Source organism: Nyctereutes procyonoides, unplaced genomic scaffold (genome assembly GCF_905146905.1).
Source record: "Nyctereutes procyonoides isolate TBG_1078 unplaced genomic scaffold, NYPRO_anot_genome, whole genome shotgun sequence".
Taxonomy (NCBI): Eukaryota; Metazoa; Chordata; class Mammalia; order Carnivora; family Canidae; genus Nyctereutes; species Nyctereutes procyonoides.
The window spans coordinates 18,357,902-19,511,334 of NW_026575141.1; the positions used below are offsets into that span (position 1 = coordinate 18,357,902).

Genomic DNA, 1,153,433 nt, shown 5'->3' on the forward strand with positions numbered 1-1,153,433 from the left:
CCAGAATAGACTCCCGATTGGGATGTACCTATAGCCAGTCTCTGAGATGGACCCTGTTCATTCCTCCTGACTGTGACCAATACTCTGAGGTCTCAGTCCTTCCTTTTCAGTAGAGGCCCTACATGCATTGTTGTGGCCTGAGAGCTGGCACCACTCTTGCTTGTTGCTTTACACAGAGAGAAACATGGAATGCTTGACCTACTTGGCTGCTCCCACTGTAGCAACCCTATTATCTTACCTTCAGTGCCCCAGGGCTCTCTCCTCCTTACTTCAAATATCTTTCATCCATGTGCATGAAGCAGCATCCTTTTCTTTAAATTATTTTGAGACCATTTCAGATACACAGGCTGTTGCAAAACAGTTCAAAGAATTCCTATATTTCCTGCACTCAGTACAATGTATGCAGTACCTTGTGGGAGCCAAGGAACTCATGTTTGCTATAATGCTATTAACTCGAATATGGACCTGATTCAGATTTCATCAGTTTTTTCATGCACTCCTTTAAGAAAAAAAGAGAGCTTTATTGAGATATGATTCATATACCAGATATATATACCGCCAATGTTGCCCATTTGAAGTTTTCGATTCAATGATTTTTACCATATTCACAGAGTTGTGCAACCATCAACAGAATCTAATTTTAGGACATTTTCATTACCTCCAAAAAAGGAAAACCACATCCATTAGCGTTTACTCTTGATTCACCACCCTCCGGTCCCAGGCAATCGCTAGTTTATCTTCTGTCTTTTTAGATTTGCCTAATGTTTTCATCCATGTTATAACATGTATCAGTACTTCATTCCTTTTTATGGCCAAATAATATTCCACTGTATTCATACACCACATTTTGTGTATCCATTCATCAGTTGATGGACATTTGGGTTGTTTCCACATCTTGGCTATTGTGAACGCTGCTGCTATAATGGTTTGGTTTTTTTTTTTAAGACTTTATTTATTTATTTATTTATTTATTTATTTATTTATTTATTTATAGAGACACAGAGAAAGAGAGAGAGAGAGAGAGAGAGAGAGAGAGAGAGAAGCAGAGACACAGGCAGAGAGAGAAGCAAGCACCATGCAAAGAGCCTGACATGGGACTTGATGCAGGGTCTCCAGGATCACGCCTAAACCGCTGCGCCACTGGGGCTGCCCACGCTACTGCTATATACTGCATATTTGGGGGGAAGGTAGTTCTAGGAGATTTCATCACATAGATTCAATAATTATCATCACAATCAGAATACAGAACTGTTTCATCATCACAAATAAAATCCCTCATGTTATCCCTCAGTGAACACACATTTTCTGCAACCCTAATCCCTGGCTCCCACTGATCTGTTCTCCATCTCTAGAATTTGTCACTTTGAGAATGTTATGCAAATGAAATCATACAGTATTTAACCCCTGGAGAGTGACTGGTTTTCTCCACTCAGAATAATGCTCTTGCATGTGTCAAGTTGTTGCATTTTGTTTCTATTTATTGCTGAGAATTATTCCGTAGTATGGATGTACCACGGTTTATTTGTTCATCCATTGAAGGACATATGGATTGTTTCCAGCTTTGGGCTATTACAAATAAGCCTTCAATGAATACTACTTTACAGATTTTGCATGAACATACATTTTCATTTCTCTGAGATAAATGCCTAAGAGTAGAGTTGCTGGATCATGTGATAATTGCATGTTTAGTTTTTTGAGAAACTTTTAAACTGTTTCCTAAAGTATCTGTACCATTTTACATTCCCATTAGCAATTCATGAGAGACCTGATTTCTCTGCATCTTCACCAGTGTTTGCTGTTGTCAGTAATTGTTACCTTAGCTATTCTGATAGGTGTGTAGATGGTCATGGATTTAATTTGCATTTCTGTGATGACTATTTGTATTCGCTTTTTATTGCTGCCGTAAGAAATCACCACACTTTAGCATCTTAGAGCAACAAAAAAAAAATTGTTTTATAGTTCTGTATGTCAGAGGTCTGAAACAGGTATCCCTGGGTTAAAATCATGGTGTGGGCAGGGCTTTCATTCCTTTCTGGAAGGTCTAGGGGAGAATCTGTTTCCTTCTAGAGGTCACCAGCATTCCTTGGCTTGTGGCTCTCCTTCTTCCTTCAAAACCAGCAATATGGTATTTCTCTGATTCTTATTCTGTTGTGGCCTTTCTGTGACTGTAGCCAGGAAAAGTTCTCACCTTTTTTATGACTTGTATGATCAGACTGAGCTAACCTGGGTAATCCAGAATGATCTCCCCATTTCAAGGTCCTTAATCTTAATTACATTGAAAAGGTCCCTTTTGCCAAGTAAGATAATATATTCATGGGTTCCAGGGATTAGGAGTTGGACATCTTTTGGAGGTTATTATTCTGCCTATGATACTAATGATATTGAACACTTAAAAAATTTTTTTAAAGATTTTATTTATTTATTCATGAGACACACACACACAGAGAGAGAGAGAGAGAGAGAGAGAGAGAGAGAGAGAGAGGCAGAGACACAGGCAGAGGGAGAAGCAGGCTCCATTCAGGGAGCCTGACGTGGGACTCGATCCTGGGTCTCCAGGATCACGCCCTGGGCTGAAGACGGCACTAAACCACTGAGCCACCCAGGCTGCCCTATTGAACACTTTTATATGAACATTCATATATTTTCTTTGCTGAATTTGTTCATTCAAATCTTTTATGCACTTCTAATTGGATTGTTCCACTTTTGAGTTTAGAATGTTTAAATATTCAGGATATGAGTGTTATATTGAATATATGATTTGCAAATATGTTTATATTGTTCTCAGTCTTCGGTTAGTCTTTTCATTTTCTTAGTAGGCTATTTTACAGAGCAAATGTCTTAAACTCTGGTGAGTTCCAGTTCACTAATTTATTTTTGAATCATGTCTTTCAATTCATATCTAGGTACTCCTCACCTAACTTTAGGTCACGGAGACTTTCTTCTGAAAGTTTTATAGTATTACATTTTACATTTAAATCTACCATACATGGGCAGCCCGGATGGCTTAGCAGTTTAGCACCGCCTTCAGCCCAAGGCCTGATCCCAGAGACCTGGGATCGAGTCCCACGGCGGGCTCCCTGCATGGGGCGTGCTTCTTCTCTGCCTGTGTCTCTGCCTCTCTCTCTCTCTCTCTGTGGCTCTCATGAATAAATAAATACAATCTTAAAAAAATAATAAAAAATAATAAAATAATAATAATAAAATAATAAAAAATAAATCTACCATACATATTTGTTTAGAAACAGCTATTATTTTCATGCTTCTGCACAAACAGGGCTTTGTGAGCAAAAATTACTGGCAACTGTGCTAAAGTTTAAGCATTTTATTCCCATACATTTTCTTCTAAGCACTGCTTTAGCCACATAGCACAGATATTTTTAAAAAATATTTTATTTATTCACTCATGAGAGACACAGAGAGAGAAGCAGAGACACAGTCAGAGGAAGAAGCAGGTTCCCCGCAGGGAGCCTGATGTGGGACTCGATGCTTGGACCCCCGGGATCATGCCCTGAGCCGAAGGCAGACGTTCAACCACTGAGCCACCCAGGGGCCTCAGCACAGATATTTTTGACTGAAATTTTTCTTGACATAATTGTAGGTTTACATGCAGTGGTGAGAAGCCATACAGAGAGATCCCTTGTGCGTGTTGCCTAGTTATCCTCAAAGACAATATTTCAAAAAATTACAGCATAATATCACAACTAGGATATTGACATTGAGAAAATCCATTGATTTTATTCAGATTTTCCCAGTTTTACTTGTACTCTTTTGGGTACATGTATAAGTACTACACAATTTGACATCTGTATGTGTTCGTGTATCCACCACCACAGTCAAGATAGTGAAGAATTCCAACACCACTGCCACTAGGGTCCCTCATGTGGCTCTTTTATATCAACCCCCCCCCCCCTTTTGCCAAGCTTCCTTTCCCTGACGCACTGGTTTGCCTTCCTTTTCTAAAATCGTCATTTCAAAATTGGTTTAAAAGTAGAATCATACCGATGTAATCTTAAAGGGCTTGACTTTTTTTGATCAGCAGAACTTCCTGGAGATTCATCCAGGATCAGGGTTCATTTTTAAATACTTGCTGAGTAGTTTTCCATGGTCAGTGAATACCAGTTTGTTAAGCCATTCACCCGTTGAAGGACTCTGGACTGATTCCAGTTTTCAGTTGTAACAAATGAAGCGTCTATGAACATTCATCTGTTGACTTTTGTGTGAGCACAAGTTTTCATTTTTCTAAGATAAATACCCAGGAGTGCAATCACTGGGTAGTGCAATAGTTGCATGTTTAGTTTTTAAAGAAACTGTCAAACTGTTTCCCAGAGTAGCTATACCATTTTACATTCCAATCAGAAATGTGTGAAAGATTTAGTTTCTTCAGATTTTCACCAGAATTTGATGTTGTCACTTTTTTTTTTCCTTCCCGGTAAGTATGCAGTGGTATTTCATTATAGTTTTCCACAGTTTTGTGTTTTCATTTGAACTCAGTTGATTTTTTCATAAGCTCTCTCTCAAGACTACTTATTTGACACATGGATTATTTAGAACTTCCTTATATGATTTCTAAGTGCTTAGAGATTTTTCTGTTCTCTTTCTTTTGTTGAATTCTAGTCTGATTCCATTATGGTCAGATAACATATTTTATATGATTCCAATTCTTTTAAATTAGTTAAGATTCATTTTATGATTTAAGAAAAATCTCTGATGAATGTTCTGTGAACACTTAAAAAGAATACAGGTTCTGTTGTTTTGGTGAAATGTTCTCTTGACTATGTTAGATTTCACTGGTTGGTAATATTGTTCAATTCTTTAAAATCCTTGTTGACATTTTTTTCTACTGTTTTTACAAATTCTAACAAAGGGGTGTTAAAGTCCCTGACTGTAATTGTGAATTTCTCTATTTCTCTGTTCATTCTTGTTTTTGCTCTGAGTACTTTGTAGTTCTATTTGCTGAATACACATATAAGATTGTTATGTCTCTTGGCTAACTGACCCTTGTAGCATTGTATAATGTCTTGTTTTGACCCTGATAAATTATTTTTTCTGAAGTCTTCTTCATCTGATATTAACATAACCACTTCAACTTTCTGTTGATGAGTGTTTAGTTCATGCTATCTTTTTTCTATCCTTTTACATTTAAGCTACATTGTATATATCATATATTATAGCATTACATTTGAGACATATTTCATATTTACCATGTAGTCAATTATGTCGTTTTTAAAAATCCTTCTGGCAAGCCAATCTTTGTCTTTTAATCGATGTGATTAGGCCTTTTAGATTTAAGGTAATTATCAACATTGCAGAATTTATGCCTGCTGTACTATTATTTGTTTTGTGTTATCCCTCTGTTTATTTATTCTTCAGGTCCCCTTTGCCTTTCTCTGGGCTACCTGAATACTTTTTTAATATTCCATTTTGATTATCTGTAGTGTTATTTATCGAGTCTGTCTCTTCATAGAATTTTTTAAGCAGTTGTTCTATGGACTATAATAAGTATAGTTTATTGTAGTCTTACTGTTAGGAGAATTTGCCCACTTCAAGTGGGATGTGGATACATCACCACCATTTAGGTTACTTTACCCTTCCTTTTATAATATAGTTGTCCTAAAATATTACTTCCATATACATTGAGAACTGTATCAGACATTGTTATAATTTTTTACTTTTATGTTAAACACAATTTTTTAAAGGTTTTATTTATTTATTTATGAGAGACACAGAGAGAGAGAGGCAAAGACACGGGCAGAGGGAGATTGTCCTCCGTGGGGAGCCCAATGTGGGACTCGATCCCAGGAGTCTGGGATCACACCCTGAGCCAAAGGCAGATGCTCAACCACTGAGCCACCCAGGCATCCCTTAAACACAATTTTTTAAAAAAATTGCAAGGAAAAACTCCGTTGGACTTACCAATATTTTTACCCTTTACATTGTTCTTTCTTCATTTCTGATGTTCTTAGTTTTCCTCTGTGTGAAGTGTTTCTTTCGGGTATGCTTTTATTTTGTTGATGACAAATTCTCTTAGCCTTTGTTTTTAATGTTGAATATACTGATTTTTTCCTATTTCTGAAGCATATTTTTACTGGCTATAGAACTTTGGGTTGACACTTCTTTCAGCACTTGCAAAATTTTGTACCAATTTCTCTGACCTCCATGATTTCTAATTAGTAACCAGCTAATATTTGAATCATTATTCTTCTGTAGGTAATATAATAGGGTTTTTTTTTTTTTCTTCCTGCTTTTAAAAGTTTTTCTCCTGTCTTCAGTTTTCAGAATTTAGGCTATGATATATTTAGGTATGGATTGCTTTTATTTGTGGTTCACTCAGCTTTTTGAGTCTGTAGATTTATACTTTCATCAAGTGTGGGCAGTTTTTAGCCATTTGCTTTAAATATTTTTTTTAGTCCTTTTTTTGTTTTGTTTTTTCTTGTTTTTGTTTTCCTCCTGGAACTTTGATGACATGAATGTTAAATTTCTTGTTAGTATCCCATTGGTCCCTAGGGCTCAATTTATTTTTAAAAATTCTTTCTTTCTCTCCTTCTCCTTCTCCTTCCTTCTCCTTTGTTTGAATAATTTGTTAACTTACCTTAGATTTCACTAATTCTTTCCTTGGGATTTCCATTCTGTTATTGAACCCATCCACTGAAGTTTTTTTATGTAGACTGTTGTATTTTTCAGGTGTAGACTTTTCATTTAGTTTTTCTTTACATCTAATTCTTTGATATTTTCTAATTTTTATTTGTTCCAAAGTGTTCATAATTGCTTGTTTAAGCATTTTTGTCAGCTTCTTGAAAATATTATTTAGACAATTCAAACATCTGTGTCATCTAGGTTTTGTCAACTGTTATTTGTCTTTTCTCATTTGAGTCTACATTTTCTTGGTTCTTCATAAGACAAAATTCTGTACTGTATCTTGGACATTTTGAGAGTTGTGTTATAAGACCTTAGTTCGTATAAAATCTTTTTTAGCAACCTGGTTAGGTTCATGATTCATATTTGGTGCTCCTTTCTGTGTGCACATGTTCAAATTTCAGTTTAGTTTGTCAAGCCTCTGCCATGCTATTCTGATCTGCTCTGCCTCTGTTACTCAGATGACAACACTGCATGCCACAGTCTCTCAGCACTATCTGTGTAGGTGAAGGGGCACTACCTCTCTCTTGCATGGCAGAGTTTGGAAGATAAGGTTTTACTTTCTGACTCATGTGGGGATGGTTCCCTCCCAGTAACTGAAGTGGGATTGTAAGTCATAGTTCTCTCTGGGCAAGGAGCACTTTCTTGTTAGTTGAAAGAGAGTCAAAGTCAGTTATGTTCCAAGACTCTGCAGGGAAGAGCATTACTTGTTGCTGAAAAGAGTGTGTGGAGGTCAGAGTTCTGCCCATAGTTTCTCTGGGGAGAGACAACTCCTCGTGACAGAGGGAAGTGCAAAAAACAGCACTGCTAATTGACCCTGGATTGTGGTGTCCATCGTGGTGGGAGAGGCATGTGGTGTTTCTCCTGCTGTTTACCTCAGGAACAGGGAGATGTGGTTAAAGTGTTTCTGTCTTGTTGGATCACCCTTTTCCTGATCCTCTGCCTAGAGAAAGCTGACTTTTCTCGGTGATATTTTCTGTCTGTGACTCTTGGTGTTTCTAGATTATAAGCATTCAGACTGTGGTATTTATGAGGCAAGAAAAAACTCAGGGAACTCACTGTCAGCTTGTTCCTTAAGTCCCAAGGTCCTTTACCATTCCACCTTATTTTCTTTTCCCTTCAGATGGTTCTGTGTCTTACATTAGTTTTCTAAGATTTTTTTAGATTTTTTATTTATTTATTCGGAGAGAGAGAGAGAGAGAGAGAGAGAGAGAGAGAGAGAGAGGCAGAGACACAGGCAGAGGGAGAAGCTGGCTCCATGCAGGAAGCCTGACGTGGGACTAGATCCCGGGTCTCCAGGATCACACCCTGGGTTGCAGGTGGCACTAAACCGCTGTGCCACCAGGGCTGCCCAGTTTTCTGAGATTTTTTTATTGTGATTACTGGAAAGAATAAAATGGATGTGTTTCCTCCATTTCATCTGGAACCAGCAGGCTCCAGAGAAGCACTCTTGTTAGTAGCTTGTGTATTAGCTTATTTATGTTTTAGCAGTTTTTATCCCATATTTAATTCTGTATGTTCTCTTAAAATCTTCCTAGTATTCCTCCAAGATTATTCATTCATGTTTTGCTCTATGGTAATAGATTTTTAAATCCCACCTTTTTTCTGTTATTTCTAGATATTCACTGTGGAAGATAGAGGTTTCCACATGGGATCAGCCTGTTGTCTAGAACCAGAATATATAAAACATTTATTTCTGTGAATTTATGTTGTCATTTAACAGATCATGCTTACTGAGAATAACAAAATTCTATGCAGGGCAGCCCAGTGGCTCGGTGGTTTAGCATGCCTTCAGTCTGGAGCTTGATCCTGGAGACCTGGGATCGAGTCCCACGTTAGGCTCCCTGCATGGAGCCTGCTTCTCTCTCTGCCTGTCTCTCTCTCTCTCTCTCTCTCTCATGAATAAATAAATAAAATCTTTTAAAAAAATTCTATGCAAAGAAACATAAACTTTAGCAAAAACATATGCATCAATTAATAAAGTATTTAAATATTAAAATTGGGATTACGCTGGGTTTACATATATAAATAAATACCACAGAGACACGCTGAGCTGTTGCATTGAGCTGCTTCTGAGAAATCAGACAACTATTGATTGGGGATATTGGGGATCATTGCTACAGTTGATTCCATGGCAACAGTTGAGATAAAAAGCAAATAAAAAGGGGAAAGAGACAGAATTTAGGTGGGAATCCCAAGGGAAATCCAGAGAAAAGTAAAAGGAGGGTCTCAGGGTGACTTCTAAAAAGATTTGTCTTTTTTTTGACTTCTAAAAAGATTTTGCTTAAGGGGGAAGATTAGAAGATTGGTGAGATTCATAAAACTACTTATAGAAAAAAATAGTACCATTTGAAAAGCAACCATAGATTGATAGAAGTTGTGTTTAATTTAATCACCCATTATAATAATTGCTGTTACTTACTATTTTATCACTGAAATTAACATGGACAGCTTGAGAAACAAAAGAAAATGATGACAGTTGTGGGCATGTAAGAATTTTAATTAAAGTAGAAAGATGTCCAATTGCATTAGGAAGCTTAAACAAATTATTTTATCTGATGAGTGAACATTTAAGACAGATAAAAATTTTGCAACTTAGTAAAAAGAAATAATTGACAGGCTTTTAACATATTTGTAAAAATGTTTTATTTACTTACTTTTTCATGGCAGTTCAATCCTTCACACAATTGAGAGTATGAATTTAGAGATTGTCTGTTAAATCTTTTTGAGTAAATTGAAAGCTAACACAAAGCCTATACCAGAAAATGAAGTTTAATTACCTTAAAAATTCTGGATTATATTATTTGAACATAAATGCATTTATATAATTTTTAAGTAATTACAATAACATTAGTAATGAATAATAAAGCATTACTAGAGATTCTGTTAGACTTAGATTAATAAATGAATTAAAATTATAATTAGCAGCTTGTGAGCAAATGGTGCTTGAAAACAACAAATGCAATAGTGCTTGAAAACAATGCCTTAAATATCTCCCATATTTTGTAATTATTAATTGGCAAACTACTCTTTTACAGATTGGATCAAGGAAAGCTTCAATGCAGCTAATGAAATTATCATAAATTTGAAATTAGTCTGGCCTGAATTATATTCTGTTGTAAAGCTAAAAGCTTGATTTACATTTTAAAATTTAAATGCTTTTCATTTTCTTTCTCTGAAACCTTTCCTCAAGTCTATTTTGTTAATAGTCAACCTTTCTCTCCATGAAACACATCAATGGTAAATTGAATGAAATCAGGATTCTTTTCAAGTCTTTGAGAATTCATTTAAATGACTGGTACAGGAGTTCTATGCACGAACTTTGAAGACATTTTATGTTAGCAATCTTGACTTATAATGATCTCAATTTATACAAACTGGGGAAAGGGCAAGAAGTTTTATATTTTGTCAATGATACGTTATTTTTCTCAATACTAAACTCTAAATCAAATCTTAAAAGGACATCTAACAAAATCTTTAGTCCACTTGATGGCTGAATGCATGTTGCCTTTAGGAATACTGATATTTTCCATGTTTTCTGTTATGCTAGGAGATTAAATGACACCTTTAGGAGAATCAGAAAAAACATTAATTCTTATATGTCAGTTGTATCTCAACAAAGCTGGGTGGAAAAGTTAATAGGAGGTGGGAAGATATTTGAAAATACAGAAGTTTATTCTTTTTTATTCATTTCAAATGTGATTTCATGCCTAATATTCCAACACAGAGAACCATTATTATTAGAGCCATATTTTATTCTGGGAATACCCAGGTCACAGCAAGGTACAACTGGTGGGGGAGGGCACTATTTACAATGAATACAGTATCAATGCCCCTGGAGGCTCTGGCCTAAGTGCTTGCTCCTGGCCTAGCTACTGAGATGTCAAATATCAACTTGATGTTATCAGTCTAGTTAGGGAAAACAGATATATGAAAATACAATTTTTTTATGGGATTTATTTATTTATTTAATGGGATTTAAAACGCAACAATGAGATATGTTCAAAATACTCTGGTAGTGCAAAAGAGGAATTTACAAACTTAAAAGAGTCACAGAAGACTCAGACCAGCAGCTTTGTCTGCTTACAAACAAATATCAACTGAGGGCAAGTCTTCACAGTTAGAATAGTGTGGCTTAATTATAATAATGAGCTTCTGTTTATTGAACTCTTACCACGTACTAGGCTCCAGGCCAAGTAGTTAATGTGCCCGGCTTTTTATATAATTTACACAGCAATCTCATATAATAGGTATTTTTATCATCCCCATTTTTCTGATAAGGAATCTCAAGTCTTGAGAGGCAAAAAGACAGTGAGTGGAGGCCACTCTTCTAAAAGGTGTGCTGGGTGCTGGGTCTATCAGGTGATGGCACAAAGCAGGGGCCTCTTTTCACAAGTCATAGTATGAATGGTCCCTGGTCTCTGAATGGGGCTTTGCATTGAATATATTTTGACCAGGTTCAGGGTTGTGGATTACTAAAGGATTTTCTTTTTCTTTTTCTTCTTCTTCTCCTTCTCCTTTTCTCCTTTTCTCTTCTTTCACCTTCTCCTTTTCTCCTTCTCCTTCTCCTTCTTCTTCTCTTTAGGAGACTAAGAAAGATACAGGAGAAATAAGATCTAGTCCTGAGGAGAGCATCTTAGTGGAATGGCTTAAGTATAACTTAATTGCTACACATGTTTGTGGATTCAAATCCTGCCTCTATCAATAAGCTTGTGTGACCTTCGGAAAATTATTAAACCTTTCAACCCTTATTTCTTTTCAGGAACAATAAATGAATTATTCTTTGTTAAGGCTCAATAGTAAGCGCTAAATAAATGTTAAAAGTCTTACTATTGACCTCAGAGAGTGGGGGTAGGATGGGTTGGGGGCGAGGGTCACGAATCCTTAGAAATATTATGTAAAATTGTGTCTGGAAACATCGAACTATACCGAAGATGAGAGCTTATATCTACACACAAGGGTGCAAAAATATCATATTATTTAATAAACTTTAAATCAAATTAAACTTGACCTCAAGCGCCTGTTCTGCCTTGGACAGCAGGAGATCCAAGTGTGGTCATTACGGACACTTTGCCAGCCCCATCTTTGGGCACTGTACAAATAATCCTGAACTTTTCAGGAGGCCTCCTGTGAATGGATTGGCAGGTTGTGCTCTCGACAACCTCCGGGCAGCATTCACATCTCAAGAGGCTTGACCACATTCTTGGAACAGGAGGGAGGGAAAAATAGAGCATGAAACAACCCACCAATTAACATTTCAATAAATTATCCAGCCACATGCATTTTTTTTTTTTGAGGGGGAGAGTCCATACCTTTCATTAGATTCTCAAAGCAGAGAGGGAGTCTGATTTGATCCAGCAAAAGAGATGGGTGTCAAACCTCTGTGCTCCACAAAGCAGGAAAACATCACATTTGCATTGATTATAGACCCTTTTCATAGTGCTGACACATCTATGAGCTTTGAGTGGCCTCATTATTTTTTTATTAAATTGGGTCAGGGTGGGGCCCCCCATTCAACCTAAATGCAGATGGGGTCATTGTGACTGAACAGCAAATACACAATAGGTAATAAATTCTGGGAAATGAAATCTGTCATCGGACCACTCTTTCACACAACAAAAAACGAGATGGGGTATAACAGTGGGACTTGAGGCAAAAAAAGTCTCAAAGATAAAGAGGCAGAATTGCATTCACTGAGTTATAAAGCATTTGAGGGGCCTCTTCTTTGGATAGAACAGGAAAGGGCCAGTATTGATTCAGAAAAAGTATATAAAACTACTGAAGAGAAAACTATGTATGTAATGGAGGCAGCCTGCATAATACACAATGGTTTTGAAAACAAATGTGGACACCTGAATGGTAGCATCATTATCAGCCTCATCTTCAAATAGAGGGAGAGGGAAAGTGCTTTCAGGAGAGCAATAGGAAAAACACTGAGGTTAATGAAGAAAGCCTGCAGTAAGTCATATCTGTCATGTTAAGTGCTCATTACAGTAATTATTTTTACCGGGATTTAATTTTTATAAAATTCAGTTGATTAGACCTAGATCTGTGATTAATCCTTTGAGTATGGCTAAACTCAAGTGGGTACTAACAAACAATAATCGAATTGTCCGAGTCACATTTTTAGAATTGTTCTTGCACGGCATTGCATTCGCTTTCTACATCCCACTGCCTTTGGATGAATCTGGACATCCTTGTTTCATGACAGTTCAATTTAGTCTTTTGTCACTTTGATTCCAGTGTTCTTTAATAATTAAAAAAAAAAAGCGATGCTCTCAGGGTTTTTGACATATAATACCATTATGCTTTCCATTTCTTTATCATCAGAAAAAAAATAACCCATCCAGAGAGGTAGCTGCAGATTTTTCACTAGTGTGTGGGCAGCATGGTGCAATGCAATGGACATGAAATTTGAGTTGGGCAGATTAAAGTCATGACCTGTCTCTTCATCTGTTAAGTGGGAATATGGTACCTACATTATAGTGCCATAGATAATCTAAGCAAAATGTCTGGCTCAGTGTCAGGAAATGATTGATACTGCATAAATAGTGGTTTTCTTCCTTCAAAGTAAAAGTTCTAAATGACTGATAATCTTGTGAGTTCTGGAACAATGAAATGTTTGACCTGGAAAGGCTGTCAGTACAAACTCATTTTACAGATGAGGAAACTGTAAAGTGAAAAAGGAAACAAGTGAAAAAATTTGCTCGAGGTGAAATAGCTAGTTTTCTTATCAAATAAGTATTTGTTGGATGAAGAAATAACATTACATCATCACCAGACACCGATTTCCTATAGGTTGAGTAGTTATCTATCTCTTAGAAGCATGGTTTATGACACGTGACAATGTGAAATGTAAAATGTGAAAAAGGAGAAAAGTTGTATGACTTCCTCCTCCTAACCTGATTTTTCATTGAAAAATATGTATTAATTGCACTTCATGCTTGACCAATTTAACTTTTTTATTGAGTTAAGAATGGCATTGATTTATTGTTCTAAGCAATTATCTGCTTATGCCTTTATAATTATTCTATATTACATATGAAAGAAAGAAAAGGACCAAGTCACACTTGGCAATTATGAGAAACAGTAAGGCATTTAATTGCCATTCCCATCTCCATTCAAAAGAAAATAGAATATTTGGAAATAAATTCAACAGGATACAATATGGTTCATTTGGCTCATTTCTGATGTTCAGAATTTAGTAAATTTTATTGTCCACTATATCAGTCTTACCAGATTTATATACAAAACATACAAAAATGGTGGATTTCCATATAAAAGAAGAAGGCATTATGATGTATGAATTTTAAAATAGTGGTTTCCTAGAAATTGCACTGTGGCAGTCCTGCCTTCCTGGGGTTATTCAGCAGCACTTCAGCTTATATAATTACCACACCAGCTTCCCTTATGGAGCCCATGAGGCACCCAGGTTTGTCACCATGACAACAGATTCTGAATCAAAGTAGCCCCATCCTAATACTGTGCACAGAGGCTCTTCTTAGAAAAAAGTTGTTTTTTTAAAAAAATTTTAATCTTGACCATATTTCCCCCAAATTACAGGTATACAATTTCTAACTATTTGTTCTAGTTCCCTTATAAGTGTAATCTGACTACTGAAAGCCTGGGCACACACAATTTCTTGAATAGCAAAAGAAATATAATGCAAACATTTAAATAGAGATTGCTTGTTCATTCTGGGCACCATTTTGAAAAGAAGAAGAAGAAAATCACATTTCAGAATAAAAAACACCTGAAGAAATAGCTATGGGAGGAAATCAACTCTCTTTGATCTTTATGCTGCAAGAAGAGAGCTCTTTTACGCTTTTTAAAAGACTCTTACAATGCACAGATCTAAGCAAATAAAATACAATTTCCCATTAAATTTTTTTTTAAATGAACAAACGTGTTGCCAGGGCCACATTTATAAACCTTGTGCAATAAAATTCTCTTTTTGTCTATAAAGCAGAGAGGACACCATTTGCTCAAGACTCCTTATCTTCCTATTGTGCCCCCTGGCACTGCTGGGAGGCCAGAAAGCCCTGGGGCCGCTGCGTGGTGGCCCCTTTCTCATTTCCTGTTTGCTGTTTGGACATGTCTTGCAGCTGTGGTGGCTGCATGTTGGAAGGAAGGCTGATAATGCTTGCTGTTACATAATAAGACTTATCAAAACATTGCCCATCCATGAACTCATCTGAAACTAAGGCTAGGCTTTTCTTTTTTCTTTCCATTAGGAAAGATATTTCCATGTTTTATTTGAAATTCTTTCTAATCTCTCACTGCCCAAGAGAAAGAAAAGTCATACAAGAACTCATGGCATAGTATCCTGTTTGCAAAGTAAGCTCAACTTCTTGTTTTCTTCTAGATCCTTAAAGTCAACTCCTATGTTATGTCCCATTTCCATTTCTAACTTTCTTAGGTACCAGAGTGATTTCATTCTTGATGCCCTCTTCAGAACATCTCCCTTTTTCTTTACCCTCTGGCTCGGCCCCATGTTCTTTTCCTATCTCTTTTCTGTGGACTCCCTCATCTGCCAAACAATGTGGATTCCAGTTCGTGCCTTTCTAACTAAGGAAATGAGAGGAAGGTCAGGAGTAGTTGGGTCAATGACCTTTGACACCACTGAGCAGCCCCCCTCCATTTTTTTCAGGCTCCAGTATATATAAAATGAAGAAATGTCAAAGTTGTGTTGTACTGTACTTACAATGTTTCTTGACATTTTAAGTGCATCTAACCACATCTGGAAATAGGAACAACTGTCTAAATGTTGTCTCTTGATGAATTTGGAGTCCTGGCCCCATGCCCTCTTGTTTAATAGGTAAAGAATCCAACGTGCACTTCCCGAGTCCAGAGGATGGAGGTGGTAGCCACAGAGGAGTTGCTGCAGTGGACGCAAAGGTGGCAGGTTAACGACAGCTGGAATCTCTGGAATTTACCGTATGCCAAGGACAAATCTAATTTTATGCATGCTAACATATTATGTTTTCTCAGGTAGGTACTATTGTTATCCACATCTTTATACATAAAGAAACTAAGGCACAGACAGATTAGGTGACTCCCCCAGGGATGCCCAACTAGCAGTGGTGTCCAGTCTGTGGTCTTAAGCACTGTGTGTCATTCGATCTCTTACTGGATGCTGAGCACAAAACACAAGGACCGGAACCGGAGGGGGAGTGCCCTCAGGCTCACAGCGAAGAGTGGTGTGTGTATGTGTGTGCATGTGTTTAGGGGAGACTTACACTACCAGTAGTAAAGGTGGGCAGAGCCACAGCAACCCGGGCCATTTTGATTCTCCTCCCACCCAGTGGTTGTGCCCAGGGCTGTGGGAATTGGGCACACGAGGCTGATATCTGTGCTCATATTGTCTCCGTGTAGGCCATACGATGCATCCAAATCACAATGGAAAGTGTCATTTTTCAGTGCTGCGTGGAATCAGATCCAGCTTCAGGGGCATGTGACTTGGGTAGTCGCTCAGGACCCTGTGGTCTGAATGACCCAGCACTTGGGTTAATGCTCTATTGTCACCATCTTGAAAGTCTTATTACTTTTTGAACAAAAGCTCCTGCGTTTGTTTTGCAGTCTGCCCTGCAAATTACGTAGCTGGTCTTTACGTGAAAATCCTGAGCAATCTGGGGAAGTTTGCAGCCCCAGTCTACAGGGGAGAGAAGATTCTATTTCCCTGTGATTCCTCTGGAACTGCAGTGCTATAAATCTGCAGTTGCCTGTTAGTGGATTTACATTTCACTGCAATGTAATATTTTTCCTCACAGGGGAAAGCAGTCAGCTCTCACTAATAGGGGCTCTAATGATGCTCTGCCAAGGTCCACGTGCATAGCCTGGAGCAAAGAGGCCCAGGACAGGTCCCCAATTCAACAGCAGGGGTTAACTACAACGGAGCCTCTTTGCAGAATGATAAAACACTGTTAATCTCAGCTAGATTCCTGGCTGGCCCCAAGGAGTGCCCCTGCAGAGCAACAGAGGTATAGAGATAAAATTCCAGCTCGGGTCCTCCTGGAAATTTGTATTTGCCATCCCACGATGTTTGCATAATTTCAGCAGGCTATAGTCAAGTCGAGACTCGCCAAAACTTGTAGAGAGAAATCAAACTGCCTCAGCACAAGGAAGCCAATCTGATAAGTCCTCTATCCGGTGTCTCAATGTTTGAGCAGTTTGGCACTAGAATAAACGATGGCTCACCAATGGTGAGTTTCCATGGAATCGGTTGCTCCGAGGCCTTTTCTGAAGCGAAGGGTAGTGAGCTGATTTTCTCCACCAGGACAGTAATGATACCAGTGAGCAGAAACTATAAGGGAGAAACAGCCCACTTCTCAAAGAAGACAAAAAGGGAATTTTGTGCATCTATGGTTCAGAGGAGCCCAAGCCCTCATATTCAAGATCTGTGGGGCCACGCTGAATTAATAATGACGGTCAACATCTTCCAGCGTTTACTATGCCCCAGACACCCTTGTAAGGGTTTTGCATATGTCAACCCAGTTAATCCTCACAACCAGCCAATGAGATAGGTATTATTATCATCTCTATTTTAGAGGTGAAGGACCCGAGGCACAGAGAGGAGAGCAGCTGCATGGCCGGCCACAGGAGCTACAGGTTCACCCCGGACAATGACAGGCAGTGAGGAGTTCCCGGTGGGGCCCGGCTGTGTGTGCAGCTGCTGAGTCTGCGTCCCGTTTGTCCTCACAATAAACCCCCATTAACGAGGGAGGCACAATTGGTCTCCCTTGCTCTTGCAACCTGAAAGAGCCTATAGAATACAGATCCCATTGTGAATGCTTTTGTAATTTGGAGATTCTTTTTTATATATATATATATAAACGGAATAATCAGCCCCTTAATGTATCCATAGGGAATTCAGGAAAGGGAAGAAGCGGCTCCTGTTTTTGAGGCATTTGCAATCATTGTTGGAGACAGAGCCAACAGATGGGGAACAATAGTGAGGGACTCTAGGGCTGGTGTAAGCAAATGCTGGGCTGTGGTCTTTGCCCATGAATGGTGTGGGACATCAGAGAGGGAAGGGTATTTACTCACTGGCTATGGAGTTACCAGGGTGGGAGGATGGAAAGAAGAAACTGGGAAGCTTTGGGCACATTGGTTAATCTTTAGACTTCGCCTTCCTCAACTCTGAAATAAAGCCATAAATTATCCCAAAGACTCCTTCCAGCTTTAACATTCAATGAATCCTGACCTTTTCTGTAAAGCTGGATTTTTATGTGTGGTATTTGCTAAGAGTCAAGACACACCCATGATTGCTATGGCCCAGACCGAATATTACATAGTCAGGTTGATATACCTTCCTGACCTCACGTTAGCTCCCAAGAGACTAAATGTCCTGAACTTTAGCCTTAGCTTTTCCTGACTGTTCACTTTAATGATTTCCCCAGCCATTTTTATATATTTTTTCTTGGCTGTTTGCACTTTTTTTTCTGCCAAAATGTAAAAGCAGGGTATATATAGATGGTAGTACTTGATCATAACTTGCATGTCTTAAATTTTAAAGAAATAACATTTACCAAATGGGATATGCTCAATTTCATTTAAATGTTTTTCTTGTGTCTTTATTGTTTTTGTATTTTTTAAAAAATTCTAAGTTATTCTAGGCCCAATTACTGGTTATGATTGTTTAACACACAGTTGCAAATTGATAAGGATTTTTATTTTTTTAAGATTTTATTTATTTATTCATGAGAGACACACAGAGAGAGGCAGAAACTTAGGCAGAGGGAGAAGCAGGATCCTTGAGGTGAGCCCAATGCGGAACTTGATCCCGGGACCCTGGGATCACAACTTGAGCCGAAGGCAGAGGCTCAACCACTGGGCCCCCCAGGCATCCTTCAATAAAAATTTTTAAACGAATTTTTAAAATTTGTTTCTAAATCATTATGCCTGCCATGTTTTCAATAGTAAAATGCTTTTTTTTTCAAAGAGAAATGTGGTTAAAAGAAAAAATGATCTGATGTTCCTGCTCATTGAACTATACAAACAACAATCAAGGAAAAGAGACTTAAGAAGTATTTATGCAGTATGACCCTAACCTGGCAAATATCTATAGAGCCCATAAACCAGCCATTTCTTAAGTGTGTTCCCCCAGCCAGCAGCACTGGCATTGAACAAACTCTCAGATCTCACCCAGCTTAACTTTGAGAGGGGGGCAGCTGTCTGTGACATAACAAGCCTTCCAGATGATTCCAAAATATCTTAAAGTTTGAGAACCATTATCATAATCCAGGTGCAAAGAAATAGATCGTAAATTATATTTAATGGCTATCTTTCCTTAATAGTCCCTCCCCATACCCAGCTGGAAACGGAATTTGGAAGTAAAATCACAACCTGGGGTATTGGCCTCAGTGATTCCCACTACAGGTTGACTTTCACATCGACTGTTCTATTTGCATTCAAGTCCTTCTATATTTATAGACCCAAGTCATGTTTCCAGTGTTACCTTCTCCTGTTCATATTTTACTTATTGCAGTAAAATTGGATTACCATTCTCACCCCCCATACCCTCACTCTTTGCATGAGGGACAACTGACCTAAGTTAAGACAGGAAGGGCCTTTGGTAAATGGAGATACAGGGGAGAGTATGTTCCCGGATGGTGCCATGGCGTAATCAAATGTATCAGAGTCATCCGAGCTTCTGGGTGTCTATTGAAATCTTATGCCAGATACCATTTCCTTTCTGAAATCTTTCTCAATCCTTCAACTGGAAGGTGCAATCTCTCCCTGTATAATATTCCAGCCCCTCCCCTCCTGTGTTGGGTATTTCTTTCACAGTACATCCTTTTCTGCCTTCTTGTGTAGCCAGTATTGTCTGATTTGTTTGACTGGACCAGAAGTTCTTGAGATGGGGCCTGCTCCCTACTCATCTTTCTGCCACGCCTAATACAGTGTCAGACACAATGAGAACTCCATCAATTGTTGTTGCACTGTGGAATGCAGTGACAGGGTTGCCAGGCAGGCCCAGAGAGTCATCGGATAGCTTTCTGCCAGGGCTATTAGCTGTTCTGAGTTAGGTGTGCATTGCACGCTTGTCCCAAAATATTCCCTTGCAGGTAACTGACATTCATCCTCTTTTAAGATTTATAGAAAGCTTACATCCTACGTTTAAAATACAAAATCCACCTAGGAGGGATCAAGAAATAGAAGGAAGATCTCGAGGACAAGCCTCGCTCTTTTACCCCCTGGAGCTATCAAGGGGCAGCGTGCAGACACTAGAAAGGACCGGGGCTGGGAAACAGGAACAAATCTTTGATTTCACAGTCTTGCCCGCGGCCTTGACTGACAGTAGCCGCTGCTTTAGCTTCCATCTGTGGCTTCACGCCTTTTTAGAAGAGACTCAGGAAATCTCACTCTGGTCTTACAGGGAATATTTTCAGCCTAAGAGGAAAATTGTGAGCATGAGAAGCAAGCTCGTGTTGCTTTCCCACACCCAAAGACAGAGACTCATAAAACAATAATGGTCTGGAAAGAATCCGAAGACACACGGTACAAAACGCATTTGGTTTATTATTTTAAGTGCTCTTAATACCACTTGCAGTGCAAACAAACAAGAAACGGGCAACCCCCGCACCCTCCTTCCCGCCTCCAAACTCTGTATTTCTGTATTTGTTAGCCACTCATGTCTTGAAATTCATCTACAACATCATAAACCCGTGGCAAATTCTGAACAGAGAAATTCATTGTTAGGAAAATATGATAAGGAAAGATACGGTTTCTGTGGATAAAACCCCCCAAATTTTAATCTATATTTGCAATTTCATCTAGATCACGTTTTATCTGCATTGGCTCAGATCCCCCCCCTTCCCCCCCCCCCCCAGCTGGTCTAGCGGACTCATTTGCCGAGGAACACTGCCATCATGCGGCCGGACGTGTTATAGCAGCTCACGAAGGCCGGCCAGCAGCATGGTTTTAATTTGGATGCTCTCCCCAGAGAAATGTTTGCGGCTTTAAAATGTGCTTTGTTGTTTGAAGCCAGATTTGTTGATTCATTTCTAAAGTAGCACCGTTAAGATGTTTGCCAAAGGGTGAACTCGGTGTCAGTTTTTGAATCCCCCAAGTGTATAGCGATCACATTAAAAATATCACATATAGGAAAGAATGAGGGCTTCCTGCTTATTTTATGAATTAGTAAAGTTTTCATAAATGTGTTTACTTGAAAGACAGCAGAATACCTTTATCAGGGAAACTAGCGTGGCTGCCTGGTTTTTCTTCACAATGGTAAGTCTGCTTAGGGAGAGGGAGCTGTAGGGAACTGTAGGGTGGCAGCATCCTGGGGTTCAGAAACTAGGCTGGAGCTTCCAGTTTGCCACTAATTAACTATGTAATCCCGAGCAAGTCCCATAAGCTGTCTGGCTTCACGACTTTCTTAAAAAAGGGGTAGGTCTGATACCCTTAAGTCCATATTGCTTTTCCCATTTATGATTCTGTGATTGTAACCTGACAATAAGCCCATCCTTTTAAAAGCAAGAATGTTGTTTTTCTTTCCCTGTGATTTTCCTGTAAATATGCTCTTCCTTCCTCACCACCACCCCCCTCCTCCAGCCCGAACTGAAGCTTTGTCTGCATGAGTCATCACGCAAAATTCTCTCTCTGCAAGAGCCCAGAGATTATGTGTTGTGCTCAGCAGCCCTCCAGCGCAAACGGCCTTCCTGCGCGCTGTGGGCATTCACAGGTTAGGTTATCTCCACAGATGGAAAATAAAGTTGATGAATCTTTAAAACCGGGAAACAGCTTACCGGCTTCTGAGTGCTGTAGGTCTTAAAAAACGTTCCAGAATGTTAGGAAAGACAATTCAGAACAGTCTGATGTCTTTAACACCTGCAAGGGAAGGGCAATTTTCCTCCCTGACTATACCTCCTGCTTTACAAATTTGTCAAAAGTAAAAAGAGGATGCAGGTACTGCTTGGAGCACAATCGTGAGGTTAATGTTCTGCTGAGACAAAATGATGGTAAATTATTCCCCGGAGTTGATTTTGTGACGTGTGTGTAACGGGGTGAGGGATAGAAATACAAGCGGGTGTTGATGTTTAAACTGTGCCGGAAGGACAAGTAAATGCAGGGCAGTTGCTAGGAGACCTGGAGCCCAGAGCGAATGCCCCTGCTGTGTGCACAGGATGTTTTATCTCAAGAAACCTTGTCTTTCACAGTCAACGATGACATTAAATGTATAGTCTGTCAAAATTCAGGTGGACCAGTGCCTGGTTATTACTCGTGTCCATCCAGCCATCCTACCATCTGCCACCCATTCAGGGAGCAAAGGAAAGAGAGCAATGTAACGTCGTGCCAGTGACCAAGAGGCTCCAGGAGAGCTCAGCGATTCGCTACAAATTCAGCTTAAATACTCTTACACGAAAGACAGCTGGTTTGACCGCTGATACTCGTGTTAAGAAGTGTGAAGTAGTGGCACAAGAATTGCTCCAGCATTCCAAGGTGAGGGGTGCCAGGTCACAAATAGAGTTCTCAGCGAAGATGTGCTGGAGCAGGACTTAGGACCCTGTTGTTTACAGAGCAATCCTTTCAGCCAGTTGTGGGATTTCTTAAAAATAAATCTTAGGCTAAACGCACACTTCGGGTTTGCAATTACCACCCGGAGCTCAGTGGTGCAGGACTTTAGAACTGGCCGGGCTTTGGGAGTTCTTCTGGCGCCCCCTACTGGTCGAAGGCGGAACCTGAGCCTGTCCGTGGCCCAGGTTCACGGCAAAAATTTTCTTCTTCTTCTTCTTCTTCTTCTTCTTCTTCTTCTTCTTCTTCTTCTTCTTCTTCTTCTTCTTCTTCTTCTTCTTCTTCTTCTTTCTTCTTCTTCTTTTCTTCTTCTTCTTCTTTTCTTCTTCTTCTTCTTTTCTTCTTCTTCTTCTTCTTCTTCTTCTTCCTCTTCTTCTTTTCTTCTTCTTCTTCTTCTTCTTCTTCTTCTTCTTCCTCTTCCTCTTCCTCTTCTATTCTTCTTCTTCTTCTTCTTCTTCTTCCTCTTCCTCTTCCTCTTCTTCTTCTTTTCTTCTTCTTTTCTTCTTCTTCTTCTTCTTTTTCTTCTTTTCTTCTTCCTCTTCTTCTTTCTCCTTCTCTTCTTCCTCTTCTTCTTTCTTCTTCTCTTTCTTCTTCTCCTTCTGCATATTTTTTAAATTAGAGTTCGACTTGCCAACATATGGCATAACACCCAGTGCGCATCCCGTCAAGTGCCCCTCACCCAATCACCCCATCCCCCCCGCCCACCTCCCCTTGGAAAACACTGTCAAACTTCGCCTATAGAAGAGACAGTCTATTCAATGCGAGAAAAAAACAAAAACAAAAACAAAAATGAAAGGCTGAGAAGTGGGTCTAGTAGGTCTTATTTTACTTAGAAGAAACTGAGTCACTATGAGATATCGTGAATTATTCAAACACACAGCTGATTATCACCAGAGTTGGGGACTATCCAGGTTTCCTGTTCCTATTCTATGCTCTTTTACAGTAACAACATAGTCTTTCTCAGCAGGATTGGAATGTTCTGTTATTCTAGTGATATGAAAGGCAGCAAAAGTAGTCCTGTAACTTTACAATGTGCAAAGCATGTACATTGTTTCACTTAATTCTTACAACCTTGGGAAATTATTCTCATGAAATAGTATGCTTAACACAGAGAATTGATCTGCATTGTTATAAAAGTATACTTCTAATTTGATCTCTGTTATGATCTTATTGCCACGCTATAGGATCAAGGGCGACAAAGTGGCCTTGGAAGATAGAGAATTGGAATCCTAATAAGGTTTGGAACTTTTTCCATTTGCTCCACTTCAGTATCGAATACCCACCCACAGATGAAATAAAATGTGCACTTTACGGGTTGTCTATGGAGAATATGAAATTATCAGTTATAAGCCATTTCTGAGAGCCTACTAGGTATCAGGCCAGACATAGAGCAAATATGAAGATGCTGTTCTAGGCTAAACTTGGAGAGAATTTGATTGCACTTGGGTCCCAGAAATAGAAGAAATGAAATCAATGAGTATCCATCACTTACCCTTGTTAGCTTTCTTGAGCTTTAAAAATACCTAAAATCAGTGCAAGCACCTAAATAAAGCTGGTCCCTTAGAGCTACCTTCTTTTCCTTATCCCAGGATCTTCACATCTCCTGTGGCCTAGAAAGCTCTTTCTCTAGATAGCAGCATGACTCGGACTCACATTCCCTTCAAGTTTTTGCTCAGGGAAAATGAGGATTTCTCCGATCATATATTTGAAACTGCAATGCTTTCTAGGGCCATAATGCCTTTCCAGGACCAGCCTGAGAGTAGAGGATGTTTTTCCTTATTTATTGGCCCAGAGGAACACACCTTCTTCTAATTTGTACAAGAGTGACTTGTGGGTAGGCTATGTCCCTAGACCTTCCTAAGTTTATGTTTCTCAGTGGCATGTATTACCACCTGCCACTATCTGTTTTTTAAATTGTCTGATTTCCTACAGCACCTCTACTAGTAAACAAGCTCCATAAAGTAGGGATTTTTCTCCATGTTTCTACAATGTGGAGGAAAAGCACTAGTTGTAGCTAAGATGGACCACAGTGATTCTCACTTCCTGGTATTCATGCATCTCTTTTATCCCCAACTCACACGGACTCGGGGCTGCTCAGTATGACCATTGGAACATGGTGGAAATGGTGGTGTTTCTCTTTCTAGATTAGGAATTAAAAGGCATTGCACCTCCCGACTTGCTCTCTTGGATTTTCATTCCACAGAATGCCAGCTGCTGTATCATGAGGACATTCAAGTAGCACCATGGAGTACATGGACAGGAACCAAACTGTTGGCACCAACATGTTAGCCAAATGACCAAGCCATTTTAAAAGGGGATCTTCCAACTCCTAGCCTTTGAGTCTTTAAGCTAAAGCCTCAAATATCATGTAGCAGAGACAAGCCTTTCCCACTGAGTCCTGTCTGCATTCCTGACCCACAGAAACCATGAGAGATACTATTATTAGTGCTTTACGGCAATACATTTTGGGGTTATTTGTTATGTAGCAAGAGATAGCTAAAAAGTGTCTGGCCCACAATAAGTTCCCAATAAATCCTCATTGAATTAAAGGATAAACGTAAGCAGATTGTTTTCCCAGGGTACTCAGTGATCATAATATCATGTCTGTTATTAACCTAAATGAAACTGTTGAAAAAGCCTTAGCTCTATATCCTCTTTGGTTTTGGAGTCTCAGGATGGGGGCTCGAGTCTTGGATCTGTGACTTATTTGCCATTTGACCTTGAATAATTCACTTCCAGTCTTTGGTTCTTGGTTTTCCTAATCTGTAACCTAGATATAACAATAACAGTTATAATTATGCTCTAACATAAACCACCAACTTGGAAGAGTCTTGTCGACCATGCAGACCCCTGGATCAGGGCTCTCCTAAAACCCATGCCACAGCTAGAATTGCCCATTATGTGAACAAATAAACCTTCTTTATTACCATTTAAGTCAGTTCCATTTGTTGGTGTCTCCTACACCCCAAAAAAAGCTCTTTATATAAAGCATTCACACTAACAGAAGTGAAACAATAGCCAACAAAACAAGATAACATGTAATGAGTAAGATGATGCATGGTAGTCTCAAGGATAACAATTAAGAATAAAGTGATATCACATCACCCTATCAACCATTTCTGTGAGTTGATGGCAAGGACATCCTAATTCACTTGCCTGGGAAAGTCAGGGATGCCCAATGGGGATCTGTTTTCATATAAATTTCAGTTTCTGTAAGTATATTTTAGAATTCCTGTCCTCAAATTTCTTCTCTGTGACTGCATTTGACAGGTAATGCTCAGTAGCATCAAATTCATGTTTAAATGCCATAAAGGAACAAGAAACCATTCGTGTTTCAGAAAGGATCTCCAAGTGGCCATATTGTGTTGTACACAGGCATCAAGAAAACAAGTAGCCAGGCTTCTGTGATCACTGCCTCCCCTGTAGGTCCCCAAAGAGTATGAGAGGGTCTTATGGGCCACTTGCCACAATATCATTGCCTTGTCACAGAGTTCTTCATTTTGTTCCAAGGGCAGAGGACACTGTCCTGGGCATGTCATGAAATACTAATAAAAAACTCATCTTCCAGGTTGAAGAGTGTTCATTTTTAAGAGCAGAGGAGACAGGGATTTCTGACAGGCCTGGATGGACAGCATGAAACATGACCACTGTGCAATTTGGCCTCCTGAGATTTAGAGAGATGGTGGCTTGAAGTGGTGCTGTGGATAATATAGGCAGGTCTCAAATCTGTTTTATTAGCACTGGTCTCCTTCTTCATATATGTTAGAATGACTTTGATGGGCAATTTAATTAAACTGCTATTTGTTTTGTAAGTGCAAGTGATTATCTCTTGGTTTTATTCTCTGCTGCTCAAGTAAATTGGCCAATGATTGACTTTTTTTTTTTTTTAACATCACAATACAGGTGATGTTAAAACTTTCTCAGTTTTATACATTTCTTCATGGAAATTTGCTCTGTCTTCTCAAATTATTCTACCAAGTTTAGATTTATTTATTTTTATGGCCAAGAGATGATACTGAAATAGCTCCTGTGGAAAAAAAATAAAGTTCATTCTTTAGGTTAACATTGTAAATTTGTTCCCAAATATTAAATCAATGCTTTTTATTTATTTTAAAATGTTCCTTGTAGCTTTTAAGGCCAAGTCTTGAAGTCTGTCAACCCAAGGAAAGAAAGTATGGAATAGCCTAGGACAAATTGGCCATCGATCAAATTTAAATCCCAGTGCTGACTTTTAGAAAGACAATAGTCGTAAAAACCAGGCATTAAGAAAAATAAGGATTTTTCTAGATCACTTTATCTCCTCCTTTTGTATATCGAGGACCATGACCAAAGAATCCAGGATCATGGAATTTCCTCCACAATGCAAAGGTAACAACTTTTCCACCTATGGAGGGAGGTCAAGCTTGCTAGGGGGAAAAAGGAAAAGTTAAAGAGGAAGCAAAATGTCCATGACTGGACCTTTCTAGCCAGCAACACTGGACATCTTAAGGGAGAGGAAGTAAAGGTTGATTGAGGGATTAGATGCCATATTCTTATCCCTCTTCACACACTTACTATGTGCTTCCAGGGTTGAACCACAGGCAGAGCAGTGGTGAGGACCTAGAAGCAACCAGATATCCCTAAGAGGGTCTAAGGACACAGAGATTAGTGGCCAGTGGCCAGAGGAATGTCAACCCCTTGGAGAATTCCAGCCTTCAGCTTAGGTCTCTGTCCATTCTGGCCCTAAAAGACGACAAGAAGGAGGCTAAGTGAAGCTGCGGATTCCTCATAAAGTGCGAGGGAGTGACAGTGTGCAGGGAGAAAGGACCTGGAGTTTCCTCTATATACACTGCATTAACATAGCCAAGAGGCTGCAGTGTTTGAAGACATTAAATTTGGAGACAAATGACCAGGATCATGTGCTCCAATGGTGGGAGCCAGAAATCTGAATATAGTCAGGAATAATTTAGAATAGCCACTCTGCCACTCTGTCATGGAGATCAAGGAGGGTTTCTGGGACAATGAATGAGTCCATCTGAGGTCTCTTCCTCCTCCCATGAGATCATATAAGCAGCCCTCCTACCTCTGACTGATATTCATCTGGTATACACTAGTCTGGTCATACTGATTATTTATGGCCAAAATCTCTTTTAATTGATACTGGTCATTAAATATAAGTATTTTGAATATTTTTCCTACACATGAATATGTTCCTACATATCCCATGTTTTCAGAAACCATCTTAGAAGGAAAGTCAGAACTCTCAAAGATAGAGAATTTTATCCATAGTAACTGAGCATTTACCTAAAGAGATTGCTAAAGATTTGAATTGGACTAAACATATTAAGTTGGACTAAAATGAAGTTGTCCTTCCCTTTGCCACTAAGGTGAAGAGCCTGTAAAGGGAGGATCAGATCAATTAGCCAAATATCAACAAACTACATTGTTTCTCTATGAAATTTAGTGAATTTGCAGCTTTGTGACAAATCCTGGTGTACAGGTTGGAAAGGTCTGGGGACTTCATTTCTACTTAAATCTATTAACAATGCTAAGTCCTATAGAGCAGGGATTTTTTTCAGTTTTGTTCACTGCTGTAGTGCCAGTGCTCAGGATAAGTATTTGGCACATGGTAGGTGCTCGATAAGTATCTGTTGAAGAAATTACAACTATAACATGAGGCAAGACTTGCAAAGTGCCTCGTAGGAATCAATTTCAACAAAAGCAGAATGTCCCCTAGTTTTCAGCTCCTACTAGGCTTAGTATGTTCCATTTTAAGCCTCCAAATTTAAGAGGAGCATTCACCAATAAACTAGAGAGGATCCAGAAGAGAACGGGCAGGGCAAGAGAATTCTGAAAACTACCCCAAATAAGGAACAGTTGATACTAGTCAAGGGAAACAATGACTGATGGGATATAAAAATGCAATTTTCAAATATTAGAAATTTATTAAGGATGAGAATGGGATAAATGTATGATTGCATGTTCATAATTAGACCCAATGGAAAAAAAATCTGGATAGGCAATTTTGGCTCAACAAAGAAAGCACTGACTCCAATTTTTTCCAATAATGGAATGGATTGTTTTGTGAACCAGGATGTGAGAATTAAGTATTATCTCGTATTTTCTTTTCCATATTCACTGGTATTTGCTGCCCTTTCCCTTTAACTCATTATATATTCTTGAAAGTAGAATAATATAAAATTTGGAATAGAGGGTTAGATTTAAAACTTTGTTACCATTAAGAATTATGGGGCCTATCCACTGATTGTCCATTATCTCAGTCCCTAAGGTCACAAGGTAGAAAACTCAAATCCTTGACTCTGGAATCTGTACCTCACTCTGACTGATTACCCGATGTCTGTGGCAAAGTGAAATTGTCAATTTTGTAAATGAAGTAAGATTTCATGAAGTTGATGAAGATGTAAGAGAACTACCCATGTCACATACAAAACCATTTTCTTTCTTTCTTTTTTTTTTTTTTTTACAAAACCATTTTCTAATGAGGATTTGACAGAGTTATTTCTGTTAATGATTGAGTAAGAACAGATTTAAAATATGGATTTGAAGTGTTTTGGAGGGAATTGCAGTCACTGAGTTTGAAGGTCATTGGAATATCAAATGATGAAGTGAAGCCCTGGGCAAAACTGATGAAGCTCTTGAAGACTTTTGTAAATATCATCTTTTTTATATTAGTTTGACAAAAGTCACTCCAAAGGCAAAGGATATTGCTTTACTTTATTATGAAATTGGATCAGAAAAATGATCTTACCCAGAAAATAGTAAACAATTTGTTTTGTGGTCCTATAAATTATACATAGCTTCTGTCAACTTAAATATTGTTAAATATTAGGTAAAAAAAATGTTCCCCGCAATTTTTGCTTCTATTTTTTTTTAATTTTTATTTATTTATGATAGTCACACAGAGAGAGAGAGAGGCAGAGACACAGGCAGAGGGAGAAGCAGGCTCCATGCACCGGGAGCCCGACGTGGGATTCGATCCCGGGTCTCCAGGATCACGCCCTGGGCCAAGCAGGCGCCAAACCACTGCGCCACCCAGGGATCCCTGCTTCTATTTTTTTAAGATGAATTTAAAATGAGCTTTCTTCCCATTTTGTGAAACTTGGACTTCATTTTACATAGATTCCTTTTTGGTGGACTTTTCTAGCAAAAATTATCCTCCAATAATGCAAAAATCTTGGATCTCTTTGTTTCCTCTACTGAGAATGTTTTTTTTTCCCCCTCTTAGTTGTGTCAGAAAGGAGCAAAACATATCAATAATTTCAATAAATGCCACATTTCTAGTTGAGTTACCCATGTGGAAGGAACAGTGGTGTCTTATTTGCCACCAAGCACCATGCTAAGGACCTTGTAAATAATCAATGAATAATTCTTTACTCATTTATTATTTATTTATTCATTCATGCTAGGCACCAAGGACATAAGAATAATTCAGTTCTTTACTTACTGGAACCTATAATTCCATAGTTATTCTGAGTTAACAACTTATTAATATGTATACATATACAGAAATACCTTTTTATCATAAATGTAACATATGCTTATTGTAGATGAATTCAGGAATTAAGAAAGAGATCGAGAAAAAATCAAATGTAATCTTACCACTAAGAAATAAAAGCTGATATTTGGAAATAGGTATTTGTAGACTTTTTCCCATGTGTGCATAGTACATGTATTTATACTTTTGTATATTATATAAATATATACAAGTTATTTAAGTATATATAATTATACAAATTATATAATATATGCAAGTACATATTTGTACATTATATAAATATAGATATTTTAAAATATATTTACACCACACATACTAATTTATAAATTATTGATCTAACAGACTTTTTTTTTGAAATTTATTCGTGAGAGACACAGAGAGAGAGGCAGAGACATAGGCAGAGGGAGAAGCAGGCTCCTTGCAGAGAACCTGATGTAGGACTGGATCCCGGGATCCTGGGATCACACCCCGAGCCGAAGGCAGATGCTCAACCACTGAGCCATCCAGGGGTCACTCTTATTATTATTTTTAAAGATTTTATTCATTTACTTGAGAGAGAGCGAGAGCAAGAGCACACAGAGGGAGAGAGAGAGAAGCAGACTCTCCACTGAACAGAGAGCTTGATGCAGAGTTCAGTTCCAGGGCCCTGAGATCATGACCTGAGCCAAAGGCAGACACTTAACTGACTGAGCCACTCATGCGCCCCTCATGGTCATTTTTATTAAGTGTGTAGCTACCTAACCATAATGAATGAAGAGTATTCTGTTACATGAATATGTCATAATTTATCAAATTTTCTACTGTTGGTCATTTAGATTGCTTCCAAGATCTTTTCTGTTATTAACAATGTAATTACCCACACAAACATTTTTACTCATTTATCCATCCTTCTTTTCAGGTCAAGTATTTTATACTATTTTAAGCTTGAAGATTTAACAATTAAGAACATTAACAAAAAATTTAAACATTAAAAAATGAGTAAGCTGAACCTATAGTATTAGAAGTCAAGACAATGGTTGTCATGAGGGTCAGGTTTAGTGTTTCGATTGGAAGGAGACATAAAAAATCTTGCAAGCCCACATGGACTAATCTGTGGTTTAATCTGAGGCCAGTTACATGGGGTGTTCACTTTGTAAAATTCAATGAGTTGTACACTATGATTTGTCACTTTCCACTTTCTTGTATTTAGGTTGCACATCAGTGAAATAAATTTAAAAATCGTGCTATAATATGTGTCCATGTTTGCATCCTTAAGTAAATTCTAAGAATCAAATACTATTTCATTTTATGTGTTTTTTAACTCATATTGCTAATTATTCTGCAAAAAAGTTTGCACCAGTTTTGACTCTTGTCAACACTATATGTGACTTCACTGCATTCAAATTAATACTGACTGTCATCATTTTTCTAATTTTTAATGATTTATAAATTTAAAGTTTTATTATTTCTCTTTTTATTTGGAAAATTTTCAAACTTATGGAAAAGCTGAAAGAATAATATAATGGACAGCCAAAGATCCTTCATTTGGATTTGCCAACTTTCAATTCTTTGCCACATTTGCTTCCTTTCTCTGCCTCTGTTTACCCATACACACATGTACATGCACCCTTACACATGCACATACATGTATGCATATACATACACATTTATTTTTCCATTTCTGAACTATTCAAAAAGAAGTTTTAAACATCATGACAATTCTCCTCTCAGTGTATCACTTAAAAATATGTTTCTACATAATCACAATCCCTGTACCATGTAATACATTAACGGTACTTCCATATTATGAAGTAATACCTAGTCGGTATCATATTTCCACAATTACCCTGATATATAGTCTTTTCTAACTGTTTTTAAATACATTGTTAAATAAAGTTCATTCTCTGATTGCACTTGGCTGTTTTGTCTCTTTTTTCCTAAAACAGTCCTGCCACCATACCCTACCTTGCTTTCTTTCACGACGTTGAAATTCTTCAAGTCTAGGTTACTTGAAAACCTTCTGTTTGTTTTTCAATGTGTACAACTCTGCTGGATTTTGCCGGCTTATGTTACAAAATTATTATAGGCTTTCGGAAGCACATGTATCAGCAACTGTAACAAATTTTCATTTTTGGCTATCTTTAATCAGAGCAGGACGCTGGATCTCCAGTTGGGCACCAGATGTTTTTACTGGGGAGGGGGAGGAAAGCATTAAGAGCTTTTAAATCTTACGCTATTGCTTTGATCACATAAGAAATAATACTGGCAATTGCATTCTCCAAAATGTGTCGCAAGGGTCTTCCTTGATACTGACACGATATATTATTCAATGAATCAGTTAGTATAGAACCAGTTTAAAAGACCTGAAAAAGCTGTGACAACCAAGAAGGATATTTTGAAGTTTGAAATGATCCCTATATAAATAGAACGGATCAGCATAACTTTGGGATAAAATTAGCCGACAGTTTGTGGGCTCTCCAGCATGTGCCTGTTTGCTTGGTGCCGCTCTCCTGATAAATCACAACAAAGCTTCCAGAGGGAGAGGAAGGATGGAAGAAGGCACCGCTACCCCTATTACTAAATCTGCAGCTGCCAAGTTAGTTAAGAAAAATTTCCTTGAGGCTCTAAAGTCAAATGACTTCGGAAAATTGAAGGCCATTTTAATCCAAAGGCAAATAGATGTGGACACAGTGTTTGAAGTTGAAGATGAGAATATGGTTTTGGCATCTTATAAACAAGGTAAAAATTATAGGTGTAATTATAAAATACATAGAAAATGGGTTACTTGTAATGCACAGTGTTGGTCACCCACTCTCAACCTGTAGCTCTTGTGGTTTAAGTATGTATTTTTGAAATATTTCTAATTTGATTTTTTCTCTCTTTTTAGCTAGACGGCATCATGGGTGGCATATATTTCTATTTCTTTCTGTCTTTTCTTTTCTCTTCCTTCTCTTTCCTTGTGCCTGGAATGTGAAATCCTGGACAATCATATTTAATTAGTGAATTTTGCTTTTATTTCTAACTTTTCTTCTGACTAAAATGACATAGAATAAAGAAAACATCTCTAGATTACTGCTTAGATCTCATCCAGAAAGTGTGATTGCCTTGGGGGCAGGCTGCTAACTCTCTGCTCACGCAGCCACTTAAAGGTATATCATCTCTGTACCTATCTGGATGAAAAAGAGGATTTTTGCCCCCATTTGGGGGGTTAATGAATGGGTAAAGCTCTGCCTTGAAGCACCGTGATGGTCCTCATCATGTTAATGAATTTTCGGTTCAGGCAAAAAGCCGAAACCAGAAAAACCAAAAAAAGTCAACTTTTTTGTCCTTGACTATAGTAATAGTTCAAAATTGTTGATATCCTAAATACAAAATGTCTGCCTTTTAAAGAAGTAAGGGCAACAAAAATGAGAACTGGATTTTTTTTTTATCAAGGGATTTTCTGGAACCCACTCTCAGGAAATCAGAAATAAATGACAAGTGCGCAGATTCTGATTTTCCCAAATCAGCTAGTTAACGGGGAACTTGAGTAGCGAGGCCATCTGGTGAGCAGACTACAAACAAACACCATGTTCAACATCATTTCTGTTTAAACAAAATAGATGATAAGGTCTCGTGTACAGCATTTGGAGAGAGAGAGCGCGTGCAATTCTTTTTTCATGTTGAAAGTACTTTCCATTCACATATAAATCATCAGAACCATCAGTTTTCAGAGACTAATGTTAATGGTATACATTTCCACATTCATTTTCTGTACTCTGGTTGTTAGTTCTGAAGGAAGGATAGAACAGTGGAGGCCAGTTACTGTGTTTATGATTTTTCCTGGAGGGTTTTATCATAAATTGGCATTGCTATTTTGACTGGAAGATAATGAAGAGGTTTGTTTTTTATAAAGTAGTTGATGGCGCTCAGTTAAAAAGAGAAAGCATATACTATATATAAGATTACTTTCACTTAGGGATTTGTTCAGTGAAAGACTCTCTGAATGCTAAATACATTTTTAAGGTGTTTTTTAAGCTTATGTTTATGTCAATGAAAATAACTTAGGTCCAAGTCAATGCAATTTATTTGACTCTGAATTGTAAAGACTGCCTTTTTCCATCTCCTAGACATGTCAAACTGTGGATCGCCCGAGGTTTTGAGGTTGTGAGAAAGGAATTTTTAGGGCAGGCTCCGGAGACTAAGGGTGCTGTTTCTCCTGCTTCCAATGGGGTCATCACACCTGAAGCAGAAGAATATGCATTTTTAATCCTTTCTGTCAATATGAGCCAATTCCTATGGTCTTCATAGAGCTAAATATTCATTCACACTAATGGGTGTTTTCATAGTGTTAGGACTGTGGGATGTGACTTTCAACTAGGGAAAGAGAAAATTACACCCTCTGGGAAAGGAAAAGTAGAACTCCATTCTTATACATGCCAGGTGAACGTATGCACAGAAACAATAGGATTTGTGGTCATATTTTCAGGGCTTATATGGGAATTGTGTGTTTGTGTGTGTGCACCTGCTTGTATGTATAGAAAGAAATGCACGTACTCTCTGTTTAATATGAATACAGGTATAAGATTCTATCTCTTCAATCTTCAGCCCAGATGAAAGCCTCATCTTTCTTCAAAGCTTCCTCAATTTTTTTTCACATTTTCACATGTCTTCCAGCCTAATTATCAAACCTTTTAATATTTCACTCAGAAATAGAAGTGATAAATAGAATCCTAGTTGCTAGCCAAGCAACGTTGACCTAAGTGGTTATATCAATTTCTTAAGTCACAAAGGAATTCCCAGGGAACAGTGTAGAGCTGAGCAAGCTACACTGGTTAATTAGTTAGGGTTAGTTCCTTTCTGAATAATTCTGAGGAATTTTCTGGGTGGCTTTAGAGGGTATGTGGCTGAATTAAACTTTGCGAGACTTTATTAAATCATAGGAGACTTTTTGGACATTGAATGCTATTGGATTTCTATGTACTAGTTTTTTATTTTTTTAAAGTGCCTTTGAAAGGCTCCACACAGTAAAGCATACAGATCATGTGTACAGCATGATTAATTTTCATAACATAGACAAACCTATATAACCAGAATCCAGATGTGGAGACAGAAGCATCACCTGTTTACTTTTAAAGTGTGAGGACTTCAGGTTTTAGTTATTTTGTGGCTTATTAAGCAAGACAATGTTTAATACGTATAAAAGATACCATGCTACCTTTAAATTTGCTTGTATGGTTACTAATATAATCTATATTCAACATTTCATTGTCCTGCAGAAGATCAACAGGGATATAATTAATCTCAAGCCATTTTTACTTCTTTTAGGACATATAGTATTTTTCATAGAATTTCAGAAAGTGACCACATTTTTTCCCCTGAATTTGGTATGTCTAAGTTAGTGTACAAGTCAGTTTATCAGTGTATAATTTTTGGAAGACAATTCAGAACTCTGTCGGCAAGGAAATCAGCCTGGGATCTAAACATTGCTTCCTCAAAGCCACAATCCAATTGGCACAATAATGTAAGCAAACGTTAAAATGTGGATTTTGTGAGGAAGGCAGAGCAAAGCATCTAGAAATTCACTTCTGCTTCTTCATCCCACTGAATAGCTTCTCTTACCCCTGTTGCAGAGGGCTGAATTCCAGAACTCAGGTTCAAGCTGTGTGTCCTAACCAGCCCCGGCACCTAATAATGATTCTTTTTTTTTAAAATTTCATTTATTTATTCATGGGAGACACAGAGAGAAAGAGAGAGAGAGAGGCAGAGACACAGGCAGAAGGAGAAGCAGGCTCCATGCAGAGAGCCCGATGCAGGACTCGATCCCAGGTCTCCTGGGCTGAAGGCGGCACTAAACTGCTGAGCCACCCAGGCTGCCCCCTAATAATGATTCTTAAAGCTAGACAGCTCTTACTTTATCTTTTGAAGTTATGTTAAACTTCACTACCAAATCTTCGGATAATATCATGTTTTATTAATTGGAAAAAAAAAAAAAAGCCTGTCTCACACTTTGTAAAGCAAGCATCAAAAACATGCTGGTTGGCATTTGGGATATCTCCTGGAGGACAGCAAGGACATGTGTCTCTAAAGCAAAACAAGCAAGCAAAATTCCATCTACCAGACGACTGCTTTAAAATGGGAAAGACGTGAAGAAAAGTTAAATACACAAACAGCTTTTTAACTGCCACATGCATTAAGTAGTTGCAAAGTCAAGGATTGTTGATAGGAAGTTCACTGTGAGCCAAGTGAACGGCATCTGGGGTGAACGTAGGATCTGTAAGAAACCCCAAAGCTTTCATGTCGGTTCTCACTAGTGATCTCTATACTGGAAATGTGAACATCCATAAAGTTGTTTCCAACGGTTTTTCCAGCTATAGATTTTGATTCTCTTTCGGATGCGGGAGCCTGGGCACATTAAAGATAGAGTCCAAACATCATACTTCTCTCTTGGGTATGAAATTCCCGAGTCAGCAAGGTTAATCAGAGTCCTTTTATTAATCAGTGCAAGGCACTATAAGTACTTCGGTTATGGCCTAGAGCCGCAGGTTCTTTGGTTGGTAGTCATATTTTTAATTAAAGTAACCAATGAATGATTTCACAGGAAAACTTTCTGGCAGGTACTCTACTAAGTAACAAGTGCCGTCCTTATATCTTGAAAGCTCTTATTTCCACTGTCTTAATGAATAATCTCCTTGTCACCTCATTTTCCTCTTTGCCGGAAATCTGCTCTCCTGCTGTTCTATTTCCATCCTGAAGTTCTTTGCCCTTCCTGGTTGCTCAAACTTTTTCCCTTTAAATTTTGCATTTCAGGCTGACATCCCCCCGCCTCTCCTGGGGGAGCTCTGAGATTTATCCTGAAAATATTAGCTATTAAAAGATAGCCAAGTATTGTGCTTTAGTCTATAATCCTTCAGGACTGTGTAAATACATGGACACAGGCAGAGCAAATGTCTGCTAATCCAGCCACGAGCAGTGTGTGTAACCTTTGGCTGTAATAACAGAGGCTTCTCATGTGTGGGGTTCTTTGGACTCAGACAACATTATAGCTGATAACTGTTGCAGAGCCCAGGCTTAGCTGAAAGTTTACCAGAGATGTGTACATCCCTCCAACCACGGAGCAGAATCAATCCCTCTTCCAAAAGATGACCCGAACACTTCTCTTTACCATATTTCCTGAACGGAGGACTTTCTACTCAGCTATCCAGGCAGATCACTTTGGTTTCAGAATTAATTAAACACACAAACACACACACACACACACACACACACACACACACACACACCACAAATACTCTGAGTATCTTTGTTGGGGTAAAACTTCTCAAAACCTTTTAGAACTTTTGCCTACAAGTGCTGCTGGTTTGGAAGTGAAATGCAGGCAGTCAGCAGATCTCCCATGGCTGTTTAAGGATTTGGGGAGACCAGAGTTTGAGTTAATGTGTCAGTACCAGTTACACAGGTGTGAGAGCTTTATGCTACTTAATCTTATTCTTATTGGCAAAGTGAAGACTTTGTCAAGACCCTCTCTAAATCTCCTGCATGCTGATAATCTATGATGTTATGAAGGGGAAATTATATAAACAGATTATGTGTCATGGCCTGGGGGAAGGTGAAAAGTAACTGTAGATACTATAAATGCACATGGGCATGGCCTGTATTGTAGAGTCTCTGGGGATTTTTGCCTAGAAGAGGATCCGTAGTCTCCTCTCTTCCTAGTTAAACTCCTTGCTGAAGCAGAGCTCTCTGAGCCATGCCCCCCTCGGACTGCAGACCTGGAGGTAGCAGGGCAGTGTGAGTGGCTGACAGCAGTGGGAGGCAGCGGCTTCCTCACTCTCCCCTCGGGGGCTGCGTTCCCACGGTCTACTCCACCCCTGGCCTTCGTGCCCATCTGAGCATGCAGTGGGCAGCCTGGCATCTGTAGAGGTGAGTGGAGGGGGGCTCTTTGAAAAACAAATGCTAAGAATTAATCACATTCGAGGTTCTGAAGCCCTGGGACAATCCTGCCCTGGAAAGAAGGAAGAGTGTACAGAATGAATATGCCTGATTAGTTCACTGCAGCTCTGTATGCTGTGCCTATTGGTAATTATATTTTAGAGGACAAACTCTGATGTCTTGGCATCTCGATATTAACACCAGAATGTTCATAGGTGCTGCCTCACTGTGGTTTCTGAAGATGGCTCTACCTCGGGTTTGGTCCCCAGAGTGGGTAGGTGTGGTGGAAAGGACACGCTTGTTCCTTTCTACACGTGGTACAAAGAGATCTATGGCTGTAACCTCATTTTAAGGTGTGAGTAGACGAGGTGGGTCTGGCCATAGCCTCCTTGCTCGGGGCTGCTCCGTTCTCTATAGAGGGCTTCCTTGTTATGCCTGGGGTTGAATTACCCAGAATCAATGTCCCTTCTCCTGCTCGAGCACTCACACACCACCACCACCACCACCACTGGCACCAAAAAGTTCTGCAACCCAGCCTCAAGATACACTTCAGTGGGCCCTGATCCGTATCTGACAGTCTGTCACCTTCCTATTTCTCTGTTCAGCTTCTTGGGGCAGCAGCGAAGGTGCCTTGTTGCCAACCACCTACGCACATTTCCATCTAGGAGGGGTGAGTTGTAGGCACCGGTTCATTCAGGGGGTCAGCTGAATCCTAGGACCAGGCTGTCCCCGAGGCTGGCTTACTGGTTAATGATTATGACCAAAGGAAGGCTGAGGCAGGGCCCTGAGAGACTGAGGACCACTGATTCGTGGAATGAAAGGGCAGGATAGATTCTCTCTCTAGGTGCTACTGGGAATTTAGGAAGAAGAGAAAACATCCACAAGCAAATGCATTTCCATATCAGAGATGTGGCATATTACAGATGAATTCAGTATCTGCTTTCCTTCCTGTTGATTTGTGAAGCAGGCTTGGCGCTAAAGCCTATTCTGCTTCCACAAAGACAAAGACAGATGGAAGCCCTGCACTGCAGATATCCTGAGTCCATTAGTTTGGACTGAGGCGGGCGACTTATGGCTCTAGCAGGCTGAAAAAGTGGCAGTTTTCTCATCTGGAAAATGAAAGGCTTGGACTGGATAATCTTCCCTCCAGCGCTAGCATTCTGCGTTTTCTTTGATTTTACATCAAAATGGTATTTTCTTAATCAGCTCTCTACTGCTTCCTTTCTTAGATCATTTTTCTTCCCATTGCAGAAGCAGGCATGAGTTTCCAATCAGTTGGTGCACAGAGCTGCCAAATCTTTGCTGCTAATCAGCAGGCAAAACATACTCCAGTTTCCAGATCTGGAACCAGCTTCTTTCCAAGACAGTTAGAAGAGACTGGCTTTGCAAATTGCTTGTTGAGGAAATTTGAGCATTAAAATGACTGATTAAGTATTGGTGTTAATGTGATTCATTCATTATCAAAAGCAAGTTGTGTACCACGTAGTTTGAAAACTCTGCTCAGAACATAGCTAAATAGAAATGTATAAATGGGTAGACATGCATGTAGTGTTAAGCCTAGCTGCTTAAATGCACAGGTGCATGCACACCTACACACACACACACACACACTATAGGCAAAGGGTTGAAATTCCATAGCCTAGAATGTCTGTGATACTATTTGTTTCTGCCAGAGAAAAGTCCATATCAACAGATACCTTCCGTCCTCAATGCCTAGAATCTCCAATTACTGTTTTAGCACTTAGTTCTATTAGTTGAATACAGATTCCTACATAAATTCGGATCGTCTTAAGAGGGTCACACTTCAAAAAAAAAACCTCAGTTCATTAGACTTTAGTGTGAATTAACTTTGGATTTCTTTTTGATGGAACTGGAGGGTATTATGCTGAGTGAAATAAGTCAATCGGAGAAGGACAAACATATGGTCTCATTCATTTGGGGAATATAAATAATAGTGAAAGGGAATAGAAGGGAAGGGAGAAGAAATGGGTAGGAAATATCAGAAAGGGAGACAGAACATGAAGACTCCTAACTCTGGGAAACGAACTAGGGGTGGTGGAAGGGGAGGAGGGTGGGGGTGGGGTGAAAGGGTGACGGGCACTGAGGGGGGGCACTTGACAGGATGAGCACTGGGTGTTATTCTGTATGTTGGCAAATTGAACACAAATAAAAAATAAATTTATAGTAAAAAAAACTTTGGATTTCTTTTTAAAGAGGCGATGTGGATAAGGGCAGACCTGAGAGTGATGGAAAAGTTGAACAGCCTTAGAATTCTGAATGGAAAGGAAAGGGGATTAGAGTATGTGAACATGCGTGTGTACATGTGTATCTGCGAGTGTGTGTGTGTGTGTGTGTGTGTAGCTGGGGAGTGAGCTACAGAAAACCAAACTTCAGGTTGGGTTCATTCATTTCCTCTGGATTTTTAAAAAAGATTTTATTTATTTATTCATGAGAGACACAGAGAGAGAGAGACAGAGACATAGGTAGAGAGAGAAGCAGACTCCACGCAGGGAACCTGATGTGGGACTCAATCCCGGGACTCCAGGATCATGCCCTAGGCTGAAGGCAGGCACTCAACTGCTGAGCCACCCAGGCGTCCTGATGACCTCAGGATTAATCAGCATTGTGTACAACCCTGTAATATGGCCTTTTAAGCTAAACCATCTTTCCCCCCTCTGAACAGGCGAATAATGTTTATTTTAATTTTACTTATTTTGACAAATAGTTACACATGCACAAGGTACTGAATTTCAAAGCTCAAAAGAGATACCAAGGACCTTGTCTCCCAGCTCCCAGTTCTTGGAGACTACCGCTGTAACCAGCTTCTTGTTTGAGGTGTTGATAAATATTTTCACATATGAGAGCATACTATGCACTCTGATCAGCCTGCCCCTGCTTTTCTTGCTTAGTAATATATCTCGCGGGGGATCCCTGGGTGGCTCAGTGGTTTAGCGCCTGCCTTCAGCCCGGGCGTGATCCTGGAGTCCTGGGATCGAGTCCCACATCGGGCTCCCTGCGTGGAGCCTGCTTTTCCCTCTGCCCCCCCCCCCCCTCTCTCTCTGTCTCTCATGAATAAATAAAAACTTAAAAAAAAAGTAATATATCTTGAGATTTTCCCCCTATCAGTGGACAAAGAACTGCCCTCTTCTTTATAATGGCTGTATAGTACTCGATTGAATGGATACAGCATTAATTTTTTAAAAGTCTCCTATTGATGAAGATTGAGATTGTTTCCAATCGTTACCCATTAAGAATGGTGCCGTAGTGTAGTGTATGCTCTTGTCCACAGGCCAGGTTATTATAACTCCTGAGAACTTTATACTTCTCACAAAGGATTCAGTGCAGATGGTATTCTTGCTAGTTGTGCAATACAGTGGCCCTTATAGAGCATTTCACACATGACTGATTACACTTGTAGGATAAATTCCCAGGAGTTGCATGTGTGTAATATTTCTCACTTACATGAGATGATTTTAATACCCGATTACCAGGCCCACTTTTAATGTGGTCATCATCTTTCGAGTGCCCTCCAGATGCTCGTCATGGGTGCCCAGAAGTATCACAATATTCTAGATTTATTCTGACCTCATCTAATCAGTAAAGAATACAACTTTTACCCCTCTTGTTTTGGGCAGTGCACTTTTATTAATGCAGCTGAAGATTGTATTAGTTTTTTGGCAGCTCCATCCCACTATTGGCTCCTTTTGAGAATTCTATCAACTCAAATCCCTGGGTCTTTTCTCAAATAAATTACCATGAAACCATATTCCACTTACCTTGTACTTGTATAGTGGAATTTTATAACTTAAAAGCAAACTTCTGACTTACCCACGTTAAAATATATTTTTACATATTTCAGATAATATTTAATATATATTGGAGTCTCTTCTAAGCTGTTGAGTTATCTCTACATCTCCATCTGGCCGTCAAAATTTTATCTTCCTGAACCTATTTTCCATTACCCACTCATAGTGAGCTTAATGCCATGGCTATAGGTATTGACACTGAAAGAATTTTTACAAAGTTATGATTGTTATAGCTTGTGAGACATGTGAGGGAGAGATGGGGAGAGAGAGAATATTTCAAACAACTAATGGGAAAAATTTATCTAAGATTTCAGTTCTAGGAACAGCTAAGCTTCTCCTGAGCAATTAATTTGTGTATAGCTTGTGGGCATAGTTAATTGTGCAATACATCATGTTTTCCTATTTATTTTGGCTGCTAGGAAGTTCAAAGGCAAATTTGCAATGCAGTTCTAGTGTACAATAAATGGTTTATATTTTGTGTACCTATCTTACCCTTGACCACTTTTTATTTTCCAACCATATTTTTTTTCCTTTGCCTTTGTTTTCTAGATCACTAAAAAAAAAAATCTTGTGTAAAATTTCTGAGTTTCCTTAAATTCTTCTTTGGTAAGAGGTATTGTAAAAACCAATACGCAGGCAAATGAAATCTTGGCATGACAAATTTTTTAAAGACATCAAATACCTTCATATTTCAGATTTACAACAACAGCAACTATAGGGAAAGAGAATTGTGATGGAATAAAAGGTATAATCTTGTAATTAACAGCTTCAGAATCATTCAAAACAATGGTTGGGTGTTAAAACAGTAAGAGTCTCATGGAACTCAGCATGTAAAATAAAATGTAATCACATAAATGAAGTTCTCAAATTCAAATACCTTCAAGGGCCAGGAAGATAAAGTAAATAAAAGGACAAGATAATAGAGAACACTAGAAACGAGGGACTCAAGAGTGCCTGTCCCACTCAAATATATCCAAGTATGCTATCACACTAAACATTTGCAGACTCATCAGTTTCTAGTTCATAATTTGTGAATCACTACCCCCTCCCCAAGTTTATAAATGTGACCAAAGTAAAAGTTTGTAAAAATTCTGACAAAACAGAAAAATCCTAGGCCGAGAAATTAAACTTTTTCCTTTTCTTGTTCAGGTTATTGGTTGCCTAGTTATAAATTAAAGTTTTCCTGGGCAACAGGCCTGCACCTGTCTGTCTTGTTTGGTCATGTGGAATGTCTTCTGGTGCTGCTGGACCACAATGCTACAATCAACTGTAGACCCAATGGGAAAACCCCTCTTCATGTGGCATGTGAAATGGCCAACTTGGATTGTGTTAAGATCCTCTGTGACCATGGAGCAAAGCTCAATTGCTACTCCCTAAGTGGACACACAGCCTTACACTTCTGTACAACTCCTAGCTCCATTCTCTGTGCCAAGCAATTGGTTTGGAGAGGTAAGACTTTCGGGGTGGCTGATGTTGTCATCTACTTGCATACTCATGGTTTTGAAACTTGGTGATCTTTACTTGCTTTACGTAATGTAGTCTACCAATGTAGTCCCATTGGTAGGTCTCATTAGGGGATCCTAAAAACATGTAAGTATATGTATATTTATATAATGATATAAATAAAAGTGTTGGTCCGGTAAATTCAGCGATGAACACATTGGAATCATTATTATTTTCATTGTAGGGGCTCATTAGTTTACACATTTATTTAACAAATACTTATTTAGTTCTTAGAATGTGTCAGTTAATGTGCTAAGTAACTGAAAAAAATAGTTTCTGTCCTCAAGAAGCTATATTCTAGTAGGGGAGATAAATACTAGCAAAATAAATTCATAAATATATCATAAATTGACAAAGGAGCAAAACAGTGTTATGAAAGAGAATATCAGGAGTGAACTATTGTAAAATATATAAAGACTTCTCTAAACATATGACGTGTAAAGCTGAAACTTTATGAATGAGAGGGAGCTAGCCATTAACAAAGGCACCAAGGGGAAGAGGAGTCTAGGTGTAGAGAATAGCTTGTGCAAACTCTCTAAGGGAGCAAAAAACTGGACTATTCAACACTTGGAAGAAGGCTAGTATGGTCAGAGTATCATGGGTGTGGGGTGGTTGGGAGGGATAAGAGGGTATAGGGGAGTGCCACAAGATGACATTGAATGTGTTAGGTCATGTACATCTTGCTGTGGGCCAAGGCATGGGGTTTAGAAATGGAGGCACAGAAAAGTTTTATGCAAAGCAATGACATGGTTTAATTTTCACTTAAAATCATTATTCTGAAGTTATGCAGAAATAGGGTTGGAGGAGGCCAGGAATGGAAGGAAGCAGGGAGACCAGCAGCAAAGCTATTGCAACAGTGTGGGTGAGAAGGGATGGTGATTTGCATGAAGGGCCAAACTTGAATAGGAAGATTAGAAGATGGGTTTACAGTATATTTTAGAAGCTGAGTTAATGACATTTGGAGATGGATTATAGCTGGATGAGTGGAGAAGGAAAAGAGATTTTCAAGTATCATTGCCAGGTTTCTGGCTTTAGAAAAGTGTGTGGAGAGTGATGCCATTTTTAAAAAAGATTTATTTATTTGAGAGAGAAAAAGAGAGAGAGCGCACAGAGGGGAGGGGCAGAGGGAGAAGGAGAGAGGTTTTAAGCAGACTCGGTGCTGAGCATTGAGCCAGATGTGGGGTCTACGTCACCACCCTGAGACCAGGGCCTGAGCGGAAACCAGGAGTTCCATGTTTAACTGACTGAGCCATCCAGGTGCCCCGTGATGCCATTTTTTAAGATGGAGGGAGTTGAGAAAGAAGCATGTATGTGGAAAAGATCATTAAATTAGCTTTTAGGGGCACCTGGCTGGCTCAGCCAGTTAAAGGTCTGACTCTTGATTTTGGCTCAGCTCATGATCTCAGTCCTGGGATAAGGAGCCCTGTGGCATCTCCCGTTCAACGGGAATCTACTTGTCTCATGCTCTCTCTGCACCTGTCCCTCACCCCCTGCCCTGTGCTCACTCTCTTTATGTCTCTCTCAAATAAATAAATCTTAAGAAATTAATTTTTTTCTGTCTGCCTGTCTGTCGCTGAAACACAACGTGTCAGCAAGAAATTAATTTTTTTAAAGTCAGTTTATAGAGGTATAATTCACCCACAGTAAAAATTCAGTATTTTTGAGAGAAACACCTAGTCATGAAATCAATCATTACCACAGTCATTTCAAAAGTTCCCTGACCTCCTTTATAATTAATCCCATCACTTTACCTCCCACCTCCAACAACCACTGATCTGTCTTCTGTCCCTATAATTTTGTCTTTTTCAGAATGTCATAAAAATTAAATTATACAATTTGTAGCCTCTTGAGTCTGTTTTTTCCTACTTAGCATAATGCATTTGAGATTTATCCATGTGGTAGTTGCACTTATCTGTATATCAGATCTTTGATTGCCAAGTAGTATTCCTTATATAGATGTAACACAATTAAGCTGCTCTCTAGTCGAGGGATATTTGGATTGTTTCTAGTTTCTGGGAATTTTGTAAAAAAGTTGATATAAACATTTGCATACAGATTCTTATGTGGAAATGTTCTCATTTCTCTTGGGTAGATACCCAAGAGTAGGATGATGGGTTGTATGGTAAATTTACAAAATTGCTAAACTGTTTTTCAAACTAGCTGTACATTTTGCATTCTAACCGGCAATATATGAGTTCAGTTGCTCTCCATCCTTGTCAGAAATTGGTAATGTTAGATTAAAAGAAAAATTTATTTTAATTATTTTAATAGGTATATAGTAGTATCTCATGATGATTTTAATTAAGATTCCCCTAGTGACCAAGGATGTTGAGTATGTTTTCATGTATTTATGTGCCAGCTGTGTAATTTACTTTGGTGAAATATCTGTTCATATCTTTTGCTACTTCTTTTAAAAAAGGAGTTTTTTGTTTTCTTATTATTGATTTGTAAGAGCTCTTTTCATATTCTGGATACCAGCCCTTTGTCAGAAATATGATTTGCAAATATTTTTATTCATCTTTTGACTTTTCATTCTTCCTACCTTTAGAAGAGTAGTATTTAATTATAAGTATTTAATTATAACAAATTTAATTTATCAATTTTTACCTCTTATGGTTTATGCTTTGTGTGTCCTACCTAAGAAATCTTTGACTAACCACAGGAACAAAGATTTTCTCCTATGTGTCCTTCTAGAGGTCTCATAATTTTAGGTCTTACTTTTTGGTCTTTGACTCATTTTAAGTTAATTTTTGGATATGGTACAAGGTACAGTTTGAGGTTCATATTTTTTATACATGGATAAATTATCTTACATATCCAATTGCCTCAACATCATTTATTAAAAAGACCATTTTTTCACTAGTGAGTTGCCTTCGTATCTTTGTCAAAAATCAAATGGCCAGATATGTATGGATCCACTGATATATATAAATATAAATATAAATATAAATATAAATATAAATATAAATATAAATATAAATATAAATATATATATATTTTTTGCTAAAGTTCCACTAACTTGATCCCTGGAACCTTATATTAAGTTTCAAAACCAGAGTGAGTTTCCCCAGATCAGTTTTAAACATAAGAAGTTTCAGATCTCTTTGAGACCTCAAAGTGAGTAAGTCAAAGCTGCCCTTGACATAAATGTATGGATTGCAGAAGAGAGCTCTGGACTAAAGCTGTGACTTTAGGAATTGTTGGCCTATAGATGGTATTTGAAGCCAAGGAAATCAATGAAATCACTTGGATAAAGAGTGTGGAGAGAGAAAAGAGAAGATAGGACCAAGCCCTGATAAATTCTTGCATTTAGATGTTAGCAGGATGGAGAGGGGCCAAGCAGAGTGAAATGGATTGGCAAGTGAAGTGAGAGAAAGCCCAAGAGCATTTTTGGCATCATAGGGACTGAGAAAGAGACAGGTTCAAGTAGGAGGAGGTGGTCGGCTGTATCAATAGCTACTGAGAGATTTAATTAGATATTCATTAGCTTAAGTGACAGAGTTATCACTGACAAAAGCAGTTTGGGGAAAATGGTGGGTGTAGAAGTCAGATTAGAATGGTATAAGGTGTGAATGGGAGGTTAAAAACTAGGGATGCTACATAACTGTTCAAAAAAGTCTGGCTACACATGTAAGCATATGAGTAGCATGATTTCTGAAGGGGGTTAGAGGCATAGGAGAGTACTCTGTACTTGGAAATAAAAGGAAATATTTGCATGCTAAAGGGAATGATTTATAATAATTATAATATTATAACAATTATAATTTATAATTTCAAACCATTGAAAATGCACAAGACGGGATAACTAAAAGGTTCAAATATGAGAGGCTGAGATGCAGTGAATTCTAGAGACTGTGAGATACATCCTCACTTTTTTTTAAAGGTTTTTAATTTATTTATTAATGAGAGACACACAGAGAGAGAGACAGGCAGAGACACAGGCAGAGGGAGAAGCAGGTTCCATGCAGGGAGCCTGACTTGGGACCCGATTCCTGGTCTCTGGGATCACACCCCGGGCTGAAGGCGGTGCTAAACCTCTGAGCCACCTGGACTGCCCATACATCCTCATTTTTAACAGATGGGCCAAAGTAAAGGATGGCCTTAAAATGCCAGAGTGTTTATAGATGTGGCAGTGGTAAGATGAGGGAGTTCACATCTGATAGCCTTTCTCCCTCAATAATGTATGAGGCAAAGTCATCAGCCAAAAACAAGAGGAGAAAGGTGGAAATTTTGATGAGAGTGGGAAGGTATGGAAAGGTCATGGGGGAAGATTGGGAGAACAAACTTAAAGATGCCATGGTCTCCTCAACCTGTGAGAAGTCAAGGGGAAAAAAATCAGGCCAGCTTTTTCTCCTTCTTGCCTGCCTTGGAGGGAAAGGTTTAGCCCAGAGACACATGGAGAAGGGTAGGTGTCAGTCCAGGCATAGCCACCTATGGGATGTGGCCATCACTACTGTTCACATTTACTTACACATTTATGGTTTTTAGGTTTAGTTGTTAGTTTAACTTTAACTCATTAATTTAAACTTTTAAGCTTCTTATTTTTAAAATTGTTAGAAAGTTGAGGCACCTGGGTGTCTCAGTCAGTTAAGCGTCTGCCTGCAGCTCCAGTAGTGATCCCAGGGTCTGGGGGATCGAACCCCACCTCAGGCTCCCTGCTCAGGAGGGAGGAGTTTGCTTCTCCCTCTCACCCTATCTCTCCCATTCCTTCTACCTCTTCCTCTGCTCACTCTCTCTCTCAAATAAATAAATAAAATGTTTAAAAAAATAAAATTGTTAGAAAGTTAAGAAACTATATTTGAAATATATAGTTTCAAAAGTCTAATTATTGACTTCTAGTATTTCTGCCCTTTCTTTCTTTCTTTCTTTCTTTCTTTCTTTCTTTCTTTCTTTCTTTTTTTTTTTTGTATTTCTGCCTTTTAATGTGACTTTATCAACCATAGACTGAGAGAGAGCTGCTAAGCTTTTCACTCCTCAGAAGCATAATCAGAGGGAAACTCACTTCCCAGAGGACTTGCTTATTGCCTGTCTCCTTTATCCCTATTGACATAGGGAGAATACCCAGAGATGAGAAGGAGTAAAGAGATAGGGAGAAACCAAGCAAGGCTCCCTTTAGGCTGCCACTAATGAATTAGGCTAATAACAATCAACGAGGAAGAATGGAAGTCCATTAAAGATAAACTTACTCTTAGATCCATAGCATCAAAGGCCAAAGCCATAAAGAAAAGAAAGATGAATTAGAGAAAGCAAAAATATTCAATGTGCAGGTGTGGCAAACAGATCATAAAATAAAAAGGCTGTCATAAAACTGGAAAAAATATTTGAGACTATATGGATAAAGGCCCTCTTTATATCCTTAACATGGAAAGAAATCTTAAAAATTAAGGTAAGGAGATTAACAAGAGAGAAAGAGAGAACAAAGACCAAGAATAGATGTTGGTATTTCAAAAAAAAAAAAAAAAGATGTTGGTATTTCAGATTTTAAAAAAAGTATATAAACAACAAATAAAGATAACATGATGATCACCTGCCCTGGTAATCAGTAAAATGTGAAGTAAAATGACGGGGGCTTTTGTTGTTATTTATTACATTAACAGAGATACAAACGATGACAATACATATGCTCGCAAACATAAGCATATACTCTCACACAGCCTTGATGGGATGTGACTGGGTACAGTCTGGAGGGCAGTGTCAAAAGCTGGAAAACAACTGTAACTTGGAAGTTCTGTATGTAGGATTTAGGACTAATTCTGCACCTTTTGACTCATATGCACTTTCATTTATGTAGGGTCTCCAATTCAAACTCTGGATATTACCTCCAAACAAGATTATACATTGAGTCAAAGAGATAACTGTTGAGAAAGAAAGATGGCATTTATTATGTAACAGAGTTGTGTGTGCAATCTGTAGTTGAACAGAAATTAAGAGATTTTCTCCTCATTCTATGAGACTTCAAAATGGTGTAGTCATACTGTGTTTTATTTTATGTTTTTGCATCAGAAGCTTTGACTGGTTAAGGAATACATTCAAAATATACAACTAAAAATATGTGCATTGGTATTTTTCATTTTAAATATACTTAGAGTCACAAAACATTGCCTGATTCATTTTTGCTCTGAGAGTGGTATTACCTCCATGCCATATAGACATTAAAAATTGTGTTGTGAAAATGCTCATTGAAATGGAACAATTTTTTTAGCTTTTTTTTTTAATTTTTATTTTTTTTAAACTTTTATTTTTATTTTTTTTAATTTTTATTTATTTATGATAGGCACACAGTGAGAGAGAGAGAGGCAGAGACACAGGCAGAGGGAGAAGCAGGCTCCATGCACCGGGAGCCTGACGTGGGATTCGATCCCGGGTCTCCAGGATCGCGCCCTGGGCCAAAGGCAGGCGCTAAACCGCTGCGCCACCCAGGGATCCCCGAAATGGAACAATTTTTAAAAGAAGTGTATAGGAGAGTATAAACTGCATCAACTTATTTTTCTAAAAATATATGATTACACATATCAGAAAAGAACATCCAAATTATCAGAGTCAAACCTGATATTGGAGCTAATGCTTAGCTCTAGCTAAGCAACTTCAAAAAAAGCAAATTTATTATTTTAGATTCTCATTTCTAGGATAACATGTGTTTTGGAGGGTTTTTTTTTTTTGGTTTTGTTTTAAAGTGTGGTGCCTTGCAAATTTATCAAAATCAAAACAAATTAAAAAAATCAAAACAAATGGTGGATCAGATAAACAGGGAAATTTTCACCCATTTTATGGATGGAGAAATAGAGAGAAGGAAAAAGTAGGAGCTTGAAGTAGGTCTCCAACTCTGGAAACTCTAGAAACGGCAAGCATCCTGCATTCTTTCCTTTGCATTTTTTATGTCTTAGGCCCCTTGGCAGTGCTTGGCACCTAGGAAGTACTCAGTCAACGGTCTGGTCTCAGACTGACTTGGAATGGCTCCCGGAGCCCTGAGTGCATGGATGGGATCTACTGCTATCTAATAAATGGACACTGCTACATTCATGGTTAATGAATGAAATGCAGTTGTTGGTCAGTTTCACCCTCTCCATCTCTCAGGGCATAGCTGACGGATGGATTTTCTCTCTTGGATTATGTTGTGGGCACTTTGAGGAGAAGTCACATACATCACTTTGTGGCTGGACAGAGGGAATTGAGACAGCACACAGACAAGGAAAGTGAGTCAAGCTAACATTAAACTAGGGACCGGAGAAGTCCATTAGAGGGAAAGCCAATGCCATGGCAACTGAAGACCAATGTAATTTCATTTGCTAGTTAATGGACTCTTTGTAGAAAAAAGCGCTCTTTGTGGAAAAGGCTAATTGAGGCCAAAAAATTGCATGCAATTTTCGCTTAAAGGATTTTCCCCTATTTTTTCAACGTTGCAGAGCCTGCTTTGTCCCTATGCTGGATTTTGTCTGCTATTTTTCTGTTTGCCTTTCTACTTAATGCCCCCCATCTTCTGGCCTTTGTTTCCTTTGGTATTAGTATAATAGTGCTCATCAGTTGAGAGGGCTTATTTACCTCAGTGAAAATGTCCTCTCTGTGAATCCTGCATTTCCCTACGAATAAAGGGAGTCAGGTCAGGTTCAGCTGGCTGAATAGCAGTATATTATTTCTACCTATTCCCTTTCGTAAGAGGAAAATGAAAGCTGCTTGCTTTCCTCGGCATGAAGCAAATCCTGACAGTTGGAGGAAAATTTGTTACTGCAGGAAAGCCATAAAAATTCAAATGTTTCCTACCAGAATGTGGCATGATGGCAACGTAAAGGAGACCCTGCCTTTGAAAAGACTGTTGCCTGCTACTTGGTGTGACAACGACACAAGTTACCCGTGTTAGGAAAGCTCTGTTCAGTGATGAGAACATAGCAAGGCAAGATGTCATTGGACTTCCCTTTAGTCCAGAAACAGAGATGCTGGCTTGATAGGCACCTCTCTCCCCCATCCGTCACCCTCTGGATCTTTCCAGATCTTCCATGATATGTTTGCAATAGCACAAATCTGACCATCCTTGCCATTTGCAAACAACTTTGTGGATTTTTGCCCCATCTGCTGTACTGTTAGTACCACCTGTACAATATGAATTTAATCTTTTCTTCAAATTGACATTACTTAATAAATTCAACTTTAAAAGAAACTTTGTATCACTATAAAATTGATTTGTCACTATAAAAAATAGGGCAAGATCCCTTGCTATACATAGAACATAATAGTAACAGTACATAATGGGCAATGAAATTCGTGACCTCCATCTGCCCAGAGATCCTCTTCTCTCAGATGGCAGAGAATGGCTCAAAAGCCTCATCTTCTGGTTGCTATTTTTTCTAGAAATACTGTGTCCAGTGATTCTGCTCTGAATGAATGAACTTGAAATTTATTTGCAGACCATGTCGCACACCCAGTCAGGTTACAGGTACTCCAGTCCATTAAAGAATGTCCCACATAAGACCATACATAGCACACTGTGGAAGACACTGCCTTAAGCAGTGTTTCCTAAAGTTGATGGTCTATTTAGTGGTGGATTTTGGAAGCATCCCCTTTCAAATCAGGAGTGAAACAAGTCTGCTGCTCTGGCCACAATCTCAGCTCTGTCCCAGAGGTCCTTGCCAGCAGAAAAAGAAAACAAAAATAAATAAGATGTATGAAGAGGGGAAAGCAAGAAACAAAACTGCCATTATTTCACACAATATATTTGTCTACATAAAAAAATAAACAATAAGAAAAATTTAAGGTCAAATAGTTGAATCTATAATTGAGTTCAGCAGACGCACTGCATTTGTGATCAATATACAAAAATCAATTGCATCTCTATATACCAGAAGCAGGCGGCAAGAAATTATTAGGTAAGAAAAGATATATTTTTATATATCATGAGAAATACAAGGGACTTAGAAAATATATTTCACAAAAGTGTGGAAAAATATGAAAATTGATTAAAATACATTAAAAAGGTACCACAATCAAGGTCTGTTATGAAAAATGTAGTTCTTGATGACTCCCATCTGAGTAGCAGCCACTCTCACTTCTTTTAGCTGATTATGTTGGTATTTTTATCTCCATATTGCTAAATAAGTTCCATATATTTATGCATAAAATTAAAAAGAATGAGTAGCAACATAAGCACTTTCTGATAATCCATTTATCATACTGGAAGATGAGGCTCTGTTGCTTTTTTTACACTCTTTCCCCCATACAAGTACCTTTCCTATCTTCCACCCTCACAAGATCATGATGTAACCACGAGGCTTGTAGTAAATGGAGACAACTTCTTTGTCCGTTTTATTTTCCCTGGAGTTGTTTCTTCCTTCTTTTTTTTCTTTTGCTTAGTTTCCTGTGGATCATCACTATTTTAACCCCAAACGTTTCACCAAAGGTTTTAATCTTTTTTGAAAATATTTCAATTCAACAGGTATATGGTCATTTCCATTTTCTTACCAAAAAAAAAAAATCCCTTCTGGAACCTTCAGACCTGCTCCAACTGCTGTCCTCCTGGGATCTCCATTCCCCACCATCCTGAAGATTCCCTTTGCCTCTCACTCATGTTGAATTTCCTGTGTCCTGGACCCTGAGTCTCCCCATACCTTGGTTTGTTGCCTATTTGAATTGAGTACCTCCTCTACTGGATTTCTGAGAAAGGGAACAAAACACCACCTTCCTCAGAATACCTTTATCCTACCCTGACATGGCATAGAATTCTAGATTGATAATCATTTTTCTTTATTCTTTATTCTTTCTTTATTCTTTAAAATAATGAAGATATTTCTCCATTTCCTTCTAGTTTCTAGTCCTGCTGCTGAAGGATCAGGAGCCATTTTATTTCTTCATCTTTTATTTTTTATTTTTAAAAAATATTTTATTTATTTATTCATGAGAACACAGAGAGAGAGAGAGAGAGAGAGAGAGAGAGAGAGAGAGAGAATGAGAGAGAGAGGCAGAGACACAGGCAGAGGGAGAAGCAGGCTCCATGCAGGGAGCCTGACATGGGATTCGATCCCGAATCTCCAGGATCACACCCTGGGCTGAAGGCAGCGCTAAACCACTGAACCACCTATGCTGCCCTATTTTTTTCATCTTTTATATATCATCTATCATCTTCCGTCTTTTTGGTGTTCTGAAATTCCATGATTATCTGCTTTGGTGGGTATTTTCATCCATTGTACTGGGTCCTTTCAACTCTAAAAGGTTCGTGTCTATGAATTCTGAGAAATGTTCCTGAGTCTTTTTCTTCTGTTTTCTGTATGCTCTCTTCCTTGAATTGCTATTATTTAGATATTATACTTCCTGCATTTTTTCTCTAATTGTCTTATCTTGTCTTTCCTGGTTTTAATTTTTTTTAAGTAGGCTCCACACCCAGCGTGGAGCCCAACCTGGGGCTTGAACTCACAACCCTGAAATCAAGGCCTGAGCTGAGATCAAGAGTCAGATGCTCAACTGCCTTAGCCACCCAGGGTCCTCTGTTTCTCCTGTTTTGTATTTCTTTATCTTTATGCTTTCCTTCCTGGGAAATTTACTCCAGATTATTTTTCTCTGTTTTTTTTTTTTTTTAAGATTTTATTTACTTATTCATGAGAGGCATAGAGAGAGAGTCAGAGACATCAGAGCTTCTCCCTTTGAGAAGTTTGATGTGGGACTCAATCCCAGCACCTCAGGATCATGACCTGAGCCAAAGGCAGACACTCAACCACTGAGCCACCCAGATGCCCCTTCTGTTTTTCTTTTTTTAATTGTCTCTATCTATCATATTAAAGGCTTTCCTTAAATTTTTATAATCTTTAGCTATCTGCTGATAAGACTGAGTGATTAAAAGCTGATTTGGAACCTCAGTGTATGGGTAAGGTTATTTAACTCTTAGCTTTGCCATGTGAGATCTGGCTGGGCCTTGTATTTGAGAAATCTCTGACATAGGATCTTTGGATTTTTTTTTTTTTTTTTTTTGGCTGGCCAGATTCTCTAAAAAAAGATAAAGGCCTACTTGCCAGTTTTCTAGGTGCCGAACTAGGGAAAGGGCTGGGAATGAATAAGGAATACACTAGCTGTCTAGAATGTTCTGCCCTCTCCTCTTGGCTGAGCTAACTTCTAGCACCTAAGGCCTTCATCTGACATCAATCCCAAACATCATTCTTCCTGAATTCCCTTACATGGAGTTAGGTTCCTATGTTGTTCTGTATGCTCATAGCACATGGGTTTCCTTTGTGCCACTTACATTTTGTTTAATTCTTTGATTAGTATCCATTTCCCTCACTAATCTATGTTTTGTGAGAGCAGAGTTTGGCTCAGCATAGCGCAGTGCGCACCATATTGATTGCTGATTGTGGAGTATTCATGAATGTTCTGTGGAACGCAGGTCCTAGAACTAGGGAGGAGAGTGGGTTTGACCCAGAACGATTCCATCATCATTCCTGGCAAGATGACTTTTAGTTTATGGTCCATGGCACTCCTTGCTTCTTTCCCTACATGTAGACAGTATGAAGAAGGAGAAGTCAGAAATGTCAAATACTGTTGAGGAATCTGGTAAGTTGAGAATTTAAAAGTTTGATTTAATGACACGGAAGGGGGGATCCCTGGGTGGCTCAGCAGTTTAGCTCCTGCCTTTGGCCCACAGAGTGATCCTGGGGGCCCGGGATCAAGTCCAATGTCGGGCTCCCTGCATGGAGCCTGCTTCTCCCTCTGCCTGTGTCTCTGCCTCTCTCTCTTTCTTTCTCTCTCTCTCTCTCATAAATAATTTTTTAAAAAATCTTAAAAAGAATGACACGGAAGGGCTTTGGAGATTATAGTTGAGTCATGGATGCAGCAATCAAAGCAGAGGGAATTGACAACTAAAAAAAGTTGTTTGTGAGTGCAAACAAACCCTCTGAAGAAGAGTGTTTGTGGAGAGGAAGCAACAAGGCAAAGCATAAGGGCAATGGGGTTGAGAATTGTCTTCTTTTAGGTGACGGAAACCTGAGCATTTAAAAAACTGATGGCAAAATCCAATGGGGGGCAGACATTGAAGACAGAGGAGAGAGAAGGGGTAATTTAGGGCATGAGGATTCTGAGAAGTTTGGGAAATGAGATCTAGATCCAGATAGAGGGATTGACTCTAGAGAGGTCGGGTCGCGGCATTCCAGTGTAGCTGGAGGCAAAAAGTGGAGAAGATGGGAGTTGAGAGGGGTGGAAGGCTTTATGAAGTTTCCATCTGTAAGACATTTTCTGTGTAAAACAGTAGGTGAGCATATCTGAGAGAGGGGTGAGAGAGAGGAAGGAGTTAAAGAATCCAGAAGGTGGCAAAGGTCTGAAATAATCATGATGGAGAGTGAGGGAATAAATTAAGCAAAGAGAATCATTGGATGGCTGACCAGTCTCAGGGATTCGGATGAGTGTTCTGTTGGATTTTATGGTGGCACCAGTCTGGTACAGTTGGCACATCGCCTGGCCTGGGATCTTTGCTAGACAGCTCTCTACCGCTTGGGTGCAGGCACTGAGACAGCACATAATTGGGCTCCTTCATAGCACCAGGTGGGTGCTTGGAAGAATTGGAGGGGGGCGAAGATTTTGGCAGGAGGGTAATTGAAATGATGCAATACAGAAGAAAGCTGGGTCAAGAGAGGAGTAAAGTAAGGAATATCTACTGGACAAAGAGAACGCAGAGAGGGGTTCTAACAAAACCAAGATACAAAGATAAGCAGCTATGGTCAGAACATCTAATGCAGGAATTTGTGATTTCTGGAGACTGACCAGTTGGAAATAATGACTCAGTCCAGGTATGAGTGTAGGTGGGAGTCACCGGGTCAGCGAAGAGGAGAAAGTTATTGGAGAGAATGAGATCCGGACGTTGAAAGATTGGGGCACTGGGCAGTCATCCATGCGGTTGTTCAAGTCACCCAGAATTTGTGTGGCAAGGGATAATGTGAGTCAGTCAGCCAAAATCTTCAGAAACTGATGGGGAGATAAACGTATTCAGGAAGGAAGGCAGGTGGTATAGATGAAAAAGCAGAGCCCAAAAGAAGCTAGGATGTTCTTTTCATTTTTATTTATTTTTTTCAAGAGAATTAGGGAGTAATTGGAAGCAGCAATGGGGAGCCAGACATAAGAAAAAGAACACCCAGCTATATACTGCAGGCCAGAGTTAAGCATCCTGCATCCTTTCTTTGAGCTCGAACAGGGCAAAGCTAGTTGGGTTGCCATGGTGACCAACGCCATGTCTCCAGGCTCATTAATCCTGTGTTCCAAACGAAGCACTTAGCGATAGCTTCTGAATAAATGCAACAAAGCTCTGCATACTGAAAAGGGCACGTTCATGGTAAGCGGGGGAAAAAGGTTTTCAATTTCATTCATTAAACTTGAGTAAATAATTTAATATCTTTGTGCGTCAGTCCTCCTAGCTAATGAATAAGGATAAATGCTTAATGGAAAATCTAGCCTAATAAAGTTAACAGCATCAGCTTTACATATAAAGGAAATTGATGTTGCTGGTATATATGCATATGAAGACGGAAATGGAAAGGAAAAGAACATATATTAAGCAGCTACGATGTGGGATGTCAGGTACTTTAAAATAAAATGTCTCATTTAATCCTTGCAACAACCATGTGAGGTGCATATTATTCCCTTCCTTTTGTAGATGAGGAATCGGAAACCCAGAGAGGTTAACCAAGGCCCCGGTTCACACAATTGGTAGGATTCGAGGAGGCCCTGTTTTGTCTGGTTTGGGTCCATGAGGCCCCCACTATCCCTTGCTGAAAACTGTATACAGCTTATCTTTCAGGGACATTCGACTAATTAAAAAATTAGGAGAAAACTTTGTCCTAAGGTGACTTTGCCTATATAAAAGAGAAGTTTACCTGCTGTATTAGAATTCCATCAGCTTAAAAAAAAATCACTACCATTAGCTGTTTTTAAAGGCTTTTCTTGAAAAAAAATATGAGAAGACAGCTGGTTATATTAGAAGTGTGTTTAATTAAAAGATGTGAAGAACTGTCAATGCTTCTGCTAAAATGAGCTGCACTCCCCGCCCCCCACCCCCCACCCGGCAATTGTTTATCTCTACTTTGCTTTTCCCTGGTACATGGAAGGTTGGGTTTACAAAGCAGACCCTCCACACAGAAGTTGCTTCTTTTTTCTTCTAGGTCTAATGACTTTATTTGGCTTTTCTGGATTTGCTCCAGCAAAGGTGTAGATAAGTGATTGAAAAAGATATATTAAAAATCCATTAATTCATTTTCCTTAAAATTAAACTCTTTAATTAAAAGCAACACTGATCAATTTCTAATTTCTGCCTCTGACAATGTGATACAGCAAGGTTTAAAATAAATAGAAACAACTTGGTGCAAGTTAAATATCCCTGTCACTAAACTCAGTTGTTAGCAATTTTTTTTCCTCCAAATGCTCATTGTTTTGTTTCACCTATATGACTATGCCAGAGCTGTTTTCTTAGATTCAGGGTGCTTACTGCTTCTCCAGATGACTCCCAAGTGCTTCTTCAGAAGGAAAGTGTTTATTCCAGCATCTTGCCCACTGTCAGTATTAGAGGTCTCTCTGCTTTAAATTATCTTACCAAAGGCCATATGTGACTTGTGTTGTGAGTTTTCAGTCTGGCTGTGTTATCTTTGCTCTATAACTAGAAAGACAAATTTTTCAGGGGCCTGCACTACTTTATTTTTTTTCCTATCAGCATGTCTCTAATTTGTTTCTTACTCAGAGGAGCCTGGATCATATTATCCCCTGAACATTTTAAACAGCATTTAGTAAAAGATACCAGGTTTATAAACAGAAATGCAAGTGTCTTCTTTGTAATCTCCAAAAGGAATAACTAATGGAAGATAATCTAAACAATTTTAGAATGAGACTCAAGGGCCCAGATTTGGAGGTAAAATCATTACATCGAACAGGAATCCAAGGCTCTTGGCTCAATTTTCTATTCGGCTAACCAAGAAAGCACACCAATACAAAAAATGGTAAAAACATTAGAACTGGAAGCTAAGAATCAAGCACAAGCTTGCTTCCCGAAGTTTCTACTAATTGGAAAGTTAATCAGAACAGAGTAGATCCCTTTCTTTTCTGAGATAAAACATCTCTCAGGTAGTTAGAAGAGGTATTAGCCAGCTCCCACTGAGAGCCACGGAGGACCCAATACTTCTGGGGAAGCCCCTGGAGGATGTTTTGCTTTCATTCACTTGTAGCCTTAGAAGTCCCAGCAGCCCTCGGAAACATTCTTCAATTAAGAGGGCCACACCATCCAAAGAACCGAGTGGTAACGGCAGGAAGTAAGTTCACTTCTTGCAAGCGAAGTTGAATTAACCTGGGTGGTGGCAAGAGGAAAAGGTTGAATAAGAACCCCAAGGAAAAGTCGGCCTGGAGTTAATTAATAATAATAATAATAATAATAATAATAATAATAAACAGCTATGGCATTTCTAGTGCCACAATCCTCACAGTTATTCTATGCAGTTACTACTACTATCCCATATACAGATTTGAAACGCTAAGCTTTAGAAAAATTGGTTAATGGTAACCCCAGGTTTTAAAGACAGAAACACCTCAGAGCAGAGTACTTGCTTTCTCCACTAGGTGGTGCTGCCCTCCCTTCCCTACTTAGAATCCTTGCCAGGACTGTAAGTCTGGGGACTGCACTGTTGCCTTATTCTGTGAATCTGTCTGCACTGTAGACTGGACAGGTACACCTGCCACTCGCTCAGCTTCTTCTAGAACTGTGCCTTGTGCACAGCCCCTGATGACAGGGTTTAGGTTGTTATGTTCTGCAACACTGGGTCCTTCCCCACCATAGCTGATAAGACCATATGTGACTGGCGGTGCTATTCTATCCAAGGGGCTCGAATACAGGTGGAGATGAAAAGATGCATTCAAGTATACTGCTTATGAACATAAGTACTGGAGTCAGATTTCTTGGGTTCAAATCCTGATAGCACCCCCCCCCCCCATTTGCTATATAGGTGATAATCTCTTGGAATCTCAGCCTTTGTTTACTAAATGGGGATGCTGATCATAATCCAAGCCAATTCTAGGGAACTCAAACAAGTTTTGTGGATTTTCATGCTTGATTCTTTCCCCATCTCTTACCTTTGTATTGTCAAGAAGTGCATTTCCCAAAGTCCATTATATTAAATGTTGATTCTGGGACTGTTAATGGGTATTACAAAAAAATTGTTCCTTGGTCAAACAGGTTTGGGAAAACACATGTTAAAATAGACAGAGAGACTCACCTGAGGACTTCCCAGAATCTTCATATGGTAAATGTGAATTGTATGTATATAAAGGTTCATAGATCTATAAATTTATAGTCTTTATTTTTTTTTTAATTTTATTTATTTATGATAGGCACACAGTGAGAGAGAGAGAGAGGCAGAGACATAGGCAGAGGGAGAAGCAGGCTCCATGCACCGGGAGCCCGACGTGGGATTTGATCCCTGGTCTCCAGGATCACGCCCTGGGCCAAAGGCAGGCGCTAAACCACTGCGCCACCCAGGGATCCCTATAGTCTTTATTTTTAATGTAGCTTACAGTATTAATATTCCACACAGTAGACTTTGGGAAATGCTGGAATAGAAGAGTGAAATTGGGGGTTTTGAGTAGAAGCAAGAACTGAACTCAACCCTGAGTACATCAGTCTTCCCTCCAGTGTCTGATCTGAGGGTAAACTCTATCTCATGGTAGTAGGAGAATAATGACCCTCCAGCAATGTCCACATCCTAATCCCTGGAATCTATGAATATGCTACGTTTTTGGCAGAAGAGATTTTGCAAATGTGGTTGGATTAAGGGCCTTGAGATGAGAAGATGATCTTGGATTATCCAATTTGGCCCATCTCCTTAAAATTGGATTGGAGAGCCTTTTTTTTTTTTTTTTGGCTGTGATCAGAGGAAATGTGACTATGGAAGGAAGGTTCTGATCTCTGAAAGGCACTGCATCCTCCATTGCTGATTTTGAAGATGAAGGAAGAAGGCCACAAGCCGAGGAATGTGGGTGGCCTCTAGAAGCTGAGAAATGCTAGGAAACAGATTCTTCTAGAGACTCCAGAAGGAACATGGTCTTGCTGATACCTGATCTTGGCCCACTGTGTTAGAATTTTCCAAAGAAACTGAATCAGCAGGGTGCAAGGGGAAGATACTGATCGATTTGTTTTAGCAAATTTGTTCATGAGATTGTGGAGATAAGAGTCCAAAAAACTGTGGGTGGACTGACAAGCTGGAGACCTGGGAAGAAGTACATTCTGCTGGCAAAGTTCCTTCTGGTTTAAGGGAAATCAGTCTTTGTTTTATTCAGGCCTTCAATTAATCGGTTGAGGTACACACATGATCCGCTTACTCAAAGTCCACTCATTCATATGCTAATCTCACCCAAAAAAAAAAAAAACGCCTTCACAGAAACATCCAGAATAATTTTTGACCAAATGTCTGGGCATGATGGCCCAACCAGGTTGCCAGACAAAATTGACCATCACACCCAGGGAGACCTATGTTGAACTTCTGAACTACAGAACCATAAATAATAGATCCGTGTTGTTTTAGGCCACTAAATCTGTGGTAATTTGTTACTGCAGCAGTAAGAAATGACTACACTCACCTTCTGTCTATTATAAGCATTGTCATCTACTGTAATACTAGTCATTTCCTACTGATCTCCTAATCATCTGTCTCCTGATTTTGGTTCACTTCCCTCATTCCATCACTGAGGATGGATTTCAATGTTAGATTCCCGACCCAAACTCACCCTTATAGCTCGGGGGTCACCTCAGATCCCACACCCTGCCTCTCACTCCAGGTCAGCCATCCACTCACGTTATCACATCCCGGCCTTTGCTATTGCTCCATTATTTTCACTTCCTAACTTTTCAGTCTTCATGACTGCTGTTCAATGCTACCCTGACTCCAGCTCCTTGCACCTCTTGTATCCAGATCTCTCAGCCCCTCCTTGAACCCTTACGTTCTGTCCTCAGCCTGCACTTCCTGACTGATACTTGAACTACGATCTCAGCAACATGATGACTTTGCCACAGCTGGGTTCTTCTGGGCTAACGCAGACCAGAGCTAATATACCTTTCCCTACTCATTGTTAAATACCTACAAAAATGCATTAAGATTTACCTCCAAAAATCCTTCAGCAACACGATGTGAACTAAATATATGAACAAAGTATAAGCCAAAGAATGCATGCAAGTTCTATTAATTATATCATCAAGGGGAATGGATTGGGATGTGCATTTTTGATGAGATGCCACATGCTATACCCTCTTAAATAAAACAAGACAGATGCCCCCCCCCCGCCCCCCAAGAGTTAAAGAAAGAGATTGACTCACACATTTGGTGTCTAGATTTAGGGCGCACAAATTCTCCCTCCCCTTAATTTATCAGTCTAAATCCATTGAGAATACAACTCACAGCATGCTTCATGTCAGGAATTAGAGAAGATCTTGTATTCTCAGCTGATTAGTCACTACCTGTCTTACAGAGCTCTCAAGTATGAAGATGGTAAAAAAGGAGTCCAACCGGGAGTCTAAGAAAAATATGCTGGCCCACAGGGAAGGAGTGTTACCCTGACAACTCAGGAGAGGATAATTCTGTAACTGCCTTTCTGTGAGAAACAGACACAAATTTTGGAGTTCTCTGCTTAATTCCATGCAAAATTTGAAGGAGGACATGGCCTGCATGAAACATTAACAGATAAGGGGCTGACATAAAGGAAGAAATGCAAAGGGAGCTGGGGGTGGAGGGGAGTAATGCCCCTCTTCCCTCAGATGCAGGGCCTGTCCTCAAGCTCTGTGTAGTCAAAAGTCTGGTTTCCCCAGCTTGGACACAGACCACATATGTCCCCCTGGGTAGAATAATTCTAATTGTCTACACATTGTATTAGCAAGTAGCCTTTCCCCCAAACCCCTTTTCCTGATATGAATCCTCAGCAGTGACTTACCTGTGTTCATGCTGGCCCCTGAGATGGGCTTCATCTCTACTGCTTCGCTGCACGGTCACCGCTTGAAAGGGAAGGCCCATTGTTGCGTGACAAATTTCTCCTCCTGCAGTTGGTTTTAGCTAACCTAATGAATGCGCCACTAGCTGCCTTCTGCCCCCTGCCCCCCAAATTCTACCTCAGGAGAGGAGTACCACTCTATGCATTCCTCATCATCTTCCTGTCTCATTCCACTCCTGCCTCCAAGCAGCCACCCCTGAGGCTGGCCTAGGCCTATATTGTTCTGAGTCCAGAACAAACAAGAGTTTTGTCCCCGGGTAGAGGAAGAAATCATTATTCCCTCTCTCCAAATTTCTGGCCTTTAAAAAACACAAGAGCCCAACAAACTTCCCGAGGATTAGCTCCTTTTTCAGTCAAATGACAATAGTAGCATTCATTTCCCTCGCAAAAACACCATTCCCAATCATAAGATACGGTCTGACTTCATGAGCCCAACAAGATTAGTGCCAAATAGTATGATAGTAGTACATTTCCTGAAGTCTGAGTTATTCAGTCTTATCTATGGTTACTTTGCTAAATTTTCATCAGTGTGGGGTTTTTTTTGAATTAAAAAGATAAAAAATAAAATAACTATAAGGTGACTAAGCTCAGTGCCTGCATCTGCATTGTCCACATCTAGAAAGATATCTTTTTTCCTTAAGGTTGAGTAAATTAAAAATAAACATAAGAATAAATAAACATGGGCTCTAAAAGGAAAAGTCTGCATCCCCAGAGATGAGAAGCAATATTCTGAGGAGTTGGCAGATAAGCTTTGATATGAAAAAGATTCACTTCAGTAGACAGAAGGAAATAGTTTGTGATATTTGCTTCCTGTTTTCAATATGTTTTTAAAAAATACAGGTAGCTGTTAAAGAAGAAACTTATGAGAAGAGACTATGTGAAAAACAGCTCGGTTTAATCAGCATTTATAGAGCCAAGCCGTTTATCTCTTTCCTCACTGCCTTTCTTCAGTCTCATTTCCTCAATTTGTGTCTTTTTTCCATTTTTTTAATATTAAATTTATTTTTTATTGGTGTTCAATTTGCCAACATACAGAATAACACCCAGTGCACATCCCGTCAAGTGCCCCCCTCAGTGCCCGTCACCCATTCACCCCCACCCCCCGCCCTCCACCCCTTCCACCACCCCTAGTTCGTTTCCCAGAGTTAGGAGTCTTTATGTTCTGTCTCCCTTTCTGATATTTCCCACACATTTCTTCTCCCTTCGCTTATATTCCCTTTCACTATTATTTATATTCCCTACATGAATGAGAACGTATAATGTTTGTCCTTCTCCGATTGACTTACTTCACTCAGCATAATACCCTCCAGGTCCATCCACGTCGAAGCAAATGGTGGGTATTTGTCGTTTCTAATGGCTGAGGAATATTCCATTGTATACATAAACCACATCTTCTTTATCCATTCATCTTTTGATGGGCACCGAGGCTCCTTCCACAGTTTGGCTATTGTGGACATTGCTGCTATAATCATCGGGGTGCAGGTGTCCCGGCGTTTCATTGCATCTGAATCTTTGGGGTAAATCCCCAACAGTGCAATTGCTGGGTTGTAAACTATAGAACACTTCTGAAAGAAATTGAGGAAGACACAAAGAGATGGAAAAATATTCCATGCTCATGGATTGGCAGAATTAATATTGTGAAAATGTCAATGTTACCCAGGGCAATTTACACGTATAATGCAATCCCTATCAAAATACCACGGACTTTCTTCAGAGAGTTGGAACAAATTATTTTAAGATTTGTGTGGAATCAGAAAAGACCCCGAATAGCCAGGGGAATTTAAAAAAAGAAAACCATAGCTGGGGGGCATCACAATGCCAGATTTCAGGTTGTACTACAAAGCTGCGGTCATCAAGACAGTGTGGTACTGGCACAAAAACAGACACATAGATCAATGGAACAGAATAGAGAACCCAGAAGTGGACCCTGAACTTTATGGTCAACTAATACTCAATAAAGGAGGAAAGACGATCCACTGGAAGAAAGACAGTCTCTTCAATAAATGGTGCTGGGAAAATTGGACATCCACATGCAGAAGAATGAAACTGGACCACTCTCTTGCACCATACACAAAGATAAACTCAAAATAGATGAAAGATCTAAATGTGAGACAAGATTCCATCAAAATCCTAGAGGAGAACACAGGCAACACTCTTTTTGAACTTGGCCACAGTAACTTCTTGCAAGATACATCCACGAAGGCAAAATAAACAAAAGCAAAAATGAACTATTGGGACTTCATCAAGATAAGACACTTTTGCACGGCAAAGGATACAGTCAACGAAACTAAAAGACAACCTGCAGAATGGGAGAAGATATTTGCAAATGACGTATCAGATAAAGGGCTAGTTTCCAAGATCTATAAAGAACAACTCAACAGCAAAGAAACAAACAATCCAATCATGAAATGGGCAAAAGACATGAAGAGAAATCTCACAGAGGAAGACATAGACATGGCCAACACGCACATGAGAAAATGCTCTGCATCACTTGGCATCAGGGAAATACAAATCAAAACCACAATGAGATACCACCTCACACCAGTGAGAATGGGGAAAATTAACAAGGCAGGAAACCACAAATGTTGGAGAGGATGCGGAGAAAGGGGAACCCTCTTACACTGTTGGTGGGAATGTGAACTGGTGCAGCCACTCTGGAAAACTGTGTGGAGGTTCTTTTCCATTTTTAAACATTGCTGGGCCCCAGGGCTCAGGCGAAGACATACAATTCCTCTCTAAACTCACTTTGGTGATCTGATCTTGTCCCTTGACTTCGGATACCATTGAATGGGGTTCACTCTGGGGTTTGTGTCTCCCGGCCTCACCCTCACTCTCCTCCAAGCTCCAGCTCATCTATCCACCGACTTATAACCCATCTCTGCTAGATTTTGAATATCTTGGACCTACCATGTCCAGACTGGAACTGTTTCCTGCCCCTGCCTCCATCTTAACAGATGACAGTTCTGTTCCTCCCATAGCTCAAGCCCAAAGCCTAGAAGGCACCTCTGTTTCTTCCTCCCTTTCCCTCATACCTCACACCTCACACCTTTTTTTATCTCCAGTCCAACCACTTTAAACCTTCTCTGCTGGGGCTACCCTACCCAGGCTGCCTTATTTCTTTCTTCTTGGTCTATGATAGCAGACTTTCAATAATGCCCCTGCTTTGGTGCTTTCCTTCTTTACTGCCCAACCTCCACCCAGCCAGCCCGAGCGATTTTCACAAAAAGTAAATCAGACCATTTCTCTTCCTCACATTCATTCCTCACATGTAGCCTATGGTCTAAAGTCTTTTCTGTGACCCGCTGAGCCTGACATCATCTGGTCCCTGCTCATCTGGCCCCCTGCTGACGTCACCAGCAGCATTTCCTACTGACTCCCTCTTTTGCTCACCTCTTTGGATACTCGCATTCTCTGCATTTTTGGAACACATCCAGCTTCTTCGTGCCTACCTCCAAACCTGTACCCTTGCTGTCTCCTTCGCCAGGAAAGCCTTCCCTCGTGCTCTACATATGGTTTCCTTCTGTGGTGCACCAATGTCACATATTTGGTGCCTTTACGGAAAATACTTCCTTTTCTCCCCTCATCATCCTCCAAGACTTCACTCGGCTCTATTTTTCTGCATAACACATCCCTACCTGTAACTTTATATATGAATTAACTTTCTTGTCTGTCTTCTTCTCTCACATATGAATTCCACGAAGCTAGGGACATTGCCTATCTTCTTTACTAGGTTATTCCCAGAGCCCTGAACAGTAGCAGGTATAGAACAGGAGCTCAACAAATATTTGTTGACTGAATGAATGAATGTACCACTCATGAGGGCACAAAGACAAATAGATATAGTATCTGTTTTTGAGGATCTTTTCTTTTTCTTTCTTCTTTTTTTTTTTAGATTTTATTTATTTATTCATGAGAGACACACAGAGAGAAAGAGGGAGGCAGAGACACAGGCAGAGGGAGAAGCAGGCTCCATGCAGGGAGTCTGACGTGGGACTCGATCCCGGGTCTCCAGGATCAGGCCCTGGGCTGAAGGCAGCGCTAAACCGCTGAGCCACCCAGGCAGCCTATTTTTTACGTCTTTTATTTATGACCTATCATATCCCGTCTTTTTGGTGTTCTGAAATTCCATGATGATCTTCTTTGGTTGGTGTATTTCTCCATATCCCTGCTAACACTTGTTATTATCTGTATTTTTATCATAGTCATCCTAGTGGATATAAGATAGTATCCAAGTGTGGTTTTGATTTGTACTTCCTTGATCGTTAATGACACAGAGCATCTTTTTATGTGATTATGGACCATTTACATATCTTCTTTGCAGTGACACTTTGCCCATTTTGAATTGGGTTATCCCTCTCCTTTTTGGGGGGTACATAGTTTATTCACCATAATGATAGTGAATTTATTTTATGATATGACACCATTAATTTATTTTAATATGATATCTTTAATTTATTTTAATGATATTTTATTTGATACAATTTCTTCTTTGACCCATGGGTTATTTATAAATGTGCCTTTAATTTGTAAATATATTTCAGATTAAACTCATTTTTTTTGTTACTAACTTCTAATTGTGTTATGGTCAACAAAGTAATCTGCAATGATGCCTGTTCTTTGGCATTTGTGCAGATGAGTTTTTGGCCTAGTTAGCATAGAATCAATTTTTGTAAATTTGCCAGATAGTGTTGAGAAGAATGTGTACCTACCTATATGATTGCTCATATAATTTTGAGAGTCATCTGTTCAGAGATCAAATGAAAAGAGTAGTTAGGACTGTTCAAGGAAGCCATGCACAGTAAGAAGTGTAGGGAGAAAATGATGATACCCAGTGTTTATTTAATAACTGGGGATTGAGAAGAGGAAGAATCATGTAAAAATCATGAAGGAATATCTAGAGAGGGAGAATAAAGCATTCCAGGACAGTTTAAAAAGTAGAATTTCCAGAAGTGAGTTGTCAACACTATTGGGTATAGCAGGGAAGTGTAGTAAGATGAAGACTGAAAGTGGTAGATGGGATTGACCAATTGAAAGCTGCTGGTGACTTTGTCAGAACAGCTCCATTGGAGTGGTGGGAATGGAAAGTGGGCTATGATGGGCTGAGGGGATCATGGATGGTGAGGAAATGGTACAGAAAGCAGAGACTTCACTTTCAATAAGTTTATCTAAAACAGATCAAAATAAATCAGAGGGTATTTACAAGGGAGAAAAGGACTGGGAGAAGCTTGAGTAGGTTTGTAAGATGATGACAAAGAGTTGATGGAAAGGGAGGTGTTGGATATATAGTAAAGAGATACAATTCGTGGAGCAACATTCCACTGCTGCACCTATGATCTCTTGCAAAGATGGAGGTATTTGTCTTGCACTGAGTTGAGACCCCTCTTCTCTAAAATGAACAAGAGAAAGTAAAGGTGAGTATTGAATTGGTCAGCATTTTTGTTTAGTTTACTGTAACCCAGAAACTTAATTCAGTGGTGGTAAGAACAACAAGGGCTCATCAGTATTCAGTTCTCTCCCCGTCCAGGTTCACGGAAGTCCACACTTCCTAGTCTAGTCTGTTTGCGGTTTAGCAGGATCATAGGCACCTTCTGCCTAATGACATATCAACAGAAGAAATGAGTTACTTCCAGGTGATCAAATGCCCATGTAGGACTTTTAAAGTCTACTTCTCCTCATGGTATTGTGATAGTGAGGAAACCTCAGGCAAAAATGGTGAAGCCACAAGACCAAGGGGGCTTCCAATAGAGGCCTAATAGAGGACATAGGTTCTGGAACTACAATGTAGTTTTAAGACTAGAAATACGCTTTTATCGCATCAAGCCACTGAGATGTGAGTAGCATAATTATAACAGCATAATTTGTCTATCCTAATGAAATCCTAGCCTAAGGAAAATTGAAAATAAATGGGCAGTCCAGGAAAAGTTGAATAATCTAGCTAGGGGAAGAATAGAGATGCAACTGAGCAACTAGAATCAGTAATCTGAACTGATTTCAACAGGGCAGAGTTGCATAAATCTTCAAGAGGGAAGCTGCTGCAAGAAGAACCAGTAAGATATTCAGTAATTATAATACAATGTGCTCCAGGATATTTAGGACTCGTGAGTGTGACCGTGTTGGATGGGGCATCTGCAAAGATAATGCAGGATGACATCAGGACAGAGAGAAAGAAAGACTGGGCCAGATACTTATGTCCTCATTGCAAATGGCAGAGTGACTGGGTGTTTGTGAAATCATCGATAAGAAGGGATAAAACATCACCTCACTGGGTGATATAAACCTTAATGGATGAGGGGTTGTACACAAAGGTGAGAGAGTAATGGTTCAGAAGACCATTGTTGATCTAGAAAAAGGTAGTTCTCTACTCCAGACCCTGGAGAATGTGAGTATCAGAAACAAGGGGCTATACAGGAAATGGTATTTCATTTAAGATTTCATTTAAGACAAGACTAGGAAAGATACAGGAAAATATATTTGCCATAGATTGTAGATTGAAAGGGCAAAATTGAAACTAGAACAAAGCAGCCAACTGAAAATACGCGTTGGTGACAGTTAATAACAAACTTGACACTGCACAAAATTGCATCCTTGACAAAGAAGCAGACTTGAGAAACAATCCCAAAACACGCAGAAAATGAAAAGCCTGAATATGAAAAAAGAAATCTAACCTTTGAATAATAGATGTTTCTAAAGAATGCTTGCTGTTAATAACAAGTGAGACAATATATGTAAAACTCTTAGTGAGTACTTGAAAAACAGCAGACATTATTAATATTTTCATAAAGGAACACGCAACAAATGTACTGTCTTTTACTTGCACAAAAGCCTAATCAAGCCCTAGCATGGTGAAATTGAGGCAGGTGAACTTCAAGCTGCAGAGGTTGACACATCTCAGGCAAAACCAGTAGATGAGTCTAAATCTATACCTGAGGTTAATAAGTTAAACCCAATTCTTTCACAAACCCTTGATATTATAACTGAGGATAATATTTTCTCCATGTCTCCCGATGTCCTCATATGTATTGCAGGCCACTCTAACCAGAGACTAACCGCGTTTCACCCTGTCTTAATACTTTTTCAAAGAAAAGTATATTTTTTAATGTGATGTTAAAAAGAAAGCTATGAATAATTTACCATGTTTTCACTTATGCATTTGAGGAGTGGGGTTTTAAAAATTGGTAGAGTGAGTTTCTTATCAAATTGATAATTAGGAGGTGATGAAAATTTAAAGCAAAAAGAAAATGTTTAGAGTTTTCAATAATAAAGAATTGTTTCCTCTTTTCCATATGGCCAATATTTAAAATCAGGGTAGAAGAACAAAATTCTTGTCTAAAAAACACTTATTCACACAGAGATGAAATGGGTGTTTGGTTCCTGGCAAAATTAATGAAAAAATTAAGCCTACGTATATCTTAAATAAAACATTCAATGTCAACAATAAGAAATAGCAAAAGTGTACAAAGGAGTCAATAAAAGAAAGTAGATTGCTTTTAAAGGAACAAAAACCTGGTGGTTTTTCATGTCTCCATAATGTTTAATATTAAAAAAGAGTAGAATGAACTTAGGGAATATTGTGGAGAAAATTACCCAAGAATTCTACACTCTTTCAATGTTATTTTTAATGTATGATCACAATGAAAAAATAGTCTCATGTATTTGAGTTCTTACAAAGCATACCAAAAGGTGCCCTGAACGAAAAATTTACTAGATATAGGACTATCAAGTGAATGGTGCAAAATACATGGGATGTTATTCATAAAAGAATTTCATTTTTGTTTTCCTGTGTCTCTTTAAGTTATTCAGAGAATCTAGTTTCTCCCCTACTGTGGGAAGAAAACTCAGGTGGGTCCATATCTCCCTGGTAACTCTTAGGTAAGAAAAGTTATACAGTCACTGTTAAGTGTCAAAAGTCATTCTCAGTTCAAAAATTGGACATCCAGGGCTGATCTTTCAGACTTGACTTAAATTCTTCTTTCCCCTTGTTCAAGTCCACTGCAGACTGGAAGCATCCAGTTAGGGAAGGGATGCATACTCTGTTTCCTCACCCAACACTTCTAATCCCTTCTTACCCAGTTTACTAATGATGAATTCCAAACCCATGCAGAGCTGGTGCATGGGAAAGGGAGAAGAGGTAAGAAGAGCCTGAAAGTTCTTTCTTTTAGGAATCAAGCTTGGCCACCTTCTGAATTTGGCAGATGTTTAAAGGACTCCATACAGATATGCACAGAGAAATAAAATAATTATAGTTCAGTGATTACAAAAACCAAATGCAGTGATCAAAATTGTTTTAGAAGGATCGTTTCTTCTTTCTTTTCTTTCTTTCTTTCTTTTTTTTTTTTTTTTTTGGTGGAAATAAACTCAAGATTAACAACCCCAGATTAGATTGTGAGGGGCAAATGGTAGGTAGGATAGGATAAACAAGGGGATGAGTACCTTATTTTCCCTGCCATCCTACAAGGATACACCCTGGCCACCTATTCCGTCAGGCTGATTTCCTTGAACATGTGAGTGAGTTCACCGCTCTGAGACCCCAGTGCACTCTGAGGTGGGTGCTCTCAGGTGGCTGGTGAAATTTTAAGTTTAGTTATTAACTTGCCCTTTTTCCTAACATAGCAGGTAGTCAATTAAAACTTTACCACTTGCGCAGGAGATTCATAACATACCATGCACTGGCTTCAAGGACTCAATTTTTCCGGCGTGGGCTGGAGAAAGGACAGACTGCATAGTTTGGTGGTCTAACCTAAAATGAAAATATAGGCCTTTTATTTTAAAAGTTACTAAGAATTTCAAGTTAGTGACAACAAAACATTAAACCAAATGTAGGGCCCTTCTAGGTGAGAGGTTCTGTGCAAAGCCAGCCATGATCAGAGATTACTGGCTGCGTTGCAATATGGCTCACATTTCTACATTTCTACTTAGAGGCCAAAAGGACCTCAACTTCTAAGTCATAATCATCTAAATACTGTTTATTAGTTGAAAAACTTTTATAGGTAACCATGGACAAAACATCAAAGACTAGATTGAGGTTATAGAACTGAATATAATAACCTTACAACTTTGACAGTATAAATTGTAGCTGTCAGAAATGAGGTGTGTAGGTGGAAGAGGGAAATACCTTGGAGATAACCTCATTTCATAAAGCAGGTGGTGGAGATAAGATAACAAATCCATGGATAGAAAATTAGGTGCAGTAAAGTTTCAATATTCCAACAGAAGAATTAAAACATGATGAAAAGACCAAATATTGAAAGGAGGAAGGATAAGTATAAATAAACAAAAACTTAGGTTTTTTATCAGAAAGTAAAGAATGCTATCTAAATTTAATAATAAATAGGTAAATCCATTAGCTGCAGTTATGGGAATAATTGCCAAAAGATCTGAAAACAAACACAGTTAAGAGAAGTGTCTTTGTAAATGTGTCTGTTCTAGGAAATTGTCAATCAAGTTTTTCTAAATTTCTGATTTTTTTAAACATGTGCCTTATTGTTTAACAAAAAAACTATTTAATAAAAATAAGTTAATCTCAGAGCATGCTATGGTATAAATTTATTCAAAAAGAGGAGGGCAGGGGTGGGGGTGACTGGGTGGTGGGCACTGAGGGGGGCACTTGACGGGATGAGCACTGGGTGTTATTCTGTATGTTGGCAAATTGAACACCAATAAAAAATAAATTTATTATTAAAAAAAAAACAAAAAGACAGGTCTATGGAAATCATTTTTTATTCCCTTATTTTGGTTCCCAGCACCTGCTACTCATATGGGCAGCACTGTTTAAAGATATATAGCTGTTTGGTGGCAAAAGTTAACTTAATTACTTATTGAAAGGCATACTCTATGATTTTTTTTAAATTCCAGTAATGTATACCCCACAAAGGTATGTCTAATGTAAAATGAGAAAGCTTAGAAAAACAGATGATACATCAGGGTATGCAAGCACCAAAGAAATGTAGGCAAGTCTTCAAGGAAAGATGATGGCATTGCAAAATAAAAAATAAAAATAAAAAATAAAAAGAAAAGAAGTTAAAATAATAAAAGGAGTATTTTCTTTTTTGCTTAGGTGTACGTTTTTTCTGTTACAATGATGCTGAATTAAAATATCTAAAAAGGGCACCAAATATGCCACTGAGGCTAAAACCGTGAAATATTTTAACTTTTTACTACAAATTTGATGAATTGCCACATCAAGCTAGGATGATTGAAGCCAACAAATAAAACCCAGACTTCTCATATGGCCTAAAAGGTCCAACATCTTGCTTGTAACTTCACTTTTATGTTGTATCTTTCTTCCTGTTCCTTGAATGTGTCAAGCTTGTTCACCCATCTGGGCCTTCATTCTCACTGTTACCTCTGCTCAGAAAGCTTTTCTGCCTAATATTTCACAGCTACTGTCAGGTTAGAGGTCAGTTCCTTGGTAGCCAGCCCTCACGGTTATAATCATTACACCCATTTTATTTTCTTCATAATATTTGCAACTCTCTGAAATGGTCTTGTAACATATTTACTTGTGTGTTTATTTTCTCTCATCTCCAGTGTAAATGACTTGATAGTAGCGACATTGACCATAGTGTACACTGGCGTCTCTGTGTACCCACGCAGAATAGAAACAGTGTAAATATTTACAGAATCACTGAATGAGTTTTGAGATGAACACTAGATCCCTGTTATTGAAGAGAGCATTTCAAAGAATGGATAAAATGTTCAATATTGAGCTAGTTGGGACCAAAGGTGTCAGTGGCTTAAGGGAAAGTCAAAATCCCTGAAGAACACAGAAAACAGAGATTCCTCATGTTCATTCTTCTAACCTAGGGGAAGTTGAAAGAAGCTGGACAGAAAATAAGTCTGTCTTAAAGGGTTGAGGGGCACTGGGCTGGCCTGGTCCTCTACCTCACCACCGATCTCCCCACTGACACATAGGCTTTTTGGGAAATCAAGTCCATTTGGACAGGAAGGAGGCAGGGGTTGGTTTAGGGATATGGTGGGGGATGTGGATTCCCTGATTCTGGGAAGATAGAGAAGTGACAGTTTCTGTAGTGAAAGAGACATGCTCTCTGCTCCCACTCTTATGTACTTCTTGACCCGAGAGAAGTTGGGAACCTGGATGCTCTGGAGCAGATGCTTTTGAGGGCCAACCCGGAGCCTGCAGGGAGGAGCAAAGCCCAGCAGATGGAGCCACAGTGATGACTGAGCACTGAAGATCAGCCAATGTAACAAATGGGCACTTGAGGCAATTAAATTTTATTTGGAAGGGGGGCACTTGATGGGATGAGCACTGGGTGTTATGCTATATGTTGGCAAATTGAACTCCAATAAAAAAATTTTAAAAAGAGAAAAAAAAGGAAATTTTATTTGGAAAATAAGAAAGTGAACTTTCATACTAAGACTGATGAAATTGATTCTATCTGTTGGGGAGTAAGGAAAGGATACTATCACAGAGTACGGGAGGACAGAATTTAATATTGACTGACACTGTGTCCTTCTGTAATCCTGGCTTGAACATTATCTTTTCCCTTGGGCCTGGCCTAGCCATTTCTTGTGGCCAGCTCTCACTCTTTCTGTTCAAATTCTTTATCATCAGTATAAATTAAAATTTCTATCTCTTTTGCTACCATTCCAGACTACTTCTGGAAACCATCTTGCATAAATTAAAGGGTTCGTGAAGGGTTCTCTCTCATTAAAATTTACTTTACCCCATAAAGAATTTACCCCTGAATGGAATAATTTATTCCCTAGAATGAAAATTGCTACAAATTTTCAGGAGGTATAGTGTAGAGTGTAAAGAAAAATATTGGAGAAATAGACCATATTTCTGCACAGAGAGATTCTTTATTGTAAGAATGTCAATTCTTCCTAAATTGATGTCTACACCAAAATAAGTTCCAGATGAATCAAATGTCAAACATTTTTTAAATGTGTAAAAAACTAAATTATAATTAATCTGTATATCTATGCAACCTCTAAGAGGAGTAGGACAGTCTAATACTTTTTTTAAAAATGGGGAAAATTTGACTATTGAAAGTTGATGTCATTGTATTTAAGAAAAATCAAAATAAAGTGGTTAAAAATTTGTAGCAATTATGATAATATAGGCCTACATCCTAATTTATATGAAGGGTTCATATAAATGTAAACAAAGCAGAAAGGCTGTAATGTATAATGAATTAAGGAAGAAATGCCACTAGTTAATAATTACAGAGAAAGAGTTCAAACTCTAATAATCAAATGAATTTAGATTTTTAAAAAAGAAGACCATTTTTTACCTTCCAAACTAGCAAAAAAATAAAAAATATATATATAACAACATACTGCTGAGTGAAATATCACTGCTACACATGAATATAACTTGTGACAATTATTCATCAAAATCTTTTTTTTTTTTTTTAAATTTTTTATTTATTTATGATAGGCACACAGTGAGAGAGAGAGGCAGAGACACAGGCAGAGGGAGAAGCAGGCTCCATGCACCGGGAGCCCGACGTGGGATTCGATCCCGGGTCTCCAGGATCGCGCCCCGGGCCAAAGGCAGGCGCCAAACCACTGCGCCACCCAGGGATCCCTATTCATCAAAATCTTTAAACAGTTCACACATTTCAGCCTAATGACTCTATGTGGGGGGTTTTATGCCCAGGAAATAATCCTAAAATTTTCTTACAGATTTATTAATTGTAGCATTAATTACAAGATCAACATGTTGGGGAAAAAATCCTTATATTCAATAGTCAGGTAAACTGACTTATGATGGAGTATCATGTAGTTACTTTTAAATGTCATTTAAAGTAATTCTGTAATGGCACGCTTGGGTGGCTCAGTCGGTTAAGCATCTGCCTTTGGCTCAGCTCAGGATCCCGGGGTCCTGGAATCCCCACATCAGGCTCCCTTATCAGCAGGGAATCTGCTTCTCTCTCTCCCCCTGTCTTTCCCCAGCCTTCATGCTGTCTCAATTCTCTCTCTCTCTCAAATAAATAAATAAGATCTTTTAAAAAATAAATAAATAAATTCTGTAACAACATGGAAATGTTGATGGTAGAAAACAAAAGTCAATGTTGGTCAATATAAATATTAAAATTTGTCTAAGCTAATTGGTAATTAGGGGCACAAACATTTGCACACAGTGACCTATCACTCTGCACCAACCAGATTGGCTAAAATTAAATAGGTCAAAAATACCAAACACAGATGAGAATGTGGCCCCACAAAAACCCTCATGCATGGCTTCCAGAAATGTAAACTGGACCTGTTCGATACCATCTGATGAAGTTGAAGGTATGCATACCCAAAGATCTAATAATTCCACTCACAGGTATAGAACCCAGAGGAACCCCTGCACATGAACACCAGGGTACAAAGGATGTACAAAAATACTCATAGCAGCAGGGTTTGGAAGAGCCTGAAACTAGAAATGTCCGTCACCAGTAGAATGGATAGATTGTAGATTACTTGTGCAGTGAGACAGAACACAATAAAATGAACAAATGACAGCTTAAACATCACAATGTCGATTATTTTCACAAACATAATGTTGAATGAAGGAAGCAAGTCATAGAAGAATAGGTTTATTATTTCATTTATATATAAAGTTCAAAAATAAATGAAACTAAATTATCTTGCATAGAGATATATACAAAGGTGGTAAAACTATAAGAAATGCATAGTAATCAGGAGAATTGTACCTTCAGAAGGATGCAGAAGTTGCGATGGGGAAAGAGAGTAGAAAAGTGGAGGGCCCCTCCGGGTCTGGGAGGTATGTGATTTCTTGACCTGGGATATGATTCTGTGAGTGATGGCTTTACAGTATTTTAAAAACTATCTCTCTCTTTACATATATATATATATATATGTATATGTGTATATATATATATATAACTATATGTATATGTGTATATATGTACATATACATATAGTATATATAGTTATGTATATGTAATTAGCTGAGTAGGAGAAGGATGCACCCCTACTACAGGATGACTGGTGTCCTTATAAGAAGACAGCCATGTGAAAACACAGACACAAAGAGAAGGCCATGTGAAGATGGAGGCAGAGCCTGCAGTGACACATCTATAAGCCAAGGAACACCAAGGTTTGCCAGCCATCACCAGAAGCTGGAGAGAGGCAGGAGACAGTCTCCCTTTAAGCCCTTGGAGGAAGCCAACCCTGCAGACACTCTAATTTCAGACTTCCAGTCTCCAGAACCGTGAATAAATTTCTGTTGTTTTAAGTAACCTAGATTGTGATACTTTGTTATGGCAGTGCTAGAAAACTAAACATTTTATATTTTCACATTAAGACTATTTATTAAGCGTTAGCCTTCAGCTCAGGTCATGATCTCAGGGTCCTAGGATTGGATTCTGGTAGGGCTCCCTGCTCAGTGGGGTCTCCACTCTTCCCTCTCCGTCTATTCCTCCCCAGGTTCATTCTCTCTCTCCCTCTCAAACAAAATCTTTTTTAAAAAAAGAATATTTGGTATGCCTGGGTGGTTCAGTCGGTTAAAGGTCTGCCTTTGGTTCAGGCCATGATCCCAGGCTTGGTGTGGAGCCTGTACTCCCTCTCCATCTGCCTGCCACTTCCCCTGCTTGTGCTCTCTCTGTAACAAATAAATAAAACCTTTTTAAAAATTAAAAAAGTGGCAGCCCGGGTGGCTCAGCGGTTTAGCGCCACCTTCAGCCCAGGGTGTGACCTCGGAGTCCCGAGATCGAGTCCCACGTCGGGCTCCCTGCGTGGAGCCTGCTTCTCCCTCTGCCTGTGTCTCTGCCTCTCTCTCTCTCTCTCTCTCTCTCTCTCTCTCTCTCTCTGCCTCTCGTGAATAAATAAGTAAAATAAATAAAATAAAATAAAAAATAAAAATAAAAAGTAAAAGAGCATATTTGTTAAAGATTTCCAAGAATTTACATTTGAGGTCACTAATTTCTTGAATAAATCACAAAATCTAAAATAAAATAACTCCTCGAATCATCCTACTTTATATGTTCTCTGGAAAAGTTACACTCAGAGATACAATTCAAATATAAAAAAATAAAGATCTATTCAGAAAAGAGAACTATGCAGCACATCTAGTTGTACCAACAGGTCAAGGATCAATTGTAAATGTCTAAGTACATTAAAAAATAAAGGATGTGGTTGTTCCAAGCTGGCCTGTAAAATTTTCATCCTGACCCTTTGATTCCTTTCCTTACTGGAAATTCTCCAGTGTCTGAAGTGACCCTGCATTTGGCTTCTGGGAAGGCATTCTTATTCATTCCATTTCCCTACAGAGCAAAGAAGGGCTGACCTTAAAAGACACCTGACCCAGAACTTCTCCGGGGTGGAATACTGATGAACACAGATGGCTCCTTGTGAGACCATCTTTGGTTAGAATTCTGCTTTCTGCAAGTTGAGAGAATAGACAGCCTCGGAGTTTATAGAGCAAAGTGCTCGCAGAAACCTCACTGGGGGGTTGATTTTGTACAGGAGCCTGAGCATGTTTGTGGGAGTATTGCCTTTCTCAAATAAGTTCCACCTGACCACAGGATGCCATTAAAAAGGGGGTAGGGGAACAATAAATGGAGAACAGATTTTTAAAAAAATTAACAAAATGCAATGTGATTTCTCTAGTCCTTTCAAGTTTTCAAATACCAAAAGAGAGCAAAGTACAGAAAAGATTTCTTCTAGAAAAGTCTAGTACTACTGTACTATGTCTAGTACTACTCTGGTACTACTGTACTATGAAGTAGAACGGTACAGTGGTAAGAGATTTGGAAGCCAGCCTGTCTGGTGTTAAACCTCCGTTCTATCGCTTCTTAGCTTGATGTAGTTATTACCCTCCTAAGTACAAATTTTTTCATCTGTAAAATTAGGGTAAAAATTGCACGTATTGCAAAGGGTTGCTAGGAAGATTCTATGAGGCAATACATGAGGAAAGCATTTAGCTCAGAATGTCGCAAATGGTAAGTGCTTAATAAATATTAGTTGCTGAAATAATAATCATCATAATAAAAAATCTTGCTAGAATTATACTTGAAGTAGCTATAGAAGTTTTCAGTAGAATTGATTATAGAGTAGGCCCCCTAGGGGTCGACGCATTCACCCCATTAAATTAGGCAGAGAAGGAAAATTTCAGCTTCTTAAGTTGACCACTCTAGTACTTAACATGCTCTATCAGAAAAATAAAATTCACTTCAACTTCCCAGTGCGTTAAACAAGTGGATCTGGTTACATAATTTCTGCGGAGCTTTCCAAACAGCACAAATTTGTATTTCTAACAATGATGATCAGCCATAAATAAAATATGTCTCTAAGTTACTCTCTTTCTTTCAATGAGTATTTCTGTTATACTGGCTTCTACCCCTTTCCAAGCCAAATATGACCTATAGGCTAGTTTGGTGGTCACAGCGTGTGTGTTTCTCTTTTTCCCCCAGTTGTACTCCAAGGGAGCCTTAGACTTGGGTGGCTCTAGTACCAGCTGCTTGCAGTCAGCGCTGGGCGATTTCCATGATACTAAGGTTTGCTTGGACCAAACTTTCAGGTTTCCCAGCTTTGAAAGAGAAAAAAAACAAAAACAAAAAACAAACATGATTTCGTGAAACATTCAAAGAAATTGATGACATTTAAAGCCACTTGTAGGAGCTCCCAAGATTACAATATCACCTTTATTTTCAATGATATTTGCTATTTATTCAATAAAAGCTATTTAGTGATAGGGATCACTTTGTGCTTCCCAGTTCGCCTGGGGGTAAGAACAAAATCTCAACAAGAGTGCTCCAGCTCTCCCTCCAAAATCTTCCTCTGTTGTCCCCCCACACCTACCCAACCCTGGTGCACTTGCTGCTTGTCCAGGAGATGGCACTGTTGTTTCAAACGCCTGACTTCCCTGGGGGCCAACAAAGAACCCTGAAAAGCAGGGCTTATGTAGGGCAGTCAGAGGGTTAGAAGGGAAGCAATGCAATGCAATGCAATGCAATGCAATGCAATGCAATGCAATAAAATAAAATAAAATAAAATAAAATAATAAAATAAAAATAAAAAATAAAAGGGAAGCAGCCAGGAAGGAAATGTCTTGAACCTGGGGAATAAGGGCAACATACGTTTGTTTACTCGGTAATTATCTTCCTCAATCTTTCTAGGGGCCAATGTGAACATGAAGACCAACAACCAGGATGAGGAGACGCCCTTGCACACAGCTGCCCACTTCGGCCTCTCAGAGCTGGTGGCCTTCTACGTGGAGCATGGGGCCATCGTGGACAGCGTGAACGCCCACATGGAGACTCCACTGGCTATCGCAACCTACTGGGCCCTCCGCTTTAAGGAGCAGGAGTACAGCAGAGAGCACCACCTCATCTGCCGCATGCTGCTGGACTACAAGGCCGAGGTTAACGCCAGGGATGATGACTTCAAATCTCCGCTGCACAAGGCAGCCTGGAACTGTGACCACGTGCTCATGCACATGATGCTGGAGGCCGGCGCCGAAGCCAACCTCATGGACATCAACGGCTGTGCTGCCATCCAGTATGTGCTGAAGGTCACCTCTGTGCGCCCGGCCGCGCAGCCTGAGATCTGCTATCAGCTGCTCTTGAACCACGGGGCTGCTCGCATATACCCTCCACAGTTCCACAAGGTGAGCTTATGTCCAAGGGTGCCAAGTACAGGGCCAGGTGCTCAGCTGGGTCCCCTGAGACTCCAAGGATGACTTGATCTCAACTCTCCCGGTAACTAAAGCTTATCTGAGCCTAACTCCCTTTGATTCTCCAACTGACCTTGCATTTACACGCACAACCCTGGCTGCTTTGTCTTGGTCCTGTTTGTTTGAAATCTGGGGCTGAGAGGTAAGAAGGAGAACAAGAGTGGCAGGTAATTCTCCATTCCTTGTGTGAGCACCAGTGACCTGGTAGCAGCTTCTGCCAGACTGAGGTGAGAAAGATGGGAAAGCCACGTTAAGTCTGCTGGAGAGGCCAGTGGTGTCAGACAGGCAAATACTTGCCATCTTTCAGCAGAGCGCATTTTAAATGGCATATGGAATTGTTCTTGCTTTAAATTTTTATCTCTGCACTGTCTCTTATAATTCATTCATTCCAGACTTAGCCAAGTTATTCATGCCAGGAATAAAGAATCATGGACTTTGGGGCCAAACAAATGTGGGTCTTGCCACTGACCTAAGAATTTGACTTTGAATACATAACATAAGCCTCTTGAGCCTCAGATTCTTCCCCTGTGAAATGGGTACACTCTGCCCTTATTACCTCGGTAATCATGTGCAGACATGGTCCTACATCAGAAGGATATTAATCTTACTAGTAACACACAGATATCCTCAGAGCCCAGAGGATGGTGCAAATCTTTCTTTACTCTTTCTCTTGAGTCGCTGTCAGCCCTTGCAGTGTGTCTGCCCCAGCTCCATCCCACATCTGCAAGTACCTCTTCCTTGGTCTATGTCCATCTTCTTTCCGCACCTATGTCGCATTAGTCTGGCCATCTTCATAGTACAACTTCTAGAAGACAATTGATCTCTTTCTAACACAGCTCACCCCACAAAGCATATTTTTGTGTGTATTTATGTTCTAAGGCCACCTTCTTTCCAGAGAAAAGGATGGAGAGGGATGAAGGGCATGGAGATTCCAGAGAAACATACCTGCCTCACTTTATCTGTGAATAATAATAGCCTTTTCATAAGTCTGCTTTGAGAATGAACCAAGATAATACTTGAAAAGTGGTGGCACTGTGCCTGGTCCGTGGCAACCATAGAGAAGTGGCAGCTGTCACTATTGCTATTATTACATATTTGTAGATGAGTTGAATTGGTGCCTGAGCCTGCTTTAGGCACAGGGGCTTCTCCAACCAGAAGAAACAATGTGTGAGACTGCCCAGAGACTAAATATGGTGTTTTAGTCTGAAACTCACTGCTGGCTGGCTGTGGATGAAACAGGTCTCAGTGAAAGTAATTAGAATACCCTTTCCTCATTCCCCTTTGAGAGGAAGATTTAGGAAAATGGGCCTTCCTGTGGGGTTTCTGCTCACCAGGGAGAAGTCTTGCAAATGTGAAAGTCCCCAGGTCCTCTTCACAGAAGCAGTCCTCTGAGAGGTGACAGCAAGGAGGATTAGGAGCAGAGACTTAGCGATGAATCCTGACTTGGCCATTTATGTGCTATATGATTTCTGAACAAGTCCCTTATTTCTCAGATCTCAATTTCCTCATCTAAAAAATGAAGGTAAAAAGATCAGCTTTTCCAAAATGTTTCAGAAATAGGTGGGTAAGATATGTCAATCATCCAGCCCAGTAGTGGCGCTCAACAAAATTGTCTCCTTTCATCGCCCTCCTCTCAAAATCAAAGCCTGGTCTATTGTAGGAATCCACCCTATTGGCCTTACTTCAGTGGCTCTGCTCGCCTGTAAACTAGGTGTACAATTGTGTGTTCCAAGGACATTATCCAGAGTTAGTGTGTTCTCATTCAGTCCTCTTTCACTTCTCTGAGTTCCACCAGTTTGGCCATATGCTAAAGAGATTTAGGATAGAATTGGCTACTGGTTGATGGCTGGTATTATAAACATTTTTGTTGCTATCCAGCAGCAGGCAGTGTGAGAGAACTGGCCCCTTTCCAAAGGAAAACTAAAGAAAAACTCTTCAATTTACTATGCAGATGCTTCAAAGTGATTTAGCACAACTCCTCCACAGCCCGACTTTCCAAAGAGAAAGTCATCTTTACGACAAGTAAATGACTGACTCATTTATCCAGAAGATAAAGTGATTTGTTCTCTTGTGGATGGGGAATTCAGTTTCCTTATTTACAAGGAACAAGGTCAGAGCTGAAGATGCTGTCTTCCAAATACAAAGCAAATTTGTAGAGGGTTTATTTCACTGAAAACCAATGTATAAATTACATAAGGGGGGGGGGAAGAATTATAGGGTCTGCAATTGCTTTCCAGGGTACAAAAGGACATTTGGTTTTTTTTCTTTCAGCATAATTCAGAAGGAAGTGACACCCTAGGGAGCCAAGATTGGGTTTTCTTGTAGGGCAAGAAAGACATTTTTCTAGGGGAGGGAAAGGTATGTAAGGGTTTGGGGGAAGTAAGGATGATTTCTGCTGTTGAACAATGCTGCAAATGAAGCCCAGAATACAAGTGGTCTCTCTGACCATTAAGTACCTTTCTGTACACAGATATATCAATATAAAGGGGCAGAGGTAGCCTAAGAATTTCTCTGTTGAAGTGGCTTGCAGAGGTGGCACTTGTCTTGGAAAAGTGGTGGGGAGGTTTATCCTGAATCTGTTTTTTAATTTATGCCTTCAAGGGTCAGATGATGAAGGGAAGTGTCTAAAGGTCTCTCCGGTGACCACCGCTGTAGAAATAAATTTTTATCCTACTGTTCTTCCATGAAGAGAGAATAGAGACAGCAGAGACTCGCAGAAAATGAAGTTCATTGGGTATCTTCTGTCTTCCAGGCTCCCAGAGAAGCCAGCAGAAGCTTCTCCCTCAGAGTCCACTGACATCTTTTCTCACTTGATGGTCAAGGTTCCTGGTAGTCAGGGTAGAGTGATGATTTGAAGTTTGATGCCTCTTGAGGATCTTTTTGTTGTTGTTGCCTATTATAATAATTTTTGAGGCCTAGAGACAATGGGTCCAACTGTCTTAGTTCTGGAAGATGCCTGACGTGCCAGTGAAGAGAGCTGGGAGGCTGTCGGGCTCCTAACGAAGCCTTTCCTGCCATGAGAACCATCTTCTGTCAGCAGAAAACACAGTGGTCAGTGTCAGCAAAACCTAATGACGGCAGTGAGAGCTTTGAACTTTGTGCATCTAAAGACTGCGGGTTAAGAACTACTTAAGTTTTCCTCCAGCCAAATAAAAGGTAACAAGTTATCTCCCTGTGATCTATGGGAGTGTGCCAGGTGCAAATGAAGGCACCAGATGCGTGAAGTAGGCTCCTGAACTATGAATGGATGGACTTCCATAACTTAGTTTGAACTATTTCTGAATGGGAATTGAGACTAATGTTGCCAAATAAAATACAAGTGCTCGGTTAAATCCGAATTTTAGATATATAAGAAGTAATTTTTTATAATAAGTAATTTTTAATATAAATATGTCCCACACAATATTTGGGACATGGTTACACTAAAGATTCTGTGTTGTGTATCTGAAATTCAAATTTAATCTGGCAGTTTATATTATTAATATTTGTTAAATCTGGAAACCTTAGTTGGGAATTAGGTAATGTGTTGCAAGAGGAGAGTAATTTTTAACTATATCTCTTCAGTGATCAAGGTGTTGGCAAGAAGGAGAAAGTAAGGAATACCTGGGGACCAATTATCTTTGTTGGGTATGTGAGCATGTTGTCCTTAAATATAACCAGTGTGGCTTCCATGAAGAGTGAGTGTGGCCAGGGAATTAATGTAGAGCTGAGGCCAGTTTTCTGAGTGCGCATTTAAACCTTGTGCAGAGCCTTGCTATAAGCTTTCCGATTTCTCCACACCTTTTTATGTATAATTCCATTATATACATGTTGTTGATACAAGCCTTGGATTAATTTAAGCTATCATCTCTGTACTAGCAACTCTTAAATTTAAATTTCTGTTTTGGATTATCAACTGATAATGTACTTTTCACCACAGATCATCCTTTCAGAAAGGATTAGCTAGAGGTTTTTAGAGGATGTAGATGGAGTTCCCAATGGTTGCTATTTTTATATTACCAGCAACATCTTTACGTTTGAAAGAGAATTCTTTTGAAATTTCAACGAAACTCAGCCTAAAGTAATTATGGTTAAGAGTGCTTCTTGTTTCAGAATATCTATGCAATGAGATTTGTGTCCTTAAACTACTAATTTCATTGGCCATTATCTAAGATTAAAAGAAGGTGATCAGAATATATTTGAAAGAGCACTAAACTCAGAGTAAGAAGACATGAGGTTAAGTCCTCATGCCTCCTCTTACCATGTGCCTCTCTGGTTTCAATTTTCCCATCTCCAAATTAGGGGAGGTGGGAAGGTTAGCAATTTTTAGGGTCTCTTGCAACTCTAACATTCTAGGATACTGTGGCAGTAGTTTGTAACTAGTGTACAAATTAATGAGTCAGCCTCAGATTTTGTCTGTCTCTTTTACTTGGAGCTAACCCATCTGTCATCTTCATCCTAGCTCTAGAGAACAGAGCAGCCCCATTTGCCTTAATTTTCTAAGACCTAAGTGCTGAAAAATTCCCACCCTGACAGCCACACAGCGAGTTGGAAGCCCTTCTGGCTATACTTTCTGTAGACACAAAAATGATGACTCTTCAGAGGTCCTTTAGCGATGGGTCTCTGGCTCCAACCTACTTCTTTACCTTCTTATGGGTTGATGATATAGGATTGCTCTTTATTTGGTTTCGGCGTGCCTGACAAAACCACGGTCAGCAGCTCAACTTTGTTCACTGCACCCAGAATGTGTAGTTGAATGGTTCCCCTGCATTAAGCAACTATTTATGTGTGCTCATTTGGACCCAATCACCTTCACTGATTTAGAGTTTCAGATACAGTTAGTCTGTGATGGCTTATGATGGTGCTTACATATGGGCCAACTGGAAGCAGCTGATTGCTGGGAATTGACTCACAATGGCTTATGAGAGCTGACAGATTTTCAGGAACTGTACAAGCTGATTATTAAGTGCAGCCATTACTGAAAATTAAGTCACATAAACTTACAACAAATAAAGTATACTAAAAACAAAGATAATAGGTATTTAAAACACTATTTTAAAATTATTTTCATTATATCTCTTAATTATTTTACTCTACACACCTATACTCTTGATGTTATATCTTTTATACCCCTGTGGTGGAAACATTTTGTAATGATTTGTTACTGCACATCCCTTCCCAACCATGCAGTGACCCCAGGTTAGTAGTTATGAATAGGCTGTGATGGTAGTATTTACGCCACAGAAATCAGCAAATGCTACCGATCAGACTTTAATTTATTTCTTTGATGAAGTCTAGACCTAAGAAATTAATGGAAAGGATGTTACTAATACAGATTAAACTTAAAAATAGGTGGTCAGTGTCTGGAGCTCTGACATTGTGAATAGCACCAAAAAATGCAGAAATATGATTCCAGGATTCAAAAGCTATTATATATTTCAAAAAAAAGTTACTCATGTCATTGATGAATGAGTGAAGTTCTAAAATAGGTCTTCATTGTTTCATATTTGTGAAACAATTATTCTTTCATGTAATAAAAATATCAACCAACATTCATATAACAACTACATGTGTTCTTCAATTGCAGACATTGATTTTGGCTATGAATGCAATTCAATATCCATGCAAAATTGATACAAAATCAGTGAAAGCATTCTGTGAGAACCAATTAACTATATAAAATAGGAAATGAGGAGTACTGAGTATTTTATTATTCATAAATTGTGGGCTGCACATTCTTTATATTAGCAAAAAATTTGTATTGCATTTATGAACATATACACGCAGTGTTTTCTTTTCCAGAAAGCCTCTTATGGAACATTTTTTTGCACGCCATTGACTCTAACCTCTATTTCAATAAAGCTCCCTTATCTTAAGGCCCTCTGGCTGGCCTGTCTCCTGGGGCTAACACAGTTCTCTACTGAGGCCATGCCTCCTGATTTGAAACTATGCTCCAATAAATTCTTATAAATCTTTCTTTCCTGATATCCCACTTTCATGACTGCTTCATCTCACCATATTTTGTGGTTTCTGATTCCCATTGGATCTGGGCCATTGGAGCCAGGTTTTGATGTGTTATATTAGAGAATTGCTGCCATCTCCTTAGTCTCATGCATTTCTAAGAGAATTTCTGCTAAAATTGTTCCACCAACCTTTGTCCCCAACCTTATCTTATTCCGCTTAACCTACTGAGTTGGGTGGAAGAATTGAACTGGTTGCTTAACTGTGGGCCTAGAGAAGAACTGAGTTCTTGGTTCTTTTATGTGGTAAGCGTCCAGGAACAAGCTCTTTACATCAGGCAGCGGTCCATAGTTTGGGGATGCAAATGTAATCTTGGGGTGGAGTGCTGGGAAGCTTGATGTAGTCCCATAATTCAACATATTATATGTAATCAGTTTTGTTAGTAATAAAAATGGCATTCTGATCTCAGATTGTCATCTTCATCTCGTTTTTCAATAGTTTCTAGACTGAGGAAAGCAAGTTATTTATTGGGTCTCTAAAACCCTGTATGCTATGACACCAAGGTCTTAAAGATGAGGGTAGGTCAGCCCTAGTTACAGCTGTGCATCCCGCCTGTCAACCTCAGTCTGATCTCTCCTTGTTGGAACCCATCCAACCCTTGGTAAACTAGACTTCTAGTCAGATCTGGTGGTATCTAGTCTTCCTCTCTCTAATCTTAATGGCTCTGGTGCTAGCCCAGCTTCCAATGCTCTTCTCACTTGATGTTTTTCACTCTGAAAGGCCTGGTTTACTTTTGACTTTTGGAGTCACACAGACCTGAGTTTTAATCCTAGCTCAGTGACTTACTAGCTAAATAACCTAGAGTTTAAATGTTCTTGGTCTTAAATTTTAAATCTGTGAAATGGGTATAAGGGCTGACCTTGTAGGATTGTTTGAAGATTGAGCAAGGCAAATATGCAATGATTTAACATAGTCCCTGACATGTAATAAGTACTAAAAAAAAAAAAATGGTGGCTGTAACTTTTTTTTTTCCTTTTTCTTCTCTCCTGCGTGTTTGGATTTCTCGGGCTTTAGACCATGGTCCTCTACCATTTCCATTTATTCTCATTTAGAGTATTATGGAGCCGTGTGGATTTAATTCTTTAATGGTGCACAAATCTCCACCTTCATCTTGGCCTGCCCAGTGGAGTGTTATCATGCACATTTTTAACGAACATTAAGACATTGTATATGACATATCCTCCTGCCCACACGATCTGACCATCCCCAAATTAGCATGTCCTTCCAATTTCCTCATTTCCTGTCAGTGGCACCCCCATATGTCCATGTTCTCAGGCTTAAAATTGTGTCCTTTACTCCTCATATTTGGTTAGTCATTAAGCCCTGCTTATTCTTTCTCAGAGTCTCGGTTACCATTCCTTCTCTGGACTGCCAGTTATGCCAGCTGAGAAGCCATTTGTCCTACTCCCATTTAGCCGCCTCACACTACTCTCTGCCCTTAATATCCTTGTTTTCTCCTTTGTGTTTTTGTTCATGATGCTCAGGAGATATTGATGATCTTTAAGCCAGCCTCTTATTATTTACTGACTTACATTGCTCTCTCTTTGAGATATGTACGTCTTTTCTCTTCAACTAGGTTGTAAACTCCTTGAACACAAAAACCAGGTCATAAACTTCTCAGAATTACTGTCATAGTGCTAAACACAGTGCTCAATAAAGACCTCCTAATGGAATGGATCGATTGAATACAACCCTTTCTTGTTAAGAAAATGTAATAGCCTCCTATTAAATGTTCAGTCTGAAGCTCTTTGGACTGGCATGGCAGGTGGACTGTCAGCTGGCTCCATCTTAACATGCTCTTAACATTAGCTCTTTCCTGATGTGGGTCCTTCATTTAGGTGACCACACACACACACACACACACACACACACACACGTGCACATGTGTGTGCAAGTGCTTAACTGTGCATTAAAATGATAATCTTTTTTAAGATTTTATTTATTTATTCATGAAAGACACACAGAAACATAAGGCAGAGGGAGAAGCAGGCTCCCCACAGGGAGCTTGATGCAGGACTCAATCCTGGGATTCTGAGATCACGACCTGAGCTCAACCACTGAGCCACCCAAGTACCCCAAAATGATAATCTTTCTGTCTCAGTTTTGCCTGGGGCCTCAAGACAATAGGTTCTTAGCAGCCCACACTGAAAAATGCAATGCTGGATGACTTATGATGGACTTGTAAAGGAGATGGGGAAAACCAATGTGTGACGTTTGCTCAGCTACAATAGACTGAGGCTGACAAGGACTGGGAAGTCAGGAAGAACTTCTCTTTGGAGAAAGTTGTTTCAGTGCAAAAGGATGTCTCCCTCCCAATGGCAGCAATGAGTGGCTTTTCTCCTCATCTCCCATCCAGCAAGGGATCTTGAAGAGGACTCCAGAGAGAGCTTGATACATGTTTTCTAGAGTCCCAAGGGAAGAATGGAACTGACATGTACCTCATGATGGGAAAATTCAAAATCAAGAGTACTTTTGCTGTGGGTTCCCTGTGGACTAGTTGTGGGGCACATTGCAGAACCAGCTGGATCCCTTTGAAATGAAAACAGGTCACTCAAAGGGCTTCTGGGGATAGGATCAGATTGGCAGAAAGAAGCTAGAGGTGTTCCTGTGGATACAGAGAAGCTGGTGGGGAGGGGGGAGGGTTGTAAGGACAGGATGTACCTTTCATTGGACTCCTACCTTCTTTGTTAGCACTTCTTTTCAACTAGCTTCTAAATGTTGAAGGAAGTGTGTGATTTTATTCATCCTCCCATCGATCTCAAGACTGGCAGGTGTTTGAAAACTCAAAGGCATGAGGCTTTGCAAAAGCATTTCAGGGCTCCAGGTAGCCTAACAGGACCGTAAGTTCCCAACGTCTCCGTGAGAATGAATGAATCATAGATGTACATTGAACAAATAAAGCTGTGTGCTTCCTCTACAGGTGATACAGGCTTGCCATTCTTGTCCCAAAGCAATCGAAGTTGTAGTCAATGCCTATGAACACATCAAGTGGAATGTAAAGTGGAAAAGAGCTATCCCTGATGACGACCTGGAGGTAAAGAATCCATTCACTTTCTGTGCTTTTCACTGTAAAATAGTTCGAGACTGCAATAGAAGTACAGAAAGTTCTATTTAAAAACTAGTCTTGAGAATGCTTTCAAGACCTACTCAAATGCAATGAGGCAAATGGTTATAAAATGCATTTTAACTGTGTCATCAGGCCAGGGCTCCTGGGTGGCTCAGTTGGTTAAGGGTCTGACTTCAGCTCAGGTCATGATCTCAGGGTCCTGTAATCAAGCCCCAAGTCAGGCTCCCTGCTCAGCAAGGAGTCTGCTTCTTCCTCTCCCTCCCTCTGTGTGCACTCTTTCTCTCTCTCTCAAACACATAAAATCTTAAAAAAAAAAAAAACAGGTGTAAAAATTAATAGATGCATCAAGTATGTAACATTTGGAAATGTCTTGAGGATTTCTCCATTTAAGGGCAAGTTGAACATTTGTATAAAGGTGACGGGTTTACTTTCTCCTCAATAATTTAGATAATTTAATAATAATAATAATATTTGAGTTGCTTCTATAATATTTTACCAGAAGATTAGTCTTTCATGTAGATTATTTCATTCACTGTTTTAAAATATTTGTTTATTTTAAAGAGACAGAGACAAGAGAATGAGCAGGAAGGACAGAGGGAGAGGGAGAGAGGTTCTCAAGCAGACACCACACTGAGCACAGAGCTCCATGTGGGGCTTGATCTCATGACCCTGAGATCATAACCTGAGCTGAAACCAAGAGTCAGACACTTACCTGACTGTACCATTCATGTGCCCATGTTTCATTGACTTGTAGTTATCTTGTAGCCTTTAAGTAGGCAGGAACCATATTAAAAATCTTTAATGAGTCATGCAGAAAGCCATTGACAAAGCTAAGTTCTCACTCTGCAAATGGACTTTGCTGCCTTTGTAAATCAGTCCTCCCACCAAGCCTGTTGTTCTTGGTTTTAGCAGTCACAGGCTGTTTCCAACGGGTGGAGAAGTACGAGGCCCAGAGTACAAAGCTCATCAGACTCAGAGGCTGATGGCTTAGATGCAATCTTACTCTGCTACTTTTGAACTATCTTACCCTGAAAAAGTTACTTAACCTGCTTGAGCATCATTAATAGAATAAATATCTGAATGTATGGGCCACATAAGGCACATAAAGGATATATAGTAGTATCTCGATTAATTTCATTTATTTTTATTTTTATTTATTTATGATAGTCACAGAGAGAGAGAGAAAGAGAGAGAGAGAGAGAGAGAGGCAGAGACACAGGCAGAGGGAGAAGCAGGCTCCATGCACCGGGATCCTGATGTGGGATTCGATCCCGGGTCTCCAGGATCGCGCCCTGGGCCAAAGGCAGGCGCCAAACCACTGCACCACCCAGGGATCCCTCAATTAATTTCAAATTGCTCTTTTGATATCCACTGCTGCAGATAGTTCATACGAGTATATTTTATCTCACTTCCTGGGTTCTGAATTGTAGAGTGTTACATCCCCTTGTCTCCCTTTTCTCCTTAGGTACCACTGCCTCAGCTCCCATCTCAATTTCATTTTTAATGTTGTCTCACTGTCAGAGACCCTAGAAAGCTACCACTGTGTATAAAGTAGGGACTAAATGCTAAAGTAGGGATTAAATGTCATTGTTGATTTCTATTGATGTAAACTCTGGGGCTTTTCTATCTTTAACCTCTCTTGCCTTCTTTTACAGAGATACTGGGATTTTTACCACTCTCTCTTCACTGTGTGCAGTAACTCTCCAAGGACTCTCATGCATTTATCGAGATGTGCCATTCGAAGAGCATTGCACAACAGATGTCACAGAGCAATTCCTTTGCTTTCCCTCCCATTGTCATTGAAAAAGTACTTGCTTTTAGAGCCAGAGGGAATCATTTATTAAACCTTATGAGACAGAGGTTCCCAATCCTAGATATTTAAGTGGACTCACCGGGTAGACACAGTTTGCATAAATAAAATGGTACTTGGGTTGATTATAACACTTCAGGGATTTCAAAACACTTGACAAACTCTGTCATTAATCCTAGGGTAGCATGGTGAGGGGAAATAAACAGGAAGTAAAGTTAAGGAATTCTCAAAAACAAGAATGTGCTCAGAAGGTACTGACAACAGTAATAACTGATGTGTATAGTGTTTTTACTTGGTGCCTGATATATTTTTGTAAAACTTTTCATATATCATCTCATCTGAAATGGGACCCAGTTTTTCTTACAATCTCATTCTCTCCCTTATCAGTAATAAGTTTATATTACTGTTCAGATGCCAAAATCATAGGCTTTGTGATTGGCCTCTTAATCTCAGGGGTTCCCTCCTCAACCCCCCTTCCGTACACCGTTACCACTTAGCAGAGATTATTGTCACTAGTTTTGCAAACTCCTATCCCCACTCGAAGCTCTTCTGCTTATTTTTGGTGAAGAGAGCAGATGAGCCTAGTCAAAACAAGGAGATCTTGGAGTTAAAGTAGACACGAAAAACCAAGACTGGTCCACTTAATAGTCAAAGAATGGACATTTCAACATACGCTTGTTGAGCCAGAGACTGGAGATGCAATGATGAATCTAAAGCGAGGACTCCTGCCCTCCAGAATCTCACGATTTAGCAGAGGATCCGGACATACAAGCAGGAAACTGCAGTGTCAAGCGTCAGGGGCAAGAGTACAGGTGCAGACTCATTTTTAGTGCGTGCGTTTCAGAGTCGTGTTTCTGACCTGAAGTGTGATTTTCCTTTTAAGCATGAATATAAAGAGTGAAGGGATTCTGTGACATAGAGGGAGCTCCTGGTGCTGTTAGTGTAAATGTATTCACTTTCAGTTTCTCCAAACATCACATCAAGAAACTCTTTTATTTTAGTATGATTTTCTGTTTATAGTACTCCCCTTGGGAAAATATTTGCACACTCAATGGCTCCCATAGATTTGATAAGAAAGTTTAATGAGATGTGTACAAGGAAGCGTGCAAAGGGAAGAACTCAAGTTGATTGCTTGGGCTCATGGAGTAATAGGCTGACATTTCAGAGCATTTTAGCTGGAAGATAAGGAGCACTTGACTAGCAATGGCTGGCTACCAAAAGAGCAAATAGAAAGACTTTTTGAAAATGGTAGAATTTTGAGAAACTTGGAAAGATAAGTGTGTCAATCAGGCTTGTTACTAGTTTGCTGAACGTGACATGTAGCTGATTAACCTCTGGACCTCAGGGTTTATGAGGCCAACTGGTCTTCGATTTTTTGTTCTTGCTAATCACTCTTAAGTGAGCTCATTGCCTCTTAGTGTCGCTCTTTCAGAGGCGAGAGTGAAAGTAATTAAGCACAAACAAATCCATTTGCCAGGTGTGAGCAGGTTTCTTTTACTTGTGTGATTCTTCATCTTATTTAACTTTAGAAGCTTGAGTTTTGAGTAGAGATGATGTCAAATATTCCACCCGCCCACCACCTAGGCCATGCTTCTAAACTGGGATTCTCATAGTCCCGGTGCCCTGTAGGAAAAGTAATGGGTAGATACAATAATCTTTCTGATTTTCTTCAGTCTTTCTCAAATATTTTGAGAGACCTAATTTGTACTAAAACAAATTTGTACTATATTGTAGAAGAGGATGCTGAATTTGTATAAACGATTCATATAAAAACATTGGTCCTTCAAAAAATTGTAGCAAGTGGTGTTTGGGACACATCCTAGAATACTGGGCAGAAGTGCATGCTCCCCTCTCCTTTGGGAATATTCTGGCTGAAAAACTTGTGATGCACTGTCTTTGTCAATAAAACCTACTCTAAGGACAAAGGGAGAGAATGTTCCTTGCGTTAGGAAATGTTTCTCCATCTGCTTGCTTGTGCTTAAACATTGTATGCTAATTAGCACATAATATATGCCTACTTGTTTTGAATTGTTTACTCATGAATTTAACTTATTTCTCCTTATCTTTGAACTTTTATTTAGGGGACTTAAATAAAGCTCTTGTCTCCTTTCATCTTTGGGAGTTGTTTACCTATCAATAAGACTTTTTTCCCAATTGACTACAAGCAGTAGATCTCTGAAGAGCTCTACATGTTTCATTGCTTTCTTCAACATTTAGGAGAGGGGGTGGAAAGAGAATGAGGAAATATACCTGTAAATGAATAATATTTTCAAAAGAAAGTAAAAGGTAAATACAAATAAAAGGCAAGTTGTTGCTGTAGGAACGAGAGTGGTTTTTTTTGTTTTGTTTTTAGGATGTATTTATTTGTTTTAGAGAGAGAAAGTGGATGCATTTGAGCAAGGGAAGAGCAGGGACAAAGAAACAGGGGGAGGATGAGGAGGAGGGAGAGGGAGAGAAGCGATTCCTTGCTGACCGCGGAGCCCAACTATGAGGCTTGCCCTCACAACCCTGAGATCATGACCAGAGCCAAAATCAAGAATTGGATGCTCAATCAACTGAGCCACCCAGGTGCCCCAGAAAAAGTGTTTTAATACTAATAAAGAAATGCTACCATAATCATCCTCTCCCACCTGTCTCCATCTCTGACCTGGTCCTTTCATTTCCCTTCACTCTCCTCATTCACAGAACCCCAGGCACCAGCAACAGAGGAAATGATGTCCTCATGCTGCTTTTGTAACTTTCTGTAAATAGTCATTTAGTGTCCTGAGAAAACAAACTTCTTCTCTTTTGTAAGTTACATGTGAGGAAAGATCTTTAATATGAGGGAAGACCACCTATCCAGCTTTCTTCCCTTCTCAGGATCCAGACACACTTGTGTTCTATTTCTTAATCACCTAGTGTTATATTGCCACTTTGTCCTTCCATCCTGAACCCAGTGGCTTCTAATAAAAAACACAGCAGTCGAAAGCTGATTGTACAAATAAGAAAAGTAACAAACCATTTGCAGTGGGTTATCGATGTTGGAAAGAACAGCTGAGCCTTATTTTTTTTACTCATCCGATTGTGAAGAACTGAAGAAGTTTTAAACTGGCGTACTTTCAAAACTTTAAGAAAATCCAAATGATTCCCTTATTTTCTTTGAAACACACAAAAAAATTCATTGTCACTCTCCTTTGGATACATTGAAGTTAGATGTTAAGAGTTTCGGCTTGTGCCCGTCTACCTGGATTCATTTTCTGACTTCCAACATTCTGATCCATTATCTAGGGAAAACGACGCACTTGCTCTGTGACTCAGTTTCTGCACTTATAAAATGGGAATAATGTGTCTATAGCATGAAAGTTTTATATGATTGCCTTGAGGAGTAGAGGAGAAAGTTTTCCCTGACTCTTTTAGGGTTTCAGTTGGGCCTCAAAGTTAAACTGACAAAGATTATAGGAGAAAAGCATACATTTTACATGACACAGAAACTTCATAAGAAATGAGGACCTGAAGAAACAGAACTGAGTGTTTTTATGTCAAGTTTGAGTAAGAGCAGGCAGTTGAGCAGAAAATATGATGGATCCTTAAGGAGTATGAGGGGAAACTTAGCAAGTCCTGTTTGTTAGGATTCTTTTCTGGTGTTCCTTTGTCTTAAGAGATAAAGATGCTTCTTTCCTCCAGGTACAGGGAGAGCACCTCCCATGGGAGGGTTTTATGACCCTTTCAGGGGAGAAGATGTGGGGTGGATCAGAGTGACTTTCTTGCTTCTGCTGTTTTCTCAAACTCCTTCAGCTTAAAGTATTCAATATGCCAAGGTACAATCCAATGGGGTAGCATGTTCTAAAACCCCATCAGAGGGTTAAATTGCTTACACATTAAATCACATAGAACAGTAAGCATTTTCTTTTTATCATTGCCCTTGTTACATTATTATTATTATTATTATTATTATTATTATTATTATTTAGAGAGAGTTTTCTACCAGTAAGATGATGTATTCTTAAAGTGAAGCTATAGCCAAAGGTGATATAGGGTAGATTTTTGCTCACGTTGGCAAATATTTATTGAGCTTCTACTATGCACTAGGCACCTTGCTTAGGCCTAGAATCAATGGGGGGAAAGACAAACAAGGTCTCTGACCTTCTTGGTCTTTTTTGAGGTGGGAGATGAAGGTTGAAATAACATGGACTTGGATGATTAGCAAACAAGCAGATTAATTACTTTAGGAAAATTTGCCCTTTTGCTAATGGGTTTATCAAGGATGCAATGACTCCTTTTACTATTTTATGAAGGCTGTGGAGTCACTGGAAATGTAGCATGTGGACAGTTTTCATCTTTCCCTCTTCAAAGAGGGGAAGAGTAGGAGATTAACTTTGTAGCAAAAGGAATTTAGATGAGCAATGAGATTCCTAGAGGTCTGGGTTATTGGCCATGAGAATGAATGAATAGGGAGGGTTAAAGAATTTCATTCAATTATTCTTTCACTTTCAAGAATTTATTTGGAACCACTAAATATGTGGCTCTGTGAAATAAGTGGAAGGAGGAGGGGGGTGTTGATGCCAAGTCACTGCAAGACTCACTATCAGTGGCACAATGTTTTTGTTTGTTTTTACCAAGAAGAATAAAAAGTATACAGTGTTTTGTTTTTAATTAGGTACTATCAAACTGAGCTAGTTTTCTGTCAGCCTACTGTAAAAGAGTTGATTAGAAATGATTTTCAAAACCTATATTTTAGTAATAAATTGCCTTCTTTATAATTTTAGTTATACCTCTCACCAAGGCAAAGCAATACATGAAATATGAAAAACTATCATTCAAGAAACAGTTGCTTTCTTTCCTTTTCTTTCTTTCTCTCTCTCTCCCTCTTTAGCAATACTAAGTGGATTAGGTATGCTTAAAATTCTTCTTTACTAATTGGCTTTCTCAGATATAGGTATGCCTCAATGATATTGGAGAACAATTATGCAAATATATGCTAATCCAACCTAGGAAATAAAATAACAGTATGACTTTGTACTTTCTAAATTAAAGACATTGGTGGATTAGTTCTTTTTTAATTATTTATTTATTCATGAGAGACATAGGGAGAGAGAGGCAGAGACACAGGCAGAGGGAGAAGCAGGCTCCATGCAGGGAGCCTGACCTGGGACTCCATCCCAGGACTCCAGGATCCCGCCCTGGGCTGAAGGTGGTGCTAAACCACAGAGCCACCGGGGCTGCCCTGGTGGATTAGTTCTCAATGTTTATCAAGTATGAAGACTTGACAAAACACAACTATAATGGGGAGTTTAAGGATGTGATAGAAATAGAAGTTAGGTACCAGGGGCCTTTTCAAGGTCCAGGAGTCCAGACACTGTCCCGAGTCACAAGGGAAGATGTTTCTCACCACCCTATTCCAGATTCGGGGGAAATCAAGTCGGTGTTTGATTGACAAAAGGTGAAAAACAGTAGGGTATCACCATCAATTGGATTCAGAAAGCAAGACATACAAACGGAGCTGCCCTTCTAAGCACAAACTCCCTCCCCCCTGGGTCCTGGCCAGAGGACTTCCTTGGGCATACCTCCTGTGGGGAGCACTTCTCCTAAGTTCCTGTTTCCCTTGGGCAATAGTAACTGCTTCCTCCACTTGTTCCTTCAGACCTAGGGGTAGTGGAAGCTTCCTCCCGCTGTTTGTATCCCAGGCGCTTCAGCATTCTTGGCTACCCACATTTCTACAAATTGGACCGGATGAAATTCTCTTCAATCACCCCCACTGAGCATGCAGGTCATTTCCTCTAGCGATCATGTCAGATGCGCCAGCACATGAAAGACCATGACAAGTCACTGAGAGCCTGCATGGTAGTCCAGATGGTAAGTGCTCTAGGCCTGGAGGGAAGACAGGGGTGTGACCAGCTGGCAGGCAGGTAGACTTGAGCTCCAACCCCGACCTACAGGAAGGAGGGTGGGGTTGGGGTAGTAATTTGAGTAAGAGTGGGACAGTGGAGGAGGTGGCAATTAAGGTAGGTCAGTAGCTTCGGTGAAGGGTTAGGGCTGGAATATATGTAGTGACCATTACCAATTAGAGAATGTTGATGGAAGCAGAAGGTGAACGTTTGTTGTAGAGAGTAGATGAGGTTGATGAGGCTAGGCGGGATCAAATTATGAAATATCCTAAACCGTGGAGAAACCCCATGGGGAATCAATGGAAGACTTTTTTCCTAATTACTCTTTGTCCAACCTTAGAACTTTTATGGTAGTGATAATTATGATACAGCTATCTAACATTTATATGGTATTTTATAATGTTCAGAGGACCTTCATGGTGCTTGAAACAGGTAATTACCTTTAGCATTCCCCTCAACTCCTCTTCCTTGCCCCCCATACAATTCTGAAGATAAAGACATGAAAAAAGTCTAAATATGACATCAATTAACCCCCTACTTCTCGTGTAAACCACTCCAATCATATAGAATGATTTACTCAACCAAAGAAACGACTATATAGACTTGCATTTTTTTAATACCAAAAAAGCTAAAGAATGGGTTTTTTAAACTGCACAGGGGGAAAAAAAGGCAAACTTTCTACCAACACATAAGACGATGGAGGAACAGAAGCAAAATTTGAAGTTCTAGGACTGCATATAGTTTTCGTCATGGCAGTGTTCAAGTGATAAATTCTTTACAGAAGCACTAACATGGTTACCATCCTTCAGGGGCCCCAGAACTCCCAACACTGCTGATGTCTGTGCAACGATAAGAGACCTCTTAGGATGATCCACCAGGGAAAGCTTAGGCAGCCACAAATGGTTTCTAAGTAATCTTTGGGTAGTTCTACAATAAAGATACTTACAAAGAAACTGCAGTGTTTGCTCCCATTTGTAAGCAAGGCAGTGCCACTCAGGGGAGAAAATATGGATTTTGGAATTCAGTAGTTCGGGATTTCAATCTGGATTGTGCTGTTTAACATCTGTGTGTGTTTGAGCCAGTTTCTTAACCCAAGTGTCAATTTCTTTATCTGGATGGAAGAGATTATCTAATTTACAAGACTCTTTTGGAAAGAAAATGAAATGATGCATGCAAAGCATCTGAAGCAGAGTCCTGTATGTAGTGGAACCCCACCCAGTGGATGCTCAGATGCTCCCTGGGGCCGCTGTGTATGTGTGTGGAGGGGAGGGCATTATGTAGAGGATGCTGGAGGGCATACAGTTTCTAAGACATTCATGTGCACAAACAGAAGAGACTTGTGGCTTTATTGTATTTTATTTAACTACGATGATTTTCCTGTGGACAAGCTGTCTTATGGCAAACTGTTCCAAGCCCATTTGATTTTGGTTTCCCGCTCTTGGTAGTTTGGCCTAAAGGGGGCAGTGTAGAACTTTCACTGCCATGAATCAGTGCTGTGGATGGAACTAACTTGCAACTCTCCCTTCTAAAATACAGCCCTGGAGAAAATTAAACAGGAATGTCCAAGGAAGGCAAAAGGGTATTTATTCCGTGGCAACTTTTATTAATCTTCTGGTTACGGTTTCAGACAAATCTGCTCTACTCTTCACTGGGAAGAGGTCTGGGAATCAGGAAGAGACCCTAGAACCACAGGTTTCTGTCCTCTGGTTACATAATCTGGAAGGACAAACACTGCACGTAATTTCTCTTTGTGTAGCACTGGGATAGACAGTTTCATTAATAATTCCATTCACTTCATGTCCCTTGTCTTCTTTCTTCGGTGTGTTTTTTGGCTTCTATTTGCTCGGCCAGGATCTTAGTGTGAGCAATACAGAGGCCATATTGGTGTGTTCCCAGGAACCGTCACACTGTGTATCCTCTGCAAAGGAGACATTTCAGCCATCCAGAAACTAGGGGAATTTTGTGCTTCTTTCTCCCTCTTAATTCTTCGATTTTATATTCTCGGTCTGAAAGCCACAATTATTGAAGAGTTAGTTTCCTTTTCAGCCATAGATTACAGGGGAGAGATCAGGACCAAGGTAGAAGGAACAACTTCCTAAGAAATCAGGAGAAAAGCTTCCCAGACGAGGCCTGTAGCTTTGGCCTGCCTACCCTGGCTCCTCCTGGTCATCCTACCTGGGCGCCTAGCATCCCAATGTGGGAAATCAAACCGTGCCAGCAGAAGGGTCCCAGAGGCACTCCCTTTAGGAAAAGCTGATAGAATTACTTCCGAGATAATCTAGCAGAATAGCTGGCCACACAGACTAACAAAGGAATCAGCCACGTGAGTCTTAGACTCCACACAGGCCAGCAAAGTTTACACACACACATATCTAGCAAATGGAAGTGAGTGGAATCTATGGAGAGCTCTAGTCAATGATATGCCATCAGTATGTGTTGCAGCCCACAGAAGGAAATCTGTACACCTGTAGACCCTGGACACAACCAAATAAATCAAACAGACTGACCATCTTGCAATGTGTTGATATTTGAGTTGGTTTTCAATATTCCTTAAATATTTTTTTGGCCTTGGGCTGACTGACTCATTTAACGTGTACTCCCTCAATGTGTATACCCTGTCTTCCTTCCTTCCTTCCTTCCTTCCTTCCTTCCTTCCTTCCTTCCTTCCTTCCTTCCTCCCCCCCCCCCCTCTCTCTCTCCCTCTTTTTGCCTACCTTTCTTATCTAGGTATTACATGGTGCTCAATCTGAGCTTCTTGGGATGGCAAAAGTGTGGCATGTCACTTTACATCACTTTACACCTTTGGCAGGAAATACTGACAAATCGAGGTATTCTCTCCTTTTGAGGCCTGGCTCAGCCTCAGAGTCCCCCTCAACACAGTATCAAGAGTGCCAGGGTCATCAGCTTGGAGTGGATAGGCAAGCTGAAATCTATTTGTCATCTCTGAGTTCTATTCTCAAAGTGCTCACAGCCTCATGGTCAGGTGTTATGTAAATAGAAAGGTGGCCGAATTAGAAGGCAGGTGACAATTACTGGCATGGGGTCCTTTTTTTTTTTCTTTTTCTTTCTTCCTTTCTTTTCTTTTCTTTTTTTTCTTTCCTTCTCCTCCTCCTCCTCCTCCTCCTCCTCCTCCTCCTCCTCCTCCTCCTCCTCCTTCTTCTTCTTCTTCTTCTTCTTCTTCTTCTTCTTCTTCTTCTTCTTCTTCTTCCTTCTTCTTCTTCCTTCTTCTTTTTGTAGGAAGAAACATAGAATTCATTCAACAAATACTTGTTGGGCTGGTGCTGAGTATTCGAAAGTGAATAATGACAGACAAAGGCCCAGCCTACATGGGTCACCAACTCTGGGCTATACATTAGAACATTTAGGGTGCTTTAAAAAAATATCAGCACCCACCATCAACTTACTCTTAAAAATCTTAATAAGCTCATTAGGTTGAGTGCCTTGCTTGTCATATCATGTTAAAAATACCTGTCTGCATATCTGTCCCCCCAACTAGACTGGAAGGAATAGTAATCTCTTCAGTTTTTTTTAATTAAGGTAAAATTTATACACAGCAAAATACATAACTTTTAAATATTTAATTGGATGAAGTTACACAAGCATATATGCCTGTATAATCATTACTTTAATGAAGATAAAGAACACATTTATTACCCCAGAATGTTTCTTTCTGTCTCTTTCCAGTAAACCTTCACCTCCAATAAGCGACGCTATACTATTTCTGTCACCAAACGTTAGATTTATTTCTTGGACTTCACAGAAATGGAATTATACAGTATATACCATTTTGTGTCTGACTTCTTTCTCTTAACATACTATTTTGAGACTAATCCATGTTTTTGTGTATGTCAGTAGTTTATACCTCTTTATTTCTTAGCAATGCTTCATTATGTGAATGTACACAAGCTGTTTATCCATTCTCCTGCTGATAGACATTTGGGTTATTTCCAGTTTGAGATAATGATCACTGTGATGATTACTTTTATGTTTCAACTTGAGTAGGCTATGGTACCCAGATATTTGGTCAAATACCAATCTTGATAGTGCCGTGATAGTGCCGTTTGGCAGTGGTTAACATTTAAATCAGTAGACTTTGAGTTTACTCAGACTCATAATACTCCATATTATAGAGGGAATTTTCCTTCATAATGTGGGTGGGCCTTATCCAATCAGTGAAAGGTCTTATCAGAAAATGGCTGGGGACCTCAGTCTTTTTCTGCCTCCAGACTACCTTCAGACTCACAAGGAAAACATAAACTCTTCTCTAGGTCTCCAGCTTGCTGACCCCTGCAATGACATGAGTCAATTCCTTAAAATAAATCTCTCTCTCTCTCTCCTTATACATTTAGAGCACCCTAAATGTTCTAATGTGTAGCCCAGAGTTGGTGACCCATGTAGGCTGGGCCTTTGTCTGTCATTATTCACTTTTGAATACTCAGCACCAACCCAACAAGTACTTGTTGAATGAATTCTGTGTTTCTTCCTACAAAAAAGAAGAAGGAAGAAGAAGAAGAAGAAGAAGAAGAAGAAGAAGAAGAAGAAGAAGAAGAAGAAGATCTCCTTATGCCCTATTGGTTCTGTGTCACTGGAGAGCCTTGGCTAATACAGTGAACAAATCTGCTATAAACATTCTTCTCGAGTCTTTTTGTGGACGCTCTTCCATTCCCTTGAGTAAATATCTAGGATTAAAATCGAAAGGTCAGTTGGTAGGCATATATTTAACTTCATAAAAAGTGCCAAACAATTTCCCACAGTGATGTACATTTTTTCACTCCCATCAGCAATAGATGAGAGTTCTGATTGCTATATATTTTTGCCAATATTTAGTGGTATCAGTCTTTTTAATTTTAGCTATTTTGATTCACAGGTCTTTGTAGTTTTAATTCACATTTCTCTGAGGGCTAAAGATGTTAAACAGCTTTCATGTGCTTGTTGGCTATTCATGTTTCTTCTTTGGTGGACAGCCTATTCAAATATTTCACAATTTGTTCCCTTTTGAATCTCAACTTCAAGCATTTAGTAGTCACTTGAAATTAAACTATATGATGAATAAATAAAAGAATATTATATCATCTGTCATCAGTGATTGTCCTGATATGATTATTTAATTTCTCTCTAGTTATTTATAATGCTTATAAAGTACTTAGTATAATGCTTAACACATAGTCACCGGCTAACAATTGGTAGCTATTAGCACTATCCCTATTTTATATGTAAGGAGATGAAGATTAGAAAAGTTAATCTTGACTTGACCAAAGTCACCTAATTAGTAACTGTCAAAATTGTTACTCAGCTCTGGCTTCTCAAATTCTGTATTTCACATTTTTACTTTTTTTTTTTGGTTATTATTATTATTATTTGTTATCTGACCAATTAAATAATGGACTCATCATTAAAAGTGTTCCTTCCTTCATTCTTTTGAATATTATTTAAGACAAATCTAACATTACAAATGTAATGGTATTAATCATTTTATATGTTTCAACTCATTTAATTCTCACTACAACCCTATGAGTAAAGTACTATTATTTGTATTTTCCAGACAATTAAACTATAGTACACAGGGGTTATGCAATTGCCCAAGACAACATAGTTATTTAAGAGGTATAGGCAGGACTCAAGCTCAATCTGTCCCACACTAATGGGTATATATATATTTTTAAAATCAGTATTCTGATTATGACAAGATTAATGGGACATGTTGAATTTGAGGGCTAGGAGACAACAGGAAGAAGACTGGAAAAGCTGAGACACATAGGAGCAAGTTTCCAGGTTATGGGGTGAGGGGCATCGGTCAAAGGATGGGTGGGGAGTGTAGAAAGACTGTGCATCAGCAAACTACAGTGCAGACCATACTAGGAGAGGTGTGCTAGAAGTGGTAGGAGAAAGTGCTAGATATATTCGAAGATGGAAAAATTTCAGTAGTTCAATTCAGAAAGATCTACAGCAAACTATATTTTTCTGGACCCCACCTTGTTTACAAGAATACGTCTATAATGATAAAATCTTATGATCTATAACAGTTTCCCCAAGATAGTTCACAGTATTCTGGCTGCTGTTTGCTCTTAGAGTCAAAGACAAGTAGACCTAGGTCGCCTGCCTCTGGGGCCCAGGAGCTCCCAGTCATCCTGATAATCCCTCTTCTGTTTACTGGAAACCCCAACAACCCCCCCCCCCCCCGCAAGGGTCCCGTAGGCCAGACTGACTTATCCCTTCTTCTGCTCAGACCTCACTCTCCTGAAAAGGTAGTATGAGGAGCAAGGAGTGAGTCAGTCTCTTTAAACTGGTAGTACCCAGAGCTGGCATTAATCTGTGTTATCTTAGCTCCCACACAATGAGTAATCATGCCCAGCCGGAAGCTCTCACTCTGGGAAACAGGTGCAAGTTTCTAAAGGAGGTCTTTGTAACCATAATAGGAGGTTAGCTGAAACTCAATCTACATTTACTCCTTGCAACAGAATATTTTTTGGACCATGGTCTGCAGGAACATTCAGGTTCCCTAAAAATTGATATTGGAACCACAGAAACACCAGCAATGTGCCCAGCCCGAACCCAAGGGCCAGCCCAGCTTGTGAAGAGCTGCACAGAGGGTCTGAGCCAAAGACTTCCTCTTGACACTCCAGAAGAGCAACCGCCTAGGTGACATGGAGTGACTAAGCCAGGCCCTGCCTACTAGGCTTCACACACAAACATGTTTTTGAAGCCCTTTCTACACTCAGCAGGGAACATGCTGTTCTCTCTGGGAGGTTGCCAGAAACTTATGAGAGAGTCAAACCAATGCCAAGAACAGACACCAAGGCCTCTCTGCTGCTGCAGAAGGGGACACTGTGTGGTGCTGGGTTGCCACCGCCCCTCCTTGCTCCTCTAGCCTTCCCAGCCAAGCCTACGGACTGTTTCCTTGCACTTCTCAACCCATAGGGTAGTTTTTAAGTGATTACTAGAGGCCACTGTACATGTTTGGACAACTGTTAATTATGCTATCCAAAGCCAAGTGTAACTATGTTTCTTCTAGTTTCATTTGTTTTATATATCAGTGGTTCAGGCTATGGACCTTGGAGTTAGCACCCAGGAGAATAACCACCAACTTTGCCCATTTTTAACAGGTACAGGCAGAGTCCAAGTGCTGTTCTCCCAAGTTAGCCCTCTGTTCTAGCTCTAGCAAGAAATACAAAGGTTACTTGAAATCTAGCCAGTGCAAGCAAAGTGAAGAGAAAAATTTATCTTCTTTCACAGGTACTAACCAGATGTCTCTCCAACTCTCTTCCAGAGTCTTCCAAATCCTCAGTGTCTCCATCAAGACCCAGTTCTAAAACCAAATATTTAGAATTTCTTCTTCCTTTATAATAACACCTATAAGAATCAAGTGCCAGTTTTTAGATAAATATATTTAAGCGAGTTTTTCATATATTCCCCATATTTGTATAGGGAATGGCTTCTTCTTTGAAAACTATTTGCTTAGTTCTGTTTTGTTTTTGTTTTTTGTGTTTTGTTTGTTTGTTTGCTTAGTTCTGTTAAGTTTTTCAGATTCACCTGCTTGTCTGGTTTGTGAAATTGACATTAACCAAGAAGCATCACACGGTGTCAAATACCTGACCTGTAGGCATCCCCCCAATTTCTCCACCCATCCATCCATCCACCCATCTAATACTTTTTGAGCTTAAAGTTCCCACAAGTAACTAATCACCCCTTACAGCCCTGAAGTTGAGAACCTACAGTAATTAAGAGATGATAAATGTCACATAGATCCAATTGCTTCTTAAGCAACTGAAAATAGAAAAGCCCAGGGGAGAATGATCTTCGTGACTGTGAAGGATTCTATCACAGAGAGATCTCACCAACCATATGCAACTACAAAATATAGAAAGCCAAGCCCAGGCAGGATAACTTCATTCCAGGCTTGGGACCTGCTAATTGATTTCACATGTAAGCGGATGGATCTCTCATGGGGCCAGATTCCAATATGGGGAGAGAAATGAGATCTTTCACTAAAATAAATGTCTGCATCAGACCGAAGGAGCCTTTAGGACACTGGGCTGAGTGCTGGTGTGAGGATGATACTTGATTTAGGGAGGTCTTGATGGGTAAAAAGAGCTGAATTTGAATGCCATTCAGCCATTTCCTAAGCATGACCTAGGGCTATTTATTCACACTATTTATTTATTCAATAAATATTTATTGAGCCCTATTATGTGCCAAGCATGATGTGAGGTGATGGAAATTTCCCTGCTTTCATAGTGTAACATTAATTATTCTTTGGGCTTCGCCTTCCTAAGACAGAACAACACCTGTGTGTGGAGTTCATATGCACTGTATGTGTGACAAGATATAGAGTGGGACTTTTCTTATTATCTCAGAACAGGTAGATGATCATTGAGGACAGATGATTGTGATTTATTAAGAAGCAAATTCGTTTTGCTGCCCTCTCCTCATTCTCTACCCACTAGTCCAATCTTGAGAGGACTGCCCAATTGCGATCTTCAGCCTCAGAAAGAGTTCCCTGTCTTCTCCTTCTACTCTTGGGGGGCATTCTTTTTAAAATAAGCCAATGGGGTATTCCAAAAGGATGATTTGTATGGATTGGAGAGGGGTGCCAGCAGGAGGTTGAGCCTGGAATCTCATTTCTCAGTTGGATATCTACTTATGTAATGGATTTTCTGAGCTGCCCTTCATGCCTGCTCAGGCTGTGGGAAAGAAATCTAGGGAGAGAATGTGGGGTAAAGAAAATAAGCAATAAGGGAATAGGACACACACTCCCATTATCTGGCAGGAAAAAGATGCAGAGTCTTCTACAGGTCAAGTGGACCTCATGAAAGGCTTGAATTATTGTGATGTGTGTGTGAAACCCACCCTAAACTGTGATTTACTGAGATAAGAGACCCCAGCAGCAAGTCTACACAGGGTGAGTTACACAGGAATGGGAACCAGGGAGAGGGGAAAAGATCCACTGGAGCTGATTTCCCGTGGGAAGTGGCCAGGCAGGAAAAGGCTTCCAAAGGGCCTTTCAAGGAATCATCACGTATCTCCCAGGAGGTGCTACATTTGGATGGTTGCCACGGAGAAGGGGAGAGATCACAAGGGCAGCTGGTAAGTAAAAGCATTTTTGCTCCCTTTGCAAATTCTGTCTTCCTATCTTCAACACTGAAAGGGACCCAGAAGAAGGCAGTTGTAGAGGGAAAGCATCAAGAGAAGCCCCCGCTCCCTGCTCATATCCTTGCCTCAAGCCAGTCCCTGGGAGTGGGAGGAGATGGCCATTTCAATTGGTTGAGAAACTGAAGTGGGTGGTGCTGGCGTTGCCATCAAGTCTTGAGAAGGGGAGAGTTGATGGAGCATGTTTTAAAGCCATAATTGGAGAAAAAGAACACTATGGAGTTTGAACCTCCTGAGGTCACAGTGTCCAACAAACTGCTGACAAACGGAAAGAGCTCAACAAACTGGAGGTGCTCTGTGAATGGAAGATAAGAAACAAAACACGAACATTCACTTGCACCTTTGGCCAAGCAGACCTGGTGGTCATTTATGTAGCAGTGTTAAGAAGAGCCACAGAAAATTATGATGACACCTTTGGAGCAGGATGATAGGCTGGTGTGGAGGCAAAGGCAGGCCACTCTCAAAATGTAGCATATTGATTATTTTGCATTAAAGTTACTTAAAAAACAACCAGTGTAAAAAGAATACTATTTTCATATTCATTTCATAATTCATTGATATCCTGGTATGAATACCCATAGCTTATTTCAAAAGTGTTTAGAACTAAAAAAAATTTTAAATTGTTGAAATTCGGTATATTTTGCATATAAAATGTATAACATATATTACATAACATTGAATAAACTTAAATCTCAAAAACATAAATACTAAACATATATTATTGGCAAGAAAAGAGCAATAAAAATAAGGATACAAAATAAACTATTACATAAAATGAAGAAAATCAATCTTGAATATTGAAAATGAATTTAATTATTTGTTTTTTTGACGAGTATAATCTTAAAAAGAAGGTGTATCAGTGGTGTGATCTTTAATGGTGAGCCTAGTGTTTGGACACATATTTCCAGCCTCTAGAAAAGCTCTTTCATGTGGTATACTGGTTGGGGGAATAGTGAAAAGATAAATATAAACTAAATCCAAGTATCTTTCTCTGAATTTTTTATTGACAAATAATCTCACATTTATCTGATAATATGAAAACATCTTTAGAAATTTTTATTTTTCATAAAGACTTCAACATTTCCAGTGACAGGGAGCTGTAGTTTTTGTTACTAAGGCCAGGCAGTCAATTTGTAAGATGCCTGGTTCTTAGCTTCTGCTGTGAAACAGCCTTTGTTCAAACAAACAAAACAAATTAATCAGAGAGGTAAGGAGTTTCCATCCTTAAATACTGATTGTTTTCGCCATCAACCTGACCCCACTCAAAGTGCTGATATCTTGAAGGTTAAGACTGAGTCTTTGTTCCTTATAATTCTCTTTCAGGAAGCTCTTTTTTACGTATTCCCAGAAGGCTAAAAAGAAAAAACCCAGTTTCTTTCAAGAAGGAGAACTAGAGTGAATTTGATCTGGGAAAATCTAGGTTAGTGTCACAGTCTTTCTCCTACTATCCAGACACCTTGAAAGATAAAGCCTCCCTTTTAATGCTGGACTTAACTCTCTAAGTACTTCTCAAAGCATTAATAATTCAGGCGACAAATTTCTTTAGATACTGAAATAATGACATCTCACCAATAAAATATCAGTACTTTGGTACTTAATGAGTAGCGTGGATTCTAGAATGTTGAAAACCTACACTGCAAACACGAATTAAAATAATCTCGTTCAGAAAGTTTTTCTCCATTAAGCCACTAGAGTGTCAAAATTACATTTTAAGGATAAGTCCATACTGGCTTAAGGCAACTCTTTATAGGATATCCTTACATACATGAACACACCCAAGGAGTCTTCCCATTAGTCAGTATTCACTTGGCATAATTGTTTATCAGCTGAACAATCAATAATGTAACTAAGTTACCAAGTTTGTTGTCTTTGGAGGCTGGGCAATGGAGCAAAAACAACATGCAAAGAAGAGGATAATTGCAATTGTAGGGTAGGACCAGGGAGGGAGGTGCAACAGATTGGCCCTGGAAAGTCTGGGGTTGCCTCAGGAAGGCAAAGTGGGCTTGCCAGAAATGCGATGGAGACAGGAAAGGGCAGGAGGGTAGATGGGCGCCTCATCTCTGCCATCACACCACATTGGACACCCTCCTGTGGTAGATTCCTTTTATTAAGTGCAACTGAGAAAATTTATCTTAAAAAAGAGACAGTCCATTCTTTTAACAGCTTGAGGAAGGAGGAAAATCATACATAGTACGTGCAAAATAAAGTGAAGAAAAGCACAAGTTAATATAGTTACAGAAAACATACAGGAAACAATAGAGGGGAGGAGATATGACAAGAAGTAATGAAATGGCTAGTAAAGGGGTATGTTTTGAGCCAGATTTTGAGGAGAAGTTGAATGTGGTTTAGTAAGGAGGAAACGTCTTTCCATACTGCAGAGAATACTATTTGCAAATGTATTATCTTAATCCAAGTACCTGAGAAGACAGTGTGAGGTTCATTATATGAGCACATGCTTTCTGGAGGAGTGTAATCCCAGAGAAGAAAGAGTGAGGAAGAAAGTAAAGATATAAGCAAGGAAAAAATCATGTTACTGACTTCTAGTTATAGGAAATTCAAAAGATTGCTCAGTCATACAGAACATCTCAGAAAGTCCTTTGGTAGAAAGAAGGACAAAGAATTTCTCTACTGACTTCTTAGGTCTCCTGTTTCTCATCTCTAATTTTCCCATGTGTTAACTGTCTGATCTTTCCTCCAGACAGCTGCTGGATTGGGATTCAATCGTCAGAACCACTGTGGTGTCTGCCATGATGAGAGTAATGGAGCCCATGTCAAAGGATAGCCTTTCCTCCCACAATTTGCAGGTGAGACTGAGATAACCAGAGTGTTACATGATGTCTTCAGAGTTTTATGACCATTGGAATGGGATGAACCCAGTCAACCATTGCTGGCCTGCTTTTATCAGGAATCAGGGCAAATAGGACTCTGGGATGGAGATGATTGAGTCATCAAGGATCTGAGTTGCCTGAGAGGTACAGAGATGAAAATGGTGCAGAGATGAAAATGGATGATGAAAACCTAAGCATGTCTAGAGAGAATGGGGTCTAGACAAGTGTGTGACTTAGTGTGTGATTTGGATGACATTCCATGAAGGGACTCATAGGTTGATTTGAGTGAGTTTGAAATGTGTGCCATTTTATTGTGCTTATTATGGCTGGTATTATGGTTTTACCTATTCAATAATCTTTTCAACCTCCTTTATAAATTGTAGATGCTGGAAAGCTAAAAATAACACTTTTCAGACTCTAGTGCAGCTAGTGTTCTGGTTATGATTTGGGTCCTGCCAAAGAGATACACTCATGAGGAACTTGTGAGAAGTGGAGAGAGGGCTACAAAATGCAACTGCAGTAGCAGCAGGTGCATAGTCCAGTAGCTGTGATCATATCTCCTGTCATGGCAGCATCTGTAGCTCCTGGAAGCCCCACTTTGTGGTGTGGCTTTGGAAAGTTCTCCTGGTTGCTCAACCCAACGGGCTTTTCTCTTCACTAATTTGTAAGCCTTTTAATGATCTTTAAAAAAAAATCTCTTTTGCTTAAACCAGTTAGAGTAGATCCTGCTCTGTGGAAATGACTAGTGAGGTCTTTAGGGAAAGAGAGAAAGATTGAATGAGACAGAGAGAGTGTGTGTTGTCTTGGTCTGTTCTGAGTGTAATAACAAAATACCATAGATTGGATGGCTCAAACAACAAAAAATTGTTTTCTCATAGTTCTGGAGGCAGGATAGTCCACGATTCTATGTCTAGTGGAGTTTGGTATGTGGTAGGAACTCTCTCCCTGGCTTGATGACAGCCATCTCTTCCCTTTGTCTTGTGGTCTTTCCTCTGTGAGGAGATCTTCCTTTTCTGATACAATCACTAATCCCATCACAAGCCCTCCCCCTCAGGACCTCCTGTAACCACTTCCCAACAGCCCCATCTCCAAACAGCATTGCAGTAATAGTTAGGGTTTCAACATATGAATTTGAAGGGGCACACAAACATTCAGTCCATACCAGACAGAAAGATGAAGTCTACCTCTTAGATGCTGTGCAATGCAGTGGCCACAGTTACTAAATCTGATTGTTGCTCTCAGCCCATGTTCATATAGATACTACCCATGAAGAAACACAGAACCATGAAGGTACCAAGTGCATTTGAGAAGTAATACCCAATATTAAAAGAAGAGATCCTCAACAAAACATGTACCATATCAAGGACCTTATCAGCCCCAAACAAGAAAAGACATGGTGTTTAATTTTAGCGCTCTGCTGCTGATGAGGGAAAGCCCTGGAGAGGGCTTTCAGTACACTCTGGAGAGGTGAATGCTAGGCAGCTGTATCAGCCTGTGTGCTCTGCATAATCGCTAATGTCCTTCTCATAGACCTTGATCCCTTATTGTGATCTCTTCTCCCCTACCCTGGCCCTACCTAGCAGGTCACTAAATTTTTTTTTTTTTAAGATTTTATTTATTTCCCCATGAGACACACACACACGCACACACACACACACACACACACACACACACAGAGGCAGAGACACAGGCAGTGGGAGAAGCAGGCTCCATGCAGGGAGCCCGACATGGAACTTGATCCCAGGACCCCAGGATCACGCCCCAGGCCAAAGGTGGCACTAAACTGCTGAGCCACCTGGGCTACCCTAAAAGATCATTTTAAAACTGCTGCATGCAGATGAATAAAGAACAACTTTCCCCTAATTTCCTACTTTATTTAGAAGGTGTGCTAATGCCAGTCAACCCAGAAGTATTAAGTAATTGGTCTTCATCTAAAAGTCTTCTGGCTAAAACCTTAAAGCCAGACCTATCAAGGTGCCCACAGAACAAGGGGTTTTGGCATCCATTGAAAGGATTCTCCATCCTTAGAAAGCATTTGGAATTCTAACGGACATGGATTTTTTCCAACAACAGGAAGAGGAAAGATCACTTGTATCTGGTACTTGATTGAAACTGAAGCTATGAAAAAAAAAAAAAAGAAAGAAAGAAACTGAAGCTATGTGAAAAACAGCAACAAATGATGTTTGTAGCAAGTTATTAGTCAAAAACCATCTTTATGAACATATGAACATTTCAGGGCCGTATCTTTTATACTTCTTACCAAAAGCAAGGACAATTATTTGCAAAACTCTCAACCAAAAGTAAACTTCATATTGATCCTGATGAAACAATTAAAAAGATATAATTTGTTCTCTAGATCTTTGCCATTCAAAGTATGGCCCATGAGGCAGAAGTAGTAGCATCACCTGGAACATTGTTAGAGATTCAGTTTCAGGTCCTGTTCCAGACCTACTAAATCAGAATCTACATTTTAATGATATTCTTAAATGATTTGTAAGGACATTAGAGTTTTCAAAGCTCCATTCCAGATACTATAAAATTGTTCATATGGCCAGTTGTTGAAATGATTCCATTCAGCATTTAAATGTGTGATGGCAGGGCACCTGGGTGACTCAGTGGTTGAGCATCTGCCTTTAGCTTGAGTCATGATCCTGGGGTCCTGGGATCGAGTCCCACATTGGTCTCCATGCAGGGAGCCTGCTTCTCCCTCTGCCTGTGTCTCTACCTCTCTCTCTGTCTCTCATGAATAAATAAATAAAATAAAATATTTAAAAAATAATAATAATAATAATAAATGTGTGTTGCCAAATGCCTAATGAGGATCAGCAAATACTTACTTTGTGTCCATATTAATGCTATTATTAATTTAGTCAATATTTGCTGTTATTGTGACTCTATTTTATCCAGTGATATTTCTTGTGTTTTCCAAAATGATAAAGAGTCCCTATTTTTTTTCTTATATGCTCCTTTAGCTAATTGTTTTGATCATATTTCTGTTGTGTTTTCAGCCTCCAATGATAGATTATCATTTAAGGATTTTTCAAGAGCCTTCTGACATACTCCTCCAGGTTATCCTGGCAGACACTTAACTCTAAGGCCATTTCCTCATTCTTCCTTGCTTACAGAACCATGATTTAGTTCAGTGTCAGGATGGTTTTAGCTCCAGTCTAAATAAATCACAATGATCTTATATCACCATATACTCAATTTCCTGTCCTCATGTAAAACTAAGGGTGGCCATGTGACTGAGATCTGACCAAAAGAAAGGATAAGCTGGAGGCTTCTGGGTAAGTCTTTGCTCCCTAATGAAAACAACAGAGAGGAAAAGGTAGCTCACTGGCACCGTGATTACTTCTTTCAACCTAAACCACACACAGGAAGCCGGGTGCTGTGAGAGCCATCTTGAAGTAATCAAAATAAGGACAAAAAGTCAACTTACTGAGAAGGGCAGAGTAGAAAAAAACCTGATTCCTAATGACATGATCGAATCACTATCCCTGTTCTGGATTCCATTTCCAGAATTTGGGTTATGGAAAAAGAAAACAAAGCAAAAGCCAAACCAAACCAAGACCATAACAAACCCCCCATCCTCCAAACCCTATCTAAGATACAGTGAGTCTACTTTGTGGTTATAATGCTGAAACCATTCCTAACTGGTACAAATAAGAATACTTGTAATAGTCAAGGAACTGCTCTGTAAGTCTGGAGAGTTTTGGAACACAGGACTGGTAGCACCAAGTAGGGGAGCAGGGGACCTGGATTCTGATAAGAGCCTCTCAACTTCTTAGTTGTATAACATTGTGAACCTGGTTTTTCAGGAACTTTGGCTCCTATATTTATAAGGTCAGAGTTCAAACACTCAGTGCCTTCTTTTCTGGCAGAAAAGAGAAGAATGGGCCAAGTTTTGGAGCTTTTCCTTCAAATGAGGTTTTCTAAAACTTTCTAGAGAGTTAAATGTCTTCATTGCTGTTGGTTGTTGCCCCTAAATAAGGTTTAATTACAGTATCTTCCCAGTGGCATATTTTTGATGAATAAAGTACTTTTCTTTCTCTTTGGGGGATTAAAAAAACCCCAACAACTCAAGTTTTAATAAGATTTTTTTAAGCAACTGTCTTCTTTTTCAAACTAAACAAAATTTTATGCTGAATTAAGCCAATTTCCTCATATTGTATTTTAAATAAGGATTAAAAACAAAGCCATAGCTAGGTCCTATGGGGAAAATAAAAACATTACAAGAGAAGTTTTGTTTTGTTTTGTTTTTGTTTTTTTAAAGAGAGAGAAAGCAGGGGAAGGGCAGAGAGGATCTTAAGCAGGCTCCATGCTCAGCAGCTCAGAGCCCCACATGCTGCTTGATCTCATGATCTTGAGATCATGATTTGATCAATCATGACTTGAGTGGAAACCAAGAGTTGGATGCCTAAATGACTGCACACACAGGAGCCCCTCTAAGAGAAGTATTGAATTAGCATTTGTAGTATTTTAAGTGGAGCAGATGTTAGGTAAAATTTGGTGCAGATTTTTCAAACTTGTGGGCTTAGTAGCTCATGTATATTCACCAAGTGATTTTAATCCACACAATCTTTTAAAAAATTAGAACTTGTTGCCAGCAATTCCTCTGTTCCTGGTCCACCTAACGCTTGCCCTGTTCTTGCATTTGCTCCATGTCAGAAGCACTGGCACTCTCTCAATGCCAAAGGTGTATTATGGTGGGTGATGAGATCGATAATGGCGGATGTTTCAGGTTGAGCTGTGTCCCCTCAAAACGATGTTGAAGTCCTAACCCCAATACCTGTGAATGTTATCTTACTTGGAAATAAGGTGTTTGTAGATGATCAAATTAAGATGAGGTCATTAGAGTGGGTCCTAACCCCAAATGACTGTGTCTGTATAAAAAGGGGGGAGTCGTGAGCACAGAGAGGTGGAAGATAATGTGAAGACACAGGGAGAACACCATCTACCAGCCAAACAATTTCCAAGGCTGCCAGAAGCTAGGTAAGAGGCATAGAACAGATCTTCTCTCACATCCTGCAGAAATAATCAATTTTTTCAACACCTTGATTTAGACTTATAGCCTTCAGAATTGTGAGACAATAAATTTCTATTGCTTAAGCCACCCAGGTTGTGGTACTTTCTATGACAGCCCCTGAAAACTCAAAACGGTAGGGGAGGACCTTCACGGTTACATTCTGAGAGAGGAGTTCCAGAGCAATGCAGCATGGAACCTAATGCCTGAAACTTGAAGTTAAAGCACTAGTAGGATTTTTTTTTAATATTAATCTTTAAAAAGTATATTTGAGGGAACCGAACTTGAGAACAAATGAGTGATAGAAACCTCCTACACTCAAAATTTCAAAATTGTATCTTCCCCTTCTTATGGGTCCTTACCCCTGAACTGATGTCATTACTTCTAGCTTCTCCTGCAGAACTTGTTTTTTCTGATGTGTGCCTCATCAGGCTGCCATTTGGTAGACTGGTAGACTGGTAGATTTGAGTCTCTCTTAAATGTAAAGGTCAAAAGGTACTTTATTCTCAATATTAAAACAGGTATCTAGGGGCACCTGGGTGGCGCAGCACCTCAGTCGCTTAAGTGTCTGCTTTTAGCTCAGGTCATGATCCCGGGGTCCTGTGATTGAGCTCCATGTTGGGCTCCCTATTCAGTGAGGAGTCTGCTTCTCCCTCTCCCTCTGCCTACCACTCCACTCCCCTGCTTGTGCCCTCTCACTCTCTCTGTCAAATAAATAAATAAAATCTTTAAAAATAAATAAATAAGAGAGGTATCTATATTGAATATTTCTTTAACCCTGATTTCTCTAGATTTCTGCCACCTTTGGATGAAACATGTTTGAATGTCACCTAAACCCCAATCGGACCCCCACAGCATTAGTAAAACCCTTCTAGGAAAAGTTGTAACATTCCTTAAGTTTCTGTTTCAGTGTTCCACTTACTATAAAATTCTTCTTGGATTCCTCTTGACATTGCAGTTCAAAAAACTGTTTATTCTTGAATTATCTATAGTAGAGATCACAACTGTGTGATAAGATAAATTTGTGTCCATTGGGGGAAAGAGTTTTGTTAGTCCACAAGCTTTGTTTAAAAACCCTAGTCCCTCTGATCTTAAAAGTTTTGGCTTTCCATTTTTAGCATTTGTATTCTTTTCTTTTTTTAAGATTTTATTTATTTATTCATGAGAGACACAGAATGAGAGAGAGAGAGAGAGAGAGAGAGGCAGAAACACAGGCAGAGGGAGAAACAGGCTCCATGCAGGGAGCCCGACGTGGGACTCGATCCCGGGTCTCCAGGATCAGGCCCTGGGCTGAAGGTGGCCCTAAACCGCTGAGCCACCCGGGCTGCCTTCACGTTTGTATCCTTAGTGTGGGATTCCACATCAATTTCTAGATGTAAAGATATAAAACACCAAGGTGGAAATGAATTTATTTTTTTGTTTTTTATTTTCTTTTTGGAAGTGTTTTTCTAATACACCAAGTAAAAATAACTAGTATGCATGTGTGGAGGAAAACGTCCCACCATAAAAGTCCTAGATAGAAGTTAAAAGCCCTATACACAGAGCTCCTCAGGTGAGAAGAGCACAGCAGTTTTTTAATGTTCCTTGTAAAAGGAAGGTACAAAGACATGCTGAAGTTATTTTGCTTGCCACGTCAGCATTCCTTTGAGAAGGAAGAAAGAAAATATATTGTTGAGAGTTCTTCAGTTTAGCTCTACAAAAACTTAAAAATGTTTTGACTTTCAAAGGCACTTTTGTACAGTTGCAAAACCACCTGTCTCCTCTCCAGACTATTCCGTATACAAATGTAATTCTAATTTTTTTACAAAATACTGCTTTGATCATTCAGCTCCTTGGTCAAAATCGATTATGGCTTCTTCCCATGTGTCAGCTCATGTCTGCACTTTTCAAGACCCTTGATACTCTGTACCCATCTTACCTATCACAAATGTTATTTCACATTTTCCCATAATTAAATGTATTACCTTTATTTTATTGCGTTTCTCCCCTGTCAGCTCCAGAACTTGCAGGTTTACACACACAATACTTACACACACACACACACACACACACACACACACACACACACATACCATATGTATTCTGGCCCTGGGACTTTTACTTACAGTTTTTCTCATTTATGCTCTCTGCTTATATCTTTTTTCCTACATACAGTCTTCTTTAAAGCTCATTTCCTTGTAGAAAGTTCTATTTCCTTCTAGGAAGTTCCCTTGATAATTGATATCTCCATATCCATCTACTTTATTATCCCTGCTACTTATTTAGTATGGAACTATATGGTACTTGGTTAAATACCATTTTATAGTTCTTTCTCACTTTTTATTATAATTTAATATAATTTGGGGGGGCACCTGGGTGGCTCAGTTGGTCAAGCATCTGCCTTTGGCTCAGATCATGATCCCAGGGTCCTGAGATTGAGCCCCAATGTCAGGCTCCCTACCCAGCAGGAAGTCTGCATCTCCTTCTGCCTCTCTCCCTTTGCTTGTGCTCTCTCAGTTTCTCTCTCTCTCAAATAAATAAATAAAATCTTAAAAAAATAATAATTTAATATAATTTTTAATCTTCCTATCTCTCACAGATGGAGTATAATGAACAAACCTTCCATTTCAGCAGCCCTCTTTCTATCTCTCTGTAGAACACTGCAACAAAGACTTACTGCAAAGCACCCATATTTGAGGAACCAGAGCTATCAAAATGCCCAATCCCCCTCTCCTGGTGGTAGAAAACAATCACTGGCAGTCACCATAGCCATCACCACTTATTTTATGTATAAGAACCGATGACCTGGGAGCTGTAGATATTTACAAAAATGGCAAAATCTTACTAAAGACAACATAGAATTACAATGGCCATGATAAGGAATGTTCCAATTAGATTATTTAAGAAGTGCACTTGAAGGTGAGGGTTCCAAAATTAAACAAACAGAATGAGATACTTATTTTAAATTCACAAGCAGAAGCCTCCAAAAGTTTTCAAAATTCTAAAATAGTTTCATTAAAAGATTCCTTGCAAAATGCTAGTGAGAGAGAGAGATAAAAGGTACCTAAAAGAAGACTATAAGAAGGCGGTTATCGGTTATCATACTGAGGAATGCCTGCTGCCCTCTATCCTCCTTCATCTGAGGGCTCATTCTAGGGATCCTCTCTGAACTGCCTTTCCACTCTGAAAAGACTGTTAAACAGTTACCTCTTAGGCCACCTGAGGGGCACCTGGGTGGCTCATCGGTTGAGCATCTGCCTTTGGTTCAGGTTGTGATCCCAGGGTCCTGGGATGGAGTCCCCCCAACCAAGAAATTCTTTAAAGCCCCTAGTTTGGCTTTTGACCAGGGGGTGAAAAATATCTGAAGAGGGTTGCCTATAGTCTCAAGTGGCTTTTCTTTTCTTTTTTTAAGATACTATTTATTTATTAATGAGAGACACAGAGAGAGGCAAAGACATAGGCAGAGGGAGAAACAGGCTCCCTACAGAGAGCCGGTTGCAGGACTTGATCCTGGGATCCTGGGGTCACAACCTGAGCCAAAGACAGATGCTCAACTGCTGAGCTATCCAGGCATCCCCCTTAAAAAATTTCTTAAACCCAGGTTTTGTAAATACATTGACTCCTGAGCCCAGGTGAAATTGGAAATACGATTTTATGTTGTTGTTGCTTTCCATATCCAGACCAGTTGGTTATTGATCCTATTTTTTCCCAGCTATTGCCTTCTTATTTGTCTCATTTTATATCCTAAGAACTTGGCTTAGCTTTCTGCCTGCTTGGGACATGCAGGTTGTAGATTCCTTTGGCAGTGACTCTAGACCTTCTGAAGGTATCTTTTGTACCCTCACTGTGGATGTCTCTTGGGTCCATGGGGTTAATACTGCTACATATATGTACTGTACCAGCGGCAAACTGACAAGATACCTGAAAGGATTGAATAACTTTATCATCAGAAATGTTTTCTAAATCTGAAGAGGATATTTAGAGACTGGGGGGACTTTTCAGGCTTTCTCTTCTAAGTGAAATGTATCCAGAGAGTGTATCTTTCTTTTCTTTACTATGGTATTAGCCGGGAAAGAGGGTGCCATATCTGTATTTCCCAGGACATTGGGGTAACTTTTCAGACTGGCATGATGCTGGAGAACCCCCAGTCTGTTTCCCCGTTTCTAGTTAACAACCTCAAACGTGGGGAACTTTGTGCCCCAGCTCTGTTTAAAAAGAGAGAAAGAGAACATAAGGCAAAGGTAATGAGAATAAAATTGCTTGCGTGGTCTATAGATACGTAAAATTTTAGTGACCTCATGACTGTCACTTTTCCTGTCCCAAGCCAGCCACAGTTTGAACCAGAAACTACCAGGAGGCATTCATGCTTCGAGTTACACTTCCTTTGGCAGAGCCCTACTGCTCCGATTAGGAGTAAATATAAATGTGGCTGTAATCAGGAAACTCTCCTTAACTCTTGAAAATATTGCAGAATCCGAGGCCAAAGCAATAGCTGCCCAACAAAAGTCCTTAGACTCTTTGTAACTAAACAACGTTCTTGATAATAAGATTGCTCCTGATTATCTTTTAGCAAGCGAGAAGGTGTCTGTGCCGTGGCCAATACCACCTGCTGTACCTAGATAAGCACTTCTGAGGAGGCTGAAACTGAGCTTGCTCACTAAGCGCACTGCTTGGTTTAAATGGGTGACTCTTTCAATGGGGTCTTTCTTTGATTGGTTTGGGTCTTGGGGATCATGGCTCTGAAGTGCATTGCAAACATTGGGAATAGTTATCATAATAATCTCCCTGGTGCATTGTATTCTCTTAAAAGCTTTAAATGCATGTTTGCAGCTGCCAGCCATTAAGCAAATGATCTCCCTAAGAGTGGCACATCTAAAAAGGGAGAGAATGGCTGACAAAAAATTGTGAGCCTGATGTCTCGGCCTGTGAATACCACAGGCCCCCTCTAATTTTTCTGTTTTCTATCAAATCCATTCTACACAATGTAGCTCCAAGCAATTTTAAAAAACAACAACCTCTTAAATATAGGGAACAAACCGAGGGTTCCTGAAGGGGGGGTTATGGGCGGCTGGAGTAATTGGGTGATGGGCATTGAGGAGGGCACTTGATGTAATGAGCCCTGGGTGTTATATGCAATTGATGAATCACTAAATTCTACCCCTGAAAACAAATACTACACTATATGTGAACTAATTTGAATTTAAATAAAATCTTGAAAGAAAAAAAAAATAAAATCAACAACCAGAAATCAGGCACTATCTCCTCCTAAATTCTTCTCAAGTCTTAACTGCCAGGAAAAAAAAAAAAAAGACTTAACTGCCAGATTTTTTTTTTTTCTTATGTAATCTCTACCCCCAGTGTGGAGCTCAACCTCCAAATCAAGAGTTGCATGCTCTACCGACTGAGCCAGCAGGCACCAGCCAGGTGCCCTGACTTACTGCCAGATTGTAAAAGAAATATGCGAGGCTGGCGAGGTCTTTTACGGTTTGTTCTCTACTTACCTCTCCCATTTCATTACCAATTTCAGTTCTCCTCCAGATGTCGGTCACCCAGACGGCTTGTCTTTCACTGAAACTGCCTTCCCTTTAACTGCTGATCCATTCCACTGGTGGCAACCCCTCACCCCACCACCAGCCCTGCTTTCCAAATTTTTCTGGGGCCTGGGTTAAAGGTCTGATCTTGAAACTTTTTTTTTTTCTTCCTAAGATTTTATTTATTCATGAGACACACAGAGGGAGGCAGAGACACAGGGAGAGGGAGAAGCAGGCTCCACGTAGGAGCCCAATGCGGGGACTTGATCCGGAATTCTGGGGGCAAAGGCAGATGCTAAACCGCTGAGCCACCCAGGCATCCCTGATCTTGAAACTTAAGATAGTAAGAGACTCGCTTCCCTGGAGGTGTCTGTTTATTTCAAGGGATGGTAAAATCCATCCTGAGGCATGAAGATGTTCAGAGAGTACTCTTGGAATAAGACCCTTGTGTAGAGTTCATTTCAGAGAAACTTGTCTTATATCTCCCCTGGAAGCATTCATATAGGGGCACCTGGGTGACTCTGGCTGAGCATCTGCCTTAGGCTCCGGTCATGATCCCGGGGTCCTGGGATTGAGTCCAGCATCAGGCCTTGCAGGGAGCCTGCTTCTCCCTCTGTCTGTGTCTCTGCCTCTGTGAGTCTCTCATGAATAAATAAAATCTTAAAAAAAAAAAAAGAAAGAAAGAAACATTCACTTACATTCCAAAAGGTAAAAACCCAGGATACTTCCTATTGTCTCCCAAAGGAGACTGTGTGCACTTCAGGGAGCAGCGTTCTCTCTCACACCTTACAAAGGGGGGCAAAGGGGAAGACAGCCATCCCTCTTCTCCATAAACTCTCCTATTCCTTTGAGGTTCTCCACCTATAGGACCGACTCCAGCAAGTATAATGCAACATCTGCCTCTCATCCTAACAACCTTAGAAGGCGGAAATACTGGGGGTAGGCTACCCAGGCAATTTTTTCTTTCTTTTTTTCTTTCTTTCTTTTTTTCCCCTGTAAGTAAATACAAATGGTTTGTCTCTGCCTCAGAAATCTTGTCTCTAACTCTCAGGATAATATAAATGAATATAGATATTAAAACATACCAATATTTACAAATTTAATTTCTATGTTCACAAATGGACTATAACGTCCTCGAGTGTAGAATTCCTTGAGATTCATTAGGGTATTACTAGTGCCTGGCAGTATGTGGTGCTTAAGAAATCTTTGTTGATTGCTTGTTGAGCAAGTAAGTGAATTGCCTCAATGCCCGAAGAATGATGATTAAGTGTCATTCAGTAGACAGTGAGAGCTGATCTTATAAACCAAAGCTCGTGATGGCTCTGCAAGGAGGCAAGGGCTTTCAGTAATATGGTCTGAAGAAATCCAGGAGCTTGCAGATGGTCAGTAGACTCAATGCTGATGACCCAGTGGCAGTGTCACCTTCCCTGATAGGGTAGCTATGAGTCACTCATTCATATGACCTTAGAACATCACTCTTATTCTTTTCACAGGTATCTTCCTCCAAGAACTGTTTATTTACAGCACAAGCTCTGCAGTGTGCACTGCCTTGAATCAAATCCCAGCTTTGTTCCTTGACAGGGGCAGCTTGCTGAACATCTTGGTGGCTCAGTTTCTTATCTGTAGAATGGGCAGTACATTAATATTATCAATGCTGTGAGAGTAAAAGGAGTTCATTTATGCATAGGAGTTAATAATACAATAGGTTGTTGTGAGGGGGAAAAATGAATTAATGTAAAATCCTTAGAAAAATAAATGCCACATAATTTTTACAGAAAAATTTTTTTTGGCTTATGTAATATTCAATTTAGAAAGGGTTCAGAGAGAGAAGAAAAAAAGTCCAGTTAACATGAAAAAAAATTTTTGGCCATTAAATATATGGTTCAAGAAAACAAGTCAAAGTTATAACCCCTAGATTCTTTGGTTAAGAAAACATTTCTTTGGGTTCAGTGGCAAGTTTTACCCCTAAAATAATTTCCCCAAAATTAGTGCACGGTAAGTGAAATCCTGCCTGGAACTATCCGGATTATGTAAAAATAAGAATCACATCTGACTCTATACAGAATGCAGGATATATTTTTTAGTTACAAAAGCACTATTGTCAAACATTCTAAGAAAAAAAAAAAAAAGGCAGGAAAACATTCTCTACTTTCCAGCAAGCCAGAGAACTGTTTTCAAAGTCTTTTTTAAAACTATGCTTAGTACTTGTGTTTATTATCATATGGACGTCTGCTTCCACAAGATGAAATATAATATTTAGAAGGGGAAAGAGGCTGCCTAGGGAACATCTGAAGCCTAATTGTTTCTTTAATGACTTAAGTCTCTTTTTATTTATTCAACAATTATTGAGTGTGCGCTTTGGGCAAAGTTCGCGTTAAGCCGTTAAGCTGTGTGTTTATTTATAATGTGTAGTGAGCTGGCTTCTCCTCAGTATTCAGGGAAGGACAGCCTGTGCAGTGCTCTCAAAGGGACCTCAAAGAGTTAATAGATCTCATTAGGTAACACATGGCACCACCATCCACCCAATTTTTGGTTGGCCAACATTACCAAAGAGGTCAAGGTCTTTGTTTGATCTTTGCCTGAAGAGGCTTCAGTCTTGCTCAGCAGTTTTGGGTCACAAATCATACTTTGACCTAACAATTTAACCCTGGGGTGATAATCAGGCAATGGGGTATATTAGAGCAAATGTGTTACTATCATTGATATTGTGTGTTCACACTATATGACTTCATATCAGAAGGATGGCACTTTATTTTTATTGCTATCAACTCATTTGTAAAGAAATAGGTAAAGAGGATTGCCTAAGAACATGGTATAAGACTTTTATTTTTGTTTTCAATTTTTTATTTTATTTCCAGATCACAAATTTATAATTTCAAACAAAAGTTGCTATCCTTAAAAATGAGTTTAAAAGAAAAAGGCTGAGTTCAGGGCAATTTTACCAGCTATATATATTACCAGCTAATATATTTTTGGGCTAGAAACGCATTAAAGGGCATAGTTTTAATGAAATTGATAATAATAATAAAAAAAACCTTGAGACTTTGCTATTCAATATGTTATTTGTCTTAGATATTAAAACATCCTTTTACATTTATGGAAAACAGTATGCTAATAAATAATTCCTAGCTATATTGCATTATTTGACAACCAGTTCCAAGTTATTTTCATTACATTAAATGATAGCAGTAAACACGAAAATGATGTCTCATAATGCATTGATAAACTTTATCATTTTCTTGCTGAATTTATCACTAAGACAGCTCACATCATTTTCACATCATTTGGTATATTCAACATGTTTTTCAAGGCTACTGACATTTCTGTTGGTTTTGAGTGGCTTTTAATGTTTATTTGCACTTGGGTAGGAACTGAAAGATCTCATTAAAAGACAGTTGCTCATTTCCATTAAGGGGCCATGAAATGGGCATGGGGATATTTTTTCATCTGAAGAAAGAATACTCACAGATCTGAAACACTGACCCATTTGCTCAAGAGATTTCCTTAGTATTAAAAACTTTACTTGTTAATTCATTTCTCTCGAAATATGTGATAATTTCCAATGGCCAAAGACCACCAACAGAGAGTGACATGAAACAAAGATCAGTTGCAATTTAACTTGCTTGGATAAGTATTCCAGAGTTTCTGCAACATTGTAAAACTTCTTTAATACCATTTAAAGCATAGAATTGTGTAAAGTTTGATGTGCACAGAGTCTAATCTCCCCTTAAATGCAGATGCTGTTCTATAGGCAGTTTGTTTATGTGTTTATTTCTGTATCTGTCCAGTGAATGTCTATGGACTGCCTAAGTAACTGTGATGGAAGATAAAAAGTGAAAAATCAAAAAGAGAGGTGTATGGATAACACATTAATGGAAATAAAAGCTCCACTGCTCTCAGTGTTCACAGCGGGGGGTGGGGGGTTGGGGACTTCTTACCTAAGCTCTTGTGAAATTATGAAAGTCCCTCAATTCTTTCACCAGGCCAAATCAAAGTGATCTACAGAGTTCATGTACATTTGCAGTGTTTGTACACAGTCAAGCCTAAGTGCACTACTTGAAAGTATAGCTGAGAATGAAGAAATTATCAAGGTCAATGCCTAAGCTACTAGCTTCAAAGATCTCTTTCTCTCTCCTCTCTCACTGTACATGTCACTGTAGTTATTAAGATCATAATAATGCTTTTGCCATTGCTAGCCAAATCTGAAATTTGGGAGAAATGGTATAATGATAGTTTGATGAAAATGCAGCCAACTTTGTTTAACTTGGAAATTAGTTTCCTTTGACTGGAGTCAAAAAGATGTGTGTGTGTGCATATGTGGGGAATTGTGGGACTTGAAGTCCTGCAGTTTTTAGGAAAATGTGGATGAAGAGTCTGAGCCTATATAGTGCACTCTCTACTTTCCAAGCAGCTTAGTCTAAGGACACTGTACAGCTAAGTTCCATGTACATGTGTAAGTGTTTGCATGTGTATGCATGTGTGCATGCACCTTCTTTAGACACATGATGCAGTATTTCCCTGATGAAAGAAAGTAAGGTAGTAAATAAAGGAGACGGTCATTGATAAAGGGCTTTCCTGTATGTTTTTTTGGGTCTAATGCCTTAGGTTGATGGCATTTCTGATTCCAATATGCTTATTCTGACAAGATTTTAGAATTTAGTTATGACAAATCTATTCTACTAATTTTTTCTTCCTTTCTCTCTTTCTTTCCTCTCCCCCCTCTTTTTTTCTTTTTTTGTTTACAAAACTTTGCCAATAAGGGCATTGTGAAGTTAGGAAAAGGATGTTATCTAAAGACAAAGGACTAAATTAGTTAAGAAAGACAATGTGAAGATTAATTTATAATTTCTTATTTCTACATTATTATTATTTAGATATTTAATCCAGAAGTTGTTTGGGAACCTAAATTATCTAGGCAATTATTTTGGTACTTTACTGTATTTGTTATGTAAGTACAATCACAAGGGAAACTTAAAGTTTACCCAAAAAAATGTACAGAATGTATACATTGCAAAAATGATTACTGAATATATTCAATATATTCATGTAGATTAAGACACTATGTGTCTTATGTACTATGTGATGTGCTATTGAAGCATACACAGGAAAGCAAAGGAGAACTGGAAATTTCTGCTATAAAGTACTTATCTTTTGTTTAAAAATCAAAATTTTAAGTTGCTTTTAATACTTTTAAAAGGCTATACCCAATATATAGATGAATGAGATTTGTATGTAAAGTGAGGAAAATGTTTACCTCAAATTTTTCTTAGTAATTTGCCATCTATTTGAGGAATGAATTTCAAAAGACTGTTTCCTGTTATAATAAAAATATTTATTATAAAAATGATTACATCTCTGTACATAGAGACAAAAACACAATTTACACATCAATACCTTAAGTGGGTCTGAACATTCAGTATCCATCAGCTAGAATCCTAAAGTTCTTTCATAGATTTCACACAAATACCAATGTAGACTATTTCTGTATTATAGAACTCTATTTATACAGTATAGTTGATGTTACTGTGATATTAACATTTCTTTTTCTCTAGTATTTCAAAGACAGTTCACAGTGTTTGGATTAATTAATCAACTGCTTTAAATCTTTGGTAAATACAAGTATTTACATGCAAAATGTTTAAAATTTCAGTAAAAACTGAAAAGTCAAATAATCTATTGCAAATAATTTTGTGTAATTTATAAATGCATGAGTCAGAGTCCCACCATCAAGAAAAGTCACTACCTAGGACTTCTCATGATAAAGTCTGACATTCACAACAAATCATTTCAGGCCTTTATGGCCACTACAGAAGCACCACAATTCTAGGCCACAGCAAAATTAAACACAAATGTTAAATTCTACATATACAAACATAAAATAAACAGTACTTATTATTTTACAATGCAGAAAATTCTAGGTTTTTTTTTCTATATTCCAATTTACCTACCAATTTGACACAGATGAGATTATCTCATAAAAGACTATTACCTTGCAAAAGTGAGGGAACTATTTAAAGAAGCCATTCTGTTTTTAAAGACATCAATTCATCCTCTTGCCAGTAATTTAGCTATGAAAATATAGATCATTTCTTAAACAATTTGTGGGGGGGGGGAAGCAAGATGCCTGTCTTCTGTTTCTTTCCTCCCTCTTCCTTCCTTCCTTCTTTCTGTTTTTCTCTTCCTTCTGTGAGAGTGATGTGCTAGACCGGCCTGTCAGCCTAAAGATTATATCAAAGTCTCCAAAAGTTCCATATGCATTACAACCTTCATTTATCATCCCTCAGTCTCAATGATTCAAATGAAAGCAACCTGGAATGAAAATCTCTTACTCCCAGGCTGTTTGTTAGAAATATCCCAAGAAGTATTTAAGTTCGAATGTTCTTGAATCACTTGATAATTAGGAATTATTTTTATGGACATGTTAATGCAGGAGTGTAGAGAATATAATTACATGTATCAAAAATATACCTTTTTAAGCCTAGAAAAGGAATGCCATCATTGGATTACCACCATTGCAGGGGAGTGAACAGCCCCTCCTACTGAGTTAGGTTCTGAATGTATAGTTTCTTTCCCTAACATTGGTTTTTCCAATGTACCATTTCATTTATAAACAAAGTAAGGCGAAGAGAGTTTTGCTATCACTTTGGCAATTCTCTCCCTCCAACTACCAACATCCTGAATTCAGTGCATATTTTAAAACTCACCCAAGACTAGGCAGGCACCTGGCAATAAGTGTTCACTTATTATATGAAGTGTAAACAGGAAAGCAGCATAATGAAGATACGGTATTTATCAGAAGAGGCTTTCTTCTGAATTTCCAAAACGTTTTGACTCATTCCTCCTCACTCAAATAACATACAAAGTAAATGTTATTTAGTCACCAGCTTTTCCTCCCTAGAGCACACAGAAATACAAGAAATGTACCTTTACATACATTTCTAATTACAGAGCATAAAGTAAGCCCCAACCCTTTGATGGCAGGGAAATATTGGCATATTGACACTCGATATGCAATAAATACCATTATCTCATGCCATCAATCACAGGACTAAAATATCAGTCTATTGAAACTGCTAGCTTATATCTTTACTTCGTTCCCATTTCTGTCGATAAAGACAGGGCAAACTGAAGCTTTTCCTGCTTCAGGATCTGACAGAAGCGTGTACGTTATGCTAAGTTTAAAGACTAGAGAGCTGGCCATCTGTTAACACCTACATTACACTCTCCTGGGTCCAAGGAATGGGCTTCGTTCCTTCTTGCACCACTGTTCCCACCAAGGAGTCTTTGTTGCTTTTGTTTGTTTTTGAGGAAACGAGTTCACACGCAAACATTCAGGAAGCAGCACTGGCTTAGACCCACTTTGATCCCAAAAGTGTCCTGAGTGTCCATTTTCACAGAGCCACTTTCCCCTTTGCCAGATTCTTTGGTTCCTTGCTTGGGATACACCAGTCATCGGCCTCAATGCTCATTTGATAATGTTTGAAGGCTGATTTGTTAAAGACTGGGAGTTTTTCTACTGACTCTGAAGATAATGCCTGAAAAGAAGAGGGGGAAGAAAAAATCAACCCAAAGAAATTCTTCATGGCATAATTTGTACTTGATGTGATCAAAAATAAATCCAGAAGAAAGTATTCAAACATTCAAATACATCCCTTTAATTGATTCAATAAGAAGAGCACACCATACATAGCTGATGGTATGCTAGACAGTGTATAAAAAAAAATTAAAACCAAATATTATTTCTACCCTCTAGAGGCTGAGATAGTATATATACAACTATAAATTGGGTAACAGAATTTGTCTTCAATGTTTACACAGGTCCCTTGTTTGGATATTGCTGATGTGATAGAACTGAAGAACAAAGCTATTCTTTATTTACAAAAACCTTTGTATCTGTGATATAGAGTTCTAATCTGATGCTATTAATTTATTAAAGGCTGATAATAGAAATCTGTGATGTCTTAATCTTTCCCAGTACTTCGAAGACTTTCTATAAGATGAATACGTTAACTATTTCAGATAGTCCAAGGCCTCTGAGCAAGTAATTCCTTTGCACACAATGAGAGCCTACGAGCTTCACATTTTAGATACTAATGCCTGTAAATACATTTCAGTCAAAACAGCTGCAAAATGATGAAAAATCAGGACAGTGACCTTAACAAATCACACTGAGGCTTTTATCAGAAATAGAAAATACATGTACCAAATTTTAAAGTTTAACTAGGAAATGTCAGATTGTCCCATTGCTAGCTGGTGAGCAGTTAGCTTTTCCTTCCCTGGATTTCTACTAAGGTCAGCTGAAGGTCTGAAGTATCTTGGTATCAGTTGTTTTCTAGGCTGGAACATAATTAGCATCTATTTCCCATGAGTTTAAATAAAATGATGGTACAGCTATTCTCACAGATGCCAAAAGGTGTTGGTTTAAAAAATTCACGTGAGCATCTCCTTATGTGGAAACTAATATGTTTTATGAGAAACAATTTGGCTTCGCTTGAAGCAGGTGTCCTGGCCCCACTTCCAATTGGTAAGTAACCATATTAAATATTATTAAATAGTATGTCTATGCATATCAAACAGAAAATGAAATGACTTTTGGTCATTATTTGCATTAGTTCAGTTTGAGGTATTCACTATGGACCATGGAACTGAGGGCCGGAAAAGAATTGCTTTCAGAATTACTGTTTCAGGGCATCCTGGGTGGCTTGGTTGGTTGGGTGCCTGACTCTTGATTTTGGCTCAGGTCATGATCTCAGGCTTATGAGATCAAGCCCTACATCAGGCTCCATGCTCAGCCAAGAAGAGTTCTCTTTCTCTCTCTCTCCCTGTGCCCCTTCCCCCACTTGCATGGACTCTCTCTCTCTTAAATAAATAAATAAATAAATAAATAAATAAATAAATAAATAAATAAAATCTTAAAAATATAAATATTATTATTTCTACTGGGTTGAAAGGATACCTTTAAGTAGATGACGGCATCTGTTCCATATCCTGACATAGAGTAGAGATTCAGATCTCCTTGAAAGTACTTGGCATAGAGACGAGAAATTGGTAAGCCATAACCAAAACCAGCCTAGAGGGAAAAGATCAATTACTGGCAAAGAAGTGGACATGATCATTGAAATACAAAATGTAAGAAGGAGTTATTATCCTCCCTGCTGCTGATGTTCTTGAACCCAGATAAGTATTTTCTACTTCCAATCAGAGACCTCTCATAGAATTGTTTCACTGTCTTCAGCTTGCTTTCTCATGCTTTCTCATACCCCCCACCCCCCGCCCAATTTAACTAAATTGAGTAACTTGCCTAAATACTTCCTTGTACTCCTTGCTTTACATTTAGAACTAGGTGGCTGGGGTGAACTTGGCCATCTAATTGGTCTTACCAAAGGAGCATTCCGGGAATTATCCATCACAGGCGTTGGTGCCGTGGAGTATGTGTAACTAAAGAGGCGATCAATGATCCTCAGGGGAACACCACCTCCTCTGTCTGAAATCTTAAACAGACAAACCAAAGCCAAGCATTAAAAACAAGGTACATTTGTCTATATTTCCTTTATTTATTTATTTATTTTTTAATATTTTTATTTATTTATGATAGTCACACACACACACACACACACACAGAGAGAGAGAGAGAGAGAGAGGCAGAGACATAGGCAGAGGGAGAAACAGGCTCCACACACTGGAGACCTGGATCCGGGTCTCCAGGATCGTGCCCTGGGCCAAAGGCAGGCGCTAAACCGCTGCGCCACCCAGGGATCCCTATATTTCCTTTATTTAAAAGTCACCTGATGTCCATGACTTTGATCTGTTTCTCAAAGCGGAGAGCTTTATTATTGACACTTTTTTAGTTTTCTCCAGAGAGGCTCAAAAGAAAAACAGAGAATGGTTACCTTAATTGTAAGATCTTCTTTTCCCAAGACAACAATCACTTCAATTGGTGTAAGGGAAGGCCAATTTTCCTGGTGTTCAACTGTTGCCCTCATTGCATTCTAAAGAAATCAAAACCATAAGGAATTCAATGGCAGAAGAATGAGAAACAATAAATAACTGTTTTTTATGTTTAAAATAAAAGCACAGAGGGTAATTCAAAGTTCCTATTTTTTTTTAAGTTAGTAGTAAAACAGCTCTGTAAATAGCCATTTATGAATGTGTCATGCAGGATGTATAATGAAAAATATTCATTTACCATGTAATATAGCTCCTGGGAGTAATGTCTAATGGAAAAACAATTCTGCTAGCTGTCAAGTTCTTATTTGTAAGCTTAATTTAAATGTAGAAATTGGTTTTTATAGTCCATTTCCTGGCTCTCTCTTTTCTGTCTTTCCATTACATTTTACATCCAAGCACCAAAGACTATTACATAACAAATGAACAGTGAATCATTGAACCAATTTATTGGCTTTTATAAAACTTGCCGGGAAAGGTTGTTACTATTTAAAAGGATAGTAAATAATTCTAAATTAAATTTCAATTTGCATTTGATTATCATCTTAACTTTTACCAATGATGGCAAAATAACTCTATGAATTGGACCATTCAATTTAAAAATAAATGAAATCAATGAAAAAGTATCTTTTGTCCTTTAACAGAGAAGAAACTCAAACAAGTTTTCAGACAACTGGGTGCATCTCACACAGATAAAGTTTTGGTTTATTTCACATGTTTTCCTCTCTAACCTCCTTGTGGTACATTATCTGCTTTCTGGTTTCTTTTTTTTTTTTGCTTTCTGGTTTCTATATAATACTAAGTTCTAATCATCAGCTGAAGTAAAAGAAAAAAGATCAGATGTCTATAGTATAATCAATACCTCATTGCATTAACATTAGAATAAGGTAGGAAATAGTAAATTCTGAGAAAAGCTACATCAGAATTGAGGTAAATTTCTCTTTTTTTAGGCTTCCTCCCCCAGGAGTCCAAGAGACTCTTGGAAAGCATCATGAAGTGTCAGAAGGTTTTCTTTTTTTGGTGTAAGTACAGTCTTAGTTTGGTCTTAGAACACAGGACAGATTTGCTTCTTGGTACCTGGCTATCCCAGACTAGTAACATTCACATCCTTTGTGAGCTTGTTAGAAATGCAAATTCTCAGATGTACAGAATCAAAATCTCTAGGCCAGAGCCTACGAGTAAGTGTTTTTAACAAGCCCTCCAGGTGATTCTAATGCATACTGAAGTTTGAGAAGCACTGTCCTACAGTCTTGCTATGGAAAGTGTGGAGTGTGGACCAGCAGCATCACCTATGGGCTTATTATTACAAATTCTAAGCCCCAGGACCCATCCCAGCCGCACTGAATCAGAGTTTGCATTTTAACAAAACCCCAGGTGATTCATATGCACATTCAAGTTGATCTTGGAAGGAACTGACTGACTTCTGAGTGTATTCTAAACTCAGGTTGGAGCCCTGCCACCTGCAGAAACTCTGGACCTGAGCACTGGGATTTGGAGCTGGACCATCCTATGGGGGTGGAGGTAACAAGGCCCCATTCACTGAAGCATTCACCCCCTGACCCTCCTTAACAAATGCATGAATGACTAGTGCTTTGTTGGACACCTGAAGAAATAAGAACAGGTAGCATTAAGACATCGTGAATCATATTGCACATTCTCAAATATGTGTTGATGCTCTAATGAACTGCGTGTGCCCTTTCAAACATTAACTATAGCTTCTTTCTATTAGGAGCACTGAAGTGTGTTTGGGAGAAGACAGTGAGGCTCCCATTCAGCGGGAAATGATAAAGGAAATAAAAATGTAACATGTGAATTAAAAAAAAAAACAAATTGCAATCACTGTGAAGTGTCATACCTTGAATAGTTCAAAGAGCATATGATGAAGGTGAGAAGGTACATATACAATGTGAATTGGCTGGCCTGGAAATTTTCCTAGAAAAAAATTTAGACTCACTTAGAACTGGTAAATATTTCATTAAAGTATTTGATATTTTATCAATATCTATTTGATTAATAGATACTCCTTATTCCTGAGATTAGAATATTCCCCATCTTCCTTTCCTCAGAAATTCTACCCTAGAACCTTTTCTTTTAAACAGTAAACACAACTGGCTTATTTTCAAAATGCTATTAGGGTTGTTGCCTTGTGCTCTATGATTAATTTTTGCATTTCTCTACAAATGTATAAGGTCAGATGAAGTGTGTGACAGGGTACTATAAGTTAGATTACGTGGATTATTTGTTTCTGCTTTCAAAACTTTTATACTGAGGTATTTCAGAGTTAAAATCATACATTTTAAGAAAGAAGAAAAAGTTAACGTGTCCATAGAATAATACTGAAATTAATGTTAGGTATAATTTTCATATTTTGTGGGAAAATAACACATTTAAAATTCTTGATTTTTATCACCCAAACATTAAATCTTAGGGGCTAAATATGCTTACATTTCACTGAGAGGCAAAAGAAAACAGAAACAAAAACCTCATAATATTGTTTGAGAAGAAAAATAAAAGTATTATTGTTTGGTGTCCCAGGCCTTGGCAAAGTTTGAATCAGAAAACAGAAGGCCTGGCCCAATTCCCTCCTTATTTTATCAAACAGTTCAAGCAGTTTATCTACAAGTATTATGCAACAATGCTGTTAATGCTTAGAGTTATTTTTCAACCTTTATTTGTATTCTTATTTTTAATTTAGCAATCAATTACATTTACATATTCCCAATCCACGAGTTAGAGTACTTTTAATCTGAGCAACTTAATTTTAACTGTCCTGCTTTGAGAAGCACTATGGGAGAAGATTTAAAAAGTGCCTTGCGTTCATCATATTATCACTTCAACGTGGGAAGACCCTATCTTTTCAGTTACCCTGGATCTGAAGCCACTGAAGTATGGTCTGCTTCCAAAACAGTGGTCCATACTTACAGAACAATTAAATTTTTTTTTTGTAATTCAAAAATATTTTTATTTTTTATTTTTTTTTTTTTAAAGATTTAATTTATTTATTTATGAGACACACACAGAGAGAGAGAGAGGCACAGACACAGGCAGAGGGAGAAGCAGGCTCCATGCAGGGACCCCCATGTGGGACTCGATTTCAGGTCTCCAGACCACACCCTGGGCTGAAGGCAGTGCTAAACCGCTGAACCACCCGGGCTGCCTAACTTAAAAATATTTTTAAAAGAACATTTAACATGAGATCTACCTTCTTACTAATCTTGCGTAACTGAAATTTTATATCCATTAAATAGCATTTTAAAATAAAATATCGGGGATCCCTGGGTGGCTCAGCAGTTTAGCGCCTATCTTTGGCCCAAGGGCATGATCCTGGAGTCCCGGGATCTAGTCCCACATGGGGCTCCCTACATGGAGCCTGCTTTTCCCTCTGCCTGTGTCTTTGCCTCTCTCTCTCTCTCTCTCTGTCTCTCATGAGTAAATAAATAAAATCTTAAAAAAAATAAAAAATAAAATAAAATAAAATAAATAAAATAACCCATTTACCCCAGCCCCCAGCCTCTGGCCACCACCATGCTACTCTCTACCTCTCTAAGTCTACTTTACATATCTCAGATAAGTAGAATCACACAGTATTTGTCCTGTGACTGCCTTATTGCTTACAGTACAATTTGAAGTGTTTTTGTTTCCAGGTCTCATGAGTAACTTCTCTAGGAGGCTATTTCTGCTACCAAGTGGCTCCTCCTACTTCTGGCCTCCCTGACTCTCATATTCTGCAATAAGCTATCTTTCTTTGATCTAGGACACTGGAACTCATGCTACTCTAAATCTTAAATTGTTTGTTCAAACCTTGCCTCTTTATGAATCATCATTAGCAACTGAATATGCTCAAACTGGAACTCTGCAATGGAGATCAAGAGAACCTTGGCTTCAAAAAAGAAGCATACAAATTCTAGACAAGTTCAGAAGGGAGAAAAGGAATACAGGAGTTGCTTTGTATTTACAAGAAGTAATTATACTGGGAGAACAGTGAATTTTCCATAGATTAAAATATGTTTTTTTATTGCTTACCATTCACTTGTGTGAGCTTTAATTCTGGAGACGTTAAATAATACTGGTCACAAAGCATCTTCGAACACTCAAAGGCATCTGAAATAGAAGGTTTTTTTTCATAATGATGAAATGAGTTTATGCCAAGTAAAGTTTTCATGTGATCATCAGTGTGCGTACTACCCTTAATTTAGAATGTTCATTAGAGTACAGATTCACCTGTATGAAAAAATATCTCTTTAATATTTTATTGAAGAAAAAATTAAGACAGTGTTGATGTTATAGGGGTGGCAATAGGAATATGCACACTTCAAAGATTAAATAGAACACAGAACAATAAGGCCATTACTGTATGGGTTTTTTAATTTTATTAATGAACGTTTAAACCCCTGACTCTCAAAAGCAAAGGATCTTCATGACAGTATTTATAAAAACATAAACTGGAACACTCCGGATATAAATTCATTCACAAAGTCACCTCAACTATAGATATGTCAATCATACAGTGTACATTTTCAATAAGGGAAATGCAGAAATCTAGAAATTACCTTGGACCACGGCTGCCACATCACAGCTTGGATCAATGCTTCCAATGTGAGTTGGGTTGCCTGTCTCTGAGTCACTGAATATAAGAACTGTTGAAGAATAAAAACAAAAGATGTCATAAAAACTAGGATAATAATGATTAAAACTACCATTGAAAAAGAATGTGAGCCCCTGAATAATGAAACATCTGGTTGGGGTATGGCTGATATTCTATACCCATCTCAGTATATCATGACCATGATGAGCTAACTTACTATGCTGGTTCATCAGCATCCGGGTAGAAATACGGTTCATGTAAAATCGATCCAAGAAATACTGAAGATTTTGGTTGGTGACTGGATCAACTGTACAGCCATCTTTATATTCTATGATTCCTTGTGCCATTGTAGGAACTACATTGTGGTGTCTATTTCGAACTTTGATGAGAGTATCTATAAAACTAAGCCAAAACACATTTATAGTTAGAGAAAGTTCAAGTAAGTTTCATTCACTTATATGCCTTAGATTACTTCAAAGAAGGCTGAAGCTTTTTTTAAGTACCCATCTAAAGAATCAAATGATAAAATGTTTGGATGAAGCTTTGTTAAGGTTCTCACTACATATTCTCCAACTACAATAGAGGAGATAGTATTACAAACAGATTTATTTTGCTTCTCACTTAACATAAAAATACCAGCTTTCTAACTGGTGAATTCATTCTAGGAATTCATTAAGCCTACTCTTTAAAAAATAATGATTAAAAAATAATTAATATTAAAGATAAGTCTAGAGTGCCATTGTGGAAAAAAAACATCAAGATTTCTTCTCAGATTTATAAAAAGATTCTTTTTTCCTATTCTTATAGGGAGAAACTATAAGTTACTCTGAAAGAAAATGTTCAATCTCCAATGACAAAATGACATATACTGATACTATGTCATAGTAAATCTACCTGTGAATCTAGTCATCAGACTAAATGTATACTAAAAATAGATTTCCTTAAAAATAAATCTACACTTGTTCATTCTTAGCATCATTTTCAATGTCATCATTCCTCATCACTTTTAAAAAACCAACAAGTCAAAACTTGTCATTTGTAAGGCAGAGGGTATTTGTTATTCAGAGTTGTGGATCCTTTAATTCATGTCTAAAAAAAAAAAATCTTAGAGGAGTATGTCTGGAAATAGTCAAAGTTTTAGACACTCTAATGCATAAAACTTACTCTGATAATGCTTTCTGGTCTTCTGGGCTTTTCTCATGGAATTCCACCAAATCCATCAGGCTCTGGATATACCTGTAAAGTGACATGTGTGCTTTAAATTTAAAATTGAATTGTCAGATACAAGTGACTAAATCATTTCAAATGATTGGAAAAGAGAAAGCATTATGTTTAAAATTACAACTTTCCTCCAGCACATTTTTTAGATCTAAAATCAAACCAAACCAACCAAACAAAAAAACCCAAAGCTATGACTTTGACCCTCAAATTTCTAACTTAAAATTTATTTCTTTAATCATTCCAGATTAAGTCATTCCAGTCAGTAGTTTTTGTTTTATCTAGCAAGTGTTTTCTTTTTTTTTTTATAGCATTTAGAAACAACTTTTTTTTAATATTTTATTTATTCATGACAGAGAAAGAGAGAGAGAGAGAGAGAGAGAGAGGGAGGGAGGGAGGGAGAAGCAGGCTCCATGCAGGGAGCCCGACATGGGACTCGATCCTGGGACTCCAGGATCAGGCCCTGGGCTGAAGGCGGCGCTAAACTGCTGAGCCACCTGGGCTGCCCCTAGAAACAACTTTTTAAGAAAAGCTTCCTAATTTTTCCTACTATATTCATTCATAGGTGAAGAGAATTCGTAAAAGCAGCAAATACTATGGATTATGTGTGTGTAACTGTTTAATAATATATACAGTAATATTTATAATTTGATTATAGACTATATATTTATAACATATATATTTCTTGAATCAATGAACAAAAAGCTGTCTGTCAGTGGATTAGGGTGAGGCTCTGGCGAATATCCGCCTCAGTGCATATCCTAGTCCTGTTCTCTGAAAATTTGTTCCTTTGGGTGATCTACCCTCTCCAAGCCTCAGGATCCTTATTTGTAAAATAAGATGACAATAACTGACAATTATTAAGTTCTGGCTTGTGCTAGGTACTGTTTTAAGTACTTTATAATGGATTAGATCATTTAATTTCACTCACATGAAACTCTTTGAAGCATATACTTTATTTTCCTCAATAGCAGATGCGGGAACTGAGGCATAGCAAATTTAAGATACTTGCTAAGAATTCCACAACTAGGAAGAGGCAGAGGTGGCATTTGAACCCAACGCCTGCTGTTAATTGATTTGTAAGTAACAAAGATTAGACCTTCTAAAGTAGTCCTTCTATTTCTAGAATAGGATTCCATGCGCAATATCAAACTCTGTCTCTTATTACTTAAAATACAATTGTATCATGAAAGTATGTCCTTTTTCAGGGCAAAATGTCTGTTTATAGCTTTATAACTGTCCCTATGATAACTTACCCTAACTTACTAAAAAAAAGTCTTTACATCGGGATCCCTGGGTGGCGCAGCGGTTTGGCGCCTGCCTTTGGCCCAGGGCACGATCCTGGAGACCCAGGATCGAATCCCATATCGGGCTCCCGGTGCATGGAGCCTGCTTCTCCCTCTGCCTGTGTCTCTGCCTCTCTCTCTCTCTGTGACTATCATAAATAAAAAAAAATTTAAAAAAAAAAATTAAAAAAAAAAAAAAGTCTTTACATCTTTCAAAAATATTTACTGTTCGACCACCCATTTCCAATGATGATGTTAATGTATTATAATAATTCATACTCAGATACTGGTCTTAAAAATAGAGACTTTCAGAATGGGTTCACCACTTACCAGCTTTTAACTAACTGCACCGAAGAGGTATTGACTAATCGATCAGGGAGGATATCAATTTCCTTCAGGATATTGGCTAGCCTCACAGGCAATTCTTGTCTCAAAAATGCAAAAGAAGTTCTTTCACATGCATTTTCTGTACCTGTAATAAATAATATTTATTTAGTTTTTGGAAAAAAGTAGATCTGAATCATACACTTGAATAGCATTAGATATCCAATATCGAACACATACACATATCATTAAATTATAGTTTCACCCTCAGTTGGGTTACTCTTTATAGTTAAGAAGTAAGTATCTCCTCCTTCATGGTCTTTTTCTTTACTTTCTTTTTTTTTTTTTTTTAAGGACCAATATGAGAATTATTGTTTCCTTTTTTGGGGGAAGAGGATTCACTTCCATTAAGTCAGAATGTCCCACAGCTGTCAACACCACAATGTCCACCAGACAACATCGTTCAGAGGGTTCCAGATATGAAATTGAAGTAGAAGGATAAGACGGTGGGTAAGAATCGTGATACTTCCACATTAGTGATAAATATCATCACATTTAAATTCTTGAAATTTTCCTTTTAAGACCGCTGCAGGAAGTTTGTAAACATTTCTGGCAGTAATGCAAATATTCGGAAAATCATAGTGGCAAAGAAACAAAACTGTTAACAATGCATATGAATGTACCCTGTCAACAAGTGGAAGGTGGCTAAGCGATAAAAATCTCACTTAATTTGAGGCTGCTTTATAACATTAAGGATCCTCTCCAAAAAAGTATATAATGTTGTGAAGGAGGGGATAAAGGTTTTAATTGATTGTGAAATGGTGACTCAAAGCAAGAAAAGTGTTTTGGCTGGAAGCCTGGACGGAAACAAGAGCTCAAACCATCCAGCATCAGTGGGTCAGCAAGTGGCCCTGCCCTGTAGGTGCAAACTGTGAGAAACAAGGCAGCTAGCTCTCGGCCAGGGTAAGGCGCCCTGGCGTCGAGGGTTCAGGGCTGAGGGTTCTCCTGCAGGTTTCAGACTGCAGGAGAGCAGCGTCCAGTTGTCTCCAGCGGTGAGCCCAGCCCTCCCGCACGCGGGCTCAGAGTTAGGGCGGCTCCCCAGCCCCAGCGGCCCCGCCCGACCCCACTCCCCAGCTCACCGAAGTCCAGGAGCTGCTTCATGGACAGCGGGGACGGGCTGTAGCGCGAGAAAAGCTCGACCTCGCGGGGGACCACGCTGGCCCCGCTCAGCGAGCCGGCGCTGCGCATCACGAAGCGGGCCGCCTTCATCTCGACGCCCCCCGCGACTGGCAGGCGCCGGGGCAGGCGGGACGCACCGAGGCCGAGGAAAGCTGCAGCGGGGCGGCGGGGCGGCGCGGGGGCGGCGCGCGTCTGGGCAGGGGGCGCGGGAGGGCCGGCTCGTGCGCCCGGCCTGGGCTGCGATCCTGGGGCGCTTCCGAGTGGAGGAGCCGGGCAGTGAATCCGAGGAGCTGCGAGGGGCCCGACGCTCAGGTTCGCGTCTGGCCGCGACCCGCCGCCTCCCGGGGTTTTATTGGTTTCCCCGCACGCTCCCCCCGCTCCAAAGGGGCGGAGTCACCGGGACTTGGAGCCGCGTCCAGGACGGCGGCCGCGCCAATCAGCTCAGATAAAGAACTTTGGGCCCCGCCCCCCGGCCGCGGGTCCCGTGGGTGGCGGGACCTGGCGCCGCTGCCCGGGGCTGTGAGGGGTCAGCCGGGGGCGCAGGAAGGTGAAGCGGGCAGGCATCTGGGGTACCGGAGCTCGAGATTAGCCACTTGGGAGCCGGGCCTGGGACGCGTGGGCTGGGGGCCCGCCCAGACTCGTCCTTGTTTACGAACGGGAGACTGGGTCAACGTCACGCATTCCCGACTAGAAACTATTTCCAAGAATCTGAACTCCGGGATGTCATTGGTCCTTGCTCAGAGCGGGCTTTTACAGTAGCCAATCAGCTGCATGCAAAGGTATGAGCTTCTCCGCCATTGGACAGCCAGAGAAACAGCCTAACCATCTAGTGTTTTCTCCCTGAGCGAACAGGACAAGTCAGGAACTGGAAGTTCCTTTAGGTAAGACTTAGGCTTGAGTAACTGCCCCAAATACATTTACTTTTTTTTTTTCCCCCTGTGGCCATAAAAGGCCATCAATTTGGTTTTCTCCAGTAATATATTCTCCTCTTTGGGTTTAACTCTGTTAATTAAAAGCAAAGTTATGAAGGGATCAGTTTGTCAGTTTAACTCCCTGCCCTCTACCATCAGAGAATTTATTCACTCTGACCTCAATCCAAAATATAGAATGTCCTCAATCCAAATCTTTGCCTAAGATGTTCTTTTCTACTATTAAATGTCTAGCACGAAGTATGTGTTGCAAGCGATCTTTCCTGATTGCCTCTCCTCCATCTCTCTTCCTAATGGCCTTTTTTCACCTACGACATGATATTGTAGCTATTTATGTTACTGTATTCTCCTCTATGAACTTCTTTCCCTGAAAAAGATCAAGGTTGGGACCAAGTCTGATGTATCCTTGTGATTCCTTCCTTGCTTTATCACTATTCAATCTTAAACAGTTGTGGGAACTTGGGGGCAGCCCTAAATTGCATCTACACTTGGAAATAGGTTTGATAACACTATGATTTGTGTGTGTGTGTGTGTGTGTGTGTTATTTTTTTAGCAAGTGGGGTCATGGGGCAGAGGGAGAGAGAGAGAATCTTAAACAGGCCCTGAACAGCATGAAGCCGGACATGGGCTTCAATCACATGATGCCCCACATCATGACTTGAGCTGAAATCAGGAGTTGGATGCTCAACCAACTGAACTACCCAGGTACTCCTATGATTTGTGTTCTTGTACTATGAATCCTTTATTACCTATTTGCATGGCTTAATGAAGCAAGAAAAAAGAAAAACAAAACAAAAAATGTGTACAAGAAGCCAAACAATGAAATAAAACTCTCTCTGATGCAGCAAGTAAATTTAAGGTAAAAATCCCACACACACATTTTTCCTCCCTGGATCACATCCTAAGAAAAGAAATAAAGCAATGCACTTGCTTTTCTTTCCATGTGTGTGGGATCTAGAATAGGCAATTGTGTATATTATAAAGAATTATACTCTTTAATTTGCAGAGAAAAGGCAATGGAAATGATGTATTACAAGTAGGTCTAAATTAGGAAAGCCCCACTGAGTGCTCTCTTGGCTTACCCCAAACTATTCCCCTTCGTGTTGCCGGGTGACTAAAGATCAGGGGAAGTCATATGATATTCACAGAGATGGCTCAGTGCTAAGTGTGTACGGAGGTCACCAAACTTTTGTCTCCGTGTCATCCCATCCAATAATATTTCCCGGGTTACTCTCACAGTGCATTACATTCTCCAGCGTCATTTCTCTATGATGGAAACTGTTATAATTGGCAACGTTTATGATAACTGGGCTGGAATAGCCAGGTAAAGTTGTTTACACAGTTGGCTAAGACGCTATGTATTACCATGATTAGAGAGTGACCTGGAAAGACTGTGACACTTGTATTCTCTGGCTGGCCAGAGATCTTGGAGGCTATTCAGTGGCTGTGGAAGTATAGCAAAGGGAATTATTGTCTGGGGGCAATGGGTATGGACAGATTTGTGCATTCATTCAAGTAAAGGCAAACCAGAGGACTATCAAATGAATTGGTGCTAATGAGCAGGGGGGAGTACCCAAGTTTCCCCCTTGTACACAGTGCTGAACACAGCACCCCGGCTTGAGGCACCTGATTCCTGAAATTTTCAAGAGTATGCTTACCTCGCATCAAGTTAACTATCTAGCTTGCCTAGCAAAATCTGATAACATAAGGTCACTGGTAGTGACACTTTTGCCAGAGGGTTGGACATGTCTAATTTTACAAATTGCTTCAAGACCCTTAAAAAGATGCCTTTTCAATTTTTTCACCTCTAGGAATATATGTATATCTCAAGAACTTCAAAAGCCATGATGGAAGTAAGAGAATAGTTGTGTGTATTGCCGAGTATATATGTGTGTGTGTGTGTGTGTGTGTGTGTGTTTGTGCGTGTGTGTATAATAGAATATATATAGAATATTTAAAGTTAAAAATTAACAACAGACTTGGAGAAATTACTTACAAAATATGTAAGAGAAAAATGACTAGTTTTTGTTTTGTTTTGAGAAAAATGACTAGTTAAGAAATGGCTGTTTCAGCAGGGAGCAAAATTAGTCATGATGTATTCTCTCCTGGAAGTTATAGATAATAGGCAGGAGCTACCTTAGATTTAGTAGGCAAGAAAGGTCTCTCTGAAGAAGTAATAATTATAGGAGATTGAGGAGCCTTCTTTTGGGGAGTGAGAAGGGAATATTGGTGAAAGCATAATAGCGAAGAGATTGGAGAAAACAAGGCTTAAATCACCATTTGGTCTGTGATATTTCTTTTTTTTTAATTTTTATTTATTTATGATAGTCATAGAGAGAGAGAGAGAGAGAGAGAGAGAGAGAGAGAGAGAGGCGCAGAGACATAGGCAGAGGGAGAAGCAGGCTCCATGCACCAGGAGCCCGATGTGGGATTCGATCCCGGTTCTCCAGGATCACGCCCTGGGCCAAAGGCAGGCGCCAAACCGCTGCGCCACCCAGGGATCCCTGTGATATTTCTTATAATTGGTATTTTTAGAGGCTACTAGATGCTAGGAGCTGGACTAGATGCTTTGGTTGGTGTGAAAATATCTTCTTTCATGTATTTCAGACTCAGTGGTGATGGAAAATAATGGCTAATTTAAAAAAAATATTCATGGGATTTTCATTTAATCCCCAGAGCAAAAAAATTACAACTAAACGCCTTTAAAGACAGTTTATAGAAGAGATTTTTTAAAAAGATTTTATTTATGTATTCATGAGAGACACAGAGAGAGGGGCAGGTTCCCTGTGGGGAGCCTGATGCGGGACTCGATCCTGGGACCCCAGGATCATGCCCTGAGCCAAAGGCAGACTCTCAACTTTTGAGCCACCCAGGCATCCCTATAGAAGAGATTTGATCAATGTGTCATGTTGATGGTGATAATAATGGTGCTCAGGAAGGATTTTAGAGGAAGGACTATGTTGGGGGATGAGGAAATGCCTCCTCTGAGAACTGGCTTTGGGAATGAATTGAGAAACATGAACAAGATTTTGGCAAATTACTGATAGACAGTGAGGAAGGATGTCTAAGGCCGAGCAAAAGCACAGATGTAGGAGCTAGAGATATGGAGAAATAATGACTAGATTGGTCTGGCTACCATCTGGAGTACCCATAGGAAGAAGGACATGAAGGAAGCCTGGGTGGCTCAGTGGTTGAGCATCTGCGTTTGGCTCAGCACATGATCCTGGGTCCAGGGATTGAATCCTGCATTGGGCTCCCGTGGGGAGCCCACTTCTCCCTCTGCCTGTCTCTGCCTCTCATGAATAAATAAATAAAGTCGTTAAAAAAAAAAGAAGTCGATGAGAGCTTAGGGTTATATCCTAAAAACCTTAAATGCTGGTATGAGGACTTTGAGATTCCTGAGGTAGGCAACATGGAACTCTTGGAGCTCAAACTTGTTAGCAGTTAAATAATTCAATGCAATAAAACTTCATTGAATACTATTATGTACCAGACACTATGATAGGTACTGGGGACATAAAGATGAAAAAAGCATAGGCTCTGTCTTCAAAGACAGGAAAAAAACACGTAAATAATCTAAAGAAAACATACTGTGATATCTATAAGTTGTGTGTGTGTGTGTGTGTGTGTGTGTGTGTGTGTGTGGCCAGGGGTCCAGAAAGACTTCCTTGGAGGAGGTAACTCATCTGAGTTACAAAGATTGAAAAGAAGTTCATAGGCACACGTAAAGGAAAGGTGTTGGGACAACGGGAGAGAGAATGAAAAGGACCATTTTATTTGTGGACTCCTCAGCTCTTGTCAAACCCGAGAAGGAAGAATGAAAAGAAAAAGTTCTGTGATGTTCTAAGCTTGTACTACGGGGAGGGAGTGACTTCATTAATAGAAGCAGAGAAGTCAAAGGGTCAGGAGGAAAGAGTAGGTTGACTGCAGAGCGGGAGCACCAATGATGGGTTTGTTTGGGAACACTGTGAGTTAATGTGAAACCACTGGGGAAGCAGTCATGGAAGTGGTTCTTGGGGAAAGGACGGTGAGAATTCAAGGCTGTTAGGCCATTGCTGAGAAGTGCAGATAGATGGGTGAGCCTCTCACCGATTTTTTTTTTTTAAATGAGGCTCCCCTCTTAAACTAGCCTACAAGCTCTAGCTTACTTTTTTTTTTTTTTTCTGTGCACAATACTTCTTCTGGAGAAGCCCTTGGTTTCATTCTATGCCTTCTTATACCTACAAAGACTAAAATTCTTCCCCTCACTAAAGCAACACCAAACAAAATAGTTCATTTTTCTGTTTTGGCACCTATAGTTTCAATGTTATCAGGAAAAACAGCAAGTGGATCCTGAAACTAACACATCTTGACTTTTTATAGAAAGACAAGAATTTTTGCTTCAGCCCCAAATATAGGCTGAGCATTCTTTCTCCCCATCCCCTACCCAAAATTTCTTAATTGTGTCTGAATTTTGTGTTGAAAAGCCAGTAAGGGAAGGTGAGCAGAGGAAATTAAAAATTAACTAAAAGAAGAACAAATGTGTGACGAACATATGGAAATATGCTCAAACTAATGAGTGGGTAGGAAAATAAAAAGTAATAAGATAATGCTACATCATAATTCTACTGTCAGATGGCAACTAATGGAAAAGCTAATAACATCTTCTCATGCTGGCAAGTCCTGTGGAAATAGCGTTCTCCTCTACTGTCATGGGAGTGTATAATTGGCAAATATTTTTGGAAGGCAATTGGCAGAATCTGTAAAAACTGTGAGGATAGGTACCACATGTTTCAGCCATTCCACTTCTAGAAACACATCCTAGAGTTTTACCAACAGACAGCGCAAAGATAGACATATGAGATTGTTCATTGCAGTATTGCCTGCAAGAACAAAAGAAGTTTGAAACACGTGTTTCACACATGAGGGCACGGATAAAAATGAATGACATACTCGCGTGCACTATAATGCCTGCTATTGGTGGTGAGCTGGCAGTTGGCTTCTAGTGGCCAGTTACGGCACCTCTGCCATCCATGCAGTGTTTCAACTGAGGCCATGCTCTTGCTATGCGGCTTCCAGTGATGGATAAGTACCTGGCCATCTCTCCTCCATGTGGGACTCTGTTAATGGGAGTTCTTTGCTCTGAGGACCTCTTCTTGGCTCTGGCTTTGTCACATTTGCATTGCGGTGTGAGTCTGTCCCAGCTCAATTCTGCTTCCTATGCCCCCTTTCCCTCCACAGATGTCATATATGCCACACAGTCTGCAAGCTTTCCCTACCCAATATTGCTTCCTCCTTCAGCCTTTCTCAGACCATCTCCCATCCAACCCAGCTGGGAACTCCAGAATGAACACTTCCTATTAGAGGAGTCCTGCACTGGGGAAAGATAGAGATCATTCTCCTGGTCCTTGAATATACATATAACTGGAATTTAAAAACTTGGCAATTGGCATTTGGAAAAATCCCACATTAGGTCTGTGGCCTATGTGGTTAAGAGTTGCCATAGTGGGATGGCCAAGTATAAACCTCTGAAAATGCCCGTAACTAAGGTAGCAAATACAAGCCAATATGGTATCCTGCTAGGAATGATGGAGTTCCATCCTTCTAAGTATTTTAAGAGTATTGGTTCCATCATATCTCCACTGAATTCATCTGTAGAAACTGAGCGATTCCTTGAGAATGACTGTAGGCTGTTACAAACCAATCGAGTGGTAGCTCTGCTGTGCCACACATAGTGTTTTTGCTAGAGCAGATTAATATGGCTTCAGGTACATATTATACAACCACTGGTTTGGTGAGCATATGCTTTTGTTTCTCCACAAATCCAAAACAAAACCCCGAAACAAAAAACAGACCCTCTTGCATTCCTCTTTCAGCATCTACTTACCAGAGGACCTAGACTGACATCACCTGTGTTAGAAAATTGTCCTCTGTATTTTGGGTTTTTTTTTTAAAGATTTTATTTATTTATTCATGAGAGACAGAGAGAGAGAGAGGCAGAGACATAGGCAGAGGGAGAAGCAGGCTCCATTGCAGGGAGCCCACTGTGGGACTCCATCCTGGGAATCCCGGGATCATGCCCTGAGCCAAAGGCTCAACCTCTGAGCCACTCAGGCGACCCTGTCCTCTCTATTTTGTTAATTGTAAAACATGTAACAGAGCAATGTGTATATAGTAAGGTCTAATTTCTATATTAAAAAAAATAAAAACTATGTATGTGAATGTGGGTTGATGTATGCATGTAAAGAGACTGGGAAGGAACCATACTCAACATTCAATCATGGTATTGAAGGTATGTGAAGAACTCTCACTTCTTACTTTATATCTCCATATGACATTTTCCAAAGTGCATGACTCTGTTCTTTACACGCTAAAATCAGTAATAGTTCTTGACCAATAAACAACATATAAAATGCACTGCTCTAGGAAAGGTTGTTCCTCATCACTTATTTGACCTTTTTTTGGCCATGATTTCATTACCCCACTTGATCCCCTGCTTCATTACTTCTTTCATTCTCGTGGTCCATCATCTTCTTGTTCTTCTGCTGCTTTTGTCTTACTATCTCTTAATCAAGGAACAGACATGTTATTTTTCCATGTGAGATTTTTTTCCCCCTGGCTATTTCCCCTGAGATAGTATGCAGTCAGGTCTTTCTAAGCCTGTTCCTGGTGGGATCCCTCTCTACCAGGCTGTCATAACACATCAAGGTATAGCAGTGAACAGTGGCTGTCTGGTTCCACATAGTTCAACTAAATGGCTCTCTGGGCTCTATGTTGTACTCTTGGACCTCAGAGTCTACCTAAACCAGTCCTCACATGTCTCAAGTCCTGATTTAACTCAAGTATGACCTGAAATTCCCTCCCCTCAACTCATCTATCTTTGATTAATTTCTTCTCCAGACCGATTTGTGTATTCCCCCAATCTGATTTAGCCTCTCATTCTCTTTGCCTTTCTTCCAAACACTTCCATCTTGCCTTCTGGAACTCAGTGTTTGTCCTCAAACTTCCTGCATCCCCAATTTCTTCTCTGAGTATTCCTTTTATATTCTCATCACAACTTGAGGACACCAAGTTTCATAAGACTTCTTAATTGTAGATGGCTTTTCTTCTCAACTCAAAGTATTTCATGGACTGAAGGCAAGATGGGTGTCATCCTCTTCCCACATCTTGTTTGTTACTTCTGTGCATTCAAAACATTACTATTCCTCCATTCTCCTTTAAAATCACGGACCTCTGAAGACAAGACATAAGACAATACCATCAACTACCTTTTACTGCTGTCCTATATGGAGTACGTGGCTACTTCCTTGGAAGTATGATTCCTGTCATCATTCTTGTTGATTTCAACATCACTGTGAATGATCCACCCATACTTTCATACCTCAGTTCATCAATCTCTTCAAATTATCAATATCTATTCACGGTTCACCAATATCTATCCATTCTCATGACTAAAAGCTAGAACTCGGCTTCACAAATAATACCACCACATCCAAAATATGGAAAACAAACATGTCATTCCCTGTGGGCCACCTCCTATGCTCCTACAGTGTTTGACTCAACTCTCAAATTCACTGAGACTCCATTCTACCTTTTTTCATGCCTTCTCTTCTCTTTTCCCCTTACCTAATGTTGATTCCATGGTTCAATACTGTTATTATATTCTTAGAAAACTCTTAACTTTCTTTTTCACTTACTGAGTGAACCAACCCTAGTTAAGTCATTCTATGTATATAGAGTGTATATAAATTTCAGCCCATAACTGCAAAATATGCAAGTGTTGACATTTTCTTTTCTTTTGTTTTCCTATAAATCAGATTAATGTCTATTCTGAGGTCTTTAGTTAATATGAGATTTTACCATTCTTTCCCCCAAGGCTGCATCTATGTTCCCAGTAGCTCATATAGGCCCAAAGTATCAAGACAGGTGGACACCTAGTGCTTAGTGTCATCCAATCATGCTAGCATCCATTGAGATGCTTCTCATTGAATCTGCTCCTAGATTGTTGGTTAATGCACATTGCAGCTCTATTATCCTTCATTCTCATCTAAAAGACCTATTCAAGCCTGGTCCTCTCTTTCTCTGAACCCATGTGTGCTCTTGGGTACATGGACAGAATTTCATTCTGCTATTCCTGAAACATACCAGGCTATAGTCACATATCCCATCCTCCTTAGTGCCCCTTTGTTATGACTATACAAATTGGGCTGAAGAAAACTCTAGAAGCTGATTTAGGCCTGTCTGCCTCATTTCTTATGCAGCCATTTCTACCCTTGAAATGTTCCTAGGGATTTGGTGAAGAAAATGAATTTCAAAGGCCTTAGGCCTAGAAGGGATTTGGAAAATAGTTAATAAATGCAATAAATCACATCAAGGTTCCCTCTATTACTTCTCAAACTAAAAGAGATTCTCTGGTTTACAGGTGCAGAAGGAATAAAAGTTGAATAAAACTTGACAACAGCTCAAACAAAATTTAGGGGATTAGTGGATGGGTCATAGAAACCACACATAGGTTTTTATGGATCTGAAAATAAAGAAAACATGTATCATAATATCTCAATAAAGCAGATGTCCCAAAATAGAAGTCATTTTGGCTTCCATTTGAATCTTGCATGGTTCAGCTTCCCAAATGAGGAAAGGGGTCATGGGATAATAAGAAATGTTAGTGGAAAACATTTTTAGTATTATGTACACAGACATATACATAAACATATATATAAAGAAAATACCCCAGAATGTCCATAGTGGTTATTGGGGGGTGGGGGTGGGCTAGATATATCAGTATTTACATTTGCTTTTTTTTTGTGCTTTTCCAAATATTAAACGACGAAACTTGTGTTACTTCTTAATTGTAAGAAAAAAAGATGTTATTTCGAAAGTTGAAATAGCAACAGATATAGCAAAAGAATAGGCAAACAAATTTGGCAAATACTCATTTGGAATAGGCTTTTGACCGAATTGGAAGGCAGAATCAGGACAGGAAATTGGATCAGTGCTCTCCTGCCTTCTATTCTAACCCTCTTGGGTAAACTGAGAGGCTAGGAGTCTCCAGGCCTCAAGAGCCCATAATCAACTCTTTCTCTCCCTTATCATCCCTGCCTATTGCCTTCTGTGGACTGATGTTGAACTACTGTCAGCTGAAACTTTACTTCTATGCCTGTGACTTGTTCCTTTTCCCTGATTGCTGATCATTGCCTAAACTTCCTGAGATTATCACCAAATAAGACATTTCTTTTCCTTTTAACCCTCATGCCCTCCTGGCCCCTCACCCCACATGGTGTCCAAACAGGAATCTCTTATTTGGAAAACCAAAACACTAAAAGTTAAAACTAAAGTCCAGCCTTGGTTTGTATAGAACTGACTCACTGCCTTAGACAAGCTTTCCTGGTATTCCAGATAAAAGGATCACAAATCAGGCACCAGGTCATCTGGAAGACAAATTTTAGAGGTCACTTCCTTTTGTGATTTCTTTGCTTAACCCAGTGCAGGGGTGATCAAAACTACGTCAACATCCCACTGAAAATCCACTTGAAAATGAGAAAATTTAGTCAGTTATACACACATTCCTTCTTGCCCAGATAGGTACTGGCCTATTAGTATATGCAATGCATTGTTGTCTATATGCTGCTAAAAAAAACCCCACAAAATTCAGCTGAGTAAATTTTGAAGATCTATTTAGCTTTATCAAGCAAGTCATGAGAGTGGCATCCCATCTAGCAAGTAGAGTTGTACAAAATGGAAGGTTTTTATGGAAAAAGAATGAGACAAGAAAGTTACTAGCAAACAAAAAGGATGGTTCCAGGGGATGTCACTTTCCTTTAGAGAGAAGAGCAAGGGGTCCTATCATGCAGATCACCTCCTCTTCTTTGACAAGGTGGGTGAGGATGAAGAGGGCCCAAGTGGCAGAGTCATTGGCACCGAGGGGGAAATTCCTGACTGGCTGGTTAAGAATGCATTTCTGGGAAGGTTGAAACTGCAATTAGGTCAGTATTAAGCCCCAGTTTGGGAACTCAGTCTAAGTGATGCCATTTTTGGGCCTGTGGTTTTCTTGTTAACAGTGCTCACCAGTAAAAGGATAGACAAACAGATGTCACCCTAAAATGTTGTTTATTTGAAAATACTAGTTTGATTAACTACGTCTTGTGCAACAACTTCTCTCTCCAGCTGTGGCCAACAGTACCAACAATAGATCATAAAATCCTTTCCTGTTTGGTCTGGTTTGGCCCAGGAGTCTTCTCAACATAGTGCTCTAGAGATCAGTGAATCAGGGCATCAGATTTGGAAGATGCAACCCCTTGTTATTCCAGGGCTTGAAGTCCAAGCAGCCTCCATGTTTTGGCCTGCAACCTCTGCCTACACCCTGCCCTTTCCACTGGGAAAATCTGCACCTGGGTGAACCTGTCAACTGCAAGCATGAAAGTCCTTCATTAATGCTACACTTTCCCCTGCAGATGAACAACTGAGGCAGGGGAGTCATTAAGTCACCCAGGACACATAGTTAGGAGGAAACCTGAGTTTTCTCAGTCTTAGTTTAAACAGGAATCTTTGCCATACTCTTCTGCGCTTGGGAAATCTCAGATGTTTTTACATTTTACATTTTTTCTGACTCTTTAGAACTAAGAATGCCTGTTCCTCCTGGTCCAAACCAGGCGACTGTGTAAAACTGAGTTCAAAATCAAACTGAAAAGACGCTAGAAACTAAACAGCTTGTCTCTTCCAGGACGTTGAATTTTTTTTTTATGTCCTTCATATGTAGAGCATCAGTTAGACTTTGCCAGAAAGAAAACTACACTAGCTTTAACAGTAATCACACAGACACACATTCCTTTTTCTTTTCAGTCTTTTTTTTTAAATTTTATTTATTTATTTATTTATTTATTTATTTATTTATTTATTTATTTATTTATTTATGACAGACACAGAGAAAGAGGCAGAGACACAGGCAGAGGGAGAAGCAGGCTCCATGCAGGGAGCCTGACATGGGACTCCATCCCGGGATTCCAGGATCACACCCTGGGCTGAAGGTGGCGCTAAACTGCTAGGCCACCGGGGCTGCCCAGTCTTTTGAAAAATAAATGTGAACATCTGACAATACTGAGTTTGGGTGACATGTTTATGCTTTGATTGAAGAAAGGGGCCTGGCTGTGTTTTGCTAGACCGCACTGAGTCCAAAGAACAAAGGTGCGGGACTCCCCTTCTGTGTTCTTTCTTTCAGCCTTTTTACAGTAGGGTACTCCCACCGTCTCTTGCAAGAAGAGGCACCTCAAAATGCACTGTACATTGGAACGAAAGGATTGTTTTCTTACTCTGCAGCCCTAATTCATCGTTAACACTTCCTGTTTAAAAATAAAAATTAAGCAATTCTTCAACACACAGTTTTCATCAACATTGTGCTGAAAGGAAGAAATACAGCCCATCCTGTAAAAGCTAGCAGATGCTGGGCCTCTCCCTGGCTAAGTGGGTAAAAGGTCAGCCCCACACCCACAGCCTGGGCTGTTCTGGCTGGACTGGTGGTGGAGTCAACAAGGGGAAGTTTAGTAGGTGAAAGGTCACTGCTGTGGAACAGCACTTTCCATGTGTCAACTCTCAGACATCTAGTTTCTGTTCATGGAAATAAAGCTAACTAGGGGAAAGGTCACAAAGACCAGAGGCAGCTCTGTAATAACTGGGGCCTGCCTCAACATTGTGTCCAAGGCAAGAGGCCAAGTGCTTAGGCCTCCAGGCCTTTAGAAATTCTGCTGCTCAAGTGGAAAAACAGAGATTGTAAGGTGCTTTAAAGATCATCCTGTACTGAATGCAGCAAACTGATAAACAACCTATGGAGTGATGAATTTGTATTATGTAAAATAACTTCACAAGGAAAGATTCTTTGGACAAGTGGACTGCAATAAAGGATCTTGTAGGTTTTCTTTTTAGTTGCCCTACACCAGAGCAGTGGTTCCTAATCCTGGCCACACGTTAGAATTACTTAGAGAGGTTTTACAAATGAGTGCTGCTTGCTACCAGTTGAATCAGACTCTCTAGCCAGGGGACCAAGCCACCTTTATTTTTCTAGTGTCTCAGGTGGCTCTAATGTACAGCACTGCTTTTGAATCCTTAAAAACATGGCCATTTGAAATGACCCCAGGTTAAGAGAGAAATTCTCCATATTCTGCATTAGTGCTTTTTAGATTATGGGTCGTAACCAATTAGTGGATCATGCAATCAGTTTAATGGGTCACAACTAGAATGAAAATGCAATAGAATAGAGGAAAAAAAGCATACTTGTGTTATGTGAGATTTGGTGGGCGGTAGGGAGTGGTGCCAAACTTGTTTCAAATCAGTCTGGATCATGATATAAGAATACCACTGTTCTAGATTCTAGGAATAAAAGCTTTGCTGCCCTAAGCCCCCATGGAATTGTTCTGATTCAAATTGGTTGTTGGATTTTTAAACAGTTTTGCTGATTCCACAGGATGTTGTGGCTGTGAATTAGGAAGCCTGCCATGATGTTATTTTGGAAAGGGTTATGAAATAGTTTTTCCCAGATGGTTCCCAGAGTTAGTTCAGTATGGGCATTTCCTCTGGAAACATCAAGGATGTAAAGGGAGATGGCATGGCCAACACTCCAAGGTGAATTAATGGTGAAATTCAAATGAGGAAGAAGTTGGTTGCTTAGAAGTCTGGATGGAAACTTGCCCAGTGTAAGCGTTGCTCTAAGAAAACTAAGCTAGCTATAAAACAGCCGTGATGGGTCCTCTGACCTGTGGTATTATGGGGTAGTAAACAGACTGTCACTGACAATGCCTGGAATCAGCCAAATGGTAGCATTCAGAGTCTGAGTAGAAGAGGTGTCTCCACTAGAGATGCTGAGCATCAAAAGAGAGAACTGTGGAGTTGCTATTAGAAAATGAACCCAGGGATCCCTGAGTGGCTCAGGGGGTTTACTGCCTGCCTTCGGCCCGGGGCATGATCCTGGAGTCCTAGGATCGAGTCCCAGGTCAGGCTCCCTGCATGGAGCCTGCTTCTCCCTCTGTCTATGTCTCTGCCTCTCTCATGAATAAATAAATAAAATATTAAAAAGAAAAGAATAGAAAATGAACCCAGGGATGCCTGAGTGACTCCATCGGTTAAGTGTCCAACTCTTGGTCTCGGCTCAGGTCATGATCTCAGTGTCGTGAGATCGAGCCCCATGTGGGGCTCCATGCTCAGCGAATAGTCTCCTTGTCCCTCTTCCTCATCCTCTGCCCCTCTCTGCTCGTGCTCACTCGAGCTTTTCTGTCTTTCTCTCTCTCTCTCTCAACTAAATAAATAAAATCTTAAAAAAAAAAAAGGAAAAAGGAAATGAACCCAGCAATCCTATAGAGAGAATTGTAATAGTGATGCGGTGCTTCAATTTTTGTGTAGCCTCTTTTTCCCTGCCCATTAATGTCCTTTCTTCTTTTTCTTTTGATTTTCTTTTAAAAATTGCTTCTGGGTTATGCTATATCCCTGACTGATAAAGGACACTATGTTTCAGGGTGGGAGCACTTAGAGAATATATACCCTACATCAGTTTGAAAGAAAGTGGGAGACCAGAGAATTATTAGATATATTCCAGAGAATTATTAGATTAGAATCATGAAAAATCTGAGTGACTGAAGTTTCCATGTTTTATCTTGATATTTTGACACAACATTTAAGGAAATCCTTATATTTTTTCTGCCTTTACAATAAGAAGAAAGAATTAATATAATGTACTCTGTCTTTCAGAGAATGCTGTCTAATGGTTTAATCCACTAGTTTCAATATTTTGATTTATGAAAGAATTGGGCAAAATAAGTGTCTAGTAGTGCTTGTTCTCTCTCAAGAAAGAAGGATTTGCTGTCTTCGGGCAACCAAAAGAATAATTAAAGCTAATTTCTCCCTGGACCTTGGAAAAAGTGGCAACAAATAATGGATTTGTCCTTCTAGAATGTTTCAAACAAACATCTTATCAGTCACTTATCAGCCACAAATCCATTCAAGGCAGTACCAGACTGGCCATAGGTGATTTTTCTCATTAAAGTAGTATTTAAACTGCTGTTTCCAGATGACATAGGAGACATATCAGATACACAACACCTGAAAGAAGAATTGGTGTAGTATTGATTTTTCATCAGTCAAAAAGTTTACTAAGCAGATGAAAAATAATTTGCCTTCACAGTGGCATTTTCCTAAGGTCTTACTAATAATCAAAGGCATTGTTTTTCCTTAAACACCCAAACTTTAATTACCAGAAAAGGTTTGCCTCGAAACCAAGGACATATTGGTGAATTAGAGGTCATATCAGGAGAAAAAAACCCAATAAACATTCAGTTAGATTTGAATGGATATTTTTATCTTGTCTCCACCTCCCACTTTAATTTCCTCCCCCATTCCTAATGATCATACTTCTGTGTTCACACTAATTCTTTTAACAACAATATATAGAAACAGGGATCTCAGGGTATTTATATCAGTTGAAAAAGGAAACAGTATTTTATAATAGATAAGGATGAGTTGAAGGCATGGAGATCCTGGATTCTGTGATTCCTTTGATACTGTCAGGGAGAAAAATTTACTCTGCTATTTGACGTTCTTCTAGCTGTAATAAGAATCAAGTTGACATGAGTCAGATTAACAGGAAAAAAATCAAATTTAATTTTGTACAAACAGGGAATCCACATGGACCTAAAAATTTCAAAGACAGGCAAAATGAGGTATGTATGTTACTCCAAACTAAGGATGGGAGGAGGGGGAAGGGGAAGTTTTGGGTAGGGATCTGGGACTTCAAAGGGAAGGAATGCAATTCACAAAAAGACAAAAAAGTACATGCTTAGTAAACAAAGGTTTGTTGGGCCACACAGAAACAGTGGGACCAAGATGACTTCCATCAAACAGGTCTTGCTAGGTTCTTCCCTAGCAAGGGATCCTTGCTAGGTTCTTCCCTGCCTTCCCTAACCTAGTTCATGTTATAATGTCGTTACCTATGGTGATAGCTCTCTTTTTGGAGCAGTTCCTCTACTGAAATTCCTTTAGGCAGTTGTGGAAAGAGCTTTTTCTGAGTCTGCTGGATTTTGCTTGCTTTTAACTTAAAATAATCTTCACACCAAAGTGGCCCATCTAGGGGCAGTCTGCTATTGACTCCCACAATACTCACTGAGAGTCTGTGAAAAAAACTCATTTGGTTACTCTAGGTCCCAGTTTCCATGTTGATAAAGATTAATTGTTGTTGTAGATAACCTCTAAGGTGCATTCCACACCTAAAATACTCTTGTTTGCCTAATATTAATTTAATTTAATTTTTAAACATTTGATTCCATTATTGATTTTCAAGTTCTCACTGGTGAGCCTGAGTAATTGTTGCCTTTCCTACATTGAGAAAAAAAATATTTGATAAGAGTTTATTTAGTACAAACTCCTTCTTCATGCAAAGACATCTTTACAGGGTCCCAGGTCAACAACCATCCTATTACTGCTAGTTCTGGTTTTGGAAGAACTCAGAATAAACCCAGCCAGGGCCAGCCACATGATTTTGGTCCAACTTTTTTTTGCTGCTTAATGGGTGTTGAGTCTTGAGCTAGTGCTCAAAAAGCATCTAGGGCAGATGCTCGTGGTCCATCATTAATGATAGAGACAGGGGTGTAGGGACCAGATTTCTCCTGTGTGGGATCCCTTACTGTGCTTCTAGGCACACTGTCCCAGAGTTCCCTCCATCCTTTCTGAACCTGGTCTTCCCATGTTCTATGGATTTTGTGAACAAATTTCCATTGTAATTAAAATAGTCCTAGTTAGGTACAATTAGAAACTTTAAGAGGTCTAGGGATGCCTGGGTGGCTCAGAGGTTGAGCGTCTGCCTTCAGCTCAGGACGTGATCCTGCAGTTCCGGGATCGAGTCCCACATCAGGCTCCTGCATGAAGCCTGCTTCTCCTCCCTCTGCCTGTGTCTCTGCCTCTCTCTGTGTCTCTCATGAACAAACACATTAAATATTTAAAAATGAATAAGAGTTCTAGAAGGTAGCAGTCAAGATGCCTGAGTTGATAGGCCATGGAATTTCCTCACATATTTGAAAGTGAATACCATTATGCCTGTGTGTTCTTTTCCCCAGACTTTGGACACTATTCCTTTGGCATTATTCTCAGACCTTTCTCCACCTTTTAGATTGACAATGGTACTTATCTATAGAAGTTCTCCTTATTTTTCTTGACACCATCCTTTTAATTGTGTACACTAGGGTTGAATTGATTATTTATTGCCGCAACATTATACTTTGGGTTGAGTTTATGGCCAACTAAAACTCCAAAGCCTGCTCTCCTCTGTCCCCCAGAAAACATAGAGGCTAAACTAATTGATTTTTCAAACCCAGTAGTTTTTAAAATCTCATCAGTCTTCCCTATCCAAGATCTTATTAGATCCAAATTCTGTAATAATGACTATCATTAAAAAACATAGTTTGTGTCATCTGAAAATTCAACAATCCAGTGTTTGCCATTTCCCCAAGTTGTTTATAAGGATAGAGTCCAGGACCAAGCTCTTTGGAAGAACCCTAAAAAACTATTTTTTGTAAGAGAATAGAATGGAACACCAATTTTACAACATGAGTATCATACTCAAATACATGTGAAAAATACCACATCCTAAGTCACCTTTTTGAGATTTAAAACAGATATTGATGATTAAAAACTTAAAGACTCTACCCTCCAGATTGATATCTATAAACTAATTTAGCATTTCCCAAACTATGTTCCACTAGATATTCCTTATAGGACTTTCAGAACCAAATTTATAGTAATGTACAATGTGAATCTATGGATAGAACATTCAGTTTCTCTACAATCTAGTGAACCAGAGTGACATTTTCTTTACAGAACTTCTTTCAAGACAGGTATGGCAAATTTAGTAAAACCAGGTCAGTGAATATTTGGGGCTATGGTTATATTGGCTCCATGTCTGCCTACTTTTCCAATCTCAAATTTTGTGAATTGATCCAGTGAATGACACATCTATACTAGTATTATGAGCAAGCATTAAAACCACTTTCTGAAAGAAGCTAGTTTTTAAAAATCAGCTTTATTGTGTTAAAATCAACATTATTATTATTTTACATACAATAAAATGTGATCCTTTTATGTGTTTATCTTGAGAGTTTTGACAAATGTATACTTATATCTCTGTAACCACCCTCTTAGTCACTATCATATTGTAGAACATTTCCATCACCTCCAAAATTTTACTCATGCCCTCTAAATGTCAATCCATTCTGAACCCCAGCTTTAGGCAGCCACTGATCTGCTTTTTATCACTATAGATTATATTTACTTTTTTCTAGAATCTCATATAAATATTTTCACACAGCATGTAATTTTATATCTGGCTTATTTTGTTCAACATATTTCTGAGATTCATTCATATTGTTGAATGTATTAGTGGTTCATTTTATTGCTGAATAGTATTCCACTTTATGAATATAAAACAACTTATTTATCCATTCACCTATGATGGGCAGTATATTTCTGATTATAACACTTATGAATAAAGCTTTTATGAACATTATATACAAATTTGTATATATACCAGCAGTGTAAAAGTGTTCCACTTGTTTCCCATTATCACCAACACTTGGTATGATTATGCTTTTATCTTAGCCATTCTAGTGGGTATGAAAGGGCGTCTCATTGTAGTTTTAATTTGTACTTCTCTGATGACTGATGGTGCTGACCATGTTTTTGTGTTTTATTGGCCATTTATGTACCCCCTTTGTGAAGTTCCTATTAAAACCTTTTGTTCACTTAAAAATTGGATTGTTTATTCTCTTATTGATATCAAAGAGTTATTTATATGTTCTATATGTGTCCTTTTTAGATATATATGAAATGTGATACACACGTGTCCTATATGTAAATATATACATACACCTATGTATATATACACATAATATTAGGTATGCACACAAATAATATTTTGGATATATATTAGATATTTTTTCCCAATCTATAGTCTGCCTTTTTCTTTCTTAAATGGTGTCTTTCTCAGAGCAACAGCTTTGAATTTTTTTTGAAATCCAATTTTTCAACTATTTCTTTAATATTCTTGCTTTTTTAGCCTTCCTAAGGAATTTGCCTGTGCCTTCATCATAAAGGAAGAAATGAGTTTTCTCCTGATATTCTTATGTTGGCTTATTTCAACCACTGTGTTAAGAATTTCCACATTCCCTTCCTTTCTCTTTCTTTCCACAGACTCATCCTGAGTTGACTGGAAGAGAGAGTAAGCATCATTAGTTAATGTGACAGGAGAACAGTTAGAGCCAATTTAAGAACACAGAGAACAGTTGCAACATGTATAAAATCTTAGGCTAGAAGAATACTCTGAAAGGTCTTTCTTAACCAACTTGTTAAATGAGTTTTCTCAAGTTCTTCTCTATCATATCACGTTGGAAGTCTTCCTCAAGGCACATTTATCTTTATGATCTTGTTTGTTTACCTGTTTCTCATCTGACCTCCATATTACACTGTAAGCTTTTCTGTCTTGTTCACATGTAATGAGTGAATGGATGAACCAAGAGAAGTCAGGTTGCAGTGTGGCTGACAGAACTGACATCAGTTTGGGGTTTGCAGCTTCCACCCTTTCAGCCTCCAGAAATTTATCTTATCACTTTCACCTACTACATTTGTAAATTACTATATTGAAGTAAGGCCTCTGCACAGAATGTTAAGCCCATTCCTTAAGGGAAGCAATCTCTTTCTCTATTTTAATGAGAATTGGGATTCTCTGAAACTTCTGTGTTCAACCTTTCATGGATAAGAGATGATTCAGGATTGGATAATGGGAATTATTAAGGAGATTGCTTATTTCTGTAATTTCCTCTCTAGCCTTTTAGATGGATAATTAACAACAGAATATTGGTTTTCTTAGGTTGTTGCCTAGTAGCATAAACTTGGCTAAAGCAGTCTTGCTGGCTTTCTAGAAAAGGGCTTCTTTTACTGGTGTTTATCATTCAGCTGCTGAAATTCACACTGGGTGAAACTTGGCATGACAGCTCTCAGCTCAGTTGCAACTTAGAAGAAAACAGATTCTGCTTTGCTTAAATTGTTTTCGATTGACTGGGTAAGAATAAATTAAAGGTTCTTGTAGGTAATAGCTTCTGAATTCAATTAAAAATATCATCAGGCAGCTGCTTCTTTTTTTTCTGAAACTACAGAAATGATTTTGAGCTACTTAATTGATTTTCTTATGAAGTTTTATGACTGGCAGATTTAGCCTAATTCTTTCTCAACATTTTTCACTCACACCAATATAGGAATAGAAAATGGGAATCCGAAAAAAAAAATTTCTAATTATCCTGCTATGGTAAGAATCTCAGAGTTATAAAATCTTAAAGGTCAGTCAATCCATCTCTTCATTTGTTCATTCATTCAAACATTGATTCATTGATCAAACATTTATCTTTTCATTTGGGCCAGGTTCACTGAACAAACGTATGATACTTATCACTCTCAGAAATTTTTGTTTACAAAAGACTCTAGTTTGCTAGTCTGTAAATTTCAAGCTGGCTGGGGTCACATGTGTTTTATTTACTGCTGTACAATAAGACCAAAAATAGTGGACTTTTGATATCGTTTGTGTAGATAGGAAGGAAGGAAGAGACAGAGGGAGTTGGGAAGGAAAGGCTCTTTTTACTAGGCCTAATGGAGTGTTTGCATCTTGCTCAAGTCACTGAGGTATGCCTGGACTTACTTCACTCTTGGTTATATAGGCTCACAAAGTTAATATTATATGCTAACAATATCTGAGAGTCAAATTCAAAAGACTCAAATTTGCAGTGCAAACTCATATCTGGAATGCCTCTCACCTTTGCATCTGCTGCTATCCTCTACCTGGAACTCTTTCTCCAATTACCTATGTAATTCTCTCCGTCTTCATTGAGATCTCAACTTACATGCCACCTAATTATATGCTTAGTAAATTTTTGTTAAATGAATGATGTCCCCAGATGTGTCCTCTTTCTTCATTATCTACCTCTAGACAATTTTTGGTGGGGTGTGTGGTGGGGAGGTGATCGAGTGCAGGAAGTATTATATGCTATTGTGGTATCATGATAAAGAATTTATCAATACTACACACTTTTGTTATGTTGATGTGATTTTAGAGACATTGTAGTCTATCAGTTACCAACTTGAGGCTCATGATGCCAAAAAGGTTCTTTGAGCTCTTTTTAATATTTCTATTTTAAAAAGGCTAATGAAACTCATAAGGATAACTATCCTTAATAAGGATGGGAGGAAAAACTAAAATAGATAATACAGAGGTTGCAAAACTTCTCCAGATCACAGTGATTTGGTAATTTTTCATAGTATTCCTAGGCCAAAGAAATTTCTAATAGTTCTGTTTATTAAATATAGCCACACAACTTGAGAGTTTTTGTAGTATCTGAGAGAAATTGCTGTTTCCCTAGAAAATTGAAAATGTCTCTCAGTGCTCTTGTGAATTTGTTGCAATATTCTGGGGTGCCTTGGCACATAGTTTGGGAACCATGGAACTGACCAAAGGTTCTAAATTATGTGTTTACCATATTACTAAGACCAAGTTAATATGATTCCAGCTTAGTTTGGCCATTGACAACATCAAAGAAATAACTAGGACAAGAGTACTGAACCAAATGCAACTCTCAGAGCACAAGTCCTATGGTTTTAGTGTTTGACTTAAATGTGTTGAATCCTGCCACAATGACGGCCAATATTAGGCAACCAAGAGTTCTGTGTTCTAAGGGACTGGATTCTTAGTTGTTCTTGTTTGTTAATAGTTTTTCAGTTCTTATGGCAATTTATGTGATTTCATAATACCCATAAAGTTTGCTGCTAGTAAATCATTTGCAATCTACATTGACAAAAGATAGTAATAATATGGGCAGAATAAACTGTTTATTGCTAAATAAATATGTACCATTTTTTTAAAGACTCCACTGACATGGGGATTGCAGGTAAAATACATTTTGAAAAGTTATATTAGTGCTGGTAAGTTTGTGAACAATTGCTCTAGTCCTTTGGTTATATGGGATTCACCTTTGGCTGATTAGTGAAGCATTTACAAACACACTTTAGGGAGAGTGAAAGGGTAGAAGCTACCTTTGAAGAAGACTACTTGATTTTATTATGTGGTGATTTTGATGAGGAGTGCTGTCAGGGGGTGACATTTTTGATTGGTTTGGTTTGGTTTGGGTTGGGTTTTTTTGGTGACTTTTTTTTAATCTTCATCCCAGACTTTGGATTCCAGATTCCTGTACAGATGGTTCCTGACTTACAATGGTTTGACTTACAATTTTTTAACTTTATGGTGGTATGAAAGCAATATACATTCAATAGAAACTGTATTTTGAATTTGATTAGATCTTTTTCTGGCCTAATGTTAGTGGTAAGATATTCTCATGATATTGGGTAACAGGAGTAAGCCACAGCTTCCAGTTAGCCATGCGATCAGGAAGGTAAAAAACTTATAAACTTATGTCCATTCTGTACCTATGCAACCATTCTGTTTTTCATTTTCAGTACAGTATTATATGATATTTAAATATTTTAAAATTATATGATATTTTATACTTTATTTTAATAAACTTTGTGTTAGATGATTTTGCCCAACTGTATACTAATTTAAGTGTTTTGAGCATATTTAACGTAGGCTAGGCTAAGTTACAATGTTTGGCGTCTAGGTTTATTAAATGCAGTTTCAGCTTATGATATTTTCAGTTTATGCTGGGTTTATCGAGATGTAGCCCCACAGAAAGGTACACATAAAACAACTTCTGCAGTGGGTAATTGAACTTGAGAGTCTAAGGATAGTTTATATTTTTTTAAAGATTTATTTATTTATTCATGAGAGATACAGAGAGAGAGGCAGAGAGAGACAGAGAGAGAGGCAGAGACAAGCAGAGAGAGAAGCAGGCTCTTCGCAGGAGCCCCATGTGGGACTCAATCCCAAACCCCAGAATCACGACCTGAGCCAAAGGCAGACACTCAACTGCTGAGCCACCCAGGTGTCCCTAAGGATAGTTTAAAGCAATAATTAACTTCCTATAGCATGAGTTTGGGATTTTGCTTATTTTAATTCATAAGACTGGATTTTGAAAAAGATAGCTTATGCTTTCCTTCTCATTTTGGTGCTGTAACAAAGATTATAGAAGAAGTTAATGAAATGGAGAATAGGAAAAAATAGAGAAAAATCAATGAAATCAAAACTGCTTTTTTGAAAAATCAACAATATTTGCCAAACTTAGGCTAGATTGCCAAGGAAGAAAAGAGGATTTAACTTATTAAAATCAGGAAGGAAAGTGGGGACATGACTACAACCTTACAGAAATAAAAAAAAGGATTAAAAAGAAATAATATGAACAATTATATGTCAATAAATTAGGTAACTTGGATTAAATGAAAAAGTTCTTATAAAAACACAAACTACCAAAACTCAATAAGAAATACAAAATCCAAATAGACCTATAATAAGAAAATAAATTTAATTAGTAATGAAAAAACTATGCACAAAGAAAAGTCCAGGCCTAGACAATTTTACTGGTGAATGCTACCAAACATTTAAAGAATGAATACCAATTCTTCATAAGCTCTTCCAAAAAATACTAGAGAAGAGAGCAATTTTTAATTCATTCTATAAGACCACTTTTATGCTGATACCAAGCCCAAAGGCATCAAAAGAAAGGAAAACTATGGGCCAGTATCTCTTAAAATGTGGATGCATGTCCTCAACAAAATACTAGCAAACCAAATTCAATAACATATGAAAAGAATTATACACATTGACCAAGTGGGATTAATGCAAATTTGGTCTTTACATCTGAAAGTCAATTAACGTAATATGTCATATTAATAAAATAAAGGACAAAATCCCAAATGATCATTTGAATAGATGCAACAAAACCTTTTGATAAAATCCAATACCCTTTCATGATAGATACTTAAAAAAATTAGGAATAGAAGTGCGCTTTCCCAACCTGATAAAGGACACCAAGAAAAAGTGCACAGCTAATATTTATAAAAGACTGAAGTCTTTCCATTTAAAATCAGACAAAGATATCTTCTCTCTCACTCTAGTCAACATTGTACTAATCAAGAAAGTGAAATGCTTCAGGATTGGAGTGGGGGTAGGGAGAGGAGAGTTCAGTTGACTGGCAAATCTTTCCTCTTCCAGTTAGGAAATTTGTGGCCAGCAGAAGACCAAATTACTGAAATGCAGGTGTCATGATCTCAGTACTGTTTATTCCCATGGTGCTTTGCCCCCTCCTTCCATTCTCTAGGTCTTACACTTCTCACTCCTGTTCTCTCTCCCTATTGGTAGTGACCCCCTCACTGGTTGACGAGGAGCAAAAGAGCTATTCAATATTATTGCTGTGGCACCATTTGGTGGTTAGTTGCATCTAATGTAGAGTCACTGACAATTATTAAACATAGATTTTTGCCTCTTTTTAAAATTGTATTCAATGCATAGCTTGAATATGAAATGAAATGACCAACTGTTGGCCCAACTTTGGAGAAACAGGTCTTCTATAAATTACACAATGTACCTAGCTCAAAGGCTCAGAGAGTGCATGAGTCATTGCTCCTTTTGATATGAATGTGATACTCTTAAGTGCCTTTTCATATCACCTATGAAGTTCCCATGTGATACCCTTTGAGGAAACCCCCCTCTACCAGAGTCCAAAGTGTGGTCTCACTGGATAATGACTGTTGGTATAGTGAAGTGATGCATTATTCTTGCCTTAATGACCTGATTCATTGCCTCCAGGTTCATTCTCTTCTTTAGGTCACACTGTTTACTTTTTTCTTCTACCTGGTGAAGGACTACTGCTTTCACAGCATACTTCATTTAGAGCATTGACGTCAATGACTTGCTGACTTCCAGGCAGTTGGTGGAGATCAGCTCACAGTTCTACCACTCGTCTGCATGAACAATCATAAACAGAAAGCCAAGCAGACCCCTTTCCATACTTGTGCTATATTTATTCTTAGCACTCTACTGAGACTTGGCAACAGCAAATGGAACCAGGAGTTATTTTGTTTGGATTAGGTCAACAGTCATCCTCTGAGATTTTCATCTATCTTGTTTGTTACGATGCATTGGTCTGTGTTCCAACATTCCATCCAAATCACAAATGTCTTGGATAAATCCATCTTGATAAATGACAAGGAGAGCTGAATCACTGATACTTATTTACTTTTCAAATTCGCATTTAAATCAATCATTATTAATAAAATGGCATTGATGTATGTCAACCAATGTTATTTCTTAGTTAAGAAAATAGGGTTGCAAACTCAAAGAATTCTAGTTTCCCTAATTTATCCAGAGATGTGTAAGTATGCAGCCACTTAAAAACACCATTCTTACTGCTCTTATAATTTCAATTATTCGGAGGAAGATGTTATTTCTTTTTTTGATATATTAAGCTTAGTACCTTTTTCTTTTTAAAGAAACAAAATATGGAAATGACACATACTCTGTGGAATCCTCTTATTAAACTTCCTGTGTAGGTCTCTGGTCATAATTTGCATGTTGACTTTCATGTGTTTCTTCTCTTTATAAATACAGGTCTCCTATATTAGATATTCAAACTCTTTTATGGGTTCTGGTGCCTTTCCAATACACCTCTCACTCCACAATCACATTGTCCACCTCACCTTACTGCACAACACTTCACTTTTCTATCTCTGGTATCTACTTTGGTCTTCACAACAATCTTGTGAGGGCTGCCAGACATTGTGTGCATTTCTGTTTTACCTCCTATGTGAAAATTTCTGCTTCTTATAAATAGTGTAGTTATAAGAAAATTAATTATGCTTCAATAATTTTATAGTGCCCAGTGAAATACCAGGAGAAATGGTAAGGTGTTATAAAAACAGATTGAAGAATTTCTAACTTAAGAGTAAGAACCATCTTAGGTATATAGTGAAATAAACCTGGAACCAAGCTAAGAAGAAAGAGAGTGGCATTGAGTAAGTGCCAAAAAATCCTGGAGCTATACATAAAATAATGCCATATGAGGTTTCTCAGCCTCTTCTATGTTTTTCATGCATGCCTCTCAGGCCACATATTGATCGTTAATTGCACATCATTTACACTCACACTTCCATTGACCCAAACTAGTTATGACATCCCAAACTAACCACACTGCTGAAATATGTAGAGGAACATATAGAGTGTTTGGTGAATACTATGTGCTATGAATATGCAGAATGATTTTAATTCTTAGAGAGTCAGAGCTGAAAAAATATTTTAGGAAACATCTCATCTAGTCTTTTTCCATATAGAAACAGAGGTTAAAACATTGCATGACTTGACCAAAGTTGCATATCCAAGGAGTGACTAAAGGAAGAGTTGCCTTCACAATTAACTAGTATTTATTGAGGTCTTGATATGTGCCAAGCAGTATGACAATACATTGTTGTGCCTTATCTCCCTAAGCCCCCACACTACCCCTATGAGGAAGACACTGTTATTATCTTCATTTTAAAGATGAAAAAATTAGGGGTCCTTGGGTAGCTCAGTTGGTTAAGTGACTGCCTTTAGCTCAGGCCGTGATCCCAGGGTCCTAGGATCAAGTCCCGTATCAGGCTCCCTGGGAGCCTGCTTCTCCCTGCCTCTGCCTCCTTCTCTCTCTCTCTCTTTCTCTCTCTCGAATAAATAAAATCTTTGAAAAAATAAAGATAAGATAATTAAAGCTTAGAAAATACAGGTAAAACATTTAAGATCACATAGTTCATAAATGGTAGAAGGGAGACTTAAACCCAGGATGCCTACGATCAAAATGCCAACATGCAATCTACCAGTAGATGGCTACTCTTTTTGTTCTGGTTACCAAATCCTCCATCTGAAAATAACAACAGACTACATGGCTTTGGGATTAAATATAAAAGTCCTCATCAAAAAATGATGTTACAGGGATGCCTGGGTGGCTTAGCAGTTGGGCGTCTGCCTTCAGCCCAGGGCATGATCCTGGGGTCCTGGGACTAAGTCCCACATCAGGATCCCTGCATGGAGCCTGCTTCTCTCTCTGCCTGTGTCTCTGACTCTCTCAATGTCTCTCATGAATAAATAAATAAAATTTTAAAAAATTGATGCTACAGGAATCTTAAGACCAAAACTATTCCAATATCCTTACTTATCTAGAAGACAGGTTGAAGTTGCTTGTGAAAGCAGAAAGAAAGCAGTGATGATAAATATAAACAAATCAGACTGGATCCTCATGGTGAAACTTGCTCCTGGCTATGAACAGGGTTTTTCTTTTAAGGCATATGAATATTTTCTGTCATATGAGAAGTAGCCAATACAGAGCACCAGATAATGAACATTAACTTATACACACAGAGTAGATAAATGGAGAAAACAAATAATGCTTAAGAAGCAAATACTAAATCAAATATTATGGCAATTTCTTGTGGTTCTTGACAGCAGTGCTTGGAGGTTGAGTTACAATTGTTCACATCTACTCATTAGGTCAGAGAGTAGGCATCAATGCCTAGAGTTTTTGTTTTGAGACGTTGGATATTTTGTCATCAACACACAATTCTTCATTTATAATGAAAAAGACAAGATTAGATTACAGAATTGTTTCTAATCAAGATTAAATTATATGATGTGTTTCGTGCAGTACCTGGAATATAGTAGGCACTCAATAAATAGAAATTGATGCTATTGTTCTTCTTCTAATTATTATTACACACCTTCACCAGAGAATCATACAGAGCCAGTTTTCCCCCACTTTCAACTTTGTTGTTATTGCAAGATTCTTTATCCCAGTACAGAGTGACAATTTCACTCAGGAGAAATTGGATATGATTTAAAAACTACTCATCCTATTTATTTAACTGAAGTGACTGCTTGCCTGTTTGAATTCACCAAACTGCCAGGTTTAGATCCAGCTTGCAGTTAGAGGCCACCAATAGGAAGGCACAGGCCCACACAGTTCCTAAAACATATGGATACAGGCCAGGATAAACATGAGATAATTAACTGAGTATCAGTCCAAATAACTGTTTTGGAGGAAAAATAAGTTCCTGTTATCTAGTCTTGATGAGGTCTCCTGGGAAGGAAACATGCTGTCCAGGAAAAACCAGTGTAGTTGTCATCAGAAGAACTGGTAGGAGTCCCAACTCTTGTTATTAATTTGTTAAGAACTTTACTTTTTTCAGAAGTGTCTGTTTTGTTATTGTTGTTGTTTCAATGTTAAACAGGGCATTATTTTGAGAGTGCTATAAGATGACGTATTAAAGGGCTTTGAAAATAATTCCATATTCATATAAAACTCTATCATAACATGATAAGCAAGGTCTAAACGTTTAATCATATAAGGTATGGAGTCATTTTATTGCATGATAAATGCAGGAAGCTCCAGGACCCAAATGTACCATCCATATCTGCCTCCGACCTGCTCAAGTTTGAAGTTTCCCAGTTAAAGGGCTGGTTTGGGCCATGTAAATATCCAGGAGGCAGGAATCCATTTTCCTATACCTGCTTTCTTCAAGTTGAGATTGTCTGGTATTATCTTTTCTTTCTTCCCACTCAGATAAACTTTAGCTTTCTGTGATTGAGAAGGGGCTGCTCAGAGGATGGAAATCATGGCTGATTATAGTATATCCAAATTCATCATCTAGGGTGCCTTTCACTGTATTCCTATAAGAGGTTAAGTGAGTTACACATGGCCAGTGTGGAATGGAACAGAGAAAGGTTTATTTTCCTGATTGTGTAAGGGAAAGCACCACATTTACTGGAGGAAATAATTTGATATGCTGCATTCCATGTTATGCATGAACTGAGAGAAGGAATTGGCATTGCTGCTTTGGAGATGGTGTGCCTTGAGGAAGGGTATAGGGTGGAAAGAATACAGAAAGGAGAAAGCATGAAAAGAGAGTAGGAGGAAAGAGGCTTAGTAACTAGCAGTATGGCCTTCTCTAGGTTCCCAGTAATCCCTGGCTTTTCATTGTATGCACAAAATCCAAAAATATACCTGAAGTCATTGGAATTCTTGTGAGAATATGGGAAGAGTATGAATTCTGAATCTGGATTTCTACTTGTCTGATATAAGAAGAGTGGAGATGAATAAACACAGACATATAGACCCTGTTTGAACATCTGACTTATTTGTGAAACTTCCCAATACTCCTTAATAAATAATTACTCATGGCCAAGTCATTTAAAATGTGCACTGGAATATCTACAGAAGCTCAGTTTAACATCAGCTTTGAGTGTGGGTCTATATAATCCAAAGAAAGCTGAATTTATGTCTTCTGTTTGATGTAAATCTAGAATATGGTGAACTTTTGAGACTTACAACTGAAAATACTACTTTCTTTAAATCTTTTTAGATTGGGAACTAAGCCTGAATCCATGACTCTTTCCTCCACTGCACATCAAATAAGCAGGGCTCTGTGGATTAGAATCTTGGAACTCTTAGAATTCTTTGCATGAAATTGAAACTGCAGAGAATGCCATTTTATGCAAATGAATCCATCCCATGGCTATTGCATATAAATTTTATTCTTTGTTCTTAAACCATAGAAGGAATATTATTTTCAGCTCTTCATATACGTGTAGTGGATATAGGGAGGGGGGGATAAAGCTTTCTCTAATAGCGTATAAATATTTATTACCTAGGTTATTAAAACATTATCCAAGAACAGTGGTTACTACTTTGCCCCAATACCACCTGGAAGATAGCACACGTTTTCTTCTTTCACAAGACAAGATACTTCCTTAGGAAATGGGGGAGGGAGGGGAAGAAAGATGGGCACATGTCCATTTGAAAGAAATGTGTGAGGAGCCAACCTAAAACCAAGCCAATCAGAATTGTTAGGGCTTTGTGTGTGGTAGAAATACCTCCTCTTACTCATCTTGAGAATCTGTTAGGGGTTGAATTGTGCCTCCCAAAATTCATGTGTTCAAACCCTAACCTGCTATTACCTCAGAATGTGACCTTATTTGGAGATATAATTATTATAGAAGTAATCAAGTTAAAATGAACTGAACCTTAGTGTTAACCTTAATCCAGTATGACTGATATCTTTATGAAAAGGGAAAATCAGAAGACAGAGGGAAGACAATATGAAGGTATAAGGAAAAGGACAGGTGAACATGAAGACCACCATCCACCAGTCGGTGAGAAATGTCTGGAACAGATCCTTCCCTCTAAGCCCTCAGAAGGAACCAACTCTACCAACATCTTAATTTTGAACTTCTAGTCTTCAGAACTAGGAGATAGTACACTTCTATTGGTTAAGCTACCTGTTCTGTGATCAGTGTTATGGCATCCATCCCATTTGTGGTATGTTTTATGGCAGCCCTAGCAAACTAATACTTTAACCTTTTATCATTGAAGAAAGCAAGAGGTACAAACCTAATCATATTTCAGCTATCATAACTCTGTGAGTAGGGAATTTCTAGAAGATAAATCATGAAATTTGTTCTAGATGGCTCATGTCTAATGGATAGGCTTCATTAGGGCTAGAGGTAAGAAAACCATTCATTCATTTATACTTTCAACCATGCCATTCATTTTTATTGCAAAAATAGTATAACTATAATGTTACTTCACATCTGATATTTTCCCTACAAATTTTTATTTATTAAGAACTTATAAAAAGAGGGATCCCTGGGTGGCTCAGCAGTTCAGCGCCTGCCTTTGGCCCAGAGCGTGATCCTGGAGTCCCGGGATCGAGTCCCACATCGGGCTCCTGGCATGGAGCCTGCTTCTCCCTCTGCCTGTGTCTCTGCCTCTCTCTTTCTCTCTCTATCATGAATAAATAAATAAAATCTTAAAAAAAAGAACTTATAAAAAGAAAATCATTCAGGATCCTACCACCTTAATAAGTCAATGTTCTGATTCTTTTTTGTTTAATCTTAGTTCTGAGCTAGATGCATACCTAATATCATTAGATTTAATTATAGTAGAAAAGAGATTTTTGTAGTTTGTTTTTCCCCCTTAACAATAGTTTTCAACTTGGGTTTTTTTCCCCATACTCCAGTCATATATGGACTGGGACTTTTGGCAATGTCTGGAGACATTTTTGGTTGCTACAGCTGGGGTGGTGGTGCCATAGGCATCTAGGGGGTAGAGACCAGTGGTGCTGCTGAACATTCTGCAGTGCACAGGAGAGTCCCCCCCCCACTCTGAAGGACAATGATCTGACCCCAAATGTCAATAGTATTGAAATTGAGAAACCTTGCTTTTTAATAAGCTTTCTTGAGTGTCCTCTATATTGTTGCTACAAAGTCTTCATAATCTTTACTTTTATAGCTGCAAAATAGTCTATTGATCGATGTATTATATAATGCATTTAACTAATAAACATGTAATGGGTTGTTTAGATGGTTTCTAACTTTTCACTGTTTTAAATAATAGTGCAAGTATATTTTTATTTATATAGCTTTTTAGATGATATTGAAGAAAAATTCCAACAGTGGAGTTTAGATTTAGGTATGAATAAACCAAATATCAAGAAAAATCGAGAACCATGAGAACCATATATGTATATATATGGGTTCCTTTCTAGGGAAACACTTTTGTTTTTCTGATTTCTGAGCTGTCCTAAAATTTTAACACCTGTGGTCCAGGATTGACCCCCCCCAACTCTTTTTCATATCTAAAAGATTAATCTAATAAAAATTTCTGTTTTCTAAGACCATTAATTGCTCATTACTTCATTTTATTTATTTTTTAATTTAAAAAATTATTTTTTAAAAAAGATTTTTTTTTATTTATTCGAGAGAGACAGAGAGACAGAGAGAGAGAGAGAGAGAGAGGCAGAGACACAGGCAGAGGGCAGAGGGAGAAGCAGGCTCCATGCAGGAAGCCCGACATGGGACTCAATCCCGGGTCTCCAGGATCATGCCCTGCGCTGAAGGCAGCTAAACCACTGAGCCACCTGGGCTGCCCTATTTATTACTTTTTTAAAAAGATTTTGTTTATTTGAGAGAGAGAGTATGAGCAGTAGGGAGGGGTAGAGGAAGAGGAAGAAGCAGACTCTTCCCTGAGCAGAGTTTCAAGGAATCTGGCATCCTGACCTGGACCAAAGGCAGACACTTAATGGACTGAGCTACCCAAGTGCCCCTCATTACTTCATTTTAAAGGTCACCTTGGCCTGTTTTCACTGATTCAATCATGACTCTTCCCTGGTTCTGAATAGCCTTTCTCAAATGCAGCCAGGTAAGATCTACTTGATCCCTGTGCATTTCTGACTCACTCACACAAAATCAAGAATTAACCTATCACCAGTTATCACAGACTAACTTCTTAAAGGAAATAATGTAAAAGTTATTTTACATTACAAAAGAATAAGACAACAAATTATAAAGCACTAGCCTTGAAAATCTTAAGACTGTACTAATATGTGAGTAGGTTGTTAAGCCAGAATAAGCAAACAAGGACCTTCAGCCTTTATTCATGCTACTGAAGATTCCTCTCCAATCATTTAGACATTTCTGCAAAGACAAAACAGATGGTTAGAGAGGATGAAAGGTGACTTTTCCTTGGCTCTGGGGAAACAAACCACCACCTCACACCCTGTCCCCACCCTCAGACACTCCTAAGTCAAAGACTGTGATTGCCAGCTTTATGGGAAAGTGGTATCCAGCACCACCTGCAGCTATAGAGCTGGAAGGGAGAAGGCTGCTGAATGATTACTATGAGAATGAACAAAGGTAGACTGATAAAAACAGGTACAGAGACTTGCCTTCACTGGCCAGATGGGAAGGGGTAAATCCAATATTAAGACTTGGAATGAGAGAGTTTTAAATATTGGTTACATTGGTTGCATATACTGGTTACATTGGTTACATTACAAATTGGTTATATGGCCTTCATCAAAATTGGCTGCTGAGATATATCATAACTACTTACCTTTGCCCCTCACCTCCCATTTCCATGGATTCCAAGAAACCTGGCAGCAACCACAGAGAACAAACTTCAAGCCTTGTCCATTCTGAGACATCTCAGTTCCCTCCTTTTTGTTTTAAAGCATGCATTTATGGGCCAGAATTTCCTAAAGAGAAGGGACAATTTGGATAAACTTGATGTTAGATTCTATCAAAACCATTTCATAATCCATAAAAACAAGTGCCAAGTATAAAAATAAGTCAACATACTAAATTGTAATAAATGCAAAGCCAGATCTAAAGTAAAATTAAAAAACTGGAAAGTTCTGTTTAAATTATCAACAACAAAGCCAAGTACAAATATTTTTAATATCTATAGATTATTTTTTTAAATGCAAACATGAAACATATTAATTAGAGATTAAATTCATCTACATGACAATGTTCTACATCAGACAGTGAAGAGGTGTAAAGGACAATTTGTCATGACCATATGCTTCAATCCTTTGTAGGTTTCTTGAGGGAGAGACTATAAAAGAAGCATAACAAAATAAAAATCAAATTATTTTATTTATGAAACTGTTATTTCATTTGTTAAGGTATAGTTTGCTTAGCCTTGTTTTTCCCTCAAGAAGCAAGGGCTTTCCCTCAAAAAGCAATAAACTATATAGGTAGTTTATTTTGGGAAGTGGTCCTAAGAAACAGTAGCAAAGGGTAGTGGATAATGGAAAGGAGGGAAAGCCAGCACAAGGGAGGTCTTGGGTTGGTCACTGATGTTGGCATCTGGAATTCTCTAACAAGCAGTATAGACTGTGCCTCAGAGTGTATTATCCAGATGGAAAAAGGGAGGATACGGCCTTTATCCACTAGCTTGCATCCCTCATTGGTCAAAAGTTGACCTTTGAGTATTAACTCCCTTGTGTTTGCAGGCTATGTATGTAAGAGAGTATGACAGATTCCCAAAGGGTCCTTCAAGGTGTGCTAACGGTGGTGACAGAAAAGCCATAGGTCAGAATGCAGGAGGTAAGTCGTGAAGCCAATGTGAGGTGCTATCAGCATGTACCTGTGAGCAGAGCTATGGCTGTAACAATGTCTACAGTAAAAGGTGAGCCAAGAGGAAGAGACAGGGCATAGGGAGAGTCCACTATATCTCACGTGACAGTTCTAACTGACTTATAGTGGCTGCTAGGAGTCTGGTTTGAGAAGAATCCATAAGCTGAATCTGGTCTTGTCAGAAAAGAACCCAATGTCTGTGAGGTGGGAGTTATAGCATTTCTTAAGTCTATCCCTGTTTCGTGTCCTCTGTATATACAGAGTCATAACTTTGTCTTCTTACTTCCATCTTTGAAAGGAATGAAGTCAAGGAGGACTTTGGCTAACGGAGCAGCCAGAAACCAACGCAACTTAGTTTTAAAATGCTCTTCCTCATAGGAATGTTTAGATTCCACTAGAAGATGTAATACAGAACAAAATTCTTTTGTCAATGTCTGACAAAACAAATCTTTTATGAGTTGGATTGGCAGATAATAACCAATTCCTTTAGATTCATTTGCTTTCAGTTAAAGAAAATAAAACATAAGAAGCATAACAATGAATGGTTTCACATAAATATCATCAGAAAGTGACATGATATTGACTTTTTAGAGAAGAAAAAAGAAATTTGTGGGTTATGCATAATTCATAGATTTCTTTAGTCTTATAGCATTCTGGGTACATATTCTATTTGAGCTAGACTCCCATGCCATATAGTGTTGGGAAGGTCAGCTCCTTCTGTAGTACTTGTGAGTCTCCTCAGATGGGAGAAGTGTACATTCTTCTGGATGCTGTTTGTCATCTGTCCCCCAGAATTCTTTCCCTGGCTTTGCCTCCACCGACCATGTGTGTCAGCACTTCTACTGACTTCTTTCTCCTTCTGTAAGGCATCACCTACCCTTTCCTTCATTTTCTGCAGTAGTTCTGTCAAAAAGCTGCTGTTGTCACAGAATTTTAATAAAGATTTGGGGATAATAGCCTACCTGGATGAAGACACTACCTGGATGGCTGATTTCACTATTCCTAAAGAACATGGCCAGGCTCTCCATAGGGGAATCCATCAGTGGCCATCTTTCTCTTCAGCCATAAATGCCTCAGGTTGCTAGGGAGTCTGCAAGTTCCTATCTTCCCATTCCCTACACTTCCTGGGGTCCCTAATACTTTTTTCCCTTCTAGCTGCCAGGAGGAAAGTCAAGAATCCCTGTCATTTTATCATATGGCATACAATCTAGCTCCTGCCTTTTCTCAGTATCTTTCTTCCAGACTAGCCCAGGCCGTTCTCTAACAATAAAACTCAGAAACAAATCTTCCCCCCAAAAAGTGATGAATCCTGCTACTTGTTCAGAATGCAGTTCCAGTATCTTCACTTAAAAAAAAATTAAGCCAATTTTATTTTCCTCATATATAAAGAGAAGCCCAGTTTTCCAAAATAGGCCTAGACTTAGTTTAAGTTTGAAGCCTAAGGTGTATCCAGAGAGACGTCAGAATTTTGGATGGCCACAGAGGCTGAAGCTGGTAGAAATAGATTTTTTAATGGAAGGATATTTAAGCTTATCCTCAAGCCAGCACAGAAGACGGACACCAGGACACATTCTCTGCCACCTGCCCCCTTCTGCCAGAGTGCTGGAGAGAACCAGGTACCAGAAATTATAATTATGATGACTTTACTGACAAATATTATCACTTAGAGATGTCACGTGCCATGAAATAAAGACATTTTAGAATAAATTGGATCTTTAACCAGGTGGAAGAAAAGGTAAATAGAGGAAACACAGAACAACATGATTAATTAAAAGTCTTGAGTCATGGGGCCACCTGAGTGGTTCAGTGGTTGAGCATCTGCCTTTGGCTCAGGGTGTGATCCCGGGGTCCTGGGATCAAGTCCCACTTTGCACTCCCCACAGGGAGCCTACTTCTCCCTCAACCTATGTCTCTGCCTCTCTATGTCTTTCATGAATAAATAGATAAAATCTTAAAAAAAAAAGTCTTGAGTCATGAACTAAGACCTTTTACACTAGGATTAGAAAGTCCAGTTATTTCCTCCAAGAGTTTGCTTCCCACTCTAACTTGAGATGAAATAACCCTCCCTGGTGTGGGAGGTAGAATTTGAGATGATTTATTTCTTTTCAAATTGGAGGATATTTGGAAAAAGCATACCTTTGTTATTAATGCTTAAAAGCACCCAAGTGTTTTATTTGTCATTGCTGATGATGAATAAAAGAGATTCTGAGTGACAGAGAAAGCTACCTGTCCTACCAACTCACAGCACTTTGTGGGGGCCCTGAATCATGCTTATGCCAGGTGACCAACTGCATCCCACACCATAATGTGTGTGTTGAAATTAATTAAAGCTATGGAGGAAACCTATGTGTCTGCAAGCAAATACTCTATTAGAACGTTTCTAATGTCCTTAGTGAGAGGTAAACTAGAAAGAAAAATGGTCTTGAAAGAGTGATTCTGAAATTGGATTAGTTTCCCATTCAAGAAATACAACTGTGTTCCCTTCAAAGTGATTTTCCAAGTCAAAAATACTTACAGAATTCTTCATAATACTTTGAAATGACACACTCTCTTACACATTGTTCTTTCAGGAAATTGATTTTTATTCTTCAGACACCAAACTTGCATTCAGCAGAGCCAGGAACTCAGGGGCAGCCATCTTTGTGAATAGCATTTTGCTCTGTCATTCCTAAGAACCAACAGAGAATTGGCTCAAGTGAAGGAGTGTGAGTTGGGGACTGGGCATGCTCTGGGCATCATCCTCACTGTGAGCCAGCTCTGCCATTCTAAAAATGAAATGCGCTTGGCTTCTTGTAGATAGAGTTCTTACACAGTGTTATCAAGTAAATTCTGTATCTTTGATTGTATCTTTGATTGTTCCCATCCATCCACATGTTATTTCCTGAGCCCCAGCCCCAACAACCTATCAGATGCCATCTGTAGAAACTTTTGCTGGCACAGATACCACCCCAGGTTTCAAACTTGCTTTCCATCCTAATGCCTAGGACTCAGCCTGGCCCTGTTCTGGATGGTGCAGCTGGCCAGAATCTAGCTTTTGCCCAGCATGCTGGGCTCAGGACTTTTTCCTCTGCTCTGTGTACTGTAGCCCCAGGTTAAGCAATGCTCTATGCTCTTGCCAGCATGAGTTACCTAGACATTGTACTCCAGGTCAGCCCAGAAGTCCTGAACATTCTTTTCTCAGAGGAGAATGATTACTTCCACCTTGTTTAGAACATTTAAGGAGCCATAGTCAGCTATGCATCTTGTCAACTTTGCTGTTATTTTGTGGCTTCTTGCTTTGAAAATGTGATTAATACTTATACTTAAGCCACAGTGTCAGCATCTAAGTCCCCATCTTATCTACCTCACAGCTACATCTGGAGTCCTTATCTTGATTACTAAACTGCTACCGAAGTTTCTGTGGGACTGACTGGTAGTGCTGCTTCTTCCTACCCTCCTTCCTAGTGAATAGAGGTCTGTCCTTGGGTACAACTGCCACATCTGAGTGGCTGATGCCCATGACCAGGCCAATCCAAGGTCGGTTTCCTTCCTGCTTGGCACTTTCTCCATACTTCACCATAGCCAGTTCTGTGTAGCTTGGCTGTTGCTTCTCTCTGCCCACTTGCTTCAGCTCATGCCAATGGACTATCACTACAACTTTGCCTTCTGGGGCACTGGGTGGCTCAGTGGTTGAGCATCTCCCTTTGGCTCCGGTAGTGATCCCGGTCCCTGGATTGAGTCCTGCATCAGGTTCCCCACAGGAAGCCTGCTTCTCCCTCTGCCTATGTCTCTGTCTCTCTGTGTCTCTCATGGATGGATAAATAAAATCTTAAAAACAAAAACAAAACTCTGTCCTCTCCTGTCCCCCGGGTCTTGTTGGCTCCTTGTCCTAGCCATCTCTTGCTTTTTAAATAATGTATCAACATCCAGTAACAATAATATTATGCAAACTTTATCGAACACTTCCTAAATGCCAGTATTTGGCTTATTATCATCTCTAAGCCTCTCGACATCTTAGGTGTGTCTCATTACCCCATTTTCTAGATGAGAAGAACCAGTTTGCAGACCATATAACCAGAAGGTGGCTGAGCTGGAGCCAGGCTGGATCTGGCATCAAAACTAAGCTCCTCCTTTTCCCCCAAACTACCCTCCCTTGCCCCTCCTTTGAAAAGAGTTGCAGTATTTTACCTTTAATCATGCCCAGTACTATTATTTTCATTTACAGGTGAATACACTGAGACTCAGGGACCTCATGAGTGAGGATGCCAGTAAGAGTCAAATCTGACTGAAAACTTTCCTCTTCCCACTACAGGATACTATCTTCCACGATGGCACTTACTTTTTTAATCAGTTGCATACTTGCTTTGTGAACACTCAGAATTCAGCCTGCAACCAGTTTTAAGTACCTCTATAATAAAGTCTTTTGTAAAAATAAGTAAATAAATAAAGTCTTTTGTTATTGCATCTGAAATGTGGCTTTGGACAACAACTTCTTCCCTTCTGCTTCTCTGTCTCCTTCTCAGCTTCCTCCTCCACTTGTCCTTGGAATGATTCATCTTTCCATCTTCTCTTCAGCAGGCATAGCTTGTCCCTGAGGATACTTACAGAACTTAAAATATCAGCCAGAATGCCAGCTTTAAATTACAGTGAGAAATGGAGCTATCAAGCTCTCCGGTGACTCATGTTTGTTGATCGGTACCCTCTCTCCCTGTGGGCAAATCTACGTGGGATGTTAAATTTATAATTGGGAGATGAATTGGAACAAGAGAAATTAGATGAGGTGACTGAGTGTGACAGGTTACAATGGTCCGATGCATTCATTTCTGCATTTGGGATTTTGCTGCCACAGGCTCTGGCTGGTTAAATCCTTGGACTGGGGACACAGACTCCCAGATGGTGCTACTGTAGAGTGTTGAAAAGTTGTTACTGTGCTCAATATACCTAAACAACTTAAAAAAATTTTAAACTGAGATATGCAGTCAGTATGAAAATATTGATGGAATGTGTGTACGGTGTAAAGAAATACAGTGAACATCCACTTACCCACACTGTCCAGGCAAGAAACAGAGTATTAGTAAGAATGTCGAAGTTTCTTGTGTGTGCCCTTTCTTTTCTCACTTAACTATGATCCAGCATTTTGCATTTGTGATTTTATTCCTTTTCATAATAACATTACCTTTTCCCTGACTCCCTAAACAACATCTTGGCTTTGTATGAGTGTAGTAATCATGCCATATATATTTTTTTATCAAATTTTTCTTTAATTCATGTTGTTTAATGTAGCTGAAATTTATTAAATGTCACTAGCACATAGTAATCCATTGTAGTAGCACACTCCTTATTTATCTCTCCTGTTGTTGATAGGCATTTGGATTGCTCAGAATTCGCTGAAATGATAAACAGTGCTTCTATGTACAATTTGGGATATTTGTCTTGGTGCATATGTGCATGGATTTCCAAGAGTGGAATTCTTGGGTCATAGGGTATACACATTTTTAGTATTATTAGAAAATGATAAATTGTGTCTGATTGTAGGAACTATAGATTCTACTATCAGCAGTATAAAACCCATGCTTTTCCTACATTCTCCCCAGCATGCAATGTTGCCAGACTTTAATTTCCATTCTGGGTATGATATCTTATCTCATTGTAATTTGAATTTGCACTTCATCTTTTCTAATAAAGTTGAGCATCTTTTCCTGTGTTTATTTCCATTTATTATTATTCATCTGTAGAATTCTTGTTCAAAATTGTGCCCTTTGTTATGGAGTTGTTTGTTTTTCATTGATTTTTAGGAGGTTTTGTGTTTGTTTTTTTATTTTTCAACATATTTAAGGATGTTAATCTTTTGTCAGCTTTGTGTCAAAAGATCTCTTTTCCCAGTTTGTGCATTTTTCCTTTAATTGCTCTTATATCTTTTGAATGAAATGATAGAGTTTAACTTTTCCTTTACAGTTTGTGTGTTTTAAGAAATCTTTCCCTATATGGATGCCATAAAGATATTCTCCTTTTTTGTTAGTTTTGCCTTTCCCATCTAAGACTTTAGTTTAATGAAACTGGTTTTTAAATATAGTGTATGATAGGGTTATAATTTTTTTTTATCATTTGTGGATACCTAAGTATACCAAGATAATTTACTGAAAAGTACATTCTTTCTCTAATGATCAGTCAGTATCATATAAGTAGATCTGTTTGGGACTTTCTCTCCTGTTTCATTTGATGATCTTGTGACAATACACTCTGTTGTAATTATTAGGGCTTTATAACAATTCTAAGTATGTGATTAAGTATCCTTTTTTCTTCTTCATCTTGGCCCTTTGCACTTCCATATAAACTTTTAAATCAGTTTGTCAAGTACCACGAAGTCTTTTTTGGGATTTTGATGGGAAGATCATTGAAGTTACTGATCTGTTTGGGAAGAATTGGTGTTTGTATGACATCAACTCTTCTTATTCAACATGTATATGATTTTCATATCTATATTTAGCTAGGTTTTCTTTTTCTTTCAATAAAGCTTTATAATTTTCATTATAAAGTTCTTTGCACAGTTTTGTTATATTTATTCCTAGACATTTTATAATTTTGATGTTACTGTATATATCTCTTTACAAAGTTTATATTTGTTGAAATTTTTCTTATATATTGAGTTTTATATCTTGCAACTGAATTAAATTATTTTATTAACTTTAATAATTTATCTGTAGCTTTTTTTCAGGTTTTTAATTCACAGAGTATACCCACAAATATTGACAGCCTTCTTTCTTTCTTTTCAGTTCTCATACCTTTTATTACTTTTTTTTGCCTGATTACTGGCTATACCCTCCAGTACAGTGTTATACATATGGTGCTAACAGATGCCCTTGTCTTGTTCTTCAGCCCAAAATGAATGCTTTAAATATTTTACCATTAAATATGTTGCTACCTGTAAATTTTTTGTAGTTGCCTTGCTAGTTTAAGGAAGTTGTCTTTTATTTCCAACTTATTTTAATTTAGGAAAAGATGTGGAATTTCATCAATTGTATTTTCTATTTCTGTTGAGATGATTATGTGATTTCTCCTTTTGCCAGTAAAATAGTTATATATATATATATATATATATTTCTTATGTAAAATTAAACTTGCACCGCGGGGATCATCCAAATGATGCATTATCTTAAAATATACACACACAGACACACACCCATACTTCTGGATTGTGTTTGCTAATAGTCTAATTTTTGTATCTATGTTCACGAGTGAGATTGATCTGCAATTTTATTTTCATGCTCCACTGGGTTTTGTATCAGAGTTTTAGTAGCTTCATAAAGTGAGCTAGAGACATTCCCACTTTTCTATACACTGAGATAGTTTGTATGAGGTTGAAATTATTTTTCCTTGAATGAAGACTTACTTGTTTTTTGAATATGTGTTGGAAATTGCTGACAACACTGACTGGGCCTGGTTTTTCCATAGGAAGGTTTTTACCTTTGATTCAATTTCTTTTATAATATGACTGTTTACATTTCCCATTTCTTCCTAAGTAAATTTTGGTAAGTCATATTTTTTTCCTAGGGGTTTATACATGACATCTGAGTTTCCAAGTGCATCACATCAAGTTGTTCATAGTGTCTACTTACTATCTTTTTAATCATGGAAGCATTGTTGAGTTTTTATTCCTAACATTGTTTATTAGTGTCTCTTTACTTTTTCAAAAATGCATCTTCAGAGATATTTGTCCTTTTTTTGTGTTCTGTCAAAGAACTTTGATATTTTTTTTTAACCTCGGCATTTTTCCAGTTAAGTTTTCTATCCTCTGATAAAATCATTTCCTCTGTCAAGCAATGGCATTCAGGATTGGATATTATACTGGACTTTGAAAAACCACTTTTTCTCTCACAGGTACTTTAAATGCTTCTTGAGTATAAATACTTCTTGAATATAAATATGGATAGAACTCTACTTGGAAAAATAATTATGAAACCAGTTTAACTGAGGAATTAGGATAATAAATGTTCCCTGTACAGTCTTAAGTAGGAGACAGACAGGGTGCTTATACAAACCTCTCACCACTTGACCTCCATGAGCTTTCGCAGACATGTCTGAACTGGTTGGTTTTCAAATCCTCTCAGCAATCTACCAGAACACAGCAACCATCAGAAAAGGACAAACAGAACTCTGGCTGCTTCAAGCAGGGGGTGAAGATGAAGAGTGGGATTAGGTATGAAGGTCATAGAATCTCCGTTTCCAATGTTATTTTGCATTGCACTCTCTCATCTTTCCCCTGTTAGCTAAACAGAGTCATATACTGGTATCTAGATAGGACCTACACTTGCTTGCTTTGCTTCAGTTTTTCCCTCAGCTTGGAATTCTTTTCTCATATCTCTCTTTTGCCTAAAACATCTATCCTGAAAACATACAATGGACACTTAGGGTCTCTACCTAACCTATATTCCACCTTCTTTGAGTTCCTTTCACTCTCTGCTCATAGTTGTGGTTTTCTACTGGTTTGTTTGTTATACACAACCCCTCTACCCTTATCCTTGCTAATATGACCAGATTTGATATCTTAGGTAGGATGAATAAGCAAAAACTTCACTATATTTTAAGAAGGTACCTCAAATTTTTTTCTTGGAGAGACAGACAGACAGACAAACCAGGAAACAGACTTTTAACTGTAGAGAACAAACAGATGGTTACCAGAGGGGAGGTGGGTGGGAGGATGGGTGAAATAGGTGATGGAGACTAAGGAGGGTACTTATGATGAGCACAGAGTGATGTATGGACATGCTGAATGACTATATTATACACCTGAAACTAATATAGCATTGTATGTTAACCAACTGGAATTTATAATTTTTTTTTGTGGGGGGTGGCTGGTCACTTTTTCCAGGGAGAAATCTAACTTTCAACTTGGGGGTAAATATGTGATTGCCAGTATTCTGGGAGTCCAGCAAGCTTTCCCTGAAAACATCTGTTTTCAGTTTCAGAGCCTTATTATTCACCTTCAATCATACCTGGAGTTCCATAACTTTCTGGCCCTTCTCACCAAAGTATAAGTGCCCACTCTTCTGCCAAGGTTGGGGGAAACTGAATTCAGGCTTTGGAAGTTCATCTGAGCGTCAGATTGTTTCTTATATAATCTTTTGACAGTTCTTCTGTTTTCAGTCCACCAAACCCAGGTCCATTTTTATTTGGGTTGCTTTTTGTTTTGTTTTGTTTTTTTAAATACACTCCATGCCCAGTAGGGAACCCAGCACAGCACTTGAACTTACAACCCTGAGATCAAAACCTGAGCTGAGATTGAGTCAGAGACTTAACCAGCTGAGCCTCTCAGGCACCCCTGGGTTGCTTTTATATATTGTTGAGTTTTAAAGGTTCTTCACAAATTTTAAATATGACTCCTTCATCAAATATGTATGATTTGCAAACATTTGCTCCCATTCTGTGAGTTGTCTGTTCCCTTTCTTGATGAGGTCATTTGAGGTACAGAGGTTTGTATGCATGTATGTATGTATGTATTTTAACTAGGCTTCACCCAGAGTGGAGCCCAACATGGGGTTTGAACCTACGATGTGAGATCAAGGCCTGATCTGAAATCAAGAATTGGATGTTTAACCGACTGAGCCACCCAGGTGCCTCCAGAAGTTTTTAATTTGATGAAGCCCTACTAGCTATTTTTCTTTGTTGTTTGTGCTTTTGATGTTATATTGAAGGATCCACTGCTGAACCCAAGGTCAGGAAGATTTACACCAAACAGGATTTCTTCTAAGAGTTTTGTAGTTTCAACTTGTATGCTTGTTTTTGATTCAGATGGAGAGAATTTTTTTTATGTGATATGAGGTAAGAGTTGAACTTCATTCTTTTGCATGTGGCTATTCAGGCATTTCTGCACCATCTGTTATAAAGACAATTCTTTCCCCATTGAATGGTCGTGGCATCCTTGTTTAGAATCAGTTGGCCATAGATAAATAGGTTTATTCTGAGACTCTTGATTTTATTCCATTGATCTTTATGTCTACACTTATACCAGTGCACACAGTCTTGATTATTGATGTTTTGGCATAAGTTTTGAAATCCGGATTTATAAGTCCTCCAACTTTGTTTTTCAAGGTTATTTTATTTTATTTATTTCATTCTGGGTCCCTTGAATTTCATATGAATTTTAATGTGAGCTTTTCAATTTCTGCAAAGAAGCCAGGTAGAATTCTAACAGATTGCCTTGACCTGTTGATCAATATAAGGGGTTCCACAGCAATTTCTTCCACTCTTGTCTAGAGTGATATATCTATCTCCTTTCATAAGATATTTTGGAATGAGGGTAGAAAAAAAATCAAGTTCTGTGACTTTAAAATTTAGAACCTTTAAACGGTAGAGAAAATTGTAAGAATAGGAAAGTGCATGTTTTTTAAAATACCATATTTTCAATTAAAGGGTTGTTATTACCTGCTATTTTCTAGAATCTTCTATTTTTCTTATGGACCAGAATACGGAGCACCGAATTTGAAAAAGGGAAATTATCATATTAAATATATACAAATCTTGTCCTTTCCAGGGTGGGGTGGATGGGTGGAATAAAAGCCCCATACAGGAAAGAAGGACATATATAGTTTATAATTCAGTTTGTATTCTGAATGAAGATTAAATAAATTTTTAAAACCCTCTTTCCACTGGAGTGAGATGCTAGAAATTCCATAAAGTTTGGCAAAGGGAATAAGAGGTATTGAGAGGTAGTAAATGTTGTTCTTTGCACTTCAACATTGTTACTAGCAATAACAATAATACCATTATTTACGTAATTTTTCATAGCTTATGAACTAAATTCACATACATTATATCTCTACATTGTATCTCCTTCTATTTTAAATTAATTTTATTTCACTACCGGGACACCTGGGTGGCTCTGCGGTTGAGCATCTGCCTTGGGCTCAGGACGTGATCCCAGGATCTGAGATCGAGTCCAGCATTGGGCTCCCTGAGGGGAGTCTGCTTCTCCCTCTGCCTGTATCTCTCTCTGACTCTCTCTCTCTCTGCATCTCTCATGAATAAATAAAATCTTTTAAATTTTTTTTATTTCACTACCAAAACAAATAGGCCTTTTTGTACCTACATTACTAAATTTCTATAAATGTGTGTTTGGGGGCTGTTGTCTTCTGTTTGACCTATGGTATCCCAGCACATAGAGCAAAAGTTATTAACCTATTTTGTGCCATGGACATTTTAGCAGTGTGAGATAGAGATATGAGATATTTTCCTAGTCAGAAAAATATATTTAAATACATAAAGTAAAATACATAGGATTATAAAGAACACCAGTTATATTAAAATATAGCTATTAAAACATTTAAAACCATATTTTATATAACAATATATGAGTGAAAGACTAAAAAATTATCTTCAAGTATGAAAATCACCTTTAAGTTATCTTTAATGCAACTTCTACACTAAATAAATATTGTTTATTATCTAGTACAATAGCTAGTGTTGCCTGAGGATTTTATAATCCAAATTCAAGTTTAATGTCAGGGTAGCCTCGACTGAGGAAAAGAAAAATGGAATGAAAGGGAGAGGCTAGTAGACAAAAAATAAACAAAAATTAGTTCAAATCTTTTCTGGTGGTTTTCATGCATCAAAAACTTAATTCAAACTTGGAATATACTTATCAAAAAGCAAACAAATTAACAGAAGAAATGTAATTTTGTTACATTAAGACCCTCTGAAAATGTGTTATAGAGAACATTACAAAGGACATCTCTGGATGTCATGATTCAAATCTGCATGTGACATGAAGAGACAAATAAAATTCTGTTTTGTTTTTGTCTCCCTTCCCTTCTACCTGAATGAATAGGTAAATTAATCAACGTGTATTTTTTTAGAATATGACTTAACAGAAGCATTGGATGGGCTTACCTGGCTGAACATGTCAACTCCAATTTATTCTTTGACCTTGTGATTTTATTCTTTTGGACACTGTTCTTTAAAAAAAATTAATAAAAATAAATTTACCTTTTTCCAGATTTTTCAGTGTCTCTGGGAAGTATCAAGTCTAAACGCCTATCATTAATGCTCATATAACTCCTAGCAGGTTAATCACTAGGTAGATGACAGCTAGGTTCTTAGCACCATGAAGTAGCAAAGAAGTGTCTGGTAGGAAAGATGCAGGATATATAACCAGATGACTTGGACCAAATTCTTGGCTGCACCACTTTCTCTGAGCATTGGTTTCCTAATCTTTGAAAGGGTATTGATTATAATATCTGTCCTGCATACATTATAAAAAATGTTGTGTAAAATCACATCATGCTTCCTACATGCTACCATGTTCTTTAGCTCTTTTGTGTGGGTCAGAGTCAGGAAGGTAACTAAAAGGTGAAGTTAAAAAGAATATTAATTTTTGATGATTTTGTGCAAACTCAACCTGCCGGCCCCATTTTGAGGCTCAGAAGTACTAGAGAAATTTAAGATGCAGTTTCTATTCGAAGTTTCTCCCTGGAATGTGCCACCTTTAATTTATGTATCCATCTAACCAGCCATCAGCGAACAATTACAGCGAACAATTAATGAAACAATTGTTTCATGCCGATGCCAAAAGAGCAGAGACTGGTCAGAAACCTCTCATACCCTCCCCACTCAAGTATAGTTTCAGAGTTGTGGAGTTATGCATGATACTATCTTTTTTTCATTAGGTTTTCTTCGATTCGACCCTTTCCAACCATTTCCCCAAACGTTCAGGCCCTAATTGAAGAGACCCTTCTCTGTAGAAAAATGCAAGATTTTGTCAAGCCATGGGAGAGAGAATTTTTGTGAAAGAAGCTAGAAAATTATCTGACCAACTCTTAACACGTGCACACACGTATTTGTTATTTATTGAGTGGGAGTGACGCAGAAAGTAGCATGAGTATGTGACATGTGGACAGAGGTATGGCAATGCGGTGGCATGAATCCAGATCACTGTTGAAATCATTAAAAACAAGCAACAGATATTTTTAATTTCAATGCACCTGAAGGTGCCTACACAAAGACTATAGTTAAAATGATCAAAATCAATTAATTTTAATTATGGAAAAAAAATCTGATGGATGCCACAAACTCATCTTAGATGGCCATTCCCAAACTAAATGTGGGGACATACTACATTACAAGTTTATGCATTTTGAAGAACACAATTTTTTTTTAAATTCAACACCATATCTTTTACTTTTTTTTTTTTTGTTTTTTATTTATTTATGATAGGCACACAGTGAGAGAGAGAGAGAGGCAGAGACATAGGCAGAGGGAGAAGCAGGCTCCATACACCGGGAGCCCGACGTGGGATTCGATCCCGGGTCTCCAGGATCGCGCCCTGGGCCAAAGGCAGGCGCCAAACCGCTGCGCCACCCAGGGATCCCGAACACAATTTTTTTAAACACAATTTTTTTAAAGCGATAAGAGTTTTATTAAGTGAGGATAGAGAAAAAGTTCTCAGGAGTGAGAGAGTCCTGAGAGGGTTGCCAAAGAACACAATTTTCATGTTTTCTTCCTGTCTCTCTTTTCACTTAACATTATATTCACCTAGTCACAAACTCCATTTGAGAAGGTAAGAGACAAAACTATAATTTAAAGCATATCAGTGGGGTGGTTTTTGTCTGCCTTTTAATTTTAGTAATCAGAAATGTTAGAAAGACAACTACAGTCAGAATCAGAAAATTTCTGTGGAGTGGGGTATCACTTAACCTCTCTACATATCTGTAAAAAATGGCAATAAGCATAACTTGCCTACCTACTCCATGAGGTTGTACCTCATGGTTGTGAAGTTCAAATAAAATTATCACATGAAGTCTCACTTCTTTAACCAAGAAAGTACTGTACAAGTAAAAGATATTATTATTTTATTGTTAGTTTGGTATGCTCTGTGCTTTTCAGTCTGCTGTTTCGTTAGATGTATTTCTTTCTCATTATGCCACTTTTAGAAGCTGCTCCATGGAATGGAAATAGATCTTCTTTTATTGATCGTTATATCTAACAGTCTAATGGAAATGTAGTAGCACATATGCAGGAGACACTCACCATCACGCCGAGGACAGAGTAGTGTAACCTTGTTATAAAGAGTGTCACCGTTTGCAGGTTATGTGAGGATTCAACACTGTCTTCTGTCTGCAGGATGATTTACAGCGCGTTCTGTAATGGAAGATTATAATGCTGCAATCAGAGAACAGAGTTCCCACTTGCATTACAGAATAGGCCATACATAATTCTGTTCACAGGATGCACCGTCTTCCTTTAATGGTCGGAATAATATAGTAGCAGAACAGCAAAAGAAAGTAATTTGGGAAATAAAACCGACCTGTTATTAAGTGATGCATAACACTGATAGTTCTCAAACTATTCTTTGTTCTCATTACATTTTTATCTTTCTCAGAGAGAAATTAACAACAGTAATACCTTATGTAAGAATGCTATATTGCACCTTATAAAGAGCTTTTATGAAATATACCTGAATCCCTACCGCATATTAATAAAGTGAAAGGGACAGAGGTTCATTTTCATTTTATACAGAGGAAGATCAGGTTAAAAAATCGATTGAAGAGCTTGCTGAAGATTACACCCCTCATTAGTAGTAATTGTCAATCAAACCTGTTCTGATTGAGTGTTTCTGTTTTTCTTTCTCCACATCAGATATCTTCTAAAAGTGTATACAACACTGCAAACACCCCAGGTGGGCATTAACTATACATCGGAGAGTTCTTCTGGTTTGTAGTAGAGGAGATGCTGGAGTTTGTCCTCCAGTGGCACAACAAGCACACACAATCCTGAGTGAATTAAAAGGAAAGTAACCACAACATCACACAACAAGAAAAATATCACCATAGTTATTGTTAAAAATTATTTTTTTTAAAAAAAGGTCAAGACTCCTAATTTTCTAGTTGGATATATATCAGTTCATTGAGTCAAATATCAAAGTTGTTGACATCTTTTTTTTAATATATTTTTAAAAATTTTTATTTATTTATGATAGTCACACAGAGAGAGAGAGAGAGGCAGAGGAAGAAGCAGGCTCCATGCACCGGGAGCCCGACGTGGGATTCGATCCCGGGTCTCCAGGATCGCGCCCTGGGCCAAAGGCAGGCGCTAAACCGCTGCGCCACCCAGGGATCCCAGTTGTTGACATCTTTTTCAGTGATTGTCAAATTATTCCTGTTCTGCAGGTGGTATGAAATGTACTCCCTTTATTTTAAGAGGAGGAGTTGTGGGACATTTGCACTGAGCTCATGGCACATTCTTTGTTTCCCTGGTGATAAAAAGCCTCAGCCATAAGGACAGCTCTGTCAAGTGAGGTAGCCATCTCACCCAGGGAGGAGGATTTTGGCCTTCCAGTTCAATCTTTATTGCAGATACTACTAAAACAATCTTAGAAGAGTCACATTCATATTTATATTTGAACTCTGTCCTTTGTTACATAAGACGGCAAAGCAGAGGCATTGCTTTTATGTGTGGTATCAGAGAAATACTTGCTAATGGCCCTGTTCCTAGCTTATGTAATATAAAGCAGTTCTCAGTAACAGTAGGGACATGGCAGAGAGGATTGCTTTAAAAATTGTAAGAAGTCTGTACAGAAAGGGTATGGTATGCATCAGGATGTGTTGTCCTTACTTTCACATTATGTTGCATTCACACCGCCTGAGTATGATGGAGATTTGGCAATTATCTAGGTAATGTGGTCAATGTTAATGGACAATCTGGTTAATCTGGCTTTTAAAATGAGATTTTTTTAAAAAAGATTTTATTTATTCATTCATGAGACACACAGAGAGAGAAGCTGAGACACAGGCAGAAGGAGAAGCAAGCTTCATGCAGGGAACCCGACATGGGACTTGATCCCAGGCCTCCAGGATCACGCCCTGGACTGAAGGCAGGCCTTAAACCGCTGAGCCACCCAGGGATCCCTAAAAAGAGATTTTTAGCAACAAGAAGTGAAATACCAAGAGAGCTCTTAAATGAATTTCCTTTAAGTTAAATTGCAATTCCTGACTTTATTTTCCAATTACCATATGATGTTTCAATAGTCTTTTTGCCATAATAACACTTTGTTCTTAAAGAGTCCCTAGCTTCAATTAGTTCAAAGTACATTTGGGTATATGTAGGTTACCAGTTTCTGTCCAGCTTTATGAAGTGAATTTGATCTGCAAACATTGGTTATTCTGTTTCACTGTCCTTATTCTTTTTTGAATTCTAGCCATAATGATTCTGATTTCCTTGAGCAATTTCATATGTATATATGAAAATTATGTGTGTGTGTGTATATATATATACATATATATCACATAATTCTTCATACATTTAGAAGAATAAATTTTTATGTTCCTTACTCCAAAATTAGTAAACTAGACTTATCTTCTTCCATTGTTAGACCATATTGCATTTATTTTTGTAAAAATAAATTTTATTTAAGTGACTATTAAGCATGTGTTGATTTTATACAAAGTGTTGAACTCAGTTTTAGGTTGATTCTATGAAATTGCCAACAAACAACCAGTTTTGACCTATAAAAACTTCAGTCTCATGCTATTTGGTCTGATAAATAAGAGATGCTGCTAGTATTAGTGGCAAAAGAAAGATAAGGTAAAGAGGAAAGTTGTTTTGGAAGCAGTGACATTTAGAATTTAACCCAACATGATTAGACTATGGGAGAAAGAGTAAAAAGACTATTCCAGAACACAATATACAAGAATATAGAAGTAGAAAAATATAAAGTGTGTTCCAGAGATTCACAAATTGTTGAGTTGCCCTGATATGCTGTGGAGTGGGTGATGAACGTGAAAAGAAAGCCTGGAGGAAGATCAGGAAGGGTTTACATGACAACGGATGTATTGCCTTTTGCCCTTCAAAGCTATATTTACCAGCTGGTCCTTGTGAAGATTTGCAGTCTGTATTCACATCATCCAAGTACTTCAAAAAATATCAAATCGTGAATTTAGCTTAGTATTAGTTTAAATTGGTTTTAGACCAAGGCCTCAAAGATTCTCCACAAATAATATTTCAAGGACAATATGCAGCCCACAATCTAAAATCACAAAGCATATACGCGAACAGGGTACTAAGAATGAGAAAAAGTAAGAGCAGAAACAGAACCATAAGACAAGGACGAGAATTATAAAGAAATATTATATAACAATTTTGTAAGTTTAAGTAAATAAAGGAAAAGCCTACAAATACCCTCAGGGAATAGGAAACTATAAAAATTAGTATAGCAGATTTTGAAAAGAGCCACATATAACTTTTAGAAATTATAATAGTAGCATTAAAACTAAATGGACCAACTCTTAAAACTCAACAATGGGAAAGGAACAGCAGAATTAAAAAGTAGGCAAATGATCTTCACAGAAACCTCACCAAAGAAGACATGCAGACAATAAATTAATGTATGAAAAGATGCTCAACATCCTCTATTATTAGGGAATTGAAAACGAAAAAAAAAAAAAAAAACGAGAGACCACCACACACCTATTAGAATTCTAGGCTGAAATCCAAAACATTAGTAATACTAAATACTGGCTGGCCAGTATGTGGAGCAACAGGAAATCTCATTTACTACTTGTGGGAATGTTAATTGAGACAGCCATTTTGGAAGACAGTTTTAACAGTTTCTTAGAAAGCTACACATCGTCTTACCATACAATCCAGCAACTGCACTCCCAAGTATTTACCTAAATGGATTGAAAACTTATGTCTGCACAAAACCTGCATGCAAATGTTCACAGCAGCTTATTTATACTTACCAAAACTTGGAAACAACCAAGGTTTCCCTTGGTAGGTCATGAGATAAACTATGATATTTCCACATGATGGAATATTAGTCAGTGTTAAAAAGAAATGAGCTATCAAGCCATGAAAAGACCTGTAAGAATGTTCCTTGCATATCTCAAAGTGAAGGAAGCCAGTCTGAAATATGATATTTTGGAAAAGGCAAAACTATAGAGATGTAAAAAGATCAGTGTTTGCCAGGGGCTCAGGTATGGAGGGAGGAGAAGGAGGGATGAATAGGTGGAGCATAGGGGATTTGGGGGGGCAGTAGAACGAGTCTGTACATTACTGTAATGATGATACATGACATAATGCAGTTGTCAAAACTCAGAAAACTGCAAGACACAAAGAGTGAATCCTGATATGAACTATGGACTTTAGTTAATAATAATGTTTTAACTATGGACTTCAGTTAATAATAATGTATTGGTTCCTCAATTGTAACAAATGTACCACACTAATGCGAAATGTTAATAATGGGGAAACTGTGTGAAGGGGAGGAAGAGGTATATGAGAACTCTGTACTCCACTCAATTTTTCTGTAAACCTAAAACTTCTCTAAAAAATAAAGTCTATTAACTTAAAAATTTTTTAACTCCAAAGACAGATTTAAATGTAGATTACGCACAGCTAAAAAGAAAATTAATAAATGGGAATATAGGTTAGAAGAAATTTCCAGAATTGAATACAGAGAAGAAAAAAGATATAAAATAAAAAAAGAAGTTAATTGTCACAAAAGTTAGAGTGAGAAAATTTAGCATACTTTTTAAAAAATGGACTTTATTTTTCGAGCAGTGTTAAGCTCAGAGCAAAATTGGTGGAAGGTATAGAGATTTCCCACATATTTCTGCCCATTTCCTATACACAGCCTCCTCCACTGTCAAAATCCCACACCATACTTGTTCAATTATTAGGACTGATAAACCTACACTGACACATCATTATTACCCAAAGCCCATAGTTTCACATGAGGGATCACTTTTGGTGTTGCACATTTGTCAAATGTATAATAGGCATGTATCTAACATTATTATAATATCATACAGAGTAGTTTCAGTGGCTTAAAAATCCCCTGTACTATACCTTTTTACTTTTTCCTCTCCCTTAACTCCTGGAAACCACTGACTCTTTTACTGTTTCCATAGTTTCGTCTTCTTCAGAATGTCATATAGTTGCCATCTCACAGTAGGTAGCTTTTTCATATTGGCTTCTTTGACTTAGTAATATGCATTTAAGATTCTTCCATGTTTTTTTATGGCATAATAGCTTATTTCTTTTTAATGTTCAATAATATTCCATTATTGACATGTACCAATTTATTCATTCACTTACCAAAGGACATCTTGATTGCTTTCAAGTTTTGACAATTATGAATAAAGCTACTATAAACATCTGTGTGCAGGTTTTTGTGTGGACATAAGCTTTCAACTATTGGTAAATACTAAGGAGGACAATTGCTGGATTGTATGGTAAGAGAATGTTTGCTTTTGTAAGAAACCACAAATCCTTCCAAAGCATCTGTACCATTTTGCATTCCCACCAACAATGTTGCTCCGCATCCAGCCAGCATTTTGTGTTTTTAGTGTTTTGGATTTTGGTCATTCTAATAAATGTGTAGTGGTATCATACTGTTGTTTTAATTTATAATTCTCTCAAGATATATGATGTGGAGCATCTTTCCATGTGCTTATTTGCCACCTTAGTATTTTCTTTGGTGAAATGTCTGTTCAAGTCTATTGCCCATTTTTAAAATGGATTGTTAATTTTCTTATTGCTGAGCTTTAAGAGTTCTTTATATACATTAAATAACAGTCCTTTATGATTTTTGCAAATATTTCCTCTAAGTCTGTAGCTTGTGTTTTCATTGTCTTAGCAGTGTCTTTCACAGAGCACAAGTTTTTAATTTAATGAAGTCCAACTTATTCTTTTTTCATGGGTTGTGTCTTTAGTATTGTATCTGAAAAGGTATGGCCATACCTAAGGTCACCTAGGTTTCCTCCTAGTTAATCAACTATGAGTTTCTTAAATACTTTTTATTGGAGTTCAATTGGGATCGGAAAGAAAGAACAGATTAGAGGCAATATCTGGGGATAAAATGACTGGGAATTTTTCCAAAAGAAAGGTAGGGAAGAAAGAGACCAGAGGAACAGAACCACTGACTATGCATTCACTGTAAATTACTTCTGTGCAGGAATTAGGTGTAGGAGAATGAAGAGTTAATGGCTTGAACTTTTTTTTGCTCTATTCTTACTGCTCATTGAGAACGAAAACGCTTAAAATCCTGTCTGAGATCCATTCACTTTCTTTTAAAGTGTTAGGACAAACTTGGCCAGAAAGAAATAAGTAGGCAGATGAATCCAATTTAACCTCCTTGTCAACTGGAACTCCAGGTAAATAGAATAATAATATTTACCCAAAGAAAGTGTTCTTACCTATAGAATGCTTTAGCAGGATTTCCTTGCTAAGGATTACTTAGTAGTAAACCCAGAATCTATAGATCTATAATGCATAGTTCCCTAAAGAATCTCACATAAATTATTTAAGTGTTTGGAGTATCAAATGGAGATATTTCATAACTTAAGCACTCCTCCTGCCTTGTGAGATGATCCAGCAAAACCTTAGCTGAAACCTAACCCATTATTCTGGGCCAGAGAATACATATCTGGTGTGGGAAGAAAGGACCCATCTGCCTTTGACATCCCAGACCTCTGCCTGCTTTGTCTTTGCCTCTTGATTGCCCATCTCTTGAAATTACTAATCTTGTTACTGTGTTAAATACTCTTCAGGTGAGTCTGATTTGACAACCTAATCTTATGTATTGGCCCACTCATGAAAATCAACAACGGGAGTTTTGAAATAAAATACCTGGTGCTATGGAGTGCTTCATTCTATTGAACCGTGTGGGTAGACTAAGGTAAAATGAGACAGGCAGTGAATATTTGCCCTCGGAAATTATGTTGCAACATTCTAGGATCTGTTAATATCCCTGTGTTAACTCTGCTATAAAATCAACATATAAAATATGATATAACAACTAAAGAAAATATTCTAAAAAAATGATTGCAAAGACATACGTCAAAATAGTATTAGTAGTTATCTGTGGGTAGTGTGACATATGGGGTAATATTCACTTTTTTCTGTATTTTATCTATTCTTTCAGAATATTTTATAATTGCATGCATATTTCCTTTTATAAATTATAAAAGATAAACTTTAAAAACTATAATCAATCTTGTATGATACAAATTTATTGCAACTATGTTAAAAAGATACCCAGCTAAAAGACTGAACAGAAATACACCATATGTTACCTAAGATTTTCTGGAAATTGTTGGGATTTGAATGATCTGTTTATATTTTTAAGTGTTTCCAAAACTTGTATAAAGAGTGTGAATTATCTTTGTAATGAAAAAAAAAAGCTAATTTCTCTTGGAAGAGTATTCAATATGAAATAGATTTTCAACAGTACATTTCTCCCTTCCTGTGTGCCCCCTTTCAGCCCACTTATTCCCATAAAAATAACAGTTAATGTGTAATGGGCATAGAGAAGGTACAAAATTTATAGACCTCGGTATTAAGAATTAATGGTCTCAAAGCCACCAGTGCCTTTTTGTTTCTATCAGATTTTCTAAAAATACTGTTGGTCCTATAATCCCATATATAATTATTTAATCCTACTTTTACATGCTTTGTTTAGGCTATTTGAATGACAAAGAAGAAATATGTCTAAAAATTTAAAAACATATATATATATTTATCACCACCATCTTAAGAACAGACTTTTTGTGTACTTTCCTTAACCATTGTGGTTAGTATTAAAGACATGTGACATTTCTGATTTATAGGTCCAAAAATATAAGGAAGAGTCTCCCTTCTTCCATCATGCTCTAAGATTATATAGTCAACTTCTAGAGAATAGTTAGTCCTACACTTATTTTTATTTTCTTGAATAGCAGTTTTAGGGATATGGCTCAGGAATAAACTAAAATGTTCAATCTACTGCCAGAGCCAGAAACATAGACTCAAAAGCCCTTATGATCATACAGCTTTGCTCAGTTTCATGGATACAGACTAACCTTAGCTGGCTTCTGCTTGAAAATACAATAGAACTGCATTAAATCTATCCCCATTCATTCATTCATTCAATCATTCAATAATTCCTAGTGATAAGTCTTGTGGAGGGGAGATTCAGGAGTGTCGAGTGGTGAGCAAGACTAATACAATTTCTGATATTGCTGAATCTGGCATTTTAGTAAGAGAAGATATTAAGTATATAGTTAAGTATATATTTATAACCTATGAAAATGGCTACAAAGCATCTTTTGGAAACACAGTACAGGGGCACTTGATTTAGATTAGAAAGTCTAGAAAGGCCTCTTAAATGACATTTAACCAAACCTGATGTATGAGTAGGAGAAAAGAGAATATCTGAGTTGGAGGGAAGAAGATGGGAGAATGCTACATGGAAAACTGGAGGAACTGTGGAAGGCTGAAGCGGTTAAACCAAAGAAATAGTAAAGGAGCTTAGAATGGAGGACAGTCCATGTGTCCAGAAATTCAGACATTTTGCAATACTTAATGAAGAGCAATGGCAATTTATTCAAGGATTTCTGACAGGGGAATAACTCATCCTGGACAAATTTTTTTTTTTAATGCCATCCTCATGTTCAAAGTAATGTCATGTCACAGTTGAAGTCCTACATTTTATCTCTTTGAGGACATAATTGTATGTGATCTGTGTGAACATGAGGCATAAAGTTTGAGTCTTTGGAATCAAGTACTTCATCTAGCATAGTGGTTAAGATTCAGGCTTTAAAATCAGATCATCTTGCATCTACCACTTCCTAGGTACATGACTTTAAGTAAGCTTCTAAATAGGTACAACCAGAATAATAATTTGTTGTTGTGAGAACTAAGTGAATAATGCATATGAAAGGTGTTTGTACATGGTAAGTGATCAAAAATAATAGCTATTATTTCCTGACTCACTGCCACAGGAAAAGAATAAACTCATCACACAGTGGACCTTTATGCTCCTTACATAAGCTAATGCAGAACGCATTTTTAGTGAGCTAAATTGTACTCAGTGTTTTCGGAGTAATGAGCCAAATACATTAACGTGTTCTGGAAACAGATGAAGCCTGACTATTTTGACTAAATATAGAGATAATTAGAGTCTAGACTCTATCTGTTGATAGGGCTTAGGGAAGCGTAATGAGAATCATCACACCATAATAGAATAATACGTGAGGCTAAAACAAATCAGAAATTTCACAACCCAGATGAAAAACAACTAATTTTATTGATGTCAGAAATACATTATTAGCTGAGTCTTCTTACGATCTTATGATGTTTGTTTCATGTTGTAACAGCTTCTTAATAGTGTAATCAATTATGCCTTTCTGTTTTGCTACTAAAGCCTTTTCTTTCCTCCTCATACAGTTTGGTAAAATTATCAAGTGTCAGATAAAATCTTTTTTCTGTAGTTATATAATATGCATTAGAAACGTTCATTCTATAATGTACAGAGATGAAAGGTCCTTCCTTACAGGTACTTTTTATTTAAAGCCAGTGAAATATTATCTACAGCAAAGGCTTTGACTAGCTTGCCTGGTATTGGGCCTACCTACCTTTTTGCAGATTGTTATTGAGCAATTCATGTTACCAGAAGACTCCAATATTATTGTATAACACACACGTAAATAAGTGCACAATGCCAATATGTTGCATAGAAAGGAGACAAGGATAGGCTACAAAATATTGGATGCAGGCCAGCCTCAGGACAGAGAACCAGACGTGAATGTTAGAATTGTAGAGCATCTGTTCATCTCTAGCAGTGTGGGAGGAAGTGACAGGACATTACCAGTACTAAGACTGTCTTCATTTTATCCTTTAAAGTCAGGGTACCGCCCATGGGTTGTAGTACCAAAATATGAGCAAATGAAACAGTTGAATCGGGGAGCTTCACTAGGGCTAAGCTCGGAAATTGATGAGTAATTGGAGTACAGTACAGGTTTGCAAATACCGCTGATCACTGCCAGTCCATGGTTAAATTCTCACCAGTCTGTGGTAGAATGAGAGACAGAGACAACAGGAGTCTTTCATCAGTTCTTTAGGAATTTCATTCTGAATTTGTGTCCTTCTGCCCTTTCTTTGTGGAATAACGGTGACAGAAGATGATTTTTTTTAAAAGTAATGTTCTTTACTTGGCCAGATAAAAAATTGACAGGGATTTTATCAGCCAGCAAAATATTTAAGAGTTTATGCATTCCATGTGTGAAATCTAAAACTCTAGGATCTACTAATATTTAGATATTGCAAAAATGATGATCAGGAAAAGAAAAAGTCAAAAAGAGGCCTTTCAAGCCAAAGTCTGCAACCCCCACAAAATCAGATTGTTATGCTACATGCATTGAAAGCTACAAGTTGGAATGTGGAGGCTCTGATTTGATTCAGAGCTGCGAACTTGGGCTGGAACAACATGCAAACCACTTCCTCAGCGGTATCACACTGTCTTATCAGAACAGGCTCTGCAGTGCTGTGCCAGGAGTTCATCTTGATTTTGAAGAGCTGTGTCTTGGAAGGTACAGGGAAACTCGAGAGAAGCTAAGTAGCCAGGGTGCTTTGGACACTCGGGAGCACTGCTTTTTACCAACCGGTATAGAAGTATTTCTATAGTTTAGCAACCAATATGGCCTTGTAGTTAGCTAAATGTCACCCCTCAGTATTTGCAGTGAAGACCCATCCCTCAAGTACCAGCGGGAAGCGTGACTGTGGGCTCTGATAAGCAGGCCTTCACATCCAGTATCGCCTCCTTTCCCACATTGTTTTGTAAATTCCTCATTAATGACAAGTCTTATCTATTTCTGAAGGGAGGTATGGCTTTGATCTAATTTTTGTTCTGGAGGACACCGTGGAAGCCAGTTTGATTTCATGATGTTTAGCCCTGCTCTTTGAAAGATTAATCTTACTATGGATCGAAGCCTCCAGACTCTGCCTTTTGTCAATTATGAAGAAGGTCCACTTAGTTTCCTCATTCACCTTCTTGGCTAGGTTTGACCTCATGGTTGATAGTAAATAATCTTTTCAATGATCTTGTTTTTTTTCCTCTCTTTTTAGAGGGAAAAAGAAAGGCACTGGGAGAATATGATCTGCCCGAGAGCCATTGGGATATAGCAAGATACTAAAGGGCCCCCGGGGCCCCCAATTCCCAATGTTTATACTGCCTCCAGCCAAGATTGTTTGTATATTTAATTCCTTCTCACTTTTCTCAGAACTACTTACCCTGTAGGGTGCATCTTTGAAATAAACTACTGTAATTATTCAACTCACATCCTGAGAAAAATGCCCTTCTCTGCACCAATAGTATAACATTCTAGAAATTGTACTTATAATCTTTAAAAAGGGAGTCAATAATACTTAATTTACAATCAAATCTCAAATGATCTTTTATTGTTCTACGGTTGCTGGGGTGGAAACATTCATAGTCTCTTCAAGGAATTATAATGTAGTTATAATACACTTTAATATCCTCAGATAAAATGTGTTCTATCAATGCATTATAATTAAAATGCATTATTAGAGAATCTCTATTTGCTTTTGCTATATTTAACATTTTTAATTTGCAACATATTGCTATCTCTAATTGCTCTTTCTCAGAATTACTGTGTGAGATGAATGAAAATTATACTTGCGTGCATCATCCTTTTTTAATAGGAAAGGAATGGAAATTCAGAAGACTTGTTTAGGTCACGCAAATGATAGATAAAGACCAGATGTGAGAGACTTCCAGTTCTGGCAATAAGGTAATACTAGGAGACTTGAAAAACCCTAAATATCCTAGATAGTTGATTCAAAGAAAGCAAATGAAGTCCCTAGGTTCCAGAAATAATGGTGGGAACAGGATAGTAGTGGAGTAAGTGTAGAAACTGTTGCAGCAACAGAGTATGGGTGAGGATCAGGGCTTGCTCTTGATAAACTAGAAGCCTAGTTTGAATGTCCAATTTGGATGGAAGACAAAGACTGTTAGGGACTAAATGTTGTTCTCCTCCCCTCATTCACATGCTAAAGCCCTACCCTCCATTATGGTGATATTTGAAGTAGGGGCCTTCAAAGATATTTATGATTAGGTGAGGTCATGAGGGTGGGGCCTTGGTCTGATGGGATTAATGCCCTTTCATAAAGAGACATCAGAGAGCTTTCTTTCTGTCTTGGCCATGGGAGGACACAGGGAGAATGTAGCCATCTGCAAGCCAGGGAAGTCATCACCAGAGCCCCACTCTGCCTGCACCCTGCTCTCAGACTTCCAGACTCCCTAACCATGAGACAATAAATTTATATTATGTGGGCCACCCAGTTGAGGGCTTTTGTTATGGCAGCCCAAGCTGACTAATACAGGGTACAAATGAGGAAGAAAGCTGGAACTCTTTCCCACACAAAGCGGATGCCCTAAAAGTGCTGTACCTCAGTTAAAGGGTGGACTATTAAAGAAATTTGTTTCTTAGAAAAGAGAGATAATAGATACATTTATGCATATATTTCTGCCTGGGTTCTGCATTGAGAAATCAAACCAAAAAACTTGATAATTTAAAAAGATCTGTTAATTTAATACTATAGACTTGTGCCTCAAATAGATAGAGTCCAAATTTAGCCTACCCTAGTAGATTAAACTATCAACCCCAGATTGAAGAATTTATATAAAAATTGACCCTAAGGCAAAAGTACTCTAACTTAATGCCAAGAATCTAGCACTTTAGAAGGGACACTCTCACAATGCAATCCATATGGGGTTCTCATAGAGAAAAAAGTCATGCTAAAAAAAAGAGAATTAATGATAAAAAAAAATTACACAGTACATAAGGAAGGCATTCATGATGAGTGGGAGTGAGCAAAAATAACCCCAAACTGGAGATAATAAATTACCACCCCCAAACGGGATCAAAAATCCTGCTAAAAAGAATTACAAATGATATGCTTCATAAAGAAGGAAATTGAATTCATGGAGAAAGAATGGACAAAAGAAACATTGGTGAGCAACCACATTCATAAATATGTGGATATATCAAAGCATTTGCAATGACAGTAAAAACAAATTTGAAGATAGAGAAACAAAAATACTAGAAAATAATAGAATGTCAAAAATTCAAGTTTGGAGTATTCCAAGAGTAAAATATTGGCTGAATTTAGATATTGTAATGTCAAGAATTCATGTTTAAAGTTTAAAAATACCACTAAAGGAAGCAAAATAGAATATATAACTTTTAAATAAGGGACTGTGATGGATAAAAGAAACTATCAATTAAATAGAACACTGAAAATGAGTAAAAGAAACAAAAAGAGTTAAATAGAATGTTAAAGGTAACAAAAATCATAATAAATGTAAATAAACTAAATTTGTCAGCTAAGAGACAGAATGAATTTTTAAAAAATGAATTCTATCCATTGCTTATAATAAATACACTTAAAATATGACATGGAAAAGCTGAAACCAAGAGAATGGAAAAATTATTCCAGGAAAACACTAATAAAAAGAAAGCTGTTATAACATATCTGACAAAATAGTCTTTAAATACATTTTAAATATATATATATGTATATATATATATATATATATATATATTAGGGAAAAAGCATACTGTATACTGAGAAGGAACAAAATCACCAAGAAGATACAAAGTTCTAAACTTAAAAATAATAAACCTTAAATAATAAAAACAATTGGCAAAATTACAATGAAAAATCAACAAGTCCATAATCACATTGTAAGACATTAATGTAGTTCTTTCTGTAATTAATAGATTAAGCAAATTAAAAATTGTAAAGATTTAGACTACGTTTCAGAAAAATTAACAAGTTTGATCTAATATGTAGACTCCTATACCTAACAGTTAAAGAACATACATTCTTTTTAACACATGTACATCATTTACAAAAACTGACCACATAATGGTTCCAAAACAAGTCTTAATAGTGAGTGGTTGGCTTAGATTCTATGTCATGTAGATAATATTCCCAAATCTCAGTGCAATAAAATGAAAAATGAATAGCCAAAACATAGTCATCCTTCTCTGTTTAGGAACTTAAAAGCATACTTTTAAATAATTTATGGGACAATGAAAAGATTGTTATATCAAGACTTGTGGGTTGAGCTGACAGTCTTTAGATGCATTAATTACACATATTAGGGTAGAAAGGGTGAAAATTAAGTCTTCATAATTTTAGAAGTTAGGGAAAAGAATACTTACAAGTTAGCAAGCAGTAAGGGAATTATGAACTTTCTCCATGTTCATAACATGTAAATTTGTGATGGTGACTTACCCCCAATCAACAACTGAAAACACCCCTACATTGCTTAGTTGATTAAACACCTCAGTGATTAAAAGCCTTCAAATACTAGTTCTATCACTTAATGGTTGTATGGCCCATTGGCATATTATTTGACTTCTGTGGGCCTCAGTTCTCTCATCTGTAAAATAGGAATCATAACATACAGGGAGCTCTCATCATCTCAATATTTATTATTCAAGCTTTTGTAGCAAAATAAAACGTCATAATATGAAACTATTGATTAAATAATTGACCTCTTTGGGGTGTCTGGGTGGCTGAGTTGAGCATCTGACTCTTGATTTTGGCTCAGGTCATGCATGATCTCGGGGATCATGGGATGGAGCCACAAATCAGGCTCCCAGCTATGCAGGGAGTTTGCTTGTCTCTTTCCTCTTTCTCTCTTCCTTTTTCTCTCTTTCTCTCATAAATAAATGAAATCTTAAAAAAAAAATTGATCTCTTTAATCGATCCCTTCCCCCTCAGGTGCCTTGGCTTTTGCCTGTCAATGACTTTGTTGGTCAGGCTCTCACTGAGTGTCCAGAACTGTCCTCATTTTCAGATAATGGTAATGACCTTTAGGAATATAGTACAAATGCTTGGAAAATGAGAAAGAGAACAGTGCAAATGATGCAGGATGTCATGAAGTCAACAAAAGTGGAAAACTATTTGACTTACACACAAAGCCATAGATAAATATTTGGCAGAATTAAACACATTAGTACTTCATGAAAAGAAAATTAGCCAGAACAATGACACGATAGGCATCTCAAAGGAGAATAATTTTTATATCAAAGCTCTGAGGAAATTCGTGAAGAATTCAAATAATTTTACAAAACCAACACTCTTATGATCCTGTTGAAAATATAAATGTGAAGTGAAGAATATTGCATTATATAATCATGTCATTTTCCTGGAAAAAAAATACACTCTTCTTAAAAAAAAAGCCCATTTGAATTATTCTTTGTTAGTTTTTAAGAATTAGTGCAAACTTGGAATTATATATGTGCTATTGATGAAAGATAAATATATGTTGTACTGTTAATTTTTAAAGATAATGTTCTTTTTTTAAAGATTGTATTTATTTATTCATGAGAGACACAGAGAGAGAGGCAGAGACAAAGGCAGAGAGAGAAGCAGGCCCCCAGCAGGGACCCCGATGTGGGACTCCATCCAAGGACCCCAGGATCATGCCCTGAGCCAAAGGAAGATGCTCAACCACTGAGACACCCAGGCATCTCAATAATGTTCTTTTTTTTTTTTAAGATTTATTTATTTACTTATTTGAGAGAGAGAGAGAGGGAGGGAGAGCATGAGTGGGAGAGAGGGGCAGCAGGAGAGAGAAATAGGCTTCCTGCTAAGCTAGGAGCCCTACTTGGGGCTGGATCCCAGAATGCTGGAACGATGACTTGAGCTGAAGGTAGACACTTAACGGAGTAAGCCACCCAGGTACTGCTAAAGATGATGTCCTGTTCACACATTTTCCTCCAACAATTTATCATGAAATGATGGTTTCCATTTCCAGAGGCATCTTTTAACTGGTCTTTTCCAGCACCAATTATGTTTTTAAAAATATTTTATTTATTTATTCATGAGAGACACACACAGAGAGAGCAGAGACATAGGCAGAGGGAGAAGCAGGCTCCTCACAGGGAGCCCGATGTGGGACTCGATCCCTGAACCAGGATCACGCCCTGAGCCAAAGTCAGACACTCAACCGCTGAGCCACCCAGGTGTCCACAGAACCAATTATATTTTGATGAGAAGGACCACATGAACCTACATATGAGGTGATTGTTAACCTTAATTGGGATACTTTATGGAATGGCATTGGGTCTGGTCCATGGTAAGCATTCTATAAATCTTAGCAGTTCACTATCCTATGCTAAGTTAAAGGATCTAAACTTTAAACAAAAACCAAAAAACCTCTCAATGGACTTTTCCAATATTGTTACCCAGTGTCATCCTTTATAAACTCCACATCTTGTGGAGGCAAATTAATCTCTTTGCCATCCAAAAAATTTGCACACCTGGATTCTTCAAGTTTCAGTCTACTATAACTTGTTACAAAAGTTCTTCTCTAGCACTCTGGTTAGAAATAATCCCTTCTTCTCCATAGTCTGTATTCTCATAGTAAAATGTATAATGCTGTGACAGCCCATCACATTTGTTTTAGAAAAGGATTATTTGTGTCCTGTTTCCCTTACTAGATTGCAATCTCTCTTAAGATTAGGTCTCATGTTTATCTTATTGCCATCCTTGCACCTTGCGTTGTGACTGGCACAGAATATCCCTTCCTCCACCCATTCATTCACAAACGTTTATGGAACTCCAAAAATAGTCAGTTTTTAATTACTGTGCATTCAATGAGTGAATGAATTCAAGATAGAGCAGTGTATTAAGCAAGTATAATAGGAAGTTTTCTTTCGGCTTGCCTGCAGGATCTCTTCCCAATCTTTTCTAAACCATGATACAGGATCCTGAGTGTGTGCCATTTCAGAGATGCGCTTGAGGGAGTAGCATGTGTTATTCATTACATCACATATAACCTTTTCAAGTTTACAATCAATCTTGCTGGGGAGGCTGGTGTCATTTAAAAAGTACAGCAGTGTGCTGGAAAGAGAGACCATCTGAGCTGGCTACAGTCTGTGAATCCAAATACCCTATTTAAAGGTCCAAACATGAAGAAGGAGGATGTACTAAACACATCATTTTCCTTCCAAGTGATTGAAAAGGGATGGTACATTGAAGCTTTGTTGGGTTTCAATGCATTGATTTTCTCGCTACCTATTTTTCTCAGGTTTGTCAGGTACTTAAGAGTCTATTTCAAGTTGCCTGCAGACTCCTTTTCTCATGTTTCTTAAAACTATTTGTGATTAAATCACCCACATTGTCTTCCAAGTTCTAATGATTCTCTTCCGCTAAACCTGGTTTTTTTCCTTTACTTTATTCTGTTTCTCACATCTTTGTTTTCCAATACATTGCTTCCTTTCAGTATCCCCATCAATTTTTCTGTTTCTTGATTCTCCGTACGTTGTTATATTTGTTCACCAATCTATTCATCTAGCACACAATTCCTGGGCTCCTTCCAGTGTCAAATTGTGCTCTGGTCACAGACAAGACCGCTACCTACACTTAAGAGAGAATGCAGTCTAATGTGGCAGTGGGAGACTGGGGAATGTAATGTCATGGGACAGAATGAGCAAGCCCAGGATACCTGCATGCATATATCATGTAGGCATCTTTATCAAAATGCTGAAGAAGTACCTTAATTATGGGGCAAGATTGGTAACTAAAGATTCTTGGAAGACATTAATATTAAACTGAGATTTCAAGTTGGCAGTGGAGGAAAAGAGGAATTTCTGGTGTACCAAATAGAATAGCAAAGGCATCAGTACGCTAATTGCTAAGATGCCTGATTGAGGGCAGTATTTCTCAGTATTACCTATGGACGAAGTGTATCAGAATCATCTAGAATGTTTTAAAAATCATAGATATGTGACTATACTTCCAAATCTATTGAGCTGGACTCTCTGGAAGTAGGTAAAATATGTCTTTAATAAGGACCTCAGATTATTTATAGGCATGGCAAAGTTTTCTAACTCCAAGGATAAGGGAGCATGGGTAGAAAACAAGAATATTGACTTGACTGACATAAATGAAGAAGGGATGTAAGGGAAAGGGCACCTGATAATGCTCCCAACAATTATTATTTCACATCTTACAGGGTTTGCATTTGAGATGTGGTAGTTAAAATTTTGCTAGATCTACTAAGTGTCAGATATGGTGCTAAGTAATCTCTGAATGGAATCAAATTTATTTCCCAAAACAATTAACCCATTTTTAATGTCTCTACACCTGGACTGCTGAGTACGGTTAGAAAAACCCATGCAACCATGTAGATTGGTTTCACCACTGGTATGTGGTCTTCACTGTCATTTAAATCCTCAGCATTGCCTGACCACTCTATATTTCTCTAGCCATCTCTCATCATTGTGTTAAAATGTAAATTATGACTCAGTAGGTCTGGGTGGGGCCTGAGTCTGCATTTCTAGCATGTTTTCAGGGAACACTGATGGTGCTGTCCTAGATCTCAGGTTGGCATGGTTAACTCTAGATGAGAGAATGGATGGGAGATTGGGTGTAGATACCATTATTCTGTAGGGAGGGCAGAAAACAGTTTACAGATACTTCCTTTAGTGTAAGATTTGAGCTTATCTACTAAGAATTAGGACAGAGGTAGTGTACTGGGAGACTCTAAGAGAATGGAGAAAATCTGTGATAGTTGTGGTAAGTGACGAAAAAAGTTTTAGAAGCTCAGACAAAAACAGAAGCCCATACCTCCCTACCTCTTCAGGTGCTTGGCTTATCAAATTTCCCTGTGTCTTCTCTAATTGCAAACCCTCTCTTTCTGTTGGGTCTCCTCAATAACATTTAAGCATGTTTTAGTCTCTTCCATTCTAAATCAACATATTCAAATCATTTTTTAGAACTGCCCTAACCTGTTGTCCACAGGCGGTGAATGCCTTATGTTCTTTTCCTCTACAAAGCTAAAAATCTTCAAAGACTTTCTTATATTGTTTCTGTTTTGCTCCCATTCATTTATCAACCCACTTTTTATTTTTTTTATTTTTTTCAATACACTGTATAAAGATATTAGCTGATCCCCAAAATCCAGCCTCCCCATTTCCATGTAAACAACACCCCAATATTTAGCTGGGCACTGGGCTGCCTAGATAAAGACTATTTCTCAGCTTCCCTTGCAGTTCTGTGTGTCCATGTCTCTAGATTCAGACTGGTGGAATGGGAAGCAATATGTGTATCTTTGAAGAAATTATCCCGAAATGAGATGGTATGTTTTTTATTTATTTCTTGCTGGTAGAATGTGGATGAAAGAATTCAAACACTGGCCACCAGCTTGGATCATGGGAAGAATTTGGGAATGGAAGCCACACATGACATGGGAACCAGGTGGAAGGCTCTGGGGAATTACAACAATGGAATGCCATTCCAGACTGAACTGGCAATCTCCAGATATCTTGGACTTGAATAAGAAATATACTTCTGTCTTATTTAAGCCAATGATATTAGAAGGCTTTTAGCATCAGAATCCTAATATTCTACAGCAATCTGCCCATCTTTTTTTACTCCTGATACTTACTGTTCAAGCCATCAGTGATCATTTTTGCTACTCTTCAAGGCCTGTAACACTCTTGACCACTCCTTTTCTTCTGAATATTCTGTCCTGTGAACTTCTATGAGACCATATTATCTGGATTTTTAACCAGATTCTCCCCTGCTTCAACATATTCTTTAAGTCATAGTTCTCAGCGATGGTTATGTATTAGAATCACTTGGGAAGCTTTGAAAAAAGGCTGATGCTGAGCTCCAGCCCCAGAGATTGATTTAATTAGTCTGTGGTAGGGGTCTGGCATCACTGTTCTTTATGAGTTCCCTGGTGATTCTAGCATGTCGCCATGGTTCACAGACAGTGCCTTAAGTATTGCATTAAGGCCACTGTAGATTCTCGGCTCTTATTTTCTGTTTTGCACGTTCACCCTGACCAATCTCATCTGCAACTCTTTTCACTTAGCATCTACATACTGATGATTTCATACTGATATCTCCTAGATGTCACTCTTGAGCTTCATACCCATATATGCAACAACCAATTGCACAGCTCCAGTGCATATACCATTAACATTGTGTGATTATCATATGCAATTTTCTCCCTTATTTCTGCCCGCCCCCTCCCCCCAATGTTCTTGTTCCCCAACCTGTGTTTATTATCTGTGTGAATAGCACTATTATCCATATAGTTGTTAAGAGCTCGAAATTTCACCTTCCTCCCAATTCCCCTCATTCCCTTGGTGTCCCATCTAATTGATCAGTACAGTTAGTTTCTACATTTTTGTATATCTCAGTAACATTCCCTTTTCTCCACCTCCATTGCTATTTCCTGGTTGAGGCTTCCAGTATTTCTTGCTTATACTGCTTTCTCTATGGAATCATGCTCCCTCCCAGTCCTTTCTCCACATAACAGCTGGAGGGAACATTTTAAAAGACACATTCAGTCATGACACTTCTTTGCTTATACTCCTTAGGGGTTCTTCTTTGCTTCAGAATGGAAGCCAAATGCCTTTGCTGGACCCCCCAGATCTTTCATGTTATATCCCCACCTTCCCTCTCCAAATTCATGCTTCACCATTCCTCTCTACCTCTAAGCCACTGTATAGGTATAGAGAAGTGATGGTTACTTTCCGCAAATTCATATATTCTTTCTGCACTGACCCCTATGTGTACTGAAATATCCTGCTTTCTTTTCTGGCTGACCTCATATAGCCCCTAAACTTCCCTGAGTGTAGGCAAGTATGTCTCGATCACCATTTGTATACAAAGGATATAGCACATAGTCTAGGATATAGTCAACACTACAACAAATCTTGTTGGCTACCTACTATGTTCATGGAATGTCATGGAACTTACATCATGATGGACTCAATATTTACTGAGTGAAAAGTAGATTCTTAATGATTTTATATATGGACTCAGAGAGGTTTAATAATTGTTCAAGCATCCTAGCCAAAAATGTAGCTAAGACTATATTTGATCTAGGTTTGCTGGCTCCAGACTCATGTTCTCCCCACACTAGCATGTATAACTTCTACACAAAGACTCTTTATGAAGAGACTCATATAATACTTTGAAATATTTTCTAGTTTATCATGGATTCCCTGGCTTTTCTAATTAGTCTGTGGTTTCTAAGTAGCTTATAAAACAGATCTGAAGTTGTGTTCATCTACAAGCAAAACAGTTGGTCAATTAAACCAATTTAGTAAAAAGAAATAAACAATTGAATTTCTTGGAGGGACACCAGTTTTCTTTTTAAGTAATTAGTTTTCCATCAATGTAGGCATCGTTTTACACTCCAGAATGTTTTTTCCTCTTTCCATTTGGACTTGGAATTTGAAAGTGGCTTTTCTTGTGCTTTGCTTCCTCAAATTACACATAAAATTAACTATAGGTCACAAACTACAGGTGCATATAGGAGCCAGGTAAGTAAAGCAAGTGAGTAAGGATGACTGTTGTATAATAAATACAACAGCATGCACATGATGATGAATGCACGTTGTGGTAATTTTGAACGGAAATGCAAAGCTATGGGGGTAGCAGGAAGAGATGATTGTGGAAATAATTGACCAAAAAGGGAGAAATAAAGTCCAGATTCTGGGGAAGAGAACAGAGGCAATAAAAGGATTCACTGGAGTCTTAGAGACTGTTTTTTCTGGAAGAAAACCCTCTTGAGGGTGACCAAGTGACTATGACAACCATCTTGAACTAGAGCCTGAGGCTAAATAATTCTGTAAGGAGTTTCCTTTACAGGTTGAGGGGAAACAAAGAAAGAAGAATCCACTCCTCAGTGAAATGAGTCATATAAGTACCTCATTCCCACATCTCCATGCAAGCTCTTTGCCCCAGAGTCACACATTTGGTGGTGACCAGTCAACATCTGGGAAGAAGAGCAACAGCCCTAAGACCAAGAAGGCATCATTGTCCCTTAGCACAGGGGCTGGGGGATGGATGAAGCCTAGATGCTTCCCAGAGGTTTACTTTACATAGAGGCAAGGCCCCAGAAATCTGAAAGCTAAAATGAAATATCTGCATGCATTATAAAACAATAAATCACTATTTTTTTCTTTTAGCCTGATAGTGTTTGGTTTTCCAATACTTTCAGTTGAAAATTAAAAATTTCTTAAACTTATGAAAAGTTATTCAGTCCTACCTAAAACAAATTAAAATGGAAAGAGATGCCACTTTTTTCATCCATTAGATTAAAAGATCCAAACATTCAATACCATATCATGATGGATACGCTGTGAAAAAGTAGGCATCCTCAAACATTTCTGATGAAATGTAAGTTGATTATAATGTTTTGAAGGTTAATGTGGGACTATTTAATAAAATTAAAAATGTATGGACTTTTGCCCCAGAAGACTCATATCTAGAAATTTGTTCTACAAATGTAATTACTCATGTGAAAAATGACATATATATGAGGTTAGTCATTACAGTACTGTTTGTAACAATTAGAGATAAGAATCAACTAAATGCCCATCAAGAGGTTAAATGAAGTATGACACAACCATATGGTAGCATACTATAAAGATGTAAAAAAAATTTTTTTAATTTTGATGGGTAATATTTCTGATACATGTTTTGTGAACCAATTAATTTTATGCTGTCATTTGTATAAAAAAAAGAATAAGATAGAATATATATTCATATATATGTAAATCTCTGGAAGGACATGCTGGGAACTAGTGAATCATTAAATATTTAGGAAGCAGTCTTGGGAATTTAGCAGATGGGAACCAAGTTTGAAAAGGAGATGTATTTTAGTGACTATCCCTTTATTCTTTTCATTTAAGTAGTTTATTTATTCAAAAATTCAATACATTTATTTTTAAAAAATAATAGAGTCCTAACTTATTCATTAGAACTAAACACGTGGGGATCCCTGGGTGGCTCAGCAGTTTGGTGCCTGTCTTCAGCCCAGGGTGTGATCCTGGAGTCCCGGGATCAAGTCCCACATTGAGCCTGCTTCTCCCTCTGCCTGTGTCTCTGCCTCTCTCTCTCTGTGTGTCTCTCATAAATAAATAAATAAATAAATAAATAAATAAATAAATAAATAAATAAATAAATAGAACAAGGCACGTATGTTGAAATCCTAGCACTGAACTATTGATTACATTGACCTATTACATTGAAGGCTTCTCTCACCTTCTAGAATTTCTGGTTTATTGGCAGTTCTGAAAGATCAGGACTACAATGCTCAAAAGAGATATTCCATGCTGAAGGTGGCCCCTACAGGACAACTTGAGAATTTTTTGTTACTTTGTTTCCCCCTTATAGGACAGGAGAGTTTAACAGAGATGGTCAGGGATTGTGATCTGGGGTTTCTCCTTGCTGTGGCTAGAAATTAGAGTTTTCCTAATTACTGATGTCAACTCTGTAAACAAATCCATTTTAGAGAGAGCAGTTTGGGATGTCAGTGTGCTAGGGAAGGAAATCTACCTGGATGCTGACGCTCTCCCTGTCATTCAGAACTTTGTAAGTAGGCAAAGATCCCCTAACCTCTTCCAGCCTTAGTTTACTCACTTGTAAAATGCAGATAATACAACCATCCTTGTAAATGTGGTGCTTACTAAAGTTTTCTTTTAAAACTCCATGATATTCAACCTCTAAGGCAATTCCAGGCCCCCAAACTCACTCAAATAAGAAGTGAGCAGCTAAAGACCACAACCCAACAAGACCACTTCAAACAAAGAAAAATCGCCTAGGGAAAAGAACCAGAATGCCCAGATTTTATCACTGAGGAACTCTAAAATATTGTATGGGTGATGTTCTAGTCACCTCTGTTGTGTTCTCCATTTTCTGCATTTCCAATGGAGTTCTTATCATTACACCGTTCTTTATCAGTGAATGGTGTGTGTACTGATTGAGGGTGATTAATGTTATGATTTGCTAGAAATTGCTATAATATTTATTTATAGTAAATATATAGCATTTACTATAAACTCCTGTAATTGTGAGGATTCAAGCCTAGATCTGACCAAGAAAGTGTATCACTTAGATATCCCAGATTTAAAGTAATAAAGACTGAGTTGCACCCTTCCAGAAAGGGGATGAGTGATTTTTAATGTTCTCTGTAGACATGAGCATTTCTTAAGATATATATACATATATATATATATATATATATATATATATATATATATATATGAAAAGGATTAGTGTATGGATGTTGGGTACCCATTGTGGTATTCGCTCATTTTCCTTAATGTTATACAACTCTATTTTTCCTCAAGGAAATCCTGACCCCTTAACCCCAACCCTCAATTCACATAGTGTGGGTAAAGCTGACCCCATCTCTGGCTCAAGAAGAGAGAAGTGACTCAGACCCGGACTATCAGAACACTATAATCTTTACACTCAATAATGTAATCCTGAAATTTGAATCAACAGAGGATCTGGTTCAGAAGTTTTTGCTAACCTTGGAGCTGTAAAATTTTAAGCCTGAAACCGCCAGTGGTCATCACATGAAAGAAGCCTACCTAAGACAGAGATGAAGGAGGAGGGGGTGCAGCAGGCTGTGGGGGATGAGATCTCGAACTCTAAAAACTCTAAGAACATTCATGTCTAGTTATGTGAATAATTTATTTTCATTTCAGTCACTATGAGTTGGGTTTTCTAACCCTTGCAAGTGAAAAAAATTCTCAGCTAAATCCTCGGCATCTTCAAGAAGTGAAGAGATGCTTAACCTCAATTAAAATATGGAAAATAAAATAAAACTGAACTGACATGCCAATTTTCAACTATTAGATTTGCAGATATCTGATATCTTGATAACTCATGATATTGACCAACTTTGAGAATATAAGAATTGTCATACTTTGCTGGTGAAAGTGTGAAGATGGTACAATCATATGGTAGGTACATTTGAAAATGTATTGCAAAAAAATGTATTGCAAATACATTTACCTTTTAGCTCTACAGTTTCACTTCCACAGCATGTTAAGTGAAGAAATATTTATTCATTATAGCATTATTTGTAACACTATGGATATCAACCTAAACATCCCTTAATAAAGGTCTAAATAAATGAAAAATTAGGTACATCTATACAGGGGAATATGTGAAGCAATATAGAAGAATGAGGAATTTCTTTTTGTGCTAATATGGACATATCTTTAATATATGTTAAGAGAAAAAATTTAAAGTGCTGGTATTTGTATAAAATGTTTGTTTAATAATGAGGTAGAGAAAAGAAGTATCTTCATAGTTGTATGTGTATTAATATTTCAGGAAAGACAGAAAAGAAACTGAGAAGAGTAGCTATCCACAGAATGGGGCAGTAGAACATAATATTTAGAAGATAGATTCAGAGGGGGATTTTTTTTCACTATATACCACCTATTTTATTGTATTAAACAATTTTGGAACTATACAAACACTTCACAAATATTTTCAACATGTATTTTTGAAAAAGAAAGATACAACAACAGAATGGGGTTCTGGAATTCTAAGTTATATGTGGAATGCCGGTGCTGGAATATTAGCTAGCCTAAATTGAATGAGCAGGCTTTCTTCCATCTTCTAGAATCTAGCTTTAAAGAGATGCATGTTGCGCAGCTGAAAAAAAAAAATCCTGTGGCAATGGTGGCACCTACAGGACACATTGAGAATCTTTTGTTTGGTCCTTCATTTTTCTTTTTTTCTGAGAGTTGGCAGTAGGGCATGTTAAGGGTGAGGATTGTTTGAACCTTTGGATCCAGGCATACTGGAAGCTCTGAATTTATCCCTGAGTTTTCAGTTGTAAAGTCAATACATCTTTTTTCATTTTTTTAAAGGTTTTATTTATTTGACAGAAAGAGTGCATAAGCAGGGGGAGTGGCAGAGGGAAGCCAACTCTTCTCTGAGCAGGGAGCCCAAGGTGGGGCTCCATCCCAGGATCCTGGGATCCCAGGACCCTGGGATCATGACCTGAGCTGAAGGCGATGTTTTTAACTGCCTGAGCCACCAAGGCTCTCCATTAATCCCCTTTTCTAAAGCCAGGTTGAGGTATTTTTTGTTTTTGTTTGTTTTGTTTTGTTTTTTGCCCATAATCATTTCTAATGCTGCATATTAAGAGTTTTTCAACCTCTTTCATAATAAAGATGTGAATTAAAACTAAGATAGTATTTTCCACCTATTGACAAAAACTAAAACTATGTTAGTCAAGTTGGGGGCAAATATTTTATTTTACTGGGAAGAGTGTAAATTTAATAATCCCTAAGGGATGCAAATTAGACATAATTGCTTAATTGCAAATACATGTATCCTTTGACCTAGCAGTTATGCTTTGTGTAGTTTGTCCGGCAGATATATATCCATAAATGCAAGATGAGGCATGAACAAGGTTATTCAGTACAGCAGTGTCTGGAAGTGCAAACAGGAATCCACCTAAATGTTCATCATTCATGGAGAATTGATTTCATCCACATAGTAGAGAACTCTAAATCCATTAAAAGGGATAAGTTTCTTTAAGAACTTATAATATAAATCTCTCCATAATGTATAGTAGTGTAGAAAAAAAAGGAACAGAGGAATGTGAATAGCTGACTAGAAATGGGATTAAAAAGGGTCGAGGGAAAGGAATTTGTATTAATATTTAGTTGCATATGCATTACAATCTCTGGAAATACAAACAAAAAATAAATTACCATAATAAATAAAGGCTATGAGGAGAAAACTGGTAGATAAGAGACAAGGATGGAGGGAGATTTTTTTCCAAAGACTTCTTAAATATATTTTAATTTTTGAAACTTATAACTATATAATGTATTAAAAAATGAATACATACAATTTCAGGGGAAAGAGTCCTAACTAGAAGTTATGGAAATCTAAATCCATGAGTGTGTATATGATGGTGGGGGTTTGGGGGGAGCTCTTTAGATTGAATTTTATGGAGACTGGAATCCATCTTCTAGAATTTCTGATCCTTTTCAGTGTTGAGATCAGGCAGCTGAACTAGAAAGAAACATCCTGTAGTTATAGCGGCACCTGCAGGATAAACAGAATATTTCAACTTGTTTGTCCTCTGGGAGGAGGAATGGGAAAGAATGTAAGTTTCACAGAGCATAGGTGAGGAATGGTGATTTTTCCCATTAGAGTTGCTAGATATTGTGAATATAATTTTCATATAAACATTTTGGAAGCTTAGGCCTTAGAGCTAAACAACGTTGGTTACAAATAGTGGGTTTGTCAATCATCCTTTATTACTACTCAGCTGGGTGGCCTTAGGTAAAGGAACTTAGTATTTCTGAACCATGATGTGTACTCTTATAAAATGTGAATTATGCTACCTAAATTGTAGGTTAATGCCTCATTGTGTTTAAAGAGACTTATCTTGCTAGAGAAACCCCAAATTTGACAAACAACATTCTGTGATTATTCAATGCTTAAGGTAATCCTAAACACCCCACATCCATTCCAACATGAAAAATTGCTGCTAGAGACATGTAGCCTGCAGAAGGGGCTACCTCCTCCTCCATAGTCAACAGCTTGTAAGGACCATGGAAGATACAGAACAAGGATATTCTGCCAGAGAACTAACCAAACAGCTAGGTCACATTATCTCCAGGTCAAGGATAACTTGCTCTTCCCTATCCTGTGTGTCATGCAAAGTACCTTGGACCAGAGACTGCTTTATACCATTTTCCTTTCTCCGCCTTGCTAAATAGATGTTTTGTTGTATTTATCTTTTTTTCTGATTCTTCATGTGTGTATTATGGTTATACTCAAACCATACTTTGCTAGGTTAGGAGGAGTCACACCTGACCAAGGAGACAGAAATCTTGAACTTGGGGTAATGATTAGATAGCTCACTGTGTCTCCCTCTGGAAACGGGATGAGTACAGTTTTACAGCATGTAATAGTGGCTCCAATTATGGCATGGCTGTTTTTTAAGGGAATGACACACGTACATGTGTGGATGTTGTGGTGTCAAAGGAGTGGATTACAGCACAAACCTGTGCTGTTCACCAGCTTACTCATCTTTCTCTATGTAATATCACTTTGATCTTTCACCCAACAGAGGGAATGCCCATCCCTCACTCAATCCATCTAGTTAGGGGAGTTAGATTTCATCATGTGACTCAGGCCTGGAAAACCAGAGCACAGAATCTCCTATCTGATGCAAGTCAGTGAGAATCACAAGAGAGAGAAGATATAGGGCTAAGACAGAAGGAAGCTGGACCAAGAGAGTGAGAGGAGAAGCCAGTCAACGATTAAGAGAATGAGAGAGGAGAGAGTAAGCATGCTAAGTAATGAGAAATCACAGGAGTTGGTTATATTTAGACCTTTGAATTAAGGTCCATTGGAAATTCTGCAGCAATTTCCAGACTTTTTAGTCATGAGAAAACAAATGTCTTCTTGCTTATGCCATGGAGTTGGGCTTTCTATCACTTGCAATCAAAGAGATTCTAACTCATTCAAATAAATCTTAAAAAAAAAAAAGATTTTATTTATTTATTTATTTATGAGAGACACAGAGAGGCAGAGACATAGGCAGAGGGAGAAGCAATCCCAAGACCCAAGGATCATGTCCTGAGCAAAAGGCAGAAGCTCAACCACTGAGCCACCCAGGTGCCCCTCATTCAAATAACTCTTAAGCCAAAAAATTCTCAAACTCATTTATATTAAGAAAACTAAAAAATAAAACTGAGATATCTTTTTTACTCTCAGATTGATTGACAAAAATCCAAAATATACTGTGTTGGCCAAGCTGTAGGGAAATAGACAATTTCAAACATGGCTGGCAGGAGAATAAGCTGGTTACAATTTGGAAAGACTTAAAGAAAAAACAAAACAGAAATCCCCTCAACTTGTAAATGCTTGCATATCTCCTAAAATACTACCAGATATTTCACATGCATGCAAAATGAACTATATACAAGGCTGCTCCCTGGATAGGAAGGTCAGTATACTTATCTGGGGGCTTCCAGGCCCTCTATGGGAGATCTGCCACACAAGACCACTTAAGATTCATTTAAACCGAATGTTTTCACAAATGGGTAAAAGAGGGCAGGGAAGACAGGGATCTGGGTCTCAGTCCACCAACCCTGAGCATTAATCCTAGAATTTTGAAGATTTTACCTAAAAAAAAAAAAACAGACAATTTCAGGTTTTTAATAGCAAAGAAATCAACTTACATGGTTTATCATTGAGTTGATAAATTTAGGGGCATCCGTACAATGGGAATACTTTGAAGCTACAAAAAAAAGGGAGAGAAATTTTTATGTGCTGATATACAAAGATTTCCAGGATACAATATTATATGGAATAATGAAGATGGAGGAAAAATGTTATTAGGACATATACTATCACATAAAATAAAAGAAGGTAGCTTTAAAAAAAATCCTTTCTTGCACATGAATAAAAAATACTCTGGAAGTACAAAAGAAACTAATAACATTGATAACCATTGGCATAAACTTGGCTAAATAGAAATTTTTTTCACTCTTTTTGTACTTTTTGTTTTTGAATCACATAAATGTATTACCTGTTCAAAAATTAAATAAATTTAAAATAGAAAATGTCCTAACTAGGTCCCAGGAGCTACAGAACAATAAAAACTGGTTATGGATGTTGGCACTGAATTGTTTAAGTTGCAGTTAGTCTGTTCCTTCTAGAATTTCTGGTCCACTGCAGCCCTGAGATAACTGTGCTATGAAGCTGGAAATAGATGTTCTATGATAAAGGTGACACCTGCAGGACAAAGTGAGAATTTTTCTGTTTTTTCTTTCATTATTTTACTTAGAGAAATTCAGCAGGATATAAGGAGGGGCAGAGAGCATGAATTTCCCACTAGAGTTGCTAGATATGAAAGTTTTGCTAACAATAATAGAGATATCGCAAACAAACAATTTTTATAAAAGGTACACAGGGAAGCAGTGTGGAGTAGAGGGGTAAAGGTAGACTCCTCTTTACAAATATTGGCTTTATCATGCACCAAGCTGTATGGCTTTAGACAAAATCACTTCACATTTCTGAGCTAGGAAATCCACATGTATGAAGTAAGGATAATAATACTTACCTTACAGTATTGTTACCTCCTAACATTTTAATGGAGATTCACAGCCAAAGAAATCTTAACCCAATAAAGAGTAGCCTACAATTATTCGATCTCTGAGATTATTCCAGAACCCCAAATCTACTCTTTAAGAAGATGGGACACTAAACAGATGCAACCCATAAAGAAACATCCTCACCAAAGATTCCCATCTCAGATGGGCCCATGAAAAATAATGAGGAAAGAGCCTTCCAGAGTGATCACACTGTATGATCAATGAGCTCATTTCATCTCAGAGTCAGAGGTCTTCGTAAGTGTTGAAGGTCAGAGACCACTGTGAGCTGTTCCCCGTTTTCTTTTCCAAATGGAGGATTTATTTCAATTGTCATTGTCTCTCCCTGTAAATGTATAATGTGACTTATGTTTTTCATTTAATCAGTTTGCTGGACTATTAGAAGCCACATTAGGACCTGACTAAAAATACTAGTCACCTGGAGATTCTGGATTGGAACAATAACTACTTTATTTATGAGCTTAGGGTAGTTTATCCCATCTCCTCCTAGGATATGGATAAACACAGTTTTTATTGTGAATAGTAGCTGCATTATATTGATACGGCCATCTTTGAAGATATGTGCATGGGTAAGAGGGTGTGTGGTTCTGTGACTAGGTCCTGGACAAATGGAGCAGCACAGCCACCTGCCCCTGGTCATGGTTCAAGGACAGGCATGGGATACAAATGAAGTCAATGAGAATCAGGCCTAGGTCTTTGTGATGAACTTGGAGCTGTGAGGATAAAAGCCTGGTGCTGTCTGGGACCATGACAAGAGGGGAGATCATCTGAGAATAGAGCCAAGCAAAGGGAAAGTAGAGAGACACAGAGTAAAATAGAGACAGGAGACAGAACGAGGGAGAAAAGCTAGACTTGATAAGATCCTCTGAGCCCTGGATCAAGATGTGTCCCTAGATATAACCACTTACTTTTCTTTAATGTGAATCTTATTTCTTCTCTATTGCTTAAACCATATAAAGCTTAGTTTTCAACCAAAAAAAAAAAAAAGCTGAGTTTTCTGCTACTTGTAATTGAATGAGCTTTTATTAACTTATATGAAAATAGTGTTATACTTCCTCATAAAAAGATAAATACACAAGAACACTACACAGAGATATCATTTTTCACCTATAATATTGACAAATCCCAACACTTGAGGATACGTGGTTGGACAAAGTGTAGAGTCAAAGACATTCACAGACAGGACTGATAACATTGAAATCACCCTAATCCTTAAGTGAGGAAGCATGGAAACTATAAAAATTATGAATGCATTCACCCTTTGACCCAGAAAGACCACTTTTATGAATTTACTGTATTATACACTTGTACCAGAAAAAGACCAATGTTCTGATTATTCTTTATTTTTTCCCTACCTCATTTCCATTTTTAGTTCTTTTCTACCATGCTTTCTGGTCCAGGAGGCTGACCTCTACTGAGTGCATCACACAGGCTCCTCTACCCTCTGACTACCTTTTAGTTGGGTTAATGTAATGGAGGGGTGGGACATCAGCATGCAATTGGGAGGGAGAGGAAAATAGAGTCAGGATATGTATTCCACAGACTCCTGCCTTGACAAGAGTTATTCTGGAAGAGATTTTGTTTCTCCATCACCACAGCTACTGTCAAATGGCCCCTTCCATAGCTACAGCCATCACCAGACTCTGAAGGTCAAACGCTGGTTAACAGATTTCTGCTTCAGCTAATTCCTGGGTATTCACCTTTTTTTTCTTCCCAGTTCCCTTAACCCTACTCATTTAGTTTTATGTTTTGGGATGAAAGTAACATGTAATCAGTAGACTGAGTGAAACAGATTGCCCTCCATGATGTGAGTGAGACTCGTCCAACCAGCTGAAAGCCTGAGTAGAAAAAAAGGCCAATCCTCTGCCCCTGATAAGAAACAATTCCCCTGCTGAATGTCTTCAAACTGGAAGATTATCTCTTTCTGGTGTTATAAAAGCTTCTGACCTTCAGACTCATACTGGGGCATTTTGGATTTGTCAGCCTCCATAATTATGTGAGCCAAATCCTTATAATAAATTATATATATATACATATAATATATATATGGTATATACATATATAGTGTGTATATATATATACACACAATATATATATAGTGTATATATCTCCTGATGATTGTTTCTCTGGATAATCCTAACCAATGTACCATCTGTCTTACAATATTTCCTTCACTAAATTCTCTTCAGTTAAACCCATTGAATATGTCATTTGTGTCCTGTGGGGGTCTTGACAGATGCAATAACTGGTATCAAGAGTGGCCCAAAGAAATAACACCCTTAAAATGGATTCTTTTGCCCATATCCTTGATAAGCTCATAGATACCTTCTGCCAGAGGAAGTGGTATACTTGTAATCCATGGTATATGACAATATAATAATTACTAAAGTTATCTGTGGTATAGAATGCAGTACAAGTGGATGGCAAAGCAAGATCAAATGATCATGGCTCTTAATTGCTCTGGTAGCAATGTGGTTGATAATTTCTAGCCTGGTTGCTCCTGACTGTCTCGGAGAGCTGACAAAAAGGGGGAAAACATAACCCTAAAGATTTTGACTTTCAACTCTATGAACAAGAAGAATATCAAAAAAAGTCTCCCTGGTGGCCTTATTTAGAGGGCACAAATGACTGAAAATTAGATCCAAAGACTAACTGTATGGTGTTGCAGAGAAAAGCAAATGTTCAACCTTTCTAGGTGTCATATGCCAGTTAAGGCATTTGTTGATGAGGGCAGGATTCTGAGACTGGAACTAGGAACATTTGGGTAACTATACATGGGGCTGATAATTTTGAACGCTGAAATCTAGAATCTTCCTGCCCCCAGTAAGTGACCTATCCCTTTCCCCTTTCCCAAGGGAGCTTGACTTCCCTTTCGTATATTTCCCTTGTTGACTTAAATCTACAGCAGCCACTTCACAAGGGGAGCCTGTTCTTCCTCCATCCAGCCTCATCAACCCTCATTTATCTCCAGAACCATAATGAGAGTTAAACACTGGATAGTCCAGGGAGAAGTGCCATGTCTTCTCTGGGAGGAGATAAAGTATACTCATTTGTGTCAGCAGGAGTATTGGTAACAGATACTGGCATTGATTCTAAGTGTGTTAGATGAAACATGAAGTTGTATCAGGCCAAATGTATTAATATTAATCCTCATAAAGGATTTGGAGTTTAATGTGTTGGCTCAAGTGCCTGGGTATAGTTACTTGAAACCTGGGCAATGGGCCTAGAGCTAGTGAGGCTGTGATGCTGCAACTTCTGAGCAAGCTCTAGAGGGCATACTTCAAAGGCTAAAGTTGATGGAAATGTAGAAGTGGATCTATTTATACATAGGTTTGCATAGCCATCCTGATCCCAATTATAATCAGCAAAAGGATCAGAAGATATTTACCAAGACATTAAGGAATGCTTTGGTGAAGGGAACACTAGCATCCTTAAAAAAACCACTATTTTGAAAAGCTAGATTTTGTAAGCATGTGATAATGATGATTTCCATGAAAATAAGAGGATCCTGGAATGGTAGATGCCATTGGCTTTGCTTGACCATCAGAGATAAAATGGGAATGATTATTTTAATGAGTCACAGGGTCCACTTGGTAATCAGACTATTTTAATTCATGGATCAATTAAATTGATATTGTGCTAATTGGAGCTGGTAAATAGGAAGTAGCAAGCACTGTTGGTGCCTTACTTTGGCACATGCATGCCACACAGTAGGAAATAAAACTTGTGAAAGCACAGAAACCTGCTCTATCAATGAAGTTTCCAGAGGTCAGTGATCTGGGCATCTGTGTGAGAGACTAGTTTTCCTACACCTGACAACATCACTGCAAATAAATGGAGATCATGTATAGTGAGCTTCTTTGGAATTTAGAGCCAAGTCATTCTGTATTTGGCTACCTTGTTCCAGACCCTTTATTTGGTAACCCATAAGAAACAGTTTTATTGGGGCCTTGAACAAGAGACAGCCAAGGCCAGTGGCATACTGATAAATGTTTAATAACAGCTCTCCAGAAAAGGAAAAAAAAGGGGAGGGGGGCTGATTTGTAGCATTTGGTACCTTTTATGGTGTAAATACTCTCATCATGGCTAATTCCAAGCTAACCAATGTAACATCAATGAACTCACAAAATTCCTGGAAATGTAGCAGTTGGTTCTCAGCAGACAGTATGAGATAGGATCAGGATACCATGGATCAAGACTAAGGTGCAATTGCCCTGTTCTTGGGACTTATGATCCCACAGTCCCACTGGTACCTGACAATGACAGATAGGAATGCTATCTGAATGTGCTGCAAGCCCCATTGCAGGGCAGATCCAGAGGGTTTTTTTTCATTTTTTAATTTTATTAGGTTTTTAATTTTAATTCCAGTATAGCTTAATACACAGAAGGCTTTGAATTAAAGCCTCTTTGGTCAATACCTATTATGCATTTGAAAAGCACTCCTGGGCCCTGGCTGAAACTGCATTTCTGACCACCGGACACCAAGGCACCATGTGATCCAAACTCACTTACTACCATTCTTTATTCTTCTGTGCCCTATTCTGAACCCCAGCACTTCAGTATTTTTTTAAAGATTTTATTTATGTATTTGACAGAGAAAGAGAGAGAGAGAGACAGAGCACAAGCAGGGGGAGCACGAGAGAGAGAAAGAGAGAGAAGTAGGCTCCCTGTGGAGCAGGAGCCCAATGTAGAGCTCCATTCCAGGACTCTGGAATCATGACCTGAGCTGAAGGCAGATGCTTAACCGACTGAGTCACCCAGGCACCTGGCAGCACTTAAACTTTAGAGACTGTATCACCCGGGTTTTTCTGCTCTCTGTCTTCTAGTTGGGATTGACAAATCCAAGAAAGTCAGAAGAAAGGCCACAGACAGGCAGCCCAGGTGTGGCTCAGCGGTTTAGTGCCGCCTTCGGCCCAGGGCCTGATCCTGGAGACCTGGGATGAGTGCCACATCGGGCTCCCTGCATGGAGCCTGCTTCTCCTTCTGCCTGTGTCCCTGCCTCTGTGTGTGTGTGTGTGTGTGTGTGTGGTGAATAAATAAATAAAATCTTAAAAAAAAAAAAAAAAAAAGAAAGGCCACAGACTTATTGTTACTCTTCCCTACTTTCTCCCTGCCTCGCTGTGATTCTGGCAATGGCTGTGTCCCTCTACAGTCACAACTCTTGGCACAGAAACTTCCACAGCTTCTGTCTTCCACAGTCCCAGTTCTTGCCAGCCCCAGATAACATAGTTTTCTTCCCTTTCGCTTCAGACCCAGAGATGCCAAACCACCTGTATTTAGCTCTTCTTTGGTCTTCACCCTCCTTTGTGGATTCCCTTAATCTTACCCATCCCTCTGTAAATAATCACTTCATTATACTCTCTTCAGTTAAACTCTTTGGAACATATCCTGTCTCTTGCAGGACTCTAGCTGCTGCAATGACTAACATTCAAGAATTATTCACTGCAGCTCCATGTGCAACAGGCAGGAGGGGGGCATGACCAAGAGCACAGGTCTGAGGACAGAGTGACTGCATTTGGCTCCACCACTCATTTTTTTTGTGTGTATTTCTGAATGTTGTGCATTTAATTTTAGACAATTTGCACTGCTTGTTAACATACATAGTATGATGAGCCCCCAGATGCCATCAGGCAGGTTCCTGAGCTAACCACACGGGCTCAGTAGCAAGTGTGTCACAGCAAACCCCAGACCTGTGCTCTAATTTATCTATAGTCCACCCGGGTGGCCCTCCACCCTGCTCTCCTAGCCCTCTGGGAGCACCCTCTGGGAGTCAGGGCTGTGAGGGTGCCATGGGAGCCTGATGTCCAAGCGGGGAAGGCTCAGAGGGGCCTTGGCGGTGGACACCCTCTATTGGGCTTTGGCTCTTGCTCTGTAAAATGGAAATAATCTAACGTAATGGGTTGTAGAGAGGATATATGATATAAATTATGCACATCTGTAAATGCAGGATGAGTGATAAGTGTAAGTAGAATTTCTTTTTTAAAAGATTTTATTTACTTATTCATGAGAGACACACAGAGAGGCAGAGACATAGGGAGAGGGAGAAGTAGGCTCCCTGCGGGGAGCCCAATGTGGGACTCAATCCAAGGACCCTGGGATCGTGACCTGAGCCAAACGCAGGCCCTCAACCACTGAACCGGAGGTGCCCTGGTAAAGTAGAATTTCTAAATGATAGGGAGAGTATCCGGGTGGGTTTGATCCAATTACATGACTCCTTAAAAGCAAAGAGCTTTCTCCTGCTGAGGGCAGAAAGGGAAGTCACAAAGATTCCAAGCTCTGAGTACGACGTGGGAGAGCTTGGTTCTTGTCTCGTGGAGTTGAAGAATGAATCTTGCAGAATACAGAGAGTGAGCAAAGCAACAGAAGTTTATTAAGCCAAGAAACAGAGAAAGCACTCGAAAGTGAAAGGGGTCCCTGACAGGGTTGCCACTGAGGGTGGATTTGTAAACATCATGTCTATATTTAGAACAAACTTGATGGATTTGTAACAAACAAGATTTTTTTTTTTTTTTTTTTTGGTAAATATCCTGAGCACAAACAAGGTGTTCCTTTCTCTCTGGTTAATATCTCCTCCATAGCATTTCTCTACATCTGGGATATCCCTAAGCCAAGTCAGGTAGCCTATGGCCTTGAGATTCTTGTGCCCTCTTGGTTTAAGCAGGACTATTAATAACACCTTAATGACATATTTATTTGTAGTCTGGTGAGTTTCTGTGATTACTTAGTGGCCATTAAAGGGGAATACTCCCTAACGTTTTGGAGCTAGGGAGCCAGATTTATTTTTTGTTTTTATTGTCTTATCTCTGTTTTCTTGGGATGGGTGGGGGCCTGACTCTGGGGCCTTTCCCTTATCTTTCCCTGCCTAGCCCCATCTGCTCCTAACTCATTCCTAGAGCAAGGAGAACTTGGTGCTGTGCCCTTATTGGTTAGGGAGAAGGAGGGCCTGGGGGAATGAGACTCCCTGGGGATCAGGGCGGGACTCCTGGCTTCCAGCCCACAAAGAAACAGGAAACTTGGTCCCACAACTCCAAGAACTAAAATCTGCCCACACCCTGAATGAACCAGGAGGTGGAGCCTCAGGGTAAGTAAGAGCCCAGCTGAGCCAGCAACTTGATTTTCTCCTCTTTGGTCCCTGAGCAGAGAGCCCAGCCAAAATCCTCCCGACTTCTGATCTATAGAACATTAGATAATAATTGGGGTTGTTTAAGCCACTAAGTTTATGATAACTTGTTATGGCAACAATAGAAAAATAATAGATTGCTATTTTTATTATTGTTAAGCAATTACAACAATAAAATTGGAATCAACCTAAGTACCTATCAATAAACCCTTGTACATTCAAATAACACAATACTATAAAGTTCTTTAAAAAATGTAAGGAAAAAAATGTAAGGAAGCTCTTTATAAAAAACTCATATATAGGTTTATGTGGAAAAAAAATTAATAGGGGCGCTTAGATGGCTCAGTCAGTTAAGTGTCTGACTCTTGGTTTTGGCTCAGATCATGGTCTCAAAGCTGTGGGTCCAGCCCCACTTGGGGCTCTGTGCTTAGCATGGAGTCTTCTTAAGACTTTCTCTCCCTCTCCCTCTGCCTTTCCCAACCCCTATCTCTCTTTCAAATAGAATTTTAAAATCTTTAAAAAAAATCTCTGAAGTATAGAATAGTCTGTATCATATGCTGCCATTTACATGATTAAAGGAGGTAAATTGTATATTTATATTTGTTCATACATATGCATTAAAACTCCCTGGAATTGATACAGTAGACTATTAGCTGTCGTTACCTATTTCAAGGCATCATGAATAAGAACTAGGCAGATGGGGGCCACAGTAGGAGGGAGACTATTATATACCTTTTCATGCTTTCTGATCTTTTCATCATGTAAATATTCTCTATTCAAAAAGTTAGAAATGATTTTTTAAAGGAAAAATACAATCCTAATCTATATCTTGTAGCTACAGAACTCTAAACACACATAGGTTTATGACTATGAACCACCAACCCCATAAATTGCTTTCTTCTATCTTCCAGAATTTCTGGTCTATGGCAGCTTGAGAGATCACAGCTGAAGGGCAAGAGAGATAGTCTGTGGTTTTGGTGGCATCTGCAGGACAAACTGAGAACTTTCACTTGTTGATTTTGGGTTTTTCTGAGAGACATACATTGAAAAGTGAATGCTGAGTCGCCAGTGGAATAGCTCAGCAGAAAAGCTTAATAATGTCTGATGACCCTGTACCAAAGACATAGTCACCCAGGTCTATAGAAAGTGCTGAGTGGCTTCACATTTTCTCTGTGTCATATAGGTAAATGATCTGTAGGTTCTGGGAGCAGTAGTGTGTTCATATGCACAAACCTGCCCTTTTTGAAGAATTATATTCAAGAGTCTAATTCAAGAACCTAATAATAAGAAAGAGTACATATAATATACTGAATTTGGGGCCAGATACCCAGTGAATTTTCAGTAGCCAGTGACCATCATATTCTTGCACTTTATGTACTCTTCAGTATCTTTGTGCTCACAGGACGGCTGCCCTGTGACCGTCACCCTGCTTCAGTCCAACCCCCACTTTGAGGCTTATTTAGGTTTTATTAACTTCCCATGAGCAAGCTAGTCAACCAAACACAATTTAGCTTTCTTGAATCTCTTAATATCAAACCAGTATCTCCCCACTCCTCACTGCTCTCAATATTTGGGGCCATGTTTTTGAAACTCTTGGTGTGTCTGTTTGATTTAGCAAGAAAAATATCACAAATTATGTTTATACATTTTTTAACCTAACTGACACTAACATGTATTTATCCACATAATGACATGACATTTTCTCCTCCGGGATTGTAATTAAACTTGAGCCTGACCTTTCCTCACCTTCGGAACATAAAGGTTCTTCTGAGTCTCTGTTGGCCTTATGTATATATGCACAGCATCACATTTTTAGTGATATGCTCCTGTATGTGAGCACAAGATGAAAGTGAAACAGAATTTGAGGGCAGGAGCTGAAAGAAATTCATTAGTAATTTTAAACCATGAATAAATGTAGAAGGTTTTAACTCAGTGAAAGGAATATTTACCAGGTTAACAAACTAGGCAGGCATGATTATATAAAGAAAATCAGTGTAAAGTTATGTTTATACATAAAATAGGAGGGTTGATTCCCTGCTCCCACCATGTTTAGACCAACTAGAAAAGAGAAAACTAGACAGTAAAAGGATGTGATGATTATGATTGGAAGTAGTACAGGATCTAGACAGTATTTGGGGAAAAAAAAAAAAACAACAGAAGAAAGAACCCTGTGTTTCCAAGCAGATGGTGCTGCATATCATAAATATTGTGATGAAGATAATGACCCAGGGGGTTCTGGGCTGGTCAGATGACACTCAATGGGGATTTCAACAACCCAGATGCCAGGAATTACAGAGTGACTAGCCACAATTAGTGAAAAATCTATCCTGTAATAGACATAAGATAGGCTCAACCACAGAATAATGAATATATAATATATCAAATAAAGTGGTAATAGATAATATTGATAATTACAATGTATTGTGAAAGGATTCAGACATGAAGTTGGAAAATTATAAACCACATGGCAATAAATGGATCTATGGATATCCCGTTCCATATTGATATTACTAAAGTTAAAACAAAGGGAGGCCAGAGGCAGATATTTGCAGGATGAAAAATTAGATGGCCAATAACAATTTAAGAGCTAAAACATGGAAAGATTATAGAAAAACAAAACAATGCTGATGAAACTAGGAGAGATAGCATGGGCATAATATATGCTTATAAGACAAATTGTTCAAACAAGCATAGATGAAATGAAGATTGGAACATTTATAAGGCAACATCTCCCCAAGAAAGAATCACAGTTACGGGAGCAACTAAAAGTGAGGGTGGGATGTAATGATGTCCCAGCTGAGATAAATATAGTTAGGGCAGACTTTGTCTACTGAAAGATAGAAAGAAGATTATTGCATACCAGAATGGACTGGAAAGAAATAGAAAAAAAAACCCATATATCAAGAAATCTATTAGAAAATAAAGAAAAAAAAAGACAATCTCCTCCATTTATTATGGACACGAGAAGCATTATATCCATCTTACAGATGGGTAACCTCCAAGAGATAGGACATTAGACTATGTATATAGGGACAAATGGGCTTCATGTAGCCTTCAACCAAAGTACCTCTGCTATTCCAACAAAAATAAACAGAATGGATGGTTGCAATAAAAAAAGAACAGGGAAAAGCTCAAAGGATAAAGAAGAAGTCTGACCTCCTAACTAGAAACTTGGCATTCTTTTATCTTCCCAGATAAGATTTTCTCTATATTATCTGTTAAAATGTAATTGAATTTTAAATGTTAAGATTACTAGATATAGGATCAGAAATATCAGTAGTTTCAGGGAAAATGCCCAAGAGTATATAAAGTTAATAAAAAGGTAAAACTTACTATGTTAGGAAGAACATTTATAGAATTTATTCGGTGTTTTTATATTGTGGAAAAATATATTATAACTTTGATTCATTTCTTAAATGTGTATAGATGAGCTATTTAGACTTTCTTTTTCTTCTTGAGTCAATTTTGGTAAGTGATATTTTTCTACAAATGTGCCCATTTCATCTAGGTTTTCAAAGTCACTGGCTTGAAATTGTTGCTGCAGCGGCAGTAGCAGTGGCAGCTCAGCAGTTTCTAGTGATACATCTGTGAAATAATTATAGACTCATAAGAAGTCGCAAAAAAATGTACAAAAAGATCCTGTATACCCTTCACCCAACTTCCCCTACTAGTAACATTGTATAGTATGAAAACTAGGGAGTTGATATTGGCACAGTTGACTAGATACAGACCTTATTAGGTTCCACCAGTTTTTACATTTTGTACTACATTTTGTGGTTCTATGGAATTCATGGAAGATTCATATAGCTACCATCTCAATCAAGATACAAAAGATATGTTCCATCATCTCAAAGGTCCTCCACTGTGCTACACTTTTATAATCATACCCCTTGCCACCTACCTCCTTAACCCCAGACAACCACTAATCTGTTCTCCATCTCTATAATTTTGTCATTTCAAAATTATATGAATGGAATCATATGGTATGTAAATCTTAAATATTGGCTTTTCATCACTCAGCATGGTGAATGATATTGAACAGCTCTTTATAGGTATATTTGCAACCGATATTCCCTCTCTTTTAAAAAAATATTTTATTTATTTATTTTTTTGAGAGAGAGAGTACAAGTGAGAAGAGGGTTAGAGAAAGAGGCGCAGAGGGAGAGGAAGAAGCAGACTCTCCACAAGGCAGAGCCCTGCTTGGGGCTCCGTCCTTAGGACCCTGAGATCATGATCTCAGCTGAAGTCAGATGCTTACCCCACTGAGCCATCCAGGTGCCCCCAGACTCCCTCTTTGGGTAAGAGTCCATTTCAGTCTTTTTCTAATTGGATTATTTGTGTTTTTATTGTTAAACTCGGGGAGTTCTTTATAGCTCTTGGATGCAAGTACTTTGTCAGGTATGTAATTTGCAGGTATGATTTCCCAGTTTGTGGCTTGTCTTTTTAACCTCTTAAAATGGGATTTTTCATAGAGCCAAAGTTTTTAGTTTTGATGAAGTCCAATTTATCAGTGTTTATTTTGTGGGTTGTGCTTTTGATGTCATAGATAAGAATTTTTTGCTTAGCCCTAGGTCACAAAGATTTTTCTCTAAAAGATTTTCTCTAAAAGTATTATAATTTTACATGTTCTCTTTTTTTAAAATTTTTTTTACATGTTCTCTTATGTTCCATTTTGAGTTAATTTTTGTGTAAGCTGGCAGGCTTACATCATTTTATTTATTTATTTATTTTTATTTATTTATGATAGTCACACACACAGAGAGAGAGAGGCAGAGACACAGGAAGAGGGATAAGCAAAGCAGGCTCCATGCACCGGGAGCCCGACGTGGGATTCGATCCCTGGTCTCCAGGATCGCGCCCTGGGCCAAAAGCAGGCGCCAAACCGCTGCGCCACCCAGAGATCTCTGGTAGGTTTACATCATAGTTCACCTTTCTTGCTGTGAATGTCCACTTGTCCCAGGGCCATGTGTTAATAATACTATCTTTTCTTCATTTAATTGGTTTTGCACCTCTGTCAAAAATCTGTTGGCCATACTTGTATAGGTATATTTTTATGTTGTCTATTCTGCTCCATTGGTCTATATGTCTATGCCGCTGTAAACCTGTCTTGATTACTGCAGCTACAGAGTAAGACTTATATCAAGGTAGTCTGATTTCTCCAACTTCATTATTCTTTTTAAAAAATATATTTTTAAAGTTTTTATTTATTTGAAAGAGAGAGAGGATGCGTGGGGGAGGGGCAGAGGGAGAAGCAGATTCCCACTGAGCAAGGAGCCCAACTTGGGTTGTTTGACTCCAGGACCTTATATCATGACCTGACCTGAAGGCAGATGTTTAACCAACGGAGCCACCCAGGTGCACCTCTAGATGCTTATTATAAGGTTGAGGAGATGTCCCTTTATTCCTAGTTTTCTGAGAATTTTATCATGAATGGATGTTAAATATTTTTTCAGTGCTTTTTCTGTGCCAATTGATATAATTGTGTGGGGTTTCTTTTTAAATATGTTAATATGTCAAATTACATTGATTTTCAAATATTGAACGAGCCTTTTATTTCTGGAATGACTCTTGCTTATTTGTGATACATAATTTTTATATCATAAGCTATACATATCATATGTATGCATATATTACATATATAAGATACAGAATACTTACATATTGTTGGATATAATTGCTAATGTTTTATTGAAAACTTTTATGTTTGTAGTTTTCTTATTTTATCTAATTCTGGTATGAGGATAATACTACCTTCATAAAGTGAGTTTGGATATGCTTTCTCCTCTTTTATTTTTCAAAAAAAAAAGATTAAAAAAAAGATTATATAGAAGGTATTAACTCTGGTTTAAATGTTTGATGTAAATGTCTATTGAAACCATCTTGGCTTGCAGATTTCTTTTTCTGGAGCTATGTAATTTCTAAATTTATTTGGTAATTATGAGACTATTCAGATTATCTGTTTCAGTTCTAGTGAGTTTCAATAGGTTGTGGTTTTCTGGGAATTGATTCATTTCATCTAAGTAATCAAACGTATGTGTGTACAGTCAATCGTAGTGTTCCCTTAGTATCCATTTAATCTGTGCAGGGTTTGCAGTGATATTCCCTTTCTTGTGCTTAATATTGGTAATTTGCATCTTTTCTTTCTTTTTCTCTGTCAGACCTATTATGAGTTTATCAATTCCATTGATCTTTTAAGCAACCAGCTTTGGATTTGATTGATTTTTCTCTACTGTCTTTCTGTTTTCAATCCATTGATTTCTCATGTCTTATTTCTTTCCTTCTGCTTGTATTAATTATGCTCCTCCTTTCTAACTTCCTGAGGTAGAAGCTAAATTTATTGATTTAAGAGTTTTCCTTTTTTTTCTAATCTTAGCATTTGGTGCTAAAAATTTCCTTCTAAGCAGTTTGGCTGCACCCCCACATTCATTCTGATATGTTTATTTTCATGTTTATTTACTTCAGTGTAATTTTGTATTTCCTTTCAGAGTTCTCTGACTCATGGGTTATTTAAAAGTATGTGGATAAACTTACAAGTGTTTAAAGATATTTCTGTTTTCTTTCTGATGCATTTCTATTTTGATTCCCTTCTAGTCAAAGAACATATTTTACATGATTTCAATTCATTTAAGTTTGCCGAGGCTTGTAGTAAAACCAAAGATGGTCTTGGTTAATATTCTGTGTGCAATTGAAAAGAACTCGTATTTTGTTGTTGCCGAGTGGCATGTTCCATAAACATCAATCAGAGCTCACTGATTGATGGCATTTTTCAATTCTGCTATATCCTTGCTGATTTTCTTTCTGCTAGGTATATCAACTACTAAGCACTGAAGTCTCTGGTTGCAATTGTAAATTAGTCTATTGTTCTTTTCTACTTTTTTAGGGTTTTGCTTTATGTATTTGAAGCTTGGCTGTTTGGTGTATACACACTGAGAATTGTGTTGTCATTTTTGGTGGATTGACCCTTGTTATTATGTAATGTGTTGCTTCTTCTTTGATTTGAAGTCTCCTTTACCTAATATTAATATAGCCATTCTCACTTTATTTTATTAATACTTTAAAGGTATACTTTTTCTACCTTTTTACTTTTAACTTAACTATATCATTATATTTAAAATGAATTTCCTGGGACGCCTGGGTGCTCAATGGTTGAGTGTCTGCCTTTGGCTCAGGGTCTGATTCTGGGCCCGGGGATCGAGTCCCACTTCGGGCTCCCTGTGGGGAGCCTCTACTTGTCTCTGTGTGTGGCTCTCACAAATAAATAAATAAAATATTTTAAAAAAATAAAATAAAATGAATTTCCTGAAAAGATGCTCAGCATAACTAAGAATCAGAGAAATGCAAATAAAAACCACAATAAGATGTCACTCTCACAGTCAGAATGGCTAGAATAAAAAAAAAAAAAAGAAAGAAATAACAAGTGTAGTCAAGAATGTAGAGAAAAAAGAACCCTCATGTACTGGTGGTAAGAATGTAAATTGGTGCACCACTAGGGAGAGCAGTCTGGAGGTTGCTCAAAAAATTAAATATAGAACTATCATATGATCTAGTAATTTCATTACTGGGTATTTATCCAATTAAAACAAAAACACTAATTCAGAAAGATATGTGCCCCTATGTTTATTGCAACATTATTTACAATAACTAAGATATAGAAGCAACCTAAGTATTTATCAATAGACAAGTAGATAAAGATGATGTGGTGTGGTGTGTATGTATGTGAGATCTTGCCATTCGTGACAACATGGATGGACCTCGAGGGTAAATACAGAAAACAAATTGGTGGTTCCCAGAGGGAAGAGGATTGTAGGTGTGGACAAAATAGCTGAAAGGGAGTGGGAGATATAGACTTGCACTTATGGAATGAGTAAGTCACAGGGATAAAAAGAAGCAAAGGTACAGCATAGGGAATGTAGTTAATAGCATTGCAGTAGTGTTATATGGTGACAGATGGTAACTACACTAGTGGTAAGCATAGTATGACATATACAGTTGTTAAATCACTATGTTATACACTTAAAACTAATGTTACAATGTGTGTCAACTGTACTTCAATAATAAATGAATAAAATTGCTTGCTAATAGCATACAGTTTGATCATAGTTTTTATCCATTCAGTTAATGTTATTTAATTATGTATTTACATATTAGACAATATTATAGTTATACTTTCAATTGACTAATGATAATTTTTAAAACTTATAAGGAGAATGACATTTTATTTTATTTACCCATATATTACCCATTCTGTGGCTTTCTTTATTCTTGATGTTCTAGTTTTCTTTCTATTATTATTTTCTTTCTCTTGGAATAATTCATTTCAGCAGTTCTTTTAGGTCAAGTCTGCTGGTAACAATTTCTTTTACTTTTCTTCATTTGAAAAGTTTTTATTTCTTCTATAAGTAAAATACACTTTATTTATTCTTAAAATATATTTTTGATAATATAGAATTCTGAGTTTATAGTTCTTTTCTTTCAGCAACTGAATGTATTTTGCCATTTCCTTCTAACTCCTATCATTTCTGATAATAATTTCACTGTTATTTGAATTCTATTATTTGAAATGTACTTTTTCTATCTTTTAGGTGGTTTTTTTTTTTTACTCTTAGTTTTCAGAATTTTGATTATAATATGTCTGGGAATGGACTTCTTTGGGTTCGTTTTGTTTGTGAAGATGTTTCTTGAATCTATCAATTGTATTTTACCAGATTTAGGAAGTTTTTCACCATTTTTTTGTTCAAAAATTTCTCAGCCCCACACATTTTTCCCCTCTTCTTCTGAGACTCTGATGACTGATGTTACATCTTATACTTTTGTTCCATAGGTTCCTAAAGTTCAGATCATTTTTTTTAACTGCCTTTTTGACTGTTGTTCAGATTTTGTAATTCCTATTGGCCTACCTTCAAGTTTACAGAAGATTTTTGCATCTATGTTCATGAAAGATATTGGTCTATAAATTCCCTTTCTCTTAATGTCTTTGGTTTTAATTTTAGGAAATGTTGGCTTCATAAAATTAGTTTGGAAATACTCCCTCTGTTTCTGTATTCTGAAAGGGATTATATTGATGTAATTTCTTCCTCCTTAAATGTTTGATAGAATTCAGCAGTGAACCCATTTGGTCTTGGCACTTTAATTTTTGTAAAGTGATCAATTATTGATTCAATTTCTTTAATAGATACAGGCCTATTTAGATTGTCTATTTTTTCCTGTGTGTGTTTTGGCAGATTGTAGCTTTCAAATAACTCATCAGTTTCATCTAGGTTATCAAATTTGTGGGCCTAATGTTCATGGAATTTCTTTTTACCCCTTTGATGTTAGGGCAATCTGTAGTGGTGTCTTCTCTTTCAATTATGATATTAGCAATTCGCCTCCTTTTTTTTTTCTTGGTGAGGCTGGCCAGAGGCTTGTCCACTTTATTGAATTTTTTAAAAATCCAGCTATTGGATTATTTTTTCTATTGATTTCATTGATTTCTGCCATAATTTTTATTATTTCTTTTTTCTGCTTATTTTGCATATAATTTGCTCTTCTTTTTTTCTTAAATATTCAGCAAGACATGGAAAGCTCTAATTCTGTAAGATGACAGTGTGTTAACCACTTAACTATAATTTAAGATTAAAGGGAAAGAGTAATAAGAATTAGCTCCTATAATTAGTTGATGAATACACAATACAAAAAGAAGGATATTGTGACATCAAAAAAATAAAAAGGAAAAGAAAAGGGGGTGGTATTTGTATACAATCAAAGTTAAATTGCTACAAGAATAATACGAACTCTTAATTTATAATACATTTTAATGTAAGCATCATAATAACTACAGATCAAAAACATAGTAGACTCACAAATGACAAAGAGGAGAGAATCAGAGCATACCAGCATGGAAAATCACCAATCCATAAAAATAGGCTCCCAGAGAGGAAAAAAGAAATGATATAACTACAAAACAGTCAGAAAGCAATCAATAACATGGTCTTGGCAAGTCCTTATATATCAATAATTACTCTAAAAGTAAATGGATTGATCTACCTAATCAAAAGCCACAGAATGGCTGGATGAATTAAAAAATGAGACCCAACTATATGCTGCCATCGAGAGAGTCACTTTGGCTTTAAGGACATTTTCAGACTCAAAGTGAAGGGATTAGCAAAAATATTCCATGCAAGTGAAAACCAAAAGAAAGTGAGGTTAGCTATATTTATGTCAGACAAAATATACTTTAAGCCAAAAATGGTAAGAAGAACAAAGTAGGTCATCATGTAATATCAACTCACCAAGAAGATACAACTATTGTAAATATGTATGCACCCAACATTAGAGCACCTAAATATATTCAGCAAATTCTAACAGATCTGAGGGGAAATTAACAATACAATAATAGTTTGGGACTTCAATACCCTATTTTAAATAATGGGTAGGTCAGAAAATCAATAAGGAAACACAAAATTTTAATTATTTTTTAGATCAAACAGACCTATACAAATTGACCAATAGGCCAAAGAAAAAATCAAAAGAGAAATTTAAAAAAACATCTTAAAACAAAGAAAATGGAAACACAAAATACCAAAACTTACAGAATGTAGCAAAAGCAATAATTCAAAGAAAGTTTATAGTGATAAATGGCTACACTAAGAAAAAAGAAAGATCTCAAATAATCTAACTTAACTTCTCAAAGAAAAAGAAAAAACTAAATCCAAATTAGTAGAAGGAAGAAAATAACAGAGATAAGAGCATAAATAAATGAAATGGAGATCAGGAAAACAATAGAAAAGATCCGCCAAACTAAAAGCTGGGTTTTGAAAACATTAACAAAAATAACAAAACTTCATTCAGACTAAGTGAAAAAGAGAGGAGTCTCAAAAAAAAATTAAAAATGACAAAGGAGACATTACAAATGATACCACAGAAATACAAAAAGTTACAAGAGACCCCTACAAACAGTTATACACCAACAAATTGGGTAACTTAGAATAAACAAATTTTTAGAAACATACAACCTACCAAGACTGAATTATGAAGAAATAAAAAAAAACAAACAGATCAATAATGAGTAGGGAGATTGAATCAGTAATGAAAATAATCTCCCAACAAAGAAAAGCCCAGGACCAGATAGTTTCCCTAATAAATTCTATCAAACATTTAAAGAGGAATTAGTAACTATCTTGCTCAAACTCTTGCCAAAAAAATTGAAGAGGTAGGAACACTTCCAAACTCACTTACAAGGCTAGCATTACTGTAACACCAAAACCAGATAAGGACACTACAAAAAAGGAAAATGAATTTAGGTGTAAACTTTGCAAGAAAATATTAGAAAATTAAATTCAACAACACATTAAAAGGATAATACAGCATAACCAGGTTGAAATTATTCCTGGAGTATATGGATAGTTCAACATATATATATCAATAAATGTGACATGTCACAATAGAATGAAAGGTAAAAATCACACGAACATCTCAATAGATGCAGAAAAAGTATGTGACAAAATACAACAGTCATCCATGATAAAAACTCTCAACAGATTGGGTATAGAAAGAACATAGTTCAGCATAATAAAGGCCGTATATGACAAGGCCACAGCCAGCATCGTACTTAACAGTGTAAAGTTGAAAGCTTTTCTTCTGGATGCTGACTCTAACCACTCTTATTCAACATAGTACTGGGTGTCTTAGATATACCATTCAGCCAAGTTAAAGATATAATAGGCATCCAAATTAGAGAAAAAGTAAAGTTGTCTTTATTTTCAGGTGATAGGATTTTTTTTAGTAATAAATTTATTTTTTATTGGTGTTCAATTTGCCAACATACAGAATAACACCCAGTGCTCATCCCGTCAAGTGCCCCCCCTCAGTGCCTGTCACCCATTAACCCCCACCCCCCGCCCTCCTCCCCTTTCACCACCCCTAGTTTGTTTCCCAGAGTTAGGAGTCTTCATGTTCTGTCTCCCTTTCTGATATTTCCTACCCATTTCTTCTCCCTTCCCTTCTATTCCCTTTCACTATTATTTATATTCCCCAAATGAATGAGACCATACAATGTTTTGTATCTTGAGTTAGGCAAAGAATTTTTACATACTTCATCAAAAGCACCATCTGTAATAGAAAAAAAATTAGTTAATTGAACTTCATCAAAATGGTAAAGTTGGGATCCCTGGGTGGCGCAGCGGTTTGGCGCCTGCCTTTGGCTCAGGGCGCGATCCTGGAGACCTGGGATCGAATCCCATGTCGGGTTCCCGGTGCATGGAGCCTGCTTCTCCCTCTGCCTATGTCTCTGCCTCTCTCTCTCTCTCTCTCTCTATCATAAATAAATTTAAAAAAAATTTAAAAAAATGGTAAAGTTGTGCTATCTAAATAGGCTAATATTATTTGATTTCAAAAATTATTAGAAATCTATAATAATTAAAATAGCATGGTACTTGTGTAAAAGTAGACAGATCAATGGGATATGTGAAGTGCCTGGGCAGTTGGTCAGTTAAGCTGCCAACTCTTAGTTTCAACTCAGGTCATTACCTCAGGGTCATGGGATTGAGCCCTGCAGAGGGCTCAACACTCAGCAAAGAGTCTGCTTCAGGATACTTTCTCTCCCTCTGCCTCTCCACAGCCACCTCCCCCTCATTTCTGTGTCTCTTTCAAATAAATGAATTAATAATTTATAAATAATTATAATTATAATAAATTATAATAAATAATTATAATAATTTATAAATAAATTATTTACTTTTTTATTATAAATAAGTAAATCTTCAAAAGAAAAGGCCACATATGTTAAATATTTTAGGCTTAGGGCTAAGAAGTAAAATTGAAGCTTTTATATAAGTATCTACAGAACCATTTGAAATGAAACCATTTAAAAATGTAAAAAGCTTTCTCAGCCTACAGACATTAGAAATACAGGTGGCTATTCATATTTGACCCACAGGCCATAGTTTGCCAACCCCGGTATAGAGATTCCAGAAATAAGCCTATATATATATGGATAACTGAGTTTTTATTTTTTGGTTGTTTATTTCTTTTCCAAAACCACAAAGGCAATGCAGTGGAGAAAGGATAGTTTTTTAACAAATGGTGCTGAAACAGTTGGCTGTCCCCATGCAAAATCATGAACTTCAATCCACTCCTCCCTCTTATACAAAAATTAACTCAAAAGAGAGCTTAGACTAGAAGGTAGAACTTAAATGTATAAAATTACCAAAAGAAAGCATAGAAGAAAAATCCTTGTGACCTTGGATTAGGCAGAACTTTCTTAGATAAGACACCAAGAGCACAATACATTAAAGATCACAGTAATAAATTAAACTCCATCAAAATATAAGGCTTCTGCCCTTAAAAAAAAATAGTTCACACTGGTCAGAATGGCTAACATGAACAATTCAAGTAACAACAGATGCTGGCAAGGATGCAGAGAAAGGGGAACACTCTTACATCATTGATAGGGATGCAGACTGGTGCAGCCACTCTGGAAAAGTATGGAGGCTCCTCAAAAAAGTTAAAATTAGAGCTATCCTACAACCCAGCAGTTGTACTACTAGATATTTAGACAAAGGATAGAAAAACAGTGATTCAAAGGAGCACATGCACCCCAATGTTTATAGCAGCAATGTCTACAATAGCTAAAATATAGAAAGAGCTCAGATGTCGATTGACAGATGAATAGATAAAGATGTGAAATATATAAATAAATATATATATTTGAATATTACCCAGCCATCAAAAAGAATGAAATATTGCCATTTGCAATGACGTGGATGGAGCTAGGAGGTATTATGCTGAATGAAAAAAGTCAGTCAGAAAAAGATAAATACCATATAATTTCACTGATATGTGGAATTTAGGAAGCAAAACAGATGAACATAGGGGAAGGAAAGGAAAAATTAAAAATAAGATAAAAACATAAAGGGAGGCAAACCATAAGAGACTCTTAACTATAGGGAACAAACTGAGGGTTGCTGGAGGGAGATGATGGATGGGGATAGGGTAATTGGGTGATGAGCACTGGGTGTTGTATGCAACTGATGAATCACTAAATTCCACTCCTCTCCTAAAACTAATAATACAGTTTATGTTAACTAAATTGAACTTAAGTAAAAGAAAAAAATAGTTAAGACAAAGAAAAGGCAATCCCTCAGAGTGGGAGAAAAAAATTGCAAAACATGTATCTGATGAAGGACTTGTATCCAGAATATGTAAATAATTCTCAAAACTCAAAAATAAGAAGTTAGCCTAATAGAAATAGGCAAAATATCTTAACAGAAACTTCACCAAAGATGATACATGGAAATAAACACATAAATAGATGCTCAATATCATTAGTCATTGGGGAAATACAAATTAAAACCACAATGAGATACCAGTACATCTGTAGTAGAATGACTAAAATAAGGAGACTGTCCAAATCAAATGTTGTCAGTTATGTGGAGGAACTGAGACTCTCAAGCAATGCTGTTGGGACTTTGAGAAAGAGTTTGATGGTATCTAAAAATCTTCAACATTCACTTCCCATCTGATCCAATAACAATTAGTTATTTCTCCAAGGGAAAAGAAATATATATATATATACATATATATATATATGTATATATATATATATATTAACAAAGACATATATACAGATGTTCACAGAACTTTGTCATTACCCAAGCTGGAAACCAAACCAAGCCCATCAAGACGTGAATGGATAAATAAATTCTGATTTTATAAATAAATAAACATCCATACAATGAAATGCTACTCAGCAATAGCAGAATGATTTATTGATACATATATGTACCTGATGAAATGATCATACCTGATGAAAGAAGGCAAAAAAAGGAGTATGCTGTAAATGATTCCATTTACATAAAATTCTAGAAAATGTAATCTATAGTAATTATATAAAAATGTATAGTTATGTATATTGTAGTGCAATCTATAGCAGACAATGTAATCTATAAGAATAATTGCTCAGAGAAGCAGGTAGGAGTGGGAATTAAAAAGGGGAATGAGGCAATTTTGAGGATGAATATGCCATTTTCTTGATTGGGGTGATATATATATATATATATATATATATATATATATATATATATATAATCTCCAAACTTACCAAATTGTAAATTTAAATATATGCAGTTGAGGGGATCCCTGGGTGGCACAGCGTTTTGGCGCCTGCCTTTGGCCCAGGGCACGATCCTGGAGACCTGGGGTCGAGTCCCACGTCGGGCTCCCGGTGCATGGAGCCTGCTTCTCCCTCTGCCTGTGTCTCTGCCTCTCTCTCTCTCTCTCTCTCTCTCTCTCTCTCTCTGTGACTATCATAAATAAAGAAAAAAAATTAAATATATGCAGTTGACCTGAAATAAATCATTTAAAAATTCTGCTCTCCCAAAGACATGATTAAGAATGTGAAAGCACACATCAAAAACTGGAAGAAAATACTTTCAAAATATATACTATCACTTTGACTTCCAGAGAGATAGAGTAGATGTACTCTCTTCTATCTATCCAGTAATTATAATAAAAAATCCTGGACAGTGTGTATGAAATAAACAAGAAAACTCCATATGATGGAAAGAAGAATGCAGATAAGCTAGGGAACTTAGGACTTGAAGAACAACACAGTAGAGAATTCCCTGGGTTTTCTTTTGCCTTATACATCCCAGACTTCAAGATTAAGAAAGAGCAAGCCATGGGAACAGGCCAAAATAGCCACAACAATAGCCCGGTGTCTCTAGCTAAGAACCAGGAAAGGAGCAACATAGAAAGACAAGACACTTTTAGATAATAACTGGTCTATTCCAGCCAAAACCCACAGAAAAATACTGTAACTGCACTCCCACCATGCCAGCATAGGCCATGTGGGAGCTTAGAGTTCCACTCTGGTGAGGCTATAACAAGACTCATAACATACCCACCAGAGTGATATCAAAGAAGGCCAGGCAGAGAGATGGCACTTTCATTCCTACAGGTTTGTAATGAAGCCCTCCTCCACTATGGTGTCAGTGGACTTCTTATCCCACCTGGCAGTAAGAAGGCATCCTTCCCTTTTCCATTCCCGGTGTCAGAAGAGGCATAGCAGAGAGTCAAGACTTTTCATATTTCCCAGTGGTAACAAAGCCAATGCCACAGCACTTTGTGGAGGTCACAGGGAGAGCTGGAATACTGTCCCTGCTCAGCAGTAACCATGAACACTCATGGGTGATTTGAGTCAGTACTTGCCCTTCTTTCTCCGTGCAGTAATGAGGCAATGTACCCCCTTCCCCTCATGGAGTAATGTCAGAAAAAGCCATTAACACAGAAGGTTGAAACAAGATTCAGGATCTCATAACTTAGTATGAAAGTGCTCAGGTTTAAAGGGAAAATCTCTTGTCATTCAAGAATCAGGAAGATCTCAAACTGAGAGAAAAAAAAAAGAGTAGATGGCAATACCAATATAGCAGCAATGTTAGAATTGCCCAAAAAAGATTTTAAAGAAGTCATGATAAAATACTTCAACAAACAATCATGAGATTGTTTAAAACCTGCTTAAAATAAATTTTTGAAGTAGAAGGCTTCAGGAAGGAAATGGAAAGTCTCAGCAAAGAAATAGGTAATGTTTAGAATAATCAAATTATTTTAGAACTGAAAAATACAATAACTGAAATAAAAAAAGTTCACTTGATGAACTCAGCACCATAATGGAGAGGAGAGAGGAAAGAATCTGTGAATTGAAGATAGAACAATTGAAATTACCCTAACTGAACAATAGAGAAAAATAGATTTTAAAAAAGTGAACAAAGACAAAGAGTCCCATATGAAAAGGATAGAGAGGGCAGGGTTGAAAAAATACTTTAAAGAAATGATGACTGAAAAAAAATCCCAAATTTGGCAAGAAACATAAATCTATAATCCCAAACAGGATAAATCTAAAGAAATCCACACCAATACACCAGTACATTATAAATAAACTTCTAAAACCTGAAGATAAGAAAAAAATCTTGTAAGGAGCCAAAATGTAATGACACCGTAGAAGGAAAACAATTCAAATGATAGCACATTTTTCCTTAGAAACCAGGCTACGAAGCCTGAAGAAGGTGGTACTTTATTTTTTAAGTGCTGAAGGAAAAGAATTGCCAATCCAAAATTTTATGCCAGTGAAAATATTCTTTAAATGAAGAGGAAATCAAGACATTTTCAGATGAAGGAAAACAGCAACAAATTGCCACCAGCGAAGAATGAATGAGAAATATGACTAAAGGAATTTCTCTAACTAGAAAGGATGAAAGAACCTTCAAACAACAAGAAAGAGGGGAGAAAAAGATGGTAAGCAAATGTATGGGTAAGTACAATAGGCCTTCCTTCTCCACTTAAGTTTTATAAATTATGTTTGGTGTTTGGTAGTTGAAGCAAAAACTTATAACACTCTCTGATATATATAGTATAACAAAATATTTTTAAAATTACATTATAAATGAGAGAGAAAAGAGTAACACAGAAGAAGGTAAGGTTACTATACTTCACTTGAATTAGTAAAATGATGACACCAGTAGACCATGATGGTTTATATACATAATATAATATCTAAAACAACCATTTTAAAAAGTATACAAAAAAGATGCACTCAAAAACATGATAAATGTATCAAAATGGAATTCCAAAAATGGTTCAATGTATCTATAGTAAGGCAGAGAAAAATAGAGAAATAAAAACAAAAGAAGAAAAAGAAAATTTAAAAAATGAACTTTACACTTTAACCTTAAAATACGAATAATTTCATTAAATGTAAATAGTATAAATCTATCAATTAAAAGAGAGATTGGCAGAGAGAATGCAAAAGCAGAATGGATCATAAAACACAACCTACCATGGTCTGTTTATAAAAAAATATCTCACTTCAAGTATAATGATACTGACTAGTTGAAAGCAAAAATATGGGAGAAGATTTACAACATTAATCAGAATAAAATAGAAATAGCTATAAAATACCAGATAAAGTAGACTTCAGATCAAAGAACATTGTCAGAAGGCAGAGAGGATGCTTATATAGCAGCAAAAGGGCCAATCTACTAAAAAAGATAGTAACCTTAAATAAGTATCAGCCAAACAACAGAGCTGAAAATTATGTAAGACAAAAATTGATAGAACGCAAAGGAGAAATGGACAAATCTACAATTATATTTGGAGACTGTAACACCTCTGTCAACAATTGGTAGAACAATGAGGCAGAAAATCAACAGAATATAGAACTCAATAACACCATGAACTAACAGGATCTCATGGATATATAAGGAACACTCTTTGCAGCAAAAGCAGAATACACATACTTTTTCAAACATCCATGGAACATATATCAAGATAGATCATATCCTGGTTCATCAAACCAAATTTATAGAACTAAATACATACATTAGAAAATAGAGACAAAAAATCTTAAGTCAAAAATCTAAGGCCCCATCTTAAGAACCTAGGAAATAAAGGAGAAAAGTAAATCCCAACAAGCAGATGAAAGGAAATAAAGATAAAAGAAATTGGTAAAAGAAAATAGAGAAAATGAAACAAAAGTAACAACCATTAATATACAAAACAACTTGGATGAATCTCCAGAGAACTACACTGAATGAAAAATGCCAATCTCAAAAGTTTATGTATTATTCCATTTATATAATACTGTTGAAATAAATTCAAGAGTTTTATTTTAAAAATGAAAAACAGATTAGTTGTCAACAGAGGTTAAGGAGGCAGTGTAGCAGAGGGGAGGTAGATATAGATATAAAAGGACAACATCTAGATTCCTTTTGTTGATGGAAATGTTCTGTATTTTGATTGTATCAGTGTCAATATCCTGGTTACTATATTCTACTGTGGTTTTGCAAGACATAATTGAAGGAAATTGAGTAAAGGACACATAGGCTCTCCATCATTTTTACAACTACACATGAATCTTCAATTATGTCAAAATAAAGAGCTGAATTAAGGAAAATATCACAATTTTCAAAACTCTCTAGTGATTAAACAAATTCCTCAATCAAGAATGATTAAAAAGGGGATGCCTGGGTGGCTAAGCGGTTTAGTGCCTGCCTTTGGCCTGGGGCATGATCCTGGAGTCCTGGGATCGAGTCAGGTTCCCTGCATGTAGCCTGCTTCTCCCTCTGCCTATGTCTTTGCCTCTCTCTGTCTCTCATGAATAAATAAATAAATAAATAGAATCTTTTTAAAAATGGTTAAGAGACTTGAACATACAGTTCACCAAAGAGGGAAAAAAGTGCATGAAAACACTTTCATCATCGTTAATCACTAGGGATATACAGATTAAAAGCACAATGAGAGCAGAGGCTCTCCGCTGGGTGGCTCAGTTGGTGAAACATCTACCTGCAGCTCAGGTCATGATCTCAGGGTCCTGGGATTGAGTCACCAGTCTGGCTCCCTGGGACTCTGCTTTTCCCTCTCCATCTGCCCCTCCCTAACCCCCCAACTGCTGGTGCTTGCTCTCTCTAAAACAAATAAATAAAATCTTTAAAAATAAAAGCACAATGAGATTCCACTACACATATATCAGAATGGCTAAAATTTGAAAAATGACAATACTGAGTGCTGAGAGGGAGACAGAAAAACTTGAACTCCCATAATTGTTGGTGAGAATGCAAATGGCATAGCCACTTTGGAAAACATTTTAGCAGTTTCTTATAAAGTTTAATATCCTTATCATACAACCCAATAATCATACTCCTGTTCATACAAAAATTAATCAAATATTTATAACAAATTTACTTATGGTCACCAAAAACTGGAAACAACTCAAATATCCTTCAATTTGTGACTGGATAACCAAATCATATTATATCCACACAATGGGATACCATTCAGCAATAGAGAAGCACAAATTCCTGATACAATAATACAAAGATATCTCAAAGGAATTATGCTAACTGAAAGAAGCTAACTCAAAAAACTGCAATATTCTATGATCCCATTTACATGACATTTTTGAAAAGGAAAAACTAGGGACAGAAAAATCAGTGGCTGCAGATGATGAGTACAGGGAAGGAGGAGTGATTATGAAGTGACAGAGAAATTCTGGAGAGGGGGATAGAGCTGTTATATAGAACTGTTCTACATCTTACTCAAGATGTACAACAGTTACATCAGTGTAGGCATTTGTCAAAATTGGAATAGCTGGAGGTTGAAAACCAAGAGACAAGAATGTCATCCTTAAAAATAAAAAAAAAAGAATGTCATCCTTGGCTCTGTTCTTTACTAGCTATGTGACCCTAGACAATTTGCCCTCCTTTCTGGGCCTCTTTTTCCTATTTAGGAATGAGGAAAATGAACTAAATGATCTCTGAGTCCTCTACACTTAAAAAAGTGTACTGTTCTGATATTGTTGTTGTTGTATATTACAACAACTGCAACCCTGGGAATCTGGAATCCTGAATTTTAGATTTAACTCTGCCACTTTCTAGCTTTCTTCTTTTAGACACATTGCTCTACTTTCTCAGACTTCATGTATCCTACAAAATGAAAGTAATATGTCATTGTATATATATATATGCCATGTTTTCTTTATCTATTCATCTACTGATGAACACTTAGGTTGTTTCCATGTTGGCCACTGTGAATAATGCTGTAACAAACATGGCGTGCAGATGACTCTTCCAGATACTGATTTTATTTCCTTTGGGTATAAATCCAAAAGTGGGATATCTGGGATCCCTGGGTGGCGCAGCGGTTTGGCGCCTGCCTTTGGCCCAGGGCGTGATCCTGGAGACCCGGGATCGAATCCCACATCGGGCTCCCAGTGCATGGAGCCTGCTTCTCCCTCTGCCTGTGTCTCTGCCTCTCTCTCTCTCTCTCTCTCTCTGTGACTATCATAAATAAAAAAAAGTGGGATATCTGGATTATTATAATAGTTTCCCTTTTAATTTTTTGAAGAATTTCCATGCTGTTTTCTAAAATGGTATAACAATTTCATTTCCATCATGAGTGTACAAAGGTACCCTTTTCTCCACATCCTCTCCAATACTTGTTATCTCTTGTCCTTTTGATTAGCCATTTATGATAATATGAATAAACCTGTAAGGCATTATATGCTAAGTGAAATAAATCAGACATGGAGACAAATATTATATGATGTCACTTAAATATGGAATAAAAAAAAGAAGCTGAACTCCTAAAACCAGAAAGTAGAACAGTGATTGCCAGGAGGTAGAAGAATGGGAAATGTTGGTCAAAGGGCACAAGCTTTTGTTCTAAGATGAATAAGATCTAATGTACATCTTGGTGATTTTAGTTCATAATATTGTGTTGTATACTTGAAATTTGCTAAGAGTAGACCTTAAGTGTTCTTACCACATAAAAGGTAACTATGTGATGGACATGTTAATTAGCTTGATTGTGATGGTCATTTCATAATGTATATGCACATTAAATCATGCTGTACACCATAAAAAATCACAACATACAACCTAAATATACAGTTTTTATCTGTCAATCATAGGCCAATTAAGCTGGAAAAAATAATAAATAAAAAATAAATTTTCAAATAAAAGAAAACAAGATGAAAGTGATAAGATTTACCTCACAAAGTTGTGAAAACCACATTAGGTGTTATTTATTAAAGTGCTTGATGTATTAAAGGTGGGTACTAAGTCTTAGGAGGATCCATATATACAGAATTAAATGATCTCTAGATCATTTAACTCCTTTGGATCTCTAACTCCTGTAGAGTTCGAAAAATCTGTGTTGGCAACCAAAGTTAGCTTTTAAAATTATATATAAAAAAAAGAAAGAAAGAAGAAAGGAAGAAAGAAAAAGAAAGAAAGAAAAAGATTTTGCTGCAATTCTAACATGAGCTCTCTAGAGGTCTCTATTACCAAACAAATCAGCATATGTTCTACTGTTGATTTTGGCAGTTTAAAAACTGAATCTATTAGTCTCTTGTCAAATTCAATATTCTCCAAAGAGATTTCTTTGCACTTTGGAGGCCACATCATTTGATTGTATGATCACATAAATCTTTCCTCTGTCAGGGTACTGAAGACCCTTCTCATAATCCTTATTAGCAACTTCAGACTGAGAGTAGAGCAGATACTATCTATAATCATATTATAATTTTTCAAAGGTGAATTTAATTCTTTCTTTCTCTATGTCAAAAACCACTGGTCCCAGATATTGCCCTGTTCCTTTCTAAACTCGGGTTATCATTTGTCAAAATAAACAATGAAACCAAAAAATGGAGGGACGTGGTAGAAGAAAGAAAAAGAAAATCTCAAGGCAGTGTTTTTCTCAACCACTGTTACTCACGGCAAGCTATATATTTCAGGCTGTTTCCACAGCACACACATGTATTTAACTAAAACAAACCTTTCACAAAGCAATAATTATCCTTACAGAGGGAGACGCACTTTTATATTTTCTATTCTAGTCTACCCGATTCTTTTTAATAGTGCTTTTAACACACTAGTTAATCCCATGAACCACTAAGCTTTGAAAAAATGCTGCCTTAAGGGGATGCGAAAACTAAAAAGAAGTACTCTGGTCTCATGTGTAATATGCACCGTCGGACCTCAAAAGACTTTGTGAAGTGACAAGTCAAAGTGGCAAACAATATGCACAATGTGATCCCATTTCTACAAAGAATGTCAGTGATTATTTATATATATATTTAAAGGAGTTGGGTAGGATGCTGTGCTGGGTTGTGCCTTCTTTTCCAGTTCAAGTTAAGAGTTGGCCAAGTGAACTTCTATCAGATTTGGAAGATAGAAGCAAAACAGCAGCCATTACTCTCAGAAAGCTACTGTATCAGAAATGGTGACGGATGGAGGGGGGTGTCAAAGCTCCCCATCCATCTGGTCTCTCTGATCTCTGGCCCAGATATCTAACAGCAGCTCTGAGCTAATTAGAAGATGCTTGGCTCTGGATTCACAGAGATGAAATTATCCAGAGAAGATAGCTTCCCATAGTCTCCTCCATAAGCTCGTGCTCCAGAACCCACACTGCTGGTTGGACACACTTGGCTTCTCAGCTTTCTCTATAAGCTCCAGGACTTGGCTTACCCATTGCTTCCCACATTCTGTGCTCTGACTCCCCTTCCAGACTTTCATCTCCTCCCTTCCAGCATTTTTATAAGGTCTTTCCTATAATAAATGTCGTCTTTCCATATTTTTTATCATGGTTCTGCTTCCCTGACTAAACCCTTTATGATACAGGTAAATATGAATCAATTGACAGTAGCTACCCCTGAAGAGGAGAAGAAAAGTGATAGGAAATATAAAGGATGATGCAAACTTTTCATTGTAGGATGTCTAAATCATGTAAAGTCTTACAATAGAGTGTATTTATATATTATTTACATTATCAAAAGAAAGGAGAGAAAAGGAAAGGAATGCTTTTAAGATATCAAAGCACCCTCAGACACAGAAGTGCAAAGTAGAAAATAAAACCACCATTTTCTAAACATTCTAGAATGCATGTAAGTGACTTTTATTTCCAGATAAGTAACTATAAAGGTAGAAATGAAAAAAAAAGAGAACTTTCTATACTTAGCACAAATTTAGTATCATGGGGGTGGGGAGTGGAAATGCTGTGCTAGAGCACGCTTCTCAGACCTCAAAGTGCAATTAGATCACCTGGCGGTCTGGTTCAAAAGCTGCTTCTGATTCAGCAATCTGGGCAGGGCCTGATACTCGGCCTTCCAAGCCCATTTCGAGGTGATGTTGATCATACTGTTCATGGATCACGCTTTGAGTGGCAGAGCTCCAGGAATTAAATGACATAAAATCCAATGCTATGTGTGAACCTAGATTGGATATTGTTTCAGGGAGTAGGGGAGCAATAAAAGTCACTTGGAGGGTAATTAGTAAAATGAGAATGTGGACTGCATATTAGAAGATGTTATATAATTGAAGTTAGTTTTTTGGTAAGATATTGTTCTTATGGTTATGTAGATGAATGTCCTTAGGAAAGGCATCTTGAAGTGTTTAAGGTGATAGACATGATGTGTGCAACTTAATATAATTGTAGAGATAAATTTTTCTTGTCAGTAAAATATGTATATTATAGTATATTATAATTACTATGTATAATAATACATATAAAATATATATTCTAGGGATACCTGAATGGCTCAGCAGTTAAGCGTCTGCCTTTGGCTCAGGGCATGAACCTGGAGTCTCGGGATCAACAGGGAGCCAGATGTGGGGCTCGATCACAGGACTCCAGGATCACAACCTGAGCCGAAGGCAGATACTTAACCAACTGAACCACTTAGGTACCTCTACAATGATATATTTGATAATAAAATAAAATAAAAATAAATATGTTTATATAATTATACATCTATAAATGTAAGTGGATATAAAAAAGTATATTTTATACATAATTATATATTATATGTGATAACATGTAATACTATATATTACTATGTGTATTGTAATTTATAATTTAGTAATTCTTTTTCCTCAAAAATACAGAAAGGTGAAGAAATAGAGGCAGAGAATGCTGAGCAAATGGCCCCAAGGATCCAGCAATAGAGGTGAGATGTGATGTTGTAGTTTGGAAATGACAGTGTTCCCCTCTACCTGAGTCCTGCGCTCCTGGGAAACTGCAGTGGTTAAGAAATCCTCTCAGCCTCTTGTGTTCGGAAAATGTGTACTGCAAAGAACCACCCTTCCCGCATAACATAAATTAAGATTTGGGGATGAGCTCCTTGTTTACTTAAGACAAAGCCAGATACAGACCCTCCAAATTCTCAACCTTTGTCATAAGAGGTGAGCTGAATTGCTTGTTCCTGTTGGCCAAATTGAAAAAATGCCCACCTCCATACCTTGACCAAACTTTAGTCTGGCTTGTCTCCCTCTGCCAGAGCCCTGAACTTTGGCCCTTGAGGTTAAGCAAGCATTGGAGCAACTCCTCCTCAACAACATTTCCTGTTCTACCATCTGATCATGCCACCTGCTCATCCCATTCCTCCATTTCCAGTTGTTTCCAGCCTTGTTTTCTTCCCCTCATAAAACCAAAGTCCTTCTGTCTGGCCATTGACAGGCTTATAGATCTTATGGTGGGGAGCTTTGTCCTCCCTTTTAGGAAGTCTCCTTCTTCCTACTAGAATGGTCTTTTTGCATAAAGTCTCTACTTACATAAGTCCAATTTTTTTTTTTAATTTGACAGAAGTGTAGAGGGAGAGATAGTTGCTCTGCACAAGTCAGAAGTGAGAGAAGGAGACACAGGCAGGGAGTTTCTGCATCAGGGGAAATCTTGGAGCAAGGACTCAAGAATCCCAGAAAGCACCTGCTACAAGGGAGAAAGGTCCTGGATGGCACTTTATTACTGCTCAGGTGACTCTGCTTTGTGATTCTTCAGAATAACCTCAGAAAATATGTCACTCTTGGTGTGATTGGCCATTTTTGGAAGGTGGCAAAGGGGCTGATTTGCAGCAAGTTGACAATGGCTACTAATAATATTAATAGCTACTAGTTACTGAACTCCTAGAATGTGCCAGGAGCTAGACAGTGAACATCACATACCTTATTTCAAATCCATACAACTCTGAAAATATAGGCTTCATTCTCCATATTTTACACCAGAAGGGGCCATGTCTTCGAGGCTATTAAATGCAAAAGACGTAGAAGCGCTTTTCCTGGATGCCCTATATGAAAAAATGCCTTTGTTTGCTGTCTTTGCATCAATGCTTCTGTGAACTTCTTTTTCTAGCAGTTCCACCTGAAACCATGCCTGACTGTAGCACTCTTCTGCTCAGCAGAGATAAATCGATAAATTCTCAGTTTGTCCTGCAGATGCCACCCTTGCCATGAGATAGGTCTCAGAACTCATCTCTCAGTATTGCAATTTATCAGAAATTCTCAGAGAAGAAAAAAGACTGGTCATGCCCTTCATGCAACCTAGATTTCAGTATGACTCTGAGGGTTCCCCAGCTCTAGTGAATTAATTAGAATCCTTCTTTTATGTTTTCATTTTTAAGGTATTTCCTGTATTTTTGAATTGATAATACATTTGCATGGCTCTTAAGTTGAAAGGTATAAAAATGAGCAGTGAAAAAAATCTCCCTTCCACTACCATCACCCATATGCCAAGTTTTTATGCCTCAAATAGAAAAGCTACTATTATTAGCTTCTTGTGTAGCTTTCCGGAGCAATTTTATGCATATGCACGCAAATCTAAGTATATATTCCTTTGCTGTATTGTTTTATACAAATATTAGACAATCTGTTGTGCAATTTCTCCAGATAATAGGTCTTATAGGACTTTGCATTTTTAAACAACTGTATGGTGTTCCATTTCATGGGTCTATTAATTCATTTAATCAATTCTTTACATTTTAGGTTGATTTGGACATTTTGCTATTTAATAATAATATCGATACCATCACCACTACTACTACTAATTGTAATCACTTACCCTAGGTCTGGCACTGTTTTCAACACTTATATTAACCCATTTAAGCCAAACCACAGCCTTATAAGTCATATATTTTTGTTATTACCATTTTACACATGAAGAAACAGAAGCAAGAAAAGTTCATCAGATGATTGGCCCAAGATTATCCCACCAGCAAGTGGTAGATTCAGAAAAACAAGTTGTAGAAAGCAGAGGGGGTCTGAAATGCTTGGTGGTTGGAGCCTTGGGGAGGGATGGAGGAGGGAAGCTGTGGAGTAGCCCCTACCACCACACAGGAGAGAGCAACCTACTTCCGAAGATGATGTGTCTGTAGGCTGGGCCTTGCCAGTTCTCTGGACCCAGCCATGATCTGGACATAGATGTGTTTTGGTTGTGTCAAAGAAGAGCGACAAGTAAGAACCTCTCCTTTGGGATTTTGGGGGTAGCATCCTGGGATTCAAAATAGAAAAACAAGAAACAAAATGCCTCAGAGGGCTCACAAAATGCCTGCCCAGGCTCACAACTCATCCATAAAAAGATATGGAGCTGGTGGAAAATACCAGACACTTCTCCACAGGGACACCACCTTCCTATCATTATCCTTATCTTCTACTCAAATGGCGTCACTGGCTCAGGTGTCACTATTTGGTTCAGGTTTCTCCTCAGCCATGTCAAATTATCAACCTGAATTACTCCAGTATCTATTTCCATGACAGTCTTGGTCTGTTTGGGCTACTGTAATAAATATACCCTAGCCAGGGTGGTTACATAACAAAGATTTATTTCTCACAGTTCTAAAGGCTGGGAAGTCCAGGGGTCAAGACGCTAGCAAATTTGGTGTCTAGTAAGAGTCAGTTTCCTTGTTCACAGACAACCTTCTTGTCATGTCTCTTGTGGCAGAAGGAATGAGAGAGCTCTCTGAGGTCTCTTTTAAAGAGCACTAATTCCACCTGTGAGGGCTTTACCCTCAGGACCTAACGTCTTCCCAAAGGTCCCACTTTCTAATAGCATCGCAACAGAGGATAAGATTTCGACATATGAATTTCAGAGAGACACAAGCATTCAGTTCATAACAATGACCCCCCCCCCGCCAAGCACCTTGAACTCCTGCCTTCTTGACCTCAACGATCTCCCTTATGCCACGAGACTGCTGCCAGCACACATGGTGCCTTTGTGCAAATTTGGAAGAGTCACAGCAGGATGCATTACAGATCTGGGATCCAGAAAAAGAAAGCTGCTCTTCTCTCTCCCGTTCGGTCTGTATTTTTATGGAGTAAACAGGAGAACAAATTTGACGCTGGCTACCTCTTATGTGTGTCGCCTGCAAAACCTTACCTCAGGCCTGCCCCCACACCTAATCATTTCCTGCCCCAGGGCTTTTTTATTGGTCTTATGTTGTGGGAAACTGGTAGGAAACTACAGGACCTTCACATTATGACTCAGAAGTAGAGAGCAATTATCACCCTGTGGAGTAACCTTCCCTAAAATGAGATGGGAATCAATGAGTAAATATTTCTTACTTTATTTTTTTTAATTTTATTTAAATTCAATTTGCCAACATACAGTATAACACTTAGTGCTCATCTCATCATGTGCCCTCATTAATGCCCATCACCCAGTTACCCTATCCCCTCACCCTGTTTCTTACATTAGACACACAGTCCTGAGTTGCTTGTTAGGCAGCAAATTGTTCTCATTTTCTATTGCTGTTTCAGCAAATCACCACAAACTTAGTAACTTAAAATAACATGAATTTGTTATCTCAAGTTCTGTAGGTCACAAGTTCAGGTTGGCTTGATGGGCTTCTCTGCTCTTAGTTACACAAGACCAAAATCAAAGTGTCTGAGGGTCAGGACTCCTCTCCAGATGCTCTGGGAAGAATCTGAATGCAAGCTCACTTGGGGTGTTGGAAGAATCCGTTTGATTTGTGATTATAGGTCCAAGGTTCCCATTTCCTTGCTGGCTGTCACCTAGAGGATGCCCTTAGCTTGTAGGTCCCCTCTCCAGTCCTTACATCTCAGTAATAGCATGTGGAACCCTTCTCACATTTAGAAGCTTTCTGACCTCCCCTTTTGCCATATCTCTAATGACTTCTTCTCTCCAGTTTCCAGTCATGAAAAGTTCTCTGCCTCTAAGAAGACACATGTTATTAGATTATGCCCACCTGGATAATCCAAAACAATCTTCCTATTTTAATATCAACTGAATTACATCTGCAAAGTCCTTTCACTATAGTATTTAGATCAGTGTTTGGTTGAATAGCCAGGGGGTGGATAGCTTGGGGAATATCTGTAGAATTCTTACGAGCACATAACCAGTCATTCACAGGGGTGACCATCTTAGAACTCATCTTTGTATTAGCTCTTGATTCTTACCTGCTTTGATCTCACTCTCTCTCACCTCTCCTTCCTGGATCACCCTTCCCAATAAAGTACTGGCATTTAACATTTGTCTCAGACTTTGCCCGGTGGAAAACCAATCTACAGTATTACCAGTGGCCCCTGAAAGCCGACCCTCAGGATGGGATTCTGAAACTGGTTCACTCACAAGTCAGATGGCCATAACAACCCCCATTCCTAGAGTCTTATGGCATGGCGATAACTTCTGGCATGCAGTAGCATTTCAATTATCAAGGTTGTCATCTATAGTTTAATGGATGAGACACAGGTGGAACTTAAGATTTTGGGGTTGTACCTTGGTTTTAGCATCCAAGTGATAGTGAAATAATGATAATCTAATGAATTGTGGAGAGGGCTTATTTTTGTTTTGAGATTGTAGATTCACATGATAGTTGTAACACATACACATACCACTCGATGGCAATATCTTGTAAAATAGCCAAAATATTGACATTGATACAATCAAGTTGCAGAACACTTCCGTAACCACCAGGATCACTCATGTTGCCTTTTATGGTCACGCTCATTTTCCTCCCACTGCTTTAAGCCCCTTATCCCTTGGCAATACTAATCTGTTCTCTACTTCTATAACTGTCATTTCTAGAGTATCATCTAAATGGAATCACTTTCAGTATGTAAAATTTGGGATTGTTCTTCTCACTTAGCATAAATTATCCAGAGATTCATCCAAGTTGGTGTGTCTGTCAATAGTTTATTTTCATTGCTAAATAGTACTCCATGGAATGGGTGTACCACAGTTTGTTTCACCCACTGAAGGGTAACTGGGCTGTTTCCAGTTTTTATTACTGATTTTTAATTTAATATCATTGTGGTCAGGGAACATGTTCTCTAATAACTTAACAGTTTGGATTTAAATTATATTAAAATAAATTTACTATTTCAAGTAATCCTATGGGATTGAGCAACCAGTGACACATAGAGTTAACTAACTCAATAGTGCATTTTTTTCCTTTTTTTTTTTTTTCCCTGTTTCACTACCATTGTCTCTCATTTTTGCCCACTGGTCATACTTCAATTAGGTATTGGCATACAAAAGCTTTTCCCCAGGTTCTGCTTTCTGGTAGACCCAGGCTAAGACAAGTGATGTTGAGTTAGCCTCTTCTGGTTATTAGCCATAATCTCAGAACATGTTCTGTGTACTAATGCTAATAGTTGTATAGAAGGTAGCTAGAAGCAGGGGAACTCAGGAGGACTTTCAGACATTAGTTTAGATAACTTTGCTTCTGTTAATTCTTCAGAGCCCAAAGAATAAAGAGAATTATTAAAGGCAAACCTATACTTTAGGAGAAAAGGTATATGAATTCACAGAATGGGACAACAACAGGGAATATGTTTTAGAAAAATCATCCTGAAATCAATTATTTAAGAGATCATATCTTGGGATGCCTAAGTGACCCAACAGTTGAGCATCTGCCTTTGGCTCAGGGCATGATCCCGGGATCCAGGATCAAGTCCCACATCCAGCTCCCTGCATGGAGCCTGCTTCTGCCTATGTCTCTGCTTCTCTCTCTGTGTGTCTCTCATGAATAAATAGAAAAAATAAAATCTTAAAAAAAGAGATCATATCTAAAAAGTCTTAATTTAAGATAGAAAATTCACATCTTGGAATCCTGGGGTGGATGTAGTTAATCATCACAGTATGCATGAACTCTGCATAAATTAGGATTTGGTAGGAACTGTGAACTAAATAAAGATTTAACTGAAAATTGTACTTTAAATTCAGACTATCATAGACTGTCGGGCTAGGATCTGTGCTCTTATAAGGGATTATTGTCAGATACTCACGAATGCAGAGAAGAAGGAGAAAGGAGATATCATGTCTGGTAGAATTTCTCCGGTTTTAAAGGGATGACTCAGGATATTTCCAAGGCCCATTCACCTCTCATCAGCAGAAAGGAATATGAAATATATGAAACTTCTGATGTCCTCAGAAGGACTCTGGAGGAGTCTTGAGTAAGTAGACTACTGAGGGAGGCAGGGTTGGAACTGACCTTGGTAAGGTTTGGCACTGCGGCAACACTGTGACGTGTGAGGAACACATTGTTTCTCAACAGGGAATGAGCCCAGAGCCAGAGAATGGTGCTGAATTTAAAGCATTCAGAGCCTGGATCCTAATAGGAGAGGTGGAAAGAAACCTAGGAGCAGCCATGCTGAACATTTGTGTGGTATATTGAATTTTCTCATCTCTTAATAATTTTTCACATGAATGACAAGTTGGAAGGCTTGAAAATGACATTGCTTCAGGAGTATCCCCCTAGGAAAGAAACCCATAGAATTAGCTAGGTTGATTCAGTCTGCTACCTCAGTCATAAATTAAGATTCTTTGATATAAGGAAGGATGTGGCAGTTAAAATTTAAGATTTATATGAATTGCAATACCCTTCATAGTATAGACCTCTATCAAACTGCCAGTAATGTCCTTACCAGTGCCTAGCTGGGCATGAATAGGTAGCAGTAGATAGCACACCAGAAACTGCACTTTTTATTTTTGTGATTGGTCAAGGCTAAGAAAAACAGAAATGTAGATGTTCTGTTACATCACCACATTCAAATCTCTGATACTATCTCTATTGCCATTTGGGATGGAAAGGACGTGCATCCTGAAGACTGTGCTATCTATGTGCAGTCATAAATTAAGTAACTTAAAACTTTCACAGGCATCCAAATGAGAGTGGAAGTCTGGCAAAGAGCTCAGTGGAAAGATTCAAAATGACAGGAAGTAGTGGAGTCTTCAAGGGGAGAAAGGATAAATATTCTCTAAAGGCCAGAACCGTATTCTGGGAATGGCCGAAACTAATCCTAAATAATGAGGGTTTCTGGAATGTACTGTCATGCTGCATAAGTGGGCTGTGGAAGAAACTGGTACTTGCTCACCAATAGCACATCACAGTACCAAGGAAATGCATATAAGTGTACCTCTGAACTTTGGCTAAATTAAACAGAAAAATAATTCATTATGGTGTTATTAGGTAGCTCACAGATCTGACAAGAAAATGAATAGCTTTGGCTCAGATTAATGGGCAGCATTCCTGCTCGACTGGGACACAGATCATATCTCCACAGTTGTACCACAGGACCAGTCTATTAGGATCACTGTGGTGTCTGGGCACCATATTGACTCTACAACCATGAATTATCTCTAATTTTCTCTGCATCTTTGTATTTATTCCTTCACATTCAAAATCCCAGGTAAGGAAGGAAGCATTTGGTACACTTTAGTTTACATGGTGAGGAAAAATCTTTGCCTCTTACAAGGACTCATGTGCTCTGAGTTGTTCTAGGTTTTGTTTTTGTTTTTTTGTTTTACAATATAAGTGGGCTGTATCTACTGAGCAAAGACTGTTGGCAAATGTCTGTTCTCTATCACCTCACTGGCTGCTCAATATCCCACATGCATTCTTCCTCTAATAATTGTACTTTACTGGAAAAGTTTGGAGTTATTTCTTACTTAAAAAAAATAAAGATTGTGTATCTGTTAGAACCCGAAGTTTTCTTTATGGAAGGTTTTATATTAATGATTTAGTTTCTTTGTTGCTAATCTACATTATAGAAATTATGAATATTTGACAATTATTGGTCCATTTCAATACCTATTTTTCTGTAGACTTTTTAAAATATTTATTTATTTGAGAGAGAGCAAGAGGGCAGTGAGGAGAGGCAGAGGGAGAGGGAAAGACTCCCAAGCAGACTCCACACTCAGCATGGAGCCAAAGTAGGGCTTGATCTCAGCACCCTGAGATCATGACCTAAGCCAAAACCAAGAATCAGATGCTTAACTGATTAGGCCACCCAGGCACCCCTTTCTGTAGATTTTAACAAGTGTTGTTTTGTAGAAATATAACCCTATCATCTACATTTTCATATTTATTGGCATAAAATATCTTATTTTATAAAATCTTAATAGACTGTTATTTACTTTTAATGCCTGGAAGATCTCTGGTGAGATTTACCCTTCTCAGCCCTGATATTTTTATATTTGTGCATTCTCTCTTTTCTTGATTGGTCTTGTTAGATATCAATTTTCAACAAATCAACTTTTCTTTCATTGATTTTTGCTATTGGAGGTGTGAAACTTCATTGATTTCTTCTCCTATTTTTATTATTTCCTTCCTGTGCTTCTTTGGGTTTACTTTACAGGTTTTTAGTTTAACTTCTTGAGACTTCTGGTTTCAGCTGTGATGTGTAAAAAGCTTAGAAGTTACCACTCTTATTCTTAATGCAAAATATGCATTATTTTCAAGTGCAGGTGGAATTTACAAAGCTGGGCCACAAAACAAATCATGGTACGTTTAGAAGGAGTGAAATACTTTAAACTATCTTCTAATTTTTGGGTTACCCAAAAATCTAAGGCCAAACTCCATCATCCAAAAAGAGTCTCAAATCCACTCTCTCCATCCAGAAAGAGGACAAACTCATATTTCCCCGGTTCACAAACACAATGCCACTAAGAAGCTGTTTATCTTATTTATCACTTTATTGTCAGTTCCCTACAGTTGTGCCAGCTTTCCTTCAAACTCTGTTTATGACAAGGAAATAAAATAATAATTTGATTCCCATACACAACTAAAATAAAATAAAAATCTGAGAGGCTTAGAGGCTGCCTGCTGCTGTAGAACTATGTAACACTGAAAACAACGGCCTAGTCACCCAAGGAGAGTACCATGATCTCAGATAGGACACCTGACACTCAAAGGGAGCCCTGATAGGAAACAGATGAGAATCCATGTTACCAAATAAAGACTGAAACACTGTCTGTCAGGTGGAAACCTCCTACCTCTGAGGAAGCTGATAGGGAGCAGGGGACACCAATATCCTTGACCAAATCGACATACTTCTAGTAAAGCCAAGAAAGAAATCTTTTCACTTTTGTGTGAGAAGTTAGAAGATGGTTAAAAGGACCAAGATGAGAGTGACATGGGGGCCAAGAATCCTCAACCTTACATAGGGATGGTATAACTACCACCCCACCAAGGGGAGGAGGCCAGGCCTCTTGCACAGATTTAAATTTTGAGCTGGTAAAATATAAGCTTGTTGGACCTAATTAATGTGATACAGAGAAGTACCAAGAAAAAGGTGGGGCGTTGTTGGAGACAGAGTGAATGGTTCAGGTTCTGAAGCAAAGGACAAAGGACAGCTCCCTACAGGGGTAGAAAGAAACCTAGCCACAGCCTAATCTTGATTTTGGTTCAAGGTCCTGGGATCCAGCCCCACGTTGGGTTTGGCACTCAGCATAGGGTCTGCTTGGGATTCTCTCTCTCTCCTTCCCTCCCCTTTCCCCCAATTTGTACTCTCTCTCTCTAAAATAAATAGAATCTTTAAAAACAACAAAAACAAAACAGGGGCACCTGGGTGGCTCAGTCAGTTAAGCATCCAACTCTTGATCAGCTCAGGTCTTGATCTCAGGGTCATGAGATCGAGCTGGGCACCCAGTGCGGAGCCTGCTTGATTCTTTCTCTCTCTCTCTCCTTTTCCCTCTGCTCGTCCTCACCTTAAAACAAAAGCAAATGCAAAAACAAAATACTCCTGGAAAACTAAAAATCAATAAGAATACAATACTAAATAATAAATAGTTCACAAGATTTAATAATAGTTTTATGTATGTGACATTTTTCTAATGTTTTACCTATGCTGACTCATTTAATTCTCAGGGCAATCCAGTGAGGGTGATATTGGTTCCCAAACTTGGAAGCTTCCTGGGTGACTTCTGAAACTCATATCTAGAGGGTAGGGAAAGACCAAAGAGACAGGCAGGCCACTCTAGATGCATAGGTGACAGGTTTAAAAAGCAAGGGAACTTATGCACAAAATTCATCTGGAGCAGCCACAAGACAAGTATATCTCCACGCCCACCTGCCAGAATCTGAAAAGTTATTATGGAAGACTTAACTGGGTTTGGTCATGTATACCATCTAGAAGGACTCAACACATTGCTTTCTTATTGCTATGTCCCTGAAACAGCTCTGGTTGAGAAGAGAAGACAGAATGTACATTCCAAGGACAGGGGACGGGGTGAGAGGCCTCCTATTGCCTGGGTCCAGCTTGAGGGTCAACTGGCAGTCATTTCCTCTCAGTGAGCTTGAAGGTCAACCGGCAGTCTTTCCTTTCAATGACCTCCTCCAACAGGTAGGTGTTATTAATTAACATCCTCATTTTACAAATGAAGAATCCAAAGCAGAGAAGTTAAGTAACTTGCCCAAGGTCAAGTAAATGTTATCTGACTTAGGTATCCTAGCCCAAATTTTAATTCTGAGAAGTCTATGCAAAGCTGGTCGTAGTAGACTAAATGAAATCCCAAAGGAAGATACACAGTGTTTGTATAGCAAGTGAAGCACTTGGGTTCCGGCATCAAACATCCTATTGTAGGGGCCTGGCTTTACTCTTTATAAACTGACAGCTTGAGCAAGTTACTAACCTCCCCGAGTCCCTACTTTGCTGTGTGTCAACCATCAGAATGATGATAATGATATAGAAGATGGGGAAGAGCCTTGCACATAGTAGGAAGCTGCATTTCTGGTGCTCAGCACATTAGCAGGTGTTTGAAAATTATTTGATGGGTATCAGTTGTTATAATAGAAGAGCATACTTTGACAAGAGTGGCAAAATTGTCATTTGTGAAAGCCAAACCCTATGCTTTTCTTCTTTCAAAACCCTCTCATTTCTCCAACACTTGAGGTATAAATGTGGATAGATCATATCCACTAAGCATAAAGTACACTGATATTGCCTTGACAATGATGTTATAAGCAATAATTTAAAAAAGGCCTCCCTTGCTCTCTTGTCCTGCCAATCTATCATCCTCATTTACAGGCTATCCGAAGGCTTAAGGAATGGTTGGCAAACTGTGAATGGTCGTTAAAATACTGATTTCTCCTATTTTTCCTGCCTTGAACAATGTCCATACATAAATTATACCTGATAAAATATTTGTATGACAAAAATTTGTATCTTATTTGGAGGAAATGGCTCGAAAAATATATTCCGATTCTGACTTTAGGCACTGCGGAATTAGGTGGCCATTTCACACACATGCAAAAGGTAATCTAAAGAGCATAAAATGCAAAGAGCCACCGAGGCTATGTATCTAGTAAATTCATGAATAGGATATGTTTTAGGTGTTGACTGAATGTGTCAACCCTTAAGTTCGCCCTTTATGCATACATAAAATTCTCAAAATTCCATAAGAAAATATATCCTTAAACAATAAACCTTAGTGGTTGAAAATAAAAGTAAACCATATGCTTCCAAGAAGAGAGGGAAACATTTTTAAACTGTTAGTAAGTCAATTAAAATTGATTCAAGGAACAAAATTGTTTGAAATAATAACAGGAATATTTCACTTTGTGTTAGGCCTAGTCTCAAAGTTTACTGATGCCCTGTCTCTGATTTTTTTCTTTTGTTTTATTTCTGCTTCTCTGGAACTTTAGGTCTTTCTCTCTTCCTTTCCCTCCACTCCACCATAGAAATGAAACAGGAAATATATTCTTATTTGTTGAACAAAACATGGATTTTTATTAATTTGTTGCCCTGAAATGTTTCAAAAGGATTTTTCTCAAATACACATTTGTAACTTTTATTGCTAAAAAATTTTTTTCCAGACTCTTCATAGTGGTTCATCATTCCATTTAACATGACCTTGTATGACCTTATTTACATTTGACAAGTTGGAATGTTAAAAAACTACTTGAACAGTTCAGCAATTTGGCAACTTATTTCCATCAACATGAGTCTTTAGGGAGGGAAAAAGCTTGACTTAAAAATGATGATGTAGGGATCCCTGGGTGGCGCAGCGGTTTAGCACCTGCCTTTGATCTAGGGCGTGATCCTGGAGACCCGGGATCGAATCCCACGTCGGGCTCCCAGTGCATGGAGCCTGCTTCTCCCTCTGCCTATGTCTCTGCCTCTCTCTCTCTGTGTGTGTGTGTGACTATCATAAAAAAAAAAAAATTTAAAAAAACGATGATGTAATATGAAGGATATCAGAGTAATGACAGATATACAGTAGCTCCAGACAGCTTATATTTTATCTTTTATTACTTTTAGCCCATAACCTAAAACCCAAATAAGGAAAGATACATGAAAAAGAAACTGTTAAATATAATTTACTAACAAAAGATGAAAAATTAAATTGAACTTTAAAAAGACTGAAAAAAGTTTATTTGTATTCACTGTTATTTTTAAAATTTTTTTAAAAATGTATTTATTTAGAGAGTGTGTGCAAGAGAGAGGAGTGGCAATGGGAGGAGAGAAAATCTCAGACTCTGTATTGAACTCAGAGCCCAGAACCCAGAGCCCAGCCTGGGGCTTGATCCCACAATCCGGAGATATGACATGAGCTGGAGCCAAGAATAGGGTGCTCAACTGACTGAGCCACCCAGGCGGCCCTTATTCATTACTGTCTTTAAATCACTTCATACAGGGACTCCTAGGTGGCTCAGTGGTTGAGCATCCGCCTTCAGCTCAGGGCATGATCCTGGGGTCCTGGGACCAAGTCCTGCATTGGACTCCCCACTGGAAGCCTGCTTCTCCCTCTGCCTATGTCTCTGCCTCTCTCCCTGTGTCTCTCATGAATACATAAATAAAATATTTTAAAAAAAGAAAACCAATTTTCCATGTATAGGCACTGTTCCCAGCTACAGATAGTCTTTGCCTTGTGCAGTAGTGTCAGACCATAAAAATGGCCATTCAAAGTAATCTTAGAAATTGATAGGGGGACGCCTGGGTGACTCAGTGGTTGAGCATCTGCCTTTGGCTCAGGTTGTGATCCTGGGGTCCTGGGACCAAGTCCTGCATCGTGCTCCCCGCAGGGAGGCTACTTCTCCCTTTGCCTGTATCTTTGCCTCTATTTCTGTGTCTCTCATGAGGAAATAAATAAGATCTTTAAAAATAAATAAATAAATCACTTCATACACAGTGAGAAAAGCAAAGCAAAAAATTACCTGGAGGCTTAACAACAAATGGACATACAGCTAACTTTTTAAAATATTCATGATTCACCCTTTGTCAGCTCCAGATCAGTATTCAAAATTTAAATACATATATTTGCAAATAATAAAAAGTTCAATCTACAATGTCAATTTGGAAATATGTCAAAATATGGTAAACAAATGCAAGAGGCAAAAAATTGGTCCAAGTAAATCTTAAGATCTTGTTCTTATAGGCGAGCATTCAAAGCATTGAAGGCTTTCTCACGGGCTAATTGGCTTTCCTGATAAAAACTTTTTTTTTAAGATTTTATTTATTCATGAGAGACACAGAGAGAGAGAGGCAGAGACACAGGCAGAGAGAGAAGCAGGCTCCATGCAGGGAGCCCCACGTGGGACTCGATGCCGGGACCCCAGGATCACACCCTGGGCTGAAGGCAGGCACTAAACTGCTGAGCCACCAGGGCTGCCTGCTTTCCTGATAAAAACCTAAAGGGAATAATGATCTCTTTCTTTCACTGTCTTCCCATAAATGAGTTAAAATTATATTTGATAGTTAGGCCATATTTTTAGAAATCACCTGGTCAATAATGTGAATTATATTACCCTGCTGGTTTGCAAACTAGCCCCTGTACACATAAGGCAAGAAGAGACCAAAAATAAGAACCAATAGGTGGCAGTTTTTCTACATTAAGGGACTTACACTGGACACTTGTCTGGAGCAGCCACAAGGCGAGTAGATCTCCATGCCCACCTGCCAGAATCTTAAAAGTTTATATAGAGGTCTTAATGGGCTTCAGTCGCATATCTAGATAGTCTAATAATACATTCCTCTCTCAGGCTGTGTTCTTGAAAATGGTTCCCACTGTAAGAACAATGGTAGAACTACATTCCCAGGATGGGGTTGAGGGGTGGCATGAAAAGTCTCTGATTGCTGGGTCCAGTTTGCTGGTCAACAGGTGGTCATGCCCTCTCGATGGCCTCATCCAACATATCCTCCGCAAGGTATTTCACTTGAATACTTAGCAAATGCGGAGAACCAGGACCTGGAGGTCACTCGGGCACTGCTGGCCCCATAGCTCTATCCATTCATCACTGGCTCACGTGAAGGGCACCTCCCTGGAGGATAGACAGAGGCAGTATATATTTCCAGTTCCAGAGAACACTGTAGCATATCATTATAAGATCCCTGGGGAGGGATTCCTTCATGGTTCATTGCATCTCAATGGAGCCAGAGTGGCACAATAACTACCTAAGTGGTATGTGCTGGAAGTGGTGTGCAGGGAGAAAAGAGCATGATACTTGGTATTTATCCAAGAAGTGAGAGGGCACAATCATCTTCATTTATCCTGACTCTCATCCTTAATCTGACTCCTCTTTTAGCAAGGAGGTTCAGCACTTCATCCATCTACAGCTTCTTGTTTCTGATGTCTACAATGTATATCGTAACCAGTGCCAAGTGAGAAGATTGAGTGTATGGTTAGGGGGTTTCAAAAGGAAGAAGCTTATAATACATTGTTTTTAAGTGACTCATTGCTCTTACTGGAATATCCCTCATATCTAACAAGCTTGTTGGAACACCTAATGGGTATTCATCAGAGAGCAGTTAGAAAATAAGTGTACTCAAAAGACAAAAAAATCCATGGTCAAATCACTCAAAATGGCCAGCATGAACATTTCACACAACGTTTCAGTCTTTTTGCTGTGCATATCCACATCATAACAATGTTTAACATTCATTTAGTATTGACTTGGTGCCAATCACTATACCAAGTTCTTTACAAGTATTATCTCATTTAGTCCTTATTACAGTCCTAAGAGATGGGCATGGGCACTATTATGCCCATTTTACAGATGAAGATATATTGAAGCTAGAGTAGTTTAAGCAATTTGTGCAGAATCACACAGCTAGTGAATCACAGGAACCAGTTAATCCAGGTATGCTGGACTCGAGAGCCTGTATTCTTGACCTCAATGTAGTATCTCTGATTTATACATTCCTGTAGTACTAGAAAGTTGTGTTAATTTAAACAGATAGTTTTATAATTCTTCTTAAAGTATTACTCTATAATTAAGTAGAAGAAAAAAAGAAGTGAGAAACAATAATATATAAAATTTGTTTTCTAGGGCAGCCCGGGTGGCTCAGTGGTTTAGCGCCACCTCCAGTCCAGGGCCTGATCCTGGAGACCCGGAATCAATTCCCAAGCCAGGCTCCCTGCATGGAGCCTGCTTCTCCCTTTGCCTGTGTCTCTGCTGCATTCTCTCTTTCTCTCTGTGTGTGTGTCTCTCATTAATAAATAAAAATAAAAATATTTTTAAAAAAGACAGCTTTAAAAAAATTTGTTTTCTAAAATATACAATTTAGGTTTCATTTTTCAAATAGTCAAATGATATTAAGAGTTAGCATATGAGAAATAATTAATAATGGAAGCACCATAAAGAAAAATACTCAGATTTGCTGGTTAAGGCACACAAACAGGGCCAATAAATATGTATTTACTTACTTAAAAATAAATACAGAACTTTTTGAAAGTGTTAGGAGAGCTACGGCAGATGGAGCTATTAGGATTTAGGAACAAGCTTTCTGAGGAGTGGTTACAAGAACCATAAAATACTGTTTCTAGGAAATAATCTAAAACAATAATTTACCCAAAGTGTGGTTCCTTTCTTTTGGGAAGGTAGGTTTATTGTATATATTTGAATAAACAAGTAAGGAGGCAGAACACAAAGAAATATACATTGATTTCACAGCTGGTAAAAATAAAGATTTATATTTAGACACTGATGGAAAGTGAATTTAAAGCAACATAAATAATGTATGTTTTATAGTCACTGGAGTTGTACCATAAATTTAAGTGCTTAAAATGATGTTTTTAAGATCTAAAGATTTTTATTTTTGCCATCTAGATACTTTCACAGTTGCATTATTTATTTATTTTTTTATTGGAGTTCCATTTGCCAACATATGTATAACACCCAGTGCTCATCCCACCAAGTGCCCCGTCAGTGCCCGTCACCCAGTCACCCCATCACCCCAACCCCTCTCCCACCTCCCTTTCCACTACCCCTTGCTCGTTTCCCAGAGTTAGGTCTCTCATGTTTTGTCACCCTCACTGATATTTTCACTCATTTTCTCTCCTTTCCCCTCTATTCCCTTTCACTATTTTTTATATTCCCCAAGTGAATGAGATCATATAATGTTTGTCCTTCTCTGATTGACTTATTTTACTCAGCATAATACCCTCCAGTTCCATCCACGTCGGGGCAAATGGTGGGTATTTGTCGTTTCTAATGGCTGAGTAATATTCCATTGTATACATAGACCACATCTTCTTTATCCATTTATCTTTCCATGGACACTGAGGCTCCTTCCCACAGTTTGGCTATTGTGGACATTGCTGCTATTAACATTGGGGTGCATGTGTCCTAGCGTTTCACTGCATCTGTATCTTTGGGGTAAATCCCCATGAATTTTTTTTGTTTAGATATTTATTTATTTATTTATTTATTTATTTATTTATTTATTTATTTATTTATGTGTGAGAGGGAGAGAGAGAGAAGCAGAGACACAGGCAGAGGGAGAAGCAGGCTGCATGCAGGGAGCCCGACTTGAGACTTGATCCCGGTCTCCAGGATCACACCCTGGGCTGAAGGTGGCGCTAAACCACTGAGCCACCTGGCTGCCGACCCATACATTTTTTTTTTTTAATGGATTGTTAAATCATAATATTTTGGCTTAGCAGTATCTTTTAAAGAAGAGCTGATGGAAGGAAATGTAAGGAGGAGGGAGAGGGAAAGACACAAGAAGGCAAAAGTGAAGGGGGTGGAAATATAGTGATTATAGCACAATTACATGACAAATACAGGTAATAACAGTATAAGTGAAGTTGCATTTGGAAGTTACCCAAAAAGCATTTCGAAAAATCTAAAAGTATACAACATATATCTCTGAATTCATTTTTCCAAAAGCATATTTTATGCGTATTTACTTATTGTAGTTTCTTCATTCCTATTATATAAAAACATAGGCAACATCTTGTAATGAAGTGTCCAGAAGACAAAAAGCAGGAGTTGCTTTAGACACTGGAATCATTGATTTCTTCATAAGTCATTCTTCGATTTCTAATAAATCTTCAAATACTAATAATGCATCTGCTTCTGGACATCTTTTACTGTTTTTATTTGGCACAAACTGACCAACTCTAGTCATATAATAGAAAAATACATAAAACATAGCTCATCTGATATATATCCCATACAAACCCATATGTGACATTTGGCAGTGGTTTTAAATTATTTTCTTTACAGGTTTTTATTGTGAGCGCAATGTAGAGCATTAACTGGAGAATATTTTCAAGCATTTCCCTCCCCCCTTTGGTTACCTTACAATTTCAAAAGCTGAATCGATGACTCACATTTCTTTTTTGTGGTCTTAGATCCCTTGGACCACTGAGGTTAATCTTCAGTTTTCTTTCTTTCAACTAAGACATGATGGACTCAAGAATAACGTTCAGAGAAGATTCTCAGGCAGATGAGACCTGATATATAAGAATGTTGTTAGAACTAGGGTGAGGGGGAAGCCTCGGTGGCTCAGCAGTTGAGCGTCTGCCTTTAGCTCGGGCTGTGATCCAGAGATCTGGGATGGAGTCCCACATCCGGCTCCTTGTGATGAGCCTGCTTCTCCCTCTCCCTTTGTATCTCTGCCTGCCTCTCTCTTTCTCTCTCTCTCATGAACAAATAAATTAAAAATCTTAAAAAACAAAAGAACCAGGGTGAGATGGGGCTCTAGGAAAGTAAGTTAGACAAGGGAGCCAACTATAGGGCCACATTTGTATCTAGCACTGATGAACGACAGGTGCATAAAGGCAGAAGAGTCTCTGTCTTGAAGGCTGGTAGTGCCCCAATGTCTGAGTAGTCCCTGAAGTCTGGTTATGTCACAGATTGGACACTGAATTTAGAGAGTACAAAGCTCTAGGTCTTTTCATGCAGACCAAATTCAATAATAGCAAACTGGAACTAACATTTATTGAATGTTTCCAATGATATGCTAGGGGCTGTGCCAAGTGCTTCACATGGATTAACTCATTGAAATATCACAGGTGACAAGTATCATTATTATCGCCTTCTGACTTCTAGGAGAGTTGAGTCTCAGAGGAGTCTAGTAATGTGTGCAAATATACAAAACCAGTATGCAGCAGACTTAAGTTCACACACAGCCTGATTCCAGAGTAGGGGAATTGGGACACACCACTGTCTCTCTGGAGGGCTCTAGAGCAATCTCTTAAAGACTAGCAAGTAGAAATTTGCTCAGCATGTTTTGCAGTAGCCATTTAACTCTTTCTTGGAGCCATTCTTTCAAATTTTGGAGCATTAAGTTGATTAAGAGGTAAAACAGGCATATTTGTGATGAGTAGTTTATAATTTGTACAAGGTATAGGGAAACACTGTACTTTCTGCACAAATTTTTTATTTACCCAGAATGCCCTAAAAAAAGATCTATCACTAAAAGTAAGGGCTATGCCTGCTGTCTAACCCCGTCCTCAAATGCACATTGTCAAAATTTGTATTTAATTATTCATATACATGGGCAGCCTGGGTGGCTCAGCGGTTTAGCGCTGCCTTCGGCCCAGGGCCTGATCCTGGAGACCCGGGATCGAATACCATGTCAGGCTCACTGCCTAGAGCTTGCTTCTCCCTCTGCCTGTGTCACTGCCTCTCTCTCTCTTCTCTCTCATGAATAAATAAATAAAATATAAAAAAAGTAAAGCCGTTCTCATTTAAAAAATATTTTAAAAAAATTATACATATACACCTAGACCTCTTCAACAAGCCTTTGCAGATCACAAGGATCCCCAAATGTAATGCATTTTCCCCTTCTTGATCTCTCATGGCAAATGTCTTTGATTATTCTACTTCTTTTAGTCTGTTTACTATTAAAACCAGTCATGTCTTTTCATTAGATTTTGCATTTCTGGAATATAGAGATCAGTCATTTCTTATTTATTTCCAGTCTTATGCCTAATATCTATACTATGCCTGGACACATTATAATGAAAATAATTATAACTACCTTTTAAAAAAATTTGTGCTGGGGATATATTATAAGCCATTCATGATGAATACAACTTGACAAATTCAGTCCTTCTTAATCCTGGCCTAGATTCTTGTAATGAATTTTGAATTAGCCTTTGCTAGTTCCAATCCCCTATTCATAGAGACTCCCAGATGACTCTTCCCAAGTGTCATTTCCTGCTCAAACATCTGTATTGGTGGTACTCCACTATCTCCTTTTCAGCCTTCCTTAAGTCTCAGTCTGCTCCCCCATGAGTCTGCCAGATTCCAAAAAGTTGGATCAGTCAACATTTGCTGAGTACATGTGCTTTCTCTTCTCTGGAGCTTTGTTCATGCCTGAAAATATCTCCCTCTTCATTTCTACTGTTAAAAGCCCTATCCATCCATTTCAAATATCATCCATATTTATAATGTTACTTATCTCCCACCATCTCCCCCATTCTAACCAGATGAGCTCTTATCAGAACTCTCTTAGCATAGTGCATCGCTTTGGCCATTTTCTTATTGTTTGCCTTTAATTATATGTTAACCACCCCCCTTTTTACCTTCAATTGAATTTTAACTCTTTGTGAAAAGAGATAATGTTCTCCTCATTTTTCTACCATCTTAAGCTCCTAGCACAATGCTTTGCAGGTAGTGGGCACACAACAATTCCCATATTGGGGAGATAGGAATACTAGTTGGTAATGTATAAGCAGTGAAGTCAGGTGGACAGGGCTTCCAATTCCAGCTGGATCACTCAGTACCTGGGGAACTTGGGCAAGCTAGTTAACTTCTTTGAGACCTATTCCTTTAACTATGGGTATGACATTTTACCTACTACACAATGCTAATGAAAAATGTATGTAGAGTTTGACATCTATTAAATATCCAATACATAGCAGTGGCAAGTATTTGTTTCATACTTTTTTTCTCTGAAATATCTTGAATTCCTTCATCTAAAAACATTTCACTTGTCTCATTTTTAGCTATAATATGGTGACAATAGTTTGCCAGGAAGGCAAAATTGGAAAAATTGGAAAAAGGGTGACCATTTTATAGAAAAGTATGACATTATATTTACAATCACATCTATTTTTATTCTGAAATCACTATTTTTATTTTGAAATTACTGTAGTAGTCGATTAAATAAATTCGTAAATAGTTACTGAACATCTATTATGCATCAAACACTATTGTAAGGGGCTGCCCCGGTAGCCCAGTGGTTTAGGGCCACCTTTGGCCCCGGGAGTGATCCTGGAGACCCGGGATGGAGTCCCACGTCGGGCTCCCTGCATGGAGCCTGCTTCTTCCTCTCTCTCTCTGTCATGAATAAATGAATAAAATCTTAAAAAAAAAAAAACACTATTGTAGGTATTGGGGATATTGCAGTGAATTAGATAGTAAATTGCCCTCCAGTAACTTCCATGTTAATGTGGACAGTGATCCCACAGATACTCAAAAAGCACAATGAAAAACGTACAAAATGATGCCAATCCTGCGTTGATTAGAATTCCAAGCTCCATTTCTGGGTCTCTAAACTTAGCTGTTACAGTAAGCTTTGGGGGAGTTCAAGAATGGTCACCCAGATTTTTAAAAGCTAGGATTCTTAGAAGCAAGCTAGATATAGACATAGATATAGATACAGATATAGATATATCTTTTTCCTCTGGGCGGGGGGGGGGGGAGGGATAGGAACAAATCAGACCTATGTCTTTGTGTGTAGCAGAGAGATCTGAGCTTTCTCTACTTACACTGACCTTAAAGTAGTTGTCTGGGAGTGAAAGTTGCTCAATGTCGGAATGTCAGCAGCAGCAGCAGCTCCCCAAACAGTGAAGCTCTTCTGTTTGCAGCGACTTAGGCGAGTCCTGCACCGAGGCAGACCGATTGACACCCCGCCCGGCCCCCCGCAGCCCCCAGCCGTCGGCCGGCGCCACCCCCTCCTTGCGAGACCCGTGCGAGAGGCGAGCCGAGGCCCCCCCGCGGGAGGCGCGCGGGGCGCGGAGGGCGTGGGCCGGGGCGGGGGCGGGGGCGGGGCCAGCCCGCAGCCCGGGGGCTCGCAGGGAGCTGTCAGTGTCAGGCTCGCGGAGAGGGAGGAGGGGCGGGTCCCCGCGGAGCGCGAGCCGAGCGGCGGGCGCAGCGTGAGACAGCACATCCTGCGAGCGCCGGGCCCGCCGCGCTCGTAGTCGCTCGAGCCTCGGCCCCGCAGACCCCGGCTGCAGCCGCCGCCCAGCGCGTCCAGGTAACCGGGGCGGGGGGGGGGGGTCGCGCTCCGCGGGCCGCTCCTCCGCCCCCTCCTCGACGCTCCGCGCCCCCGGGTCGCCCGCGGTCCTCGGCCCCCTCCCCAGGCTCGGGCGTGCGCCCTGCGCCCTAAGGCGGCCAGAGCCCCCCAGCGGCAGCCCCCGGCTGCAGCTCCCGCGGCGGAGCCCAGGGGCGCAGGGCAGAGGAGGAGGGGTCGTGGTGTCATCACCTTGTCGCCCCCCTCGTGAGCTGGGAGGGGCGTCCCGCTGCGCCCCGCGTCGGCCCGGCCCGGGGCAGCCGCAGGAGGCTGGCGGCGGGGAGATGCGCACCCCCCTGGGCCACCAGCTGACGGCCCCTGGGGGAGGGGGAGCTGCGGAGGGAAAGGGACCGGAGGCCGTTTGATCACATTTTCAGCTGCCTGCAAAGCTCTTAGATGCTGTTGCTACCCGCCCAGTGGAGGGAGCGGAGGTACTTCCAGCAGGGCGCTAATTAAACACTCGCGCAAGAAGATGCCAGTTTCTCCCGCTGCTGCGAAAAAGTGTGGTTGGGGGATGATGTGTTGTGGTAAGCACCTTCCCAGCCGCGTGGGCTCCTTCCCCCACTCCCACTCCGGAGTCGCTCGGGCCGCAGAAATCTGTGCGTCGTCATCATGAGGGCAGAGATCCTGGCAGCACGGATGGGAACTGAGTGTGCGGGAGTCTCATGACTTAGTATCTCGGCTGGCTGATCAGGTTGAACAGAAACCCCAGCACCAGGACAGGAAATTACTTAGGAAATGGGAGACTCCACAAAACGCAGAAGATGGAATCTGTTCTGTATTCCGGCCTCTGCACATCTAGGTAAGGGGCAAGAACGAGTCGCCAGCCATTTTCTTGCCTGGAACGCCTTCCGCGTGTGCACCCTGTACACTTACAGCAGCTCAGGGTTGGGAAAAATTGCTTCCAAATATTCCAGATTAACAGAAAGCATAGCTGACAGTACGACACGAGTAACTGCAGAAGACATCATATGGCTCATCTTAGCACAGATGAAAGCCTCTGTACATATTTTCACTGTGAAAATTGTACTGAAAGACAATCAGTGTTAGTAAATTCAAAATGGATAATTCAGTGCTAGCTGCACCCTGAGGGTGCTAGTGGGAGTGTGATTAACACTTCCTCTGATTATTTAAAATGTCAAGTTTTCTCCAAAAGTTTTGGTGTGAGAAACAAGGGCCCGAACTGTGCTCTTTTGACCATGTTTATCAATAAAATATACTCAGACACTCCTACCATGCAGTCATCAAACGTTCTCTTCATAGGAACCAAACGTGCCAACATTTCTAGGTTCTGAGGATTCAGTGCTCCAAGAGCCATTTTTTTTCCTGAAAAGTCTTGTAGCACCATCTTTAGGAAGTTAGGACAATATGTTTGGGTGTCCAGTGCAGGCTCTTTCCAGTTTGGAAAAGAGCATATTTTGGTCCAGAACATCTCCTGTGTCTTTCTTTTTCTTCCTTGTCTTGGGCCTCAGGCACCCATGCACCTGCTTCCTTTCTCCTAGGGACTCGAGGATGCTGCAGTCTTTGCTGCACAGCGCCTGAAAGTTATTCTACTGAAATGTGTCCTCAAGCTCTTTGGTTTTTGAGGTCTAACATTATTAGGTGTAATCACTGTTTTGGATATGGGCAGAGAAAATAAACTCAACCCACAGGAAAGTGGGGGCAGTTCTTACAGTGGTATTGTAGTTTCTGGTCCCTAGTTTCTGAGAAACTTAAGAAATGATAAGAGGAAGTCACACAGCATTTTTGTCATCATGCTTTATGTCTAAGAGGGGGCTCTATTAACTTTCTCCCCAGCCTTTCTACTTCCCCAAACACTTATTCTCAAGTCTATGTTTAATAAAAATAAGCCTTTTGCTTGACTCCAGCACTGAGTCAAGTAATTCATAGGGATCCATCCGGGGTGCTCTTCTGTCCAGTCTTGTAAAATACACCCAAGTCTTCAAACTATGTCTTTCAACACAGACTGTGCAGAGGCTTCATTCAAAGTTAGTTACCCAAAAGGGCTGTCATTCTTCCCCATCACCCTGTTTCTTTCTGTCATTTAGCCTCACATGAGTAGGTATATTCCTTCATCATTTTGTTCTGTCTGTGCTTTGCTCTACCATGTAAAACACAGGTTGATAATACATTGAACACTTTACCCGTGTCCAGTACATTTACTGAATTTATTACATTACCAATACATTTCCTAAAGTGTGTTGAGCACTTGACATTGGATTTTAAATTACTTCTCCATGTATTAACTTACTTAATCCTCACAAAAAATCTTATGAGTTATATATTATTTTTAATCCTACTTGAGAGATGAGGAAACTAAGACAGAAAGGTATTTTTTAAAGATTTTATTTATTCATGAGAGACAGAGAGAGAGAGAGAGAGAGGCAGAGACACAGGCAGAGGGAGAAAGCAGGCTCCATGCAAGGAGCCTGACATGGGACTTGATCCTGGGGGTCCAGGATCAGGCCCTGGGCTGAAGCAGCGCTAAACCGCCGAGCTACCAGGGCTTCTGGGACACAAGAGTATTAAGTAACTTTCTGAAAATTGCTCAGCTACTAAATTATAGAGTCAGGATTTGAACCCTGGGCCATCTGAATCTACTCTTCCACACTAAGAACAATTATATTGACTAATTTCCATATACCGAATATTAATCTTGTCTTACTTTAATATTTTATTTTTAATGTATAAACCTTTGCCCATAAAAAACTATTCCTGGGATCCCTGGGTGGCGCAGCGGTTTAGCGCCTGCCTTTGACCCAGGGCGTGGTCCTGGAGACTCGGGATCGAATCCCACGTCGGGCTCCCGGTGCATGGAGCCTGCTTCTTCCTCTGCCTATGTCTCTGCCTCTCTCTCTCTCTCTCTGTGTCTTCTGACTATCATAAATAAATAAAAATTTAAAAAAAACTATTCCTGACTAGGAACTTTTCATAGATACCCTGAACTGATTTTCTTTGCTTCCTCTCTACAGGAAGCTTAGCACCAGAATGTGAGACTGAAACTTGCATTGTAACATAAATACCACGGTCCAGGTGCAAACCCTGAAGTACCCCCGTGTTCACAAAGCATCTCCTGATTCTTTGTTCAGAGGAGGCTCCTTAAATAGGAATCACTGGCATTGTGGATGGCAGGGGCATGATGGTGTTCAGGTGGTCATTGACCCTGATATTCTTGATGCAGAATTTAATGCACATGTACATAAATGCAGCTTTCTGGGCAGGGGGCGGGTAGTATTTGTAACTAAAAAGAGATTAGGAGCTCCTGGTTCACATGCAGTGTGAAGGAGGCTAAGTACTGAGGCCACTGTGCTGAAATGTGTTGAAAACAGGGCAAAACTATCCTGTGAGCATCAGCCAAGAAAAAGCATTCATAGCTATCAGAGGATTGTTGGCATTTCACTACTGAGGAATGCTAGGGTTGCTCCAATGCAGGTGCAACTTAGGCTAATGCACGCTGCAACCAAGTAAGGTCTCCAGGAATGGTAGGCAGCCCTAGCATTGCTGCTATTCGTTGGGTATTTACCCTACTTATATTCAGGTTCATCAGATCATTCCCGTAAGGCTGACATTTTTATCTTCATTTGACAAACAAGGAATCTGATGCTTGGAAACATGAAGTCACTTGGTCAAGGCCACCTGAAGCCAGTTTAGTGGGAAAGCTAGATTTCAAATGCAGGTTGGCCAGATTCCAAAGTTTGTTTATAATGTTCCCATCATAGCTCATTGTTTCTCTGTGTGGGGTACCAGAAAATACTGTTATAGTGTAACTTTTCATTGTGGCAGGACAGAGAGTCCCTCAAGAACTTGCTCACATGCTGATAGGAAAAGCCTAAATTTATTTTCAAAGGAGAACAAGAAAATTGGACATCTATCAGCGTGGTGGAGGGTAAGCAAACCCTGCTCTCCCTTGAGGTGTGCTGAAGCATCCTACATTTGATTCTCAAGTGTCACTGGGTATCTTGTTGAACACTAAATGCGTAGCAGTTCACAACTAAGCCCAGAAGTTGACTTTGCAGGAGTAGGTTTAGCCAAGACTTTATTCATTGCAAAGATGAATTTATTTCAGAGCTGAATTCGAAGCTGCTCAGTGTTCTGGGGCTTACCTGATATAGTGATTGTGCCATGATCTGGAACACTAACTTGGTACTAAATCTTAGGAGGATCTCTGCTAAGCAGACAGCTTATGTGTCCTTTAGTTTTCGGTTCATATCTATCCTGAGATCCTCACAAGCAGCCGCTCTTGCTTCCAACATATTACTTAAGTCCTAACATTTCTATGTTCACCATATTGTTGCTATACTCTTAGAAAATGACCCGTTGTTTTCATTTTGTGGCACAAACCAGCTAAAGCCATCAGTGTGGCAAACACACAAAGAAATTTATGTTAGAGTCAAGGGCATTGCTTATAATAAAAGTAATGAGTCTCTGGCACTGTGGAGAATGATTGCATTTGATCAACAGATCTGCCTTGGGAACAGACACCCGTGTCCTTTATTATGCTTCAATGTGTTTTTCTCTTATAACCTCTAAAGAATTTTTTAAAATTCTGCTGCTCTCTTACACACATTTTATGTTGGCATCTGGTAGTTTTCATCGTAAATTTAAAGAATCACAATGAATGTGATTTCCAGAATATGGTAAACTTGGATGTTTAAAAATAAAACGATGATGTCATTCTTTGAATCCAATTAAAATCTAAATACTATGCCAACCTCTATATAAAAAGTACCTGAGGAAGCTCTTCAACAAAAGGGTATTTTTATACCTTGTGGTCAAGTGTCGCAAGCAGATTTGGGGCACCAAGTGTCACAGTAAGATTTTGGGCTTTTTTTTTTTTCCATCTGGTAATGGGGAAGGAAAGGCTTTTGCAAAAATGGAGGTGGGAAAGGAGGCTCCGAATGTTTCTAAACCACAGGCAAATTCTCTGGAAGGTCAGTTTTTGGAAAGAATATAGACAGAAGCTTCAGATCTGGAAATAAAAATGTGATTAGTTCTTCTCATGCCTGCATGGTCTTTAGAAAACCTTGATGGGCACCAGGGACATGCAATGCCAGTTGTCAGAGCATGCATTTATCTAGGACAGGTGTTGTCGGTTATGGGTCACTATGAACAGTGGCCCGGAGTCGGGTCCACGGCCTTGTGTCTGTGAGACTTAGACTCCAAGTTGGCAGGACTGAAGGACCTGCAGAGCTGTTGGTCCTATTTCTTGCCCGCAGACAGGTGACTCAGTGGATTGCTGTCTTTCCTCTATTTAGTGATTTATAGAAGAGATTAACTCTAGTGTGTTTTCACTTTTTAAAAGATTTTTTAAGATTTATTTATTTTAGAGAGAGAGCGAGCACAAGTGGGAGGGGAAAAGGGAGAGAGAGTCTCAAGCAGACCCCATGCTGAGCACAGAGCCCAAGGCGTGGTTGGATCTCAGGACCCTGAGATTGCGACTTGAGTGAAACCAAGAGTTGGACCCTCAACCAACCGCACCACCCAGATGTGCCTCTGCTGTGTTTTTACATCAGTGGTTCTCAGTCAGGGGTGATTATCTACCCTAGGGACATTTGGCAATGTCTAGAGACATTTTTGTTATTACAACTGGGGAGAGAGGGTGGTTAGAACTGTGGCTGAACATCCTACAATGCACAGGACAGCTCCCGTGACAAAGAAGTATCCTACCCAGAATGTCAATAGACATTCTTTTTTTCTATTGAAGTCTTTCCTGCTGTAATCTGAGCTCATTTCTTTGTTTGGTCTTGTACGATATAAGAGTACAACATCTAAGAGGCAGTGTTAGACGAAAGAAGAAGCCAGATATCTCGCTGAAGTTATGGGAGCCTCAGTTTCTTCATCTGTAAAATGTGGATAATGATACCTGGCTTGCAAAGTTATTGTAAAGATTGCAGATATTGAGAGAATGAGGATTAAATGAAGTACACACTGAGTGTGTGGAAGATGCTTTTTATTTTCCAACAATAATTACATCATTCTTTAGCCTTCTCTCCTCAGGGATGTGTGTGATCTTGCCTTCCTTTGAACCAAAGGTATGCTCTTTAAAAAATGTTTTATCTTGAGTTATACTACTTATGTGCATGCCTTTTCCCCTTCTAGAATCCAGGCTCCCCAAGACATCCTTGAATCTTTCAGCAGAGAGCCTGACACATGGTAGATACTCAACAAGCTTTGTTGACCTGAAATACTAGCCAGAATAAATCCAACTTAATTTTCTTTTTATTATAAGATTTAATTCTTTCCCTTTGGATCATTTTAATGTGTTTAGTAAAAACATTTACTTCCTGAAATGTAGTCTCCATGGCACGTCTGGGCCCAATTTGAATGTAGACTCGGTAATGCCTAGAATTCTGGAATCCTTGCCTTCCTGAATCAGGATCACGTGAAATATTTCTGCTGAAGGGGAGTCTTGAGACGGACCATTTTTCACTCTAGAAATGACAGGCAGGATGGTTTAAGTCTTGTGTTTCTTTTATGAGCCCCTTGGGCTAATTCTTTTGAATTCTTTGGTTTGATTTCTTTGGTGGGAGGTTTGGTTTCTTTAGTTTCTTTCTGGTGGGAGGAAAGGAGATTTTGATTCATTTGTCATATTTCTATTTTATACTAATGTCTAGAGTGAAGCCAAGAGTAATGTGTATATTTTAAATAGCTCTAATGAGTAAATGATGACAATATTTTATATCCTACAGTTAGTTTCCCTTTTAAAATGTATGCTAGATGGTCAACTCTGACTTGAAATAGTATCTATTTCTTTGTTTAACAAGCTGAAGATTTTAGGAATTGAAAGCGGTGAAGTCCTTTCCTTTTAAAGGTAGTTTAGATCCTGTAATGCACATATGGAAGTCTTTATGAGTTTATCTAGTTGTTGAGTGTTAGGATGAGCCCATGCTCAAGGGATGACCATGGCATTGTGTCTCAGAATCAGCTTGTGGAACTTCAGTAGTTGGTGGGTTTGGGTGACTGGAAAGGTAGCAGACTCTGTGGGGAATGTGTGTTTTGACAGTGTCCCCTTTTAAAATGACGGTGCGTCTTCTGTTTCACTGTCTGCCCTGGTGGTATCAAAATAGCAAGGGGTTGTGGGAATTGGTGTGTATTTTGTGGAAGAAAAATAACAAAAACTTCTCTGCCTGTTTCCTTGAAAAGTGTGACTTTGTTCACTTTCAGAGGGTATATAGGTTACTGCTGATTTGGAAAGGAGATCTTCCCTCTTTGAATGCTTTCAGGCACAGAGGAAAGTGAGAATCTATTTACATAAGTTAAAATGCCAAACTAAATCTCCCAATGCAAACATGGACCACCCAGGGACATTGTACAGGCCAGATTTGGGGTTTTGAATACAGATTTTCTTGCTTCATCTTTTAAACTTTTTAATATTTTTCAAATGCTGCTGAAAAGTAATTGGCATGTTAAATAAGGATGAAACCCCGTATCTTTTGCCATACTTTTTAAAGGGGGGAATCATACTCATTTCCCTTAAGCGCTCCTTGTTTTTTTTTTTTTTTTTTAAGATTTTATTTATTTATTCATGAGACACAGAGAGAAAGACACAGGCAGAGGGAGAAGCAGGCTCCACACAGGGAGCCTGATGCAGGACTCGATCCCAGGACTCCAGGATCACGCCCTGAGCCAAAGCAGATGCTCAACCGCGGAGCCACTGGGTGTCCCGAGCGCTCTTTGTTTTAAAAATAAAAATGTATGAATTGCTAAAATTTGAAGTCCAACAACAAATTATAAGTTTTAGTTTAAAGTAGATGAAAAAGTTAGGTTACAAAACAGTTGTAGGGGAGGAGGAAGATAGCCTCTTTAGATGTTCCCTTTTCCAAGTACATTTTGCCCGCGGAGAGCCATTTACCTCAGGAAGATGGGCAGCAGTTTGTTTTGGGGGATGTACCAGGGTATTGGAAACATCACCCCCTTGACATTGCCAATACCATTTCTGCCTTCCCAAACCCAGGGAAGAAGGTGCATCTGGGCAGCATGTGGAAAGAGTATTTTCTAAACTCTCCGGGGAAGATTCAGAATGAAAGTTGCTTTTACCAGGACACATGTTCTGGCGGCTGTGGTATTCATAATGACACCTATTGCTTTCTTAGTCTTTATACCTGTTAAAAAAAAATGTCATTCATACACTTGTTAAAGAAATGGTAAGACAGGCTTTATTCAAGCGGACTATCTTGATAGATTTCCTGACCCCTGCACTGAGAGTTTGCAGTAGGGGAGAGAGATTGGGAGCAACTCTGGATACAATAAGGAAAAGTGGGATTTCTATACAAGGAGCAGTGCAGGGGGTGGTGTGTGTGCAGTGGATGGGACAGAAAAATGCTAAGAGGTAAGTGAGGAGCAATCAGGCTAAGCTGACCTAACAGGACTCTTCCTGTAGGCAGGCCAGGGTGTCAGACACCACTTGGGAAATGGTGGGGGATGAGGAACCCCTCCAGATATCGATTAGATTTTGATCAGATATTGAGGATGGGGGAATCCTGGCTAAACTGACTTAGCAGAAGGACTTAGCTAAAATGAGGCTCTTGAGAACATACCGATGGATAGGAGTCAAGTTGAAAAAGAGCTCAGAGGAGCCTGACTAGCCTTTGGTCAAGGGGAGAGTCTTGGTCACACCTCTCACTGGGCAATCCATAGGAAAGCACAGGTGGGGATTGTGAAAGGAGGGGGTGGAATACTTGCAGTTACCAATACTAAATCAAGGAAGGTGGAGAGCCATGAGAATGCTGGATCATGGGAGTGGATTTGGGCCTTGAGAGTGTACTGATCAGGTTAGGCTGCATCACAATACAGTAGCAAATGACTCCCACACATCAGCAGGGTAACACAGATTGTTCTTGCTTATGTTACATGTCCAGTGTGGGTCAACAAGGGGCTCTGCTCACCATATCCATTCAGAGACCCATGCTGAGTGACACTTCATCTTGATATGTACTGCCCTAATGTCATACATTTCATTGGCTAAAGCAAATCAAATGGCCCTGCCTGGCTACAGAGGAGTTGCAGAATAGTTGAGGAGTAGGATTTTTTTATGATTGACCTAAATGACTGTGAAAGGTAGGGACTTCCCTGGGTTCACCTATTCCTACTGCTAACCACAGTTTCTAAAAGGCATCCCCAGGAAGCTCACTGACATACAACCACACATGCAGTGGTTTCAATATTCAATGTCAGTAGCACCTGAGAGCATGTCCACATAGAATATGAAATTCATAAGACTGATCTTAGCATTGTAAGTAATAACAGAGTCCTGGAATTAGAGAGCTTACAAATCAAGAGTTTACTGATAATGAATAGAAGAAATATGTGTCGGGGTGAAAGCTAGGTTCCTTCAGTAGGTTTTTAGTCCTACTGAAGAACATTTATTTAGTACCTACAGAGTGCTAACCATGAGTGAGACTGAGTGCTTTGTGAGTACAGGAAAATGGGTAGGTATTTATTTCTTTAAAGATTTTTATTTAATTTTTAAGTAATCGCTATACCCAATGTAGGGCTAGAACTCACAACCCCAAGATCAAGAGTCACATGCTCTATCTGCTGAGTTAGCCAGAAGCCCCAGAACAAGGTATAGATATTAGGAACTGATGTCTACTCAGAGAAAAACAGAAAAGTTTAACATATGACATATGGATATATGTTATCCCATATATCAGATAGTTATCACTTAAGGTAAAATATGGTAAATACCTAACAGAGCTATAACAAAGTTCAAAGAAGGGAAGTGATTAGTAATTAAGTGAATAATCACTTCTTTGAATTTTCTGGCTGACCAGACACCAGTGTCAACCAGGCAAAATCATTAATATTTTATCTTTATCTCCTTTTTTTTGTTCCTGGGTCTAGTTTGATCCCAGAACAAATCATAACAATGGTCAAGAGGCAATATGAGAGTGTGACCTCTGCAGCTGGGGTTCAAATCCCAGTGTCACCAATTACTAGCTCTGTAAACCTTGACAAGTTATTTTGCTTCCCTGCATCTCATTTTCTTCATCTATAAAACAGGAGTGATAATAATAGGGCCACTTTCTAATTTTGTGGTGAGGTTTGAAACAATAAATCCTACTTAATTTTCCATTTCTTATAGGATTTAAATTTTTTCCCTTGATGTGTTCAGTACAAACATTTGACTTCCTGAATGTGTCACTCGTTGGGTCTCTGGGCCCCAAATGAATGTGGGCTTGGTAATTCCTAGGATTCTGGAGGGCTTGCCTTCTGAATCAGGATCATGTTGAACATTTTTGTCTGTGCCCGTCAGAACAGAGCTGGGCTCAGGGTAAGTACAATGTAAGGGTCAGAGAGTCAGTCTGCATTTTTCCTGGCTTTTGAGGCAATCTTAGTCTAGAGACCATTAAGAGAATCAGGTTGGCCTCTGTTCTTATCTTGGAATTCAGATCTGCTGAAGACACATTTCCTAGCCCCCTGACTTCTATCCCCAGCATTTCAAAATGATGTTAAATTAAAATCTAATGTGGTACAGATCCACTTCCATGGCTAAATCACAGAAGCATTCTGTGCGTTTGAGTCCAGAAAGTTAAAAGGTCCAGGGGTTTATGCCTATCACCACATGTAAAGGTTTGAAGAACTAGAGGCTGGGTGTGATGGAGGGGAGGCTGTGTGGTTCATCTTGGCAGATGTACACCTTTTCTCTCCTGCACATCTTCTTTGGCTCTCTCCTTCCTCCACCTCTCCTTGAGTACAACCTGACTGGATGCTGCAGAGAGCCTGTGGGCTGTGAGCAGGTGAAAGGGTGGACATGAGGACTGTCCTTTGGCAAGTAGGTATGAGAACGCCTCTCTACTGTAGCCTAAACTTATAGGAAAAAGGAAAGTTCATATCATTATAATGGAGAACATTTGATTGACTCAAGCAATTAAAAAAGTAGACTGGGCTACCTTTAAGGTAGTGAGAGTTGAAGCATGCCATGACCAAGTGAGGATTTTCTGTGAAGGGACTGTTGTACCAATAATAGGTCAGACTAGTATTTGGTAATCTTCATGTTATTTTTGAATTTATTCTAGATTTAAGAACCTGTGATTTCATGTACTAGAAAGAGCTTTACATCCACTCTTCTTCCCCCCAAAGATTGATTGATGATTGATTTGGGGGGAGAGAGAAAATCCCAACTGGACTCCCTGCTGAGCACAGAGCCCCAGAGCCCTGCTAGTCTCACCCCCCCATGACATCATGACCTGAACTGAAATCAAGAGTCATATTCAACCACTCAATGGACTGAGTCACCCAGGCACCCATACCTTGCATCACTCTCATCTCTGGCTGGGTTCTGCTATTCACTTGGGCCAGCATAAGAAGGCAGGTGCCAAACTGGAGAAGTAAATGTGACAATCTGTGTCTACTTTCTTCCCCAGGGAATTGTTCAAGTAACATTCCGTCATTCATTCTTTCATTCAGTAAACATTCCTTAAGCACCTGCCAGACACTGGAAATGCCTATAGCAGTGAAAGGGTGGGTGGAAGGAAATGTAACAGCTTATGACAACCATTAAAAACAAAAAGTGCTTGCCTCTAACTTCACTCCAAACTGGCCCCATCATCATGCCGTCCAGGGCTCAGGCTCACTCTTTCATTTGTTCATTTATTTGCTCATTCAGTAATCTCTTAATGTACCCTGATGATATTCAAAGCCAGCTTCATCCTACTAGCACCAGAGGCTAGACAAATTTATCATTTCAAAGGCAGAAACCCCCAAGTACCATATTCTTTGTACAACATGAAGAAAAAGCAAACTGTGAGACTTCTAGGGGTGTGTGTGTGTGGGGGGTGCAGTAGAGTCCTCATACTGAATGCTTATCTTATGCAAAGAACTTATTACAAATGCTAAAGAACCTATTTTGAGCACTTGATTTCTCACTTTTTTGTCATATACAGCAAAGGTGTGATATGTAAGCGAAGTGTTAATTCTAGTTGTTTGCATTGCTTAACATATTTGAATAGATTGGATTGGTTTAACATGGCAATGTTTGATTTTTTTCAAGGCTCTTACAGGTTTTAAAATAGATAATTTTCTTCTGAAATGAGGAGGAGCCAAAGGGCAGAAACAATTGTTCTAAATTTTGACCTGAGACTGTAACACCAAGCACAAATTTTTCCAGCTTGTTCCCCATGGTACCCCTGCTACCTTGAACCCATTTGACCTTACACTACAGTCCAGTGAAACTGTTTGCTGTTCTCCAAAAGCCAACTGCTACCTCCTGTCTCTGCCATGTCTCTCATGCTAACTCTCCCTCTGCTGGAACTGCTTCCCCAGTTCATATCCTACCCATGTCTCTATGTGTAGTTCTCATGGCCTCTCCTTCAGGAAGCTCACTCTGTGAGCTGCATGCCCTCCTTGTGTTATTTATTTAAATATTTTATTTATTTATTTATTTTATTTATTTATTTGCACACAAGTGAGGGGAATGGCAGAGGGAGAGGGAGAAGCAAGCTCTCCCCTGAGCAGGGAGCCTGACGTGTGGCTCGATCCCAGGATCCTGAATCATGACCTGAGCTGAAGGCAGACACTTAACTGGCTGAGCCACTCAGGCACCCTGCACCTTGTGCTTTAAACTTTTATCATGTACTTATCCCATTGTCCCTTGCAGCAGAGCTGTTTTCAGACCCTACCATATATGGGGGAGGAAAAATAATTTTCTGTCTACCCTTCTATGTTCATGACTGAGAACCTCCCCCTGCCCCTGTTAAGAAAAAAAAAATTAACATGAGGAAAACAAAACCAAATTTACTAACTTGTATACTTCCTGTATACATGGGAGAGACCAGGGAAACTGAGTAACTCTCTAAAACTCTTGAGCCACCACCTAAATACTATATCCAGCTAACACCCCCTTGTTGGGAGTGGGGAATCAGTTGTGGGAGGTCACCAGGAAAAGCAAAAAGGGAAAAATCATCAAGAGTAAGGGCGTTATGTAGATTTAAGTCCATGCTTTTATTACTGATAAGAGTTTCTGGAGACTGAGTCTTCTTCTTCCTGGTTCTCCTTACAAATGGAGACTTCCTAGGATGCCTGGGTGGCTCAGCGGTTGAGCACCTGCCTTTGGCCCAGAGCGTGATCCTGGAGTCCCGGGATCAAGTCCCATATCAGGCTCCCTGTAGGGTGCCTGCCTCTCTCTCTGTGTGTCTCTCATAAATAAATAAATAAATAAATAAATAAATAAATAAATAAATAAATAAATAAAATCTTTAAAATAAAACAAAAAGCAAATGGAGACTTCCCTTATACATTCAAGTGTCTCATACAAAAAGGCAACTTCTACAAAATTTTTAGAGCTTCTCCCATATCTGTTATTTCTTAAAAATAACCAGTTTAAGATAATCTTTATTTCAAAAAGTTGTATTTTGGGGTGGCATGTTCTCTTTCCCTTCACATGGTACAAGGTTTTGAGATAGATGTATCTCAATCATTTGTGTAAGTCTCACAGCATCCAGGACAGCACTTTGCTTTATAGGGGCTCAGTGAATATTCATTAAATTGCATTAACATAAAGATAAATTTAGCATCATGGAGCCAACTACTTGGGCTTTCTGCAAATTAGAAAATTTTGTTGATTAAATGTGCTTCTCCTTTATAAGTATGTGGGGAACCTTACTCAGATATCCAAAGTATTTTCACATCTCCTTCCATCAGGTGAATCATCCCACTCTCCTTTCCCCTCTACCATCTGCTGCTTTCCTACAAAGGTCACTTTTCAGGGACTGAAGAGACGGAGAGAAAAGGTGATCTGATCTGCCAAAGGAATTTGGGGTCAGATGGCTATATGTGCATATGCATGTAGATTCATGTTCCCATGCTAAGAACATGAGTAGGTGACACTCTTGGTCATCAACACCTTTACATGCAGTCAGCAGTCATATTGCAGCTGCAGAGATGGAGACATCATCGGGGCCAGTCAGCAGTCAACTATACAGATAGGTAGGATTAAGATCTTGAATCTTAGTTCTGAGGATTTAGATATTAGACTGTTCTTATGTAGCCAAAATACATACAGCCAGTATAAGTTATGTGTTGTCTGTTATGTTTTAGGCAACAAATATAAAGTGCCGACTTACTGACTGGTCAGGAGAAACCTAACTTCCCATGGGATCTCAGTGCCCATGCTTATAGGTCAGTATTCTGAAATCTGAGAGCTCAGGTTCTTAGGCCCTTGGTATCAGAGGTCTGACCTGGGCATGCTTGGGACAGTACTAGCCTGAGGGTATTAGGGGTAATCCTGAAGGCTTGGTCCCGAGGTAGCGTGGATATTGAAAAATCAAGCAGATGGTTGAGTCATGTAATGCTTTCAAAAGGACTAGGAAGGGAGATAGAAGCCATGTGTGGCAATCATATGGCAACCAGGATACCCGATCACAGCAAAAGGGTTGAGAGGGAGGATGGGAAGCAAACCTAGGAGAATCTGAAAGCCAGTGGAGCTTTGCCACTTTAAAGAGAACAAGGCTGGGAATAGAGGAAGGAGCTCATGCTGGCCCATTTTTTAAACCAACTTTGTTCATTCATTCAACAAATGTTTATTATCAGCTTTCTACCAGTCAGTATTCTAAGTACTGGGAATATATTGGTAAGTAATATAGACAAAATCCCTGCCTTTATTGGAGTTTAAATTGTGGAGGAAGGGACAAACAATGAAAGATACCTAAATATGTTATAGAATATGCTAAGTGGCAAAACACATAATGCAGAAAAATAAGGCAGTAGGAAAGACTTGAGAATGCAGGTGCAATGAAGGGAGTAGTTTACTGTTTTCAATAGGGTGGTCAGGTAAGGCCTCCACAAGATGGAATTTGATCTAAGCTTTGTAGAAGGCAGACATTCAGACACTTAGTATCAGGTAGAGGAAATAGCACATGCAAAACCCCTGTGGTGGGAGTGTACCTGAGGCACTTGAGGAATAGCAGCAATGAGGGTCTGGAGATGAGGTCAGAAAAGTAGCGAGCCTGTGTTGTGTAGGGCCATTGTAGGACTTTGGCTTTTACTCTGGGGTGCGAGACATTAGTGGACTTTATGCAAGGAGGTGACATGATTTGACTTTTGTTTTTAAAGAATTACTGTTACAGCCAAGAATAGACTGTGAAGAAAGAGGGCAAGGGTAGGAACTAGGAGACCATTTTGGAGGCTTTGGTAATAATATAGATGTTTGTGGTTTGGACAGGGTGATGGCAGGGGAGGTGGTAAAAACAGGCTGACTTTCCAAGTGTTTGGAAAGTAGTGTTTGAATAATTTTCTAATGGTTCGGATGTGGGATTTGACAGAGAAATTAGGGATGACTCCAAGATATTTGGCCTGAGTTAACTGGAAGGTTAACTCAGGAGTTGCCTTTAGCTGAAGTGTGGAAGCCTGAAGGGATGATGTACACAGAGACAGTTCATGGGGAGCAGTTGTCACAGCTGGTGTTTCAAGCTGAAACAGAAAAGAAGACGGCAACTGGTCAGGGTGTCCTTTTCCCTGGACATACTGCAGAAGACTTGAAAAAAATTCACACCTCTTTTCCTGTCATTTCAAATCCATTTTCCTTTAATTATAACAGTTTTTATAGTTGTTCACCACTCATTGTGTGGTGGTTTTCCATTACACTTGGCCAACCTACCTGTGATGTTTTGGTACTGTTGTTATAGTTCTGACTTGTTTTAAGATAAAGTCAAGTTTAACTCTCAGAAAGTGACTGTGCTATATATTCATTATTTCCAAATTCTCAGAATGTATCTGCTATCATCATCTCCCACCACACCTAATGTCATTCAAATCAGGGAAGTCACTTTTATGTCTTCACTTTGCTACTTCCCAAGGCTATGATGGGTTGGCACAGGTCTAATCAGAGTGATGTTCAATCAAGGAATGGTCAGGAATAGGGACAGTCTAAGGGGTAGAAAGGGAGGTAGATATGCCTATAAAGTTACTACTTACTTTGGATGTCTTGTTACTCCTTAGAATGGTTTTGAAAATTGAGATATAATTTTTCTTTCTCTTTAATTCTTTCTGCCAAATTGGTTTTCTCCTAAAGCCAATACACACAAGCTTGCATCCTATTTTCACTCGAAGAGACAGATGGTTGAAACTGACTCTAACTAAATTTTTTTTTTAAGTCTTGAAGTAAAAAATACACATGAGTATCAGGAAGGTTTAAGTCTTTTAGGACTGGTTGAGAAATCTGTTGTGATCACTGTCTCATACCACTGAGTTATCTATTCACGTACAGAATGCCGTGTGCTGGGCCAGGCTATGGATTTTGCAGCCAAGCTTTTCAGATGGTATTTGCTGTCTAAAAGGAATATAAAAGTTGTGCTGATGGGACAAATAGCAAATTCCCAAATCCTGGGGTCATTTGGCATTTGTGCTGACATGGTCTGCAGGAAATATGTCACGGTCGTGCATTTCTGGCAGAATTGATTTTCTGCACTCTTATGGACATTCATGAGTAGTTGGAAAAGCGGGTTAATCTTTCCAAGTACATCTGCCTTGATGTGCTTGTGCCTTGGAGGTATCCAGGGATTTGTTTTGTACTTTTTTCACTTCTTTCTGCGGTTGATTGTTTGATTGATTGATTTTAAAGTTTCTCAAATAGTTTTCTTTTTTTTATTTTTTTTTAAAGATTTATTTACTCATTTATGATAGACAGAGAGAGAGAGAGAGAGGCAGAGACACAGGCAGAGGGAGAAGCAGGCTCCATGCCGGGAGCCCGACGTGGGACTCGATCCCGGGACTCCAGGATTGCGCCTTGGGCCAAAGGCAGGCGCCAAACTGCTGAGCCACCCAGGGATCCCCTCTGCGGTAGATTTAAACAAATAGAGCTGAGCTTGCTTTGGCCATTCCATGGTAGAGCTTTCCCACCAGCACTCTGCGAATGGATTATGGGTTACGAGGGTCCTTGGATATTAATCTCTTGGCTCTCAGGATACTCAGAACCTGGGTGTGTCTCCTGTGATCATGAACAGCTTTCTCTGTTTACTCCAGTGTACTGTACAAATATCATGATCTGTGGGCATCTTGTCATGCAAAATGTTGGCTGAGAAAGGACAAAGGTAGAGATAAATTTATTATTTACAATGAGCCAGTTTTAAAATTGATGTAGCTCAGTATATCTCAGACTCTGAGCTGCAACTAACAATATTAAATTTCATATGTAACAGTGAATATATGTTTGTCCGAAACAAGTTCCATGCAACAATGTTGCCCTTATCCTGTGCCATGCATTCTAATAGTTCCGATCTGTTAATCACAAAAACTGCCACCTGTGACTACTAGCTAGCTTGGTTTTGTAACTCAGCAGTGGGTTGCCACCCATGATTATAAAGGCTGTTGTCGTGTGTATTGCAAGCTAGGGAAAAAAAATTACCTGGTCTTGTACATGTTCAAATCGGTCTGTGATTCCCTTCTGCCTCAGAAGAGTTCCAGTCCCCTGAAGCAGGGCAGGCCAGCTGTAGGGTCACCGACCTGGCCAGGTTTGCCCGTGTTTTCCTGGTTGTAGCACTGAAAGGCTTGCATTCAGAGGAACCCCCTCACTTCTCGGCAGACTGGGATTGTCTGCCGATGGCTCAGCCTGGGGGATCTGCTCTCTGGCTGCCTTTCCACCCTTACTTTGCTCGTCTGCTTTTGTATTCAGTGTTCCATCCCTATCAAATTACTCATCCCGCAGACTGGGCCATTCTCTTTCCTGCCTCCCTGACTTTGTCCCTGCTTCCCTGTGCCTGGGAGGCACCACTCTACTGGTGTCCTCAGGTCTCCTCTTCCTCTGGAACAGGATATTATGTCACCCTCTCCATGGAACCTTCTCCCTGCGTCCTTGTGAGCCACTGACTACGTTGATTTACAGGGATCTTTAGTAGTTTGTGTTTTTCTCAGCTTTCTTACTCTTTATCGCCTGTAGAACAAACATGAGAAGGAAAACTGCTGATGTAATGTGGGTGGCTATGGCAAAGAAAGAACACAAAGGAAAATGAATGAACCAATATAGATGCTAAGGCCAGGAGGATGGAGAAAGGGAAGATAAATCACAAAAACTAGAGGCATAGGTAGCAGTTAAGAGCCTGTGCTCCAGAGGCTGGGGTTTGAATCCTGGCTTTCCACATGTCAGAGGAGCTGATTGGGGTGCCTCTTCTGCATGTGTTTCTCCGCTTACCATAACATCAGCAGGGATTGATGGTTTTTAAAATTAGGTAGGCTTAATTATAAGTTCACAAGTATTTTGTAGTTAATTTGGGAGAGTATTGAATTAATTGGTTTTAAAATGTCGAGATATCTTAATAACATATATTTTTAGAAGATTAAAACAGATTGACTTTGTGAACATTTATATTGCCGAGTTATATTGAGAAAATCTATTCTGACTTCATTATTTAAGCATTACAATTTTTTCTTTCCTTTACTTTTATTAATGTGTCTTGACTGTATTTCTTTTGGTATGATAGTTTAAATTTGCTCTTATTTATAAGGTGCAAGAGCATCTGGGTGGCTTGAATTTGCTGGCCAGGGCTGTCTTGATTTAACCTAGCTGCATGGAAAATCTGACCCTTTTATGGGAATAGCAGCGTCAAAGCCAAAGCTGGTCATATCTGAAGATTTGCTGGTTATCAGTTATTTTAAAGATCAGCCTCACAGGTTACCTGAGAGTTGTTTATTTTTAGACATGTTCACTCATCATCTTTGCAACTCAGAGAAACAGCTTCAAGTGCAAGACAGCTGTGTTCTAGAGCACTGATATTTTTACATCACTGTTAAAAAGAACGCTTAACTGTCAGTATGACTATTTATCCTCAAGGCATTTGGGGCAATAGATTCTAGATTTCTGAAGTTGTCAGTTGAGATAAACAACAGAGGCTGTCAATTATAAATAGAATGGATTTTGCAAAATAATTCCTTTAGAGTCAGAAAACTGAGATTAAAAATGCAAAAGAGGCAGGAAAAAATTGGGTATATAATAGTAGTGATTTAGAAAAAATAGTTCAGAGGGTCAGGCAATGTGAGGATCATGTGTTTGTTGCACATTTGTACTAGTGGGAGACAAATCAATTGCCACCCCCTTCCCCGTGGGAATAGAAATTGGTTGCATAATAAGGAAGGACTTCTGAGTTTTGGCCATTTAAAAGCTTAGTGCACTGACACAATTTATTGATGATTAGGAAATTCCTGATAACAGATTTCTCATTTATTTTTTTTAATATTTTATTTATTTATTTGAGAGAGAGAGAGAGAGAGCACGAGCATGGGTCAGGGGAAGGGGAGGGGGAGAGACAGAAGGAGAAGCAGTGCAGTTTCCCAACTGAGCAGGGAACCTGATGTGGGGCTCAATCCCAGGACCCTGGGATCATCTGAGCTGAAGGCAGATGTTTAACTGACTGAGCCACCCAGGGACACCACAGATTTCTCATTTCTATCTAATGATGGTTTAACAGAGATATTTCCTGAGCACTCATTGCCAAGCACTAGAAATGCAGGCATGGGTTAGACAAGGCCCGTCCCTTTGAGGAGCTTTCAATGTAGCAGGAGGAGGGAATCACATAAGCAGAGTATAACCAGGCGGTGAGGCACATGTTCCAGCAGACCATGCACAGGATGCTCTCCACCAGCGAGGAGTATTTGGCCCAGGCTTAAAGCCCTAGGAGCCTTCCCGGAGGGAATGTGATTGAGCTGAGACAGAAAGATAAATAGGAATCATCAGGTAAGGAATGGTGGGAAGAGCATTTCTGAAATTTGCAAAGGTATAAAGGAAGGAAACAACTTGATACATGCCAGTAAAATGTGAACTAGGAAGTACGGGGATACAGGGACAGAGAGAAGGGCAAAAAAGGCATCTTCTGTGCATAGTAGGGAGTTAGGACATGTTTTGCATCTAGAAGGAAGTCGTCAAAATGTTTTAGTCAAGGGAATGTACTCAGCAGATCTGAGTGACAGGAAGATCACCTTGACACAGTGTGTAAGGTGTGAGTGTCATCCAGGAGGTAAGGTTAACATGGAAACAGGAAGATCAGTTAGAAGAACATCATGGTTGTCACATGAGCCATGTGAAGACTGGCATGGGGCAGCACAGATGGACATGGATAGGCAAGGGCAGGCTTGGAAATAGTAGGTGGTGAAATTGGGAGGCCTGGTGAAAATTGGCTGGGAGAGTATGATAAGTTTAAGGACTTCAGGGCTGATCAAGGAGAAGACGGGGCCATGAGGCAGCGGCATTGCACGACACACTTTATTGGGTGGCACTTGGATAGTATTGCATGGGAGGGAACATCCCTCACAGCAGGAGACCTTCTAGATCCTGAAGCATGCCACCACCCACAAAGGGAAGAGGGAAGGTGTCTAGGTGGTGCTTCTCCTCAGTCAGGTGGGGCATCTCGGTGGGGGACAGTGTTTTATCCATAGCTAGCAGCTAATGGGTGAAGTTTTGCAGGGTGGACAAAGCAGATGGGCTTTAAACAACTTGTTTGAATTGTATTTAAAGCAAATGGAAATGTCAGAATTTGTGTTGGGTGCCAGAGGGCTTTGAGCTGGTGCTTCTAGCTTGATGTGAAGAAATAAACAGTGTAGGGACCAATACTTGGGGGGCCATCTTTAACTGTTTATATAACAGCGAATGTTTGTTCAATACCCATTATGTGTCCAAGATGAGGCTGAGGAGGCACTGTGCAAGTTTCAAAGGAAGATTACATTGTGGCCTGTGGAGAAGTTGCTTCTTCCCATGTGCTCCTCAGAAGTGCCCCTTTAGGTAGAGAGCTCCTTTCTGCTTGCTCTGAAGTGATTTTGAACCTCTAGGAGCCCAGATACATAGTCTTATATAAAGTACAGGGGTGGTAGCTGTCTTTATTTGGCTTCTTTACCTGATATCTGGCCCAGATAGGGAGTACATCTTTTGCATCTATCTTGACCTGATGTCAGGTGTTTCTGCAGGATTCTTTGTGCAGTCTCACTTTTTAATTCACTCTAGTTTCCCTTGTGATATTCCTCAGAGGGCTTTCATCTCCTTTCTTCTGATTCTATCTTCTCGTTCCTTTTCTGTCCTAATTCTTAGGAACACAGTGACAAAACACTGCCTTCCAGTTGTCCAAACTGTCCCATCTTCAGTTTCATACTCTTTTAAGGATGCTACTTGAGATGCTCATTTCCTAAGGACTCTTGATATCATCTGATATTTCCTTTAAGATACTCTAAGATATTAATGGCCGATTCCCTTGATTGAGGAATAGTTCTTTCAACAAAGAGAGGCTTGTTGAGTCACTCAGTTGGTGGAATGCACTGTCGGGGTCAGAAAGAACTCAAAATTTTCCAGAACTTTTTGGCAAAGATGGTAGTGGCTTTTGAGGCCTATAAATTCTAAGAGTTCTCATCTCTACCCTGTTAACTAGATGAGAGGGCAGATACCCTCCAGATTGATTTTTCTCTCTAGCATAATGGGCCTCTGTGCTGAGTGCTTGAGAGTCTCTTCTGTGTAATGTGCCGCAATTGTGAGTGCTTGATTTACAGCTTTAGCAGGATGATTTGGGTAGCTCAGAATCATGCAACAGTGAAAGTGGGACTAGAGATAATATGCAGACACAACAATCTTAAATATAGCTCACAAATCCAACAAGAGAGATACGAAAAGCTTAATTTAGAAATATTGCCTGGTTTCCTAGTCAAGAATTAACCCAATGTGAGTAAAATTGAGAAAAGCCCAGAAAAATCAATGTATTTAACTCTATGTATGTATGTGTATATATGTATGTATGAACTGAGATATCCTCCCCTCTTCAAATAGAGTAATTCTCTACTGACATAAATAGATCCTTCATAAGTGGATGAAACTCTTACAGTCCTGAGACTACCCAGTATTGCCTTTGGTGGTGTGTTTGGGAATTTCAGAGACAAAGCCTTTTCCCCGGGTGTCAGCTCTCCCATGCAATTTACGTTCAGCACCACTAGGTGGTGGTAGAGAGTGATTGCAAGATTGGACTAGAAATGAACTGATCAGGAGCCACCATAAAAGCCTTTTAAGAAGACATTCCTTTTGACTAAAATGGCTAAGATCTTGAATAAATAAACACCGAAAGGGAAGCATTATTTGGCAAAAGTATTCAAGAATATGAAGATCTGATATTTCCAGCTCCGACTCATCTACTCAATGGTAGTGAACTTAGATTTCTGCATCTCATGTTCTCTATTTATAGGTAAAATATGGGTACTGGATTATGTAATCTTTAAAATTCCTGTCCTGAAACAAACATGTATAATTGTAACTGTTAAAACAGAAAAGTTAAAAGAACAGAAGAATTAAAGACTTTTCCCCCACACCAGAGAAGTCTACATTTTATTAGCAACCATTTTAATTTATTTTATAGTGAGGCTTGAGGTCCATTAATTCATGCATGTGTGAAGTGAGGGGAGGAGAAGAATGAAGAGCAAGAGAAGTCTTCTCAGTTTCTCTTCCTTACCTATTACCTGGCTTATGCAAGTGAGAAATGAGAAATCTTTTCATGTTATAGGCCTACAGAGACTTTCTTTCAAGGCCTCTTTCTGTAACTCCCAATTTTCCTTACACTATGTCTACAAGTCTTAGATCTTCCTGGTGTTTGCAAATCATTATAGTTTCTTGACTCTAATCTGAAATATTCTACGCTCAGTGATTCTACTGCTGCATCTTTCACATTTTCTTTTCTGTGAAAGAAAGAACTCTAAACCCCTCTGCTTATGTTCTTTTACAGCAACACTTAGCAAATTTTGTTCAGTCTGTAAAGGCTTTAGAATCAACTCCACCTTATCAGAAGCAGGTAAGACAAAGTGTGGTCTGAGGTTCCCTGGGGATCCCAAGATGTATTCAGGAAACTGTAAGGTCAAAATTATTTTCACAAAATGTTATTTTTATTTGTCCTTTTCACCCTATTGACATTTGCAGTGACAGTGTGAAAGCAGTGGTAGGTGACACTGCTGATACCTTAACAGTAATTGAGACAGTGGCACCAAACTGTACCAGTACTGGCATCAAACTTCACTGCCACACACTCGCAGTTTATACAAATCAACCCACCCTGTTAAGAAAGTCCTTCATGAAGCAGAAAAAAAAATTAATTAATCTCTATCCTTGAGCTCATGTCTTACTCTGTGACAAATGGGAATACATAAGGCACTTCTGTTGCCTACCAAAGTTCAGTGGTGGTCTTGAGATAGGATTTGTGCAATAGTGTGAGTTATGAGCTAAACTAGCTACCTTTTCTCGTGAAACACTATGTTTACTTGAACAATTCACAAACTATAATTATTCAGACTGGAGTATTTGGCAGCAATTTTCTCAAAAATCAGTGGCATAAATTTGTCACTTCAAGAACACAATTGGCAGTATTTGTTGCTAATGATAAAATTTGAGCTTTCAAGTAGAACTTAGAATTTTGGAAAATGTATACCTGCCACTATGACAACTTTACTATACCTAAAGACTTTTCTGAAGAGTTTGGTAGTGATATTACCAAATTTTGATTTTGGGGATATTGTATGTTGAAATGTGTCAACATTTGAGAAGTCTGCATAATTTTCTAGATAATTTTCTAGATAATGAATACATAATGTCATAAAAGCATATGTGAGTAAAAGATTCACTCAAAGCTTAAGGTAGACCAATAAATTTTAATGTAACAGAATACAAAAAGTTGATTGATTGATATCATTTCATATTCACATGGCAATAACTTTAAGGAACTGACATTTGTTGAATTTTGGTGGAATATTGAGGAATATCCATAATTACCTTTAGAGGCTATATTAGTACTCTTCATTTTTTGGACTACATATTTATGTGAGACCAGATTTTCTTTACAATTAAAATAGCATATCACAGACTGAATGCAGAAGCAGCTTTAAGAATCCAATTGACTTCTATTAAGCTAGATATTAAAGAGATAAGTGAAAATGTGAAAGAAATACACTATTGTTTTCTTGCCTTAGAAAGTATGGTTATTTTTTCATGAAAATTTTATGTTAATGTTTATTATTGTTTTAAAATTAATTATTAAATATCTAAAGGTTTATCAGTTTTAATTTTTAATATGGTTAATATTGATGTAACCCACATAAACAAAAGCTCTTTGAAGTCACTGAGAATGAAGAGTATCAAGGGATGCTGAAAACAAAAATGTTTGAAAACTGCTCACCTACAGTATGTAGACCAGGCCTGGTCATCTTCCTACTATGAGATGAATTTTACCAAAAGTTTTGTTTAATGCCGATGGCTATAAACATTTAGCAAATAACCGTCCCACATCTTTCACCAGCCAACTCCTTCTTGGGATTTCTAAAACCCTCCTTTTTTGGAAGGTGAGACATTGATGTAAAAAATGGACAAATGGTTGTGGTCTGTATCATCCCTTGGCCACTTACCAAGTGGAAGAAGGCAGCTATATTTTATGAAAAGCCAAGCAGGTGAACCAAGGTTGTGAAAGATCAGATTTCTTATGCATACCTAGTGACAGATGAAAAGTTCAATGGCTCGTAGTAAAGAGCTGACAAGAGCAATTGTTTCCAGGCAGAAAAAGAGAACTTGTTTCTGGTTATTTTTTTCAATGAGCCTGGCAACAGCTGGGCAATGATTTAAACCTCCTAGGATTCTAACTTTAAGCTTAAAAATACATTTGCATATGCCAGCATTAGAAATGGAATCTCAAACTGCTGCCAACATAACAACCAAAAGGAAATAGAGGTCTATATTGTTCAAAAGTGAAGTCTTGGGAGGATCTATTACTTGGCAGCTGTGTAAACAAAACTAAACCCCTTGCTTCTCCTGTGTTAGACACTTGATTCTAGACAGGACCAAACCATTGATGGTATGTGCTGAAGTGAAAATGTAGGCTATAGGTATCATTGGGTTCAAGAAATGCTGAAAATTTTCTTTCCTTTATGGATGTGTATGGACATAAGAAGTGAAGGAGATGCAAGGTTAACTGGAAAGATAAAGACAGGTGTGAAAATGAATTTGTTTTGTTTCTTTTTTCCTCAGTGTTTTTCTCATGTCTTCCTCCTTCCTTTCTGTCCCCATTTTTCCCTCCATTGAGATTTTGGACCATGAGGCATTTCTATGATGGAGCAGTAGAAGTGACCCTCCCTGAAACTAACTTCTTCATTAGAGAAGAAACCATTTCTCAGTGTTCTTCTCCATCTTCTGGGGGAAGTGGATGAGATGGGGGAGGATGCCTACTTGGGGCAGCTTGATATGTAACTGCTTTGTTCAACAGAAAAATGGAGAAGAATTTTACTACTACTAAATTAAATGACTACATTTAATTAAAAAAATTTATTGGGTAACATCTCTTTAACCACATATCTTCCATTTTATAATCCGTTAGGTTGAGAAGCTCCTATTTGCTCTGAAGTGCCTCAAACTCTCTTGGAGCACAGATTGGATTTTCTCACTGATTATATGCTACTGAATCACTTACATGCTATACCTTTAATGTATTTTTCACTGTAATATTTTTTGATTGATTGCAGTGAACTTTGATGACTTTGATTATTGAAATAGGATGGACTTAGTGATGGGGGAAAGAGTTGGCAGGGTAAAAAAATAGTAATGACAACAACAATAATAATAATAGAAAAAGAGAAGAAGGAAGTAAAGAAGAAGGAGGAGGAAGAGAATAAACAACTTTCTTTAGTGTGTAATATTTGCCAGGCAACATTATAGGCTCTTTACTTACATTGATTGGTTTACTTGGATCAAATAGCCATTTCCCAGGATCAGAGATGGGCTGAAGCAAAAGTTATGAGAACTGAGACATTTGGGAGGAAGGGTGGAGGTGAGTTATAGTGAAGTAAGGGAATAAAGGGTGAACCAGAGTTAAAAGGAAACTATGTTAGCTACAAATTTTCTATGCAGCGAACATGCTTTTATATAAAGCATTTTGAATTTCTCCATTTAAGTCATTGAAGCAGTCCTAGTATTTCCACTTCCTTGGAATCAAATATATCCATAATTTATATTTTGAATCAAAAGCAGAGATTTTCCCCCAAATTGTATGGACTGTCCTCATTAATCTTGTCCTCCACTGTTTATGAGACTTGTTTTCTAAAACAGTGTAAACATTAGATGTCAATGTTTTAATCTTTGACAATGTGATATTATAAAGAAATTATTTTTCTTCTGTTACTGTTCAGTTCAATCACCTTCATATGTCCTTAAATCTTACTAGTCATTTGTTATTTCATTTTCTTCTCCTTTTTTTTTTTTTTTTGCCATTTCCCTTGGAATATTAGAGTCTTTGTTGTTGGTTTCTAAGAGATCATTTATGACTAAGGATGTTAGCCATTTGCCATGCATTGCAAATGAAAGACCATGTTTTCTTGCCACATTTCACTGTGATGTTTTACTTTTCGATTACACAGAAATTGTGTATTGAAATATAATAATGGTCTGCATTTTTTAAAAAGAGGGAAATGAGAAGTAGGTAATTGAAATTTGGAAAACAAAAAAGAGGTTATAGCGGTTGAGAATTGGTGTCTGGAGCCCAGAGTAATGGATTAGGTGATTTGAACTTTTGGGTATCTCTCGTTGTAGTGGGGGAATAACTTGAAAGACAAGAAAGAAGAGGGGTGAAATGAGATTGTACACAGTGATAGTAAAGCTGGAGAATTTGCAGGAGAGTGAGAGCTAAGATGGAGGGTTGGGAGAAGGTATGAAGCATGGGTCGGCTAAATGAAGGTAGTTCGTAAGAGAGTGTGGGCAAGGGGAATGTCACCAACAGTAAATGCATTTGGAATATGGGACTCTGCTACGAGGAGAGCAGAGAAGGCATCATAAAAGTGCATCATTTGACCCTAGAATGGGTGGAGTTGGTGAGGCTGCTCTGTAATTGATCCTAAACCAGGGTTGAGTTAAGCTGTAGTTAGTTGGCTGATGGGTAGTAGACGAGGTTGATGATCAGACAGGAAGGAGACGTACACCCAGCGGTCAGTTTGATTTCTCTACCTGACCCCTTGCCAGCTTGAAATGAAAGAGGCCGGCTCTTTGTGCATGTGAAGTAAGTGAGTAATAATTAGCAGCAGGTAGCTCTAGCTCTTATTTTCTTAAACTAAAAGTGTCAGGATTGCCTTTGCAATGACCTGCATGAGCCACAGGGAGCTCTATAACTCACGTCCCCCATGCTTTGCTCCTCAATTGGTGCTTGATGTGCAGTGAGATTGAGTGTGTCAGAGTGGCAAGCCCCCCGGGAAAGCCTGTGGGGTTCAGCGCTGACACTGCATTTAGTGTCACTGTTGCAGCTATTTACTATGGGTAAAGGCTCATTCATTTCCTCTAATGTGTGTTTTCCAAACCCTTTGTAAGGCATTCTCTTGAGATTGCTTATTCTGCTAGGTATTGATGCAGAGTGTCTATTTTGGAGTAGATCCAAAAAACTAGTAAGTGGAAGGTACTCTATAGCCATCTTTTGCCATTGTGGCTCTACAACTTTTAAAAAGTGAAGTGTGTCATTTGAATATCCCTACCTAATATTTTTTAAAAGTTCCCTTGGTGTCCTTGTTATTTATTTTAAAAATATTGGCTCTATGGCTGGTAACAGTTAAATGACCAACATTGTCAGACATATTAATCAGTTATAAGAAGAACTTTGCCTCTTTGCAGAAATGTACTGAACATATACCTTACTTCCTACTCATGAATGAAATTTTACCCAAAAATCACAACAAATAGAGGATGTTGTTATTACGTGGTTTGTTCCTTCATGACCACAGTATAGTGAAGTTGTGACACACCCTTTTGGGGGACTAGAGGAAGGCCAGTGGCAGTTGGGGAAGTGTGTAGGAGAAAACTTAAGAAGTTTTCACTGTATTCAGCACAGAATGACACAATTCTTTCTCTAACAGTGATCTTTCTGATTGAATATTTCATTTCTGACAGCCAAAACATGTCAAAAATGTAAATCTGACTGGTCCCCACTGGGGAAAGAAGAGTAGATGTAACTTCTCAGGTGGCTTCTGGAAATAGGTTCTAATTTTCTCCTGTCAGGATTTTTGCCCACTGGTACTGAAAATTATTGGCAAACAATATCGTAGTGATACACTTGATTTTTATTAGTCCTGTGGTTTCTCTTAAACAAAACAAAACCAAAGATCTAACTACTTGGATTCATATTCTTTCCTGTGACCCACCAGCTGGAGCCAGGTAGAACTGCCTTCTCAGGCAGGTGTTTCCTTTCTGACTGGCCTTGATCACTACTTTGCCTCTTCATGTTGTCTGCCTGGCTCCTGCAGGACTTTGAATTTGTGACTCAGGCTTCAGCTTTGTAGATGGATGACTCACTGCTCTGTCCCACAACTCCCGTCCCCATCCAGCTTCTCATCCCATCTGCAGTGTTGTATCTGTATTGTATCTCTGCATCCTTTCTGTTCAGAAATCCCATTGACACCCAAATTACAGAATGCTACAAGTTTTTTCATTCTTGCTTTCTTGCCTTCTCTTCCCAACTTCACTGCCATCCTCCTTGCTCTCTCAAAGTGGACTTGTTACCGAATCTTTCTCTTTGGCTTCCGTATCCAAAGGCTGCCGAGAGATTTCTTTCTTCTTGGCATGCTTTCATCCACCCACATTCCCTGAATTCTGTCTCTCCATTCACCTACCATCCCAGTGCAGGTGCAGTCACTCCAGACAGATGTTGGCACCAGCCTCCCAGCAGCTTGCCTTATTTCCAGTTGCTGCTCCTATCCGTTTTCCAGGCAGAGACACGAATAGGCTTAAGCAAATTCCATCTTTATTTTGTTGTTTTCCCTTTCAAAAAGCTGCTGTGATTTCCTGTCTCTCATTACGCCAAATGGAACTCACTTCTCTATTTTCCCAAGGCTTCAGCTGTTGCCCCTGCATATCCATTCTTACCAGCTAAAGTTTATATTTCTTGGGTTGGATTCATCTGTATCTCTTAGCCTGCTGGCTCCCATTCTATAGGTCTTGACATATCTGTATCTTCCCTTCTTTGCCAGTTCCTGACCTCCTGTGATATCCAGCTCACATTCTATCTCCTCAGAGGGTACCCTTGCTCATTCGAATAGATCTTAATTAACTCTTTTGCTCTGCGTTCTACCTAAATTTGTACATTGGGGTCAGCAGAGTAGAGTAGTCTGGAGCATGGACATGCTTGAGATTTGTTTAGGCTTTGTATTGACCCTGCTGCCTTAGGTTTTGCTGAGTCTCCAATTATCCAAATTGCAAACGAGGCATTCATAATAATACTGGTCTCCTTGGATTGTTAGGATGGTAATAAGATAAACATGCCTAGCACTTAGTAATCAATAAGCCCGTATTGCAGAGAACATCTCCAGCCACACCACATGCTTACAATATTGTGTTATGTACTCCTTGAAGGAGAGAATCTGGTTTTGCTCATCTTTTTACTCTGGTGCCTTATAGAGTGCCGAGCACATATTAATTATTCAACAGTTTTTGTTGAAAAAGGAAGACAGGGGGATGCCCGGGTGGCTCAGCAGTTGAACGTCTTCCTTCAGCTCAGGGCGTGATCCTGGAGTCCTGGGATCGAGTCCCGCATCAGGCTCCCTGCAGGGAGCCTGCTTCTCCCTCTGCCTGTGCCTCTGCCTCTCTCTGTGTGTGTGTCTCTCTCGTGAATAAATAAATAAATCTTAAAAAGAAAAAGGAAAATGGGGGCAATCATGAATTGATTACAAAGGTTGATTGTTGTGATTATTGTTATTATGTCACAAGTCTTTGCTATTGCGCCATGAACAGGGACGTGTATAGTAGTTACCACAATACATTTCCCAATTGTGTTTATTCATTGGGAAGTGTGTCTTAGGGTGACTGCAGGTTCTTGATTACCTTCTAAAGGCAGTGACAGGAAGTGTGAGAATTTTTCATTGTTTCATATTCTTTGGTTCTTTTTTGTCTTTCATTTCTCTGTCATCTACTTAGGGATTCATTATATATTCATCATAGCTGTGTATAAATAATATGGAAATAAATAATCATGACGTTTATGGATGTTTTTGTGTTTTTTTACTTTATTTTAGGAATTTGGGTCAGAGGGAGGGTTCTTCATTTCTCAATGTTTCCATTTTCTTAGTTTCCGATTGAGAGCACAGAAGAGACAAGTATAATCATTGGTAATTGGTGAGTCTTTTCCAAATTCATTTTATTTGCAAATATTTCTGGCACCCTCACTACTGGCATCACCATCCCCATTAATGTTAAAATTAAATTTCATTCAGATAAATTTTCCCAAGAACTTGCCATGGTGTTATCTACTATTTCATGTGTTCATAAACATCTTTTACTTGAGACAAGGAAAGTGCCAGGATAAGCACAATTGCATTCAGTATGCAAATGAAAGTTTTATAGAAATAGGATTGTACAGGAGATGAAATTAATTGTGACAGTTTGGGAGGAGTTTTACAGAAAAAGAAGATAACATGTTAGGTCTTTAGTGGCTGTCTTTCCTGATGCATAGAATCTTAGTCAAAATGAGATCTGTGTGCCCAGGCTCAGTGGAGGAATGTTTAGTGAGTGAGTCCATTGATATTTGAGTGGAGCACATCTCTAAGGGTTTATGACAGCCTATTTTCTTTTCTCACCATGGGGATGAATTGGCCCATTATTATCTAAATTGGAAGTCATGGTGAAGGTTCTTTTTTTTTTTTTTTAGTTTTATTTTAGTTCTAGTTGGTTGATATATAGTGTAATATTAGATTCTGGCATATAACATAATGATTCAACATTTCCATACAGTGACAGGGGGGACGGGTAAATAGGTGATGCAGATTAAAGAGTACATTTGTTGTGATGAGCACCTGGGTGTTTTTGAAGGATGGAGATTTCCCTGGTAATTGGTTCTTTTTTTTTTTTTTTCTAATTGGTTCTTTTAGCTGCCTGTGATCAAGTGTGGATGAGTAAGATGAATTTTAAAAAAAGACTATTCAGGTTTTTAAATATAACTTTAAAGAACTATAAAGGAGCAGATCTTGCTGAGTTCCAAATAAAATTATTCTCATTCCCAGGATACTAGAGAGTAGACTCTAAGTAAGAAATGGTCAAGATCAATGATTAAATCAGAATGTCACCAGTAAAATATGAAAAACCCATGCAAATACTTTGTAAAGAAATATAAAAGAAGGAATAACTCAAAGCAGGAAGCTAAGAACCAAAGGGTAAAACTAAATAGCCATGGAGAACTCTTAGGGGATAGTACTGGGCCCTAATAAAGGAGCTTAAAGCATATCCCTGCTGAAATTCTCAGTTGTTTTAGACCAGTTACTGTTAGGTGCCTCTTGTTTTTTCTCTCCCTTACCTTTTTAAATTAAATTCTATGCCCAAGGTGGGGCTCAAACTCATGACCCTGAGATCAAGAGTCATGGCATACTCTACGGATGGAGCTAGCCAGGCACCCCTTTTAATCTCCCTTTTGAATGAGAGTGTCTATTATAATTCTCCTGTCTTTGTCACACTACTGTTGTTATGTGGGGACAGATAACCTATTTCTCTACTCCACAGTCTTCAGGTGCAAGAACAGACAAACCTGAGCAGTTTGGTGCACACATGCTCACAGTTTGGTGTGCACAGTTACCCCTTCCCCCCACCTCCCCTTCCATAACCCTTTGTTTGTTTCCCAGAGCTAGGAGTCTCTGATGGTTTGTCTCCCTCTCTAATTTTTCCCCACTGAGTTCCCCTCCTTTTCCTTATAACTCTTTCACTATTTCTTATATTCCATATATGAGTGAAACCATATGATGATTGTCCTTCTCCAATTGACTTATTTTGCTCAGCATAATACGCTCCAGTTCCATCCACATCAAAGCAAATGAGTATTCGTCCTTTCTGATGGCTGAGTAATACACCATTGTATATATATATACCACATCTTCTTTATCCATTCATCTGTCAAAGGACATAGTGGCTCCTTCTACGGATTGGCTATTGTGAACACTGCTGCTATGAACAGTGTGTTGCAGGTGTCCTGGTGTTTCACTACATCATTATCTTTGGGGTAAATACTCAGTAGTGCAAATGCTGGGTCGTAGGGTAGTTCTATTTTTAACTTCTTGAGGAACCTCCACACTGTTTTCCAGAGTGGCTGCACCAGCTTTCATTCCCACCAAGAGCTTGCATTCCTCTCCAACGTTTGTTGTTTCCTGTCTTGTTAATATTAGCCATTTTCACTGGTGTGAGGTAGTATCTCATTGTGGTTTTGATTTGTATTTCCCTGATGGCAAGTGATGTGGAGCATTTTGTCATGTGCTTGTTGGCCATGTGCGTGTCTTCCTTGGAGATATGTCTGTTCATGTCTTCTGCCCATTTCATGACTGGATTGTTTGTTTCCTAGGTGTTGAGTTTGGTAAGTTCTTTATAGATCTTGGATACTAGCCCTTTATCTGATATGTCATTTGCAAATATCTTCCCCTATTCTATAGGTTGTCTTTTAGTTTTGTTGATTGTTTCCTTCATTGTGCAGAAGCTTTTTATCTTGATTAAGTCCCAATAGTTCATTTTGCTTTCCCTTGCCTTCATAGATGTGTTTTGCAGGAAGTTGCTGTGGCCAAGTTCAAAAAGGTTGTTGCCTGTGTTCGTTCTCCTTTAGTACTTTGATGGATTCTTGTTTCACATTTCGATCTTTCAACTATTTTGAGTTTATTTCTGTATATGGTGTAAGAGATTGGTCCAGTTTCATTCTTCTCATGTGGCTGCCCAATTTTCCCAACACCACTTATTGAAGAGACTGTCCTTTTTCCAGTGGATATTTTTTCCTGCTTTGTCAAATATTAGTTGACTATAGTGTTGAGGGTCCATTTCTGGGTTCTCTATTCTGTTCCATTGATCTAGTTGTCTGTTTTTTGTGTCAGTGCCATACTGCCTGGATGATCACAGCTTGGGTGCAATTCTAAATGGGATTGATTCCTTAATTTTTCTTTTTTCAGTCTCATTGTTAGCATACAGAAATGCCACTGATTTCTGTGCATTGATTTTATATCCTGCACATTGCTGAATTGCTGTATGAGTTCTAGCAATCTTGGAGTGGAGTCTTTTGGGTTTTCTAAATACAGGATTATGTCACCTGCGAAGAGGGAGAGTTTGACTTCTTTCCAAATTTGAACACCTTTATTTCTTTTTGTTGTCTGATTGCTGAGGCTAGGACTTCTAGTACTATGTTGAATAACAGTGGTGAGTGGACATCCCTGTCGTGTTCCTGGTCTTAGGGCAAAGGCTCTCAGTGTTTCCCCATTGAGAATGATATTCACTGTGGGCTTTTCATAAATGGCTTTTAAGATATTGGGGAATGTTCTCTCTATCCCTACACTTTGAAGAGTTTTAATCAGGAATGGATGCTGTATTTCGTCAAATTCTTTCTCTACATCTATTTAGAGGATCATATGGTTCTTATTTTTTCTCTTATTGATGTGATCTGTCATGAATGTTGAACCACTCTTGTATCCCAGGGATAAATCCCATTTGGTTGTGGTGAATAATCCTTTTAATGTCCTGTTGGATCCTATTGGCTGGTATTCTGGTGAGAATTTTTGCATCCATGTTCATCAGGCGTATTGGTCTATAATTCTCCTTTTTGGTGGGGTCTTTGTCTTGTTTTGGGATCAAGGTAATGCTGGTCTCATAGAAAAAGTTTGGAAGTATTCCCTCCCTTGTAGTCTGAAAATAGGCAGGGGACAATCCCAGTCTTTTGGTATCCCTTGAGACCTGATTTGTGATGCAGTATGTGGTCTATTCTGGAGAAAGTTCCATGTGCACTTGAGAAGAATGTGTATTCAGTTGCATTAGGATTAAACGTTCTGTATATATCTGTGAAATCTATTTGGTCTAGTGTATCATTCAAGGCCTTTGTTTCTTTGGTGATACTCTCCTTAGAAGATCTGTCTTTTGCTGAGAGTGCTGTTGAAGTCTCCTACTATTATTGTACTATTATTGATCTGTCTCTTTACTTTGGTTATTAATTGATTGATATACTTGGCAGCTCCCACATTAGAGGCATAAATATTCATGATTGTTAGGTCTTCTTGTTGGATAGACCCTTTTTATGTATGATAGAGTGTCCCTCTTCATCTCTTATTACAGTCTTTGGTATAAACTCTTATTTATCTGATATGAGGATTGCCACCCCAACTTTCTTTTGAGGACCATTTGAATGGTAAATGTTCTCCACCCCTTCATTTTCAGGCTGGACATGTCCTTATGTCTAAAATGAGTCTCTCGTAGACAGCATATAGATGAGTCTTGCTTTTTTATCCAGTCCTATACCCTGTGTCTTTTGATGGGATCATTTAGCCCATTCACGTTCACAGTAACTATTGAAAGCTATGAATTAATGTCATAGTGTTACCTATATAGTCCCTGTTTTTGTGGATTGTTTCTTTGGGTTCCCCCTTTCTTTTACAGGGTTCTCCTTAGTATTTCTTGCAGCCAGTTTGATGGTCACATATTCTTTCAGTTTCTGTATATCCTGGAAGCTCCTTATCTCTCCCTCTCTTCTGAATGACAGCCTTGCTGGATAAAGTATTCTTGGCTGCATGTTTTTTCTCATTTAGTACCCTGTATATACCATGCCAGCCCTTTCTGGCCTGCCAAGTCTCTGTGTAGAGGTCTGCTGTTAATCTGTTATCTCTCCCCATATAACTTAAGAATCTCTTGTCTCAAGCTGCTTTAAGAATTTTCTCTTATCTTTGAAATTTGCAAGTTTTACTATTAAATGTCAAAGTGTTGAATGGTTTTTATTGATTTGAGGGGGGTGTCCTCTCTGTCTCTTGGATCTGAATGCCTGTTTCCTTTGCCAGATCAGGGAAGTTCTCAGCTATGATTTGTTCAAATATACTTTGTAGTCCTCTTTCTCTCTCTCAACCTCTTCTGGAATCCCAATAAGACGAATATTCTTCCTTCTCAAGCTATCATTTATTTCCTAAGCCTTTCCTTATGGGTTTTTAATTGTTTTTCTCTTTTTTCCTCAGCTTCCTTCCTTTCCATCAACTTGTCTTCTATGTCACTCACTCTCTCTTCCACCTCATTAACCCTAGCAGTTAGAGCATCCAGTTTGGACTGCATCTCAGTATTTTTAAGCATTTTAATTTTGGCCTGATTAGATCTCAGTTCTGCAGTAAAAAAATCTCTAGAGTCCTTTATGCTTTTTTTCCAGAGCCACCAGTAATTTTATAATTGTACTTCTTAATTATATTTCTGATGTTGTATTTAAATCCATGTCTAGCAATTCTGTGGCAGAGTATTACTTCTGATTCTTTCTTTTGTGGTGAATTCTTCCTTCTAGTCATTTTGTCCAGTGCAGAGTGGCTGTACGAGTGAGCAGAGTAAAAAATATCGACCACTACCTAAATAAAACGTACCCTAGATGATTCTGAAGACGTCAGAGACCATAAAATAAAAGAAAAAGAAGAACAAAACAAAATAAAACAAATGGATTATTAAAGTGAAAAACATATTTTAAAATAGTAAGAATAAAAAAACAAAAACAAAAAACAAAGAAAAAAGGGGGGTGAGGAAGTGCTGGTGGATAGAGAATATAGTTTCCCTGAGGGGACCCAGAGGGTGATCCTCTGGGTTCTGAGTGTATTTTTTAAAATTTATTTATTCATTAGAGACACACACAAACAGAAAGGCAGAGACGTAGGCAGAGGGAGAAGCAGGCTCCCCATGGGGAGCCCAATGTGGAACTCCATCCCGGGACTCCACAATCACACCGTGAGCTAAAGGCAGCGCTCAACCACTGAGCCACCCAGGCGCCCTGGTTTCTGAGTGTATTTTGTTCTGTATGTTAGAATATACTCGATTCCAAATTTATATAAACCAACAAAATATATATAAGACCCAACATCAAACACAAAAAACAGAAAGAAGAAAAAAAGAGGGGGGCAGAATGGGAAGTAACAGAGAATATAGTCTCACAGAATGAACCAACATGGTGTTCCACTTGGTTCTGGGTGTATTTTGGTCCATGTGTTAGAAGGTACTAATATAAGACAAAACAAGACAGAAAAAAACAAAAACCCATAACCCATATATCTACCAAAATTAAATTGAATATGTTGAAGGGAATCCAATAATGAAGAATATATCTAAGACATGTAATTGTAGAAATATGAAAGTCAAAAAGGAAAAAGCTTAAAAACAAAGAGTTGGTGAAATATTGTAGTTAAGGCAGGAAAAGAGAAAAAATACTGGAAATTTTTAACCTGAAATATAAACAAATTGCAATGAAAAAAACCTCTAGCTGTATATACTATTTTTCCTGAGTCCTGGAACTTTCCAGTATTGTTTGGTCAGCAAACTTGCTCTTCCCTGTTCTTGCAGCAGCTCTTCTTGGGAGGGGTGGGCTGTGCTGATTCTTGAGTGTCTGTGCCTGAGTGGAGATGCCCTGCCCCTTGCCAGGTGGCCTGGCTCAGTGTGAGCTGTTTATCCTGTGAGGCCTTCATTCCCTAGAGGCCCCACCTCTCTGAGGTGAAAGGCAAAAAGAAGTAAAAAAAAATGATGGCAGCCAGATCTCCAGCTCTGAAGCCAAGAGCTCCCCATAAGTACTGAAGTGCAGTCTCCCAGTCCACACTAGCCTGGATGCTCCTGGGGCCAGGCACGAATGCACTGATCTGTACAAATTGAAGGGTGCCCAGCAGCAGGAGAGTTCTCACTGTCCTGTGCTCTTCTGGGGTCCACCTCTCCCAAAGCAAATGGAGGATACCCGCCTCCATCCATTGCCAGGCTTTAGGGTAAAGGGAGTTCCAGTGCCAGCCCACAAAATGGCCTGGAGGGTTGTGGTGTTCCAGCCCTTTACTGAGATCGGACCATAGCTTGTGGTGAACTTTCTCCCGGGTGCCCCTATTCTTACTGTGTTTCTGGGAATATTGAGGCTTCACTGCCCCTCCTGCAATTCTGCCCTATTTCCCTGCTGAGCATGTTTCAGTCAGGGAAGACCCAGACATGGATTTTTAAAGTTCCTTCTTTTCCAGGGCTTGCTTTCATGCCCAGCTTTCCTAGGCTTTCCACAGCTTGGCTTGTCACAGCTCCACTTTCGCCCAGCTTGTTGGAGCTCCCATTTCGGGCCTGATTTGCCCATCTTGCCACCGTTTCCCTCCCTCTCCTTTCTTTCTTCACCTTCCTACCTTGTCAGAAGGAATCCCTTTTCTCTCTGTAGCATTCCAGGTGTTCTCTCTTTACATCTCAGGTCAAATTTGTAGGTGTTCATGATGTTTTGAAAGTTATCTGGGTAAATTTATGGGACCAGATGAATTGAGGACCCCCTACTCTTCCACCATGTTGCCTCCTCCCATGGTGAAGGTTCTTTTTTGAGTCTCTTATGTGTTTTTTTTTTATTTATTTGTTAAGAAACTTGCACAGAAAATGTCTTGCTTATTCTGAAGTTGCTATAATTTTCCCACCAGAAGAGACTATATCATTGTATTGCTTCAAATATTTGTGAATACATAAAAAGGAAATTATTTATGTAGCATGAGACCAGACCTAACTTAATTTGTTTCCTTGATTCTTCCACATAGACGAATACAACCTGTTATGTTCAAAAAGTCACATTTTCAAGATTTTGGATGATTTTCTGCAGTGTTTACAGAAAAGTTATTTTTATGTATTCACATTTTTTTTCTTTTTTTCCAAGGAAACCAACATGTCTGACAAAAGTGACTTAAAAGCTGAGCTAGAGCGCAAAAAACAGCGCCTAGCACAGATTAGAGAAGAGAAGAAACGGAAGGAAGAGGAGAGGAAAAAGAAAGAGGTAAATACTGGGTATTGGGGTGTTGTAGAGAAAAAGGAAAATCACTTGATTCTGAGGGGTGGTCAAATGAATAAAGAGGATGCTCTAGAAGAATCCTTCTATGATTTCTGAATAAAATGAGTGGTTATATACTCAGCCTCATAAGATCATTGTCACCTGCTATGTGCTGGTCAAACACCACCCATGGTCCAGAGGTCCCCAAGTCCCAGATTCACCCCAGATTTGAATAGAAATCTGAAAGTGGTCTATGAAATCTCTGTTGTTAGATATTTCTTCTCTGTTCTGTATCTTGGTTTCCTGTTCTTAAAATGGGAATAGTAATGTATCTTTTTGTGGCGTTGTGAGAACTAAAAGAGCTAATCTTATAAAGCACTTAGTAGTACCCAGGCTCTACTTAGTGTTTAATATGTGTTAGTTTAATTCTTGCATCTTTTAAACTACCAGGCAGAATGCTTTAGGAGAAAAATAGAAAAATGATGCCAGTAGATTTCCATGGTTTCCTAAAGGGTATGTATTTCCCAGGGTAAACAAGGATCCTAGATGAGACAGGAGGAAAGCTTCATTCCCTCCCTTGGTGAGAGGGTAGATAGGACAGTAGTAGACTCTGCTCTGTGGACGTAGAATTATGACATGTTAAGACTAGAAGAGAGTTCAGAGACTTTCCATTGAAACCCTTCTTTATGCCAACAAAGCAGCAGAAACCCAGAGATGAAATACAGCTTTTCTGTCTGCCACACCCAGAATCCAGGACTCTTGCTTTTCCAGGTTAGTGTGTTGCTGTCATATCATGTTTTCTTCTACTATCTCGATCCAACAGATAATTTGTTTTTAATTCTCCAATTTGTTGTGGTCATGTAGAAATAGCCCACATCTGGTACAAAAACCAGATGCCAAAGGTAGTTTTGAATAGCTTTCTGAGAAGGAAACTTTATATAGTGTGATACAGTGGTGTGTATAGAAACCAGAGCTGCTTCCATACTCAGTTTTTCTGTAAGGAAAAAGAAAATGTATTTTGATGCCTTACAACCTAAATAAGTGTTATTTCATACAATAAGGCGAGAGACCAAGGTAACATTACGATTCATAACAATTATTTCCCAACAAAGTAAAACATAATTGTAATTGCATTTTAGCCTTCTGGCATCTTGCATCTATCTGTTCCATTACACTTTGATTGATGTCCTGGTTTATTTGTCCTTGACAGCGTGCATAACGTTTTTCTCTTGGCAATCTTTGCTGTTATATATGCAGTCTTTGAATGAAACAGAGGTGAGAATTGACAAGGAATGGCTATTCATTTCCATGCAAAGCCAAAAAAAGCATTAGGTTGTTATGCTTCCTTTCCTTCAAATGTCAACACTTACTATAGTTTTAAAGCACCTGTTATCCTTTACTAATAACCAGTTTCCTTTTAAACTGACATTCTAATATCCAACTTGAATTTCATAGAATTACTACAAAATGTGATGTGATATGGGAAATCTGATTCCAAATTATGCTGTCTGCTTCGTCTTTGTCATTTTGCACATTTGGTATTGGGGGTGGGGGGCGGTAGGGAATTACAGGCAAACAAGAGTGATAGAAACAGGCCACCCTTTTTGTTTTCGTACTAAGCAGCTTTTCCTGATGGAGATGTGGTTTGTTGCCAAACAGACGGAGCCCTGGGAGATGGGCAGTGGCAGGCAGTGGGGAGCGGGTTACACCTGAGTGCTACGTACTCCTGGACCTGGATTAAAGTCACATAATCTTAGTTTCCTCATTTCCTCGGGTTTAAGCCTGTGAGGTCTTGACCTTGCTCCAGGGGCTCCTACAGCAATAGAGAGCCTTTGTTTTCCATCTCTACATTTTTAATTTGAAAGTTCCAAATGGGGCCAGACTTTGGAAATCACTGGACTATACCATCTTTATTTTTTTTTAAGATTTTATTTATTCATTCATGATAGACATAGAGAGAGAGAGGCAGAGACAGGGAGAGGGAGAAGCAGGCTCCCTGCTGGGAGCCTGACGCGGGACTCGATCCCGGGACTCCAGGATCGCTCCCTGGACCAAAGGCAGGCGCCAAACCGCTGAGCCACCCAGGGATCCCTTATACCATCTGTAAAGCCTGTTCTGTCCCTCAGCAATCCATCTCCCCCTGCAAATGATCTTTCCTTGATGCAATCAAAGAATCTTTTGTAGACTGTGATGAGTTGGTTTGTCTGAGCAGACAGTGCAGTGTAACAAGGGCAGTAACACTCAGTGGTTAAGCACAGAGGCTTTTGAGTTGAACGTGGCTGGGGAACCTGGCTCTGCCCTTCACATAATGGCTTTGAGTGAATATGGGGCCTTTCTAAACCTGTTTTCCCTTTTGTAAATGGAGAAAATATCGGTGCCTACCTCATGGAGTTCTGTGAGGATGTATGGAGATCCTGTAGAGCAGTGAAAGGCACAGAGGCACTGGTCAGTAAGAAACAACTGTTACTCTGCTCCTGAGGTTGGCTACTAGAATAGGAGATTGAGACTGGTACAGTTGGCTGCTACATTTATTAGGACCCTGCCAATGACTCTATCTTCCAAAAATGCCCCAGAATTGGAAGAGTCTTATAATTCAAGACCCTAGTTTCCTGTAATTATATCATTTCGTAGGTGCAAGAAACCTGGAAGGAATCTATTCTGATCTTTTTTTTTAGAAGATTTTAAGTTTATTTATGTATGTATTTATTCATGAGAGACAGAGAGAGAGAGAGGAAGAGGCAGAGACACAGGCAGAGAGAGAAGCAGGCCCCATGTAGGGAGCCCGATGCAGTCAGTACTTGATCCCAGAACTCCAGGATCACGCCCTGGGCATGAAGACAGGTACGCAGCCACTGAGCCACCCAGGTGTCCCTGATCCTTTTGTTTTCAAATGAGGAAATGAGTCTAAGCCTTAGAGATAGTCTCCCTGACCTCCATCCAGGCTCAGCAAGGATCCCCCTCTTCCAGCCCATGAGACAAAACAGAAACCTAGGGTCACTCTTCATACCCCTTCTCGTGGTCCTCAGATCCTGGACAGACATGACTGCATTCTCTTTTCTCCTCCATCTCCTTTCTCCCTAAATCCACATTCTGGCCAACCTCAGCTACGTACATATCACCTAATGGGCCACACTCTCTCTTGACAGAGAGTTTGTGAATATTTCTTCTGCCTGTACCTTGTATTCTCCTGTTTCTCCTTATTGTCCTTCATCTGGCTGTTAACTACATGTCTGTCAGTTCTCACCTCAAACTTCCTCCAGAAAGCCTTCTCTGATACCTTCCCCCCCACCCCCCCCATGACTAGTTAGTCCTGCCCCTATCCTTGACCTTATCAAGCCATTTAGCACAGAGCATTGTATTTGCATTTTCACTTGCCTTACTCTTCCCATAGAGTGCAGGCTTTTGAGGAAAGGGCTGTTATTCTTCATCAAGTGAATATCTAGTACAGATTGGGCCACATGGTAGGACTCCAATAAAGGATTATAGGGTGAGTGCATGAGTGAACACACAAACTAGTTAGCACTAGTCTGAGACGCTGGTCTCAGACACCTTTTCCAAACATCTGGAATTCTTTCATCCAAACATCCTTGGAAATTCTGATCTTGAGTCTATGTGATGCTCACTGACTCCTGAATTAAAGACTTTATAGTTTTTGTGGTGTTTGTGGAGAGTTAGAAATAGCCTTCATCTTACAGGTTTCATTTTTTACTTTATTTAGGCTTATATTTTAAATAAAGCAAGTTTAGGACAGAAAGGGAACATTTTTTACTTTATTTAGGCTTATATTTTAAATAAAGCAAGTTTAGGACAGAAAGGGAACAGAAATTTAGCTCTTTAATGCTAATCTGAGTGCCTGTTTTTACCATGACTGAAAACGCATGAATTAGGACCACCCAGGTTGATTATCTCCACAGAATCTAGAAAACTGTATGTGTATAAAATTACCACTTTCTGCTTCTTTGGATGTCAACTGCTTTCTTGGTTGTGGTATAATAGATGAAACCTGATTTTAAAATAAATATAGTGGCCACTATTTAAGACTCAGACCCAGTTTCAGGAAAAATTGGCTTTAATGCCATGAGGTGTGCTTGTTGGGGCCACCCTGAAGTTTCGTCTTGTCCTTGGCCTTCTACTGAATTGCTGTAAGGTAGGATGGACAGATGTTTCCTGGCCTGTCCTCACATGTTCCTCTGATAACTATGGAGCTGTCTTTGAAAAAGTGATGGACAATTCTCAGCTGACAAATTTTCTTTCTTTGATTTTCCTTTCTGGGTTTCAGCTGTGATTACTCTTCACAAACTGAAATATCATTTGTTGGGAAAAACACCTAGCACATTTTTAAACTGCTGGCACTGCAAAATCACTCATATTGAGTCATTAAAAGATATTAGGATTCTGTGGTAATTCCAAGAGGAAAATCAGAACTTGTGTAACTAGTGTACTTGGTAGAACTAACTGCCCTGGATGAAGTAACATTGTGTAGCTGATGCCAATTGGTAACATAGGAGTTGCCTTAATTTCCAATAAGCCCCAGTTATTTAACTTTGCATTTTTCATGGTCAACTTTGAGTGCTGATAGCTTGCTTAAGTAAGCTTCTGTTACATCCAAATGGGTGTTTAACCTTACTCGTATTTGTTATCATATTGCCTCTTTCCTTAAGAATTAAGGAAGGTGGGGGCACCTGGGTGGCTCAGTGCTTGAGTGTTTGCCTTTGGCTCAGAGTGTAATGCCAGGGTGCTGAGATTGAGTCCTGCATCAGACTCCCCACAGGGAGCCGCCTTCTTCTGCCTATGTCTCTGTCTCTCTCTGTGTGTCTCTCATGAATAAATAAATAAAATCTTAAAAAAAGAAAAAGAATTAAGGAAGGTGAAAGGCAGAAAATGAGTTGTAGAGGCACACCTTATAAGAAATGGGGTGAAATTTCGGAAATGGGGTTCAGATGTACTGTTTTGCAATGTATGGTTATGCATGTTGACATGTGATTTACCCTTGAGGGTGTTTCTTGAATGCTTAATGATTAAAGTTAGAATACATAGAAAAAAAAAATTCTGTGCTTCTCTGCATAGAACATCCATGACAGAAAGTTATAGATAATATGCCCTGTGTTTATTGGAAAAGAAAGGACTAGCAGATCTTGTTCTGTTCACTCTACTTAAGATCCCTTAGAACCTCTCTGTTTCATTACCACCAGCACTCTGTTGTCCCTCACTACATTTTTGTTGAAAGAATGAGGAAAGGTTAACGAATCTTTTTGTTGCTAGGAAATCAAAATGGCTTTGCTATGAGCACTGGGTCACACTGGAAGTTGAGAGGCCTCCTAGAAGGGCTTGCTGAATGTGGTGCAGTGGTGGAAATTGGCCTGAAGGATGTATAATTCTGAAATTCTCTAGCTATCGAATAACAATTACCAAAGGCAGATATTAGTACATTTAATCAATACATTTTTTTAAATTGAGCATCAATTATGTCAAGCCAGGATCTAGATGTGAGGAGATAGTGGTGAATGGGATAAAACACATATCTCTTCTTTGTAAAGCTGGCAGTCCAGTTAGGGCTAAACTCTCTACCATGAAGCCATATTGTTTCCTACCAGCTTTCCAAGGCAAGTTTTGCTCATCTAAGTTTTCCATTTGTATTTTAGTAGCTGCTATAGTAATTCCTTGTTTTGGGATTTCCTCCATCCTTCTTTCAGCTTCATGAATGTGGATGTTGATTTAGATTCTCACCCTGCGAAGTCCTTTTCCTCATCGGAGTTTTGTCTTGGCCTCTGTTGTGTGTATCCATTGTGGAACTTGCTTCAGTAATTCAAATGTGAAATAACTGGAAAACAACGTGAATTTCTCTATCTTCACAGATACAGATGAAACTTCCATCTCACAATGTTGGGTTCCCTGAAAGTGCCTGAGATCCTCTCATTCGCCCTCATCAGCCCCCAAAATGGCAGGTTTACCTCTAATGACTGATAGACTTCAAAAATATGAGAGCATTCTAAGCTTAAGGCAGATAATAACAAAGTGTCAAGCCCAGCAGTATGTGCAAAGATGCATTTTGCTTACGATCAGGGTGTTATCATCTGAGAGTAAAGCAAAAGTTGCATGAACTGTTTCTGCTTTAGATGTCACAATGTAAATTATATTTTCGGTACTTGGAAATGTACTCTGTACCTTTGAAGCAGATGATATACCTGTTAGGGTACCTAACTTAGCCCTGGGAGGAAGGTGCATCTGGTAACTATAATAGGTTTTTGACAAGCTTTAAGAGAACTTCACTTTTGTAAACTGACACAGCTTTGTCCTGAGGTAGCACATGAAATAGGATGTCGCCATGTTTCAGATGTGGGACAAAGGCCTTGTCTTAAGTAGTTAACTGTGTTAGGAAAAAGAAAAGAGACCTGATTGTTTAATGACCCCAGAATCCCACCACTGACCTTCTTTAACCTGTATTTTGACATCACTCTCCTGTAGAAACCACAAATGGGGCATAGGATCTGTCTATGAGAGACTCACACAGGATGTGGTTTTTTTGACAGGACTTGGGAAAGAAAATTCTTCTAAATTATTTTTTTGTTTTATATTTTTCTAAATGATAATTTTCTCCTTTGAGTTAATGTGTTTAATGGAAGCCTATGAAAATCGGAATGAAGTAACACATGTCAATATTGCTCACATGCCTTAGTAAACATTGTAGCCTGGCTTATTTTCAACCATGGCAAGCTTAGATTGCTGATACAAAGAATATATTTTACAGTTACAGATTTCATAACTAATTTTCTTTTTTAGCCATATCCCTGTAATTCTTTGTTTGCATAATTCCAACATGGGATGTGAATATTACAAACATACACTCATCAAGAACTGATAGTATGTCTTCCCAGAAGGGATAATAAGGCTGAAAAAAGCAAACAGAATTTTCTTAAAAATCTGTATCCCAGTCAGAAATACTTAGCCTGATGGTTTCTTTCAAAATCGGGTGAGAGAAATTTTCATACCAGGTATCAGAGGCAGGGGAAAAAAAAAACTTCCAACCAAAAGAGAAAGCACTGGGTTAGTAATTATTAAATGGAGCAGTTACCATGTTTCTTCTTCTTTTATACACATGATTATGTCTGTTGAGGACTTTTACTTGGCCTTCACAGCCATGCATTTACCATTTTCAGTTTGAGCCAGGAAAAGCATACATTTAGTTCTGTTATTAACTTTTCTTTCTGGCATCTGATCTTTTTAGGCTGATATGCAGCAAAAGAAAGAACCTGTTCAGGACGACTCTGACCTGGATCGCAAACGCAGAGAGACAGAGGCTCTTTTGCAAAGCATTGGTATATCGCCGGAGCCCCCTCTAGGTACTTAAACAGTGATAACTGTTTTCTTAAATTTGATTTGCATGGGATATACCATGTCCAGCATTTACTATTCTTTTATGTCTCTTTTCTTTTTATTTTTAAGGAAATTCTGTGGCTTATAGTTCAGGTATATTTATGTTTTGAATTGAGGGGGCTGGAAGGAGATGGGAGGACAGATTATAGAGTTGTTAGCAATTTGCTGCTTATTGACTGATTATATGGTCAACCTTCTCTACTGTGTTCTAGTAGATTATTTTATACTGTTAGATGAGTTACCACATGGTAAATACAAGAAATCCTGGAGTTTTGTTTTTTTTTTTTCCTTATATTGTTCATTTCCATCACTGAATCCCAGCCTCTCTCTGCCTACCTAAATACTGTGAATCTGGTTATGAATTTCATAACTACCGCAGGCCTAGAGTTATGCCATGATGAAAATAGAAAGCTCAGTGGGAAATGTAAAGGAAAACTGAAAATAGTGACAGATTAGCAGCTACTTAACAAGTTTAAATTTATTCGACTCTATTGTAGATCTTGGTTTCACTGCTAATTGGCATTCTCACTGCAACACCCCTCCTCCAACTCATTCATTTGTAGTTAATTGTCCATGATTTCATTTGTCACTGGGGTCTGGATAGTGAACTATTTGTTTTATTTGTGTTGAAGGTAAACCTCTACATGATGTGTTTGTTCTGTCAATTATGTATCTTTCATGGATAGTTTATTTTTCTTTATCCATTTGCTTTCCTTACATCTCAGGGTAATCCTAGGGTGTCTGTAAAACTGCATGATAGCCAATATAGAAAAAAAAAAAAAAGAAAGAGAAAGAAACTTTAAAAAATAATGCATCTAAATAAATGCAATATCCATTTCAAAATTATTTGTTTTCTTCAAATACCATCATTGGCTTTTATATTTAAATAAATTTTCATTTATTTCCATAGTTAAACTATGAATAAAAGTCATCCCACGTACAACAAAATGACAAGTATTTTATTTATTTATTTATTTATTTATTTATTTATTTATTTATGTATGTATTTATTTATTTATTTTTGACAAGTATTTTATAAATATAAATAAGAAAAAGCAATATATAATAAGCCTATGAATTATTAAGTATTCCTGGATATAATTTAATATATATACACAAAACTAAACCACCATAAAAAAGCATTTTATACTGAACCTCACTTTGTACAGGTAAGATTATATGTCTCACAATGATAGAAGAAGCCCCTACAGGATGTTGATTAGTCTATTCAGCTGCTGTATGGTGTGGAAGATATAACCTGTGGGATATTTGACTAACGAACCTTTTTTGAGGAGCCAATAGACTTTTTAAAACTTAGTTGACCCTGTGGCATAATTTAGACACTTTGCAATAATCTATTGTATTTTGGCCTCAAAATAACCTTTGAAATTGTATTGCATATAAACACTGGTCAAACACCATAGTAGTATGTCCTGCTTTCCTCTATTCTACATAAAACCAGCAATTACACTTTAAGAACAAACCAGTTAAATATCTCTAAACCATGACCACCATTACCAAATTCTGAGCTATCGCTGCATTCCTGCCAGGGGACCTGGCAAGAGGAGAGCCCATTTTCAATTTTCATCCATCTCTCCAACTTACCCTCTGACTTACTGCAGAGGGTAATCAGTGAATTAATTGTGGGACCACGTGAAATTCGTAATTTCTTGACAGATCCGCAGTTGTGTTATAGGATTTGGACAAAATAGTTAAACCCTTTACTCTATTAAGTAAATAAAAGGAAATTGCACATGATTGAAACCAAATGGGAATCTACACTTAGGTATTGAAGTTTCTTTCTGCCCATATATAGCTTCTTTGGCCTGTGTGATACTGAGAACCCATTGAATTCATCTGGCCTGTAGCCATCTTGGTTATTTGGTGCAGCTTCTATCTGAGGGACATTTGGCTTGTACCTGCAGTATAGTGAAAAGAAAAATGCATTTGCATTTCCTTTAGCTTTTTTTTTTTTTTTTTTTATGATTCTTGTTCTCAGATTTTCAGCTTGCACTAACCTCTGTCTTTGAACTTCTTTCTCCCATCTTCAGAATGGCGGTTTACTTATGTGCCCATGGCAGTGCCTTCCAGGGCTGCTGGAGGCAAAGGAAAATAAGTTTCAAACACAGTAAACAATACAATGGGATGCAACTACTAATTAAATGTAAAAATAAAGCAGCCTGGCATTTTCCTTTGTTTTGAAAGACATTTTTAAATTACCAGGTTCAACATTTACCCTTTCTCTATCTGTCACTTAGTCTCTCATTGCAAACACAGTTTGTATTCCACAGAGAATAGATTGCCCTCTGATACAGACATAGAACAGCTTTTACTGATTCTCCTTGGCCATTTAAAATTTCACAGTATTACTTATTTCATAATCTTTCAGAGTTTTATAGACACCCATTTTATTTTTTAATAGGTCACATCTATGCTAACAAAATAAAGTGGAGAATTGGAATTATCCAGATAGTTCACCCTAGAGAGATATTTGACTTGAAATATCTGGATAGCTGTTTTGATTCTCCATTTCATTTTGTTAAGGTGGACATGGCCTTAGAATCCCTAAGTTAATTTTGTCTAAATTCATTTCAAATTTTAATTTCCAAAATGTGAAAAATTCACTTGAATTTCTTTTCTTTCTTTTCTTTTCTTTTCTTTTCTTTTCTTTCTTTTCTTTCTTTTCTTTTCTTTTCTCTTTCCTTTTTTCCCCCCCTTTATCCCATCTTAATCTCTCCTGGCCATACAACCACTTTAATTTGGGTCCATTTGTTTTGATCTGTCTGACACTGCTCTTCCCCAGTGCAGCCGCTGCATTTTTTAACATGGGATACCTGTTATTTTCATTATTTAGTCCCAACCCCTATGTCTCCCTCCTCGAAATCAGTGAGCACTCCTAGTGAAGCCGGAAGCCAAGACTCAGGCGACCTGGGGCCACTAACAAGGTAAGAACTGTCCCTTTACAAAGGCCATAGTGGATGTCAATAATATTAGAAAACAGAGGCCTAAAAAAACCCCACACCAATGCCATTCTGTTGTGCACTGTTAAATTAAGTCCATGCATCTGCCTGTATACTCAGCCAGTTTATGTTTAAATTGATGGTGGCTTGCTATTTTAGTGGCATAGAAATTATTTTGAACACTAGAAATGATAAGCCTATAATCTTATGTTTCTTAGAGCGAGCTAATTGAGAACCATGTGTCTTGTTTGACAAACACAAGTACATCTATTAGCTTTGGCTTAAAAAAAAAAGAGAAGGACCAAAGGCAAATGGAATATATATCCAGTTTCTCATTACTTTGGTTTTGGTTTCCATGGGAATTTTTGTGAAGAGAACACTGAGATGTTCTAACCCTAAATTTAATTTTTTTAAGTATGTTGTTTATTAGCTTAATAGAATTGACTAATTTGAGAACTCAGTCCCCAAAGTGTTTTTATTATTGTTACTAATTTTTATGATCATCACAGTTGACTGTTCTGTTTTTTGAGTCAACTGCCCAATTTTTATTACACTATATTATGAAACTTCTGAAAGTGGATATATAGACATTTTTTAATTTGACCACTGAAGGGGTATCCAAAAGGTAAAGATGTGAAGAGGGAAAAGAGAAGTCTCATTAATATGCATGGAGATGTGGTAACTTCCTTCATCCAGTTGCCTTGGCTAGAATTCCCACGTGCCATGCCCATAGATAGGCAGGTGGTATAAATGAATGGGGCATGGGGGCCTGTGGTGACTGGTTAGGAAGCACCCTTTCATGAAGGTCAGATGGTCTCCTCACAGCTCACACTGGTTGACTCATGTGGGAATATGTACCCAATTTTTCGACATCTTTCAATTTTTCTTGAGAAGCTAAAAATTCACATATTTATGCAATAACCTCCTAAAGGTTCAATGTTAATGACTTTGTTAAAGTAGTTGTGGGCCAGATTTCACCAGTGGGCTGGCAATTTGTGATTTCTGTCTTTGACTCTTAATTTAAAAAAATCATAAAATACTTTACTAAAACTTCAAATGAAAGAAGAAGCAATCATCTGCTACACTACTGTTCTAAAAATCAGGCTTTGCCTTGTCCATGTACCTTTCAATCCTTGTTCACTTGTGTACATTTTTGCTACAGGTATGTTACTGGGTGAGAGGTATAAAACTTTGTTTTTTCTTTTTCCATTTAATACATAATCATAAGCATTGTCTTTTGAAAGTACATTGTTTCCATATAGGCCTAGGAAATTTTGGTAGAGAAAAGTATGGAAATCAGAATAGTCTAGAGTTTGGGTGAGTTATAAGGGTTTTAGTATTGTGTATGTGTGTCTGTGTTTTTTTTTTTTTTCTTCCTGAAACCAGCATGTAAGACTGGAATTGTCTCACCCATATCTACCTCTTGGTATGTTTCAGAGTTGAGTATTTTGTTTTAATAGGGTGTTTTTAAACCAGTGGACACTGCTTTCTTTTTTTTTTTTTTTTGCAAACGAATGAGGGTTTATTTACAAGCTCGAACTTGGGTCCAAGTATACCCGACATAGGACACAGGAGCAGGGACTTGGACCCCGATGGGGGTTCCAACTTAGTTTTATAGGCTGGTCTAGGGGACCTCCAGAAGGTGGGGGAGGAATTTCTCAAGTTCTGTTTACATTCTGATATGGGGCTTTCAAGGGCATAGAGCTCTGTTCTCATTCTAATATGGGGCTTAACTGAAGTAAGGTCAAGTTCAGCTCTTATTCACGGGGCCTGAGATGGCTGAACTTGTGCTAATGCTGAACTTAAGGTGGAATGGCCTTAATTTTCTCGGCCTCCACATTTCCCCCTCTCAGAGGAACCTAAGGAAGGACCCAATCATGGGTCCAGGTTGGTCTCAGAGTGAGCCAGGGGGAATGATTAAACCAGGATTCGAACCAACCTTGTTGCTGTTCTCAGTCCTGTTTAAGTCCCAGGGAAGAAGCAACATTCCACGTTTAAGGCAGCACATAACCCATAACCCCCCCCCCCCACACACACACACCTTGTTGTAAGAAGACTAACTCTAATCCTCTTCTGTTTTGAAGGACAACCTCAGACTAGGGAGTCTTGGAGGTGGGAAATAAGTGAGAACAGCGCAGTCTTAGCTTTAGGGGGTTGTCCTTGTCTGGTTGGCTTTTCCATTCTGGAACAAAGTCCTTGAGAACGGTGTGTGGATCAGCTGGCTGGACGTGGGTGTAGTGGACCCGGGGAGTAATCTCGTCGACCTTGAGAGCGGTGGGAGTGGTCAGGATCATGATGTAGGATCCCTTCCAGTGAGGCTGAAGTGTCTGGTGTTGGTATCTCCGGAGGTACACCCAGTCACCTGGCCGATATCGATGGCGGCCCGGGGGTGGCCCAGTCTTGTAGAGGGCCCTCAGCTTAGGCCACACCATGCGTTAAACCCTCCGGATGGGGTCCTGGGGGTTTCTCGGATCCCGGACGAGCCCCCAGATGTTGTGTCCAAGATTGCAAATCCGAGAAACCACCAAGGAGTCGACACCCATGCAAGCGCAAGAGGGTTTATTTGCAAGCTCGAGCTTCCGTCCAAGTGTACCCAACACAGCGGAGCAGGGACTTGGACCTGGACACTGCTTTCAATTTGAGAAGAATGGAAGTAGAAGTTTTTGTGGGTACTGGTTTATTTTTAGCAAATCGCCTTTCTGATTTGGGGGCAGCACACATCTCTCATCTTTTGCTTTGAACACTTCAAAGGTCTTTGAGGGGAGGAAAAAAAGTAACAATAACACAGTTATGTAGGATCTAACATTTGTACAAGAGCTGGCACAATATAATTACATTCCTTAGGGGGTCCACTGGCCTATCATTAAGTTAATATATTTGCCTGTTTCTATACAATGAGGGTGTTGTGTCATTAATGCTTAGCTTCAAGGGGTGCAGTTGGCATTAAATTCTGTTACTGACTTCACAGTTGATGAGCCCTTTTGAAAACTTTCTAGAGAAAGCTGGCCCTATGCTCTTAGCACTCTGGGGACAGCAGCAAATATTTCTTCTCAGGAACATTCACTCTTCATTTCTTCCCCCAGTTACATGATTTTTTTTTTTTTTTGACTTCATGAATCACTTTGGAAGAGGTGCTGTCTACTCCCACCCTACACAAATTCCAGCTAGCTTCAGTTCTTGATAGGAACATTCCAGCAAGGATGGACAACTAGAAGCCAATGACCGAATCCCTTGCTGAATGCAGATTTCATAGGAATGCAAAAAGATTGCCATTGAAGAAATGATGCTTTTTCAGAAAAACTGAGCACGGTTTGCCTCAGGAGAAGACATTAGGAATAGCTTAGTAAATCTTGCCCTTATTTTGGACTAAGGAAAATTTCACATAAGCTTATGTTTTTGCTTCCATAAATAGATACACATGTTAAATTTCAGAAGAACATTATACTTCAGTCTTTAAAATTCCACTTGGAATATCTTTTTCTGTAGGAGAAACATCTTTGAAAACAATTACTATTAACTTTAACACTTCATAAAACATGAGACTGGGCAGAGAGCTTGGTAAATCCCGAGAGTACAGCTCTATAGTCACAAATTTGCTGATGTGTGTGACATTTGCGCTCTTTGAAAAGTGGAAAAACTTTCAGGAGATAACTCAGAAATCAAATGAACATATTTGGCCCTACATAAAAGTGCATATACAGTCCGTCATCCATGTGCCAGAATATCAAATCAAAACTGAAATTTTCTTTACAGAGCCAAAATTGGCAAACTTTCCTTACGTAACCTGCATCAAGTGATTAACTTGCAAATTGGCATGCTTAATATACCCTGTTATATGGAAAAGGTTAAAATGGGCTTTAAAAAAATCAAGTATAACAAAAATTCCTTTTATTGATTTTTAAGAGCAGTTGAGTAAATGTTTTAAAATAAGTTAATAGAAAGTAGAAATATACAATCATTTTTCAATTATAAAAATGTGATTTAATTTTAACTTAAAGGGTCACAATTTGTTTTGCAATTTCTGCTTTTGTTATCATTGCCTGCTTGTCATTGACAATTTACATTTGTGGTATTTTTCATTTTCTCTTAATTTTGTTAAAAGTGATTCATCATTGCCCAGTTGATCATATTGTGCAGAGAATAAGTTCTTAGATGTAAAAGAATCAATTTTATTAATAAGACATTTGACAGACTAGTTTTACTACATAAAAAGTCCGAATATACTGTATACAACTGAAATCCAACACAATATAAAGAAGGTACTGTGCTATGATTAGTTAGAATTGATTAAAAATTTCAAGAATATTTTAGTATAGGAAAATGTGTTATCTTAATTCAGCATATAGAAAAGGTCAAAGAGGGAAAAGTGATCATTGTAGTATATAGTTAAATGATACTTGAGGAATTTGAATGCCTATTCCCATATTTAAAAACTTTTAAAACTTTAAGAATAAAAAATACTTTTTCTCAAAACGATAAGAAATATTAATCTGAAGCCAATAGCCTACATCTTCTACACATACGAGTGAAACGTTTAGTATAAAGTCCTCAAAGAAGAATGACTTTATGTTTAGCTGAGTATGTCTCTCTTCCTCAGGACATGGAAAGTTCCTTGAGGTTAGGGAGTAAGTGATATTTGAGATTGTATCCATATAGTGAGTTTTTGATAAATGTTGATTGAGTGAATCAACTATTATCTTAATTTTTACAGATGAGGACACCGAGGCACAGAGAAAATGAGTAATTTTTGCAAGTTCACACAGGACATAGCTACGGTATTAGGTCTTTACCTAGACAGATTGATAGAAATTTTTACAACCTATACCTCTACCCTACTTGATCTCTGACAACAATTGATATAAGTGATATACATGACTTACTCCAAAAGATTATTATTAGGATTAAATAAATTAATACCTATAAAGCACTTAGAAATGAGTCTGGCATATATTAAGTATATGTGCGTTTTAGCTATTATTATTGGTTTTTTTTCACATTTTATTAGTCACATTTTTCCAGTGGGAAGAGTTCTTTTTAGATTCTCTCATAAAATATGTTGGTGTCATTTTCCAATTTGATAAAGCTATATCTTTAAGTAATTATGTGAAAATACTGAACATGCCAAGGCCAAGGACAGATTGTGGTCCATGCCCCCTGGAGACCACTTTCTGGGTTGCTCAACTCTAAATCCCTAACCTTTATGTATTCCACCAGAAATTATTATTTAGGTGATAATCATTTGCCTGCATTTATTCTTCTCATTTACGTGAATGGCTCACAAAAGGCTCTGCACTAGGGCCCTTCTGATGTTTAGCCAGGATTCCTTTGGCTTCTCAGTGATAAAGCTAAATTGGAGACTATACTAGCCTGCACAGATCTTGGAAAGTGTGTTGACCTCATAACGTTCACCTGGCCACCAGGGTGGAGGCAACACCCTGTCCCAAACCTGATTCAAGGAAGAAAATTTTCAAAATGATTTAAAAAATTATGTGTTAATTTGATAACACATATTATTGTGCAACCTACTATTGTACAACCTACTATTACAATAAGAACACCCATCCCTTTACATCTTTAACAAAATAGTCAGAAGGGGAAGTTACTGATGTTTGTCTGTGATGAGAAGTAGCATGGGGGATGGTGATGGTCTTAATACCTCATTAAGTTCTACTTTCCAAACAATTAGGACATTTGAGTCCTCCCACATTTTATTTTTAATATTAATAAAATTATTATTTTTAATAAATTTTATTATGGAAACATTGGTGCATTTTATACAATTAGAACATGTGGACAAGCAAAAACTAGAGAAAAATCATATTCCTGCCACCAGCAGTTAGCACTCTTAACACCTTAGTGTATATTCTTTCACACAATGTATATGTCATCATATATATATATGATAAATGATGTCGTTATACAAGCTGTTGAGCTTTTCTAACCAAATGTCCCTCTTTTTCCATTTCAATACCTTTTCATCTTATGTAATGTCTACAGTATTTTCAAATTTCCCCAATTGCCCAGGACATAATCCTATTGTATTTAAAATAGATCCCTCTCCTCCCAGTATTTATTAACCAAAACACTTATATCCATAGTTTTTCTCTAGGGAGGTAGGCCCCTCCTAGGGGGTCCTCAATGCAGCAGCAGAAGAAATGTCTTCTGAAGCCTGTAACAGGAAAACAAAGGTACAAAGGTCATTCAGGCTTTCAGTTTCCTGTGCACTCCTGATTCGAATTCTGGATGAAGGAGCAGATGTCTGCAGACCCTGTTCTGTTCAATTTAAACATTAGGCCTCTATATAGTAAACATTAAATTTCATGTTGACAGAATACTTTGGTTAAATCTAGTTATTTGATAAACCTGTCTTTCCCTGATCTTCCTGCTAGTGAACCCTTAAATAAGGAAATTAGAATAATTTGTTTGTTGTCAAGCTCTGTGGGCTACACCTGGTTATCACTTTCTTTTCTCAGTGATTTCAAGAGAGGAAAATGTGCTAAGAGACAACATGAGCTTAATGCCCAACAGAAAATCCTCAGGGCTTCCATTTTTATCCACAATTGGATTTCATAGGGTTCTCAAGTACTACATAAGCCTCAAAGGACTTTTGATCCTTTTTTTTTTTTTTTTTTTTTTTTTTTTTTTTTGGTGAAAACATCACCATCTTCCAAGGGGCTCTGATGAATCAGAGGCTATAGAGAAGATATTGAGGATTTGGCAAAGGTGAAAAAGTATGATAAGATAATGTAAAACCTTGGAGGACATTTAATAAACTTATTAAATTTTGTATATACAAATTTTTAAAAAATTATCATTATGTAAAGAGCTGATAGGATACCACCAGTTAATTGCACTCCAGGGAGCCCAATATCACTGATTCAAGGCTGGTTAAAAGTCACTCTCTCTGGAAATTAAAATGAAAGATGCATTAGGATTTTCTTTTTAATGTAGCTCATTAACTGATTGAACATTTTTGATACCTTGTTACCCTGTCTACAGGAGAGTGCACTGTGAAAGTATCTGCATATGGTTACAGTGACACAGTCAACAAGAAGTTGCTGAGGTTTCTTGTGAGAAACTGCTTGCTTGACAGCAGATCCTCTGTAAAAGATTTGGGGAAAACATGTCCTTCCTCCATGATGGAGGATTTTCTTTTTGCATCCAGCTCAGATGGACTTCCTGCATGGCTTGGTGACCTGTAGAAGAGCTCCCTGTTAGGGCTCTGATACTAGTCAACAGAGGGAAAATTCTCACACAGTAAATTAAGAATTTTTTTTTTAAGAACTCAATATAAGTATGTACTGCACTGTTCTAATTTTTTTTCTGACATCAGAACATCTTTATCATCATCATTGTCAGTCCTAAGTGAGGAAATAATTGAGGTTGGGAGGTAAAACATTAGCTCATTATTTAAATGCCATCCTTAATTAATTGACATCATGTTAATGACAGTGACAGATTGAGTGATATGACAGATTTTTAAATGTCCTTATTATTCAGTCTTGCCTTGGGAAATGGCACTTAGAAAAATAGGTGTTTCGGGGGTAACACCGACTGAAGACTTTCTATTTAGCAGTCTGCTCACACCGACCCAAACTGTTTTCCTTATCTGATTAGTGACTAGTGATTTGTTTGACAGGGAAGGCATGTGGAACAAGCATTCAGAGACTCTGGAATTCAGGGGAGTTTAGTGTTCTGCCCTCGAGCTATCTTTCCACCTTAGAGAAGGAAGAATGTGAGAAGTTGAGTTTCAATACAGTTGCTTCAAGGATAAGTTCATTTGGTAGAGAAGATAGCTGGATTTATTTTTATTCGGAGCACAAATCTCAGTTTGGGAGAGATTAAAGGTTTTAGGCCAGACATGCCCTGATTTACTCTTTCATTTTTTAGTAAAATGAAAGTAAAAACTATTTCTTTGGGAATCAGCTTACCCTCAGCCTTCACACCCATCAAAAAAAAAAAAAAAAAGGCAAGCAAAGAACATTCATATGCTTCTTCATTTATCCACTCATTCACTAAATATTTGGAGATTTATTGTGTGAAAGACATAAGAAATATTAGACCTGCAAGGAATTTAAGATAAGGAATTCTTCTCACTTCTAAAGAGCCTGCTTCCAGTAAATTGAAAGATTTAATTTGAAGCCATCTAAGGAAATGTTGCTATGCAATTACAGCTCTCAAATATTTGTAGTCGTAGAAATGAGCAATAATATCATAAACCATTATTCCCAAATCGTCTAATTAATTTGTAGTATATTCATTTGGGACAAGTGGTTCTGGTTCATTACTACCCTACATAGAGTCTTGATACATATTGGTACTTGGTAAATATTTATTAACTGTGTGTGTGTGTGTGTGTGTGTGTGTGTGTGCGCGCGCGCGCGCGCATGAACATATGTATGCATAGGCACAACTTGCAAAACATTGGATGGGATGGGTGCAGGATGAGTAGAGGGATGAGGACAGAGAAAAAAGCAGGGTAGTTCAAGGTTGCTGGCCAAGTTGCCCAAAGATGGATTTTGCTGAAGGAGAATCACTGACAGAGGTTATAGGACTAAGGTCAGGGACTTTGTTACAGAAACAAGGCAGAAATCTGATTACTGAACTTGGGGCAAAAAGTCAGAGTGAGTCCAACAGTGTGTTTGGCTTGATGCTGAGGTCTTTGGACTTTGTAACAGTGCTCATTACCTCCTGTAGGTCATCCTCAGATTTGGTCTTCAATCCAGGATTTGGACTATAGATTAGCATAGAGAACTGCGAAATAAGAGGCCCAGGTATTCAAGTATTTTTTTTCTATTCCTATCCCAGAGAGAGACAAGTTATTTCTGAATGAGGTTATTGAGGACAAATATATCTCGAGAGCATGACATTTGAACTGGGCCTTAAAGAATGCATATGCTTTGGACAAGTGGAGTTAGGAGAAAGAGCATTCCAGATAATGGGAAAGGTGTCCACAAAGAAAAAGGATTGGGGGGTATGGGAGGTAGAATGCATGTTAAGGAGGCTGTTATAAAAAAAGAGCTGAGTCTGGGAGACAAGGATGACTCTTGCGATAGTTGCAGTCCCTATCTCCTATACCTGGTGGCTGTTTACTAATTCACTGGGGGAACTTCTTACAAATACAGGTACCTAAAAAAAAAAAAAAAAAAAAATACAGGTACCTAAACCACAGGTCTATGTGAGGTCTGGGACACTGTGATTTATAATGCTTTGAAGGTCTGAGGACTAGTGGGGAACTATTGGTCTGATGTAAAGGCCTGATGGTTTAAACTAGGGTTGTGGGGTGGAAAAGGAAACAAAAGACAGATGAGACAAGAAGGGTAAAATGGCTCTGGTGCAAAGATGGGTATGTCCTGTGAAAAAGTGGAATTGGGCTCAGGGGTGATGAAGACTTTGTGGTTATTTTTTGCAGAAAATAGATAGACATCTCTGGGATCACCTAGAGTTAGAGTTCAGAGGTAAGGGAAGGAGTGACCCTGATTGGGAAATGCTTGGCTTTATGGGGATGGAAAAAATCAGGCCCCTGCCAAAATTAGTCATGGTGTTTGATGACTTGGAGGCTGCCATCATCATCATCATCATCATCATCATCATCATCACCATTACCTTAATTTTTGTTATTATAATTGCTTGTGATGTTTTGTTTCCATAGGTTGAGTTTCTGGAAGTAAATTGTCCAGGAACAATTCTGTGTCAGTGATTCCTGCTGCACATTGACATATTGCTTTCCAAAAGAACTATAATGATTTTAAATGCCACTAGCAGTGTAGTGTGTTGAGCGTTAGCATGACAAATGACAGAGTTCTTACCTACTGCCTTCCAGATATTTATCAGATGTCACTTTCTTACAACCAAAGAAAAGGTCAAGGCAAAGATACTCTTTAGGGAAGAATTTTAAGGCTTTCTACTCAGAGGATTAATAAAAATGGAAAGAAGAATAGAGACTAGCAACTTGCTGTTAAGAGCTGAACAGGGAGAAGTTAAACACTCAACGGGGAGTAAGGTATATGTAACACAGACATCACGTCTTTCACACCTAAGTTATACTTTAAACAAATGGCCAAGGCTTGTTGTTGTTTTGGTTTGGTTTTGAATTTTTACTTCTATCTAATAAAGTGAAACTTAGCCAATAAAATTGAACCGGGGAGAGAGAATTTTCTAAGAAGTTAGTGATGACTTGGTAGAAAGTTTAAAATATAAAGTTCTGTTAATCTCTAAATAGGTCACTGCTAATTTGAAGAATTTTGATATTTTGTCTATTTTTTTTAAGTAATGAAAAACCAAATGCAAACCAAGTGTTACATGGCAAACCAAATGTTACATGGCAAGCCTTTCTAGATGAGATACCAGAGGCTACATTGTCTGGCATATTTAGGGTCAAATAAGTGAATGATCATTTTCCATTGTGTGGGAAGCTTCTGTATCTAGTATTTGAAAACAAAGTTGGGAAATGTCCCGAAATGCCAATCCCAACTGTGGGACCTACAACTTAGGGGACAATGCCCCTTAGTCCAGAATAGATAGAGAATTATTGGGTTATTCAAGATCTGTACAAACAGCAGGTTCCCTGTGTAAGATCAGAAATCCTCCTTTCAATCCTCAGAGTTAACCTAAGAAATAACCTGAAACTGATGACTACAGACAAATGTAGCTCTTAAAAATAAGCAAACAAATAACAGCAGGATGATTTTCCATATAAGAACAACAGACAAAATCTGACAGTTAGGGAAAGATGACATCAGTCAAAAACGGTTTAGTTGGGCATCCCAGTAACTGGGGGTAAACGGAGACCTTGACAGCACAGGGCTATGTGTGGTGTATGTGGAAAGAGGTGGACATGATGGAGTGGGTGTAGGGCTGGGAGATGCTGCAGTAGTAAAACATTCAGCTTCACTTTCTCCAGTCCCCAAGATATTAATGGTCATCTGGCTTCCCAGGAAGTTGGCCTTCAAGGAGAGAAGACTTTATCCAGTGTGTATAATTGCTCTTCTTGGCAGTTATTGTTCTCATGATAAATTGTTAAATTGACATCTAAAATATAACAGACTCTTGTTAGACCTAGGAAACCAACTCAGCTGCTTAAGGCAGACAAACTAGGCACTGATGAAAATGAGTTTATGTCCAAATCCTGACCCCATCCTGCCAAAACAAGGTCACATGTAATCTCTGATCTTTTCAGAGGGAAAGTGTTTCCCTGCTCTGGCTTCTAGAGGATAATGAAAGTACAGTAGTACTCTGTGGCTAGCTAGCACCAAGTAAACACTGAGCGAAAGGAAATTATATAATTATTACTGATCTTTCTATGACATTTACTTATTTTTTCAGCTAACATTTATTGAAACTTTAGACTGCAGGGCCTGGAAAAATAATGACAACTGCTTCCTTTTTTGCATAGGTTATCAGTGTATCATTAGGTATAAATATTCATACGTCTCATTACTTTACTAAAATGTAAGATTCTTAAATGCAAGTCCTATGTCCCACAGCACACCTGTGGTGCCACTTATATGGCATGTTTTACTTTCTGTCTGGTTCCACTAAACTATTTATACATGTTTTATCTCTCTATAAGAGTTGTAGTTTCCTTGAGAATTCCTTTCATCCTCTATCACAGTATTTTTACCTGTTAGGTCTTTAATAGATATTTATGAATAAGTAAATGAATGCTCTTGTCAAAAATATTCTCTCCTTGCATGTATTGATTGGTCCATTCCAAAAATCACTGAAAACGAGAACTAACTACTGTGGTAAACAGTAATAATTGTCTGAATTATTTTGTAATTCTTTTTTTACGATAAACAATTGTAATTGTTTATTTCAGTAATGGTCTGAAAATATTTTGTGGGAGTTTATTATGTTCACATATGTTTATTTACTTACAATTTCACTACTTTCATTTAAAAAAAAATGACTACCTGGCAATATTTCAAACTGCCGAAGAAGCTGTGGGGAAACCATCATTTTATTTTCACTGATACACTAGCTCGATATTAAGATGGTTAAGAAGTAAAGTCTCTGTCAATTGGTGTATAAAATTGGTTACCAATTGGAGAAGAGAGAACTGAAAGGCAGTTTAGTAATTATCCATGTTTTAAAATATCAGGCAGAAAAAAAAAAAAACTTTAAAAGGTCTGTAGGCCTGTATCCTCACTTTGCTGGGGATAGAGACCTTCCCAGGACACAGAGTGGAGCCACACTCAAAAACACAAACCTCATGGGGAGGACCTAGTGTGGCTCTCTCCAAGGTACTGCCACCTATGAAGAAGTTTTTCTGCTAGTTTGCACAGAAGGAATTCAGCAAACATTTAATACACCAGGTTACCCTTGGAAACACAAACAAACTTTGCCCATTTAATGTATTGGCTGTTAAGTTCTTTTTCAAGGAAAAAGTGCGTTCTGTGCAAGTCTGACCATCCCATAGATCATAATGGGAAAAATGAGAAGGAAATAAGACTAGCACACTTGATTGCATCCTTGACTTGACTCCTTACCTCACTGCTCATTACTGATGTTGACTATGATTTATTTTACTGAATAATATATGTGGGGCAGGGGGGCAGGACTGCTGTGGGTTATTTACATACATGACCACCTTTGTTGTTCTCCTGAGTAAATGCAAACTCCAGACTGCTGATCTGTAGATTCTGATGGAATCATCATTTTTACTTCTTAAGGAGACAGTGAGTTCAGATGACCTGTCAGATAAGTTACAGGACAGACAGACCACCTGGGAGCTGCTGCATTCCTCACCTGCCTGGGAGAGGTGGAAAAGGTTAAAAAAGCTCATCCTGTCAGAAACCTCCAGGCAAATTGAGAGCAAAATAGCTGATCCCTCCCCATACAGGGGAATGCTTCTCACAGCCAGCCAGAGCCAGAGGCTGCTATTCTCTCTATAAGCCAAAGAAATGACCTTAAAGGTAAAAAGTTTGATCCCTAGAGACATGTGAACAGCAACTATGAATCACTGCAACAGATTCTGTTACTTTCACCATTTACAACCATTACATTCACCAACAAGGTGAAGGAATCAGTGTCTAGAAGATCTGCTTTCCTTGAGCAGAGAAGAGTCCAGAGCAGGGGTTCTCATGCTTGGCTGCACATCAGAATCACCTGGACAGTTTTCAGAAATACAGATGCTTGAGTCTCACTCTGCACATTCTGATTTAATTAGTCTGAAAGTGGCCTGGGTCTTAGGCCAGGCTTGAGTTAATCACAGGGTTAGAGGCTGACATATTTGAGGATCAGTGATGCTTTCTGTCTGCTGACTAATGAAAGCTATATTCTAACCCGGTTATTCTGTAAAGGTGGTTCCAGGGTCAGCTGTAAGCCTTTACCTGGAAACTTGTTAAGAGTACAAATTCTCAGGCACCATCCTACACCTATTGAATCAGAATTTCTGGAGTTGGAGATAGCATTCTGTATTTTAGTAAGCCCTCCACATCATCATTCGTGTCCTTGTCAGAGTTTGAAAACCACTAATTTAAGTCAAAACCTTGCTACTCAAAGTGTGGCCTACAGACAGGCTCTGTATCCCCTGGAGCCTGTTAGAAATGTCAGAGACCTACTAAATCAGAATCTGCATTTTAACAGTATTCCCAGGTGTGTGTATGCACATTGAAATTTGAGAGGCACTGGTCTAAGAAACAGTGGCCATTTAGAGTTCATTGGACTTCAGTTGTCATGTTTCAGAATGATCAGGTAAGAGGACAAGAGTGTAGCCAGAGCTGATAAGGGAAGCTGTGAATTTGTCTTCTGCTACCTCTGTAGGAGGAGCTTATATAGGATCTGTCAGACAGGTAGGGTGTTGACTCAAAGAAATATCAATAGTAGATATAGTGAATCTGGTAGTAAGAAGAAAGGCTACTGTTTATCAAATAGTTACTTAGCTTTTTAGGTAGAATTATAAGTTATCCCTGTAGAAAACCAGAGAAAGATCATCCATCCATTCATTCATATTTTCAACTAATACTGTATTGTGTAAGGAGGGATGCCAGGTCCTTTCCTGGGCAGATCCCTATAATCTAGGGATACAGCCCAGCCTCCCCCATTACGAGGCTCATATCTGGAACAAACAGCAAATAGTAGTATGTAAACTGATGTATAATAAAACCATAGGTGTTGTGAAGAAAGGAAAACAGTGTAAGTGAAAGGGATGAAGAGTGACAAGGCAGTGCTACCAGGTAGTGAGGGAAGGAAACCCTCTCTGAGCAGATGAGATTTGAGTGAAGACACACAGCTCTTAGGGGGAAGAGCATCCAACAGGACATGCGGAGGGAGGAAAACAGTGGTCAAATGTAAGTTTAGAAGATAGCTGCAGGCCAGGTCAGCCTGAAATGAAATGGTCTCGTAAGTTGTGGTAAGTCTTTACAGATGAGGAAACCGAGCGTGGCTTCTCAAACGTGAGGGTCCCGGCAAAGGGCCTGGAGTCTTAGTAAACTGCAGTGTGCAGTCAGGGTGTCTGGGGTGAGGCTGGAGTCTGCATTTCCAGCAAGTTCTGAGAGATGCTGGTGATCCTGTTAGGCCACACTTAGATTAAGCAAAAGCTGCGGGGTTTGAGAAAGGTTCTTTCTTGAATGCACTCTGTTTGTAGAAGTCTTTATCCCCTTTTATTGTGAAGGAGAAACAATAGGGAAACCTGAATGCCTTGGTAACTGTTGATACTTTGTGCCATCTCTTGTAAGATATTTAAGAGGTGTAAGATATCCCTGGTGTCTTAGCCACATGCGATATTAATGGTGACTACATCAGTGTAACATATAAATAAAAGGCACCAAAATACCCATGAGCTTCAAAATCCAGTGCATTCTTCTTGTAGTAATTGACCCGAGGTAGCCAGCAGTCCAGCAGGCCCTGAAGTCAGGCTCCACTTGGCCTGACCTCCCCAGATACTCTTGCTCTCGCCATTTGCAGCCTTGTCTTTGGTTCTCTGCACCACATGGGAGATGCTTGGCGCTCCCAAGTGTGGATGGGCTTCTGGGGTGTAAGAGAAAGATGAAACAGCTTACATGCGCAAATCAAGCACGCTTGAATAGAAAACAGAACAAAACAAAAACAAAAAAAGGGCAGAGGGGGAGAGTAGGAAGGTGTATAACGTTTGAGTATTTAGTTCTGGGCTTCCTTCCATGCATGCAGACAACCAAACAACCACAGTTTCCAGTATCAAACTGATGTTCAAAGGTCACTTGATACCCATGGGGTCTTCCTTGCACCTGGGGCTGGAGGTGGGGGGCAGTGGGGAGATGTTCTGTGTATGTATTGTATATACCATTGCCTTGATGAATGACACAGTTTGGTTTGTTTTCCTCCCCTTTTGTTAATTCTCTGTGTTCTTTTTCCCTTGTGCTGCACGATTAGGACCCTGCAATGGGACACAGACCCCTCAGTGCTCCAGCTGCAGTCAGACTCAGAACTTGGGTATATGTCTGCTCTTTTGTTACTCCTTTTATTATTTCTTTGCTATAGCTGTGTTGAAATGCTGGAGCTGTTGTTGCTCACGTTTCCCCCCCTTTTGTTGGACTTCTGGTTTGATAACTTTATTTCCTTCTGTTAGTTTTCCTTATAAAATTAAGCTTTGAAGAAAGTCTCTCTTTGTGGAAAACACCACAAAAAGTTGACTTTTTATTTCTCCTTCTTAATTCCTATTATTGCAAAAATGATACTCCTCTAAAACAAAAATACAAACATACATCCACACCTCTGCTTCAAGGTGGGGCACACGCATTCTGTGGTGGGAGATATGTTTGACTATATCCTAACCATCCTTCCCCTTTACTAACAAGTTGCCTTAGGTTAATTTTTGTCTAAAATTGGAATTAAAACGTCCTGTCTTATTTGTTTCCTTTTCTTTTCGCTGTTTTGGGGACTCACAATAAGCATTTCATTTGAACGGAGTTTGAACATATAAAGATTCCTGTTAAAGAAAAAGAAAAGTTGTTGAATTCCTCAATATTAAGAAATCTCAAATATTCAATGATGGATAATATCTCCTACATTGTAAAGATCTTTCTTTTTTTCAGATGAAAATGTAATGTCACAGGTAGCTTCAGAATGGAAAATTCGTCCCCAAAGAATAAAACACATGAGCATGTCCTAGAAACTGAGTTTACTTCCCTTGTAGCATTGGAGTTAGCCGTAGTGAGGCATAAGATATTTCCAGTGGGGTGCTTGTACTAGCTCATGCTCAAGCTCAGAAGAGCCAGTCTGTGTGCTTCTCTTCTCAGCTTTGCATTGGGTGCAATCAGCTTGAAATCAGCCATGGTGGGAGTATTCATACCATAAAAACTGGCTACAAATCAGGGCTTGCTCCCTTGCCCTCATACCAGTTAATTAACATTTGCCTGTACACCACTGAGTACCTTCTTATGTGAAGATAGCACATTTTATTACAGTATCATGTAATATTACCTTTTTTTGTTTCTAAATGTGAGTCAATAAATCTCAAAGTGGGCATTTATTTGTTTATTTAGTTATTTATTTTGAATTCCTGAGATTCCTGGGCACATATCTGTGGATTTCTATCAATTTCAGTGCCTACTGTAGATGTACAAGGAGGTAGATGGACTGTCTGGGTGTTAGCTTAAATGTCCTCTGCCTGCCTGTGACCCTTTTATATGTAAAGAGTTCTCAGCAGACTCACAAACCAAGGAAATGCCCTAACACTTTGGGTAACTGAGCACACTTTTCCAACATCCCTAAATTCTTGACTATTTAGTTTTGTGGTTCATTGTATGGCAGAACAGTTTTTATTATTTGAATAACCAAGATATAAAGTTGAAATCAAGCAGAGAAACATGAATATATATAGTATGTTAGAGTTCAGGGGAATTTCAGTGTGCAGTCCTTCAATATTTCATTGTGTTTTCAAAAAAGGAAGGATGGAACTGGCAAACTCTAGCCTATGCACTAAACAGATTTTTAGACAGATTGTGGCATTGCTAAATTACACTTGCTGATGTGGAACAGTTGGGAATTCTCCCATTTAGATGTGTTTTCCAAGCAAAAATTCAGTTGACTATGCAGATTAAAACTTGCGACTTTTCTGGGGAGATGGCATATCTGTGGCTCCCACCTTGCCTGCCACATTTTCCTTCAGAGCAGGCCCAGTGAGTCAGAGAAAGAGGAGAAATGAGATCCGTTCTTGGACAGGTTGATCGTAGAGCATTTGTAAGCATGCAGAGAAGGTTTGAGAGAGGAGACGATTTTAGCCAGGTTCCAATTTTAAACACTGATTAGAGAAAACCTCTCTTTTCTGGTAGTCCTTACACATAGGGCTGCCCTCCCCTCACACACACTTTTATTTATGAACCTCAGGCAACAAGATTTTTCCAGAGATAATTTTATTTCTTCTTGATCCTTGGCATGGGGTTGATCAGAGTCCATAACTTGCTCGGTAACTTTGTTTTTTTTAAATTGAAATATAGTCGACCTTTTTAAAAGCATCTTTATTGAAGTATAATTGACAAAAAAGAACACACATTTAAAGTATTCAGATTGGTATTTTAACATGCACACATGTATGTAACATGTACACATTTATGAAACCATCACTTTGACCAAGATAATAAACATACTCATCATCCCCATAAGTCTCCTCACACCCTTTGTTTCCTCTCACCCTACTTCTCTCCATGCCCCCAAACAACTGATCTGTTCTCTGTCACTATGCATTCATTTATGTTTCCTGGAATATTTTATAAATGAAACCATGCAGTAGGTGTTCTTCTGACTGACTTCTTTCACTCAAAATAACTCTTTTGAAATTCATCTGTGTGAAGTGTGTATCAGTAATTCATTCCTTGTTACTGCTGAGTAGTCCATCTTATGGACATGCCAGTTTGTTCAGCCAGTCACTTTTTGATGTACATTTGGGTTGTTTCCAGTTTTTCTGCCCATTACAAATAAAACTGATGAACATTCATATACAAATAATTTTTATAAACATACTTTCATTTCTTCTGGGTAAATATCACTAAATTGAATGGCTGAATCACATAGTGGAGGTACATTTAACTTAAGAGACTGTTGAGGTATTTTCAAAGTGGTTTTGGCATTTTACATTCTCACCAGCAGTGTGTGTGAGATCCTCAGTCCCTCCCCATTCTTGACAACACTTGATTTGGATTTTTTTAAAAAAAAATCATAGTTTTTTTTAAGCACTATTATAAGAGTGTAGTGGTATCTCAAATGTGGTTTTAACTTGCATTTCTCTAGGGACTAATGGTGTTAAATATCTCTTTATGCTCTAATTTGCCACTTAAGGGCAGCCCGGTGGCTCAGCGGTTTAGCGCCGCCTTTGGCCCAGGGCCTGATCCTGGAGACCCAGGATCGAGTCCCACGTCAGGCTCCTTGCATGGAGCTTACTTCTCCCTCTGCCTGTGTCTCTTCTCTCCCTCTCTGTGTTTCTCATGAATAAATAAATAAAATATTTTAAAAAATAATTTGCCACTTAAATATCTTCTCTGATGAAATGTCTACTTAAATCTTTTGCCCTTATTTTTTATGAATTCGGTGGTTTGTTTTCTCATTATGGAGTTTTGAGAGTTCTTTACATATTTGAAATATAATTCTTTATCTAGAATATAGTTTGTAAATATTTTCTCCCCATTTGTGACTTGTCTTTTTCATTCTCTTAACCATGTCTTTAAGAAAACCAACCTGTTTAATTTTGACAAATTCCAGTATAGAAATTTCTTCTTTTACAGATCATGCTTTTGGTGGCATAATTTTAATATTCAAGGATTCCTTAAGTAGGTGCTAGAATACAATCACCTATGAAACCATTTGAGTTTGGGATTTTATTGTGGGGGATATTTAAAAACACAAATTCAATAATTTTAATAGTAATGGAGCTACTGAGATGATCTATATTTTTCTGAGTGAGCTTTGGTAGTTTGTGTCTTTGAAGTAATATGTCCATTTCCTCTACATTGGCAAATTTATTGGCCTAAAATTGTATATGTATCTCATTATCTTTTAAATATCTGCAGAATCTATAGATACAGTCACTTCTCTTCTTCTTGAGATTGGCAGATTTTGTCTTATGTCGTTTTTCTTCTGTATGACTAGAGATTTATCAATTTTATTGATCTTAAAGGACCAGCATTGGGTTTCATTGGTTTTCTCTATTTTTCTATTTCACTGATTTATACTCTGATATTAAATCTTTCTTCTGCTTACTTTGTGTTTAATATACTTTTCCTTCTGTGATTTCTTAAAATGGAAGCAGAGGTCATTGACTTGAGATCTTTCTTCATTTCTAATATAGGTGTGTAGTGCTATAAAATTACCCTTGAGAACTGCTTAGTGGCATCTTGCAAATTTTGACATATTTTTGTCATTTTCATTTAGTTCAAAACACTTTCCAGTTTCTCTTTTTGTCTTCAACTGATGAGTTATTTGGAAGTGTGTTATTTAGTTTCCACATATTTGTGAATTTTCCAGAGATCTTCCTGTAATTCAATTCTACTGTGGCTAGAGAACATATTCTTTTAAAGAATTAATTACTTACTTTTGGGGAGAGGTGCAGGGAGAGGAACAGAGGAAGACGGAGAAGGAGAGAAGCAGACTCTGTGCTGAGCACAGAGCCTGACTTGGGTTTGGATCTCACGACCTGGAGATCATGACCTGAGCCGAAATCAAGAGTTGGCTGCTGAACTTTAAAGCCACCCACGTGCCCTGAGAACATATTTTGTATTATTTGTGTCCTTTTAATGTGTTCAGAATTACTTTATGTCCATAGTATGATCTGTCTTAATAAATGTCCTATGTGTCCTTGAGAAAGGTGTCTGTTGTGCTATTGTTGGGTAAATATTCTATACATATCAATTAGGTCAAGTTGGTTGGTTATATTGTTCCAATCTTGTGTACCTTTTGCCAATGTTCTATCTTTTGGCTCTATCAATTATTGCTAGAGGAGTGAAATTTCCAACTACAGTTTTGGGCTTTTCTAGTTCTTGCAATTGTTAGTTTTTCCTTCATGTATTTTGAAATTTTGTATTAGGTGCATTAATGTTTAGGATTCTTAGGTGTTTCTTGATAAATTAATCTCTTTATCATTATAAAATGAACTTCTTTGTCACTGGTAATGTATTTTTGCTTTGAAATTTGCTTTATATGACTTTAGCCACTTTAGCTTTCTTTTGACTAGAGTTAGTATGGTGTATCTTTTTTCACATTTCAACTTTTTTTTCCCCTTTAACTTTTTAACTTTTACTTTTATTTACTTATATACATTTAAAGTACATTTCTTGTAAGCAACGTGTAATTGGGTATTGTCTTTTTATCTGTTCTAACAATCTCTGCCTTTTAATTGAGATAGTTGTACTATTTACATTTAATATGATTTATTGATATGGTTGGGTTTAAATCTTTATAGTGTTGATATTTGAAGAAGATATAATCTTCTTTCCTTATATTATTTTTGGTGCTTACTTTTATATTATTGAGTTTTTTTATTGCTTTAGCTCTTTCTTGGCTTATTAGCATATCTTTTGCTTTATTATTTTAGTGGTTGCTTTAGTGTTTATAATATATATCTTTAAGCATAATCGACCTTCAAATGACATGATGTCATTTCATGTGTAGTAGAACCTCATAATACATTTACATTTCACTTCTTGACTTTTTGCTATTGTCATACCTTTTACTTCTACTTATGTTTTTATTTTTGTTTAAGTAGCCAATTATCACTGAGATTTAAATAATAAGGAAAAATATCTTACATATATTTACCCATGTAGTAAATACTTTTCCTGATATTTCTCATTACTTTGTGTAGATCCATATTTCCATCTAGTGTAATTTTACTGCTGCCTGGTGGATCTCCTTTAACATTTCTTGTAGCGAAGGTCTTCTGTTAAAGCATTCTTTTAGCTTTTTATATCTTAAAAGTATCTGTTGTATTTTTGTTTTTGAAATATATTTTCATGGAGTATATAGGTTGATTTTCTTTCAGTTCTTCAGAAATGGTGTTTCATTGTCTTTTCTCTTGCATTGTTTTTGACCAGAAATCTGCTGTCATCCTTATTTTTATTCCTCTGTATATAGCATTTTTTTCTTTCTGGCTGCTTTTACAATGGTCTCTTTCTCAGTAATTTTGAATAATTTATAGTGTACCTTGGTATAGTTTTCTCCATGCTTCATTGCTTGGTTTCACTGAGATTCTTTGTATCATTGGGTTTACAGTTTTAAACAAATTTGGAAAAACCTGACCATTATTTTTTTCAAATATTTTTCCTCTGTTCCTTCTGCTTCTTTGAGAACTCAAATCATTTGTATATTAGGTAACTTGAAAGTTTCCCACAGTTAGCTTGCTCCATACTTTTCTATCAGTGTTTTATTTTGTATAGCTTCCATTGTTTTGTGTTTGTGTGTGTGCAAGTATATGTTCACTAGTCTTTTGTTTTACAATTTCTAGTATTCCACAGAGCCTACTCAGTGAATTTTTATTTTCAAATGCTGTAATTTCTATCTCTAGAAGTTCAATTTGGATCCTTTCAAAAAATCCTACATGTTTTGACTTAACTTTTTGAACACTTGAAATACAGTTTTAATAACTGTTTTGATACCCTTGCTTACTAGCCCATCATCTGTATTAGTTCTGGGACAGTTTCAACTGATTAACTAATATCTTTTCATTATATATATTTTTTCCTGCTTTTTTGCAGGCCTGCTAGATTTTGGTTGAGTCAGACATTGTGAATATTAGTTAGGTATTGGATGTATTTGAATCTTTCTAAATCTTTTTGAGATTTGTTCTGAGATACAGTTAATTCACTTGGAAATGGATAGATACTCTCAAGTCTTTCTTTTAAGATTTGTTAGTTGGGACTGGAGCAGTAGTCAGTCTAGGGCTAATTAATGCCTGCTATTGAGGCAAGACCCTTATGTGCCTTCTACACAATGCCCCATAAATCCTGAGGTTTCTAGCTTTAGTGGGAGGGAACAGGCATTAATCCTGTTCCTGTGTGAGTGCCCAGAACTGTTACCTTTAATTTTTTCAGGTAGTTCTTTCCTTGGCCAGATAGTTTCCTCACATATTTGCACCAGGTCAGCACTAAGCTGAATCTTCAAGGGCAACCCTTTGAAGATGTTTTGAGTTTTCTCTTTGTGCAGTTATGCTTTCTAGTATTTTGTCCTGTGAATTCTAGCTTCCTTGGTTTCCTTAGACTCTCAGCTCTGTCTCCTTAATGTAAGGAGTCTGCTAGATTTCCCATGGGTTTCTTCTTTGCACTGTGGCCTGAGAACGCTCTTAATGCAGTAAGATGGGGCAATTATTGGGCTCATCTTTTGTTTTCCCTCTCTCCTACATCACAGATCTTTGTTGCCTGACCTCCAGTATCTTCCAAACTGTTGTTTCATTCAAACTGCTACCCCTCCCCCTTTATTGGTTGTTTCAGGTGGAGAGTAAATCTGGTTTCTCTTACTCATCTTGGCTAAAAGCACAAATATTGTGTCACTTGAATCTGATTTGTATGTTATCTTGTGTTTATTTGATCAATAAAGCAAGTGGAAACAGAAATAAGGGAGATGATATAGTGGGATTCAGGAAAAAATAGTTTCAAGAAAATAACAAATGAAATGAGAAAATAAGTTTGACTCATTTTGTTTTTTTCTTACCAGGCAAATATTTATGACAGCAAAATCCTTGCTTTCTCAGGTTGTTATAATAAATTAAGTGAATTGAAGAAGATAGAAGTAGAAAATGAAACAATAGGATAAAACAGTAAGTTAAAGGATCACAGAATTTAAAAATTCTATATAAGTTGGGAAGTGAAATTTAGGGTTGCAGTGAGGAAGTTAGAGAGAGGGATTATATATATATATATATATATATATATATATATATATATATGAAGGAAATGTAGAGTCAGCATAAGGGATATGGAGCTAGGAGGGAAGCAAAGATTCTCAATATTGAATAAACATCAATGAGCAAGTAAGGCTATTTGTGACCCCTCAAAATTGTTAAGCCCTATAACATATTGGAATGTTTAGTTTCTTCTGATTTTATTGAAGTCACACAATTATATTTCCTACATGTCATAGTATATTAAACTATTGGTGGAGTTTTTAAAATATTTGGAGGCAAAGTGAGACTGAGAAAAAACTGAAGCTGTGAGGGATTGGCTGCTCCTTCCCTGAAGGAGGAATTTAGAGATGCCTTCCACTTTGGGAGACATTGGTAGAAAATGATGACCTCGTCTTTCTCTCAACTTTACCTTTATTCTTGGTTGAAAGACAAGGTGAATATTACTCCTGAATCTACCTTGCTCCATCCCAAACTGCTGTGGTGAAATAGATCACTCTGTCAAGAATAGAAATTAAACTAGCTCTATGAAGGCACTAGAAAAACATATTCTTCAAGATGGTGTACATGTTTGAGAAAATCTAGCCAAGCAGTTTTAGAGGACTTTTTGCATTTTAAAATCATTTCCATTTGCCTAACACCACAGTAATCACCTCATTAGCCTTTGATGAAGTGACCCTGTTATCTATTCAAGTTTTGTCAAATGTTCTTATACAGTATGTTTAGATCTCTGCTTTGAATTAATTTTTAAGGTTTCCCATGCAACAATGTCTAGTATTTTCTTGAGAATAATATGGGTTGTGTTCTTGAGCAAATGGGACAATCTCTGCTTTTTTAGTAACACCTAATCACACTTTCTATAGAAATTGAAATATAGAACAGGAGCTTATAGCATGCATGCGTGTGTGTGTGTGTGTGTGTGTGTGTGTGTGTGTATAAAAAGGTAATGGTAAAATACATTTCAGAATCTATAAATATAGAATATATTTTGATCCATGAAAAACTTTAATAAATTGTATTTAACAGACACAATTATAGTATTGTCACAAGGGAGAGAGAAACACTTTACTTACCTCTTATGCTACTCATTTATCAAGCCCTCAACCATTTCTTGAGAAGCTACTTGCTATCTGCCAGGCTTTGTTCTATGTTCTCAAGAACCTTGAGTAAGCAATTATAGGATATCTTCTGTTTCACAGTAGCAGCAGGATTTTCATAAAACTATATTCTTTTTTTATTCCATTTCAGAAAAATGAATATAGCCAGTTGGCAAGGATGTGTGCCTATGCTTTGGTACCAAGTGACTTAAAGAATTATCTAATTTTAGAGGTTTAAATGTAACTTCTGCAGAGGGCTGTTCATGAATACTAAGTTCATAAAAGGCCATTTCTATCAAGTTTTATATTAATATTGTCTTTTTATGTAATATGGGAGAAAATACACTTCTATACCTTTTGTCCTTATAATTCTGAACTTTCAATTACCTTCGTAAAGTGGGAACTTTACAAGTTCTACTGTACAGGTTCTGCTGAACCTCCACTGATAGAGCCAAGCTCTATTGTAACTGTGACTATTTTGACTTCTCACTCATCCCAGAAAATTGCAAGATCTACTTGTGTTATGAAATTCAAGGCAAACCTTTTGGCTGTGCCTGTTGACTGAGCCAGACTTGACATTTGCTTCTGTTCAGGAAAAATGCTTTAGCTGCCAAACTAATATCCCTGCACAGTAAGAAGTAAATATCATGGAAACAAAATAAATACCTCCTCAAATGAGTTTTAAAATGCGAACATAGAAAATGGAAACTCATCTTTTTTTTAAGTAATCAGGAAAGGTCAACCATCAAGTTTCTTCCCAGTCCTTAGAGGAAAACACCCACTTGGAACATGGGTGATAAACTGAGTGTGGTGAGGAACTGCCATGCCAGGTTCACTTTCATTGTGTGGGGCCCTGTTGTCACCTTTCCTCCATGTGGTGTCCCATTCCCAACCCTAGGAGTCAGTCCTTGAGGTATCACATCTTGGCACCTAATTATACTACAGTACAATGTTTGGAAGACAAATTAACCTTTATCATTTTTTAGACTTCTTTCATATTACATGAGTTTCTATGCCCCTGGCTCCCTAAATTCTTTCTATGGATGCAGCGCTTTCTCATATGACTCTCACTGGGTGGCTCTCAGGGCTATATTTTCTGTTTTGTCTTCTTTTCTGAGCTTTGGTCTTCTGTCTTGTACAATTGGAGAAACCTTCACCATAAACTCATCCACTGAGGTACTCATTTTTAACTCCAAAGCATATCTTTCTCTGAATTCTCCTGTGTCTTCCAGTTACATCATTCACTTTTCTTCCTGTAAGGCATGAAGCCTTAAAATAATACCAATCTACTCCTTTTCCTTCACCCTCCATACCAAGTAAACTGCTAAGGTCTATGCTTAATTTGTTTCTAGAGTCACCAAACTACAGCGTATCCTTACTGTTCCCAGTGCCATAACCACCTTGGACCAATTCTTCATATTTGTTAGACCATCAGTCACAAATTCAGTAACCATGTCTCTGGCTGCCTCCTATGAATTAATGCTTGCCTGGATTCTCTGGTTACTGAACCCACCCACCCTTTGCTTGTAGACCCTTTTCTAGTTCCTTTACACTCAGCCTCTTAAGGTCACTTACACAGTCTTTGGTCATTGACTTGTCAGAGAGATTTAAATTTTTTTTTATTTATTTATGATAGTCACACACACACACACACACACACACACACACAGAGAGAGAGAGAGAGAGGCAGAGACACAGGCAGAGGGAAAAGCAGGCTCCATGCACCGGGAGCCCGACGTGGGACTCGATCCCGGGTCTCCAGGATGGCGCCCTGGGCCAAAGGCAGGCGCCAAACCGCCGTGCCACCCAGGGATCCCATCAGAGAGATTTAGACACCATTCTTCACGTGGTTGCTATACTAATAAATTTTAGATGTTTCTTTGCAGTTGTCCATTTCTTACTCTGTAACTTTCAGTAATTCCTCATTATATGCAGCATGAAGTTCAAGTTCTTTAGCCCAAGATTTTAATCTGGTCTCAATGAACCTCTTTAAAATTAATATTCCATTGCTCTTCATCTTAAAACTACTATTCTGGGAACTTAGTCTCTCCAGTATAAAACGTGAATTTGGTCTCCCGGACCATCTCCCTAGGACACCCTCCTTATTCGTTTCTACTTGACCAAGTCCTACCTATCCTTCAAGACTCATATCTGACCTTCAATATCAGTGAAACTTTTTTTTTTTTTAAAGAATTTATTTTTTTTTTAATTTTTTATTTTATTTATGATAGTCACAGAGAGAGAGAGAGGCAGAGACACAGGCAGAGGGAGAAGCAGGCTTCATGCACCGGAAGCCTGATGTGGGATTCGATCCCAGGTCTCCAGGATCGCGCCCTGGGCCAAAGGCAGGCGCCAAACCGCTGCGCCACCCAGGGATCCCAATATCAGTGAAACTTTATTTAGTGTAACACATGATACTCTGCCCATTATAGTCCTCTGTCCCACTTACTGTATGAATCACTCATGTTGAGTCTTATTATTTTCTACGTTTCCTTCCTATTTGCCTTTTAATGTGTAAGTTCGATTCTTTTTTGCCTGTAATGTTAGGATCTGGCATGGTGACATGCTTCAAAGATTGTTTGTGGTTGCTGATAATGATGTTGGCTGAAGTTGTTCCTTTGCCAGTTGTCAAAGACACTGTACATACCCACATAAGATGTTTGAACAAGGAAGAAAATGGAACTGTTACCATTCTTGCTGCCTTAGGAAATCTTCTTTGAGAAACCTCAAGGAATTTTAGAAGCAGCATTAGAAAAGTTCTTGGCAGCACCATTAATAGATCATGGGATGAAATACTCACATGCAAACAAGCAGGAATAAAACCCAGAAGGATTGAGTGTGGGTCCAGTGAAGACATTCTTTTATTCCTTAGCCTTGACCTACTTTGGCATCTGGCTAAATAACTCCTTGTCTCTGAGAATATCTGTTCCTGATTTTATCTGCATGACCTCCAAGACTCTGCCCTGCTCCAGACTTCCCATTTATTGCAGTGATCATTTTTGGTTTCCTGGCTTCTGAGGCCACTTACTGGGCTTCTGACCTAAGCTCCCAACTGCCACCTTATATACTGTTACTCCACTCCTGCCACTAGATCTAATCGATATATCATCTAGCATTATGATTTCCAGTCATTGTACACTCTGAGACTGCTAGTGCAAGATCACAATTGAGAGCCTCTTGTGATTTATAATTTGTAACTTTGTAGTTTCTTAAGTGCCTGAAATATACTTTTACTGTGGCTTCTCTGTATTTTCATACAGATGTTTGCCTGAAAAAAAAATCCTACTAATGTCAGGCTCTGTCTGTCTTGCAGCTATACTTCCCAATATTGATGATAAATTACAAAATGAATCATGCACTCTGATATAAACATATCTTTAAGAATTAGCTGATGAGGGATCCCTGGGTGGCGCAGCGGTTTGGCGCCTGCCTTTGGCCCAGGGCGTGATCCTGGAGACCCGGGATCGAATCCCACGTCGGGCTCCCGGTGCATGGAGCTTGCTTCTCCCTCTGCCTGTGTCTCTGCCTCTCTCTCTCTCACTGTGTGCCTATCATGAATTAAAAAAAAAAAAAGGGTAAAAGTTCATTCAAAATGAAAAAATGAAAAAAAAAAAGAATTAGCTGATGATATCTATGAAATTCTCATGAGAGCCATTTTGCTTAAAGCTTTAGCTGTCTGAAGCCAGTTCTCTGATATTGTTGGGTTTCTTATGAATCCAGTAGAGATAGTACAGCAATATTTATGCAATTTTTTTCACTAATCCTGAATATGAAATGCAGGAATGTCAAGTTCACTGTATATAGTTCACTGCAGTTTGAAATAAGAACATCAGAGAAAATATGAGTTGTATGGTGTTTAACTAATTCAGGAAGAATTTGATGATGCTCATAGCAGTGATGGAAGAATGTTCAGGTGCTCTGAGAGCTTTCATGAGCCCTTGGAAGCTTTTGGCCCCTCTCTTGAATCCATCCTCCTACAGTCAGATTGGGTTACTGCTTGGGATCAGTGAGGATTAATATTTGTGACAAAGTCTTTCCCTGCTGTCTGGCTCAACTATAAATTCCTTAGGAGAAAAGAAGTATGAATCTTCATGACCGTGGATTGGGCAATAATTTCTTAGATAATGACTCCAAAAATACAAGCAGCTAATAGAAAGGATAAATAAATTAAACTTAATTGAAATTGAAAAATTTTGTACTTTAAAAGACATCATTAAGAAAGTGAAAAGACAACCCACGGAATGGGAGAAAATATTTGCAAATCATATATCTGTTAAAAGTTTAGTATCCAGAATATATAAACAATCTCTTGTAAATCAACAACAAAAATACAAATAATCCAATTTGTAAATGGGCAAATAGAGGCACCAGGGTGGCTCCACGAGTTGAGTGTCTGACTCTTGATTTTGGCTCAGGTCATTATCTCAGGGTTGTGGGATTGAGCCCTGTGTTCCGCTCCTCACTTAGTGGGGAGTCTCCTTGGGATTCTCTCTCACCTTCTCTCTCTCCACCCCCCAGTGCATGCACTCTCTCTCTAAAATAAGTAAATAAGGATGCCTGGGTGGCTTAGTTGAGTATCTGCCTTTGGCTCAAGCGCGATCCCAGGGTCCCGGGATTGAGTCCCACATCGGGCTCTTTGCATGGAGCCTGCTTCGCCCTCTGCCTATGTCTCTGCCTCTCTCTCTCTCTCTCTGTCATGAATAAATAAAATCTTTATAAGTAAATAAATAAATCTATCTTTTTAAAAATTAAAATGGGCAAAGAATTTAAATAGGCATTTCTCCAAAGAAAATACACAAATGCGAATAAGCACATGAAAAGATGCTCAACATCGTTAGCCATCTGGAAAATGTAAATCGAAATCACATTGAAACACCACCTCACACTCACAAGGATGGTTATAATAAAAGATAATAGTAAAGGTAGAAAAGGATGTGGAGAAATTGGATCGCTTGTACACTGCTAGTGATTATAACTTTAGTGAAGCCACTTTGGAAAACAGTCCGGCAGTTCCTCAAAAAGTGAAACATAGAATTACCATATTGACCCTATAATGCTACTGCTAGGAATATGCCAATTCTGAGGGAATTCAGTTCAATTCCAAGAGAATTGAAACCATATGCCCACACTAAAACTTGTACACAAATATTCATAGCAGCTGTTTTTGGTAATAGCCTGAAGTAGAAACAACACAAATGTACATCGGCTGTTGAATGAACTAAACATAATATGATATATCAATGGAATATTATTCATCAATAAAAAAGAATGACATATTGATACATGCTATATGAACCTTAAAACAGTACTATGTGAAAGAAGCAAGACATAAAAGGCCACACACATACTGTATTATTCCATTCATATGAAAGTAGAAGGTAGACTGGTGGTTGCCAGAGGTCTGGGAAAGAGGGAATGGGAAATGACTGCCAGTGGGTACAAAATTTCTTCGGGGGTAAAATAAGTTGTATATTTAGATGGTCAGGATGGTTAAACTCTTTACCTTGATTCTTAAAGGCAACCAGGTAGTAATTTCTTTGAAATCTAAGGGGTTTGCTTTAGCACTCCATATATAGGCACAAAACCATGACTGTCTCCATATTTTCAGGTGACAGGTTTTAGAAGCCAAAGTTCTGGTGTCTGTGGCTTTGAAAAAAAAAAAGGAGACCTTTTCAAAACATAGGCACAAAACCAGGGTATCATGTTTTGGTAGATAACTTTGCTCTTTAAGTATTTTTTCTCTTTACTATGAAAAGAATGTTTAAAGTCTCAATAACATTTAAAAATATCAGTAAAATTTTTTTCAACTTTCATTCATCTTTGAAATGGGAGCCAGAGTGTATGTTTATTAGAATCCTAATGTCAATGTACATATTTCTCATGCTGTTAATGATAGGACAGATAAGTCCATAGAACCCTAACTTTTGGCAGCTTTGGTAGGTATTATAGACCATGCTTAGGTCACACTTAGGGTTTTATTTTTCTTGGATGATGAAACTTTGGAAGCGGCTTAGCAAAGCCATGCTAACGTTACTGTGGTTGGACAGACAGGAGATCTCAGTTGAACCAGAAAGGGAAATGGGCACAGAGATTCCGGCAAGGGAGTGGTTTTCTTCTTGGGATTCAGAACATCCAACCAAGGACAAATGGACAGAATCTGAGTAGATCAGACTATGCTTGTGGCGAACTGGGAACTTTTACATCCCGAGCACCAGCAAACAACTTTCTCAAACTTCAGACAGCTTCACTCTTTATTCTTGATCAATACCCAGTTTTTGTTTTCAGAGGAAAGATTTCAATTTTGGTGCATTGTGGCTTTGCTCAGCCAGCTTGTTCAGCCAAATTGCCAGGACCAGGTGGAGAGGAAGCTTCTAGGACTTTTAGCGAGGAGTCCCACCCCAGCACAGGAAGACGTGGGCCCCGTGTCACTCTAGGGCCATGCCAAGTTAGCTGGGGAGGGATCGTGCTTCATTGCCTAGGGTCTCTGGCATCCCCTGCCTAACATTTTAGTTTTAGATCTAGGATGGACTCATGCTAGTACCTTCCTGTGTCAAATACTGCAGTCTCCTTTTCCTGCCTCTTACCTCTCTTTCATCTTGGTTCATCTTTGGGCCTGACCCATCTCACAGAGCTTTCTTTTTTTTTTTTTTAATTATTTATTTATTTATTTATGATAGTCAGAGAGAGAGAGAGAGAGAGAGAGAGAGACAGGCAGAGGGAGAAGCAGGCTCCATGCACCGGGAGCCCGACGTGGGATTCGATCCCGGGTCTCCAGGATCGCGCCCTGGGCCAAAGGCAGGCGCCAAACCGCTGCACCACCCAGGGATCCCTAGAGCTTTCTTTATAAGCTTGGTTCAGGGGCATCCTTCCTTTTCAGTGGAAAAGGCCTCATCCCCTAGGATTTGGCTATAGGTTGGGGAGCCCCAGGTGAATCTGGTTAAATAATGAAGTCTCTGTTCCCACATGTTACCCAGTATTTCTGACTCGGTGATATCCAGGCTTTAGTAAGCATTGGAATCACTGGACCCTGTCCCCCTTCCCCCCCCACCCAGTTTCTGTTCGGTAGGTTTCATGTGGGGCCTGGGAATTTACATTCTAACCTGTTCCCAAGCAGTGCTGCGGCTGCCGGTCAGGGACCACACTTTGGGAACCACTGCTCTAGGACTTCTACCATTCGGGTTTTCTCTAGATTTGTTAAATGTGGCCACAGCGAATCCAAATATAAGAGGCCTTATTGTACTTCTTAAGTGACATTGAATTGCTTTCTTGCGGTTATTTAAAACATGATACACGTTTAATTCAGTATATTTAAAATTATATTAAAACCTCTTATTTTAGAATAAATTATCAAGGTGAAAAATATACAGTATAATTTAATAATAATGCCATATCATAATGGCATTTGACAGTTAAAGTCTCAAAGTACTTTTCTGTATGATGCCTTCTGCTTTTTCCTTCTAGTTTTCTCTTCCTCCCCCAACCCCATTTCTTCCTCGAACATTTATTTAGTGCCTGCTCTATACACTTAACTAAGGATCGAGGTACAGAGACGAATCAGTAAGGGGTGAATACGTTTGCAGTCAAGTCACACGTGGGAAGAGGTACACAGGCATGTACTAGGGCCTATGGCAGAAGTATCTGCATGCAGAGTGGCTTAAGAGGATACGTCGTTCTGCAAGAGGGGTGGTGGGTTGGCAGCAAAGCTATCCCAGAGTCAGAACTGAAGAGCCAGGATGGAATTTATAGCCTAATCAGAAGGAAAAGGAATCATAGTAGCATGAGAGCTACGTGAGGTTTTTCCCCCTCTTTTGCTAAGCAGTTTATTTAATTTGTAGCCTTTTTAAAAGAATTATGAACTGATAAGTCTTGAATAAAAATAAATCTGATGGTCAAAATTCATACTTTTAAAGAAAATAGCTACTAGGTACTTCGTCTCTTAAACACAGTTTTTTTTTTTAAAGTTTTAACTTATTTATTCATGAGACACACACCCACACACACACACAGAGGCGGGGGGGCAGGGGGGGCAGAGACACAGGCAGAGGGAAAAGCAGGCTCCATGCAGGGAGCCTGACGTGGGACTCGATCCCGGGTCTCCAGGACCAAATCCTGGGCTGAAGGTAGCGCTAAACTGCTGAGCCACCGGGGTGCCCTTAAACACAGTTTATAACAATTTTGTCAGCTGATAAAATTGCAGAAATATTTTTCTACAAAAGGGAAGTTGAAGAAGGCCTCCATCACAGGGTTGCAGGAATGGATGGATTCTGGATCCACTGACCTGCAGGCCCTAGGATTGTTCCCGGGAAGACAAAATTGAGGACTCCGAGAACACACCTAAGAGGAAGGCCTTTGCTGTGGAAGAGTGCCACCTCCTGGCCAGCCTTTCTGAACCAGCTAGGACTGGGAGCTATTGTGTGGTACTCCTCTTGCAAACACTGTCCTTCAATTGTGTCCTAATACTTTAGGTCTGGCTGCGTCTAGGGAATCCTTTCTCATAAAATGAACACATGTGCTTGGCCCTCTACTATATTATTAGGTTTTAAGGTGTGCCTCAATAAGACGATGCTCTTAAGGCATTAGGAAAAAAAAGAGAGCAAAGTCAATAGAGAACAGTCTCTAAAACATGGTCCTTGGACTTGCTGTTTGACAGAGTCAAGGCCTGAGTCTATCACTTACTACCTTTGTGATTTTGAGCAGAGGAGTTAACATCACTGTGCCTCAGTCTTCTCAGGTGTAAAATCAGAGTATGATGTAAAATTGTAATGAGGATAAAATAATACATGGAAACTGTTTATGTGCATTACAACTACATAGTTACTAATGCAACAGCAAAATAGCCACAAATAAAAGCATTTGATATAAATGCAGCTTAAAGCTTTGCACAGTGGCAGTATCATATAACCAATGAGGTTTATCTGAGGCATGATTATTGCTAATAAATGCAGTTTAATCCATCTGGAGACTGCATGGAAAGCTATAATAATCTATCAGTTACCCTGTAAGAAGGGTTATAAGGGATTGCTTTAAAATTATAAATCATTTGAGATCAAATCACCCACAAGTTTATCAATGTATCAACCTATCAACACATTGGGAGAATCATGTGATCACAATTAGGCTTTTATTTCTTCTTGATAGCTTGGGTGCTGTTGCAACCCGGAGCTCACAAACACAGCATCAGTGAGGGACTGATTGAAACCTTTCGATAATTATTTGGAACAGAAAATATTTTAATTAGTTAGATAAGGTCGTTTATACAAGCTGAGTTTTGAACTATGAAGTTGCACAGTGATAATACTTTTGGTTAAAGGAAAAGCAAATAGACTCTTCCAGCCAGCCAAAACTATACATATACCCATACAAAGAAATTAGTGGTGTGATTCTTATGTTTCATTGACACAGATAGTCTCCAAATCTACTATTTTAAAGGATCTTTCATTTAGAGCATTCATAAATCTGTCTTCTCTAATTCTTAAAACAAATATAAGCATTATGATAGTCAAAAAGATAAATTAAAAGTAGAGATGCTTAAGCCAGGAGCTTCTTACTATGTGCCAAGCACAAAAGTAAGTGCTTTTACAAGTATTAGATTCATTCATTCTTCACAACCACTCAAGATATGTACCCATTTTACAGATAAGAAGCTTGAGGCTTGGCAGGGTTTATCTCTTGTTGAAAGCTCTCACCCACCACTCAGCTGGTAAGTGACCAAGCATAGATTTGAACCCACATCCATTTCTGAATGAGTGTATGACTTAACCGTGCCATACTGTTTACCAGTTAGTTTTGATTTGCCATTGTGGAATATCAAATTATATGTCATCTTCCTATTTCCAGTGCCTGCTGCTGGTTACCCAGCAAGATAGGCCTACAGCTTCTGTCCTGTTAATAATAAGCCCTGGAATCCCTGCCTGCAAGTGTACCTTTTGGTGCCTCACATAGATACTCATATAGAAGTCTAGGATCTAGGGCGATCTTTTCATGCCAGAGATGATCCCATTTGAAAAGATGGGGATCAAATGAGGCACCTGGATGGCTTGATTAAGCATCTAACTCTTGTTTTTGGCTCAGGTCATGATCTCAGGGTCATGGGATTGAGCCCTGTGTTGGGTTCCACACTCAGCATAGAATTGGAGATTCTCTCCTTCTTCCTGTGCCCCACCTCCTGCTCTCTTTTTCTCTCTCTCTCTCAAATAAATAAATAAAATCTTTAAAACAGCCCTGAAATGGTGAGGATGTAATACAGGCATATGCTTATTTTCCATGGCTTTGAATGATGCAGCCTGACCTGTTGGGACTTCATAAAGATGCTCTGGGCTGTTAAACAGCAGGAGAGGCAGCACCCCAAATAGTCCTGGTGTGTCTATTCATGGTTTCTTTTTCAAGTGCTTCAAGAAAGACTCATTTCAGGAAAGAAAACATTTTTCTCTGATGTTAAACTAATACCTGAATTTCTTACTGAAACCTTGAGCCTTTTACCTTGTTTGGCAACTTTGTTTCTAGAGTATTTTGTGTGTTTTCTGCTAATTCTGTGTGAGGAGGCTGTGTGCAGTTCTGGGAATCCAGCCCAACCCTCCTTGGGGGTCCCGATTTCTGAGTGAATGAGGCCCATGAGGCCGATGCCTGAGTGGGCCTTGGACTACCATCCTGCTTATTGAGATTTCATAGATGGCCAAGCAGGCTTGTTCTCTAAACTAGCATTTATTTGTTTGTATCTACTTTGTGCACATCTTTGATATCACCTCAGTTGTTTGAGTAACTCATAGAAAAGAAGAAAATTTTATTTTCCTAGAATGCTTGGGAAATGGTACATGGAAATTTCTAGCTGTGACATGTATTTTCTTTCATTTTATTATTACTACTAGTACTAAAAATACAATGAGTCTGTACCATCTGCTAGTAATAATTAAAAACAAAGTATGAATAGACCTGTGCCTCTATAGGTCATAGAGAGCTGGGGAATGTAGCTGGGATTCCCTATATGAGCTATTGAGCTATGTGTTTATTTCACCTTTCCCTCTTTCCCTCAGACACACACTCACACACTCAATGCCTAGGAATTTTTAAGAAACACAATAGAATATGTCCCATGCTAATACTAAGTCTATTTGTTAAAAATAACGTTCCAGAAACTGTTTTAAGACATATGTGTGTAAATTATACACATATGTATACAAAATATATATGCATGTAGTACATATATATTACCATAACAATCCTAATAGCAAGTACTAGTAATATCTCCAATTTACAGATGACGACACTGAGGCACAGAGAGGTTAGGTACCTTGTTCAAGATCACACACACAGCTCAGAAGTGGGGGGCTAGAGTCTATGTGCTCAACCACCAGACTCTGCTTGCCTCCATGATTTGGATGTTTCCTGTGTGATTCAGGAGGCACTTCAGATTTTTACAGGAGCTCAGAAATTACCTTTAAGAACCCTAGGTGGGAGCTGGCTTTGTGGAAAAGGCCCTGGACCAGGGCTTAGGCCAACAGTATTTTAGCCCTCATTCTACCATTTATGAGTTGTATATTCTTGCACACGTCTCTTACACTGCATTTCATTTTCCTTATCTATCATGGAGGTGGTGATAACGTTTTCCCAGATGCCTCACAGAGGTGTTGTGAGGAAAGATGATGTGATAGAAGTTAAAGACATCGGAAAACACTTGAATGTGACATATATATTCAGAAATGATTTTTCACATGATCACAGTTAGTTGCGGAATTCCAAGCTAAACCTTTATCACTCTTAGCCCAGTGCCCTCTTCACTCTCCTATGCTATAGCAATGTCTTTAAGCAAATTCACATGCTGATCTGTATTAGTTCTTTCTCTGGAGAACAGAGAAGTGTTATACTCCCCCTTGGAATATGAGCCTCTCAATAGTACTATGACAAACATGTTACTCCTCTAGGAAATCATCTTTCTTTTCTTCTGACTTGACAATCATTACTTTTCCTTTGTCCATCTCATGTAAGAGGCTAGAATCTTGTATTACCAATGAAAATTCCCTTTATAAATTTAAATCAAGGGAAGTCAAAGGTGCCCCAAATGGTAGGGGTCTCCTCTGAGCCAGACCAAGACCTTGTTTTATAGCTAGAAAAGCTGGGGGTCAGCATGAGGGACTATTTGACATCACCAGCAAATTAGGGCCCAAGGGGGCTAAGAAGGCAAGTGTCCCAGCTGCCAGCCCAAGGCCAGTCCTAGTTTATGGCCCAGCCTCTCTCACTGAGAAGCTGCAGACTGGGATTTGTGTTGGTCCTGTGTGTTATTACTGATAGCTCTTCTGCAGGGAATGCCTTCCCTCTTTAAGCATTTGTCTTTTGTTACTTACAGGCGAAGACTGCATAGGCTGGGTGTGTCGAAGGTTACCCAAGTGGATTTCCTGCCCAGGGAAGTTGTGTCCTACTCGAAGGAGACCCAGACTCCTCTGGCTACACATCAGTCTGAAGGTAAGCTCTGTCTTTTATTTGCTTTCTGTATTATCTCTAGGAGAAATTGCCAGGCATCATATCCTTCTTGTTGATTTTATGTCTTAATAACAGATCTTTGCAGTACATAAACATAATGATACACTGAAAGTCTAAGGCTCCTTTGACCCAGATTTTGAAAGCTCTGGACAGGGAGCCCAGTGGTACTCCTCCAAAGGACCCATGAACTTTAAAATGGATTCCTTAGGTCACACTTTGCCAAAACTGTATGATGGAGGGGGGAAAATCTTCACAGGGTGACATAGTAGAAACTTCTGAATTTTATCAATAAGAACAGTGTGTACATGAAGAGTCATCATTTTCAGGAGTCAGCAAACAGCAGCACACATCTGTTCCTCAAAATAAAGTGTTTTTTGGAATACAGCCAGATCTAGACATTGGTGTCTATAGTCTGTGTGGCTACTTTCTTGCTGTTATGGAAGGATTGAGTAGCTGTGACAGCACTTACAGCTCACATAGCCAAAAATCTTTGCTGTAATCTGGCACTTGGGAGAAAAACTCTGCTGACCCCTGATTGATTTAACCATTCAGATAATGACACATTAGAGTTTCATACCATTTAAAACTTGAAGTCTAAAATTTAAAAAGGTTTGCCATGTACATTCCACATAGGTGAATGGGAACTGAACTCCTTGCTACTTCGTGTATACCAGAAAACATCAGGTGGAAAATTCACATGCAGACCCCAGTCAATCAAACAAACAAACAAAAAAACAAAACAAAACAAAACAAAAAAAAACTAAGAGAAATTGCAGCTGATAAAATGCTCCCTAGAAATAAGAAATTACACTCAAGCAGAAGAGATAGAGCTGTATACTTAAGATAAAAGGAGGTTGCATTGTTGGAAAATAGCATTATTGTTATAGCTAAGCAAATTCTCTTTTTACTTTATGTTATTTTACTGTTTGGTTTGGTGAAGAGGATGTTAGAGTTCTGGGTTCATTGTTGTTATCTGATATGACCGAACAGAAGCCATGAGAATGAAAAATGATTCGAATGCCTTGCTTGGTTTACAGCAAATATATATATATTAGTGCAATTTGGTTTGTGTGTGCTACAGGGATTTTCAGTTTGGGTTCTAAACATATAATGTAAAAACAAAACAAAACAAACCAAAAAACCAAAAAACATGTAATGTCTGAAGCAAAGTGAAATCTGATTCCTTGAAGTAGAGCACTGCCTATAGGTCTTCTGAAAACCCTTCCTGAGTAATGCTGGCTGCTGCAGGGACAAGTCTTTGGTGACAGAGCCTCCATCTTTCAAATCTGATAGTGAAATGAATTTTAGAAGCAAACAAGTAGCACCCTCTGGTGGTGAAATTTTAAACCAACCACTGCAAGAAACTTCAAGAACTGTATATTAATGTGGCAGAAAATACAAAGTTAGAAAAGCCTTTGGGAGTTCACCTAGAGTATCCTTGGACCTCCAGGCAGATCAGAAAAATTATTAAAAAACAACCTCACCACCCAACCAAAACATTTGTTTGAGGTAATTTGCTGCCAGAGGTATTTGCAGAGTTGTAGCCTGAAGTATGTTTATTTAGCCCAAAATCTGACCCATAACATAAAGTTATACAACTGAAATACGAGAAGGAGTGAATTCTATTTTGAAAACATGTAGACTTCAGATATTGGAAAGGGCACAGACATATTTACAAGGGAAGATAAATTAAGGATGAAAAGGCATCAACTCTCAACTTTTAAACTAGAACACATCAAAAGAAAAAGCCTGGGCATTCCATTTTATTACTGCACAGAGAGCTGGGGCGCCCTCATTATGCTGTGGTCCAAGCAGCAGGAAAGAAGGAATTTATTTCCCAGCTATTGGCAGAAGTTCTTCCTGTTTTGTTAACAAGATTCATAGAAGGATTTTGTGGTGATGGCTGTTTCGATGGTTCAAATTCCACAATACAGACTTGAACTCAAAGCTAGCAACTGCAGCTCTACACATTAAACAATGCCTGATGGGTCTAGACTGGTAGAGCTTTAGATTTGGGTTCTGCAAATTGTCCTCTCACTACACATGATTCTTTGACCTTCGGCTGCCCGCAGTCACCCAGCTGCCTGGCTGGCGCAAGTGCCCAGTGCTCCCCTTTCACCTTCTGTGTGAAGAGAGCTTGTGGAGGGAGGACTGGGGGCCACAGCGGGCAGTCCGCAGTGAGAATCGACTATGTGGTAGGTTTGGGTTGGCTTCTGATTTGGGGTTTGAGCCATGGCAATGTTTTCATGACCATTGTAGCCATTCAGAGGCAGGAAATGATGAACTACTGGATTTTATGACACAGTGTGGCTCTTGGGTGGATAATATTTAAACTGTGGTGTATATAAGATCCATAGTGTATTAGTGCCCATAGTGTATGGAGGGATGCTGTTTTTTAAGTCATATTGCAACTATGGATATTTTAACAATATTCAAATGAGTGATCTCAGAGCATTGATGTGTTCTGTATCCAGTAGAGTTCCAGTGCATTCTGTTTTTTCCATGTTACCACTTTACTCTTTAAAAAGAGGGAAAGTACTTTTCCCAATCATAAGTCTCTTTTCTCTACTCTGTACTATAACAAACATTCTCTTAACCTGTGATCATAATGACCTGTTCTGAGAAACACTCCAGAGGGTGATTTAAACCAGGAAGATTGAGGAACAAAGTTCCTATGAATACATATTTTCCATTCAAATTTAGGTCATCAGTTGCAGACAAATAAGGCTGAACCTAGGACATGCTATTTGGAAGCCAGATATCTCTACCCCTAAAAACATTTTAAACATATGGTTTTTGTCCCAAGTAATAAGAAAGGAAAAAAAATGCTTCCCTGCCAGACTACCTCTACTTTGCCTTCTATTAATACACCCTGGATTTCCTCTGACCTCCTGAGATTAGTTAGGAGTCCATCTTCTGTATCCTTGTTGTAGTGGGTAAGTGACTGGCTCATACAAGGCACCCAGTAAATGCTGTTGAATGACAAATATGATGCCATAGATATCATTGAAACTCCTAAGTTCTGTAATGACCCCTAAGAGAATGAGAACATAACTTGCTGGTACTATGTAAGCTGCTCTGGAAGGTGGAGGAGGAAATTTAGAAAACCTATTGATAGTTTTGAAGTATCCTCTGATCATCCTCTCCTCTTCATGATATTTTAGAAATGGGAACTTAATGGCTTCATGTTGACTCCTCCCTCATTCCTCCTACTCCCCTCTCATGCCTTGTTTCTTATGCCCAAGATAGACCAATCTGCTTTCATTGACGACGGTGCCACACAGTGTCAGCTTCCATACCCTTGCATGTACTGTCTCCCTGCCTGGAATGCCCTTTCTCCTGTTTGCTTCCTTTGGGAAGTCAAAGGAAAGAACAGTTAAGGGTTGGCTCCTTGGTAATTCCACTTGTGATGTGTCCCTCCTACCATGGGTGTAGTCCATATCCTCCTTTATCACTCTGTATTTAATGGTTATGGTTATCTAAATGTTTGCATTGAGTGGGCTGTATGTCCTTCACTACCATGCTCAACATGGCAGCTGGCACAAAGAAAGGGCTCAGTAGATATCAGTGGAAGAAATGAAGAATGATATGATGCTGGAGAAATAAGAAAGAAGAGAAAGTATTCACTGTCCTTCAAGGGAGGAGGGAGTATGATCTATGCATTAAGGCTGCATTGGTTTTGGGGGGTTTTTAAGGAAAAGTCATGGGAGTGAGATTATGTGGTGAGGAGAGTTCAGTGATTCCACTTCAGCCAGGCCTCTAATTTCACTCCCATGAACATGGCCATTAACTACCCATGAACATGGCAGTTATAAGAACTGAAGGAGAAAACCACCTGTGTTGGCCAGGATAGAGCAAAGCAGTCACCAAGTTTTTACTTGGCAGAGACATGACTTAAATTTAAGTTTGGTTTAAGTTTGGAAGAGATGTGTGGGAATATGGCTAAGGAAGGCTCTTGTTTCACCTTTGCACTATTTTTTTAAATTAAAGTATTTTCTTTTGTAAAATATTTTATTTATTTATTCATGAGAAACAGAGAGAGAGAGTGAGAGAGAGAGGCAGAGAGAGAAGCAGGCTCCATGCAGGGAGCCCTACATGGGACTCGATCCTGGGTCTCCAGGATCACACCCTGGGCTGAAGGTGGTGCTAAACTGCTGCCTCACCTTTGCACCCAGGCTGCCCTCACCTTTGCACTTTTAAAAAAATATTTTCTTGATCGGTTGAGGAGAATTTCTACTTTGGCTTCCCATCCTCTCCAGCATATACTTAATACAGAAGCTGTAAGTATAAGAGAGTTGCCTAGAGTAGTCTAGTCTGGCACTGGTCTAATAGAAACAGAATGGTCCATTATTAATTTTAATAATATATCCTTTTAACCCAATATATTAAAAACACTTTAATATTGTCAATATAAAAATTATTGAGATATTATACATTCTTTTTTATATTAAGTCTTCAAAATCTGGTTTGTATTTTATACTTAGAGCATATCCCAATTTAGACACTAAATTTTCTTTTTTTTTTTAAAAAAAAAAAGATTTTATTATTTCAGAGACAGAGAACACAAGTGGGTGGGAGGCACAGAGGGAAAAGCAAATTCCCTACGGAGGAGGGAGCCCAACGTGGGGCTCCATCCCAGGACTCTGGGAGCCTGACCTGAGCCAAAGGCAGATGCTTAACCAACTAAGCCACCCAGGCACTCCCAAACACTAAATTTTCATTGGAAATACTTGAACAGTAATTAGATTTCTTAAAATTTATAATTGAAACAGCAGTTTCAAGTGCTGTAGTTGCTCCATACATATTTAAAAGCTTTTCAATAATGGAATCAAATATCCCTTTTTAAAGTTAAGAAAAAGTAAAAATGTAGTTCTTCAGTTGCATTAGGCACATCTCAAGTGCTCAATAGCCACACATGGCTGAGGGACCCTGTATTGGATAGCTCACATCTGCCACAGACCATCATTTCACAGGTTCAGAAGCTGAGACCCATGAAGCCAGCCTGATCTTCACTTCACCACAGCTGGCCAGAGGCACTTGGGTGAGGAGATCCCCCTGATTTATAGAGAATTCCTCCAGGGGCCTGATGACATCACAGATTTTCCTCCTTCTTCTGAGGTCAGCTATGCCCAGGCAGGTGTTAGATGGTTGGGCAGAAGGAAAGTTATACTCTGATGAGCAGGACAAGTCCACAAATAAGCCTCATTCTGTTAACATAGAGACAATTATAAGAACCTCCCCCCCCCCCCCGCCAGGTTTTTCCTTCGTAGTCCAGAGTTCACATAACGGGATGTTTGTTCCTTCCACTCTGTCTTCGTGGTGTACAACACTGCCAAAAACTGTGTATGACCCCCTTGTTAGTTATCTACACCTGTGCCACTTCCCTCTCCCTTCTCGCCCACTGCCATGTGAAGTGATTAGAGAAAATGATCAAGATTTAAATCTTGAATGGCATACAGTTGACTTCTAAGTCTTCCTACACCATGGTGGCCCCCAAGAGCATAATTCTTTGATAAAGTCCTTTATCAGAGAATCTAAGTGGAAATATCTATTTGGAATTTTAAATATGAAACCAGGCAGTTCTTAGGGTTATAGTGGAAGCCAATCTTGAAACCTCTGGAGATAAGTTGGGAAAACACAGGCTTTGGTGAAATAACCTCGACTCAAGCTCTTCACCTGGTTCCCGGATTCCTGGACCTTACACTCTTTCTTTAAACTTACTATTTAAAAAACAGCTAAATATTTGGAGACAAGCCATGGTAGCATCTGGATGCAAATTAAGAATCCCTAGTGAAGATAACACAGACTTATTTTCCATTTGTGTTCTGTAGAACTGACACTGCTCCAGAAATATTGACATCTGCCATGTTTTGCAACCTTGAAATATGCCTACTATTTCCCCTTTGACACTTGATTAAAGTGTTAATCCTCTTTCAGAAATAACTGTAGAGGCTTTAGGCCCATTGTTAGTTAACAAGGTCAGCAGTTGAGGGACCTTTCCTTAGGACATTCGTTTTCTTTAAAAATATTACCATCATATTGTCAAACTTCTTGAAAGACAAAAAAAAAAGGATGGGCTATTTTAGGAATACAGACATTATTTTTTAGATATTATTTATAATGAATAGACAAATTTTCTGGTTAAAGAAAATGATAATTGTTTTCCCTACCCCTGAACCTTCTTTTCAGCTGTTGGTTAGGAGAGCTTTGATGGTTTAGTTCTTGATTTAGATTACACATTAAAATAGATACTGGCTTAGATGCTAGCCAGTCTTGATATTCCAAAGGAGAAGCCTCATGCTAAAAGTTAACTTATTTTTTTAAGTGCCTAAGGAGAGTGCCATAGATGGTGCAGTCAAATAAATACATTTATCCTAAATATTCCTTCCAATGAAAACAGAAGGATGCTATGACAACTAAAAATAAAGCCGGAATTCAACAAAAAAGACAAAGTGGAGAGAGCAGGACTTGGTACCAGTGGGCACCGTCTTATTTCCTGTACTTCTGTAATCTGTAGTTCTATAGAAGTGGAAAGGACATTGAGAAAAATGAGCCTAGAGCATCGTGTGAACTTTAGGCTCAAAATGAGGTTATATCTTCATTACAGTACCATACTGGAAAATAAAATGTTATACCTTAGGAAAATGGTCTGGTAACTTTATATTTAACCATCAGTTAGCCACTAAATTAGCCATCATATCACAATCTCTGGGTCAAGGGTTAATGTGCTAATGAAGTTCAGAAGTAAAAGATTTTGCATGGAATAAAAACATTGTCCTTCAAAAGCTGCTATGATGAATCCATCCCTGTAGTATTTCATACAACCTTGGTGTAAGAAAAGAGCCTAAGGAGGCTCTTCAGGCTATCTTAAGGTGCCTAAAGAGCCTCTTAACATCAGGAAGATGAATAATGAGGCTCAATTAAGGCTCTGGGCCTGGAAGCTCATATTAAGAACATAAAAGCAGTTCTGAGATTTTTTTTTTTTAAATCTGACTCCAAGGCTCACACATGGTAGGTAGAAGTACATTTCACTGAAAAAAAAGATTGCTAATTCCCAAATTATAGACCTGATATCAAGTAAATATGTAATCATAGGTGATTATCAGCTTCTCTCAGGTCCACTTCCAAATCAAATCTCCATGATCCTTCAAGGCATTCCTTCTCATAGGTCCTCATCCCTGGTCATGGACACATTAATTCTGTGTACCACTAGCATCTGGTATAGTGCTAAATATTTGGTGTGGGAATGGTTGGATGACCTGACTTAGCTCAAGGATTAACAGCAACTATCTGCCTTATGAGCCAGATAACGGAAGAAACAAAAGTGGGTCAAAGGGTAGGAGGTGGATGAGATGCTTCCAGAATTCATAATTTCAAACACTGGAAACAATGGCTAGTTTAAGCAGGAGACCTTGAATGGAAGGATATTCTGTAACTCACAGAATCAACATGAAGATTGAAAAAACAGTCTCCGAGGACAGGCAGAAATCAAGAGAAGCTAATTATTAAGAAGACAGCCCAAACCCACGCTACCTAAAGTTTTCAGTAAGTCTGTGACCTTGCTGGTCACCTCCTAGGGGAAACATGACAAGCAGGGGAAAAATTCAGAATAAGTAGTTATTCTAGTGAAAAGATGTTGACTCCTCTCTGCATGATAGAAAAAGGTGAAAGTGAGCAACTTTGCTGATTATTCTTTCAAGATATGGTCCAATATTGAGGGTTTAGGTTATCTGTGGTTGGGCAATAGAAAGGGCATTGAGTCAAGGCCACTGAGTTTTCCTACATAGCCTACATTCTTGCCATTGTAGATGCTTTATGAGCCCATGTTCAGCACTTGTGCAACTGGACACAGGATAACAATGACATATAGTCATACCAACTCTTCCATCAGATTAGTAGAAGCCTCCTTCACAGTGTCTAACTTCTGGTTGTAAGTAAATATTCTGTTATTCTAGATCTATATTGAAAGGTTCCTCCATATACTTCTTTCCTAATATTCTTGCCATTTGTATCCTCTAATTGTGGGCTTCCAGTCGACACATTAGTCATTACCCATGGACTGTTTTTTTCATACAATCTATTTTTCCAACTAAAATGGGCAATGAGATATGCTAACCAAAACTCTTCATCCAAGTGAAATTGTAGTGGTTTTCCTTCTCTACTGAATTTCTAGCCTGCACCTAAAGAGGCTATATTTCCAGCAGTCCATCTCTGGCTTATGTTAGCATATCACTTAGAATTTCCCAGAATCCAGGCTCAAATATTTTCTCTTTAGGCAGCTAATTACAGGGAGTTTCTCATTAGGCTGAAGGAGGAGAGACAGTGTACCAGAAGTAAGAATGCTGGAGAGTGTGGGCACCTGATTCATAGAGACTTTTGCTGCAATCCAGTATATAACACTTGCCCATCCTGATGATCTAACAGTGGATCCTCCTGACGCTTATGGCTAGATGTATCAGGTAACACTCCAATTCATAACACATAACACATAAACATGGTTTGTTTTCCATAATTACCTAGTATTGTATAGTTATCCTTTAATCTCTTCTTGGGCCCAGTGGCAAACCAACTCCTGTCTCTCAAAGGTGTAGTAACATAATGAAGAAGCTACACCATTGCTCTCAAATCTAAAGACCTCTTCCATGATTCCCTTTTAGAGCTATTTGTCTGATTTACCACAGACACTCTGAGTGCCATTGAATCAGTGGGACCATAATTGCTAAGTATTATACCCACTTAAAGGTAGAAGAAGCCTTTTGAGTCACCTGGTAAAATGGAATGAACATGTACATGGTAGCTCTTCTGGCCCACCAAGCATTATGACTCATAGTATTAGATAAACAGTGCATTTGCCATATTGTTTGAAGTCCACCAGACCTCTAGACCTATGGAAACTTTTCTGAAATGTCAGGTCTTACATATTCAGAGATTTTTCCCCATTTTCTAGCCTACTTGTCTTAATCAGGTATTGGAGATAACCCAGCTTATTCACCAGGTCCTGCTGGCATGATGCCTTATGTGGCAGGTGGCAGTCAAGGGCTGTAGATAGGCAGAGAGCTGTCTCAGCCCTGATGTAAGATGATGCAGATGCAAAAAAGAAATGAGGTGGGTCTTCTTTGGCTGTCAAGAAAGGCTTAGTGTTGACTGTGGTTTGGGGGTACTCCCAAGCCTCCGTAGTTTCCCCCATATTCAGTTTTCCATTATTTGCTAATCAGCACTGTCACTTTCACATGAACAACTTGGTGAGGCTGGCAATTCGGAGGGCTTTTATTCAGGAGCCCACAAAATTTAAAATTTGCTTTTGATTTTGGCAGACATGTATGCAGATGTTTATCACAACCAGAGAAATTCCCTGGGTTTATGCCTTGAGCTAAAATATAGATATTTGAATTTGTCATCTCTTCTTTAAGCTGTCCAGTCCCATTAGAAGCATTCACCTCACCCTAGTGTCTTTAAATTCTTCATGCCATTCAGTCTGTTCAGTGGCAGTGACACTTTGATCCCTTAAATCCTTCTTTTCAATGGACACTTCATTAAAGATCACCACAGAGAAAAAATTATCCAGCTATTTGTTATGGCTGACAGGTTCTCATTCCCAGAATCTGAGTTTTCATTTTCTTTAGCCACTATTAGGGCAAATAACCAACACCAATTCCCTGGGTAATTGTCTTCTGATACTCATATCTGTGTCAGTCTGGGTCCATGGTTGCCAACAATAAAAATTAGCTCTGGTTAACCTAAATATAAAAGAGCGTTGGTGGTATAGTGGTGAGCATAGCTGCCTTCCTAAATATAAAAGAGATTTGTTGGAAAGATATAAGCTACTTGATAGAACTGATGAATTAGACTTAGGTTAGAAATTGAAGCAAAGCAGCCCTAACGTCTACTGTGAGTGTATTTGAAATAGGGCTTTTAGGAGGTAATTAAGGTTAAATGAGGTTATCAGGGTAGAATCTTAATCCCATAGAATTGGTGGCCTTGTAAGAGGAAGAAGAAAGAGATCTGTCTCTGTCTCTGCATGCATACACAGAGGGAAGGCCATGTGAGGACATGGTGAGGAGGCGTCTGCAAGCCAGGAAGGGAGCTCCAACAAACTGGATCTGCTGGTAACTTGATCTTAAACTTCCCAGCCTCCAGAACTGTGAGAAAATAAGTTTCCGTTGTTCCAGCCACTCAGTCTATAGTATTCTGTGATGGCAGCCCAAGATGACTGAGACAGCAGCTAAGAAGATCATGCCATTGAATCTGTTCAATGCTGTAAGACCAAGCATCCTGGATTTCCTGTCACTGGACGCTCACAGTTACACTCAGGATTGAAACTGTCATCACTGCTGTGTTGAAAACCCCTACTTCTCCCTGAACCTTGACAGTACTCAGTTGGGATTTAAAGAGCAATATGAAAGTCCACTTAGCTAAATCTAGGTTACATGCCCTACATTAGCTATGAGAGGCCAGGTAGAGAAATAACTAACTGCCCTAGCCCAGCTTCCACCAAGGGAGACTGTTTTGGTACACTCCCTTCCAAAAGAGAGCATTTGGATGGTGGACAGCCAAAAATATATATTTAAAAAAAATGCCTACTCTGACATGAGAAGAAAAAGGGGGTGGTAAAAAATTATATTTATATGTGCCCAGCACACTCAGGTACTTACAGTGTTCTTAACAGAATTTACTCATTTTATAAGTCAGAAATGCGAGAGAATGCAGCTCTTTTAGTTTGTCGGCAGCTTCTGTAATACTACCTGGCTACCAGAGGAAAATGGGGAAAATGTATGAAATAAACAACTTTAGTGCAATCTCTTATTTTAAACAGTCTCAGTTGGTATATGCAGTTAAAATTGGTATAAATGCTTAAACCTTACTCCCACTTTCTTCCTAAGATTATGGCCAAATGCAGAGGGCAAAAAGGTGAGATTTATATGATCACATGGCTTTGGTGGAGTAGGGAGGGAGAATAGGGACTCTGACCTTGTGTCAGTCCTTGACAGTATGCTGGCTGACATCTGCTGTTCTTTGGTTTGATGTTCTTTGACCTCTTGGGCACTGGCACTCCATGCTATAGTGTGTAGGTGGTGGACTAGTATCTGTTCTCTTTGCTTGGTAATGTTCTTAGGAGTATGGGCCATTTTCTTCTTGATAATCTGGTTTCCTTTTAACTTTCCTTATCTCCAGACCTTGAATCAATGCCCTATCCTCTATCCAGCCCCTGGCCTAGAAGTCAGTCCCCAGCCCATGTAGCCACTTTATATACCACAACAGACCCTCATGGCAAACTGGCCCTCAGTTCAGCATCCATACCTCAGATGATCTGAGGGAGGCTCAGCAGCACTCATCAGTTCTTCTCTCCATCTTCTCATGACAACCAACCCCACCAGGCTGGGGTACTTCGTGGTGAATGAGACCAGTTGTGTAATGGTCTCCTCCTAGCTTCCCAAACAGGAAATGTGATCCAAGGGTCCCTGTGTTCATTTATCTTCCTAGTTTATCTTATGCTGCACCCTTCCCAATGCTTCTTTCCCAAAAGTGGAAATCCAGATATATCTAAAAAATTTCTCTCTTCTTCTCTCTGCATGCTCCTTTCCTTGCCATTTATCTGGAAATAAACTCCTGTGTTTAACTTCCCCCACAGGTTAGGGGGAGGAGTATATAGAGGGGATGATCTTTACAGTTTTGATATTCAAAATGGTAAGGAAAAGGAATTTGGAATGTTCTTTCTTCTTCAATTAAACCTAGCTCTCTTTTGAGAGGGGAGCTGAACCTCACCTTAGCTGTTTTATTGTCATACTTTTGTATCAAATTCTAGTCTCTCTTCCAGCAAATGAATGCCATAGGTAGACTAGAGTGAAGATCATTATGTTCAGGAAGACAAATAGAAAAGCACATTAATACTCTTTGAATATAACTCCCATAGCACCCCAAAATGAAGAGGACATTTCTGTTCATTGCTCTTGATCAATAATAGATTCAAGAAATGCCAGGATTAAAGAACATTACAGGGTATAACAAACCTTTTTATTTCCTGAAGAATAGCAATTGCTATGTTGACTAACTTAAGAAGTATATAAAGGTTTCACTGCTAGCATGGCAACATGGGGAGTTTTGTGGATTTGCTTCCCTTTAAAACTGGTGAGCATTGTTGAAAAAAAAAATACCCCCCAAACAAAAAACCTATTTAAAGTCTCTGGAAATGATCCCAAGGGCATATAATAAATGAAAAGACATCTATTAAAGAATACTTACTAAAACTTGATAAGAACAGGAAGAGTCCGTGATATTTGAACTCCCTCTTCTCTCCAGTTTAGCTTGAAGCAAAGTCTGCTTCAAAAAGATGCAGCGAAGAATATAGTGAAAGGGACCTTAAGGGAAAGGTGGGAAACTGAGTGGGGAAAAGTTAGAGAGGAAAACAAACCATGAGAGACTCCTAACTCTGCGAAACAGAGGGTTGTGGAAGGGGAGGTGTATGAGGGAATGGGGTGACTGGGTGACAGGCACGAAGAAGGGCACTTGAGGGGATGAGCCCTGGATGTTACAATATGTGTTGGCAAATTGAATTTAAATTTAAAAAAGGAAAACTAAAAAAAAGAACACAGAGCTGCCTCTCCCACCAGCTTCCAGTTGGAGGGCTACAGTATCTTCCTGGGAGAGGCAGGACATTAGCATTCCCATTATCTGCCATTGGCTACCGGTTAGCTACCTGTTTTAGAGCCTACCTTCCAAGCAAGGACAACTGAGAGGTGGGCATACTCTTCTTCAGCCTAGCCTAAACTTGAAAGATAGGGACTTTACTTTGGCTTCAGCATTCTAAGAATTCTAGGGCCCTAATCACTCACAGCTCAATTCATACGTAAAGCAGAGATTCCACTTAGGGACAGGCAAGTCAAATGACCAGAAGCTATAGCAGGATCCCAGTCTGCCAAGCATCCAGCTCTGAAAGCAGCGGTGTAATTTGAAGAGGTGTGCTGCTGTCCCCTCCCTCCATGCCAGAGCTTCGGCAGAGATTTTGTCCAGGGGAAAAAGCAGGCCATAAAACACAGAGCTTAAAATCTCTTCCCAAAGAAGCTGACTTCATTTGCAACAGAGTGTGGGGATGTTTAAGCCAAAGGACATTTTCAAAACAGCGAAGGTTATGGTGTAAAGCAATTAAGAGATAACTGGTAGATGCATTTGAGATATAAGCTAAACCCTAGCCTGACTAGTTTACCAAGACAAAGCCAGGGAAACCAAGAGTTAAAAAGAGCCCTCCTGGGATCAGACAATCTCAAAAATTGATCTCAAAGCTATTTTTCTAAAGGAGTCTGAATTTAATTGTATCAAACCATGGAGAAATTTGTGCTCTAGGACATTGCCCAAAAAACCCAGAGCATTCTTAGCAATTAGTGGAACTTAACAATAGGGTATAGTCAAGGAAAGAGGTGGTTAAAAGGACTGCAAAGGACCATAATTCCAGAATGACTGCACATGTCCAAGGTTACATCCTCCAAGAAGCAATATCAGAGGCTTCACACTATGTGGGGAGGGGGGAGAACAAATTTTGCAAAAATAATCTAGTCACTAAACAAATAAAGAAGCAAATAGCAATAGCCCAACTCCTGGAAAAGTGGGAGGGGAATCAACCAGAACCCAGAATTTCTACAATGTATTATATAAAATAGCTAGTTTCCAACAAAAATATGAGGCATACAATGAAAATGGAAGTCTGATGGGAAAAAGCAGGCAGATAAACCTGCCTATGAAAGTGAGCAGATGTTGGATATAACAGATGAAAACTTCAAAGTAGTAGTAGTTTATCTCTCTTTCTCTTCTTCCCTCTCTCTCTCCCCCCTTCTCTCTCTCTATCTATATCTATCTATCTATCTATCTATATACACATATATATACTTATATATGTGTATATATATATATTGAGAAAGGTATGAATAAATAGATTTTTTCAAAGAACTAAAGGGAACCATGCTTTAAAAAATAAATGAAGGTATGATTACAATATTTTATTAGAGAAAATTAGCAAAGAGATGCAAGTTATAAAAAAAAGAACCAAATGTATCCTGGATTTGAAAAGTATAAAAATTGAAAAAAATATTCATTGTTGAGCACAACAGTAAATTGAACTGGCAGAAGATGGATTGATAGAAAGTATCCGGTCTAAACTTCAGAGGGAAAAGAGAATGAAGAAAAATGAAGAGATCCTCAGAGAAATGTAGATACCCTTAGGTGAATCAGCATATATATGATGGAAGAACCAGATAAAGGTGAGAGAGAAAAGAGCAGAAGAAAATATGTAAAGAAATAATGGCTGAAAACATGAATCTACAATCACAAGAGTCTCAACAAATTCCAAGTAGGATAAATGCAAAGTTTCACAAGAGACACATCCTACTGTAAATATTGAAAGCAGCAAGAGAAAAATGGATTTTCACTTATAAAGGAGCCAAACAAGATTAACAACTGACTTCTCATCAGAAACAATGGCAGGCAGAAGACAGTGGGATGACATTTAAAGTACTCAAAGGAAAAACTGGCAACAATAAATGTGAACCTAGCAAAACTGTCTTTTAAAAATGAAAGTGAAATGAAAACATTCCCAGATAAATGAGCACTGAGAGAAGCACCGAGAAAATTTGTTGCTAGCAGAACCACCTTAGAAAAAACACTAAAGGAAATTCTTCGGGTTAGGAGCAAGTGATTCCAAATTCACATCCACAGGAAAAAACAAAGAATGCAAGTAAAGACAATTAATTACGTAACTACAGAAGGCAATATAAATGCATTTTGTTTCTTCTCTTAACTAGTTTAAATAAGTTATATAAAACACTATGCATATCATTATAGTGCTGGATCTATACAATATAGAAATGTATATTGCTGTTAGCATTACAAACAAAGTGGGTAGGAATAAAGCTACATTTGGCAAATGATAATCTGAATGCACAGGAACAAATGAAGAGAGCCAAGTACAAAGGCTAAATAAGAAAGGCCAGAAGTATGTAATTGCTCTCCTTTCTTTTCTCAGCTTCTTTAAGATACATACAATTATATAAAGCAATAGTTATAGCAATGCATTGTTGGCTTTGTAACATGTAGAGATGTATTATGCATGACAATAACAGCATGAAAAGGGGGAAGCATAATAGAGCTATATAGGTGTAACATTTCTACACATCATTGGGATTAATATAAATCTGAAGCAGGAAATAAATCAAGAAATGGTGAAAATTATTTAACATTAAGGTGTTATAGTAGAAAATATTCACTTAATGTAAAGCCCCAAAATAATAATAAAAGAAAAAACAGACATGAGACATACAGTAAACAAAAATAAAATGGCAAGTATAAAACTCACTATAGAATATTAGTGAGTGATGGGATAGGAATGACAGTGGGAACCTTGATGTAACTAGACCTGCCAGAAAGGGATCCACAGAGTCCTAGCTCTAGAAGATACAAACAGTGGTTAAGTGTGTGTGATAGGGGAATATGGTAGCAGTGTAGGTAAGCAAATTCTAACCAAAGAGTTAATGCATTGGCCTACAAAGGGATGTCCTAAAGTGTAATATAGTACCAGGCTGCTAATTTAGTTTGTAGTAGAGAAAGGTATTTAGAAAGTTTAAAAAAAATAATATTAAGAAGAAAATACTAAGGTGTCAGAAAAAATGTGGCATGTAAAAGGTAACATAGTATCCAGAACTTCTGATGATAGGCAATACATTTCTTAAAGAATGACAGTATGAAGTCATCCCAAATAGAAATAGATCTTGAGGGACAACTGAAATCTCTTGGTAGTGACTATCTGGACTGTTGTATGGAGAAGGATTCTGAGACTGCATCCTACCTCATCTCAATTAAAACTCTTAAATGAAAAGGAGCGGGATGCCTGGGTGGCTCAGCAGTTAAGCATCTTTCTTTGGCTCAGGGCGTGATCCTGGAGTCCCAGGATTGAGTACCACATCGGACTCCCTGCGAGGAGCCTGCTTCTCTCTCTGCCTATGTCTCTGCCTCTCTCTCTGTGTGTCTCTCATGAATAAATAAATAAAATCTTAAAAAAAAAAGAAAAGCTATTGCTGCATTTGAGCAATAGCAAGGAAGTAAAGAACAGGAAATTTCAAAGAGGAACTGCAAAAGTAGAGGGAGTGATGACAACCAAGTAGAAAGAGAAGTATGCTCAGCTCTTGTGGCATAAAGCATGCAAAAAAAAAAAAAGTTGTAAACAAATAACTAGCCAAGGACATGAAAATGGTGGCAGGAGAGCTCCATGCAATCTCCATATGGTTTAGGCAGGAAAAGGGATCAAATTTGGGATATTCAGTTGAAGGCAATGGAAACTCAACCATATGACCTAGGCTTCACTGGGGCGTGTGATAGTGGAACTTATGGTACGAAGGAAATGCCTATATTTATTTTCTACTGATTTCCAGGAAGAGCAAGATTCCCTCAAAACCCTTGACTTTTGTGCCTTTCTTTTCTTCTCCTAATAGAAGTAGAGTTGTATGAAGGTTGGTGGATGATAATTTTTGGCTAGAATTTCTTGATAGGATATAACTAATTCATCAGTGCTCCTAGGCATGGGAAATTTGGTCTCTTTATACTACTGTCATCCCCAGACCAGGTAGAGGTAGTGACATCAGGAAGAATTTTTGCTCTGCCTCATGTAAACTGGTCCAGGGTCTCAAATCTGGGGGAAAGGTGCAGTAAGTCCAGTTTTGTCTTCACAGTAAGTTAAAATTGCCAACCTATCCCTTATTGGTAGTAATGATGATACTTTGGTTTTTGTTTTATTCCTGATGTAATTTCTCAATTAGTTCAGAACCTGGACAGAAAAGAACGGTGCTGGGGATCCCTGGGTGGCGCAGCGGTTTGGCGCCTGCCTTTGGCCCAGGGCGCGATCCTGGAGACCCAGGATCGAATCCCACATTGGGCTCCCGGTGCATGGAGCCTGCTTCTTCCTCTGCCTATGTCTCTGCGCCTCTCTCTCTCTCTCTGTGACTATCATAAATAAATAAAAATTAAAAGAAAAAAGAAAAGAACGGTCTGTTATTTTGACCCTGCAAAACCCTGCCATCTGGGTGCATAGCCTGGAAATCTAACCCAAGCCTCCCATGTGGTAAGAGAGAATTGCATCAACTGAACGCTCTTTCTGACCACATCTGTTGTTTCCTTCAATATGAAGCTCGGTTAGTATAACACTGCTGGCCTCTTGCCACCTCTTTACTCACTCTCTTGGACCCCTAGCCCCTACCCCTAGAGAAGATATGGTGACTTATCTGGTTGTTAGATTTAGAAATATAACCTAGGCAGTCTCAGTCTTTTGTTGGGGGAGTGAGGATACCTATAACATACAAGTTACATTCTATTCCTGTGTACCATTCATCCTACTTAACACTCACCTGGGAGGCCTTTCAAGTCTGTGAATGAGTATGTAAATCCACCTAACTCAGGAAATTAATTAGCAGATCTCTTTGGCCTGCTCAGGAAACTAGGTTCTCACCCAGTCTTATCCATAATGAAGTGTTATTTTGGTCCCACTCCACTTCTGTCTTTGTCTTATTTCTCATTTGGGTACTGTTTATTTGGTCCTCTAAAAATCCCAACAAGTATTAGGAAAATCATGGCAAGAAAATCAGTTCTGGAGAGATGAAAGTACTGAATATAACATTAATGACCCTAGCTAATTAGACAAAAAAGAAAGTAACCAATGTTCAGGGGGAGGTTTACATTCTAGCAACAAGGAAAGCGCTCATTTATAGAAGTGGATCCCAAGGTTGGAGGGGAAGCAGTAATAAAGTCAACTTAATGTTGAGCTCTGAACTTCCTTTATTTCTCTGTGAATGTGCATAATGCTGGACCTGTGTGTGGCAGGACCAACTGTGCAAATTAGGAAGTGGCTTGTGAGGGCCAGGATCCAGGAAAGTTGTTACACTTGGTGACTTGTTTAAAAAGAAACAACCAAACAAAACCCTGGTTACTATATTATAGAGCCCTAATGTGGAATAAGATTTCCTATAAAATTATCACTTAAGGATTCTAATTTTGATAACAGTTCAGATAATTTTTAAAAGATTTTATTTATTTGAGAGAGAGCAAGAGTGCACAAACAGGGGGGAAGGGCAAAGGGAGAGGGAAAAGCAGACTCCCCACTGAGCAGGGAGCTGGACTGAGGACTTGATCCTAGGACGCTGGGATCATGACCTGAGCCAAAACCAAACCACCCAGGTGCCCCATCAATTCAGATAATTTTGTTGCAGAGAAACATATTGGACTGAGAAGCTTCCCTTTTCATAAAATCAGGAAGTTTTTGGACTACTGGGGAGAAAAGTTGGTCTCACTGAACAGCCTAGAAGTTGTAGTGTGGTATTTGTACCTTGTGGTCAATAGAGCAAGTGGCCATTGTCTCTGTAAGTGTGGTATATTGAAGGCTCAGGCTGTTGCCAATGTTTTTTTGATCCTGGGAAGCAGGACTTAGCTGATGGCTCAAAGAAACTGGGAATAACATAAGTTCCTCTACCTGATTATTCTCTAGTGTCATTTGGTGAATAGAAATGCATTCATGTTGCTGATTAAGCAGTTGGGGTCAGGTATATGGCCATGCCATGGAATAGCACACCAGATAATATTAGGTCCAAATCTAGAAGCAGAACACAAAATATGTAATAATATGATGAAATGTGTCTGAGTTTGCAGTTTATTAACTGTACACAGAGGATGAGATGTGCTGTGTGCATCACTAATCTCTTCATTCCCTTGGTTCCACACATTCTTTGGCTGAGGACACTGACATTCATATGTGTGTCCCTTTCTTTCGGCCCCTTTTCAAATTCCCTTCCCGGGATCCCTGGGTGGCGCAGCGGTTTAGCGCCTGCCTTTGGCCCAGGGCGCGATCCTGGAGACCCGGGATCGAATCCCACGTCGGGCTCCCGGTGCATGGAGCCTGCTTCTCCCTCTGCCTATGTCTCTGCCTCTCTCTCTCTCTCTCTGTGACTATCATAAATAAATAAAAATTAAAAAAATATATATAAAATTCCCTTCCCTTCCTATTTTTTATACTACACCTTCAACTTACAAAACAATTATCCTTCTTTTGAACAACCGTTCTTGATATGTTTAGACATCACAAAATTCCTGTATCTTTCCAACCTTCTTCTTAAGAAGATATTATGAAGATAAAATGAGAAAATGATTGGAAAATGCCTTTCCTTAAACAATTATTTCAATGATAGAGACTGATTTCGCCACTGGAGGACTGAGGAAATCTTATGTCATACCAATTTTCCCCTCATGAGATGGATCAGGATACTATTCTTGCCAAAATTGAGTTTTCTTAGCAACAATGTGTTTTTTGAGATGCCAGTTTTCCCAAGAGGACAGAGAGATATACTACACTTCTTGAAGTACCTGGATGGAGAGTTTGAACAGTTAGTTCATGCACAGTGGAAGCCTTTGCGGGGTCATCTAGCAGAACTAAATAATGTCCCAGTCATCCTCACGTTCTCCAGACAAACAGTGATTCTGGCTGCGAGAGCGATTCTTGGGTGGGCTGGTGGTGATGCACCTTCCAATAACCATTACTAAAAGTGTCAGCCTAGGTAAATTCATGTTCATCTGGGTCCATTTTATCTTATTTTGTCTTAATTTAACCCAGATCGTGAAGTCCAAATGTTACATGGAGCATTAGTTCAGTGAGGTATGGTGAAATTTGAAGAGGAGGGAAAAAATGTTCCTTGCCACCCTCGGAGACAACATACTGAGGAAATAAGACTTTCCCCCTCCCTCTCTATTTTGGTAATCCTTGGCTTGGCATATTTGGGTAAGAAAATGAAAGGTTTGCCTACATAGTTGAAATCTCTCGTCACATTATATCATCTGAAGCCTATTTGTACGTTGGGATCATTTTATTTGGTTTCGGTTAGACATAAAAGTGTTGTGGTCTCCTTTTTTTTTTTTTTCAAGGCCCCTGGCTTTTGGAAAATTGAGTGATTTCATCCTTGTCCGGGTTTCCTAGTAAATCTTGTATTTTTACTCAGATTACTTGATCAATTAGTTATGTCAGCTGCCCAAGATGTGCCTTTTTATTAATAGCACCTTTTATCAACTCATTGGAATTAGACATTGCAACCATGGTCTGAGACTGGTAACATCTTGCAATAATTTATAAATATTACTTTAAAAAATAGCACCACAATTGCTCATTTGTGAACTTTTTTGGATATGTCCCTGTGTGAGAAATTGCATTTGTATTATTATTAGTTCTGACAAACTGGATTAGGTCTTGGCTATTGTTAAGTGGTTCTATCTGCCCCCAAATCTACTGAGAGACACAGCATTTTTAATGAATTTAATTAAAACTGCATGTGGTTTATAGACTTGCCTCCAGCCAATATGCCATTCTTCTTGACTGAACAGAGTTTCTGCTAATGTATAATGATGTTTTATATGAGAGATGTTTGAAACTCCCTCATAGTAGCCTCCAGGTAGTTTCCATTGAATGACATGGTGATGAAATATTAAAATTTTAAAAAACCCTTTCTACTTAAGTGAGTCATGTTTACACTAACTAATATATGCATAAATGTGTTAAATATGTTTGTTGAAGCTGGGAAAGACAGGGATTGTATTTCAACACCAGCAGTATGTTGGCAGTGAAAGATTTTAAGAAATTTCAATCTGGCAACACTTTGGAAGATCTGCTATATGTATTATTCTTTGAAGTATAAAAAAAGGTCATTATGAAATTTCCTCTTAACTTTTACATTCATTAGGCCAGGTAGTTTTAATGATTCTTCCCTAACAAACAAGAATTATAATAAGTATGGCTCTCAGCATTAATTTTTAATATAGCCTTGGAAGATATCAGTGATAGAACTTAATGTCTTTTTTAAAAATAAAAACATCTGCATTTTCTTAATATTTTTAAGGAATGAATTATTTAATATACTTTATAGAGGGTGTTAGTGAAGTCCTCTGACTGAATAGACTCAAATTCTGGTTCTGGGAATTGATCTTTGATAGTAATGACAAAAGAACAATAAGGAAGTAACTCATTTTGCCCTATTTTGCCCATGTTTAGTCTTTGAAAATGGTAAAACACTACCAAGGAATGCAGTCTTTTATATTGTCTGTATTAAGTACATAATAAAATGTCTAACGATTTTGTAGAACCGGGCAGGGCCAAGGTCAGGAGACTTTGTATGATTGCAGAGAGGAAATAGCTCAGTGATCATGGGACTGGGATTTCTTGAGAAGTCAGTGAAACAGACCTCAAGCATGACAATGAAGAGAGGTCAAAGATATGACAAAGGCAAAGCCAGCTTACAAGCTGCATACACAGCAGTGTTCTCTATAACTTCTCTCAGCCTTAATTTCTTCAAGTGAAGAAACCTCACAGGATTGTAGTGCAGACTAAACGTAGTACACGCAAAAAATAAAATTCCCTGTAAAATGCTTAACACAATGCCTGTTATCAGTATTCAGAAATTTTAGCTTAAAAATTACCATTTGCACATATCCTAACTAGATGTCCAAATGTTTCCATAAAATATTCCATGTATTTATTTGAAATCACCAAATATCTTCTCACTTTCAGAAACCCTTTCTTTTTCCAGATTTGAATGGCGTGTTACTTTAGAATTTTTATTATGAGATATGTACCTGTTCTTCACTTCGTAGAACATTGTTTTAGGTAGCAGTATCTCTCTCAAAAATGTCATTGAGTAACAGGACATTTACAGAATTGTATTCCTTGCACTGCATTTTTCATCCCCTACTTTGGGAAGATAATAATTTCTCTGAAGAAAAGCTAAGCTATCAAAGGTCATATTATGAATTCTACTTTTAAGATTTGGTTGACATTAGTTAATAAAAGCTACCCTTGGTGGAGCTCTTGTTACTTGCCCAGTGGAACATGGAATCCACATATTCACTAATAGTCCTCACTCCTATGCCGGACAGATCACAGTACTCCATACTTTATAAAGAAACTAAGATTCAGAGAGCTTAACTTGCTAACAAATAGCCAAGCTGGGATTCATACTCTGTGCTTCCTGACTTTAAACTTCTTCCCATGATACCACTTTGCCTCAAACCAGACAGCCTCTTTCTTTTAGAAGAAAATACCTTTTTTTCCAAAACATTTTCAGGGTTATCATATTTTGATATTAGAGAATTGACCAGTGGTGCTGCTTGACTGCACAAACCCTTGCCAAGGAGACAAAGTGGAAAAAACATTTCAGGAAATTCCAGATAATCGAGACACGATGGGTGGAGAGATACCTCACTTTTGTTGAAGAACATATGGAAGAAAGCAGCAATCATCACAAGGAACATGTTGGAAACATGCCCTTAATGAAGGATGGCATTCTGTTTCCATGATGACTAGGCATGGAAGAGAGTCAATGTCTCGTTTCTATGCACTTGATCTGTATGCGCTTAATGTGTACAACAGGACAACTTTCAACAAAAAATAATTCAACAGGACAGCTCTCATCATGTCACCCCCTGCCGAAAAATTTACAGTGACTTCTGGCTAAGTGCAAAATGCCATGTGAGCATAGGAGGCCCTCCTGTGTATGACACTAACCTACTTAGCCAGTCTCATGTCATGTCCCACTGTCTGCAATTCAGTCTCTCTGCTCTGGTCCTGTGGTTCCTAACCCTGGCTGCATGTTAGAAACACATGGGAGCTTTAAAAATATACAGATGTCTGGGTTTCACCTCCAGAAATTCTGGTTTAATGGGTCTGGGGTAGGGTCTTAAAATCTGTCCAAACAGTGAGAATGCACAGCTTGGATTAAGGATCACTTCTCTCATCAAAGGGCATTTGGAAAACCACTTCTGTCTCCTGGCTGCACTTTTTACTGTGTCTTCTTTTCTCCTGAAATACCTTTTCTAGCTCCACCCCTTCCACCTCCTCTGGCTAACTACACCTTTTAAAATTCTTCCCATCCTGTAAAGGCTCTTCTCTAAAGAAGTGTTTCTTACTTCACCCTCCCTCTACAATGGAATGCCATATCTCTTTCATTTAAATGTCTACAAATGTCTTTAAGCCCCTATTCGAGCAATGGTCTCCTTTCGTAACCCAGCACCCTTCTTTATGAGCAGGGCTAGATTTCACCAATCTGTGTATGCACTAAAGACTACAAAAAAAAATAAAATAAAATAAATAAGTACATAAATTTTGAATGTTGCAAACAATCTTTACACAGATCCTTGGGGAAAAGAGTTAATAGCATCCTCCATTTCTGATGAAGTTTGAATTGAGTCCAAGACTAGACTCAAGGTCTATCCCAGGACAGTGGGAGCTCCTGTTTTAGGGTCTGTAAGCCCCCTATTACTTTTTTAGGATGGTGCATGGGTCTGGGTGCATTGTTCTCAGCAAGGATCCCATAGTTTTAATTAGAATGTCAAAGATTCTGTGATCCATTGACTTACAGATTGATTGATTGATTATTGATTTATTGATTTATTGATTATTTTTGACTTATAGATTTATAGAATAAATCTCCTTAACTCAGATTCAGTGATGACAGTGGCCTTTTTTGCTGGTCACTAATGTTTCATTTCTCTTTCTGCCAGGCTAGCATAGCTTTAGAACATCCTACCTCCATTTAGGTTGAATGGCTTCATGAAAATATCAGTCTAGGGACACCTGGGGGGCTTAGTGGTTGAGTATCTGCCTTTGGCTCAGGTCATGATCCTGGAGTCCCAGGATTGAGTCCCACATTGGGCACCCTGCAGTGAGCCTACTTCTCCCTCCACCTATGTCTCTGCCTCTCTCTCTCTCTCTCATGAATAAATAAATGAAATCCTTAAAAAAATATATCAGTGTAAAAACTAATCATGAATAGTATCTATCATCATTCAGGTGATTAAACATTTTTAAAATGTAAAATACAATTAGATTAAAAGTGTTTTGTTTTGCTTTGTTTTGTTTTTTACTGGCTCAGAAAAGGTCAGAATTCCTACCTTGACTAGATGATAAAAGCACAGTGGCCCTGCCATTGTCCAGTACCTCAGAGGAGAAAAGTGCTCACATACTTGTATGATTGAGTAAGTGTGTGTGTGTGTATGTGTGTATTGGTGTGGGTGGGTGTTTATCAAAATGTAATTTTTCTTAGAGAAAAATTGCCAAAGATCTGGTTGTCTGCAAAAGGAATAAAAAACTCAGAGCCACCTCTGAGTTTTGTGTGTTTCATTATTTGCTGCTGAAATATTTAGGCCTAAAACAACAACAATCAAAACATGACTTAGTAGCTGCTAGAGGTAATTTTTCTATTCTTGGGCACAAAATAGCCAGAAAAGCATCTGTCTTCTCAATTGGACTGATTTGTAATTCTAGAATGTAAGAGGAAAAAAGGGAAGGACCTCCACTTAAATCTGTAATTTTGGTAATTCTGAAGTAATGTGATGTAAGGAATTTTGATCGGTGCTTAGTTCAGCATGGGAGATCTCCTTTCAAGGAATGAGAAATGCTTGGGAGAAGTAGTTGGAAGGAGCTACAATTGGGGTTTGACCTGAGTAAATTGAAACAGAACACAGGAGACAGTAACTAGTGAACCTAGTAAAAATTAATAAGCTAAAGTTATGGGTTAGCAATACATATATTCATACATGTACACATACTTCAAAATAATTGGCAAGCATGAATATCAGACTTAATCAAATGAAATACTGATGTGCTTCCCTATGAAAAAACACAGCATTAAAATTCAAAATTCCCAAAATACAAAAATTTTCACAAGGGCTCTTTGCTTTGTAAAAGAATCTACCACAGTATTCCATTCAAAATATCTCTTATAATATGTTAAAGTTGCCATTTGGTTAATTCAGGTAGTTCTTCTTTTAACATGCTTCAGAATCACCTAAACACAGGTTGCTCAGTCCCTATCCCCTTTAGAATTTCTGATGCAGAAGATTTGAAGCGCGTCCTCTAAATCTGCATGTCTAGTAAGGGAGGTTAATACCACTAGTCACCGCAGTTTGAGAACTGCTTGTTCACTAAAATTCTACCTGAACATAGCTTTAAGAAACAAATCTATGATGCAATAGATGGTACACCTACCAAGGTTTGTAGTAGGTGTTTTAGGCTGAATTGTGTCACCCCGAAATTCATATGTTTAAGTGCTGGCCAGCCCCCATACCTCAGAAGGTGATTATATTTGGAGATGGTGTTTTTAAAGAGGTCATTAAATTAAGTCATTAGGGTGACCCTAATTCAATATGACTGATAAAAGAAGAAGAAATTTGGGCGAACACAGAAGGGGGGCCAGTTAGAGACACAGAGAGAAGGCAGCCATCTACAAGTCAAGGAGAGAGACTTCTGAAGAAACCAACTCTCTGACACCTTGATCTTGGATTTCTAGCCTCCAAGACTGTGAGTAAATACATTTCTTTTGTTTAAAACAGCCAATTTGTGGTATTCTGATATGACAGCCCTAGCAAACTGACACAGATTGTGGTCTTCAAAAGGAAATAGCTATTTAGAAAGCTTATTTTACTGCTTTTGCATTTAGGCTAAGTAGAAATCAAAACGAGTAGTAAGTAAGAGAAGCAAATAGAGAAAAATGCAGACTTGAAAGTTCTGAAATTTGTTATTTTCTTTTCTTAGTTTCTTAATAACTCTTTATATATTTTGGCATGGTGGGCTTTGAAAAGGGAGGGTTAAAAAATAACTTCTTGGTTTTGGATACTAAATGCTAGCATGTGTTGGAACTCTCTCATAACAGGCTTGTTTCCAAAGTAACATACCTTGATTCATTCTGAAGGCTGTGATACTGAGAATTCAGAGGAAAAATTCAACTATTATATGTAGATAATTTGAGAAATATAAATAAGGGAGTGCTTTGATTAGCACTTGCGGTATGGACTTGTGACTCAAGAAAGTCTTATTCATACATTTCTTGATCCTTTTTCCTGAGTTTTTATAATCAGAGAAGGGAAGGATAGAGGAGGATGTAATGTTTGTTTAGCAGAAATATCAATAATACTTTATGAAAGGTCCTTTTGGATTTCATGCAGTTTGGTTAGTAAATGTCTAGTCCTTTTGTTTAAGAATCTACAAATGACAAGCATGAAATATCACTGCCAGTAACTCCCTTAAAATTTAATGTAACAAGAAATGCTGTGTGGGCTTTAGACTCATAAATTGCTTAGCTGAGAACATGAACCTTCCTCCCGTTGCTATCCAGGGTCCATCATGTTGCTGGCACTCCATGAATGTCAACTACCAAGCAGGCGGATTTAGGTACAAAGACTGCTGACAGTGCATAACCTAGAGATCTAGGAAATACCGAAGAATAGCACAGCCAGACTCAAAGGATTTGTTTCTTTGAGCTGCCAAAGCTAGTAATGTCAATGAAAAATATAGTTAATATAGACAGATGTCAAACAAAGCCAAATGGCAAGAACAGGAAACAAAAATATTAAATGAAACAGTGGTATGCTGACTGGGTTGGGACCTGGAGAATTGGGTTTAGAATCCCAAAGCAGGCTACCCGTGAAGGGTTGAAATAAGAATTTTGAAGTGGAATTAAAATTTATGTGGTCTCTCAGTGGATGACCATTTCCCAAACAATATAGAATATCTGATGACACCTTGGGTTTTGTCCTCTGCGGTTGCATATGAAGAAATTTGCTGTTTCATATAGTAGTCTTAATACTACTATCCTACGGTATTGTTCATTACCTGTCTGCCCCTCAGCCATCCAGATCCAGCCTCCCTGGAGAAATTATTAGCAGTGTAAGTATAGGGTGTACAAGTTTGTGTCTCCTTCTACACCTAGGTTGTGACCATTTTATCGTGGATTTCTGTAGATGATAATAGGGTAAGCGTCCTATCTTATGCTAGTTATAATCTAAGGGATTCATAACGGAAGCAAAAATAGCTGGCCCTGGACACTCTGAGTTCAGGGAAAGCTAGAAAATGAGGCCAGAGAAACCATCTTCTCCACTCTTTGCTTCCCAGGGCAGTTATTTGCAGGAAGAGCCAGCAGAAGGCACTAAGCGTCCACAGTCTATGACGTCTTGGCTTCTCAGATAATTATAGCAAGAGCTGAGCCACCACAGAGAAAGGAGGGATGGCAACAGCTCAGTTATTGAAGAGGCCTACTTTCTTGGGCAATTCAGACACAGCATGTAGGGCATTTAGATGACTAGAACAGGAAGGCCATCCACCAAATCTTACCCAGTGAAGAACCCTGAGCCCTCAGCTAGTGCCAATTATGCTAAAAGGAAGGTCTTCATGGAGAAATCTACCAAGTTGGAGAGTGTCATAAATATCAGGGCAAAATATGAGGCAAAAAGATAAACTAGAGTCATTAATATCAACATTAATAAGTATTATATCATCTAATGTTTATTACATACTTACTATATGTCAAGTCTTACACTAAGTCCCTTAAATTCAATGTTTTATTTAATCCTCTCAGCAACCATATGAGTTACTGTCATTATTCCCACTTTCAAATGAGATAGCTGACAAAGAGAGAATAAGAAATTTGCCTAAAGTTACACACCAGCCTGGCACTAGGAACTGGGTTCAACATAGCTAAGTCTGAATCAAAAACTCTTACTCTTTCTCCCAAGTCAGGCAGCCTGAAAACAGACACAGGGAAGGCCAGTGAAAAGTCAGAAGGCAAGTTGTTATTTCATGTCATCTCTGTGTGCTGTGGAAACTACAAATTGGTGGTCAATTATTACCTCTACCCTCCAGAAACCTAGATGCCAGTCCATGATCTTTCTCATCAATTCTGTTTCTATTCTATTTACTGTCCTACAAAAGCTAAAAAAGTAACATTTGCTTTGCTCGTATCTAACTGAAGGGCTTATTTTTAAATTTCTAAAACCTAACAATGTGTCAAATGTTGGTAAATATTGCTAGATGTACTAGCTGTACTGGTGTAACACACTGAGAATAGTGGATGTTACTTAGTTGGATTTCTGAAATACCCATTCGATGCCATTGCTTCGAACTTGTGAGACCAACATTGAAATTTTGTCTCTAGTTTATCAATGGAGGTTGATAAACTCGGATTTTATCAGTTAAGATGCCAGGGTCCATGGAACTTTAGGAAAAAGGAGAAGCCTTTAATTGGGTGAGGAAAAGTAGAATTTGAGTTATAACCTCTTCCATGGGCTGTTTATGAGCACATGGTCATTAACATCTCTCCCCAGGTTCCTAAGCAGGAAGCAGGAAAGGCAACAAATCAGAGAAAAGTTCTGAGCCCCCTTTGAACTTTATAGAAAGGCACTTTATAAATCTTAGGAAAATGAATTTATATTATAATTTGTTTAGAGTAAGTCTGAGTTAAAATTCTTTTGAAGGTAAGGCATACTCGGTACCCCATGTAGAAAACCACCTCTCCCCTCCTCCCGCCCTGCCGAGCGGTATGGACCATTCAACAAGTATGTTGACTTGTTCTCTGTTGCCTATGATTTCTTCTCAACATCCTTTCTTTTGGATCTAGATTAAAAGTATTAAGAAATGCACTGGAAAGGGAAAGAGACTATTCAAGAAGAATCTAGTCCGTGGTCATGAAATGGAATGAATGCTCTTCCCCAAGTGTTGATTAAACAAGATTTGAATTAGCTATGGATGGTCACAGTTTAATTGGCAGGCAGATTTGCTTTCTGTGCAGAGGAGTATATTTATGTATGTTCATTTTAAAAAATGTGTTCCAAACCCCTACAGTTGAGTTATTATTTTTTTTTGTAATAATGATATGCTTTCAGTAGCGTGTCATTTTCTTTACCCTTGTAGAGAGATAACATGCAATTAGGGAGTGATGTCAGCCTCTAACATTTTGGTGTAAAATTTTGGTCACACCAAAATACCGGGCTCCTTAACAAAGCTGGCAGACACATCTTTTGGCAGCAGCTGCTCGCCATGTGATTTAAAACTTCCTGTCACTATAATTGATGTGTTTTTATTCTTTCCATTTCCTGAAGCCTGATCAGAATTAAAATTGCTGTTGGAATTTCCTGTCAAAGCAACTCATTTATTCGCTGAGCTCTGCACTTTGATTGGACATTGCCTTCAGCAAGAGTCAGGTGGAGATTGCTGGGAATTATCTTCTCCACACAGGGTTGATGGCCACGCACACATCTGCAAATATACACAGATTGTCCATCATGTGGTAAACTTGTCCTAATGAAAACTCCACATGCAAAATATTAATGATTTGAATATCAAACTTGGCCACCTGCAGAGGCTCTGAGTTTTCTGTTAATTTAGAAAGTTCCACAGAGTTTTTTAACCAATCCTCTCACTGTTGAATTTGGATTCTTGTTCCAAGACTCTCTTGTATTTCTGATTTGTCTCTGGTTTAGATAACATGACTAAAAGGTTGACTTTTCCTAAGCTCTTTTCCCTGTCCTTTCTCTGCAGTATATGCTATTTACATAAAGAACATCCTGAGGTGGCTGTTTAGAAAGGATGAATGGTCCTAAACTATGCCCTAGTAGGCACTTGCTCAGCGATCTGTGGACAGCTACAAAAATCCAGGGTGTGGGAAAAATAGTAGGCCGTGAAGGATCCACATTCTATTTTGTTGTTTGGTTTTATACCTGAAAGAAAAATCCACAAAATTACTGCTCCTTACAAAGTAAAGAATCACTGATGTTCCTCAATCTGAGATTACACAGAAGGAATTATTTACTTCTAAATTGTGAGTTTTTCTTCTTTTCTGGGACAGAGATTTAGTGAATAAATTTTGCTTATACTGCTTTTTTTTTAAATTAAAGTATGTATATAGGGAGAGAGAATTATAAGAACCATTTTGTGCTTGTTGATTGTGCACATTATGCAAATAATTTCTTTTTTTTCTTAAAGATTATTTATTTTAGAGAAAGAGAAAGAGGGAGCATGTATAAGTGGGGGAGGGCTAGGGGAGGGGGGATCTCAAGCAGACTCCCTGCTCCCTGCTGAGCACGAAGCAGGATGTGTCACAACCCCAAGATTGTGACCTGAGCTGAAATTAAGAGTCAGACACTTAACCAACTGAGCTACCTAGGCACCCTGTCATTATGCAGATGATTTCTGAAGCAATCCTTCATTTGTTCTTCTCAACCAGCTCATGAGTCACCACATCGTATGTCATCGTTTCTCCAACTTCAAAGATTAGGGGCATGGGAGAAATGACCTAAGAGCACATTCTGAGGTCGCATGATATACTGGAAAGTTAACCAGGCTTATTGATTTCTAATCCACTGCCCCTTTTTGTGATACTGTATAATTTGGTGTTTTGATATCTCCTTATTTTGTATTCATAAAATATATTGAATTACATTGAAAATGAATGGATGAATGGATGAATGAATGAATGAATGAATAAAATTACTATTTTCAGTGGGGACAAGGTAAGGAGGAAAACTTTTATGGACTGGAAGACAAGATTGATTAAAGTCAATGCCCTCAACAATGAGGACTGCTTTTGCTTATCCTGGTGATGAAGCCCCAAGATTTATTTTTGGGAATGGGAATCTGTTTTAAAAAAGTATTCCTTATTGAAAACAATCTGGCTACTGCTGTGTATATTTTTTTTGCTCCCATAAAGGTATATTTTTAAATTTCAGATTCTGTAAGCACTTTAAAAATATTTTATCTGCCTTTAAACTCCATGAGTCTGGGACTTTGTTTTTGTTTTTGTTTTTCATTGTATATCACTATCACTTAGGATAGTGCTGTACAAATTATAGACAATCAACTGATATTCATTAAATAAATGAAAGAACTCCTTTGTACTTCTAAACTATCAAAGCACTAGAGAGGGGGCCCTGTTACATCCAGAGGCAGAATCTCCAAGCACAGTGGGCTTTGTCTGAGTAAGGGATCCCAGCTCTGCTTGTACATTAAAATCACCAAGGAAGCTTTAAAAACAAAAACAGAACTGATGCTTGGATCCCTCCGTGGGCTATTAATTCAAAATCTTGTGTTAGTTACTCTTTAGCAGAAATGATGTGAAGTTCACAGGTCAGCCTCTTCACAAACCAGGTACCGGAGATGGGATTCCAGGCTTACCCACTTCAGCCTGCCAGATCTGCTCTGTTGGTCCCATCAAGCCAGAAATCATCCAGGACATTCTTACTTTGTTAAGTTGAGGCTGTCCATCAAAACTTGAAAAATGGAGATGGAAACAGCAGTTGATGGGAGAGCAAAACCACTCCCTTGGGCACACCATCGGAGGAAACTACTAACCAATCAAAAATCACAGGTAAGGATAACCCTACATGTGGAACCACTTTTATTCAAGATCTCCAGCATGTTAGGATATTCAGAACAGACAGAAGAAAAATTACATCACTAGATATATTATCTTTGAGCAAGTTTGGAATATTCTGTTTTTTTCTCTGAGTATCTCTGACTCCTCATCATTACCTGACCTCTGTTCTACCTCTGAATCTCTCTCATCTTCTCGTTCCCCAAAGCCCCTGATTTTAGAGAAGCTGGCAGAAATAGCAAGTAAATAATATATGTATTATCGTGGTAGGGGCTTGTCTATATAATGTACACTCTCTGTTCCATGGAGCACATGGTTTTGCCCTGATGATGACTGGAAAGAGTTTGCCTATGTATTTCCATTGCCTTCTCTGGCCACAAGCTTGGAGGATCCGTCTATAGAGGGCGCCTGAGGCTACATGGTCTGGGAGTCCCATCCTACTTCATTTCCAGCAGTGATCCATAGCCTATGCTCAGCATACCACTGGAAAGGAATCCTAGTTTGTGTTTTTCTTCAAATTTCCCTTCCCTTTTAATTCTTGTTTCCTTCTTATGGCATTCTGCTGTTCTTTGCCACAAACCATTGCAAAACAACCCGTACAAGAATTTTGCCTCCTTCTTGGCTAGGGTAGAAGGCTATTTGGAAACCACAAAGCCACATCTCCAAGGAACAGTAGCTTTATTAATATAATAATCACCATCATCATGGGCTGGTTACAGTACACACATTGCTTTAGAAAGCAAAATAAGGACAACCTGGGGTTTGCTGGAGAAGCTGCACTTGAGGTTAGATGTGTACAGTTAAATTTGGAGTCAAGCTGAGGTCATTGCTAAGGAGATTTGGAATTGGAATTTTGTGTGGAAAATGGTTGCCCCGTGGAAGCTATCCACTCACCATTAAAACTCATTTTGCATGATATCAGAACAGGAAAATACGAGGGTTTGATCCCAAAACAGACTTGGACTTTTCTTACAGTCTTGGTTTATTTGGGAAGAATGTTCTTTGGTTCTATGGTTATTCTGAACGTATAACTAGAAATCTTTGCCATCCATACTCCATTTCTAAAAGAAACCCTAGCAAAAATGGAGTGAAAGAGTTTTTTGGGGGAAGATACATACTGTGGGTCTTCCATGGGATTTTCATTGTCAGTAACACATAGGGAATGAGCTGTACATTGTTAAAGGAATAACAGAGAATTTATACTTTGCTCTGTGCCCTTCCAAAGAAGCTGAGTATATTAATGAAATATTTCCCCATTTAGGAATGGTGTAAAAAGAAAATCTCAAATATTCAAAGAAACTTTAATTTCCTTTTCAGTTGTTTCTTTGGTATAGAGGAAGGAGAAAAGGAAATAAGGTATGACAAATGAACTTGGCAACCTCTGTGTTTAAGCAACCACGTCAGCTTGGATGCAAATGACCGGTGACAAAAGAACCAAACTAAGTGTGCTGGAGCCTCTGGGAAAGGCAGAGTGCTGACATGGCAGCAGCTCTGTTTCTAGCTGATTGTAGGCCAAGATAACTATCCCTTTCAGCTTAAATGATGCTCTATAGTAATTGACCAGTGCCCAGTTGGGCTGGAGCAGAGTTTTTGGAACCTGTTCAGACCAAATTTGACTGCCTATACAACTGGCTTCCTGGAACCTGAGGTATTATATGAGCTGTGGCCAAAGGGACAGGGTTCTCTGAACGTTTAATAAAATGTATCATTGCATCTGTTTGCTACACTCACCATATTAAAAAATAATAATGAATGAATGAGAGCTATACTGTAATTTCCAGGCTGAAGCAGAGTGCACACTAAGTATCACTTCTAATAGTCTATAAGGTCAACAGGTCATTTCATTTTAAGGATGGTTTGTACTCTTTTCCAGCTGCACCCCCCAATCACCTCCCTGTAGACAGTTGCTCTTGAGCCATTTTCAATATATAGCTTTTTATGGACCCTAAATCCTCCTTTTAATATGAAGCTGGCTTTAATTGACAAAAAATGCCATTTTGAAGATGTTCAATTTTCTGCCACAAGATGCTTACTAAGAGTACTTACTGATGGAGGCTGTGGAATGCAGAGGACATGAATGGATGAATGAAGCCTTTCATGGTGAGACAAGGGGCTCCATCTGCTTGAGGGTTGGCCAAATACTTGGATAATTTGAGCTAAAAACCAGTAATTTCTTTATTCTGAACTTATACTAGAAATGACTTCTATATAGATTTGGCCTCAGTCAACAACAGAAGTTGGTTTCCCTAGTGAGCATTTAGGAGGATAAGAAGTGAGACCTCCACCTTACCCTCCAGCCCTAGTGGATCAGCTCTAATGGGCAGGTTCCCTGAAGCCACATGAATTGCCAGGTGATTTGTTTAGAACAAACAATACAATCTTGTGTTTCTTTCCTTAGCTGCTTACTGATTATTGATAATGATATTTAAAAGTGGTCCTCAAGTGACCAAAGAAAGATGGTGAAGTTCAAGTGGCTGCCTTTAACTTTCCACCAAAATAATTGTATTTAGAATATGAATCCAGGAGATAATTTCACGCTGACTTCTTGTTCTCCAACAGAATATATTTTCTGCCATTGAGAAGAACTTAAATGGTTAGCATGTAGAAAAATACATGGAATATTAAACTAAAATATGCCTGTCTAGGGATCCATTTAGTTCCCCCCAAATAGCTCCTTTCTTTGTGAATGCCAGTATGTTTATATATATTTAAATGCCCCATTTGCTACACTGGTTTTAGCTTCTTGTTAGCATCACTTCTTGTTAGTATGATGTTCTACAGCACAAGGCAGCTGTAGAAATGAAACATGTGTTGAAGAATTTATGCAGTGTCCTTAGTTTCTTTCATTAAGAGAACCAAGAATAATAGGTGCATATTATAAGTTTGGTGTGTTAAGCAATATGTTATAGCTATGCTTGACAGACATCTTGTTTATATTCATGTTATATATTGGGGAAACCAAAGCATTTTAAGAAACATGGCATTTTTTAAAGTAATATTTATACCATGCCTCTATGCAAGGGAAACTTAGTCGTCTAAAAACATGGTATGCTTTAAATCCACTTGTCTCCTCCTCCTAACAAAATATTCCATGTGCTTTCTCCTTAGAGTTGGGAGTTCAACATGTTCTTTATTGAGGCTATTAGAATTACTGCCAAGGAAAAACCCAGCTGCATGCCCTCAGTTTATTAAAACAATAGGCCATCTTTTTTCAGTTTGGTTTAATCTACAACTAAAAACTTTAACCATTCCCCCCCCCCTTTCCTTCATGAAAGAACAGTATGAAAGTTATCTTTTTAGTCAGTTTGGTGTTTTTGCTTTTAAAAAAGCACTGGTTGTTTCCAGGCTGACTTAGGAATGTTCATTAATGTCATGGAGCACTGCAAAATTGCTAATGGGCCTAAGCTTTCCTGGCATTGCAGGCTGTCTATAGTGCACAGTGTTGAAGTACTCCACACCCACGTCTAGGTAATAAGTATTCTTTCCTACCTTTACCCCCACTTAGAAGAAACTTGAAGTGTGGGACAATTTAATATAGTTGGTGTTTTAGTAGCAAGTACATGGAAGGTGGAAAAGAAGAACATATCTACCTTTTCTCATTTTTCAAGCTTAGGTCACACTCCACCTCTCCAACGTGCTTTGCCATATTTTTCCCTGATGCTTCAAACCTTGGTGGGAAAGTGTTCATTTGGAAGAGTGAGGCACCTTGTATTTCCAGATGCATCCTTATCTATCTTTATCTAGCATGGCAGAGCTCGTTATACTTGGTTTTAACTCAGCAATAATCCATGCCAAGAACTGGAACCCAGATGAAATAAAGATGAAGAAAGAATATGGCACCGTGATAAAAGACGGACACACAAAAGGAGGCAGACTCAAGGAGTGAAGTGTCTTCCATTGTCAGAATAGAAATGATACAGTATCATCATCAGCAGCAGCAGCAGCAGCAGCATCTCATTACCACCACAACTCACAACTGAATGCTTCCCTCTTCCAGATTCTGTTAAGTGCTTTATATCTCTTACTTAACTTTGTCCTTCCAGTAACTCTTTGAGGCACAAGGCTAATCATTCCTCTTTGACAGATAAAGAAACCTGAGACTTAGAGAGGTTGCACAGCTCATCCAAGGGCACGCCCAATAACTAGTAGAGGCAGACTTCGAATCTTTGATGCCGAAGAATGAGAATGTGCATCATTGGCAAGGTGCAGTGAGCGGAACACCAGAATGCTAGGAAATAGTGGCTGCTCCTGTGAAAAAACTAGGCTTAGGGCAGAAAGCATCTACCAAAATGAGCCCAAAGACAAAGGCTGTTGGAGAGCATCAGTGGTGACCTAAGAATGTGCTGACAGTTTGGCAGCATTTTGTGGCTAAAATAGAAGGTTTAAAAATCCAGTTTTGCTTTGCCATGTTGGAAACATGTATTATTCTGATAACTGGACGTAGTTATATCCCTTTATTTTAAGGGATATATAGGACTTAGACTGGCCCAAACACAGCAGCTGCCTTATGGCGCACGGTCATTAGCATCACATGATCCACACTACATTATTTCCAGAGTCCTGCTAACAAGGACCTAGACTGTAGCCAGAACTCAGGTTCTTGATTCCAGTTCCTTTTGCCCCAGCCACCTATGGAAGATGGAGGAAGCAGTGTTTCAGAACAACAGCAGGATAGACTCCTGGCTAGAGGAGGAAGTTATGTTTCAGGAACACACAGCAGTAAGCAACAAATGATGTGCTTTACCTGAGGGAATTTTGCAAGGGAATAGTGACAGATATTCAGCACTGAGAAATTGGTCAGATTATTAATGACAAAGATGGCGGGTGAGTGGGAAGGGAAAAGATACATTATCAGTCAGTGACAGGCACAGGACACAAAAGAAGAATATATTCTTTTTAAATTTATACATTGATTAAATCTAACTAGGTTTAGATTTAGGAATATCCTCTTTGTATATAGAATAATGGAATGTAATATTGAATTCTTGGGAAATCCCTTATTGAATTCTTGAAAAGACTTTGTTAAAGATATACAGATATAGATAGATATACAGCTTCAAAGAAGGAGCTGTCTGCCTATCTCTTGAATGTTTCCTCTTTAATCCATTGGCATGATATTCCCAACACTATTTTTGTCACATCAATGTCCTATTCAATAACTGTCAGAACTTTGAAATTGCTTATTTCATAAAGTCAAAATTCCTTATCATTAAAATCAAGAGTTTTTATAGACCGATTTCAACCTACATTTCAAGGCTCATTTCTACAATTCCCCTGAGCAGTAACTAGCTTAAACACATGGGTCAACTTATTGTTTCTGACCTTTGTTTAAAATGTTATTTTCACCTATAATGCTTCTACTATTTTCTTTACCTAGTGGAATGCCAGTTGGGGTGTAGAGTTGATGGCGTAGAATTATAAACTGTAGCAGGAAATAGACAAGGCATAAGTTGGCTTGGAAAGTTACTGAAGTCATAAATAGCAGTTAGCTTGAGAGTGGTAGAAGTAAAGAAGTTAATGTGTTACATGTGCAGAAACACTAGGACAGACCTTGGCCCAGTGGGTCAAAAATTGGGATGAAATCAGTCAGTACCTTGGATAGCTCCCAGGAATTAAAAATCTGAGTGCTGACAGGATTCTGTATTTTGAGTTGGAAGACCTAGCCAACAGCAGACCCATCATCTCTGGGCCTTTTTTCCCCTTTTTTTCTTTTAAAAAGATCACTTTCTTCCCTCTCTTCTCCTAAGTTATCAACTATAGATTTAAAGATTCATTCTAATTTTGGCCCTTATTCTGGTCTGATTTGTGCCTCACTCAGTCCCTCACATGGGGTCTATGATCACATTGAATGATTTATTACACTCTGTTGCTGGAGCCATTCTCTGGGACTCTGTCGGTCTTGGGGCAGAGTTAGGGACTGGGCTTCCGATAACCCTCCATTGTGTCTTGGTATTTTCTTTTTCATAGATGACATTTCATTATCCTGCCAACATTTCAATTAGGTTAAACTGTATCCATCTTCCAAAGGCAAGTTTCATTTTGGTTTGACCTCTCCACTGACCAGCCCAATGTTAAAGGAACTCTTCTGGTCTCAACTATGTCACTATGTAACCTGTGCTACTTATTTCAATATTAATGATAAACTGTCTTTTATAGGTTGTTCTTAAATCTGCCTATATCTTAATCTGCCAGTGTCTAAAATCTGCAGTTGGCTTGCTTGCTTATGGGGGCATGATTCTTATAATGCCTTTCACATATGAGTGAGCTGCACATTTTGGGGCTCCCAGAAAGAGAGAACAAATTTCCTGTTTTCTGACAAACATATTCTGACAGTAGCCCTTTCAAATTATGTGTTGAAGTTTCTACTATTTCTGGAAGCCTTCTCCTTGATATGGTGTAATGACTACAGCATGGGCTGTTGTAAGCCCAAGAGACATGGGTTTCCATTCTTGTTTCACCACTTATAACTGTGACCTTGAGCACATTACTTCATCTCCTTTCCTGAGTTATATATAGTTTCTACATTTGTAAGTGGGAAAACTGCATGTGATAACCATGGATATTGAATGAGATAAAGGTAAAAGGTTTTGGTCACTTGACACAGAGAAACTCAGGTTTTATTGATGCCTTTTCCTGTTTTCATACAGATATAGCTCTTCTTTTTTTAATCAAAGTTTTCCAATGATTTTTAAAAACACTGCCTTTAGAGGTTTTCCACCATGTGCTTACAATGAGTCCCTGATTGTGGTAAAGGATTTATCATCTACTTCCACTCACTCCTAGAACAGACTTTTTTCTTCAATGTAAAATCAAGAATTAACATTGCTATAAGAAACAGATCTTTAAGTTTAATGCTTATATTTTGGGAGGCAGTATAACAGTTATCTTTGTGGAAGTCAGAGTGAAGTGAGTTTGCACTTGCCTCTTCTGTTTGTAGAAGGCCACCTTATCTATCAACCTGAAAGAGCACAATCCACCATATCTCCAAGAAAATAAGGTATATATGCCGATAAGGAGCCCCCAAGACATACAGTGGGCAGTTCAAGTTTTTTCAGGACTTGGAAGGAGCTGATTTTCAGAGACTGCTAAGGGGGTGGGAGAGAATAAACCTTGAAAGAATAAACCTGGGTATTTATGAAAGAAAATCAAAGCATTTTAGCTGGGCTTCCATCCCTTTAAACAATACCAGTCACAGAAATGTGGTTTCATAGTCATTTAAAATACAGTTTACAGAGGAATTAAGCTAAATCACTTAAGCTCCCCAAGCAGCTGCAATTACCAGCTTCCTTACTGAGATCTGCTTGCAGAGCATCTCCTTTGAAATCTGCAGCTCAGAGACAGGGCTGTTGATCTCTGAGCTACTTGCTTTTTCTTGTCCCATTCTTCTCAGGTAATGCAAAAACAGTGGAAAATATTTGGATACAAGTGCACAGTACTCTTGCCCCATCTTTTAGTGTGTTAAGGGACATTATTCTCATGAGTTTAGGTGAGTGAGTACCAGAAAATGAGTTAAGATCATGAAATGAGTACTTTTGTAAGCCAGCATATAATTCCTAGAGTGATGCCACACATTTTGGGAAGAAACATTAGGGCTTCTGTCTTCCAGGAGAGGAAGCTTACACTCAAAACCTTCTCCAGTTTACCTGCTTAACCTTCCCTTACTTCTCCCCATGTGAGCCCTTGGCTCTGGCTAGTCTGGTCTCTTCACTAAAGAAGAGTGAAGCTCTCGACATAGCTCTTCAACATAGCTCTCCCTATACCTGTGGTCTTACTGTTCCCTACTCTTCAAATACTTTTCCCTCTGTTGTTTAAGTATCTTAACCCTACCCATTCCTTTGCTCAAAGCCAAAGCCTCACCTCCTCACAAAGATTTGTAGCCCTCCTGGTGCTGGTCTCTATTTTCTGATTTTCACTGTGATCATACCAGTCAGTCAATCCATTTGATCCTTGTTTTATGAATTCTTAACCAGAATGCAATCTATTTGAGGGCAAATGTGTCTTATTCAACATTTTGTGTCCCAGAAAGTGTTTACTCAGTAAGTGTTGTTTAACAGAATTATCAGATGGAAAACTGAAAAATCATAGGCAAATTGAGTTCATTTAAAAAAAATATGCTAGGAGTCCCTGGATGGCTTAGTTGGTTAAGCATCTGACTTTGGCTCAGGTTGTGATCTCAGGGTCCTGAGTTCAAGCCCCACATCTGGCTCCCTGCTCAGTGGGGAGTCTGCTTGTCCCTCTCCCTCTGCCCTTCCCCGCTGCCAGCTTGTACTCTCTCTCAATTACATAAAAAAAAAACCTTTTAAAATAAACAAAAATAAAATATATTAAAAGTGAGGGGTAAAAAAAGGAATGAAACCATCTTTTAGGGGCACTTGGGTGGCTCAGTGGTTGAGCGTCTGCCTTCAGCTCAGGATGTGATCCCAGGGTCCCCAGATGGAGTCTCACATCAGACTCCCCGCAGGGAGCCTGCTTCTCCCTCTGCCTGTGTCTCTGCCTCTCTGTGTCTTTCATGGATGAATAAATGAAATCTTTAAAGAAAAAAAAAGGAACAGGGACGCCAGGGTGGCTCAGCAGTTAAGCGTCTGCCTTCAGCTCGAGGCATGATCCTGGAGTCCCAGGATCGGGTCCTACATTGGGCTTCCTGCATGGAGCCTGCTTCTCCCTCTGCCTGTGTCTCTGCCCCCCACCCCGTCTCTCATGAATAAATAAATAAAATCTTTAACAAAATAAAGAAAAATAAAGAAAAAAGAAACAGTCTTTAAAAATATGCAAGTAAAAAATTCAACTAAATGTAGTATATGGAAACTTATGTAATTGTTGAATATGTTTTGCTTTCTATAATTTATATTTTAATAAGTACAAAGTGATATTTAGGGTGTTGGCAAATTCAGTTAAGCAGTCTATCAGTATCTTGTCTAAAGAAGAAAATCATAAAATATTCTCTTTTACTTTGTTAAAACAGCAACCACATAGGGAGAAAATGTTTCTGATCATACATCTGAAATTTACTATAAACGTATACACTTTTGTGTATGTTTTCATGAAACGAATGTATTTGTTTATGGAATATATGATAGAGAACTCTAATTTAACAAGTAAGTTATTTTTCCACATTTCAGTCTAAAAGCAAACATTTAGTACCTGAATAGTGACCTATAAATAGATTTAGCATCTATATGTTATACTCTTAAATATCTAATGTTTTAAAAGCATTGGTAGGCATTACTAATGAGATAGTTGTAAAAATTGGGATAATTATGTAGCCTTTTGTGTCTGAAAACAAAACAAAACAAAACAAACAAATGACTCATGGTGTTCCTTCTAAAGGACGTAGTATGCCAAGTGGATAAATATTACTGCTTGAACAACTCTTTACCCCTGGTGATTTCTAGCTCATCTGTAGAATGTAGTCCAGTAGTCTGGCCTCCTTTTGGGTTGAGGGGTATGTGCAAAGGGTTTTCTTCCATTATCAGGATGCAGGGGGGCATCCACAGTCCTTGAGGATTCATAAGCAGCCCAGAAATCTAGGATTCCTGGGTGTGATTCTCTCTGGCATCTGGCTTAGAAAGAATCTGGCAGGCTTAAATACATAGCATTCAGAGTTTTCTATAGAATATTCCTGTGGAGCAGTGCTGGGAAGCCAGTGTTCTGCTTTATCAAGAGTTAGTAGTAAAATGCACTTTGTTAACTATGATCTTGACATCTGGAAGAAAAAAAAACGTAAAAGACTACCGTCAAGACAACACATAAACTTCATTACAAGACAGGAAGAAGAGACTGAAAGAAGGTCAGTGGGGCTGCAAAGAGAAAAATTAGAGTCGAGTACTGCTCTCCAGTGTCTTGACTAAGACTGTTACTGGGACATAAAGAAAAATGGGGGTGGGGATTGGATATAAAGAATGATGAAATAACAAAGACAGACTTGGGCTGAAGACAATTTTAAATGAAAGGGAAGAATGGCAGGACAAAAGTCATGGGGAGGAGAAGAGGAGTCCAGTAATGAAACAGCAAAGTGAGCCCAGCTGAAAACTCTGAAGGAACTAGGAAGAAAGTTGAGCTCTAAAAATATCCAGGTTGTATTTTCTAGTAGGAATGCGGATGTTTTCTAACCACATTTTGGGCTGTGGGAACCTTGTTTTGCAGATTACACATAAGACAAAGATATGTTCAAATTCATTTTTTACTTATTCATTTAATACATGTTCATTGAGCATCTTTTCGTGCCTGCCTTGTGCTGGAGCCAGGAACACATGGTGGACAGTGCTGACCTGCTCACACTCCTCTCCTCTCCCAGAAAGTAAAGGAATTTGGATCCTGACGCATGAATGAGAGGAAGGAGAAAGACAAGGAACTGATAGAAGAAGGAATGGGTGAAGTGGGGGTGATTTTTATGAAATATAAGTAAATCACAGCATTCTCTGACTTAAAACCCCACTATGGCTGCTACTTGTACTTGACATCAAATCTAAACTCTCTAAACTCCTTACCGTGTCTTTCAAGGCTGGCATTACCTGATCAGAGCCTTGCTCTCCATCCTTATTTATATTGCTCTGTTGCTCAGTACTTGTCTTCACTGGTTTCTTTTCTGCTCCTTCTGGACACATTGAGTCCTCCCCAGAGACTCACAGTCTTTGCTTCTCCCCAGTTGACCTACCTTTCCCCAGCTCTCAGAGCATCTCCGGGGGCTCCCAGTCCATAGGCAACCAACACAGTCATGTCCACCCAACCCAGCAGTGTACCCACCACCCCTGTACCCACAACATAACTTTTGGACACATCATCCTATTGTTTTTATGGCATTGATCATAACTTATTATATTATTTATTTGGTTATTCACCTGTAAGTCCCATGAACTCAGGGCATGCGCCTGTCTTGTAGTTCCCAGCCCAGTGCCTGCCACATATAGCCACAATAAATAGTGTTGGAGAAAGAAATGTTTGCAGGCCCTCTAGCTTCTCTTCCCTCCTAGGAGGGCATATTGTGATTTCCCAAAATGGTGGCCCCTGCCACACTGTCTCTCTGAGCCTCTCTCTTTTTTTTTTTTTAAGATTTACTTATTTATTTTAGAGAGAGAGAGAGCACGCATGAGCAGGGGGAGGGGCAGGGGGAGGAGAGAGAGTCCTCAGGCATACCAGCATGGGCTCGATCCCAGTACCCCAAGATCATGACCTGAGCCAAGATCATGAGTTGGCGCTCAACCAACTGAGCCAATCCAGTGACCCTCCCTGAGCCGCTCCTACTGTTCCTTAGCAGAGGAAGACTGTGGCTTAATCTGCACATGACCACAACTGTGCATTCACTCACCAAGGTAGAGAGGCCAGCATTGCAGCTTTTTTTTTTTTTTTTTTGGCTTAGCTGGTAAAACTCTGCATCCTGGACAGTATTTCAACAAGTACCTTTTCCCTCAGGCATTGCAACTGCTTATGTTTTCATGCCCTCTTAACCTTACCACATCACTCAACTTCTGACAACATCTTTGTCATAGTTCCAAAATGGAGCTCATTTTCCAGATATGAAACTAATTTGTTAATTGAGTGGAATTACCTGGAATTACCTATAAGGTTTTCAGGTGCTCTCTTGTACTCCCAGCCCAAGGTAGAGCTAGTGAACTTACCCCCACTGACTGCAGTTCCTTCTCTGTGCAAACACAGCCCCAGGATGTCTACACTAGTGACTGGACTCCGCGGACACAAAAAGCACAAGTCACTGTCCATGAGATGAGCTCCAGGTACCATCTTTCTGCTCCTCCCAGGCTTCTGGAACCCAGACACCTTTCTGCCAGGCCCTCAGAGCCCTTATCACTCTCTTTTATACTGAACCTCACTTCCTGGTTCTTGGATATGTGCTTCACATTGACCAACCAAGGACTACAATCCGAGGACTGCTTCGGCCTGGATTCCTTACTTGTCAATAGCCTTCCAGCCCTTGACTTGTCAGGATCTACAGTCTCCCCTTGCTTACCTGTACCTTATCTAACCACCCTCACCCAGAAAACCGTTGTGCTCTGGCACGGCGATGTTGGAAAGGTCTCTCTCACAGCACTGGATCTGTTCACTCATGACATGCGCCTCAGTTTCTAATCACAGTTTTATTGTAAACTTAGTGTCCATTCCCATGCCTTGCCCCCTGCCAAGAGATTACTAGTTCCATGGGAGAGCGTTATTACATAAATTTAGTGGCTTAAAACAATGTAAATGTATTATTTTACCGTTCTGAAGGTCACAACCTTGGGATGAGCCTCATTATGCTAAACTCAAGGTGTGAGCAGGGATTGCATTGCTTTCTGCTGCCTCTAGGAAAGAACCCACTCCCTGGTCTTAGGCAGATTATAGAGACCACCACATTTCTTTGCATGTGGCTCTCTTCCATCTTCAAAGCCAGGAATGGTCAGCCAAATCTTTCTCCTATGGCTTCACTCTGACACTGTCTCTTCCACATTTAAAGGGACCCTCCCTTTGATTACATTGGGCCCACTTGGTAATCCAGGCTACTCTCTCTATCTTAAATTTGCCTAATTAGCAGTCTTAATTCCATCTGCAACTTCATTTCTCTCGTGCCATGTAATGTAACATATGCATATATCCAGGGATATCTCTGGGGTGCTATTATGTGTCTACTCTAAGGACACTTTCACTTTTATTAACCAATGTCTATTCTGCATTTGAAATACATTCAGTTCTGCATTCCTCTGTGCTTAGGACAGAGGAAGTGTCAGCATATTAGTTAGTTAAATGATTAACTGAGGAAGAAAGCACATATGGGCTGAGAAGGGAGATAAGTATTATGATGACTGCCATGACAGATAAAATCACAGATTATCTCATTGAAGTAGTTCCATTAAACAAAATTTGTATCTAAATGTTCCAGTGATTCTCTAACAAATGAGCAGATTTGGGTTACACTTGTGGTGTTAAGAGCGCTTTGGAAGTGGAGTCAATTCAGGAGACTGGCTGTGGAGCTAAAATCTGTGCTGTTGGGTTGTCACAAGACTTTCCCTGGCCTGTTTCTCTTGCCTTGTGACAACCCTGTCACCCAGTAGGGCTGTTATAGGGCTGAAAGCTTTGTTCCTCGCTTTGACCTATCAAAAAGGAGGACTCAACTCAGAAATCTTCTCTCTCCTACCACTTCCATCCTTATTTAGTCTCTCCCAAGGCCTGTGAGTTCTTTATTTATACTTTTTTGGTTCCTGTCCCTTTCTTTTCACTCCTAGAGTGAAAATCCTAACACTAGCCATTGTAGCATCATACCTGAAATAGTACATGACTTCCTAAATTGATTCCTACTCTCCCACCACCCCATCTCTTCTCATTCCCACCCAGATTAACTGGCATCCAGGACCTGTGTGTCCAGGCATCATATGTTTTATATTATATTATCTGACAGCCTGAACCCTTCATCCACACATGTATGCTCCACACAAAGTGACCATTTATCTGTGGACATAGTAAACTTGAGCTGGTCTCTGAGGCATAGATGAGGACCGACAGTGGTCAAGGGAAGGACAGAGCCTCCCAGACAGAGGGTCCAGCATTAGCAAGGATCTGGAAGCTGGAGTGTTGGGGTAAATAGAGCAGATTGTCCCCATAAAAGAATAGTGGGAAATCAGGATGTGTTGGGCTTTCGATACCTTGTCAAGGCATTTGGAAAGTTAGGGATCAGTATTAGCATTATGACCATTTATAGGTTAGAGACTGGGTACAAGTCCTAACTCTACCACTGGTTAGCTGCATGCACTGAGAAAGGCATCCAGGTTTCACCACTGCAAGACAGAGTTAATAACAGCACCTTCTCTCAGTGAAATAAGATAATGCACATAAGTCACTGCTGCATGTAATTCGCACAGAATAAACAATGGCCATCATGATAATGGCCATCATCATCCTCACCATCACTATGTTTGTTGTAATCATTATTCCTTTGGACAGTGGTGAATATGAAAGATTTATAGTCTTCTAAAATGGGAGGTGAGAAGGGCTAGCGTGATGAAAGCTATGCTTTGGGGTCATGACTGTTTTAGGGGGTTGGCTTGGAAGAGTTCCAGACAGATGATTTCACCCAAGTGTGGGTGCAGCTGGAACTGAGCTAACAGCTAGAATTATGGGTGTTAGACACTGTATAAAAAACATGGACATAAGACTGGCTAGTCCCACAATTGCCAAACACTGGAACAGGGCAGGGATCTTAGCTTATAAGTTTGGAGGTTTGGACTTGTCAGTGACCAAAGCAAAGTGATGAGAAACGTCATGATGGCAAAGAGAATTAAGGTTGAGGAGAGGGAGGCATTCAGAGCCTGAAAATAAGGCAGATGAATGGAACCAATGCAGAGTCTCCAGAGAGACACTGCTTGTGTGGACTTGGATGATTCCTCCAAATGTTAAGGATGGCCAACAGAAGTGAGAGGAGGGAAAGCAGTGATGGGAAGAACAAAACCAAGCACTACTCCCCACAGTTGGCTGACTGATTGGAAATGAGCTCATGAAGGATGGGGAGGCCCAAGCTTAGCTTCAGAAAAATGGTTGAACCAGCTAGGGAAACAGGAAAGAATACTGGGAAGCAGCGTTTCTCAAATTTGAGCAAACTTCAGAACCACCAGGTGGCTTTGCTAGAACCAAACGACTGTTGCCTACCCCACACCCAACCCTTCCACTTTCCTACCTGGCAGGTCTGGGTGAGGCCTGAGAATCTGCACACATAGTAAATTCCCAGGTGCTGCTGATGTTGCTGGTCTAGGGACCTCATCTTGAGAACAACTACACTAAAGGGTGCTATGTTACCATTCAGGGAAATTAGAAATACTGTATTTTATATATGCACATGAAATACAATATTATATTATGATATATATCATATATATATGATATATATATGCCTAAAGTATACAAATGCACATATGTGGCTAATGTGTTAAGGCCACAGCAAATAGTTTTAAATGACCTGGATGAAAAGTTCAGAGTTTCTAAAGGATACCCCTCATCTCTAGGGTGAATCCCAAGCACCCAAATCTATGAACATGTAACCTAAATCTATTTTTAAGACTTCTTGTTTGGTGTTAATCAATGACACTAAGGAAAGAGAGGAAAAGCAGGTTGGGAGTGAAGGGGTTACTTTGGTTTGTTCTGTATTCCATGATACGAGGACATTTTCCTGCAGATGACACTGAATCTTTCTTGTTCAAGGTATACAGCTAACATGGCTCATGTTAGACAGCACATCTTACCCACCCCTTGCAAGGATGTAAAGAGTGCATAATTAATCATGAGACCATCCTGTTCTGAACATGTGAAGAGTCTGCCACCAGAAGAATCTCCCTCAAGGCAGCTGTTCAGCAATAAAGAAGGAACTGTCCTTCTAGGCATGCAGTCTTGCCCCTCTCTTTGGACCAACGTGAGGCCAGGTGCCAGCCAGCTTCCGAGACGGGAGCAGGAGCTGCAGTCTGGGTCCATGTCTAGACCTTCATTCGCACGAACCCTGGTCAGGGCTAACACCCCACAGTGTTGTCCTTTCTCTGCCTTTGGATCAACTTGTAAACAGTGGGAGGATTGTCCTAAGGACAGGAGATCTGTGGTGTGCAGAGTAAGCTGGACTTCCTGTGTGTGAGTATTGTGGCAATGGGTTGGTTTTATGCATCCTTGGAAATGGCTACTCCCCCATGATCCTGAAATGAGAATCAACTTTTGCAAGTTGGTAGAAAAGAAAGCTTATGAAATTCTCTTGAATCATGCTCTACCTCCAGTGGCAAAGAGAGCCTGTTAATGTTTTTATGTAGGCCCTTTCCTTTGATTTGTTTACTTAAGGCAAGCTAGTGTCTCTTTCATGATTTGCATCTTTATTTGGGAGCCAGGGCCTGGTTCATGGCTCTATAATGGATGGGAAAAACAGATGTTAATATAGTTGTATCTTCAGGTTTATAGATGGATATTATTTATAAGTTCCCTTGAAATGAGTTTGAACCCTGACTCATATTCCATAAACTGACTTTTGCCTCCAAGCAAGATGGTCATGATGTGAGAACCTGAAAGGAAAGGAATTTAAGTAATGAAAAGAGTTTCACAGGGACAACACACAGAATTAAGAAAATGTATCCTTGCCAATCTTTTGGGTTATGAGCTGGGTTTTGAGTCTATTTACTAATAAAGCTACAGTTTATTAGTTCATTAGTTGTGTAGAGTTGTGCTTCCTGATATTTATCACATCAAAATGACAATATTTGTGTGGTTGAGGTAAATGGAGAAAAGACCACCATCTTCATTGTAGCCTGAGGAGATCAAGAGCTTATAATAGATTTCTAACCAATAAGTGAAGAGCCTCTAAAAGTAACCAGTCAAGAAGCTCTGAGCGTGGACAGAATTATACATTTGATCCACTTGCTAGCATCTTTGCTTTGACCTATTTCATGGCCAAAGGAATATACATTAGCTCGGGTAGGCCCTGGGTTAACAGGTTACAAGAAACATGGCAAGAAGTCCCAGTTAACTTGTTACTCCTGGAAAAATAAAAGCACTTTGAGGCACAGTTTATCTTATGGCTGCCATGAGTCATGTTTTCATTTGCTTAAACCACCAGGAAGATTTGAGCTCCTTCCAGCAGCTGGATACGATGGGGCTGCTATTCTTGTCCGTGGCTTTATTATTTCTCCTCATCATAACTTTCTTGATTATTTATTTTGCCCTTTTGTATTTTGGTTCTTTTGTAGAAAGAAACACTTGAAATCCTTTTAATGGGTTGAGGATTAAGTGAGGGAGCAAATAATTAAAAAAGAAAAATCAAAACACACGCCTTGCCCATATTGGGTCAGCCATGTCATTTTTGTATGCAGACAATATTTTCACCCTTTAATAAAATTGGCAACTGAATATGATACTAGTCATAATATGAATAACGTTCCTTTTAAAATGTGATGATCATCCTGCTTTATTTCCTCATCTGCAAGATGAGAATGATAATTATCCCTTTGAAAATATCATATGGTCAAATTAGTTAATGTTGGACAAGCATTTCAAAATGAAGATACCTAATAATTTATTAGTGGCTCCACTGGTGTGCAATTTGAGAATGAAATCTGCCTGTGAGGAGTTGGCGTTTAAATCAATTCATGTTTTCCTTACATTTCTTCCAAGGTCTGCTCTGTCTTCGTTTCTCTGGGTACCTGCCGGGCCCTCCTGTGCCACGTGGTCTCGTAGCCTTCACCTATAGCATTTCTGGCTTAGCAACCAGTACCTGGTGATCATGTCCCAAAAGGGAAAGTGAGCCAGTAAAATTGCATGTAGGGCACCTGGATGGCTCAGTGGTTAAGCATCTGCCTTTGGCTCAGATCATGATCCTGGGGTCCTGGGATCAAGTCCCCTATTGGGCTCCCCTGAGGGAGCCTGCTTCTCCCACTGCCTATGTCTCTGCCTCTCTCTCTGTGTCTCTCATGCATAAATAAATAAAAATCCTTTAAAAAAAAAGTAAATAAAATCACCAGTGAACTTCCTTTAAATTGACTCACACGTTTCCTTTTTAGTCAAAATGAGATTCTTTTGATTCAGTCTTGCAGCATTTTGTTTTCTACTCTACCGCCTTCAGGATACATTGTTTGACCCCAACAGGGATGATCTAAGTTATAGCTTAAGTGAGACAAATGAATGAGCTCTTCCAAGTGTTGTTGTTTTCTTCCGTGTTAGATAATTAACCTCTTCCTAATTCAGAAAGCATGAGATTTCATACAGCCACAAAGACAGCCAAGGAGGACACATGCATAATAATAATAATAATAATAATAATAATAATACAGTAACAGCTATCATTCATTGAGTGTTTCTGTGCCAGCAATCTTCTAATATCATCTCCAGTACAACTCTGAAAAGTATGTGCTGATAAGGCAGTGGAGGACCAGAAGATTTACCTGGTGTGTACAAAGCCACACAGCTATAGAGAGATGTAGTTCTGGGACTTGAGCTTAGGTATGTCTCCAAAGCTGCTATTTTTCTGTGTAATTGGTATTTTATGAACCCAAGTAATTAATGAATATTTATGTTGTACTTCTGCTTCTGAAAAAGCTGATTTTTGAAATAATTTGTTAGCTACTAAGAGGAGCCATATCCCGATGGAATGGAATGAGACCAAATGACCCTCTTCTTCCCCCATGACTGAGAAAATCACTCAAGTCGACCGTGTGAGAAACTCCCAAAAGACTCGACTTGCTTTCTGAGTGCCTGCTGCTTTCCAGACTCTGGCGAATTGCAATCAAGTAAAATCTGTAAATTTCAGCCTTAGAAATTCCTCTGTCAACGAAGTAAAATCAGAAAATTTCACTTTAAAGGGCTCTACATTTATATAAATCTCTACATTAACAAAGTCAGAATATTTTACTTGTCTGCTTTTCAGTTAGGTGAGACTATTTCTTCTGTTTAAGTTGGGACATGTCAATAAAAAGAGTTCCCCATTCCAGCTCCCAGGCACAGAACCTGAAACCCCGTGCTTGGTAGTCTGTTCATTAGTATGCGTCCAACAACAGAAAAAAGCGGCAAACTCACCGAAATGAAAGGAGATTGATTTGCCTTCGGGTAAATAACCAGTTATCCCTCCTCTGAGAATCTGTGGGCTCGTACGGCCTGGAGAACTGCTTTGTCCCTGGGAATGTACGCTCAGTACTCTGACATTGTGTCTGAACTGCCTCACAAAGAACATTTAGAAGTCATACTGGTCCCTGTATTCAAAATATTTACTTAAAAGAAACTAGCCACAGATGGAAATGTTTCTAACTAAAAATTATCTTTCTCAAGTATAAAAACATTTCTCAAAATCAAATATTTCCCATATAAAGTCAGTTAGTTGTGGGCTTTGGGACTTTATTTTCCATTGCCAGTAAAAGCCTTTGATTGGCGAGCTTTTCCTTGCCTTAAATTTGAAACTGGAGTATGTAAGCAGAACTTGGATAAGACTGGAAAAACTGGCTTAAATTATACGAATTTCAGAAATATCACTATATGTTTATTTGTACAATTTCCTCTAAAGGGGAAAATTTTGTTTAATATTTGAATATGTTTGTTTATAAAAACAGTAGTATAATCAGCAGACATTTGTATTCTATTAGAGATACGTTGTTCTCCTTTTTCTTTATGGATTTTCTCAGGGACTAGTTTTCATGTCTTAGAGTGCTTACCTGAACAGTTATAAATGATTTCACCGTTAACCTTTAATGTGTGAATATCAATAGTTTTCCGTGACATACTGTCTCCCCTTGGCCATTTCCCTGTGTCTCTTAAACCCAACGTTGCTACTTTGCCCTGGTTTGGGTGGCGCACACTACAGAACGGCAGCCAGTAGAGGGTGCTGCTGGCTTACTTTTGGGAAAACCTCACTGCCTGATTTCAGCACTTTTAAAAACATACATGGAAATTATTTTTGTTCAGTCAAAGCAATCAGAATGAGAACACTGTCTTAAATTTGTCAAAATTGTTTCTTTGTGTCTTTTGCCATCTCATCTTCCCAAAGGCATCAATAAAACTGGGCAATTAGTTTTGCTTCACACATCTGCGGAGCCCTCAGCTGACCCACTGTAAGGATGAGTTCAGGGCAACCGGGTGTGATTATCTAATTTTTCCATCAGCTTGAGGTTCTTATGTGAAAGTTCTATTCATGGAGAGCCAGAAGAAGGGGAAAATAAAAACTTGTTTACACTTTCCCTATCCAACTAGCCTTGCCAGTTATCCCCTGACCTGGTACAATGACAAGAAAATATATGCCCAACCTTGGCCATCCGGGGTGTGGACTGGGGAGGGGATGTCCCAAGCCTTGGTAGGCAGAGGTCGGTGGGAAGTGGGAATGAATTTGTAGACTCCAAAGCATTCTCTCCTCTCGTGCAGGCATTTCCCTTGCATATAGTGGTGATGCTAGGAACCGATCCGAGGAGGAACATTTATGTCTCTACCAGGACCACCATTCTTTGAGATGAGCAGCTGACAGTCCCTCAATATTTTATAAACTGCTATGCAAACACAGTTTCAAGACAAAAATTTCTAGCCAACTCTCTCCCTAGTCTCCTTCCAAAGAAAATGCTATACCTAAGCTCTTCCTACAAAGAGATTCTAGAACCTCCGCCACTTATACAGGTATCTCCCCCACCCTTTACTCAACCAGGAACATTTCCAAGTTATTTAAGACATGGTGGTGCAAAATGCCACAATAATCGCCTCTGTAGTTCATCTTTATGGTGATGTCAGGAAGCGCCAAAATACCCAGATAAAGTTTTCGGTGAATCTGAACTTTGTTTAATGCGGTTTTTCTCTGCCATGTGGGCACTGGGCACTCACTGTCCATAGCTGGTAGGTGCCACTTTTGGCTGGCCCTGTAGCTGGCTGCAGTTACCTGTCCTTCCTCAGGATGAAGAATGTCTTCCATTAGCTAATGGCTGTGTTCTCCGTGAGGCATTCTGTCCCTTGGCCTGGGACTGCAGGAGATCATCAATCAAGCCTCTTAGGTGAGGCCTTGGAGGACCAAGGGAAATCTGTATAATCCTGAACTGTAAACATGGGACCAGTGGTTGAGGTTTTGGATTTGCACAACATTTTAAAATGTCTATTTGAGTATCTAAAGTAAACCTTTATTTTAAAGAGAAGCTGAGGCCCAAGAGACTCTCTGGGTGGCCTTCAGAAGGTCAATTGACCCTTCTGCCTCTGTTTCCCTTTCTTTACATTGAAAGGGGAAAAAAAGGGTAAACAGCCTTATTTTCTGTTTCACCGAAGAATCCATTTAATTTGATTACCAGTGAGAAGTGATCCAGCTAATTTAATTTTCCCCAGACAGGTTTTCTTTATGCCTCTCCAAATCTTATAGACCATATTATAAACCCTTGCCCCCAGATTTAAGTGTCCACTAGTGATCACCGCCTGGTGTTATTTTTGGGGTGTGAGCTTATAGTTTTCCTTTTGGTAATTTCCTCCTTCTATATCCTCTTCTCTTATGTACTAACCAAGAAAGACAGGCTGAGATGCTCCCACTCTTCTTGGTGGAGGCAAAACAGCTTCTGGCTCATGAGGGAAATCATGGAGCTGTGGAAAGAAAAAAGCAGGAGCAAGGGCACATGTGTCTATATGTCTGTGTGTGTCTCTGTATGTGTCTTGTCTGTGTATGTGTGTTTTAGCAGGTGGCTTTTTTTTGTCCTGATTTGTTGCTGTTGGCACCTTTAAGCAGTCAGGCTGAAGAAATTCCTCAGGAAAAAGAATGAATTAACTTCCTAGGGGTGAACAGAAGGTTGCTGAGGCCTTGGGGGAGGTTGCATGTAGAGCTGACTTTTCTCTAGGCTCCTTTGTACTGCTTGTCTTAAATTCTTTGTTGTTAGGATGACGTTTATGTTTATTATCTTCTCATTCTCCCTTTTTTTTCCCCTTTAAACAAAGACCATAAAATTTTTCATTTCCCTGAATTCATGCCTTTTCCATCTTTTGATAGGCAGCATATCAGAACTTAAGTCTTGTGAGATCTCAGCACTGCTCAACAGTTTTAGAAGCCCTTTTACTGTAGCCTTGAAAGACCAGATAGGAGAGATATACCAAGAGAGCTGTTACTTTTGCAAAGTGCAGGCAACCCAGAGATATTCATGAAATGAAAATTTAATTACAACAGGCTGATTTTTTTCTCAATGGTAAACTCAGACTTTTGCTATGTTTTCTAATATATAAGGCCTTGCATTCTTGTAAATTAGCAATTAATTCTACTGAAAAAGCTAAACAATGTGTTCTACAAGTTACACTACCCCAAAGAAGTAAAATAAAATCCAGACATGGAATTTGATTATGGACCCAGTGTCACTGACCTGGGGATTTTTACAAAGAACAAGAAAAAAATTAGTTCTGGATTGTCTAGTTAGAAATATGCCATACTGATTTCGGCTTTAAATGTCATGTGATGTCCATTCTACTTTCACAAATATAGGTTAAATTCACAAACATAGGGTTAATTAAGTGTGGTTTAGTTCTATATTTATAAACATTTAGAAATCAGCTTCTTTGCACAGCCAACACTTCATAGGAAAATATGTAAAACAAGGTAAAAGAGAAAAAAAATTATGTCTGTTTAGAAGAAAGCCTAAAATGGTGCATTGTGTTCATCTGGAGGAATAGTTGGGCTCCAGGCAGGAATTTGATAGCCCGCTGTATAAGGGGAGAACTCGGCCTGATGACCTCTCTGTGTGAGCCATCGCATAGAAAAGTTAAGAATCTGGGTTTGACATTTAAGATAGTACAAAACCAACATGAAAATTGGCATGTTCTTCTCATATATAATTTGGGGAAAAACATTAAGTGAGAACAGGAAAGATGTAGTTATCTTTTTAAAAAGTAATATTTAGGAGCGAATGGAAAGAGCTCCCAAACGGCTAAAGCTGGGACAATTTGAGCAACCAAATAATAGCAAATCGTTGAATTGGATTGGATTCATAACTCAAAGCTGAGCATTGTATTATGACTCAAAATGTAAAATACGTATCCATGAGTCCAGAATGATATAAATAAATAATGGAAGAACTAAATAAATCAGGAAGAGTAGACAGTCTCCCATACAAAAGAATCTCAAATAATTTAGGTAGATACTACATCTTCAAGGGGGTGGAGCATAACACCCCACTGATTAAGTGTGGATTACGGATCGTAACTCCCTTCCATGGAGTATAGTATGGAAAGAGGGTGGAGAGACTAACTTTATGATGCAGAAACTAGGCAGATACTACCTCAGCCAGGTGATCTAGGTTAACATCAATAATGATAAATATGTTGATGGCATGTGCCCTTATCATGTTACAATATGATAGAAATTGCATTTTACTTCTGTTGTCTTCCTACCTTACGCCCATAACCCCAGTCCAATCTTGAGAAGAGCATCAGACAAAGGGCATCATACAAAATACCAGACCCATATTCCTTGGAACTTTCAAGGTTATCAAAAACAAAGAAAGTCTGAGAAACTGTCACAGTCTAGTGGAGCCTAGGGAGGCATGATGACTAAATGCAACTAATGATGTCCCTGGATGGGACCCTGAGACTGACAAATGACATCAAGTAAAAACTAAGGACATCCGAATAAAGGATGGACTTTAGACAATGGTAATGTATCAAGATTAGTTGATTGTCACAAATAACATAGTGATGTAAGATGTTAACGATAGGGGGTGCCTGGATAGCTCAGAGGGTTAAGTGTCAGACTCTTGATTTCAACTCAGGTGGTGATCTCAGGGTTGTGAGATCTAGCCCCACATTTGGCTCCCACACTGAGTGCAGAGTCTGCTTGAGATTCTTTCCCATTCCTTCTGCCCTTCCCTCTGCTCACACACACACTCTCTCTCAAACAAAATTAATTAATTCTTTTTCAAAAAGGTGTTAACTATAAGGGAAACTGGGTAAGAGATATATGAGAAGATTCTGTACTATCTTTGCAACTTTTCTGTAATACTAAAACTATTCTAAAATTTAAAGATTTGGTGGGGGGCACCTGGATGGCTCAATTTGTTAAGCGTCCAACTCTGGTCTTGATCTCAGAGTCATGAGTTCAAGTTCTACGTTGGGCTCCATGCTGAGCATGGTGCCTATTAAAAAAATTTAAATAAGTAAAATTTAAAAATTTTTTAAAGCAATCCTTATCATCATATACTAGCCCTACATTTCAATGTAATTATTTTCCTAACTTAACTCTTTGTTGATTTTGAGAGATGCCTTTAAATTGGATAAAACATGTTCTCCAAGCTTTACTACTTTATATATTTATAATTGTTAAAGGTGCTATTTGTGGGGTATGAATATCATGGTTGCCTTTGCTTATAAATAGACCCAGTATTCTACTTTGTAAAAACTGTTTATTAGGGTTCCAAGGTATGAGAAAGTTTGCTCCCCATATTTAGGACTACCACGACCACCCACAGAGAAGGAAACTCTGAGTAACTTAGTGGTGAGAGGCCACTTTAGCATTCAGTCAAGAATTATATAATTTTCAGTGGATGGTTTAGAAATAATAATCAAGTGACCTCTCTCCATCTGTATGCACAATCCCTGCTAACAGGATAGCTACCTTCATAAAATCAAGTTTATTACAGTCTTTATTGAAATGGATTGTATTTTTTTGCATTAATAAGTACAGTATTTTTAAAACATATTCCCTTTGAAATGAAGAAATGAATTTTTCATACAAAAATTGTGACTGGTCATAAGAAATGTAAAATTTATCATGGATCATGATAAACCTACCAACATTTTTGAGGTTCTATTATTTCATGACATAACTATAAATAGTCTGCTATTATGACTGCAAACAGTTGAAAAATATTACAGGTCTCCCAACATGCCATACATTTGTAGGACAAAGAGGCATTTTCTAGGGGAGCCCTTTTGTGTGGCCCAGTGGTCCCATTTTACATCCATTATTTCCTTTGTATTTGTATTCAAAGGCTGACTCCTTTCATTTTTTTTCATTTTAGTGTTCAGCTATAGTCAGGGACAGATTTTTCTGCCTACAGCAAGAAACACATGGTCTGAGCTTCATCATCAAAAATCTTTGTGTGATCTGGGGGTCTTTGAGGAGCCAGTGGGTTCCCTGGTTGTTCTCTTGTCTGCAGACACCCTGGTTGTCTTCCAAAATGAAATCCTGGGAGCTGACTGTGCACCACATTTATGAGTGTGTTGACTGACCAGTGACTCATGGGACTCTCATGCAAGTGATGATGAATATGTCATTTTCCTTCTCCGAAGCAACTCTCATCACAATATGGTTATGAGCAGTGTGATCCTACTATTTCCTTTCCTTTAACCCAGTAAATCCTCGGTGTCTTACTCTTTGAAGGAATATTTTAGTCATTTTGAAAGAACTGACAGCCAGCAAGTGCTGTATGCAATTACTGTGTATTGTATCTAGCCTCGAGATAAAATAATGTCCCAGTAGATTTTACTTCAGCTCTTAAACACACACAATAATTTAAATTCTTAACTAGAACACACTTGAATTTTCCCATGTTTAATCATTAAAAAGGCAAAACTTAATTTCATCAAGTGCAATCAAAGAATTTTTCATAGTAGCAATTAAAAACTATGAAACTGGAATTTCAATGACATAAAATTGAACAGCTGCTATGTTATATTTTAATCTTCCTTCAAATCAAATGGCAAATCAAATTTTTCTTCACAATTTTTTTCCTTTTCTTTTTTAATATTTTTAATAATGAAAGGTGGTTTCAGCAATTCAAAACCTCCTTAAATATGCTCCAGTATGTTTTGAAATGTATTTCAAATGTGAGACTTAGAGGCAAAACGCCTTGGAGAAGGACAGACTGGCTACCTTGCTTTGGCACAAGGGGACTTCCAACTCTACTGAGCTATTTAACGAAGGAAACCAAAACCTATTTTGCCTGCTTTGCCATTCTTACTGGACTCCATGTGTGGCATTTAAAATAAGAGAAAGTGAAAGCCACACATGAAATTCAAGTCCTTCTCCTCATTCTTTCTTGTTTCCATGCTGGGGGAGGAGGGTTGTGGGTAGGACAGTGAGTTGGTATGTATGGAGCAGATACACAGCCAAATGGCATATCGTTCACTCATGGGCAGACATGTTCCCTCTGATTTTCCTCCTTGGTTTTTAGGTGTAGATACCAAGGAAAAGCAGCACCCAGAGGAACCATGACTCCTGGTTTTGAAAAAATGTTTAAAGATTTTAAAAAGGTGGAGCTATTTAATTAGTTATTTTATGACTTCAAAAGTCTTCTTAGTCTATCTATCTATCTATCTATCTATCTATCTATCTATCTATCTTTTTTTTTCTTCCTGAAAATGGGAATTGAGTTACCTGGTTTTGAACAAGGTTACTTCCCACTTTTTTTTTTTTTTTAGATTTTATTTATTTATTCATGAGACAGAGAGAGAGAGAGAGAGAGTGAGGCAGAGACTTAGGTAGAGAGAGAAGCAGGCTCCATGCAGGGAGCCCGACGTAGGACTCGATCCCGGGTCTCCAGGATCACGCCCTGGGCCGAAGGCAGGTGCCAAACCACTGAGCCACCCAGGGATTCCTCCTTTTTTTTTTTTTTTTCTTTTTAAGATTTTATTTATTTATTCCTGAGTGACACACAGAGAGAGGCAGAGACATAGGCAGAGGAAGAAGCAGGCTCCGCACAGGGAGCCTGATGTGGGACTCAATCCTGGAACCCTGGGATCATGCCCTGAGCCAAAGTCAGACAATCAACCACTGAGCCACCCAGGTGCCCCTACTTCTTAAGACTCTTATTTTAATTCCTTATTTCTTCTCATCAAACCTCTCTCCTGATTCTATTCTCATAGCAGACTTTTCTTAAAATCTAAAGTCCATCTTTGCAAGTTTTAATTTTGTCAGGAGCCTTTCATTTTTATGCCTTTTTTCTTAGTTGGGGGACAGGGGGTCAACAGGAGGTGGTTGTTCAAAGGCTCAGCTGTTCCCACACCAGGAAGTGTGACACATAGTGTGACTTAAAGGATAAATCAGTCTTTGGGTCAAAACTTCAGCCTGACATTTTTAAAAATTAGAATCAACTGAATAATAAGGGAACTTCTTTGGCTACTAGAATTTATTTGACCAGGATTGAGGAGGACAAGAACTTTGACTTAGTGTGAAGACCAAATGACCATTTAGGACGTGGTTTTTCAAGCAACCTGAAAGATTCATTCATAGTAGTTAAAAAAGAAAAAACCAAAAACAAAAACACGAGACCCCCTACATTGACCTGGTAAACAGTGGTTGTGCCCAAAGGAAGTAAAATATTGGAAGAAAGCCAGTGACAAAGGCCTTGTATTTTGCCATCCATGCCTCACAAGGCTTTTTGTGAAGCTTAATGAGACTGTGTAAACCATGCTTTGTAAACAGTGAAGGACCATCCACTTGTAAAGTGTTATTATTATTGCTAAATTATAGGTTGTGTTATATGGAGGAAGACTGTGCTTGGAGAATCATTTTTGTGGGATAGCAACATTTTATAGCTTATTTGCAAAAGCTCTCTACACAGTTAAAACAATGGTATGTCATTATGGGGAAGCAATTTAAACTTCTTCATAATACCTGTTCATCATTTTTAATTGCTTTGAATAAAATGCACACATATGGAAATTATATGACTTCATCCTACAAATGGCATTTGAGTGAAGGGGAAAATTATAATGAAGTAGTACTTACTAATACATTTTTAAAATTCAGGCCCTGTGTGACAGTCATTTACAGGAACTTAATGTTGACATGATGGCTTTCAGGAATTGGCACCAGGATGGCACAGATACAGTTGTGTGTGTTCTTTGCATGGGCACCTCTTTATAGCTACACTGTTTGCCAAGGGGAAACAGGAGAGTCTCATGGCTTTGCATTTTGGGGCTACTACTGGGAACCGTTTTCCTCATTGGAATGCAATGCCATCAAGTTGGTTGGAAAGCGCATGTGGGCACTGACTGGGTGATTCAGAGAGCATCTCCCCAGGTTTCTTTGCATTGCTGGGTTTATGAAGTGAGTATGGGTGTCAGGAGATACAGTCTTCTGTGTTTCACATCTTGAATTGTCTTTACATTGCTTTGGTCATCCTGATCTCCATTTTAATCTCTAGATGTGTGTTCCTTCTGATAGAGCAGCTACAAGGTGCATGGGGCTATTGAGCCCTGGAAATGTGGCTAGTCCAAATTGACATGCCCTGGATTTTGAAGACTTACAGTGGAAAAAAAAATGGAAACCATCTCAATTATCTTTACATTGGTTATATATTGAAATTATAATATGTTGGACATATTAGATCAAATAGAATATATTATTAAAATTAATTTCATCTTTTATTTTTCTTTTTCAAATATGGTTACAAGAAAATTTTAAATTACATATGTGACCCATACTGTATTTCCATCGGACAGACTGGGCTAGATACTAGACAACATTTTCCTACTTTTGATGAGAATGGGGAAACAAGTAAAGTCAAATACTAGAAAAAAAAATGTTCAGTGTCTATTACATTTCTACTTATTTTGATGGGGCCTTAGATTTTGATAAGGTACTATTTGTTCATAGATAAAGCTTGGATCTAGTTGGTGTGGAGAGCTGGTATGGCACAGTGGTTCAACTTGTAGTGGCTAAAACCAGAGTATCTGGCCTCTCATGAATTGTGGCAGAAGTGACCTAGCCTGTGTGGACAGGGATGGAGCACACATTTTTGACCTATCCTAAAGCAGGCTCTCCCTGAGTTTCTAGGTGATGCTAAGGTGACCTTAGCCAAACATGTATAACCATGGCAGACCCTTCCAGATCACCAAAGAAAACTAGGATGCAATTCAGCATAGACTTTGGCAGCTAAAAATCTCAAACCTACTTGTTGGTGACTCAGGCTTCTGTTGGTATTCACAAAAATACCCTTTGCTTGTTAAATATGGATTGCAGTGTTTGCTTTAGTACCTGCTCACCATCCCCTCTTTCTGAACATGTTCATTATCATTAGGATATTCTGGGTGGCTGTGTGGTTCACGTAAGTGGGGACAAGAACTTGCCAATATGTTATCAATGTCTCGAGCTTGAAAATACATGTTTGGATTTTCACCAGAGTGAAAATTTGTGTCTAATCACCCCCTTTCCACCTCCCTTTTGATGAAAATCATCAAAATGTGAGATGAAAGGATCTAATGGGTTGTCTGAATGTTTTTCCCAGCCTTGTTGGAAATGATTGAGGCATTGGCTCTTCAACATTTCCTCTGAGAAAGCAATTCCAAAGGTTGGTGTCAACTTACAGCTTGGTAATGGACTAATACACATTATCCTGTATGCAACTCTAAATTATAGCCTGCCAGCTGTGATTCTGGAAGTTTGGAATAGGTTCCTTCCCAAGATTCTAAACAGAAATGGCTTTGAAAGTTGCAGGCATGAGTCCGTCCAACCCTTCTAAAGGCGGCTCGAGTGCTGTAACATTTCTATTGATTTTTAACATTCAGCTCTCTAGAAAATAGAAAATAGCCAAAATTTGACAGGCACTTTACAAAATGATCTGATCCTTCATAGATGCAGAGTAAGAGCCGTGTTTACAAGTGACATTGTGCTTAAACTTAGAACAAACCTTCCTTGTTTCTGCTTATGCCTGTTTTATTATGTAGAGTGGAATTATGTTTTACTGGATTTAAAATAATGCTTTAAATATTGTTTTATCTTCTTTCGTTTTTCTTTTTATCTTTTAAATATTTATGGCCCCAAACTCCCAAAAGGAGACTGCAAATTTCCAGTTCAGCTAGTTAATGTTTAACCTGATGTAGAAATCAAAGAAGTCCACATTTAAACAGGAGCCAGGTTGCATATAATTAATTGTCAAAGATAATGCCCAGGGCTGGCAAAGGTAACTGGTGAAGAACCTCTCTCTGGCATTGCTATAGGAGTTAGAATTGTCACAATATTGCTGAAAGGCAGCTTGACAATACTTATCATCATAAGGCTTAAAACAGTGTACACACTGAGCAATTTAATTTCTAGGAATTATTCCTGTGGGAAGTCATTAAGAATGAGAAAAAAAATTGAGTAAAACTAGAATAACTCTTATTGCAGTATTGTTTAAAATATTCACAATAGATGGATATGGGTAAAGGGCATATAGGTGCTTTTTGTTCTATTTTTATTTTTGCAACTTACCCGTTAATTTGAAATTATTTCCCAATAAAAGTCTTTAAAAGTCCAACTCTCAGATAAGAGGGAACAGAAGGTACTTGTCCTTATTTACTGTCTTCTGAAAACTAGAACTAAAATGAAAAGTAGTTCTTTTTTATATTCCAATCACAAAGTGAAAAATACAGATATTTCTATTGCTGGGGCACTAGTTATACACATTGAGATGAATCTATACAATGAAACACTATTCAGCTATTAAAAATGACAACTTATGATATACTTTTAAGTGAAAAAAATTAAATAAAACAGGTGACAGAGTAAATAGCTTTAAAAATGTGTGTGAATGTGATCTGATACTGATAAAATATATACATTTTATTCATATGCATAGGGAAGACTGAAATGATTATGCCAAAGTATTAATAGTAGTTATCTCTGAATAATAGAATTGGGAAGGTTGTTTTTTTTTTTTTTAAGAAATTTATTTATTCCTTCTGTTTGGGAAGGTAGAACAACTGTGGCTTCATGGACAGTTTTCTGAAACTCTTTTTTGAGGACATTCAAGTTTTTCTCATCCCTGTGTATGTGGTTAGATGAATAAAAGGTACATAAAGTTGTAGTGAGGGCAAAATGCAAGTGAGGCTAGAAGGAATTACATTGTGGTTCACTGTGATTCAAACCAACTTCTCTGTCTAGTACCTTAATAGCTATCTTGTTGACCTTGGTATCATGCATCAGTCATGAAGATGCAACCCCCTACCTCCTGAGACTCTTTACCCCCCAACATCAAAATGTGTTTATTAAGTACCATTTTGAAGACTATAAAGTAATATTAGAAAGAAAATCTATTTTTAATTTTTATTTAATTTTTTAAATTTAAATTCAACTTGCCAACACATAGTATAACACCTAGTGCTCATCTCATCATGTGCTCTCCTTAGTGCCTGTCACCCAATCACCCCATCCCTTCACCCTCCTCCCCTTCTGCAGCCCTTAGTTTGTTTCCCAGAATTAGGGGTTTCTCATGGTTTGTCTTCCTCTATCACTTTTCTTCATTCAGTTTCCCCCCTTCCTTTATGGTCCATTTCATTATTTCTTATATTCCACATATGAGTGAAACCATTATGATGTTTGTCTTTCTCTGATTGTTTCACTCAGCATAATACCCTCCAGTTCTATCCACATCAATGTAAATATAGGTATTCATCTTTTCTGATGGCTGAGTGATATTCCATTGTATAAATATACCACAATAGCCAAACTATGGAAGGAGCCACGATGTCCTTTGACAGATGAACGGAAAAGGAAGATGTGATATATTTATACAATGGAATATTACTCAGTCTGAGACTCATTCAGTATAGTCTTTGTCACACAATCTTTAATTTAATGTCCAATACCTAGCTAGATGTGGACCATATTGTTCAAACTACCTCTTGCATTTGTGACGGTACTTTGGAATTGTAATCCATCTTCTCATATGTTCAAAATGCATGACAATACTAGGAATTTTTTGTAAAAATATATTTCCACAAACTCACCTCACTTCATGAGCAAAGACTGTTGTGATTTACTAATCCCATTTAAAGGTTCTTATAGTACGGGATGCAAATCTTCCTGGGCTAAGAAGGAAAAAGTATTCATTTTCTAAAATGACATAATAGAAGTCTTAACGCATCTCCTACAAATTAATGAACTCCATAACCATTTATATTAGTGTGTACATACACGTACGTACAATTGGCAATTCACCCAAGACATATTTGCTCTACCTTCAAGAAACTTACAGTCTAGTAAGTCTAGTAGAGGAGGTAAATGGCCATACAGTGAAGACAGGACATCCTAATAGTCACAAGAGAAGTAAATCTAAGTGCCAAACAAATGTCACGAGGGGAGAGAGAAATGTTAGGGATAGGATCATGGCAGAGGTAGCATTTGTGTTGGGCTGAAGGACATTTTTGGGCTGACAAAATAAAAAATGAATAATAGATTAGTTGAAAATATGACATCAGTGTTGGATTTACTGAAGTTGATGGCTGTCTTGTGGTCATGTGTGAGTATATCCCTGTAATGAGAAATACACAGAGAAGTATGGGGAGGAGGGGTGGAGGGAAGAGAGAGGACAAATGATACAGTAAATGAGGTAAAATATACACAATAGATGGGTCTGGATAAAGGGCATGCGGGCGCTCTTTGTTCTCTTTTTATTCTTGCAACTTATCTGTTCATTTGAAATCATTTCTCATTAAAGAGTTTTTAAAAATCCAACTGTCAGATAAGAGGCCACAGAGGATAGCTGTCCTTATTTTCTGCCTTCTGAAGACCAGAATCGATGCCAGCTGTTTTTTTATTTCCCAAAACGTGGTTCATTCTAGTTATTTGTTGACTTCACCAAACCACCGCATAATTTCACACAACCCAGGATGGAGGGCAGCGGCGTCTGTTTTACAGAACCCAAGGCCTGAAATAGCAGGAGGGCTGTGTGGTAGGCTGGGCTGGAAGCCTGGGCCCTGCCAGCCACATTTAACGTGGTTTGAGCAGTTTGCTATCAGGCCTTTCACTGTGGGAGAAACAGCCAGGACAAACAAAACGGAGAGTCTGACTTACAAAACAAAGCTCTCTGCGTTCCGTTTGAATGTTCCCTCGCCTCCTCCCTCAGAGTAGCACACAGTTTTTAAAAGATATTTCCCAGCTGGCGTTCTAGTCACTTCTCCACCCTCAGTGTGAAATTGCAACTACAGCAGAAGGATACCAAGTCCTTATTTCTGGTCTCCAGATAACCTCCCCCAGGTATTTTCTCTGTATGGCTCAGACCTGAAGTATTCCACATCCCTCACCTTTTTTTTAAAAACTTTTTTTAAAAAAAGATTTTATTTATTTATTCATGAGAGACACAGAGAGAAAGGCAGAGGGAGAAGCAGGCTCCCTGCGGGGAGCCCAATGCAGGACTCGATCCCAGGACCCCAGGACTATGCCCTGAGCTGAAGGCAGACACTCAACCACTGTCTCAACCAGGTGTCCCACATCTGTCACCTTCTAAAGCCACCTCTCTTCAAGAAGCACATTTTCCAGGTGCTATCAATTTTATGGAACCAGAGCGAGAACAGTGGGAATGAGAAGTGCCTGGAGGCCCGCGTTAGCATGAAAGAGATGTGTACAGCCCACATGTGCTGTGCCTCCCAGGAAGCAGAAGCAGAAGCACTGACGTCGGCTCTCCCCTTCAGGCTGCGAAGAGTTGACACCCAACACCCAAGGACTGTGTGTGGCTCGGTGTGTCTGCAGGGCAGGCCAGCCTCTGAATTAGACCCCCCCAAGTCCCTGCTGTGACTCTGCTGCTTACTGGCCATACGGCCCCGGGCCTCATGGAGCCTCGGTTTTGGCATCTACCAAATGGAAATAATAGTAGTCCCAAGCTCCTAGAATTGGTGTAAGGACGAAACACAATGGCAACACATGTCAAGGATGATGCATAAACAGTGGTTATCGCTGCTGCTGCTGTTGTGCTGGTCTGGAGTGTTCACATGAGCAGCCTGGCTTCTTTCCTCTCTCCATCTGTCCCTCCCTCCCTCAGACTTCTTCATTTTGTGTAGTTGATTAACTGTGTCTAGAGATACTAATTTGCAATCGGGTATGAATAAAGCGCTCTTTGAAAAACAGTGAAGTACTCAAAAATACATGACGGTAAGTACTTTTTAGTTGTCAACACCCACCCCTAGGTGGATGATTTTCCTCTCCTCATACTCTGGGCATCCTGCTCTTCCATTCTAACAGACCCTCAGCTCCCCCAGTGCCCATGCCTACCAGGCCCTTCCTTACTCTCTGCCTGTCAAGCTCATCACTCAAGGCTTGGCCCTGGGTCGTCTGCTGTGGACCTCCCTTACAATGAGGGCAGAGGAAATCGCTCTGGTGGTGCCTTTACTTAACTCTTGAATAGGACATGCCGTGTTAAAATAAGATCGTTTGCTTTTTAAATGCGTCTCCCCCACCTGACACTACATTATTTCTGAAAGATAAAGACCATCCTATTTATCCTAGGCCCAGTGTAGTGCTTGGCATATCTGCTGCTCAGTGATTGTTGTACTGGGGTTGTTTGTTGTTGCGTGTAACTTCTTTGGAAGTATTATGAGCATACAGAGAAGTACTCAGATCAGGAGTATGCAGTTTGATATTTTTACAAAGTGAACACACCCAGGCACACAGCTCTGGATCAAATATTAAAAATATCAGGCTACTATTAGGAAAAACACAGAAGTCCACCACCAGTCCTTGCTTCTACCAGGAGGAATCACTATCCACTTTCTAACATTGTAGTTTTGCCTCATACTGAACGTTCTACCAATGTGATCTCATGGTATAAGTACTCTCTTGTGGCTGGCATCTTTCACTTAACATTATATTTGAAATTTGTTCATTCTTGTATGTAGTTGTAGTTCATTTCCTTTCGTAGCTATATAGTATTCCCCTGTGTGAATGTACCACTTATTTATTTTTTAATTGAAGTAGAGTTGACAAACGATGTTATGTTAGTTTTTGGTGTACAGCATCGAGATTCAGCAAGCCTATACATCATGCTGGGCTCACCACAGTGTAACAACCATTTATTGCCATGCAACATTATTACAATACCATTGCTGTATTCCCTACACGGTATCTCTTTTCCCCTCATTCCATAACTGGAAGCATGTATCTCCTACTCCCTTTCACTCATTTTGCCCATCTCCCTGCCCCTCAGACATACCATTTATTTTTCCATCCTACTGTTGACGTTATACTGGAGAGTATCTATTTTGTGAACTGAATTGAATACTAACTACTAGCTTTTAAGAAACACTTTCCAAGGAAAGGGTGACTGGACAGAAGGTTAAATTCATGAATGCTGGAAAGGCAGCCCTGATTTCGGAGCCTTGGAAATGAGCAATGACTCAGGGCTTCTCATATCCAGAGCCGGCATGGTCTTTTGGAATCAAGATGCCTCAGTTTCCCAGCACATGGATTCTTTATTTTGCTTTAGCCTGGCTGGTTGCTAAATTAGTAAAAATCAGATAGTTTGGGGGCATGGTGGTGTTCCTCAGACTCTGTTTTGCTATTAACTATCAGCATACAAATATATAGCCAATGTGTTTTACTAATGATTGCAGTGGCATTAATTGTAATTACTTGTCAATTTCACTTGCTGCTGATGTCTTAATTTCCAACATGTCTGAAAGGTTTTTAAAGGATTTCACTAGCAGTCTTGTAAGTAAGTCGTTTGTCAATAAATGATGAAAAGGTTTGGCTGTTTATATTTCGATGTTATCGTTTTAATAGGCAACTGTCTACATGCCACCCGCCACAGAAATGCTTTTTCTCTCCCCACCCCCTTTTTTTTGGAAGAAGATGTCTAAGGTGGAGGGAGGTCTGGTTGCTATGGATATCTGAAATTTCATGTTTACATTTTAAGAGGTAAGCTGAAACCCTCACTATTTGGTCTCCACCTGAGTGGCATTCACATTTAGAAATTACAAGATTGTTATTGGCTATCTGGAGCTCGAGGATGTGGCTGAGTACTGGCAGTTAATTAAAACTAGGCTGGCTCTCAATATCAGAATTATGCAGCCTGTTTTTGTAGGATGCCCGTGAAGTCTTCACTACCCTGCAATGTGTTTTTGATGTAAAAAAAATATTTGAAAAGGAAACATAACACAGAGCAGCTTGTCCTCATTTACTGGAGAGGTTGGTTGCTCCATGAGCTTTTCAGAGTGCTTCTGCCACAGTGTTCTTTGTCCTTCAGCTCTGCAGACTGGGCTGTCATACTTTGATGTGCCCAAGACAGCTAAGAGGAGAACAATGCCCTGGTTTTTTCAAACCAGTAAAGTTGCTTCATGGGATGCATATCAGGGAGATCTTAGAAAAGTTTGTCAAATCAGAGTATTGCTACTTTAAGTGGCAAGTGAAATCACTTTTAATTAATATTTTAATTACTATTATTTTAAATGTGTTAATAACAAGCTAATATGTTAAATGTGTTAATAACAAGTAATCCATGAATAAATTCTCAATGTATAAGCCAAATGTAGCAGTACAGATAAAGAGAAAAATCCCTTGACCATTCCTCATCAGTTCTGGTTTCTTTCTAGTAGGTAACTCTTTTATCAGGTTACAGTGTATTATTCCATATTATTATTCTAGAGCAGAGATCAGCAAACTGTGGTGCAAGTTCCAATGCAGCTCCCCACCTGTTTTTGTAAATAAAGTTTTATTAGAACACAGCCATGCCCGTTTGTTTGCATATTGTTTCTGGCTGCTTTCACACTGTAATAAATGAGTCATGTAGCTACAAAGGAGACCAAGTGGCCCACAGAGCCTAAAATGTTTATCAGCTGACCCCTATACTAGCTTTTTTTCCTTACAATTTTATATATTTAGAGTAACATGCACTTTTATATGCAATATTTATATATATAATTTTATTTATTTTTATATAGATGGTATTATATAGTACATATTGTTCTGTACCACACATTTTTTTTTCATTTAACAATAGGCCATTATGATCTGTCATCCATATGAAGACATATTGTTCTACCTCATTATGTTTATTTAGCTGTTGCATATTGTTTGGGGACCAAGTTAAATTTATTTTATCATTTTCTATTGGTGAATATGTAGCTTATTTTCAGTTTTTACTGTTAAAAATAATGCAGCCTTAGGAACTGGCAAAAATCTCCATTTTTCTCTGCAAGTATTGAAAAATCATATGCACAGTATGGTAGCACATTTTTACAACAGAGAAGTTGCATGATAATCATGGAGTCATGACTAATATGAAGAAAAGAGGGATTAATTAACTTAGTCAGGGACTTAAAATATGGCAATGCACATTACTCAGGACAGGCATTTTATGCTTCTGATTGCTAGGCAGCGTCTACTCTGGGAAAAGGTCTAAGTAGAATTCAACATCTCTTTACCTAAAAGACATAGAGGCAATTAGAAGTGTCTTTAGGTTAGGTATTTGTAAGTTTGCCTCACTTGAACTGTAGGCTGAAAAAATTTCAAGATTCCAGTGTGTGTTAGAAACATTAAAGCATAGAATGTCAACCCTCTAGGATCTCCACAGTGATCAAGCTGAGTCTCTTTGGTTTTTAGATGAAGACACTGAGCCTCACAAAATTTAAGCGATTTATTCAAGATCACAGTAGTAGATTTTGATCATGACTTAACCTGTCAATGGACTCCAACTCCAGTGGCCTGAAATTCTTTTTAAAGATATTTATACATTTATTTATTATTTAGAGCAGGGGTTGGGAAAGAGGGAGAAGGAAAGAATTTCAAGCAGACTCTGTGCTGAGTGCGGAGTCTGACGTGGGGCTCAATCTCACTACCCTGAGATCATGACCTGAGCTGAAATTAAGTCTGATGCTTAGCCAACTGAGCCACCCAGGCACCCAATGGAATTTTTATAACTCAAGAGAAATAAGACTTATAGTAGCACATAGTTTAGAAGTTTTATAGTTTGTAAGAAAATTGTATTTGTAGGCTTTAAAAATACCTGATATAAGTATGAAAATTCATATTAGTGTGGTTTCATTTCTGACAAAATGTTAGGTATCATTCCCTCAGCAATCAGAACAGAGAAGAGTCCAAACTGATCAAGACCTAAGCAGTTTGGAAGTTTTACTTCCTGACAATATCAGGCCATTTGTTCATGTACATCAAAATATCATTGAGTTAGAAATAACCTCAGGTGCAGCCATCTTAACACCTTGATATGTCACAAAAGGTTAATCCAGTATAGATACATAATATTTTCTAGAATTGTAAGGAAATTTTTGCTTCTAGTAAAGCAAAAACAATAATGGATGCTCATGTGAATTAATAGTTTTGGCATTTTAGAAATGGCACCGATGGTTGGCAAAACCTACATTTGGATGAAGAAAATTAGACATTTTGTAGTTTTGAGTTATGATAAACATACCATCCATTTGAATCCAAACTCTTATGGAGGTGACATGAAATCGCAGTAAAGGGAGTGACATTTGTTTTTAAATCTCACATAAAATCCGGCAAATATTTAATATTAATGAGACACTTGCCTTTAAGTACCTCTTTCTATGCTTCTCACAGTCTTTTCTCCTTCATTATTCTTAGCTACACTAATTTTCAGCCTGGTAATAGTAAAAGAAATAACATGAAATGGACACAAAACTCAGAACTATCTATTTCTTAATTCATAAGCATTTGGTGCTACTGAAAGATCTGCCTAGAAAACAGTCATAGTCCATATTCTTTACAATAGGATAGAAGAGATTTTTGCCACTGATAATTATCTTTGTTTAAGTGCCAGCAATAACTACCTAGTGGTCTTGGAACAGAGGAAAAAGAGGGAAATGGCTAGAGCACACTCTGCTATTTAATTTCTTGGCCTAGAAACCATGTGGAGACAGAGAAAACAACCTGAAAACAACCAACCATGTCTAGTCTCAATGACTGGGAGACGTGAAACAATGTTGGACATTTTGTCAGATTAATAGATGGTCACTAAGTATTTCTCGAGTTCCTGCAAGGTACATTATTGAGTATTAGGGGAACATATTAAATTACAGACAAGAGCTTTGTTTCTCAAATTACAGCCTTTGCTGGGAAAAGCAAGGCAAACAAACCATAATCAACATCCAAGTGGGAATTTCTTCTTAGTAGGTCTAGGGGCAAGACTCTTAAGGTGTCCATTATTTAAAACTATGGCTGAACATATAAAATAATGAACCAGCTCACTGAAAACCAATCAGTTATATATCCACAATTAAAATGGTTTGATAAATAGTTCCCTCTTACGAACACAATTATGTTGTTGTTTTAGCTTCATGTAGACAGAGAATGAAGGCAGCCATTCATTCATAGAATAAAACCAAAGTTATAGAATACAACACCAAAGTCATAGAACGAAGAACCCCCAGAACTGGAAGGGACTTTAAGGTCACCTAGCCAAATGCCAATATCATCAAAAATATTATCCACCTGGTGGATTTTACTTGTAAATTTTTAAAACCCCAGACTGACTTCCCCTTACCTTTCCTTCGCCTCCTCATACCGTCACTTGAGAATGCAAACCCTTTTTAATATTAGCATAAGAAAAATATAAGAAGTTAAATATACATGAAACTAAATTTTTAAAAAAGCTACATGTAGCATCTCAAAGTTTAAAAAACACTGAGGTTTTTTTTATTGCTTTTGTTTTTAAATCTTAACTGAAGTATACAATAACACAGATAATCCATTCCCTCCTCCTCCTTAGAGGAGCTGATCAGATGTGACCACATATGCCTCAAATTTGTCACAATACCCTCCACCAGCTACTAAATAGGCAAACAAATATTAAAGTCAAGAATAATATATATATATGCAATATGAATAGTTATTACAAGGAAGTAGTTATTGAGAAATTAATAAAATATGTGTGTTTGCCATAAGGAACCTAGAAGGATTCAACTACATACAAAGCTAATATGCTAAGAAGGAAAGGGAAATGTTTGGGAAACCTAATGCCAAGGTGGTAACTTGATGGCTAAAAATGATTTATTTCCCTAAACTTGATCAGTGAAAGTCCCAAATAGATTCAGTACAAGCTCAACAGTTCTTCTTAAAAATAAGATCCTGGAATGTTTCTACTCTTCCTCCTTGCACCTGAGGCTTTCCTTTAGTGTGCATAACTTAAATGCTCCTGAATTCCCTCTTGGTGAGACCTCAGCAGTTTGTTATGTTTTCTTATCATCTGTTCCGTCAATGGCATTTTTCTCTCATTTACATTAGCCCAAGAAGGGCAAAGAGCATTTTTATCTAGATGGGTAAATCTTACACATAACAAATTGGTTGTGTATCTTTGCTCACTGATACTTTATTTAGCAGGCTAATCTGATAAACTACCTATTTCTCAAGTTATAATAACATTCAGGGTGGTGGTGAACTTGATAAGTTTCTGAGTCTCCAAAGACAGAAGCTGATTGCTTGCAGCTACATTGCATTTTAGTTAATGCAATAAAGGATGGCTTTTCATATTGAAAAGATAAAGACTGAGGGTAAAGAGGATGGTTAGGTTAACATATTAGGGAAATAAAGAATAATCACATATGGTAATTTATTGCTTTGGAATGTAGAATATTTTTATGGTAGTATTTTCATTTTGAATCAGGCCATTTGGCAACAAATAGATCCAGCTTCAAATAATGGCCTTGAAACTTTTTAACATTGACCAGGGTTTTGACCTTATGATTCTCTCTGCCCAGTTTTTTCATGTGTAATATAGATTGTGAGGTATGTATGGAAATCTCATAGATCTCTTACAAGGATATAATGAGGTCAGATATTAGGTCAAAGCTTTCTGTGAACTATAAGGGGCTAGTGATGGCGGGGTGGGGTGTGGTTCATAATCATATTAGTAATAGTAGCAAGAATTAGTAACAGTAGCATGAAAGAGTAATAGTAGGAGAAATAATAGTAATGGGTAACCCTACTAAGATATTTATATTATGAGATGTTTCTTGTGGATCAAAGTTTGAGCTTAATCAGATGCATTTATGATAGTGTCTTTTCAGGCACTCCAAAAACCATTGTAGAATTAATAATTTGTTTATATTTGGGAGTAGAGGGGGGAAAGTGGTATTTTTGCCCCTAAAATTTTATAATGAAAATTAATGTTTATTTCATATTTTATTATTTCTGGAAGGGTTTTATTTTGTAGTAAAGTGCAATATCAGTTTAATTATTAAGTCTCCTAAATGAAGTATTTCTACTAAATTTATAGTCTCTTTGATCTGTACCTAAAATTCCTAATTTTGCACAACTATTCCTTTAATTTAAATTCATATTGTAGTTAACTTGAGTCTGGATTATAATGGAGAAAATGTATGCCTTTTAAAGTAAGTGATATGGGGACGCTGGGTGGCTCAGTGGTTGAGTGTCTGCCTTTGGCTCAGGTCGTGATCCCGGGGTCCTGGGATCAAGTTCTGCATCAGGCTTGCTTTAGGGAGCCTGCTTCTCCCTCTGCCTATGTCTCTGCCTCTCTCTCTCTGTATCTCTCATGAATAAGTAAATTTTAAAAATCTTTTTAAAAAATAATAAATGATATGAAATAGCCATGTGTAATTTAGCTACCTCATACTACAAATTCACTTCAGAATAACTCTTGTTTTTTCTTTATTTTAAAAGATACTCTTGGGAAAAGGACAAATTTCTGAAGCATTAAGTTAACACTATTCATTTTCTTAACATTAAACATCAGGTATTTTGTAACCCAAGAGACACTCAATACAAAAGAAATGAATGTGTCTTTTTATTATGAATGATTAACAGGATAGATGTTTGTTTGGTTTTTTTAGTGAAGAATTAGTGGGATGGCAATTTTTTTAAAACACCAATTTATCAAAATATAGAATAATATTTAAGATGCAGAAAACTATTCTTTCTACCTGTTTCATCTCAAATTAGAGTTTTGAAAAAGCACATAAACATGATTATGTGAGGTGTTGAAATAAACATGTAGATAAATATAACTAAGCTCTTAAAACCCCACCTCCTCCACAAAATCTTCATCAACAGCCTAGAAGATATGATGATTCTGGTCACTTGAAATTTACTACATTTTCAAGCATATAAGGAATATACACCTCACTCATTCTGTGAGGGCACTATTTGAAAATACATTAGCATAGAGCAGAAAAATTCCCTGTCTTTACCAATTACAGTTCATTCATCAAGTAATTAGTTCCTTCAATAAATCCTTAATAAGTGTCTACCCTGAGCCAGGCCCTGTTCTCTGTGCTAAGGACACTGCAGTGAACATGGCAGGCATAGTGCCTGCCCTTTTCTCTTGGTTGGAGGAGGGTGTGCAATAATAAATTGAACAAGTCAATATAGAGTAAGTCAGATGGCAGTGTGCGCTAGTGAGGAGAAAAGAACATAGTAAAGGACACAGAATGCCGGGTGGAAGGAGAATGCTTTTTTGTATAGGACAGACAGCAAAGACCTCACTCATCTACTGAAGTTAGACACAGCCATGGAGAAATGAACAAAGACAGCCCTGAATCGCAGGAGGGAAGGAGTCTAAGCAGAACTGATGTGAAGGTCCTGGTGCAGATTGCAATCTTAGCATCTTTGAGGGACAGCCCAAGTTACCTAACTTCTCTGAGTTGCATTTCCTCTATGGTCAAACTGGAAGTAGCAGTACTACAATGAAGCCTGGTTTATGAGGACGGAATGAAATGGAGTGTCAGCCAGCCAGCACACAGTGAATGCTCTGTAAATCTCTAGCGAATTTCTTCTGTAAATACCTGTTTGCGTTGGTGTATGTGCTTGTCTACATCATTATGGTCTCTCTTCCTTGACAGTGATGTGTCTTTTTTTTTTTTTTAAGATTTTATTTATTTTTTGAGAAAGAGAGCATGCATGTGTGCACAATCAGGGGGAGAGGCAGAGGGGGAGAGAAAGAGAGAAGCAGACTCTCCACTGAGCAGGGAGCCTGACATGGGGCTCGATCCCAGGCCCCTGGGATCATGACCTGAGCTAAAGGCAGGCACTGAACTGTGTGACCCAGGTACCACTGTGATGTGTCTTTTAAACTCTAGGGCCAAAATCATTACCAAATTGTGCTACAGAAAATGTAAGACAGCTGACTGTGTTATATGGTTTAAAGATATCCATGATTTCATGCTTCACTTAACCTTTCTCAGGACCACCACCACTGGTCCACTCCAGAACCTCTGCTGCTGAGGCCTTCTCCTATAGATGGCAGGTTTTGGGGTGGGACATGCCCAAGATAGCTCCAGACCAGCTCCCTTCCATTGTTACTCCATGCTTAGGAAACTCATGTCCCCATAGGGAATGGCAGGTTCCATCCCCCACTCCTCTGAACCCCGACCTTTCTCCAGTTTTTTTCTTTTCCAGATTAGGCAGGCACAGGAGCTAAGGCAGTGGAAATCCTTTGCATAAGAGAGTAGGATACATTTGGGAGCAGAGTGGAGGTTTGCACCTGGGAGGGAGAGGAAGAGAGAAAAGAAAGGAGAAAAATACTTCTTCAAGCATCATGGTAGAGTGGCTGAGCAGCTTTTAATAATAGAAAAGACCAATAAGCATTTCTAAGTGGTTTGTATTGCTGCACTATTAAATTCTTTCCATTTCTTCAAACCTTCCATAAAGCCTCCTACAAAAACAGGTCTTTGCATAATGGCTTCTTTTGGATAGCAGTTAAAGAAAAGGAATGAGTTCCATTTGGGGGTCAACATCAGGGCAGAAATTAATGAAAAGCCCTCTGATCAAGACTGAGAGTGAAAGAATTCTGCAAAGGCAGGAAGCAGGAGCCAGAGATAACCATCCCTCTATGCCAGAGCCATTCTCAAGAGATTCTCAAGGACACTGAGCATTTGAAGCCAATAGTATACTGATCTTCAGGACAGGATAAACTCAGTTGACATGCAGTATGCACAACATTTGCTTCAGAAAGCATATCAAGCAAAGGCTCTGAACTCTCTGGGATAATAACAGGAAAGTCAGGCTGAAGCTGAAGATCTAAGATGGCCTCTGGGCCTGCCAGACAATGGATATGACAGGAGACATCCACTTTGTCAATGTCCTTGAATGGGCCAGTGCTGCTACAATTCAGCATATTCTCAAGCTGCATTGTTGAGGTCCTAGGACCTCATTCAGAGATGACACAGTGGGAATGGCTTTGTTAATTAACATCAACAGCTTACTAGCTTGGTCTGGAATCAACTCCTTCGATTTGTTAGAGCAGGAAGGAAGGAGATTTGGCATAGCTGCCTCAGTTTATATGCATCCAGGGCTGTATGTAATATTTTTGTACCTCTAGGGTGAGGAAAGGCTTGCACTAGGCTTGTAGATGAATGAACAACATCTAGCTCTTACAACTCCTTGAGGTAAGTACCATTATTATTATTATTATTATTATTATTATTATTAATATTATTATTAAACAAGGAGGCATCATTTGACCCCAGTACAGGTTTCGGGAAACTGGACCACATGGAATAAGAGTGCTGAGGGCAAATTTTGTGATAAATGGGAGTTGAAGAAGCAACCAATTCTGCAATTCTTTTAGTAGCAGATGAGCTGCTAGCTTTATACAGATACCAAGCATCTTCATGGGGTTTATAGGGTGATGATGTAATTTCATTTACATCCATCTGATGTTTCCTTTTAGACCATAAGTCTCCTGAGTCAGTTTCTCCATTCTAGGTCTCCCTCTGTCTCCGCAACCCTGCTCTGCACAGGAGGGTATGGGGCCCACTGCAGGCAAGAGCAGAAGACAATGATGATGAAAGTCAGGAAATGTTTGGGCTCTGTGAAGAAATAAACCAGGTTTGAGTCTGAGCAAAGATCAAATTCAGGTGAACAAAAAGGAGAATGTGGTCAAGGTAGAAGAGTTTGTGTGAAAAGTATGTGTACTTAGAAAATGTACTTAGAAAATGAAGACACATTTCAAGGTCTGGTCTTTTTTTTTTTTAAGATTTATTTACTCATGAGAAACATGGAGAGAGAGAGACAGAGACACAAGCAGAAGGAGAAGCAGGCTCCATGCAGGAGCCTGACGTGGGACTCGATCCCAGGTCTCCAGGATCACACCCTGAGCTGAAGGCAGGCACTTAACCACTGAGCCACCCAGGGATCCCCATCAAGGTCTGGTCTTATAGTGTGCATATCAGTCTTCTTTGAAATTTATACATGTACTCATGCCAGTGCACTGATCCTTAGAACACCCAGCTACTCGTGACTGCCCTGGGCAGGGCCAGGGACGGGTCGGGAATGTGATGCAGACACTTTCTGGAAAGCCCATCTTTGAAGAAAGCTAATTTATTGCACATTTGAATGTTTGGCTCTCAATGGCCATTAACTTAAGCCTGACTCACCAAAGTAGATGGCTTTTAATGAGGAATTGCTTTCCTGCAAGAAAAATTCTTAAGATTGTTTGAAAAAGAAAAAATAAACCCTGGGGCATTGTCAGAACTGGTAGATGAGGCCCGCGCAGTAGCCTGGCTGGATTTCCTTTCAACGCTGAGATGAAAGTCATTCAGCATGGAGCTCTCACCAGTGAGGATTTGAGAGGATTTTGTTCTTGTTCTTTACTACTGCCAGGAACTGTAATTAGCAGACAAATGTAAGAGGTGGAGATACATTTTTTTTTAGCTGATTTCAAGAACCTCCCCTTTTAAAAACCCACATCCATCATAGCCAAAGTGGACCCAAAGAGTGGAAGTCCAAATGAACAGACGTTTTCTATAAATCCACAAAATAGTGCACCTGTTAGTTTTCTTTTTAGCCTGAATATTAATAAAGGACCTTGTCTATTGGAATGGCCATCACCAAAAAGACAAGAGAAAACAGATGCTGCTGTGGTTGTGGAGAAAAGGAGACTGTTGTGCGCTGTTGGTGTTGTAGTAAATTGGTGCAGCCACTCTGGAAGACAATATGGAGGTTCATCAAAAAATTAAAAATAGAACTACCATCTGATTCAGCAACTCTACTTGGAGAATATATCCGAAGGAAATGAACAAATTAACTTGAAAAGATACCTGCACTCCCCTGTTCATTACAGCATTATTTCCAATAGCCAAGACATAGAAGCAACCCAAGTGTCCACTGATGAATAAATGAATGCGTAAAGAATATTACTAAGCCATAAAAAATGAGGAGATCCTACCATTTGCAACAACATGGATGGACTTTGAGGGCAGTATGCTAAGGAAAATAAGGCAGAAAAGGGCAAATACTGTATGATCTCACTTATATGTGGAATCTAAAAACCACCCCCCAAAAAACCAAACTAATAGTAAAAGAGATCAGACTTGTGGTTACCAGAGGCAGAGGGTGTGCAGGTGGAAGAAGGTGGTCAAAAAGCATAGATGACCAGGTGTAAGAAAAAGAAGCACTAGGGATGGAAGGTACATGATGATTGGAGCTAATACTACTGTGTGATATATGGGAAAGTTGTCAAAAGAGTAAATCCTAAGAGTGCTCATCACAAGGAGATAATACTTTTCCTTTTTTCTTTCTTTTCATTTTATTGTGTCTGTATGAGAAGATGGATGTTAGTGAGCTTATTGCAGCAATCATTTCACCATATATGTAAATCAAACCATCATGCTGTATACCTTGAACTTATACTGTGATGCATTTCAATTGTTTCTCAACAAAACTAGAAGAAACTTTTTTAAAAAATAAAGGGCCTTGGGGGATTCCCAGGTGGCTCAGCGGTTTAGCACCTGCCTTCAGCCCAGGGTGTGGTCCTGGGGTCTGGGATCCAGTCCCACATCATGCTCCCTGCATGGAGCCTGCTTCTCCCCACCCCCCCCCCCCACGAATAAATAAATAAAATCTTAAAAAAAAAAAAGGAAAGAAAAGAAAGGGCTTGGATTGGTTTGCCATTAATCTCTCATTGTTCTTTTTTTTTTCTCATTGTTCTTTTTATCAGTAATCTTATCTCCAAAATCATTTAACAAGTAAATCCTTGATTAGAAATCTTTGATTTTTTTTTCCTTGTTGGTAAATATTTATCAAACTCCTAGGAGGTTTGATATTTTTTAAGAGAGAAATGTGACCTTTAACGTAAATACGGAAAACGGTTTCATAGAAAATGTGAGGTTTTTTTATATTTCTAAAAGGCTCTTATTAAAAGAGCATTAGGAACGTATAATGATAAACACTTACCATCCTTAGACTATGAAAGATCACCATTTTTGAGGCACATTTTGAAAGTTTTGTTTTACTTTGGTTTACTTTGGTTTTTTGTTATTGCTGTTTATTTGGCTGGTTTTGTTTGTTGCCTACTTGCTTTTTTCCATGAACATTAATGGGCTTGCATTGACTCATCCACATCTACTCCTCTTTGTCTTTTTGACCAAAAATATACTTTAGTGTAGGAAAATCAGTGAAAAAGCTTATTAATGCATCTGTTCAATATGTGCCATTGAGTCTCACATGTTTATAATAAATAAGTGGCTTGTGCTGCTAATAAGGAGTGATGAACCACAAGTTTCCTTTATCATCATCCTGTTCAACATCTGCCATTCTCACAGGAAGAGTTTGGCAAAACTGAATTAAGAGTCGTGACCAAAGAGTTAGTAGGTTCCATTCATTCCGAGAGACAAGGGATGGATGGAGAAGTGTGGGAAAGGTCAGCTACAACCACATAACAGAAATGACAGTCAGAATCGAGATCAGCCAAGAAACACCAATAAACATATACAGATAATATATGCAGAGATGAAGATCATAAAAACCCAGTGTAGAATAATCATGACCCTCTTAGGTTTCGAATCACCTCCACTTTAGGCTATGTGAAAAATTCAGTACCTGTTGCAAAGTATCACTGTTTCCTTCATTCTTTCTCTCTCTGAGACTAGTCCCCTAACTCTTCAAAAGAAAATGATCTGTTGAGCTAAGAATGAACAGGGTTGAATAAAATAGACCAGTGTATTTTGGTGACAATGATTATACCTTTTAAAGTTTTCATAAATAGCACTTGACTATTATCATTATTTTCTGCTCAGTAGATAGCACCAGTTCCAGAAGTTTTGTGATGTAATTGAAATTGATTTTTTTACTAAGCAGCATATTTGGTATTTCTTCAGTGAGGCTCTGGCTCTCCTCCCCAGGCCCGCCCCCAAATCTGTGGTGAAGAAAACATGACTTCACTCCATCTTGTCTTTAATATAGCCTTGGTCTTCGTCTTCACTAAACTCGTAAGGCCCTGAAGGTCATGACCTGTATTTAGGAAGGATGGGATGTGCTCAGGGGGCTGTGGGGGTGGAGGAGACCATGGTGCTTATGGTTTCACAGTTATGATAACACATGGGGTGGTCCAACAGAGGATCAGTTTGGGATCGTCTCCTCTGGATTTGGCTTCAGACAGTTTGCTTAGGACCTGAGGAGGTTTTTTCTTTCTTTTCTTCATGACCACTTCTTGTCTGTTTGGTCTTAAACAACACATCCAACTTTTTTCATTAGAGGCTAAGTTTCACATATCTTCTCTATGGCACCATTCTAAACGCATGCTTTACCCCCTCTGCAAATGCCTCCAGCTCACAAAATGAGAAAGAAAATCTTTCCGTGACACGACAGTATCACCATCTCCTTTCAAGTGGGAGGGCTGCACGCCTACGCAGCCGCTTTTCTCTGTGTTGTGGCGTTGGTGCAGCAAAGAGCTGCACTTCTGAAGGGCTACTTGTGAAAGCGCTTTCATGCCTCTTGCCTTGGAGACTTCACCCAGACTCCCAGCCAAGCGGAGGTCAGGAAGGACCCCACCCTGACGCTTCTTTGCTGTAAATGTTTCCCTGTGGTTCTCCACAGCCTCATGGAATGTATTCCTTTCAATCTCCCTCGGAATCATTTGTGTTTCATTATTTGCAGATGGAAAAAAGGCAAATTGACAAACAGGGAAGGGCCTTTTATTTAATATGCATACAGTCGTCTGCTCCAGTCTGAAATGTGTGCTCGGGCTCCAACTGAATGAGTCTGATAATAGAGCATAAAGATCTTTCTTACTGTTTCCAATCTTATTTTCTCCTTTCCTTTCATTTCCCTCTTCTTTTCCTTCTCTCCTTCCCTTTCCTCATATTCTGTCTTAAGGCTGGTTTGCCCCCATGCTGCCAGCTTACCTTCTTTTCCTTATGATGGAATCTTTTCATCCTTCTGACTCTCAGATTTGTTCTAAATCGCTGTTAATGCATTTATCAGTTCTGACATAAGGTGGTAGATTTTTTTAGCTTGTATTTTCCTCCCCTTTGCAACTCCCTTCTTTCACTAATGGTGGAGAGTGACAACTAGTGATTACAGGAATCCTGAAAATGCCACTGGGAACTCAGTAACAAGAGGTGCTTCATCAAGACGAAGACGTGCATTCAAGCTTGGAGCCTCAGATGCGCACCCCCTCCTTTTATCCCCACTTTACTAGTAAAACCAAAGCAACCTCTTTCTACTTCCTGACCTGGAGGTTCTAGCGGAAAACCTCAGTGAACCCAAGGGTACACATGGCTCCACTCAGGGCTTTTAGGCTCCTCTCCCACTCACAGTATATTCTGAAGTGAATGCTATGTTATTTCTGTACCAGGCAAAAAACCTTTTTGTGTAAATGGAGTTATAAAATTTGTAGGTGCTATATGATAATCACAAAAAAACCAACAAACCCAAATGTTTCAGTGTATTTCCACTTTACCATCTTGTTTCTACTTTCTAGTTCTTCCCGTCTTTTTTTTTTTTTTTTTTCTTAACTCATCATGTTGACCTTTATCTCTTCCTTTCTCTACTTTGGACTTGCTAAAGAGTGTGGCTGAGTTCAGAGTGGAGCGTAGGGAATGATTGATCACATCAGACCTTCAGCATCTGCTTATCCAACAGAGTTTCAGCATAAAGCCAGACTGCAGAATCACTCTGGTCTCCACGGAATGGTCAGAGCAGCTGCTGGCCTTCATCAGGCACAGTCAGGAATTACCATGCTAGGTCTGAATCTTAACAAGTTCGTGCATTCATTCAGCAAATGTTTGTTTTGTACCGACCATGTGCCTGGCTGTTCTAGTTCTGAGAATGCTACAGAGGACAAAGCAGACAAGTGTCCCTCCAAACATACCCACATGTTACAGTATATTTTCATAACCTCTTAGGCAATAGCAGTTTTTACAAGTAACTAGCATCTTTTAGAAATACAATTGCCAAAATTTTAATGACCATAAATATCTTGTTCACTTTTATACATCTTTCTTCTGTTTTAAAAGAAACAGATGCTGCAAAATCAAAGTGCAATATTTTTGTCTCATTTTATGTGAGTGGGACATGGTTTTTTTACTTTCTCTTCCCCCATTCCCTCGGCTCTATCAGAATAAAGAGAAAAAAGAAAGAATGAAGGAAAAAGAGAGGAAAGGAAAGGAAAGAAAAAGAAAAAAGAAACATGTTTGGATTTTCACCACCTGGTTATGGTTAGTTCTTTATTTTAAAATCGCTTTCAAAACAGATCAGACATTACACTGTTAAAAACAATTTTCACTGTCGGTATTGAATATCATACTGTGCTTGTAGTAATAACTGATAGATATCTAGAATAATCTTCAATAGGACTGAGACTATAAAGAACTGTCAATCACTGAGTTTAACTTTAAACACAGATGATTTGAATTCATGTTAGCAGCGCAAGGAAGCCAAGAAGATGGAATGGTGCTGGTTGGAGAAAAGATGATAGGATTACCTCTGCAGTTTGCCTTTCTTGCTGGTCATTTGAGTCACTAAATCAAGGCAAAGTTTATGAAAAGCCTGTGGCTGAGGTCTCCCAACTCTTCGTTCCTGCTGAGATTTTCCTATTATAAATCTGCTGTCAGAAATAAGTGCTTTCCTTGTGACTTAATTCTATGCAGGCACAAACACCTTGGTTCAACACATTGGCTAGGCAGCCTTGACTGTCTTGAGAGCAGCAGAGACCTCATTAACTTGAGCTATTACAAAGAAAAGGGGTTCACACGCTCTCTGCCATCATTCACTGCTCTGGCAACAGCCCTGTGGATGCTGAAAGAAACCATGAACTCCGAGGTAGTAGTAGGGCCAGAACTTTGGGGGGTGGGAAGGGCATGGCAGATGAGGAAGGAGAGAAAGGTAGGGCTTGTGGATTCAAACGGGTTATTGGTTTAAAAAGAGACGGTTCTACTTTTTAGTGTTTTCCATGCCACATCTTTTTAAAAACTGGTTACTTAAAAATAATTCTGTTGCTGTCATCATTAGCTAGACTTGCACTGTCCACTATAGGAGCCACCAGCCACATGAGGCTATTTAAATTTAAAATAATTAAAATCTATTATAAAAATAATTAAAAAAATAAAATAATTAAAATCTAATAAAATCTCAAATCCAGTTCCTCAATTTGAACTAACTTCATTTCAAGTGCCCAGAGGCTCCATCTGGCTCAGGGGTCCTGTGTCAGACAACACGGATAGAACATTCCATCATCACAGAAAGTTTTATTGGACAGTGCTGGTATAGATAGTGTTTGTAGAATATCTCTTGGTCTTTGGCCACTCGACACCTTTACATTGATCAGGCATTTAAAAGATTTAGGTGGTAAGGGCTGAATGCTAAAATTTAAGCATATTTCCATTTTGAATATTCTGACTTTGTATTGATTGTCTTCCTGTTAAAGCTATGTGGATGGTTACATTCATTACTATATCTCTTAAGTGTCTTTGAATATCATATATATCCATGCTGTGCAGCACGTGGTCCCCCCGAGGGTCCAACCCACAGACTGTTAGTTATCACCCCATAATGGAGTAGGTAAAGAAATTGAGAGTAAGCATTTAGACATTTTTATAGGGATTTACATTGCAGTGACTTCCAGTCATTGATGTTGATTGTATTTTACAAAAAGATGTCTGTGACAGAATAGAAACCTTATAAAAGAAAGAAACTGGCCCATCACCTTGCTTAAGAAGCAAAGATGTATGAAAATTTTCATTAATTTAAAAACACATTAATCAGTTCACCTAAATAGTTCAGACAGGATCAGCTCATACAAAAGGAACAAAAGCTCAATTCAGAGTAAAAAATTAAATGTGGAACTATTTGACAGGACCGTGAACTTAATCGACGGTAGTCTTGAATGTATATTAAGGATGTTAATGCCAGGGGCTCTTTTCTATAAATCTAGCTCCACTTGTAGGTGGCATTCTCTGTCTCAGGGAGCTTTGACCAGAGTAAGGGGGGGAAGGGGTGCCTGTTATCAAGAGGAATGTGCTTGTTTATGTTTGGCCAAGTTGGGAAGATTTGTGCTTCAGCTAATAAAGGTTGCTACTACCTGAAAAGTAATCCAGTATTTGACGTGAAAAATGTGTGTTGCTGTATCCCAGCACAAAGGAGACTCTTCCCTGTGAGTGAAGGGATGTTCTGTAACAGGAGTGTCCATAGCCTTGTTGCAGTTTCATCCCTGCTTCCTGACCTCATTTCAGTGCATTCAGCACAAGGACTAGAATTGAATATGCATGTTAAGTTGCTGAATAAATAATATGTGGTATTAAGTGCTTATCTGCTATCTCCTCTTTACTAAATTCTGAGCTTTCCAAGGGAAGAAGCTATGTTTAGTTCCCTTGATCTCCCTCAACTTGCACCATAGATACTCAATAAGACTCCTCATTGGATTGGTTATTGGGACCCCATCCTGCCATTAAAGCAGACACGCTTAATGATCAGGTCAGTCATTTAGTTCATTCAATATGAGACCAAATCATTACTTAGATATTTGCCTTAGCCAGTTGTTCCATCATCCTAGAATGTATGGAGTTTCAACTCCAGCAAGGTCAGTGACTTGTGTAACCAGAAAACCCTTATTCTGAGTTACTGATATTTCTTAGCTCTAAAAACAGAATACTGGTTTGTGTTAGAGACTATATAAGAAACAAATTATTGTGAAATATTTTACTATGAAATAAGGCTAAAATCCTTGCTACGTGGAACATTACCAGAAATGAGCCAATATTCATTGGAACTTTTTTTTTAATAAATTAATTTTTATTGGTGTTCAGTTTACCAACATACAGAATAACACCCAGTGCTCATCCCATCAAGTGTCCCCCTCAGTGCCCGTCACCCATTCACCCCCACCCCCGGCCCTCCTCCCCCTCCACCACCCCTAGTTCATTTCCCAGAGTTAGAAGTCTTTATGCTCTGTCTCCCTTTCTGATATTTCCCACACATTTCTTCTCCCTTCCCTTATATTCATTGGAACTTCTTGTAAAGTGTGGTTCCAAGTGTCAGAAGAAGTTGAGATTGGCTGCTTGGGATTTCAGAACCAACACCTGGTCCTTGGAAAGTGGGTCTCATAGCAGCTGCTTCCCTCACCCCATTTCTATTTCTTTGCATCACATAGCTGACCCTAAAATCAACATTCCTTCCCAAATAAATAACTCTTCAAGCGACTTACCTTCTGCTGCTGCTTACGCATCAACTTGAGATTTCTGAGTTACTCATTCAGACAAGTGTCTTGTCTGGGCATTCTTGACTCGGAGCCCTCTAATCTGAGGAAGGAGGAAGCTGAGGCCTGAAGACATGTGAGTGTTCTCTCCACCAATAACTCACATGAGCTGGATGTGTCAAGATGGAGCAAAGGCTTCATAGCCTGAAGCCTTCTTCTGGATGTGGCACTCAGGGGTTAGGAACTTCATTCCAAGCAACAAAATGTGATTTATGGGAGATTTGGGATATAGGAAATCATGGGATTTATAGGAGAAAATACAGACAGAAGTAAGCTCTAAAAGAAGTGAAGTTCTCCATCCTTGAACACACAGAGCTCATCCTTCTGGTCTTGGTCTTAAAGCCACATTCACATCCACAAGAAACACCACCTGTCATAAGAGCTACCACTGAAAGGAAGAAGTATGGGCTGAATGTTACCCAGTCCCTTACAGTTACAGATGTGTATGTTCAGAGAGTGTGTGGATCTGATATACTGCAAGCCAGGATTTCTCAACCTTGGCACTTTTAGCATTTGGGGCTGCTTAAGTCCTCTGTGGGGGGCTGTTCTGTGCATTTTAGAATGTTTAACAGCATCACTGGCCTCTACCTACTAGATTCCAGTAGCAACCACCCCCAGATGTGACAACCAAAAACATCTCCAGACATTACCCAATGTCCCTGGGGGGGGGAAGATCACCTTGGATTGAGAACCACTACCATATGGAGACTCATAGGATTCCAGATGTGCTGCTATTTCTCAGAAGATCTAGTGACTTTGTTTTAGGAGTCTCTGGGAAAATGATTAAGGAATGTATACATCATGTTACAACCAAACTATGTATAGCACCACTCGTAGGAGACATTCATTTGAGTTCTAAACAAAGCAATCAAAACTTTTTTTTTCTGGCCATGAATTTTCTGAGCCAATCAAATGACAATTTTTGCCATGTAGAGAATTTGAAGATAAGTTATATTTAAAATATATTAATAAGAATTGACATTGCCTCTGTCCTAAGATGTGCCTTAAAGAATCTGTCCATACAAATGGCCAACAGACACAAGAAAAAAATGCTCAACATCACTTGGCATCAGGGAAATACAAATCAAAACCACAAGTAGATACCACCTCATACTAGTCAGAATGGCTAAAATGAGCAAGTCGGGAAACGACAGATGTAAGGATGTGGAAAAAGGGGAACCCTCTTATACTTCGGGTGAGAATGCAAACTGGTACAGTCACTCTGGAAAACAGTATGGAGGTTTCTCAAATAGTTAAAAATAGAGCTACCCTACTACCCAGCAATTGTACTACTAGGTATTTATCTCAAAAATATAAGTGTAGTGATCTGAAGGTGCATCTGCACCCCAGTGTTTATAGTAGCAATATCTATAATAGCTAAACTATAGAAAGAGCTGAGATGTCCATTGACAGATGAAAGATAAAGAAGATGAGAGTTTTATATATATATAAAACTTGCTTTCCTTACTTCCAGGTAAAGGGGAAATAAAATAGTGAGGAAAACATGAGGTGTTCGGTGTATGTTATATATACATATATACATATATATGTGTGTATATATGTACATATATATGTATGTATGTGTGTGTGTGTATATACACACACGCACATACTAGCCATCAAATGAAATCTTGCCACTTTTAATGATGTGGATGGAACTAGAGGGCATTATGCTAAGCAAAATAAGTCAATCAGAGAAAGACAGTTATCATATCAATTCACTCATATGTGAAATTTAAGAAACAAAAGAGAGGAGCACAGGGGAAGAGGGGAAAATGAAACAAGACAAAATCAGTGAGGGAGACAAACCAAGACTAATAACCATAGGAAACAAACTGAAGGTTGCTGGAGGGGGGTGGGGTTGGGAGATGGGATAACAGGGTGATGGGCATTAAGGAGGGTACATGACGTAATGAGCACTGGATGTTATATGCAACTGCTGAATCACTGAACTTTACCTCTGAAACTAATAATACACTCTATGTTTATTAACTGAATGTAAATAAAATAAAATAAAATAAAGAACTTGTCTGTTAATTTAACATGCAGAAATATTTATTAAGCATCTACTACATGCCAGGCATTTAACCACGTTTTGACACTAAGAAAGAAATCATTACTGCTCTTGTTTAGACCATAGTGAAAACAGACAATCATCAGTTACAAATGATTAATGGCTAGGTTTCTCTACACAAAGGAAAAACAGCGAAATCAAAATAGGAATCGGGAAAGCATTCCAGAGGAGGTGAAGTTGAAGCTGTAAAGCTATGTTTTGAAGGATGAATAGGAGTAAACTGGATGAAGAAGAAGGCAGGAATGTTCCAGACAGAGGGAGCAATGTGTATGAAGACTCAGAGGGATGAAGTACTATAATACGGAGAACTGCAAGAGGCTCTGAATGCCTGAACAAAAGGGATCCTTGGGGTGGGGTGTAAAATGAAGTGAAAGAGTCAGAACCAGACCTTGCAGGGCTTTGGATGCTGAGCCTGAAGCCATGGTGGAAAAGCACTGGCAGGATTTTAGTAGGGACAGGGAAGGACCTCTTGGCAGCTCCTTTCAGCAACAACATCGGAGTTAAATGGAAGGGCTCAGACCAGAAACAGTCCACTAAGGAGAGAGCTGCAGTAAGTCAAGAGAAATTGATGGGGACCTAAAACAAGGCCATGGCAATAGGTTAAGGAGAAGGAGAGAGAAGTAGATCTATCAATTGATTGAATATGGACAGTTGACATAGAAGGGACATTTCTAATGGATCCCAGAGTTCTGGCTTAGCTGGATCATTGGTTCTTAATCCCAAAGATAAGAATCTAGATTTTTGCTAGATTCTAGGAATTCTAGGAAGTTCACTTTGGGGTAAAGAACAATAAGATAGACTGATTAAAACCCAAAATTAAATTTGACCTGCATTTATAATCTCAGTTTTATAGTCTACCAGCTATATGAACTGGCTCGGTTCTAACTTCTCTGAGCCTTACTTTCCTCAGCTGTTAAATGGGGCTAATCGTAGTACCTACTCGCCAGGTTTTTGTAAGGATTAAGTGAGACAACCATTAGGAACAATTACACATAACACTCATTACGTGCTCAATAAATGTTAGGCACGATGTGAAGAATGCCCCTCTGGAGTGATACAGTATAGCATTCCTGAGCCCAAGCAGCCCAACTCCAGAGCTTGAACCCGGAACCATTCCCACATACGGCCTCCCGTGGGCAAGTGCATATCAATTAAATGGTTGTGATGTAGCCTGCGCTAGGGGAGTGGTTCAACATAAGGATGACAAACCAGGTGAGGAATTAATCATAGGAGATTTTCTATGCCAGGCTAAGAAGTTTGTACTTTATCATATGTGAAGAATGAAGAAATGCTGGGATTTTAAGCAAGGAGATTTCAGGTCACAAATTCCATTTTAGAACAATCTCGGCCACAGTATGGGGAGGGTTAAACTAACACCACAAAAAGGAGTTGGAAGAAAACCGCCACTGGCCTTCCTTGTTCTTGTCTCCCTGACTTAGAGAAAACTCTTTTCGCCAACTTGCTTTCCTTACTTCCAGGTAAAGGGGAAATAAAATAGTGAGGAAAACATGAGGTATTTGGTGTATGTCAGCATGAAATGCTCTCTCTTAGCTGGTCCCCATCAGCTGCCGATAATGAGGATCCAGAATGTTTCACTTTGCCTTAAAAGGCCCATATTTGACTCTGCACAAAGCAGAGAAGGAAGTTCCTCTGCAGATGGACAGAGGCAGCCAAGCCTGTAAGACCACAGCAGGCTCAGACCCAGATGCAAAACTCTGCGTTGTCCAGAACTGTTTGAGTGATTGGGTGTAATTAACCTGTCCAAAAAGAATCTCCGAATTTTAATGGTACATAGTTGTGCTTGCAAACTTCCCTCTGCCAAGTATGGGCTCTAGAAGTGAGGATTTGATGGTTTGAAATGGCTTGGCTGGAAGCCACGAGGGTGTTTTAATGACTTTGTATGTTTTAATGACTTCATTCATAAAGAAAAAATTGGATTTGAGAGGGGTGATAAATAAATGAAGTAGTAGCCATCTTGACAGGTAGAAGCTTGAAGAGAGTGTGTCAGATAATCCTCTGCAGAGGTGCATTTCTGCTTCAAATCTGATTGGAATTGGGGCTTTCTTTTCTCTCGGTGACAGTCTTGCTGCTACAGCATAAGGAGTGGGGAGAGTTCTGGGGAGAGAGTTGGCGGACTTGAGTTTCAATCCAAGCTCTAATTCACTGGCGGTGCAACTTGGCAGAGCCTTGAACTCCATGGATAGCTCATCCATTAAGTGAAAAGGCTAGCTGGGTGTTATGCTATATGTTGGCAAATTGAACTCCAACAAAAAAAGAATTAATAATAAAAAATAACTTAAAAAAAGAAAAGACTAGGTCATTAGGAAGGAGGAGGAAGAAAGGGAGGAAGGGGAGGGTGAGAAGGAAGAGGAGAAAAAGAAGAAAATAAGAATGGTAATGCCCATTTACCTAGTTTTTGGTCTAATTTTCTGAGCACCTTGCTATGTGGTTTATACACTTTGCCTTTCAATTTTCCAAGAATACTTCCTTAGCTCTTTATGGATCTCTTTAGGTGTATATCTTTGTGATTCTGTGAAAGTTCTAGGGACAACATGGAATGGCAGAAGATGATGACAAAGCCTTCTTGTATAATAAGTTATATTTCAAAGCCATGAAGCTGCCTCAATAGAAGCCAGGGGCAAGAGTGAAGATTGGCATGTGTGGTAGAAAAAAATCTATTCTAGTAGATCACCATGATCAAATCATAGCGGCTCTGTTTCTTTCTTTCTTCTTTGTTGGTCCACCTGAAGACTGGATTTTAGCTAGGGCTGAAGCTGTAGCCTGTTCAGTACTGCTACTGGGTAATGTTTATTTTTAAATCTAGTGGTTTCCCTTCTCTCACTGCTCCATCAAAACCCAAAGCCTTAGCCTAGATTTCAAGCTATCTATCACATAGCTTCCTGCCTTACCACCACTTTTGTCCACTGCTCCCTCATCACAGTTTTCTTCCTCCACCCTGAAGTGTGTGTTCATTCTTTCCTGACTTCACATCTTCCTTCACAATACACCCAGAATGATTCAGCCCAGAAGTAAGGAGTCCTTTTATGGCCCAAGCACTGGGCTCAGAGCTGGGAGTACAAAGAGAAGTCAATACTGAATTTATTGTACATGTGCTTTTAAAGAAGGAAATATGGGGTGGAATGGAAACCCAGAACATCTCACCTAGATATTATGGTTAATATAGATAATATGGGCAACCCTTCCCGTTGCCCATCTTACTCTTACCTGTTCTCTGAAGCCTAGCTCATGCCTGCAGGAAGCCCCATCTACCCAAATGCTTGTCTAATGACCCATGGCTGACATACTCTCTCTAGTCTCAACAAGACTCAGACTCTATCTCACACAATTTGAATCTGTATTTTCTCTTCTGTTGGTAATGTGTGAGATGCTTTATACTCTTCATCCCCAAATCTTACCACAACCCAACAATAGCTGTCTCTGTGGAGCTTCCCTGCCCTTTGTTTCTGTGATGAGTCCTAACTGGAATGTCTCTCTTCTCTTTTCTGTTGCATAATCTTCTTCCAACCTTGCACATTTTTGTGACTGGGTGGGCCATTGGACATTATTATTATTACAATTACCTGACTTTAATAACTAACACCTTAGAGCCCTCTAACCACTGACAAAGCATCTCTATATCCATTATCTCATTGTTTTTCACAAGAACTTTGTTATATAAGTAGCGCAGATATTAATTAGCATCCCTGATGTACAGATGAAAAAATAAATCTCACAGGAACTTAGAAACCTATCTTTTGCTTATCATATAACAAAAGGTCATGAATAAGATCATGTGATCATGTTGTCCCTATGTTATCTCTGGGGAAGAAATGTGTAGGTAATTTTCCTACCTCAAAATTTCTGATGGGAAAATCATCCTCCTGGATCATGCACTGCTTAGCATCTAGGGTCCTTAACCCTCTTTGACGTTAGTTGAAGCCATGTGGATTTACAGTGCTTCTGCTCAACAGAGCTGAGTGGATCAAGTAGCAAATGTGTATGACCCCACTAATCCTGGTATTTATCATGATATTTACTCATCTTTCCATTGTTATACATTTGCAATGCTCTTTCATCTTCTTGGAATGATACTCTGCATTCCTCTCTCTACATCCTTGTCTAGGTGTCACCATTCCTCAAGATCCAACTAAAATTAAACTCTATAAAAAATCTACTTCCCCTTCTCCTTCTTCTGCCTATACTCTCCCTGCCAGCAGTTAACTTGATTCCTACTGAATTCCTGTGGCACTTCTCCAAGCATTCTCTCTTCTCATGTAGACATTTACATACCGTTGTCATTCCCCTGCTCAAATGTCAACCTCTTTGAGTTCAAGCATCTCTCTAGATTCTTTTCTGTGGCCCACCTGAGATATAGCCTATGCTTTGCACATAACAGGTTCTCAAGAACATGTGTCCAGTTATAATGAATAGAATTATTATTTAAAAGGGCAATTTTGTTTGGGTTAAGACACCCAGCATGAAACTGAAATAACTGAGAACAGCCAAAAAATTCAAGACTGCACGCTTTAACCTCTTGACTATTTTTCCATTCTGGATAGGTCAATAGTGGTCATTAGTTCTGTTGTCATAGCATCATTTGTACATTCACACTAAGCCTTTGACGTGAAATCTCCCCTAGCACCACCAAGGTTGTTCTATTTGGATGGGTGTTCAAGAGAAAGTTATGGAGTCTCTGGTGAAGGGCTGCTCCATTTATTCCCTAGAGATTCAGATTTTTTTGACCAACTTGGTGTTTCAGCAGCTTGAAAAATGAAGGAAAGAACCATGTCTGTCTAGACTGACCAGAAAGTAAAAACAAGGGGCACTTTGAAATCTGTGAATCTGACCACAACTGAGAGTTGTACTTAGTCCAAGTAACTGGAAAATCAGTTTCTTGGATTAGACAAATGCTTCCCTTAAGACTCTCAAACTGCCAGCTTTCTTCTTTTATAATTAATAGAAAATTATTGCACTGACAGACAAGGGACTTCATATTTGAGCCAATGGGAAAACTTGACGTTGAAACCAGGGGAAATAATTTAGCCCCAAATAGAGTTGTTAATGCCAGGATAAAAGCAAACAAATGTGCTAATGATCTTCCCTTAGAATTGAACTGTGATGAATTTTGATGTATTTCCAGATGGAAAATATATCAGTTCTCTCTGGACTGGGGACTGAACACCAGAACAAGAAAATGCTGAAATAAAAAGTACTAAAATAATCTCATTTCCGTTTTCTAGAGAATACAGATTCTAAAGAGAAGCTAATTCTCATTTCAAGGAACAATATCTGTTGGGTCCATAAGCGTCTTATGACAAGGTGGTAGTGGGGTAGGAGGAATCCTGATTTCCATAACAGGGACTGCCATCACTCTGTTACCTTCAGGAATCACATTCTGGTTTGAGGACCAGTGCTGCTTTCTATTCTTTGTGTGTTCAGTCATGTCACCATGCAACAGATACTTACTGCCACCTCCCACATACCTAGCTCTTTTCTAGGTGCTTCAGGTAAAGCAGAGTCACAGTCACTGACATTGTCGCATTCCTGTTATAGCGGTGGCAGACAGACAGTAAATACATACATAAATAAATGTACAAAATCAGTTAGTTATCAATGCTATGAGGGGGGAAAATCAGGGTAAGAGAAAAACAAATGTTGGGCGTCAGGGCAGATTGGGGCGAGACACGTTGCTATATTATATAGGTAGCATAGGCAAGACTTCATGGATGATGTTACATTTGCACATGGACTCTTAAAATGTCATGAGGAAGACATCTGAGTATTTGAGTAAAGAGAATTCCTGGGAGAGGGAATAGCACATAAAAGCCATGAGATGTGAGAGTTCTCAGCAAGATCAAGAAAAGGCTGGGAGGCTGGCTTGGTTGAAGCAGGATCAGCAAGGGAAGGGTGTAACCCATGCAGTATGAACTGGAATAGGGTACATCCTTGTAGGCATGGTCTTGTCCTGGAGAAAACAAGACTGTGCAGACCTCCCTGAAGTAAATGGGAATAGTTCCGTCTCTACACATGGATTGTAAAGCAGCCTCCTCACATTGCTAAAGCCATGCAGAAACTGGAAGAGGCAAGGAGCGAGAAGCTGAAGGCTGTCTGATAGAACATGAGTGGCAGCTCTGCTTTCAGGTGTGCTGCAAAGCCATTTGCTACTTCATGAACTTTATTCTCTACTGGCCACGCCTGTTCTCTCCTCCCAACCCATTGAGACATCACCATCCCTTAGAGCCTTGCTCAAGCAGGTGGGAGGTGGTGGGGACACAGTGTTGAAATGGAATGGAATTTGGAACCTCAGAATATTGGGTTTGGAGTCTGCCTTTATAATTTAGTAGCTGGTTAGCTTTCAGCAGATTGTGTAACCTCTTTGAATCTCAGTTTCTCATCAATACTGTAAAACGTGCTTTAAGTATATTAAGCAACTAAAAAATCATTATCCAAGGAGAATAATTCTGTAATCAACAGCTAAGGAAACCGAGGCTCAAGGAGTTAATTAAGTAGTCAGAGGCTGCTACTACATGGTAAAAGCAGGATTTGAACCTGAGCACTGTGGCACAGGACTCATGCATTTGACCCCTCTGCTACCACGCAGGACAGTGTGTGTGCCACAAGAAATCATGTAGAGGAAACACAGAACACAAAATAGGTACTTCATAATTATTAGTAATTGACCATTTGTACTTATCTGGGTTGTATGAGAAACCAACCCAGAATAATCAGTTAAGCCAAAAGGAAGTTTGTTGGCTCGTATAAATAAAAATCAAGGCCCTAGATTCTAGACACATGCTGGCTTCAGCTACTGCTCATTTTAGGTCTCCAACTGTGAGTTACCACTATCCATCTCTTGGGTGAAGCAGGATCATTATTGATTCTCATTCATGCTCCATATGGGGAGGCAGAAGAGCTTCAGTTCCACATCAGTATAGTACCAGTCCAGTGGAGAAGAGGAATCTACCTCCCAGATGGTGAGGGTGACCATGTGTCCTGGGTTAGCCAGAACAGTCATGCAATCCAATATAAGGGAGGTATCCACTTGCCTGTAGTAGAGGGTGACCACACATCCCAGTTTGCCCAGACCATCCTCATTCATACCTGCCTGCCCTGTTTAAATATCCATTGGCCTCTCATTCCCTCTCAGAAGTATCCCATTTTGGACACTAGATTATACGGTCATTCTACTGATGACCAAAGAAAATACTGAGATTAAGTCTCATTGACCATTGCCCAGATACAAAGTTATCCCCTAAATCTTAAGTAGAATTTATTTAACTGGGAGCAGGAAAGGATGGGTGCACCAAAGAAGAATAGAGAGACTGTATTTCCAAGAAGTGGGATGGTGTATTCTGGGTGGTCAAGCCACAAATGTCTATTACAGTTCCCTTTTCTTCCTTTATAGTATTTAGTAGGATTTAGCAGGAAATTGGGAGAGTTTGGGAGTTGTGAAAACATAGGTTTGAATGTTGGCTCTGTTGCTTCCTCTAGCTCTGTGACCTGAGTCAGATCATCTTCCCTATGTAAGCCCAGCTTCCTCATGTATAGAGAGAACTCATTTTGTCTGCCTCAGTGAGTTATTATGAGGATTAAATAGGCTAATGGACATAAAACATTTACCACAAAACTTGACATCTATGACCCGATAAATTAATAGCTCTTGTTTTTCCATGAAAAACAGGACAAGATCTGAGCATACATTAGGTGATGAGTAAATATCTAGTGAGCAGTGACCAGGACAAGAAACAAAATAAAGGACCATGAGCCTCACAATAAGTATACAGAGTCTCTGGATAAGTTTTGAAATTTGTTGCTGTCAATGATGACAAAACCTAGTGATCAAGGAAAGGAACCTTAGAAGTTGAGATTGAATTGAGGAGATTTGTAATCCAGTTAAAACAATGAGAAACTAACTAACTAACTAACTAACTAACTAACTAAATAAATAAATAAATAAAACAATGAGAAACCACTGGAAAAATGTGCTCTTTAGAACTACTGAAGAAGTGAGATTGTTAACATTTAAAGCAGTGAAAAATACTTAACAATCATACTGGGGTAAATAACTATGAGTAATTAATGCGTCCTACTCCCAAGAAATGTCGAGTCTTGGGTAGAGAAGTAAACTCATAAATGTACAGAGATGTCCTACTTAAACACATAGTAGATAAAGTAGACAATGAGAAACGCCATCATTTTAAACATGCTAGTTCTTTGATGAGAAAACAGTGTTAGGAGAGACCCAACTGCAGTGCTTTGAAGGGCTAAATGAGGAACAAATCCCTCCCAAAGAAGGAGAACAGGAGAGATTTGGGGAGCTGGTGGAGCAGGGAGGGGTGGTTATTTGGATCAGATCTTGAAGTACAGCTAGATTTTACACATGGGGAAGATGTGAAGGTATTTGAGGTCTCAAGCAGTCCAGGCAAAATCTTGCCCCTGTGGTGTTTTTTTTTTTTTTTGTTTTGTTTTGTTTTGTTTGTCTTTTGTTTTTGCCCCTGTGCTTTTGTTTCGCCTATCTAGAATGCTTTGCCCAAGTATCCAGAAGGCTTGGTCCCTCAGTTCCCTGGGGCTTGTTTTTGAATGCCATCTCTCAGTGAGGACCTCTCCAGCTACCTGTGTAAAAATTGTGATACCCGCCACTTCTGCCTCCCTTCCTTGCTTTTGCTTTTCTCCTTGGCTCTTGAAATTCCCTAACCTACCATATACTCTTCTTGCTTATCTTGTCCATTCTCTCTCTCCTCTACTAGAGTGCAAGCTCCATGAAGGCATGAAGTTTTGTCTGTTTTGTTCACTACCTTTGTCTCCAGCACCTGGAATAGCATCTGCCACGTTATTAGATGCTCATATTTTGTAAAAGGAAGGGAAGGAGGGAGTTTAGCCGAGGGAGAAACATGAACCAAACGGTAGATGGAATGTGGAAGTTTATGCAGCAGACACACTATCAGTAGAGGAAATGCAGGCAGGAAGCACATGCTGGGGCCACACCCTAGAGGACTTGAAGATGTAGCCAAGGAATCCAGCTTTCATTCTGCATGTGATGAGAACTGTCAAGGCTTTCAATAGGACATTTACACGACCAGTTCTGTTTTAATCTGATGGTGCTGTTTATAGCAAGGTTTGGCATTGAGAAAGGCTGGAGGTAGGAGATGCAAAGAGATAGAATTAACAAGAACTACATTTGCAAGTGTTTCGAATTATTGCCGAGTGTGTGTGTGTGTGTGTGTGTAGACCACTATACCATAAAGCTGCTAAGTCTATGCTCTATACAACTCCAGGAGGCCCTGTTCACATATTCACATAGAGCACAAGGGGAATGCTGTCTTCTGGAGTTGTGCAGTGGATGGTTCTGCTTCCAAGAATGCAAGACAGAGGAATGATTTGAACATCAGCCGTGCTCTTTTAAAATTTTCCTCTTTTCCAGGTCCTGCTGTAGTGTGCCATTAGAAATTAATTTATTTGGGTCACCATTCTCTAATCCATTGGTGTGAATTACTTCATCCAGTCACTCTCATCTGAGGTTGAAGATTTCATGACTTCCTGAGAAAGCTTGAAGAGACAGGCACCTGAAAAATATAAAAGACTAGAGAGGGGGAGGATGGAGAATGACAACAAACTTGTCCTATTTCATACATAGTAGGGTCAAGAGCTAGTCTGCTCTGAGCAACATTAGAGAATTAAGTTCAGGTGAGCTGGGGATGGGCCTTAAATGCTGAGCTAATTTAGGCATTGAGGAACCAGTCAAGGTTTTTAAGCAGGAAAATTTATGGAAATACAGGTCAAGCAAGCCTTCCCATAACCAAATAGCAAATGCTCTAGATACCCATGGATTCCTGCCTGGACACCTCCGAAAAGGGCATTGTTCTCTTCCTGGTCTCCATTCTTCCATATGAGCTGGCTAATCCATGTCAGCTTGATTCAACACATATTTACTGCCCAATATTATATATCAGCAGTTATGAGTTGTAGAAACAGCTGCTAAAAAGTACTATTCTCTGGCTTCCTCTCTCATTTTGAATATTTGCTTTCATTTCCTCCCATTTGCAATGCCTTGGGTGTCATTCCACCAGGAAGTACCCTTTCCAAGTACTGTCATGTTAGAGCCTTAGGAGAGAACTGATGTGGCCTACAGTGTTAACAGGAGCGCTCTGTACGATGAGAAATGTATGTTTTCTTTACTCTGGCCAGATTTTTCTAGACCAGAAAGTGAAGGCTTTTTAAATATTAGCGTGTAGTATATTTAACAAAGTGCTTACTGAAAATCCCACAAAATATGTCTTTCCTGCATATTTTTAAAGCACAGAGGCGCTCACCTTGGTTTGTGTAAGCATTCAGTGGTGCATGTTATACTTTATTTTGGCCGCTGTGATACATATCGGGAGGGTGGCTCTCTTTGGACTCCTGGCAAAGTTGGCTAACTGTACACAGAATTGGTCCAAGGATAGGGTGACTTGAGTGAGTTCTGTACGAGAGCCCTCACTGTCTGCTGTATAAATACATGTCTAAATTCAGTCCAGTTCATCACGCCCACTGGCAACTGAACCATCCTAGGTCAAATTCTCATCGTCTGTTGGCCTACAGCTATGGTTTACCTTCTTACTGTCTCCCTCATCCCTAATCCTCTCCACCCTCCATAGCTTCCATATTCTTACATAAAGTCAGACCTTCTCTCTTTTGTTTTTAAAAGGCTCTGGTTTCCCTGCAGGGCTGGTTAGCAACAATAATTTTCATCCAGAGTCAGGCCACCTCTTAAATATATTAGAATGTGTATTAAGGGCCGACTGGAAAGGAGATGATTAAGGTTCCAAAAGCCATATTTGGCATTACTAGTGCCTTGACTTCCTTTTGAAATTTTAAATGATATGGACTAAATGAGATTTATGCTTATTAAAAGGGGGATACTAATCTCCAGAAAAAAAGTCCAAACTTGCTCTATCATGCCAGGGTCCTACAAGATGTGGTTCATGACTATCTTTCCAGATCAAGCACCTCTCGTGATATTGCTAGTCTCAGTACTTGACACTGATGATACTAACAGGAATAGGTCTTTGGAGGACTTTTCATCTGGTTGTGGAGATAGAGGCATAATCTTAATTTCAAGTGGTCTGAGATATGCTGTCATAGAGATATATACAAGGTAGAGGGATAGAATAATGAAGAAGATCAACAAATCGCATTGGGAAGAAGTGTTAAAGCTCTGGAATTGTATCACCATGGACTAGTAATAATTACCTCCTGGATATTGAAGGGAAGACCAACACAGACACAAAAAAACTTCTATACAGTGCTCTTGAGGCATGAATCTACTGGTACACTGGGTGATTCTGCATTATCCAGAATGGAATATAAGGTGGAGAAGACAGGAAGGAGTTAAGGGATTTTATACTAACATTTTTAGGTCGTTATAGAGGGGGTGTGTGTGTGTGTGTGTGTGTGTGTGTGTGTGTGTGTAGAAAGGACACATAGATGTGTTTAAATAAAAAAAAAGTGAAACTACTAGAAATAGAGAACACAACTGGTAGTGAGAAATTGAAAGGACTTAGAGTCCCTGTCTTGCAGGCCCTAATGCCAAAGAGAAATTGAAGGTGGTATGTAGTCTGGTGTCCAGTTGTGAACCCATGTGAATGGCGGTACTATTTAGCAGGATGGAGAGTGTAATCAAAGGAGCAGGTCTCCACAGAGGGTAGAAATTCTGCTTTGAACACGTCAAATGTGAGGTGCCTGTGGGAATGTCAGAATCTGGAGCCTGGAAGGAATATGTTGGCTGGAGATACCAATTTGTGAATTATGGTGGAAGACATGGGTTACAGTATAATCTAGAGTGGCATTTGATATGAGAAAAGATGAGGCCAAGGACTGAATTGCAAAGAATACCTCCATTACAGTGAATTATCTTTTAAATTGAAAATCAATCCTAATCTTTCTGTTTTTCTATTGAAAAAATAAAAATGTTTTTAAAATAGTCACCATTTGAAATATTTATAGATAGAATTATATAAAAGTGGCCAGGGTATTTGTTCTTGGGTTGAAAGGAAAACATCTAAAAAACCAAAAAAACAAAAAGGGCCTTTGTATCTCTCCCAAGTGTGTTCACCAACAGCAACACAGTAACAAGCTTGATTTAGAACTGACTCTGTGTCCTTGTCATCCCTTTTATCTTTTGGAAGCTAGTTTCTCTTCATTTCTAAGCCACAAATTATTTTATCAATTCCAGCATTCATGATTTTTCATATTAGAATTGATGATGGGTTATAGTTTAATTAGTGGCCATTGTTTTCTAAGTGATACATAAAGTAATTGTGCATTTTAGAGTCCTTAGCCTTTCGGATTCAAAGTCACATGGTATTGCTTTGTGTATTACTTTCCCCTTTGGCAACAGTAAGTTGCCCTTTAGAATCAAGAAGGATGGTGTGAAATGGCCCATTCTGCTCACTGTAACATTCCTCCACCTGACCAGACTTAGTAGTCTTCAATGAGGTGGCACATGGAGGGGCCACAGCCCCCTCATGAAAAGCCAGGAGATGGGCAGCGAGGGCAAGGGTTGGGCACTCAGGCTCTCTTATCCCGGGGCTTTGCAGGCCCTGAGAGAGCAGAAGAAAGTGAGAACCCATTGACCTTATAAAAACAAGCCCTTCTCTTCACAGAGGGCCGCCCTGTGTTGCTCAGGGTTCTGGTTGCAAGCAGCCGGCGCTAAGTCCAGTGGGATTTATTGGAAGGAAATCTGGTGTTGACATCACCTCTGGTGAGATTTATTGGAAGGAAATCTGGTGCTCACAGGATCAACAGGAGGCAGAAGGAATAGGCTTATAAAGGAACAGAGACCGAGGGAACCCAGACTGTGGACCTCTGGAACAATCTGGCCAGGATGTTGAGACATTGCTGCTACTACGGCATGCTGCCAGAAATTAATCCTTGCTAGTCCCTTGGCGTCGCCTCCTGGCTCCAAAGACAAAGTCCCAGTTAGGAGCATGTAGTCTCACTGCTAAGAGCCTGCCTGTATTCCGGTCACTGGGAGATGAGGGGCAGGAAGCTGTCTCCCCTTGGGCTTTGGGAGAAGAAAGTAGGGGTTCAGCGTGCACTACAAGAGGAACACCCCTGGACAGAAAGGGGTTTTGATATAGTATTGGCAGACAGTGACAGACGTTCACTGCACTCTCCTTGCAAAGTCCCAGCTCTGTGAGGCCATCAGGGCAGATCAACAGTCAGAGGCCTGGAGCATCTGTAAATGGATTGCCTTGATTTGATTTTGAAATGCAGTTTGGGAGAGTGAACAACCCTTCCAGAGCTCATGCAGAGGGCCAGGCCTTGTGCTAAGTGTGTCATGTGTGATTGCTGCTGAACATGTAGCTGTCCATTCTTAGACCTTTAGGAAATCCTAATGAAGAGGACAGTGGTTACCAAAGATTTTCCCAACTTTAGAGGAGTGAATGCAGAAGCTGCCGATGGCAGAACTTGGGTGCTAAATAAAATAAAATGTCTAAAAGATACCATTGTTTGAAATTAGCCCCTTGGACTGACAGGTAATTAACTTCTACCACTAGTTTAATTTGTGTGGACCTGGTACAGGAAACCATACATGGGTGGTAATTTTTTTTCCCTCCAATCTCAGAGGAAATGTAACCGGGTATGAACTAGTGGCACAACTCATATATCAGTAGTCTGTAGCGGGTCTACATAAATCCTTTTCTTTAGTTATTTAACTGTTTTGAAAATCGTTTCAACAGAAGTAATTCCAATTGCACCAGAAAGGAAACCAGAGTCTTAAAGAAAAATAGACTCTCAGTGCTGAGCAAGGCAAACATATCAGTATGCAGAGAAACGAACCAGTCTCTTGTTTTATTTCCTTAACAAATCTACTGAAACACTTACTTTGTGTCTTTAAAAGGCTGATAGACAAAGAATCCTGTGGCCACTAAAAATTAATGCCTACAACTAGTTTGTAACCACTTGAAAAGGTCAGGTATTATTTTTTTAAGAATTTGTTTCTCTGTTATTCATAGTATTTCATTGTGGGACTTTGCACAGATTATAAACATATTAAGTATTTGGATTTTTAAAGTTCATCAAAAGCATATTCTCTGGGGAAGAATTTTCTATTTAAATAGTTATTTAAATAGTTAGATAACCTGTGGTTTTCCCACATGCTTCATGTATAAAGCAACACATTACTATCCCAAACCTACCTCTGGTATAACCAAGACTTTATAGACTATTTTCTTTAAAAAAAAAAAAAAAAATTAGTGAGAGAGCACACACATGCAGGGGGCAGGGAGGAGCAGAGGCAGAGGGAGAGAGAGATTCTCCGGCAGGCTCCCCACTGAGCATGGAGCCCATCATGGGGCTTGATCCCCCTGACCCTGAGATCTCGACCAAAGCTGAGATCGAGTCAGGCGCTTAACCAGCTAAGCCACCCAGGCACCTCCAATAGACTATTTTCTGTTGTGATATTGCATTTTGACTCAGGAATTAATGTTTAAAATAAAGACCCTTATATCTGCAAAAAGTGGGAACTTGATACTATTTAAAGCTGACTAATCAAGTCATTCAGTGAAACTGACTTCATTTTAAGAACTAGAAGATGGGAATGTACAAACAGATGGCTCTGATTAAAGCACAATTATTTTCTATAATTCTGGAGTCAGTGGAACTGATAATAAGTTAATTTAAACCTTGACCCATGACACCCCCTGGGTCCACAGAATAAGATGGAAGAATGTGTTATTATTAGTCTTTCCCAAGATCTTTACACAGCTTTACTCTTAACTCCTTGAAGTGTTTGTTCAAATGTCACATCGGTATGGCCTTCCTTGACCACTCTATTTTAAATGTCAGCTCTTCCTCCCTTGCCTACAGCATTCCCAAATTCTCCTCTCTGGCTTCCACTTTCCTCATAACATTTATCTGATACAATATATTTTGTTTATTTGTGGTTTCTCTCCCCCACCTCAAATGGCAGCTCCATGAGCACAGAGATGTTTTTATTTTTTATTCATTCATTTATTTATTTTTGGTCTGTATTATTCCCTCTTGGATACACAACACCTGGTACAGAGTTAAGTGCTCCGTAAATGCTTGGTTGATACACAAGCTAATGCAACACTTGTTTGAAGGCCTCTTTGTATGGGTATCCCCAACTCTCTTGGTTTAAAAAGCAAATCCCCTGGGATCCCTGGGTGGCGCAGCGGTTTGGCGCCTGCCTTTGGCCCAGGGCGCGATCCTGGAGACCCAGGATCGAGTCCCACGTCGGGCTCCCGGTGCATGGAGCCTGCTTCTCCCTCTGCCTGTGCCTCTGCGCCTCTCTCTCTCTCTCTCTGTGACTATCATAAATAAATAAAAAATTTAAAAAAATAAAAATAAAATAAAATTAAAAAAAAATAAATAAAAATAAAAAGCAAATCCCTCTCAATTATTTTATTTGGTTATTCTTGCAACATTGTGTTTTAAGAAAGGATTATTATCCGAGTTCAGCAGATGAGGAAACAGGGCCTCAGAGAGTTTCTATGAATTGTATAAAATCAAGGGACTAGCGAGAGGTAGACCCTGGCCTTGAACCCAGATCAGTTACTTCCCTTGAGGTACTGCTCCCAACCCAATTTGTGAATCTGTGTAGCCAGAGGAAGTGAGGCTTTGTATTAGGCCTTGATGGTTTGGTCTCAGGGCAATGGATTCCAAAATGAAGATGAAACTAGAATTTAGATGCAGCCTATGTATCTTAATAAATAAAACAACCCATCATCTATAGCTCTCAAGGATGTGAAATCTAACTTCTCCACAGCAGAGCCTTACAGGTACTTGCCTCTTGGAAGTAGAAGGCCAAGCTATATCCACCCTGAAGGGCCTATAAAAACCCTTCCTTACACTGCAGCTGAACACTGTACCTGCTTCTACCTTAGGCCTTTGTTCAAGGCCGCCTTATGTCATGGTGTGGGTGAGGGAATGCTATGCCTGGTGGTTAAAGCTCATAGATCTGAAAACAGGCAGAGCCACACAAAACCTGAAGTCTGACATGGTTGAAGGTTTTGTTGGGGCAGTTTACTCTGTCTCATCATCTAGAAAATGAGGGCAATGGTACCAAATTTTGATAAACTAGATTTTACAAGTAAAGCATTCATGATTGCCTTAGGCATTATTATCATATAGGTCTTGTATCGCTTCTACTAGATTATAGAGTCGTAGAAAGGAAGGCATTTTACCGGTTGTATTAGTTTGCTAGGGCTCCTGTAACAAAGTACTACAGTCTGTATGGTTTAAGCAGTGGAAATTTAACATCTTAGTTCTGGATGCTAGCATCCCAAGATCCGGATATTGGCAGGGAGTGGTTCCTTCTGAGGGCTGTTAGGGAAAAAATCAGTTCTGTGCCTTTTCCCTAGTTTCTGATGGCTTGCTGGCAATCTTGGGCACTCTTTGGCCAGTAGAAGCATCATTCCAGTCTTTTCCAGCCCCATGGCATTCTCCCTATGTGTGAATATGTGTCTAAATTTCCCATTTTTATAAGACTACCAGTCATATCAGATTAGGTGCCCCCACGTACTCCAGTCTGATCTTGTCTTAACTAAATATATCTGTAATGATCCTATTTCCAAATATAGTCACATTCTGAAATACTAGGGATTAAGACTTCAACATCCAAATGTTTGTGTTTGCATACCCTATTTATTTATTTATTTTCTGCATACCCTATTTAATGGGTAGATAGCAGTAGTATCTTTATATATGGATAAGGACTTAGGTATACTGTTGAAAACTTTATAGTTTTGTCTAAAAATCAGGGTGACTCAGTGTTCTTTTCAAAATTTCAAGTGCAATTCTCTATTGCATGTGTTAATAATAAATGACCATTTTACTTAAAAGTGTTTGACATTCTTTCTAATACATATATAGTGTGGTTATAAAGTGATGAGGTTGGTTCCACATTCTATACCCGTGTACCTAGGGTACTGTTCTAGTTAAAATTCACATTAAAAAAATTTTAATATCTAAAGTGCAATGCCATGCTTTACACATCCAGATTTTTTAAGTTGATTATTTCTTCCTCAATCACTTGCTTAATGTAGTCAGGCTTTTGGAGTTGCTTTTCAGGCTACAGATATTTATTTGGGCATTTAGGAATGCAGTTATAATGCATTCTCTAAGTGGTTGGTACTGAAATTTTGAGTTGATATAAATCTCAGGATTTATTATGATGGAAATAAGACTATCCATAGAGCTTGAGATCTTACAGAAAGTCTGTAAATATCTGATGGATGAATGAATATAAAAATGAATGTATGGGCGAGGAGTAAGTGAAGTCATTTCTTTTAAATTCAGTTTGAAACAATGAAATCAATAATGTCCAGTGAATATATGATACTCAGGAGAGAAGATAATATATTTTAAAAGCTGTGAAAGCAAGTTTTAATTTTTTATATCATTTTATTTCTCTACGCTGGATTTTCTTGTGACACCTTGACTCTCCCCTACATCTTGTATGTTGTGACTGATGATTTCAAGCACTCTGTTATGAAGGGGCCTTCTAAGAAAGGCAGGTTGAGAGCATGTGAGCACACATTTGCATAGGGCAGGAAGGGCACTGTAACATCTGGGGGTGGTAGCAGACTGGGTCCATTTGTTGGTGCTCATTAAATTCACATTAATGCATGAGCTGCTCTGAATGTGTAAATGCCATTTTGGGTTGGTTGCTTTCTTCCAGGCCAATGGCAGTGACTTTTGGGGCTCTAATCCCTGGTTGTTTACTTGCCAATGGCATTTGACCTGGGGTCAGACCTGTATTTAACCCTTCCCTGTAGGTCAAAAACAAATTAATTTGGTGAGAATTAAATTGGAAATGAGTCGTCTGTACAGCAGGTGTTCCCTGTGGAGACTGTGCCCCAGGTGGAAACATTTTGAGATCTGTTCCTGGGTCATCTCTGAAGAAGCTTCAGAGGTCAGAGAGGCAATTCCAAGACATCCCATGTGGTGAGGGCCTGGAGATGGATGTTAGCAGGTGCCGACTCAGGCGGTTTTCTCAGCAGCTTGGGGGAACTTTCAAAGAGGCCCCTTTTGGAGTTAATTTATTCATATATTCATGAACATATATCCTGGGCATTCATTGAGGACTGATTTACTTAGAAGTTGCCCTAAATGATTGGAACTTTACCCTTTGCCCCTACCTCCCACCATCAACCAAAGGCTTTGATTTGAAGGAAAGAAAATAATGCATTTTTCTCTTTCTTTTTTCTAGAGGATGAGGAAGATGAGGAAATGGTAGAACCTAAAGTTGGCCACGATTCAGAACTGGAAAATCAAGACCAAAAGCAGGAGGTGAAGGAAGGTATGATATGGTGTGGTATGGGAGATAAATTAGTCGTCATTTTATTGTGATTATTGTTTACCAACATAAGAGGCTATCCTGGTAAGTAGAAATTAAATGCACACTCCCTGTGTGAAAGGTTTTATGTGGTGGTTCAGTATGTCACAGTTAGTGCCATAAACTGTAATCCCTGAAGCAGGAGTCATTTGTTTTTTTGACTGATAGAAGTAAATAAAATAGAAACCATCCACAATTCCAGCAACCAGTCCAGTCACAATTCCAGTAAAATTATGACTAAATAGTGATAAAATAAGAGAGTTGTTGCCCATTGTCATGTTTCCTGGTTTACTACATCGTATATCCCCAATGATAATGGTAAAGGGAAGAAGCAGATATAATTTTGTTAATAAATTCTCAAGTTTATTCATGTGATCTACACAGAAACATTAACAGCAACCATTACTGTTGACTATACTGTTCACACTTGTCTTCCACGACTCTACCTGTATGAAGGACAACCTTTCCATGCACCAGTGATAATAATCATGAGCATTTATTAAGGGCGTGCTGTGTAGTCAGCACTAAGTCCTTTACAGATATTACTATCTATACCTCAAAATATCTTTTTGAAGCAGATAGTATTATTATTCCTTCTTTACAGATAAAGAACTAGGAACAGAGGGGTTTAAAAACTTATCCAAGGATACATTCTGTATAAGTGCATAAGCAGGATTTGTAGTTGACTCTAAAGACTGTATATTTCATATCAGAAAGGGAGACAGAACATGGAAGACTCCTAACTCTGGGAAACGAACTAGGGGTGGTGGAAGGAGAGGAGGGCGGGGGGTGGGGGTGAATGGGTGACGGGCACTGAGGGGGACACTTGACGGGATGAGCACTGGGTGTTATTCTGTATGTTGGTAAATTGAACACCAATAAAAATTAATTTATTAAAAAAAAAGGAAAAAAAATAAATGCATCAATTCAACTAATCAAAAAAAAAAAAAGACTGTATATTTCACCATGATGGCATCATCCTGTCATAGCACTGGGTCTCAAAAACAAGAAAGAAAAAAGAAAAAAGAAAAGGCAAGACAAGAAATACTACAGGTACTGATTCCCCCAAAATCCAATTTTGTATCCCTTTGAGATTCTCAGTCCACGGAGATAAAAGAATTTTGAAATCGTCATTCTTACTAACAAACGAAGTAGGCATGAAAGCAGGGTATAGATTTAAAAGATTTTTCCACATTCACTGCTAATTGTCCCAAATATAGAACAACACGAGTCTAATTAGAAGTTCATTTAGTGGGCAACCTGGGTGGCTCAGTGGTATAGCGCCGCCTTCAGCCCAGGGCGGGATCCTGGAGATCCAGGATCGAGTCCCGTGTCAAGTTCCCTGCATAGAGCCTGCTTCTCCCTCTGCCTGTGTCTCTGCCCCCCCCCCCCATGTCTCTCATGGATAAATAAATAAAAATCTTTAAAAAAAAAAAAAAGAAGCCTCATTTAGTGTTTAAATTTTAAAGATGCCTGTGGGCACTGGCATAGTATGTGGCACAGAGTTGTCCCTGGGGACTTTTATAGGAATGGGTACACACTGGTCATATATACTTATTCCAGTCTGCTCAGGCATTGAGTGATTTTGATTACTGCCAAGTCCTGGGCTACAACTAAGGGCAGGGAGTAGATTCAGCATCTTGAACAGTGGCATCCACCGAAGGCACAGGAGTTCATTTTGTCTGAGGGGTTCTAATACATTTGATTAAAGAGATTTTGCCTAAAATTCTAAGAACACTTTTTTTTTTTTTGAAGCTGGTGAATGGAATATCATTAACACAGGTGTAGCAAGAGGCAAAATAAGTCAGGATTTATTAAAATAAATAAATGAAAGGTTTTTCCTTTTGCAAAATATCCTTAAGCTGTTCTGGGTGATAAGGAGCCAGGGTGTCTCTTGTGTGTCTTGGCACAGAGTCCCTCCTGCCCCCCTCACACCAATCCCCAAATTGTCTTCTTTGGCAAAGCATTGCAACCCCCTTCTTAAGTTCTGAGCAGAAATACCCTCTAGTTTTAACTGTTACTTGTGCTTCATGGAATTGATTAAAGTCCTGTTAAAAGTCAAAAAGAAGTTTGAAGTACATTTCCTGTAGTGCTGCACTGTGTGCTTTTTTCTCTATTAATGGCTTTTCTGCAAATTAGCACATAATGGGTTAAAAGCATGTTTATGTTGGCATCAAACTCTCTCTGGCTTTTTTTTTTTTTAAGTAAGACAGTATTTTGCAAACTTTTTAAAGAATCTCTAGCAGATATAATCGTGGCGCCATTCACACGGCTACATAGTAGTTAGGGCTGTGTCAGCACTTCCCTTATGAACCTTGAGTTTCAGGGATTTATTACTCAGCCGTAAAAATTTGCTCTGGGCTGAAACTTGACATACACGATTTCAAACCAGGGAACACATTTTTGAGAAATCTGGCCTTTTGGGGAGTTAAAAAAAAAAGAAAGAAAGAACCCAGTAAGCGGGAGATGGGAAAAAAAAATCCGTGCTCACTCGCTTTTGACATTTTTTGCCTGTGTGGTATCAAAATGTACTAAAGAGTAAAGAAATAAGGGTTTGATACTTTACTGTTTTCACTGTTTTTTCCACAATGGAATAGCAAAAACAGCAGGTACATTTTAGCTTTTAATCAAATTTTAGGAAATTTCTCTATGTGAGAGTTCTGGTAGCTTTGTGTAAAACAACAGAATCGGAAACTTGACTCTTGTAAAGGCACATTAACTCATAAACCTCACATTAACTTCAGAGAAGGATATCCTTCTTTATTAGTTTGGTTCGGTTTTCTTGCTCTTGTTTACGAAATGACTTCACTGTAAAGTTCTCAGAAGAGCCACTGTCCCTGCTTAATCAGGTTTAATATTTAAGCTATGTGGGTTTACTTCTTTATTTTTTGTCTTTTACATTTGCTCTTGAAAAATATTTAAAAGATTTCATTTTTTTTATATTGAAACTCAAAGTGGCATCATTGAAACAAAGCAAGACATTTCTGAAATGAATATTTTAAAAATAGCTTTTGACCTCAAGGAAAGATTGTAAAATACTCAATATAAATTGTGAATTTTAATATGAATTTTATATTTTAAAAAAAACAAAATTTGAACCAAAATATATAGTATATAGTAAATAAAATAAACAACGGGAACAACAACAAAACTAGAAAAGTACTTATTAAGGTCAATAAAAAAAACCCAAAACTCAAGAAAGCACAACAAATAGGAAGGATCATCATAAAGACACAAACATAAGTATATTCATATACAAAATGAGAAATTAACATTTCTGTGAAAAAGGATAGACTCTAAAATAAAATGTATACTGGGTTTTATTTATTTATTTGACAGAGAGAGAACGCACAAGCAAGGGGACCAGCAGAGGGAGAGGGAGAGAGAGAAGCAGGCTCCCCACTGAGCGGAGAGCCTGACACAGGGCTGAATCACAGGATCCTGGGTTTATGACCTGAGCACAAGGCAGATGCTTAACTGACTGCACCACCCAGGTGCCCCTGTATACTGAATTTCAATCTTGCAACCACAAAGTCGTTGACTTAGACCATCTTCTAAACTTCAAATTTCATGAGTTCAGGTCATTGGCTTCATAGTTGTTAATCAAGCTAAATATAACTGTTCAGGTAAATTTTGGCAAGTATGAAAATTGTCATTTGGATTATATGTTAGTTGTAGCCATGCATTTGACTATTCATAACGAATCTTTCTTTTAAAAAAATAAAAGGCCATTTTATGTGCATAGAATATTGTTAGCTCTTGGAAGAAATACTCCATGTTTTGTGTTGCAAAAACAAACAACAAACCTGCTATAATAGCATTTTCTGCTCAACTTAAAAAGAAAAATCAATGATTATCAATGTTCATATTTTGCTCTGGTATGCCTTTTGCTATTAAATTAATTCACACCTTTTTATACAGTGAACATGTTGAAAATAATTTATTAAGTGCCAGGGACAGGGAGAAGCTGCAGAAAGAGATATATCGGGGAGAATTCGGGGTCTATCCTGGAGTAATAGAATTCTGATTCTAATTGTTTGGCTTGTATTCTGAACCTTGCAGATTCCATTAATCAACCAATTTTCTTCCATGAAATATGAGGTCTGGAGATGTTTTGTCTCTGAATACAGCTTTTGGTTGTGGTTCCTAGATACTCTTATTATGTTTTCATTACATTGTAACAACACTTATCAATTTAAAGATTTTAAATACGGGAAGTTTGGGGGTTTTATCAAAAATAACTATGGCCCTATTTAATTCCTAAGTTGAATATTGTTTATGACTTTCAAAAAGTACTTGTCTGCACATGCATCTTATTATTTTGTGCTAACAAATCATGTCATTTGATCCCTGTTAGACATCAAAGCTTCATATAAAATATATCCTTTGTTTTGCTTCAGTAGCAATATAATTTCAAGCCAAATATTGTATTGTCAAACATAATATCTGGAGACGCTACTGCTTCACCTACCTGAACTTGGCCTCTGCAAATACACTTTGATCAGCCATTTATGTTTCTCTTAGAGAAGAAGTTGTATGTCTTGAAAGCTGAGATCAAAGTGACAATAAACTACAGGGAAGAAAAAATTACAGAAAATGACACAGATACTATTTTTTATTCAAGGTAATGGACCTGTAAGGAGAGATACAGGTGAAATAGAAGTAACTCAAAAAGATAAACAGAGAGTAGAATAGATATTTTAAATATTATTTTTAAAAAGAATAAAGAGAAAAAGTCCTATTTCTCTACTTAATTTCAAATGGATTCTCAAGCCATCCATCGATAGTAACTAAGGCTGCACAAGCCTTTTGAAATAAGACATTCTTCTTGGCCCTGTGGTACCTTGCTTGGTGAAGCTTTTTTATTTATGTAACAGTACTACCAAACCAAAATGAACCTAGCATTTTGTAGGGCTTTTTTTTTTCCCTTTTGCTTGGTTACCTGTTTTCTTGAACTTACATAAAGGTGAAAAAATTCAAATGCCTCATTTGTGGGAGTTTTAGGAAAAAAAGACTAATTAATTACTACTTAATTACTAATTATTGACTATTTATCTATTTGTCCAGTATATTTATCCTTAAGTCTTAAATAGGACTCAACATTTAGGTATGACTACCCCCATTTTATAGATAAAACTGCTACGCAGAGAGCTGTAGTTGATGAAAGAATCAAAGTTAGCAACAGGCAGAGGCAATGTTGGACTCCCAGTTGGTTTCATAGAGTCCCGGTGATTTACATCTACACATTGTAACTTTCACCATTTCTTAAATGAATGTGTGGGCACCTCTGCTCAGCAAGTATTGATAGAGGTTCCTGGAGAGTCTCAATACACACTGGCATATTAATGGCTCTAGAGACTTCAGCAGCAAAGAAATATTTCTAATTATGTGCAGGGCTACTACAAACTACAGGATGAACTGTTTGGGGAGATGATCTGCTATAGTAGGTGAATCATGTTTTGTCATAATACTACCTCAGAGAGCATTTTGCAAAGTGTGAACCAACTACATTATAATAATCCTAGTTTCTGATACAAGTACAGATTCTGGAGTCCTTCCAGACCCCTTGCATCATGGCCTGAGGCAGGTAAGGAGAGGTCAGAAAAGGGAAGACATGTACATTAAAGACTCGAGATCCACTGTTGTGGCTGTGCAGCAGGGCTGCTTGACAGTTCAGATATTGCAGGACAATGGCTTCGCAATACCAGTAATTGAAACAAATAACATAAAACATTTTGCTACTGCCAACCGCACCCTACTGGTCCTTCTGACCATGTGGCCAGGTAGAAATTGTGACAGGGATGGTTGTGGAAGACTGTGGGCGAGAGACTCTGCTAGGGACTCGGCGCTGATTGCACTGCACTACCCTCCCCCTGTCCATTAAACTCCTGGAACTTCTGGTCCTACAGAAAGCAATCCATCAAATATCTACTGAATGCTCTTTGCAAGGGAGTTAGTTGAACTGGGGTTCCTGAAGAACCACAGAGGTTTAGCTGACAGTTTCTATGCTTGAGGGCTTCTCAGTCTGGGGGAGTTCCTAATGGTGACTCCGAGGTGAGCTGACTTTCAGACACTGTGACACTCTGCTCATTACTTAATCTCTCTTTGCCTACTTTTGTTTCTTCAAATTTAGTTTAATAAGATTAATCTTGCTAGAAAAGAAAGGCATAAAAACAATTTCAAGGTGTCTTATAGAATCGTGTATTTGTTCCATGTGTTCTTAAAAGTAGAAGATATCTCAGGTGAAAGTGGGTTTGGAAAGAATGTTTCAGGTTTTGAGTGGATAAGTGTCAGTCAGCCTTACCAACAAACCATCTAAAATAAAATGAGTATGTCCAGGAAAGCGAGGAAAGGTGTTACTCAGATCATATTATAGATAGTTCTGAATGATTTCATATGTGCAGCTTCAAGTAATATCCAATATACATAGTTTTATAGATTTTTCTACTGTGTACTATTTGAGCTGTCTTTCAGGTTGAGTTCTAAAGAGGGTAACATTCAGAACTGGTTGCTAAAAAACACCAGTCTATTTTCATGTGTCATCTTTTGTGACTCTGAAATAGCAATTAGTCCAGATAGGAAATCTTTTTGTAAAGTTAGCAGGGGAGTCATCCGCAAAAACCTTTGGTATGAATTTAGGAATAATTCAGAATAAATATTGACAATGCTTTATTTCACCATCTGAGCACTCCTTTGGTAAGTAGCCTCTTTCAAGGTTGGATTCCTCTTGAAATGTTTTCATTGTCCTTTTTCTCTTTCCTAACAATCTCTTTTACTGCAAAAGCCCCACCACGAGAGCTGACAGAGGAAGAGAAACAGCAGATTCTTCATTCAGAGGAGTTTCTCATCTTTTTTGATCGGACAATCCGGGTAATTGAAAGAGCGCTAGCAGAAGACTCCGACATCTTCTTTGACTACAGCGGTCGGGAGTTAGAGGAAAAAGATGGGTTAGTTTCTTGTGTGCATTAAAAAAACAATAACATGGCAATAAATTATTGTTGAGCCTAAATTCACTTACGTATTGACTAGGCAAATCCCAAACCGAACAAATCAGAGGAGGATGAAATTCCAGGGTTGATCTTGCTGAACAGCTTTGACTAAGGGCTTTGGTTATAACTTCTGGCTTAGCGCTTCCCTGTAATTATCATGTGCTTCCGTGAAATGCTTTTGAACTTGATATCTGGGGAGCGGTCCAGGTGATAGAGACTGGCAGAGTCACGTACATTGTCCTCTGAGAAAACATTCCTATAAGCAGCAAAGGAGATTTGTGTTTTATCCAGTAGATACATTTTTGATGTCTAAGCAAACAGGAAGCTGAGCAAAATGAGCATGAGATATGGGACCCTTCCACTGATGTGGAGAACGAATAACAGAGACTGCAAACCTTCTCGTCTTTTTGATACCATGAACATATGTGTATATGTCTTATAGGACACTCGTGTGGCAGAATATATTTAAAGATAAAACAAAGACTAATCAAAAAAGCAAATGACCCCCAGTGACTTTCTCTAAATGTATATATTATGAAAGGCTGGGGCAGTCAACCATCACCATGGAGATATTAGGAGGTTCTTTGCGAGCTTTGTAATAAATAAATCTAGCCAGTTTACACCACAGATTTCTTTTGGCCAAGAAAAATATGAAAAGGTAAGATCACCTGCCTTATTCATCAGACTTGACTTTTTACTATTTCTAAAATTCAAATACAATTCTCAAAAGACAATGTATTATCATTGAGGATGCTCAAGAGAATGTAACAGACTCCAAAAATAGTTTCAAAAGTGGTTTCCAAAAATGTTCTGACCAGTTGGCAGCATCATTAGACTATTTTAAAGAGATGGTAGTGTTTTGAATATACATGTTTTGAGATGCTTTATTTATTTTTTTGAAAAGGCTATTACTCTATGGCTTAGTTGATTTTCTGGGTCACGCTTCCCTCTGTGTGCCTGGCAGTTACTTGGGTGTGTGTACCTCTTGCCTGAGTGTGCGGTGGCGGAGGTGAAGAAGAGTTAGTAGAGAAAAAAAAATCCTAAGTCAGCCGATTGGAGCCCAAGCAAATAGTCTGGAGCCAAGTCACCATCTGAACAAGAGCTGTTGAAGACAAGTGATACAGGGTACAAGTATCAATGGGATGAAGCAAATGAACAGAAGAAAGGTGAGAGTGGAAGAATTCCTGAACAGAAGTCCAAGAAATGTAGGCAGCTTTTTATGCAAATCTAAAAGCTGCTGGCGCAGAACAAGCATTACTCAATTTGCACGTAGTCTTACGGAGCAAATACATGACCACTGCAGAGTTCTTCAAAGGAGGTTCTATGGCCAGTTGAGTATCAGCCAAGTAACTCAGCCCCAGATGCTGTTGGGGCCTATGTTAAGTATCTAATATATTTGATGAATCCTGCACTCTCCACTATGGCTGACTTGTGATAAAACTTACCACTTGCTGTTGAGCAGGGAGGCAGCATTACTGCCAGAAATGATAGGTCAATCAGAAATGATAGGTAAATAGAAACGTGTGTATCATCTCTGATCTAAGGCTAGGTAAGGTGATACAGATAGGATATCAAAGAATCTCAGTGTGTGCTCTGCTCTCTTGATAGCTAGGAGATTTCTAGTGAACTCTGCTTCAAGATAGAACTTTTTAGGAGGAAGGGAATGCTTTAGGGACTGGTCAAGATGAGAACCTAAAAGTTACTTGACGTTTCATCCCAGCTTCGAAGCAATACATGGAAATCTTTCCTGGGTGAGGCTAGGGAGAGCTTTTCATAAAGGAGACCACAATTAGTTCATTGATTTATGATCAGAGTTTACTATATAAATTGAAGCTTTGGCCTCAGAAAGTATGTGCCATGCTCTTGCCATCTTATTCTTTCAATATGAGCAGCAGAGATAAAGTCCTATTCTGAAGATCGTATTTGTTTTTTATGTTTAAACCCTTTTAGGGATGTCCAGGCTGGAGCCAACCTTTCTTTCAATCGTCAGTTCTACGATGAGCATTGGTCCAAGCATCGAGTAGTCACTTGTATGGACTGGTCTCTCCAGGTAAGAATTATTGCTGGGATGGAGCAAACTGGGCTGTGTTCTCATGGCATTTGTATTTTTTTAAAAAAATGAGAGTTTTTTTCTCCACTACTTTACATGTGTTTACTAGCCTACAATTTTCTTCTATGCCTGTTGGCTCTCTTTCTCATTTTACTGAGCTTTCAGTTTAAATTTTGCATTCTGTTATTCATATGCATTGCATACTTGCCATGTGCTAGGCACCAGACAAGGAGCCAGGCCATCCTGTCTATAAAACTGCTGTCATTAAGGTCACCAGTGATTTCCCACACATCAAATCCTGTGGCTGTTTTTAATTAAGCTTTCATCCACCTTGACTTCTTTGTCATCCAACCTAGTTGACATCCTATTCTAAAAACAATGCCCTTCCATCGAGTTCTACAGCTTTACTCTCTACTACTTCTCAGACTTCGCCAAAACTTCATTTTTCTCTTCCACTCCTATGGTCCATGGGGTTGTGCCATCAACCTCTACTCTTCCTCCCAGCATGCTCTCTGTGGAATATCTTTACCAATTCTATGGATTAAGGCACAATGTGGCAGCCTGTTTCTATCACCCACCCATCCCCCTCTTGAATTCCATTTTGTGCACCAGACAGATCCACCCAACTGTCTAATAGAATCTGCAATCACCAATTTACTATTTTCGCATATACAATTTTTTTTCCTACTGCATTCTCTCTAAGACATCACAATATACCCAAGGGCCTAAAGCAAAACTTTCATCATTAACATTACCAACTTTCTCCCCCTCATCTCCTAGATCCAGCCTTTCACCAAGACTGTCCATTTCCCCACTCATATTTATCAACTTAGTAGTATTGCTAACCTTCTTGATAGTTTCTCTATATCCATGTTTGTGCTGTTCCCCCTGGACGCCTAGCCAAATAATCTTTCTAAATGCAGAGATCACATTTCTCTGATCACTCCACTACCTGGATTAAAACTCCCTGTTGCCTCTAAGAATAAAAGTCTATACTAACTTAGTGTGGTATTCACAGTGAAAGTGGCAAATTTACTAAAAGTCACCTTGCTAAAAAGCCAACTCAACTACCTGACAAATTACCCAGCACCGAGCAGCTAAATAATATGCACAAAGCCTCAGAGCCCAGCTTTCGGGTAGCCAGAGTTTGAACCAAGGTGTTCTGACCTCTGAGCCCATGTTCATAACCTCCATTCCATGTTCCTTCCTGCAATGACAATGACATAATAGCAATGAGGAAAATCAGAATGATAAATTCTGGACATTTATGTGCATCATAGCTTCTGCTTTCTGACAGTGTATGTTCTTACAGGGAACAGTGATCATGGCTAGCTCTCAATTTGTGTTTCTTATGCTCAGGGCTGTGCCAACTGCTCTGAAAGCATCATCACATTTTGGCCTAGTGCCTCAGACAAGACAACAGCCTTTAAGATCTCCATTGGGCAGTTGAGGAAATTAAGCCTCGGAGAAGCTAAGCAACTTGCTAAAACTCAGCTAGGATGTGGTAGCGTGGAGATTTAAACTCAAGTCTTTTGGCACTTCAGGGCATATTCTCCTTGACGTTGCCCTTCACAGCAGACTCATGAATCTGAAACCAAGAGAGGTTATAAGTGCCAAATGATAGGGTGCAGATGGCTTGTGCTTTCAGAGGTCAGTGGAGGTCGGGATCTGTCTCTGGAAGTCAGGGATTTAGCCAATTGGAGGGGAGAAGGGTGTATTCTAGGCAGAGTGTCAAACAGATGATGTGAAGAGGCCCATTTTATCCTACTGGAGTATAGGAAAACTTAAGAGGAGTGTAATCCCTCACAACCGGACTCTCATCAGCCACCAAGTGGGCTGGTGTTCTCTCCTCTTGAACCTCCTTTCCTTCATTTTAATTAAGTTTTTCATTTTAATTCCAGTATAGTTAACATACAATGTTATATTACTTTCGGGTGTACACTATAGTGATTCAGCCATTCTGTACATGACTCAGTGCTCATCATGATGAGTGTACTCTTAATCCCCGTCACCGATTTCCCCGCATCCCCCTTCTGGGAATCATCAGTGCATTCTCTCTAGTTAAGAGTCTGTTTCTTCGGTTTGTCTCTCTCTTTTTTTAATTTTGCTCGTTTGAAGAGGAGCATAATCCTTCACAACCGGACTGTCATCAGCCACCAAGTGGGCCAGTGTTCTCTCCTCTCGAACCTCCTTTTACATTCAAACAACAGAGCATGCAGTGCATGATCATGCAGAGAGTAATGTAAGCAGGGCTGGCCCAGCCACTTCCCGCCAGTGTGTGGGTGGTCTGTGAGCATTCTCGGGTGTACGCACAGAAATTAGATCCAAGCCTGAGGAAACACTTAGCTCGGCTTGTTCACTTGTTCAGAGTCTGGAAATTACACAGGAACCTTATCTGACACATTTCTCAAAGGCAACTTCTGCTGTGTTCCCAAGACAGTTGATAAAGCTCCCGGAGGAGTTGGGAGGGCCAGCATCTGTGGGGCTGGTCCAAGCCTAGCCACAGTCTCTGATGGCCATATTGACCACGGATGGATTTATTTCCACAAAGGGTTCTGTGTGATGGAGGTTGGTTTTTTTGTTTTTTTGTTTTTTTGTTTTTTGTTTTTTGCAAGAACTGAAACTGTAAAGGGCAAAAACTCTACCATGGAGAAACCACATTTACTTTTCACCATTTTTGTGTAACCTGCTCATCTACTCTTTAGGGAAAGATTTGCAATTCTGAAAAAGCATATTTTATATAGAACATGAGAAAGAGGAATTGGAGGGGCAGCTGGGTGGCTTAGTTAGTAGGGCATGTGACTCTTGATATCCAGGTCATTGAGTTCAAGCCCCACACTGGTCATGGAGACTACTTACAAAGAAAGAAAAAGAACAAAAGAAAAAGGAATTACAACCCTCAGCTCCTACATTATAACCTTTTTATGAGGTTCAAAGGACCAGGTTTATATGCTTATGGGATGAAGACTTCTGAATGAATCTAGATTCAATTCAATAATATTGAAATATTGAATATTGAAAATAATATTGAATTTTCAATAATATTGAAAGAAAAGAAAGAGAGAGGCACAGTTTTGGAGTATAGTAGTGGCATGTATGCCTAAGGTGTTTTACCTGAGTGGAACAGAGGGGAGAAAAAGAAATAAACTGTAAGATTTCTGCATATCTTCACTTTGCTCTTCTGGGCTCTTTTAGAAGAACACTTAAACTTTGCAATGTGTGCCAAATATCCACCAAACATTATTCCGTGGAAGAAACTGGGCCACTTGGGATTATGTCAGCTCTGCCATTCAGTGACTGTAGTTGAACAGTGTGAGTCAATAATACTATCCACATAACACATGACAGCTCTTCCAGACTTTATAAAACCACACTCATGACCTTACACCTACCATTTTTGTCCCCTCACATGGAAATTGCATCCTCTAACCTTGCAATCACCCAGCATAAAAAGCTGAGTAATCTTTGATAGTTCATTTAGTTTCCACATCCAATCAAATTTACAGTAACAAGAAGACTCCTGTAGACACCAATGCAAACCCACTAATATGTGGATTTGACCCTGACTTTATGCCATGCCCTCTACTTCTTCCTTATATTAGAGGATGGCTTCCTAATTGATCTTTCTACCTCCAATCTCTATCCTGTTGAGTCATTATAAGTACTTTGACCAGATTAATATTTGTAAAGATTACTTATCAACTCTCACTATCACACCTGGCTTCTCTTTGCTTCACCTTCCTCATTCATAAAATGATAATAATAATAATACCTAGCTCACATGCTTATTGTATTATATGAGTTAATGTATTTATGGCAGTAGGACTTAAAAAATATCTAGTATGTAAAAAGGTCTCAATAAATGTGACATCATAGTGAAAGCAGTAGTAGCAATAGTATTAGTAGTTGCTGAATATAACTTCTGCCATCCCCAGAGTGAAGTCTAAAATCATCAGCCTGTACTTAGTAACCTCTGTGACGATGCTGAGGCATTTCCAGCCCTTTCTTCTTGTTTACAACTTCATATAACCTCCCTCTCAGCCAAATGCTACAAGCTGAAGTCTCCTGAACATGCTGTATACTGCATTTAGTTAAGAAAACTTTACCTCTGGCTAGCATAAGCAAAAAAGGAGATTTATTGGAGAGGCTCTAGCATGCTTAGGGAATCCATGGAAAAGATGAAGAACAGGGACTCAGGAAGAGGACAAGTCTGGGCCACTTGAGGGATCCCACCAACAGGATGCTGTCATAACTTGACTCACTTGCCAGCCCACAAGTTCTGTGTCTCAGTTCAAAATGTGCAATAGGCTGTTCGGAAGATGTGGTTTGCTATGGGTCACGTATCAACCCTGCAGTGAACTAACTGTCCCTGAGAAGTTAGATGCCTGTGTATTGAGGTAATCTCCAAAGGTGGGAGAATCACTATGAACTGGACAGATAGCCCAGATGAATCTCCAGCAGTCATATTGGTACCTTTGTCCAATTCCCCACCTCTTCTCTCCCGATAACCTACCCACTGACAAGGCCCAATGCATGTCGCATTTCTTCTTAGAAGTCCTTTCCAGTTTCTTTCCCTGCCACACCCATCCCAACTAAACTGGTTCTCTTCTCCTCTGTACTTTTAAGGAAGCTTGTTAACACTTCCACCTTAGCATGTATCATGTCCTGCCTTTATGTTTGCATTATAGTTATGCATACATGTGTCTTACCTCCCTCTCCTTCAGGACGAGTTCCTATAGAGCAAAGCAGGTTACTCTTGACACTCTTGTCCCACATTTCACCTGGCACAGCACCTTAAATATGCATAGGAGGCACTGGACACACACCACAGTGGACTGGAAGGGACATGACCTTTGAAGCCAAACAGACTTCAAGTAAGGCTCTCACTTCTTCATTTATTAGCAACATAACTCAGAACAAGTTACTTATCCTGAGACCCTTGGCTTCTTCATCTGTAGAAAGTGGGAAAACCACTTCAACTTTAGAGGATTGCAAGGACCAAATGAGTTAATGTATCACCAAGCTCAGTGTCTGGCACACAGTGGGCACTAAAAACATGTTGGTTTCTTCATCTTTGATAAATGTCAAACTTCTCTGTAAGAACAAACAGCTTGAGAGAATATCTGGTTATTTTCAGGTAAAATTCTCCTAGGTTAAAGGTTGGATAATCCAACCTGATGAGTAATTATTAACTTCATAACTGTTCATATTCCCTTCAAAAGTCATAATTTTAATATTCAGGATTTAAATAATTGTTCAGAGATTTACTTTTCACTTGAGAATAAGAAAATATGACTAGTCATATTCAAACAAACAATGGAAAAAGACATGAGGAGACTTTGAAATCAGAAAAACTTGCATGAGATATGAGTTAAATCAGTATCTTTAGGATTTATGATGCCAGTTATAGAAATTATGCCAAAGGCATTTCCCTGGTACTTTACTAAAACTCTCCCTATTTACAAAAGGAGATTTTAAAGCCAAATAATTTCAACTATTTTTTTAATGGAAAAAAGAAAAGCTACAAGTGGGAGCCAACGATGAGACCCAGATGTGAAGCTGTGGGATATTATTCCAGACACATCTGGCTGCTCATTGGCCACTATGGTAGGGGTGTTGATGTTTATAGAGTTGCCTTTCACATGTGACATAGTTAAACTTCAGATGGACAGTCTGGAGACTTCTGTGTTTATCTGGATATTAGTTTCTTTGAATGGGCTTTGAATCAAAGGCCTTTCCTAATGGGCTTTTGATTCAGCCACTGAGGAGCGTTTTCTAATAAAGAATGATTACTTCCCCTGGTGGCCACATACATGTGTCTTGTTGTAGGATTATACTTCCTCTGCATCAACCATCAAGTTGTAATTCCCTGCAGCTTTCTTAAGTCGAGACTGCTGAATAAATGAATAAAACCACCCAGAACTCAGGTTTAATCATTTTCGATAGAAAAAAAAGTTGAGGTTTCATAATTTATAAGGGCCATCTTCTGTTAAATATGTATATAGCATAGCAAAAAAGAAGGAAAAAATAAGCTATCTATGAGCAAAGAGTGAGATGATATACTATAATTCTGATGCTATTGTTAATGGGGCTACCTCATGGGAATGCCAGGTAGGAATGGCATTTTCATGAAATGCATTCTAACTCATAAATACTCCCCACAAGATTCCTCCCCAGTTTGTTTAATTAAATACACAGCACAGAGGGTAAGTAGGTATTTCTATTCACTTTAGAGTCATTATTTTACTGGTTGTGGTTCTTGCACTTATGCCTCTGGTTGTTGGCATTATTTGACAATTAAGGATCAAATATAAGGTCTTTCTACTGAGCACAGAGTCACTAAAAAGGACCATTTGTATTTCAACATATTTCGACACAAATTGATTATGTGCTAGGAGTTATAAGATACTAGATGTAGAAGTTAATTAAAATAAATCCCTATACTCGGAGAGCTTATAGACTAGTAAGACACACAGGTGGGAAAAAAAAATCATAGCATAATTTGACAAGTGCTTTAATGGAGGAACACAGATAATGCTAAAGGAACCAATGAGAGGGAATGAGGGGTGACGGATGGTTAGTTAGAATTGTCTGGAGGATTTGATGCCTGAGTTAATGTTAGAAACAACACAAAAGAGGCATTCCAATAAGATTGAGGATTAAACTCCTAGTCACAGAGGCTATACCTGGAAGGCTCAGAACTAGCCCATGAGGCTGGGTTTTGAGTACTAGGTGGGGGGGAGGATGGATGGTTGGTAAGAGATTGAGCAGAGGAGCTAGAGAGTGACAGATCCTAAAGGATTCTACATGACTTGGATTTAATCTTGAAAGTGAGGATGAGCCATTAAAGTATTTTGAACAGAGGAGTGATGTGGCCATCCGAATGTTTTGTAAAGTTATATTGACAAAGGATAGTGAGTGGAGTAGGTGAGAGGAGGCCCTGGCAAGCCTGCAAAGCCAGAAGCCATTCAGGAAGCTCTTGCCTTTATTCAGATAACAAATTAGTTTAGGAGGCCCTCACCTTGAGGATGGAAAGTAAACATACATTTGAAAGGTATTGAGGAAGAAGAACGACACAGTACATGGGGGTGAGAGAGAGGAATAAAAATGAACGTGGAGTGTCTGATTGGGGCAGGTAGGTGAATGTTAGTGAAATACACTCCAAAAAGGATACACTAGAAAAGCAAGAGATTTTTGTAGAAGGCAACAAGCTCATTTTTTTTTTTTTAATGATAGTCACACACAGAGAGAGAGGCAGAGACATAGGCAGAGGGAGAAGCAGGCTCCATGCACCGGGAGCCCGACGTGGGATTCGATCCCGGGTCTCCAGGATCGCGCCCTGGGCCAAAGGCAGGGGCTAAACCGCTGCACCACCCGGGGATCCCAACAAGCTCATTTTTTTTATGCATCGCATCTGATGTGTCTATAGACAGCTCGGAGATATCTCCAGTATGCAAAAGATCTGCAGCTGAGAAAGATATCAAGCCTAGAGATATAGATTTGAACATTGTCAGCATATTAATGCGTATTAAAGCCTTTGGAGTAGATGAGATCACCCAAGGAGAATGTATGGACAGAGACCCAAAAAAGGGCAGAGAAAAGCCCACTACCCCCACCCTGAAGATAGGTATTAGAAGGAGATCCAATATGGACTAAAAAGAACGATCAGAAAGAGAATCAGGAGAGAAAGGTGTAATGGAAGCCAATATCGGAGAAAGGAGTAGTCCAAATGTCAGATAATGTAGAGAGGTCCAGTAATGTGTGCATATGGTAGATATTGGTGACTATGGCAAGCACACGTGGAACATTGGAAGCAGAAACCAGATTGCAATAGGTTGAAGTAGTAGCTGGTAATCAGTATGCCACAACTTAAAAAGAAAGTGCCATTTAGATTACATAATATAGCGTCTGTCTGTAGGAATAAGGAAGTTTTCTTTGTGTTGTCAACTTGACATAATTCATCCTTGTGATCTCTTCCATCCAGTATCCTGAGCTGATGGTCGCTTCCTACAACAACAACGAGGATGCTCCTCATGAACCAGATGGAGTGGCCTTGGTTTGGAACATGAAGTTTAAGAAAACCACACCAGAATACGTCTTCCACTGTCAGGTAGGAGTCAGCATAGTAAAAATAACTCATGTCTCCTACTAGACCAAATATAGTCCATGCTGCCTTGCATCTGTCTTATGTGGAGAGGAAGAACAAGTTTAAAAATGGAATTGTTGACAATTTTGGAAATTCCCCCACAGTAACCTAATGTTTGGGGAAAGTGGCAACTCTCTCCAAACAGTTAGGAAGCCCATTTGGGGACTGTGTGTCATTTTCTTTCTATTTAAAACAGCCCCCCTGAGGATGAGTTTATAAAGACCTCGCACTTATGAAGAAATCCTGGTGTACCACTTCCTCTGCCTAGCAGCAACATATGCTTGCCCACCCACATGGACATCCTCAGAGCACCACCATTTCCAGCATCCTCCTCTCTGAGAGAGGGAGTTCAATGGAATTTTGCCAATTTTAAGTTTACGGGTGCCATCTTGCTTCCAGATAATAGATTTTCGTAGCTGATGTAGGCAGACACTTATCATGAATCTTTCTTGAATTGTTGAGAAATATAGATGCCGTTTTCAATTTACGAGGGCAAAGATTATTACAAACGGTTTTGGATATTTTACTCCTCATGTCTCTTGACACATTTGTCTTCTTTTCTATTCAATGTAATACAGGCTGAAATGTGTTTTATACTTGCAGACATTCTGCTTTGCTCCGTTGCCATGACTCTGCCTAAATAATAGGCGTCTGCACTGGCCAATACACCAACCTCTTTATTAATGTCCCTGTCCTATGATTATGCATAGGAAAATGCAAAACAAACATTCCAGCTCAAAGTTTTAGTTCCTCAAATACGACAATTCAGAGGTAGAGTGGCAGATTACTCTGTCAATACAGCAGTAGAAGAGAGTAGGTAAATCTGTCGATATTTGGAAGCTTAGTGACATTTTTTATCTAAGAGCTGAATAGCATTTTGAACTCAAATATGTTTAGACTTGAGAACATTATCAGATATAATTTGGGGAACAGGAGCTGCTGGAATAAAAGTCCCAGCTTCAACCTGATTGAGTAACCTCTAACTCTGGCCAGATTTTTCTAATTTACTATCTTAAAAACAACAAGAAGTCTAGATCTGCATAGTAAATAACCTTTATTTTTTTTGAACCTTTGAAATAAGTACAGTTTTTTCTTTCCTTTTTTTTTTTAAGATTATCAAATTTGTCAGTTTGATATGCTTTCTCTGTAAACATAGAAGCACAAAATCCTAATTTTGTTCAGTTTTAAGAGGTTTGCCGAATTACCAGGAAAATATTGAAAGGGCTATGGGATAAGCAGAAGCACATTTTTGAAAAACAGTGCCACCTAAACTATTTTGATATTACAAAAAGCTTATTTTGATTTTTAAAAATTATGAGAGGTAACACATTTTATTATTTTGATCAATGCACATGTTTAGCATAATTAATTTTTTAAATGATACTATCAGTAGCCTGTGACAATAACAGTTTGGTAATATGCTTAAAATTCACAGCATTGCATAGTAAAGATATTAGTAGGAGCCTGATAATGCTGAGTGAAGAAGCAGACTTCCAAGGTCTTTGGAATTAACTGGAATTTTAAAATAACCTATTTCATCATACAGTGGCTAATACCAGTGTTGATTGAAAGGAGCATCCTCTTTCTTGTCTTGGTATCTTTGGGATCATTTCCTGAAGAATTCACCAACACACATTTAATTTCATTATTAGTTTCTCCCTTAAATGATCCAGTGTATGTATGTTGGGAGAAAATTAACTTCTGATAAAAAAAAAAAGAAAGAAAGAGAGAAAAGGAAGAAAGAAAAGTCAGAAGTATTCTCAATATCTGACCAAAGATGCTGAGTAAAGTATCTCTATATCCCTTAAATCCCTACTATTATCTTCACTTCTTCTGGTGACTAGAGGCAGGTAGGGGTTCTAAATTTTGCTCAGCATTCTCCCTGTGAGAAAAGTGAGGATTCTAATACTTTTAAACTTTGGGGTTGATTAAATAACATGTGTAAAACATGTTGAACACTGATATTCTAAGCATCAAAGAAAAGCTACAGAATTTAACCACATGCTTAAAGATATTGAGAATCATGATTGTGCTACTCAGAAATGATAAGCAGTTCATATAAATGATCCTTCATATTCATAAAAGACACATTTACAAAATCTTATGAAAACCTAAGTCCTGAATATATTTCAGTACTTATTTTCTGTTATCAAATTATTTATCTTAAACTGACCGAAGTATAGGAGGTAGAATGTATCACCAGCTTCAGAAAGGTGAAAGGGAAAGAGCTTTGATTCCTCTCCCAAGAAAAGGGAAAAGGAAGAAATGAGCAGAGCAAAAGTCTTTATAAAGCCCTTCTGAGGATCCCTGGTATATTAGACATCTCTAGAGAAACAGAATCAATAGGATACAGATAGAGAGGTATAGAGACAGAGACAGAGGTTTAGGATTGGTACTTCAGGAAACTGGCCTTTGCTCTGAAGGCCTTAAACTGATTGGATGAGGCCCACCCACATAATAGAGGATAATCTACTTTACTCAAAGTCTACTGGTTTAAATATAAATTACATTTAAAAAATACGTTCATACCCACATTAGACTTGTATTTGACCAAAACCCCAGGTACCATAGCCTAGCCAAGTTGACTCATAAAATTAACCATCATACCTGAATTTTACCTTATAGCAATCTAAGAAACCAATATCTTTAATAACTCCTGAAGTCTTATTAATTCCTTATTACTTTGGGCTAATAAGCAAATATACCTAAAAAGATCAACTTAGAAAGTATTAGACTTGAGTGAATGGGAGCTTTCATGAGAGATGAGAAAAAAATAGTAATTTGAGGACATGGAGAATATGTCTGTGACCTTGAATTTATGGGGGGAAAAAAAGATACTGGGATACCAGAATGGCTCAGTCGGTTACATGTCTTCCTTCGGCTCAGCTCATGATCTCAGAGTTCTGGGATCAAGACCTGCATCGGGGTTCCTGCTCACCCAGGAGTCTGCTTCTCCCTCTCCCTCTGCCTCTCCCCATTCCTCATGCTTTCTCTCTCACTCTCTCTCAAAAAAATAAATAAAATCTTTTTTTAAAAAGATATTAATATGTATTGAGAATCTACTCTTTACATTCATTGTCATAAATCCCTGTTACTCCTCAGATGAGAGCCTGCAGCTCAGAGAAGCTGTGAAACTAGGGAAGGTTAGCAAAGCCAAGTTTGAAGTCAGCTCTTTTTCACTTCAAAGTGCATATATTTCCTCATACCACATTAATAGGACATTCAGCCAGGTAATATCTCTAGGTATATGGCATGGAAGACAGAAAATGGAACAGAACTCTGTTCTCCATCTTAATTGATTACTGCAATCACCTGCCCAGCTTTAAGAACTACTGATGCCTGCATCTCAGGAACAGAGATTCTGATTTCATTAGTCTGGGGTCCAGCCTGGTCATTTTTAAAAGCTCCCAGGTCGGGAAGCCTAGGTGGCGCAGTCGGTTGAGCATCTGACTCTTGGTTTTGGCTCAGGCATGACCTCAGTGTCATGAGATTGAGTCCCCTGTTGGACCTTGCACTCAATGCAGAGTCTGTTTAAGACTCACTCACCCTCTCTGCTCCTCCTCTCCCCTCCCCTGCCCCTACTGTACGCGCACTCTCTTGAATAAACAAATGAGTCTTATATAAAAAAAAAAGTAAAAGTTATCAGGTCATTTGAATATGCAATAATTGTTGGAAACCACCAGGATGTAGGGAAGAGATGAAGAAAGGGGATGCTAAGGTTACAAAACTGAATAGTTTTTTTATTTGGAAGTGTGTGACTTTTCTTCTTGCCCTGCATGTCCCTTTTCCTCTTTGGCCCAAGCTGGGGTGCTGTTTCTTGCCCTTTATTACTCTGATGGTAATCTCCTACCTGACTCAAACTGAGAAGTTTCCTAACCAACTCTCCCACCCCTTCCCACTTCCCCACCCCCACCCCCAGACATGCACTCGCCTTCTCAGCTCGCTCACTGCTAGGATCTGCCTCTTTGGCGAGTGATCAGAAGATCCAGAGTTATTTTGCCAGGAAAAGGCTCAAGACCACATTGAACACAACGTAGGGAGAACGCGAATTAGAAGTACCATTTCTTTTGGGATAGTGATACACCTTCTATAGTGGATATCCATGGAGTTAGGATAAAAACCAGGTTATATGAATGGCTCCCAAAAGAAAACCTAAGTGTTGTAATACTGAGTGTGCGGGCTAGCGGGAGACTAAACCAAGGGTTACTTGGGTAGCCAGAGAAGTCATAGATGAGTTAATGGATGGCCACTGGAGATAAGGGCAGTTTGGTGACTGACTATGCACTGAACTCAAATAATTATAGGGATAACCACATTTGTCTGTATTTTATATTTTAATAGCACTTCTCCCTTCATTATTTCATTGATCTCACAACAGGGAAGTGGCAAAAATGTTATTCTCTTCGTTGTACCTGAAGCTTTCCATGGTTTCTGAGCAGTAGGACCAATCCTGGAACTGAGGCTTGTTCTACCAGCTACATCATGCCATTGGCCAGGCCACATTCCACTGTGATGGGGCAATGTGGGGCTTGAGAGCAAAGGCTGTGCTGTTCATTCAAGGTGTATTTTTGGCAGCCTGTCATTTTATGACGTTGGTTAGATGGTCCTAGAATTGGCTCTCCTTACCATCTTCTAAACCTAAAGGGGAATTTGGAGAGCCCACAGAATTATAATACATGTGAAATAAAACCAAAACCCCTCTTATAGACCTATCGCTTATCTTCTGTATCCTTTCTGATCTTTGGTAAAGTTTATTTACTACAACCGGTCCCTTCTAGACGCTGTCTCACTGAAATCAGATAGTTTGAGTGTGCTTCCATCGTTCTCCTGTGTTGTTTCAATAATTTCAAAATTAGACAGTTTGCTTAGTAGGAAGGAGCATGGATAGGGAGAAACCATGGGTGCCTTATGATGATTATACTGGTATCATTTTAGAATATTGCATTAGTTATCCATTTCTTGCTGATATTTGTGGATTGTTCATATTCTTTGAAACAGCATAATTGCAAACAAATCCAATGGCTCAGAAAAATATCATTTCAGACACTAGAAAGCAAATGCACAAGACACAGACATCAGTTCAGTGTTCTTTTGCAAAGACTGACAGGCTTTTAGCCGAATCATAAAAAGGTTGCAGTATAAAGGCTTGTTTCTCCCTGTTAAGAATAGCAAGGCCAAATACCCTTTACTTCCATAGGCAGTTTCTTTCATGTCTTTGCTAAACTGAATTTTTAGTGTGGGCTCTGGTCCTGCATTTTCTATTTTCATTTCTGTAAGAGCTGTCCATACTTGGAAAACATCGGTGGACTGTGCATAGAAATCAGCCAGTCAGCCCCACCACACAGTCTGGCAGGGCTCCTGCCATCTTCTGTAGTGGCCTCCACACACTGTCATTAGATTATGCATTCTGACCACCCTGCATTGCTTACCCTGGTGTGGTCTTTCTCTTTCAAATGGAATGAATAGAATCAGAAATATAGATCTTAGAATTATCTGCATTGAGGTAAGTGGAAAAGCTATATTTAGAGGCTTGGCTTGGTCAGAGGTTTTTTATTTTTACTTTTATTTTTTCCTGATTCGGTTTCTTTGTTCTTAACATTTTCTTTTTAAAGATTTGACAATGACCTGAAACTGACAAAGACCTGAAACCCTCCTTATTTCAGAGGGAAAGCAAAATGTGGAATGATACTAATTTCATTTGTATCTGTGTTTAAAATCCTCAGTTAACTTTCTTCCTATATGTGGTTTTGCTTCTCATTAAGATTTTATAAAGGGTACAGGTAAGATTGCACCTCTTGGCTTTCACCATCTAGTGTTTGGTTCTGGGTGAGGTTCCCTATTGACTTGAAGAGAGTTGCCCCATGAAGACTCATGGTCCCACAGGAGGGAATGTGGGCTGGGGTTAGGAGGGGGACGGGAACCTCTGCTTCTAGCTGACCACACTCCTGAGTCACCTGGGGGAGTTGTTGAGGCTTTGTTGTCATGTTGTGGAAAAGAGACTTCCTGCCATCTCGGTGGAACTATGAGGTTTATTGCAATGAACTTGATTTCTTCTCCCATCAATCCCCCCCCCCCCACCAACACACAGCACAGATTGTGGTCCATAATCCAAATCAACAAAACAGCTATGGATACAAAGATATAAATTAATTTAAATGCACTTTCCAAGGAGTATTATGACCAAAGAAGTGTTAGAGTTTGACTTAGGAATTTTTATTTTACTTAAAGGAAGGATAACTTTTGGGCAGCCTGGGTGGCTCAATGGTTTAGCACCGCCTTCAGCCCAGAGTGTGATCCTGGAGCCCCGGGATTGAGTCTCAGGTCAGGCTTCCTGCGTGAAGCCCGCTTCTCCCTCTGCCTGTGTCTCTGCCTCTCTCTGTGTGTTTCTCATGAATAAATAAATAAAATCTTAAAAAAAAAAAGGAAGGATAACTTTCATATGGCCTGGCTGATAAAAAGAAAAAAGAAAAAGTATTTTCTAGGTTTTTCTCTTGAATACAGCAAGGAGTGGTTATTCAGTAGAAGTCAAAAAGAGGAGGCAATTATGAAAATAGTTACAGGAAACCTCATTAAAATAGAGTCAGGAGCTTTCAGCAGGGGGAGCTCTAATGCCCTACTGCTCCCAGTCAGTTGCAGACCCAACAGGAAGAGGCCCACTTGACCTTGCACATGGATGGATACTGCACTACTACTCCAGCTGGAGGAAGAAGCACTTTCCTCATTCCCCCACAGGTAACAGCTCAGCCAATGAAAAGCCACCATACTTGGAACTCCCAGCTTTCTCCAGTGGACTTGATAACAGCCTTCCCAACTTACCCCTTATCTCCTTAAAAAATCTGCCTCTCCTTTTCCTCTCTACTTGCTTGTAGTTTTGCTGCAGCTTGTTTGTCTTGGATTGCAATTCTCTTTTATTCATGAATAAACCCAAATTTTGCTGATAAAGTCACTGGCAGCTTTTACATTTAAGGTGAATAGGATGAAAGAATATAAAGTTCTTTGACAACCAGAGCTACATATTCAAAATGAGTTCCTAGGATGACCCAAAGTCCAAGCAATGAATAGGTGCCTAGTAATTAGAGAACAAAGTCCATGGACAAAGAACATGCTAACTAATGTAAATAAAACCGAGTTTCCATTGCCATGATGGACATACTGCAGGCTGGAGAAACCCAGAAAAGGACACCTGAACCATTGTTGTATAGACTGTGATACACTTTTCAAAGTATATAATTATGGAAAAGCCGAGGAATACATATGATGTAAGTGTAAATTTCAGCTCTTACGTAAAAGATACAGAATATATTATATAGATTGGATGAGGAACAGTAGCATAGCAGCTACTTTGTGCCTTTACAAAAAAGCATAGGGAATTTACATGTACATTCTGAAATGAAACACGGACATTCAGAAATACTTCTTTTATGCCAATTGAGTATGATTGGTCCAATGATTGAGGCTTGAGCTAGACACTGATTCTTATTTAGTCAAACAGCAGGAGCTTCTTTTACTCTTTGGGCCTAGGAAGCTGGGAGCAGAGAAAATGTCTACCACTTCTCATTCTTTATATGCCCTCTTTCTGAAATCTACTCAAAAAAAAAAATAGCACAAGCAGAATTGATCATTGGGATTCATCTAGGGAAATTAGAATTATCAGCAGGGTTATAACAGATGGATTGTGTCAGAGACAATTTGTTGTCTGAAAATAGCAATGCATGGGACTGTACACCTTACAAGGAACCAAGTGACCTGTTTGATGCAGAGGACATGAGAATACACCTTAGAACAAATCATTTTTTAATTGTTTTGTCTTACCATCTCATATTGCAAGTGATCAAGCTGAAGTTTAATATTATTACAAAACCTGAGACTTACCAATGTTTGCTCTGCCCCAGAATTGTGCATATATGACTGAAGGCACAGGACCCCAACAGTGAAGATTTTACTAGATTCCCTAAATGCCTTTCCTTCCTTCCCCATGCCCTGTACTAAAACTGTCTGAACTGGGCTTTTTCCAATTGTACTTCATCAGAGAATTGCCCCAGGAATTACTAATGCTGTGCAATGAGGGCCAGATGGCAATATGAGCAGCTTTTCTAGCCTGTCCCTCCCCCTGTCCTCACCACTCTACCATCCGGCCATGCACTGAGATCAGAGAAGCCTCGGTCTCAGGAATGGGTTTCTACTTTCTTCTTAGAATTATTGCCAGGATAAAAGAGATTATATAGGTGTATTAGTCTCCTGAGGCTGCCACTAAAAAATGGCGTAGACTGTGTGGCTTAAACAACCAAAAATAACTTTCCTACCATTCTGGACACTGGTAGGTCCAGGATCAAAGTGCCAGCCATTTTGGTTTCTGGTAAGGACTCTCTTCCTGGCTTATAGACACCTGCCTTCTGGATATGTCCTCATTTGGCAGAGAGAAGGAAAAAGAAAGCAAGCTCTTTGGTGTCTTGTAGCATGTGAGGACCTACCCTCATGACCTTATCTGAAGTGGATTACTTCACAATGGCCCCATCTCCAAATAAAAGCATATTGAGTGGTAGGGCTGCAAAATACGAATTTGGGTGGGGTGGGTGGGGGATCTGCATGTTTTTAGAGCTTGGAGTTGAGGTGTTGGCTGGCTGATGAACTCACAAGTGTAGATAGTGTGCTATATATATGAGTGGCACGCCTTTCACTAACACAAGAATCTCTAATCCAATGAGTGGAGTTTGATAGTAGTTCTTGCTACAATTGGAATAAAATGTGAGGGAAACAATTCAGTCTACAACACAGGAGAGCTGAACCTACTCTGTAGACTCTGGAGCAAGAGTAAGGCAGATGGGGTTGATACATGTTTTACTTTCATCTAAGACTGGATTAGCATGCCTGTTGAGAGCTGTCCCTCCTAAAGACATATGATTCAGGGCCCCTGTGCATGAGGCTTCCATTCTCTGGAATGGAACATCTTAATATAGGTAGAACCAGGAGTTCTAAAAAAGGGAGAAAAAAGGAGTCTTAGAAGGGCAACCCTCTCCCTCAGAGTTGTGGATATGGAGGACCCATTCCAGGAAGGGAAACAGTGAACAGTGGAAAGGTGAGTCTAGTATTCAGGCCATGTTAGCATCCATCCACTGAGAGTGTTCTAGATTGCTACTGCCTCTGAGAGGCTGCTTATACATTTCCTTGGCATCTTTATATTCTAAGCACAAGACCCACCTGTGGACTTCAGACCAGCTACTTCTTAAAAATAGACCCTATTAAAAAAAAATCCTATTTTCCCCTCTACAAACCTGACCAAAACCTCTCGATTTATGTATGTCTTTAAGTTGCCTAATATTGTTGAATGAAAGAGGTTGTTTGAACATACTGTTATTAATAAATTACAGAGATGTTCATATTCCTCAATTGTCACATTATCATTTTAATTCATTTCAGATAGTGGCTCTCAGCAAAAAGCTATCTTTTCCATTTTTGTGATTAATTCTTGAAATTCCTTGAAGGCATTATTATTGAGGAGACTTTGTGGAGGTAGAACCACCATCCTGACTTCTGGGGGAAGTTTTTTAACCTTTGCTGTAACAAGTAGTCTATACTTTGTGTTTACCATGCTTATATTTGGTTTATAATTTTAAAATGGTACATTCATTATTAGCCAAAGAATTAAAGTGTGTTGCTTTTCTTAAGCAAAAAACTTAGCTTAACCAAGTTTGAATTGTGATCTCTGCATAAATATATTGAGCTCGTATCTTACCTGCCACAAATCATTGTTGCTGTAAGCATTTTATATCTACACTTTTTTGTTGTGGTCTCTAAAGCTGACATGTCTTCTCCTAATGGCTTGTTTAAAAAAATATTTCCATCATCTATGTCCAGTAAGGTGGGTTATTCAGAAGTACTTTGCTTCTTTATAACTTGGTTTGTCATTATGCTGAGTAGGTGAAATTAAATTTATTCCTTATATACAATGACAAACTTTTATTTCTTTAAAGTAAGTTTTAAAAAATAAAATAAGTTTATTATAAATATGGTCCTCTGAAAAGAGAAAGGGACAGGAGCAAAAATTGTATACAAGTGCCCATACTCGTATAAATATATACACACACACCCAAGATCTAAAATCCTAGTCAAAAGCTATATTTCATAAAAGAGAATTATAGTAATGTTGATGGTTTGCCAAAACCTCAAGCAGTGACAAAATCCACAGAGTGTCCTGAAAAGGATGCCTTTGCAAAACCATGCCTCTCCAGATGGTTTAAATTAGAGATGTTTAAAAACACATGGCAGCATTAGTTTGGTTTAGAATTCATAGTTAATTCAGTAGATAAAATAATGCAAATTCGAAACCCTAGCCTGTATATCAGAAAAATCATCAAATCTTATGATTGCTCTTAGGGGAGGTTGGTATGTGATGTGTTGATTTTTAAATGATCTAATTGAAATAATAAAATTAAGCAAGAAAGGGTAAAAAAAGGTTTGAAAATACAAGAGTATAAGTAAAAACTTTCTTTTCTGCAGAATATTTATTCCTTTGAGCTGTCATATCCAATCAATTTGTATGGGATTCGACAGCCAATTGTCATTTCCTGAGATAAACTATGTAAAGAGGTTATGTTACAGAGACAGCATGAAAAAATGGAAAAAATAATTCCAGGACATGAAGCAGAGAGAGGCCAAAATGTCCCACAGAGTACTGCCTGGGTCTGCTCACCTTGCTAAGAACAGCAGATAAGTGACTTACGCATGAGTATTCCCTTTGACTTCTTCAGCTTTTCCCCCTGCACGTACTATTTCTTAAAGAGAGTGATCTTGGTTTACATTTTAGTAAATTATTTTGCCTTATGTGTGGTTTTTAATCTTGGTGGGGGCTCTGTGTGGACAGTGATGTTATACGCTGTGTTCTCCTGTACAAGATGTGGAACAGTTACCCTAGGGCCCCAAAAGGTTCCATTACTAAAAGCCTGGCTCCCCCGTCCCTTTCCTTGTGTTTAAAATCAAAAGTATCCCTCCCTCTGATCCCACAATGGGACAGCTGGTAAACAAATCCTGGAAGAGAACTTTTGTATGAGAACACTATTAATTTAATGATGTATATTCTCATGTGTGGTACCTGCCACACAAATAAAAGCATTCAGCTGTGTGAAAATTGCCACAAGAAAAATGTTTGTGTAAGAGCTCAAAGCCTTTCAGAAAATACGAGACAAAGGTTCTACGAAAATAGAATCAGAAGGTTTCAAGCAACAATTGATGGGCTTCAAAGGGCTTGACTCTCAAAGTGGCACAATATTTAGTTCCCCTAGGAAGAAACACATTTTGAGCATTTTCTAAGTATAAAAACTAGAATCGTGACTCTTAATGCCTGGAAAGAGCTCCGCAGTCAAAACAAATGTACTCCATCAGTAGCACACCTGCACACACACACACACACACACACACACACACACACACAGAAATGCTGGAGAGGGCATACCCTGTGCACGGACTTTGTGTGGATTCATGGAGATTTCCATCATAAATTTAATTGAATTTCATCTGAGCAACAGAGACACTTCATTGGCCAGTCTTTTTTTTTTTCCCCCATTGGCCAGTCTTAAGTACTGATCCGTAGTTCTGCATCCATACCCATTTAATATTTGTAACCAGAGATTATTTTTTTATTTCATCTTCTAATCATTTTTCAATGACAGCATATCCCCAGCTAAGTCAAATGACCATTTTAAAATAGTTTAGCCGTGTCCTACTCTACGGGGAGTAGAAAGAGATTTTTTGCTTTCCCTTTTATTTGTGTGTGTGTGTGTGTGTGTGTGTGTGTGTGTGTGTATAAATTGTTTCTCATCTATGAGTTACTACTTCCGTTAAACCTCTTAATATATAAATAAACTTGTAGAATCTCAGGGTTTGGAGGAAACTTCATGGTTTTCTGGGTCAACCACCTATTCAATTCCTGAATTCTCTTGAATTCTTCTCCTTTCTGTCTTCCCCTGTCATCATCTTGCCTTGCTTGAACTTTGTTCCTGCTCCTGTCCCAGAGCAAACCATCCCATCATCTCTGGCCAGTGCTGCAGTTTCCCAGTGTGCCTGCAGCAGAATGGCATTTCATCCTAAAAGATTATGCATCACAGACAGAGGCAAAGTCACCTTGGAATATGAAGGGGAACAAACAGTCTCTTGGGCAAGGCAGCTGGCTTTGGGTTGCCATGGGAGTGGGAATGAGCACATGAGTACAATACTGTCCCCCCCCCCACCTTCTTCATGCATCTAAGCATCTTTGTCTTCACTTGGCTTTCTTTGACATCATTCCATTAAAGGTGCAACAGTTGGTGTCAACCTATTGCCACTAAAATTTATGAAAAGGCTTCACTTTGGGGAAAAGTGTTCAGTAGAAGGAAAGTTCTACCTGTGGTCTACTGACTCCCTCCCTCCCGTTCCTCCCAAGCCACACTTCTGATCATGCTGTTTCTCTGTTTCATGATACCTTCCCGAATATGTTTGCTCAAATTTTGAGGACTTGCTCAATTTTGGAACTGGTTTTCACTGGATTTTCCTGTCTTTATACTGAAGCTGTATAGCTTCTCAGAACATCTGAGTCAAGTTCTAAAGAACATCACAGATTCAGACAAGAACGAGAAAGAAGGCCAGTCTTTAATCAAATATGGCTCACTAGAGGAGACCTTGAAAACTAAATGAATTTTTTTTGAGAAGCGAATAATCACATCCTCCAAACTATTTTTTGTATGAATAGGAATTTTCATATATCAGGTTCTCTACTGATTTGGGACATCATTACAGAAAGATATGAAAATATATTTGCACCAAGACTATGTGATAACTTGAACTGGTAATCAAATGTCAGGGGCTTGATTGTTTTAATGAAGAGTTAAAAAGGTTTTGTTGTTTGTACATTATACTTCATAAATGGACATTTGTGAATTGCTTGAGGACATTTGCTCCCCAACACTACTCATTTAGTTAGAAAGTACTACTTTTGAGTCAACATAAAGGGAGACCAGGTATCCTTCATTATTCTATCATAATTTCACAGCTAGTTAGGTAGTTCCTGTGTCCTAGGAATAATATCAAAACAAATGGGAAAAAGGGGTCTTGAACTTTTTTGGACCTATTTTATTGCAAAACCAAATTAAAAATATTTCCCTCAAAATCCTTATGGATTCCTTAATGTCCATATCATGGATCCTTATCCCAAGAGATCCAAGGCTGTGGAATCTCGCCAATCAGTATAGTGCATTCAAGTCAGAGATATATGAATTACTGCTTTCAACCTCAAAACTCCTCTGAAGCGAGGAAGGATACATCTGAGCAGATACATTGCTATTCTGCATAGTTGGTACTGACACCCTCTAATGAGCATCAGTGTGACTGGTTCTCATCAATAATATGTGAGCACAAAATTTTGGGACAGCAGAGAATGGCACAGTGTGATACACTGGGAAGATTGGAAGTGTAGAAATAGGGTAAGGCTCTTCATTTTTACCCACACAGTACAATTTGCCATATCCTCAGGGTCGTGGCAGGTTAGCCCAAAGAGAAGTACTCTGAGAATCTGTACAGCCCATTTCTCAAAAGACCCAATGGATTTTGGCTACCTGGTTTACATGAAACAGGGTCAGAATGCTGATGACTTGGGAAACAAGCAATATCAGTTAAAACAAAGTTCAGTATAAATGCTAGAACTGAATATTCAAATGTTTATGTGCCCTAAGCTTGATTACTTGGAGCTGGAATTCTGTTCTTCTCTCTGTCTCTGAGCCCAAGGGGCCACAGTCCATTTCAGTAGTTCAGCTAGTTCGGCTACCACCTGTGTTCCAACAGCGAAGCCAGACCAAGAGGACAGGAAGCTTGCCGGGCTGCCCAGAGCCATGTTCACTCAAGCCGCTCAATTTATTATTCCACTAGGGAATGCTCTGCCCCTGAACACTGCTCCGAGGAGGGTGGGATGGCAGGCAGCAGGTATGCCATGAACAACAAACCCATATTCTTAACATATGTTTAATTTGAGTAACTCTCCTCCTTTAAAATACCTCTTGATTTTAAATCCACATCCTGATTTGCCCACTCTTGTTACCATTTTCTGCTGCCTGTTCTGAATTAATCCTTTGAGGTGGTCATTCCCCGGAAAGAAAAAAGGAAAATGAGAAGAGAGATGCAAAGTTGGGAATGTGAATGAAAGAGAATGGGAGAAAGCAGAGGGAAGGGGATCATTAAGTAAGTCTGTTTTCATGAGCTAGGTTTTCTTTGAGCTGTGGGAGATGGGAGAGGTAGAAGAAGAAGAAATTCAAGGAAGAGGCCCTCAAAAGGTTATCCATTAATATCTGTGCTGAAGAATGGAAATCATTTTTGCAATAGAGCTCAATTTACCAAGATTATTTTGATTCTCCATCGTACTTCATCTCAAAGAATTGATATAATCTAAAAGTGGTTAAAATTATTAAAATAGTTTCCATAGTAGAAAATTAAATGATTTTACTAACTGTCAAAGTCCGTGTTTAAACCGAGATCATTTGAATTATATTTCATATAGTGATCATGTCACTGGGATGTCTAAACATTCTTTGCAAAAGTAATAATCCCTGATTCTGATTTTTCATCGACAGAAAACTGAGTAAAGGTTAGAAATATTAGCCAGAAGTTGCTTTTATTTGTAAAACCTACAGAGAAGACGAGTTTTCTTGAGGAATTCTGAGTTAAAATATATTCTTCACCTTGGAACTATTAATCCTTTAGGAGATTTTCTGCATGTTTCTGAGATATATTTTCAGCTCACAGGATTACAAAACAGCTCCAAATGCTTGATTTAGAATATATTTAAAAGGGAAATAGCAATATCTTATGCTATTAGATATATTCTAGAAAAGCAAAATATTATATTGCTTGATGTCATCAAATTCATTTTCTCTCTTTCTGTGTGTTAATCCATCTATTTCTCAAATCTTGGTTTTCCTAGGCCACATCAGACTGGTTTAATGAGGTCTTGTTAACAGTATAAATCATACATCTAAAGTTCTCATCTCATCTGCAATTTAAGATTTCTGGGCTCTTAACATTCTCTTGCTTGTTTTCCGGGCCCTCCCAGAGGAGGTCACAAGTATGTTCATGAATAAGGTTTCAAGGACTACCTGTGATGCTAAAGGCAGCTTGCTGGGACTCCCACAGCTAAGCCCCGCAGCCTTCCCCTCTGCTCCCACCCCATCAGATACCAAGGGCTTGCCCTCACTCACCTCCGGAGCAAGCTTCACAGCTACATGCTGGTTTTCATTGCTGTGGAGCCATTGTTGCAGATCATATTCCAGAGCCCTGAATAGCCTGGTAACTTCCAGAACAAGCCAGTCAGGGCATGTTCCATGAAGGAGACAGAGTGATTCTCTCCCCAAAGAGAATATTCTTTGTGTTAAGGAAGCCTAAATAAGGCAAGCTGGTACTCCACTGTCTCCAAAGTTCATAACACCTGGGTCTTTATAGTTTATATAGCACCCTAATGCTAATAGAGTTCTGGCCAACCCACCCCATGAGTCTGCTCTTTGTGACTATCCAAATTGCGAACACTGCTTAGACTCAAAGCCAACTACTGGGCTAAGTTTATTTCAAGTTTGGAATGTAGTGATCTTTCCTGCAACACTGGAGCACATTGCATTTCATGCAAAACAGTTTAACAGGGTGCCTAGCACCCTGTTTAGGTGTTAAGGCCACAATGATGAATATGGTCTGTATCCTACCTATGAGGAATCTATCCCTCTTCTCTTAAGTTAAGAGCAAGAGTGAATTATCTGCAGTAGATTGCAAGCTATAAAACTGAAATAATTAGTGCATATTTTACCCAGAAGACCCCCCACCCCCAGTGGTGCCATCTGACTTAAGACTTCATCTGAAAAGTTGAAAGCAGAGTGGAGATATAGGGATAGTTAGGTTAGTTTGTGGAAACAGCCTTTGGAAGCTAGCTTGCATTAGGAGGGAGGCGACCTCACATGAAGAATACCTACCTCCTACCTCAAGATCCTGCAAATGGTTTGGGGATGGTTGGTGAACCACAGGTATTCCTAAGGCTGGTTCCTATTAGACCGGGAAAACTAGAAACCTTGCTTTCCCTCATCCTTGCTGTGGAATGAAACCAATAAAGTCCGTTACTATTTAGACAAGTGAGTGAATGCTGTCCGTCTGGGATAGAATGTTCCTGGGGAGGAACTGACCAGTAGAGGCCACTGAAGGGCTTTTGGGGACAGGGGGAGAGCACAACTAGATGGTAGTTTAAGTAATGCAAGAATCAATGGCAACTCTGTTAACATCATTAAGTTAACTCTACCTAAATCAAAAGCATAAGGAAAACCTTACCTTTGCATATGTATTTTTGTCATTCTGCGAATAAAACATGTATTTCAAAATCTGGCACAATGACTTTCTACATAGACTGCATTCTATAGAAGAAAAATACCTTAGAGGAGTTTGTATTGCCAGATGCTTGGCATCATGTAGTCAAAACATTTTGAATGTGTTTTAAAATAGTCTTCCAGATGTGTGACAACTTGCAACTAGCTATAGCCCTTGTCTACATTTTGGAAAGGGGGATGAAAAAGTGAGGTAGTTATTCAAATTATATAGGAAAATGAAACACTTTCTGCCTTCCTAATCTGATTGCCTTAAAAAGATGTAGGGTTGGGGGGGGTTGTTTGTTTGTTTTGCCTTTTGACAACGTCCTTCACCTCTACATTTGAGCTGGCCAACAGAGACATGGATGGAACTTTCCACAGTACTTTGTATTTGCCATGTGAAAGACATTATCACTGCCAAGTTACAGCATTTTCTGACTCCAGAAATAGTTATTTAGAAATTCAACTTTATTTTGTGTGTATTTGTCCTGCCTCTTGATATGAAATATTGTTAATTATATACATATATATATATATGTTTGCCCAGTTTCTTTACATTTTAAGGCTCATGTTCAGAGTATGGAACTAAATAAGGGGAAAAAATACATAGTAGATATTTGTTTACCTTTGAACTAGATTTTCCAATAGAAACTCACATTCTTTAGTGAGAGCTGTGTGCTGTGTTAAACCCAACTCAGGAAGTTTATGTGTGCAAACAGTAGGTGCTAAATATTTCATAACCTACTAGAACTGCAGGAAAAATTGTTCGGGAGGACTTACATGTTATGAGCCTTGTGCAATTATTTCCTCTAGACCATAGAGATATTTGGTTTGTACTTAAAATAATCAGTAAGTAAATCTGTGGACTTTGTCACTGATATAATGCGGTATGGTTGCCACATTTAAAAAAAGAGAATGCCTGGGGCTATAGAATTCTGAAGTGTTATTGCATGTCAGTCTAGTTTTCATTACTTATCTCTTACTGTCAACACACTTAAGTACAGTGTTCCATTAATTTACAATTATTCCCAATTACTCTTTGATACCAGTTATATATGATATGTCAATAAAACTGGTATTAAACAAATACAGTAGGTTGTCATCCCTTTCTGAATGCTACACCTAACAATAAGACAGGATTCCCATAATTGTTTTGATTGAAAACTGGGAGAAATTTGCCCAAGTGACACAAACTAACATGCATAAAAGGTCAGTTGCTTCAGAACAATGGAAAACTTCAAGATGAAAATATATAGTTGTCCATCACTAAAGTTCCTATAGGTTGCCCACCAAAATCATCCTGCATTGGTGAGAGGAGCGTTGGGTGGTAGTTGGAAGTAGCTTATTCTCATATTTTTAATGTCATGAGACAAATTTAAAGAGTTTTGACAGAAGGTATATGCATCTTGATTGTGGTAGCACCTCTAGTGGGAGGATAGTTCAGGGACCATGACTTGAAGGATTTATTTTGGAGTTTGTTAATCACATAGCAAAGCTTGGATTTTCAGTAAGATTACAATATGGTCCATGCATCTTTACTCCTGCCTGAAGATTACCACCCTATCTTTGTTGGTTGACCTGCTTGAAATGGTAATTGGAGAAAAGAGTTTAATATGAGATGGGATGCAAGGGAAGTGGAAGGGGGTTTTAAATCTTTATTCTGGCTGTATCTTTGTCTCTATGTGACAGTGAGCAATTCACTTACCTTGGTCAGGAAAATCTGTCACAACAGATTATATTCTGTCTACCAGATGAAAGAGAATAGAATAGAACCAGCATGCATTTTTGAAGCTAAAACAGGGTCAGGTGAACATGAGCTTGAATGAGAATGAAGGTTGTATGTTTGAGAGGGATCAGAAGTTACAGTGTACATGTGACCATGACTTAGGCTAGTGATGAACTATGGGAATTAGCTAACCTTACAAATAATTCAAAGTATTTGCTTTACCATTGTCTCAAAATAGCAAATGTTTATTGAACACTGTAGTAAGCAGAATAATGGCCACCCTAACATGTCTACTTCCTAATACAGGAAACCTGAAGATATATCCCTTCATGTGGCAAAAGGGGTTTAGTGGATGTGATTAAATTAAGGCTCTTGAGAAAAGGAGATCATACCAGTTTATCTTGGTGGACCCAATGTAATTACAAGGGTGGGTTCTAATAAGTCAAAGAGGGAGTCAGGAGAGTCAGGCTCAGAAGGAAATGTGATGATGGAAGCAGAATCAAAGCAATATGATAGAAGGAAGACTCAAGCAGCCATTGGTGCTTTGAAGGTGGAAGGTGGCCTTGAGCCAAGGAATGAGGCCAGCCTGTAGACCCTGGAAAGAAGGCAAGGAAACTGATTCTCCCCTGGAGCTTCCAGGAAGGAATGCAGCCCTGCTCACCCCTCAATTTCAGTCCTCCTAACCTCCAGAAGTGTATGGTCATAATTTGTATTGCTTGAAGCCAATCAGTGTGTGGTAATGTTACAGCGGCAATAGGAAATGAATGCACATACCTACTAGTTCTTAGGAACTGTCTTAGGCACAAAGCTCAACGCAGAAAAGAAAAGCATACCACATGCCCTTGTGAGGCTTACAAGTCCAACATCCCATTATGTTACCTATGAGGAAATTAAGCCTGAAAGAATTAATAGGATTTTCACACAGAAAATTGGTCTTGATTACCAGCCCGTGAATCTTTACATGACAACATCTGTATTCTGTGAACAGGAGGGAAAAAAAATCCCATCCTGCCCCTCCCACATGAATTTTGTGTGTCACCCTAAAGGCTGCTGTCCTCCCACCAGCACAGGGAACAGCTTAATACCAGACCCTCTTGCTTTTATTTATGACAGATCATCTATTGATTTTAGGATGGATCAACTATAGAATAACAGTCTTGCTTTTGCATTCTGAGGTGCTGGACTTACCTAAAGCCATTAAATGAAAAGAAGGTGGCCTTTTCCCTAGGACAGTGGTTCTTAACCTAAATGAAGAAACCATCCTTCTAAAGGAGTTAAGTCATATGCACAAATCCCAAAGCTGTAGCAACAGGCCCCTGCTAGGACTTGAGTTTCCTGACCCCCTTTCCAGTCTCTGCCCATTTTCCCTGTAGACACTAGGGTGCCTCAATCCAGCTGCTTTTTCAAAGTCTGAAATAGGAATGGAGTCCATTTCACTAACCCACTTCCCAGCACACAGTGTGGATTACAAAAGGAAATTAACATGTAAAGAAACCTTTTGGAAACTAAAGGAGCCATGTTAGTTCTCTTGCTATATTATTTGGCTGGTCTCACAGTTGGTGTCATTTTCAAGTGTGGGGCTTGATTTAATAGAGACAGCCAACAATTGTGGATCTAATCAAATGGAGCTCGAAGCACATAACTTTCAGTGTGAGGGAGCTATAAGACATTTTCAGATTTCTGAGTGGTCTGACAGGAGTAAGGCAAAAAGTATTCTAAGGGAGTTGGAAAATCAGGCTGAGGGATCTTGTTTTTCAGGTCTGTTGTAGTCACTTTGTGAAGTATAGCAGACAATTCATTATAATTTATCACACTGATACTCTTAGATTGGATGAAACCCAAACACAACGAGTTAGATGCATATTAAATTACCTCTTACTTAAAAAGGAGGGTGGTCTCACCAGGGCAGGATGGAGTTCATTAGCAGGCTGAGAAGTTTTTCTTAACTCTTCATCATCTGGTTTCATATTGTTCCTGTTTTCTCAGGAACATTGGACACCTTTCTTTTTCCAACTCTTGGAGTACACTGGTTACTCTCTAAATCTCAGTAGCCTTCCAGTTCCAAAGATATAATGCTTGTCATCACAAGTCTATGAACAAAATTCAGGTTATATGAAAAACTGTTGCTATTCTTTACAGAAAATATTTTTTAATTGTTTCAATTTTTTGTGTGTGGGGGGGAGGAGAAAAATGTTGTCTTTGTGTAATTTTATTTAAGTATGCACAAGGCAATATATTTCACTCCATTATGATAATTGACTGGCATGCATATTGGGTGTACTCTAACATATGTGTTTGGGAATTACGATCACATTTCTTCCAGCTGACCAGCACTATCAGCCATATCATTCAATGAAGGGCATGGTTCAGACAGCATTCTATTGACGGATGGCCTTTCATATGGCTCCACATTCTTTTTCCAAAACTGGAAACTTCAAACTCCATGTAAATGGCCTTTAATTTGTACATTCTGAGTCTTATGAGGTGGAGTTTTCCCCTAGGGGACAAAAAAAAAGACAGAAAAATCCCTGAAGTACTATAAATTTAACCATTTGATCCCAAAGGAATTTTTTTTTAATAAATTAATTTTTATTGGTGTTCAATTTACCAACATACAGAATAACACCCAGTGCTCATCCCGTCAAGTGTACCCCTCAGTGCCCGTCACCCATTCACCCCCACCCCCCACCCTCCTCCCCCTCCACCACCCCTAGTTCATTTCCCAGAGTTAGAAGTCTTTATGTTCTGTCTCCCTTTCTGATATTTCTCACACATTTCTTCTCCCTTCCCTTATATTCCCTTTCGCTATTATTCATATTCCCCAAATGAATGAGAACATACACCGTTTGTCCTTCTCCGGTTACTGTGGCCAAGTTCAAAAAGGGTGTTGCCTGAGTTCTCCTCTGGGATTTTGATGGAATCTTGTCTCACATTTAGATCTTTCATCTATTTTGAGTTTATCTTTGTGTATGGTGCAAGAGAGTGGTCCAGTTTCATTCTTCTGCATGTGGATGTCCAATTTTCCCAGCACCATTTATTGAAGAGACTGTCTTTCTTCTAGTGGATCGTCTTTCCTCTTTTATCGCATATTAGTTGAGCATAAAGTTCAGGGTCCACTTCTGGGTTCTCTGTTCTGTTCCATTGATCTATATGTCTGTTTTTGTGCCAGTACCACACTGTCTTGATGGGCACAGCCTTCTGGTACAACCTGAAATCTGGCATTGCGATGCCCCCAGATATGGTTTTCTTTTTTTAAAATTCCCCTGGCTGTTTGGGGTCTTTTCTGATTCCACACAAATCTTAAAATAATTTGTTCTAAGTCTCTGAAGAAAGTCCATGGTATTTTGATAGGGATTGCATTATACGTGTAAATTGCCCTGGGTAACATTGACATTTTCACAATATTAATTCTGCCAATCCATGAGCATGGAATATTTTTCCATCTCTTTGTGTCTTCCTCAATTTCTTTCAGAAGTGTTCTGTAGTTTTTAGGGTATATTTTGAGAACCATTTGAATGGTAAATGGTTCTCCAACCTTTTATTTTCAGGTTGTAGGTGTCCTTCTGTCTAAAATGAGTCTCTTGTAGACAGCAAATAGATGGGTCCTGTTTTTTTATCCAGTCTGAGACTCTGTGCCTTTTGATGGGGTCATTAAGCCCATTCACGTTCAGAGTTACTTGAACTTCTTCTTAAAGGGGAGTTTTAAGAGTCCCCCTTAAAATTTCTTGCAGAGCTGGTTTGGAGGTCACATATTCTTTCAGTTCCTGCCTGTCTTGGAAGCTCTTTATCTCTCCTTCCATTTTGAATGAGAGCCTTGCTGGATAAAGTATTCTTGGTTGCATGTTCTTCTCATTTAGGACCCTGAATATATCCTGCCAGCCCTTTCTGGCCTGCCAGGTCTCTGTGGAGAGGTCTGCTGTTACCCTAATATTCCTCCCCATGAAAGTCAGGGACTTCTTGTCTCTTGCTGCTTTAAGGATCTTCTCTTTATCTTTGGAATTTGCAAGCTTCACTATTAAATGTCGAGGTGTTGAACAGTTTTTATTGATTTTAGGGGGGGATCTCTCTATTTCCTGGATCTGAATGCCTGTTTCCCTTCCCAGATTGGGAAAGTTTTCAGCTAGGATTTGTTCAAATACATATTCTGGCCCTCTGTCCGATCCCAAAGGAATTTTTATACGTAGTTTTGTTTGTCTCTTACTTTGTTTATTATTTTGTCCTTCTTTTAAAAACCAGCTCAGGTTCAACACTGGGGAATTTGATACCTATTTATCCTCTGATCTTCCAAGTACACCTACATGTTATGTTAAGAGGGGACTTCTTTCCACTTAGAAATGAACAACTGGGACAGATTTCCACCCCCTTTCCATACTTTAGTCACTCTCAGTCTTTGGGTCTCTTGTTAAACATCAAAGAAACTTCAGTAGAAAAAGTGTTGGTGTGGAAATTGGGGGCTGGGTGGACCTTGGGTTGGGTGACAATCACAAAAGTCAGTTCACCCTTGTCTCTTGCATCCATCTTTTAGCAAGCACTTAAACCCGGTTTTTTTGGTCCTTCTCAGTACTTCAAAGTAGTAGTTTATCAATAGAACCACCAAGCTAGACACAGTCCAAGAGGTCATCTGGTTCATCTCTGTGCCTTAGGCATAAGCATATCTAAGTAATTCCAGGCAGATAAAAAGAGACAAAGCCTGCTTCTGCTTTTGTACCACATTGCTTCTTGGCTACATGTAGGACCTCACTTCCCATTTTTTTCCAATATCTATATTCACCATATAGTTTTAATATGAGAAAGGACCTATTTTTGCAAAATTCTTTTATTTTCCTGCTAAATTTAGAATGATCCAACTGATTCCATGCACCATCACAGCTGGTGAAACCACCACAGTAAATCAAAAAAAACCATGTGAAAAGCATATGCATAGGTGGAACACTTTAAGTTTGTTTGTTTGTTTTTTAATGGCCCGCCTATAATTTCTGACCTAAGTGGCTTGGTAATAACCTAATGTGGGATATTCCATGACTCTTTGGGTGGATCCCCCAAATGAAGATTTACTTTATCAGCAGGGGGTTATTGAGTGACATTCTCAGGGAGACTGCATTTTCTTCCTCTTTCTATCTCAAGCACAGAATCCAGACCTTACAAATTCAGAAAGAAGTTGCCTACAAAGCAAGACAGATCTATCATGCAATGGTTTTTAGACATCCTGCCAATACAACAATTCTGAATCTGATTCGCCTGTTTACTCTTATATTTATAAAAAAGAATACCTGATACTTGAATTCTGTTGGATTCTATAGCTGAATGCCACATTGCCTTTTTTATGTAACCAAGGAAGAATTCATAGACTAAGAAGCTGACCCTTCTTTTACGTGGCTGACTCTGTCAAGGTTGTGGGGGGTGGGGGAAGACCCGTATTTCTGAATGCTGTGTTTGCCCCCTTTTTTAAGGACTTAGTACTTTTTCAATAAAAAATAAATTTAATTTGTGGCCACACTTCAAGTAAGATGGTTTGATGGTAAAAGTAGAGCAGTCCCGGCTCTGGATTTAGAGAAGTCGTGTGGCTGAATCCCTTAGCGTCACTTTCATGTGGTCTGGTGAGCCATTCTCAGAAACCGCAAACATTTTTGAAGATACTGAACTGGAGACATTCACAATTCTTCCCTCCCATTTTTTTGCTATTAATCCTTCATGTTTTAACAAGTACTGAAGTTAATGCTGCCTACACTTTTTCCTGTCAAATTGGAAGTCTTTTGCTTCTCTTTTGAATAAAGTAATCTGCTCCCTTTAGTTCATACCTCACATAAATCAAAGGGGTTAATGTCAACACTTGACATGTCCAAATATAAACTTCCGGTTTTTTTTCTAATTAAGCAGGATTTAGACATTTGATGTGAAGAAGGATGGTACTTATTAACATTGAAAGTAACCCATATATTCATCAACTCCCATTCTTTTTGTCCTTCTTGGTGAAGCAAAAGTTCACTTTCTGCTTGCACCACATCCCTAATCCAGCCCAGGCACAGCAACCTAGGTTTCCTCTTTCCTGGAAAAGACACACTAAGTGGTAGGAAAATGATTACAAGTCTGTACTGAAAAGCTCCTTTGACCTGAGCATGTTTCATGAGCATTATTGCCAGGTATGATGGTGTGTCCCCACCTTGCTTTATCCGTAGTAAAGTTTTTAGAATAAGCAAATTTATAAAAATGGACTATGTGTGTGCACGTTAGTTATAATCCCCTTTTACCAACTGACCTCAAACTCTTGGGTTTCTTTTTTTGTTCAAATACTTGCAAGACCTAAAAAGATTTTGGCAATCATCACAAACAATAGAAGTCTGAGAAGCTGTCACAGTCGAGAGAAACCCAGGGAGACAAGATGACTCAGTGTCATTTGGTCTCCTGGATGAGATACTGGAGCAGGAAAAGAACATTGGGTCAACCTAAGAACACTTGAGGCTTTTGGTAATAATGTATCAATATTGGTTTATTAGTTGTGACAAACATACTACAGGAATGTAACAATAGGGAAGATGTTAACAGGAGGGAAAATGGTGTGAGGTGTATGGGAATGGTACTATCTTAACTACTTTTCTGCAAATCTAAAACTATTACAAGAAGTTTATGAAGAAATAAAATACAAATTTGTGCTGATTTCTCTATAGAACTCTAATTAGTTCTGACGACTGAAATAGGAATGGGAGCCACTTTTCCATTTATAAGCAAAGTTTGTAAAAAAACGAACTTTCCAGGGGATCCCTGGGTGGCTCAGCGGTTTAGTGCCTGCCTTCGGCCCAGGGCATGGTCCTGGAGTCCTGGGATCAAGTCCTGCATCGGGCTCCCTGCGTGGAGCCTGCTCCTCCCTCTGCCTGTGTCTCTGCCTCTTTCTCTCTCTCTCTGTGTGTCTCTCATGAATAAATAAATAAAATTTTTAAAAAACAAAACAAAAAAACCCGAACTTTCCTTTTACAAAGAAGGAGGAATTTCCAAGTTCTGTTGTGTAATACAGGGTGGGTCCTATCCAGTCTGACACCTGGCACAAGGAGAGTTTCCAGTGCTTTGTGTGGTTGACTTGACAGTCTGAGGCCATTACTTTCTAAGAAGGGCTTTGCATTTCAAAGAATTTTTGCCAAGATTCTCTACCTTGCTGTCAGGTTGGTCTTGTTTACTGAAGCATGCAGGAACATTCTTCCTTTCTACAATAATTAATAATTCATGTAATTATTTGGGAGGGGGGATAAACACTTATTTAAGCAGAATTTGTTGGCATTTTTGGTTTGACTGCATAGTAGCAAGATGAAAACAAAACATTTCCTCCCAAAGTGGTGACAATAAATGCAGAGCTTGTCAGTAGTGACACAGTCAGTTCCCAGCTGCTCACTGTTCAGTAGACTCCTATGGAATGATTAATTGGTCTCAATCAGTTCGCAGCAGGAAGTACCCACCTCATGGTAAATATCACCACAATTGGTGCTAATTAGCTCTGTTGTCACCTGTCACAACTGGTAGACTAAGAGCTGAGGCAGGTGATCAATCTAAACACCAGCAACAGAAGTCCAACTGGAGAGGGGTTGGAGAGTCAATGCCAAGGCCACCATAATGGTCAGGGAGCCCAAAAGCCTTCTCTGCCCTGTGGGGCTGAATGAAGCTCAGTCAGTGATTACCAGCACCACCAATATGAAGTCAGAGGTGTGGACTCAGGAGGGGCCTTGGGTATCTCAAAGAGAAAATATACCTGGTATTCAATTGATGCAAACTTTCACGGCATATTGGCTTCTAAATCAGCCAGGCTGTAGTTCAAATCTGGGCTTTGCCACCTAATATTCAGTTGATCCAAGTCAGTGGCTTTACTTGCCCATGCCTGGGTTTCCTAATTTGGAATAATGAAGGCAAAATTACCCACTGGGACTCATATAGCAAAATATATACCACACGTTTGGCACTCAGTAGGTGCTCAAAACTTTTGGAACACCCCCCCAACAAGCGAATAACCATGTAATGTGGTGTGACAATGCTAATGTTTATTATCCCTTAATAATAAACGAGAAGGGGATCCCTGGGTGGCTCAGTGGTTCAGCACCTGCCTTTGGCCCAGGGCGTGATCCTGGAGACCCAGGATCGAGTCCCGCATCGGGCTCCCTGCATGGAGCCTGCTTCTCCCTCTGCCTGTGTCTCTGTCTCTGTCTTTCTCTCTCTCTCTCTCTCTCTCTCTCTCTATCATGAATAAATAAATAAAATCTTATTAAAAATTAATAAACAAGAAAACTTTCAGATGTTTAGGGTCAACACAAAGAGTGTTGCTGAAGGGAAATTGGGGACCAAACCTTTACTGCCCTTTTTATTAATCTTTTTTTAAGAGCCCAGTCATTGAGGAAGGGAGAGGAAGCAAGGGTAAATGTAAAAACTAGCAAATAAAATTGAGGGGAATTCAGCAATGGCTTGTAGCAGAAGAACATTTATTGGATCACATATGTCTCAGTTGGGCAGGTTGTGACCAGAGCATGTGACCCATAAAGGAAACATCCCAGGGATGACCTACATTGATACCAAAGGAAATGGATCTCACTGTGACTTTGGGTTATATTCTACTAATTCATTGTTTTAGAATTGGGTTCTCCAGATTTCTCAATGATAATTCAGTAAGACCCTGGGTGCTTGTTAAATCCACAGATCACTGGGCCTCTTTGAAATCCTGATTCAGGAGTTCCAGGCTGGGATCCAAGAATAAAGTGTACAATAGAGTTTTTAATAAACTCTCTAAGTCCTTCTTGTATTCAGATAAGTTTGAGAAACGCTGATTTAAAACTGTACTTTTCACTTGACTGCCCATGGGAATTTCCTACCCCCAGAAATTCTGATTTAATTGGTATGGGATGTCCCTTGAGCATGAGAAATTTTTTAAAGTTCCTCAGATGATCCTCAAGCACTGGCAAATTTGGAGTAACAGTGATTTAGAAAACAGCCTCAGGGGTCCACACACCCATGTGGATGACACAGGTGAATGATGAACAGGTAATAATTAGATATAAAGTCACATCACATATAAGTAGGTTCCCAGCACTGATTTAAGATGTGAAATATGGTAAAAAAAAAAAAAAAATCCCAGGGCACCTGAGTGGTTCAGTTGGTTAAGCATCTGCCTTCAGCTTGGGTCATGATCTCAGGGTCCTTGAATCGAGCCCACATTGGGCTCCCCACTCAGTGGGAAGTCTGCTTCTCTCTCTTCTCCCTGCTCATGCTCTTTCCTAATAGCTCCATTGCTGTCTCTGCCTCTCAAATAAGTAAATCTTTAAAAAATTTTTTTAAATCCCATTTCAGAAAACTTTTGGGGAATAGTATGCAAATTATCCCATTGCCCTGGAATTTTATTGTATTCAGAAGTACTTGCACTAAAGGCATTACCAACTGTGATTTAGAACCTTAAGTCCCCAAATTTCCAGTGCTTGCCCTATGAGTGTGCATAGGAACAACAATGTGACATAAACCCAGTCTTTTGCCACAGTCATCTCTGGTGCTAATATTGCACTAGTTTTCCTCTTCCTTCTCTCCCTCTTTATCCAGTCATTAGATGTCAGGATGTGGAATTGCCACCAACAACAGGAACTCTAATCAGCCATGAGGATCTGTGAAATGGAAGAGTTAACATCCCAGACAGGAGGCAAGCATTATCAAAAATAAAGACTCCAAAGAGTTAAAGCATGTAGCCAAAGGTGCAGTAATGCTTCTAAGGAGACAGTTTGTCAACCCAGATCATCAAGGTAGAGCCAAGAATTACTGTAAGAGTTATTTAGGAAGAATTTGTTGAGGGTACCTGGGTGGCTCAGTGGGTTGGGTGTCTGCCTTTTGAGTGGGTCATGATTCCAGGGTCCTGGAATCAAGCCGCATGTCCCCATGTCAGGCTCTCAGCTCAGTTGGGAGTCTGCTTCTCCCTCTCCCTCTGCCCCTGCCACCTCGCTACTCTCTCTCTTTCTCAAATAAATAAAATCTTAAAAAAAAAAAAGGAAAGATTTGTTGAGCAAAATGAGGGGTCATCAGGACTTTTGTCTGGAAATATTTCTTCAAATCACAAAATAGTCACTTCTAACTCTATATGGGCATATTGTTTATCAGTCTGTAAACTGCATTACTAACTTCAAATCTTCCAACAGCCCCAAAGAATGGAGGCAAAGAAAATGACCTGTTTGTAAGCAGGGCAAGAAGTATTATGCTTTTGTTTTGAATGGAGAATTCTGGCTTAGATACCTTCCTCCAGGTAGGATGGCTACTAGAAGGAACAAAACAGAACACAGGTCGAGGATGTGGAGAAATCAGAACCTTTGTGCATTGCTGGTAGGAACGTACAATGATGCAGCCGCTATAGAAAACAGTAGGACAGGTTTAAAAAATGAAAAGTAGAACATGATCTAGCAATTCCACTGACAAGTATATACCCAAAATAACTGAAAGCAGGATCCTAACGAAATATTTGTACCCACTCATGTTCAAAGTTACATGACTCAAGAGAGCCAAAAGGTGAAAGCAACTCATACGTTCATGGACAGATGACTAGATAAACAAACTGGTATAAACACACAATGGAATATCATTCAGCCTTAAAAAGGAAGGAAATTTTGGTACCTGCTGTGACGTGGATGTAGCAGCACTTGGAGTATTATTACATGGGCATACTAACAGCTTTAGGACATTGTGCTGAGTGAGATACACCAGTCATGAAAGGGCAAATACCAGACTATTCCATTTCCATGGGGTTCCTAGAGTAGAATGGTGGTTCCCAGGGGCTGGGAGGAGGGTGGGAATGGGGAACTAGTGTTTAGTGGGTATGGAATTTCAGCTGGGGGAGGTGAGAATGTTCTGAGGTGGATAGTGGTGCTGGTTGCACAATAGTGTCAAAGCACTTAGTGCCGCTGAACAGGACACCTAAAAAAACTATTATGTTAGTAAATTTCATGTGTATTTCACCACAGTCTTTTAAAATAAATAATCTGAAAATGGAGAAAAAAAAATTAAGTCTGAGAGGATTCACACAGCTGGTAGGTGTCAGTGCAGGAAGTCAGCTCTAGGGGCTTCATGTGTGTCCGTTTCTCCCTTTCCACCTCAGGGCTCTCAGGGAGTAGAAATTGAAGATGTTCAGGGGGAAGTAAAGAGAATTGAATAATTTTGTTCGAAGAAAGAGTGATCACAATAGTCCAGACAGCTGTCCTGAAGATAAGAAATAAGGTTGGTGAGCTCCACTATCAGAAAGTGTCTGCTCACTAAAATTTTTTAAAATTGAGGTAAAATTCACCCTTTTAAGGGACAGAATTCAGTGTTCTTTAGTATATTCACAGAGTTGCACAACCATCACCACTATATAATTCCAGAATGTTTTTATCACTCCCAAAGTAAACCTTATGCTCATTAGTAGTCATTTCTTCATTGTTCCCCTGATCTCCACCATAAGCAACCTCGAATTTGCTTTCTTCTCCTATGGATTTGCCTATTCTGGACATTTCCTATAAACGGAGGCATACAATATGTGGCCTTTGTGACTTAGCATATTTTCAAGGCTCATCTATGCTATAGCATGTCTCAGTACTGTGTTTCTTTTTTATTTATGAATTTCTGTTCCATGGTATGGCTTTACCACATTTTGTTTATCTATTCCTCAGTTGGTGGATGTTTGGGTTATTTCCACTGTTTGACTCTAATGAATAACGCTGCTATGAACGTTCACGTACAAGTTTCTGTGTTGTCATATGTTTTCAGTTATCTTGGGTGTATACCTCGGAGTGGAATTCCTGGATCATATGTTAACTGTGTGTTTAACTTGTTCAGGAACTGCCACACTATTGTCTAGAGTGGCTGCCTTATGTCACTTCCCACTGGCATTGTATGAGTGTTCCCATTTCTCCATATCCTCACCAACACTTGGTATTTTACCTCCCTTTTTGCACCCCCCCCCTGCTTTATTGAGGTATAGTTGATATGCAGACATTTTTAAATTATAGTCATACTCGTAGGTGAGAAGTGGCATCTCATTCTGGTTTGTGCACTAACTTTTGTATTCTCAGCACAGTCCAGATCTGTCTCTCGCTACACAGTAGCATCTCACTACTGAAAGGTATGAAAATTCTAAGGGATTATAAGAAAGAGGATCATCATGAGTGTTTCTAATCTTTGGGAGATCGAATTTTAGAATCAGATGCTTTAAATATTTTTAACACAGACTGAGTTAAGAGGTAGCAAGCCAGCTCATTCAGTCTTTGCTCCTGGGCACTCCTGGGCACACTTACTAATGGAGTGATAACTTTCAGGAGATGGTCACTCTTAGAGTTTAGAAGAATGACTGTGCACCCTGGGATAGAGGCTTGGGCAGAAGAAAAGAGAGCTCTGAAAGAAAAAAAGACTCTTTCCTTCATCTCAATTAAAGTGAAGTGCCCGACCCATGACTCATGTCTTGGCTTTACCACCTTCACACCTTCCACATTGTCAGATGCCTGGTGCTACATGATTGCTTATAAGAGGGGTTTTCGACAGCGGTGTTCTCCAATTACATGTGTTTCCATTAACAAAAGAAATATCTTTGTGGGTTTCTTAGGTACTTGCAGAAATACATTCTAGCTCACTAGTAGCCAGAAGCATCTGATCTGTCTGCCTCACAGCCCTCTGACAGTTAAGTATTTGCTTTTAGGCAAATAAAATGTCAGCCACCATTAAAGAGCATATGGCAACAATATGGCCATTCCCTCTTGGGACCAGCCTCTCCCCAGAAGAGATGGTACTGAAATAGGAGATACTGTTGAATGCAGGACCCCTCTACCCTCCCACCCAGGCACAGTGGCTGGGGAGTGGGCAGGGTGCCACACACAAAAGGACTCGGGCAACCATATCAAATGTGAACATAAGGGGCAAGCTGCCCAGCCAACAATGACCACAGGCTCTTTGCCCTGGGCATCTGGGTCTGTGGTTAAGGGGAAGTACCGTCCCTAAACTGGCCAGGATTAGCTCTATAAAATAGAAAACAGCTCCCACAGCCACTGAAAGAGGGATTGGGACCGACTGCAATTGAATGCGGTGGTGTGCAGTAAGTGAAAGGAGACCTTAAAAGCAGAGTCTCCACCCGTCTTGTTTCTGAATTCACCCTGTGAAAGGGGGAAAATAAACTACCTTTTCTTGAAATAGATGATGAGAGTGTGGAACCCTGTCTAGTGGGTCAGCTTGTGTGCAAGTGGACATGTGGCCATAGGGATAAGGGGGAGGGCTGCCTTTGCAAGGACAGCCAGTAACCAAGCAGACTGCTCAAGATTAAAAAATGAACAAAGTTTCCTCAGGAGCATCCAGGCTGCTGTGTCTGGGAAGGACACCAGAAGTTCTCCATAGAGGTGCCCTGATTCTCCAAACATAGTCTCAAAACCTTGCTTGTCCTGATGTGATGGAACTATAATACACAAATAATCAAAAGGTAGTGTTCATCCTCTTGGAAATGGTCGTTCCCCATGTAATACTGTCTGGGTTGCTGGTGTCAGAATATAGCTGGTCTGACTCACTGGCTTTACATCAAGCTTTTAATGGATGAGTTAATCATATTTCTGGGCCATATCAATGAACTCACTAACCTTGTAAGAACATTCAACTGTGGTGTCAGAAAAACTTACACTAAGATTAGACTAAACCTGTCCAGAAGTTCTCATCAACTTTATCATTATTTTTCCACTCATGTAAAGTACTTGATTTGAATGTTTAAAGGCCATACATTATTTTTTAAATATTTTACTTATTTATTTATGAGAGACACAGAGAGAGAGGCAGAGACACAGGCAGAGGGAGAAGTAGGCTCCCTGTAAGAAGCCTGATGCGGAACTCAATCCTGGATCCTGGGGTCATGCCCTGAGCTGAAGGCAGATACTTAACCACTGAGCCACCTAGGCATCCCAGCCTTATGTTATTTCTCAAAATAAATCTAATGCTCTTATATTTTAAGGAATAAAATAAAATAAGTAAAAAGTTAAAACTCCCAAAAATATCTTTAGAAATATATATTCTTGGCAATCCCTGGGTTGCTCAGCGGTTTGGCGCCTGCCTTTGGCCCAGGGCGTGATCCTGGAGTCCTGGGATCAAGTCCTATGTCAGGCTCCCTGCATGGAGCCTGCTTCTCCCTCTGCCTGTGTCTCTGCCTCTCTCTCTGTCTCTATGTCTATCACGAATAAATAAATAAATAAATAAATAAATAAATAAATAAATCTTAAAAAAAAAAGAAAAAAAAATATATTCTTATAAAGCTAAGAAAAACGAGGTAGGGAAGCTTCTTGGTTCTGAGTAATTTTGATTGTCTCAATTGTATTAGTCATATAATTTAATAATGTTGCATTACAACCCTAAATAAGTGAATTAGCTTCAGAATTTTATTTTTTTTTATTTTATTTGTTTATTAATGAGAGACACAGGGAGAGAGAGGCAGAGACACAGGCAGAGGGAGAAGCAGGCTCCACGCAGGGAGCCCAAAGCAGAACTCGATCCCGGGACTCCAGGATCACGTCCTGAGCCAAAGGCAGATGATGTTTGACCGTTGAGCCACCCAGGGGCCCAGCTTCAGAATTTTAAATGCCTAGGAAAGTGATGAAATTTTTAAAACTACCATTATTAATAATGTTTTTCATAGATTATATCTTCAGAAAATGCACTGTGCAAATGAGAACAACAAAAAAAAACCTCACATATCTTAGTAGTGTCAATCAATTTTGGGGGAATGCTATTTTGCTCTTTACCAAATCGATGCAACTGACAGGGTGATATCATCCTTTGCTGCTTATACTGACAGTCAATAAATTCCACGACAATTTGCAACAACTAGATCAGTAGCTATATGAACAGCAGATCTCAGGGGTTTTCTTTTTTTTTTTCTTTTTTTTTTTCCTATTTTTTTCTTTTTTTTTTTTTTTTCCTCAGGGGTTTTCTAAGACTACTTCTAGGAGTTGATGCAGACTTTCCAAAGTAGAAGAAGAGTTTTCTCTCTAATTGAGGGACTGTTCCCATATGACTGAAGGAACCTAAACATTTGGATGAAAAATAAAAAATTCAGTCAATCATCCAAATGTTTGCCACCATTACATGAAACATCAGGATACTTAAAAACATCTCGAGAGAGAACTAAAATTTTAGACTTTACATCTAGATAATTGAGATCATACTGCCTTAGTGTTTCCATATGAATGATAGTATATCAAATGAGGCACACCCTGGAGAACTGTTTTGAACTTTTATATTCTATGCCACATAGAATACATGTTATAATTAATGTATGCAGTTTAAAATATAAACGAAATTGATAATCACATAACTCCTCTTCCATTTCTAATCTTTCAAATATAAAATAAAAACAAGTGTGTCTGTTCTTTCTCCTTATGTTTTGGTTTGCAGCAAAACAAAGTCAACTTTGGTGGTAGAATTCTGGGGCTCTAAGGTACTGTGACTCTGTCTTAGCATGAATTTGACTTTTTATCAAATGCAAATCGAATTCTGAATTCAAGAGTGGGGGCATTTGTCACATTTAAACGTTTTTTTTTTTGAAATGGTGTCATTAGTACTCAGTGGGTGCTCTGTGTTTGATGAATAATGAACAGTAATGAATGAAAATATCAGAATTAGACAGTGTTCTCACTTTGTGGAGTTGGATTCTAGGTGATCAACAACTATATGTTTAAGTTTTGTAGGAGTACCTCCACTGTTTATTTTTCTCTAGTTTGTCTCTTAACAAACTGTGCAAGGTTTGGAGTGGTATTTGCTGGGATTTGCTGAAACACAGAAGCAATCAAGTGGTTGAATTCTGGATTTTTCAAGTTTAATGACATTCCTTTATCTATATTGATTGGAGCTTTGGTAAATTCAATTGTTGATACCACCTGGATAATTTTAAGTCTTTCTGAAGCTTTAAAGAAAATGTTTCCAACATAGCTCAAGCAACATAAGAATTTCATCAGTTGAAAACTAAGAATCGCTTCTGTGGGATGTGTAAAACAAGAAGCTGACCAGCATTATTTTCTTTTTCTTTAATTCAGTATCATTATTGAGAGTTATTCTTGAACTTTATGAAAACCAGATTGGGGCACAAGCATGTTCTCCATCTAATCGTGTTCAAGGAATTGGAACTGAAAATCATTCAAACTAGGAAAACATGACATTGAAAAATAGTCTGCATTCTTTCTTCTACCTCAACATATCTGAGGCTCTTTCCGACAAGGAAGACTTAGGCTGATAGTAAATCTGATCTTTTTTAGGCATGGACATTTAGCTTCCCAGTCAGGAAGAGATCATAATTTTTTTTTCAATCACTTTTTTTACTTTGCTGGCCTATCAGTTACAACCTTTGATCCTCTGACGTTTCTCCTCAGAAAGCTGTGATTTCTCACTACCGCCCACAGAAAAAAATCCAAACAGTACCTGCCAGTCAAGGCCCTCTTTTGTCTGACCCAGGTGACCTCTGTAGCCACAATCCCTGCTACCTGCCTCTTCCATGCAAGCTGCTTTCCAACCAAACCAGACTGCCAGTTTGGGCTGCTCACCAGCCTCCAGTCTTTCTTCCTATTATCCCATCTCTCAGGAATGTCTCTTTCTTTTCCTCTCCATTTGCTGAGTGTTCCACATGTGCTTAAAGGAATGAAACACTGCCATTCATGAGGTCTTTCTAACCATCCACTCTTTCTACTTTCCTCTTTTCTCCCCTTCCCTAGCTAAAACTAATCTTTCCCACCACCTCCATCACACACACAAAGACACACATGCACGCACACATGCTACTATGCTTTAGTCATGGCATGCATCACATTCAAGGCTGCTCTTTGTGCATGTACGTCGTGCCCTGCACAAAGATGTCAAACCCAAGGAACAAGTGAAGACAAAGATCCACCTTCCTTTTCCACTAGCCAAAGCATGCACCTCCCCACAGGACTATGTCTGTGCAGAGAGGTGTCTTTTTCTTTTTCATAAGAAGTCTTGGACTAGCAGCATATGCAGCTCTGTTCATCAGCATGCATGCTTTTTTGTTTCCCTTAGGGCCCGAGTCTATTGAGGGCAGTGACTACCTTTGTGTTCCCATAATGCTTGGTACAATTCCTTTCTTACATGCAAGGTCATTCATTGAATTTAAGTGAAAGGATGACATGTATTTATTAAAAACAATTGCTTACATATAAACATGGAAGTACTATGGGAATCAAAATGGACTTTTTTGAAAATGTGGAATGGCCAACTTATCTGATTTTAACTGTATCATGGTTCTAAGTAATTTCCTATAAAATGTAGTGCCCAGTAGTCTTTTGTGGAATTTCAGAAACCACATTCGTGATGCTATGACAGGCCCTGGTAGAGCTGGACTGAAATCTACCACTGACTGTTTGTTAAAATAGGCAAAGAATAACATTAAGGATTGTCTGAAGTGGGCAGGATCAAGGTCAGGAGAATGCCCATGGGAGGTGGGGCAATTTGAAAAGGAACCAGTTGGATCAGTCTGAGGTCAGTATACTTCCTAGAAGTCTACATTAAGTTGAAAACAAAAAACCAAAAAAAGCACCACGTCTCAAGGTCCTTGAAGCTTTGCCAACACTGTATATAGTATAACTTGATGTGGCCCTGCCCTCAAAGTAAAGAATTGCTTTGTTAAGACTTTATTGGAGAATTCCTATTAATTCTGATGCAATTTCGTTGATAAATGGGAAATGTCCACAAACCAAGCTTTACATACCACAAGACCATGATGCACATAAGATAGGTTTTATGCCTATTTGAAGACGTGGCCAGGATGTCAAATTTCAAGTTCTAAAGGGTAACCATTGACCAACCCCTCAAGGGAAAAGTCTGTGTCTACATAGAAAATATTCTACTAACTATGCATTTAACAATTGCTTTGTGTTTTCCAGGATGTGTTGAGTTGATGTGATGAACTGTTTTCTCTCCAGGAAGAAACAAGCCTTCTCCAACCATTTCACAGTACACGTTTCTCCCCTTTCTCCTCCCAGTCATCTGTGATGTCAGTGTGCTTCGCTCGTTTCCATCCCAACTTGGTGGTTGGTGGTACTTACTCAGGCCAGATTGTCCTGTGGGATAATCGCAGTCATCGAAGGACACCAGTACAGAGGACACCCTTGTCAGCTGCTGCACACACTGTAAGTCGACTTTGTCATTTCTCTTCCAGCCACCCAAGCCCTGAAAGGGGATAACTGACACAAGTACACATGTGGTCAATAACTCCAAGTGAGAAGCATGTGATTTATAGTGATTGTATCCTGACTGACCAAAATAAAGTCAAGTGAAAAGTAGGTGAAGGAAACACTGGGTTTAGAGAAATCTCTTAATGATCTACAAGTTTTAGCCCATAGAAAGGAGCTCTCTGGATACACCAAAGTCCATTGGAGAGGTGGGGATGGATTGAAACTAAAAAAAAAAAAAGGACACAGGGAGAAACTTTGACAGAGGTATCTGTGAATTTATTGTAAAGAAACCCTTTGTGTTTCCATTATAACATGACAACTCGTATTTTCAAACAGGCCAAGGAGAGTAAGCATTTTGTGTCTAGGGATGGCATATAGGATTTTTGCCAACGGTCCTTTTCCATCTGTGATTTGAGGGAGTGCTATGGCTTTAAATTCTGGAATGCATGGTTGTAAGTCTCAATGGTAAAGTCTACAGTGACAATATAATCCCTGGGGTTAAAAGTCAACATCTCAAAACCATTACCCACAATTTAGCAGAAGAGGTTCAGTATAGTGTTCATAAGACAACTACTCTGTCATTTCCTTTAAGAGAATGACAGGTGTGTTTAGCAGTTGTTAAGGAGGAATGAGAAGACAGGCATGTCTCCATCAATCCTTGCTACCTTGACATTCAGAGTAACTGATGTTCTTTCTCTGAAATGCCCAAATTATGCCCAAGGATACAGCTCTACTATTGTTTCAATTTCCTTAATGTGGTTGCCTCATTTGTTCCATCTGCTGGCCTCAAAACCATTCTAGCTTTAAAAAAGGACTGCTAGCTGATTTAGCTAAGACCATGAAGAGGAAAATTCTTCCACCCTTGTGAGACTGACAATGGGAAATGACAAATACCAAGTCAACCTTAATTCTGATTGACTTGGGCCTAAGACATATGCAGGTGAAACTACTTCTTGGGAATCTTGGAAAATTGCTCTTGCCTACCCCATTTCTCCAAACTAATAACAGAAAATTGTGACCCAGGAGAAGACGGTTTGATGCAGGTGTTTGCTCAAGTAGTGTGAAACCACTTCTTGGCTGGATGCGCTTATCTGGTGTGTTTCTGAGCATCTCTGGTGAAATTTCAAGAATTGTAAATCCAAATGTTAGAGCAGTAAGTTTTGGGGGGAAATCCAAATCCAGGAGCTCTTTCAAAGACTTAAGCTTTCTTTGTCAAGTAACTTAGGATATGGTCACCACAACTAAAATACTATTATTATCAAACAGTAACATATTTCTGTTTGAAAATAAAATGTTTTTTTTCCCCTCTTTTGCTGCATTTTGTTGAGTCCATAGCTAAAAGGGCACAGTTAATTTTGTGACTGCCTTTCAACTTCTACTAATGCCTGGCTGATTGGTACCAGGATCAAAAGTGGTTAAGGAAAATGAGGCCCACCACAGATTACTAATTTCCTTTCACACCCACCACACATATGCATTTGGGACAACAGGAAATCCTAATTAAAGCAAAACCCTTCTGCCACACAGTAAGTTTATTCCTTAAATAAATAAAAACAATCTGGCATGTATACTGGAAAAATGAGCTGTGGCGTTGCTTTTTCCTTTCCATTAAGGAGAATTGTGTATGCCCGTGCGTGTGTGTGTGTGTGTGTGTGTGTGTGTGTGTAGGCATTCCCACGTGTCTGCTTCTGTTCTGGTTTCTTTACATCTCTCTCTTTTCTTTTAAGCCAAGTTTTATTACTCATGAAAGCACAGGCCAGTAGTACTGATTAAAGCCAGGAAAGGCTACCACGCACATTCTTTTTCTAGGCATTTGGCTCTATACATTCTTCTAGATGCTTTCCTTTCCCTCCTGCAACCACCCTTAGGTGCTTTGTTTTGATGTTTGGAAGTTAACAAAGAAACCCCACTGAACTCTTGCTGAAAAACACTAGGTGGATTTCAGGCTCACAACAACGTTCAGACCTTGCTTTCTCATTCTTCAGTTTTACCATCTGCTGTTTTTAGGTGAGAATCTGTTCCATCAATTCTCACACTTGATTTGGACGCAGAGCTTTGAATGCTGTGTAGCCGGGGCCTTGAGTTTCATTACTCACTGCTACAGGTTCTGCATACACCGGAGGCCTGGGAAAAACCATTGTCCACAAACCATTGTCCACTAGTCAGTCCTCTTGAAATTTGGAGACCTGATCAGGATGGCATTGAGTTTCAGACCCCTGCTGTACTCCCCACTGTCCATATCCACTAAGGCTGACTCAAAGTTTCTATAGGAACATGGTGTGAAAAACACTTAGGGGTTTACTTGGCTGTCCATCGGCACCGGGAAAAGAACTGATGCAACTGCCAAAAAAGCCAATGTAATCTTTTTTTTTTTTTTTTTTTAAAGCAAATGTAATCTTAGCATACGTAAATACGGGTGTACTTTTTATCACACAGAAGTAAAAATTCAACACATCCTAGATTTCTCTATTCTGTTGGTCGGCATATAGGTCTACAGTTGTGTTTCATTCTCAGAACTTTGCTGTAAGACGAACTCAGATAAAATATAATGTATTCAAAAGGGAGTGACCAGGATGAGGAGGGTATTGAAAACCTGAAAGCCAGGTACTCAAGAACCAGTGAAGGAATTGGAGAGGATCAGTCTGAGTAGTCTGAGTAAGACAGGACTAGGGGAGAGGCGTGATATAACAACCATCTATAAATATTCTTTGGACTTGATCTGTATAATCCCAGAGGGCACAGTACTAAAAGTATCTCCTTGAGCTTTCCTTACCCCCAGTGGTGGAAGGAAGAACTCCCCGAGAATCAGTACAAAATCTGGCTACCCTTTAGAAAGGTGCTTCAGCAGACTTTGGACCACCTCTCGGTGGAGACAGATGAGAAGCTGCCCTAGATGATGATTACAGTTCCTTCTGACCAGGAGTTTATATGATAATAATAGTTTGGGAACCATCCTTTATATAATACCAACTTTCCAATATTAAAGATTGTTTCATTGTCATTGTGGCTAGGTATTATGGACAGTAACTCATCAAGAGTAAGACTACTCTACTGTCAGCTATTTGCACAGAGAAGCACCAACTCACTTGTGGTTTGGCCCATGATGGCTAAGCTGCCTAAAATCTAACCCACAGGACTGTTAGGTTCTGCTTATGCTAACCTTCCATTTAGTATTTAATGTGCAGCTGCAAATGATTTTAGCCTAACATTTAGGATTCTACAGAGTGGGATAGCCTTCTAGAGTTATGACAGGAGGTTAGAGCATCTTGTCTATGCCTCCCTGGATGTAGAAATGACCTTCCTCCAGGCCCTGGCCAAATCGAAGCCTCCATAGTAACCCAAATGATATTTTGAAAAATAAATCTATCATTATCCTAGATTTTGCAGTGACATAAAAGAACCTAATTTTATCTCATGAGGTGCATCATGCCAGTAAGTCCCCCTACTAGTATCCCTCCCTCAAATCAAAGAGGCTGATGAATATTAACCACTTTATATAAAGAATGTTAACAAATGTTTGGCACTGTGACTACAATGCACTAAACTCCAGATTTAGTAACACATACTCGTTCCAAAAGTCAATAGTTCTCCTTGTTTGAAAGCTGTCTTTTTTCATCACTCATGGTGAGCTTAGAAGCCAAGCTATGTGCTGCTTCTGCTCCATCAATCATCATTTGCTGCAGCTTCCTTCAGCTCTGGTGGACTGCCTCTGACGGAGCAAGGTGAAGCTTGGTAAGTATTTCCACTACTACGTGTGCCTGCCAGAGCTTTTAGAAAGCAATCGGGTTCAAATCAAAAGTGGCAAATGACCTGAGGCTTGTATTATTGTAGGATTATGTCACTCTTTAATCCTCGTTTTAGAGTAATGTGTATGACACTCCAATGTAAGCATTTCCTCCTGGATCGCGTCTGATCCTCAATGTTTACGTTTTTGCAGCATCCCGTGTACTGTGTAAATGTTGTTGGGACCCAGAATGCCCATAACCTCATCACTGTCTCTACTGATGGCAAAATGTGTTCCTGGAGCCTGGACATGCTCTCAACTCCACAGGTGGGTTTGTTTTCCCCTACACATAAGAGCATCCTGGTTAAAAGAGATACTTGCCTAATGGAACACAGTTCCTAAAAGCCAAACCCTCACATCCTATAGGAGCTAAAACCAGTGGATGCACTTGAAAGAGTGGGGCCTGCTTTCAACAGTCTCCTCCTGAAGCCAAAACCCATTTCCTTTACCGCAAATCATGTAATTATTGTAATACGTTAATCCTTAGGTCAGTTTCAAGTGAAAATGAAATAATCCATTTTAAAGCATAGTAATTATAGAAGTTGCCTGTGGTATGAATCCTATGTACCCTACAGCATTGTTAAACGCAAATGAAGTTGGAGCTCCACAGAGCAATCCCTTAGGGGCACTTGCCTTGGAGGAAGGGTATCCCCCATAAAACAAAAATCCAAGCCCTTGCTTGCATCTGTAGCCTAGACGACCGTCTGTGTGTGTGTGAAGAATTTGTCCAACCATCTGTTTTCTCCTCTGGAATGTTTGTTAGGATGGCTCCTGCCATTCCTTACTCAACAAATGAGAAGTTGAAAATGCAAAAGTTCCATAATTTCCAAACCACTACTGATTACAGTTATGGAAAACAAAGAAGCATGAAGGGAAGAGACCACTTGGGGGGGAGGCATCTAAATGCAACTTTCAGAATCTATATGCAAGATGCATACATGCACACAGAAATGCCCATGTAGACACACTCTGTCCACATTTCTTTATGAGGAAAAAAGTAATTTCATTGTCCTCCAACTAAAAACACAGAGAAAGGTTTATTATTAAGACTTTGACAAAAATGTGAGATAACATCAAGAAAATTATAATGATATCTAGGAGATAATTCTCAGTTTTAATTCTATTCCCTTTCCTGGATTAACGACCCTAGAATGTCTGGCTCACAATTTTAGAAGACATTATGTGAAACCATAAAGAACCTTCCATAAGTCTCCAAAAATACAGATGTAGAGAATATTAAGACTAAGTAAATTCTTTTTATAATTTGGAGTTGGGGCAGCCTGGGAGAGGGGTGAGCTAATAAGCTCCTAACTATTTAAGTTCCATCTATTTCGACTGATCTTTACCATTATACAAGTTGGGAGTTGTATGTGGGTATTTTATAGCTTTGTCTTAAAATTCTCAGCAATATGTTGTTTGCTTTTAAAAGCATGGAGATTACAAACAGATATGAGAGCGAACCCTCTAATTAAGAATTTTTAATTGCCCTTTTGGCTGATTAAACGTGTATTTGTTTAAGTTAAAACCAGTCGTACAGGGGCTACAGGACCATTTTTATTAGTTTTAGCATGCCCACAGACTCCTGGCCCTGTACAGAGATTGAGAGCTTCATGGCATGTCCATGGATGACAAGCAGACACGAGAGCATTCAACGGTCACCCTGATCCCTCTCTGTTCCAAGTGGGTGACCGAGAGACTGTTCGTTTCCTGCTGCTAATTTTAGTGATGGAGCAGACCACTGGGTGGCCCAGTTTTCTGCACTGCCATAGTGTCCCTTCACTAACACACTCACTATGAGTGTGGATCTCAAGTACTGCGAGCAGGTCACATGCCCATATAATCTGAACTACCTGAACTGTTAGCTCACACAGCCGATTTCTGGACTCCTCAGCTAAGACGTGGCTTATTTGTTTGCACAATAAGGCTACACTCCCTAGCAACTATAACAACATGATCCCCTAGAATTATTTTTTTTAATTACTTCAGGTGCACAAAGTAGGCTGTTTGATGTAAACAGCCAGAAATATTTAGGGACGTTAGTTACACTTGATTACTCTTCACTGTCATTAATTCAGCAGAATGTCTCTTAAAGTACACTTTGATTCCCGAATTTGAAAATTATCTGAGCTAAAGTAAAGACTTTCCTTTGCCGTTTTAAAGACTTATTTCACTACCATTCTTTGTGGGCTTCTAGCTTGCACACCCAATGGCTGCCCTTCATGAAGTCCTGTCCCCATTGAAATCTGGTTTTTATGACTTGAGTGACAACTTTCTGGTTTTAGTCCACGGAGGACACAAACTCTTGCTTTGACAAACGTGCTTAGTACGTCTGATATTAATTCACGTGTATTCTCACGAACAATTGATTCCGAAAATGTTTGTAAATACAAGGGTATTGTGTGTTTTATGAAAGCCTGGGGCTGACAAGTGTAACCATTACAGTATTATCTTTAGTTTCTGCACCATTAGTTTCGAAATTCTCACCTGTCATCTCTGCCTGACTTAAGAAGCAGCAGCGCACACTGATGAGATCCAGCCGGCCTGAAACCAGAGATACACAGAAGCATGAGTGTCAGGGGCAGTAAAGCGTGGTTTCTGGCACAGCCGGGGTCTTTTGTAACGCTGTGTGGAAAGCAAACAGACGATTTAGCCGAATGATTTTTCCGTGCTATCTTTGGCATGGCAACGAGTTGCCAGAGGGAGTGTAACCTCGCCGTGTTTCGGTAGGAGAGCATGGAGCTGGTTTACAATAAGTCCAAGCCTGTGGCCGTTACCGGAATGGCTTTCCCGACGGGAGACGTCAATAACTTCGTGGTTGGCAGCGAGGAGGGTACGGTCTACACGGCCTGTCGTCATGGAAGGTGATTTTGTGTTTTCTTACCGATGACGTGTTTCTCATTTCCGAAAGTCTGTTAGCACGTTCTGGATTAGAACCACCTTGCATCATGGGAGAGGCTTAGCCGAAGCCATGCAAAGCACACCTCACGCTCCCCGTATCGTTAGCCGTTGTGAGCCCTGGATGGTTCACGCTGCCTTGAGGAAAAAAGCCCAAGCTTCTTAGCATGTCCCGTAAGACCCTTGGCTGCCTGCTCCTTCCAAGCCTCAGCTTCATGCTCCAGCCGCGACCCGTCAGGGGTGACAAGCCCCAACTATGGCTTCCCCCCCACACCTGCATGGGTCCCCACCCTCACTTTCTTCCGTCGGGTCTGGCTCTTCTCTCTTCGTGGCCTGCTTAATTCCTCCTCAGCCTTCAAGAGCCAGCACAGAGGTCCTTCCACCCTGAAGCCTCTCCTGACTCTCTTGAGCAGAGAAAACCACTCCCTCCTTTATGGCTTCATAGAATTTTCATTCCTTTTATTCATTCATGTTTCCGAGGAATACGTACTGAGAACCTACCATGGGCCCAGCACCATGACAAAACAGACATGGAGTTCATATTCTAGTTGAGGGTGAAAGACAGTAAACCAATAAACGAGGAGATGTGTGGCTTGAGAGGCTAAGTACTACAGAGAAAATTTAAGTAGAACAAATGGGATTGGACTACAGGCCGTCTGATAAATTTGCTATTTTGTATATTCATATATATGCTTCTACAAATAGCATTAATTACATTTTATTTCACCTATTCGTTCATTTGCCATTTATCTCTTATTAAACTCTTCATTTCATCATTGGTTTTCTGCCTGGGGCCTGACACATAGTAAGTGAGGAGCTAAACATCTATTTGGAGAATTGAGAAGTAATAATAATAACCCAAATAATAATAAGGCAAATAATACAGGGGCTCTTCTCCAATCAGAGAGGCTGGAATGGTAATGGGATACAGACCAACATGAAGTTTCCACGTGATAAGAATTTTGCCTTGACTGAGAGATTGGTAAATGCCCCTGGAAAACCATCAGGTTAAATCCAGTAATTTGAATTATTGTAAAATTGCATGCAAGACTTAATGAGCAGCCTCACCACCTTTTGAAAGGTTCACTGTGTTCACCTTGGTACTTAATTTTCTTTCACTTTAGGAGTTGTAATTCAATTGATTTTTTCATCTCTTGTACTCATTCCAGGCTGTTTAGATTTAGTGAGAAATCGAAAATTACTCCAAGCTTATACATCTGTGTTTTTGTGATTTATAGAAGCATCCCAGCCCAGCTATGCAATTCTTCCATTCAGACAATAGGAGCCGTGATTTTTCTACTGTTCTACACATAAAACAAGCAATATATCTCCTGCTCACATGATTTAAAGATGAGTAGAAAGAGATGCCTCATAGTTCTATGCCCATAAAACTGACTAAAACCATGCATTAAAGTTTTATGAAAGCATAAAAAGACCTGATAAAGTTGTTCATTCATGCAAACATTCGCTACACACCTACTTGGAGCAAAGCGCACTGCTAGATGCTGCCGGGCATGCAGACATTCTATAAACTTGGTTCCTGCCTTCAAGAAAGTGATGATGATGGGCAAGGTAAATGCACACATATCTGCAATATGGGTAAAAGGTCATAAGTGGCACGAAAGGCGCAGAGAGAGCAGGGATCAGATATGGAGTCACAGCTTTATCACAAATTTATTGGAACCAATAGGGCATATAGGTTCCATTGATGTAATCCGGGACTTTAATTATCTGCAAAGGCTACAGAACATTTTCACTGATAAATTTCAGATTTTTTTTCTTTTTAGTTTCTCTAATGTGAATAATGTTTTGCATGATGAACATTTTTGTTCTGTGGCTGTTGTCTTTTTCAAGCATGATCAGAATTTGCAGTGTGGTTCAAAAGAAGGGTACCTAAGGTAAAAACCACAAACCTTTTTATGAGCTTGATTCTGCTTCTTACATTGGCCCATCCATCCAAAATATAAAATACAGATCTTAATAAAGTTGTAAAATAGCAGGAATTTGGCTTCATAGTAATTTTAAATGGGTCATATAGGGCTAAGGTGGGAGGGGGATTTCTATTTTTCACCTAACATACAGAAGGTGAAAATCCACTTCTATAAATTAAATAAGGTCCTCATTTTGCACCCTATAAACCCTTTCAGGATGCTGTTAAGAGCAAGTGGAGTCTCACCAGGGGCCACTTCAAAGATCAGTTCCTCGTGTTCTTTAGAACAGTTTAAATGATCATGTGTAGAACTGCTGTTAGCAGTTTCACTGGGCATAATTTTTGAGTGCCTGTTACATGGAACACACGCTGCAGCATTTTCTCATGATTTCAAACCTTGCTCAGCACATTGACATTTATTGGTGCTCCAGAAACCCAAATGTTTTAATAACTTAATTCAGATTTTACTCTCAGTGACATAATATTTGGATTCCACAATCCCTAAGTATATGTCTTATTTATAACCTCATGCATATGGATTTTTAAAATACAGCATTTTTGGTATATTTTTTTTAATTGAGTATGGTTGTGTGCAGACTATTGTGTGATAACAGAGGGCTGGAAATAATCCCAGCTTAGTTAAAAGGCGGCATATGTTCTTGGATAACTTTCAAAATGTAGATCACTATTTCTCAGATGTGCTTCTTTGGGGGGAAAAAAAGAAAGGTCTAAGTTTGTCTCTTTTCCCTTGTGGTTTCTTTCAACAAATATTTATTAAGCACTTACTATATGCCAAACACTTGGCAATGAGGAAACCAGGCCATCAGCCCTTATGGAAGCTTCATTCAGTAGACTTGAAACTTCTCTTCTTTCAATGAAAACATTGTTTTTTTAAATATCACATTTAATTATGCATATCGTATTGTGGTGGCAAGGGTTTCTGCAAAGTATTACCTTTTCAGATATGTTAACTTTAAGAAATTTCCTTGAAAAGATAAATGTAGGTATACAAGGATGTGTAGAGTTTTCTAGCCAACGGGGTTCCCAGAAGGAGTTAAAATGGAATGTGTGCCAAATGTCATCATAAGGAGAGAACAGTCTTATTAAGTAAAATATGAAAGCTTCTGAGATGGAAGTATGTATGTTTTCCATTGGGGTGCTGCATCAACAATGATAGGATTTGAAGAACTCCTAGAAAAAGGATTAAATGACAAAATTTGATAGTAAATTTAGAAGGTTAAAAAGATTATATTGCTCCATATTATTTTTTAATCATCAAAACCAGTCTAGCATTTTATTTCTCTCAAGATAACTGTGAAAGTGGTTTCATTTTTGGTAGTTCATGGTGGTTCTTCTAAATTACCAAGATGTAATCATGCAGAGACGGGTTTGTTTTCTTTAAAAGCAGTCGCTGCTTTGCAAAGGTCACTGAAATTCTGCTCCTGTGTGGTCTTCATGCAGCAAAGCAGGTATTGGGGAGGTCTTCGAAGGTCACCAGGGGCCGGTGACTGGAATTAACTGCCATATGGCTGTGGGCCCAATCGACTTCTCACACCTGTTTGTCACGTCATCATTTGACTGGACCGTCAAACTGTGGACCACAAAGGTAAGAATATCTTGATTTAAGTTCTCTGGTAATACCTAGGCAAAGGGACAATTTTATTGTATACAGCCTACTGATGAATTCAGTCTGCCTCAGAGCTAAAGGTTCACTTTCTCAGTCCATTTTATTTATTTTAAAATACGTAAGTGATACTTGAAAACATTCTAAATTTTTAAAATTCTCGCAGTTTGGGGCACCTGGGTGGCTCAGTGGTTGAGCATCTCCCATTGGCTCAGGTCATGATCCCAAGGTCCTGGGATTGAGTCCTGCATTCTCCCTCTGCCTATGTTTCTGCCTCTCTCTATCTCTCTCATGAATAGATAAATAAAATCTTAAAAAAAAATAAAAATAAAAGTCCAGCAATTCAAATAATAATAAAATGCAAGTCCTTCTTTGCTAACACTAGTGCTGCCCAGCACATGTCCTCCAGGACTACCATCCTTCCCTCTCCCCACTTCAGCGTTGACTGCGCAGAGCTCTATAGCACTGGCTTACATACACCTGCACTTGTGGAAATGGGACTTGGGACCTGGTGGTTTGGGGCTTGGGGTGTGTCTTTTGAGCCTTCGGTGGTTTTTAAGCTGGCAAATGGTACTATGTTAATTGTGTTTTCAAAGGCAATTCTGACCATGTTTGAGAGCAAGAAAAGGAAAGGTCACTGGAAGAAGGGTGCTGTAGTCCAGGGAAATAAGTGACAGTGACAGTGTTGTAAACCAGTAGTTTGGGATGGAGAGAAAGAGGTGGATTCGAGAGCCATTTATCAGGTAACAGCCACAGAAATTGTTGATGTGATTTGATATAAGGATGGTGAGACAGGGAGTCATCAGGAAAAAAAGGCAAGTTCTAGCTGAAGAATGGAAACTGTGCTAATCAGTCACTGTATTCACTGCATGGAGATCACCAGAGGAAGGGCGCCTTGGCCAAGAGCATTGTGCAGGTTAAATGTAAGGTTCCTGGGATGCACAACTCATGATCGCCATTATAGTTTGCAATGTGCGACAGAAGCGGAGGGAGACCCCTGGGCTATAGGTACATACCTAGTAGCAGTCAGGATAGAAATCATTATTATAGTCCATGGAGTGGATTTTTTTAAAGATTGTATTTATTTATTTGAGAGAAAGCAAGAGATCACAAGCAGGAGAGGGAGAAGCAGACTCTCCTCTGAGCAAGGAGCCCCATGCAGAGCTTGATTCCAGGACCCCAGGATCATTACCTGAGCCAAAGGCAAATGCTTAACTAACTGAGCCAGCCGGCACCCCAAAGAGTAGATTTTAAAAGAAATGTTAAGAGTAGACCCAGGAAAAGAGGGGTATTTAGGAAATAAACAGGAGAAATGGAACTAGAAAAGGAGACTTAAAGAGTGCCAACCCAAGAAACAGAGGGGAAAATTATCACTTTTGAGTGTGTGGCTTCCTGGACATGAATAAAGAGAGTCTGTAGGAAGAGTACAGAATTGGCCTCCACTGCATGAAAAACAACCTCACCTATAAGAGATACCCAAATTAAAGCCAAGGTGAGAAACTTCTTTCCAACTGTCATACTGACAAAAATCCAAAAGCAATATAGTCTCTGTGAAGGGACAAAAGAACCAGCCATTCTCATACGTTGCTGTCGTGAGTGCAAAGTGGCACGACCCTGGAGAGAGGGATTTGGCAGTATATAAAAATAATTCATCATGCATATTTGCTCATTGTCAGAGCAATTCTTGCTTCTAGGAATCTATGCCAAAAGTATACTAGCAAAAATAAGAAAAAAGACATCTGCAGAAGGAGATTCATTGAAAGGCTATCTTGAATAGGAAAAGACTGGAAAGGACCCAAGAATTCATTGTGAGGGCTCTGGACAAATCAAAAGTAAACTACATCCACACGAGAGAGGATGATTCAAGTGTATGAAGAAGTGCAGATTTCTTCATACTATTATGGAGTGATGTCTAGGAATTTATTTTTAAGTGAGAAACGCAAGGTGGAGAAAAGTGTAAATAGTATGTTGTCATTGTTTAATATTTATTTGTATATTTTTAAAGGTTGGAAGGACACACAAACATAAAATTATTATTTACAGAGAGGCAGAAGGCTAAAAGAAAGAGAATAACCACACTTCTTAAAATATATTTTGTACTTTTGGTTTGGGAACCACATAAACATTTTACATAGTTACAAAACAATAAAATTTTTAAAGTGGTGAAGTGGGGAGCCTCAGTGGCTCAGTCAGTTAAACATCCAACTCTTGATTTCAGTTCAGGTCATGACCTCAGGGTCATGGGATGGAGCGCCACGTGGGATGGGCTTTATACTCAGCAGGGTGTCTGCTTGAGATTCTCTCCTTCTCCCTCTCCCTGACCCTTTGCCTCTGCCCCTCCCCCGAAAAAATAAGTGAATAAATCTTTAAAAAATGTAAAGTAACATGAAACAAATCAACCTTAGTATGGTTCAAATTGGAGGCAAAACATTACAGTGTGGAATTATTCTGACTTTAAAATCCTGTATTTTAATTATACATTCCAAAAGAGATGTATTTTAAGAATAAAAAAACTGCAGAAAATTTTTAAACTACTTTTAGTACTCACATTGCTGATGGTTGTATTGTCACTATTACTGACACTATTTTGTTGGTATCATGAGATAAATGACTGCATTCCTGTCGTTGAAGAGTAATATTAGCTGGGTTGAAAGGAGATACAAATGCTTGAATTGAGTGAGACCTCGGCAGTAATCATGATTTTAAGTTGGATGTATTAGTAAGAATTTGTGGTGTGTGTTATCTTTAAATCTAAAAAATACACTTTCAACCAAAAGGTCTAGAAACCGTGACCAATCCAGTAGCAATGATGCTCCTAGTGTCCAGTTTGTGCTGTCTAAATACCACTTGCACTAAAAGAAACCAGAGATCCTGGAAGAAATTACTGATTCTAGATCTGCAGCAGGAAATGTGTAAAATGAGCCTGGAATATTTCATCATAATAAAAAACAAGGAAGCTACCAAACACTACATATTTCTTGTCAAAGGTCTTAGAAGCCACATTGAATAAGTTTCTGCAGGCCAAAGAATATCAATGATAGTAATAGATTCATGAGTTCATAATAATACTGAAAAAAGAAAAAAAAAACTCATTAGTTATCTTTGGAGATCATGAGGGAAGCCAACTCAATATTTTGGAAACTAATAAGTAAAAGAATGAATCAGTTATTTATTCTGAAAGTGTTAAACATTTGTTCTGTCTTTTCTATATGATTTGTACATCAGTGCTACTAAATAATTGATGAGGGTTTGTTTTTCCTTATAGAAAAAATGCAGCTAATACAGAAAGATAGGATTGAATATTAGGTAGTGATTATTACTGATAGCATTCTAAAAATAGAAACAACTTTCATAGCCTTCTATGTTTTCAAGTAGGCTTGTCCCCCAAATCAAATTAAAATCCTATCAATCCACCAGATCTCTGAATTTAGAGGGAATAGGAGATAAAGATGCAAAATATTATATACTACAGGGATAGAATCAGCCAAGTCAAGGTCATGGAGAAATCTGTGGGACAGCGGATCTCATTTCTACAATAAAACCCATTTTTTTTTTCAAAGAAAAAATGGAAATGAAGGTGGAAACTACATATCAAAACAAAATAGAATGAAACAATACTTGAGACATTTCAACCAATCTTAAAATATGAATCCTATGTAGATCCTGATCCAGATAAGCAACCCTTTAAAAAAAAGTAGAAGGCTGTTAGGAAAATCGAAAAATTGACTAGATATTTGAATATATATATATGAATTATTATTCTTCGGTGTGACAATTATATTTTGATCATTTTAAGTGGTTTTACCTTTTAGAGACACTGAAATTTTACAGAAGAAATCCTAGGATGTCAGAGATTTGCTTCAAAATAATCAGTTGCGAAGGGAGAGCATGTGGACATAGATGAATTAGATTGTGCAAGTACTGATAAATATTGAAGCTGGATATTGATACTATTCTATTTCTGAGTATGTTGGAAATTTCCTATAATATAAAACCAAAAAAAAAAAAACAAAAACAAAAGAGAAGGGAGTGAGCAATAGTAACAAATACATCATGAAAGTGTCGTCAAGGGATCCCTGGGTGGCGCAGCGGTTTAGCGCCTGCCTTTGGCCCAGGGCGCGATCCTGGAGACCCGGGATCGAATCCCACGTCGGGCTCCCGGTGCATGGAGCCTGCTTCTCCCTCTGCCTGTGTCTCTGCCTCTCTCTATCATAAATAAATAAAAATTTAAAAAAAAAAAAAAAAAGAAAGTGTCGTCAAGACTGAAATATGTCCACTGTATTTAGTAGCTTCACTGTGCCCATGGCAAGTACTGCTCAGCCGGTATGCTGAGGAGGGGACAGAAATAACAATGGGTTAAGGAGTAAGTGGAAAGCAAGAAGCCCTGAAGAAAAATCAAGAAGTTTGACTATGAGGAGAGGAAGATGGGAGGTAGAAGGAGTTTCTTCCTTTTTTTTTTTTTTAAGATTGTAGAGACTCTTGAGGATGTTGCTGTTGACAAAGAGTAAAGAGTAAAGACAAAGAGTAGAAAAACTGCGAGTATAAGACAGAACAAGGTCCCTGAAAATGTTCAAGCGAATGAGATGCATTAGCATGGGCAAGGGATAAAGTTTAAATTCCATTGTAACAAAAGGAACAGGAAAAGAAGGGGACAAATATGTGCAAGTGTGTAGGTTTGGTGAATGAAAGCAAAGGGAACTCTCAACATGATCCTGTTTTCCCAGTGAAGCAGGAGATGAAGTAGTTTGCTGAGTGGGAAGCAGAGGTGCTGAAGGGAGCAAGCTGCAGCCCATCATGAAAGAGAAGAAAAGCTGACTAGGGAAGCAAAGATGGGCTCTGGGGGTGTGGAGGACCCTGCTGGGTGGGAGATCAGAATGTTCTAGGTGGCACCAACCTTCAGGGCCAACTTCCTCCAAGAGAACTTAACAGCATTTAACGTATGGTCACGGGTGAGGGGGACACTTAGTTGGCTCTGGGGCCAAAACTTTCCCAGAACATGATGGCAGGACAATAGAAGATGGGATCAGAAGCAAGGATGAAAGCATGTTCGATTTTGGAGGCTAAGGATTCTACACTAGAGCTGAAAGGAAATGACAACAGACAGGAGATAGTAAAAGTTGGATGCCCCTACAAGATCAAAGAATAGGTATGAAGGAAGGAAGAAAGAAGGAAGGAAGGAAGGAAGGAAAGAAGGAAGGAAGGAAGGAAGAAGGAAACTAGTAAAGTAAGAGATTTTTAGAAAGTAAGATGTTTGGATTTAGTAATTCACAACTGATAAAAACAAAACCAAATGAACAAACAAACAACAAAGGTCCAGGATGTGGTCGTGTTATAACCAAAGCCAAGTGGATGTGAAGTTCACTGGAGCAGATGGGGTCCTGGAAATAAAAGATCAAGGTGCTAGTGGGCTGTGGGCTTTCTTTGAAGGGGCCAAAATCAAGGCAAGGCTGGGATGGAAAAGGAAATAGTGAGCTCAGTGCTGAAGTCTTTAGTGAATTAGGAAGAGAGATCAGAAGAGGTAAAGGATGATACAGAGACATGGCCTGCGCATAAAGAAGCAGGATTTTTTACTGGATGTCTACACCCTGGAGAGCAAATACTCTATTTCACTCTTCTGAAACAGAATAGCTGGGGTAATGAACAGTTTCTACTTGAGGAGACACTAGAGGAGGTGGTGAGCTTATGGGAGAAGGAGGGTTCACCTGAAACAGGCTGAAGAGTGACCTTTCCATGAAAAGGCTGAAGATGGATGCAGATGGGTCCCACTCATCATGGAGTGAGAAGCAGGGAGAGCACCGTGGGAAGATCTCAAAAGGGAGAGAGCACTGAGAGGTGGGTTCAAGTAAAATAAGTAGTAAAGGAGATTCCTAGAAAATGCTATAAGAATTTAGCAAGAATGGGGAAGGGAGATACAAAACAAAAAAAACAAACAAAAAAAACACCTGCAATTCTGAACAGAATGCTAATTCTTGCAAATTCTAGTGAGGACAGCATGCAGGAAGAAAGGATTAAAACACCTTACATTGCCCTCCCTCCACCCCACAGCTCACCAGATTTCAGATTTCATCATTTAACCATGGTCAGGGGAGGCTTCACGTTGAACAGAAACTTTGTTGGAGTAGTTCATCTGGCAAACGCAGGACAAGGCTGCATTCCAGCAGCCAAACCAACAAGGGAGAAGCCATTTTCATCTAAATGTCCAAAAGGAAGGGATCCACTCTGGAATGCGTGTGATGGGCTGGAGAGAGAGATTATATTGATAGTGCAGATTTATTTTTATTTTATAAATGACGGCAAGTCATTTTAGGACCAAACTAGTCAAATTGAATTTTAGGGAGTTTTCTCTGGAAGAATTTGCAGGGATTGGGAGGAGACTGCGAACCCAAAATTTATCGAGGGCACACTGTGTGCCAGGCACACTGTGCCAGGCAATGTGTTGAATCTGTTGCATATGGCAGATAGCCCAGGAAGTCCTTGTAGTCAACCCCTGGGGGGATGCATTAGCCCATTCTATAGAAGAATTAGGGACAAGAGGGCTGAAGTAAATGGCCTGATGGGCTCAGTGAGAACCTGGGGATCCCGGAATTTGAACCCAAATTACTGTGACCCGCTCAAAGCTGTGTTCTTTTCCACACCAGCGTGCTAAGCCCTGAGACATCCGGTTACGAGGCTAGTTTGACAGCCAGGTGAGAACCAGAATTTCTGCAGTGGCAGCGATATTGAGCTTGTGGAGGAGAACACAAGTCTGACACCAGCAAGTGGACAAGGGGATGAACTGACTTGATTTGAGAGCAGACTCAGTGAGGATCGTGATATTTCTGCCTTAGGCATCTGAGGGGAAGAATGGTGGTGTCAGTGACCAGTGAGAGAGACAGGATATAGAGGAGGAATGGGCTTCGTTTGGGGGTAGAAAAGTAGCAGTCTGGGGCACACTCCAGCTGAGGCACCTGGAAATTCCTAGAAGGTGATTGAAAATAGTGGAGCTCAGGGATGAGAATGGAGTTAAAACTCTCCTCGATCTTGGAGATGTGAGGTCAAGCCCCACGTTGGACATAGAGCTGACTTTAAAAAAAAGATCTAGATATGGCAGGAATCAACCTGTAGTCAGTTATTTATTCAGAGAGAAAATTAAGAGTAGAATGTAAATTGAAGAGGACAGGGTGCAACTGTGTGGCCACCGCTGCTGCAGGAAGGAAAGGAATGTGGGGGGGGGCTGGGGGGGGACGAGGCAAAGAAGAAGGTGACACTGGCCCCAGGGCAGATTGGAGCTGGTTGCAGAGGAAGGAGGGAAGACAAGAGGCAGAGAAAACAAAGACCACTTCTTGAGACTGGGGCTGCAGCTGAAGGAGACAGAGCGGTGGCTAGCAGGGAGAGCTGGGCCCAGGAAGCATTTGGTTATTATCCTTTCAGAGAGACTTGAGCGTGTTTGTGGGCTGAAGAGAAGGAGCCAGGAAAGAGTGACATTGATGGTGAGTGGTCTAACAATTGAGAAAGATGCTGTCAGGTGCCAGTTTTGGGTTGGGGAGGGAGTAGAGGCAGGACACCGCTAAGCCTGGAGAAAGATCCAATGGGTTTAACTACATGGAAGGGGAAGGGGGAGCAGGGAATGTGTGAAGGTTCCCTATTCTCTGGTGAAGTCAGAGGCACGCTGATCTGCCCAGAGCCATGGGAAGTGGGATGTTGTGGAGAGAGGAGGGGAATTGCAGGTCATGCAAGAGGGGACAGGCCCCTGACTCCCGAGGATGCCTGAATGGTGCCAGTTTGAGGACCAGCTGGGGCTAAATATCAAAGATGCATTTCATAGGTGATGGCTAAGTTTTACAAGAGTGCCAGGAATTGTGGAAAGTGGCCTTTTTGACTCTTTAAAGTCCTCACAAACCTACTGAATCTGGCATTTAAAGCTGTCCACAGCAGGGGCGCCTGGGTGGTTCAGTGGGTTAAGCATCTGACTCTTGATTTTGGCTCTGGTCATGGTCTCAGGGTGGCAGATCATGATTCTCTCCCTCACTCTCTGCCCCTCCCCACCGCACTCTCTCTCTCTAAAAAAAAAAAAAAAAAAAAAAAAAAAAAAAAAAAAAAAAAAAAACAGAAAAACTGTCCCTAACCTGTCCCCAATGTACTGTATAGCAGGTCAGTTGACAAATTCAGGTGTAGGGGATATATCACTTCTCTGCAATTTTAAACTAAGGGTTCTCAAAGTGTGGCCCCTTGATCATCATGGGCAGCATTACCTCGGACTTCTTAGAAATGCAAACTCCCTGAGTCACCCCCCAAACATTCTGCATCAAAAACTCTGGAAGCAGGGCCAGCGATCTGTGTTTTAATAAGCCCTGCAAGTAATCCCCATGCTGCTAGAATTTGAAGAGCCATGTTCTAAACCAACTTGAAGTTCTGTCTCAAACTCCCCATCCTACAGAGCTGCTAGGGTGGTTCATTTATTCTAAGGTGTCTCTCCTCTCTCAGCAGGGTTGTGTTAGGGAACTGGGGAGCTAGTTCAGGATTCAGGCAGGAGAATGGCAATCATTGTCCCATCCTCCAGTCAGATTTCCTGATATAATTAATACCCTACTTGTTCTGGCCAGAGATTTATACTGTGAATATATTTGAAACCCCACATTGATCATAACCTTTTGTGGTAGCCTCCTAGGAGCAGTGGTTCTACTTGATACTCTTGGCAACGCTGACTCCAGTCTTTCTCCTCTTCTCAATCTAAACATGCATAAAATTGAAAGGACATGGTAGCAATATCTCCTATAATTACTAGTCCCTTTTACAAGACTGACTGAAAGTAACCTCATTTGTCTTTATAAAAAGGGCAAAGTGAAAATATATATTTTTTAAATACTAGAAATCAAAAAAATGCTGGATATCAAGGCTTTGAGGTTTTTTTCATTCTTGTTGACAGTAAGAATTTTCAGTTGGAGAACAGAGAGAAAAATGAGATGGGTAGTTATTTTTTGGACCCTTTTGACAATGATGGGTTACCTTGATAATCTTTATTTTAAACTTTTTGTGTAATGTGAAGTCATCTGATAATTTAAACAAAGATGAAAAAAGTTATGGTAGAAGCCTACTTGGTAATTGAGTTAGTGATACCCTCACACTGAAGATTATGTCTTAGTCCTTTTGGATTACTATAACAAAATGGCACACACTGAGTGGTTTTTAAATAACAGGAATTTATTTCACTCAGTTCCAGAGGCAGGGAATCCCATGATCAGGCAAGATGCCAGCATAGTCATGTTCTGGTAAAGTCCCTCTTCCTGGTTCATATCTAGGACCTTCTTGTGTGTCCTCACATGGCAGAAGGTCTAAGGAAATCTGTGAGGTCTCTTTTATAAGGGCACTAACCCCATTCATGAGGTGCCACTCTCGTGATCTAAGTACCTCCCAAAGGCCCCACCTTCTAATATCACCACATTGGGGATTAGGATTTCAATAAATGGATTTTGGGAGGAACACAAACATTCAGGACATAGCAGATTGTAAGTTAAATCACATAAAAAAGGATCCTTCAAATGATAGAAATAATTGATGCTAAGAAATAAGACTTTGAACTAGTCAGGAGTCAAATTTAAAAAATAGCTGCAGTATAATGCTTTGTCCACACACACACACACACAAAAAAAAAAACTATAGCTCAAAAAGACTCCCCCCAAAGTTTAAAGGCAAACCAAACAACAGGAGAATTTGGCAACAAAAATAAGCATTTTGTACATTCTACTGACCAATTATTTGCATTTCTATCACAAAGATAAAATAGGAGGACAGAAAATCTGTATTCCAGGGGAGATGTTATGCTGCAATTAGCACACTGAGCAAAATGAATGTAATCTTGAAGACTTTAGCAAAGTCCATATCCACTCACTCTGCATAAGTAATGTGATTGCCAGCGAGACAGTAGCACTTTACACACTTTTATGCAGAGAGAAGCTATGATTTTAAACATCAAGACTAAGACATAAAATTTCTGTACATAGGATTTCAGAAATATTGTAGTTAAATGAAAAAGCATATTTGGAGAAAATGCGGCCTCCATTTCTCTTTGATTTGAAAAATTAGTATTACTGTTAACTTTATATATGGTTTTATTTCAATTTCCCATGAAGATTGCACAGGTTGAATTTTTGAATTGGGAAAGGCTAAAGGAAGAATGTAATACTGTATATTTTTGGAGGTTTGGGCTTCTAACCACCCAAAAGAGTGGTTTAGTTCATGAACACCAACTAGCCACATTGACCCCAGGTGGAAAATTAACCTACCTAACGGTGTTACAGAATCTTAAAATTTTAACATGACTCTTTGGTTTCATTATCATAGTTAACTTTTTTAAAAAGATTTTTTATTCATTCATTTGAGAGAGAGGAAAAGATAGAGCACAAATGGGTCAAGGGGCAGAAAGAGAGAGAGAAGTAGACTCCCTGCTGGGCAGGGCACCTGACATGGGGCTCCATCCCAGGACCCAGGACCCCAGGATCATGACCTGAGCCAAAGGCAGACGCTTAACCACCCAGGTGCCCCTATCATGGTTAATTTAGAAAGAGAGTTAAGTAACGCTTATTAGTGACAGAGGCTCTTTTTTTTTTTTAAAGCACAGTATTTAAAATGGCCATTTTTGATAGAGGAGCTTTGTTCATCACTTCAGTTATCAACATACTGTATTTTAACTCCATTCAAGGGAAGTATAGAATGACCCTTGTCTTAGTGTAACCATGTGTGGAAAATAGTATTCTTACCATTTAGGCAATATATGGGAGAGTCCAAATGAGTAAGTAGAGCAAATGATCAGTCATGTCCTCATGGGCATGTGTGGTTGGAGCCTCGAAGATATAGAAAGAATATAGGTTCTTAACCTGTGCACATGGATCTTCCATGTGAATTCCCACAATAAGCCGTCATCTGTCTCTCTTCCCTGTATGCCCTACCTGCTCTTCCCTCCAACTTTTTAAAAACAAAACCAAGCACAGATGCCCTACCCTTGACCTTGCTACCTCTTTCTCATCCTTTTTATCTTCTGCCTTTTCCCACCAAACTGTGGTTTTCCTGCCAGCAATCTCTATCTCCATGATCACCACTAAACCTCCTCCTTCAAAAATTGCCCTGCCCCCCTTCTTGCCTGTTCCAAGGGCATTTTGCCATTTTCATTTCCTTTCATGACTTTGCTGTTTAAATAATGTTGATTAGTCCCTTGGAACATCCTTCTGTAATATATCAATGAGGCTGTTTTTAAGAAAATAGTAAAAAACTGCATACTTAAAAGTCTGTCTTTGATAATCCTTTTAAAAAATAATTTTTAAAAATGCATAGCCTGAATAAATTCTACTGAGTTACCAACTCTTACCTTTTACTATATCTTAGCCCATTAAATTTCCCATCCATCAAGAAATGCTGGAGTTGATACTTAGAAATGAAGTATGAACTCTTGGCTGGATTAAAACATTCATTATTCCACTCAGCTTTTCTGTTTGCTGAGGTTTTGGGTAATTTTTTTCCTGTACTGTAGTTTAGCTTAGTGGCTAGACAAGTTATGAGTCTTTGGACTTTTTATCATTGCATCCAGCTTGGAAAGTTTCAGTGGATTCCAATTAAACATTGGGTTAATATTTATTTTGGTCCTGATACAGCTTCATAAGGATTTAGGTTCTTGATACTTTTCATGCATTTGCCAGCTCAGTCTATTCCTTTAGTCTTCAAAGGGCTCGAGTTTCTTCTGCTTGTCTTGATCATAGCCTCTAAATCCTTTCTGTGTTAAAACTTTGGGGCCCTAAAATTCAATTCCTTTATGTTAACTGGTCAGGTAGATGGTCTGACTTAACCCATGTGTTGGCATTTGATGTGGCTCCTGGGCAGCACCCCGGGATGCTGTCATCCAAGAACCATTCACGACACACATTTGATTGATGGAAATCACTGACTTCTCTCAAATGTATCTTGACACTGTACAATCTATCCTAGCAGCTAACCTACATCTCAGTCCTTTTAACAAAATGTCTTTTAACAAAACAGAGAATCTTAAAACAAAATTTTCTAAGTGACTGAAAGGTGATGACTTTGCACAAATTAGAAAGATAATCTTCAATTTCCAAGCAACTACTGTGAAATCAATAAATATTACCTTATTCATGTTGACATCCTCTGCCAGGGTTTAAGTGTAAGATGACAGTCATACCTGGTTTTGTTTTGGTTTGGTTTTTTTCCATCTTAGCTACTAGGAAAGAGTGATAATTTTAATTTTTTATGAACAAAAGAAATTGTAAAAATGTTGCTTTTAAGGAAAAACTTCAGTTTTTACCTTTAAAATGAATCCATCAAAAATGATTATGTATTGTAATAAACATTAAATATGGCTGTATTACACATAAGACAAAAATAGTTTTGTCTTGCTTATTAAATTGCATTTAGTGTTACATAGTTTCCATCCTTTCCCTGTAAGACCATGAACTCCTTGAGAATAGGCTCATATTATTTTGTCTGTATCCCTAGTACCTGGCAGAGTGCTTGGCATCTGGTAGACACTTAACAAATCATTGAATTAATACATGAATGAATAATCCCTGGATTTTTAAAAGATGTACATTAAAGACATACTGTAGCAAATATTTAGTTAGTAGTGGTTTTGAGCAGTAAAATTCGTAGCCATAATTTAGAAATATAATAATTAGTAAACTGAGGTTAAGCTTTAAAAATCCTATTAGGAAATATTTAAGAAACTATAATTTTGCGGGGGGAAAAATCTAAGGCAACTATCCAGGAGCAGAGTGGCCTCCTAAATATTTTTCTTACGAAGTAGATGAGTAGGATTCCAATTAGTCTGTGAGAATGATCTGAAGAGCTGGGCAACCAGAGTATGTATCCTTAGCCATCTCTTCCACTCAAGAGGATATTTATCCAAGTGAGCAAGGGAAGAAGCTCCTCAACAGGCTGACAATCTTCTTTTGGGGCACTGTAGCCCGGGTGCATGCAGCAATACTCCTTCTAAAGATGCCTTTGGGAAAGTCTGTGCTTTGTGGGATATGATCTCCCCCAGGAAAGGGGGGGCTTGACTCTCTCTAAATCATAGTTTATAAGAAAAAATTCTAACTCAAACTGAAGCTGGAGAGGAGAGGCTAGAGAAGGAAATGTACTAAAGAAGCTCCTCAAAATACAAGACATCCACACTGAGGTTTGAAGGACTTCATGAGGTAAAGGGCCACAGGGAAGGGTGTTCAAGTATAAGGAACAGAGTGTTCAAAAATAGAAGAATGGGATATTTTACACCCTACTTGTATAACTTCAGGAAAATTACTCTCCCTCTCTGTGCTGCAGTTTATTCATCTCTGCAATGTCCACTACAATACTACCTACCTCATAGGGTACCTATGAAGATTAAATGAGTTTGTATGTCTAAAGCTCTCCAAACAGTGCCAGGCAGAGAGTAGTATGCGCTGTGAAAGAAGTAGCGATGCAATTCTTACTGTTAAATATAGCTATTGTTGATATTGTTGTTATTTGGTTATTAAACTGTCTCAGTTGGGCTGGAGCAATGGTTGCAAGGTGACCAGAAGGGAATAATGAAAGGGTACCTCTGGGAACAAGAAGGGACCAGATGATGAAAGACAGTCTCTGATGCCATGGTTGGAGAATAGACTTTCTTCTGAAGATGATAATAATCATAGCTTATGGTAAAGTGGGATCTCATCACCTGTGGCTTAATGTCATGAAGAATGAGACTAGGCACTAAAGACATATAACCTCCCCCTCAGGACTCTGACCCATAATGTTAGCATAATGGGCTACATGTGATGACTGTTTCACCAGATTACCAGCAATACATGGGTTCCACATTATCTCCACCACCTCCTATCCATTAGCCTCCTCCTATCTTAACCTTATTTGATTGGACCATTAATGAACACTCTTCAACTCTACCACACTCAGTTGTAGCATCTTAATTGACCAGAATGTTTAGTTTTGCAACCGTTCCTGAGACGTCCCTCTCAATTCATCACTACACTTAAATATGTAGATGAAGCCCAATCATGATGATAAAGACTTTAACGATAATAATCATAATAATAGTAGAAGCTGCATTCAACTGAATACTTCCACATGACTGGCATTGTACCAGTGATACTACATAATTCCAGGTGTGTTTTTGTAAATATGCTGCTGCAGGATCCCATCTTGAATGGATTGTTGCAGAATTGTCTCATCTGACCTTTCTGCTAGCTTTATGTTTACTTGTTCTCCCATTGTGTCTTCAATTGGAGTTTTCTTTTTATCCACTTATAACTGTTTTAAGTGTTTGAGCCTAAGATATATTCTCTCTTCCTCATTCTTCTTAGTTCTAAGAAACTTGTGTCACTAGTACTTCTAATCCTTATTCAGAGCGCCATAAATTTTTATACACCTGTCCCTGCCCCACCACATCCTGACTTCCCAAAGAGGATTTAAATATGGCAGGACAAGAAGATGGGGAGACTATCATTTGTCCTAGACCTAAAGAAAGCACATGTAAAGATTTTTTTCTTAGTCTATTCTAATGCCAATTACTTTCACAGTTTCTACATGTTTCTTTAATGTGGTTGACTGTTCAGTATGTATTTACACACCCTTTTTCAGAGTAGGATATTACTATGTTCATCTTTACCCTGTGTCTGATATGTGTTAGTTTGCCAGTATTATCCTCAATACGGAATGAGTAGAATTGGACAAATTACTACTTTATCAAGTCGGAACAATAAAAATTGAGAGAATGTTCTCATTCTTCTAGTACTTTGTAAAGAATAAATAAAAGTTTTGTAGAGGAAAAATAAATACAATTAATCTTTGAAAACTCTTATTTTCTCTTCCAAAGGAGAGTAACAGGCCCTCCCATAAATTCTGGGGAAACAGACCTCAGTGTTTACTACTGGAAGCTCACCAGCTCTGTGGAAGTTTCTGGAGAGGAATGTTGTGGAATTGGCGGTAGAGTGAAATAGTGTTCTCTGCTGTCCCCTGGTTCATTGGCTTGAACTGAGCCCAAGTCAAAAGTAAGAAGTCTCTTATAAGTTGTCAGTTTCCTCCTCACTTAGGACCTTCCTTAATGATTAAAAACTTAACTTTTAAACCAGATTTCCCTCTCTACCACTCTGCCAGACCCAGCTGCGTTAAGAGGTGTAATGGGTCACCAAACCAGGAAGGTTCTGCTTGAGAATCTTGGCTTCCACCCAACTATGGAACTTAATTTATGCCTGATTGATTTGATTTTTCTCTCCCTCAATTACCCTCCTTTTACAAAGATCAGTAAATCAGCTGAGTTTTTAACTCTTTTACTATTAAAGTCATTTCTTTAATTTAGCAATCCATGCACCATCAAAATGAAGTGTGAAGTATCTATGTGAGCATGCGCATGTGTGTGATCTTGTTTTTTCTTTTTACAATATTTTGTGTTAATCTAGGTCTGTAATGAATTAGAACAGCCATGTTCTTTGCTAACAATGCCCTCCCCCATTTCTTAAAAGTCTATCTGTTTGGAAAAATGGTTCCTTAGGAGCAGGGAATGACTGTGTCTTCTTTGCCAAGTTTGTGAAAAAATTATTACCCATTCTCTGAGGTTGGTGTCTCTCCATGTCCACTCTCCCTACATGATCCTCCTAGGTAATCTTCCTAAAACCTTTAATTATACCATCTCCTTTTACTACAACATATAACAGTGTTTGTATTTAGTGGAATCTAAACAGGCATTTTTTAATTGTGGGAGAAGTTCCATGATTTAAAAAGGTACTGAAAGAATTAAAGTGAACAGTATCTTTAGCAGGGAGGCCTTTTTAACTTATTCTTCAGAAATGGGTTGTATATATGCATGCAGAGATCCCTAAATTTATCTGGATATGGGACTCATTTTTACCTAGGCATATTGAGAGAACAGTATTCCTTGGAAGATAGCTCTGGAAACTCTGACTGACACAGCTTTACTTGCTTTCCTAATCATTTCAAACACCTCAACCTGCATTTCATGGTTTTCCACCCTTTTGGACAAGCATCTAACCATCGGTCCCAAAAGTTCTAAATATGATCTTTCCAATTTGCATTTCCAATAATAATGTCAAATAAGTAAGCAAAAACCCCCCAAAAAACAAAAAAAATATTAAAAATCTTCCCAAACCTAGTAAGGATAGAAATGACTCATGAACTTGAATATATCTAGAGAGAAAATAGAGAGAGGCTGAAAGATAGAAGAATTCAGTGTCCAGAAATAGTATGTAGACATGAAGGTGTGTGACAAGGCTCCAGGAGCCATGAAGGAGCTTTCCATGAAGTCAGGTACAATGCCAGCACCACATGGAATAATGATTAAACAAATATACCACTTTTTAAAAATAGTCTCTATGTTCTTTATAGAGTCAAAGTCCAGGTGTGGGGAAATGAGAAAGAAGGGCCACAAGAAAATTTGGTTTAAGTCTAGAAATCAGACCTGAAGAGAATGCCACAGAGTCCCTGTTTAACTGCCTAATTTTACCGAGAAGAAAACCAATGTCATGAGAGGAGTGATTCAGAAATCCTTTTAGTCCCATGTTTTTTTCTGTCTCACACTGATTGTAAATGGGTTTAAAAAAGTGGTTTTAATGGTTTGAACTGTTCATCTATTTTTATTTGTGATTTAATAATGGACTCAGATGCTTGAATAACTTTAACCATTTTATTTGGCTTAATAATGCATCACTGTAGTACTGAAACTATTCTTACAATAACTTTAAACAACACCAAAAAATGTAGCGCCCAAATACAATGTAAAGGTCTTTTGTTGTATTTATTTGTTAATTGTTTCCCTCTTTCCACTGAACTATGAGCTTTCTGGAGGTTGGTGGCCATATTTTACTTCTAGTCTGTATTTTCCCACTGCTTTCAATCAGAGTAGTAAGTGGTTAACATATAATGTAAGCTGATTATCTTACTGACCAGTCACATATAAATGAAATTATATCAGCAGCGGTTTGGCGCCTGCCTTTGGCCCAGGGCGCGATCCTGGAGACCCTGGATCGAATCCCACATCAGGCTGCCGGTGCATGGAGCCTGCTTCTCCCTCTGCCTATGTCTCTGCCTCTCTCTCTCTCTCTCTGTGACTATCATAAATAAATAAAAAAAATTAAAAAAAACAATTAGAGAAACTCTGAGCTTTTATATTTATTGCAAATTTATTTCAGTCCTTATTCAGGCACTAAAACACAACTGCCTCCTACAGACCCGCAAAGACACCTCTGTTCATTCTTTATTGATATTTCTGAAGGCTGCATTCTCCATGTATCACTTTTTTCTACTCCATTGATCTTTCCCCCTTTGTCCAATCAACTGTACATTCATATGAACACATGAATGCATACATATCAACCTACACACTATCATTGCAAAACATGTAAGAATATAATAGCAGTGCAATTTTTTAAACAATCATCCAAAGTTCATACTTTACATTAAGGTTCACTCTCAGTGTGTTGTACATTCTGTGGATTTGGACAAATGTAGAATGATATATATTCTATCCTTATACTATCATACAAAATATTGTCACTACCCTAAAAATCCTCTGTGCTCTGCCTCTGTATCCCTACCCCTACCCTTTGGCAACCGCTGCACTTTGTACTGTCTCCATAGTTTTGCCTTTTCCAGAATGTCATGTAGTTGAAATTCTATGGTATAGCCCTTCTAGATTGGCTTTTTTCACTTGGTAATATGCATTTAATGTTCTTCTATGGCTTTTCATGGCTTGATAGCTGATTTCTTTTTAGTTATGAATAATATTCCATTGTCTGATATGCCATAGTTTTGTTTTGTTTTTAAATATGTTCATCTACTAAAAGACATTTCAGTTGCTTCCAAGTTTTGGCAATTATGAATAAGTCTGTTATAAACATCAGTGTGCATGCTTTCATGTGGTCAGGAGTTTTCATCTCCTTTGGATAAATACCAATGAGTATGATTGCTGGATCATATGGTAAGAGTATGTTTAGTTTTATAAGAAACTGCCAAACAATCTTACCCAATGGCTGTGCCATTTTACATTCCCACCAGAAATGAATGTTGCTCCATATGCTCACCAGCATTTGATGTTGCCAGTGTTCTGAATTTTGGCCATTCTAACCAGTGTGTAGTGGTATCTCATTGAAGTTTTAATTTGTATTTCCCTGATGACATGATATGGCACATTTTTTCATATGTTTACTTCCCATCTATGTATCTTCCTTGATGAGGTGTCAAACTCATTGGCCCATTTTTTAATCCAGTACTTTTTCTTATTGTTGAATTTTAAGAGTTCTTTGTATATTTTGGATAAAAGTCCTTTATCAAATGTCTTTTGCAAATATCCTCTCTCAGTCTGTAGCTTGTATTTTCATTCTCTTGATAGCAGTATAAAGTCAATTAAGATTCTTCTACTAGTAAAGGGGCACCTGAGTGGCTCAGTCAGCTGAGTGTCCAACACTTGATTTCAGCTCAGGTCATGATCTCAGGTGTCATGGGATTGAGCCCCTCATTGAGCTCCTCAGCAGGGAATCTACTTGAAGATTCTCTCTCTCTCTGCCCCTCCCCCCACTCATGCATGCTCTCTCTCTCTCAAATAAATAAATATTTAAAAATATATTCTGCTACTAAGGCAAGTATTGCCTTCTCTAACCTTTTAATCAAAAGAATAGTATATTTGATTGATTATTTGCTCATTAAACCAGTAGTCAAGAAAACTTAGTGTATGTTTAACCTCATGCCAAGGACTTTCACAAGAATAGAAATGAGGCATGGTTCCTGCTACCAATGGGTGCTTAGTTACGCAAACCTGAGTAAAGAATGGAATTTCTTTAAAGGAAAAAGTTCTTGTCAACCTCTAGCATTACCTTAAATTATTTTCTTTATAATCAAATACATATAAACAGAGAATAAAGTATATACTCCTTATATTTATTCATTTAATACATATCTATTGAGGTCTTACTGTCCTCTAGGCACTGAACAAAGTAACAAAGGTAGACAAAGTGCTTGACTTCACAGGCATGTTTATTCTGGATGGGAAGAAAAAAGTGTGTACATCAAAAGAAACATAACCAATCCTTATTTATGGCAGTTGTGTTCTATAAGGTTGCCATAATGAATTGATAAACTCATAACCATTGCTTCCAGGGGAATTATAGGATTAGGTTTCTGAGAGCCTCTAGTCGTCACATTCTCATAAACTAATCAATACCTGATCCTGTTTGGGGGCACCTGGATGGCTTAGTGGGTTAAGCAACTGACTCTTGATTTTGGCTCAGGTCATGGCCTCAGGATTGTGAGATTGAGCCCCATGTAGAGCTTGCTTAAGATTCTCTCTCTTCCTCTCCCTCTGGCCCTCCTCTACTGCTCACACACTCTTCTCTCTCAAAAAAAAAAATACATGATCTTGTTTTATATGCATTTCTGTTTAAAGACATCTTATTAATATGTAAGGTTGATTCATTAGCAGTGAATTCCAGCCAAGGGCTCATGCCTGAAGGAAACTTATCTAATACATATTTTGTCAGTAAAGCACATCACAGCCTTCTTGTGCTTAGGGGCACTGGACAACACTTAGCACCATGCTTGGGAGCCATTATAAACAGTGAAATAACCAATAAAAAAAACATAAAAATTAAATTTCATGGCACCAAATTAACTCCAAAAAGGGCATTTATTTATGGTATGGGAGTTGAAACAAGACAGCAGAGTATTGTCTTATTCAGCCTTAGATGAATACCAGGTGACTCAAACTTTCCTCCACTCTAGCCGCCTTGTCCATGAATGACTGTGAAACACTGATTTGGAGCTTACAAATAAATCTTAGAGAGTAGGCAAATGCAAAAATTCAGAATCCATTAATAAATGAGGACCAACTGTAAATAATAAATTTCAGATAGTGGTAGGTGTTAGGAAACCAGTGAAGCAGGATTGGGGTAGAGAACGACAGGACACCATGAACTGCTATTTTACAGGGTGACTAGGGCAGTCCTCTGTGAGGAGAGGACACCTGAGTAGACATGAGTGATTAAAAGGAGTTTGTTCTGTCAACGTGAGGGGAAGGAGGATATTGTAGGGAGCAAATGTAAATGGCTGCAAATCAAGGCGCAAGTTTGACTTGGTTTATATGAGGAACAGGACCAAGGCCTCCATGTTTGCAGCAAAAATAAAATGGCAGAAGAGGAGGTTGAGAAAGTAATAAGAGGTCAAGTAATACATGGTCTTGTTGGCCTAAGGAAGAACTTAGATTTTGTGTGAAAGGGTAATGAGAAGACACTGAAGGTTTTAAAATATATATGAGCTGGGATGCCTGGCTGGCGCTCAGTCAGTTGAGTGTCGTTGACCCTTGATTTTGGCTCAGGTCCTAATCTCAGGGTTGTGGGATTAAACCCCACCTTGGGGAGTCTACTTCCTCTGCCTTTCTCCCCACTGGTATGTGCATGCATGCTGTCTTTCTCTCTCTCTCTCTCTCTCTCTCTCTCTCTCTCTCTCATAAATAAATCTTTAAAAAAAGAAAAATAAACAAAAATAAAAATAAAATATATATGAGCTATAGGTTATAACTCTTAACTAATTTTAGAGCCCCCTCTAAAATTACAAATTAAATTTACCTCCTAAAATACCATTCAAATGAACTATATTAACTTAAGTGACAAGGTTTCTTTGAAAGTAAAGTGGTGACGCAGTGTGACTCTCAGGCTGTCTTCACTGCTGACCCTGTGCCAGGTGATGACCCCAAGAATGACCTTCACCTGACACAAATGGGTCATTTCTTACTCACAAATCCTTGGTGTTTTTTCCCCTCTAGTCTGCCATGACTGTACCAAAACACTGTTGCTGAGCTGCCTCTGACATACAGTTAGAAGGCAACAAGATCCAGCTGATCCAAAGCAGGTTAAACTAATTTTTTTACTCTTATTACCTAGAGGAAAATCTAAAATTAATATTTCTCCTAGAGAACTCCTAGAATCTTCCTCCCTCAAGAATTAAACCCCCAGCCCTCCAGAATTATTTGATAAACTTTGCTCCAATGGAGCCATTTCAGGGCTGTGAAACTGCATTGTATAATCCTACAATGGTGAATATATGTCATTACACATTTGTCCCAACCCACTCAATGTATATCACCAAGAGTGAGCCCTAACGTAATCTATGGGCCTTGAGTGATAATCATGTATCAACATGGATTCAGCCCTTGCAAATAGATACCACTCTGGGAAGGGTGTTGATAGTGGGAAGGCTGTCCATGTATAGGGGCTGGGGATATGTGGGACATCTCTGTACTTTCTGCTTAATTTTGCTATGAATATAAAACTCCTCTAAATACTGAAGTCTTAAACTTGCTCTACATGGAAAAATAAACAACAATTTAGGATTGAAGTAAGAATATATTTAAATATAACTGCATCAGACAGACTCCAAGGCAGCCCCAGGCCCAGTGCCTGAAAAGAAATTGGAAGACAATGTCTGAGGCCTGGGGGACAGAGACATCTCTGTGCCTGTGTGGGTGTTTGAGGGGGGATTGTGGGTTAGGCAGGGCTTGATTGGGACCACATGATTGGATGGTGTATGAGAAGGGGAGAGACTAGCATATTCTCTAAGGTGAACAAAGGCTTGAAGGCCAGAAGGTTTTCAGAGTACAGAGGGGACTCTGCGTCTGTGAATGCAGACGACTGGCTGGAACAGAGGGTTTTGATTAAGGGATCAGGGAAAAGCAAATTTGGAAAGCCTGGCCCTACCATTTCAGCACTGATCTACCCCAGTGGGACCAGACAGTGGTATTCATAGCCTCGGATTGTCTTGTTGGAGTGCTGGCCTTGGGATCTGTGGCATGGAGGTACTTTCTCAATGTAGTTATTTCTACTGAGCCTGTCACTAGCTCAGCAGGAGGTAAAAATTACTTGACAGTCTCTCCTGGCTCTCACCCATCCAAAGCGTGAGGGAGCGCAGGGGTGTCAGAGTGGGTGGGCGTTGAGGAGGGTTAGTCCTTAGGAACTGAAGCTTTCAGTGAAGAATACAGCACACAGAGAGGCTTACCCATAGTCTGGGGCCCCAAGCAAACAGCCCCCCCACAGTGGAGTCCCCATTTGTACCTTTCACTCTCAAAAGGTTTTATCTGGTATGGAAATCTCTGTCTCATGCACACATGCATGTACACATATGGAGACACACACACACAATTATTATCAAAAATCACTTTGGAATTTAAACTCTCAGCTAAGGATCCTTCTCCTAAACAAAGCTACATTTTAATACAGCTCTACTGGTTCCCTATTACATTGCAAATGTGAACTACTCACCGTAGGCAGTACGATCTCCTTTAAGTCCATTTGACTTCTAAAGGCGAGGGTGATAACATTTTGGATTTCATTTTTGTTTGTCCTATAAGAGTCTTGAGTTTGGGCCAAAAACCCAGGCCGTGGATGAATGTGCTTTAGACCTCACTTTTTGTCACAGGGCCAAGTGGACTTGGGAGAGAGGGTGGAGCTGTCTGTTCAGACATGATTTTTAGTTTGCCCTTTGCCTCTGGAGCCAGGGCCTGGCCCCCATCCAGCCGCACGAAGAGAAGATTATGGTATTTTCTAGGTAATTTTAAGGAACACAAACCCAAAGTAAAGTCAGGTGGTTTCAAGTCTGCACTGAATTTTTCATGTTAAGGATTTGTCATGATTTGGGTTTTCAGCAGAGCTGTATTTTAAATGATGAAGGGAGTTGTATTCTTCTGCAGACAGGCATGTTTTGGTTGTTTGCTAATGACCTCTGGTTTTGCTTATGAGGAGTTTTGTTAACAAATGGAAATGTAGCAAAATAAAACAGTCTCTTTCGTACTCTTTTTTTTTCCTCTTTCTTCTTTTTTAAACAATGAGAACCCTTGCAATAAACTGTCAAAACCAGGCTATAGATATTGGTTATTGTAGCATCATTAATACTGTTTAAAAATAAATTAGTCACTTTAGCAATCAAACACATTCTTCTGATCTCCTGTCGCTGCTTTTAAACAGAGCCTTCCCCTCACTGTTTGATAGATCCTATTGTTAAGAGAACTGTAGAGATGTATTCAAAAACTCTTTGAAATTTTTCCAACCTCAGGAACCCATTCAGCAGTAATTAGCCTTTAAGGAGGTTGATAAAGGAGAGCTGGGCAGGGGCCTGCCTGCTGGAGTTTAAAGGTTATCCCCAACCCCTGGAAGAGAGGGTTCAGGTTCAGGACCCTTGTCATGCTCCATCTGCCCTGCCTTTTCTTGCCCTCTGACCCCACCACCCATCTCACTCTCCACCTACGTTTTCTCAAAGAAAGAGAAGCCAGGACTGAGCCTGCAGAGGGTGACAAAATTAAACCAAAATAAACTTTTGTCTCAAGCACAGACTTCTCTTTCGGGGGGGGAAATTGCTCTGTCTTTAGGCTAAAATGACTGATTGAATTGAACAGAACTATAACTTCTGGCTCCTGTTTAGGTCCATTCCTTCAATGGCCGTGGCCCATTCGTATTGAGATGGCACTGAATCCCACAGAGCTTTCCACTTCCCATTCTCACCCGTCCCCATTGTCTCAACACCACTGCAGAACTATGGGTGTGATTGAAAGCTAAGTGAAAATTTTAAAAGAGGCTCTGCTGTCTCCAGAAGGGGGCATATTTATAAAAATTCACTACAATTCCCCTTAGCAGAAGGTATGGTAAAGACAAGATAGAGGTGCCATCATTGATAACAAGGGAACATGATCAGGAAGGGGGAAAGAACTGCTCAGAAGCAGTGTATGTCTTGCACTCTTGGGGAAATTCCCTAAATAGAGAATTTCACGGTGAATAAACCCATGTGGGTGTGTGTTAGAGACCAAGAAAAAAGAGATGTTCCTTTTCATTTGAGAGCTGTATTCATTTGCTAGGGCTGCCATGCCAAAGTACCACAGGCTGGGTAGCTAAAGCAACAGAAACTTATTTCCTTAGAGTTATGGAGGTTAGAAGTCCAAGATCAAGCTATTAGCAGAGTTGATTTTTTTTTCTGAGGCCTCTCTCCTTGGCTTGCAGATGGAGGTCTTCCTGTGTCTTTACATGGTCTTCCTCTGTATAATGTCTTTGTCCTAAACTCTTCCTCTTTTAAGGACACCAGTTATGTTGGATTAGGGCCCACCATATGACCTCATTTAACCTTAATGACCTCTTTAAAGACCTGTCACCAAATACAGTCACTTTCTGAGGTCCTGGGTCATTAGAGCTTCAACATATGCATTCTGGTGCTAACACAATTCAGCCCATAACAAGAGCTAAGGACATGTAATTATCACAGTTGACTCTTGGTTATGGACCAAAAAAGTTAACAACAGTGAACATCCCATGAGTTCCTTTCACACACACACACACACACACACACACACACACACACACCTCATGCCCAGTGCAGGAAGAGCTCCCAGTCAACTTAAGGTTGACTCCCAGGGGCAGCAGATATTGGGGGAAAGTAGCAGGAACAGTTGGTGCAATGTGGTTAATGGGAAAAAAATGACTTTATTGATGTTGAATCTAAAGATCCATTTCACCATTGTCACCATGATCAGAATATATTTACTAATTGGTTAAGATTTCAAGTTCTGTGTGCTGATATTTGGACTTAGGCTTTTTCATAGTCCGTGCACAATTCTCCTGTTTCTGGGCATCACTCTTCTTCTCCAGATAACTAAATAAGAATATTACATGGAAAAATATGTTTCTCTGTGTGTGTCTGTCTGTCCATTTATATATCTCTCTCTCTCTTTTAAACACACACACACACACACACACACACACCAATTGAAATGTATATGTTACAAAGCATCTTAGGTACATACTGAGGCTTTCAATCTAAGGGTAAGTTTTGTTTGTTCTTAAGGCGATAAAATTCATCATTCATCAGACATTTAATTCTCAATACCTTTTTCCTAATTACACAGAAAAATGCTGTCTAGATTTCCTACTGCCCAAGTCACTAGTCGCCTGTCTTATTACTACTTTTCATATCATTTTTCCTCCCCAAAATAGTGCCCTGCTCCTGGTTCCTTCCCCATAGTGTACAAACATGCTGAAACCTTTGCCATGACAGGGCAGCGATCATAAGTTTCATTGGAGATTAGGTTTCAAGTTACCAGAGTGAGGGGGAAAGGTTCTGAACCAAAGTAGCATGATAGAAGAACAAGAGGTAGCCCAAGGAGGATGTTCAATCAAAAATCAATCAGGGAAGGCAGAGGTTCAGCCCTGAGGAGACTAAGAAAGAATTGCAAGTCCAAAGAATCAGAAGAAAGTTCAAGGCTCTGCTCCTAAGTGTCAGGCAGAAATGAGACTGCACCTAGATGCTTCCTGCTTCATCACCCACTTTCAATGCATCTTGTCTGCCTCCTATTTGCCAGCCTTGATGCCAAGTGCTCAAGATACAAATCCACATAAGAAATGGTCCAAAATGTCAAGGATATTTACAGCTAATGGCTAGTGGGTTGACCTTGAGGGAAAAAAAAAAAACAAAACAAAACGGCAGCCCTGAACACAAACATCAGTGATGTTAGCGTCCTCTTAGAGATTGGCAGTTCATGATTTGGTGGGTGGGTTGGCTTAAAGTATCATGAACATATCCTAAAATTGGGTTTAGCTCTCCAAAAAACTTGAAGAGCCAGTGTGCATCCACACTGACCACTGCCACATATTCCAGCCACTCCACAACAAACCTAATCAGTCTTCTGACAGCTTGTCTCTGAGGCTATCAGTAAGCCCCTAATCGCTAAATGCAATGGCTTCTTTTTAGTAGTCATCTTATATCACAGACTCTACCCCTCATTCTTAGGGCCTCTCCAGCCCCAGTTATGTCTCATGGCTTGCCTTAGACATCTCCACTGGTTCTTTCCCCTTTGCTTCCTTGGCCCAGTTTTTCAAAATTTCTGTCACAGCCTTCTTTTTCTTCTTCCTCTCCACTCTCTCTTATCCCTCAGCTTCTCTAATCGTGATTACTTGGCATGGGCTTCAAGTCTGTCCTCCTTTTCAATCCTGGACCCACATTTTCACTGTCAGCTTAACCTGAGTATCTAGTCCAAAGACTCGAGTATACCATGTCTAAAGTACAAACTAGAAAAAAAAAAAAAAAAGAAAACTGGATCTTCCTCCCCTACTCTCTTTCTTCTTCTTTCTACTCAAGTAATGATATTCATCATTCAGCTGTCCACATTGGAAAAGCTGAAAACCATGAAGGTAGGCATCTCTGCATCCATTCAGTGCAAAATACAATGCTTTGCACATCTATCAGTACATGTTTAAAGAAGTTAGTAGCTCATTGCATCAAGAAGTCTAAACTCTATACTTACAACCATTCATAACATGGCCCCAACCCTGCCCTAAACAAACCAGAATTATTTCCTGTTATTCTTCAGGACAAACTCTCAGAATCCACCAGGCTGTCCCCACTTTTCAGCTTCCCATCCATCTGGGAATTCCGTGCTGATTTTCACAGCCAGGTCTTTGCATGTTTTGCTTTCCCCTCCTTGACGGGCTTCCTTCCCATCTGTCAAAGTCTAGGCATCTTTCAAGGCGGGTTCCATCACCTGTCCTAGATAATACCTTCCTTGACCACATCAGACCATGGTAACTACCAACACCCACTCCCCCCCGAATCTCCGAATTCCTCTGGCACCAAACATCTGTACCACAGAATTTCGCACCTGGCTACATACTTGTTCTCTTTCTTTGGTATAAACAAGACAGAAAACCAGTCTCTCTTCCAGGGATTCACAGACATGGTAAATTCCTCCTTGACTTTTTTTCCCAAAAATGTGTCTTTGAGGAGGAATTTGTAATCTTTCTTACTTCAGATGGTGAAATTTACATACCTTCTTGTGATCAACATGTTTTGTCTTAGTTGTCAGGAAATTTAGGACTGTTTTGGGACCAGATTGTAATAATCAGCTTATCTCAGAATCCTAGCAAACATTATCTATCCTGCCTGCCTCTACTGCGTGTTTATTCTTCATTTTGCTGACATTTAATTTGTGAGACACTGTAGATCCTTTTGGGACAAAATGAGAAAACAGACCTCCAATTAACCGTATCCTTCTCATTTTATTTCATAACTTCTATATTCCTACCCAGATTGTGAGTCCTTGAGAACAGAGTTAGATATTCTATATCTTCTATTAATTGCCCAAAGTAGAAAGCATACGGTAGTCTCTTAATAATTCACTGTTGATGACTTAATGCTTTTGGATGTCCTAAGTGAAATAACCTACTTTGTTAAAATGAGTATTTTAAACCGAGATGAAAACATATAAAAATTACATAATTCTAACAAAGGGCCTTGAGCCTATTTACTTCTGCTAGCATTTTGTTCAATGTTTAAAATATCGGAAGTAGAACACAATAAACACGAATCACAAGTTAAAGTTTATGCTATTACATTATCTAAACTTAACACTTAAAATAGGAAAGAAGATTAACGAAATCAGTAGTTCACTGCCAGTAACACTTACCGGATGACAGAGTGCATTTTTTCCCCCCCAGAACCCCAAAGCCCTGCTGGCTGCCTTTCTGATAATCACACTGTTCAGGTGGTGTCTGACTTATTTTTTTCTCCCCTCATCCTCATTTTCACTCCCCTTTTCCCCTCCCTTCCTAACACAAGATAGCAAACATTAAGATTGGCTTTCAGTAAAACTATGTGCGCCAGTCATCAAATTCTTTTTCTTGCTTGCTTGCTTTTTCTGGGGGGGGGGGGTGGAGGATGAGGGGGAAGAGGGGTTCCTTTTTAAAGCTCACCCAGGGAGAATACTTTAACTTTGAAAGAAACCACAAGAATGTGATCATCAAGTCATAGCCAGACTTAGCCTGTGTTCATACTTCCTGTCCTTTTACCCCTACCCACACCCGCCCCCCAGATTCACCCACCAACACATACCTAGAGCTGTTATTTATACAGAAGGTGCAGATAATCCATATAAGTACAAACACTTTTGAGACTCCTTCACCCAACTGACTGGGCTTTCCCACTGTGCAAGAAGTAAGGGCTATGGATCTTTTCCTTGGCTCTTTTGACCAGATGGAAATGTTTGCCTTTTCTTTTCACAAGTTGCCTTCTCCACCTTTTCCTTCTAAGCAGTAATACTAAAGAGAGACCGAGGATAACAACACAGTATCTTCATAATCATGAGATTCAAAGATATGTCCTCCCCAAACTCCTGATCTAACCTACATTGTATGTGTGATGTTGGAAGATAAATTAAAACTCATTTTTGCCATCCCAAGTAATTATTTTTGGACCAAACCAGTGTGGGTCCACCTTGGCTAGCTTCATGCGACCTCTTACCTTGCAGTTTGTCCAGGGCTCCTAATTAATGTAGGTTCTTTTCGCACAGCCATGTGTAATGTCCTGAATCTCTTTGCCTCATGTTTAGCTTCTGTTTGCTTTTTTAAAAGAAATTAATTTCAATTTGTCTTAGGTGTAATAGAATATAGTAAGCAAATCTGTTGCAAAATAGGAAACATAATGTGCTCTACATATAAACAGAATATTTTGAACGTCTGCTATGCGGGATTCTCCTTTTTGTTTTTTTCCATGATTGAAATAAATATAAATATCAGCTATACTAGTATTAGATATAATATAAAAGATGTATTACATTTAACATCAGGAGACACAGGAGTGCAGACCTACAAAAAACTTGCCATGATCCTTTGAAAATGTGTCCTTGATATAGATAGAGATGGATAGGGATATGTAGATATAGATCATATATATAAAATCAATTACTGATACAAGAAGCAGAATACAAAATTTAAATAATTTTGGGATGCCTGGGTGGCCAGTCAGTTAAGCATCTGTCTTCAGCTCAGATCATGAGCCTGGAGTCCTGGGATGGAGCCAGGCATAGGGCTCCCTGCTCAGCAAGGAGTCTCCTTCTCCCACTGCCTTTGCCCTCCCCTCTGCTTGTGCTTTGTCTCTAAGATAAAGAAAATCTTCTTTAAAAATTTAAATAATTTTACCATTAGAATTTAAACCCAGAAATCTGGGTATTTAGGTATATGACTTTTGAACAAAAATGAAATTTATCCAAATGTCATATTTACTAAGTATAATGAGATCACTAATGTCAGATTAGCCCTGGGGACCAGCAAATGTTTACCTGGCACTTTAGAAATAAGTATGAGTCAAGGTATAATGAATGGATCTAGATTTATAATTTTATATATTTTAAATCTTTAAGAAGTATACATTAGGAGGGCACATGATATAATGAGCACTGGGTATTATATAAGAGTGGTGAATCACTGACCTCTACCTCTGAAACTAATAATACACTATGTGTTAATTAATTGAATTTAAATTTAAAAATATGTTTAAAAAAAGAATTATACATATATAGAGATAATAGCAGTTCATTTATACGAGTAAGATAATTTGTAAGCCAGATGCTGGAGTGGAGGTTGACAGTTTGAGGATCAGCATGGATCTGCCATTTAATTTAGGAAGATGCAGCTAAACAATTTGACATAAAATAGGTAATAAATGAATAAACAAAACTGGCACCACATTATATGTTCATTCTTCTAACTTTTCAAGTCTTCAAGACAAGGATACAACCACACTTAAAACTGCTTCTAGGGCTAACCCATTATCCTCCCTCTACACTCCCTCATCCTTAATACCAACATCCTTCCCACCTGCCTCGAGTACAGTCTGTAAGCAACCTGACCTTTATCTACGTATACCTCCATTTATGTAGAGAGAAGAAATGCTTCCTCCTCTAACTGAGATCCTGTTGGACGTGAAACCACTCCGCCACAGTAGAAATAGAATTGGCCCAGAACCACCAAAGGGGTTCTGTTGTATTGTTTGCCTCCTACAGCCATGGGGGCCTTCATAAAGAAAATACCAGCCTAGAGAAAGAATAGCAGTCCAGAGAACAAGCCACCTCAGTTGCACTAAGGAACCAACTCGGCCACTCCGGTTTTGGCGTTACGGTGGCCCTCTCTCTGCTCTGCTGCAACTCAAGCAAGAAGGCAGAGCATAGCAAAAGAGCCAGAGCAGCTGAGATGAAGGCAAACAGCAATTTAAGAGAGCATCCCAGTTTGTTTAGTGTTTTCGCACAGATTTGGACAGCTTTGTGCTACTAAAATGCCCATGTTAAAGAAGAACCATTAGGTGGAGCTGATATCCATAGAAATCATGCCAGTGCAGGGGGGAAATAGTCCTTTTATGAATTAGGCAGAGCTTGTAGTTTTTATCATGGCTTTAAACACTCAAATACTAGTCAAAACCTGTGAATATGTATACATTCTTTTATATGGATAATTATCCTCTTTATTGGTGGCGCCTCCTGGATTAGGATTTTTTCCATGCAAATAAGCAGGAGAGGAAGGTAGTGCAACAAAGAATAACTTTTATGTGGCTTCAGTACCTATTTAGCCAAACTTCTACATTTGTAGAGAGGCAAGTGCTCTACATTCCTGGATTTCTAGAAACTTCTTTGTAATTACTTTAAATTGACTAATTCAAATTAAAGTCCTTATATAGTTTCTGTTAATGCATACAAACAGCAAGCAGACCCACTATCCGTGTGCTGTTAAGAATAGCTCACCCAAAGTATTTATATCTAATTTCGAATATCTGATCGTGATAGAAACAGGCAAAGGTATCGTATATGTCTGGGCTGTATTGTTTTAATATGAGCAGCCATAGAAATTGAAGGTTAAATACGGGATACTGTGTGCTTTTAGAAGAATCCTAAATTACGTTGCAAATAATGTTTTCTAATGATAGTACCAAATTCACAACACCTCTTTTTGGCCAACAGAGTTGGGTTTTTTTGGTTTGGTTTGGTTTGGTTTGTGAGTTTTGGTTTGTTTGTTTGTTTAAGCACTTTCTTTTTATGGTAGAGGCATCCATTTTTGTGTGAGCCTGAAGTTTTGGGGTCCTTTGGTGGTTTTTTTAAAGTGATATTGTGGTCTCACATTTTAATGTTTCCTGGAAGAACTGGCTGGCTATTTATTTTAATTACTTCACAGGAACCCACATGACAATTTTTGAAGGACATTTTCTTATTACTCATTGTTTAGTATTTTGGTCATCGTTTTTTCCCAACAGGATATAGTTTCAAGGTAAGATTCCATTTGTTTTCTCTTTATTTCAGAATAAAATACAGAAATTCTACTGTTAATTTTCTGGCCCCTTCCCCACCTATCCACGTATCACCCCCACCCCCACCACTCTTCCCCTCCACTCCAAAAGAAATTTTCATGGTTTGGGTAAACATTTCTACTAAATCTGCTTGAAAGCTAATCATTTAGAGGCAAATACGACCTCAAGAACCACAGTGTTTGGAGGTGTTAGGAGGCATTTAAACACAAATCTTCCTATTCACAGCCTTCAAAATTCTAAACTGTTGGGGATGCCTAGAGGTTCTGATGAGGGGAAAATAAATAACATAGAGAAAAAATAAAACAAACGTTATGTTCTCTAAATGTGGCTTTGGTATGTATCTGACATCAGAAATAGAAATTCATCTTTCATGAAATCATTTTATAGTTAACTGATTGGAAAAATATGCAGCTCTAGTCATTGTCAGAAGTATACTTATAAAATCAAAGCTCAAACTTAGAGATCAAGTCTTTATTGTAAAACGTTGATGGATGTTGTACGGTTTCACTCTGGAACAGAGTTCACTACCTGCTTCTCTCGTGTAAATTTAATATTCTTTATTTCTTCTTTAGTTGGTCAAATAAGAGGTCTGTCATTACTTTCATAATTTCCAGTTTTTCACCAAAAACCACCCTGATACATTTTTAGATGCCTATTTTTATGAAATAAAAAATGTTTTAAAATTGCTGATGGGAATATCCCAGGACATCGAGGAAAATGGCTTTAATCATAACACTTACCTTTGAATAACTCCTTGTAAAAAACTTTCACAAACTTTTTTCCCTTCAATCCTTACTGCAGAACAGAGTCGTGGAAAGCCAGTAGGAACTTGTTAGATCAATTGCTCCCACCTTCCATCTTATAGAAGAAAAAACTAAGGTCCGGGATGTTAAGTTAAATTTACCAACATCTATAGTCTGTGTCTACTTTCCCCCATTGCTTTTCTGGCCCATGTGTCCTGTGTTATCCTCATCTTTCAGATCATGTAATTACAGCCTCTCACTCAAAGCTCTATAGACATTTGGTGAACTGGAACCCAGATCTCTGCCTCCTGGCATCATTTTAATATGCTCTCTAATGCATGGCCTGCTGTTAATCCCTGCTGGCTAAGGGCCATTCCTATCCTATTCCTAGTTTTCTGGAGAAAAAGATTTCTGTTTGTGTCATAAGGTGCTAAGGATGCCTGGAACTGTATGGGTAGCACCTTGAGGATTATTAATGATTAATTCAGGAAATGAAATAACCATTCTGTGATATTTTTAACCCCTTCTACAAGTTACGCAGTATGTGCTTAGTAAATATCAGTTGAATTGAATGGAACAACAGGTTAACAGAGCTATTGTTTTTGCTAAGAAGACCGAAGACCGTTGCTATGTTTTATAGAGGACCACATGCTTCCATCAGATAGAGGATGTGCTTAGCAGTTAGGAAAACCAGACAATCAAATCTAACTCCACCACTTACAACCTTCGTGGCCTTTAGAAAGCTACCAAGCTTCCTGAACTATAATTTTCTTTTCTGTAAATACTGTCTACCTTACCGAGATTTTAATGCGGATTAAATTAGAAATGTGTGTGTAGAGTCACGCACAGCAAACACCCAACAATTTACCCTTCCTTGCCCTTCACGTCTGTCTGAGAGGTGACTGGTGGCCTGCTTCTCTGCACTGTTTGAGAGTCGGGATAGTAAAGTCGAGCCGATACGTGTGTCTGGATATTTTTGGGTTTTGGGCACAGCCCTGGAAACTTGACCAAAGCACAGGGTGTTGTGGCTTTGTTTCACTGGCATGTGTCACACGTGTAGTACGCTGGGTAGCGGTGCACTTTCCTTGTTTTCCTTCTTTAGCAGTGTGCCGGTGCTGAACGCAGCACTAGAAGGGGAAGCACACAGGTGGAGAGGTCTTTGGTCTCATGAAATTTGATGGTTTGGAAAAACACTTGCTACAGTAACATGCTGTGAAACCATATTGAGTTTACTAAATGGCCTTGAGTATTTTGCAGAGTAAATATTTAGGTCACCAAGCTTCTGTAGCTTTTAAAAGATACAAATAATATTAGAGGATCCTCCTCAGAAATCACCTGTCAGGATCTGTCCCCACACTCTGCATCTTTTCAAAACTTGAAACATTCTAAAATCAGTGATCATGCTATAGTGTTGTGAGTCCAGACATTTAGGTTTCAGACTTCCATAACAGAATCTTTGGACGCTGATGCTTTTGACATACTTTGTGAAAATGTTAATAGCTCATGGTATATTTACCTACTACTGTAAAATGTTTTCTATTAGGCACTTGAGGCAAAGAATTTTAAGGTTTTTATTTTAATTCCAGTTAGTTACCATAGGGTGCTATATTAGTTGCAGGTATACAGTATAGTGATTAAGCACTTCCACCTGGTGCTCCTCACGACAAGTGTGCTCCTTCGTCTCCATCACCAAATTTTTAATGGGGTTTTCAGATTACCCGTTGAGCCCCTTAAAATAAAAAAGACCAAAGAATTCCTTTATCAAAAAAGTACAATCAATATTCAAAACAGCACTGCTTAATAATGGAAGAGTGGCATTAACCTATGCCTGTCTGCTTGTACCAGGTTATACTTGGGAACCAGTGGTTCCTCACTGCTGGTCCACCAGGTATCCTGACAGGGGGTTCAATCCCGACAAAGACCCTCCCAACCTGTGAATTTATCCACGTTAAAACAAAGCCTTTGAAAATGCAAGCCCTTCTTCCTTTCCCTAAACGGGTGCATACTGCAGCCTAGAAGAACATGCCAGTGATTCTTGCAGTGGGAGCTTCCGTCTGGAGGGTCGGGGGGGGGGGGTGAGGACATTGGAAGAAAACCTAGACAGTAATAGCATTTCAAACTATACTATTAAGCAGGAGAAAATTGGATTTTGGTAAGTCATGAACAATAGCTGTTATTTCCAGATGTTTAAAAAGTGAAGTCTCCAGGATATATTACAATTTTGACTAAGTTTCTCGCAGAAACAGCAACTAAAAGAAAAAAGGAAAGACACAAAGTAGAGATTAACAGGATAATTTATCTCGAGAACTAATGTATCAGATAATATTGGCTTCCTAGAAAATGACTGTTTAAGGTTGGGTGGTTTTATAATTGATCAGAACAAGGACTGCAGATGTGGTATGTGTTTCATGTCTGTCTGTCTGTGTATGTCTCCATCTAGACCTCCGTACACTCAGTTATATTATCAGCGGGGTCACCGAGAGAGGATACTGAGAATTGACGCTTTTAAGCATGTGTTTTCCACCCTTTGATTTGAAGAAAATGTGTTATTCGTGGTCTTTAACAAATAGTGACTGGCTAACGATAACATCAAGAATTTGGGGCGGGACTAGTCTTTTACTAAGAGTTAAATAATTTAGTATTCACAAGTGGTCGAGGAAGGACCAGCTACTCCAGCTCAGTAAGGAATAATGATGCAGTCATGCCACTTGGAAGTGTCTGTCACTGGATATTCAGATTCTCTGGATAAGGTAGTTTGAATCACCTAGTCCAAAGCACGAGAGAAAGCAAGAAGCTGCATAAATAGCAACTGCGCAAATAATTTTACCTTGAAATCACGCGGCAAGCATGATTTATAGTAAACGTTCTGACATAAAAGAGTCATAGAATATTAAAATATAAAACCATAAGGCTAATGTCTACCCTTTCGATTTTGAGGTCCCAATATCTTACGTTCTTTTTCAAATCATTCCCACATTAGACATTTTTTTGCAAGTAAAACACATCTCACCCATCTACCTATGCCCCTCATGCGCAGTGGCCCTCTAAAGTCTTCTGCGTTGCTTTACTAGTATTATATAATTGTGTTCAGTGCTGAGCAATGCCAAAGCAATGTGATTCATGAAACGAGAAATCACTTAGTTACTGCCACCTTCACCAGTCTTTGCCCCAGGTTATTGTCTTCGCACGGATTTTTCTCACTTTGACTTCAGCACATGCATTCTGTGCATGTTACCTTTGCCAGCAGTACGCTTTGGAAGTCCGCTCTGACATTTGGAGCTGTCACCTACAGATAACGTTCTTTGCATATCCCGTGCGTAAAGGATTTGATCGTTCATATTTTGTGTTATGTTTTTTTTCTCTTCTTACTCTGGTCTGCCCAGGCATTTAGTCGAACCCATGAAGAGAATACAGACAGCTGACTGGATGAAGAAGACGTTGTGGAAAAAAAACTCCCATTGTTTAGATTTCTGTCAAGGGATATAAGAATACTTAATTTCTTTTATCTCTAGGGCTTTCATTATCATTTAAATTTCATTTTACATTAATTGATCAGGGATTAGTAAAGCCATTATGCAGAAATTAGAATAAGACAAGCCAGATGGAATGAATAATTCATGAAGTCCAATTACATTTTATTTCTGGTGTACTTTCAGACTTGCCTCCGACTTCTGTGCTATTTTGATGTGACAATATTCGCTGGAAATCAAGAGTGCCATTTTAATTCACTGTATCCCTCTGGAGTGGAAGCATTTGTATGCGGTGGGGGTGTGCTAATGCATTCCCCCCCAACACCCAGTTTCGGGGCTGCTGGAAATCCTGGGGGATCTGGAGGACGCGGTGCATGCCCTGTGAGGGTTCGGGGGTTCTCCGCTGAGCCACGCCAGTCGGCCCCGGGGAGGCAGAGACACTGGGGTCTGCGGACCGCGAGGTCTCGAACCCCCCAGAGGAGCCACGAATCCCTTCCAAACCTGCGTTCGCGTTGCCGCCCGCGGGGGAGCGGGTCCCGCCGCAGGCCTGGGGCGCGGGGGGCCCGGGGGGCCCGGGGGGCCCGGAGGCCGCGCTGCAGCTGCAGGCCGAGCCCGCGAGGTGGCAGGCGCGGCCTTGCGTGCGAGAGGGCCGGGCGGCCGGGCGGCGGGGGCCCCCGCAGCATCCCCGCGGCTCCGGCCCGGCCCAGCCCAGCCCGCGGGCCGCGCGCCTCCCGGAGCCGAGCCGAGCCGAGCCGGCCGCAGCGCGGGGCTAGCGGCGGCCGCGCCCGCCTGCCCCGAGGGTCGCGACCGCCGCCGGGGTCTGAGCCCGCCGCCGCCGCAGGCCCCGGGCCCCAGCCCTTCGGGGTCCCCCCTCCCCCCGCCCCCGCCCCCCCCCCCGGCATTTATTTATGCCCCTGGACAGTTCTCGGCACATTAAAGCTGCGGTTCACCTTTTCGAGGACTTTCATCTCGGGGAGTTTTATGGCACTTTGTGAACGTGCAAAGTCCGTAATCAGGCTCGCCCGACCGGGGCCCTCACGGTCTCTCCGCTCCACAGCACAACAAGCCGCTCTACTCCTTTGAAGACAACGCCGACTACGTGTACGACGTCATGTGGTCCCCCGTGCACCCCGCGCTCTTCGCCTGCGTGGACGGGATGGGGCGCCTGGACCTCTGGAACCTCAACAACGACACGGAGGTGAGCGGCGGCGCAGGCGCCCGGCGGGAGGGCTGGGAGGAGGGAGGAGGGCGCAGCCGCCCCCGCCCCCCCCCCGCCCCGGCCGGGGCCGACCCCCCCCCCCATACCTGCCTGCCCCGAGGGCCACTGCAGACGCCCCGGCCAGGACCCATCTCACGCCGCTGGGAGGAGGGAGGAGGGCGCAGCCGCCCCCGCCCCCCCCCGCCCCGGCCGGGGCCGACCCCCCCCCATTCCTGCCTGCCCCGAGGGCCACTGCAGACGCCCCGGCCAGGACCCATCTCACGCCGCTGCCGCTGCGTCCCCGAAGCGTGGCGGCTCCTGCACAATCGCGAAGAGCCCAGTGGCGCGTGTGCCCGGCGGGCCCCACGGGAGGGGACCCGCGCGCACGCCCCCGAGCAGCGAGCTGCGAGCTGCGAGGGGCGCGGAGGTGGCGGAGGCGGCGGAGGCGGCGGAGGCGGCGGAGGCGGCTGCGGGTGCAGGGATCCCTGGGGCTGCGCCCGGGAGCGCTGCCCTTGTTAGAGTCGTTAAACACGATTCCGCTGCCCGTTCACGTTTAGCTCTTCCCTCCGTGTGATTTTCACGAGGCAAAGAATCCTTGTCTAAAATACTGAACTCGCGGGCGGACTTTCACAGCACTTTTTTTTTTTTTTTTTAGACTCTGAACACGTATGTTAAACGCAGTATTTTTTTTGAAAAAAAGTGGAATTTCAACAAGTCACGTTCAGAATACTTCACAAGTAGATGGCCCTCTTTCTTAAAAAAAAAAAAAAGGAATCGGCAATAAAGGGATTTTTTAAATGATCCTGAAAAAGTTCTATACATATTGATGGTTTTAAAAAATGATGCCGTGTGCATGGTCCCCTTTTTCCCCACACCCTTAAAATTACCCAGGGGCCAATTCAGCTACTTGGTTTGTATTTTTGTTTGTTTGTTTTTTTGTTTTGTGGTGACTTTTCTTTTTTTAACTTGAATATTAAATATCCTTCAGTTTCATACCATGAAACGGGCTCTTCATCACTTCCTGGCTTGTGATTCAGGGCAGCTCTCCATAAATAAGAAGGGAGGACAGGTAAGGGGAGCGAGTGCTGCAAACTCTGCATCAAGTGGAGAACAAGAGAAAGGTCTTTTGAAGTGTTTTGGGCAGGAAGCAACTCAGCCTTTTTAATTAGGAGGCCTACAGCTGGAGGATATGAGGAGAAGGAGGTTCCCCTACTATTTTTTTGTGGGAGGGGGCAGGGCAATATCCCTCAGGTGTCATTATTGAGCCGTTGTATCTCGCAAAATGCTCTGCACCTCTAGCCACTGCCAAATAGTTATCTTCTGAAAATATTTCCATTTAAATCTGTGTTTTCTTTCTGCTACAAGAGCTAGCTATGTGACAGAGGCAAGGGTTACGTAATGAAGCATCTTTGAAAATTATCAAAAGGCATGAATAGTGCAACGCTCATCCTTTGGGATGTTGAAATGTTCATAACATTATTGCTTTTCACGAAAAGATGCTATTATTTGACATTGTGTTGGTTTCCCAAAGTCTTTTCATCACCGTTGATTAAACTCATATTGCTTCTACCTGCTGGAATAAACTCATTCACTTAAAGCAACCAAAAAACACACGTTTTCCAGGTGGGCTTAGGAGACCCCCCCCCCCATATCAGAAATCAGATCTACTAGAAGTGATGTTTAGAGGTGATAGCCCACTATGATGCAGTAGACTGTGTTCTACACTCTCCTTAATAGTTCCTATGTAACTCGTTTTGTTTTGTTTTTAGTCTGCTTTTTAGGTAAAATGAAATCAAGGTGTCAACATTGCAAAATGTAATTTTTCCCTTCTCTTTCTCTAGCTATCAAGGCACAACCACATAAGAGTTTTATAGCTAACCATTTTTTAAGGATCATTAGGGGGCATGCAAACTGCTTAGTTTTGTGGTAAACACAATTCTGCTTTCAGAATAACAGTGGATATATCGAATCAGATTCAAATCCAGTAGCAAACGGAACACTTTTTAAAACTCTAAGATCATTTTTGCCTTCGATCAAGTTGAGCAAGATTTTTCAGACACTTGTCAGATTAGGGTTTAGATGTGTGTAAAAAAGAAAGACAGAGAACCCGAATTCCTAGAGTGATTCGTTGGTGATGGTGTTGTTGAAATGACTGTACTTTTGGACCAAGTTTTCCCAACTGCTCCTATGCAAGGATAGTTCATATTCACCTACCTCAATATCACCGCCCTCCACACAATGGTAGTAATCTATGCTGTGTATCTCCCTGTTTTTGCGATTAAAATCATTGAGCCTTAAAAAAATGTGAACATAACTGTGAAACCAAAGTACAGAAGATAGAGTCAATATATGGATTATTTTCATTAGGGATTCATCAACTTCTGAGAGGTCATATGAGTCAAACTAATAAAATATATTTTATCATTTCCTTCAGCACTTGATAATTTTTTAGCACATGTCACAGGCTGTGATAGTCATTTTTTAATCATTTATAAGATTTGAAAGGATATTTTTAAATAGTTAAAATATTGCCCCAGTTTGCTGTACTACTTAATTCTCAATAAATAAGATTCTTTAAAATGTATTAGGCATAATTTAAAAGGTATCAGAAATCAGTTTGAGTGATTAGTTTTTTAACATATTCGTATTAAGATTCAACATTTGTATTCAATCTTTGAGATTATTCATTGATAAAATCTGATATCAAACAGAGTTAAGCAAAGTGTGATCCTGTACAGTCTCCCTAAATTATGGTGTTAAAACTAACTCTGAAAACTGTATAGCTGAATCACGGATTGGTTCTCTGAGTAGCACACTAATAATGAAGCATATTGACAGAATTATGGCCCATCTAAATTCACATTGTTTTGGCCTTTGAAAGGTTTGGTTAAAAATTCAAGCTCCAGCCTGCACAGCAGGTACCTTTATTGTCGAAATTGTGTATTTTTTAAAAAATAAATGAGTTGGGGACTTTTGTTTTACATTTTTGCTCACAACTGGCATACAGTGATTTAAGCAGGTAAAAGAATTTTTATTGATTTCAAGATTAAGTTTAAACATAGATTCTTACATATGATGGAGTTTTTATTGCTATTTTAAAGATAGGCATTGGGTCAATAATGCCCTATAAACAGATGGTTTCAATTCCCTGAACAGCAGAATGCCGGGAGTGCTGAGGCCCAGGACATGTCGGGTTTCTATCCTAAAACGACCTGTTTAGTAGACACAGGTCTTAAACAGTGGCGGGAGAGGATCTCTAGGGCCCTCTTCTCACTGTTTTTTTTTTTTTTTTTTTTTTTTCTTTCTGTTTCGAAATTTACTCTCTTCTTTTTTAATGGCCTGTTGTCCTTTCCTATTCAGTATTCTTGTAGAGGGCTCAGAGATCTGATCTATCAGTTATAAACTCCCAAACTTAAAGACAAGAGTTTACACAACTGTTGATAGAAGAGGAGTAGACCCACTAACATCTTTTCCTAATACTAGGGTTCTTGTAGCAAATTCTGCAGGTTCCATTTCAGCACCTCCAGTTCATTTTAATAATAAGTATGATAGTGATTACCCACATGGGCAGATTTCAGTGTTGATTAAAGAATATGTGAGGCCTCTTCTACAAATAGGTAGGTGTTGCAGTCTCTCAGGATACCACCTTGGGGGCATTTCCAAAGTTAGAGAGTGCTTTGTCCACCCTGACACTGACAGGAAGGGGGAAAGCAGGGGGGCGGGGGGGGGGGGGGGGAGGAAGAAAGGTAAAAAGAAAAAAAAAAGAAAGGAGATTTCGAGCTTTTGAAGTTTTGCCACCTGCATTTTTTTCTTCTTCTTCTGATCATCCCCTCCCCGATGAGGTTTTGAGGGATCAATACATATTTTTTTCCCTGAAGACACACATTAATATGACCTTTATTCCACCATCACCCCCCCCCGCCTTTTGTAGTATCTCTAATCTCAGTAAATCCTGAAATCCCTCTCTCCATCGATCCATAAATCATGACCCGATCGTGAAGTATCACATTTAGCTGCTGTTTGTACGGTCGGACATACACCCTGAATAATCCGGAGAAATATTTGTCACTCACTGCCCACTGACTGTGGAAAAAAAAGACTCTCCAGCTTTTCTTTTTGTTGTTAAAGTGTCTCCTCTCTACCCCTTCATTCAGTGGAGCATATGATTTAAGAACAATGAATCCTTTTGCCCCGCACAGGGGATGTATATCACTTTGTGCACATGAAGGCAGAGGTGACTCTGACTCACCCAGTTAAACGTATCACTGAATCTGTGTATCTGAATTCAGATTCAGATTCTCTGTTGCCGTCGTCTCCCCTTTGACAGGTGCCAACAGCAAGTGTGGCCATTGAGGGGGCTTCCGCCCTCAACCGTGTTCGCTGGGCCCAAGCTGGCAAGGAGGTTGCCGTCGGAGACTCAGAAGGCCGCATCTGGATCTACGACGTTGGAGAGGTACGCATACTTTTTGGTTTGTGGGTTCGGGTGTTTTTGGTCGTGTGTGCCTGTGTGTGCGCGTGGCTTTTTTTCTTTCCTTTTTTTTTTTTTTTTGGGCGTGTATGTCTAGTTTACGGACCTAGCGAAATTATTGACAAGACCCGTGAGCCGCCAGTGCCCGCTTGAGTGCGTCTGCAAATTGCCGTGGACTTCAGTGGGGGTTTGGTAAGGCTTCCCTAGGGCCTAATTTGGTCTCCAGGCCCCGCACACAGGACCACAGGACACTGTAGTCAATGATCCGGGCGCTTTTCGGAGTGCTGGAGAATTCCCAGCCATCCTGTGAGGAAGCGTGCCACTTCCGACCAATTTCAGGAGAGCAAAATGAGTTTGTCAAATTCATTGCGCTGGCGTTGGATTTGGAATTTGTTAAACAGACAAGCAAACAACCGGTCAAGTTTTCGTGATGTCCGGTTGCAGTGTGGACTCCTACTCTTCAGCGAAATGTAGCCGGTTAAAGAGGCTGACCTCACGCCCCTTCCTGGGCGCACACACTACAGCGGCCGAGGGGAACCAGAATGTTGTGCCATTTTCGTGACATTCGAAGTTATTACATGAAATGTATACCTCTGGTATATCTTATTACCTGATATATGAGGTATTCCGGAATTACACGGCACATATCAAAGGGGGAAAAAAAATCTGTATTTTTTATTTGAGATAAATCTCTTTAAATGCTTATACTGCTTTTAATATTACCTTATAAATCAGCTGCACTTAAATGTGTCTGTTTATTCTTACTAAATGGGAAAGCGTTGACAAAAACCTTCATCTGCAACGAGGTTAAAGAATTTTTTCCTTAAAGACAAAGAAAATATTGAACTTTCAAGCAAAACAAAACAAGAGTGTTGTGTAATGCTGGTCTGGCGTAATATGAATCTAGAATTTGCATTCCAGGGGGAAAATCTACCACATTTGTATGTATAACACCCTGGGCCTGGGCAGTACTCTGTGCCTGCCTGGTGATGGGCTTAGCCGATCGCTCCGAGGAGGGTTCCGTACGGTTTCCTCAGTCGGCGTTCTGTAAATTTGGCAGTCTCCGATGGCTTGTTCCACACTAGAACCTTAGATGAATGCGTTACATACTGCTGTACGGTGGAGTCGATTATGTTGAAACAAGCTAGGTGTTGTTGTTCTGTTGTTGCTTTTAATTCAGCCATAAAAGAGAAACTGAAGGACTTAAGAAATGAGTTTTCTATTTGACGACATATAGCCCTAAAGCACAACGTGGAAAAATCTCTCAGTTTTACTGCATGTTATCTAGTTCATTAGACAACCCCTTAAGTACTCCTGATGCCACAGCTGAGTCATCCTGACAGCAACAAAGACCAGGTTAATATTCATCCCCAATGGTGAAGATGCAAATGGTCTGGTGACTATTGACGTAGGTTGGAGTCTTTGGGAAAGAGAATACCCTCTGAATCAAAAATATTACCTATGGTTTTACAGCAATATTTTCTCCAGTGATTAGTCGTTATATTCGATGCATCAAAATAAAACTAAGCAACAACAAAAAGTCTTTGTTAGTTCATTTACTAAAAAATTAAAAAGCTAGCAAAGAGGAATATATATATATACATATATATATGTGTATTTATATGTACACATATATATAAAACACCCAAGGTTTCTTTTTCCTTTCTCTTTTTCGTTTATAACAAATGTGATTGTGAGAGAGAAAAAGCTGTGGAGACATGCTCAGAGACAAAAATGGCAGAAAATAGATGAAATTTAAACTCTTTTCTCCACCTCTCTTGCTTATTATACATAATGTCCCTTAACTCTCTTGAGATCATATGCAACATAAACTGTTTTGTCCGAGAGGGATGAAAAGGAGAATAGTTTAACAATCTGATTTATTTCAAGAACGGCCTTCTGAAAAGCCTGTATGTTGACCACAGGTATTTTATGTGTGTGTGTGTGTGTGTGTGTGTGTGTGTGTAGTATGTGTGTATATGCATTTCTTGTTATCTATAGGTAACATATAACTTATAACATGTTAGAAAACACATTATGACATATATGCAGAACTTTCTGTAATAAAGTGATTTTTATAAGCCTGTGGACAGAATTACTTGACTATGACTCATATTTTAGGAGGATATATGATTTTGCAAAAGTTGCTTTGGCTGATATGTGGCTGCTAAAACTTCTTTCCAGGTTGTTATCATCATTCCCGAATTGTAAAGTGTTGTTAGACTCATATTTCTACTATTGTAGGGGCAGGTCAGCCTGGTTTTCATTTTTATATTATTGCTCTTACTTTTCTAAGTGATATTACAGACTATAGAAATGTCTGTAGCTGTAGGCCAGTCTGTCTATTGTCTGGAGTCTAGACAGGCTATACAAAGATCTCTGGGCCACATAATAGACCAAACAATTTGTAGGGTTGCTTATCCTCACAAATTCACTACCCGGAAAAAAACGGATATACTATTTTATTGAGAGTAGGTAATATTATATAATCTTCTAGTTCTTCCGTGAATGACCAAAAAAATCAGGGTAGGCTTATACATTTAACAGTTCTTTCTGTATGGTTTAGTCACAAACAAAGCCACCTAGAGCTCAGAAAAACTCAGACTTAACAAGATAATGTTGTCTTAACTATAGTTTTTTCCTAAGTACTTTTGTAAGGTATTTACAAATTTAGCTCATATTTATTTCTGGGGAATGATAAAGGGGAGAGTCCTTTCCTCTTTGCTCATCTCTACCCTATTTTAAATCTCTCAAGGCCAACTCTGTATAGAGTCTCCATGTACTGAAAGGGAAGCGGAACTTAGCTGAAGCCCACTTCTGAGGGGTGGTAGCTCACTTCATGGACAAGTGCCGCCATTATTGTAATCATTGCTGTCTCGTTCACCAGCCTAGAACTGACAGAGCAGAGCTGTACTTACAAGAGAAAGGTACCCTCTAAACAGTGCCTCCCCAGCCTTCCAAATCACCTAAACTGCAGAAAGCCAGTCAGAGTGCCTTCACAGCGAGCTGGCCCCATTTAGAATTTGAGGTCAAATCAAGGCTGGTGCATGGCTGACGAGAGGAAGGGGTATGAGCAGGAAGTGATTTAAAAAGGAGAAAATATAGAGGAAGAGAAAAAAGATGGCATTGAGGATCAAATTGCCAGTAGACTGTGCTACCATTATCTGTATTCAGAATTGGTCCTCTGGTCCCCATTAACACTGAACCCCTCACCGAGGTCATGCTGGCCTTTGGACAGAAAATGTTGCTTTATGGAACCCTCTAGGAAAGAAGATGAAACGGTTTTAAATAAGCCTTATAATACAATCTGGACAAGAAAGTAAATGGTGGTTTTTAGAGTATACTTTGTTGATCCATTTTCTTTGAGACCTCAGTACATTGAATAGGTTTCTTTCTGCGGGAAGACACCTCACATTCATTTGTCCCTGGCTTGTTTGAGGAAGAAGGAGGGGCAGCAGGCTCTTCCTCACCAGGGTCCTATTCCAGGAATGAGACTGGCTTCATGGTTGCATCACCTGGGCAATCTCACAGACCCTGTGCATAGAGCTGTCCTGAGCTTGCTTTATTGCTTAGCTGTCACTGTCTTGCAACTGCTAAGAAATTTTTCAGCAAGGCACCCCACATTTTTATTTTGCACTGGACCCTGCAAAATTATGTAGCCAATCTTGCCACAAGAGTTTTGCTCTTAATCCCACTCATGACGTGAATCGGAAATGAAAAGTTACGGCCTTGACCTAGACCATTAGGGAAAAGGAGAAATCTTTAGAAATGTGGTCATTATATGTAGTACAGGCTGTGTGATCTTATTATTATCATCTATGTCTTAAGATTATCTAAAAATGTTGAATGTGTGGGGCACCTGGGTGGCTCAGTCGATTAAGCACCAAACTCTTGATTTCAGCTCAGCTCATGATCTCAGGGTCGTGAGATCAAGCCCCGTGTCAGGCTCCATGCTTTAAGATTCTCTCTCCCTCTCCTTCTGCGCCCCTCACCACCTCCCTCTCTAAAAGACAGGAAAGAAGGAAGGAAGGAAGACAGGCAGGCAAAATATGTTGAACGGGAATAGCAATGGCTGTAGATTACAAACATCATGAGGCCATAGAAATGGAGCTGAAGCAATACTGGATATTCTCATTCACCTTCCCACACCCTTGTTTTCATCATATTGTAAGTTCAACGGAAGGTATAATAGAGTTTTAGGGAAGATATCTAGGATGCCTACTACAGGTGGAGTGGAGACAGACAGCCTCTCTCTGTCATTCTATTGTCACACCATCATCAGGGACTCCCTCTGTGACTACCAGTGGAGATGTCCCCATTCAGGTCCAAGTAGATGTGCTTCCTGGGAGACCTGGCACTCAACCAGGAGAGCACTGCAGGGAGGGACTCTGGTGTCAGCGGTCGTGAAGAGTCGTCTGTCTCATCTCCTAACCCAGCTGAGGCTGCAGCTGCTGCAGGGAGTCTCAGCAGTGTCCCCAGGATCATGCCCTCCTCTATTAGGTACAATTATCCTCCATGACTTCTACGATGATGGCAGAGAGCAGTGGCCTGAATCCAGATTTACTGATGCAATTTATTATGAACTTCTGAAGGGGTAAACAGAGGATTGTGTACGAGCTCACTGAAATCACTAGATTGAGTATGTCCATCCCCCACCCCAGGTCCCCTTTTTCCTTTTTGTTGCATTTAAATGGCAAAGGCATGAGAAATGTCTTGGGCCTATAACTAATGAGGTAAAATATAAAACAGCAATGTTTTCAGGTAGGCCACATGATGCTTTGTTGATATAGCACACATTTTTGGTTGTTTGATTTCAGCATCGTATCTGGAAAATACACCGTACACATTTATTTTCACAGATAGGGGTCTATTTTCTTTGCGAAGCAGGTGCTTAACTCCCATTAGCATAAATGGAAGTTATGTGAATTCAGTGAAAGACAGAGAAGACCCCTTTTTTATTTGGCCATGATTTTTATGCTATTTGTACATCCTGAAAGTTATTTAAATAGGCAGTGGTTGCATGTACCATTTAAATTTTCTAAGATCTACAGTTGAAGATGAGCGTAGCTCTTGAATACATTTTGAGAATCTTTCTCTTCAAACTGCAGGATGCAGTCTGTTTGTTGTGGGACTCTATGATCCCATTCAATTAATTGAAACATGGATAACAAGTCATAAGTTAACTAAAAATATAACCCCAAAACGTTGAGTGTATGCTGCTTCAGAACATACTCGTCGAGAGCTGTTAATCATTGTTGGATTTTTTTAATGATGTGTGAACACACATATTCTAAGGAATTAAAAATAAGAATTACTCACCACCATGGCTCCTTTACTGAATAGCAAGCTTTTCTATATATACATGGAGCTGATTTTAATAGCACATGGGCCAGTGAGTATAGAATTATTCACGTGTCCTGATGATTGATAGTCAGCCTATCTACCTGTCTTGCAGATGTGTTTTATAGAAAGCCCGTTGCTATTGTTAATGCTTCAGTGCTGTCACACAGATGGGCTGTCATAAATATCCCCTAACAACTATGTTTGCTGCTTATCTGAATTAGTTAGAATGCTGTTTGCAGCTCCAGTTTTGAAAGAAGCAGTTTATCCTCCACCTCCTGTTATTTCTTTTTCCATTAACCTCTTCCAGGGAAGATTTTGTTTTCAGTTGTGATAAATACACATAAGTTTCAAATCCCTGATTATATTTCCACAGTAGTCAAATGATAAAATTCCAAAGTCAATTTCAGTTTACAGCCGAACTTGAGAAATAAAATGGCAACTTAAAAACTAATTAGGGAGATGAATAAATCTCAGTGCCCTCAGCTTTATTGGTTATCCCACTCACTAATTGCCTAAGAAAACATGCATTCATCTTTACATTTTAACCCTGAACTGCGGCGGCATTTCAAATCACTTGTTTCATATGGCTCTTTGGGGCCTGAAAGAATAGCAGTCATTTTATTACAGATTTCAAGAAGTAGAGTAAGTTTGACATTCCTTAATACCATCAAAAGGGTCTTGAAAAGTTCTTGGAAAGGAAAAATGCAGGTGAATGTGAAAGATCAAACGGACCGCTAAAAGGTAAAGCGTGATGTAAAGGTTTGCCTGAGCGTATTTTAGGACTGAAGGGAAAAACTAGGATGACAGTTTATTTGGGATCCCAGTGGGAAAAACGGCCTATGGCCATAGACTTTGGAACTGTGGTCCAGGTGTAATGGGTGAGGATTATTCAAAAGCGCCCCCCACAGTTTTCTCAGCCAGCTAGCATTCGGACAGAAGGAAGCCATTCCATGAGCCATCTCTCTTGCACTTTAAAGAGCGGTCAAATATAGAGGAATCTGATAAACTGGAAGTGCTGGGAGTTCAAAAGAATTTGAGTGACACAAAATAAATACAATACGTTTCTGGTTTTTAAGTGGATTACACTTAAGCAGTAATTGTTAGCTTTGTGGAACTACTTCGTGTTTGCCAGCAGGACGGGCCTACATCAGTCTTCCACAAGAAGCTGGTGCCCTGAATATAAATAATCCCCCCTCCATGGGGAGGGGGTGTGCAGAACACAGAATATTAAGTTAAACTGAGATTTGGGGGTTAATTCAAGTGAGAGTCCCTTAATGAAAACAAACTGGATTTGAAATCCGTTCACTTAATTATTGTGCTTTAGGAAGCCATCAGCCCCTGCTGATGACGAACCCGATAGCATGGCTCAGCTGTGGCAGCTTCCAGAAGGAGAGGGGAGCTGGGCTCAGCTTCCCCAGGTCCACTTCTAATCACCCCAACACTTGTGTTTCTCATTAAGTGAGTGTGGCCACAAGTTGCTCGATTCTTGAAGGGCTTTGCAAGCCCTGGCTTTACTCTTCAATGGATAAACATTATTATTTTCTTTAGCTGATGCCAAACACTTCCTGGAAAAGAAAAGACTTTGGCATAAATTATTCTGTAGTGCCAAACATCCAGATAAAAACTGCAAATCCAAATACTTAGTTCTGTCTATAATATCGAGATATTTGATGACACAGAAACAAACCATTGGAATTTTCAATGGGACTTTTCAGTTTTTACCTGAATTTCTATTGCCATAGCCACAACGCTATGCAGTCAAGTCAAAAAGCGAAAGGCATATTTGTATGAACAGATTTGGGGTGCTAATAAATATAATTACCTAAAATAAGCTACTTTGAAGTAATATATTAGTTCGTTTCCATGTCATAATAAATTACATGTATTTGAAATAAAATAATTTGGTTAAAATGTATGGTTGTAATTTTAGTATTAACTTGATTTCTTCTAGGAAAAGTGCTTAATTTAAAAAAGAAAAAGAAAAAGCACTATTAATTCCAATTAATGTTATAATTACTCATCTTATAGTGAATGTAGTAGCAGTGGCTTTCATTTTGGTAATTATATATGTAAAAGACCATAATTAAACTAATTATTATATAAATAGTGTGCTTATTCAGGTACATTAGCTTATAAAAATGAATTTATAGGATTAATATCTTTTCAAGCCACTTTTTTTTCTGGATTGATAAGAAAATACTTCTGACTTTTATGTATTATGGAGAAGTTGATTCAGTGAAAAGAAAACCCTAATATCTAATTTTATAAAAACCAAATTAATGTGTGCATAGTAATTTGCAATATTCAGTGAAATTCATATATTCCCATTTTGGTGATAAATGGTCTGAATATAAACCTTCTGAAACAAGTACCAGTTTGTATAATTAATCATCTTTATGATTCTTCTGTGATTTCAAACTGTCATCTTCAATAGCAGTTTGGATTTTGAAGCAGTCATTAATTATAGTGTTAAATTTTTTTTTATGGCTGACAAAATTGTGTTTAGTTTTAGAATTTCAAAACTGCTAAATTTTATCTTGAAAAATTACTGCTTAGAACAGTAGCCTCAAATCACAGCTTAGACCAGCCGAGCATGAAGCTGCTCCAATCATCTGCGAGGCTGGATTAACACTGGCCTGTATGGAAATGGAGAGTTGTTTGTTTCTCACAGGAGTATATGTGCTACTATTGGTATATCTAAAAAATGGTATAAAATCAAGTATCTGCTTATGCACGTTTACGCGTAAATATTTATATGCTATATAGGTTGGACTTGCAAAGTGAGGAAGTGAATGAATCGTTCTGTTCTAATTTCAAAGAAGGTTTGCATGAATTTCTGAGGATGTCAGCTATCAGGACATCTACATTTTAAAACATGAATTATTTATCATTTAGGAATTATCAAGGCTTAACATTGTTGAATAAATTTTGCACTCTTACTTTTTAGGATGGCAGATAAAACTGGTCAGTGGTCTGTTCCCTAAGGTCTTTCTCCTTGTGGCCACACAAGAGTTTCTCAACATTTAGATGAGATATTTTATTTTTATTTATCTTAGCATAAAGGACCCATAGGTAAAAAGTGAACATCTTCTAGTAGCCTAAAAAACCGCCACCCTTTTGATTTAGGAAAAAATTTTTATTTTTATGTATTAGTTTGGCAGACTTCCTTAGGTTAGTCACATTCCTCAGTAGGGTTTTTCTAATGTTTAGAGTGCCACGTCCACAGAAACATATGCAAAGCAGATACTCACCAGTTGTCTATTTGAACAGGCTAACCTGGCCCAGCACAGTGCCTGGCACAGAACAGGCGCTTCATCAGTATTTGGGTGAATCAATGTCTCAGGTGTGAAAGTTGAGGTTAAAGGAAAGCTTAATCGTATGAAGCACCCCGAATGCAGCCTCCAGGTTGACTCTAGATTGATGGACAGGAAAAATAATCCATTTAACTATATTTGCTGCACAGAGAAGGATATATAGAAAATATATCTGGAAAAGAGGGCTCGTGCTTCTTCCCTGCTCCCTATCCCAAGCCCGCGCCCCTCCCGCGCTTTTAAAAGTGAGCAGTTGGCCACTAGTGTAATGAAAGCCTAACAGTTGATTCAAATAGTTGTCAAACCACTGGAAAAATGCTTCCTTTTCATTGTGCTTTTTTTGGACACTATAGCTATGGTAAATCATGAACTACATTATAAAAATACCTCTTTTATGCCCAAACATTCAGTAGGAGGGAATGACATTTCTTTTATTACCTTGGTAAATGTTTTTAAGGTGTTTAGCAATAAGCTTTCTTTTTGTCAAAACTGCTTAGATGCAGTGGTTGCTAGGAATTTACTAGAAAACCTATGGTTAATAATATCAGGAAGGAAAGGGATATATGTTTAGTCAGCTAATATGACAGAGCAGCTTGAGTAGCACATGCTTTGTTGTTTCCCTGTCATTTTCTTGATCTTTTCTGTTATGGAAAAAGAGTGGTAATTGAAGTTTACAAAGTTTATTTTCCATTATTGCCCATCAGCCAATGTTTTTAGCACTTTTTCCATTTTTTGGGCAGAGGAAAAGATTGTTCCAAATAATAGGAAAAAAAATAATGCTTAAGAGAGTTCTCAAGAAAAAAAGGATGATGAGATTTTAATACAAATGTGAGCAAGGTCATCGGTGGGGCTTAGTAAATTAACTCTTTCTTCTTCAGCCGTGATTCTTTTTTCCCTCCGCAGGTATTAACTCCAGCATTTCATCGAGCTTCCTATAATGCTAAATTTTTAACATGAAGAACATTAAAAAAATAGTAATTATAAATTATTTCCTTCGATGGTTGCTGGCATATTGAAATTGATATAGACCCATATTTATTACTGTTTACTTATGACTTTATGTCCTACCTTTATATCTTTCCTTAATTGGGTGGTAATGGATTTTTTTTAAAGTGCTGTTCTCACAAACATTCTATAAAAGTCAACCACTCATTTAAAGATACCAGGAAGGGCAGCCCTGGTGGCTCAGCGGTTTAGTGCTGCCTGCAGCCCAGGGTGTGATCCTGGAGACCCGGGATCAAGTCCCACATCAGGTTCCCTGCATGGGGCCTGCTTCTCCCTCTGCCTGTATCTGCTTCTCTCTCTCCTCTCTGTGTATTCTCATGAATAAATAAATAAAATTCTTAAAAAAAATAAAGATACCAGGAAGAGAACTTTGGAAGAGCAATCTCAAGCTTCTCTGGTAGATGAGGGGTCCCTTAGATAGGATTTTTATGATAAAATAGGTTTTCTTTCTTTCTTAACCAAAAGTAGATCTCGTCAGACTACTGTAGGTTTGCATCCTGCTAAGTTTCACAGAAATGTTAACCTACTGACTGGGAATAGCAGATGCTGCCGAATGGAGACTGATGGAACTTCCACCCTCTGGCCTTCCCTCAAAGGACTGTGAATGCGGAGTTCCCACACAGCGTATCTTCTGTGGTAGAACCCAGCGTGTTTACCCGCTCTGTATCCTGCACTCTGGCTTGGGATTTGGGTCCGTGGTTTCATCCATTGTTACCAGTGATGCTAGACGCCCCACGAGTTAAATACAGTGGAGCTTGTATTTATGTGGAGCGAGTACGCTTGCTCGTTGCAGCGGCTGTTTCACTGCTTATTACCTCCCACTTTGCTTCCATCTGTGTGTGTGGCGGAGGGAATTGTCCTAAGGAATATCGGCTTCCTCTGAACACAAACGTGTATTTGTACACCAGTAAGTCCACAATCTCCTGAATTGGGGTGCCATTAATAATTGCACTTTTAAAAAACCTTTTAGGGCTTAGAAGACCTTTAGCAGTCGTTCTGTGGAAACCCACATTTCGCTTCCACGGTTTCTGTAAATGCATTAAAACAACAACAACAAAATCAATGCGTATTAAAGTGAAAAGGTAATTTGTAAGATATCTTTCTAACAGAAAACTTTAATTTTTAGGTTAATACAGGAGGTAGACTGTCGTGTATGTGTTCAGAATCAATGGTTAACATAATTGTCCCAGACTTTTTTTTAATGACTCCATTTAATTAAAAGATTACAGAGATGCTGATGAGCCACACATCCATGGAATACTTATCCCGAAACTTGGAGTCCTATTCATTTTAATTTGTTTGGCATGCTCAATGTATCTGAGAAACCAAACTGAAATCACGGAACAGTTTTTTGTCTTAATCGTCCAAGATTTTTTTTTTAATTAACCTACTTTTATATAAGCAAATGTCTGAGACAGATATTTTTACCATAAAAAATTCAACATCGGGCTGGTAGGAGTTACTGCAGATAAGGCAGCTTTTTAAAATCAGCTGCTAGGTACTATAAACCCTTTAAAATTACTAACAAATGAGGGCGGCTTGACTGTGGACTGTTCAAAATTGTTAGCCATGTGCTTATAAAAAGGGACACATGAATGATATTTGTGTATTTAACCCTGGTTATAAAAAGTCATTTGATTTTTATAACGGCATGTTCAGCGGTTACAAAGCCTTAGGACTTGAGCTAAAAATGTGAAATCCCACGGTAGAAAGTACCCTAACAAGGAAATAGCTAGGGAAAGCCGTACTGGCCTTATCTGAAAAATAAAAAATATGCACATATATGTAGATATATCTGTATTTATAAAGAATAATTATACTTTACATTTGATTTTTTAAATGAGCAATAAAAAGTACTGGGAGATCATTTTTCTTGTGTTCTGAAAAAACCCTTTCCCATACCCAGCTCATGAAATTTACCTCATATTAAAAGTATGGCTATTTAGGAAATTATTTGTGTGGGTTTTCAAGAAATCAAATGTAATAAAAATGAGGAGTATTTCTTTAAAAATGAAGCTCTCTACAGGTGAAAGGAAGAAAATGGAAGAAAGAAAAGGAATGAAGCAAAAAATAAACCAAAAAAATGGAGTCGAAGGGAATAAGCATTAAGGAAAAATAAGAAGATACATCATTTCTGCAGGGTTCATAATGTGCCAAGCACTGTGCTAAGCCCACTATATTTGGTGGGGGTGGGGGGGGTGGGGAGGTCCTATTTAAGATTCACAAGAAAAAAAAAATAAGATTCACAAGAGTCCTAGGAGATGGGTCTCAAAATTCCTTTCTCACAAATGATCAGAGACATTAAAACGTAAATTTCATAAGGACACACAGCAAATTAAGTGGCAGAGCAGGGAAAGAAACTGTGATCTGGCTGATACTGGAGGTGGAAAAAGTCAACGCTGCTCCGGTCTCAAAATTTAGTTCTTCTGCAATCTCTACCTCCCTTTAAGTGCAGGAGAAGCCCAGGCCAGACACCCAGTGGTCAGGCCGGTTAATTGGGGGAAGGGCTGGGACAGGATCCAGAGACACCCTCCCTCCATTGCACTGAGGCGGACGGAGGGGGCAGGCCCATAGGGCCTCAGAAGTAGGAAGGAGGGAATAACGTGATCAATTCTCATAAAATCTCCACAACTTGTACACTTCCGCTTTTTATTTTTGACCTTTTATCTTCTAAGAATCTTAGAAGATTTAAATACAACCTTTGGATTCTTTTAGCAGGTTGTTCAAAACACAGTACCTGCCTGCCACTCTGCTGGCATTTCAGAAAGGGGCGAGGCTCCCGATTGCCCCGCACCAACGTGTGAAAGTTATGTGATCTTTAGCAAATCATTTAGCTCCCCTATTCCCTACCCGTCCAAAGAGGTCTGTGCCTTGTTCCTTAATGTCCTCACATAGTAAATATCAGAATTAATTTTCTAAGAAAATAAAAACAAAAACCACAACAACGCTGTGGGATTGATATATATGCCACTTCTAGATATCATTATTAGGAACATGTTGAATCTGGGTGACACTTTAAAGAAAACGCATGACTATTCCACGATGAACTCCTAGTATTTTCTTCACTTAGATTACCTTTCTCATCCTCTTCACATCCCTGTTGATAAATGGGTCAGATACCATCATCCCCATTTTACAATTGAGGCAATGAGAGGTTAAGTGCTGACCGTTGCCAGTAACCAAGATGAGAACGGGACTTAAGGTTCCCGTCCAAACCTGAGGTTCATTTTACCTCCTCCTTGGGGCCAAATTGCTACCTCAGAAGCTATCTTTGTCTTTAGCTTCCTCGGCCGTAAAAATAGGGTCATATCATAACAGGCCGTCACTCTTAGAACTAAGATTTTAGTATCTCAGGAATCAGAGCCCTGAGTGCTTGTGCCATAAAAATGCTTTGTACACTGCAAATAATTAGAGCTTTTCTAATGGGGGGGGGTGAGCTGGCTGGTTGGTGCACCCTGTATATGAAGCAGTGGGAAAATCTGAATCTTCCCTGACCTAGGATGTCGACTTTGGCAGAGGTATCTGAAGGCAGAAAATGTTTCCATATCCACACTGATTCAGTACAATACTGGACAATTTTTAGAAGTCCTTCTTTATGGTATTCCCTTGCTATAACTATGGGCTATTTCCTTCACTGTGCTTCTTATTATTACTATTATTATTTTTGGTAATCAATTGAAATTACTCACCACGATTAAAAATATGTGTGTGTTTTTCCTGTCATGAAATGGAAATTGTTTGAAAATTATCCTGAACTGTTTTGCTCTGAATCTAGCCTTTAATGCCTTGATAGAAATGTAAAGAGATACTGAAGCCATGTCATTAACATGCCATTTGCTTCCCTGCTACTTGCTTGACTCACAACCTGTACTGGGAGGTGTTGCAGTTGTCACTGTAAGAAGATACATTTTAGGCTTTTCATTTTTTCAACGTCGCACCTATGCCAGTATTCACACATTCTGACTTAAGAAAACATGATCATTTGAGCCTGTTTTTCATGGTCATCATATGCCAAAATTATTCACTGCTGTATCTTTAATCCCTAGCATAGTGCAGGCTATAGTTTGTACTCTGTGCCAACTGAATACATTTGTGTGCTAGTTAGAGGAACATGAGAGCAGTCTTAGAGAATTTTCCTACTTAATGATTAAAGTATTATTGGAGAAAGTCTCAGATGAATTTATGCTCATGAGCCTCCTTTCCAGCCATGGTTAATCAGATAGAACCAGATGAGAAGAGTCAGGAGTGCCAAGGATACGGAGGACACTTCTGTCCACACGGAAGCTGTTTACAGCCACAAATGTAAAATGAAAGGAGTGCTTTTTTGTTTGTTGGGACGCCTGTTTGATCTTACCTACAAGTAATTCAAATGCCAAAAATTATTACTTTGGGTGGGGAAACCGCCTGTGAATGCACATTCACACATTCAAGCTAAGATTATACTTAAAGTGCTTCCTGATGGTGATACTTAATTCTAAAAATGCGGAAGTGTGCAGTTCACCTTCTAAATCTAACATTACAACCAGCTTGCGTTATTTTTATAGCGAACCAAATGAGAAAGTGTAATAGGATGAGGTAGGCACATTTAAGTTTCTAGAAGCAGTTGTGTTACCCTTGTGTTCTACTCTGGAACATTTTGTTGTTGTTGTTGTGGTGGTGGTTTTGTTTGTGGACCAAAGAAAACTAACATTTCTGTGAAGTGTATGGTATTCTAGAGAGAAAAATACTTGGTAGAATGTCTTTTTATTTTTTTTTAAACTTCTAATATTTCCAACCTAAATGAAACTTGCACAGATCAAAAAGAGGACAAGATATGTTAGAATATTATGAACTCTTTTGTGAGGGCAAACCTGTTTTTTTTTTTTTTTTTTTTTTTGCAAACCTGTATTTTTAAGGACAGGTGTTGGCATTAACAAAATTCATTTTTGAATTTTGAAAAGTTAGATGTGCAACTTAAATGTCATTAAGTGATACTCAATTCTGTCTCCAACTGTATCTGGGCACATAGCCAAACCTTAATGTGTCCTAATCTTTATTAGTATCATTTCTTAACAGTCTTGCCATTACTACTGCATGCAACTATGCACAATGTATTTACCTGTTTTCTTGCGTATATAGTTTCTATAGGTTGCTATCAATAAAACATTTGGTATGGCATCATATTTCAGCAATAACACAGTGTTTAGGAGACAAACTCCTGGAGCAATACACTGTATCATATATTGTGTAGTGTATTATTAGGAAGGCCTGCTTTTTTCCAGGACTTCAAGTTATGTGAAATTATGAGGTGCGTTAGCTATAGCTTGATTCTCACCTCATAGGAGAAAAAGTTATAATCATGTTATCACGGTTGGCTTTGTCTCTCCCTAGTAGGCTTTAGTGTTGTGACTTTTTTTGGAAGGACTTGGTCAGGAGTTGGAGGAGAGAAAAGAAATTGTGGACCTATTCTTTCATATAAATATGATACCAATCCTTTGCCGCTTGTGCTTTTGTTAGCTCTTTTGAGAATTTATTTTGGAAGCCTCATTTTTCTGGTGCAGTATTTTCTAAAATTGAAGAGAAAAATGAAGAATGGTGGAACCTAGGAAAAGAGCTCAAAGTAGGGGAAATGGACTGAGCAAAGGGGTAACCGTCATTCAATGCTATTGTGAACTTCTGTCGTTGCCTAAGGAGAAATTTGGATTCATTTCAGTAACTAGGGAAGTAGTTAACCATTCAAAAACTCATTCATATGACCAAATGAGACTTCTTCTTGGTACTGCATTTCTCAAAATAAGTAAAGACCTTACTCCCACACCTGTATATCATTTCCAGAATTATATTATTGAAATGTTTAAAACTTAGGACCAGAACACTAGTTGCAGGATATACATTGTCGACTGATGATGCCATCCTCCAAGAAGTTCTTAGACATTATCTGAGAATATCATTCCCTGTAATAAAAATTTAAACTCCTAATCATTTGGCTATATATAGTGGGTAATTTTTCAGCTCTAAAAGTGACCAAAAAGCTTAGCTTTATTTGCTTCCTCTCTATTTTCAAAAATGTATATTAAGATGAATGCTATTAATGTTTATGGACTAGGTGCAGCACAGGTACCTATAGATGGGTCACCCCATCTCATAGGGCAGTCCTCTTTATAGTCTAAATCAATTTTATTCTCTATAAAAACCATTCAGACTTCTACTTGATCCTGCTTCTCATCTTCAAATAATTCTCTTTTCCATTCCAAACACTTGCATGGTATCCTTAAGCAATTCATTTTTTGGATGCTATGTAAAGAAATTACTATCCTTTAAATGAGCTAACAAAATCCATACACCCAATTTGTATCAGGTGGGATTAATTTTCTCCTCACTGAATCGTGCATAGAAAAAGATAATATTTGGGAAATTTTATAAACCCCTCTTTCTGGCAGATCAGTATAGCATACTGGTCAGGGATGCAGATCCTGGAGCTAGAGAACACTGGCATTGGTATTTGCTAGCTAATGCAGTCTTTCTAAGATGACTTAATATTTCTGTGCCTTGAAAATGGAAATACTAATATTACTCTACATAGGGTTGTTGTGAGGAATGAGTTCATACATGTAAAGTACTTAGAACAAAACTCTTGGTAAGATCTTGCTGAAAAAGCCAAATTACTATTTCATAGTAAGATTTCTTTGTATGTGTGAACTGTACTTTTGCCATGCGTATTAGTGCATTAGCCACACTTTTTAAAAAGGACCAATAGCATGGACTTAGAAAGGCAATACCATAGTTATTTCAAAATCTGAATCGATTATGCAATTTCTATTGCTGTGTTCACTTTAACTGTTTCTTTTCTTTTCCTTTTTTTTTTTTTTTTTTAAAGATTTTATTTATTTATTTGAGAGAATGAGGGAGGAAGGGCAGAGGGAGAAGACAACTCCTCCCTGAGCAGGGAGCTGGATGCAGGGCTCCATCCCAGGACCCTGAAATCATAACCTGAGCTGAAGGTCAGGTTGGCTCCTGTAATTGTATAGTTTACATAAGTTTTTTGAAGTTTTACAAATTTTATGAGTGATTTTTTTCACCTGAGATCGACATTTCACCTCTTCAGTTTAAGAGAAACACTTCAGGGCCAATTCAGGGACGAAGATCTGGTTTCCTTTACATTCCAAGAGAAATGGCTGCTTCAGGAGGGGCAGGCATGTGGGCTTCTAGGCTTTCAGTCCTATAAGATATTTTGTTCACCATTTTCCATTAATTTGCTTTGCAGCTTGCAGTTCCCCACAATGACGAATGGACCCGATTTGCCAGGACCCTTGTGGAGATTCGCGCTAACAGAGCTGATAGTGAGGAGGAAGGCACGGTTGAGTTATCTGCCTAGTAGAAAAGAAGCACCTTCTACCCCGCCCCCACCTTCACCTTCTGGAACTCAGCTCTGCACTCATGGATTCCACTTATATTCAGTGTCCGTTTAGTATCAGTGTTGCGTGACATTCGGGTGTCATATTGTGCCAGCTTTGCTCTGAATATTCCAAATGTATCCACCCCACTTTACACTGACCTGAAATTCACCAGAGCATTTCTATCTTTATATTTGTCTCAAAAATGGGGGGAGGGGTGTAGGCTTTACAGGTTTAGTTGTTGCCTTTTAACTACTTAGTAGCTGTATTTAATAGCTGGAAACCTCTGGTTAAATTTGTTCTTACATGCACTTCTGGCATAGTCCTATTAAATCCATATGAAGCCAGATATGATTAGGTGCAGATGTGGTGTGCTTCATGATATGGTACAGGGCCAAAGACTTGAGATGTGGTGTTTTACATGGTGACTCACATTATGAATGGATTTACTAGAAGAACATTGCTGCTCCTTATTTATTGTGGTGTGCTGCATGGAACATATTTATTTGAGAGCATTAAAATAAACGATCCTAGAGCATGTGCATAATGAGAGGACTGTATTGTCTCTCTGCTGCTGTTGAAGTTACATTAAGTTCCAAATAACAATTACAGTATGCCGGTTCCACTGAGGACAAGAAATCTTTAGAGGTTTGTTGCAGGGAACGGAATGAATTTTAATGCCTATTATTTCTAGGTACTTGAACAATATTTCAAATGTAGTTGACCATTGATACTTGTCATTCAAGCTAACACAGTCCCAACAAAAGTCTGTGGTTCCTGAATATGACACCAGTATTGCCAATAAAATGTTCCAAACAAGTTCTGCACCAGTGTGGATAAATCCTTTGCTTGGGGAAAGCCTGATTAGGATTTTGCTATGACAAGGGGACGGGGAAATACATTAAGGCCATGTTAAAGACTGATAATGAACTTACAGGCCGCCACCCTGGCTGATCTCAACCCAAGACTCTGATTTTATTTTTACAAGGGAATGTGTGTGGCTTTTTGGGAAGCTTTCCCTTATCTCCTTCACCAGAGCCACTTTTGCCCAAAGACGGTCTAAAATGTTGGAATAAGAAAAACAGGGTAAGGTGAACAGATCACAAATGTTTTACAGTTCTTTAAATTTTAAAAAAATTTACACCAGAAAATTATGTTTATTGCTATTGGACTAGGAAATATGTCTATAAACAATTTTAGTAGAAAATTTTCTCAAAAAGTTATTTCATGCCTAGAGAGATTTAAAATAAATAGTGGGTGAGTCATGAAAAACATCTGAAGACAGACTTTTACCTTTTCAGGAAGAGTATCTCCATGGTGTTTTGGTGGTAGGGTCGCCTTGAACTATAAGATTTCTTTTAATAAAAATTATATGCTTTTTCTCTAAGTGCCCTATGGCACAGAGATATTGAAATTCTTTGAAGGCAGGAATTATATTTTTAAAGATAAAATATGAGGGTCTTAAATAGGTTTAAAAGCAATCTAATAAAAAAAAAAAGTACCAGGGGAAAAAAAGTTTCTCAAGCTTACACTAAAGGACCAAGAATAAATCAAGAACTCATGAGTTGCTATGACAGACCAAACTCTCAATGATTCCATGAGTAAAGACCAAATGGTGAAAAAGCTAGAACCCCTTGGAGTAGGCACATGAGACATTACATGAGCTGAGAGACTTATGCATCCCACTGTGATAGCTAGTCTTGTGCCATTCCACATGGAGTCTGATGATGGACTATGGGGGAAGTGATGCTGGGTGGGGTCCAGGACACAGTCATGATAAGACTTATAGTTTCCTTCTAGGTCTCTGAGCACACTCACTCTTTGTTCCTAAGCCAAGAAGTACAATTACTTGTGTAAGAAGTACAACCATCCTGAGACATCTGGACCACACACAAGCCCAGTGACCGTGTAGTGGCCATGTGGATAGAAACCAAGCCAACCCACAGCCATTCAAGTCATCCCAACTCATGTCCTGGATGGAATGTGGTGGCCATGAAAACCTGCCTCTCTGATCTCCTATTGCAGACAGCATAACTAACAGCTGCTTTGCTCTGAAATCCATCACCATGTTTGACCAAGGCCATGCTTTCCACAGGCTGCTCTCTCAGTTGACTGAGCATGGCAGACACTGAGGTAGGCCTATTCTTGGAAGATGGAAGATTTCTCTGAGAGGTAACTGGCTCAAGGACTCCCTGTCAGCATTGCTAAAACCTTATAAAACTGCACTACAATCTAAAACTAATCTTTCTTCACTTCCTCCCTCCCTCCAAATCTTTCTCTCTCTCTGAGTCTGACCAATACCACTGTCTGATGGCCCAGCATAATCTGTCTGCCTGACAAGAGAGTAAAGAGACTCATGAATCACCAAGAGTTGTAAGAATTAGCATGTGCTTTTGGGGGCAAGGGGAACAGCACAGAGACTGGATTTTTGAGGGGCTTAAGGGAACCAGAATAAAGTCTGGATAGGCAAGAATTCACTAATTTTGGGGTACTTTTTTGGGATATGTGATTTTATACTCTGGCAAGGACCCAGGGGTTCTTAGAAGTCTAAAAAAGTTGTAGCCTACACTTGATGCAGTGAAAATGTGTGAGTTGCCCTGACTGATAGCATAGATAGGAATAAAGAGGCTGAAGAAAGTAGATTATATTAGAATGAATAGATTATATAAGGCTGAAGACATGTCCAAGAGTTGGGTTATATAGTAGGGTGCTGAACACATACCCTTCACCAACACCATCAGCAATAAGCTGGTGAGAAAAACATAAGCATCTCTAGGAATTTTAGTCGTGGCCTTTTTTGCAGGCCAGGACTGATAGTAGGAGATACAGTCACAGAACAGGGCTTGTTAGTATCTATAGGGATGATGACACCCTAGAGTAACAGTGGCTAGGTGGTGATAGTTAACCCCCAGAAATCAGGAAGCCACAATTACTGTAATGGCCAGCTAGATCAGAGGAACAGCAAAGAAGGCTTTACTCACTTCTAGAACATGGCATCCTAAGGGCAAAACAGACAAGCAGCTCAAACGGTGCTTAACATCTACAATTGAAAACATAAAAGCAAGAATGGAGGAAAAAAAAAAAGGAAGGAAGGAGAAAAAAAAAAGTGGAGGAGCAAGTGACCGAAGGCAGTTACCCCAATAGAAAATCATGATCCTCGACCATAGGACCCAGCAATTTCACTACTAGGTATTTACCTCAAAGATACTGATGCAGTGAAATGCTGGGACACCTACATCCCAATGTTCATAGCAGCAATGTCCACAATAGCCAAACTGTGGGAAGAGCCACGATATCCTTTGACAGATGAATGGATAAAGAAGATGTGGTATATATATACAACAGAATATTACTCAGCCATCAGAAGAAACGAATACCCACCATTTGCTTCAGCGTAGATGGAACTGGAGGGTATTATGCTGATTGAAATAAGTCCAAGAAGGACAATAATCATATGGTTTCATTCATATATAGAATATAAGAAATAGTGAAAGGGATTATAAAGGAAAGGAGGGGAACTGAGTGGGAAAAATTAGAGAGGGAGACAAACCATGAGAGACTTCTAACTCTGGGAAATGAAGGGTTGTGGAAGGGGAGGTTTGTGGGGGGATGGGGTAACTGGGTGATGGGCAATGAGGAGGGCAATTGATGGGATAAGCACTGGGTGTTATACTATATGTTGGTAAATTGAATTTAAATTTTAAAAAATGTAAAAGAAAAGAAAGAAAATCATGATCCTTTGCTCATTACCTAGACCCGAGCCAATTTTCTGATCTAGAACCCACTGACTGAAAAGGGGTCTAGCCTGTTAGCAGAAAGGACACCATGGGAAACACATATTGTGATGATTTCCTCAATCCTTCCCCAAAGGGACCTATGGCCATTTATTCAGGTCAATGTATAATGCAGAAAGAAAAATCAGATACTTGGGAGACCTAGTTGATACAGGGTTTGAATTCAGATTGAGACTTGAAGCTGTATCATAGTCTCCCAGTTAGAATGGTAACTTATGGCAACTAGATAAGATAATAAAGCCCTTATTAATCATCGGTCACACTGGGCTCATTAGGTCTATGGACCCACAAAGTGACCATTTCCCCAAACCCTAAGTGTTCAATTGGAGCTAACATACTTGGCATTGGGTTCCTGGCCTCTGGGGTTAAGAGCTATACAAAAGGGAAGGCCAAGTGGAGATGCTCTGAAACTGTGCCATACTCCCACCTCCTCCTACCAAGATGGTAAATAAAAAACAATATTACATCTCAGGGTAGGGCTGGGAGGATGGTAGACATTAGGGACATTCTTAGAATTCTAGAAGATGCAGAGTGGTGGTTCCTAGAATTTATCCATTTAAGACCAGTCGGACTCCTTCATAAACTAGATGGATCTTGGAGAATAACTGAAGAGTAGTGCAAGCTTAACCAATAGGAGCTCTTATCACAGCTGCTGTGTCATATGTGACATCTTTCTTGGAACAGATTAATAAGGTACCAGTACCAGAAGTCCAATAAGGTATATATACTCCAGAGGGTGGGAGATCAAGTCAAGGTAGAATTGGGAACATGCTATGTCAGTGGAATTTTTAGGAATCCAATAGTTAGGTACATACTGGGATGTCCCTTCCAAACTGAAAAAGTGCTGGAGCTTAGAACTCCCAACACAAGAAGGAAGCACAGCGCCTGGTAGGTCTCTGTAGGTTCTGAAGGCAACACACATGTCTAAGAATATTCTGTTCTACCATGTAGCATTGCAAGGCTTTGGGGAGGGCTCAAAATGAGAAAGGACTTCACATCAGATCTAAACTGCAGTGCAAGGAGCTACATGGGCCATTCAACCAACAGATGCTATGGTATTAGAAATATCGCTGGTGGTTTCGAAAAGATAGGGCAACTTATGGCAAACCCTAGTAGGGCAATTATAATAGTGGCCCATGAAGTTCCAAAGGAAAGTTGAGCTATCTGAAGCAAAGAAGTAAGTGACTTTTGAGAAATAGCTCCTGGCATGTGACTGGGTCATGGAAGTAGAGCTCTTGACCATGAAGATGTGAAAATACCAGACATCCAAATAGCCCATTTGTAAGTCGAGTCCTGTTAGCCTCACCAAGTTATAAAGTTGGAAAGATCCAAAAGAAACCTTTCCATAAGATGGAAATTGTGCATCCAGGATGCACATCTGAGCAGAACCAGAGGGCGTGAGTAAGCTGCATGAGCAAGGAGCCCAGAACCCAATGTTACCCAACAGGATTTCACCAGCACCCCTTTCCCATGCTTGTGTATGTGGTCATACGTAGGGAGGATGGATTCTGTATGACTGGTTGAGAAAAAGGGGAAAAAGTCAGAGGCTGGTTTACATATGGGTTGTCTCAGTTTGTGGGTGGAAGTTAAGAATGGATGACAGCTACACTACAGCCATAATGAAGGGTGACCTTGGAGGACAGTAAAGGGAAAAACTTTCCAATAGGTAGAGCTGTAAGGTGTGCACATAGTCATCCCCTTTGTGTGGAAAGACAAGTGGCCAGGAATAAGTGCATATACATACACTGCCCTAGGCCAAGCTATCATCATCTCTCTCATGAATTCTTTATCTAATTCACCTCCCAGCTTCCATCTTTGACCTCTTCAGTCTTTTCACAAGATAGCAGTTGAATGACGGTGTTGCAACACTTAACTCCTCCACTCAAAGCACACTGATGGTATATGTATGGGGTATGAAGTACAGCATAGGGAATACAGTAATATTTTAATAACTTTAATATAGTGGCAGATGGTGACTGTGGCGAGCATTTTATAATGCATTAAATGTCAAATCACTATGTTGAACACCTGAAACTAATTTAACACGGTATGTCAGCTCTACTTCAATAAAAAACAAATCAAAACCCCATGAATGGCTTTCACATCATTTGGAGTAAAAGTCAAAATTTTGATAGTGGCCCACAGACCCTGTAGGATTTGATTCTCATGTCCTGTCTCTGATCTTATATCCTGTTACTTAATGTTTGCTAATCCACTCCCATTTCTCCGACCTCACTCTTCCTTCGACATGCCAAGCACCTCCAATCATATGGGCCTTTGTACTAATAATTTCTTCCGTCCAGAATGCTAAAAGCACTGAGTTTATTTTTTTTTTAATAACTTGAGAGAGAGAGAGAGAGCACAAGTGGGAAGGTCAGAGGGAGAGGGAGAAGCAGGCTCCCCGCTAAGCGGAGCGCAATTCAGGGCTCCATCCCAGGACCCCAAGATCATGACCTGAGCTGGAGGCAAACGCTCAACTGACTGAACCACCCAGTCGCCCCCAGTAAGCACTGAGTTTATAAACCCTTATGCACATACTTCAAATTTTCACCCTTTAATATAATTAAGGTCATTCCTCTGACTTTTCCAACTAACCTTTTATCTGTGAAAGTAACAGGTTCCCTAACAGCTTAACATCAACATCAATAAGAAGTCATAGTTTAAAATAGCAGCAACAGCAACTGAAGATAAGCTTAAAAGATCTGAGGCTCCCAATTAGAGCACTGAGAGGAAGAATTAACAATTATAAGTAAAATTAAAATGAGAAAAGGTGTAAGTTTTTGGTTTTTTATTGAGGTGTAATTCCCATACAATAAAATGCACAGATAGGAGTGTTCGGTTTTAACAATTTTTTTTTAAAGATTTTCTATTTATTCATGAGAGACACACACACACACAGAGAGAGAGGCAGAGACACAGGCAGAGGGAGAAGCAGGCTCCATGCAGGGAGCCCAACGTCGGACTTGATCCTGGGACTCCAGAATCACGCCCTGGGCCGAAGGCAGGAGCTTAACTGCTGAGCCACCCAGAGATCCCCTTAATAATTTTTTAAACAAGTTTTAACAATTACATACAGTTACGTAACCAGGAGACAAAACAAGATACAAAACATTTTAATAAAGATGGAAGTACTCGTGGCCCTTCCCAGCAATCATTGTTTTGATTTCTGTCAACACAGATTAGTTGTGGCTGTTCTCTTCTTAAACTTCATATAAGTGAAATCACACAGCATGCCTTGTTTTAATGGCTGGATTATTTTGCTTGACATAATTTTTTTGACATTTATCCTCGTGCTAAATATTTTAGTAGTATGTTCCTTTTTATTGCTGACTGGTATTCCATTTTACAATTATTTTGCAATTTATTCATTCATCACTTACTGAACATTAGTGTTTTCAGTTTGAGGCCTTTTTATCTAATGTTCCTATGAATATCCGTGTACAGTTCTTTTTGTAGGCACTTGTTTTCTTTGGCAAATCTTGCAAGTGGAATTTCTGGGTCATATGGTAGATCTATGTTTAACTTCCTAAGAACTTTCATAAGTGTTCTGCAAAGTGGTTGTACCATCTTGCATTCCCACCAAGGCGTCAGAATTCCAGTTGTTCCACAGCTGCTCCAAAATCTAATATTGTTGGTCTTTTTCATTTGGGCCATTTTGGGGAGTACAAAACAGTAGCCAACTGTGGTTTTAGTTTGCATATTCTTGATGACTACTGGTTTTGAACACCTCTTCATGTGCTTACTGGCCATTTTTACATGTTACATTACACCTTTTTCTGTGAAATGGCTGTTCAAATATTTTGGGCATTTTTAAAACTGGATTTTCTTTGTGTTTTTACTTAACAAAGCTCTTTATATAATCTCTATATAAGTCCTTTGTCAGATACATGTGTTACAAATATTTTTCCCAGTCTAGGACTTCAAACTTCATTCCCTTAAAATATTGTAATATGCAGAAATGTTAAATTTTCTTGAAGTCCAATTTGCCCATTTTAATCCTTTCTGGTTAGTATTTTATGGTTCTTCCTAGTAAATCTTGCTTGCCGCCTTGTTTTCTTCTGAATATTTTATTGTTTTAGCCTTTACATGAAGCTCTATGATGAATCTTAAATTTATGTTTGTAAATGGATGACGCAGCGGTCAAAACTGAGTTTTTAAAAAATTTATGGATATTCAGCTGGTCTAGCAATATGGGCTGAAAAAATTATTTTCTTTTTGACCATTAAATGGAACTAGCATCCTTGGTAAAAAGTCAATTGATGATATACATATGAGCTCACTATTCTATGAACTCACTTTTCTATTTTATTGAGCAATTACATAATACACTGTCCTGATTGATAGAGTAAGTCTTGAAACCAAGTACTACAAGTACTCCAAATTTGTTATTCATTTGGAAGGCTTATTTTAGCTATTCTAGATTTTCAATGTTTCCATATAATTTTAGAATCACTGTAAAATTTTTTTTAAAAAATCATACTGTTTAGTTTTCAACTGGGAGTTCATTTAATCTATATACCAATTTGGAAGAATGAACATCTTAACAATTTTGAATCTTCCAATCATAAACAGGGTATATGTCTTCCCATTCATTGAATTTTATCTCACAATGTTTTAGTATATAGGTTATGCACACCTTTTAGATTTATTCCTAAGTATTTAATTTTTATTCTATTATAAATATTGTAATTGTTTTAAAATTTTATTTTCCAAGCATATTTTGCTAGTTTTCAGAAAATCTGTATACATTCATCTAGTATTTTGCAACCTTATTAATAGTAATATATCATTTCTAGATTTCATAGATCCCATTGGTTATTATATATACAATCATACTGAGAATGAAAGCTGTAGTTCTTCCTTTCCAATCTTCTTTTTTCCTTACAACTCTAGCCAGCACTTCCAGCTCAATGTTGTATTGCAGAAGTGAAGGCAGACATCCTTACCTTTTTCCTGATCTTATATAAGAGTTTCAATGTTTCACTTTTATCATGGACAGGTGTTAAGTTTTACCCGATGTTTTTGTTCTGCATCTATTGATATATAGTCATGTAATTTCTCATTTATTCTATTAATGTGATGAATTGCACTGGCTTTTTAAAAAATGTTAATCCAACCTTGCTATACTTGTATGGACTTCATTTGATCAAAATATATTGCTAGATTCTATTTGCTAATAATTAAAGCAGTTTTCCATAATTCTTCCTTAGGGATACTGGTCTATAATTTTCCATTCTTGTAATGTCTTTGTGAGGTCTTAGTTACATGATGATGCTCATATGAATTGATAAATGTTCTAACATCCTCTATTTTGTGCAAGAGTATAAATATTGGTATTAATTCTTCCTTAAATATTTGATAGAATCCACTGGTGAAGCCACGTGGCCCTGGAGTTATATTTGTGAGAAAGTTTCTGATAATAAATTCATTTACTTAATAGAAATAGGGCTGTTCAGATTTCCTATTTCTTTTTGGTTCCATTTTGGCAAATCGTATTTTTTTCAAAAATGTGTCCATTTGGGGTGCCCGGGTGGCTCAGTGGTTGAGCGCCTGCGTTCAGCCCAGGGCGTGATCCTGGAGACCCAGGATCGAGTCCTGTGTCGGGCTCCCTGCATGGAGCCTGCCTCTCCCTCTGCCTGCGTCTCTGCCTCTCTCTCATCAATGAATAAATAAAATTTTTTTAAAAAAATGTGTCCATCTCATTTAAGTAATCAAATTTATTGGCATAATTGTTCTTCTAGCCCCTCATTACATATAATTGTGTGTAAATGTATATATATATGTATACTATATATATTCATAGATGTCTTTTTAATTATTGATATATTTGTCTTCTTTAAAAGAGTCTTGTCAGGTATCAATATTAATCTGTTTAAAGAACTGCCGTTTGGAACTGTTGATTTTTCTCTATTGTTTGTCCACTTTTTTTCTTCTACTTTGGATTTCATTTGCTCTTTTTTTCTTATTTCCTAGGGTAGAAACTTAGATCACTGGTTGTAAAACACTTTTCTTCTAATTTAGGCCTTTAAAGTTATAAAAATCCCTCTAAGTACTGCTTTTACTGTATGTATCCTACAAATTTGATCTGTTGTGCTTTCGTTATCATTCTATTCAAAATATTTTCTAATTTCCGTTGTAATATATTATTTGGCCCATGGGCTTTTTAGAAGTGTGTTTAATTTCCAAATATTTGGAAAGCTTTCCAGATAACTTTTTTATTTCTAGCTTGATTCTGCTTGGTAAGAAAACATACAGAGTAAGAAATACTCTATATTTCAAATCCTTTGAAATTTATTAAGATTTATTTTATGAGCTAGCATATGGTCTAGCTTGGTCAGTGTTCCATGTGCACTTAAAAAGAATGTGAATTCTTCAGATATTGAGTCTGTGGTTCTAAAAACGTCAAATAGACTAAATTGCCTGAGAGTACTGTTTCAATCTTCTGTAATCTTACTGATTATTTTCTATGTGTTTAATCTATTACTGAGAAAGGAAGTGAAAATATGTAAATATGGCTGTGGTTTGTCTATTCATCCTCTAGTTCTGTTTTTATTCATGCATTTTAAAGCTCTGTTACTAGATATTACATAGTTTATTATATCATCTTGATAAACTGACCCTTTTATTATCTTGAAATCTCCCTCTAGTGTCCTTTCATTTCAGCCTGGACTCTAGCATTTGTTGTAAGGCAAGGCTGCTAGTGATAAACTTTCAGGTTTTGCTTATCTGGGAATATTATTTTTCCCTCATTTTTGAAGAATAATTTCATCAGAAGTAGAAATCTTGATAGATTTTTATTTTTCTTTCAGCACTTTTGAGTATTTCATCCCACAGTCTTCTGGCCTGTATGGCTTCAGGTAAGATATCAGCTATTAATCTTGTTTAGGATCCCTTGTATATGATGAGTTGCTTCTTTCTTGGAGCTGCAAGATCCCCTCACAGGTTTTGGCTTCTGACAACTTGATTATGATGTGTTTATGTATGGATCTCTGAGTTTGTCCTACTTGGATTTCATGGAGGTTCTCAGAGATGGAGATTGTTTTTCATCAATTTTGGGAACTTTTCAGCCTTTCTCGCTTCAAGAATTCTGCCCTTTCTCTGCCTCCCCTCCTGCTGGCATTCATGATGGTACCCACAGGGCTGTGTTCAATTTTTTGTTTCCCCTTTTTGTTCCTTAGATTGTATATTTCAACTGACCCTTCTTCACATTTGCTTATTCTTTGTTCTGCCGAAAACATCATTCATACTTCCCTTGAGTTCTTTAGACATGAATTCCTTTAATTCATGGAGTATACTTAAAGGTGCTTTAAAATCTTTAAAAGGTGCTGAAAATCCAGTCTCTGGGCTTCCTCATAGTTCTTTTTTTTCTTGTGTATATGCCATACTCTGTTTCTTTACATGTCTCGTACTCTTTTGTTGAACTCCAGGTGTTTTGAGCATTGTAATGTACAACCGTGGAAATCAGATTTGTTGTTGTTACTTATTGTAATTCTTATTTAGCAAATTCTCTGAACTGATGCCATATAGTGTCTATTCTGTGTCATGTATGGCCCCTGAAGTCTATTAATTCGATGTTTAGTCAATGACTTGTCAGAGATTTCCATAAATGCTTAGAACCAAAAACTCTTCCAGTATTTGCCAGAGGACTCATGTGTGCTGAGGCACACATTCAACACTCAGCCTGGTGGTCTACCACTCTGCATTAGTCTTCACTTCCTTTTTCTGAAGAGCCTCAAGGTTGACAGGAGGTTGAGAACTTAGAGCCTTCTCAGGTCTCTCCTGAGCATGTGCACTCTTCTGAGTCTGGGTGTGTGTTCTTCCAGATTCCCAGTAGCATTCTAGAGCTATTCAAAACCCTATGAATATCTCATTCCCCAGATGGTCCTCTCAAGTTTTTGGTTATTCCACTCTTTGCCCTGTTATTTATTACCTCAGATGCTGTACAACAACTAAGATACAAGCGTACCAACTGCTTCTTCAGTTAGCAGGAAGGAAATGCATACATTGTATTCTGGGGTAGGCCAAAGGCTGATGAGACTGCACGTGTGGAGAAGTCTCTACCTTCTGCAATAATAAAATTCAACAGACATCAGCAATCATACTACTTCTGCCTTTGGGAAAAAAAAGGATGTCTGTCTCAATTTTTCTCATTCCCAAGTTTTCATTTTTCTGATTTAATTCTAACAGAGTATATGCCTTTCATAATCCTGGAGCTGATTCAAATGACAAAGTTATCATAAGCAGCAGTTTCTTACATGGAGTGGCTGTCGGGACACCTAAATTCTCAAATTAATAAAGCACATCTCTATACTCAGAACATATGTAGGTAAATTTTACTTCAAAACAGGAATTCACAATTTGAAATATACCACTATTTTGAAAAAAGGATGAGAAAACGATATATATATGTATGTTTCTCAGTTAATTTTTAGTGTGGGTCAGTCAGTAATCTGCTCTTGTTTATGTAATAATGGTAAAAGGGGCAGCAGAGTGCAGTGGTACATGTCTTCTCCTTTGACTTGAGCACAGGGTCCTTGTTGGGAATAGAGTCAGGCTTTTCCACCATTAGTGGTGATGGAGATTTTATGTCCAAAAGTAATTCCAGCAAATCCCACATTCTGTAAACTGTCTCCATTCCCTCCAGACACACTTTGAGGCCAAATACCCATAGATATTTACTTTTAACTTGGTTTTCCATTATTTCCAACTTTTGTTGAAGAATGGCATTTTCTAATTATAGTAGAGATTTTTAAGATGGTCCAATTCAGTTCACATCATATCGCATTGCATTGTAACAGACTGTAAATTTATCTTTTTCCACATTACCTTTCCATTTTAAACTCATGGGGCAAATGCCTTAAGTTTACCTTAATCCTCTCTTTACTGACTATAATAGGTCATAAAATAGTTTAAGATGAACCTTGGGACGCCTGGGTGACTCAGTGGGTTAAGCGTCTGCCTTTAGCTCAGGTTATGATCCCAGGGTTCTTAGATCGAGCCCTGAGTTGGGCTCCCTGCTCAGTGAGGAACTTGCTTCTTCCTCTCTCTCTGCCCCTCCCCCTGCTTGTTCTTTCTCAAATGAGTAAAATCTTTAAAAAAAAAAAAAAAAAAGGATGAACCTTGAAAGGGTTGTGAGGACTCAGCTAGTCCTCAGGCTCTAGAATTCTTTGAATTAGGAAATGTACTTACTACGGTAAATAATCAGTGATCACCCTTTCCTTCCACTCTAAGCTAGGAATGACACCTCTGATTCTAAGAACTGGGGGAAGTAAGAAACTCTGGGCAAAGATTGTCATAAGAAGGTCCTGAACTGAGTCTTGTTGAGAAACCCTTGTAGGTAAAGAACAGAGCTTGGGCTGCCACCAGACCTAGATTTAAATCCCAGCCTCCTCATTTGCTAGCTGAGAGATCACGAGCAAGATGCTTTGCCTCTGCGAGTCTGAGGTTTCCTCATTTGTAGCATAGGAAAAAGAACTGTACCTACTTTAAGGGCTGTGGGGAGGATTTAATGAGATCATGCCTGGCATGTAATACCTCATATTTAATAAGTTCTTAGTGGCCAAAGAACTCCAGGGTGGAGGCAGAATGACTCGCCCCTCTCTCTTTTGAAAGCAGCCCAGCAAGACCAGAGCAAGACCAGAGCAAGAGCAAGAGGTGGAAGGAGGTGATACGAGATAGGGAACAATGTTTTCTTTAGGCTGAATTTCCTTCTCCCCACCATACAGGACAGACTATGGTACACTTGCACAAATCTGTTCTGAGAGCCTGAATCTATTTTAAAGTCACCTTAGAACTGCTCCACTGCCAAATGAAGCATCCTGCAAAGGGGAAGGAGCCCTGGCTAATGGAATCAAAGTGATGGTGTGCACTGAAGCCCTGATGGCCAGACCAGTGTGCTGGGGGTGTGCCTGTGACCCAGGAGAGGCAAGCCTCAGACAGGCACAATTAGTGTGTCTTCTTAACTTTCCTTCTGAAGTTATTCAAGGGGACTGTGGTTTTGCCTTGAGCAAAACCCCCTTAACAGCCGGGAATCTAAAAACAAACATTATTTTATTAGGTTACCCCAGCAGATGAAAGCCGAGTGTTCCATTTGGACTCTCTTTTGGAGTCAAATGCATTAGCTAAAAACAAACCCTTTTGAGAAAGAGGGTTCCCGTTGTCCTCAGCAGCTTCTAAGGAAAGCTTGCCACTGTGCTCCTACGGACACATAAACAACAGGCAGTGAGAGGAATAGAATGAGTTGTAAATAACTAATATTCATTGATAAGAAAAACTATTAAATGACATATCTCAACCCTAATGTAGCACTAATCTCGAAAGATATGATTTCTCAAAGGTTTATTTTTAACAATGATCAGGAACTTTAAATATTGTTTATATGACAGTTCCTGAATCAATCAATGTAAGTAATTAACACCAATTTTAAATAGCTGTAGCTTTAATAAAAGATGTATTTACAACTTCTAAAGTATGTGATCAATACAGAAGACTGTGATGGTTTTCAGTTATGGCTTGAACTCCAGCAGGAGAAAAGGCCTATAAAAAGCAGGAAAATAATAGAGATTGCTCATTGGGAAAAAAATACGTATTTCTCGAAAATCCATTCACCCACCCTTCAAAATAATAACCAAGAGCCTACTAAGTTCCAACAACTTTTTCGAACAAAAGCCTCAGTCCCTACTACAGCCCAGTCTGGGCGTTCAAACTAAAAACTGTCACAGTTTTAAAAGACAGAGGTACAATGCTTTTAGCTGCCTTGGCCTTGAAAATGAAGCAGTGGACCCCCTGAGGTCTTCCTAACATTGAAAATAGAACTCTTGGGTAAGGGTTGGGCTATTCCCGAAAGGTAAAACAAAAAAGGCACACCCCCTCTGTGGGCAGTACCATTTGTGGAAAGAACATTTCAATGCTCTTACCAGTGAACATGTCTTTTAAAAAAATCTTTGGAAAAATCCACATCCTGAAAGCATTTGATTACCCTGAATTTAAAATGGGCTTTTACTCAGTGGCAAAGATACAAATTCATCCCCTAAAGAATGGCTTCTGTGGTAAAAAGGCACATGATGACTTTTAGAGGAGAGGGTTATCTACAAGGCTGATAAATGGGGCCACAAGACAGGACTCATCAAATTCCATTACCGGAGGCTTCCCTCCCTCTACCTGAAGAATTTCAACGTGACTTGCTGAAGACCTAGCTGGACGGGGTTACAAATAGTTTCAAGCACAATTTCTTCTCGTTTTTATTCCCTGCTCCCTGAGTTATGTGCTGTTAAACATTTCCAGAAGACTGTCAAAATGTAAGCATCCTGAGGTTTACATAGGCCACACCATTAAATAACATATAAGCACAAAATTTTAAACATTGTTTTCCAGCAATGGTAAATATTTTAGCTAAGTAAAAACTGAAGCTTGAAATGCAATAAGCACTTAAATGACTCCTTTCTGTGCCAGAATTCTTATTTTCCCCTGTGCAACCCTGGCTGCTGGGATTAAGGCGACCCCAGGGAGCTCAGCAAATGGTTGTGGGTTATGAGGTGTAGCATGAGCTTGGCGACAGCATGCCACCCAGCCTCAAGAAATCCAGCCACGACTGGAACCCAAGAATCAGTGTGTTCACTTTGTGGTCAGCTTCACATTTTTTCTCCTCCTTGAAAAAAAAAAAAAAGCTGCTACAAAAATCAGGCCTCTACCCCCATGCCCTAAGCAACAGGAGGTGGACCAAGGGCAGAGCTGAAAGACTCCATGGCCTGGCCAGCACAGCAGGGGGAAGCTGGCCCCCTGGGACGGGCAGGCAGCTTGTGGGGACTTACACATCTTTCAGCTCCTCAGCATTAAGGAGGGAAATGCCTGGCTGCATGAACAGCAGCCACGGTACTGCCGGCACTGCCGACGTACTGTGCTGTCACTTCAGGAAGAAGGAAAACCCAGAACAAATTTGACTGGTTTTCACCACACGGTGATTGCAGAACTATTCAAGGATGTCACAGTCACGCCACCCACTGAGCAGAACTCAGATGGAAATTAGGCCTCCTTCAAAGTGTCTCAAGTCACTGCCTATTCTGAACAGAAACAGCCAGGGATTTTAAAGAAACACAGCCCTCTGGCCCTATCTCCTCTGGCTTCTCTGGTTTCTTCTTTACTGCAGAAAATCACCCTCAGCTACAGGTAAATATAGCGATAACTCTTAAAAGCAGCAGGTACAATAAACGCACCTTTTCTGAGATCTGGGTCACTGTTGTTACTATGAAAACTTGATCTTCTGTCAAATTCTAGCAAGTGAACAAAAGGAACAGAGATTTTTCACGGAGGGACTTCTGTCCACACGCAAAATACCAACATTTGAGTGATTTGTTCTTGCAACATCACCCAAAATTCTAAGACATATTTGGAGTTTTGTGACTGGTCTCTGAGATTAAAACAGAACTACTGGGGATCCCTGGGCGGCTCAGTGGTTTGGTGCCTTCCTTCGGCCCAGGGCATGATCCTGGAGTCCTGGGATTGAGAACCATGTCAGGCTCCCTGCATGGAGTCTGCTTCTCCCTCTGCCTGTATCCCTGTGCCCCCACTTCCTCTCTATCTCATGAATAAATGAATAAACTCTTAAAAAAAAAACAAAACAGAACTACTGATCACTTTTCACACTGAGCACGGATGGGGGGTGAGGATGGGTAGACAGAGAGAGTGGTTTTCATTTTAGTTTTTCAAAGGGAGCCACAGATATATACTTTCTGTTTCTGGCGAGGCTAATAAAGCTTTTGTTCACTTAGGGAAAAAAAAAAATCAGACCCATGGATGGTGCTGATGCTTCACAATTTTGTTTTGTTCTGATACTCCCCAGTTTTGAACAGTAACTTTTAATGACAACCTGTTGATAGAGAAGTATGATGGAGACTGCAACGCAGCTGTCTCTCCTGGAGGGAAATTCTGGAGACTCGGTTCAAACTGACTGCTTGCAGGTTCTCAGCAGCCTCTTCAGAGTCTGAGAAGTCTAAAAAACCCATATTCTGTTCAAGACTAGCTCCGTTCCCCAAATGACAGTGTTGGCCCAATACCAGCAAATGTCAGATACAGCGATGTCTGGTTTTCTTATGAGGAAGGATCAGAGTAGATTAGAAAATACAACTGCCATTTCATTCCAGTTTTCATGCCCACCTTCCAGTGAAACTTCACATTATAAAATGAAAATTTTTATTAATTCTCATGGTTAAGCAACTGCCCAAAGCACTGAGGATGACCAGAGAGAAAGTGTCAGTTGGTTGGGTTCCTTGCTTATCTAGGGTGAAATGTCATTTCTTTTACTCACTCTGAACGTCAGCATACTGAAAATCAGGGTACACATGACCTTGAAGGGCCAGGAGGAGAGAGCCATGCCAATATGAATAAAAGCACCCTGAAAATGAAACATACAGAGTCCAGTAATGACAATTACTGCAGTCATTCGCCATGTGACATACACAAGAGCAAACAATAGCTTTAAAAATAGTTTATTTCCTTCTTCACAAACACTTGAGCCTTCTGAACATTATGCAAGGCACCACAAATTAAATAAAAACATTTATTAGATTCTAATCATCTTACAAGATTCAAAAATAAGTGGGATTTTTCAAAGCAAATAGGTGCCTACTGTTGGGGGCTGGGGTAGGGTGGTAGGGGGCATGAATGCAAGCATTGGGACAGAGGGCATGTGCTTTCCTACACTGTCTACTCAAATAGGCAGTGACAGTACGTGAGCATCAGATGAGCAGTAATTCAAAATGAGTACACCCAGGAGAGGTGCTGCATCTCATGGATTCTCTGTCTACAGGATACAATGCCTCAAGAACCTCCCTAAAAAGACCTCTCTAATAGTTTTGATACCACTAACAAAGTAACGATTATTAAACATCTTCAATGTGGTTTTCATTACAAAAAAAAAAAAAGTTTCACATAAAAGCTTCATAATATAATCCAGAAATAGAATTAGTATATGTTTAAAATCTGAAGTCAAGCTGGCTAATTCTGATCCTTTTTTTTTTTTTCATTACTTCCAGTGTTGTTGTTTTTTTTATAATGATAAATATGCACCCAGCTTCCTACCAGCTGAAACATGCATGAAACACTTTGCTCTGAGCACCATGATTGCCTTTCAGTAGTCTCTTTGGGACTATAATCCCAAGCCAAGGAGAGCAGCTCTCACTTCTATTCAGACTTGCTCCTTCCCCCAAATCGTGTTAGTGTTGACCAAATCCCAGTAAATGTCAGATACAAACACAGGTTTGTGAGCAGAGGCCACAAGAATAATTATGAATAATTTCACAATGATCTGGTTAAGAAAACACACAGAAAATGAATGATTTCACCTTATAAAAAGCCTCGACTTAAATTTAAACAAGAGATGGAAGTGAAAGGAGGAGACACTGTTTCACTGGAGACGAGGCACTCTGTAGCGCCAGCACGGCCCCTCCTATGGGCCTCCACTGATAACCGCTGAGGTAGACGCCGGTGGCTTGAAGAGAGGTAGGTAAAGTCCAAATTTGTTTTCAATCCCTGCAAATGTTGCAACTGCCAGTTTGTAGCCTCCAACGTGATCAGGATTGGGAGCAGGCAGTATGATCCTGGATTTAGGAACTGGCTCTGATCCCACGGGTTTTCTAAAAGAGGAAATGGGGTGAGAATCTATCATTTTTTACCTTGGTAAAAGTGACATTCAAAGGTTGCAAAAATCTGCATCAAGTAAAGGAGTTGTGGAATGCTAGTCGGTTGTATTTTCCCCTTTGAAATGAGTTTGGTCACATGGTTTCAATATTTTCCTGTATCTTTCCTATTACATCACAGGAATGAGACTGACATACCCTTCTTAATGAGCACTGAGTGTTGGAGGAGCTGCCACCTGGCTGCAGATTTAGCAGGATACTTACACGCCTCCAAAGTCAATGTAGAACCATCGCTGTAGCAATTCATATGTCAGCAAAGTTACCCCAAACTGGGGGGAGGATCGAAATACGCGAGCTTCGGAAAAAAATGGAGAAATAATAGATTTAATTCAATTTTTAAAAAAATTACCTGATACGAAAGGTTTAGTTAAGAACAAACTATTTCCATACCACCAGCTCCTTTCCACAGAGCTCTTGGGCCTTCTTCCCGCAGTATTTTCCTGAAGCAGTCCATCACACCGCTGTAAGTGGTTTGGCCAGCCCGGGCGGCCACCTGTAATCGTGTCTTGATAACATCAGCAGGGGTCACTAAGGATGCTGCGGGCATGCCTGCAGGAAAGGCACCACCATCACAGTCTGGTCACCTTCACACTATATAAAAATCACTGTGCTTTGAACTGCTGGCCGTGGAGAGAAAGTTAAGAGTCTGATGAAATCAAATGTCTCTTCCACCATCCGGAGAAGCACAGCCAGCACTACCCTGTCTGCAGGGACAGAAGCTGCACAGACATCCTTCACCTCCCCTTCCCCCAACTGCCTAACCTTTTTGGTATAGGATTGTATTTGCTAAAGGTTTTAAGGAATCATTTTTCAATATCCCTACTTCAAGTGGAACAAATGGAGAAAGCTTTTCTTTTTCTTTTTTGTTTTCCCATCTAAATCAGAAACCTGCAAAGTTATTAGGTCCGATTTTCAGAAGTGAAGTTTGTTATGCGTTTCCTCTTCACGCTTTTCTGTGGCTGCTGGCAGTCACATGAGGTGCCTTCTCACACACATTCAACCACCCCCTATCCACCAAAGCCTAACCTCTCCAGTTACACCAGAAAAAGACTTTACTGAGGGCTAAGCAAACACTGGTGTGTGTGGGGGGCAGTGGGGGGAGGATTGGTGACCAGAGGTAGAGACTCCCATAGATAATACTTCAGGATTCCTTTTTCCTAAAACTGACATCTCCAGAAAAAATATTTGACAGAAAGCTGAAAATTTATACTGGCTGATAATCAATGAAAAAGAAATAATAACAGCAACAAAACTCTCCCAAAATTACCAATGGGAAATTTTCTACAGTCATTTTATCCAAAATGGGACAGCCCATGTTTAGATTTTTTAAAAGTGAGACTGTACTCAGAAGACACTGTCTCTTATGGTTTTATTACTTTTCCATTATGAACCTATTCCAAACCAAATTGGTCAAATGCAGATGCATAAATCTCCTTTGCTTTTTTTAAGGCTTAATAATTCTGTAAGAATTTCTGTCCAAACCAACGTGGTCTGGCTCACAAGTACATCTCATCCTTCTAACAGACAGCTTTAAAGTTATTGTGTGTGTGTGTGTGTGTGCGTGTGCGCCTGGGGAAATCTGCACAGTACAAGTTTGCATTTAGATTACTAAACTGCATCTCTTTCTCTTCTATCTTTACTGAGTTCCTCACAAACACCCATCCTAAGTAACGTTTTTATAAAACATATCACATTTTTTGCATGTGAAAAAGCTCACTTTATATCCAATGCTTCACTGAATAAGTCATACTGAATTTCCTTTAACTTGGAGGAATTATTTTAACTTTGAGCCAGGAATTTATCCTCCAACATAATGGGAGGAAACATGAAAAATGCTTAGAAACCCACTGTGTTCACACCACCCATTACGTTTCACTTCCTGGTTTAGAAAGAGTTTAGCCAGGCTGTCTGCTTTAGGCATATAGTAAAATCCTCCTTGCAACAGTGAGCAGGCATGTCCGAGTGACAGTGGGAGACACACAGGCAGTAACATGGGTAAAAAGTCTCCTCCAGTTAGTTTTCATAAACAGTTCCTTGTTATGGAAAAAGAGAGCAGTATTAGGGGGCAGGGAGGAAAGATATTGATTATAAAATAAATATGCCAAAAGAAACGGGTGAGAAGTTGTCTCGCAGAACTGAGTGGAAGTAGTAGCAATAGTGATGATGGTGTGCGGGTGGGTGGGGGGATGCGGGATCCTGCCTGGGACTCTCATCTGTCTCCCATCTACCCTCACCTCCCCCAGGCTGGCAGCTAGCTGTGAGGGCCTTGGAGTTACCATGGCTCTTCGTGGATGGAGGATTTCTGATGTAAGACTGACTAAATGACCCTAGAGAACAGCCTCAGGCTCCTTCTAAAGCAAGGCCAGGAAAATAGTATCTACCAGAAAGAGCATGGCCACAAGAAATCTGCTAATTTTAGGGGCCAGGGTTGGCAAATTTGCCTAGTCTCTCCTGGTTTCCAAGAGGTTAAGACAACACTGATCAAGAGGTCTCACTTTCTCTATCCCCAAAGATGGGGGAGCAAGAGTCAGCTAGGGAACAGGGAGCCTTGCAGGTTCCTCAACAGCAGCCTGCCTGAAACTTCAGTGATGAGACAAATAATGAGACCTTGGGGCTACCTACCTATGTGACAAGAATCATTTGGGGTGCTCTCCAGCCCAATATGAAATTATAACGCCTTAAAGGGGGCTTGACACCTAGAAAGTAAAGTTCATTTACAAGAGAAAGAAAGCACAGCCAGCAAAATACAACTCTGGAGCAAGAAATTTGCAATTCTCATAAATATCCCATTAGCATTTGTAAAGAATGTGCTTCTCTGTTTATGGGATACAAAGTTAATATCTATTTATTTTGGATCAAGTTTAAGAGTTTCACAAATTCCCTCTGTACCCTTATCTGCAGTATCTACTTGATGGATCAGCTTCTAAGAGAAGTGTCAAGATTTGGAATGAGAAAATGCCATGATCTTATCGTACTGCTAAATTGAGGTTTTATAAAACAACAGTATGTTGATAATACACAGTGGCTGATGGCAATATACCATGAAAGGATTTCGGTTTAAAATGGAACCAGAGGGTAGGAGGTGGAGATTCTCACGCATGCTCCTTCAGAAGAACGGAGCTTGACAACTGAGAGACTGATTTTCCATAAATGCTTGATTTGCAGAAGACTTGAGATTTATTTCCTGGCCAATGAACATGTGGCAAGCAAGGTGTCCTCATGCTCAAGCCAATGAGTTTATGGCTTACATGCCGGTTATGACTTCTTGCCTACAGAATCGCCTATAGCCTATTCCAGAACATGGGTCCCTCACTGCGATTCTTCCACTAGTTCCGAATAAACTCAATTCCTGGTAATTCCAGGTGGCCTCATATTATCTCTTATTTAGGGTGGCACTATCTTCTTAGGGAATTTTATCTTTTGTAAGTGTAAAATATGCCTCTGTGCCTCTTTAAACCTTGAATTCCATTTTGTCTCACATTAATATTGCTAAACTTGCTTATTTTTGGTATTTGCCTAATACATATTTTTCAACCTGCTCTCTTTCAGTTGTTCTATGTCACTGTTTTCTCAAACTTCAGATGACTAGATTTCCTTTCACAACTCATCTAAAATAAGCATTTGTTTTTACTAGGGGCACTGAATCCATTCAATCATGGTTATAATTGTGGTTATTAGATTTATTTCTGATATCCTATACTGTGGTTTTCATTTTCTCTACTTCTAGTTGTTTGTTTCCCTTTTGATCTCCATCCCTTCCTAATATACATTTATCACAGAGGTACAATAATTACTGTATGTATAATAAATTAGCATTTACTTGCACCCTTTGCCAACAAGGCCTTCTTACATAAAAATACATACACTAAAGTCACCAGTTATTTAAATCTATTCTCAGGTTTAACCTTTTATTTGCTCTGTTTCATATAGCTCCTACTTTCTCCTTTCCTATATTCACTTTTCACTCTGCTTCAGGCATGTCTGTGAAGTGTAACCTTTGAGTTATGGGAGAAAAGAACTTGAGATATGCCCTCCCTCCTGAAGGCTGGTGTGCCTGGCAATGCCATCAAGACATCCTTTCCATGGCATTTTGAAGGTACCCAGGACTGCAGATGAAAAGATGAGTTGACTTTTATTAATGATTTGTTTTGTGTCCACCTTTTATACTACTTCTGTCTAGGGAACTCCTATTAAGTAGATGTTAGACTTCCAGGACTAATCCTACACGTCTCTTACATTTGCTCTTCCTTTTTTATCTATTTTTGCTCCATGTTGTAGTGACTTCACTTTTTAGATGTCTAATTTGCTCTTTGAGCATATCCATTCTATCATTCAGACCATTTACGGCTTTTTTATTTTGACGATCCTTCTATTAATTTTCAAGAAAGGTTCCTTAAGATTCTTCCTCTCAAGGGGCACCTGGGTGGCTCAATTGGTTCAGTGCCTGACTCTTGATTTTGGTTCAGGTCATGGCCTCAGGGTTGTGAGACTGAGCCCTGTGTCGGGTATGGAGCCTGCTTAGGATTCTCTCTCTGTGTGTCCCTCTGCCCCTACCCCCTCTTAAAAAAAATAGAACATTAAATAAAAAACATTAAAAAACAATAAACAAAAAACCCTGTTCTTCTCAATTCTCTCTGCAGATCCTAATTATAGTTCTTTAAAAAGTTCTCCTTGTCTCTGAATTGCCTGTTTTCCCTGAAATTCCTGTTTATTTGTCTCGTTGCTCGTCTGAGGGACTTCCCGCTCTCTATTGATCCTGAAGTTCAAAGAACAGGCTCATCAGTACAGTGCTGGCTTCTACCACCCCCTAGGTCAGCTTCACCTTCAGGCTCCTCTCCTGAAGGGGAGGGCCAGCAATGGGCCTTATGAAATGGGGGAGGCTAGTTAACTAGGTAGAAGGTGGTGAGGTGGCCTGGCAGTGCTGGGACCTTCCGAGTCACTGAAAGGTGGAACACTTCAGTCTGGAAGTAGAAGACATTATTTTATATCCCTCTTGGGAAGAGCTCCTATTAGTTTATTACTTTGGCCATCAGGGTAAAGGTCTGGAACCTTAAGCCTTCCCCTACTTTCTTCTGATTCCTTACACTTGCCCTCCTCAGGCAAGTGATGCCTTTCTTCAGAAAATAGCTCTGGCCTGGTCTAGATTCAAGCATTGCCTAAAGGTCCAGACAAAAAGAAGCAGCGAGGACCCAGCCCCACCTTCCTGCCACCAGTGCCACTCCTTAACCCCTGTTAAAGATTTACCTTAAGCCTACCCCAAAGCTAGGTGTCCTATTGTTCACTCAGAGGTTAAAATTTTCTGGGTCTGCTCTTACATGGAGAGCAGTTTTTCCTGCCAGTGTCCTGGGCTGTGGCACCGTCCAGCTTAGTTTCAGAGTCAATATGCTTCCATCTCCAGCCTTCTGAGGCCTGGTGCTGACATTTTCTAGTGCCAAAAGGAGTTTTAAAACATGTATTTTCTGACATTTTAAGGTATTTGGGACAAGAGGAGAGAAAGATGAATATGCTCAGTCTATTACTTTGATTCAATCTCTCCATGACTTTTTTTAAGGATCTAAGAATTGCTTTGAAATTATCTTGACCTTTATGTCCACATCATTAACAAATCTGTGTCAACAGTACTTCCCTTCTAACTTAATTCTTTTAATATATCTGCAAAAGCATCACGACAATCACACATAGTTAGCAATTCCCTATCTATGCATTGATTAGCTCTTAAAGATGCTCCCAAATTATAACTTAGTCTAAGGTGACTTATCCTTTATCTCACTGCTGACAGTTAAAATCACTGGGTATGACAAAACTCTAAAATTTGAGAAGCGCTAGATATCCTTTCTTTGAGATCATACATAAGCCATACTGAAATGCCCTTCATTAATCAAGAAGCAACATGTTCACTGCAGAGAATTAAAAAAAAATTTTTAAGGTTTTATTTGTTTATTCATGAGAGACACAGAGAAAGAGGAGAAGAGACATAGGCATAGGGAGAAGGCTCCCCGTGGGGAGCTCGGTATGGGACTCGATCCCAGAACCCCAGGATCACAACCTGAGTGGAAGCAAAGACAGACACTCAACCACTGAGCCACCCAGGCCTCCCTAAAATTTAGTTTCTTAATTTCAGGCTCCCTGCTTCAGCTCTCACCGTGACACACTAAGGCACATTGGTCAATGAATATAAATTCACATATCAGTTAGGCTTACTCTATCCAATAAATAATGGAAATGTTTCCATGATTCCCAGTTTACAACCAGATACATAAATCTAAAAAAAAAAAAAAAGACAAAAAAGAAAGAAAGAAAAGTCAATATTCTCCAGGTTTTGAGATCTCAACAACCACCTCTGTTAAAATACCTGCTAAAGCAATCGAACTTTAGGTCAAATAAAATTTTTAGAAAAAGATAGTACTTACTGAATAATTGAAATTACTATCAAAATATAGAAAGCATGATCATATTAATGTAATCCCAGACCCATCTTATTTATAAGTGTTCAACAAAAAATATATACGTACTCTATGTAGGAGAGGAACTTAAACATAAAATTATATTTTACATAAAATGCACATAAAAATAATAATGAGACATTTCTGTATTACAATTAAAAGGTTAGTGGTCAACTGCTATTCAGTGTGTTTATTTTGAGATAAGCCTTTCTCCTTTCTCTTAATGACACAGATCACTCTGGCCCTGGTATGTACTTCCTGGGATTCTGTGCCTACTCCACCTGTGTCTCCTCTCTAGGAAATGGCTTTGCTTTCACTGGCATCCACAAAGGGAATATGTGGGCCGGATCCATCTTCCAACAGTCCCCACTTGTGTATTTTTGTGCTCACTGTCCTTGCTACTGTTGCACTGGGTACAACACACGTCTACACAGAAATCTTCCTGGCCTTCTGGCTGAGCCTGCCCGCAGGGTTCTACACTGAGCAGCTGGTTGTTCGGCTTCCTCCTATGACATCGGTTAATTGCCTATCACCAGATATAGATTATTATGCTCATCTTTTTTTTTTCCTTAGAGATATAGGCAGAAGGAGAGCAGGCTCCATGCAGGGAGCCTGATGTGGGACCCGAACCTCAGACCTGGGATCACACCCTGAGTCGAAGGCAGATGCTCAACCACTGAGCCACCCAGGTGTCCCTATTATGCTCATCTTATAACAAAATACAATACTTACTAATTCTGATACATTTTTTGGCAATTTTATTTGGATTTTAAGCTAAACAATCAGTTGCAAATGATAGTTTCATATCTTCTTTTCTAATATTTGTATCTCTCACTGCTTTTTCTTCTTTTACTACATTTAATGGAACCTCCAGAATAAGCCTGAAAAACAAGGATAATATAGACACGTCCTTGTCTTATCCCTAAATTCAATGAGAATGATAGTTATGACATTTGCCACTGGCTTCTGATTTCTGTAATTACACACTGAGAAAGTAGCCTAGTTCTCATGATAGAATTTACACAGATTTGAGGAATATGCTAGACCATCAAGTTTTGAGGCTAACATGTTCTTTAAAGAACAAAACCAATGACAGTTTGTCTTGTATTTTTTATACTGCAGGGAAGGGCAAGGTGGACAATAAAATGAAAATAAAGCATGTCTGCCAGCTCCCAAATGACTCTCAGTGACCTTTACCTCCTGTATTCACACCTCTGCCTCTATTCAGTCTCCCTGTACGTTACACAGGGCTGATTGGTGTAACCAACAGGATAGTGTAGAAACAGAGGCTTGGTCACAAAAGACATGGCAGCAACTGCTTCGCTTCCTTCCTCTGTCATTTTTTACCACCCTTCTCCCCACTCCCTTCATCCCTCTCTAACCTAGCTCGGGGGAGACGTCAGCCACTGTCCCAAGAACATCCAAGGTGACCACCAGTGAGGCTGTGTGGCAAGGGACTGAGGCCTCTTTGTCAACACCATCTGCCTGAAGCCACCTTGAAAGTGAACCTCCCAACTTCAGTGGAGCCTCTGGCTGACACCTTGACTGCAACCTCATGACACACCTTGAGCTAGAGGCCCTCAGATAAGCTGCTCCCAGGCCAAAGAAACTGTGAGATGATCAGTGTCTGCTGTTTCCAGCTGGTCAGTTTTGGGGAAATCGGCTATGCAGCAATAGATAACGAACAGAGAAGGTATCTGAAAAACAACTCTGAAAGCTACTAGGGTCGCCGCAGGGCTAAAATAGCAGCATGTTCCAGTTCCTATCTCCAAGAATCATGCGGTAATGCATTAAATCAAGAGTCATATTTTTTTTTTACCAGCACACTCACATTAGAGAGAATCTCTTTCTCCAAGGAAATGCCCCAGAAAAGAGGAAAAGCCTTTAAGCACAAAGATGGTTTTTTCAATATAGTGTATTTACATTTTTTTTTGAAAAAAAAATCTAAGTATCTAAGATTAAGGGCTAGATAAATATGCAGCAGGTAAAAATTATGTTTATAACGTTTTAAAAGATATATAAAAGTATTATCTAACACTTATTTATTAATTTGTTAAAAATATTTATTTATTCATTCATGATAGACAGAGAGAGACAGACAGAGATAGAGATAGAGATAGAGAGAGAGAGAGAGAGAGAGAGAGAGAGTTGGAGACACAAGCAGAGGGAGAAGCAGGCTCCATGCCCGGAGTCCGACTTGGGACTCGATCCCAGGACTCCAGGATCGTGCCCTGGGCCAAAGGCAGGTGCCAAACGGCTGAGCCACCCAGGGATCCCAAGTATTATCTAACATTTAAAAATACTTATTATGGGCAGCCCCGGTGGCACAGCGGCTTAGCGCCGCCTGCAGCCTGGGGTGCAGTCCTGGAGACCCAGGATTGAGTCCCACGTTGGGATCCCTGCATGGAGCCTGCTTCTCCCTCTGCCTGTGTCTCTGCCTCTCTCTCTCTCTCTCTCTCTCTGAATAAATAAATAAAAATATTTAAAAAAATAAAAACATAAAAATACTTATTATGTGCCAGGTACTCTCTTGGATCTTTACATTTATTTACTTTATATATGCTGATCTCTAGAATGATCTTATGAGACTAAGACTATTCTTTACTTTTTATGCAGATAGAGAAACAAGCAGAAAGGGGTTACATAACTTGCTCAGGTTACACAGGTCTAAGTGGGGAAAGTGGAATTGGTTTTGTTTTGTTTTTTTAATGATTTTATTTATTTATTCATGAGAGACACAGAAAGAGAGAGAGACAGAAAGAGGCAGAGATACAGGCAGAGGGAGAAGCAGGCTCCATGTAGAGAGCCCGAGATAATGGGACTTGATCCCGGGACTCCAGGATGCTGCCCTGGGCCGAAGGCAGGCACCAAACCAGGCACCCAGGGGTCCCCCCCCCTTTTTTTTTTAAAGATTTTGGAAACTGGAATTTGAACCTGTGATGTCTGGCCCCACAGCATATGCCATAAACCATTTTGCTGTGATGGCTAATAGTGCTTCAGCTATGAAATTAAGTGAAAACCACATATCCACAGTGTGATTATAACTCTATTAAAAACTATGTAAGGAGAAACAAATTAGCAGAAATGTTAAATAGGGATTATCTTATAGTGTGGAATAACAGACTATGTTCTTTTATTTACCGTTACTTTCCAAATATTTTACAATTAGCAATATTATTTTCCTAATCATAAAAAAAGTAACAGAAGAAAGAAAATAAACCTTAAAAGAGAAAAAATCAGCCAGTTATTTCTATGGCTCTGGTAACATGGATTACTTAGGAAATTCCTACCTGGAGATAAAATTCCTTCTGGGTGGTTATCTTTTCTAAGGGAAGAGTTACAGGCGCTCTTTTAGTAGTGTGAGGAGAACAGGGCTTGGAGAGAGCCCTAGACTTTGATCTGAGCTCTAACAGATATATCTTCTGGTTTTACGACTGATTTCTAAAGTAATTTACAGACAGATTCTCTTGGATTTAATGTAATGCTGGCTAACACTTACTGAGTATATGCTGTATTCTAGGCACAACGCTCTGTCCTTCACAGGTTCTTGCTTGTCTCACAGGCACACACTGTCATCCGTACAAGTATCTCCATTCACAGCCATGGACACCGAGGCTTGGGAGAGGTTAGGTAACTTGTCCACGTAATACACTATTCAAGTGGTATGGCAGTTTTCCCCTTAAGGTCCTACCTCATTTCAAATAAGTAATATATAATACAATGTACAAAATAATACAAAATACATTGTATTATAACCTTTTGATAGAAAAAATGCTATCATTTATGCACATGTAAAGGACATACAAAAGGACACAATCAATGGAAAAGTTGGGATTAAAACCAGGAATTCTAGGGGCACCTGGGGGGCTCAGTGATTGAGTGCCTGCTTTTGGCTCAGGTCATGATCCTGGGGGTCCCAGGATCAAGTACTGCATCAGCCTCCCCCAGGGAGCCTGCTTCTTTCTCCCTCTGCCTATGTCTCTGCCCCCCTCTCTCTGTGTTTCTCATGAATAGATAAAATCTAAAAAAAAAAAAAAAAAAAAACCCAAAAAACAAAAACCTGGGAATTCTATATTCTAGTCTCAAGACCATGATTTCTTGAGAGGCAGAGTGGCCCTTATGGAGGAAGGTCCCTGAGCAGCCAGGAAAGGACAACGCTACCTCATTCACCAATGTCACTGCCTTTTAAAAAGAAAAGGGATTAACAAAGAACTAGAGAGGAGCTTCATGAGTTCTTGCCTTCAAGGGCTCCCCAGGTACAGGGGGCCCAAGAAACAGCAAACAACTTCTCAGAGCAGGGGGTTGTTCTCCTGATACTCAAGCCACAAATCTCTGGAGAACAACCCCTTTATAAAAACCTTTGGACCCAGGCATCCCTCCACCGCCTTAGGGTTTGTTAACTCATTAAATGTTTGCCACCACCTGGAAAGCAAATCCAGCTCATTCAAGCCTTTAGGGTCTCTGAACTAGGAGCATCAAAGATGGAATGGATTCCTGCTGTGGCTATATTCCTCTGGAAATTTACATTGTGATGCAGAAGACAACCTTCCTGCTCATCTATTTTTTTTTTTCTATTGACATATTCGCTGTAGCACTGAAAACAAGAGTTATTTCCCTCTGGTGTTCAATTAACATACCCTGTTCCTGTAGCACAGCTACAAGTAATCAGATCTCCTCCACCGAGTTGTTCCTGATTCTACATTACTTTTATCTAAATATTAACTACTATTGAGAGGCCTGGGAGTCTTAGTTAAGGGTCTGCTGTTGGCTCAGGTCATGATCCCAGGGTCCTGGGATGGAGCCCCACGCATCAGGCTCCCAGCTCAGTGAAGGGTCTGCTTCCTCTCCCTCTGCTCCTCCACCCACTTGTGCTGGCACTCTCTCTCAAATAGTCTTTAAAAACTTTTTAAAAAGGTTATTAAATAATAAATACTGCTTAAATTCTGGACAAGTATTTATGTACTATTTTGGTTAGACACCTTTAAGCCCAAGTATCCATATTTTTAAAAACTCTCCACTGAACAGTTATCACTGTATGCTGTGAAGCGAAACTCTGAAACAATACAGAACTTGGAATTCAACAATACCACAAAATGCACCAAATTTCAATGAGCCTTTTCTGGAGTTAAGAAATTAAGCTTGCAGGATCCCTGGGTGGCGCAGCGGTTTAGCACCTGCCTTTGGCCCAGGGCGCGATCCTGGGGACCTGGGATCAAATCCCACGTCAGGCTCCTGGTGCATGGAGCCTGCTTCTCCCTCTGCCTGTATTGTGTCTCTGCCTCTGCCTCTCTCTCTCTCTCTCTCTCTCTCTCTCTCTCTCTCTCTCTGTGACTATCATAAATAAATAAATTTAAAAAAAAATAAAAAAAAAAGAAATTAAGCTTGCCTAATCTAATCCGCCAGAAGGTTAATTTCTTCTCCTTCTTTTCAGAGGTATTCAAAGCAATCTAGAGCCACCTCATTTGCACCCTATCAAGAACTCTAAGCAAAAAAGTCCCAGGGCAGTGCCATGGGAGGGGCTCAGAGAGAACAGAACTCTGTGAGGACCACTCACCAGCTATGGCGCCAGCCAAGAGCAGGCTTCCAGGACTAATCTGCCCATCTTCATTTGCAAAGGAAGCCTTCACATGAGCATAGCACGGGAAGTAGATGGCCGAGAAAGGAATGTCCCGCAGAAAGCATGCTTTGGCACCCTGTACATTTGAAAAGGAAGAAAAACCACATGAAACACATATCCCATTGAGAAGATCAAGCTTTTCTGGAACTTACCTCAGAACACAATATTCCTGGAGAAGACCAAGTTTGTACTCACAAGTTGAAAGGGGAACAGAAAAAAAAAAAAAAACCCAAATTCTACAAGTAATAAATCTGAATTTTATTTTTAAAAATAAAACTATTGCGCGGCATGAGGAAAAAGGGAATAGTTCTCATTTATTCCAATGATAAGATTTCAAAACACTCTTGGAACTCTGCCTGCAACATCCTTTTAAATCCCTACTGATGGCAAGTCATTCATTGGCATTTCAAGGAATATCTGTTCTCAGAAGATGGGCAGCAACAAGCAAGGTACGCCTTTGTTTACATACTAGGAAGTAGACAAATTATGTAGGTGCCAGTGGAAGAGGTTTGTTTTCTGAATTGTTTGAGACTCTGATGAAAGTGTTGGACTCTTTCCCAGAAAAAAATTACACATACATAAAAAATTATATACCTTTTCAAGGGGTTCATGGATCCACTAATTTATTCACATACTTACCCCTTCTCCCCCAGGGTATGAAACATTGATAAATGCTTGTTCTAAAGCCTTAAAATATTTACAATAATTCCTACCCATTTAAGAGCTGTGTGTAGAGCAATTAGCAACTAGAGCTAAGTCTTCAAATAATTTCTGGTGCCAAAATAATGCACGGGGAGGCCTTGAAAACTGATGTGTGCCCAGAAACATAGCATTCTAATGAAAACCACAAGACATATATTGTGTTTTAGGCAGGTCTAAATGGGAAGGAAGTCACCCCTTTCAACACCTAATGATTTAATGCAACTTCTTTCACAGATTTCTAATACCTAAAAATTTCCACTAAATTGAGAGATTCTTCAAAGAAAATAATGAATCCATCCAGATTCAACAGATCTAGCCAGGCCCAGTGACATTTTAGTATGGTCAAGTTATGTTGGATCTCGGGTATTTTTGCTCAAAACTAGGCTCCTCTCTGTCAAAGTTCCTTCACACTACAACATCTGTTACTATAGTCTTTGCTTTCAGACACCATCATTACACTCCTGACTCAAACTGAGACTTTTGGTAATAAAAACCCTAGTCTTTTTCACAGGGATTGCTATTAACCTAGGGATACTGTAACTTAATTAGTTGCTTTAAGTAAGTAACATAAGCAGGACTTTGTTTCATCCTAGTAAACTTCATCATAGCTTGGCCCATTCTTCTAACCAGGACCAATGCTTGTAATCTGGAATCTGTTATGTTGGCTCTTCCTCAATCAATTCATCCATGGCTGTGTTATCTTTGTCCATTCTGTATAGATTAAAAAAAAAAAAAAAAAAAAAGGCAGGCAGATCCACATCAAGTACTGCCAAACAAGCCACATTTCCGTACCTTGTCAATCCCCAAACTGTTAAATGCCTAACTGAAAAGAAGAACACATAAACCACCACACCCAATTCCTCCTTTTCTATAGGTGCAAACGGATGCCCGGGATGATTAATCTATCAACGGCATGTTTATTAATGGCCACACTACTGGCTTGCTCAGGGGACATCCTTGGAGCAATGCCGGAGACAGGTCCAATATTCAGGACAGGATTCTCCAATCTTTCCACCTCCCCCAGCTTTTTCAAGGGGGAAAAGTGCAGTAGACTGCCAGTATATGTACAGCATCAGTACTCCTCTTATGACCAGCAGTTAATGTGGAAGGGCGAGACTTTCACCTGGCTATTTTTATTTCCTTTTCCTCATTTGCCTCCAAACCTTCCTGTAAGTTCTGCTAGCCCTTTACTCTCTCTGGCATACTTTGTTCAGGAGATATTAAAAATTAGGTGCCAAATAACCAATTCAAATTAAGATCAGGTAAATCTTCATGCCTGTCCCCCCCCTCTATAGTAAAAGAAACATTGTCATATTACTGACTTTCTAAACAAATCTCTTTGGAGTAATTTTTTAGGCTAATACAATTCTTTCTCCCACAAATCTTGCTTTTTGCTAAATCTATTAGTTTTTACTTTTAACCTCATCTCCCAAATCTTCACATTGTAGAGCCAAGTTCCAGTCTATTTTATTCCTGGTGATATTTTTCCCTCAAAATGTCCTCCCCCCTCAATTATTAATTTTTTTTTTTATTTACGATACTCATACAGAGAGAGAGAGAGAGAGGCAGAGACACAGGCAGAGGGAGAAGCAGGCTCCAGGCACCGGGAGCCCGACGTGGGATTCGATCCGGGTCTCCAGGATCGCGCCCTGGGCCAAAGGCAGGCGCCAAACCGCTGCACCACCCAGGGATCCCTCAATTATTAAATATTAACTGCTCATCACAGACAATACAGAAAAGCATTAAAAATTTAAATTGCACCAGCCAGAGATAACCACCACAACTGTACATGTTTTGGGGCATTTCCTTCCACAATAATATTAATAATCATTCCATTGTTGAGACCATCATTCTGTGGTTCTGACTTATCCTTTTCTTCTCCTTAAATTCACAGTGTATGGTTTTGTGGGATTTTTTTTTCAGGGGGGAGGTTGGGGAGACAGGGACTGTTATGGTCTCACATCTCATACACAGTCATATTGCCTAAATTACCTTTCTATTTGTTTGTAAAACTCTACTGCCATCTTTGGTCTCCGCTGTCCTGTGGACTGGCCCCATATTCTCACCCTTCTCAAAGCTTCATAATGACTTCACTTTCCCATTTTCCTCTCTTTGGTCAGCGTCAGGTAAAGCTGCTCATTGCCCCATTCATCTGATGAATCAAGGTACACCTATCACCCTGCAACTACCTTGATGATTGCAAAGCTGGGAACATCACCTCCTCATTCATTTAAACCCAAATATCACCCTTTCCACTGAGGATTCTTTAATGAGAAGGCAGACAGGGAGTGACTTCCATACAACTCCACACTAGCTGTACGTTCTCAGTACTGTTCGTAGTTTTCTTCATGCTCTTCTATCTGCCTATATCACTGTGGCCTATTTCAGAGAGTAAACACCAAGGGGCCAGGAACCAGGGGCCAGAGAATGCTCAGCAAAATCTCTGGCTGTCAGTTGGAGCCTCAGGCTTGTTCTGGGGACACTGATTTGACTGCCAATTTACACAGAAACAACAACAATGCACAATTTAGAAGAGAAAGAAGAGGCTTTGGGATATTTTGTCAGGCTCCTACAAGGAAAACAAACTTATTTCTTGGAGAAACATATTAGATACCAAAGCCAAGCTTTTAGTTTTTCAAACAAAGATCTATAACCTGTTGGGGATACAAAGAGCTCAGGAAGAAGTAGTTGATGATTTTGTACTGAAATATGAGAGTTTAAAAAAAGGAAGAGAACAGCAGTTATTAGCCTCTCCGATGCTATGTGGCTGCAATATAATAGGAAGGCTATGATAGGAAGACATGATGCAAAATTAGAAACCTCCCTGTGACACAGAATAGGGTCACGGGAAACAGCAGTTGGGTCTTCCCAAGAAGGGACGCCCCCTCCTGTCCTGAAATCATGACAATAAATACTGTATCTGTGTGACAAGTGCCTTATAAGGGGTTCAACATGCTTAAAAAGACATTTGAAAATATTCCTGATGCCTGAGAAGAAAAATGGCCTGATTAAAACACAAGTAAGCCAACAAATAAGAGAACAAATCCAAGGAAAAAGTAGAGCTGCGCCATGAAATACCAAAGGAAAAATGGGTCAGGAAAATGTGTTTTTCCTACCTGGAATCAGACAATGTCGTCAGATAATTCATGCATGCTAGAGTGAAGATCAGGCCATGAAAGAGGTCACAGGTTTCTTATTATCTGAGAAAAGAGAGAAGGAAAAGCCAAGGAAGAAAGAAAACCTATGGGGCTGGGAGTTTAGGAATAAATGATGGAAAAACCACGGAAATCCCGAGGAGGTGTCCCCTACCCTACCTGCTGGTAGTCAAGCCAGGGGGGACAAGGGGGTGTGGGTCTCCCTGCCTCTCCCAGCAGCAAATCACCCTCCTGATGTGGAAAATCACGGTGTGTCCCTGGCCTCTCTCACACTCCAGGCATCAAAGCCCAGTTCCCAAGGATGGCTAACTTTGCAAAAGGTTGGTGAAAAACACTTCTTACATTTCCCCAGCCTTCTTTCCCCATTACTTTCTTCAGGTCTAAGGTACAAAGGCAGGTGCCAATTTGTCAGGCTGCCTCAGGCAATACCTGACCTATGGCTCCCGCACAATGAAAAGGGAAGCAGGCTGTGAAGAAGGCTTTCAAAGTTCCTACAGTAAGAATGCTTCTCTCCCAGATTCCCTGATAAATCCTTCATTTCACAGTGAATATCCATTCTCCAGTCCCCTACCACAACACAAACCCGCCTGACTTGAAATCTCCTTGCCCCAAGTAGGATTTTTACTAAGTGATTAGCCATTCTGAACTTGCAACTTTATAAGAAAGGGCAACATTCCATGCTGCACAAGAGTCTGCGTCAGCAACACTAAAATAATTACTTTGGCCATTAAAAAATTAATAAATTACAAAGTGTGTGCCACCTAAAATAAGTCTTTAAATGTTCTTGCCCTATAAGTAAAGCCCCACATTTTCCTGCCTTAAGTCTTTTTCACCGATTCTCCGGGCAACTCTGCCCTCACACACTCTTCAGGTCGGCCCTGCATTTCCTCTGCACACACAGTAAAATCACTTGAGGGAAAATTCATAAATGCAAAATGTAATCATCTAATCTCTTACTATTCATTAAAGCACTTTCTCCAAAGAGGGAAAATTACTGGTTTTTTATTTCCTTTTAACAAAAGGCCCACTAATAACAGACAGGAACAATAAAAGGCATCTCAGAGGAGACCTACATATAAACAAACTGGAATCAAAACTCAGATCTAGTTTAATTCTCCACTCTGGCTCCATTCCTATTCTGTATCATTCTAAGGCCTCTCATCATCATTCTATTTTAGAAGTCTAGGAAAAATTCTTCAAGGCTTGGTATCACTTAACCTCCAGTTAATTGTCTACAGTCAGCACAGGCCACTCAGGTTCAGAGACGCTGGTCATAGTATCGCCATGGCTAAAGAATTCTTTCTTCCACTTCTCACGCTTTTTTTGATGTGGACACTGTAAAGCCCAAGGGAGCTTAATCAGTACTTAAGTTGCTGGAATCATCCACTCAAAGTTTACTCTGGCAGTTCTGTCAGGCATGAAATTGTCAAAAGATAGAACACAACAGGATTTGTATCTCTCTCTCTCTCTCTCTCTCTCTCTCTCTCTCTCACACACACACACACACACACACACACACACACACACACACACAATTTCCAACATCTTCTCTTTTAAAGCTCTTCATCAAAAACAAAAACAAACAAACAAAAAAAAAACAAAAACAAAACTCTTCATCTTGGATGGTATCACACCTACCCAATCAATCTGAGGAACAAAAAACCTTAAGAATGATTGTTGATAAAGAAGTCAGGGCTGGAGCAAGTCTTTTCGCATGCTAATTCCTGCTTATTCTAGCTGTACCTGCAACTACAGCTCTAAACAGTGTATTTCTAATACAGGAGAAGGTAATTACACTCATAAAGGCACCTCTGTGTCAGGGCCCGGCACCAGGAGCCAGCAGGTCTGGGAGACCGAGGCTTAAGAGAGACTCCTGCAGTGAATGCACATTGTCTAGCACGGGGAAAAATACCAGACAGAAGGACCTGCAGCATTCAGGACAACAGTGGTACACCTTGTCTGAGGAGGTTATTTAATGCTTCTGGCACCTGTAGTCAGAGCCACCCCTCCTTTCCTACCTTACAGGTTTAGAATTTATTTGGCATGTATAATTGTATATTTTGATCCTGGAGCTACAAACAATGGGCAGCATGTCAGGTCTTGATCCTTAGCATTCCTTTTGGTTTCCCCTAAGTGAGTTAACCCTTCTATACACAGTCTGGCAGTACCTCTCCAGCCCAGTCAAGGGAGAGTGAGGTCCAAGTGCCCGGGATTTGAACAGGGGGAGTTTCAGTATCTTGCTGAGAAATGGCACTGGTGCCAAGACCTGTTACGTGATTGTGTCACTGGTGTTAAAACCAAATGACCCAGCCAACAATTGGAGATTTGAGATCAGTGATACTGAAATTACTTCAATTTGAATATAAAGTATCAAAACCTACTATTTAGTTTCTTTAGCTTAGGGACTTGACACTGGTTTCTCCTTAATTTCATTGCAATTCTAACCAAAGCATCTTGGGGACTCAAACTTGCTTTTTTTTTTTTTTTTTTTTTGGTAGGAAATAACACTCCTACCACTCTCGTTCTCTACTCTTCTATTGTATACTGTTTCACTAACAATGATGCTTGTATTTGGACAGGCTGAAAATCCAGTAAGTGGCACCTTGTTTTATTACATGGAATTTTTGTCTCTGAGCATGGCACCTTCACAAAGCTAACCTATAAAACATGTCTCACCTTTTCCAGTTTTCTTTCCTTTCCATTCATGCCTTCTTTCTTTTGACATCTCCCCACTATTTATTGCAAGATTCACAGTTGGTTTCTACTCTAAGCATTAATGTCCTGGAAATTTTAATATGTACACTTATTGTCCTTGTTATCTTTACCTTCTTCCTGTATAATACTTGCATTTTATAGGACTTATATTATAAGCAATCCCCCCATCTTACTGTCACATGCTTTACTTCTAGCTTTAAAAACATGAAGCATTATAATTATCACCACACAATTATTTAAATTCACACAATGCTATTTAGACTAAACTTTTACCACTTTCTTTGCTCTTCATTCCTTGCTACAACTCGAAACGGTCATCTGGATCACTTTCCTCCTACCTGAAGTACATTCTAGAATTTTCTTTAGTAAGCGTCTCTAGGTGATATGCATTCTGAATTTTGCTAGTCTGAACAAGGTCTTTAATTCATCCCTGCTCCTGGGAGACATTTGTACAGGGTATAGAATCTAGGTTGAAAGGTTCTTCCTCCACACATTGAAAATACTGTGCCAATGTCTCCTGGCTTCTACTGTTCCTTTTTTGAAGTTAGTTGTCAGTTCAACCATTCTCCTTTAAGGGCCACCTGCTTTTCTCTCTGGCCATCTATGAGCTCTCTTCAGCTTTAGTATTCAGCTTTTTCACTCTGACATGCTTAGTCTAGATTATTTTTATTTATCCCATTTGTGATTTGTTGCGCTTCTTGAACCTAAGGACTGCCAGCTTAATAGTTCTGGAGAATTTTTAGATATTATCTCTCCTTTCCTTCTGGTTTTCTTTTATACCTATTAGACCATCTCATACTTTCCTCTGTGTCTCAATCTCTCTCTCTATTCTGAGTAAGTCTCTTATGTTCCAGTTCACTAACTCTCTCTTTGGCTATGTTTAATCTGTTGTTAAAGCCAGAATTTTAAAATGTTCAGCTTTAAATTTTAATCATTAGAAATATTTTCACCTCTTTTAATTTTTTAAATTAAATTTATGCTAGTCATCGGACCTAAACTGTCATGTCACTAAAAAGGTTACTCACATTTAGTAGATGAGGAACTTGAGGTACAGAGATACTAAGAACTTTACCCAATACCAGACCGCTAAGTGGCAGAGCAGTGATCCCACAGTGTCCTGCTCTTAGTGGGGAGTGGCACAATTCAGATGGAGATCTGAATTCTCAGAATATACATTTTGACTATGTGTTTGAATAGTCTACTTCTTCTCTGAAAAGTCATTTTCTTCAGGGAGAGTTGCATGTAGAAAGGTGGAAGAGAGAATACCCAGCTCCACTAGCTGATCGGCCATAATGGTTGAATGCAGAGAAATGGCCTCCATTGAGTGTGCTGAAGGGGATTGGAATAAGGAACTTTTTTTTCTTTCTCCTTGGACTCAGAGATCTTCATCAAGGAGAAGAAGTGAAAAAAAGGAATTATCATAGGCATTGCCTGTGTAATATTGCAACATTCTGAAGGAAAATTCTCAAGGGCAAGCCATCTTGAGCATCTCCTTTTCAAGGCATTAAATTGCCTTAGCCATTGGCAGACAGGATATTTGAGCTGATAATCCCATCAAAAACAAAAATGTTGGGTAATGTACTTCAATTTATTTTGTAAAAGCCTTTTCAAATTCACGAGTTAGTAAGGAATATTCAAGCCAAAATTTAGGTGAGATAAGCAGAACCCTAAAGCTGACTTTTGCCTTCAAGACATTTGCCAGACACCTGAATTTTTTTTTTTAAGATTTTATTCATTTATTCATGAGAGACAGAGAGAGACAGAGAGAGAGAGAGAGAGAGAGAGAGAGAGAGAGGTAGAGACATAGGCAGAGGGAGAAGCAAGCTCCATCCAGGGAACCTGATGTGGGACTCGATCCCGGGACTCCAGGATCATGCCCTGGGCCGAAGGCAGGCACTAAACCATGGAGCCACCCAGAGATTCCTGACAGACATCTGAATTTGAGCATTAATTGCTGATGTCCCAGGGGACAGGCAGGTACTACTTGAAGTGCTAAGTTTAAAAGAAAAGGGTAGAACTAACGTGAGTCAAGCGAGGCATCTAGGTCACAAAATGTAAGGAGGTACTTACTCTCAGGTGCTGACCTTGTATTGAACAGCCCTGTTACTGAACACCTCCTTCAGGTCTCTATACTTTAGAGACCACCCTTGCCTTATCCAATTTCTGGTCCTTAAAAACATTTCTCTTCCATAAAGCTGGACCTCAAAGGGTTGTATCCTCAATGTAAGGGTAAAATTAAAATGCTTTCTTTTACCATTCTGGACCATAAGAAAAACTGCTTTGGTTCTGGAGAATGAGAGAAGGAAAAGGGGAAAATCCTCCTGTGGGAATAATTAGGAATTCTAAGCTTGTCTTACATGGGGTTGTATAATGAATTTATATTTCTTGGATAACATGAAAACTCTCAAACTGGCAAAGTTTTGAATTGGTAGTACCTCCAGGAACCTGACAGAAGCAAACACAAGCTCTCTCAAAAGGAACCCACTTTCACCCTTGTTATGATGAGCACAGGATGTTATATGTATATAATGAACCATTGAACTCTACTCCTAAAAGCAATGTGGAACTGTATGTCAACTAGAATTTAAAAAATAAATAAATAAAAAGGAGCCTACCTTTAGCCCAGACATCAAAAAATTTTCATATATAATGTTCCAAGGAAAATGAACAGCTCATAGTCTAAAAATCTCAAGTCACACAAGGAAACAAGCAAAGTACTTTAAGAAGAGATAACAAAAAATACCAGGTGGCATTTTAAACCTACAAAGACTTAAAATTTCAAAATTGTCAGAAATAGAAAATGTTTTCATTGGTTTTATTTTTTTTATTTTTTAAAATAAACTTAAAAAATTAAAAGGGGTAAAAACATTTATAATGATTAAAATTTAAAACGTAACATTTCAAAATTTTGGCTCTAATAAGAGATAGCCATAAATACCAGGCAGAGTTTTAAACCTACAAAGACTTAAAATTTCAAAATTGTCAGAAATAGAATATGAATGTTTTCATTGGTTTAAAACAATTTTTTAAACCACAAGCACATCTGTGATAATTCCTTTTTCACTTCTTTTCCTTGATGAAGATCTCTGAGTCCAAGGAGAAAGAAAAAAAAGTTCCTTATTCCAATCCCCTTCAGCACACTCAATGGAGGCCATTTCTCTGCATTCAACCATTATGGCCGATCAGCTAGTGGAGCTGGGTATTCTCTCTTCCACCTTTCTACATGCAACTCTCCCTGAAGAAAATGACTTTTCAGAGAAGAAGTAGACTGTTCAAACACATAGTCAAAATGTATATTCTGAGAATTCAGATCTCCATCTGAATTGTGCCACTCCCCACTAAGAGCAGGACACTGTGGGATCACTGCTCTGCCACTTAGCGGTCTGGTATTGGGTAAAGTTCTTAGTATCTCTGTACCTCAAGTTCCTCATCTACTAAATGTGAGTAACTTTTTTAGTGATATGACAGTTTAGGTCCAATGACTAGCATAAAGTACCCAGTATACTACTTAGCAAAAAGATCTTCAATAAAAGGTTATGATATAAAAGTAATTACCATTATCTAAGAAAAGCACACTGTTCTGTTGCAGCAGAAAATGGAAATAGCTAATACATTCTTAAACAACTTGCAGCTAAAGTATGACTCCTATACGGTTTCATACCTGAATCACAGTAGAGTTCTATATTTACCAGGGTAGGAGCCAATCTTTTATTTGGCAAAAGACCTAATCCTACCAGAAAATGTATAGTGGTTTGCTAAATTGATCATACCCCACATGGGACTTTTTGGCTGTCACCTAATCTCCTTAATTTTACAATCAATACATTTTTTTAAAATTTTAGTTATTTATTTTTTATTTTTTAATTAATTAATTAATTAATTAATTAATTATGAGAGAGAGAGAGAGAGAGGCAGAGACACAGGCAGAGGGAGAAGCAGGCTCCATGCAGGGAGCCTGACGTGGGACTTGACCCCGGGTCTCCAGGATCACACCCTGGGCTGAAGGCGGCACTAAACCGCTGAGCCACTGGGGCTGCCCAATAAATATTTTTTTAAATTGGATACCTATTAAACGAATACCTCCATCACAATGAGACACCAGACAACATATTTAGAGCAATCTATTAGCAATGGATTAGTAAGTAGCATCACATTCAAATAATATTAAACATGAAAGACTACATATTACATTTCAAAAGTTTAATTAAAATAAACAAACTGTTGTGTTAAAACTAATTCTGCAGGTACTCAGTAAGAAACTTCAGCAAAAGAACAAAACACTAACTTGATAAAAATGTTCGCCTCTGGAAAGATAGGTTATCTGTGGCATGGGACTAGGAGATCAACATTTTATTATTCTCTTTTATGTCTGAATTTTCTTCTTTTAAAAACTATCTTGCCTCCTAAAATAATTTTTTAAGAAACATGGGGTGCCTGTGTGGCTCTGTTAAGTGTCTGACTCTTTATTTTGGCCCAGGTAATGATCTCAGGGTTATGATATCAAGTCCTGTGTCAGGCTCTGTGGAGCCTCTTTGGGATTCTCTCTATCCCTCTCCCTCTGCCATCCCCTCTTTTCCTCTCTAAAACAAAACAAAAATCATTGTGGCACAAATCACTGAAGAACTATGGCACTCTATGTTTATACTTTCTCACCTCCCTTAACGCTGGTCACTTTAAAGGCAATGATACCATATTCACTCTGTAACTCTAGGTCCTAGTGAGTGTTAGCTCTAAACAAATATTTGGTGAAGAAATAGAAAAATAATTTAAAAAATAACCATTTTCTAATGTTTTTAATTTTTATTTTCCTTTAAAGTTTTAAATTTTAATTCCAAATATAGTTAACATACAGTGTTATTATACAATTTAGTCATTTTCTAATATTTTTAAGAATCTTTTCTAGTCCCCTTAGCACACCCAACTCCTTTGGACAGTGTTTTCTACACAAAATACTTTTCTAGGTGTTTCCTCTTATTTGCTATTCCAAAATCCAAAGAAGAATGCTTACCTAGAGACGGCTATTGACCACACATCAGAAATTACCCAGGACTGGAACAGAGAGGAAAGAACGAGGTATTTTTACAAGAATCCATTAGTTGACATTCTATTATTTAAAATTAATAAGTAACAGGGGCACCTGGGTGGCTCAGTGGTTGAGCGTCTGCTTTCAGCTCAGGTCGTGATCCCAAGATAGAGTCCCGCCATCGGGCTCCCCACAGGGAGCCTAATTCTCCCTCTGCCTATGTCTCTGCCTCTCTCTGTGTGTTTCTCAGGAATAAATAAATAAAATCTTAAAAAATAATAACACATCATGCAAACTATATGCTAAGATCTACCTCTGTCCTTTACATGCATTATTTTTGTAAATCCCCCAACATTTTTTTTTTAAAGATTTTATTTATTTTATTCATGAGAGACACAGAGAGAGAGGCAGAGACACAGGCAGAGGGAGAAGCAGGCTCCATGTGGGGAGCCCGATGTGGGACTTGATCCCAGGACCCCGGGATCACAACCTGAGCCAAAGGCAGACATTCAACCTCTAGCCACCCAGGCACCCCTTCTAACAACAATCCTATGAAGTAGTTGGTACTGTAACTATCCTCTTTGTAAAGATGATGCTTCTAAAACACAGGGATAGGAAGATTTATTTTTTTTAATTTTTTTTAAAATTTTTATTTATTTATGATAGTCACACAGAGAGAACGAGAGGCAGAGACACAGGCAGAGGGAGAAGCAGGCTCCATGCACCGGGAGCCCGATGTGGGATTTGATCCCGGGTCTCCAGGATTGCGCCCTGGGCCAAAGGCAGGCGCTAAACCACTGCGCCACCCAGGGATCCCGGATAGGAAGATTTAAAAAGTCTTTTTTTTTCCAGTCTGTCTTCCTTTAATGCAACCTTTAAGCATAATACGAACAATATCCTATGACTTCTAGTATTATTCTCAAGTTCACACTACATTAGATACAAAACCTGGCCCCTTGAGGTGTTTGATATACTCTTCTGAATTTCTTTTTTTTTAAATTTTATTTATTTATGCATGAGACACAGAGAGAGGCAGAGACACAGGCAGAGGGAGGAACAGGCTCCATGCAGGGAGCTTGAGCCCTTGCTCCCCGGACCGAGGATCATGCCCTGAGCTGAAGGCAGACACTCAACCGCCGTCCTCTCTTCTGAATTTCTAAAATTTTGCCTTTTAGAGATAAGATATCTAAAATTTTCATCTTCATCAAAGATATTTTTGACAAAGCTATCAGGAAGGCAAAGAGTTATTTTTCAATGAACACAAACATACCATTTGAACAGCAATATGGTGTCACTGACAGGTTACCTGACTTTCTGCACAGAATATGTGATGTGCGTTGCTATTCTGGTTAATATGAGAGTTAAAAAAAATAAAAGGGCCCTCTTGCTTCAAAATGGATAAAATAATTTTAATTTCTATAATTTAAAGAGCCGATATAGAGACCTAAACATGTTGTTATTCTAAAAAACAAAACAGAGTAACCTGGAGTCATTCTCCTAGAGTATCTACCATATTGAAATAGTGCTGGGTACTAAAAACAATTAGGAAGAACAGTAATCTAACTGCCCTGGCCTATGCTATCCATGCTACTATGCTCAGTGCCATCTCAGTTCTTTCCACCTCCATTCTCACTGTTGACAATGACACTAAACCTGCCAACTGCTGCTCACTGTCTATGCTCAGTATATAACCTTGTTTTCAAACTTCCCCTAACTAACCAGGCATGTTCTCTCTACTATCTGGCTCAATATATCTTTATGTGATAGGTCAGATTTCAAAGAGAGATTGTATTGAGTTAGAAACCCAGCCTCCTACTTACTTACGAGGTCTGTGACCTTAGACAAATTACCTAAATCCAACAAGACTCCTTTTCCTCAGCTGTAACTTGGAGGTAAAAAACAAAACAAAACAAAACAAAACCTACTATCTGCCTCTTTGGTTGTAGTTAGGATTAAATGACATCACATAATATAGAGCTTTAAGCATAGGGCCTGGCATTATTGAGTAAGCACTCAAAAAACACGAGCTCCAGTAAGCTTCTATGCACTGTGCACATACATGTATATGTGTGTGCGCACGCCCAGACATACATACAGACATACACATACATTCACACACACACAATCTTCTAAGGCTGGACTCTGTCTCTACTGCCTCTCCTGAAAATTCTAGCACCACATTCAATCTTGCTATCTTCAGATGCTTCAAATCTTTCTATCTTCAGTGATTCTTTTTCTTATGTCTAGAGATAGGTATGGTTCTCCCAACAGAATTGAGAACACAAAACAATAACTTTCTCAACTTCCTCTCTCCCCTAATATTCTTCAACTCTACTTTTTCTTCCAGTTGCTGTACTCTTTCCCTTCTTTTTTCCTTTCACAGTAAAACCTTTACGTTGAATGGTCTGTAGCTGCTAGTATTTTCTCATTATGTTTCTACTTCTGCCATTCTTCTTAAATTGATTTCTTAAAGATAACCACTGACCCCCATCTTTTACATCAAAGACTTTTTCTTGGGCTTTTATCCTAGTTGGTTTCTGCTGCACTTGATACTACTCACCTCTTCCTTCCCTGCCTGTACTTTATCCCTCCACTAACTCCTTTTAACAACTGTTCATTTTACTTCTCCACCTGACAGATGCTTCTAGTTTTTCTACTCATTCTTCCTTCTGCCACCTAAAGGCAGGTGATCTCTGAGTTCCATCATTGGTGCCCCATCAACTTGGGAGATCTTACTCCCTCTCCTAGCTTCATGCGTGCAGATGACCCTTAAAAGAGCATTCCTGGTCCCCAGCCCTCTGATAAGTCTCTGGTCCTACGCTTAGTAAGGCAAACTGAGATTAGGGCAAACGCCACACAGAGGAGTCAGGAGACAGTGTCAGCCTTCACCCCATCCCTACCTACTAAGTTATTAAGTTAAATTCTCTTCTCAATTAGAAAGGTAACACCAGGTAGATGGTCTTGTAAAGTTTTTGCAGCTTCTTATATATTAAAAATTTCTAAAATGTATGATATTGCCATCTATCCATGTTGCTCAAGCCAAAAACCTGGGAGCCATCTTTTAATCTTCTTTACTTTTCACCCTGCCACACTTTCTAAGACTTTGTGAGACTATCAAACATCTTTCAAATATATCCCCTCTGGGGCATCTAGGTGGCTCAGTGGTTGAGTGTCTGCCTTTGGCTCAGGTCATGGTCCCGGGGTCCTGGGATCCAGTCCCGCATCAGGCTCCCCACAGGGAACCTGCTTCTCCCTCTGCCTATGTGTTTCCCTCTCTGTGTCTCTGATGAATGAATAAATAAAATCTTTAAAATATATATATGTATCCTCTCTCACTGTAGATAAAAAAGTGATACAAAATACATGTTTAAACCAAACATAGATTTTAAACTGATTAAAAAAAAAAAAAAAAAACCCTAATCCACATATATCCCCTTCTCTCCAACATCAAACCCTACATTGGGTTAATTCCACCCCTCTTACCTGCAATCCACCACCAAGATCCACCTAACAAGCACCCAGCCTTCAGTCTGGACCTCCTATGCAGCACTGTCCACACTGAAACTGAATTACCTTTCTTCAAACACAAACCTCATCATGCCATTTGTCTTTGCCTTCTACTGGTAAATAATGACTCATCCTTTAAGGCTACTTCCCCCCCTTCAGAAATCCTTCTTGACCTTGCCACCAAGTCAACCCTGCCTCCCCTAGAGCCCTGTCTATGCCCCTGACAGCCCTTCCCAGCCACGCTGTATTCCAAACATCTTTTTACCTGACTGCCCCAATGAGATGGTAAACTTCTTATAAAACCATGCATTTTTTAAAATTTATGTTTATATCCCCAGGGCCCAGGGCAGAGCTTGCTGGATGAAGGAATGGATGCCTCCAGAAATGACAAAGCAAGTTCTTAAATAATTAGCTGCTTTCTTTACATTCAATATCATAATCTTTGGTCATTACTTGCCAATTCACTGACTTTCTGTGCTCTAATATTCTTATTTATAACTTGGAGACACCTGGCTTTTGCTTGCCATTCATTTGCTCAACAAATATTTATCAAATGTCTGTTTATGTGCAGAAACCGTTACAAGCAGCAGTGAATAAGGTAGGTCTCACACACCCACACCCACATATATAACCAGCAGATGGTGCCGGGTGCTCTGGACAGAACTGGAAGAGGACTCTGGCACAGGGAGTGACCTGGCTGTCTTTCTGAGCAATCCTCTGCTGACCTAAGATGTGAAGGGAAGAACCTTTAGGCAGACAGAAAAGCAACAGGGGGTGAACTTGGAATATCTGAATGAAAGAAAAGCAGCCAGTGTAGCTAGCAGAGTATGGTACAAAATGGAGGGTAGAGGAGATAGGATAGAATCCCTGTGGCCCTATCTAAGTGCAGCAGGAAGCTGTTGGATGGTTTTTCAGCAGGGAGACATGGCTTCTGGTACTCTTCTCATTTCCTCTTGTTTCTGCTCGAGTATCATCTCATGTGAGAGGCTTCCGTGTTGACCCTATTAAAATGCCACCTCCCTCCCAATCCTATCTTGCCTTGGCCCTTCTATGCACTCTCACCTGCCTCCTTTTCTTCAAGGTTCTTAGCAGTACCTGATAACAGACTTGGGTTTTTTTTATTGTTATCTCTGTTTGAGCATAGCTGACACAATGTTACACTAGTTTCAGGTGTACAACATAGTGATTCAAAGTCTCTATGTGTTGTGCTTACAAGTGTAGCTACCAGCTGTCACCAGACAACACTGTTAAAATACCACCACCTCTTCCTACGCTGTGCTTTTTATCCCTGGGGCTGACTCATTCTGTAACTGGAAGGTGTACTTCCCACTCCCCTTTGCCCCTGTGCCCATCCCCCCCACCTCCCACCAGATTTATTTTCTTGATGGCTGACTTTTTCTACCCAACAAACCCTGGGCAGGGATGTGACTCTTCACAGCCACATCCTAACCTATCAGAACAATCAGCTTTCATTAGAAGTGGGTTGAGTGCATTCACAATCAACTAATCTGATTTACATTTTAAACAGATCAACTCTAGGGACAATAGATTTAGCAGAGTCAAGAATCAAAAGGAATAAACCCATGAGGAGGTTTTCACAGAGGCCCAGAGCAAAGATAAAACGTGGGATAAGTAAGAGAGTGAGAACTATGACCAGGGTGGCTGCAAAACCATGTAATAGTCCTTGGTGTTAGAAAATTCACACAAAGCGATTGTCCTCCAAGTAATAATAGGACAACTGTTTTCTTCAGGTGGGGCCATGAACTCATAAAAATAGAAATTTTTAAAAGCTGCTAAATTGAGTAATTATTATGTACTCGTATGTTCTCAAGCTCAAATCGATAAACTGATATAACTTGACAAAATCCTTTAACACTAAAATAATGCACATGCCCCTTGACCTAAACATCTTCATTGCTAGGAATTTATCATTTGTATATACTTACAAAAGTAGGTCAAGATATATTGCAGGGATATTCACTTTGTCATTGCTTATAATATCCCCAAACTGGAAACAACACAAACACCCAACAACAGGAAACTGCTTAGAAAAACTCAAGAAAAAAATTTTACACAGCTATTAAAAGAGGAAAAAGCTTTAAAGTATATTGTATGCACTTGAAACTCATGTAACATTGTATGCCAACTATAGTTCAATTAAAAGGGGGGGGGGCAGCCCGGGTGGCTCAGCAGTTTAGTGCTGCCTTCAGCCCAGGGCATAATCCTGGAGACCCGGGATCGGTCCTGCGTTAGGCTCTCTGCGTGGAGCCTGCTTCTCCCTCTGCCTGTGTCTCTGCCTCTCTCTTGGTGTCTCTCATGGATGAATAAATAAAATCTTAAAAAAAAAAAAGATATATTGTGTATTTAGAAATACTTTATTTGTGTTAAAACACACAGACACACAACATTGATATTGATACAATTTGTGATATACAGAGAGAAAAAGAGGAAGGGAGAAGAGAGGTAAATATTGATGTAAACAGAAAGGCTTTCTTAAGGATATATAAGAAACAAAGAGTGATTATCTTCTGGAGAGAAAAGGGAACCGTATAGAGAGAATCTTACTTTTTCACATACCTTTGTGAATTATTTGATTTTTTTGAAACATAAATTTGTATTTTAACTTTTAAAACACACAAACATCTCTGAGACTACTAGCAGAATAAAAAAGAATGTATCCAATATATTATTACTTGCTTTCTGGTTTTATGGACAGAAGTTAGCTCCAATGGCTCACTTATACACACTCCATGAATGAACACACGTACACGACATGCATGCATGTGGATGAAACATATATCTGAGCACTATTAAATGCAATGGAACAAATGCCTTTGGTTAGAACACACTAGATACAGCCCATGTCCCTAAGTGACCACCTTCCAGGGAGAGCCAATGCATTAATTTGTGATTACACAATCTGAAAGCAATTTTTGACAATGCTTGCTGTCTTGGCTGTCACCATTTCTGTGACTGTGTTTTTGTCCTCAAAATGAGACGTGAACTGGTCCACTGATTAAGGAAACATCTCTTTAGCCTCTATCAGCTGTGTTGCCATTTAATGTGAAATGATGTTGTTTCCCTCCCTTCCTACAGTGTAATCAAAGCTCTCCGTTGGCTCCCATGGAAAAGGTACCATTCAAAAGACATATACCACTTTCTTTTCTATAACAGAGTTTACAGAGTAAAATAAAATTTATGTAGGGATAGGGAAATGCAACCTCATATATTCTTTAGAAAAGTAGTACATATTGCAAGTTTTGTGTAAAAAAATAAATAAAGCCACTTTATATTCAAATAGCTCTTTCAGTGGCAGTCAATTATCCTGCCTTGACTTCAATCACCTACCTGGGCTGCACACCGACTCAGTCTCTCTCAACGTTACCAAAAGAGGGGGGGCTTTGTTTGCAGAGTTCACTATATCTGCTCTAAACTATTTCTGACCTCAGGAATGTGAAATGTTTACCACATCCACTTTTTTTTTTCAGGTGTAAATGTATTTCTAAAGCAAATATTCTAATTACCATTTACTGAGAAGTCACAGAATAGTTGGGTATTTTGCAAGTCAATTTAGGAGAAAAATAGAAAGACAGGTTAAGTCCAATTTTGGTGAGGTTAAACAGCAGGCCTAACCACACAGGCAGAGCCACTCAGCAAGCTCCCCTCCTGGGTCCCACATTGTCATGTTAACAACAGCCAACAAAAGACCCAAGGGAAGGACAAGGCAGATTACCAGTCAGCCGGGATGGTAGTTCTCTCTTTAAAGATCCACCTGCAGGGACACATACTAAGTTCTAAAGTATTAGGTCACTCCAGGTCATTTGCATTTTTCTACTCAACTAAGACTAGAAACAGAAAACTTTTATCAATGAAAAGCGCTATCCTGAAACAAAATCACATTAAACCATACAGAAATGCCTGACAGGGATGGATCTTGAATTGCTAAATGACCTCTGATGGGGGATGGGGGTGGGGGTGGGTGAGGTGAGCCAGCCCAGAGGAGGAGAGATATTCCCAAGAAACAACACCTGAGGCTGGGAGCTGGGACACACACCATCAGGGTGGTAATACAGGAGGCGCAGACTCAGCGGAGAGGTGAGCTCTGCTAAGTGAGGGAGGTCTAGACTCAGTCTCGGCCAATGCAGCTGATGACACCAATGACCCGCAGAAAAGAAGAGACTGCCAAGTCAGTCTCTTGTATGGAAACCAAGTTTCCAGAAGCCCAAAGTGTTAGTGACCTCACTTGGTAATTACCAATACACCAAAAGCGGCGTTTTGTAAGGCTTTTTGTAAGGCGGCAGCAAGCCCTGTGGAATGCCTCTGAACTAGATTAAACCACCAGGGTAGTAATTAAACTAACTTTATATAGGAGAGGTCTCTTGCTCAAACTTGAGCGGTCCTGCTCATTTCAGGAAAGCAATCGTAGCATAAAAGTGGAACTTTCAAAAGCAACTTCTGAGCCTCAATGTCAGCACAGATACCATCCCTCAGCGGCCTCTGTTCTAACTGTGAAAGCAGGAGCCTGACTTCTCCTAAGGGGTGTTACAGGGGATTTGGGTTTTGAAATGCTGTGAAGATGGAAAGGGCTCTCAGTCTCCTATCATTTGCAGGTAGTTTAACAGTCTCCGTTTCTGTGTCAGCAAACAAGTTTTTACCATTTTATCTTTAGAGACATTTCGATAGCAGTCATTGCCACAGTACCTAAGTGCTTTTCACCAGACAGCCCGTGGAAAGACTGCCTGGCATCTTGTCAGAATGACATGCTGCCTCATTGTGTTACAGTCTGCAAAGAGCCTAAAAATTTAGAAAAGAAGATGATTTTTCTTCAAATTTATCAATGCTATGCTTCGTGACAATATGGCTAGTCCTTGTGCAGCTGGATAATAATCTGGGAACCGAAACAGCTCTTACAGTGTGCTCTAGGCACAATCACACATGGCGAATCTGTAGTGCTACTTAAAAAACCGGTGTGTTTATTCCTAAACACCACATCTGCTTAAATATAAGGGAAGTTCTTCCCCCTGGAATGAACCCCAGAAAAGAAGGTGTCGCATTATATTCAATTCTAACAGAGTCTCGGATCATGGGATACTTTTCCAATCACTTCACCTTGAGAAGTACAGAGTGGCAACTGGGGAAGGGCAGATTCATCTGAAACAACCTCAATTATTACTAACACTAGATGTTTACCAAGATTGCCTGCAAAAACTTGACTTAAAAAAAAAAGGTTAAAAAAATATTCCTGGAGGTAGAATCTCACAGATGCTGGGCTGGGTGTCAAAACAAGGCATTTAAAGTTTGCTCTCAAAAGCAATATAGGTTGTTACATTATGGGACCAGGGATGTCCTTTCAGGATGAACTGGGAATAGGAAAAAAGAAACAACTGTACTAATGTTAAGTGTCTGTGGGATAAAGTTTCCAGGGACAATACTGTACATGGAGTCCAAAAGTGCTTCACCTTGCCAGCGTGGGATAAAAATGAACACAATGTACTCTCCAAGACCTTGTGAATGGCTGATTCAAAAAGTGGTGATCAAAACACTGATTCAAAACTCTTATGAAGAGTCTGAATAAAATATTTGATATGTGTGTACAGAAAAGAGTAATACCAATTTTATATGATGGGATTTTATATATTTATGGGGAAATAAATGAAACCTATTTTAAGTAAACATCTGACTTCACCTTTATTTATCTCTAAAGGTTTACTTAGTCAAGTTGGCTGTGAAAAAAATTTTTTTAACCTTCTTATTGAAAAATGGTAAACAACTTATGGTTGATAAAGCCTTATGGCTGGGCATATATGAAGCTAATTCTCATATTCCAATTTGACTTTTTGGCAGAGGACTATAAATAACACATTTTCAGAATTTTCTCTAAGGTTAGTTTTGCAATTATTCTGGAAAACTGCTTTCTAAATGAAAAATGGTTTAAAAATTTTTTTAAAAAAGGAAAAATGGTTTAAGATTCAAAATAATTATGACAAGCATACATAAGGACAGGGCCAGAATGTACAGGATCAGAAAATAAATTCTCCATCTGGTACAGGCTTTTCCTTGAACTGAGCTCAGTCTATCCAGAAAACAGTACCCTGGTATCGATCCTTGCATCTGTCCTTCACAGAGGGCAGCACTGAGAATTAGGTTTTTGTACTAATAACAAACCCAAATAAAGTTCCAGCCATTGTTGCTCCAAAGAACTACATGGCTGGGCATCATTCATATCACAGTTAATCCATGATTAGTGTATTTCAAGCATGGCTTTCTGACAATGGCCATGAAGGTGACTCTATGAGTCCCAGCAGAACATCTTTAGGTGCTACTAAACGTGATGAACATGAGGAATCAATTTCATGCTAATGAGTTTATTTTTTTTAATAATAAATTTATTTTTTATTGGTGTTCAATTTGCCAACATACAACATACAGAATAACACCCAGTGCTCATCCCGTCGAGCGCTCCCCTCAGTGCCCGTCACCCATTCACCCCCACCCCCCGCCCTCCTCCCCTTCCACCACCCCTAGTTCGTTTCCCAGAGTTAGGAGTCTTTATGTTCTGTCTCCCTTTCTGATATTTCCTACCCATTTCTTCTCCCTTCCCTTCTATTCTCTTTCACTACTATTTATATTCCCCAAATAAATGAGAATATATAATGTTTGTCCTTCTCCGATAATGAGAAGTTTATTTACATAATTTACTCCATTCCATAATTTAGTAAGTGAACCCAGAATCAAATAAATGACTAAAAGGGAAGTTACCTTGTAGATCCCAAAGAACCCCAGGTCCCTTACAACAGACAGGGCACTGACTCGGGGACCAGTGGTGATCTCTCCAGCCACTTGCAAACGGATCTTGACGATTTCCAAAGGATTTGTGAAAATCACCTGGGAGCCTCCTGCCTAAAAGAGAGAAAAAGTAAAGACTTAGGACCAAAGGAGGGGAAGGGTCAGGAAGAGGGGAGGGATTATCCTCCACGGAGCTCAGAATATACTATCTTCAAGAGACTGTAGTTTCAGTCAAGACAGTGACAAGTTTGAATCAAAATACAGTTACAGCCAAGGAGGCTTTGAGTACCAATGTCCTATTTCCCTCACTCAGAGGCTGAAAGAGGGAAAAGGGCAGAGACAGATGTCTCCTGCCTCCCCAAAGTCCTCGCATGGGAATGACAAAGATGCTCTGAAGCACAGCTGCCATCACAGGACTCAAAGCCAAGGGCACAAAAGCAACAATAAAATGAAAATTAAAAAATATCCAAATAAAGAGGCACCTGCTTGTCAGACTAGGAGACAGCGAGGACAAAGGCTCCCCGCCATGATGGACTTCTAGCAGTGAATCAAGAATTGCCAGAAAACATATAAACTTAGATGAAAGCTATTGTTTCTTCCCTTAAAAAATCAGGTCCATCATCAAACACCATTTTATGGAGTCGCATATCCTTATAATTTTATTTATGCATTACCTGTGTATAGATTGCTCTTTTCATATAAGATAAATGTCCAAGTAGTAAAAATATGCATTAAACGAATTATGGCCCAAACTTTGAGCAATGTGTGTTATTTCATTCCAGCAGCAGCTGGGTGCCCCACCATCAAGATCAACAGTGGAAATCTTTAAAGTGGACTATAAGGGAAATTTTAAGCTAGTTATTTTGAAGCTAAGCTTATATTTATTATAAGCAATTACAGTTTCTCACTGTACTTGAACTTGTTATTCCTTGTCACAAATATACTAAAATTTTATCCAAACTAAGGTTGATGCAGAGTATAGTTAAAAATCTTTATTACAGAGTGATGTTACCACATGAGACCACAGACATGGTGCTGCTATTTTATAACTTAGAAGGTACCATCATGGTAACAACAAGCTTAATTTGGACGAATATTGTCCAAAACTTCTTGCTAGATCCTCCGACACCACTAACCAATGTATGTGCCCTCACAGAACGGCCAGTACTAATCAACACTGGCTACAAGGATGATCTGGGAAGTATAATTTATAACACCAGAAGGAAAAAATTAGACACAACGTAAATATCCAACACAAAAGGAAGAATTATATGAATCTTAGTATGTCATGCAATGAGATACTATACTGCTAATAAAAATATTGTGGAAAATGTTCAATATATACACTGGGAAATAAAAACTCTCATGCTTAAATATATGTACAGCTTTCCCCCATTATCCCTTACCATTGTGTAGAGAATACACCAGTGTAGTGTTTTTGAGGTGGTAGGATTACAAGTGGTTTATTTCCTTTTCTGCTATATTTTTTATTTCTTCTATATAGATCATATATTACTTCTATAAAGAAAAAACAAATACCTCTACATAACTTATCTAATATACATAGCCAATATTAACCAAAAAAGGCAAAGAAATATGTTCACACATTAATTCTCTATAAATCAAACTGCTTTACAATTTTTACCAACTTGGTATCTTAAGACCCACTTGTCCTTAAAAACAGACCAAGTTTTCCCCTCTCTCCATACATTAGAACTGTTTAGAAGGCAGCAGGACTGTCTGGTGTCTTGACTGCCACACTCACCACCCCTCCTTACTTCCTGGTTTCACCCATCACCTTCGGCTCTCCTAGGTGACTGTCAGGAGGTGGGCCAAACAATCCTGGTAGAAAAAAAACCCTAGGTTGGATTCATGAAAAGGCCCAAGAAAGGCCCTTGTAAAGTGGGAAGGAAAGCGTGAGGGGACATGCCCAGAGGCCAGTGTGTTCTTCTGGTCCACCCAGACATGTGGCTCCCTCTTCTCTGTGGCCATGCTTTGCTCCCACACTGCCATGACTGGCAGGTAGGCAGGAAGGCCAACCTGCAGCCTGTCTATGGTCCTTCAGTACTGGGTGGGTTTGCACCTGAACTGTTCCACAAGACATGAAAGGAGTTAAGGTTGGCTGATGGAAGAGAGGAAATGGATCTGGCTTAGCAACAGCACCAATGGCACGGTGAGGACTGTGTTGGTGCTTCTTGACCCAAGCTCATGAGTTGCAGAAATGAATAAAAATTAAGTATTTAAAAAATCATTTTATCGGAGCAGAACTGCTGAAGAAGATTTGCTGAGTTGGAATCAGTCTGAGGCTGATTTTTAAAAGCTCAAAAGTGGGTAAGAGCCATCTCTATTAGGGGCAGATGGAAACCAGTCTGCGTACATTGATCTTGAAGAACAGCACAGGAACGCAAAGCATACTCGTCAGACACTACCAACAGTGGGTGGGGAGGCAGCTGTGCATCCCCTGTGCAGACTGAGTCCCAGTCCCTAGTCATCAAACCACCTCACTTAATAGGAGGCTCAAAGAGATGACGAATGGACCGCAGCCAGCACGGTGCTTGAAATACAGTAGTGACTCCAAACACGTTTCTCTTCAGGTCTCCTAATGTGTGGGTCTCCTTCCTGGCTGCATGTTACAGTCACTCGCAGAGTTTTGAAAAGTAGTGACTTAGAAATCCTATTCTAGACAAATAAGAAATTCTGCAACTGCCCTTTCAAAAACTGTTCCTATGTGATAAAGATGTGCAGTGAGAGTTGAGAATCACTTCACTGTGTCACCTCCACGATCCCTTTGAATTTTGAGAGGCTGCTTGACAGGTTTACTTATAGCTATGATTTCTAATTCCAGTTCTCCACTTTCTTTCAGAGAGCAAATTTTATGTTTTACATGTGACCTCACAACAAACTTTTTATACATATCCAAGTGGTGCCATTGTTAAAGGTACAATTGTTAGGTACAGAATTGCTGTCTTATCTGTCCTCCTATCTCTTATCTGTATCCCCCATACTTGTAAGAGTTCACGTTATATACAAAATAAGAACTTAATACTCAATTCTCTGACTCCAAGCCAATCAATAGATACCAATTCTTTTAGCACGGCAGAGTGAATTCTAATCACTAAGGACGATGCAAAAGTCAAATCCACTTCAGATGCCTGCAGGGAACAGACACAGTGGAAAGAAAGTGTAGGGATACTGAGAAGAAGTGATGTGTTCCTTGCCTCTGGTGGGCTCAGAAAGAAAGAGCTTACAGACTCAAAGTGGCACATTACAGAGGTTCTGAAGATGAATCGGTCCTTTGGAGTTAAGCTAGAAGGAAATGAGAGACTCCAAGGCACCAAGAGACGATGCTTATCATCAGACGCACAGTGTCTGAGCATCGCCATGACTTGATCACTGAGCGGCACGCCGGCTGTTGCTCCCCCAGCTCCCGGCCTATTGTCCATTCACAGTGCCTCACCCCTGTCCCTCCTCTGTGAGATGAAAGAGAGCTGAATCTGAGGACCGCCAACAGGAACACCTATTGTATATGATGTCTTTGTGGCCCTCACCACTTGAGAGACCTGGCTGTGTAAAGACGCTGCTGTGTGTGCCTGTGGAATTTTGTCAACAAATACTTCCCTGTGACTTTCCGGAGTCTGTGCAAGTAGAACAGGTGAAGATTTTCTATACTGGAACTGGCTCTGTGTGCACATTATATTTACTGTGTGCACACTGACTTGTCTACAGGTTTCCTGGCATGCTCCTTCTTACTGAAACCTTAAGTTGCTACCAAGCATGTGGATCCATCTAAAAAGAAACACATGTACTCACGGCAGACTCATTCACATCATAAATATTCACCGCATATTTATAAGCAATCGTGCTCAAAGTTTGTCCTAAGAACTCCAAGGACACAAGGTGAGTGAGAAAGCATTCCTGTTCTCAAGGAGCTTGAAATAGGAGTGAAGTAATAAATATTCATGAAGCACCCATCATTGGCTACTGAGGTGTTGCTGTGCATGTGTTACCTAGCTTCGGCCCACTCAGAGGGATTTTTTCCAGATTTTACATAAGAGAAAATTGAGGTATAAAAGATAAAAGAAACTGTTAAGGGCTGAATTGTGTTCCAACAACACTCCTCTACTGAAGTAAAAACCCTCAGTAGTTCAGAGGGAGACTGTAGTTAGGGCCTTTACAAAGGTAGTTAAGCTAAGACAAGGTCATATGGGTGTACCTCATTCTGATATAACTGCTGTCCTACCTCAGTAAGAGGCAACTGAGATATGGACACAAATGTGCACAGAGAAGGACCAGGAGTGGACACAGTGAGAAGGCAGCCATCATCAAGCCGAGGAGAGAGACCTTGAGAGAAACCAACCCTGCTGACACCAGCTTGGACTTCTAGCCTTCACAAATGCGAGAAAATAAATTCATGTTATTTAAGTCACCCAGTCTGTGGTACCCTGTTGTGATAGAGCTAGCAAGCTTATACAGCCATTTCCACACGGCTACAAGCCAGCAAGCAAAGGAGTTTCTACTGGGTCCAATAAATACATGTCTTATGAACAGGAAAAAAAAAAAGGCACATGGGAAAAGGTAATTATAATATACAAGAAGAGCTAAGGTCCAGACAAATTGCCATGGCAATTCAAAGGAGGGCAAGATTTCTACTGGCTGGGATAATGTGGGGAGGTGGTACGGCATATAAGAAAATAACACATCAGCTGGTGACTGCGTGCAATTAGGATTTAGCTAATCCAGGCAGAGAATGGCGCAAAGGCACGGTGACAAGGGCCTGCCACACTTACAGGGCAGAGACCCAGCACCACATCTGTACAGTGAAATTTTAATAAGAATGATAATTATGATGAGATCAACATTATCATCCACTAGCATTTATCGGTGCTTACTAGGTACCAGCATTATGCTAAGAGCTTTGTAAGAATTCTCCCTTTTGGCCCATCCTCATAATATAAGGAGGGTAATATTATGCCAGTTCTGTAAGTGAGCAAAATGAGACTGAAAGGGTGAAGGAGCTTATGTAACCTGCCAGGGATCACAAAGCTAGTGAGGTGCAGCCTATATTCAAAGCAGACCTGCTGCTTGCATATGGCATGCAGGAGACTATGAGAGAGGACGGCTGAAGACCATTGGGGCATGTCCCCAAACGTAACTCTAAACACTAGGGTTACTCCTGCAGATGGCACCTTCCTGTGCATGTGTGGTAGGAGGAGAGCAGGTTCTAAATAAAATTTAGGAGCTGGAGAGTCCTTCTAATTCTAAAATACTTGTTACTGAAAAATGGTTAATCCTGTCCTATTACGGGTGCTGGTTAAATGGCAATGGCTAGATAACTAGCACAGCATTCACCATACTCTGTCAATGGGACTGGTTTCTGCACTTACATTCAGGTGTGGACTGCCCCCAACACTAGCAAATCATTTTGGAAATGAGCACCATGGGTCACAAAAGGAACGGAGGCAGAGGCTAGGTTGGGTGTAGCACAAAAGTTCCCCACTGTTGAAAAAGAGGCACAATGCGCATTCTTCTGACCTGGTAGCAAGACTGCTATGAGGAAAGCAACACAAATGCCCTTCCCATCCAAGATCAACTTGTTTTAGACCTTTAAGGCTGTCCCAAGCATGTGTTGGATGCCCCTTTCGCTACAGATGTAAATCAAAGCTCATGAATCCAGGACAGTTTTAGCGGTTGTGATTCCTGTCTATGATTCATGATCTTCATAATTCACCTTTGCATCCAGGAGGGCTGAGAGGAACAAGGAAGGGACATGGGACTGTGGAAGCTACAACTATGTCAGCATGAAGCCCAAGCACGAAGCCTCTCAAATGAACAGGGCTCTATCGACACAAAGCATCATTTCCAAATGCTCTAATTTCTCATATGACACACTCCTCATGGCTCAAAGTAAAATTACAGGTTTTTTCCCCCTCTAATACCTCCTCTCTGATATAGGTTGGAGAGTCTGCAAAGAACCTGAAACGTGGCTTCCATCACTGTTTTCTGCTCACTGACCTGATGCTACTATAAGCTTGATTTCTTCTTCCCGCTCACAATTTTGTCACCTAAATTCCTCTTGTCAAATGTTATGTAATGATTATGTTCGTTGTTAACACTTCTGATGCGGCATAGGTAATTTTACTGTGGGAAGTGATGCATATACTCTTTAAAAAAACTTCGAGCAATCAAATATTTAGAGAGGCAACATACTTTAGGACCCTACTGCACTGCCCCATTTCTCCAAGTACTCCAAGGATAGTGACCTTCACATAAAGTGATCCTAACGTAGTTTAGGTCCAATAACTGTGAACAAGTAGGTTTTAAAGTTATATGCCTTAAAAATGACTTGCCCAGGCTATCTGCTTATTATCAAGCTACAGAAAAGAGCCAGAGCTGAAACACATTACCTAAAACATTGGTTCAGGAGCTCATGTTCAAAATTCCCCAGGATCCACCTTCTTTCACCCATCAGGAATTGAACAAGCCTTTCTCTAAAGCTTCTTTCCTAACTTAGCTAATATTCTCAAACATTCTTTCTTGGGACCTGGAGAGTCAAATAAAAAGAACTCACAAGATGAAAAAACATGCTTTCATGTGATCTGCACCCTCACAAGCCATTCTAGGCAACAGTCTTGAGAATATTCAGAAATTATTAACAGTCTTGCGTTTAAAAAAAAAAATCAATCCTGTCATCAATCTGCTGTCCACAGAAAACATAGTGGTGTATTTTTTTTTTTAACGTAGCGCAATTCCTGCTAGATTTCAAACTAAAAGCATTAAATATAACTGTATTTAATCACCTCCTTTTAATTTGAATTCACATGGTAGATACTTATAGCTACTTAAAAAATTAAGTGGCAAAATGTATATGAAGAATGTGTATCTTGATATTTTAATTATGCTCAATTGAATGTACTTAGATTTAAAGTGCTTTTCACAAATGACATGTGCTAAGAATATCTAATTGCACACTGACATTCTAAAATGTGTGCTTACATGTGTCAAAAATAGATTAATATGAAGTTATGGAATATGGCTTTTTTAAACTAAAACCCAAATACATTATTTTGATTATTTGGATACAAATAAAATTGTACCTATAAAAAAAGTCTACACTAGTAAATGCCTAATGATGCACACTGCATATAAAATGAATGTGCAAGTGATGACAGTATTTGATATTTAGATAAACTGAAAAACAAAGCTTTCTTAAGAAATCTAAGCTTCAAGATATTTTCTATTTAATCTCTTACTAACTCAATGCTACATGGAGACATGAAAATAATTTGTATGTAGTATAGGTATTACTGTCCTGTATAAAGATCACAGTGGGGGATACCTGGGTGGCTCAGCTGGTTAAGTGTCCAACTCCTGATTTCAGCTCAGGTTAGGATCTCAGGGTCATGAGATTGAGCCTTGGATCAACTCTGCACTCAGTGGGGAGTCTGCTTGAGAGTCTCTCTCCCTCCTACCCCTTCCTTTCTCCCCCTCCCCCTTTTTTTCTCTCTTCCAAAAAAGAAAGATCACAGGGAGGTCCCTGGCTGGCTCAGTCAGTGAAGCACATGACTCTTGATCTCAGGGTCATGAGTTTGAGCCCTACATTGGACACAGAGCTTACTTTAAAAAACAAACAAATAACAGAGGTAAAAATATATATATATTCAGAAAATAGCAGTGGATGAAATACATTAAAATACAGTACCTGACAGGAGTCAGGTACTTTGCAATACTGAAGACAGGAATTCAACAATCTCACTTCAAATATGAGGGGGCATGAGGCCAAGAGGCCCCTCACCCTCTATCTAGCTCTGAACGGACAGTGCTGGGCCCAGTGCCCACAGGAGAGGTCATCACTCTGCTACAACCAGAAGTTGAGTCTTCCGTGCAAGTTGAAAAAAGAACCTTTAGTACAACCCCTAGTGTTATAGGCTAAATTGTGTCCATCCAATATGCTTATGTTGAAGACCTAACCCTATACACCTCAGATTGTGACTGTACTTGGAAACAGGCCATTAGAGAGGTAATTAAGGTAAAATGAGGTCATATGGGTGAGCCCTAGCTCTGTATGACTGGAACCTGTAGGGGTGATTAAAATGCGGGCAACACACAGACTGAGGGGAGGCATGTGAAGACACATCAAGAAGATGGCCAACCACAAGCAAAGAGCAGAGGCTTCAGAAGAAAACCAAACCTGTAGATACCCTGATCTGGGACTTCTGGTTCTCCTAAGTGTGAGAAAATAAATTTCTATTACTTAAACCCTGCAGTCTGTGGCATTTTGTTATGGCTGCCATAGCAAACATATGCCTAGTTAAGGCTATCTGACTAAATGTGTATCTCTAAGCATGAAACACTACAGGATCTTCTCCTTTGATTTGGTATGTAAATTAAGCTGTTTGTAAAAAATCTATAACTAGACTATTACAAAATCTTAAAAGAGAATAGATTCTCATCACTTATTTTTGAAAGACACCAAATGGAAATTTGATTCTTGATTTAACTATATAGCAAGGTGGGAAAAGGCTATGCTGTTTACACATTTTACAAATTTCATATTTTCAACTTCATAGGATTTTAATAGGCCTATAGAAGCCTAGGCCAAGAAACCAAAGTGGAATCTGTTTGACTGACATTAAAAAGCAATTAAGTTGCAGACCTGTCAAATATGCTCACATTTGGGCTCTGCCTGTGATACGTGTCTATTTTGACTACTACTACCAGAATCATGTAATGATTTACAGACCTTCAATGTCTAAAGTACCTTAACTGTATGAAAGCTGTAGCCCAATCTTTCTTTGTATTTTCACGTCATCACAAATCCCGCCCCGACTTAATAGATAACCAGAAGGATGGCCTAGTGTTTGAACTGTGTTGAGTCAAACAAGGCTGAGACTTGGCCATAGAAGGAAAAGAAAGAAAATAGAAAAGAGACATCAGGTTGTCTCAAGGGTCTCTCATCAGTTGGGGCTTGCCCCTAGTATAAGATGACATTCCTAAGCCACCAAAGAGTAGCCCTTAGCTAGGCAGGCCTTCCTGATGAACTCTGAGTGCCTTCAGGCAGCTCTTTTATTTGTGCTCCAAGTTCAGAGCAAGTCTGGAGGAAGGGCTTTCCTAGAAGGAGCCAGGCAGCAGATTTCTTACTCCAGTCTGCTGCCTCAGTCCTATGTTTCAGAAGACCTTCTGGTCACCCTGTGATGAGCCTTCCTCCTGCACTTCCTGGAGAAGCCTCCAACTTAGATAGTCCTGGTTAGCATTTTTTGCTACTTATTGGCTCTTTTGTTTTTTAGAGTTGTTCCAGGTTTACAAATAAATTTCCCATCTACCCGCTGCCCTCCCTGCCATGCAAGCCTCTCCACTCTCAACACTCCCACCAGGGTACTGCACTTGTTACAAGTGAAGTAGCTACACCGCACACCAGGATCACCTAAAGTCCATAGTGCACCTTACAGTTTCACTCTTGGTGCATTCTAGGGGCTTGGACAAATGTATAATGACATCTATCCACCACAATAATATCACACAGAGTATTTTCACTGTCCTAAAAATCCTCTGAACACTGTCTATTCATTTCTCTACCCCTCCCACACCCCTAGCAACCACTGATCTTTTTACTGTCTCCATAGCTTTGGCCTTTCCAGAATGTCCTGTCTATTCTGGATTCTATGTTGGAATCATGTAGTATAAAGTCTTTCCAGATTGGCTTCCTTTACTTACTAACATGCATTTAAGGTTCTTCCAAGTCTCTTCACGGCTCCATAGCTCATTTCTTGTTAGACTCAATAATATCCCTTTGTCTGGAAGGACCACAGTTTATTTATCCATTCAGCTACTGAAGGACATCTTGGTTTCTTCCAAGTCTTGGCAGCTAGATATAACGCTGCTCTAAGTATTCTTGTGCAGATTTTTGTTAAAAACAGAAGTTTTCAATTCCTCTGGGTAAATAGCAAGGACTGCAAATGCCGGATCTTATAGTTTAGTTTTGTAAGAAACCTCAAAACTATGTTCCAAAGTGACTGTACCATTTTGCATTTCCATCAACAATGAATTAGAGTTCATTCTGCTCCACACACTCATTAGCATGCTGTCAGTATTTCGGATTTCAGCCATTCTAATAGGTGTGCAGAGGGATCTCAGTATTAGTCTGCTTTGTCTTAAAGCCACTCTTTCATATAATTCCCTCATGATTCTGACATGATCATTTCACATATTAAACATTCAATAAATAAGCCATATCACATGAGAGACTCCTAACTCTAGGAAACGAACAGAGAGTGGTAGAAGGGGAGGTGGGCAGGGGGATGGGGTGACTGGGTGACAGGCACAGAGTGGGGCACTTGACGGGATGAGCACTGGGTGTTATACTATATGTTGGCAAATCGAACTCCAATAAAAAATATACAAAAAAATAAGTTATATCAAATACCCCAGGTGTTTTGTATTTATTCTGCTCCTAGGATTCTATATATATTTAGGGTTGGAATGAAGACAAAATAAATAGAACCTTTTTAATGGTTGGTTCCTTTACTAAGGTATGGGAAACATTTCTTATGAAACATCCTGGGTATGAATTTGTAGGCATGTTATAGCTGTTCCCTAAAGTCCATCATTTTCTTCACATTCTGATCCCTGAAGTTATTGCCTCTTCAAATGACTTCTGTATCTAAGTTAATAGCATCCAGTATATTATGTCACTACCCTACATATACCACCCTCATTATCAACACCTTCTTAGTCAAGCATTTATTCAATCAATAAATATTTTTAAACCTCTCTCAATATGTCAGACACAATGCTAGGCACCCAGGCATAACAGTGAGACATGGGTCCTATCCTCAGCATTTGTTCAGGCAATCATTTACCCATGATCTCCAGGATGTAATGAGCTGACAGCACAAAGTTACAAAGGAAGAGCTCCTAAAGTGGCAAAGCTAGACCATACATGACAAACATAACAGGTGCTACTTAATACCTGACACAGTCTCTAAGCCTTAGAGTCAACAGAGTGGACGGAAAGGGATGAAACGGATAGATAAGTTAAGAAAACTTACATAATTAGAATTGAAGAATAATGACCAGTTTCTTTTGCTTTGTTTTCTACCTTAGCTTTAATATGGCCATTTTTTCATAATTAAAAAACGCAATTATAACATATATTGAAATAAACAAAATGTGATATGGTCTTGACTAAAATATGTATTTGGTTCAATTTTAAGTTTGTAAATGAATGAAAAGTAATACAAATAAAAATAAAGCTTATGAAAGCAAAAATAACTTAATTCACTTCAATCTTATTGGAAGTCATTCATCAAACCAGAAAACTGCCACTGACAAATGAGGAAGGAAGGGAGGGAGGGAAAAGAGAAGAAGGGAAGGAGGGAAGAAATGAACACAAGGAAGGGAGGGAGGAAGATTGATTTACAATATGGGCTTAACATTTTTGGGGGTATGCAAAAAGACCTCCTAGAGAATATTCCAAATAATAACAGTGATAACCTCTGAAAATAATGTAACTAACCATTAGATTTTCATTAAACTACAAGTTTAATGAAATAAGGGTGCAACCATTAAAAAAATAATAACCTTGTTTCCACAGCATCATTATAATGCATAATAAATCCTGGCTACTTGACAGGTCACATAGGAGCAACCTCACAGAAATTGAACTTAATGATTGAGGCTCATAGCATTCTATATTTATAAGTAGGGTATGTGCACAGACACCTGCACACATAAAACTTCTGTCTTAAGAAAACTACACTGTGAGACCACATCTCCACAGAAAACCCTGAGAAGAGAAAGCCTGCAGAAGTAGGACTTAAATCCACTTCAGGCAACCTAACTCACCAGCTGATCATCAAAGCATATGTGTTCATTTCAGGAGGAAGTTTTTCCCTGGTTTTATATGATTTGGTTTGAAACCTCAAGGGATTTCAAGCTCGATGATAAATTTTGGGTAAATTTTATGACAAGAGTAAAAACATTATTATTCAAGGGATACTTAAGAATTCAAGCTAAATACAAGAAGTATTTGAATGCATTTACAGATGTTGAAACAAATGATTTGTTATGCAAAGTTATTAATATCTGTGGGGGGTGAGTCATGATTCAAGGCTGATCTATAGCCTGGCACACAAAGCTGATGCTTGCTAATCAAATTTCCTCTCTTAATTAAACAAAAAACAAAACAAAATACCAAATGAGCTACTTGCACTAATCAGCTGGGGCTGATGATGAAAAGAAGCTGAGGGTCATCTATTAGGGACAGAGGCCAGATGGCCAGCAAGAACATGAAGGGAATTCTTGAAGAAGTCAACACCATGAAGACGACAAGAAATGGATCAGCAAAATAAAAAGTTACCCAGAACACTGACAATGCCAAATGCTGGCAAGGACATGGAGCAATAGAAACTCTCAATTGTTGCTGGTAGAAATGGCAAATGATACAGCCACTTTGGAAGACAAGTTTGGAGGTTTCTTACAAAACTAAACATACTCTTAACATAAGATCCAAAAAAATGTACTTCTTGATTATCTACTCAAAGGAGTCAAAAATTTACATTTTCAACAAAAACCTGGACAAGGAAATTTATAGCAGTCTTATTTATAATTGCCCAAACACGGAAGAAAGTAAGATGTTCTTCATCAGGAGAATGAATAAGTAAGCTACTGGTAAATCCAGACAAAGGAATATAATTGAATCTAAAGAGAAATGATTTATCGAGCCAAGAAAGACACAGAGGAACCTTAAATGCATATTTATAGGTAAGAGAAAACAATCTGGAAAGGCTGCATACTATATGATTCCAACTCTAGGACATTCTGGAAAAGGGAAACTATGAAGACAGCAAAAAGATGAGTGGGAGAGTACAGATGAATAGGTAGAGCACAGAGAATTTTTAGCACTGTGAAAATACTCTGATTATTAGTATGACAGATAAACGTTACTACACATTTGTCCAAACGCACAATGTACAACACCATGAATGAACTGTAAGGTAAATTATGGATACTGAATAATGTAAGTTCATCAATTGTAATAAATATACCACTCTGCTGGGGGATGCTGATAGTGATGGAGTTTATGCAGCTTCTGCCCAGAACTCGTAGAAATGCCTCCTTTGGGGAAGCCCCCTTTAGAATCAAGCTGTCAAGGTTTGAAAAGCCCAAGCTACGCGCGAAGCCACAGCAGGTGCTCTGGACAACAGACTCACTGGCATCACTGCCAGTCACTTGTGGCTGAGTTCCTGTTCATCTCTCCCCTTTTCTTCCACCCCTAGTACTCTCCCACTCATCTTTTTGCTGTCTTCATAGTTTCCCATTTCCAGAATGTCCTAGAGTTGGAATCATATAGTATGGAGCCTTTCCAGCTGCTATCTGCCTATAAACACATGCAGATCACAAATGAGAAGTGCCCAGCTGAACTCAGTCTATCTATTGAAACAAAAGAAACAAAACTGGTGTTTGAGGCCACCAAGTTTTAGAATGACTTGCTATACAGCAGTAGATAACCAGAACACCTCTCTTCCTCAATGATGGAAGAAACGCTGAAATCACTCCTGTTAGGAAGCAGTGGGGACAGTAAGGCAGGTAAGGAGCATGTGTGTTGGCAACATGGGAGGGAAGGGTTATAACTTTAAATCCAGTTAGTGTTGGGCAAGAGTTTAAATGATGAGATTGAAAAAAGGACTTTAGTCTAAGGAAGAAACTCCAAGTTACAAAAAATTGGTCAAATAAATACACTGTCCCAATTATATCTATATAAAATCCTATAAATCCACATCAATCACAGGCATGTTCACTGTCACATTATAATACGTGAATGCAATATTCCCATTTACTGTTCTTTTCTTGCAAGCAAAGGACATGAGTTGCACCAGTGGGAAAAAATGCAAAGCCATTAATGTAAGAATCATAAGCTGTTCCTATAGAATGAAGCCTCCAAAAGCAAACACTTATACTGCTTAGGGATATACCTATAAAAAGTATAAAGACATTCATGGAAATGAAAATCACCAATTTTGGGACAGGGTTATCTCCTGGGAGATGAGGGAGGGAAAATCTATTGTGTCAGAAATACAAGGGTCTCCAGCAACATTTGTCAAGTCTGATGTCTTAAGCTAAGTGGTAGACACATCAGTGTCTACACCCGGTTTTTTAAATAATAAAGATTAACTTCAATTGAATGTGATGCAAAAAGGTGAGTGATAAAAACTTGGTTCAAACATGGTATCTGATACACAGCTATACAAACAGGCATAAAAATATGCATATGGGAATCATCATACTAATGGGAATACAGGCAACAATGATAAGAATGATAAGGCCATACTTGTAGGGGGCTACAGTTAAGATTGCTCTTCATGTACAGTCTCACTAACCCCTTTCCAACCAGTGATGTGAACACATCAATTATTTTTGCCACTTAAAATGAGTATAAACTCTTATAAATATTAAAACAAATACACACGTGTGTGTTGGTGTGTAGGTACCTCAAAAGAAAAAAATACCATAGGCCTACTGTCAAAGGACCATTGTTCAAAAAAGCATGTTTACTTGTCTTTCTAAAACTTATCACAGAGGGACGCCTGGGTGGCTCAGCGGTTGAACCGCTGCCTTCGGCCTAGGGTGTGACCCTTGGGTTCCAGGATCGAGTCCCGCGTTGGGCTCCCTTTGTGGAGCCTGCTTCTCCCTCAGCCTGTGTCTCTGCCTCTCTCTCTCTCTCTCTCTCTGTGTGTGTGTGTGTGTGTGTGTGTCTCATTAATAAAAAGAATCTTAAAAATTTTTTTTAAATTAAAAAAGGAAAATTATCACAGAATGCTATTATTTTCTATTGGTAGGCAAATAATGTTTACTAAATATGAGCTTTAAAAGAGAGAGTTTCATACTTGGTCACTTTTTTTTTCCTGGTGAGTATTATTTCATTTCTTTTCATTTTAGTGTAGATTTATTTTCATGTCAAATAAGTTACTCACTCATCATATTTATATTCTCCCTGAAACCAGTCATGGCACCACTAGTATTTCCTTATCTGAGGACTTGTTAAGACCAAAGGATCAAAAACTGAGGAGCCCAGATCCCTTGGGATTTTGAACCTCTAATTCACTAGATACAGAGAAGATAGTCAATACACACTTACTCTGCTGAATTAAGGACTGCTGCTTACAGACCATATGGCATTACCTGTGTTATGGCTAAGTAGCAGCAACACAACAATAATAACGTGGTGAGAGAGAATGTTGGTTTTTAAGTTCGCTGCGAACCTACTTGGAAATGGGCAGTGACAGGCCCCTTTCTCCTCTGCTACATCTACTGTGAGTTCTGCCATCAATGGCAATGACCCCTCATCACGTCGCCCTCCAGGAGCTGAGTTTCTGACCCAAGAAGGGGAAAGATAAAAAGAAACAGAAGGTATCCATATATTTTGTGCAGGGATGCCTGAGGATACTCGGTCTCCGTCAAAACTCCTACAACCACTAGCCCAATGTAGTGCATAGTAAACCACTGTATGGAAAACACAAAAGCACAAAGAACTTTTCAGACTTACAGTTTGTAAATCCCTGGCCCGGCATCTTAGTTTGGTCTTGAGCTGTGCTGGATATATCACTACTGTTAGGTGTCAATCTATAAAAAGGCTTAGAAAACTGAAGTCAAATTTTTAACAGCGCTCTAAACCAAAACTATGCTCAGTGCAAATAATGACTTTAAAAATAAAGTCAGGTTTGACCCTTTCATATACATCAAAGAAATAGAAGATTTTTTAAGCTCTTTAGTTACAGATTTTGCCGTAATCAAAAATAATGAATGGGATTAATTTTATTCTTTTTTTCTAAAATCTTCTTCTAAACTTATCATTGTGACCGCTTTTCCAAAACAATGTAATAAAACAGACTTAAATTAGTTTTGCCAAGTGCCGCGAATGTCATGAGAGAAAGAAAGACCTGTGTATTTTCCCTGTTTTTGTAGAAAATAGAAGATAAAACAGAAAAAGCTTTCTTCAAAGAAATGAGAAGCTTCAGTTACAAGTGAAAAGTCAGCCATGTGTACTAATTCTCAGGAATGATGAAGCAAGGGGAGCTCCCAGGGACTTAAAAGTCAATGCCTGGCATGCATGGGTGAACTGAGAAGGGGAGCTGGTCACGTGACACAATCTTTCAAAGCCCTTTGTATTTACTCCCAATTGGAAAGACGAGGCTGTAGAACCCACGAGGACCTTCTAAGGTGTGTGTCTGGCTCTGAGGGCAGGAAAACTCTTGTCGCAGCAAAGCAAGATGCTGCTGCTTTAAAAACACACTGAAAATGGGATCCTCCATCTCACTGCACAGAGAGCTGAATGAAGGGCCTGAAATTTTTGCTACCTACAGAATTGCTCGCTTGAAAATTAAACTCTTACTTCTTAAAGCAGTGTTGGTGGGAGGTGGGGAGGCAAAATAGGAGACTTGAAACACCAAGGACCACAGTCTACCTACCTTTGAGATGAAGGATGGCAAACCTCATTTCACAGATATTTTAAGTAGCTGTAAAGCCCAAGTGGCTCCAATTTTAAGCCCATGTTTAGATCAGGTTTAAAGAAGGGCTGCACCACTTTACAGTAACAAGGCACTACTTCTGATGCCAATCTGTGCTTTGTGTTTGAAATGGGCGACCACAGACAAGAAAACAAGACCACCTACAGCAGACGATACATGCCACAACCCATCTCCCAGACCCGTGTGCAGGCAAAATATTTTCATTAAAAAGATAATAAACCTCCAGATTATTGCCAAAATCTTGAGCAGTATCACATAATTAATTTCACATTTTAAATTCTTACAGAGATATATAATCATGTCTTTTCAAGCAGGTTTAAAACCTGACTTTTTAAGAAAAACGAACCCACTTGACCTACAGAAACACCTTGCTATCTCAGGTCCTGTGCAACCAGTCTGGAGGCCAGGCCAGAGACAGCCCATGGACATGCCACTAGTTACTCAAACAGACACTACTATGGTTTCAAATGAATAGTACTTACCAGAAAGAGCAGCTTCCTCACCTCCTAATAATATTCTTTTTGATTATTATTATGTGTCCTCTTTATTTAGAACAATAAAGCTTCCTTTTTTCCATCCTGAATGCTCCTAAAGTTACAGGACAGGGGGACCCTACTTGGCCATCTACGACAGGTCAGTGATCAAACAGAAAGAAATCAGCAAGAGCCAAATTCCATCTATCTCTTAAGAATTACCAGGACTAGAACTTCTTAGCTCCTGCTACATTTAAGGAACTCCCATTCAAAGTCAGACAGAACAATAAGCCCTTTCCAAACAAAGGTTTAATATTCTCAGGTGTTTGCCCAGCATCTAAATGCAATGATTTTCAAGATTATTTTATGAATACCATTTCCTGCACAGAACAAGCTAATTAAAACAATAAGTGACCTCATCTTTCTTATAAGAAAAGAAACAGGTTTAGATGGAAAATATACCAATATTGTATTGCCCTAGTGATCAAAGCCCGTTTATTTAACCAACCTTATCTTTAAATAGCGCCAGTCTTTGTAGAAGAATTTAATTTACTTAAAGTATTTGCATTCACATGAACAAACCTGTACATGAGATAAAATGAGACATCATGTTTTGCTGAGCTTAAGAACAAGATGCAGGTTGTTCATCCATATAAAGAAATACTCATTCCAAGCAGTTTCAACAATGCGGAGCATACTCAGCCAGTTATTTCCCAGCATCCTTCCCCAGCACAGGGAAGCTCGAGGAGGTTCTGGGACTTGTAAAGTAAAGCAAAGCAGAGAGCTATGGCTGCCAACTCCAAACTACACATTTTAGTGCCTGACCCAGCAGAGGGTGCCGTGAGGAAAGAATGTACTACAAATTAACTTTAGAAAAAGGTGAGCAAAGATTCTTTGAAAGGCCAAACACTTCTGCCACAAATGACTTCTGTTGCAGAACCAACCGAAAGCAATGACGAATTTAACAGGCATGACTTAACAGGCAGTAAGATCAGAAACATTTACCCTTCCATCTCAGGAATAGTTCTTGTGCCCTAGAAGCCTCTGCCCTTGCACAGGATCTGTGGTTGAACAGAAGCCTTAGTCCACATTAGGTTACCACAGTGGGGATACACATGTGAAACAAGTCTTTTCAACACAGAGTTCTGCAAAAAAGGTACTTACACAGCCTCCGGCAAGAATTTCTGCTGCAAGTGGGACCGAACCATCTTTGCGCATAAATTTATCCCTCACAAAATCATTCACCTTGAAGAAAAATATTTATAGAAGCTGATGAAAAATATAAAGTCATTAAACACATATAAATATATAGCTGCAAATACGTTCTTCTCTTCTGTCCGTATATTGAAGTAATCATAACTGAATAAATTAAGGATCTTAAAGAATTTGAGAAGTGTCCTTAATAGCACATATGTAGTTTTTAAAAGGTGAATACATAAGTACTCCTGATGTTTCTGGGAGAAACTGAAAGATAGATGGCTTAGGGGTGCCTGGCTGGCTCGGGTCAGTGGAGTGTGAGACTCTTGATCTCCAGGTTGTGTGAGTTCCAGCGCGACACTGGGTGTAGCAATTACTGGGGGGGGGGGGGGGGGGGGGGGAATAGGGCAGCCCGGGCGGCGCAGCGGTTTAGCGCCACCTTCGGCCCAGGGTGTGATCCTAGAGACCCGGAATCAAGTCCCAGGTCAGGCTCCCTGCATGGAGCCTGCTTCTCCCTCTGCCTGTGTCTCTGCCGCTCTTTCTGTCTCTCATGAATAAATTTTTTAAAAATTCTTAAAAAAAAAAAAAAAAAGTCTTATAAAAAAAGAATAGATGGCTTGCTTATAAGCTTAAAATGCTTATATTACAATAGCATAAGAGACATTTTGACATGAGGGACAAGAAAACATATGTTTTATAAGTTAATAAACTGGTTTACAGAGTGATTAAAAATCACTTTCAAATCTGCTAACAAAATTTAATCTAAAGCAAAACTCATCATTGAGACAAAGTTGTTAAGCAGACTTTTCAGCTTAGAAGAAATTCAGGGTGCCTGAGTGGTTCCGTCGTTTAAGTATCTGCCTTCTGCTCAGGTCATGATCCCGGGTCCTGGGATCGAGGAGCCCTCTTGGGCTCCCTGCTCAGTGAGGAGCCTGCTTCTCCCTCTGCCACGGCCCCGCTGTGCCCCCCACCCCACCCCACTTGTGTTCTCTTGTGCTCTCGCTCTTAAATAAAATTAAAAAAAAAAAAGATTCAATATCTAAGAATTCTCAACATCAGTAATATTAATTTGAGTATAATAAACTCAAATTGTTATTTACTTCAAGCAGTCTTAAAAATCAGTCATGTTTTTGGAAGATATAACAACCCAGTAAAAGAATTTTAGGCATCAAGGCTACAGAGATCAATCTAAAAGTAGTGTTTAACTTCCTGGGGCTTTATGACCTTTGTAATATAACAGCAGCACCTGTCACATTCTACAAACTTCCTGAATATCTCCCATCTGTCATATGAGAGCCTAACACTGGATCAAGGATCAACTCAGACCCCTGAACAGGTGGCCTGGCAGATGCTTATAGAATATACCCTATACACGAATTCTATAAACACATGTAACTAAGCTTTAGAATCAGAAAAAATCTGGTTTTGAGTTCCTAACCTTCCACCCATGAATTGCGTGGACTAAATCCTGTGGGCCTCAGTTTCCTTATCTGTAAACTCTGGATCCCACTTTGCTTGAGATTAAACAATAACAGGTCATCCATGTAATGTACCAAATATGGTAGGGATGGAGGTAAATTTAGCTGCAGCTGCTGCCACTTTGGTGGTGGTGGTGGTGATTGTGGTAGCAGCCACCACAACTCTTGTTCAAATATAGCATTACATTTTTGAATGTTCAGTGTTCAATGGAGGACAGTGAAATGCTGTGTGTGATAAGTGCCCTAGGTTCGAGTTAGCTAGCACCTTGAGGAAATACAAACCTGCTATTTCCCATAAGAATATCTGCTAGGTTCCTGAGTGTGTGCAAACTCCCTGCATAAGCATCATCAACTCAAAAGACTTACTGTAAGTTTTATGGCCTTCTCTGGGGCAACTCCCAATAACTGTGGCAACAGACCTAAAAAACAACAAAAAGTAGAAGTATGTTAAATAAATTACCATTAACTAAACAAATCAACAGCTCTAAAGAAGGGATCACCATCTGAACACTGGGTCAATCTTTGCTGTAATTTTCTGCTATTACTTTTAATGAGAATATGAGAAATGGAATGTGTAAGTACAAATGTGTCTAATAGCCACATCAGGCCCAAGGTAAATTCCCTCTTATATTCTGGGTCGTTTGCACGTTGGATAAATCAACATTATTAGTGATATAGGAAATCTCATTATTCTGTAAGTTTGTTCTTTTCCCTCCTGCCTCTTAAATAAGTTAAACAAGTATACTTTAGCGAATATATCGTTTTTTTCTAATACCTTTCTCCTCTCCCTACACCCGAAGGCCCACAGTTTAGTCATTCATTCATTTAGCAACTATGACTTGGTAATAAGCACAAGACAAACAAGGTTCTTGGTCTGACTAGCCTCAGACAGAAGGGAGGGAGAGGCTGTTCTGAAGAGGTGACAATTGGGGTAAGATGTACTTCCGGAAGGAGAACAGATAAGGCAAAGAACACAGAGTAGGAACAAGGCTGGTGTGCTCAAAAATGAGGGTGAACACTGGTGAGCCACCTCGCAAAAAAGGCATGAAGAGTGGCACAGGTGGGGGCCGAGTGCTACAGCTACATCATAGGCCAGAATCCTGAGCTTGGTAACATTCTAAGTTAGATGAGAAGTAATTACAAGCCTCAATAAGGAGAGTGATACACTAATTCATTTTTTAAAAAGACGACTCTGGCTGCTATGTGGAAAAAAGACAGGACATACGAATAGATGGATGTGTGTGTGTGTGTGCCTGTGTGTATGTGTGTAGGCACGCACGCATGCCAGGAAAGGAGACAGAGAAAGAAAAACTGGTTTGGTGTGAATACCTAGGGAGAGAGGAAACCTGGGGAGAGCAACAGCTTTCGGGTGAGAAGTGATAAAAAGCTGTTTTAAACGTGTTGAGTGGGAATTATGTATTGGAGCACAGGAGGAAGATGCCTTTGACAGGAAAGGGTTGCTTCTGGGAAATCACTCACAACAGGATCAGGCCTATATACATAAATGTAAACTAAAAAATGTAAACTAAAAAATGTTACAATTTTCATTTGTTCTAAGAAAATACAATCAAAGGCAGATGCCTTTTCTTGGAAATACACAGTGAGCTAACCCTGAGGATCAGAACATACTGTTTCCCATGTCATCCTGCCATCTTTGAGAGGGACTTCACAGTGTCAGCCTTGGTCAGTAAAGACAATTTTTTAATCCATCAACATAAGAAGGTCCACTTGCAATCTCTTCTGAGACCAGTCTGGCACACACCGTCATTCTAAGCCTGTGGCCAAAAGTCCCTAGCCTGAGGGCAGTCTGTGTACAGCCCACAGATGCGTTTTATTGAGAAGCACAAGGTTTCCAACATAACATGAGCTTATTGTGAGAGATGTAAAGACAGACAGAGGGACACCTGGGTGGCTCAGTGGTTGAGCATCTGCCTTCAGCTCAAGGCATGATCCCGGGGTCCTAGGATCAAGTCCCGCATCGGGCTCCCCTCAAGGAGCCTGCTTCTCTCTCTGCTTATGTCTCTGCCTCTCTGTGTCTCTCATGAATAAATAAATAAAATCTTAAAAAAAAAAAAGACAGACTGGTCAACGGATAGATCGATCGGACAGCTCTGGACCTCGTTCTGACATTCTGGCAATCTGCTTCAGCTGGATGAGGCTCTGCCTTTTAGGACCCAACTATCAGTTCTCCAAGGTCCCCCCACTCCCTAATGCATTGAGAACAACGGCCATTCATCATTTTTCTTGCTCCGTTGCTATCTTCACAGAAATGTTTTTCTGTGCCTCTGGTTCTACAAAAAGCACAAACAGCTTCATGTTTTAGAAAAAAATGGGAGGACACTCATTTCATTATGGAATTCAATGATAAGGATGCTGATGCTAATGAAAATGTTCTTTAAACACAGCTGACCTAAAAATAGCTATGTTGTGTCAAGCACCTTAAGCACTTTACTGACTCATTTAATCCTTATAACCACTCTGCAGAGAGGAAACTGAGGCATATAGAGATTCATCTGTTCTGAATCACCCAGCTGATAAATGGTGAGGGTGGGCTTCGAACCTGAGCCTTCTTCCTCAAGAGTCCATGCTTATAGACAACACTCATTTGTTCTGTGCTCCATGGCAAATGTGTATCTCCTTCTCACACCTTGCCTCCTTTCTTCACGTACATAACCTGCCTGGATCCTAGAAACATTGGAGGTTACAAAGTCTTCTCAAGGCTGCCATCTCTGGAGCCTGCTTCACCCCAGACCCACAGCTGATCGCACAAGAATAAGACACCTAAAACACGTGCAGGCCATGAGTCCAGCAACCTGGGCCTTATGAGCTAGTAGCCTTAAGTGGAGCTAGCCAGTTGGGAATCTTTGCCTAGGAGGGTAACAGAGTCCTCAGAGTGAAGAGCCAGTCAGTACAGAGGCACAGACGAAGTAGATACCCTGGAGAGTAGGGAGTGCGGCTGGCTGAAACCCTAGATTGGCTAATGCCTCAATGAAGCAAGAGCAACATGACGATAAGAAAAGGAAGTGGAAAGGCAGAGAAGAGAACATGAAGCCAATGCAACAAAGACACCAAAGAAGGAGCAGACAGCCCATAAGGGTGCGCAGGTAGGAGTGGCTTTGACCATCTTCTGGTCCCTATGAGGCCAGGTTCCAGGAATATTCCTGCCCTGGAATCACTGTATCTCCCCTTCTTTCTCAACTATACTCTTACCAAAACTCTGCTCTCACTAGTTGGAGAAGGGCTATGTTCTTATAACTGAAACAACCCAAAGCAGTGCAGAATACAGGAATATGCAACTATCTGAGCCAAGCAAGTGCTCTTATTCAAAGTAAGCATTCCCTCCTCCTAAACTACATTCCCTTAGGAATTTACAGTGTCTCTAATCTGAGAAGAGAGGCTTTGTTATTACTATATGGAAGGATACTTACTTACTTTCTACAGGTAAAATATCAGAATGAGCTGTTTTACTACACCTTAACATTTACAATATCCATTTTACTCTGTATTTGGGTCAAGTACCAAAATGTTTAAATATTTACTTGCTAGATATATTTTTCTCATCATTAAATTGTAGACCCAAACCATGAATGGGTTGAAAGCACTGTGATTTATAGGATGATCTCTTGTCTCTATAACTACCCCGTGACAGTCTTTTAAAATGACTAATAAAAAACAGCCCTCAGAGCCAAATGACTGCGGTGCTGGACACAATCACTTCAGCCAGCCTTTTAAGCTATTGAGATTTGTCTCTCACTATAAATTTAGTAATGTACCATGAACAGCAAAAAACAAAACCAAACCAAAGAGAAAACCCTGTATTTAAGACTAAATATAGGGCAGCAAATATTTATTTGTTCAGCAAACATTTACCAAGTGCCTTCTGAGTGCCTGGGACTGGAAGGAAGTGGGATGGACGGGATAGGGTCTGTGCCGCCCCCAGGAGAAATTCTCAGTGTAAAAGAAAAGGAAACCCTATGTGTCTCTGTGTGCTTAAGAGGAGATAAAGCACCAAAAAATAGAGAAGTAAGTACCGTAACCCAGAAGCATCAGAGAACTACGAGCATATAGTGGAGAGAACCAGTTTCCCGCAGGAGGGAGGAAAGCACTGGAGAGGAGGCACTAGACCCAGACCTGAAAGGAAAGGTAGAGGTTCACTGGAGAAGAGACATGGGTAAGTGCCAAAATCTCAAGACCTTGGCACAATAAGGATTGGGACAAGATCACTGAGGGCTGTGGCTGGATCCCAGACCTGATGCTAAGTAACTATAGGAGTGACAGTGACAATGGCCAGGATTTGGGGGCACTTCCTGCATGTCAGGCACTATTCTACGAGCTTTATGTGGAGTCACACATTTAATCCATACAAGTCAAAACAGTAACTCAATATAAGTTATTTTTATCCCATCAGCAGAAACCAAAGGAGACTTTAAGGAGCCTGCCAAAGGAGACACTCAGCTAGCAGATGGGGGGATGGATTCACTCCAGGTGGTCTGGCCATAGGGGGTACTCATGAGAGACAGAGAGAGGCAGAGACACGGGTGGAGGGAGAAGCAGGTTCCCTGAGGGGAGCCCGATGTGGGACTCGATACCCAGACCCCAGGATCACAACCTGAGCCGAAGGCAGACGCTCAACTGCTGAGCCACCCAGGTGCCACCATAGGGGATAGGATCACAACCTGAGCCGAAGGCAGACGCTCAACTGCTGAGCCACCCAGGTGCCACCATAGGGGATACTCCTATCTGGTGCACAGTACTGCTTCTCTCCCAAGTCACACGGAGGAGCTTGGGCCAAATCCTGTAGCCAGGGGGGTGGCTTTGAAAGTCAAGAGTCAAGTTCAAAAAGTATAAAGTTTTAGAGGCAGGTGAAAGACAGGCGGGAAGGTCAGAGCCCTGTGCAGGGAGAATAATTGAGAGGTTAAAGCAACATAATCAGAGGCTGTAAGTTTCACTAATGAATAACTTCAACTCAGTAAGAATAAAACCAAAGTACAGATCCATTCCCAAGACTTGGGCCAGATGTTGGCCCGTGGGGAGGCAGTGGATGAGGACTGTTCTTGTGGTGACTGCCCTGGCTAAATGGGGAAACAAAGTTGCCCGTGGACTAGAACCTAAGCACCACTATAGACCTGGGCCTTGACACCCTCAGCCTGGGGTAAATGCCCTTTGGAAAGGATCATGATCTGTGGACAATGAAAAGTCACAGAAGTGGGGATTTCACTTACCCTCCTGGTTCCCTGGATAGTAGGTGGCAGTGGGGAGGAGGGGAGGAATGGACGTGGCTCAGTAATGCCTAGAACAGCCAATCCTGTTATGGTACTTCAACAAGATCACACTGAAGTTTAAAGTACATATATGTCTGACATCTGGGTAACTCAGCAGAAAATTTAGGCTTCTAATAGGAGATGTTTCTGTTGGATTCTGGAAACTCATTTTAACAGAGAATGGATGTGTGTGTTGTTTCTGACTTGTCAAAACAGCAGTCATTTTCCAACTGCCTCAAATGAAATTTATTAGTGTGGTTAGTTTTCTAATCTTCTCATTTTAGTTCAGCTCCATCAGCACATATGGCAATGCTTCCTTGGCAAACTTTACCAGAAGGCTGCTAATGCGAGAAAAGATTTACAGGGTACAATATTAATATAGTATTTGGTCTTCAAATTTCATAGGTTTGAGATATAAATCACACTATCCCCTCTGATCCCAGTCTCAACGAGAACTGAGCTAGAGGTGTGGGATGTAAGCCCACCTTGGGAACCTCCAACCTGAGTTGGAGGCACCCCAAAAAGAGATCCCTGGGAGCAGTGTGCTGGATCAGAAGGCTACTATGCTATTATTTACTTAAAAACCTTTTAGAAATATAATTCTAAATCTCAGAGTTGGAAGGTACTCTGAAAGAAACTCATTAATAATGCTCGCCTAATTGAAGCAATTTATTTCCAATGTCTTGGCAGCAACATGAATGAGCTGGAGCCTGGGCTTTGGAGGTTGACAGACCTGGGCTGGAATCCTAGGTCGGTACCGTTTTCATGCTGAGTGATCTTGGAATGTTAGTCTTTGAACTCTAGGTTCCTCACTGGTAAATCAAGGATGCTAATGATGACTCAGTGGTTTATTATGGCAATTATATGAGTAAATGTGTACAAAGAGCTAGACACTATTCACAACCTCCATTATGCATTCAAAAATGTGATGTTTCTATCTGTTCAAGGCATGTCCTTGATTCTCTTTCCTGCTTACAAGAGGCAATTCTGCCTGAATAATGTTCAAAGTCCAGAGTTCAGCATGGAGTATAATGCTGTCCCCAGAGCATTATGCCTATCCTTCGAAGAGCCATCCCCAAGACGTGAGAGCACACCTGGTCGGAGAGTACCTAGTGGCCCTGCTTATTACTCTGTGCAAAGATAAGGAAGTAGCACAGACATTAACAACACATCTTTACATTTTTAAGTTAAAATAAAATGTTTCTGTAAACAAAGAAGTTAAACACTGCTCAACCTCTGATGATAAGCAACTCTTTACACAATGTAATTTCTACTCCATGGCAGAAGAGCCAGGTGATTAAGAGTGTGGAGTCTGGATCCAGGATGATAGGTCTGCATGCTGATTCTGTTATCCCTTAGCTGTGTAACTGGGGCAACCTAACCCCATCTCTTTGGACCTTAGTTTCTATGTATATAAAATGGAAATAAACAGTATCATCTTCATGGGGTAGTTCTGAAGGTGAAATGAGTTCATATACATAAAGCCCTCCACGTACACAGAAAGTCCGACAGAAGTTGACTTTTGTTGTTGTTTGTTTTTGTCTTCATCAATATCACCATCATCGCCATCCTCTTCCTTCATGGAAACTGGAATCTGGAGAGCTTGTCCCAAGTCCGTAAGTGTTTGGTGATTCTGCAGTGAGTTGAATTTATTCAGCCCCCTTGTGCTCAGCATTTCCCTGGTCCCTCTACTAGACTTACTGCTCCAACTTTCTTCTTTACTCTGTTAAGGCTTTTCTTCTGGCCCAGACTGTTCCAAAACTTTTCTCTGGGCTCCGCCTGGCATCGGGCTAGGACCTGGCACTGACCAGCCCTCTCACACAACCAAAAGGAGGTGGAGGTATGGTGGGCATCCACATCATGCCTCCTCACCTCTCTCTCCAGGTTCCGAGTATCAGGCTCTTCTAACATTGGGCACTGGAAGGTGGCAGGACCAACTTGTTGGTTAGCAGCTGGTAATCAAATCAGAGTCCAGGCACATGTGGGGCACTGGGCTTAGGCAGAGCAGTCAGTTGGGAGCCAGGCTGACAGCCACATATAGTGGCTATCCCCAAACAGCACCCTGGACAAGACAGGCAGGAGCACAGATGTCAAAGGGTCAGCCACGACAAGGAAGAAACTCTGTAACTAAAGCAGCATCTCTGTCTCAGGGCAGACAAAAACATGCTCAAGAGTGGCCAGCGTGGTCCTGAGGAAGGGAATGCCAAGTATGTCAAATGGAGTAGGAGACATTTGGGGTACAGTCTGGTAGGGGAAATGAGTACATAAATGATCCCTATTCCTCTAGCGAAAGGCACATGAAGCACTTTTTTGTGTTATCTAATTTCAACCCAGAGGAAACCCCTCCGATGTTAAATTCTTAGCCTCCTGACCTCCCCCACAGAGGCCCCTACACTTGCCCTCATCTTCCCAGAGAGCCCGCCTTGCTTTCAACATCAGATTATCCTTCATTCTGGAGCTATCAGCACTCTGGGCGCCCTGTCTCACAGCTTTTATTCCTGCTCCTAGTTCCATGGCCTTCTCTCTTCACTTGTTCAAGCCTTCTTTCCTCCCTCCTCCTCCAACCACTTGTCTGTCCACTTTGACTCATATTGCCTTGAGGCATGAGGCATTTCCACCCTCCCTACTGAGCTATCCCCTTTCAGAGCCCTCCGATCTGCACAGGCTCCTAGGGAGCCACCCCACACGGACTATGCAGTGGAGCTGGGGACATGGTAGGGCTGAGGGCACAGTGCAGATTTCAGATAAAAATAATTGGTTATCTGGGTTAAATGTTTCACTCCAAATGTCAAGAACCAGCTAATATCTTAGCCATGGCTTAGGATGCTTTAGAGGCTGAGTGTCAAAAATGTAAATGAATGTTACAGATGATAGTCTAGAAAGGATTTAGTTCCTTTGACTCCTCTCTTTTGGGGCTGGCTTTCTAGAAGTGAAGATTATTGGGAAGAAAGGTCATATCCTCTCCTTCAGTTTGTCACTCTGGTCCTCGGCAACTCCTGCTTACCTTTTCTTCTACTTCAACTAACTCCTTGCTGCTGAAATTTAATCTGTTCTGCTTGCTTCAGCCTCAGCAATGGCAGCAGCTGGTTATAAACTACCATTCTAGAGGCCCAGCGCTAACTCAGTCTTTTCTTTGCTGGACTATGTCTACTTCAATATTTTTGTCATCCTTCCCAGCTTCCCATCCTTTTAAGTTTCCCACCAGTGTTCTCATCTGGCCCTCTCAAGCTTCTGACAATGCACCCACCCACCTTGGTCTGACCTTTGCCTCCTGAGTTGACACGCTGTGCTCGGTACAGTTGGTTCACTGTAGATTTCCGCAGATGTGATTACCCAGCTCATGGTTTCCTAGAAGCAAATATTTGCTTTCTGATCTTTTTACAGCCTTTATACCCTAAATTAATATATGCAAAAACGAACCAAAGAAATAAGATTCAAACCAATCTACTTTGTGCTCATCAGAAGCTCTGCTGGACGTGGATAGACACTCATGACTTGGCACAGTTCAAGGATTCACGGTAGCTGGTTCCAAGACACATGCGTTAAGTTATGCAAAACAGTTGTAGAAACTTCAATCATTTTATTTTGGTGCTAGAATTTTTTTAAATTTATTTTTATCCACAAGAATTACGCAAAGAGGAATTTCACTGTCGACCCATGTAATTTGGGTCCCCCCTTCTATAGAGCCATTAACCATAAGAAGAGGTCTAACTTAAACTAGCTGTCTGACAAAACTTCCTTCCAGAATGCAAACATATCAATAACTTCCTGAGATATCACCACAATATCCTCTAGATGTCACCTTGAGAACATTCCAGGATGGAAAACGACTGCTTTTGTACCACACAGATAACTTGAAAGACTGTAAGCCCAGATAACATCTAAGACTCTATAAGCCCAGATCAATGATCCAATTAAAAAAATTTTTTTTTTTTGCAAATTAACTCAAAAATTGTGCTCCAAATTAATTTTAATTATAAAATGATCTAATTTTTTAAAAAGATTTTATTTATTTGAGAGAGAGCGAGAGCGCGCGAAGCACAAGCAGGGGGAGCAGCAGAGAGAGAGGGAGACGCAGACTCCCCACTGAGCAGAGGGCCCAATACAGGGCTCCAACCCAGGACTCTGGGGATCATGACCTGAGCCGAAGGCAGACACTTAACTGACAGAACCACCCAGGCATCCCCTAATTTCTCTTTCTGGCAGATGTCCCTTATGGCTTCTCCCACCAAAGAAACAAAAAGAAAAGCCTCCCTTTAAGAAGTACTTCTCATGGTTCAGATTTCTCTTGAATCTTTCTTCCCAAAGATCCTCCCCCCAAATTTTTGAATTTCTAAGGCTGCTCATCTCATTTCCTGAAGCATCTGAGAGAGGAGAGTACAGCGAAGTTTAAAGGCAGAGATTAGTTATTCCTGGACTGGTAAGAGCATTTAATAGGGGACGATTACCCAAGTAACTGTTTCTCTTTAATATGCCAAGTCACTATCAGGCCAATAACTGACTCATTTGGTCATGTGGTTCTTTCAAATTAAATGAGCTGTCAGGTACTTCATTAAGGATTTTAAACGCCCAAGTGCATGAAATCAATCTGGGGAGGGGGGCAGAAATAAGGGAAGACGATCACAAGTGACTTCAGAAGATCTGGATTATCTTAAGGGTTATTTCTCTTCATACAGATAGACTTAGCCTGGGGATCTGATTTTCCAAAATTATGAAAAACCCCTGGAAAAGCAATCATTTTCATGTAAAGAAAGTAGTGTATATAATAGAGAAGGTCTGCAGAGTCAATCTCAGAGGATTTTCAAGGGGATCTTTCCTTCCCTCCAAAATAAGAGATGCTCAGAGACAAGGGAACAAAGAGCTGCAGAGAGACATGGAGAGTAGGATCTAAGAACCCCCCACCCCCACCCATCTGAAAACGATTCCTGGCTGGAGGCACAGGACACTGAGGACAGTTGTGGACACTGCCTGCAGCTGTGTTATCAAACCCCTTTGGACTCCAGGGTGATGACCCAAATGCACTCCCCATATAGGACTGGATAACCTCACAGACTGTGTGCAGAGGCTGGCGGCTGCCAGGGAAATCAAAGAGAAAAGCCACCTGTGGTGGAGTGCTCAGGAGTTCGTTAGAAAGAACCTTCATTTTAGTTGTTCCACAAGGAATTACTTCTTGATACAAAAACAGCGCCCCTTTAGAGATCTGTATTCTTGTTATGGGAAGAAAAGGAAAAAAGAGAGGGAGGAAGATGCTTATTAACCTTATAATAAGGATACATCTGCAAGTACCTTCTTTCAGGGTTAACTGCCAACTTTTTTCCAAAATATGCACAAAGATAATTTTAAAATAGGGGGAGAGACCTTACTTATGCAACATTCCCAAATTATACTATTCAGGAAATATTAGCAATTATATATGTATTGATGCAGAAAAATTACATGTTAAGCAAAATTCCATAATAGAAAAAATATGCTCCATATTTCAAAACATGTTTATAAATTAGAGATGTCCTCTGACACCTTCTCACATCCTGCTAGGTGAAGCGTTATCAGAGGCAATTCTAAAATTCCCAAAATTGAAATTCAAGTTTCCCTTAAAATAAAATTTTTAAACAGTAAAATTACATCTAATGAGAAATTTATAGTCAAAGAATCACATGTAGGCTGTGTTCTCTATTGAATTTGCACACATAGGTTATAAGAGTGATGATTCCCAGGAGTACCTCAGATTCTTGTTGTTTCTATTATAATTTGTGCTACTACTGATGGATTCACATTTTCATCTGATCTTTCTCTCACTCTCATGACAAGCATTTATAACTTAGTAGTTACATACAATTATTAATTATTGATTATGTGCAAGGCACTAAAGAGAACTGGTCCCCAACTAATCAATAATAGGAACAGGTCATTTTTATGAAGGAAGGTTATAAATCTTTTTTTCTCACTTAAACTGCCAATCATTCCTTTGCTCTCAAGATCCAAATTAAAGAATGAAACCAAACAAGGTTTTACAGTAAATCTTTTGCTTTAAAATCACTTACTAGAAAATAGAAGAAATAAAGAGGAAATGAACAGAGGTGACTCCCAGAATGAATCTTCTTTTTTTTTTAAATTTTTTTTAAAATTTATTTATGATAGTTACACACACACACAGAGAGAGAGAGAGAGAGAGAGAGAGAGAGAGGCAGAGACACAGGCAGAGGGAGAAGCAGGCTCCATGCACCGGGAGCCCGACGTGGGATTCGATCCCGGGTCTCCAGGATCGCGCCCTGGGCCAAAGGCAGGTGCCAAACCGCTGCGCCACACAGGGATCCCCCAGAATGAATCTTCTTATACTCACATTCTACCTAGCATCCTCTGACAGGGAACCACTTAGGGTTCAGGCAGCCAAAACAGGTAAGAGAAATAGCTATTCCTTTAGCTATTTAGAACCAGGAAAAGAAGGAGGACTGCCTCTTTGGTTTTCAAAGCAAGCTTCCATCTCTAATAGGTGGGCCGACTCTCCTACCCTAAAGAGTTAAAACCAGCCCCCACTCCCCCACCCCCACCCCCATTTACAGATGATAATCTCTAAAACAGCAAGAGGTTTGTGGGATGACCATATCAGCTCTGCACTCAGGTATGCTTTAAGCTGTTCCATCTATGGGGCTAAAAGAACAAGTTAGGGAAGGAAATCTGGATACAACAAAGAATCAAGATGTGTCAGACTGGTCAAAGAGGAAGGAGAAGGGACTCAACATTAAATCAAACGAGGTCAACATATGCATATTAAAAACATTCAGCAGGATAAAAAGTATTTCTCACAATCCTACAGGCACTTAATCCAATACCGAGGGAAGGCCATGAAATTAGTTTGTGAAGCAATGGAAAGGCTCAGACGTCCTTTTGGCTTAACACTCAAAGCTCTCCAGGCAGAGAACAACCTATGTGAACAGGTAAGGTGGCAGCCTTTGCCTTAATCACTGCAAAGCAAGCACTGTGACATTAACCTTGTACTACTTGGGAGACATTTCATTTGTGAGGTTTGTTGTCACCAGGAGCAAAGAGTATTTCAAATGAAGGCAGTGACCCTGTAAGGGTCATCATCAATCACCTAGGGTCAAAGACCTCCCCAATTGTAAGAAGAGGCAGGGGGTGAGGGAAAGAGGGTAGAGAAAAAGATCAAAAGGACTTTGATGAGAGTTATCTACCTACACAATAGGACCTGCAAAATGGAACTACTCTGGAGTTTAAAACCCCCTAGTTTTGAAGGTGAGAGATTTCAAGAGGGGTCTTTGTTTTTTTTAAACTTGGATGCTTAAGATGAAGGATGAAGTCAGCAGATGGCAGAAGAGGCCTAGAGGCACAGATTTATGTGGCTGCCAGTTTCAAGGTCTGTCCCTACAAAGTACTAAATACTATTTTCTTCTAGAGCAAGCACTGGCAGGAAGGGGAGACCCCGCCAACAGTGCAGTTGCCAAATGGCAAAGTGGCTCAGCTTGAATGGCCTTGCAAAGCTGTATTTTATTTTATTTATTTTTGAAAGAGAGAATGCAAGCCCAGGGGTAAGGATGGGGCAGCGAGCAGAGGGAGAAAGAATCTTAAGCAGGCTCCATGCCCAATGCAGAGCCTGGGGCTCCATCTCACAACCCTGAGATCATGACCCTCACCAAAACCAAGAGTTTGATGCTTAACTACCAACCCACCCAGATGCCGACAATACTATATTTAAGCTGATGCAAATATACTCACTTCTTTTCTCTTTGTACAAGGTAACACAGAGGTTGGGAAGTAAAGTCAAGCCTCTACAGGCCAATACCAATGGAAAACCAGCCAGGATCTGTGGGATCTTTTCTATTAGTGATGACATACATTTTGCTACTGTCCTCCTTGCTTCGTGAACCTTAGATGGCTGAAGAGCAGGTGAATAAGACTACCTGTTTGAGTGGCGTATGAATCAACTCCAGTGGGTAGAGAGTCAGAGGAAGGGGCAATTTCAATCTAAAGAAGAGGCAGTAAAGGAGGTTCCACCTGATAGACTTTTGGGGGATATATTCAAGGACTATCATTAATCTCTGTCCCATCCCAGGATGCCTTTCCCTTTGAGCTGGTGAGTGGAGTTACTTCAAGAAGATAAATCATATGAGAGCCTTTTAAAAAACCCACTGAAGATATTTAGAAAAAAAAATAATTATTTTAATAAATAAAACATAATAAAAGGCAATATAAATGGCTTTCAGATTATGGGCTGTTTCGATTTGCCATGCCCTGGATGCCTCCAGCCTACTCCCATTAGCATGGATAATTGAGAATCTGCCACATTTCCATTGTAATGCAGTCTCCCTAATCCATTTCAGGCATGCAGATGGAAAACCAAACCTTCTGGCTACTATTTCACCTTACGTGAATTTAGCACATGGCACTAACCTCTATACAGTCCAAAGAAGCCTTCATAGCGTAGCACTTTCTTAAAACAGTCAAAGCTGTTTTTATACATAAGTTCTCCCACGAAAGAGCCAGTTGATCGTTGGTTCTGCATTCGAGTTTTTACAAGATCAATAGGATATACAGCAGTGGCTCCAACAGCTAAAATGAAATAATACCAATATTTCAGAAGGAAGTAAGATCAGAGGAAAAGGGAAAGTGGTCAAACGTCAAAGAGAAGTCTGATGAAGGAAAGGAACAAATTATGCACATATAGACTTTAAAACTGCACTAACCTTCCTAATAAATAACTATGGATTTTTCACTGAAGTGTCTCCGGATATGATGATGTCATAGACAGTTCAAATGTGCAAAAACACATCCCCTACAGCCTAATCTCATTATTCACCCATCTTAAAAAAAAAAAAAAAAAAGGCCTATCTGAAGATAAAAGAAAAAGTCCCTGATCACATGCAGGTATGGAGGGAGTTCCCTTTGCTCTTGTTCCATTTCAGAAGTGCAGACAGGAAACTGGCTTGGAAAGGCCAAGGATGGCTCTGTCCTTTGATACTGTAAGGTGGAAAATCAGAGGAAAAAAAACCAGAGGAATAATAAAAGTGATAAATTTGTACTCATCCATGACTAACCTCCAGCAATAGAACCCAGACCAAACCTGTAGGCTGATTCTGCAACCTGCAGGAGAATGGGTCGGGACGAGTCCACTGAGGCCTTCTTCTTTGCACATATGGAAGTCAGACGGGGGGGGGGGGGCAGGAGACAGAAAGAAGGACAGTCCATGAGCACATATGATTTTTTTAAATCACCCCACTGAATTCCAAATTCACAACATCAAAGAGGAAGGTAGGGTTAGATTCTGTTGTTCTTATTAATAAAAAGTTATTACTGTTGTTAATGTTGAAAAATAAAATCTGAACATAATGAGAACCATTATGGACCCCTGCCCCCAAATGTTACAAACCTATTTTCAAATGTTTAATTCTTACCAGTGATCAAGGAGATACTAACTTAAAAACACTAATGAGACATCATTCTTTATCAAACAAACTGGTAGGTTTGGGGGATTTCTGTTCATTCATTTTAGTGAAGTGTACTTAACCTACAATGTATTAGTTTCAGGTGTAAAATAGGGTTTTAACACTGAAGTATTTTGTGAATTGTTCACCATGACAAATCTAACTATCATCTGTCACCATAGTTTGTTTTCTAATGGCAACACCCAGCCTGGCAAGAGTTGATAGAAACAGGGCCTCCCAAATCTGCCATTTAATCTAGCATAAACCTGAAGAGAAACTTGGTAACATACACCCAAACTCCTGTACTGAACATCTGACCCTGTGATTCTACTTACAAAAAAATATCAGACTAGAAAATAATCATGTAGGTAAATCATGAGTAAGTAAATGAGAGATCAAGCTACCAGAATGTTAAAAAGCAACAGTATTCAAGAGCAAAAACTCTGAAAAATCCCCTAAATGTCCAATAATAGAGAACCAGTTAAAAATGTTGCAGCCCTGGGGCACCTGGCTGGCTCAGTCACTAAAGTATGTGACTTCTGATCTCAGGGTCGTGAGTTAGAGCCCCATAGTGGGGGCAGATTATTTAAATAAATAAACTTCTCTTTAAAAAACTACAGCCTTAAAATGAAATGTCATTGTAAAATAATTTTTTGATGTTAAGAAAAATGTTCATATGGGATTCTAAAGGGAAAACAGGTTAAAAGGAATATGGCAGGTAGACAGGTATTCATGATATGATTGTCTTTACCTTTATAAATGTTTGAAATATTTCATGATAATCTTTTAAGAACAATATTAAAAGATCATGTGCAATGCAATGTTGTTTTTAATTAAAATTATTTGTGGGTATGTGTATGATTATAAAAACATACTAATATTTTGGCTATCCCAACACCCAGATATAACTCAAAATATTATAGTGGCTACAACTAGGTGGTTGTATTATGAGTAATCATTACTTTCTCCTCTTTTTTTTAAAAAAAGATTTTATTTATTTATTCATGAGACAGAAAGAGAGAGAAAGAGGCAGAGACCCAGGCAGAGGGAGAAGCAGGCTCCATGCATGAGCCTGATGTGGGACTAAATTCCTTGACGCCAGGATCACTCCGTGGGCTAAAGGCAGGCGCTAAACTGCTGAGCCACCCAGGGATCTCCGTTTTCCCCTCTTTTCTATCCACTTTTTTCTTCAGGCCCAGCCAGTTGTTATTTTACTGTTCTTTTGACCTATTATCCTTACCATGTTTTTGATGTCAGAACATTTCAGTGTATTGCATTTTTCTGACTACATAAATAAAACAGTAATTTTATGTCATGCAAAGTTGTCAAATGACAGTGATAGTGCTTAATAAATACCTATTGAATGAATATACACATCCAATAAAATTTATTTTTTCAAAAGCCACAATAATTAAAATAGGTGAACAATGAAAATAATTACCAACCCCAGCTATCAACCCACTGAATTTTAGCTTTTGTCAATGTAACATAATTCTAACAAAATGAGATAATTTGGAATCTCCTTTAAAGTCACTTCACTGAAATAGCTTTACATAGAAATATGCATCTTTAAGAATGTAAAACATTTTTCTGCAAATTTTATGAGGTATTTCCAACTGATCTCTGCATAGGTTGAAATCATGAGTAACCTCATTTTGAAAAATGCATCCATTAGAAAGGCACTTCTTTTTTATATGGATACAAATATATAGTACTTAGAAAGGTTCTGACACCAAAATAATGAGTGAAAATACTTTGAAAACAATAGGGACCTGGGGGGGGGGGGAAGCAGGTGGCAGACCTACTGCTATCACTAACTCTTAATTGAAAAGATAAAAATAAATACAATCCCTGATTTTCTTTTTTTTTTTTTTAACTTTTATTTATTTATGATAGTCACACAGAGAGAGAGAGAGAGAGGGGCAGAGACATAGGCAGAGGGAGAATCAGGCTCCATGCACCGGGAGCCCGACGTGGGACCCGATCCCGGATCTCCAGGATCGCGCCCTGGGCCAAAGGCAGGCGCCAAACCGCTGCGCCACCCAGGGATCCCTAATCCCTGATTTTCAATGAAATTTTCTGAAGCTCAAAATGCAGCATGCTCATGAGACAAGAAAGATTCCCATTCTCACACTCCTCTGTTGAGGATACATGTTAGCACAGAGCCTACCAGCCTACCAGGTGGATGACCTCCATTGCTGGAGTCTGTCAATGTTGTCAGGCCTACTGGTGTTCACATAGGAAAGAATATTCCAGGCAAGGCAACTGTGAATTGGTCTAAACTTCTAAGCCACAGCCAATCATTTCCTGCTGTAAATATCATCTAACCCTTGCATGGCCAGTATCAATGAGCACTCATCATAAACTCTCCAAAGTTGCAGAGGGCAGGAAGGAAATATTGTGAGATACCACTGCCAGCTGGAGAACAGAAGGAATCTTTTCAGAAAAACCCCCCAAAAAAAACAAAAACCCCTCTGCTTTTTCTTAATCCCCAAATTTCTACAACAGCTAGTCCTCTAGAAATGAAGAGATAATCGTCTAATAAGCAGTATTTAAAAATCAAAGGGAGGAGAGCAATGTTGCTTCTACCTCTGCACGTGATTATAGAGTCCTCTTTCCGGCACACGGCGACATCGTCTCCCTCTTTTAACAACAGCCAGTTAGTTTTCCAGAGGTGCCTAGTTAGGATTTACTGAGCATACACCCACCACTTTGAGTTATACGCTGCACACACAAAACTTGCCGCTGCATTCAGCGGGGGCGGGGTGGGGGTGGGGGAGCTGAAAGGAGGGGTGCTGGCTCGAGGCCTGCCAGTCCTAAAAATGTAGCCCGCATCAACCCATTGTGGTCAAACTGGCGTCTCTGTACAGACCCAGAGTTCCAAGCCAAAAACTGTTAAGTCTCACAGGATTCAGAGGTGGCTTTGCCTTAAAGGAGGTATTTTTCTCAAACGACGCTCGTCTGTGCCTGGATTTACTTTACAAACATCGTGCAAGCACAACACATGCTATGAAAGCTTTTATTCTCTAATCCTGATCTACGGCAAGTTGAGCAAGAGTTAAATGAGGAGGTCCCATGTCTTAAGTTTCTGACTCTCATGACTTCAAGAGATTGGTTTCTGTTAACCATAAAATAAAATTTAGCATTCCTCAAATTGTTTCCACATAACTTATGAATCCTTTCACAGAGAAAAGAAGTCTAAAAGCCTTCAAACTATTACTCCAGACTAAACAAAATTATCTCATTTTGATATTCAGAATAACGGAAGGCATGGCAGTTACACAATGAGCTGATGAAGTACCTCTCTTTGGAGCAAAGACGGCTTTCACTCAGCAATGCGCTGCCTCGCCAGGACAGTGACACCAAAACAGGACGCTTGTCCCACAACTCTCAACACGAGACATACAGAAGAAGAAAAGATCTTCTGCCTTTTTTTTTTTTTTTGCAGGGGGAGACAGGCTTCCAGTGCAGTTAGGAAATCACCCCATTCTTTTTTTTTTTTTTAATTTTTATTTATTTTATGATAGTCACACAGAGAGAGAGAGAGAGAGAGAGGCAGAGACACAGGCAGAGGGAGAAGCAGGCTCCATGCACCGGGAGCCCGACGTGGGGTTCAATCCGGAGTCTCCAGATCGCGCCCTGGGCCAAAGGCAGGCGCCAAACCGCTGCGCCACCCAGGGATCCCAAATCACCCCATTCTTGAAAGTAATAAGCAACTATCTATCAGTCAGAACATCTCTAAGTAATTTCTCTTCGCTGCCTTTTGAAATGGTCTGGATTTGTAGTGCAAAATGTTATGACGGCAGGTCAGATACCAGGGCCAAAAGGCAACCGCAAGTAGAAAGGGTCTGGGGGTACCCTACGGAAGAAACATTAGAAAGCAAGTTTGTTCCCTGTTCCGTTTGCCCACCTGCCTCTGGGCCTCAGCCAAGTTGAAGGGCAAAGTTCCCTCTTCCAGTGGAGCAATTCGTTCGATGTCTGCTAAGGTCATACGTCTGGAGGAGAAAAAAAAGCACCACAAGCAACAACAAAATATAAGTTTATTAATATGTGCATTATGGAATTTGAAAACGTTCCCTTTTTTGTTCCTGTATTTCAGAGTCCTCTTTAATTTGGCTTCTTTTTCTCCTAGTGTGCTGCCCTCCTCCTACCCCCACCCCCTAACCTCTTTTATTAAGCTAATTAGGAAAAAAAAAAAAAAAAGGCCAACTTACCCCCGTGGCTCATATAAATCTGCTAACTGAAACAAGATGTCAACTTCCATGGGTGTAACCTGACCAAATTTCTGAGCTGCCAGAACAAACTCCTCTGTATGGAAAAAGAGTTAAAAGGGAAAGATTCAAGAAGGAATAGCCACTAAACGCAGCATTAACTCAAGGCGCTGTAATGAGAGAACATCACAAAACTTTATTATCAGTCATAGAATTCAAGTAAACCCAAATGTAAGAATTTTTGCAACTCTTTTGTCTGGAAGGAGTGTGCAGAATAGTTTCTTTAACATTGACTTTAAAAGACTGGCGTCTCATCTGAAGGCTTGGAATAAATGACACAGGACATTATTCAAATTGCAGGTTCGAGAAAACCAGGAAGCAGATACGAAACTTCACATGCATTGGTCCTGGGAGGTTATATTAATGAAGCTGTGGAATTCTTAAGAGGATTGTTTTTTTTTTTTTTTTTAAACCCATTAAAATAATGATATCTTGTTCTGAGGTTGTCAGGAATTCCTCATGTACTTCTGAAGGCCCCTTTACAGGCTGCCGATTTAGCTCAGGTCTTAGCATGATTTGAAAACAGTTAAGAAATTTTACCTGGTTCCCTAATTCAAAGGCTGTCTTCAGTTTATTTAAAACTTGCTGAAGACTGTTTTATTTGCTTTTGTTTGTCTGATCAAAGGATGGAGAACACACATGTACCACATGCTTAATATGTGTCAATGGGATAGAGAAATCTATACTGTAAACTCTTAGGTTGCCTTCTTCACTCTAATAATAATACACCACAATACTAGCAGGCAAAAATTCAGATTTATTTTCACTCACCCTTAGTCACCTCTACATCTTTCCTGTTGCCAGCCAGAGTGCTGTAGATCTTTCTAATGAGTTCCATGTTGTTAAGGAGTGAATTAAATCCATTAAAATAGGAGAAACTAACTTGATGGGACGTAGTACCTCCAGCAGCCTCAAATAAGTTGAAAATAAGAGAGGGGAGAAGAACAATAAACAAAGGATTTATAGAATGAAGAAGATTCAGAAGTACATATATCAAATGCTCATTTTGGAAGTAATCAAGAATGCATGTATAAAAAGAAATGGCCATAAGTATTTTTCTTTCACATCAAAAAAAAAAAAAAGCTATAAATGAATTTTAAAAGTAACTGCAACTAATCATGACCAGAGCTTATATTCTACACACACAAGTCCTAGAAGACTAAATAAATGCATGTGTAGGATTATAACAACAGGACCAGTAGTAATTTAGAGAGTTCAAATTTCAATTGGAAATGTTTTATAAGTTTGTTTATTTCATCTAATGAGCAATTCTGAGGGGCTTAGACATGCACAGCTATACCATATACGTGCACACGTGTGTGTGCTTATACATGTAAAAAACTATATTATACCAACACAAACAGTATGAAAAGTGGTCAATCTAACATTAATATCATGATTTGTCATGTTACTTAGAACTAGCAATAAATAATCATTTAAGTACAGACTTTACCTTGGTTGAATTTCTAGCAAACAAGCATATTATGGTAAAATTATGAGATGTCATGTGCTTTGATGGGAGTTAAGACTGGTCAGAATTCTGATAATCAGAATTTGTAAGAAGCCATATTTCTTCACAGGGGGCAAGGGAACAGATAGCACGTCCATTATGAATGGAACTTCAACTTGGGGTTTCAAATTCTATCCTTTCCTAACAAGGTAAAATATTTGTATTTGGAAAGCACTTCTTTATAAGGTAACAACCATATAAATCTCCATTTAGCAATCATTTAAAATAGCTGACACGGAGTTTAAAATGGAGTAAGGAAGGGCAGCAGAAGGCAAGAAAAGGAGCTAGATGAACACAGTGCAGAGTGAAAAGGCCTGTCAGAATTGCATGCCTCCAAAAAAAAAAAGAAAGTGAAAAACTGAGTTCCTGCCAATGGTAAGCTTTTTGGGGCACGAAGAGCATGGTGAAAACACTGCAAAAGTCTTCTCCGAGGACTAGCAAATCCACTATATAAGGGTATGATCGTTAGAATTACCTGGGAAGCTTCAGAAATGAGATTCTAGGACCTCACCATCTGTAGGTGATAAGTCCATAGGCCTGGAAGAAACCCTAGTTATCTGTATTTTTAGTAAGTATCCCTGGTGATTCTTACGCTTTGTGACCAAGGCTTGGGAACCTCCAGCAAAGAATGTCCTGGGACACCTTCTAGGCCTAGGAGGTAAGAAGAGTGGCTGAGCCCCCACTGGGACAGAAGTCATGAGAAAGGACAACTGGGTTCCGCCCATCACGTGTGTCATTATTCTCTCAACACACAAATGTTGAATGAATGAGGGAATCTAAGGTCTAGAGTCTCTCTTCTGCTGACCAAAGAAATATATGTGCACTCACTATTTTTTAAAAAGAATTTTGCCTCATAGATGAAAGTGAAGATCAGCATCTGACATACCTCAAAATATATAGCAAAATTAATATGAAATCATAAATTTGTTTTTCTTTTTAAAAACAGTTAATACATACAAGCTAGCAGAACCTTACTCTGTCTATAATGGTAATATATGGGATCACATTAAGACAATGCTAGTGTTTTCAACTGAAAAAAACTCTACATAATTTTTAACAATTGTTCTTCTAATCCCTTGTTTACTGAACCTTTGCCAGGTAAAATAAACTGCTTCTTTACAGCAAGTTACAACTTACAGCTACTAGACATTCTTCTACAAAAGGCGTCAAGACGTGGGGGCGGATGGTGACCATGATGTCTCGGAAGTCAATGGCTGTAACTTTTCCTGTCCTGGCATTGTCCCTCTGCACAAAGGCTTGCTTTGCATGCTCCAACTGTATTTCCTACAAATAATCAAAAGTGAAATAATTTATGTTTCTCAATTACTACAAAAGACTGCTCAATATCAAATCAGCGTGAAGAAATACAGATCCCATCTTGATTTAACAAGCATTACCAGCTTGTTAAATAACACCCTCAAGCTATTCTCTTCTTCCAAAGACAGAACTCTTTGCTTAGACCAGTGAACATATCTTGGAAAATGCATTCTACCTTAAATCTTCTACCTGGAGAAACCAATCACTTCCATGTTCTGCTAGAGTATAAGGAAACAAAGAAAATAAAAACTAGAAAAAAGTTTGGTAGGCCCAAAGTTATGGCCAAACCCAAGTTAGGTAATGGAGATAATCCAATGAAAAGCATCTATAGGGACATTGAGCTCTCTCCAAAGACAGAAAAATTCTTATTGGTAACCGGGTACACAAACATGTGATATAACAAACTGAAAAGGGTGGTTCTCCTCTGGAATATGCTATTCCTTTAACATACAGCCTTGATACTACTGGTATTTTGGGCAGGTTAAGCTTTTGTTATGGGGAGCTGTCCTGTGCACCCCTCCCCTCTCTCTTTGCACTAGATGATGGTAACCCCTTCACTCCCAAGAACATGACAATCAAAACTATGTCTGGGGAGGGCCACAGGTCCCGGATGAGGACCACTGCTCCAGAATGAGGAATTGGATGGTATGTGGGTCAGAAGTGGCAAAACTGCAGCAGTATGCTGTTCTAATTCACATGATCTAAAGACAGGAAGCCCAATTTAGATTTCTGTTGCTATTCACAGGGAGTAAGTGCATATACAAAATAAACAGCCTCCCATCAAAACCCATCATGTGCCATGTAGTAGAAGTATCCCTCCTAGAGAGGGCATTTTATTCTCTTCCTCGTGCCCCTGCCCATTTCCCAAATGGGCCCTCAGAGTGAGATCTAATCTCTATGGAATTAAAAAGCACTGCAAGGACTCCAAATTATTTCAACAAAAAGAAGTTTAATTAGCTGATACAGAGAATAACCATTTTTTTAAACTCTGGCAAGACAGTAGTATAGTATGCCCCTCAACTAGTTTTTTAGAGTAGTGTAAAAACAAATCATCCCTATGAAGCAATACAAACTAAAGCACACCAGAAATGACACAAGTCTGATCATGCTCGACAGTACTCCAACTCCCTTCTCTTCCCCTAGAAAGTTGGGAGGTAAAGGAAGCTTGATAAAATAGTAATAATTCAAGTTGCATGATGGGGACACAGTGGGTCATAGCATAATATACTTTCCTACTTTTGTAGAGTTTGAAAATGTCTACATTAAAAAAAAATTTTAAGACAATATTATAGTAAGAGGACACCTGGGTGGCTCAGCAGTTGAGTGTCTGCCTTTGCCTCAAGGTGTGATCCCGGGTTCAGGGATTGAATCCCTCATCTGGCTTCCTGCATGGAGCCTGCTTCTCCCTCTGCCTGTGTCTCTGCCTCTGTCTCTCTGTGTCTCTCATGAATGAATAAAATCTTAAAAAAAAAAAAAAGGCAATATTATAGTAAGAATCAGAGTTCTTATCCTTTTCAAAAGCTTCTTCTCAGTTGCAGCATCTACTGGTTTTGATCCAGCCTGTCCCTGCCCAAAGCCTGTTCTGGGACCTTTATCTCCCTGGGGCTTCTCCCACTTAAATGGAAGGCTTCTGTCTGCTGGACCAGAAATCATAACTGCTCAAATATATCTATGTGGGTATCTTGTAAAGGCCATGCTATTACACATCACCAAACCCAAGGACCTTATAAGGACCTACTTTTACGCATGCCCAGTCCTTCCAGATCCTCCACAAGTCCTAACCTTGTCCACACTCCTCTCTCCGCCTGGTGTAGACTTCAGCCTCTTTCTCTCGTTCCTGAAATCCTACCACTTCCTCCAGTCTTAGCTCAAATGCCACCACTTAAGTAAATAGAAGTAGGTCTCTTACCTGAAAATAACTGATCTGATCATGTGGCTCCCTGCTTGCCCCTCAATTGTAAGACTTGTCTTATTCTATCTTATTTCAAGCAGTTGTTCATATTCCTGTCTTTTCCCTACCTTGCCAGGGAAAAGAGACTATGTCCTGCTTATCCCTCTACTGGCATAGGCGGGATGCCTCAGATATACTAGGCACTCAATAAACAATAGTCATAGTCTTCAGTCACAAGTATTCTATAAAACCAATTGAATGAACAAATCATACTCTACTGCACAAAAAGGGGTTCTCTGTATAAGTGCCTCCAATTTAAGAGAAAGAAACCAACTGTTAAACACCCTGTAGTGAAAAATGACCACAGTATGTATTCAATTGAAAGTAAATGAACACAGTCTCCTTCGAATTGCCAGACCCACTGCTAAAGCTATTGTAAGGCAAGATTACTCTCAACAACAGTAGAAGGTGTGTTCAGTTAGGTACCATTTCCTCTACTATATAACTCAACTAGAGTCTTAGGGATCCTCAGACCAGAATACCAAAAATGGCATCACTCACCCTGGCTACCCCACTCCCTCAGAATTCCTGGCCACCTCATCTCCTCAGAACACTAAGACCAACTTGTTCAGAATTTCAAACTGGGAATAGACATCAAAGTGGGGGTGGATGCTCACATGGCAGAACAAGAGATACAACTGTAATAGGGATGGTATCACTACCCATTTCTGTGCCTACACTTCAGGATTAAACATTTACTAGCAGGGATCCCTTGATCACAGAACATGAAGCACTTTTTACTCTAACGACGAACAACTTTAGAATACATTTCCAACAGCTCTGAAAGATTGGGGATACCATAAATTCCATGAAAAATAAGAAGCTAACTGTACATCATTCTCTAGGTAGGATAGAGTGAAAATATTAAGTGATTCCTCAAACTAAATGCAGTTTACTGAAGATGTGGGTTGCCTTGAGAAAAACATCTGTTTATGTCACGACTGTTTCTTCTTCTGGGTGAAGAAATAAGCTATTACTTCCACCAATTCAACAACCGTGTTAACAACGTTTAGTGAACATATACTATGCACCAGGTACTGTTCTAAAACATTTTACAGTTTAAACTCACTTCCTGCTCACAGCAACCCTATGAGCTTGGCACTGTTATTAACTTCATTATGGCAGTTGAGGAAACCTAGGTCTTTTAAGAAGCAAAGAAGCTAGAATGCAAACCCAGGCAGTCCAGTCCACTGACAATGCCCCTAACACTTCAGCACAGCGCCTGGGGAGCCTGGATTACATGACTGTCAGGAATCTGACACCAAAATATATTTGACTCTTAGGAATCTTAATAACTATGAAAAGACAAAAATTCAAGTTTGCTTTTAAACTATTCTTAATGCTCTAGATTTTTTGTTGTCTGTTTTCATAAGACAATGAAATTTCTGAGATTTTTTTCCTTAATGAAAATGTCTTGGACATGCTCCAAGGGCTAGGATTGTTCTTCCACCAAGAGCAGAGACCATGGAGAAAAACAACCAAATCTAAAGGCCTTCTTCTCCTGGCCTTGCTCACTTAGAAACCCAAGAGAGGGGATCCCTGGGTGGCGCAGTGATTTGGCGCCTGCCTTTGGCCCAGGGCGCCATCCTGGAGACCCAGGATCGAGTCCCACATCGGGCTCCCGGTGCATGGAGCCTGCTTCTCCCTCTGCCTATGTTTCTGCCTCTCTCTCTCTCTCTCTGTGTGACTGTCATAAATAAATAAAAAAATTAAAAAAGAAAAAAAAGAAAAGAAACCCAAGAGACTAAGAGACAAATAAGGAGGCCAGAGGGAGCCTACACATAGATACTCTATAAATACTTAAGTTGAGAATGAATGACTTGAAATAAATATTCAGGCTTGCTATTGATGGCAAAGTGACTTAAAATCAAATCTCTTCACTGGCACTTCTAAAGCTATATAAGGAAAACCTAATGCATACTCACAGAGCCTAGACCCCGATGATTTCTAGACCTGAACCCAGGAACAGAGAGCATTTGATATGCACGACGTAGGCCATATGTAAAATAATGATCATTTACAAAATGAGCAGAGGAGGACAGGACAATGGAAGAAGCAAGAGTTATATTCAAATATTTAAAGGACTATCCGGTTAAAAAAAAAGTTAGACCAGTTCTCTATATTTCTTTTAAAAAAAAAATCAATGAAAAAAATACAGAGATCAGGTTTTAGCACAAAACACAGAAGTCTTTAACTTATACAGCTATTCAGCAATGAAACAGGCTACACTGCAAAGTAGCAGGTTCCCAGTCACTGGCAATATCTGTGCTGAGGAACATATGTCAACCTTATTTTATTTATTTTAATACATGGAGTTATGGAAGCAATATGTATTATGACAAAAATCTGAAGTTTGGAACAGTAATGAACAGAGCTCAAATATCAGTCATGACACTCCTAGGAGGATTAGGGGAATATGCATCTTAGAGCCCCTACAGCATCTACCATAGAGGGTTGTAAAAACTAGACATCATGCATGACAGGCACTTACTAAGTGGGGGAGCTTTGATTTTTGTTGAGGTGAATGGTTTGAAATCCTCTAAAGACCCTTTCAGTGTAAGTTCTTTGAGTCTTTAAAAAATCACCTAGTAAGGAAGAGGGGTTCTGCTGAGTCATTCTGAACCAGCCACAGGAAAGGAGAGATAAAGACCAGATCCCATAGCAAACAGTTAACGGCTGAACCCTACAGCACTTACTATATACAGGCCAGGGGCTATGCCAAGAACTTAAAAATTGGTACTTCATCTAAGCCTCACAATAATTCTGTGAAGTAATACTATCTTCATCTTCTAGAGAGGTATCTGAAGTTCTGGGAGGTTAATTAAGTAGTCCAAAGTCACACACCCAGGAAGTGGCAGAGCTAGGATCTATCAGAGGTACTGATTCCAAAACTGGTATTTTTTAACCACTAGCTGATGCTGCCTTGGGTAAAATCATAAGTAAAATGATTATTGTAACAGATATCTGGATAAGAGATTTTAGGAAGTTTTGGTGATGACTTGTATATGAAAATGGAGCAAGATATATCTCAAAGAATTCTCCCCTTCGATGATGAGGGAGATAGAAGAATCCACCATGAAGAACACCTAAGGGGAAAGGGGAAAGAGATGAGATAGCTGACCACGATGAGAAACTTGAAAGTGAGATGGGCTTAAATCATAAACAGAAGTTGAACTATCAACAAAAGAAAGCCAGAGGTACAGGCAGAAATGTAAATGTGGGAAATGGAGCAGGACCTGGGGCGGGGCGGGGGGGGGGGACCAAAGGCTAACATTTACTAAGTATTATTAAGTGTTCCGCTGCAGGCCATATTGTGTGTTTTCCTGTTTCATCTATTTGAATCCTCCCAATAGCCTTATAGGATGGGCCCTAACATCACCTCCCTTTTGTAGATGGGAAAATGAGGCAAAGAGTGGCGCAGGGTCACATGATGCTAAGAATGAAACTGGAAATGCACCTGGATGGTCCAACTCTGGAGTCACAATCTTAACATACATGGACTCTCTGTTCCTTTCAGGAGGGAGGCCTAACAAAAACCAGAAGGAGAAAGTAACAGTTGTAGAATTAGATGAGATTGTCCCATAGAACACAAAAAGAGCAACCAGGTGACAAAAAATGGAACGGGTATCTGAAAAGGTGTTACTACAGAAATAATACTGAGAACCTGGGACCTAGTGGGAAACCCAGAGAGCTGGGAAGATGGCACAGCCCTGCAAAGGGAGCTCAGCTCTCATCAGTGCTAGGTGATGGGATGCTGGCTAAGTGCTGCTGATGGGGACAGTGAAGTCTAAGGGGAAAGGGCAGCCCTCACCGGAGGCCAGAAGGTCACTGAGCAAGGAGCAGTACGGCTATCTTGCAGGCAGTTCTGCTCAAGCACATGAAAGGAGGCCCAATTTCTCTTTCTTATTTGCCAGTGAACGGTTTTCTGTTCCTGCTATTCTGGTGCATGATGATTAATGGAATAGGCTTTTACTGCAGCCGTTTCCAACTACTTCAACACACCCATTCAGATTGCTGGAGGGAAAGAAAAAAATCAAACTCTCCCAAATTGCTAGCTGTACAGAAATAAACATATAGAGGGGGGTTACACCACTTCAGGTCTAACATTCATGCTTCTAATAGTTCCAGGCCTGTCATTTCCTTAATAATCTCCAATTTTCAAGTGGGTATATTTTGAATGCAAAAATTCTCTCCACTTCTATTCAGACATGCAAGTTTGTGCTTCAGCCCGAGGACAATTTATCAGAACAAAAACAAAACAAAACAAAACAAAATAGACCAATAGACCTTCAAAACAAGCAGCAGATCCAGATGATTTATATTATAAAGCCAAGAACACCAAAAAGGACCCCTGGCTAGTTTGTATGTTTTGTGTTTTTTACAGTTTTGAAATTTAAAAAAATACCTAAACCTTTAATAAAAGCAGGGAGGTATCAGTAAGAATATGACTCAAAAGAATTCTTTTTTGGGAATCCTGGTAGAAGAATTCTGGGGAAAATGCAGGTGATGATTTACCAAAACAAGGAACAAAGATTAAAAGATTTGCTTTAAAAATATGGTATCACATTTATCTCTACTTCAAATAAATTCTGTATTACATCAAATATCAGAACTTGTATCCTATTTAACATATAAGTATCCACATTTCATTTTCATAATCCTGTGCTAATTTGGAGGGAAAAAAAATCTAGTTAAACTAAAGATCCACATATTATGAAAGAGTTAAAAACAGAACTCAGCAAAGGAATTGGTAGAGAGCTAAGTAGTTCCCATTCTTAACATTTGTCTATGCTCCCCATATTCCACCCATGCAGAACTTTCAGAATTCAGGGTAAAATTTCATACCCAATTCACTGGGTGGGGCCTTTAATTAAAAGAGTCTTTAGAAGCAGCATTGCATGTGGCCCTGCATGCACAGTAACACCTTGGCAGAAACCAAGCACAAAGATTTCCATCTTGATTTCCTTGCCCTTCTGATTTAATGTTAAACTTCACAGTGGGTAGCAGCTGGGGAGATGCTGTACGGAGTGCTCATTTTTACCAGGATGTTACTGTAAAAGCCTGCACACCAGGCTGCTCAACAAAACAGCAAGCTGACGAACACCATGGACACAACAGCACGATAAATTCTGATTTCCTCTGCCCAGAGAGTAGAAAGTACAATGTGAATGAAATGTGTCCTGCATCTAATTCTCCGAATGACGGGCATCTGACCACATTTCTGGTCACCTATCACTAAACTAGCAATGGTTTCCAGCTGAGCACGAAGTATACTCTAATCTCTTAGAAGAGCTGAAGGCAAACAACATTAGCTACTTTTCATTTCATTTTGGAATATCAAGTTGGTACTATATTTATGAAACACTACCAAAGCTGTACTGCAGACTCCATCTGGTCCAACTTAAAGATCAACATAAAAAGCACTCACATGTTAAAAATGCAAATATAATCATGGTTTCTGGCTACTACAGATCCACGGTCTAGATATTTTAACTAATACAGATGGCAAGGTGAGGGACAAAGAGGAGGTACAAATGGCTTGAGTTATTCCATTCTAAACAAGGACCTTGTTAGTCATCCACTAACGTGTTTAAACAATCATGGCTTCAGTGAGTTCTACTACAAGTGATTGTTTTTTGTTCACATTTGAAGTGTTCTATCAATTCCAAAGCTTAAGAATTTGATGTTGTCATGGCTAAAGGTTATGTTTCCCTTTGTTCGGTGGTGGTGGGCGAGGGAGGAACAATTTCTGTTTTGTGTTGAAAGTTTTGTCTTCTACCAGGATGGCAAGACAAATAGAGCAGCAAACCACAAGTGATGGTGATTAAGACTAGAGCACAGCTGACTAGGAACAGTGAATCTCTGGCCCATAGAGTGACATGTAACGACCACCAGCACCCATGAACAGGAGCTTTCAGAGATCTACTCTCTAGGGCTCAGAACCTGAATAATCAAAATGCCTACTTTACACTGAAAAGACTAGACCAGATATTATGCCATGTTGACCCACAAGCCAAAATAATGGTCAGTTTCACTTCACAAAAAGAACCAAAATTACTTGGTTGCATTATTAGCATGAACATGCTTTGGCTACCAATAGGACTGTCATGATCCTTGCCAATGTGTATCCAGCTAGAGTACCGAAACCTAGCTCTGATTCCCAGGTGCTACTCCCAGCTCTGTCAACTATGACTCATCTCCTTCTGACAAAAGGGGAACCTAAATAAAGTTATGGTAAAAGAACGACACCTTCATGTTCGGGTCTCCATTCTTAAACTCAATTTGGGGAGAAGACATTTTGAGAGGATTTTTAGCCCCATTCCCTCCCAAGTCAGCAATCCTGTTTCTTGGGTAACTAAAACAACCCAAACTCTTCCTGAATTCAGAGCATTGCTGATTTCTTGATGATTCCTCTTCCCAAAGCAAGAGGAGGAAGGCCTTTGGAAACAAGAAATTTCCTGGCTCCATAAAATGAGGAAGAGAATTCCTTGGGAATGCCCAAGTCTGTGGGCCCATAGGTGGGGCTCCTATAGTATCATCCTAACTCCAAGGAACTGAGAAAAGGTGGAAAAAATCCAGCAACAACACATGTGCAAAGAGTGATTATATGCAAAGCACTGCTCTGCAGGCCCCTGGAAAGACCCACCTCCTCCATGCTCCCCATTTCAGTAACCTATCAACATCCTCCCACTTGCCTGAACCTAAAACTCACCTAAAAAAAAACATGTAAACTCTGAGTTTTACCTTATCCCTCACTGTCTCCATTCTGTTAAATCACCAAGCCTGGTCAAGGCCTATCCCTTCACCTCTTGAATCCAGTTGCTTTGACTCATCACCATTATAATCCAACCCAGGCCAGTGTTGTTTCTCTCTTAGATTAGAAAGTGATAAATCGGTATTCCCTATCCTCAGTGAGATCCCACTCCACAGGATTTTCCATACAATAGCCACAGTGATCTTTCTGGAACACAAGTCTGATCATGTCTGCCTGTCAAAGCTTCTCATCAACACTGGGATGAAAACCTGAAGACCCGATTCTGTGCTTTTAAATAGTCAAGAGTTTTGTAGTCTAAGCAAGTGTTTCTCAATGTGTGGCCCCCTTGGACAATGTGGAACATCACAATTCAGGAATGCTTGTTTGAAAGGCAGTTTCATAGGCCCTATCCAGACCTACTGCACCAGATCTTGAGAGGCAGAGACTCAGGACACTGCCTTTTAAAATAATCACTGCAGTGGGACACCTGGGTGGCTCAGCAGTTAAGCATCTGCCTTCGGCTCAGGGTGTGATCCTGGAGTACTGGGATCAAGTCCCACATCGGGCTCCCTGCATGGAACCTGCTTCTCCCCCTGCCTGTGTCTCTGCCTCTCCCCCTCTCTCTCTGTCTCTCATGAATAAATTTAAAAAATCATCACTGCAGAAAAATTTTACACAAAATTTGTAAAACATTGCTAGAGATTTAGGAAAATTAGTCAACTTCAGTTTCACCTATATCACCTTGAACAAGTCCAGAAAACTACACCAAGCCTCTGTGTGCTCATCTTTCATACAGAAATAGCAATTGCTTAACATCTAAGATGATCATAAGGACAAATATGAATAGAAGCACTTTCTAAGCCAGAAATGCTAAGTGAGAGGTAATTGATAACAACAGGTTTCTAGTTAACACATATATTGCATTTGTTAGCCATCCTAGACTATCCTATTCTGAGTGTGGCGCAACTATAATCTCCTATGTGTATATTATTTTAAAATTATAATAATTACGTGTGAAATATATACCTATGGTTATAAATCATCATCAAAAAGTAACTGGAAATGACAGTAACACACAACCATACTAAAGGCCTTTTTTGTTATACTTGGCAATAAATGGGTTGGGGTCAGGAATTCTCAAGCCCAGCAAAGCATGACTGTACACCCCCATTCAGAAGCACAGCCCCTTCTAGGAACAGACACTAACTCTCCATAGCCTTGGCCCTGGAGATAATGTAATAAAATGGCAACAGCAGAGTATTTTTGAATCCCTCACATGTCTATGATCTTACAGAAGAACCTAAGCTCTAGATAGTTTCTGTGTACTCTTTTTGGGTCCTCCTCCACACAATAATAAATTAGAAATGGATCTGAATAGACATGTCTCCCAAGAGGATATACAAATGACCAATAAGCACATGAAAAGATGCTTGTTATCATTAGTCAATGGGGGAACACAAATCAAAATTATAAATGAGATACTGCTAAGAGATGTGAAAGTGAGAGGCCTTAGTTTCTCGTCTGTAAAATGGGATAGTTAAGTAGGTCTACTTATGCTGATTATCTGGTCCTTTAAGTCTGTACTTCGGATGGCTGCCCTAACCACACTCTAAATGTTGGTTTCAGCTTTACAGCTGCTACAAAAGTCTATGCTGCAAACTCCTGAGGGTTTTTGCTACAAGAGAGCAGCCTTGGAGTGTATACACACCTGTTTGCAGCTGTTCCTTCTAAGTCTTCAGATGGATAAACACAGAAACAACCCCTAGATTTGTACATTCTAAGTTTCTAAAAAGTCATCTCTGTACCTCTTGGCCCTTTGCACAAGGCCTCTGGACAAACCCTGCATGTTCAGCAAACATTTGCTCAATTGGGTGGTTTGTCTCAAGCAAGTAATAATCACAGCACAAGAAATACTTCCACACAGGGTGGAGAGTTTAAATTAATACCATTTATGAACAGGAGTTACATCAGATACAGAATATTTCTCCAAATTGTTTTCTAAAAAGTTCAGTATACTGAAAATCCATTTTTCAACTAGCAACCTTCAGTATACTGAAAATCCATTTTTCAACTAGCAACCTTAAAATTAGAATAGAGGTGTGTAGAAATACAATATTTTAAAATATACATATACACCCCCATATAAAACTGTACTCAAATTCACACATACACACCACTCATGCAGTTAAGAGAGGATGACAGACCTGGAGATAAACAGCAGTAAATAGAGCAGCAGAATCAATGAGGGGGTGACAGGGCTGCAGTCCCACTCACTTCTGAAATCCTTCCTCTATCAACTAGGAACAGGACTCTAGGAAGGAGGCTTTGTATCGCTGCTTCTTGCTTCAACGATCATTTACAGGTAAAGTTTAAGTAAGGCAATTTTAGCTCAAAGAACATCAAATTGATTCACCACTTTATGAGTTTAAAACCAAAGCACAGAAAACAACATACCAGCATAGCATTCAAGGAGTGCCCACCACCAGCACTGCCTCAGAGAGTGGGCAGCTTGTCCAGACAGTACGCAGATGAACATGTGAGTAAGTCCTCACATTTACGTGGTGGCTTATAACAAATTCACACTCACTTAGATACAGTAAAACACTCATTAAGTGAAGAAAAAAGAAATCTGACCTTGTAGAGAATGGCTCTGCTCACCAGTCACAATCACATGTACATACGTAAGTATTGGTAACTCACGAATCTAAGACTTGAGTTGGCTGTGGTTCCCTGAAAACACAAACACTTCTCAGCTGTCCCTATGGCTGCTCCTCTTCCTCATAAGGTGACAGGTAGTAGCATGCACCCAGGCAGGACTTTCACATCTCAAGCAGCTAAGCATCTGCTTTCACAACCTTGGCACCAACCAGGGGGTTGCTGCCTAATTCTGAGCCCTGCCCTAGAGCAGAAAGGTGGGTGCATGCTCAACAAATCAAGAGCCCAGAAGATAGTAGGAAATTAAGTTTTCTTATTTATCTTTAAGAAGTTCCTGCCTACAGAAAAGAGCCCCAAGGAAGCAAACAAAGCATTTGGGTAAGGGTTTGAAGCTAAACCTGCATTCACAAAAGAGTTCAAAGCAAGCAAACAAAACATTTGAAGGGGTGGGGAGTAACCAATAGTAGACATCAAAACTGGCATTTCACTGACATTCATATGAAGTCTATCATGATACATCCATTAATTCCTTTGAATCTGGACCTGGAGGGGAACACAAAGGCAAAGCCCTGAGATAATTATCCACCATAACCATTTTAATCTAATATATGTTCAGCACTTGCATTCTGGCTACAAAGTCAAAATCATCCCATGCAGGACACTGGGATGTTTTTCCATTTACCATTATAAAAAGGAATCAAATGTAAGTGAATGCCCTACAAGTTGCAGCTGGAAACAATCAGTAATCCCTGAGTCATCTAATCTTTGACTCTGGCTTCTCCATATCTTGAAGAAGGCCTAGAAGCCGCTGTGAGTGGCTTACAGCCGACTCAATTCAGCATAATTGATACCTGCTTAAAAGGGAAACGTGATCATCCTTACTATTGCTAACATCCCATTAAGGCTAAAAGTTAATTAGGCTGTGTTCCATAAAGTCAATTTGAGGCATTTGTCTCAATAGCATTATTGTAATTATTCCTCATCAAAATGAATACCACCTCCTACTGTGCACCAATGTCTTGTGTAAACAACAGCAAAAATCCAACAACTCACATTCCATTCTCCACCTGAGTTATTTAAGTAGGCTTGTGTTTACATAGAATGGAAAAAGGGGATTCATAGACATTAATATTTTTTAAAAATTACAACTATGTTTAAAACATCTTGCTTTAAGTTCCCAAAGGCGGAGAAAATAAAGCAAACTAAATAAATAGCATGACAAATTTTATATAACATAACAAAACCACTAAAAGTCAAAAAGAGAAGTACCTATTAAAGCCAACCTACTAAATATGCTGGTGCCTAAGAATGGATACCACAAAATGTTGATTGAATGAGCACACGACGCGGCCTGTGTGTGTGTGTGTGTGTGTATTCTTGTGCCCTCCACATCCACCCGACTCCACCTTCCAACCATTTCTCAGAAGGCTCTAGCAAAGTCTTGGGCAAATGAAACAGAAAACATCCTGGGGCATCAGAATACCCTCTAAAGACATTTCTAGTGACAAAGAAAAGAAGGCAAATTTTCCCTCAAGACCCAGAATTTAAACATAGCAAAATAATGGCCTTAAATGAGTCTTTTTAAATTACATTTAATGAAACAAAATTTGTTAGAGAAACAGAACAAATGCATCAAAGTCCAAAAGAAAGAGTAGTTGTTTATCATTTAGCCTATGTAGCATGCAGATATTTACCTCTAGTAACTGTTAATATTGGAATTAAAACATTTAAAAAACTATGCTTCAGGAGGAAAACTAAAATGTTATAATATTTTGTTACTACTCGTCCACTGGCAACGTCAGTGACCCAACGATATGATCATAATGGAGCGAGGGTGGTGATGAGAGAAAGGCAGGAGGGACGGGCCAAGGAAGGTGCACCCCAGAAATGTAAACAATCGAGTTTAACCCTGGATACAGGCAGCAGGTGCTCTGAGAACAGTGTGTTTTCAAACATGGGTGCACATGATAAGCGTTCTCAAACGTGGGTGCACATGATAAACGCCTGGAAACTTCACTATCCCAATGCCCACGCTCTCCCTGCCCACCTCCCCAGGCTAATCTTATCTCTAGAGGTGGGGGACCCGAAGAACATTTTTATAGTAACCCAGGCGATTTCAAACTGCAATCAAGTTGCAGGCCCAGTACCTTTGTCTATAAAAGGCCTTAATGGCCAGATGTTGATGCTGACACATCCATTTCTCAAGGGAAAACAAAATATTGGTAAATAGCAGTGGAATTAGTCCTGAGCCAAGAATCCAACCTCCAATTCTGTCCCCTCTGACTTATGTGACTTTTCAGCAAATCACTTGATTTCCTGGGGTCTCAATGCATATTCCTCTTCCACGTGAAGGGGTTCTACACAGTCTCTAAGAACCCATTTAACCATATAACCATATCGTGTTTACATACTAATAAAGAAATACTTCCAAATAGGATGGTTTTGCCAGGTTAGCAATTTTGAGGTATATCAGGACCCAGTTTTACTCCTTTACTCTTGAAGAGCGAGACCCACCAGTAAAAACTGAGTGAATTCTGCATATGTCAGGTGTCTTTTTCTTTCCTTTCCAAAATGTAGTTGCACAAATTCTGAATCCCAGTTAAATGGAATATGTTGATGAATTGTGGTCTGTCCAAATACTTGCTTAACATCCTCTGAAAAGAGAAAAGAAAGATTAAAACAAATCAGTTATATCCTCATATAAATCTGTTATTAAAAGGATATTGCTACTTTCTTCTTATAAAAAGTAATCCAACTTTAAAACCACACAGGTTATAAAACCATGGGAAAAATAAAAGCTGGAATCCTCATGCAATCAATCAAGAAACCAAAATTAATACTCCAACCAACAAAGAGAAAAAAAAAATCAAGAAGTCACAGATACACACACGCATACACAAAAGCCTAAAAGGCAGTAGAAAACCCTACCAAAATAATAATCTAAATCTAGTATCATCATCTCACATGTTTTAACAAATGCTATTTTCTAAACAGGATATATGGGATGCCTGGGTTGGCTCAGCGGTTAAGCGTCTGCCTTTGGCTCAGGGTGTAATCCTGGGGTCCTGGGATCGAGTCCCACATCGGGCTTGCTGCATAGAGCCTGCTTCTCCCTCTGCCTGTGTCTCTGCCTCTCTCTCTGTGTCTCTCTCATGAATAAATAAAATCTTAAGAAAAATTAAATAAAATAAATAAATGGGATATAATTCAATCTTTAGTGGCAGGAAACATACATATGGAAACACATATAGCACTATGGAGGTTTAAATATAGTCCTTTATCAAGTTATTAAAAAGTTCTTAACGATTTAATGATATTGGTTCTCCCAACCCAAAAGCATGGAATATTTTTCCATTTGTTTGTGTCATCTTCGAGTGATGTAAGTCAGAGAAAGAGAAATACCATGTGATTTCACTCGTGTGGAATTTAAGAAATGATGGTGACATATGGTGACATTTATAATGGTGAGTACTGAATATATATAGAATTGTTGGATCATTATGTTGTACACCTAAAACTAACATAACACTGCTAAATACATTTCAATTAAAAAAATGTCACTGAGGATTAAGAAATCAGGTTTATCATGAAGCATATATTCAAACAGCAACAAGATTCTACTTAAGCTTTAAAAAGTTCCACTAGTAATCAACTGACACTTTAAGACAACAGTGATGGGGAAGAAGAACCCACAGCCCAGTTCTTCAACTAGACACTGCACACTTTTGGCTTGACAGAAGTTCTCAGAGGATCGCATTTTAGATGGGCACCAAATGTACTAGTACCAATCCTTTACCTCTTTTGAGCCTCTACTACAAAACTGTAAGAAACCTGACTTTTCTAAAGCTTCACATTTCTATTTACAAGTCTCCCCCTCCCAACAAAAGTGTATGTTTTGAGGGCACAGGGACACAAATTATTTTATTAATGAATTTTGTCCTGACCTTCGCTTCTTTAAATAGTTCTCATTTTTATGAACAAGTTGTGCCTGATACCTTGTTTTTCTTTTATCCCCTTTGAGTCTATTTAAAAAAAAAAAAAGAAAAGAAAAAGGAAGTTAGTCCTTTAGTTCTATAAAAGGAGTCAAAAACTTTGGCACAGGTTTCCATTGTTTCCCCCAAATTTCCTACTTCCATCCCATTATACCCACAAGTTTTTATTCCACACTTTTAATATTTCCAGAATATTTTTAAGTTTGGCCATGAAGAAACAGTTGTGCTGCCATCAGCATAAGGTTGGGTGTGTATCTGCACAAAGAAGGCAGTAAAAATCAGAACTACGCTGAGCATAAATTTTATAAAAGATGGCAGAAAATCTCAGGCTGGCCCTGACAAGGACAATAACATTAGAAGTTTTAAACTATAACCCTCAATTTCTTTGAACTCATTCTGTCTTACCCACTTTTAGGGAAAAAAAAGAGACAAAACATAAGGAAAACGGCAGTGAAACAAGAATTGGGATTTAAAAGGAAAAAATATGGAAAGATCCTCAGAGAGTGGGATAGTCGTTGATGAAATGAATTGAGCAGGAAGAGCAGGTTTCTTTACAGCTCTAAAACACCTGAGAAGAAATTTCTGAACTGAAATTCCAATGACTTGGCTTCAAATGTTACTACTGATGGACGAATACTGTGGAGGCCCTTACTGTGTAGGGCCATATTCTAATGGCTGTATGCAGAAGTCTTCAGTGGTTAAACGGATAGTGACCTAGAAAATGTGTAGCTCCTTTCCAATTCTAAATTTCCATACCTCTGCATGAAGCAGACCCCAAAGAGACTGAAGGAAGGCTCCCACAATCTTCTAACCTAGACCAATAAAGCATCTAGTGGGAAATGATGTTCAAATGACAAAGATGTGATCAAAAGAAAAAACACCACTTTTTACACAAGTAAAAATTTCATACCATAATAAAATGTAAACAAAAATGGTGTCCTAGCCATTTTTTTTTTGCCAAGTATGCTGGTAGGATACAGTTTTACATAATATCATGCTATAAATAATGAGGTCCTTCCTTTTTCTTGACCTCTCCTTCTATGTCCCACAGAAAGTAACAGACAGTAGTAACCAAATACTAGTGTATATAAAGCTATGGCACTTAGTATCCATTTTAGTATTTTTATGGTCTAAAACTGCAAATACATACAAATAAAATTAAAAGTTACTCAAAAATTCGTTAAAATTTAAAATGTGCCTCACCCTAACCTAATCAGTTTTCCTATAATTAACTAACATTTACTGCTTATTAGAGGCTCTGACTTGAATTCAAAACTGTGAACTCTGAACTCTTAAGTTGAGAGCCTTTGGCAACTATTCCATAGAGCTTCTCTCTCTTAGGAAACCTGCCTGAAGTACTGAAATCTAGTCACTCTAAAGTGTAGAGCTGTATGTGACCCCGAAGATGTAACTCTACAAACTGTCAATCCTACAGACCTGTACTATTACTAATAATCAGTTTTCAAGATATATTTACATAATATTTATGTAGATATGTGTCATAAGTGCACATATTGTGTATCTTTTCTTTCCACACAGATGATTAGCACGTTAAGAGCAAAGGCCTTTTTTTATATCTGATTCTCCCACCATGGCTGACTTGGTAGCCTTACAACTACCTACTAAATAGAATTTCAATGAGTTAGAAAAGGTTGACAGTCGTGCAACTGGTTAAAGACAGTGACATTAACACTCTGAGGACCATAGTTTCCACTTACCGAGAAGCTATTTCAACAATCATTTCCTAAGATTTCAGGGAAGTACATAAGAATCATCAGTCTTGCTTTTATTAAAGCCTTCAGCTCCACTTCTAGACTGATTCATGTCTTTCAGGGGGTTGAGGAATCTGTATTTTAATCAGCATAGCTAGTTTTTCTGATACAAGGGTCAAGGATCTCATTTTTAAAACATTGCCCTAAAAAATTATGGAAAAGTTAGATTTACTCCTTACTAGTGTTTAACTTCCCACTGAAACAGACAAAAATATGACAGGATGGAGGTAGGAAAGAGTCTGCAGTCCAGCGAATGTAATGCAATGATGTGTAAACACAGGCCACTTGTAGACATAAGAGGCCACATTGGATTCCACATTGTGCAATCCAGTGGATGACATCCAATTCATGTTCTATGTGGCTGCTGCTCCCTGGAGCTGAGCAGGTTACAAGTGATATGGCCCTGAAAATACAGTTCCATTACTAGTTCTCAGCTTTTCTGACATACTGGCTATGGTAAGAATACCAGTCCTCAGCTAGCTAGCTAACAACATGGAAGTAGCACAGCCTATTAGTACTGGACAAGCCATGTGAGGAGCAGAATGGTGGTAGAAGGCATGATGCTGTGTTGGTCTAATCCACAAAAAAGAACGGAACAGCAGATCCTGACAGTATACCACATTAAGTGCTAACCTGTAGGACTTATTCATAGCAAGGAAATAGAAGCTTCAGGAGTGAGGCACTTGCAAAAGAGAAAGAGGCATCTTAGAGAAGACAAAACATCGTTTGGGTCCTGAAGGTTGCCAAGGATTTATTCAGATAAACCTGTGATGGAGTTTCAGTGAAGAGCAACAGCATGGAGAAAAGTTCATTTCCTCTGAAGGGAATCAAGGGTCTGATCAGAATGCTTTGGACCAAAGCCACCCAGGGTCACTGAGACATGCTGGATCCTGCTCCAGGCAGTTACAGATGCTGGCCTCACTTTGCCAGCAGCAATTTTTTTTTTTTTTTAAACCCTAAGGACTTGATGTCACACTTATGGTGAAAAAAAGGATGTGGCAAGAAGAGCTGTTCATGGGACACTGCAGAGAAAAAGAAACAGAGGTTTTTATTTTTTAACCATTTGGTACAATTCCTACAAAATTTTACAGAGGTTTATGTACTCAAATATCGTTAAGACTGCCAAGCCATTCTACTGGACAAACCAGATGACTGAGCAAGAAGGGAGCAGGATTCTCCCTAAAGAGGAGGACTACCAGTATTTCTACTAGGTTTTCATCATGCATCAACTCTTTTAAAGAACTAAAATATCAAATTTTGTCACTCTGGAAAACTCATGCATTTTCTTCAGAAATACTGCATGGGTTCCCAAGTCCATGAATACTTCATCTTACTCTGAGAAGTCACTCTGGGGCATCTGTTTTCTGAAATGCTTGGTCTCTACACTTCCTGTCACTATGAACAGAAATATCTATGACTAAATAGTCACAATGGGTTCCTGGAAAGTGCCCCCTTCACTTTGGAAGACACTGTAATATCATCTCAGGTTAATATTCTTTTCTTCTTTTAGGAGGCATGAATAGTTTTCTCATTTAACATTTGATTGTTTAAGATTTCTCGATGCCTTGTAAGGCAATGAAAGGTAAGAATACTCTCCTATTTTACAGCTGGAAAATCAGAAACTAAAAACCAAAGCAATTTCCAAATTCTGCTCTGTACTCTGTTTCCCATGGGAAATTCCATGAGTTTTACCATAAAAGACTCCAGAAATCAACCTGAAAGCCATCCTATCACTAAACCTTTACCATTCCCTGGCCATTCCAAACCTAACTTGTATTCCTGAATGGGAAAGAGGAAACCCCAAATGTTCTAGGCTTTTTTTTTTTTTTAAAGATTTTATTTACTTATTCATGATAGACACAGAGAAAGAGAGAGAGGCAGAGGGAGAAGCAGGCTCCATGCAGGGAGCCCGATGTGGGACTCGATCCCCAGTCTCCAGGATCACGCCCTGGGCCAAAGGCAGGCGCTAAACCGCTGCGCCACCCAGGGATCCCCGTTCTAGGCTTTTTGATTACTGTTCATTGAACTGTTTATGTAACTATAACTCCTAACTCACAAACTGATGGCTTTTATATAAGCATCATATGCAGATTTATCACTAACTTAAAAAGAATGAGAAGAAGGTCTCTCCTAGTCTAAAACACAAGGCCTTAAAATTTAACTCCAGCTTGAGGTCAGATAGGCAAAGAAGCAAACTGAATTAGCACTGGAATAGGAATGAAGCACCACATTATATGTTTTGGGTATTTAAAGTCATACTTTTCTTAGCTCAGCCACTACTCCTGAAAGTAAAAACAAATTAGAATGCTTATCTCTTAAAGTATAATCATTGTTATTTCAGTCTGTGCCAATGTTTGGAAGGCCTACAATTCCCATAATATCACCAAATAATGGTGATATTATTTAAAGCAAGACTTCACCAAATAAGATCAAAGATCCTTTGAGTTTATTTGTGGGACTTTACTTTCCCCATAAATGTTTCCAGCTTAAAAAGTCTACTGTACTTTTTGAAAGATTATAAAAAGACAATTGTTGGCAATTGTTTGTGGCAACTATTTCTTTCCTAAATATAACCTCAAAAAGTCAACTAATTTCTCCTAAGTTAATAAATTTCCCAGGTTACAGAGTATGGTTATAGTAGAAAAAGTTGTAAATTTTAAAAGCTGGGTCATAGACACCATGATGCTATTTATAAAAAGTCCTAAGGAATCCACTAAAAAGCTATTAGATTAATAAATGAATCCAGCAAGGTAAAAGGATACAAGATCAATATACAAAAATCAACTGCATTTCTAGATACCAAAAGTAATCAACCCAAAAATGAACTTAAGAAAATAATGCCACTTACAATAGCCTCAAAAAGAATAAGCTACTTAAGGATAAGTGTAACAAAAAAAAAACAAAAAAACAAAAAAAAAAAGGATAAGTGTAACAAAAGACATGCAAAAGCTATACCCCAAAAACTACGAAACACTGTTTACAGAAATTAAAAAATAAATGGAAAGAAATTCCAGGTTCATAGACTGGAAGACTTAACATTGTTAGAATGGCAATATGTGATATACAGATTCAGTGTACTCCCTATCAAAATTCTAGCTGGCTTCTTTGCAGAAATGGACATATTGATCCTAAAATTCATATGGAAATATAAGGGACCTAGAATAGCCAAAACAATCTCGAAAAAGAACAAAGTTGTATTTTAAATTTGCTACAAAGCTACAGTAATCAAGACTGCATGGTAGTGGTATAATAACAGACATACAGACAAATGGAATAGAATTGAAAGTCAAGAAATAAACACATTTTAAGTCATTTGCTTTAATAAGAATGACACTTCAATAAAGAAAAATTAGTCTTTTCAACAAATTGTTCTGGGACAAGTGGATATCCACATGCAAAAGAAAGAAATTAGAACCCTACCTTACACTGTATACAAAAACTCCCTCAAATTAGAGCAAAGATCTAAGTGTAAGAGCTAAAATTGTGATGCTCTTACCGGAAAACACAGGCATAAATTTCTGTGACTTTGGATTAAGAATTTTTTTTAGATTATGACACATGCAACACATGAAAATAACACAGAAATAGATTCCATCAAAATTTAAAACTTTTGTCCTCCAAAGGACACCTTCAACAAAGTGAAAAGGCTGTCTACAAAATGGCAGGAAAATTTTGCAATTATGTATCTGATAAATAACTCTGGAATATGTTAAGAACTCTTGTAACTCAATAATAAAAGGACAAATTATCCAGTTTTTAAAATAGGCAAAGGGGATGTCTGGGTGGCTCAGTGGTTGAGTGTCTGCCTTCCGCCCAGGGTTTGATCCAGAGTCCTAAGATTGAGTCCCACATCAGGCTCCCTGCATGGAGTCTGCTCCTGCCTCTGCCTATGTCTCCGCCTCTTTCTGTGTCTCTCATGAATAAATAAATAAAATCTTTAAAAAAAAATGGGCAAAGGATTTGAATAGATATTTCTCTCAAAGATGACATACAAATGGCCAATAAACACATGACAAGGTGCCCAACATCATTAGCCATCAAGGAAATGAAAACCAAAACCACAATGAGATAACCACTTCATCCCCATTAAGAACAAGCACTGGTGAGAATATGAAGAAATAAAAACCCTCATACACTGCTGGTGGGGATGTAAAACCATGTAGTCTCTTTGGAAAATCATTTGGCAGTTGTTTAGGAAGTTAAACATAGTTACCAAATGCCCCCAAAATTCCATCCCTAAGTATATAGTCAAGAGAAATGAAAACATATGTTCACACAAAAACTTGTATATAAATGTTCATGGTAAAAACACAAAAACAAAAACAAAACATAAATATTCATGGTAGCATTATTCGTAATAGCCAAAGAGTGAAAAAAAAATCCAAATATCCATTAACTAAAGGATGGATAAGCAAAATGTGGTATGTCTATAGGAACATGATATTATTTATCAATAAAAAGAGTACTGTTACATGCTATATCATCAATGAACCCTGAGAATATACTAAGAAGCCTGTCTGTAAGGGCTACATATTGTATGATACCATTTATGTGAAATGCCCAGAGACACAAAGTAGATTACTGGTTGCCTAAGACTGGGGACAAGGAGAAAATGGGAAGGAGAGTAAGGATTGCTAAGGTATAAGGAGATAAACATGTCCTTGGGGTGACGAAATGTCCTAAAATGGACTGTGGGGATGGTTGCACAAGTCTGTGAATATACTAAAAACCACTGAATTATACACCTTAAGTAGGTGCATTTTATCTCAATAAAACTGTTTTTTTTTTAAAAAAAAAAAACCCAGGACTGTCAGATCTGCCTCTTACTAATGAGTGATATTAAGCAAATTACTAACTCTGACTCAATTCTCTCTGTAAAATGGGAATAAAATATCTATTTTACAGTGTTGTTCTGGAGCTAAGTGTGTTTAGCACAATGTTCTAAACATAGTAGGTAACCATCAAAATGGTAAAACCCCAAAATCTATAGTCTTAATTATAGTGAAAATTGTTATCTGGGAATCAAATATTTACAAATGATACCAAAAAAATCAAGCACAGTGTGATGTGGAAACATCACAGTTTATACATTTCTCAAAAAACAATAATTTTCCTCAAATACTTAAAATCCATCCTTCTCTTAGCTCATATATTAAAACTTCGAATGAAAAGTGATAAAAAATTTAGTAATTTTCCATTATGTTTCTGAAAGTATGAAATTAAGAAAGATTAAGAACCTCCACTCTTAACTTTGAAGATCTTTCAGATACTAGAAATATTTAATTGGCAAATTACTTGCACATGCCATTAAGTGGTTAGACTGAATTTGTTTTTACAAATTCTATGGGCTCTTATTCCTTATCCTCCACCACACTATAATCTGAAATCATCAAGGTCTTCACTTATGCAAATTTTAACTTTCTGGGTTTTTGTTTCCATACAGAGTAACTAAATTAATGCAGTTTAATTTCCAAAAGATTCACTTTTTGAAGCTGCAAATCAACGAAAACAAGTTTCCCATTCAAATAAAAAAGGTTCATCAAGCTACATTATTTTAAACACTGAACCATAATCTCACTCATGGATCCTAAAAATTTCATTAATACAATAAATACAAAAAGGATGTTTCTGTTAAACCCCAAAGTAATCCCTCTGTGAGGCAGAGAGAGTTGTCAAACGACCCACACTTCATCTCTGAGCAGCTTCACTGGTGCTTTTTCTAACGTGTGCTAAATCCTCAAAGAAAGTTGTGGTTTCGCTCTAAGGGAAATAATATCCCACCCTGCTGATATGGTTAACAACAGCTTATATGGCCATCCTCTTTTAAGCAGAGAGCAGAAGACAAATGGTTGAATTGGTAAGTTAAATAACATAATGGAGTGAGTGGATGCAGACCTATCTCTACTGCCACAGCTCCAATATCAAGGCTGCCATTTCAAACCCTTTCGACAAGTGCCTTTTTATATTAATCACAGTTAAGGGTCTGAAGAGGAAAGAAGTATTCTGGCTACCATTCACATTCGCTCAAGAAAGTTCTAAGGGGAAAGTGGGTGCCATTAAAAGAGAATAAGTAGAGAGTACGTACTTCACACATACAGCCCTTCTCATTAAAATTGAGTTCTCTGTAAGCCCCCATAAACTTTTTATTATTATTATTCTGAACATGTAGGTGGTGAGAAGTATCTTTTTTTTTTTTAACAAGCTTTAATTCACTTTTATTTTTCTTGTATAAAACTATGTGGTAGCCACAGCTGGAACCTGGGTCCTCTGCACGGAGACTCTGGTGTGGGTCTTTACAAGATGGTCAGTGAATTCCTGATAGGGAGACTTGGTGAACACAGTCTCTTTCCAGAGATCAGGGGTGAGATAGCTGTAGGTCTTGGAGATCGCATCAAAAGTAGCCTTGGCAAAGTTCCCCAGGGTGGCAGTGCAGCCCCTGGCCGAAGTGTAGCAGTCGTCAATACCAGCCATCATCCGTAGCTTTTTGGGCACAGGGGCTGAGACAATGCCAGTGCCTCTGGGGGCAGGGATGAGACGCACCAGCACAGAACCACAGCGACCAGTCACCTTGCATGGGACAGTGTGGGGCTTGCCGATCTTGTTCCCCCAGTAGCCTCTTCGCACGGGGACGATGGAAAGCTTGGCCAGGATGATGGCCCCACGGATGGCAGTGGCTACCTCCATGGAGCACTTGACGCCCAGATCCACGTGTCCGTTGTAATCTCTGATGGCAACAAATGCCTTGAACCTGGTCCGCTGGCCAGCACGGGTCTGCTTTTGCACGGGCATGATTTTCAAGACCCCATCCTTGAGGGACGCCCCCAAGAAGAAGTCAATGATCTAAGATTCCTTGATGGGCAGAGAAAACAGATAGATCTCCTCCAGGGACTTGATCTTCATGTCCTTGACCAGGCGGCCCAGCTTGGTGACGGGGATCCACTCCTTGTCCTCCGCCTTGCCTCCGCGAGCTCCGCGGTCCCGGCCCCGGCCCCGACCCCGGCCACCGCCACGCCCGCGGCCCTGGATGCCGCTGCCGAAGCCTCCGCGGAAGCCGCCGCGGCCTCCCATTCCGGGGCCCCCAGGGTCTCCAGTGTCTCCGGGCCCTCCCGCAGCACTGGTGTCATTCGCCATTTGGTGTTCTCTCGGAGAAGCAGCAGCAGTATCTTTCAAAAAATAATCACACATGCACACTGCACACACACACACACCCAGACAAGCTGGGCTGCATATTATACCAAAGACATACATATATGGTGTTGGCGTAGGTAAAAATGAGAGCTAATTTGCAACCTTTTCAATTCTGTACTTAGAAAGGTATGGTACCATTCTGATGAAGTCATGGGCATCCTAGAAAAAAAAAATCATCCCTCTTACAGTGTGAAGACAAAGTTGTAGTTCCTGCAAAACCAGTCCCTTCCCACCCACCCACCCCCGTCTGGGCTTCTTTCCATATCCATGAAAGAAAGCCATAAACTACACCAGCCATTGTTCAACTGGAGTGAAAACGGCATTCCCCTGGAGAGCTTGTTTAAAACAAATGTCCATACCCACACCCTAAGATTTTAACTTAGCAGACCTGAGAGGGAGCCAAGGAGTCCACAGTGGTAATAAACACCACCATACCGTTAACAAGGAAAACTCACAGTCTGCCTTATTAGTAAGAATCTTTCCTATTAAAAAAAAAAAAAAGAAGAATCTTTCCTATTCTAAAATCTGATGGATCTATATATCCTCAAGATTACTACACAGCTCAACTCATCATAGGATAAAGGTTGGTTGGTTCACAAAAATTTTAAGAAGGGTTAAAGGCTGGCAAATACCTAGCACTCGATATTAATCTTCTGTCATATGCATTACCTATATCAACAGTGAAAAGTCAACTGAGATGTTTTCAATCTACACGCAAGAGAAGCTGTTTTCGATTGGATAGAATAAACCACTAGCAGTCTTTCATAATATCAAAAGTAGGTTCGTTAAAATGATGTTTGGAGGCATAGAGCAGACTGTGGTCACTCTCCAGATGTATAAGCTTGCTTTAATCCTCTGTTGTATTAATTATTGTTAACTTTCTTCACCACCAGAGAAGAACACAACCAAAAACTTCCAACTCTTTGAAATTTTTTAAAGCAGTACACAGAATTCCTAATTCATTCTCTAAATGCAAGTATAATATATCTATATTGTTTAAAAAAACAATTTCCTAAGCTAGTTTCCTTAGACGGATGTTATCAAAAATAATTTTCTTCCAAAAGCATTAACATACATTTAACCCTACTGAAATGCTTCAAGAGCAGATGTACTACAAATGTACACCCACAGTGATCCCATATTAGTATAAAACTGTTTTATTTCAATTAAAATGTCTAACTATCCACCCCCAACTCATACCTAAACTGTAATTTTCTCTGAGAACTTCCAATATGTTCTTGATTTTGTTTCCTTTATCAACCTATCAGTGCAAAAACTGCCTTGCAACTGTTGGAAGAAATCAGTCATTAGCAGCAAGATTACAGCAAATTTTCCAATTTAGAAAAACTGTATTTTTATCTCTCCCTCATACTCAAAAGAATAATGGTATAATTTTACTATTTTTAAGTGAGCAGTACAGTTTAAAATAGTCAAATTTTCCCAGTGCTCCAAGTTTTAGGATTTACTGTTAGCTTTCTATTCTCCACACCTTCTACCCTATTCACAGGTCCTCTTCTCTCTTCACCTGGCCCACATGTGCATGCATGCACACACACGTGCACACACATCCACGCAAACGACAGGGGCAGGAACCCTCAGTCAGCCTCTCCACACTGACAGTCTTCTAAAGAATGGTTAACCTTCAGGCAGTTGTTAACTAAGGAGTGGCTTCACAGGGTTATTGTGATTTACTCTCCAATTGACATCCTTCCACCTTCTCAACAGGCCTTTTCCCCCCTCCCTATTTTTAAAATGGAGTGATGAAGTAGCAAAAAGTACAATATTTTAGCCATTTGAGCATGGACGATTCTCAAATTATCCCACCGACTGGAAGTGCTCCCTGATACTACTATCTTTCAAAATTGAAGCCATTATGGTCAATCGTGCAAATCCGTATTTAGCTTTTCGTAAATAGTGGATTTTTGACCCAATGAACTGGAACAGCTTCTGAACAGTCTCTGGGATCTCAGACAAGACATTCAGGCATGCCACAATTCTTATCAATGTGGAGGTTATTTGCTTTCAAGATTCACACTGTTCTTATCCAATATTCTTAGTCTCTACTGGAATGTGTATAAGAAAATGGACTTTAGTCCCAAATAATATAAAACTAAAATCTACTATAGGGCAGTAAGTTTCTTTCACCAAAATAACTCATCATTTTTGTGAAACACCAAAATCATAACTTCCCCCAGATAATGCTCTTTTCAACTCTTCACCAATTTTCACCCTCATTTATCTTTTCAATATTTCACTTTCTAAGAGTCCTTACAAAAATAACAATAAATAATCTTCCCAATGAGTTTAAAATACTACAGCTAAAGTTCTGTTCCTCTAGCTTTTTATATTTATTATTAAATTTGAGTGCGTACCTTCAAAACTTATTTCCATAATTTTAACTCTCATCATTTTCTGTAATCCGAGTCAAAATAACTGAAGCACTCTGTTTCCGCATAGTTCAACATGTCATCTAGCCTGCCTGTTTCCCAGAGGATGCCAACTCCACTTTCATCACAGCAGGTGTTTCTGGACAAAATCTAACCGTGAACCCAGAAATGGCCCCTCCATACGCCACCATCCCTGTCAGAGAATTAACTAGAGATGAGCTTGAGATATTGCTTCATTAGTTCTGTAGATTGTGATTGGATCTCACACACAAAAGAAAGGTCCCGTTCAAGTCAGTTTGACAAAGTTAAATAGATTTGTTTTTCTGTAGGAATTTTCAGAGCTTTAGTAAATTACAAATTTTAGGGCTTTATGACTGTCAAGTAGGAGAATCTTTTTTCACATAACGCTTACTGACATACAAAGGAAACATCATTACTCTAAGGTACCCACACCTGCAATATCAGTTGATACCAAGGATTAAAAGGCCAAGAGACTACGGCAGTATCCAGTAAAAGAGCAAGATCGGACTCCAGGTCAACTGACAGAGCTGAAAGCAGCAAGCTAGTCAAAGCTTCCCAAACATGGCACAGAGTGTAGAATATTTCACAACTGAACTTTTTATCAGCAAGAGAAGTCTTAAATAAGATGTAGGTCTACTTATTCAAATGTCCCTCTACAGACAGCAGTTCTTACCTTTTGGCAGATCATTGACCTCTTTGAAATCTGCTAAATGCAAATGCTCATTTAGACAAAAAATTATTGACAACTGTGGGTATTTGTGGAATCCCTGACACTTATCCAGAACCCCAGAGTCAAGAAGTCCTGTCTTTCAAGAATTCCTGTCTTTAAAGTTCAGTTAAAGACTGCAGACTCCCACGCACATCACTACCACAAAGATAATGAAACTGGGCGCTTATATTCACATACTAAGAATAACCAAAACTGCATTATAAAACAGTTTTTGAAATTTATTCACGTAATGAAAAGATAAGTTAAAGGAAGAGAAAAGCATGTAATGGCATCATTATACAACTAAAAATTTTAGAATTTCAACCTAAGTAAGTGCTATGGTATAGAACATACTCTGAATTTTCAGGAGGTCCAACTGTGACATTCACTGGACAAATATTTAGGTCATCTACTACTATTGAGCCAGGCTATTCCTGTTGCCTACAGCAAATTCAACAACTGAAGAACAAGCAGAGGATAGGAACAGTTCATGTTAAATTAGCATCATTAAGAGGTCCAGCATTGGTGGGTGCACTAAATATGTTAGATTAATAGTTTCATTACCACCACCCCTCAAGCTCACTCTTTCTCAAGCTTAGTAAGGAAAATGTTTTGTTTTCCCAGCATCCTCAAATAAGAAACATGGGAAAATCAAAGGGTTTGGGAAACCACCCCTCACGATGTGTCTACACCACACCTTCAAACCCTAATCTTCACTTCATCTACTCACATAATGAGACTGGGTCACCTGCCTGCTCCACAGAGGTATTGGAAAAGCCCACACAATGATCACAGGCATGCCTGCCTCTGGCTGTGCCCCACTCCAATTAATACAAGAAAATCCATCTTTTCCAAGCATCATTTCAATCTGGTCCCTGTCCTCTGAAGAGCCTGCGGGACTTCCAATTGCCTCTCCTATTAAATAAAAACTGCTCAGGAGCCTGGGGTAAGTGCTCCATCATTTGGTGCCCATGGCTCTCAAGTTGCACATTTCAGGCAAGGGCTTCCTCTAACACCTTCAACCTATACAAAGACCTATTTCCCCACTCCCCACCACTCCATGACCCTCCCCGCCCCCCCCCCCCCGACTTCTACTCACATCAAAAGATATAGCTTCCTTGGTGAGACCATGTCAAATGCACTTCAACCAATTACCTGGACATCTGTGTCACCAAGGCAACTTTCTGTGTATACCGACAACTCTAATCCAGGTATGTTCTTCCTTGTAATTACTTCCCACTACAGCCATATAACAAATTCCTAACTGGTGCACTTGTTTACTGTTCTTTACTTCTTCATGAAAGATTACTAACTCTGATAAAGACTGGAACTACTATGGATTAGTTGGCACCTATCTTCATTAAGAAGGAAGGTCCCGCCTCACCACCAGAGGGAGGCAGCAGGACATGGTAAACAACACACACTTGGGAGTCATCAGGCTGCTACCCTGGCTGTACCACAGCAACTTCATGATTGTGGGCAAGTTACTTAAACTCCCCGCGGCCATTTCCTTGTCAGAAAAATGGGAATTATATAGTATAGATCTCCTAGGTTGTCAGAATTAAATAATAAATTACATAGAAAGCCCTTAGCCCAGAGGCAAGTATGTAATACGTGATCAATAAACTTAAAGATAAAAATGACAGGTACTTACCTTCTCTCAAGAGAGTATGTAAAACCGTAGGTCTTTGGAGCAGAACAAGCTTAGTAATTACTATCCCATCCTTCTTCCTTTCCTGTAATCCCCCTCTCTCTTTTTACCCCACAGCAAAGTCACATATGATTCACTCTCAGGTGGGTCCAGAGATACAAGTCCAGTCTAGGCCCCCATTATTCCCTGCCTAGACTGTTGTAGCACCTCCCAAGCGATCATCACCACCAGATTCTGACAGTTCCACGTTCCTGCCATTCACAGTCCATGCATCACCTGGGTGTTTGCAGACACTCTTCTAGGGCTGCTTATATAACCTCTATCCCTCCTACTCACTTACCTTGCTTTACATTACAGAGAGTCTATCCTGACATCATCTGGTTTTTATTTACTTTCTCCCTAAAGTGTAAGCTCCCTGAAGATCTTATTATCTTCACTGCTGAATCTCCAGTCTTACAACATAGTTAGATCCAAGAGATATCCCTATCTTTACTAATTCTTTTGCCTCTACTAATTAAATGGCTTCACCACTATTTGCTGGTAACTATCAAATTTTTTTTTCTTTTACAGATTTTATTTATTTATTCATGACAGACACACACAGAGAGAGAGAGAGAGAGGCAGAGACATAGGCAGAGGGAGAAGCAGGCTCCATGCAGGAAGCCTGATGTGGGACCCGATCCCAGGACTTGGGGATCATGCCCTGAGCCAAAGGCAGACACTCAATTGCTGAGCCACCCAGGCGTCCCAACTATCAAATTTCTATCTCCCAAATTCTACTACTCATATATTTAAGTACCTATTTGATAACCTCATTTACACTTCCAATAGGCATCAAACTAACATATCGAAAAGTGAGCTCCTGTTTTCTGCTTCCTCTCTTTCACAGCCCACATCTAAACCATCAGAGAACCCTGCTGATTTTCTCTTCAAAATACCCCTAACATAGTAGAAAGGGAGGTGGGCGGGGGGTTGGGGTGACTGGGTGATAGGCATTGAGAGGGGGCACTTGGCGGGATGAGCACTGGGTGTTATGCTAAATGTTGGCAAATTGAATTCCAATAAAAAATTTTTTTAAAAAAATACCCCTAACCTCATTCAGGTCCAAGCCACCATGATCATTCACCTGGATTACTGCCATAGCTTTCTAAGTGGTCCCTCTGTTTCTATTCTGTTCCTTCTATGACCTATTCTCAACATAGTACTAGAATGATCTGGTTAAAACACAGACTAGATCATTTCATTCCTCTGCTTTAAAAAAAAATATTCCTGCAATGGTTTCCCAGTTAACTTACCATCAAAGTCCAAGACCTAACCTTGATCTAAAGGGTCTTACTTCATCAGATTCGTTACTTCTGTGAGCTTTTTTCCCAGTAGGCTCTCCTTGAATCATTCAATTCACACAGGTCCTCCTTAGGTCCTAGCCTTTGAACCTAGACAAGAGCTATTGGTTTTGCCTAGGACAGTCTCTTTCCTTCCTCCATCTCTCTATCTATATGATCAATTCCCCTACCTCTTTTTTCCCCCCTACCTCTTTCATATCTGTGCTCAAAAGTCACTTTCTCAATAAAGCCAACTAAACCATACTGTGCATAGAGGAGTTTGTTCTTTGTTTCATAGCTCATTGTACTCACCCAAATATCATCAGAACATCAGAACATATCCCCACTCTATTAAGTGTCTTACTCCCTAGTATTAATATCATCAACTTATACATGTTCCTGCTAATACGTTGGTGGGCAGGTTGGAAAACTGTTCCAATGAACCACCAACCATTTTTGTAAGTGAAGTTTTATTGGAAGATAGCCATACCTATCATTTGCATACTGTCCATAGGAACAGCAGAGTTGACTAGTTAGTTATCAGAGAACCTAAGGCTGACAAAACTCAAAATATTCACTATCTGGTCCTTTACAGAAAAAGTTTGCTGCCCCTGATCTAGCATAAAAGTAATGCTTTAAAAAGGGGGAAAATCATGTTGATACTAAAAAAAAATGTACATTTTAAAGAGATAAGGCCTTAAATATTAATTGAAATTTTTATAAATATATCCTCACCTAATGATGTAGATTTATAATATATTTTTTAAATATTTTACGTATTTATTCATGAGAGGCACATTAAGAGAGAGAGAGAGAGAGAGAGAGAGAGAGAGAGAGAGAGGCAGAGACACAGGCAGAGGGAGAAGCAGGCTCCATGCAGGGAGTCCGACGTGGGACTCGATCCTGGGACTCCAGGATCACGCCCTGGGCCAAAGGCAGGCACTAAACCGCTGGGTCACCAGGGCTGCCCTAGATATATAATATAATGTAACTTTATTCATTATTTCTTTCCTTTGGTTAAAATGACTAGACCATAAACGAATATATCTCCTCTTTCCTCTTCCTTTTTGCTTGCTTTCCACCATGATTTATTTTCTTTTGTACAGCCTTCTCTCCCACTATATTAATCAAAATTTTATAGTATCAATGATGTTTAAATTCACAGTATTCTAAAGTTTCTCTCCATTTACTATATTCAATGTGTTAGCATAATATAAATCTATTAAAAGATTCATGAATATTTTTAAAAATTATGTTTACTCTTCAGCTCAAAGGTAAAATATAGCTCATGTTCCTGTTACCCACCTTCTGAGAGGTTTAGCACTAATTCCTATTGGCAACAGACCTACCTATAAAATGGCAGACAGACCTATACTAGCATCTTTAGATGACAATCACATACATAGATCACATATGTATGTGATCACATATGTATCTTTTCTCTTTCAAAATTTGTAGTCTCCACCAACTTTTATTTAACAAATAATGGTGGAACAGGCAGACTAACATTACTAAATAAGTTTTTATTTAGGGGCATCTGGGCGGCTCAGTCAATTAAGCATCTGACTTCAGCTCAGGTCATGATTTTAGAATCTGGGACTAAGTCCTGCATGAGGCTCTGTGCTCAGCGGGGAGTCTGCTTGTCCCTCTCCTTCTGTCCCTCCCCTAGTTCATGCATGTGTGCACAAGCTCTCTCTCAAATAAATAAAATATTTTCATGAATAAAAGAGCTTTTATTTAAATACTTCAAAAAAACCTTACAGTAGTCAAAAATTTATACACATATAGATATATGTAAACTTACTAAAAACATTCAATGCAATAGCATTCAAAATCTCAGCAGGATTTTTTTAAATTTTATCCATTTATTCATGAGAAACAGAGAGAGAGAGAGAGAGAGAGAGAGAGGCAGAGACACAGGCAAAGGGAGAAGCAGGCTCCATGCAGGGAGCCTGATGTGGGACTCGATCCCGGGTCTCCAGGATCACTCCCTGGGCCAAAGACAGGCGCTAAACCTCTGAGCCACCCAGGGATCCCTCAGCAGGATTTTTGTAAAAACAACTTTTTCTAAAATTGTTCCAATAGTTCAAAAGACTAGGAACAGCCAAAATAATCTGAAATAGATAAAGTTGGAGGATTCATCTGAAACCAAGACTTATTATAAAGCTGTAGTGATTAAGAGAGTATAGCAATGGTGCAGACAGACAATTACAGAAGGATAGAGTTCAGAAACAGACCCACAAGTGATTTATGATCATTATAGCAACATAAGGCAATAAAAGAAAGAGTTATCCTTTCAATAAATAGTGCTGGGAAACTAGATATCCATGGAGTCTGGAGAGGAATCTTGACCCCCACAACATGTAAAAGTAAAACAGAAAAACACAAACATGTTCTAAAAAGACTGAAAATCTAAATTTGAAAGGAAAAAAAAAAACTTCTGGAAGATTATACGGAGATTATCTTTGCGACCTTGTGATAAGCAAAGACTTATGAAACAGGACACAGAAAGCAGTATCTATAAAAGAAAATGCTGATAATTTGTACTACATTAAAATTAAGAACTTATGTTCTTTAGGGCTCTATTGAGTAAGTGGAAGTGGAAGTCACAGACTGAAGATATCAGAGATATACAACCAATAAACGCACTGCATCTAGAAAAATGGCACGCCACTAAAGAAGATATGCAAATGGCCAGTAAGTATTTTTTTAGGGTTGCACAACTGATCAGTCATCAGGGAAATGCAAACTAAAGCTACATAATGAGGAATCATTAATATAAAAATGACTGGTAATACCAAGTGGTAGCAAAGGCATGGAATAAACAAAAACTCTCATACACTGACAGCATAAAGGCACTGGTACAAGTGCTCTGGAAAACTGGCAATATCTATGGAAGTTCAACATACATGTTTTTCATGACTCAGCAGTTCTACTCCTAGAAATGGCCCCACACCCACATCTCAGGTGTTATATAAAGCAATGTTCAAAGCACATGATTTGCAGCTACCAAAACTGGAAGTGTACAAATGTCTACCAATGGTATGATGAATAAGCAAATTAAGATAAAGTCATATGATGGAATAGTATACAACAAAGAAAAAGAACTAAAAATAGACATAAACATGGCTGAATCTCACAAAGTTTGAGCAGAAGTCAGAATGAAATGGTACATTCTGTATCTTTCCATTTCTATCAAGTTTAAAAAAAAAACAAATCCAGTTAACAGTGATAGATGTCAGCTGTTAGCACTGGGCCTGGGGGACAATAACTGGAAAGGAGCCCATGGAGTGCTGGCACTGTTCTCCTTCTGATTTGGATGGTGACCAAACAAGTATATATACTGTGCAAAAGCTCATCAAGATGTACACTTGTGATTTGTGCATTCTTCTGTATGTATGTTATGTTTATATAAAGTATACTTCAAAAATTTTAAAGTAAAAGTTCACTATCATATATAAAATAGGCTAAAGATGAAACTAAAAAATAGAACAAAGTATTTTTTATCCACACATACAGAACTGCAAATTGTTAACTAGAATTTTCTTCTTATACTGATCTCCTGTTACACACCTGTTGACATCTCAAAATGCACTTAGAAATATCAGGTATCAAAACAAGAAAACATGGTGAGAACAAAATACTGGAGATACATTTTTCCTCCAAGGAAACAGGTGAACGTAATGAACTAGGTATCAAGGGAACAAAATTGGCCTAATCAAGATCTTTTCATTGTAGCAAACACAGGAGTTATCTAGACTTGAAAACATAATAAAAATAAACAAGGTCTCAGAGAAAACAGGGCAAGCCATCACCGAAATGTGACACTTGATTATCTGCCCCTCACACAACCTGATTTTTGTTTGGTATGTCCCAGATTCAGTGTTAGCGGGAACATGAATACTGCTGGCTTGTTAACAAATAGTGGTGCTTACTAAGCTTACTCAAGCCTGCTTCAAACAAGCCTTCATGCAGAAATCCACTACGTGTACACATGAAGAGTGTGACTGCTCTCCTCTGGATAGAATGCAAGGCCAGGAGACATGGGGAAACGAGGCTACTTTCCTGCTTGCCTATAGCCTATGGGAAGCCTCCAGATACACCTCTGTATCCCATGAAATCATGCTCTCCTCATAACCACAACAGACTGAGCTAATCTGGGTGGTAAAAAATACAGCCCCTTCTCTCTTACCTCTTCATGCTCACCCCTCCCAGAGATGCACACCTGGGCAACCTTCTGAAATACAAAAGGGTCATTCTTGAGTGAAGGGTTTACAAGGAGCCATGGATGTAACCAGAGGTAGGAGCCTCAGTGCCTATATCCTAAAAAGCCTCACGTGGATAGGCAGCTGGGTCACAGATCGGGATTCTTTTAATTCTGTGGGTTTATGAGACCAAGATTGACTAAGTTAAGTCCTCTTTTCTGCCCAATTCAATTTTTTAAAAAACTTCTCCAGCCCCATCATGAGTTTCCTTGAAAACATACTTATTGCTAGCTTCTTCTAAAGATATCTGCTGTTGAAATACTCCGTAAGTCACCACATCCCCCATATGATTTTGTTTACTGGGTAAAAGCCTATTGTACACAGCACTCACCTCTCCTGGATGATTCTACCTTATGAAAAATGTTAAAAGTCAGCTATTATTTTGCAATTAATGATTATTTGGGTATCTTCTTTGTAGCATGTGTATCCCTTTCACGTTAATCCCAAATAGGGATGAATAGGTCAGAAAAGCCCAAGAAGGCTACACTGTATGACGCCCCACCATGGGTGAGGACCCCATCAGCTGATCATAAAAACATACAGGACATGCCCTGTTTATGTTCTGTGAGACGGGAGGTTCTGGAACAAATTGCCTGTGGAGGGCAAGGTAGTGGGAGAGGAACTCTACTTCTATAAGTTATGTGCAACTGGTGGTGTAATCAGAAATTTAACTCCTAGGAAACCATGATTTCTTATTTCAATCTCTTATGCCTTCGGAGATGGGATAGTATTCAACACAGAACAGATGGTAAGCAAATTACTGGCTAACTGGCCAGTGGTTAAACTGCAAGGTAGAAGTGCAGGGCTTCCTAAAAAACAAGGGGGGTGGGGGGGGGAAGAAGAAGAATAAAGAAAATCCTCCTTTGTTCTCAGGTATTTTCTCTTAGTAATATTTTTAGAGAGGCCTTTGTTCTCCAGACAGCATCTTTATATGCAGTGTTATCTTTTAACCCTTACATAGGCCTGTAAGGTAGATTATCATTACCCTCATTTTATAGATGAGGAAACCAAGGCTCATAAGGTGGAGATGATTTGCCCATCGACAAAGAAACAGACACATAATGCTCATACTACCCTTGTTACACCTCACAGATGACTCCCTCTCCTGCATCCTGCTTCTTCACCTGTTCTTTTCTTCTGCTCACATGAACACATGCCCCTCCCTGCACTGGGGACAGTCTCCTGTTTCCTTTCCTCCACCAGACAGGTTGTGTGTCTGTATTGGTATATTGGTACCACCACTACCCTTAACAGCTTCACGCTCAGGATGTAAGGAAAACACGTGCAGGCCATTTCTCAGTGCCCCCATTTCCACACCAGTGCTCTTACACCCCTGCCTCCAGACGTGCTAAAGGAAGGAGGAAGGCATGAGTGATTGCAGTTGCCAAACTCACTCAGATGCATAGGTGTTCCTCTGTAAATCCAAGGAAACCCTGTCATAATATATTCAACAAACTGTCTTCTACTGGTAAATTAACGCCACCATGAGCTAGCTGCTCATTCATTACTTGAAAATTTCAATGGGGATATTTTTTTTATTGGTGTTCCACTGAAAAGCTGTGGCTACAGTGACAATAAGAGGAATCAGGTGACGTAAATGGAAAAAACTAGTTGTTCTAGGGATTTTTAAATATGAAATAATCCTTATGAAGTGCTAATGGAAAGCATCTGAGCTTCTACACAGTACAAAACAAAACCAGGCATATGTACATGTTTTGCCTTTGTCCTGGTTGATCCAGCCTTAAATAACTGTCATGTCAAACGAACAGGGAGGAATGGGTGTAGAAGGGGGAAGGCTTCTAGAATAAGTCTATTATACTGCCTTACCTATACTTTATGTAGCTATTATCTTCATTTCAAAGGAAAATGAAGACCTGGGATGACAATTAACTTGCTTAGACGCAAAAGAGGCCAAGAGATCGAAGTAGCCAAGTCTCTCCAATTCCAGTACTCCTCCAGAATGGATGGTACTCTTATCTGTATTTTCCTCCTATCTATACATTTCTCACAATCCATAAAGTAATACAAGCCCAAGAAATATAAACAAATTGGAAACTATGCATAAAGACATTTAAAATGGGCACCTTGGGACGCCTGGATGGCTCAGTGGTTAAGCGGCTGCCTTCAGCTCAGGACATGATCCTGGGGTCCTAGGATTGAGTTCTGAGTCAGGCTCCCCATGGGTAACCTGCTTCTCCCTCTGCCTATGTCTCTGCCTCTCTCTGTGTCTCTTCTCATGGATAAATAAAATATTCAAAACAGAACAAAAAAATGGACACCTTAGCCATCTCCCCTGAATCAATAATCCATAAGCCCAAAAGGGCTCCAGGCTCCAAAGTTCTTTATGCTATCTACAGCAGGTTCACATGCACAACATACACTGGATACTACACGGTCTGAGGAAAATGTGGTACTTTCTGTCAAATCTATCTTCAGTATAAAAAAGTTTATTTCTACACTTTTAAAAACTTCAGTAAGCAGTCATTTTTAAGAAAGAACCTACCCCGCCCTACCACTTCCTTTCTCCTAATACTAATAAGGCTTCTGGGTTTTCTGCAGCTTTGCAGTTAATCCCTGTGAAGCTGGTTCTGTCTTTTCAAAATAAAGAAGGTGGCAGCACAGCAGGGACCACCAACCCAGCCAAGGGGGCATGTACCATGCTTTAAAGACTGAGGTTCTTCTAAACCCTAAACTCCTATCTTATGCAGAACCTTTGCACTCAAGCTACCCAATGGGGACAAGGTAAAGACTCAAAGTACTGTGTGCACAGGTCCCTTCTGTTCTTAGGCAGTCTATTAATGTCTTCATCCTCTCAGTGGGAATCACCAGTGATTTTGAAGGAAATAAACAGAAGTCCTGCCTAGCTCACCTGGTCTATGATTCTGGAAAAGTCATGTGCAACCTCTCTCCCCTTAAAACTAAACCAGAGTGTAAAAACTAAGCCAGAAACCTATTTTTTCCAATAGAAAGATATTTGAACTGGAGCCCCAAAACATGGGAATACCTTTGTTAAAAGGGATATGTTTAAGTTCTTTTTTTTTTTTTTTTTTTTTTTTTTTTTTATTTTATGATAGTCACACAGAGAGAGAGAAAGAGGCAGAGACATAGGCAGAGGGAGAAGCAGGCTCCATGCACCGGGAGCCTGACGTGGGATTCGATCCGGGGTCTCCAGAATCGCGCCCTGGGCCAAAGGCAGGCGCCAAACCGCTGCGCCACCCAGGGATCCCGATATGTTTAAGTTCTTAAAAGTTTCCCCATACACTTCATTCCTGGGGCCAAAAAACACTCACACCAGTCTGCACTTCCTTAGGTGCACACATACTCATACCCCTTACCAAAAGTAACTTCTCCTTTGCCAGCTTTGTCAAACAGTTGAAAGGCCACCATGAACAAAGCATCCGGGGCACAAAGGACAGATTCAAATGCTACGAATTCTTGAAAGGATATTAACCTGCAACATAGAACAAGCACAAAGCATATAATCAGTAGCTTGTGGAAAATAAAAGCACATGTAAGTATATGCTAAGAATAAAACGTCACTGTCAAAAAATTACGTTCAAACCTAAAAACATTTATAAACACTTAGCATTTCCTTTCACATATAGTGGACTGAAATAACAATGAACAGAATCTAAAGAACATGACAGGTTTCAAATATAACTGTTTTAGCCAGCACGACATTTTTGTTTCAGGCATTATCATTAGATTCTAGAATTAAAGCTTAGATATTTTAGATTAAGATGTGATTGTGTAGCAGCAAAACAGAGCAACTTTGTCAGTCATTAATATCTTTATACACCATGTAAAAATGGTTCACAGAGACTCTTTTACTGCTGTTATCTACATGTGGATTCAACTAGGGGTAATATTGGGAGCAGTAGTTGAATACAAATAGACATGAAATGTAATGCCAAGGAACTTCTAGTCTGATAAAGCAGATAACACTAGTCTAGAACTAGAAACAGTATACAGCCTTGATAGGGACCTATCGTAAGACAGAGACAAATACGGTGAGAACAGAATTCTGGTAGGAAATCAAAGAAAGCTATGTAGCAGAAATGAAACGTCAGCTGGGTATTGAAAAATGAGTGAAATTCAGGTATATAGTAATGGGCATAAAAAGACAGGCACTCTAGTCAAGGGGGGTTCTTGCAGAAAGGCAGATGCAAAAAAGCTAGGGCACATACAAGGGAAATGGTGAGGAACGGATTTTGTCTGCGCAGCAGAGCACATAAAGGAAAACACTGTGAAATGAGATTAGAAGTATAAGACCAGGGATGGGCATGAAAACAAAAAAAGGAGCCTGGTTTTTCTTCTCTAGGAAGTAAGGAGTGATTGAAAGTTTCTGAGCAAGGCCATGACATGATCAAATCTCGTTAAGAACAATACGACAAGTCACAGAGGCTTTGACTTCCAAGGAGGAAACAAATCCACAAAAGCTTTCCCAGAAATGTTCTATGCCACTATTCTGTATTTAAAACGTTCAAATATTTCAATGATATACTGAAATAGTCCAAGTCTCTGGAGGATATAGAGGGAGGAAGAAGAGTGTTTTCCTATGTTTCTCAAAACACTTAATTACTTCTAAACATCTCATAAGAGAGATCACATTTTATTCAAAGTGTTACACAGTTAACTCTTTCCTAGGATGTCATAAGCATCATAATAATGTCACATAAAGAAGGAAAATTCCATGGTGTGTTCAATATACTATCTCTGTCATTCACCATCCAAACCAGATCCTTCCAAATGCATGGGAACATTCGGGAACAGGAACAGCACGTTTTACAGAAATATGCTTGCCCAGAATGTATTTTCTACCATTCAGTGTGTCTCACTGAGAGTCTATGTACAAGTGAGACTGGGGTAGGTAGGAATGGGAAGGGAAGCAAAGCTGAGCCAAACATTCTTAGAGGGTCTCCAAGGAGCTTACAACCTGTTCAGGTAGCATGAAGTCCCGTGCATATGCACCCACCAGAAGAATTGAGGGCCAAAGGTAAATGAAGAAATAAAGTGTTAAGGGGGCACAACAGGAGTGATTTATTCTGCCTACAAAAACTGGGATATGCTTCATGGAGGTGTGGCATTTAAAGAAGACATTTTAAAGTTGAGAAGATCTTAAAGATCATCTACTTCAGCCTCCTCATTTTAACTTTTGAGAAAACTAGAAGTTAATGACTTATGTGAAGGTGAAGCAACCAGCTTCTAGCATTCTGACCTGAACACCAGGTGTCCTGGTTTCCATCTGACTGAGACAGACTCCAGCTGAGATGGGAAGACGGTGAGAAGAACAAAGTACAGAGAGAGGACATTCCACACTGTGGGGAAAAAGCAGAGCGAAACACAGAGGTGACAACATATGGGGTGTGCTGTGCTTAAGGAAGGATGCAGGTGTTGCTGACCCTGCATCTAACAGGTTGTGAGGGGTGGAGAGTGGCTTGAACTGTAATGCCACCTATGAAAGACCTTAAAGGCCAAGTTATAAAATCTTGACTTCTCTGCAAACAGTGAGAAGTCACTGAAGGTTCTGGGTGGATGTTAACAAGTATCAGGTTTAGATCTTTACCTTAGAAAAGGAACTGGTGTGGAAGATGAAAGGCAAGATACGGAAACATTGTGAGAGTGAGGGCCAGCAGGGATCTAAGCTAAAGCTACCACAGCAGGACTGGAGAGAGAGGAAAGGCTAGAGACACAACTGAAGCAGAAATGACAGAACTTAGTAAAGATGGATATCAGAGACTGAGGGCCAGGAATGAGGCCTCACTAAGCCCATGACATCTAACCTGGCTAAATGAGCAGGATGATGATATGACTGCCAAAGACAAACAATGAGAGAAAAAAAATGAAAAAGAGAGAAGGGCATTATGAGACAGTAAGACTGCTTCCGTGTTACATTTGCAGTACTGGAGGGACACTGAATATGGTGTCCAGCAGGAAACCAAAAGCACCCATGTGGAACTCGGGAGAGGGGCTGACAGGACTTGGACTGCATCCTCCTCCAAAATTCATGTTGAAGTCTTAACCCCCAATACTTCAGAATCTGACCTTTGCCTGGAAACAGGGTCACTGCAAATGTAATCAGTGAAGATGAGCCCATACCAGAATAGGGTGGACACCTAATCCAGTATGACCAGAGTCCTCATAAAGGGGAAATTTGGACATGGATATGCACACGAGAAGACACCAGATGCTTCTATAAACCAGGAAAGCCAGAGATTTCCAGCAAACTACCAGAAGCTGGAGAACAGGCATGAACAGATTCTCCCTCAAAGCCCTGAGAAGAAACCGATGTTGCTGACACCCTTAATCCTCCCTCTAGAACTGTGAGACAATAAATTTCCTTATTTTTTTAAGCCACCAAAAGTTGGAGATGTTTTGTTATAGCAGCCCTAGCAAAATAATACAAAGGCCAAAATAGGAAACACAGATCTGGGAATTTTTAAACAAAGCCCACTTAAAGCTGTGAATGAAACTATCCAGAAGCATTTCAACCAAGACCTGGGCTGAACATTCTCTATACGACTGAAACAGCAGAGGGGAATAGGTGTTTCTGACTGTCTGCTTTCTTCTCGCCACTGCTCCCACTCCCAGAATCCCTCTTGAACAGGTACCAACAACCATACAGCCACACTGCTCGCCAGTTTAACTGGCTGGCAATTTGTCAGGGCACAAAACAATCCTATTTGCTCAATTATCCCTGCACAGACGTTTGCTTAATTAATAGTGAATTGCACAGTGTGTTATCCAGAAAAGAGGCATTCTTTTAAATTCATGATCTGAATAAAGATTTAAATACAATGAAAAGAGCATCTTACATCTCTCAAAATGGTATGAGAAACCTGAATGCTAGTTATGAGCATGAATAAATCCTCATCTGGCAATGTCAATGTGATTTCATAACCATATCTGGCCAATGAATACTCTAGTATTTTAGGCATGTTACAGATACCAAAAAGGTATGTAATTTGGTAATCCTGTTAGATACAAGTATTATACATCTATGTAGGAGGTATATAGATGAACCATGAAATCATAATGTCTTACTGTTCAGCAAGATCATTTTGGATTTTCAAGGTAAATCTGACTAGAGGGCTATCAGAATAATTACATAGTATTATATTCATTTACAGCATGCTATCTAAAAACACACACACACATACATATATTTTCACATAAACAGTACTTCAGTCTTGCTTTACAGATTTAATGGGTATTAGCATAAATTACAACAAAGAATACTAGCTTAATCAAGTTCAGACCTGGCTGGTGAGCTCACTTGGTTCCTTTTCCACCCAAAGCTTCTCTGATAATGTTAGATGTCCTCTAAAATAAATCACACAATTCTGCTGGACCCCATGACCACTATCTACAGAACAGTGTTTGACGCCAATGCTTATTTGCAGCAACCAATAGTGGGACACAGGTCAGTTAAGCAAACCCAGAAGTCACATTTTCAACCACCATTTTCAACATTACAACCACTCAGATGTGGGAAGAGTAGGTTTCTAACTACTCTGTTTCATGATTCTGATGCTACCAGAGGTTTTTTTGTTTGTTTGTTTTTTAAGCAAGTTGTTTTTTGTGTTTCAAACCACTAGGGCCATTATTTTCCTTGTCCTAAAGACATTTTTAACAGCAGCAACTTTACAACTCCATGGAAGCCCAGGTAAAGCAGCCCAAACACCACATACTACAGTCAGATACTGAACCAAAGAGAAAAGGAATTAAAAGTGGAACTGCATCTGTACATTGTGCTTAGGACTGCATAAGATTACATAACTATCACATACATAGACAGCTACCAGAAGGACACATACTAAAATGATGCCAGAGTTTCCTTATAGTGGCATAATTTTAGGTCTCCACCTCTCCTATTTGTAAGGGATAGCTCTTAGCCTGGAAATGCTTACAGTAGAGAATACAGATTGAAAACCATGACATTATGGGAAAAAGTGGCAAGTGATATAAGTGGAGATAAATTACTCAGTGATTCAGAGGAAGGAAAGATTATTATTATATTGAGAGAAAAGAGATGGGGAATGTCAGTACAATCACGTGCCATCAGAGGGACGATGAGATCAAGTGGACGTGTGGCCAAAGATGTGATCAAGCAGGATGGGAGGTGGGGGAAGGAGAGGCTGCCAATGCAGTGGGGCTTCAATGCCTCCTCTTTTTGCTGGACATGGACCAGTGCCAGGAATACACAGGTGAAAAGTGCTACCTCTGTCCCCCAAGAACTGATGGCTCAGGCGGCAGATGGTGATGAGCCAGGAACCAAGGAAGGAGGGCTGGAGATGAAGAGCCACAACCAGTGCAAGTATACAGCCATGCATAAAAGTGAGAAGGATGTCTACCAAAGAGTTAACAATAGTTCTCTCTAGGTAGTTAAAATATTAGAAATTTAAGGTTTTTCTCCTTTGCTTGCCCATATTTTCTACTCCTTTAGTGAAATAATACACATAATGAATTACTTTTGTAATAAAAAGAATTAAAATTTACATGAAACAAAACACCAAGGATCTAAACTTAGGTTGTGGCAGAAGGGCTGAAAAAGGGGTGGGGGTGGCTGGAGGGGGTGGCGAAAGAAGAAACAAATGATAGAAAGTCACACTGACTGGCTATCCTTTCTCTGTTCTTCCCAGCTATTGCTTATTCTTGCTCAGCAGTGGCTGATACCCCATGTTGTCCCTTTCATCTCCCGCCTGGCTCCCACCTCCAGGCCAACTCTGTGGCTAAGAAAGTTTAAGCAACTGCACATAAGGATCTGATCTGTTCAGCCTTCAGGAAGTTTGGTCGCAGACAATGCACCATATCAAAATCCAATTACCACTTTTACTTAAGGCTCCTAACCACAAGAGTGCTTTGCAAAAATAACTTCTTCTTATAACCCTCTTCCGTGTGTTACAACAGAAGCCAAACAATTGTCCAGGATTAATGGTAGAGATAAAAGTAAAATCGAACTCCAAAAACTTGGTTCCGACCACTAGACCACCCAGGTTCAAGAATCTGAATGTTGAGGGGGAAAAAACACAGAACTAGGTTTTCCTGAGATCACCAATTTATCAAAAGAGCTTTGGCCTTCATGGTTTTAACATCTTTAATAGCTTTTGGGGTTTTCCAGCTCTTTTATCTCCCTCCCAAATGCCTTGCAAATATCTATGGTTCAGGCCAGCAAGTGTGTTCCCTGCATCTGTTCTATCCCAGACAACATCCTAGGCCCCAAGAATACCGTAAGATGGACAGAATCGTATACTCAAGGAATTCTACATGCCAGTGGAGAAAGCAGGCAAGGAGCACAAACATACCTATGTAGAAATAAGATGATTCATAATCAGTTAACTTCTGTGTAAAGGATGAAAGAGAGGAATGCCTTAAACCAGTGGCTTCTCAGCCCCAAAAGGCCTATTTAATTATTCTGAGGAGGGACCCGAGCAGCCTTTTGTTTCTTTACATTTCCCAAATGATTCTACTGTAGAGGCAGGCTTGAGAATGATGGGGATGGGAGATGGGCAGCTCTCTCCCTACGGGGCCAGGAAATGCCTCTTGGGAAGGGGCATTAAGATCTGATGATGATGATAGGAGGGTGCACTGGAAAGATGGGGAGCGGGAGTTTTTGGGGGGGCAAAAGGACGTCAGTGTGGACGCTGGCTCTAAGGCCAACCCTGGCGAGCCCTGTGACTCAGGGAGCCAGCAGAGGACTGGAGACTAGGATGGAGGGAAGCAGGGGAGAGACAGATGGGGGTGAAGGAGTGTGTAGGGCATACGAAACCATGTGGATTGTACTGCAAGCATGCGGGGTGCCAGCCATTCCTGGAAGGCTCTTTGCCCAGGAATGATGAGATCCCATGGACAGAACACTCAGGACACCGCAGAGTGCAGACTGCATGGGGAGGCAGTGAGCCCAGTCCCAAAAGGCTATAGTAGGGTGGGCAAAGGGCTTAGCAGGAGAGAGAAAAAAATAAGTGTTCAAATCCAGGACTTCTCTGAGAAGTCAAGCACACATACCATCAGGGATGCCCAGTGGCCTGTGGCTGCAGGACCTATGGCAGCCAGAGGCACAGACTCTGAGGCCCTGTAGTCACAGAGGATAAGAAAACTACTGGTTAGGCAGATGGTGGTGGAGCTCATAAAAAAATGATGCCAGCTGATGGTCAGTGAGAAAACAAACTAAGCCTCATAACCCCAATTATGCAAATTCATCACAATTGTTCTTAACATGCTTTAAAGAGACAACGCACTATTATTACCTAAGTTTATATTCTAAAATCATCAGTAGGAAGGTGGAAAGAGGCCCATGTTCCAGTTCTTCCTCTGCCTGAGTGAGTGGCTGAATGATTTTGCGGGGCCAAATTGGAGCAGATCTCCCTTCTGGATCTATGAAGGAGGCGCTCTCTCTGCCTTTCAGTCTAGAATCCTGTTTTCTTCCATGTTCGGTTATAGGGAGCCCTCCCATGCCCACCCCGGTTCCAGCACTGGCCTTAGCATTCCCAGGAGTACATCTGTTCTGAGGCCAGCTGGGCTCTTCAGTTCTCCTCATGCACTCGGGTTCAAATCTCATTGCACCGTTTGCCAAGGGGCTATTTAAATTCATCGTCTCCAGTGAAATCTGGCAGACTGAATATTGTTCAAACAAGCAGGCTACTGCCTGGCTTTAAAAACCTATTAAAGATTTTATTGGCAATTTTACTATATTGTTATCATGAATTTCACCTATAAATATCACCTCTGCATGTATCACTGCCTCCATATTGCCAAAAGCAGATACAGGCTTTCATAACTGTGAACTTGACTTGGTAACTCATAAGCCATACTTGCAGATCTACCTATCTGTCTACCTCTTGCAGTTCACTCCAAATGGCATGGAGCTGCCCAAGGCTCACTCACTGTGCCAAGTCCTGGGATTTATAGAGGGCGTTCTTACACCAACATTTCCTTTCTGATAGAGACTGAACACATTTAACAGGTATGACTCACCCCCCATTCAACTTCTCTTTTGCTAATACTTCGCTAAACTATACACTCAAAAAGGTCTTTCACCTATACATTCTATAATCCCCATTCCTTCTTATCCCATTAAATGGCACCGCTCACTGCCCAATGACCTCAGGAGAGTCTGTCCTCATGTCCTGTCACCTCAACCTTTTCAACTTTGAATCATAAAAAAAGTTCTAATCATGGCCAATCCCCACATGAGTAATATTGTATCAAGGAAAAGAATTCCGCAGGGATTATAAAGCCAGAGACAAACCATATTCTCTACCTCCGTTAGACTCTAGATTAATATCCTGTTTGTTCTTAAACATTAATAGGGATTGTAAAAAGGAAAAAAAAAACCTAAAAAGCTTAAAGAGGGTCTTTAAAGGAGGAAAAACGTGAAAGGGAGAAAGACAGACTACTGGTTAAAAGCAGGGGGTGGGGGTGGGGTGGAGAGGTGGGGAGGGTGGCGGGGAGGGGGGTAGTTCTAAGCCATAATGGAAAATTCACTCAGGTAAGCAAAGTAGATTGAAAAAAAAAAAAATCTATGTTTCCTAGACCTTCCTTTGTTCTTTTAAGGCTGGATGAGAAGGCTTCAATCTATTAAAATGGTAAATGAAGGAGGATAATAGGGATATATAAACTTTAGATAAGAAATTAGGACCTAAAATGCCATCAGGCACACAAATTTGTTAAGCAGCATTTTTTAAGTGACTGCTGTACACTGGCTGTCACTATGCACAAAGCAGCAGACTAGTTGTTAGGCTGCCACTGGATAACCAGTTACTTTAAATGCTTCCAGTAGAGCACACACTGCCAAACCCTTTACTTGACTTCAGTCTTCAGTTTAATTTTCCCTCAGGTTGGAGCTAAAGAGCACAAAAAGTACCTTCCACTCAAGAGATTCTGAGTACTTAAAGCCCAGAAGACAAGTTGAAGAACAGAATTTTCCCATGCATACTTCAGCACATGCCCACATTAAATATGGGTGTTGTTTGCTCAAACAGCATTTTAAAATACCAAAATCAATGGAGTTAAATGATTTTTTAATTGGGACACAATGCCTCTTTCAATTGTGTTTTTCTGAACCTTTGAAGCAAGGTAATGATGATTCTAGTGATATTCGAAAACAAATAAGCACCTAAGCACAGTCGCACAAAAAATGACAGGAGCAAATGTGCTACTTTCTTGCATTTGCCAGTGACAATTGCCAGTTAGCCACTCTATTAAAAAAAAAAATTAAAAATAAGCAATCAACTAAATTTTTGAAAAAAATCTATGGAATCAAGTGTTACTGATTCCTTTTCAGGGAACATTATCAATTATTCAGAAGTATTTTAACTTTTTTCTTTCACTCAGTTATAAGTCGTACATTATGGATACACACAGAAACCTTTTTCAGCGTGATCATAACATAAGCACTTGGCAAAGCAAAAATAAGAGACTAAAATAGCCTTTATCATATTTTTAAAAATAAAATTATTCATGCTGTGGGCAAGAAGAAATAAAAGTACACAGGCTTAAGCCAGAATATCATACACACAAAAAAGCCAACATTAATATCTGCTGTGCCAGCTGAATTCAAATTAACCCAATTTTACATGTTAATTAAACCAGCTATTTTCTTCTTATTGTATTTTTGCTTCTTAAATAGTAGAGTCTACAAGTGATTCCCAACAGACTTGTTCCAACAACAATGACGTATTCATTTACTTCTATTATGACCATACAATACAGTAACTGAGCAGTAATTTTTCACAGTCAATTACATGCATGGTTCTTTATGCTTAAAGATGCTGAAATAATGTGTACTATAGAGCCATATGCCTGCATCTCTAGTCTGCCTGAGGCAGTTGCCTGGGTAACACATTTTCTCTTCGGTTTAGCATAACCCTTCATTGAATATCATTAGGTGTCATTAAATAGCAAACATTAACATGAACTTCAATACACTACTTAGATAGAGTCATTTTACCCATGTAAACAAGTGCTCCATCATTTATAAGCTTAAAATAGATTATGATTTTCTGTATTTAAGATCATGAAAAAGAAAAAAAAAGTGCCCACATGTTGATTCCAAATTGAATTTGCAGAAATTTCTGATAACATAGGAGAATTCAGACCAAGTTTCAGGGGTAACACTTCCAATAATATTCAATGTAAGCAAAGGAGGATTGGGCTTTTTTACTCAAAGTTTACTTTAAATTTATTCAAAGTTGTAAAACAATTCCATCATTTACAAGTCAGACCATCAAAGGCTTTTACTCTTTTATAACAAGGTAGGAAGAAGGCACTTGAGTAACAAAATTAATTCCAAGGATAAGGTGCTTAAAAATCAAGGCACATAATAATAAATAGAAAATACAGGAGACATCATGCATTATCTAAAATATTTTAAATATTAAAAATTTAATGTGTTCTATAGTTTAAATATGGCAATATATGGTTTATATAGAGTTTTCTAGAGCCAATGCCTGCATTAAGAGCAGCCACCATCCCCAATAATCTCCATCAGCCCTCCATCTCATTCCACCCCAAACCAGCATCCATGTCTAAGAAAAACAATGTGCTTGCTCTACAAACACAGTCTCAATCAACACTTAGGGCCTCCTCATCCACCTTCCCAACCAGATTACCATTCCCAAACAGGGACTTCTGATTGTTCTGAGACACATCATAGGTAATTCCAAGTAAATCTTAACTCTCTAGAAGCAATGACAACTTGCCTTCTATTATCTGCATTACAAAGGGCCTCCAAATTTTCAATGTCAACTTTAAAAGACACATAGAAAATGAAAATGAAAAAAAAAATGAAAATGATCAGACTGCAGTACCATCTCCAATATACTTTCTCACCTTTCCCGGTACAGGAGGAAGGCAGGCTCCAAAATCCTGGAAAGGGGAGGTGGCAGATAGGATCTAAGAGTGACCAGGTTGGAGAGAACAACAGATCAAAGTTCAGAAGTCAGCAGCAAAGCTGTCCAGTCAATCTAAGAGTAACTAAAAAGAAAGCTGTGCCAAGAACAAGTGAGTTCTTGGTTATGGGGACTGAGATCCCAGATACAACTATGATGATAAACTTCAATCTTTTTTCTCCTTTCCACATTTGTTTTCTAATCCACAATAAGAAATGGCTACACAAAATACAATGACTTAGCTTCAGGCGCCATGCTTCCACCTCCCATTGTTCCACAAATATCCATGTAGCTGTTTGAATTAAAACGTCAATCACCATGTTCAGTCTAGGGCCTGAGATGTGGTTGGCAAAAAAAAAAAAAAAAAAAAATTATATTTGATATTAAATGTATATTCTATTTTGGTTTAAACACTCTGCTCTGAAGTTAGGTAAATCATGAGAAACAAATTGATAGCACCAATAAATCTTTAAGCAACCATTTTCAAGACATACTGGGATCAGTAGAGATTTGGTCACATCCCTTATGCCTCTATGAGAATTCATGTTCTTACTGACTGAGACACTCTAGGATTTCAAATAGAATTTTAAAACAAAAACTAAATTACATAAACTGCCATTATTGCAAAAAAAAAAGTAGCCTAATAACTTAAGTAACATTATTAATGAGAATTGAAATGAAAAGTGATTTCTGGGATCCCTGGGTGGCGCCCGGTTTGGCGCCTGCCTTTGGCCCGGGGCGCGATCCTGGAGACCTGGGATCGAATCCCACGTCGGGCTCCCTGCATGGAGCCTGCTTCTCCCTCTGCCTGTGTCGCTGCCTCTCTCTCTCTCTCTCTATCATGAATAAATAAATAAAATATTAAAAAAAAGTGATTTCTGATTACAGTAGTTTGATTAAGTAGTGTTTCTGGATTGTACCCCAAATCCAAAATAAACAGGATGCTACTTTTGTCCTTATCCCCAAATAAAGATTAATTAAAATTTTACTACATGAACATAAGTCACTTATCTAAGAACTGGTAAGAATCTGAAAAAGAAAAAAGAAAATTTTTATATTTAATTGTATTTTGCTACACAAATATAACCACGAACCAAATACAATAAATTCATCTGCTAACACAGGCTACCCACAAATGTAGATTCTCATCACAATAACCAAAAAAATTTATTATAACTGTTTAAGCCTGATATATATGGGTTTGTATTTTATTTTATTCTCTGAAAGAACCTAAATAAATGCTGAAAAGCAGGTAAGAAAAATTTTCTGCCTACCATGTTCCCCCATCCTCTTCCACACTATCTCTGTATTCATTAGCAAGTCCTATTTCTAAAGGTCTCCTCACAATACCAAGCTTTTTTAAAAGCAGGCAATTACAACACAGAATAGCAATTGTAAAGAATAATCAAAATTAGAAACTGTTGGGAGTACTTTATATTTCTGCAAAAGCAAATTAGGCTACAAGACTTTTGAGACTCTTGCTTTTTCTGGGTATAATTATTGCTAATTGTGGAAAAGCAACATCAGCGTTTTAATGCTTTTTCCTTCAGTAAGTTGGTGACTGTTTTACTTCCTGACTTAAAAAAGAGGAAAAAAAAAAAACCTGTAGAAGAAAGCAATGATCAGGACATTGTAAAAAGCATAGAAAAAGGGTTTCAATATGAATTATACATTCAGCCAATCCTCTGATACTTTAAAAGGGGGTTTTCACCCATGGAAATGAAACAGCCTTAGTGAACTGAAAAATTATATTTTAAGTTAATAAACAGAAGAATAATGTGAACTAAAATGTATCAAGAGATGGGACATGACTGCATTGATTTAACTCTGCAGAAGGCCTTAACTCACCAGATGACAAGCAGAGATGAGAAAGGCAGATGACAGAGCTGCACAGGCAAGAGACACAAAGGGCAGAGGGCTGATGGCGAATGGCACTCAGTGAACACCCAGGCCTTCGCAGGGTGCTGACGGGAAGGGCAGGAGTCCATAAAGATCAAAAACCTAATCCTATGAGTGGTTTTCTCGATACAAAGAATCTCTCAGAGTAATTTTACAAAAACTAGATGACCTCAGACTATTGTGGCACCAGTCTATTTAGAGAGGATGAAAGTGGAGACATGAGAAGAAAAAAGATTTGCTAAAAGTTTCAGCACCTGTTACTGAGACAGACTACATAAAATGTCAGTGACCTTGGGAGAAAAACAACAACAGGGAATTTTAACATGCTGAATTTCAATATGGAACCAAAAGAGAGCCTGAGACTTTCATCCCCTCATCATCTATCTGGTAATATGTCACACATCCCTGGCACTTCATATGTCCAATCCATTCAAAGTCATTCCATAGATATTGATGGAATGCTACTATGTGCTGACCATATAGTCCTAGGATCTGCAGATTCAGCAGAGAACAAAACAAATAATCCCTGCCTTCAGGGATATCAAGAAGTGTGTGAGAGAAGGTGGAGGGGAATGCAATAAAACAATGAATAAAATCCTATGTTACAAGATAACCACTATGAGGGACAAGTAAAAAGGAAAAGGAAGGTTGGATGTACAACTTAAAATAGCACGTGCAAGAGGGAAAGCCTCCCTAAGAAGATGTCATCAGAGCCAAGACCTAAAGGAAGTAGTGAGCTTCTTAGGGGAAGAGGAAGTGCAAAGGCTCTGAGTTAAGACTGAGCAGGTGCACCATGATCAGTAAAGGGGCTGGAACAAAGCACTTTAGGAGGAAGAACAGTAGCAGATGGAGTAGTGGGTAAAGGCAGAAAAGTGGCCACGGTAAGGCCTGGCTGGCCGCAGTAAGGACTTTGGCTTTTTACTCTGGGTGAAATGGGGAGGCAAAATGGGTTGTGAGCCAGAGAATGACAGGATTCAACTTAGATATGAATAGGATCGCTCTATTTTGCTGTGCTGGGCACACTGAAGGGGAGCAAGAATAGAAGCAGGGAGACATCTTAAGAGGCTATGACAACAATCTGGGTGAGAGATGGTCTTGCCTCAAACTGGGGTAGTAGCAGCAAAGAAGGAAAGACAAGACAAAGGAGGAAAGACAAGTCTTTCCTCCTTTGCTGCTACTACCCCAGTAGTAGCAGCATATCACATTCTGGATATACTGTAACTCTCTGCCACAATGCTACAAATGAAATTAAAAGAAAAAAAAACCTCAATCATGTAAAATGCAGGGTCACATTTATGGGGAGTTCAATTACTTGCTAGCAACGAATCTAAAGAACTAGTCAACTGAGGGCCACATGTCCATCATCAGTTGCACTGAATCACTACAGAATGAGTTAATGAGAGTTTTAGTATCTTCTCTCTCTCTTTTGCTGCTTATTTAATACAGTTTTATTTTTGAAAATTTACATTTAGATGAGCTTGAAGAAAAAACAAAAATGCAGAACTACAGTGGTATGTATGTCTGCTCCCCTGCTTTCCCTTTCATGCATTTCACCAGCAGCCAGTACATCACCACCTTTTCTAGTACAGGTTACGTGAGATCTACGGTAGAAATCCACCTGATGAGTCTTTTACTAAGCACCTCCCCTCAAGGGATGCCCTGGTCAGGGAACCTCAAATTGCCAGTCTTCCAGAGAGGACACAGCAGTTATGAACTTAAGAGTTGGAAACATCCTTATAATTTGTCCCCTGTGCTTCTAGGAAACAAGACAAAGTAGGTGAGCTTGTCTTGGAGTTTGCCTTTAAACCTCCCCCCATGTTGTGTATTTGCTCCAGACTTCTACTAAGCCTGTGTCTCTCTTGATCAACTTTCTGGCATCTTCCTTTTCTGTACTGTCTATATTGGTATCATGAAACCTGAGGAGAAGCTGTTGCTCCTGCCACTGTGCTAAGAAATTGGACAGAAAAACTTTTACTATATTTTGAGGGTAAACCCAACTAGATCTGATGAAAGATTAGGTGTAAAGTGCAAGAGGAAAGGAGGAAGTATGGATGTCTCCATGGTTTGGGACCTGAGCAACAGTAAGATGGAACATCCTGAGATAGCAAACAAGAAAGGAAGACATTTTTGGAGAAAAGAATCAGGAACCTAGTTTAGGACACTTGAGTTTCCAGAGGCCTGCTAGATAGGAAAATGGAGATCTCAAGTAAGCAGATGGATAGACAGGACTCTGGAGTTCAACCAGGAAGAGAGGGCTAGAGACACAAAAGTATGAATTATGAAGTATTTAGAACCATGTGTTGAGATGAGAAGGGATCTCCAAGAAGTATTTAGAAGAAATTAGAATTCCTAGGACTGAGTTCTGAGGATGAGAGATTAGGAAGAGCAATTAGGGAGGCAAGAGATTGTGATGAGCATTCTAAAAGCAAAGAGAATATAACTACATTAACCTATGGACTAATATTATCATTGGATTTTGCTATGCAGTTCTGTGAGATAACAGAAAAACTATAGAGATCCCTGCCCCTGGTTCCTGGCACAGAGCTTCTAGCCCCCTTGAAATTTCCTGGGTGACAGCTGTGGCTTTGTTCTAGTAAGGTGACAGTGGGTGGGTTCCTGGAGGAGCTGGTCACCCTAAAAACTTAGACATGATTAGAAGCTGGGAATTTTCAGCCCATCCCCCATTCTCCAGGGAGGGCAGAAGGGCTGCAAATGAAGTTAATGATTGATCACACCTACATGATGAAATCTCTACAAAAATCCCAAGAAGGGGGCAGCCCGGATGGCTCAGCAGTTTAGCGCCACCTTCAGCCCAAGGTATGATCTTGGAGACCTGAGATGGAGTCCCACGTTGGGATCCCTGCATGGAGCCTGCTTCTCCCTCTGCCTGTGTCTGTGCCTCTCGATATCTCTCTGTGTCTCTCATGAATAAATAAATAGAATCTTAAAAAAATAAAAATCCCAAGAAGCTTCAGGAAGCTTCCAGGTTGATAAACATGTGGCAGTTCTGGGAGAGAGCATGGAAGCTCCACACCCTTTTCCACATATGGCGCCTATGCATCTCTTCCATTGGGATGGTCATCTACAGCTTTTATCAGATCCTTTTATAAAAAATCTGGTAAAGAGTAAAGAAATTGTTTTCCTGAGTTCTGTAAGCCACTGTATCTACCAAACTCAAGGAAGGGGTCATGAGAACCTACAATTGACAGGTGATCAGTCAGAAGCAAAGGGAACAACCCAGCCTTGAGACTGGCATCTGAGGTGAAGGCAGAGGGAGGCAGTCTTGTGGGACTGAGCCCTCAACCTGTGGGATTGGATGCTATTTCCAAGTAGACAATATCAGAACTGAGTTAAACTATAAGACACCCAGCTAGTCTCACAGAATTGCTTGGTGGGGGGGAAAAATTGCTTTGGTTACCAGTAAAGTAGACATACACACAGGAGGAAGAGTGTTTCCTTCTCAGAATCTTAAACAAGAGCAGAACACTGGAAAAAAATCCGAGGGAAGTGCATTCAAGCATGAATAGGCAGGGGTGAACTGTAGAGAGCCAGAAGGGAATGCTCTGGATGAGCTTTCCAGAAAGAAGTGAAGCAGAAGCTGGGGGAAAAAGTGGAATTATGAGAAGATTTTCTTCATTTGGGACAAATAATGGAAGGTACCTGTGTTGCCAGGAAAGATGCCAGGAATGAGAGAGGAGGAGTGGCAAGTGATATGCAGAAGAGGGGGAAGGAATGCTGGAACATACCCATGAGAAGAGTGAGAAAGGAAAGCCAACTACACTACCACAGATGCTATTTCACTGGGCAACAACACAGAAGTTGTGCACAGAGCAAGGAATAATCCCATTTAATCAGATAAGAAAAGTGTCTCAGAATATTTAGGGTACTTGGCTAAGGTTCTAGAACTTTTAAGAAACTTAGTAAGATGTAAATGTGGCTTTTTTTCAACCACTATCCATGTTCCTTCCAGCACACAATGAACAATCCTTTCTGTCTGAGGGAAGTAGTTACCAGAAGAATGAGTAATACTGAGATCTAGAACATGGAAGCCCTTTTCCTGTAGGAGTAGACAAGGGAGAAAAACACTTGGAAGCACTAGATGTAGGAAGTGTGAAGTAGATGGAGGGAAGTAAAAGGGTGTCCTGAATGTAATTACAGTTCATGTAGTTCATTATGGTATGTCCAGTTCTCCTTGACAAGAGCCCTAATAGATGGTCTGGGAAAATATCCTTATCACCCAAATAATGTAAGCCTCCTTAAAAGCAATGCCCCCCACACCAAAAAAAAAAAAAAAAAAAAGTAATGGCCCACAAACTTTAACAGGTATTAGAATAAACTGGGGAAATGATTAAAAATATTATCTTCTTATACTATGTAGCCATAAAAAGGAATGAGAGAGATTTCTTTATATGTTTAGAGTGATCTTTAGGATATATAGCTAAGTGACCAAAGCAAGTGTATATCCTAGGGACTAATACTACACATATGTTGTAATGGTTAATTTAATGAGTCAACTTGATTAGGGTTTGGGGTTAAACATTATTAAACATGTCCAGATTAAACATTATTTCTAGGTGTGTCTGTGAGGGTGCTTCTGGGTGAGATTTTAAATGGCGGACCTGAGCAAAGCCCTCCTCAATGGGGTGGGCATTGTCCAATCTGTTGAGGAGCTAAATACAACAAAAAGTAGAGGAAGAAAGAATCTGCTCTCTGCTTGACAGAGCTGGGACATCTATCTTTTCTTGCCCTCAAACTGGGATTCATACCATTGGCTATCCAGGTTCTCAGGTCTTTGGCCCCAGAATGAACTACACCACTGACCTTCCTGGGTCTCCAGCTTGCTTTCTCAACTTCATAATCACATGGCCAATTCTTTATAAAAAATCTCTCCCTCTCTTCTCCCTCCCCCTATCTCAATATATCTATCTCCTACTGGTTGTGTAACTCTGGAGAACCTCGACCTACACACATGTACTATCCATTGTCTCCCACAGGAAGATACCTATCTATCTATATAGATAAGATAGATATCTCAGCCAGTCTCAGGTTTCCTTGCTACTTCTCAACATGTCATATATATGTATATATGTAGTATATAGGGAGTTTACCTAGTTGCCTCTTGAGTATGAATGGGGACAGAAAAATGAACACCAATTTACTCAAAGTTGGGCAAGAAACACCCTGTAGAAGAAGCAGCCAAGAACTAAATGAAAGAAGAGTGACCTCTATGGGGAGAGAGGAGACAGAGTAAAGGAGTTAGAGATGTTAAATCAGATTTCTTTTTTTTTTAATTTTTTTTATTTATGATAGTCACAGAGAGAGAGAGAGAGAGGCAGAGACATAGGCAGAGGGAGAAGCAGGCTCCATGCACCGGGAGCCTGACGTGGGATTCGATCCTGGGTCTCCAGGATCGCGCCCTGGGCCAAAGACAGGCGCTAAACCGCTGCGCCACCCAGGGATCCCTTAAATCAGATTTCTAAGTACACCTTGCTTCTGTTAATACAGCTTGGACTTAGGAAACATATGTTTTACATATTCAAGAATTAAATTAGGTCTAAGAGAAAAAAAGCAATCCCTAAAAATTGAAAACAAACTGAAACGAATGAACCTAACCATATATCAAGTTGGTGGCAAAACCACACAGAGAAATGAATTGTTTCAAATAAATTTAGAACACAGTCTTCACTTTCAAGTATTTAGTGGGATACATTCTAAGCACAAATAGAGCTGAAAAGAAATCTTAAACTTCACTCGATATCTAACCGTTAGCAGCAATACTGACGTTACTGTTTTGAATATACCCTACATAGTATAAATATGTAATTACATGAATGTTGCTGGTAACCAAGATTTTTCAGTGAAAGAGTGAAGAGATGACAGAAAAAGTAAAGAAATAAAAATACTCTGAATTTAATCTTATCAACTGTTTAACTTTTGCATTAGAAATCCCAGTATGAATTGCAAACTTCTTCCCCATTATCCACTGGGAAGACCTCAAAGCAACGGGAACCCAAAAGCAGCACCTAATACCTAGACTGTGGTCTCTAAATACAACTGCCCATTAAAAAGAATAAAGACTCCATGAAAGAGAGGATGATTCCAGGTCTGGAGTGGGAAATACATAAAACAACATCCTGTGTTGCCAGAAAGCAAGTAAGCTATCAAATATTAATGGATCGCTAAGGAGAAAATATAAATGGCCCCCCACTGGCCAAAATGAGATCAATACAATTGATTAAAACATGCCAAATATGAACTTAAAAAGCATTGTATGAGTCCATAATACTCAATATAATAAAGGCCCCCATTCCCACAAAAAATCACTACCAATTCAATGAAACCTCGGAAGTTATTACACCACCAGCTCCTTAATGCTGAAAACTGGTTCAGATCAAGGAAATCTAGCTGACTTCTATTTCTAAGCCAAACTCTCTCCTGACTCCAGACACAAACATCTAACAGTTGAGCTTTCCAGTTGTATGTGTAATGGGTACGTAGATTCTAACATGTCCTACAGGAAGTCTTGTTTTTGCTTCCAAATCTATTCCTCCAGCCGGATTCCCTTAGTTGTTTAGCTTGCTCTTTTCCATCTCAGAGCCAATGTAGCAAGAAAACTCAAAATTCAACCACCTGTCATCGTCTCCACAATGACACTCTAATCCTGTCATCTTCTACCTTCTTCCACTCTTGCCCACTTCATTCTATTCTCTACAAATCAGCTAAGGAGATCCTTTCAAAACTGAATTCACATCATGTCAGTGCCATGCTCAAAACTCCTCAGCGAATTCTCCTACACTTGGAAGAAAACTGTACAAGAGCTACACAATCTGGCCCCTGGATACCTTTTTGGCTTCTTTCACTTTCCTGCTCTTAGCCAGTCTCAGGTCTCCTTGCTACTTCTCAAACATGTCAAGCACTTTCCTATTTCATCTGCATCTGTTATTCCCTCCACCTAGAAAGCTCAAATCATAGATTCTCATATGGTTCATTCTTCCTGAGGTCTCTGCTCCAATGTCATTCTGCAGAGGTCTTCCCTGACACCCCAACCACCACGGCACTCCAGAGTGCACAGCCACTCACCACCTCCTTTCTGTGCTTTAGTAGATACAACTACCTGTCTCTATTGCTTTACACTATTTGCTGTATAAGAGCATATTGTTTACTGTTTTGTTTAGAACAGTGCCTGGCACATAGCTAATATCAAATATATATTAGTTAATGAATGGATTAATCTGAAACTAACCTAGATTTTTTCAGGAATTAGATTCTTTCAGATCTGTAACACCTGACCACTTTACCATACCATATATCCTTTATGACAGAGACTAAATTACCTTATAATTTCTATGCAAGTTCAACAGTTACCTTCTTTCATCTCTTACTCTTCTAGATTGAAAATCCCAAAACCTTTCCATCAGATTGTGATGAAAGCCTTACCCTCAGAAACCTTCATTAAAGTCTGAAAATCTCACTTTATTTACTAGTCAAAGTCATGCATTAACAATTATGCCATAATCAATGGGAAAGTTAATAGGCACCAAATCTCCTCAGAATTCACTTTAGGAATCCCTCACAGCTTAGTGCAAGACTGTTTTAATTTCAGTAACTGCCACACCCCGTGCATATGACACTGCCATTGGTAGAGAAACAAATTTGTGAGCAACCAGGAAACAGAGCTCACCTTACCCTTCATTTCCTTTACCATTTTTTTTTTTAAAGATTTATTCATGAGCGACTCAGAGAGAGAGGCACAGACAAAGGCAGAGGGAGAAGCAGACTCCCCAAGGACTCCGATGCAGGACTCGGTCCTGGATTGTGGGATCACGCCCTGAGCCGAAGGGCAGACACTCAACCACTGAGCCACCGAGGCGTCCCATCCTTTACCATTTTTTTTTAAAGATTTTATTTATTTATTCATGAAAGACACATGCGGGGGGGGGGGGGGAGAGGCAGAGGCAGAGGCAGAGACAGGCAGAGGGAGAAGCAGGCTCCATGCAGGGAGCCTGACGTGGGATTTGATCCCAGGTCTCCCGGATCACACCCTGGGCCAAAGGCAGGCACTTAACTGCTGAGCCACCCAGGGATTCCCCTTTACCATTTTAGATGTGAGTTTTAAACACCTCTAGTACAGAATAAAGCAAAACTAGACAACCAAACAATGAAAGTGGGAGAAAACTTGTTTTGCTCTTTCATTTTCTGAGCACCTCCACATGCTGGGAAGACTGCGGAAGAAGTGTTGGTATTTCTAGCTGGCTTGGTAAAGAAAAATAAAAATTCTGAGAATATGGTATGCAATGGGACCTCAAGGTTGAGTCTAAGAATAGTGAAAGGGGGAAAATGATCCAAAAACTATCCCTGGGTTAGAAAAAATGAATGAGAGGAACGTTAGGACAGCTTTTCCTCAGTCTGTGGGTGTGGATGATAGTTGGCCTAGTGCTCATAGAGGTTTTAGGTCCACCTTATGGCAGCCAAAGAATGAGTCTCGGGGGCTAAGAATCTTGCAAAGGTCATCAGAACTTTAAAGCAAGGACACAGGCAGAGTTCTCATGCAATGCTCCATTTTCAATATCCTTCTCTACGTGTAGAAGATCCCATGGAAGAATAGATTGGGTACAAGCCCAAAAGAACTGGGTCCAAATTCTAGTTCCAGCAACTTACTATGTTGCTGGGCAAACTATTTAAGCTCTGATTTTATACCTCCCTTTGTAAGTAGGGAGCAAAAGCACCTGTTTTAAAGACTTGTTATGTTGGATGGAAACTGTTAGCAACAAACCTGGAACCATATACGTACTCAGTAATTATTTGCTTCTTACATTCTTTGGTCCAACCATCTAGGAGAAGCTATCAGCAGAGTACCAATCCCATAGAGTATTTTTGCTTTGAAAGTTTTTCAGGTAATAAAATTGCTCTCCTCCAGGCATTCTTGCCACTCTGCAAGATCGCTATCTCCCAGGATATAGAATCTGGAGTGTCTCAGGACTAATCTTATTGTGCCCTTTATTCTGTGCATGTCAACCTTCACCAGCAGCTCCAGAATCCCTGTTTACCCCCACACTATCACCCACATCTAATCACCAGGGCTCTGTACTTTCCCTTTTCTGTGCCCTCTCTCAAGAACCCTTCCACTGTGCCTTCTACAAGACATAATGAGCAAATCTTGCTCAATCCCCTCTCTAAAGGGATCCCTTTCAAATACTCCTCTAAATCTCTCTTTGCCTTATTGCTCTAATCAATACCTGGCTCTTCCTTGAGGGCAATGTTTCCTCTGCAGCCCCCTCTTAAGTACCGATGGGCTTTCCTCTGCCATCTTAAGTGGACCAGGCTTATAAGCAGGGCAGGTATACTCCTTCCTTCTCATCATCTCTTCCAGACCATCCCCCAACCCTCCCTTCCTTACCCTACCCCTTTAAATAATCACACCACCTGACTATATCACGCAGCAACCTTCCTGGTTCCTATCACCAAATGACCCTGCTTCACACCTCCAACCATATTTTAGCTCTGTGCACTAACACTTCAACACTGAGCCTTCAAACACCTAGACCCGGGGTGCCTGCATGGTTCAGCTGGTTGAGAGAACAACTCTTGGTTTCAGCTCAGGTCATGATCTCAGGGTCATGAGATGGAGCCCCACATTGGGTTCTGTGCTCAGCAGACTCTGCTTGGGATTCTCTCACTTGCCTTCTGCCCCTCCCCCCATTCATTCTCTAATAAATTATAATCTTAAGCAAAACAAAACAAAACACCTACAGCTCCCAAACACTTGAGCTCCTCCTCTCAGTGATTATTTCTCTACCCTTCCTCAGGCACTCGTGCCATGGTCAGATCTAGGTGTCTGCTATTACCAATGACTGCAATACCTCCTTATTCTCAATGTCCTGCATCTCACATTTAGGCCACTATCTCCTAATCCTCCTGCTCATCCTCCCTCTTATACCCTGACTTAAACAATCTTCAACCATACTCAAACATAAATTCAATAAGCCTATCACCCTCTCACTGCCTCCTACAGGCCAATGTCCTCTCCTTACCCAGATTCAATCTACAGGCAATCATTAAAATCACTCCCCAGCATCCCCTCACTTCCCTGGCACCACTCCTACTCTGAAAGTTTCAATGGCCAAGCTTTTGACCCTGCTTACATTTGTCCCTTTCTATTCCATACCAGGAGCTAAGTGTCTGAACTCTGGAAACTCTGAAGTTCATGACCACAAATCCTCAGGTGGGCTCTCAAGCAAGGTCCTGCCTGGGGTCCTTTCACACTCCCACTTCCAAGTAACTATGTAGTATATATACTTTCTCTCCTCCAACTGCGAATAGTTCAACCTGCGTCCTCCTTCTATTTCCCAGAAGCAAACTTCCCCCCAAATCCTACCACCACATCTACACAATATCTCTGTTCTATACTCTATCTGCCCTTCCATTTTTCTAGCTTGGCATTTCTTACACTTTTTGTTTTGGTCTTAAGATCTCTTTTACATTGTTATGAAATATTGAGGATTCCAAAGAGCTTTTATTTACATGGGTTATATGTATAATTACTGTACTGGAAATTAAAAGATAAACTTTTAAAGTATTTATTAATTCACTTACAAGTGAATAAACTATTACATGGCAATATAAATAGCATATCTGTATGAAAACTATTTTCTTTTTTTTTTGAAAACTATTTTCTAATGAAAATGTAGGAAGAAAAAAAGCAATTATATCTTTGCAAATCTCTTAAGTGTCTGACGTAATGGAAGACAGCTGCATTCAATCTGCTGTAATATGTTGTTTTGTTAGAGGGATATAAAGAATTTCCGCCTCATGCAGATTCACAGAAAAGGAAGGAGCATTTTAACAGCCTTTTCAGATAATTGTGGCTACTCTATGGTACAACACCAAATCCTAACAAGTGATCATTCCTCAGAGATTAGTTACAATATGGAATGTGAAACTGCATCTCACTCTATTACATTAAAATCCACAGTCTGTTTTGCACTGTGAATAGATCTTTTACCCATGCATGATTTTGAAGCACCCTGTACTGGACAACTGGAAAACACCTTTCCCTAAGTTATGCTTATCTTCCAAATGTTGGCACATTTCATTACACTATATTAAAAACTCATAATCATTAATATCTCCACTAGTTACATCAGAAAAGTCTAAGTATTGGGAAGCTATCATATGAAAATTTTAATTCTCTCAAATAAAAAGTGTTCTATGAAAAAATCACTAGTTCAGCTAGCAACTCAATTCAGTTGCTCAAGTGCTTTTTTTTTTTTTTTTTGCTCAAGTGCTTTTCCTCAGACGGCCATGACAATAACCACCAGCAATTCTTTATATATACCAACTTCCCATTTAGTTACCCAGAATTTTCAAATTATGTATGCTCAAGGGTGAGATTTAGCAAAAATCAATGATTTTTTTCTACTTCTTCAGAGACATTCTGAAGTGGACCTGACATCCTTATCCTACTGTCACTGTGAATGTGTTGTGGTGTAGAGCTCAACTGTTCACTCTTCTTGGTTGGCTTGATGGTACTCCTTAACTGCAGCACCACAAGTTTGACCCATCATGGATTCCTTGAAAATGTTTTCAGAGACTCCCAGGGGCCCGGGGGAGGTGGGGGGGGCACATTTTGAGAACAGCTGTTCTAGATGAACTCACCCAGTTCTCACAAGAACCTACCTCCTTCTGAGACAATGCACTAGTATTTCCCTTCCTCTCCCACATGTCAGAGCTCTGCTCTCTACAGTAATTACCATCGGCTTACATTAACACTACCATCCATCCACAACCCTCCTTTCACCTCTCCTCCCCCTTCAGCTCTGGCCCCATTTCTCACCTTCCATTGACAGCAACAATCTCCAAAAGAGGGCCTGCATTTGGTATGTAGGAGAAGGGGGAAGAGGAGGAGGGCTGTCCCTACATATGAATGAGAAGTGAAATCAACACCCAGTCATTAATCAACCCTTTCTCGAATTAAAAAGAAAAATAAACCCAGGCACCTGACATTCCTAAAGGTTTTCTAATATACCAGCGACATAATACAAACCTTTTTAAGAATTCTTTTTAATTTGCTCCTTGCAGACAGTGTCTAGCCACCACATTGCACGCACCCCCCTATGATTTCAGACATCAAATATTAACACAAAGTGAGAAATGCAAAAAGAAAGGGGGTTAATCAGACACCTTGAGAGAAAGAAAAAATAACACTGATTCAATGAGAGCTGCTAATGAGGCTTTTTGTTTTGGTAGATTAATTTGGGAGTCTGATGACTAAGAAGAAAATTTAAGCTTCTCAGGTGACTGCTGTTGATTATTACCAAGTTTTTTGTTTTTTTTTAATGAAAGAGATGCCTTTTGCTTAATTCTATAGTTTATGAATTTCAGGTGTTTATCTGAAATCTAAGTCCACCCTAGTATGTAGAAAACGTTCCTCATTAGCAGACTGAAAGACCTCCTCTTATTGATTCCGGATTATATTTGACAGATGATGAGCATTTCAGACTGTGAACTGCTGATATTTAAATACATTACCCTAATACTCTTTAAGCATTGCCAATTGTAAACCTCATTAACTCTCAGCATGTGGCCAAGGCCTGGATCTTACCGCAACAGCCTCACAAAGTGAAAACAGGTATATAAAAATGATTTTATCATCAACAACATTATTATATCCTCCTTCACTTTCTGAAGTATTTAAAGGCCATACTTTTCTTTTCCCCTCAGATTAAGAGTGAACATGGGAAAGGCAGAGAACACACCTGACTTCTACATCCACACATTTCAAAACCTTAGACTTATTTTTTATTGTTTCTTCTTTGACACCCTTATTCCTCATGCCTCTAAAACAAGAACAGGCCCAGGACTGATTCCGTCCTCTGAAAAGAAAGGAATTATGTGTTGATTATACAACTATCATTTTAATACAATAAAATGCAGGCTGTGATGGTAAAATGCATATGTCTGCTCATTAAGAAATCAGGATCTCTGATATTCCTTTTTTCAAAAGAAGAACCCACTTCTGTTCATGTGTGGAGTGCAAAGAACTTCTATACCTGAGACAGAAAACAACATATGTGTTAAATTCATATATGATCTCAGCAAACTGATTATATGCAGAGCCAGCCAGTGCCCACCTCACACAGACAAGGGTCAGGCTGTACCAGGCAGTGAGCCTCCTGGGCACAATACCTCCAACTTTTTCATGCTACACTTCGTCTTCCCAGTAAGCTGTTCAAGTACTAGGGAAAACAGCTTTTGAACCCAGCTCTCTCTCTAGCAAGATATTCCTTAATAATAAACAAACAGAAATATGTTTGCAAAGCTTAACAGGACATACACAACATTTATTTTTACTTGCTCTTGGTACAGCTGTGTGAATAATGTATAAAAATTACCGCTGGATATACAAAGAAAGCTTCATTCCCATTTTAAACAAAACATAATGATGACACATATAAAACACACATCAAAAATCATAGAAAACAAATCCAACATCAAGCAGGGAATTCTGACTGTTTAGCTAAGGTAAAAGGGTTTGGGCCCTATAAGTTTTTAGAGACCCTCCTTCCTTCCCCTCCTCCTGGCATTCCTCCTCTCCTTTCTCCTCAAATGCTGCAACAAGCTCTCCTCCTTACCTATGAGTCCCACCAAATGAAAAGTTTCCAGGACCAGGCATTTCAAGTTTCTTCTCATCTTTCTCAAGAACTTTAAAAATTGATTAAATCCATTATTAAATCTATTAAAACAGTGCAATTTGAGGAAATCTAAACACAACAGGCAATTAGAAGAGGGGTATGGAAAGGTGAAATCAAAGACTGAGTAGGTTACAACATAGGCAAACTGTGCCAACCCCCAGACTCAAATTACCCTTTGATGGCTCTCCATTTCTCTGAGTAAAGATCTCCAATCCTTAATATGAAGTACAAGTTCCTACAGTCTGGCAACGGCCTGCCTTTCCCATCACTGTGTCCTGTACTTTCCATGCTCCTTGCATGCTAGCCTCTGCATTTCAGAAAATGAGCAAAAAGCTCATAGAATGGAAGTCTGACCAAGTCACTACCCAATGAAACAATGTATTAGAATCGAGAGTGCGCCACAAAAACAGAATCCCGTTCAGGTAAGTTCATGCAGTGCACAGGTGTTTAACTTTCATGCCTAGAGTTCAGCCCAACCCCACACAGCAGTGAGGCCTTTAGGAAGTGGCTGTACCCTCAGAGACAACCTGCAGCAGGGGTCTCTACTTGGATAATGTCAGGATCTGGCCAAAAGTTACTACTGGAAACTAGGCTATTCAGGATCAGGCTGGTTGTGACTACAGGCTTCCTACAGCACAGAGAAAATAGGTATGGTAGGGTATGAGTTTCCTGGAGCTACTACACTGTAACAAACTATGACAAACTGGTCACTAAACACAACAGAAATTCACTCCATCACAGTTCTGGGGACCAAAAGTCCAGAACCAAGGTGGCACAGGGCTGCCCTCCCTCAAAAGAGAGATTTCTTTAGGGGAAGATCCCTCCTTGCCTCTTCCAGCCTCTGGTGACCCCACGGTTTGTCACATCTCTCCCTACTTCTCATAAGGAGACTGAGAGCATTTAAGGAATGGATGAGCCAGGGTAATCTCGTCATTTCAAGAACCCTGATTTAATCATATCTACAAAGATACTTTATCCTAATAAGGTCACATTTCCAAATTCTAGAGATCATGACTTGGTATCTTCAGGTAGACATTATTCAGCTACTACAGTAACTTAGAATTTGTACTAGAACTTCCATTCCTCAACACACCTGGGCTCTCATAACTTAAGGGGGGTGGTGGTTAATACTTCTTAGCAGATTTATCTACATTTGGTCAACAAATTACTAACAGAGGCCAGATTTTGGACTAGACATTGATGAAAATATGTAGGACCTGGTCTATACACTTAAGAAACCACAACTAGTGAGCCAGTATCTACCAAGAAATGAAGATTTCAATTCACCATGTTATCTGGGTCAGCACAGCTGCCACCACTTTTAAATCCTAAAGTTATCAATCTACAAATAGTTCTTCAAATTTTAATCAGATTATGCACTAAAATTCCTCTGGCCAGCCAAGCAATGTGATTAAGCTCAAAAAGAGCCTTGACAGCAACTGGAGCCCTCACCAGTGGTTTCCCTTTGTTTGGTGTATATGTTGTGTTTCCATGGGCCAATACATGGCTTCATCATGTCATTTTTTCAAGGAACAGTAGTTGATTTGGGAAGATGATCTGTGACTTGTGAACTTGATAAATGCTATGCTTCCAAAGAGAAGGAAAGGAATGGGAAATGAAGGCATCCACAGTTTTACACTGAGTACAGATGTATGGTTACACTTATTTGTGAAGTACCAAAGAGCTGCATGTTAGGGTTAGGGAAAATGGTGCACAAACATCTGAATAGGCCTGGGTCTTAGGCACATCTCAGCTCAAACACCAGCCCAGTGCTAGTAGCTCAGAAAGCCTAAATAGTTTGGACAAGTTCTTCAACTTGCTCTGTGCTTTTGGAAAGAATTACCACAATACATATGGTGAGACTTAAAATATTTCTACCCTTGCATCAAGGAATGCCTCTAAATTCTTTCAAGAGAATTAATTAAACAAAAAGAAAACTGGAAACAAAAGAAAAACTGAAATAACTCTATAAGGGCATGATTTCATAAAGTATGGCACATAATTTCATAGAAAATGATGACACTATTTAACGCTGTTAATATGAACCATGTATGGAAATACAAGAATTGGTTGATAAAGTCTAAAAGCTTATAAAAGAACTGCAATTAAAATACATTCTGATTGTGGAAAATATCGATGCAGGCTAATAAATCATGGGATACACTGAAAAAATTCTAAATAATCATGTGAAGATGAAAAGATTATGGGTGGTTATTTTCCGTTTAGAAACAAGTCTTTGCAACCGAAGGGGGAAAAAAGTCATAGGGCAACAGATTGAGGCCATCTAAGATTTTCTCTGTCACAGTAAAACACTGAGATTTAAGATAATACAAAATCTGAAAGAAAATGTCAAGTTAAAGAGGATGATGAGATTATGAGAAAAAAGGCAATCTGAAACAATGGAAAGGCCACAGTCTTTGGAGACAGCTAGGCTTGGGCACCTCTTGGTGGCAAACTGCTTGATCACTGACAGCACACGCTAGCTCATCTGCACAACCAGGAAAGCAGAGCCAGCATTTCAGATTTGTTATAAGCTTTTGAAAAATATATATATATTACGTTATGTATGTACAATGTATGTCATGTCACTATATCTAATGAATCAAAGGCTACTGTTTCTGTAGAGTATGTGTAAAAATAAATAGGAAAAGCATATAATGTTAATGAGGTGGGGATAGGGGGAAAAAACATTGGAAGGTATTACAATTATATAACTTAATACCCATAAATATATTAATTTAATGAGGAACCAAAATGTTCACCAAAAGAGAGAAAGAGATCAAAGTATAAGAAAAAAAATCCTGTCATATTAAATTTAAACAGAAAATGTCATTAGGAACTTTAGATTTTTTTAAGTATACTTCTCCATTCTTTCCACTGAGAAGCCAGAGAAGTAGTAATAACCTAGTAATGATAAGCCAGTGCCCAGCTCTCGGTTTCTAAGCACTATTCCCACCTAAAAGAACCAGGGCTTCTTGAAGAAAAGAGTGATTTCTAGGTTAGAAGCAGGAAATATACAGTGAGCCTGGAACATCTTACTTGCCTAAAACAGGGAGCACTCAGAGGCATAGGGCATAGGAGCTAGGCTGAAGGGACTCTTCCTGCCCACACTGGAACAACTGGAGCATCTATGAGAATAACAATAATCGATTATAATGCACTGAATTTAAAATAAAAACTTCCATGAATTTATACTGATATAAAGAGAGAGAGAAAATGGGGTGGATGGAAGAAAGCTTTTCCTTAACAAAGAATGCTAGATAATAAATATGGGAGAAATGACAGAATTTTACAAAATCACCACTTTTCAGGGCACCTGGGTGGCTCAGTTGCCTAGCATCTGCCTTTGGCTCAGGTCATGACCCCAGAGTCCTGGGATCCAGCCCTGCAATGGCTCCCTGTTCAGTAGTGGAGTCTGCTTCTCCCTCTCCCTCTGCCCCTCAACCCCCACTCATGTTCTCTCTCAAATAAATAAAATCTTTTAAAAAAATAAAAAGAAAAATCACCACTTTTCAAACTGCAATGTAATAGCTGACTCAGGAAAGGATCATCATAGGCGCTAACACTAGTGGGTGAAAAGTTGCTAGGAGACAGGATATGCACATGCTCTCCAGTATCTGTTTATTAATTATAAACAAAAATGGTTTCTATACAATCTGAAGGACACCATCTTAACCAAGTGATCAAATTTACCATCAACAATGCTGCGACCACATGCCTCCTGAGGAGGTACAATAGGTAGGACAGAAGCTCTCCTAACCTGTACCAAAACCTTTAACATGAATCCAGGCCTGAAGAATCAATTAGATGAGTCCAGAACATAGGACCTTCAATAAAATAACTGGCCTGGGTTTTAAACATCAATATCATGAAAAAAAAAAAAAAAACCATTAGAAGGCAAGGGTCTATTCTAGATTAAAAGAGATATAACAACTAAATATAAGAACTTTGGATCCTAGATTTAAAAAAGAAAACAAAACAGCAATGAGCCATTTGAGGTTGGAGGCAGGAAGAAAGATCCAGTTTACTGGAATATGGACTGGAAATTAGTATATACCTCACATCACTGTTAATTCTCCTAAGGAAGATAATGGTATGGTAGTTATGTAAGAGAATGTGCTCATTCTTAGAAGATAAATGCTAAACTATCATGACATCTAAAATTTACAATTAAATGGTTCAGTCAAAAAAGAAAATGATGTATATGCATATAACTGTATGTAGAAAGTATGCATGTGTAAAAAGTAAAGACAAAGGTGACAAATGTGCTAACAATTAATCGAGGTGCAGAGTATATGGAGGTGTTCATTATACTCTTTCCAAGTTTCTGTAATTTGAAGAATCTTTGAACTATCAAGTAAGAAAAAAATTAATTTAAACCTGAATCAGATCATTCTTGTTGCGTGTGAGCTTGGTCACTTCCTATGAATCATGAACACAAGGCGTGTGAAAGCAACCACATTTTCCCCAAAAAAATACGTCCACTAGAATAAATCTATGTTCGATGTGGCTTTTGCTTCAATGGACTAGTGTGAAATATACGTCAGCCTCTTCATGCACCATCCTGGAGAGGCCCTGTGAGAGGATGATGGCCTGCTCGTATATTACACACAGTTTCCCACCAGGCAAAGAATGCTATGTCGGTATGGGACTAGAAAATAGAAATAGCCCAAATAACGTCAACTGGAATAAAGAGAGAAGGCAGAGTCCAGAAATCTTCCAGGATGTTACGCATCACTGCTAATATCCATCCCTCTCCCTCCAAGCTGCAAGACCTTCATTTTGGGGAGGTTACTTCCATGCAAGATGGGACCACGGGTGCGTAAATAAGAAAAGGGTTAGTGCTGGTAAAAACCGAAAGCATTTGCAATACATCAACCAATTTTACTTTGGTTGTATCTCAACCCAGCGCACGTGGGAAAAATCAGACAGGTAACAAACAGGGAGGGCCCAGCACTAGAGAACACTATTCCGGAATACCAGGTAACTTCAATCTATGGAAGGGGGTGCTGACAGGTGGCAAGGATAGAAGGCGGGGTCTACTATAGTTAATACAGAGAAGATGAGCTTTTGGACATTGCACTTGGTTATTAAGGGACATTGGTATTTGTATTAGCAAGAGTTTGGGATCCAAATGCCACACTTAATGCTAAAGCCAACTGCAATCTTAAAACAGCTTAAGAAAAACGCATTTTTAAAATGTGACAACACTGGCAAGGGAAATTTGCAAAGTATCAATCTGTCTCTTCCAGCTTGGGTATAATGCCTTTCTTAGTGATTTGGAATCATCCTATTATTCTATCTGTTAGATTCATACTATTTAATCATATGGAAGACTTCAAGAGTTATTTGAGTAGAGGGAAAGATCAAAGAAAAGTTATGTTTGTAGAGCTATATTTTACATTTACTCACAATTGTTATAGTTCTCTTGAAAAATACCAGTATACGTACAAACACTCTAGTAGATCTGACACCATTCATCAACTACAGTAAGTCTCTGAAACTATAGGCAAATCTTGACTATCAAAAAATACACACAGAGGGGCACCTGAGTATCTCAGTCGGGTAAGTGTCTGATTACTGATTTCAGCTCAGGTGGTGATCTCAGGGTCGTGAGTTCGAGACTCGTGAGTTCATAGAGTCTGCTGGAGATTCTCTCTCCCCCTTCTTCTACCCCTCCCACCACTCGAGTGTGCTCTAAAATAAAAAAATTAAAAAATTAAAAATACACACATAAAATCCCCAACTGTGATAAGAAAATATTAAAGGCATCATTTCTAAAATAATGCATTAATTTTAATAGAGAATATGTTAAGAGATGGGAATGTGTTCAGTGACTTCCTAATCTTTAAAGCAACACAAAGCTATTTCAAACAAAAAAATTAAATGAGATAATTATAAACAAACATACCCATCTTTGGTCTGATCCACTACGCCACTTAAAAGCTCCACAGTCTTTGGATTGGGCTGGCTTTCTCCAAAAATGTTCAAATATCGTGTGACGAAGTCATTGGGAGACATAAAAAGCTCACCATTTTTTTCAATGCTTGCATACTGTTTAAAGAAAAAAAAGAAAAGATATTTTACCCTCAAAAGTATATAATCAGATCAATATGTGAAAAGGCTGAAAATAGGCAAAGCATAAAACATCAGATATGATAATATACTCTTCTCAAGAACAGTTACTTCCCAAGACCTCATAGGAAAAAAAAATATGTTAAGTCTCCCAAGTTTTATGTTTATACCAGTGGTTCTCAGTTGGGGGCAGCTTAGCCTGACTGTTCAGCTTATAAACATCGTTTTCTAACAGTCAAGTATAACTAAAGAGGCTCAACCTTCTCTATATGTTACCTGCTTTCTGGGGATGGAGGGGAGGGGTAGGAGGGGCTTCTCTAGCTCTGCTCTTCCTCCATTTGTTTTTATTTTTCCCCACGGTAGGGACATCTGGCAGTGTCCGATGATAAATCTGACTGTCATAACCTGAGGGGGAGGGAGGCTACCAATATGCAGTTGGGAGAGGTCAGGACAACCCCCAACTCCCCTGGAGTGATCCAGCCCTAAATGTCATAGCACTGACACTGAGAAGCCCTAGTTTATGGAAATTTGGAAAGACAAATTATATACTGTTTTTAGCAAGGACATATAGCTTTAAAAAAAAATAGGTTGTTTCCATCCATGATTTTATATTCTAATTCTTTGGTCCCCATTCCTGTTTCAAGGGCACCAATAATGCAAGAAAGGAAGACCAAGAGACTAAGCCAGAAAGCAAATCCTGGGGGATTTCATGGAAGATTTTCATGGAAGAAGATATGAAAGTCTGCTCTACTTAGTGTTCTCTTCATCCTAGAGGGAAATGGCAAATTAGAATTAGGCGGCACTCAATGCTTTTTCACAGCACTCCTCTGGCCTTTAGCGATACATTCCAGCCTCTGTAAGTGGGAATCTGCTCATTCCTGTCCCAGGGCCCAAGGGATCATACAGTACCCTAATACAGCAGGAGAGGACCTCTTGATCCTGGGGACAGAAAAGTGATGTGAGGGTGGGCAGGTGAAGACTGTGAGCTACATGAAGAACAAGGTGAGATGGACAACAGCAACCACACGGGGGTGGGGGGCACAGTGATATGGGGAGCATGGGGAGGTGAAGTGCAGCAACAGCATCTCTATTTCCTCAACAGCCACAGACTATAAACTGTGGGCCGTTAAAACTGTTTTTTTTTTTTTAAATATTTATTTATTTGACAGAGCACAAGCAGGGGAGCAGCAGGCAGAGGGAGAGGGAGAAGAAGGCTTCCTGCTGAGCAAGGAGCCCAATGTGGGGCTCAATCCCAGGACCCTGAGTTCATGACCTGAGCTGAAGGCAGATGCTTAAATGACTGAGCCACCCAGACACTCATTAAAATTATTTTTAAAGGTCACTTGTTATTTCTACATTTTAATTCCAATGCAGGACAAACTCTTGCTTAGACACACAGTAACCAGCTCTGGAGTCCCTCAGGCCTGGGCTGCACTGAGCTCTGCTTCTACCTCTAACCACCTATATGGCCTCACATAAAAGTATAGCTTTCTGGGCCTCTGGCTCCTCGCCTGTAAAATAGGGATAACATTACCTGCTTCTTAAGGTCGATGCTAGAAATAAACAAATAATCAAGCACCAAATGCTACACACAAAAAGCACTTCACAAATGTTCTATATGATCAGTTTCCGTTTAACATTTTTTAGCATTGTACAAAAGAAAAGCTCAAAAACGGTCCAAGAATCCCACTATTCTTCAGTTAGCACTGAATTGGCTTTTTGGAAACATAGAAGAATTATATTTTGATTTTCCTGAGGCAAAACAAGAAATACAAAGGGGATGTTGCTAATTATAGCGATCCTATGATTTAGAATTATACCTATGTTTGCTTGTAGCAGAGAGTAATTAATTAACTCAGTTTAATTCTTCTCCCACAGGTAGGTGGTTCAGGTTTATCTTCTAGTTTGGGATATTTTTAAATAAAGCTAAGGTAAACAGAGACTTGTATATAACAGTTGTCCAAATTCCTGGCAACCTTCAAAGGCTGTACTCCTGGAAGAGAAACTGTTGAGTCAAAGGAGAGGAACTGGAAGGTTCTTGATACTTCATCATGCTTCTCTCCAGAAAAGATCGTACCAATTCACACTCCCATCAGCAGTGTGTGAATGCACCTTCTTCCCCCTCTATCAGATTTGGTGCAAATATTTACCCAGTTTGATATTTGTAGATAATTGAGTGTATTTTTTCTTCCTCCTTTGCAATTTCTTCCATTACTTCTAAGTCTAGAAGTTAGGCCTTCCTCATCTCAATGTTAATATTTACCCACATTTTCTCTCGGCTTTTTTTTTTTAAAGATTTTTTATTTATTTATTCGTGAGAGACACAGAAATAAAGAGAGGCAGAGACACAGGCAGAGGGAGAAGCAGGATCCATGCAGGGAGCCTGACATGGGACTAGATCCCAGGTCTCCAGGATCACGCCCTGGGCTGAAGGCGGCGCTAAACCGCTAAGCCACAGGGGCTGCCCTCTCTTGGCTTTTAAGTTGTTTTAAGTTTCAATACATCAGTACATCAGTTTTTTATGTGGTTTGAGGTAAGGATCTTCCAACTTTAATTTTTCCCACTTAATCTCTTGGTTGTCCCAGGAGCACAAATGAAATCATTCTCCCTTCCCCTGGCTTTAGGATGTCATGTTTACTATATGTTAACTATCATACGATCATCAGGGAACAGCTGGCAAGTAAGTCCAACCTCAACACCGATTCTGATCAGTTGGCAACAAATGGCTCCCCTCTGAGGCTGCCCCCAAATTCCATGGAGGAATGACAGGATGGGCTGACAGTTCTTGTCATCCTTGCGGCAGGAGTCCCTGCCAGCTGACCTGTCTACTCTTGCAAGATGACGTGCATCTTAATTGCTACAACTAGAGGGAAAGGATTTTTTCCTGTGGTTCTCACTACAGCATCCTCTAGTTCCCAGACTGGTGGGAGGCAGAGAATGAAATGTGTTTGATAAATATCTGTCGAATGAAGGAAAGTTTAAAATTATTGTACTACTTCCCTCCTGGGAGTTTCCTGGGCCATGATCGGTCTTTGATTTTCCCCCCATGTAACCTTCAGAATCACTGTAATGCTGCTGAGCCCTAAAAAAAAATTCCACTGAAAGTGCAAAATTAAATTACAATGCCATACCCTTCACCCATACCCCGGACAATTAAAAAGAAATAACAAGTACTCGCAAAAACAGGGAGCAAATGCAATTCTCATACACTGGTGTTATGAGAGTAAACCATTAAACCACTTTAGAAAACTGCTTGGCAACATCTCTGACTGAACATGCACATAACCACAGACACAGCAGTTTCAATCATAACTATGTCTCTAACAGAAACGTGTGGATAGATACATATGTGTTTATATGTATATATTTTTGACTAAAAAACATGCTTTAGCATTTTAATATCTACAGCAGCATTATCTTCAATAGCAGAAAGATGGAAAATAACTCAAACATCAACCAATGGTACGATGTACAAATCAACTACCGTGGTAGTCACATAACAGAACACAACACAGCAAGGAGAATAAACTAACACCAACCACACACAATGGATGAATCTTAACAACTAAAGCAGGAGTGAAAGAAACAAGACACCAGAAAACATATTGTAGGATTCCATTTATATAAAGTTAAAAATCAAACAACTGGTCACCTTTAGGAGGGGTGCATACTTACCAAAAGGGGCATCAGATGGTTTTGGGGCCCTGGTTACATAGATGTGCTCACTTTGTGAACACTAATGGAGCTGTACATTTAAGATCTATATGCTTGATTTATACCTCAATAGTTTACACATTAAAAAAGTCAAGATATTTTCTGCCCTATTTTTTTTAGGGGTGATCAAGAATTTTCTAAACTTAAAAATATATTCATCTGAACATAGAAAACATGGTTTTCTTTAGTTTGCAAAACCAGCTCATCACCAAGGCTGCATGGTCTGCCTTGTAATATAATAAAATGTCAAAGGTTGTTCCTTCATTTGATGGGCAGAGACAGATCATAATAAGTATGTACTGACAAAAGTGCTCCACTGCCCTTGCAGCAGTGAATGGAGGGGTCCCTATCAAGGGAGTGGACTACACAGCTACCATATCTTTAAAATGGTATTTCCTCCTTCTTTGGGACTAGATTTTACAAGTGTCCTGAAGACTCTCTCTCCCTTGCAATTTTTTTAAGTTTTAATATGATGAAACAAATGCATGCCATATGCAAAAATGCAGATTCAAGAGTATTCATTATAGTGTTGTTATACTATCAATGCAGAAAAGACAACTAACATCCAGTAATAGGAAGTAGCTAGATAAATTATGGTAGAAACAGCTCTACTTGGGAATAGCACACAACAATAAAACTACTGTAGAAATATTCCTAATTACAGGAAAAGGTTTTCCTAACATATTAGGTGTGTGTATGTGGGGGGGGGGGGACAGGATAAAACATTATTCTTTCTCCTGTTAAGGAAAAAAAAAAGGTTTATATACATACACAGAGACACAGAAACAGAGAGAAAGGTATATAAATAAAATACATATGTATATATAGATACGGATTATATCTATATGGTAGAATCACACGTTACTTTTCTTTATATACTTGTGCTTTTTCAATTTTTGCCAATGAATATGAACCACCTTCTCATTTTAAAAAAGTTTTCAAAAAAGAAATTGTTTTTCTAATTTTGTCAATAAAAATCCTGAATACAACTATTATGTTTTGTTGGGGGAAAAAAAAACCCAAGTGCAATTCACTATGTACTTTATAAATTTTAATAGGACCTGTTCCCCTTGTCTAGTCCCTTTATGCAGTCTTCCCATCTCCTACATCTTACACTACAGGCATTCAGCTACTTCAACCTGTAAACAGTACACATCACCCCCTTTGCTCTGCCCTGAGCTAATGGTTTCCTTCTCAGTATCCCCCTTCTTATTACTGGCAGGTCTCTGACCCAGCCTATCTATCCAGTGGTCATATTTATCCCCTGCTCCCTCCCATCCGTCGGACAAGACCATTTTCACCATCAGTCCTTCAAAATGTCTTAACTTTGCCCACTCTCCATTTCCCCTGCTGCCACAACCCTAATCAAGTCTTTAGGGCCACACACCAGGATTATACCCAAGGCTGCCTAACTCATGGTGCTGCTGCACCAATCAAATGTCAAACTCCTCCTGCCAGTGTCACTGGATTACTCAAACTCCCAATCACCTTTCTAATTTTGTCATCCACACCCTGTAATGCTTGGCAGCCTCCCTGGCATAGAGTTGAATTTCATTTGAAGAAGGAGCCAGGATTCTTCGACCTGGAACAGCTGTGTGCTCCCAAACCCATCTCCAGCCCTTCCCTCAGACATGCCCTCTCCCCTGGAGCTACCTAGCTGCCCTCCTCCCTGACTCTCCAGTTACCACTCAGCCCGGGGTTCCAAGGAGCCTTCAGAGGGCTTCCCACCACTGGGACTGCTCCTGCTGTTTCTTGTGGCATTTGCTTTAACCACACAGGCACCATAGGTGAACCTAGATTCTTTCATACCTGCTGCATGCCTGTAAATCGTGTCTCCCACATAAAAGCTGCACTCCTTGAAAACATGTTCACTGCTTACACCTGTTTTGTACATACCACTCACCGCAAAGTTTCATGGTGTTTTATTTAAGCTCTGAGCACTCAGTACACCTGCTCAAATTAACACAAAGCAGCACCAAAAGTGTCAGGCAGGGGGGAAAAAAAAAACATGTCAACATTCAGGTTAGAAACAAAACTGACCATACCTGGACTTCAACTTCCATGTTCACACAAAAGGTTACCGGCCCCTTAGCACCAGAAGGGGCTGCATAATAAACTCAACCTCCTCAGGCTATAAATGCTATAGACCAAGTCCAGCCCTACATCCCATCCCTGCACACTGCCCAAGGACCTGTGCTCCAGGTCACCCCCTGCAAGGCACTCTTATAGCCCTCTGTTTCACACCTGCTGTTGCCGCTGCTCAGAAAGGCCTTCCTCTGCCCCAAAACCATCCTCTACCTTCTCCAGCTGGTAAGTACCTCCTCACTGTCAAGCCCAGCTCAAACATCACCAGCTCTAACTGTAATGACCCTTGCTAGCACAATGTAATTAGCCCCACATCATCTTCCCACTAATTAACACCATATAATGCTCATCAACCATATCATGGCTTTTTTGTCTTACACTTACACACAGTGAGATACTAAACGGCAGGAGCCATGATTTATGCATCTTTATATCCCCAACACTTTACTTCACATAGAGTAAGCAACACCCACAAAAAAGAAAACAACTTATTTTAACTCTTCTCAAGGATAAAATAAACCAGAATTGGGCCCACTTCAGTCTTCCAGGACCCCTCTTCCCTCCTCTCTCCGGAGCAGTTGCACCGGCTCTCTGACCTCCACAGTCGCTGACACCCCTGCTATCAGTACATCTGCTCCAAAGGTCCACCTCCCCCAAGCTGCAGAAGAGTTCTCTAACTAGTGTAACAGACTGAAGGCTGCAATATTTATCAGGAAGAAAAATCAGGAAAAAGTCAAAGAAAATCAGTAGTCAGGTTCACAGAGTGCTACCTGTTGATCCACACTTAACTGAAAGGCCCAGCCACAGAGGAGATGTGCCTCGCAGAGCCCTGTGGGCCTCATCCCAACTCCCCTGCCCCAACACCATCTGTGGCAGATGGTAAACAAGAGATCCCCCACATGCTGAGCCAAGGTGGATTTGTGTGGGTACCACACTGCCCAGGCCTGATGAGATCACCCAAACCGCTGCCAGATTCACAATCCCTTCCAGAAACTGCTGATCACTGTTTTCTTTATGGACGGTACCCCCCTGCCTGGCCCCATCATCGTCTTGGCCTCCAAGTCACACTCTCACTCACAAGCTGCGTAGTCTTAACCACCCCAAGAGAAGACAACATTTCCCTATCAGGTCCCAAAGATTCCACCCTCAGGCTTACTTACACAGAAATCTCACAGATGGCTCTCCAGAATTCTGCATGGAATTCCCACCCTCCCTGGGTCTACCCGACCAATCCGATTTGTCTCCAGTAGACACTTGCCTCCTACTGACATGGAGCAGCTGGAAAAGACAGGTTGTTCCAACGTGGGATCTTAACCTAACTTTACCAGTTGCCATGTGGCCTCAAAAGGTGGACACAGCTTCTACCTGGATGGAGCCTTTCCACTAGATCACACCAAAAGACCAATAGGTATCCGAGATGCACAATCTATTGAGACGCTTTGAGTTGTTCCCATTTCCTGTCAGAAGGATGCCTACAATCAAAACAGAAGTAACAGAAAGGTCCTGAATTCAAAGAACGCTTATGAGTGTGCTCAAGTTAATGAGTTCTACCCATTTCTCTAGGCTCTCTGGCAATCCTCTGCAAGTGCTCTTCTAGAATCATATTATAAGAGTTTTTATACTATAGACCTTAAGTACACATACTAAAAATGTCTATGGTTCCCTCACACACACCTCATCTCAATCACAGTGGGCCCCAGGTAAGAAACAAAGCATTTCTGTTCCTTGGATTTTCATGGTCCGGAATCCTTTTCCACCTTAGAAGCTCTCTACTGTGCTGTCCTTTCAGGCTAAAACCAAATTTATAGAGAATTCTGCTTACTTATAATAACCCAAACCTCCTAACAAATTATCACTCCCCCCTCCCTCAAACCTGCTTATTTTTTAAACCATTTCCTTTTGAAGCCTCTGGCTGTCAGGATTATTTAATTTCAAGCATTTCCTGAATCAGTATCTAAGGCATATTAGGTGCTGGGCATATTCATCCAAGTTTTTTCACTCAATCTTTACAAATTTTTATAGCTTATTAAGAAGATGTTCACACATGTACAAAGTAGAGAGAACAGGGTAAAAAACTCCATGTTCCATTTACCAATTTCAAAAATTATCATCATACAGACCATGCATTTTCCCTCCTGCCCAAAACTGGATTATTTAAAAGCAAATCTCAAGACACCATAATCTCATCTGTAAATACTTCAGTGTGTACCTCTAAGAGAAAAAGACTCTTTTTTAAAAAAAAGATTTTATTTATTTATTCATGAGAGACCTAGAAAGGCAGAGACATAGGAAGAGGGAGGAGAAGCAGGCTCCATGCAGAGAGCCTGATGCGGGACTCAATCCTGGGACCCCGGGATCACGCCCTGAGCCAAAGGCAGACACTCAACCACTGAGCCACCCAGGCACCCCAAGAGAAAGACTCTTAATTGCTCCTGTAATCAGAATACCATCATCTGACCTAAAATTAATAACAATTTCTTAATATCAGATAATCATGTCAGTATTCAAATTCTCTGATTTCTCAGTATTTTTTAATAGTATCGCATTTTGATGAGGAAAGTGATCCTCACAGATTTAGTAACTTTCTGAGCCATGTATTTGGTACATAGCAGAACATCAAGTTTCCAGGTAAATAACATTAAAAGTGATTTGGTGTTTGGGACCTGAGGCAGAATTTTCTATTAGAATATCATTCATTCACTGCCCAATGTCCCAAAGTAGGGGAAATATAAGAAACCTAAGGAAATATATGGGAAACATACAGTATCTGTTGTGATCTAATATGTACTATTATTTATACTGGGGCCCTCACACCAGGCACCACAGTTGCAATAAAATGACGATAATGGTAAAAATGAAGGGCTTTTACCAATGAGAAGCAAGGACAGTCCTCTCCGGATGGATGAAGGAGATGTTTACAAAGAGCTTTCAACTTCTTAGGAAGAAAAAGCATGATCAGCAAACCACAGAAGTGAATCCTCGAAAGGTAAATGAGCTGAGATTAAATCCCCCAGCAACTCCTTTCCAGTATCTGACCCCAAGTGAGAGAAAAGAAATTAAAATGCAAACCATACTGCCCTCACAAACAATCACCTACAAGTTTCTGATACATTTCAAAAAACAGAAGTAATTGTAAGAGATCTCTTTCATAAGTCTTAAGTAAAGATACCTTTTGGGATTTTTTTATATAACAATGAAATAAAAGCTGTTTGAAAATAATCTTTAAAAATTCGAGAACACAAAAAAAAAATAATAAAAAAAAAATTCGAGAACACAAATCAAACAACAAACAAAATAGACTTCTTTATACTGACCTTCAAAAATATTGTTCTAAGCTCAGCTGGATCTGCTCTCTTGGTTAAAACCACCTATAAATAAACATAAAAATGTTTATATTATTAGAACAAAGCTGAGAAATCAAGCTAGTAGACTGAAAGAAAATAAACTCCAGGTTAGAAATTAGTGAATTTCATTTTTATACTTAAATCACCAAATTTCCCCAGTGCATAAACTACTCCTTGGATTTTAAATTAGACTCATTATGTGGCTTCTAGACTGATAAGAGTCTGTGCAACAAATGAGTAAAGCTCTTCATATGTGATATTTAATGTAATCTTTTTTTTCCCAAAAAAATAAGCAGGAAAATAGAAAACTTGAAACAGATCTGTAACCAGCTGGCATTTTTAAAATACACACCAGAGTGATCCATACCCTCCCCACAGGGAAATATTAAAGTACAACTTGTTTGTTAACCATGCAAGAGAACACAGTTCTTAAAGAAGTTGGTGAACAAGGCGAATCCTATTAACAAACAGGGAATTACTTCGCACGGTTCTGCCGGGAACAGGCATGAATGCCTAGCTATCTGGGCATGCCAAGCAAGGTCTCCTCCTCTCCCCAACTTTTAATTTAAGAAGTCAGAAGTCTCCAAAGGTATGACTATTATTCTCCACGTTCTAGAAATACAAGGGGCTACGGTTACCTTTTGAGAACAAAATTTGACAGATTAGCTCAGAATAGGTGTTGTGCTTAATTCCCCAGCCCACAAAGTCCAAAAACATCAGTTGGGGGAAAAAGCAAGACAAACCTGAATATAACTACCCCAGGCCAACACAAAAGAGTCCTTATGTGGAACCAAACAGTGGGCTTATTCAGTGTCCCATCACCCAATCATGCTGGCAAAAACCATCGTGAGACTGAATCCTCACCAAGCACAGCGTCACCCCATGATACAGCCAAGGAGGGGTTCCTGGAACCACCCTTGTACCGGAGCCATGTCGCTATCCACAGGGAGATTTATGCAAATTGTTCTCAATCCCTTCTGTGTGTTTGCAAAGGCTCTTCTGAGATCTTTGGACAATGGGTTCTCTGTCTCTAAATATGTAACCGCCTGAGCTTCTTGGCCTGCCACTGTCAGGAATAATTTTATTAACTAATCACTGGAAGAGGAGAGGTAGTTTTTCTGAAACAAGTTGGTCGGTCACCTTGTTTCCCAAAGCAAGACTGATAACTCCTTTAATTTCATCTGAGTACTTATAACCACCAATGCTATTTTTGTCCATAAAATTTGGTCATCTTTTTAAAATTCTGAATTAGTGTTCTTTGCTGTTCAATTAAGGAAAAAACAGAATGCTAACGAACCAAATATCGACGATAGTGATGACCTACAGATTTCAGGAGATTCTTTCGAGTTTATCTTCTGAGAAAGAATAAGCCAAACACTATTGGAGAAGATAAGACAGCATAAAAACACCTCCATCCTCTTAAGAGCAGAGAAATTTCCTCCAAGTTCCGTATCTCACAACAGTCCATAACTAACATTTTTTAGAAGGCATATGGTGACCCTAGGTACTTAGTTGGGTTTCCTTTTAAAAGCAAAGGTAAGTTTCCACAAAGTGAACTATTCTTGCTCCATCTGAATACCACATCCTTTAAAATCTAATTAATTCACTATACTGTGCACTTCATAAAGCCTTCCCTGGGCAATGCTATTTTAGAGTAAACTTCCCCTGCCCTAAATTCCCACAGCATTCTTCCATTACTAATCCCCAAAAGCACATCAGTGTTCCCCACCAGGACTGCACTTCTGTAAGAAACAAAGCATTCACTCTGTAACTCTGCCAGGATCTAAGGCACAAGAGAACACTATGTACGGGGAGAAAAATAACAAAGAGCAGAGACCAATGAAATGGACTAAAAAGACAATAGAAAATATCAATGTAACTAAGAGCTGGTTCTTTGAAAAGATAAACAAAACTGACAAACCTTTAGCTAGACTCAACAAGTAAAAAAGAGGGCAGCCCTGGTGGCTCAGCGGTTTAGCGCCGCCTTCAGCCCAGGGGGCCTGATCCTGGAGACCTGGGATTGAGATCCACATCGGGCTTCCTGCGTGGGTCTGCTTCTCCCTCTGCCTGTGTCTCTGTCTCTCTCTCTCATGAATAAATAAATAAAATCTTAAAAAAAAAAAAGTAAAAAAGATAGATGGCATAAATAAAACTGGAAATGAAAGAGGAGACATCAACAACACGTACCACAGAAATACAAGAGGTAAGATTTACTATGAACAATTATACTAACAAACGGGACAACCTAGAGGAAATGAATAAACTCCTAGAAACTAAGGAGAGTGAAAGAGTAATTTAAAACCTCCCAAAAAACAAGTCGAGGACCAGGTAGCTTCCTCAGTGAATTCTACCAAACATTCAAAGAAATATTAATACCAATCCTTCTCCAACTCCTGCAAAATATAGAAGAGGAAGAAATTCTTCCAGACTCATATGAGTCCAGCATTAGCCTGATACCAAAACCAGACAAGAATGCCACAAGAAAAAATTACGGACTAATACCCCTGATGAACATATATGCAAAAATCCTCAACAAATACTAGCAAATCAAATTCAACAATATATTAAAAAGATCATATACCATGATCAAATGAAATTATTCCAGGGATGCAAGGACAGTTAAACATCTACAAATCACTGTGATACACATTAACAAAATGAAGAATAAAAAAGATCCAACGATCATCTCAATATACACAGAAAAAGCACCTACTATGATAAAAATTTCTCAATCAAGTGGGTATAGAATGTATTTCAACATAATAAAAGCCATATATGATAAGCCCACAGCTAACATACTCAACAATGAAAACCTGAAAGCCTTACTCTAAGAGCAGGAACAAGGCAAGGATGTCCCACTCTTGCTGCTTCTGTGCAACACAGTATTGAAAAATCCTAGCCAGAGCAAGTAGGCAAGAAAAAAAATATAAAAAGGCATCTAAATTGGAAAGGAAGAATAAAATTGTCACTACTTACAGATGACATATTATACATAGAAAATGCTAAAGACACCACTAAAAATAGCTGTCAGAATAAATTCAGTAAAGTTGCAGGACACAAAAATTGATACACAAAAATCTGCTGCATTTCTGTGCACTAATAACTATCAGAAAGAAAAAGAAAACAATCCTGTTTATAATTGCATTAAAAAGGGATGCCTGGGTGGCTCAGTGGCTGAGCGTCTGCCTCCAGCTTAGGGCATGATCCCAGGTCCGGGGATCGAGTCCCATGTCGGGCTCCCTGCAAGGAGCCTGCTTCTCCCTCTGTCTGTGTGTCTCTGAGGCCTCTTTCTCTATGTCTTTCATGAATAAATAAATAAAATCTAAAAAATAAGGCACGTTAAAAAAAAACAGCATTAAAAAAGAATAAAATACCTAGGAATAAATTTAACCAGGAAGTAAAGAACCTATATGCTGAAAACTACAAAACACAGTGGAAAAAAAACTGAAGAGGACACAAATTAATGGAAAGATATTCTCGACTAATGGATTGGAAGAATCAATTGTTAAAATGTCCATACTACACAACACAATGAACAGATTCATAGCAATCCCTATCAAAATTCCAGTGGCAGAGCACCTGGCTGGCTCATTTGGTAGAGTGCGTGACTCTTGACCTTGGAGTTGTGAGTTGGAGCCCCATGCTAGGTGTGGAGACCACTTTAAAAAACATATATATTTTTTTTTAGAAATGCCAATTGCATTTTTCAATGACATAACAAATCCTATAATTTGTATGAATCACCTAAAGCAATAAACAAAAAAAGGCAAATAGTCATCTTAAGGGAAAAAAAAGTTGAAGGCATCATGCTCCCTGATTTCAAGCCATATTACACTGCGATAGGAGTAAAACTGTGGTATTGGCATAAAAAGACACCTTTGTCTTTGTTCAGTAGAACAAAATAGAGTCCAGAAATAAGCCCACACATATATGGTCAATTAATTTATGACAAAGGAGCCAAGAAGAGATAATGGGAAAAGCAAAATCTCTTCAATAAATGGTGTTGGAAAACTAAACAAACACATGGAAAAGAATGAAAGTGGACAGCATACATAAAAATTAACTCAAAATGAATTGATTAAAGACCCAATGAACAGAAGACCTGAAGCCATAAAACTCCTAGAAAACACAAAGGTAGTAAACTCTGACACAGGTATTGGCAATGAGTTGTTTCTTTTTTTAATAGGACACCAAGAGTTAAAGCAACAAAAGCAACATAAGTGGGACATCGTACTAAAAAGCTTCTGCACAGTCAAGGAAACCATCAACAAAATGAAACCTACTGAATGGGAGACAGTATTTGTAAATCATACACTCGATAGAGGCTAATACCCAAAATATGTTAAAAAAAAAAACCTACAACTAAATAACAACAATAGCAACAACAAATCCAATTTTAAACATGGGTATAAGATCTACAGAGACATTTTTCCAAAGAAGATATACAGATGGCCAACAGATACATGAAAAGATGTTCACTGTCACTCATCATCAGAGAAATGCAAATCAAAACCACAATGAGATATTACCTTATACCTGTTAAGACTGGCTATTATTAAAAAGACAAGAAAATAAGAAGTGTTGGCAAGAATGTGGAGAAACAAACTGTACACTGTTGGTGAGAATGTCAACTGGTGCAGTCATTATGGAAAACGGTATGGAGATTTCTTCAAAAAATTAAATATAGAACTATTCTACTTTGGGGTATTTATCTGAAGAAAACGAAAACACTAACTTGGAAATATATATATGCACCCTCATGCTCACTGCAGCATTATTTACAATATCCAAGACATAGCAACAACCTAAGTGTCCACTGATGGGTGAATGGACAAAGAAATTGTGAGACAGATATAAAATGAAGTATTATTCAGGCATAAGAAAAATTAAATCTTGCCATTTGTAACAAAATGGATGGACCTCAAGGGCATTATGCTAAGTTAAATAAATCAGATGGAGAAAGACAAGTACCATCTGATATCTCTCGTACATGGAATCTATTTTATAGACATATAGATACATATAACGTATATTTATATATATAATATATATATATTATATATATATAAATGACAGATATAGAGAAAAAAATAGAGAATAGGCTGGTGGTTGCCAGAGGCAGGGGGTGGGGTGGCAGAAATGGGTAAAGGGAGTACAAATTTACTAAAAACTTTGTTTAAAAGGCAGGAGTTATTCACCAATGTATCACCAACATCTAGTACAATGTCTGGCACATACAGATGGTTCAGTAAATATTGGCAGAAGTACTGAGTTCTATAAATCAATTCTTAAAAAATCCATATAGTGACCCAAAATCCAAGTCATATCAGCTGATATGTATAGAACATTTTGTATTTTCAATGCATGACTATTACTTCACTGGATAATCATAGCAAAATCTGAGACCTGGAGAGAAAATAATGTTGCACCCACTTTACAGAAGAGAAACCAAGACTCAAAGAGGGTCAATTTTTTCCTCAAAAGTCAGAACTGGCACCAACTTGTGCTTATATTTCTAAGTATTGTCTGAGCTAAGATCAGATCTCAAACCTTCCATTTCCTACTCTATTGGTCTTTCCATTGAGCCACACCATAGGCAGCTTCAAACTGACCATAATTTATATTAACCATTAATACAATACACACCTAGAAATCAAGAATTTCCCAATTTCTCCTAACACCACCAGTTTGTAGTATCCATCTAGTGCTGTGATTAAAAACATGGCTTTAGGAGCACCTGGGTGGCTTAGTCAGTTATGAGTCTGACTCTTGGTTTCATCTTAGGTTATGATCTCAGGGTTCTGGGATCAAGTCCTGCATCATGCTCTGCACTGGGTGTAGAGTCGGCTTGAGATTCTCTCTCGCTTGCTGTGCCCCTCTTCCACTTTTTTTTTAAAGATTTTTATTTATTTATTTATTTATTTTTAAGATTTTATTTATTTATTCATGAGAGAGAGAGAGGGGCTGAGACACTGGCAGAGGGAGAAGCAGGCTCCATGCAGAGAGCCCGACACGGGACTTAATCCCGGGTCTCCAGGATCAGGTCCTGGGCTGAAGGCAGCGCTGAACCGCTGAGCCACCCGGGCTGCCTGATTTTTATTTATTTATTCATGAGAGACACACAGAGACAGAGAGAGGCAGAGACACAGGCAGAGGGAGAAGCAGGCTTCATGCAGGAAGCCCGATGCGGGACTCGATCCCGGGAACTCCAGGATCACACCCTGAGCCGAAGGCTCAACCGCTCAGCCACCCAGGCATCCCCTATTCCACTTAAAATCAATCAATCAATCAATCAATCAATCAAGTCTTAAAGAAAGAAAAAAACACAACCACAGAACACAGTTTTAGTGTCAGGCCACCTGTGACTGGGGATCAGGTGTGACCTGGAGCAAGACCACTGACCTCTCAGCCTCACTTCTCTCACCTGTAAAATGAGAAGTCCTGGATGGTTGAAAGTGTGATAGGAGATAATAACAAAGTGCTCTGCTGCAGAGACGACACATAGTTAAAGACCTCAATAAATGGAATAAAGTACTTGCATTATTTATGGGAGGGTGTTTATATACTCTTTAAAAAGTCTAAGTGATGAGTAACCTGGCTCATAAATGGAGAAGGAAAAAAAAAATCAGCAAACCACTAACCACAGACATTTTCCTAACTCATCTCCTCTGCTATCTTAGCCCCAACCAATGCTACTTCTTGAAACCAGACCCAAAGTTCCAGATACACCACGGAATTTGCCTGAGGCCCGTGGAAATGTGTATTAGGTCCTGAACACATTGTACTGAAGCACAAAGTAACTGGTTCCACAGGAGATGGTTTCACAAAAACTTGTACCAGCCTCCTGGCCTCACCTCTGCACTAACTCCATCTAGCTCCCTACTGCTGTGTGGCTTGTCAGAATTCCCAGTTCTTCTCCTCCTATTCTCATCTTCTTGCGTTGGCATCATGTATAGTGAAGGAAGAACACTTACACAGCTTCATTCAAGACAACATAAAGTTAAGATCTAGACGTCGCAGCGTTCTGAAGGTGTACTGAGATGGAATCTACCTGGTGGCAAAATCAATACCTGGGAACTACAGAAATGTAGCCTCCCTTTTTAAGCCAACTCAAAACAGCTGCTCTGCATGCACACTCTGCGTCACTTTAACAAGCCTTTAGAAGATTTATCAAACTTGAGATTGTTTCCAGAAGGCTGAATTTCATTGTTATAAATTTTTTTCTTATACTAACAGCATGTAAATATTTACAGCTACTCTTCTTACAATCTAATTGCCTGATTTTATCATCATGCTTCTGAATTTGCATTTCTAAGAACAGATTCCACCATTAAACAAAATTTGTATATCAAGAGTTTAAATAAAAGGCACTAGTTTTCAAACACAGAAAAATCACCAAGAAGGAAAAAAGGGATGACTTGGCAGATGACTATGAAATCAATACAATAGGGAATTTTATACTACAGCTGCTAACTTAATCCATACAACATTGCTACTTAATCAATACAATAAAGAATTTTATACTACAGCAGCTAACTTTCACACAGTCAAGACTCAGGGAAAAAGAGAAAGGGTTAAAATTGGAAAACCTATGCATTATGTATTTTTTCCACAAACTGAGAGAAGTTTACCTTTAACTGAACTTTAATATGGAAATTTCAGGTCAATTCCATGAATCTATGTTCTAGAGCAAAATTTCAGGACCACTGAATATGTTAAATTTTTGACAAACATTATATATAATAGCTTGAATAGATTATCAATAGCATTTGCAAAACGGATGCACTAGCCAGGTACATCCTAGTTATAAAAAACCAACCAACAATAACAAAACTTCAATGACTGGGTTTTTAAAAGGCATGGCAAGGAGAACCAGAAAGATACCTTTCAGGACAAATTCACTCTTAGTTCAGTATGAATTAGAGCAGCCAAAAGAAGGAGAATAGCAGAAAAGAGGTTTCCGCATGGAGGAATTTTTTTTTTAAGATTTTATTTATTTATTCATGAGAGACAGAGAGACAGACATACAGAAGGAGAAGCAGGCTCCACGCAAGGAGCCCAATGTGGGACTCCATCCGAGGTCTCCAGGATCACGCCCTGGACTGAAGGTGGCGCTAAATCGCTGAGCCACCCGAGGAATGTTTTTCAAACTGGCTTTTAACACTGGAATCAAGCCACAGTTGAAAGCTCTTTAACAAATCATAGTGGAATAGAATTGTGAGCCCAATAGAGAGTTGGCAGGTCTAACAAAGGGCAGTGGGGAAGAACATAAGAAAACCTATAGAGAATAAGGGATACTAACTTGAAGAAGAAAATGTAAAGAAAAGACAAGCTATCTTCTTCCCGTGAAAGGCTCTAGAGATGTTAAGATCCTGATCTCCTCAAATGCATCTTATTCCTCCCATTCCATGCCTCCCAACTCCTGCAAAGAACAGAAACTAAGCAGATGCTCCAAAAACTGTTGATTCAGGAAGAAAATCTTCCACATGAGTAGAAAACAAATAGGTACTATGAAAAATAGACAGTAACTTCTTCCAGACCAGTGGTGCTAGAAGTGTGGGCACTGCACCATCTTCCTCCAGTGGAACTTTCAGATATGCAAATTATCACACCCTACTCCGGATCTACAAATCAGAAACTCTAGGGGTGGGATCAGCAATCTACAGTAGAACAAGTCCTCCAGGTGATTCTGATGCTGTTAAAATTTAAGAACCACAGCCTTTGCTAATGTCAAGTCGGTAGGTTAGGACTGCTATTCTCAGCCCCAGCTGTATATTCAAGTCTCCTGAAGGACTTCCGGATTTATTCACTGTCCAGGCCTATCAAATTACATTGTAAAGGCTAATCCAAGCAGAATCTCTGAAATGGGTACCTTTAAAACTCCATCATGAGATTATAATGTGGGGTTGGTTGAGAACCACTGAGTTAGGACCCAAGATCCCAACCTCAGATGGCTACTCCACCATCTCACCATCTGCACAAAAGAGCCTTCACTCTGTAACAATCCCCACCAAACCTAAAAAGCCTGAAAGCCAAGACAAGCACAGGCTTACACCAAAAATTCTACTGTCATGAAGTAATTATTTACCCTAGATATGAAATAAAAACCAGAAGAGACAGCTCATCAAAAGTGGGCTAGTCTCTGTTGTAAGCACAGGCACACATGCAGTGACACACAGGAGGAGGTGGAGGGAGAAATGTCTCTGCCTGGTCTTTTGAATCTGAGGAAGTAAGTGGAGTGGGTGGACTCACATCCCATTGGAAAGCTCTATTCGGTGTGGCCTAATGATTTAGAAGCTGGGGCCAACTCTTCTTCCCATCTATCTTCCTGTATCTATCTCCACATGTATCTTCCTGTACTGCAAAGACTAGAAGGTTAAAACTACATTTCCCAGACTCCCTTGCAGCTATGTGGCCTACGTGCTGTCAATGAGTTGAAGAAGGGTGAGTTTTGGAAAGCAAAGATTGCGAAGTTGGGAGCCATGCTTCTGCTGTTTCTGCCAGCAAGCCTCATTGCTATAAGTGTCTGATTTTCCTGTGGCAACCTCCTCCCCATGTCAGTGGCAACATGGTTCTGAACACTCCCCTTTTGGCAAGCTGTTTCATGACTGGACAAGAGGTAACTGCTCCCTTGGTGGCCTGCTCTGCCATGAGGCCCTGGAAGGCACTCCTGAAAGCTCAACCTGAATTCTGTTTCTTTGCCTTCCCAACAAATTCTGTAAGCCATTTAATACCCTGTAATAAATCTCCCTCAGCTTAAACCAGCTAGAGTGGATTCTGTTCTCTGCAAGTGAACCTTGACTGATACAATCAGTAATTGCAAAAGAAAGTTTGGAATTCCCCAAAACCACAGTTTTAGCATTTACTCGAGAAGAAGAAAGTACGAGATGTCTCATCGAATTGAAGAAAAAGAATTTTTTATTGAATTCACTGAGTCACCCATTTCTCATTCTACAATTTCCCTAAGTTCTAATAATGAAGCACAGATTATGAAAAAATTACTGAAACATAAATTAGTATACAGACAAGATGCCTTGTTAACCATGCTTCAAACCACTGCCTTTCTCTGTAATCAACCCTCAGAAGTTCACATCACTCAACAGTTGACTTATAAGGCACCAGATACCACAAACGTCAACCCACCAGGTAATTACACAAAGGGTCATGTTAGGGGTGCTAGAGATATTTATCAGGAGGATTCAGTAGCTCATGAAGTATGTTGGATTTAACTCTGCTCTGGTGTAGACAAATATTAAACACTGATAAAGCCTTCACCATTACAATTTCACATTAAGCAGCAGAGGGGAACACTTAAGAAATGAATGGTGGTATTTTAGCTGTGGGTTCTGTGATGCTAAAATAACTTTAAACACACTAATTTTAGATTTTATTATTATTGTTATTAAGCTAAAGCTAACATTCCAGTAAATGTTCCCCAGAGAAATATTCGACAGGAGATTATATGAATCTTTTCTAAAATAGACATTTTTCTGTTTATGTTTTCAACTCCTTACAGAGACAGAAGGTGTTTGCTCATCCAGATGAAAACAAACACCACCAGGTTCAGAGCAAAGATCTTGGTGCCAGTACATTACTAATCTGGTGATCCTGGACAATCAGTTAACATCTCCAAGTTAGTTTCCTCATCTATAAAGTGGGCAAAGTGACAAAATCTACTTATCAATTTTACAAAGTTATCTTAAAGACCAACTAGAACCTCCACAGGAACCAGTGTTGGCTAGGAAAGCCTGAACTGTTTATGACAAACTGCTGGAGGCTCAGTGTGGACCAGACAGAGATTTAAAAACTCTAGGAGGACCCAGTCATAGGAAAATCTCCACGTTTTTTTTTTGAGTTTTACCTCTAGGAACTCAACCAAGCTCTCACAGTGAATATGGGAGAAAAATCATTTGCACTTCTCCGCACAAGGAGAGGAAAAAGAATCATTCTGAAATGCATCTGAGCATTCTGTCCTAACAAGATCTGTCCTCAGGAAAATTATTTATTAAAAGCCTGACCTGTTGGAGTGTTATAGAGCCTAACTTGGTGTTGGGATGGTAAATACCCTATTCCAGCCACCTCTCACCATTCTGTCCTACTGATGGAAAAAAACCTGAGAAACAATTTGTGAAGTACACTGTCCAGAGCCACAAGCTCTCTAATGCTCAGAGACCTAATCACAGGCCTATAGAACACTTTCTCTCCCTCTACATCCTACCCCCAAACTACCAAAGGTCTTTTTGCAGCAGTTCCTTTTATCCAGCATATCATCTGGCTACCAAGAAAAAATTACAAAGCACACACGCGCACGCACGCACACACACACACACACACCCCACAGTTTGAAGAAACAGAGTGACCATCAAAACCAGCCTCAAATATGGTAAGAATGTTGAAATTATCAAAACAGGAATTTAAAACTATGGTTAATATGCTAAAGACTCTAAAAATATATATATGCTAAAGACTCTAATGGATAAAGTAGACAGCATGCAAGGAGAAATCAGCAGAAAAATGGAAATTCTAAATAAGAAATGCTAGGGATCAAGAACACTGTAAGAGTAATGAAGAATGCTTCTGTTGGGCTTATTAGTGGACTGGACATGACTACGGTGAGAATCTCTGAGTCTGAGGATATCTCGATAGAAATCTCTAAAACTGAAAAGAAAAGAGGAAAAAAAAAAAGATTGGGGGAAGGGGGAATCCAGAATATCCAAGAACGGGAGGACAGCTACAAAAAGTGTAACACAGATGTAAAAGGAATACCAGGAGAAGAAAAAAAGGAATAGCAGGAATTATTTGAAATAATAAGGATTAAAACTTCCCCCAAATCAATGTCACACATGAAATCACAAATCCATGAAGACAGAAAACACCAGGCAAAATAATCAAAATCACTTTACACATTAATGGTCTACAAAAAAACCCAATTAATTAAAATACAGAGCTTGTCAGATGCATAAAAACTAAAGACCCAACTATATGCTATCTATAAAAGCCCCACTATAAATATAAACAACACAATTATAGATTAAAAGTAAATGAACAGAGGGGTGGTTCAGTCAGTCAAGTGTCTGACCCTTGATTTCAGCTCAGGACATGATCTCAAGGTTGATGGATGGAGTCCCGGGGTGAGCCCCACAGTAGGCTCCACACTCAGTGGAGAATCTGCTTGAGATCCTCTCCTTCTCCCTCTACCCCTCCTCCCCACTTGCACAAGCTCTCTCGAAACTAAATAATCTTTAAAAAAAAAAAAAAGTAAATGAACAGAGAAAGATAATGCCATGCACACACTAATCAAAAGACAGAGTAGCTACCATATTAATTTCAGTCAGAGCCTATTTAAAGCACATTAAGTTACCAGGGATAAAGAGGGACATTATAGGATGACAAAGGGCGCAATTCTCCCAACAAGATATTAACAATCTCCAGTGGAACAGAACAGAAAGCCTAGGAATAGACCTACATAAATATATAGTCAACTGATCTTTGACTAAGGAGCAAAGACAACCTCTTCAACAAATGGTGCTGAAACAAACAAACAAAAAAACCCTCTAGACAGAGACCCTATACCTTTCACAAAAATTAACTCAAAATGGATCAGAGCCCTAAATATAAAACTCCTAGAAGATCATAAAGGAGCAAACTTAGATGGCCTTGGGTTTGGAATGGACTTTTTAGATATAACACCAAGGCATGACCCATGAAAGAAAGAACTGAGAAGCTAGACTTAATTAAAATAGAAATTTATGCTCTGCAAAAGACAATCAAGAAAATGAAAAGATGGGATCCCTGGGTGGCGCAGCGGTTTCGCGCTTGCCTTTGGCCCAGGGCACGATCCTGGAGATCCGGGATCGAATCCCACGTCGGGCTCCCGGTGCATGGAGCCTGCTTCTCCCTCTGCCTCTGTCTCTGCCTCTCTCTCTCTCTGTGACTATCATAAATAAATAAATTAAAAAAAAATTCTTTAAAAAAAAAAAAAAGAAAATGAAAAGATAAGCAAAAGACTAGGATAAAATATTTCCAAAAGATCAATTAAGAACTGCTACCCAAAATCTACAAATAACTCTTAAAACTCAACAGTAAGGGAAAAAAAAAAAAAACAACCCAATGCAAAAAAGGGCCAAACAACCTTAACAAAACCTTCAAGGAAGATTTATAGATAGAAAGTAGACATAAGAAAAGATGCTCCACATCATCTTCCATCAGGGAAATACAAATTAAAACAACAAAAAGATACTAACATACGCCTGTATTAGAATGGCTAACTCCAGAACACTGACAACACCAAATGCTGGTGAGGATGTGGAGGAATAGAAACCTTCATGGAGTACTGATGGGAATACAAAATGGTACAGTCATTCTGGAAGACAGAATGGCAGTTTCTTACAAAATGACAATATTCTTACCATATAACCCAGGAATTGAAAACTTAAGTCCACACAAAAACTTACTCATGAATGTTTACAGCAGTTTTATTCCTAATTATTGAAAACTGGAAGCAACCAAGGTGTATTTCAGTGAATGGTTAAATAAACTGTGAACATCTAGATACTGGAATATTATTCAGCAGTAAAAAAATGAGCTATGAAGTGATGGAAAGACATGAAGGAAACTTAAATACATATTACTGAGTGAAAGAAGCTAATCTGAAAAGGCTACATACTGTGTGATTCCAACTAATATGACATTCTTTAAAAAAGGCAACAGTATGGTAATAGTAATAAAATCAGTGGTTGCTAGCAGAGTAGTGAAAATACAGTGTATGATACTATAATGGTGGATCCATATCATTATACAATTTGTCCAAACCCTTACCACGTAGCCTACCAGGAGTGAACCTTAATGCAAACCAGGGACTTTGGTGATAATGACATGTCACTGTAGGCTTATCAATTGTAATGTATGTACCATTCTGAAGGAAAATAATGGGGAGACTGTGCATGCACAGGGACAGGTGGCATATAAGAAATATCTGAACCTTCCTTTCAATTTTGTGGTGAATCTAAAACTATTTAAAAATATTAAGTCTACTTAAAAAAAAAAGATCACGAGGACAAACAGGATTAACCTAATTAGGTAAAGTCACTAGGCACACACCCATATAATCTCCCTCTATTTTCAAAGAACTCCAGAAGCAGGTTGGATTCTCTTCCTTTACAGTCAAGAAAACTGCAAGACAAACAGGCTGATCTACCCCAAACCCCATGCCACAGGGCCACTACCCAAGCAGTCAAGTTATCTTAGACTAGGGTTTCTCAATTTTGGCCCTACTGACATCTTGGGTCAGCTCACTCTTTGTTATAAGAGGCTGTCTGGTGTGCTGTAAGATGTTTAGCCACCTCCTGGCCACTACTCACTAGATGCCAGTTGCAAACCATTCCCCCCTCAGATGTGACAACCAAAAGTGTATCCAGACATTATCAAATATGCCCCAAGGCAAAAACACCCCACTTTGAGATGAGAACCATCACCTTAGACAGTGCTGCCATTCATGCAATGCAGTCAGTCACCTCTGGGTACATACCATGATGTACTAGGCCCAGCGCCAGGCACTGAGGACACAATGCCAAATAAACCAGAGACCCTGCCTCATGAGAATGACAAACTGATCAATGAATGGTTGGTATTGTGTAGGTGGAGATACAAGCTACAGAAAATTAGAGCAGTGGCAGACTAAGATTGTAATTCTGCTGGAGTCAAGGGTTGCAGAGGTAAAGTCTTTGGAGCTAGATTGTTCATTACTGATTACAGTAATTAACACTGACCAGATAAACTTATTGGGTCCTTAACTCTATGCTAGGCATGGTGCTAAAAGGCTTTACATCTGACCTCATTTAAACATCACTAAAACCATTTAAGGTGAAGAGTCATTAATATCATTTTTCAGAGAAGAAAACTGATGATATAACACTCTTAGTCTTAAGTGAGTGGTAGTAAATCACAGAGCCAAAAATGACCCAAGAGTCCAGGTTGTTTTGACACTAACTATAATACTTGGAGGATGTGCCAAGAATTGGGCAAGCAAGGGCGGGGACTCTAAGCTATCCTTATGAAGGGTACCACTGGACAACAGTAGTTGAAAATAATTTAAAATAAAGTATTTTTAACTTGGCATTATGATACATAAGTGCCCATGGTTCAGTAGAAGGCAGATCTGCCTAATGCAGAATATTATTCTCTGGTATTACAGGTTGAACTCAGTCTTAATTTTTTTTAAAGCATCAAGGTTACAGTATAATTAGGAACCAGCTGCAATTGTAATTACAGCTCCCAATATAATTTGTTACATATTAGCAAGTGTCAAATTACTACTGCTCCTTAAATGAATAAAAACTGATTGTGCTGTTCTGAAGACTGGGATGTATGTTCCTGATAGGGAACAAAGGAATTTAAAAAGTATATGACATATTTATAAAGTGCTGAAAGGTTCTACTTAGGAGATCACAAGTTGCTAGAGCCCAGATAATGCCACAGAAAGTTAAAACAGCTTCTGAGAGAGAACAGTTAACTTAATAAATGCAGAGGAAGAGAAAGCAGCAAATCAAAGGACAATAGAAAAGTTGCTTCCCCTAAATAATACCTTACCTGTTCAAAATTCCGCTGTGCATCAACATCACTGAAGAATCGTCAAGGACCCAGGAGGGAGCCAAAAGAAAAAGAACAGGAGCCCTCTGCACAGCCAAGACCCTCATCCTAAAGACTGCCACAATTTCACTCATATAAGCCGCCTTCTGCTGTCTCCCATAGTCCATAGACTTCTGTGGTTACTCTGAGCAACTTCTCTGATTCCAAACCCACAGTTTACACTTCTATAAAGCTTCCTATGACACAGGCCTGGCTCTGAGCTTTGCAAACATGATGAGTACACTGACCCAGGAAACAAATACAACCATGCCCCTTTTTATAAATCAGGAAACTGAGGTATAGGTAGAGTAACTTGCCCAGAGCCTTAATTTGAACAGTCTAAGATTTCAACCATATGTTATACTGGCTTCCTGAAGAAAAAAAGAAAGAATACAAGATTGAAAGAGCAAGACAACCCAGAGATTAAAAGAAAATTAAGACACACAAACCAACTGCACTGCCTGGGCCTTAGATGACAATTTAAAAAACTATTTTAAAAATTATAAGAAATGGGGACGTCTGGGTGGCTGAGTGGTTAAGCGTCTGCCTTTAGCTCAGGCTGTGATCCTGGAGAACTGGGATCAAGTCCCATGTCAGGCTCCCTGCATGGAGCCTGCTTCTCCCTCTGCCTGTGTGTCTGCCTCTCTATCTCTCTCTGAGTCTCTCATAAATGAATAAATTAAATCTTTAAAAATAAAATAAAAATTATAAGAAATGGGGAAATCTGTAAAATGTGTACAGGATAGTAGATCATATTGAAGAATCACTGAATTTTTTTAGGTATAATATTTTGGTTGTGCATCTTAAACAATCTGTTTTAGAGATACACACTGATTTTTACATATACAATGACATGATGTTGGGAATTTGCTTTGAAAAAATCAGGGGCCTGAAAGGAGGAGAGGCAGTGAGGTATAAACTAAAGAATATTGGCCGTAAACTGATAATTCCTGAAACTGACTAGATCAGAACACAGGAATTCATTATATTCTTCTATTTTTTTGTACATTATAGAAAATTTCCATAATGAGAAGTTTAAAAAATGCTGCAGTTCTTTCAAGACCTAAATCAAATGCCAATTCCTCTGAGAAGATTTGTTTCCGGGGTGCCTGGGTGGCTCAGCAGTTGAGCATCTGCCTTTGGTTCAGGGCGAGATCCCGGAGTCCCAGGATCGAGTCCCACGTCAGGCTCCCTGCATGGAGCCTGCTTCTCCCTCTGCCTGTGTCTCTGCCTCTCTCTCATCTCTCTCATGAATAAATAAATAAAATCTTTAAAAAAAAAAAAAAGATATTTCCAATCCCAGATTGTCCAACCAAAATTCCCCTCACGGAATGCTATTTGCCCCTATTTTATAGGCTTTGCAATTGGACATTTAAATTCTCACCCTATCACTAACCAGCAGTATGACCTCATGTGTTCTCATTTATTAGAGAAAGAGAGAGGGAAAGAGGGAGAGAAAGGATTGAAAGTAGGGTAAGTTGGGGCAGACTCTAGCAGTGCCTTGCTTCACAGTTACTGGTACCCTTTCCATATTTATAGTCACAGCAGCTGAGCTGATGGAGTCATCAGAGGACAGCTGAGCCCCAAAGGGAGACTCTCTGGGCTTTCTGAACTAATCCTATTTTCTCTTACAACTCTAAGTCAGCAGAGGGTCTGGGCTGAGCTGGCAGGTCACACTCGCTGGTGATGTGGCACTAGTGAAGGTTCGTGACCTCTTGGGGTAGAACAATAACAAAAATTAAACTGGTCCCTACATTTCATCTTGTATCAAAATAACTGCAGATAATCTGTAAATAATTTCAAAAAGAAAGACTTATAAAGAGTACTAGAAAAACACAAGTGGTTTCTTATATAATATTAAGTGGGAAGCCATGTTTAAACATGACAGCCCAAAATCCATAAAGGAATCCACAAATGAAAGGATAAATATGTAACATAAAAATTTTTTTAATTTAAAAAATTTTGTAAAATTAAAAGTATGAGTCCGTTAAACATCAAACTACAAAAAAAAAAAAGTGCATCAAACAGGGCAAAGGGCCAAGGTTCTTAATTTGCCCTTAGAACAAATCAATGTGAAAAAAACAAATAATCCAACAGAAAACTAGACAAAGGTCAAGACCAGGCTCTTCTCAAACTGCTGGTGGACACCATACTAAAGCTAAGAAACCTCCAAGAACCAGCAAAAAAGAGAACTGGAGCAGAGCTTTTCCTTCTGGTACTGGGATGGGAGACAACAGAAAGAAGTGGAATCTCAAACTCAGAGACAATATCAACCTGCAATAAAAGAAGTGTGTGAATGCTCAAAAGAAATCAAATTAGAAGAAAGATGTATAAAACATCATGTTAAGACACATGGAGAAAAAGGCCATCTAAGAACTAAAGAGCTAATTCTAAATCTTACATCACCAACCCTGCCGACACCTTGATCTTGAACTTCTAGCCTCTAGATTTGTGAGAAAATAAATTCCTGTTGTTTAAGCCACTCCATGTCTGGTATTTTATTATGCAAGCCCTAGCAAATTAATACAGAATCATTTAATATACACTCATTCAAGTTATACCAGTTGGGCATTCTTTAATAGATTTATTTATTTTACGGTTTTATTTGTTTATTTTGGATTCAGGTTCAAGCACTGCATTTGGTTGTCACGTCTCTTTGGAGGTCTTCTTTAATCTAGCCTTCTCACGGACAACATGGACATCAGACCAGAGGTCTTAAAGAAAATCCTACTTTCTGGATTTGATTGTTTCTCCATGATTAGACTCAGATTCAACATTTTTAGCAAGAATACTCCAAAAGTCATGCATGTTGTATACTTCCCACTGCATCACATCAGTGGTATGGCAATGCCAGCTTGTCCCACTTCCTGATGATGTTAAAGTAGATCACAGACTGAGGCAGAGCCCTTCATTGTACAGGTACCTTTTCCCCCTCTGTCATCAGCAATTTACAAGGAGATACTGTGAGATAATGGGAATTCCAACAGTCTTTTACTGAAGAGTTTTAGCATCTGCTGAAGCCCATTGCCCAAATTAATTATTTTCCCTGGGAGCTACACTGTTGCCATAGCTTTATGGCAAGGGATGTGAACAGGAGTCCCCTTCACAAATCACTGTGAAGGATATCAGAAGGGAATTGAGTGTGAGGTCATACTGGAAAAGTGAGACAATAGCCAAGACCAAGGAGGTGGTAGCTGGCTAGAGATTAAGTTTTATGTTGTAGGGAACATGAAAAACTACACTGCGTAACATGGAAAAATTAAGAAGACAATGTCACATGGCGGTTATGTGCCTGGACTCCGGACCTAGGCTGCCTGTCTTCAAACCCTAGCTCGCCACTTCTAAGCTGTATGCCCTTGGGCAAATCATCTCACCTCTCTGTTCCCCAAGACACTTAAACACTCGGTTCAGATGAGTTTGCCCATCTGTATAATGGTAATAAGAACAACACATATATGTCATAGAATTGTTGAGAAGATGAAATTACTTCCTGTACTGAGTGCCTAGAACAGTGCCTGACTTTGTTAAATAAATGTAACATGCTCCCACTGTTATTTGCATAACCTGAGACTTGTTTCCCTGTCACACGAGGCTACACTACCTTCCCTGCTATGCTGTCGAGGATTATAAAGATAAAATAACGAAGTGTGGGTCTTCATATTATCTGGTTATTTTAATCCCTGTAGATTGTGAATTCTTGAAAACACGCCCAATATCTTACTCATTGGGGTAAACCCAGTACAATATGATCCAGCAGATGGTTGGTATCAACAACACACCTGAATGCATCTTTTTAAAAACCGTTAAGTGCTGTCCACGTGAACACAGTACTGCTATTAGCATGGCAATAAGAGCCAACTTAGAAGATGCCTTTGACAGATCTGAGCAGAATGGAGAGGGAAGTGAAGGGAACAGAGCACAGGCAAGACCAGCATGGAAGCAACAGCAACACTGTATTTAAAAAGTAATGAAGTCCTGGACATAAATGGAAGAGACAGGACACAACTGCTTGAGGGCAGAAGGGTTGACTGGACCCATCTCTCTGTCCACTTCCAAATTTCTGATGGCCTCTCCTGGCTGCCCACAACAGGTACTTAGCTGAGTTACCTAGAAACTTTAACCAGTAGGAAAGTTAAGTTGCCGGTTGCAAATGAAGAATGACCAACAAGATGAATTCAATTCCAGGTAAGCAGAGTTGGAAATATCTTTGAGGCAGAAAATGTGAGATTTCCAACAAACAGCTGCAAATGCAAGGCTGCTGTTTGAGATAGCTACCCGGACTGAGAAAGACATGAAGCCATCACCCTTCAGAGGGAAGCATCACCACCCTACCTGGGACACCCACATTTCAGGGAGAAGCAGAAAGACAAAAAGAAGCCGACAAAGGAGAATACAGGAGTAAAGTGAGAGTTAAAAGGCCCCCTTAAGAGGGGACATCATATCATGAAATCTGATAGAAGGTGTGATGGGCAAGAAGGGGTAGGACATGGGGTCCCCATGAGGCCAGAAATAAGGAGGACAGGCCAACGGTTTCAGAGTGAGGCCACTGAGGCCATTTAGGAGAGAATGTCAAAAAAGAGAAGAGGCACAAATTCTTTTTCAGGAACTCACTCTAACTATGGGTGGGTAGTTAAGAAATAGAGAAAAGTGCAACCCTTGTATAATAATCATACATTCCCTCAAATAATAATTAAGAGATGTGTTCCAGAAATAATACCCTGACCCCAAAATGGAATCAAAATTAATTCTAACACCCTAAAATTTATACTGGATATTATCACTACGTATTTAATCTGCAAAAAGTTGGACCAACCTACAACCAATTCAAAAGGTGCTGCACCCTTGGGTTTAGGAAGGCAGCTACATTTAATTACACAGTGATGAAAGTTCCAGACCAATATTCTTTAAACTTTAATGTGCATACAGTCCCCTGGGGATCTAGTTAAAAAATGCAGCTTCTGATGCAACACCATCTTTGGCCTGGGTTGAGTCCAAAAACACTGCAATTCTAACAAGCTCTCAAGTAAATCAATGCTGCTGGACCAAAGCTTCCAATATCAAAGTTCCGGGAAGACCACTCAGAGCATGTGGCTAAGCAGCCACGCCGGCTACCCATTAGAGTAAATACTGAATGGATCACAAGGTTAGGAAAAGCACAGTTTTGTTCAAGTAAGTCCCCCGGTTTTCAGTTAGGTAGAAATGTCCCACAGCCCGCAAAGACTTCTCGACAGTCCTATAGCACTTCCTAATTCCCAAAGTGTTTTCACATGTTATATTGCATTTGCTCAGCATACATGTCACAGGTGGTCCCTGTTTTCCATAGTGTGATGCTAAGCACCTAGAGAAGTTAGACTTGTCCAAGTTGTCACCATCAGTGGAAGCAGTGGGCATACAACCTACTCCTGCCTGCCTAGCTCCTCACTAAACCAGAGCTACTGATTTAAAAATAAATAGGCAAAACATTCTTTGCAGCCTCTTCCCACTTAAGAAATCTCTGCAGCTTCTCTGCAGCTCAACCTACAACTGTGACCACACTCAGATGAAAACCACATGTCTAACTTGGAAAAAACTGCTAAATAGGCAGCTGGGGCTACAAGCCTGCTCAAATCAGGCTTATGATGGGGCTCGGGACACACTGCACCAAAATGTAGCACCTTGGCATACAGAATACCTAAGACCAAAGGAGTCTGAGATAACAGCAGAAGCAGGAAGGTCACTCTGACCTCTGCACAACCCTCTTTCCTCGAGGGTCATATAACTCCCGTGTGAAGGGTACTGCCCCTGTACCAGGAGGAGGAAAGACATTCTTATCACCAGAGATGGGGAACTGGGGATCCAGAAAGTTGTACAAACAAACCTCATTAAACTAACCCTTATGTTCTAGTAACTTCTTCACCATTTACTACTCCTGGCCCAAACCACTTGTTCTCAATTCTTCACAAACCTACTCTTGGTCTAAGAGGAATAAAAAGTTTCCTATCCTGGTCACTTCTCTGGTTCTTCATTCTCTTGTGAAGGCTCCCATGGACATACAAAAATTCAGTAAAATGTGTATTTTTTTTCCTGTCAATTTGTTTTGTCAATTTAATTTTCAGATCTAGCCAGGGACCCTAGGAGAGTCCAGGAAAACTTTTTCTCCCCTATATTTACTTATACAATTTTCTTACAAATTGTACTGCACGAGTCTTATGCAAAAGACATTTTACCATAGAACAGTAAGTGTATCTTGAAATATCTGACGCTTATATCAAGTCAACAATTTTCATGGATAACATGTGGAAACTGTGACTACATGTGGAAATCAAGACAAAGCTACCAGCCTAATAACAGTCATTAAATAGAGTGGTTTATTTAGGTTAAATTACTAAGAATTTCAACACTGCCAACTCTGCTATGTTGTCAGCACCTAGAGTCAAAAGGAACCATCCGGGCTTATTTTCACTCCTGCAACTGCGCAGCAAATTTCCAAAGGAAATGGTTGAGTATGAGTACTCTATCTTGTAAACGTTTCCAATCAACAAACCAGACCACCATGCTACAAATCAACCACTGGGAATAATTCTGAGGTAACAGGCCAGAGCCACCATTAATTGGGCCAATCTAACCCAACAAGAGGGTCTGGTTAAACAGGCCACGAAAATAGGGCTTGCTCAGTTGCTGTTAAATACACTGCTAAAGGAATTCTATCACTGCAGTGAAGGCACATCCCCCCTCCTCCCTAGCAAAACCAACACATATCTGCAGATTCACACATTCTTCTGTTCCAAAACTCACCCAAAGGCACCCAAGGGCATCATGGCAGGAAGGATGGGTGCTTATGAAGCAGCAAATGCTGAGCAAGCAGGGTAGGAAGAAATCATGCTCAGTAGGCCTAATACTCACAGAGAGTGGAAAACTCAGGGCAGAATGATTCCACTTAAGTACTTAACAAAAGCAGAGGCTGGACATAGGACAAAAGTTCAAAGAAGCAGAAGGAGTCAGAGACCCTCCACAATTTTATAAAGAACTCCAGATCCCAAAAGACGTGCTCCCTGATTTTTTTTAGATGTTACACCTTGGCTTTCAACCCCTCCCACCGCTCCCCCCCACCACCACCACCAGCACCTACCAGTTCTCTATTGGCTGACCAACACCTGTGAAGGCGAGTGTCCTATCTGAGGAACACTGACAGCAAGCACATGGGCCCTAACCAGGTCCGCCAGGGAAAAGGCTGCAGGACCAAGGTTACTCAGTAACATTTCCCTCTTCAAGAACCTCCTGACAAAGAAAACCCCTGACACTTCACTGGAGACAAAAGGAGCTTTCAATCAATTTGGTGATCAAACCTAAATTCTAAGACAAATACAAAATTGTATAAACGTGATGCCTAAGCACCAAAGTGATATAGGGCAGAAGAACTGAAAAGAAAGTGTCATGAGAGGAGGAAACTTGTAGGGATCCCGACGAAGCTCTCTCCTGAACTGACCTCCCACCCATGAGCCTCACTGACCTCACTGCACTCTTTCCTGACCCCAAGCAGGAGCTGATGGAAGATCACCAGAAGCAAAGAGCATGAGAACAGTCCAAAGCAGCGTCTGTGTTTGTCAACCTCAGAAGCACACCTGATTCACCTGGGAGCTTTTACATACCCAGAGGCTCAGGCCACACCTTGGAAGCTCTGGGTGAGACCCAGGCATAAGCATTTTTATACCTGTCCAGAAGACTACAAAGTGCTAAGAAACCCTGACCTAACACCAGTACAAAAAGCAAAAGGGTTTCTCGGAATGTGGACCAATTACAAATTTTTCTGGGACGTTTCTTTACCTGGTAAGAGGGAACAAGACTGATGGGGAGGAAGGAGAACCACTGTGTTATTTAAATTTTTTTTTTTTTTTTTTTTTTATGATAGAGAGAGAGAGAGAGAGAGAGAGAGAGAGAGAGAGAGAGGCAGAGACATAGGCAGAGGGAGAAGCAGGCTCCATGCACTGGGAGCCCGACGTGGGATTCGATCCCGGGTCTCCAGGATCGCGCCCTGGGCCAAAGGCAGGCGCCAAACCGCTGCGCCACCCAGGGATCCCTAAATTTAAACCTCATTCCTCACCAGCTCCAACAATTTAAGAAACTGTAAATCCAGGGGCGCCTGGATGGCTCAGTGGTTAAGCGTCTATTCAGGTCATGATCCCGGGATCCTGGGACCGAGTTCCACACGGGGCTCCCTGCAGGGAACCTGCTTCTCCTGCTTCTCCCTATGTCTCTGCCTCTGTCTCTCATGAATAAATAAAAATGAAATCTTAAAAAAAAAAAACACACAACTGTAAATCCAAACCTCAGTGTAACTCCAGAAACTTATCATAATAGCATAAAAATAACTCAAATTTTATTTCCTTCATATCTAGCACAAAAACTGGTCTGCTTTATTACAGTGCAATAACACCAAATACTTAGCAGTTTTCACCATAAAAGAGAAACTTCCCTTTTGAAGACTATTCTTAATAAACTCAAGTCACATTTTATCCTCATTAACAAACCGCTGAAGAGGACATTGTTATAGATGATAAATGAGAAAAACATGGAGGTTAAATACACCGTCCAAGTCCTAAGTGGTAAACACTGGACTAAGATTTTTGCAAAGGTGTATGAAAGCACTGACAGTTGCTCAACTCTGTGAATACAGGAAAAATACTGAATTGTACACTTTAAATGAATTATATCTCAATAAAGCTACTTTTTTTAAAAAAAAGGTATATCACAATTCTTGACCTGAGCAATCTGGTTTGAAAGCCACTTAGCAAATAAACACTGCCACAAAACATAAACTGAATGTCCAAGTATGCTACAAACTACTGGCCTGGAAATGTACATGTGCATAACCGATGGTATGTGAATTCTCACCCGTACCTTTGCAAATGGAACTCTTTTTAAGGCCTGGGAGGGGAGAGGAAAGGTTAAGGACACAGATTCTGAAAACAGGCTGGCAGGGTTAAAATCCAGGCTGTATCACTAAATCATTATAGAGTTTTAAGGAAATTTCTTAAGCTTTCTGGACCTCAGTTTTCTCGCCTATAAAATAAGGACAATAACAGAGAGCACCTACTTCTTGATAGTATGAAAATGAGTTATTTGTAAAGCACTTGGGAAGGTGCCTAGCACACAGTAGGCAGTATGTAAGAGGTTCTTAAATAAAAATCTGGTTTATACTGAAGCACCTAATTTTCCCTCCCAAACCGTCTCCCCTGTCTCCCATACACTTTACCCTCTACCAAGCAGACTGTATGGTGTACCGGGTAAGAGCAGACTCTGAAGCTAGACTGGTTGGATCTGAACTCCATCTCCTTCCCTTTCTAATAATCCACATTTCGGCCACTCACATCATTTCTTGGTGTCTGAGTCCTTATCTGTAACCCAGGGATGATAACATGTAATTCATAGGGACTGCTAGAGGCATTAGGTAAATTACTAATGAAAAGCAATTAGGCTGGATCTCTTACCTAGTAAGCACTCAGAAAGTGCTCCTGCTCTTCTGATTTCATCACCAGCTAACTCCTACATGGGGCACATAATGCCATGTCCCTGCTTTCACTTGCTGTATCTTATCACTGCAATGGATCTTTCCTCTCCCCGCCCCCCCCATCCATTCCTGCTACATCTCCTACCCCATAAAAATGGTCTCCTTCCCTGATGCTCCCATAGCCCTTATTATGGCACTAACCCTACTTAGGACATCTCGATGAGAGGATCCTCCTATAGTATGGCTGTGGTTTTCTTGAAGGGCCAAAGAGAAACCAAGTCATTTTCATATCCTCACTTTAGCCCGGTTTGGAACATCGGTTTGGAACATGAGAAACAACACAATACGAACATAGCAACAATTCATCCAAGAATGGAATATTGATACTACGTGTACTAGTCCTACAGGCCAAATTTTCATTGCTATTAACGCTTTTGTCTCCAAATTTCTTTCTCTTCATTCTTTTAGTTCTAGTTTACCCAAATTATTGGTCCATGTCTAGTTTTACATCTGAACATCTCTCATGCCTGAACTCAAGTGAGCATTCTCTAACTTTTAACAGTTTCATTTCATCATTATTAATGTACAAATTCAACCAATGACCAAGAGGGAAAGTTTGCTACAACGAAATTTGGGGGGAAGGGTAAGGGGAAAGGAGAGGTTTCCCCTCTATCACTACTTTTTAATAATGCATTTTTTGTGGAGTTGCATGAAATGTATTTTTAAAGACTCATCTACATTTTTTTAAAAATTTTTTCATGAGAGACAGAGAGAGAGAGAGAGAGAGAGAGAGAGAGGGCAGAAACACAGGCAGAGGGAGAAGCAGGCTCCATGCAGGGAGCCTGACGTGGGACTAGATCCCCATCCCAGGTCTCCAGGATCATGCCCTGGGCTGAAGGCGGCACTAGGCACTAAACTGCTGAGCCACCTAGGCTGCCCCAAAAGACTCCTCTACATTTTAATACATGCAGGGCAGTGCTTGTAAGTTTTTTTAAAAGAAATCCTGAGAACAACATAAATAGCACAGGCAGATCACTTACCATTTACCACAATAGCAAGGGAACCCATAAGGATTATTCTTACAAAAGTAGGCAGAACAAGAAAATGGAAGCTTTTTGAGTTTGTCTCAAAATCCTGAAAGTTAGATCAATGTTACTTCGTGAAAAAACAAATACCTTCTGCATTGTTTTTATGCAGAAGCCTTCATGCAGAAATCAAAATAAAAGCAGGCAAAAGACTAGATTCTTGGCCTTCCTATTTTAACTACTCAAAGGAAGAGGGACATGAACAATTAGTCACATCTGGAAAAAAAACAAACCAAGGAAACTCAGAATAAATCGATCAAGAAACTCCTAGGTGTGGCTAAATTCATCCAGAAAATATCAAACCTGCTTAATATTCAAATAATCCACCACAGTGAGTGCTAGAATTCACCCATAACTGTTGAGTTTCAGATTGTTGGCCCAAGCTCTAAAACATTCCATTGATAATGTAGGTTCTCTCCTAGACAAGATCTTCAAGATTTTGGGGTTTTGTTGTTGTTGTTGTTGTTGTTGTTTTTTCTCTTCGAGTTTTAAGAGAGGGTGTCAATCCTACTTCTAAATGAGACTGTGCAGCCTATAGCTCTGTGTTCAACACAGCCACAAGGAATAACTGCACTCCAGGAAAAGGCAAGGAGCACAGCCTTTAACTTGGCCTGCCCAGCACAATCACCCCACAGGGATGGCGCTCAAAGGCAGATAAGACACATTCTTAGACTCAGATTGACTAGCACAGCTCATTTGGGGAACTTTTAAGACGACATTTATTGCAGTGCCCTTGAGCTACAATGAAGTGACACTGTAAGAAATGGCCTTATGGAACCCATGGACATATATTTGTGATCATGTGCTAGTGCTGAATGCAGTTCACTCACAGCATTTAAAAGGACATGGGGAGAAACCACCCTCAGTACAAGGAGACCTCCCTCCCAAGTAACTGACCTCACTGATCATTTCCTCTTTACTTTAGCTGCTAGAAAATTCAGTCACCTCTAGCAAGTGCATCCTCATTTTCCACTAACTTTAGTCCTGGCAGCATCTTACTTCCCCTTTATCCTGCTTTTCTCATCTACTCTGACTTGATTTTGATGTCCTGTTGCATTGTAAATATATGTATATATGACAGCCATCAAAAATCCTGAAAAGAGGTAAGGCTAAATGAATGAACAAACAAAAACACAAGTTCCCAAAGACCAAAAATGAAATGTTTCCTTTTCCCTCTCATACTTGGCTAAAATTCAACTGCACTTACTGACATGATGTGACACTTTCATAAAGATACAACCAAAAAGTTAAATCAGCTTCCACATCACTTATTTTACTTCATGCTAGTCAACGACCCTTTTCTCATACTTCAATTAGAGGTACATTCCTCAATTATTTTATCTCCAAATTAAGTAAAATCATTCAATCCATCTGCAGAATAAATAAATAAACAACAACAAACAAAATACGTAGGAGTATCTACTTTCCCCTATTCTGGTGGAAGAAGTCACTCGAGGGAACGGATTCATTGGAAGCCTTGGGCTCCGACAGCATACAAATTCAACGAAAAGGAAAGGTTGAGGGCTACTCGGTTTGAAAGAGTTAATGTGGTTTCCAAAAATGAATACCAGTGATCCTCAAAGAATCTGTGTGAAATAGTTATATATACCCATACATTTACACATACACATAAACACACTCATGCACACACCCAAGATGGCACTCCTGAGGATGGAACTCAAGAGTAATGACAAAAGAAAAAAAGTCATTTAGGCCATATAGTCTAGGAACATGAAGAAGCCTGCAAATGCGGGGAGCCCGTAAAGTCACAGAACAATATTCAAATATATTTGTCTGCTTACAATTTCCATTGCAAATGTGATTAGTTTGCTTGAATAAATAGGAATATGATGTGTTGGCCGTGTTTTGTCTTTTTTTTTTTTTCTTTTTTCCTCTTGAGGGTTATCACAGAGTTTTGATTAAGGACAAATGTTGGAAATGCTGGGTATATTTAAGCTCACTGCACTTAAAATGAACTAAGAAGCCGTATAGGCTTGATTAAAGGGGCTGCCTTCCTGAACTTAAAATTAAAAGCAATAAATTCCAATGATTCAAGTGATCGGGACGAAATATGGCCTTCGGTCAGCAGAGCTGAAATGGGGTCCAAAGAGACTGAAAATAGTGTCCAGGTTTCAAAAAATGGTGAAGGAGGAAAGGTCAAGCTGTCGGAGCTGCCTCTCCTCTGGGTTCGTGAACGATTCACATTACGCAGAAATCCTTTTAAGTACGACTTCACAAGAGTTACGGGCTCCCGGGACAATCTGTTTTGTCATCTCTGAAAAGAAGCCTCCGAACGCTCGAGGCCCGCACGTAAGTGTTGTCAGATGGGGAGCGCGGCTGCAGGAGGACCCGTGGGGGCGGGGGCTCCGGGGCTCCCTCGCGCGCGCGGCCCGACCGAGCCCCAGAGCCTCGCGAGCGGAAGTCAAGGGGACTTGCCCACCCGCGCGAGGGCGGAGCCTCCGAGACCTAAGAGGATGTGGCCGCAGCCCGGGCTGCGCCGCCGGGGAAGGAGGGAAGCCGGGTCAGCGACTGCCGGGGTGGGAAGCAGGTGCGCGCTGGGGCGGCCGAGGGGGCCTGAGGGGGCCTGAGGGGGCCTGAGGGGGCCTGAGGACGCGGGGCCCTCCCCGCCCGCGCCCGCCGGGCATCCCCACGCCGACCCTGGCTCCGGCCGCAGGGCGCCAGCCAGGCCCCGGCTCCGCTCGCGGGCCGGGGGGAGGGGGCAGCCGGCAAAGTTCCTACCGCCAGGTCGGGCCTTCGTCCCCGCGCGGGCCACCCGCGCAGCCCGGGAGGGGCGGTCACCGCCACCCTCCCACTGCCACCAGACGGCCCCGCGGCCCCGTTCGTTTTCCGCGTTGCACCAGCTCTGCACGTGAACGGCCGAGCCCCCCCCCCGCGCCCCCCGCGCCCCCCGGGGCAACGGGCCGACGCTTACCTTGGCGGCCGCCATGCTTCGCCCCGGGAGCGGACGGCGGGCTGGCAGCGCGGGCCCCGGCGCCTCGCTTCTCGTCCGGGCGGCAGCGGGGGCGGCGATTCAGCCCGGCAGCGTGCGCGCCCGGCCTGCCTCCCCACGCCCTCCCGCCGGCGCGGGTCATGCGGGCGCCGCCCGCCCATTGGCTGCGCCCGGCCCCGGGCCGCCGGGGCGCGCGTGATCCGACGGCCTGTGCCCTGGGGCCGGGGGCGGCGGGCGGCGGGCGGCGCGCGCACGTGACCCCAGCTGCGCTGTCCCGCGGCCGCGACCTCTGCGCTGCGCGGACGCCGAGGGGCCCCGGCGGGGCGGGAGCGGGCGCCCTGCGGGTCCCCTGCGGGTCCGGGCCTTGCGGGACGCTGCTGACCCTGGCGGCCGTGCCAGGGCTCCTCCGGGGCCCGGGACCCCCGCCAGGACGGGCACGCCGCGACTCCCCCAGGTCTCGGTTGAGCCGCTTCCTTTTCGAAGGGCCTCCCCTCTGCACCATCCTAGAATGTATCCAGAGGCATTGGCCTGTGGAAGGGAAGGTAGCAAGGTCATGTCCCTGGCAAATCTCCTCGGAAGCCAGATCTTTCTTTCTTTCTTTCTTTCTTTCTTTCTTTCTTTCTTTCTTTCTTTCTTTCTTTCTTTCTTTATTCATTCATTCATTTATTTAATTTATTTATTCGTTTATTTTATTTATTTATTTAATTAATTTATTTTATTTATTTATTTATTTATTTATTTATCCGAATCTTTAAACTCTAAGTCCCAAACAGGTATATATAGTGCAGAACATATTTGCGAGGCTGCTTCGTTTCAGCCCTGCGTATTGGGACGGTGGAGGTCAAAGATCCACCCCCACCCCCACCCCCACCCACTGAAGATAGACCCTGCTAAAACAAATAGGTCAAAATTTTAATGGAAAATCTAAATGTATAACCTCAGGAGATCTTAGTCCTCTTTATCGAAATTCCATTCGTTTGTCTCTGACATAAAAATTTATGACTAAGGCAATGGTGGTCAGAGAAAGGGGCTTTAAATGCTTTGTGGCTTATGAATGTGACCTTTCGGCAAAAGTGTTTATCACTAATTATTTTAATTGATCAACACTGACTGAGCGCCTACATTTGCCAGGCACTGTGCTAGATGCTGGGGACACCAAAAAGACTTGCAAGATGGTCCCAGCCCTTAAAGGGCTTAAGGGCTAGTGAGGAGGCAGACAGATAAATAGTTAACTTCTATATAAATAACCTGTTAAGGCAACAATCTGTTCCCAGGGCACTATGGGAACATTGAGGGCTCTGGAAATACCTTAGGGGAGATGATGCCTAAGGTGCATGCAGAGAAGGGGCTGTGTGTTAGTTCAGTCAACTGGAGGGGATGGGCTTTCCAGCTGGAGAAAATAAGGAGGAAAGGCCGGAGGTGCAGAAATTTCTGAAGAACCACAGCAAGTTATGAAAGCGATTGGTCCTGAAAGGTGACTTGAGCTGTGGGACTGGTGGATAAAGGGTCTGGTTGGACAGGTAGGGACCATGTCATGGAGGGTGTTGGGTGCCATGCTGAAGGGTGTGCACCGTAATTAAAGGGTCTTAGAGTGGGAAGTAGCCTGGGAAGTTTTACAATATAGATGGATCGCTCTGCTCGCAGTGTGGAAGATGGAGCAAGACTGAATTGTTGGTATATTCAAACAAGACAGACTGAGGGCCGGAAACCGGGGACGCGATAGGCACTAAGAATACACAGGAGGTAAACATTAGTCACCTGTGAGGACTAATTATATGTAAGAGTGAGAGAGGGGGGCAGTCATCTGTCTTACACATATGTCCCTGGTATATGGATATTGGAAAGACACCAAAGATCAGTGATACAAGAGGAGTGTTTTGAAGTGTCTTTTTGTAAGAAGAGTACGTGTAATATACAGATTACCTTGTAAAAGCCAGAAAAATAAGCATTTCAAAAAGGAGCAATTGATTAACATACTCTTAAGAGATCTAACAAAGCCCTGAAAAACTTGAACATGTTCATAGGCAGAGGAGAAAGACCACACAGAGTGAAAGAATAAAAGCAAAAACGGGAATTGATGGAGAAAAGAATGGCAGGGCACAAGTCTAAAGCTCATGTGAAGAGGTGGCCCCAGCTGCTATAAAGGAATTTAAAAGGTATAGAGAATCAAGCTTAGGTCACATCCTGCATGTTTATTTTTAAGGGCATCACTGAAGCTCTTCTTTTACAATGTAGATGAACTTTAAAAAATTTAAATGTGGTTTAAATCTATCTTAACCGGTATTAAGTGTATGGTTCAGTCCCATTAAGCACACTCATGTTGTGCAATCTCCAGAACTCTTTTCATCTTGCCAAAGTAAAACTCTGTGCTTATGAAACAACTACTCCCAGTCTTCCCTCCTGCACAGCCCGTGGCAACCACCAACCTACTTTCTGTCTCTATATATTTGACTACTCTGAGTACCTCGTAAAAGTGGGATCATATAGTATTTGGCTTTTTGTGACTAGCTTACTTCATTGGGTACAGTGTCCTCAAGCTTCACCCATATGGCAGCATGTGTCAGAGTTTTAAGGTTCTTTAAGACTGAATAATATTCCTTTAACTTTTAAAGGAAAAAAAATCAAGAATCTGTTAGATTTTCTCTAGAAATCTTGGAGAATTTAGGAAATCCTAGTAATGACAAAAAAAAATCATAATCCTACCACCAGAGTTAGCCATTGTTAAACATTTTCCTGTATTGTCTTCAAGTCCTGATGTCTCTATGTTTTCATATAGAGGGAGAGTTATATATATTTTTAAATTTTTTAAGTTTTTTATTTTAATTCCAGTGTAGTTGGTATACAATGTTCTATCAGTTTCATGCATATAATGCAGTGATTCAACAAATCTATATATATTACTCAGTGCTCACCATGATAAGCTTTCAGAAAGTTACATTTTTTAATTTAAATGCAAGGCATCATACTCTTGTGTATAAGTTTCTTATGGCTTCTCTGACAAACCTACCATGTAGCTGCTGACTTACAACAGAAATTTATTCTCTTATAAATCTGGAGGTCAGAATTTCAAAATGAACCTTAAGGGGCTAAAATCAAGGTGTCAGTATAGCTGTGCTTTCTCCAGAAGATTTAGGTGAGAATCCGTTTCTTTACCTTTTCCAGGGGCTTGCTGCCCTTTCTTCATCTTCCACGCCAACATACATGGCATCTTCTGTGTCTGACTCTGCTTTGCTCACATGGCCTTTTCTGTCTGAGACATCCCTCTGCCTCCCCTTTATAAGGACACTTACTGTGGCATTTTGAGGCAATCCAGATAATCCAGGATAATCTCTCCACCCTCCAGATCCTTAATCACATCTGCAAAGTCTGCCATAAAAGTTAACATTCATAGGCTCTAGAGTTTAGGATGTGGACATCTTTTGGAGGGCCATTAGTCTACCTACCAAACCTAGCACACTGTGGATGCAAGTGTATCCACATATGGATAAAAGTGAGCTTTGACTTATATTTGGAGTCAGACTCGATTATTGAGCTTCTTCCTTCGTTCCAGAATTTCCCAAAATATGAAATCTTCAAAAAGTTAAACTGTCATAAGCCCTGAAATAGGAAAGATGCCCCCTTGATTTCCTTGTAAGCAATAGCATGATGTGAAACATCTTCTGGGAAGATAAAGTGTAAGTTGCCTGGGAATCTGGCACTTTGCCTCCTACCACTTCATGTCCTGACAGGCTTCAGTGCACTCTTGATAAGTGACTTGTCTCATACTTATCCCTTCTCTCTGTTCCCAGACTACCATCTTCCTTACCATTTAAAAGTAACTGACACTACGGGATCCCTGGGTGGCGCAGCAGTTTGGTGCCTGCCTTTGGCCCAGGGCGCGATCCTGGAGATCCGGGATCGAATCCCACGTCGGGCTCCCGGTGCATGGAGCCTGCTTCTCCCTCTGCCTGTGTCTCTGCCTCTCTCTCTCTCTGTGACTATCATAAATAAATTAAAAAAAAGTAACTGACATTAGTAGTTTTATAGACACACCAGGAGAAGGCCAGGTGATAAAAAAAGGCAGACATTAGTGTGACCCGGCTGTGAGCCCCAAGAAATGCCAACAATCAATAGCCACCACCAAGACTAAGAAGAGGAAAGCCAGGATTTTCCCTGGAGTCAGTGGGAGCATGGCTCTGCTTGATTTGACTGGGGATGATCACCTTGACTGGGAACTTGTAGCCTCCAGAACTATGAAACGATAAGTTTCTGTTGTATGAAGCCACCCAGTTTGTGTACTTTGTTACAACAGCCCAAAGAAGCCAATACAGGTTCCAAAGCTATCTGTCTTCGAATGCCAACCTGGCCTGCTGGGAAAGCAGCCATTCCAAATCATGAGGAAAGCTCATGAGCCATGAAGGCACACAGCCTGGGCATGAGCTCAACCCCCAGCAATTCAGAAAAGTGAACAGCGTGTCCTGCTCTGAGCTTTCACCTCTCCCAGAGTAGCCACACCTTGTAGCTGCCCTTTGACCATCCTCTTAAACTATCTGGTTTTCCTTAGCTCCCCAAAAAGCAAACAAGCAAACAAGAGGTACCACTACCACTACCAGCATGCTCCAAGATCCCAGCATGTTGGAAAGGGTACTACAGCAAGAATGCTTGCAAAACACATCATCTCCTGGAAATTTTAGGCATATACTATAAATCGCAATATGATCCTTTGTATGGATTGCATTTTGCAAAAGTAATGCCAGAGCTGGTAAAGGACATGCATGACAGAACAAGAGAAGCACCATGAAATAAGTAAATGAAGAGCTCCCATGTTCTGACCTTGCACAGGACCCAGGACCCTCTGCTGTAGTCATTTGTTTTTGGAATCCTGCCAAGTGTCAGATCAAACATGATAAGCCTTCTCTGAGAGTGGACTAAAGGTAGGTCAGAAATGAATATGACCTAGCTTCTTAGTAGATCTAAAAGAGAAAGCCATGTCAACATTTTTAGAGGAAGGAAGGAAGGAAGGAAGGAAGGAAGGAAGGAAGGGAGGAAGGGAGGAAGGGAGGGAGGAAAGGGAGGGAGTAAGTCAGTCAGGATAAGGATACAAGACATCTTAAGAAAGTGTGATTGAAGATAAATCCCCAAAGTTTTGAGATATGCTCTGAGAGCAAGGCCTTGAACAACTAGTTTCTAAGACCAGAGCAGGTATACACAAGCATGTGAACACTTGCCACCTTGAGCAGAACTTCATTCTCACTGAATATAAGATGTGAGTGTTGAAAGTTACCAAAAATTGGAAGTAAGGGCCATAATAGCAACTACCGGTTGTCTGCTGGGGAAAAGGAATCACAACTGGGGATGAATTTACATTTCCAATTTCAATTCAAGTCCCCAGGCTACAGTATTTACTGGTATCTAAATATGGCACTGGAGAAACAGATGGCACACAGTACCCCTAAAAGGTCTTAGCTGACAGAGTTATGTGATTGCTGTGTATCCTGAGAGCATAAAGGGCTCTTTAGTAAAATTCAGTAGAGATCTGATATTTGACCCAGATTCATGGGATTATATACATTATTTATACTTCCACAGGGTAAGTGTTGACCATTGCAGACCCTGCCAGCATGGCCTCATATTGTAGTGTTAAACCATTTTCCTGTCCTACATTATAAAGACTTGACCTCTACACAGAAAAGCAAAGGTGAAGGAAACATAGTCCTGGCCCTCAGAGAATTTCCAGAGCTATCATTCAGATCTTTGTTAAATATCATTATATCAGAGAAATCTCCTGCCACTCCTCCATTCACCTGCTACCTAGGTTTTCATTCTATGCCTTATCATCACCTGGCACACATTTATTTATTTATTTGTTTGTTACCTACTCTCCCCCATTGGAAAGAAAGCAGAGATTGTATACCCAGTGTCTGCAACACCATCTGGCATGTATAAGGCACTCAATAAATATTCATTTAATGTATGCATTGAAAACATGAAGTCCTACACCTACACCATCTTTACCTCTAAGGATTGAGGAAGATTACCTCATAGGAGCCAATGAGTAGAAGTTTAAATTAAGGACATCGTGATGGGGCAGCCCAGGTGGCTCAGCGGTTTAGGGCTGTCTTCAGCCCAGGGTGTGGTCCTGGAGGCCTGGGATTGAGTCCCACGTCAGGCTCCCTGCATGGAATGGAGCCTGCTTCGCCCTCTGCCTGTGTCTCCACTTCTCTCTCTGTGTGTCTCTCATGAATAAATAAATAAAATCTTAAAAAAAAAAAAAAAAGGACATTGTGATGACTTAGCTTCTTGGCTTCATCCACAATTTCAAGGAACATTCTGAATATTCCTATATTAGACCAGAGCAATTGCTCTTCCCATTACCATATTCCAGCATCATTCATAAGAGAAACCTCCCTGGTATCTTATACAACACTAACAAAAGAGGTAGGTAAATAAAAGAAAGAGATATTTTGAAGAACTTCTAATAGTATGAGGACAACAGAAGTCTAAACCATGCTGAAGCAAAGGTCATGCCTTATATACTACTGTGTTATACAGATCAGGCTTGGAACCCTTGTGCATGGGTTTCCTATTGCCATTGTAATGAATTACCACAAATTTGTTGTTTAAAACAACATAAGTGTATTATAGTTCAGAAGTCCAAAATGAGTAAAATCAAGATACTAACAGGGCTGTGTCCCTTTCTGGAAGCTCTAGGAGAGTGAATCCACTTACTCCTTGGCCATTCAACTGCTGGAAGTCACCCGCATACCTTGGCTCATAGCCCTCCTCCATCATCAAAGCCAGCAAGAGCGGGTCCAGTTCTTCTCATATCCCATCAGTGTGATCTCTTTTGCCTTGCTCTTTTATATTTAAGGACCCTTCTGATTACAACGTTAAGGTCAGTTGATTACTGTTATCAGTTTGCCAGGGTTTATCATAACCAAGTGCAAAAGACTGGGTGACTTAAACAATAGAAACTTATTTTCTCATAATTCTGGAGTTTAAAAGTCTGTGACCAAGGTATCAGTAGGGGTTTGTGTCTTTAGCAGGGTTAGTAAATCTCTCTCCTTGATTTATATATGGCCTGTGTCTTCACATGGTCCTCCCTATATGCACAATCTGTATCCTAATCTTCCCTTCTTATAAAGATACCCATTATATTGGGTTAAGGTCCATCTTGATGATCTCATTGTAATTTAATTCTTTAAATATCCTATATCCAAATACAGGCACATTCTTAGGTTAATATTTCAATATATGAATTTTGAGGGAAACACAATTCAGCTCATAGGACAATTCTAATTCTACCACCTACCTCAATTCTCTTTTGCCATGTAACATATTCAGAGGTTCTGGGGGTTGGGACAACAATGTCTTTGGGGAGCCTAACATAGGTTGTTCTGAATATCATATCACTGACATAGCAAATCTGAGAAATAACAGTTCTGAGAATAGAATATTTCATACCTTTAACCATAGCCCTATAAGATCCTAGTAAGGCAAAACTGATTGCTCAGGGGGATTATGTCAAGTCTTTAAAGAGATGGAGCTCTGTTTCTATGGCCTGGAACCAGAATACCCTAGGGTTTTTCACCAAGCCTAGGTCTGTGTTTATGAATCTGGCTGAGGTCCCCCAAGACCAGCAATTGACTCAAAGTAGTGGCAAGTCAAGCTGAGGCCACCCCGACCCTTCAGTGCACTCAGGAGGGGTATATCAGAAGAGGCAAATGCTTCAGCAGGCCAGCATCTGACCAGCAGGAAGAGCAGAAGCCAGTGACGACACAGTGAGCTCTTCAGGCCTGACCACCTCTAGCGTGGAGCATTCATTCCTTCTAGTGCAGCTGTCTCTTTCATAAGAATTCGTAAAACTCTTCATCAAGAGTTCTATAAACCCTTAAAAAATTAGATGCTCGGAAAAACCATCTTACCAACACTGGTTTACTGAGACCTGTGTTTTTTTTATAAAACCCCAAACAAGGGATCCCTGGTGGCGCAGCGGTTTGGCGCCTGCCTTTGGCCCAGGGCGCGATCCTGGAGACCCGGGATCGAATCCCACATCGGGCTCCCGGTGCATGGAGCCTGCTTCTCCCTTTGCCTGTGTCTCTGCCTCTCTCTCTGTCTCTGTGACTATCATAAATAAATAAAAATAAAAAAAAATAAAACCCCAAACAAAAACAAAAAACAAACACCAAAAAAAAAAAAAAAACAACCAAAGAAAAAATAAAGCAAAAATAAACACTACCACCACCACCAATTCTCTTCAGATATTACTTCTCTCTTGCACTCTTCTTTATGGTTGATCAGGATGTGGAAAAGCAAGAGCTAGTTGGGATATGTAGATTATACTGCTGGCTCTTATTATCTCCTTATCTATCTATTTGTCTAACTGGCTTCAGATAGCATGCTGAGTTAAAAGTCAGATCTTTGAGTCCTAGCTCTGCCACTTACGGATGTGTAACGTTTGGTCAGTTATTAACCTCTCTGAGCCTCAGTCATATATATGTCATAGGTGATAGCAATGCTAGAGTGAAAGTGTCAGAACAGCTGTTCCTCCTTGACTCCATTCTAGTGTTACTGCTTCTCGTATATTCTGTTACACAGATGAAGACTGTTCGTGTCTAAGCTCACTGTCTCACAATCTTTCAAAGGCAGGCAAGCATAGGAGCAGAAAAGAGGAGGAAGGCAAGTCAATTTAGGAGAATTGGAAAATCTACTCTCTGGGCTGGAAATCGAAACTTCGATGAGGCAGAGAACATGAGAGCCCTTGAGTATTTACGAACGACTTATTAGCGTTAGCTCTAGGTTTCCAATTTGAGGGTATTGGACCAGATGGTTCATGTCTGAACTTGTTTGTCGCTTGGATACAATCACAGTCCCAGCCCCAGGGCCACCAGCCTTGGCAGTGCTTTGTCTTACTTCCTGTTGCCTCTGCCTAAGTGCATTAGGAATCCACTGCCAGAAAGAGAGACCAGCAGATTCAGCCTCCAAGGACTCTTGCAGGTGTGGCAGAGGTCATCCTTTTAAGGTCGTAATGCGGCTAAGAAGATCATTAAACATCAACAGTTAAAATTAAGAAGAAATTCACCAGGTACCGAAAGGGGCAGGAGAATTCAAACTGTAGCTGAATGTCTGCCTTTTCTCTGTGAGACTTCATGTACTGTGGCCCCTCCTGCCTCTCAAGCTCCGCCCGCACCCTCCCCCCTCTTCCCCCAACCTCCGTAGCCTAGTTCCTGACTGCTTCCAGTTCCTCAACAGCCCGGGTTTCCTGCCCCAGGACCTCTGCACTGACTGTTCAGTCTGTGGGGAATGCCACTGGTCCCTCTCCCTGATCCGTTTTCTCATCCTCAGGTCCTCAGGGGTGCTGTCCCTGACCTCTTTTTCTAAAGCAGGAACCTCCTTGTTGTTCTATCTCTACATCCTCTTACTGGCCTTCTTAGCACTTATGACAGTGAGTAATTACTTGTGTTTGTTTTCTGGGCTTTGGTGTGAAAAGTTACTTGAGAGAGAAAGATTGGAGCTAGATGGAGAAGGCGAAAGGCCTCTAGTTCTGGGGTAGAACCTGGGCCTTTCTCCTGGTAAATGACGATTCAGTAGCTCAACGGACATTGTCAAAATAAATAACTTGAGACTTGGTGTAATAGATGGAAGGTCTTGGGAACCTGGATTTTAGTTCCAATCCGGTCACCTAGCAGCCTTCTCACTATGGGCCAGCCATTTCTCCCCTCCAAGTCTTTTTGTTTTTGTTTTTTACCAGTGAAATGAATGATTTTGAAGCTGCTCAATCAAGTACTAATGTTGTTTTCTTCTCCTGATTCATTTAAACAGACTGCCAGTCAGCCAACCAGCCAACCTTAGACATAAGGTGGAAGAAGAAGCTATTTAGAGAGACTGGGATAGGGTGGTATGTATCAAGGACAGTGATGGCCTCTGTCCTTAAGTTGCAGACTATCGTTTAAGAAGAGAACAGATTTCCGCTTGATCCAGTCACATACTGTGGCAAGATTCATAGGGCGATAGGTCACTGCCTACTTTGCAAGGCAGAAAAATAAAAGGTACCTGATCTCCTGTCACAATCTGTGACAGGCATTTCCTCTAAAGCCACTACTTAGGGACGCCTGGGTGGTTCAGCAGTTAAGCCTCTGCCTTCCGCCCAGGGTGTGATCCTAGAGTCCCGGGATCAAGTCTCATATTGGGCTCCCTGGATGGAGCCTGCTTCTCCCTCTGACTGTCTCTGCCTCTCTCTCTCTCTGTGTCTCTCATGAATAAATAAAATCTTAAAAAAAAAAAAAAAGATGTAGATGGTTGTCTTAGCAGAGCCAGACCCAAAAGCAATTTACACTTTTGGGAGACCCAGGCTAACAGGACACGGAACTTCTGTTTTGGGGGGGTGGGGGGAGGAGGAGACTCTCCAGAACTTTGCTGCCCAATACTGTAACCACGAGCCACATGTGGCTGCTGAGCACTTGACATGGGGCTAGTGTGAATTAAGATGTGCTGAAAATATAAAATGTTGCATTGCAAAGATTTTAGTATAGAAAAGTACTGGGCTCCTGGGTGGCTCAGTGGTTGAGCGTCTGCCTCTGGCTCAGGGCGTGATCCTGGGGTCCTGGGATGGAGTCCCACATCGGGCTTCCTGCATGGAACCTGCTTCTCCCTCTGCCTTTTGTCTCTGTCTCTCTCTCTGCCTCACATGAATAAATAAATAATATCTTTAAAAAAATCAGATGTACAATATCTCACTAACAAATTTATGATGTGTTGAAATAGCAACAGTTTAGACAGGTTGGGTTAAATGAAATATGTTCTTAAAATTAACTTTATGTTTCTTTTAATGTAGGTAGTAGAAAATTTTAAAATACCGAGGAACTTGCATAATGTTGCTGTTGAACTATGCTGATCCAGAGCTAGTTATGTATAGTGGGGGAGGAGGGTAAAAGAGAGAGAAAAGAGGAGGAAGAGGAGTTGGTGCAGCAAAGAGGGACAATGATGAAGAAGATGGGACTGAGTCCAGAACACATTCTGCCTAGTGTGTCCCCAGTTTGTACTCAATTGCATCAGTAAACAGCAAACTGAGAAATGTTTGGCAATGCCAGGTCATGGGTTGGGGTTCCCAAAGGTAAAAATCTGAGGGATTTTCAGATAAATGTGACTTCACATGAGGATAGGGTAAGAAAAATTGGATGAAGAAGGAGGCCAAGAAGCCAGATACAGTTCTATTGCCCTCCCACCCCTCAAAATTGCCCTGCACCCTGCACGTGTCCACTGGCAAAGAGAGGCATAAAGGAGGAGAAGAAAGGCTAAGATGAGCACCCTTGTGGATTAAACATAGACTGAGCCTTAGTGTGAGTTATCTATTTAGAAACAGGATTTTGATTCTATTGCATAAAGGATCATTTATTCCAAAATCCTCACTAGATTATAGGGAGGTTTTAAAAAATTATTTATTTTACACAGAGAGAGAGAGCACGCAAGCACAAGCAGGGGGAGCAGGAGAGGGAGAAGCAGATTCCCTACTGAGCAGGGAGCCGACGTGGTACTCGATCCCAGGACCCCAGGACCATGACTTGAGCCAAACGCAGAATCTCAATTGACTGAGCCATCCAGGCGCCCTGAGAGTTTTGATAATACATTATCAAACAACAAAGAAGAAAAAATAAAAGTTATCCATATTCCCCCATTTTAATATTTTTAAGTGATTTTCTTCCAGTTCTTTTCTTTGTATGCATGACTGTGTGTGTTATTCTGATGTGTTATATTATTGGGATTACAAGACTTGTCTATATTACTGTCTCAATAATATGGCGTAAAAATTATATCATGTCATTTATTATTCTTGAAAAATATAATATAAATGCTACCCAATATTTCATCACAAGAATTTATCAACACTTCAACCATTCTCTAGTGATTGGAGCTTTAAGTCATTTATCATTTTCACCTATCGTAAATAAAATGTGACAAATACCTTTGTACATCAAATCTGTTCTAATTGTTTAGGGAAAGTGAAAGAATTTTACAAAAACCATTATGGAGGATGCAAAGGAAGTCAGCGAGTGTCCTTACATGCCTTATTTTTGTAATAGAGGGAGTCAGTTGAATCAACTCATTTTTAAGTTCTCTTCCTGTTTTGAAATATTATGTCTGACTCTTTAGAAAAACATGTTCATTTTTCATTCTTTGGGAGTTTTTTTGTTATTAAGATACAGAAAAGTATACTGCCGATGATTTAGAGCAGGCTTTGACTATTCGGCGTTCCACATGACTTTCAGAAATATCTTCCCTTTGTTCTGATTACAGATCAATTCTCTCTATCCCACATTTCGCTTTGGAAGAACAAGAAGCACAAAGGCAAATTTTCTTTTCTTTTTCAATATTTTATTGATTTACTAGAGACAGAGAAAGGCAGTGACATAGGCAGAGGGAGAAGCAGGCTCCCCACAGGGAGCCTGATGTGGGACTCCATCCCAGGACCCCAGGATCAGAACCGAGCCAAAGGCAGATGCTCAACTGCTGAGCCACCCAGGTGCCTGCAAAGGCAAATTTTCAAGTTACATTAAAAGTGAAAATAGGGGAATCCCTTGGTGGCTCAGTGGTTTAGCACCTGCCTTTGGCCCAGGGCGTGGTTCTGGAGTCCCAGGATCGAGGCCTGCATCAGGCTCCCTGCATGGAGCCTGCTTCTCCCTCTACCTGTGTCTCTGCACCCCCCCCCCGTGTGTGTGTATGTGTGTGTGTGTGTCTCATGAATAAATAAATAAATCTTAAAAAATAAATAAAAATAAAACTGAAAATAATTCATATGAGATATTAGACATGTTGAAATCCAGTGTTAAAAACTGTAAAAGCTCTGAGATTTTGGTCTACCTGCAAGCTAACTAGTTTCATGGATGATGGCAGAAAACATGAGACTCCTGGGTCAAAGATAAAGAACAGTTCATTATTCACAGTAATAACAACAGCCAGGATATTGATTTTGGTTTCCCTAAGTCCCATTCCCAGAGGCTACACAAAGAGGGCCAGGTGATGCCTGCTTGTGTGGTTATTTGCATTACAGGGGAGGATCCTGAGTTAGGGAAACTGAATCTTTTATAAGGGACAGTAAGCATCCTGTTCTATGTCCAGAAGTTTCCAAAGCAGTTTATTATACAAGTGTCCTAATGAGATCATTTGGAGTAAAGGCCAGTAGTGCCTCTGCTAATAAGATGTGCAAAAATACAAGAGACCTGTAGGGGATTATGTTCAATATGAGCATGAAGATGGTATTAGGAACTGGTTGGAGTATATCTGTACATCTTATTCATGAGACTGTTGTTCTCTTCGTCAGGACTAAGCTGAGGCCACTTTTTGTCTAGCATATGATACTTTCTTTCCATATTCCTTATCCACAGAAGTTATTGTCTCTATGCATAAGCTGCAAAGCAGCCTACACAGAGATTTATTCAGATCTGGATACAATAACGATCATATCCACTTCCATAAGTCCAATCAGAGCAAGCCGTCCCAGCTCTGCCATCAAGACTGCAAGTGCTTGTGAGACAGATTGAGGGGCTTACTCTCTCCCTCCTGGAGAATGGACTGGAATAATACCCCACAAATCCCATATGTTTCTTACAATTACCTACATCCACTGAATATGGCTGAAATGCCACTGATCACCAAAAACAGTCTAAAAAAAAAAAAAGTCTCACCAAAAAGATTTTGTTCCCTAAGGGAAAAGTCTTCATAACATTGGCATGAATAAGTTATGAAAAGCCTTCACAACTGAAAGAGACATAATCATCATTCATGTATAACAGATTTGTTTATTCTGTAAAGATTCATTTCAGTTGATTAATTATCAGTATCTGCTGATGGTGGGGGTAACAAGGCAGTGCTGATGAGAGAATTATTGAAGTGCATGCTTAGAATATTTATCACTGAGCACATATTGTATAAACTTAGCATATTTATCATGTTCTTTTTGTATGGGCTCTTCTTTCCCCAAAATAGATTAAACAGTACTGCCTATGCTGTAGGCACTTTCCCCTTCACATATGGTACTCTATTCTTTATAGAGAAATGTACTGTTTTTATATATAATACCAGTAGCCCCTAATGTGAATAACTGTGATGCTGTAAGCAGTTTTTGTCTCCTTCTCAGCCTTAGGCAGAGCTATTCCAATCTAGACTGCAGATTGTCATCTCTAGCACATAAAGTTTGCTCTTTGGCCAACCAATCCCCCAATAGTACAACTACTGTTTAAAGAAAAAGTGACAATTTGTGTAAATTAAAATCCAAGCATTTTAAATGAGAATTAAAGGTGAAAGTTGGCGAAATTTAAAATATTAAAATAAGTATCCCTTAACATAATCTAAATGTAATGACCTTTGAAGAAACTTTTTCCTTCCATTTATTGAACAAGATCTACCACTTATTGAGTCCCTATTATATGTCATACACTGAACTAGATGCTTTGGATTTGCTTTTGTGTTCCTTCTCCAGTACCCTTGAAGCTCATATTATTTTTATCTTCTTACCATAGCTTAAGATAGTAAGGCTTGATGAGGCTAGGTCACTCACCTAATAGCAGTTGATTTATGTGGGACGAGTTGGAATTCAAACTGCTATCTTTTTCCTAAATTGGGGCTCTGAACTATCATGCTGGGTGGTTCTCTCTTTTGGTCCTTAGGCAAGGCCACTATGTGAGGACTGTGATCCCAGCTCCAGTAATAGTATCTTTTTTACCTTCTTTGGGTCCCAGTTTCCCTGTAGTCTTGTCTCATCTCATTTATCTGTATATCTCACTCAAATATTTACCTTTTCTTTATTGCTCTTCCTGAACTTCCAACTCATAAGAATTATTTATATATTTGCCTCCTGGCTATTAGTACTTTAATATGTCCAAGTTGGACACTGTCTCAACCAGCAACTCCCATAATCAACTCTATTTCAATAAACGTCACCATCAGCCATCTCGTTGCCCAAACCAGAAATACAGGAGGTGTTCTTCAATCCCCACTCATCTCTTTTCCTCACTCTCCACATCCCTTCAATCACTGTAGATTCCACCACATAAATACCTCTTCTCTGTACTACCACCGCCACTGTACTAATGTCAGCATGATTGTCTCTCCTGAGGAATTCTGATAATCTCTTCAGTGGTCTCCTTGGCTCTGCTTCCTTCTACTCCACGCTTCATTCTTCTTCACCCTCCACCCAAAGTGAACCTTAAAATTCCAAACCTCATCAGGCTGCTCCTTTACTCAGAATCTTTCTATAGCTCCCTATTGTCCTTAAATAAATTCCCAAGACCTTAATGTTGCTTGCTGGCTTCTGTCTACCACTTCAGCCTCAACTTTTGCCACTTGCCTCCCTGCAACTTCTGCTTGAGTCTGACTGAACTGATTTTAGTTTCTTAAACTCTTCTCCTGCTCTCTTGCCTTGGTTCTTTTCAAATCTTTTTTATTCCACCATGAGGAAGATGTTATTCTATTGTTATAACTCTCTTATTTTTCTTCCAAAATGATTGCTACGTGGAAAGGAGAGAGCAGAGTTTCAGGATCTGGTCCCTTGGGAATTACCCTATGCTTTCTGTTTTCCTATCATGCTGGCTCAATTTGTAGTTATCAATAGCACCTACCCTGCACAAGGGAACCAAGTCCTTTTATTTTCTCTTGCTACTGAGCCTCTCAAATATTTGAAAAATGTAATTGGATCATAACAAACATAGAAAATAATCCTGAAAATTTAAATAAGCAGTTTCCCTACAGGAAAATTGATCTCTGATTGATTAGGATGACTGATGATTTATGGTTGGGGTATAGTAGACTCAGCAGTTGCCAGGAGGCCTAAGTCTCAAAGGACTCATGATATCAAGTGTTACCATAACACTGACACTCATGTACATATTAAGTCAGAAGCCTCCATTTGCTTTATTGCTATTAAGCCTAGAAATTTATTATGCTCCTAAAACTTGTCAGAGACTCTGAGACATCATGAGGCTTGATGTAGCCACATGGAGCTATATGAAGCCCCATTGTTTATGGATCACTTTCTCTTCCATTTTCTCCCTCTTGTGACTTTTTCCATCATTTTTTTCAGCTTCAGAAAAGTGCATTCAAAAGATTACAAACAGCAGTTGGTAATCAGTGCATAACAGCTTTCTGTGTATAATACAATTAGGTGTACATTAGACAGTGAGTATAATAAGAATACTGTCACTGTAATAGAACTCTGTCAAAGTACCAATGCCCCCCACTTTGAAAATACACAGATCAATTTTGTATCCCCTGTGGAAGGGGAACAGTATAACAGTTGCATGGCATTATTCCATGACAAAGTTCAGCAAATTTTGTTTATGAAATTCTGAAGAAAGACAGTATACATGCAAATTTACATGCTCTTTAATATTCTTCAATCTCCTTCCTATTGAAGCTGTATTCTTGATGCTTTTAAGCTAAATTCAAGCAAGATTTTAAATCATATCCATGGCTGGTACCAGAGCATTAGTGAAATAAATTTTATGTTGTTAACTATTGAACACACCCCAATTAAAACCAAAATGCATTACTTGTATGAAATGAAATACCTACATACAAAGACAAATCTATAAAGATAGAAGTACATTAGTAGTTGTCAAGGGCTAAGGGTGGAGACAGGGAGTGAATGCACATGGGCAGGAGGTATATTTTGGGGGTGGTGGAAATGATCTAAAATTGGATGTTATAATGGATTTTTATAATGGTTGTATGACTGTAAATTTACTAATGAGCATTGACTTGTATATTTAAAATGAGTTAATTTTATGCTATGCTAATTATAGCTCATAAAGCTACCTTGAAAAAAAAAACACTAAACCATAGTGAACTGTCTTATACTTATCTTTGTGGTCCTATGTTAAGTCTTATCCATAGAATTAATTCTTAGATGTATAATTGGTGGACCAAAGGGATGCCTATTTAAATTTTCACAGAAACCATCAAGTTGTCTTTCAAAATTAACTCACCAATTTACTCTCCTACCAACAGTGTATGACATTATCTGTTCATCCATACCATTGCCAACACCTGATAATCTTTATGTTTTAGATACTGTTGCAAGATGCTTATTGTCATTAATTTTTTAAATTACTCTGCTGTTTTAAACATTTTTTATATCCTTATTGGCAATCCATATTTCTTTTTTTAAATATTTTATTTATTTATTCATGAGAGACAGAGGGAGAGAGGCAGAGACACAGGCAGAGGGAGAAGCAGGCTCTATGCAGGGAGCCCAATGTGGGACTCGATCCCAGGTCTCCAGGATCAGGCCCTGGGCCAAAGGCGGCACTAAACCACTGAGCCACCAGGGCTGCTAGCAATTTATATTTCTTTGTGAGTTACTTATATCCTTTGTCCATTTTAAAAAATGGGTTGCTTCTCATTTCCCTGTTTTCTTATATATTCTTATATAATCATGTATATTAATATTTTCCTGGCATATATACTACAAATTTTTTTTCTACTCCAGTAGTTGACATACCATATAGCCCATGAGCCAACTCCAACTCACTGCTTGTTTGGACTTGTTTTTTTAAAATTTTAATTTTGATATAATTATAGATTAACATGAAATTTCAAAGATAATACAGAAAGATGCCATGTAGACTTTACCCAGTTTTCCCCAGTGGTTACATTTTACATAATTATAGTACAATGCCCAAGCCAAGAAATCCATATTGGCATAATGTGTGGTGTGCATGTGTGTGTGTGTGTGTGTCTGTGCTACTTTATCATATGTATAGATTTAAGTAGACCCCACCTCAATCAAGACACAGAACTATTCCATTATTACAAAGCTCTCCCTCATGCCACCCCTTTGTAGTCACCCCTTTGTAGAACCATACCACTATCTCCAATCATTTCTAATCCCTAACCACTAATGTGTTCTCTATGTAATTTTGTCATTTTGAGAATGTTATTTAATATAATCATAAAGTATATGACATTTGAGAGTGACTTTTTCACTCAGCATAATATCCTTGAGTTATCATATATATCAAAAGTTTGTTTCTTTTGTTGATTAGTAGTCCATGGTATGGATGTACTCATTATCCATTTTAAAATGGCTTATGAGTTCAATTTTTATATTTTTAAATGGTTGAAAAACATCAAAAGATGAATAATATTTTGTGGCACATGAAAGCCAAATTTCAGTGTCCATAAATAATCTTTTATTGGAACATAGCCATGCCCATTTCCTTTGTATTGTCTAATCTATGACTGTTTTCATGTTACGATTGCAGACTTGAGTAGTCATGATGGTGACCACTGTCATATTGAGGGTATAAAACCAAAAAGAGGAAAGGTTCTACCTTGACTCCTCCCAGAAAAGTCTTACCGACCGACCTTGCCACCCTGTCTGCTTGGTTTGTTGGACTTCTTCACATACCTCGGTAGAATTCCCACTTAAACAAAGCCTGATTTTCCTTTGCTGAACGAGAGCTGTGGAACCTCTCAAATTCTCTACCTTAGATAGTTTTGATAAGTCTTTTTTTTTTTAGATTTTATTTATTAATTAATAAGAGACACAGAGAGAGACAGAGACACAGGCAGAGGGAGAAGCAGGCTCCCTACAGGGAGCCGGATGTGGGACTCCATCCCAGGACTCCAGGATCACGCCCCAAGCCAAAGGCAGATGGCCAACCACTGAGCCACCCAGGCATCCCTGATCACAGTCTTATTTCCCTTCACATAAAGAATATAGAACTGTGGAAATGCATAATTCTGGCATTTCAGGACTCTGTTCTGGCAGGAGCAGCTTAGCCAAAAGGCTAAAACAACTATCGTATGGCATTACAGAGAGGCAGTATAGTGCAGTGGAGCCCGCAGGTCTGGGGAGGATCAGTTAACCTGTATAAATCTCAGTTTCATAACTATAAATGGGAATCCTTATAATGATCTAAGTTCCACAATATCTGTTTCTTCCTGAGCTCTTATGTAAATGAATTTCTGCTTTGTAGCCTCGCATGTGACTGCCTATAAGGTGGCCTATATTTCCCAGGTGGATTTGGCCATGAGGCTAAGCTTTGATAAACAGGCTGTGAGCAGAAGTGATGTATGCAAAGGGAGGGAATACAGGTGGGGTGCAGAGCCATCTTGGATTGTGTGGATGAGAGTAGCACTCTAGAGATGGCTAAGCACAAAGTAGAAAGTGCCTGGAGCACCAGCTTCTGGATACCTACATGAGAAAAAAAGAAACTTCTATGCAAGTTTCAGTATTTGGACTCTCCGTGACACAAGGCTGGACCTTTAATTCAAACGGCCCAGCATCTCAGGGATTTTGTGAGAAATATTTAAGAAATAATTAAAGTAGATACATAGAATGGACTCTATAAATGTGGTTTCCCTTTTTTTCTGACTTCATCACTCATTTCTGCTTTTACCACAGAGTAATGTGGTATACAGAGCTATACATACAGAAGGAATTTAATAAGTAGTTATGACAAATTGAGCTGAATTCAGTAGCCTGAGATAGGAAGAGATGCCAGTCTTCACACACTTAGACACGTGGCAAAATATATACCATGGTTTCTATTTCTAACTGAAGGAGGCTGACATTCATTCCTATGCCTTGATTGGTAGATCCCCACTGTTAAACAGCCTGAATTCTTTTGCAAGGGTTTGAAGTTGGCTTCTGTTGCCTTCTGAGAGCCCAGGAATTACATACCACATACTGTGCCTGCTGAGGTTCCACACAGGGCTCAGCAGGCAAGCCAGAAAGGCAGACTCAATAGTCACCATGTTCTCTAGGGGAGGCTGTGCTGTGATTAACAGCCGCTCCCAGCCCCAGCCCATCATAAATTATGAGCGCTCTTCCAGGGGTCTATCCTTCCAAGCATGACTCCAGAGACTACTCTCCTCAAATTTCCCACCTCTCCAAAGGAAAATGACCCTATCACAGATTCCTGGGTAGCTGCCATAATAAATGGGGAAAAGGTGCCATATTTGCTGAAACCCTTTACTCAGTGGGAAGGTTGGATTTTCTGAAAGTCTCCAGCATATGAGGAGATTACAGGTGATAACCCCCATTCTGAAGTTCTTGCTTTAGCACTGGGACTGCTACTTGATTTCATTATATTTGGGGAACAAAGGAAAAGAGACACATCTGCTCCCACATTATAATAACACCATTTAAACCCCAATAAATGTTAACTAACTGGTATTAAATAAACACTTTTAAAAAAACAAAAAGAATCTTTTTTTTTTTTTTTTTTTTGGTGGAAATCAAACCATAAGAGACTCTTAACTATAGGAAACAGAGGGTTGCTGGACGACGGTGGGTGGGGGGAGGGGGTAACTGGGTGATGAGCATTAAGAAGGGCACTTATGGAATGAGCATTGGGTGTTATATGCAACTGATGAATCACTAAACTCTACCTCTGAAACTAATAATACACTAAATGCTAATTAATCGATTTTAAATTTTTGAAAAAGGCATTAAACCCTAACAAAAGAAAACAAAATACTAAAGGAAATGAAAAGTAAAAAAACAATCGAGGAACTTGATCGTTCTTTTTTTTCAGTTTTATTGAGAAATAATTGATATATATCACTTTATGTGTTTAAGGTGTACAGCAGGAGTGTTTCATTTAGATATATAGTAAACTGATTGCCAGAATAGGTTTAGTTAGCATCCATCATCTCATACAGGTACAATAAAAAGAAAGGAAGAAAAGGTTAATATCATTACATAGGGAACACTCCTTCATGATATATAGAAAAGTTGATAAGAGAATAGATCCTAAGAATATTCATCACAAAAAAATTAGCTTCCTGTGATGACCTTTCTTGGGATCTACTCTCTTAACAACTTCTTTATATACCATGTGGTAGTGTTAACAACAGTCATCATGTTGTGCATTACATTGCTGGTACTTACCTGTATTAGAACTAGAAGTTTGTACATTTGACTACCTTCCTCCATTTCCTCCTCCCCTACCTCCTACCTCTGGTGACTTCAAATCCAGTCTTTTTTTTCTAATCCAGTTTCTTATAGGTTTCTTTTGTTTTTTTTTAGGTTCCAAGTGTAAAAGAGGTCCTACAGTATTTGTCCTTCTCTGACTTATTTCATTTAGCATAAGGCACTCATGGTCCATACATGTTGTCACAGATGCTAGAATTTCCTAAATTTTTATGGCTGAATAATATTCCATTGTGTACATATACCACAACCTCTCTATCCATTCATCTATCACTGGGCACTTAAGTTGTTTCCATGTCTTGGCTAAATAATGCTGCAATGAACAAAAGAGTACAGATATCTTTTAAAGTTAGTGTTTTCATTTCCTGTGGATATTTTTCCAGAATTGGAATTGCTGGATCATAGGGAAGATCTATTTTTAATTTGTTGAGGAAACTCCATACTGTTTTCCAGAATGCTGTACCAATTTACAATCCCACTGAAGTGCAAAACAGTTCTTTTTTCTCTAATCCCAGCCAGCATTTATTATCTCTTGTCTTTTGGATGATGACCATTGTAAAGGTGTGAGGTAACATCTCTGTGGTTTTAATTTACATTTCCCTAATAACTAGTGATGTTGAGCATCTTTTCATATACCTGTTAGCCATACATATATCTTCTTTGGAAAAATCTCGGTTCAGGTCTTTTGCTCGTTTTTAATTCGATTATTTGTGGGTTTTCTTTATTTTGCTATTGAGCTTATATATTTTGGATATGAAACTCTTATCAGATATATGCTTTGAAAATATTTTTTCTCATTTTGTAGGTTGTTCTTTTATTTTGTTGATGGTTTCTTTTGCTGTGAAGAAGTTTTTTAGTTTGATCTTGCTTATTTTTGATCTTGTTGCTTGTGCTCTAGGTGTGACTTCTAAAAGATCTTTACCAAGAACCCCTTTGTCAAGGGGCTTTTTTCATGCAGTTTTTTTCTAGGAGCTTCATAGTTTCAGGTCTTAGATTGAACTCTTTTGAATAATTTTTGTGTGTGATAGAAGATAGGCATACAGTATCATTCTTTTACTTGTGAATAACCAATTTTCTCAGCACTAGAAGAGGCCATCTCTTCTCCATTGATTATTCTTGGCTTCCTTGTTAAATATTAGTGGACTGACTGTATATGCTTTGGTTTATTTTTGGGCTCTTAATTCTGTTTCATTGGTCAGTTGATCATTCTTTTTTTAATTTTTTAAAGATTTTATTTATTTATTTGAAAGAGAGAGAGCAGAGCACACAAATGGGGGAAAGGAGCAGAGAGAGAAGCAGACTCCCTCCTGACCAGGGAGCCTAATGTGGGGCTCAATCCCAGGACTCCAAGATCATGACCCAAGCCTAAGGCAGCCGCTTAACCAACTGAGCCACCTAGGTGCCCCATCTGTTGATCATTCTTGATTATTTTCTGCATTAGCTGGTGAAAAATCAGAATATAAGATTGAGCATTTTTGTGTGTTGAGTTAGATGGAAAAGGAATAAGACAAAGCATTTTTATGTGTTTCAGAGAAAATCTGGCACACATGTTTAACTTTTACAATTTAGCCTTTGAAAGGTAGAATCAGCTTTCCAATCAGCTTGGGAGTGAGGTGTTGGAAAGAAAACTGTGAAAGTCATATTGCAAAAGGTCCAGAAGAAAATGAACAATGAGGGATATTATATATGAACACACACACACAACACACACACACAGATGCAAACAAAATTGCTCTAATAAATATAGCTCATCCATCTTGACCATAAAGGAAGAATCATTGTGTCCTTACATTTCTGCTTTCTTATAGGGTCTCTCAAATGATGTTTGATTTTTATTTGGAGAGGCTCCTAACTGACCTCAAAAATCCTTTTTCTGACTGGAATCTATCCCTTAAAGAAAATAGGCTAAGAGAAATCCTAGTTGATAAATCTGATTTGGAAAGTCATTTCAGGGGATCCCTGGGTGGCTCAGTGGTTGAGCGCCTGCCTTCAGCCCAGGGCATGATCCTGGAGTCCCGGGATTGAGTCCCATGTCAGGCTCCCTTCATGGAGCCTGCTTTTCCCTCTGAGTGTGTCTCTGCCCCCCCCCCCCCGTGTGTGTGTCTCTCATGAATAAATAAATAAAATCTTTAAAGAAAGGTAATTTCAGCATAGAGCAGAAACTATGGCTTTGGGAATGGGGGAAAGGAGTAGGGACACATGGGAAACAAAGCACTTCAAAGTAGTAACTCGGTTCTGGAGGTTCTTGGTGAGGAAAGGTTAGGAAACCATCTAGTTTTGTAAAAATTGCTTCTGGATATTAAGAAATGAATTATATTTTTAAGTTATCATTTATGAAGCTATTATTTTGTGCTAGGCATTATTCTAAAAGCCCCTGTATATATCCTCTAATTTAATTAACACAATGGATCTGTGCCATGAATCTCACCATCCCCATTTTACTGATGAAGAAGTAAGGTTGAAGAGATAAGTAACCACTCCAGGTTGTTCTGGGGAGAGAAATAACAGTGAAGATTCAACTAAATGCCATGAGTCTAAAGCCACTGCTCTTCACCACTGTGCGACCATGTAAAACACGGTCTTCTAAAACATTGCTATTCTATTTGCAATTTAAATGCTTAAAAAGTAATTTTACAATCAATATTACCTTGTTACTCCATGTGATTGATTTGAGAACTCCTGGCTGTCAGGAGCTGCATTTATACCTCTCTCCATCCCAACACTTCCCAAATACCTGGCACATGTTAGATTCCTAAGAACACATGAGAATGAATACTGAGTGCCTGGTCTCTGGTGTTATTGACTAATGTCAACCTATTTCAGGAGAAGTGAAGAGACAACTAACAAATCACTTGAACAACCGAGTTTTAGCTAAAGAGAAGTATGAGAAGAAAATAATGTGAGTGACTTGGTGTATTAGTTTCCTACTGCTGCTGTAACAAATTATACACATTTAGTGGCTTAAAGCAAAACACATCTATCATTATTCAGCTCTAGAGGTCAGAAAAGTCTAAACCGGGTTAAAGTCAAGGTTTTGGCAGGGCTGTGTTCATTCCAGAGGTTCCAGCAAGAAATCTGCTTCTTTGCCTTTCTTAGCTTCTTGAGGCCATCTGTGTTCCTTGGCTCAGAGTTCCTTTTTCCATCTCTAAAACTAACAAATTTACCTAGGGGCACCTGGGTAGCTCAGTCTGTAAAACACCTGCCTTCAGCTCAGGTTATGATCCTGAGGTCCTGGGATGGAGCCCCCAGTCTGGTTCCTTCCCCCTTGCCCTCATACACATGTGCACACACACACACATACACACACACTCTCTCTCTCTCTCAAATAAATACAATATTAAAAAAAGAGATTATTAAATATTAAATATTAAAAAGAATAACTTATCTAAATAACTGAAGGCCAGTAAGATCTTAAATAGCAGTTGTTTTGTCCATGCTCAGTAATGTCTGCTTCCTGCTATAGTGTGATCTTAGACAAAAGAGAAAGACTGACAAATTCTAGTTTTTCTAATCTTTATATTTGCAGCAGGAGAAGCTCTCTGCTTCTCTCTTTCAAACCCACTCCCTCATTATTATTTGTTCACAAATTTTAACAGTGCCATTTGGCTCTCAAATTTTAACAGTATCATTTATTATCTACCTTAAAAATGTTAAATATATTTTAAATTAGAAAAGCAATGATTTTTAAAAAATTGAACAAGAAAGAAAATTATTGGAAAAAAATTGCAATTGGACTCCTCAGAGGTAATCGCTTTTTAAGGTTATAAGTTTTTTTTTTAATCTTCCAGACATAAACTGAGCATAATGTGTGTGTGTGTGTGTGATGTTTCCATAACCAAAGGTATTTGTAGTTCAAGGGCCTGCAATTTCATTTCTCATATAACATATTTCCATATAAATACAAACATTTAGACATTCCTTGTTATTATCTTTAACTTTCTCATTATTAAATTTGCCATATACATAAAAGAATATATAAAATATATGTGAAAGAAAAATTGCTCCAAACACCATCTGGGAAAGAAGCTTTTTGCATAAAGTAATTAACAGTATATTCCATGGAATAATATTTTTCAATTTCCTATTTTGAAATAATTTCAAATGTACAGAATAGTTGCAAGAATAATACAAAGATACTCTGTATACCCATTACCCAGATTAACCAACTTTTAACATTTTGTCACATTTGTTTTTCATTTTCTCTCTCTCTGTTCTAGATATAATTATTTTTAATGAATTATTCTAAAATACTTTAGTGGTATTTCCTAAATAGAAGATATCCCTTAGACATATGTACAGAGTTATCAAATTCAGGGCATTTAATATAATTAACATGTTAACAATACATATCCAAATATATAGTCCCAAATATATAGTTCCAGTTTTGTCAATTGTCCCTATTATGTCCTTTATAGCAGCTCCTGAATCCAACAGTCCAGGATCCAGTTCAGGATCACATATTGTATCTATTTGTCATGTCTTTTTATTCTCCTTTACTCTGGAACATTTTCTAAGCTTTTCTTTGCTTTGATGATGTTAAGAATGTGGAGAATATAAGCCAGTTATTTTATAGACCCTCAGCTTGGTGTTTTTTAGCTTGAGAAGTCAAGTTTAAAGTTTGGCAAGGGACACATATTTGGCACCTGAGTAATTAGAAAGAGGGGACAATGAAGAATTAGGTCACTGAGGACCAATTTCGTAGAGTCTAAAATATATTAAGATCTGCCCATATTACTATCCTTTAGACTTTTAATGACAAAGAGGAAGATAACATTTATTAAGTGCCTGTTTTTGTTACAAACAACAAGGATAGAAAGAAATTTTATTCCCATTATTCTTCATAGCAACAGAATGGGATAGCTAGTATTGCTTCAATCTTAAGGATGTGGGAAACTAGAATGGAAGTGACTAAATGACTCTCCCAGATCACACAGTCAATAAATGGTGGAGCTGGTCCTCCAAACCATGTTTTCTATCTTTAATTTTTTCCATTATACCATGGCCTTTATACTCAATCTTAGCCAAAATGCCAAGAAGTGATACAACTGTCTCTAAAATACTTCTCTTCTGGCACAGTCATTATGAGTTGCTAATCTTTGGAATAAACACTCAAATTTTTCTGAGAAATAACTGGTCTAAAGCACAATAGTTCCGGCTACATTTGATTTATCACCACCTGATGCATGTCTTCTTTGTTCAAACTAGGTTTTCACGTGGCTTCCAGTATATGCCATTTCTGGGTTCTTGTTTCCCTGCTCTGTTTAAGTAGGTGGGACTCAGGGCTCTCCTTGGGTCTCTTATGTGCTCTCACTTGCTCCTTGTTGCTCTCATCTGGCCTCTTGGGTTCACCTGTCATCTGCATGCTCCCATGCCCCAACTTTATATTTCTAGCTCAAACCACTCCCTTGTATATCCAAGTATCAAATCAACATTTCTACTTAGATGGGCATCTCAATTTTTATCATGTTCAAAGTAAGCTCCTGATTTTATCCACCTCAAATCTGCTTTTCCCAGAATCTTCCCATTTTAGGAAATGACAACTCCAATTTTCTAGTTGCTTAGTTTGAAACTTTTGAGTCACTGTTGACTCTCCTCCACCCTTCATTCAATCTACAAGCAAATCCCAGAAGCTCTGCCTTCAAAGTATATCCAGTTGCTATCTACTTTTGACTACCTTTGTTCCTGCCACTCTGGTTTAAGCCACCAACTCCCCTGGCTGAGGTTTGCAATATTCCTTCAATCTGTTTCCCTGCTTTTGCCTCGGCTTCTCTTCAATCCATCCCTTACCACAGTGCCAAAATGACCCTAAAATGTAAATCAGATTGTATTCCTTTCCTGCCGATGGCATCTTCTACTCTTTATCCTGCTGTTCATGGTCTTCCAGACACTCCTGCCACCTAGCTGTTTGTGAATGTGCTAAGTATATTCCTGTCCTGTGCCTTTGTACTCGCTGCTTTCTCTACCTGTATTTCTCTTCCTCCATAAATCCATCAGGCTCACTACCCCATTTCTTTCAGATCACCTCCTCAGAGATGCATTCTCTGAATACTCTATTCAAATGCTCCCACCCCAACCACTGTATTCTTCTTGCTTTATTTTATTTCTAATTATTTAGCACCATTTAACGTATCGTGTAATACTCATTTCATACTCATTTGTTGGTCTGTCTCCCTTTTTGAAAGGGAAGGTCCATGAAGACAAGGATTTTTATCTGTTTTATTCAATACTCTAAGCCTAGTGCCTAAATATGCCTGCCACAATGTAGGTGCTCAATAAATATTTGTTAGAAGAATGGATGGATGCCTGAATGAATTATTTAGCTTATTTACAGATTATTTTTTTTTAAAAAAAGGATGTTTATCTGTCAGGAGAATTTTCAAATGTCTGTCCCTCTAAGCATCCACATCGAGAAATTATAAATTTCCCTTTTGACTAGGTTGGGAATTATATGCAACTATAAAGGAATTATATAATTTCTGATTATAAAAGTAACCTAATTATTGTAGGAAATATGGAAAATGCAGGAAAAAAAATAAAATTAACTTGTAATCCAACCACCCAAAGACTGGTAACATTTTGGTAAACTTCTTTCCAGACGCATTTAATTTCAGTGATACTTTATTTTCAAGTTTCCTTATCCCCATGACAAGGAGTGGAACAAACAAACTGAGGAACTTGAAGCTGACTGTGGTTTCATGCTTCTAGCAAAATGCCATCCTCACAGTTCACTAACAGCCACAAGCACTTCCATGGAACTTTTGGGCGCTACTATTTTCCTTTTCCAAGAAAGCATGCTATAATTTGGAAATTTAGGTTACCCAAACTTCCACTGAAGGATCTCCCTTCTAAAGTAACCTCAGAATTCCCAGTAAACTAAATATTTGGAATTTGGGAAATTCAGGTTGATTAATATTGACTGACTCATTGGACCAAGGGCCAGAAAGCCTAGGGTTCCAGTCCCACTTCTACAATTTTCTGGCTGTGAGACTGTGGGTAAATCATCCTCTCTTAACAGTGGGTTTCTTAATTAGAAACTGGAGACAATAACTGCCTTACCATTCACTGTGAGGATTGGACAAAGTCATGGAGACATGTTTTAAGACCTGTAAAGGTCATGAAAGTATGAAGGATTATGATTGTAATGAAAATGTGGTAGATCTTCTGACAACGATGACATCATGGGACAGACAAGTCACCACTCTGAACAAGCTCAGGGGAGAAAGACTCATCAGTCCTAGCAGGATTTCTCATTCTTCCCTAGTGTGTTTTCTAATCACTGGTATGCACTTTTCCCATCAGAACATGGACTCCTGAAAAAAACTTTTTCTCCCTCATTCATTGATGCATCTCTGTAATTAATCCATGATTTTCAACATAAAAGATTTCTTTAAGTCAATGAAAAAAACTATATATCACAGTAAACACAGTAGATAGTGTTGTGGGGTCTTTTACATGTATTAATGCAGACACAGCACAATCTAGTAGAAAATGACCTAGATTGAGAGCCAGGAAGACTGTGTCCTAGTTCAGCTTATTGGTAACCAAATATGACCTTGCCCAAGGCAGTGTCCTCTGACCTGCTAGTGGATGGGAAGATACAGTCTCTCTACTTCAAAATTCCATGAACTTTGACTCTTGCAATCTTCGGTCAAACTATTTTTTGAGAAGAGGAATTGAGTAAATCATTGACTTAATCTATACTTGCCTTAAAAAAACAAAGCTTCAGTTCTCTGAACTAACGTTTGGAATTTGTTAAATCATTAACAGCTGGTTGTTTACTGTTTAGAACGTAACAATACTCTTTGATGTTCCCTAATTATCATGCATGTTTTCAAATGAGTTCTGAACCACTTCTCTGCCTAATTAAACCTCATTGAAAATTTGTTGAATTTTAAAGAAACATTTGATTTGCAAAACTTAAGTCATACATCCAGTAACCTTCAGTATTTCACAAAGGACCCATAAAACATTTTTAAAAAACAATAAAGTAACGCTGTGAGAGATGAACCTTGAACGAAATACAGAGCAAGCATTTGGAAAACGTTATTTTTGAAACTGCTCTTTTTTTTTTACTCACAAGTTCCTGGTGGTGGTATTTATTTTGTCATTTTTAATGGTCATTTATTCTCATATTTATAAGTGAATGAAATAGCTGTAAGTTCCCCCAAATTAATTAAATAATTTTGGCAATCATGAATAAATCATTCCGTGGTAATGTCAACTGGTTGAACTTACCAGAAAAACTGGTGAAATAAAAATAAAGATGTTTTCATACAAGGACAGGATTAATTCAACATTTATATCTTCCTACTAATCAGGTAATGTTTTTAGGGTTATTTATTTGTGGATACATCCTCTGAATAATGTCTTAAAAATGGCAATCTGACTCATATCAGTGCTGTGTAAAGCGGTGAAAACACACACTTCCCTTTTAGGAATTTCTCCTACAGATATGCTTATATATAAATGAGCAAAAATAGATGCTCATTGCAACATTGCTTATACAAACAAAAGACAGGAAATAACAATACATATAAGTGGGGGGCAGGTTAAATTAAGATCCATTCATACAAAAAGATATGATGCACACATTAAAAAGATTTATATAGTAATGGGAAATGATCTCTGAAATACTTTATCAAGTGAAAACAGAGTTAAAAGACACTGTATATGGTACATTCCCATTTGTAAGAAAATAGCATATATCTGTGTACATTCTCTCTGTAAGGAATACATGAAAATGGTAATAATGGTTGCCTCATTTTTTGAAAACATGAATATGGATTGCTATTTCAATAAAAAGTAGTTCATATGAAAAATTTAATTATTTCTCATTGCATCATAAATAGTCAGCAAGTATTTCTTGAACCTTAGTCAGTATACCAGATGTAGTAGCTTTATGATTTGATTTTTATCCTCAAAGAACTTATAATCTAGTTTGGGAATGATTTCTTCCAACTGTTTGTTAGATTCTGATATTAATTCATTGCATTAAAATGCTTTTGAAAGTCCCAGAATTGCTTTTTATTCAAATGGGAATATATTGCCAATGAAAAGATACTGTATTTTTAAATACCCATGTTACACTTTAGATAATAAAACAAGGGGTGCCTGTGTTGCTCAGCTGGTTAAATGTCTGCCTTTGGCCCAGGTCATGATCCCAGGGTCCTGCATCTAGCCCCACATCTGGCTCCCTGCTCAGTGGGGAGCGTACTTCTCCCTCTCCCACTCCTCCTGTTTATGCTCTCTCTCTCTCTGTCAAATAAATAAATAATAAAATCTTAAAAAAAACCAAATATTTTAAAACTAATTTAAATGTTAAGTTTTTAATAATTTTAAAACAAATTGAAATCTAAGATCATTAATTTACAAAAACTCCACAGTATCATTAACATCATCTACCATTTGTGACAAATAAATAAATTGAACAGGAGCAGTGGGACAAGGAGATAACATAGATGGTAATTGATTGAAGTCTGGATAAGAAGAAATAATTTAGCCAGTTATACAAAAGAGCCAAACTTAGCTGAGTTGTCAGAAAGTATGAGGACCTTGGTTAAAGTGATATTTGTCCTTTCTCAGGTAATATGAAGTACATATTTGCCAATGTACAAATACACTCTGATCATTGCTTATCCTGGGTTATAATTTTACATATTTTTACCATTTCTGTTTCTATTGACACCGTGTAAGTGGATATTTTTTTATAAATAAAAGGCCTATGTAAGATATAAATGATAATATATAAACTATCATCAAAGAAAAGAATTTTTTAAATTCAGAATTTGGAGAAAATTAATTACACTGTTTTACATTTATGTTTTATATTTATCAGGATAATTCTACAGTGTATTTCTTCTGTTAAAATATTTAAAAATAATTGTCCCTATGTATGTATACATACTGATAGAGATCATTTGCTATTAGAAGTTATTGTGGTTGATACTCTAACAACTGTTTTATGCTAGACGATTAGTCTATGTCAATCATGAAAATTCCATTTCTCTTGCCAGTGATTGGCTCAGAAATAGGCTTGTGACAGTTCTAGTCAATGAGGTATAAAGGGCCCTCTGCTGGACTGCATTAGTGAGTTTCCTTTCTCCTAAGAAAGAGTTAGAGAAAATATGCTTTATTCTTCTTGTTTTCACTATTTCATGTCTGAGTATAAGTCCTAGGACCTCTGTATCTCTTGTTATCAGTGAGAAGCTGAAGTCAAGATTGGAAGGTGGAAAAATTTTAATCTTTGATGACATATTGAGCTGCTGAATCAATCTACGTCGAAGCCTGCTGTACATGTGTTATATTCAGATGAACTGGCTTATGCCTATCCTGCTAAATATCCCAAATCTCAGCAGCTTAAACTAACAAAATTAAATTCTTGTCTATACAACATGTGTATCATGGGTGAACAGGGGCCTGTTCTCAATGCCTCCTTCACTGAGGGATTGAGTCTCCTTTATTCCAAATTCCTTTTCTGGTGCTGTGGCAAGCTAATGGGTAAATAGATAGTGCACCAGCATTTAACGGGCTCCACCTGGAGGTGTGGGATGCTCCTTTTGCTCACATTTCATTATTTAGAGCAATCAATACAGCCATCTCTAACCTAAATTGGTGCAGGTGGAACACTTCAGCCATGTGCCTGGTAAGAAGATACAGTCAACAACAGGTTAAATGGATGAAAAAATCTGTATGTAAGTATATTAAGTACTAAAAAATAGTTAATAGAGTAGATCTGATACATATATTAATTCAAAACCTGTACCCTGAAAATAGACAATACTTTCAGTTGCTTTCTGAATATTCACCAGAAATCACAAACTATAAAAAAATCATGAAGGATCTCTCTCTTGCCTAGAATTTTAAAAGTTCTCTTTTAAACAACTCTGGATCAACAACAACAACAACAAAAATCCAAACAAAACCCACAGAATTTCTACAAAAGAACAAGAATGAGAATACTATCAAAACATGGGGTAGAGCTAAAGCAGCCTTTAGAGGAAAATTCAATAGCCTTAAGTGATTTTAGTAGAAGAATCCAAAGAGTGAATAAATCATAATGTTTTGGTATCTCGCTGAAAAAAAATGAAGCAAAGCAAATGGAAGGAATTAAGATCAAGATAATTAGTGATTTAGCACATAGAAAATATAGTACTAGTATAGAAATATATCAAGTTCTTTAAAAAAATAAAATAGATAATACACTAGTCAAGTTAGCGAAAAAAGGACAAAAAAATAGAAGAAATGATAACAGGAAAATAATGGTAGAAACAGAGGAAATAAAAGAATCAAAGGGAACAGTCAGCTCTGAAAATATATTAGAAAATCTGGCTGAACAGAATAACTTTTATCTAGGAAAATATAATCCACCAAAACTAACATCAAAAGACAGAAAAATCTAAATGAAATGATGTCCTTAGAAGAAACAGTAAATGAATAAAGAAAAGTTCTAGGGATCCCTGGGTGGCGCAGCGGTTTAGCGCCTGTCTTTGGCCCGGGGCGCGATCCTGGAGACCCAGGATCGAATCCCATGTCGGGCTCCCGCTGCGTGGAGCCTGCTTCTCCCTCTGCCTGTGTCTCTGCCTCTCTCTCTCTCTGTGTGTGTGACTATCATAAAAAAAATAAATAAATAAAAATAAAAATAAAATAAAAAAAAAAGAAAAGTTCTAAAAGCCAGCACCAGGATTCATGGGAAACACTGAAGTCATTCCAAAGTTAGCAAGAATTGACTTCCAAAAGTCAGGTCCCCATTGCCATTTCAGTGTCATTTTGTAACAGAAGTAATAACATGATCAAATAAAAGGTTTTATTTTTTTTTCAAATAAAAGGTTTTAAAATTTGGAAAGAAAGAGGCAATATATCTATCAACCCAAGAGTTGATAAATTCAGAAACCTGTACAAATGAATAAATGAATACTATATAGCAGTGAAAATGGATGGATTACTGCTATACATTTCCGTATCACTGAAACTAAAAAACAAATGTAAAATAGCAACGACAAATACACAGAATAATTCATATGGTATGATTCCATTTATATAAACATGAAAACAGACAAAACTATAGTGTTAGATGGTAAAACTATAATACAGTGAAGGACTAATAGTGCAAAATTTGGCACAGTGGTTACTTTCATGGGGTAAGGAGAGAGGTAATTTAGATGGGGGCAAATAGGGATTTTCTAGGATACTGATAGTCCTATTTCTTAACTGGGGTGGATAAGTCATTTTCATTGGGATTCTTTAAACTATAACATTCATCACATACTCTTTCATACAGTATTTTCACAATAAAACTAAATTTTTCATATTTTTGCTTGTAACTAAAACATAACATATTGAATTTGTTTGGTATTGTAGTATTTTGATATTGTAAGATATCAAATTAATGAGGAAATCAACACATGTCTACTCTGGATTTAGAAAAGACTTCTGCTGGCACCAATGCAAAGAGAATTTAACCATGAAAATAATTGTGAGGGCCAACTCAGATTTCCAAGAACTGAGTCGTCATCAGGGGGAAAGGAAATTTTTAAAAAGCTAGACAAAAAAAATTAATGATGAAACAAAGGATAAAAAAATATTCTTGCTGGACAATAAAAATCAGTGAAGCAAATAAGAATTATTGATTGGTTGCCCTGATTGATTGATTTAATTTTTCCTCCTTTTTTTAATCTGTATTTCAATATGTACATCTAAAAATTAGAACTTCCTTTTTCAAAAAAACATAATACCACTAACACACCTAAAAAATTAACTATGCTGGATAAATATCCAATCAATGGTCAAATTTCTAATTGTCTCATAAATGTAATAAATGCTTTTAAAAAAACAGTTGAGGGGCACCTGGGTGTCTCAGTTGGTTAAGCATCTGCCTTTGGCTCAGGTCATGATCCCAGGGTCCTGGGATCAAGCCCCACATCAGGCTCCCTGCTCAGTGGGAAGTTTGCTTCTCCCTCTCTCTGCTCCTGCTCTCTTTTTCTCTTTCTCAAAGAAATAAATAAAATCTTTTTTAAAATAACAGTTAAATAAGAATCCAAGTAAATTTCACATTTTGAGTTGATGGATACACCTTTTAAAATTCTTTTAACCTATAGTTTCCCCTTTTACCCTTACTTATATTACAACGTATTTAAGAAGCACAGTGTTCTTTCCTTTGCTTATCCACAGTCTGCTTTTTTTTATAGCAGCTCTATGGCATTTGATTTGTTCCTCTGTCATTTGTAGTTCTTGTGAATTAGTATGTCATTATGGAAAGGTTGTTCTCAAAGGGTGGTTCTAGACCACAGCCTCAGCGTTACTGGGGAACATGTTGGAAATGCAAATCACTGAAACTTACTCCAACCTTTGGAATCAGAAATTCTGGGCTTACAGGCCAGCAACCTGTGGTTTAAGTAGCCTTCCAGGTGATTCTGATTCTGCTGATGTTTGAGAACAGCTAGTCTGGAAGTTTAACTCAGTTTGACTTTTTTTTTTTTGGTCAAGACCACTTTACAACAGTGGTGTGTTCTCAGTGACATGTTCTCCTAAAAGGCATGGAATATCAGATCATTTTTCCTTTTATGGCCATTGATGCTCAGTGCTTAGATTCATGAGTAGATTACAGATTGCAAAATAGAGATAGACGTATCATTTTTTCTTCGTTTGTTATCTGAAATACTGCTAAAAAATGAAATAACTCTCATCTATAATTTAGTATCTCGGTGTCCTTACAATTTCAAATCAACTGAAAAGTTGAAAGAATAGTACGATGAAAACCCATATGTTTTTTACCTGGATTCACCAGTTGTTAACATTTGCCACATTTATAACTATATCTCTCCCCCACCCCACACCCAGATGCATATGTATATTTGCATGCATATTTGAAAGCAACTTAACACTTTTCTCCTAAATACTTCAGCATGTATATCCTAAGAATGAAGATATTCTACAAACCCATCCAAGAAATTTATCATTGATTCAATAATATCTAATAAAGTGCCTATATTCAGATTTCTTCAATTTTCCACAAAATACAGTTTATTGCAGTTATTTTTGTTTCAGGATCCAATCAAAGATTATACATTATACATGGTTGTCATGCCTTTCTAGTTTCCTTTAATCTAGACTAGTCCCCTTTCCTATATGTCTTTTTTTTTTTAAGGATTTTATTTATTTATTCATGAGAGACACACACAGAGAGAGGCAGAGACACAGACAGGGAGAAGCAGGCTCCATGCAGGGACCCCGATGTGGGACTTGATCCTGGGACTCCCGGATCACATCCTGGGCTGACGGTGGCACTAAACTGCTGAGCCACCCGGGCTGCCCTCCTATTTGTCTTTCATGGTGTTAATATTTTTGAATTTTTCTATTGTGAAAGAAGGAAAGTTCAGTTTATGAATTTACCTATTAACAGCACATAATAATACTTAAAGTGACTTGTTATTATCATAAAATGGATTTAAAATCTATCCTATAACTTTCCAAATAGCATTAATCTACACAGAACATGCCCCACTCTATTTTTCTAAGCCATCATGAAATTCACTCGGATCTTTTCTTGGCAAAAATGCCTTCATCAGAATTTTTGTTCGTGTTCTTTTATCTCCATTAAACATATTCTCAATAATGTGAATGTTTACAGTCTATTTTCTGAAACTATTTACAAGAAGATTAAATTACTTTAGGCTTTCAAGGTAAAGGAGAAAAAAAGAATTTTAACTTAAAAAGTCATATATCTATATATATGACTATGTATATACACACGTATATACTAGGTAGATTTTTCAGCCTTGGAGGAAATAACTTTTCTTGAATTCTCAATATTCAAAACCAAAATTCTTTCCTTCACTCTGTATATGTTTCAAGTAATTTTTGTTATGACTAGAAAGGAGAGCTAGTGTTGTATATATTGTTGTAGTTCATGCAGTAAAATGACTTCCTTTATACTCCATGGAACTTTGGAAAATGTCCCTGTTCTTGCATTACTTTGATATCGGAGGGCCATTTTTTTGGCTACTTTATTAATCACATCATTTCAGGTATAAGTTTGTTTTGATTTCCAATTCTGCCTCACTTTTCCTGAGCTGTTTTTCCTTACTCATCTTTTTCTTTTCAGCCCTTCCTTGAGTTGTGTGTGCGTGAGTATGTGTGCTAGTGCACATGTGTATACAGGCTAGAGAAGAAGAGAATCACTGCTTTCCCATGGAATAATCTGCCAAGAATATTTTGCATTAATTATATATGCAAATATTTGATAACCTTAGTTCATAACTATTTCTACTAATGTGGATGTGCTACAAGATACAAGACTGCATCCTGACTATCTTTAATAAGGCAAACGAAAAAGTATACTTTGGTGTAATTAATTTTTAGAGTCTTAGTGTGAGCAGGGATAATATGTATAACTAACCTCACCTCAGGCTTTTGGGTCCTGGAAAGACCTTGACTATAGTCAATTGCCGTTAGGCCCAACACCAGAGCCACACCTTCTAATTAGGGATCCCCTTTCCCAGGCTCTTATGGTAGCTCCTTTTTCTGTTCTCTACCACATTGTAGTCTATACCACCCCATCCTGTGGTCATTTGGGTTTCTTTCAAGTTTATAGGCTAGCATTTGAAATTACAAGTAAAATTATTTTTTATTTAAGGATACCAGACCAATCTCTTCAAATAGAGTGTGTTATTTGGCTCACAATACTATTTTTCATGCCCCATCACACTTTTCTACATGGCAATGGAGAAAGGAAATGTAGCAGGAAATGATCTGGGCCAAAACTACTGTGAGACAGCCGTGGGAGGGCTGAGAAGCAGTTCCTTGGGACTTAGCACCAAGTGTCGTTGGCTGTCTGACAAAGGCAGGCAGGGGACCCCAGACTTAAGTTGATCTGGGGGACCTTGCTGATCTGGGAATCTGAGCATCTTGGCAGAGTCCATAACCGGCTTCTGACACCCCTGAGACCACCTCTTTCTTAGAAGCCACTCCCCCGGATTCCACAGCTTGGCTGTCCTGCCCTTCTCCAGCAGCCCATGCGGTGGTCTTGAGCTACATATAACTCCAGCATGTTTGCTCAGCTGCTGTGGGTCTGCTTGCCCCAAAGATCTCTAGCCAAGCAGATAAACCACGTGGTAGTTCTAGCCAATAAGGATATCATGGCTCTCCATAGACGTAAACAAACTTGTATTCCCTGAAAGTGAAGAGCATACCTTTTTTATTTTCTGGGTTTGGGTAAATATATTCCTTTATAAGCTGACTTACTTTTCTTGACTTTCTATCTATCCCTCAGAGATGAATGCTGATCATCCTTCAAGTCATGTTTTAAAAGGAAGGCAGAGACCTTTAAATGTATTTTATTCTTAGCAGTCCCTCAAACTTCTTTTGTTAGATGTCTTTCACAATGTACTATAAAAATAAAAACGGCCACCACTGTCTCCTGGCATATAACAACACATTACTGTTTTTTTTATTTTTCCTTTTTGGTCCATTTAAAGTCACTACTTATGATGGGGGGGAAAGGCTTTATTTTTGTTCAGAAGAAAAATCCAGTGTCAACAAAAATGGAACACAAAGGAACTCATTCCTTTGTTTATATTTTAAGGTTTAGTTCCCTCCACAGAAAGGACAGCCTGACATTGACATATTAACATGATGGTAAATAAGACATTAAAAACATAGACCTTTATTAACAATCCTTAACATTTTGTATTGAATAAAGAATCGTATAAACAAGAAATAAGCTTTCAGATTCATTTATTAGGTCCTCAGTAGAGCTAAAAAAAAAAAAAAAGACAATTATACATGTTTTATCAAGTTTGTCCACTACACACAAAGTTAAAAATAGTCATCATGCCATGATTTTTTTAAAAAGTCAAATTTATGGAGTGAAGAGATAACTCAATTTATGGATCATGTTTTAAACTACAAAGTGATAAAACTACCAGTTTGTGGCCTATTTTTAAGCTCATAAATGGAATTTAGGGTGTTACTAGGGGCCAGATATCTGAGCTACCTTTAGCCTGGGTTCCTGAATGATCACCATGCAGCAGAATTACCTACCAACAATTCTCACCTCAGGCTGGTAAATAGCCAAGAAGTCCATTTATTTGTTTCTTTAAGCCATTAAGATTTCTGGGGGAAGGGATTGTCTTTGCTGTAGCAATGTAGCCTTACTCTCACCAACATAAATGTATATATGTGCCTACGCTATGCAGTACAGAAAACAGATGATAGCATTCCAAGCTCATAACAGGTATATTTAATGTTATTAAATAGGCAGTATGCTGATGTGCATACTTTTGCATATTGAAAGAATCTCAAGTAGGAAGTACTTCCTCTACAGCAAACATTAATTTAGAACTTCCTTTCCCATTGGTAAGTAGTGAAGATGACAATCCTGATGAGAGTGAAGACTCAGACAGCTCAGGCTAGCCATACTGAAACCTATATCAGGACTGTATGACCAGTGTTAAGTGGCCTGAAAAATCATTCCAGGTTTCCCAAGATTTTAAGAGTGGAGGAAATAAAAATAGTTATCAGAATGCAGCGTGCCATGTGTACTTTCTAGTTCAGTAAGATTTACATGGTTCTCTCTGCAGATACGAGTTTCATCATTTTTCAATAATCATTTTATTGTCTTCATAAATCCTATACACTGTGAGCTGTGAGATTATACACACACACATCGGGCATGTGTGTGTGTGTGTGTGTGTGTGTGTGTAAATGCTACCAAATTATTATCAAAGTTTGTTGTCAAATGAGGATGAGAAAAACAGCAGCATCTCTTACAGATTTCTCATTTAATCTGGTTTATTTCATATGAAACATCAGAGATAACCCCAGAACCATTGCTCCTTTAGATGCAGTAAGGACTAGATTATCTGGGGGCACTTCCGTCCTCCTTTTTTGATTTATAGATGAAGAAATTAAGGCAGAGAGACAGAGGGCAGTTTGCCCAAGTGTCCCAGTGCATTTGGGTGGAACGAAGCAAAATAAGCCTTAGTATTTTTTGCCAGGGCTGAAGTATGCACAGATAAAGTAGATAGCTGCCAATGTGGTATAAAATGTAATGATCCTGGAAAAGCCAATATTCTCTTGCCATTTTGCCAGGATAGCTGAAGTATTTGCCCCTAATGAAAGACACATGCACCAACCAAGAAAGATATTTCATGAAATAGTAACCTGCTGAGACATATCTACATATATAAAGCTTTTCAGGTTAGCTTCAGTACTGCTGAGAGCAAATAGCACATAAAAAAGATAAATTTTGATGATAGGGAGGCAATGCTAAGAGACGTTCAGTGTTTAGAGTAAGGATGGAAGTATCTTCTAAACTATGTCAAATGTACCAGATTTTGTGAGGACCCTGGGCCCCTGGGAATTGGGCCCTCCCAAAATAGGGTAGCATGGGTAAAAGGAGAATGGAATGGTAACAAATAAAAACATGCCCAAATATACAATTTTGCTTAGCAACAGGTTTTTATGTAACTTAAAAACTATTAGAGTTGGTATAAATGAAGGAGGGTCTGAGGTTAACCATGGTTTATGGCACTAGTGAATCCAGTTTATTCACTTACATAGGACTTATGAGTTTATGGATATTTTTAAGATGATGTCTTAAATAATCCTTTCAATAACTATTGAAATAAGCATTATAATTATACTTAGTTTGTGTTGCATTGATTCACTTACTTACTAAACCAACTAATATTTTTTGAACACCTATCATGTGCTGGAGGTTCCACAAACAACAGAAACAAAATTTTCTCCCCTTTGGGACTATAAATAGGTATGGAGGCCCTCTTATGTCTGACTTTGGGAGTAGTCAGCTCTCTGGAACTCAAAAAATACCAGGACGTTTGAAAACAGAGTTTGGTAGAAATGACTTCTTTTTAGAGCACTATCTGAAGACTAGTTGGGAGCATACATCATGTAAGTATATCTGGAAAGCTTCATATTCAGAGGAAGTGGATGTGGGAAATGCCAGAGAGGCTGAGGTCTTGAATTCAGTTCTGTCCAAACTAAGATTATTACCCTTGAAACAGATTTGTTACAATATGGTTTAATTCATATGCCAGTACTAATAATCTCTGATAGCTCCCTATTTCTGTTTTATTATTATTACCAAACTTATGTTACCATTTAGGAGCTAGTGTTACACCATAGGATCATTCTTAAAGCCAAACTGGAGGTCTTCAGACACACGAGACCTAGGAATGTGAAAAGCCAACCCAGTCTCCTGGAACTAAATAAACCCACAACTGAGCTCAGATTTGCAAAACCCAGCAAGCTGAGCAGACAGCCCAGACTGGTGCAGGCCAAACACATTTCCCAGACCTGCAAGAGGAACCGGCCGTCATCTACCAGCAGAGAGTCTTTGGTTAAATGGGATGGTAAGCAAACAATCAGAAGTTCCTCAGCCCAGCAAGACCTAAACAAAAAAACTTTATCTGTAACTACAGATGAAGTTCCAGCATGACCTGTTGACTGAACAAAATGTGGTTCCTTGGGTAGCCTGCTTTCGTAATAGTGTTTAACAACAGCAGGCTTTGGTTTCCCCAAGACTCAGTCACTCCTGGTTGCTGAGATTAGATGTAACTGTAGTACCTGAGAGAAGACTGGATGAGTTCATGTCACTGCTTCAGGGATAGTTAGGGATTGGGAACTGCTACATGGCCACACGCTAACATTTTATCAAAGAGCAAACCAAGACGTACAATTGTGAGTGTTATTTTTGGAGACGTCTTTTGCCTTGCTTTTAACCTTCATTCCCTTCCTTGAACCCTCATTCAAGGGTTCTTGGTGTGTGTGTGTGTGTGTGTGTGTGTGTGTGTGTTACTGAGTGTATAAGGGGTACGTGTAGTGTATACTGTGGACTCCTTTGCAGTCTGGTGAAGCATATGGAACCCTTCTCAGAGTAATCTTTCTGAATTCATAAAATAAAAAAACATTGCCAAGGTAACCAAATATAATGAAATAGCCATCAAGATGATAAAGTAAAAGCAAATTCAATGACATGGTATTATTATATGTGCTACACACACATTAAATACATTATATACATTAAACAATGAGACCTAGGGTGGATCTACAAATTGTAACTTCAAAGCAGTAATGAGCATGAAAAATATTTTGAGATGCCCTAATACTGTAATGTAATGTAAAAGTGTGATTTCCGTGGGTGAGAGTTACAGGTACTTCTAATACTCCTGTGGTCTGTTGTTGATACTCATAATTAAGGAGATTCTAAGTTTCAATGAGGGGTTAGATAAATAAATATATACAATTTATTTTCTATTATAATAAAATAAATATAAATAGACATATGGAAGATATGTAAATTATGTTATGTAAATAAAAATAGGTGGATTTGTTCCCCCATTCACATTCACAGACTCCTGAATTCTATCTAGGACTCCAGGTTAAGAACTGCTAGTTAATCAGTCAAGTGCTTTCTTCCCTAAAAGTTGCAAACTAGTGGTCTATGAGCCACATCTGGTCCACAGATGTATGTGATTGGAGTTGCCAGTGTAAAAATTTTTGATATTTTATATATAAATATCCAGATCGGCAGCTTCCCTTGAAAAAATGGTGTATCTGACAATATTGGGCTAGATGCTAAGTGGCAAAAATTGTCTGGAACTCAGTTTGTGCTCCACATACACTAGACATGGGCCTTCCTCCTGCCACAGGACCCTGTTGGCTCAGTTTACTCACAGAGGCCACCTGTGCCGTCATCATAGCCATGTAAACTGATGACTCACTGGTCAAACTGAGATCCACAGTGGTGGAAACTCATTAATTTCTGTATCTTGGTACTAGTTCAGCACCAGTGAGCAGGGAGGTATTCAACTGTTCTACAATAAATGCATTAAAAGTTGCTAATAATGATAATAACAGTAATCGTATTACCTACATTCATTGAGTATTATGCACAAAAGACTCCTCTAAAAACATTTTTTAAACTGGACAATAATTGTATGAAATAGAAGCTGCTGTCACCTCATTTTGTAGATGATGAAACAGAGGCTCACACTTCATCTAAGTTCTCATCCTCACACAGAGCTTCCTTATAGTTTGCTTCCCAAATCCCCAAAGGGGGTGCTTTCGTCTGATGAGGTGGAGTGCTTCTGTTTCATATTACCCGTTGTTTGCTATCTTTGCCCTGTCAAAGAGGCAGCTCTTCTCCATGCTACGCCAAGTGTTGACCAATATGGTAGACAGAGTACTAGACTAACAATAGAAAGAAATAGGTAAAATAGTAAGTCATTTAACCTCCCTGACCCTTCATTTTTTATTTATAAAATTGAGCACTGGACCTATGATGCTTACTATTTTTTCCCACTATTTTCCCTATTGATTTTATATTCATCAACAATTAGTTTTCTAGACCTTTCCCTGAGACACCAGGTTGACCTAAGAATCTTTTCTGAGATTCCCTGTAAGCAGTCCTGCTTTAGCATTCATTCAGGCATTCATTCATTCAACAAACATTTATTGAGAGTGGTAGGCACGAAAATGGCCCCACTAAGCTTATGCATGTCCTGATTCCTGGAATCTGGGAATATATGAGGTTATGTGGCTATTATGGGCTGAATTGGGTCCCCCTACAAATTCATGTGTTGAAGCCCTGAATTTAAGTGTGACTATATTCAGAGATAGTGTCTTTAAGGAAGCAAGTAAGGTTAAATGAGGTCACAATGGTAGGACTGTAATCCAATAAGACTGGTGTCCTTATGAGGAGTAAGCGATCCCAGGAGTGTGTGTATGTACAGAGGGAAGGCCAAGTGAGGACACAGAGAGAAGACGGGTGTCTAGAAGCGAGAAACAGAGGTCTCACCAGAAACCAACTCTGCCATTACCTTGATCTTGGACCTTCAGCCTCTGGAACTATGAGAAAAAAAAAATTCTGTTTTTTAAGCCACCTAGTCTGTGGTACTTTGTTATGGCAGCCTTGGCTGATGGTGTACAATGGCATGGAATTAAGGTTGCTATTCCATTGACGTTGCAATAGGGAAATTATCCTCGATTATCTGGGTGGGGCCAAATTTATCATAAGAATCTTCAGGTATGGAAAGGGAGGCAGAAAATAGAGAATCATATGGCAGTGTCAGAACAACTGTGCTTGATGTCGCTGGCTTTGAAGTTCGAAGAATGAGGCCACAAACCAAGGAATATGGGTGGTTTCTAGAAGCAGGGAAACGTAGGGAAACATTCTCCCCTAGAACTTCCAAAAGGAACTAGCATGATGACATTTTGATTTTAGTTCAGAGAGGTCCATTCAGACTTCTGACCTCCAGAAGTGTAAGTAAAATTGTGATGTGTTAAGATGCTAAATTTTGGTAATTTCTTACAGCAGCAATTGGAAACTAGTACAAGCGTCTGCTATGTGCAGGCACTGTTATAGAAAACATTGAAATTATCTATTTAGATCATTCTTTACCACAAGACTGTAAGTTTCAATGATAAAGTCAGCACCTACAAAGTGCCTAGTACTAAAGAAGCAGTCCCAAGAGACTTGTGGAATTCAACTGCATTAGTATTTCTTAAATCCATGCATCATATTGGTCTGCATGATGATTAGTTGGTTATGATGGTTATAGTGGTTTAATATTTGTTTTTTCCCTTCAGACAATAGAAATGTGATCATGATCAGACAGTTTTAGAGATGGAAGGGACTTCAAAATATGAACAAACTATTTCATGTAATAATTCTCTCTAAAAGTGACCTGCTTTTTAGTATTACTTTAGAACAATCCCTGTTTCATTTGTTGACCATTTTATTTGCTAAGGAATTATATCTTATCTTCAGCCAAAATTTGCTTTATTATCACTTCTTTCAAACTCCTGGTTAAGCTAAGTTAAGCTTAGCCTTGTTAAGCTTAGCTTAGTTAAACTGAGTTTAGTTTGGTTAAGCTAAATTCTCTAGAGTAACCAAGAATAATTTGAGTCCTCCTTGTATATGCTAGCCTTTCAACATGTGAAGGTAGCTATCATGAAGACTCCCATGATTACCCCTACTCTGGCATTAATTTTATTTTGTAATAAGTAAAATGTAAAATGTCTTTACATTTTCCTCATAGGAGCTCCATTATGCCCAATCTAGTCTGGACACAGTCTCTTGATTAATAATCCTCTTAAAATTCAGTGTGTAATATGAAGCACAGTTTCCAGATATCTAAACAGCTCAATGGCAAATAGGCTGTTATCTCCCTTGATCCATATATGATGCTACGTAGGCTTCATTAATTTTGTAGAGAGAGAAAAGCAACCTATTAATGCCTACTTACCTTGCAGTTGGCTAAATCCTAATTTTTTAAATGACATGTTAAATTGGGCTTTTTCTATTGTATACTTGTACATTGATTATGTGAGTCCAAGAGCACAAAACTAATTTTTCCCTTTCCAATATTATTGTATTTGTATTTTCACTTTCTTTCAGCCTAATGAACTCATTCAGAGTTGTGATTCTGTTAGGAAAAGTATCAATAATTTCCTCTCTATTAAATTCGATATTTATTGAGCAATTACTAAGTTCCTAGGATTGCACTAGATGCATTAGATCATTTAAGAAATTAATAGCATATGTTGCCATCCAAGTGGTTATGAATTTGACAAATAGGATGGGTTTAAGACTAGAGCCCTTGCTACAAAATGTCAGCAATTCATTAACCGACACCCTCCCAGTGTTGTCAGATTTGAATCATACTAACCACACAACCTTATCTAGTCTGCATTTCTTCGCCTTGTTCCTTATACTGAAACTTTGCCAAATACCTTTTTGACATCCAGATGCACTATATTGCTCTTATTGAATATATGGTGTCACATTTCTTAACAAGGAAATGAGTTTAGATTTGGTACCTGGATGCCTCATAACACTTAGCCCTGGGCAACAAATATTAGATCGAATGCATCCTCTCTCCTTCCCTTTCTTGTCTTTCCTTAGATAGGTTTCAAGCAAATAGAATAAAAGCAAATGAGTTCTGAAAATATCAGAAAAAAAAACCTAATTTGAATGGAAAGTTTACATTTCCTTTCAAAGAAGAAGAAATTCGAGGCAGGGGAGACAGATACAGAAAGAATATCGTTGATAGAACAGAATATCTAAGTGGGATTTCTGAGAAAGATCAGTGAAGAAGTAACCTTGCTGGTTTTTAGTTTGTGATTTTCTAAGGCATCCCAAAGGGTTTAGCCAGCGAGCGCAGCAGAGGGCAGCGCAGCGTGGGGAGCCTTGTATGGAGTTGTCTTAGCAACCAAGTCTTCTTGCTGCCTGACTCAGCCAGGCAGGAAAGTGAGAGCAGCTTTGAGGAATGTGCTGAACTGTGCAAGAGGTTAGTTTCCCAACTTCAGGAAAGTTAAATTAAAATTTCCTCAGTGTATGTGATATTCTTATTCCTAAGCCTTTTGGTTTAAAAAATTGGCTTGAGCAATGTTCTGACAAACAAGGGGTGTTGAGAGACCTTAATGACATTACCAGGCAGTTGAAAGTGAGTTCTGTAGCTCTTAAAAACAAGATTTGGTTACTACGCTCTGATACGGGCCCACCTTGCCTTGGCAGCGAAACAGCAATAGAAGGTGGACTTCTCTCTCTGCCTTCCAGTCTCCTACTGCTCAATTGCTCAATTCTTTCTTCCAGGTGCCAGAATGTTTTCTCTAATGTCAAAGTTTGCTCCTGTTGACAATGCTTTGATGATTCCCATTGCTTTTAGGGTAAGAGCTAAACTTCTTATGGTCGTATTCAAGTCCTTAGATGTGGCTCATACTCCCCTTAATCTTCCTACTACCTCTATGTCAGTAGTCTTCCAGAACTACTGACATTTCTTGATGCCACAAAATTCTGTCTTAACACCTTTTTTTCCTGCTGCTCTCTTTGCTTGGGATGCCCTCCCTCTACCTCCATTTCATCTTTTAGATCTTTTTAAAAAATATTTTACTTATTTATTCCCGAGAGAGGCAGAGACAAAGGCAGAGGGAGAGGCAGGCTCCCTATGGCGAGCCTGATGCGAGACTCGATCCCAGGACCTCGGGAGCACAACCTGAGCCAAAGGCAGACGCTCAACCACTGAGCCACCAAGGTGGCCCTTCATCTTTTAGATCTTAAAGTCATCCACTTCTCCCAGAAGCCTTCCCCACCTTCTCTCCTTTCCCTTCCCAGATTGTAGGGATAGTGGCCACACACGATATTATTATGTAATAATGATCACAGAAGATAAAATCCCTGTTTAAATGCCTAGAGGATTTCACGGGATTCAAAAAATGTCTGTTCATCATGGCACTTTATGCTAATGGGAAACTCATTTGATATCCACAGTTAATTGGCTGGATCAGAGTGCTTCAGTAGCTTGTGTCTGTGGAGGGCAAGTGGTTGCACAGGTATCAACTCCCTATTATCAGCTCTGTGCTTTCCTTCAAGCACATTACAAATAGAATTGGGAGCTTGATCTTCCCACATCCATCTTCTTCAACCCCTGCCCCACAGTTCAAAACCCTGCTAAGGGTGCCTGAGTGACTCAGCCCGTTAGGCATCTGCCTTCAGCTCCAGCCATGAACCGAGCATCCTAGGATTGAGTTCCACATCAGGCAGGGAGTCTGCTTCTCCCTCTACCCCCCACCCCTGCTGCACACTCTCTCTTTCATTCTCTCTCTCAAATAAAGAAATAAAATCTTAAAAAAAAAAAAACAAACCCACAAAACCCTGCTTAAATGTGCATTTTCCACAAAGCTTTCCATAGTTCTTTTACCTGGAACTAATTCTTTAATAATATTTACCTTAGCTTATTCATATTTTTTAGCTAGGGAAGCTGGGAAAATTTTTGTTTCCTCTAATCCATTTCTTAAAAAGAGGACTCTGTAAGGAAAGGGTCATTTTGGCACTTTGCTTTTTAACCCAGACTATATTGGATTAACAAAAATATCATTTATTTTCATTTAGAAACCTTATCCTTTTCTATAAAATAGATTGTTTTGGATGTTACCACTTCCATTGGCTATTGATTAGAGTTTCCATCTATAGGTATGGTGCCCATAGACCAACTTTTTTTTTTTTAAACAACCTCTGCTTATTTGTCTCTACTGCCATTCCAGCCGCACGCAAATACTTTGCCTACCTTTAATTCTATGTCTTTCTTAAGCAGTTTTTGCTTTTGGAATGCTCTTCCTCACCTCTGTCAAATTCCTATCTAGCTTCAAGGTTTATCTTAAATGCTATCATCTTCTATGAAACCCTCCTGGTATACTGATCTGATTGTGAGCTCCCTCTTTTGACCTCCCCTTTCCTCTTCCGGTGTTATTTGTTCATACTGCTCCAGGGCAATATCTTTCTGTTACTGTTTTTCATGATTTCTGTATGCTTTCCCTTCTAACTGAACTGCAATTTCCTTCAAACAGAGCCTGCTGCAGAGTAGCTGAACAATAAATATTTGTTGAATGATTTTTTAAAAAGGTAAGTGCCTAATAGGCATCTGTTGAATTGAAAGATTCACAGAGATTTTTCTCCTCATGAGAGTATCTGCTGAAGCAGTCAGTCCTCCACAAAAAGAATGAATCGCATAACTTGTAGAATGGCAGGCAGAGCATTAGGCTAGGAAGACAGTATACCTCTCTAGCATTCTCTTCCAGATCACTCCTGAGGCAATAGGCAGACGAGTCTACATTGACTTGATGGTCCAGGGAACATTATTTCCATATATCTCAACTGAGAGGAAATAGTTCTTTCCTTTTAACCATTCCAACCAGGGCAGGGGCCCTTGCATAATAATCCATCCTTAGACTTCTAGGAAAGGATGTCATTCAGAAAAACTTCCACTTGGTTTGGTTTGGCCATAAAAACTTGTGAACTGATATTATAGAGAGGAAGAGTAATGAGAACGATCATATGAGCAAGAGGAAATAATTACGAATTTTGCTAGCAATATCCTAGTAAACTTGATCTTTATGTATAGAGAGAATTGCATATTTACCTCATTGGAACAAAACTCTTATTTGCTCCAGAACCAGAATGGCAGCTCTAACAGAACTAACGCTTGGCCAGAATTGCAAACTAAGGTAAAGGAGTCTAGCAGTACTTTCCACTTTTCCTTTATTCTTTCACTTCACTAAGATACCATAGCAGACACATCCATCCTATACATTAAAGCAGCAAAGGCAACATTCCTGGTGCTGTCCTCTTTTTTTTTTTTTTTTTTTTTTTTATCTGTGAGGGTTACATGTAAGTGTTCACTTTGTGAGTCTTCACCAACTGTACACTTAGGATTTATGCACTTTTCTATATGTGTGCTATATTTCAATAATGAAGTTTATTAGAAAAACAAACTCAATGAAGGGCTGAGCAGCAGAAAAGAAAAACAAAAGAGCTAAATAGCCAAAAAATAGAGCAAGTATCCTTACAGAACAAAGCACAAGGAGTAAACTTGGTAGCTTCCTGCGTTCTGTGCGGGAATAAAATAAAGATAATGAAGGAAATCCTCAAGTAAATGACAAAAAGAAATAACACCTAAAAAAAAAAAAAAGGAACATCATCTTAGATTGAAAGAGAATATTGTGTGCCAAACAGGATGAAACAACTTCACATATGTGCACAAAATTATGACATTTGGCACATTAAAGATTTTTAAAATGCAAAAACTATTCAGAGAATTGAAGCAGATAACTCACAGATTTCTCACCTGTAATCCTAGATAAGAGAAGACAACGAAGCAAAATCTTCAGAATATTTAAGGAAAAAGAAGTTTTGAGTCTAGAATTAAGATTCAGCCCCAGTTGGTGAGGGTTTCAAGCATTAAAGGTATAGAGAACATTCAATAGCCTACTCTAAATAGCTTTTTCTCTTGCAGGAAGATCCGTTTTTCTTAAGTGTTCATTCTTCCTCCATGTGATTCAGGAATGAGGCAAGACAAACTCTATCATATATCCTAGGAACTCTTTCCTCATTTCTGCTGGTAACCGATCAATAAGCTGGTTCAGTGGGGAGACTTATGAAGTCTTTAGCTGATACCAGAGCTGAAAGAAAACTGCAGGTAGTACTGTCCCACTTCCACATATTCTAACCTGCAAGACCACTGCCCTGACTGAAAACTTTGTTGTCACAAGATTGGTTAAGTATCTCTACTGCTCTTGCTTCTCCATGCATGTTAAAGCAGTGCAGGCACGAGCTCATTGCCCCAGGGCACGACCCATGGTGTCTTGCTCAAGAATAACTCTCTGTGGGGACTAAGTACATTCTTGGAAGGCCTTCTTCTAAACTTGTCCAACAAGCCAAGCGTTATCCATGTCACAAGTTGATAGTGGTGTTTGCTCTCACCTTCTGTCTCCCCAAAAATGTAGATCTTCATTAGTTTGTATGAATCATAGTAATCCCATTCCCCTGATGGTCTTTGGTTTAGAAAGGGCTGGGTGACTCAGTCTTGGGCAATTAGATGTGAGGAGAAGTGTGCTGGGGGACTATGTGAAAGCTCTCTTTTCCTTTCAAGAGATCAAGAGGGCAAGAGGCAGCATACTCTTCCCTTGGACATTGTCACGTCTGCCCGTGATACCTGGGATTGTGGCAACTATTGTCAAGAAAGGAGTTAAATCCCAGAGCAGATGAGAAAGGTGGAGGATGACAGTGTGAGACGAGAAGAACCCTTCGTTCCTTTACAAGATATCTCTGCGAGTGCAGCTGCTTTATCTCAGGACCTCCTGGTGAGATAATTGAATTCCTTTATTTTTAAAACCGTCTGAGTAGGGGTTGTGGTACTTGTAGCCAAAAGTTTCTTAACTGAAGCATATGGAACTCAAGAAATTTTACATCCACAGATCCTCTCAGAGAGATTTTACTCTAGAAAGAAGCAACTCTAGAGAGAAGCAGGAGATACAATAACAATAAGCAAGGAAATGAATGACATGTACTACCAAGCATAGATAAGAAGGAATGCAAAACAAATATTTGTGAGAATTTAACTATACTATCCACAGAATTAAACAGGTGCTAAACAGATTTTAGATGATCTGCTCTGAGAGAAGTAGAGGAATTATTTTGGAAGTTTAAAGAAAGCTTTACAGAGGAGGCAGCATGTAAGTGAGGCCTTGAAGATGGGGTCGACTTTTAGGGCAGGAAGGGACCAAAGAGCAGTCCATGGTTTAGGGGCAGGGTGAGACCTATAGGAAGCTGAAGCCTCAGCAAGTGGTGAACCTGCAGCAATTACTGTTCCAGAAAGTCCCAAGTCCAAAGTGCTCTCCTGCCTACAATATGCCTCTGAAATAAAATGGCAAATATTAGCCCATCTTTGCTATGAAAAGGCAGGACAAACATGTTTTTTAGTGTGGCAGTCTGGTTTCTGTGTGTCCAGAAAAAATAAGGATGGTGGAAGAGGTCAAAGGAAGGGCATCTGAAACCATCTGAAGGGCAGAAGCACTTCTGGGGATCTGATGATAGACTAGGAAATGAGGGGTTTTCTGACCATACTGACAGCAAGAAAAGCAAGAAGGCTTTTTGAGAGACTTGCAAAATCTCAACAGAGAGTGGAAAGGGTAAATATAAAATAGTTCACTGAAGAGATTTTGATTTTAATGGGGTTAGTGAACTAATCCTGAAAAAGCCTAAGAAAATAAAGACACAATCAAACAAGCCAACCAAAATTTGTGCTATTTTCCTACTTCTGCTACTTATTACTTGTGTAACGTTGGCAGATCAATAATTGTCCCCAGCTCAGTGATCTCAGTGATAAGATGTCACCTTCCCCATCTACCTTATAGGATTATCTTGGGATCTGAGCAGACAATAGAAGTGATCAGGGATGGAGAAGAACGTTAGAGTCTATGAGGCATAGAAGGAATCTGCTCTGTTAGAACATATTTTTGAAATGTGGCAAGGTTGGCCACTCAGAAGAGATGACCTGGAACACTAAAATGTTGGAGAGTTTCCAGGGTGATTGTGGCACAGAACGCAGGAAGCTACCAAGTTTAATTTAGGCAAACTTTGAGAACATTTTAGGCAAGGAACCAAGTTGGAGGTGGGATTAGAGACACATATAGAAAGGAATTATTAGATTTTTGAATGGTATGGGAGCTATGCCAAGACTTGCAGCTTTGGTCTGGAGGCTGCAATTAAGGGTGAGCTTAGAAGAGAAAAATGAAATGGAGGAAAGAACCTGAACCTTTTTTGAAGCTGTAACGACATAATTTGCATGTTCAACCCCAGGGGTTCCTCTACACCATAGAAAAATTGTTTGTCCTTTCCTATCTTTATGAAGCTTGGCAAAGGTGGTGGTGGATGAAGTGTCTGAAGAAAAAGGCAGAGGATAAGATCTCAGGCCCATGGTATGGGCAAGGACATAGGAAAAATCATTCAAGAAACTGCAACCATCTCAGGAGCCTCTCTGCTTGATTTGTCCCTGAAGCCTTTCTCTCTCCAGACCTCCCTCTGGAAATTAGGTGTATCAACATAGTTGGGAATGGTTAGAGGCACTTAGAATCATCTGCTGGTTTCCCACCTCTAAAAGACCAAACCGGTTATACTTCTACCTCTGGGTTATCTCAAAAATTTGTGAGTTTGTTTTTTGATTGTCACACTGATTGGGACCATTATTAACATTTACTGGGCAAATGTTAGGGATGTTGACATTATGCAAGACAGTGCTGGCACAATGCTGAATAGAAAAATAATATGTCCTTTGGGACAGTCCAGCTCAATGAGGAATTGTTCTGAACCCCATAAGACTTCTGAATGTCCAACTAGACAGTTGTGAATTTGGACAAACCTATGCATTATTTCAACTAAAACTCTAATTCCATTTTATCTATAAGCACAATGTACTTATTACACAGTTTTAACACACCCTAAATTTCCTAGGAATAAAGCTTTACGCCTTGTTTGGAACTTTTTATTTTTAAGTTGTTCATTGTTGTGGAAATTTGTGTAACTGTTGGAAAATTGCAGCATGGCTCAAGGGATTCAGTTGTCTATATAACACATTTGTCTTGGTTTGTGTTTATAGTTGTTGAAGTCAAAGGTGATTCTCTATCTAAATGCCAGCTTCTGATTACTTCATTATGTCTTTCAATGTAGTTATTCCCAAGCAAATTGGGATACATATTATTGGAATATATATTATTTATTAAAAGTCATTCTTTATTTCTAATTTATGTTATGCTTAAGGCATTATCTTGACTTTGAAAACATAGGCATGGATAGGTTACATTGCCTGTGACTTTCACTGTAGGATTTTAAAAGGGACTTAACAAAATATTTGTAAAAAAGTGCCATCAGGCCCAATGGGGTAGTGAGGCACTGGGGTTGAAAGGTAATAAAAAAGAGAGAAGCCATGAATGCGGGTTGTGTTAAATGTTCATTGGCTACACATTGTATCTATCCCCATTTAAACTGAAGGAAAATCATAATAAGTATCCAGATCAAGGAGGGTGAAAAAAATGCTTTTGGAGTTGACCATAAATGCCTCAACATAAGATTTTTCAGTCCTTTGGTTTTAAGACAGGAATTTGTCAGTTCACAATACCAGACAATCCAAAAGAAAAATAAAAACAAAACCCAGAATCTCTTTGGGCTTCTCAGGCAACAGAAAAAACTTCCAAGTGCTCAGGAGACTGGAAGTAAAGCAAAGCCAAGTAAGATCAGAGACCTCTGCTTTCCTCTGTGGAGAGTTAACAAGCTGCAGAGCCTGGGGGCCGCCAACATGAAGAAAACAGGTCAAAATTTTGACTGTTTATCGTAAAATTTGGTCCTTTATCAAAATGATACACACTACAACACAGATGAACCTTAAAAGCATTATGTTTGGGATCCCTGGGTGGCGCAGCGGTTTGGCGCCTGCCTTTGGCCCAGGGCGCGATCCTGGAGACCCAGGATCGAATCCCACGTCGGGCTCCCGGTGCATGGAGCCTGCTTCTCCCTCTCTCTGTGTCTCCGCCTCTCTCTCTCTCTCTCTCTCTGTGACTATCATAAATAAATAAAAATTAAAAAAAAAAGAAGAAAAGCATTATGTTTAGGGAAACAGATCAGGCAAAAGTCAAACAGAACAAATATATGATTCCAACCTAATATTAGATACCCAGAATGGGCAAATTCATATAGAAAGAAAATAGAAGTTACCAGGGGCTGGGGGGAGAGATGAAATGGGGAATTATTCTTTAATGGGTACAGATTTTTGTTGGAGATAAAAGTTTTGGATATAGATAGTGGTGATGGTCACACAGAATTGTGAATGTATTTAATGCCACTGAACTGTACACTTAGGAATGGCTAAAATGATGAATGCTATGGTATGTATATCTTTTACTACAATAAAAAATTAAATTAAAAAACAAAATTGGTCTTTTTTTTTTTTAAAGTTCAACCTCCAAATACAGTTCTATACTTAGAGTCTGTAGATTTTTAAAACTCTATGCCTTCCTACTCACATTCTTTCTAACTCTGTATATTGAGCCATAAACACCATTTTATTAGGGGAGGAAAAATAGAACAAGAAAGTCTTGTGAAGGAAACTTTCACATCATTGTTTACTCTCAGATCTTCAAATGCTGCTTTTAAAATAAAGCAGAAAAGACGACTGGTTGACATATATGGAAGATTTATCATGTTCCAAATAAATTTTAATGAATGCAAAAGGCCTTAAACTCTTTTTTGGGCTGTCTCGCCTGCTACTCCCTTTGAAAGCAGTTAATTTCTGTGAGCAGTCGGAGGCTGGGGCCTGTGCTTGCTAACACAATCATACACAGGACCGTTTCCTTTTGGCAGAAAAAAAAGTCATAAAAAAAAATAAGGTAATCTGCTCCAATATCTAATTTGGGGGTTTGGTGTGGTTTTCTAGCTAATATTTTTTTTCAACTAAAACACTTACCTAAAAATTATTTTTCCAGAGACTTTTCCTTACAGTTTTCATCCTAAGAGTAGATTTCCACCCTGTGGACAGAAACTCAAGAAGACACAGGCCTAAACAGGACCCTGTCAGCTCTTCTACCAGATATGGAGGGTGGAGGGCCAGGCTGATTTGTCTTCCTCACTTTCTCCTCCTGGGGCCTCAGTGTCCCTAACCCCATCTATGACCTAAGTCAGGCTTCTTTGGGCTATGTTCTATTTTGAAGTCTCTTATTTTCTGGTTGAGAGGCTGCTTTGAATAAGATACTTACTTTCATAGTTTTGTTGCCCTGTGAAGGCAAAATGTAGACCTATATAACATTAGCCAGAGACATTTCACCTCTTTGTTCCACCGGGCAAGTTGCCACCTGGACCATTACATATACACGGATGGGCTGACCGGCTTTTGCCAAGAACTGCCCAGAGCTGCCGACCTGGGCGTTTCCGCCAGAGGTCAGAGGCCAACCGAAGCAGTATCAGCCTCTAGATCACTGGGGTAGAGCAATAGAAACTTCAATAAAATCTGCCTTCTCGAGGACATCAAAGTTTTTTTTTTCTTTTTTAATTTTATGGGTAAGGCAAATAATAGAGCCTTTGTGTTTTATCGGAAAAGTTAATGAAGTTTACTTCTTTAGAACTTGGAGTGAATAGTAAACAAAATTATGTTGTCACTCTCCCTGGAGCACATCGAGTGCTGTCACATTAAGCAAACTTATTTCTTCTCATGGGAATACAGTGCTTGATAGCTCGTGCAGAAAGAGCTGAAGCACAGAATAATAGGATGTGTTTGGAGCCATGTGTGATGGGAAAGATAAGCAGAATCAGCTTTTTAAGTATTGGTGATTTTAAGACCTTTAGGGAAATTGATTTGGGGCCACCCTGTGTGTCAGTGGGAACTTCGTTCCAAAATGTAGTGGGAGAGTCTTAGTCCTCAAGTGTCTCACCAAGTGGAGGGCAGGCGGCTGGGCATGGAGACAGGTGTGACACTTCCCTGGTGGGGCAGCACTAAATTTTGAGGTGACTTGGGGCAATCTCACCTGACTGACCACAGCACGCTCAGCCTGGACTAAGCAGGTTTAACAAACGCACAGGGAGGAGAAAGAGGAGTTTGGGTAGCACCAAAGTGACACACCCCTCTCCTTCCCTGCTTTTCTCTGCTGCTCTGGCTTCTGCTGACAGCTTCTGGGAGCGAAGTCATTGCAGAGCATGATGACTAATGGCCAAGGAGGGGGCACACAGCGGGCTGGTCGAAAACCCCAGCCCAGAGTTGACAGAGTTGTCCCCCAAATGGCAACAAGTCTTTGAGAGTAAACAATTTTGTTCACTTTGAGAAAGAAATCAAACATGACGGGTATACAGCACGGGGAGAAACAACTTCATGGGTTGTGGGAACCAGACGGAGCCATGACCCACAGGCTGGTCCCATTGCTCAGCGCTGCAAAGCTTTCCCCCCTCTGTGGTCTTGGCAGGAGATGGTACTCACTGGCAGGAGGACTGGCTGTATTGCTTTTCCCTTGTCCCTAGTAAAGTTGCTCTGGACTCTGGCTGGCGCCCTGTTGGATCATCACCATGGACTACATTTCCAGTGGCATGTGGGGTGTAGCTGGCGGGAGAACTGGGTTCTCTTGTGGTCAAGGAGCATTCAACAGAGCGGGAGAAGGAACAGCCACGTCAAGGCCTGGCTTGTCCACGGGACCCGCCTTTGCCAGAAACCACGGGACGCCCGACCCCAGTATAAGGAAGGCCACATGGAGAAGCTGGCAAAGGAACTGGCCATCGGCAGAGCAAAGGAAGCAGCTTCTGCGGGTTTTTGAAGTGGCCACACTGCCAGGGTTACACAATGTGATATGATGGAAAAAAAAAAAAGTCGTCTTTCTTGCTCTTCCAAATGAAGACAGCATCTCCTTGAAAAATTAATAAAAACTAAGTTTTTCAGAGTGAAAAATGATCCAGAGCGATCTGCCCATTAGCTGATGAAATAAATGGAATACGAATGCTTGCAAGGGAAGTGGGTAAATTGCAGTTTCCCTAAGCTCCCTCCAAACGCTGAGACAGACAAGCTTGTTTCATCCTGGTCAGGGGCGTGTGGTTTAATGGTCAGAGGACAGGCGAGGGAGTCAGAAAGTCTGGGTTGCATTCCCAGCTTTGCCACTGACTCACTGGGTGACCTTGACCAATGGTTGCACCCTCTGTATCCCCATCCAGAAAATGGGGATTTAATGACAGTCCCCAGAAAAGAATGTTTGAGCCGTTTCTAGGTACATGAGGTTAGAGATTTTGAGGTCCTAGGCAGTAGAAGACGGCAAGAATTCCAAATTTAATTCTCTTGCACAGAGAAGCATGGTTGAGAGCTTTTAGAAACAATTGGGGTTGAGAACACGATAAATCCCCATAACTGTCAGAGGTAGCCTTTGATATATGGCTTTAAAAACTTTCAAATCTCCAAAGCCACCTTGTCACCTTCCAAAGTTTCATGTTATTGGACCCTGTGAATTTATTTGAAAACAATTTAAAATTAAATTCCATGGCCCTGAGTCATCTCCTGCCAGCCACTAAATACTAAGATGAAAATCTCTTGTGACATTTAACACAATGGCTGTTCAGAGGTCTTGCATTAGATATTTTAAAGAGTTTTATATTTTGGTTTGCTGCTTTCCATAAGAGCCATAATAATTTAAAACGCTGTTAATTACTTTTCATCCAGAAACCGAATACCTCAGATTTGGGACAAGAACATGCCTCTTTCATTGGGTCTGGCTTTTTGCTTATCTGTAGATCATCTTTCTTGCAAGGAGCCTAGATGGTTCTGTGAAAACAGTAGCTAACAACAGAACAGTGTCAGGAAACCTGCATTCTAGCCCTAAGCATTTCCATCCTGGTGAATAAGTAATATACTTGCTCTGAGCATCAGCTTCCCTATTTGTAAAATGAGAGTGAGTCTTACAACTGGTTGTTGTTGCTGTCGCCACAAAACCCTGTTTTCAAAAGATGCTTTATGCATTATTCCAGGATTAAAAAGGTGGAGGAGAGGGACCCCAGTCCCTCTCTTCTTGGATGACAAGTGCCGGTCGGCAACTTTGTGAAAGCCAGCATGAATATCACTGGCTAGAGTCCCTCAAGTAGTTTTGTATGTGAGAGTCTGTGGGTGAGAAGAGGGAGGAGGAATTGGGTATGTTTACAGCCAAGCAATGTGGGTTAGCAATGACTGCTGGATCCAGAGATGCCTATTTCTGGTTTAGGTCCAGTCATTAAAAATAGAAGGTCTTAAAAGGTTGGATGAAAGCCACTTTGTAGTACTTCTTTTAACGTGCCCTTGTCCTGTCCCTACACAGAGTTCATATAGTTACTCTCAGTTCTATAACGCCCCATTCTGTAGTCACTCCTGATAAATAAAATGTACTGTATTTGTGCGCAGAATTTTTTCCTCCCGTGAGTGGTTTCCTTTAAGGAAAACAAAATCCTGATATAACATGTCTGTTGTTGTTAAGAGATACTTTTGCCCTCAAAGTGAAAATACGTTTAAGAAACTAAAAAAGATAATCATGCTCACTAGAAAAAAAAATTATATAACATGTAAAGTAGAAGAATAAACCCACTTGCGATCTCAGGTACACTGTTGATTACCTAGGTACCACTGCTGCTAACATTTCCACCTATTTCCCTAAAGGCTTTTTCTATGCATAATCTCTCATATATCATATAAAACACTGTTCTAAAAAAGTTAAAAAATGGCTTCATACATTTGTTTATGCAACTATAGATAACCTGAATTCATACATATCCTGAAAAAAGCACACTCATACACACATATTTCACTGTCCATAGAGATAGATAGATTTCATCATTTTCAGTGGTTATAGAAAATTCCAGTTGTTGAATATATCATCAGTTTGGTCATTGATGGACTTTTAGTGTTCCCAATATTCATTTTTATAAACCGTAATGTGATAAACATCTTTGTACATATACTTCAATATTCAATTGGTCAAACTGTACACACATAAACAGTTGTAATATTGGCCATCAGAAAGGTTGATATAATCTATATTAGTAAAATATGCTATCTGGTATGGAAATACTGAAAGGTTTTGGATTCTACTAGAAAACAGGATGGCATTGCTTCTTGGAAATGCTTTTTTATTGATTTCACAATGCTTGGTCATTGTTGGTAAAGGACCCAACTGAATGCTCTAAAAAGAGTAATAATTGACTAGAAAGGTTCATTTAAGAAAAGTGGTTAGACAACCCCATGACTAAATTCTTAGCTGGATTAGGGAGTTTCTAAGGTTCATGATTATTTTTAAACTCAAGAAATACATATTCTTCATTCTTGCTCACTGTGAATGATCCCCCTTCTCTCTTTTCATTTGAAAATATTCGTATGACCCACATTTTAAAACGATGGCTAGAGGCAGACAAAAGTAGGGTAAAATTGATGGATAGCAGTAAAACGTTTAACTGGGAAGCAATTATACCACAATCTATCCCTCTCTTAAGTAACGGTAGGCTTAAGAATGACTTGCTTCTGAAGGACGAAATTAAATTGAGACCATCACTTTGATTTTACAGAACCAGTTAAAGAAGAAGTACTATTATTTTTGTGCTCTGAATTGATCTACTGCACTGCACAATGCTGGCCTGTCACTCATGGTGACAACATAGGCAAGAAATTCACTTTGATCTCTAGAAAGTTAAAGTTGCAGGCAAGAATTAGTGAATAAGAGTTCCTTCCTATGTCCAAACTCCAGGACAGGGAAACTTCAGAACAGGAGGAAAACCTATCCTATGACAACTGGCGGCTATTCTTTCTGCAGGCACTGGACTTTTATGTAATAAACACTGTTAAAGGTATGTGGGTAACTGGAGAATCTTATTTCTAGAAACACTGCTACCATTATTTCAAAATTTGCTATCTTTTTCAGAAATTAAAAATATAAACCAAGAGCTTCTGATATAGTTTGAGACTTATGATTCTTAATGAGAGAAGTTAGCAAAAGTGTTAATTAATAGCTGTCTATAAATATTCAAATCATGCCTTATTCTCTCCTGAGTAAAAGGACAACAGATCAAGCCTAAGAGGACCTCTATTACTATAATTTGCCATACCTCTATGTGTTGCGATTAACATATTTAATGAAAGTTGAAGAGACTATGGCTCATTTGAACCAACCCACTGATCTGGAATTGCATATAATGTAAAAGAAATATTTATAAGTGGAATTAAACATGAGCTTTAAGAATACAAGTAGTATTACAAAGAAAAGTCTGATTTTTATTTTTGCTCTCCACCTCTATTCTACTTCCTCTCATTGTCCTTTCTCCCCAGAATATAGGTTTAAGTTTAACCCAGAGCTTTAAGTTAGATGTTAGAAAAAAATTTTTGGTCACACATATATATTAACTATTGCAATGGGACTATTAAAAAGTCAATTCCCCTAGAACATTTTTTAAGACTTGAACTTCATTCTTTTTAATTAAAAAAAAAAGTTTTAGCGGCAGCCTGGGTGGCTCAGCAATTTAGTGCCGCCTTCAGCCCAGGGCCTGATCCTGGAGACCTGAGATCAAGTCCCATGTCAGGCTCCCTGCATGGAGCCTGCTTCTCCCTCTGCCTGTGTCTCTGCCTCTCTCTCTCTCTCTGTCTGTGTCTCTCATGAATAAATAATAAAATCTTTTTTTAAAAAAATAAAAAATACAAAATGTTTTAGGCTCTAACTTTATTATTTATTTATTTAATTTAAATTCAATTTACTAACATATAGTATATAACACCCAGTGCCCATGGTATCACATGCCCTCTTTAATGCCGGTGAACCAGTTACCCTATCCTCCCACCCACCTCCCCTTCAGCAACCTTCCGTTTGTTTTCCAGAGTCAAGAGTGTCTCATGGTTGGTCTTCCTCTCCAATTTGCCACATTCGGTTTCTCCTCCTTCCCTTATGGTTCCTTTCACTATTTCTTGTATTCTACATATGAATGAGACCATATGATAATTATCTTCCCTAGAACATTTTTAATAATAAGAGTGATATAATTGGTCTGATTTGGTTTGGTTTTTAAAAGAGATGGATGAAGGAGGGAATCCAGAAAACTCTTTCAGTCCCTTGAGACTGTACTATATTTTGAGCTTTGCCCAATCTCAGTGTTAAAAAGCCCTGGGCAATTACCTTCTGTCATTCTGCAAATCATCTCTATTGAGGAGAAAGTCTGTTCTAATGATGAGTGGGTATGGCTCAGGGATTTATTTGCCTTAATTTCTTCAACATCTACAAAAAGGTATTCTGCTTCAATATTAACATTATTTTTTTTCTCTTCCTGATGGTATCATTGTAGCCTACTTGAGTTTTAAAGACTTGGCTATAAATTTTTTAAACAAACCCATTAATAGTGAAAAAATTTAAAAAGATATGTTCATACCAAATAATTCTGTCTAAGGAAATTCGAGCTTTCTTTGTATTCTAACTATTGGCCTGAGCTGGCATTTGCATGAGTTAAAAATTTAGCCACTGCCTATAACTGATTGGTTGGTTGAGGGTCATATATCTAACACACCAGTCCCTTTGTCCGTTGTGTTTATCTGTCAAATTGCCTGAAGAACTTAATATTAGGGTCATTTTTGAATAGCCTTCTTAAGAACCCAAAAGTTTGAATTTACCTGGAGAAGAAACATATTATCTGGTTAATATAGCAGTCTGGTTAATTTCTATGGTTACTGCCAATATCTCACTTAGCAAAGAATAAGACTTAGGACAAGAATTGAAAGGAAATTGATAGAGAAAGTGTGGGAACAGGTGTTCATGTCCAGGCCAAGTCCTGGATGCCCACAGAATGGCTGAAGGATGCTGGGTCTTACTCGTCCCTACTACCTAGCACAGGGTCTGGTGCTGAATGAATGAATAAAGGAATGAATGTGTGGGTGTCAAGGTGAGAGGGTGTTTAATAAGTGTTGATGGTGGAGGCAGCCTCATAAAAATTACAGTAGGTGGATGGGGGTGGTGTGGATGTATAGGAAGTAACTGTTTGATTTTTTTAAGGGTAACTTTCAAGACCTGGAATTTGTTTGGGGAACAGTGCCCGTTAGCAGTGGCCTCTCATGGGATCTGCTGAGCGTAGAAATGGCTGGTTCCTCTTTCATGGCTTTTATTTCTGTACCCAGTCCATAGAGTCCTCCATGCTTTCCTGGGGCCACTACACATAATACCACCAATAAACTCAGTTCTCTGTCCAGTAGACGGTGCTGTTGTTCTCTGACCTTCCTGATGGGGCATCAATCTTCCCTGAGTGGTTCATCTCAGGTTTTCATAAAAGTGTTCTCAGATATTTGGGTAAGGCTTCTTTTTTTCCAAGTTAGATGCAAAAATATTTTTGCGCTTGGCACTCCTCTCATCTTTTCAAGCAACATATGGGGGTGGGGAGAAGACTTATAAGATATTCACATTCTTTCACTACAATTTCACACCTCTCTAGGGTGGGGTCCTGACACATTTAGCTGAACTAAGCACCTAGGGGGTGAGGAATAGGTAATGGTGGTCAAGTAACTTCCAATAGTCAACCACCATCCTGTTTCAGTTGAGGGCCCCAAGTAACACACTTAGTGGGAGGCCTGGCCTGAGCAGGATGGGTCTTCCACCCAGGGAGCCAGGGAGAACACAAGGTCATTGTCAAGTAAGGTGCAGGGGCTGCTGCAGAAGGCTCCAGCAGCAGCTGTCCCCAAATGCCCACTGCCAAAGAGTCCACAAAGCAGCACTGGCTGTGACCTCAAAGGGATGGAGGAAGCTACCACCCTGGCCTGGGGTCAAACTGTGTGTGGTGACAGGGAAAGGAATGTGGACTTTGGCTGAGTGAAGAGAGGAAATATGGGAACCCAGGAGACAAGCCACCTGGGTTTGTTGAAGATTTACCACTAGCCAGGGGAGGACAAGGTTTCTTATCCCTCAAGATGTGGTATACTAAGCCCCAATCTGTTAGCCGCTTTGAGAAGTCTCAGTCTCGATTGGGCACCATAGCAACAAATAAATGAGCTCTTTCGTGGGGGAGAGAACTAACTGTTGGGGGCATTCCATGGAGAGTAAAAGCACATCAGAGGAAGAAGTCATTTCACAAGCACAGATTTCTCCTTGACTTTGTGGTAAAACAAATTTGCAACTAGGAATTATAAAAAACCCTGAAAGGGAGGAATTACTTCATAAACGTTTTAATTACGGCTGTGAATGATGGAAAGCAGGTTGGATCACAGACAGGAGTATCAAGGTTTGAATCCAGTGTCTTCCGTCTTCCAGCTCTGATGGATTTGAGTAAGTCACAAAATCTGAGTTTCTATTTCATTCCTATAAAATGGGGATAATCATTCCTGTCCTATCTCACTGAGTTGTTATGAGGGCCACATGTGGAAAACAGTCTTTCAGTTCTAAAGTTCCATAGAAGGCAAAGATTTGTATTTGTTAGAGATCAGATTCTTTACCTCTTGTTTCCAAAACGCCTTCCTGGCACTTCCTAAACTACAGAAATTTGACACACAGCAAATACAAAAGAAAACAAACAAAAAAATCATACAGTTATTGAGCAAACCTTGTGATGAAATGATTTCACATTGCAACAAACAATGGGACATTCCCAGTCCTACTCAGCTGGGGTTCTAAAACCCGGCTAGTTGCATGTTATTGTAAAGCCTGCATTCAGAAATCTTCAACATTTAGTTTCTCTATAACTCAACCCAAGGCTTCTTGGCTGATTAGCACAGATATGAACCAGAGAAGATTGCACTGTGACTTTAAAGTTTGGACAAATAATACTGTGTCCAGATTGCAATTACATAGGAGATAAAACAAAGACAAATGTGAGACCATTTGTTAATAACCCCTGAATGCTGATATGAAACTATTCATGTCAAATTGGTTACCATAGGGCAGCCCCGGTGGCCCAGTGGTTTAGCGCCGCCTTCAGCACAGGGTGTGATCCTGGAGACATGGGATCGAGTCCCATGTCAGGCTCCCTCCATGGATCCTGCTTCTCCCTCTGCCTCTCTTTCTCTCTGTGTCTGTTATGAATAAATAAATAAAATCTTTAAAACAAAAAACAAAAAAACAAATTGATTGCCATAGAAAGTAAAATAAAAAGGAATTAAGATATCATATACCTATAATATGAAGTAAATTCTGAGAAATATAATTCAACTTCTATAATTGATGGAGAAGCTCTAGGAATAGTGGGAAAACTAGCATTGTTAAAGGTCTTAAGTTCTTTAGAAAAATCTCCGAAGTAAGGAGTATAAGTTAAGGGTAACTTATACCCTTTTTTTTAAAATAACAAGATAGGATACAACGCAATGCAGAGATACATTAAAATATGTCCAGAATTCTTTCCTGAGCCTATTTTTAGGCTGTCTCTATGTGGCTAAAGGGAATATAGCTTTAAAATAAGTGGCTGGTAAGTAAATTCACATAAGGTAACCAAGCAATCATTCAATCTAAAGACAGGGATGCCTGGGTGGCTCAGTGGTTTGGCGCCTGCCTTCAGCCCAGGGCATGGTCCTGGAGACCTGGGATCAAGTCCCGCATCGGGCTCCCTGCATGGAGCCTGCTTCTCCCTCTCCCTGCGTCTCTGCCTCTCTCTCTCTGTGTCTTTCATCAATAAACAAATAAAATCTTTTAAAAAATAAAAACTAAAGACTCCTAACTCTGGGAAATGAACTAGGGGTGGTGGAAGGGGAGGAGGGCGGGGGGTGGGGGTGAATGGGTGACGGGCACGGAGGGGGACACTTGACGGGATGAGCACTGGGTGTTATTCTGTATGTTGGTAAATTGAACACCAATAAAAATTAATTTATAAAAAAAAAAACTAAAGGCAAACATTAAAACAAAGTGTTTTTGCTTGTTTTTGTGACTCCCTTGCTCCTCACTGTCCCCTCTGACCCATAAGAGTACTCTGAAGAGCTTATTTATCTTTTACGTACCTCCTTGTTCTACATGTGCTGGTCTTACTCTGCATAACTGAAATGGCCCCAGGACTGGGAATGCAAGGGACTTCTAACATGATAACTCTAGGAGCTACTTAAGAACCTCTTAATCACAGAATTTAATTCAACTTCCAAATAAATATTTAAGATTAGGAGAAGAGCTGATTAAATTTAGATTCAGCAGCATGGTGAACTACATTATGCAGCCATTTTTATTTTTCTTTTATTATTATTATTTTAAAAGACTTTATTTATTTATTCATGAGAGACAGAGAGAGAGAGAGAGAGAGAGAGAGAGAGAGAGAGATACAGAGAGAGAGAGAGGCAGAGACACAGGCAGAGGGAGAAGCAGGCTCCATGCAGGGAGCCGAACGTGGGACTCCATCCTGGGTCTCCAGGACCACACCCTGGGCTGAAGATGGCGCTAAACCGCTGGACCACCAGGGCTGCCCTATGCAGCCATTTTTAAATGAATGGGAAATGTTTATAATATAATGTAAGGGAGAGCTAGTAGAATTCAAAATATGATTGCAACTTACCTGAAACGAAGATAGCAGGAAGATTCAAGGAACCAAACCAATCTAATAAAAACAGAAGCTAAAGTATCAGTAGGATTTATTTTCTTTAAGAGAGGCAGTTCATATTGAGAAAAAAAAAAAAAAAAAACAGAACAAAACAGAACACCTCTGAGGACCAGTATCTAGGACACCTGGGTTTAGTCTGGGCCTTTCATTAAGCATTTGGGTGAGTTTGGGCAAATTACGTTGCCATTTTGCACTTCCATTTCTCATATGTAAAATAAAGAGACTGAAACTCCCATCTCTGTCTTTAAGACATATTTTTCCAGGAATTCCTAATTTGCCAGAAGATCCAAAGATTTCATGACTGAGGGAAATCTAACACTTTTATTCATGGGGGCATTTCAACGCTGTGGGGAAAAGAAAAGTACCTCTCTTTCAAATACTGATCTGCAAATTTTCTTCATCCATGGTGAACCTGATTTGACTGGATCACCAGTAATATTTTTGACAAAACTGAAAAGTTTATGAACTTTTCCTGAAGATGGACTCAAGAAACGGTTAAATGAAACAAGTAAATACCATGGGGCTCAAGAACTATAAAAAGACAGCTGGTAAAAGGGACCTTCTATAGGCAAGACTAAAGTCAAGCAGAAGAAGATACAGACAGCACTGAGTGGAAACCAGAGAAAGAGTCATTTATTTATTCAACAAATTGTATACTTATTAAATTCAGGATTTCAGGCTGGTTATCCCTTAACAGAGGTAATATTTGATTATAAATATTGTCTTAAAGGGCTTTTAAGTACAGAGGTGAGAAGTAAAATATAAAAATATATCTGAATAATGATAATATAGAGTAGAAAACATTGATTCGTTAGAAATTGAAATATAGGTAAAAATGCTGTCATAATCACAATGTTGGTCAAAACATTTGGAGGTGGCATTTGAACCAAAAGTACATTAAGAGCTCACTGAAAGGAAGCCAAGTGAAGGAGGTGAAAGAAAGCCCTAACTATTAGCTATAGAGAGCAAACATTACTAATTCTGGGCCACTTATACAGTATAGGATCCAATCCAGAGCAAAATCAGAATTTCGGGACCTTCTGATCTTCCCAAGTGATCTCTTCACATTGAGCCTGCCATCCTTAAGTCCTGAAGTGTGCTATGGGTGGAAGCAGAACTTCAGTTTTGAGATTATCTATTTTGGTCATGTGGGCACATCATGGTTTTATGAAGGAAAGTTAAATAATGTTTGCAAGGATATATTGAAGTGGTTTGAAGGAAGGCTTTACTTTTTTCAGTTTTCCAAAGATGGAGCCCAGTGCAGGGTAAATACAGTGTTAAGAGCTCAAGACTTGAGGTCAAGTTCAAGTTCCAGACCTCACTCATGTTGAGACTTGGGCACATCATTTACTACTTTGAGCCTTAACTTTCGTATCTACAAACTGGGGTTTTATAGAAGTTGCTCTGTCTACCCAACTAAAACCTTATGAGAACCAAAGTGAATGAATTCACATATAATAAGTTAGTACTTTCCTCCTCTTTAGCAGCAGGAATGTGTCTTGTGCATCTTATTTTCTTTAACCCCTACCCATAATATTACATATACCAGAAACTGATTAATTATGCTCCGCTGTGTTGCCCTTTAAATAAGCCATACTGGGCATTTGCTATGCTCTTGTTTATGAATGTGGATTTGACCGCCCCAGTGGCTTATTTATCCCTTTGGTCTATCATACCTAATCAAGGTGAGCTTCTCTGATGAAGTACAGTGTAGTCTTCCTCAGCTGTAACCATTGATGTTTCTATTATATCATGCTATTTTCCTGTGGTCACCATTCATCAACACACACACAATGTCATTTGTCATATAAAAGGATTTGCTGTTCAAGAGTCTAGGGTCTGTTCTGTGTTAGCTAACAACTATCCACCATGGGACTTCTTAGAATACTGCTCAGCAGGAAGTCATGTTGTAAATGATTTGTTTTATTTCAGTCATGTCATCCTGTGTAGCTCTGCATTGCTTTATCTGGGCTATGGAAATAGTTTTGAGTGTGAGTGGTCAGAATCAAGCAGTGTTCTCTCACTTCATCAAATTTGGCACATTTTCTCTCCAGACAAATCCAATGAACATTTTGCAGACCTGCTAATCTCAGGAAGACTGAAGTTTTTAGAAGGCTGCTCTTCATATTCAGGGGTAAGTGGCAAGGGGAGGAAATTTTGCTACTGTTTGGGTTGTGTTTTCTTAGCTTGGCAAAGAATTATAACTTAATGGGATTGATTAATGACTCACACACGGGAGACACAGTCCAGTAGTTTGGCTGAATGAGGCTGAGTGCCTATTTTGCTTTTCACTCTCCCATGATCTTTAACAATTGTAAAGTATCTACTTCCCCAGTTTACTCTTGGGAGTAGATTATATTCAGAAAAATGTGCTTTGGGTAGAACTTAATGTGCTTTCTCTAAAACTCTCTGAGGAATGTCACCCTCGAGAGAATGCTCTGTTTTATAGAGATAGTGGGGTTGACTATTTAAACTCTCTTAAAATGGCTTTCTGAAATTGTATCATTTGATTTTATAAGATTACTTCAAGAACATTTCATTAGGGACGGTTAAACAGTCAGAGTGATTTGGTGGAGAAGTCAGCACCTTAGCAAGAAGATAAGCCTCAGAGTATGAGTACCAAGAGGCTTGGCACACTCATTCAACCTTGGCACATTGTATCTTGGAATTAGGTGTTTCTATTGACCTTTTCAAAGCCCCTCCCTAGCTAAAGAGCAAGTTCTTTAGAGAAGGAACCAGATCTGATTCATATTTTCGTTCCTTTATTGAAAGTGGTTCAATAGGGACGCCTGGGTGGCTCAGTGGTTGAGCATCTGCCTTTGGCTCAGGGCGTGATCCCGGGTCTGGGGATCGAGTCCCACGTCAGGCTCCTTGTGGGGAGCCTGCTTCTCCCTCTGCCTGTGTCTCTGCCTCTCTCTGTGTCTCTCATGAATAAATAAATAAAATATTAAAAAAAAGAAAGTGGTTCAATATGTTAGCTACTAATGAGTGTTTTCCTCATTAATTTATACATCAATGCAGCAAATGATTGAATGTGTATACTGGGCAATAAGGATAGTGATACAAGCCAAACCCAAGCAGCCACCTTCATGGACCTTGCTTTCTAATGGGCAGAGAGAGCAACAATCCAGGAATAATCAAACAAATATATTCAATATATTATAAAGTTGCTATGAGTGCTATGAAAAAAAATGAAGCAGATTAAAGGCATAGTAACAAGGAGCACTGCTTTAGATCAGGCAGCCAGGAAAAGTTATTGAGAGGAAGTGACATTTGAGTGGGGGCCTAAATGGAGAGAGGAAGTATAAGCCATGCTGTTGGGTATCTATGGAAAGTGCTTTCCAGATGGACAGATAGTACAAGTACAAAGCCAGTATGAGATTGTGGTTAAGAAATTGGTCTCTGGAGTTTGGTTGACTATACTCAAATCCTCTCTGCCACTTATATCTCTGCATGAAACAACCATGATGATAATTGTTGGTATTCAGTAAGGACTTACCATGAGTCAGTTACAATACTAAACCTTTTATATAGTCTTTCTTGTTGAATTCTCACATCAACTCTACAAAATCAGTACTACCATAAATCCTATTCTACGACAAAGGAATGAGGCATAAAGAGGTTAGTGAATAATGGAGCCAGGATTCAATCACCGCAGTTCTACTGAAGAGCTAGTAGTTTTAACACAAAATAAAATGTGGGATGAGCATAGCCAGATGTGGGAAAATTGGGACATTTGTTCTTGTAACTTCTTCTTCTGCCAATGACCTCTTTTCCTCCAACACTGCCTGGGGCTTTCTGAGGTGGTTTGGGAGGGGCATACCCAAATGCATAACCACCTCTTTTTCTGGGCTTTTCCCCACAGAATTCATTCCTGGTTTCTTCCAATCCTTGGGGAACAACCATCTTGTTCTGAGTAAACTATCAAACTAAGCTTAGCAAAAGTGCCAGTGGAAATTGTGATCTAGTAGAAATAGCAGGACACGATCAATCCTGGCTCTGCAAATCACTAGCTGTGTGACCTAGGTCAAGCCCTTGGATCTCTGAGCCTTAGTTTCCTCCTATGTAAAATGAATTGATACTATTTCTAATGCCTACTTCATCTAATAGTATATATTATTTCTCCTGTGCAAATCAAATAAGGTCATGCATGTTAAAGTGAAATATAAAATAAACTGTAAGCTATATTAAAAACTGGCCTATTGTTGTAAAATGCAAATACATCCTGTGGTATGTGATATGTTAATTTCTTGATTATTAGAATATACTACTGTGACGAACTTTCTAGCCCTGTTTTATATATATGTTTCTGATGTCATACCTTCCCACTTCTTGCAGTTCTTCAAATTTCATTTCTCAGAACAATGAAAATGTCAGTTGGACTTTCACTAACAATTTACTTTAAAATGTTTATTTCTTTAGAAACTAGATAAATTAGAGCAGTTTGTCCCTTTTGGAGCTGAAGCTATTTGACTCCATAATTTTAACCATATGTATCTATTTTATCATACAGAAAAATCTCAGTTAACCAGAATCAAAGTGGAACAAGGAGTTTTAGGTTACTAATTCTTGGTTAATTAAAAAAGCAAAAATGCATTAGAAATCTCTTTCTCTTTTCATAATATAGAAAATATTTTTGGGATACCTGGATGGCTCATCAGTTGAGCATCTGCCTTCGGTTCAGGGAGTGATCCTGAGATCTGGGATCGAGTCCCACATTAGGCTCCCTGTGAGGAGCGTGCTTCTCCCTCTGCCTATGTCTCTGCCATTCTCTCTCTCTCTCTCTCTCTCTCTGTGTGTGTGTCTTTCATGAATAAATAAATAAATTTTTAAAAAAATATATTTTGTGAAATATATCAGTTATTCCTCTGACTTAGGAAGTGGAGACCAATGAAGGTAACCAAATTTGTGTGTGTGTGTGTGTGTGTGTGTGTGTGTGTGTGACACAGAGAGAGACTGCCTCTGCTATGGAGAACAGAATTGTCATGTTGAACATCTCTGCTCAGTGTTCAACATTTTATATGCAGTCATGAGCAACATAAGAAGCTGAGTTAAAGATGAAATAACCTGAAACATCAGCTGGAAAAATGAAGACTCATTACACATTAAAAGGATGTTAATAATAAGAGCTACATAGTGGTTAAGGACTCAGACTCCATGCCAGCTCACTTGGGTTGGAATCCTGGCTTGGTTGCTCAGTAGCTCTACGGCCTCGGACTTAACTTCTCTGAATCTTTAATTTCCTCATCTGTAAAGTGAGAATAAGAATAATAATACCTACTTCACAGAGTTATTCAAGTGAAGGCAGTGTCTGATGCATAGCAAATACCCTATAAAGGTTAGAATTATTGCTATGTCAGTGGTGATGAGTACATACTATATCTTTAACATATTAATCCACAATAACTCTATGAAGTAGGCACTATTGTTTTGAGGAAATTGAATAAGAGAGAGTAAGTGACTTGCAAAAAAAAAAAAAAAAGTAAGTGACTTGCCTGAGGCCACTCAGCCAGTACCATTGTAGCTGAGTATTCATACCACATCTGTCTGGCTTTAAGTCCATGGTCCTAACCACCATCCTAAACTACCTTGGGGACATGTTTCCTGGTTTCAATCCTTATCATCACCTTATTCTTCATTATTTACCTTTGTTCTCAGGGTTGAAATAAACAATAAGCATTTATAGAATGGGACGGTACTAAACAATCAAAATTGAGATCTGACTGCTTAAATCCATTTAATTGAGGTTTTTGAGTATTATTTGTTAGTGAACATGGTCACTTAAATAAATCACATATTGAGAGAGGCCTTGAATAAATTATCTTAAAATTAATATATATATATTTTTTTGCATCAAACCTACCAAAGTTATCACAAGACTTACCTAGAGGGATTTTATTCTGTTTGGCTCTGAGATGCTTAGAATTTTTTTTCCTTTTGGTTAATGTTCTAACATAGAATGTATTCTCCCAGAGGCCCACAGTAAACACTCAATGGTGCCTAAAACAGTCCACACTCACCGGGTGCATATTAACATTATCTGATGTGAGTGATGGATCTCTAGACAGATGTAGCCTGCGAAGATGGGGGGATGAGGTGGAGAAAGGTATGCATGATCAAGTCTGTCTTTTCCAGAACAGTAATGGGTCATGGCTGCATTTTAAAGGGAAGGGGAAAATTGCTTTTCCAACCCAAAGTATAAAACTATGACTCATGCTGGAATTGGTCCAGAATGTTGGTCAAATTATCCAGATTGACAACTAAAGCTGAAAGACTTGGGAAGACATTGTGGAGAGCTGAAATGCAGGGACAGACATATGGGAAGTTTAGATTCATTGGAAAAACGTGAACTGGTTAGAGAAAAAGAATAAGGAAAGCAGAGTGTATAACATCTTTAAAAACCCAACAAATGCCTTTAAAATGACTTTCCTGATCTCCTCCGATAATCCTAGGAACTCCAAACTCCCTACCTAGCAAATTAATGGGATATCCAAAGAAAACCAATCCCTCCTTGTAAACAAAGTGGAAATTTCCTTCTTTTCCAAAAGGGCCCCAGTCCCAGCCATAGAGGAAGCATGGAGACGAAAACACATTTCTGCCTGAAATGACCTCCTATTTTAAGAAAAAACAACAGCCTCAAAAGAAGGAAAGGAAAAACAAAGTTCCACCCAGAAGGAAATTGTATGTAAACAACCCAAAGGGAGACCAAGAAGAGAGGGTTGGAATACTGAAATAAGCAACAAGCAAATGGCCTCTGATGTTGTCATTAGCCTCTGACAATGTCAGAATTTGAGCTTTGAGACAACTGCTTTGTGATTGACAAAAAAGGGGTTGGGGTGGGGGAGGATCTGGACAAAAGCAAGCTGGTTAAAAGGCCCCCTCTGCAGCCGTGGAAACTTTGATCTTTGAAGTTTGCCTATTTTTTCAGGACTCTGCTAGCGTGTAACCCAGGGGAGATCAGCAACCACAAAACGTTGGCTATAATTTTCTGCAATTTGTCACATGCCCTCTTGAAGCCCTGGTGAGATGGTTTTCTTCTGTTTTTAAGCTGCGGATGATAGTAAAGGAGTTCAGGCAAGATAAGAACAAATTGGAATCTTCCCAATTCTTCTAAGCCTGAAGACTACATTATCCTGCAGGTGTATTTTAATTTACTTTTTTTTACTGCATGTGTATTTGGTTTGGCTCACATGGCATTAATTTTTCCCCCTCCTTTTGGATCCAACATTTAAAAATAAAGATACTCCAAGTCAAAATTGGATTTCTATTTACTCTAAAAAATCTGGTGGCATGAGTCCCAGATTCCTGTGGGGGCAAAGTCTGAAGCTGAGTACCTGTTGCCCTGTTCAGATGGGGCATGCACTTGACATTCCGCTAGTCCATCCTGCCAGCATCACTCAATTCTGTTACCTGTTTGCCCCATCCAGGGAAATTTGTATTAGCCGATCCATATACATCTGATCCATACACATCTTTAGGAATATTCCCTGCTTAATCCAGATTGCAACAGCCCACTGAGAAGGATTCTAAGCTGTGTCTGGGCTTGGCATAAAAGTTATGATTAGCTGTTAATGTTCTATTTGGGCACAGAGGGAGTGGGTGGTAGCACAGATGCCAAATATTTGTCCTCTCTGATTAGTTAGACCTCTGTTTAAGCCTGTATTTTACCTTTAAATAGGATCCTATGCTTCTTAGTGCAATTTCTCTATCAACATTCTTGAAACTCAGTCTTATTCATTTCATCTCCAAGCCTCTGAACAAACCTTCCATATAGAATTTCATTGATTCTAGAAATCTCACTACACCCAACTTCTTTTTTTTTAAATTTTTATTTATTTATGATAGTCACAGAGAGAGAGAGAGAGAGAGAGGCAGAGACACAGGCAGAGGGAGAAGCAGGCTCCATGCACTGGGAGCCCGACGTGGGATTCGATTCCGGGTCTCCAGGATTGCGCCCTGGGCCAAAGGCAGGCGCTAAAGCGCTGTGCCACCCAGGGTTCCCCACCCAACTTCTTTTAATCGACTTTCAACCACTTTACAAGCAGCTTCTGGTGTAATTTAAATAAGTGAAAGGGAAGGCATTGACACACTGTAGCACTGGTTTTAAGATGACAGGTGAGGCAATAGCCACTACTGTGGCCTCCAATTATCTTCCTATGTATGTATGTATGTATCTATCTATCATCTATCTATCTATCTATCTATCTATCTATCTATCTATCTATCATCTATCACCTACCTACATACCTATCTCTGTATCTATCCATTTAGAGTCCTAGCTGCTTGCCTTTGGAATCAGACTTATAGGTTTCTCTCTTCTTTTCCAAGGAGTTTTTTCATACCCACCATTGTTCTCTACCTACTGTCCCTTGGCCAACTCCTACAATTAATGGAGGTCAGTAGATAACCAATCCTTTCGCACAAAGTGGCCTGCCAGAAGTCCAGGGGTGGGAACCTCCATGAGCAGCTTTTCAAAGGCCTCCGACCCTTAAATGAAACCTCTTTGGTACTTTTATGAATTCTGTTGTTGGAGTTACAAGAACCCTTAAGAAAAATGCCTGAAATCAGCTGGTCCCTGCCATCATTGAAACCCAAAGGGAGGAGATCCACAGGCGAGGAACTGCTGTTCCCTAGATGTCTTGAAGTTGCTTGTATTTCAAAAGAATTCAGCTTACCACCACTGTGGCTTTTAGCCTCTCTAATAAAGCAGTTTTTAAAAAGCTAAAAACGTAATCTGCCTTTTAAATCTGCTCTTCCTGCTGAGTCTAAATGGGGTTGCAGCAAAGTGCCTGGCCAGCATTAGAGTTCTCCGAAGTCAATCAACTGAAATGGGGTTGCTTGGGGGTTTGAAATATATTTGAAAACACTCCAGGGGTGGCACAAAATAACTGAACAAAGGCAAATTACATGAAAGGAAGAAGCAGGTGGAGGTTTATAAAACTAAAGAATCACTTGTATATTTTGGATACGTCAGAAATGGAGACAGGGATGCTGACCTTAGAAGTCCATCTATCTGATCATAAATATGTTTTCCAATTGGCATTAGAGAAAGATTGTGCTAATGAACATGGCTTTGCATGCACATACTGGAATAGCCAAGGCTGTATAAAATCTTTAAAGAAATATTCATACCCAAAGAGGAGCTGAGGCTAAAATAGGTTATAGGCAAGGATGGGCATTACCATGATGTTTTCTCAGCAGATTTGAGTAGGACAACATCATAAAGTTTCTTCATCTTATTGAAAAGATGGGATTGTTCTCTTAGAATTGACTTCTTTTTAAGTAGGCTCCATGCCCAGCATGGAGCCCAATATGGGCTTGAACTCAATATGTGTCTGAGATCAAAACCTGAGTTGTGATCAAGTGTTAGATGCTTAACCCACTGAGCTACCCAGGCATCCCAAGAATTGACTTTTTGGTAAGACAAACTCTAGTTTGCTCTTATAGCACATGGGTGTAAACATCAAGATAAGAATTTCCATAATAAAAATCTATCATAGATAAACTAAAAAATTTTTAATGAAGATAAGATTAAGATTGTGACATCTAACACTTTAGACTCTCAATAATTTCCTGAAAGATAATGCATCTATAGATAAAAGTCACTTAGAATTAAGGTGACCTATGGGTCAATAAATGTAAATTGTTGGTTACCCAACAAAAATGTTACTTTTCTGAGGGCAGATTTAGATGACACCCAAGAGATACTGCTCTAAAACCTTAAGAAAAAAATGAGACCAGTTTTCTGATAAATTTGCTGGTTGAATAACATGAACTGTCTTAAAATTTTTACTTGGTCAAAGTGATTTCTCAACATGAGAGGGGAGGATAATTTAGCAGTGTAAAATGTACTGCAAAAATAATAAATCTCTATGCAAGAGGGTCTTTGACGTTGTGTTTCCTATATTTTCATTCTGTAGAGAACTTAGAGTGGACAAAATTGCCAGAAGTTCTTGTTCTCTTTGTTAGATGATAGTAGGGAGGTATGAACTTGAAAATATAGCTTTTGCCAGCACACAATTGCTTGTTACCCTTTGAAGGCCAACATGTGTGCTGAAAGAAATGCCTCAGAACACTTGAGAAGGTGGATGCATATGAGTAAATTGTGAGGGATTAAAGCATTGGTTTGGATAAGAATGGAAAAATTCAGTTGCTTAGCCAAGGCAGTTCCAAACGACTTTGATCTAGATATCTCAGGAGAAAGAACTTGTGCCATTCCAGCATTTTCTGGTTTTGGCTAGGCAATGCATATAGTAAAGAAATAAATACAAAATAAAACCCAAAGTTTTTAATGGGTTTTTAGAACTTCCACTTCTGGCTGCAAATGGGAGACAAAAGGCAAATAGATATTGTTTTAAAAATGCTAAGCCAGGCTTTTTCTAACCTCAGGAAAACATTGGGGTTTGATTAGGTTCAGATTTGGGGCAAGTTTCAGGATAGTGTTTGTTCTAGCAACTTCCTCCCATCTCTGTGGAAAGTGTTGGTCTCTTGTGGTTCTGGAAGCCATGCTGTAAAGGCTCTAGGCTGGGGCATCATGAAACAGACTCCAATCTGTCATTTGCGCCTCTGCCCACACTTTCTTCACTGTGTTCCTTGGACCTGGGCCTCCCCCGATTGCAGGAGTCTTTCCATGACTAAGCAGAGCCCAGACCTCTTCTTGTCTCAACTCTGTATGGTACAGCAACTATGTTTACCTCTCATTTCCAACCATCTCTTGTGTGCATCAGCCTTTGTCTCCTTCAGATGAGCATCCATTTCTGCCAAACTTCATTCCACTGCCCAAGCTGCATCTTGGATTTGGAGGTTTTTCTTATAATCAGCTAGTTCTTTTGGTTGTATTATTCATTCAGCCAGAAATCCACTATGTATTTTCTAGAGGGAAAATGGTGATGTTTTCTGTAAAATAAAAGGGGATCAGGGAAGTAATTAATATTTTGTGAGAATCTAATATGCTCTAGACACTGTCCTAGAAGCTTTATCCAGGATATCATTTAAACTTAACAACAATAAAATCTAACAGGATATAACATGTTGCATAAAGATCAGTCAAAAGAGATCATTCATGTAAGACACTTTACACAGGGGATATAGTAAGAACTCAATAAATGTGAGTTATTATTATTATTTCTCCAATACCTTCCTAGGAAGGTAGGAACTCAATCTGTTGGTTTTTTTTCAGAATCTCTTACAATGCCTTGCTATTTATAGGGGTCCATAATATTTATTGAATGACTGAATGAATGGACTTTTGCCAGGAGTATCTTACTACCGTTGATGATTTTTTTTATTAATAAGATATAATTCGACAGATTAATTTATGTCCCTTTATACAAAACCATAGTTTTGAAGAAAAATCTGACATCAAAATGGTCCAAATAAGGCAAAGATTTTCCCCTTATTTTATCTTTGTTTCTTTTTCTTCATCTTATGTTATTAGCCCTAAATTCTAATCAGCTATATACTTCTTGCTTGGATGAAATATAAATACACTACTTAGATGTCACTATTTGATAAGCCCAAACAGAGAAGGCAGTGTTTTGCAGAAACACAGACTAGGTTGAAATCAAGCCATGGGAATAAGAAAGTTAAGAGTGTGGGAAAGCAGACTACTGCCTGAAAAAGTTATAATTGAAAAAGCCAATATAGGTAAATATTGCAGGAACTGCAAGGATTTGGGATGCAATTCCTAACCATAAATGGGGCAACATAGGGTAATGGAAAAGCTTGAATCTCTAGCACTTCATTTCCCTGAACCTAATTCAGTTTTCTCATCTGTGAAATGAAAAAGTCATGGAGGGGAATTCTAGACTCTTCTAGGTCTTACATTGTGATTTTATTTAATAGTAATAACTTACATTTATATAGCTCTTTTAACACTTTGAAAGCCTATACTGCCCTATTAAATATAGGGTTACTTCACTAATAGGTTGCATGTAGAATATTTGAGAAATAAGAAATAAAAAAAAACCAAATCTATATATGGCTATAAAAATGCGATTCACCTAAATCTGCTGAATAATTTGTAAATCACAAGTGTCAAAAGTAAATCTAACATTATTTAGCCTCCTCGATTGTTAAAATGGAAGACTCGCAGAGACCATGGAGTCACCTTCTTCATCATAGATGATAAGGAATTGGAAGAACAGATCCAGGGTTACTGGGGTTCATACTGAGGTCTCTGGACTCCTAATAAGCTATTCTTCACAGGACATCGATGTTACAGAATTGATTGCTTGATTGATTAAACAGGTAGTTCCAGGCAACCCAGACAATCTCCTGAGCAAAACAGAGAGATACAAGTAATGAAGGGTATTACAAGTCAGAGACAGTATTACAATTTTGCTAGTAAAGTGTCTGAGAAATGTAAGTGATTTCTGCTCAGTACCATTTTATCTTACAAAGATTCTAGCTCATTTGTCACCTACAATCAAGGAAAAAAAACTTAGTTCTATGTTTTTTGTTTTTTGGAGTTTCTTGCTTCTTTTTTCCCCCCAAATCTACTCCAAGAATGTTTAGTGGTTACATCTTTACCCATAGTCTCACTTTACCTATAGTCTCACTTTGTAAAACTTATTATAAAATTCTATTTGTCCCAATAAGTTAAATATTAAATATAAAAGTTTTAAAAAACTAATGTTATACTAGTTCTGAATTTATCCCCAAGAGAAGCAATGCTAGGGATCAGAACTTTTTAATCCTTAATTTATTTTTGTGCTAGAAAACTAACATAGTTTTATGTACTGACATTTAAAGTTTGAATGGTACATTAGTGTAATTTTCAAGATTTCAACATGAACATCTATTTTATATATTTTTTAAAAGACTGCAAAATTACCTCTCTTTTTGGGAATGATAAATTCTTATTGCAGCATGGAGTTTCTGTTAAAAAAGATCTTTTGTAGAATTCATATGCTAAATATCAAACTAAGTAAGTGTCAAATTTTGCAGAAATATAAAGAAATTAGTGCTTTCAATTTTATTAGCATATAGAAGCAGGAATCACATGGCACACATTTGCATACTAAAACATTTAAAATGGTGTTAAAGCAAAAGACATTTTTCAAAGCTCTAGAATAGATGCCTGTAAGGCTGGGTGCTTGAGTGATTTCCCTCCACCTCCCCCTTAGAAGTTTATAATCTAGTAGATTAGGGGTTAACAACATTGTAAAGGAGCAAATGGTAAATCTTTTCTCTTTGTAGGCCATGTAATCTCTGTTGTAACTTCTCAACACAGCTATTGTAGAATGAAAGCAACCATAGATGTTACATAAAATGATAAGTGACCAAGTTCTAATACAACCTTATGAATGGATACTCATATTTGAATTTCATATAATTTTCATGTGTTATAAAATGTTATTCTTTTTCTTAAGATTTTATTTATTTATTCATGAGAGACACAGAGAGAGAGGCAGAGACATAGGGAGAGGGAGAAGCAGGTTCCATGCAGGGAGCCTGAGGTAGGACTTGATCCCAGGACCCCGTGTTCACAACCTGAGCCAAAGCAGACATTCAACTACTAAGCCACCCAGTTGCCCCTGTTATTCTTGTTTTGATATTTTTTCAATCATTTAAAAACTTAAAAAATCATTCTTAACTTGTGGGGCATACAAAAACAGGCAGTGGGCCAAATCTGGCCTGTGGGCCATAGTTTACTGATCCCCGTGGTAGATGTGTATGTAAACCAATAGAACGCATGGAATAGCATGCTATTATGGAGGAAACAGATGCTATGGGTATATAAAGCAGGAGTGATTAATTAGGAAAGGCTGTAATGCTAATATTCTTACAGTATATTTTTGAAATAAGATTTACATAACATAAAATTAACTACTTAAAAGTTAACAATTGAGTGGTATTTAGAATATGCATACTATTATGCTGCTGCTTTCTCTATCTAGTTCCAAAACATTTTTACAACCTCATATCCATAAACACCTGTTCCCCATTTCCCTTTCCTCCCAGCCTCAGCAACCATTGAACTCATTTTTGTCCCTATGAATTTATCTGTTCTGGATATTTCATATACATGGAATTATACAATATATGATCTTTTGTATCTGGCTTCTTTTACTTAACATGCTTGCTGGGTTCAGCCACATTGTAGTATGTGTCATATTTTATTTTTTTATGGCCAAATAATACTTCATTGCATATATATATATATATATATATATATATGCCACAATTTGTTTATTCAACCATCAGTTAATGGATATTTGGGCTGTTTCCATCTTTTGGTTGTTGTGAATACTATTGCTATGAACATATATGTATGTATTTGTTTGAGTACTTGTTTTCAATTCTTTTGGGTATGTACCTAGGAGGGACATTGATGGATCATATGGTAATTCTATGTTTAACTTCATGAGAAATCACCAAATTGTGTTCCATAGCAGCTGAATCATTTTAAATTCTTACCAACAAGGTACATATTTTCACCAACACTTGTTATTTTCTGGGGATTGTGTATATATGTGTGTGTGTGTTGTGTTGTTGTTTTTAATTTTTATGGCCATCCTATTGGGTGTGAAGTGGTGTCTCATTGTGCTTCTGATCGACCATTTCCTGTAATGACTAATGACATTGAGTATTTTTTTTGTGTGCTTGTAGGCCATTTGTATATCCTCTTTGGAGACATATCTATTCAAGTCCTTTGTCCATTTTAAAATCAGGTTCTTTGTCTTTTTGTTATTGAGTTGCAGAAGTTCATTATATATTTTGGATAGTAAACCCTTATCAGATGTACGGTTTGCAAATGCTTTCTCTCATTCTATAAGTTATCTTTTCACTTTCTTGACAATGTCCTTTGATACACAGAAGTCTCTAATTTGGATGAAGTCTGATTTTTCGTATTTTTCAAACTTATGAAAGTTTACTACTGTTCAAAATTCCAACTTTTAGAGGTCGTATTGTCAACAAAGAGCAGGAAAACCAAATTACTAAATTTTATATCCTCACCAGGCTTGGATCTAAGAGAACTTCAATGACATTACAATAGCTAATATTTATTGAGTACTTCCTAAAATGCCAGGCTCTATACTAAGTACTTTAAATACATTATCTTATTTAGGTCTCAAGCACCAACCACTAGATCCACAGAAGTAGAGTGTCCTGTGCAAAATCATACAACTATTGGCACAGAAGAGGCAGCATAAAACCCAGTCAGGCTCTACCACTTTATAACTTCTTCAGATTTTTTTCTGAATGTTTAAGTTTAAATAGTCTGTCTTATGCATATGTCTTATGCATATGCATAGAGGCTAATGTCACTATGTCTTTGGTTGACGTATAGGGGAATAGCGTCGGGCTGAAATTGCATTCGGCATTTCAAAAACACTGGGTTAAAAGAAAACCAAGTCACAATGGATCTGTCAGATAATTTGATAATAAGGAAAAGCTCTAATTATGTCATTCCTTCATTCAAATTGCTTCCATGACTAGACAATATCTTCTCAAAAATAAGCAAGCAAAAAACCATATTAGTGAAATATAACATGTGGCATCACTTTCAAATATGTTATTGTGTTGGAACTCTGATAAGGAGGTACTGATATTTGAATTTAGCTAAAGAATCAGTTTCAGAAATGTTAGATTTGTCCATGAGGCCCAGTGTGGACTTGAGCACAGGTTTACACACCTGCCTCCCACAACCTAAACTACCCACTATACTCACAGGCTCCTCTGACTTCAACGGATCATTCCACCTTTTTCTCCTGTATACTCAGGAGTGTTAGCCAAGGTAGACTAAATTTCTCCTGTGGTCTCATAACTTTGTTTCCTAAGTCTCTTCTGTAGATAATTATCTTTCCCATGTATCTACCTATTTTTCACTTCCTTTTTTTAAGTTTCTAAGTTTATTTTTAAAGACTTTATTTATTTATTTGACAGAGAGAGAGAGAGAGAGAGAGAGAGAGAACACAAGCAGGAGGGAGGGGCAGAAGGAGAGGGAGAAGCAGATTCCCTGCTGAGCAGGGAGCCCAATGCAAGGCTTGATCTCACGGCCTGGGATCATGACCTGAGCTGAAGGCAGAAGGCAGATGCTTACCCGACTGAGCTACTCAGACACCCCTACTCTTCACTTCCTAACTGAAACGCCAGTTCATCCCTCAAATCTCTGATCCTCCTGCAAGAATGCCTTTCCTCTGAGCCCTCATGACATGCTCTGTCTTTGGACTCCTGTTGGGCTAACCACATTTGTATGGTCAGGTATGAATTTTCTTTCTCCTACTAGGTCAAAGTCTCCTTAATGTCTTAATCTTATTTTAACCCTATCTGAATGCTTCACATCATATAGTTCAGTGTCTTGGTTTTAATGGTTCTCTAGAAATGAGAAATATCCTCACTAGCTAGAGCTAGGCCCTAGTAAGTAAATACTGGGATTCAGTTCTTATTAGTAAAAGATATCATCAGTGCAATTTTAAGGTAATAATTGTTATTTTTAAAAAAGATTTTATTTATTTATTTGACAGAGACAGAGAGCATAAGCAGGAGGAGCTACATAGGGAGAAGGAGAAGCAGAAGCAGACTCTCCACTGAGCAGGAAGCCCGACATGGGGCTTAATCCCAGGACCCTGAGATCATGACCTGAGCTGAAGGCAGATGCTTAATGGACTGAGCCACCAGGTACCCCAAGAGAATAATTGTTTAAATTGTGTACAGTATACCTTGAAAAAGTTTGTACTAAAGTACCCATTCACAAAAAATAAATAAATAAATAAAGTACCCATTCACTCATTAACTCAACAATGACTTGCTGAATATGAATAAAACTGCAAATTCCTAATTCATGGAGCTGATGATCATGTGTATAAGAGAGGGACATATTATTAAAAAAAATCAAATATATATCAGTTAGCAGTTGAAAAAAAGAAAGCCAGCTGCAGAGGTTTGGAAATGGTACTAGGAACTGGGTGGTGGATTGTCTGGACAGGAAAGTCCTTTTTGTTAAGAAAGCATTTATTTGGGGTACCTCAGTGGCTCGGTTAGTTAATCATCTGCTTCGGCTCCGGTCATGATCCCTAGCCTTGCATGAGGCTCCCTGCTCAGCAGGGAGTCTGCTTCTCCATCTTCCTCTGCTCCTCCTCCCTGATTGTGTGCATGCTCTCTTGCTCAAATAAATAATTTTTTTTAAAAAAAAACCTCTTTTAAAAAAAGAAAGCATTTATTTATATTTTTATTTATATTTTAATTTAATTTAATTTTTGTTATGAAAGTATTTAAGCTGGGATCTAAAGGAAGTGATGGATTGAAGTATGGTATCTGGGGAAGTGCATTTCAGGCAGAGAAATAGTTCAAGGGCTTGAGGCAGAAATCTGGTTGTACTGAAATGGTGGAAGATGAGGGTCTTGTAAATCATGGAGATCTCTTCTGTGGATAATTATCGCTCCAACATGTCTACCTATTTTTCATTTCTGGAGATTACCACAAGTGAGAAGGGAAACCACTGGGGGTCTTGAACAGAAGAGTGATATGATTTACCTGATCTTAAAGGATCACATAGGTTACTGTGTCTGACCCCTTTATGGACTATATCACCTCAATGTCAGGAGACATGTCTCACTTACCTTTCTATCTCTAGTCACTGGTACAGCCAGACTCCTATTTAGTATCCACTAAGTACATACTGGAAAGCACTTGCTTGGAATGTCAATTGTTGGAAGGACTGTGAAAAAGAACTAAAAATTGAAAAGTTCACTGAGTTATCAGAACTTCAGTGACGCAAGTTGAGTAAAATGATCTAAGGCCTTTTGTATTTATTCAGTGGAGAACTGCTTTGCTTTTCTTCAACATTAATTCCCAAGGTAAGGTGATTACTGCAATAGCTGAAATAGTCACAGCTCCATAAGTCTTATACAATTATAATGCCACACAAGTTTTGAAGAATTCATTAATTGTGTGACCTTTGAATGTGAAATAGTCACCACATTCGTTTGTTATGGAGCACCTGTTATATTGAGCAACAATTCACTGTCCCTGAAGTCAAGATTCTCACAGTTTGACAAAGAAAGACACATGTAAACAAAGATGGAGAACACAGTGAAGTGAGTTGGCTATCACAGAGGCATGCATGGAGTACTCTAAAAGTAAACATCTCATCCTGAGTTCACCAGGTAGCTGAGAAAGACGGGAATCTAAGGCAGGGGCACATGCAAACTCTTGTCATATGTAAGAGCATGGTGTGTGCAGGGAATTGTAAGGTAATTGGGAGAGAGGTGGAGTGTGGTAGTAGATGTGTCCTTTTTGTCTGACAGCATCTCTTTTCATGTGGTTTTCATGGGTTGTCTGTCACTGTGCCTGGCTTGCTGGCCAAAAGACTTGACAAGTCATCTAGGATGACCATTCACAGTGACTTAACCTTCTGGACTCAAACAAATTGAGTCAGGGAAAAGAGTCCTGTGAAATTCATTGGGAAAGAAAGAGTATCCCTCCTTTCATGATCAAGAGTAGTAACAATGTGAGTTTGGGTGTGACTATGGCTATGTTTTCTTCCAAAAAAGTAAGAACTTGTCTAAGAGTGAATCTGTAGCACCAAGGGAAGGAAGTTTAAGGAAAAGGATAGATATCTACATCTATCATCTATCTATCCATCATCTATCTATCTATCTATCTATCTATCTATCTATCTATCATCTATCTAATCTGTATATCCAAAAAGAAGGAGATCAAGAAAGACAGAAAGAGAAAAGATGATATAATTTGAGCTTCTAGGTCCAGCTATGCCTAAACCAACTATGTCCCTAGACTTCCTAGTTTTATAAGTCAATAAAAGTCCCCTTTTTCTTCATGCTAGCTTGTTATATATATGTAACTTAACAGAATCTTGATGAAAATCATAGCAGTAGAAGACAAGACTGCAGAACTGCTTTCAGTTTTCTGACTTAAAAAACTTGGAACTGATTGGTGACTGGTAAAAAGAGTTTATTGTTAGAACACACCTATGCTGAATTAAGAACTAGGATATTGTTCTCACTGAAGGTAGCTCTAGGGACTGTATTCATTCTTTTTCAGATTTTGGCTCATTTCTGCAATCCTGTTCATGTCCCCTTTCCCCTTTATTTATGCATAATTTTTATTTCCTTCATGCATACATAGTCTTTGATGTAAGTCAGGTTGCTCCAATCTCTACTACCTTAGGCAACTTTGATATAGCTATTTGGCTTGCTCCCTGTTATTCATTTAAATAAAAAAATCATTAAGTGTCTATCATATTCTAGGTACTATTCTATGTGCTGGAGACACAATGATAAACAATTTAGACAAGGTCCTTGCCATCATGAAACTTACATTTTGATGGAGAAAGGTCAATAAATAAGTTAGGCCATTAATAAATAAGACAGATTATGATACGTTCTATGATGGTAATAAATAGAAGCTGGATAGGGCATACATAACTGGGGGTGAAGAATCACTTCAGATGTGGAGATCATTGAAGGACTTCCTTGTAGAGGTGACATTTAAGCCAATTCCCCCCAAAAAGATTTCAAAAATAAGCACTGCAAAGGGTTGGCAGAAGAACATTCCAGGCAGAGAGACTATCAAGTACAAGAGCCCCGAGGTGAAGAGAGCTCAATGGGCTCTAACTACTAACAGAAGGCCAGTGTGGCTGAAGGGATTGCTATGAGTCAGGTTTGCAGAGGGATGCAAATTCCAGATCATGCAGACCTTTGGAAGTCAGGGCAATGAGTTCTGGAACCATGAAGAACTTCTGAAAATTTTTAAGTATATAAATGGCTTGATTTACATTTTGTAAAGCTCTATAAATGGTTATTGTGTGGAGAACAGATTACAATGGATCAAGAATGGAAGCAGGGAGACCAGCTTTGCGGCTATTGCAAAGTTAGGCAAGAACTGAATGTAGCTTGGACCAGGGGGTGGGTAGCCACAATGAAAAGAAGCAGATAGACTGAATTTATCAACGGAATTGATAGAGCCTGCTGATAGATTGGATGCAAGGACAAGGAGAGCTCAAGGATAACTCCTAGGAGTTGGTAGAGCAAATACACGGATGAAGTGCCTTCTACGAAGATGGGAAAAAATGAAAAAGGGGCAATTTGAGAAAATGTCTCAACAAATCTGTTTTAGAAATGTTGAGATAAGTTATGAGCTGTATAAAGAGGTCTGTATTGGACAAATTACCTTCCCTGTGCTGAGAGATACAGTTTGTCTCTAGAGTCTGGTAGCACAAGGTCCTTCACTATCTAGTTTACAGTCTGATTTTCCTTGCATTAAATCCTTCCACCTTTCCAATAGGCTGAGGCCATGGAGAGATGTAGGTTCACGGAATTCAATTCAGAGGTCTGGTAAACATGCCCATACACAGGCTAATAATGTCTGCCTATTCTTCCTCACAGGGTTATTATGGGGGTTCAACAGGGACTCTGTAGGTAAAAAGCACTTTGTAAATTCTAAAGTGGTTGCAAATGTAATGAGTTTAAAGGACTTTGAAAGCTGTTTAATTTACCAAACCTACATATTTATACCAATTTTACTAAGTCAGTTGAAAAATTATAATAAACTTTTATTTAACCAGACTGGTTGTTGCCAGATGCCCACAAAAATGAAACAAAAATTCACATACTTTTGTGCTTAGTGGAAGGTAATTTAGCACAAAAGCTAAATTGGGTCCATAAAATGCTGAATAACAACTTAAGAAGAAGTACTTTGTATTTATTGAAGGGTAAGTCACCTCTAATACTCTTGCCAGCAATAGCCTGCAGCCTGGTGTTCTGTTGGTACAAGGCCCATTTGTTGTTGGTACTCCTACTTCCTGGCAAAAGTGAGAGCAATTGCTTAAAGCAAGAATTAAGGGTTGTTCCACCTCCTGTTCCTCATTTTCAGTTCACTATCCTGGAATTCAGCCTTCCTTTCTGTGGCCTAAAACCCCTTAGGTCCAACCTCCTACCTAGAACTGGTTTCTTGGGCATGTGTCCTGTGCCACTGCACAGAACTCTGCGTTAGAAAGGCCCCCACACTTGATTTATCTCTCTGCTGTCTCTATTTTGAAATTCTTAGTAATTTTGTCTTTGAATTTGTTTCATATATGAAGTCTGATGGAACAAAAAAGCATGCATTCGAGCAGAGAAGGTATGTATAATATAGCTCCCTCTTCTCCCAGCTGCCCCATTTGCAGATACCATGCTCATATCTTCATAAGCATGGAATTTGAGTGAACCCACAATTCATGAGAGTTTAGCAGCACTGAAAACAAGTACAAAGTAAGCATGTTACATCCAGGACTGAATAACAGGCTGTGGGGGTACCTATCAGCCCCCAAAGACCACACTTTCTGTTCAAACCAGAATTTGTTTGGGGGAACCTGCCTGGCTCCAATGGTTAAGCAACTGACTCTTGATTTCGGGTCAGGTCATGATCTCAGGGTTGTGAGTTGGAGTCTTGCATTACACTTCATGCTGAGTGTGGAGCTTGCTTTAAGAGTCTCTTTCTCCTTCTGTCTCTCCCTGCTTATACATGCTTTCTTTCTTTTCTTTATTTTTTTTACATGCTTTCTTTCTAAAACAAACAAACAAACAAACAAACATACAAGCAAACAAACACACTGCCAGAATCTCTTTCAAATGCAGGAGGAAAGCAATAATGTTCTAAGACACACAAATACCAGGGAACCCTATCATATCTCCTCCTACTTGCATTACTCCCCTGTATTAATCACTTATGCTGAAAATGATGACACAAAAGGAAAGGGAAAGATAAAGCAGCCCACAGCTCCTTTCCTTTCAGTCTTTCTTTACTCATCACTAAAGTGAAGGGTAGAGCATATTGGTACAATATGTGCATATCAAGAAGTAAAATAGGGGCTCCTTGGTGGCTCAGTTTGTTAAGCTTCTGCCTTTTTCTCAGGTCATGATCCCAGGGTCCTGTGATCAAGTCCCACGTCCAGCTCCCTGGTCAGTGGGTAGTCTGCTTCTTTCTCTCTCTCCCCCCCACTTGTGCACTCTCTCCTTCTTAAATAAATAAATAAATAAATAAATAAATAAAATCTTAAAAAAAAGAAGTTAAATAAAAATAACTGAGTTAGTTTTGTTTCTCATAGACACTGTTCTGACAAAAACAAAATACTTATGCTATGTGAGATATATCAACAGATAACAATATTTTATAATTAGCGTGGTCTTTTTTTATTGGAGTATTTTGAAATGTCTTAAAATTAGTACACTCTCTTGAGAAATCAGTATAGTCCTCAAAACTTCTGTAAACACTACGAATGTGCTTTATAGATTCTTTGCTTGTTGACAATGCAAAAGTTATGAATACCCTAATATTTAAATTAATGACATTTAATTAAAATTTTACTGTACTCTTATTAATTTCTTAATGAAATTTAAAAATGTTATCATATGGAACACCTATGTCTGTAATGTCTTTTAGAAGGAAGAGTTCTTCCCTACTCAGATGGAAGGAATCCTCCTTATGAAACACAACTGCAAGAATACACCTTTCTCCACCTTAAGTACACCTTAAGGAGGAGAGACTTAATCTGATTACCGAGTTTGGAAAGAAGCTGGACATATAAAGTCAGCCCTTTCTTCTGCAGTGTGCAGCCACCAGCAGGAACACACTTTCTGCTCGCATGGGCAGTTTTTCCACATGATGTGGTTTGGCAGTCTAGATACTGGGTGCGTAAGTCTTTTTAATTTTAGGGCCTTGTCCTATTAGGACACCTGCTTGTATGTGATAAAAGGCATATTCTGATAGTTTCCACATCTCTAATCTGATGTTTTAAATGGTATTATATTTTGTTAATTAAGATATGGAGGTAATTTCCCTTGAAAATGTAGTAAAATCTGAATTGAACTCTATCAATTTAAAATCAAGATAAAATGGGCTCCTATCTATCCATCTTACCCCTTTGTCTTATTTTTTATTTGGTTCAAAATTCAGGACAGGAAAAGAGGGTGCTATTTATTGGGCCCCTTGAATTCCAACAAGGTCAACACCTCTAATATTGGTGACAACTTCAGCAAAACTACAGGATGAGATCGTATTGGTTGCCCTCGTTTTCATTTCCACTTCCATGTTACTGCCATATCCTTTGCTCCCAAGGAGAAAAATAAAGGTGAGTTAAGTAAAGTTCTGAAGCATGTCATGGGGAAGACAGACCATGGCCTGTGACTGGTCTTCCAAGAGACAGGGCTGGCACTTTCCTATTTCAGTCTTTTGGAAGAATGAGGAAACAGGAAACAGCAAATTGGTTCAGTGCATTATCTCAGTTGGAGTCTCAGCCAGATTCAGCCACAGTCTAGATGTGGAGAGAATATTCCTCAGAGAATTTACACTGAAACTGGGAGGTCCAAGATCAGAACAATCATCGCAACTTAAATTATTACTCTTTGAGGGGGTTGCCTAGGTAGTACAGTTGGTTGAGTGTCAGATTCTTGGTTTCGGTTCAGGCTGTGACCTTGGGGGTTGTGGGATAGAGTCCCGAGTTGGGCTCCACACTGACCACGGGAGTCTGCTTGGGAGTCTCTCTCTTCCTCTACCTCTGCCCTCTCTCTCTTTCTTTTTCTTTTTCAAATATTTTATTTATTTATTCACGAGAGAGAGAGAGAGACAGAGACAGAGGCAGAGGCAGAGGCAGAGGGAGAAGTAGGCTCCATGCAGGGAGCCCCATGTGGGACCCGATCCCTGATCCTGGGATCTTGCCCTGAGTCAAAGGCAGGCGTTCAACTGCTGAGCCACCCAGGTGTCCCTCTCCTTTCTTTAAAGTAAATAAATAAATCTTAAAAATATTATTACTCTTTGGTAAAGTTAAGTTTGTCAAGTTGCCCTAAGATATTTTTAAAGATCTATTATAAATAAACCTCATCCCAGCCTCACCCATCTTTCCCTCACAAAAAAAGGCTACAAATGAATTACCTAATCCCACTGTTTTTTTTTTAAAGATAGTAATCGTCAGTAAATGTGGAAACAAGAGAATATCTTTCAGAATCATCCTCTCTCATCCCATTAAATCAGATTTTCAAACAAAACTGGTTGGATCATAAAAACCTTTTAATTTAAAATTTTCACAACCAACTTTTCTTGGCAAAGAAAGCTCTGTGACAACTAATGAGATCCAGATAACTTTGGGGGTGGTCAGCAGGCCTCAATGGATTCTGTGAAGTCCCACCTTGGTTTTCCTTTTCTAATGATGTCCAAAATAGATCCATTCATCTATTTTTAAACTTTCTAAAATTAGCAAGAGAAAAACAGAGTAGCAAGCTGGAGCCATAGGCTACTTCATTATCTCAGTTATTAGCCTGACAAAATAAGTGACTTTCCATTAAACAGCGGTGACAGAAAAGGAGGAAGGTTTAGAGGTCAATAGCTCCTGTGGTACGTATCCCTAAATGTAGCATTTCTCTAGGGACTGTTGGAATTAACTGCTGACAAGCTAATTGCTCTTATTCCCTAATTAACCAAGTCTTGCTTCATTAGTAGTTTGTCGCAATTGGACAACATTTTCAAGGATCTAAAGATCTACCCAATAATAATTAGTAAACAGCTGAAATGAAACCAGCCTCCACTTGTTGACAAGATTAATTGAATAATTATTGTTTCATTGAGAATAAAAAAGAGCAAGGAAATATAGCTAGGGAATCTGCACCAGTCTTTCCTTGGGCAAAATTTCCTCAGAAACACATGCAGGTTTTCTATTAAGAAGAGCTGCTTAATCTGTTCATCAAAAGAATCCCAACATGGAATGTAATATTGAATTTGTTATGATTTATTGGGTCTAAACTATTTTCAATAAAGCATACTTTTTCATATACACACTTAACATCTGTACATGTTGTTTAAAACACTAACCATATGGATAGATTTTAAACAAGCATCTAACAAATGCTCTACACAAATAAAACTTTGCAAAAACTAATTGATTCAGCAAAGCAAATTGTGCGTGGAAACGACTTTTGGCAAATATCTCAGAACAATGTGTTTGGCTTAGATGACTTAATAGCTGTGATTTTTGAAATTGTTCAACTGTTTTTGAGCACTGAGTGCAAAAGACAAAAATTTACATCAACCTTCGATGGAAATTCTTTTTTTGTGTGGCATAATTAAGCACTCGTGCAGATTTTGAACTTTGGAAATTGGTCACTGTGGACAGTCTGTGCTTTCGTTGTACTTGAGCCTGTTTTTTTCTTGTCAAAAATGATTTCAACCACACAGCTCAAACTGTCAGTAATAAAAGGATCCTGGCTGTCTCAGACATGATAGTTCCCTCTGGAGACTTGATAGACTGTTGGTAAAAACCCATTTTAAAAGGTCTGGAAATTTGCCGACCCCTCTATCAGTAGGAAATAAGATCTCTTGGATGACTACAGGGATGTCTACCAGTCTTATTGCAGAAGGAAGAGGGGAGTCTATGTCTCTCCTCCAATATAGGCCAACATTATTACTGGGCAAGCTTGAAAGCTGAGGGGAAACTCTAGCAGGGAATCTAAAATGAGAGTGCTTAGCTACCTCCATGTGACACCTTATGAAACTTACCTCAGGGGAACTTACTCTATTCAATGGGTTATATCAAGGTGAGGAAATGGTGAAGGTGATAACCTTAACAGTGAAACCAGCCATTTAACAAGGAGTTAACAGCACTAAGTACTGTAGGTGCTTTATTGCATTGAATCCATACAAGGATTCTGCAAGGGAAATTTTCTTCCTACAATTTTCAGTCTACAAATGAGAAAACTGAGGCTCAGAGAAGCTTGATGTCCTTTAGAAAGCCACCCAGCTGATGAATGGAGGAGATAGGAATCAAACCTGGTCTCTGACTCCAAAGCCTTTGCTGTTTGCTGAGGATGGCAGCCACAAAATGATCTACTAGGATCAAGATTGTAGAGAATACAGATGATCCAGATCAAACAGTACAATTTGAGATGAAGAAAAAATAAATCAGTTTTTCTGGACTAGTGAATTAAAAAGCACATCTCACTGAGAAGCTGCATTTGTCATGGGGCCAGGAGTTAAGTTTGTGCTAACTATAAATGGAGAAAATGCTGAGGATATCTTTTTTTTTTTTTTTTTGGTCTACATTAATCTCTATTCCTAGATAGGAGAGCTTGCTTGGCTTTCACACTGGGAGCAACAAGTGGTATGGTAAGGCAGCCTCATGGATAAGTAGAAGCCAAATTTCAGTAGACAGGGGCCAAACTGTTAGGGCAAAGTTCAAAAGGTGTAAGGGAAGGAAAACCTGTAGCTGGTAGGAAAATCTACATGCTGGAGAGGAAACAATAGGCTGGGAGTCAGGGAACCTGAGTTCATCCTGGCCTTGTCCTCTGATTAACGGAGGGCCTATCATGCCAGGGTCATGTTATTCTCAGCCCTGGTGGAACAGACCATTCTCCCTCAGTAGCTGATTTTGGTCAACACAATTATGGGAGGGCATTACAGACACTTAGCTAGGGAAGCTCAGTGACTACCATGCAGAATCAATCCTACACAGCGAGGTTGCTTCTGCTCAAATGCCAGTAGTGCCCTTCTGGAAAAACACAGAATCCAACCTCTGATTTCTGCATTCCTTTGTGGAGGGAGCAGCATTTCCATCTTGAAGTCTTTATTGGGAGGGGGCAGGTCAGTGCTGCAGGTGGACTATTGGCCTGGCTCCCCTCTGTGAGCATAGCACGTCCAGGTGGCTCTGTTTTACACCTTGGGTTTCTGGGTGAGCCTTCATCTGAGGAAAGGATTCCTTGGTTATTAAAAAAAAAAAATCAAGTTTCAAAATCAGTGGATTAGAAGACCTTTAAGCTCCTTTCTATTCTGGTATTTGTGAATAGAAGAAAATTGAGGCTGCAAGTGAGAAAGGGGAGTTCTAATGGGAGAAGGCGCCAAGCCTGATAAGATCTAGGAGAACAAATGACCAAGCTCAGCTGCACACTGAGCCTTTGATTGGTTTAGACCTGAGGGTCACAGCTGTAGTAGGGTCTGACATCATTCTTTCAAATGCAGATGCAATCTCTCTGGATTAGAAGATTCTCCCTCAGGCTCCTCCTCATTATAATTAGCAGATAATGTTCATCCTTAGGTTTGGCTTTTCTAATTGCAGTTCACACAGGTTTTTCAGTATAGGATTGGCATTTCCAAAAAGGCTTTGAAATGCATATCTGCTGCCAGTTAAGGAGTCTGTGTGGGCCAATGCCAAATCCTGGCATAGGAGAAATTCTTGTTATAGGTATGCCTCTGTTATGAAAAGTTTTATGCAAATCAGAATTTAAAAGTTGAAATTCATGTTCAATGCAATGTGGGAGCTTGCAGTAATTCTCTAGAAAGTGGAAAATCTTTCTTTAATGCATGTAATTACCTGCTAACTGCTTTATCTATTTATATTGTGTTTTCTTAAAGTAGTGGATGGCCATGTTACCTATGGAAGCCCGCACATTGGTGGGTTGCCCTTTGAATAATTCATTCCAAACAGACTACCTCAAGGGAAATATGCTTTTATTTTTTTCTCAGAAACACTTCAGAAAAGGGAACTAAATAAATGGAAAGTGGTCTTGAAAATGGATAAATATAAGGAATGAGAAAAAATTTATATTTACCTACTGGACAATGTTTCTGTTTTTTTTTTCTTTTGGTTGTAATTCCTCTCAGTAAGAGGATATGAATTATCAAAATAGCATATAAAATTGATCATATGTTCTGTGTCTTGCAGCTCTCCACCTGAACTAGAAAGACTTATTCCACTTAGGGGGTGGTGTGTTATACTAGCAGGCATTGCAGGTGAAAGTTTGAATATTGAATAATGTAAATGAAGAAATAAGCATAAATAGAAAATGTCTATTTGTAAGTACAGAAAAGTATTACGGATTCAGTATTTCTCAGAGCACTCTACGTATGGTGCTCTCTGAGGAACCGTAAGGCAAATAAAATGTAACATGTTGTCCCTGCTTATGATCCTAATGGGGAAACAAGATATAGTCATATGTGAGAGATAAGAAACAACTTAAGGAAGAATATTATCATTTAGTACATTTATTAAATATCTACCATGGCAGCACAATAAGCCCAGAAGCAGTTTTAAGAAGTACTACTACCAATGTCACTTACAGTCACCCATGAGAATTTGAGTTTGGTCATGCTGCATTGGTGAGGATGTAGATACATCTTAGAGAGCAAGTGAAGAGAATAGAGTATACAGTTATGTGGATGTTGGGCTCTGCTCCTTTGCTCCTACCTGGAAAGTACCTTCTAACATTCAGGCCCCTCCTCCAACCAACATTTTTTGATTAAAACAGACAAGAAATCTATGTAGGAGAAATACCAAGTTCCAAGTGTCTAGAATGACTGCTAGTGTTCTTCATGTCCAGCAGGTCTCCAAGCCCTTCGGAGAAAGGGCCTCCATTCAAGGCCATGAGTGCCCAGTCTGGGCTATTGTTTCCAGCTCTCTACAAACTCAAGTTATTTTAGCTTGTGAGCTGATTGTGACATGGCTCACAGGGACATGTGTTAGGACCTGCTGGATTATCCCTGGTTGCCTCCTCAATACCCCAATGTCTGACTTTTCCAGGACCTAACATGGAGTTACATTGAGGAGTTGCATTATGTCCTAATATTCTAATTCTTTCTAAAGGGACCAGAGAAGCACACATAGCCCTGTATCCTGGAAAGACCTTGAGATAAGGTAGGGTCAGTAGTGCACTTTCAAGGTGTAGGGATCCACACAGCATAACCTCCCCAGACTCCCAGAAGGGCAGTGTCCCTTAGTAGATTAGTAAACCCAAGATTCCATATTCTAGCATTTTAACTCTTTCCATTAACTTAAGATTCTATTCTCGGTAAAAATGAAAAAAGCTAAAGGAAGTGGTTATAAATCCTACAAAAGGAAATAACACGTGCATACTTGGCTTTACAGTGAGAATGTATTTATTAGTTATTTATACCTTAGCAAGAGCTATTTACTCTTTCCTCTTAGATCAGGGGCCTCCCCCACCGACGACACTTCAATTTGCCTAATGTGTACTCATTGTATGGTTACCAACTCTTTTTACCACCACCTTTGCCTCCCACATCCAAATGAGACATTCCCTGTGCATTCTTCCTGTCTGTCAGAATAAGAGGGACAGAGCCAAGAGCCATAGGTCAGCCTAGAGGACATGCTGAAGTTGACCTGATACTTTCCTGCTGTAGAATATGTCTGCTTGGGTCCTAAGGTGCTGAATGAGCTAGACAGCACAAAGAAAAGTCTAATTATTGGGGACTCAAAATGAACATTTTGACTTCTGCAGTGTCTCCAGAAGTGTTTTATTTGTGTGATATTGTTCAGAAAATTACATTTTTGTTGATAACTGCATAGAAATATTTGTATAATTTAACAATGCAATTGACTGGTTTTAATGACAAATACACCCCTCTGTCCCTGGGAGCCTGTTCTCTCAGCAGGAGTATGGTTGAAACATGGGGCATATTTCCAAAATGACTGCTAAAGCATTGGTAGAAGAAGAGATATATCAAGCCATTGTATGTTAATGGTTAATTTTGCCTCCCAATACACACACACACACACACACACTTTACATATTGGGTTAATTTACGTATAGCACCTTACTTAGAGCTTGCTTTTTCATCAGATTCTTGCTGCAACTGCTAGGTGGGTTCTGAGGACCTGTGTGAGTCCCATTAGCTGCATCCCCATAGCTTCCACACAGCAGGACAATCTATTATTTTATCAGCCCCATTCAACCTTACAAAAAGATCTATTTCTACGTGGGTTGATACTCTCAGTGCTGATTTCAGACCAAGGCCTGCTGCTTTATTAGCTTTTTTTTCTCCCTATGCCTGAATGCAGAACCCAGCAATGAGGAGATGAATGGAAATGCAAACAGACCCTCAGCTTCAGCAAATGCAATGATTGCTTCACAAATTTCATTTGCACAGAGTTCAAAAAGAAAGACTGAAATTAGGCCCTTAGTGAAGAAATGTAAGTGTGTTACAGAAGAAGATGCTTTTTCTATAATAGGAGGAACCTGGATTGACATAAACGGGTTTTGTCTTCACTGATCTTTTTCTTAAAATTCATGTTTATTGTCTGTAAAAGACTAGCATGCAGTTGGTATGTCATGCTTTCCAACTGATTTCTGGCTTTTTTTTTTTAATTTTTTTTTTTTTATTTATTTACGATAGTCATACAGAGAGAGAGAGAGGGGCAGAGACACAGGCAGAGGGAGAAGCAGGCTCCATGCACCGGGAGCCTGACGTGGGATTCGATCCCGGGTCTCCAGGATCGCGCCCTGGGCCAAAGGCAGGCGCCAAACCGCTGCGCCACCCAGGGATCCCTGATTTCTGGCTTTTAAATAGATTTTAAAAATATTTTCATGGATTATTGACTTACATGGTGACCAGTCTTTGATGGAAATTCTAATTGGGTATTATGGATCCTAATAACTTGAGCTCACAGGATAGATGTCAACTATGTACATTCTTAGTTGTTTGAATCTGTTTCTGTCCAGATCAAGTTTAACCTGTAGCTAAAGGGTCCTGGGGTGGGTGGTGGGGAGGGGGAGGGGGTTGGGAGTGAGGAGGCCCAACTGCCCTCTCAACTTTTCCCTTGTTCTACCACTCTTAAATGGAAGGAGACCAGATTGGTTTAGGAAGACTAGTTTAGCCACTCCTAACAAACCAAGATGTCTCCAACTATTTGCAGCTTTCTTTAGAATGTGAGTACTTGGGATGCCTGGGTGGTTCAGTGACTGAGCGGCTGCCTTTGGCTCAGAGCTGATGCCGGTCCTGGGATCAAGTCCCACATCTGGCTCCCTGTGAGGAGCCTGCTTCTCCCTCTGTCTGTCTCTGCCTCTCTCTCTGTGTCTCTCATGAATAAATAAATAAATTAAAAAAAAAAAAAGAATGTGAGTACTTGATGCTTCTTTGTTCTGGCCAGTTTAAAGGCAAAAATATGAGGTCATCTTCTCATGTTGCAGAATGACTTGAGAATCTTTTTATTTCTTTATCTTTAAAAATCAGAACATTTTAAATAGCATTAAATATATTTGTTCTCAAGTTTTGCTAGAAATTGCCTTTAACAGTTTTTGGTCTGGCGCTTTTTATGGAGGAAAGACATTCTTGGTTTTCTCTTTCAATTTTCTTTCATATTTAAGTCATTAATTAATGTTTTCATCCCCTTTAAACCTGTTTTTTTTTAAATTGAGGCATATATCATATATAATAAAGGATAAAAATCTTAAGCATACAGCTTGGTAATTTTTACATATGTATAAACACATATAACTACTGCATAGAACAAGAAACAGACATTTCTAGCACCCCAGTAGACTTTCTCATTCTTCTCCCCGAAGTAACCATTATTCCAACCATTATAACATTATATATATATATATATATATATAATATTTTGTTTATTCTTAAACTTCTATAGATGGAATCATCCAGCATATACTCATTTTTTTCTTTTTTTTAAATTTATTTTTATTATCTATTTATTTATTTTTTATTGGAGTTCAATTTATCAACATAGAGCATAACACCCAGTGCTCATCCCATCAAGTGCCTCCCTCAGTGCCTGTCACCCAGTCACCCCCACCCCCCACCCACCTCCCTTTCTACCACCCCTTGTTCGTTTCCCAGAGTTAGGAGTCTCTCATGTTCTGTCTCCCTCTCTGATATTTCCCACTCATTTTCTCTCCTTTACCCTTTATTCCAGCATATACTTATTTGTGTCTGGCTTCTTATGCTCATTAGGTTTCTGAGATTCATTTATTGGGATATAATGGTTTGCAAATGTACAAAAAATTATATATTCTGAATATATTATCTTTCTAACAAGTCTGAGGAAAATGCTTGAAAAGAGACTATAAGCAAGAAATTGTGAACTATAACCAAAATGAAATCAGGTATAACAGAGAATTCAAGATAAGGAAAGATGAGGAAGGAGGACACAAAGCAAAGCAAAGGAGTATAGAGTATCTTCCCATCTATCTAAGTGCATAATCATTACACATAACACAAAGGCTAAGACAATGATCCTAGAATAGAGCTCCTGTACTGCAAACAAATAATGCTAGCCTGGAAATAAATGAAGTACCAAATTTCTGTACAACCTAGTGTATAACAGGAGGTAAAGAAGAAAAATAAAAACATGGGAAATGCTTCATTTGGTTTGGGGAAGAAGTGTTGAAAGAATATTCTAAAGATCTTTTCTTATTGGAAAAAGGAATAAAGAAATGAAAGACCAATGCCTTGTTGGAGTGAGAACAGTTGGTATCTACTTTTTATGTAATAATTGAATGAAAGATGATTGGTATTGAGCCCCAGGAAAGGAGAAGTGAATATTTATGAATTGAAAAATTGCAGTAGTATTCCTAAGTAACAGGAGATGGGGGCAGGGAATAATTAAACAACAAAAATAAAACATAAGACAAAAAAGAAAGCACAATAAAAATGTACACAAAGACAAAACAAAATCAAGAATGTGAGCTGCGTGACTGACTGAATAGGCTGAATTCGCCTATTTAAGAATAGATTGATGTGCTGTTTATAAAAACACACAAAAAGAGTGACAGACTTTTGGTGCTAGTAAAGATGGAGCAAACCTTCCATGACCTATCTCTTTCTCTGATTCCAACTGAAAATTTGGATAAAGTACAAAAAAGCAATGAAGCAAATACCTGAATGAAGAATTTGAGAAGTGAACAATAACAGGCACATGGGAAGGAAAGGGAGGAATGACCAGTAAAGGTGAGTTTCCATCTTTTTTCCGCCTCAACAAAATATTAACAAATAGAATCTAGCAATATATTAAAGGGATAATATATTGCAATCAAGTGGGATTTATCTTAGGCATAAGAGGCTGCTTCAACAGTTCACAATCAATCGATGTAATTCACCATATTAACAGACTGAAGAAGAAAAACTGCATCATCATCTCAATAGATTCAGAAAAAGCATTTGACAAAATTGAATAGCCATTCATAATAAAAACTCTCAGCAAAATGGGACTAGAAGGAAATGCCCTTAACCTCATAAAGAGCAGGAGATAGTTTATTAAAATTCATTCAAAAAGAAATGGGAAACTTTAATGGACCAATTACCATAGAAGACGTTGAGAAGGTGACTAGATAGTGCCCATTGACAAGATAATGGTTAAATTGTATTTAATCTTCTGAAGTTATTTAGAGGATTCTAGACCAATAGTTCCTCAGTCCTAGAAATTCATTAGAATTATCTGGGGAGCTGTTATTATTATTATTTTAATTAAAACATACTGTTTTCTGGTGAGTTCCAGACTATTCCAATCAGAATCTCTAGAAGCCAGGCCTTAAACATTAATATTTCTCTAAAGCTTCTCAGGTCATTGTATCATGCAAACTAGGTTTATCAACCACTGTTCCAGTCTACTGAATGATAAAGATAGTTCCCAAATTATTTTTATAAAACCAGCTATAATTTAATACTTAATAAGCTTATAAGAAAAAACTAGAGACTAATTGCTTAGGATATATAAAAAAATAAAGTATTAGGAAATAGGATCCAGTAATTGTCAAGATACTTTGTCAGTATAATGAACTGTACCTTTTGTTGATATGATGAATATGATGAATTATATTAAATTAATCAAATTAGAGTAGAAAGACAATTATCATATATATATATAAAAGTTGATGACATTAAGCAGTCATTCTAAATTCATTCTAAAAATTCTAAGATAGCAAGAGAAGCAACTTACTTTTGTGTTATAAAAAGTATTTGCCACGATCATTTAACTGGTGAAACACAGAGCCTATTTCAATTAAAATCAGGAACTGGGTAATGCCACCTACTATCATCATTATTATTCAATAATGTCTTGAATATTCTATAGCAGTGTTGCTCAAACTTTACTGAACACAAATCATCTAGGGATCTTTTAGAAATTCAGCTTCTGATTCAATAGGTCTGGGGATGGGGCTAAGATGCTTCATTTTTCACAGACTCCTAGATGATGCCCATGCTGTTGATTCCACACTTCTAGTAACAAGATTAGCAAATGCAGTTGGATAATAACATTAAATAATCAGTATGATTATTAGGAAAATAATAAAGGAATAATAAAGGATAAAGGAAAATAAACTAGCTTTTGCCAATTCTTTGAATTTATGTTTGGAATATCCAAGAAACTATAATACAAAGGTTAGTAAAATTTAATAAGATGTTTGAATATTTGATAAATATGCAAAAATAGCTTTCATTTTGTGCTAGCAGTAAGCACTTAGAAATGGAAATGGTATAAGTATATTTCATTCCTAACAGAAGCACTTCCAAAATATCTGGGAATAAACTTAACAAGAATTGCAGAAGATCCAATAAGGAAAAATACAAAATCTTATTGGAGGATAAAAATATTAAATTTGTAAGGGTTAGACTTAGGGTAAGAAGAAGATCATAGGTTTTAAACATGTTGAGTATGTGGTGCTGGTGGAATATTCAATTAGAGATATCAACTAGGCAATTTGATTTATGAGTCTTTTTTTAAAAAAAGATTTTATTTATTTATTCATGAGACACACACACAGAGAGAGAGAGAGAGAGAGAGAGAGAGAGAGAAAGAGAGGCAGAGACAAAAGCAAGCTCCATGCAGGGAGCCCAATGTGGGACTCGATCCCAGGACTCCAGGATCACGTCCTGGGCTGACGGCAGGCACTAAACCGCTGAGCCACCCAGGGATCCCCTGATTTATGAGTCTTGACCAAGAGTGGTGGACAGAGACAAAGGTTTGGGAGTTGTTGGCGGTGTAGATCAGGAAAATCTTTTCAAAATTCCATTAATGGGCTGGAGCACGAGACTCTTAAAATATTTAGAAAAATTTGTGCTTATGCCTATTTTTTCATAGGGACAAGGTCTATATTTTTCTTAAGATTCTCAAAGGGGTCCATAACCCAAAAGAGTTTAGGGAACACTGATATTTATAGTGGTTGAAGTTACAAGAATGGGTGAATTACGCAGCAAATATATGTAAAGTGAGAAGATAACCAAGGATGGAGATTGAGTATAGAGGAATGCACTGAGGAAAGCAAAGGGGTGCAATAGGAAAGCCTGGAGAGTATGGTGTCATGGAAATCAATGGAAGAAAGTATTTTAAGAAAGAGGAAGATGTTCATGGAGATCAAATAAGCTAAGGACAGAACCCATCCACTGACTAGCAGCAAGGAGGCCAGTGGTGGCTGGCAAGGGTAGTTGCTGCGGATTTGTTAGAACACTTAGTTGGAGGTTAAACAGTAATTTTAAGGACTAGCCTTGGGAGGAGAAGCTGTTCCACTGAGACAGAAAAGGAAAAGAAATGGCAAAAGTAGATTTAGTTAATTTTGTAGATCTCAGAGTGGGAGAAAATAGCAAATAAAAACAAACTTGGGAATATGTAGCTGAACTCCTTTCTCAGAAACATTATAAAGGAATATGACAAAGTTCAGGGTAACTCCCCAGCCTGTGTTAGTGTGTTCCCTAAGATCTTGCGGGGAGAGCACACATGAGGTGCCTCTTCACAGATGACTTACACAGGTTTGCAGCCATAGTCAGACCCTGGGCATTCTCTGTCCAACATCCAACCCTTATCCATTTCGAATAGAACCAGATTTTGACAATTTATCCCTTGAGCCTGAGCTCCAGAGAAAGGTTCTGGTTCCCCTGCACCGATCAAAGTTTGACAATTTCTCAATGACTGAAAAAGAAGTGGACATGGTCCTAGTTGGCTCAAGAAGACTCAGGTTATTCTTTATGCTTGAAAAGAGGTTTTCTATCTGTTCTGGACCTAAATAATGGAGCATCTGGCTAATTTACGCCAGGAGGTATCTAGTGTATATGAAGGAAACCAAGTTAAAGATGACGCCAGTGCTGAGGATTGCAGAGCAAAGGGAAAGGAGGAAGATGGGCCCTTGATGAGTTTCTGTCCATAGTGTCCTAAAGCCTGCCTTACCCCTGAAGTTTCAGTTATATGAGATCACTGGCCGGAGTGAGTGGGAATCAGCTATGTTGCATACATATAAAGAATACATTAACACACTGACATTGAATCAATAGCCTCAGCTTCCGGTCTACACACAGTCCACTGGAGAATATGGGTGAGACTAGGCACTTGGCCATTGCAGTTTCATGGAAATAACCATAGGCCTTAAAATGGGAAAGCTGTGAGTTCCAATGTTAGCTCTTCCGTTTACTAGTCGCAAGGTCTTGGGCCAGTTATCTATCTCTTTGCCTCAGTTGACTCATGTAAAAGTAAATTATCATATCTATCTGATAGAATTTTAAGGATTAAAATGTTCGTGAGATGAAGTACACAGTGCTTGGCACGTAGTGAGTGGGCAAAACATTGTAGCTAGTACCTAGTATTAGTTACTAAAATAAATGTTTTTTGACTCGTCTCATTTCTTTGATCTTTCTTATAAGACCTTGAGGAAGGGTTGCCTAAAATTGTTCTCCTCCCGTACTCATCTTCCTCTTCATTTCAACTGCACTTGATTCATGTGCCTTCCTTCAATGATACTTCCTTCTCCTGGCTACCAGAACACACTTTCTTTTTTTTTTTTAATGATAAATTTATTTTTTATTGGTGTTCAATTTGCCAACATACAGAATAACACCCAGTGCTCATCCCGTCAAGTGCCCCCCTCAGTGCCCGTCACCCATTCATCACCCCCACTCCCATCCCTCTTTCCCTTCCACCACCCCTAGTTCGTTTCCCAGAGTTAGGAGTCTTTTTTTTTTTTAAAGGTTTTTTTAAATTTTTTTTAAATTTTATGATAGTCACAGAGAGAGAGAGAGGCAGAGACACAGGCAGAGGGAGAAGCAGGCTCCACGCACCGGGAGCCCGACGTGGGATTCGATCCCGGGTCTCCAGGATCGTGCCCTGGGCCAAAGGCAGGCGCCAAACCGCTGCGCCACCCAGGGATCCCCGAGTTAGGAGTCTTTATGCAGAACACACTTTCTTGAACAAACCCCCTCCCCTCCTTGTTCGTTGTTTGCTCCTTTGCTGGATTTTCCTCCTCCACATTTCTGGGTATTCCTTTTTTTTTTTTTTTTTTAATGATAGTCACACAGAGAGAGAGAGAGGCAGAGACACAGGCAGAGGGAGAAGCAGGCTCCATGCACCGGGAGCCCATGTGGGATTCGATCCCGGGTCTCCAGGATCGCGCCCTGGGCCAAAGGCAGGCGCCAAACCGCTGCACCACATTTCTGGGTATTCCTAAGCGTGGTCCTGGCCCCCTTTTCCTCCCTCCATGATCTCTCCATGTGACAGTCAGCCCCAAGACTTTATTGACCTTTGGTTTGCTGATGACCCTCACATTCACCATTCTAACCCCAATCTCTCCCCTGAACTCCAGTCATGGATGCAGTTTCTTGCTTGACGTCCACTGGGACGCCTGCTTTCCTCTGTCTACATGCAACCGTCTGCATACAGCCATCATTCTTCTCACTTCAGCTATTGTAATAGCTGGTTAATTGTTATCTCCATTTCAACTCTGGCCACTCCCCACTCTACCTCTCATGCATTTTCCATACAGCAGCCAGAATGATTTTCTTTTTAAAATGCAATCCAGAACATGTTCCTTGCCTGCTTACAATCCTTTAATGCCTCCCCAAAACTCTGATGATGAAGTCCAAACTCTACAAGGCCTAAACGGCTAGTCCTACTTGCTGGGCCACTGCCTTTCCCTCAAGACTTTGTACCACTCTCCTGTCTCAGTACCCTCTGGCCACTATAGTCTTCTCTTCTCCTCAAATAGGCCCAGTGTAGAACCACTGTGTTTGCCTTTCCCAGTTTCTAGAATGTTCTTTCAATGGCTGGCTTCTTGTTATTTATTTCATTCAGTCTCCAGCTCAAATGTTACTTTAAAAAAAAAAGATTTGATTTATTTATTTATGAGAGACAAAGAGAGGCAGAGACATAGGTAGAGGGAGAAGCAGGTTCCCGGTGGGAAGCCTGATGTAGGACTTGATTCCAGGACCCCAGGATCATGACCTGAGCCAAAGGCAGACACTCAACCACTGAGCCACCCAGGCATCTCATCAAATGTTGCTTTATCAGAGGGACTTTTTCAAAGGAACCCCATAGCCTCTGTCTATCACTTTATTCTGCTTCATATTTTTCCCAGCATTTATTACTCTCTAGAATCATATCATCTGTTACGCTCATCAGAATGTAAACTGCCTTAGAGCTGAAATTATGTCTTTCTTATCACTACTCTGTTTCATCTGAAGTAGCGGTTGGTACTTAGTAGGTGCTCAAAAGTTTTTATTGAATGCATAAAGGAATGAGTAAAAATAGCATTTAACCAACACTGAATAGCACCTGATATTCTGTGGGGTCCTTTCCCTTTCATCCCCTAGTGTCAACCCCATGATAACCTGTGAGGTAGGTATTATCATTATGTTCATTTACAGGTCAACTAAGCAATTTTGTGCCCTTTTACCTCCACAACTAAAAGAAAATAGAATTCCATTTTTTTAAGCCTCCAAAGAAGAGAGTCAAGAAACTCTAGTAAAATTATTTAATAGGCTGAGCTAACCATCTGTGAACTTTTGCTTTTTGTTCTTAACCAAATGTTAGAAATTGAGCTACATGTGTTTCTATCCTAAACACTACAAACCATTCAAAGAAAATGCTCTCTATTATTCCTGGGTCCAGATGCAAGAGGTCCATGGTAGTCAATGCTCTGTAATTAAATGAGATTTCAGGCTGCGCTTCTAATCCCCTGAGACACAGAATGTGCAGCTGGACTAATAACTCAGCCTATTATATGGAAAGCCAGCCGGACCCTTATTTCTTTATGTATGCACACACATACACACACACTCACACATGTACATTCACATTTATATTTTTAAAGCCAACAACAATCTAAACCCAAGGTTCTCATTCTGTCTTTAAATATGGGAAATAATATTAGATTAAGTTAATGTAATCACTAACATCATGTTCTATAAATTGAAAACTAATGCAGCTTTGTTCCCCAACCCCCAGACTGCCTGAGAAATCAGAATTTCCAGAATACCCAGACCCACACTTTTCAATGATAAAATATATGTACCCCACTTGGAGTAAGGTGCATAATTTAATATTTTATTGTGTTTGATTTATAGGCCTCCTCCATCCTTATTAAATCTAAGTTTTCACAATTGAGGAAAGGCCTTAAAGAAAACATATTCTGTGGTTAAAGATGTATCCCATATGTGCCAGGCTAGTAATTTAAAAAGCCGGTAACTCCTATCTGGGCTCTCAGAGCACTGTGGAAAGTTGCTGATTGCAGAGCGTAGGTTAGCAGTGCAGAAGTAGAAAGGGGCAGTGTTCAGATTCTAGGCTGAGAGCAATGCTTATTTCTTGGAGATCTGCTGTTACATCAAAATCCACTCCAAGACAAAATCTGGTATGCAAAGCTTTGAAAAATTACATCAAAATTTGTCTTTTGTCTTTTTTTTTTTTAAAGGAAATATTAAGGGGGTAGGGAGAGTGATTTGTTTCTGACAACTTTGGCAAGGCTTTCGCTAAGTACGCTTTTAGAGCAGCAATTCCCCAGCTGACAAAGACCTGGACATGACCTCACATATCTGCAGCTTGAGAAATGTTATATGGAGCCACAGACGTTTTCAGGCAGGAATTCCTGGTCCTGATAAAGAGATCGAGGTACCTCTGACTTTTGACTGTCAGTGCTTTTTCCTGAAAGCCTGGCCTGCCCTGAGGCCTCTGGCCACTGAAAAAAATCCAAGCTACAGGACTGACATCACTGAAGAATGGAAATATCCTTTCAGCTTTCCAAACTAACAGCTAAATTTAATCCAATGCCTATGCCTCCTAACCTTGAAGATGTTTCTAAGCCCCTTGTCCCTAAGGAATTATTCCTCCATGCTTTTCTTGCATGCTTGCATTTCTGTTATGGCAGTGATCATACTCTGTCCTACTTTTATTCCACACGACAGGGAACAGGAGGCTTTAATCTTAACTTTGTGTCCCCCATCTCAGCTCAAAGAGTCATCTTTGCTTCTTTCTACTCACACCCATTACATTTCATCAATCATTAACTCTTACTGTTTCTCTTTTCTTGATATTTCCTGAAACCATTCCCTTCTTGATATTTCAACTGCCCTGTTTGAGTCCAGGCCACCTCCAGGCTTGCTTTTATCATAACAATGTAATTGGTTTTCCTGTCTCAAGTCTTGTCCATCCATTCCTCACTCTGCAGAGGGCTTTTTCTAAAATGCCTATTTATCTGAACATCTCATCTCCCTGCTTAAAACTGTATTTTCTCATTGCCCTAGATATAAAATCCAAACTCCTTGCCATGACTTACCATGTTCTACCAGCATATCTCCCTTCTAACTCTGGCATTTTACACTCCAGAGATACTTAACTCCTTTTAGTTTCTGCAGTGAAGACTGTTGGGCCCTTCTTTGTCTCTGAACCTTTGCCTATGCTGTTCCTTGGTATCCTCCCTATCTCTTCACCTGGTCAATTTCTACTCAACTTGGACGCCACTTCCATCTGGACATCATCTTGACTTCCTCTTGATCCAGCTCTTCTTTCACATAATACTATGTCTTCCCCAGTATGGCATGTACACTTTATTATAATTGTGGCTTATTTTCTTTTTTGCTCATCTAAACTAGAAACTCCCCAGTGATAGAAATTGCATGTACTTTGCTCTCTTTTGTATCTTCTTCACCTAGCTCAGTGCCTGGCACATAGAAAGGCATTCTAATAGCCATCAATATTCATCTCTGTATCCTTCCATACAGCTTACCTTAGCTCCTTGCACAAAATGAATGCTCAACACCAATTTGTTTTTCTTTTTCAACACCAATTTGATGAATCAGATGAAACTGGCACATTGTTCAAATGTCTACAGAAAATGCAGGTCTGTTGAGACACAGTACCACAGTTAGGCGGTTTAGGAACTATTAAAAGGTTATTTACTGAAAAATGGGTTTTTGCTGAAAAATGACTAGCTGAACAATGACATTTGACCACTAAGATGATCAGAATAACCAGACCCTGATATGATTGTCATAATCATTTGGCAGGTGTTTATGTTTGATTTTTACTGTCTGTGTGGCAATTCTAACTACTACCTGGGAATTGGCTGTTATAGGGGTTGGTAGAAATTAAAACTGCCCATAATACTGATTATAATAATAACTAGTAATAGACTTTTATCACTTTTTACATGCATCAACTCATTTAATACTTACAATAATGCTGTAAAGTAGATATTGTTCTTATTCTACTTGACAGATGAGGTAATTAAGACTGAGAAAGCTTCAATAACCTGTTTAATGTCACATGACTGAAGAGTAGTAGAAATGGAATGTGAACCTCCCAAGTCTGACTTTGGATTCCATGTTTCTAAATACCATGCTGTATTGCCACTACATTTTGCTACGATAACTAACTAGGGACATAGGTTTGGGGATGGATGAATTTATGGGCTATGTAAAAGCCTTAGGAGTCTTTTGCGCGAGCAGCATGCATAATGCTTAGGAAACGAGGTCAACCTCTTGTCATACCTGCTGGACTTGATTTTATTAAAGCTTTGCAAGCAAGTCATAAGAGAAATGGGAGCGATTTGGAAATAAATTACTTCCATTATGCTGCAAGATCTCCCATATACTGTGGCTTTTAAGAATTATTCACAGATGTATGTTTACAGTTAAAAAAATCAACTATACTGTGCTCAATTATATGGGGGGAAAACTCTAGTAAACAATTTTTAATTGGATTGAAATTAAGATAAATTTAGGATAATGAAAGAAAATGTCTTAACGGCAAGATTTATAGACTGTGTGCAAAACTCCCATCGGAAGTAAAGGGAGCGTAGTATTTTGAAATGAAAAATTCACATGAACATGAGGCAAAAGATTATGTGTACAGCCTATTTCCATGTAGCTATGAAATTCTTATGAAACAACTTGGGGTATATGAGGGTTATTTAATTGACAGATATGAGCACTCACTGTGTACAAAATCCTATGCTAGGTACTATGGGATATATAAAATTCTCTGAAATCTAGTTACACGTTTCAAATAAGTTCTACTTAGTTTTAAGACTTCTCTGTTAATTTTAGCCATTCTCACTGGTATAAATAAAGTGGTATCTCATCGAGGGTGTGAAGAAAGGGAAACCATCTTGCATTGTTGATGGGAATGCAAGCTGGTGCAGCCACTGTGGAAAACAGTATAGAGGTTCCTCAAGAAGTTAAAAATAGAACTACTCTATAACCCAGGAATTGCACTATTGGGTATCTATCCCCAAAGATACAGATGTAGTGAAACGACAGGACACCTGCACTCCAGTGTTCATAGCAGCAATGTCCATAATAGCCAAACTGTGGAAGGAGCCACAATGTCCTTCAACAGATGAATGGATAAAGAAGATGTGAGATATATATATAATATAATATATAATTATAATATTAATATTATATATATATATAGCTCAGCCATCAGAAATGATGAATATCTACTATTTACATCGATGTCGATGGAACTGAAGGGTATTATACTGAGTGAAGTTAGTCAATCGGAGAAAGACAATCATCATATGGTTTCACTCATATGTGGAATATAAGAAATAGTGAAAGGGACCATAAGGGAAAGGAGGGGAACTGAGTGGAGAAAAATTAGAGAGGAAGTCAAACCATGAGAGACTTCTAACTCTGGGAAACAAAGGGTTGCAGAAGGGGAGGTGGGTGGAGAAATGAGGTAACTGGGTGATGGGCACATGATGAGATAAGCACTGGATGTTATACTATATATTGGCCAAATGAATTTAAATAAAATACAATTTTAAAAAAGATTTCTTTGTTAAAGGGACTATATGGAGTAGATGTAAAATGTTCATAAAGTGAGAAAACTAAGTTAAATGTTCTTTTGGAAAGGATGCTGCATTTGGTAAAAGAAGAAATAAGATCTCAGAAGCTATGCATCCTGAAATAAGAGAAAACCATAGAGGGGTTATTTCTACTCCTCTAATTCTAGGGTTTAAATGCGATAAAATATATATGGGACATATATGGAATATCCCATATTAAGCTTTAAAGAATAAGTTCTCTGGGGAAGACATAGACATGGCCAACACGCACATGAGAAAATGCTCTGCATCACTTGCCATCAGGGAAATACAAATCCAAACCACAATGAGATACCACCTCACACCAGTGAGAATGGGGAAAATTAACAAGGCAGGAAACAACAAATGTTGGAGAGGATGCGGAGAAAAGGGTACCCTCTTACACTGTTGGTGGGAATGTGAACTGGTGCAGCCACTCTGGAAAACTGTGTGGAGGTTCCTCAAAGAGTTAAAAATAGACCTGCCCTACGACCCAGCAATTGCACTGTTAGGGATTTACCCCAAAGATTCAGATGCAATGAAACGCCGGGACACCTGCACCCCGCTGTTTCTAGCAGCCATGTCCACAATAGCCAAACTGTGGAAGGAGCCTCGTGCCCATCGAAAGATGAATGGATAAAGAAGATGTGGTTTATGTATACAATGGAATATTACTCAGCCATTAGAAACGACAAATACCCACCATTTGCTTCAACGTGGATGGAACTGGAGGGTATTATGCTGAGTGAAGTAAGTCAATCGGAGAAGGACAAACAGTGTATGTTCTCATTCATTTGGGGAATATGAATAATAGTGAAGGGGAATATAAGGGAAGGGAGAAGAAATGTGTGGGAAATATCAGAAAGGGAGACAGAACATAAAGACTTCTAACTCTGGGAAATGAACTAGGGGTGGTGGAAGGGGAGGAGGGCGGGGGGTGGGGGTGAATGGGTGACGGGCACGGAGGGGGACACTTGACGGGATGAGCACTGGGTGTTATTCTGTATGTTGGTAAATTGAACACCAATAAAAATTAATTTATTAAAAAAAACAAAAACAAAAAAAAAAAGAATAAGTTCTCTGGGATGCCTGGGTGGCTCAGTGGTTGAGCATCTACCTTTGGCTCAGGTCGTGATCCCTGGGTCCTAGAATCGAGTCCTGCATAAGGCTCACCACAAGGAGCCTGCTTCTGTCTCTGCCTCTCTCTATGTGTCTCTCATGAATAAATAAAGTCTTTTTTTTTTAAATAAAATCTTTAAAAAAATTGGTTCTTTGGAAATATAGCAATATGCTATGAGTTTTGAAGAATAGCACTAGAACCTAACTTTAAAATTAATAAGTGACTTGGGACAAACCATGGTATATTCTAAACACTTGCTATTAAAAGTGTGATCTGTGGATTAGGAGCATCAGCATCACTTGAGAGCTTCTTAGATATAGGATCTCAGGCCCACTCCAGACCTACTGAATCAGAATCTGCATTTTAACAAGACCCAAGGCAAATTTCTATGCATATTAACATTTGGAAGCATTGGTTTAAATAATAAATCTGTGACACAGGAGATTCTGCATCTTTGTTCTTTTGCAATAATCATGTGCTATATGATTATATGATATCTTCTTTTGTCTCTACTTCCCTCCCCAAACCATCTTCTCCAGATGAACCAATTTTTCTTACCATGGCCTAACCAAAACTTAAGCTTTTCTGTCTATATTACTTTCCACAAGAACTGCTCTTTACCCAAAGGTCTTCCTTTTTCCTTTCTGCCTAAGCCATATAGAACTATTTGCATTTCCTGAATATGCTTGTGTTCTTCCATGCTTTCTGCCCTAGTTCCCTCATCCTCATTTGGTCCCACGAGGCCCTTAGTACTCCCTGAAGACCTGTGTTCCCTTCTCACTCCATTCCAATTCTTTGTCCACTTTACTCCCTTTTCACAGGAATTGATGTATTTTAATATTATAGCTCTAATCACATTGCAATATAATTGTTAACGTGTTCTCTTTCAGTACACTATGACCATCTCAAGGGAAAAAACTTTTAGCCGCTTTTGTAACCTGAGCGCTTATAAAATGTCTATTGAATGAAAGTTTTATTTGCAAACTGAAAATTATGCTTGCCTATTTAGTCAAACTCTAGTCAATAAACTAAGTGTTAAGAAGAAAATATTGCCAACAACATGTGCTCTCTCTCTCTCTCTCTCTCTCTCTCTCTCTCTCACACACACACACACCCATTTCATCCTAATTTATTGATTTGCAACAAGTGATACAACTTCAGCAGAGAAAGCACCTGACCAATGTCAGCTGGTCTCACATTTCACAGGTTGAGATGAGCCTGTAATGCATCAGGAGAAGGACAACATGGGTAGTTTTAAGATCCATGGCAAGGGTATGTTTTATAATCCTAAATCAAGTTGAATCTCTTTTTGTATTGTAATTTCTCCATCTGTAATCTGATTGTTACCCATTTCTGCTGGCAATGATTAAAAAGAAAATAATTTTAAGTGCTTGGCTATGCTGGCAAACCATAAAGCAAATTCATGAAGGAAAATCAAAGTCTAGAGAGGTGAAGGATATAGGTAGTTGCTAGGGAGACTAGAACTTAGTTTTCCAAGGGCTGTAATGAGGAACAAGGGATAAAGTCAAGAACACACCTAAGGCAGAAGGTATGATCAAATACCAACTGTATAAAGCCTGGACCCCTTAAAGTTGGGTAAGGAGTGGAGAAAACATTCCTTAGAAGAAGAAAGTAAGCAAACTTGCTTATCTTTCTCTCTGTTCTAGGTAGAGGTCATAAGAGATATCTTCTAAATGTTCATAACCAGAAGCCTGCCCTCAAGTGGGTTTGGGGATATTTGTATTGTTCTAGATGCTAATTTAGTTTAAAATGGTCTACATGTGGGAGGCCTCTAAGGACCCTGCATAAGTCAGTGTGAACTATGAAGAAACTCCCCTTATATTAGGCCTCAAAGATTACCATTCTAAGAAGTAAGAGCTCACATGCAAGACTAAAAAATACATGAGGAAATAAGTCAGTATTAGAAAGTTAGCAGAAACAACAAAGACTACAGATATTAAAATTGCCACATATTTTACTGTGCTTTTTCACACAGTAAAATAGCTGTAAAATAACTATGTGGAATACATTTTAAATACATGAAAGAGACTATGAAAAATATGACTCAAAACACAGGATACTATAAAAAGTACCAAGCCAATTATAAAAAGAACCAAATGAAATTTCTAGAAACTAAGGTTACAGTAATTGAATTAGATACAGAGTAGAATAAACACTGTTAGGAAAGGAAATAAAGGTAAAGATATTAAATAAAAACTCCAGCTGAAAAGACTTTTATTATACATCTTAGAGGTTAAAAAATATCAAAAATATGGGCACTGAGCAAAAGGTTTTCACATATATCTACTGGGTGTTTCAGACGGAGAATGGAGAAGAAGCAATATCTAAAGTGACAACATCTGAGAATCTTCCAGAATTGTGGAATAACAAGTCACATAAAATGCAGAGTTTACATAAGCACCAAGCAGTATAAATAAAAAGATCTACTTTTTGATGTATTTTAGTGGAACGACAGAAAATCAAAGGCAAAGAGAAGATCTTAAAAGCAAAGAGAACTAACTCAAAGCATTTGCACAGCGTAATTGTGGAACATAGACTTGAGCAGGACCACCTTGGTTCAAATCTAGGCTCTATAGCTAATAAGTTAATTTGCCTCAATTTCCTCATCTATAAAAAGATGTGACATACTTCACAGTAAAGACAGGAGAATTAAATGACAGTGTACATAAATACAGCTGAAAATTGTCTATGGCACGTTGTAATACTATAATCTATAGCTTTTATTTGTTATTCTTATTATTTCTGTACTTACACAGAAGGGGCTTTTTAAGAACAGCAATAAAGTCAGAGGAGAATGGAATATTGTCCACAAATTTCTGAAAGAAAATAATTATATATCCAATAAAATCAGCTCTCATAAAAGAAAGTAAAATTACCTTTTAAGAAGAAAGTCAAAATTATCATTTAAGAAAATAACTGTGTTACCAGTAAAATTATCTTTCATAAACAAGGTGGAAGTAAAATCACTTTAAGATGGAAAAAAATTACCGTCAATATCTTACTAAAGAAACTTCTAGAAAAGATATGTCAGGAAGAAAAAATATGATCCCGTAAAGAAAGCCTAAAATGTAAGAAGACATGATAAGCAAATGCAAACATGTCAGCATATCTAAATAAATATCAACTATATAAAATGTTAATAAATGTTTAACCTATAGAGCTAAAGAAATAAGATAATAAACAGCAATTGCATATTATTTGCCTGTGAGGTGGTGGGAATCAGGAATGGAAGCATTATAAGGATCTAGTATTCTGAAAGAAAGTAAGATATTAGTTAAATTTGACTTTAGTTATTCATGTTAATATTTTTTGAATTACTAAAATAATATAACTAGAATGTATAGTTTTTACAGTAATAGAAAACATAAAATGTAAAAAAATTTAAATTCAGACAGAAAAGGAGAGAACAACATCAGAAAAAAGACAAACCCAAATGATAAGATAAAACAAATGAGAAGATGGTCTAAACACACTACAGTTCAAAATAAGTGTAAATAAGTTAGACTCTCCTATTACACTGAATTTAAAAATAAAACCCAGTTCGGTAATGCATTCTCAAAAGCACACCTAAAACATAGAGACGTTTCACCAAAAGCATTGAAAGTTAAAGGATAGAAAAAGATACGCCAAGCAAATACCACTTAAGAGAAAGATGGGGTAATTATATTAATATCAAACATCATAGAATTTAAGTATTAAAAAAGGTATTATTGGAGGTAGTTGTATATCATGATCACTGATACAATTCATTAGGAAGTTCTACCCACCTGAGGTATATCTAAACCTGGAAATATAAATGCATTTTGTTGAAAAGAAATTTTTATGAAATGAAAAGGAGAAATTGTTAAATTCACCACTACAGTAAGTGATTTAATACATACAACTATTTCAGCAACCGACAGATCGAAAGATAAAAAAAAAAAACCACTAAGTGTGGAGAAGAACTGAACATTACAATGGACACATTAATAGAATGAATTTATGTAAAACACTGTGATCTGCAATCAGCAAATAAACGTTCTTTCCAGACACAGAAAATGTATGAAAAGTGACCGTGAGGTGAGCTGGGACAGGAAGGACCAGTATCAGACATTCTATACCCTTTGATCATGGTACAATTAGGTTAGAAATTGGCATAAGAAAGACAACTTAAAGTGCAAACTTGTAAGTTAAAAAACAATTCATATGTATCAGAGAATTAATATAATGGAAACTGTTTAGTAGCTACTCAGAACTGAATCATTTAAAATACTAAATCAAACCTTGTGGAAAACTGTGCTTAGAGAGAAATGTATTCCCTAAGTGCTCATATTGACAAAAGCTCAAGATTCATGAACTAATCATCAAATAGGAAAAGTTAAAAGTGAAATATAAAAGAAAATAGATGGAAGGAAGTAATACAGGGTGAAAATTAAGAAAATAGAACACAAAAATCAAATGTCAAGTTTGCTTCCCTGAAGAAATTCACAAAATAGATTAAAAAAACCAAATACCTGTGTCTGGCTTCATCAAAAAAAAAAAAAAAAAAGAGAGAGATCAATGATTTAAGGAATGAAAAAGGGAACAGGCTGGAGACAGGGTTGGGGGCGGGGCTGGGAGAAAGCCACATAAAGTCTTAGATGCGCTGCATTCTAGCAACATGACCTTGGACCAGTCTCCTGACACAGTGTCTCATCAGGAAAATGACAGATGGTGAAGACTAATGAAGTAGAAAAGTACTTGGCACATCAAAGCAAAATAAAAATTAGCTCTACATCTTTGTTTATTGTATCGTTAGTATCAGAAAGCAATACATTGGGAAACTCTTGGTTTTGGGTATATTTAGTGTGTTAAGAACAGAAATGTGGTTGATCTGGGAAAGAAGGACATTTCATAGCAGGAGGGGGGCAAATATGTGAGCAAAAGCATAGAAAAGGATGCACAGGGCCAGAGCAAAGTGGAGAAATTGCAGGTGGAAAAATCACAGTGTAGAATGAATCTTATGACAACAAAAACTGAGGATATTCACAGACAGGTAGTTTCATTTATCAGTTAATCCTGACTGAGAAAATGCATAATCAAAAACGGGCTTGTTGACACCTTATCTTTATAGTCCCCTTCTTCCCCCTAGTATACTCCCCAAACATACTTGTGATGGCCTCCTGTACCGGGAACTGCTGCTCCAGAAGGATTAGATTAAAACGATAACACGAGTTAGAGGATCCAGCCAGACCATAATTCCATATTAAAATTTAGAATGCTAAATTAATAGATTCAATGAGCTGGGGGATAGAGAGGTTGTTTTTTCTTTTTTTTTTTTATAAATTAATTTTTTTTGGTGTTCAATTTACCAACATACAGAATAACACCCAGTGCTCATCCCGTCAAGTGTCCCCCTCCGTGCCCGTCACCCATTCACCCCCACCCCCCGCCCTCCTCCCCTTCCACCACCCCTAGTTCGTTTCCCCAGAGTTAGAAGTCTTTATGTTCTGTCGGATAGAGAGGTTGTTGAAGCCTCCGCTTTCCCCCTTTGAACTTAACTACATTTTAACTAGTCCACGTAGATGAGAATGACTCTTCTAAAGAAATCTAAAGGATCCCAACCATATTGTGATTATTCACATTACTGTGTTTAAATTGCTTTGGCACATAGCTAGCTCTAAATAGATATTTGTTAAATAGGTGCAGGCCTGAAGAATTTTAACAATGATGGTACCAAAACCCAGATATTTTATGAATATAGGTATATGGTGCAACAGGGTCGAATATGATAGGCTTTCTCAAGTGTGTGAGTTTTCATGAGGTACGAGCAGCATTCAGTTCTTAGCCCAGTACTCCTGTCCTCTTCCTTAATTTAATGCCAGTTTCTCAGATCAAATTCTGTCTGTATGTATGAGATGAGAATCCCCTCAGATTTTACTGACAGCTTACATACAATCTGGAATCCTGAGGAGTCTAGAAAATCCATCATTTCTCTCAAGGGAATACATTTCCCAGCAGCATGGTCCCAGAAGAAGACACAAATCCATGGGCCCACACCTGGTTTCAGCAGTGAAACTGCTGCCCAGTTAAATGAAAAAGGAGGGGTGGCTTCATCTTGGGGCTTCCCTGTTTAGTAGTCTTCCCCACCCAGACCACACAATATCCTCTGAGGGCCACTTCTCCCTCTGACTACTGGGACCAGAGACACAAACGCATCCCAGGCCAGGCTGTTTAGTAGGCCTGCATCATTACGTAGTCCTGGGAGCCCTCAGACAGCTGGAGCCTGGTGTTTGGGGGATGGCCGGGAGCTTTGCCCCCGCTGGTCCTGGCAGCCTTTATGGCTGGAGATTGCAGTGCAATGCAAAGGGAGCCATTTGACAGTGTTTGCACCTTATCATTTCCAAAGAATCTCTGCTCTTGAGACAATCGGTACTCTCTTAGCTGTCTGTCAAGTTCAGGCACTTTTTATATTAAACATATCAGAATGTTGGGGCTGAGCGAAGCAACTGAAGGAAGCTTACCACAAGAGACATTATTTGCAAGGCTCAATTTCCCCCAGGTTCCTATCTTTCTGCTAATCTTTCTTATCATGTCAGTTTGGGGAAATAATTGGCCCTCTCCCAGTGGATCTGGCTCCTAACATACTTTATAATCCTGGTCCGGAGCTGCGGGGAAGTCTCTGTTTTGGTGAAACCACTGTTTCAGGGTGAATCGGTCACTTCCTCCAGGCCACCTTCTTCTTGTTCTGCCACAGGCCAGGCATATTCCCATTTGGGGACAATCCATCATGGCTTTAATCTATATTTTGTATAGCATGGGAGAGTGAAGGGACACTTCATCAACCACAGACCCAAGGGGGTTGTTGCTTCTGACACCTTGGATGGGATTTCATAGAAACTGGTAAAGAAATGTATTATATCCTCCTATCTTGACAAATATACTCTCATAATGACGAAACCCAAAGCATATGTATAAATCTATGCTTTTAATGTGTCTGAGGTCTGGCAAAATATAGTCTATCACATTTACTTATTATTGTACATATTCAGATCATCAGTCAATGGGCTGGTGATAGTTGAAGGAGTGATAAAGACTTTTGGAACTTCTGGATTAATGTATTTGTTCCATAAAATTAATTTTCTTGCTTTTATTTCAGCAAAATCACTGAATTTTATTGTATTCAAGACAGTTTTCAACTCATAGCAATGGTCTAAAATATTTCAAAAATTGTACTTGTATTCAAAGTATGCAAAATTAAACATATTTATGAGAACATTGAAATTAAATATAAGGTTTATTTTATATGTTTCTAAAGAACTTATCTTTTAAAAGTTTCAAAATTATAGGGGTGTCTGGATGGCTTGGTTGGTAAGCACCTGACTATTTTGGCTCAGGTCTTGATCTCAAGGTTATGAGTTCAAGCCCTGCACTGGGGACTTAAAAAAATATATACATATATATATATGTATATGTACATATATATATTCAAAATTATCTGTTAACTTTAAAGAGTAAAATACAAATTACAATTAATAGATGCCAAAATTGTACTGAGCATTCTAACATTTAAATTCAATCTTATTATTTTTATAAAAATAAAACTACTCACATTTTAAACATTCTATTGTCCATCTAATTGCCAGTATAAAGAATTGGCACTATTATACATGCATGATACATGAATGCAAACTTCAGAGTAATATGAAATGTTAAAATCACAAAATGTTCTTAAGCCACCATTTGCAAATTTTATGAAATATTGTGCTAATTGAATACCATGGGAACCAGAAATTGAAACAGGAGAAATAAAAAAAAAAAAAGAAAATCTTGGCATTATTGAGAAATGGTGCTTTTTACCTCAGAGGAGGAATTCCACAAGTTTGACTTTTCTCTTAACCCAGCACTCTTTTTCCTTCCACATTCTCCAAGCATTCCAAAGCAATGTCATCATCATAACCCACAATCGATCCTTCACAGCTTTCACATCCTGTCACCTTTTCTTCCAAGGATATGGGGTGAAAGATGTGAAAATGCCTTTCCCTGGGGCCTGAATAGTGTGGCCATGAAGGTGGATGTTAAGAGTTATGAGCTGTGCTGTGCCGACTCTGAGCACCAGATTCTGAGTGATAGGAGCACCCATGTGCTTTTAATAAATTTCTGTGATTGTGGTATGTGGACCACTCTAAAATACCTCTTGCCTAGGTCTAAGGGAGGTTGTATTTATCAGCCATAATCGGACTCTCCAGGAGAAACTACTGCTAACATTTTGGAACATTTCCTTCCAGTTATTTCCCATACTTTGTTTTCATACATGAGACTATGCCTTATATATATTCTTATATCCTGCTTTGTTGATAAAACAGAAGTTATCAGTTAACATTATTAATTTCTGCATTCTTTAAATACTTTAAGCACTGTCATCGAAGTTCACACCCTCAGAGCTGGAGGAAGGATCTTACTGTTTTCATTATGGTGAGTTCAGCAGAAATTAAACCTAAGACACCAGTCAAAGCAATAAATAAAAATCCAGAAATAAATTTCAAAGCAGTGTTATACACAGCAGAGGGCATTTGAGACACATGAGACAGAGTTTCTTTTTCTTTTTTTTTAAGAATAGTTTTGTTTGTTTTTTCTTCCAAGATTGTGTTTAAATCCACATTTGTTAACATATAGTGTAGTATTGGTTTCAGTAGTAGAATTTAGGGACTTATCACTTACATAGAACACTCAGTGCTTATCACAAGTGCCCTCTTTAATGCCCATCACCCATTTAACCCACCCCCCTACCTCCCCTCTAGCAACCCTCAGTTTGTTTCCTATGATTAAGAATCTCTGGGATCCCTGGGTGGCGCAGCGGTTTGGCGCCTGCCTTTGGCCCAGGGCGCGATCCTGGAGACCCGGGATCGAATCCCACGTCGGGCTCCCGGTGCATGGAGCCTGCTTCTCCCTCTGCCTGTGTCTCTGTCTCTCTCTCTCTCTCTCTCTCTCTCTGTGACTATCATAAATAAATAAAATTTAAAAAAAATTATTAAAAAAAAAAGAATCTCTTATGGCTTGCCTCCCTGTTTTTATTTTATTTTATTTTATTTTATTTTATTTTATTTTATTTATTTTTCCTTCTCTTCCCCTATGTTCATCTGTTTTGTTTTTAAATTCACCACGAGTGAAATCATATGGTATTTGTCCTTCTCTGACTTATTTCGCTTAGTATAATTCCCTCTAGTTCCATCCACATCATTGCAAATGGCAAGATTTCATTCTCTTTGGTGGCTGAGTAATATTCTATGGTATATGTATACCAGATCTTTATCCATTCATCTGTCAATGGACATCTGATATTGAACATTTTTTCATATATCTGTTAGCATTTGTATGTCTTCTTTGGAGAAATGTCTATTTATGTCTTCTGCCCATTTCTTAACTGGATTATTTATTGTTGGGATGTTGAGTTTGATAAGTTCTTTATGGATTTTGGATATAACCCTTTATCTGGTAGGTCATTTGCAAATATCTTCTCCCATTCTAAAGGTTGCCTTTTAGTTTTGTTGACTGTCTCCTTCACTGTACAGAAGCTTTTTATCTTGATGAAGTCCCAAGAGTTCATTTTTGCTTTTTGTTTCCCTTGCCTCTGGAGTTGTGTATAGTAAGAAGCTGCTATAGCCAAGGTGACACAGGTTGCTGTCTGTTTCTCTTCCAGGACTTGATGGTTTAGGTCTTTCATCCATTTTGAATTTATTTTTGTGTATGGTGTAAGAAAATGGTCCAGTTTCATTCTTTTGCAGGTCACTATCCAGTTTTCCCAGCCCCATTTGTCAAAGAGATTGTCTTTTTTTCCATTGGCTATTATTTCCTGCTTTGTCAAAGATTACTTGACCTAAGAGAATCTCAGGGTTCTCTCCTAATATTGTACGTTCTATGGGATTAGACTAGTATATAATGATATGTATCCATCATCATAGTATCACCCAGTAGTTTCACTGCCCTAAAATTTCTGTCTCTGCCTATTTATCTTCCCTACTTGCCAACCCCTGGCAATCATTGAACTTTTTACTGTTCCATAATTTGGCCTTTTCTAGAATGTCATGTAGTAGGACTCATACAGTATGTAGCCTTTTCAGATTGGCTTCTTTCACTTAATAATATGCATTTAAGTTTCTTCCACGTCATTTCATGGCTTGGTACCTCATTTATTTTCAGTACTGGATAATTATCCCTTGTCTGGATGTATTGCTTTGTTTTTGCATTCATCTACTGAAGGACATCCTAGTTGCTTCCAAGTTTTGGAAATTGGAATAAAACTGCTATAAACATCCTTGTGCAGGTTTTGTGTAGACATAAGTCTTCAACTCTTTTGGGTAAATACCAAAGAGCACAATTGCTGGATCATATGGTAAGAGTAAGTTTTAGTTTTATAAGAAACTGCTAATCTATCTTCCAAAGTGGCTGTACCATTTTGCATCCCCTCCAGCAATGAATGAGAGTTCGTGTTGCTGCATGTTCTCATCAGCATTTGGTGCTATCTGTGTTCGAGATTTTGGCTATTCTAATAGGTATGTAGTGGTATCTCATTGTTGTTTTAATTTGTGTTTTATGATGTATGATGTGGAGTATCTTTTCACCCGGTGCCCTGGCCCACGTTTTAATTGGGTCGTTAATTTTCTTATTGTTGACTTTTAAGAGTTCTTTGTACATTTTGGATAATGGTCCTTTATCAAATAAGTCTGCAAATATTTAAATACTAGTCTATGGCTAATTTATTCACTCTCTTGATATTGTCACTCACAGAGCAAAAGTTCCATCTTATCAGTTCTTTCTTTTGTGCATTGTACCTTTGGTGTTACATGTAAAAAGTCATCACCAAACCTTAGGTCATCTAGATTTTCTCATACGTTATCTTCTAGGAATTGTATATTTTTGTGTTTTATGTTTAGGCCTGTGATACATTTTGAATTAGTTTTTGTGAAGGGTGTAAGGTCTTTGTCTAGATTCATTTTCTTGCACGTGGATGTGTAGTAGTTCCACCTCCACTTGTCGGAAAGACTATCTTTGCTCCATTGTATTGCTTTTGGTCCTTTGTCAAAGATCAGTTGAGCCATGATCTGCTGTTATTTTTATTAAGACTGACAAAAAGCATGTATTAAGTGCCTGACTACATAGAGCATTATCCTGGGTACCGCCAAAAAGTTGGTTAGGCCTGTGCCCTATGCCATGTTCAGCTCATACAAACTTTGAGGTCCTCCAAGTACAAAGGAAAAGAAATATTCTGCTATTATTGGGCATATGTCACCAAATTATTCCCAAGGCAAGATCATTGCTTGCTTAAATCTAGGCATAATATTTTAAATATTTTATTTATTTATTCATAGACAGAGGGGGGGGGCAGAGACACAGGCAGAGGAAGAAGCAGGCTCCATGCAGGGAGCCCAGTGTGGGACTCGATCCTGGGTCCCCAAGACCACACCTCAGGCCGCAGGTGGTGCCTAACCACTGCATCACCGGGACTGCCCAAATCTAGGCATAATTAAAAAAAATTGTAATGATTGGTGTTAACCAATTACCCACTGTATTATATAATTGCTATTATAACAAATCACCACACACTAGTGGCTTAATGCAATGCATATTTATTCTCTTAAAGTTCTGGACACCAGAAATTTATTTTTAATTTCTTTATTTTTAAAAATTCTTAGAATTTTTTTCTTTTTCTTAATTTAAATCCAATTAATTAACATATAGTATATATAGTTTCAGAAGTAGAGTTCAGTGATTCATCAGCTGTATATAACACCCAGTGCTCATTCCACCACATGCTCTCCTTAATGCCCATGACCCAGTTCCACTATCTCCCACCCTTCTCCCCTCCAGCAACCCTTTGTTTGTTTCCTGTTATTAAGAGTCTTTTATCATTTGTTTCCCTCTCTGATTTCATCTTGTTTTAATTTTTCCCTCTCTTACCCTATATCCTATGTTTTGTTTCTTAAATTCCACATATGAGTGAGATCATATGATAATTGTCTTTCTCTGATTGCCTTATTTCACTTTGCATAATACCTTCTAGTTCCATCCACGTCAATATAAATGGCAAGATCTCATTTTTCTGATGGCTGAGTAGTATTAGTAGTATTCCATTATATATATATATATATATATTATATATATAATTTTTATATCCGTTCATCTTTTGATAATTATGGGCTCTTTTCATACTTTGGTTATTGTGGGCATTGTTGCTATGAACATTGTGATACAGTTGCCCCTTTGGATCGCTACATTTGTATCTTTGGGGTAGATACTTAGTAGTGCAATTGCTGGGTCATGGGGTAGCTCTATTTTCAACTTCTTGAGGAAGCTCCATACTGTTTTCCAGAGTGGCTGTACCAACTTGCATTCCCCCCAACAGTGTAATAGGGCCTCCTTTTCTCTGCATCTTTGGCAATGTCTGTCATTTCTTGACTTGTTAATTTTAGCCATCTGAGTGGTGTGAGGTGGTGTCTCATTGAGGCTTTGATTTGTATTTCCCTGACGCCGAGTGATGCTGAACATTTCTTCATGTGGACATCAGAAATGTAAAATAAAGCTGTGAGCAGGGCTGCGTTCCTCCTCAAGGCTTCAGGGGAGAAATTGTTTCCTTGCTTTTTTCGACTTCTAGAGATTCCTTTAGTGCATCAGTCCAACCTCTTATGTCTTTACAGCTCCTCCTACTCACTCTGACTCTCCCTGTTATAAACATCTGTCTGATGGTGTGAGGGGTGGCAGATGCCAGGCAGTGCAGCTTCACAAAGGTTGTCATGTGCTGCATCCCACGGGCACCCAGCCTGTGCACTACCTCCCACCATGATGCCAAAGAGGAAGGTCAGCTCCATCAATGGGTGGTGAAGGAGAAGCCCAAGAGGAGACCAGTAAAGTTGTCAGCTAAACCCACTCCTGCAAAAGTGGAAATATAGCGCCCCCCCCCCAAAAGGCAAGGATAAATCTTCTGACAAAAAAAAAGGAAAAAAATCTTCTGACAAAAAAAAAAGGAAAGGATAAATCTTCTGACAAAAGAGTGCAAGCAAAAAGGAAAAGCAAAGCAAAGGGAAAAGAGAAGGAACTGGCCAACCAAGGAACTAAAGATATACTCATTTCCATACCCTTAACTTAATCACATCTGCAAAATCTTTCTTACCACGCGAAGTAGCATAGTTTCTGGGGATTAGGACATGAATATTTTCAGGGGACATTATCCAGCCTACCACACCCACCAAAGTTTTTCAGGTGATAAACTGCATAACATTTTATGCTAAATATATCATTATACATGAACCAGGGAAGCAAAAAAGGAAAATATCAGATGGAAAGGTCACAGTTGAGAATATAATATTGTTTGTCTCTAGTTTCAGATTCTATTGTCAAGGACTTGAAGAGTTCACTATTTTTTACCTTTTTGCCTTCTGGAGCTGTCATCTCCTTGTTCCAGAACCACATTCATTCAGCAGTGGCTGTGGAGTTGGACATCTCCAAGTATATCTGCCGCTTTGTGCAGACCTGATGCTTACTGTCATGGTCTCAGAGTCTTCTGGGCTGGGCCAGCTAGCTTTCTCATGCTGGGCCTTTTCCCTTATATTGCCGTTGCCCTTCCTTTTCATCCTTACATAGCAGGCACTGCACAAACACCAAGATCCCATGAGAGAAGTTAAAAGCATTATCCCAGACTTTTGAGGCTGACAAGAGGAGAGGAGGCAAACACCTGACTTCTACCTTGACCTCTGTTGTATCACCAGATTTTAAGCTGCTATCATTGAGTGATGGCGGCAGGGAACCAGAAGCAGCATAAAGAGGAGGGGGCTACTTTCTGCTCAGTAGATCGAAGACCCCTCTCCCTTACCTTCAGACTGCTTATTTATCATTCCAAACCCTGGTCACCAGCTATTCAGGCTAGATGTCACTTATTTTTGCCTTTAGTGCAAGGGGACTGAAGCTAGTCTTTAGGCTCTGGAATAGAAAATTATGGATGAGGCAACTTGCAAATCTAAGTTTCCTTGGGATGGGTATATAAATGCTGGAAGAGCTCCCCCCCTAAAAAGGGCAGATTTTCTAGTTACTTGAGTTAGACTGGTCCACACATTAAACATCCCATTAAAGAGTTCTTCTCCAGTACCCCTTGAAAAGCACCGAATTCAAGGATGCCTTCTGCTCCTGGGACCCTATACCTATCATTCAACCAGAATTTAGCCAAGATGCCAGAAAGTTCTGTTAACATGTGCATGTGACTATTTGAGAGAAACTTGGAGCTGCAAGACTGGGAGCCAGATAAAAATAACTTGCATATGGCCAACCCATTCCAGCTTCTAGGGCCCAGGTAAGGGTGAGGCAGATGAGGACTGTGAGGTGTTTGCCTTGGGCACAAAATTTAATCAAGTAATCAAGAAAATAATATTTTGATGGAGTATTTTTTAGAAAGGAAAATACAAAAAAAAAAATCCCCAGAATGTTTATGTGTAGCTGTGTTAATTGTTGATCATTGTAGGCAATGGAAGCTGGGGTCTCCAGCTATTTTTGGTCCAGATAAAATCTTAATGTAGGGTTTAGGTGGCTAAATACCCTATCCCCTAATAGCAACATTATAAGGAAAGCTCTCAAATTTGAAAGTTGGTCTTCAAAAATGGAACTTGGAAGATGGATTGGAACTTGGAAGATGCCTCCAAGCAATGCCTGGCACTGAGGTTCTCAGGTACATTGTCTTAGCACCACCCAAGGCAATATACACTCTTCCCTTACTTTCTCAAATATCCCTGCCTATTGCTTTTCTCCATTCCTGTTTGTTGATTATCTTCCACTGCTTCATAGCCTCCCTTATCAACCAGAGCAGTGGTTCTCAAACATTAGTGGCATCACAATCACCTGGAGAGCTTGATAAATTACAAATTGCTGGGCCCCACCCCCAGCACAGACCTGATGCTTACTAAGAAATTAATAATTTCTTTCTTTCTTTCTTTCTCTCTCTCTCTCTCTCTCTCTTTCTTCTTTCTTTCTTTCTTTCTTTCTTTCTTTCTTTCTTTCTTTCTTTCTTTCTTTCTTTCTTTCTTTCTTTTGAGATTTATTTGTTTATTTGAGAGAGAGAGATTGAGGGGCAGAGGGAGAGGGAGAGAGTCTTTTTAGCAGACTCTACATTGAGCGTGGCCTGATGTAAGGCTTGATCTCACCACCCTGAGATCACAACCTGAGCCAAAACCAAGAGTCAGGAGCTTAACCAACCATGCCCTCCAAATGTCCTTCAACCCCTAGAATTTCTGATTCAGTAGGGCTGTCTGGGACCTGAGAATTTTCATTTCTATTAAGTTCTGAGCTGCTGTTGCTGTTGCTCTGGGGACTACATTGATGGTCTCAACCATAGAATGACCTGGAAGCTTTTATAAAAATACTGACACCCAAGTCCACCACAGGCCAATTAAATCAGACTTTTTTGGAGATAGGGCATATAATAGGTTCCTAGAATGGCTGTAACAAATTACCACAAACTAGGTGGCTTAAAACAAAAGAAATTTATTCTCTTGCAGTTCTGGAGGCTAGGAGTCCTAAGTAAGGTCTTGGCAAGACCTGATCCCTCAAAGGATTCAGGGATAGAGCTTCTAGCTTATTGTTGTTGGCAGAGATCCTTGGCATTCCTTGCTCTATGCCTTCTCCCTTCACATGGCCTTCTCTCCTGTGTGTCTCTGTGTATCTATGTCTGTGTGTCCTCTTCTTATAAGAACACAAATGATTGAATTTAGGGTCCACCCTAATCTAGTATGACCCATCTTAAATTACAGCTTTTTTTTTTTTTTTTTTTTTTTTTTTTTAAGTAGGCTCCACACCCAGCGCAGAGCCCAACTTGGGGCTTAAACTCATTACCGTGAGATCAAGACCTGAGCTGACATCAAGGGTTTGACACTTAACTCTGTGAGCCTTCCAGGTGCCCCTGAACTTACATCTTAACTGTATCAGCAAAGACACTCTTTCAAGTAAGGTCACATTTTGAGATTCTCAATGGACATGAATTTAGGGAGAGGCTAGAGTCCCATTCAACCCACTACAGGGCCCTCACTTAATTCGAGATCCCTGAGGGCAAGATCCATATATTCTCCAATTTCCAAAAGAAGGTCTAGCACAGAGTATGATGCCAAAAAGAGAAAAAGTTCTTGAATGGATGAGCCTGAGTGTTCTCTTCTCCCTCTAATTCACAGTCATCACAACATAACAGATAGAATACGCTCCTAATTTATCTTAAAAGCTTGTTAAAACTAACTGCAGATTTCAAAGACTTTAAAGTGTTTATCTGTATGACTAATTCAGCCCAAAATTAAAGACTTTTTCCTTAAGCAACAGAAGATACTGAAAATACTTCTTTGTAAAAGACCGGTATGTTGTTCCTCAGGGCATTTTATAGGAAACATACCTATAAGAAGCCCAGATTACACAATGCTGAAAGCTTTTAATGATAAGAAACGATGTTTTTGAACTTCCCATTATAAACTAGAAATAATATTTTCACATGAAACAAAAATGCTAAATTACTAAACTGCCTCCCTAGGGCTTTGGATTTTGTACAGTAAAATGACTGTTTTCCATGAATTAAGCCCACAGGGGTGTCTCTTTAGAATGCCTGTGATGCAGAGCAGGAGATGAGACACCTGTTGTCTGAGTATCAGCATAGGAGAGGCCGCAATTCACAGGCTTGGGGTGGACACTGGCTAACAACAAGCCATGAGGCCAAGAAGAATGTGGCCACATGTTGGGAGGTATGATGTGTATTCTAAGAACAGCTGGAAATCAGAGAGTGACTAAAGTTAATTTTGGATAAGATGGCATCTAAGGATCACAGGCAGAGTTGTCAAAATGGTTCTGAGTTTACATTGACTCTGTTATGCTGATATCAGGTATGGGGGCTTAATGATATTCCCTGAACCCTGCCCTGGGATGCCTGGGAGCAGCAGTGTATACAGTGGGGACATGAACTGAACTGAGAATTGGAGCCCTGGATTCTGGTCTCAGTTCTACCACAAATGATCTCTGAGGTTCTTTGCAGTTTTTAAATATGTTGAGTGGAAGATACAATGTAATTAATAACATATCTAAGCTTGTGTATCCTGCTTTGTGTTACTGTGTCTGTATTATGCAGGTATCTCTGAAGAAAAAAAAAGCTGAGACATTTGGTCACTTATTTGGATTTTCAAAAGTATTTTTCCATTAGCATATTTCTGGTTTTGACACCCTTTATGATAGAAAATTTCTCTTAAACCAGAACATGCAGTGTTTAAAAGTTCTAAGAATATCTAAGTGCTTTTGTGACATTTATGATGTTTTAAAAGATCTTTATAGCCACACACTCAATAGTTATAATAATTTCCAATTTCTTTTTTAAGCAAGCGGCAGAGACAGCTGTCCAACAGAACATTGTCTTACTTCTCTTTTGACCTATTCTCTCTGCTAATGAACTCTGAGAGAGACTGAGTCATCTGCCCATTTCAGAGCAGACTCTCTCAGCTTTCTGAGAACTTGGAAGTTCCATCTTAGTTGTCTCATCTTAATACTTTTATGTAGTTATAGAGACTTCTTTAAAGTAAAAATTAAACAGAATTAATTTTATGTGATGGATATTTCGAGGACAAGTGGCAGACGCTGCAGGGGTAGCTGCCAGGCAGAGGTAGTTTTGTATTTACTGGTTCATTTCATGTATTCTCAGTGTTTGCATTAGGGAGGGGGTGCCCTTCCCAAACAAGCATGGCATCTCTTTGCTCCCTGAGAGCCACCCTACCTCTTCTCTGAAGTTATTCTCTGTTTAGCGAGAAAGATGTACATTAATAATTCTTAGGTCTAATTATATTTAGAGCAAAAATTTAAATTGTAGAGTGATTTTTCCTTAGCTGAAAAGGAAAACAATATTTAACAATATTTATGGAAAACTTACTAAGTGCTGAAGAGCTTTATATACATTATTTATTTTAATTTTCCTTATTGTCCCCATTCTAGGGATGAAAAGGAGGAGGCACACAGCTAGTAAGGGTCAGAGTCTAAATTTGAACCCAGGCAAATACATTCTACTTGTTTTCTGGAAACACTTCTTTCATTCATTCTGTGTGTGCACATTCTTTTTTTAGAAACTGATTTTTTTTTATTGTGGTAATGTATACAAAATATAAAATTTACCGTTTTAGCCATTTTGAGGGTACAGCTCAGTGGCATTAACTACATCTCCATTGTTGTGCAACATCACACTATTCATCACCAAACTTTTTCACCATTCCAACTGGAACTGTAGCCATCAAAACATAACTCTCCATTATCTCCCCATCCAGTCTCTGGTAACCATTATTTTACTATTAGTATCTATAAGTTTGTCTGTGCTATGTACCTCATATAAGTGAATCATGCAATATTTGTCTTTTGAGGCTGGCTTATTTCACTGCCTATAATGTCTTCAAGGTTCATCCATGTTGCAGCATGCACCAGAGTTTCCTTACTTTTTAAGGCTGAATAATATTCCATTATATGCCTGTACCACATTTTATCCATTATCTGTCAGTCAACATTTGGTTTGTTTCCACTTTTTTGGCTCTTGTGAGTATTGCTGCTATGAACTTGGGCATACAAATATCTGTTCAGGTCCTTAGTATCCATTCTTTTGGGTATATACCAAGAATTGGAATTTCTAGATCTTTAGAGTGTTTTTAAAAATACATTAACTGAAGCGACCTCACTCTAAATACATTTTAAAATTTTTAAAATGTATTTCCTGACCAAGTTCTCATTTCTCTAAGTGATAACACATTCTTCTAATTTCCCAAACTCGAGATCATGATGTCATCTTGGAGTCTGCCACTCATCTCCTCCTGTATTTAGTCTGTCATATATTTTTATGCATTTCTTCAAAACGTCCACAGATTGGGTTCCTTTCATTAACTCTGACATGACCTCAACCCAAGTCTGACCACGGTTGATCACTCCAACACCTGCCTAATATAGCTCCATATTTCCAGATCATCAGCAACCAACCCTCCAACATCATTGTCAAAGTGGTGCTCCAAAAAAACCAATTTCATCATGTCCCTCCCTACTCAAGATTCTACAGTGGCATTATATTCAAATATGGCATTAAGTGATTGAGCAGGCATTAACTGCTTTGTCTGCCTTTTAAAGGCAGTGATTTCCTCTCATCTATGCAATATTATTTGATGCTGCATTCTTTTCTACTCTAATGGCTGTCTTCAATGTTAGTCTTACACTAAGTTCACTTTACCATTCTTTTATTTTTTTATTTTATTTATTTTTAAAGATTTTATTTATTTATTCATGAGAGACACAGAGGGAGAGAGAGAAAGAAAAAGAGAGAGAGAGAGAGAGAGAGAGACAGTCAGAGGGAGAAGCAGGCTCCATGCAGGGAGCCCAATGTGGGACTCGATTCCGGGTCTCCAGGACCACGCTCTGGGCCGAAGGCAGGCACCAAACCACTGAGCCACCCAGGGATCCCCCTACCACTTTTTTAAAATGAAACTTTTTTGGTTTTATATTTTATCTCAGCTGGTATAATTATACATGCTCGATCATATATTTGTTTTCTATATTATGTGAACAATAAGCTACTTAAAAGGAACAACATGTCACTTCATTTACTCTTTAAGTCTTTTTTAGTGTTGTCTGGAAGTAGAGCTTCTCAGTTTTATTTATTTTTTTTAAAGATTTATTTATTTATTCATGAGAGACAGAGACAGAGAGAGAGAGAGAAGCAGAAACACAGGCAGAGGGAGAAGCAGGTTCCATACAGGGAACCTGATGTGGGACTCGATCCCGGGACTCAGGATCACCATGGGTGGAAGGCAGGCGCTAAACCGCTGAGCCACCCAGGGATCCCAGAGCTTCTCAGTTTTAAAGCATGGGTCAGTTAAGAAAAAACAGAATTACCTCACAGAAAATCACAAAGTTTCTACCCAAAACATTGTAAGTACTTCTAAATATATGTTGATGGTTCTGCTAGAATCTGAAACTAGATCTTTGTTATTTCTCTATGCATCTATTTGTTTACAATTCATGCATTCACTCATGATTCAGTTTTTCCAAGGCCAACAAGAAATATGAATAAATTAATTTGGAATGATTAAAAAAAAAGATTAGCTTTACAAGGCAAGATTTTCTCCAATCTATGTCATTGCTTTCCAGTCGCCTAATCCCGTTGTAAAGTCATTTCCTATTGCATTTCAAAACATATATGGTCTCTATTTCCTGTCTTTATTAGTTTTTGCTTCCCCCGACCACATGCTAAGTTTCTTGGGTATAGAATCTTTGTCCTGTAATTTTGTGAAAATCCTATATTTTGCGCGGGTAAGTGCTGGCTGGTTTATGAAATAAGACAAAGTAACAGGAACACACAGATTGAAAAATGTGAAGACAGATTTGTATCAGAGCACTCAGGAAAAAAACACTTTGCACCCAGGAAGAAATCTCTCAGAGTTGTCAAATATCAGAATAGCAAGAGTGCAGCTTTTTAAATAGTTCCTTATGTATTTTTGCATTGCCATGTGCAAACTGGGGCTAGTGAATTTTTACGGCAAAATATTGCCCAAGTGAGTCTGTTTCTCATTTTAAATAATTCTCAAAATTGTGAAATACTTAATAAGTGTCCCCTGTCTTCTCTGATGGGCCCAGGTGATGTCCAAGCCCTAGATACACACCAGAATAGGATATGTAAAATGTTCTTACTACTATTAAATTTAGCAGCTATTTTCAAAATGGACATTTAATCCAGTTAATAAACAAATTTTTCTCCCTGAGGAGGGCTTAAAAGGGACAGTTTTATACCTTATAACAGATTCATAAATGGATAACCTGACACTAAATTGGGAATACCAATCATTCCCGTGTAAGCAGATGTGACATCCAGAAGATCAACCCTAGCATTTGGTATGCCCTTCCTCTTGCATTAGAATTGCAACATTGACCAATGTATGGCTATCAGAATTGCAACACTGACCAAGGCATATTTAAGAACAACACATGTCAAAAAAAGATCAAACAAACAAAAAATAGGGAGCATATAACATTGGAAGAACATTGCAATGGTATTTCAAACCATAGAAATATTGAGAAATTTTATAGATAAGAGCATCAGTTAATGGCAGCTAAAATTTTTTGGTTATGAATAATGAATAAATAAAATCATACAGTCAAATTAGCTCATTTCCATCTCCTATTTATAGACATTGTATTTAAGTAGTTTTTTTACAAATAACAAATTTGCAGCTAACAGGGCCAAGTGCTTCCCTACTTTCTATGTTCCTTTTCACTCTCCTTAGGTGAGTTAGATATGCCCGGCCGTTAGTTTAAACTGTTATCCCTCTACTTCGCGCCATAGCAATCTGTTAGAGAGGAATATTAACAAAGGGTCTGGAAGACTCCTGATAGTAGAGTGTGCTGTTCTCCCTACTGTTGCAGCTATGCAAGTTAAAACTTAAAAACATTCACAATTGTATCAACAGTTAGCGATGATCTATCACTGTTGGCACCAGAAGGCCCTGAATAAACTATTGTTGTGGCTTTGCTGATAGACAGCCTGTCAGGAAATGATCAGTATTGGCCATGATTTGGGGCTAATTTCATGGATGTTTTCCAGTTTCCGTGATCTTCCTTTCCCCTTTTCCAAACAAAAGTGCTTCTGAAAATTTCTGTTTAACATCTTTCAGTTTGAATAAAGAAAACACAAAACATTCCCCTTGCAGCTGGTACTGGTGAAATTACTACTCTGGAGGGACCAGCAGATGAAGGGTCTTGTTTGAGAAGCACCAGGCAGAAGGTTGCATTCTGTATCAGAGTCCACACTCAGACTTGCAACCTGAGATCTGTCCCTCACCCCCCTCTCTACCTACACACACACACACACACACACACACACACACACGCTCCACCTAAATGAACACAGATGGCTGGCACCCAGAGTAGGCATCTAGGAAAACAGCCTCAGGCTTCTCTGGTTGCTGTCATTTCATTCTACAAATAGAGAGCCTTTAAGATGCCTGTGTTGTTTCTTAATCTGAGATCACTCCTACTTGGGTTTTTAGCCACTTCCTGTTGGGAAATGTACCAGAAATATCAGAAGGATACCCAGAGACTGATTTGACTAAAATAAAACATTCCTTTAAACTCACTGGTTGTAGAGTATTATATTTAATGAAAGCCTTATTATAATAAAATTTATCTCAGTTTTTAACAGGCAATATTTTTTTTCCCTCCAGAACTGCATAGCATCACCTGATGTATTGTTTTCCTGTGTGAAATAAATTAATTTTTCAAATGTAATATAAAGGAGAATAAGGCCAAAGTTTACAAATGCTGGAAAGCAATCTAGATCTTCGTACCCCCAAATCAAATGGAACACATGTTTTCCACCATTTATTTCTGTATAAAGTATGCAAACAATTACCTGGATTTGGAGGGCATAATTATGAAGGGGTTGATATCTAAAAGGTTATTATTGATTTATAGAGTTCTCTAGTTTAATCGAAGACAGATTTAGGAATAAGAAAAAAAAATACTACTTTCTCCAGGAACAATAATGTCTCAAAGGGGAAATGTAAGATTTAAGAGTAATTTTTGTAAGACATATATACCACAGTTTGTGGATCTGGGAGGTGTTTCTCATTTGAACAACTTCCATGTAATGAACATTTTGTAGAACCATCTCACTTGTACTACATTTGATTTGCCTGAAAATGAGTGATTAAATTCCCAGGGCAATTTTTGGTAAGTCTGAATTCCTCATTTTTCAGTATGGATTTATAATCCTCAGTCTGAAGATTAAATATTATGTACAAGTATAAAATATTTATTTAAACAAGAAGTTTAGTTTAACTCACTCCTGTCATGTGTGCATGCTCTCTCTCTCTCTCTCTGTGTCCTATACACAATACGTCCTACAAGTTCATCTAATATGGGATGACATGATATTGCTTAATATTAGAATGTGGCTGTATAATAAAAAACAACCCTTGCATGGGGAGGGTTCCATACTTTAGATTCTTATGCATGCTTAATTATTATAATGTATTTATATAAGAGTAGTCTAATTTTCAATAATCAGAGGATTTCATGGTGTCAATATTCAAAGTAAAATAAAAAAATTTAAATCAAATTTTCTTCTTTTATGGAAAATTTTAATTTCCCAAGTCACTCACAAAAGCCTTAAACATACTTTAAACAGAATTTAAATTATATAAAACCTTCCTAATTTGTGGCTTTTTCATAAAAGTTGGGCTATCACCAATAATCCAAAAGCCAATGTTAAAAGAAGTAAAAAACAAAAAGAAAGACAAGATGTTGCAAGACCTAGACTTGTGTATGTATTTAATAACATCCTATAACCACATACATAAATGTGTGTTGTCTGTGATGTTTCATATTTGTTATTCTTTGTAATCTTACTTGTACCTGAGGATTGTTTTATTCCTAAAACTGGCATTCATAGTAATAATAAGGACTTCCACACCTGGCCAAGATGGGGTAACAAGGATTGGATTTACCTCCCATTTTGAGTGAATTGAAAACTGGACAAAATATGTGAAACAACAATTTCCAGACACTGGACAAACAGGCACCACTGGACAGTTATCCCTAAGAGAAGGGAAGCAAACAAGGTGAGTCCTTTGGCTTAATGAATAAAGTCAGTTTTCAAGCTGTAGCACAGTGAAAGGCAACCCAAGATTGGTGGTCTGGCTGAATTGACAGAGACAGAATTGATGTTTAGAATGGCCAAGACATATAGAGTTTATGGAACAGAGTATTGGAGAGAGGGAATTATATATAGGCAAAGAGATAGAGAAAAGAAGAGAACAGGGAAGCAGAGGTGGGAAAAGAGGGAAGAGAAAGGATGGGGAGAAAGGGAGAGAGTTCTGGAAATCTGCAGAGGGGTTCCCTCAAGTCTATGGCTGGGAGTTGATTTGTACTGCATGAGAGAAAAATACCTAACACCAAAGAAAGAACCACTGGAAAGGAGTAGGGAAACCAACAGAGATGGGAATGGTTGTGTTCCCATCAGCCAAAATGTTAAAAACTCATAACATAGGAGATAGGAGTCATGGAAAGAAATAGGGGGCTAAATTAGCTGTAGACGGAAGTCTCACTGAACCAACCTGAACAAAATTTAAAAGCAAGCTTTGAAAGACTAACATATTCCCAGTAACTTGGCTGCATGTCAGAATGAAATCCAACACTAATCAAGGAATACAACATCCAGCAATCAATGACAAAACTTACAATGTCTAGCATGTAATAAAAATTTACCCAGTGTGCAATAAAGCAGGAAAATATGAACCACAACTAGGAATAAAATCAATCAGTAGAAACAGACTTAGAAATGACAAACATGATGGAACTAGAAGACAAGGACTTTAGACAACTATTATATTCTCCGTATGCTCAAGAATTCAGAGGAAAACATAAGCATGAAGAGAAAAGAAATATAAGATATAAAAAGACTCAAGTAGAATTTCTAGAAATGAAAATACAACATCTATAATGAAAAGTAATAATAGCTAAAATTTAATGAGCACTTACTAGGTGCCAGTTATAAGACTGAATATTTTACATGCAGTATCTCATTTATCTTTAGCCTCACCTCTATAAAGCAAATGTTAAAGAGGAAGAAACTCAAGATAAGAAAGAATAAATCATTGTACATGATCATAGGCCTGAAATTTGAACCCAGGCAGTACCCCTCCAAGGCTCAGACTTTTAAACAATGTTCTATATTGTTTATAGCACTGTTTACAATAAAATATAAGCCAGTTTAAAAAATGAGCCTCAAGTGAGGAAGTTTACTGAAATTCTCAAGGGATCTCATTAAAAATGACATTTTGAGGGTATTTGGATGGCTCAATCAGTTAAGTGTCTGCCTTTGGCTCAGGTCATCATGTCAGGGTCCTGAGATTAAACCCCAATTTAGGCTCCCTGCTCAAAAGGGAATCTGATTTTCCTTCTCCCTCCCCCCCCCCCCGCTAGTTCTCATGTGTATGCACTGCCTCTTAAATAAATAAATCTTTTAAAAAATGATACTTTGTTTTGTGTTTGTGCCCACACATACATGCATGTTTACATTATCTGGGTAGAGATTTGTTGGAGATCAGATAGATCTTTCTGAAAATACTGTAAAAGTCAAGATGGAGAATGATTTTTATATTTCCTGCATTTTCTCAAGAAGATACGATAGAAATGAGGTGATGGGAACTTGCAACTTAATAGTAGAACAAAACAATGTAATATTGTTCACAGCTCTTTTTTTTTTGCTGTTAAAGTATTCTACAATTGGTACTTCAATTAAAGTGTGGCAGTAATTATAAGAATATAATGATAGTAGGTAAAGTTTATTGAATAATTGTCATGTGTCATGCTCTGTGCTAAAGTACATGTATTACGACATGTAATCCTTATAAAAACTCTTTGCGGTAGATTCTACTCATATTATAGAGTTGAGGAGCAGAGAGACGTACTTGATCTGCCCAAGGTTACATGGACAAAGATCATTCAAAGTATTTCTTATATGGAATCATCTTTAAAAGATACTTAATAGTTTTAATTCCATCACAATTTTTTTAAAAAGACATTTACCTTAATGTTTTCCCTATAATATAATTTTCTATAAAGGTTATTTAATAAACTAGACTTAACTATAAATAACACACTATTCAGCTAATAAAGAATGAAGGCATACAGTTGTTTTTAAAAACCAAATATCTTAATATGCTAGTATTAATGGCACCAAGAAATCATCATATTTATTCTCAAAAGTACATGAACTTAAACACATGGGTCTAAGCATCATGTAATAAACATTTTCTGACTTCACAGTGCCTGAAGCCCCTAATGATATCAAATAATTATTTTTTAGGAGTTCCTGGGTGGCTCAGTTGGTTAAGCATCTGACTAGGCGTGGGTCCTGATCTTGGGGTACTGGGCTTGAGCCTCAAATATGGCTCCCCACTCAGCAGAAAGTCTGCTTGTCCTTCTCCCTCTACCCCACTCCCTCCTCCCATTTGTCCTCTCTCTCTCTCTTAAATAAATAAATAAATTTTTTTAAAAGGAAAAGAATTATTTTTAAAATAATGTCCATATCGCTGTCCCTAATGTTCACATCCCAAGACTATTAGACAACAGAGGCAATTTGACACTTTTTCTCTCTCTGCAAGTAGGATGGAAAGTCCACTTCAATGACTGTGACATGTCACTGAATAAGTCAGTAATAAAATAAGAATGGAGATTCTCATAAATAGATTTTTACTCTAATACCTCACCCCTTCATAAAAGCTGCTTTCCACTCACAGTAGGTGAGATGTCTTCCATGGTTGGCAGTCATCTGGGCATGATTCACAGTGGTCAGGAAAGAACTGAATGAGGGCTTCTTCTATACGTTGTGCAATTTCAATTTCATTCCATTTCAATGAGCATTTATTGCATACCTACAAATTTCCAGAAGCTACTCAAGTTGTCTAATCCAGATATCTATTTAACAAATAAACCAGGCTATGGTGCCTGTTTTAGTTACAATTTTCCTCTGGAAAATCAGTCAAATGAGTAATCACAGCGTACAGAGTAGAAAAAACACCCACTTGATCTGAGGGTGACATTGACTTTTAGGCTAGATATATTACTATTGAATCAGTCAGGAACCAACTCCCACAATTTTTATTTCATAAGCTAGAAAATGCTTTTTTTAATTTAAATTGAAGACCAACAAAAGGGATTCCTCATGCAAGGTTGGTGGAAATGTGAATTGGTACAGCAACTATGGAAAACAGCATGGAGGCTCTTCATAAAACTAAAAGTAGAAATACCATTTGATCCAGTAATTCCACTTCTGCGTATTAACCCAAAGAAAGCAAAAACACTAATTTGGAAAGATATTTGCACCCCTATGTTTATTGCAGCATTATTTACAATAGCCAAGACATGGTAACAACCCAAGGGTCCATCAGTAGACGAATGGATAAATAAGATGTGAGATATATATATATATCTTAACCATAACCAAGAATAAAAGCTTGCCATTCATGACAACATGAATGCACCTAGAGGGTATTATGCTAAGTGAAATAAGTCTGACAGAAAAAGTCAAATACCATAAATTGCACTTACATGTGGAACCTTTTTAAATAAAACAAACAAAAATACAGAAATAGATTCGTAAATACGGAGAACAAATTGGTGATTGCCAGAAGGGGGTGGTGGTGGGATGGGCAAAATAGGTGAAAGGGATTAGGAGATATAAACTTACTGTCATAAAATAAATAAGCCACAGGGATGAAAAGTGCAGGATAGGGAATGTGGTCAATAATATAGTAATAACTTTGTGTGGTGACAGATGGTAATGATACTTATTGTTGTGAACATTTTGTAATGTTTATAATTGTCAAATTACTATGTTGTACAGCTGAAATTAATAAAACTTTGTATGTAAACTACACTTCAATTAAAAAATTTTTTTAAATTGAGAACAAACATAGATCAAACGGAATAAAAACCAGAGAGCAGACTGCCATCCACTATCATTATCAGCAAACACGTACAAGGAAGGATTTTGTTTCACATAAAATAAATAGTAAAGACATAGTCTTTTGTCCATATCAGAGTCAAGGACAGTGTTTAAAATTGAATAAATTTAGCTTTATGAAAGAAAATTCATCACATTTTCACTGTTGTTTTCATTTCAACACGGACCAGTGAAAACCTTGTACACTGGCACCCGTTTGCAAATAGGAGTTTAAGAACCGTTTCTGTAGATGCATTTTAGTATCAGTGATATAAACAACACTGGACTAAGAAAAGAGAGGTACACACATCCACATGCCAGGGGCCAGTCTTGAAAAATACACAGTGTTGCTTCTTTGTTGGTGTCACTGAAGGCAGGAGGCTCTACTGCCACACAGGTCGTTTTTGAAAAAGAAGCTAAACAACATATAAAAGTGCTATGATTTTATTATTCACCACCTATGCCATTCTTGAGGCTAAAAATTAGGTAAATATGGGGCATATCTCTGCTTCATTAGTGTAACTACCAAATTATAAAGTCTATATGAACTAAATTCAGACCAGTGGTTATAATTTTTTTTTTTTGTATCACAAACTGCTTTGAAAATCAGATGAAATATATGGACCTTTCCCCCACTAAAACTGCATATTTTCATACACATACAAGTATTTTGCACATGTTCCAGGGGGAAACCCTGAAGCCCACAAATGGATCCCAGTTCCGAGATTTCAGCTTTAGTGGATGAAGGGATTTGAAGTATTTGTCACTATTAGTTTCCATATGATAACCAGCCTTGCTACAGCCTTCCCTCATATCCCCTAAAGCATGTTCCTGGACTGGAGATTAGGTTTTTCATCCCAGTTTTCACTCTCTCCAGCTTCCTGCCAGGCCTGGACTGCATTTGCTGAGGACCCTGACAACCCATTTAGCTCTTATCATCTTTTCCTTAAAGTCTGGATCTTGTTCCTGCTCTCTTTACCATAGCTTTACCAGCTTCAACTGGATGGTGTGAGAGAACAATCATCCCCTTAATTAGGGAACCCAAGGAAGCAAGATACAAACAGTTGACCTTCACCTCTTATTGTTCTCTAAAGACTATTGCCAAGGCCCCTACTCTGAGATCAGACTCCTTGAATATCATTGAAAGCTGGAATCAGATCTGAGGTCACCATTACTCCTTTGAACATCCTAAGTTCAAGTCCCAACCAAGGTCGGTAGGTACTTGTAGAGCTAATTAATCTCCTCTAGTTCTGACTTCTACCTTCCTCTGTCCTGCCTTACCATAAAAGACAAGCATGTCTACTAAGAATTGTGACATCAGAGTTGACATAAAGATCCACTTCTCTGATGGAAAGAAATGGTCAAGGCAGGTCTTAAAATGTTTCCCTCTGGTCATTTGGTAGTATTAACTTGTAGACAATGGGGAGTGGATCTGAGCAAAGTTTAATGGGCTCAATTCTCTCTTAAATTCTCTTAGTAATATACAGACTTTTCATAGAAAGGATCATGATTTTAGATTATTAGTTTGAGGCTAATGAGGATTATTCCATAAAGTTCTTAAATCAGTGATGATAAGGGTACCCCCTTTGTTAGAAAAGATTACAAGTCATCTAAATATGTTGGACATTAAACTTCACTGAGCACACTGAACTGTTTAAAATTTATTATATGTTTAGTAAGTACATAATGAATACTCAAAAAATTATAAATTATTATTATTACTGTTATTATTGTGTGTGTCCAACATTGTATTAAGTGCTTTATATGGATTATTTCACTTAATCCTCAGAAACACCCTCTGAGGCAAGTACTATTACCTCCAGATTAAAGTCAGCTTGGAGAGTCTAGATAACCTGCTCAAGGTCACATAGAGCCATAATTCAAACCCTTGATTCCAATGCCTATGCTCCAAGCCACTGTACTATATTGCTTCACTGTCACAAAGAAAATTTTCCTCAAAATGGCCTCACAAAACAAATGTAGATTTTTAACATGGCTTTTGTTCACTTGATAGTGGCAGTTTAGAATACTTGCAAGACTGCAGGTCCTAGAAAGAAACAGGCTGGGTTTGAATCAAGGCCCTGTCACTTATGAGTTATATGACTTTGAGGAAATGACTTAAAATCTCTCTGTTTCAGGGCACCTGGGTGGCTCAGTGTTTCAGCGTCTACCTTTGGTTCAGGTCATGATCCTGGGATCCTGGGATCGAGTCCTATATCAAGCTCCCTGCAGGGAGCCTGCTTCTCCCTCTGTCTGTGTCTCTGCCTCTCTCTCTGTGTCTCCCATGAATAATTAATTTTTAAAAATCTTTAAAAAAAGTCTCTGTGCTTTAGCTTTCTATCTGTAAAAGTGGATTACAGACTTGTTGTGAGATCCATTTAATATGTCAAATTAACACATATAAATTCCAAACATGTAAACACATGTAACACATGTAAGATGCTAACACATATAACATGTTTAGAATAGTACTTGGCTTACAGCAAATGTTTAAAAAAAGAGAGAAAAACCCTCAAGCTATTATTATTTGGGTTATGTCAAATATCCTGATATGTTTTCAACTCCTTTAGTTTCCAATGAAAGAGTAAATTCCAGGCCAGCAGAAAATAATTTCATGCTCAAAACCATTGATATGCTGTAGTCATTCATTCAGCATGTGTTTGAGGGCCTTTTATGTGTAAGGCATCGTGCTTGGCACTGGCCATTGTGTTCTGAGTTAGGGCCAAATGAATGTGGACTAGCTTTATAACCCATCATAAGAGATATTTTATAATAGGTAATTCATTCTGATTCAATCCTAGAAGTAGCTTGGATTTCTCAGTTTCTGTAGGGGGCCTCCCCCTTTATCAGGCTAAGACCCAACAGTGCTAACTTCATTAAATAATGGATTAGCAAAGTCTTCTAACAAACAAATATTGATCAAATGCTAAAGAAAATAACCCAAGATAGTCAGCAGAAGAATATGCTGGCCTTTATTTCTCTACTAGAAGCATAGGCTTTTCTTTAGATAAGTAGCGTCCCAAAATAGCTACAATTAGTTCCCTTGTTAACAACCTGCATAATAAGTTGTTGAACTATTTGATCCCAGTTAAAACTTCTGAGGGCTTATCAGTCTATGTACTCTTGTGTGTTACAGGTATTTTTGTTCTTGAACTATGAGCATTTGGTGACTAAGCTCTGGAGCTCTGTGTCCATGGAGTGTTATAGCTCAGATTTAAAAGTGAAAACCTGCTTTGCTATTCTGAAAGCATCTTCATGCCGGTTGCCCATATCACCACTGCCACTCTTTTCCCAGAAGGCAAAAATCCCTGGTTATCTTTTGTAGGAGAAAAAAAGATTAAGGTAAAAAAAATCATCACTTGTTTCCATCTGGGGGAGAGTATATCACTGATTGCATGAGTAATTGAGACACACAAATTATTGAGATGGGCTAGCCAAAGTAAATCTATTTACTGCAGGTTTCTATTTCATTTTCTCTTAGATGTCTGGTGTGTTGAAATAATGTAGTGTTTCCTAAGTCCTTAGCATCATATTTTAGTGTTAGAAGCACTCTTAATGATCAGGGTCTTCATGAAGCATTAGAAAATTCCAAGGCCGGGATGCCTGGGTGACTCAGAGGTTGAGCATCTGCCTTCAGTTCAGTTCAAGATCCCGGGGTCCTGCTCTCCCTCTGCCTATGTCTCTGCCTCTCCGTGTGTGCCTCTCATGAATAAATACATAAAATCTTTTTTTAAAAAAGAAAACTCCAAGGCCAACAGATATTCTTTATTTATTTGTTTGTTTATTTATTTATTTATGATAGTCTCACACACACACACACACAGAGAGAGAGAGAGAGAGAGACAGAGACACACACAGGCAGAGGGAGAAGCAGGCTCCGTGCACCGGGAGCCGGACGTGGGATTTGATCCCGGGTCTCCAGGATCGCACCCTGGGCCAAAGGCAGGTGCCAAACCGCTGTGCCACCCAGGGATCCCCCAACAGATATTCTAAACTGAAAATGTTTACCTCAAAATTCCCTTAACTGAGGATCGCTGCTGTTACAGCTGTATAGACACTGGAAATGGTTGTTCATGAGCTTGCATTGGGTCATGGTTCACAATGATCTTTTCTTCAGCAGGAAGAGTAAGGGGCAGATTGATCATTAATACTGTCTGGGGGTACTGCCAAATAGCTCATCTCCAAGGATCCTGCAGTGTCCACAACTGCTCACTTCCTCTTGGGTTTTGACATGAAGCCCACTGGTATATGATTACAGCTTTCTTCATTTTCACCTTTATGGCATACACATTAAGAATTGTTATATCCTTTAAAAAAAAAGAATTGTTATATCTTCTCAGAGAATTGACATCCTTATCATTACGTTGTGCTCCTCTTTTACTCTGATAACTTCTTCTTTTTGCTATGCGGTCTGCTCTGTCTGAAATTAATATAGCTCTTGCTTTCTTTTGATTAGTGTTAGCATGGTATATTTTTCCCCATTCACTTACTTTTAATATCTATGTATCTTTACATTCAAAGTGGATTTCTTGTAGAAAACATATAGTTGAATCTTGGTTTTTGATTCACTTTGACATCTTTGTGTTTGTATTGGTGCATTTGAATCAATGTTGTTCAAAGTGGTAACTCATATAATTTGATTAATATCTACCATTTTTGTTATTATGTTCCATTAGTTGTCCTTTTTCTTATTTTTTCTTCAATCCTTTTCTGCCTTTTATGGTTTTCATTGAGCTTTTATAGGATTCCATTTTCTCTTCTTTCTTAATATATGAGTTGTACTTCTTTTTTACTTTTTTAATGGTTGCCCTGGAGTTTTCAGTATACATTCACAACTAACCTATATCCACTTTCAAACAACACTATACCACTTCACAGGTAGTGTAAATATCTTTTAATAACAAAATAATCCTAATTCCTCTCCCCCATCCCTTGTATCATATCTTTTATTTCACATGTCAATATACATAAGCATATTTATAAGCATAATAAACACATAGCTGTTTTTATTTTTAACAAAATTTTATCTGTTAGATCAATTAGGGAGAAGAAAAAGAGTTTTTCATTTTATTTTCATTTAGTCCTTCTTTGATACACTTCTTTTCTTTATGTAGATTCAAGTTTTTGATCTTGGATCATTTCCCTTCTCTCTAAAGAACTTTTTTTTTTTTTAACATTTCTCACTACTAGGCAGGTCTACTGGCAACAAATTCTCTCAGCTTTTATCTGAGAAACTCTTAATTTCACCCTCAGTTTTGAAAGATAATTTCACAGGATACAAAATTCTAGATTGTTGAGTTTTTTTTTCTCCCAACACTGAAAATATTTCATTCCACTCTCTTCTTACCTGTATGCTTTCGGAAGAGAAGTCAGATATTAATTCTTAACTTTGCTCTTCTATGGGTAAGGTATTTCCTCCCCCCTCCCCGACTTGCTTGCTTGCTTTTATTTTTTAATTTAAATTCTATTAATTAACATATAGTGTATTATTAGTTTCAGAGGTAGAGTTCAGTGATTCATCAGTCTTATATCATTCCCAGTGCTCATTACATCACATGCCCTCCTTAATGTCCATCACCCAGTTATATCATCCCTCTACTCCCTCCCCTCTAGCAACCCTGTTTGCTTCCTATGATTAAGAGTCTCTTATAGTTTGTCTCCCTCTCTGATTTTGTTTTGTTTTATTCTCCCCTCCCTTCCCATATGATCCTCTGTTTTGTTTCTTAAATTCCACATGAGTGAGATCATATGATAATTATCTTTTCTTCTGTCTCTTTTTCTTTCTTCCCTTCTTTCTTTCTTAGTGAGCTCTATGCAGGGTTTGAACTAATGACCTTGAGATCAAGAGTCACATACTCTACTGACTGAACTAGATAGGTCACCTCATTCCTGCTTCTTTCAGGATTTTTCTTTATCTTTGATTTTTTATAATATGAAGATGATATGCCAAGGCCTAGTTTTGTTATTATTATTGTTTAACCTTTTTATCCTATGTTGTGTTCTCTGATATTTCTGGATCAGTTTGGTGTCAGACATAATTTCAGGGAAATTCTTAGTCATTATTGTTTCAACTATGTCTTCTTTTCTTTTTTCTCTTTTTTCAGATTATGTGTATGTTATACCTTTTTATAGTTATACCATAGTTCTTAGATATTCTGTTATGGTTTTTCAGTCTCTTTCTCCTTTGCTTTACAGTTTTGGAGTATTCTACTGAGATACTCATGCTCAGAGATTTTCCTCTCAGTCATGTCCAGTCTACTAAGCCCATGCATTCTTCATTACTCTTATAGCATTTTTGAACTTTTACTTTTATTTTTTTGGTTCTTAGAATTTCCATCTCATATGTATATTGCCCACCTGTTCCTGTATGCTGTCTGTTTTATCCACTAGAACGCTTAGCATATTAACCATAGTGTTTTTAAATTTGTGGTCTGATAATTCCAACATATTTGCCATATCTGAATCTGGTTTTGATGCTGAATCTCTTCAGACTGTGTTTTTGCCTTTTTGTATGTTGTAACTTTTTCCTAATAGGGAGACATGTTATCCTGGCTGTAATTGCTGTAAATAAGCCTTTATAATATGAGGGATGGAAGAAGAAGTGTTCCATAGCCCTATGATTAGGTCTGTCTTTTAGTGAGCTTATACCTCTGGATTATGAGCTTCTCAGTTCTCTTGCTCTCTTTAGGTGGGAAAGAATGCCTACAGTGGGGTAGGGCTGAGTATTTGCCTTCCCCCATATAGAAAATTAGAGGGGCCTGGAGTTGAGTACTTTCCTCACCTCATAGAAATCTAGATCTAGCTAGAGTTGAACATTTCCCTTTCCCCCAGGCACATTAGCTCCTGGTAGAACCACAGCAAGGTTAGGCTCTGGTTAAATAGTTTCTCTTGTGGCCAGACCTTACTAAGAACAGAAGGCTCTGGCATATTTCAAAATGATTCCTTTTCCCCTTCCCACACTGGAAACATTTTTCTGGTAGAGGGCATTTTTCTGGGAGAGCTCCAGGAGATAAAATTCACAAAGTTATGGGAGTTCTCCTATGACTAGGACTCCCCTGGGACTTAACTCTCAGGATTGTCCACACTGAGCTCCAGAAATTCATCAATTACATACAGGTTCTCCTACCCTGGCCCTGATTCCCATGGAGGTTGCCACTTGCAGACTTCTATTCCAGTAAGTTGGGATTCTCCATATTCACCTGATCATCTCTCCAATTTGGGAGGCAATGGTTTGCCCTGTGACCTCACTTCTCTGATGGATCTCAGAAGAGTTGTTGATTTTTCAGTTTGTTTAGCTTTTGACTTATTAGGATAAAGTGGCAACTTCCAAGCTTCTTCTTCTTCTTCTTCTTTTAACTTCCAAGCTTCTTACATGCCAGACCAGAAGTCCACCATGTATTTTAGAGTATTTTATGGTGATATGTGGAACTCAAACTGGTGTAAAGATGGAAAAGAAGGTGGGGTAGAGATGGAATGAGTCTCTTCCACCAGAAAATGAATTAAATGAAAGCAAGTGGGAAGAGGAAAAATATTAGAAACAAGAGATGGAGAGGTGCGTGGGATTAGAAAAATGAACATTTAAGGAGTAATCAACATCATCTGTGAATTTTTAAAAAACAGTAAAATGTATTAATGTGTTATTTATATAATACAAAGTCGATACTGTTAGTAAGAAAAGCAGAAGGAAAAGGAAGAAGGGCAATTGTATTACAACTGTACATAGTAAAATACTTTTAGTGTCAGGAGCAGGGCAGGGAAACTGTTTGGGGTCAACAAGAACAGTGCAATTACAAAATACTCTACTCATGTATACATGGCCAAAGTGATGAAGCCAGGAATAAAACCCAGATTTCACAATTCCTGGCCCTGAGCCTTATGTATTAAATCATGTTGCCTCTGCTGTCAGATAATCATCTTGCATCTGGAACATAAATACAGCCAATTCAAATATGCATCTTGATCTTATCATGTGGTTAGCAATCCATGCTGTTATTATTGTCAATAGGACTGCATCCCATTAATACCACATTCATTTTTGGCAAAAAATCTAGTGGCATACGGTGGATAAATGCAATATAGAATGTGGTCAAAGAAAATCACCCTCATTCCAAATACCGGAAGACATGAGAGGAAGCTCCCAGGTAGCGCTACTGTGGGGAATCTTCAGAAAATCAAAGGGAAAAATTGGGAAAATTTATTTTAAATTAATATTTTTTGGGCCTTGGTAATTCCAAATAAGGTGGGATTTTAAAAAAATTGCAATGATTTGATTAGAAATCTATTCTTTAATTGAATGCCAATTTTTACTATAAGTAAAAGATAATTTTTACTATTTAGTGCTTAAGCGAAATCCATACAATCCCCATTTCTATTGCTTAGATTTCCATTTCACATTAATAGGTATTATATGCCACATAGACTGGAGATTGATGGTCAGAATTAGTCATTTGATGCATGATGAGTGATCAGCATAGATGCAAATTTTGCCATTGAATCAATGGAATAATAAATCTATAGTTTGTGTTTCCCCTCCAAACACATTGACTCTATGTTCAAAATACTAGCTGATCTTAAAAGCCCATAGTACAATTAGTGCACCCATATTCATAGTAGCATTATTTACAATAGCGCAAATGTGGAAGTGACCTATTCATTGGATGATGGATAAATAAAATGTGGCATATATGCATACAATGGAATGTTATTCAGCCTTGAAAAGTGAGGATATTCTGATGCATGCTCCATGGATGAATCTTTAAAATGTTATGTAAATGAATAATCACAAAAGGACAAATATTGTATGACTCCACAAATATGAGGTACCTTGAGTAATCATATTCATAGAGACAGAAAGTAGAATAGTATTGTCCAGGGGGTGAGAAAGCAGGGAATGTGGAATTTATGTTTAATAGGTAGAGTTTTAGTTGAGAAAGACGAAAAACTTCTGGAGAAGGATGGTGGTAATGGCTGTACAACAATGTGAACGTATTTAATGCCACTGAACTGGACGTTTAAAAATGGTGAAAATGGTATATTTTATGTTATATATATAGGCTACCACAATAAAAAAAAATCCTAAACTACATTTTATCAATTACTTTTAATTTAAACATATAAACTCTGGAGTTGTCCACAGGAAATTTGATCTACCTATTTATAATATTGATATTCACATTACAAGTAGTTTCTTCATGGCTACATAACCTTTGATGTTTTTTGCTCAAGGAAAGGAAACCAATACTAATAAATCTCAAAAGAGAAGCTGGGAGTTGGGTCAGAATTCAAATAGTATAATCTAGACCACCATGTAGCAGGCCAATATCAAGGAAGGTGAAATTAATGTGATGTAATTTTACAAAATAAGATCCGTTTCTGAGGTTCATGCCTGGAAATGCTATTTTAAATTTTCAAAAGAGAAGTTCTGGAAGTGGTCATTGCAAATAGTATGGCTATTTCATCTTCTGGCTCTGGCTAGAAACATTTCATCTTCTCATCAATGCTCCTTTGAAATCCTTTCTGAATTAACAAGAGTATTATTTGGATAAATTTCTTGAAAGTTGAATGGTGCACAGTAACTGAGTGAACTAGAAAGGCTGTCAGTACACAAATCATGCAAAGATTGCCTCTGTCTGTGAGTGCCTGTGAGCATCAGAGCCACCATCACTCTGAGCTTCATATGGAATGAAGAAGACTGACATTGTCTTGTGTTTTTGATTCAGACCAGTGTCCTTGGTAGAGTCTAATCACTGTCTGAGAGTGTTATGTGAGAAGGAGCTGAATATCAGCCCTTGGAAGTTAGAAAACAAATAGACTCACAGTTCTTAGAATGTAACTGGTCTTAATAAACTGGTGAGCCCTGACTTCACAGACTCATTCATTTGGTCAGTGAGTCATCTGATTGTTATTGATCACCTACAAAGTATTGAGCACTATGCTGGTTAAGTTTTGTGAGAAAATAAGGATTAAAAGACAATATAACCAGTTTAAGAGGGGTGCAACACTTGATAAGGATTCAAAGAGATCATTTTTGGGTTTTTTTTCTTATTTTTTTAAAAGATTTATTTATTTACGATAGAGAGAGAGAGAGAGAGAGAGAGAGAGAGCAGCAGAGACACAGAAGGAGGGAGAAACAGGCTCCATGCCAGGAGCCCATCGTGGGACTCGATTCCGAGACTCCAGGATCGCACCCTAGGCCAAAGGCAGGCACTAAACCGCTGAGCCACCCACGGATCCCCAAGAGATCATTTTTGATGGGGGAATTATGAACAGGCTTCATGGAAAGAAGAGAGAGTGTGAGAGGCTATGCAAGTAAAACCAATAAGGAGGAATATGTGGTGTTTGTCCCAGTTTTGCAAGGGATATAAATATTAGTTAAAGTATACAGTAAAAATTGGAAGAGACAATATGACATGAAAGTTAGTTGGGACATAATGTAGAATGTCAGATTGAAGATTTTTCAGGAATAAATGGAGTATGGAAAAGGATGGTTATTATAGTCAGAAGTATAGCCAGGTTCTTGCATTATATAGCAAACCTGGAAGAGGGGTTATAAAAGCATGGTAGTGTGGAGAGTCAGTGTGTAAAATGGATTACTCATTTTGCTTGCCTTCTTTCTGGGTCTCACAGTCTGATCACTGATGTGAGAATCACATGTTGAACAGACCCGTTCTTTTTTCTTTTAAATATTTTATTCATGTGTTTTATTTTAGAGAGTGCACACATGTGTGAGTTGGGGAGGGGCAGAGGGAGAGGGAGAGAGAGAATCTCAAGTAGACTACCCACTGAGTGTGGAGCCCAACTCGGGGCTTGATCTCATGACCCTGAGATCATGACATGAGCTAAAACCAAAAGTGGGACTCTTAACTGACTAAGCCACCCAGGTGCCCCTGACCCTTGCTTTCACAAAATTTCCTCTAAAACAGGGTTTCTCAAAATTTTAAAAATGCATACAGATCACTCAACGATCTTTTTAAATTTCAGATTCTGATTCAATAGTCTGGGGCAAAACCTGAGATTCTGCATTTCTGGAAAGCTCCCAGGTGCTGCTGTTATGGCTCATGGGTAGGCACATTGAGTAGCCAAGCTTTAAAGTTGTATTATTAGAGTCGTAAGTTCTCAACAATTATATCATCCACGTACTATCTTAGAAACTGATAAGAAGACACAACTTTTGGAGATTGTACACATGAGGCACACAACCTTTGATGAGAGGTTGTAGAAACATATATAACATGGGATGCTTGGAATAAGTCAGATTCACCTGACTTATGGTATGATTTGTTTGGGGTTTATAACAATTTAAAAAATCAAATTAGCTAGCACACATGAACTATAAGCTAATGAGCCCTCACCACCTGCCTCATTCCACCTCAGGCTGCAGGTAGCCTGGAGCAGGCTTGTATCAATTAGTCAATGTAATTGAAGCCAAATGTAATTAATTATATAATTTGGGGCTGTTTGAGTTTAATTTCACTAAATCACATTATGAAACTGGGGCATTATGGAGGATTAGTGAGAAAAGGGAAACAGGCTTGAATAAAGCTTTCCCATAAGCTGTAATACATGTATTATTTCTTTATCTGATACCTGTCTCAGAGTGCAAATGCTTTAAACTCTCCTCATTATTTGTAAAAATCCTCGTGTCCTGGGTACTGATGGGTTTGTGATCAAGCAGTTAGCTACTCATGAAAAAGCAGCTATGGGCTATTATATTTGAAGGGATGGGCAGCTGGGGAGGAGAAAGCGTCAGAGAGGGTGCCCAGATTTTGATATTGACTCACAAAGGAGTCACTAAAAGAAATATAGAAGGAAGGTAAAGAAGTTAATGTGGAAGCAAAGAGTATAGACTGGGTTTTCTTAATTGCTTTAATTACATAATTAGTGCTATAGGTTAAATTGTGCCCCTCCCAAAAGATGTTGAAGTCCTAACTCTCAGTATCTGTGAATATGATCTGATATGGAAATAGAGTCTTTGCAGATGATCAGATTAAAGACATTAAGATAAATTGAGGACAGATGATCAAATTGGTGGGCCTTAATCCAATATGGCTGTCTTATAAAAAGGGGACATTTGTATACAGAGACAGATGTGCATAGGAAGAAGATGATATAAAGACAAAGGGAAAATGACATCTATAAGCAAAGGAATGCCTGAGCATTCCAGAAGCCAGAGAAGAGTCACGAACCAGATTCTCCCTCACAGCTGTTAGAAGGAACAAACCCTGCCAATATCCTGATTTCAGACTTCTAGCCTGCAAAACTATGAGAAAATAAATTTCTGTTGTTTAATTCATCCAGTTTGTGGAACTTTATTATGGTAGCTCCAAGAAACTCATATAAGTAATATTTGCTAAGTAAAAAAACAAACATTAGAGAAGTACAAAGTAAATAAAAGGAAAAACAAAGGTCTTTATCAAAGGAGTTAGTGTTCTTTTCAGGCCTTTTTTCTATGTACATAAAAATATCCTTGACTGCACAGCTAAGGAAACAACCAAAAGAACAAAAAGACAACCTAGTAAATGGAAGAAGACATTTGCAAATGACATATCTGATTAAGGGTTAGTATCCAAAATATACAAAGAACTTAGACAACTCAGCAACAAAACCCCAAATAATTCAATTAAAAATGGGAAGAAAACATGAACAGACATCTCTCCAAAGAATAGTCATACAGATGGACAACAGACACATGAAAAGATGGTCAACATTACTCATCACCAGGGAAATGCAAGTCAAAACTAGGATGAGATAGCACCTCATACCTGTCAGAATGGCTAAAATAAAAAATACAAGAAAAAACAAGTGTTGGCCCAGATGTGGAGAAAAAGGAACACTTATGTGCTGTTAGTGGGAATACAAACTGGTGTAGCCACTATGGAAAACAGTATGGAGATTCATCAAAAGATTAAAAATAGAGGGGTCCTTAGTAGTTCAGTTGGTAAAGCAACTGTCTTCAGCTCTGGTCATGATCTCAGGGCCTGGGATCAGGCTCTGTATTGGGCTCCCTGCCCAGTGGGGAGTCTGCTTCTCCCCCACCTACCTCCCCTATGCTCTTTCTCTCTCTCTCTCTGTCAAATACATAAATAAATTCTTTTTGAAAAATAGAAGTACCCTGTGATCCAGTAATCGCACTATTGGTTATTTATCCAAAGAGCACCAAAACACTAATTTGAAGGTATACATGCACCCCTATGTTTACTGCAGCATTATTATAATAGTCAAATTAAGGAAGCAGCCTAAGAGTCATGGATAGATGAATGGATAAAGAAGATGTGACATAAATATTTATAATTTAGCCATAAATAAATGAAATCTTGCCATTTGCAACAACATAGATTACCTAGAGAATATAATGCTAAGTGAAATAAGCCAGTCCGAGAAAGACAAATACCATATGATTTCACTCGCATGTGGAATTTAAGAAACAAAACAAATAAAGGGAAAATAAAGAAAGATGAACCAAGAAACAGACTCTAACTATAGAGAACAAACTGATGGTTACCAGAGGGGAGGAGGGAAGGGGAATGGGTGAAATAGGCAAAGGAGATTATGAGTACATTTATCTTGATGTGCAGTAAGTAATATAAGAAATTGTTGAATTGTTATATTTACACCTGAAGATAATACAATTGTATGTATGTTAACTACATTGGAAAATTAAAAATTTTTGAAAATTAAAATTAATTTTTGAGATTTAAAAAACTTTGTTATAAAAATCAGATTATGACCAAAGATATTACTCCAACTTGCTTTTTTCATTTCATAAATATGTTGGGACATTTTCTTACATCAGTCCATACAGATGTGCTCTTTCATTTTAATGGCTATATAGATTTCCTTTTAAGGATGTAGCATGAGGTTTATGGTATACTTTTAGGGGAAGGGGAATTTGCTATCACCATGCTGCCATTAATATATTTATTCAAATATCTCTATGCTCTTCTGAGAGTATTGTTATAAGATATAGAAGTGGAATTGTGAGGTCAAAGGCTCCCATGCTTAAGATCTTGTCAAATTACTCCTTAAAAATGTTTCAATTATACTTCAGTTGTTGCACAAGAGTATCTTTCTCCACTCTTTCCAATACCAATCTTTTGAAATTTTTGCCAACCTGAAATATAAAAAACAGAATCTCATTATTTTTAACATCCTATGTACATGATGAACAGTAAGATTGAGAAATTTTTTTATACCTCTTGCCATTTGAAGTTTACATTTGGAGGATTGCCTATCCAAGTCCTTTGCTCTTCTTTAATGGCTGTCTTTTTTTCTATTGATTAACATTAGGTATTTTGTATGTTTAGGATACTAACAAATAGTGACAAATATTTCTTCCCACATCTATTAAGTTTAGTCTATTAAATATGTGGCAAATATTTTCTCCCATCAGAGTATGTTTTGGTAACTTATTATGTTTATTATAATATCCCTCTAGTATGTTTAATTTGACCGTAGTCACATCTGTCAATCTTTTCACTCATGATAGTTACATTTCATGTCATACTTAGGCTTTAGACAGACACACATAGAGTCATACTTGCAAACATCTTAAATATGTAAATATTTGTATAATATTTAAGGAGTTGAAGGCATTAGGCTGGGTAGTACAGGAATAATTATCATGTAGGATGGTATTAGAGATTAGAAGAAACAGTATAGGCTCAAGCCAGACTGGTGAATTCTCAAGGCAAATCACAGTTTACCTAATCTGTATAGTGTGTAATACAATCCATTCTCTAATGTCACTGGATACATGTACTGAAGATATGTGTTAAGAGGAGGCGATCTCATATTCCCCTTATTCAAATGAGGGTCTGGAAAGGAAAGGGTTTGCACGTTGTCTCCAGTTAGCAACAGGCATAAGGTATACCAGCCTATAAACTAAACTGAGAGCTTATAAAGAAACATGTAAGTGAAATCCACATACATATTAAGATGAGAACAAGTGATGTGATAGAATGATGAGTACAAAAATAATATTATCAATGAGTCAAGAACAAAAGAATTAAGACTGGCAGCCAATGTAACTCTGTCTATGGTAGTTGCAGACATAACCAAGTGACCGTTGGTGTGACTATCTGGTCCACTGTCTGTATCTCTAGTGCACACTGTCCATAGCCCTAGTAACTGGAGTTGGGATATCACTGCTGCCAATCAAATATAACTAAGCTCTTTTGCTCTGAATTTATATTAATCATGCAAATTTCAGTTCATAATTTTGTTTCCTAAGCAGATTACCCTACTGGGAAGGCAACACTCAACCAGTGTCAATATTCTGATTAGCTTGGCAAATAAATGTCTCTTTGAGAATTATTTAATCCTTTAGTAAAGGTGGTGATGTTTTATTTCACCATTTCCCACCCCCCTCTACTAATTGTTCCCATAGCGACCGGTTCGTTTGGTAGGGAAAAGGGTCTGTATAGTCCATATGTACTTCTACCATCCATATGACTCCATCACAGGTTATTCTGTCCCTATGCTAACAAAGACTGAATAGGTTTTCTTTTTCTTACTTTTTCCTAGTGATATCCACTGACCTATAGGTGGCATTCTGTGTAACACATATGGTCTGCTAATTATTATGAAAGAAAGTAGAGAAGAGAGAGAAAGATCATGAAGGACCAAGGCAAAGCACTCCATAGTTTATCAAGATATGAAAATCAGCCCTGGAAATGATAATTCTTGATCTCATGTGATTTGGGGGCCCATAAGCATGTTTTCCAAGATCTAAGCAAATGTAGCTGAATATAAAATTTCTACATCTGCAGAACTAAAATACATTCTGGTCCGTTGCTGTCCCTCATAAATGCTCTAAGTAGCCCCGAAGGTATTGTAATTGGCATGGTAGATAATATAAATGGGAATATTCATAAGTGGAGGCAAATCAGTGGTTTGGAGTTATTTGTGTAAAGAAAGTGTGATTGGTGAAGAAATAAACTATATGGTATCTTAGGAGGTGCTACATGTTATGGAAAAAGAAATGGTAGTGCAAGATGAGTGGGGCTGGGGGCGGGGGAGGATGGATGGTGGATTGATATTTTTAAATAGGCTGGTGATAGGAAGAGGAGCTTATTGAGAAGACTGCAGTGGTGGCCTGAGGGAGGTGAGGGAAGGAGCAACTTGGGTATGTGGAGGCAAAACCTTCCACATAGAGAGAGCCACCAGTACAGGATGTTTACCTATCTGCCATTGTAAAAGTTCTCCGTGTTTAAAACAGACACACAAACTCTTCTGTAAAGATCCCCAAAGCCTTCCTATGCTGGCCAAAATGGTAAAGGCAATGAATATTTGTTACTGGAGTTTTAAAACACATGCAGAGACTTAAAAAAAGTAAAGTTAGGGGCAGCCTGGATGGCTCAGTGGTTTAGCGCTGCCTTCAGCCCAGGGCCTGATCCTGGGGACCTGGGATCGAGTCCCATGTCAGGCTCCCTACCTGGAGCCTGCTTCTCCCTCTGCCTGTGTCTCTGCCTTTCTGTGTCTGTCTGTCTCTCAAGAATAAATAAATAAAATAAAAAGTAAAGTTATTTGGTAACTGATAGTGAAAAGAATCATCTGACAGGTGTGTACTTGCAAGTAAAGGAGATAGGAGAGAAAGGGGCCTCTTAGGGGGACTTCTTCATTAGCACTTTGGCTTCTGTCTCATGGAAAGTGAAACCCGCTATAGTCCAATATGATCTGCCAAGACGGTCCTACCAGAAAGAATTTTGATGGATTGCTGGAGGTGAGGCTTTATGTAGCCAGAAGGAAGACATTATAATCACCCTAGTAGAGGGGGGGGTCACAGCAGAAGCATGACACCAGAGGATGCCATGGGTCACCCATCATCACTCGTTATTTTGCAGCCTGAGATAAGACTTTGGCAGGGGACAGGGTGGAAAGACAAGATCCCCAGACCACGCCTGCTCTGCCACATACTTCTGTGATTTCTGGCTAGTTACAGAATCAACTGGGGACTCAGTTTATCTGTGGAATTGGGAAAGAACAACACCTGGTCAACCTACTTCATAGAGCTTTTGTGAGAATCAAACGAGGTCACAGGAGACACTGTTTTGTAAGTAATCAAAAGCTATCCAAATAGAAGATATTATTATTCTCCAAACTTTTTTTCTCATCAAATACCTGATATAGTGTTTGATTTCTTTTAGTTCACACCTGGAAATAATCTGCACTTTCAGGATGAAACTAACCTCAGTCCTACTGGTTTACTATCCAGTTGCCCTTCCACTCCCAACAGAAGCTATAATGGCCAAAGAGTAGGAAAAGGGAAAAAAAGGTGGAAAAGAAGAAAACCTAGCACCATAACATAGATTAGGAAGCAGCATAGGAAGAAAATCTATGCTCTACTTCTTTTTCATCTAGAACAGAAATAAAAGGGTAAGGTGCCATGTCTATGTTTTGGGGAAATCTTCTAGTATTTGCTCCCAGATTTTTATTTTTCTGTAGCTCAGGAGAAGACAGAGGCAGGTAGGGTGGGCTCACCTTTGCCCTGGCTCTCCTCTTCCGATTTCTTAACAGATGTGAGGTTGGGTAGGTGATTGTGGCCGCAGGCTTGCTTTTCTCCTCCACTGCTGATTTTTCTGAGAGCCCCGTAATTCTCAAGGTCAGACCTTCCCATGCAATACTGAAGCTGACAAATCTAATCTCTCAAGCAAACAGGTTATTTTGCTGCAAAACCTCACAAAGGAAGGGGAGGGACATTTCCCTTGGATTGAAATTTTAAGCTACTTTGAGTCCAAGCTCACAGAACATCCCTATGATTTTCTTCGAGGGGGCCTAAGGGCAAAAATAGGGGGGCTTTCTGTCTTTTATGGAATATTCCCATTTCTAGCTTTGGTCAGACTACTCAGAAAACACTCCCCTCCAGGTTTTTATCTGCTTAAACCTGGCACAGACATGAGGTGTGTGAAAGGATGTAGATTGTTATTCAGTGCCTCTGGCATATCGTGTTAAGATGAAAAACATAAGTTTGCTACTTAAAGGGGAACTGTCAGTCCAAGGTCATCATTCCCCAGCAGGCCACAGTACCAGCCACACCACAAATAGTATTCTGGGTATGGGACAAGCGTCTGGTTAGTGTCTCCATTTGGGAGAAGCAGGGAGAACAGCATTTCCTCCGAATACCAGATCAATCATTTAGGGGCAATTCGTTTTCTACTAAAATGATCTCAAGTTCACGACTAATAAGACCACAGCTGCCTTTTTATGGTTGAGTTACCCACACACAACTCGGCACCATATTCTAGGTCAGGTCACAAATGCGTAATAGGCCTCAAACTTGGCAGTTTCATTTTCTTCTGTCTTTTCCTTGCCCAACCCACACTGGATTACACACTGACCAAAGCTCCCCTGGAGTCACATGGAATGAGTATTTGGCTCCAAATATCCAAATTTGCAGCCCAAAATGGAGGCCTCCCTGGGCCAACTAAGTTTTTCCATTTCACTTCCAGAGGGCTGCCATGCTTTTTCCAGAGCTTTATGCAGAATTCAGTAGACTGCATTTTCCTGTTGATGGTCCAGGTTATGCAAATGTAGATAGGGGATTCACAGATGGCCCTTAAACTATAAAGTTACCCCAAATTCAAGATCAAAATGAGACTCAATTGTCTACAGAATGAACTTGAACTGCAAGGAGCACAGAGGGAAACAGATCTTAGGGAGAAAGAAGGAAAAGAGTAAATAAAATTTTGTTTTTGTTTCCTCTCTTTTCAAAATCAATTTTGCCAAATTGTTAATTATCCTTAAAAGGATGTGAAATGCAGTAAGAAGGAAGTCAATGTTAGCATTTTGGATATCCTGGCAAATGTCATATACAGTCTCTGGGACATTCAAGGTGACATGGACTGACATATTGCCCAAAGCACATTGCCTTACATAACCATTATATTTGCGTAACTGATCCATTCCTGGCATATAAAGCCCTGACCTCTGGGTGCTGGTGAATTAAAATACCAGTTACAGGGTTCAAACTATTGTCCTTTTGTAGGTGGATGTTAACTTCTTCTATTTAGCCGTTGGGGTCCCTGGACTTCTAGTTAGCTCTAACAATGTAATACTCAGGTCAACTAGTTGGCAGTGACCTGAGGGCCAGGACATTGGGGTTCACTGCTTTTCTGCCTCCACATTTTAATCTCGTATTCCTACACTGGACCTATTACGAATGGACCTACATCTCGTATTCCTGACGTATTGCCATAGCCATGTACATATGCAGAGCTGAGCACAGTACCCTGAAAAATCTGTAGTGATGTACCTACACCTAAGGATGTCTTCATTCAAATATCTGATGAAAATAATGAACAAGAAGACATACAGGGAAGAGCTCTGGGATGTTTCATTACAGATTTTCTTCTAATTTCCACCTAAATTTGTAGATCTAGCTCCTATATTTTTGCATTTATAAGAATCTCAATCAAACTTAGTTCAGTGTGAATTTATTGATATCCAGAGACTGGAATAAAAGAGAAAAACATTGTTCAAACCTTTGAGGAACTTCCAGTCAGATGAAGAATATGTGTGTGTATATCACATGAAGGCAGGGATAAGGGACAGGGGAGTTGGGCCATGATGTGTAGGGGGAGTGTTTCAGTGTATATAAACAGCCAGAGTTCAAAGCATGCAAACCGTTTACCTAAGAAGGGCAAAGTGCCTCAGGGTTTAAAAGTGGGAAAGATTACATTGGATGGTGGAAGTCAGAGTGATTTTATGAAACAGCATATTCCTTCCTTCCCATATTACTTCTGATCATCATTCACATGTCCTTCCTCCACAACTTCTCCTTTGGGGATCTGACCATCAGTTTGTTTCAACCTTTCTCTTTTCTGACCATGGCTAACCACTAACTGCTGGCCACTCTTTCACTGTCAGCATCTAGCAGATCTCTTTGTCTTATCAACTATCATCCTCAGAAACTCTAACAATCACATTATTAATATACAAGTACACTAGCTCCACCCTTTATTACCAACTCTAAATTCAGCTATCCACTTAAAAAGTCAGACTTTAGCCTTTATCACCACTTGAAATTGTTCCACTCCAAAAATGCAAATTAAAATTTTTTCTGTGAGATGATGCCCCTTACCCCTCTTCCATTTCTCTTATCATCTTACATTTAAATAACTTTTGTTCTTTGTCTGCATTGTGGTCTTCATTCTGCGCCTTGATCCTTAATAGTCTTGTTCTACTGCCACCCCAATTTTTGGCTTTAATTATTTTATTTCCTAGCCTGTAGCTCTGGTTAGCCTATTAAACAATGCACTTGCTTTCCAGGTGAAATCCCTTGACATGCTGCCGTTATATCTCTGGCAACCTTCAACTGCCTTGCCTCCCTGAAGCATTTCCTACATCTACTGTTTCAGACCTTTACTTTTCTCCTCAAAATTCACATCATTCTTGGGAAAGGATATCTCCTCTTAATTCATTGAAAAGATAAAACCAAAGCCACTCAACATAATTCCCTTTGGTTATGTAAACGACCTATATCTGCACTGTTGAATATGGTAGCTACTGAGCGTATATTGCTATTGAGCACTTTAAATGTGGCCAGTGGAACTGAGGTACTGAATTTTAAATTTTATTTCATTTTAAGTAAAATTTAAATAGCAACATGTAATTAGTGGCTACTCTATTATACATATCTACATCATATAGACCAGTGCTGTCCTTATGTAATTCCAAACTTTCTTATAGCTACATTAAAAGAATAAAAAGAAATAGTAGAAATTAATTTTATATAAATAATATTACTTTCATATACTCAATATATTTTCTTTAACACAATATATCAAAATATGATCATTTCAATATGCAATCAGTATAAAAATTGAGATTTGTATTATTTTTTATGCTGAGTTTTCAGTATCTGGTATATATTTTATGCTTCTAGCATATATCAGTTCAGGCATGAGATTTTCATAAGAAGTATTTGATTTGTATTAAGATTTCATAGTAATATACATTTAAAAATAGATTCAAAGGGCAGCCCGGGTGGCGCAGAGGTTTAGCGCCGCCTGCAGCGGTTTAGGTGATCCTGGAGACCCAGGATCGAGTCCCACGTCGGGCTCCCTGAATGAAGCCTGCTTCTCTCTCTGCCTGTGTCTCTGCCTCTCTCTGTGTCTCTCATGAATAAATAAATAAAATCTTACAAAAAAAAAAATAGATTCAAAGACCAAGTTGTTCCAAATATATTTAAAAGTTTGCCATTAAATGAATCAAGTATCAGCTTTTTGTCTTCATTTTTACTTAATTAAATTAAATTAGATTAAATTAAAATTTTATTTCCTTAGCCACACTGGCCACATTTCAAATGTTCAAAAGCCACATGTGGTATTAGCTGCCATATTGGATAGTGGTGAATGAATGGTGTGAACGTCTCTGCAGCCTCAGATCTCTCAATATTTTGAGTCTTTCTCTTCTTTCACTAGGCTATCTGAGGAAGATGTGTCTTCCTTAACTACTGTAATCTACACAGCTCCTCTAAACTCTCCCTACCAATCTCAGAATCTTACTTCATTTATTAGCTCCTCTACCCTTCCTTATCTCCATCGGTGGTTTATCCTTGTTGTGATTCCTTCCCTTTTTCATAGCAATGATTGCTATGAAAGCCAGCCAATGATTGCTATGTAGGCCAGCAGCATCAGCATCACCTGAAGACTTGTTAGAAATGTAATTCTCAGCCTCACCCTACATGTACTGAATCAGAAACTCCAAGGGTGGGGCCCTGCTGTCTGTGTTTTCACAAGCCTTCCATGTGATCTTGATGCATGCTACAGTTTGAAAACCATTAGTTTATCAAAAAGTGTACTTGAAAGATACACAAAAACTAATAAAAATGGTTACCTCTGTACAGTTGTAGAGGCAGGGGACAAGGTAGATGGAGAGATAGCTGGAGGTGAATCTTTACGCTGTTATGATTTTGGAATCATTTATATGTTCAATTCAAATTTTTAAAAAAGAGGAAGATATTTATAATATACTGATGAGCTCTTCCCCATACCCATTTTGTTTCTTTTACTCTTAGACGGGGCTTGAAACTTAGTAAATTTTAAAACTTCTCCAGGTGATCCTAGGAAATGCACAGTTCAATATTTTTTTTAGTATTTTCACAGTTGTACAACCCATCACCTCAATTTCATAACACTTTTATCACCCCCAAAAGAAATCCTATACTTATTAGCAGCCAGTTCCACTGCCCTCAATCTTCCCAAACTTTTACTATTTTTTAGATGAACAATTTCAGAAATAATATTATTAGCCATGGTATATTTAGGCAAAATATATTTTCCAGACATTATTCTTAGCCATAATAAAAATATCTCTTTGGGTCAGAGGTACTTCCTTAGGCCTAGAGTGTTTTTTTTTCTTTCTTCTTTCTCTTTCTTTTTCTTTCTTCTTTCTTTCTTCTTTCTTTCTTTCTTTCTTTCTTTCTTTCTTTCTTTCTTTCTTTCTTTCTTCTTTCTTTCTTTCTTTCTTTCTTTCTTTCTTCTTTCTTTCTTTCTTCTTTCTTTCTTTTCTTTCTTTCTTTCTTTCTTTCTTTCTTTTATTTATTTATTCACGAGAGACACAGAGAGAGGCAGAGACATAGGCAGAGGGAGAAGCAGGCTCCCTGCAGGGAGCCCGATGTGGGGCTCCATCCCAGGACCCCAGGATCACCCCATGAGCCAAAGGCAGACACTCAACCACAGAGCCACCCAGGTGCCCCATGGAACTTCATTTTAAATATTTATTTATTTGAGGGAGAGAGTATGTGTGTGAGTGGAGGGAAGGGACAGAGGAAGAGGGAGAAACTTAGACTCCACGCTGAGTACAAAGCCCAACCTAGGTCTCGATCTCATGATCCTAAGATCGTGACCTGAGCCAAAACCAAGAGTCAGATGCTTAATGAAGTCTGCCACCTAGGCTTCCCTAGAACTTTTTTTTTTTAACTTCTCAAAATATGTAGAGTTTTCAAAGTTAATGCAAAGAATAGTCAAAGTTGCTTTTGATGGTGAGCTGAAAAGACAAAAGATATTCTTCTTATTCCCAACTATTAGTAAAAGGTCCAAAATTACACAGGGAGGCATGGAAGCAAATCAGGGAATGCTAAATGAAGGCCTCAAACCAAACCAAACCAAACCAAAATGTTAAAAAAAATGGGCCTAGACTCAGACTACACTGAATATCCTAGGAAAAGTCAGGGGAAAGCCACTAGGACAAACAAAAGACTGGAATATTTAACTCAGCCTTGAAGTGAACTTTCCAAACATTGCCTTCCTTGATCTCCTAGGGCCAGAGGATGATAAAATGGTTTGTGGGATCTGGCTGGTGCCACAGGGATGAGAGGCTGTGCCTGACCCCACACCCCTCCCCACTCATCTCTGAGGCTGGCTTTGTTCCTTTCAGCCCTTAGGGCTTATGTTCCGTGGGAGGCTAGGACAGTTTTTGTTATCGACTAGACATATCAGTTTCAATGACAATCATCCTTCTAAAACACACACACACACACACACACACACAGTATTTCTCATGACTTCTTCCTTTACTCCAAATATGCAAGTTTTAAAGGGAAAGGAAACCAAAAAGGGGAAGAAAAAGACTATATCAACTGGGAAGTTAAAGTGATGACCCATAGAACAATCTCTCAACTGATGCCTTGGAGTTTACTTCCAACACTATGTGCATAGAAAGAAATGTATTTTCTCAGAATATGCACCAGGAAAGTGAACACAGGTTGCGGCATCAAGAATCTTGAGATGAAAGATATAAAAGATATCTTGAGAGGGAAGGGAAATACCACATGCAATGAAATGAAATGAGAAAGGAGGCTGATGGAGGGCAAAGAAAAAAAATCCCTAGCTAATAACATGTTCTTTCCTTCCTTCCTAACACAATGACACACACGACTTAATGAAGCCAGTGAGTTCTGAGACTGATGTAAAAGTTCCAAAAAAAAATACTCCTCAGCAAAGGCCCCTGGGTAAATGGTGTCATTTCTAATTTCTCCAGTTCCTGTGATTTAGAGCAGACTCAGGATCTGAAATTCACACCAGCTCTTTGTGCACCAGGGTCCGGGGCAGCCAGGGCCCAGGCCCGGGGAGCAGGAACGCAGACTTCCTATATGATTTCACTACTGCGGCCCTGCTTTGTCTCACATTTAAAATAATTTGCCAGGTAAAAATAAACTTCTCAGAATCACAGAGTGAAAAATTTACTTAACAATTCAATCCCTGTAAGTTTGGGATTGACAGAGAAAGTGCAGCCGAGGCTAATTAAATTACCGAAATGTATTTGAATGGTGGTTTCACTAGTGAGTTTATTAATTCACATCATTATCATTGTTATTATTACCACAACTCTGTAAATTATGCTTTTTATGAGATAGCGAGATGTGCGGGCTGTTAGCTCTCAAGCATACCCTGCTTAGCTGTTGGTTTCTCTCTTGAGTGCCATTCTTAGAAAGCAAACCCCATTTGTCCTAAGTCCCATGCCCCAGGTGGCATGTTCTGAGTTATCTTTGTTTATTACTGTTTGGAAATAATTAAAATCTCCAAGAAAATTTCCTTTGTCTCTGCTTTTGGCAGTAATTCTCACAATAGGAATAAGTGTGGTTCATAATGTCAGCTCCTTCCAGGGTAGTTTCCCTGCACTTAGCAAATATGTGAAACTCAGACTCCTAGGTTAAAGTCTAGTGGAATCAGAACTGCTCTTTATCCCTCAAGGACAATTTATGGTATATGGATAGGAGTTTTTCTACACTCAGATTGGCCTCATGTTATTAAAAATTAATTGCCAATTGTATATATGTTCATTTGCCCAATAATTTTGGGCAAATTGAGAAGACTTTACTGAAATGAGCAAAATTTATCTATCAGATATATTAGGCAAGGATGCCAAGTCTCCTTGAGTCAAGAAGAATCTCTCAAATTTGTGCAAGATGCTCCCTATCTCTAGTATAAAACGATTTTGATGTCTTTTCTACTCATAGTGTGGTCTCTGAATCAGCAGATTGGCATCATGTAACAGCTTGTCAGAAATGTGGAATCTCAAACCTATTCCAAACCTACTGATCCAGAATCTGTACTTTATTAATATCCTTAGCTGATTTGTATGCACTTTAAAGTTTGAGAAGCACTGCTAGAGTATGGAGTAGAGATATGTCTTCTGTCTTCTCATCTCACCTCCACCTGCAGTAGCCTGTCACCATGATTTTCTGAACAAAAGCTTGAAATATACTACTTTGAAAACCTTAGAAATTATATTCTAATATATATTCCCATTCTGAACAAATTTAATGTTATTTACCCAGTATCTGTCTCAAAAAAATAAACACAAATGAAACATCTATTACCAAGATGGTCTATCCTGTGACTCTTACTAGTTTAAAGGAAAAAATTAAGTGTGTTGGATGGTCATTAGATAAGTGACTTTATCTTCTATGATTCAATCACCTCTTTATTCCATGCCTCAGAGATTACTAATGTTACATAATGAAAACACCATCAGGATTTAGTGGCTGGCAGATATAACTCCCCCCCCAAAAAAAAATTTAGAAAACAAAGGATAAAAGAGTACCTGAAATAAACATTTTTAAATTAAAAATATTAATTTGTAATTAATATTTCAAATCCACTTTCTTCCCTACCATAAAGGCCTCCTTGAATTTCATTTCATGCTAAATGCAGCTTATTTCAGGAGACACTTCCACTGATAACATCACTGTATATTTACATGGTGGATCACATTTACAAAAAACTTTTGCAAATGATAATGACATTTATCCTTTAATTTTCATATCAAATTAAGAATAATCAATTTTGTCTCCCTTGCTTATAAAAATTTCATGTCAAATAATTTGGCACTTCAATAACCATAAATATGATTAAAGTCTTTGCCTTAGGAAAAAATTCACATCACTGCAGTTCTTGGGAAAGAAAGAAAGAAAGAAAAGAAAAGAAAAGGAAAGAAAGGAAGAAAGAAAGGAATTGTAGTTCTTGGAGAACGGTTTTCACTTAGTATTTATTATTTTAAGCAAAGAAAAGTAGCACTTCTAAAAAGAACTGTCACTTTACAGAAATAGTTTTCCAGGTGTTTTACACTAACTTCAACCATCTTTGGGGAGATACAAATAAAATGTTTTTCATGTATAGTAACTGTGATCCTCTTCTAAAAACAAATACACACTTTGAGTTTAAAAATTCCCTTGGTGATATGTACAGGAAGAGCTTTCACTGTGGTACTAATGCATTCTGAATTACTGTGGAGCTGCTCTGGGAATCCCTAGCTCCTAGCATAAAAATCGTTGTTCTGCTTTCCCTGAAACACTCTGCAGAAGACAGTCTTTTAGCAATGCAAAAACTCTCAACTAACATTCATGGATCACTGTGGATGTCATGTTTTGATATGTTTTAGAGTTGGTTCTAGGGCAGTTGCTCTTCATGGCTCCAGTTGATATTATAGTTACAACATGGCAATGAAGAAAGACCAAGATCACAGCAGGGTTAGCCTCTAAGGCTGAGGAAAGAAATGAATATAAGGAAAGAGTCTATAAGATCACAGCTTGTCTGGACTGAGAAAAACAGCCTAGAGAAGAGGGGAGAAGAGAGAAAAGGTAGGGTAGTAGTGGGGAGATGGTGGTGGAAGAGAGGCAGCAGGAAAGGAATTAGCAACAATTTAAGGGAATATGAGAAAAGAGCTGTTACTCTGATCAGGATTAGTATAGGCTATAAAACAGGGCCCAGGATATAACAGAGCATATCCACGTCCACCATAGGTAAAGAAACATGGAGGTCACATCTAGGCACCTTGGAAACTGAAACTAGGGCCAGGACTGCTAGATGGTGTCAGAATGTGTGCCATGATTTCAGGGTGTTTCTGAAAAGTCTGTTTGAGAACATGGTAAGGAGACAGGAGCATGTCTCTAGTTGAGGCCTGGTTGGAAGGATGACAAGCTCCAGAATGTTGCTCAGGAATCATATGACCACCCTTCTAGTATCAATGACCCAATGAGGAACAAAAAATTCCAATGATCTCTCATTCCTAGTGACCCTAGCCAAAAGCCAGAAAACAATTCAATGTAACTTTTCTAAGCAGGTATCTCCTCTTGAATTCCACAAGAAAACGTGATGGAGCTGGAGAAAAGCTGGTCCATTAGAGAGTCCATAAGACACTTAAGAGTTGGAAAGCTGAGATGGAACAAGGGATAGGAAAGAGAAGACGGAAAGAAACGACATTATGTACAATTAAGAGAACAATCCATGTGGGGTGGAGTAGTGCAAAAATATTCCTAGTTCTATTAAGCTGAGTTGGGTCATTTCCTTCAGGGAGGAAGGGAAAAAACATTTATTTAGCACACAGATTTTTCTTAAGCACTATGCTAGATGCCCACAACAAGCAAAACTGTTGCAGTAATCTGGATTTGTATTATAGAATTTAGCTATGAGGATAGGAAGAAAGCCTACCTTCTAGAGATTTTAGTATTTTAGAACTAAAACATGTTGGAGATATTGTGGACAAAATGGTCATAAGGGATAGAAAGACAACCAAGTAATACAACATGAAAGCACTTTGAAAATTATAAATATAGGAAACCATGATAGGAAAAATATAAGTGAAGATTCTCTGTGTGAGATCCAGTCTAATGGCTTTGCATTGAAAATGCACAATAATTGTTCATATGTCTATCAATCTTTGAAAGAAAACTTGAGAGTTGAAATAAGAATACATGACAAGGATCAGAACATGTAGATGCTCGGTGTTAAAGAAATGTTAACATTTACCCTATTATTACTGATAGCTAATATGGCAAGAATCTAGACATTTCAGCATTTCTCTGTGCATTTCTAGAAAATATTATGAATGGCAATCCTATGTACTTTCTGTGTCTATAAGAATCAAGGTACTATTTAATTCCCAATATTTTTATCATCTTGGATTTTTATCCCTATTAAGTGTTTTTACAGATCTCACTGAAATGTTACCTATGTCCAAATGCTACCATAGTCCTCTATGAAGACTTCCTAATTTTTCTGGGAAGTTACTCTCCCCTTCCTAAGGATTCTATGGTCTCTGCTCAGCTCTCTCAGAGCATTATAACTTATTTATACACTTGCCTGACCTACTCATTAGGTTTTGATACAGGGACTGTATTAATATATCCTTAAAGCCTGGTAGTACATGGCACATACTATGTAATCAGCAAATGTTTGCTAAATAAATGAATAAGAAAGCAAGTTGAGAACATGAGATATGTGTGCTAAGACCAATTGCATAGACTTAATGCTTGAACCAAATGTAAAATTTCAAATACTATTAGAAAATTGGAAAAGATATTTTCATGGCTAACTCCCACGTTCTTCAAGTGTTGGTTTAAGTATCATTATCTTACTATCTTGACTAACTCCACTAAAATTGAATCCCCATCCCTGGCCTCATACCCTCATTTTTCTCTTACCCTGTTTTATTTCTCTGACAGTGTTCATGTTTGCATGTTGTTTTTCTTCCTCAATAGAATATAAACACTATAAAGGCAAGAATTTTTTTCTTGTTTTGTTCATTTCTATATCCTGAATGCCTAAAACAAGAGCAGGGATATAGGAGAGATGGACAATGCATATTTAATGAATAAATGTATTAATGAATAAGGACTTATCCTTAGCATTGAAGTTTTTTTTGTTTTGCTGACTAGAGAAAGTAGAATCAAAGATTTAGATAAGTTTACAGATTTGCACATTAGTAGATTATGAGAGAGTATATTACCTTACAACATTCAAGGTGGGCATCGAGAGTCAGACTATAACATCCATCCACCATTAGACATTACAAGTCTAAAGCAATATATTTTGATAAAGATGTTTCTCGGGAAAGAGCCAGTCGTAACAAAGCTTTTATAAAAAAACAATCACAATTATTTCTAATGAACAGGTTTTAGGCTGAGGGTGTTCATATTTTCTCTTGTAAGGGTATTATTTTCATTTTGGTTGAAGGCTTTTACATAAGTACAATGCAATCATTATTTAGTACTTGCTCTTTTACAGCCATTATTGAGGCTAAATAAACCAAGACAAAGAGATAGGATTTGAATTTATATTATCTAACCTATTGTGAAATTTTGATAAAGAAATCCACACTGTCTTAAATCACTTCCCTATGTTGCTGATCCAGTCCTACAGATACACTCATTTCATCAGTATATATGTGATTCCCGACCATAGTGCATGGTGCTAGGCACCAAGAATGCCAAGAGAGATAAATCATGGTTTCTGCTTCATCGTGTTATTTGGGAGATGGGACATGTACATAAAAAACATAGGGAAGCTGGGCTGAGGGCCATAGAAATAGCACAGATAAGAAGAGTCATTGAATTTCCAGGAGAATGAAAGTTGGTGGAGGTTAAGTTGGGTGAGTTAGAATTTGATTTAAGTTTTGAAAAAATTGGGCAAAATAAAGATGTAGGAGTTTTTCTTCTAGGCCAGCCATGTCTTCTAACTGCTCTTCTGATTTATTGGGGGGATAATTCTCAGTCTCAATACTTCTTAATTTTTTTCCTTATAAGATGGCTGAGAGTACACTCTGCCCTTCAATGTGCTGACTCCCTAATTTGTTTTACATGAATGAAAATGCAAATTTCTAATTTAGAAAGACTAGAATTTCTTTTAATGTTAACTAAGCATGCTTCATTGTCATAAAAAATAGGATAGTTTGTTTTTAGTGGCTTCCATGTGACCATCCCAATGTGAGAGGGTTTGTTATTCCCAAATAAAAGAGGCTAAACTTATTTAAAAGACTAATTCATTATTAGCATTGTAAAAATCTTTTCTGAGATGAGCCCAAAGTTTTGTTTTTATTCACTTTCTCAAATAAATTCAATTTTTTGCATCATAAAAACATGAGTAAAATATAAAAATACATAAATGTTTGTAAAAACCTCAGTCCCACCTCACACTCACTGCTAGTATTTTGTTTATTTATTTTTTAAAGATTTATTTATTTATGATAGAGAGAGAGAGAGAGAGAGAGAGAGAGAGAGGCAGAGGGAGGGAGAAGCAGGCTCCATGCTGGGAGCCTGACGTGGGACTCGATCCCGGGGCTCCAGGATCGCCCTGGGCCAAAGGCAGGTGCCAAACCGCTGAGCCACCAGTATTCACTTACTAAGTATATGCTCAGATCCCAGATGACACTTGAGGTTATCTTCATGGGAGTATTACAAAGAAAACATTAGTGTTTACTTTGAGAATTTGAGTGCTGCTCCCCAGTTTTATTTCCTTAATCTCTCAGATGAAATATTTCTTAACTTTCTTTACTGGGGAGCACTTAAAAATGGTACACGTTCCTTGCTGCCAACATTCCCAACTGGTAAATTGAAAAATGGACCATCCCATCATTTCCCTTGCACCTGCATTAGTCTGTCTTCTCTAACGTGCTTAGCCAGAGTGTAAGTGGATGCATCTGCTTTACAAGTTAACCGATAGAATTTGTTTATAAACCCACTGAAGAGCTAAATGAAGCAAACTGCATTATCGTGCTTACTAATTACATTTCATTTCAGCTGAAAGCTTATTACAGATACAGCCTGAAAACCTGACTTTTTAATTTTGTTTACATCCACTTCTGCTTTTACTTCAGCCCCTAGAAGAATTTTTTTTTTCCATAAAACTGGTAGAAGGAGGATTAAAGCAGTTGACTGGAAGAGGCTGTGGTATTGGTTAATATCTCCTCAACTATGTTTATTCATAAGAAAAGGCCTGTACTCACTGGTATAGATTGGTATCACTACTGTATTAATGCATTCCTCAGACATCCAGAATGCATGGATGTCTTTCACTGGCCTTTTAACTCACCACTTCCTGAGCAGAGGTTATGTTTCTTATAGACGGAGCAATATGACTGTAAGGGCAAAACAAGCTGATATCCAAAACCACAGATATCTGAACAAGCCACATTGTTAACAGTATCACGTCAACTCAGATGTGCTCTCTTCTTTTTCATCAAAATGAAGTTGTGCCCAACATTTCATTAACTGTTAGCTTTGTGCATATTCAGAAATGACAGGACCTGTGATGTCCTGTGCTCCGTTGCTTGTGGATTCTTCCCACATCTCTAAAAAGTAGTTTTTCTCCCCACGATCTCCTTCAATCTTAAAACAATTTTACAAAAGCCAAAGGTTATAATTACTTTTTAGAATAGTCACCTGCAAAATGACCATACTAGACAGAGACCTTGACTCTCTAGGCTGTTTAGATTACTACCCTCATTTACAATTTCTCTCTGGTAGAATTAGAACCCCTCACATTTGTGTTCTAGTTACTTCTACCTTAGCTTCTCCAGTCTAGCATACCTACAGATGCTACTTCAGAAGATTATCATATCCTTATGGTGGTGAAAAAGGAGGAATTAGATTATTTGGACATGGATGACACAGACCCTTTTATTTTCTTCATGGATCTCCCTATATGGCAATTTTCGAAGTCTAGGGGTTCCCCTTCAAGAGGTTGGTGGGATTGAAACTGTTTTCATAAAAATACTAAGACATTATCTGCCTTTTTTACTGTTTTGACATTTGAACTGATGGTGCAAAAGCAATGATGGTGTAAGTGCCAGTGCCTTAGTCCAAATAGAGGCAGTGGCACCAAAATGCTAGTAGTCATATTTTCATCATCATGCACTTGCAGGGAAAAAAAAAAGCCAGTGTCACTTATGGCTATCTTTGAGGAGGCAATAAAATTTTTTTATTAGGTCTCAATCTTTGACTATGATTCTTTTCAGTATGACAAAATGGGAAGTACATATAAAGCACTTCTACTTCATACAGAAGTATGATATGCATCTGTGCAGATATTTGAGTTGAGAGCTAAATGAGCTTTTATTTTTTTTAATAGAATGCCATTTTTGCTTGAAAGAATGACATACTATGGTTATTCAGACTTGGGCATCTGGCAGACATTTTGTCAAAAATGAACAAAGTGAGCTTGTCACTTCAAGGAAAACAACTGACAGTATTTGTTGCCGACAATAAAATTTGAGCTATCAAGTAAAAATTAGAATTTTGGAAAATTTGTATCTGCCACTGTGAGCTTGACAGCTTCCCGATACTTAAAGGCTTTTCGATAAGACTGCTGTGATATTAATAAATGTGATTTGTTGATACTGAATTATAAAATGTGTCAACACTTAGAAAATCAGTATAAATCAATAGAGCAACATTTTCCAAATGACCAATGCATGGTGTTATAAAATTACACATGAGTAAAAGATCCATTCACAATGCAAAATATATGTTAAATCTATTTGATCTAATGTGTCATTTAAGGCCAATGTTTCCCTATTGATTTTCTGTCTGGATGATCCATTCTTTGGTGTAAGTGTGATATTAAAATCCTCTACTATTATGTATTGCTATTTTTCCCTTTAGGTCTGTTAATATTTGCTTTATATATTTAGGTGCTCCTAGGTCAGGTACACAAATATTTACAAATGTTCTATCTTACAAATGTTGTTGGATTGATCATTGCATAATACCCTTCTTTATCTCTTGTTACAGTCTTTGTTTTAAAGTCTATTTTTTATGATATAAGTATAGCTATTGCAGCTTTCTTTTGGTTTCTGTTTTCATGGAATATCTTTTCTCATCGTTTCACTTTCAGTCTTTGTGTGTCCTCAAATCTGAAGTGAGTATTTTTAGGCAACATATAGATAGGTCTTATTTCTTTATACATTCAGTCACTATATGTCTTTTGATTAGAGAATTTAATTCATTTATAGTTAAAGTAATTATTGATAGGTATGCATGCATTTATTGCCATTTTGTTGTTTTCTGGCCTTTTTTTTTTTTTTTTGCAGTGCTTCTCTGTTCTTTCTTGCTCTCTTCTTTTGTGGTTTGATGACCTTCTTTAGTGGTATGCTTATATTCCTCTCTATCTTTTGTGTATTTATATGGTTTTTTTAGTCTGTGGTTACCATGAGACTTACCATGAGACTATTATATCTATAATAGTCTATTTTCAATTGATAAGAACTTAAGTTTGATCACATTGTAAAGTTCAACATTATTACTCACCTTACCCCCATGTTTTTGATGTCACATTTTACATTTTTTAAATCTTCTGTATCCTTCAATTATTTTAATCATAATTATTTTTACTACTTTTGTCTTTTAAATTTCATACTAGTTTTATAAGTGATTTATCCACTTCCTTTATTATATATTTACCTTTTCAGTTAATTTTATTCTTTCATAGGTGTTCTCATTACTAGTTAGTGCCCTTTCTTTTCAACTTAAATAAGTCCCTTTAGCATTTCTTGTAAGGCCAGTGATGAATATGTTTAGCTTTTACTTGTCTGAAAAACTCTTTATCTCTCCTTCACTTCTGCATGAAAACTTTGCTTAGTAGACTATTTTTGCTTAGCAGTTCTTTGTTTTCAGCACCTTGAGTATACTGTGCCACTTCCATTTGTTCTGCAAAATTTCTACTGAAAATATCTGCTCAGAGTCTTATGGGGGCTCCCTTCTACATAAAAGTTGTTTAACTCTTGCTGTTTTTAATATTCTCTTCATAATCTTTAACTTTTTTTTTCATGATTTGAATTTTTTTATTTTCTTTTTTTTTTATAAATTAATTTTTATTGGTGTTCAATTTACCAACATACAGAATAACACCCAGTGCTCATCCGTCAAGTGTACCCCTCAGTGCCCGTCACCCATTCACCCCCACCCCCCACCCTCCTCCCCCTCCACCACCCCTAGTTCATTTCCCAGAGTTAGAAGTCTTTATGTTCTGTCTCCCTTTCTGATATTTCTCACACATTTCTTCTCCCTTCCCTTATATTCCCTTTCGCTATTATTCATATTCCCCAAATGAATGAGAACATACACTGTTTGTCCTTCTCCGGTTACTGTGGCCAAGTTCAAAAAGGGTGTTGCCTGAGTCAACACTGGGATTCTCTGGGATTTTGATGGAATCTTGTCTCACATTTAGATCTTTCATCTATTTTGAGTTTATCTTTGTGTATGGTGCAAGAGAGTGGTCCAGTTTCATTCTTCTGCATGTGGATGTCCAATTTTCCCAGCACCATTTATTGAAGAGACTGTTTTTCTTCCAGTGGATCGTCTTTCCTCCTTTATCGTATATTAGTTGAGCATAAAGTTCAGGGTCCACTTCTGGGTTCTCTGTTCTGTTCCATTGATCTATGTGTCTGTTTTTGTGCCAGTACCACACTGTCTTGATGAACACAGCTTTGTAGTACAACCTGAAATCTGGCATTGTGATGCCCCCAGATATGGTTTTCTTTTTTAAAATTCCCCTGGCTGTTTGGGGTCTTTTCTGATTCCACACAAATCTTAAAATAATTTGTTCTAAGTCTCTGAAGAAAGTCCATGGTATTTTGATAGGGATTGCATTATACGTGTAAATTGCCCTGGGTAACATTGACATTTTCACAATATTAATTCTGCCAATCCATGAGCATGGAATATTTTTCCATCTCTTTGTGTCTTCCTCAATTTCTTTCAGAAGTGTTCTGTAGTTTTTAGGGTATATTTTGAGAACCATTTGAATGGTAAATGGTTCTCCAACCTTTTATTTTCAGGTTGTAGGTGTCCTTCTGTCTAAAATGAGTCTCTTGTAGACAGCAAATAGATGGGTCCTGTTTTTTTATCCAGTCTGAAACTCTGCGCCTTTTGATGGGGTCATTAAGCCCATTCACGTTCAGAGTTACTTGAACTTCTTCTTAAAGGGGAGTTTTAAGAGTCCCCCTTAAAATTTCTTGCAGAGCTGGTTTGGAGGTCACATATTCTTTCAGTTCCTGCCTGTCTTGGAAGCTCTTTATCTCTCCTTCCATTTTGAATGAGAGCCTTGCTGGATAAAGTATTCTTGGTTGCATGTTCTTCTCATTTAGGACCCTGAATATATCCTGCCAGCCCTTTCTGGCCTGCCAGGTCTCTGTGGAGAGGTCTGCTGTTACCCTAATATTCCTCCCCATGAAAGTCAGGGACTTCTTGTCTCTTGCTGCTTTAAGGATCTTCTCTTTATCTTTGGAATTTGCAAGCTTCACTATTAGATGTCGAGGTGTTGAACGGTTTTTATTGATTTTAGGGGGGGATCTCTCTATTTCCTGGATCTGAATGCCTGTTTCCCTTCCCAGATTGGGAAAGTTTTCAGCTAGGATTTGTTCAAATACATATTCTGGCCCTCTGTCCCTTTCGGCGCCCTCGGGAACCCCAATTAAACGTAGGTTTTTCTTCCTTAGAGTGTCATTTATTTGCCTTAATCTGTCTTCATGGTCCCTTAATTGATTGTCTCTTTTTTCCTCAGTTTCCCTCTTTGCCATTAACTTGTCTCTATGTCACTCACTCGTTCTTCCACCTCGTTAACCCTCGTCGTTAGGACTTCTAGTTTGGATTGCATCTCATTCAATTGATTTTTAATTTCTGCCTGATTGGATCTAAATTCTGCAGTCATGAAGTCTCGTGAGTCCTTAATGCTTTTTTCTAGAGCCACCAGTAGCTGTAGAATAGTGCTTCTGAATTGGCTTTCTGACATTGAAGTGTAATCCAGATTTTGTAACTCTGTGGGAGAGAGGGCTGTTTCTGATTCTTTCTTTTGAGGTGAGGTTTTCCTTCTAGTCATTTTGCTCAGTGCAGAGTGGCCAAAAACAAGTTGTATTGGAACACGGGGGAGTATCACTGGTCCGTCTAGCTGGTTTTCTGGGGGAGGGGCCTGCTGTGCTGATTTTCAGGTGTTAGCACTTGGGGGAGCTGCTCTGCCCCTGCCTGCTGCAGGGCTCAGCGGGGGTTGTTTACCCCGTGGGGCCCCAGGAGGAACAGCAGCAGTTGCTATGGCAACTCTGGAAGCCTGGATTCAGCCTCCGCAGGAACTACGGGGCTCGGGGCTCTCGGTTCTCCGTCCGCAGGGCCTGGAGGCTCCGGGGCGGGGCCGCTGATCTGCTCAGCTCGGGGCAGGAGCGTCCTCGCTGTCCTGGGCCCTCCCGGCCTCTGCCTGTCCCGGGGGGAGGCCGGATCCTGGGCTGTGTCCCGGCGCCCTGTGCTCCGGGGCCTGCGCTGGTGGATTCGCGCTCCCGCCCCGCAGCCCCCTCCGCGGAGCCGCCGCCCGAGCCCCTCCGAGCTGCTCCGGCCCCGCCGTGCGCGCTGCAGCCCTTAGGGAGCTCGGCGCACTCTCCCGGGGCGCAGGTGTCTGTTAGTGTCCCCGGGAGCCCGAGGGCATCCCCGCCCTCCTGGGTCCTGCTCCAACTCCCTGCGAGCCCCTTTCCGCCCGCCCGGGAAGGTTGGTGCAGCTCCTGCTCCTCCGGGGGACGGGGCTCTCCTGTCCTGGGGACACTCGCCCCGGCCTCAGCCCGGCTCCTCGCGGGGCCCCTCCCCCTCGGAGGCCTTTTGTTCTTTTATTTCTTTTTCCCCGTCTTCCTACCTTGATAGAAGCGCGGACTCTTCTCACTGTAGCGTTCCAGCTGGTCTCTCTTTACATCTCAGGCCGAATTCGTAGATTTTCAGGATGGTTTGAAGGTTATCTAGGTAATTTGGTGGGGACAGGTGATTTGGGGACCCTGCTCTTCCGCCATCTTGCCCCTCCCCCGAATTTTTTTATTTTCTGAAATGGAACCATTGTACATTGTACAAACCATATCTACTGATGGAATAAATAAGTGAAAAATTATACTGCTGTACAACACACCAAAAAAAAAAAAAACCCAACAACAAACGAACAACAACAAAAAACCCAAAACATAAGAGGACAAAAAAAAAAATTAGGTAACGGTGAAAAAAAGGTCTTTTTATACCTCTAACCATGTCCTTGGTGATAATGAACATTCCAAACCATGACATCATTTGTTATGGGAGGTCACCACCCTAGAAATAGGTCCACTGCCTTCCAGGTTTGCGGGTGTAAGTGCCAGCACTTTGTGGAATGTGTAGCTGAAGCTCCCCCAACTTCATGAGTGGCGGGAGGAAGGCTGCCCTGGGAGCCCTTTAGGCCGTGGGGCCTGGTGTCCGTGGAAGGCATCTGGGGAGGACTCCTCACCCCGGCTCACTGCCTCACCGGCCGCAAGGTCTTGGATTCTGTGGTGGGAGGTGGGTGAGGGGCGCAGGGTGGGTGGGGGACGGTGGCTCCGAGCAGTGGGCTGCATCGGAGAAGGAAGCACATCTGGATTTTTGCAGTCTCACCGTCCCGCGTGGAAGGCTTTCCTGGCCAGAGAGGAGTGCAGGGCCGCTGGCGCTTGGCCGGGCCTGGCCATGGCAGGGGCCGGGGCAGGGGGAATCTTTAACTTTTGATGTGATAATTACAATGTGTCTTGGTGTGGGTCTCTTTGAGTTCCTCTTATTTGGAACTCTGTGGACTTTCTGGATCTAGATGTCCATTTCTTTCTTCAGGTTAGGGAATTTTTTAGTCATTATTTCTTCAAATGAGATTCTTCCCCTTTCTCTCTCTCTTCTTCTTTTAGAGCCTTATAATGCAATATTAGTCCATTTGACGTTATCCCTCACATCCTTAAGCTTTCTTCACTATTCCTCTTTTTTTTTTTTTTTTTTGTGCTCTGTGTTCCACTGCTTTGTCTTCAAGTTGATTGATCTTTTCCTCTGCTTCATCTAGTCTGCTATTGAACACCTCTAGTGTAGCGGTTCTAAAAGGAAGGTCCATAGAGATAAATGCCTACCTCAAGAAACAAGAAGAATCTCAAAAGCTTAATTTCATACCTTATGGAACGAGAAAAAAAAAAAGGACAAATGAAGTCCAAAGTTAGTAGAAGGAAGGAAATAACAAAGACTAGAGCAGAAATAATGACATAGAGACTTAAAAAATAATGTAAAAGGTCAATGAAACTAAGAGCTGGTTCTTTGAAAAGATAAACTAGAAAAGCCTTTAGCTAGAATCATCAAAAACATAGAAGGCTCAAATAAATAAAAAATGAAAGAGGAGATGTTACAGCTGATGCCATAGAAATACAAAAGATCATAAGAGACCACTCTGAACAAATATATGCTCATGAATTGGACAACCTAGAAGAAATAAATAATTCCTAGAAATACACAACCTACCAAGACCTAATCATGAGGAAATAGAAAATATGAACAGACAAATTACTATGAAGGAGGTTGAATGAAAAAACCAAAAAACTCCTGGGATACAAAAGCCCAGGACTAGATAGTTTTGTAGATGAGTTCTACCAAAAATTCAAAGAAAAATGAATAACCAGTCGTTCTTAAATCTTTCCAAAAAATTGAAGAGGAAGAAACTCTTCCAATCTCATTTTATGAATCCAGCATTAACCTGAAACCATAAAACTCCTAGAAGAAAACTTGACATAGGTACTGGCAATGATTTTAGAATCTGACACCAAAAGCAAAAGTAATAAAAGCAAAAATAAACAATTAGGACGACATCACACTAAAAAGCCGCTGCACAGCAAAGGAAACCATCGACATAATGTAAAGGCAACATACCGAATGGGAGAAAATATTTGCAAATTATATATCTGATAAGGGGCTAATATCCAAAATATGTAAATAACTCATACAACTCAGTGGCAAAAACAAAAATCAAAAAACAAAAACCCCAAACAAAAAACAATCCAGTTAAAAAACGGGCAGAAGATCTGAGTAAATATTTTTTCAAAGAAGTACAGATGGCAAACAGGTATATGAAAAGATGCTTTACAGCATTAATCATCAGGCAAATATAAATCAAAGCCACAATGAGATCTCACTTACATCTGTTAGAATCAAAAGACTAGAAATAACAAGTGTTAGTGAGGATATGGAGAAAAGGAACCCTCATGGACTGTTGTTGGAAATGTAAAGTGGTATAGCCACTATGAAAAACAGTATGAAGTTTCCTCAAAAAATTAAAACGAGAACTACCATATAATCTGGGTATTCCACTTCTGGGTATTTTCTAAAGAAAACAAAAACAGTAATTTAGAAAGATATACACCCCCATGTTCATTGCAGTATTATTTATAATAGCCAAAATATGGAAATAACCTAACTGTCCATTCATGGATGAAGGGATAAAAAAGATGTGATATGTATATACAATGGAATATCATTCACTCACAAAAATAATGAAATATTACCATTTGTGACATGAATGGACCTCGAGGGCATGATGCCACATGAAACAAGTCAGAGAAAGAGCAAATAATGCATGATCTCTTTTGTATGAGGAATCTAAATATATATACTAACCTCATAAATACAGATAACAGATTGTTACTTGCTAAAGGGAGGTGTGGGGGTTGGTAGAAGAGGGTGAGTATTTTCTTTAGTTTAAATAAATTGAAATAAAAATACATTGACAAAAAATACATTGACAATATCACTAGAAATATATAAGGATACAAATGTACTATCATGAGAAACAAATGAAAGTACCAATAAGGAATGAAGGAAGAAAAAAACACGAAAACAAACAAGGGAAGGTAAGATAATTATATGCTATGGACTGAGAAGTTATATAAATTCAATTCTTTGTATCTGATGGCTGCAAAAGAGAGGGAAAATTAAAACTGTCCCTATGTAAATTTCTGAAATTAATTTAAACCAGCTAGGATTCTAATTTTTCAAATATGAGTCAAATTTTAATTTTAATCTCGAAGCATCAATAGGTAAGAATAAACAAAAATAGGGACATTTGGGTGGCTCTGTGGTTGAGCATCTGCCTTCAGCTCAGAGCGTGATCCCAGGATCCTTGGGTCAAGTCCCACATCAGGTTCCCAGCTCCCTTCTCTCTCTGCCTATGTCTCTGCCTCTCTCTGTGTATCTCTCATGAATAAACAAATAAAATATTTTTAAAAAGCATAAAAATATTCTATAAAAACAGATTTATACTGCCAGTCAATAAAACAAAGAAAGAAGAAAAAAACGTAAGTTTACAAAAATTAACAGAAGATAGTATGGGTTGCAAAGTAGAAATATAGTCAGGGAAACAGATCAGATGTGGACCAAAGACTTCATTCAATTTCAGGGTATGGAGGACCTGGTTTTCCTCTGTCAAAGACCAAATTATTTGTTCTCTTGGAGCCATAGTCTTCCATTTCATCCACTGACTTGGAAAGATTTCTATGATAAGGAGTAAGTTAAAAAATTGAATTCCAGATCAACTTAAATGAGTTTGATTTACTTTTATAATCATGTTTAATAATAAAAACCCCGAAGAATTTCATAAAACACACACACACACACACACACACACACACACACACACACGAATGAGCAGAACTGGGAACAAGGGAAAACTATTAGTGCCTCCTCTCCAAAATGAAAATCTAAACATATGCTACTTATTCCACTTTTCTGAAAACCATAGCTATTCACAGAATAGAGAAGTCTGCATTTTCAGAGGATTCACTTCAGGGTCATCTCAAATAGGGAGTTGTCCTGGTTTAAAGTGGAATTCAGTTTTAAAAAACTGAACCATTCCACACTAGAGATTGAACAAGTTCCTCACTCCTTAATGATGAATTGTGCAAAGTAAGCCTCTTCCAAAGAGTTCAGTATATAAAGGGAGATAGTAGCAAATCCTGGCAACATGAGATAAATCTTATTTTAGAGTCATTCTATAAAATTCCTCAAAATTGTCAAGGTCATAAAAACATAGAAAGTCTGAGAAGTTGCCAGGCAGGAGACATTACAACTAAATTTAACATAGCATCCTCAAAAGGACCCTAGAATAGAAAAAGATACTTTAGGTAAAAACTAAGGGAATTTTAAAAAGTATAGTATTTAGTTAACAATAGTGTATTGATGTTGGTTTATCAATTGCAACAAATGTATTACACTAATGTAAGATATTATGAATAGGGGAAATGTATATGGGGTATAAGAAAAATGCACAATAGACCAATTGATTCCAATGTATTAGTATGGTATGAAGAGTAGGGGAAGTTCATTGATATAGTTTCAGATTCCATGTTGCAATTACCCTTTAAGAAACTGCCACTTGTTCATTTGTGTAGTATCAAAGAACAATCACAATTATCCAAAGAGGCTAGTAAAATATTCCTCCCTCTTCCTACTACATATCTGTATAAGGCTGGATTTCTATCATACATTTCAATCAAAACAATATACCACAACAGATTGAATACAGAAACAGATATGAGAAACTAATTACCCTATATTAGGCTGGATATTGAAGAGATATGTAAAAACAAACATAATGTCACTCCTTTCATTAAATGCTTTTGTTTTTGAAAATATAGTGACTTTGCACTAAGATATTTTACTTAAGTTAACATGTGAGATTATCACTGTTATTTAAGAATAAATGAATAATTATTTTTAAAATCCCTGTTATATCTTCTAATGTGGTAGATACAAATAGGTGAAACTCATATAAATACAATTTCTTTGGGGTTACAAATAATTTTTAAGAGTACAAAGGAAATCCTAAGACCAAACAATTGAGGACTTCTACTTTATAATCACACCATGGTTTGGATAGAAATAGTAATGGCTATTCCTTAACTTATATTCTCACTATACCATAGCCATCTGCACACAAATGTTACATTTTTTTGCATGTATGGAAAAAATGGGCTACATTTCAACAATATTTTATTATGTATCTTAATAAATAATCTATGTAAATTTGAATTTGTAAAAACTGTCATTCTGTTAAATCTTCTACCAGGAACAACTGTCCTAGATCACTAAATTATTTAGTGTGCTAAATAATCATTTTTATAAACAAAAAATCATTCATTTAAACGAAGGCAGATATGGCTAACTTCAGGTCTGTCTTATTCTCTTATATATGCACTCCATGCTATAAATTGTCCTCTAGACATTTGCTGCATCCCACAAGTTTTGATGTCATGTTTTCCTTTTCATTTAATTAAAAGTATATTGAAATTTCTCTCTTATGACTTTGACTCATGTGTTATTTACACGTATTTTACTTAATTTCCAAATATTTAGAAATTTTTTTAGCTTTTTTGTTATTGATTTCTAGTTTAATTCCAATGTGATCCAAAAACATAATTTTTATGATGTCAATACTTTTCAGTTCTTTTTGGCTCCAAAATCGCTCAGTGAATGTTCAATGTGATTGTCACAAGAAGATGTTGTTGGATAGAGTATTCTACATACATCAATCAGATCAAGTTGATGGATCATGCTATTCATTTATCCTCACTTATTTTCTTCCTGTTTGATTAATCAATTACTAACAGAGGGGCACTGAAGTCTCCAACTAATAGTGGATTTGTCTAATTCTTGAACTTCTATAGTTTTTGCCTCATATATTTGATACTGTTTTGCTAGGTACATACACATTAAGGAGTGTTCTGTCTTTTGGGGGAACCAACCACTCTCTCTCACGTAATATTCTTCTTTATTCCTGATACTTTTCCTTGTTCTGAAATTAGGTTTCTTATTTTTAGAAATTAATATAACTACCCATCTTTCTTATTAGTCTCAGAATCTTCTCCATCCCTGTAAATTAAACCTACCTGAGTCTTTATATTTAAAGTGGATTTCTCCTTGACAACATAGTTGGGTCCTATTTTTTTACCCACTCTGATAATCTGTCTTTTAATTGGTGTATTTAGACCAGTCACATTTAGAGTGACTATTGATTTAGTTGGATTAACATCTACTATATTTGTAACATTTCTATTTGTTGCTTTTTGGGTTTTATTTTCTCCTCTTTTTCTACCTTTCTGTTTTGAGAATTTTATATAATTCCATTTTATTTAATCTCTTAATGTATCAACTTTACTTCTTTTATTTTTTTATTTAAAAGCTTTTTTTAAATTTTTATTTATTTACGATAGTCACAGAGAGAGAAAGAGAGAGAGGCAGAGACATAGGCAGAGGGAGAAGCAGGCTCCATGCACCGGGAGCCCCATGTGGGATTCGATCCTGGGTCTCCAGGATCACGCCCTGGGCCAAAGGCAGGCGCCAAACCGCTGCGCCACCCAGGGATCCCAACTTTACTTCTTTTAAAAAAAGTTTTAGTGGTTGCCCTAGAATTTACAACAGACATTTTTTTTCAATATTTTTTTGAAAGTTCTTTTTTTTTTTTAAATTTTTATTTATTTATGACAGTCACACAGAGAGAGAGAGAGAGGCAGAGACACAGGCAGAGGGAGAAGCAGGCTCCATGCACCGGGAGCCCGACGTGGGATTCGATCCCGGGTCTCTAGGATGGCGCCCTGGGCCAAAGGCAGGCGCTAAACCGCTGCGCCACCCAGGGATCCCCAACAACAGACATTTTTAACTAACATAAGTCCACCTTTAAATAACACTATGCACAAACTTTTAGGGCAAGTTTCTTTTAACGGACTATTTCCAATTTCTCTCTACTGTCCCTTGTGACATTGCTGCCATTCACTTCTCTTATCCATTTGCTATAATCACCTATTACATTGTTACTAAAGTTGCTTTTAAAAACCAATTCTTTTAGATTAATTTGGAATAAGAGAAATAAAAAAAATTTATTTTACCTTAATTTATTCCTTCTTGGAAACTCTTACTTTCTTTATACGCATTCAAGTTTCTGATCCATATCATTTTCTCTTTTCTCCTGAAAAACTTATTTTAACATTTCCTGAAGATTGGGTCTACTGGCAATTCTTTCTTTCAATTTTTGATTAAGAAAGTTCATTTATTCTTAACTTTGGAAGGATAATTTTTCTGATTATAGAATTCTAGTTTGGTGTAGGTTTTTCCTTTTAGCACTTTAAAATACTTAATTCCATCCTTCCCAGGTCTCCAGGATCATGTCCCGGGCTGAAGGCGGTGATAAACTGCTGAGCCACGTGGGCTGCCCAAGAAGTCTTAGTTTATTAATCACATTCATTTTAAATTCCCTGTCTGATAATTCCAAAAGCTTTGTCATCTCTGAGTTGGATTCTGATGCTGGCTTTGTCTTTTCAGACTGTATTTTTCTCCTTACTTTTTAAGACACCTTGTAAATTTTTGCTGAAGGCCAGACATATTAAGTAATAGAAATTGAAGTACATAGAAACTAAAGCAAACACTAGAAATTTAGTGTGAGGATTTATATTAATTGGACTAAGAGTTGGACTGTGTTTAATATTTAGGCTACAGTTGCCAGAGGCTCTACCTTCCTCTAGTGTTTTTGGTTTTGTCTTCCCTCTTGACTTTGGGCTTCCCTAAACACTCTTCCTTAGAGCACATTTGTGTCTTGCACCTCTTTCAGCTGTAGCCCACTATCATTGCAGAGCCTTGTTGGTTTGAAGCTAAAATATGGAGGACAGGGAATATTCTGAAATCTTTTAATTTACTCCTATTTTTATACCTGTGTCTTTGAGCTGGGAACTTCACAAGTGTACCTCCCAAGGTATAGCTCCCCCTACCCATCTGGTGCAACAGAAAGTCTAGAGGGGACTAGAGTGGGAGAAATGTCCTTCCCTCTGCTGGGATAAAGCTCTGGTCAAATCTTTCCCCCTACAGAGTAGGCCTTTGTTATGGAGAACACTGTTATATTTCAGAATGATTACCCTTCTTTTTTTCTTGCCAGAACTGTGAAGGTGCTTTCTCAGATTTTCAGTATTAGAACCTACTGGAATTCCTTGAAATATAACACATGGAGATGTGGAGAATCCCTTTAAGACTACTTCATAAGATTGCTACTTCCTTCTTGCCAGGAGACTTGCTTCTTTGCCTTCTTTGATGAAGCAAGCTACCATGTTGGAAACTTGGGCAAGGTACTGAAGGTAAGCTCTAACCCTCAAGGAACTAAATCCTGCCAATAACCAAGTAAGCTTGAATGTTGATTTTTCTCTAGTCAAAACTTTAGATGAGATGATAAATGCTAAGTAACACCTTGAATTTTAGGCTTTTGAAAGACAATGAAGCAAAGAATCTAGCTAAGCCATGACCAACTCCTTGCCCACAGAAATTGTATAATAATACTTGTTTATTGTTTTAAGCAATTAAGTTTTGGAGTAATTTACTTGAAATAGATAACTAATATGCCATGTGTCAGAAATAAAAAATGGAGAGAAATCTATTTATATGTTTAATTATAAAGTAAACATATCCATTAAACAAGCTTTTCCCTGCCTAATAGTATGCCATATATATATCCAGAAGTATAGAAAAGAAATGCTCAAAAGCCAAAATGCTGCTAGTGGTCTTCTGGATGTTAAAATTATGGGTGATTTTTCCTGTTTACTATTTAGATTAATTTCTCAAATTCTTTAAAACATGTATCATTTTTATAATAAATTTTAAGTCTTTAAATACAAATTACATTTCATGTTTATTATGGATTTGAAATTTTTAATGTTCTTTTTCCACTGTTGCCTAAATATAATGGTTTATGCATAGCATGAAATCTAGGGAAATCATTTACTCCTGTCTCCAATATTCTGAATTCATCAGTTTTAAACCATGACAGTGAAATGAGAATCCCTTATTTTTTAAAGGCCTCTAAGAAACACAATCCCACAAACACCTTTGCTAGCCTATTCCTTTATTTCATAATTTGTCAGAGTAAAAATTTTTTATGTTTAACATGAATCCTAATGAGTTCCAAATGAGTCAATTTTTAATCATCTCCACCAATAATAGAGAAACATATGTTCAGTTGTAGTATTGAGCACGTACTATGATTCTGCCTCTGTAAAATTTGTTAAATATGCTGTGCTTTTATCATAATTTTATAAAGATGAGTATAATGTGAATTTAAAGTGGTATAGAGAAACAAGTCATTGTTTAAACAGTCTTCTCACCTAAATGATGCTTAATAGATTCTTTAAAAATATTATTGAATAGTCTTTTATTTAGTAAACTATCTTTAATGTTTAAGATTAGTGAGTGTTAAGCAAAATTTAAAGGCTTATTGATGATCCATTACACTTACCTACTTTTCCATAAAATACTTACTGAACTTCACCAAAGGAGTTTTCAAGACCTCAGTTTCACATATGGGATGACTGCTTGCTAGTCCTGTTAGTTACATGTGCTACGTGCTTGTTTGACAAAGAGGTAAATAAATTTTCTTCTATTTATCATTCTGGAATCTCCACGATTAAGATCGCATTTCCAGCTCTTAGCATTTCCTACCTACTAGATGCTTAATAAATTTCCTATGTCACATTTATTTTATAGTCTACACTGTCCTATGGAAGGAAAACATTCACACTTGGGATAATAAATATTTTTCCTTTGTTTCCTTTCTTCCCCTATGCTCTCATCTTTCCCTTTTCCTGTCCTATTCAGCTTCATTCCATCCGTGTTTCTTAACTATTACTTATACTTCGTATGTATTTGAAAGTAAACTCACTTTTGGAAAATTTCATTTGATTTCTTTATTCTTCTCTAAGATTTTTTTATGGTTTACTTTCAAAATATTTAAGGCATCATAATAAAAATAAATACAGAAATATAGACCAATAAAAAGGAAAAAGAGGGCCAAATAATGACTGGGAGATGGATAACAAAATAAAGGACCAAAGTTTGTTCATTTAATCCTGGAGAGATGAATTAATGACCAAGTTTCCACACAGCCAAATTTAAAAAGGCATTGTGAGTTAGATCATTTGCGTTAGCTAACAAAGAAAACATGTAAGATTCATTTTCTAATGTGAGACTGGCCTAGAAGTTTCTATGGCATATAGAATGTCTTGAGATTATTACTTTAGATAGTTGATTGCCATGTAGTTACTCTAGGACTTTATAAAAACATGGAGGGTGGGGTGAATGTAATGAGAAGAACAAGAAAAGACCTGCCTCAAAGGCCCTCTAGAAACTTATACTAGAAAAGGAAGACAAGGTGCCTGGGTGGCTCAGTTGGTTAAGCATCCAATTCATGATTTTGGCTCAGGTCATGCATGATCTTACGGTTGTGGGATCAAGCCCCGAGTGGGGCAGCATGGAGCCTGCTTGAGATTCTCTCTCCCTCTGCCTCTGCCCTCCCCTCCCCCCATGCCTTCTCTCAAAATAAATAGAATCTTTTAAAAAAGAAACGAAAGGAAGACCATCTGCTAATAATAATAACAATGATAGTAGTAATAATAATAGTAAGAGTGGAATAGTTGAAGCTTTCACCAGTTAGAGAAGTATACAAACATGGAGTTTAATTTAATTACATGGGGGAGGGGACATGGGTGGAGGATAGGAAAGAGGGTATGGTTCGCAAGAACTTTCAGATGATGTGATTCCTGAGGCAGTACTTTCTAGACAGAAGAAATAGTACTGAGAAGTCATGAAGACCTGAAATGCACTATGAATTTGGAGGACAGCCTGCAGATCTGCACTGTCAAAGCAAAAAGGACCTGGGCATGTGGGGAAAAGGCTCCTACACCATGCTAAGGAGCTCAGAAGCTTCCTTTTGGTGATAAGGAGCCACAGAGGCATTTTAAACCAGGAAAAGACATTGTCAGACTCGATTTTGGTAAGATTGTTTTGGCGACACAGTAGGGAATAGAGGCAGGGAAATGGTATGGAAAGATCTTATTATAACTCAATGAAGGCAATGATGGCAGGAACAGAATGGAGAGGACAGAATTCAGAAACTACTGAGCAGGCTACATGGTTAGGCTCACTCTTGGCTCCATCTCAAGTCACATGTTGGTCTTAGAATCTCTTGGGTCTGTTCATAACTTACCGTGGTGTCATTCTCTTGTAGGACCTTTGGGAGGGAAGAAAGTTAGGAAGTGGATGTGCTCCTTTCTCAGCCTTTCCATTCATGGCATTTGGGACTTTTTTTTTTTTTTTTTTTTTAATGATCCAAAAGGAAACCTGACTCCCAGATCCTGGGACTGTAGAGGTGCTGTTCTTTTAGTTAACTGATATTTCAAAAATTTAGAGCAAAGTTTTCAAATTTTCTTACTAATTTTATTTAAAGAGTAGCAACAGTTCATATTTTTAAGGAAAGATTAAATGAAGGAAATCACAAGCTGCTCAGAGCTCCCAATGTTTTGGAAGTAGCAGTTCTTAAAGCTGAAGTAGTAAAACTCAACAGCTAGCTAAAATATTGCCATATGAAGAGAGAAAAAAAATTTAAGACTAAGGAATTAGTGTACTGCCAATATAAAAGACTATTTATTAGCACTTGGCTGGCACCATGTTTTATGTTACTGCTAACAAGAAGCTGATAACATGATATCTGGAAGATTTTCAGTGCTTGACAAATACATTTACTCCTTAGTGTTTTATACTTTAATGGTAAATATTCCCAGAAAATGTAGGCTTCTTAAACACTTATCTTAGTTATTTTATTTTTTTTAATTTTTTATTTATTTATTTACGATAGTCACACAGAGAGAGAGAGAGAGGCAGAGACACAGGCAGAGGGAGAAGCAGGCTCCACGCACCGGGAGCCCGACGTGGGATTCGATCCAGGGTCTCCAGGATCGCGCCCTGGGCCAAAGGCAGGCGCCAAACCGCTGCGCCACTCAGGGATCCCTATCTTAGTTATTTTAGAGTCATGCACATAGCCCTGAACTTTCACTATTTAATATTTACATGTTCCAAAGGCTATCCACATTTGACTCATGCAGATAAATACAAACAATAGGATGAATGTTTCTGCTCTAAATCCTTCAGCTTAACATTTTGACTCTGTAACAACTGATAAAGCTGAAAAGACATTTGGGATCCAAATTGTCATGCTTATATTTCAGTGACTGGTCTAGCAATGTCATAGACTAATGAGATACTTCAGCCTAACAGAGATCCTCTTCCCTGCCTTCTTCAGAAATGACCCCTGAAGAAGGAGACCTGAGAATCTAATTAGCTTGAACATTTGTATCTTATCCTTTAAATCAGCCTGTAGGATGAGCAGCTGCTCTGCAGACTTCTCTGTTGCTCTGAGGAGAAGCAGCTTGCTCTGGCTTCTGGGACAAGAAGTTGCTCCTTAGCCAAGCCTGTCACTCATTTTGAATCTGGGAAAGACCAATGAGGAAAATTCAGATATGAAGGACCCTACAAACATCAAGATTGATTGGACCTGGGCAGCCCGGGTGGCTCAGCGGTTTAGCGCTACCTTCAGCCCAGGGCATGATCCTGGAGACCTGGGATTGAGTCCCACGTCAGGCTCCCTACATGGAGCCTGCTTCTCCCTCTGCCTGTGTCTCTGCCCCTCTCTCTCTCTCTGTGTGTGTGTCTCTCATGAATAAATAAATAAAATATTAAAAAAAAGATTGATTGGACCTATTGCTAAATGTTGGAGATCTAGAAGTCCTCATCACAAGGAAAAATGTGTACCTATGTGTTGTGATTAATATTAACTAAACTTACTGTGGCAATCATTTCACAATATATACATTTATCAAATCATTATGTTGTACACCTAAAACTAATGCAATGCTATCTATATTGTCAATTATACCTCAATAAAAATGAAAACTAGAAGTTTAGGATACAGCAACGGGAGGTTGGGGGAAATACTTTATAGGTCAGAGAACCTCAGTGGGAGGGGTTATCTTTTCCATGGTAAGCTTCTCAAGGGCACAGTACTATATTGCACTCATCTTTAGCCCTTATAAGGCCTAGTCCAGTCCCTTGCATATTAAAAAAAATAAGATGGTTCCTACCTTGAAGGACTCACTATTTGAAAAGAAGCAAAGAAGTAACCAATTGCAACACAAGTTATAAATGCTACACAGATGTTCCTCATCTAAAACTGAATACACACTCCTCACACTCTCAAACCAATTGTCACATTCCTCTTTTTGCTTACACAAGCATCTCTAGAACTCATGAAGTAATATGACCTTTGGAAAATATTTATATAATTCTCCACTGTCTTTCACATGAAGAAAACACTGATCATTTTTAGTACCCACCTCTTATGTGCTGACGAAAATGAGCAGAATTCTCTTAAGTGTTTCTGAATTTATTGTTTAGGCTTGACTAATTAATTGAGCGAGCGAAAGAAGGATTAGTCACTATACAGTTTTATAACTCATCAGCAACTCCAGGGCTCCATTAGCAAAAGCAGGAACATTCCACAGTTCCATAGGCAAGGTCCTCACAAGGACATTTAACAGATTATGTTCTGTGATTTGTTTCAAAAGGAAATTCTACTCACCTTCTTTGCTGATATATGTGTTTCAAAACAATTTGAATACTTAAAACACATCAGATGAGGGTGTGAACTGTTATTAAGGATAAACTGCCATGCCCTAGCCCAAAGCACATTTTCCCGGTAGTACCCTCCACCTCCTTTGTCAGAAGCCAATGAGTTTATTTGCTTTCACTAGTAACCACCTACCCATTGTGAAGGAACTACCTCTCAGTTGTATCTGGCATGAAGAAAGATGTACTGTGTGGGGAACCTGCAAATTCTCTAAAGCACATTGCAGCAGAAGAGGCAGAAATGTGAGTTTGGTCTGCAGGAACAGATGATGTCTTCTCTGAACATCTGGCTTTTATTGAGACAGCAATTACTGTGTAGCTGTGAGGGAAGGCAGGGAAGATACCCCAACTCACTGAAGCTTGAATATTTAAATTGAGCCATACATTCATATGCATTTTAGAATTGATATTTTTTTATATCTCTATGTTAATTTTTCCTTGATTGACAGTCCAGAAGACACACAAGAATCCTGCCAACAAAACAGATCCCTTAGAACTGCTTAAGCTGAAGACAGTCTTTTATGTATGAACAGGGTCTCAGAATGTTTGGTATAGTTCATCTGCTAAGACTCCTGGGGATGAATAAGTACTGTGGTCAGTTTAGTCCCATGCCACTCATGGTCTCAAGGAAAAAAACAGCGTTGTCTGAAAAGTGGCATATGTTTTACTAGTAATTACATCTTATATGTTTACTATTCAAAAAATGCAGGTGTGGGTTTTTGAACAGTGGCCAATGACAATGTGCCTGACTGGCAGCAGTTCCTAAGTGAGTCATGTTTCACTGTCTGTCGGGTTTTATAACTGTTTTCACTACTAATTTAGTTCTTGATGCAGTGTGCAATTAGTTCTATTATGGACGCAGCTGTCTTCAGTTACACAATGACACTTTCCCCTTTGGCTTGCACAGAGCTTGTTGTGGTTCTGCTGATGTGATGATGGGACTTGTAAAGTGGTACCTAGATGAGCCACAGTGGGCCCAGATCTTCCACACACATAGGATTCATGCTTACTCATTGCTACTCTACTGCCCTTTCTCACAGATCAGTTAAAAAAGAAGTCACATAGGAAGTTGTTCCTTGAGAGACATGTCCTGTGGAGATTGGTGATCAGTCCACCTGAACCACCTACAATCCTGTTTATTTGTAAGTGATATATTAGGTCAAAGTTGAGGTGGGTAGGTACAGTGGGCAGAACAAGAGGGTTGTATTTGGCTCACTTTCTCACACTGAGCTATGGTTTTAAGGAACTAAAATGAATCCTGTATGCGAACAATATAAGAATTGCATTGAATGTTTGTAGCTAGATGGAATGTGATAGAATGCTATGGCTTCCACTGCTTTTTGAAAAAGCACCTCATCCTCAGAATTTCCCATATTTTTCATTTGCAATTTCAAATTCCACCTGATACCCAGGATTTTCCAGGGAACCTACAGCAATGCCCATTCTGAGCCTATCTGCCTTAACTAGGGCTGATAGTTTCTGAATTTCAATATAGATTGTAAGCCTGTATTATTACCTGCTTAATTAGCATGTCATCATTTTGATAATAGTCCATTTTCAGCCACCTTCCACGGGTGGACTCTAAAAAAGCCCCTATTTGGCATTTGTACTTATCATTCCTTGGAAAGGAGCATTCCTTTCCAAGTATATATATGTGCTGCCAAAGCAAGCACCATTTCCTTGCAGGTATAATTGCAAGCATAATTCTCTATCATGTCTTTAGAGCCTTGCTACTCAGAGTATGGTTTGCAGACCGGGAATACTAGCATCACCTGGAAAGATGTTAGAAACACAGGATCTACTCCAAATCTATAGAATCAGAATCTGTACTTCAACAAGATCCTCAGGCAACACATATACACATTAAAGTTGAGAAGCTCTACTTTAGAGATTTATTATTTCACTGCTACTTATTAGTGGTTGCTAATGAGCATGACTGTATTTTATTGAATACAGAGCACTTATGATCAATAGAAACATCTGGTTCTTTTGTTTATATTTTTTATTGACCGCTTCTGTCTCTCACTCTCTAAAATATAAGCTCTTTGAGCACAGGTACTTCTATCTCATTTATTACATTATTTACAGTATGTGGAATAGTGTCGCCACATATCAACATTCGACAAATATTTGTTGAATTAGATGAACAAATGACCTACTGGAGATAAAATATGTGTGTAGTAACAAAGGCCTGGCATTTCAAATTTCATAATCCCATGGGGTTTCCTCAGAATCTCCACATACCATACCTGAGGCATACAGGTAAAGGAGAAATTGTAGTTTAGGAATTTAGAAGTCATACTGCTTGGCTAGCCTCAGAGGAAAGCTTGACTGTCTAGGGAAGGAGTGGAGTCTCCAACTTCCCTCCCACAGATTTTTGGAGAATGGCAGTTGTCAGCCTTTTTACTTTTCTCCTTCTTCTTCAAAATTGTCAGCCTTGCATCCCAATTGAGCCAAAACATTCCTTGAGAATATGATGCTACCTGGACTCCTGGACAAACAACCAGTGAAGTTCAGGAACCTGAGGTTTGGTAGGGTGACTAATTCATTCTGGTTTGCCTAGGACTGTCCTGATTTTAGAGCTAAAACTTCTATGTCTCAGGAAACCCCTCAGTCCCAGGGCAAACTGGAAAAGTTACTCACCCTACTTGAATGTTTACTGAAGTGTCATATCTGCTAAGAGTCTCTGTCAAAGGGTGGAGGGCTTGGGGACTTTGAGAGACATTTAGATTTCTAGTGCACTTTTATGATCCAACCAAGAATGTCCAACAGCAAAATCTTACCTAGAGGTGGATCTCTCTTTTTTTTTTAAATTTTTATTTATTTATGATAGTCACACAGAGAGAGAGAGAGAGGCAGAGACACAGGCAGAGAGAGAAGCAGGCTCCATGCACCGGGAGCCCAACATGGGACTTGATCCTGGGTCTCCAGGACCGCGCCCCGGGCCAAAGGCAGGCGCCAAACCGCTGCGCCACCCAGGGATTCCTAGAGGTGGATCTCTTAAGTCCTCTCATGGGATGGTGGCTTAAATCCCATTAATTTCACAAAGGCATCCTTTATTTTGGTCTTTTTGATAAATATGGCCAGCGACAGGCCTTTTCCTCAAAAGAAAATGCCTCATTTAAAAGTACTATCTTAGAAATCTTAGTTTTTTTCATCAGAAGCTGACCTAACAGTGCCAATATTCAAGTTATCTTTAAAGTACACTGCCCTAACACCTAAGCAGAACTCTGCTAGAAATGTTTTTGCACATTAAAGCTGTAGATGTAATTTTCCTAAATTAAATTCATTTCCAGGTATAATTTGTATGACTGCTATTTCCAAATTTAGTTATTCTTTCCTTCAAAAAACAAAAAGATGGACGGGATGGGATAGGATTGGACTGTGGTATTAGAAATCCAGGACTGGGATCCCTGGGTGGCGCAGCGGTTTGGCGCCTGCCTTTTTGGCCCAGGGCGCGATCCTGGAGACCCTGGATCGAATCCCACGTCGGGCTCCCAGTGCGTGGAGCCTGCTTCTCCCTCTGCCTGTGTCTCTGCCTCTCTCTCCTCTCTCTCTCTCTCTCTCTCTGTGACTATCATATATAAATAAAAAAATTAAAAAAAAAAAGAAATCCAGGACCAGATTATTTCATCATAAAATGCTTTACATCGGTTGGAATGTTTTTACATATATACAATACTCAGCTGTGTAACTAAATAATAGTACTTAATAATTAATAATTTAATCTATAGATGGTCTGAACCTCACCTTTTTGTCATGAGGCATGATGGCCAGTGGTTACCATTCACAGACCAAAGAATTGTTCAAAGTTAAACTTTCTTGAATTTAAAAATAGGTTTTTATCAGTGAAAAAAAGGTTTAAATATTTCATTTCTTAAAATAAGTCCAGCAAGATACAGAAAGTTTAGGTAAGAGATAGGAGTAAAAATCATTTGAAGCAATAAGTGTTCTTTTTAAAAGTTGCATGTATTTTTATATATTCTCAAACTCTGTTTTAAAATAGTACTATTTCATGTACTTGATATAGAAAACACTGAATGTGATACAGAGTTCTTTATTTGAAAAAGTCTAAATAAAGCTATTCCCCAGACTCATGCTTAATTGTTTAACATACCTGAGTGACTTTAGAATAACTAAGTACTACAGCATAGAGCAGTGATAATGACAAATGCAATTACCAATTGAAGTGCATTAATATTTTCTAAACTACATTTATTATTTTGATTGCAAAATGGTTTATGATTTCATTCACAAAGCATGATTTTATTCTTGCTCACTCATCTGTTGGACACTTATAGACTGTTTTCTTGTGATTAGAGCAATATTCTTAACTCTGAGGTTGCAACACACACTGGTATGTCAGAATCAATTATAAGTATGTTGAAAGAAGTTATAACTAATAACAGGAAAGGGTCCAAAGTTTACAAATTATTTACTTTTTAAAATAAATTAGAGTAGCTTCAGATAATCCAGGCCATTTTATTATGTTGTGCTCTCTTGAGAGAGAGAGAAAGAAAATGAATGGATTTTGAGCTGGCATGGCAGGATTGTCCATAGTTTATGCTATAAATTTTTGTCCAGCTATCTAGGGATTGTGATACATGGAAAGGTAAAGTGTCCTGGGTAGAAAAGAAAACTTGAGAATGACTGGTCTACATTATCAAAAAGAAAGAATTATGAAGGAGAAAAATTAACATTATATGCAAAATCCAATTTGCTACTGCACTGAAGTGCAATGGAAAGAAGAAACTCCATATCAGTGTTCATTCAGAAATAGTTATTAAGCATTTATCAAACAGTGTGTAGCAGGCAGTTCAGATCCTTCAAAAATCACTCCTCTTAAGAGAGTCATGGCTATTCCTGCCATTTACCTATGCTTCATTGCATTATTTATTTTAACATTCAGAGCTCCATTTTGTTTTGTTTTAGTTTAAATAAACTGAATAATAATAATAATAATAATAAAAAGAAGAAGTACTCACCAAGATGGGACAGACATGCAAGAAATCTATTGGGAGAAATGCTTATGCAGAATAAAAAGAAAGAGAGTAGAAGTAGAAAGAGAGACTTCAGAACAATATAGGTCTGACACATATAAAAAGAGAGAAGGAAGAAGGATTAAGCATAAAAGTCTCTGTCCATATTGTAATTCTGAGGAAGTTTTAGCTAGGTCAACTGGGGGTCCCTTAATATAGTGGATTGAATGATGCGCCCTCCCCACTCCAGAAGATATGTTTACCCAGGGCCTGTAAATGTGGCATTATTTGGAAAAGCGATGGTTACAATATAATTAAGGATATCAAGACCAGATAATCCTGGACTACCCACGTGGTCCCTTGATCAAATGACAAGTATCCTTATGAGAGGAGGAGACACAGATTCACAGAAGAAAAGGTCATGTAAAAACAAAGCAGCTATTGGGGTTATATAGCTACAAGTCAGAGAACACCAAGAATTGCCAGCACCAACCAGAAGCTAGGAGAGAAGATTGAAATTATTTTCCTGCAGAAACTTGGGAAGGAACCATCCTTGCCAACACCTTGACTTCAGACTTCTGGTCCCAAAACTGTGAGAGAATGTATTTGTGTTTTAAGCCACCCAGTTTGTAGTTTGTAATGGCATCAACATGAAACTAGTAAATTGAGTCAGAGTTGCTCATAGAGGAATCCTGAATCTCACATGGATGGACCAGCACTAACACCCTTTCAGGTTATTATCTGGAAGCAGCCCAGTAGAGGCAAGGCCTCATCATGAATGCAACAATATATCCAGAAAAGTGGCAGCTGGAATTGTCATTTAACATTTTGCCACAAGTTTCTCTTGAAGGAGATTCAGGTGATCCAGCTCCACAAATGCCATGCTATGAATATCAAAGAAACAGAGTAGAGAATACAGTCTTTGTTTTCCAGAAGAAGCTTAGTTGGCAAACCAATGGATGTTGCGCACATGGAAATACAAGCAAACAGGTGATAAAGCAGGATTATTTATAGATGAATTCTAAGGGAATCCAAAACTATGGAAGGGTCAGCCTAAAATGAGTTGAATCTGGGAAGGGTCCTTCAATGACAAAAGTAGTACACTCAGACATGATAGGAAGTAAGATGAATTGAATGGGTGCCAGCATAGAGCAGAGGATCAGCAGTAAGGTTAAAAAAGAAAGTGAAGATGCCATGATACAATATATAGAAAACCCTAAAGACTCCATTAAAATACTACTAGATCTGATAATGAATTCAGTAAGGTTGGAGAATACAAAAATCAATGTATTTGCATTTCTATACACTAATAATGAAGTAGTAGAAAAGGAAATTAAGAAAATAGTCCCACTTACAATTGCACCAAAAATAATAAAATACATAGGAATAAACTTAACCAAGGAGGTGAAAGATCTGTACTCTAAAAACAATAAAACATTGATGAAAGAAATTAGAGACAACACAAACAAATGGAAAGATATCCATGCTCATGGATTGGGAGAACAAATACTGTTAAAATGTCCATACTATCCAAAACAGTCCACAGATTTAATGCAATCCCTATCAAAATACCAACACCATTTTTCACAAAACAAGAACAAATAATTTTAAAGTTTGTATGGAACCACAGAAGACACTGAAGAGTCAAAGCAATCTTGAAAAAGAAGAACAAAACTGGCAGTATCACAATCTTGATATTCCATATATACCATATATGGTATATCAAGATATACCATAAAGCAGTAGATATACCATAAAGCTTCAAGATATACCATAAAGCAGTAGTAATAAAAACAGTATAATACTGGGACAAAAATAGACGCATAGATCAATGGAACAAAATAGAAAGCCCAGAAATAAGTCCACAATTACATGGTCAGTTAATCTTTGACAAAGAAGGTAAGAGTATGCAATGAGGAAAGACAAGTTCAACAAATGATGTTGGGAAAACTGGACAGCTCTATTCAAAAGAATGTGACTGGAATGCTTTCTTATCCATACACAAAAATAAATTCAAAATAAATTAAAGACCTAAATTTGAGATCTGAAATCACAAAAATCCTAGAAGAGAGCACACAGGCAATAATTTCTCCGACATTAGCTATAGCATCATTTTTCTAGGTATGTCTCCTGAGGCAAGGGAAACAAAAGCAAAAATAAACTACTGGTACTACATCAAAATAAAAAGGTTTTGTGCAGCAAAAGAAATTATCAACAAAATGAAAAAACCTATTAAATGGGAGAAGATATTTGCAAATGACATATCAAATAAAGGGTTAGTATCAAAAATATATAAAGAACTTACACAACTCAACATAAAAAAACTAAATAATCCAGTTTAAAAAGCAGAAGACATGAACAGACATTTCTTCAAAGAAGACATACAGGTGGCCAACAGATATATGAAAAGATGCCCTACATCAGTCATCATCAGGAAAATGCAAATCAAAGTCACTATGAGAAAATGGCCAAAGTCAAAACTACAAGAAACAACAAATGTTGGGGGATACAGAGAAAAAGGAACCCTGTGCACAGGGATGGGAATGCAGACTGGTGCAGCCATTATGGAAAACAGTACAGAGGGGATCCCTGGGTGGCGCAGCGGTTTGGCGCCTGCCTTTGGCCCAGGGCGTGATCCTGGAGACCCGGGATCGAATCCCACGTTGGGCTCCCGGTGCATGGAGCCTGCTTCTCCCTCTGCCTGTGTCTCTGCCTCTCTCTCTCTCTGTGACTATCATAAATAAATTTAAAAAAATTAAAAAAAAGGAAAACAGTACAGAGTTCCTCAAAAAATTAAAAATAGAATTACCAGATGATCCCGTAATTCCACTACTGGGTATTTACCCAAACAACACTAAAACACGAATTTGAAAAGATATATGTGTCTCAGGGCACCTGAGTGGCTCAGTTAATTGAGTGGCTAACCCTTGATTTCGGCTCAGGTCAGGATCTCAGGGTCCTGGGATCAAGCCGGCTGTGGGGCTCTGCCCTTAGTTGGGGAGCCAGCTCTCTTTCCCTCTCCTTCTGCCCTCCCCTTGCTCATTCTATCAAATAAATAAATAAATCTTTTTAAAAAAGATATATGTGCCTCTATGTTCATTGCAACATTATTTACAATAGCCAAGATATGAAAGCAGCCTAAATGTCCACTGATACATGAATAGATACAGATGATATGGTAAATATGTATATATTTATTTGCACATTAAAAGAGAATGAGATCTTTTCATTTGCAACAACATGGATGGATCTAGAGGGTATAATGCTAAGTGAAATAAGTCAGTCAGAGAAAGACAAATACCAAATGACTTCATTCATAGGTGGAATTTGGGAAACAAAATGAACAAAGAAAAAAAAAGAGACAAACAAAAAAAAACTCAACTATAGAGAACAAACTGATGGTTACCAGAAGGGAGATGAGGCAGGGGGATGGTGATGAAGAGTATGCATACATACCATGATGAGCACTGAGTAACGTATAGAATTATTGAATCATTATATTGTATACCTGAAACTAACATAACATTCTATATTAATTATATTTGCATTAAAATCCTAAAAAAGAAAAGAAAGTGAAGAGCTTGCCCTAGTTGTTTCTTGAAAAACTGTCTATAAAAAGAGAAAGATCGAGGAGGAAGATTTCACAAGGCATGGGATGAATGTGCAGAGAAAATTGGGCAGAAACATGAAGAGATGCCCACATTTGTTTGTTTTATTAAAAAAATACATCTCTTGGCTAACATCAGACCCAGAGCAGAATCCATATGGTAGGAATCCAGGAAGCCCTAGTCTGCTGGAATAACAGATTTAATCAGGACTCAAAAGAAATTACTACATATATTAATAAATAAATAAGAGGCATGGTATTTAAAGCTGGTACATCCTTGCAACCCTACTTATTAACACTGGGTAAGTCACTAAAGTTTTGAGGTATAGTGTTAAATAGAGATATAAATAAATAAATGTCATAGTTATTGAGAGGCTTAATTAAATAAGCCATAGTGTGTTAATGCACAGTGTAAACTAAAGTGGTCCACAGTTATTTACTATGCTTGATTGAGACCCATGCTATCATCTAAATCTGAGTTAAATACATTTAAGTATCCATAATCCCATCACTTAAAAACAATTACTATTAACTTTTTAGTATGTATCTCCTTGCCATATTTTTCCAGTCTGTGTTGGTACTTACCCCCCAACCCTGACACAAACGGATTATCCAAAATATATGTTTCCTCCCTACATAATGTATTGTGGAAATTTTGTGTTAGTAAATAAATATCTATAGCATTTTTAATGCCAAATATGGTAGAGATTACTAGAGCTCACTCATATTCTCTTCCAGGCACACAGAAAAATACATATCCCAGTTGCCTTGAAGTTAGAGCCACGTGACTAGTTCTGGCCAATCAGCTCTTACAGGCTGAGGCAAAGAAGAGCCTTTGCATTGCCCTTTAGCCCTGCCTGGGTGTCATTAATATAAATGATGGCACTATAGGACAGAGATAGCCTGGAAAAGGAGCTGTCCTGAGATGATCACCAGACTCACAATGCACTCTGTGAGCAAGGAAAAAAAAATTAGATGTAAAGCTTCCATGACTTCAGAATTTTCTTGGTATAGCAACATAGCCTAGCTTATCCTGACTAATATACAGGGTAATATTTCATATGTGGACACAGGTTATTTCAAATTCCTTATTATTATAGGTAGTTCTGCAATGAACATCTTTATGTATATATAATACATGATGTATATTATTTAATTATTAATACACTTACATTAATATATATTCTACATAATATTATTATATTTAATTTTTTGCAAATTTATCTGATTATTTCCTTAGAATAAATTTCTAGAAATAAAATTTCTGAGCTAAAATGTAGCACACTTTAACTTTTTATAGAAATGAACTTAATTGCACCCCAACAGAGATTATATCCATACTATAAAATCACCTAGGGTATATTAGAGTACTTTTTATTATATACGTTTGACAAAATTATACATTATCAATCAGAGCTTTTAAAATTAATGTCTTTGCTAATGAGGTTTAATTTTTTCATATACTTATTGGTTATTTAAATTCTCTAGTAACATACAATTCATGCCTCATAGTATATTTTTCTATTTGGCTGTCGTATTGTAGTACTGGGACTTAATATGTCAAGAATATCAACCTTATATCTGCCTGTATGTTCCAAAATATGTTCCTTGTTTTTTGCCTTTTAATCTTACTTTTAATGTTCTGCCATAAGGGCATCTTTATTTTTTACATAGTTAAAATTAAGAGTTTCCTTTATGATTTCTGGTTTCAGTGTACTGAATGGCTTTCCACTTTTTTCTTTTTTTTTCTTTAAAGAATTTATTTATTTATTCATGAGGGATACACAGAGAGAGGCAGAGACAGGCAGAAGGTGAAGCAGGCTCCCTGTGGGAAGGCCCATGCAGGACTCCATCCCAGGACCCCGGGATCATGCTCTGAGCCAAGGCAGACGCTCAACCATTGAGCCACTCAGGTGCCCCAGCTTTCCACTTTTTTCTATTTCAAGTTTTAAAAAATATTCAGCTATGTTTTATTCAATACTGACAGGATTTTATTTTTCTTAGTTAAATTATTTACCAACCCATCTGGCAGTTGTATGATAGGGCTCCTATATCATACACTGAATAATCTATAATTTTCCATATGATTTGAAGTAATGCCTTATACCATAAAATAATTTCTATATGTTCTTAATGTGTTTGTGTACTTATTTAGTTGATCTAGCTGTCTATTCCTCAGCCAGTATATGCCATTTTATTTATTATAGGTTTAATGTAACTAAACAATGTAAATCCTCTTATCCTCATTACTTTTTTTTTAAGAAAACAGAACTTTCATAGCTATATTTCTACATTAATTCTTCAAGATAAATTAGAATAAATTTGTAAAATTCCATACAACAAAATATTTATTATGCAAATGAACTCTTCTGCAGAACTGCTGGGTTTGAAGCAATGGAGATGGGGTTGGGGGTTCTGAAGTCCTATTTACTCATCTCCCCATAGGATCCTTGATGCAGCTTCTGAGGAACAATATGAGAAACCACTGTTCTGGAGTTTCCTCCTGCTGTAACACTTTTCCATCAGTAAGTGTCATGAGGGAACCAGAAACAGATGAGCCTCATGGTCTTTTTTCTATGATGATGGCCTTGGTCCCCTCACAACATGGCAGAGGCTCCACACCTCTGGATGCCAACAGCCTGCTGCTTCTTGCTGCAGTTGCTTTGGCTGCAGGTGCTCATCCATCATGAGTTGATCTCTCGTATCCTTTTATCTGCTTTTCAGCTGCCCTAAATAATATCTTTATTACCCCAATACTTGAACATCTGTTCCACATTTAAGTATTTTTACTTAACAGTAGCTTTGGAACCATTTAAGTAACTAAACATTTCCATACTCAGCTGAAGGAAATATAAAATGTGAAACATTAAAGATGTGCTATAGATGGAGAGGTGACAAGTACATAGCGACTCACTTTCCTTGGGTAAAAGGAGAAAGCTCTGGTGGTCTGAATTTCTCAAGTTACATTTACATGTCCTCAACACCTGAGATGGAAAAGTAAGGACTCTATCTTTGTAACTATGACTGGTACATTTGTATTATCATTATTCACTAAAAAAAGTAGTGAAAAGAAACCATTTACCAATGTTTTCTTTTTACATCCACAGCATGAAAGAGATCCAAGTCATTCCATTAATTATGATCAGCCACATGTAATTCTTTTAGTAAAATTAAAGTTTAGGGAGAGTTAACTGGAAACCCATCTTTCCCTTCTTGTAATGAATTTAAAATACCTACAAAACAAATTTAAAGTTACATTAACTTATTAAAGTAAGGCAATGGAGCATATATCTTAGTAAGAAGGTTGACTTACCTTCACTGGAATTTGTTAAAAGTAAGTTAGAAGACTTTCCACTCATTCATTTATTATTTAGTCATTCATATTTATTGAATGTCTAATATAAAGTACTGTTCTATTGCTAGGGATATATAACAGGGGAAGTTCTTGCTAAAATGGAGGTAAAAATTTAGTGGGAGAGATTTTAAAAATTAGCAAACAAACAATAAACAAGAAAAATATCATACACTGAATGGTAAGTGTTAAACGAAGAATTGAAAGAATAATATGATAGATACTGCCACTTTGGGATTAGATGGTAATAGAAACTTCTCTTTGAACATAACTTCAAGCCAAAATATGAATGGAAAGAGACAGATACATGAATATCAAGGAGTCTTATAAGTTGACAGGAAAACTGGAACAAAGACATAGGATGGGTAGTATTGTAAGGCCATTATGACTGGAATACAGTGAACAAGAGGAAACGTAGTACAATATGAGTTGCAATATATAGCTAGAGGCCAGATTACAGATAGCTTTGCAAGCTGAGTTAAGGAGTTCCAAGTTTATGCCAAGTATGAAGGAAAGCCATTGGAGGATTATAGCAGATGAGTGAAATGTTCTGATTTGCATTTATAGACTAAATAAAGGAATTTTTGGCACTCTGGTTGCTAAACAAAGAATTGATTAAAAGAGGCAAGAGGGATTTAAATGTAACCTTAGTTACATTTAAACCTTAGTAACCTTAGTTACATTTAAACCTTAGTAACCTTCTTACTAAGATATATGCTCCATTGCCTTACTTTAATAAATTAATGTAATTTTAAATGTAAAAAGTAATATAGGAGAATGGGAGCATAAACGGTTATGGGAAATGTAGTATGATTATGAGCAGCACACAAAAAAATCCTCTTAATGTTAATGGCCATAAATTTAAAGGGAAAGGGGTCAATATAAATGTCTTTTTCTCCAGTCAAACTCAGCTGTACATTGGTACATGGAGAATACAGAAAAATTGGAATTGGCCAAGACTGATATTTTTGAAAGCCAGGGGAGAACAAGGGAGTTGATGATGTATGCAAAGAGGGTGATTTTAATGTTGGTCCATGGACTATAAACTGACTAAGGGAAGGAGTAAGGAAGGTGAGATTGGAGGAAGGGTATGAGAGACTGAAAAGGCTGTAAAGTCAATAGCTTATAGATCCCAGAGGAAAGAAGAATTACTAATGTTAAAATCCTAGAAGAATTGAATTAAAAAGATAGGCAATGGCCAGAGGGGAAATGTTGAAATTGAGATTATGAAGTAATTTCAGTTATTGGTAATGACAGGGACTAAGATATAACTAACAAAGTGGCTGCAGTAAAGAGGAGAGGAGAGTAAGGAACTGAGAGTTCAGGGTACTAAGAGGATCTTCTATTTGGATATTAAAATTGTCAAGAATTGTGACAGAAGAAACAGGACTAGCATACACAGCTCTAATAAAGCACAATGGGGAAAAGAAAAACAATGAAAATGAAAGAAAGTCATTGCTAGGAAGCAGAGAATAGAAATTGTTCATATGTATAACTGATATGCTCGATGAAGAGTAAGAACAATTAAAACAGAAATATTAAGTAAAGACATAATTGAATAACTTCCATTTCCTGAAATATAGCAGATCAGATTAACTTTCCTCTTTTCCTACATTCTAAGACAGGTTTTATAAAATAGAGATTTAAGATATGAGACTTTAGTAAAATTCCCTGTTTGGGATGAATGTCTTTTCTTGGATATAAGAAGGTTGGAGATAAATAGGCAATGAAAGTTGTATTTTTTAGAAGTTATTATCTTCTATTTCAACTTGAGTCAATTTTCATGATTTATGTTGCTCTAAAAAAATTCCCATTATGCCTGTTTCAGCTTTATAGTCTTAAAGTTGATCTTCATTTCTTGATTTTATACATCAGAGTGAATAAATACAAGTTCTCGAAAATTTCCCATCTTACGAATGATAGGTAGGATATGTACCATTTAAAAGAAACAAAACAATGGGATTTAGTAAGTAGGAAACCTGACATGGGATTTTTAGTTGGCCATGGCCATCTAGAAAAAATATTATATTGCCCAGCCCTCCTTGCAAAGAGATATATAGTCATGTGACTGTGGTCTAGGCAATATCCAGTAAAATGGAAGTGGTATGTTTAGTTTCAGAAATTCTCACTAATAAAAAAATAATAATAATAATAAAAAGAAATTCTCACCAAAAGGAAGAGTTATGTTCTTTTCTTTACCCCTTCCCCTGTCCTGCTGGCTAGAATTGAAATGTGATGGCTGGAGCTTCCATCTCAGATCATTAAATGACCTTGGAAATGGAGCCATGCACAGATAGACTATAAGGTGAAAGGGGCTAATTCCCTGAGGACTTTACAGAACAGAGATGCTATCTAGCCCTGAACTCTCTATACTTGGATTTTAACATGAGAGAGAAAAACCTTATATTCTTCTTAATGTCACTACAATTGGAAGTTTCTTAAGTACTCGCTAATTAACCCATCATAGTACAAGTATGTATATATATATCCATATATATGTATATATATATATATATGCTATACTATACAGAAAATACTGATAGGATAAGCAGCAAAATTTATTTGGTGATTTTTGTTATTCAGTCTTATTCATCCTTGTATCTTCCAAATTTTATAGTCAATGTAATACTTAAATTATAAACAGAGTTAATATGTTTATTGATTTAAACATAAAATATAAACAAAAGATCACTGATAATTACTTTAAATTTTGATGTATACTTTTACAAAGAAAGACTGAACAAACAAACTAGTTCAACACAAAGACAAAAGAAAACTAGGTCAACAACTGATGAATCACTAAATTCTACTTCTGAAACTCATAATACACTATATGTTAACTAAATTGAATTTAAATTAAAACATTTTTTAAATAAAATAAAAGCTGTTTCAATTTTACTTTCTATAAACTGCCTATTCATGTCCTCTCATTTTCCTGCAAGTTTTAAAATATTTTTCTGATTGATCCTAAAGAACACTCAATATATTAAGAAAGAGAGTCCTTTATTATATAGTACCTTACAAATATCCTCTCAGCTTATCACTGATTTTATTTTATTACTGTGGGCTGCTGGAGGGGAGGAGTGTGGTGGGGGATGGGCTAGATGGGTGATGGGTATTAAGGAAGGCACTAGTTGTGATAAGTACTAAGTGTTGTATCTAAGTGATGAATCGTTAAATTCTACTCCTGAAACTAGTATTACCCCTTATGTTAACTAACCGGAATTTAAATAAACATTTGAAAAAAGAACAAACAAATATTCTTTCCAGTTTGTCATTGATTTTATTTATTTTCATTCTAATTCAGGAATATTTCATTTTTATACAGACACATTTACCAGCCTTTATATGGCTTCAAGGTTTTGTGTCATCTTCAGAAAGCCTTTTCTCACTCCAAGAATAATTTTTAAATTCTCATATAATTTTAGTTCCTTCAGAGTTTTCTTTTATAAAGTTTAAATTTCCAATCCCGTTGGATTTCATTTTGGCACGAGGACTGGAGTAGGAATTAATTATTTTCCAGAAGGCTAGGCAATTACTCATCATCGGTTATTGAATAAATCATTTGGGGGGATGTGAATTTGAAGTGCTTCTTTCATAAGAAGCCACATTACCATGAGGATTTTGGTACATATCTCAACTTTTCATTTCTTCCATTGAGGTTCTGTTTTTATGTACCGGAAAGAATGTATTTTAAAGACTTTTATTTATGAGAGACAGAGAGTGGGAGAGAAAAAAAAAGAGAGAAAAAACACGAGGTAGGGGAGCAGCAGAGGAGAGGGAGAAGCAGGCTCCCTGCAGAACAGGGAGTGTGATGCTGGGCTCCATCCCAGGATCCTGGGATCATGACCTGAGCTGAAGGCAGATGTTTAACCAAGTGAGCCACCCAGATGCCCCCTAAAAAATGTATTTTAATTAATGTTTTAATACCTTGCAGAACTAATTTCACCTCAAAAAATCTTCTGTTTCTAAATTGTTGTCTACTCTTAAAGTTACTCCTGTGTTAGTTTCACTGGGATAATGTTAATGTAAAGTTTAATAAAGGGAGAACTGCCATCTTCAAAATATTGAATATTCATATGAAAAAAACTATATTTTTGGAACACCTGGGTGGCTCAGTGGTTGAGTGTCTGCCTTTGTCTCTGCCTTTCTCTGTGTCCCTCATGAATAAATAAATACATTCTTTAAAAAAAGTGTATTTTTGTTCAATTCTTATTTTGCCCCTCTATGTTCTTGTAAAGTATTTTATATCTATGTGTACCATTTCTTTTTTAAAAAAATTTATTTATTCATGAGAGACACAGAGATAGAGAGGCAGAGACACAGGCAGAGGGAGAAGCAGGTCCCTGCAGGGGCCTCGATGTGGGGCTCAATCCTGGGACTCCAGGATAAAGCCCTGAGCCAAAGGCAGATGCTTAACTGCCCAGCCACCCAGGTGTCCCAATGTGGGCAATTTCTTAAGGTTATTCCTAGTACATTTTATCATTTTGTTCTTATAAGAAATACTACTTTTACTCCTTTATATTTCAACTTTCACTCATCCATATGAAAATAACTGCTTTGTGTGTATTAATGCTATTTTACTTATTACTGGTAATGATTTTTGCAAGTTCTCTTGTTTTCCAAATATATAATTTAATCATATGTAAATAATGATAATTCCATGTCATCTCTTTAAACTTGTATTCGTTTCTCCTTTCTAATTGTAAATCTAGGACCTCTACAACAATAATAAATAATAATTTTAATAGTAAACATTGTTGCTTTGCTTCTTTTGAAAATATTTCTAGCAGATTTACCATTCAGTACGTGCAGGCTTTTGGCTGTAAATCAGACAGATATTAAAAATTATCTATTTATTATTGTTTTATCAATGGTTTTATCAGCAATGGATATCAAAATTAAATACCTTTATAGCCTTTCTGAGGATGATCACATTACTTTTCTAATTTAATAGTAGCTCAAATTCTATATTATATTACGGTATATATGTAAATAATTTTCCTGATATTGCTAATTTCCTTTCTTAATTATGATGTATTCTTTTAAAGTAATGCTGGATTCTGATTGCTAATGTATTCTTTTGAGTTTTCTGATCAATATTTACATGAAAGGTTGATAGGTAGCTTTCTTTTACTATGCCGTTGCATTTTGGTGTAATTATTATGATGGGTAATATTAGAAAATGGGTTTTTCTTCAAATTCTGCTCCAGAGTCCTTTCAATAGCATTGGAGTTTTTTGTTCTTTAAAGTTTTGCTTGATGCTTGCAACTTTTGACAACTTTCATAATAACTCTAAAATGGTCTATTTAAATTTTCTATACATTCTGAAGTTATTTTTGGTGATTTAAGTTTCCTAGAAATATCATCTATTTTATTTAGATTTTTCAAATCTTATGGATAAGTTTAAACAAACATATATTTTAATTCTTAATTCCTTCAATAACTGCACTTAGGTTCCTGACTTAGTTGCTCATTCTAGATACTTGTACTTTCTTTGTCTCTCACCATTTAAAAATTCATGTCAATGGTTTACTTATCTTATTAACTTAAAAGAAAAAGATAGTTTTCTTTGTTTTATTTATTTATTTTTGGTGGTTGTAGTTATTCAGATAGTCCTCATTTTTCTTTACCATTTCCTTAATTCTGATTTCCTTAGACTTATTTTGTTGATGACCACAATTTCTTATTTTGAATGCTTAATTTAATTATTTTAGATCCTTATTTCACAATTTTTCTTTGAAGTTTGGTTTTTCCTCTGATAACCTTATTTGTAAATCCTACAGATTTCAATGGGTAGTGTTTTTAGTATTTTTGGTTTTGATTTCTTCTCTCATCTGATTTTTATAATATATGTATTAATTGCCAGTTTTATTTCACCATGGATAAAACAAGACTCTAAAAATTTTGAAATGTATTTGGATTTTTATGTCCTATTAATGGTAATTCTTTTAAAAATTCTATGTGTATTTGCAAAAAAAGGCATTTTCTCTGCATGGAGTTTAATATATCAATTAGACTTACTCTATTAATTTTGTTATTTTACATTTTCATTCACTTTGGTCTACTTGAGTATTTATGAGCTGATGATAAATGAATATCTATTATTAATGTATACTGTGTAGATATAGAGAATAGGTATTTATCTTTATATTTGCTATGGCTTTGCTTTAGGAATCTTTATGCTATGTTATTTGGTGGATAAGTATCCATGACTATTGTATCTTCCTGTGAATTATATTATTTGTCATTACACAAAGACTTTCTTAGTCTTATTTAATGTTTCTTTGCTGTGAATTCAACATTGTCCAATATCTTAGCCTCTGAATAATTTTCTCTTTTCATACCCATGATACAATATATTTATCCTTTTACTTTCAGCCATTCTGAGATGCTTTGTTTTAGCAGCATCTCTTATGTTTAGCATATATTTGAATTTTTATTTGTGATTCAATTGGAAACTCTTTTCATAGATGAGTTTATAACATTTGCCTTTACTCTGTGTTTGTTTTGATTTTGTCATTGTATTTTAATTCTTACATTTAGTTGTCCCTTTGTCTTTTCTCTTTTACTATGTTGTCTGGGTTTCCTTTTCTTAAATCTGTTTCTCCTTTTGTCTTTCACATTCTACTCAATGGTCTGTGTTTACATTACCTTATTTTTATACATATATTATCCTTTGAAATTTGAAAGGTTTATTACCTTTTTAAAAAGTTTTCAGGGGCATCTGGGTGGCTCAGTGGTTGAGAATCTGCCTTTGACTCAGGTCCTGATCCCGGGGTCCTAGGATCCAGCCTTGCATCAGGCTCCCCATAGGGAGCCTGCTTCTCCCTCTGCCTATGTCTCTGCCTCTGTGTGTCTCTCATGAATAAATAAAATAAAATAAAATAAAATCTTTAAAAAGTTTTCAGTGTTTAGCTTTATAAATATAATTGCATATAATACATTTAATTCTATTTTTAAGACAATATCATGACTTTCTTCTATAAATAATAGTATGGGATAATACTATGAACACTATAAATAATAAGCAAATTAAATAAACTTTCACTTCCTTTTACTTCCCTTCACTCCAACATTTAATTTGTTTGGGTATATTATTACTCTTAGTTCTTCTGACAGTTTTCTGAACACCTTTAAATGATATTCTGAATTCTGTTTTAGTTGATATGGTTTGCAAACGAGCCTATCATAAAAACATTCCTAGTAAGAATAATTAGAAATGCTGGATACAACATTTAATCTTTATATGAATATATAAGCTGGCAAGAAAATGAACTCCTAACCATGAGAAAGTATAGCCCAGAGAGTAAATATAGTACTGTCATTGGCAGCAGCTCTGAGAGCATCCAATATTTGTTGGTAGTCTAGACCTTGGGACTTCATGGGCCACTTCTGTTTAGGGGATTGAAGGCTAAGGAAGAAGTTTTGGATGAGAAAATGCTGTATGAATCCAGAACCTCTGAAAGTGACTCTTTTAATAAAAGGGTAAAGATTACTACTACTACTACTACTACTACTACTACTACTACTACTACTATACTATTTTATATTATAGTCTATTAATTAACAATGTATTCATTAATTGATATAAAAACACCCAGCAGAAGGTACCAGGAAAGAGATGTCTTAGACACGGTTCTAGGTAGAGGACTTTGGGAAAATTCTTTCCTGAGAATTCGAAACCACAAGCAAGTCTTTACATGGGGTTGGAGATGGATTTCAAAGAACTCAGTGACCTGAAAAACCCAGAGCTAAGAATTTAATTTGAACTGGTCCTGGCTAGGTAATCTCCCTAGATGATTGTCAGAAGCAAAAATAACTCATATTTAAAGTAAAACACTTTGACTTGAGCCTTAAAAAACTCCCATAGCCCAAACCCCAAAGAACATAGTGCTGGATGAAACATATCATATTAAGTGAGAAATAAACCACTGTGAGCAAAAATCAGTAGAATGAAAGAAAACCCCAATATGTTAGACGCACTGAGACTACAGGACTAGAAATTATTACATATGAGATATAAAATAGATGTGCTTAATATGTTTAAAGAAACACAAGATTCAAGTAAAACTATGAAGTATAAGACTATGAAAAATTATTAGGCAAAATTTAAAAAATATACCCAAGAGGTTTTAGAAATTAAATTAGAAACTTGCTGAACTAAATAGACTGAACTCTAATAGTTGATTGAAAATAGTGAAGAAAGAAGCAAAGAGGATAAAGGGCAGAGTAAGGAGGTCTAACAAAAATCTAATCAGATTTTCTGAAGCAGATAACAGAATTAGGACAAGGCAATATTCAGAATGACACTGGCTGAAAATTTTACAGAATGATGAAAACATAGCCCTTAGATTTACAATCTCAGTGAAATTCAAATAAAGGAAAAAGAAAAAGACGCCCAAATACAAAATGGAACTGCAGATTACCAAAGACAAAAGAAGTTCTTTTTTTAAAAAATTTTTATTTATTTATGATAGTCACAGAGAGAGAGAGAGAGAGGCAGAGACATAGGCAGAGGGAGAAGGAGGCTCCATGCACCGGGAACCTGATGTGGGATTCGATTCCCGGTCTCCAGGATCGCGCCCTGGGCCAAAGGCAAGCGCCAAACTGCTGCGCCACCCAGGGATCCTCGACAAAAGAAGTTCTTAAAAGGAACTAGAGAGTAAAAAACCCTGCTAACTTAAAAGAAATGATAATTTGATTGAGACAATCAGAGGATGGGATAATATCTTCAAAATACTAAAAGAAGATAACTATCTCCCTAACCATGCAGCCTGTGAAATATCTTCCTATGTGAAATTAGCACTTTTCTCACAAACTAAAAAATCTCCCTTCTAAAGCAATTTCTAAGAACTTTGAGGCATGGAAAAATGATCCCCAAAGGAAGGGCTGAGACATAAGAAGAAATTTGGAGACCTTGGTGAACAGGTAGGTAGATCTGCATTAAGAACAATCATGTTTTGGTTGTGCTGTTGAAAATACAGTTCTTTTCATAAAGCATCTTAGAAAATCATTGTATTTTATGAAATACATTCAGGGAAATGCTAATTAATGCCAGTTGGGGTGCCAGAGCCTGCCTCTATGCTGGTATGGTTAGTGAGTACAGGTGCCCACCCAGCTTCTCTATTTCAACAAAACTTTGTTCTGTACTTATTGTAAACAGCTCATTTTATTGATAAAATTATTGGCTATTTATTTATTTGGCAGATCAATTTATTAAACTATGTATATCATGAGTATGCTCTATAACAAACTAGGAGCCATAGCTATACCAAAACTATGAGAACCAGTCTCTTAAATCTTGACATATTTGTGTTAAAGACCAGAGGAGAACATCACAAGAATATAGTATAAACCAGTTATGTTATCATTGAATTTTTACATCTTTAACCACCATGATGAAATTTCAAGTTTCCTTTGTTTTTTTAAAAATAAAAAAAGTCATTATGATACCATCATGAGATCATTTCTAACCCACTGGTGCCAGTCATTACTACCAGTTGAAATATAGTTATGCCTTTCAGCTGTGGCTTAGTAATGATATTAAGTCTGAATTTTCTTGCAAAAGCAATTTATTCATGTCACCACTTACTGCTGTAAGTTTGTTTATGGCTTTTTAAAATGGGATCTGTTTCACCATTTGGTTTTCTCTTCAGCACATTTTGCTTTTTGTAAAACACATACATTTCCGCCAATGCAATCATAAATGATGACAGAAGAGAGGAACCGAATTAAAATGTGAAGTTACTTTACAAAGTATTTACATATGATGACCAGATTTACAGAGAAAAGGGGAAGCACATGCAACCACAGTAGAAATATTGAGTCCTACGAAAATCCTGATTTGTGATATCAAAACCCTCCAGTAACTTCTTTATACTCATGCCTATCTTCAGCTGTGAATGTTGAAAATTAATTACTAAAAATAATTAGTGCTCAGAGTAATATGAATTATTTTTATTTTGTCTCTTGAAAAGGGGAAAACAGGTAAAATAAAATCTTCAGTTGTGTATCTTGGTTGTGGTGGTGAATGTGACAAAATGACATAGAACTCTAAAGAATGTGTAGATGCGGGAAATTGGTGAAGATACATAGGACTTCTCTTTTTATCCATGCAATTTCCAGTGTGTCCATGATTATTTCTAAATAAACTTCTAAATAAAAAGTTTTTAAAATTTTATTCCCTTACCTCCCAATTTTAAAAAGGATGAAGATGGGTATTCTTCAACCGTAAGGAAAATGCAGTGCAGGCTTGGTCTTCTGATCTCCATTCTGAGGGTTCACCACCTCTCCCATTTGGTCCCATCCGTCCTTTACAATGCCAACAGCCAGTGGTAAGAAGGATTCTTTCCCTCTAAGCCCACAGACATAAATCCCAGAGTCTGTACACATCTCCTCAAAGCAGATATTGAAAGTTTATGAACAGAGTAACATAAGGAGTGAAGAAATCCAATTCCTCTCACTTATATTGCCTGTTAGTTCATTTCATTTCTGCCAACAGTTAAAGAGCCATTGGGCCCTTTATGCATGTAGTCTCATGGAATTCTCTCAACTTCACCGTAGGACTGGTAAGATCTTATTTATTTATATTTGACCATAGGCCCAGGCAACAAGTTGCCTTGCTCAGAGATTCAGCATTCATTTAATCTGTAATCTTCAAAAAGCATTTGAGTGGCCAGATGAAAACTCTGCTTGGAGAATTCACAAAGATTTTAGCACCAGATCATTCATATTAAGGTTGTTTTCCATATACTGAGCATTAAGTTATGTGTTTTACAAAGAATATCTCATCTGATTCCCCCTACCCCCCACCTCCCACAACAACCTATGGAATAAGCTCTGTTTTCATTGTTATTTCTTTTCTTGTTGAAACTGAGCCTTACATAAGTCAGGTACCTTACTGAAGCATGTGCAAGACCTAATAGTTGAACTCAGGGATTCTCAATTTGTAGCCCCACTTTTAAAGGCTTTGCAGTTCCGGTCACTACCAAGAATACTGTGGATATGACAAAGCAACGTCTTCAGGTACCATCAAGATATAGGTATTATCCAGATCCAAGTTTCCAAATACCCAATAACCACAGAACTCTAGAGTTCATTGCTTCATCAACTCACACAATAAAGAATGTTATGTGGTCTGAAAAATAATTCATAGTCATATAAGTCTTATTAATATTAAATATTAATATTTATTAATTAATATTTATTAATATTAAACATATATACACTTAGTAACAAGATCTAAAAGATTTTTTTTAATGATAGGACCTCTGGGAAAGTTTAATATTCAATTATTAATTGTAAATCTCCAAGATGGGAATATATACATTTCTCAAGTATATTTAATTAAGGAAACTTTTTCCCCCCATGGCACACCTTTCACATTTTTGGACACTAATTTCCACAGAACCCAGTTGGAGAAATAATGTTCTGCCTCTTTTCCAAGTGATGCTTTTGTTCTCTTCCCTTAGAGATGTCTTAATTTTGTGCCATTGCTGCTTCTGATCCTTGACTACCTTTGCATTCTTCTGTCCCCTTTGAGCTCTTCTTTTCTTTAATTTCCTGTTCCTTTTTCTTTTTCCTCCTTCTTCCTTTCTGGGAATCTCCCTCACATTCTCAGCTTTGGCAAACGTGGGTTTGTTTCCATAGCCTCAGTGAACACTGAGTGTGTATCTTGCTTCTGGCTGGTCTGATCTGTCTTGGTAGCACCAGAGAGCTGGATAATGGAGAATGGTAAATTCACCAATTCTTTACTTAGATTAAATTAGATATATCATGTATTATGTTGGAACCTTGCATGATACATTTCACATTTTCCTACAGACAGTGAAAAAATATTGATCACCTAATATTGAACAATGTGGAAAGCTAGGTAAAATGATGGTTGTGAAAATTTTTACCAGTAGATACAAACAATGTCATTGCCTTACATTTCATAGAGTCAATTAGAAAGAAAGGCTTTAGGTTATATTAAAAACATTAGGTTTAACAGGATAGGTGTATTATTTGATAATAAAAGCCCATTCCATTTTAATAATAAGAAGTATCAACTCTCCTGTTTTGAAGTCTATTTATTTTAAGAGAAAGGAAGAAAAAAAACCATTGGAAATTGTTACAGCAGACCAAGGCTAAAAATAGTTTATGGAAAAAAATAAATTTAATTTTAAGATTAGGAATATATTTCAATTCATGCATGAGTAAATATTAGCACACATTAGAAAACTTAAAATATATAAAATTCTAATATTGATCAAAATAATTTGTAGCATATTTCTTAACTTTGTTAATTAGTATTCTTTAGTTGTATTATAGAATTTGTGATGAAATTATGAGGAAAATACAAAAGTTACGTTCAATTGATTTTGTAACTTTTGCTAATAATCATGAGAGTAAAAATTAAAACATCTCTGCTACTATAATTATGATTTTGAAAATAAATTGTCTTTAGTACATTTTTCTTGGAGTCTGAGAATTATCTGAAGTATGCCTTTCCTAACATTTCACTATGACAGTACATTTTATTTTATTTTTTTTAAATCTATTCTTCGAAGAGATCACAACTGATAAACCCTTAGCAAATCCTTTTTTTTAAAATTTCTTTTACTTTTTTAAAATTTATTTATGATAGTCACACACAGAGATAGAGAGAGGCAAGGCAGAGACACAGGCAGAGGGAGAAGCAGGCTCCATGCACTGGGAGCCCGACGTGGGATTCGATCCCGGGTCTCCAGGATCGCGCCCTGGGCCAAAGGCAGGCGCTAAACCGCTGCGCCACCCAGGGTTCCCCTGACAGTACATTTTAAAGCTGCATTGCTTCTTTCTTGAACTGAGCTAATTTTAACTAGGCCACTATTCCTCCGTTTGCTATTCTCATAAGGCTTCACCAGTTTTGAGTGACTAAAGATGACTTGAGTCGTGTAAGGGGTTTTAGAGGTTCATGCACAAAAATAATGAATGCTAATTCAGACAGAAAACAAAGAAGTTTCATATTTATAAATGGAGACAAATTTCATATTTTATTAGAATGTGAAAAAGGTATAAAATACCCATTCAGGCTAATATTTCTTGCCAATGATATCTTATTTTTCCTTATTTAAATCGATCTTATTTCTCCCATACCAAAATTGAAATATAATGCATTCCTTTGCTTCCCAATACAATGTAACTTATAGAAAACACAAATATATAAATCAATTTGGCTTTACTCAACCCTAGAGTTGCCAGATAAAATTATAGGCCACCTGTTTAAATTGGAGTTTCATAGAAATATTTTTTTTAGTATAATTATATCCCAAATACTGCATGGGACACACAGTAACAAATAATTCATTGTTTATCTGAAATTCAGATTCAACTAAGCATATTGTATTTTTATTTGCTAAATCTGGCCCTACTTCTTCTATTGCTTTTATTTCTATGTCCTATGAAACCTCAAAAAGTAGCACTGATTTTTGTTACATAAAAATCCGGATATAGGAACCTAGTTTATATACGGACTATGCAGAAGGAAACATAATCATGACATATACAGGGATCCTAAATAGTAGGAATCTTCAGTTATTTCTAATTGGGTCATGAAAGATAGTAGAATTCTGAAAACAAAAAGACATTGCTTCAATCAGACTGCAGTAATTAACAAAAGTTTAGCACCTTCATTCTAATTTAAATTAGAGTGCCTGAGAAAACTAGCACATAATTTGGCAAGATCTAGGGCAATTACTTAAAAAGAGAAGGTGTAATTGAGCATGCAGTCTTGTCATCTTGTCATTGTAAAAACAGGTAGAATCTGCCATTGAGGAAGTGTGACTGTGCCAAATGCATTTGCTGAAACCCTACTTTGTATGTGCTCTGGGAAAGGAGGAGCTTGTCAGAGCAAAAGTCCAGGTTGCAAACACAGGAATTCACTCTCCAGGTGAACTCATGTTAGAAGGTACCCCAGCCAAGGCTGAAGAGTAACCCTTTGCTAGATCAAACTATCAGAATTAAATGAGTATCAGATCTAAGAATTAAAAGAAGAAGATACTTGTTTAGAGAAGTGATCAAGATTTTTTTTTTTTAATAGAAAGCAATACTTGGGGATTTAATTGTAACTACTTGTCAGGTGTTCTTGCTAAGTCTACCACTTCCTCCTTAAGTTTTTCATGGCTTTTTATCTTAATTTCCTGTAACCACACAAGACTTACTAAATTAAGCTGTTTACTAGGACTGCACATTTATTTTGCTTGATTTCCCTCTTGATGACTTAACAGGAACAGCAAATATCTTTACCACCACCTGAAAAGAGTTGCCTGTGCTTCACAATCAAAGACTTTCAATTAACTTCTGAAGTTTTAAACTAACCAACTGTCAACCACCGGAATAACGAACTCTGAACCTCAAACTGAAGATCAGGTTAGCACATCTGCCTCCATCTAACAATTTCAAACACGTTCCTGGAACTAATATATACATTATACATTTTCAAGGAGAACCAAATGACAAGTTCTACAAAGGTTGCCTTAACTGGAGTACTTTAAAAAGTTACGTGGCAAGATGATAGCTCCAGACATATAAAACTGGTGATTTCGCTGAATGGGTTTTGACCCAAATGCTAACATGAGGGTCAGCTTTGTCCAACATTTTACTTGCCCTGAATAACCTAAGTCCATAAGGAATTTGCAGTGCCTCCCATGGAGTCTTTCTTGGAGCTTCTCCTGAACATAGAGGGCTATTCCTTTCTCCCTCAAGCATATTCTAATTCAAGTCCTTCCTACTTCACCAAAAGAACATGAAAAGAACCACTGGGGCCTTGGTGAAGACTCTCCCCCCCCCCTTTCAAGACAACAGGCATTTGCTAAGTTTCAGGGAAGCACCTGTATTAATTGTATTTCCTGCTCATGTGTTGCTTTTGTTTGCAATAAAAGAATTCATCTCAGGTGAGTTAACCTTGCTTTTTAAAGAGGGCACCTGCAGTTATCTTGGTGAGGATTGTAAATCAAAACATGTTGAGCCTTTAAAGAGGGAAATAAAGAGGTGCTGACAAGAGGGGATGCCAGTGGGATTAGGCGACTTTCTCACCACCTTTATTATCAGGACTGAGAACAACTGAGTCACATTAAATTACAGGGAGGAGAAAAAGTACCAGAAATTCCACAGATGGGAGGTTGACTGGCATCTTCAGTAAGCCTGGGAAGAGGAGGGGGTCTGGGAAGTCTGAAAAGACAACTCCCTCCTTAGCCTCAGGCTTCTATAATTGACCAAGATTTTTCAGCTTGTGATTTGATCCAGCCATCCCCTGTTAGAGGCAACTTGCCCCCAACTGAGACCAAGGCTAGAGTGAATAAGAATTAGGTGACTCACTGGTATGTACAATACATGCATTCACATCTATTAGGATAAATGACACGTCGCTCACTTTAAGCACAGGCAGCTGGAGATTGTCATATTCTGAAAATGACAACTGTTATTTATTTATTGAGAATATTTATACAGGTTCTTCCTGGGCACGGAGAATGCATTTTACAGCAGCACTATGATACTGGGCTGTCACGTGTCCAGAACAGAACATAGAAAACCATTAGTGCCAGCAGAGACAAAGCACATGTACTCAGGGCAGCAATCTGTAGGAGCGCAGATTTAGAAGGTTGAATGCAGCAGGTTTTTAAGTGAGGCTCAAGTCATTATCTTAACAGGGTTTCAAGCTACTCCAAGGAAAAAAGAATTGTTTTTCCACACAGTATGGTTTCATTAACTGCCAGAGGACTAGTTCTGAGGGATTGATTAATTTGGGGAAAGAGTTCACATTATACAGGTGAGGGGGCTCATTGGTCAGCTGGCAATGGAGGGGTGGAGAAAGCACATAGCAGAGGCAATGTTTCTCATTTCTTATCTGCACATCACAGTCCTTAGAACTGTAGTGCAGGGTCCCCCCATCCCCGCCCGCTGTAATTTTCCCATTATTAAAAAAGGCATACTTTTTAAAAATGGTGTGTCTCCAATTTTGAGCCCTGGGCTAAATTGCCCATTCCTCAGCCCACCCCAGCTGTACTGAATCAGAATATCTGAAAGCTGAGCTTTGGAATCTGCATTTTACCAAGTTTCCTTAAGGGGGTTCTTTTGCATATGGAGGAGTGAGAACCATTCTCTTGGTAGGATAGAGTGAGATTAAGTAAACATACGTGTTCTGAACTTTGTAGATTCTTAGTGCTAGTTCACATTGCATTCACAGCGATAATTTTTGTCTGGTGCCAACTCAAATTAATGAAATTTATCTACACACGCCCCTACACCTACAAATTTCTAAAGAGGCACTGTACTTTCTTTCTTTCTTTTTTTTTGTACTTTCCTAATTATACATGTAAGTGTGAAGGAATAAATATAAGCTTTCCCAGAAAATACTTTAAATATAATATATACATATACACATTCTAGAAAAATTCAATTAAACATAAGACCTTTCTCTTACAGCCCCCTGGAACTAGTTGCTCAGTTTGTTGGCCAATTCCCCTATCATATGAATGGAATTTGCAGATCTTAATGTGCCACACAGGAGATTGACCTGTCTCCTATTGCTATGGTAAATCCTGGGGAGTCATCCTTCTTATAGGTTAACGCTTCTTGGAAATGGGGTTTTAATATGAACATTGAACTGCATATAAGAGTTTAAACTTCAGGCCATTATTTTCTTGAAGGAGGACCAAAGAAATCTAACATCTCAGTGATATTTTCTCTTTTTTTCATTAAAAATATTATTTTCTTATTACCAAATAAAAGATAGTCATTAGGGAAGAAATTTCGCATGCTACAAATAAATATTTTTAGTAAAAATGCAAATCTTACAGTTTTACCTGCACAAAGACAACTGTCATCAACACTTTGGTACATGCCTGTCTGCATCTACTTGTGTAGATAAAAATTTTCTTTAAGGAAAACTGGCGTTTTATTTCTTTGCATCCTGTTTGTTTCATGCAAAATATCTTGTAACAAATTTTTAAATCAATAAATACACTGTTATGGAACATTTTCAGAAGTTCCAATCTGTGTGAAGATATATAATAATGTATTTAACCAACACTTGGCTTTTAAATATGCAGGTTATTTCCAATTTTGCTATTATAATGAGTGAGATAATATTGTCAGCCAAAAAGAATTTGCTGAATGTTCTATCTCTTGTGTGAAGAGAATACATACAACTGCAACAACCAAATGCCTGCTACCAGAAGTAGGCTACAAATAAGCTTATTGGTCCTGACAGCAGGCTGAAAGGGGGACAGTTCCAAAAAGCCATTTCTTCTAATGTCCCTGCCTCTAAGCCGAAAGTTCCTTTTCACTCCATTTCCCATTCCTTATCCTCTGACAATTCTGGGGATATGAGAGATTTTCCTAGTTATAACTTCCTCCCTACCCTCAGATATTAGCTTGAAGCTTTTTATTAAATTTAAATTTATAGCTGTGTATTTAGCTATATACTGCATCAAGCAGAGATGTACTGATGAATAAGGCAGGACCTATTCCTCACAACACATTGAATCACACCTATTGGGTCATCTGTCAGAGGCTCAAAGGCAGATTTTTCATGACACTAATGAAGCTTAAGCGTCATGGCTTCTTACTTACTTGGGCATCTGCCAAATATTTACTTTTGAAAATTTGTAAGAATTACTCTAACATGGAGACACAAATTTGCAAAGATGTTTTGAAATGCTTAAATAAAATAAGTGAAAATTTATCTACAATGTCCTGATTTGAATGTTTATGATGAGGTACCATTTTTTCCATTTATCAATGTATTTAAAAAGTAAAAGGAAATTCAGGAAAAAAATTAATATGAAATTAAAAGCAATATAGATAAATGATAAAAATCAATAGAAATTACTAATAGAGAAGCAATGTAAACAAAAAAACTGACATTCAAATAAAAGCAGCAATGAAGAAAGATGTATTTTTTAAAAATATTTTGTTTATTTATTCATGAGAGACACAGAGGGAGAGAGAGGCAGAGACGCAGGCAGAGGGAGAAGCAGGCTCCATGCAGGGAGCCCGATGGGGACTCGATCCTGGGACTCCAGGATCACACCCTGGACCGAAGGCAGATGCTAAACCGCTGAGCCACCCAGGGATCCCCAAGAAAAATGTATTTTAATGGTGTCATCTACAACAAGCTGGTTAGTGAGTATATTTCAATTCAAAATGTATTTAAAATTAGTTGTTGCAAAATAAAACTTGAGATACCCTGAAATATTATAGCTTACATATGAAAAAATTTAAACATTTCCCCAAATTTAACAAAAATTCTAAAACTTTATATGACATTACCTATAACAAGATGTGCAGCTGAAATAATTCCTTAAACTAAGTTCTAAAAAAACTTTCAGTCAATGTTGCTAGAGGAAAGACTAAATTTCTTTCATCTTTATAAATAAAATTATAAACTCTTCATCATAGGAAGAAGCAGAGTCTGCTGCTCCTCTCCTTGCCAAAAGTAAGAAAAATAGTTAAGAGGAGTTAGGTAGCTGATTTTAGACTTTTATATCTGTTGATTTGTCAGATTTCTAAATTTTGTATTTCCCATTCCAAATATTCATTTTGTATCTAATTTATGTATACAAGCTTTCTATTCTTTTTGTTAAAGAGGGCCTGCCCCAACTTGTATGAGCTTCAGACCCTGTATAATCTGTATTTAACCCTGATGTTGTCCAAACCCATAAAACTCAGTTGCATCAACATTCATTTACACCAACAAGGTGTCTGTGGCCAGCAAAGAGGTGTGTAGCTCTGTTGAAGATCAAAGAATGGAGAAAGCAGCCTTTGGGGGTTGGTGGGGGGGGGGGTTGTTGGAAAGGAAGCATGCAGAAAATGTGCAGAGGACCTAGTGGACTTGAGAAACTCTCTGTAAACAGGTAAAGTAACTTTCCTAAGCAGCATGTCAGGTCCCTAAGTGGTGCTTAAACATATCACAAAGGTAGCAGATGAAGGATCAGATTGTTAAGGAACAACTTGCTTGTAAAACCCAAAGAGCAGTGGTTGATCTGATAACTCCAAAGATTCTTAATAGCTCAACACAAATAAACCACTTGTAAATGCCCCTGGGCTAGCCTGCCTCCCAACCCTTTTCACCTGGCAGTAATATATGGCCAGTAATTACCATAATGAGCCACCAGAAGGCATCTATTTGTTATCCCTGGAAGAGCTTGCATCTGGCTTTTAGGTGTGAAGAGAGGAGAGGCGAAGGACAAGGAGCATTTGAATATACATTTCCTCGGGCAGCTACTTATTTGAACAGCTGCTTAAGAGGCACACAGCAACATTAAGAGTCAGTCCAATTCGGGAGGCTGTGTGCATCTTGATTTCTATTTTTTTTCTTTGAAGTACAGGACCAGCCTATTTTCTCCCCGGGTAATAATTTCTCCAAATTAAAAGTGGTTACCCGACTTAAAACCTATGACAAGTCTATTGTGTTGACCTCTACAGCTGGTAGAGGGTGGAGGTTGCCAGGGAAATGGGCTCTAGAAATGAAACATGGAACACGCTCAGAAGTCACGTGCCAAATTGTTTGGTTTTAGATTAAGTTTCACAGGAAAAATAATCCAGAGCTTTCTTTCTCTCTTTTTTGGTCTTTGTCAAAACAAAGAATGTATAACAAAAGCAACATTCTTAGCCATCTGCTGAAAATATAAAAATATTTTCATCAAAATAACAAATTGGTGGTTTGTTGTGTCAGCTTGTACGCTTAAAAATTCCAATGATAAGCATTCCCCAGTTATCAGATAGAGGCAAATTTGCCATTTGAAGAAAAGGAAGAATTCTAGGTACATAAGAAATGAGTTTCAAATGACACTGGAGCTGGCATTGAAATTGGAGAATGGAAAATGTTTCTGGGGGAGTGAATCTGTGAATCTTTGTAATTGTCTGGCTAGGAATCCAAACAGACATTTGCTCTCCTTTAGCACTTACCATGTGGGTCAGAGCTGGATTGTTCAATGCCTTAACACCTCTACTTATGAAAAGATATGAGAAATGCTGTATATTTCTTGAGCTATTAGGAAGATATGTGAAATAATGCCTCTAAAACATTCATGAACATAAAACAAAGGTCATGGGTATTTCTTATTGACCCAAAGTTTACCTTAGATAAAGAGATTTATATGGAACCTGAAAGAGGCATATCAGAGTTTTGCCTTGACATTCATGGATCACTGAGCAGTTCCAAATGCTTCTAAGAAGATTATCAGGGGTTGTGTTTTCTGAAGTTTCCTGATCTCTCCTTTTACCTAGGGGTCAAACTGTAGGCATTTGAGATGTTAGCAAGACACAAAATGACAGAGCCTGCAAATAAAATACAGGTCATATAGATTCCCTCTATAGATTCATCAGCTTGCAATTTTCTTTTAGATGGCCACATTTTCTTTTATTTTTTGGTGTAATCAAGAACTTTAAAATTATACATATATAGCTAATATGGTCACATGGTTCCAGGATCTAACAGTACAAAAATTGTCTGTAGTAAAATGTCTCCTTACCCCTTGTTCCAACCAGTCCACTGTCCCCTCTTCCTGCCCTAAATATCCACTATTATTAGTTTCTTGTATATTCTTCCTGTATTTCTTTTTTATATACAGATAAATAAATACATATATATTGGTTTCACCTATTTTATGCAAAATTTAATACACTCTGCACCCTGTTTTGTATCTTACTCTTTCACTTAATACCATATATTGGAGATTTTTAAAAGTCTCAATACATGGTTTCCTCATTTATTTTTATAGGTGTATAATATCTCATTGTTTGAATGGATTATAATTTACTTAATCCAAATTGCAGCCTTTTTAAGTCCTGGTCACTCTTAGAAACACCATTCAAAAATATGACATGGCAAGCTCCATGTATTTTCATTTGTATTCAACTTCAAACTAAAGTTTTATTTACCTGTGGCCTGAATTGTTAAGACTCTGAAAAATAGAGATCTGTGGAGTCAAGGGTTATTTTAAAGAATAACCTGATTTATAAATTTGAGTTAGATAAAAGGCATGGAATTAGAACATAGACTCAACTAAAAACATTTAAGATTTTATTAGTTCTTAGTAGGCTTTTGTCTTGAGTTGCCTATATTCTATGGGGTGTTTTTCATGCCCACCTTATTTTCTTTAAATATTGTATAAACATTCAGACTTAACTTTGATTTTTTCCAAACATGGGAACAGCTGCCCTACAGGGCTTTGTCTCTCAGACCACAGAACTAGTGTTTCTTTAAGGTCTTTCTACCTCTCTGATCCTACTTTTACATTTAATTAAGGTAATCCTTCAATCTACATCCTCTTCCAGACCCCATTCTCCTTTCTTTCTAAGTTGTTATCCATGTTCCACCTGAAGCAGGAGATCATATTGCAGTTTGGGTCCTAAGCTCATTAAAGAAGAATGCATCTGGCATTTCTCTGGGAGGAAAATGGGCTTTCAAGTTCTAATTGGAAAGATCTGAAGAGTGTAGAACTATGATGTCTTTTTGACCATGGGCCCCAGACCACTGAGTTTATATGTTCACTTTGTGGAAAAACATAGGGTCTATAATCTTAGGTTGCAGTTGTTGTTTGCCTGTTAAATAAAATTAGTTTTTTGGTTTTTTTTTTTAACCTCTATCCTGATTTGGGCAAAACTGTGTAGGCATGTATACTCTTTTATTGAGATTAATGTAATTTGTCCTCTTTAAAGAATCATATGAGGTTTATGGATAACCCTGGAGTATCGGAAAAATTCAAAGAGAAATACAACCAAGAATGAAGCTGTGTCATCAGAGAGTGAGAAAAACAGAAAAGGAAGAAAGGAAGAGAAGGAGGAAGGAAGGAAGGAAGGAAGGAAGGAAGGAAGGAAGGAAGGACAGAGGGAATGTTGTGAAGCTGAGGTTAACTGCATTTGTCTTTGCCTCCTATCAAGATGGAAGACATAGGGCTTTATTTGGAGTAGAAAGCTAAAGCATAAGCATATGGTTTTGCCTGAAGGAAAGGCTAATAAGTAATATTTTCTCTCTTTTTTCTTTTCTTTTTTTTTTTTTACAAAAATATTGGTGGTTCAAAAACTTCTAATACAGAAATTGAGAGGAAAGAAGACTATCAAAAAACAAGTAATAATTCACTACTCACATATTTACTTAAATATACATGGTCACTCCAACATTCCCTTAAGTGTCTGTTGCTTGTGTCATCCCCAAGGATATGTAAAAAATACCTCCTGATGTTACTGGTAGCAGATGATATTATTTCCCCATTTGGTTCTACATATGACATGATAATGTCATCTTTGTAGGTACTATAAGTATTAAGTTAAATTCTTACAATTCTTCCTTTCCCAGGCCCCTTTTAAAATTATATGTATTTTGCTCTTACAAGACTTTAAAAGAGAACAAGAGGACAAGCAGATTCCCTTCCTGCCCTTCTGACCCACACCCATCTTGGGGTCAGCCCCTTAGCCTGTCTTTATATAGTCTCTAGAAAATAGGTGCCAGATCCCCTTCCCTTGGTTTAAACCCTGGCTCTGCATGTATTTATTTTCACCTGTTGAGAATGCAATTCCACTAAAGCATTGAACCAAACATACAGATTCCTTCTGAAATAATCATAAAAGGATTTATTTCCCTAAGAACTTGTTAGCTTATCTAAACATCTGCTACTCAAAAGTGATTACTTGGGAATTTCCAGGTCACATAGGAACATGCAAGTCTATTGCTACTGGATTCAGTTAGACAGAAATCAGTAACCAACCAAACATTTGGAGGTGAGACAGAGAATGTTTTAAAAATAAGTTCGTGTTTGAGAAACTCAGAATATGTGAATTTACATACTTTTAAATGTCATTCCTGCTTTTGTTTTATTTTAATCAGTCTTTATAGTTGGCTTTTCTGCTGAAGTCTTTAGGTAGCAAATATACAAAAACCATCAAAGTCTTTAAAGGAAAGACCAAGATTAACTCTCCTGTAGCAACACTTACAGTTTTTTGTTAAGTGAGAGAGACAGAATTTTTAAAAAATGTTTTGCAAAGAAATGTTTGACAAGGGACTTCAAAATCTAGGAAATATTTATGGTATGGACTACAGGTTGAGAAGAAAACAAAATATTTTGAAAATACTACATTCAAAAAGAGTAAGGGCAATGCTGAAAGTGATTTAAGAGAAGGGGAAGAACCAAATTCCCTAGGATGGTTTTAGCAAACATTTGGCTTGCCAGAAAGAAGGGAAGCAATCATCAATTGAACACCAATATGCGAGATCCCTGGGTGGCTCAGCAGTTTAGCGCCTGCCTTTGGCTCAGGGCATGATCCTGGAGTCCTGGGATGAGTCCCACATCGGGCTCCCTGCAGAGCGCCTGCTTCTCCCTCTCTCTCTCTCTCTCTCTCTCTCTCTCTCTCTCTCTCCCTCCCTGTGTGTCTCTCATGAATAAATAAATAAAATCTTAAAAAAAAAAGAATACCAATATGCCACTCATTTGGTACTTACTATTTCATTTAATTCCCAAACAAATATGATGACTCTGACTTAACTACCAAGGAATTTATAATTCAGCAAGAATGAGTAAGGTGACCAAGGTAAGTGGCAGACTTAAAATTCCAACTCTGTCTGCTTTGGAGCTTACCACCATGCCATGTCATCTTTGTTCTCATAAAGTTATTATAAAACATGACAAAGCATCAGTGATGTGTTTTCTTCATGTGTGTGCTCTGCTCCTGATGCTTAGTTTTGGTCTCAACTATTGGAGGAGGTAGGTAGGTGGATTTCACAATGGGTATGTAGCCTTCTGCCTGGATTTCTCCACAGGTCTTCAGGTTAACGTCTGCAATACTGTCCCCTAGATACAACAAGTTTGAAAAGAGCAGTGGAAGAATTGGGAAGTGTAAAGGAAGAAAGCCAAGAATACGTCTAGCACCAACACCTTCCACAGACTAAGTATCTACTAGGCATGTGGCTGGCATGTGCCTGGTGCTGTTTTAGGAGTTTCAGATTCATCAAAATATCAAACAGACAATATTGCCCTCATGAAATTTCCATTCTACCAGGGAGACACAAACAATAAATAATGAACATAATAAATGATTAACATACAGGACCTTAGAAAGTAAAAGCTAAGAAAGAAAAGTAAATTAGGGTAATGGATGTTTAGAAGAAAGGTGGGGTCATTGGTTGGAGGCTTCACTGAGAAAGTAGCATTTGAACAAATACTTGCAGGAGGTGACAGAGTTAGCCATGTGAAAATGAAGATGTGAGGAATGTTCCAGGATGAGGCAACAAATCTCCCAGCCTCAAAGGTGGGAGCATATGTGCTTGTCTGAGGAATAACAAGGAGGCCAGTGGGCCCAGAGCAGTGTGAGCAAATGAAAAGTTTCTAAGAAACAAGGTGAGAGAACTGATGAAGGCCCAGATGATAGAGCACCTTACAAGCTTTTGTAAGGATTGACTTTTACTTGATTGAAATTAGGAACCATGCAGGGGTTTGAGAAGAGGAGTGACACGATTTAACTTACAATAAAGGGATGCTTGGGTGGCTCAGCAGTTAAGTGTCTGCCTTCAGCTCAGGTCATGATCCTGTAGTCCTGAGATCGAGTCCCACATTGGGCTCCCTGCATGGAGCCTGCTTCTCCCTCTGCCTGTGTCTCTGCCTCTCTCTGTGTCTCAAATAAATAAATAAATAAATAAATAAATAAATAAATAAAATCTTTAAAAAATAACTTACAATAAAAATAATTTACTCTTATTTCTGCATTTAGACAGGGATATGTGCTCTCCAGGTCACCAATATCTCCATCAGGCTGGTTTTACTCATTCATATCACGTGCCTGGACTTGGGAAGGAGAGCCTTTGAGTTTGTCAGTCCTGGTATGGACCTACATACACAGATGGTACTATCATTTCTATCTCTTACCTAAGGGTAATTAATAATTGCTACCTTGAACCAATCTAGCTTTTCTCCTAGTTGTATCTGGGAAATCCAGCCAGCATCTTCATGAGAAGATATCTGGTCTGTTGGTAAATCTAAGTTTGACATTCTTACCAGAGAAATGAAGAGAAAGATGGCACTGAGGTACAAAGAATGAATTAGTGAGCATCTCAACCTTTTCTTATGTTCAAGAACTCAAAGTGCTACCTCAGTCGTGGTCAGCTTTGAATAGCATCCAAGGTCTTAGAAACAATCAAAGGGAGGGTCACATATAGGTACAGAGAAGGCAAAAAAAAAAAAATCAAGGGAAGAACAATGGATTGGGAAATAATCAGGATGAGGTGTCTAATTAAATCTGAAATATTAAGGCAGTAGGCATAAAGCAGGATTACTTTTCCTGCAGAGCAGCATAAAACTGTATACTAATTAGAAAGTAAAAAAATAATAAGTTTAGTTTTTAACCTGAAAATTCACCTGGAATGTGGCTCCACGTATAGAGTGGATAGGAAATTGCAAATGAGCTGTAACTTCAAAGAAATGTATTTGGCTATCAGGTTGTGAGCAAGAAATTATTTTCTCTTTTCAGATTTCAAATACATATTCCTACACTGAGATTCTGTGTAGATTGATCTTAAGGGCAATCTTTAGAAATGTCTATGTGGGAGAATAGTTGGCCAGTCCTCAAACCTACTGAACACCTACTATCTGTTTCTATAGACTGCTTGAAAAGAAAAAGAGGATTTGTAATCGAGGTTTCTGATCATTCTTAGGATTGACCCTAGGAGTGGTCATGAGCTTGGGAGGAGAATGCAGCAGCCAATCAGGGCCTCCTCCTGACACATTATCTCTGCTCTTCAAAAGAGAAATATGATCATCACATTTTGGGCATCTCCCTACCCTGCCCTCTCTCTCTGGAAAAAAAAAACATTTTCTCAAATGCATGCACATAAAAAGGTATTTAACATTTTCTAGTGCCAGATCCCTTTGTTTTCTTCATTTGTTGGTTTTACTTTGTTTGCTACTCTTGTCTTCCTCAGGAACTGATATCTTGAACAATTGGTAAATGGTTCCTATGGCAACAGTCAGCAAGCCAAAGCTCTCCCAACAGCTCTCCTCTTTCCTTCCAACCCTATGTCTGTTCTCTTTTTTTAAAACCTTTTCAGTCTTTTACTTCAGTGCTTCAGTATTTGGGAAGGAGAGAGATTTTAAAACTCATTCACTAAATTTATATTTCTCACATTTAATGGACTCTGACATTATAGGACAGCTTTTTAATATAGAGAAGCCCCAGGCCCAGTCAGGTACCATCACTTTTGTATTTGTGACTGCATGTAAAATTATAAGATCATCACACCTGATGATAATTTTTTTAATGTATTAAATGAAAGTTATTTTAAAAATAGATCTTACCATTTAAATTTTGATTATAATGTATTCTATACTTTATTCCATAGATGATAAATGGTGTTTGAAAACCAAGATATAGGGCAGCCCTGGTGGCTTAGCAGTTTAGCACCGCCTTCAGCACAGGGCGTGATCCTGGAGACCCAGGATCCAGTCCCACGTTGGGCTCCCTGAATGGAGCCTGCTTGTGCCTCTGCCTCTCTGTGTGTGTGTGTGTGTGTGTGTCTCATGATTAAATAAATAACATTAAGATATAAGCAAATACTCATTTCACTTAGTAAAGAGGTAAAGCAGCATGAGGATATCCAGCATGAAAACATGCAGGAGAAAGCCACCAGGACCAGGTCTATGGACTGTTCTGTACCTTCCATCACCAGCAATGTGAGTGGCCAGCTACAGAAGGAAACAAAGATCTTTAAAATATCCTTTCTGTACTTATTAAGACATAAAATAGGAACATGAGACATTGTGGACTGGATTAGACCTGGCTTCCACATGTCTCTCTGGTTTGTCTGGAACAGGGTCTCTTAGGCAGAATTTGGGAAGACATTGTGGTTGTCCCCAGGTCATCAGCATCTACAGGCTGATATCTTCCAATTTCTCCAATATTCTTTTGTTACAATATGAATTTAACACTCATAAATTTATCAGTCATGCCTATTTATATTTGCAGCCATTGCCACATCTTGGTATAAAGAGTTCTATAAATATATAAGTTTTATAAGTATTCCAACAGTTGAGCTTAATTCAATATACATTAGAGGTCATCTAATGTGGCAGCTAAAAATCATAAACTCTAGTACCAGACTGGCCAGAATCAAATCCCAGCTTTGCCACTATGAGATCTTAGGCAAATTACTTTACCTCCCATGTGTGAAATGAGGATAATAATCATAGTTTTATTATACTATCGTTAGGAGAATTAAATAATTAACCTATAAATTACATGCTAGTCATTAATTTATTGGTTATAACAATTACCTCTCTCAACATCTGCCTCTTCATGTTACAATCCTTCTTTAACATAAAACTGAGTCAGTGTGCAGACCATCAGTTCCTCCAGTCATCTTGATTGCTCTTCCATCTTCAGTTCTATGTTGTCACTCTTGAGGTGCAGAGACTAGAATTAAATTCAAACAAACTATGGTGTCTTTATTTTTTTCCAAAATAAATATTTACCAAGAAAACTGTGATGATCACTTTTACGTGCCAATTTGACTAGGCCTAGGGATGTCCAGGTAGCTAATTAAATATTATTTCTGAGTATGTCCCTGAAGGTGTTTCCAGAAGAGATCAGCTTTTGAGTTGCTGGACTAAGTAGAGCAGATGGCCCTTCCCAATATAAATGGGCATGATCCAATCCATTGAGGGCATGAATAGAATAAAAATGTGGGAGAAGTTGAATTCATTCTCTGCCTGCCTGTTGAACCGGGACATAGATCTTCTGCCCTTTGTGCTCCTGGTTCTAGGCCTTCAGACATGGACTGCAATCTATACCAACAGCTCTCTGGCTCTCAGGCCTTTGAACAACACCCCTGGCTTTGCTAGGTCTCCAGCTTGCAGATGGTAGATCCTGAGACTTCTCAGCCTCCATGATCATGTGAGACCATATGTTATAACAAATCTCTTTATATATATGGATAGATGGACATAGATATATCCTATTTGTTCTATTTCAGTAGAGAGCACTAATATAATAACCAACAATGGAAAACAATAGTAAAATCATATAGAGGCCTAGATTTGCAGGCCAGAGTTATTGACACAAAAGCGACTCTACTTTCCACCTTGGGGATTAGATAGCAACACTTGGGGAGCTGGTCAGAAGATCCCCTCAGGGGATGCCTCTGTGGCTCAGTGGTTGAGCATCTGCCTTTGGCTCAGGGTGTGATCCTGGACTCCTAGGTCCCACATCAGGCTCCCTGCATGGAACCTGCTTCTCCCTCTGCCTGTGTCTCTGCCTCTCTCTGTGTGTGTCTCTCATGAATAAATAAATAAAATATTTTAAATAAATAAATAAATAAATAAATAAATAAATATCCCCTCAGACTTTCTCATGCCACAGTTGAATGATAAACAAATGCTCTCCAAATACAGGCCAAGGTACATTTGAGTTGGGACTGCTTCCAACTTGGATAAACTATTCAGTCCTTTCCTGGATCTGCTTCCAAGCCTCTTTACCAGTCGAGTTGATTTACATCAAGTTTTATGCTGGATTGGATAGGGGATGTGATTTTCCTCTTGAAATACATTTCCTACTGATAGCTGGGGTTCCTTTCGTTGCAATAAATAGAAACCTACTCAAGCCAACTTTAAGTAACTTAGATTTATATGGGACTTAAGGACAAAAAAATGTGGATAGCAAATCCTGCTTAGATTCTAGTCAGCTATAGCCAGAGGGTAGCGGGTCCTTCTTATTCAAAGCAGCTGAGCTACCACAGCAAGAGCTGTGGGAGCCCTTCCTACAGAGCAGACACCCTAACTGTGGCACCTGAATTGAGCCTATACCTGCCTTTTTGGTAAGGAAACAAGCCCACATCCATATATAGTAGGCTGGAATTGAGGACATAGAAAGAATAGACAGAAAATTGTGACACAACCATTACAAAAAGATTTATTTATTTTTCACAGACATTTTTCACCCAAGTCCTGAGGCATAATTAAAATAATGTGGGACTTATTTCTTTCACTGCACTGAAGTTGAAGTGTAACCCCTGGGCATAAAGTAGGTTGCATTCAACAACACTTCAGATTCTCTCCTGGTTCAGATCTAATAGTTAGATGCCATTATCTTATAGGCACATTTGTGCCATTTTCCCATAATGTGTTATCATCTCACATCAGTCTACATGAAGCTTATTTGCCATTTCTCTGCCCACTCATATGGCCAAGTTATTTCCTTTTTCAGTTCATTCTTATTGCCTCAGTATGTCACTATACAGAGAGCTCTGCAGAAAATTTTACTCTAGCAGGCATTTTTTCATTTATAGCAATGTTAAGTAAGATTGATCCAGCACTAATTCCTGGTATTTACACATTTCCATACATAAAAGTCATTTTTCCCTTCATCTCTTCCTTCTTCTTTCCCTGTCTTCATCTTATTTATCAGGTGCTATTACCTGAAACTTTAAATGCTCAGGATACCTCAGTGAACCAAACAGATAAAAATCTTGACTCTCCCAGAGCTTACCTATTAGTGTGGAAAGATAGCCTGCAACAAATAAACAAATGAATATATGCTTTGTCATGTTGCTACAATGATGGGCATTGTTCTTCCTTTCACTTGGTTTCACAATTTGAGTCATTCTTTAGTGATAGAGTATTCTAACTCAAAACCACAGAATCTACCTTAAATTGGAGGAAAATTGTTTTCCTGTGTTTTACATTTCATTTTTGAAGGAGTTAGAATAATGAATCGTTAAAAAGAAAAGAGAATGTTCACTCTTTTTTAGGAGAAAATGTTTAGAGTAAAATTAGCTCACTTAACAAACAGTTATGGAGTATCTATGAAACACATAAAACAAGAAATTATAGCCCTGCCCTTAAGGACTTTATAATTTAACTGAATAAAGTAACAAACAACCAGGTAATAACAGAAGCCAACAGTCCCTATCTCATACGTGTTAACAGTGTCATCTCTAGCTGACCACAATTGAGCTCACTAAATTTCCAGCTGTGCTGGTCACAGGAGTCCCTCCTTGTTCTGAGTCGCCCTTGCTCACTCCCTAGCAGCCATTGCATTGACAGTTGGCTTCCCACACAGCTTTTCCAGTGGGATTTTGGCCTTAGACTTTGTTTCTGATTCCCTGATCTAAATCTCTATCTAGTATACATTTTACTTCTGGAACACCTGCCCTATTTATCCTTTTGGCAAACATTTACTGAGTATCTACTTGGGTAACTCATCATGTCAGGTGGTGGGGATATTAAAATAATAAAGAAATTGTTTTTGCCCTTAGGGGGCTCAAATCTAATAAGGAGATGTACCCATAAAGTCAAAAGTGAGTGACATCAACCCTCTGAAAATGATGTGTATGGGGGTATGGGAGTGGAAGAGGAGGAAGCTACTACTACTATCTGGAAGAGAAGCAGTCATAGAAAAAAATTCCCAGGGAGAGTATATCTGAGATGATTCTTAAAGGATGAATAAGAATTCACTAGGTGGGTGAGGAAGGGAGGACATGTCAAGCAGAGTGAAGTACATAAACGAGGGAGTGGAAGTTTGTGAAAGAGCTCTTGGCAGCACCCCAACAGAGAGACTGGAAGTCCAAACTCTGAATTTGAGTGCGTAGGTTGCAACTTTGCTTCTGAACATCACTATTCTCCCTGCTTGTTGACACAAGGCACTACTTCTACTTTGCTTCTCATTCTTTTATTTTTTTTAATTTTCATTTATTTATTTGTTTATGAGAGAGAGAGAGAGAGAGAGAGAGAGAGAGAGAGAGAGAGAGGAGAGAGAAGCAGGCTCCATGCAGGGAGCCTGACGTGGGACTCAATCCTGGGTCTCCAGGATCACACCCTGGGCTGAAGGTGGCGCTAAACCACTGAGCCACCTGGGCTGCCCCTCATTCTTTAAAAGAATGCTGATCCAGGGGCACCTAGATGCTGTGGTTGGTCTCGATTTCCTTCAGGTTGTGATTTCAGGGTCATGAGATCGAGCCCTGAATAGTCTGCTTGGTACTCTCTCTTTCCCTCTGTCCCTCCTCCCTTTGCACATGCATTCTCTCTCTCCTTCTCTCTCTCCTTCTCTCTCTAAAATAAATAAATAAATCTTTAAAAAATAATGTTGATCTTTTTGTGTTTCTAAAATAGTTTTAGTGAGATCATTTTCATACCATAATAGTCACCCATTTAAAGTGTGCAATTCAATGGTTTTTATAATATTTACAGTTAAGCAACTATCACCATAATCTAATTTTAGAGCATTTTCATCATCCCAAAAAGGAAGCCTTGTATCCACTAAAAGTAACTCTCCACCTCCCTCCCATAAACATAGCTACTAGTCTATTTTCTGTCTCTAAAGATTTGAACCTTTTTTGTAAATAGAATTACCATACATCAACTGGCTTTTTTAAAACATAATATAATGTTTTCAAAGTTTGTCCATGTTGTAGCATGTATCAATTTATTCCTATTTATTGAAGAATCTCATATTCCATTGGATGACTAGAAGACACTTGTGTATCCAGTCATTTTTTCTATTGACGAGTTGTTTATACCTTTTAGCTATTTTGAATAATATTACTAAGAACATTGGTGTACAAGTTTTTGTGCATTTTCATTTCTCTTGGGTATATACATAGATATTTATAGGGTAACTTTGTGTTTAACTGTTCGGGTAACTGCTAGAGTGTTTGCCACACATTTTACAATTCTATAGGCAATATATGAAGGTTCCTGTTTCTCCATAGCCTCATCAGCACTTGTTATTACTTGTTTTTTTTTTAATTATAGCCATTCCAGTGGGCATAGGGTGGCATCTCATCATAGATTCTACTTGCATTTCCTTAATGGCTAATGATGTTGAACACCTTTTATGTGCTTATTATCGTTAGTATGCAACTACTTTTTAATCCAGTGATGTTAATATTTTCTGAACCATTATATAGATGGTAGCCGTACCCTCAGGTTCAGATGTTGTGAGCTTGGCTTTAAGGCTCCAAAAATGTCTCACTACACGTCCCAATATAAGTCTTTGCATTAAAGATCCTTCCTGCAGCATGCACTGAGATATAAAAATATCTTCTATCTTTAGAGTAATTTACAAATTAATTTCAATGCATTATTTCACCTAGATGTTGAAATATACATGTGATATGGGCATTATAATCTTTATTTATAGAAGGAAAAACTGAGGCTTAGAGAAGTTAGGGAATTTGCACAGGGTGACACAGCTAGCAAATCTCAGGATAAGGACCTAAATGTGAGTCTCCTAATTTAAATTACAACACCATGTCATTATGATACAGCATTTAATGGAAGTGCTTGTGCAAGATTAATTGAAAGCAGAGGATGGAGGGAGGGAGAATCTTCTTGGAAGAGGAGATTCCAAAGCCTTATAAATAATTTTGGAGGGTAGTCTAGCGGGAATGGGATAGAGGTAGAGAGAAACAAGATGCATAAGGAAACAATTCTCGATTCCAATTAAGAATAGCGAGAAATGAGATTTGAAAGTATAGTTGAAACCTGTTTTGTCCCACCCTTCTCTAGGGAATTGTTTCTCCTCCCATTCCAACCAGGAGTTCAGATTAAAGAATCCATGTTTTAATGTGAGTGATTTGACTTTCACGTCTGACTAAAATAAATTGCCATTATTGTACACCTGAAACAAATATAATACTGTGTGTTAATTACACTTGAATTAAAAGAAAAAAAGTAGGTTGCTATGATCACCTGACTCAAGCTAGACCAATTAAAGACTTTCCCAGTAATTGTGAACTTCATAAAGAAAAATCCTTCCCATTTTTTAAAAGATTTTATTTATTTACTCATGAGAGACACACACAGAGAGAGGCAGAGACACAGGCAGAGGGAGAAGCAGGCTCCACACAGGGAGCCAGACAGGGGACAGGATCCTGGGTCTCTGGGACCACACCCTGGGCCAAAGGTGGCCTAAACCACTGAACCACCTGGGCTGCCCTCCCTTCCCATTGATAGAAACCATAAGTTGTAAATTCCAGAAACTTTTAATAATCAGATTTTCCACAAAAGAGGAGGATTTTCTGCTATGAAGCTGAATAATATGGACACCAAAGATAAGCTACATGAGAAAAGAGAGAGAGAGAGGCAAAGTCCTGACTGGGCCCAAATCTCTGGCATAAATTGTTCTTGATATTTAGCTACTTTATCAGTAATCAGATATAAAAGATAAAATGCATTCCTAAAAGTAATCTATCTCATAAGCCTTGCAAACTTTACAAACCTTGCAAAAACTATGTTTCATCCTCTTCCAAGAGGATGAATGTTTCAGGAGTTGGTCAATGGCTCACATACTTTAGAGAGGTTGCCAGAATCTCCAATCCTTTTTGCAAAATACTAACCTGGGGTTATGGGAGATCCTAAGATGTATGCAGCACTGCTGTTGGCCTTGAATCACTTATTATCTGGGTAGGAAGAAACAAAATAGGTAAAAAGAACTGGCAAGTCATCCACAAAAGTCATGGAATATGAGCTAAAATCATGAGTTGTGGAGACCAGAAGGGCTGCTTAGAGCTCAGAAGAAGGAGAAAGAGTTGTGTGCTATGATGGACAGTCAAAAAAAAAAATTCACAGTGGGTCTGAAAATTGAGTAGAATTCAGATAATCAGAGAAAGAAAATGAAAGGTCAGGGAGATGAATTCAGTGAGTACGGTACCGTCTGTTTTTTGATGATTTTACTTGTTTATTCTCGTAAGAACTTTTGGATCAGCCTAACCTATGAAACAATCATGGAATCCCCTGTTTAAATAACCTGATCCTATTCTACTCTTGAACAATCTCTATCAAGTGCAAAGTTTTTCCATCCAGTGGTAGTTGACCCCAACTGCACTTCAATATAAATTACTATCTTTTTTATATCATTGGGTCTCTAAATTGATGACTCATAGGTTTTTGCTAGATATTTTAAAATACATTTTTATGCTAATAGGAAAGAGCTTCTATTTTTTCCCCTTTTACGCTTCCCCCTCAAAAGAGTTTAATGGAAAACTATGCATTGTTCAGACACTAGAAGAGACTTCTCAGGGTTATCAGATTCTGATTCTATGAGAACTACTGTACAACTCCGTGTATTATAGATAATAACAACGCAAAAATCATTCTTACCTACAGACGTATACAAATTCTGTCTCTTCCTTTTGCCCTGGAAAAACAATTTTATACACATTTCAATATTGCTGACTATAAACGTGTCAGTTCATGGATTCTCTTTTGAACCCATCTGAATAGTTCCCTCTGTGATTAAGTTAAAGGGAATCTATAACATGTGTTCATTTTATAACAATATGAGAGTCTGGACTTTATAGTTTTTTGAAAATTATCTTTTAACAGTTTCCTCAGAATTTCCTCCTCCTCCTCCTCCTCCTCCTCCTCCTCCTTCTTCTTCTTCTTCTCCTTCTCCTTCTCCTTCTCCTTCTCCTTCTCCTTCTCCTTCTCCTTCTCCTTCTCCTTCTCCTTCTCCTTCTTCTTCTTCTTCTTCTTCTTCTTCTTCTTCTTCTTCTTCTTCTTAAATTAGACCCTACAGGGCAGCCTGGGTGGCTCAGTGGTTTAGCACTGCCTTCTGCCCAGGGTCTGATCCTGGAGACCTTAGATAGAGTCCCACATTGGGCTCCCTCCATGGAGCCTGCTTTTCCCTCTGCCTGTGTCTCTGCCTCTCTCTCTCTCTCTCTGTGCGTCTCTCATGAATAAATAAATAAAATCTTAAAAAAAAAACCACAGAAAATGCCATTTTACTTCTCTCTTCCTTCTCTCCTCAGAGGCAACCACTATCATGAATTTGGGGTCAATCCAAGACATATCTTATACTTTTCTTAAATATATACATACTCGAAAATATATAGTATTAATTTTAAAAACAGACTTTTGTATCATACTCTATGTGACATTCCACAACTTACTTTTAATCGTAATAAATATTTGAGATCTGTTCATACTGATATATGTAATCAATTTTTTTAGATTTATTCATTTATTTATGATAGACATAGAGAGAGAGAGAGGCAGAGACACAGGAGGAGGGAGAAGCAGGCTCCATGCCAGGAACCCGACGTGGGACTCGACATGGGACTCGATCCTGGGGCTCCAGGATCGTGCCCTGGGCCAAAGGCAGGTGCTAAACCGCTGAGCCACCCAGGGATCCCATGTAATCAATGTTTTTAATGGCAAGTGGTGTACTTGCTTTTTTAAGACTAACTTTATAATTTATTTTTCCAAAACAGTATTCTATTTGTTTCACAATTTTCTGGCCTCAAGTTTTTCAGTTCTCTACATTGACTTTTTCTTATTGTATATTAACTATGCCCACACTTCTCATTCCTTATTTATTTTCATCCTTTCCATGTTTTCTTTACTTGTCTTTTTTTCCCTTTCCTTAGAAACAAATGCTTGAGTGTGTTGTTTCTTATTATTTTTGTTGTTGTTGACTTGCTTTTTTTTATAATAGTCACAGAGAGAGAGAGAGAGAGACAGAGAGAGAGAGAGGCAGAGACATAGGCAGAGGGAAAAGCAGGCTCCATGCACCGGGAGCCCGACGTGGGATTCGATCCTGGGTCTCCTGGATCGCGCCCTGGGCCAAAGGCAGGCGCTAAACCGCTGTGCAACCCAGGGATCCCTGTTGACTTGCTTTTTAATGTTACTAATTTCTGTTATTATCTTCTTTCCTTCCTTTTACTTTCTTTCCTTGTTTATACATTATATTTTAATCATGAGCTCATATTTTGAAATATACTACTTCATTGCTGTTCAATTCTAGTATTTTGCAGTTGTTTTATTTTGATTTCTTGTTTAACCTCATGAATTCTTTAAGAGTGTATTTTTTTAGTTTCCAAATATATGGGTTGGGTTTTTGTTACTATTTTATATTAGAGTTTTAATTTAATTGCATCGTTGTTAGGAAATGTGATCTATATAAGATATTGATCTACATAAGACTTACTATGATATATAAGTATAATATTAAACTTACTATATAAGACATAAAATACATACATACATACATACACTGAATGGGCAAAGAACAGGCAGAAATTTTTTGTTTTAGATTTGAGACAAAATTTAAATTTTGAGAGAAAAGTATTAAATTCTCCCACTATGGTTATACATTTCTCTTTGTAATTTTGCCAGTATTTCTATGCTATGCTGTTGAATGCATAATTTTATTATTATTTTATCTATTGGTGTATGTTGATTTTTCTTAACATATAATGTTCCTCTTTATTTTAATTAATACTATTATAGGAATTAGTGCTTTTTTCCCTTAAATTTCATTGTGCCAATGTTACTATTAGCTTCCTTTTGTTGTGTTTGAATACCTCTTTTCATATTTTTAAAAATTTTCAACCTGGCATTATATTTTACAGGTGATGTTTGTAACGGAATATAGCTGTTTTTGGGAAAAATCCAATTATACAGTCCTTTTTAGATACACTTAATCTATTTACATTCATTGTTAAGTAATATATTTAGACTTAGTAATATCAATTAATTTTGGAGGTTTTTTAATTGTGTTCTTCTCTTTTTAAAATCATCTTACCTTCTGTGGTTTTTATATTCTTTATTTCACTTTTTTCCCGTGCTAGTTTTGAAGCTATAGATTGTATTTCTATTATTTTAGTGGTTATTCTTAAATATTCTAATAATGACCATAGGTATTTAGCACTTTTAATCTCAATCTATTATAAAATAATCCCCCTTTCCTTATCCCTCACACTGTTGATCTTTCTTGCTACTATAAGACAAACTATACACTGCAAACTCCAGGCAACAGGCCAATTCCTGCCTGCTACCTGTATTTATGTGACTCCTGAGCTAGGACATGTTTTCACATTTTTAAATGATTTTTTAAGCAAAAGAAGAATAATAGCTCACAACATCCAAAACTGTATACAATTCAAATTTCAGTGTCCATAAATAAAGTTTTAGTGAAACATGGCCACTCTCATTTGTTTGCATGTTATCTATCACTGTTTTCCTCATACAGTGGCAGAGTTGAATAGTTACAACAGAAACCACATGACTACAAAGTCAAAAATATTTAATATATGGTCCTTTGCAGAAAAAATTTTCCAACCTCTGATCTAGACATTACAGTTTCATTTTATTTTTAGACTTTCACCTGAACAAATACAAACTCAAAATTATGGTGTTGCTCTCTTTTATAGATTATAATTAATAATATATAAACATAGTTTATCAATTTACATGTTTCCAATTGTTTCTCATATCATGCTGTATCTCATTTCATCTACTTTTCTTTTTGCTAAAAAATGGGCAGTCTGTCATCAAGAGTCCCTGGATGGTACATTCTGTTTGTCTTTGTACATCTGAAAACATCTTTAGTTTATTCTTATTCCTGAAAGCTAGTTTAGCTAGATATATATTTTTAGGTTAATATTTATTATTCCTTAGCACTTTGAAGATATTACTCCATTGTATTCAGGTATTTATTGTTCTCATGAAAAATCTCCTTCATGTCTAACTGCTTTGCAGTTTTTAACATTTTTTTACATTCTGTTAGCTTTTCAGGTTTTTCCCCTTAACCTTTGAAGTTTTGAGATTTCAGTATAGTAAATTGAGTTGGGAATTTCTTTTCTTATACCGTTGTAGCATTTGGTATGCACCTTGAAGCTGAGCACTCATTCTTTTTTCAATGTTAAAACCTTTCCAAAAACAAAACAAAACAAAACACCTTTCCAGCTATTATAGGAATTAGTGCTTTTTTCCTTAAATTTCATTTTGCCTAATGTTATTATTAGTTTTCTTTTGTTTAGTGTCTGAATACTTTCCATATTTTTAAAATTTTCAATCCATCATTTTATTTTATATGTAACTTTTGTAAATGGAATATAGCTGCCTTTTTGAAAAAATCAATTTCAAATATTGTTTCTTCACCAGTCTCTCTCCCTGAGACACTTATTTTCTATATAAAAATATGTACATAAATCTTTCAGTGGCTGTCTCTTAATGCTTTATTCATATTTTTCTTTTTTTAACTTCTCTATTGAATTCTGCATGATTTTCTCCATACTATTTTTCAATTCTCTAATTCTTTCTTTAACTAAGTCCAGTCTAGGAATCACTCTGTTGAATAAGACTTTTATTCCAGTTACTATATTTTCATTTCCAGGATTTCTAATTGGTTTTTTACTCATATCAATCTTTTATTTTCATAATTCTTTCTCTGTATAAAATTCTTATCTGTATCTATTTGAGAATCTTAAGTATACTTATTTTAGAGTCATATTGAAATTGTTTTAATGTTTACATTTTGTCATGTGTGAATTTATCTATTTATCTCCTCTGTTTTTTTGGTCTCATTCTTGATGTTGAATTTCCTAATGTGTTTTAAAATTTTAGATAACCTATTTTTGTAGTTTCACCTTGAATGGAAAGTGTTTTCATTCTTTTGTGTTCCTTGTTTGTGGTCTCACTTTGCTCTGTGCAGGTTTCCTGCTAAAATCCCCCAGTCCAGAACCAGAACCAGGTCTTTAATAAACAGCTTGGAGCTCCAGTTTCAAGATGAACCTTAAATATCAAGATGCATTCACTCAGCCAGCCGGAAGCTCTGTCCAGACCCTGAACTTTCTGAATGACATTTTTTGCTTCCTTCCATAAGTTATGCTCTATGAAAGCCAGAGCCAAAGACAGTAGTACCACTTTTTTTTTTTTCAGCTTTCCTTTCTAGGGCAGGGAAGACCTATCCAGCTTCTGGTTTCAGGCCATGAGTCCAACTCAGGTCTTTCACAATGCATGGGGAACCTTGAGTTCTCTATAGTCTCATAGTTACAGAACTCTGGCTGCTCTGTGTAGTTCATAGAGATATTCATCTTATCTTTTACACAAATGTATAAAACATGCATGTGCACATGTGCATGCACACACACACACACAATTTCTTTGCTTAAAGAGGAAAAGCTTAAAGTATAAGCTCAGAATTTTTATTTTTCCTTCTTATGAGCCTGTAAGTCTGACCTCTAAATCAAGAGTCAGAAAACTAGAGCCCTTGGGCTAAATCTGGTCTGCTGTCTATCTTTTAACTAGTTTTATTAGGAACACAGTCACATCCATTCCTTTCTATATTATACATGGCTGCTTTCACTATAAAGGTGGAGTTGAATCACTGTGACAGAGACTGTACAGCCTGCAAAGCCTAAAATATTTTCAGCCTAACCTTTTACAGAAAAAAATTGCTGACCACCACTGTAAATAATGGATAGCCTCTTCTCTTCTTTATGTACTCTTCCTCACATAACTTTAAGCAGCAGCCATATGCTGACAACTCTGTGAACTTCGGCCTTGTTTAGCCAGCTGTGTATCTTAGTTTGGATATACATATTTGATGTCTTAAGCTCAACATGTTCAAAACCAAATCCCTGATATTTTCCTCCTCCCCCTACTCTCCCTCCTCTACATGAAAGACTTTATTTCATCAGTCTATTCCATGCCAACAAATGAAAATCCTACACTACCTTTTGCTCAAGTAGAAAATTCTAGAGACACTCTTCACTTCTCTCTTTCTCTCATGCACCATACCTTTTCTACAAAAAATCCTAAAAAATAATGTACCCAGATCCATGAGTAAGCAACAGAATATGACCAGCTCCCCACTTAGGGGATTACTTATCTCATTTGTGAACCAGTAATCAGGAGAAGTAAGTCAGTGAGTGTTGAAGTCAATCTCACTGGCAAGTTTGACATGGAGTCTTTTTCATAAGTCAGACTCAGATGCTGCTATCTTTGTTGTGCCTGTTGACATTTTCTTATCTTTATGAGAAAAGGAAATATGCTAGCCTTCTAGTAAAGGCCTTTGGATTAAACTCTCAGAAGGAAACTGGCCTCACCTAATAAACTCACCAGAACATAAAAGGACATGGAAGAGAATAGTAAAACTAATGTGCTAATCAGTTCAATAAATGCCCAAAGCAGACCTTAAATCAAATAAAAGACAGGAAAGGATGCCTTATTTCAGAGTTTTGAGACACACAGTGATGAGAAAATGTTTCCTTGGCTTTGAATTACTGGGGGAAACAATTGCAGGTTTCCCCCACTACTTGAAATTTCACTTTACACCACTTTGCTTTTACAAAAGACCTACCTTAGAATCTGTTTTTTTGCTAGCTGAAAAAAAAATGTGAAGGGATTTTCAGTTATAAAGTGGAAATTACTTCTTCACTTTATACCATTTCAGCTCACAAAAGGTTTCATAGGAATGTTCTACTTTCATATAGTGGGGGAAGCCTGTAGTTGATTCAGAAGTAACCTGACTATCAAGACACCAGAGGCAATTTCTAAACAGAGTGTATCATTTTCTTTTCTGTCTCCTTCCACAGTTGATGGAAATTCTCATATGGCAAGGGGCTAGGTACCCTTTTCCTCCCCACTAGCTGCAGCATGATCAATGTGAAGCCTGACTTTGGTATTGGCAATTCTCTGCAGTCCTCCAGTTCCAGGTATCAGCTATAGGCAAAACTAGAAAGTAAGAGATGTTTTCTTTATTAAACATCCATCAGTCTCAAATCCCCCATGATCACTTGACCAGTATATATCACTATAAAACCAATTCATACCACTGTGCTGGCAACACAGTACATTTTCCTGTCTAGGGATATGATGTTTTCAAAGGGGGCAGGTAACATTTACACAATTACAAGCATCTCAAAGGTGGAATTCCAGCCTTAGTGTGTCCTACATGGAGTATGAATGCTTTAGGGTCAGTGCCAGTGGAAATCCCTGAAAGCCAAACTGCCTTCTTTTCCAGGCTGCCACAAATCAATTCCAGTTTAGTGGGAACAACCCCCTATTCCACCTTTTCTCCAGGAGTAACACTAAACTCTAACATCTCATGTGAAAAAGGAGAGGCATAAGCCCCTGGAGAAAGCCCCAAGAAGATGCAGTCAGTGGCACATCCTCTACTCTGTCATTGCCTCCCATCTGCTCTGCCTGCCAGGCACTACAAGAAGAGTGGGATCCGAGAGGACTTTGAAAAAAACTTTGCCCAGCAGAACTGTTAGTATACAAAAGTCCCCCATTCTAGCAACCAAGTAAATCCAGAATGTGATTCATTCTATAGGCTCTTCAATAAGTCAATACCATGAAAAGCAGAAGTGAAGTTCTCTAGATTAGAACAGATTTGTAAAAAAACAATAACGAAACACAACATATGGTCCTTCATTGGACCCTATTTGAACAAACCAGTCCTAAAATACCTCTCAAGAACAATTTGATTATAAGCTTCGTATTAGATAACATTAAGGAATTAGTGTTAATTTTTTTAGGTGTGATCACTGTATTGTGACTATGTAAGAGAATATCCTTATTTTGTTGGTGATACATATGAAGTATTAATATAAAATATTAATGAGTTGTACTAGTTTCCTAGGGCTGCCATAATAAATCACCACAAACACGGAGGCTTAAAACAACAAAAATTTGTTCACAGTTCTAGAAGTTCAAAATCAAGATGTTGGCAGGTCTGTGCTCTAGGGGAGAAAACTTCCCTGCTTCTTCCAGCTTCTGGTAGCTCCAGGTATTCCTTGTTCTTGTGGCCACATAACTCTGATCTTTGCCTCTCATCTTCTCCTCATCTGTGTGTACCTTCTTCTCTACTATCTCTATCAAATCTCTCTCTGATTTTCTCTTAAAAAGAGACCTGTCATTGGATGTAGGTCCCTTTCCCCCCAGGATAACTCAGGATTATCTCCTTATCTTAAGGTTCTTAAATTAATTATATCTCCAAAGAACCATTTTCCAAATAAGGTAACATTTGGCCTTTCACCATATAAAGTAATATGATGTCTTTTGGGGGCCACCATTCAACCCACTACAGGGGTGAAGTATCATTATCTGAAATTTACTTTAAAAATGATTCAATAAAAATAAATGTGAATGAAATAAATAAGACAAAAGGTTAAGGACTGATAAATCTAGGTGGTAGATAGATAGGAGTTCATTGTACTATTCCTTCTAATTCGTATATGCTTAAAATTTTCATAATAAACCACATATAAATCCCTCATGGTTCAAGAGAGCATCACGTAGAAGTTATTTCAGATTTGAGGTAGGAGTGTGAGCTCTGAGGTCAGAATGCCTGGGTCTGCATCCTGCCAGGCTTGACATTGACTAGCTGTGAAATCTTGGGTCAGTTACTTGTTTCATCTATAAAATGGAGATAAAAAGAATAATCATACTAACTTTGGACAGTTGTTGTAAGAATTAAATGAAATAGTGCTTGCCTGGCAAATAAAAGGGCCTAACAGATTTTAGCTATTTCATTATTATGTTAACTTCTGTGGTATTTCTGCCTATACCCTTCCACCATGAAAATATGATTATCCCTGTTTTGGGGGAAGGGAAGGGAAGGGAAGGGAAGGAAGGGGAGGGGAGGGGAGGGAGGGAGGGAGGGAGGGAAGGGAAGGAAGGGAAGGGAGGAAGGGAAGGGAAGGGAAGGGAAGGGAAGGAAGGGAAGGGAAGGAAGGGAAGGGAAGGGAAGGGAAGGGAAGGGAGGGAAGGAAAGGGAAGGGAGGGAAAGGAAAGGGAGGGGGAAGGGAAAGGAAATTAGACCTCAGTCTACTATTTGCTACAGAAAAGATTCCTTGCAGGTGGAGAAGGGCTACTGGTAGCTAATACAGAGACACTTTTAGGAAGGAGACACAGATGGCCTACCGTGTATGTGTGTGTATGTATGTGTGTTCAGGAGTGGAGAGCACTCTGGGATGCAGGGAGTAAGGTAGTTAGTTGCACAGGGGCAGAGGACAGGCTGGGGCGGGGGGAAGGGAAGCAGGAGGATTCTGAAAACAATAATTGCTCATTGCTCAGCACCAGATTCTCGGCCATGATGCAGAAGGAGTTCATGCAAATCCCCAAAGCACCTATTATATCTAAGAAGCTTCTTCAAGGCTAAGTGACTATGACTCAATCTAAATGGAAATGTTTGTTAATCCATGCTAAAAACACTTATTTAAGAGCCACTCCCTCTGTCCCATGAAGGGGTTGATGCTTGTGTAGTATTGGAGGAGGCTCAGGTGTGATCATGCAATTTGGGAATCCCATTGTTCCAAATGGGAGTAGAGCTAACCCCTCTCAGGTGAAATGCTGTCCCTGCTGTCTTCTCAGGGTGTTAGTGCATCTCCAGGTGATTCATACTTCAGATTTAGGGTGTCATTTCATTTTTAGGTCAGGAGAAGAAAGGCTTTTGGCTCCCTCACTTCTCACTTAGCACCATATTTTCCCTCAACCTCTCACAGTCACCCAACATGTGCAAGACCAAAAAGCAAAAGAAATGAAAGAACTACAACAGAAACTTAAAGATGAAAGTAGCAAGAGGAAAAGAGTTGAAATGCCAAGGAGACATGCAGCTCCCTAAAACAGTTCAAATGACTTGATATGAATCTTTAGAACTACATCCTTGTGTTGTTACTTTCTACTCTTCACTAAATGAATTAAAATGATCAACAAAATAACAAGCCTTAAAATTTAGGCATTAAGCTTCAATGCTAAAATCCTTTGCGTAAGCAGTGCCACTGAAACTTGGATGTGACAAAAGTCATCTGCTAATATGATAGACCTGATATCCAGAATTACTAACAAGCTCCTGGGTGATCTCAATGATTTGGATCAGAGGGCACACTTTGAGTTGCAAACGTAGAGAGCACATTGGTTTTCAAATTTAGCTATATGTATGGAAGTATTAAACAAGACTGCAACCGAATTAAGCATAGGTTTGGATTAGCATATCCATATTTAAACCCCCCTTTAAAAATATAAATAAATAAACCTTCCTTTAATCTGCTTATTTACAGAGTGAAAAACAGCACAGTGTTTTGCATATAGTGGGTACAAGGTCAATATTCAATGGCCTACCAGATAAAGACAATATTATAATATTTCCTTGGGTGGATTCTGTACTGAAACAATAAAAGTATGGCAATAATGAAGATATATTATAAGGCTATAAGGGAAAAACTCACAAGGCAGGCATAGAAATATTAAGTGACATTGGGAGGCTGAAAAAATTGGATTCTGATCAGTATCCACATCCAAATTGGCAGAGCATATCGTGGGGACAAACTGTGGACATGAGGTTTGGATAAGAAATATAGCCTCTGGCATGAACACCCTTTGAATACATGTGGAAAAGACATATCCTGGACTTGGCTCTAAAGAATGGACAGGAACTGATGTAGGCAGAATTCCTATGTAAGCCAGTTTATAATCACAATCATTATATAATCAAGACCATAAGTACCAAACTCCAATGAGGAGAAAGCTTAAAACATTTATCATGTAGTACCTGATTTTAAATAGGTGAACCACTAAAGGTGGATATTAGAATATTTATAAGAAATCCTAGGGATTGTTTAAAAGCCACCTTAGTTTATGCACCCACCCTTCAAATAGGCATGCCTTAGTCGGAGAAGATAAACACTAGTACAGAAATACTGTCCATTTAACTGGCAAAGCAAATGAGGACAATAGAGAGGACAACATGGAACTTGATTCCATGAGTAAATAGTGGCTTGATGGAATTAGGATGAATACAAAAATGTATGGGTAGAAATGCTTACTCAAGCATCATCTATAATGTCAATAAATTAGAAATAAGACATTTTATTTATTTTTGTTGTTTTTTCATTTTCTCTTTTCCCTCAACTTTAATGAGGTATAATTGGCAAATAAAATTGTATATATTTAACGTGTACAACGTGATGATTTGATATATATATGCTGTGAAATGATTTTCACAATCAAGTTAATTAACAAATCAGTCGAGGATTTGATTTATTAAATCAGGGACTACTATACCCTATGTAATATTAACAACCATAAAACATAATATTTATCATTATGGGGAAATATTAATGATGAATTATTGAGTGAAAAGGAGATATAAATAGTATGTAAGATATGATCCTAACTACGTTACTATGTAAAAAGGAGGTTAGGAAGATACAAAGCAATTAATAATAAATGGGAAGATTATAGGTGATTCTCTGTCTCTTCACTAGAGCTTTCTATATTTTCTAAACTTATCACGTATGTCTTTAGTTTGTAATTAGAAAAAAATACATTGTCTAAAAAAAAATCAAAACTTGCCCAAATGAAGAGAAAAATATGGTAGGTCAAATTTAAAATACAAATGAATTAGTCCAAAGAGGAATTCACGTGTTTCCAAGATTCTGCGTTTCTCCAACAAGAAGCAGTTCTTCTGTGCCTTAGAAAGGAAAGGAATTTGTGGCACTATACGAGAATGACAGAGCAAAGAGGGTGCTCAAGGAATAAAGGTTAAGTATCAATTCCTGGCTTTAGTCTTATCTGAAATATTCTAAGAAAAGTCTTGATCATAAATCATCTTGAAACAGGTAGATTAGAGGAATGTGGCTAAGTAGAGCTCATTAAAAACTGAGTGTAGAGGCAATGCCACCTGAGAATATTTAAAATCAGCAATTGATGAGGTAGCCAGGCCAGGTGAAGGCAGTGTCTGCTAACTTACTATTCATTGGTAGCTGTTAGCTGTGGTCTTTGTGCTAGATTACTAGAGAAGTGTATAGATGAGCTGGTCATAATTCCCCTTGGGAGCTCAGAGAGCATGCAGGTAGAGAGAGAAAATGAAAGACACTGAGTTGGAAAAGAAAGTCTCAGTAAGTCCAGCAAACATAGAGAGCCCAGGGTACACATTAGGAGTCTAATAAGAATTAGCCAGTGTAATAAGAGGGAAGGAGATGATTGTCAGAGAAAGAAAAGAAGTGTTCAGTTTGTACAGAGGCCATTTGCCCATGCCCAGCTGATTCATGGTAGAACAACTATACTGAGGGAAGTCATAAGAGATGCATCCCCTTCATCTCACGCCGAAGCACATTATCCAAAACTTGAACTGAGAGTGAATTGGGCTCCTCATTATGCTTTACTAAGAGCCCAACATTCTGAAATTAAATGGAAAATATAGTCAAGCACACAACCCATTGGCATCAAAGTAAAGTTAATGAAGGGAAATACAAGCAGCAAAACAGGACTTGCCAGCAATGAGTAGCATCTCAAGGGAAAACAATTTATATAAAAGTTCTAAGTACATAAACATAATAAAGGCACCCAGATAACACTGTGTTTATGTTGGCTTCAGGTTCTGCATTGAAGAAGATTATGAAGGCTTGGGACACATCGTTCCATAATTTGAGAGCTGAAATGAGAAATGGGTTCTATTTTTTATCAGGGACCAGGGGAATGTGTGTTAATCTCTGTGTGAGGGTGAAGAACACACTGAGACAGCAAGAAAAGACATGTGAGTAATGCCACTGGCATTTTAAAGTCTTCTTTTTCTGTATCTGAGTACACACCAGAGACCCCATGGTTTCCTGATAGTAGCAGTGCAGTCAGGGCCTCTCCACATCAGATCTTTCCTAGGCAGCACTTACCCAGGGACTGCAGAGAGCCAGGGAAAGTAGCTAACAATAGCCCTAGACTCATTGCTTCTGAGTCACAAATGAGTGGAATTTTGAATCATCTCTTGCTTACATACTTTGTTTTTCATTTTACTCCTCCATATACCCAGAAAGTAGTTGTCTCAATTGCAAGGAAGCACCTCCATCCACGACTGAGTCAGATGCAGAAATCCAGATCTTTCATATCTTTGTAACACGCAGTACTAGATGGACTTCAACGTGAGCAATGGACCAATCCAGTAAATCTTCACAACCCACAGCAATCACAGCCACTGTATAAAACAGAGAGGAGTGGTGTTTCTACCCAACTCCAGTTCCGAAGTCTCTGTTTTGTGGCCTTTTTCACTAACCACATTTTTAAAAACCTTAATCAGAGCTAACCCTCCTCTAATTAGGTTTGGACAAGCTACTTGAGCACTGGAAACAAGGCCTTGAAAGGAAGAAAAAAAAAAAAAGAAAGAATCTAGGGCTGTTTGTGAACAACTGACTGTGATCTCCTATGGTGACTGGAGACACACACGTGCATATACACGCTGCAGAGATCTTTGGTTATAGATGCTACTTGCTTATTCTCTATTGAATCAGTGACCAAACATTCCTAAGGGAAAAGAAAAGGAGGCTTTAAGGTTTCTTCCCTATTACTAACTTCCCTGGCAAGCTCCCTGGGTAACCACTGGTCATTTACCACATCCTGTGGATTTCTCCCACAGGGTTACTCAATGCGGTACAAGTTCTACCTTCCCACTCCATGATGTTGCTCATATGACCCTATCACCATGGGGTTCCATTTGTCAAGCCCTTTCGTTTCAGAGTTTTACTAGATCAAAAACCAAAAGTTATGAGTCCTTCTTTTGACTTGTTTTAGGTGCTTGTATTTCACTTAGGACACTCACTTCCCTTCACTTTTGTGTTATAACTCAAGATTCTTATATTATGTACCTTTCTAGATGGCACACTAATGTTGCAAAGCTGCAACAGTCTGTTGAATTGAATTTACTTAATTTGTTTTGAACTTAATAACCTGCTAGTAATTGTTGGTTTTCATGAAGAGACATTAATTCTTTTGAATAAAAAAAAGTATACCGTGGAAAAATTAAAATACAAAAATGTTTAACTACAAAAGAAAAATATTCATTGTGCCACTTCTTAGAGATAAGGTTTATTATCCTTTTGAAGTTCACTTTTTTCCCTAAAACACTGCAATCAAACTTTTTTTCCCAAGTAGTAAGAAATCATACCAAGATTATTTAAGAAATAATTCTTGTTCTCCCAACTGATTTGAATTGTCACCGTCAGTAAACTGAAATAATTTTTTCATTGTATTGAAATGCTTGAAATGTCACTTAAATCATATTGAAAAAGTTGTAGAAAGGAGTGGTCTCCTCTTTTTCACTCTCATTCTAATAGCAATCTCATACCAACCAACCCCACCAAGATTGCTCCTTTCAGCCTAGGCAATGACCTCCATTTTGTTCTTATCTTACTTAAACTCCAAACAATACTAAACGCAGTCGACTGTCCTTCCCTGAAATGCTCTCTTCTCTTAGCTGCAATGCCTGGCTGATTTTCCTCCAGCCTTGCCAGCTATGTCTTCCCTGTTTCTGTTGCTGCCTTGCTCCTGTCCTGCCTGTCCTACAAATGTTAGAATGCCCAGGACTCCTTTCTGGGCCTCATCTGCTTCTGTAACACTCTCATGTGTGCCCTGGCTTTAAATATCATCAATTATTTGGATTATTTGCCAAATGGTTGTCTCAAGCCCAGATTCTCATCAGAACATCAGATTTCTATATTTTACTGCTTACTCATTTTCTCATAATTTCTGACACCTAAAACTTGATATATTTGAAATTTTTGATTCCTTACACCAACCCCTATCCTGGTCTTCCTCTAGTCTTCCTAATATCATTTACCCAGTTCATTTACCCCATAACTAGAAATTACCCATTGGTTCCTTTCTTTTCCTCAGTGTTGCAATCCAATGGTTTTAACTCTTCAACCATAACCTATTCTAAACTCATCCACTTCTTTCCAGTTCCACTATTACCATCTACACCCAGCCACCTTCATCTCTCCTGACAACTTGGATAGGTTCCTAACTGGTCACCTACTGTCCTGCTGGCCTCTTTGTAATAAATTCTACCAATAAAAACTGGAGTAATCTTTATAAATTACAAATCATACTATGTCATCCTCTGCTTTAAAATCTCTCAATATTTTCATATTATACTTAAAAATAAAATTCAAACTCCCTATTGTGGGTGAAAAGTCCTACAAGATCTAGCTCCTGGCACAATCATGTTGGACTATCATCTTCTTGCCTATTCTGCTCCACCTATACTGTCCTTCTGCCTGTTTCTTGAACATTACAGAGCCTGACAATTTTGAGAAGCACATGATATTTCTTTACTCTGAAAGATTAATTCCCCCTGAATTACACATGAATCTCGCCTTCTAATGATTCATTTATCAGCTTAAATATTCCCTCAAGTCATTCTTACACCACTCTTCTTGGAATATCTTAATTTTTCTTACTCATTTTTGGTATATTTGTGCATTCTTTATCTCTCCAACCAGAATGGTAAGAAGTAGAATCTCATCTACCACATTCACTGTTGAGATTTTAGTGACTTGGTGCTTAAAACAGTGGTTTATTTTTGTTTTTTTTTTAATTTAAATTCAGTTAATTAACATATAGTGTATTATTAGTTTCAGAGGTAGAGTTCAATGATTCATCAGTTGCATATAACACTCAGTGTTCATTACATCATGTACCCTCCTTAATATCCATCATCCAGTTATCCCATACCCCCCTGCTGTGTCCCCTCTAGCAACTCTCAGTTTGTTTTCTATAGTTGAGTCTCTTATGGTTTGTCTCCCTCTCTGATTTTGTCTTATTTTACTTTTCCCTCCCTTCCCTTATGATCCTCTTAAATTCCACATATGAGTGAAATCATATGGTATTTGTCTTTCCCTGATTGACTTATTTCGCTTAGTGTGATAGCCTCTATCTAGCTCCATCCACATCATAAAACAATGTTTTTGAATGAATGAATATACCATAGGTTAGCATTTTACCTACACTTATGCATGTTTCTGGTTTTTCTTTTCTTTTTTTTTAAATTTTCATTTATTTATGATAGTCACAGAGAGAGAGAGAGAGAGAGGCAGAGACATAGGCAGAGGGAGAAGCAGGCTCCATGCACCGGGAGCCCGATGTGGGATTCGATCCCGGGCCTCGAGGATCGCCCCTGGGCCAAAGGCAGGCGCCAAACCGCTGCGCCACCCAGGGATCCCTCTGGTTTTTCTTTTCTATCTAATGATCTATCTCTTCTACCAAATCAAGCATAAAAGCAAAACAGAAACAAAAAACACCATTTAAATTGCTATAGCTATCACATACTTACATTTTAATATCTGATCAGGATTATAAGTTCTCCCTCATTTCTCTTGTTATTCTAAACTTTGCTAGTACCACCTATTTATTCTCTGAATGACCTGAGAACATTGTGTACATTTATTTATTCAGTTTTCATAGTTTTTTTTTAAGATTTTATTTATTTATTAATGAGAGAGAGCAAGAGTGGCAGAGAAACAGGCAGAGGGAGAAGCAGGCTCCATGCAGGGAGCCCAACGTGGAACTCGATCCCGGGTCTCCAGGATCACACCCCGGGCTGAAGGCAATGCTAAACCACTGAGCCACCCGGGCTGCCCAGTTTTCATAGTTTTGAGCATAAAGATTCTGTATTTCTTATTAAGTCTTAGCTAGTTTATACTTTCCTTGCTATTGTGAATAGCATACTCCTATACTAGAAGAGGTCATGAATTTAGGTTACTGCTTGACCTTTAAAAGCATGTGGGTTTATATCTCCTGATATACAGGAAAGCTAATATTTTTTGTATATTTATTTTCTATATATTATTAGAACTGGACTCTTCCATTAGCTTTTGTAGATTTTTAATTAATTCTCTTTAGTTTTCTAGGTACAATGTCTTATCATCTGCAAATAACAATATTTGTTTTTCCCCTTTTCAAAAGTTAAACTCCTTATACTTTGTCCCCTCTACTCTGGTTGCATTCAGTAGAACTACCATAATAATACTAAATGATGGTATACATGACTCATAAATGACTTTAGCGTGAATGCCTATGGTCTTCCTAGATAGTGATTTCAGATAGATTTTCTTTGTCATATTAAGAATAACATAACCACCTCTCCTAGTTTAAGTGCTTTCTTTTTAAAGTCAGGAATGGATTATGAATATTATCACATGCCTTTTCTACAACTATTGAGATGTATGCTTTGGTTTCTTCCACAAAACCTACTGACATAAAAGGCAATATAGCTGCTGGTAAGAGTGTGACTCTGGAGTCAGACTGTCTGCATTTGAGCCTGGCTCTGCCCTACTCACTGTGTGACTTTGGGCAAGTTACTCTTTCCATATTTCAATTTCCTTATCTGTAAAAGAATATAATAATGGTGCCATTATTGGAATCGCCTCATTTTTTGTTGTGAGAATTGAGTTAAAACATGAGCAGATCTTAGACTTTAACCAGTGTTATCTGTTTATCATTGCTTTTCAATCCTGAAAGTAATTCCACTTTGTCATGCCCTCCTAAGATGAGCTTTCTCATCTCTAGAAGTAAGATTGATTTCCAGTTTTTTTTTCATTATTAATTTTTGACAGGTTTCGTATTAAAGCAATCTGATCTTCATAAAATGAATTTACATTTTGACATTTTTTCCCCTATGCTCTGAAACAATTAAAAGAACTTGGAGAAATGTCTTCCTTAAAGGTTTGAAAGAACTCACTCAAAACTTCCAAGTTTTTTCTTTTTCTTTTTTTCTTTTCTTTTCTTTTCTTTTGTTTTCTTTTCTTTTCTTTCTTTCTTTTTTTTAAAACCAGCTTTTCTGAAGTAACATTTTAAATACCTATTTTTCCCTACAGTTATCAAATTTCCTTACACTTTCCTAAGTTTTTTTTTTCAAAATTTTCATCTCTCTCCTTAAAAATAAATCTAATTTTTCCACCATAATATTACCTTTCCCATTCATAATGTTGGCTCCTTTTATTCTCTTTTTTCTTTGAATAAGCTAGCTAGAGGTTTATTTATTATTTTTTGTCCCCAAACAACCAACTTTCAGGTTTAGTTTTATCTTACCATCTTCCAATTTTCTGGTGTATTCATTTTTGCTTTAATATTCTAGTATTCCTATCTTCTGCTTTTCTTAGAGTTGCTTTGATATATTTTTCCTAAGTTCTTTTTTTTTTTTTTTTTTTTTTAATTTTTTTTTTTTATTTATTCATGATAGTCACAGAGAGAGAGAGAGAGAGAGGCAGAGACACAGGCAGAGGGAGAAGCAGGCTCCATGCACCGGGAGCCCGACGTGGGATTCGATCCCGGGTCTCCAGGATCGCGCCCTGGACCAAAGGCAGGCGCCAAACCGCTGCGCCACCCAGGGATCCCTTTCCTAAGTTCTTGAATTGAATGCTTGAACTATTTTAATTCTTTATTCTTTATTTTTTTTAATTCTTTATTCTTTAATAATAAAATCATTGAATAATAATTAAAAACATTGGATTTTTCTCTGAATGCAGAAGAATGTATATGTTTACTTTTATCTTCTCCAGTTTTTATAGGTGTATTGTTTTAAATACAACATGTACATATGTAAAACATTCTATATCCCTCTTCTTGTCTGATTAAGAGGTAAAAATTGCACCTTAAAAAAAACAACTTAGGGGCATCTAGGTGGTGCATTCCATTAAGCATCCAACTCAGTTGTGGCTAAGGTCGTGATCTCAGTGTCCTGGGATAGAACCCTATTTTGGGCTCCACACTCAGCACAAGTCTGCTTGTCCCTGTTCTTCCTCCTCTGCCCCTTCTCCCAGCTCTCTCTTGCTCACTCTCTCTCTAAAATAAATAAATAAATAAATAAATAAATAAACAAACAAACAAACAAACAAATAGATAATTTTTTAAAAAGAATTTAGCATGATTCCTACCTCTTTTTTTTTCTAACATGATTTGGAGATGTAGGCACAGATAATGATAAATGTCCAGATTTTACATTATATATATTTTTTCAGTGGTCACCACTAGGCCTTTTATAATAAAGCTACCTTAAAACTTTAAGTTTGCACTGTCCAATATATAGGTAACCACATGGAACTAATCTAAATTAATTGAAATTAAATGAAATGAAAAATTCAACTCACTAGTCATATTGTAAGGGTTCCATATTTACACATAGCTGGTGGCCTACCATACTGTATAGTACAGATATAGAACATTCCTATCATCACAGAAAGTTCTTTTGGACAGCATGAAGTCTAAATATTGACTCACTGACTTCTGGAGTTCAGGGAAGAAAACCGAAGACATCTGTCTTTTATTCCTTTATAAAATAAAATTTTTCTACCTAGAGTTTATAGAATTTAAATTTTTCAGTTTGTAATTGTAGATTTCAGGTTAGAATATCAATCTGTATGTGCAAAGTAGTCTCAGGAAAGCTATCTTCAATTATGTCTTTAAAAATGTTTTGCTCCAACCCCCCCACCCCCATTTCTAGCTTCTTCCTCGGTTTGGGCATCTGTTTTTGTCCTCTTTTTTTCTCCTTTGTCTCTTATTTTACCTTCCCAAGAAAGGTTCCAAGTTAGTCGTTCACATCACTGATGTTATTTTCTGTGTGCCAAGTTATGTTTTTTCCTGTAAAACTATGGATTCTAATCCCATTATTTTATTTTTAGTTCTTATAATTCCTTCTCATCAGATTCATTAATTTCTTTATTCTCCTGTCTTTTTTCTTAATCTCTTTTCCTTTTATTACTTCTACTTTCATGGGGGTTATGTTTTTTTCATTTTAAATGAAAATTCCAAATGATTTTCCAAACTTTTCCCCCAGGATTCTCCTGTTGGTCCTTTTCAGTGATAAACAGTCTCCATTCTTCCGAGGCCTCAGCATGGCACTTTCTTTCCCTTATTTTGCACTAGTTTTCCATGGGTTCTAATAAAAAAAAAATATATATATATATATATATATATATATATATATATATATATCCTTAAATTAGGTAAGAACAACAAAGAACTTGTATTTGACAATAAAGGGTTGCCTTTTGTTCAATTCTTTTTTCTTGTTAACTGCAAATATCTAAATCTCCAGCTGAAAGCCTGGGTGATAATGTTCACTGCCCCAAGCCCAATCCCAAATTTTACAAGTCTCCATCCCTATTCCCCCACTGCTTTGTGGTATATCCATCTCCTAAGATGTAACAAGCCACTGGCCACAACTCCTTATTCTCATGGTTTCCTGGGGCTTACTCCTCTAAATGACGTAAAGGGTGGAAAACAACTTGGACAATGCTCAGGAAACCTCCAGAACTATGTGGTGAAGATATGACTCCACAATTTCTGGCTAGAGTAAGCTCTGGTTCTCTGGATTACAGTCTCTGTCTTATGAGGCAAAACAATGCCACCAAAGGGAGGAGTGGATTACCCTGACCAAGCACTCTCAGCTTTGTAGTTTCCTGAGACTGCTTCCAGATTCTATCAATAGACTTTCTATAACGCTTAGTTTTCAGTCTTGCTATTTTTATATTTTTCTGTGTCTTCATAGGCATTCAAAGAAGTTGGAAGAGGCTACCTCAGGGTAGCCAGTCCAATTCATTTTTTTCTTGTTGATACCAACAGTTTTTATACACATTTTAATCTTTTATTGTTCTTATCTTATTAGATAGATAAAAGAATAGCTTGTACAAAGAATGAGAGACCAGAGCATGCACAAGGAACTGCAAATAGTTTGACATGATTAGAGCACATTTAGCTTTTATGTCACGTACAGAAGTTTGGTTTTTAATCTTTCAGGCTACATGGAAACACTAAATGAGCTTAAGACACATCACTACCCAGAAGTGTATTTTACACAGCCCATTCTGGATAGATAGATGGATTATGGACAGGTGGGAATGACAGACTAATTGGGGAGCAAAAGGGGCTGCTTCAGGTAGTTCAGGTGTCAGGTGATGAAGGTCTGAATGCAGGGAGTGGAAGTAGCATCTTCTCAGTCTGGTAGAATGCCATCTTTCATGGGTAGAGATGATGCTACATCTATCTTCCACAAGAAGAAAATATATTCTGTGAATATCAATCATGTATGGTTTCTTTCACACGTTAGATTCATCATCTCTTGCCCATTCTTCATTGCCCCAGGGATTTATTCTTCCTTACATTTGATAATGCCTCTTCCTTATAATGTCTTTTTTCATGGTCTAGACCAGGGGTCAGCAAAGTATGGCCTGCCTGCCAAATCTGGCTTGCTCTCTCTTTTTGTAAAACTTTATTAGAACTCAGCCCAGACAATATTTACATATTTGTCTCTACTGCTTTTGTACTATAATGGTGAGTTTAATACCTGCAACAGAGATAATATGGGGCCCAGAGGCCTGAAATATTTACTATCCGGTTCTTTACAGAAAAAGTTTGCTGACTCCATCTACTTTAGACTGTTTCAAATCATTCTCAACCCTAAAAGCCCAGTTGAGTTTCTCTTGAGTCTCCAGATTACAATGATCTTCCTCTCTGAATTCTTCTGAATTGGCAGTTGTACCCTCTGGGCCACACATTTTTAGCTCTCTTATTATATACTACCTTGAGTTTCTTCTCTTCCTATAAGCATAGTTTTTTTTTTTTTTTTAATACCAATTACAAATGTAAGCTTTTTGAAAACAGAGGCCATGGGACACCTGGCTGGCTCAGCGGTTAAGCGCCTGCCTTCAGCTCAGGGTGTGATCCTGGAGTCCCAGGATCGAGTCCGACATTTGGCTCCCTGCATGGAGCCTGCTTCTCCCTCTGCCTGTGTCTCTGCCTCTCTCTGTGTGTGTCTATCATGAATAAATAAATAAAACCTTTAAAAAATAAAAAATAAAAACAGGGGCCATATTTGCAAAAAGTATTTGCTGGCTATCTACATATTCAAGGCACAGTTCTAAATACTATGCAGAATGTTACTAGGTTCCTCACTGGTACTGTTTGCTTGCTCCTAGCCCCACCCACTGCCAAACTCTCTCCAGTGATAAGGACAACATCATTTTAGGATACTTGGACACAAAGGTAGTACACACTTGGGAGTCAGCTCTGTGAATTAAAGATGCAATTGGAGTTCCAGCTCAGAATCATGATTTATCTGTTTGTTTGTTTGTTTGTTTTGTTGTTAACTGCTTATGAGATTGTGAGTTAGCAGATATCTATAAAAGCTAATGTTCACAAGTGTCATTATTCCCCCAAAATTAGTTGCCTAGGTCAATTCTCCAACCTTCATTGGCATTGAAGGAATTTTCTTTCCTTTCAAACAATGGCTGGGTATTGACAAAAGCCACATAGTAAGCATTGGAAAAGTCTAGAAAAATGTGCAAATACTCCCAGGATATGTACTTTATGGTGTAAATATGGAGAACATTTACAAAGAAGCCATATGTTCCAATTTCTTGTGTGTTCTCCAGCTTCCTCCCTAATTCGGTATTTCTATGCTCTCTCAGTCAATTTTGCTAATGGGTTGAATGGTAAACTCCACTAGGGGTGTAGGTACTATCACTGCACACTTTCTTTATTTGTGAGACAGTAGATAAACATGCAGGGTCTGGAGTCAAATCAAGTTCTAAATCCTGGCCCACCTACTCACTCCCTTGCCCTGGTTCCTTAACTCCTCTGTCTTAGTTCCTTATCTGTAAAATGGGGACAATAATATACTATCTCAGAGAGTAGATGTCAGGATTTCAAGATACAATACAGGTCAGGTTCTTAGAATAATGTTCATAGAACAATGAACAATCAATGATATTAGTGAGCAATCAATTAATAGTAGTTAGTATTGCTGTTGTTATGTTAGAGACAGTTACTTTTTTCGTGGAAAATAGGAAAATATATTCAGCGACGACTTAGTCATGCATAGTTTCTTTCAGACACAGATTTGATTGTTTGAAATAGTGTCAGTTATCCAGGTTCCTAAATTTCTCAGCAGTGAGACCATGACACTTTTTTTTTTTCTGGATGATGTACTAGAAAATAGGAAATAAGAGCTCTAACTTTGAAACCAGTTGCATACAAAAGCCTCTCACAGGGGCTGTAATCACTATTTTATTTTAAATAATAAAAAAATTAAAGACAAGGAAAAATAACCTTCCAGTGCTGACATCACATCCTTTAAACACACTATAATTGTTTTTATTTTCTTTTGAGTAAAATAACAAGTATTATATGAATATATCCCTAAGACAACCTGGAATGTGCAATCTGTACAGGGACGGAATTGCAAATGTTTGATCAGGATAGCAGGAAGCACACACTCTGCCACTCCACTCCCAAAATAGAAAACCTATTTAGCACTTTGTAAAACACGCTAAATGAAGTTTGCTCTCTCCTGCAGATAGAGATTTTACTTCATTTTTGTGCCAGTGAAATTTCTGAAAATTGCATGAGGAGAGAACAATTTTTGGCACTTTGGCTAGGAGTACAAAATGTTAGCAAATGGTGCTGAAAGGATCTTAAGTGTAATGTTGGAATAATATTCACACAACACTGACTGCATCCTCATTTTTAACCTATTTACATATTCACAGGGAAAACTGCTTAGCAGTTATTTGTCTAAAGGGGCCTACTTAAGGGGAAAATGGCATTCACAATCTTTGAATGCATTAGTCAAGAAGGTTGCTGCAAATAACAATTCATAAAGAAAAATATCATTTCAGCTATCATGGAAGAATGTAGAAGGATATAGGTGGAAGAATTCTGGACAACAGTGTTAGCTCTGAACACAAAAAGAAAAAGAAGACAAAAAGGAGTGAGATCCACATACTGGAAATTTCTATAGAGTAAGTGAACATTGAGAGAACGATTAAAAAGATAAATAAGATTGCAAGGATTTCCAAAGTTCTAACATGAGTTTCTTATTTATGACCATTTGCATAGTACAGAAGTCTGTCTACAATGGACGCATGCTGTCCATCTGCCTAATAAACATATCATTTCATTCACAATATATTTAACATCTATCTTCCAAGTCCATGGCACAGCAACAGAAACTGTGGCACATATGTAGAAGTTGCCATATATTTCTTGCCCACAAAAACCTTACAATCAAGTTAGAGAGAAAACATCATATTCACAAAACACCAAATAGACATTTAGGAGATATAGAGGAGTGCCAATCTCAGGCACAGATTGGCTTCTCCAGAAGCAGATATTTACATTTGGAAAGAAAGTGAAGGAAGTAGGATTGAGCAGAGGCCAAACTGCAGTTTTTTCTCAGACCTTTGCAAAGTGCAATTCAGGCCTGATAAAACCTTGGCCTACCCAAGGGGATGCTAAGTGCATACTGGCCATCAGGGCTGTTTTACATTGAGGCAAAATTGCAAGTCTTTTTATCCTGCTTGGATCAGTCATTGGTTGTGGACAATCATGAGAAGGGTGTGACCTCCAGACAGATGGCTCTCTGAAACTGAAATGTGCCCTTCAGGAGCTAAGAACTGAAGACTCTGCTTGACATTAGGGAGCAGCACATCCCAGAAAGAGACTCTGGGCAGTAGATCTCTATGTCAACCATAATTCATTTGTAAGGCTCTTAGAGAATTTCTAATTAAAACTTTCATCAGTGAAAGTGATTGGAAATACAGCAGAGAGATCTAGCAATGGACTCCTGAGGACTTAACTATAAGTTAGTTAGCCCACCAACTAATATGTTTTTGTTTAAACTATAAGTTAGAAAACTGAGATAATTTTTTAAGTACAACAAAATATTTAGACAAAAATATTCCATGAAACTATGAAAAAGTCACAAAACCATCAATAAAAGATCTCCTGGTCAATGATAGGAAAAATACTGAATGATCTGTGTTTGTTTTCTTAAGGAAAGAGGCCACCAAATATCCACAATCAATCATCTTGCTGACCTGTATTGAAAAATACAAAGTGTCCAGTATTGTGAGAGCTGTAAGTCTAATCCTTTGTGACTGTAAGACGGTCAATCTTCACCAACTCTGAAGATGGTCAGTTTGTTGGCATAGAAAGGCTTATTATATCCTTTCAATGAATTCAGCTCATCAATAAGGTGCCACTCTAAACCTTGCACAAAGCCATCAAAATAGAGGATACATGCCCATTTAAGGCAGCAGCAGGGTTTTGGTAGACCACTCTGTGCCATCTACTCCAGGGTGTAAATTGACCCTAATGTTCATTCCTCCAGAAGAATCAGATTTGACCAATACTGCACTAAGCACTAATCCCATGTTCTCTCACACACTACCTCCTTTCACCCATCAGCATTCTGTGTAGTAAAAAGTTATTATTTCTAATTTTCAGATAAGGAAAATGAGGATTAGAGAGGTCTAGAGATCTAAATTAAAAATTGTATTTTTAGGCAAAGAGCAGATTCAATTTGCACATATGTCTGTGACTCCAAATCCATACTTCTTCCATTATAATTTGATCTATGCACCTAACGTCGTCCATCAGTACATCCTATGCGTTTCCATCAGTACAGCCTGCCAGTTCCATGAAATATTAATAATGTTTCCCCAAGAAAGATTCTGTGGTCTAACAAATTTAGAAATCACTAGGCTAAACAAAGTTAAACAGAGGGTTTTTTAAAGCACAGGAAGTCTCAGAACAGGTCCATGCTAATGTGCCTTGTGAATCTACAAACAGCTCAAAAGCAAAGGTTTCCATAATTGACTTGACCACAGAAATCTTTTTTCCTATGGGCATCTCACAAAACTAAAGATCCACAGAACAAAGGGAAGCTGTGCTGCACAAGAGTCAATACAATCCTCCTTCAGCGAGATGTTAAAAAGTCTACTTTGGCCTGGTGTGTTACACTATTGCCAAGTTGACAAGGAGGTGGGTTTTCATCACAATGGAGAACAGGTTCTTCCAGCCTCCTAGGCATGCTCTTCAAACAGTAAAGGAGATATTTTGCCAGTCGGCCCTTCATCTCAGTCATACCAGGCCAATGCTAGGAAGCCCAGCCATTTGGGGAGACTGAATTTTTTTTCTGGCAGTTTTAACATGAAGGGATATAATGGTAAAAAATTCTGGAAAAAAAGATAACAATAAAACAAAACAATAACAATAACAACATTCCAGTCTGTCTTGTCTTTGCAAGGCATTACTTTGAATTCCAATAAGAATTACTCACTTCTAAATGAAAAATGCAAATGGAAGAACATTACATACATGCTCAAAGCTGCAGATAAAACACAATATTTAAAAACTGGCCTGACAGCTATAACCATTTCAAAATATACAAATCTCCTTTTTTTTCTATCTTTTAGGCAATGACTTTTTTCTTTTTATATAATGCTAGTCTCATCCATTCAATTTGACAGCAATTGCTTCCCAGACTCAGTCGGGCAATAAGTTTGCCTATGGTGTGTTCAGGTGAGGATCTGTGATTTATGTTTCCATTTGACTGTTGTCTTTGGACCTCTGTGCCTCTGGGTTACTAGAATGGAGAGGAAAGCAGTTACTCATGGAGAAAATGAAGGGTGGGTGGGATGAATAACACAAAGTCAGGAATTTAAGATGCCACAGTTTCCAGATTCTCCAGAAGAACAGCTTCAAACAGCATGTGGGTGGCACGTCAAGGATTGGTTTTTATAAGTATTGCTATAAATTTTCTAAACCTTATAGGGAATGTCACCTCTGTGGCCAGAGTGGTAATAAATTAGGGATCAAGAGAATTTAAAGTTCCACACTGGAAAAGGTGTTAGGCTCCTCCTTTAAGATTCTTATTTAAAACACACACACACACAAATATGATTTTCCATATCTTATTAAAATAGCAAACAAGATCTTTAAAAGATAAACTCTTTTTACTTAAAGTAATTGAGGAAGTCTTTCTGGAATATCTATACCATCAAATGTAATTCATGTTAGGTGGACTTGAGAGATAGAACCAGAGACATAGTTAAGAACCAGGTCACAGTGGAAGCCAGGGTCTCTGCTCATGGATAATGACACTTGTGGCCATCAAGATTGAAAAAGAAACTTTCTCCTATCGGGCTAATGAAGAACAAGATGACAAAAGGGTTTTATGATACAAAAAAGATGGGTCATGGGTTTACCAAACTCAAAGTCTGGGAAGAAACTGAAATTTATTTTATCCAGAGACTTCAGAGAAGAGCAGATGGGCCTCATTTTTAAATATTTGACATATTTCCACTTCTTATTTATTTTGTATATTCCCATCTCTTTTTATTTCATTTTTTCTTTCATTTATTTCATTTTGGATGCATGTACCATTGATGTAAAGTTGTTCGAAAAGACAGAATGTCTCTTAGTCAGCAGATCTAGTTTAAATGGCATTGAATCATGAAGAATTTCATGGTAAAATGCATGCCCAAGTCATGTAAACTTTTTATATTAAAATAATATTTGTTCTTTATTGTTTACTGGTCACCTGTATTTCTTATGGTGTGAACTGTCTGTTCATGTCTGTTGCCCATTTGTTATATGGTAACATTTGTATTTTTCTTATTGATTTTTATGAGCTAATCCTTTGCATTCCATATATATGTTGCATCTATTTTGGTAAACTTGTTTGAGAACATTCAGAATATGATGAAATACTTTCTCTTTTTTTGCTAAACATGAAGAGGAATTACAGAAAAATTATCAACCAACACAAAAAGAAAAGGGAAAATTGTACATAACTGACCATCTCAAGGTGATACATACTGCATAAATAATCCAGTCCATTATTTGGGTTATTTCAATTTTTACAGTGACTAAATATCAATTTTTAAAACTTTAAAAGCATAATAGATTTTGTGTATAACACTATTTAAAAGTAAAATCTACCCCAAGTGAAATTTAAGCTACCTGAGAAAAATTTCCTTTTCATCATCAGTTGTGTTTCTTAAAGGAAGAAAGTATAGTTTTTTCCCTATTGTACTCAAATTATTTGAATTGTGAAATGATAAGCTAATTGTATGAATTAAACTTAAAACACACACACACACTCATACAGATAATTACTCAAGCATGCACTGAAAAGAGAGCCTGTGAAGAGAATAAAAATGTTTCCCCTTTTCTCTTTTTATTTCCACTCCTTCTATAGTTTTGACAGCACCATTAGTGTTGACATACAAGCATGATCTGGGTAGATTTTCTAGCAGCTATAGTACCATTGCTTTGGAAATTCCTCAATCTAATAACAATAATGATAGAAATGGCTAATATGCCAAGCATTGGCCTGCATGGTAGTTACTGTGATTAGCTCCATTTTACATATGAACAAATGGAAGCATCAGAGACTTAAATAGTCATGTGACCACAGTCACATGGCTAGTAAATGGCAGGGCCATGACTCCCATCCAGACTTCACTGGCTCCAAACCAATGTGCTGACCACTCAAAAGCGAACAAAACAATAAAAGGAGTTATTTTCACATTTGGCCTTTTTAACACAGGAAGCTGATTCCTAATAGAAAAAAGGGAGGAAAAAAAAAAAAAGAAAAAAGGGAGGAAATCTCCTTCCTAAATCTGATATACTTAACAAATCACACACTTAAATATTAGGGTCTATAAGAGATAGATTATCTGGGCCAAGTTCAGACCATAACAGAGGAGACTAATACACAAACAAATAAATGTAATTTATTTTGCCAGGCAACACAGTTTCACAGAAGAGGTGAAATTTCAGCTAAGAGTGGGAAGAGATAAAAGAGAGGAGTGACTGTTGTATCTAGGACCCAGAAATGGGGACACAAACAGCCTTCAAAAGGAGTTAGCCTTAGAAAGAAGTCATCATAGCACTGATACCAGCCTGTACAGTTTGAGTACATGTTACAGACCTGGTAGTATACTAAGCATTCACTTTATTTATTCCTTCCAATAACTTAGGAGACCAAAACCATATTGCTTCTGCATTACAGATGAGGGCACCGAGACAGGTGACATAACTTATTCAGTCATCACACCAGACAAGACAGGAACCTAGGCCATCTATCTCCTAACCATTATACAATAGTCCCTTCTTTTTCTTCTGAAAGAGGTAGGAATAAAAGTGTAGTAGGAAAGGATGAAATTATAATTGATGATATTTTTTTCTCTATGAAGTTGGAAGCTAGGCTAATCATACTCCCCAAATGCAGTATGACTGGGTAGGAGACTTGAAGAGAGTTGTAAACATTCACATCTACCTGGGAGCTAACTAGGGAAGAGTAAGGAGTTTACAGAGCAACCCTGAGAGTGCAAGTGAGGAAGAAAGCCTTATAATTGTAATGAAGCCAATCAGCACAGTTATCCAGTGTTGTGAAAACAATGGCACTGGCCAAGAAGTACTCATACCAATATTCACTGGAGAAAATTCATGGAAACAAGAGATATAATCCCCATTTCTCAATTAATTCTATAGCACCATGGAGACACCTAGCCAGGCCAGGTGTCAGATTTGAGGAAAGGGATCTGAACTTTTAAGCTACTTCATTAGAAAGCATCATCATAGCCAAGGGCCAGGACATAAAGCTATGTATGATGGAACCTTGGCGTAAGCCTGTCCTGCCAGCTCAGGGTTCATGACAGAAGGTCATGGGCTTCTTTGGTGAGATCAGGAGTTATAGCTATGGTATATGGCAAGCTGTTTGGAGCATGTAGCACATCAATGTTCATGACTATAAAACACCATGCCTTCCTTGGCAGGAAAAGGAGAGGCTAGACTTCATGCCTGGTAGTTGAGCAGGGATGATTGATTGCTCTAAGCACTAGAGCCTAGTCTCTTTCCATGGAGTTTTGCAAGAGGCCAACTTTTTTCAGGGAGGCTAGCCAGCAAGGGGTCAATCTTAGACAAGTTAACCCTTACCTCTTATTCAAATTTTTCCATCAGTTTTGTTGACAGCAAGAATGGAAAGGGATCTAGTATCCAAAGACTCCATTTTGTTATGTGGTTATGCAAAAACTTCAGTTTATATCTGCTTACATTCATCAACTGTTGGTACTATCAGTTATTTTGTTTCATGTTTTGAACAGCTTTACTGAAGCATGTTTGACATACAATCAACTGCAAATATTTAAATTGCAAAATATGAGAAGTTTTGACATATGTCCACACCTGTGAAACACAGGGCTAATGGGTGAGTCCATTACCCCCAAAAGTGTTCTCATGCCCCTTGGCAATCCAGTCCATTCTTCATCACAACAGATGCTGGGTATCTTGATTTGGTCCTTTTACCCTTTTTATTTTATGATTTAGGTGGCTGGCTTTGAACAAGTTACTTAGCTTTCATTTTATCATCTCCATAATAAATACAAAGCTATCTTCAAAACCAGAATATTTTGAGGATTAGTGATTGTAAAACAAAGGCCTAGATATATAACTGTTAGTATAATAGGGAAAAGTAAAAATAGAACTGGCTACTATTATTCGAACTGGCTACTATGTATTAATTAGCGATTAATCTTGATGACGGAAACTTTGGTTCAGAGATTCCCACAACAGTTTCCATGCAGTGTCTAATGGAATGATTCAGTAAGGACACTTGCTTAGTGAAGACTTTTAGCCCAGATTCTTTTATTCCCCATCTTGAGTCTCCCTGCTGCCAAAGACTTGGGCTAGTCTTCTTTCAGAGACAGGCCCTGGGCAGGAGCATATAAATGCCCCCTCCACCCAAATTCTGTGCTCAAAATCAAATTCCATTTTTTCCTGTTGTGCTAGCATCTGCTACACGTAGAAGATACTGCCTAATTTCTCTAGTATCAGTTCTTGACTTATGGTTGCCCAAACCCACAAGTTTCCAGTCTCCCCTATTCCTACTGCCCAAATATTCTTCCGTCCCAACTTGGCTCATCTCCCCAGGCCAAGTCTCTCCAGAGACTCCTTCAGTATATCATTGCTGCATCAGCCAAATTTCCTCTATAAGCCTCGGGTATACCAGACAATTAACCCCTACCCCATCCTGGCCTCTTAGCCCACCTGGCCTGTTACTAACCATCCAAATCCCAGTATGACAGTTTAATCCCCATGTCCATCCTCCCCTAGCCTAATTAATTTTGCATTTAAGCAGCTTACATAATAAATTATACTTTTTTCTTTAGTCCCCAAGAGTCAGTTTAGGACCTAGTAAAATAAAACGGTATTCTTTCATCCAAATACAGGATCAATGTTTAGAAATCTAGTTTTGTATATCAACAATCATTTATATTTATTTAATTAGTGATGCAAGAAGAGGTGGGAAAAATAAGCTCTGAATCCTGTAAAATTTGTAAGAGAGGGATGAAGAAGAATGCCATACACTAGCACTTTTAACTTGCGTACTCTTCAATTATTGGGGTTAGTGCAGCCTCGTTGAAGAATGCACATATTAAAAATATATAAAATATAAAAAATAAATTTAAAAAATATATGTAGTATGTAAGTTGGGGTTATTTTTAAGTTGGGCCAGTTTATAAATTGGACTCTAATGGTGCTTATAAAAATATGCAGTCTATAGAATAAAATTGTGATTATATGCCCTAAAGAAATATTGTCTTTAAGCCTTGAAAAATATGAGACATCTGTTATACATCTTCACAGAGACAAGAATTTCACTGGCAGAAAGAACATTTAAGTTGGATGTATGAAAGAAAAGTGAAAATGGTTAAGCTAATGAACAGTTTAGAGAATCATTTCTGTCTCAACAATGACACAGATATTTAGAAAGGCCATTTATGGATTTGAGGCTATGTCAGGGCCATGAAGATAATTCCAAATTGAGATTGACTTATACTTGCAGGGAGTATATTTCAAATAGAAATTTCCACTGCAGTCAGAGATGTATGCTTAAGAGCAGGGTACTTACAAAGATGAATGAATGTCACAAAATTAAATCTCGGTATCTTTCCATTTGTGACCCTAAACTTCAGCATATTTGTTGGAACTTGGAACTTGATGCTGCTCCTTCAGATTTTGGTTCAGTAGAAGAGAGATTATGTGTGCCTGGCTGACTCAGTTAGAAGAGCATGCGATTCTGATTTTGGAGTTGTGAGTTTGAGCCTCACATTGGGTGTAGAAATTATAACTAAATAAACTTTCTTTAAAAAGTAGAAGAGAGATTAGTATCTAGGGAAAGGAGAACTACCTCTTGCAGCTCCAAAGATATTTTGGGCAGAGTAGCTGCTCCAAGCTTCAGCTCTTCCTGGTGAAAGCAAAGAGAAGGCATTGCAAATTCTTTAGGGCCACCTCTAGTGGGCTTTCTCAGTTGGCTGAAAAACCTCAAAGGTAAGGATTTAATTGGGAATTTAGCATTGGCTTCGAAAAAGAAGTCACAATATCTAAGTATTTCACACAAGGAAGAAGTCAAGCCACTCACAAAAGAGTTTCCTGCTGAAAATTCTTCAGTGGCAAAGAGTGTGTCTTGCTAATTGGGGTGATGGCCAAGAGGACGCCAATGGTCAGCCCTTTGCCCAGGGTGGCTGCCTCCATTAGGAATGGCAATATGCCCTTTTTGTGTACTCTGAAAGGCGCCCAGTGGGGAGGCCTGAGGAGCTACTGACTGCCTTTGTGGCGAGGGCAGGTCTGGGCAGGCCTCAGGCCAGCAGGACTGAGCAGCCACCTGCTGACAGGGTTTTTCTTCCTCTCGAAGGAGTCCAGGGGATTCCATTAGAGAAAGTGCTGCTTCAAGCAAGACTTGGCCACCTTTAATGATTTCCAGAGAAGGAAATGAGTCTCCCAAATCAATTATGACCCTCAATTAGGTTATTTAAGTTGATAAATCCCAAGTGAAATCAGAGGATAGGATGTGTGATTCAATGGCCTGCAAGTCTCCTGGTTTCAGAGCCTAGGGACTACCATGTTAGTATTTTGCTAATATTCCCTTTGTAGTTTTGTAGTGCAATGCTTGGTGCCATCCTGGTTCTGGGCATAGATTGAACACCCGATGAAAAATGGCTGAGTATAAATCTCAATGCCTTTCTTTTCTCTGGGTTTGGTCAGTACTAAGTACCCACTTAGTGATCAGGAAAGCTTAATGTATACCTTTTATACAATGAACAAATGCTGAACATCTCTAATGTATAGTCATTTCATTTCTTTACTGATTCAAATGGTTAAATAATACAGATGTTTTTCAATAGTAAAAAATGTCCAAATAATTTGTTTTTTAAAGTACACATGCCCCTGAGAGTAAGTGCAGATAAAAAGAAACAAACAAAAATCCCCACAAAGGTTAAACCCATACACAGGAGCTATGCAATTCTTAGAAGACAGGACTCATAACCTGTCTTTATGTTAGAATGTGATCCACAAATACGGGCAGAGTCTCTGTGCACAAGTGTTGAAGTGACTGGCCTGTCATCAAGCTGTCTCTCCCTACCGCATAATCTGAAGATTTCTCTGTTGTTCTGTAGCCCTTTTGGGCTCCTTCCCCACACATCTGATCTTCACACTGCACCTAGCCACCATAAGTCCTACCACTTCCGGGGCGCTGTAGTTGTTTTAAACCGCCCAGTTAAGGAAGCAACAAATGACTAAAACCCACCCTGAGGCTGCTCCTGATGCCATGTTTCCTGTTCACTAAATAACAACTATAAGAAACAAACTGAAGGTTGCTGGGGGGGAAGTAGGTGGGGTGTGGGGGTAGGGTAATTGGATGATGGGCATTAAGGACAGCATGTGATATGATGAGCACTGAGTATTATATGGAGCTGATGAACTACTGAACTCTACATCTGAAACTAATGATGTACTATATGTTGGCTACTTGAATTTAAATAAAAAAATAAAATGAAAAAAAAAAAATAAAATGAAATAAATAAAATGCCCCAAATCTGTCTGAAGGGAGCACTTCTTTCAAATTCGCAAGAAGGCACTATATGACCTAATAAAGGACCTGTAGTTGTGCTTGGTTGTATTATAGTGACCATCTCTGAACTACTTGTAACAATACAGCAGAGCTGTACCACAATAAACCCCAGAAAGATATAAAAGAGAGTATGGAAAAAGTCAACATCCAAAGTGGGGCTCGGAATTTTCCAAAATTGAGGAAACATGAGTTCACAGACACAAAAAGCATGATATATGCCAAGCAAAATAAATAAAAAGAATCCACACTTGGATAAATTTTAGTGAAACTGAAGAACACCAAAGACAAAGGGAAAATCCTAAAAGCAACATGAAAATATAATCCACAAATTATACGTAGACCTTTTATACAAAAAAGGAAGCCAGAAAACAGTAAAATAATATTTTCAAAGTGCTGACAGAAAATAACTGCCAACTTACATCCTCAGCACAACCGTCTTTCAATCACAAAAGCAAAACAAAGACATTTATGGCAAATAAAATTTGCAATCATCACTAAAAGATCTTTATGAAAGGAATGCCCACAGGGTGATTATCCGGAAGAAGAAACATGATCCCAAGAAGGAAAATCTGAGAGACACAAGAAGAAAAGTAAGCAAAGATAGTTTAAACAGGGAGGTAAATCTAAATAATGCCACTTGTATAAAAGAGTTACAATTTCTAATTTAATAGCTTAAAAAAGACAGAAAGTCAAGATGGGAGAGTGATTAGAAATAAAATATATTGAGGATCTACGTATTCTTCCAGAGAGAGACTAGGGCATTGATTACTTATTTTCCCAAGCTTACTTCAAGGGTGATTACCAGAACAACAGAAATAAAGTGAATAACTTTTAAACCAATAGAGGAAAGAAAAATAGAATGAAAAAAAAACAAACAAAATATTCCACCAACCAAAAGCCAAGAAAAAAATGGAAGAAATATAGTAAATGTGAATCAAATAGAAGGAACAAAGTAAGATGGTTAAAAACAAAACAGCCCAAATATATCAGTAATCACAGCAAGTATAATTATATTAATCTCACCAGTTAGAAGTAAAAGTATTATACTAGAGGAAAATAAAATCCATTTGTATACTGTTTACAAGCACTATACAAAAAACATACCAAAGGACATGGTACAGTCCTTGGAAAATAAATGTCCATGGAAAATAAAAGGACAGGAAAAACTACCCATGCCAATACTAATCAAAACAGAATTGGGATAGCTATAATAGTAGCAGATGAGATAGACTTTGAGACAAAAAAAGCATTCTTATGGATAGAGAATGTCCAAACACCAGAAGAAATGTTTTAACTCCCCAGGAAGATATAACAATTCTAAAATTGCATATAACTAATAAAATAGCTTAAAATGATATAAATCAAAAGTTGATAGAATCATAGAGCGAAATGGACAAATCCTTTCTCATAATGGGAGACTGCAACACACCTCTTTCAATTTCTGATAGGTCAAAGGGATTAAAAAAACTAGTAGAGATTTAGTAGTATTTAGATTTTTTAGTGGCATATTGTTGTGCAATAATTTCATTTTTAAAAATCAGGTATATAAATAACTGCCACTCTGAATATATGGACTTGATCTAATCCCAGTAAAAAGCAAAGGAAGCTTATGCTTATATAAACTGAGAAGCCTCATGGTTGTTGTATATATAATTTCCAGTAGGTATTTTGAAAATTTTAAATTATTTAAAGACCTTCTACCTTATAACCCAATTTCATCCACTAATCTTGTGAGATCCACCCACTTTAAATATATTAACATAGAAGATTTGAACAAGACAATTTATAAATTTGATTTAATGAAAATAGAGCAAAATCTGTATCCAAAAACATAAAAATACACATTCTTCTGAAGAAATCATGGAATATTTAGGAAAACTGACCAAATGTAGCCCATAGAGCAATTCTCAAGAAATTTCTTCTAACAGCTAGTCTGTGGTCACAACAAAATTGAACTTAAAATCAATACATAAAGTAATAACACGTCTATACACAGAAATATAAAAATGTAATTTCTTCTAAAAAATTATTCCATTTCATTTGGTATACACTAAAAGGAACCTAGCAATAAATAATACTAGCAGCAAGGACTTACATGTTTCTTATTATTTCCCAGAATTGTTCATATATTCTTTATGTATTAATTCATTTACTATTTACAACAGTCATTTGAAGTGCGTATAATTATTATCCCCATTTTAAAGATAAAAAAACTGAGACACAGAGAGGTTATATAAATTTACATAGCTGGTAAATGGCAGGATTCAAACCCAGGCAGTTCAGTGTCAGTTTCCACACTCTTAGACCCTAGTTTTTGCCACTTCTCTAAAAACATGTAAGATCTTTCTAGGGAAATCCACAAAGCTTTAGAGAAAGATATTCACACCTAATAAATCAATGGGATATGCATTTCTGATTGGAAATATATCAATTCTTTCCAAAATTGTTCCCTAAATTCAATGTAATTTCAATCAAAATCTCAACATGTTGCTTCTAGGAATTCAACAAAATGATGCTAAAATTTGTATTGAAAGAGTGAATGGTCAATAATGCTAAGACATTCCTGGAGAAGAAGAATAATGGCTTCCTGACAGACTTATGATATACTATATTAATTAGAGTAGTGTGGTATTGGCATAGAAATAGATAGCTTTGACCAAAGGAATGAAAACTAATTTCTGCTACCACTTATTCTAGCTATAAAGAGCTTTCAACTTGTGGAGCAATTGCTCCCTCAAAATATCAGGAAATTTTGGTGAATAATTTTTACCTTTCCTCACAGGTGTTCAAACACTAGTTTCTGCAATTTGAAAAGTCTTGTTAGTATAGTTATTTCAGTTAGTTCCAATTTTGGAGACTATGGAACTCCAAGACTATTATACAGAGGGGGCCATACGATTTTGGAGACCAAATCAGGACATCTTTGAGAATGAGAGAGTCCTATTTATAATTAAATCATCCATGTAACCAGAATGGTCACCCTACTTTCACTCCATTCTGTGCTCTTTTAACAACCAGCTTCTTCTATCAGTTATGCCAACTTTTTCTACACCAATTGATAGTTTTTAAAAATTACTAGTCATAGAATGATTTAAGGATCATGATATATGTCTTTTTATCATGGCTTACCTTGACCACTAAACTAACCCAACACCCACAATTGAGCAGTGGCATTAGTGACAACCATTTTGCAACCTCTTCAGTTGTTTCCAAACTGCTCCTGATTCAACCCAGTTTCCATTCAGTTCTCCCTCATTTACAAACCCATGCCTGCTCAGCTGACTCAGCATTTGCCTCTTAGTTCCAAACCCTCAGTGCCCCTACAGGCATCAGCCTCCCCCAACTTCCCACCTGCTATCCTCACAATCCTCTACCCAAGAAAGGCAGCTCTACTCCAGCCCCACCCCCCACCCCGTGGGAGCCAGCCACCTTCAGGCTGGACTGCCCTCTGGCCTGCCAACCCCCAGACATGGGTTTTAGATACAGCTTGGTTACAGACTCCCCTACCACCCTCCAAAGGGGGGAAAATATGTGTGTATTGATAGGGTTTCAGAACAGGGAAGAGATAGAAGATGATCTATTTTGGAAGTATATACCCATTCTTAAAAACATATACCCTTGGTTTCTCATTCTCATTCACTGTCCAAATTAATAGTTAAACTCGAAACCCAGTAATATAAAGGAAATGTAGTGATTTTGAATATCTGAGAGACCAAATACGAAGTTAGTTCTTTATTTATAAATAAGAAAATACTTTTTATGGTTAAGATTTAGTCATTGCTATTTTCATTCAGAAATTCCTGCCCCCCCCCTTTTTTGCTAGACTAAGAAAGAAAACCACGTCTCCTAAACAAGATAAAAATACTATTTCACTTATATTGGTGTCCAACCTTTGCTATACATTGTAATCACATAGGGAGCTTTGAAAAAAATACTGATGTCTGGGTCTCATGCCTAGAGATTCTGATTTCAGTGATCTGGAATGTGCCTGGCCATTGGGGGTTTATAGCACTCCAGGTGTCTAATGTACAGCTAAGATTGAGACTGCTGACAGCCTCTCACAGGCTGAACATGTGTATACCACACTTCACTGACCCTTCACAACAATTCCATGAGATGCCAGCCTGCAGATGGAGAAATGAGGGCTCAGAGAGGTTAACTAAGTTATCCCTGATCACACAGCTAGTAAAGGTCTGAAACAAGATTTGAAATTGAATCTATATGACTTCAAAGACCATGTACTTAACTATTAGTGAAGAAAAGGTGTCATTATGGGGAAGAACACTTAAATATGGATAAGGACCTGCTTAGCAAATTCAATTTCCCACTCTAGAGCCATTCCATTACTACTTGAAGACATAGCCAAGGCCTAATCTCTAGGACCAATCTTATTCTTAAAAGACATACAAAGAGTTTGCCCAGTGCATCCATCAGCCTTGCCCCCTGGATATGGTAACTAGGTTCTTGCCTTATGGACAAATGTACTGACATGTTCCCTATTGCTAGTAAGGATAAGTATTAAGCATGGGCAGTGGGATCAGAGTCTTGGGTTCAAATCTCTTCCTTCTCCCATGTATCCTTGTGACTTGGGCAAGTTAGTTACCAAGTCTCAATTTCTACATTTATTAAATGTAAAAAATAAAATCTATATCGCAGGGCTATGGAGAGGAATGAACAAGATAACAAATAGTAGGTGTTCAATAAAAAGTAAATGTAGTATAGTTATTATTGATATGAACATAATGATATACCTGGTACCCGTGTCCAATGAATAGTGTTGTTTTACTCTGCTTAAAATAGCTTTAATGTTGCCATTGAAATCCATTCTTTAAGCCCCAACTCCAATGGTGTACAGTCCAACCCCTAGGGTGCCTAAAGCTTGCCCTCTGGAATGTGAGCCTCGTACCCAGTCAGAATCCACTACTGCTATGCTCTGTCTTCTGGAGATATTGAGGTATCTCAATACAAAGACTGCCCATTCAGATTCCCACAGATTACTCACCTCAAGGCTGTTTCAGATCACCATGTGACCCCAAGAAGTGTGCTCTCACACTCTCCAAGTTTCCAAACCTCTTCTCTCTGGCCCATCTTGCTATACCCATGGCAACCCAGCCTATAACTTCTGTCAAATAAAAAACATGTTAACACATTCATTAATTTGTGCATCATAAACTCAACACAATTGGTTTAAAAATTTGGGCTCAAGGGTGAGGTAAACTTTCCCAGTTTCCTAAGAGGGACCCCAGTCTAACCCAAAGCCACAAATAGAGTGGGGCCAGAACCCTCATTTATTCCATTCGTTGCATAATCAACATAGATAAAGAGACATAATTCCCTTGAGAGATTTTCAAGGTCCTCCTTAAAGTGTGTTTCCCTCACTATTGTGGTTCTAAACTATAGCCACGGCCTCAAGACCAAATTACAGCCTTGGGCAGCCGGTTTCAGTCTGGTGGTTACAGCAATGAATTTGGAGTCAGGAATCCTGGAGTCTCAGCCAACTATTCCCTGGGTAACCACAAGCAAGTTAGCTGCCCTTGTCTCAGTTTTTCTATCAGTCAAATGGGGTAGTTTTTCCTTTCTTCCAGCTACTTCAAAGGCATATGTTATGACAATTAATTAACCCCATGGCCATAGTAAACTTAAAACTTTCCATGCAATAACAAAGCTATTGTCAGCTTTTTCCTTCAAAGTATAATTTAATCTTAGGATACTTTAGGTTTGGGATGTCTGAACATTATAGCTGGAGGTTCATTTGGGAGTATTTTTCTCCAGGGTTACTAAGCCACATACCCAAATGCCTTAGTGCTGGCTGATGGAGGCAGCAGCATCTTCCAAAATATTAAACCAAAAAGTTTGGATTCAGCTCAAGAGAATAGCATTGCTAAATCACACTGGTGGCTTTCTTTAATATCCAGGCTTCCCCATTATATAAGAATCTGATACCATTTGGTTTTTTAATCTTTTTTTTAAAAAATCTGATACCATTTGAAAAATATTCTAAAGAATAGTAGCTTGATACTCACAGGTAAACAAAACCTAATGAAAAGTTTCCATCTCTGCTTCCAGTTTAGTGTAACACCGATGTATTTCTTTATTTCCCATTTTTCTATTACTTTTGGTTCTAAAGGAATCTTTTTCCTATATTCCATATTTTAGTGATTTTTTTTAATGCTGAGAAATTCTACTGGCTCCTTGCATGCAACCACGAACAGTTACAGAAGTAAGAATCCATCTACAAATACTACTCTTAGAGTAGCTTTGAGAAAGGTATTACTTTAAGCTTGAGTTTTTATAGTTGATAAAAGTGATAGCCATTCGGAAAAGAAAAAAAATTATACAGCTAGCAGATATATTATTCCTAAGAGAAGTTAAATAAATTATTATTATATTACTAATTTTCCTTCCTAATATTGTTTGGTATGCATATTACTTTTGAATAAGAATGTAAACGTTGACAATTTAGCAGAATATTAAGGTGTCACCACCTAATGTAGGTTAGGAATACATTCTATTCTGTTTTCTAGAATGGCTAGCTGACAACTGAAATAGAAAAAAGCTAATAATACTTATCTCTCTTGGTATAAATAAAGTTACAGTACTGACGATTTTAGCAATTACTATCCACAACTTTAAATACTGTTTTTCATTATTAATGCTTAAATATATATGTTCTAAAAGGACTCAAAACAGTTCTGTATTGTATATACATTAGATATGGGAGATTAAATCACTTCAAACCCATATGGTATAGTGGAAAAATTATTCATCAGTTAGAAATTCAGCTTCCCAGGTTCTGGTTAAAGTCTGTATGACTTCATGGGTGCCTGGGTGACTCAGTTGGTTAAGTGTCTGCCTTCAGCTGAGGTCATGTTCCCACACTCCTAGGATTGAGCCCCTCATCAGGCTCCCTGCTCAGTGGGGAGCCTACTGCTCCCTTTCCCTCTGCCTGCAGCTCCTCCTGTTTGTGCTTGCTTTCTTTCTCTCAAATAAATAAATAAATAAGATATATATATATTTTTAAAAATCTGTATGACTTCAAAGTCTCATCTTGGTTCTGTCACTCTCTTTATGACTTTGGGTGAATCCTTTACATTTTCAGGATCCAATTTCCTGATAGTTATGGCTTGAATTGTGTGTTCTCAATGCCATAAAAATAAAGATATATTGAAATTCTACCCCTCACTACCTAAGAATATAACATTTGGAAATAAGGCCCTTTCCCTATTTAGTATTTGGTTAAGTTGAGGTCATACTGGAGTAGGATGAACATATGACCCAACATGACTATTATCCTTATAAGAAGACAATCATTGAAGACAAACACACACGGAAACACCATGTGACAATAAAGGCAGAAATTGGACTTCCAGAGTTGCAAGCCAAGAAATGCCGAAACAACAAATGCCAGCAAACAACTAGAAGCTAGGAATAGGCAAGGAAGGATTCCCCTACAAGTTTCAGAGGGAGCACAGCCCTGTCCACATCTTAATTTGAGGCTTCTAGACCCTAGAACTGTGAGATAATAAATTTCTGTTGTCTTGAACTATCTAGGTTGTGACCCTTTGTTATGGTAGCCCTAGGAAATTCAAATACAATCTTTAAATCGGGAGGGCTGGACTCTGCAAGTCTCATCCATAAAATATATTTTTATTATTTGAATTCAAGGGTCAACAAACTTTTTGTAAAGAGCCAAATAACAAATATTTTAAGTCTTGCAGATCATATGGTTTCTGTCATAAATACTCAGCTCTGCTGATTGAAAATGTCACAGGCAATAAATAAATAAACGAGTGCGGCTGTGTTCCAATAAAACTTTATTTATTGGCCACTAAAATTTGAATTTCATGTAATTTCATTATGTCACAAAATACTATTCTTTAACAGAAAAATTTCCCTACCATTTAGAAATTCAACAACCGGGATCCCTGGGTGGCGCAGCGGTTTGGCGCCTGCCTTTGGCCCAGGGCGCGATCCTGGAGACCCAGGATCGAGTCCCACATCGGGCTCCCGGTGCATGGAGCCTGCTTCTCCCTCTGCCTGTGTCTCTGCCTCTCTCTCTCTCTCTCTCTCTCTGACTATCATAAATAAAAAAAATAGAAATACAACAACCATTCTTAGCTTCTGGGCCACACAAAAACAAGGAGGGGATTAGATTTGGTCTGCAGGCTATGATTTGCTAAACCGTTTCAAGTCGTTAACATAAGTTTGTCCGACTTGGTAGAGAGCATAATAGAAAAGCTATATGCAGCCCTTTATCCAAGACACATGAGATATGCAATGTGACTTTGTGAGTATGCTGATAACTGTGTTCACCAAATTATATTTCTCTATAATAAAACTATTTTTTATAAAACTATCACATTTTAAAATGCACGATTTTTAAAAGTTTTTATTTAAATACCAGTTAACGTGCAGTATATTAGCTTCAAGTGAATTTAGTGATTCATCACTTACATACAACGTTCAGTGCTCATCATAATAAGTTCCCTCCTTAATACTGACCACCCATTTAACCCATCTCCCCTCTAACAAACTTAGTTTGTTCTCTATAGTTAAGAGTCTGTTTCCTGGTTTGTCTCTTCATTTTTTCCACCTACATTCACCTGTTTTTGTTTCTTAAATTCCACATATCAGTGAAATCATATCATATTTGTCTTTCTCTGACTTATTTCACCTAGCATTATATTCTCTAGCTCCATTCATGTCATTTCAAATGGCAAGATTTTGTTCTTTTTTATGGCCGAGTAATATTCCATCTTTGTGTGTGTGTGTTTGTGTATACACATATATATACACACATGTGTATATATGCATGTATATATACCTTTGTTTATATACATTGTGTATATACACATTGTGTATATATATCGTGTGTGTGTGTGTGTGTGTGTATCTTTATCCATTTATCAGTCAATGGACATTTGGGCTCTTTCCATAATTTGGCTACATAAGTTTTTTTTAAAAACTACATTTCATTGCTTCATCTCTTTAGTGATAAGAGTTAGTTTAATAGAACAAATATTAACAAATATGACCATTTATTGAGGAATTACAGAATGCCAACCACTCTGCTAAATGCTGTACACAATTATCTCATTAATCCTACCATAAACCTGTAGGTTACACAGTCTTTTATCCCCTTTACGGATGAGACTTAGAAAGATTAAGTAATGTGCCTGAGGCCACACAGTTAATGTATAACTGAGCCAGGAATAAATCAGGTGATTCTGACTACAAGGTTTATATTAAACTAATTTATCAGGATGCCTGGGTGGCTCAGTGGTTGAGCGTCTGCTTTTGGCTCAGGACATGATCCTGGGATCCTGGGGTCCTGGGATCAAATCCTGCATTAGGCTCCCTGCAGGGAGCCTGCTTCTCCCTCTGCCTATGTCTCTGCCTCTCTCATGTGTCTCTCATGGATAAATACATAAAATCTTTAAAAGAAAATAAACTACTTTATATACTGTTGTTAGTTTCTTGTTAAGGTTAATTTTAAATGTTCAGTTTCCAAACATATATTGCAATTTACCATAATGAATTATTTCTCATAATTAATAACAAAACCTTCAGTTTTATTAATAACAAGTAAATAATAACCACTAATAATAAAATCTACATGGAGATTAAGGAGTGTACTTGTAAAGAGCACCAGGTATTGTATGGAAGTGTTGAATCACTATATTGTATACCTGAAACTAATATTACACTGTTTGTTAGCTAACTGGAATTTAAATAAAAGCATTTAAAAAATAATTAAATCTATAATCACAATAGCAACAAAGAATGGAAGAAGTACACTTCATTCTAGTCATTGAATTAGATCAAATATAACATTTTATTTCTTTGCCTCAAATACTGGAATTGCATGAGCAAACAGCCCAGCCATGGTCTTAAATTACTTGTTTCTGGGGAAAGCAGAGTAAACATGTAAAACTAGATACTATTTTATAATATACTCTTTTCTTACCACCCAATTAAAGAACAGTTAAGAGAAAAAAAAATACCAACCAACTTGTTGATACCGTATGTGATTATATTCCTCATTCAAGTGCACTGACAGATGGCAGAAAAGAGAAGAAAGGATAGAGATGCCAGGGAGATGGAGGATGGTGTAATCAAATACAAAACCATCTGGATGCTGCCCCTCTGTGACCTAATGTTTGTGTTTAAGTTAAACCTTTTGTATCATCACCTGACAGATCACAGACCAAATTTCTAACCTGAAGCATTCTTTGAGCAAGCACAGAGCAGCAAAGTATTCTTTGAGGAAATTATACACTTCATCTATATAAAGGTTAAGTCAATGAAATTATTAAAATGGTAGAATAGGATTTGAAGGCTTAACCTCCATGGATGCCATCATGCCTGGCACACAGAGAACATGCAATATGCCCTAGATAAAATGTCCACAGAGTGCAAACACAGCAATCTGCTTTGTGTTACTTTCTAATAAACGTCAACGAGAAAAGTATTTATAACCTGAAATTTGGAGGGGGGGGAGCGGATCTAGTAGCTTGCCACATGAAAATACATCCTCCTTGTCAATTCCAGGAAAATGTCAAATCAGTACGACTGATCCAAGATTGTTGGTCTTCACTTCTGCATTGATTAAGTTGCACATGTTATGTTTTTGGCAATATTCACAGCTATTTTGCAGTTGTGCAAATTAAGACACACGGGATAAACAACTTGCTCCAAAACAGGCTAGAATTAAAGTCAGCAATAAGATTCAAATCCAACTTCAGTCTTCTTGTTACCTTGTCTGAGATAGGAAGATTATGGAGCTTAGTTTTGGCTCCATTGTTTCAATGATGGCTATATAGAATCAGTTCTCACTTCCAAAGCTATAATAGAATTATGGAACTTTTAATGTATCTTATAGGAAACCAGCTTCTGCCCATTTAATATGTCTCAATTGACATGTATTTATCTATTTATTTAAATATTTTACTTATTTATTTGAGAGAAAGAATGAGTGAGGGGAGGGAGGGATAGAGGGAGAGGGACAAGCAGACTCTCCACTGATCAGGGAGCAGGACACAGAGCTCGATGTGTGACTCAGTCCTAAGACTCTGGGATCATGACCTGAGCCAAAAGCAGATGCTTAACTGACTGAAGCATCCAGGTGCGCCTCAACTAACATTTATTAAGGACTTTACTAGATCTAGAAGTAAAGAGGCTGAAAAAAGACAGACCCCACCCATGAGGACTTGAGATTCTAATGAAAGAGGAGGAAAAGCCCTCAATACAAATAATTTCAATCAAGTGAAGCTAAAGGATAAGGTATTGAGTGCCAGGGGAAGCTGGAAGAGGGGCACTGAGCATAACCTGGAAGTCCAAAAAAGGCTTCCAGGAGGGGATGATGCCCAAAATGAGTCCAGAAAGGGCATTTGGATTTAGCCAATTAAAGAGAGGAGAAAAGAGCATCCCAGCCCTGGGAATCTGCAGGAGCGGAGCCAAGAGGTGGGAAACACCAAAGAATGCTGGAAGAGTGTGCTCTGAGGAGAGGGACCAGAACTACTAACTTGAAAACTCTAATTCATGGCCTTCCTAAACACAAAAAATTAAGTGTCTGGACAATGTTATTTAAAAGCTTTAAATTCACAGGGTAAACTGTAACTGGAAAACTGATTGCTATTATATGATGCCCATATCAGGATCACAACCTGAGCCGAAGGCAGAGGCTCAACCACTGAGTCACCCAGGTGCCCCTCATTGATCTTTTCTATTGTGTTTTTTGGTATCTATTTCATTTATTTCTGCTCTAATCTCTGATTTCCTGCCTTTCCCTAGTTTTGGGTTTAGTCACTATTTTTCTAACTCCTTCAGGTGTAAGATCAGGTTGTTTATTTGAAATTTTTCTTGCTTCTTGAGGTAGAGCTGTATTGCTGTAAACTTCCCTCTTAGAACAGCATTTGCTATATCCCAAAATTTTGGACCATTGTCCTTTCATTTTAATTTGTCGCCGTGTACTTTTGATTTCCTCTAATTTCTTGGTTGACCATTGTTTAGTATAATGTTGTTTAACTTCTGTATATTTGTGTTTTCTCCAGATTTTTTCTTGTGGTTGATTTCTAATTTCATAGCATTGTGATCAGAAAAGATACATGGTATGATTTCAGTCTTTTTCAATTCGTTTTGTGGCCTAATATGTGATCTATTTTAGAGAATGTTCCATGGGCACTTTAAAAGAATACGTATTGTGTTGTTTTAGGATGAAATGTTCTGAATATATCTGTTAAATCCATCTGGTCTAATGTATCATTCAAAGTCACTGTTTCCTTCTTGATTTTCTGGTTGGATGATCTATCCATTGATGTAAGTGGGGTATTAAAGTTACCTGCTATTATTGTTTTATTATGCATTAGTTCCTTTATGTTTGTTAACAGTTTTATGTTTTTGTGTGCTCTCATATCGGGTGCATAAGTATTTACAATTGTTAGAACATCTTTTGGATTGTTCCCTTTATGATTATATAGTGTCCTTCTTTGTCTCTTGTTATAGTCTTTCTTTTAAAGTCTATTTTGGGGGCAGCCCAAGTGCCTTAGTGGTTTAGCGCCGCCTCCAGCCCCGGGCCTGATCCTGGGGACCCCGGATCTAGTCCCACGTTGGGCTCCCTGCGTGGAGCCTGCTTCTCCCTCTGCCTGTGTCTCTGCCTCTCTCTCTCTGTGTCTCTTGTGAATAAATAAAAAAAGTCTATTTTGTATGATGTAAGTATTGCTGCCCCAGGTTTCTTTTCACTTCCACTTGCATGATAAGTGCTTTTCCATCCCTTCACCTTCAATCTGCATGAGTCTTTAGGTTGGAAATTAGTCTCTTATAGGCAGCATATAGATATTGCTTCATTTCATCTTTTGATTGAGCATTTAGTCCATTACATTCATTCAAAGTAATTATTGATGAGTTCGTATGTATTGCCATTCTGTTACTTGCTGTATGGTTGTTTTTGTAGTTCTTCTCTCTTCCTATCTTCTCTTGTTCTCCTTTCATAGTTTTTGGCTTTATTTAGTGACTTAGATTCCTTTGTCTTTATTTTTTCATTTCTTTTCCACTTTTTTTGGTTTGTGGTTACCATTCATTTTTTATATAACATCTTATGGATATAGCACTCTATATTAAGTTGATGGTCACTTAAGTTTGAACCCATTATAAAAGCACTACATTTTTACTTCTTTGCCCCCTGCACATTTTCAATATATGGTATTATACTTTATACCCTTATATTTTGTGAACTCCCTCACTGATTGTTATAGACATACTTCATTTTACTGCTTTTGCGCTTCCTACTTTTCTTACTCCTGCTTATGGTCTTTCATTTCCACTCAGAGTCCCTTTTAACATTTCTTGTAAGACTGGTTTAGTGGTGAATTCTTTTAACTTTCAGAAACAATTTATCTCACCTATTCTGAATGATAGACTTGCTAAATAGAGTATTCTTGGTTGCAGGATTTTTTTTTCTTTTGGCATTTTGAATATATCATGCCACTCTCTCCTGGCCTGCAAATTTCTATGAAAAATCAGTTGATAACCTTAAGGGGTTTCCTTTGTATATAATTGCTTTCTTTTCTATTGCTACTTTTAAAATTCTTTATCACTACCTTTTGCCATTTTATTTACCGTGTGTCTTGGTGTAGATCTCCTTGGGTTAATTTTGTTGGGGGTTCTCTGTGCCTACTAAGTCTAGATCTGTTTCCTTCCCCAGATTAGGAAAGTTTTCAGCTATTATTTCTTCAAATAAATTTCTGTCCCCTTTTATCTCTCTTCTTCTGGGATCCCTATAATGCAAATATTGTTATGCTTGAATTCCCTTAATCTATTTTCATTTTAAAAATTTCTTTCTCCTGTTCAACTTGTTTGCTTTCCATTACTCTATCTTCCTAGGTTGCTGATCCATTTTTCTGCATTGTCTACTATTTATTCCATTAGGGGTATTTTTTTTTTAATTTCAGTTATTGATTCTTCATCTCTGACTGGTTCTTTTTTATGCTTTATATATCTCTTCGTTGAGGGTCTCACTGAGATCTTTCACTCTTTTCTCAAGTCCAATGAGTATATTTATGACCACTACTTTAAATTCTCTATCAGGCATATTACTATCTCCATTTCATTGTTAAATGAAAGAGTTATCTCTTGTGATTTTTGTCCTGTTCTTTGATTTGGGACATATTCTTCTGTCTCCTGATTTTGTCTAACTTTCTGGGTCTATCTCTATGTGTTAGGTAAGTTAGCTATGTCTCTTGCTCTTGAAAGTACTGGTTTTATGAAAAAGAGGTCCTATTAGTGCCCTGCAGTGCAATCTCCCCTGTTCACCAGAATTTTGCACTTCATGGGTATCTCCTGTGTGTGTTGCATGTGCCCTACTGCTGCAGCTGAGCTGTGTTTTCCTTCAATTCAGTACCATCTGCAATGGCTCTTTACCTATTGTGAGCATTGTTTGATTGCTGTGCTGTTAATGGGCCAGTCCGGGGCTGCCTTGGGATTGAGTTGAGTCAGACCAAGCATTTCACAGAACTGCAGTTGCACTGGGGGCATCTGGGTGATTCAGCAGTTGAGCATCTGCCTTTGGTTCAGGTCGTGATCACAGGGTCCTATGATTGAGTCCCACATCAGGCTCCCTGTGGGGAGCCTGCTTCTCCCTCTGCCTATGTCTCTGCCTCTCTCTGTGTGTCTCACATGAATAAATAAATAAATCTTAAAAAAAAAAAAAAAAGAACTGCAGATGCGCTGAACTGTAGGGAGGTCTCCCTGTGTTGTCCCCTGAGAAGATTTTGTAAGTGGGCAGGGCCTGGAGTCAGACCAGACACCTGCCCCAGCCTACTGTTGAAATTGCAGTCAAAATGGTATCTTCTCTACCCAGTAAAGGAGTCACTTTGGATTGGTGCTGGTCCCCGTCATGACTGCTTGCACACTGCCAGGCTTGTGGAGCCACTTTGGATTGGCTTCTGCCAAGAGTGTATTGGAGAGTATGAGTCCACAAGAGAACACATGGGTTAGCAAGATTGGAGCAGGGCTGCTGTAGGAGGGGACCTATAACCATTTTGGAGAACACTTTCTGAGGTTGAATTGTAGGGGGTGGGTCTATAGAACAGTAAGGGGCAGGGCATGCTGTTAGCAAGCTAGGTTGAGAGTTTTGGCACTGTGTCAGTTCCCACAGGTGTTCATGTGTCTAGACTGGGAGGTTGGGGAGGGAAATGGTGCCCTCCAGCTTTTTTTTCTTGGAGAGGTCTCTCAGTATTCCTGCCCTTCCAACACAGAGTCTGGGAATAGTAAACGAATCTCCCTTCCATATACCCCAGATGTTTTTCAAACTGCTGCTTCCATGCTGTATCTCAGCATGCTGTTTGATATACTATCTCTTTAAGGGCAGGATTCAGTTTACTATCACCTTCAGGCTCTCCCAGAGCCAAATCTGCTGATTTTTAAAGTTGTAGGTGTTAAGCCCCACTGATCGTTAGAATTCTTGATGTTAAGTCTGTTTTTTAATCCTTCAAACATTATGGAGATTCATCTTCCCAGTACAGGTCTCCCTGGCATGGGGTGCCTGGTGTGGGATCTACTCACCTTCCTTCTCTGTGCCTGTGGTATCCCTCCCTCTCATGGATATTCTCACAAATCAGCTTGCTTTCCAACCATGTCTCTGCCCTTTCTACTCTTCCTGATATGGCTTCTTCTCTAATTTAGCTGTGGAGAGTCTATTCTGCCAGTTTTCAAGTCATTTTCTGGGTTATTTACACTGATGTGGGCATTATCTAAGTGTATCTGTGGGGCAAGGTGAGCTTAGGATCCTCCTACTCTGTTATCTTCCCCAGAAGTCCTAGAATCCATAGTTTTGTATAAAAGACATGATTTTCCACTGAATTCTAGTAAGTGGAACAATTATTCAGGTGTCATTCTTCAAGTGTGCACCTTCTTCAAGTGTGTGGTACCCAACAGTACTGCAGTATGCTAATCATAATCCTATTTCTAGACCTTCCTCCACGCTTTTCTCTCTGCCTAGAATACTAGTCCCCTTCTACTCCTACACTCTTTGAGGAAGGCATAACTAGTGCCACACAGTACACAGTTCTACAGTCCTCCCTCAGCATCCCAGCTTACTGAAGTTAGATAGGGCTGTGAACTCATTCTGATCAATGGTCTGTTAACAGTGGAGGAAAACATTGCATAACCTTCCCCCTTGCTCTTCCATTTTGGTGGAGAACATGACAGCCATGTGTAGAGATGGGGGGGGTCCATGTGATGGACCTAAATCACCAAGAGTATAGTCGTCCCTGAGAAAAGACTTTGCATAAGCAAGGAATAAACTTTTAAGTGTTACAACACTATGATTTGGGGGCTACTTGCTATACCACAGCTTAAGCCTTGCCCATACTGAATAATATACACCACTTATACCCCAATTCCATCCTAATCTTACTCTGTACATCCTTGGCCTCTACCTCCCCACCCACCTGCCTGAGAGGTTTCTTGTCAATCTTTAGTTCATGACTCATCTGTTCCTTAGAGAAGCCTAATGACCACCCTTTCTTAAGGTCTCACCCTTGTTATTCTCTATTATTGAGCCCTGTTTTTTTCTTTAAAATTATTCCCCTCATAATTTGTACTTACATATTTACATTAACATGTCCACTTATTTTTTTCTTGTCTCCACCACTAGACTATAACACACAAGGAATCTATAAGATTATCTAGATTTTACTTACAAAATAATTTAGATAAACAGGATTTAGAACATTACTAGATCTTAGAAGTGTATTTTTAAAAAATAAATGAACACCATTCCATCACAAGAACTACATATAAGTTTGTTGTTTCATAATATGGACAATAGCATTAGAAAGACAAATTCCACTGGACTAGGTGCTAGGCTAGAAGTTTGTACAGAGACTTGACTACAAAATTTTATACACAGCAGAAACTCAAGGGCATACAATTTTTTTAAAAAAAGTGGAGTTTATTCATGAGAAACACAGAGAAAAAGAGAGAGAGAGAGAGAGAGAGAGGCAGAGACACAGGCAAAGGGAGAAACAGGCTCCATGCAGGAAGCCTGATGTGGGACTCGATCCCCAGACTCCAGGATCATGCTCTGGACCAAAGGCAGGCACCAAACTGCTGAGCCACCCAGGTGTCCTGGCATAAAAAATTCACATCTAAGATCGGCAATGTCTTGGGCAAGTACTGAAAACCTGAATTGCTGTTATACTCTCCTATTCTGGTAATCCTGCCCACAAGCCCTAGTGGTCTTTCACAGTAGGAGGGAGTGGGGAGAGAGTCATTTGGAAGGCTCTGAATCTGATAGGAGCTAGGACCTTATTTAAGCAAAAATAGCAAATATAAATACCTAAGTCCTATAGCAATTTACCATTCTGTATTTATCCAGCACCCAACTGTCTCCACACATACCCACCTTCCTAATAGCATTTCCCCTTGGGATAATTCAAGTAGTGTGTAGTCTTAGTGGGAGGGCACCAAGTGCCACTTCTCACTACCATTTTCCATTTCAATAGAGGGAGTCTGTTTCCTCCTTCATTCCTTGCTTCATTAGCTCCCTGGTACACTCTAGGACCAGGCAATCAAACACCACTCCTAGGACTGTAAATCTCAGTGAGTGAGCAATGCAAAGGAAGAGGGCCCAGATGGAGGCCAAATCCATTGTGGTGGCACTCTAGGCCCAGGAACCAGGCAGTTCCTGAGTTGAAACTTTGGTTAAATAAGGTCCTGATGCCAGAGATGCCCCACCTAGCTCTTGTCAATTTCTCATAGTCCTACAGCCTCAAATATCCTGCCAGTGAATTCTCCTTCAAGATATTTGGGGTTGACCTTTTTTGCAGGCAACCAAGAACTCAGACCAAGGCTACCTAAATTGTACTTTTGCAAGATAATCAAGCAAAAGAAAGTGTGGTGACTGAAATCCAGCCTGTGCTCCAATTGCCAAGCTTGTGGGGCTACATTCTGAAGGGGTGGCATTTTCCAATTTCCTTAGAGGCATTTATAGGTGGGCAGTGGCCCTGCCCCTAACTGATACATCCCATTTTTCAGTTGTAAAACAGAGGCCTACAGATAGTTTATATAATAGTTACACTACAGTAACTAACAATAGTTACACTACAGATAGTTTATGTAATAGTTTATATAAACTATTACATTCATGCAATGATACCACATTGGGCTATTTTGCTGCCTTTCTCTCTACCTATATATTGAACCACTATTTGTTCCTGCAGGGAAAATGTGAAAGGACAAGAAAGTGTTCTTATACAGTTCATCCTTCTGTAATTGGGCCTACCATAGTCCCAGGTACCTGTAATTTGCATCCAAGTATTAATAGGCTTGGAATTTTAATTTAAAATGTTTTTACAAATATCTAACATTCTGTTATACTAGCTTTTATTTTTTTTTATTTTTTATTTATTTATGATAGTCACACACACACACAGAGAGAGAGAGAGAGAGAGAGAGAGAGGCAGAGACACAGGCAGAGGGAGAAGCAGGCTCCATGCACCGGGAGCCCGATGTGGGATTCGATCCCGGGTCTCCAGGATCACGCCCTGGGCCAAAGGCAGGCGCTAAACCGCTGCGCCACCCAGGGATCCCTATACTAGCTTTTAAATTAATCTTTCATATTCATTACCACTGGCAGAAAAACAACTCAAAGAACTCAAGAACTTTCCAAGTATCTTTAGTTTCCTATAAACTAAATTTTTCTGATTTTATAGAAGTACTGTGGAAAGATCTCAAATTACATTGTCCAAAGCTCTTATTCTAATCTCTTCAACTATCCCATGATAGTTTTTACATTTCCCATATGTCATTTCCCCCCAATTTAGTTCACAAATTTATCTGGAGAATTTTTGGGCTAGTATGTATAAAGTGCCTGGTATGCAAATGGCATTTATTGTTAACATGGAAATTAAAAGCACTCATCAGTTCTTCCATTAGGAATCTGACAGTTATGCTTTTCCTTTTACCATATTAAATCCTCTAGCCTTCTTTTCATGTTACTTTAAAATGATCAAAATCTTTTGTTCCTACTTCTCCTTCCCATAAAAGAAAATTAGATTTGTTTTCAGGCTTTAATACTGATAAGATAAAGTGAACCAGCTGTTTTCATTACTGTCCAGTCATCCCATCAGTCACTGAAAAGAATCACTAAAAGCAATCAGTAAGCAAGGTCAACAGCACTTCACAGAGGGTCAGTGCAGTGGTACTTCAGATCAAAATGAAGCCTGGGAAAAAGATGGCAGTGCTTCACGTCCTAAGAGGCCCAGTATGGCTTCTTAGGAAGTTGCCTCTAAGCAGGAAGGGAAAAGGTGATAGAGGAAAGAGAATTATCTTTATTATATAACAGGTCTCCTGGTACTAAGCTTGTTCATGTAACAAAGAGCTAAAAGTTTCATTTTGGGGTTAGGGTCATCATGTCTCAGTACAGTGACTCAGATTTTGGCCTTTGAGACAAAGAGCCTAAACTTTCATAGGTCCTGTTCTTCTCTAGCAGTTTATCATATCCAAAAAAGAACTGCAGAATTTTTCACAAACATAGGTAACAACTGGGGTTAACTGGTTTTAAGTGACAGAAACCAACTTTGCCTAACATAAAAGGGATGTTAATGGAAGTAAGAGTTAAGAGAATCAAAGACAATGTTCAAGTGCCAAGTTTGAAAAAAAAAGGAATCCAAGATGCCCTGGTGGGGAGAGAAGAGCCTCAGAAGGAATGAATCCTGACAGTTTTTCCCATTTTTTAATCTCTCTGCTTCAGATAGAAAGTCTGAGAGAAGAGTTTAATTAGCCTAGAATTGGCCATATGCTTTCATCCTTTCCACCTGGGCTAAATTTTTGGCTTCATGAAGATTGGAGGGTGGGTGATGGGGAGGTGGTGGTGTTAACTACCCATAAGGAAATCTGGGTATTGTTATCAACGTAAGGGGCAATGTACTGTGGGTGGCCAAGTGAAACCAATGTCCACTATGGTGTTAAACTGTTTTAGCCCAAAGGCCAGGAACCATCTATTCAACTTATAACACTGCATAGAGCATATGTAGATTTTGTATGTAAGCTAACAGTAAATACACAGTGCCTGATGCATGGTAGCTACTCACTAAACTTTTTTTGGAATTTCTTCTTCAGTGTATTCTCATCCCTTCCTTTATACCATTTATATTTGCTAATATTTAATAATTATTCTTTATTCCAGATTGATGAAGTAGAACCCCCCAAAAGAGAAAGTTCAATGCAGTAGAAAGAGTACTGGAGTAGAAGCTTTTCTTGCTTCTGCCCAATGTGACCTTGGGGACAGGTCATAACAGCTTTGGGTTTGTTTCTTCAACTGCAAACTGAAGTGGTAGAGGTTCTTTAAGAATCTGTCCAATTCTGTAAGTCTAACATCATGATCACAAATACATAGATGACAAAGACTCAGCAAATTTAGAAAAAAAAATGTTTATAATTTTCACAGTATGTAGTGGCTCTACCCTGAATCTGGACAGAAAGCAAAACCTAACTTACTTGGTAGCACTTAGGACAAATTGCCAATATCATAGAAAATCTAGATCACTGTTATCAAACTTTAAAAGAAAGGCAGCAAAATCGATTTTTCAAATGAAATCCTACATTGAATCCCAATGTCTAACACAAGTAAAGGTCAGAAAGCTCCAAATGAAACAAAGAGGGGTGTGTGGGCCCCCATTATCACGCCTTCATCCACAGCTTCTAGGAACACTATTAGACATCAAATTCCTGACTGGATATCCTAGACAGTTCTAAAATGAGATTACCAATTTCATTCATGCAAGAGAAATTAAGAAAAAAGCTTTCCAAGGAAGAGGAAAAGTATATATGCTCTCTTTCAATGGCATCAAAAAGAAACAACTCTTAGTCTATCAACAATTTTAATTTGAAAAACAAAATATAACAGCAGTTAATCGCCTATGCCACTGTCAACTAGCAATATATAGACTGAGACTATTGTATCAGTGAAAACTTAGCTTCCAAAATGTTTTACTAGACTTAACAAGCTAAGTTATAAAATATGAAGAATTTTAATTCTCCAATGTATAGACCAATAGCATTTAAAACTTCGCTTATAATTTTTATACATTGTAGCAAGACATCTTTATTCTATGTTTTTTCCTACAGTCCTGCTTCAGTGGAAAGATATATGTCTCCAAAGCCAAAGTTAACTTAGCATCTACCTATCTATATATCTGCTTATATCTCTATATAAATACACTGTTCTTAATCACCAAAGGGGAAATTACTGAAAAACATTCAATTACATAAACACATATTTTCATCTTCTTGATTAATAATAGTGACCTTCATAGCCTTAGCAAAGAAAAGAAACTGCTCGTCTCATAAAATCTGTTCCTCTACTTGGAAATATCATCAAAATCACGAAGAGTGTCCTATCAACTTAGACCACAAATTTTTTTTTTTAAAGATTTTATTTATTTATAGAGACACACAGAGAATGAGAGGCAGAGACACAGGCAGAGGGAGAAGCAGGCTCCATGCAGGGAGCCTGACGTGGGACTCGAACCAGGGTCTCCAGGATCACGCCCTGGGCTGCAGGCGGTGCTAAATCGCTGCGCCACCAGGGCTGCCCAGACCACAAGTTTCTACACATACAATGCAATGAGTCTTTGAGTATGAGATCACCAAAGTTCAAACATCCTTACTAAAGTTATCTTTAGGGGAAGCCCAGGTGGCTTGGCGGTTTAGCTCCACCTTTGGCCCAGGGCCTGATCCTGGAGACCCAGGATCGAGTCCCACATCAGGTTCCCTGCATGGAGCCTGCTTCTCCCTTTGCCTGTATCTCTGCCTCTCTCTCTTTCTGTGTCTCTCATGAATAAATAAATTAAAAAATAAAAAATAATAATAATTATATAAAAAATAATAAAGTTATCTTTATTTACTTAACACTAATGTAGATTAGAGCACATCATTTTACCTTGAGTAAAGGATTACTCTTGAAAACATAAACAAGATTCATATGATTAATGTACTGAAGTTATTGACCAATGAGGTTATATTTTGGTCAAAACAAAAAGTTATGAAGATTTTTCTGCAAGACATTAGCTGCAGATAAGAACAAAAATATATTTCAGTCATTGGTGATCCTACTGACGTCTTCTGGCAGGATACAAAGTTTGAATTGTCTAGGTACAACCAATGAGATGACATATCCTATTACATGGATTTGTGTCTTACAACCAAGGGAGGCAAAAGTCATCTCTGTTAAAAAAAAAAAAAAAAAACTCCTTCCTCTGTTTCCTGGTCTATGCTGATTCTGCCAACCCTTCCAAAGGCCTGACTTGTGAGGATGAGGAGGCAGCAAGCCTTCTAGGTACCAAACTGGTGGAAAGGCCCCTGATGCATTAAAAAAGTTGAGTATAACTTTCTGCTTAGTGATTTATCTTTCATTTACTTTTCAGAAGTGACCAAAATAAGACATTACTGAAAATCAAGTGATGTAAGCTGAGATAGGCAGAAGCCGATCACATTGGACTTTATGTTTAGTTTTATGCTGTTTTAAGAAGCCCTTGATGGCATTTAAAGAAAGGGATGACCGGTCTAAATTTTAACAAGATCTCTGTTTTTTAAAGGAAAGATTATAGGGCAGAAAAAGTGAAAGTAGGGAGACTAGTTAGGTGATTATTGCAGTAAATCCTAGTAAATGATGATGGTTTAGATTAAGATACTAGTAAGTGGGAGTAGATAGATTCTGAATTTATCAGCGGTTTCTGGATATAAGTAGCCAAATACTGAACCTAAGATGTCTAAAATAAAACAATTTACATGCTTATTTTACAGGGAGCTTAGTGTCAGAGCAGTCTCAATGATATATATTATCAAAGAATCATATTCTCCCAGACTAATTATCTTTGCTTTATGTGGCTATTTCAAAAGCCCATATTCTTCTTTGTCTGATGCCCCTAGCCAATTGTTTCCTGGCCCATATTTATTTAAGCCTGCCCAACCATCATCCATTCATTTGTATGATAGATGCAGTTATGATTGACTAAAGACTAAGAAAAGTCCACCCTGAACTGGGAATGGGTTTGACTTGCCTTGAGTTACATAGCTTATGTGAAAAGAGGATGGATACCTGAGGGGGAGAAAAATGATTTGTTAGAAAAGAGTAAGGGGGAAATAGATGCTGGGTAGCAAGCAGTGATATCAACTACATGGGGTATGCTTTGAAGGTGGAGTTGACAGAACTGGTCAATAGATGAAATACTAGGAGAGAGGATTCCAAGAATAGGTCTTATTATAGTGTTGGCTTCAGCAATCAGAAAGAAGGTGAAGTATTTACTGAAATGGGAAAGACTGGATGAAAGATCAGTCTAAGAATAATTATCAAGTCTTCTGTTTCTACTCAGTTAACTTTAAGATACCCATTAGATATTGGAGAGGTGATCAAGCTGTTAGTGGATATGAAAGTTTAGAATTTCAAGGAGAGGCCAAGACTGAAAACAGAGAATGAAATAATACATATGGAGGTTTTTTTGTTTTGTTTTGTTTTTTAAGCAACTGAGACAGGATGAAATTACTACAGAGAATGTAGTATGGATAGAGCAAGAAGTGGATGCAGGACAGAATCTAGACCCATGACAAGATTTAGAGGTGGAATACAACCAGAGCCATTAAAGCAGCTATAAAACTCAAGTCTAACTCCCCAGCATCATATGTGTGGGTAGATGGAAAGTAGTGCAAATGTTAGCTCTCTGCCAAAAGGATGGAAGATGTTACCTCTCTCAACTTGGTAGGAACAGAAAGGATATGGCTATCTTTTAAAAGTACAGAGCAGATCATAATATGTCATAAACACGCATTACTCATACACCATACAATCTTTCAAAAGAGTGTTGGCTCATTATCATAGTTCTCTAAACATTTAGTGGAAATAGGAAGAAGAGACTTAGCACCCAGTGGCAACAATTCTAATCCAAGGCCTACAATTTGAATTCAACACTATTTCAAATGGAATTAAATGATTATGGAAAATGACAAAGAAAAAAACAACCACCCTGGATTCTAGTCTTTATCTGACACCTGTTAGCTATGCAACCTTGGCCTCTTTCACCTCCTTATTTTCTGAGGTGGTTTTCTGTTTATGATAGGCCCTTCCAGCCTGCTTTGGCAGGGCTGTCGTGAAAATCAAAATTTAAAGAAATCTGTTAACTGTAAAATCCCATAAAAATAATTTTCTTCAGCTGCTTACTAGTCTCACTTTCTACCACTGATGGCTTCATCATCCTAATACCAAATACCAGTTTTCAGGTACTCAATCCTTAACAGAAAAGAACACCAAAACTAAAGTTTGAAATTTCATTAAGAACAAAACACTAGATAACTAGTGAAAACCCATGAAAGCCTCTGCCCAATTCTGATAAGGTTTCAAGATTATACCCTGCACCAATTTAAAGTCCTATGAGGTAGCCATCCTTCTGGGTACTGATCTGACACTGTACAAGTGACCACTGATACAGCATCTAAAGATAATCACTGACCAGAGTAAGGAGAACATATACGTCAAAATATTTCTTCACATGCCACAACAGTAGCAGGCCTGCTTGTGCTGCACTACAGGATCATAAAAATAGGAGCTGCTTTTACACTTTCCAGAGATCTTTGTTATTTCTTAGTCTATCTGCTTATCCAGCAGTTCTGTCATGTAGGCAAGGCAGATTTATGCTTGGTCTAAGGAAAAAACTTACTTATGTTCAAAATCATTTTGAGGCATAACTGAAATTATATTTTAGGCACTTAACTTTATTTTGGTGTCAATATATGTCACATAAATTTTACACTTTATTCAACAGTTCTAATTCTCCTAAATAACACATTCAACTTTGAAAATATTTCTAATAAAAGCTATACATTAGCTTCATTCTAAGTCTTAACAGGAAGAATCCTTTACCAACTAAATTATATCTCCCTCACAAAAGTAGGTGTGGCAACAATAATCACTTTGCAGAATATTAATTATACTAAATACATCTGTTACGTAGTACCTGAGAATATGCCTATGTTAACAAAGTATCTTGATCCTACCTCACCAATTCTGACAGAAGACATATTCTTAGAACTGTGATCAAACCACTTGATTTTAAGTACTAGTACTACTCTGTCAACTATTAATACTATTATTAATGGCTAGGAACTAATTACAGCAATTGAAAATGATTAATATTTTTAAAACACAGGTTTTAAAGGGTCATCTTAGAGATGTCAGCAAGTGTTTCCTGAGCTTTCAAAAATACAGATGAGATTAAGGTTAAATGTAACTTAGGAGAAGTAACCTTATAAATAAGTTCAGCATTAAATTGATGTGGTTAAACAAAAGTACTGAATTGGGGATCAGATGAATTTACTATCTCTATATACTGAAGTCCGAGAAAATCACAAATAGTCTGAGAAAATTAATGACAGGCAGCAAAAAATCAAGACTTCTGATCCAAACCAAGATTAGATCAAAACATTTATTTTTTTTGTTACAAAAACAAAAATAAATCCAAACGGGTAATGAAATAAACATTTTTTAAGTGTTCCATCCTGGGTTCTCTGTCCTAGAATTTAATAAACAGTTCAAGTTTAGATTACTTCAATACTTCTTCTGGATGCTATGAGGTCTCCATCTTATAACCATGTTTCTCTAGTTCAGCTCTATAATAAAACACAAAAGAACAACATCACTGGACATTCTTTATGATAAATTAAAGGAACAGAGTGTTTTTATAAATAATACAATAAATAAAACAATGAGCTAAGCCTAGGCACCCATTTAAAATACTATCAGCTAGCTTTACTTTACTCCCTTAAAAGAAAATCTGTATAAGAAAAAAACTGAATGTGAATCAACATAATGCTAATAAAATTCTGCTTTCCCATAAATTAACTTATATTTCATACTCCTTAATTTTCTGATAAATCTATTTAACAAAGAAATATGAGAGATTTACTACTATCTTCCAAATATCTTTGAAATACATACAAATGTCCTGTTCATAATAAATATTTATTTTTTTCATAATAAATATTTAAGCAAATTTCAAGAATTACCAACCACACAGCCAAGAACACAAGATATTTGATATCAAGCTTTTTAGGAATTTTAAAATCATCATAATAGGTATTATCGCTATTTACACAAAGAATAGACAGACTGCTTTATACTGACATATATCTATTGCTCTAACCAAGACAAAAATTATTAATCAAATGTAAAGGTGCATGGGAATTATTCTGCATTAACTATATGTAGACAAAAGAAATACAAGTTATAAAATACTAAAAATTTTACTTTAAAAATTTTAAATATGGATAAAAAACTCAAAAATTTAAAAATACACACACTTTAAAAGATATTTTTATAATTTTATTTATTCAACCTAAAGTTTCAGTCATACTCTGAGCATATTAACTGCAATTGTTGATCTGCTTTGTATAAAACAGATGCACAAAAAAAGTTAGCCTTGTAATCAATTTCAGCTACTCACACTACCACTCCAAGTATCATCAGTAACTTCTCTGCCACAATTCAATTTTATAGAAGTTCACAACAAAATTATTTCAGGGCCAAAATATGATAAAACACTGTATAAATGTAAAGTAGGATTAATGTGCCCTACACCATTACATCCCGTAAGATAAACTGACATTTGTTCTCAAGTGTAATTTAGCTTGGATATTATCACACTATTCAATGTAAACACAACACAAAAAACACATGTAGGTGGGACGCCTGGGTGGCTCAGCAGTTCAGCGTCTGCCTTTGGCTCAGGTCATGATCCCGGGATCTGGGATTGAGTCCCACATCCAGTTCCTGCGAAGAGCCTGCTTCTCTCTCTGCCTATGTCTCTGCCTCTCTCTCTCTCTCTCATGAATAAATAAACCTTTAAACAAACAAACAAAAAACACATGTAGGAATGCTGTATATTTATTATTCACTTAACCAAATATCTCTAAAATTTTTATAGTTCTTTATAATACAAATACTGATCTAAGATCCATAAATAATATTAAAGTAAGAGATTATTCATATACAATATTTTTTCTTCTGGTCAAGTGTAGAGGACAGTATAGACTGTTGGTAAATCATCCATTTAGGAGTCAAAAGATCAACACAAATTTCTGATACTACTCCTTTTGCTAAATTTAACCAAAATGCTTCCTTTACCCACTCCCCTACCCTCCACCGTTTGCCCGGAGATTAAAAATTATGTCTGTCCTTCATGTTTTCTAGTTAAAAATGGAAATAATTTTAAGTTTCTTTTTTTTAAAAGATTTTATTTATTTATTTATTTGTTTGTTTGTTTGTTTATTTATGACAGAGAGACAGGCAGGGGGACCCCAGGATCACACCCTGAGCTGAAGGCAGAGGCTCAACCACTGAGCCATCCAGGCATCCCAAAAGTTTCTTAAATAATAATTTTCTGTTGCCTTTAACAGAACCAATGTTCTGTTATTCACTTTCTCTTATTTTACAACAACAACAAATCCCCAAAATTCAGCCTACAATTTAGTTAACAAGTATACCAAATCAGTCCAGGTTTGCACCTGCCTTACTGAGAGGAGGTGGTGACTAACCACATTTACACATTGTAAACAAACTCAAAGGAGATGATGATATGCTTTCCTATTAGCTAAATTTTTAGAGAAGATGAAAAGTTTTTTGCTAGAATTTAGTATAAAAATCAATCAAAAGAACAATAAATTGAGGCCACTAAGTACAAAACACAAAACAATACAAATACACTAGTGTCATCAGCTTGTTGAATGAAAAAAAATCTAACAAAGAGATGTGAGAAGAAAAGAAATCCAGCACTATTGGAACAGTAGCATAGGACATACAGAGCAAATGTACACTGCTTGAACAAAACAGCAGCTTTCCTTTTTCAACAAAAGAAGAATATGACAAATAGCCACTGGTAGGTTTGAGAACCCCTCTTATCCAAGAAAGTACTCTGCTATAGGACAGTGGCTAAATTTAACACAGTAAATCAAGAACAATATTGGCTTCTTGGATTTTTTAATGTAACATGTGAAGTAAGGTCAGCAGAATTAATCCTACCCATTCCTATTGAACATGTCTCCAAAACTCCAAGAAGAATTAAGTTACTCTGTTTTTGCTCTTTCTGATGTATTTCTCTATAATGACTTGTAGTTACTTGGGAGACACAGGTGGCCTTACTTCTACTTGTTAGGAGTAATTACACTGAAAGAGAAAAACACTGGAGAGTGGAAGGCTAAGTCCTTGCTAAGACATGTAGCTGTTCACAGGCAGTCTGGAGTTGGAACCCAGGGAATCAGAGTGATTCTAGAAAATGTACTGCTTCTCCAAAGTGAGATGGATTAGGATTCATATACAATATCAGAACACAGTGAAACATGTTCTTTACTTACCGTGGCTTATAATATCATATTAGGGACCTCTATATGTTTTCCAAAACTAGAAAGAACATCTTTGCAAGAGACTTGTTAATCATAATTTTTTTAAAGCAAAGATAAAAATATTATCTGAGGCTGAAATGTCCAATATAGAAGTTGCATGTAGCTATTTATTAAAATAAAATAAAATAAAATAAAATAAAATAAAATAAAATAAAATAAAATAAAATAAAATAAAATAAAATAAAATTCCATTCACCAGCTGCACTAGCTACATTTCATGTGCTCAAGAGCTATATGCGGCTAGGGGCTTCTGTACTGGATAGGGCAGTTTATAGAACATTTCCACTAATACAGTAAGTTCTATTTTATAGCACTGGTGATATATTAGCCCACATGTGGAAAAACAACTCATGATTCACACAGGGAAATAAAAAGAAAAATCTTATTCACTAATAAAAGTATCAAAAAATTTATATTCTTATGGAAATCCACAAGCCTAAAAGCAGAACACAAGAGAGAACCTAAGAACATCATGTAGGTGTATTATAAAAACAATAAGCCACAAATAATATGCTCTACTTTCAAGCCAGCATAAGGGCAAGATGCAGTAGTGGCAAAAATTCAATTATCAATGTATTTACTACTAAAAGTCCCCTGGTTAGATCACTGTATTTAATAATGTCTTAATGTAATTTTTAAGAGAAAAGTGCTATTTTCTGATTTTGAAAGACAAAAAAGAAAAATATTTTGGAGAAATTTGACTTTTGTGAATAGCAAAGGAAGAAAACTCATTTAGCTTCAACTTGAAAAATTTCAAGGTAAGAGAAAAAAAAACGGACAGATGATTAAGAAGTAAGAATGGGGATCAGCAGAGGCAGAAGACCTGAAAATACTCTAACAACATAATATGAGCCTAGTGAGGGAAGCAAGGGGGGGATGCCTACTTAAAAACAAGGTAGCAAAGTGTTCTCTGATGTTCAGTTTTAAAAGAACATAAATCAAAAATAAATGCAAAAAGAAAAGTGGCAAGAATTTATACACACAGAATTTAATCACAGAATGGACTGAGAAAGAAAAGAACAAAAAAAGTTCTGAGAGCCATACATGAATAAAGAAGAATGAGAACAGATTCAATGCTTAGAAGAGATGTAGTATTAACAGATTTAGAGAAAAAGCAGAATTGTTGTTTAACAGCTATGGTTCCTATCTTGTTCATAAAAGTGCAACAGGAAAAACATCGTTAGTACAAAATTGAAAACTAAGACAGGTGAGATAACTCTAAACTGTATTAAAGTAGTTTAAAATCTCTAGGTTCTGAATAATTACATCTCAGGGAACTGAAAGAATGAAAGATACAGTCAAAAAACAGAGTCAGCCATTTTGAGAAATCATGGAGAACTGTAAAAATATCAGAATAACAGTGAAAGGTAAATTGTGCCATTTTCAAAAAGGGGAGAAAGGTGATAGATAAAATTGTTATTAGTCTCCAGCAAAATACTAAAATGTCTTTAGAATGTAGGGTTTTTGAGCCTATGAAAAATGCAGTGTAGAACAAAAGGTACTGCATCATCATTAAATTTATTATAAATCATCTTTTTTAAACAAATGTACTAGACCAGAAAGTTAGAACTGCAGTAGAACCACTAGGTCTTGATTTGAGAAAAGTATGACAGTTTACTTAGATAACTCCGGGGCCAAGACAGATATATATGGGTTGAATCAAAATAAAATTAGGGAGGAAAGAATTGTCTCTTTAACAAATGGTACTGGTATAACTGGATATCCATTTGCAAAAGAATGAAGTTAGACTCTTATCGCAAACCATGTACAAAAATTAATTCGAAATGGATCTTAGACCTAAATGTCGGGAACTAAAATTCCAAAATTGTTAGATAAAAACATAGGGATAAATTTTCTTTGAATCTGGCAGTAATTTCTTTAAAAAGTAGATAAACTTGACTTCATCTGAGTTAAAAACTTATGTGCAAGGATACCCGGCTGGCTCAATGGTTGAGCATCTTCCTTCAACTCAGGGCGTGATATGGGGGTCCATGGATGGAGTACAGCATCAGGCTCCCCATAGGGAGCCTGCTTCTCCCTCTATGTCTCTGCCTTTCTATGTCTCTCATGAGTAAATAGTTTAAAAAAAAAAAAAAAGAAAGAAACCAAAAAACTTATGTGCAAAAACACTGTGACCAAAGTGAAAAGACAAGTGAACAGAATGGGAGAAAATATCTGTACACAATAGGTCTGCTGAGGGATTAGTACTCAGAATATATAAAGAATTCTGACAACTCAACAACAAAAAGACAATCAACCCAACTTAAAAATGGGCAAAGGACTTGACTAGATTATTTCTCCAAAGAAGATATACAAATTGTCAACAAATATATTGAAAAAAAGGCTCATCATTAGTCATAAGGGAAATGAAAATCAAAACCACACTGAGATATCAGTCCACATCCATTAGGATGATTATACTAAAAAAAAAAAAAAGTTTTGATGAGAATGTAGACAATTTAGAACCTTCATACACGATTGGTAGTAATATAAAACTGTAAAGCTGCTGTGGAAAAAGAGTTTGGCAGTTCCTCAAAAAGTTAAACAGAATTATATGATCCACAAATTCCACTCCTGGGATTACATTCCCCCAAACTGGAAATAAGTATTCAAACAAAAACTTGTACATAAATGCTCACAGTAATAACACAGTTCACAGTATCCAAAAACAACCCAAAGCCCATCTACTGATGAATGGATAAACAAACTGTAGCATATCATACAATGTTATTCAGCCATTAAGAGGAATGAAGTACTGATACATGCTATGGCATGGATGGAAGGTGAGAACATTATACTAACTATATGAAGCTAGACATACTAGATCACTTATTGTATGATTCCATTTTTATGACATATCTAAAACAGGCAAATCTATAGACAGAAAGCAGGGACTAGAAAAAGAGGAATGCAGAGTAATTGCTCAATAGATATGCTGTTTCCTTTTGGGGTGATGGAAATGCTTTGGAATTACATAGACATGATGGCGGCACAACACTATGAATATACAAACTGCCACTGAATTGAACACTTTAAAATGATTAATTTTATGATACATGAATTTTACTTCAATCAACCATATTAGGTAAATTTGTACAGGAATATGAAAAGGTACACTCCCATCACCCCAATTCCAGTTTAAGAATCACCAATCTTTTGGATCCTCGCACTCTGGTTCTAATTTCTGCTGAGTTATTCAACATTGGTGGAAAATTAATGTTGACAGAATTAAACCCACATAAATAAAAAATTGCAAATATGCTTCTATTTAACTACCTTTGTAAAGAAACTAGAAAGAATAAAAGTCCTATGCAATTACACAAAGCATTCATGTTTAGAAACATAGATGAACGTAATAGGTTTTCTTTTCCATAATTCAAAAAGATATTTTAAAGATTAATTATCTTTTAAAGAGGTCAATTATCATATGTAAGTTACATATTCCGTCCTTACAATTAATACTAAGCTATATAAAATCTGACGTAAAGCTTACCGTAACTGATTGGAGAAATCATCCTCTACATTGTCATCATCCCAATTATCCTCCCAGACATGTGCATCTTCATCTTCATCTAAACCAGCCCAGTCTAAAAACAGAAACAGATGCTATCTAAATACTTCTCACATGTTATTTCCATAAATACAGAAACTTCAGAAAGTTTGCCATTCAAGACTCACAATTCAAAACATTTAATACTGTATCTGTAAGAAAGTCTTGTTCTCTCAATTCTTGAATTTGCAGATAATCTAAAACAGAAGTTAATTTTAAAAATTCTATTTGTCATGAAAATTTATTATAATTTCAGGAGGATATTTACTTTCCTGATTTTTCCTTGGGCTAATTTTTATAAGGTCTATTTCACAATCTTCCAAAACAGCACCAACAACGCAAAAGTAAATTGAAGAGCAGGAAGATACCAGCCTGGAATTCAAAACTGCTAAACATATAAAAGGGTAACTCATACATAAATTAAAAAATGGACCAAATTATTAGCCATTACTAACATTTGCCTATTATCAATGTAAAATTTTTATTTTTAAAGGACAAATATAAATATGTACAAAGAGGAATGCTGTAGTGTTTAGTTTTCTCAATTTCCTTTTTTCTTCTTTCCCTTTTGGTGGTGGGGGAGGGGTTAGATTTTAGCTTTTGCTTACAATATTTAGAAAACATATGTAAACTAACATCTCCTTCCCTATTACCTCAAACATTCACATTACCATTTCTTACCTATATAATGGCAATATTCTTCTATCAAGTTCTTCTTGCTTCTACTTTTTCCATCCTGATAAAAATCTAGCCTCTAGGGTGAGAATGTCACTATGTATTCTTTTTTTCAAATAACATCAAAGCATCCCAGAAGAGAGTTTATGCATACTCTGCTGTCCTACTTAAGATGGACCACCTGCTATAATTTTGACATAGCTTTGTTTTCTTACAAAAAAATCTGTATGATTTTGCGTAATGTATTTGTTTTAAGATAAATATTTTTAATTATTTAAATTTAAATCCACTGGGATGACTCACTCATGTTAGTCATGTGGCTTAAAGTACTCTCTCATACACATTTCCTCCTTGAAAAAAAAACTGTGAAGAGCAATCCACAAGATCTTCATTTTCATTCAGCCCTAACTTCATGTTTTGAAATTTCCTAAAATTTTCTAGTCATCAAACATGCTGTTTCTCTCATCTTTTTGTCTTTCTGCCTTCTTTTGAACCTACTACTGGACCTGATGCCTACTTAGTTAAAATACCATTCCTCATTAAAAGGAACTATGGCTCGCTGAAGAAACAACTGATCTCAGATCTAGAATAAGAAAGTTAATAGGTAAATGTGGGATTCTTTTTTATAATGCTCGAAAACATGTCAAAAAGTACAAAAACTAGCCTAAAAAGTGTTTCCACTGGCCAAATCTGGAACAATTTAAGAATCACAAAGAATGACAGATTGAATTAAATGAAAAATCCATGAGTCCATAGCAATATGTTGGGGGAGAGGCTGCTGGGGAGGGGATGCTCTTTACAATTCCCACGGAAATAAATGCAGAAAGAATGACAGAATTAGAAAATCACCAATTTGCAATCCTCAGTGCAATTTGGGCAAGGATCAATGGATACTAAAACTAGTGAGTGAAAAATAGCTGGGACTACAGGGTAGATTACATACTTATTACAACAGGGAAAAAAATGGAGAGATCTGATAATCACAATCTTAACCAAAGATTAAATTTAACATCACCAAAAAATTGTGACAAATTGTAGTATGTCTCTTGATGTAATGCAACGAGAAATAAACATCACCTATCCAGTACTCTCATTAAAAATGCTGACCCTTAATCTAACCATGAGAGAACTATCAGGCAAATCCAGAATGTGAAACTCTTTATAACTAGTATCTTCAAGTAAGTTAATGTCATGAAAAACAAAAAAAAAAAAAAAAAAAAAGGACTGTTTTACATTTTTAAAAGCCTAGAGTGATAAAACAACCAACATAATGTGTAGGTAAACTAATGGTATGTATGCTGGATTGCGGAGAAAAACTGACTAGATATTTTTCTGGAACAGTCAGTAATGTCTGTGGTTATGGATTGTATGTCTGGATATCATATTAATTTTCTGAAACATGATTATAAAATTGTTTTAGAGGAGCATGCCCCCCTTTAAGACATGCATGCTAAAATATTTAAGAATTGTGTTACTTTGTCAACAGTTTACTTGCAGGTGGTTTTCAAATAGATTTGATATATATCATATATACTTCTGTCATATATGATAGAAATAAAATAAACATGACAAAATGTTAGCAACTGAAAAACCTTAGATATTTGTCTTTTTTAATTGAAGTACAAGTGACACAGGACGTTAGTTTCAGATATACAATATGATTCAGTAATTGTATATTTTTCAAAATGATAACCACGAAAAGTTTAGATAACATCCATTACCATATAGTCACTAAATTTTTTCTTGTGATGAGTACTTTTAAGATTTACTCTCTTAGCAACTTTTAAATATGCAATACAGTATTACTAACTATAGTTGCCATGCTATATACATTACATTTCTATGACTTATTTTGTAACTGGAAGTTGTACCTTTTGACCCATCATCCATTTTGTTCACTCCGGACCTTGTCCTCTTTTTTTTTTTTTTTTTTTTTGTCCTCTTTTTAAAAACTTTTCTATAGGGTTGAAAGTTTCAAAATTAAAAGGTGGGAAAAGTAGTTTAAAACAATCATTTTGTAAATCATCTCTGGAAGCCTTCCCTATGCCCATCTCCCCCTCTTTACCTTCAGAGATTAGGTTCCTCTTTTGTGTCTAAATTATAGCACTTACAACCATAATTATCAATTTATATGTCTATGTCCATCATTTATGTCTGAGCTCCTTAAAAGTAACAACTCTGTTTTATTTACCTTTTTATTCTTAAACCACAAACAGGACCTAGCATCATGCACACCAAATGGCTATGAATGATGAAACAGAACTCTAAATCAGACCTTGTATATTGTTGAATGACCCCTTTCCCTCCCAAAACAGTAAAGTTATACTCTCTCATGTCCTAGCCATAAGCGTCACCTTAGTAATTACTTATTAGAATCGTGGCTAAGAACATTTCAACTTGAAAAATAACAAAAGGTGTGATATTAGGTTTCCCTTATAATGTACATATAAGTTAAAACTATTCAACAATCTTTCATAACATGGGTATATTATTCATTACGTTATGTACCTAACAAAATTTTTAAATGCAGTACATGTCATCATCATGATTTAAGAACAGAATAAAGTACATCTATTTATCTGGTCCCCCAAGACAGAAAGAAACTTAGGAGGAATCTTAGCTACGCTTTCTCCTTTAACTACCACAATCACTCATTATGTCCCTTTCAAGTGCCAATTATCTCCAGAATAAGTCTCCAATTCTCTATTCTTACTGTCACATATTAATTTAGGATTATTCCCTTCATAAATATTACTGTAGTCTTTCTGTCCCCCCACCCCAGTCTTATACAGTTTATATCCATCCTCCACTGATGTCTAAAATATCACCACCATTCCTACCCATTACTTTTCAAAACCTTCAGGTAGGAACCAGATTTTACTAAATCTTCAAGTCTGATATCCAGAGCTGAATGCTGGGCACACAGTTGACACTCAATAAAACACTGGGTAAATGGAACTATACTTTCTATTAATACTATATTAGATAGTTCCAGAGTTATAGGTTACATTCCCTCCAGTCTTATTGTAACCTATAGCTCTGGAGCTACCTAATAGTATTAACAGACAGCTTAGGATTTTATGATTCTTATGTTGTGCTAATTACACTAAGCTCCAGTATAAAAAATTGGCATAAAACTATATAATTACACTACAATGTAGCAAGGCATGGCTTTAATACTTTAAGTTTTTATAAAATGGCTAAGATGAAATACTGTTTAAAGTTACAAAATTTCAGAAAAAGCTTTGGAGATCACTGAACATTATACCCTTGTTTGAAAACCAGCTCCATTATCACTACTATACAACAAAGAAGGTGAAGACTGTCTTACAAGAAAATATTTAACTTTTTCTAATAATATTTCATGACCTCAAATCCTAAAATTTATATATATTTGCACTGAGCCTAGAAATAGGAATTGTCAAGTATTTGTTTTACTGTACTCTTCATAAAGATATCTAATAGAGTATAATGTTCCAACAAAATAATCTGAATACATTAAGACCAGATAATATGCTCTTGAATAAAGGGGGTGATGTAACTCAAGTCACAACTAAACTGTTTTAAAAGTTCTAAGACATAAAGCCTCCCATCATCAGCCTGCAACAGTTCTAACTAACCAGCTTCCTGAACTGTTAACTAGGTTGTTTCTGCCTACACTACTCCCTAGTAAAAAAACAATACTGTGTCTAGAACTATAAAATAAAATACTTCACATTTCTCTGCTAATCTTGTAGGCCTACCCTTTCAAGAAGAGCAAACCACCCTCCACCAGGAACTTTTAATCTTACTATGACCTGATTCAAAATGCTGATTTCAATACTGTATTACTTGTTATCATTCAAATGTCTTCAAGCTGGCTTGTAACTGAAGAATTTTTAACTTAACGGACTAAAAAAAAAAAAAAAAAAACCAAAAAGAAATCCACACCTGCTAATTTGTATCCAACAGCCTCAGAGACTCACCAAAAAGAAACGTAACAAACTCAGTAACTTGTTTTGTAGGAGCTCCCAATTCCTAACTCTAAGTAGGATAGAAAAAATCAAAATTCTTAACATGAAAAATACTAGTTTATCCTGTATGTTGGCAAATCGAACTCCAATAAAAAATATACAAAAAAATACTAGTTTAAACAGTGTCTTTTAAAAAATTTTAAGAATGGTACAAGTTTTGGTTTATCAAGTTGAATTCTGATGATCATTTAGCATACAGATAAAGTGTCTCTCCTTTTAAAACTGTCTCATGCTATTTTAATGGCAAGGAAAGGAAAATGAAGAAGGTAAAAATAAAATTGAAAGAAAAGACTGGTTCATGAGAGTGGGGCAGGACCATACTGTGAGCAAAATTTTAGGTAGAACACACAAAAAGATTCATCATGATAGTTCTGTATTTCTTTAAAAGTATTACAGGGTACTTCATAATTACGACACTATTGAGTAGACAAAGATACAAAAATGGAAAAGTTGGTCAAATTCTTCATAAATAATCATATGAATTTCAGTATATTACTCTTTAACCTTAACGCCTTATCTTAGGAGAAAGATCCACTGAAGAACTCTGTATGACATACTATCCTTCCAATTACCACAGGTGAAGAATCTAAGACAATATATAACCTTTTGAATTACAACTTATTAAGCATCTTAAATTATTTAACAAGAACACCAATGAAAAAACATGTGTTCATTCACACTGACAAATGGGAATCCATAATCTATTTTTAGTGGAAACTTTAAAGATTTTATTTATTTTTATACATTTTATTTATTTATTTGAGAGAGAGAGACAAATGGCAGGGGCAGAGGGAGAGGGAGATGTAGACTCCCTGTGAGCAGGGATCCCAATATGGGGCTTGATCCCAGGACCCTGAGATCATGTTCTGAGCTGAAGGCAGACACTCAGCTAACTAAGCCACCCAAACGCCCCTAGACTTATTAATAACGTACTGAACATAGTATATTAGTAAAAGTTTAAGTGATAAGGTATAATACACCTAAGTATTGTTTGCCAACACTTATAAATCCTCCACACTGTACATGTTACAATATATGCAAATTACAATGTATGTATACTCATAATAAATAGATGTGAAAATTAAAAAGCCACGATTGTTATAATTGCTGATATCTGGCATTTCTTGTAATATATCCCTGATTTGTGTTTTAATTTTCAATTATAAATCTATACTGATAACTATGCAGTTTTATTTAATCACCCCTTTTTAAAGCTTTAAACCCAAAATTAGTTTTTGAAAAGGGCAAAATAAGAAAAAAATCAAAGGATACCTGATTCATGTCTAATGCTTTTCTTCAATACATAGATGACTTTATAAAAGTATACACTTCATCTTCAACACTAAATGCACTGCCAGGATTGTGATTAATCATTTAAATAACCACAGCTGTGTTTACTTCAGTGTGCAGGCCTCCAGATGTGTACTGGTAAAAAAAATTACCATATTTTAAGAAGTCAGTATTGGAAATAACCAATAACAGATGCCTAATACATAAGTTTCTAGGAATTCTAAATCATTTAAGACTTGGCCCCCAAATTTGGATTTGCCCACATATGCCAGAGAATTACATCTGTAACTGGCCTTAAATTTCACAAATCTGAACTATCAAAGATCCCACATACTTTAAGTAGCACCTTGATACTTAAGGATGGAAAAGGGCTTCCTCTCAACTTATTATCTGTGAAATTACTTACTCTCCCCACTCTCCAATACACATTCCAAAATTTCTTAAATGTATGATGTACACTACTTTGAAGAAAAATAAAAAATTCCACTTATACCATATAAGGTTGCAAATGCCCTATTTTATACCAATGTGGAGCATCAAATTTTCATTCATTAATAGTAAAGCAAATCCGCATATAAACAAAATAATCTTTGACAAAGTTTCTTCAAATAAAAAATGTGCCTCTATATGCAGAACATTATATGAAGACAAGTATTTTAAAGAAAAGATTAGGGCAGGCCCGGTGGCGCAGTGGTTTGGCGCCGCCTGCAGCCCAGGGCGCGATCCTGGAGACCCTGGATCGAGTCCCATGTCGGGCTCCCTGCATGGAGCCTGCTTCTCCCTCTGCCTGTGTCTCTGCCTCTCTCTCTCTCTGCATCTCTATGAATAAATAAAATCTTTAAAAAAAAAGAAGAAAGAAAGAAAGATTAAAGTTCGAAAAAATTTTAATTGTACATGTCCCATCACAGTTAAGTGTAAAATAAAACAGTAATGGTTGCAATCATCATCATTATGCTCATGAATATGATAATAAAGCCATCCCAGATCTAGCCGTTTTGAGATATATACGTGTTCCTGCTTCAACTATATAAAGTAGATTAAACCTTTTAAAAATGTAATTTCTATAGGTTACCATGATACAAAAACAACTAGACCCTACAGATCTCATGTCTATTCAGTGGCTAAAAATCAGTTCCTAGCATAGCATCATATTACCATATTTTCTCCAACAAGGCCCAAAAATTTCATCAAGGAACTTCAGACCAAACAACCAAAAGCAAGTCATAAATGATGTTACCATACTACTGGAGAGCTTTCAGTTATTTATGCTCAGCAGTCTGAAACAGAGGCTCAAAAAAACTTACATAACCATTTATATTGTTCTTATATTTTAAAAGAAGAAAATTCAAACATGATTCCTTTCATCAATAATTTAAGAATACAAGCCTCTAGGAGAATGGTTCCACAATAAAGTTATGCTGACTTTCTCTTTGTTAGTGCTAAGTGTTTTTCTCTATACTTTTAGAAAATTCCCAAAAGCCATTAATCTCATCATTTGTAAGCCCTCATGCCCTACACTTGTCTCAATTCTCTCATTCTGATCCTCCAAATGACTGAGTTAAGATGGGAACCCCACGAACCTGTCTTCCACTAGACATTCAAGTGCAAAATCACAACCTATTTCTTCTTATTCCCAACAGTCCTTATCGAACTAGCTGCCAAAGTTTTGTTATTTTTGCATCACTCTCTTCACTTCTTTCCTAATAACAACCTTCCTCAGGCCCTTAGTCCGCAGGTAAGCTATTTCAACAATTTGCTAATCAGCTTCCCTGACTGTCTCTTTTCTACCTTTCCAAATTAATTCTGCTGGGTTGGTTTTTTCTAAACTGCCTACTGCTTAAAGGAAGCTCACACATACCAAACCAAAAAACTCCACTTCTCATGTATCAAAGGATAGTCCAAACTGGACATTTGGCTTAAAGCTTTCCAATATTAAGCCCAAACTACCTGCACTTATAAACACTATTTCACAGCCAAATAAAAACACATTTTTTCACCTCCAAGAATCTATGCTTTTCTCTTTCTTTTTAAAACCCTTTTCTACGTTTCTATCTTTTTAAGGCTCTGTTCAAATGTTACTATCTCAGTTGTATACAACTGGAAATAATATCCCTTTTTTTTTTCTCTTTTTTTCCCTTTCTTTTCAACTACTGTTACACCTTATTACCATTTGTCTAATTCCCAACCCTCCTTACCCCCACCCACCACTGGAAAGAAACTCAGTGAAATCTTACCCAGACGCCCAAAAGATAAGTAAAAACAAAGTTGCTCTGGTTTAATGGAGTGAAGAAGGAAGGGCTTGGAGCTCCACCTCCACAAGATAAACACCTTCAAAATACTAAAAAGCTCAAACTTACTGCGAAAATCACTATGCCCTGCCTCTCTGGTATTTCTAAATTCAAAGACAAGTATCTACCTAAGGAGTAAAATCTGTCTCAGTGCAGCCTCTACTTAACTGTGACCTAGTAAATTACTGAAATTTTTGGAGTCCCAAGCATAAAATCTTCATAAGGCTACTATATGGATGAGACTATGTATCTAAAGCACTTACAGCTGATAAATGGCAGCTTACATCATTCTCTCTCCACCATTCAGTGCCAGATTTATAGGAAGCACTCAACAAATATATACTGAATGAATAAATCATTTATTATGCACTAATCACTTCACAGGAACTGGAGGGGGTAAAGAAAGTAAGAAGAAAAACATGTTCCAGAAAAAAGACAATACTATTTCTAACAAACATTACATACACAACACAGGAAAAAAATATACTTGGTGAATTTTTAATATTTCAGAAGAGTATAAACATAGTTTTTGAAACTTTGAAACTTTTATTTTCCTCTCAATGTTTTCAACAATTTATCACATCTTTCAATGAGTAATGTTTAACAACAAACCAGGAATAATATTACATACTGAAGTCACAATTACTTACTGCTTGTTTATTCTATAGAATCAGTGAAACAGCTAATCCAAATAGTTTTTCAAAGTAATTTTTACTGTTTAATACCCTGGACTACACCTCTCACTATCCCCTCCCAAGCACCAGTATCCTGATTTAGGGCTTTTTCACTCCACTGTATTTCTTTATACTTCTTGTACATCTATCTCTGTGCATCCTTAAATAATATGTGCTGCTGTTTTGTGTATCTTTATATTTTATGTGAATAATACACTATTTTTAAAGCACTTTTGGGAAAAAAAGTGACAGTATTATTTAAAAGTTTTTAATACTAGAAAAAAATCAATTTTTTAATAATCAACAAACTTAACAACCTTAATTTTGGATATACCTAAAATTACAAATAAAATATTTGCCAGAAACCGAAATTCTAAGTATATACCAAATAACCAAAATCCAGTTCCCTAAGAAGCTTAGAAAGAAGAAACTGGACTAATGTTTATTGAATACCACTTAATGCCAAACTCTGTGCTATGCATTTTACATGTACTACTGGTATGAACTGAATGTGTCCCTCCCTCCACCACAAAATACTTATGATGAAGCTCTAACCCCCAATGTAATGGTATTCGGAGCTGGGGTCTTTGGAAGGTAATTAGAGTTGTATAAGGTCATGAGGGTAGAGTCCTCATGATGTGATTAGTGCCATTACAGGAAGAGACACCAAAGAGACACTCATTCTCTCTACACCTTATGGGGACATAATGAGAAGGCAGCAGTCTGCAAACCAGAGTTCTCACCAATAACTGAAGCAGCCAACACCTTGATCTTGGACTTCCCAGCCTCCAGCTGTGAGAAAACAAATTTCCATTGTTTAAGCCACTCACAGTCTACAGTATTCTGCATGGCAATTCAAATATCTCAACACATTCATGTAAAACTTACATGACTCTATTATCTACAAATTACATATGAAGAAACTGAGGATTTAGCCTAAGATGGTAACAGTTCAAGGAAAAACATAATGGTCAATCTCACTCAAATCAATCCCAAAATCATAATGATGACATTCCGTTCTTCATCCATCAGTTTCACAATGACTAAAAAGCTTAATATGAAGTATAGGCAACCTTATGAGGGAAGAGGTAAACTACAGATAGAAATTTTAATTGGTTTAACCCTTCTCGAAGGCAATTTAAAGCTATATGTCAAAATTGAAAATGCACCTAGTACCAGATGAGGTGTCAGAGCCCAAGCAAAGCCAAGAGGGCATTCCTATAGAAGCAGAGCATAGCATGACTGGTGTATCAGACCTGAACAGGGTGAAAAAGTTATCCTGTGCTGAAGTAAGGAGAAGGTGGCCTGGCAAAGAATGTTGAAGCCCAAGTGACATAAAGAAGGCAACTACGGTGGAGGGGGTAACAAAGATTGGCTAGGGGGTAGGATGACCAAATAGACAATATATTTAAGACAATGAAAGTCAGGTTTCTCACTGTTGGGGAAGGGAGTTACAAATATGGAAAGGAAAAAAGCTAGAATGAACCCTGCGGTGCTGAACTGTGATTGGAGATACTGTGTGAACTCATGATTTTATAAACACACACATATAAAAGCAAAAGAGTATAAGTATATACACACATTTGTATATTTCCTAGTTCCCTTTACTAAGAGGGTCCCCAAAGCAAATAGCACAACTGGAGTTAGGATCTTGCCTTCTGAATATCATTCTCCACTAAAAAAAAAAAGCTCCTTGGAGAAATAGCTGACTCCAGAATTAGAGAAGGGAAAGAACAAGATCAACTTATAATACCTTTTTGTGTCAGAATGCTTGGAAATGCACAAAGAATGACAACGATGTGTCAAAAGGTCACAGAAGACAGTATAAGGGGGCTCCACATGTTCAAATATAGGACAATTAGAGGATCAAAATGAGTAATAGCAACCTATTATAACCCATTAAACGAGAATCCATGAGTCTATATGAGCCAAATGAATAAACTGAAAGTTTGACAACGAATGGAATATTGTTATTTCCATAGTTTCACAAAATGCCTATTAATTAAAAAGGGAAAATGAGTAATCTAATGTTGGAAAAGTCTCACAGACACTACCTTAATAAAGTGATCAAAGTGAACATCATTGTAATGGAACAAATGTGAATCACGTTCCACCTGACAGGATGCAATGAGAACACAGAATCACAACTATGATACTCTTGCCGAGGTGTAGAACCTAAATCTAAACATGTGAAAACAGGATAAATCCAAGTTGAGGAATATCCTGCAAAGTAACTGGCCTGTAAACTTCAAGAGTGTCAAAATTATGAAAGTCAAAGACAAACTGAGAACTGCTCTAGAATGAAAAATACTATAATATGGTCCTCTGTATTTTAAAAATATATATAAACACACTATATACATAAATTTTGGAAGGATACTAAATTAACCAATTAACAGTGGCAACCCCTGGAGTATGACAAATGTTTTGAGGGAAAGGCAGGGAGAAACAGTGCTTTTCCTTTTTACTTTATGCGCTTTAAAGGTTTAAATTTTTACTACAAGCAGTTACTTGTATAATTATCATATATATAATACAATAAAAGTATTTTAAAGAAATTAAGTAACTAACATGAATTGAAAAGCTACAAGTTGATGAAAGATGAATTGTAAACCTAGGTCTGATCTTAGATTCACTGTGCTTTTTCCATTCCAGGGTTCAAAAACTTTCTTCCTGCATAGAATTACCATGAATGGACACTCAACAAGCACTCTGTCATTCATCGTATTTATCTTTATTTTTAGTAATACAACTTCTTCATTTCTTGTTACTACCATGTAACTAATTTAAATGTGATAGTGTTATTTACATGTCCACTATATTACATTTAATAATTGAAAATAGCAGAGCTCTTGTGGGCACTGGTTAACTGACTAGTACATTATTGACACAGTCAGTTTCAGTTATATCTACCTTTATATTTAAGATTCTAAGAAATCCTATTGATGGTTTAGTCCATTTGGTATCCAATCATTGTAAGTATTTCTCTGTGGCATTTTTCACAGAATGATTCTTCTTGTGCAGTACAGGTCTATGCATAACAAGCATTTAAAATCCTTGGCTTTTACCCCTAAATGTTGGTCATCACTTCACATTTGCACCTGTCAGGTGAATATGACATTCAAAAATACCTCCCTGGATAAGAACCATTATAAATTGTCCTACTTTGTTAGGTGAGAGTACCTCAGTTATTCCAGAGGGAACCAGCAGTTTGTCTCAACAGACAGATTTCCATCAATAACAGTCTCTTCTGCAGCAATTTCTCAAGGAGGGTGGGAAGGTACATAGGTAGTACACTGCCTTTTATCAGATAATAAAGTAGCTTCACTGATCATAGAAAAATTATAGGATACTTAGTATAACAGAAATTTCTTATAAATACCATTACTTCTAGAGGCAAACTCAATTTCCTTTTAAATACTCTAAAGACTTTTTTCCCTACCAAAAAAACAAAATCAAAAAGCAAAAAACAAACAAACAAACAAACAAAAACCCCATCTCAATTCTGGCACAGAAAGAACAAAAGAACCTAAAAGCCCACTTGTTCTTCCCATTTTTACTCTCACCCACTTCTAATTGTCAAAGGAAGGTGATTAATGAAAATATTTTAAATATCCTTTCAATATCTGTCTGATATGAAAAATTGTTTGACGTTCCAAATAAATTATAAAGTATTAAATTATAAAGTATTAGACCCTGCTCTACTATTACCAACCTAGCTGTGTGAGCTTGACAAGTTTTACCTTCAGATTTTAAGTTGCTTTCCAGTTCTAACCATGTCAAAACCTCCACAATTATAATCAATCATATCCAGTATGTTGAATGTCCTCCTCATAAAGCCTATTCTCAGTTTAAATACTCAAAAAAGTTGCAGAATGCATTTCACAAAGATCCTAAACATTATTTTTAAACAGTTCTTAATGACCAGATTATACATCTATCAGAGTAACTGTGAGGAACTACCAATGTAACACAGATCCACAGACTAAATAATGACAAGTTTTTTTTTTTTTTTAAAGAAGCATTTGTTCCTTTAGACATTCAGAGAATCACCCCCACCACCACTGTTATAGGTCACACTGAGTAACTATTCAGAAGAAACAAAGAAGGGGATCCCTGGGTGACTCAGTGGTTTGGCGCCTGCCTTTGGTCCAGGGTGTGATCCTGGAGTCCCAGGATTGAATCTCACATCGGGCTCCTGGCATGGAGCCTGCTTCTCCCTCTGCCTGTGTCTCTGCCTCTCGCACTCTCTCTCTCTCTCTCTCTATCATGAATAAATAAATAAAATCTTTAAAAAAAAAAAAAAAGAAGAAGAAGAAACAAAGAAGCTCCAGGAAAGCACATTTTCATACAGAAAATCCCCCTCCTTAAAATGACTGGATGACATCCTTGCAAACAAGTTCTTATCTGGGATGAGATGTAGCAACAACACTCCCAAAAAAGATGGACAATCCATTAGTCAAACCAGGGATACAGAACTTCAGGAATGGCTTTCATGTAGCAGTCTCTTGTAACGGCAAGCTACCCTAGACAATGGGTATCATCCACTTTCTGGAGCAGAGAGGCAACAAGGCCACTGAAAATCAGACCTCCTGTAGATAGAAAAGGTGATTAGAGGTCATTTTAAGTTGTATCTGTTAGTGAGTTTGTCATTGGCACATTTACTGTAAGGACAATCACAAGAGAATTTCCTAAGAAGGCAGAGAATTAGGAAAGTAATTCAGGGCATAATCATTGAACTGAAAACCCACATACTAAAAAATTCAAAATAGGCCATTTAGTTATTCTCCAACTTTAATGTGCATACAAATCTTTTAAGAATCTTGGTAAAGTCCAAACTAATTCAGAAGGTCTAGGTTGAGATACTGCATTTCTAATAAGCTGCCAGCTAATGCCAAAACTGCTGGTCCACGGATCACACTGAGCATCAGTGAGACTAAACTATGACTACCCAAAGGAAGAAATGTATAGTTTCAAGAGAGAATAATTCAGTAATTCCTTGGTGATATTTTTCCAGGTATTTTTCTTTTAGTTTTGGTTTTTATAAGAGCAGTTTTTATTAGTAAATATTGATTGGTTTCACCTATTGGGCTAATTTTGTGCCCCGCAAAATCTCAATTCAAATTAACACAAAACAAAAACCTGCCTAAGTTATAAACCACAGAAGAAACACAGAAACCTGAACCAAACAATAGCATTTAAATGTTATTTTTCATTCTAAATGGAAAAATTCCTAAATGAATTAGATTCTACACATTCAAACCTGAAGACAACAAATATTCTTTAGTGGTGAGTTACCAACAAGTGGTGAATTACTAATTCTAATAAATTGGTTCTGCTGTAAGAGGGCTTTGTCTTCAAAAAAGAAAAAAAAATTCTCAGGGCACCTGGGTGGCTCAGTTGGTTAATCCACCAACTCTTGATTTTGGCTCAGGTCATGATCTTAGGGTTGCTGAGCATGGAGCCTACTTAAGATTTTCTCTCCCTCTTCTCCTCCCCTCTAGAAAAATCCTCTGCTTTTCCTATTTAATGACATTTTTTACTATATAACAAGACTCTGAACAGACTGCTGCTCACAACATAAGCTTAGAGTAAGAACTACATATTCTGCAAAAACTGATGAAATGGAAGTTGCTGAGAAAAATCATGTGTATCATTAGGTACACAATTATTTCTAGAGCTTTCTAAACAGTCAGTTCTCAACTACTTACTTTAAATACAGGTTCATTTGTTCATCAAGCATTTATTAACCAGCTACTATGTATGTGCCAGGCACTTTGCTAAAGGTTAAAACTAGAGTTTATATTGGGGAGTCACAGAGACCTTTCAGATCCTGGCTTCACTACTTAATAGCAAGCTTTTTAAATCTAAGCATTGGTTTCCTGATGGCTGTGGTGACAGTTAGCCTATATAATGTAAATAAAGTGTTTAACATTGTACTTTGTATGCGATAAAGCTATTTGAAATATGAAGTTTGAGTAAAAAGTTGATCCTACCCTCAATAAACCAGTTCTCTACTATACAGTTCAATGTTAGATTATGAACCAATTTAACAGTGAGGTAAAGAACATGTCTGGGGGCGCCTGGGTGGCTCAGTTGAGCATCTGCCTTCAGCTCAGGTCATGACTTCAGGGTCCTGGGATCCAGCCCCCGCCGGGCTCCCTGTTCAGCTGGGGGCCTGCTTTTCCAATGCTCACTGCCGCCAGCTCATTTTCTCTCTCAAATAAAACAAATAAAATCTTTTAAAAAGAGAGAGGGAGAAAACACGTGTGGACAGATTAAACCCACTGAAATGTCCTCTGGGTTAGCTCATGAGTTTGTGTCCTATGCACACTAATGTCTTCTGCCACTAAGCAAAATAACAGAGTACACACCATAAGTAAAAAGAACAGATGCTCAAGCTATGTGGTTTTTATGCACAACAGGATCACCAGGGGGTACAACTTATGACAATGTTAGTGAAGCAGTAATTGCTCAACAACAGATTTGTACACCATTAACCACAGTTCTCTTCCTACCACCTTCAGAAAGCCTACCCCATAGTAGCCTCTTCTTACAAGACAAATATTTATCCTACACATTACAATTACCCAATAAAGCAAATAATTCTGGAAACCTACCTGGCAACAACAACGATCTAAAAAATAAACAGAGGCAGTACATTATTTCTAAAAAAAAAAAAAAAAAGTGCCCATCATGGCTGGCCAGCTATGGGCCACTGGACAAGTTTCTTAATAGTTCCAAACGTCGACGTCTTTATCTGAAAAATGGTAATACCAGTACCTATTTGCTAGAACTGGAAAATGAATTAATACAAGCAAAGTACTTAGACAAGTAATCGCCCAATAAATGTTACTTATTTGCCATCAGTTGCAATGAGAAAACGAAGCTCCTCTTGGTAACTATGAAACTAATAAAAATGTAGAGACGTTTTAGCGTCTTACAAATACTTAACTTTGTTAGTTTGAAGCGGTCAAAAGTGAAAAACAAGGATAAGGTAATAACGTGTCATTTATTATCCACCAACACCGATCCTCCCATTCTACCTCACAGGCTTCATTTGTCAAGTCCTGCAAGTGAGCAACCCTGGCCTAACCAGATACAGCAATTCAGTTCTAGATGGCTTAGGGGCAGAGGAAGGCTGGCACACTACAAGAAAATAACGGGGAAAAAGGGGGGGGGGATTTACAGAGGCATGAACGAGGCGGCGGGTAACCCAGCGGAAGAGTGGAAGGGCCCAGCGTGCTGGACGCGGGGCCAGAGGCCCAGGACGCCGTGGCTCCTCCCAATGAGGAAGCAGGAGGCCCTCGGCCTCACTGAGGAGGCGCCCGGGCACGCCGAGCCCCAGGCCTGTCGCAAGGAGGGTCGCGCGTGTGGAGCCTCGAGGACCGGCCGCAGGGGTCCAGGCTTCCCGCCGGCGCCGACTCCGCCCCGGAGGCCTGAGTCACCGTCCGCGCGGCCCACAGGCCCCACAGGCCCCACAGGCCCCAGGGGCCGGGGCGCGGCCGGTTACCTTCGGCAGGGAACTCCTCGAACTCGTCGTCTTCCTCCAGGAGACCCAAATCTACCGGCTGCTTCTTCTCTGACATGGCGACGCTCCGCGCCAAAAGCCTGTCAGGCCGAAAGGAAAGTTGGAACTCTTGACTTTTCCTCGCCTGAGCCACCAGCGCCCCGGCTGCCTCCGAGGCCGGCACTTACCATAGAGACGCGGTAGGAGAGCAACGGGAGCAGCGCGGGGAATGCTGGGATGCTGGAGGTCCGCCCGGCGCTTCCTGCGGGTGTAGCAATCCATCAGAGGTTAGAGGTGAAGCATTTTGTGCCTTTATTCTTTTACCTGGACTCAATGAGTTGGCAAATTTGGCATCCGGGTAGGTTTCCCTTTATTGGAAAAAACTCTTAGAGTGTAGAAAAAATGGAACACCTTCACTTAGTTTAAATCTGAGGGATAAAATGCCTGCTAAAATTCCTGAAGGGCCTTTTAATATAGAGTAGTCCCATCTTTAAAGATTTATTTATTTATTTATTTATTTATTTATTTATTTATTTATTTATTTATTTATTTATTTATCTATCTATCTATCATGGGCAGCAAGCCAGATTTTTTTTAAAATAATTTGTGTACTCTTATCATTTATTATATGCTCACATTTAAAAAAATATACACATAATATTTGATATGCATATTTGTAGACATGGAAAGGAAGATAGCTAGATATTTAAAATATTCAAGACATTCTAATGTATTAACAGTTACTGTCTCTGGGAAATGGAATTTTTCTTCTTACTTCAAGCTGCTTGCTGAATTATATCTCTACAATAAATATGAGTATTTGTAAATGAACAATCTTGTGAGTATTGTGTAAATTTTAGAACATCAAATCTCTATACTACCACAATTAAAATAAAAATTTTAAAGATTTTAGAAACATAAACAATAGCAAGCCAGATTTTTTTAAAGACTTTATTTATTTATTTATTTATCATAGGCAGCAAGCCAGATTTTTTTTAAAGATTCTTATTTATTAGTCCCATCTTTAAACCAATTCCGTAAGCATGATATTAAATATCTCCACATCACAGAAAATTCAGGTTCACAAAGAAATAGCCAAAATCAGTCAAGTAGTGCTAGACAATCCAAATGCAGGTTTGTTTACCTGAGGTGAATCTCCAAACTTTAACCATTATTCGTTGTTCCTGCAGCTTGTAATTACGCTGTGGTGAATACCCTGTTAAACAGTGTGTGTGTAATAACGAGTTTACAGGTTATTATAAAGTCACACTATGTAAAACCTGATGTACTTCACATGTAATGGTGTTCAAATATATCATTTTGAATTTTTCAGATATTATTAAATATGATTTTTAATGTGGATGTGAACTTATAAAACTGTCCCACGTGTATGTAATATTATAGATGGATATTATGTAATATAACATATAATTGGGTGTTATGAATTTTGATACATGTTTACCTATTCAAATCCTATTCCTTCATTCAATAACATTAGTTACAGTATCTGTTCATACCACCCATGAGGCACTGTATTGGAGATCAAGCATGTATCCACGAAGTCCTTCTCTTCCAGGAGTTCAGATTCCACTCAGAGACATGTAATCAGATAAATCACATTGGTACATAGTAATACATTTGAATTTCTATTTTAAAAGGAAATTATCTGAGAAATGAACACAGTGTATGTGTGTAAAGAGAATAGAGCAAGTAAATATAGCACACATTTGGACCAGAATTTGGGAACCTCAATTAGATAAAAACTTTAAAAAATAATGATAGGGCCCTTATAATACTTAGAGAGAAGCAATGAAATCAAAACTATGCCTTTACCTACATATCATATCTGCAATTGGTTGATTATATTTAACTTCACAAGAAGTCAAGCTAGCAGCAGATTTTATAGTTGATGATTCAGTTTGTCTCTAGCAAATCTTTTTTTCCCTCTATATCCCATTTGGGATCTATATAGTTTTAGTTATGACACAAATACCTGAATCCTTAAGTTTGCTGTAGAGTGACCATTCAATAAGTAGGCAGAATGGATTCTACAAGATTGACCTTTCTGTATCTGTCTCTATCCGGGAAGAAATGGTAAGGGACTGCTAAATGGCTGATATCTGGAGGAAGGACTGATTTCAAAGTCACTCATTTTAACCTCAGGAAGGTACAGCTAATTAGCCAGCCATGAAGAACTGAGAAGACAGATCCACACATCAAGTCTTTAGGATGTCCTTTCAGGGTGTGTAAAAAGCTTTGGCTCCACAGTCACTCTACTTGACTCAGGCTCTGCTACTTACCAGCTGAGGGGCCCTAGAAAATTACTTTCCCTCTTGGGCCTCAGTTTACTCATCTCTGAAGTAGGAGTAATCAGTTACCTTCTCCACAAAGCTGTTGGAAGGATTAAATGAATTAAATGAACTATTTCATATAAAACACTCAGAAGGATGCCTGGCATATGGTGAATAGGCAATAAATAGTTTGAAGTAGAAAGAGAATGATAATGTTGATTCATACTCTCTAGCAATTCATAGAACTCCTTGAGGTTAGAAAAAATAATTAATTCCAACAGCATCCATATTTGTCGTCAAGAAGTACTCAATGGCAGGGGAGGGGGCACCTGGGTGGCTCAGATAGTTAAGCATCTGCCTTCAGCTCAGGTTGCGATCTCCCCATCCTAGGATCAAGCCCCACCCCAGGCTCCTGGCTCAGCAGGGAGTTTGCTTCTCCCTCTCCCTCTGCCTCTCCTCCTGCTCTTGCTCTATCTCTCTGTTTCAAATGAATAAATGAAAAAAAAATCTTTAAAAATAAAAAGAAGTACTGAATGTTTGCTGTGCCATATCTTTCTAACCTCCAGAACACAACCATTTGCTGGAGCTTCTCTCTGAGTCTCCAAAGGACAGGTGCTAGATGAAATTAAATCTGTAAGCACACCTTCAGGACCCTCCCCTCCCTACCAGGACACAACATTTAGGCAGTTACCAACATCATCATCAAAATTTCACATATATTGTGATAAATGTAGGTGTAACTCTGTTAGGAGAAAATGGAAATTTAAAAGGGTGAGGAAAACTAAACCATATGCAATTTGCAGCAATGGAAATAGAGCAGGGGAAATATAGAAAGGATGAGATTTAGAAAGTCAACTTTGGGATATCTTTTATAGAACATTTTCTATTTCATATAAATACGTAGTCCATGTTCAAATTTTCATTATTTCTGGGCCTTTAAAATTTATTCTTTCTCCCCTAAAAAAGATTTTGAAGGTCTTTAAGAAAAGTCTGTGAGATCAGACTCTGAACACGTGCAGCTAGCTCTAAATCCTGCTGTGATCTATTTTTTTAAAAATGTATTGTGGTGGGATCCCTGGGTGGCGCAGCGGTTTGGCGCCTGCCTTTGGCCCAGGGCGCGATCCTGGAGACTCGGGATCGAATCCCACGTCGGGCTCCCAGCGCATGGAGCCTGCTTCTCCCTCTGCCTGTGTCTCTGCCTCTCTCTCTCTGTGACTATCATAAATAAATAAAAATTTTAAAAAAATGTATTGTGGCAGAGTGCTTAATATACCTACCCTCTTACATTTTTTAATGCATTATATGGTTAACTAAAGGCATGATGCTGTACTGCAGATCTCTAAAACTTACCCATTTTGTATAACTGAAACTCTATACCCATCGAACAGCAATTTTCCATTTCCCTCTTCTCCCAGCCCCTGGCAATCACCATTTTATTTTCTGGTTTTACGAATTTGAGTATTGTAGATGTCATATAAGTGGAATCATGCAATATTTGTTCTTCTGTGACTGGCTTATCTTATTTATCATAATGTCCTCCAGGTTCATCCATGTTGTTGAATATGGCAGAGTTTCCCTCTTTTTTAAGGCTGAGTAATATTCCATCCTTTTATCAGTCAAAGGAAATTTAGGTTATTTTTGTATCTTGGCTGTTGTGAACAATGCTGCAATAAACATGGGAGTGCAGATATTTTTTTGAGATCCTGATTTTAGTTCTTTTGAATAAATTCCCAGAAGGGGAAATTCTAGATCATTTAGTAGTTCTATTTGTAATTTTTGGAGAAATCTATATACTATTTTCTATAGTAGGTACACCATTTTACATTCCCCAAAACAGTATTTAAGGGTTATAGTTTCTGCACATCCTTGTCAATACATGTTACCTTTTTATTAATATTATTATTATTCCTACTATTATAGGTCTCCTGACAGGTAGATATGAGGTGGTGATATCTCATTGTGGTTTTTATTTGCATTTCCTTGATGATTCATAATGTTGAGTATTATTTCACATACCTACTGGTCATTGGTATGTTTTATTTGGTGAAATATCTATTGAAGTCCTTTGCCCTTTTTGAAAGAGAGTGTGTACACTCATGAGTTTGGGGGAGGGATGGAGGAGAGAATCTTAAGCAGGATCCACACCTAGTGTAAAGCCCCCATTGTGGGGAGCTCAGTTTCAAGACCCTCAGATCATGACCTGAGCCAAAATCAAGAGTCAGAGGCTTAACTGCCTGAGCCACCCAGGCACCCCTCCCACTTTGCCCATGTTTTAGTTGGGTTATTTGGTTTTTTACTATTAAATTGTAGAAGTTCCATGTATATTTTGGAGATTAACTCCTTATTAGTTACATATAATTTGCACATATTTTCTCCCATTCTGTAAATTGTCTTTTCACTCTGTGGATTAATTTTTTTTGCTGTGCAGCATTTTTTAGTTTGATATAGTCCCACTTGTCTATTTTTGCTTTTATGGGTTGTGCTTTTGGTGTCATATGCAAGAAATTACTGCCTAGACCAATGTCATGAAGCTCTTGCCTGTTTTCTTCTAGGAGTTTTGCAACTTCAGGTGTTACATTTAAATCTTCCATATTAAGTTGATTTTGGGGTATGATGTATGTTTACCTTGTGGGGATAAAAACAAAATGAAATATAAACATTTTCTTCTAAAGACATAAAACTTGAAAATATGTCATTCTTGAAATAAAGGGATATTTTTCTTTCTTTTTTCTCAAAATTATTTAACATTGTTATGGATTTTGCTCTAAACCACATGATGTGCAGATGCCACTTGCAAACACAGTCCGTCCCTTCTTAGAGTTTACATCCTAGTGTGTTTTTTAGCTTCCATCAGTCTACCTGGAATAAAGCTATAATTTGCTTGGAGCAAATAGTTGAGACTGGCTTTGTTTCTAAACTTTAATATGCATTCAACGCTGGTGATCTTGTTAAAATGCAGCTTCTGAATCAGGTTATCTACCTAGGGCCTGAAATTCTACATTTTTAATAAGGTTTCATATTGCTAATCTAGATTACATTTTAAGAAGCAAAACTTTAGATGAAATGGAAAACAAAATACCTGACTTTCTGAACATAGATCAAATTAACAATACTGTATGACTAGTCTATAACTTGTAACTCCCTTAACAGTGTAGGGTAGAAAAGACTTTCCCTTTGTTCTCCTCGGTTCAATAACTGGGTCTATAAAATAAATTGACAACAGGCAGATTAACAGGAAAAGGGAAACGAAGTTATTAATTTCTAATATTATGCCCACCAGGACATGGCAGGAAAAAAAAAGTAAATGCCAAAAAAAGTGGTGAGATTTGAGAGCTTATATGCCATATTTAACAGAGGAAGGAGGGCATATAGGCAATTTAGGAGAGAGTAAATTATTTTAGGAAAGATGAATGGGCCGTTAGAAGAATAGGTGGAAGATAGGATAAGTTTTGACAAAGTTTGTCTGGGTGTGGAGTTGACTTCTAGACCCCTCCCAGTGGGAGGAGCCAATCCCAGGAAGGGGATTTAAGACCACTGAATTCCTTTTGAAGGCTCAGTCTTTAGGCAGAAATGGGAAGTTCAGAGAAAGCCTCTCTTGTATCTGTTGTTTTTCAAGTGCTTTCACCTCAAAATAATCACTATGCCAAAGTGGCATGTTTTGGGATGGCGTGTCCAGAACTCCTTCATCAATTAGGCAAAATTAAAATGCTTCCTTCCTGCTATTGGAATTTGACCTCTGAAATGCCCTTGCTTCTTAAACTTTAGGAGGCTTATCTCTTAGAGGCATGTATATCTGTGAACAAGACACACTACCATGTTCATTAATATTATGCGTACTCTATATCCAATGATTGGTTCTGGACTTTGGAAAGAATTACAATCCCAAAAAAAGGAGATTTATTGGTTCTTTTAATATGACAAATGCTTGCATAAATAAAAATGTGAAAAATTATAGTTGTAAAAAAACTCTAAAATATCTAAATCTCATAGTAGAACAATTAATAATGAATAAAGAAATGGTTATATAAAATCCAAAGACTAGTAATAATAAGTACTTAATCTACCACAAAGGAAAAGCTCAGCCAAAATACCCATCTTGCACCAAAATACATGTTCAAAAATCGATATTTGCATGCCCAAGACTTGTTTGAAAAGGCGATTATGGTCTCACAAGTAAATCATAAGAATTTTAAAAATTTTGTAAATGCTGTATTTATATGACAGACAAGAACCACTCTGAAGGAATCATTATGGTTTGGGAAATGATATGCAATTTCAAAATCATCTAAATCATTCCAATTGCCTGTATTTACATTTATATAATGGGTATTTATAATGGTGATTATTTTAGAACTTACCTTGTTTTCCAGGATCTCACATTGGTTTCTATGGGAACAAGAATGGCTTTGAAGAGGAGCATTTTAAGAACTCTTTTTACATTCAGTGACTGCTAACTGAACTGCAAATTCTGTTTGTTAACGTTTTTAACTCTTAAATTTTAACACAGAAATAAAAGTTGGACATTCTAGCTTCATAAATCATTTTAAATAGTAAAAACTATTTTTATGAAACATCTGGCACATTGAAACATTAGAAAATAAAATAACTAGCTTTAGGAGCTAATAATCTGTTAATTCATTAGTGATTAATCCACACTAGCTATGTGCTTGCTCTTGGAAAATTGTGTAAAGAAAACATCATCTGATATATTGTTTCAATGCATTTTCTCTGCTATTGATGTGTGTATATATGTTTTCTTACTTTTGTAAAAATCCCTTTAAAAGCTGTATAAAATGTTCTGCATTTAAAGTTTCCCCCTGCCAATGCCTCACCCATCCTGTGCTATTATTTACCCTGGTACAATGTTATACCTTTACCGTATTCTCACACCAGCTGGAACTTATTTTTAGTATTTTTTGAAACAAGCTCATAAGTCTTCAAGTTTCATTTTTTTCTTTTTCTTGGAATAGATTTTTAGATCATAAAAAGCCCAAGGTGTAACTTATGTATTACATTTGTGCAGTTTACTATATTTAATATTTCCTCACATTTCATGTTTTCCCATAAACTTTATTTTTTTAATTCCCTGGATAAATGATATTTCAGTATATTTTTATTTAATCCCTCTCAAAGTAATTAAAACCCACTAAAAATAAGAGAAGCTTATTTCAGAAAAGAGTGCTAAAACTAAATTTTCGTAATGCCCAAACTATAAAAGATGCCGGTTGAAAGCACATGGCATCCCATAACCAGCTTATGTAATAGCTACTCCAGTTATTGCTGACATATAATCTGTGTCTTAAATCCAAAAAGTGCAGGTTGATGGCAGAGTGCCAGGCAGGGTGGAATAAGCGAGTGTTTTTTACCTTCTTGGATTGGTGGATTTCTGCTGTTCACAGTGTTGCCCTAGACTTGGTCAGGATTGCTAGAGACTAGAAACAGTTTGAAAAGTGAAGCGGCTGGCATTGTGTGACCAAGAGACTATCCTGTAAGGTACTGACTTGGTATAAACTCCAAGAAATTGTTTTTTTTTCTTTCATAAAAGTATTTTTCATTCAGATTTGATTTTATGAAATAAATTAGAGATTATTACACTTTTAAAAAAGGGAAGATAAATAAGTGGGAAACATGTAACCAAATGTTTTGGGAAAATGATTAATTGATTGACTCTTCTGTTTTTTAAAAGTTGATTTTCAAGTGAAGCAGAAAGCAAGCTGAAAAGTAAAAGCAAGTATTATGTTAATCTTCAGAAGAGAAATATATATAAAGTATCTGAATCTGAAAGTGAGGAAAATGGTCATTAGGGCTACTCAAAATAGGATCCATGGATCAGTGCCTATCTGGGAAAAGATAAGTACAAACAGTGACTCTTAAAGCACTTTGACATTGCCATTTCATCCAATCCTGTGATTTTATATCTTACAAAAATCAGCCCATGGCATTTGGGAATTTTTAAAATTTAGTACAATTATTTTGAGTTGCACTGATTCAGCATAAGTTATTATAAACCAGAAAAAAAAGTGCCATTTGAACTTCATGTTATTGAAAATAATTTATCCTATGTGATTCTGTCTGAAAGCAAGGAAGTGAAAGTTTTTTTTTATTTCTGAAAGATCTCTTTCTAGTCCTAAAATAACATCTTTATTTTCATAAGTTTATAGCAAAGGAGGCTGAAGCCGATATTTTCTCCTTTTGCAGATATAAAAACAAAAGTACCAAGGGCTTAAGTGAGATGTCTGATATTACACAATTACTATCAAAATTTTAAAGTCAAGGTAAGAAGAGCATTGTACAGAACTTGTTTAATATTCTAATGAATAAAATAAAAACAGCCTAGCTTGATTATGGCAGCAAATATGTTATATTTGCAAATTCATATAGTAGATGGCAGTGCTTTGTCTTAAGATTTCAGAAGGAGGGATCCCTGGGTGGCGCAGCGGTTTAGCGCCTGCCTTTGGCCCAGGGCGCTATCTTGGAGACCCGGGATCAAATCCCACGTCGGGCTCCCGGTGCATGGAGCCTGCTTCTCCCTCTGCCTGTGTCTCTGCCCTTTCTCTCTCTCTCTCTCTCTCTCTCTCTCTCTCTCTCTCTCTCTATCATAAATAAATAAAAAAAATAAAAAAAAAGAATTAAAAAAAGATTTCAGAAGGAAAAGCGTTGTCTTACAGCCATTCAATGGATTACTAGTGAAACTACACAATACTAAAAATCAAGGTGAGGGGTTTGAAAGAATTCACTAAGCAAAACCAAAATTGAAGAGAATAAAGAAAGGTAGGAACAGATGTATAGTTTGGCTAAAGAACTGTTAAGAGAAGAAATATCAGTCCACACTTCTTGAAAGATGTAAAATCCCATAAGAGAAAAGGCTTGCTACCTTGGACTACAAATAGAAATCAAATGAAAATATAAAAGGGAGAGTTTAGAGCTACACTGGGAATTTGTGTTAGTTGCTGAGAGTATTAAGTTAGTTGAGTGGGCGCCTAAAGGAATCTCTGAGGACATTTAAAACCTCATTGAACAAAGCCGTGGACATTGTATTATGGAGAGCAAGACTTCAATGGCAAGGGGGATGGACTGGATCAACCATGAGGTCTTTTCCAGCTCTAATTTCTCGTATTCCATAGCTCTGTGAAGAATAGTTGCTAAATTGCTTGATCAACCCAGACAAACAAAACTCACACAAGAATAAAACCCCAGACAAAACAATAAAGTTAGCCAAAATTGAAACACGCCCCTCCAAAAAAGAAAAACAAAAACCCTAAATCTTGCATCATATACCAAAGACAATAAATTCAGATTCTGGCAACCTGCCCAGAGAAATGAATTCCAGAGACAGGACCCTTCAGTGAGCAAACCCAACCAAAAGGTTGGGAGAGTTCAACTTCTCAGTTAGGCTTGCAAAAACTCCCAGCTGATCTTAATACTAGAGCAGGCTTAAAAAGTGAAAAGGGAAAGAAATCTATTAAAGAATCTGGTCTCTGAGTGAACTATTCATTCAACAAGGATTTATGGAGTGCCTGCTATACACCAGCCACTACTCTAGGATAGGGTACTCAGTGAACAAAACAGACAAGATCTCTATTATTGTGATACTCACATTCTACTATGAGGAGCAATAAACAGCACAGGATGATATAAGTTAAGGGGTGGTAAGTGCTAAGTGGGGTAAAAAGCAGTGGGTGGAATCTGGGCAAGTGACTATTTAATAGTGCAACCAGGGAAGAACTCAAGGAGGAGAGACATCTGAGCAACACTGGAAGTGAAAGGAGGTAGCCAGGTGGATTTAGGGGAAGAACATTCAGCATATAGCAGGAAGGTTGGAGCAAATCAGGTGTGTCTGAGGAAGAGGAGGGAGACTAGTGTGGTTGGAGAGGAATGAGCATAAGGAAAAGTATGGAGTGAGTCAAAGAAGCCTTCTAGGTTGTCATTAGGATCTTGTCTTTTACTCCATTTGAGTTAACTACCCACATTTTGCATCTAGGATTCTAGAAACTCAGTGAGAAACTAATTTATGCCAGGTTGCAACTTTCCTGGGAAACCACTCCACCCACATGTCAACAATGTTTCTGCAGATTACTTCAGTCTATAAGCTTTACTTATGTCAGCATTATCCAGGAATGTGGGCCCTTAATGTAAAAATATGTCCTATAGTTACTGCTACTGAGAATGAGGAAGACTCATCAGCATTGAAATTTTGGATATTTGCTTGCATTTATTCTTAGATCGGCAATAAAAAATCGAAACAAAATTGTATTTGTGATCTTTGTATTATATTCGCACATATATGAAATATGCCTTCTGTCACAGAAAATAAAATCCTGATATCAGCAATTCTATTATGGGCTCATGCTCTGGAAACTTAGTTTTTATTAGGGGCTTGAATTGGCTCATGCTGTTGAAACTTAGTCTTTATTAGGGGCTTGATGAATATTTAAATGTAAGGAGAAACATTAAGAAATCGGTTTAGAAAAAAATGGGTCTGTTTATGAGAAGTAGAGACATTATGAAAGGAATTATTAAATGTTTTCAGATATTTGAAAAAAATTGTAATAAAATTAAAAATTAAGCTAGGAAAGCACTCTCACTGCTCATTCATTAATTGAAAAAATTGTGCTGAGTTCCTGCTGTGTGCCTGGCAAGTTTTCTAGATCCTATGGATACAAAAGAGTACAATTACAATACAGGAAAGCCCGCAGTCTACTATGTTACTCCATTAAGATTCTTCTCAGGCAGTTCACCAGGTCATCCTTGTGTAACAATCTGCAATTGAGGACATATGTTGGAGGCTCATCTGCAACCCAGTATCACCTTTTTTTTAAAAAAAAAAAGATTTTATTTATTTACTCATGAGAGACACAGAGAGAGAGAGGCAGAGGGAGAAGCAGGGTCCATGCAGGGACCCCGACGTGGGACTCGATCCCGAGTCTCCAGGATCACACCCTGGACTGAAGGTGGCGCTAAACCGCTGAGCCACCAGGGCTGCCCCCCAGTATCACCTTTTAAGGTGGGATATGTCAGGACAGGATGCTTCATGACTTGTCCCCATCTGGTCATTCCCTTAGGAACTTTAGATAAGGAAAAGAGCACAGCATTTGAATAAGACCTTTGTTGTCCAATACACCAGCCACCAGCTACGGGTGACTACTGGCAATTGATATGTGGCTAGTCCAAAATGAGGTGTGTTCTAAATATAAAATACACTGGATTTTGATGGCCCAGTTTGAAAAAGAGAATGCAAACTAAACATTTTTTATGTTGATATGTTGAAACGCTAATATTTTTAACACATTGGGTTAAATAAAATATTTTATTTATTTTTACTTTTTATATGTGGCTACTAGAAAATTTAAACTTCTATCTGTGGCTCGATTTCTCCAAGTGGGGGAATCTATATTTGTTCCCTGTATCAGCTCAGAACTATTGCATAAAAATAGCTGATTCTTACTGAGTACTCAGCTCATTGAGTGACAAACTCTATTCCAAGCAAATTAGTTGTATTAAAACATTTAATCCTCATAATAACTCTATGAGGAATGATTTCTCTGGATGAATAATTTGAGGCACCAAAGGTCAAGAAACTTACCAAAGACTACATATCTAGTGACCAGGGGAGCAGTAAAGCTTTAAAGCTGTAACTAAAAAAAAAAAAAAAAAAAGCTGTAACTAACCCAGTGACTCTCACACCTGAGTGTTCATCGAAATCACCTGCAGAACTTGTTAAAACACAGAATACTGAGCTCTCTCTCCAGAAGTCCTGACTCTTTTGATCTGAGGTTTAACCTAAGAATGTTCATACCTAACAAGTTTCCAGGTGAAGCTGATGCTACTGATTTGCAAACCACATTTTGAGAACCATTAGCCTAATTCAATGCACTTCTACCACCAACCTCCAATGTTAATAAAGTCCTCAGCCTTTTTGAACCATAGTTCTTTATCTTAAACTGTGGATATTTCACATACCTACTTCACAAATCAGAAAGTTTGCCATTTTGAAGAGTATAACTCCAGAGTTTTAGTATATGTACAGTTTTGCAACAATCATTGCTATCTAATTCCAAAATATTTCCATCACTCCAAAAAGGAAACCCAATACCTGTTAGCACTTATTCTGTTTTTCCTCCCCCCAGGCCCTGGCAATCACTAATCGACTTTCCTTCTCTATGTACTTGCCTACTCTGGACATTTCATGCAAATGAAGTCATATAATATATGGTCTTTTGTGTCTGATTTCTTCCCCTTACCATAATGATTTCAAGGTTTATCCATGTTATAAAATGAATCAGTACTTCATTTTATGGTCAAATAATATAAAACCGTATGGATGCACCAGATTTTGTTTATCCATTCATCAATTGATACACATTTGGGTTGTTCTACTTTTTGGCTATTAGAATTTGTGTGTATTTGTTTTCATTTTTCCATATGTTATAACTAGGAGTGGATCCAGTAGGGGTAGAATTGCTGACTCATATGGTAATTCTATATCTAACTTTTTGGAAGAACTATCAAACCAAACTTTGGTTCCAAAGCATTGTACCATTTTACATTACCACTGACAATGTGTGAGGGCTCCAGTTTTTCCATGACCTTGCCAATACTTGCCATTGCCTGTCATTTTGATTATAGCCATCCTAGGTGTGAAGTAGTGTCTCATTATGGCTTTGTTTTGCATTTTTCTAATGACTAATGATGTTCATTTTTTCAAGTGCTTATTGGACATTTGTCTCTCTTCTTTGGAGAAATGTCTATTCAGTCCTTTGCCCATTTTTAAATTGGGCTGTCTTTTTATTGTTGTGGTATAAGAATTCTTTATGTATTCTAGGTACATGTTCCTTATTAGATATATATGATTTACAATTTCTTCCATGTGGGTTGTCTTTTCACTTTCTGTGATGGTGTCCATTGAAGCAAAAAGTTTTTAACCTTGTAATTTATATATTTTAAAAGTAGAAACTATATATATTTAAGTGTACAACTTGATGATTTGGTATACATATACACTGTGAAATGATTACTACAATTAAACTGAATAATATATCATTTCCTCACATAGTTACCATTAAAAAGTCTTTAATCTTGATGAAATCCAATTTATTTGTTTTTTATCACTTGTGCTTTTAGGTCACATCTAGAAACCATTGCTTAATCCAAGGTCATGAAAGATTTAGGACAATGATCCATTTTCAGTTATTTTTGTATATGGTGTGAAAAAAGGGCCCAATTTTATCCTTTTCCATATAGATATCTAGTTATCCCAGCACCATTTGTTGATCATAGGATCCTTTTAAATTTTAGTTAAAAATACTTCAAAGGTTGCATTAAGTATTTTTATTAATATTAATTACAATACTATTTTTCCTCTCTGGGTGCTTCCCTACTATCTTATCAAAGCTTTGTAAACACTGTATTTAGAACAAAACAAATGTCCTCTGAGTTAAAATTTCAAGTCAGTAATGACTGACCATAAGATAGTCTTGTTCAATTGCACTCCTTCATTCACTCTTATGTATTAAAGTACCAACATCCCTACCATTATGTCAACCTATATTAATTCTCCTATTCACACATATAGGATGAGAAACAAAGGAATGTTTTCCTATATGATTCCCCTTTGTGATTTCATAATAGCATTTCACTCTTGTTTGTGCTTATAGTACTTATTTAACTGATTACAAATTTGAAATGTGGTGAGTTATTGCTATATGAAATTGTAGTAATTAGATGTACAAAATAGACCTAAATAAGATGAATGCTAGGGAAAAAAAATTTAGAAAGGAGAAAAAAAAAGGCAAGTCCAATTGTGAGACTGACAGCAATTGATATACATATATACTTCTTGTCCATAGGAAGTCAGCTAAATGAAACATAAAACACATTGTCCAAAAGTCATAAGCGGTTTGCAGTGAGGGTGAAGATACAGAATTATAAAGGTGTGGGTGCATGTGGCACCCAGAAAAATGAAAATTATAAAGTAAGAATTTTTTGGTGTGTCCCTAAACTAAGGGCTCTCAGATGAGTGACAGGAATATTTAGGCTCCTGGGCAGATAGAAGTCCGTGGTGCCATAATTGTAAGGGGAAGTTTCATCAAGCTGTTTCAGCTTGAAAACATTTCTCTTTGCTTTGTTCCTTGCCTCCATAATCTTAAGCCTATGTCTGTTTTTGGTTCATTTCTGAGGCCAATATCTGGAGAAAAAAATGTCTTAGTGTAAATACTTTGCATTATAAATTAATAAAGATTTCTAGTGACTTTATGGAACATAAGCCAAAACTGTTAGATGAGGTTCTGGATCTATGGACTGAGGAAAAAATCCTAGACTAGCATTGAGTCCAAGTAACATTGCTGAGTAGAATATGATAAAGTAATGTAAGTATCTCAGTATGTTTAAGGGAGGAGTAATTCTTTAAATGCCTATTTCTATGAAAATGCCCACTGAATTTGGTAACATACAGCTGAAAGTTCTTAAAAAAGAAACATTACCCCAAAATAAGAATCCAACTAACATTTTTCCTTATTGTATCTTGTGAACTTCACTCTTATCAACAAGAACTAAAAACCAAAGGGTGTTATCTCACAACTTCAGACTAGGGACTATGACTGGAAGACTTTGCTATAATAGTTTTTACAACTTCCTCCATGCTTATTACATTCCTTTCTGGTGTCCTCATTCCTGTATAGTACTTAAATCTATAAAGCAGAAATGGTGTGCATGTCCATACACTTAAGAAGAAAGTACTAGAGAGTACATGATCCACTCATAGCCAATCTTGGAGATGAGAAGAAACAGGAATCTATAGGGATAGATGCAGTGGCATAGTATCAAACAGAAAAGGGATGCAAGCTATGGAATTCAAGTCTTACAACTTTAAAGTCATGTAGTGAATTTATGTTTCATAAAATTCTTGTCAGTAGCTACCATTAGTCATAAGCTTTAATCACACTGAGTTCCAGGGACCTACATGAGTGAAGAAAAGGAACAGTTGGAAATTACCTTAGGCCAGAGACCAGACCCAGCAGGTTCCACAGAAGAATAGCCTGCCTGTCTCCTGTTGGTCCTACCAGGTGAGATTCTCTTGAATTAGGCAATGATAGCACAAACCATAAGAACAACAGACACCACAGAAGTGATGACCATACCCCACCCTGGCTGCCTAGTTTCTAGTATAGACCTAATCAGGTCTCTTTTCAGAACCTGCAGTCACCTTTTCTGTCTTGTGACTTCTGATTACATGTGGGTTGTTTCTACACTCACACCTGTGACTAAATTGAATAGCTGATTGCCTCACTCTGTTTCACATTACCTGACAAGATCAAGGAATAGTGTGTCAACTCCAAGGGTTCAGGGATGGTGAGCAGAGGCGAAGCAAGCACAGATAGTGAAAGACAACATCTCGGATCTTATTTTTAGGATATTAGAAAAGCAAGCTGTAGTTAGCTTAATTCTGAATTCTGGGGCTCATTCCAAGCAAAGTAAAATTCCCCACATCCTGGGCAGAGCAAGTCTGTACATGTGGTGGCCTTGATGTCTTCTCCCTAGGCAATCACTTCTCTTACCTTAGAACAGCACAGTCAGGTTGCCAAGGACTTTTCCCCTCACATCGAGGGGCTGATTCATGAAACAGTGACTTGCTGGGTTATACCGTGTCCTGGATTTAAAAAACTGAGCGGGAACCAGGGTGTGGACTGTCTATGCAATTCTGTCCCCAGCCTGTGTCAACATGTCTTGGTATTTAAGCAAAGTTTAAGTGCATGCTGATTTGTGTGTAGAAAAGTCAACAAAGGAATAAAATCATAGGCATCATCATTGACAGGAAAGTCAAATATTCTGATTACTTGGTGAAATGGATGAAAATTGATTTTAAAAAGCTCTGATATTGTAACATTAGCCGTAAAGTAATTCTTTTTATAAACTATTTCATTTCATTAAACTTTATAAGCCTCCCATGAGGTAAAAATGTATCTATTTTACAAACAAAAATGACTTTTTAAAGATCATAATCAATCAATAATGAAGCTAAAGAAAAATAGCTCTGGATTTCTTAATCTCTGTTCATTATGGCAGGATGGGAAAAGAAACTTATTACACTTCCATGATAAACACATTTCCTGTGAATCTTTTAAAATGCTATTATTTTCTGTGTGCTTGTGATATAAAAACAAAACAAGAACTGGAGAAGGAGAATGTACATTTTAAGGAATTTATTCAAAGCAAAATCCTATTTACATTCTCTTTCATTTTATTTTTCTAATAAACATTTTTTTTTGTGATAGTCATACAGAGAGAGAGAGAGAGAGAGTCAGAGACATAGGCAGAGGGAGAAGCAGGCTCCATGCACCGGGAGCCCGACGTGGGATTCGATCCAGGGTCTCCAGGATTGCGCCCTGGGCCAAAGGCAGGCGCCAAACCACTGTGCCACCCAGGGATCCCTAAACTTTATTTTTTTAAAACTTTATTTTTTAGAACAGTTTTACATTTATAGAAAAACTATAAGGAGAGAATGGAGATTCTCATATAATCCACAACTAGTTTGCCCTGTCATTAGTATGTTACCTTCTTATGGTATATTTGTCACAATTAATGAACCAATATCAATACAATTATTTTTAATTAAAGTCTGTGCTCCACTTATTTTTTTTTTTATTTTATTTATTTATTTTTTTTACCGGCAGTAGCTTTATTTGGGAAAAGACACTTGAATTGGCTTGGCTTTCGGTTGGGGGCATGGACAAGAAGGGGTACCCAGGGCAGTAGACTCCCCCTAAGGGTAGGCTGGGGACCGGGGCTGAGCCTTAGGTGGGTCTCTTGTAGGCGAGGCTCCCCTGCACAGCTCCTTCCCCCAAAGGCTTCATGGGGCCACAAGAGCAAGGAGGCTGGGAGGGCCCGCGCTGGCTGTTCACTTGGGCAGGACGTCAGAGGACTCAGACACCAGCTTCCCATCTCGAGTCTCGATCTTCTTCACAACCACGGCCTTGGAGGAGCTGCTGCGGCTGAAGGACCGCCAGGGCCAAAGCTGGACTGGAAGGGGCTCTGGCCGTAGTTGGGGCCCGGGCTTGTGAGGCCCCCGTAGGCCAAGTTCAGGCCCCCGGAGTAGCCGCTGGTCGTCTTCCTATGGATGCTCGTGTTCTGCATCCCAGACTCCAGCCGGCTCTCCTCGCCCTCCGGCAGCTGGCGGTCGGTGGCGATCTCGATGTCCAGGGCCAGCCTGACGTTCAGGAGCTCCCGGTACTCGCGCAGCTGCCGGGCCATGTCCTGCTTGTCCCGCTGCAGGGCGGCCTCCGGCTCCGGCTCGGCCACCTTGGCATTGGCGTCCTTGATGGCCAGCTCCCCGCGCTGCTCGGCGTCGGCGATGGCAGGCTCCAGGGCAGCCCTCTGGTTTTTGAGGGTCTCGATCTCAGCCTGGAGGCGGCTGATGCTCCGGTTCATCTCGGAAATAGTCTTCGTGCGACGGAGGTCATCCCCGTGCTTCCCGGCCAAGGTCTGCAGCTCCTCGTGCTTGATCCGGTGCATGGTCTCGGCCTCCCCTCGGCTGCGGTGGGCGATGTCCTCGTACTGGGCCTTGACCTCGGCGGTGATGCCGTCCAGGTCCAGGGAGCGGCTGTTGTCCCTGGACAGCACCGCGGACGGGTCGGAGATCTGGGACTGCAGCTCACGGGTCTCCTCCTCATACAGCTGCCGTAAGGAGTTGATCTCGTCGGTCAGCCCTCCCAGGCGGGACTCCAGTTCTATTTTGTTCATGTAAGCTTCATCCACATCCTTCTTGATGAGGACAAATTCATTCTCCGTGTCTCCACGCAATTTGATCTCATCCTCGTATTTATTCTTGAAGTCCTCCCCGAGCCCCTGCAGGTTGCCAAGCTCCACTTCCAGCTTCAGCTTCTCCTGCCCCGGGGTGTCCAGCTGCCTCCGGAGGTTGTTGATGTAGCTCTCAAACATGTTGTCTATGTTGCTCCGAGCGGTTTTCTGCTGCTGCAGGAGGCCCCACTTGGCCTCCAGGATTTTGTTCTGCTGCTCCAGGTGTCTGACCTTGTCGATGAAGGAGGCAAACTTGTTGTTGAGGCTCTTGATCTGCTCCTTCTCCTGGGTGCGCACCACCTGGATGTTGGGGTCCACCTCCAGCTTCAGGGGGCTCCGCAGGCTCTGGTTCACTGAGACGGCCGTGATGCCCCCCTACGGCCCCGGGCCCGCCTTAGCCCCCGACCACACTCATGCTGCTGTTCAGGCCACCCCGGAAGCTGCCGCCGCAGCTGCCCACCCGGGAGAAGGCGGAGGAACTGATTCGGGAGCCGGCCCGCTCGTGTAGGAGCAGCTGCTGAAGGCCCGGGGGCTGGAGGTGGACTCCTTGTAGGACTTCTGGGTCACCCTGATGGACATGGTGGAGGCTGGAGTGGGGGCGAGGAGGCAGAACCTGACAGAGGTTGCGGGAGCACGAGGAGCCTCTTCTAGGTCCACTTATATTTTCTTAGTTTTTACCAATGTACTTTTTCTGTTCCAGGATATCATCTAAGAGGTCACATTACACTTTCTCTTCATGTCTCCTTAGGGTTCTATTGACAGTGACAATTTCTTAGACTTCCTTGGTTTTTGATGACTTTGACAGTTTTGAAGAATACTTAGGTATTTTGGTTTCAACTATATCTATATCTATATTAAGTATCTTGTAAAAATGTCCTTCTATTGAGATTTTTTCTATATTTTTCTCTTGATAAGATGGAAGTTACAGTCTTTAGAAGCAAGACCACAGACATAAAGTGCCAATTTAATCCCATGATTTATCACTGTTGATGATCACCTTGACCACCTGGCTGAGGTAGTTTTATTAGGTTACATGCTCTTTTGAAATTTCATTTAATCATAGAGAATGTTCTCTTCATTAAAAATTATTAACCTTAAATGTAATTTATCCAAGTAGCAATAGAACTAAAACTAGCTTTCACTGATCAGGTTACAATACATAAGAGATGACATTGCATATTTAGGAGGGTGACGGGAGGAGGAATTACACAACAGAAAAACTGGTTTAGTGAGTCTTAAAGTTTATCATGTGCAGGATTCCTATGGAGCTGGTTGATACAATCAGTTCACTAGCATATTTTACTTTGCAAAACATGTTGCAATTACTCTTTGGTTATCTTCCCCACCCAACCCCCCATTCCTAATGAGGAAGCAAAGTAAAGCTTCCTTCATTCACTTTCAACAAATAAAGGAAGGGCTTTGGAATCAGAGATTTGTGTTTGATTTTGAACTTAGCCACTTTCTACTGTGTCTCTTTAGAAAACTTTTGAGAGTACCTTGTCCATAAAAGGGGGCAGTAGCCATATGTGTAAGAAGACAAAATGAATAAATGTGAAATAGGTTGAGCAAGAAAGCATGATTACTATAAGGTGGAGAATATCAATTCCATAGCTCTTATACATCCATAAGCATGTTTGTTCTTAATGCCCATATGGTTTATGGCACAGCAGAAAATATGAAGCAGATATTTTGCTAAGGCCTCATGGTGTGGTGGAGAGACTCAGATCTACTAAGTAATAGTGTTATCATCTCAAACAGGTGAATGACATTTTAAGAGCTCAGGATTTGGAGTCAAAAGACCTGGGTATCTATCCTGGGTCAGTCACTTCCTACTACGTGGCATTGTAAACATTACTTAACATCTCTTGGCTGTGTTGTAATTGTCTATAAGATGACTATAATGTAAGGATTAAACAAAAGCCTGAAGCACATCAATGCATATTAATTTTATCTGAATTTTAATCAACTTTGGAAAAGCTGAAAGTCAACATACCTATGGAATAACTAGCAGAAAGCTGCAGCACATTCTTAGCTACACTTTCAGTAGAGGAATTGGGCTCTTAATGTCCTCGAAGGCCATTATTTTGACATTTTGTCTAAGGCTAGTTCTTAATTTGACTCAGTTATTTTAGGCAGGAATGTTTTCAAAAGACCTAAGTGATGTTATTAACAAATGGGTTACATCTTCTCTTCACAGAGTTAAGCCTCTAATTATACCTTGAGCTGATTTATTAGTACTACAGGCTTAAACATTTCCTAACTATTAAGACTGACTAGAGACTCAGGATAACTGTCCACATGCAAGGGATCTAAATGGCAAAAACACCACAGAGGAAGAGGTGATACATGGTGGGTGAGTCACAAGCAAAAGCTCAGAGAAAGGTATTAATTAGAGTAATAGGAAATTATAACAAGTAAAATATGGGTTAAGTATCAGTGAATTTCCCTTAAGGACATACTTCCTATGATAGGAGGGAAGAGTCTTCTAAAGAAGGTGATTAAAACCTCCAAGCCTAAGACCTTTAAAACGAGACTGAACAGAGTCCTTATGAACATACCAAAGAGAAGAATCTTGCACTGGTGGGATGGGGAGGCGGGGGCGGTTGGTAAGTGATCTAATAGTCTTTTGCACTGCGAAGGGCCTTGAGTCACTGATCTACCCAGTAATTGAACACATTGTAAACCACGAAATACGCAGTTCCCTCCCTTGAGTGTAGAGCTGTCATTCCTATAGGCACTATTTTCTTTTGGGGCAACCTTCCAGGATCACTGATATTACCATAAAAATTCTATGTCTGTCTTTGTTTTTAAGATTCAACATATATATATTTTGACCATTCTTCCCAGCAAAGAAAATTTTACTTCTCCAGATATAAAGGATTAAGTATTAATTTCAGTTTCCTTAAAAGGAATATAAATTTTCATTAAATGCAAAACTGACTTTAACTTTTTGGAATTAATTATTTCATTTCTTTTTTTAATAGAACACTATTAGTTTAGCAACATCAAGTGAGTAAGAATGAGCTGCAAGTCTCAGGAATCCCACCAATGGATATGTATTTAAGGAATGAGGAGTTGTTAACTATCACTCTTCTAAGTCAAATAAGGAGAAAGAACACACAGACTCATAGTCTTAGATTCAGCAAATTTGTACCTGACCTGTCGTATCCACAACTGGGCTGCTCTGGATCCCAGGCAATGTTGGGCCATAGCACTCCTCCTAGACCCATTCCAACTTAAACTTACACCCACTCATGAGCAGGCTAGGTGGCCACCAACGTGGAGTGATTTCAAGAGTGCTGGGAAGGTCCTCCTTATCTGCCTGCTTGGTGATATCTGCAACAAACATCATTCTTTAATTAGCATCAAGGTGTGACATTCTTCCCTCACCACACTTTATCATCCTCCTCTTCATCCTGTTCCTGTCTTACTTTCCACTTCTCCATATCTCCTCTCTTTCCTCTCAAGCTCCCCCAAACTAGTGGCACTGCTATGCTTTGTCCCCTATTTCATTTTATTTTATTTTTTGTTGAAGTTTGATTTACCAACATATGGTATAACACCCAGTGCTCATCCCATCAAGTGCCCTCCTCAGTGCCCGTCATCGTTACCCCACTCCCCGCCCCCCCGCCCGGCCTCCCCTTCCACTACCCTTTGTTTGTTTCCCAGAATTATGAGTCTCTCATGTTTTGTCACTCTCTCTAATTTTTCTCACTCATTTTCCCTCCGAAAGGGAAAATAATTCCTTTCACTATTTCTTATATTCCCTGTATGAGTGAAACCATATGATGATTATCCTTCTTCGATTGACTTACTTCACTTCACTCACACTTATTTCATTTTAATAGCCAAGATCTGTTAAATCCACTTCCAAATATCTCTAAAATAATTTACTTTTCTTCACTACTATAGTTTGATCCACACTCATCTCTCTCTTGGATTATTACAACAGTTTCTGAACTGGTCTTGCTTCTCTTCTTCTCTCCTTTTAATCCATGGTCCATAGAGCAGCCATGGTGATCTTTTAAAACACTAATCTGTGTTAAAATATTTAAAACAGAGGAAGACATGAAGAAAAGAGAACACTTGTGCACTTGTGCATATGATCTGTCAATTTCACTTGTTGAATTCTGTATCCAAGGGAAACAAATACACTAACTCAGAAAAATACCTGCACCCACATATTCACTGCAGCATTATTTGCAACAGCCAAGACATGAATACAGATTAAATCTCCATCCATGGATGAATGGATAAAAAAAAGATATACATGTATTATGTACTATTATTATTACATTATATACCATAATATATTTATAGTATTTGTAGTTTATAGTGTTTATAATATATGTATAATATTTATATATACAATAATATATATAATTATAACAGAAATGTATAGCATATACGTTGTATATATGTATGGAATGCAGACATAAGAAAGGAAATCCTACCATTTGCAATAGCATGATGGACCCTGAGGTCATTATACTAAGTGAAGTAAGTCAGAGAAAGACAAATACCATATGATTTCACTTATATGTGGAATTTTAAAAACGAACTCATATATATTGAGAACAGATTGTTAATTGTGAGAGGCAAGCAGGTGGTAGTGAAATGGGTGAATGGGGATCAAAAGGTACAAACTGCCAAGTATAAAATAAATAGGACATAGGGATGTGATATACAGTTAACAATGCTATATTGTATATTTAAAAATTACTAAGAGTGTGGATGTTATAAGTTGTCATCATAAGAAAAAAATTAAGAACTGGGCACCTGGGTGACTTAGTTGCTTTAGTTTCTGACTCCTGATTTCTCTCTCTCCCTCTGCCCTTCCTTCTGTTCATGAGTGCACATGCTCTCTCTCTCAAATAAATAAATCTTTTTTTAAAAAATTGTAACTATGTATGGTGATGGATGTTAAGTAGATTTGTGGTGATTATACCATAATATATACAAATATTAAATCATTGTATTGTACATATTAAACTAATATAAATTTATATTTTAATTGTATCTCAGTTGAAGAAAGCAAAACAAAACAAAAAATCCAAACACTAATCTGATTATGTCATGTCCCTGCTTAAGCATGTTACTTACTTCTCTGCTGACCTCAATGAGATTCATATCCTTACACATGGCTTATTTCCCTCCTCTCTCTCACATTCAATACCCCAGCCACACAGAATTATGGGCAGCACCTTAAATATGCTAGTTCTTCCTCATCTTAGTTCCTTCAACCTTTAATGCTTTCTACTAATCCCTTTTCAACTGAATAACTCTCATTTACTATGTAGATTAAACTCTAGACAACTTGTTCTCCAAGTCTTTCCATAGTCCCCCAAGACAGGATTAAATGGCCCTCCTGTGCACTCTGTGCCCCCCTCTATGTTCACCTCTCTGCAGCTCTATCACACCTTAATATTTCCTTAGAGATTGTCCCAGAGACTGGAACTTTTTTTTAACTAATATATTTGTTGATTTTTATATTTATTGAAGTACAATAGACATACAATATTCTATTAGTTTCAGGTGTACATCATAGTGATTCAATTTTTATACATAATGAAATAATTGTCATAAGTCTAGTTACTATCTGTCACCATACAAAGTTATTATAATATTATTGACTATATTCCCTATGTTGTACATTACATCCCTATGACTGACTTATAACTGGAATTTTTTTTACCTCTTAATCCCCTTCACTTATTTTGCCCACTTCCCAAACCCTACTCCACTTGGTAAACAAGAATTTTTGTCCTGTATCTACAAGGACAAAATTTTTGCATTTCTGTTTTGCTTTATTCATTTGTTTTGTTTTTTAGAGTGTACGTATTAGTGAAATCATATGATAGTCTTTCTCTGATTTACTTGACTTACTCATAATATCCTCTAGATTCATCCATGTTGCAAATAGCAAGATTTCATTCTTTTTTATGGCTGAGTGATGTTCCACTGTATGTGTATGTGTATATAGAGATATATGTATGTATGTGTGCATATGTAGACATATATAATGTATATATACATATCCATTCATTTGTTGAGGGACACAGCTAGGTTGCTTCCATATCTTGACTATCGTAGTAATGCTGCAATTAAGATGCATGGGTGCATATCTCTTCAAATGGGTGTTTTGGGTTTTTTTTTTGGATAAATATCTGGAAGTAGAATGGCTGGGTCATATGGTATTTGTGTCTTTAGTTTTTGTGAGGATATCTCCAGCTTTGTTCTTTTTTTTTAAATCAAGATTGCTTTGGCTATTCAGGATTTTCTGTGGTTCCATATATATTTTAAGATTCTGTGTTCTAGTTTTATGAAAAATATGCCATTGGTATTTTGATGGGGATTGCATTGAATCTGTAGATTGCTTTAGGTAATACGGACATTTTAACACTGTGAATTCTTCCATTCTGTGAGCATGGAATATTATGCTATTTATTTATATGGTTTTCAGTTTCTTTAATCAATGTCTTATAGTTTTCAGAGTATGAGTCTTTCACCTCCTTGGTTAAATTGATTCCTTGGTATTTTATTCTTTATGATGCAAGCGTAGATGGGAGTCTTCCTAATGTCTCTAATAGTACATTATGAGTGTATAGAAATATAACTGATTTCTGTATGTTAATTTTGTGTCCTGTGACTTCACTGAGTTAATTCATTAGTTCTAATAAGTTTTGGTGGAGGCTTTTGGATTTTCTACATATAATATTTATGTCATCTGCAAATACAGTTTTACTTCTTCCTTTTCAATTTAGGTGACTTTTATTTCTTTTTCTTGCCTAATTGTTGTGGCTAAGACTTCTTTTACTATGTTGAATAGAAGTGGTGAGAATGGGCATCCTTGTCTTGTTCCTCATCTTAGAGGAAGTTTTCAGCTTTTCATTTTCAAGCATGATGCTGGTTGTGGATTTGTCATAATCTTTATTATGTTGAGGTACATTCCTTCTGTATCCACTTTGTTGAGTTTTAATCATAAATGGTGTTCAATTTTGTCACATGCTCTTTCTGCATCTATTGAAGTAATCAAATCATTTTATGCTTTATTTTATTAACATGATGTAGTATCATATTGATTATGTGCAGATGTTGAACCATCCTTGCATCCCTAGAATAAATCCCACTTGATGGTGATATATGATCCTTTTAATGTATTGTTCAATTTGGATGGCTAATGTTTTGTTGAGAATTTTTACATCTACATTCATCAGGGATTTTGGCCTGTAATTTTCTTTTTTTGTGGGGGTCTTTGTCTGGTTTTGGTATCAGGTAATGCTGCTCTCAAAGTGTTCCTTCCTCTTGAATTTTTTGCAATAATTGTGGAAGGATAGGTACTCTCTTTGTATGTTTGGTAGGATTCACCTATGAAGTGGTCTGGTCCTGGGTTTTTGTTTTTTAGGAGTTTTTAAATTACTGATTCAATTTTGTCACTTGTAATCAGTCTATTCAGGCTTTATATTTCTTTATTTTTTTAAAGATTTTATTTATTTATTCATGAGAGACAGAGAGATAGGCAGGGACAGGCAGAGGGAGAAGCAGGCTCCAGACAGGAAGCCTGATGTGGGACTCAATCCCAGGACTCCAGGATCATGCCCTGGGCCAAAGGCAGAGGCTCAACCACTGAGCCACCCAGGCGTCCCTTTATATTTCTTTTTGATTCAGTCTTGGAAGGTTGAGTATTTCTAGAATTTGTCTATTTCTTCTAGATTATCCAATTTGTTGTCATATAGGGGCTGGGTCTTTTTCCCTGTGTTATCCCCAGCATTTACTATAATGCCTGGAAATGCTTAGTAAATACTAAGTAAAACCTTGTTGAATCAAGGGAGAAGTAACACATTGATTCAACAGCATAAAAGGCATACAAGTAAGGGGAAATTACCTAGGGAACTTTATGGAGAAGATGACATTAAGACTGGGGAGACAAGGTGGCATTTTGATGGGAGGAACTGTATGAACAAATGTACCTAGGTGAGAACAGGTAAAAGATTTTCATAAAATATTGAAGAATCTATCTTCATTAGAGTGGAGGATATGTGTTAAGAAAATGGAAAATGGCCAAATTATGAAGGGTTTTGATAGAGTTTTTAGATAGAGTATAGTTGGAAATGGAGGCCCATTCATGATTTTAGAGCAGAAGAATGACATAATAAAGGTGCTGTTTAAAGAAGATTAATCCAGGAAATGTATACAGAAACCATTGGACAAGAATGTTTCTATAATCATCAAAAGCAGCTAAGAGGTCAGTGTACCATAATAAATGAATAAGGGGATGAGGTAAGTTAAATTACTATTCCAAATATTTACTCTCTCTCTTCTACCTACATTTCTCACTCCTGGGCTTTGGACTTGACAATATGATCTAGTTTGGCTGCTAGAATTTTAGTAGAACTCGAGAAGCAGTTGTATGATTGGACTATTTCAGCTGTTATCAGGAGAAGAACAGGTTTTAGTTGGCCGAGAGAGAGAGAGAGAGAGATGGGAAGCAGTTGAGCTCCACCTAACCCCAGGCAGCCCACAAACACATAATAAATACTAAATAATTGTTTTAAACCATTGGGTTTTGGTGTATTTGTTATACAACAAAAATAACTGATACAGGGGTTTAGGGGTGTAATAGTGGTATAGAAAGGAGGAATGAAATGATTATGACATACTTTTGAAGAATAAATTAATTGGGTGAAACACGTTCTGGCCATAATGAAATAAATTTAGATGTTAAAAAATGCAAAAGGATAGCTTTAAGAACCTTTTTTCTTTATTGAATAAATCAAGAATATCTGAATAAGAAAATCTGAAGTAAATGAATAACATTATTATTCTTAAAAAGCAGTTACTTAGGTATATTCTTTCTCTTCTGGGGGTAGACTTATTTTTCTATTCAGCAAGTGTTTGCTTTGTGCATTTGCATTTGCAATGGCACTTATTTGGTAAAATCTTTCTTTTGGAAAATGTACCAGTCAGTTAATTATCTACTTAGGAGGGAGGATGATGTCATTGGAAACCATTTATTCTTGTGAATTTACATAAACGTAGAATGCAAATAAAATAACATTTTTTGAATAGTCCCCTGCACATTTTTACTTTGGGAGAAAATAAAAATTGACTGTCGATTTCTGGTAATTTTTTTTTCTTTTGTAGACTATAGGTAATTTGGAGTGACTAATCCAGCTGTCTTTACTCAATTATCTGGCTTGCTTCTGGCAAGAAGCACATTAATGGAAGAAATCAGAGGGGACATTACAATTAGAAGAGCAAAGAAGAACCATATAATGCTTTGCTTATAAGAATTACCTATTGTTGTTGGGGAAATTGCATTGCAATATTTTAATTTGGAAGTCAAATCAGTCATCCTTGTCTAGGCATAATCCTCTGACTATGGAGGAAAGTGCTTCTTTACCCTTCCACCAAACATCCTGCTGTAAATCCACTTTTACCTGTGTCCCACTGTATGGATTCATATTGCTGTGGGCAAGCAGCTTATGATTATTTCACATGCAGAAAAAGAAGGCAGGCAGGAAGGAAGATGGAGTGGGATTGGGGAGAAGAGAAGAGAAGGAAGGAGAAAAAGAGGAAAGTGAATGAAAATTCTCTACAGGGTTACTGGAGGCCAATAAATATGACTGAAGTATGTGTATTTATCATGGCTTGTCATACTGTCTTGACCTGGCTATGTTCTTTCTGAAAGCTATACACTTTGGCACTAACCTGCCACCTCAAGTCTGTGAAATACCCTCTTCTATCATTGTAGAAATACAACTTTTTGAATAAAAAAATTCAGCCTTAACATATTTCTGGACAGACATGTTTCCTTAGAAAATATTTTATAAGTGAGGGCTGAGATACAGTTGGGAGTACCCAGACAATACTTGGCTGGTTCTGTTAAGAGAGTAAAGTAGCTCTAGGGACTGGCCTTCCCCTAATCCACTTCTGGAGATGCCAAAAGAGAAAGAAAAAAGGTTGAGGAATCCTAGAACCTGACATTGAAATTGTAAGAAGCTCCTGGAAGATGGAAGGAGATTAGGTCCAGGTGTGAGGAGCATATCAACTCAAAAGCAAGGAGCTGTCTTGTGCTCTGGATCAGAGTCAGATGGGGAAGAGCTCTATAGCTTGGGGAGAGTAATAAAAAACAAACAAATGAACATAACCCATACTTGCAGGAGGCTAATCTTTAAGCATTTATCCCTCCCTCTCCCCTTTACCTTTTAATACCCCATGAGATAGGTGATTGTCATTCAGAGAGGTAGCTTTTGACAAATACTATTGCCATAGGCCAAGGTATAGGAAGGCTTCAAATCCAGCTGCATAGTTGGTGTTGGGAAGAACAAGTGGAATGAATGATAGAGGGTGAGTTATAATACCAGAGACCTTGTTCCAAGAAGAGCATTCCCTCCCCAATTCCAAATACACTTGGATGAGTACTAGACAGGGCCTAGGCTTTTGCTGTTTTAGCTTGGAAACATTACTAGCCAAAGTAGGAATTTTCTGAGGTGTAAGCACTATAAAAGAAGACAAACTGAACAACCTGTACTAGATGAAGCACCATTAATGTATCAGATAGAAGAAAAATATTTTTAAAGTGTAATAAAGATTTTCAAATAAGGGAGATTATTAGGAACACAAAATGGACACAAATCATTATAAGAATGAATCAGTGAAAGAAACTGGGCATCAAAACATGAGTCTTGAAATAAAGAACTCAATATACCTGCAAATAAATTAGTGAACTGGAAGATCAGCTGAAGAACTCTCCTAGGAAGCAACAGGCAAGAAAATATAAAAGGAAAGATAAGAGATACAGACAATAGAAGTTAAAAAATGTTGAGATATATATAAAATAGTCTTGGGAAGAGGGAAAAAATAGTTGGAGGAAGAAAGTCTTGCCATTTGTGACAATATGGATAGACCTTTAGATTATTATGCTTAATGAAATAAGTCTGACAAAGTCAAACACTGTATGATATCATTTACATGTAGAATCTAAAAAAGCCAAACTCATGAAACAGAGAGTAGAAGGGTGGTTGCCAAGAGCTGGGAGTGACAGAAAGAAGGAAATATTGGTCAAAGGGTAAAAACTTCCAGTCATATGGTGAATAAGTTCTGGAATCTAATGTACTCTAATGTACTATCATTAACAATACTGTATTGTATTCTTGAAGTTACTAAATGTGGATCTTAAATGTTTTCAGCACACACACAAAAAGGTAATTATGTGAAGTGATGAAGGTCTTAACTAACCTTATTGTGGTAATCATTTCATAATACACGTGTATCAAATCACCATATCCATCTTAAACTTACACAATGTTACATGTCAGTTATATCTCCATAAAGGTGGAAAAAAAGCCCAAATACCAAACCAAATAAATGGAAGAAAGGAAATATTGGAGGATATAATAAATAAGAAGCTTTCAGAACTGAAGATGTATATATAAGATCTTACATAGAAAAGGGCCATCAACTGGTAAATAGAGTAGATGAAAAAAAGAAATCATACCTATGCATAATATACTAACATCTAAGACCATCAACCAAAAATTCTACAAGCTTCCAAAATGTGGGTGGAGAGTGGGCACAGGGTATTATACCTATAAAGAAATAAGAATGAGGTTGCTATTATCAACATTAAATGAGTTAATGTATGCAAATTGTAACGGACACTCCCCTGCACACAGTAAGCATTCTGTAGGTGTTAACTAGTATTATTATCAAATTTTTCCTAGATTGAAAAAGATAATAGAGTAATATCTGTGTTACCGGTTAACACAAAGTATTAAAGGAAAAGTCCTTGAACTTGGGGTTTTATGATATTATGATATAAGGCTGAGAAAATTATAAGATTTCCATAAAATATACTCTCGGACAAGTATTTCTAGTAGAAAAAAAAATAGATCACTCTGATCCCAAATGCAACCCTTGTGGCCTCCCGTGGTGTGTGGTGTCCTCCTTTCCTCCTAATACACTGCTGTCGCATATGTCTTATGTCAGGTGTCTTGTGTTTGGCCATCTCATACTATTTAAGGTGGGAAAATCCTTCTCTCACCATAGGGGTGACCAGAAGGCAATCAAAACAGTCCCACATAATGTGGGATATAGATTTAAATATATTTCTCAGAAAACAAGAAAGTATGAAAACACATGAGCTAAGAATTCAGCCAAGGAGAGAAAAAAAAGAGTAAAGCACACTCTCTCAAGCACACATTCTAATGAAATAGAGAATAGCAACAATAAAACCTGGATAAAATACATACATTTTGAGAAAAAAACATAAAATGTATAATTAGCCCAATAAGAAATAGGAAAGTTTAATAGACTAATACAATTACATTTTTTATGGCAATCAAAGCATTTTTACAATTTTACAGTTGAATTTTACTAAATTATTGAAGAGCTATTAAACTTTATATGAATTATCCCAGAAAATACAATAAAGGGAAAACTACTTAAGTAATTTTATAATACCAACAAAACCTTGATTTCAAACCCAGGTGAAAGCAGTATAAGAAAAAATATATATGTGTAGATCCACTTTATTTATGAGTATAGATGAGAAAATTCTAAATAAAATTATTAGCTAATGGAATCAAGCTGTGTATTTAAAAAAACATCATCATCAGTAAGTTTTTCTCTGGAAAATACAAAGGTCTTTCAACTTAAGAAAATGTGTATGTTAAGAGACTAAGGGAAAGAAATCTATGTTATTCAAATAGCTGTACAAAAAGAATTTAATAAAGATGATTCTTAAAAACTGTTACTAAAGGAAATTTTTTCCCTAGATAAAGCTTATTTACAAAAATTTATAGCCAACATTATACTAAATAGAAAAATTTTGAATATTGACTGCAGTGGTTACCATTAATTGATATACTAGAAGTTCTGGCCAAATAATAATATTTGAAAAAAAATAAGAGGTATAGGATTAAAATGGAATAAACAACTGTGGCTTTTTGTATCTATATTAAAAAAAAACTCAAAGGGATTAGCAGACAAAAAAAATATTAGGAGTTTTTCGAAAGTTTGGCAAATTTGCCAAACAAAATCAGTTTAAAAATTTCAACCAACAAGGGACATCTGGGTGGCTCAGCCGTTGAGCCTCTGCCTTTGGCTCAGGGTGTGATCCCGGGATCCGGATTGAGGCCTACACTGGAGCCCTTGCAGGGAGCCTATTTTTCTCCCTGCCTGTGTCTCTGCTTCTCTCTCTGTGTGTCTCTCATAAATAAATAAATAAATAAATAAATAAATAAATAAATAAATAAATAAATAAATAAATAAATAAAATCTTTTAAAAAAAATTTAACCAGCAATAAATAGCTTAAAAACATTAATAGGAGGGAGATACCATTTACAAGCACTAAAGTATATAATACACAAAAATACATGGAAAATTTTAGAACTCTATTAAGAATATAAAAGAAAATATTAGGAAGTAGATAAAGTGGCAGCATCACATTTTTTTTCTTTAAATATTCACCTGAAAATATTAATAAAATTCTAGCAGTATGTTTTTAGGGATTTAGCCAACTGATTATGAAATATATGAAAGAATAAAAGTACCCAAATTACTAGGACCATTTTTTTAAAAAATATTTTATTTATTTATTCATGAGAGACACAGGGAGAGAGAGGCAGAGACACAGGCAGAGGGAGAAGCAGGCTCCATGCAGGGAGCCTGACATGGGAGCGGATCCCAGATCTCCAGGATCACTCCCTGGGCCGAAGGCGACACTAAACTGCTAAGCCACCCGGGCTGCCCTAGGACCATTTTTAAAAGGAAAAGCAAAGTCATTTTTAAATGATTCACCTCAGACATTAAGAGGCACCACTGATTTTTAGCAATAGAAACAATATGGTATTGATACAAGAACAGAGAACTTATAAACAGACCCATGAATATATAAAAACTAGACTATGATTGAGGAAGCATTGCAAAGCAGTAGAGAAGACTATGTTTTATATCTATGATTCTGACTGTGCTTGTTTACCATATAAAGAAGAATAAAGTAGGGCATGAATAGATTAATAAAATCTTTTAAAAAAGAATAGCTTTCTATTCACATCATACACTATGAACTGTAAAGCTTATATGTTAAACTATAAAACTAATAAATAGAATGGAAAGGAATGTTCTCTAATTTCATCTTGAGGAATGGCTTCTTGAACCAAGGAAGTATACACAATACTGCCCAAAATTGATGGCTATAACAATATAAAGTTTAGTAATTTCTATTCAATGAAGGGTACCATAGATGAGGTTAATAGAGAGGTCATTAGAAGAAGATGTTTGCTAGCTCTAAAGAGACTGCCTAGTAACTAAAAAAAAAAAAAAAAAAAATACAGAGAAAAGGAACCATAGCTATAGAAGTGATACACAAAATGGAAGATAGCCAATGAATATATGAAGAAATTCTCAACCTCATTAGTAATCAAGAGAAAAAAAACAAAACTAAAACAACACGAGATATCATATTTTACTGATTTAAGAGGCAAAAACTAGAAATAGGATAGTATTAAGTATTGGTGAGATGTATGTGGAAACAGGAAAACCAGAGCACTACTGGTTGGAATGGAAACGGGAAAAGCCATTCTGGAGAGTAGTCTGTCACTACTTATATTTAAATACATATCCATATGTATACACATATATAAAAGCATATATTTATTTATATATATTTAATACATATTCTCTATTTGCTGACCTGTCAATCCCATTCCTGGGTTTATACCTCGGAAGATATACTCACAGATCCATGGAAGTTATATATAAGGATGTTAATGTGAAGTGGTATGTGATGAGTGACTTGGTAAGTTAAGTGACTTAAAGGCAACTTAAGTGCAATCACTAGGAAAATGCCTAAATGAAATGTAGCGAATGTGCCTAAAATACTACACAGCAGATAGAAACATACTCTCAGTGTATATACAGCAACATGGATAGATCTTAAAAACACAATGTTACATGACAAAAGCAGTGTACATATTGATACAGTTTTCAAAGACATGTACATATCCAGGGCCATATTAAGCAAATTTGAGTGGCTATCTAGTGGTGAAAGAGTGGGCACTGGGGTTGAAAAGGTTGAAAAGGAAAAAAAAATAAAACAAGAGAGAAGATCTGCATAGAGCCAGGAATCAAGAGTGTAATGAACACAGCTGTGCTTCTGGAATCTCAAAGGAAGCAAGTCCCAATGCCTTGTCTAATTATTGACACAAATTCTCGCATAATCTCAACTATAGAATGTAAACACACACAAACACAAATGTGCACACACACATGCACACACATACAAACCCTGAAGGAGCCAAGCCAGACAAAAATGTCTTTAAAGCCTTAATTGGAAGGCTTTATTTTGTGTCTAACAACTAGTCAAATCAATTAAGGCAGTTAAGATGGTTTGTACTTTTATTTTCCTCTTCTCCTTACACTGATTTTTCTGCCCAATCAACACCACACCCAAATCAGTTACTCCCCACAGCTTTAATGAATTAATAATATTAAATACTGAAAAGGAACTTGTGAAGATAAGATAGAATTCAAATTAATGTAGTCAAAATATACCCATTCCATGTACTGAATCTTCTTGGTGCAGGTTAATTGGGGAATCAGATAATTAAACAGCAATTTTGATTAGTAGATTGCCAACAGGAAATTAAACCCCAACTTCTCTTGCTCAGTGGTAAAATTCTTGTCTAAAATGTCAAGAAGTTGTTTCATCAAAATTATTCAAAGAGAAAAAAGAGTTTATTAACTACCTAAGAAACTAAAAATATAGTTAGCTGGAGTATTGCTACTTTCCAATACTATTAAAATATTAAAACATGAATAGTTAATATCAAGAGCTTACAAGAGCTAAGCATTCTGCAGGTACTTTATGAGGTGATTGCTATTATTATCATCTTTTTTTACAAATGAGGAAACAGACTTAGAAATGGAAAGTATTTAGCTAATAAATGAACAAAATGATGGAAAACAACAACAACCAGGTCTAAGAGATGTTTCCTTTTTCTCACAGGAAACTGTCACCAGCAGAGAAGCTGATTCTACCTAGAGTTAGGTAGAAAAGAAGGTGATTTGTGGAGTCATGCCTTTTCCTGGTAGGCCAAGTTTCTGCTCCCTTCTGACAGCTTACCTGATCAAAGTTTTGATCTCCATTCTATATGCCTTTCTTGTCCTCTGGAACTCAGACATGAGTCTGTTCAAGCCAGACTTCAGTGCATCGTCGGCCCTGGGGATCTGCTGTGGTCTGATACTAAGTTCTGTGTTCTCCTAAGAGGAGAGAACAGCCCAAGCAACCCTATTTTCCAGGAACTGTAAGTTAAGACACTGTGTAAGGAATTCTCTGGGGTTTGTTCCAAGGTCATTAATTATTATTAGTCATTGTGTTTTCTATTATCCTCCTTCTTTCTTTCTCTCTCTCTCTCCTTCACCTCCACCCTCTCTCTCCCCCTCTGGTTTGATTTTGGCTGGGATTTAAAAAAAAATGTTTGGCAGTTTCCACTATGTACAAAAAGCTAACATTTCTTAAGCAAGGTCATGTATGGGCAATCAGTAGGAAGTCATGATAGTTAAAATTTAGTTTATGTGCTAAAAAAAAAACCACTAAACTAGGAAACAAGAGACCCTCGTAGTCCTGATATTGAGCAGTTGATTTATCTCTTTTGGGCGTCCATTTTGTCATCTATAAAATTACTGCACTGGGCAATTTCTCATGTCCTTATTAAAATTTAATGTGCTCCTGGTAAATTAATGCATAATTAGAAACAAAATGGAATGAGATATGAAAATGCTCAGGTTACAATATTTGAAAGTCAGCACAGCAAATGTGACCTAAGGGTCATGAACAGTAACAGAACAATGAGAAAGTCAAAGGCAGGATACTGTAGGTATAAAAACAAGGACTTGCGGTTCTTAAATTTGGGTATAATGAGTCAGAACCACAAGGTAATCTTTTCATGACAGACAGGTATGGTCAGACCTTTCCTAGAAAGAGGGGCTGATGCACTGATTCTCATGGTATGATTTTTTTAATCAGCGTCTTAAATGTGGTTTTTAAATTGTTGGAGTAATGCACTTCTTTCAAAATCTGATGAAACCTAGTCCTTCTACTTAGAAAAATGCAGACATGGGGCAGCCCAGGTGGCTCAGCGGTTTAGCACCACCTTCAGCCCAGGGCCTGATCCTGGAGACCCGAGATCGAGTCCCACGTCGGGCTCCCTGCATGGAGCCTGCTTCTCCCTCTGCCTGTGTTTCTGCCTCCCTATCTCTCTCTCTCTCTCTCTCTCTCTCTCTTTCTCTCTCTCTCTCTCTCTCTCTTTCTCTCTCATGAATGAATAAATGAAATCTTTTTAGAAATGTAGATATGAACACACACCATTTTACACAGAATTTTAGAAGTTCACAGACAATGTGTAATTCAGCCTCCAAATTAGTAACCCTAGGGTATAAATGATCTCTAGATAATTTAGAGGGTTATTTGACTATTATCTTATAGTTTTAATGTTTATGATCTGGCTCATTCATTCATTAAGTCTTTCAACAAATGCTTATTGATTACCTAGTAGGAGTTGGGAATCCACAATTGAAACATATAATGTACCTTTGGGGACTTTAAGGAGGCAAGGATAGAAAAGTACAAATTAGGAGCAATACATGTGTAGGGCAAGATTTCCCAGCCTTCTCATTTTGAGCTGAATAATTCTTTATTTGGGGGTCTATCCTGTGCATTGTAGGATGTTTAGCAGCATTCCTGGCCTCTACCTACTAACCACTGGTAGCACGCCCACTCCCAGTTGGGGTATCCAAAAATATCTCCAGACATTGCCGAATGTCCCCTCTTAGGGGAGAGGGATGGGAAATCACTCCTAGTTGAAAACCACTGACTAAGGGAAAGAACCTCTAAATCTCTTAGCAAAAACTGGGGAAGGAGACTCACAGGAATAAACATTGGAGTAAGGCCTGAAGAATGTTAGAGAGGACTGCCTTTCTCCCACTTCTGGTGCCCAAATCCCTAGGCTTAACAGGCTTAGTTTCTTTTTCTTTTGTGATCTGCTGCCTTCAGGGCATACTTGTGACAATGCTTCTCCAGGGTCCCCTTTGGTCACCAGAAGAGGGTCTTCCTTGGTCATGGGGGAAGCTTAGTCCCACCTAGTCCCACCACTTCAGCTGGTGAGCTGTCCAACTCCAGGGTACTTCATTAGCTTCTTCACTGGGTTTACACACCTGAAGCCATGACCTCTAATCTGAGCTCCAACAGTAAGCAGGGTGCTATTTTGATCTCTGATCCTCTCATCCTTTATTTTATTTTTCAACTTATTCATAAATGATGGTAGGGAAGAGGGATATTTTATAATGAAGCCCTTCAAAGACCGCCTCCCCCTGATGATTAAAATTAGGCAGGTAAGTTGGGAGAGGACAGTCCAGACAAAGGAAACATTGTAAACAGAAACAATGAAGTATGAGGTTGTGGTCTACTCAGGAAATTCTAGTTAGTTCAGTAACCAGAATCTAAAGTGCAAAGTCAGGGAAGATTAGATGGTGAGTTAGGTTGGACAGAGAAGTAGAAGCCATTCATGCCACCTGGAAGAATCTTTTTTTTCTGGGATAATGATGACTAGTGTGGAGGAAAACCTGCAGAGATTGTTATAAGACAGGACTACTAGGGTGGCTGCTGTATGAGTCAGGTCAGGAGAGGCAGGCCTGAGCAAGGCCAATGGTGATATAGATGGATCTGCTTTATAGTATTTATGTGTATGCTTTTAGTATGCCTTTTAAATTTTGTTACTACTTGATATTAAGCAAACTCCATTTATTGTGTTAATTTGAGGCCAGTTTGTCGTGGCAAGTAAGAAGGGATATGCCATTTCTCCATTTGTCTCATTGGAATGCTCTTTGAGTTATCAAAGCTTGTGCCCAAGAGAGAATTCGTCACTAGAAAGGATGCTGATCTTAAGCATGAGTGACAGAAGAGCCACAGAGTTGCTGACTAAAGAGTTTGTGAATCCAACCTTGAAGACAGAGTTAGGGGAACTGGAATGATTTGATTTAGAGAAGAGAATAATTCACAAAGGTGACAATTTTACCCATTTTCACTGAAAACAGACACAAAGAAATAGGTCTAAACAAAGGCTAAAGGTCTTAGATAGTGTCTTAATCCATTCAGGCTGCTCTAACAGAATACCACAGAGTGGGTGGTTTATAAACAACAGAAATTTATTTCTCACAGTTCTGGAGGCTGGAAGTCTGAGATCAGGGTGCCCACAGCAGTAGTGAGGGCCCTTTTCCACATTGTAGACTTCTTGTTGTATTCTCACAAGGCAGAAGGGGGTGAGGGATCTCTCTGGGGTCTCTTTTATAAGGCACTAATCCCATTCATATGGATTCTACCCTCATGACCTAAGGACCTCCTAAAGGCCCTCCCTCCTGATACCAATATCATGGACATTAGAATTTCAACATTATGAATGTTGATAGTATACAAACATTCAGACCATCACAGATAAAATAAAATAGATAGAATAAAAAGAATAGAATAAAAAAGGTTTTGATAATGAGAATTAAATATTGGAGTTCCTGAGAGAATTATGGAATCTCCTTCTCCAGAGTCCTTTAGAAACAGAATTTCTAAGTATAGTGTAAGGTGCTATGGCTTTATAAAGCATTGATTTTGATTTTGTTTAAAAACCAAAACAAAGAGATGACTATAAGCTTGCAGTATAGAAACAATAAAAAAGCAAACTACACTCCACTATGGAATTTGAATAGTCACTCAACAAATATTTTTTGAGTGGCAACTATGGAGTTTACATTACTAAAATAGGGGATTTTGTGACAGAAGGGGACTTGGGGTGTGCATATCAGGAGCTCCATTTTGGGTAAGTGAATTTTGAGATGCAGCTTGGCATAGAAGCTTCTACTACACTACAAAGCATGAAGAGAACAACAGATTATCTAATGCTCCTTTCCCTACCACCCCGATTGTATACAACCTCCCATTGACCTGTTGGTATAAAACAAAACAGAAAACTTTTTTTATTCCACATTTTAAAATTCGCATGACGATTGTACTATGCTTTAGTTTTGCTTTTTAGTTTTATTTTGTCTAACAAAGTGAAATATGCATTAAAATGCCTGGCACATGGTAGGCGTTGAATAAATATTTGTTGAATGAATGAATGGTAGTGGGGCAGCCACAGGGCAATTACTCTTTCCTGAAAAGACCACACAGGAATGGAAGGAGAGCAAGGCAATGTTGTTAGAGTCTAAATAAGAACCACTATATGTCTTAGGCATTTTCAGAAAATCAATGAGCGATGAGAAATCCAGAAATCCTTTACTTCTATAGACCCCAGAGACTTGGACAAAAGCCTTCAAACAACATATTCCATTAAAGAAAGAACTTTTGAAGAGAAAAATACTATGTTTTTTTTTCCCCTTTCTTAATCTTAGCCTTACAACTCAAACCAAGCATAAAGAATTGGCAGTACTTTTTTTTTAGAAAAAAAGAAAAAAAAAAGCCTTCCTACGATGAAAGATAGAAAACTCAACATTGTTTCCAGCCAACAAGAGAGTAGTTTTGTAGCATGATGGGAAGAGATATTAATTTGGTAGCTATGCAGCTGTAAATTGACTCACTGGTAATATAAAATGTAGTCTTTAGGAAGAGAGCTAAGGATCCATGTGCAAGACAGACTCATTGGATGAGATTTGTAATCTGTGCTTAACATTTCAGAGCTCTCTTCCGGAAAAAGAGGAGGAATCTCACATAGTAACCCCAGAACTAAGGTAGGATGTGCCACAAGGTTGGATATAAATGCTTAAGAAGGGGAAGAGCTTTTACATTCAAAGGAAGAGAAAGGCCACTTGAGTGTAAAAGAAATGTTAAAATTTGGTGGGCTTGATGGCAGGGATAACTGAAGCAAAGATTCTAATTTCTTTGAAAGTATTATGAAATTGTCATTTGCAGCCTATGAGAAGCAGATGCTGAGATGAAGTGGAGTTTAAGTGGTATTGGGAGGCCAGCGAGTGGAGGAGGAATACACGTCAGGAAAAATAAAGGAGGGAGGAAGCTGACTTGGCCAGGGGAAGCCTTCAGACTAAGATGTGGTTCTGACACTTACACAAGGAAAGAGGCCTGGGGAAACTGAACTCAGCAGGAAGAGCCTCAGACCATGATTAAAATTCAACAAGGTCTTGGTCAACACAGCAGGGAGCTTCCAAGCACAGATAACTGGCTTGCCGAGGTTGAGTTGAGCAGAATGGCCAGGCCCTAATACCCTTGCCATGCCCACTCATTCCCAGGAAGACATGGCCTCAGCTCAAAAGCTGAGGAGAACTAAAGGCTGTGCAATTAGAAGCTGTTAACTAACCACGTTCCCTGCAGATGAATGGGAAGCTGATTACTAAAAAAAAAAAAAAAAAAAAAAAAAAAAGATTTTATTTATTTATTCATGAGAGACACACAGAGAGAGTCACACACAGAGACATAGGCAGAGGGAGAAGCAGGCTCCATGCAGGGAGCCCGACATGGGACTTGATCCCCAGGACTCCAGCACCACGCCCTGAGCTGGAAGGCAGACGCTTAACTGCTGAGCCACCCAGGCGTCCCATGAGAAGCTGCTTCTTGATATATGCAGGAAACCTCCATGACTATCATACAAAATACCATGGTCTTGGTGAGGCCATCTCACTGTACAAATGCCGTGACCTAATAAATTTTGGTGTATTAGGTGTATTCAGTAAATGTACAGGAAACCTAGCTGACATATAAAATATAATGCATAATGTTTGCTGGAATACATCTTGTAAAAAGACCAGGTCTCTTCATCCACATTTTTGAAATAGTACTGCCATACCTGTTTAGAGCATTTAAAAATCTCATATCATTAGTTCTCCACAGCTTTGTTAAGTTAGAAGCAAACAGACATAACAACATTTGGGGATTTTTGAACTATCATTTACAATAGCATCATCAAATATCAAACACCTAGTAATCAATTTTGCAAAGATATATAAAACTTCTACTCTAGCAATTATGAAACTTTTCTTAGAGAAGTTAAGGAACTAAGTGGGGAGATAAACCATACCCATGGATTAGAAGACTCAATATTTTTGAGATATCCATTCTTCCCAAATTGACCTATAAATGCAATGCAACCTCTAAAGACTATTTTTTAAAAATCAACTTTATTGAGCCAAAATTAATATGCAATAAGATGCACACATTTTAAATGTATACTTAAATAAATTTGAAAAAAAGTAGACTCTATTGTATTTACTACCACAATTGAGATATAAAACATTTTTATCATTCCCAAAAGGTCTCCCCTGCTACTCTACCTACAGTCACCACTCTCTGCCTGAGTTCTAGGAAACTGCTGATCTGTTCCCTGTTTTCTCTTTCCTAGACACTCATATATATGGAATCAAATAGACATACTCTTTTATGTCTTGCTTCCCCCCCCCACAAAATGTTTTTTAAATTCATCCGCATTATTACATATATTAGTAGCTTGCTTCTTTATATTATAGATTGCTCTTTGTACATTTACCACAATTTACTTATCCAGTCACTTGCTGGTGGATATTTGGAATTTTCCAGCTAGGGTCTTCTAAGAATAGGACTATTTATTTATATTTTTAAAAAGTTTTTATTTCTTTATTCATTAGAGACATAGAGAGGCAGAGACATAGGCAGGGGAGAAGCAGGTTCCTCGCAGGATCCCAATGCAGGACTTGATCCCAGCACTCCAGGATCATGCCCTGAGCCGAAGGCAGATGCTCAACCACTGAGCTACCCACATGTCCCAGAATAAGGCTATTTAAACATTCATTAAAACAAAAACCACATTCATTTTCAACTTTTTTGTGTAGACTATAGTTTCTCAGCCTCAGAACTCTTGACTTAAAGTGTAGAATATCTTTTTTGTTGGGGATTGCCTTGTGTATTGTAAGGTTTTTAGCAGGACCCTGGCTTCTACCTACTAGATGCTAGTACTCCCCAGGAGTAGCAATAAAAAATGTCTCCAGACATTGCCAGGGTTCGTTGACTGGGGGGCGTGGGAGTGTCAACACTCACCCTCAGTTGAGAAACTACTGTAAACATTTGTATTCATTGTTCTTGGATAAATACCTGAGTGAAATTGCTGGGTCATAGTGTAAATGTATGCTTAACTTTATAAGTAACTGAAAACCAGTTTTCCAAAGAGCTTGTGCCATTTTACACTTCCAAGAGCAATACATGAGACCCCTAGTCGCTCCACACATTTGCCTGCATTTCGTACTATCAATCATTTTTGTCTTAACAATTCTAGTGAAGGTAAAGAGTGTCTTGTTAGATTTCATGATTACTCATGCTATTGAGCATCTTCTCTTGTTCTTATTATATTTACCTTTTTACTTAAGTCATTGTCTTTTGCTTAATTTTTAATTGTTATTGTTCTTTTAATTGTTGTTTTCGTAGGCATTCTTTGTATGTTCTGCATATGATTCCTTCATCAGATATATATGTTACAGATGTTTCTCCCACTCTGTAACTTGTTTATTGGCCTTTCTAAATGGAGGTGAAGCGTTTAACTTATCAATATATTTTTTAAGGTTAGTACTTTTGTGTTCTAAAAAAAATCTTTGTTTTTATCTTCCCAAATTTGTGAAGATATTCTCCATTCTTTTCTTAGAGAAACTTTAGTTTTCCAAGTTGTATATTTTGAACCATGAGTGATTGTGTGTTTTTGTGAGTGGAGTAAGATAGAAGTTGAGGTTCATTTCCATCCTTATTAATATCTAGTTCACTATTTGTTAAAAAGACTTTCCTGGGACGCCTGGGTGGCTCAGTGGTTGAGCTCCTCCCTTTGGCCCAGGGTGTGATCCTGGAGTCTGGGAATCGAGTCCTACATCCGGCTCCCTGCATGGGGCCTGCTTCTCCCTCTGCCTGTGCCTCTGCCTCTCTCTCTCTCTGTGTCTCTCATGAATAAATAAATAAAATCTTAAAAAAAAAACACAACCTTTCCCCATTGGTGGCTTGACTAGATTCAATTGACTACTGAATGTGAGTCCATTTCTGGACTTTCTCTTCTCTTCTGTTTATCTAATTGTCTACTTCAGTGTTTGTTAATATTTTTATTACTATTCCCCTAACAAGTCTTCCTAGACATTTTTATTCCTAATCACACCTTCCCCCCATGTACTTTTAATATCAGATACATATGGTGTATTAATTTATGTACTGTAGGTATACATGTACTTTATATGTGAAAAGAATAAGAATATTTTATTCCAAGAACCAATTTCCACCTCCTTGGGGGTGATATTACTCCCATAGAGAATGCATGATCTATTCTCTTCCTAATACCACATTGTAGCTTCATAGTCCATCCTGAAATGGGGTGGTATAAGTCTTCTACCTTTGTTATTTTTCAAAATTGTATCAGCTATCCTTATCCTTTGCTTTTATAAGTTTTGTAATCAGCTTGTCAGTGCCTTTCTAAAAATGCATGGTGAAATTCTGTTACTGTTCATGAAGGAGTCACAGGCACTAGATTTACTTTTTCAATCAAACCATGTGGAAAAAAAAGAAGAAAAATAAAAAATAATAAACCACTTGGAAGATTCTACAAAATACATGAACATTAATTTTTTCAGACACTAAACAACAGACAGTTACAAGATTGTGGTCCCCAAGAGAAGAAAAATAAATAAACTGAGCCATATGATCACCTCAGTTTACTGCTTTGAAGCACATTTTGAATTGTAGAATAGGAAGAAGGTTGTCAAAGAGAACACAGCAATTTTCTTGAATTGAAGACGTAGAGATGAGAGTTCAGAGAATATGAGGTGGCTGGAAGTTGCAGGGGAGAATTCCAGGAGAGAGGCAGCTAAACAAAGAAAGCTTCAGAAATCTATATAGAGTTCCCCTTGGGTTTTTGCTTAACACTAAGATCTGCACACATAGGATAGAACTCTTTGAGCTCAGGAAAATAGCAACAGAGTCATGAGCTAAACTTCTCAGAATTCATACAGGGCTTGGCATTGTTTGAATTCCCACCAACCAAACTGGAGATTCCTCACTAGTTAATTGGAATATTCGGTAGAGATCCCGGAAGGGTCATCTGTTTTATGGTGGGGCTAAACTATCCCTAGAGTAACAGCTACTGTAGACCCACTAAAAACTGTTAAAGCAAGTCTCATAAAGATCAAACTAAAATAAAATGCAACCAATTTAACAATCTACCAGAACTAATTAAACACTCCTTAAAGAGAGGCAACAGAATACAACACTAAACAACATAACATTCACAGAAACTGGCAAACAAAAATTGCCCAGACATGCCAAAATCAGGAGACTGTGTACTTTATATTCTCTACTGTATGTATACCTCAATAATAAAGTGAAAAGATGAAAGACAAAGTTTTTGGTAAAATGTGTTGTTTGAGGAAGCATAGAATATAGTGTGTATCAAACTTTCAGAATTACCTCTGGGTTTGTATTGTTAGAGCACAGATTGTTGAACCAACCCCTAGAATTCCTGATTGCTGGGTCAGTTGTTGAGGCCAAGAATGTGGATTTTTAGCAGGTTCCCAGGTGTTATTGCTGCTGCAGCAGCGGTGGCACTGCTCCAGGAGATCACTCTTGAGAATCACTGGGATAGGAGTTAGCTTTAGATTCTAGAGTTAGTTAACCCTATTCAGCCATATACTCATTTTGAGATCTTGGTAGCATTTCTCTCTGTTTTTTAAAAAATACAAGTCATGGAACGCTGGGTGGCTCAGTGGTTGAACATCTGCCTTTGGCTAGGAGCATGATCCTAGGGTCCTTGGATCAAATCCCAAATTGGACTCCCCGCAAGGAGCCTGCTTCTCCCTCTACCTGTCTTTGCCTCTCTCTGTCTCTCATGAATAAATAAATAAAATCTTTTAAAAAAATACAAGTCACTATCTTTGTTTTTTAGAAGTGGTTTTCCACTATTGCATTATAAATCAACTGGTAGGCAGTTGGAAAGTTTATTTTATTCTATTTATTTTTTATTGAAATACATTGTTCATACACAATGTTACATTAGTTTCAGGTATACAACATAGTGATTCAATAAACCTATGTTATGCTCTGCTCACCACAAATGTAGCTACCATCTGTCATCATATAATCCTATTACAATACTATTGACTATATTTCATATGCTGTACCTATCTTACATCTTCTTTATCCATTCATCTCTCAGTGAATACAGGTTACTTCCATATCTTGGCTATTGTAAATAATGCTGTAGCAAGCATAGGGATGTATATACCTTTTTGAATTAGTGTTTTAATTTTCTTTGGGTAAATGCTTGGTAGTGGGAGTTACTGGATCATATGGTATTTCTATTTTTTATTTTTTTGAGGAACCTACATATTGTTCTCCACAGTGGCTACACTAATTTACATTCTCACCAACAGAGCATGAGGGTTCCTTTTTCCACATCCTCAACAACACTTGTTATTTCTTGTCTTTTTGTTTCTAGTCATTCTTATACATACAAGGTGATATCTCATTATAGTTTTGACTTATATTTCCTTGATGATTAGTGATGTTGAGCATCTTTTCATGTGTCTGTTTGCCATCTGTACATCTTCTTTGGAAAATTTTTCATTCAGGTCCTCTGCTCATTTTTCAATTGGACTAATTGAGGGATTTTTGTGTGTTTATGCACATATTGAGCTATATAAATTTTTTTTATATATTTCAGATATTAGCCCCTTATAGGATATATCGTTTGTAAATATCTTCTCCTGTTCAGTAGGTTGCCTTTTCATTTTGTTGGTGGTTTCTTTCACTGTGCAAATTTGGTTGCATTTTTTGATCTCTCAAATCTTTGATTTTCTTTTTTGTAAAATAGGGATAATAATGGTACCTCATATGATTGATGAGGATTAAATGAGATAATATAACCAGTAAGTTATATATATAAGTTAAATAATATAACCAGTAAGTGCAATAAAAGCTACTTTATTATTATATATATATTGTTAACTATTTTTATTATTATCACCACTAAGAACAAACTAATGTTTTATGTGTATGGCCCTAAATTAGCTGGACTTATCGTAGCTAAATGTGAAAAGCCTTTCTAATCCAAGTTCTTTTTTTGTTTGTTTGTTTATACAACTGTCTTCCAAAATATTCCTTTGGGGCCAAAATTTTCCAGGCTGGGTTTAAGCCAAAAGATGAGTTTTTTTTTTTTAATTTTCAAGGCAAATGAATAAAATCAGTTAAACCTTGCTGAGTTGTGGGAAAAGGGGGAAAAAAAATACTTTTCATTGCTTTAGAAAAACAACCTCATAGAAGTATCTAAAGAATAGTGTAAACATAAAATAAGTTCAGTTTGGCATAATAAGGATTCTTGAGAAAATTTAAGTTAGCAACATTGAAAAAATAGAGGTATTTTAGTCTATGGTTTTATTGACTTTAATTAATTAAATTTAAGCTTCTTAAGGGAAAAATTAATGTTAAGATAGGATACTGGAGATGACAAATAGAAAAATTTCATACAGCAACATTGTTCTATGAAACAATTAAGGTACTAGTGCAAAAGCAGCAGTACAAGAAGAAATCCTTTCCTGCATAAAAGTATCCAATAACCAGCTCCATAGCACCTCATTGCCTTAACCCTAAAAGGAGTTTTGATATAGTTTTGAGATATGAATTTGCAAATCCTTTGAAGAACAGACCTAAGATATACCTTTGGTCATATTTTAACTTTGATAGCATAACTAGTAGGTATATCATTATGTAAAATACCCCCTTCTTATGGAGATTTATGTCAAATCTGATCAAATAACTTACTTTGACCAACATGAAACATGGGTGAAAATGTATGTGTCATATCTGAGCAAAAGCTTTAAAAGCCGTTATGTGGCTTTGTTCTCTTTCTTTTCCCTCTGCCACAGACTATGTGGTGTCCTAGATGGGGAACTGTTTTTTCAGTTGGGATCCTGGAACAAAGAAAATAAAGCACAGAGTCACAGGTGGCCAGTGACAGATGAATAGTAGAAGCAAGAGATAAACTTTTTTTTTTTTGCTAGATCACTGAGATTTTAAGATTTCTTGTTATTGCAACATAAGTTAAGCCAACACACACACACACACACACACACTATACATTTTACACTGCCCCCAACACACATATACATTATAGCTCCACCCCCACATACATCATATATAGTGATGCTTTCTGTGAAATGGGGCTCATGTTGGCCAGCTCTATGGATACATGTGTCAAAATTTAAAAAGGCTTTTCTCCTCAACAATAACCTCAACTTGGAGGAGGAGAGGCAGGGAAAGATAGGGAGGTAGAAGACCATAAATCTGAGTCTACTTCCAGATTAACTTTTTGCCATTTTTGAGACCCTATGGTCAATTCAAATTTCACTTAGGACCCCCTGTGAAGTATTGAATACCTATCTTTGTACCACCATTAGGCTTAACCCAATAGAACAAATAGTATATATTTATTTAATTAGGTTTTGACAAATAAATGACTGATAATGGCACTAATCATAGAAAACAGAGGCATTTTTTCTCCCTGAGTTACGATGAATCTATGAAACTAACACCGTTGTTATTTTCCTAGAGAAAATATTCTTATAAATTCTTTCGTTGAGGGGGAGAAACAGGATAAGAAGGAAACAGTGGTGAAGGATAAAGAGAATTGGATGGTATCAGTCAAGCAATTTGGATTAATTACCAATTATTTTTAAACAAAATAGATGACAACAAAACATAACAACTAATAGGTCCTTCCAAACAGCTTCACAAAGTGTTGAATTTGTCTGGGGATGTTTCTAATAATAATGCATGTTGCCATGCTTTAAAGAGACTAAAGATAATCTATAGCTCACAAAAAAGAACAGGTCTGAAGGTTTTAAGCCATATGTAATATTCTTGGGTCACAATTTCAAAGAATTCTGTAGGTCTGTGTAATCCATTAAGTAAATTGTATGAACTTTCTTAAAGTCGTTTATTAGCAATATTTATAGAAGGTCAAAATTTGAGTATTTTTATTAAACATATTTTTGGCTTTCAGTTTTTAAAAATCATGATTTAAATAACCATGGTTTGGGCTCATCAAGCAGTTTAAACCATTTTTGAAAAGTTTTGGGTTCAATAAAACCCAAGCTGCTTTTTGCCAAGCACCTTTTCCTCTCATTTTAAAAACCATATTTATTTTAAGGGAAATTTAACCCATGTGTTTTTGATTCATTTAAATTTAAATAATCAAAATGGTGTTTTTTTATAAGTTGGTTGATGTCAAAGAAGCTTTTGAGCCTTTTAAAGAAACTTTTATTCTAAAAACAAGAAGCAATGATTTGCCAAGTATAAATGCATTTCAACACCAAGAGGCTTGTATTCATTTGTAACTGCAAACCCCTGAATCCGAGTCCTTTCTATATCTGGCAGAGATAGATCATTCCTGTTCTGTAACGTACTGGGGCCTAAACTCCCCAAAGCTAACTAGCTTTTCAATGAAATAAATGTATTAAGGTTGTAAAAATAAGAAAAATGGGGATGATTGTTAAAATGTTTCAAGAAATCATTGGTGCTTTCAGAGGCTATTTAGCCAAATGGAAAGTGTTTTCCTTCATCTGTCACACATTTATTGAGTTTTTATTGTGGATATGGCACTTGTTGGCAGGACAGATACTAAGATGAACATCTTTGGAGTTACTTACTCAAAATTGGGAATAGTAATCTCAGAAGTTTGCTTGTAAATTCATTAAAGTAATGAGAGCCCTAAAAAGTCCACTTGGTAGTATTTTGGTGGAAAGAGGAAATTAATTAGGTTAAGAATGAGAAGGGATAGGGGGCACTTGGGTGGCTCAGTTAAACATCCAACTCTTGATTTCAGCTCAGACCATGGTCTCAGGGCTGTCAGATCAAGCCTGGAGTTGGGCTCCATTCTGGGTATGCAGTCTGCTTAAGACTGTCTTTTCAAAAAAAAAAAAAAAAAAAAAAAGAAAAAAAAAAAAAAAGAAAGAAAGAAAGAAAAGAAAAAGAAAAGAAAAGAAAAAAAAGAAAAGATTCTCTCTTCTTCTCCCTCTGCCCACTCCCACCTCCTGCCTGCTTGTGTAGCACATGCACTCTCTAAAAAGAAAGCAGTTGAGAGAGAGAGAGAGAAAATAAAGTTTATCAGGTAGATGGTACTGCTTTTTTGTTTCTCTCACTTCTGTCTCTCCCTGGGGTAGGACTAGTCACTTAGATGACTAACCAAATCACAATGTCCTTTAAGCTATTATGTACTGAAGCTTAAGACCCACTTACTTTGGAATCCCTGGGTGGCTCAGCGGTTTAGTGCCTGCCTTTGGCCCAGGGCGTGATCCTAGAATCTCAAGATTGAGTCCCGCATCGGGCTCCGGCATGGAGCCTGCTTCTCCCTCTGCCTGTGTCTCTGCCTCTCTCTCTCTCTCTCTCTCTCTCTCTATGTCTATCACGAATAAATAAATAAATCTTTAAAAAAAAAGACCCACTTATTTTAAATCTTCAGATATCCTCTCTAAACTTGAAGTTGACTTAAATGTCAGATGAGTAGGCCCCCTCATCTCTCTCCACTCTCTTCTTTTCAGATCTATAAATGTGAATAGCATTCAACTTCTGAATCTTTCAGAGGAGGTAACTAGGATAAGCACTTAACTTTTTGCCTTGCTCTCTGAAAAATTTCTCCAAAGAATTATTTAATTATTTTGATGCCCTCCTCCTCATGCAGAGGTGGGGAAGTATGAGGATTAGAGGAAGGAGATTGGAGAAGCTTTGCTCCAAAATTTGACCTAACTCAATGTAAAGACAAAACTCCTAAAAATGACTAGATTCCAACTGCATGGTTTCCATTGTGTTCTTATGGACCTCAATGTGTACAGAGTAAGATGATTCTTAGGCACATGCTTCTTAGCAAGACATTGTAATGGGTTTCATTTCTGAGACATATGGAACTTTGAATATTGTCAAAGAAAAAAAGACAATTTATTTGTGTATATAAATGAGATTTCCACATATAATTGTGTAGGCTATAATTGTGTAGTTGTATGGTGGCTTTGTATATAAGTGAATATCCAGGGAGAGATTTCAGACATGTCTGGTTTCAAGTGTTCATGTGATGGCATAAGTGATGTTCTTTCTCCCTTTTTTCCTCTGTCTTTCTCTATCACACACACACACACACACACACACACACACACACAGAGAGAGACAGAGAGACCTCCCAATATTTTTCTTCCTCTACACTTAGAGTCAAGTATATTTGTCTCTAAAAACAGCACAGGGATAGTTTTATTAGGAAATGAGCTCAAAAACCTCTGTCACTTTTTTAGATGAGCTGATAAAACTAATAACAGAGCATGGTGAATATTAAAAATCCCAGCCTAGGGGGCACCTGGGTGGCTCAATGGTTAAGCATCTGCCTTTGGCTCAGGTAGTGATCCCCAGGTCCTGGAATAGAGTCCCACATTGGACTCCTCACAGGAAATATGTATCTCTCATGAATAAATAAATAAAATAAAATATTTTTAAAAAAATTTTTAAAGTAAAAATCCCAACCTAATTACCACTGGGTCATGTGTCTATCTCTGAACCCAAAATACTGGCTAGGAGACTAGAATGTTCTGGTGGACCAGACCTGAGTCTTGGCCTATTTCCAAAATTGAGTGGTGGATTCAGCCCCACCTGAACCACATGGAGTAAGATTGAGAAGGGATTGAGTTTCCATAGAGAATTGATAATAGGAGGCAAAATGACTAATGTCTTTATCTGTTACCTGATATTTTTCATTTGTTACTAAGCCATGTTGTCTTCAAATTCTATTTACAAATGACCCTATTAAATTTCACCTTCTTGGTTTTCTATTGGGCTTCTAGGCACTAAGATCCCTGTATCATTTTCAAAATGCTCATACATCATCTGTTTACAAACAACTCTAAAATTTTACTAGAAATCAACTTCATATTTTAGGCAATTTCCAAAAATTATCTTCTTTACCCTTCTTTTAAAATCAAGACCCTTTAGGACTCTCAGTTATTTTCTATGATGTCCCCAAAAGAATTAATGTTGACTTGAAAACCACTCCTGCAGTTCTTTAGCACCCTGGAGTATAAAGTATTTAGGCATAGACCTATTTATTCATTAAAATGCAGTGGTGTTGTATTCTATTATCTTACTGCTTTTATCTTTCTAGACTGGTGGTCCTCAAACTTTAGCATTACCAGAATCATCTTTGGAGCTTTTTAAAACATACATATAATCAGAGTTTCTTGATTCATTGGGTCTGAGATGGGGCCTGAGAATTTTTATTTCTAACAAGCTCGCAGGTGATGGTGATACTGCTGGTCCAGGGACCACACTTTAAGAAACACTGCTCTGTCAGTTACATCCATCACTTTGTTTGGAAATCATTCTCCTTGCCAAAAAAGATAAAGGAAAATTAAAAATGAAATAATTCTGCTTTCTCCGTGTAACTCAACAATATCACACCATCTTTTCAGAATCTGTTCATTTATTTGTCAAATGTTTATTGAGTACCTACTATGTGCCAACTATTGTACTAAGCACTATGAAAGTAAAGATAAAACAAGCCCACAGCTCAAAGAGATGTTCATATGGAGTTAGACTAAATACTAAGCAAATAGAATCTTGGAAAATTCTGTGTTGAGGTTTGCCAGAATCATGTGAGGGACCAGAGCAGAGCCTATGTGTATTTTTTCCATTGATGTATAGTTGACACACAGTGTTACATAGTTTCAAACCTATGTGCATTATTCATGAGTCTTTCGTAGGGGAAGGACAGTTCCCCTAAGAGTCAAGAATTGTGCTTTCACCAAGAAAAGTGATGCTGAGTAAACAGAATCCACACTCCACTTTGGGGTTTGGGGAAGATTTTGCAGAAGAGTTGACAAGTTATGAATAATTCTTAAAAGTCTTTCTTAAATTTTTCTATCGTTTTAACTTTTACTATAGTAGTTGTTATTTACATACATTTTCTTTTACATTTGATCACCTTACAAATAATTATAAGAAAATAAAGTTTTAAGGTATTTTGAGTATCCTTTCCTCAGGAATTAGAGATAAAAGGACCACATTACTACACCTACCTGCTGCCCTCTACACCAAGTGGGAGCAGAACGAAGGCCTTAGAATATGTTACACAGCATCACACTTGCATGACCAGGGTCAGGTTACATTTGTAATTCAGGAAGCAGAGACATGAGAGGGGAAAAGGGAATCATGGGAGATATACCATGAGCTCTGTCTGATGTTCTCGAAACTCAAACCTCAGGGGAAAATTGAGTCAGAAACTAAGAAGATTTAGGCAATGTCAGAAATGAAAGTTCTAGGTGGTACCAAAGAATCTTCCCAGAAAACTTTTTATCCTCTAAGTGACTTGTGTCAGACTTTTGGCTCCACTGGGTCATGGTTGAGTTCAGCCTTCGACATAATTTCAGGCACAGTCTTTTTATTGAGTGTGAATAAGCCACAGAATGGTTGCCATATAGCTTCTTATAATGTGGCCTCACCTCCTCACAGAGGTATCCTGAGGCAGTGCTCCCTTCCCTCTCAAGAGTAAAATAATAGGCTAGGCTATAGAAGAGAAAATCCCCACAGTCTTGTCTTGTACACATTACTTTTACCTCTAAAGCTAAGAGATTCAAAGTATTTTAGGCCTTCAGCCTCTATAGCCAGTGGTCTCTCTTTCTTTCTTACACACACACACACACACACACACACACACACAAGAATACATAATAAAACTACTTTTACCTTTGGATCAGGAAAGGTATTGGGCCATTATCACTGAACAACAAGTATTTACTGAGTATCTACTGAGTATCAGGTCCATTTTAGGTGCTTGGGTTGTGCGAATAAATAGAATAGTCAAAACACTCTTTGACCCTTGTAAAGCTCACTTTCTAGTGATCTTATACATCATGTGTGAGTGAAAGTATCAGATTTTCCCCTGAAATGATATTTAACTGGGAAGAGGCCCAGTTAACAAAGTATAAAATAAAGTGGGAGAACCACTAGGAACATAATGTGGACAAGTGACTTCTCTGAGCAAGAAAGTGGGTGGAAAGGGAATGAATGACTGAGATAAATTCAACCACTTTATAGTTTTGCTTGGGATAAAATCATCTATCTTTTTAACAAAAATGGAAGAAATCTCTTAAATTAGAAAGCATGCAAGTAGACAACTTTTAATAAATAAAGCCATTTTCTTTTTCCTCCCAATAAATCTTATTTCTGCTATTCAGGTTTTAACATAATCCACCTACTAATCAGTTGGTCAGTCAGCACCTTATGCTCATAGTTTTACAGTAGAGCACTTCTCAGATAAGAATTCCATTCTTTCTTTTTTTTCTTACATGGTTTCAAGAGCCGTCTGGCAGTCAGACTATTGAATTGAATTCAAGGATGCTTTCAGATTAGTGCCATGAAACAGGCAATTCACCATATCTCCGCAGGCCACATTAGTGCCCCCCAATGAATGATATCTGACAGAAACAGTAAAGAATGGCTTATCTAGCATCTAACAAGCATTGCTTTTCTCAGGATGGGCAGAGAAGGGGATGCTGAAGGGAGGCATCACATGTAAGACATACCATCACTGAGTAATCACAATGAGTACATTGTAACTAAGTGGGCCCATGCCAATCACTGTGGCTGGAAAACTTATACTATGGCACCTGTCCTTAAACTGAAATTCCATTTCAAGTGAGGTAGAATAAAAAAATCCAGTTCTCTGGAAACTCTGAAAAGAGTTTATTTATTCTTGGAGAAGGAGAGGTGGCCCCTGAAACTGTGTATGAGACCAGAAAGGGGTTTGTCAGTGGACCTTGTTGCCAAGTCTTGTGGAATCACAGGGCCAGAACTGCTACCAAGCATTCACCATGGGGAAAAGTATTTTCCTAGGTTTTCCATTTAATTATGAGTATGATGTCCCAGAAATGCCTACAAAAGTGCTGTAGCAAAAAGACCCCATGTAGGGGTAGTTAGCTAGTCAGTTATCAGCACTGTTGGCTGCTATTTTCTGTTGGAAATGGATTGAAGCCTCAGTACAAGTACATAATCTCATCCTGAGGCAGAGGAAGGCTTTTCTAGTCCTTAATGCTGTTCTTTGGGACTTGTTTTAGAGTTTCACAGAGTAATGGGTATCACTGGGAATCAGTTCCAGATTTCCACAGGATTCTGTATGGTGAAAATTACTACATCAAATGAACAATGAATTGGTTCACAGCTACTTTGGGGTAGAAGGGTGGGAAATATCACAATGGTTGTTTCCCAATTTACAAACCAATAGGATTTTTTTTCCTTGAAAAATTGGGCACATATGTAGCTATAACTAGTCTGATGTTTAGATTTTCATTTTTAAAAAAGTATTAGTAAATATCTTCTATATACAGTATTTTGTGTGCTAGCATCAATGGTGAAAGGATTTAAGCAGGGTTGACACTATTTTGTAAAATGATTATTAAAAAGCTGTATGGGGTGAAAATTCAAAACAAATACTTTTCCTCAAGTTGTAGATTCAACCTAAAATTAAATCCACAGTTATTCCACTGTGGCTAGAGGTGGTAATCAAAGATTAAGTGGATTTGCTTCACTGGGGGTCCCCACTCACCACCAAAGCATCTCTAATCTCTGGATTGAGCCCTATTCCTGTAATGTAACTCATTTGGTTCTTTCACACTTTCCCCCTTTCAACTCTAATAGATTCCTGTGGCTTTTGTGTTATATTTTCATCATTCTGATCAAATAATTATTCCCATCCCTTCTTGCTCTTGCTTCTTTGCATCATCTCTTTTGTTGTGCAAGATTTAAACTTGCATGCACTCCCTCTTGTCTCCTCCTACTAATCCCGCCCAGGAATCATTCTATGGATGAATAAAAGGTGTTGACTGTTCAATATGCTTTCTGTGTATTGTCAGCTGCTTTATTACTGCCTCTCCCCAGTTCTTTGCTGCTAAGAAGCATGGAGATGTTCATTTAAATCTCTTGGCTTCTGTCATGTTACAATGGAGTAGATGCCTGGGATCGGGTGGATGCTTTGAGTAATACTGAAAGCTGTGTCTAACTTGTGTCACCAGTGAAGTGGCAAAGAATGCAGAAATACCATCCTCAGAGGATACAGAAAAAGCCTCTTCAGAGTAGAACTATTTTCCCGGAAATATGAAGCTTACTAATTTCTAGTGTTCAGGGACTTGTAATCATAGTGAATGAGCTTGAAGTTTAAGATTTTAGTTGTCATTCAAAGAATATTGGAGATCCAAGATATATTCTCAAAGTGTAAGCACAAACTGCATTCATCCCAGTACTCTTTTTTGCTAAATGTCCATCAATATCATTTATTTCTTTCTGAGCATATCTCAGTTTGGAGCCCTATAAAACATCATTGAAATAGGTTGCCATTAAAAGGAGGAAGTTGAACCTTATGACAGGGAAGGATGTTCCTGCTACCTTGTTAAACATATATTGGGTGTGCATTACATGACCTGATTTTGTTATACACAGACCAGACACACACACATAACTCAGGGAACAAAGAATTAAATTACATACACCAAAACATTAGCTGGGAATAGCTCTAAGTGCTGGGATTACAGAGGAATCTTCTATTTTTCTTTATGGTCATCTTTATTTTCACAGTGAATGAAAATAATATTATGTATTATAAATTAAACCACAGGCAATTTGACTTCATGTATAGAAGGCCTCCAAGGGGATGGGACTTGCATTAGAGACAAACAGAACAAGAAGTCCATGTTACAGTTGTATGAAAGGAGAAACGAAGAGGCTTCATAACGATTTACTCGTTCTCAAAGTGAAAACAAGTTCTGATACATTTTAAATTAGTTTTCATTGAGGCTTTCAGTGTTCCTATTCAGTGTTCCAATGTGTGTTTTGCTTATATCTAACACTATTTCCAGATGGTTTGGACGAAAGAAAACCCAAGTTTTTTTTAAGGCAGTGTCATCATGTTTTATCCTCATATTTGGAAACAAACAAAATTTTATTGTGCCCTTCTTTTATGCATACATGTATGCCCTTCTTTGAGATAGTTAAAGAATATTTTTCTACATCCTCTTATGCCTTTTTGTGACTTGGATCTTTTTAAAAATTTATTTAATGTTTTTTGATCTCCTTCCAAAAGCTTTATGACAGCTGAGTTTAAGTGGTTGCTTCAGGCTACAGAAGTCAAAGATGAAATTGAATTATGCTTCCAGGCTTGGCATATAAAATCAAGAAAAATTTCATTCATTATGATTAATTAATCCAGAGGCACAGTGGTAGTATTATGATTATATTGTATCTGGAATTTGGCATATTTTCAGCTGACATTTACATGGTAAGGGAGAAAAGGGAACAGTAACTCTGTGCCTGGCAAACTGCTCCTTAATAGGCTGGCAGGAAAAAAAAGAAAATAACAGAACAAACAAGAGATCAAGGAGAAGAAAAGATGTCCTATATTGTATGTAGGGTGGGGGGGGGCGTGGATCCTTTGAGATTCCTCTCACTTGATTATCTCCTGGAAAATCCTGTAATATGGGACATGAATAGTTTACAAGTCAGTTACCCTCAATACCATTTTTACTATATGACTTAATTTGTCATACATGGTGGTATAGTGAAAGTTACAACGATAGTGGTATATATAAGTGAATAATAAAAACATTTTTAAAATGCCTGTTAGAGAAGAGGCATTGCTAGCAAGAGTAGCCTACTCAAATTCTTTCCTTTATTGAGATAAACTTCAAACTAGATTACCCAGGATTTGTGTTACTAGCTAGTAGACAGTTGATATATCTACTGGACCAGCACCAGCTGAGGAGGGAGACTTTTCAAGGATGAAGAAGATGGAGAAAAACAAGGAGAGAAAAAGAAAGGGAGAGAAAGAAGGGAGGGAATTAGAAGTGAATCTTATTAGCCACTGCTATACTGACATCAGATAAAACAAAATAAAGTCTCAGTGGCATGCAACAATAAATATGTATTTACTATATGTTTGTGGGTCAACTCTGCTGGTTTCTGTAGGGTTTGCTCATGCATATGCAAATCAAGGGAAGATCAGTTGCTCTAGGCTAGATGCGACCGACTGGGCTTCTCAGCTTTAAGATGCAGGTCTGTAGGTCAGCCAGGGGGCTATTCTCCCCATCTTTCTCAGAACAGCTGGCTAGTTGAGGCATAGTCCCCTCAAGGCAAAAACAAGCATGAGGGAGAACAAGTTCCACTGCACTAACAACTCCAAGCCTAAATGCCCGTGACATCTGTAAACATCTCATTGGTTAAAAGAAGTCACATAAAAAAAAAGGAAGTCACATAGCCTGGGCACTACTGGAATGGGGAAATAGGAGACCCCAGAGAGAGAGAGTAAAGAACTGGGGCAGTAATTCCATCATCATAGGAGATGAAAGCAGAATGGGGAATGAGTGTGAGCGTCTGAAGTGAAGCAGAAGCCATTTTCCTGTTCTTTTATGGCAATCTTTGTTGATAAACATGGCTGTGAAAATCTGAGATTTCTCTGCAGCAGTGTCCCACTGTCCACTCTCTAGCTTCCTTGGTGATGAGAAGTTGGGGGTGGTGGCAACAGCAGCAGCAGCGGCTACTTGCTCTGATCTCCCAATCACTGTGCTGTACTTTCTTGGGTACCCAGAAATGCTGGTAGCAGTGGCAGCAGAATGGTAGCTTAGCTTTCTTAACTTAGGCATGGCTCCAGTGGTGCCTCAGTGGTAGTAGCTGTTTGGTAGGCTCTTTATTATCCTGCCATCACTTCTAGAGACCCAGAGTATAGTCTGATCCTTCCACACTTCCAATGATTTTATAAGAACTCATTTTTTTTGTATTAAATTCTTCCTGGTTATAAATACTGAAAGTGGTATTTCTTTACTGCATTGAACCTTGACTAACACAGAATCCTAAATGACACAAATACATAAATGATCTAGAAAAGGACCACATGAGCCAATCAGGTAGGAAAAAATCAAATAAAGCCAATGTAGTACAAAGATGGTCAAATTAACTTTGTCCTTGAATTTTCTCTATTTCATCATCAACAGATACGTACTTATGTCATCAAGAATATAGAAGCTATAAAATGCGTAAGATATAAATAATGCTGAGCTATAAGAATTCAAATTTTACAAAATAAGTAAGGCATTTTCCTTATAATTTTGTCTGATATTAATGTAATTACAGCAGACAGTTTTTTAATTGAAAAGTTGATTCTAAAACACATTTAGAAGAACAAAGAACTAAGAATAGCCAAGATACTCCTGAAGAACTAGTAGAACAAAGTGAAGGGATTTGCTTTGCCAAATACAAACTTATTCCAGAGCACTGATTAATAAGGTAAGGTGGTATTGTTACTTTGGGAAAACTGACAGAACAGAATAGGATGACTAGGAAGAGACTCACCCAATATGGAAACTTCATTTATGGCAGGGCTGACAATGGAAAGACCAATGGAAAGAGTGGACTAGTCACTCCAATATGCTGAGAAAACTAGCTATAGGAAGACAAAAAGCCCTACTTTACTCTCTTTTTCTCTCTCTCTCTCTCTCTACACACACACACACACACACACACACACACACACACACACTTCAGAATGCTTTGATGATTTATCCATGAATGGCAAAACTTCAAAAATTCTAAATGTTGAGAAGAAAATAGAATAGCTTTAAGGCTTCTGGGTAAGGTTGACTCGAGAAGACAGGATACCAACATTGAAAACCAGGAAAGAGGGCAGCCCCAGTGGCCCAGCGGTTTAGCGCCGCCTTCAGCCTGTGGTGTGATTCTGGAGACCTGGGATCAAGTCCCATGTCGGGCTCCCTGCATGGAGCTTGCTTCTCCCTCTCCCTCTGCCTGTGTCTCTGCCCCCTCTCTCTCTGTCTGTCATGAATAAATAAATAAAATCTTTAAAAAAAACTAGGAAAGAAAAAAATTTGCCTTGTCTTTTACTGCAGTTAGTTCCTGAAAAACCCAACAGTCCAGTCAGATAAAAGTCGGATGCTTCAGATATTGGTCCTTCCTAGTACTCTACACTGGGCATCATAATCACATCCAAATGATGGGACATAATAAGAACACGGAGTTAAAGACAGAGAACGTGTTGTGTAGACCAGGTGTGTTGGGGGGAGGTGGCCAGCTAAGTGCCACATGAGGAAGACTTACTTCCATTCCAGAAAAGAGTAAGGTGGATGGGAAGGATAAAACTCAAACACAGACTTTCATATCATATCTCATCTCATTGTGATGTCTTGTTTTTATTTCCTATCATATGATCCATAACACAGATTTGTGGCTTTGTTTATTATAGGTTCTATACAATGAAAACCATTGTAGAACATATGGCATCTCTAGTTCCCAAAAATATGAGGTCTTCAAAACACTAAGATAGTTACAGATTTTTTAAAAATCACTGGGTATCTGCTGTATTTCAATATAATGTAAGGTGTCTTAAGATGTAATAGACTTAGAAAAGGCTCTATTGACATTTTAGGGGTTAAGAGAACAAACTGGTAACAAATCCCTTTCTTGGAATGAAAGGACTGTTGTAGGCGAGATGGAAAGTGGAATCTCATGGCAAGACATGCAAGTAGAGAAATGAAAATGGGCAAGCTCTGCCATCAGAGAAATACAAATTAAAACCACAATGAGATACCACTTTACACCGGTGAGAATGGCTAAAATTAACAAGACAGGAAACGATAAATGTTCGTAAAGATGTAGAGAAAGTGGAACCCTCTTGCAGTATTGGTAGAAATGCAAGTATTGGTACAGTCACTCTGGAAAATGGTATGGAGGGTCCTCAGGAGGTTAAAAATAGAGCTACCCTATGATCCAGCAATTGCACTACTGGGCATCTACCCCAAAGATACAGATGTAATGAAACAATGGGACATCTGCACCCCAATGTTCATATCAACAAAGTCCACAATAGCCAAACTGTGAAAGGAGCCATGATGTCCTTCAAAAGATGAATGGATAAAGAAGATGTGGTATATATATACCATGGAATATTACTCAGCCATCATAAAGGATAAATATCTAACATTTACTTTGACATGGATGGAATTGGAGGGTATCATGCTCAGTGAAATAAGTCAAACAGAGAAAGACAATCATCACATGGTTTCACCCATATGTGGGATATAATAAATAGTGAAAGGGACTGTATGGGAAAGGAGGGAACTGAGTGGAGAAAAATTAGAGATGAAGACAAGCCATGAGACACTCATAACTCTGGGAAACAAACAACAGGTTGTAAAAGG

General features: G+C 38.6%; 5 protein-coding genes, 2 long non-coding RNA genes, 1 other non-coding gene and 2 pseudogenes across 11 annotated transcripts; 4 read left to right on the forward strand and 6 right to left on the reverse strand.

Moving 5' to 3' along the window:
* The first annotated feature begins 4,224 nt into the window (after positions 1-4,224).
* On the forward strand, positions 4,225-25,954 carry LOC129498091 (uncharacterized). Its single transcript, XR_008662077.1, has 4 exons — positions 4,225-4,429; positions 15,452-15,624; positions 23,334-23,386; positions 24,353-25,954. It is a non-coding gene; the product is annotated as an uncharacterized LOC129498091 (long non-coding RNA).
* A 6,218-nt stretch (positions 25,955-32,172) lies between these two features.
* Positions 32,173-92,385, forward strand: ASB4 (ankyrin repeat and SOCS box containing 4). Its single transcript, XM_055307368.1, has 5 exons — positions 32,173-32,362; positions 42,490-42,789; positions 78,909-79,399; positions 88,386-88,499; positions 90,188-92,385. The coding sequence occupies exons 1-5, from the start codon at positions 32,173-32,175 to the stop codon at positions 90,374-90,376; spliced, it is 1,284 nt and encodes a 427-aa protein (XP_055163343.1). The 3' UTR covers positions 90,377-92,385.
* Positions 92,386-124,024: 31,639 nt separating this feature from the next.
* Positions 124,025-137,587, reverse strand: PDK4 (pyruvate dehydrogenase kinase 4). The gene is made up of 11 exons (XM_055307539.1): positions 137,212-137,587; positions 136,079-136,220; positions 134,409-134,480; positions 133,462-133,646; positions 133,210-133,296; positions 132,683-132,760; positions 130,515-130,591; positions 128,605-128,703; positions 128,095-128,205; positions 127,671-127,784; positions 124,025-126,249 (listed from the first exon to the last, which is right to left on the reverse strand). The coding sequence occupies exons 1-11, from the start codon at positions 137,339-137,341 to the stop codon at positions 126,106-126,108; spliced, it is 1,239 nt and encodes a 412-aa protein (XP_055163514.1). The 5' UTR covers positions 137,342-137,587; the 3' UTR covers positions 124,025-126,105.
* A 130,176-nt stretch (positions 137,588-267,763) lies between these two features.
* Positions 267,764-579,065, forward strand: DYNC1I1 (dynein cytoplasmic 1 intermediate chain 1). Its single transcript, XM_055307612.1, has 17 exons — positions 267,764-267,894; positions 305,502-305,618; positions 312,838-312,952; positions 315,841-315,931; positions 331,301-331,360; positions 352,191-352,306; positions 456,407-456,496; positions 463,317-463,479; positions 465,472-465,571; positions 473,556-473,681; positions 509,792-509,938; positions 513,921-514,034; positions 516,495-516,628; positions 520,054-520,198; positions 556,612-556,752; positions 561,080-561,205; positions 578,123-579,065. Exons 2-17 carry the CDS (start codon positions 305,511-305,513, stop codon positions 578,231-578,233), a joined length of 1,887 nt encoding a protein of 628 aa, XP_055163587.1. The 5' UTR covers positions 267,764-267,894; positions 305,502-305,510; the 3' UTR covers positions 578,234-579,065.
* LOC129498312 (small nucleolar RNA SNORA62/SNORA6 family) lies at positions 482,299-482,452 on the forward strand. Its single transcript, XR_008662102.1, has one exon. It is a non-coding gene; the product is annotated as a small nucleolar RNA SNORA62/SNORA6 family (small nucleolar RNA).
* Positions 553,654-557,019, reverse strand: LOC129498290 (uncharacterized). Of its 2 annotated transcripts, XR_008662095.1 has the most exons (5): positions 556,860-557,019; positions 556,505-556,734; positions 555,717-555,783; positions 555,320-555,554; positions 553,654-553,813 (listed from the first exon to the last, which is right to left on the reverse strand). It is a non-coding gene; the product is annotated as an uncharacterized LOC129498290 (long non-coding RNA). The 2 variants fall into 2 exon arrangements; XR_008662096.1 differs by having other exon boundaries at positions 553,654-555,554.
* Positions 579,066-595,514: 16,449 nt separating the features above from the next.
* Positions 595,515-780,772, reverse strand: SLC25A13 (solute carrier family 25 member 13). 3 transcript variants are annotated; one of them, XM_055307442.1, is made up of 18 exons: positions 780,650-780,772; positions 751,489-751,542; positions 742,212-742,354; positions 710,157-710,272; positions 686,029-686,168; positions 671,975-672,121; positions 670,099-670,237; positions 669,271-669,364; positions 668,967-669,051; positions 664,670-664,754; positions 664,026-664,184; positions 650,725-650,777; positions 648,848-648,928; positions 630,661-630,801; positions 608,737-608,875; positions 597,130-597,288; positions 596,944-597,034; positions 595,515-596,676 (listed from the first exon to the last, which is right to left on the reverse strand). In XM_055307442.1, exons 1-18 carry the CDS (start codon positions 780,662-780,664, stop codon positions 596,490-596,492), a joined length of 2,028 nt encoding a protein of 675 aa, XP_055163417.1. In that variant the 5' UTR covers positions 780,665-780,772; the 3' UTR covers positions 595,515-596,489. The 3 variants fall into 3 exon arrangements, with proteins under 3 accessions (XP_055163417.1, XP_055163416.1, XP_055163418.1); XM_055307441.1 differs by having other exon boundaries at positions 664,670-664,757; XM_055307443.1 differs by lacking the exons at positions 742,212-742,354; positions 751,489-751,542; positions 780,650-780,772 and adding an exon at positions 720,652-720,816 and having other exon boundaries at positions 664,670-664,757.
* Positions 695,478-696,409, reverse strand: LOC129498190 (40S ribosomal protein S2-like; annotated as a pseudogene).
* A 290,309-nt stretch (positions 780,773-1,071,081) lies between the features above and the next one.
* On the reverse strand, positions 1,071,082-1,094,272 carry SEM1 (SEM1 26S proteasome subunit). The gene is made up of 3 exons (XM_055307578.1): positions 1,094,070-1,094,272; positions 1,077,560-1,077,653; positions 1,071,082-1,071,279 (listed from the first exon to the last, which is right to left on the reverse strand). Exons 1-3 carry the CDS (start codon positions 1,094,143-1,094,145, stop codon positions 1,071,237-1,071,239), a joined length of 213 nt encoding a protein of 70 aa, XP_055163553.1. The 5' UTR covers positions 1,094,146-1,094,272; the 3' UTR covers positions 1,071,082-1,071,236.
* A 16,978-nt stretch (positions 1,094,273-1,111,250) lies between these two features.
* On the reverse strand, positions 1,111,251-1,112,737 carry LOC129498247 (keratin, type II cytoskeletal 8-like; annotated as a pseudogene).
* Positions 1,112,738-1,153,433: the final 40,696 nt, after the last annotated feature.

Excerpts from the sequence above, each read along its gene's own strand:
- ASB4 (XM_055307368.1), top strand. The coding sequence starts at position 32,173 with ATGGAAGAAGGCACCGCTACCCCTATTACTAAATCTGCAGCTGCCAAG. Across the intron at positions 32,363-42,489 it reads TTTGGCATCTTATAAACAAG|GTTATTGGTTGCCTAGTTAT; the intron begins GTAAAAATTATA and ends TTTCTTGTTCAG. Across the intron at positions 79,400-88,385 it reads ACCCTCCACAGTTCCACAAG|GTGATACAGGCTTGCCATTC; the intron begins GTGAGCTTATGT and ends CTTCCTCTACAG.
- PDK4 (XM_055307539.1), bottom strand. The coding sequence starts at position 137,341 with ATGAAGGCGGCCCGCTTCGTGATGCGCAGCGCCGGCTCGCTGAGCGGG. Across the intron at positions 128,206-128,604 it reads AAGAAGATCTTACAATTAAG|ATTTCAGACAGAGGAGGTGG; the intron begins GTAACCATTCTC and ends TGTCTGTTTAAG. Across the intron at positions 126,250-127,670 it reads ATGCCGTCATCTACTTAAAG|GCATTATCTTCAGAGTCAGT; the intron begins GTATCCTTTCAA and ends TCTTCTTTTCAG.
- DYNC1I1 (XM_055307612.1), top strand. The coding sequence starts at position 305,511 with ATGTCTGACAAAAGTGACTTAAAAGCTGAGCTAGAGCGCAAAAAACAG. Across the intron at positions 509,939-513,920 it reads TGTCAGCTGCTGCACACACT|CATCCCGTGTACTGTGTAAA; the intron begins GTAAGTCGACTT and ends ACGTTTTTGCAG. Across the intron at positions 561,206-578,122 it reads GGATCTACGACGTTGGAGAG|CTTGCAGTTCCCCACAATGA; the intron begins GTACGCATACTT and ends TTTGCTTTGCAG.
- SLC25A13 (XM_055307441.1), bottom strand. Across the intron at positions 670,238-671,974 it reads TAGAAGAATGTCTAGTAGCT|GCTGCTGGAGGTACTACGTC; the intron begins GTAAGTTGTAAC and ends AACTTATTTGAG. Across the intron at positions 669,365-670,098 it reads AGATGTAGAGGTGACTAAGG|AGGAGTTTGTTCTGGCAGCT; the intron begins GTGAGTGAAAAT and ends TTTTCCATACAG.
- SEM1 (XM_055307578.1), bottom strand. The coding sequence starts at position 1,094,145 with ATGTCAGAGAAGAAGCAGCCGGTAGATTTGGGTCTCCTGGAGGAAGAC. Across the intron at positions 1,077,654-1,094,069 it reads CGAGGAGTTCCCTGCCGAAG|ACTGGGCTGGTTTAGATGAA; the intron begins GTAACCGGCCGC and ends TTCTGTTTTTAG. Across the intron at positions 1,071,280-1,077,559 it reads GATTTCTCCAATCAGTTACG|AGCTGAACTAGAGAAACATG; the intron begins GTAAGCTTTACG and ends GTTTTATTATAG.